We start from the raw sequence: 939,620 nt of genomic DNA, 5'->3' as shown, positions 1-939,620 counted from the left end.
AGCAAAATCCATAGGAAAGTCTGATTTAACAATTGTGTTACTAACATATTCACTTAACAACTCTAGCAAGACAGGTTGCAAAATAAGGCAAAACTCACTTAACTGCCTCGCTTAGCAGCAGAAATTTTGGGTTCAAGCATGGGCATAAGTCGAGGACTACCTGTTATCCCCTTGCTCATTTTTGGTTCACCGACAAAAGGGTGCCCAACAAAAGTGCACCCGACGAAACCGCGGCGAGAAAACCACGAGTTCTAAACCATGCCGATGAATGAGTGCAGAAGCGCGCCGACAACAGCGCGCCAACAGAAGCGCATTCTAAACCTAACCCTAACCTAACCCTAAACCTAATCCTAAACCTAACCCTAACCCTAACCCTGAACCTAACCCTAACCCTAACCCTAACCCTGAACCTAACCCTGAACCTAACCCTAATCCTAATCCTAACCCTAACCCTGAACCTAACCCTTACCTTAACTTAAATCGTGCTTCTGTCGGCACACTGTTATCGGCGCGCTGTTGTGGGTGCGTTGATGATGTCGCGGTTTTCGCACCGCAGTTTCATCGGCACGCTTTTGTCGTGCGCGCATTTGTCGATCACACCATTTTTCAGTTACCTTTTTCTAACAGCAGCTTTCTTAATCTGTTGTAGACTATTCATACCTATTTTACAAGTCTACTTTTTCCTGGTAATAACTGCTTTCCTGATTAAGAAGAGATAAGGGCAAGTCAGACATTCTTCAGGACAATTTACCCTCCTAAATTTTACTATCTTTTGCCTAATCCAGTACTTAGGAGAACAGACTAACAGAACTGAGCCTACTTGCTTGAACACCTCCTGTGCATTCCATTTTGGGACCTTGCTAAACAACTAGAGAAAATATGCAGTGTAATTATTAGCAATATTTAAAATACTTTCTTAACGGTTGTTTGCAGAAATTTGTCCTATTCTGTGACATAGGGCTTACTTATTATGCAGATGTAGAGGACTGCAGAGGTGCAGCCTATGAAGGAAAAAAAAACTTTACAATTTTCTTTATTCACAATCTCTTCTACGAGTATTGAAACATGCTCCTTGATAAACTACTGAAACATACTTTTCTAAATACCATATTTTTCGGAGTATAAGACACACCTTTTTCCCTCAGAAAAGAGGCTGAAAATCTGGGTGCGTCTTATACACTGAATACATTTTTTGCCTCCTGAAACCCTGCCCCCTTTGCAAAAATGGCTGTGCAGAGCCTTTAGGAGGCTTCCAGAGTCCTCCTGGGGGCTGGGGAGGGCAACAATGAGTGAAAAACAGGCTGTTTTTGCCCCTCTCAGCCCCCAGGAGCACGCCTTAAGCCTCCTAAAGGCTATGCATGCCCTTTTTTTTAAAAAAAAATGGCCCTGTTTTCGTGAAAAACGGCCTATTTTTGGGAGGTCTGCAAAGTGCAAAAACTTTTTTTTTAATTTGCCTCTTCAAAATTTTGATTTGCCTTATACTCCGGTGCATCTTGTACTCCGAAAAATATGATAGATGAGATGTAGATGTTTAGAAACAGCGTATAAGACAGTCATTTTATATAACAATTCATTTTGCTCATGTGCTAGTAAGTTACTCACATTTAGCATTTCTGTAGAGTAGAAAAGGATCCTGCAACTGGAAATCCAGATCTTTTGTGATGGGTTCCGTCCGATTTTCCATGCTCAGCCTATTCATAATGGTAAATCCATACTTGGGCGAAGCTGATCTGAAAATGACCAATATGGAAACCATCAACTATCTAGTAAAAATAATTCAGTTATAGCAGGGGTATCAAACTCGATTTCATTGAGGGTCGCATCAAGGTTGTGTTTGACTTTGGGGGGCCAGGGTGAGCATGGACAGCTTGATATCACTCGTGTCAGGGGTGCCTGTAGTGGCCTGAGCACTCTGCCAGTGAAAATGGGCTTATGAGCTCCGTTTTTGGCTGCAACGGCCTCCTGCAACCTTCTGCCAGTGAAAATGGTGCTTGGGGCGGGGCCCACGGACAACCCTTGTGAGCTCTGTTTCTGGCTGTGGCGGCCCTGCAACCCCCTGCCAGTGAAAATGGAGCCGGAGGGGCCATAAGCGACCCTCCCGAGCTCCGTTTTCACTGGCAGAAGCCCCGCAGGCCGGTCCTTCACTGTTTCCAAGGCGGCCCCACGGGCCAGATCTAAACACCCTGCAGGCCGCATTTGGCCCCCGAGCCTTGAGTTTGACACCCCTGAGTTATAGTATGATAAATATTTTTAAAACTTTTCAAGTACCAATACTTTTATAATCAGAAATTTTTGAGACTTCAAGCAAATTATTATTCTCTCAATTTTTTTTAACTTCAGCAAAGAACTGCTGCCTCAAGTACCAGTACTTGAAGGGCAATCACAGAGAGGAAGGGGTTGACTTATTCTCCATAGCATCCAAGGCCAGGACAAGAAGCAATGAGTGGAAGCTGATAAAAGAGAGATTCTACCTGGAACTAAGGAGAAATTTGGAATAAAGAGCAATTAATCAACGGAACAGCTTTCTTCTCAGAGTTGGTCATTGTTTCCTGCCTGGCTTACCTGGGAAGGCTGACACACCATAATTTTGCTGAACAAATGGTCGTTAAGTGAGGACAACCTGTCCATCTCCACTTCCCACAATCGTTCTATGTCAGGATGGCCCTTCCAGTGATTTAAGTATTTCAAACCTTCTTCCGTATCTAAAATCTGAAACGCTGTATTTCACAAGAGTGGACAATTGCAAACGAAAGCCTGCCAGGCTGATTTGACTTCTCACAGGGGAGGGCCCCCAAAAAACTTTGAGTTGAGTTTCTTGGACTGATGGGAAGAAGGTAGAACCTGAAGAAAAAATCATATTCATTTGCCCATAGCGGTCCCATTGAAGTCCTCACTTGTGGTTCTGTGTCCTATAAACATCCCCTACCCTTATCCAAATCTAACTATTCCCTTAAGACCGTGATGGTGAACCTATGCCAGAGGTGGCACACAGAGCCCTCTCTTTGGGCACATGCATCATTGCCAGCTGTTCTTCTGCTTTCCGGCATTCGCATGTGCACCGGCTAGCTGGTCTTCACACGAGCCAGAGTGCCGGAAACCCGAAGATCAAGTGGCTGGTGCACACATGTGCACCGCCCAGCTGGTTTTCAAGTTTCTGGCGCTCCATCGCGCATGCACGTGCACACACACACGCATGCACACGTGCATTCCGGTTTAGACACTCGGTGCCAAAAATGTTTGCCATCATTGCCTTAAGATGAGCTGTGCTGTGTCTTTCCCTCTGGGAAATCAGAGGCTCAAAGAAGCGAGGCAGGAGTCTGGCGGATAAACGGTGTGGGCGAAAGCCACAATTTGGAGTCTTGGCAGTAGAGGAATGCAAAGTTGCTACATGCAAATTTTGCAAATGGCAACAAGCCTGTCCAACTATTCTGTGGATATGATATTTAGCAATGCAAATATTGTTTTAATATTGCATTATTCTACACGATGTTCCCCTTCAATTCTTAGTGATGTGCCGATGACAGATGAATATTAATGTCCGGTAATTGGAAAAAGTCTTTGCAGAATTGAGATGGAAATTGAGAACCGTGAGATGAGATCACACAATTTACTAAGTCCCTGAAAACGGGGCCTAGAAACAGCTAGGCGGTTTCCATAGCAGATGGCTAGCTCTTTAGAAGTAATAAAATGACTCACGTTTCTAAATGGATCCACTATCAGTAGAATGGTCATAAAACTCTGCACATCTGGGAAATCAATAATAAAGTCCAGGGAAATTGTATCCTATAGTCCAATGGTGGAATGTAATAACTGGAGGCTTAGCAGAGACATCTTCAACTCTATGACAGACATGACATGAAATCAGAGGTGGTATTCAGCAGGTTCTGACCAGTTCTGGAGAACTGGTAGCAAAAATTGTGAGTAGTTTGGAGAACCGCTAAATACCACCTCTGGCTGGCCCCGCCCCATCTATTCCCTGCCTCCCGAGTCCCAGCTGATTGGGAGGGAATGGAGATTTTACAGTATCCTTCCCCTGACACGCCCACCAAGCCACACCCACTAAGCCACGCCCACAGAACCGGTAGTAAAAAAAATTGAATTCCACTATTGCATGAAATCTCTAACCAACGATGCAATGACTCAAAAACAACCCCATGTCTTGCATTTTTATTGTACACTTAAATAATACTTCAATTCAGAGAAAGAACAGGGGGTGAAGAAGAAACTCAAGATTATTTCACCTGAGTTTCTTTCTCATTCTTACTTCTTTCTCAGGACTGAACTTAGGACTCCTGAGAGCTTTATTGCTCTTGCATTCCTTCTTCAATGTTATTTCTATAGATATTATCATGGCTAGATTGCACCACCTCTTCCACCAGAGAGGAAGAGGAACATAAAATTGACCACTGTGAAGAGGTTCCTCAGCCACCGGAAAAAGGAGAATCAATCTGTGTGGTTCCATGAAAGCCATCTATTGGAGCCCTGACATACAGCTACACTTGTAAATCTGTTTGAAAAGATTCACTATCTGCCACCTCCAATATCAGGGTAGATGCTTTGCCACCATTTCTCCTTTTTCCCCTTGTACATTTTCAGCACACAGCAATTGACACTAGAGGGACATTTTAATCTGAACCCAAATTTAATACCACTGAAAAGAATCAGAATAAATATCTGGGAACTGTTTCAAGTCGAGAGTCCCAGCGGACATTCTGAGCCAGGAGATGGAATGTACAATGCATGAAAGAAGGCAAAAGAGAAAAAGAAACAAAAATGGAACTGAAAGAAACTAAACACAAAACAATCGAGGCATCGTCCTATCTGCAGATTGTTCCCTTTGTTTAATTGTCCCCTCCAATAGGATAACTTCTAATATTTTAAATCGCATTTGTCTGCCCCTCAATTTTAGCAGCAGCAATCTCTAATCCAGTTTAATTATCCAAATAGCCACAGCTGCAAGGTACGATCTGTCATCACCAAGCCTTCTATTTTTAACACAGTGAACCAGTTATTTTGCAAGAACAAAATGTGTGAATTTTACAAATATTTGTTTGTGAATACTTCATAAGCAAAGCGAACAGGATGGGAATCATTTTATTTGATTTATTTGATTTAAAATGGCCCCCTTGCTTCAGGCTAAATAAACTCCAGGCTGTTATTGCCAAGAAATTCGGATACTCTTAGGCATTCGGTGTCATTCCTTCCTTTAATTATTAAACACTGCAATCCCAAAATTCCTAGCAACTTGCAGTCGATGCCCGCATGATCTAGATTCTGATAAAAACAAAATGTCACATTTGCTATTTATTTAATGTAATATCTCCCACTTCCCTTTATATACATAAAAATTAAAGGGCCTTACAAGCAGTATTTTAAAATGAGATGTATAGATATTTAGTTTATAAAAGGAAGTGGGTTATGTTTGGGATGGGGTGGGGAGAAGGTGGCAAGAAAAAGTATGATTGATTGGTCAAACTGGAATTTAAAAAAACAACACCTCCAGAATAAAATGTTCATTAACGTTTACTGTAGAAGTCATATTTGTTATGGAAAAAATACAGCTATATGCATGTACACAGAGACTGATTTGGCACAATGGTTAAATGCAGCACTGCAGGCTACTTCAGCTGACTGCAGTTCTGCAGTTTGGCTGTTCAAATCTCACCGGCTCAAGGTTGACTCAGCCTTCCATCCTTCCGAGGTGGGTAAAATGAGGACCCGGATTGTTGGGGGCAATATGCTGACTCTGTAAACTGCTTAGAGAGGGCTGAAAGCCCTATGAAGCGGTATATAAGTCTAACTGCTATTGCTATTGATTTCCTTATTACTTATAAGGAAATAAGACTTATTATGACTTATTCCTTCATTATATGCTGGAGTATCTTTTGACATACGGTCAGTGAATAGAAACAATTTGGTCACAGGTTCCTAACTTCTCCACAGGATCAATGCAATTTATTCCGAATGTTTTCTTACAAGAGTGCTTTAAGCAGATCACATCAGTGGTGGCATTCAAATTTTTTTACTACTGTGGCATGGCTTGGTAGGCATGGTGTGGTGGGTGTGGCTGGCGTGGCTGGCGTGGCTTGGTGGACGTGGCAGGGGAAGTATACTATAAAATCTCCATTTCCTCCCGATCAGCTGGGACTCGGGAGGCAGAGAATAGATGGGGGTGGGGCCAGCCAGAGGTGGTATTTTCCAGTTCTCCGAACTACTCAAAATTTTTGCTACCGGTTCTCCAGAACTGGTCAGAACCTGCTGAATACCACCTCTGGGTCACATGGGGGAGGGGAACTGGGGGAGGGGAGATATCACAGTACCTTTTGCCATGCCACTCACACTGGATATTCATTGCAACAACAACAAGAAGAAGAAAAAACTTTAATTTTTGAATGGGAGCCACTCAGGGTCTATTATAAAATATGCAGCTACATAAAGGAAAGAAGCAACTTAGAACTAAGGAGAAATTTCTTGACAGTTACAATTGATCACTGGAACAACTTGCCTCTAGAAGTTGTGAATGCTCCAACACTGGAAGTTTTTAAGAAGTTGGATATCCATTTGTCTGAAGTGGTGTACGGTTCCTTGCCTAAGCAGGGGGTTGGACTACAAGACCTCAAAGGTCCCTTCCAACTCTGTTATTCTATTCTATTCTATTCCATTCCATTCCATTCTAATAAATGTTTTAAATAAATAAATATAGGAAACGAAAAATGTGAATTGGATCAAAGTGAACAGGAGTTTTACAGAAGGGAGTTAGTGCTTACGAAGCCCAAAACTGCCCACGGGAGTGAAGGGTATAAATACAGGTGGTCCTTGACTTACGACCACAATTGAGCCCAAAATTCCTGTTGCTAAGTGAGACATTTGTTAATTGAGTTTTGTCCCATTTTACGAACTTTCTTGCCGTAGTTGTCAAGTGAATCTCTGCAGTTGTTCAGTTCATGATACGGTTGTTAAGTGACTCTGGTTTTCCCACTGATTCTGCTTGTCAAAAGGTGCTAAAAAAATGATCAAAAAATGGCCTAGGACCTGGATATCTACGAGACCGCCTCCTGCCACATACCTCCCAGCGTCTGATAAGATCTCACAGGATGGGCCTTCTCTGGGTGCCGTCGACTAGACAATATCATCTGGCGGCTCCTCGGGGGAGAGCCTTCTCTGTAGCTGCCCCGGCCCTATGGAACGATCTGCCCCCTGAGATCCGGACCCTCCCCACTCTCTCGGTCCTCCAAAAGTCTACTAAGACCTGCTATTCCGGCAGGCCTGGGGCTGTTGACCCTTGATTGAGTTCCAGCCCCACTAAGCTTGAGTGCATGTTGTGTTCTTTTAACTTGCTTGTCTTTGTATTTTAAACTTTCTTAGTATTTTTAAAATTGTTTTTATGTAAGCCGCCTGGAGTCCTTCGGGATTGGGCGGCATACAAATTTATTAAATCTTGAAATCTTGAAGTCACATGATCCCAGGACAGGGCAAACATCATAAATATGAGCCAATTGCCAAGCATCTGAATTTGGATCACGTGTCCACGGGGATGCTGCAACAGTCTCAAGTGTGGAAAATGGCCCTAAGTCCTTTTCCCAGTGCCGTTGTAACTTTGAACGGTCACTAAATGAACTGTTGAAAGTGGAGGATTACATGTACCCAAGGGCTCAGAAGCAATTTCCCCTTGAATATCAACTACAGGATGTAACTCTCTGGATGCCCACTAGGTGGCAGCAAAGGAACACGGAAAATTAATTTCCTGCTGCCCTAATTTTTGCAGCCAGATCTGGTAACCTTAAAATATCCTCTCCCATGCCTGGAGGCAGAGTTCTGCCTTCAAAGGAGGAAAGAGATTATTCTCATGAATGATGGCATCCAAAGATTGCCTAGGAGGATTGGATTGTTAGTGGGAGCCCCCTGGCATGGCCCTCAAACACAGCAAAGGTTTACACCAAACAAAAAGGCACACCGATTTAATCTTCTACTGTCTGCTACATAATACTTGAAAAAAAGTCTATTCTTTCAACGTTACTATTTTTCTCAAAGGAGACACAATGAGGGATTTCATCCCAAGATAGAATAAATTTGCTGAGCTGGTTACTTTAAATATCGGTTTCATCCTATTAACACCCAAGAGAGGGTTTATTTTATTTGGTGTTTTGATAACTGCACCAGAGGAAAAATAACATTCTGAAATGTGCGACGGCTGATTCAAACAATTAATTTCTTTGCTCTTTCTCTTCTGCTTTAAGAACGGAATGACTTAACAACTTTTAATCAGGGGGGAAAATATTTTAATGGTCTCTCACCTTGTATACACAAACAGTGCTCCTTCCACATCAGTCTTCTCCTAAAATCAAATTAAAATTGTTTAGTTGTTTTACTGATGTCGTACAAACCTGCAATCAAGCTATTGAAAAAGTACATTTTGTAGAGACAAGTAATTTGTGTTTTTACACTTAGAAGTCATTTCACTGCCTTTTTTTAGCACATTAAGGTACTCCAAGTTAATTCGCTTTTTTCAAAACATGCACTATACTTTTGTCCCGTCTTAAAACTTGTGTGCTGAGTAAATGCTCCTAAAATGAAATGTTTCCTTCACTAGGGGGAATTAAGGACAATTTTTAATTATTTTGCGATAGCAGCCATTTTCCCATATTTTGAGAATTTTACTGAATTATAATATTTGTGGTAAATGTTTTGTATTAAGGCTCTCTAGAAAACAACAGGAAACACTAACAATTCCTAAGAATACTTTCATTACCAAATTTAACATCTGGTGCCTATAAGGAATCCCTAGGGGGTATGCTTTATTATTGCCCTATAAATCATGACAAGACATTTGTTATCCATTTGATCTTAAAATGCATCAGAAAAGCGATGACACACAATATTTGCAATAAAATATACAACTGACCTATATCCCATATTTTAAATTTAAAACAAATTCATATGCAATGTAATTGTTACTTATATTGACAAACCATATTTGACAAAACATTACATTGACAAACCAAATTTCTGAAAGCATGGAGGATACCTGATCACAGAAATATATTAACAAAGAGACAGAAATCCATTTTCCTGGGTATCAATATTTCTGTACAATGATTAAAAAAGGCTTTTATAAAGTCTCACATCATAGCTGTTAATATAAGAAAGTAAAAAGATTATGCAGAGCATAGTAGAAAGCATTAACAGATTAAAATAATTAGTGTGGATACCAATATTTTTATATATTCTATATCAGGGTGCCCAACCCCTCGTCCGTAGCTCAGAGTTGATCTGCAGTCCATTGCTAACTGGGCCACAAAAGAACAAGAATCCCCCCCTCCATACCCACAGCCAGTCTGCCAAGTCAGTAAGGTTGGGGACCACTGCCCTATACCCAGTGGTGGGATTCAAAAATTTTTACCACCGGTTCTGTGGGCGTATTTTTTGGTGGGCGTGGCATGACTTGGTGGGCGTGGCATGACTTGGTGGGCATGGCTTGGTGGACATGGCAGGGGAAGGTTACTGAAAAATCCCCATTCTCTCCCGATCAACTGGGACTCAGGAGCCAGAGAATAGATGGGGGCGGAGCCAGTCAGAGGTGGTATTTACCAGTTTTCTGAACTACTCAAAATTTCTGCTACTGGTCAGCACCTGCTGAATACCACTTCTGCCTATACAACAAGAGTTTAATCTAAATTTGATGTTACCACTATCCTGAAAAAGCTATGTAAAAAAAAGAGAAAATATACACAGCAGTATATATAGAATAGGCAGATTGTATAGGGCTGGAAAAATATTTGGATGTGAGCAAGAATATACAGAAAACTATGTATCTTTGCTGCCATCTGCAGGACACCCAGCGTTTTACAACTCATATACAATATAGTATGCTTAACATATATTCCATTTATTGAAGACAGCTATATTATGAATACAAGCTAATTATTTTTTTTCATACTCTAGATATGACTTGAAACCTTATTTCAGAAATGTAACTTTCAATAAGTCACATACATTCAAATATCCCCTGTCAAATATGTTGAAATTAAAGAGGGAATAGGCAACAATCTGAAGCCAAAGCTTTTGGCTTACTTCTGCTGGTAGCAACTGGTGGAGTCAGTCAATGGTGGGTTGCAGGCAGTACGCCCCGGTACGGGTGTACCGGAGCCTGCCCAGAGCACCGGATACCCTTCTGGTACGGTGTTCTGGAGGGCCCACTCGCCCATCCGAGCTCCTTACCGGTCTTTTAAGTCTTCGGCGCTTACGTGCACGGACATGGTACATACAATAGCAATAGCAATAGAAGTTAGACTTATATACCACTTCATAGGGCTTTCAGCCCTCTCTAAGTGGTTTACAGAGTCAGCCTATTGCCCCCACAGTCTGGGTCCTCATTTCACCCACCTCGGAAGGATGGAAGGCTGAGTCAACCTTGAGCCGATGAGATTTGAACCACCGAACTGCAGATAGCAGTCAGCTGAAATGGCTGCAGTACTGCACTCTAACCACTGCGCCACCTCGGCTCTTCTGTGTGACGTTCCGCTGAGCAGCTGGAGCGTCACGGAGGCGCTAAGACGCATGTGTGTGCGCTGCACGCGTCCATGTGGACACCGCCAGGCCCATTCCAACCATACTGGTTGGAACGGAATCTGGAACCCATCACTGGAGTTAGTCTGGTCTAGTGATTAAAGCACCAGGCTACAAACCAGGAGATTGTGAGTACCAGTCCTGCCTTAGGCATGAAAGCCGGTTGGGTGATCTTGGGCTAGTCACTCCCTCTCAATCCACCCCACCCCATAAATGTTCTCTGCCTTGAGTTATGTATTAAACAATACAGGCCAATTAAAATAAACACAGTCAAGTTCAGCTCCCAGGAATTATGCAGACACATCCATGCGGGGTTTTCTTGGCACCATTAGGGAAGTGATTCTTTCAGGATTCATCATGAAGAACATCACTTTGGATGCTCAGCGTCAACAATGACTTGACGGCACATAATCAATTAAAATAAAAACCCTTCCTTAATAGGGATTTGTTTACTTTTCCAGGCCAGCCTTCAAATCTGAAAATTTCCTGGGGCTCTCATCTAGCCCAAACCTGATTAGTGAGGATGCGCCGTGAAATTTTTTGCCATAAGGAAAGAGGCACTCCCACTTTGCCAGCTGAAAAACACCTATCCCAATCATCAGATATCAACCTTAATATATTTGGACAGTGCACTAAAAACACTCTGGCTAGGCTTGTTCTGCACCAACATCTTACATTAGCGAGGAGATGGAAGGATTTAGGACATTGATTTTGGATCATCTGTATCAGTCGTTACCAACCACACCACCACCACACCATACATGGGGGCAATTTGATTTTTAATGGGGGTAATTTGAACCTTGTTTAAAGCAAGCTAATTGCCTTTTGGAATTCCTCCGCGTGAGTAGAGTTCACTTTTTGAATAAAGTAGGAATTATATGTCTCAGGAGGACAGTGGTGAAATTCATTTTTTTTAACTTTCAGTTCTGTGGGTGTGGCTTCATGGGCGTGGCAGGAGAAGGATCCTGCAAAATCTCCATTCCCTCCCCACTTCTGGGGGAAGGATATTGCAAAATCCCCATTCCCTCCCCACTCCTGGGGGAAGAACACTGTAAAATCCCCATTCCCTCCCCACTCCTGGGGGAAGGATATTGCAAAATCCCCATTCCCTCCCCACTCCTGGGGCCAGCCAGAGGTGGTATTTGCCAGTTCTCCGAACTACTCAAATTTTCCGCTACCGGTTCTCCAGGATCTGTCAGAACCTGCTGAATTTCACCCCTGCAAAAGGGGGGGGGGCATAAATATGCTTAGGTGGGGCATGGATAAAAAAAGGTTGGGAACCCCTGATTTATATTATTATTTCTGGAAACTGATTAAATCTATTCTCAGACTCTCTTAACTTGGCGCTAGATGGCGGCTATGCCTGTTTTGAATGGGAAGTTGGCCGTGTAACTTTTGGCTGCTCCTCCTCTGGCAGGGGGCTGCCCCCTCTCCACTCCTTATTCCAGTTCTTCTCTGCTTATCTTGGCCGCCAGGGTAGTTCTGCTGACAGATCCCCTGGAGTTGTCAGCAGAAAGTGCTCCCTGAATGCAAGAAAGGGATTTCTGCAAGCAAAATTGACATTGTGCTTCATTTAGAGCAATGCTTCCCAATCTTGGCCACTTGGAAGATGTCCGGACTTCAACTCCCAGAATCCCCCAGCCAGTGCTGGCTGGGGGATTCTGGGAGTTGAAGTCCGGACATCTTCAAGTGGCCAAGGTTGGGAAGCACTGATTTAGACCTTGTTGCAAGATATAAAGCTTTTGTCCCTTTTGAAATAAGCCCAGGCAGTAAAGAAACAGCCAGATACCTCCTGCAAAGAATAAAACGGCATTAAAATGGGAAGAAGTCTCCCTCCATTAACTATTTCGGTTAAAACAATGATCCCTGCCCAAAATCTAAGCCAGGCAAAATCTGAAGAGGAGAAAAATGACCTCCAGTTTAAAAAGCGAAGGAGCGGTCTTTTAGAAGGTTTACGGCACCTCCCCCGCATGAGCGGGTGCCACGTCAAGGCTTCCAAAGGCTCCTCCTCCTCCTTCCGCTCCTCTATTAGTGGATTTACGGTAACGGGAACGACAGCTACACTTTATTCCGTCTTTTTCTTACACTTCCCCACCGCCGTTCCGGAATTAGCAACTTCGCTCACGCACCCACTCATTGGCGCGATGCCCGAAAGTGTAGAGCGCCACCTGGCTGGCCACGTCCAAGATGCTGCCGATGTAGGGGTCGTGCCGCTGGAGAGCCGCCAAGCTGATGTCCAACCCCTTGCCCAGTGGGGCAGCCCCAGCTACTGAAGCGGCCATCTTGCCTCCGAGAAAAATAACTCCCCGCGTTCGGAGCAGGCGCGGCTCATCGAGTCCCGAGAAATCGATGGCTTTGCCACCCATCGCGAAACTGGGGGGGGGGGGGGAGAGGATGAGGAACCTCGGTAATCGAGCGCCGATTGCCCGTTAGCGCAGGATTGTTGCTACGGGCAACCCTTCTTAGCTTTCCCATCGCCGATCTTGGCTTTTGATTCCTCCCTCTGTGGTTATTTTTTTTAAAGTATTTTTTCCCCCCCCCAGCTAACTTTAAAAAAAAAGCAAAACCCCAACTCCGCGTGAGGCTGGTTTTAATCTAGGAGATAAAAGGCGAATTCTTTGCAACTCCCCAAGACGCTGCCAAATGAGAGCATGAATTAGGAGGAGAGCTCTTGCCCCAAAAATGAGAGAAAATTCAACATTATTGAATGTTGTTCACGTTAGATTCAGATGGAGGAACTGGATCGTTTCCCCATAATCTTGATATCTTGTTGCCAGGACTGCAGTCTTTATCCAGAAGATTTCAGTCTGCTGGGGATTTTATTTTATTGTTATTTTTGTTTGTTTAGGTTTGTCAAGCATGTATGAGAAAACAAGTATAAGTATGAATATAACACATCAGTGTAAGCAGGTATATTAATTTTATTTAATAAATATATATGGGAGTTGAAGTCCATCATTCTTTAGGAGTATTTAAAAAAAAAACCCACCATGCCACCAGGCTGATGCCAACTGCCCTGTTTTGCAAAAGGTTAAGCTGAAAATGAGCCAGAATTCTGCTGCATTACATTTTCTATAGATTCATGGATCGGTAGGAGATTTGATAGCAACGACACAATACTAGATAATCTTGAAGTTACCTGATCTTTGTCTGCAGCGCTGTTTCTCATCCTTGGCAATTTTAAGAGGCCGTCCACAATTCTTAAAATTACCAAGTCCTCACTTCTTAAATTTGCTCAGCTTAGATGACAGCTTAATCGTGCAATATATGTTAGTAAATACTGATTCAGCAGAAATGAAACAATGTAAGGTAAATTGGCTCCTTTTGTTTCTTTTGATTGTTTCTTTTGAATTGGAGACCTTTCTTCCCTCTGACAATATAATTTTTTCTGGCCAAGCCAGCTCAACATACTGGAAAAACTACTCATGAAGGTTGAAAGGGGGGGGGGGGAGGTTCCTATGAAATGCACATATTTATTTATACAGTACACTGATGGGTAATACTGCCCTCTAGTGCTTTGTTCTTAATTGCTGCCTACAAAATAATACTGTAATTCTTGCTGAAAACCTTATCTAGGCCTTAACCTAACATGGAAATGTTTATGTTAGGATTGCTAGATTTGCGCTGCAAACACCAGATGGTAGTCCAGAGTTGAACATTTCTAATTTATCCGCAGCTCAAATATGCATCCCTAGTTTAATTAATTTTAGACCATTAAATCATGAATGCTAAGAGTTTTGTATTTTCAGAATTCGGAAACTATCTTGTCAAAACTTTTTTTCTAAATAAGACCCAGAGTGGTACAGTGATTAAGGTTCAGGACTTGACGTAAATAGACCCAGGTTCTAATCTATCCTCGGCCAAAGAATTTTACTAATTCATTGATTATTATTAACAAATTCATTGTAATATTCAAATAGTTAATGCTTTATAGTGATTTTTCCAGAAAAATAGGTTGCTTCTTAGCCTGGCTAATGTTCCTCTACTAGAAAAAATGTTAAATATGTTTTTAAATATATTAAAATAATTTGTGCAAATATACTAGTTTATTCAAAACTTGGCAAATGCTGAACCTTGTATGATCTGCAACTGTCCTATTCCATCTTCCAAATTCAAAACTGGAAGAACATTTGTGACAACAGAACTTATCCACAGGCCAGTAACCAGAATCCTGGAACTGATCTCGAGATCAAAATGATGGTTGGGATTCCATCCCATGTGATATTCTAATCAAGTTCTTGGAGAACAACTGCTTAAGTTATCTGTACTGAGACCTGGATAGTAGAATTGCAAGCCTGTGGATTCTTTTGAGTTTTTTGGAGATTGTAGATGAGCAGCATCAAAGGCAAATTCATTGTTTCAGCAGAACTTTGGTGTTTCTCAAAAGATTTCTTTTCAAACCTCCTGCATTTGCTTAGGGCAGGGGTGTCAAACTCAATTCCATTAAGGCCGCATCAGGGTTGGGTTTGGCCTCAGGGGTGGGGTGGGTGTGGGCGTGGCCAGGATGGGCAAGCCCAGCTTGACATTACTCATGTTGGGGTGTCTGTAGTGGCCCAAGCGCTCTGCCAGCGAAAATGGGCTCCAGATGCTCCATTTTCAGCTGCGACGGCCTCCTGCCACCATTGGCTAATGAAAATGGAGCTTGGGGGCCTGAGCTCCATTTTCACTGGCAGAGGGTGGCAGGAGGCTGTCGCAGCTGAAAATGGAGCCTGGGAAGGCCAAACATAGCCCTCCTGAGCTCCATTTTCACTGGCAGAGGCACCACAGGCTGGTCCTTCGCTGTTTCCAGGGCGGCCCCACAGGCCAGATCTAAGCACCCTGCCGGCCAGATCTGGCCCTCGGACCTTGAGTTTGACACCCCTGGCTTAGGGGGGAGGGGTCAGCCATCTTATGCAGTTTGACATATTGTCCTACTTTTTTAGATTTGGAAGATATTCTTTGAACTTTGAGTTCTGCAATGATATAGTTGCTCTAGGCCTATCCACATAAACAGATTCTCTCTCCTTCACTGAACTCTTTGAAGTTCAATTATTTTTGGCATGACAATTTCATGAATGAATCAAGTAAAAATGGAAAAGGGTGTAGGAACCTTTGTTGGCTCTGATTGCATATTCCCATTTCTTTTATTTCTACAAGAAAGGACTATGCATGCCGGAGCGATTGATGTTGGGAAAATTCGGTTCACTGACAAAAGGATGAATGACAAAACCGCGCCCGACTAAACCGCTGTGACAAAACCGCGTGTTCTAAAGCGCTGAATCGCGCCGACAACAGCGTGGCGACAGAAGCGCGCTGTAAAACTAAACCTAAACCTAACCCTAAACGTAACGCTAACCCTAACCCTAACCCTAAATGTAAAGCTAAACCTAACCCTAAACCTAACCCTAAACGTAACACTAAACCTAACCCTAAACATAACCCTAAACATAACGCTAAACCTAACCCTAAACCTAACCCTAAACCTAACCCTAAACCTAACCCTAAACCTAACCCTTACCTTAACTTAAATCGCCCCTCTGTCGACTGAAATTGCCCTTCTGTCTCCGCGCTGTTGTCGCCGCGTTGTTGTCGGCGCATTGATGACGTTGCGGTTTTAGCGACGCGGTTTCGTCGGCGTGGTTTCGTCATTCGCCCTTTTGTCGGTTCATGGAAAATTCATTGGAGGTACATCTTCTTTGCCAGCTAGCTTATCAGCAAATACATCGTGCAGTTGCCATCTATTCAACATCCTTGATACTTTTAATTTTCATTTAATCATCATGGGCTTTAGAGCAAAGCATTGTTGTGCCTTCCTCAAAGACAGGTACCATAAGGGATGGTGGATCGTTTGTCAAGAACAATAGTATACTATTTTTTTTTTGTTACTGTTTTTACTGCAAGGAAGTCAACAGCAAACAGGAATAAACTCTAAAAACTCAACTTTCTCACTTTTCGCTGCCCTTCTGGGTTCCCCTTATTCAACCTCACTTGCCTCAGCTATAGAAGAAATTCCAGTGCCAGTGAACTCATTTATTTTCTCATTAAACTGCCAGCTATGATTCCTGCCCCAGCCCTTTTCGGGGGAAATTCACCAGTGAGATTGTACTGCCTTATTACTATCAGGATTTATTGTAATAACAAACTTTGCTGAGACGGTACCCTGGTGAATCAGATCTTTTGACTCTGTTTGTGTTTGTTAATTCACAAAATTCTGGACGTTCTTAGGATTGGGAAAAAATAAAATAAGTGATTATCACTTCTGAAGCAGAGTGAGCTAAGGGTTACCCTGAGAGCAGAGTTTTTGAAACTTTAGAAAGCTTAACATCATAAGAGTATTGTCTTCTGCAGTTCCATTAGAACAGGGGTTTGGAGGTCTACAAGAACAAAAGAACAAATGCTGAGACTGTAGAAAGAGTACAGAGAAGAGCAAGAAAGATTATCAGGAGACTGGAGGCAGTGGTGGGTTTCTATTACTTTTACTACTGGTTTGCTTGTGGCTGCATGCGCACATGCGCAGAAGCATCTGGGCAGATGAGTGAAGCCTGCCGCCGCTGCTACTACCAGTTCGCCTGATCCAGGCTGTACCAGCAGCAAACCATCTCTGACTGGAGACTAAAACATGATGGACAGTTGCAGGAAACTGTCTAGTCTAACGAAGAGAAGGACTAGGGATGACATGATAACAGTCTTCCAATGTTTGAGAGGCTGTCAACCTATTCTCCAAAGTCAGGACAAGATGTAACAGATGGAAGATTTTAAGAGAGAGATCCAACCTAGAATTAAGGAGAAATTTCCTGGCAGTGAGATCAATGAATAAGTGGAATCATGGCTTGCCTTCAGAAGTTGTGAATGCTTCATTGCTGGAAGTTTTCAAGAAGAGATTGGATTGCCATTGGTCTGAAATAGTATAGGGTCTTCTGCTTGAGCAGTGAGTTGGACTAGAAGTCCTCCAAGGTCCCTTCCAACTCTGTTATTCTGCAATTCTGCAATTCTTAATGCAACGATTGATATTCTTGACTGAGGAATGATTGGCTGAAGATGCTCACTGGGAATTCCAGAAATCGACACAGGGCTATTAGACTTGAAAATTCATGGAATTAAAATAAAGTGGGTTTGTAGGAAGTGATGAAGGTGCACCAGATCTCAGAATCCTCCTCTAGACATGTTAGCTGAGGGGTGGGATGGGATAACTTGTTTCTTCTTTTTGTTTTATCTGAAACTCTTGCATCAATTGGTTTTCCAGCAATGCCACTAAAGCATTCCCTGCGGCCTATAGCATTTTTTTTTAGCCTGACTTTTTTTTATTCAGGTGGGCATTGCAGGCTCTGTTACATCTCTGTGAGCGTTGTAACTGTGATTCATAAGTATGTATTAGCTGTGCACTCTGGAATATTGAAAAGGATTGTTTTCACAGAGAGAAATGGTTTTGAATGATGTCTTTGCCCTGAATCTAAGTAGAAAATAATAAGTCTCAACGAAGACTTATTTTTTAAAGTGCTGAGCAACTTCCAACTTTGAAAACATCTTTTCAACATAGGTAAGAATATGTATTAATTCCTGTTCGCTTTCAATATTCTATTTATACACACACACACACGCACACACACATACTCCTGCATAAAAGCTAAACATAAGATATTACAACAGCAGGTATCCTCCCCAAAAACCTTAATGAAAGTGATCCATCAAATCGCAATGACCCATTAAACACAACATGTACTTTTCTAACTGCAGTTCTGGTAATTCTTTATTTTCTAAAGGAGCAAAAATGTACAATACAGTGTATGTTCATGCATGAGTACAAATGCACCAGTGGTGGGATTCAATTTTTTTTACTACCAGTTCTGTGGGAGTGGCTTGGTGGGCATGGCATGGCTTGATGGGCGTGGCTTGGTGGGTGTGGCAGGGGAAGGATACTGTAAAATCCCCATTCCCTCCTCACCCCACTAACCTGCTTTCCAGCTCCGTTCTCCTGTTCAAGGCAACAAAAGAAGATCAGCTGGGAGGCAGCGGAGGTGGGGCCAGCCTATTTGCCGGTTCTCCAAACTACTCAAAATTTCCACTACCGGTTCTCCAGAACCTGTCAGAACTAGCTGAATACCACCTCTGAAATGCACATGCATATATATCTTTTGAATATAAACATAAACTGTAATATGTGCAAATATCAAATTTTTGTTTTGCAATATATTAATGTGTCACAGGGTTGTAGGTGGCTATAAACTTTTCCTACATAGTAGCAGGATGATCTTGAATTAAGAATTCATTTTTTGCATATTCTTTTCTCATGTGGCAATTAGTAAGAATTACATTTGGGAATAATCTGGCAATAAAATATTAGCACAGTTATTCAGGCTGGTCTCTTTCCTAGACAGGAAGACTCCTGGTTTCAACAGGGCCTGCCTGGCGTGTCTACATTCTTCGCTGTAGGATGCTTTTCATAACTATGACATATCATTAAATAAACGTGTTTGAGGTTTAGCATGTTCTATAAACATAGCCAACTGCGTTTTATGCAGCAGATCATAAATAAGAAAAATGGAAGAAGAAAATAAGTGAACCCAGCTAATGTGTTTCCTCATCTTGGTTTTGTCCCTCAGCAGCTCATCTTGTGGGATTTGGTGGCCTTAAACAATTTCCTAATTTATTTTAATATTAGAATCTCAAGGATGTCCTTCCAAAGACATTAGAGGTCTGGTTGTTCCTTTGGCTATTTGACCCTGGTTGTTAAGAGCAGGTTGGTTGATTTCTTGGGTTGTGGTTTACTTGTGAATATGTTTTAGACTCCGGGTGTGTTTTATTGACTTGGTTAGTTTGTTTTTAACCAATACTCTTGGGCTGTTTTTCAATTTTAACCTCTGTTTGCTACCTAGAGTTACTGCTGTGAAATGGGCAACCATATAAATATATTAAACTACGGTTGGGAGGTAACCACCAGAGTGGTGAGTTGTGCTTTCTGTTGTGATGGCCCTATATCCATGATGGCGAACCTATGGCATGCATGCCACAGGTGGCATGCAAAGGCCTCTCCGCCGGCACATGAGCCGCCGCCCCAGCTGAGCTCCACCGCGCATGCGCATGGGCCTCCCACCATCCAGCTGGTTTTCGGGTCTCTGCAACACATGTTGTTTAATCAAAATGCAGCTAAAACAATGTACAAGCCATCGAGAATATAACTATACATCCAACAGGAAGTGCCTCACAGGAGCAGATAGAGGTAAATCCTAGAAAGGCAGGAAATGCATCACTGAACAATGGAGATGAATGCTAGAGAGGAATAAAGCTGCATACAATGCTGACATATCATCTATAATAGCATAGGCATGCATTGGGGGTGAGGTGGGATGAGCGCAGGGGGGCGCCCCCCACGCCCCTTTTGAGGCTTCAGTGAGGGCTGCTGGGCCCAAAACGGAGTGCGGTTTGTTTGTTTTCTGCATGCACATTATATTATGGGTGTGGGCACACATGTGCACGATGTGTGTGTGTGCACGCTTTCGGCACGCGAGGACAAAAGGATTAGCCATCACTGTCCTATGCCTATGACCATGAAGCAATGGTCCATATGAAAAAAAAGTACAGATCTATATTTCATAACAACTCACAAGGCCAAAATAAATGTGCCAAGATGTTAAGTATCCAGCTCTTTAAAAAAAAGGTGGATAATCTTAACAAAAAAGATGTATTTCTGCCCCTTTTGTTAAATAAATAAGATAGGGAAAACGCAACAACCACGAACTTGGGAATTTTTCTTTTGCTTCGCAGAGTAACTTTGCATAGGTGCCTTGGTTTGCATTATTTATATCTTGCACCTTATTTGTTGCAAATTGGTGATTTGGGGTAAAAAAAAATGTGACGTACATTTTAAAAGGCTGTCCTGCCAATGCGTGCACACATGCACACTCTGTACAGCACTGCTTTATTAATAGCACCAAAAAAGCTGAAGAGGGCCTGAGAGTGAGTGAACTCTGAGTAACAACATCGTACTACCCAAGAGATCGGATGGGGAGTGATACAGTATGTAATAACACTGCAGAGTAATCCAGTGTTATTGTCTACCCTTCCCAGTGTGTTGGGAATAGAGTGCACCATTCTTGTTTAGGAAAAGGCAATGGAGAAACAGAATTTGGATTTGATTGTAATCGCAGTACGGTAGAATTTTAAAAAGGGCTGGAGGAGTCTGTGAGATATTTTACGCACACTATTAAATAAAGCTGCTGGTTTTCTTTTTTTTTTGTTTCCTCCTGAGTGGGCATCTCCCTCTCTCAGAGCTGGCCTTGTTGCTAAGGCAGTATAGCATGTCATTTCTCAGAAATCACTGTTTCCTCATGTATTATAAAAAACCTCCATTGTGAAGATATTAAGTGTGCAAAGCATTCAAAGCAGCATTTCGCAAGGCACGTTCACATGAATCAACTATCTTTCTTAAAGCAGAGGGAACATCATGTTCTGCAGAATGACATGTGCATAGCTGGATGCTTTGCTCTGCCAAATCCCAGTGGGCATGAGGCCTGTATATGAACAGGTACGCTGTAATGGAATGTGTGGATGACCTTGGAGGACAAGGAGAAGAGATGCTACCTAGGAAGCAATCGGACAACAAAGGGAGCCTCCCCCCCCCCCCCCCGATGGATTAGCAGTCAGAGGAAGAAATTTAGGAAAGTCTTACTCTATTAAAAGTGGCCGGAAGTTTGTATCTTCAGACTTGCAAGATTCTGTTAATGTGACTTTACAATAAAGTAGAATTAAGCCATCTACCCTGTTTTCCCGAAAATAAGACCTCCCTGGATAATAAGCCCAATCGGGCTTTTGAGCGCATGCGCTGAAATAAGCCCTCCCCCCAAAATATTGCAACTCAGCAGCAGCCATGAGGTGACCATACCTTCTGCACCTCAAAAATAATAAGATCTCCCTGAAAATAAGGCCAAGTGCTTATTTTGGAAGTCAAAAGAAAATAAGACCCTGTTTTATTTTCGACTGTGTTTCCTGTCCGATTCAGCTGGAAGTCCTGACATATATACAAACAAAACTCGAAAAGTACCATGTCTCTCTGTGTATGGAGTGTGCTGTGTATGGAGAGGTTTTGTTCCTCTTCTCACAGGGGTTTGGGCCCACCCACCCGTCTGTGCTCTATCCTGTCCTTTAATTCCTGCTTTCTAGCTCATCTCAATAGTGCAGCGCAGCTGATTTCCCCCCACAGCAGCTTTTTTACTTACTGTTGCTGACTTGGAAGGTAAGCAGCTGAGCTTCGAAATGCTCCATTTTCAGCACTGTGCCTGCCCGCAAAGCACGCATGCACACAAAGCACGGACTCACCAAACCGGTTATTCCACTGGCAGCATCCCACTACTGTCTTCTCACCTTATGAAACGGATATAAAACACATCGGGATTTGAACTCCTTTCTTGTCTTTAAATCCTGTTGAATTTATGTTACAAGATAGACAACCAACCTCAAGACTGTTTTGCGCTAAGCACTCAAATCAAAGACTCAAAATATTTATGCAGAATACATCCCACAAATTGTGTTAGTTGACAAATAAAGTGGTTGATAATCTATAGAAAAGCAAGGAGACCTTCGCATCCTGGAACGTATATGTATTCCACCACCTATCCTCTTTTCAAAAGACATTCACATGAGCTTCACTGCTCCTTTCTACAAAATGCTCGTCAAAATATCCAGAATGAAGAATCAGTAGAATGTTTGCTTTAGGTGCAAAATATACTAGGCTTAATCTCGGTCTCTTCAAATTATGGTGGGGAAAAACCCTGCTCTGAGAGTTTCTGTGTATGAATAAGAAATAGGTGGAGTTTCCATACTGCCTTTTAAAACAAAATGCTTCATGTTAATTCTGCTTCATTAGGAAGAGATTAGGGACAAACTAATACATGTAAAGCATGGATATTAATAGTATCCAAATGTAAGGGAGCACATGACAGAAAAGGTCTAGGTTTAATCTAGCTACCGTATGTGAATTTGTCCTATCCGATGATCTTTGAATCTAGTGGATTGATTGTTCATCAATTCTCTACTATCTGATTATTGTTATGGTTGGATGCAGAGTCAGGCAAATGTTTAGAGTTGATTTTATCCACCTATTGAGGTTTTCCCAAGGAGCTGAGATAAACAGATGTTTTCTGATGGTTTTAAAGGTATCATCACAGGATGTAAGCTGTTCCAAGTAAAGCTGCCTTTTTGCAACTGACTGATGGTAATTTTGTCAATGCCAATAGTGTTCACATGGTACTCTAAGGTTCTTGGAATTGCATCCAAGGCACCTAATACAATTGCTACTGTCTTTGTTTTCTTTTACCATAGGCTCGACTTCTACTTGCAGGGAGTTGTAGTTTTGGTTTTCTACAGTTATTTCTCTTCTATTTTGCTGTCTCCTGTATTGCAATTATAGTTGGTCACATATCAGCCAGATGTTTAGAAAAGGATTTGGCATTTTTAATGACTGTCCCAAAGATGATGATGGTGGTGGTGGTGGTGGTGGTGGTGGTGGTGGTGGTGGTGGTGATGATGATGATGATGATGATGATTTCATTTTCAGGTGAGGCTATGACATCTTTCAGTCAGATGGAATTTACCAGCACAATACCTTGCCCAATGTCTATAGCAAGTCTCAAGGATTTCCTAAGGAGAAATCTCTACCCCAAGGGCATAAGTCTTACTGGCAGCCTCTCAACTCTATTACTTTAATTGTCACTTCCATTTAATTTTACAAGAGAATGACAAAAATAACAACAACTTTAATTGAAAATGTAAAAATATTTTTGCACTCCTCAGAACATGGGAAATGTTTTTATTTTTTAAGCAATCTGAGTTCTAACATACATGTCTTTCTTTAGGGGGCTATTTTTTTTTTTTGAAGAAAAACTCGTCACGTCTGGACAACTAGTGGACCCAGAAGGCCCCTTTTTTTCCTGGTTCACTATTCTGTCTAAACTAAAACTAATTAGTTTTTCTCCAGCTTCTTCATATATCCTGTCCCCAGGCATGACCCCAAGTATACCAAATCTTCCCCTTGGCTCCAGGACAATTCTCTCATTTTCTTCCTAGTACAAAAGTGAGACCACTGTCTCTTAGGCAAGATGGGTGGTATAGAAATATGACAGGTAGGTAGGTAGGTAGGTAGGTAGGTAGGTAGGTAGGTAGGTAGGTAGGCAGGCAGGCAGGCAGGCAGGCAGGCAGGCAGGCAGACAGACAGACAGACATGATTGACCAATGATAAATAGATAAAGATAGGTAGATGATAGATTAGATAGATAGATAGATAGATAGATAGATAGATAATTTATAAATGGATAATGATAGATAATTGACAGATGATTGGCAGATGATAGATATAGATGATTGACAGATGATAGATATAGGTAGATAGATGGTAGGTTAGATAGAGATAGATAGATAGATAATTGATAGATTGATAAATTAATTGTAGCATTGCTTGCCTGAGATGTAACAATTTAAAGAACTATTGTCTTTGTTAAGAATCTTTGGATCACAAGTAAATGTTTCCTTGGATTTTCTTATTTGTAGCAAAAAAACGTGATTTTAAGAGAACTATTCGAAATGCCTTTTGTTCTTGTTTTGGATGCTGAATCTATCTAGACAGCCTTTTATTTCTCATTTGGATGCAGGTCTTCGCAAACTTTCTAATTCTATTGTAATTGAATTTCTCACGAGACATTGGCACTTGGGAGCAGTACTTATTTTAAAATGGCTGGTAATTCATTTCTTTATAGAAAACATTAGCTAATAATGGAAACATTACCTTTAATCAACCATCAAGTAATGACACGTTTTATGAATTTTGCGATAAAGGAAAAGCTGAATTGCATAAAACAGTTAAAACATTTGTTATGCATCATTGTTTGCCTCTTAATACCCTCTAAAAACTCAGAAAAGCACAATGATGAGAAAGGACTTCGCTGAAAGGGAGCTGACAATGTATTATTATCGATACCAATGTTTTCATTAATGCTTTTAAGAAACATTATGTAGGGGGAAATGGCTGCAGATGTCCCTTTTGCTGTGTTTAATAGGACATGTAAACAGTACAGACATCCATGGAGCAGAGGTGGTATTCAGCCAGTTCTGACAGGTTCTGGAGAACCGGTAGCGAAATTTTTGAGTTGTTCAGAGAATCGGCAAATAGCTGGTTCTGCCCCCGCTGCCTCCCAGCCTCCCAACGGATCTTCTTTTGTTGCCCTGAACAGGAGAACGGAGCTGGAAAGCAGGTTAGTGAGATTGGGAGGGAATCGGGATTTTGCAGTAACCTTCCCCTGCCATGCCCACAAAGCCACGCCCACAAAGCCACGCCATGCCCACAAAGCCACGCCCACAGAACCGGTAGTAAAAAAAATTGAATCCCACCACTGCCATGGAGCCCTTAAAAAGAAAAAACACCTTCCAAATCTATGACCAAAATAATACATCTGTCCATAACTGTGTTTTCAGATGATATAATGTGACAAACAATCCTGTTTTAAATCAGGGAGAAGTTCGCCTTCATTTCTTCCTCCTTTTTTTAAACTTTTTAAAAATGGATATGTTAATACCAGATTTTACAAATCCTGTGGCATGTTATCCTGATAAACTTGGTTGCCATGGAAATGGTTCAGGGAAAGCAGCAACTGAGCACTGTCTTAGAAGAATATTGAACGTAACAAACAAGAAGTGCATACCTAATATATCAGATAGAACATGGACATGTTGAAATTCAAGGTATTGGTTAGAGATGGCTCTATTTCAGCCAGAGCGTGATACAACCTGGCCTCCAGCTAGCCAAGATGCAAAACTGAGATAAAACATGTATCATCCGAGGAATCAGAGTTAGACAGGGGCTCAATATAACGTACGTCCTTTGGCAGATTCCATGCAAAATCTAAGGAGAAAACATGCATTCAGTAAAAAAGTAAAATCAGTTCAGTAATTCAAGGTTACTCAGGTGCTGAGTTTTGCCACTGGTTTCAGCAGATATTAATTTTAACAGAGTTATTTTAAATGACCCAGTTAAATAGTTCAGAGCTTAACTGTAAGTAGTGAGGTCTTCACTTACAGCAGGGGTGTCAAACTCAATTTCATTGAGGGCCACATCAAGGTTGTGTTGGACCTTGGGGGTGGGATAGGCGTGGCCAGTGTGGGCGTGGCCAGCATGATGTCACTCATGTTGTTGGGGGGGGGGCGTCTGTGGTGGCCCAAGCACTCTTCCAGTGAAGCTCCAAAGGTCCATTTTCAGGCACCAAAGGTATTCCTTTGTGGCCAGGGTGGGCATGGCCAGCTCAAGGTCACTCGTGTTGGGGGCACCTGTGATGGTCCGAGTGATCTCCCAAGCTCCATTTCAGCTGCAACGGCCTCCTGCAATCCACTGTCATAGAAAATGGCTCTTTGGAGGGCCGTACGCACCCCTCAGGGGTTCCATTTTAGGCTGTGACTGCTTCCTGCAACCCTCTGCCAGCGAAAATGGAGCTCTGTTTTGGCTCGTAGAGGCACCGTGGGCCAGTCCTTCGCTGTTTCCAGGGCAGCCCTGCGGTCCAGATCTAACCACCTCAGGGGCTGGATCCAGCCCATGGACCTTGAGTTTGATACTCCTGACTTACAGCCTGTCAGGTGCTCCTTCGTTTAATAATCAAGAAAGAAACCACTCAACTCCATGCTTTAAAATTAAGTGTACTTTTACTAATTACAAACGATGAGTAGCAAAGCAAAGCTGAGTCTGAGTAAAAAGGTGCGACAGATATCATGTATAATTAAATCCCCTCCCCTTGGCACCCCATTTCATAGTCCAATAATAATTCACCCAACCGTCAGGTGGGAGATGTCTTCAGAAAACATCATCAGGCTGGAATGCTGGACAGTTAGCCTTGGCGGGAAACTCCCTTCTTCCACATGCGCAGATAGATGGTCAGGGCAGCTCCTAATAACAATCCTCCAGTACATAATGATTCCCCTCCCAAATACCATGCCCCCCCTCCCCGTTTCAATGGCAGCTGAAAAGCAGCAGCGAAGCAGAGGCTGACACAGCTATTCATTTAGCAATCATTTGAAGTTATAATGGTACTGAAAAAAAGTGACTTATGACTGATCCTCACCCTTACGACCATTACGGTCACGTGATTCAGAGGGTTGACAAAGGGCATGTATTTACAATGGTTGCAGGTGTTACCTGATTGCCATTTATCACTTTCTCAGCTGGCTTCTGTACAAGCAAAGTCAATGGGGAAAAGCCAGATTCACTTAATGGCTGTAATGATTTGCTTAACACCTGCAGCAAAATGAGATTGTAAAATCGCACATGGCCACATGATGACTCACTTAATGACATCACATCATTTCCTGACCACAGGTTTTGGTCCCAATTATGGCTGTAAGTTGAGGACAACTTGTAAATTTACATCTAAGAATTTTGATGCTTCTGTGGATTTTGGTAAGCATCTTTTCCTGCAATGATCTCCTGAGTGTCAGATGCTACTTAATTTAATAACCAGGAAAGAAACCACTCAACTCCATTTGCTTGAAATTAAGTGTATTTTTACTAATTACAAATGAATAGTAGCGAAGCAAAGCTGAATCTGGTTAATTAGGCGCGAAAGCAAAGAATATCATGTATAGTTCAATCCCCTCCCCTTGGCACCCCAGTCCATAGTCAAATTATAATTCACCCAACTGTCAGGTGGGAGACATCTTCAAAAAACATCACCAGGATGGAATGCTGGACAGTTAACCTTGGCGGGAAACTCCCTTCCTCCGCATGCGCAATGAGATGGTCAGGCCAGCGTCTAGAATCTTCCTCCAGCACATAATGATTCCCTTCCCAAATACCATGCCCCCCACTCCCCGTTTCAATGGCAGCCGAAGCAGCAGCAAAGCAGAGGCTGACACTGAGCTTGCATGCACGGGAATCTGAACGTAGTAAGATTCAAATCAAAGGTGGTATTCAGCAGGTTCTGACCAGTTCTGGAGAACTGGTAGTGGACATTTTGAGTTTTTCGGAGAACCGGTAAATACTGCCTTTGACTGGCCCCGCCCCCATCTATTGTCTGCCTCCCGAGTCCCAGCTGATCGGGAGGGAAAGGGGATTTTGCAGTATCCTTCCCCTGCCACGGCCACTAACCACACCAACCAAACCACACCCACAGAACCAGTAGTAAAAAATTTTTGAATCCTACCACAAGTTTAGATGTCTCTTCTATGGATCAAATAGGGAATTTTCTGCTACATGTGAACTGGAATCTTTCCTAGGTCCTTCAAGAACATCATTGGTTGACATCATTATTCAAATTAAGAATCCCCTTGGGGAAAACCCTCCAGAATGTCATAGTTCATGAGAATTAGGAGCCTTTAGGAAGAGAAAAGCATTAGATATAATATCTGCTTGCTGTACCAGAATAATTCCTTTAATGATTTTTTAAATGCATCATTCAAATTAAAATAACTAGTAGCATAGAACAAATATCAAACATCATGGCTTATCCATAAGTATTTTTTTTTATCAAAGCTAGGCATCAGTAGCTCTTTTTTTTTTTTTGAAAAAAAATAAATGAAGCCGTTTGAATCAATACCTTGGCCTTTATGTATCCTAGGGCAAAGCAGTGACTCAAATGCATATAATTTTCACATGGATATAAAAAGATAGGAAAAGGTTAGGCAAAATTTCTCATGCAGTATAGCTCTGTTCTTGAGTATTAAATCTCCATTTTGCTGAGAAAGACGGCCAAGAGCTCAAATTTAACTCTGCATGAGGCATCTAATTTCAATGGTAACTTCATCCAAATGTTTCCTAAATGCATAGTTTACTTAGAAATCTGATCTAATTCTTGAAGGTAAAGATTCCCCTCACACATATGTGCTAGTTGTTCCTGACTCTAGGAGACGTGCTTGTATCTATTTCAAAGCTGAAGAGCCAGCACTGTCCGAATATGTCTCCGTGGTCATGTGGCTGGCATGACTAAACGCCGAAGGCGCACGGAATGGTTACTTTCCCACCAAAGGTGGTCCCTATTTTTCTACTTGCATTTTTACATGCTTTCAAACTAGGCGGGCAGAAGGTGGGACAAGTAATGGGAGTTCACTCTGTTATGCGGCACTAAGGATTCGAATCACCGAACTGCCGACTTTTCTGATCAGTGTCTTAGCCACTGAGCCACCGCGTCCCTAGTAATTCTTGAACTACATGTTTAATAAGCAGAGAATGCTACTCCTCTGAAGAGGTTCATGTTTTTAGTTATGGTTGACAGCTACAAGAGCTCCTGGATTTAAAGCTACAGTGCTTTTCCATCTCTCTCTCTCTCTCTCTCTCTCTCTCTCTCTCTCTCTCTCAATCTCTCAATCTCTCTTTCTCTCTTTCTCTGTTGTAGGGCAAGCTGAATCACAAATGGATCAGGTTGTAATGGTATGTGGGAATTATCTTGGGAGACAGGAAGAAGAGCTACAGATTAAACATTGGCCAGATAAGAGACTATGGAAGGAATGGGGGCTATGGCAAACATGTCAGAAGGGACCCTGCCTAATGTCTTTGATTCTAAAGGCGGGGGGGGGAAGGGATGGAGGGAGAGGAGAAATGTACTTTCAGATGTGCATGGTTCTGTTAATCTTACAATAAATACAGAGACAGTATTCTTGAATAGGCTGGGTTATCTTGCAAGGCTGATAAAGGCCTATGAAGATTCTGGGTTTTCCAGGTCATGGTTTTCCCAAAGGTGCTGTTTCCACAGGCAACTGGACTTTGTTTTTCCTTGAAGACATCTCACTTCTCATCCAAGAAGCTTCTTCAGTTCTGAGGTTCGGAACTGAAGAAGTTTCTCAGATAAGAAGCAAAATGTCTTCAAAGACAAACAAAGTCCAGTTGCCTGCGGCAAAAGCACCTTTAGGACACGGCTGGTACAGGTTGCTGTCTCCTACAGAATAACTAAAAACCAAGCTATATTGGTGGTAAAACATTTTGTTATGCTCATGTAGCCTTCATTTGTATTCCTCTGTGAATCACTGATCTCCAGGAAAATTGACAGCTTTGTACGAATTCTTGCAGACTGCCGACTTGCCCTCCTCATTAGTCTCCTACTTCAGATTCTCTTTGCATCATCTCTCTTGGGATGTTAGTGGTGAAGAATGATGAAACTACGTTATTAGAAGTTGCTGGTTATCATTCCAATGTAATTTGGAAGCATAATCATCAAGTATCAACTGTCCCTTTCTCGTGTTCTAAGCAGCATGGCCTCAAGATTCCCACAATGAAATTTGAACTTACAGAAATGTTGGAGACCCCATTTTAGGTTAAGCTTGAAATCTCAGCCAATTCTTCAAGCTCATGAAGCTTCTCCTAGCTAAGGGAAAAGACTCTAAAGACTAGATTTGGAAAACTTGCCTCTAAGAGATGCCTTTTCAGAAAACAGAAAACAATAGATTAATATAAGCTGTAAGCATTAAAGCATATATTATCAAAAGCAAAAGATTATATATTCCTTTCACTCACACCAAAGTTCAGCTGTTCTTCCCTGCAGTTGTTCGGCAAACAACAATCTGCAGCACAGCCAGAAACTTCTCATAGCTTTCATTCTGAAATTGTCAAACAGAGAAATATAAAGCTAGATTCAATTCAGAACAAATTCCGGGGAAGGCATCTTGTTTATGGTGTACAGCCGTGTCAAAAATATTGTGACAGGAACTGATTACAATTTTTGTAAGATGGATGTAAAAGTAAAGGTTTTCTTCCATCAAGGCTATCTCTCTGCGATGGTGGGGTCCACAAACTTGGCAACTTTAAGACTTGTGGATTTCAACTCCCAGCCAGCAGAGAATTCTTAAAGTTGCCAAGTTTGAAGACCTCTGGTGTAGAGTTACCGAGTCATAGGATTGAGGTTTTTTTAGCCCAGTCTCCTGCACAAGGCAGAGTCCTCAAGACATCTCAGACAAATGAGATGTCCTGCCTTGAAAACCTCCTGTGATGAAGCACCCACAATTCTGGAAGGCAAGATGTTCTGCTACTTAGACGTTCTTTGTTTTTCTTTCGGAGTTGGATCGATCTCTGGTGAGCTTCCACCCATTGCTTCTCTCAGGTACTATACAGAATAAATCGACATCCTCTTCTCCTATGGAAGCCCTTCAGATATTGGAAGATGGCTATTATGTCTCCTCTCGGACTTCTGTTTGTTAACTTACCTCAGGGGTGTCAAACCCAATTTCATTGAGGGCCACATCAGGGTTGTGTTTGACCTTGAAGGGCTGGATGGGCATGGCCAGCTCAACGGCTCTCATGCCTGTGGCAGCCTGAGGGCTCTGCCAGCAAAAATGGGCTCTGTTTTCGTCGGCAACGGCCTCCTGCAACCCCACAGACAGTCAAAATGGAGCCTGAGAGGTCCACATGGAGCCCTCCCAAGCTCCGTTTTCACTGGCAGGGGCCCTGCAGGCTGGTCCTTCGCTTTACCAGGGCAGCCCCGCAGACCAGGTCTAAGCACTCTGTGGGCTGGATGTGGCCCCCAGGCCTTGAGTTTGACACCCCATACCTACCAAGTTCCTTTAGCTATTTTTCATAGGATTTAGCTTCCAGAATGCTTGTCATCTTTGTTGCTCTTCTCTGCACTCTTTAAAGGGCCTCGGTATCTTTTTGGTGTTGGTGAACAGAACTAGACACAGTCAAATTTGCCCTGTGTTTATTTCTACTTATTTTCTTCTTCTGCATTTCTTTCTTTATCTTTTTAAAGACTGCTACATTCAACTTTAAAATGTTGATGAACGAATCAATTATTCTTGAGGAACCAGACAGTATATATTGTTAAGAAGCCTGTGCTACACATTCAATTAATAAAAGAAAACCTACGATTGAAACATGCCATCATACATGTTTAAAACCTTGTGCATGACCAGCACATCAAGAGAAGGCAATTCAGAGGCAGAGAACATTCTGAGCAAGCCAATAAGTATAATGCAGCAATCTTCAATTGTGAGTAGGAAGACAGAGGTTCAAAAGTAACCATAAAATACAGGGTGCATGAATGAAAAAGGTCAACTTTCAGGGAAGATAGCATTCTTTCTCTTTTTATAATCCTGTAATCCATTCAGTTGAGGTGGAGTCGGGACAACTGTAGCTGAGCATTTACTGGCTGGATGCCCTTCCTGCCACCTACCTGAAGTTCACAGCAAATATTTTCTCTTTGCGCCCTGATAGAAAAATATCTGTCGTTGCCTAAGATTGAGCTCTCAACCTTCCGAGTGGGAGGCAAGCATCTTAATCTCTAGGCCACCACACCATTCTAGAAGATAACATATTAATGAAATGAAATAAATACATGCACATAAGCAGAGTGACTTAGATACTGAATCTTGAGAGAAGAATGAGGATTATCAAGATGTGGATTCCCATTTTCATCCTTTCAATATTGGAGAAGCTACATGCTTAAAGTGCCCAAATTCCCCCCCCCCCCACATTGATAGTTTCTTCCTGGCAGGGAGGGAGGGAGGGAGGAAGAAAAGAATTGTTTTACAAATTTAAAAAGTAATACTTTCATACAGCTTGATATACTTTGGCATTTTGTTAAATGCATTCTGTTATCATGGCCATTTAAAATGAATGGAATGACTTTTCTTCTAGAGTCTGACCTTCATGTACTGAATCTATTTTGCTTTGAAGAAAGCACTTTAGGAGCTTGCCAACTTCATATTTTATCCCTTTCTTGTCCCTTTTAAGTGGCCTAGTTCTTGTTATACAATAAGGAGAAGTGCACAAACAGTTTATGTGAATGCTAATTTTTATCTAGATTTTTTAGGAAATACAAAATACCAGCACTGGATACAGGATAGCAAATTCAAATATCTTTATATTTCGCAAGCCTGAATATTCTATTTCTGTGTTGCAAACAGACATGCACACAACTCTAATGTAGAAATATATAGCTTTTTTGGAGCCCCGTCAGTGGCACAGGATTTCCTACTTCAAAACTGAAGGCTTTTCAATAAAAAAATAATAATTCCAGTCTTATGAATTATGATCCATGCCAAATCTTTAGAGAGTTTCCCATTCTTAAAGGAACTCATACAGAATGATTATCTAGCAAACAAAAGCTGGGGAAGGGCAGTAATTCAAGCCCAACATTTTTGGCGCGTCCTGGGCTATCTAAGCTACTGTAGAAGGTCATAGAGAACTTTGAAACTGCAGGACCAGACTGTCAATCTCTTTTCCAGGGGAATTTCAGTTTATGTGGTCTGGAGAAATGACACCCTGTTTTCTTTCCTGCTGCTTACATGGAACTGAGTGATACATGAGTAATTAATGCCAGAAGGCAGCAAGCAAGTGTATGAACCAGGCTTCTCTCAGTCCTTCAAATGCTCTTGCAAATGTCTAAGTCAGTGTTTCTCAACCTTGGCAACTTGAAGATGTCTGGACTTCAAGTCCCAGAATTCCCCAGCCAGCGAATGCTGGCTGGGGAATTCTGGGAGTTGAAGTCCAGACATCTTCAAGTTGCCAAGGTTGAGAAACACTGGTCTAAGTCATCCAGGTTATGGTGGTCCCAAAGGTGCTTTTTCAAGAGGCAACTGGACTTCCTTTGTTTTTCATTGAAGACATTTTGCTTCTTATCCAAGAAGCTTCTTCAGTTCCCTGCTGGTTCATCTCATGCATATGTTGTTGTTAGTTGCAAAGTCGTGTTCAACCCATCGCAACCCCATGGACAACATTCCACCAGGCCTTCTTGTCCTCTACCATCCCCAAGAGTCCATTTAAGCTCATGCTGACTGCTTCAGTGACTCCATCCAGCCATCTCATTCTTTGTTGTCCCCTTCTTCTTTTGTCCTCAATCGTTCCCAGCATTAGGCTCTTCTCCAGTGAGTCCTTCCTTCTCATTAGGTGACCAAAGTATTTGAGTTTCATCTTCAGGATCTGACCTTCTAAAGAGCAGTCAGGGTTGATCTCCTCTAGGAATGACCTGTGTGATCACCTTGCAATCCAAGGGACTCGCAGGAGTCTTCTCCAGGTGTCTTCTCCATATATGAATCATCTTCTCATACATATACAATGGGCCAAAAAGTGGTGAAATCAATGGAGTAGGAGAAGATGATTAAATTAACCATTTTGGTTAAAGAAAATTATTTAGCTTCCCTTCTACTTGGCAAATACTCTTGGATTTTGGTTTGAAACTGGAAGAAATGAAAACTTAATCTTCGGTTTTGATGGTTAAATTTGTTTATGATGATAAAAATACTGTTTGTTATGGTTTTTGCTTGGTCTTTGATCTTTAGATTTTTATCTGTATTTAAGAAAGTGAGAGGTGGAGTGGCCTAGAGGTGAAGATGCTCACATCCCACTCAATCTAGGATTTGGAGTTCAATCCTAGGCAAAAACAGATGTTTTTCTATTAGGGCAAAAAGAGAAAATATCTGCTATGAACTCTGTGTAAGCATCAGGAAGGGCATCCAGCCAGTTAACGCTCCATTCCATTCATTCGCCTCGATTAAAGGGATTACAGGGTCTTAAAAAGAAAAAAAAACTGTATCAAAGAAAGTCAGAAGTTATCTTCTTTATAGATATTTTTCTTTTTTGTTTGCACTTCCAAATTTTTCCCTACTCTTTCCCCTTTCTTTTTTAACTCTGTTTGGTATTTTGGGTTTTACGCTTTTTCAAATTTTAATAAATATTTAGGGTGGGTGGGTGGAATGGGCAAAAGAGGTTAGAACTCATTTTTCTGGATTCTATTTTGACATCTGACTACCTTGCTAGTGGTGAATTCATTTTTTTTACTACCGGTTCTGTTGACGTGGCTTGGTGGGCATTGCAGGGGAAGGATACTGCAAAATATCCATTCCCTCCCCACTCCTGGGGGAAGGATACTGCAAAATCTCCATTCCCTCCCCACTCCTGGGGGAAGGATACTGCAAAATCTCCATTTCCTCCTGATCAGCTGGGTCTTGGGAGGCAGAGAGAAGATGAGGGTGGGGCCAGCCAGAGGTGGTATTTGCCGGTTCTCCGAACTACTCAAAATTTCTGCTACCGGTTCTCCAGAACCTGTCAGAACCTGCGGAATTTCACCCCTGTACATGTTCCCCCTGACTCTTTCTGCAGCTTGACCTTCCTACCTTGCTTGATTTCTGCCTTTGCACACATGGATACAGAATGTTAGGGTAACGGAGTCCTTGTTTCAGCCCAGCAAAACTATTCTTAGGCTCTTCTTATAATGCTTTCCTGCAGTAGATGTCTTCCGCTCACAGCTTCTCACACTTGAAAAATGGACTGCAGAATTTGTGGCCATATCTGCAAAGAGACAGTGTCTGTATCAGAGGAGATTCCAATCCATAAAATAGACTTTCTGCATACCAATCCGTTCCTGGGGGCATTTGGAGAGCATCCTTTGTGGGAATTATTATAAAACAGTGACAATTCTGCAAAAGGGTTTTGAAGACAAGATTGTTGACGTCCCTCCACCCCTCCCCCAGCCCACGTGGCCTCCTCCATCGCACAGATGCCTGCTGCCTGAACATTTCCTGTGCTTCTAATGGACAGCGAGTATGTTGTTTGAAAAGGAAGGCCACCCTCACAAATTAGGACATTTGTTCATCTAAAAGACCGGAGGAAAACAGCAGCTTCCTGAAAAATAACCATTCAGCTAATTGGGTCGCCCTGGGAGGGGGCTCAGAATGCCTGCAGGTACCTGTGTGCATTCTAAGCATCTGATCCTCTGTGGATAATCATTAATATTTTCAGATTGATTTTCTTTTTTAAAGGAAAATCTTTTAGGCTTCTGCTTCTCAAGTGTTTCTCCTTCGACTTAACAACTGAAATTAAAACTCGGATGCTTTGCATGTAGGCTCCTAGGAGCTTCACACGAAGATGGAAATCCAGAGAATGCCAGTGATAGTTGTTCGTACTACCAGATGAATCCCAGTTATGTTGATCAAATATTAATACCCTGCTGATAAATGATATATGAGCTTTTGAAAGTTAACCTTAAACACAGAACAGCTTTTCTAGACTTAAAGTAAGTCAGGCGGGATTTGGGATGGTCATAAAAAACACCAATGGATTTGCGGAGCTTAGAACTGTTTAGTCTACAAAGTAAAATTTAGAGTCTTGCGGCGCTTAAAAACAACACCCTTCAACACAGTGTTTTCTTGGACACGCATTTAAGTCATCAGTTGCATCAAAGGAGTTTATGACTGAAGTCAAGGATCCTGGTTCCACCACAAATCCGCGAAGCCCTTATCCGCGGAGACATAAGCGCGAAGACTAATTCGTGCCGTTCTAAGCGCTAAGGAAAAACGCGACCCTACCGCGATGAGATAATCGCAGAGGGCAAATTTGCGCATTCCCAAGCACTCAGTACCCTAAACCTAACCCTAAACCTAACCCTAAACCTAACCCTAAACCTAACCCTAAACTTAACGCTAAACCTAACCCTAATCCTAACCCTAACCCTAAACCTAACCCTAAAACAAACCCCTAAACCTAATCCTAACCCTTACCTTAATTGAAGTCGGCTTTCTGCCGCGGCGCCGTTTTAAAGCGCCCTTCTGTTGCCGCGCTGTTGTCGCGGCGGTGATGACGTTGCGGCTTTAGCGCCGCGATTTTATCACCACGATTTTGACGAGCGCGGTTTTGTCGTGCCACGAAGGATCCTATAGGTCCAAATTCATCAAGTAAAAGCAGCCGCAAACAAGATCCTGGCCAGCTCATTTACATGGTTAATTTTTAAAAAACTCTCATTCTTTTTATGATAAAATAGAACATTTGCAAATAAAGGTCTTTAGAAGCTAAGCAGGAGCAGCAAGTTATTTTATTCTTTTGCTGTGACAATGACATTTTGTAAATATGATTAAGGGTAAAATGGCATGTGGCTAGAATATTTCTTGTTTTATCATTTTTGACAAATATGATTTACATTCTCCAAAGCACCTGAAGGCAGGACAAGAAGCAATGGGTGGAAACTAATCAAGGGAAGAAGCAATCTAAAACTGAGGAGAGATTTCCTGACAGTTAGAACAATTAATCAGTGGAACAACTTGCCTCCAGAAGTTGTGAATGCTCCAACCCTGGAAGTTTTAAAGAAGATGTTGGATGACCATTTGTCTCAAGTGATGTAGGGTTTCCTGCCTAAGCAGGGGGTTGGACTAGAAGACCTCCAAGGGCCCTTCCAACTGTGTTAATCTATTCTATTCTGTTTGTTTGTTTATTTTATTCATGCATTCATTTATTCATTTATTTCAATTTCAGTGTGATCTAATTCCTCAATGACTGTGGGTAGCTTCCATTAAAAGGAAACAACACATATAAAAAAAACAGAATGATTATCCGTCATCCCAATTGTAGTTGTCTCAAAGGTGCTTTTTCAAAAGGCAGCTAGACTGGTTTTCTTCCCATGAGGAGAATGAAGACATTTCACTTCTCATCTAAGAAACTTCATCGCTTCTGGCAGGAACCAGAACAAATCCTCCCATCACCCCCATTATCCTGCCAGACCCAATGAAGCTTCTTGGATGAGAAGCGAAAGGTCTTCTTCTCCTTCTTCAAGGGAAAAACAATAGTCCAGTTGCCTTTTGAAAAAGCACCATGGGGAGGGGGGCAGAATTCACCATCTCTTTATCACAAAAGGGAGGGAAATTTGACAATCATCCTGTTATAAAACCTGGACGAACAATCGAGTTCTTAACATATTATGCAAAGCCATTAAAACAGGAGCAGTACAGAATTCTGGAGGGATGTCATTCCAGAGGACAGCCATCGCTACTGAGAAGGCATACTGCCTGGGTCTGCCAGATGACCTGATTATATTGATGTTTTGACTTGAATCATGTTCACTCTGCTTGGTCCCACCAGATGAGCAGAAACATTTGAAGAGAGAAGCAGTCCTTATTGTAGACAGGTTTTATGCCATGATAACTAGCCCACTGAATTACACCTGGAAGTCAACGGGTAACCAGTACAGCTCGTGAAACAATGAACAGATTGCAACATGTCCACCACTCCCTGTGCTACTGTATTCTAGACCAGTAGCAGCTTCTGGGTCAGGGGTTGGCAACCCGCAGCTCTGGAGCCGCATGTGGCTCTTTCATCCCTCTGCTGCGGCTCCCTGTTGCCGGTCGGCACCACAATTTTGAGAGGAGCTTCTGGTTACAGGGGGGGAGCATGGTGCGCCAGGAGGAAACTCTATGGCAATGGAAAGATTTTCCGTTCGGCTCCACAATTGATAGAGCTTTTGGTTAGGACAGGTAGAGGGAAAAGGACACCGCACTAGGAGGAGACTCTATGGTGGGGAAACTGGACTTCCGGTCGGCTCCAGAATTGAACGGGGGGCTTCTGGTTAGGACCTTTGTGGCTCTTTGAGTGTTTAAGGTTGCCGACCCCTGTTCTGGGTGGTCTTCAGGGGCAGCAGTATTTTTTATATTTATTTACTCAATTTTTATAGTCATCTATCTCCCTTTTATTTGACTTTAAGAGATTAAGAGTGACTGAAGAGTTTTCCAGTCCAAGAATGGGTGCAAATGGTACAGCAGATGAACTATACTGTTAGGAATGTAGAATGTAGATTGCCTATCATACCGAGCACTTCACCTCTATTGTAGGCAGAAGACTCCATTGCTTAACAATTCATACTGTCAGGAATTTCTTCCTAAATCTTGAATCTCCTTCATTTAAGCATTAGTTAGAATGCGGTATTGCAAGCAAATTCTGCTCACAGCCTGGAGCTCCATCCTGACCAGCTCAAGGTTGGCTCACCACTTGCCTATGTACAAATAATGGTCCACTAGAACTTCTAGATCCGCGATGGCAAACCTATGGCATGTGTGCCACAGGTGGCACGCAGCTTCGTCTCTGTGGGCATGTGACTCGTGCCCTAGTTCAGCTCTACTGTGCATGCACGCACGCCTCTCGCTGGCCAGCTGGTCATCAGGTCTCTGCCACACATGCATGGGGGGCAGGGCATGAGGGGGGTGCGTGTGCATATGGGAGGGTGGGGTCCGTGTGCAGGGGACGTACGTGTGCGGGGATGCACACATGCATGGGAGCGAGATGCATGTGCAAGTCTGCACATGCATTGCATTTTGGGAGTTAGCACACATGCATGCTTTGCGCACTTGGTCTGGGAAAAGGTTAGCCAGTACTATTCTAGATTACTCTTAAACTGTGGTTATTATCCCCAAGGAAGTAATTTGGGCATATTCTGTGGATAAAGGAACAACTTGTAAATGCTTATGTGTGAGTTGAGGATCCAGCTTGGGATTGCCACTGCCAAGTCAACTGTCTGCACTGTACTTTTTTGGGACTAATGATTTTATTTGAGACAGGAAAAGAGATCATTTGTCCAGTTTAAGAATCACTGTTTTAGATCCTTCTCGCATGCACTTATGCCACGCCAAGTTGATCCAGTCATCTATCCACTGAATTTCCCTATCCAGATGCACCAGTGTACATCTGCCATAGTTGAACAGCATCCTGTTACAAGCTTGTTAGTGTCAAACTTTGATAATTTACCCTATAGCATATTACAAGGAATCTTGAGTTCCTCCTCTATGTATTGGCTAGATCTTCTAGCTTGGTGTTTCCTGAAATTTTAATAAACCTCCTTTTCTTTATAAATAATGGAAAAGATGGAAAGTTATGAATAACACTGGGTCAAAGACAGAGCCCTGGGGAGCCCCACTTGATAGTTCCCCCCTTGGTCAATTCAGAACCATTTATGAGCACGCTTTAAGTGAAGTTCTTCAACCCATTGCAGACCTCCTGCTGACATTTTTGTATCTTGTCTGATATGAAGTACTCTGCATGCGTGCGTGTTTGATTACACATATGTGGGCCAACCACCACTCAAAGAATGTACAATTGATATTCAGCTTTCAATCAATTAAATTTAAATAAATCTTGTTACTGATATACAATTGCCCTGTCTTCCTGAGATATTGGAAGGTGTTTTTTTTATTTTAAACCCAATAACCTGACATTTAATAAACAAATGCTGTCATTCTCCACTGGAAAGCAAGGTCATTTTTAGTACTTTTATTTCATCCCTTATATAACAGTCACACATAAGAATTAAATAGCTTCCTGTAGCTGAAAGGATGATTAGAGTCAAGACAAGTAGCAAGGACAACATATGCATTTCAAAAGAAGAGGAGCTAAGAAGGGCTGCAATGCAGGGAACTTGTGTGTAGCTGAATTAAAGCAATGGGGCGGACTGGAAAACTATTAATCAAACAGAAAGGTTCAAAACGGGGAGTTAGTTGCTCCAGGAAACAGAAAATCAAATATCAAGGAGTGCAGGAATCCAAGATAGAGAATGAAGTCCAGATTGGATTTTCCTATCCAGATGCACCAGGAATATGTTGGCCTAAGGGTGACTGATTAGGAACTGGGTCCCCAACATTAGAATAGAATAACAGAGTTGGAAAGGACCTTGGAGGTCTTTTAGTCCAACCCCCTGCTTAAGCAGGAAACCCTACACCACTTTACACAACTGGTTATCCAACATCTTCTTAAAAACTTCCAGTGTTGGAGCATTCACGACTTCTGGGGGCAAGTTGTTCCATTGATTGATTGTTCTAACTGTCAGGAAATTTCTCCTCAGTTCTAAGTTATTTTTCTGCTTGATTAGTTTCCACCCATTGCTTCTTGTCCTGCTCTCAGGTGCTTTGGAGAATAGCTTGACTCCCTCTTCTTTGCGGCAGCCCCTGAGATATTGGAACTCTGCTATCATGTCCCCCCTAGTCCTTCTTTTCATTAAACTAGTTCCTGCAACCATTCTTCATATGTTTTAGCCTCCAGTCCCCTCCCCACAGCATCTCCTTAAGTCTCAGTCCCCAGCTGTGCCTTGTGAAGAGGGGAGGAGCATTCTTCTCCTGAGTAGTCGGGTCAGTCTGTGCTGTTCTTGCCTCCTCTCTACTCTCCGTGCTTGAGGCTCAGGAGGGGATGGTCCTTGCTCATTGCCTGAGCTCTGTCTCTCATGTTCACTTGCTCAGCCTCTCTTGGTCATCCTGCCCCTCTGTCCTCCCTGACCACAAGCCATCCCAATTCTGAAAGATCCTGTCCTGACTCGGCCTGCTCCTTCCCACATTCCCTCAAAGCCCACAAAGCCACATGTTAGGAATATAATAAATCATGTAACAATGTTGCACCTGTTGCACCTCCCTCTTCTTCGGGGCAGCCTCATATTGGAACAATGCTATCCTATCCTCTAGTCCTTCTTTTCATTAAACTAGACATACCCAGTTCCAGCAACCAGTCTTCATGTTTTAGCCTCCAGTTCCCTAATCATCTTTGTTGCTCTTCTCTGCACTCTTTCTAGAGTCTCAACATCTTTTTTACATCGTGGCGACCAAAACTGGATTTCAGTACTCCAGTATTACATGCAGTATTACATGATAACTGGGAGTTAATAATGTACCCATCAAGGTTTCCTTAGGACCCCGAGTTCCTGCCCTGTCCATTTTTATCATTTTAGATTCTTTTCATTTATCATAGGTGGAAAGCTAGCATGATACAGAATACCAGCCTGGGACATGACCTTTCATTCCAACAATAACTCAGGGCTCCTCAAAGACCTACAGGCTTTCTTTCTGCACTGATCATGGCAACCATTTTGCCAGTTGTTCCCATAAGAGATTCTTGGTCTAACTAAGCCGCGCGAGCGATTGTGGGTGCACCAAGGTACACCCACGTTACACCTATCCTCCGCAAGCTGCACTGGCTATCTATTAGTCTCCGAATCCGCTTCAAGGTGCTGGTCGCTACCTATAAAGCCCTACATGGCATCGGACCTGAGAGACCGCCTCCTGCCGATTACCTCTCTCAGACCAATTAGATCGCACAGGTTAGGTCTCCTCCGGATTCCATCTGCCAGCCAATGTCAGCTGGCGACTCCCCGGGGGAGAGCCTTCTCTGTTGCAGCTCCGGCCCTCTGGAACAAGCTCCCTGTTGAGATCTGGACCCTTACTACCCTCCAGGCCTTCCGCAAAGCCACCAAGTCCTGGCTGTTCCAGCAGGCTGGGGGGAGCTGAGAAGCATCTACCTCCATAGAAATTGTGAATGTTGGTTTTGTTTTTAATATGTTGTCTTTGTCTCGTTTTCCCCCTTTCCCTTGTCTTTTGTGAGCCGCCCGGAGTCCTCCGGGAGTGGGCGGCATACAAGACAAACAAACAAACAAACAAACAAACAAACAAACAAATAAATAAATAAATAAGCTATTGATCGGGCCGACTCCTGCCTTCGGGCAAGGGGTTGGACAAGAAGACACCCCCCCCCCCCCCAAGATCCTTTCCAGCCTGGTGATTCTATAATTCTATGTGTTAGCAAGGAAAAGTTTATACGGAACGGTGTGATGTAAATTGCCTCCAACTAGGCTGGAGTTGACCTAAAAATGATTTGCCCTCAATTCATTTCCATAACCTATATCCTAATAAAAAAAATTGATTACACTGATTAAATTGGCTGATGTTAATGGGAGAATCAAAACTTTTAGTAGATCATTTTCATAAAATCTTTTCTGGATCATCGCTGAGCCAAAGCATTTTACTACTGAAAGCAAAGAACAAGATGCTGTCTCTTATTTCAGTTCCCAAACAGCAATTGGACCAGCAACTGAATTCTTCTTCAGCTGTAATGCTGGGGCAGCCCCATCCATTGCAGTTGAAAACGGAAAGGCAACTACATAGCTACTAGTATTGTTTTGCCCTCCAACGTTTTATGGACTTCTTCTTAGCATTCGTTACCCGAGAAAACTGCTTTACTCTACTTAATTATAGTGCCACCCTGTTTTTGCCATAATTCTGAGCAAGTTGAATTTGGGCGTTAATTCTGAAAAGGAAATGGATATTAAACACAGCACAATGTAACATAAATGGTTTTGCTTATAGGAATCCTTCTATCACAGGTGGTCCTCAACTTACGATCAAAATTGAGCCCAAAATTTATGTTGCTAAGCGAAACATTTGTTAAGCGGGTTTTGCCCCATTTTACAACCCCCCCCAAAAAAGAGGGTGAAAATCTGGGTGCGTCCTGTACACTGAATACAGCATTTTTCGCTTCCTGAATCCCCACCCCTTTGCAAAAATGGACGTGCATAGCCTTTAGGAGGCTTCCAGAGTGCTCCAGGGGGCTGAGGGAGGGCAAAAATGAGGAAAAAATGGGTCTTTCGCTCGTTTCTAGGCCCCCCCCCCAGCATGTAGGAGCACTCTATAAGCCTCCTAAAGGCTATGAATGTCCTTTTTTTGACAAAGAAACGGGCCCATTTTGGTAAAAAATGGGCCGTTTTTAGGAAGTCTGCAGAGTGCAAAAACATTTTTTTTTTAATTTGCCTCTTCAAAATCTCGTCTTATACTCTGCTGCATCTCATACTCCAAAAGGTACGGTACCTATACATAAATGTATGCCTTTTTTTGAGCCTTTAAAGACAGGCAGAATGGGAGTTCAACAGCCTGATTCTCAAAAAGGAGAGCTGAACAACTAAAAATTAGCTGGTAGGAAGGACTGATCAATGACTTTCTATTTTATAACAGGAACAGGCAGGAACTGAGCATTATTGGCAAGTCTAGGCCAGTTGCAGAGAACACAACTTTTAGGGATAAAATTCTGAGGCCAGTGCTTAGTATCTCCCAAAGGATTCCGAATAATATCATTTATTGAGGAGTAATAACATGAAAACATGTATAACATGAACATAAGACCCTTCTCCTCTACTGTTCTTTGAATATGTTGTTGGCCACTCTGAAAACTTAGACCCATGATGTTGAACCTATGGCACACATGCCACAAAATTGGCATGTGGATCCCGCTCTGGAGGCATGCAATCCGTCACCCAAGCTCAGGTCCACTGCCTAAGCGTGAGCACCTCCCACTGGCCAGCTGATTTTTGGGTCTCTGCAGCCCATGTGTGGGGGTGCGTGCAGGAGAGGCATGTGCATGTGTAGGGGATGTGCATGTGTAGGGGGCGGGGTGGTGGTCACGCACATATGCGCAGGGTAGAGGGAGCACGGGGGTTGCGGCGCCCCACGCCCCCCATTCTTTGTCCCAGGAGGCTGCAGGGAGGCCTGCTATGACCAAAATGGGGTGAGGGTGGGTCATATGTACCTGCAAAGGGACAGGGGAAACACAGGGGATTGCGCACGCATATGCAGAGGGGTGGGGCAAGCAGGGGAGGGGTTGAGCATGCATTGCATTAAGGGTGTGGGTGTACTTGGATGTATAGTCTGATTTGCTATAAAACAGTTCCACAGAATAAACTAAAGTGAGAAAAGAAGTCAAGATGCCTTCTGAAAGGCAAAAATTATCATCAATTTCTGTGACAGCCAAAGGTCCACATTTTAAATACCCACTTTAAACAGACAGACAAATTGTATAAATGCTGCATATCACTGTGACTTTGAAATGCAAGTCATTTGTATTTCTTATATCGCCTAAGTGTTGGATGACATTCATATAATCCATTCTTAAGTTCCTTTTGCATGTATATCAGGCTGCATGGGCATAATTTCACTCTGGTAATAAAACCAAGACATAGATGTATGTGAATACACAATAGGGACAGAATTTACAGTATACAGAATGTAGAATATGGCCAGGGTTTATCGTAGGTTTTCTCTAATTACTTGGCCTCTTCCCTTAGCAAGAAACCTATCACTTAGGAAAAACTCTCCAAACAGCCCTGCTGAATTGCTTCTCATATTTTTACATCAGAAGGGCATAAGTATTCATGGAAACCATTCCCATGTGACTTTGAATAAAACCTCACAGCTAACAGATTATTACTTTAATGACATATTTGAACTTCTCCATCACTTTCAATTTACCCAAAGCAACCCTACGGGCTATCATTTCAGGCTGGGAGAGCAATATGCAGAGAGATGTTTCCTGAAAATAAGACCTCCCTGGATAATAAGCCCAATCGGGCTTTTGAACGCATGCGTTAAAATAAGCCCTCTCCAAAAATTATTTATTTATTATTATTATTTATTGGTTTTGTATGCCGCCCACTCTCGGAAGACTCCGGGCGGCTTACAATAAAAAGGGAAGGGGGATATAAAAATAAATAAAAATATTGCAACACAGCAGCAACTATGAGGTGACCACGCTTGCCGCCTCCTGCACCTCAAAAATAATAAGACCTCCCCAAAATAAGGCCAAGTGCTTATTTGGGGGGGGGGGGAAGAAAACAAGACCCTGTCTTATTTTGGGGAAAACACAGTTTCCATAACAGAGTGAGCATGAAGGCACCAATATATATTTATCTATTTGTATTTGGACATTGTTGTGGCCCGGCAGGAGCTGTTAGAGCTGTCGCCAGACTCCGACAGTGAGGGGGCTTATGAGTCGGCCTTGGAGGAGGTGGAGGACCCTGGACAGGGTGTCGACTCTGAGCAGGGCGAGGAGAGACTGGTTGGCCACCAGGTGGCGGCGGAGCCTTGGATCAGAGGGAGTGTTCAGGGAAACACTCGTGAGTTGTTGCAGGATGCACCCCGTCGAAGGGTTACTCGACAGAAGGAACAACTGAGTACTTACAGGAGATGATTGCGAGCAGCTGTTGCTCATTGGGATCCTCTCCTTAGTATAAAGGGAACTGTTTGTGCCACGCCCTGGTTGCAGGAGTCAACATTCTCGTTCTTGTTCACAACCAAGAGAAGCTAACTTGGATAAGTGGCTGGATGAGAGAAGCCAGTTTGCAGTGCTGTGTGAGTTATAGGACTTTTGCCAGAGTGGTTATCTTTGTTTATTTTGGGCTCGCAGCCAGCAAGAGCCTGGACTGATTAAAACATTCTTTCGTACGTCTGTTTTGGCTTTCGTTCCTGGACGGAGAAGGGAGGGTCAGAACAGGACATTATGTTGGGTCTCTGAGGAACTAGAACAAGAGTAATCTTACAAAAAGTTGTGTTAGTTGCACTATAAACAGATGTTATCCAGAGGTAACCCCCTCCCACATGGATCAATAGTACTACACTGCTACTATTAACTCTTCAATGTGTCAATCCAGCCTTGTCCAACCCATCCCAGTTATATCATATTCATCTTAAGGACCCTTCCACACAGTATCGTTATGTCAGTTAAAGCCAACTCCAGACTTGTTCAACTATACAAAGTGAAGCTATTAGAGAACTGAATTGGATTCCCCCCCCCTGGTTTTATACAGAAAAATTGCCCAGAGAAAAATTGGATTTGTGTGTCAGTGTTTGGATTTACTCACTGTTAGTTTTGTAATTACTGCACTTCTAGTTCTTGCCTTTGTGCTTGTTATTTCTTGCAGTCTTTTCCACTTCTAAAACTCACAAAACTAATATTTGCTGACAAACTCTTCCCATAGGCATGATTTCTGTGATTAAGATACATTCCTATAATGCGTAGCGTCAGATTTAAACTGTTTCTCTTTGACCATCAGAGAAGGCAATGACAAAATCCAGTTCCATATTGTTGTCAAGAAACTTTGGACAGAACTAGGAATCTTCATTGTTGACCAGGAACCCAGAATTGGTGGACCATCACCAGAAAGATAACATGTCCAACTTCTCAGTCACCTACTGTATCCAATCTTTTAGAACCATGATGGCAAACCTATGGCACGCATGCCCGAAGTGGCACATGGAGTCATGTCACCTGGCACGTGTAGCGTTGCCCATTCCTCTTCGACAATGATCAGCTGACCGTTGTGCGTGTGGCAGTGCCAGAAACCGGAAGAGCTGGTCTTCTGTTTTTGGGCATGAGCATGCACGCCGGCCAGGATCGCTGCGTGCACAGCAGTAACCAGAAGACTTGCTAGCCAGTGCGCATGCATGCAACCCAAACCAGAAGTTCATTTTTGGGCACAGGCATGCCCCCTGGTCAACTCCTCTTCCAGGTTGTGGCCCAGATGAGCGCACACTCGAAGTGCTCCCTTTTCCGCAGTTGGTGCAGCGTGCGCATACTTGCCATCCCTCTTCGGTACATCGATTTGCCATCCCTGCTTTAGGAGATGCTAAAAAGTTCACTGGTTCATTTTTGGGATATTAAGGAGCTAATAACTGTAATACTCTCAGTTGACTGGGTGATGGAATCAGTTATTTTGTTATTTCTAACAGGCAGGCGATTTTCCCCTTCTGCTTGGTTTTAGGGAAATTATGCCCTGATATGCATTTGGAAAACCTTTAGGCTCTTACTTTTTATTGTCTAATTATTGTTAAAAGCAGATGAACAAGAATGAAGAAATTGTAACCCCAAAACATCTGGAGGGCCAGGCTATCCTCTACTTTTCCTTAAGTGCGGTGAACATTATTTTTCAGAAAACGTATTGTTAATGAGAAGTCTGCTAAAAGAATATAAACCAGCGAGAGTAATGGAGAGCTTATAAAGTTCTGTATGAGACATCAGGCATTGTTTCATGTGCTAATTTCTGCATGTTTCAATAATAAATCACCCTGCTCTGTATGAACCTCATTTCCCCCCAGCTGCGAACGTATCAGCTTGCTCAGCATCTCACAGATGGAAGGGGAAAGAGGGAGAGAGGTTTGAGCGCAAAACTCCTTATTTACTTTGCCTGTTGACTTCAAAGCCAAAGCTGGTATATATTAAAAAAAACCAGATTGTATGACATTGGCCATAAACAGAAAGAAAGGAAGAAACTGATTTTTTGCTTTTTATGATCATGCACTTTCATGACACTGCATGCCATCCTATGCTGGTTTGTAACATGGTCCATTTTATTCCATGGATTCAGTGGTGGGATTCAGTCAGTTCGGGCAGGTTTGAGCAAACTGGTTGTTAAAATTCTGTGCCGGTTGGGGTTAGGAAAGATACGTAGGAAATTGCCCTGTCTCTGCTGCATCGGTCATGTGACTGAGTGGGCATGGCCAACCTGACATCACCCACCTTGCCGTGACATCGAGTTGGCCATGCCCACACAGTCACATGACACCCCCCAAGCCACACCCACACACCCAGTCACTAGGAGAACCAGTTGTTAAATTACTTGAATCCAGGGGTGGGTTCCAGCTTATGTTTCTGCTGGTTCGCTCAGGGACATGCTTCACGTATGCGCTTCATGCACATGCGCAATAGTAAAAAAACAAGATGGCAGCACCCCCCCCTAGAACCAGTTCAGAGGCGTGGCTGGCCAAATTACTACCTACTTGGCTCGAACCAGTCCGAACTGGTAGGAACCCACCTCTGCTTGAATCCCACTACTCCAAGGGTTTATTCAGTGCACTCAAATAAGTGTTTATTTCTAAACGTTGAGTAAATTTACTATACTGTACTTCCATCTATATGTACTTAGGACTGTATTGGATAATGCAATAATCTGCACAATAATGGATATATATATTAAAACCATATTTTTCATCAAACAATCTTGACCTATCTTGGGAAAACAAGGACAAGGCTTCACGGTGGAAATGTAAAAGAATATATACAATGCAATCCTATGTGGAGCAACATGCTTTTATGGACATTAAAGTTTGTGCAATCAGGAGAGCATGCTATTTTAATATGCTTTTCCTTCGGTACGAAAAGAAAAGCTTCCTTGTTGTCTTTTGTATTCTCCAATGGAATTCAATAATCGTGATTATTACAATAAACTGCACTAATTAATCAGTTAGGTTTTGCATGATGGCTGTAGCAATAAACTGTAATATTCTCAGTTGACTGGGTGATGGTATCAGTGATTTTGTTATTTCTGTTATCTCCATGGAATCAGCCGCCAGATTCTATTTCAGCACAGTCTAGGGTTTGGAACTAACACTGCATTATTTTTATACAACGTACAAAATTTGCAAAATTGGCCACGAGAATGCTTCGGCCACAAATAAAAGAAATACTTAGCACTTGTTAATGTCTGCAATAAAGCTCAATGGATTGATAACTGAACTTTACACATCTTTTTAAAATATTTAATGTCTTCTAATCTTCAAGAGAGATTGAAAAGGCGAGCTGATGTTTAAGATACTGGAAGTGATCAGTTGAAGCATTACTTTGACACAGGCATACACACTCTCATGCACACGCATGCACACATACACACACAAACATCTCTCTCTCTCTCTCTCTTTCTTTCTGTGTGTGTGTGTGTGTGTGTATTCATTTCTTTTATCCTGTTTATCTAAGCAGTTTCCATAGGTTTTTTTTTTAATAATTTTATTTTTTATTACATAGACAACATAATCACATAACAATAGGAAAAAAAAGGCAAAGGGAAAAGGAAAAAAAAGGGGGGGAACCCCATCATCCCATACAATATGTCATTTGATCACAGGTGCATCCCTACTACGTTTCCCCCCATACACACATCCCGTATCTCTATGTTGTGTATTTAATAGACACCACAATAACCTAGGGTTTAAAAAAAAAAAAGGGAAAAAAGACAAAAAAGAAAAAAAAACCATCATCACATGCAGCATGTCATTTGGTTACAAGTGTTTTAACATCTGCATCTTCAAATAATATTTACCGTCTCAAATATTTCATCTAATATAACTAAAGGCCTCATTTTCATTCTACAATATATATTCAGTTAACATTAGCATTATTTTTCCCCAGAAAGTATACTTATATTTATTGTTAACCTTGCATTTCATACCTTCAAACAGAGATATAAGGACTGGGTATATAATGTATAAGGTTAAGAACTTATTATAATGATATTTCGCTGCTGATAAGCAATTTTAATAGGGGAACAAATGAAAACTGGTATATATAGGCAGCGATGCTTTGTTGAAAAATGAAGGAATAAGATCTCCATAGGTTTTCAACTGACAAGCAACTCTGCAAATTCTGTTTAGACATCTAGGCCGTGAGATTCTCACACATATCATAAACTGCTTCTAAGTAGCTTCTTCTTTTTAAGCTTTAGTGGTGGTAGCTGGAAACAAATAGCTGTTCATCCTTTGCAGGACATAATTTAGGGCAGGGGTTCTTACCCTTCTTGTACCAAGGACCCCTTTGAGGGTCTGGTGAAATTTACAAAACCCTTTCTCAAAGCAAACTTTAATTTTTGCATTTCATTTTTTTAAAATAAAGGAAGCTACCTATACTCAATTACAATACCAAAATATAAAAAAAACATATCAATCTCTCCCCCCCTCTCTCTTTCTCTCTCTCCCCCTCCCTCCCTTCCTCTCTCTCTCCCCCCCTCTCTCTGTTTTTCCCATTCAGGCCCCCCTGAAGTCTATCCATAGTCCCCAGGTTAAGATCCCCTGATTTGCAGTAGAGAAGCGATGCCAGTTATAATATTCTGTCAGTTTTCTTGAAATACAAAGCAGAATTTGACTTGATGATCACCTATGACATGTATTTTATATCTCCAGCTATCCGGTTCAATTATCTTGTAGTTTAACCAGAGAAACAGGATGTGCTCGTCTTAAATGCAGCATTGAGGCTAATCAGATGCATCTCCATTGATTTAAGTGGAATTGTGCCCAGTTACCCAGAGCTCAGAATGGCCTTATGGCTATCAGAGCATGCAATGTAAGTGATAATCATCTAATCCCTACTGGTTAAATTACTAAGCATTTGGCTAGATTGCTTCTGACTTGCTGCTGTTGTTACCACAGTAAAGTAACCACTGAACTGAAACCTTTTTCAATGATCAATAGGTTTACCTTTTGTATGGATGGGCACAACCCTGGACACCGCATTGGGTATGAAATGTATTGAGTTCAAAGTCTAGTTTTTTAAAAGCAATAGTGACATAAGGATATTAAAATTTTACCATGTGTCTTGCTTGTTTTTTTTAAAACACAGCCAATTCCTCCAGGCATTTTTATTTTCACTTGAGTTCTTGTCAGGGAACTGATGTCGAAGTGGGGGGAAAAATTGGAGCGGGAGGAGTACTCTAGAAAGTTAAGAAAATCAACTTATAGGCATGAAAACCTGCTCTGCATTTTATATCTGTTCCAGTGGTGGGATTCAGCCACTTCGCACCTATCCGGGAGAACCGGTTGTTAACTTTCTAAACAGTTCGGAGAACCGGTTGTTGGAAGAAGTTTTATTTTGTTTTTTCCATTTTACAAGGCTAAACCTGTAAGGAAGACAGGAAGGAAACATTCTGGTGTTGTTTCTAGACTAATTTTTATTGCCTTACTTACAGAAATTGCCTCTCCGATTAACCCTTATGACATTCTAACAGCTAAGATGAAGCGCCTATCGACGTGAGTGATGTTGAGTTGGCCACGCCCACCCAGTCACATGACCACTGAGCCCCGCCTATCCAGCTGGTCATTAGGGCAGAGAACGGGTTGTTAAATTATTTGCATCCCACCACTGATCTGTTCATATATATGCCTCACTTTGATTTCCTTAACTGAGGTTGGCTGAACAAACCACAACTGGCTGAATAAACCGTAAATCACAGACAAGCCAAACTGGCTAGTTCCATGATGGTGAACCTATGACATGTGTGCCAGAGGTGGCACGCAGAGCCCTCTCTATGGGCACGCATGCCATTGCCAGCTGCTCTTCTGGATTCAGGCATGCCAGCCAGCTGGTCTTTTCGGGCTCTGGAGTGCCGAAAAACTGCCTGAAAAACTGCTTGAAAATGCCCCCAAAACGGCCTGAAAACAGCTTGAAAAATGGCCTGAAAACGGCCTGAAAACAGCAAAAAAACGGCATGCACAGCAGTGGTTGGTTGATAATTTTTTTACTACTGTTTTGGGTGTGGCACATGATGCTTCTGCACATGCACAGAAGTGTCTGGGTGGGTAGGCGGAGCCTCCCGCCATCACTACTACTGGTTCATCCGATCCGGGCCAAACCAGGAGCAACCCACCTCTGATGCACACTCCAGCCAGCTGGTCTTCGGGTTTCCGGAGCTCTAGCACGCACACATGCACACACATGCATGCGTGTTCCAGATTGCGCACTCAGTGCCAAAAAGGTTTGCCATCACTAGGCTAGTTCATGCTATGGCTCCACCTGAAGCTGCAGACAGGCAAACCATATTAGGATTTGCAACATATGAAGTTGCCTATGAAATTGTACTGTTTATGATTGGGGAAGAATGAGGTTTAAACCAACTTTTTTTCCCCAATTGGGGCCCTTCAAATAAGAATTATTTGAATTAAGAATCCTAAGTCAGAATTATTTGAATAAGAATCCCAATTCAGAGAATTCCCAACCAAATTGTTCTTCCTTATCAGGGGGATTCTGCACTTGCCTCTTCCGACACATCTGGAGACAAACTGGGAGAAGCCCCTGAAGCTGATTTGTTGTTTTTGCTCTTGTTGTGACAGCCTTCTTGTTATGTTTGGTTCTGTTGCATTCAGTGAGGGAATTAACACCGTCTTTTATGCCGGTGTGCTGTTTCTCTTGTGCATTGCACAACTGGCAAAAGCCAAGTCTTGTGCCCTGCTATTTATCAGGGACTTTCTTCTCTTCCTGTGAATTATGGCCAGTCGGCTTTGATCATGGGAAAATGCTAGCGACATTTATGACATGGTGCTTTGGCATTTTGTTTCCTTCTTCTCCCTTTTTTGGCAGGTGGTATAATGGTAAACATTTCCTGGACTCTGCTGCAGTCATAAATTTAGAGAGAGAGAAAGAATGAGAATTATGGGTGGCTGAAATGTAGGCATTTATAAAATAATGGGTTTTTCCCCCCCAAAATCAAAAATAGCATTTAACCATGAAAGGACCTGAGGCATTATTTCCATTTTTGTTTTAAAAAACAAACAAACATTTAGGGATTTAAAAATTTGAGAAATTTGGTACTCAATCTAACTAAGAATAAATCAAAGAACGAACACTTTAAAACAGTATTTCTTAACAACTGCAAGTTTTAGATATGTGGGCTTCAACTTCCAGAATTCCACAGCCAACACTGCTGGCTGGGGAATTCTGTGAGTTGAAGTCCACACATCTTACGCCTATCAAGATTGAGAAGCGCTGCTTTAAATTATTCAAACCAGATATTTAAATCAATGGGCTCTTCGTTTGTCTTATTCAATGTACAATCACTGACATACTTTTCCTGTATATGAGAAAAAAACTCATTCCTGACTCCAAATAACCCTGAATGACAAAGTAAACATACATTGCTTTATTTTTATGTTTCAGCAATAGACAGAGTTCCTTTATGGTAAATTAGAACTTGTCGTTCTCTAGAGGGCTCGTCCTTTTTAAAGGATAGGATGTTCTATCCATTTAGTTTATTAAAGGATTGGCTTAGGATGATGATGATGACACAATATGTGGAGCTAGCCTTTACAAACATCAAACACAGTTCTGTGCAGACTACTGTCTGCAGGTCAGGGACTTGAAACCTTGTCCCAGTTTAACATGCACATCAGGAGTGAAATCCAGCAGGTTCTGGAGAACTGGTAGTGAGAATTTTGAGTAGTTCGGAGAACCGGTAGCGAAAATTTTGAGTAATTTGGAGAATAAGTAGTGGAAATTTTGAGTAGTTCTGAGAAACAGTAGTGGAAATTTTGAGTAGTTCAGAGAACCGGTAGTGGAAATTTTGAGTAGTTCAGGGAACTGGTAGTGGAAATTTTGTGTAGTTCAGAGAACCGGTAGCGGAAATTTTGAGTAGTTCTAAGAACTGGTAGTGGAAATTTTGAGTAGTTCAGGGAACTGGTAGTGGAAATTTTGAGTAGTTCAGAGAACTGGTAGCGGAAATTTTGAGTAGTTCTGAGAACTGGTAGTGGAAATTTTGAGTAGTTCAGAGAATTGGCAAATGCCACCTCTGGCTGGCCCCAGAGTGGGATGGGAATTGAGATTTTGCAGTATCCTTCCCCTGCCACATCTACCAAGCCATGCCCACCAAGCCACACCCACAGAACCGGTAGTAAAAAAAAATAATTTCACCACTGATGCACATATGTTCTGTTTTAAAGAGGACAGTCTTTTGAACTATGAAGTAGTGTTGTCTGTTTGTGGCTTTTTGCAATGCAAAGTTTAGCTTTCTGAGTATGATCTTTAAGCTAAGATAAATTGCATCCGAATAGGACAGAGGAGATCTGGTTCTGCTACTCTTTATTGCCCATGAAACGGTACATCTGCCTTGGTTACAGTTGCTATGGAAGAAGACTTCAAGCTGACACTTTAAAAATGGCTAGGAGATAGCGAAATATAATTTGGATTGTCAAAGGGATTGACACATTGGGATTGTAAGTTAGAGAGTCTAACTCTGAAAGGACATGATTAGGCAGACTAGGTTCAGGCTAAGATTTTAAAACAAGGAAGGATCAGTTTGACATATGGAGGCTGTCAGTGGGTTTTGTTTATTTATTATGTTTTGATCTTCCTCTTCACCATGAAAAATCTTCTCCAAGAGACACAGGTTAGCATTCAAAGGAGAGAAGAAAAATATACTTTTCTGTTTTGAGAGGGACCTTGCTGAAAAGAGATCTGGAGGCCAAAGTGAAAGATGGAAACAAAGCTTTGAAGATGGCGAATTTGCAAGTCATCACTGATTAGATAAAAACCACATAGAAACTGAAGCACTAACCTGCTTCAGCATCATCATGCTTCAATGGAATTTCACTAGGAAACAACAGAACAATCAATCAATAGAAGAAAAAAAAACCAGAAAATGTATGTTTGACATTCATGGAGGTTAAGTGGTCATTATTTTATGTCAGGGTTGTCCATAGGTTGGGGAACAAAAATTTTACTATGGTGGACACAACCATATCATCAAACTCTCTGGGTTTTTTTTTTTTTTTTTTTTTTTTTTTTTTTATGACATTGAATTCAGCAACCAACCAATTGGTAGGTTTCAGAAGAACCTTGGCTGTATGTGTTCCTCAGACAGTGGCAGTACCATATTCTGAGACTGAGCATCGGTGGCACAGTGGTTAGAGTGCTGTACTGCAGGCCACTTCTGCTGACTGCCGGCTGCCTGCAATTTGGCAGTTCAAATCCCACCAGGCTCAAGGTTGACTCAGCCTTCCATCCTTCCGAGGTGGGTAAAATGAGGAGCCAGATTGTTGGGGGCAATAGGCTGACTCTGTAAACCCCTTAGAGAGGGCTGGAAAGCACTGTGAAGCGGTATATAAGTGCTATTGCCATTGCTATTCTTGCAGGAAAAATGCCCGTATTTGTCCTGCATTTGCTCTTTTTAAACATGTGGTCCAGTAGATAACCAATGTAAGGTTAAATGTGCTGGCTACATGATACAGTATTTCAGCTGAACTGATTCTGTCTATTATCAGCAGGTTTGAGAGACCCCAACTTGTTCTCAAATGTAAAAGGCAGCTCACCAAGAGGCAGGATGGCGCCAGCCTAAGATGTTTTATGGCATGAAGCAGAATCCAAGTTTAATCCATTCAGGTACTCCCAGCTCCATCTGTACATATGGTGCTAAATGAAGCAGAGCATGTCACCTTGCCATATGACAGGGTCAGATAGGAGTCTTAATAGGAAAGAGAAGAAGAATCAAGCCGATTTGCAAGGGCATACGAAGCCAGAACATTAGAAGAACGATATAAGCCATGTTATATTTACTACTTTGTACTAACAAATTATCAGGCTTAATTATGCTTAAAATCTGTGTTTAGAACACTGTGAATCACCAGCATTTTGAAGGACAAGATACTTAATCTTTCCCTTTCAGGCTGCAAACTATACTATACAGCTGATTTATTCATACTACCCAAATTTAATGTCTCTGCCTTCATTACAACATTGAATTTTCCTGAAAATTATTTTCCGTTCTATATAACCGTCTACAACTTTACATGAGTAATAGAGTGGGCTACATTGACTGGTTTCACCATTTTGCTAGGCTGTTTGATTGGCCCAACCTCTGTCTGCAGAAAGAGCCACTGATAGCTGGACATGCAAAGCTATAAAACATGGTTTACAAATCATGACGTGTTGAGATTTAAATCTTGTACTAGAGTCAATAAAACGTTTTACAGTGCAGTCAGGCAGGCCTGGTTAGTACTTTAAGGAGAAGTATAACCCACTGAAAAACTAATTAATATTCACATTGTGCTGGTGGACCATTAATTAATGAATAGTGGTGTTGACAGCACTGAACACAAAACGCCTTCTCAAGCCCTAAATACATATTCTTAGATGCTCTACTCCTGGTTCCCAAATTTCCCTTCCTGGATCTTTTGATTGTTCATCATTCCCCTCTATTTTTCCTCTTTCTATTTCCTGCCATCTTTTTCTTGGATTTTATTTATTTATTTCTTTGTTTGTTTGTCAAACATGTACAAGATAACAAGTATTGGTATGAATATAAGCAAAGGACATAAATACAGATAAATGGGGACAGTAAAACAGGGATGGTAGGCACACTGGTGCGCTTATGCACGCTCCCTTTACGGACCTCTTAACAATGGGGTGAGGTCAGGAGTGGGATTGAAAAATGTTAGCAACCAGTTCTCTGCCCGGTTGCTGGAGTGCACGTGGCCATAGCCTACTCGGCCTCTTGCACCATGGCAGTGGGGGAGGTTTCATCCTCCCTAGGCTCTGGAAGCTTTCCTTGAGCTTCTGGGAGGGCAAAAATGGACTCCCGGGGTTCTGGAGGCTCTCCAGAGGCCAGAAACGGGCTTGTTTTTGGACTTTCGGAACTTCCAGTAGGGCCATTTTTCACTCTCCCCAGGCTCTGGAGGCTTTCCTCAAGCTTCTGGGAGGGCGAAAACGGCCTCCCCCAGGCTCTGGAGACCCTCTGGAGGCTGGAAACGGGTTTGTTTCCTGACTTCCGGGAGGCATGGTTTTTGCCCTCCCAGAGCCTATGCTCGGGCCCCTGCACTTACCTGGCATGATGAATGGGCCGCGTGGGGAGTCCTGGGATGGACGGGGAGGGGTGGGCAGGGTTTCTGAATCTTGGATACTTTAAGATGAGTGGACTTCAACTCCCAGCATTCCTCAACCCGCAAATCTTGCTGGGAGTTGATCCAGCTATTTCAAAGTGGCCAACACTGATCTACAAGACCAAATAGGCCAATGACATTTTCCCCCCACCCCAATTTTTTAAAGATAGGGATTGTCTTCAAAAATTAACCTGTTGCCTAAATGTTTATGTGCCTCGTTTGTAGATCATTTCAATGTATTTAATATATCATGTTTTTCACTGCTTCGTCTTTTGAGCAAAACTTCTTTTAACTGCATGCTGTCAATTTGTGTGTAACCCATTTTTAAAGTCTCTATAAATGGAGTTTTGGATGTCCTTGGAGCAGAAGCGTAATAAAGCACACAGATGTACAGTTAATATTTTAACACATCCAAATAAATGTAATGTAGCAGTTGCTTGTGGTGTTTTGATAATGATTGTGTAATGTTATTTGAGTTATTTGAAGCAATCTTATCACAACTTTATTTTAGTGAAATATTGTGGAAAAAAATGAATTTGGATGAAGTTTTCAGAATAGCAAAAGTGAAATATACAAGATATACAGGATTCAGACTAGGTAATGCTTGAAGTGGAAAATCTGTGCCCCAATTATTAGAGGGGGGGGAAATCACCACCCATAAATGTAATTGTTAGTCTCAAAAGCCAAGAAGGTAATTGCTATTTATAGCCCTGCAGAGAAAGAGAAGGGTATAAATAGGAGAAAGTTGGAATAGGTTTCTGAAGTAAACCATTTTCTAGAAGGCAGACATTTATTTGAGGGAAAATAAATCCTATTTCTTAGGATTTTAGCTCAAGAATCACATAGAAAGCAAACATTTTACAATCAGAGTTTACTCTTTCCCAAAAAGAGACAACTAAAATCATGAACTGTCTCTAATAAATAAGGGATCTGACACAACTGTTTTTTATTATAACTAAGTCTTAATCTCATGGTTTCATCACCAGAATGGGGAGGAAAATATTTCTGCAGAGCAGAAAACATCACCCTCTATTAATCCTCCATTCACTCGTAAAGTAAATGTTTCCTGCATTTCTTTTAAGTTTTTTCAACTTGTGGCGAGATCTAGCCAATACTCAATCTAGCCAATACTCAAAATTCTAATATTTCTATGCAAAATAGCATTGTGGTTAAAATCTTCAATTACATACAGAAGCATACTTCAAAATCTGCCAATTTTTTTTTAGAATTATGATTTCAGTTGTTGTTTTTCTTTCCTTTCTTTTCTTGAATAGCCAGTTTCTCCCTCTTAGATTTTTGGTTACTTTTAATCCATCTGTGTATTTACCACAGGGCTGGCAAACTCCCAGGCCGGATGTGTCATGCTCTGACCACACCCACACCTGATTTAGTGAAGGGGGGAGGGGTCCCGATAGGTGACACCACCATGACAATGTGAGTTTGACACCCGATTTACCATTTCAACATTTTTTCTCCAGTCATTTAAGTACAATGATTTCAGTCCCAGATTTTTATTTGGAGTATGGGAGTGAAGTACTTCTACCTCAAGTGGCTTAAAACAGGCTAACATATTATCCTTATATTATTATTATTATTTTAAAAAGATTCTTACATTATATAAAAGAAAGAAAGAAGCTCTGGGGAAAACTACTCAAGAAAAGAAAGTGTGTATGTATTAAAAAGAGTTGGATTAATTTTCAATCCAGCAACCTTTTCTATATTAAGCAAGGATTTTAACCCTTATATTATTTCTCCAGTACAGATCAGAGGAGGAATAAAACATTAAGAGGACTGCCGGAAACATTTTTTTTTTAAAAAATCTGCTTGTTGTGCCTCCATATATCTGCATTTTATGTATTAATCTTGTATGTGTTTTTTCTTTTGTGTTGTGCGCATATATTGGCAAATTGCAATTGCTTTTCTGGGAAAGAAAACGAGAGGCTGCAGGAGCATTGGAATGTCTAATAGGAGAACATCGTAGTCTAGAGACTGAATATCTTGCAAATTGTTGGGTCTAGACAGGATTACCGTATCTTAAACCAGTTTAGCCTCAAGCTGGCATGAATGTAGGAGAAGAACAGCTGTGGCAATTGCAGATATGACTTAAATCTTCAAATTCAGGTGAAGTGCATTATCTGGGCATAAATTAGAAATGTTGCCATGGTGAAATGTATAATGCCCTGTATATCATTTGTAAAAAAAGAAAAATGCAGGTTGCTAGTCTAGTGGTATAAATCCAGACATAAATTACACTGTTGACATTGACCCTCTGCTGGCATGGGGCTTTTGAGCACTAAGTAAGCTGACTGTCTCACATCTCCAACAGCTTGCTTCAAGCAGTTGTAACAATCAAGAAAGCGGAGCAGTTCAGCCTGACAGCATCTATTTTCCATGCAAAAGATCCCAAATGAATTCCTTGCCTTGTCTAGCTGAAATTTTGGGAAAGGGATGTCTTTGGTTATTGGCAGTGGCTAACACTGGGCTGATGGTTAAATCGTCTGAACTGGTCGAAGGCTGCTTCAGAGGTGGGTTCCTACCAGTTCGCACCTATTCGTAGAACCGGTTCGTCAAATCTACTGAACCGGTTAGAAGAGATTCCACCAGTGGACTTGGAAAGCAGGCCACACCTACAGAAGAGGCTCCAAATTTTTTTGAAACCCACCACTGATGTGTGTGTAATGTCCCGCAGTTATCTACATATTAATAATGATCTAGTAATATTTCCTTATACATTTTAGGGACCTTTCCTTACGTAATTGGTGTTTTCTTTCATACTTTTGGATTTCTAATTTCTGTTTCCATTAGTTGGCAATTGCTAAAACCAATCCCACGTGAAAAAGTATTCAAAGCCTTCTTGATTTTAATTGTCAATTTATTTATTCCTGCACATTGTAATATTTATTCATTTACATATCTCTGTTTTTCCATTGTGCAAACACAATTCCAGCAGCTGCTAACATATGTAAAATTAAATATATATTATACTCCCTTTCAAATAGCCAACAAAATATTTCTGGTTTTAATTCCACATCTTGCTTTATGATTGCTTCTAACCACTAACTTCTGAATAGCTACTTGGACCGACCTAAGTACTAATTCATAATTTCATATCCGGTCACATGGGTGGCAAGCCACTCCCATCCGGTCACATGGGCAGCAAGTCACTCCCACAAAGGAGGCCACACCCATAGAGTAGGTTCCAACAATTTTTGAAACCCACCACTGGGCTGCTTCCTGTGTCTCCCATTAAGCAAGTGTTGGAAGAAATATCCATCTGGTTCACTGGAAATCTGGAGGCTGATGGCAATGAGGGTTTAATAGTGCAGCAGAAGCACATGGGTGGTTCTGGGCAGCTGATTACATGGAGTGGAGAGTGAGGGTTATTTATACCTTCTCTTGGGCCTTGCCCTTGAGCTTCCTGTTCCTGTGCAAGAACATGTGTTCTATTGACTGTTGTAGGGTTCACAGCTAACCCTGTAGGTTTTCTGATAAGTTTGGTTGAAGCCTGGATGATGACGCAATGTCCCCAGGCGATTTTGCAATGTGGTGAGCTCTGTTGCTAAATAATTCTATTATATCCTGGAGGGTCATGTCTTAATCCCATCACCCTGGAGCTAAAGATCTTTTGTTTTTTATATAGGCTGGCCCAGTCCTTCTCAATGGGCACCAAATATCTTCTGGGGGCAGGGAACTGAAGCTCTTCTGTCTCCCTTAAGTTTTTTTTAAATGTTTCTTTTAGGGGAAACATTTTATCCTGCCTTTTTAAAATATTTATCAAAATATTTCATTCTTCTGGGAGAGGGGTGGGTGCTATAACGTGTATAAAACCTTCGTATGACTGTCTTCTTTAAATATCTGCAAAATTTAATATACATTAGGCGAATTATCCAAGTAGGAAGTTCATCACTTCTGCAGGATACAGGGTTGAGGAAGGCTGCTTTAGAAATATTAGGTTCAACCGAAGTCAACAAAATATGAGTCATCTGAAATAAATACAAAGTGGTCAGACAGAGAAAAGTAATCACAGGCATCAAAACAGAGAGAAGAATACTGATTAGGTAATAGTATCACAGAGAAAAGCCCAAGGGGTAAACTAAATCATATACTAAGTCTGAATTAATAGTGTTGTTCTATCAGAAAGGGGGACTAAATGTGAGACTGTACTTTTTAAAAGGAATCATACATTAGCCAATGAAAATGGTGAACATGGGGGATGGCCTATATTCAGTTCCAGTTAAGTAAAATAGTGAGATCAAGTTCCTGCATAATTGAATTAAACATATTCAAATGAAAGAGGATCAGCATCAGGTAAGCATATTTTAAGAAGTGACAGTGATCTACTTTTCCAGCAAGTCAAAGGAATTCAAATACTGTACATCTGCCAGGAGTGGTTTTTACTAACTTTCCCTACCAGATTGCAAATCCAACTGCTGTGGATGCGCCCGGCCTTCCGTGCATGCACCCAGCCTTCCGTGCATGCACCCAGCCTTCTGTGCATGCGCCTGGTTACATAAAAATGCTTAAATAGGACGGCATAAAGCCACGGCGGGCCTGCCCGCAATTTGGGCGAACTGGTCCAAACTGGCTGAATACCACCTCTGATATGTACCTTCCTTCCCCTTCATGCAATGTTTACTTCTAAGTAAAATGGAGAAGCAGAAACCAGTACAATGTGGGAATACTACATAGAAATGTCTAATTGCATTCCTAATAGGCCTACTGGTCTTCCTGTTCTTGTCCAGATGAAATCTTTCATTTTTTTTCGGACTGTTTCTAGAACCCATATAGCAGGTTGCTTAATCTAGGATAGAAATAGGCAATTTTGCAGATCTTCTGGAAGCAATCAGTTTAAATTCTGGCAAGGATGATCTAACCTTCTCCAGCAGGATGAAGTAGTTAAGGTCTTCAGTTGGGACTGAAGACACTCGATATCTCATATGGTCGTTAAGAGGAAAATGGAGAAAACGACTATCGATGTACCTTAAATACTAAAAAAGTTGGATGTAAATGTAAAAATATATGTCTGTACAGTATGTGCCATAGTGCCAAAGAGCAGCTGGTACATTGGTTTCATGCTGGGGAGCCTGAATAGATTATAGCTGACCTTTTCTTCGCCAATAGCCATAGAAACTCAAGCTGTCTTACATAATAGCTTATTCAGTTAAAACTGGTCAATTCCTCTATCATTCAAGTATGTTTCATTCAAAAAATGCTTTCTGATTTCTGCCTGGACCTATGTACTTTGTATGGTTACACAAAACAATATACAGGTTTCCCACCCACCCCACCATAAGGCTTCTACTTATCTTACATATGTCACGATACTATAATTCTATAGAATATACAATTTATAGTATATACTATATACCAGTGATGGCGAACCTTTTCAGCACCAAGTGCTGAAATGGGAGTGTGCGCGTGCGTGCATGTGGGAAACTGGAAGACCAGCTGGCTTGTACGCATGCACATGCTGGAAACAGGAAGAGCAGCGTCCCAGTGCACATGTGCGCGCCATGAAAATGATCTTCCAGTTTCTGGTGTGCGCATACGCACCGGCCATCTTGGCTTCCAGTTTCTGACCAGCTGGCTTGCATGCATGCTGGAAACCAGAGGATGATCTTCCCGGCATGTGCATCAGTGGTGGGTTCCTACCGGTTTGGCTGAACTAGTAGTGGTTTGGCGGCCTGGGTTGCTGGAACCGGCAGTGACCCAGGCCTGACATGCCTCCGAATCGGTTGTCCAGGTAGCGCCATAGGTGCCGCCATCTTGTTTTTCAACAAGCGTGTAGCACACATCAAGTGCGCGAGGCGCACACGAGCAAGCTGGCAGTACTGTCTGCCAGAACCCACCCCTGGTGTGCATGCGCACTGAGCGGCTGCTATTATGGTTTCTGGCACTCCCGCATGTGTGAAGACCAGCTGGCCGGTGCACCGGAACCCAGAAGAGCAAGGGGCAATGGCTCGTGTGCCCAGAGAGATTGCTCTGCGTGCCAATTCTGGCATGCGTGCCTTAAGTTCATCATCCCAGCTATATATTATATAGTATAAACCAGGAGTGTCAAACTCAAGGCCTACGGGCCGCATCCAGCCCACAGGGTGCTCAGATCTGGCTTGTGGGGCTGCCCTGGAAACAGTGAAGTACCACCCAGCAGTGCCTCTTCCAGTGAAAACAGAGCTCGCCCTCACCCCCGCCAGTTTTCGCTGGCAGAGCACTGTAGGAGGGTGTCTCAACCAAAATGGAGCCTGAGGAGGGGGCTCCTGGGCCACCTCGGTTGCCCCGGACACAAGTAACATTGATCTGGCCATGCCCTGGCCACATACTCCAGGCCCCCCGAAGTCAAACACAACCCTGGTGCGGCCCTCAATGAAATCAAGTTTGACACCCCTGATATAAGCTGTATACTATAATTGTCTCAGATTGGGTGGGGTGGGGAAGATATTTCCCCCCTAATATTTGAGCTTTACAACTGAAAGTATAAGACATGAGGTTGCAACTGGACTGGTAGCCATTATCCTCATTTTTTTAAAAAAAAGCTGCAAGAAATCTCCAGTAAGAAAAACTATATTTTCCTTTTCCAGATCCATAACATGCTTTCTCTTTCTCTGAAATAACTATCCTTCTGGTATTATAATATAAAGCATAATTTTCTAATAGCGTGTGAAGATAATCTACTAAAAATAGAATTGGGAGATGAAATATGCAGTAACCATTTGGAGAAAAAAAAACTGCCATGGAGGAAAAACTATTTAAGGAAGGGGGAAAGGTGCTATTGTATTTCATTTAAAAAAAAAATCCTTCAGAACATCTTTATCACAGAGCTTTCTTTGGCTTATTTCTTTTTTATTGCTCAAAAGCACAATAACTTAAAATTCTTTTAAGGCTATATCCATTTACTAATGTATTTTAAATGAAGCAGCGAGTACCAGCATTGCTGGTTTAGATTCCACGTGGAGCAACTTTTCCTAAAGTTTTTATAAAAGCTTTTCCTTCAGATGATTTAAGTCTCTTGTTCAGAAGAAATATAACCAAACTTTAAAGCCTTTTAAAAATGGATTTTCAAATGCTTGTCACCGATATCAACGTCAATAATAAAACATTTTTTCTAATGCTGGACTATCAAAATGAAAAAAAAAACTATTTAAAAGTGGTAGGAAAGTAGAAATGTAGGGGGGGAAATATGCTTCTAACCAGAAAAATAGAAAGAGGTGATTTGTCTCTTCTTCAAATAGTAGAATCTGGGATAATAATTTAAAAAAATGAAATGGAACATTCAGAAACAAGGATTACTTCATACAGTTCATTGTCATTATTGCAACTCATGAATTCAATTCTCAAGTTAATGGTGCTGGTTGGCAATCTGAGTTATTTTTAAAGAAGTATTTAATAAATTATTAATGGATAAAGCCATCAAAAACTACAAAGTTATGATAGCTTTATATTACTTCCAATAAAGAACAAGGGGTGACTTAAAAATCTTACTTTGTCCCCTCCCGAATGATGAATGAATGTTGTGCTCTATTTTTAATATTATGTATTGTCTTATGTCTTTGTACCCCCCTCCCCGTGTTTTGTAAGCCGCCCTGAGTCCCCTCAGGGAAAAGGGCGGCCTATAAATTATAATAAACACTCTAAACTTTCAGAGGAAGCCGGAGTCAGAAATACTCATTAAAATATTTCAGAATGTTTGGCTACTGTTGTCAGACTTCTCCCAGCTTGGTCCTTTAGTTAAGATTCTCAAGTCCATTTCTTGGCCAATTACACTTGGTCAATAAAGAATTCTATTCTATTCTATTCTATTCTATTCTATTTGTAATGAAACATATACTTTTACTAAAAGCCAAGTGGATTACAGTATAGCATAGCTAGAACTGAGGTTTGTGCGCCAAAATTTCCCCAGTTAACTTTCCCTGTTTAGTTCCTCTCCTCTACTGGTCCCTTATTGTCCAATTATATTTGAATACTAGCTGATAACCCAGCGTTGCCTGGGTATCTATTTATAGGGGGAAATGTCCGGACCAAACATAATTTCTAATGTTGGATTTTCCCCCTTACCAAAGGGAGCCCCCTTGTGGAGTACTATGAAGCCAGTACCATGGCAACTCCACTGAGCTGTACAGTAGAAGGCTGTATGGCACAACAGGCTGCATCTTAACAGAACACACACCCTGAGGGGTGCTAGTAGTGTCTTACCCCCACAGTATTTTTTCTCCAGAGAGTAAGTCATCTCTGTATCAAGTTTAACGATGGGCTGGTTGTTGAGTCATTCCATTCCATTCCTAGACTTTTGAGATGGTGTCTCTGGAAGGTACGATGACTTGGTGGCCTTCCCCACCTCTCATCCAGCTCTCTTCTCCCCATAGTTTATGGCAGGCTGACAGTTAGCAAATGCAAAGTGCAAGTGTATGATGGCAGGTCTGACAACTGTTGAAATATAAATGATGTACAAGCCAGGCTTTTGATTTGGTTAGCAGAGCGCATTGATGGCAGAAGGCACTATAAGAATTGCACATGCCTGCCTGTTACAGATGACATCAGAAGCAAGTGGTCAGGACTGAAATAATTTAAAGAATTTTGCAAAGTGGATGGAGGGTGCCCAGCACAGCGACTTGCCCTTCGATAGATTAATTTTCAGACAGTATCCCTTGTTGCATCACAGAGTCTATCTACAATTCTCTGCAAATAATTTCCAACAAGCCGAAGCGTGTGGAATTGTTACCTTTCCATCTAAGTGGTACCTATTTATCTACTCGCATTTGCATGTGTTTGAACTGCTAGGTTGGCAGGAGCTGAGCCAAGTAATGGGAGCTCACCCCATTGTGTGGCGCTTGAGTATTGAACTTGGGCTATCAGCTTGCTCAGCATCTTTAGTTGCTGAGCCATCATATCCCGATTGAAGGGAAACTGATTATAATTCAAGCTTATTCATTTTATCATGCTTCCCCAAGTCAACAAATGTACTCTTTTATTTGTTGTTCCCATACATTTTTTAATGTTGTGCTGAAAAGCAAACACCTGGTCTGTGCTGTACTATGGTCCTCTTATTCTAAATGCATTTCCAGATCATCAGTCTTTCAGGTATTTTTATTCCTCTGATATCTGCACACGATACACCTGAAATTATCCTGGGCTTCTTTGCAACTGTATGAAATTGTCTAGACTGAAACAATTCAGTAAAGCTTTGAGCGATCATTCAATAGTTCAGACTACTGGTTTTTTTTACCTGCTAGGCGTTTCCTAGGCTGTAAATAACCTAACCAGGAGACAAATAAACATGTAAAAAAAAATCAGTCTGTTTGGGATTTTTCCCTAGGCTTGACAGTTTCAGAGACAGAAATTATTTTGGACCAAAATTTGGACCAAATTGAACTTTGTTCCATTTTGGGAATCTGGCAGGTAAAGAATCACAAGGAAAAATGTGTATGTTAGGACAGGTTCTGTATGTCGCTGTATATCCATTATTTGGCAGAGAGAAGCGCTAATGTGGTTGGTAGACGAGTGTTGACAAATTCTGTCAACTAAAGGGATCAAAAGATGTCTTACTCCTCTACAGATGGACCACTAAGCTCTTAAATATCTCCTGAGTGAATATGGTGATACAGTAGACAGTTGCACTGAATCATGCTTGGAACTTTCTTTTAAGGCCAATGGAATTATACCAGAGCTAGAAAAACAAAAAAAATCCAGAAGAAAATATTGTTAACGTCTCACAGAGGAGGACAAATGGAAGGTGGAGAAGGTGTTTTTCAAATGGGAAAGTCACAACTAAGTGAAAATAAAAAAAAATGGGTACAATAGTGTCCGTCCCCCTGCACTCATTATTTTAATTGTTCAGTTATCTTTTAAAAACTCACGGATGCTATTTTCTCAAGGCCAACTTGACCATGTAGATTATTAAAGCCCATTGCAAAGACCACTTAAAACCATTCCTATGCACACTGGCCTAGAAGTAAGCCCCATTACACCAAGTAGCTCCTCCTTCTAGGTAAATACATCTTTTGTCTCATTGGTTTCTTAGAGCTATTGGTTCCTTCCTGGCCCTCTGGTAGAGTGAGGTGAAGAAATGTATTGTTTATAATATTTTCTCAGAATTACTCCAATTTCCTTGAACAGAAAAATGGAGCTGTTGGGATTATACTTCATCAGAAGGAAGCAGGATTCTTCTCCCTCCTTAAGGATAATACTCATGCTCTTCTGATCTTTGGTGGTAGTTTGTTGGCTTTTGCACTTGTTGTTGGTTGAAGCCTTATCTGTGAACCAGACAGAACATTCCTGGGAATGGGAATCTAACCAAGGATTTACAACTATAACAGAAATGTATTTGCAGAGAATGCATCATAGGGATAGCTAAAGTCAGCCTCTAGCTAACTACATCATACTAGCAAGAGGGTCCAGGAGCATATACTTCATTCATGTATATTTGGGAAGAAAGATAGAAGGAAGTGAGCTCAGATTAGTTATATCTTGAGTCAATGTTTCTCAATTTTGGCAACTTGAAGATGTTTGGACTTCAACTCCCAGAATTCTCCGGCCAGCATGCTGCCCAGGGAATTCTGCAAATTGAAGTCCAGACATCTTCAAGTTGGGTGGTCAGGAGGCCATGATGTGCTTAAAGAGGCAGTCCCATTGGAACACACCTCCAACACTTTTATATATTAAAGATTGTGCATGTGCATGTATGTTTGCATGCATGCATCAGAATGAAGGAGCCAACTATCTTGTAAAGCCACTCTGGGCAATTAAACCCAACAAAAATGTTGACTTCTTTGGAATTATCATGAGAACATGATTCTGGACACTTTGTGGCAATCATTGAGGACAAATGAAATTCCACGAAGCAGAAAAAGGAGCACTGAAGGAGGAAGAATGCTGGAGAGGAAAGAAGCCATGATGCGGAAGAGATCATGTAAGGAAAAAAAAGATAGTAATATGACATAAGAGATGTGCTGTTTGAGCAATCAATTTAGCAATTTAATAAATTTGTATGCCGCCCAATCCCATAGGACTCTGGGCGGCTTACAGAAACAAGATAAAAAATAAAAATAAAGAAAGATACAATTTAAAAAACAACACACCATACATTCCATTTAAGTGGGGCTGGACCTTGTTCAACAGCCCCAGGCCTGCCGGAACAGCCAGGTTTTAGTGGCTTTTCGGAAGGCCAAGAGAGTGGGAAGGGTCCGGATCTCTACGGATAGATCGTTCCACAGGGCCGGAACAGCTACAGAGAAGGCCCTCCCCCGAAGGGCCACCAGCCGGCATTGTCCGGTCGACGGCACCCGGAGAAGGCCCAACCTGTGAGATCTTATTGGGAGATACGTGGCAGGAGGCGGTCTCTCAGATATCCAGGTCCTAAGCCATGTAGCAGTTAGGAAACTAAGAGTCTTTTTTTTTTTTTTTTTAGTTTTTTTGTTCTGTCAGTTGGTTTCCCCTTCTGTCTTTATGGACATCCCAGCATTATCCATGGATCAAGATACTGCAACAGGAATATGGTTCCCATAGTGTGGGATGCCAAATATGGTATTTTGGAATTATGGCTATGATCGTGGTTGTGGAAGTAGGATCTTAAATAAGCAAGACAAGAAGAATATCAATTTGTTTGAGGTGTGGTGCTGGAGAAAGCTCCTGCGTATCTGACAAGTACTGGAGAGCACAACACCAGACGTATCACTGGAAGGTAAAATCACAAGACTGTGTCTCACTTATTTTGGCCATGTCATACGGGAGATTTCACTGGAGAAAGCAATTATGGTTGGAAGGATTAGTGGTTAAAGGAAACCAGGCCACCAAAAAACAGGAGGGCTGGATACCATCAAAGCTGACACCTGCCAGAACACAGAAAAACTCAAAGAAATAGTGCAAGATCGGAAGATGTGGAAAGACTTGGCCCATAAAATTGTCACGAGTTAGAGACAACTGAATGGTTCCATCATCCTCATGGCTATGATCAGATTCCTATTAGCTTCCTTCAAGTGGTTCCTGCACAGCCCCAAGCCTTCAGTCAGTCAGTCAGTCAGTCAGTCAGTCAGTCAGTCAGTGTGTGTATGTGTGAGAGAGAGCGAGAGAGCGCTGGTGGATGTTGTGTCCATTGGCAGCAAATTTACCTTAAGTGTAAACCAGTCAGCACTAAACCCTACTTTTTGTGACTTTTCCTCGGTGCTGGGCTTAATTCCCATTCACCTCTTTGTGAATCTGCAGAAAGTGTGGTTTGCTCAACTAATTAGGATTATAGCTACCCATGGTTGTAGAGCCCACAACTAATTTCCTACGTTTTTCCCCCTCCATCTTCTCTGACCCCAACAAGAAGAGTGAGAGAAAGAGTGAGTTTTTGATGAAATCCCGAGAACTGGATGACACATATCGGGCAGATCTTCTGAGAGGAGAGAGACGGACCAGGAATTGAATTGACCGGCCCCGCCCGTTATAGTTCTTTTAATGTCTTTCCTTTCATTTCTCAGGACGTTTTAAGTCGACGGTTTGGCGCGTTTTGCAGCCCCTCAACTTCTGTCGCCATCAATTCCTCGTGGCGAGGAGGAGACATCAGGTGGCAAACTTCGCCGACAAAAGTTCACCCTTGAAAGTCGGTGCTCGTCTCTTCCTTGCTGGCGCCGGCTGCTTGCCTGACCCACCAGCACGCTGCGGATCCTTCCTTACAACTTCTTCTCCCCCCTTTACTCGATGCGCCCCGTCAGCGCCCGTCTTCCAGTGCAGGAGCTGGTTCCTTTCTAATTGCTACTGGTGTCCCCTGGGTGCTACGGCTGTCCACAATCAATCGTGCAAACGAGCCTGCATGTCCCATCGCGTTAAGAATAACACTAATATTCCCCCCCCCCCACCATGCAAAACAATCCACAATCTTGCATAGAAGACCGTCCCTCCGGGTTGCACGGGGCCGCTTGCCCGGCATTCCAGGCGCGGGTACTTCGCGCGCTTTCCTTCGGAAAAAAACTAAGGCTTTGCCGGACTTTCTCTCGAGTAAAGATCCATTGCATTCTTATTGTAGAATTGGCTAGTTTGCTCCAAAGTAAGCCAACTTTCCTCCCTCGGTATTTCTCTGCCATAATATTAGTTTAATAAGCAATAAGGAAGATTTCACTACACACCAGTAGAGAACCGGGGCGACACGCGCTCTATCGAGACTCCAGGACGGGCGTGGGACGCTGCCGGCGTCAGGCGCGCCCGATCCGACCAGATTCGCTCGTTCCGATCGATGGGGTTGGAGCGGCGGCCGTCCGGATTGAAGCGAGCGCGGCGGCGGCGCTGCTGCTGAGGCGAAGGACGCGACCCGCTTCGCCCTGCTCATTTTTAACATGGCAGCCTTGCCAGAGGCACACACGCCCAGGCCGCTTGCTTCGGTTCCCGCAGAGGAGCCGTCGCGGTCTCGGCCGGTGGGTGGGGAAGGCGGGGTCGCCCCCAAGAGCGTTCCCGGCCAGCGGTAGGGAGACGTTGGGTGCTGGGGAATGGACGGGGAAGAAATGTTCCTCCCGTCTCTACCCCCCCCCCTCCGATCCGGGGGTCGGCCGTCCGCCTAATCCGCTCCGTTTAATCCGTTTCCACAGCTGCGCTTCCTCTGCACGGGTGTGCGGGGATGCCGGGCACCACGGCCGCGTGCATCCAGCCTCTCGCCTTGCGAACGGTTCCCATTCAACGCCCCTCTGCCTTATACCTTTTCGGGCAAAAGAGTTATTACTCAAGGTTTACTCCATATCGCTGCCCCGTACAAGCCGGTTCACATAATTCTCGCCCTCCGACGTGCGGGCGAAAAACTGCGGGTGGCTTTGAACGAGGGTGGGGCAGAAGGGGCGAGAAAAATGAAACGGGGGGGGGGTTCTGGGTGGAGGGGGGTATGTGTACCTCCGCCGAGCAAGGTGAATCGGATTGCTTTGGGGGGGGGGACTCACCTCGGTGTCTCCCCACCCCATCTCCCCCTCCACTCATATTCTATCTACCATACCCCCTCCCCACTTTTCCAGGCAAGCCAAATCCCGCTCGCCTTCTTCTTTGACGTCATGTCTGTTAGGAAAGGGACCAGCGGCACGGGCGGCCAAGGGAAGGCGGACGGCCGCGGAGGCAGGTTAAAGTTTCCACTTAAGTCTGCCGGCGGTGCCTAAACCAACCCCCGGGCGAAGGGACGGGCGACGCGCTCCTGGCCCGACCGCTGCCAACATCTGGAGCAGTTCAAAGCAGGCTGCTGTGTCTGTCTGCGAGCGAGCGAGGGAGGGGAGGGGAGGCGCGATCGCTCTGCCGAGGGACTGGAGGGGCTGGGACTAGCGGTCGTCTCTGCAGAAAAAGCTCCCTGCCAGCAGAGCGCACGGCGTTGGCTCGGAAGAGGAGAAAGCAGCTTGCTCGCCGCCGCCTTTCCAGCACTCGCTGCTTCCCGGTCCTCTCCCCCGCCCCCCTCCGCCTGCCTTGCCTGCTCGCTCGCCTTTCCTAGTTCCTGGCTCTTGACTTGGGCGAGTGACATTTGAATCCTCCGGACATTCCCCCCCCTTCCTTCCCCCCCCTTCTCGGGAGGGGATGCTCCTTCGCCCTTCTTGGCCACTTCCCTGGGCGGCGGTCTTGCTTTCCTGCCCCCGGAGCTTCCCCCTTTGCAAAGCCGAGAAAACCCGGGAGGAGAAAGAAAAAACAGCAGCAGCGAGACCGGGAGACCGGGAAGAGCCCAGCGCTACTACTTCTTCACCGCCGGTGAGCTGAATTTCTCGGGCGGGAGCTCGGATGTTCTCTGAGGATGCTTGGCAATTGTACTAAAGGAGGCAATACTGGAGCGAATCAGGGTTTGGGCTTCGATGCCATCATGGGAATCAGGTAATACCCGAGTCGGGGAATTGAATCGCCGCAGCAGCTCCGGTTTCTTCCTTGAACTGCTTCCCCGACACCACCGCCGCCGCCGCCGCCAGCGATCTCGGCTGTTTGGGATTTGGAGGAATTAAAACCAGAACTCCGATTTGGGGGATTATTATTGTTGTTATTGTTGCTACTACCGGTCCCCCGCCTTTCCTCTACTTTTAAATGGTCAATGAAAACAAGAGGATGTACATTCCAGAAGAAAACCACCAAGGTAAGGCGAGGGGAGTTTGCCAATGGAGGGTACACCGTCCCGTCCTCCCCACCCACCCAAAAAACCCTCCTTTTCTTCCTTCCCTCCCCGCCGCTTCACCTGCTAAGAGAAGTCGCTGTGCAAGAGTGGGGGGGGGGCAAGAGAGGGAGAGGGGAAGGGAGGGGGGATGTTCCTGCGAGCGTGGGCTCGAGCAGAGACATTTCACGTAGAAATCTTCGGAGCTTGGGGGGGGGGGGCGTCGGGAACAAAAACAAAAAAAAAAAAAACCCGCCAGCACCTCAGCTTCCCCGCCCTTCCACCCACTCTTTCTCACGCCTTAGCCAGGTTTGGCTCGCGAGATTCAGTCGAGGAAAGTTGTTCCTCAGGAGTGGCATGGGGTGGCGGGTGGGGAGTAGTGGGGGGAGACAGCCGGCGGGGGGTGGCAGGGATGATGGTTGGCGGCGGAATCCCAAGAGTTGGAACCGCTTTGCTCTTTTTTCCCTGGCCGCTGCTTCGCCTTCTCAAGCTTTTATTTTTAATGGCAATTATTACCAGCCAAGCTTTTATTTCTTTTTAATGGCAATTATTAGCAGCCTTCCGGGCAAGGTTAGCCCCCATTCACCCCCCCTTTTTTTCCCCAGGGTTTGCTAGCTAAGCCAGGACTTGCTAAAAACCCCTCAACTTTTAACTCTTCAGGATGGGATGGGATGGGTTGGCCCTTCTCCGAGGATGGATGCGAAAGCACAGCAATTCGGAGGGGTGCCTAGCGGTGCCCTCCTAAGTTAGGGTGTGGGACTGATAACGCCTTAAATTTGTCTGAGAAGAAAGAACCTCTGTGTGTGTGTCTGTGTCTGTGTCTGTGTGTCTGTGTGTGTTTGAATTGCAACTCTTTTATTTTGGAGCATGACTTTATCCACTGATAGTCTTCTAAAATGGGGAGGGGGATTGCCACATGGGGGTGGGTGGGTGAAGGGGACAGTCCAAAAATCTTGTTCAGAAAAAGAGACTTGATTCTTCCCTACATTCCTCTTTTCTGCATTCATGGGAATAACACAACAACAACACCCCAAACCTAATGGGACCCCAACCTGGAGACCAGCTCTAGCAATGGCAAGCCATAGTCATTACATGTTTTTTTGAAGCTACCCTCCTTTGCTGAGGTCTCCCAGTTGCAAGACAAGAGGGCTGGGGTTTTATTTTATTATATGCTCCTTTAGACTACCCTGAAACACTGGGCAGTGCATAGATTAAAAAAAAACTCTAGTTTAGGGACGCTATTTTCTTTGGAGAGGGCCAGGAGAGGATCATTTAAAAGAAAACCTACAACCCTTTAACAATGCTCTAACCAGAAAACATTATTTTGAGCAGCATTGGTGGAATAACAGCTGTATATTTTAAAAGGGAGGGAGGGAAAACTCAAAACTTTTTTTCTCCCTTCTTCCTGCAACACCTCTTAAGGAAGCTGCCCTTTGAATCTTGGGCACGGTGCCCTTCTTTCTTGGATGGAAGCACTAAACATTATTAGTTTAGGAACTGAAGTGCACCTCTCTCTGCTTGTGTGTTTCTTGTGGGCATCCTTGTTTCAACATCTGTTGTCTAAACCACAGCCAGGTCACAGAGTCTTAAGAGGGGGTGTATTTATCAAAGGGTGGTTGATTGGTCCCCTGGGAAGACCAACCCCCCCCCCCAGCTCATTGCTGCAGCCTTTGATTTCTGCCTCCTCATCTCACCCCTATTGGAGCAGAGAGACTCCTGGTACTTGCTGTGTGGGTGTCACAGGCAAACAACCTTTGGATGAGATGGTGGCGCCTTGATTACAGTGTTCCCTAATTTATGTTTGTTCAAAACGCCTGCCTCTCTTGGGTAGCCAAACCTGGAACGGGGTTTGCTTGAGATCTAGTCTGGCCCAGCCCAGGACTACTATTGAGCTCCCATCATCCCTTGCCAGGTGGAATATGTAGTACACCCTCACTTGAAGGACCAGCCGGCCAGAATTGGTTGGACTGAACAAGACAGACAAACCAGTTTCTCCTCTAAGGCGGCTTGCTGTGTTCGTTCTATCGGAACTGAAGGCGTCTTCGCATGACCTCTCTTCTCCTTGTCCCTAAAGAAATTTAGCGGAGGAGGAAATCTGAGTTAACAAGGATATGTTTGATTGACGCTGGTGGCGAACACCTCCCCCCCCCCCCCCGGCCCCAGTTACGTGCAGAACTGAAAAATCGCAAGAATTTCATCCTAATAAACATCTCAGTTGGAAATCCACAATGGTGTTTTATTTGGTGCAAGGTTCTGTTTTTGCATTTGCCATCTGAAGCCCCTATGTATCTGCCATGCGAGAATATATGGTTCTCTTTTGCTGCTGCCAATGATAAGTAGATCAAAACTCAGCTCCATAGCAATATGCCAAATACTATGGCAACTGAACTGAACTCCCTACAGTACTTACCAGCTGCAATGATTATATAATACGTATGGAATAGGTTTGACATCTCTCTCTCTCTAACTGCAGATTAATTTTTGTCGCTGCAAGGCAAAAAAAGCAATACTTTTAAGTGGAAAATATGGAAGGAAAGCCTATTATTTGTATTCCCTCCCCCCCCCCCCCAGTCAAGAGGCCGAGGCTAATAATATTAATGAGCAAGGGATCATCTCTAAAATAAAACATTTTTGGGGAACTTGTTTAAACACCTCTGAATCTTCATTACTAACCCTTGCCTTGTCTTAAGCAATATTGTCTTTTTGCACCTCCCCCCCTTCCAATTATCTTGGAACCTTTAATTTTGGGCCAAAGCCAAGGCATAGATTTATAGCGATGATAGTGAAAAACAGAACCCAAACCCAGTTTTGGGATAAATTAGCGTAATTAGAGCAACTGGGTTAAAAAAGGCGCTGGAAAATTGAAGCAGAAGGAATATCCAGCAACCCTTTTTGATTTTTTAGAAAATTCTATTTTGAGTGTACTAGACTTGCCATCACCCTTTAACAGAGAAATGACTGAGATTGCCACAAAAACTTGTGCAATAGCATTGAATTATATATAGAGAGAAAAGGCCTTATTTATTTGACTTTTTCAATCAGTAACTCTGGTTATAAACTGAATTGTTTTGAAGTGAGCTTTTTTTCTTAATTAATAATGAATGTACTGTCTATGGTATTCTCCTGTTGTAGTTTATATATACGTTGCTCCTGAAAATCTGTCAATAAATAAGATTTAGCTAATGGTTTGTTCTCTTAATACAATAAGTAGTAGTACTAGAAGAAGCTGCTTGAAGTAATCCTTGTTTTTGCTTTGTTTTTAAGCTAGGCTCTTCGTTTAATCATCTCTCATTGTATCTCTCCAAGTGCCGATAATTCATCTTTATTGTTCAGTATGATGTTTTATGTGAATGTTTGCTGGGAATGGCCCATAAAACACAAAAGCAAAAAAAAGGACTGGTTGATTGAGGTGACAGAACTAGCAGAGATGGCAACATTTTTTGACTAGAGAAAGATCAATAACTACATTTATTAGCGAGGAAGCTTCTTAGACACTTTCTGCTTGGAAAAAAAAAGAGAAAGATGAATGTGATTTTGGGGTTTGGATTAAAAAGGATACTTTATGGGAAAAAGGAAAAGTATGATGTAACCTTAGAGAAGGTAAAATATAAATATAACTTTTTTTTTAAAGATGGCATGCCTCTTTTCCTCTTTTCCTTCTTTCCATATTTCCTTTTCACTTTCTTATTGCTTTTTTCCTTCTTTAAATCAGAATTTGAACTCTTTGTAATTCTGTTGAAAAACCTGAATAAATATTTAAAGAAAGAAACACGTACACACATTATTTAATTCAAGTTAGTGAGATTATATGTTCTCTTAGATGCAAATTGATACTATGCTTTGCACTTTAACAGAAGCACCATGAAGTAACATGGTGGAAAAAAACCATTTGAAGGTGGAAACTTGATTTGCAGGAAACTAGATGTGAATAGGATTACCTTCAAACCAAGCAGTACATTTAGATGGCATAACATAGTTTCAAATTATGTGTAGTATGAATGCATTACTGATTTTGACTATATAGTGTTGGTAGTGACTTTGATAGCTGGGAATGGGGTGGGGTGGGGAGACGTGGTAGCCAAGAAAGAAACAACAACTATTTACATGCTGGATTACGAAAAAGGTGCTGCGTGGGTTCTGATTTTGCCATAAGGTGGTGCTCATTGTTTGTAGAGCTACAGTGAGAAGTTCTTGATGTAGTATAGCCAACAGCACATCTAAATCATAGACTTATATTGATTTAAAACCATACTTTCTACCTAAGTGAACCCTGGGGATTTTATTTCTGTCACAGATACCAAGGATGCATAGCTTCATTAATCTACTGCAGTGTTTCTCAACCTTGATGACTTTAAGTCCTGTGGATTTCAACTCCCAGCTATGCTGGCTGGGGAATTCTGGGAGTTGAAGTCCACAGGACTTAAAGTCACCAAGGTTGAGAAACACTGATCTACTGTTCTCAATAATCTTGATTACAGTATAACAGGGAACCAAGATGGCCCAAGTAATTTAAAACTGGTGCAGGTTTATGGTGTGGACAGGCCATTATTGGTAGGAAATGACCCCAAGGTTTACTACTGCCTTTTCCTTCCATTGATACAACATCTATTTCTCAGCATATAATTCAAGGCAAGTTAATAATAATTAACACAAATGAGCACTTGCAGCTGGTCATCAATTCTACCTAGACAGGATCTTTTAAGCCGCCTGTTGATTAATGCCAAGGTATCCAAATGGCTTACAATTCATCACCGGACATTGTTCAGCTCACCCTGTTTTAGTAGATTCATACTTTGAATTCCTCAGGCAGCAATCATTATTAGTGTATTGCCTTCTTTCTTCTGGAAATTATTACCAAATTATTTAATATTGTCTTTAAGTCAGGAAAGGTATTTTTTCCACGGAGCTATACTAGAGGCATATAATCTGATTTGCTGGTCTGTGACCGTAATAAAGATTGATTGGTTTGTATTCCCACCTTTTTTAATGAGTTCTACAGAATCAAACCATGCAGGTTCCTGACTGATGGTAATTAAGCAGCTTAAGACTGAGTCATCTTATGTTAATACATTCAAGCTGCTAGTTTCAACATAACATTTTGGTTTCTTCCCCTCTCCTCCTCCTTGTATTACAAAGTGAGTTCGCTAGAAACGAATCCATTTAATAAAATGATTGCTGCATTTTTCTACTAACCTTAACCCAGGGTTCAAATGTGCTGTGTGAGTGAAATGCTCAGGGATTCTTCATCTTACATGGTATGATGTTGTCCTATGTCAAATATTCTTCTACTTTTCAGAGATTGTTCAGTAGTAGCATTACTTTATTTATTTATGTATTACACCTTTATTGTGCTTACACATAATCCAAGAGGGTGAACATACGTAGTGCATCTTCTTCTTCCTCTTTTCCCTTCAATAACAACCTTGTGGGGTAAATTAGGCAGAGAGTGAGTGATTGGCCCCAAGTCAGCGAACTAGCCTTCATATCTAAGGCAGGACTAGAAGTCACCATCTCCCAGTTTCTACCCTGGTGCCTTAACCACTAGAATCAAAACAGCTTGTAAACAATATTAAGTTAATGTTGCAATCTAATGCAATCTTTGCAGGTTGGCAGCCTGGCTTGGAGGTGTGGGGAGAGGGGAACTGGGTCCCATGAGCAGCAGGCTGGTACATGCACACGAAACACAGGCCTTGTGCTAGTGGTAGGCTAGCACCAGTGGTGGGTTCCGGATCCCGTTGCAACCAGTACGGTTGCAATGGGCTCCGGCGTCCTCTACATAAATGTGCAGAGCGTTTACCCTCCAGTGACGCCTCCGTGACGCTCCAGCTGCTTGGTGGAGCGTCGCGCAGGCATTGTACACGGCGCGGAAGCGGAGTTTAAAGACAGGTAAGGACGACGGGCAGGCAAGTGGGTCCTCTGGAGCACTGTACTGGAACAGTACCAGGTGCTCTGTGTAGGCACCGATACACCCGTACCAGGGCCTACTGCCTGCAACCCACCACTGGCTGGCACATTGGCACACACTTATGAGTGCCTCTCCGGCCTGTTGCTTGCACAAGTTGAGCTGTGTGTGCGAGCTTTGGCCCTGCACTCATAGGGCCAAATTCCAAATAGGCCATGGTCTGGGGAGTCCTGATGTAATGTATCCATTAGGGCATTTAGCATTTTGGAATTACCTGCTATGTTGAGAATCTCTTAGCCTATATTGCTGTTTTAATTGTAACAGAGAGAGAGAGAGAGAAGAGATGGGGGGAAGAAATCACAGTGGTCTTTACTAAAAAATATTTATTGATCTGAAGCTTGCAGCATTATTTTTAGCGTAGACATTTCTTGTTCTTCTAATATTGGAATCATTCCTTTGGAATACTGTTTCGTATCCATAATAAAGATATAACTATTATATATGTAGATGTCATAAATAATAAATGCTCATCCGGAAATAACTCCAATTGAATTTGCACCAAACTCAAGACTTTGAGTTCGACTTTGTTGCATGCTCTAGCTAGCATAATCAGATACAACTGTTTAAAGAAGGCAAGATTCTTTTTTTCCTGTATTCAAAATGAGTCCATATCTTGAGTTATGATGTAATAAACATGTCAACAAAGTCATTTGAAACTCATGTTTCTTCTGTCATTCATTATCAATATACCCACAAATAGGCTTTTGACTCTTGTTTGCTGTAATATTACATTGAAAATAAAGGTTCCGCTCGCACATATATGCTAGTCGTTACCGACTAGGGGGCGGTGCTCATCTCTGTTTCAAAGCCAAAGAGCCAGCGCTGTCTGAAGATGTCTTCGTAGTCATGTGGCCGGCATGACTAAATGCTGAAGATGCACGGAACACTGTTACCTTCCCACCAAAGGTGGTTCCTATTTTTCTACTTGCATTTTTACTTGCTTTCAAACTGCTAGGTTGGCAGAAGCTGGGACAAGTAACGGGAGCTCACTCTGTTATGCGGCGCTAGGGATTCGAACCGCTGAACTGCCGACCTTTCTGATCAACAAGCTCAGCATCTTAGGCACTGAGCCACCGTGTCCCTTGTAATATTATATAGGTGTCTGTTATTTGGTAATCAAGCCCCATTCTTCAATAACAACGGATAGAGTGGATGGAGGGAGGAGTAGAAGGAAAGATAGGAAGGAGAGGAGAAAGGAGAGGAATAGGAGAAAGGGAAAGGCAGAGGATAAGATGGATCTATGGGATGTTAAAAAAACAATCTTCAAGTATATTGTTAACAGTAGGGAAAATTGTTATAAATACATATTATTAATAACAGTTATGAGATCATATAATTGTGAATGTATATATGAAATTGATAAAATAAAATAAATTTATAAAAAAAAAACAAAAAAAAAACAATAACAACATTCAGAAGTTTAAATATATTGACGGTATGTCTGAAATTCCCAGCCATCTGGTGGTGATGGTAGCGGTGGCAATGACGATGATGAGGATTAGAATTGAAAAACAGATCTTTGAAAAGGATATACTTGGCATCAGTCTTTTGGTTTCAGGGAACAAAAGTAGAATAAGGGAATTTCCTCCCTTGCATCTATATTTTCAATAAAACCAAAATAGGTCTTTTGCTCAGAATGTAACAACAAAAACTACCATTATTAACGGCTTTCTCCCTCGGAACAAATGGGGGAAAGTTCAATATAAAAAAAATCAATAAAAGAAGAGGAAAGGAATAAGTAGTAAAAACCTGCAGTAAACTGAAAGTATCCTATATAGCAGTTTTAAAAGCAGGTTGTGGTTAAAAGTGGACCACTGCTATATTTTAAAATCCTTTTAAAATCACAGATGTATAGCATCCAAAGAGAAAACCCTTGAAGGGGCTATGCAGCTTTCAGCTAACCTTAAAAGGAATAGCTAGCATGCACATCAGAGCGTTTATTTAGATTAGACAACTATCTAAGGGTTCTTCTAATTGGTTCTCCTGCAATTTCTCCTCTAGTGGCCACTATATTTAAATCCCTCAAGACCTCCATGAAGAATTCTGTGATAGGTTAAAAGAAAAAAAAATGCACTGATTTCCTTGTTGAAGGTGATCTCTTTCTCTGCTTTGATTTCCAAACTGGAAAAAAAAAAACCTTTGCTAGTTAAAAGGCAGGCTGAAATATTCCTGCAAGCAATCCACAGTTCCACTGATTTTATCCCTTCCTCCTTTTATCTCTCCCAGAGTTCATTGGAATGTAAGAATTCAGATGGAAAATGCAGAGCTTGGTTCTTCCAAAGACTATAGAGTGTTGGGATGTAAGAGAGGAATGGCAAATCTATGTAGGTCATTTTTTTTAAAGAACTTTTTTTTGGTAGGGGTTTAACCTGTGATGAAATATAACAATTGCTGGGATTGTTTAGTGCTCTGATTTTATTGACTGCAATCCAGTTGTGAACTTATTATTTTGAATCATTACTGTGTTTCCCCGAAAATGAGACAGGGTCTTATTTTCTTTTGATCCCCAAAATAAGCGCTTGGCCTTATTTTCAGGGAGATCTTATTACTTTTGAGATGCAGGAGGCGGCAAGCGTGGTCACCTCATGGCTGCTACTGTGTTGCAATAGTTTTGGGGAGGGCTTATTTTAGGGTATGTGCTCAAAAGCCTGAGTGGGCTTATTATCTGGGGAGGTCTTATTTGGGGGAAACAGGGTACTTCCTAACCCTTTAGCAGGACCTACAGTATCTCTAGGAAATGTTTATTCCAAGATTTTAACCCAACACATTCAGGTAGTTATTGATGTAAGGAAGCGTGCCAAATTGTTCAAGGTTCGAAATTGGTGAATTGTTTGTGGGTTTTTCCCCCACTTTGGGATTTTTTTTTCTTTTTTTTATTTAGAGTATATAGATAGGATTCCCAGAGAAGGCTATTTAGAAGGCAGACACCTCCATTGTCAGCAGCCCCATGGTCATGTGATCAAAACATGAGTGTTTGCCCTGAGCATTAGTTATTCAGATTCTTTTTTTTTTTGTTATAAAGTTGCTTATTTTTTCATTTTCATAACATATAATCATGTGTATACTATTACATAGCCACCATCATATTGTATTATTAAATGTTTACATCAATTCATCTTACTATCAACTCCCAAAAACAATGATTGGCTCTTCTGCTCTCCATACACCATATTTGTACCTTATCCATCACTTTCTTCTCCCCGTCTCCCTCCCTGCCTCCTTTCTTCCCTCTGTCACCCTTCCCTTCTCTACTTCCTCTCCCTCCTCTCTCCCCTTTCCACCCCTCATTTCTCTCCTCTTCCCCCCCTTGCCCTCTCTCCTATCCTTCTCTTCTTCCCTTACCTCTCTCCTCTTATTTCCCACTCTTCATCTCATTTACTTGGTGTATTTCAGCTTCTGAGCAAGGTCCATTTTATGTTGATGGTATTTATAATTCCCTTTCAATATACATATTTAATTTTAACATGTATTCTCCTCCTTTTTTAAAGAAAAAAATAGAACAAAAAAGTATACATATATAGTCATTGTGTTTTTAAAACCCTCCCCCCCTCAGCCTAATTTTGGCAGAGATGTAGACCTTGTTAGAATTCCCAGCTATTCTCATCTCTATCTTTATATAATTATACATCCAGTTAGTGATTCTGTCTTTAAATCTCAATAGTTTCACATTGTAGGTGTATTTCATGTTCCCTCTATATTGTCTATAAATGGCAATCCTCACTCTTGTAAAGAGCTAGTATGGATTAATCTTGTACTAATTTGAATAACCTTGGTTCCTGATTTCTTGTGTCTGACAAGGTTGTTAAGTTAACCGGTTGTTCACTAGGAGCCAGATTTTGCTGAAAGCTGGAAGTAAACAGTGGTTTCTGGCAAAGCCGAGGTGGCGCAGTGGTTAAATGCAGCACTGCAGGCTACTTCAGCTGACTGCAGTTCTGCAGTTCGGCTGTTCAAATCTCACCGGCTCAAGGTTGACTCAGCCTTCCATCCTTCCGAGGTGGGTAAAATGAGGACCCGGATTGTTGGGGGCAATATGCTGACTCTGTAAACTGCTTAGAGAGGGCTGAAAGCCCTATGAAGCGGTATATAAGTCTAACTGCTATTGCTATTGCTAAAACCATCATAAATAATAGTCACATGACCATAGGCCGCACTGCAAATGGACACAAATGCAGGCTAGTTGCCAAACACCCAAAATGAGGTCATGTGACCATAGGGGAATGTCAAAACTTTGGAACAGGGTCATGAGTACAGTACCTTTTGGGGGAGTCCATTGTAATGTTGACTGCTCATTTAGCAATCACTTGTAAGTCAAGGGCTGCATATATTACACTGGCTATGATATACATACACTATTGGAAAGTTTTTAAAAACAGGACTTAGAAATGCAAGCTCCTGAACTAGATTAGCCTGGTGAGATGAATATTTGATTCCAAAGTACAAATGTAAAAATTGAAAGAACAGTCTTCGAGAAAACCGCTGATTGAAAAAAAAGTTGGCATCAACCATTTTTAAAATATTTGTGGAGAATTCTCCATAACAGTCCTAATCTTTTGCCACATCTCCTGCTACTAAACAGTTATTTCTCCAACATGTTTACTGCATCTTTACTCATGCAGTAAAAATGTATTCACTGGGGTTTATTTCCATAATAAGCCTCTTGTGGTGTAACTTATGCTCTGAACTAGAAGTGCAAATTATTTAGATTCTAATATACAAAATGTGCCTTTGGGTGCTTTAGAAAATAAAACTATCCGAAAGCCTAAACATGGCACCATAATTATAAAATAAATGTGGTTTTGTAAAGTTATTAAGTCAACAAATCTTCCCATGTATATTATAGGGACCAAGCTGCCCCTTATGTTGCTTATCAGATTGCCTATTGTTTATTCAGCAGAAGATGAAAAAGAAAAGGGGGAAAAAAGTTTGTATTTCTCAGATGAATATAAAAGAATATTTGCAAAGCCTGCCTTTAAAGCAGTGTTTCTCAACCTTGGCCACTTGAAGATGTCCGGACTTCAACTCCCAGAATTCCCCAGCCAGCTGGGAGAATTCTGGGAGTTGAAGTCCGGACATCTTCAAGTGGCCAAGGTTGAGAAACACTGTTTTAAAACATGCCATCCTTCATTGGTGCACAAGTGATGCTCCTTGGAATTTCATTTCCAATTTTGCCAGACAAAATAAGCTTTTCCAATACATGATTCATCTTAAAATCCTTGCTTTATGTAGCAGGAAGTAACTGTTGGAAGTATTTTCCTCTGCAAGGCAGTCTGATTGATCATACGGAGGCTGTATTCTTTGTTCTGTGTGTGTGGTTTTTTGTTTTTGTTTTACTTTTCTACAATACTGATTTTGAAATCTAACCTGTCATGATTTCCAGGCTGTTGCTCATGTGCCTTCCCATAAGTTTTATCCCAGACCGCAGGAATCTCTATAGTTCAAGGTTTAAATGCCGAAGATTTGATTTTTCACTGTGGAACACATTTACACTTCGGTGACTGTTGTGCCTGCGTTCAAATTCCAGACCCATATATGGACACAACATGGCCATAAATGTGAACTAGAATGCAAAAGATTTCTCTGCTGCAGACAGGAGAAATAACGGGAAGTGAAATATGATTTTTTTTTTTCCAGAGGTAGAGATGGGGAAAGATTGCCTCGGAAAGGAATTGCAACCAAGATAAAATCTTGTGTTGAAAATAACTGGCTGAGATGGAAAGTGACTACGGAGCATCAACATCTTGCAATTTCACCTCTTTTTAATTGTGTCTCACATGTTTCAAGTTTCAAGTTTCAAGTTTTATTGAACTTGTATGCCGCCCTATTCCCCGGGGGGACTCAGGGCGGCTAACAAACTAAATAGGGGAAAGGGGAAGTACAAAAAAACGAAAAGACAGACAAATACAAACAGATTAAAAACTCATCAACAGCTGCAACAAATTCGAGTGGGGCTGGGAACTCATCAGCCCCAGGCCTGCTGGAACAGCCAGGTTTTAACGGCTTTGCGGAAAGCCTGAAGGGTGGCGAGGGTACAAATCTCCACGGGGAGATCGTTCCAGAGGGCCGGAGCAGCCACAGAGAAGGATACTGTGGGTACTTGAGAGACCGCCTGCTGCCAATTACCTCCCACAGACCCGTTAGATCACACAGGGTCGGCCTCCTCCGGGTTCCGTCCACCAGCCAATGCCACCTGGCTACCACCTGGGGGAGGGCCTTCTCTGTAGCAGCTCCGGCCCTTTGGAATGAACTCCCCGCGGAGATTCGGACCCTCACCTCTCCAGGCCTTCCGGAAAGCCGTCAAAACCTGGCTGTGCTGGCAGGCCTGGGGTCGATGAGTTCCCCTCCCCTCTCGACTTGTATGGCTGTGTGATTCTCATGTATTTTAATTACGTGTATTGTGTTTATGTCCCCTTTCCCCCCCTGAGTTGTTCGCTGCCCTGAGTCCCTACCGGAGAAGGGCGGCATACAAATAAACTAAATCAATCAATCAATCAAATCAATCAATCAAGGCGCTCCCCCGGGGGTCGACAATCGACACTGACTAGTTGATGGAATCCGGAGGAGACCTAATCTGTGGGATCTAATCGGTCGTGAGGAGGTAATTGGCAGAAGGCGGTTTCTTAAGTACCCAGGTCCGATACCATGTAGGGCTTGTCATCTATAAACCTTTCACAACGTTTATTTGCTTCTGAGTCACACCCCTTGTCATTCTTGCATTCTCAATCCCTTTTGTTTTTCTTCAACCCTGCCTTCCCAACTTTTTTCTGTTTATTATTCATCTATATTTTCTCATTTTCTATATCCCCTCCTCCCCATTTCTTTCCTCGCCTCCTTTCTTCCATGGCCTGCTTTCAGACTGTTTGGGGTCTTATTTCTTTTTTGATTGTCTCTATCAGATATGTGTTGTTGTTAGTTGCAAAGTCGTGTCTGACTCATCACAACCCCATGGACAACAATCCTCCAGGCCTTCCTGTCCTCTACCATCCTCTGGAATCCATTTAAGCTCACACCCACTCCATCCAGCCACCTCATTCTCTGTCGTTCCCTTCTTCTTTTGCCCTCAATCATTCCCAGCATTAGGCTCTTCTCCAGGGTGTCCCTCCTTCTCATTAGGTGGCTGAGGTATTTGAGTTTCATCTTCAGGATTTGGCCTTCTAAAGAGCAGTCAGGGTTGATCCCCGGTTTGATCGCCTTGCAGTCCAAGGGACTCACAGGGACTGAAACGCTGCCCTATGCAATTTTTATCTCTGAGCTGTAAAGTAAGGAATCTGGTTTACAGCTTAGAAAAACCAAGAATTTGGTGGCCAGAATATTTGAGTTTAATCTTCAGGATCTGGTCTTCTAAAGAGCAGTCAGGGTTGATCTCCTCTAGGACTGACCGGTTTGATCGTCATGCAGTCCAAGGGACTCGCAGGAGTCTTCTCCAGCATCTTAGTTCAAAGGCCTCAATTCTTTGGTGCTCAGCCTTTCTTATGGTCCAACTTTCACAGCCATACATCAAATATGTAAAAGTACATTAATGTGGTTAACTTCTTGTGTTTGTTCATAGATTGAGGTTTGATCCAAATTTAAACATCAAAAGTGTCACCATGCAGGGAGAGCTTTTATATTGACTTAAATGTTTGATGAGTGTCAGTATTCTGTGAGTAGAGGAAGTTGAGATGTGTGAGATCATATATGTCTATCCAAAGGTTGGGAAGGCTAGAAGTGTGGGGAACTTTAAAATCTCCCCAAATATTTCCAAGCTGTCTTACTGCACTATGTTGCTATCTGTATACGGGAGGGAAGGAAGTAGAATTATTCAGTTTGCATAACAACAGATAATCTACACACTTTAACTCAGAAATCCAAGTATGTTAAGCCTCTGTTTACTTAGTGCTGCTAGATGGCTAAACATTTTTGATTTAGAGAAGACTAAACTTTTTGCCCCATGAAAACACATCCATTTAAACTAGGAGAAAATTATTTTCCTCCATATAATTTTTAAGTTGACTTACACCCAGAACAGTTAATGCCTATGATGTTGCAATGGGTGAAATGCATTTCATTCAGTCTAGTCAGATACGACAGCATGCCATTATAAAATGAATTGATTTGGGAGTGGCCCTAGGATCCTAAGCGGAATTGTACCTAGACCTGTGATGGTAAACCTATAACACACGTGCCACAGGTGGCACGCAGTGCCCTCTCTGTGGGCACGTGAGCTGTTGCCCCAGTTCATTCTGCTGTGCGTGTGGCAGCTGGTCGGCGGGTCTCTGCCGCGCAGGTGGGGCGTGCAGGGGGGGCCCATGCAGGGAGGAGTGTACGGGGGGGGGCGCACTGCATTTTGGGGATTCGGGCACACTTTGGTCACTCAGCCTGGAGAAAGTTAGCTGTCACTGACCTAGACTATTTTACAGGTTTTGGAGTGATGTTTCATTGAGATTTATCAAATGGTATGGATGATCTAAATAATATCTTATCAATACAGTAATTGATTCTATATGACATTTGCTGAAAATCAGTATTTGATTCCTCTGGTGTATCTAAGAGCCGAGGTGGCGCGGTGGTTAAATGCAGCACTGCAGGCTACTTCAGCTGACTGCTAGATCAGCAGTTCAGCGGTTCAAATCTCACCGGCTCAGGGTTGACTCAGCCTTCCATCCTTCCGAGGTGGGTAAAATGAGGACCCGGATTGTTGTTGGGGGCAATATGCTGACTCTCTGTAAACCGCTTAGAGAGGGCTTAAAGCCCTATGAAGCGGTATATAAGTCTACTGCTATTGCTATTGCTACTTCCTAGAAATTTTACAAATAGCCATTGTTTTGGCTTTCACTGTTTTTGACTGTAAGTCCAAACTGTAAGTAAAACACTGTAAGTCCAAACTGTAAGTAAAACACATTCAATTTGTAGTGGCAGTAAAACAAGGATAGCTAAGTGTCTATGGAGATTCTCAGTCATCCAGGTCATGGTTGTCCCAAAGGTGCTTTTTCAAGAGGCAACTGGACTTTCTGGTTTTTCTTTGAAGACATTTCACTTCTCATCCAAGAAACTTCTTCAGCTCTGAATGGATGGTGGGGAATGAAAGGATTTATACTCCTTGCAGACAGCTGGGCATTTGCATTCTTTTAGCTGGTCGTTCAGGTCACCTGGAGGTTTATCTGCGTCATCAGGGTCACCTGAGTGGTGCACATTGGTTTGGAACCTTCTTGGAACTGTTGAAAGGTGGGGGGGGGGGGGAAGAAAAAAGAAAGAAAAACCAGAAAGTTCAGTTGCCTCTTGAAAAAGCACCTTTGGGACAAGGATAGCTAAGCTGGTGCTTTCCTGAGGTTTGGTCTGTAATCCCAACCATCCATTGCTTTTGACCTCCCTGGCTGGGCTAACAAGTTCAAACCATCTGAATCAGAGGTGGCATTCAGCCAGTTCTGACAGCTTCTAGGGAACCGGTAGCAGAAATTTTTAGTAGTCTGGAGAACTGGCAAATTGGCTGGCCACGCCTCTGCTGCCTCCCAGCCTGCCAGCTGATTTTCTTTTGTTGTCCTGAACAGGAAAATGGAGCTGGAAAGCAAGTTAGTGGGGTGGGGAGGGAATGGGGATTTTGCATAAATGTCCACCAAACCACGCCCACAAAACCGGTAGTAAAAAAAATTGAATTCCACCGCTGATCTGAATGGTACCCATTTGCTTACCCGGAGTCAAAATATAGCAGCAATTCTGGGAGAAGACTGTAAAAGCATCTTTACCTTATGCTAGAAAGGGCACCTGATACCTGATAATTCTTGATGGAAATATTCCAAGAAGGCTCATTCCAAGTGAAGAAGATTTTTGCTCATCCACTTTCCCTAGTAGGGAAAGGTTTTCTAAAGATAGGCTTGGGAGAGAGCCAGTCTCAAGTCATTTGGGAAATGAGCTGGCAGAAATGTACTTATTTCAAAATTGTCAGTGCATAACCCTTTTGGCTGATCTCATAATCTGTGTTCTGGATTAAAAAATATTTCCTTTTGTACTCCTGTCTTTCTGGATGTCTTGTCTATCTACTTATCTATCCACCCACCCTTTCACCTTCTTCTGGGATAGTTTTAGACTTTCCAGTGTGGTCTACAGCAGGGGTGAAATTCAGCAGGTTCTGACAGGTTCTGGAGAACTGGTAGTGGAAATTTTATGCAGTTCAGAGAACCGGTAAATACCACCTCTGGCTGGCCCTGCCCCCATCTATTCTCTGCCTCCTGAGTCCCAGCTGGAGGAAATGGGGATTTTGCAGTAACCTTCCCCTGCCACACCCACCAAGCCATGCCCATAGAACCGGTTGTAAAATAATGTGAATTTCACCACTGGTCTAGAGTCATGGCTTTTCCTGCCAGTCTTCTTCAGGAATACTAACCAGTATGATGCTTGCTTAGCTTTTTTGGCTAAGTGTTTCCACCCACCGTGACTGTCATAGGGTGGGAGAATACTGCCACTCCAGCAAAGGCAGTCCTGCAGTGGTGCTTAAAAGTGTGTGAACCCTTTGTTGTTTTCAATACTTCTGCATAAATATGACTCAAAATATGACTCAAAAATATGACTCATCTGTTCTCTACACAAATCCTAAATTTAGATAAGGAGAACCCAATTAAATAAATGAGTAAAAAAAAAAAAGAATACTGTATTGGCCCATAAATTATTACATGGAGAACATTTCTGTTAAATTTTGCAAGGAAGGACATGGTAGCAAGAAGGAGACAGTGGAAATTTCTCTGTGGGAAAATTTAAAATGTTGATAAATCCCACTTTTTCTCTAATAATTGAAACCCCATATGTATGCAAATGATTCCTTTTTATCCCCGTTGCAGTCGTACGAGATGAAATATATTGCATATAGAAGAATAGACTAACAGAGTTGGAAGGGACCTTGGAGGTCTTCTAGTCCAACCCCCTGCCTAGGCAGGAAACCCTACACCACTTCAGACAAATGATTATTCAACATCTTCTTAAAGACTTCCAGTGTTGGAGCATTCACAACTTCCGAAGGCAAGCTGTTTCACTGATTAATTGTTCTGTCAGGAAATTTCTCCTCAGTTCTAAGTTGTTTCTCTCCTTGATTAGTTTCCACCCATTGCTTCTTGTCCTAACCTCGTGTGCTTTGGAGAATAGTTTGACTCCCTCTTCTTTGTAGCAGCCCGTGAGACACTGGAACATTGCTATCATGTCTTCCCTAGTCCTATTGGGCTAAGATCAACTGAGTGTTGCTTGAATTGGATTTGCAGACAAGTGTTACCATCTGATTTCTGATTCTCTGGCTCAGTCATGAGTTTTGAGGCTTCAGCCATGAAGTGTTGTGGTTATTGTGGGAGTTTATTCATTGGATTTTTGCACGTTCTCTTTGAAAAGGCTCAGTGGTTAACAACAACTATAAAGAAACAGTATTACATGTCTTGGACTCCCAACACATTCAAAGGTATGAGGTTGGAAACTGCTATACTGTCTAATACATCACACTGGGTTTTCCTGATCTCTCTCTCAAGAACATGGCTTATTCATTCAGGAAGAAAAGCTTTAGGTTATGTATTAATATTTATTTAAAGGAAATGTAATTGCCATTATTTATTTACATTTGCAATTGGAGAGTGTCCTGGCTTAGTAGAGCACTTAGTTGATATAATGAAGCTTCCTAAGATTTATTTTGAAGTTGCAGACTCTGCTTTAGCGCATAGTTTACAAAGTCCTTGTCTTTGGCTTTGCTGGATGTTGAGCATCTCATGTTGCAATTTCTTACTATAAGTTAAATGAAGCATGTTTTGGATTGTCCATAGAGCTACATTCTATAATATTTTGCATTATAATCAGAGGTGGTATTCAGCAGGTTCTGACCAGTTCTGGAGAACCGGTAGTGGAAGTTTTGTGTAGTTCGGAGAACCAGTAAATACCACCTCTGACTAGCCCCAACCCCATCTATTCTCTGCCTCCCGAATCCCAGCTGATTGGGAGGAAATGGGGATTTTGCAGTAACCTTCCCCTGCCACACTCACCAAGCCATGCCCACCAAGCCACGCCATGCCCACCAAGCCACGCCATGCCCATGGAACCGGTAGTAAAAAAAATTTGAATCCCACCACTGATTATAATGTTACATTGCAGGGTTTGATTTTAAATGATGATTATACCTGGTTTTGGGTAAACTGGAATTTATTTATTTTTTAACTGGAATCTATAAAGTTTGCTTCATGTGTTTGTGAGTAGAAGAAAATAGTAAGACATTTATTAAAGGATACTTTTGTATGGCTTTCCACTGACATATTTCAAGGCTTAGCATTATAGTTTTGATATTAGAATACAATTCAGGCCTAGATTATTGTCCCTACATTCTCCTCTCTTATCATTATACATTTTATTTTAGTTTACTTTTTTTTTTTAAAAAAAAAGATCAATAGTACATTAATATTTCAAATGTTTTTAAGACTGCATTTCATGACAACCATTTGCTGGAGACTCAGAAGTATACATCTTACACCAATTAATTAGATTATTTTTTGTTTTACTTTAAGAAGTCAAAGTGCATATATTATTTTTCAGAAATCTTGAATGCGGGATAGGTCATATGGGCCTGCTACTCGTATCACTGCACTCTGTAACGCTAAAGCAGGAGTGTCAAACTCACATCCTCATGGCGGTGTCATGTGACATAGCGGGACTTCCCCCCTTCACTAAACCGGGTATGGGCGTGGCCAGCACATGATGCATCCAACCCTTCTGTATCTTAAGCCTATCTTCTGGAATGTTGGCTATTCCTGCCAGCTTGGTGTCATCTGCAAATTTGATGAGTTCCCCATCTTGTTAAGTGAGATTATTCTGATTTGATGAGTTTGCAGATTTGCAAACAAGTGTTTCACTTAGCAACATAAATTTTGGGCTCCATTGTGGTCATACCCTGAGGACTACCTGTACTAGTTAAGCTATACTGCTTTGCTTTTTTAAAATTAATTTTGTTCGGCTGAAGATTGCTTCTTGAAAGCGGTAGACTGACCTTTTCAGGGATTTCCAACTCAGAAAGATTGGATTTGAATAGGAGCCTGGCAGAGAAATAAAAGGATGTAGGCTAGATGGAGAAAACATCCATGAATGGCAAAAAGTTTCAAAGTTGTTGCCAGATAAAGTACATGGTCCCATCCATTAAATCACCAGGAGTTGAGCTGGACTGCAGGAGATTTTACTATGTGCTTTCTATTACTTTCTATGTTAGAAACTACAAAAGAATATTGGAAATAGATTAAATAGCCATGTTGTAGAGAAGGGGTGTCAAACTCACAGCGTCACGTTGTCATCACTTGACGTATCGTGACTTTTCCCCCTTGGTTAAAAAGGGGGTCGGCGTGGCCAGCGCGTGACACATCCAGCCCACGGGCCACGAGTTCATCACCCCTGTTGTAGAATCTCTTGTTTTGTTTGATGGTAGCTATATAAATTGGGGGGGGGGGAAATCAGTCAATCAATCAATAAATGAAGACTGAACGACAGCAGCATAAAGATGTGAAAAATCTTGAAAGATACCCATTTTCTGCCAATTACACAATGGCCCTGCAGCTCTTTCTACATTTGAACATTTTACTGCTGGGAATCCTATTCAGAGGATGATTTAGACAGTTGGACTGCATTACTCCTTACATATAATTTCACATGCATATTTAATATTGGGGGTTCAATTATTTAACATTATAGCGATAGATGTGTAAATCTAGCTTTTGTTTACTGTAGAAAATATAATTTAGTGAGTTTTCATTTTCCCCTTTTCATGTAATACTATCTATCTATCTATCTATCTATCTATCTATCTATCTATCTATCTATCTATCTATCTATCTATCTATCTATCTATCTAAAGCAATAATACAGAAAACGGGACTATCCAAAATAGCAGCAGTAAACCAGTAAAATCACAGCAGCAGAGAACATTTTCATTTGTGCAACAGTGATTGGCATCAGTTCATTTAAAGATTGGAATATTTAGGTTTATGAGCATTTTATCCCACCTGAATGGTTCTTTCAAGCTTTGAGCAAACTCTTTTTCACTATTCCAATAATTTGGTGGCATTGACAATCTTACAATAATACAATACAATAGCAGAGTTGGAAGGGACCTTGGAGGTCTTCTAGTCCACCCCACCCCCCCCTGCCTAGGCAGGAAACCCTATACCATTTCAGACAAATGGCTATCCAACATCTTCTTAAAGACTTCCAGTGTTGGGGCATTCACAACTTCTGGAGGCAAGCTGTTCCACTGATTAATTGTTCTAACTGTCAGGAAATTCCTCCTGAGTTCTAAGTTGCTTCTCTCCTTGATTAGTTTCCACCCATTGCTTCTTGTTCTACCCTGAGGTGCCTTGGAGAATAGTTTGACTCCCTCTTCTTTATGGCAGCCCCTGAGATATTGGAACCCTGCTATCATGTCTCCCCTAGTCCTTTTCATTAAACTAGACATACCCAGTTCCTGCAACCATTCTTCATATGTTTTAGTCTCCAGTCCCCTAATCATCTTTGTTGCTCTTCTCTACACTCTTTCTAGAGTCTCCACATCTTTTCTACATCGTGGCGACCAAAACTGAATCTTGAACTAATCTTTGTTATTTTCATCAGTCCAGATGATTTCAGAATAAGTTAAGTAGCATGACAGATAATCCTTGACTTACAACAACAATTGGGACCAGAACTTCCATCACTAAGTGAGTTTTGCCCCAATTTATGATCGTTTTGCTGCCGTCAAATGAATCACACCTTTATTACATGAATAGGGCTCCCCTCCTTAGATTTTGCTTGTTGTAAACTGGGTAGGAAAGTTACAAATGGTGATCACATGACCTTAGCATAATGCAATCATAATAAATACATGCCAGTTGCAAAGCGCCCAAATTTTGGTCATGTAACTGCTACGATAGTCATAAGTGTGAGGACCGATTGTAAATCACTCTTTTCAGCACTGAAACGGTCACTAAATGAAAGATTGTAAGTTGAGGACTATCTGAAATTCTCGTACAGATCAGGGGTGGGTTACAATAGCAGTAGACTTATATACCGCTTCATAGGGCTTTCAGCCCTCTCTAAGTGGTTTACAGAGAGTCAGCATATTGCCCCCAACAATCCGGGTCCTCATTTTACCCACCTCGGAAGGATGGAAGGCTGAGTCAACCCTGAGCCGGTGAGATTTGAACCGCTGAACTGCTGATCTAGCAGTAGCCTGCAGTGCTGCATTTAACCACTGCGCCACCTCGGCTCAAAAATTTCAACAACGGGTTGCTGGGTGGGCGTGGCCAGGGTGGGCATGGTCTAGTTGGACTCCTGCACCATGGTGTGGTAGGGGCATTTTCACCTTCCCAAAGCTCCGGAGTCTTTCCTCGAACCTCTGGGAGGGTGGAAATGCCCTCCCCTGGGCTCCGGAAGAACTTCCGGGATGCCAATTTTTCCCCCTCCCCGAGCCTCCACGCGGGTCCTGCACTTATCTTGCATCCAAAATGGGCCGCGTGGAGACCCCTGGGAAGGGTGGGTGGGGTCAGCCAGGAGCAGAATTTGGAGGGTCTCCCAACCAGCCATAATGTTAACTATGGGTTCTCCCAGGTTCAGGACTACCCACCCTAGAAGCAGCCCATCTCTGGAACAGATCACTCCTTTCATTGTGGGAAGGGCTTATTAATCTCCAGATGTGTGGCAAGTTGGACAAGAAAATAGAGTCAATGGATCAAGAGATTTCACAACAAAGGAGAATAACAATTGGTGCCTCTCTGTACCCTGTCATGGCCCTTAGCCTTGAAGTCCAGTACAGAATCCTTGTCTGTATTCCTGACTCGCGTCTTACTATGGTACCTTACACTGACCTGATTTTCAGGCAGCGCTAAGCTTTAAAAATAAGTCCCCCCTCATGGCTGATGAGCACATTAGCCACCTCTGGGAAAATGCAAAATCAATCAGTCTTTCATTCATGCTCATCCCAGCTAAGGCTGATGATGAAGAGTTCTAACTTATTTACTGAAGGTATTTTATATCAAAAGCAGGATGTTGCGGATGAAATATAGATGTGATTGGAACTGAAAGTGTTGTCAGGAAACCATACTCTTTCCCCCACCCCTCCACTCGGTTTCTGCAAAGATTTCCTTAAGTGCTCTGGATCCATCTGGAATTCGTATGCTCTCGCCGAGATTCTTCATTTTTGCAAGATTTGAAGAACCAGGAAGCCCTTACTGGATGTGCAAAAGATTATTCATCTTCCCTCTAATGTTGTTGAGCACCCTGTGCAAAGTTAGCACAGTGGCAATCTCGATTGTGGGGCTTTTGCTGAGTCTTTAACTCCTGGCAAAAAACATTGATTTATCTGACAGATCCCTTGGTGTACAGCAGTACAACAGGCCCAGAGATTCATAAACCATATTAATTACACAATCGGAAAGCAGGACAAAGAATTAGCCACAGCTGGGGGATGTGAATAAGTGATGCATCTTGTAAAATATTTCAAATTCCCTTTACAATCCAGCATATAGCGTGGTCCATTCTTGCTTTTAATGTAGAATGTTTATTTTAATAAACATTCAAATTTGAACTAAGTACAGTGTGCAAACCACTGTGTATGCACATCATATTTTACATGCAGTATAGTATGGAAAGGCTGATACTTCCTAATCTTTTCATATCACATCCATCAAGCCCACCTCGTGCGGTTAAAAAAATCAGTAGCTTGAGTATATCTGGAGGACACCAATTTCCTTACCTCTCATGCAAATATGGAGAATTTGCATGACATTTTCTGCAATTTTCCTAATAATGGAAGAAGAGTAATGATTTCACTTATATTCTCTATTCGTATTTTATTACTCTGAGTCTCCCAGAGTCATACATTGGAGATGAGTAGCTATATAAATTTAAATAAATGAATAAATATTTTGCTTATGTGAATTAGCATTTTACGCATATACTTAGACATATTCTTTGACATAGAATGATGGATGAGTTGAGGATTCTTCAGACAATGTGGCTTTCTGTGGAATTACCTCCTTCTGTCCTCCCCAAAAAAACTTTCTTTATGCTAGTGAAGCATAAAAGTTTTTAGTTGTTTTACTTTCTTCTTTTGATTTGTTTCTCCATTTCCCCCCCTAATTTCATTTGCCAGGATTCATTTTCTCCTGAGTTCTTGGAGAAAAAAAATCTCCCCATGGGTTTGCACACTGCAGTGTGGTGCAGCTAATTAGATAGTGCTTTAATTATTTCCTTCAGGAATCCGTAGCAATGCAACTTATTGCTGGCACTACTTTGTGTAAAAAAAAAAAAAATCCCTTCTGTCTAATGTCTCCGGCAGTCAGTAAATGCTTTTAATGGAAGAAAACTTTATCCATATAGGGACCTGTCAAGGAAGTTCATACAAGGGCAGCTTTGGGGTGCTGCAGTCAACTGCTTGGCTTTCCGCGTTCTTGGTGATGCTGAAGCAAGGTTTCATAATTTTTCATGACTATTTGAAGGGAAGTTGTGCAGGCGGCAGCTGGATCTCTTTCATAGCCTTCGTTTTATGGAATGCCCCTGTAGATGAGCCATGTAACCGCAGGAGGGAAATGTTACACATAGGCATCCAGACTGTGCATGCTTTCTTGCAGACCTTCCTAGACTAAACTTCACGTGGAGAGGGAAAGCTTGAAGAAAACAGCTTGTTAAATTTGAGGACAGTACCGACTGGCTGGCTGCCTGCCTAACTTTCAGGGTTCAGCTTGCATTTCTTAAACAGCTTTTTTACACAGATCTGCAGGACAGGGAATCCTTGACTTAACAACCCCGGTTCAGCCCAAAATTTCAATGGCTAAGCAGGACAGTGGTTAAGTGACTTTGGCTCTATTTTACAACCTTTCTTGCTGCAGTTGTTAAGTGCAGTTGTTAAGCTAATAGCACGGTTTGTTAAGTGTATTTGGCTTTCCCATTGACTTCGCTTGCAACCTTTGGCAGGTTGCCAAGCACCCAAATTTTAATCACGTGACCATGGGGATGTGGCAACAGTCGTAAATGTGAATAATGGCCATAAGTCATTTTTTTTCAGTGCCGTTGTAACTTCAAATGGTCATTAAATGAACTGTTGTAAATCGAGGACAACCTGTATTCCCTAATTCAGAAACAAAGACTGGAGATTCTCACTATGCACAGAGGACAGAACAAAACTTCATGATTGGATAAAATGAAACAGCGTCCCTGGAATTGAGTGTAGCTGCTTTGCCACTGAGAATTGGCAGTCCATAACTAGTTTGCCAAAGTTAAGACTGCATATCCCATCTCTACATGATATGATCTGCACTACAGTTGACTAATTATAGTACTAAAACAATACAGAGTCTCCCTGTATAAAGTAGACCAGGGGTGTCAAACTCAAGGCCCCGGGGGATTCTGCCTATGGGGTGCTTAGATCTGGGGGATTCGGCTTATGGGGTGCTTAGATCTGGCCCATGGGGCCACCCTGGAACAGTGAAGGACCAGCCTGCTGTGCCTCTGCCAGCGAAAACGGAGATCTCCGTTTTCACTGGCAGAGGTTTGCAGGAGGCCATTGCAACTGAAAACTTCAAAAAAGATCAAAGTTCAGGTGCTTGGCAATTGTTCTGACCTCGGCTTCCCAAAAAAGCACAAAGCAGATTCCTGGTCCCGACAAAACCCCTTTTATTAAACGAATGTGAATTCCTCTCATTTACATTCAGCAAAGGCCTGGTAAACAGTCTTTCAAAAGTGAATTTATACCTTATCTAGCTTAGAAAGCTGCCATGTCAGTATTTTCCAAACGCAGGGCTGTGCAAGAAAAGACTTGGCACAGAGTTTCTGAGATTCACGGACAGATCTTCACACTCCTGAAACAAATGAAGGAACGGACGAATGAATTGTTTCCTGCAAAAGTCCACTCCCCTTTCGCTCATCTTTTATTTCCTATGGGAGGGGCCATTCACTGTCCACCTGTTGCTGTACTCCCAAGTCGACCCTGATTTCTGAACTGTTTTCTTCTGGCAGCTCTGCGCATGCGCACACTGGGAACATGCTCCAGCTGTTCCTCTGCCTCACTACTGTCTAGCTCTGAAGGCAGCTGAGAATTGCCAGATGACTTTGGCCCCATCTCTGCCTCTGACGCAGAGCCCTCGTCTGAGCCTTCCCCAGCCTCCAGGACTGGCTCATGTTCCTCCCCAATCTTCTCACTGTCTGACACTGATGCTAGCTGGCGGGCCACAACAGCAACTGGCATGTATTTACAACAGTTGAAGAGTCCCGGGGTCACATGATTGTCATTTGCGATCTTCCTAGCCAGCTTCTGACAACCAAAGTCAATGGGGGAAGTCGGATTAGCTTAACAACCCCACATGATTCATTTTACAACTGCAGAAATTTGCTTAACAGCCTTGGCAAAAAAGGTCATAAAATTGAGTGCAACGTTGCTCATTCAACCACTTGCCTTGCTCAACCAAAGAAATTCTGCTCCCAGTTGCGGTTGAGGACCACTTAGATTTTAGATGTTAGATTTTATTCAGTTTGTATGCTACCCTATTCCCGAGAGACTCAGGGTGGCTAGCAATCAGAAAGGGAAGGGAGTACAAAATAAAAATAAAAAGACAAACAGTTTAAAAACACACAACAGTCGTAACCTCGGCTAGGGCTGAAAGATTTAACTGCCCCAGGCCTGCCGGAACAGCTAGGTCTTAATAGCTTTGCGGAAAGCCGGAAGGGTGATAAGGGTCCGGATCTCAGTGGGGAGATTGTTCCAGAGGGCCAGAGCAGCCACAGAGAAGGCCCTCCCCCGGGGAGTTGCCAGTCGACACTGGCCGGCAGATGGGATTCGGAGGAGGCCTAATCTGTGGGATCTGATAGGTCTTTGGGAGGTAATTGGCAGGAGGCGGTCTCTCAGGTAGCCAGGTCCGATACCATGAAGGGCTTTAAAAGTAACGACTAGCACCTTGAAGTGAGTCCGGAGACCAATAGGCAGCCAGTGCAGCTCACGGAGGATAGGTGTAACGTGGGTGTACCGAGGTGTACCCACAATCGCTCGCGCGGCTGCATTCTGGACAAGCTGAAGTCTCCGAATGCTCTTCAAGGGCAGCTTGTAATTTGACTTATTCTGAATTCTCTTTTTACTAGGGCTAAGTATGAGATGGTTCATAAGGAAGCATATAATAATGCTGCAGATAGCCTACATATAACTTGTATGTCTCTTCTTCCTTTCTATATCCCCCTTCTTCATTTAACACTGTAAGTAAGAACCGAGGTGGTGCAGTAGTTAGAGTGAAGTACTGCAGGCTACTTCAGCTGACTGCTAGCTGCAGTTCAGCATTCAAATCTCACTGGTTCAAGGTTGAATCAGCCTTCCATCCTTCCGAGCTGGGTAAAATGAAGACTCAGATGGCAAAAATGCAAGGGAGTGGTATTTTGTTGATGCATGCACAAATGGGGCAGGGCTTCAGTCATGTTGACACAACTGCCACCTTGCAACATCCCCCAAGATCTCTATCCAAGTTCTTGCTTAGTACGCTTAGTAGGACACAAAAAATAATCCCTGTTTCCTTAGCAGAAGCCACTGACTGTTTCCAGGACATTGTGGTTTTTGTTTTCCCAACATCAGCATAATCTCTATAATAACCTCAAACAGTGCAATCATTGGCAATCTTAAAACATAACTGAAAGGCCAAGGAAGCACAGAAGTTACAAAACACAGAAAATACAAAGCAAATTGTTTCTCACTATTGCTGCAGAGCAAAACTTTGCTGTTTTCTTTGGAGACAGAGGAACAATCATCCGCTCCCAGAGGTGGGATTCAGCCAGTTCAGATCGGTTCGGGCAAACCGGTATCTCTGATGATCAGCTCAGAGCAAACCGGTTTGCTCCAATGATCAAGTGCCCTCCCCGCCCGCCCCTGCACTATACTGACCTATATTTCGTTTGTTTTAAACCCAGCTGTTTGGTGCAGCAGAGCAGATTGCTACGCCTCAGCTGTTTTATTCACTGGGGCTGCAGTAGAAGGTAAATTTTTCACCTGTGTTCAAATGCACTGTGTGCGGGCGAAGCAAACCAGTTGTTACACCGGTTGAATCCCACCACTGCCCAAAGCTAACTGATTCTTTGATTTCTGTTGGCCAAGGGAAAACATGAGAGCCGAGGTGGCGCAGTGGTTAAATGCAGCACTGCAGGCTACTTCAGCTGACTGCAGTTCTGCAGTTCGGCTGTTCAAATCTCACCAGCTCAGGGTTGACTCAGCCTTCCATCCTTCCGAGGTGGGTAAAATGAGGACCCAGATTGTTGTTGGGGGCAATATGCTGACTCTGTAAACCGCTTAGAGAGCGGTATATAAGTCTAACTGCTATCGCTATTGCTAACATGGCTTGGTTGGCTGTCCCAACTATTTCTCCCTCTGCATTAGCCTCAAGGGAAAAGGTAGAAGAAGCAGCAATACCAAAAATACTGCCTTATCTCCTTTGGGTGTGATCCTCTGAAATTTATCTAATAGTATCTCATGCTATGTTTATTTACATGGTGCAATGAATTTTGTCTTTGACCATAAATAAATAAATACCAGAAGAAGGCAAGGACAAACCACTTGTTCCACCACAGAAACTGTGCTTAGATGTTAGTGCCTTCTAATCAATTGATATATTTCTTCCTTCATTTGAGAATGGACGGTCATGTATGCAAAAAAGGAAAAGTGTTATATGAACCCGTCTACTGTGATTTCCATTATAGTCCTATGGAAATGTCAGTGATGGAACACTGTAGCTGGAAATAAATCAAAGCCATAAGAACCCAGCCGGCTCCAGACACGATCTGAACTGAGAAATACATCCAGAGATGCAAGGGAAAGAGAGAGGTAGAATAGTACTGCCAGGAAATGGGACAGAAGCTTTTTAAAAAAAGTAGATAAGGAGGCTACAACACAGTGGTGGGTTCCGGATCCCGTTGCAACCAGTATGGTGCAATGGGGCCGGGCGTCCACCACAAGCATGCACGCAGCATGTGCATGCATACTTACTGCCCGTGACACACTCCGCGATGGCTCCGTGATACTTCAGCTGCTCAGCAGGTGCTATACGCTCCATGTGCATGGACGGAAGCCCCCATTGGCTCAAATACAGATAAGGACAGTGGGCGGGTGGGCCTTCTGGAGCATTGTACTGGAATGGTACCTGGTGCTCCCAGCAGTCACCTGTACCGGTCATATCCCACCACTACTACAACATCTAGGCAACTAACAAAGGAAGAAGATCCAAGGACAGGAAAGCCGCCTCATTCCTGGATTAGGAAGTTGAATAAGACTGCAGTGGGACTACTGTTTAGGACTGGTATGATGAACCTTTGGCCCTCAAGATGTTGCTGAACTACAGTTCTCTGACTTTCTCCTTACTCAGTTTATTCAATAAACAAAACAATACCTCTATGACAGTGGTGAAATTTTTCAATTTTTCTTACTACCGGTTCTGTGATATAGCTTGGTGGCCGTGGCTTGGTGGGCATGGCAGGGGAAGGATACTGCAAAATCTCCATTCAAAACCTGTTCTGGCACTAGCCAGAGGTAGCATTTGCCGGTTCTCCAAACTACTCAAACTTTCCGCTACCAGTTCTCCGAACTACTCAGATATTTCTTCTTAGAATAGACAATATGTTGGGCTAGATAGTAGATAATGGAATTATCTACTATCTAGATAATTCCAGCCTGCCAGATTAATAGTAGGTATAAAAACAGGACTGGATTTAAAACCTCTATTTACTACCTATGGAATTTATACATTAGAGATTTTTAAGCTAAGATAGCACAATATAATTGCCTTACTGCTTAATAGTAAGTTCTCAAATTCAGTGGTGAGATAATCCATTTTCTGGTTTTGCCCAGTACTTTGAATCATAAACTCTATTGATATAAGCCAGAAAAAAACCCCACTGAAAAACCCCTTTGGGGAGCTTAAAAATCTCACAACAAATAACAAGATTAAAAATAAACCAAGTTTAGCACAATGCTGTATTTGGGACTCTTAAAAGAATTTGTTAATTGCAATTGGAGCTAACAGATTACGGTAAAGTGATCACACATACCCGGTATTCATTAAGTTGTCACTTGTCCAATGAAGACAATTTAAGATATTGTCTTTAACTGTTAGGGTGCTAAAAAGTTAAGATCTCATTTCTCTGAGGGATTATCTGTTCTATTGCAAACTTGGCAGGTTTATTAGATTAGTCCTTTTGAAAATGTCTGTTTGGGTAAAAATTTGGGTAGCTTAATGCAGGACAGGAACATATCCCACTATATATAGTGTAGCTCCCAGGTGTGCAAGGTACTTTTTAAAAAATGGTAAAACTACCTCTGTTGCCAAGTAATTTTCCTATTAAACTAATTTTAATGGCATTGCTTTTAATTTTGAGTTTAATTGTAATGATTTTACTGTCATGTATGTTTTATATAGGATGCGGTGGCTCAGCGGCTAAGACACTGAGTTTGTCGATCAGAAAGGTTGGTGGTTCAAATCCCAGGTGGCGCGTAACGGAGTGAGATCCCATTATTTGTCCCAGCTTCTGCCAACCTAGCAGTTCGAAAACATGTAGAAATGCAAAGAGAAAAATAGGGAACACCTTGGTGGGAAGGCAACAGCATTCCATGCACCTTTGCTGTTTAGTCATGCCAGCCACATGACCACGGAGATGTCTTCGGATAGCACTGGCTCTTCAGCTTTCAAATGGAGATGAGCACCACCCCCTAGAGTCAGGAACGACTAGCACATATGTGTGAGGGGAACCTTTACCTTTACCTATGTTTTATATCTAGGGATTAGATCGATAAATTTGTTTCTGAACTTCAGGTTGGCCTGTTGAGCCTGTATTTTGCCCTCCCCAGGCTCCGGAGGCTTTCCTGAAGCCTAGGGAGGGTGAAAACAGCCTTCCCCGGCCCCCCAGAAGGTCGAAAATGGCTCTGAGCTTTGGTTCTTAACTGGAACTCCCAAACTTTCTAGGCTTACACAAGTATTGGATTCATCTGTTATTGTGATTGCATTTGATGGATTGTAGCAAAATAGGAAGAGTATTGATGCCTTTGAATTTGGGTGTTGGAGAAGATTCCTGAGACTACTATAAACAGCCAAGAAAACCTTTGAACCAATCGATCCTCAGATTTTTCACTCACGGCACAAATCACCAGGTTCACATTATCCTACTTTGGATCCATTATGTGAAGAATTGGAAAAGCCTCTGATGCTGGCAAGGATGAAAGAAAAGAGAAGGTGGCCTCAGTTACAATGGTGATGACTGCACTGTTGGAAGACATGAAGGAACAGGTGTGGGATAGAGCATCATGGAGAAAATCTATGTGGTCACTAGGAATTGAACATGAATCGATGGTGCATAATCAAACAACCCAGTTGCATCCATCAAGTTTCATCCATGGGTTTTTAGGCGGGTTTGTCCGCTGGAGTTTGCCAGCTCCCTGAGCCTTTAAGGAATGAGGGGGTGGCGTGGCTGAATGCCAACACCCTGGATCTTTCTTCAAAATGCCACTGCCTGTTCTGTTCTTTAGTGCTCGGAATTGCCAGTGCCTTCTCAGTTGTGTGCCAGAATCAATTCAACCTACCAGCATTCTGATCCACCCAGTGAAGCCTTGGCCAATGCCATAGGGGAAATTCCACTGTTGCCAATTTCCTTGGCATGGACTTAACTTCTCAATTCTCTATATCTACTTTTTCTATATCCTAAGTATTTTGCAGACTATGGGTTCCATCCAGAAAGTTCTCAGTTGCTTTTAGCAATAGCACTTATATACCGCTTCATAGCGCTTTTATAGCACTCTAAGCGGTTTACAGAGTCATCATATCCCCCCCCCCCAAAAAAAAATCTGGGTCCTCATTTTACCCACCTTGGAAAGGATGGAAAGCTGAGTCAACCTTCAGCCGGTGAGATTTGAACTGCCGAACTACAGCTAGCAGTCAACTAGCCTGCAGTACTGCACTCTAGCCGCTGGGCCACCTTGGCTCTTAAGCTTTTGCATATATAGTACAATTTTTGAATTTCCTGTTTCCAGCATCTGTTGAGGAAAATACAGTTTTAATCCCAGGCAGAGCAACTAAGTTGACATGTCTTTGATTTGGGGAGGAGGAGAGACCAGTAGTTTGAACTCCTTCTCCACTGAGGAAGAATTTCTACAGTCCACTGTGTAAGAAGTGAGGCATCCTGTTCACATTTTTGTGCAATGGATATGTTTTTTTCCCCTAAAGGGCCATGCCTGTATATCGATACCAATGCTGGGTTCCAGATCCTGTTACAACTGGTACAGTACCACAGGGCCCGGCGTCCACCACATGAACATGCGCAGCATGTGCGCACATGCGTACATTGCACGCATGCATCCTTACCTCCTGCAACGCTCTGTGATGCTCCAGCTGCTCCAGAGCACCGTACCAGTACCCAGTACTCCCTGCAGGCACCGGTACGCCTGTACCGGGGTGTACCACTTGCAACCCATCATTGATACATGCATACATACATATCAGAGGTGGTATTCAGCTGGTTCTCTCCGGTTCAGGCGAACTGGTAGCGGTAGCTGGGGGAAGCTCCGCCCACCCACCCGATGTAATGCGCGATCTTCTGCACATGCCCTCACATTTGCGAACCGGTAGGGAAGGTAAGTAAATCCCACCACTGATACCTATCTGCAAGATATTCTACATATAATAGTGGAGCACATTTGGACAATATGGCATTCCAAGAGAAAAGAATACATCTTAATTAAGGCAGGAACATGGTGTTGTTCAATCGATTGTAATGAAAATCTCGAGCAATGCCTGGGACCTCACTGGAAATGTTGGACACTTATGGAGGCCAGATAGTAGGCAGTTTCCAGAAGAGATGCCATGCTTGTTTTTGCTGGACCCCAGGACCTGGTGACCCAGTTTTCCATAGCATCTGTTTTCATGGATTGTGCAACCTACTTGGTCATCAATGCAATCTTGAATGATAATTTCAGGGGAAGAAAATACAATGGAAGAAAAAATTGCGGTTTAGGCATTTTTTCCCCAATTTGTATGTGGAGATGAAAATATATTGATCGATGTGTCTGCCTGCTACGCTATATCCAAATGGCTCTGCAGATGTCTTCCTTCTTGTGGTATGTATGTATTTTCTCATACAAAATCAATTGTCCAAAGGCAGCAGGTCTTTATCAGGCTGCTTCCCAGCAGCTTTTGTGAGTGAAAGTAACCCTGCACATGAAATGCATTAAAATGCACCTCTCAGTTGAGATGCCAAAGGAACATAATTTTCTCATGCCATTATTGCTGTTTTTAATAGCATTCTAGCAACCCAGCTTATTCCATTAGCTCCTTCCTTCCTTCCTCCCTCCCTCCCTCCCTCCCTCCCTTCCTTCCTTCCGTTTCCCTTTCCTTTCTTCTTCCTTCAACACTTTCCTTGTTTTTCCTTCCTTGCTCTCTTCCCATCTTCCCTTCTTTTTCTTTTTCCTTTCCTCTTTTCCTTTCCCCTTTCCTGTCCCTTCTTCTTTCCTTCTTTCTTTCCTTCCTTCCTTTCCTTCCTCCCTCCCTTTCCTCTTTTTTCTTCTTCCTTCACACCTTTCCTTATTTTTCCTTCCTTCCCCTCTTCCTATCTTTCCTTTTCCTTTTTCTTTCCCCTTTCCCTTTCTCCTTTCCTGTCCCTTCTTTCTTCCTTCCTTCCTTTCCTCCCTCCCCCTTCCCTCCCTCCCTCTCTCCCCCTCCCTCTTTCCTATTCCCTTTCCTTTCTTCTTCCTTCACCGTTTTCCTTATTTTTTCTTCCTCTCTTCCCATCTTTCCTTTTTCTTTTTCTTTCCTCTTTCCCTTTCTCCTTTCCTGTCCCTTCTTCCTTTCTTCCTTTCCTCCCTCCCTCTTCCCTCCCTCCCTCTTTCCTATTCCCTCTCCTTTCTTCTTTCTTCACCGCTTTCCTTATTTTTCCTTCTTTGCTCTCTTCCCATCTTCTCTTCTTTTTCTTTGTCTTTGCTCTTTCCCTTTCTCCTTTCCTGTCCCTCCCTCCTCTCTCCCTCCTTCCTTCCTTCCTTCCTTCCTTCCTTCCTTCCTTTTTCCTTCCATGATTCAAAGATGATCCAGTTTCTATGCAGAATTCAAATATCTGGCATACAGTATTGATCCATCAATCCTGCCAATCCTGGAATCTCCTGTTTGAACTACTTTTGTTTCCAGGGTCTTCTGTGAAAGTCCTGTTTTCTTCCCATAAGAGAATCATTTTTGGACAGGGCATTATGTGTATTTTAAGTGGACTACAACCAGCTAACAGGTTAATAACGCCTGGAAAGGACCATATTAAAATAATGGAGATGAAAACAGAGGGGAGAGCTCTGGAGTGAGGAGAAATCTGAGATAGGGATTGGTCACTGATCTGCCTATCAAAGGCCGTGGGGAGGGGGCATCACAGCACCTGCGGTGTTGCAGCCGGAGCTGCAGAAAGCTAAATTAGGCGGTAAGTGAGAATATCATTTGCCTTTACTGATAGCACAGCATTCAGACACCTTGCTTGGTAAATAATTAAATCGAGATTATGTGGTACATCAGAGGGGGGGAAATTGCATTTCTTTTAAACTGAAAAGCAGCGTTTTAGAGCCATCTCACTGGAAAGCAACAGAAAAGAAATACTGGGTCTGTGACTGCCTGCCTGACCGGTTGCTGATTTTGTTTGCAAGAACAGATGTGTGTGTGTGTGTGTGTGTGTGTGTGTGTGTGTGTGTGTGTGTATGTATGTATGTATGTATGTATGTATGTATGTATGTATGGGATTCTCTTGATTGAGACAGAAGCAAAAAATAAATTCAGTGTTGGCAAACCATGAACAATTCAGGGTTGTAACAACATGTTGATGCTGATCTCTGTCTTGATATGATTTGTCTGCTCAGTACTTCAATAGTAACAGAAACCTTGGAACTGTGGATTTTTGAGGATTTGAAAGGAATTCAAAAAGGGAAGCCCTTCTTTGGTTACAAGGGATTAGATGGTCTGTGCCATGTATTAAGATTATCTGTGCTGCTCTGGGTGTCTTGTTTCATCATTAAAAGGAGGCTCTACATGTTTTTTCTATTCTTTCTATCTCTCTAGACGTAAATCACAATTTTGTACATCTTCCGTTTGTTTCAGTGAGACTCGAACAATGGATTTTTCCAGAGAACGGTACCTTATAAACCATCCCTTCCACCGGATATAGGTGTACTCAAACTTGTCCTCCTTTTTGGCTTTTGATAGTTCGTTATTTTTTTAAAAAAACCTGTAGACAGTGTAAATAAAAACAAAACAAGTATATGCTTATATCAAACCTGTTTGCGTTCTAATAGTCACAAAGAAGCAATGCATCCACTCTGGATATCATAAATGGGGTTTTGAAAAGTGACACTTTGGGTTCCAATTTTTCCCAGGTGCCTGTCTAAAGAACGTCTCCTGTGAGAAAAAGTGGTTGTAGGGCAGGATGGGAATGGAGCTGGAGTAGAAAATTTCCCCATCGTGGCAGCTAATTCCCTGCTGAAAAAATCATCCCCGAGGAAGCTTCTTTTCACCAGCAGAAGTGATAATTGGTGTTTTGTTACACACATTTGCACGCATGTTGTGTTTTACTGGTTTATTTTTTTATTCACATTTTTCTTTTTTCTTGTATTCTGTCTTGCACTCCCTCCCTATTAATTGTAAGCCGCCCTGAGTCCCCTCAGGGAAAAGGGCGGCCTATAAATGTCAAATAAATGACTAAATGACTAAAATGACGTAACTGCAGCTTTACTCTCAGATGGCTTCAAAGGGGGTATATAATAGCAATAGTTAGACTTATATACCGCTTCATAGGGCTTTCAGCCCTCTCTAAGTGGTTTACAGAGTCAGCATATTGCCCCCAACAACAATCCGGGTCCTCATTTTACCCACCTCGGAAGGATGGAAGGCTGAGTCAACCTTGAGCCTGGTGGGATTTGAACAGCCGAACTGCTGAACTGCAGTCAGCTGAAGTAGCCTGCAGTGCTGCATTTAACCACTGCGCCACCTCGGCTCTATAAGTTCATAAAAGGTCTAGTAATTGCTATTAGCCAAGATAACCGAATGGACACTCCAAATCCAGGGCTGCATATTACTGAATGTCAAAAGGTAGAAAAGGAAACAAGAGTTGGCAATTGCTTTTCATAGTACGCTTCTGGTTGGTTTGTCAAAACCATTTGGCTGGCTGCTGTTATAAACAGCATTTTGGACTCCGAATGACTTCTGTAGTGTTCTTTAATTTTTAACTTAAAGGAGGAGAGGTAACCTCTAGCCAATCTATTCTTTTTTGCTCCCATCCGTTTTTCCTTTCTCTTCTTCCTTCTGTTTCACATTGGACTGGATTATTAAGCATAACTCTTGTCCTGAATATGCCACATATGGTAGAGGAAGTCTAAGGGAGAAACGATCATACTAAGGCATCCCTATCATTAAGCAAGGAAACCAACCACTCAATCTAGAAAGAGTGCATAGAAGAACAACAAAGATGAGTAGGGGACTGGAGGCTAACACATATGAAGAACGGTTGCAGGAACTGGGTATGTCTAGTTTAATGAAAAGGGGAGACGTGATAGCAATGTTCCAATATCTCAGGCGATGCTACAAAGAAGAGGGAGTCAAAAAAAAAATCCCTTCACATATATCTTCAGTTTCTCCGGCCGTGCAGATGAAAACTAGATAAATGTCACAATGGTTATTTCAGCAGCTGCTAGGTGATATTCTTTGCTCACACAATGTAAGGAAAAGCAATATCTCAGGGGATGCTACCCAATATCCCCAATATCTCAGGGGATGCTACAAAGAAGAGGGAGTCAAGCTACTCTCCAAAGCACCTGAAGATAGGACAAGAAGCAATGAGTGGAAACTAATCAAGGAGAGAAGCAATCTAGAACTAAGGAGAAACTTCCTGACAGTTAGAACAATTAATCAGTGGAACAACTTGCCTCCAGAAGTTGTGAATCCTCTAACACTGGAAGTTTTTAAGAAGAGATTGGATAACCATTTGTCTGAAGTGGTGTTGGGTTTCCTGCTTAAGCAAAGGGTTGGACTAGAAGACCTCCAAGGTCCCTTCCAACTCTGTTATTCTATTCTATTCAACCACCTAGACATAACTCTAACCTAGTAGAAGGGAAGAACGTAACCATATTGGCTGTTCAGTCTTCTCTCAACCTCCTCTTACTTTATGGTGTGATAGAGTGCATTGTCCCATAATCCATAATTTAGCCTGCTATTCAACATTTGTACCCAGAATGTAAAGACTACTTGCTTGTTCTTAGCATCAGGGAACAAAACGTCCCCAGCCAGACTTAGCTATGTGTCTATCACAACCTTTGTCCCCCAGCTATTCTTAAATGTTGACGGTTGTGTTAAAAAAAAAATCCCTTCACATATATCTTCAGTTTCTCTTGCTGTGCAGATGAAAACTAGATAAATGTCACAATGGTTATTTCAGCAGCTGTTAGGTGATATTGTTTGCTCACACAATGTAAGGAAAAGCAATTAGTCCACATTTTAATTCGTACATCTGTAGTGTTCTTGGTGATCTCATCTTCCTTTGGTTTGTCAAAATGCCATTCTTAGAGAATGGAATAAGGAAATTAAAAAAAAAATCAGATTTTATTTGGCATCTGGTGGATCCTGAGATACTTCTCCTTTCTATTTCCTTGCTATTGCTATTGCTTCAGTTGGCAGAATGCAACCATTCCAGGCACTCGCCATAATGGCACCACATTAAAATTAATAGCAATCACAGGATTTTCAAGGTTTATTTATTTATTAGAAGGCTTCTCTTCTCTCCTTCTAAAACCATGAAAACAGCCATTGTAGTTTATGATAGCTTGAAAGAATCTCAAAATGAAAGAAAAGGAGAAGACAACATTATAGGCTTCCTGACTCCAAAGGTGGGTTCCTACCAGTTCGCACCTACTCGGTAGAACCGGTTCGTCAAATCTACCGAACTGGTTAGAAGAGGTTCCACCAGTGGACCAGGAAAGCAGGGCACACCTACAGAAGAGGTTCCAAATTTTTTTGAAACCCACCACTGGTCCTTGGATATGATTATTCTACACTATCATGCTCATATTTATAAAACTCAGTGCCTCTGTGAAAGGTAAGGATGACTACTGCGTTTGTGGTGCAATCAGAACATTCCGTGTGTTAAAGTTGTTTTAACGCAAATCAAAGATGCCTTTTAAAAAACAAGTTTACATCATATTCTTATGCATGCCAGTGCTGTGTGTGAGGTAATTTAAGGTGGTTCTGACAGGTGTCGTCGGCATCTTCATATCCGGTCACATGGGCGGCAAGCCACTCCCATCCGGTCACATGGGCAGCAAGCCACTCCCACAAAGGAGGCCACACCCACAGAGTAGGTTCGAACAATTTTTGAAACCCACCACTGCCTGACTCCCAACAACTCTGGGTAGTTCAGAAGTAATAGAACACTAAGATGTAAACATTAAGTCAACCCATATGGAATTGCAACTTTAAATATATAATTAAACCATAGGAACTTTAACAACAATTGATTTGTGGACCGTGGAACCTCCTTTGTTGTTGATATGGCACACTGCTGAGTAATGCTTGATGATTTACATTCATTTCTTTAATTGATCCTGCCCTTTGGATTTCATATAATTCAACAAATTATTTGGCTCCAGCACGATTTTTATGTTTGCTCTGAGAATTTTTAATCCCGTGATACTAATGCAGTCATTTAAATTAAACTTACCAGATGGACAACATTTTCGTTCTGTGGGCAGACATTTTTCAGTAGTGAATGCCTGTCCTGTTATATTGTACCTTGATGGCAATTGGTTTTGGCATAAAGCTGAACTTTCACAATATGTCTGGATTGTGTTTTTAGTAAGTGACAAACTGAAGCATTCTCACTTTGATTTTTACAGTTATCTTCATACATGGACTTACAGATCGGGTGCTACTTCAATAATAAGAATTTCTGTTGAAAATTGTTTTACACCAATAAGTTTAAAAATCAAGAATATAATTAACATGATTTTTAAGCAAAGCTTTATTTTTATACATACTTACTTTCTGTAAATTCCACTGAATACAACCCAATTTACTTCTGAAAATTGCCTGTAATACTATGTTGTCCAGTATTTTATCAAACCAAACCAAACCTTACATTCTTACAGTATATGCCACCACTACTTTATGTTCTTTCCTTTTAAGAGTTAACTTGAGTGTAGATTGCTAGTGAAGTGCAAGAAAATATTTTATATTTTAAATAATGAAAACATGAATTATAAAAATTGCAATTTTTACGATCACATTTATTTGTAGGGGATGCCTTCATTATTCAAATTGGTATATCGGAATTAATGTAATTAATATTGAATATGGCATATGTTGCATTAGTTATTTGCATAATGTTATGGTACAGATCTTATAGCTGGTATATGCAGCATTTTTAATTACTTGGCTGTAAAATATGGAATTTAATAAAGAATTTCTGCTATGTATCTTAATTCTTGTTAAAATTAAATAGTGGAACTTTTATATTTTGTGACATCTTATGATTTGACATCATGAGATCTGACATCTTACGGTTTGTAACAGTAATATAGATGACATACTACTGCAACACATTCTGTCTTTGAAGACTATACATAAGTTCCATTGGCCTCAAATATATGTGTGTATTATTCAGTATTTTACCTGTTACAACACATTACACCTAAGTTGTGGGTCCTGCAGGCTTCTGGGTGCAATATAAAGTGTTGGTGAACCTTTTGAGCCTTCTCAAGCTTAGCTAACTACATGTTCGGCTGGTTGGATCATCGCCACTTATTCTGTCTTGCCGGGAGAAGCAACTGGTGGTTCCCTACTTTGGGGAGGTATGAGAGATGAAGGCATGTGATGGGCTGTGAGATTAAGCTTAAGAGGGAAAGAGGGAAAACCTCAACCCAAGACAAAGGACAGATAATGAAATCTGAGTCCAAAGCAGAAATGTAATTTGAGGCAACCTCTTGCAACTTGACCCTCCCTAATTTTCATATTGATAAGGGAAGGGAGCGAGAAGATCAGGCTTGTAGGATTCTGTTAACTAATAAAAATATTAGCAATCATAACTTTGGTTTCTTAGTTCAGTCTATCTCAGAAGGTTGATAGGCATGGAAATTTTCTGTAGGAGCACCATCCCTTTGGAATGCATTCTCTTTGGAGTAGCAATAGCACTTAGATATATACCGCTTTATAGTACTTTACAGCCCTCTCTAAGCAGTTTACTGAGTCAACATATTGCCCCCAACAAATTGAGTCCTCATTTTACAGACCTTGGAAGGATAGAAGTCTGAGTCAACCTTGAGCCTGGTGTGATTTGAACTGCCAAATTGAAGGCAGCCGGCAGTCAGCAGAAGTAGCCTGCAGTACTGCACTCTAACCACTGCGCTACAGTACAGACAGTAACCCCAACTCTGACTTCAATTGCTTTCCAGAAGCAATTGAAGACGGTGCTTTTCCAGTGTGATGAAACCTGGGGTGTGTATTCCCAACAGAGAGGGGTGCATTCCAGAGAAGGAGGAGAGGCAATTCAATCCAGCTATTACGCACGGGAGAAAGAGGGTGAAGGTAGCCCCTTCTTAATAGTTCACAGAATATGTTGTAGATGTAGATAGTGGAACCTTTATTCTGGCAAGATTTTATCTGTAGATGTGGAACAAAAAAGAACTCCACTTGGAGAATCATCACATGTCATTCTTCGTTTGGGGCCTTTCTTCCACAGAAAGTTTGGAGTCTGACATATTTCCTTTAGATTGTCCATTCTAGATGGCTTTTTCAGATTTTTGGTTTGGGTGTTTCTGTATTTTAAAACTTTATTGGCTCATGGATGTTTTAACCTTTGGGTTACTGAGAAACCACTGGGGTGCAGCCGCGTACACAGGTGATATATAAATCAGTGAATATGTGTGTCTGCATATGCACATATTACAGCGAATTTAATATCTGAATTCCTCCTAGAGTTAAATTGAAAGCCAGCACTGGAATTTAAGCCAGCTGGCTCCTATATGTCTCCACTAGCCAGCCAAACTGCAAGAGTAGATACTGTAGTTACTTTTCTGCAGAGCGGGATGGTTTGTGGTATTGTATTGGTGTCACAGTTGATATACTCCCTAAGAATTTTTAATAGCACAGCACTAAGTTTTGGAAGCAGGCTATGAATTTACCTAAAGACAGTAGCCAAGATCAATATCCTTTAGATTAAATGGTCGGCAGATTTGGGAGGCCTCCAGATGGATGGCTGATAATGGCAACCCATGAAAAGACATACTGCAGCTCTCTCCCCCCCCCCCCGCCTTTTTCCCTTCAAACAACGAGTAGAATAGAATAAAATAGAACAGAACACAATAGAATAGTATGAAAAGAGTTGAAAGGGATTTTGAAGGTCTTCTAGTCCAGTGTTTCTCAACCTTGGCAACTTGAAGATGTCCGGACTTCAACTCCCAGAATTCCCCAGCCAGCTGGCTGGGGAATTCTGGGAGTTGAAGTCCAGACATCTTCAAGTTGCCAAGGTTGAGAAACACTGTTCTAGTCCAACCCCCTGCTCAGGCAGGAAACCCTATACCAGTGATGGCTAACATTTCTTTAACCCCACGACCCATTTTTGGTCCCAGAACACTGCAGGGAGGCCTACTAGGCCCAAAACGGGGCACAGGGGGGATGTCGTGTGCACATTGCTTTATGGGTCTGCGCACATGTGCTTTCAGCATCAAAATATTTTCAACTCTTAACAACTACAAAGATAGACATGAACTGTAATAAAAATGGGCTGTAGGTAAAAGTTATATACATAGAATAGAATAGAATAGAATAGAATAGAATAGAATAGAATAGAATTCTTTATTGGCCAAGTGTGATTGGACACACAAGGAATTTGTCTTTGGTGCATATGGTCTCCGTGTTCATAAAGAGAAATAAAATAGAATATATTCATCAAGAATCATAAGATACAACACTTAGTGATAGTCATAGATTACTAATAAGCAATCAAATTATTGTAAGAAACAAAACAATAAAATTTTTAAAGCAACGTAGTTATAGTCATAAGTGGGAACAGATGGGTATTAGGAAGGAAGAGAAGAATAATAGTAATACAGTCTTAGTAGGTAATATGATAGTTTTGTGGAATTCGTTGTTAAGCAGAGTGATGGCATTCGGGAAAATACTGTCCTTATGTCTAATTGTTCTAGTGTGCAGTGCCCTATAGCATCATTTTGAGGGTAGAAGTTGAGACAATTTAGCAATAGCATTAGCAGTTAGACTTATATATTGCTTCAAAGGGCTTTCAGCCGTCTCTAAGCGGTTTACAGAGTCAGCATATCGCCCTCGCAGTCTGGGTCCTCATTTCACCCACCTCGGAAGGATGGAAGGCTGAGTCAACCTTGAGCCGGTGAGATTAGAACCACTGAACTGCTGATAACAGTCAGCTGAAGTGGCCTGCAGTACTGCACCCTAACCACTGCACCACCTCGGCTATTATGTCCAGGATATGAGGGGTCTGTAGATATTTTCACAGCCCTCTTTTTGACTTGTGCAGTATACAGGTCCTCAATGGAAGGCAGGTTGGTAGTAATTGTTTTTTCTGCAGTTCTAATTATCCTCTAAAGTTGGTGTCTGTCTTATTGTGTTGCAGATCCAAACCAGACAGTTATAGAGGTACAGATGACAGACTCAATAATTCCTCTGTAGAACATAAACTTAAAATGTTCAAAAAATAAAGACAAAAAAGTCACGGACTACAGAAAGAGGATAGAAGAGGAGCCAATTAAATTTATTTTCCCAACTTTTTCTCTTAGATGCCCACCTGCTCTTTTGCTATTTATCCCTACTGCTCTCACACACACCTCTGTCCTAGATTAAATTCAAACCTAATCTGACTACTCAAATCATATTAGTTAATTGTTATTATGGGCTGAAGGCCAGAATACCCTTCTTACAGAGAAAGAGTAGATTCAGTGAATTTTCTGCTTTTGGGCTGGGCAGTAGGGTGGTCTACTGCCTAGAGCCAAGGTGGCGCAGTGGTTAAATGCAGCACTGCAGGCTACTGCTAGATCAGCAGTTCAGCGGTTCAAATCCCACCGGCTCAGGGTTGACTCAGCCTTCCATCCTTCCGAGGTGGGTAAAATGAGGACCCAGATTGTTGGGGGCAATATGCTGACTCTCTGTAAACCGCTTAGAGAGGGCTGAAAGCCCTATGAAGCGGTATATAAGTCTACTGCTATTGCTATTGCTATTACTTACTTATTTTTTGCTTCTTCCACAAATTGAAGCCACAATCCAATTTAAAAAGTAGATGATATGTTAAATAAGTAGTCACTTGGCAAAAGGTGATTGTTATTATTTATTTATTGCCAGCATTATTCCTGCCTTGTTTGACAGTCTGCAAATGGGTTTTTCTTTTTAAAAAATGCTGATGTTCTTTAATCTTTGTTTAGATGTATCTGTTTATTATTTAAGCTTTCTGTGGTTTTTTTAAACCTTTTCAAAATAAACCCCAGCTTCTACTGTTTCTAACAAAGTTCTTGAAAATACAAGAGGTTAGCCAGATTCCTTCCAGTTTCTGTAGTCGGTTAGTGTATCTAATTGAATTGTTTTCTCTAGCCAGCCTGAAGAACAAGTAATTTGTTAACTGCTAGTAATTATTTAACACATCTAAGATTTGGAGCCCTTATTGGTAATTCATACTTGCAATATTTGTTCCTATAAATCTGTTCCATCATGACAGATCATTCGAAATTAATTTGAGGTGGAGGATTCTGTCATCACACCTGCTTTTACAGTGGAAACTAAGAAAGCCCTAAGTGAAGCTATCCCAACAATATGCCATTCTTAAATATTAAGCGGGGTAAGGTAATTGGTATTTGAAAGGGATGCAGTGGCTCAGTGGCTAAGGTGCTGAGTTTGTCGATCAGAAAGGTCAGCAGTTTGGTGGTTCGAATCCCTAGCTCCACGTAACGGAGTGAGCTTCCGTTACTTGTCCCAGCGAATTTACTTACTAACTCCATCCTGTTGGAACTACTGATAAGCATAGATAGGGAAGATAAAATTAATTTTTTTAGTATATATGTAATTGGATGTAGAACTGAATGGCACATGTAATTTGCAACAAAATCTATATATATTTATAAATGGCCGTATGTGTGTATGTTCCAGCATAACTCTGGAACACCCCTCGGGGTGTGTGTTCTGTTAAGATACAGCCAGTTGTGCCTTAAAATTGTTTCTAGCGTACTGCTGTAGAATGGCTTCTACTGTACAGCGCAGTGGAGTTGCCATGGTAATGGCTTCACAGTACTCTCATAAGAGAGAAAATCCAACATTAAAAATCCTGTCTAATATAGGATTAGGATAAATAAATACCTGGGCTATCAGCTAGCGTACAATAAGCATACTTCAAACAAGAGACTTTGATGCCTGACACAAGTCCAATCACAAAATAAGTTCTGTAAGTCATATTCCTGGTACCTGAATGCATAGGAGGAGAAGCAAAATCTAGCAACTTGGATTATGGTGGTTGGACCTAAATGAACCAGAGGATATGTAATACAGAATTCAAAGACCATTCAGAATACTCTTTATGGGAAGGAATATTGTATTCTTAAGATTTTCCTAATAAGAGTTACTAGGAAACTGGATGTGCTTTAGTGTTTCAGTGGCATCTGAGCTAAAAGGCAGCTTTGATCTCTGAAGATTTATACGGACCTGAATCTTCCTTTCATTATTGCTGAAAAAAGAATATTATTGAACAGATGCCTCATGGGATTTAGGGAGAGTGAACAGCTCAAGCTACATTCCGGGTTAGAATTAGAGCTTTGGTTACTTGCTGTAATATTTCTGCAGCCGATAACAAGCTGTCTGTTTGTTAATATCTCCCAGTCTCTGTTTTACTAGCACGTAGCCCAGTTCCCTTAACAACTGAGGATAAAATCCATATTGAAGCATTTCCTCTCATGTTTCCAGAGGGATGTAAAAACCTCAGCATTTGCCGAGGGATATGAACTCTGTCAAAAGGAAGTCATTCTGCAAGGTATGAATTAATACCTCATCCGCGGTAAACCGACTTTTGTCTGAAGGGCCATGCTGGAGACATTGGGACCACCTCAGCATTTTGATTGAGGTCTTAGTTGACTAATAGGATGACTGGTCCAGCTTCCACATAATTAAAAATGAGGTAGGAGTTAGCAGCAGGGATGAAATAGGGTTCCTCTCGTACAGAGAAATGGCTTGATTCTTGCATTGTTCTAATGATCAGCCTGAGTACTGTAAATGATAAGGGGGTCTAGATTTACAAGCCTCTTGTAACATACCATACAGTGGTGGGATTCCAAACATTTTCTTACCGCTTCTACGAGAGAGTGCTTCATGTGTGTGCAGCATTCAAAGACCGCCCTCGGTGTTAGCTCTGGTGACCTAAGCTGTTGTTTAGCTCAGCTGAGGCACGGCAATCCACTCTGCTGTGCGAATCATCTGAGCTAAAAAACAAGGGAATATAGGACAGGAAACGGCGGGGCGGAGAGGGTGTGGCCAACCAGGGTTGTTATTTGCCAGTTCCGCAAACTATTCAAAATTTCTGCTACCGGTTTGCTAGAACTGGTCTGAACTGGCTGAATACCACCTCTGGTACAATATCTATCTGCAAAAAAATCCTGATAAATAAGCGTATTCAGAGATACAGTCTGAAAACTACGGATTATAAAAAATGGAAAATTTTAGATTAGTGTTTATATAATAGTCAACTAATATCAGTGACGTGCAGTGAGGTTTATGGCTGGTGAGGCACTGACACAGGGGTTTCAAATTTTTTTAGACTTGTGGACTTCAACTCCCAGAATTCCACAGCCAGGCATGCTCAGTTCCGAATTAAAGCGACAGCATTTGTTTTTCTCCTTTGCAAAAAAGTTTTCCATCATTCTTTTTCTTCTCCCTCCCCCTCCTTCCTCCCTCTCTCCCTCCCTCCCCCCTCCCTCAAACAGGCACACACACACAGAGAGAAGTTGGATCCCTCTCTCACTCACTCAAACTCAAACAAACACAAACACAGAAGTTGGATTGAATATATTTTCCATTGGCTTGAAAGCAGCTCCTCTGCCATAACCCCCCCCCCCAATTCCCTGCTGCCTTCCGATCCAAGCCTTTGATTGCAGGTGGAACCACGTTGCCTTTTCAAACTTGTAATCAGTGAAGCTGGGCTTATATACTTTTATCCAAGTGTGTGTTTGTGTGTGTGTGTGTAAAGGCAACGTAGCTCTGCATGCAATCACATACCTTTTCCAGCTGTTTCAGAGAGGATTTCAACTCTGCTCTTGCCTGCCAACATGAAAAGAAAAAAAATGTAAAAGGAAAAAAGGCAAGAGTCAGGCTGGGCTAGTTGCTGCCAGAGTCACCGTGTGGATGACTCTTCTTAACTGTTTAAAAAAGCCTCTAAAAAAACACCTCTACAGGAGGCAGGAGAATGATGTGCCTCATTACGTTAGGAATTTTTCGGCTTTTAACCCTTGCTTAGCTCTGCTCGAGTGATCATAAAGTTAGACTAGATGAGGCACCTCATTCTCCCGCCTCCTCCTGTAGTTTTTTAGAGGCTTTTTAAAACAGTTAAGCACTAAGCAGAGTCATCCACTGTGACTCTGGCAGCAACTAGCTCAGCCTTTTTCCTTTTACATTTCTTTTCTTTTCATGATGACAGTGGTGAGGCCCTGCCTCCCCTGACTGCACGTCCCTGACTAATATACACTTAAGGCTGCACCAGTTGATGAAAGTCCAGTTGATGATAGGACATAGTGTGCGGTTATGGCAAAAACATTGTGTAAGAGATATCATGAGGTTAGGATAGCTTGTTCATAACATCAAGATCTTTTAGCTGCTCTGTTGAGGCTGTTAATCTTCTGACTGATAATTGAGTTTGGTGTGTGATCCAAGCATCTTCTCTAAAGGAAGTGCTTCTATTTAAAAGTAAGCCATTTCCTCAGTAGAATCTCATTGCTGGAATAATTGCATTACTTGCCTATCCCTTTCCTTTGGGAACTCAGCGAGTCAGAGAGGTGGCCTTGAAGCAAATATTCAGACACTGTTATGTAAGTAAGTAAAAAAGGGCAGAAGCTGGGAACAGAGATAATATTAAGAAAAGACTCAGGTTCCCTGATACCAAAATATAAGAAAAGGGGAGGAAAATCACAAGCAGAGATCCAGGATTCTGTCTTTATTACCTACCAATAAAGTATAATTTAATATTTCCGTGTTCTGTGGGGTTGACGTTCAGGTCTAATCAACCTCATGGAGTTAACAAGGGAGTAGGACACAAAATGGTGAAGGCTTCACAATATTTCCCGTACTGAACACTGTGGGACATATACCACACATATACAGGTAATCCTCAACTTATAATCACAATTGAACCCAAAGTTTATGTTGCTAAACAACATAGTTGTTAAATGAGTTTTACGCCATTTTACAATTTTTCTTGCCAAGTTCTTATGTAAATCACTGCATTGTTAAATTAGTAACACGTTTGTTAGGTGAATCTGGCTTCCTCACTTTGCTGGTCAGAGGTGATCACATTGTCAGGGTTCCAAATAGCATCCAAAACAGTGGTGGGTTCCGGATCCCGTTGCAACCGGTATGGTGCAATGGGGCCAGGCACTCACCACATGAACATTGTTCCGCAACGCCTCCATGACACCTCCATGACACTTCCATGATGCTCCAGCTGCTTGGTGGAGCATCGTGCAGGTGCTGCACGCTCCATGCGCAGAAGCCCCGAAAACTTCAAATACCGGTAAGGAGCATGGGTGGGCGGGCCCTCCGGAGCACCATACCAGAAGGGTACCTGGAGCTCCCGGCAGGCACCGGTACACCCGTACCAGGGCGTACCAGTCGTAACCCACCACTGATCCAAAAGTAAATCAGAGTCTGAGACAAAGGATTCCTCAAAGTTCCAATTTATTAAGAGAGCCATGTTGGCACATCTGGGAAAACCCGAATCTGAAAGCTTCCAGATTTTCCCACCCAGTTGAAAGTTCAATATCCTGCCCCCTCAACCACAAATCCATCACATGGTCGAATCTTCCACTGCTACGCTGGCAGCTTCCACCCATCCAGTTCCAGCCAAGTGCAGAGACAAAGGATGACCTTGGCTTTCTAGAAAGAATTTTGTTATGGCTACATATCCCCCAACTCCGTATAATCCCCCCTCCCATTTTCCCACAATAGAAAATGCATAGTAGAATAATAGAAAGTGTGGCAGGCCTGACACACGTGATCCCAGGACACCAAAACAGTCATAGATAAATGCCATGCACCAACATCTGAATTGTGATCACATGACTGTGGGGATGGTTGTAAGTATGAAAAACTGTCAAGAGTCACTTTTTCTAGTGCCATTGTAACTTTACTAAACAAATGGTTATAAGTTGACTACCTCTATTAAAGAGCCCTGGTGGAGTTGTGGTTAGAATGCAGTATTGCATGTTCACAATCTGGAGTTCGATCCTGATGGGGCTCAAGGTTGACTCAGCCTTCCATAAAATGAGGACCTAGTTTGGTGGAGGAAATATGCTGACATTGTAAACTATCCAGAGTGCTATAAACCACTATAGACTAGTATATAAGTCTAAGTGCTATTGCTCTTGGTTACATGGGAATATCAACATCTTGAATTTGAGTTAGCATTTGTAGTGTTGTCCCATAGTGATTAAGATGATGATTCAGATTTGAATTTCTTTCTAATTTCTCATAAATTGAGTACTGTAATTTTTATACTGAAATAGAATTCAGGGCAGGATCAGGTTATATAACCTTGTATTCTTGCAATCACAGTCTGGGTCATTCTGGACTTTATCACGGCTAGTCTGAAGTGACAGAGATCAAGAGCTGTAAATTTGGCCCAGTGGGGAACAACAAAGAATAAGTTAGAAGTTAATATCTTCGGCTCAGGTGAGACCCAAAGAACAAATTGGGAATTAGGTTTGAAGGCCAGGCAAGAATGGCAATAATGGCTAACCTTTTTGGTGCCAAGTGCGCATGTGCGTGAATGTGTGTATGCACACGAAATCCCACAAATGCAATGCGAGCACCCCGCAATCCATGCGCATCCCTGTGCATGCATGTGCATCCCAGCACATGCCCATGCATCCCTGCGCATGCACCTCATCCCCCACCCATTCTTTTGCTTCCAGGTTGGTGCAGGAGGCTTTTGAGGCCCAAAACAGGGCACGGGAGATGTGCAGGTGCACAAACCCCCAAAATGCAATGCAAATGCCTGCCGCATATGTGCCCTACGCATGCACGGCATAGACCTGAAGACCAGCTGTCTGGCAGGAGGCGTGCGGGCATGCGCAGTGGAGCTGGGCTGGGCCGATGACTGGGGCTCTGCATGGACCTGTGGCACACATGCCAGAGGTTCGCCATCACAGATATAAGGCCATAGCTGAATTTAAGAAACATAAGGAATTTATTTAGGATCTGCAGCTACGGAGTGCTTAGGTGCAAGCTACACCAGGCAGTTCAGGAGCAAATCCAAATCAAAGGCTCCTATTATATCATATTCTTCTTGGATTATGCTAAATAGTGCAGAGAAATATGCTACTAAAATATGAATGTAGCCACATGCACATGGACAGATGCAAAACAACAAGCAAAATAAGAGAGGAAGGAAATATAAGCAAATCAAACATTTAAACCCCAATCAACCAATTTTCTCTACTGGATAATGCAGTGAGACAATTAAGTGTGGGTGAAATGTAAGCCAAGGCTAATTATTCGAAGTGTGCATATTTTTTGAAGATTTCAAAAAGTAGCCATTAAGGGATGATCTCTATAGAGGAGAAAAATGGAACAATTTTGGCAATTAACCATAGAAGTGATTAATGCAAATATAATATTGAAAAACACATTTTAAACCTACTCTGATTTTTTTAAATGTAAACTAAGACCAACCATTAAAGCAATTTCAACTCATCCTAATATGCAGCAAATTTGTGCCACATGAATAAATAATAAAATATCATTTAAACGTTTTATGTTTTTTCAAGTAATATATAGAGCAGTCAACCTCCCCTCCTCCCCCCCCCCCCCCGGGTTTTGGGCACTTAGTCCAAGCACAGGCTAAATTAGAGCATCTTTGCCTAGAACAGGGGTCTCAAACCCAAGGCCTGGGGGGTCTTAGATTGCTGGCAAAGCACTTGGGCCACCATAGGCGCCCCCGAAACAAGTGACGTGAAGCTGGTCACGCCTCCCCCCGAGGTCAAACACAATCCTAATACAACCATCAATGAAATCGAAGTTGATATCCATTGCTGGCCTGGAGTGAAGCTGCAGTGTGAATCCAGATGGTCCAGCCATACAACTAAATTGATAAAAGGACAAATCGGAGCATTGTGGAGGACAGAAATTGATGCATGTTCTGTAGGTCATTTTTTCTCTTTATTTTCCTGTTTAGTCTTTTTCAACTTTCTGGCAATCATTTTGAAAGATAAAGGTTCCCTTCGCACATATGTGCTAGTTGTTCCCAAATCTAGGGGGCGGTGCTCATCTCCGTTTCAAAGCTGAAGAGCCAGCGCTGTCAGAAGATGTTTCTGTGGTCATGTGACCAGCATGATTAAATGCCAAAGGCGCATGGAACATTGTTGCCTTCCCACCAAAGGTGGTTCCTATTTTTCTACTTGCATTTTTACGTGCTTTCGAACTTCTAGGTTGGCAGAAGCTGGGACAAGTAACGGGCACTCACTCCATTACATGGCGCTAGGGATTCCAACCACCGACCTTTCTGATCAACAAGCTCAGCGTCTTAGCCTAGGTTAAGCGGAGATTAGGTTAATTAGATTTAAAATGTCAACAGCAGAGGTGGGTTGCTAATTTTTTTACTACTGGTTTGGGAGCGCTCCCACGACACTTCGGCACATGCACAGAAATGTCTAGGCGGATGGGCTGAGCCTTCTGCCGCCACTACTACCGGTTCACCCAATCTGGGCCGAACCGGCAGCAACCCACCTCTGGTCTACAGCTGGCCTCTGTTCAAGATATGGGCATTTTCCATCAAAGAGGGCCCCTCTACTCCGTTTTAAGAAATCAATTCACAGAATAGAGTTTTCCTGCCCTCCTTTAGATTCACATTCTTTGGTTTACTTCCAGCTCTAGATAAACAAGATGAAATCCACAGTCATCCGGGGGGAAAAGAGACATTCTGTTCATTTTCATTCAATACATATTAATTTCCTCAGAATTTACTTTCCTGTCCTTGGTCTTTTTCCACTGTATATTGACTCACAGGCCGGCGATTAATCTGCCTGGAAAAATGACCATTTGTTTGGCTTAATAGTTGCTTTTGAAATCATGGGACGAATGACCCAACTCCTCGGGATCCTTCAAAGGAGTTTCCTCATCATTTTATCTTCCTTTTGAGCATGCAGCCCTCAAGAACACATTTTCTGAGGTGAAAATGATAACCAATGCTTAGACAAATGGAATGTATTTCCTACATGGCATGATGGAATAGCTACAGGGGTGGGTTCCTGCCAGTTCTAACCTCTTCTATAGAAGGTGTTCCACAAATCTACAGTGCCGTTTAGAACTGGTTCCAGTTCTCTCCCCCCGCCCATCTGCACATCATCAAGATGAAGAGCGAGAGGAGGAATTCTGGGAGTTGAAGTCCACAAGTCTTAAAGCTGTCAAGTTTGAACACCCCTAGTTGTTTTTTTTAGAGGGTTAGGGGTACAAGGGTCTTGTAACTTGACAGCTTTAAGACTTGCGTGCTTCAAATGCCTGAGTTTCTGAGCCAACATTTTGATTGCTAAGCAAGAGTGTTGTTAAGTGAGTTTCACCACATTTTACAAGTTGGCGACTCCCACCCAGTCACATGACTGTGAAGCCACTCCCACCCAGTCACATGGCCAGCAAGCCACTCCCACAAAGCAGGCCACACCTACAGAAGAGGTTCTAAAAAATTTTGAAACCCACCACTGAATAGCTAAGTAGGCTTATCACTACCTACCACAAACTATCTTCATAATAAAAAAAAATATTAGAAAGATACTACAACTGGAGGCATGATCTGGTTCATGAACAAAAGCTTCTACATTAATTCAAATTGTGTGATAGAGGAACTCCAGAGTAAGGTCACTTCAGCTAGGGATTGGTGGTTGCTTTATGTAGAGGTAGACCTTGTAATGTACAAAATGTGATTTTCTAGTGCATGGTCTGTTTACCTGCTGAGAAAATTGTTTGTTGTCCTAGCTGAGTTCATTATTCCATATGATCTCTTTTCTATAATATCCTTTTCTCTTCTCTAATCTGAGTGTGGTTTTCTGTTGAGTAGAAAATCTATGTTCATGAGGGCCAGTAACAAAATTGTTTCTTTTCAGTAGGAACATTTATTTTACCATGTTGTATAAAATACATACAGTCTTTAAAAAACAGAAAACATGCATCAGTTTTGGGTTTTTTTTTTTGTCTTTACAAAGAATGTCATTTTCCATGCCACCTTTGTGTGTGAGAAAGAAGGAAGGAGCCTGCTGTGCTGATTCATATATCCTTTGCAATTTTACATTTTACCAGGCAGGTGGTGATGCAGGCAGGAAGAAGGTGAGATTCTGGGAGAAGCTGTTACCTTCCTCTGTAGTATTATGGTCATATGCAGGATCAGACTTTTGAAGGAGAATTTAAGTCAGTTTTGATCTGAAATGTCCTAAACAGTTAAAAATGTGAAGTTTTTTTAATCCCCCAACTGTTTTTAAAATAACTGTTGTGTCGTTGCACTCTCACAGTCCTCTATGTTGTTTCTTTTCCCATTTGCTGTCTTTTCAACTCTATGATAGGACTTATAATCCTAACATGAAAATTATCAGTAGAATCCAAATCAAGTTCCTTCAAGGTTTGAAGTGTAACACATATATATTGGGGATTAGTAATACTGAGACACACTTTGGCCTAGTGCAGTGATGGCTAATCTTTTTGGTGCTGAGTGCCCAAAGTGCACGCGTGTGCATGCGAATGCACACACATGAAACCCCAAAATGCAATGTGGGCATCCCACATATGTGCTCCGTGCATGCGGACACACCCCCATGCAGTCATCATCCCCCACCACATCCATTTTTTACCTTCCAGGTTCCTTCAGGACACCTTCCATGCCCAAAATGAGGCACGGGGGAGGTGTACGGACATGCACAAACCCCCCAAATGCAATGGGGGCACCCCTGCACATGTATCCCACCCTTTGGGTGTGTGCGCATATGCCCCCTCCATGTGCCCCCCCACATGTGTGGCAGAGACCCAAAGACCAGTTGGCTGGCAGGAGACACGCGCACATGCGCGGTGGAGTTGTGGTGGAGTGAAGTGCCCACAGAGAGGGCTCTGCATGCCACCTATCGAACAGGTTCGCCATCACGGGTCTAGTGGTTGAAAGCATTGGGCTGGAAAGAGGGAGACCCTGAGTAAGTCTTGCCTTAAATCAGGGGTCTCCAAACTTGGCAGTTTTAAGACTTGTGGACTTCAACTCCCAGAATCCCCCATAGCAACCATGCTGGCTAGGGAATTCTGGGAATTGAAGTCCACAAGTCTTAAAATTGTCACTTTTGGGGATCGCTGCCTCAGACATAAAGCTTGCTGGTGGACTTTTTCCCAATTACTCTCTCTCAGCCCTAGGAAGAAGGTGGCAAAGGCAAACCACATCCCAAAAATGCTGCAAGAATCCAGAGTGGCTTGAGGACATTGCTCCCGCCAGTACTTTATAGTAACTCCCCCCCCCCGCCCGGCTGCCGCCAATGAAAAAGAGAAGCAGGGATACCTGCATATGACAAAAATATTGGAAATTCTTCTTGCTCTGCTTGATTATAGAATTATAATTCAAGTTGTTCCTGTGGAAGCTTGAACTAGGCACTTCTCTCTTTAAAAATTAAGCATGCCGTTTCTCTGCTCTAAGACGTGCTCAATAGTACTGCAGCTGACTTCAAAGCGGATGTGTGGGGTTTTTCATGCAGATCTGAAACATTACCAGATTTAGACCAACACAAAATATCAGATAAGACAGTGGCAAAGTACTGAAGAGAAGCTAAGGCTGCATATTTGAAGGATAAAGGTTTCTTGAATATTTGACAATTAAGGCTAACAGTATGTTTATTAAAGATGCTTTGATCAATATACTGGTACATTTCCATCTTCAAATCTAGAGGCAGAAAATTGTTTGTGTAATTGATATCCATAAAATCATGTTCATGCCTATGGTAGAAATCTAGATATTTCTGTTAGAAAATTATAGTTTGTTTATTTATTTAAAAGTCTTATATGGACACCCACTGTATGTTTATGGCTAATTTAACAATAATAATACCAAGAGAGCTAATAAAATCAGTGTACAAAATACAAGTTCTAGCCACCTCAGTGGCATTCTCTAACCCAGGGGTGTCAAACTCAAGGCTCACGGGCTGTATCCAGCGGGGTGTTTAGATCCAGCAGGGTGTTTAGATCTGGCCTGTGTGCCTGCCCTGAAACCAGCAAAGGACTGGCCCACGGTGTTTCTGCTAGTAAAAATGGAGCCCAGGTGGGCTGTGTGGGGCCTCCCTGAGCTCCGATTTTGCTGGCAATGGGCTGCAGGAGGTCATTGTGCCCGAAAATGGAGCCTCGAGCTGGTCATGCCCCCCCCCCTTCCCGGTCATGAAGTGAAACACAACCCTGATGCGGCCTTCAATGAAATCGAATTTGACACCCTTGCTCTAACCCACCAACAGTCACAATCACTCGGCTCCATCCTCAACCTTTCCCAATGCTAATGGGAAGATCCAGTTTTTAAACTCCTATCAGAAGCCTAGGAAAATGGTAGCATAGGGATATCAGTGGGGAAATGGCAGGAACCAGTATGGAATGTGTGCACTTCCTAGTCCCACTAGATAACAATGTTTAAGGGAATGGAGAGTGGGAAGAGAGGGAGAGAGAGAGACAGAGAAGATAATCTGATCCCATTCCATTTTCAATGTGAGAACATTTTGAATTGCACCCAGAAAAAGAACTGGAAATAAACAGACGTCAACAATATTTTATTTGGACGTATAATTACATATGTATTTATTTATGAATTCTCTGCACTTTGACTGGAGCACTGTACTCCATAATAAGTCAATTTATAGTTACAAGTAATAGTAATTTTATCTTATTTTTCAATCAATCTTGGTTTATTAGCTTAACTCCCCCCCCCCAAAAAAAGCAAATTAACTATGCTGATTCTTTTCCAGTTACCAGGTAAGGAAGATTAGCTCATCTCAAAAAGTTAAGCATCAGGGTTAATAACTTGCATGGGAGATCATAGAGCAGTGTTTCTCAACCTTGGCCACTTGAAGATGTCCAGACTTCAACTCCCAGAATTCCCAGCTGGGGAATTCTGGGAGTTGAAGTCCGGACACTTTCAAGTGGCCAAGGTTGAGAAACACTGTCATAGAGTCATAGGGCTGGATGGACCTTCTAATTAGGTCTTCTAATTAGGTCTTCTAATTCAGACCTCTGCCCAAGGTGGGAATCCAGTGATGGAGTACCCACAACTCCAGGAGGCGAGCTGTTTAACTGGTTAATAGTTCTTATTGTCAGGAAATTCCTCCTATTTACAGATTAAATTGATGCCCTCTTCCTTCTGGCAGCCTTTCAAGTATTAGAAGCCTACTATCATGTCTCCTCTCAGACTTCTCTTTGTTAAGACAAACGTAACCTAATTCCTTTGCACTTTCTTCCTTTAGCCTCACTAAGGCCCGAAAATTAAACAGCTGAAAACACCAGATTGCAAATTAAACTGAAAAAGTGGGGGGGGAGGGGAAATACATTCCAAAAGAAGTAATTTGGATTACTTTTTAGGTACTTTGTGTAATACCAGAATCATTATGAAAGGCAGTTCTCGGTGGGAGGGGGGGGGAAAACCCTCCAATAGTGACTTAACGCCAAGTTATGTGATTAAAGTGCAGTCAAATGTCCTGTCAACTTTCACTGCGTGTCCAGTTTCACAGGTTTCTTGTCTTGCCACTTAAATTTCTTTTCTTTTCCGTTGTCATTTCGGTTGGAATAATGTTACATCATTTCAGCCAAAAATTTAATGTGTAATATAGAAACTGGAGCATTGAGGGACAGATTGTTACAACATCTGGGCTCTTTTTCCTAGACTGTCAAGTAGACATTTTGAGCACTAGCATTTTTATTACAGAAGACTTAGGCTGACAAATTAAGTTCTGGAGCTGCAAATCTTCGAAGCTACTGCTGCAAACTGAATAAAAACCCATAAAGATGCATAGAATCGTGGTTGACTCAAACACGAGCAAAGTCTTGTGGGTTGTCTCATGAGGACCAGAAAATGGTGAACATCTGTCTCAAATTAAGAGTTATACACTTTGCCCAACTCGGGCAAGTGATTAGGTCATTTGAGGCAGAAAATCATAAGTGTTCCCCCCTGTAATTCATCCGGCTAGGAATACAATAACAATAAATTAAAAATCTAAGAATTTGGCAGGTGCCTCTTGTGTTTGTGCTCTTGCTTTAATCTTGAAGGCACATGTTTTGAGTTGCATTGTTTCCTGGCCATACGGTGTGATTTGTATACTGGGACTAGCTTTTTGTAATATGGGCAAAAATATTCTCATTTGCATCTCCTCGTTTTTGTTGTTGTGAAATTATTATGTGCTTGTGGCAAAATTGTGAGGGGATGTTGTGAGGAGATGAGTCCCCAGGAAGGAGGGGGTACATTCCAGTGGAGTAAGAGGCAATCCAGCCCAGGTACTTTGTGTGAGAGAAAGGGGGGTGAAGATAGCACCTCCGTAATAGTACACAGAGTATATAGTACAGTGATGCTTAACCTTTTTGGCACCGAGTGATGAAACTGGAGCGGCTGCGTGCGCTCGTACGCATGTGTGCACCCGCACGGCGGAGTGCCAGAACCCGGAAGAGAGCAGCTGCCTGTTGCACATACATGCGGTGGCCAGCTGCTCTTCTGGGTTCCATTGCACACATGCATGCTGGACTAGCTGTCCGGTGCGCATGCATGCAAATGAACCTGGAAGAGTAGCTGGCAATGGCACACGTACCTACAGAGAGGGCTCCGCGTGCCACCTCTGGCACGCGTGCCATAGGTTCGCCATCACGGATATAGTAGATGCAAATGTTAAAGTCATCGGTCTGGCAGCATTTTGTGTGTGTGAAACAATAACAAACTCAGCTTGGAAGAATTACCATATACCATTCTTGGGTTTGGGCCGGACATAATTGTGGAATAACTTAAGCCATTGGTTGGGCTGTCTTTCTCAGCTTTATCTTCAGTCTCTTCTTTCCTTTTCTTCTAGGTTCCAACTATGTGAGTCCGCGTCCAGCTCTTGCCAACATGAATGCCAATGCAGCAACAGGGCTGGCACCTGAGCATATCCCTACTCCGGGTGCAGCCCTCTCCTGGCAGGCTGCTATCGATGCTGCCAGGCAGGCGAAGTTGATGGGTACTGCTGGCAACGCAACCATATCCACCGTTAGCTCCACACAGAGGAAACGGCAACAGTATGGGAAACAGAAAAAACAGGGTACCACGACCGCTACACGTCCTCCCCGGGCACTGCTGTGTTTAACATTGAAAAATCCCATCCGGAGGGCATGTATCAGTATTGTTGAATGGAAATATCCTTTTCTGGTGTAGCCGTGTGAGAACCGGCAAATCATCAGGTTGCATTAGGGTTGATTGGGAATTGTAAATATAAGCTTGCAGATTAGGGGGGAGGAAACGCAGATCAGATGGAATAGGCCGGGATTGGTTTCAATCAGATTTAGGAAAGTCAAGAGTGGATATTTATAGACGAATGAAAACTGTAGCACGATACAGGAGTGCTTCCTTGTCTGTTTTATACTCGAGTCCGATATTATTTCTTTTTTTTAAAAAACGCCTATTTATTCCATTATCATCAAAGACAAAAACAAAGAAGAAAAAAAAGATAAGACTAACAAATATCCAAAACTAACAACAAAGGGGGAAGAAAAGTGTACCAAAAAAGAAAAAAACCCACCAAATATCTAACATTAAACGTAAGAAAAATACATCTAATATGATACATAAGAAAAAATCCACCTGAGCTGAAAGATACATCAAAAGTCTAATATATTCCACTCCCTTACATAACAGGTGCACTAATAGTTATAAACTTCCCCCTTTATATTTAACAAAAATACTATATTACATAAATAAATATCCCTGTTGTGGACATCTATTTAATAACTGAATCAACACACAACATTTTTATGTGTGTGTGTACACGCACACACATAGAGAGCCAACAGATTACCCCAAAATTAAAATTAATCTTCAAATGTATTATTTCTGTCTTGATTGGGTAAGGAAACAAGAAATGATCAGGTACTAGCTACCAAAAGAGACATTTTCTATGACCCTTCATAATCTGCTCTTCCTGATTTTGACCTATAACTAAACGATAAACCCTGTTACAAATACCCAATTGATCCAATGAAAATCTGATCCAGATCTTTATCTGTTTTTTTTTTTTTATTAAACCAGGTTCTGATTGAAATACATGAATGTAGGCAGTTCTGAAATTAAATTTCTGATGAGTCGTATGCCTCTAAGCCAGTGTTTTTCAACCTTGCCAACTTCGCTGGCTGGGGAATTCTGGGAGTTGAAGTCCGGACATCTTCAAGTTGCCAAGGTTGAGAAACACTGCTCTAAGCAAAGCAGAAGGGATAAATAGAAACCCTCACCATTTTACTGGAGTATTTAAAACAATTTTTTAGGGGAGTTTAAAATGGACCTGTCACTAAAAAGTTCAAAGATATCCTCCAGCATCTTCTTCCCCCCCCCCCCTTACTATTGTTTGATCTTCTGGATTAATTTTATATCTTACTTTCCTGGATAGAGACGCTCCATATGTGGCATCCCATGATGGATGTCTTAACTTAAGGGGGCCAAGCTGATATTTGTTTATTTGCCTGGCATCTGAGTAACTCTGCATCTCTAGGCAGTTCACAGAAGTGAAAGCCTGATAAATGGAAGAGCTTTGCGCTGGCTGAACAGATGGATGTGTTGCAAAATAAGAGAGTGCAGGGATGAGATCTGGAAATGGCTGAACAACACAGTTAAAGTCAGTCTCTGCAGAGGAATATTCTTCTGGAAAAACACAACACAGAAACAATTGGAATCCTCCCAGCATCTTGAGAATGGGATCGTTTGCCAGGTTACATATTTGCAGGTAGTCCTTGATTTATGGCCATAACTGGGATCAGAATTTCTGTTGCTAAGCAAGCCAGTTAAGTGAGTCATGCCCGATTTTACAATAGAGGATTTTAAAAAATCTTCTATCCTTCCACCTTAAATAGACAGTCCCGCGTTTCACGTCCATATAATGTGACTCCTCCCTACTTGCTTTTTAAGAGGCCTTTGGTCACACCCGTTATATTGCTACATACTGTCTCATGTTCTTATCACGCATGCCAAATCCACCCCTGGTTGTCCTTTTGATCTCTACCTTTCACCTGACACCCATATATGCTCGTTACCGTTCCCCTCACCGGGGTAGACCATCTAGTCCGCGTGGAGCTATGTTCTTGGCCTAGCCCAGTGATGGCTAACCTTTTTTGGATCGCGTGCCAAAAGCGGGGGGAGTGCAGGGGGGGAGGGGTCGTGCGCGGGTGTGTCCACACCCATAATGCTATGTGTGTGACCTTAGCATGCATGCGCGCTCCCCCCCACGTGCGCACATGTGCGTGTGACCAGCCTCCCACTTTTGGTGAACGTTTTCACCATCCCCAACGTTAGCTCCACCCGGACTAGAGGCTTTCTTGGAGCCTGGGGAGGGCAAAAACAGGCTCCTTGAAGGAAGGAAAACGGTCTTTAAAAAAGGCTGAAGTCAGCTGGCGCACTCTGGAGCTGACAGGGCAACACCTCGCGTGCTCTAACACATGGCTTTGCATGCCACCGGTGGCACACATGCCATAGGTTCGCCATCCCAGGCCTAGCATATTCCTTATATGGATACATTCCTTAATGCTTGTAAGACATATTTTTCTCTAATCCCAACATTTCCACAATGTAATTATTATAAATTTACCGCAGAAAGCACTTTTTTAACACCCCAATTTTCAATTGTTTTGCCACCGTTGTTAAGTAGATCACTGCAGCTAAGTGAATCACATGGTCATTAAGAAAATCTGGTTTCCCCTCCATTGATTTTGCTCGTCAGAAACTGACTGGATAGGTCACAAATGGAAATCATGGACACTGCAACCGCCGTACATTCATACTGGTTGGAAAGCACCTGAAAATTTGTTCATGTAAGTGGGGCTGCTGCAATGGTCATAAGTGCAAGGACCAGTCATAAGCCCCCTTTATCAGTACTGTTGTTACTTCAAACAGTCACTAAATGAATAGTTGTAAGTCAACCTGTAATCACTATGAACCAATTGCTGGCAAATAAAATCCATTTGGTGATTATATTGCAATTGATGTATTTATTTATTAATGGAATTTAAATAGCCACCCATCTCATTGGAAGTGGCTCTGGGGCAATGTACAACAATGTACACATGTAGTCCTCAATGTACAACAGTTCACTTAGTGACCGTTCAAAGTTACAACACTGAAAAAAGTCACTTATGACTATTTTTCGCACTTACGACCGTTGTAACATCCCCATGGTCATGGGATCACAATTTAGACACTTGTCAAGTGACTCATATTTATAATGGTTGCAATGTCCTCGAGTCACGTGATCACCTTTTTGGGACCTTCTGACAAGGAAAGTCCATGGGGAAGCCAGTTTCACTTAACCGTGTTATTAACTTAATAACTTCAGCAATTCACTTAACAACTGTGACAGGGAAGGTTGTAAAATGGGAGCAAAATTCACTGAACAAACATCTCACTTAGCAACATAAATTTTGGGTTCAATTGTGGTCGTAAGTCAAGGACTACCTGTATATGTAACAATATTATCCATGCATTTATACATTGTGTGTAACAGTATTATATAGCTGTGATGGTGTACCTATGGCATGGGTGCCATAGGTAGCACGCGGAGCCATTTGTTAGAGCACGCGAGGCGTTACCCTGTCATCTCCAGCTGACCTGTCCTTCATTTTCAGTCATTTTTCGCCCTCCGGAGGCTAAGCCTCCATAGGGCGTAAAACAACCCAACTGCCAAATCAGAAGTTCAGGGACGGACTTTCAGGCTCGTAGGGGTGTTTTTTGCCCTCCGGGGGGGGGGGGAACCATTTTCGCCCTCCCTAGGCTCCTAGAAAGCCTCTGGAGCCTGCGGAGGGCAAAAACAGGTCCATCATGCGCCAAAATCAGGGGGAGAGTTGGGGTCACATGCACATGCGTGGGGGGATGCGCATAGAATTATGGGTATGGGGACGCCCGTGCACAATCCCACTGCACTCCCCCTGCTTTTGGTAAGCGATGGCAAAAAGGTTAGCCATCACTATTATATAGCTTTCCCTGAACCTCCTGCCTTCTAGATTTGCTGGGGCAAAACTTTCTGGATTCAATAACCATGTTATTGTAATCCTAGCCCACCTGGAAGGCTTCAGATGACCATTGTTTTAGGAAAGGAACAATCTCCCAGTGCTTCTGATGACCAGACCTTGGAGGAAGAAACATGGCGTGCCTCTGCCATCATGTTCAGCTTGTGCATGTCTGAAAAAGTAATTTGGGATATAAAGTAATGGAACGCATGAATCTTTAATCTAATGCCTTCTGCCTACATTGACTAACCAGATGCCTCTGAGAATCCTGTATAGGTTTCTCCAACTTCTTCATATAGATGCAGAAATAGTGTCACAGATGTAAAACTATTATGAAATGATAAAAATGAGTTTTATATAAAAATGCTGTCTCTCTCTCTCAAATCAAGACTTAGTAAAATTCCTCAGTATAGTAATTATTTCCTGGACATTCATTAACTTATATTTCTTTTTACTAAAAAAGAAAAAACCCTACTTAATCCCTTTCAAATGTATTCCTATGAGAAATTTAAAAGCATTATAATCTATTTTAATTAAAAAAAGGAAATAGTGGAACAGAGATTTTGAATGGTTAAGTCATTATGCAGGTCAATGTAAAATTACGAACAAGGCATTAGCTATCTAAAAGAACTGGAGCAAAATTAACCAAATGTTAATTGCTTGCTTTCTCTAGTTCAGAATGTCCTTCTTTCCCACAGTTCCATATTTCAATCTGATCTTTAACTTGCAAAAGTGGCACAATCATATGCAAGAAGCCTATTTACTTTGCATATGCTCTATGGTAAATAAATAAATAGATTGATTACTTGGGTACATGTGTTACTCCCATTCTATAAGAATTCATCAGTCTGATTCAGAAAAGTAATCCAGTTTGGTTCAAATTAATTTGGAAAATGATTCAGGTCCACTCAGCTTAAAACTCAATTGTTGAATCGGCTCTGGGTCATTTACAGAAACATTCAACTTGTTTGAATTGATGCAAAGCCACATAATTAGATTCAATAATCAATTCAGTTTGGAGAACTGATCAAAATCATCCTTGTTTTGAATCTCTGCATCAAGTACTGTCTTTGCATCCATCTAATGGCTGTCATTTCCAGATCTGTGTAGGTTCCTGCTTTGATATATTGTTTTCCAGATGATGTTGTCTTTATACAGTTCTGTTCCCAGAAACTGCCATACTACAATTTATATTCGTGCATTTGACCTTAAAGTGTAAAAACACAATGCTATAGGGAAGAAATTTATATTTGAATTTCTGCAGTGCCAGATTCTTTCGTTTTATTCATCTCTACTATACAGAACTACAGGGGGGAAAAAACAGTACAAATTTGGAGAGGGGAAACCAAAATCAAATTTTGATAGAGTTAGGCCGGTTTTCCTCTTAAATGCAGATATTCTGTTATGAACTATCAAAAAAAGCAAATGGGTCAAAGTAAAATATTTTAGGGACACATTGCTATATCTTACTTTTCCCTAACATCATGCATACAAATGCAACCAAAAGGGGAAAACAGGATAGAGCAGATAACAGAGAATGAGGTCACAAACTTATTTAAGTCCCTAGAGCAGGAGTGTCAAACTCAAGGCCCAGGGACTGGATCCGGCCCGTGTGGTGCTTAGTTTTGGCCCACAGGGCCACTCTGGAAACAGCAATGGACCGATCCGCGGTGCCTCTGCCAACAAAAACGGAGCTGGGGGGGGGTTGCGTGTGGACCCCCAGTCCCTGTTTTCAGCCTCCTGTAGAACTGCCAGCAAAAATAGCTTTTTGCTGGCAGAGGGCTAGCCAAACAAATTTAAAACAAAACAAAAGGAGAAATGTTTCCCCTTTTGCATTTGAGCATGCAAGAAGGTACAGGAAAGGAGAAAGGGAAAGACAAAGAAAAAGAAGGAAAGATGGGAAGAGAGCAAGGAAGGAAAAATAAGGAAAGAGAGGAAGGAAGAAGAAAGGCGAAGGAAGAGGGAAGGAAAAGAAAGGAAACAAGAAAGGGAGGAAGGGAGGAACCCCTGACATGAGTGATGTTGAGCTGGCCATGCCCATTCTAGCCACGCCCACCTCAGCCATTCCTACCGCAGCCATGCCCCCCCCCCAAGTCCCCCAGAGGTCAAACACAACCCTGATGTGGCCCTCAATCGAGTTTGACACCCCTGCCCTAGAGCTTCTTGGATATTCTTCCTTCGTATAAAAATATTTTCCAAACTTGACAGAAATAAGACGCAGAAAAACACGTAGAAGTCAAAAGAAGGCAGAAAAAGAGTTCTGAAAGTTGCTTTTTCTGAAATAATAGATGAGGATGAAATTATATTGCGAATGCAGTTAGAGATAAGACATTTAGTTGGAAGCCATTTGCTCAAAGCAGCACAGCATAGATGGAAATATATAAATTTCAGGTTAAATAAAGACAGAAAGAAAAAAGCCCAAGGAATATGTGTATTCTGGCACGCGACTGGCCGACTGTGCTTTTGACATATTAAGAAATTTGGCTGGGAAGGTGAAAAGGCACTTTAAAAGCAGGTGTTTCTTTTCAAAATAGAAAAAAAAATAGAACAGTCTTCTTTAAACAGAATCCTTTTTAACTTTTTTCCCCTTTCCAGCATAATTAGCTTATATGATTTAAGTTCTGATTTAAGAAACCAACTATCTTCCTTAACTCCATTCCTCAGACCATTTGAAATTATTATTTTACTGACTATTTTTGCCAATTGTGTGGCCTTAGCTATCTATATCCCCTTTCCAGAAGACGATTCCAATGCCACCAATTCCAATCTGGTAAGTCTTGGTTTATGCTTTATGACTTGGGCAGAAAAATGATCCTATTCGGAACACAAGAAAAAAACGGCGTTTGAAAGGTTGAAATGCCATGTTGTAGTCACGGATATACGCATGGATTTCGGGCAGTAGAGTCTTGGATTGTTTGCTTGTTTGGATTAAACCTCACTTTTGTGTTTTGTGTATGTGTTGTTGGAACATTGCCTGTATTCTTTATATTTCTTCAAGCAATGGAGGATTATTCATTTTAGCTAATAAACAGTCTTAGTGTTAAGTTCAAATGTTTGACAATACGACTTGTGGTGTATTTGATGTATGGTAATTGATTTTCCCCCTTTCTTCTTTTGCTTGAATTTCTCTCTCTAAATGCAGTGGCAGTGCCATTGGCTCAGTGTGGGCAATGCTTATTATAGAAAAGAAGGAAAATACATTTTCATCTCAGTTTTCAAGTATGTAGAGGCAGTCCTCAACTTACGGCCACAATTGGGACCAGTATTTCTGTTGCTAAACAAGGAAGTTGTTGAATGAATCAGACCAAATTTTACATCTTCTTTTGCCATAGTTTTTAAGTGCATCATGTGGTTGTTAAGCAAATTCAACTCCCCCCCCCTCCTTGACTTGGCTTCTTGGAAATCCACTGGGCAGATGATGACCTAACCTTGGGATACTGCCTTTGTTGTAACTACACTCTGGTTGCCAAACACCTGAATTTTTGATCATGTGACTGTGGGGATAGTGTGATTGTTGTGAATACAAGGACCAGTGCTAAGTCCATTTTTTCCAGCACTGTTGTAACTTCAACCGGTCACTAAATGAATGGTTGTAAGTTGAGGACTACTTGTAATTTCTTCTGAGCAAAAGAAAAAAACAAAGATCCCAAAAGCTAGTTTGATAGTAAATTTTAGATAAGAGACTTAAAGTTGTGGCTGTATTTAAAGTAGTTTCTTGCAGGGAGAATGACAGATCTGTAAACCTATAAAACACCTGTGAAGGATTTCCTTATCATAGGAAGCAATTTTATTTGTACTTTGGTCCCAGTAATATCAAATTGTTTTTGTGAAGACTATTAGAAAGGCAGGATAAAAAAAAAATACTGGAATAATTGTGTCAGTTCAGACTTAATTCTGTCAGCAAGTCAGCAATGTTAAATATTCATGTGCAAATACTGATCAATGATCACTGATATGGAAATAGGATCTGCTAAATAAACAGCAACTTACTAATGTATATCGCATACTCTAAAAAAATAGAAAGAAAAACAAGTTACTAAATTTCTTCTTGAATAGACTGAAAACGTGACTGTGATTGTGGGCTTAATCATGAACAATTTATTAAACTTATTGTGGGAAATTACAGAAAACTACACTATTAATGTGCTTAATACAATGATTATGTGAAATTTTATAATATGTGTTATAACAAGGCGGGTTGACAGTGGTGTCATATCTAGGCTGCAGAAATCAAGATGACAAGTAGATGGCAACAGAGATACAGCAAAAACTAACTCTTTGTTGCCTTCTAGTGGCTGCCTTGAACATATCAGCCTAGATATAGTAGCAGTAAACTGCGACAGTCCAGAAGTTGCTTGTGAAAGTATTCTAACACTTTTAAAAGCATTGGAAAATGTAGAAAATTAGCTTGAATTTTCTTTGATATCTCTTAGTATTATTGCTGCTGTTATTTTATCATATAACAGTGTGTGTATATACATACCATACGTTGAACATACTTAATACTCCTCCCTCCTATTTTCTGGTGGTTGGAGTTTGTTATAGTTGTAAACAATGTTGTATCAGCTACTTGTTTATAATTGATACCTAATGATTTGGGCCAGAATATCTGAAAAGCTACTTCCTCCTATTGGAAGATGCTTTTAGCTGACCTTCTTGGTTTCTATTAACCAAATTTCTTTTTGGTAGTAAGAAAGATAAACTTGGTTAAGAGAAACATGGGATGCATTTTCCTTCTGCAGAGAAAGGGAGGGAAGAAAATACCATTTATATTTATCAAGAACAAACATTTGTTTACAAATCCACTAATCAATTAAAATAAAATAGGCATTTCATGTGTAGTTACACGGGTAACTTATATTTTTCAGAGGCTGATCCCCCCCCCCCTATTTCTGTGTGGTTGTAAAGTGTCCTTAGTTTTCGTCTACTTACTGTACCTGTCAAATTCTATGGTATTCAGGTTGAGTATATTACAGTTGCTCTCAGATAGCTATCATCCATTCCTCTGCTCTATTCGTTGAGTGTCTAGTATTTTATTTGTCTTTGGAAAGCACTGGGCGAGACAGCAGGTGTGGCTGAGACAGAAAAAAGCTGCTTTAGAAATACTGCATCCTTTAGAGATGGAAATCAAATACAATTGGAAAGAAGAGCTGTTTTGTTGAATACAATTACCTCCTGAAATTACTAAATATGACACTTCTACAACAACCACAGGGTGAAATATAGTGGCTCCACACCAGATTGTAGATTTATGTATGTGGGGAGAAGGTTCCCTTGAATCTAAGTAGCATCTAAAGATTAACTTGCAATTCAGTAGGGAAAAAAAGAGGATTTCCCTCTTGTGGAAATGCTCAGTCAGACAGGAACAAAAAGGACAAGATTTTGCTTCTTGACATGTAGTAAATTTATATTCACACGAGTACAGCTCTTTAGATGAAAGCCTGTTTACTGACACAAGCTGTTCAGTTTTCATCGCAACTGAATCCAAAGGATGCATAGTGTGATATCAATTGATTTGACTACTTCCTTGCTTTTGTTGGATGGTAATCCTAAGTATAGGTAATAAGATAGAATAAATAGAATAGAATAAAGGTAGTCCTTGCTTAGTGATCACAATTGGGACCTGTAACTCCATTGCCACTGTCACTAAGTGAAATATCACATGACTGTGATAGACCTACGTTAAGTGATTCACTGACTCTGTAAACCGCTTAGAGAGGGCTGAAAGCCCTATGAAGCGGTATATAAGTCTAACTGCTATTGCTATTTCGTTGTTAAGTGAGGCATCATAAATCCCTCCTCTTTACAAAGTGCCCAAATGCCAGGCATGTGAATGTGGGGATGCCAGACGGAGCATAAATGCAAAGAATAGCTATAAAATTACTTCCTCAGTCGTGTCATAACTTCAAATGGTTGCTAAGTGAGGAGGTCAGTAAGCGTGATCTCCCTGGAATGGGATTCTATAGGGAACAAAATATTTTATGGGCATTGATAAGAATACGGAATAAGTTTTCCCACACAGCGGCGAATCCAAGAATTTTTCCTGTGGTACCTAGAAATTCAGAGTTTGAATCCTGTATCTGCAAATCATATGCTCAAACATTAGTTATGTTTATGGGTTCCTCCCTCAACCAGTGGGGAGTGAATGTGAGTACCATTGGCATTTTATATTGTATTGTGAAATTGTGGCTTCATTAGAAAACTACAATCTATCCTTAATCTGTCCTTAATGGCAGAAGAAATACTTCTGGGTTGTATTCTGATGGGACGTTTCAAAATTAATTTGGACTTGAAGTTCCTTACCTAAACAAGTTCTGCAGTCAGAATTGCGGATAATTTTTTGACAGATTTTTGATGCAAACTGAAACACTTGTTGTTAGTTGCGAAGTCGTGTCCGACCCATCGCAACCCCATGGACAATGTTCCTCCAGGCCTTCCTGTCCTCTAACATCCCCTGGAGTTCCTTTAAGCTCATGCCGACTGCTTTGGTGACTCCATCCAGCCACCTCATTCTCTGTCGTCCCCTTCTTCTTTTGCCCTCCATCTTTCCCAGCATTAGGCTCTTCTCCAGGGAGTCCCTCCTTCTCATTCGGTGGCCAAAGTATTTGAGTTTCATCTTCAGGATTTGGCCTTCTAAAGTGTAGTCAGGGTTGATCACTGGTTTGATTGCCAGGGACTGAAACACTGCCCTATGCAATTTTTATCTCTGAGCTGTAAAGTAGGAATCTGGTTTACAGCTTAGAAAAACCAAGAATGCTGTGATGATTGTTGGACATGCTGCATTGGTTGAAATCTGGAGGGGTACGGAATTCTATTTGCAGATGGCTTTTGCATTGGGGAGACAATTAGCCACACTTGCACTATAGAAAAGGAAGAAGATTAGCAATGAAGTGGGAGCAGAAAGAAGAGGGTGTCCTTAAAGCTAGAAAAAGTCAAGGAAGTTGTGCTCTAAAAGGAGATGTATTCGATGGGATGCCTTGCTTGCATGTAACTCTGCTCCCTCTCCCTCACGTTTGACTGACTTAGTTTGGAAGGCCTTCGTTATTACAACAGGGAAATTCATTCAAAAGCTGTACTGTAGTTCGGGGGTCTCTCCAGATAATAATTTGGCTACAAATTATGTGTAATTGCTATACATCAAAAGGATGGGGAACAAGGCATTTTACCACAAACTCACTATTCTGTTATTCCCCTCACAACCCTGTTTCCCTGAAAATAAGACCTTCCCGGATAATAAGCCCAATCGGGCTTTTGAGCGCATGTGCTAAAATAAGCCCTCCCCTGAAAATAAGCCCTCCCTGAAAATATTGCAATACAGCAGCAGCCATGAGACGACCACGCTCGCTGCCTCCTGCACCTCAAAAATAATAAGACCTCCCAAAAAATAAGGCCAAGAGCTTATTTCGGGGGGAGGGGGGCAAAAGAAAATAAGACCCTGTCTTATTTTCGGAGGAACACTGTAACTATAGTGCAAGTCTGGAATTTTGCAAGTTGAAGTTGGAAAAAGCTGAGCTTATTGAGAAGACCAGTAACTTAATTATGAAGTGATAAGAACCTTTCTTTTTTTATGTTCACACCAGTTTATGTACTCTAAAGAAATCATTATTTTGTTATATAATCTTTATAGTCTGATTTCGTATGGATCTAGGACATGTACTGATATAACACTTGTTCCCTTAAAGTATTCAGTCTTCCATCTCTGTTTGAAATATGTTTCAATTTTTGCTGCAGCATCCATTTTACAGAAAACTGACCAATGACAAATTCAGGAAGCACAGAGGACAGTCATTAAAGCTGCCATTCATGTGCTCTCAGCTGTTGGTTGCTTTGTGCATTATAGTCTTCAATGAGAGTGTGTAAGTAAGAGTAAATACCTTGCCTTTTAAAAATTAGACTTGTATTTTAAACACATTAAGAATCTGAAGCTGGTATGTGCTGAAGCCCTGCTTTTTAAAACAATGTTGTTAACTAAGTGGCTGGTTTCACACACCGTGCTAATACCAAACCATATTACTCTTCAGCAATAGGTATGGTTGGGGGGATATATTTAAAAGGTATATATTATATAACTCCCCAGAATAGTTGGCGGATATAGAATAGAATAACAGAGTTGGAAGGGACCTTGGAAGTCTTCTAGTCCAACCCCCTGCCTAGGCAGGAAACTCTACACCACTTCAGACAAATGGTTATCCAACATCTTAAAAACTTCCAGTGTTGGAGCATTCACAACTTCTAGAGGCAAGTTGTTCCACTGATTAATTGTTCTAACGGTCAGGAAATTTCTCCTCAGTTCTAAGTTGCTTCTCTCCTTGATTAGTTTCCACCCATTGCTTCTTGTTCTACCCTCAGGTGCTTTGGAGAATAGTTGACAAACAGACCCTCTTCTTTGTGGCAGCTCCTGAGATATTGGAACACTGCTATCATGTTTCCCCTAGTCCTTCTTTTCATTAAACTAGACATACCCAGTTCCTTCAACCGTTCTTCATGTATGCCCTCAAGGTTGACTCAGCCTTCCATCCTTCCAAGGCCAGTAAAATGAGGACCCAGATTGTTGGGAGCAATAGGCTGACTGTGTAAAACCGCTTAGAGAGGGCTGTAAAGTACTGTGAAGTGGTATATAATTCTAAGTGCTATTGCTATTATGCAAGGATTAGCAATCCTCGTCTCCATGCAGCCGAAAGAGTTTGAGTCAATTTGAGAAAATTGAGATTAGCCTGCATGTTAGGATTGTAGAGCAATTGTTATAGAACCATATTTCCCAAGCAATTGTGTGCTGAATGGAAGATAACCGCCCCCCCCCCCCCCCCCAATAACACAATTATAGCTGTCCAACATAGGCAGTTAGAGGAAAATAGTTCTGTGTTGTTGGGAGCAAGATTACTAAGTCTGGTTGATGTCATACCATGATGACAACCTAATGAGATTCAAACAGTTTGCTAAGCTGATTGTTTATGCCTTCTAGGACACAAAGAGATCCTGATTTCAAATTTTATGACCTGTGAAAGTTACCATACACAGTCTTGCCTGTGATAAAAGCAAAATGTTGATGCTTTCGTTTAAATTAAAAGACTTCTGCATTCGTTTTGAATATTTCTACGAGTGGATGAAAGTTACTTCCTTTCATTCTTTTTCTGTATTTTTAGAAGCATGTAGATCAGTGTTTCTGAACCTTGGCGACTTTAAGTCCACAGGACTTAAAGTTGCCAAGGTTCAGAAACACTGATGTAGATGGAATTGTTGTATCTTGCTTTCTTGCCATCTTGAAATGCCTTTGAGATTGCACATCTAACCCTCCCTGCTTTGCTGAGTGGCTGTTTTGTGATGGCGGTTTTGTGCCCAGCCGAGATGTTTGCTCTGTGCTAGGGTTGAGTTTTGGAGAGAGTCCTTGCTATTCCTCTAGTGCCGTGGGCACATGTAATTCACACACACACACCCAGTCCCGTTTTTGGTCCAAGGAGGCTGCAGGGAGGCCTGCTAGGCCCAAAGTGGGGCACAGAGAGGGTCGTGCATGCATGCTCAGGGGGGTGGGGTGCACAAGGGGGGTGTCGCATGCACATTGCACTGTTTTTGAAAGACTTGTATTTAGAACAATCGAAATAGAATATTGTGGTGATGGGGTGACTTTTTTTTTTCATTTTATGTAGTTTTAACATAACCCAGATTTTTTTAAAATCCATGTTGGGCACAGTACCTTTCAACTTAACATCAGTGAATTCCATTTAAGGTTTTCTAGAACTTCTCAGTGCTGAAAAAGGTAAACTAAGCAAAAAAAAAAAAAGAATGACAGATAATAATCATGTTATGGAGCCTATCATGCACTCTTAAGATGAAATACGGAGGCAAACTTCATATATTTCAATTAGATTTTCTCAAGTGATGAAATGATCTCAGGTTGCAATAAGCCTCCTAACAGCTGGTGAATGAAGAATAGTTGATTCTTCAATTTTGAAAACATAAAATATGGCTGACTGTTATGAGCTCTAGCCTTAAGTGAAATGCACAGGTGTCTTAGTAGGTGAAAGACAATAATAATAATATTTAAAAAAACACGAAACTCCAGACTACATGGCTACATTTACATTAAAAGTGCTGGAAGTAATTTTCTTTCGTGTAAAAAGTAAATAAACATTTGATTCTGTTGTTCAATTCTTGGGGATTGCATCTACCGTATGTTTCCTGGCAATGTTATACAAATTGTTTGTTTTTCTTGTCTTCCTTAGATGAGATAACAGAAAAAAATAAAAAAGAACCTAAATTAGTGAGCTTTAGCTATTAGTACCTCCAGTAATTATGCCATATATTTATATACTGTATATACATGTGTGTGTGTGTGTGTGTGTGTGTGTGTTTGTATGTACACACACACATGTGTATATATATATATATATATTAGAGCCAAGGTGGCGCAGTGGTTAAATGCAGCACTGCAGGCTACTGCTAGATCAGCAGGTCAGCGGTTCAAATCTCACCGGCTCAGGGTTGACTCAGCCTTCCATCCTTCCGAGGTGGGTAAAATGAGGACCCAGATTGTTGGGGGCAATATGCTGACTCTCTGTAAACCGCTTAGAGAGGCCTGAAAGGCCTATGAAGCGGTATATAAGTCTACTGCTATTTCTATTGATATATATATATATATATATATATATATATATATATATATATATATATATATATATATATATATAGTATAGTATAGTATAGTATAGTATAGTATAGTATAGTATAGTATAGTATAGTATAGTATAGTATAGTATAGTATAGTATAGTATAGTATATAAGTATATGAGGCATCTCTCATAGCAGGGTAGGAATGCAAAACATATTTAGATGATAAAATAATATGGCTGCAAAAGTGGAATAGAAGATTGATCAGAAATAGTGTTATAATTTAGATCAGAGGTGTCAAACTCGATTTCATTGAGGGCTGCATCAGGGTTGTGTTTGACCTTGGGGGGACCAGGGGCCGTGGCTAGGATGGGCATGGCCAGCTCGATGTCACTCGTTGAGGCTCCATTTTTGGCCGTGATAGCCTCCTGCAGCGCTCTGCCAGCAAAAACAGAGCTGGGGGGGGGGTTGCATGCAGCCCGCCTGGGCTCTGTTTTTGCTGGCAGAGACATTATGGGCCAGTCCTCTGCTGTTTCCAGGGCAGTCCCATTGGCCAGATCTAAGCACTCTGAGGGCCTTGAGTTTGAAACCCCCTGGTATATATAGAGCCAGGAATGAATGAGTAGAAACACGAAATACAAGAAAGAAAAAACTATTGCCTCAAAACTGTTATGTATTTAGTGGGCCTAGGTCATCTTTTTTGAACTTAAGAGTGTGTTGTGGTAATTAAAGCTGTTTAGCTTTCGTTTCTCCCATTACTAACAATTTGGCAGACAGAATAAGTAAGATGAAAATTTAAGTGAAAGTTATAATGGAGCTTCTGGCAACTGGTTACTCCTGTGAAGTTCTACACCATTTGTATTTGTCTGATTTCTCTGTTTTGAAAATGGAATTTATATAAATATAGTGGGCTGCAGTGTCCCATTTTGGATTTGAAGACATTACACTGTGACCCTTCATAGCAAGTGTAATTTGATTGCTGTATCTGGGTCACTTTTTGTGATTGTGGAACTTGAGTCTTCTGGCTGTGATGTCAACACCTTTTGCTGTCGAAGCTATATTCAGCACTTGCAAGATCCAGATGCCCGATTCCGACAGTGCTTTCCAACTGTAGTGTTTCTGCAATTCCCTAGCTAGTTGTGCTGGCATCCATACAGCTGCTTTTTGCTCTGCCTTGTTAAACTTTAAGTGATAGAAAATGCTGGGATTTTGGAAGGTTTTTTTGCCTGCATGCCTGTAACTTGGTGGCTGTGAGGTCTTCATGGAGGAGGGTGGAGGGAACTGAAGTGGGGGCCATCTGTGTGTGATAGTCACTATCTAGCTTGCCAAAATAGCAGCCTCTTTTTAAACTATGAATCCCCTTAACCAAAACATAACAGGTTTATGCAACTAAAGTTGTTTTAGACCACAAGTAATGGGATATGCATCAGTGGTGGGATTCAATTTTTTTTTTTACTACCAGTTCTGTGGGCGTGGCTTGGTGAGCGTGGCAGGGGAAGGATACTGTAAAATCTCCATTCTCTCCCCACTCCAGGGGAAGGATACTGCAAAAATCCGCATTTCCTCTTGGATCAGCTGGGACTCGGCTCTGGGAGGCAGAGAATAGATGGGGATGGGGCCAGTCAGAGGTGGTATTTACCGGTTTTCCAAACTACTGCAAACTACTCAAAATTTCCACTGGTCGGAATCTGCTGAATACCACCTCTGATATGCATGCTAAATTAGATTTTTAGTCACATGATGCCATTTTCTTATGGGTGGGGTTTATTAAAATATTGCACCTTGGGATCTCCCACTGTTGTAGCAATAAGTCATTGCTGTCTATTTGAAAGTAATCATTTTATCTAAAATTACTTGCAAACAGTGCCTCTCCTTTTACATCTTTCTGTTGAGATCTTATTAGATGCTTGCTATTTTGTTCCAATGGTTGTTTTGGTAGTGATTGATTGGTATTTATGCTTTTGCACGATATGGATGGCATGGAATGACCTTTTAGGTGAACCATTTTGTACCAATATGAAATTCTGTCTGCAAGGTAAATTGATGCAGGAAGAATGAAAATAAGGCAACGTTCCATGTCCTAGAATGTAGTCAAAGAGCTAATGTCCTCAGTAATTTATTGAGGAGATGGACTGTTTGTCAGTAGTAAATTGTATTCTTTGTGTGCACAAAGGATTCTTGATTTGGATTCTGGATTCTGCAGTTACTCAGGAGAGAGTCTATGGGAGTTTATTCCGTTTTATGAGTTTAACAATAATTGTAATGGATTGACCGAGATAATTTCTTGTTGAGGGTTCAGTCTAAGAGCTTGGGAAGGGAAACCCCTTTCCCATCCAAAATACTGTCCATTACAGTTGACTCAGCCTTCCATCCTTCCGAGGTTGGTAAAAGGAGGACCCAGATTGTTGAGGGCAATATGTTGACATTTGTAAACCATTCAGAAAGTGGTGTAAAGCACTATAGAGCAGACTAGACTAGACCAGAATAAACTAGAATAGAATAGAATAGAATAGAATAGAATAGAATAGAATAGAATTCTTTGTTGGCCAAGTGTGATTGGACTCACAAGGAATTTGTCTTTGGTGCCTATGCTCTCAGTGTACATAAAAAGACAAGATACATTCGTCAAGAATCATAATGATAATTAATGATAGTCATAGGGTGTACAAATAAGCAATCGGGAAACAATCAATATCAGTATAAATCGTAAGGATACAAGCATCAAAGTTACAGTCTTGCAGTCATGAGTGGGAGGAGATGGGTGATAGGAATGATGACAAGACTAATAGTAATGCAGCCTTGGTGAATGGTTTGACAGTGGTGAGGGGATTATTTATTTAGCAGAGTGATGGCGTTAGGGGAAAAAACGTTGAATCTAGTTGTCTTGGTATGCAGTACTCTATAGCAGTGTTTTTCAACCTTTTTTGTGCAAAGGCACACTTTTTTCATGAAAAAAATCACGAGGCACACCACCATTAGAAAATGTACTGCCCCACTTCGGTGCTCGGAACACCGAAGGAGACGCGCCGCTGGTAACACTTACCAAGTTGACAGCGCGCGTTCTCCTCGCTGCTCCGGTCCTCCGCGATTGTTGCTATGGGCGCATGCATGGGACGTCAGTGACATCCCTGCGTGCGCTACCTCCCGGCAGTCCCCGCGTTTTTAAAGTAAACGCGGGGCCGCAGGGACTTAATAGAGGCATCCCTGTGTCCCGAAAGCAACTTTCGGGACACAGAGATGTCCCGAGGCAAAAACACCCAGCGGGGTGTTTTTCCCACGGCACACCTTACACTATGTCACGGCACACTAGTGTGCCGCGGCACAGTGGTTGAAAAACACTGCTCTATAGCGTCGTTTTGAGGGCAGGAGTTGAAACAATTTATGTCCATGATGCATGGGATCTGAAAAATATTTTCACACCCCTCTTTTTGACTCATGCAGTGTACAGGTCCTTAGTAGAAGGCAGGTTGTCAGTAAGAGCACTATAGAGCAGTATAAAAGTTTAAGTGCTATTGCTATTACACTAATAAATTACATAAATTTTTAGCACATGATTTTTACACACTCTTGTACTAGGGCTCATCATCTGCTGTTAGCGGTAAAAATATTGGATGAGAGAATTCGGTATGAAAATTAAGTGACAAATCAGTTTGTTAGATTTATATTTGCCTTTCTTTCAGGAACTCAAGGTAGTGTATACAGCACTCATTCATTTCCCCCACCACATGTACCCTATGAGGTAGGTTAGGCCAAGATGACCTAGGCTTCCTGAGAAAGCAGAAACACAATCTTAGTCCCCCAAACCCCCTTTTATTTATATGGCTGTGAATTATGGTCATTCACAAACCGCAAGACTTCACAAACAGTCTGAAGATTCCGACAGATGTCTGCTCGAGTTGCCACAGTTTTTCAAGGGAATGTTGATAAACACCCACCTTATCTCCCTTGAAATGCTGCCAGAGACCTAATTGCCAAATTAGTTTTGCAAGGCCAAACTTAACACAGAATCAAACAGAATTCCTCAGTGCTTGAACCAACCAGATGAACTAATTGCTTCCTGCAAAAGTTCATGTCCCATTCACTCCTCCTTTATGTCTTATGGGAGGGGCCAATCATCTCCAACCTTACTCCCGAGTCGACCCTGTTTTCTTAATTGTTCTTGCCTTCTGACAGCTCTGCGCATGCGCACACTGGGAACAGGCTCCTGCTGTTCTTCTGCCTTGCTGATGTCAGACTCCAGAGGCTCCGAAGGCAGCAAATAACTACCAGATGACCTTGACCTCCTCTTTGTGTCCAACCCAGAGCCCTTCCTCAGACTCCAGGACTGGCCCATGTTCCTCCCCAACCTCCTCACTGTCCGACTTTGTTGCCAGCTCCACAGGCTGCAGGTGGAACACAACACAAGAAAGAGTTATTGTCCCAAACTCAAACAGTGAGTTTGAATAATTGAGGGTGCAGCATCTTAACCCCTGTTCACAGTTGCTCTCTTAAAGGCATGCAGTATGTGGTGAGAGGCAATTTAGTATACAAAATAATATGTACAGCATTATATTGTCCTTTTCCATGTCTTTGTTGTAGCAGATTGAATATTATTGAGTATTGTCATCATGCTTGAAAACATATTTTTTGATGAATAGCAACAATAATGGATTGGAGCAGATTTTAGAAAATTTATTATTTGGGAGAAAATGAAGTAGATTAATTGTGCTTTCTGTACTCCCAGTTTCAAGATCTGAATCGCCTACTCAAAATTGATCCGATCTGCATGGCAAGTTGAATATATATTAGAGCCGCTACATGACCAAGCAGTCATCTGATTTTTCCGTCACATTGCCAGATTGATTTTTTTTAGCATACAGTGAAATGTGCTATACATGGATGGAAAATCAATTTGGATGTGTGGTGTATAAAACAGGCAATTGCCTGGTTGCATGATTAGATGCAGTTCATGTTCAACTCAATACACAGACTGGGATAATTTGGGAGTTTGTGTACTGATCTCTATGTTCAGAAAAGAAGTTTCGTTCAGCATCAAGGAACTGATGACCTGCAGGAATCCAGAGAGCTAGCAAAGGCTCAGAGGTGCGAAATGACAGATGGAGACGTGTCCCGCAACACTCACACTGTGGCACATTTTCTCTACTATATATGAAAGAAATCCCGACATCTTTAGTGCAGCGCTATGAGAAAAATATTCGGGCATAGAAAATACTTTTACATAATGCTTTTAAACCCCCAGAAAGATGGTTTCCAACATGTGAATTCCTGCATCTCTTAAAATGATGATTTACAACAACTAAATCTGCATCTGTCATTTTTTAGTCTGGAGATTCCCAGGGGGAGATTTCCTGAATTCAGGAAGTGTGAAAGTATCATGCAAAAGTAGCTCCAATCTATAGTCTTACAATGTATATATCGATCTATATAAAAGCCAAATACCATTCACTCATCACAAAATCTCCAGAACTGCAAAGCTTACAAACCTGAAATTTGGCACATACGTTCCTCTTGGCTTCTCAGTGTTTGCTAAGAATGGATCATTCGAAGTGACCCATCACATCATCTGTATTTCATATAACTGCCAGCTGCCTTATAGTAACACACTACCCCTTCGCTAAACCAGGTTTGGGCATGGCCAGTGCATGACTCATCAGGCCTGCGGGCTGGGAATTCAGACGTTCTACTCCCCCTCCCCACTGGAAAAGAACTCTGTCCCAACCTCCAGTTGCCTCACATTCCGTTAGCTCAGTTCCACTCCTTCACTCAGGAGCGGCCTGGGGCTCCTTACAGTTTCGTAGCAAAGGACGGGTAAACCTACACAAACTCAACAAACTTGATGACCCAATGAAGTCATCCTTTCTTGAGAACATAAGAAATGGTCTTCTGCTGAATTAGACTTCCATTCCATCTTAGTTGAGCTTTGATTACTCAGAGCAGAGGTGACTGTGCGTATTTAAATATAAACGTTTCAGCCAACTGGAGTTGAGCTAGTTAGAATTGAATCCAGACTTTTTGAGCTACTACTACCCTTTCTTAATTCAGACATTTTTTGGGGGGTGGGGAGGGTAAGCTATGAAATGCCATTTATAGTAAGTGGTGGACTCTTTTAAGAAATGCAGTTGCTTGTGACAGGTTAGCCTTTGACAGTCTTGAGGAAATAGCATAAATTCTCCCTGGTCAGTTCACCATTCAGTGACAACAATTCCTTTTGAAAGTGTTTATCTTTGGCTTTCACATGAAAAGGTTGCCTTGAAAGTGGAACACCACAGAGATATTGAATCTACTTGCATGGAAGGAGTGTTCTCTATTGATATTCAGGCTGTTCTCCCTGAAAAGCTTCCTAGGTATCTTTCTCCACTTGATTCATCTATTGCCTAAGCCCTTCTTGGAACAGATGGAAATGACATTGTTAGGCCTCACTTTGAATTTGGAAAAATATGTTTTAGGCACCCGGGTGGGATTTATTACAGATCATCCCCAACCTGCCTCCTAACCAGTGTAACAGGGATTCCATCTGTGACCCATTATTGTGTGTGCAGAGTGAACTTTCTGTAGTATTATAAAGCCCATTCTTCAGCGCATAATCATTCCAGGAATAACTGAGAATGATAAAGATGATGGGTGATTCGAGCTGTAATGCAGGCCATCCACAGTGTGCAAATTCAAAATGCCAGCTGATGTTTGCCAGTATTTAGATTCCTCTTATTTTTAAAATTATTAATTTAATTAAATATGTCGATACCTCCCCCTTCATATCGGCAAGTAAAAACAATTGTAGTAGCTTATTACTGTCTTTTAGTGCAGCCTATACTCTTTTTACCCCCATAACGCATCTCCTAATTAAAAAACAAAATCCTAAAGCCTGGTCATTCATTCTTTAGCAGCAGAAGTTGAATAAGGGGAGATATAATTAACTTTCTGTTTTAAACTTGATCAAATAAGTCAACTCTGCGTTCCTTCTCTGTACTTTTAACAAGCTTAATTTTAATCCCATCGAATTTAGTCCCAGAGCTTGATTTATGATTATCTTTATTTTTGTCCCAAGAATCGTTCAGAACTTTGACAGACTTCTTTTGTACATCCAATCTTTCCTTTAAAATAAATCATTTCTCATAAAGTCCCTCAAGACTTTAACAATCCTCTTTTGTATATTCAGTAACAGAATAGTTTCCAAATCATTTTTCTGGTTTAGTAATTGTACCTCTCCTTTAAACAATGAAACATCCACCAGTTTCATTTGTATATCTAGTACTTCTTTCTCCATATCCTTTCTCATTGCTTGACACATTCATATCCACATTTCATACCAGTATTAAACTACCTTGACCTGTGGTCCTGTTCAGAAGATTTTATTTTATTTGGTTAGATAAATGGATGCTGAAAAAGGAACATTACTATTAATTATAATGTAAGATCCCTAAAACAATTGAAAAGTTAGAAGGAATTGACTGGCACTGGCACTAATAGAATTGTCAGTACAGTGGATGAATTCACCATCCCTGAAATATATAGCAGTGCTATGGAGATGGAAAGTACTTTATGCAAGATTGATTATGTGCTATCAAGTCATTGTCATCTCTCATAGATTTTCTCCCTGATGATCTATCCTTAACCTGGCCTTTCAGATCTGCCAGCTCTGCATGCAGTGCGATTGTAACTTAATCTATTCACCTTGCTGCTGGTCATCCTCTCTTTCTCCTTTCTTCCATCTTTCCCAGCATTGGAGCTTTCTCCAGAAAGCTAGGTCTTCACATGATGTTCTCGAAGTAAGATAAGATGATGTCTTGCCATTTGTGCCTCATATAATCAGTTATTTTGCTTTATCCTTAGGTTGGGGGATTTTTGGGTGTCCATGGTATTCTCAAGAGTCTTCTCCAAAACCAAAATTCAAAAGCACTGATACTTTCCCTAACCTGCTTCTTCAAAATCCAAAATGACCAGAATAAATTAAACAAAAAAACAAAAAACCTGGGATTTTTCCAACTCCAAATTAACTCTCGTGAATACATTATGAGAGAGAGAAAAACATCATTTCTGATTTCCAGGAAATGAACTGACACATACAGAAAATAAAGTTTTAGCTGTAAAGGAGAACTAGAAAACTAGAACTAATGTAATGTCCTATCAAGTTTCCACCTCCTTCTCCATAATACCAAGAAAAACATACTTCATGATGTCACATTGTGTGATTCACTACAATCTTCTACTCCCACCTAAATACTCATTTCAAGTGAGTATTAGGAAATGAGTTTAGTGACATCATGAGGCACGGCATTTATCGTTTTCAAATTTAGTTTCTCTTTGTGAAAAATGGTGAGAAAGCCAAGGATATTTGAACATTTATCTCATAAAAGACATCTTAGTCCAACTGCAGAAAGATGTGAGAAAAAGCATTTCAAAGAGATTCCACTTTGATTAACCCACTATAACTGAGATGGGTGAATTCGCACCTCATAAATGCACCACTTATGCTGAACAAAAAGGGAAGCAGTGGCTAAGACGCTGAGCTTGTCGATCAAAAAGGTCAGCAGTTTGGTGGTTCGAATCCCTAGTGCCGCATACAGAGTGAGCTCCTGTTACTTGTCCCAGCTTCTGTCAACCTAGCAGTTCTAAAGCACGTAACAATGCAAGTAGACAAATAGGCACTATCTTTGGTGGGAAGGAAACAGTATTCCGTGTGCCTTCAGTGTTTAGTCATGCTGGCCATATGGCCATGGAGATGTCGTCAGACAGTGTTGGCTCTTTGGCTTTGAAACGGAGATGAGCACCGCCTCCTAGAGTCGGGAACAACTAGCACATATGTGCGAGGGGAACCTTTACCTTTACCTTATGCTGAGTAAAGTTCACTCAGATACAACCTAAACCTACTGCTTGGGCAGGAGCCATACATTAAAGAAGACTTTCAAATCACGGACCAGCTATTTTAATGGAAGCATGACCTCATCATATGAAGCCATTGGAGCAAATGTTATCAGATAGCCAAGATCTAAATGGCCAAATAACAACTCTGTCTTTCTTGGGTTTAGAGTGAGTTTGTTTATCCTCATCTTTTACCCTTTACAGTCTCCAAGCACAGATCGAAGACTTCCTCAGCCCTCTCCAGCCCACCTTGGAATGATGATGCATAGCTAAATATAATTAGCATATTGATGTCTCACTCTAATCAACTGGTGATCTAGTCCATTACTTTCACATGGATATTAAATAATACAATTGGGAAGACCAAGACCTGTGGCACTCCACATTAGAACAAGGGTTTGATTCCCCTCTGTACCAGCTAAGGCAGTAGCCATCAAAATATCTTTTATAGCAAATTCCATAAATGTAGTTATGTATTGTAATAAACACTCTTTTTTTTTTCCTGTGCTGACCTATGGGATTTATGGAAATTGAAAAAGAATCACTATGAGTGGAGAATATAAGTGCATAAATGCTAAGTGTCTGGCAAAGTACAATATACATGCGCTGATTATAAACTCTTGGCTGTAAATCCATTGCTCCAAATTCATAGGATGTTCACCATCTCTCCCTCTTCTCCTTACTATGTAGAGAAATATTTTGAGACAAAGTAATGTTTCTTTAATCCCATAGATTTGAGGTGGGTGGATAAATTCTTGAGATACCATCACTTGTCACAGAGTGAGTCTAGAAGCTGGGCTGGGTGCTAGATGCCCAAGACACCAGTGCATGGAGGGCTGCTTGAAGAATTATGTTTATTTTTGCTTTCATCCTAATGGGTGTCAAGATATAAAATCAGGACATAAAAATGAAGTGAAATAGCCTTATATGGACATCGGAGTAAAAAAAAAAAATGAAATCAAATTTGTGCACCACCCTATAGTCTCCTTGATAATTATGAATTCCTTTCCTATTTGGGAGGCGGTGTACCTTCATTCAAGAAAAAATAGTTACATAATTTTAATTTGTGGTATGTAATTATTTGCATAACATTTGTCTATTTTCAAATAAATCATAATCTTAATAATAATCCTGTAAAGTGGATTAGGCTGAGATGCAGAAACCTGCCCATTGCCACTCACCTTTTGAATTGTATGCACGGACATGCGAGCTGCTAAATCTTTTTTTGCAAGACTAGATGAATGATTCTATATGAGAAATTGTCACAAAGGAGCATTTAATTGCTAAAGTGCTGAAAATACTGAATTCACTGAGATTAAAATATTCCAAAATCCTGATGGGACCAGTATCAGAATCCACTGGCTGCTTACCTATTACAATTGGATATGGGTCATGCGGCTTTTCTCATTACCATATGAAAATTGCAATCTCATTCCAGGAATGACAATATTTTCAAAAGGAAAGTGAACCTTGCCACCATAGAACAATACTTTTGGGCATTATCGTGTATTTAATTTTTCTCCTGATCGCCTCCTTTCTTTAGTAACCTTTCTACTGAAAGCTGGGGATTGTCTATTAAAAGATATAGGACAGATGAAAGGAAGTGCTTCTTCAAATGTTATCTAATTAAATTATTGAATTCACTTCAATGAGATGAAGTGATGGCCCCACATCGCTTTTTAAAGCCCATTTGAATGGCTTTTAAAAGTGACCTCTACAGATCTACTGGGGATAAAAAGGTGGATTCTACAGATCTATAGGAAGTAAAATGAATATCATGTTGCTAGTAATCATGTTGGCAGTGCATTACTTCCAACATCAAAGACACAGAGAACCTCTAAATATCAGTAGCTAAGGTAAGGTATGAAAGCAGCAAGATATTAGTACATTTACATCAGTAATCATATCCTATTATCTTCACTACCGGTTTGGTAGCGGGAGTGCGCGTGCATTTGCTTCGCTCACATGAGGAACATCTGTGCATGTGCAGAACCTTTTGTGCATGCACAGAAGGTCCTTGATGATGTCTGGGTGGATGGGTGGAGCCTCGTACCACTGCCACTATTGGGTCACCCGAAATGGTGCGAACCGGCAGCATACCATCTCTGATTTACATCCTTCTGGGGCCTTTTTGGTGCTGAACTTTATCTGATGCAGTATAGCAGTGCTTCTCAAAGCTATGTTGGCTGGGGAATTCTGGGAGTTGAAGTCCACCTGTATTATAAGTTGCCAAAGTTGAGAGAAACAGTGCAGTATAGCATTTCCTACATTTTCAAATCAGCTGCAAAAGCCATAAAGGAAGTTAATTCCAATGCAATAAATAGCTGAGAAACATGATATATGGTTTATAATATGCTGTTTTTTTCTAAAGTCGACTATATTTCATTGGGTGCTTATAGAAAGAGGAATTAATAAATAATCAGTAGGATTAAACAAATCAATAAAGATCTCAAGGGGAGTAGAAATTAGGCTGCCATGTGCTTCAGTGTAGGAAATGGAGGGCATGAGAAAGAACTAGTTCTGCTTTGAAAGTCAAGAACATTAACTTGAGTCTGATTTTAAAGTATACAGTTCTATTTGCTCCCCTGGCAGCTGCAGGCAAAGGACATGAAACATGGCCCCTGAAATAGCAGCAAAAACTTTAGGGGACTCCAGATTCCAGCTGATATTGAAAACATTATTCTTAAGGTTAGCTCTAATTTTAGGACGACCTATCACAACTAGAATAATAATTCACATTTTATTTTGCTATTCGTCTAAATAATGAACTGCCAGTTGCATCTCACGGAGGAAAGGAAAAAACCCAACAACAACCTATTTTGGTTTTAATCAAAGAAAAGCCAGGGAAAAAAAAAGATTCGGTAGCCATAAGTCATAGTAAAATAAATGAAGGCAATTCTAATTGTTTTTCGCTGCCTGCCTCCTGTTCTGTGGTTGGAATAGGCCAATCTGATTAAGCTTGCCAACTCTAGTTTCACAGTTACATTTACACAAGTGGAGGCTGTGACCATCAGAATAAATGAACATTCAGTGGGAAAGACGAAATAATAGATGTATACCTTTAAAAAAAAATTCCCCAAATAATAACGCACTAATTTATAGTTTCCAAGAAATGAGTACTATTCATAGTTCTGGCTTTAACATGTCAAACCCTACAGTATAAGTAGTAGACCTGCTCATTGCCTCCAAACTTGCTATGGCTCATCTATTCATTCCTTCTTAGGAATGTCCTGTCCCTCCTTAATTCAAAAACAGAAGGGTTGAGGATCTCTGTTGCTGCAATGGTTCTGGTGGATATGGTTCCTTCCAGAATCATATGTCACTCTCCCTTTCCTGGAATGACCTACATGGTACCATTATATGGTGCTTGGAGTAGAGAAGCACACTGTTCCTTTTAGAACAGCAGCCAGAAAAAGGGCAGCCGATAAATCACTTCTGTGAACCAAATCTACACACTCCAACCTGCGCAATGGTTTTACATTCCTGGCTTCACTTATACAGATTTTTGTCCATGCTTGAGAACCAGGTTTTGTCCAGACATGCTTCTGGGTAAACCCTACAAGTGTTTAAGCTTCAAAGTTTGGTTTTCAAGGTGCTGCTGCAATTACTGCTGTGAATATGTATATGCTGTGTATAAAGCGGTGGCTCAGTGGTTAAGACACTGAGCTTGTCAATCAGAAAGGTCAGCAGTTCGACAGTTCGAATCCCTAGCGCCACGTAATGGGGGGAGTTCCTGTTACTTGTCCCAGCTTCTGCCAACCTAGCAGTTCGAAAGCACATAAAAAAACGCAAGTAGAAAAATAGGAACCACCTTTGGTGGGAAGGTAACAGTGTTCCGTGCACCTTTGGTGTTTAGTCATGCCGGCCACATGACCATGGAGATGTCTTCGGATAGCGCTGGCTCTTTGGCTTTGAAATGGAGATGAGCACCGCCCCCTAGAGTCAGGAACGGCTAGCACGCATGTGCAAGGGGAACCTTTACCATTACTTTTATAGGCATCATTACTTGGCTTGTTTTGTTCTTCCAGTTGTTAATGATTTCGCTGGAGATGGAATTCTGTCATTCACTTTTGAGGAGGAGAAGCAGACTGAATTTGGAGTGGGAAAATGACAAAACTGACTATGGGAAAATTCCCCTAGTTGATGCTTGCTGAGGAATATTTATTTATAGAATTCATAAGGCAGCCCAAATCAGCCTTAATGACTCCGGCTGGCTAAAAATACATGCACACTTAAAATAGAGCAATGTAAACAAAAACAACACAATGCAACACAACAAAGGTTCCAAACAAAACTCACCACAACCTAAAACTGCATACCAGGCTCAGCTAACATCTTGGCCCCAATCCCTGAGGGACTTTTGACCCCAGGGAACACTTTTCACGAGGCTGATATGCCTAAATCAAAACCTAAAGAAACAAAATTAATTAGTTTAGGCCCAGAGTTTGCAACTGACTTCAAGGAAGAGATAGCAATAGCAATAGCAATAGCAGTTAGACATATATACCGCTTCATAGGGCTTTCAGCCCTCTCTAAGCGGTTTACAGAGTCAGCATATTGCCCCCAACAATCCGGGTCCTCATTTTACCTACCTTGGAAGGATGGAAGGCTCAACCTTGAGCCGGTGAGATTTGAACAGCTGAACTGCAGTCAGCTGAAGTAGCCTGCAGTGCTGCACTTTAACCACTGCGCCACCCCGCGAATAGGAACCAAACAAGTGACTGAATCTTTGAAGACAACTCTGTGCAACTTAAGACAGCCTATATAGGAGATCTAGACCATTGGTCTTACCTGAACAGTCATTCTCTACGCACTGCGGGAGAATGTTCTGTTTTCCGCTAAAGGAAAAAAAATGGTTCAACTGCCATTTTGGTAAATTGCTACCAAAATGGAGGTTTTTTTTGGAAGTATGTGTAATAAACGATAGGCAGGCTGCCTGAGAAAACTGTATGAACAAGTCCTCACAGATGTGAGTGACCTTGGGGGTCTTAGTGGACAATCACTTAAATATGAACCAGCAAAATGCAGTGGCAGCCAAAAAGCTAATATAGTCATTGGTTGTATAAATAGAGGCATAAAATCAAAATCATTCCCTCTGGAATGAGCTGCCCCCAGAGCTTCGTATAATCCCCGACCTCTGGCCCTTCCAACGCGCCCTAAAAAGTTGGCTTCTCCAGCAAGCCAGCCTGTCCTGAACAAAACAAAATAAATTATTGATAATTGTTAATTTAGTTGAATTTTCTTAAAAATGTCATTGTTAATTCTAATTGGGTTTGTTTGGGATATTCTATTTAATCCTTTTTAACATTTGTAATATGTGGTTTTTTTTTAAATGTTGTACGCTGCCCTGAGTCCTTGGGAGAAGGGCGGCATATAAATCTAATAAACCTAAACCAAACCAAACCAAGTATTCGTACCGCTTTATAAAAGACCACACTTAGACTGAGAAAGACGACACCTATATATATCGCATCCAGTTTTGGTTACCGCATTACAAAAAAGATATTGAGACTTTGGAGCAAGTGCAGAGAAGAGCAACTAAGATGATTAAAGAGCTGGAGACTAAAACATATGAAGAATGGTTGCAAGGTTTGGGTATGGCTAGTCTAGAGAAAAGAAGAACTAGGGGTGACATGATAGGGTTCCACCACAAAACCGCAGTCGACTAAAGCGCGTGTGACTAAAGCGCGGTGACAAAACCGCGCGACAACAGCGCGCCGACAGAAGCGCACTGTAACATAACCCTAAAAATAACCCTAAACCTAACCCTAAACCTAACTAAACCTAACCCTAAACCTAACCCTAAACCTAACCCTAAACCTAACCCTAAACCTTACCTTAAGTTAAATCGCGCTTCTGTCGGCATGCTGTTGTCGGCACGCTTTTGACATCGCGGTTTTAGCGCCGCGGTGTTGTTGGCGCGCTTTTACGTTCGCGGTTATGTCGTGCCACGCATGATAGCAGTATTCCAGTGTTTGAAGGTCTGCCACAAAGAAGAGGAAGTCAACTTATTTTCCAAAGCACCAGAGGGCAGGACAAGAAACAATGGATGGAAGCTAATCAAGGAGAGAAGCAACCTGGAATTAAGGAAAAACTTCCTAACAGTGAGGACAATTAACCAGTGGAAGAGTTTGCCTTCAGAAGTTGTAGGTGCTTAATCACTGAAGATTTTTAAGAAAAGACTGGACAGCCACTTGTCTGAAATGGTTTAGGCAGTTCAGCTGCTTCAGCAGAAGGTTGGACTAGAAGACCTCCAAGTTCCCTTCCAGCTCTTTTCTGAATTGAACTGAACGTAAAGGAATAGTGAAACATACGAAGCATGGAATTAGATATCTGTGCTGCTATGGCTGAGCAAGACAGTGCCTAAGGTTGTGCAACGCTTGAATTCAGAGTCCAAAAGATGTTTTGGAGACTGGAGGTATAAATGTAGTTTTTTATCTTTAAACCAAGCTCATCTTTTTTTAGGAAAAGGTACAGCTGCTTTTAGAGTCACAGTATATTCAGAAATGGCTCTTTTTAAAGCCTTCTTCACGCCAAAGCATCTTTTGCATTGGAATGAGATGCACTGCAGAGATCTAATTTCTACTATCCATAATTGTACATCTAGGGTTTTTTTTAACCACTAAAGTGAATGTATGTTTATTGTTTTTATCCCTCCCATCTATGATCAGTAATATGAGTCTTGTCATTCTATAGTGCTTTACAAAATTGGGTGGAACTGATCCTTATTTTAAAAGTCTTAGAAGCAGGTGAAAAAGCACAACTGGGGGAGAAATGGATAACATAAGTACAGGTAGTCCTTGACAAAAATGTGACTTAGGACTGTTTTTCATAGTTACAATTTTGTAGCATCCTCAGGACCATCTGATCAAAATTCAGATGCTTGGAAACTGGTTCATACTTATGACTGTCGCTGCGTCCCAAGGTCATGTGATCACCTTTTGCGACCTGATAAGCAAAGTCAATGGGGAAGCCACATTCATTTAATAACTGGGCAGTGGCGGGATTCAAATAATTTAACAACCGGTTCTCTGTCCTAATCACTGGCTTGGCCTCCCTGCAGCCTCCTGGGAGCAAAAATGGGTCATGGGGGCATACCTCACTCCTGGTTCTCTGTCCTAATCACTGGCTTGGCCTCCCTGCAGCCTCCTGGGAGCAAAAATGGGTAATGGGGGCATACCTCACTCCCCGCGCCCTGTATTGGGCCTAGTAGGCCTCCCTGCAGCCTCCTGTGGAGACTTCTGGAAGGGGCAGGGCAGGAAGGGGGGGACCACCCAACAATTTAACAACCAGTTCGCCCGAACCAGCCCAAACAGCCCAAACCAGCCCGAACTGGCGAAATCCCACCACTGTCACTGGGTAATTACTTTATCAATTGCAGTGATTCACTGAACAGCTATGATAAAAATGGTTATAAAATGGGTCAAAACTCACTCAACAAATGTCTCACTTAATAACAGAAATTTTAGGTTAAATTGTGGTCATAGGTTGAGGGCTACCTGTATCACACTGGGATTTGCTATAATATTTGTGCAGTTCTGGTTTCAACCAGTTGCTTTTCATGGCGAATGTGATGAATAATTCATGTGGGTGTTAATTCTTGTTAGTAATTAACAAAATTCAGTTTGATAGTTACTGCAATTTACTGATTTCTTCCCAATATAATTGTAGGAAAAAGTATGTCTTGAGTTCCTCAAGGTGCTTTCGAATAAAGAAATCTGATGTTGAAACAAGGCACCGGGAATAACAAGCAGATGTAAACAATCTTTTGATTTCCCACGACTTGCACAATTATCAGTGACTTGTGGCCAATGCCTTCATGCTCATGAAAATGGAACAACAAACATTAATCAACAGAAATAAGATAGAAAAACGCTGGATGATCAGAGAGCTTATTTCCATGCTTTTCAAATGATCCAAAAAGGGAAGAATTTATGCATTTACTCATGGCAAAAGCTTACATGTTTACAAGGTGAAAACTCTTGCAAATAAATCTAAATTGTCTTATAATTTATCTGTTTTACTTCGTGGCAAACCAAACCAAACACTGTCACACAACACGGCATCATCTATAAACAGAACAAAACAAAAATGCGTGTATGCTCATATTTCGAAAAGAAGAGTCTTATTTTTTTAGAAGCACAGCTTATACATTTATCCATAAATACATTAAACAACCAAAGGAACATTATGCACATCCTGTTCTTACTCTGCTCAGCGTTGAACTATTTGCTGTACATTTCAACTGTTCTCATGCATGCTTTCTTTGCATTGCTATTATTACATCCAACAACCAGCTATCAATTCTAGATCCATGCTAAAGATCTGATTGGGAACTGGGTTGTATAAGCAGCGGGCCATTACACAAAGCTTCACTTAAGCATGCACAAGAACTAGGTTGCATATATTTATTACTTGATCTTATTTATTTTTAAAAAAAAATTGGAATGGATTGTTTGTGACAACCTTAGAGGGTGAGTTTTAGTGGTTTTTATTTGAGACTTCAGTCCTATTTTGATTTGCTTTTTTCCTACGGCTTTTGAGATAGTTTCATAGTTTTGCTTCATTCATAGAATCACTATAAACTACCTGGGGACAAATAGAATGGACTAGCCTATGAAAGATATTATAAATGAACAAACAAAACTAGATCAGATTACCTTCCGGTCAAATCTAGGTGCACAAAGCTATAATAGTTGTTTATTCTTTCATTTCATTCATACTTTTAACCAGAGGTGGTATTCAGTCAGTTCGAACCGGTAGCGGAAATTTTGAGTAGTTCGGAGAACTGGCAAATGCCACTTCTGGCTGGTCCTGCCCCCATCTATTCACTGCCTCCCAAGTCCCAGCTGATTGTCTGAGTCTTCTTTTGTTGCCCTTGTACAGGAGAAGGGAGCTGGAAAGCAGGTTAGTGGGGTGGGGAGGGATTGGGGATTTTGCAGTAACCTTCCCCAGGAGTAGGGAGGAAATGGAGATTTTACAGTATCCTGCCCCAGGAGTGGGGAGGGAATGGGGATTTTGCAGTTTCCTTCTGCTGCCACGCCCACCAAGCCACGTTCATAGAACTGGTAGTAAAAAATTGTTGACTCCCACCATTGCTTTTAACCACTTAGTCTTCTTGCTGGCCTGTCCTCCAAATGCAAGGGCTGTCGTCAGAGGTATCCATGAATATTGACCTTTACTATCCATCAAGATTTTGTGTGCCCAATACTTGGGCATTAACATCCAGAGGCATCTTCTCCTAACATTATGGTGAGTCATTGTTCCAAAGACTTTGTGTTCCATTAGAGCAATGGATCAGGGCAGAGAGACGACTCCTTCATCTCTTCTTCATGCACAAGAAATCATCTGGAAACACCGTAGAGCTGGCAGAGAAGAGACACCAGTGCACATCTTTCTCCTTGGAAGATCTGGCACACTTCCGGCAACACTAGGTAAAATTAATTGGCCGAAGGCCGACAGCTCGTAATGGATGCAAAGTAAAACGGAGCACCTTTTGCATGATTTAGCAGCTAAAATATTCCATGGGCTGCAATTGCTGAGATCAATAGTGAGAGCATTTAATTGTGGTAAAGTTGAAATAGAATTGATAACGGTGTAAATTGTTCTTTTTCATCCATTAGCGAGCTAGGTATAACTGAAATAAAGGCAGTTCAAAAGAGCCATCCGGTTCATGCCTCCCTCCGTGCCTCTTGGCTTATTCCAAGGTTCTGCTACACATGGAGAAACAGATTTAGCTTTCCTCAAGTTGAGAAATGTAGCCTAGTAATGTGTTCCTAATTGTCAGCAACAATAAGGATGAGTCAGTGTTTGCTCTTCAACTCTTCCTTCTGCAGATAAGAGACTAGTGCTTCCAAGTACTCTTCATGGTGAAAGGTTCTCCAACCAGCAGGATTTATATACTTATTTCCAGGCCAAATGACTTAAAAAAAAAAACCAGACTCACACATCTATATGAAAGGCTACTTAAAATAAACTACTACTGAACGCAGTGATTGTCCAGTGGGATATAACCCTTTTTAATAGCAAGACCAGAGGTGGCATTCAGCGGGCTTGGGCCAGTTTGGGCGAACTGGTAGTAGCGATCGCAGGTGGGCCTGCTCACCCGCCCCGGCTCTATGTGGTCCTATTTAACTACGTTTTTGAGGCTGGGCACATGCGCGGGGGCGGGATGAACCGGTGGTAAAAATAAGTGGAACTCACTGCTGAGCAAGATGCTTTTCTGAACTCTGCTTTAATCCAAACTCAGTGTGGGAGTTTGATGATTTGCAAATATTATTTGTGAAGGGTATTTACCCTGTTTCCCTGAAAATAAGACCTCCCCGGATAATAAACCCAATCGGGCTTCTGAATGCATACCCAAAAATAAGCCCTCCCCCAAAATAAGCCCTCCCCGAAAATATTGCAACACAGCAGCAGCCATGAGGTGACCACGCTCGCTGCCTCCTGCATCTCAAAAATAATAAGACTTCCCCAAAAATAAGGCCAAAAGCTTATTTCGGGGGGGGGGGGTTTCAAAAGAAAATAAGACCCTGCCTTATTTTCAGGGAAACACGGTAATTAGGTATTTAATTAATTTAGTTCAATTTATTTGCCACTCATCTCACCATAAGGTGACTCTGGGCAACTTTTTGAAGTCCAGTCAAATGTGTTCCTTTACAGGGGTAATTTTATGTCATTGTTTTATGTCAGAGTCATGATGGAGTCAGGCAGCCTATAAATCAAATGAACATTCAAACATTTCAAAAAAAAAAAAAAGAAGGATTATTGATTATTGAACTCGGAGCAACCTCCACTAGTGGTTTGAGGTGATGTTAAATGGCTTAGGAGACAAGATGTACTTTTCAGCATTGTAGATCCCGATGTCATAGTTTCTTCTGGGACACAGGTTGAACACTAGGTCTCATATTACCATCTTTTTTTTTTCCCCAAATATATTTTATTCATTTTCACATTCACATTCCATTTTACAGTCACTTATATACTGGATATTTGCTATAAGAAAAGAAATAAAACAAAATAAAAAAGAAAACACAAGTCATCATTCACAACCCCTCCTGACACTTCCATCCTCCATACACCCCACCTTCCCCCTCCAACTTTCCTTTCCTCCCTCTAACACTCCCCTCCTACTTCCCTTTCCCCTCAAACCTTCCTTCTCCCCTTACTCCCAGCCCGCCCTCCTTACATTCCCCTTACTCCTTCCTTACTCCTCCCTCTTCTTTCCCTCTACCTCCCTCCTTGGTGTATTCCTTTATTCAACTGTTGTTTATTAATATAATATAATAAAAAATAAAATAAACCAAGGAAAAAAAATATAAAGAAAAAAAAAAGGAGAAAAAAGAAAAAAAAGAAAAAAAAAGAACAACCGTATACAAGTGCATTCTTTTTCTTATTGAGAGTATATTAACACCCACCCACCCACCCCCCATAAATCCCCATCCCTAATCCTCCCGACTTCCCAGGGCCCACACCTGGCACTGCCCTCTATCTAAATTATCTTATAATCGTATGGATTAAAACTAAAAATAATATAATAATAAAAAATGGATAAATACGTGTATAAAGGAAAAGAGAGAAAAGAAAACAAAAAAAAGGAAAAAGAAAAAAAAGAAAAAAAGAACTCTATGTATTAAGCTCAGCCCCCCATCTTTATTTATGTTTAAATAGTGTAAGTGTCCTATATGTATTTTATTCTCATCCTAGCTTCTTTGTTATTTACCCCAACCTCCTGTAGTCTCTCCAGTTCCTCTTCCTTAACCTTATATTCAGATAAGCATTTATACAAACTTATATAGACATCAGTATACAATCTAGCTCAAAAATAATCTCCCCAAACTTTCCCTTCTAGTAAAGTTTAAGCAGCGTGGATCATTCCACATATTCAAATATTACTTTACAGAGAAATAATCTCACCAAACTTTCCCTTCTAATAGGATTTAAACAGCGTAAGTCATTCCGCGCGCATTTCACCCTCGTCCCTTTTCCCATAATCCCTACAGATAATCTTTCTTAACCTTATTTTCAAACAAGAGTCAAAATTTATACAAATTTGTGCAGACATCAATTTACAATCTAGCTCAAAATGATCTGACCAAACTTTCCCTTCTAGTAAGATTTAAGCAGGGTGGATCCAATATTACTTTACACTAAAATCAATTTGCGTTCTATCTTGAAATGATCCCATCCAGCTTTCCCTTCTAATAGGATTTAAACAATGTAAATCATTCCGCATGCATTTTACCCTCATTCCTTGCTTCTCTGATATTTACCACTATCAAATTTATGCAGACATTAGTTTACACTCTAGCTCAAAATAATTTCGTCAAGCTTTCCCTTCTAATAAAAATTAAATAGCATAGATCATTCCACATATTCAAATAATAGTTTCCACAAGAATCAGTTTACCTTCGGGACTTCCTGGGGGCATGGCCTGTTGCCGAGGAGGGCTCCACCGAGCTCCTCAGAGATCTGGTCTGTATATCTAAATAAGATCATAGATAGCACCCCTTTTTGGCTAAGAAAGGGGCAGGGAGTAGCTCCGTAGACTAGGGTCTATTCGTAAGCCACAGCCTTTTTCTTTTTTTGGCTGTGGAAAGAGATTAGATCCAGCCGGAGCGGAGCTTTTATCTCCAGCCAGTTCTTCTCAGCTGCCTTTTTTTTCTTTTGGCAGCCCCAGACAGGCTAGCCCCCCCCAGGACAAAACAAAGTTTTTTCAAGCTAGAATTGATACGGGCGGGTCCCACCCCTGTGAGATTTATGCTTTTATTACTATCTTAAATACCAGCACCATTTGTCTCAGAGACTTCTTTGTCTAAATAGACCTCAAAATGGCGATTTCTCTCCGTGGATGATTGATACTGGATGTACTTAGCCGGTTTTATCTTCCTGCAGACCGCTCCTTAACAAAATAAACTCTTCTTCTTTGGAAATAGAGGGGAGCGAAGCGCTGCTTACTTGTTTATTTATTATGGCACCCAGGTCAAAGAAGCGTCTTGCTACAAATGTGTCTAAAGAATTTAAAGAATTTTTACTGGAAACACAGCCTTTGTCTTCTATGCCCCCTACTGGAGAATTTTTAACACAGGAATATCTCTTTAAAATGTTTAATGCCTTTAAACAAGAAATTAAGGAATTTGTATTGGAACTTTATGATGATTTAAAGTCTAAAGTTAATCAGATGAAGGCGAATACGTTTGCAGCCGTGTCTGCCCTGTCAGATTACTCTGCTGAAATAGAGAACAAATTGGAAAGTCTGGAGAAGGCTAATTTTAATTTGACTACCAATATTCAAATTTTACAACAAAAAATCAGGGACAACGAAGAACAGCTTATGATGATAAATTTTAATAGGAAGGCATTTGCAATAAGAGTCAGAGGATTCCGTGAAAAGGAGCAAGAGAATTTGAAACAGACCTTTGCTGAAGCCTTCAGCCATGCGCTGGGAAGCCCGGGACTTAACTTTGATTGGCAGATTCGGAAAATCTATCGCCAGAACTCATTGATAGCTGAACAGCGACAGCTCCCGAGGGACATAATTATACATTTCTCTACAAAAGAATCTAGAAATGCGATTGTGCAAAAGTTTCATAATAACAGTCTCCGAGTTGACGGCCAGGACCTGATTGTTTTCAAAGATATTCCTTTTCAGATGCTGAAAGCAAGAAGGGACTACACCTTTTTAACTAAGGAGCTTAGGAGTCAACAGATTCGATACAGATGGGAGGCCCCTGCCGGTATCACGGTTACATTTGAGAATCAAAGATTTCGTCTTAACTCTGTTTCGGAGGCTCAAGATTTCTATTGTAGGACTCTGAAGGCGGGACTTCCTGATGCGCTTGGAAGAGAGGAGAGACAAGCGGAAGGAGAAGGCAAACGGCCGGCCATGTGGCTGCAAGATGGAGGGGGTAGCCCCTCCTCCCTCGGAGAAGCAGAAAAACGGAGATCGAGAATTTAGACATTTCAAAATGCTTGCCAAAGTTGAGGATTGAATGGGGGTTTGAGACCTTTCTCCGGTAGAAAAAGCGGACTAATTTTTATCAGAAGGGAAAGCTGGGTGAAACTACTTTGAGCTAGATTCTAAATTAACGTTAGCATAAATTTGATAGTGGTAAACATCAGACAAGCAAGGGATGAGGGTAAAATTTACGTTGTTTAAAGTTTATTAGAACAGAAAGCCGGTTGGGATTATCTTAAGATAAGTGTAAAAAGAATGCGGAATGATTTATGTTGTCTAAACTTTGTTAGAAGGGACTACTTTAAAATAGAAGGTTAACTGACTCTTGCTGAAAGTATTATTTGAATATGTGGAATGATCCATGCTATTTAACTTTTATTTGAAGGGAAAGTTGGTTGAAATCGCTCTGAGTTACATTTTAAACAAATGCTAGTATAAATTTGATAGTGGTAAATATCAGACAAGTAAGGGATGAGGGTAAAATGCATGTGGAATGAACTACGTTATTTAAATCCTATTAGAAGTTTAGGAAGAGGAACGGGAGAATCTACAGAAGGTTGGGGTAAATAGCAAAGAAGTAAGAGACGAGAATAAAATATAGATAGAATGATTTATACTATTTAAGCATAGATAAAGATGGGGGGCTGAGATCAACACAAAGAGTGGTTTCTTTTTTTTCTTTTTTTCTTTTCTCTTTTCTTTTCTCTCTTTTTTTTTCTTTGTTTTTTTTTTCTTTCGATATATTACTTTTATTTTTTAATCCATATGTATACAAGATATTTTAGACAGAAGGTAGTGCCAGGTGTGGGCCCTGGGAAGTCGGGAGGATTAGGGATGGGGATTTGTGGGGGGTGGGGTGGGGGGGTGTTAACATAGTCTTAAAAAGAACAAGAATGTATTTATATACGGTGGTTCTTTTTTTTTTCTTTTTTTTATTTTATTTTTTTTTCCTTGGTTTATTTTACTTTTATCAGATCAAACAACACTCGAATAAAGGCATACACCAAGGAGGGAGGTAGAGGGAAAGAAGAGGGAGGAGTAAGGAAGGAGTAAGGGGAATGTAAGGAGGGTGTCTGGGGAGTAAGGGGAGAAAGGTTTGTGGGGAAAGGGAAGTAGGAGGGGAGTGTTAGAGGGAGAAAGGAAAGTTGGAGGGGGTAGATGGGGTGTATGGAGGATGGAAGGGTTAGGTGGGGTTGTGAATGATGAGTTGTGTTTCCTTTTTATTTGTTCGTTTTATTCCCCTTTTCTTTTTTTTCTTTTCTTATAGTAAATACCCTGTATATAAGTGATTGCAAATGGAATGTGAAAAATGAATAAAATATATTTTAAAAAAAAGAATCAGTTTACCTTCTATTTTAAAATAATCTCTTCAAACTTTCCCTTCTAACAAGATTTAAACAACGTGAATCATTCTGCATGCATTTTACAAATGTACATTCAGCATCACCCCACCAATATCCAATTCCGCTTTTTCTACTGGAGAGAGATCGCAAACCCCCCTTCAATCCACGGCTTTGACGAATATTTTAAAATGTCTAAATTCTCGAACTCCGCTTTTCTGCTTCTCCGCGGGAGGGGGAGCTACCCCCTCCATCTTGCAGCCATGTGGTCTGTTGCTTGCCTTCTCCTTCGGCTTGTCCTTCCTCTTTTCCAAGTGAATCAGGAAGTCCCGCCTTCAAAGTCTTGTAATAGAAATCTCGAGCCTCCGAAACAGAGTTAAGACGAAGTCTTTGATTCTCAAATGTGACCGTGATGCCGGCTGGGGCCTCCCATCTATATTGAATCTGTTGATTTCTAAGCTCTTTAGTTAAAAAAGCATAGTCTCTTCTTGCTCTCAACATCTGAAATGGTATTTCTTTGAAGACAATCAAGTCCTGGCCATCAACTCGCAAGCTATTATTGTAAAATTTTTGCATGATCGCGTTTCTGGATTCTTTTGTGGAGAAATATATAATTATGTCCCTCGGGAGCTGTCACTGTTCCGCTACCAACGAATTCTGTCGATAGATTTTCCGAATCTGCCAATCAAAATTAAGTCCCGGGCTTCCCACCGCATGGCTGAAGGCTTCAACAAAGGTCTGTTTCAGATTCTCTTGCTCCTTTTCGCGGAATCCTCTGACTCTTATTGCAAATGCCTTCTTATTAAAGTTTATCATAACAAGCTGTTCTTGAGTATCTCTAATTTTTTGTTCTAATATTTGGATATTAGTGGTCAACTTAGAGTTAGCCTCCTCCAAGCTTTCCAGTTTGCTCTCCATTTCAGCGGTATAATCTGACAGGGCAGACACGGCTGCAAACGTATTCGCCTTCATTTGGGCAATTTTAGAATTTAAATTACCATATAGCTCCAATACAAATTCTTTAATTTCTTGTTTAAAATCATTAAACATTTGAAAGAAAAATTCCTGTGTTAAGAATTCTCCAGTAGAGGGCGTAGGAGACAAGGGCTGCGATTCCATAGTAAATTCTTTAAATTCTTTCGTAGATTTCATAGGGAGACGCTTCGAATTTGACTTGGGTGCCATTGTAAATAAACAAATAAACAGTGCTCTCGCTCCCCTCTGTTTCCAAAAAAATTATTTTGTTAAGGAGCGGTCTGCAAGAAGGTAAAGCCGGTTAAGTACATCCCCTATCAGTCACCAACGGAGAGAAATCGCCATTTTGAAGTCCGTTTAAACAAAGAAGCCTCTAGGACAAATGGAGCTGGTGTTTAAGATAGTAATAAAAGCATAAATCTCACAGGGATGGGACCCGCCCGTATTAATCCTAGCTTCAAACAACTTTGCTTTGTCCTGGGGGGGGGGTCGCCTGTCTAGGGCTGCAAAAAAAAAAGCAGCTGAGAAGAACTGGCTGGAGATAAAGGCTCCGCTTACGCTGGATCTAATCTCTGTCCACAGCCAAAAAAAGAAAAAGGCTGTGAACTACGAATAGACCCTAGCCACAGAGCTACTCCCTGCCCCTTTCTTAGCCAAAAAGGGGTGATATCTATGATCTTATTTAGATATACAGACCAGATCTCTGAGAGGAGCTCCGTTGAGCCCTCTTTGGCGACAGGCTCCGCCCTCCGGAAGCCTCATATTACCATCTTTGAAGACAACCTGATGTTGTCTTCAAAGATGGTAAAATGTTATAATAAAAATTAAGTTAAACTTAGTTAAATTTAGAATATTATGTATAAAAAAGCTAATAATAGTTATAGTTAAATAAATGATTAATAATGATAATAATGCATATATACGTACACTAGATTGATAATATGCATTATTACACAAATTGTAAGTAAGGACTATGGAGAGGATGCTGAAAAGCTTTGTTATAAAAGATAAATAACTCTATATTGAATATTGGAACCTCAAATATTGTTACACTGCTATCAGGTCTCCCCTGGTCCTTCTCTTCACTAGACTAGCCATGCCCAGTTCCTGTAACTGTTCTTCATCTGTTTTAGCCTTCAGTCCCTTGATCATCTTTGTTGCTCTTCTCTGCACTCTTTCTAGAGTCTTAACATCTTTTTTATAGTGTGGGGACCAAAACTGGATGCAGTACTCTAAGTTTGGTCTTACTAAGGCTGAGAAATCTAGTCTTATTGCCATCTTCATTCCCAGAAGAACGCATTCCTTCTGCAAGCAACAATGGATCACCTCTCTTAATAAAGCAGCCAGTCCCATCCTAGCTAGTTCAATCAGCCAGGGAGCACAGTAGGACTAGAGCCTGCAATATCAATTGGTCCAAAGGGACAGCGAGAAAAAAGAGCCATGTAACTTGGTTTTTATTTATGACAACTGCAGTGAGATTACTGTTTGCTCAAAAGGGAAAAGGCTCTCTACCCACAATAGAGGACTGGCTGGTGAAAATGATGGAATTTGCAGAGATGGCTAAATTGAATTCCCTGATTAGAGAAAAGACAATATCTACATTTATGACAGGCTGGGAAACTTAAGAGGCTTTTGCAAGAAACAAAAAAAATGCACTTAGGTTTTTAGGTTTTTAGGTTTAGGTTTTATTGGGATTTATATGCCGCCCTTTTCCCTGAGGGGACTCAGGGCGGCTTACAACCACAGGGGAGGGGAAGTGCAAGGTCAAAACAAACACTTTGTGAACAAAAGAAAAATAATAAAACACAACTTTCATTCAGCAATCAAACACTCGGGCGGGTAATTGGAAGCCTATCCCCAGGCCTGCTGGGAGAGCCAGATCTTGAGGGCTGCGCGGAAGGTCTGGATCGTGGTGAGGGTGCGGATCTCCATGGGGAGCTCGTTCCACAGGGTCGGGGCAGCAACAGAAAAGGCTCTCCTCCGTGTGGTCGCCAGTCGACATTGACTGGCAGATGGAATTCGGAGGAGGCCCAGTCTGTGCGATCTGATTGGTCGATTTAGGGAGGTAATCGGCAGAAGGCGGTCTCTCAAGTACCCAGATCCACTACCATGGAGTGCTTTAAAGATGGTCATCATTATCCTGAAGCGCACCCGGAGACCAACAGGCAGCCAGTGCAGCTCGCGGAGGACAGGTGTAACGTGGGCGAACCGAGGTGCGCCCACTATCACTCGCGCGGCTGCATTTTGGACTAGCTGTAGTCGCCGGATGCACTTCAGGGGCAACCCCATGTAGAGCCCATTGCAGTATTCCAGTCTAGAGATCACAAGGGCTCGAGTGACTGTTGTGAGGGCCCCCCGATCTAGGTAGGGCCGCAACTGGCGGACCAGGCGAACCTGGGCAAATGCCCCCCTGGTCACAGCTGACAGCTGATGGTCAAAAGTCAGCTGTGGATCCAGGAGGACTCCTAAGTTGCGAACCCTATCTGAGGGGTATAAAATTTGACCCCCCAGCCTAAGCGTTGGTGTATTAGCCAAATTATTGGGGGGGAAACACAACAGCCACTCGGTCTTATCCGGGTTGAGCACCAGTTTGTTAGCACTCATCCAGTTCTTAACGGCCTCCAGACCCCGGTTCATCACGTCCACCGCTTCATTGAGTTGGCACGGGGCGGACAGATACAATTGCGTATCGTCCGCATATTGATGGTATTTTATCCCGTGCCTCCGAATGATCTCGCCCAGCGGTTTCATGTATATCCCAGCGGTTTCATGTGACTTGCGCTTCTTTTGATTAGCAAAAAAAAGGATAGAAGAAAAAGGTGAGCTTTTTTATAATCACAGAGTAAGAGATAACTTTGTAATCATATTTACTGCAAAGGAAATCCTTCTATTTCTTTTTATCTTTCTGTTCATTTGTCTTTTCACTCTCTCTCTTTTCATTACTCTGTATTAGCTTATGTTATTTTTATGGCATCCTTACAACTTTAAATAAAAATGATGCACAAAAGGAATTAGTCAGAAGGATAGCATAGTATGCAGCGGATTTGTGCATCACACTGACATAAGCTCTGTTATGCTGCTGGACTAGAGTGCAGTTGGCATTTAAATATAACAAATTAAATTGGTAGAATTTCAGGTCATAGATACCTGTTTAGAGTACACCAAAATGACGTGTGTTGTGACACCATGATTCAAATTATGATCGTACAGTACTGTGCAAACGTTTTAGGCAGGTGTGAGAAAATGCTGTAAACAAAGAATGCTTTCAAAAATGGAAGTGTTAAGCATTTATGTTCATAAATGAACAAAATGCAGTGAATGAAGAAAAGAGAAATTTAAATCAAACCAATATTTGGTGTGACCATTCTTTGCCTTCAAAACAGCAGCAATTCTTCTAGGTACACTTGCACACAGTTTTTGAAGGAACTCGGCTGGTTGGTTGTTGCAAACATCTTGGAGAACTAACCACAGATGTTCTGTGGATGTAGGCTTTCTCACATCCTTCTGTCTCTTCATGTAATTTCAGACACACTCGTTGAGATCAGGGCTCCATGGGGGCCATGCCATCACTTCCAGTACTTCTTGTTCTTCTTTACGCTGAAGTTAGTTCTTAATGACTTTGGCCGTATGTTTGGGGTTGTTGTCCTGCTGCAGAATAAATTTGGGGCCAATCATACGCCTCCCTGATGGTATTGCATGATGGATAAAGTATCTGCCTGTATTTCTCAGCATTGAGAACACTATTAATCTTGACCAAAGCTCCAACTCCATTTGCAGAAATGCAGCCCCAAACGTTCAAGGAACCTCCACCATGCTTCACTGTTGCCTGCAGACACTCATTATTGTACTGCTCTGCAGCGCTTCGACGAACAAACTGCCTTCTGCTACAGCCAAATATTTCAAATTTTGACTCATCAATCCAGAGCACCTGCTGCCATTTTTCTGCAACCCAGTTCCTATGTTTTCATGCATACTTTAGTCACTTGGCCTTGTTCCCACGTCAGAGGTATGGCTTTTTGGCTGCAACTCTTCCATGAAGACCATTTCTGGCCAGACTTCTCTGGACAGTAGATGGGTGTACCTGGGTCCCACTGGTTTCTGCCAGTTCTGATGGCACTGCTGGACATCTTCCAATTGTGAAGGGAAATAAGCTTGATGTGTCTTTCATCTGCTGAACTGAGTTTCCTTGGCCAACCACTGCGTCTACAATCCTCAACGTTGCCCGTTTCTTTGTGTTTCATCAAAAGAGCTTGAACAGCACATCTTGAAACCACAGTCTGCTTTGAAATATTTGTCTGGGAGAGACCTTGTGGATGCAGTATAACTATCTAGGCTTAGGGAGGGTGAAAAACAGGCCTAACGGAAGTTCAGGAAGGTTGGAAATGTGCCCATTTCCGGTCTCTGGAGGGCTTCCAGAGCCTGGGGAAGCCATTTTTGCCCTCCTGGAGGCTCAAAGAAAGCCTCCAGAGCTCACCATGGTTCAGGAGGCCGACTAGGCCACAACCACCATGACCGTGCCCACCCAGCAACTGGGCAGAGAACCCCTTGCTACAAATTTTTGAAGCTCATCCCTGAGCAAGGGTGTCAAAATTGCGGCCCACGGGCTATTTACATCACGCGCAGGCCACGCCCGCCCCAGCTCCGCGAAGGGAAAAACATTGCAATATGTCATGTGATGGCAATGTGATGCTGCAAGTTTGACACCCGTGCTCTTAAGTCAAAGCTCTCGATTCAGCAGGTATATCCAAATGATAATTCTTTTCCAAAGGATTTGGAGAATAGTTTCAGGGACTCAAACCCCATGTTTTGCTTTTCTACCCATTCAGGATAGGACTAATTTCCTGCTGGATTAGGGGCACCACCCTTCCTGAAGGCGAGGACAGATTTTTTGGTGTTCCAAAATGGCAACATGTTATCCTGAAAAACGCCATCACAGAGAGTGATGCTGCGGAGAAAAAAATTGAATGTCAGTGGCCCGAACAGGGTGACATCCACAACTTGAATTGTATTTTGAGCAACTTGGACCAAACTGTTGTAATAGCTCGCCCATCTCTTGATTTTAATCAGGTTTTTCTGTTCATTAGGACAAATATCTGCATCTGCTTTCAAGCTTGTTTCATTGCAGTATCTACACATGACATGGTGCCTAGCAACAGAGAGCAGAATCTGGTATTTCTGTCGGGTCTCCGTCTCCCCCCCCCCCCCCCCCAGTTTAGTTTGTTGCTTGCAAGCTTCTTTTCACTAGTTTTTGAAACAGGAAGGACTGGAGAACATATAAATCTTTGCATAGGAAAGACGTGAAATGCTTATTAGTATAATTTGTTATTTCAAATTTGTTATGATTTCCAAATCATGTAATGGAATATCCTCAGGAATTTTCATGATGCTCCTGAGGAATATTTTTTCCCCAGAACCTGATATGCACAGAAAATACAGACCTGCTTCTACATTCAGCATGTGAAAACTGCATTTCTATTTTTTGTGTGTGTTCAAATTCTAGAGACAATTGTTAAATAGGTGTGTTGTGTATGCATACAGTGTAAAGATGTGAAAGGAAAGTTGGAGGGGGGTGAAAGAAAGGGTGTATGGAGGGTTGAAGTGGTATATTGGGTTTGTATTTTGGGGAGTATTCTTGACAAGGATGGCTGTGTTTATTGCTCAATGTTATACGGCCCCGGTTATGCACAGTATATATGTGACTGTATGAAATGAAAATGAAAATAAAACATATTTGAAGTGTAAAGATGTGTAGTTTTTGGTGATTTCTGTATTGGTTTTTCTTCTTACAGATGTTTTTCTGTATAGGGTTTTTTCTTACAGATGTTTCTGTATCAGATAAGTAGCATCATCACTCTCCTACATATTTAGATATTCTCTAATATTAAAGAGAGAGAGAAAGAAAGACAGAATGATATCTCTGTCTGTATCTATCCATAAGCACATCAGTGATGGGTTGCAGGTGGTACGCCCTGGTAGGAGTGTACCGGATCCTGCCTCTTAGGAATGGGGTGAGGTCCACAGTAGACAGTTTAAGGTGGAAGCTGTGGAGGTTTGAGGATGTAACAACAGAGTCGGGTAGAGCATTCCAGGCATTGACCACTCTGTTGCTGAAGTCGTATTTTCTGCAATTGAGTTTGGAGCGGTTTACCTTGAGTTCGTATCTATTGTTTGCCTGTATATTATTGCGGTTGAAGCTGAAGTAGTCATTAACAGGTAGGACATTGTAGCAGACAATTTTGTGTACTACGCTTAGATCAGATCTTAATTGGCGTAGTTCTAGGTTGCCCAAGCCCAAAATTTCAAGCTTGGTTTTGCATAGAGTGAAAGTATGATATCTGTTTCTTTTTTTAAAAAATTCTGGTGTTAGGTACTTGATTCATCCCTTAGGCCTTAATTGTTTTTTTTTTTAATAAGACCCAATTGGTTTGATTCACTCTGTATAATATGCCAGAATCAAATAGGCCGAATTTTGGCTAACGTTTTCAGTGCGTGCTCTCCTGTGATTGTTATTAACAATCACAATATCTTTAGAAAGGGTATCTAGGATTAAAGATTTCAGGTATAGCAGTATTTTCCAATTGGAATAGGAGTAGGAGCCATTATTCTCTGCTATGACATTTTCATGTTATAACTAATAGGTTCTACCAGTTTTGAAAAAAAATTAAGGGGAAAAAAAACCAAATCTCCCAGGCCCCTCGAATGCTGATAAGGATGGGAAATTAGAAGTAAGAAAAACTAGGAGTGTCAAGGGAATGCAGATGAGTAGAGAAAACTGCTAGCACATTAATTTTTCTAAGCTCAAATGTAGACATAAAATAAAAATATGTCTGCTACTTGGGAAATCCAGTCAAATGGTTAAATTTTAGAGATGTCACACTGATAATAGCAATATGTATTGTTCAAGACTGTGATTTTCTCAGTAGTAACATAAGGCTGTGAAAGCTAAACCATCAGGAAGGCTGAGCGAAAACCGGCAACACTGGAGAAAATTGTTGGGAATAGACTTCAAGGGAAAAAAAAAACACCACCTCCATTCAGTATTAGCTGAAATAAAACTAGTCTCCTCATTGGAAATGATGAAGCTAAAATTGAACTATTTTGCACATGTAATGAAAGGCAAGAGGCACTAGAGAAGACTCTGATGCTTCAAACAATGAGAGATAATAGAAAAATAGACTGATAGAAGGTGACTAGATGCTATTGCTGGTAACATAAAGGTGAGAACTCAAAGAGGTAGCTGGAATCCAGTTTAAGCCAAGTGAAGTCCATGAAGCCAACTGAGTGGGTCCAACCAGATGAGTTGATTAAGTCATGAAGCAACTGGATTACGGGATAATAAAAATACTTCTCTCTTTCAAAAATTATTATTTTTAAAATACTTCTCTTCATCTCTTCCTGCCTCTAGTCTTCAAGGCTTCTGTTCTTCTTTGTATTTTTCTTCCCCCAAATTGCCAACCGTCAAAGGGTAGGCTGACATTTTTAGCAGTTTTGTGTATTAAGAAAGGCAAAGATGAAATGTTTCAAAGCGGATGGCTTCGAAGGAGGATGTTTAAACTTCCCGAATGCTTTTTATTGAGTCAGGACTCCACATGGAACTTGTCTTTCTTCCCAGTGAGCATTTTATGTAGCGCCCTAAACAGTCATCTTCATTCGTGTGGCACTGCTTATTTATGTCCTTTGTGCACATTGTCTTTTTCAGGCTTACCCAAGAGAATGCACAAAGGCATTAAATTTATGCTCATTACTCTAAATGGGTAAATGAGATGTTTGTTTCTCTTATTTCGGTTCCCCCCACCTCCATTTGTGCCTATCAAATATTCTTGGCACTTGCTCTATTACAAAGTGCATACTGAAAGCCAATGATAATGCAATAGACTGGGGTTGATGTCCTTGATATTAATGGAGTAGCAGTGGGTGTTTTTACCCCTTGTGTCCTCCCCTATGTAATTCACTTAATGTTTTTTAAAAAAACCATAGTGTTTGCTTTAAGACAAATGACTTTCCAACTACCAGTGTGAACCAGTGGTGGGTTTCAAAAATTGTTGGAACCTACTCTGTGGGTGTGGCCTCCTTTGTGGGAGTGGCTTGCCACCCATGTGGCCGAATGGGAGTGGCTTGCCACCCATGTGACCGGATATGAAATTATGAATTAGTACTTAGGTTGGTCCAAGTAGCTATTCAGAAACTCTAGCATTGAAGCATGCAAGTCTTAAAGCTGTCAAGTTACAAGATCCTTGCCAGTGGTGGGTTTCATAAATTTTTGGAACCTCTTCTATAGGTATGGCCTGCTTTCTGGGTCCACTGGTGGAATCTCTTCTAACCGGTTCGGTAGATTTGATGAACCGGTTCTACCGAATAGGTGCAAACTGGTAGGAACCCACCTCTGGTGTGAACGGAGCAGAGCAGAGCAGAGCACTTTACGGGCCATGTGTGATCGGACACAAAGAATTTATCTCCGGTGCACTGTGTATACAAACAACAAAGTAATATAGCCGTAATAATGATACCAATAAGAGAAGGTAGTAGAAGAGATGGGAAGGATAATAGTAATATGCCATGCTACATGGTTAACTATCCTTAGGCATAAGACAGTACTGTGGGAATCAGCAGAGTGATGGCATGAAGGTAAAAACAGTGTCTTAATTGTTTTGGCATGTAATGCCCTGTAGCAGCATTCCGAGGGGAGGAGTTGAAACTCTTTATGGCCAGGATGTGAGGGGTCTGTGGATATTTTCTCAGCCCTACCTGTGCAGTATATAGGTCATCAATGGAAGGGAAGCTGGTTGTTGCAAGGCTGGTTGTGTTGTGGCCCTCCAGCAGCCAGCAAAGCTGGCAGCAGATTCAGACAGTGAGGCGGTTGGGGAGGAACGTGGGCCAGTCCTGGAGTCTGGGGAAGGCTCTGATGAGGGCTCTGCTTCGGAAGCATAGAGGATGCCCACAGCTGTATGCCAGTTATCAGCTGCCTTCAGAGTCAGACATCAATGAGGCAGACGAACAGCTGGAGCCTGTTCCCAGTGTGTGCATGTGCAGAGTTGCTAGATGAAGGGAACAGCTAAGGAACAAGGGTCGACTTGGGAGTAAAGCCACAGGTGGATGGTGAATGGCTCCTCCCATAGGGAATAAAAGAGGAGTGAAGGGGGGAAAGGTGTTTGCAGGAGACTATTAGTTCATTCCTGCATTCTTGCCAAGTATTGGGGCGTCTAAAAGATATCAGCCTGGCCACTCTCCAAGCCTGATAAAGGTCGGTAATTATGAATTATCTTGAAAGACTGTGGGCAGGGACTTCGCTGGAGAAGAATTCACTATAAATTAAATAAAAGGGGTTTATCGGGACGAGGATTCAGCTTCGTGCTGCTGGGGAAGCCTAGGTCAGAACAGGTTGTGAAGGAATGGATTGAGAGTTACATCTTTTTTCGGCCCTGGAGATCAGGAAAAACAGACCTGATAGAAGGACCTCTCATCGATCCTTCTTCCGTGACCTTTCCCTTCCTGCAAACAAAGAACAGGCAAGAAAAGAAAAATGGTAGTTAATGTGTGGAAATGTTAAGAACTCTAAGAGCGACTGGTGAAATAGAAATGATGCAGTCTCGTGGTAAGATAACAGTAGAAGAGAGGTTTGCCTAATTGTCTGGTTTTGCATTCGACAATCATGAGACCCACAATAATGTTTAGAATTAAAAGTAATTCAGTGACATACACCCAGATGTATGGTTTTTTTCCCAGCACACATGCACTGTGATAAATATTAACATGTAGTTAGTTTAAGGGCATAAGAGAGCAGGACGTTGAACAGTGACGGGCACCATATATTCTGCTCCTGTTAGTCACACAAGGAGGAGGTTGTATTTCAAAGTAGCTGTTCTCAACCTTATGTGCGTCTCCACTCCTAACCTTCTCAGTGATGCCATGCTGCCCGGAGAATTCTGGAGGACAGGAAGATTGGGTTTTCCACTGTTTAACAGATTAACAGGGTTAGAAGGGACCTTGTAGGTCATCTAGTCCAACCCCCTGCCCACATAGACTCCACACCAGTTGTGAAATTCAATTTTTTTTATTACCGGTTCTGTGGGCGTGGCTTGGTGGGCGTGGCAGGGGAAGGATACTGCAAAATCTCCATTCCCACCCCACTCGGGCCAGCCAGAGGTGGCATTTGCTGGTTCTCCGAACTACTCAAAATTTCTGCTACCAGTTCTCCAGAACCTGTCAGAACCTGCTGGATTTCACCCCTGCCCTACACCATTTCTGACAGATGGCAGTCCAGTTTCTTCTTGAAAGCTTCCAGTGATGAAGCACCCACAACTTCTGAAGGCAAGCTGTTCCATTGGTTGATTGCTCTCTGTCAACTCACAAAGCATCCCTGGCCTGCTCTCAAGTTGCCATAGGCAGCAGCAGGGGAAACTGACAGAGCAGCATGGTAGCCACAACCAGAAGCACATTCCATGCATATCTTTCTCAAGGCTGTATCCCAGGTTACCTGCAACAGCCGGAGTGGCATGACCTCTACAGCCCAGCGAAAGTGCTCCATTGGAGAATGTGATTTATGACACACCCTGTGAGGAGGGGGGAAACAGGGTCATAATCTGGCCATAAATTACGTTGCAGGCAGAGCTGGCTTCACTTGGGTACCTGCTGACATGTTGCTACTAATAAATAACTGGATTTCTTTTGAAGTTTGGCTCCAGGCTCATGATTTAATTAGGGCATCCATTGGAACCCTGACATTCTCACTGTCAGACAATTTCTCCTTATTTCCAGGTTGAATCTCTCCCTGTTCAGTTTCCATCCTGTTCAGTTTCAGCTTCCTGTTCTTTGGCATTGTTCTTTGCTTCATTTTTGTCCTACAGGATAGTCCTTGTTTAGCAACCAGAATTGGGACCAGCAACCAGGTAATTAAATGAAGCAGTCACTTGAGTGAAACCCTAACTGTGTTTATGATTTTCAGCTTTCTTTTGTTTTGAAGACCCGCAAAGGTCGCAAATATGAGGATTGGTTACTTTCTCATCACAACCATAACTGCAAATGTTTACTAAACAAGGTGATAACGAAGTGAAGTCTACCTGTAGAAGTACCATTAAAGGAATATCACTTTTGGTTTTCTCCTAAATTATTTCGGTGTTTTTTTCTTCCTAACAAAGTCTAGATTAGGGACAAGTGTTTAGGGAAGATGAAACTAACATGGGTATAAAGCAGAGGTGGGTTCCTACCAGTTTGCACCTATTCGGTAGAACCGGATCGTCAAATCTACCGAACCGGTTAGAAGAGGTTCCACCAGTGGACCCGGAAAGCAGGCCACATCTACAGAAGAGGTTCCAAAATTTTTTGAAACCCACCACTGGTCCTTGGATATGATTATTCTACACTATCATGCTCATATTTATAAAACTCAGTGCCTCTGTGAAAGGTAAGGATGACTACTGCGTTTGTGGTGCAATCAGAACATTGCGTGTGTTGAAGTTGTTTTAACACAATCCAAAGATGCCTTTTAAAAAACAAGTTTACATCATATTCTTATGCATGCCAATGCTGTGTGTGAGGTAATTTAAGGTGGTTCTGACAAGTGTCATCGGCATCTTCATATCCGATCACATGGGCGGCAAGCCACTCCCATCCGGTCACATGGGCAGTAAGCCACTCCCACAAAGGAGGCCACACCCACAGAGTAGGTTCGAACAATTTTTGAAACCCACCACTGGTATAAAGAGTCAATTTTCATTATACAGCTGGTATCATTTAAACTGTATGGCTTGCATGAATCATTTGGGTTTTGTTTTGTTTCTCAGATTCCTGGAAGAAACATACAACATAAACATACATTCATAGACATGGCTGTAAATAGTTTATTTTGCTTGCAAATGGCATAACAAATAATGAAATGATTAGCTATGTGTGTGCAGTTAAAAAAAGATTTTCCCAAATGGAACATTCTCTTTACTTGAGATACCATATCTCAAAAGTGAGCTCTGCCAGTGGCTCGCTCAGCATTTCTCAACCTCAGTATTTTGAACATGTGTGGACTTCAACTCCCAGAATTCCCCAGCCGGCATGCTGAGAGTTGAAGTCCACAGATCTTCACGCTGCTGAGGTCGAACAAAACTGGCCTCACTAGCTTTTCCCTATAGTGCAGGTTAATGTGTGTGTTTGTATGCACGGTGGAAAGCAGATACCTCATTTTGTATCTGTCCTTGCGTCTACTGATGCAGATGCTCCCTTAGTTTCATTATTGTTGTTTTAGGTTTGGAGATTTCCAAGTATGGTCGTGATTTTTTTAAAACATATTAGCAGAAATCAAATTGTTAATTCGTGATCCCAGACCCAATCCTAAAAATGAAACTATCCTCTGTTAAAATGTACGTGTAACGAATCATAATAGAGGTGACCTTGGAGAAGGGATGCAACCACAGCTAACTGAAAGTGATTTACGCTCAGGACAGGAAGAGAATATTAGAAACTTAAAGGTGTAAGATGGAGGGAGACAAAATGGCGTCAGGCTTTTTGGTAATATGAGCCATGGTGGTGCAGTGGTTAGAATGAAGTACTGCAGGCTACTTCCGCTGACTGCCAGCAGTTCAGCAGTTCGATTCTCACTGGCCCAAGGTTGACTCAGCCTTCCTTCCTTCTGAGGGCGGCCAAATGAGGACCCAGATTGTTGGGGACAATATGCTGACTCTGTAAACTGCTTAGAGAGGGCTGCAAAACATTCTGAAGGGATATATAAGTCTTAAGTGCTATTGCTATACCTATATCAGTAAAGGAAAGTCTTAGTATTTACAGGTAGTCCTTGACTTACAATCACAATTGAACCCAAAATGTCCTTGTTAAGTGAGACAGTTAAGTGAGTTTTGCTCCATTTTATGACCTTTCTTGCCACATTTGTTAAGTGAATCACTGCAGTTGTTAACACATGGTTGTTAAGTCAATCTGGCTTCCCCATCGACTTTGCGTGTCAGAAGGCCACACATGATGATCACGTGATCCCAGGATACTGCAACTTCATAAATATGAGCTAGTTTCCAAGCACTTGAATTTTGATCATGTGACTGTGGGGATGCTACAACAGTCGTAAGTGTGAAATACAGATGTCACTTTTTTTCAGGACCTTCTAATGTCACTAAATGAATGTTTGTGTCTGTACTTGTGGGGTCTGTCTGATGATGTTGGCCACCTCAAGTGGCTGACATATTTGTATTTGTATTTATATTTATTAGGATTTATAGGACGCCCTTTTCCCTGAGGGGACTCAGGGCGGCTTACAATCATTAGGGAGGGGGTGCAATTCAAAAATAAACAGTATGTGAACAAAGTAAAATAATAAAAACACAACTTGCATTCAACACTCAACACTCGGGTGGGGCAAATGAGAAGCTTATCCCCAGGCCTGTTGGGATAGCCAGGTCTTGAGGGCTGTGCGGAAGGCCTGGACGGTGGTGAGGGTGCATATCTCGACGGGGAGGTCGTTCCACAGGGTTGGAGCTGCAACAGAAAAGGCTCTCCTCCGTGTAGTCGCCAGTCGACATTGACTGGCGGATGGGATTCGGAGGAGGCCCAGTCTGTGCGATCTTATCGGTCGGAGGGAGGTAATCGGCAGAAGACATCAACTTTGAAGGCCTGGCACCATTTTCCCTTTCTCTTTCTTTTATACCAAAGAGAGTTAAGGTGGAACCAGTTTAAGGGTGCTCCCCCCCCCTAATGTTCTCTTCTTGGCCCATGTTTAAATCGCATTTTGCTAACTTCCACATTTCTTCCAAAGGGTCATCTTTCTAATTCTTTACAGTGCCTGACTTTCTGTTTTGGGTCCATTGCTTTACATTTAGATAGCTGGTACAATTGTTCACTTGTATAACAGGACCACTATAGAAATAGCAGTTCTATAGATATACAGGGTAATACATACATACATACATACATACATACATACATACATACATACATACATACATACATAAAGTTACAACCCCCAGTATGCCCAAATATGGGAGGAAGTTCACTACTTCCATTCTCTGTCCATCGGTTTGTCACAAGAGACCATCCAGACAGAAACCCAATATTTTTTACTGTTGCCTTTGTTATAATTTGTGTTGTACTTGTGCTGATAAATAAATAAAGGGAGACTAGTATAGATCTATTTCAAGCTATTTAGCTCTCATCAGCTAGCCATACCCTTACTGGGATTCGAACCTGTGCTGTATTGCATCTTGCAATAGTCTCCCTTTATTTATTTATCAGCACAAATACAACATATATATATATATATCTGCCTAGTATGCCTAGTGTGCAATATAGCCCAGGTTCAAATCCCAGTAAGGGTATGGCTAGCTGATGAGAGCTAAATAGCTTGAAATAGATCTATACTAGTCTCCCTTTATTTATTTATCAGCACAAATAAAAAAAAAACACAAATATAACAAAGGCAACAGTAAAAATATTGGGTTTCTGTCGTGATGGACTCTTGTGACGAGCCGAAGGACAGATGATGGAAGCAGTTAGCTTCCTCCCATAATTGGGGCTTACCAGGGGTTGTAAAAAATCTTATATATATATATATATATATATATATATATATATATATATATATATATATATATATATATATATATATATATATAAGATTTTTTACAACCCCTGGTAAGCCCCAGTGTGTGTGTGTGTGTGTGTGTGTGTGTGTGTGTGTGTGTGAGAGAGAGAGAGAGAGAGAGAGAGAGAGAGAGAGAGAGAGAGAGAGAGAGAGAGATATCAGTGATTGCTAGCCTTTTTCTGTAGGTGTGCCAATATTGTGTGCACATGCTATCGCACATGCACGCATGCTCCCCCACATGCACATGCATGCACAACAGCCCCCCCCGCATGCATGTGCGACACCCCTTGTGCAAGGTGGGGGGGGGGGAGTTTTTGTCCTTCCCAGGCTCCTGAGGCTTTCCTGAAGCCTGGGGAGGGTGAAAAATGTCCCAACGATCCAACCGGAAGTTTGTGAAGGTTCACCTGAGGCATGCGTGCCATAGGTTTGCCATCATGGGTATATATGCATAGAAAGTAAGCAAAGATTAATTCTAGGGGAATCAGCATCAGATAATCCAGTTGTAAATGTAAAATAATTAAAATTACAATGAATGAAAAATCAGAGCCACTCTATTACGTAGATCAGGCCTGATGAGCTAAACTTCATAAAAAAACAGGAAAAATACATGTTATTCATTACTGAGCTCTACTTTTCACTGACACTGAGAAAAATGATAGACTTGGCGATCAAGAGCCTATTCTACATGGGAAAGGTTGAAGGTTCAACCCATGACACATCTTTGTAGCACTGGATAAGACCTATGTTTAGAATCGTGGGAACTGCCTCCAATCACTATAGTCCAGGGGTGTCAAACTCGATTTCATTGAGGGCCGCATCAGGGTTGTGTTTGATCTCGGGGGGGGGGGGGCAAAGGGGCATGGCCAGGGTGGATGTGGCCAGCTCGATGTCACTCCTGTTGGGGGCACCTATGGTAGCTCGAGTGCTCTGCCAGTGAAAACAGGTTCCCGAGCTCCGTTTTCAGCCGCCACAGCCTCCTGCAACCCTCTGCCAGTGAAAACGGAGCTCGGGAGGGCCTCGCATGTTTTCACTGGCAGAGGGTTGCAGGAGGCCGTGGCAGCCGAAAACAGAGCTCGGGAACCTGCTTTCAGTGGCAGAAGCACTGCGGGCCGGTCCTTCGATGTTTCCAGTGTGTCCCTGCGGGCCAGATCTAAGTACCCCGGGGATTTGGCCCCCGGGCCTTGAGTTTGACACCCCTGCTATAGGCAATGTTGAACTGTGCAAATCCATTTTCTGACTCAGTATAGACCAGCCATCAGCCTCCTATTTAAGTTTAAACAGGGGGTGACCTCCAAGCTCGGACAGTATCGTTGATTCTGATAGGGATAAAAGGAAATGAGGCAAGGCAAACGAACGCCATGCTGTGGCCTAGGCAGGAATTCTACTCTTATCACTCATAAGCAGCAAGCTATGCCTTGCAGAAGATAGTATTCTCTGAAGAAGCTAACTCCACCTTTGCGGGCTGTGATTGGTTCCTATAAATGGTTGGTCCTCAGTTTTACCTTAGCAACATAGCAATGACAGTGTAAGCAGGACTTGAAGCTTCTCGTATATATAGTGAAAGCTTTTGGTAGTTGCAGGATCAAGAGATATTATTCCATGCCCCTCTTCAGAAATCAAACGTTGGTCTTTGCAATCGGAGCTGGGCTGGTTTGTAGATTTATTGCCAAGCCTTTGCTGGGCGATAAGTCAGAAGAGTGATCTGGTTTTCCTCTTCTTGTTGCTTTGAATTTGAGCCTGGGTTTAGTTTGGTTTGTTTGATCCCAGAAGTGGGGATGTTGTTTTGGGCTTTTGTGATGGCACAATGCCCGACCTTTCAGCAAATGGCTTCTGCTTTCAGAACTCTCAAAGAGCTCAGATGGTGCCCAGTCCTGCTTCTGTTAATTTTTCCTGTTATTCTCATATTCGCAGTGCTGACTCCAAAATCCTTATGCACATTGCTTGCAGTTTTTGTTTACTTCAAGGCATTTGCCTCCCAATGCAAGAATTAAATGAAGACCAGTTTTCAAGACGAAAGCAGTTATACAATACAATACAATAATACAATACAACACAATACAATACAATAGCAGAGTAGGAAGGGACCTTGGAAGTCTTCTAGTCCAACCCCCTGCCTAGACAGGAAACCCTATACCATTTCAGACAAATGGCTATCCAACATCATCTTAAAGACTTCCAGTGTTGGGGCATTCACAACTTCTGGAGGCAAGCTGTTCCACTGATTAATTGTTCTAATTGTTCAGGAAATTTCTCCTCAGCTCTAAGTTGCTTCTCTCCTTGATTAGTTCCCACCCATTGCTTTTTGTCCTGCCCTCAGGTGCCTTGGAGAATAGTTTGATTCCCTCTTCTTTGTGGCAACCCCTGAGATATTGAAAAACTGCTATCATGTCTCCCCTGGTCCTTCTTTTCATTAAACTAGACATACCCAGTTCCTGCAAGCGTTCTTTATATGTTTTAGCCTCCAGTCCCCTAATCATCTTTGTTGCTCTTCTCTGCATTCTTTCTAGAGTCTCCACATCTTTTCTACATCGTGGCGACCAAAATTGGATCCAGTTTTCCAAGTGTGGCCTTACCAAGGCATTATAAAGTGGTATTAACACTTCACGTGATCTTGATTCTATCCCTCTGTTGATGTAGCCTAGAACTGTGTTGGCTTTTCAAACACCTAGCTAAAGAAAGGAGAAAAGGAAACTGTCAGGTTTGTCTTGGGGTGGGTGGGTGGGGAGAATCCAGTAACAAAAGACTCATTTGAGCAAGCTCTGTTCCTGGCACACCATCCCATTTTAATGTTCCAATAAAAATGGTTCATAGCGCCATGTTGTCAGTGTCTACATTAGGAGATTTCCTGGGAAATTTCCCATCGATACTAGCAATAGCAATAGCAATTAGACTTATATACTGCTTCATAGTGCTTTTACAGCCTTCTCTAAGTGGTTTTCAGAGTCAGCACACTGCCCCCAACAATCTGGGTCCTCACTTTACCCACCTGGCAAGGATGGAAGGTTGAGTCAACCTTCAGCCTGGTGAGATTTGAAACTGCAGCAAGCAGTCAGCTGAGTAGCCTTCAGTACTGCAGTCTAACCACTGCGCCAGTCTAACCACTGCGTAAAGAACATGGTTCTTTACACACCCAATTCATTATTTCAGCCCAAGCCATTTTGCTTTCTGGACTGAACAAGATGGCAGTAGCCCTTATAAACACAACTGAAAATTGAATCAGGAATTTTGGAGAGCATCTCTTTATACAGAGCAGACTGAGTGGCAGCACAATACTTGTTCTTCAGTGCCACACTGCCCGTCCACCCTGCCTTACTCTGATTGAATGACCAGCCTTCCTTGACATACCCAATTCTCTCTGAATTGAGTTTTCTGACTGTAGAGGTCCCATTTTGAACTCTGAGAACATCTAATTTAATCCACAGCGCTGTCATCTTCCACCTCCTAAACCTTAACATTTCCAGAACTTGTTCCTGGTATTCCAAAAGTAATAAAAACCAGAATCTTTAGTTCTGCCAAAAAACAATAGATACCCAATTTTATAAAATCTGCGAGCAAATAGATGATGCAGGGCATAACATGCTCGCAGGGACATAAAGAAGTTGAACGGTTCCTTTTCATCGTGGTGTTCCTAAAACCCTGTTGTACGTGCATTGTCAAAAGAAACAACATGTTACACGTTGCATCTGGATTTGTCTCATTTTTATTTTTGGTGCAAGTCATAGTGAGCATTCATTAAGTTGCGCTGGCAACTGGAGGGCCATGCCCAGCAAACAGAACCTGACAATCCAGCTATCTCTGGTGTTTACACCAGATTTTGTATAATCTCTTTATTTTAGCAAAAGACTGCAGTTTGAAAGAGCAGGTCACAAGGGAGGGTAGATCTGAGAGATGAGTCATCCCAAAAGGGCTAGATGGAGTTGTGAAGATTTTCCACTCTCGTGTGTTATTTTATAACTGTTATTAAGTTGCTGGAAGGAAGAGGGGGTGGGGGGGAGATGGGGCCTTTTCTATGTAGCGAGGCTGTTACCTTGTGAGAAGTGATTCCATCAAGGTGACTGAGCACTCCTGAAATGAAGCTCTTAATGAATGAGGTGACAAATCTTTCTATGAGGAGGTTTTTCTTGATTAGGAAAAGGATTTATCTGTATTTTCTTTTTTTTTTAAAAAAATTGGTTTTGGATGTTCAAAAGAAACCAGGTCAGGTTTATCTTCACAGCACCTGCAACAGATGTAGAAATGAAGAGGCAACTATAGCTTTTGTGCAGTGGTGGGATCCTACCGGTTTAACAACCGGTTCGGTGATTGCACGCTTCACTCCCAGCTGACCGTCGGAGCTACCGGTTCATCCAAACCGGTAGAATGCCACCCCTGGTTTTGTGGTAGTACATGCAAAATGTCTCAACCATGGACTCCCCACTTGAAAATTAGTCTCTTCTGGAATCTATGGAGTAAGACCATTAAACTTACAATATCTACAGCATTCAAAGAAAACATATACAAGATGGTTTATAGGTGGCACTTCCCCCCAACGAGATTAGCCAAGATGTTCCCTGGGTTATCTCCATTGTGTTGGAAATGTGGAAGAAAGGATGGCACATTCTACCATATTTGGTGGTCCTGTACTGAGGCCACGAAATACTGGAAAAGGATTAAAAAATGGCTAAAAGAGGTTACCGGGGCAAACATGGAATGGAGACCCGAGAACCTTCTACTAAGCATTAAACCAGAAAACATGAGCAGTTCAATATGGCATTTGAGCCTACATATAATTGTGGCCGCAAGAATAACTTATGCACAATTTTGGAAATCCACTACCATACCGTCGGAAGATGCTATAATTAAAAAGATCTATGAATGTGCAGAAATGGACAGAATGACGGGTTGGCTGAGGGACAAAGGAGAAACGGAACATTACCTTAGCTGGAACTTATGGTATATGTGGGCGACAAGGAGAACAGCAGGGACTTAAAATGGGGAAAGTTAAAAGTGAACATGGGTATTGTAATAGATCCCTGAATTTTGTAATGAGAAGATGTGGCTTAGAGACCTAACAATGAGGAAGAAAAAAAAAAGTTGGGCTGTGAATGACTGTCACCGCGGGGGGGGGGAGGGGAGGGGGGTTGTATGTTTAAAATTGTATTTGTATTTGTATGTTTTACTCTTAAAAAATGTATAACTAATAAAGATTATTTTAAAAAAAATTAGTCTCTTCTGTAGAAGAAATGGGAGAAATAAAATCCCCAAGAGACAGACCAGTCTGTGCTATTATAGACTTTTTCTATGGCCTCAGGCAAGCCTTATAATTAAATAATATAGCAGGACCACTAAATATGAAAATGCTGTGCCAAAATGTAAAAAGCTGTTAGGATTTCACATGTTACCAGGTGGCCAGAAAACACTTCCATAATATCTGCACAAACCACTTATAGTGGTTGGCTTCCCAGAAGGAACTCTGATAGACAGAAAGCTAACATATAACAGGGATGAAGAGAACTCAGTGAGTTCTGCATCCTGTTTCTTTTTTAGCCTGTTGCGTGTCTGTGTTTGCACACCCAACCTGTCAAAACTCAAGGAAGTCAATGTTTATTACAGTCAAAGATCCAGAGACCAGAGCAAGTTAAAAATTACTCAAAGTCTAGAATAAAATAATAAATAACACATAAAATCTATATTGAAATCACAATTTGCCATCCAGTCTGTCATTTGCACACAAGCAAAACACAGCATGGCCTAAGTATAATATAATCTCAATCCTTAAACGGTGAGTCCCATAGTCATTAAATACTAAAGTGCAAGAGAGTTGCATTTTGCTGCATTAACTGTGAAAAATAGCTATGATGGATTAATCACCGGTTTCCGATGACTTCCCCAAGAACATCCTATTGAGTCTCTTCTAAGTTGTTTCCTTTGTTGTTCCTCATTTATAGATAGACAGAAATACGAAACTAAAGCAGATTACTTGCATCATAAAACATACTCTGGGAACTACTACTGGCAGGAAGAATAATGTTAACTCTCTTTCTTCCTCTCAAACTATCTAAACCAGGGTTCTCCAGCTGTGGTAACTTTAAGGCAGTGTTTCTCAACCTTGGCGACTTTAAGCCCTGTGGACTTCAACTCCCAGAAACCCCCAGCCAGCATAGCTACTTTAAGGCTTATAGACTTCCTCAGCCAGCAAAACTGGTTGAGGAACTCTGGGAGTTGAAGTCCACAAGTCTTAAAGTTGCCAAGGTTGGAGAGCCCTGATCTAAACTCTGCTATCTCTTGTTCAACTGGAAAGCGCTCTGCCCCTTCTGGGGATGTGACAGCATTCCATCATGCCCCCAAAGCCATTTAATTTACTCTCTTTTGGATCAGCTGCCTGTTAAAAATGGTTCAGAATAATGTGCTTGCTTAGTATTTTTTTGACCAATTTCATTTTCATTGATTTGCCATAGATCGGCCAGATTGAGCTCTGTTGTGTGTGTGTGTGTGTAGGGGCTGGGGTCAGTTGGGAAGGATTAGAAGAATATTCAGAGAATGTAGTGTAGATGGGTTTTTATGCTTTCTACGTGCCTTGGAAACTCTTTAAGCAGCTGTGCAGGATGACACCTGCCTATGAAAGATAGAAGGTTCAATTTCTCCCATTACCAGCTATGATTACATAATTTATCCCAAATGACTGTCTACCTAGTGAACATATGGGATAATGCATAACTTTGTGGTTATTCCCTTCTCTCTTCTCGTCTCTTCCCTTCCCTTCCCTTCTCTTCCCTTCCCTTCCCTCTTTTTCTTTTTCTCTCTGAAGCCAGAAATGTGGATTTTGCTGCTGGTAAAAAAAACCAGATTGGGACCTAATGGCTTTTGTTTCCTCAGAGCTGGGGGGAAGCAACAATTTAGGTTTAGGTTTAGGTTTATTGGGATTTATATGCCGCCCTTTTCCCTGAGGGGACTCAGGGCGGCTTACAACCACAGGGGGGGGGGGGTGCAAGGTCAAAAACAAAACAATATGTGAACAAAGAAAAGATAGTAAAACACAACTTTCATTCGACAATCAAACACTCGGGCGGGTGAATTGGAAGCCTATCCCCAGGCCTGCTGGGAGAGCCAGATCTTGAGGGCTGCGCGGAAGGTCTGGATAGTGGTGAGGGTACGGATCTCCATGGGGAGCTCGTTCCACAGGGTCGGAGCAGCAACAGAAAAGGCTCTCCTCCGTGTGGTCGCCAGTCGGCATTGACTGGCAGATGGGATTCGGAGGAGGCCCAGTCTGTGCGATCTAATTGGTCGATTTAGGGAAGTAATCGGCAGAAGGCGGTCTCTCAAGTACTCAGATCCACTACCATGGAGTGCTTTAAAGGTGGTCATCAGTACCCTGAAGCGCACCCGGAGACCAACAGGTAGCCAGTGCAGCTCGCGGAGGACAGGTGTAACGTGGGCGAACCGCGGTGCGCCCACTATCACTCGCGCGGCTGCATTCTGGACTAGCTGCAGTCGCCGGATGCACTTCAAGGGCAACCCCATGTAGAGCCCATTGCAGTATTCCAGTCTAGAGATCACAAGGGCTCGAGTGACTGTTGTGAGAGCCCCCCGGTCTAGGTAGGGCCGCAACTGGCGGACCAGGCGAACCTGGGCAAATGCCCCCCTGGTCACAGCTGACAGCTGGTGATCAAAAGTCAGCTGTGGGTCCAGGAGGACTCCTAAGTTGCGGACCCTATCTGAGGGGTATAAAATTTGACCCCCCAGCCTAAGCGTTGGTATATTAGCCAAATTATTGGGGGGGAAGCACAACAGCCACTCGGTCTTGTCCGGGTTGAGTACCAGTTTGTTAGCACTCATCCAGTTCTTAACGGCCTCCAGACCCCGGTTCATCACGTCCACCGCTTCATTGAGTTGGCACGGGGCGGACAGATACAATTGCGTATCGTCCGCATATTTGCCTTATCCAGGATTATAACTTGAACTTTGACATCTGTTGCCCCTAATGCTGTTTTGTCAACAAAATCCATCTCAATATAGACCAACCCTAGAAACAGAATCCATGATTGTTGACATCAAATCTTGTTCTTTCTATGTTTTGGGGTTGGTTTGTGTTTTTGCTTTCCCTTGGTCTCCTGGCATTAGTAACATCCTGCCTAATGGAGGATTTCACAGAAGCCTGAAGCTTGCAGATCTTTCTGTGCCTTTAGTCTCTTTAGCAGCAACAAGGGTTATTTCCCACTCCCCCTCTGATGCATTAATGGGACCACTATTGCTTTTTAAATTTTTGGACACCAAATTAGGGAATACTGCAGTATAAAGGTAAAGGTTCCTCTCGCGCATATGTGCTAGTCGTTCCCGACTCTAGGGACAGTGCTCATGTCCATTTCAAAGCCGAAGAGCCAGCACCGTCCGAAGATGTCTCCATGGTCATGTGGCTGGCAAGACTAAACACCAAAGGCGCACGGAACGCTGTTACCTTCCCACCAAAGGTGGTTCCTATTTTTCTACTTGCATTTTTTGCGTGCTTTCCAACTGCTGGGTTGGCAAAAGCTGGGACAAGTAACTGCAGCTCACTCCATTATGTGACGCTAGGGATTCAAACCGCCAAACTGCTGACCTTTCTGATCGACAAGCTCAGCGCCTTAGCCACTGAGCCACCTGACTGCAGTATATAAAAGTATAATTTTTGAAACATAGAGGTTTACATGCATTAATATTTTCTTCACCTCTTGGTTAGTTAAAAATAGTTTTTTGTCCCCACATCCATAGACTGTCCCAGGCTGAGGTCTATGCACACTTAACCTAGGTGCAAGCTCCATTGAATTCAGTGAGTTTTCTCAGAGTAAATATGCATGCCGTTGTATTGTTGAAGTTACTGATGTTTTCAAGAAAAAAAAAATCCTAACTGCTTACATAAGTAAATCCCACTCATCCGTTATATAGCAGAGTCCCAGGTGTTACTGATCAGTGACTGAAAGTGAAGCCAGTGAATTCTGCTGTGCTTAGAAGATCAACCACATTAAGAGAGGATGGTTGGAATACCTTCTTGGCAGAGAGGGGAGCTGAAGTCGCAAATCAGCTTTGTCTCAAGAGACTCATAAGGTGTTTGTGTATTCAACCTGAAAAACCTGACAGAGAAAATGTTGCTTTCTGATTTCCAGTGCATGCAAAATTTGTTGCGAATTACACCCATCAGAGAGCGAAAGATGGAGAGAATACTGTATATGTAGCTGAAAAACCTCCCAATTTGTTCTAATTGGCTTAGAGGCATGTCTCGCTCTCAATTCTTTCCTTCGCCGGTTCTCTAATTTTATATTGTGTTGTCAGACCAACGACAGCCAGCTGAGTTTACAGGACACAAGCGGCAAAGCACCCATTCATTGTATGAGGATTATTGCACTCCCTATGTTATGAGTAATTATCTATGTAGAACCATCATTGCCCATATCACTGGTTTGCAAAGAACAGGTCTCTTTCCAAACAAGTTAACCGTCTAAAAATACTTATAGAGAAAATAAAGGAAATAGGAAAATGCACTATCATAGTGGCTTAAGGCTTGATGCTCGGAGAGGCCACTTCTTCCTTTCTTAGCTTCTGAGTCCTAACCAAGGACCTAGGAACTGTTGTTGTTGTTGTTGTTGCATGATTAATCTTTGGTGAGATTCACAGCCTTTGGGGCTGGTTGGTAGCTCAACAGCTCGAGTCCTAACCAGGGATCTAGGAACTGTTAAGGTAATGTCAAAGGATATAAGCTGTTCCAAGTAGGGTGGTTTTTTGTAGAGTCAGAATGTTCAAGTCCGATAAATTTAGAATTTCCAAATAGCGAGGTAGCCCTTTGATAATAATTATCATTATTATCATTATTATCATTATCATTATTCTGAGTTGTTGCAGAAGGGGAAAATTGGTTGACTTTCAAGATATCAGTGCTGTGACAAAGGCATGTACCATATTTTTTAGCCTCTGTGTCCAGGCATTTAGTGTGGGAGGCAAAGAGAGTTATAGGAAGGTTGCTCTTACGCTAGTTGCGGCTTTGGGGCTCACAATTAAATTTATTGTATTTGTGTATTTCTTGGTTTCTTATTCAATACTATCTTACAGCAAAGGAAATTCTGCATGTCGTTTGGAAATTACTCATTTCACAGGTGATCATTTTTAGCTTTTCTTCTCCTGCATTGGAGTGAACAAATAGACAGTGGTTCATATACACTTATATAGATGTTAACATCACACCTTTGGGTTAATGGATTTAGGTGGCCTTATAAAGAGATGGATTCATTAACTTCATGAAGAAATGCTAGGCAATTTTTATACTGGGATTAGGGATAGCTGACAATACTACCCGTATTTTTTGAAGTACAAGACACACCTTTCCCCCTCACAAAAGAGGGTGAAAATCTTATGCACTGAATACAGCATTTTTGGCCTCCTAAAATCCCAGTCGGCACATCCCATTTTTATCAAAAATGGATGTGAGAGGGTTTGGGAGGCCTGCAAATTGCTCCTGGGGGCTGGGGAGGGCAAAAATGAGGGGAAAATGGGCCTTTTTTTGCCCATTTTTGCCCCCCCCCAGGCCCCAGGAGCACTCTGCAGGCCTCTCAAACTCTCTGCATGCCCTGTTTTTTTGCAAAAAAAAATAATGGGTCTGTTTTCTCAAAAAACGAGACTTTTTTTGCTTGTCCCCAGCCCCCAGGAGCACTTTGCAGGTCTCTCAAACTCTCTGCATGCCCCATATTTCACAAAAAATGAGGTGTGCAGAGGGTTTGGGAGACCTGCAGAGTGCAAAAATGTTTTTAAAAAAATTACCTCTTCAATATCTTATATTCTGGTGCGTCTTATAGTTTGAAAAATAAGGTAATTGCTGAGGAATCTTGGCAGAAGAGGCCCAATGCCCACATCCTTTGCTTGCAGGCTTCTTATGGGCATCTGATGGGCAATTCTGATCAACAGGCTACTGGATTTAGATCTTCCCTGTGATTCAGGAGGACTCTCCTTACGTTCTTAAATTAGAAAAAGAAATCTAGAGCGATGTTTTCCTTTTGAAATCTGAATTCTATATCTCTTTCTCTCTCTCTCTTTTTAACACTCCCTCAAATCACTTCTCAAAATGCAATTTCAGCTGGCACTCCCTTATAGTGTGACTTTATCTTTAATTGCCTTATTTGTGATGCTCTTCTTGTCTTATTGAGATCAGCTTCACTCTTAAAACATACTCTTTGTACTCACAGCCCTTTTTATGTAATGTGTTTTCAGAATTAGACATTCTTAATTCCTGTCTTTAAGTGCATTCTCGTCTATCTGAAATGCGCAACCCATTACCGATTTTCTACCCAAACATGCTTTTAGGTGAAATAGCCTAGGAAGGTTTCCTCTATGGGTAACTATACAGGATCTTAGTTTAAAGCTTTTAATAGTTTGCATCAGCCAAGGCAACCATTGACTGCAGAACTCTGTCATGGACAGAGGAGGAAGAGGAAATTCGGAAATTTTCTTTCCATAGCAAAGAAATGCACAGCACAAAGTACAGTACAAAATAAAGTGAGTTTACTTTGAACACGTGTAGTGTGTTAAAACCCACCCATCTCCTAGAAAAATGAAATATCCTGGGAAATATTGAAAAGGCAGAATATTATATTTCCCTGGATAAGAAATGGGGAAACATGTTTTTTAGGCAGGAAACAGACTCACTCTTAATAGCCCCCAATTGGGCCATTTAAAAAAAAAGGCCAGAGCTAGTCTACTCTACATAACAAAGGTAGGATTAGCTTTCCACAGAAACTCACCACAGTGCACCTGGGAAGAAGCAGTGCTCAACCAAACTTGGACTCAAAGCACAACCTAAAGAGTTGCCCCTGCATGGCCCCATGGGAGTCTGACAACCAATCGGAATACAAGTTCAAGATCAGAGGCCAGAGAGGGCATAAAGCCAGGAACTTTCAGCATCTCGGTTTCTTTTCTTCTTTACCCAACATCTTGAAGCATGTGATCATTTTTTTTCTGTTCAGGACCTCAAACCATGTGATCCTGTCCACCATTAAACCATCTTTTCAAGCAGCCTCCATGTTTGCAGTGTCTTTTTCTCAACTTGTAACTGAACCCAGAAGGACATTTCTTCCAACACATGATTTAAAGATCACCTGCTTTCTGGCCTACACTGAAAGTTAACGTTCTCCAGTTTACAAAGTTTCTATCTGGGTTCAAATGCCTGCTCAGTCTACCACTCACTGGGCCTTGGGAAAACCTATTTCTTGTAGAAATACATCCACATTGCATATTTTATAACCAATTTCAGACTTCTTTAAGTATTAATGGCCTCCTTCTACAGTGTACTGGAATTTAAAATTCCATGAAAATGACCATGCCGTATGCACTTTGGGTCATGTCTACAAGTAGTTATCGACATGACTACAGTTGAGACCGGAAACCTGATAATTGAGTGAAATGGTCATTAAGCAAGGTGTTATGTGACTGCTTCACTCAATGGCTGCAGTTCCCATTGCAGTCATCAAGTAATCTCCTGGGTTGCTAAGTGGATGGGTTCCCAGGTATGAAGCAAAAGGGAGCTTGGGGTTGGGGAGCCTTGGAAGGATCAGCTCAAGAGATGAAAATCTGCTGAAATTCAAGAAGGATTTTCAGGCCTGGAGCAAAGGAACGTTTGCATGCAGTCTGCACCTGTCCTTCTGGTGCCTTCTCCAGCTGTCTTAGGCAGGGGTCTCCAACCTTGGCATCTTTAAGACATGTGGGCTTGAACTCCCTGAAGAATTCTGGGAGTTGAAGTCCACAAGTCTTAAAGTTGCCAAGGTTGGAGACCCCTGGTCTAAGGCACCATATCCTCTTTACCTTACCATGCTGCATTTCTGCTCTCTATTTGGATTTTAGCTCCCTCTTATAGCAATAGCAACAGCACTTTATATACCGCTTCACAGTCCTCTCTAAGCGGTTTACAGAGTCAGCTTATTGCCCCCAACAATCTGGGTCCTCATTTTACCCACCTCGGAAGGATGGGAGGCTGAGTCAACCTTGAGCCTTGGTGAGATTTGAACCTTGAGCCTGATGAGATTTCACCTGCCAAATTGCAGGCAGCCGGCAGCCAGCAGAAATAGCCTGCAGGACTGCATTCTAACCACTGCGCCACCGATTCTTATCTCTGGAATCTGCTGAAAGAACTGCCTGCTGTGGGAATTCAGCTCTCCTCCATGAGGAGGAATGCATATTTCAATCTTACGTATGATTAAGTAATAGATTCTTTATCCATTATTGCTCCTCCCATTTTTCCAACTAGGAGAACCTGCTGCAGCCATGCAAGGGATATGTGTGGTTTCTCCTTTTAACCTTTGGTCCCACTTAGGAGTGAAATACTTGAACCTGTACATAATGGTATGTTCAGAACCGGAGAGATTTTCACTATTGATCAGTTAAGGCAACAGCCCCCTTGAAATTTCCTACAAAGACAGTATTCACATTGTACTATGGAGCCGAGGTGGCGCAGTGGTTAGAGTGCAGCACTGCAGGCTACTTCAGCTGACTGCAGTTCGGCTGCTCAAATCTCACCGGCTCAAGGTTGACTCAGCCTTCCATCCTTCCGAGGTGGGTAAAATGAGGACCCGGATTGTTGGGGGCAATGTGCTGACTCTGAAAACCGCTTAGAGAGGGCTAAAAGCCCTATGAAGCGGTATATAAGTCTAACTGCTATTGCTATTGCTATTGCTACACTGCGAGCTATACAGAGCTTGTAGGTCTGCACATATTCTCCCCTTATTGGAGAAATTGCCAGGGAGGGCAGACAATTTTTATCTAGGCTTTCTCCTCCAGGACACTAACCCGGTTACCACGTATGCAGTGGCAAAGTTCTGTGCTGCTGCAATGTTCATAAGAAAAAAATTGGCTACAGAAGCATAGTACCATCTTGTACCAATTATCTGGACATACCTTTAACAATCTTTGGACCATTATGTTATTACCCACTTTTAATGTCAATACTTTTTAATTATATTTTAATGTTAGTATTTTTTAATATAGTGTAAAAACTAATGTATATTGCTGGTCTTTGTAATAAAGATCTTTCTTACTTACTTACTTACTTACTTACTTACTTACTTACCTACCTACCTACCTACCTACCTACCTACCTACCTACCTACCTACCTACCTACCTACCTACCAAGACAGTTTGGAGAAGAATTAAAAAAAAGATCTCTGTCTTAACTAGCTAAATTAAATTCCAAATTAAAAGCAGACCAGGGATATAAGATTTTTGTAACTGCGTTCTGTTTTATTTCAACAAATCTTGTTAAAAGAAACTGCTTCTGACCCTGAGATAGACAACTAGGTGGCCTTCAGTTACTTTGAACTACAACTCCCTCTGTTCCTTGACTTGTTAACTGGAGCTGATAAAGAGTTGCAGTCCAAACTATCTGAAGGAGGCTAAATTGGCAATCTCTGCTAGTCTTAAAATGACAGCCAGTTTAGAAATGTGTCTTGTAGTATCTGTCAGAAGTGCCTTATTAAATTCAAAGGGATAGAGGGAAGCTGAGATCAAGAGCTTGGTTAAACAAGAGAAACAATTTCAGCCTGTTTGAGACATCGTTTCAGAACAGTTATCTATTACTAGAGATCAATAATCCGATTTCATAGAGATATTTTGGATTATCATTCGACCACTCTCTTTCCATTGTCCACGCTGATAAAAGCTGGTGAGAATTGAAGTCCAAAACATTGGCAAGGGACTGCATCGCCTATTCTCGTCTATCACTTATTCATAAAATGGTTTAGAAGACTAAGCTAAATTAAAATGCACTGATGCACCATCTGCTTGACAGGGCTGGTAAACAGAAGATTATTGGGAATAAATTCATGGCAGATTTCAGCTAAACATAAAGGATGTTGTGTTTAGATCTTTCATTTGCTGCAGACGTTTTCGTTCCCGAAGCCCCCTGTGTTGGGATGATGTCACATCTGTACAGGTTAGGAGGTTCGTGTGAAAACCATCTCATCTATGAAAACACCCTGGGCGACTTCAGCCAATCACATACACTTAGCTCAGACTGTCGTTGATTGGATTGTTTTCTAGGATTAAATCAAAGGGAAATTCCCCTATAAGCTGCTTTGGGATTCTAGAAATTCCCATATAAGCTGCTTTGAGCTTCTGGAGGAAAAACAGAATATACAAGCGACATAACGAAGATCGAAAATTCCTCACATTGTAATTTGGGGTGGGGGGCAGTGTTTCCCCCCCCCCAGGCAGCTTTTGTAGTTGTGAGGATATATAGATGATACAATACAAGAAATGGACAAATTTTGAAGGTGGAGAAGAATAGAAACCTTTGAAACATTTCGTTTATCTCTTGGATGGAATAAAATGTACTTATTTGTCTTGAAAATGTGTTTTAAATCAAATGGGGTGGCGATTTTAGCTCTAGGTCCGTAATGGTGAACCTATGGCACATATGCCAGGTATGACACGCAGAGCCCGCTCTGTGGGCATGTGCCAGCTGCTCTTCTGGTTTTGGGGGCATACATGTGGGCTGACCAGCTGGTCTTTGCGAGCGCTGGAAAACGGCCAGGAAGACGACCAAAAAACCTTCGCAGGCACCGGAGTGCCGAAAAAGGCCTGAAAATGGCCTGGAAAACACCCCAAAAATAGATATGTGCATGCCAGCCAGCTGGTCTTTGGGTTTCCAGTGCTCGGGCACACATGCATACACACAAAATCACGTGCATTCTGGTTTGGGAATTTGGTGCGGAAAGGTTCGCCATTACTGCTCTAGGTCATGTCCAGATTTTTGATATTTTAAGTGTGGTTTCCTCTTAGTTTCAAGAATTGCAATTAATGAAGGAGCTGTCTGTCCTTGAGAGCCATTGAAAAAGTTGCTGCATTTTTCACCTGCTTAGGAATTTTTAGGAAGCATGTAATCAAATGGAATTGTTAGTTCCATCTAGCCTAGTTCTCTTCCTAAGCAACAGAGGTTCATCGTAGTCACAAATTGGTTAAGATTGTGGATTGTAGAAAATTTGGTCGAAAATCATGCAAATAATTGCCGTATTTATCCATTGTTTCCCAGTTAATCTGAACTTTTATCTAGCATCATTTAGTATGAAACCCCGAAACTCTGTGGTTACACTGAATCTGAGAATGTGAACTACTCCTGCCTCTTTCTTCTGCCTTTTATATAAAATGTTGTGCCTTATGTCTAGTGGGACAGAGCTGTCAGAAGAATTAGAAATGCAAGGAAATATTGAGCAGTGACAGTAATGAGCGTGCATACAGGTCCCGTAAATTATATGTTTACATTGTAGATTTTTCTATTATCAGTCAATAAACGAGTAAATCTTTGCATAGTGCAGAAAGCAAACTTCAGCAAGGTGCTCATTTGGAGAAGTAATTTCCTTCTCGCTAGTCATATTTTATGAAGATACGTGGGGTTCTGAGCTTGGCAAGAAGAGCAGAATGTCTTTATAAAGACATTTCATTTTGCATTTTGCTCATCTTCATAACGCTTCCTAGCCAACACCACCATATATGCAGTTATTTGGATTGAAGCATAAGGGGCCCTGATTATGTTTTAGAAATACAAATTGGAAAGTGCAGGCTAAAATAATGCTCTTTAAACTTTACCAAACATTGTGTCTCTGGAAATTATCCACTAGATGGATATTTTGATTTCCCAAGAGGATCCGTCAAGGAGAAAAGGAACATCAGGTATTGTTAGTGTCTGAGGCTTTTGGCTTCTTTTAAGGTTGCTATTTCTCCTGCTTTCTCCACACCAAGCTGAAATAAGAATTCCATGTATGCCTGTTATGGTTACTTAAAGGACTCTGATGTGATTTCTAAGAGGCACATTCACCTCTGCCACTAGTCAGAGGACCACGGAGAAATTTCACCTCTTGTTTCCAAGAAGAATGTCATTGTGAAGGGAATAACATCCTGGCTCATCCATCATGCTGAGTAGATAGCTATAAGGAGCCTCATTTGTTTTTTTCCTCATAGGAAAAAAAAAACCCCACTTTCATTGCTCAGATACTTTGGGTATTGTACAATTGAAGAGAAACATCCTGGTCTCACGAGTTTGAGTAACGTATGTGCAGAATTTTGTTTGTTTTCCAATTGTAGTTTACTGTTACAGCATGTTGCTTGTTGCAGAAGGTGTCCATTTTCATGCCTGCCATCCCCAAAGAGCAAAAATTCCTCCCTGATATCACCATTCACAGACCTCTGTGGAAGATTTGATGCAGCAACAACTTCCCTGAGAAAAATGCAGCTTTTGGTATTCTTTCGGTTGCTTATAAGAGAGCTTGCAGAAGGTTTGATGGCAATATGACAGATTAATGACAGAGGAAGTGATTTTCGAAGGAAAGGCTCTAGTTTGATTTTAAGGTATTCCTCGAGCAATCAAGGAGTGGCAGAGTTTTATGGTCATAGTGGTGTGCAGGTTTTTTGTAGCAATTTCCAATTCAATTTGCTTCCGTGAGACATGAAACCTTGAGTGACCAAAGACATGTTTTTGGTGAAGATTAATACCTATGGGCAGTCTGCTGAAGGAAGATGGTGATATATGAGATGGTGATATACAGGATTGTGTAAGAAGAGCAAATAGTAATTAACATGAATTAATGAGTACAGTTATGTGATCTGAGGGTCTGTGAAAGTAAGAGAAAGAACAATGATTTATACTGAATGATGTCCTGTTCTTGTGAAATGAAGTAGGTGAATAAACACAAGTGAAATTGTAGGTTTAATTATGGATAAAAAATTCAAAAAAGGTCAGAAAATATCAATTATGGTAATTTAGATTGTTGCATGGGAGCATGAATCTTTTCATCTATACACATGGTGAGGAATAAAATATAAACCTAAAAGCATCATTGATTTCATTGTGTACAATTGAGATAAATATGTTGACTGGAATAAGCCGTTTTGGGGTAGTGTCAAAAAAGGTTATTTGAAAAAAGATGTTCATGAAAAAAGTAAGGAATAGAATGGGAGCTGTAGAATGCAGGAAAAGGAAGTATGAATTTTTGATGCAAAATATTTGAAGCTAGATTACTCTCCTGATAGCAATAGCAATAGTAGTTAGACTTATATACCGCTTCATAGGGCTTTCAGCCCTCTCTAAGCGGTTTACAGAGTCAGCATATTGCCCCCAGCAATAATCCGGGTCCTCATTTCACCCACCTCGGAAGGATGGAAGGCTGAGTCAACCTTGAGCCGGTGAGATTAGAACCGCTGAACTGCAGATAACAGTCAGCTGAAGTGGCCTGCAGTACTGCACCCTAACCACTGCGCCACCTTGGCTCCTGATAGAATGAATGGAACATTGACATCAAGAAAGAGGATGTGGGAGCTAGTGAATGGAATTATCTTACCAAAGTTGAGATGCTAATTAGGTAAAGGTTCCCCTCACACATATGTGCTAGTTGTTCTCAGCTCTAGGGGGCGGTGCTCATCTCCATTTCAAAGCTAAAGAGCTTTAAAGAGATGTCTCCGTGGTCATGTGGCTGGCATGACTAAACACTGAAGGCTCAGGGAATACTGTTACCTTCCCACCCAAGTGGTCCCTGTTTTTCTACTTGCATTTTTACATGCTTTCGAACTGCTAGGTTGGCAGAAGCTGGGACAAGTAATGGGAGCTCACTCTGTTATGTGGCACTAGGGATTCAAACCGCTGAACTGCTGGCCTTTCTGATTGACAAGCTCAGCGTCTTAGCTACTGAGCCACCATATCCCTAATGTTATGTTTGTATATATGTTAATTAGATGCATAAAAAAGGAAACTAGGTTGCATAAGTGAAGTCAGACATGAATGTATGCTGTATGAATGTGGATTTAATAGAAAAGTGAGTGACCAGAAAGACAGAAGTATATTGAGTTATAATACATATAGTATTAATGTGGATTGAGTTGCAGAACAAATGGGTGAAGAAAGAACAAAAAGTCAAAGGGAAAGGGAATACTGAAGAAGTTGTGGTTGGATAGAATTGATGAGATCCTTAAAAATGAGATGGGGAATGTAAAGAACAAAGGGCAATGCAATGACAATGAATGAATACAGTGAAAGCACATTTGTTGGAACCAGTGGTGGGTTTCAAAAATTTTTTGAACCTACTCTGTGGGTGTGGCCTCCTTTGTGGGAGTGGCTTGACAGCCATGTGACCTGGTGGGAGTGGCTTGCCGGCCATGTGTCTCTCTCTCTCTTTCTCTCTCTCTCTCTCTCTCTCTCTCCTTCCTTTTGTCTCTCTGTCCCTTTTTCCTTTTTTTCCTTTCATCTCTCTCTCTCACTTTTCTTTCTTTTTTCTTTCTTTCTTTCTTTCTGTTTTCCTTCCTTTCTCTTTCTCTTTCTCTCTCTGTGAGTCTGTGTGTGTGTGTGTGTGTTTGTGTGTGTGTGTGTGTGTGTGTTTGTGTGTGTCAGTGGTGGGTTTCAAAAATTTTTGGAATCTCTTCTGTAGGTGTGGCCTGCTTTCTGGGTCCACTGGTGGAACCTCTTCTAACCGGTTCGGTAGATTTGACGAACCAGTTCTACCGAACTGGTGTGAACTGGTAGGAACCCACCTCTGGTTGGAACCAAGCAGGAGTTGCAAAGTCAACAATATGGAGAGGTGTGTAGTAACTGTGTAAAATAGATAGTATAGCTACATTTCCTTTTTTTAATGTCTTGTCTTGAATTTTTTTGGTTTACTATTTCCACACTATGAATAATGTTGCATAAGCTGAAAAGGAATAATATCCTGGATGTGTACTGTATTTGACTTTGTGCTCATTAATGCCTTCTTTATATCCTTGGCACAGTAGATTTTTGCAGAAAGATTCTGTGCACACAAATCTTTTGTCTGTTGTTAATTTACAAATGTAACACAAAAATGGTTTCCTGCCTGAAAGGTTCCTAGGGTGGAGCTGAAAGGCAAAAGGGAAGCAGTATTCTCCCTCCCATATTTGGGCATACCAGGTACTTTGACATCACACACACACACACACACACACACACACACACACACAGCCTTTGGCGCAGGGACGGCATCCTCAGTTTCCATTTCATCAACGCATGTGTTAAGCTTTTATCATAATATTTGTCCATCTAAAGTATTATCTTCCATGGCTGCCCATAAAATGCCCTGGAGAAAGGTGAATTTTTGTGTATATAAAACGACAGGGAACGGGGCTGACTGGCAGAAATACTCTTTTTTTGAAATATCCACAAGGAAAGAGGTTGTTTGAATTTAAGCTGCTCTGAGATGTAAAATCTGAACACATAAGAAAGTTTAATAGCCTTTGGTAACCCTTTTGCCTATGGATATTTTTGTATACTTAGCTGAACCCATGACATTTAAAGAGAAGCAGTTCAGCCCTGGACCTCCTAAAAAAACTAGAAGGGAGACAAAAATTTAAAAGCTGGCACACCAGGCCTTTCTCTGGCAACGTGGTTGTTTGTAAGATGTTGTTAGTTGTTTTTTTCTCAAAGAAACCGGCTGAGAAGCAGGACAATGATACTAACTGACACTGCAAACCAGCTTCCTCCATTTTTAGCTGCATGTAGAAAACAGTTCTGGGAAACATCAAACACATTTTTAAATGTAGCAACTGTCATTTTGCATCTTGGTAAAACTTGCAATATATCCCATTATTTTGTAGACTTAAAAGTTATGCTTACAGCTGACATAACATTTACTGTAACAGATACGACTTTTAAATGTTTTTTTCTACGTATAGACTGTTCTTCAGCCACAGGGATCTTCAAAGAGAAGAAATAAATGGATGTAAAAACTGGATAAATCCTCAGCCATTGGACAGAAGAATGGCGTCCTCAAAACATTGCCTTATGTAACATGAATATTTTCTCAAGCAATATGCAAATATATTCAAGCCGCAATATTGTTCGGCTTTATTTGAAATTGCATTCCTTCCCCCTTTGATGAAACAAAATGCATAGGATCTTTTAGCCTGAGATGGATTGAAAAGAAGGCAAAACAAAAGATTAAAATGGCTTTTAGTTGCATACATAAACATTGAGGGAGGGGACAAGGAGGAAAAGGCCATTAATAGGTGGAGAAATATCAATTCTTCCTATGCTACTAAATCAGAAATATGCTCGGAGAGGTAGAAATTTGCTGCAATAATTTAAATTACTTTTAAGCCAGCTTGGATCTACTGGAATCACTAGGGTTGCTTTGAAGATTTATCCAGGCGAAGGCTTAAATTCTTCTCTTTCATTTCACTTTTTTTTTTAATCCTGTGAACATGTTCCATTGAATTGGGACATGCTGATTGCTTATTTCAAACACAATTCAAACTTTGCATAATGGATAATCTTATTCTTACATTTTCTTTTGAGTCTGCTTTTTCACCTCTTTGAATTGGATCCCTGTGAAGGAAAAAAAGTATATGAAATGAATTAAATATAGGAAGAAGAACCTATGTTACAAGATGGTAAAATGTACAGTTGATGGGAGTTTAACAAAATACTAAATATTTACCCTAGGCCCATGATGGCGAACTTATGGCGCACATGCCACAGGTGAATGCGGAGCCCTCTCTGCGGGCACGTGAGCCATGGCCCAACTCAGCTCCTCTGCGCATGCACGCATGCCTCCCGCTGGGCAGCTGATTTTCTGGTCTCTGCCACGCATTCGGCAGATGCACACACATGCACGGAGGGTGGGTGGGAGCGCATACACTCTGTTTTTGATCCCAGGAGGCTTCAGGGAGGCCTGCTTGGCCCAAAATGGGCTATGTGGGGGTGTGTGGCACCCTCCTGTGTCCCGTTTTTGGTCCCAGGAGGTTGCAGGGAGGCCTGCTAGGCCCAAAACAGGTCACACGTGCATGCGTAGGGGCGCACGTGCATTGCATTATGGGTGTGGACATGCGCGTGCATGCTGTTGTGAGTGCACACATGATTTGGGCACGCGAGGTCAAAAAGGTTAGCCATCATTGCCCTAGGCCTTATCATTTGACTAGTAGAAATTTCTTCCAATCCTGTCTTTGATGGGAGTCTCCATCCCACTTTAATCATAGTTTAGCAGTCATGTCATAGTTTAGCAGTCTTTTCAAATAATGAATGCTGCTTTTCATGCAGAGTGATCTTAATCTGGCGTGCTCGGTTTGTGACTGTCTCTGATGATTTTACAATTTAGTGTCCAAAATATTTGACTGAAATTTCAGAAACTCAAAATAAAGAATCTCAGGTTTATTTTAGAAATCTAGAATGTATTCCTCAGTACAGTTAAATGACTCTGTAATCACTTTCTGTTCTTAGTGATTTAATGATGTTTTCCTAACCTAGTGTCCTCAGTGTGATTTGAATGTCACCTCATAAAATCTCTCAGTTTTTCTTTTTGGTGACTGGAGAAACTGGAAATCAATGTCTAATACTTGTTTAACAAATTATTCAAAAGTAGCATATTTCCTAAACTATGGTTGACAGAATTCTTTGGGAGAATCCATGGGCCTTTAAGTGGCATAGAATTGATCTACTGGTATAACTTTAGCCTGCAATATCAGTTCAGGGAGATTTTCTATATAAATTGTCAAAATTTAACCACAAACACTATTCCAACAGTACTATTCTGCCTTCATTCCTGGTGACTGCTTGGAGTAGGTCCTGCAGTGTTCTTTCCAAGGTTTTTGTATTTATTTATTCTTTTTGTTATCCTTCTTACTCCCCAATCTTATTGGTATGATTATTATAATGATGATTATCATTATTTTTTTGCTTTGCATGCACACAGACGTCATCAACAGGGCGACAACAGCGCAGAGACAGAAGCACGCTGTAAACCCTAAACCTAAAATTAACCCCTAAACCTAAACCTAACCCCCCCTAAACCTAATCCTAAACCTAACCCTAAACCTAACCCTTAACCTAACCCTAAACCTAATCCTAACCCTTAACCTAACCCGAACCCGAACCCTTAACCTAACCCTAAACCTAAACCTAATCCTTAACCTAACCCTAACCCTAACCCTTAACCTAACCCTAAAGCTAACCCTAAAGCTAACCCTTACCTTAAGTTGAATCGGCTTGCTTTCAAAGCGCTATTTAAAGCACCCTTCTTTCTCTGCGCTGGCTGTTGTCGCCCTGTTGATGACATCAGTGACGCGGTTTAATCGGGCGCGGCTTAGTCGAGCGCGGTTTTGACGGGTCACGAATTAAACATTAAAATGGCTCAGTGGCTAAGACGTTGAGCTTGTCGATCAGAAAAGTCAGAGGTTTGACTCCCTAGTATAGGTCGCCTGTGTGAGCAGGGGGCTGGATTAGATGATCTCCAAGGTCCCTTCCAACTTTGTTACTGTTAAGGTCACATGACTGTAGCAGGACCCTGCTTGCAGCAGCAGCCAATAGTACTGAAGCAGCCACAGTTTCCCCAAATTTCATTTCCTGGGACGTCATGAGTGGGTTCCAGATTTTGGACACATTCTGTAAGGTAGCCCATTAGGGGTACTCTGATTCAAAACTGTTGTCATACAACGCACCATTTCACCCAGTTAAAGGTCATAACAATGAGAGTTGGCTCTCATAATCCGGTTGTGAGATTGGGTTGTCTCATTGGAACACGACATGTTTTGATAAACTCCCATCTATATTCATAGTTTATTTTTTACTCATTTCTCTTCCTTGTTAGACCTGTCAAGGCTTCACTTATTAGGATGTATTGGTTCTGGTAATTAATATACCCAGTTGCTCAGAATATATGTGGATAGTAATTGAAGAATGTCATTTGGCTTTGCCTGACTTAGTAAATTTCCCAGTTCTTCAAGCGGCTGTTTAGTTTGGTAGCCTGGACTTAATTGCTATCCAGTGCTGTAGTTTAAATCCCTGTCAGCAAGCCAGAAATGTTTACTTCCCATCAATCAAAGCCCCTGGAAATAGAGATTGGTGGGGGAATTGAGTTTTCCCTTTCTCTCACACACGTTCCCCCTTTGTGAATGTGGCTTGGTGCATTCATGCCTAACCCTAAGAAAAGAGAAGAAGAAATAAAATTGGCCCATATTGTCCCTGGGTAATACAAGGAAATACTTTAAAAGTCTCAAGACTACACCAGGGATAGTAGATCTCCACTGGGTTCTCTTGGTTGTAAGTCTGAGGATATCCCAAAGGTGCTTTTTCAGGAGGCAAATGGACTTTGTGTTTTTTTTCTTTTGAAGAAATTTCTCTTCTCATCCAAGAAGCTTCTTCAGCTCTGACAGGATAGTGTCCCCCTCCAGCGGAAGTAGTGGCGCACTCAGACAGTGAGGAAGTTGGGGAGGAACATGGGCCAGTCCTAGAGTCTGGGGAAGGCTGTAATGAGGGCTCCACGTCAGAGGGAGAGATAGGGCCAGGGCTGTCCGACAGTTATCAGCTGCCTTCGGATATCAATGGGGCAGAAAAACAGCTGGAGCCTGTTCCTGATGTGCATACACGCAGAGCTGCCAGGAGAAGGGAACAGCTAAGGATCAAGGGGTGACCCAGGAGTAAAGGCACAGGTGGACAGTGACGGGCCACTCCCATAGGGAATAAAGAGGAGCGAAAGGGGAGGGGAGTTTGCAAGAGACAGGAAGTTCAATTCATTACGGTGAAGATCTGTTCCGGACTTCTTGCCAAGTAATTGCTGCTACAGCATGGCGTTTGGAACATATCGGCCTGGCAACTCTCCAAGCCTGATAAAGGTCTGTAGTTGTGAAACCTCATGAAAGACTGTTTGCTGGGACTTTGCTGGAGAGGAATTCCCTTTAACCTAAATAAAAGAGGTTTTATCGGGACGAGGAGTCTGCTTCATGATCTTGGGAAGCCTAAGTCAGAACAGACAGTGGGGAATGGAAGGATTTATATTATTCCTTGCAGACAGCTGGTCATTTGCATCCTTTTTAGAGGGTCGTTGAAGCACTTGGAGGTTTATCCGTGTCCTCAGAATCACCTGAGTTAGTCCTCCTGGTTCCTGTAGTCTGCAATTTTTACCTGGAAATCCATTCCTACTCCCACACCATTCAAAGGGTGTTCATCCCAAATTGTATAGCTCAGAGTCTGTAGAGATTCTCAGTCCTCCAAGTCATGGTTGCCCCAAAGGTGCTAGAGCCGAGGTGGCGCAGTGGTTAGAGTGCAGTACTGCAGCCACTTCAGCTGACGGTTAGCTGCAGTTCGGCGGTTCAAATCTCACCGGCTCAAGGTTTACTCAGCCTTCCATCCTTCCGAGGACCCAGACTGTGGGGGCAATATGCTGACTCTGTAAACCGCTTAGAGAGGGCTGAAAGCCCTATGAAGCGGTATATAAGTCTAACTGCTATTGCTATTGCTATTGGGATGAGAAGTTTCTTGGATGAAAAGTGAAATGTCTTCAAAAGAAAAAAAAACAAGAAAGCCCATTTGCCTCCTGAAAAAGCACGTTTGGGACCGTGACCCGTCAAAACCGCGGTCCACAAAAGCGCGATCGGCGAAAGCGCGCATTTGACGTCATCACAGCGCGACGAAAAAAATTAAAAATTGAAATAAAAATAAAATTAAAGCAAGCCGATTCACATAAAGGTAAGGGTTAGGGTTAGGGTTAGGGTTAGGGTTAGGGTTAGGTTAAGGGTTAGGGTTAGGTTTAGAGCGTTAGGGTTACGTTTAGCGTTAGGTTAAGGGTTAGCGTTAGGTTTAGCGTTACGTTAACGGTTAGGTTTAGGGTTAGATTTAGGGTTAGGTTAAGGGTTAGGTTTAGGTTTAGGGTTAGGGTTAGGTTTGGGGGGGTTAGGGTAAGGTTTTCGCTTTATTTTTACATTTTTCGATCACAGCGCGATGTTTTCGTCGTGCTGTGATGACGTCAAATGCGCGCTTTCGTCGACCGCGATTTTGTCCTCCGCAGTTTTGTGGTGGAACCGTTTGGGACAACCAGGACCTGGATGACAGAGAATTTCTACGAAGTCTGAGGGTAGTGAAGAAAAATAACACTTTGATTGCTCACCTTCCTCCTGTTAGTTGTGTATAAGCACCGTTGTGATATTTGCCTTCCTTTCATAGATGTTGAGAACAGAATTACCAAATCCTGTCTTTGAAAAACAAAGTAAGGGAGAAACCAATTATTGTTCTTGCTATATACAAGGACATCTATAGGGCGGTGGGATTTAAAAAAAAAAACTGGTGATTTTATTTTTAGGCTTTGCTAATTCTCACTCTTCTCCTAGTTCCTAGCTACCTGGCAACAGCTTACTGTCATGGCAACATAAATGTTAATGAGTGCAACGCTTGGTGTGCCTGTTTTATCTGCTTCTTTGTGATATAGATACAAAGTTGTTGTGTAGCTTTGGGGGCCAACGTAGGCTATACTAAGTTCAATTCTCCTTCTCGGTGGAAAAATACAGAGAAAACCTGAGTAGGGTATTGCTAACTGAGGAAGGAAATGTGATTCATTCCTGGTGGCACGCATGAAGGAGGACTTGCAGATAAGATGCGCTGTATAATACGAATATTGTCATTTTATTCATAATCATCCTTCTCAGATTTGAAAGCTGTTGTTGGGATTTAGAAGGAATTTAGAATCCTGTCTGTGGAGATTCTCAGTCACACAGTTTTTAAAGCTTTTTTAAGGGGCAGCTGGACTTTCTGATTTTTCTTGTTTTGTTGAGATGTTTCACTTCTCAACCAAGAAGCGTCTGTAGCTGTGACTGGATGGTGGGGAATGGAAGGATTTATATCCCTTGCAACTGGTTATTTCCATTCCATCCCCCACCATCCAGTCAGAACTGAAGAAGTTTTCTTGGATAAGAAGTGAAACGCCTTTCAAAAAAAAACCCCACAAGCCAGTCTAGTGGCCTCTTGAAAAAAGCACCTTTGGGACGAATTTGGAATCCTATTTTAGATTTACATCTTTCATTCTGTGTATGTGTTTCCTCATCATGTTGGGAAACCATGACACTGATAGTTGACAATTGTGACTGAAGAGGGGTTCAGAAGGTGAAAAAATAATGTATTGGGAATGCATGCAACCTGGACCTTCATGTTACCCAGTGCTGGTTTAGAGCATTGGCAAATTGAAGAGCCTAATCAAAGTAGGAATAGGTACGGACTTTAGGCAAAAATTACACATTTGGTAGAATTACTTTGAGCGGATCCAATCAATATGTAGACTAGTGGAGGACAAAGAGGAGACTTCTAGAAGTTCCTAGCCTCTACCCAAAGCAGTTGAATCTACCTTACTTGTGGAAGACAATCCTTGTCAAGGCTTTGAATACTTAACATACTATAAAATACCAGCTTTTCAATTCAATAAAAATGGAGGAAAATGGAGTGCAATACGCTCTACATGGGGCTACCCTTGAAAAGCGTTCGGAGACTACAGCTAGTCCAGAATAGCAGTTAGACTTATATACCGCTTCATAGGGCTTTCAGCCCTCTCTAAGCGGTTTACAGAGTCAGCATATTGCCCCCACAGTCTGGGTCCTCATTTCACCCACCTCGGAAGGATGGAAGGCTGAGTCAACCTTGAGCCGGTGAGATTTGAACCGCTGAACTGCAGATAGCAGTCAGCTGAAGTGGTCTGCAGTACTGCACTCTAACCACTGTGCCACCTCGGCTCTATAGAATGCAGCTGCGCGAGCGATATTGGGTGTACCGAGATACACCCATATTACACCTGTCCTCCGCGAGCTGCACTGGCTTCCAATTGGTCTCCGGACGCAATTCAAGGTGTTGGTTATTACCTTTAAAGCCCTACATGGCTTAGGACCAGCCTATCTGCGAGACCGCCTACTGCCACATACCTCCCAACGGCTGATAAGATCCCACAGGGTGGGCCTCCTTCGGATGCTGTCAGCCAGACAGTGTCGCCTTCTCTGTGGCTGCTCCGACCCTGTGGAATCAGCTACCCCCAGAGGTCCGGACCTTACCCACTCTCATGGCCTTCAGGAAAGCCATTAAAACCTGGCTGTTCCGACAGGCTTGGGGCTGTTGATCTTATTGTTAAGGTCCAGCCCTGATTAGAACGTGTGTGTGTTGTGAATTTTAAACTATTCTTTTATTTTGCTTATCTTTTTTCTTCTTTCCTTGTAAGCCGCCCGGAGTCCTCCGGGATTCGGCGGCCTATAAATTTAATAAATAAATAATAAATAAATTACAATATAGTGGGGTGGACCAAATGCCAAAAAGTCCTTTAGCTCCTTGCTTGCAGTCTGTCCCAATTCAAAAGGTGAGTAGATATAGTGTACTATACACTTTGGAAAGGTACTACATTATAAAGAAAATGCTACATTATAAAATGTATATACAAACTATATACGCATCTCTCTCTCTGTGTGTGTGTATAAATATATATATTTAAAGTCACAACCCCTGGTATGCCCAAATATGGGAGGAAGTTCACTGCTTCCATTCTCTGTCCATCGGCTCGTCATAAGAGACCATCCAGACAGAAACCCAATATTTTTACTGTTGCCTTTGTTGTGCAACAGCACAAATACAACATATATATGTTTGTGTGTGTGTGTGTGTGTGTGTTCCAGCATAACTCTGGAATACCTCAAGCAATTTCAACCAAACTTGGTATACAGATGACCTACTCACTGGAAACAAATATTGTGGGGGTAAAACACCCCTAAAACTGCTAGGGTGTGTGTTCTCTTTTAGATACAGCCTGTTGTGCCTTAAAATGGCTTCTACAATACTGCCGTAAAATGGCTTCTACTGTGCAGTGCAGTGGAGTTGCCATGGTAACGGATTCACATTACTCCATAAGGGGGCCCCCTCTGGTAAGGGGAAAAATCCAACATTAGAAATTACATTTGATCCGGACATTTCCCCCCTATAAATAAATATCCGGGTAACATTAGGTTATCAGCTAGTATAAACTATAAAACCATGCGTATACAAGATATTACTGCAGAGCTTCTCACTAACAATGGGTCTCAATACTCATTAACTACCCTTGTGCAAAATGTATGGCTACTGTTGTGGTTCCTGCTCATAAGTGAGCTCCCTTGATATGTATTACATTGTTATACTTTAGGAAAATGTCCCACAAGCTATTTTTTAAGGGTGATGTTTCCCCATTGCAGTGGTGGGATACGACTGGTATGCCCCAGTACAGGCGTACCGGTGCCTGCTGGGAGCACCAGATACCGTTCCGGTATGGTGCTCCGGAGGGCCCACCCGCCCACCTGTATTTGAGCTTTAGGGGCTCACGCACACAGAGCGTATGGCGCCTGTGCAACACTTCGCTGAGCAGCTGGAGCGTCGCAAAGGTGTCACAGAGCATCGCAAGTGGTAAGTACACATACACATGCTGTGCATGTGATGGATGTGCGGCCCCGTTGCACCGTACCAGTTGCAACGGGATCCGGAACCCACCACTGCACCATTGGATAATACACTCTCCTCCAATCAGTTATTATTGGTGGAAATGACCCAGATTCCAACTGAGATATCGGATGAAAAAATCAGCTGTTATATTGGGACTTTGGAAAGTTTGACTTGATTCATTGCAGTTCTTTCAAATAAATTATTTAAAAAATCATCAATTGAACCCAGGCAACTAGTGCATTTCTTTCAGCTTAAAGACTGAAGACAAATTTATAGACCCCATGAAATGCCATTAAGTATCTCTGTGTTTACAGCCTACATCATGAGCTACTTACACCAGAGAAGCTCTGAGAATCAGCCTGTGTAATTAGCAATTCATACTCAGTACCTTTAGTATACTGGGATTGAGAGACTAAAACTTTATACTGCGATAAGCATTCCTTGTATCCCGAAAACTAAGAATCAAAGGGAACAGGACCTTTTCTATTATATCTACAACAACCTTCCCCCTGTCTTTAATATGGAGCACACATTCTGCCTTCCCTTTCTTGCAGTCTCAAGTAGTACAATCCATGAACATATTTACCATATGCTCCCCTGTTGACTACCTCTGAGGGTATCTCATATCAAAAGCTGCCAAGTGAAATTCAGATCTGACCCGATGGTGCTGAAACATTTCCTTCTCCTAGACAAGCAGAGAAAAACTAAACGATCAGAGACAAATAAATTCACTAGAAAGTAGGAATCGCGAGCTGCATCACTATTTATCTCTGCTTATCTTCTCCCTCCCGGGCCATTGGTCTCTACTCCACAGTCACCGGAGGAAACCAGCTTGGAGATAAGGCACACAGAGGTTAATAAGGGACTGAGAATGCTGTTTGCATCCCATGGGTTCTGCTTCCTCTTCAGCCGCTTTCTATGAACTGCCGAGGTCCGTGATGGCGAACCTATAGCACGAGCCCTCTCTGCGGGCATGCCAGCCGTCACCCCAGTCCAGCTCCACCACACATATGTGCACACCTCCCACTGGCCAGCTGGTCTTCAGGTCTCTGCCCCGCTTGGGGGGGGCACACGTGGAGGACGCACGCTACGGGAGGCGCATGCACGGGGGACACTTGTATTGCATTTTGGGGCCTCGTGCCCCCCCTGCACCCCATTTTGGGCTTGAAAAGCCTCCTGCACCAACCTGGAAGCTAAAAATGGGCGAGGGGGGCATGTGCCTGGGGATATGCATGCATGTGTGGGGGGGTCGCATGCATGGGGGCATGTGCATATGTATGAGGGGAGAGTGTATGTGGGGGGTCGCGTGTGCATTGCATTATAGGTGTGGGTGCAGATGCGCACACATGCTTTCGGCTTGCGATGACAACAAGGTTAGCCATCACTGGCCTAGGTTTTTATTATTTGCCTGGCTCTGTGTTTCTAGAAATTCCTCAGAGCTTGACATAACTTTTGATTACTTTTGATCTGACGAATGCAGTAGCCACCAGCTAGACTTTAACATCAACTTCATTCCCAGCAGTTCAGCTCAGGTAGCTTGTGGGTTGCTGTTGGAGAATTGGTTTGGCTTAGAGGTTTGTACCTGACATGTTATTAATGTGCTTCAAGCCTTGCTTTTGAGATAAAAGGAAGCTTTGATAGCAACACAGGCTCAAGGAATGCGCCAAGTGAGATAAAATCTACTATTAGAAGGCAAAATAGCAGGATTAAAATTCACAGATTGCTCAATTTTATTATTTCTGTCTCATTTCTTCAGTGTTTGTGCAATGTTGTATGAAATTATAAGAATGGCACATAATAGTTCTGCATTAATGTTGGAGTGCTTGATTGCTGTGTAACCACTACAGCTGAAAATACCAGTACATCAGAAATATGTATAGTAAATTTAGTTTTTATGCGGATTCTGTTTTTCCCCAAATAGTGTATGCTTGACTAAATACCAAGTACTATTCAGTTAGTAGGGACACGGTGTCTGAGTGGTTAGGACGCTGAGCTTGTCGATTAGAAAGGTCGCACTCTAGCGCCGCGTAATGGAGTGAGCGCCCATTACTTGTCACAGCTTCTGCCAACCCAACAGTTCCTAGAAAAATAGGAACCACTTTGGTGGGAAAGTAACAGTATCTAGTCATGCCAGCCACATGACCATGGAGACGTTTTCGGACAGCGCTGGCTCTTTGGCTTTGAAACGGAGATGAGCACCGCCCCCTAGAGTCAGGAACGACTAGCACATCCTATATGTGCCTTACCTTTGCCTTATTCAGTTAGTGCTCTTTGTGAAACTATTCCTGAGGTGGCAATTTTATTCTTCATTAGTTCAGTATATTAGTTCTAAAATGTGACAGTAAGCACTATATACTATGCATACACATATATATCTAAACACACATCCCTAACAATATTTTCAAATTATCAAAATATTCTTATCAAGTATATTTTTTTAAAAAAACCACTAAGATCTCTATAAGATGGTTTGCCAATGATGAAGCTGAAAGCCAGAAACGTTTTTGGCTCACATTTGTATTTTTCAGGGATTTTTTTGTTTGGTTTGGTTCTGTTTTTGAAAAAGATATATTTAATGTGTATACTTTAGCTCTTTTGATTGCCCTCTAATTTTATTTATTTATTTACTCTGCAAAGATGTCATCAAATAGGCAGAACTGATTGGCTATGTCATGGTAGAACATTATTTAGTATAAAAATCAGACTGTTCCTGATTGCTATCTCTCATGGGTCTAATCCACAAAGGAGCAAGAAACAATAAGGACACTGATATAATGTTGAAGCAATTAGAGCTGAGATGCTTCAAATAGTCTAAAGCAAAAACTAAAAAAGACTTAAGCCCTGTCTCAAATAAAGTATTTGTATGGGAACAAACTGAACTTTTAGCAAAACCTGGTCCACATTTTTAAAAAATCTATAAATAAGCTCTGTTTCCATATTTTGGCATGCTTGTATGATCTAGAACACGGGTGACAAACTCAAAGCCTGCAAGCCAGATCTGGCCCATGGGGTGTACCACCCAATGGTACAGTTGCAGGCAGTGTGATCAGAAACACAAAACCTGTTCTTGGGTGGTTTGGTCTTTACTCAGGAATCTTAGTGAATAAGATGCCTATTTATTCATCATTTTATACTGTTTTCACATTTCTCATTCCTCACAACAAATCCCAAACCACACAGATATGTGCAGATACGTACTCACAAATATCGGTCTATCAAGCTCTAAGCTATATTAAGTTGCATTATAAATACCCTTCCAATTCGTACGATTGGATGTTTATAATGTTATTGAAATTAATTGGGTCTGTGAAGATTTTTCAGTGCTCAGGTTCCTTTCCCTTTTCTTCTTCTTTTTTTAGCAATAGAGAGAGAGAAAAAAGAGCTCTCCCTAGAGATGGTATTCAGCCGGTTCGGATCGGTTCGCCCCAAAATGATAGCGGCCCACCCGCCCTGGCTCCAAAATGTCCTATGTAGCCTCATTTTTGATGCCGTGTGCATGCTGCATGCGCAAGCAAAGCGTATATGCGGAAAGCTGCACACATGCACAGAAGCCATGCATGCAACACGAATGCGCACATGCATGCTCACCGGTAGTGGGTTGTGGCTCCCGTTGCAACCGGTAGGCTGCAACGGGAGCCGGGCGTGCACCATAGGCATGTGCACTATGCACTAATGCGCACCCACCACCTGCAATGCTCGAGCTGCTTGGCAGAGCATCATGCAGGCGCCGTATGCTGCGTGTGCGGGCGCAGATGGCCCGTTTCCTTGAAATGCGGGTAAGGAACGAGGGCGGTTGGGCGGGCCCTCCAAAGCACCATTCCGGTACAGTGGCTGCGTCTTTTGGCAGGCATTGGTATGCGCGTACCGGGTCGTACCGCCTGCAACCCACCACTGGTGCTCACCGGTGGTAAACGTATGTGAATCCCACCACTGGCTGCTCCCATCAGTCAGACTCTATTTTTTTCTCTCTTCCTTTTCACACAAGATAGAGATTTCACTCTCTGCAATAATCTTCTTCACTCCCGAATTCAGGGAATTAAGAAGCAAATGTGATAAAGTCACCTGAAACAGGAGGCATTAGCACTCCTCAAAATTCTTTCATTTGTATATAAAGTAGGATGTTGCTGTTTATGCCACTCGACGGAACTGCAGAGCATATGTTGGTTTTCTGGGGATTTTAAACTTCCAATTAAGTAAAAGGCAGCCAATGATGGTGAAACAAGAGATTAAAAGTGGGAGGGGGAACTTCCAAATTAAAGCTAACTGTTTGCTTTGAGGACATGTATTTGAATGTAGTTCATTTGTTTTTGAAAGAAGTATTTGTACTTGAGAACAGCATTGTTGATTTTAAATTGGGTTCTGCCAGCTACACACAGTAGCTCGCATTGGAAAAAAAAAATCTTTAGCTTTTCATTTTAAACCTTTATTATATACTTAATTGAAAGCTGAAAGCCTTGATGTTTGCAGCAGGCTCTGTGCAGGAAATTGTCCAAAGGTGTTGTTTATCTAAAATGCATGAAGTTGTTGTTTGTCCAAAAGGCATGATCAGTTAACCTATGCAAGGTGCAAGAACTCTGTGAGTTGGGGAAAAAATTGCTCTGGTTTCCATTGTTAACATTACAGGTTGAATTTGACCTTTTGAGCTCAGAATTGCTGAGCAGCTGACCATCTTATGAAACTAACTAATGGGCATTTAGATTAAAAGGAGAAGCTTATTTGAAGACACAGCTGCTTTCCAAAGTTTGCTTACTCATCACACAGACGATAACCTTGTCCTGCATATTATACTCCCAGGCTTTGAAAAAACTATTATCCTGGAGCTAACCTTTAGTCCTCAATCTCTCATACTTAGAGATACACTTCATTCACCATCCTTTTCATTGTTAATCAATTTCAGTAAGAATGTTTGTTTTAACTTTGAATACTGAATTTAAGTAACAAGGCAGATCAAGTAAATAAATGAAAATAAAATTTTCATTCATTTACTTGAACTGGCAATCCCTATTTGGAAATCAGTATTTAAAATGGATTTGTAAGAAAGCTGGCATTGTGGGCAATATTCAGAATCCAGGCTGGTATCTGTCTTTATAGACATCAGTATATTGAAATTATGCCCATGGCATTGTTTATATGAATGAAGGCAAACCACAGTGTGTGAGTTACAGTATATGGGAGAAAAAAATCTACTGTTTAGCTATGGATATACATAATAGCATTTGCTTGAAAAGATAATTCCTTCCAATGATGACCCATGAAGATAAGGCTCATTATAATGTTTTGATTATTGATTCTTTGAGAATGAGTCAACCTCCATCTAAGATTCAAAGCCCATGTGACAAGGAAGAAGGCTCCTACTTCTTGCCTGGAGCTATCTCTCTGGTATAAAACCAGAGAAACACTTCAAAATACTCTCAAAACACTTAATGTTGTAATCATGAATTAAAGTTTAAGTTATATATCCAAGAAGCCAAAAGTGGTATTCAGCAGGTTCTGACCAGTTCTGAAGAACCGGTAGTGGAAATTTTGAGTACCCTGTTTCCCTGAAAATAAGACCTCCCTGGATAATTAGCCCAATCAGGCTTTTGAGTCCATGCGCTGAAATAAGCCCTCCATGAAAATATTGCAACACAGCTGGAGCCATGAGGTGACCATGCTCGTCGCCTCCTGCACCTCAAAAATAATAAGACCTCCCTGAAAATAAGGTCGTGCTTATTTCAGGGGTAAAAAATAAAATAAAACCCTGTCTTATTTTTGGGGAAACAGTAGTTCAGAGAACAGGTAAATACCACCTCTGACTGACTCTGCCCCCATCTATTGTCTGCCTCCCAAGTCCCAGGTGATCGGGAGGGAATGGGGATTTTGCAGTAACCTTCCCCTGCCATGCCCACCAAGCCACGCCCACAGAACCGGTAGCAAAAAATTCTGAATCCCACCACTGCAAGAAGCGTAGTTAGAAGAGTCACCATAGATACACACAAAGAAAGAGAAAATAGCATTACTGAACAAGACCAAAACTTTAAGTTGAAAAGTCAAATAAGCAATATGTACTGTATGTATTGGAATATTTAGTTGTTGGGACTAGCAGTAGTTCTATGTGGGCTAGGACTTTAACAACCTATTGCCCATTCCTGCGTCCTTAATCCCGGTATCCAAATCTGGAAGAATATTTTTATACAGGTAATCCTTGCTTTACAACAGTTCATTTAGTGACTATTCTAAATTACCATGGCACTAAAAACAGTGACTTATGATCGTTTTTCACCCTTATAACTGCTGCAGCATCCTTATGGATATGTGATCAGAATTCAGGCTCTTACCACTGGCTCGTATTTATGATGGTTGCAGTGTCCCAGGGTCATGGGATCACCTTTTGACAAGCAAAGTCAGTGGAGAAACCAGATTCACTTAACTATTGCTGGAACTGGGTATGTCTGGTTTAATGAAAAGAAGGACTAGGGGAGACATGATAGCAGTGTTCCAATATCTCAGGGGCTGCCACAAAGAAGAGGGTCTGTCTGTCAACTATTCTCCAAAGCACCTGAAAATAGGACAAGAAGCAATGGGTGGAAACTAATCAAGGAGAGAAGCAACCTAGAAGTAAGGAGAAATTTCCCAACAGTTAGAACAATTAATCAGTGGAACAACTTGCCTCCAGAAGTTGTGAATGCTCCAACAGTGGAGATAGTCATTTGAAGTGGTGTAGGTTTCCTGCCTAGGCAGGGGGTTGGACTAGAAGACCTCCAAGGTGCTTTCCAACTCTGTTATTCTATTCTATTCCATTCTATTATTAATTTAACAACTGCAGTATTCACTTAACAACTGTGGCAAGAAAGGTGGTAAAATGATGCAAAACTCATTTAACAATTGTCTCAGCAACATAATTTTTGGGCTCAAATGTGGTCGTAAGTCAAGGACTACTTGTAGTGCTTCTTAATCATGATGATGATCTTTCCGGTTGCTGGATTTTTTTTATATTCTTCAGTAAATGGAATGTCCAAAAATCTCTGCTTTGCTCATATGGAGTCATGATGATTTGCATTTGAGAATGAGCCATCACAAATTAATTATCATAGCTAGAGTTTCCATATGTCAGCTCAGTAACACAAAGCCATTCACTCACTCACTCACTCACTCACTCACTCACTCACTCACTCAAAACATCGTATTTTTAAGTACAACCTATTCACATATTAAAGGGGAGGCTCAGTGGCTAAGGCACTGAGCTTGTCCATCAGAAAGGTCGATAATTTGGCGGTTCGAATCCCTAGTGCTGCATAATGGAGTGAGCTCCCGTTACTTGTCCCAGCTTCTGCCAACCTAGCAGTTCGAAAGCATGTAAAAATGCAAGTAGAAAAATAGTGTCAGCCTCTGCTTTGCTGCTTGCTTTTCGGCTGCCATTGAAATGGGGAGGGAGGGCATGATATTTGGGAAGGGAATCATTCTGTGCTGGAGGACTATTTATTGGGGGTTGTTCTCACCATCTCTTTGCGCATGTGAAAGGAGGGGAGTTTCCCGCCGAGGCTAACTGTCCAGCATTCCAACCTGATGATGATTTTTGAAGATGTCTCCCACCTGACAGTTGGGTGAATTATGATTGGACTATGGACTGGGGTACCAAGGGGAGGGGGATGAATCATGTATTGATATCTACTGCTTTCGCGTGCTTTTAATCAGATTCAGCTTTGCTTTGCTTCTCATCGTTTATAATCAGTAAAAGTACACTTAATTCTAAAACATGGAGTTGAGTGGTTTCTTTCTTGGTTATTAAATGAAGGGGCAGTGACAAATAGGGACCATCTTTCATGGGAAGGTAACACATTCCGTGTACCTTTGGTGTTTAGTCATGCCGGCCACATGACCACAGAGACATCTTTGGACAGTGCTGGCTGTTCAGCTTTGAAACAGAGATGAGCATCACCTCCTAGAGTCAGGAACTACTAGCACATATGTGCGAAGGGAACCTTTACCTTTACCTATTCACATATTTGGCTGATGTAAAATCATGATGAAGTTGAATATATGAAACAGCCTGGTGTTCCTTGATAGAACTTATTTACCAACTTCATTTGTTTGAATTCTGACTACATGTGTAGCTACAACATTAATATATAGATTTTTGAACACTGTTTTTCCTACAGCTAAGCAGACCATAACCCTAGCTCCATTGATATCTGTTTCTCTTTCTGCCCTTCTGATTTAACAGATACTTGGCTGGTTCCTTATGGCATAACATTTTTTAAAGCTGGGAACTGTTAATTTTCACCTCACTAATCTCATCCCGTACAACATCTTGGACCAGGTTCAAAACCAAATGGAGCCTGCAGAAAGTCTCTTTCATCACTGCTGCCCATGGTTCTACTCCCATAAATATCTCCAATCTTTCAAATGAAAAACATCTACCTTCCATGCCCAGGAATATTTTTTTGCTGAATATTGGTAATGTCTGCATGCACATCACATCACAGTCATAGACACTAGACTCAATGCTTCAAGGAGTATCTGTGACCCTAATGTCCCCCATATAAGTCATTCAGGGACTGGCTGCTCATTTGTAAGAAGCACAGACTTCCATAAATAATAACCTTAGGCTCTACTAAATATTTTGCTGGGTTATGTTCTTGCCTAACCCTGCCCAAATCTGCCATGCTGTTTCTAAGGCTTCTTCAGAGTGACAGCTTATATGTTCCCCTCTTTTACAAAGTGGGAAGCAATTGACAGTATTCCCTTAGAAAATTGTATTCCAGTCTTCTTTATATTTCAAGGGACGCGGTGGCTCAGTGGCTAGGGCACTGAGCTTGTCAACCAGAAAGGTCGGCAGTTCGGCGGTTTGAATCCCTAGCGCTACGTAATGGAGTGAGCTCCCGTTACTTGTCCCAGCTTCTGCCAACCTAGCAGTTTGAAAGCATGTAAAAAATGCAAGTAGAAAAATAGGAACTACCTTTGGTGGAAAGGTAACAGCGTTTCGTGCACCTTCAGTATCTAGTCATGCCGGCCACATGACCACGAAGACATCTTTGGACAGCGCTGGCTCTTTGGCTTTATTGTTCCTAAGAAGGGTAATAAACTATCCTATTTCAGACCTTTGTAATCACAATTATTTTTGAGAATACTATCCTTTCAGGATGCTATTTATTCTTTCTATCTTTCCCCCTCTTGCAGAAGTGTAGGTCTTGGGTCTATAGATTTGTAGACCAAATATCTACACCACCTATTGATCCACATTGGATCCACAATCTTCATCTGGGACTTCCCCCACACAGTAATGCCAGGTGGTATCGGAACAGCCTCCAGAGACGCCTTTTCAAAACCATGATTCATGGAAGACAGGGAAATTATAGTCCCCAATAACAGAGGAGCTGAGGGTAAACTCTTCTTAAGAAGTGGAAACAGCTGGAGATGTTGAAGATACCAAAACTCAGGCTACTTACACTCACGTTATGGAGTGGAGATAATTCAGGCTGCAGAAGCAGTGGTGCAGCGAGCAGCTAGGATGAGGAACTGGCAGAAGCGTGAGTGCCCTGGGTGATTAATTTAAGCAATACTCAGTGGGTTGAAGAGAGACACCTTACTGGGCAGATTTCTAAACAAGCTTGCCATCCACTTTCATTGTTTGCTGAGTTCATCTTGACAATCTTGCAGGGAGTATCTTGCATCTTGCATCTTCATCGAGTGACTTTAGAATTTTTGATTGGGTTACAGCCTCCTCTTCTTACCCATGCACCAGAGTGCTGCTCTGGTAATCTTAATGCAGTCTTGTTCTAGGCACTGACTGCTTCTAGTAAGCTGCCTCCTCTCTTCTCTGATTCTTCACCTGTTGCTTTATTCCTCTCAACTCCAGCCCAGCTGCATCTGCCAGAAAAAATTATACCAATTACAGGCATAAGTACATGGTCGCAGGGATGCAACCCTCCACTTTGGTTCAGTACTATGGATTGGGCCCAGAGGTAATATTCAGCCAGTTCAGACCAGTTCACCTGAACCGGTAGCGGAAATCGCGGGTGAACCCGCCCACCCCAGCCCAGGCTCTATGCCATCCCATTTAGGAACGTTTTTGAGGCCAGGTACAGAGGTGGGGTCCTACTTGTGCGGACAGATTTTAAACAAGCTTGCCATCCACTTTTATTGTTTGCTGAGTTCATCTTGACAATCTTGCGTAGGTAGTTACTCGGCTGGACACGCGCCCGAACCAGTTCTATGCTCGGTGCTGCCATCTTGATTTTCTGTTCTGCACATGCGCAGAACAATCTTCGTTGAAAAAAATGTACTTTTTTCATTTTGTAATGTTGAGCACATGTGCAGACTTTTTTTAGGTGCAAATGCACACGGACGTAGTAATGCCGGGAAGACCTCACCCCTGGTTGGGTGCATGTGCAGAAGGCACACACAAGCAAAGCACAGGCGCAGAAGGCCAAGCGCATGTGCTGAAGTGGCATGTGCACCTGCGGCGAATCGACAGTAACAAAATGTGAAACCCATTGCTGATTGGGTCTCTATTCTCCCAAGGTGCAACTTTTGCAATTTATATCTCTCTTCAGGCTGCTTCTGACAGCCAAGGCCTCTTCCATGTATGAAGCTTGCTATTCATCTATTTGAAGAGGATTTACCTGCAGCTACAGGACTTTTAGAAGTTATCTGGGAATTGACACAACCCACATCCCTACTTGCTTGATCTCAGATGACTCCGATGTTCCTTAAAGTCTACCGTGTCAGTCTGAAAAATCAAAGAAGCTAGAGAGTTTTGAAAGTTTGGAACCTGTAATACTATGTAGGAATGAGAATCCTACATGGAATCAATGAGATGCAACCAAGAGAATAGTCAGATAAAAGGCAGCTTTGTCGAAGTATGTTCATAGACTGGAATAGACATGGCAACAGGTCAGCCAATGGGGACTGTTTGGAAACTGAAACAGTATTTGCTGAAGACAGCTAGGCGTCTGGGCGTGGCTTAGTACTATAGCTCTGAGTCTGTGCAAAAGCTGCAAACTGGTCTGCTGCTGGAACTGAAACTGGAAACTGTTTTCTCTTATGCCTATGTTTGCTTGTACTCTCTACCACGCTGGAAGAACCACTTGTGATATATATATGTTTCGTGTTATTATGTATATAAAGAGAATTTAAGGACTCCTACTGAATCAGTTACCTGTGTGTGCTTTCTGGATTTGATTGCCACAACAAACTCTGATAAGCTTAGCCTACAGTGGGACTGGGCTTCAGAAGAGACTCCTAGTTTTTGTGATGTAAAGGGGGCAAGGTGAGAAAAGGTACCTTCAGATTTGGAGGATTCTGTTAATGTAATCTTACGGTAAAGTAAAACTAGCTCATCTGGTCCCATTTGGGGACCAAATAAGGCTGATGCCAGATTGGTTCATTTACAATAACATTGCAGGAATGTCAACAACTTACTCTGCTGAAAATGGTTTCTCATTTGGAAGACCAGATGAAAAGGGATTTGGTGAAAAGGAACGAGGACTGCTATTTTAGGATTCAAGTCCCAGAGTTTGCAGTAACCGGGTTTCTTCATATCGAGGACTTTTCTAAGATCCACAATAAAAATACTGTACCGGAGTTGTGTCTTTGAATTTCTGACTTTGAGACTTGTAGTTTAAGTAGTGGTCAGGGAGCAGCTAATACAGGTTTTCCACTTTCTGAAACTGAGTACTTTATAAGCTCCTTCCCACAAGAGCTGGGCAAAGCATCATTTTTCCACAAAGGATTCTACAAGAATGTTGCCTCCTTTTCCCTCTATGAATCTTTCACTCAGTGATATGGAGAGTTTGAATGCTGCTGGCAATAGCAATTATAGTAGCAGGGAGAGCTGGAGGGGATGTGCTTTCCCCAAAACATCTCTCTTTTGCTATTGATTTTGGAAATGTAAAGAAAAGGGGGGGGGGAGAGAGAGAGAGAGAGAGAGACAGACAGACAGACATTCCTCCGCCATTTTGACATAACTTCAGTAGCACCATCTAAGTAAAAGAGAAGCAATGAACAATCCATTGTCCTTTCCATCTTGGACTGCTAATTTGAAGTAGATTGGGCCATGTGTGTAATACGAGAATGTATTATTGGTATCCCAGATTCATACTGCAAGTCAGGTAATGATGAGACTTTGCAACGTCACCAATAGCTAAAAAGATCCAGTGAAAAAACAACTTAATCTGAAGGAGCAAGAATATCACAGCTAGCAGAGCTATGGTAAATCAATGGCAGGATTCCCAAATCAACGCTGAAATCCTAACATGAAGCCATTTAGCCATATGGAAGAGTAATAGCAATAGCAATAGCAGTAGACTTATATACCGCTTCATAGGCCTTTCAGGCCTCTCTAAGCGGTTTACAGAGAGTCAGCATATTGCCCCCAACAATCTGGGTCCTCATTTTACCCACCTCGGAAGGATGGAAGGCTGAGTCAACCCTGAGCCGGTGAGAAGTGGGGAGATACAGAAGCCTCTTTTCCTGGGATATTTCTTCTGCTCTTATTTTGATGTGAACAAGTTGTGAGTGTTTGCCATACTCATTTTAAGTGCTGGTACAAGTAGTCTTTGACACATGATTACAATTTGGACCAGAACTTTCATTGCTAAGCAAAGCATTTGTGAGTCCTGCCTGACTTTATGACCTTTTTTGTTGTGGTCATTAAATGAATCTGGCTTCCTCTGTTGACTTTGCTTGTTGGAAGATGGTTGGGAAGGTATATAGATGATGTAGCTGAGCCTGAGGAGGAGGGGAGAAGTATGTCATCAGTCTCGAGTCAAGAGATTGAAGTCCAGCCCACCTTAAATTCCATTAATTCTTATCTACTGACTATGCACTTTGATGGTTAGAAGTTCAAATGTTAGCATGCAGTAAACCTGTATTCATTTGAACCGCCTTGGCTCCTGGTTTCCTGGGCTTGACAGAAGATTACAAATGGCACTGAGAGAACCTGTGATGACCCAGGGCATGGCACAGAGGCAACGCAGTCAGCTGACAGTTCAAACCGCTCCTTTATTGCTCAAAATGTTCCCCAAATGCTTCCACATTTCTGGCAAGTCCCAGAGCAAAGTAATCTCTCTCTCACACACACACACACACATACACCTCCAGCAAGTAGTCCAGCACAATGCTGTGAGCACAATGGCTGCAAACAAGAAATCCAGCAGGGCAAAGAAACAAATCAATTAGTCCAGGAAGCAAAGGAACAAGTCAATTAATCCAGAAAGCAAAGGAACAAAGCAAGAAATCCAAGAAACATCCAATGTCGGCAACGGCACACAACACTCTATGAATTCAGTGTTTCTTCCTGACAAATGCCCCTCCCCACAACCTCTCCCTAAGTCTCTGTCCCCAGGTGTGCCTTGTGGAGAGGGGTGGGGCACTCTCCTCCCGAGTAGTTAGGTCTGTCTGCGCTGTTCTCGCCTTCTCTCCACTCTCTGTGCTTGAGGATCCGGAGTGGATTGTCCTTGCTTATCGCCTGAGCTCTGTCTCGCTCATGTTCACTGCTTAGCCTCTCTTGGTCATCCTGTCCCTATTCCTCCCTGCTTACAAGCCTGGCCTGATTCAGCCTGCTCCTCCCCATATTGCTCCGAAGTCAGCAAAGCCACCCACTCAATCTCCATAAGCTCCAGTTCTGGCTCCTCTTTCTCTGCAGATTCAGGCTCTGACAGGGCCATGACAGAAGGCCAAGATGCTTCAGCTAAGTAAATGCAAACCACTTGCCAAGAGCCTGAATTTTGCTCATGAGCGTGGGAACACTGTGAGGGTTGTAAGTGTGAGGACCATAATAACTCACATTTTTCAGCACCATTGTAACTGAACAGTCATTAAATATAATGGTCGTAAGATGATTCCTGTCTGTATACCAGTGGTGGGTTACAATGTACCGGTGCCTGCCGGGAGCACCAGATACTGTTCTGGTACGGTGCTTCGGAGGGCCCACCCGCCCTGCTTACTGGTATTTGAGGTTTTTGGGGCTTCCGCGCATGTGCGCAGAGCGTACGGCGGCTGCATGATGCTCCGCCAAGCAGCTGGAGTGTCGCGGGTGGTAAGTACGCATGTGTGTACTGTGCGCATTCACGTAGTGGACGCCCAACCCCATTGCACCGTACCGGTTGTAACGGGATCCAGAACTCTCCACTGCTGTGTATGCTTATAAGTCTGAATAATGAAATCCGAAGGCTCTGCAGAAGTCTGAATTCAAAGGGCAAAAATGTGAATTCAGAGCATGCAGAGTTGTATATGCGGCACTGGTCTGGAATGCCTTCAGTTGAACGTACTTAGTTCAGGCTGTTGCCAACAAGTGCTGTGTAAAGTGATGTTAACCTAGAATGATGATAATGTGAACTAAATAGACACAAATGGATCTTCATATTGCTTCTTTGGTAATGGTTCAGGCATTTTCTCCTGCAGATAATTCCTTCTTCCCTGATCTAGTTCCAAAGCTGCAGGTGGGTCAATTAAGCTCCCGTGCTTCCTTTTGTACAACATTCTTACAAATAAGACTAAGTAATACATTTCGAACAAATATTTTAGTTTCCTAAAAGGCAGTACATTAAAGTAACATACACCTGTGACTCTATACTGCAAACTTTGGTAGAGAATGGTACACTGTTCTATTTATATGCAACTGATCTAGTGTGCAGTGGTCCTCGACTTATAACCTTTTGTTTAGAGACCGTTCAGTTACATGGCACTGAAAAAAAAATGACTTACAAACATTGCAGCATCCCCGGGGTCACATGATCAAAACACAGACATTTTCCAATTGTGTGTTTATGATAGTTGCAGTGTCCCAGGGCCATGTGATCCCCTCTTCCAACCATCAAAATCAATGGGGAAACCAGTTTCTCTTAACAACTGCATTACTAACTTAACAACTGCAGTGATTCACTTAACAGTTGTGGGAAGAAAAGTCATAAATAGCAATAGCAGTTAGACTTATATACCGCTTCATAGGGCTTTCAGCCCTCTCTAAGCGGTTTACAGAGTCAGCATATTGCCCCCAACAACAATCTGGGTCCTCATTTTACCCACCTCAGAAGGATGGAAGGCTGAGTCAACCTTGAGCCGGTGAGATTTGAACAGCCAAACTGCAGAACTGCAGTCAGCTGAAGTAGCCTGCAGTGCTGCATTTAACCACTGCGCCATCTCGGCTCTTGGGAGAAATGGGAGAAGATCACTTAACCCATTGTCTCACTTAGCAACAAAAAATTTGGGGCTCAATTGTGGTCATAAAACTGTCAGTAGATGGTTTTCTGTCTGACCACTTTTATCTATCTGAAAATCAATAGATTTGTTTGTTTCACAAATGTCCTCAGTTGTTGGGTTGCCTTGCTCAGCCAGATTGGCCATTGGTATGATGGATTGTACAAAGATTTCTTATTCCAGGAATCATTGATATAGACCAGCATAGCTGGCTGGGGAATTCTGGGAGTTGAAGTCCACAGGACTTCAAGTTGTCAAGGTTGAGAAACACTGATATAGACTGATTATTCTTTATTCCTTTCTGCTGGCTTGTTCTCGGATTGTGTTTACTTTTTTTGCCTTTGACTTGAATTCTGGTTGTGAGTCAGCTCACCTAGTATCATATCTATTGCTTTTCCTTGAAAAATTTCGCACCTGTAATTTCATACAAGAATTCCTGGTGCAGGATCCAAAGCATCCTTGATGAACTAGACTTTTATAAAATGTGGTATAGATTTATCCTTAGAAGCATTTTGATAACCAAAAGGTTTTGTGCAACTTTCCTGACGATGCACGTTTAATTTTCTGAAAGCTCCAAATTAAACAAGAGAAGAAATTCTGAAGCAATAGAACTCGGAAAGATGCTTAATACATATTCATGCTTGAACTTGAATGTGGAGAAAGAAATCTGCTGTAGTCTAAGTCCCAATTAAATAGGTTCATATGCTCCAGTATATGATGAGCTTTCTTTCTGATTTGTGCATATGCCTATGAATTGAACTTAACCTGAAGCAAAACAATTTGCTTAATGACTCCAGAATTATTTTGAATTGGACAAGGAGAATCAGGCTGTCAAAGGCTCCTAGTCATAATTACTATTTATTGCTCCTGGTATTAGAGGCATTCAGCTTTTAGTGCTGCACTGATCAGGAATCTAAATCATAAATATTTTGGACACATAGTGGAAATTTTCCCTGTCTGATATAATATTTGTACTTTATTTTAATTGATTTTATGATTGTTTACTGCTCAAAGTCACCTGTTTGAGAGGGGAAGCTACAGAAAATGAATGAATAAACGAACAAATAGTCGTATGAAAAAACTGATGCTTAGAAAATTGAAAAGCAATTTAAAAAGGGGGCAACCAGAAAATAAAATGGCTAGATGCTATCACTGATAACATAAGCATGAACTTCCAAAAAGTCAGACCAATTACTGGTAGGTAATCCTAATGAACTGATGTTCATCAGTTCATAAAAGTCAAAGCAACTAAGTGAGTAAAATATTGTTGCTTTCAAACCGTATATTGCTTTCAATGATCTTTACCAGATAAAGATGTCAATGATCTTTACCAGACAAAATAATTCACCTCTTGCTGCTCCATGCAGCAAATAGCAGCAGATAGAAGATTAGAGAGGGTTAAGGTTAGGGTTGCTGAGAATTAAAAAGCCATACATTCAAAGTTCTCTAACAGAATCCTGTTCTCTATATATGTCACTCCAGTGGTGGGTTTCAAAAATAGTTGGAACCTACTCTGTGGGTGTGCCCTCCTTTGTGGGAGTGGCTTGCCGCCCATGTGACCGGATATGAAATTATGAATTAGTACTTAGGTCGGTCCAAGTAGCTATTCAGAAACTCTGGCATTGAAGCATGCAAGTCTTAAAACTGTCAAGTTACAAGATCCTTGCCAGTGGTGGGTTTCAAAAATTTTTGGAACCTCTTCTGTAGGTGTGGCCTGCTTTCCGGGTCCACTGGTGGAACCTCTTGTAACCGGTTCGGTAGATTTGATGAACCGGTTCTACCGAATAGGTGCAAACTGGTAGGAACCCACCTCTGTGTCACTCCATAGAGTTAAATCCTGTGTAACTATTCATTTCCTGATTTTGAAGATTTTTTTTTTTCTCTGTTTGTTGCAAAGGTGGTATTCAGCAGGTTCTGATCATTTCTGGAGAACCGGTACCGGAAATTTTGAGTAGTTTGAAGAACCGGTAAATACCACCTCTGACTGGCCACACCCCACCCACAATCTATTCTCTGTCTCCCAAGTCCCAGCTGATCAGGAGGAAATGGGGATTTTGCAATAACCTTCCCCTGGAGTGGGTAGGCAATGGAGTTTTTACAGTATCTTTTCCCTACTATGCCCACCAAGCCACGCCCACCATGCCATGCCATGCCATGCCCACCAGGCCATGCCCACAGAACCGGTAGTAAAAAACTTTTGAATTCCACCACTGGTTTGTTGCTTCTTTACATTATACTCACTCACAGTATACAATATATAATGTACTTTTCATAGGTTTGAGAATTAGAGAACTAAACTAGTTAGTCACATAGGAAAAGAAGGTTACACTAGATGGTATTTAGATCTCATTCTAAATTCAGAATGCCTATCCATGCCCATATACTCCTATATGGATCTCTCACAAGAAAAATCTGATTTCAGTTGGGCACTTTCAGGATGACAAATTATGAATCCAGTGCAACGTGATACAATTCAAAATATCTAAAAAGCAGAGCAAATAGTCTTTTGGTACCTTAGGGAATAGCACATGTATTATCACAAAAGTTTTCAAGTGATGAAATGAATTATGATCCATCAAATTAGGCAATAATCTGGTAGTATTTAAAATGCCCCAAAACTTATGTTTGCTGCAAAAAAAATAATAATTACTTTATTGGAAATTCTTTGTAAATGAATTCACTACATATTAATTTAATCTCCTGTTTCCCACTTAGAAATCAATCTCTAAAATAAATCATTTACAAATATAAAATATGAACATTTGCATTCCCAAATGTTTGAGCCTTCTGTGAAGCACAGTGCAGCATGGTGTGAGTGTGCACACACCTGTATTTTCTTCTGTGGACTTAAAGTGGGCAGATTGGACCGCCACGGTACATGTGACAGTGTGACAACAACAGCTATGGGATTGTCTTCAAATTCAGTTCCCATAAATTTGGTTCTTTATTTAGAAGCAAAGCCTGATTGCCAATGCAGAAATATTTTACAATTAGATTAATGCTTTTGGAATCTACCATGGACCATTTCTAATCTGTCCTTTCCTCTGCCTATCACCCTTTCCCAAATTACAAAACTTTTCAAATTAAAAGCACTCACTCATATACTATTAGGGCCCTACATGTATGATTGGTCTGATTTAATTTTTAGACTCTGCAAAATTTAGAAATTTTATACAGATAGTCCCTGGGTTAAGAAAGTTTGATTTATAGACAATTTGTACTTAATGAATGGGCTATAAAGGTAAAGGTTCTCCTCATATGTGCTAGTCGTTCTTGACTCTAGGGGCGGTGCTCATCTCCGTTTCAAAGCCGAAGAGCCAGTGCTGTCCAAAGACTTCTCCATGGTCATGTGGCCGGCATGCCCAACCACCAAAGGCGCACAGAACGCTGTTACCTTCCCACCAAAGGTGGTTCCTATTTTTCTACTTGCATTTTTACATGCTTTCGAACTGCTAGGTTGGCAGAATCTGGGAGAAGTAATGGGAGCTCACTCCATTATGTGGCGCTAGGGATTTGAACTGCCGACCTTTCTGATTGACAAGCTCAGCATCTTAGCCACTGAGCCACCGCTATTACTATTACTAATAGTAATAGCAGTACTATTAAAAATGACAGAATATATGCTCCTTCCTCAAACTGATAAACTGCTGAAGCTATATAATGTTTTCATGAGCTGCTGAAACCACCATTTTTAATATATAGCCTCTTTTCAGTAGTTTGCAAAGGGTCAAGAAAAGATTGCATGTCCTCAGCAGTTTGTTAACTTAAGGCAGAGAATGTCATCCACCATTTTTAATAAAAGGCAGTCTGTTCTGAAATATGAATTCTGATTTACATTCAAATTTGAATTAAAGACAGATTTGGGATGGAACTTGTTCTTAACTCAAGATACTGCCTATATTGGACATATATCATTAGATTAAGATATATAAATTAAATCGCGGCGATAAAACCGCGATGTCAACTGCGTGCCCACAAAGGTGCGCCGACAGAAGGGCGATTAGGGTTAAGGTAAGGGTTAGGGTTAGGGTTAGGGTTAGGGTTAGGTTTAGAGCTTTTGTCGGCGCGCTGTTGTTGGCGCGCTTCTGCGCTCATTCATTGGTGCGATTTCGAACTTGCAGTTTTCTTGCCGCGGTTTCGTCGGCACGCTTTTGTCGAGCGCGCATTTGTTGGTGAACCAAATTATGCAAATAGAAAATGTTATCCTTTCCAAATCTGTTGTAATTTCCCAAATCTATTGGGTTTACGACTTCAGGAGTTTTCTCCCACCACCTTATATCATTGGTTAAGACTATTAAAATCTGTTAACACACACACACGGAGGTATTGTAAGGCAAATTATTTTGCTTGTAGTTAATGACTGATCGTAACCATTCATAGAAACTGGAGAACAACTTGGATTATTTGTATTTGCTTATTATGACGTGTATACAACAAAGTTAACAGGCAAAACTTTATAAGGTAGTTTTTAACTGAAATCTGATGGGTTTCCGAAACGGAATAGCACAGTAAGAAATAAGGGTCTTCATACTTTAAAATCCCTAATATTTAGATTGACATGATAGGGTTTAAATTCTAGATCTAAGAAGGAAGTAAAAATGATGGGACCCCAAGAAGCAGGAAGCTACAGTACATCAATGAGGCTGTCCTACCCACTTGCAGGTTTAAAACACATATTTAGTATCCATTTGAAAAAAAACATATCAATTGGTGAAACTGGAGTATGGACACCTGGCATGCTGCCAGGCACAGCCAGATGTGTAATTAGTCAGTGTCTGTTAATGCTAAACAGTCGTATGTTAAATCAGTGCTAAGTCTCACTATTCTGGATTGGCAGGGGGCAGCAGAGAACATGAATGAAAAATCCATAAGTATACAACCATGTACTTCCCTGTGCTGTATAATCCCTATGTGCCATGTGTGTTCTCTGGCCAAAAAGGGGATAGATGACAACAGTTTAGGTTGCAAACTCCCCATGTTGCTTGCCAGAGAATGGATGGCTGCAAGCACTCTAATCTTGGTGTTTAATAAAATAAAATAAAATATTTTGGTATTTTGAGTGAAAATGAGAAACTTTGTGTTGCTTTTGAGCAACAGGAGTGCTTCACTTATGCTCGTTTCCTTATGTCTATTTTAAATCTGATACACAAACATGAGTGCTCTATAAAACGGCCTTTCTCAGTTTGATTGTCCAGAAGACCCAGGAGAAATTATAAAAGTCAACAGCAGGAAAGAGAGAGAGGCGCAGATGAGTTTAAAATCACTCCAAACACCATTTGCAGAAAAAAATGTACATTTTAAAGGAATGTTTCACCATGCTGGCTGGGGAATTCTGGGAACTTAATGTCACACATCATAAAGTTGCCAACATTGAAAAGCACTGCCCTAGAGTGTTAACATCTGTCAAATCTATTAAGAAAGTTATTTTCCTGCTTTGTTTTTAGCTATGTTTGCACTTACCTACATGTCCTGTCACTTTAGTGGTTAAGCTAGTTTGTGTACAAACTACACAAGCCCTCTTATAATTCTTTAAATCCATTTTGATTTAACTTGGAGTTTCTGATTAGAATTTCTGTTGTCAGACATGGTCATAAATATGTTTTTACCTTCTACATAAACATGTTCTTTATGAAACATGAGACAAGATTTCTACATGTTTGTGAAAGTCATTTTCTTCTACTGAGGTGAGTGGTTAGAGTCTGAATACACATATCACACTGGGCAATGATTTGCTTAAAAGACACCACTGACTGCATTCACACAATGTTGTCAGCCAAAAAGACATGATGGCTCAGGACATTTTGTGAAGCAGGTTATATATTCTGGTGGTTGTATGAAGCATTTCTTTTTAATATGCTTGACTTGTCATTATGCTAAAAAGCAGCTGTGAGGTCCATTATACTACTGTCAATGAATACTGTATAAATACTTAACATGTGCATGGATGTCTCTATTTTTTTTAACTAAAGTTAAAACAGAACAGAAACTAAGATCTCAATTTTGTGACTGGAGTGTTGAAATGGAATAGTCTTTCACCTACTTCTGTTATTTGTGGTTAAATTGTTCATTGTCCTATGTGTTTTACTTGGGTTTTTTTCTGGATTGGAGAAAGGCAATAATATATAATAATATAAGTATACAAATGTTCTTCAATTGTTTTGGAATATGATTAATATGGTAATTTCTACAACACATTGGGGGATGGTTTGTATGCAATTTAATATAATTAACCATTTTTGCTGAAAATGCTGTCCTCGCCGACTTTATTAATGCAATATTCATTATCTGAATCCTCTGGGATTGGGCGGCCTATAAATCTAATAAATTGAATTGAATTGATTGGAGGAGAGCATGTTGTTATGGATAAGCAATTTTAAAAAGTTGATATTCAGATACCTTGTGCCTCTTTCTTCCACCAGAGCAGAGGTGGTCTTCAGCAGGTTCTGACCAGTTCTGGAGAACTGGTAGCAGGAATTTTGAGTAGTTTGGAGAACAGATAAATACCACCCCTGACTGGCTCCGCCCCCATCTATTATCTGCCTCCCGAGTCCCAGCTGATCGGGAGGGAATGGAGATTTTGCAGTAACCTTCCCCTGCCATGCCCACCAAGCCAGGCCACACCCACAAAGCCATGCCCACCGAACCGGTAGTAATTAAGAGAGCCGAGGTGGCGTAGTGGTTAAATGCAGCACTGCAGGCTACTTCAGCTGACTGCTGTTCGGCTGTTCAAATCTCACCGGCTGAGGGTTGACTCAGCCTCCCATCCTTCCGAGGTGGGTAAAATGAGGACCTGGATTGTTGTTGGGGGCAATATGCTGACTCTGTAAACCACTTAGAGAGGGCTGAAAGCCCTATGAAGCGGTATATAAGTCTAACTGCTATTGCTATTGCTATTTTTTTGAATCCCACCACTGCACCAGAGGTAAGCAATACAATAGCTCATCTTCTGGAGTGGCCAGATATTTTCAGCCTTAACATTCTCTGGTTAGATAGCAAAGAACGTGACTATGAAGGAGGATACCAACATTACAGTGAATACAATTTTATTTTAAAAAGTCCTAATCCTTATATCGGACAATCCTTCTCCAATTGAGGAGATTGTTATCATTGGACAATTTCTCTCTTCTCCCAGAGTTTAGGCATCAGCAAGAGAAAGCTATGTATTAATGAGGTCTAGCTACATTTTTATGTGTCTAGTAGATATTAGGCACCTGATTAAGACAAAAAGTAGGAATTGGTTGTCTAACTGGTATTAGAATGGGAAGTTTGTTATCTTGTAGTTCGGGAGAGTTCATAGGAAGGACTAGCTTGTTTAAGTAGCCTATCTCTGTTATTATGCAGTTCAATCACAAGACACCAGTTTCCATCTGTCTCCTTTTTTGCTAATGGAGAGATCTATTATCAGTTTGTTTTCCTTTGATTCAGTGACACCTATTATACCCTTGAACATCAGTGATGGGTGTTTCAGATATTAACCTTGTGATAAGGAAAAGCCATCTAACCATTCTACTGTCTGATAATTGTGATTGGTCATTGGTTGGAAATAATTCCTAAAACATAGTTTGTATTAAATTAATATATTTGGGGAGGGGGGTTGGAAAATTAAAAAAAAATCAGTATAAATTTTAATATTCAAACTTGGATCAAGTTTGGGAGTAAGATCCTTTATATTACCACTTTATAATGCCTTGGTAAGATCACACTTGGAATATTGCTTCCAGCTTTGGTCACCATAATATTAACAAAAGATGCTGAGAATCTAGAAAGAGTACAAAGAAGAGCAACAAAGATGATTAGGGGACTGGAGACTAAAACATATGAAGAACGGTTGCTGGAATTGGGTATGTCCAGTTTAATGAAAAGAAGAACTAGGGGTGACATGATAACAGTGTTCCAGTATCTAAGGGGCTGCCACATAGAAGAAGGGGTCAAGCTATTCTCCAAAACACCTGAAGACAGGAAAATAAGCAATGGATGGAAACTAATCAAGGAGAGAACCAACCTAGAGCTAAGGAGAAATTTCCCGAGAGTTAGAACAATTAATCAGTGCAACAACTTGCCTCCAGAAGTTGTGAATGCTCCAACATGGGAGTTTTTAAAGAAGAGATTGGACAACCATTTGTCTGAAATGGTATATGGTTTCCTGCTTGAGCAGGGAGTTGGACTAGAAGACCTCCAAGGTCCCTTCCAACTCTATTAATCTGTTAGTTTCTTCTAAAAACTACACAGGAATGGAAGTAAGAGTTTGACAACTATGAGGGAATATAATATAATAAAGAAGGAATATTTAATTGTAACATATATGTGATATAGGCAATACTTTGATATTAATAGCAAAGATTTAAATGTCCCTACAAATATAAGGCTAGTCAGCTATAATTGTTTAAGTTACTGCTAGTCTTAAGAAGGTAATATGATGCAAAATCAGCAATTGAACAGGAACAAGAGTTTCAAACGAAACATTCTTTAATAGGCTTTGATAAAAACCAGCTTGACAGATATATTCATTTATCAAGCATAGGTCTTATGGGATTGTGATTGAAACATCAATACGTCTTGTCACATTTGCTGATGTCTGTAAGCCACCCAGGCACTGGGTCTGTTGAAAAATGATTGGGAGGGGGGGGAGAACATTGGCTAACAGTCAGCTTCATGATGACATAGCACTGAGAATAAAGTAGATTGCATTATCAGGCCAAATGTCAGGGCTGAAATATGTCATATTGTACTACTGATCTCATGTGATTTAATGCTTCTCCTTAAACAAAATCCTGACTACAGAGAAAATGTGATATTGAAGAGAAGTGTCCCCTAATTTAGAGAAACATGAACTTCATCTCTGTGAATCTCCCAGCTAGACAACCATTGCTCACAACCCTGGGAATTTTAATTAATACATATGAAGGGTGCCCCGTTTGAAGAAGGCTATTTTGTAGTCAGTGGTAGGATTCTTTTTTTTTACTACCAGTTCTGTAGTAGTGGGCATGACAAGGGAAGGATACTGCAAAATCCCCATTTTCTTCCCACTCCAAGGGAAGGATACTGCAAAATCTCCATTCCCTCCCCACTCCATGGGAAGGATACTGCAACATTCCCATTCCCTCCCAATCAGGAGGGACTCGGGAGACAGAGACTAGAGGGGGGCGGGACCAGTCAGAGGTGGTATTTACTGGTTCTTTGAGCTACTCAAAATTTCCTCTACCGGTTCTCCAGAAGTGGTCAAAACCTGCTGAATTCCACCTTTGTTTGTAGTGTATCCCTACCTGTAGTAAGCTACAGATAGGGATACACTACACTACACTTTCTATATAAAGTTCACCCATTATAGCATGTGTTAATATGATTCATTTCGTTTTGTCTTAGAAATGTTAGAAACAATTGTGGTATGTTTGTTTGCTTGCTTGTGTTCCATCTTTATTATTTTTACAAATAACTCAAGGGAATGAACATATCCAACATTCTTTCCTCTCCTATTGTCCCCAGAACAACAGCCCTGTGTTGTGAATTGGGCTGAGAGAGGGAGGGAGGGAGGGAGGGAGGGAGGGAGGGAGGGAGAGGGAGGGAGGGAGGGAGGGAGGGAGGGAGGGAGGGAGGGAGGGAGGGAGGGAGAGAGAGAGAGACTGGTCCAAGCTGGCATTCATGGCCAAGGTAGAACTAGAAACACACAGCAAACTATGATCACAAAAATTATGGCTTAGCTTAAAACGTTAACTCCATCTAAGTATCTGTGCAAGTTTCTATGTTTTATCACATGAGTCTTAATCTGATGTTTGAAGTGAAAATTACCTAGTGAAAACCAGCTTTGAGGTACTGATGAATGGGTGTATAGGATACTGCACTGTTTTGGCATACAAGTGTCTACAGCACTGTAATTGGCACTGACCTGTCAGTTTCCTAAATGCCTCCTGATCTTTTGAACTGAAGATGCTCGGACTTGAACTTTGAACCTTTCGCATGCTACACTCATCCTTTGCTTCTGAGCTCTTGGTTTCCCACACTTGATTACATTATCCAGAATCAATAGAGCTAGGTCAACAATTACAGTAGATGTCTAGGACTTCAAATTTGTATTTAAATTTGCTGCAATTACTCCAGCCACTGTCACCCAGAGGTTTAAAGGTACTTTTGCAGTATTCATTTTATGAAGCTTCATTGAAATGTTGTTTGCTAAAGAGGAGTAAGACCAGAAGCCCTCGGGTAGCTCTTTGAATCCCAAGCTCTACCTTTTGCTGCTGATCTGCCAGTGCCAATCACTAGGTGGCATAGAAATCCTCTCCAGATTGCCAGTTGTTAATTTGAAGCTTTTTCCGTTTGCAGCAGGATTTCATATCTCTTCTACATCTGATATGTTATAGGTCTGATCATGGAGTTGATGTGTCCAGCAGATTTTCTGTCCACAGCCTGTCCCATTGCATAGGCATGGGATTTCCCTGTGCCATCCTAAGCCCTAACTTTAGCTTTCCCATTTATGGCAACGATGAACTTAATTTGTAAAGTAGTGTTTTGATTTATTTTTATGTTTCGGCTATTTGCTGATAGAAACTATAACATCATTGCTACCAACTGGGATGAATGGATTATTTTGCCCCATAGAACAACAAACCTAAAGAAAACGTTGATTCTGTACTGCTTGTTTTCTTGAATGGAAAAGAAGAAAAGAGCGTGAAAAGGGGTTTTAAAAAATGTAATCATTTTATTTCCACAGCAACCTGTATTGAAACCTAAAATAAATATCTGAAACAGCCTTAATGGTTTTTAAAAAGTGGGACATTTTAAGATGATGGACAATATTCTCGTTTTTCAGAAGAAATGCTATGCTGCTTTTAGGCTGTAATAAAGTTGTTTCAGCTTTAGTTATTTCAATTTCTGTCAATGGTGGATTTAAGGAATTCTTAAAAATAGACCCTGTTGTTGTTCATGGACATATATAATAAGATACGGATAAAGGAGAACATGTGTACCTCAAGGTTGAAATGAGGGGCCCTTGGTGCTCTCTGAGCTTAATTGCTTTCTTGCAGACATTTAATTACCCATACTAGGTAACAGCATCAGTTCACTCCCTAAAGAAATATCTGCAAGAAAACAACCAAGCTCGAAGGGCATCAAGGATCCCTCACTCACATAGCAAGATTCTAGACAGTTATGCAACTTATAGATTGGTGAACAGCAATCTAGTGGTTTTAACATGCAGAAAGTAAGGAAAATGACCCTGAAGGAGGTGTGCAAGAATTGTTTCCTAGACAAAGAGGAATAAAGCATTGTTAAGCCCTAAGAAACAAGATAATACTTTGAACTGATTCAGGCAGATACTGTCTGATTCACTGAGGTATTGGAAGCAATGGTGGGATCCGTTTCTGTGGGCGTGGCTTGGTGGGCGTGGCAGGGGAAGGATACTGTAAAATCTCCATCCCCCCCCCACTCCAGGGAAAGGATACTGCAAAATCTCCATTCCCTCCCGATCAGCTGGGACTCGGGAGACAGAGAATAGACGGGGGCGGGGCCAGTCAGAGGTGGTATTTACCGGTTCCCCCGAACTGCTCAAAATTTCCGCTACCGGTTCTCCAGAACTGGTCAAAACCTGCTGAATACCACCTCTGATTGGAAGGGGGTTGGATTACCCTTCTCACTTTTCATATGAGGTGATTATAAACCAGGAGTTCCCTAGAAAAGTGAGGAAATGGTTATTGTCCGTAACACTGTGTGTTGAAATCTATCAAAACGGATGCTGGCTGCATAGCCATATTTTTATCTTTATCTAGTGTTGATATGTATACCATTTTAGCTATCTTTTGCATAAAGAAAGCATTCTTCAAAGAGAGGGATTCCAGTTGAATGCATGCAAGAGCATGCATTCCCTTCAGCATTTGATTTTTAGAGCATTCATTATACTTTAGCAAATGCAATAAAGACGTTTGTGCTGAAGTGTTATATACCGGTACTTAACATACATAGCTATAGCACTTAGACTTATATACCATTTCAGAGTGCTTTTACAGCCCTCTCTAAGCGGTTTACAGAGTCAGTCTATTGCCCCCAACAATCTGGGTCCTCATTTTACCCACCTTGGAAGGATGGAAGATTGAGTCAACCTTGAGCCTGGTGAGATTTGAACTGCTGAACTGCAACTAGCAGTCAGCTGAAATAGCTTGCAATACTGCACTCTAACCACTGCGCCACCTCAGCTCTCTTGATGGATTGAGGTTATATTTTTGAATGGAGAATCATGAGTTTGTTCAAATATGTGTTTTGGTTTTTCAATCGATACTGTTTATCGTTTGCATTGGTGTTCAACTGGGGTTGAGAACTAGAGTCTCATTGGTAGTTGCTGATTGATAAAAACTTGATTCCGCATGTAATGTTAAGCTGTATATTTTTAATTTGCTGTTAGCTTATGTATGAACTAGGCCACAGTGACCTGTTCATTCGCCCATGATTGAAAGAACCCATGGTACAGCATGAAATAAACCTGGTGAAGAAATCTCTTTTTTTAAATTTTGTCTTGTGCTCAGATTTGAGGTCTTGTACAGATGTAACGTAACTATAGTTCTCCCTTTCAGTTTAATAGCTAATTGTTTCGACTGATTGCAAATTAATCCTGTCTATTTCTGCTTATTTCAGGTACAAATTGATGCCTTCCAAATATTAGGGAATACAATGCCAGTTAACTGCATTTAGTATGTATAATACTTTGCTAAATCTGGAGGAGGAAAATGGGAAAGGATGATTTAACCCATTTAATATAGAGGGCTTTACCTTACAAAAGGCCATGTCACAGCATCTGTAATAAGTAAAAACATCTATTATTTTTTCCCACCAAATATTTAATATCACTCAAGCTGAAAACCCAAAGCAGAGAGAAAAATGCTTAAAATCTGTAAAGCACATACTGGTATTAAATGTTGACATGACTTTCTACATGCTGGCTAAATTCACAGCTAACAAAAGGCTGATTTTGCTTTAGCATGCTATGTAAAAAAAATAATGACCTAGACTAGACTAGAACAGAATAGAAAAGGAACAGGATTCTTTATTGGCGAAGTGTAATTGGACACAAAAGGAATTTGTCTTTGGTGCATAAGCTCTCTGTGTACACACAAGCAACAAGTGATAAATCATGATCATAAAATGCAACCACCATAAATCATAAGATATAACACTCAGTGAGACTCAAAAGATACTAAATAAACAATCAACATAAATCATAAGTTACAAACAACAAGGTTATACTCTATAATCTAAGGAAATAGGTAATAGGAAAGATGAGAAAGATAGTAGTAATACAGCCCTATTAGTTGGTTTGATGTCCCAAGGCATAAGACAGTGTTGTGGGAATTAATTGTTTATCAGAGTGATGGTCTGGGGGGGTGGGGGCTGTGTCCTTGTATCTAGGTGTTTTGGTGTGCAATGCCATGTAGCATCGTCTTGAGGGAAGAAGTTGAAGCTGTTTATATCCAGGATGTGTGGGGGCCGTAAATATTTTATCTAGCTGTTGCGAATTACTCAAACCATCATGAAAATTATTGTTTAGTGTATAGTGGTCACCCTATAAATATCTCAGTCATCTTTACAATAATCTGTAGAGTAGCTAGATATTTTAAAGTACAAAATTATACATTTACTTGCATTTATTCACGCTTGCTAGAAATCTAAATGCTTAGTTTAATTAATTAGTCAATTGTTGGGTCGTAATATCTTTATTTGGGCCAACCAAAGAAGAACCTAAGAACATTATTTTATTGGCAAAATATTACCCAACTGAAGGTTTGAGGCAGAGAAAATTGCAGAATGGCCCCTGATCAAAAAAAATCCCATTGCAAAAAATAAATAAAAATCTCACAATCATTTAACGGGTTTAATTTTTTTTCTTATCCAACTCCCGTATCATTTTTTGTTATTTTAATAGAAGTTCCTTATGTACCATGAGATCACCTTCCTATCATGATGACCTTTTCCCCAGTATCAGCAATTGTTCGAGTAAACGTATACAGTATATATATGTGCAATTGGTGGATTGTATGAAGCCTAAAACATAGGTCAGAGGAATGACAGGGCCCACTGCCTGTTTTATAATTCTAAAGTCTATTTGTTCAGTGCATTAAGGAGATTAATAAATGAAAGGGAAAGGAGCCAGCAAGACACTGGAGAGGACCTTCTGAGGCTGGAGCAATAATGTGATTTCACGATCACACCCACTATTTTCCTTTCTTTCCTTTTCACTGTTCTAATTTGTATTCTCACTGCCAGTCCTAACACAATCTTTCTGGGGTCTTTATCTGCATGGCTGATACATCAGCTGGGAAATTGTAAGATGCATCTTTCTTTTCCTGCCCGTCTGCTATTTCTACAACACATCAGTTCACCAAATGAAAATTCACCAAATGTTGCATGGCCATTGCAGATGCTCGTCAAAATAGTAGACATAAGAAAGATGCAATCTGCTGGGCAGAAAGACAAGGAGAAATTGCAGGGTGGCAAGATGTAAGGAATTAAGTGCAAAAGATATCAACTGATTGCCATCTTGTAGCTTCCTACTTGCAATTTCCTTCCTACTTCCTCCTAGAATTTAGTGGTAACCAATTTTGTATTGAAGCCAATGCAGCAATAATCTTAACAGATTAACAGAGCTGGAAGGGACCTTATAGGTCATCTAGTCGAATCCCCCACCCTAGCAGGGGACCATACACCATTTCTGACAGATGCCAGTTCAGTCTCTTCTTGAAAGCCTCCAGTGATGAAGCTCCCACAACGTCTGAAGGCAACTTCTATTCCATTGGTTGATTGCTCTCACTGTAAGAAAATTTATCCTTATTTCTAGGTTGAATCTCTTCTTGATCAGTTTCCATCCATTATTCCTTGTCTGGCCTTCAGGTGCTTTGGAAAACAGGTTCACCCCTTCCTCTCTGTGACAGCCCTGCTATCATGTCTCCCCTGGTCCTTCTCTTCACTAGACTAACCATGCCCAATTCCTGTAACTGTTCATTGTATGTTTTAGCCTCCAGTCCCCTAATCATCTTGGTTGCTCTTCTCTGTACTCTTTCTAGAGTCTCAACATCTTTTTTATAGTTTGGTGACCAAAACTAGATGCAGTATTCTAGAGGTGGTCTTACTAAGGCTTTATAGAATGGTATTAGTGCCTAATAAATTGTATCCTAGCAGTACATAAAATGATAGTTGATACTTACCTGAATATCGATTCTAATAATGAGAGCAGGAGGTGCCACCATCGGGCTATTTTCAATCCTGATTGGTCCATAGACTGAGAGAAATCGTTGCAGCCACGCCTCTGCTCCTTCTGCCCAGTTCCTCGTGGTCGTCAGGAGTAAACATGTGGAATAAATATCACAACAAGGGTACCTCCTCCCTCTGCTGCTACACTAATTAGGGTGGGAGGTAGCACCTCCTGCAATCATCATTAGAATTGATGTTCAGGTAACAACCAACGACCGTTCTCAATGATGGAGAGCGGGAGGTGCTACCATTGGGACGTACCCAAGCTGCCGTCCCTAGGGAGGGAAATAAATTATGAAACTGTAGCGGCCACGGGAGCCACTACCTGCTGCAACAGTCTACCTCCAAAGGATGCTTCAGCTGACGCATAAGCATCCAGTCTGTAGTGCCTAATAAAAGACATAGGGGATGCCCAGGAGGCAGCCCTACAGATGTTCTCAAATGGCGCTTGTCACCCATGCCGCCCCGTGGTAGCCGCACTGCGAGTAGAATACGTGGTAATACCCTGAGGTGGAACCTTGCCCTTAGTTTCATAAGCCAAAGAAATAGCCTTCCTCAATCATCTACCTATTGTGTTTGAGGTTACCCTAGCTCCCTTTGTGGATGGCTGGAATGACACCAGAAGGGCCTCTGACTTGCAGAACGAAGCCATGCGTTTGAGGTAAATCCTCAATGCCCTCTAGACATCTAGCCTGTGCCAGAGACGTTCCCTAGCATATACGGGAGCTTGAAAAAAAAATGGGGCAACAAGATCTCCTGCGCCCTGTGAAATGGAGAATTAACTTGGGGCAGGAAAACAGGATCTAACCTTCAGGTTACCCTGTCCTGATGGAAAATGCATAAATCGTTGCGAGAAGAAAGCCGCCCAAGCTCCGAAATTCATCTGGCCGACGTAACGGCAATCAAAAATGTTACCTTCAGAGTCAGGAGCTCAAGAGCAACTGTGCGAATAGGTTCAAAAGGAGGATCAGTCATTGCTTGAAGAACTAAAGGTAAATCCCATGTAGGGAACCTGTGTACAACAGAAGACGGAGCACAGTACCGGAACAGTACCCGGTGCTCCGGGCAGGCACTGGTACGTCCGTACCAGAGCGTACCGTTTGCAACCCACCACTGGTCTGGTCTGACATCCCGAACCTCTTCCTCCTCCCCTTATTGTGTGGCAAGCTGAGAAATGAAAAGATGGCTGCGGTAGCATGGGTCCATTTCAAAGTTGAAAGTTCAATTTGTGAGCGGTGCAAAAAAGTAGTAAAATCAGGTGCAATCATGTGGTGACTCACTTTTTGACCATCATGACTTATATCCAAAATTTGGGGCTCAATTATAATCATAAGTCTAGGGCTACCTGTACAGTATCTCACGGACAGCCATGGTGTCATTATTATTCAAATTTTATATTGATTTCTCAATGCCACTTTATGTTTGACTCTACGGATGGATAGGCATAATATGCTATAACAGTGTTTTTCAACCTTGGCAACTTGAAGATGTCCGGACTTCAATTCCCAGAATTGAAGCGAATGCTGGCTGGGGAATTCTGGGAGTTGAAGTCTGGACATCTTCAAGTTGCCAACACTGTGCTATAAGTTAAATTGTAAACTTCTGGTATGATGTTTTTTTTTAAAGAAGCAAGAGATAGTTTCATTCACATTCCTCTCACCTGGATATACATGGTAGAGCTTTGTCAGTTATTAATAGCAGCGAAGAGGTTTTAGAATTGATCAACAAATTAAATTGTAAGACATCATTGAGTTCAAAGGATTTTCATTTGAGAGGCCAGTTCTTCAATAACTGCAGTAGGAAATGGGAGAATGATTAAATAAAATACATTACTTATTAAAATGTTCCTCTTTATTGGATGATTGAAGAGTTGCCCAGCTAACAACAGTTTTTAAAAACAGAAACCAGAGGATGAAAGAGCTGTCAGATCTAATCTTTCCCCCCAAAAATATAGAATTGAAAGCATTCTAGCCAGAACTCTTAAATTTGTCAATGAAGATACCATGTTATGAAGAATTAATCTAGCTTCTTCAACATGTTCCTGATGAACATGTTGATGCCCCAGAGTAAGATTAAAATATTAGTACTTATGGGTATTGTTATGAGATCAACAATAAAGTCTTTTCTCACATGATTTCTGACACAAATATTTATTCAACAAACAGTCAGGCTTTTGCTGTGAATCATTCTTCCCATTCAGAGTTTTTGTTAGCAGTATAAACAAACATATTTGGAAATATCTGAAGCTCAGTGCATATACAGGTCTTGATATAATCAGAGGAATGCTATTACAAGTGCAAATGATTCCAATTTTCCTCTAAAATAAATACAGAGGTGATGTTATTTTCCAGTTAGGTTTAATTTGGCTGCTTGTTCATTGCTGCTAGGTTATTTAGAGTTAGGGACTATAATCTACTCAAAATGTTGTGCCTTCTCATACTAAACGGTACAATAGTTTTACTTCTGAGGTGCAGTGTCTCTTCATGCACTTAATAGATGATTTGCGGGAAGGAGTTAAATCCAAAATTATATCATTTCATCATTTTACATCTTTCTACTGAAATAATATATATTGATGTAAATGATGTAAACAAGTAAATTATTCAAATTAAACAAGTGACATAAACTGATGCAAACAGAATCAATTATGACAGTTTCCACATTGCTTTAGAATCAACGGGCTTTGTCAACAGTTTGTGAGTAAAATCTAGAGAAACATTTTGACCATTACATTCGAAGTCCACTGAATGGATGTCTGGAGAATGTAGGTTTTCCTTTATTTAGTAAATATTGTCTTTTGATGGTTCAAAATAAAAAAATATAAAATGATTCTTTATTTGGTAAAGATTTGAAATGATGACAAGAGTAAGCATCAAAAATGAGCATACCATATTATGGAAGATGCTTTAATTTCTGGAATTATTATACTGTTATTGTATATTGTCCTTGTAAAGTTCTTGGAGTCATTGAGAGTTCTTGGAGATTATGATGCTATACAGATTGGACATACATAAAAAGCCTTATATGAGAATGGTAAGGCGCTGGAACAAATTCTGACAATAGTCTGACTTTATACCTTTCCACCTTTGATCTTGAACTATGCTCGAAGCTATGGACATTCTCCCTTTGAAGTTGTGTTGATAGTATTTTGCTCAGTAACATCTGGATGTTGGAAGAGAACATGGTCTTGAACCCTGGGCTGGTTATACCATGAGTGTTTCTATTAATTCTGCTCCTGAGTGATGGTGGCAAATATATGTAGCTCGGGTGGAAGAAATGTCCTTCTGGGTTCACTACCAAGTGAGAAAAAAGACACTGGAAACATGGAGGCTGCTTGGAAAGATGATTTGATGGTGGACAGGATTACATGGCTTGAGCTCCTGAACAGAAAAGGGGATCACATGCTTCCAGATGTTGGGTGAAGAAGAAAAAGAGACCGAGATGCTGAGAGTCCCTGAGTTTTATACCCTCTCTGGGCTTTTGAATTTGAGCTTGTATTCTGATTGGTTGTCAGACTCCCATGGGGCCATGCAGGGGCAACGCTCTAGGCTGTGTTTTGAGACCAAGTTTGATTGAGCATTGCTTTTTCCCAGGTGCCCTGTGGTGAGATGGGTAAAGGGCTAATACTATCATGCCTTAATCCCATCACCCTGGAGCTGAAGGGGATCTTTGTTATGTAGAATAGACTGGCTCAGGCATTTTTACTGGCCCATTGACAAAGGTGGGGTCCATCAAGAGTGAGTCTGCTTCCTGCCCAAAAAACATGCTTCTCCATTTCTGATCCAGGGAAATATAATATTCTGCCTTTTCAATATTTCCCAGGATACTTCATTTCTCCAGGAGAGAGGTGGGTTTTAACTTCCTACAAGAGCTACTGATGGTTGAATGCATAAAAATTAATCCTTTTCGAAATCTGGCTCTAGCATCATCAGCCAATAGTTTGATATTAATTTTTAATGGATATCAATTGTTATCTCAGTGTTGGGTTTCTTGCAGCCACTATCTACTGTTTCATAGAGGACATACCAGAATTAAATCCAGAGATTTTTGTGTGCAAGCATGTTCTACAACATTAACCTAGAGTGGTCCGTTGTTTATATGTTTTTGGGGAAAAAATTCCAGCAAGATATTTGATTTTCAGGGTTTGGAAAATTTAAACCTTACTGCTTCAGTGGCTTTAACATTGTATATTCCCTGTTATGCTAAAGAAGTCCCTTCTCCCATGAAAGCCACAGGGTATGTTTCTTCATTGCAAATGATAAATTAAGCTTCTGGCCCTCACCTCTACCATTACTCAATTCTACACAGGAAAAGGACCAACCTTGTTTTGATGTGGGGGTGAAGAACACTTGGAGTTCTTCTGATGCATTTCCAGGAAAGATCTCTCACAAGGACGAGTCACAAGGAATCATTTTCTCCACTGTATTTAATATAAGGGTTTCAGTTCTGTGTATTCCTTTTGTTAAATCGGGGCAAAGCAGACATGAAATAAAAGAAAGAATGTCCTTGAAATGAATAGCTGTGTTTGAGTTCGTGCAAAACTGGAATGAGAATATATCCTTCTAAATTATAGGTGTCACCTTGAAGACCCAGATTATAGCATAATAATTCCCAGCCTAGGTTCAAAACAAACAGCACTGACAGAATGGCACACAGATAAATAATTTTTAAAAGGGTAATTTGAAAATATATACCAATGTATTTGTAATGCCGAGGCGAGATGCTAAATTTTAAAGATCTACATAGAACATCCAAAACAACATTTGTGCATGTGGGGATTATCTATCAAATATGACAACCCAGTGTGAACAAACAATGCTTAGTTGAAAGACCTTTTTGAATTTGGATTCATTTTTTCAGCAGCAAAATCCCCAATCCCTCCCGATCAGCTGGGACTCAGGAGGCAGAGAATAGATGGGGTCGGGGGCAAGTCAGAGATGGTATTTACTGGTTTTCCGAATTACTCAAAATTTCCGCTACCAGTTCTCCGAAACTGGTCAGAACCTGCTGAATGCCACCTCTGGTATAATGTCCTTAAAGACCTCATTAGGTGCAACATACATGACCACACATGTTCCAACTCACCTTTTTCCTTTTGAATCCTGCACAGGCTTAATTTATATCCCTGTATTTATGCATCAGTCATGGTACTGATAACGTTGGTATTTGTTGTAGAAAAGGTGCTGTAGAAAAGATGATAATGGCCTTGTTCCCACATCACATTGAGCCACAAGATGGTGGCTTTGATTTTTTTATTAGTGTGATGTGTGAACCGAAATAAGTCGCTTTATGTGTGGATCAGACCACAGATTCCAAAAGTTATCCCGTCAAGCCTGCAGCTGGTTACTTTTTGGGATTTTTGGCCTGCCACACTAATATCCTATTCTACTATGCTGTTTTGTTAGTGGGGAATTGGGAGGGGGAATAGTAAGGAGTAAAATGTGATGTTGTCAAAATAAAATTCCTTTCTAGAAAGCCAAGGTCATCCTTTGTCTCTGCACCTCTGCACCTGACCGGAACTGGATGGGTGGAACTGCCAGCATGGCCATGGAAGATTGGACCATGTGATAGACTTATGGATGTGGGGGAAAGATCATGAACTTTCAACTGGGTGGGGAAAACTCAGGAACCTCAGATTCGGGTCCCCACCCCCACCCAGATGTGCCAACATGACTCTCTTAATAAATTGGAACTTAGAGTAATACTTTGCCTTGGACTCTGATTTAATTTTGGATGTTATTTGGAACGCTGACATATCCTTTAATAAACCCTGTCCTAGCAGCTTCTATGAATGTAGATATAGGACTGATGAATAGTTGAATAGAAATGTGGATAGCAGTTCTGCACAACTTTCCAACCAAACCAGATGTAGGTCATTAGCATTGGTTTTCGTTTTGCATAAAGGTAGATAAAATAGGAATTTTACTCACTGTTTAATTTTAGCCGGCCTCTGCTCTGGAGTGTATCTTTTTATTTTCAAAAGTATAAATAATAAATACAAGATCTCAACCATATTTTTTTTTCTTTTCCTTGTCCAGTCTCTCTAACCTCCTCTGCCTTTTAAGAGAATGAGACAGGATTTCCAGCTAGCCCGAACTCATCTTTTGGCTTGCTTGTTTAACCACTGTCCTGGCAAAATGCCAGAGCATGCCTGTAATCGTCAATTGGCTGCTAGCCCTTTGCCAAGCAATAGGTAGTTCTCATTATAGCTTTGCTGTAAATGAAATCAAGCAATTTGCCCCCTGTCAATTCAAGCATTTTTTTTTCCAGTTAGAGTTCAAGCCCCTTTGCATGAATTGAGTCAGCACAGCTATTGCAACTGTTATAGTTATAACTTTTGCTGTAGATAATTAGAGTTTATGGTTAAAGAGTGCTATTTATACTAATGTGCTACTGGATCATGAGTAGTAGTTAAAATACTTGTTTTCACTCAATAAATAGCTGAGTGTAAAGTAAATCTTAGGCACAAATACCCATCCACTTCTGTGCTTAGAATAGCAGCGTCTAGACCTCGTCACTTCTATTTACCGGTATTTTAATACATCTCTGAATTTTCAATTTCGTCGTCACTTATAAAGCCCTTCATGGTATTGGACCTGGGTACTTCAGAGACCGCCTGCTGCCAATTACCTCCCAAAGACCCATTAGATCACACAGAGTTGGCCTCCTCCGGGTTCCGTCTACCAGCCAATGCCATCTGGCTACTACCCGGGGGAGGGCCTTCTCTGTGGCAGCACCAGCCCTTTGGAACGAACTCCCCGCAGAGATTCGGACCCTCACCTCTCTCCAGGCCTTCCGAAAAGCCATTAAAACCTGGCTGTGTCGGCAGGCCTGGGGTTGATGAGTTCCCTTCCCCTCTCAATTGTGTGTCTGTTGGTTATTTTAAATGCTTGTATTTGTAGTTCTTGTGTTTCCCTTCCCCTCTTGGGTTTGTGAGCCGCCCTGAGTCCCGCTGGGAATAGGACGGCATATAAATAAAACGAAACCTAAACCTAAACCTAATTTCAGGAATGTTACCGGTCAGCAAACTTGCTGATTAGGACACAAGCCCCTTTGCAACCCATGGTGCTTCTCTTTTCCTATTACAGTTCCTTATAGACTTCTAGTGTTCATATGTTCATACTTTGATGGTAGGGCATGTCATTGGCATGCACATGGCTCCAAATTCAATCCCCCAGGGTTGATGAAGACATCTTAATGTCTTAGAATTACTGTTAATGAAGAGGAGACGATATTGAGCTAGCTAGAGACAGTATTGCTCCAATTTAACGCTGGGTATAGAGCCGAGGTGGCGCAGTGGTTAGAGTGCAGCACTGCAGGCTACTTCAGCTGACTGCACTTCTGCAGTTCGGCTGTTCAAATCTCACCGGCTCAAGGTTGACTCAGCCTTCCATTCTTCCGAGGTGGGTAAAATGAGGACCTGGATTATTGGGGGCAATATGCTGACTCTGTAAACCGCTTAGAGAGGGCTGAAAGCCCTATGAAGCGGTATATAAGTCTAACTGCTATTGCTATTGCTATTGCTATTGCTATTTCTAGAATTGTTAGAGTTTTTAAAAATTCATGGAAGCAATCTTCGGTTCACCAGTCCCAATAGATAGTTGTCAAGCTTTCGTTGAACCCATTAGGCCAGCGATGGCTAACCTTTTTGATGACAAGTGCCCAAAGTGCGTGCATCCCCAGAATGCAATACGCGCTCACCCTGTGCATGCACCCTGCCCCCCCTCGCCCATTTTTGGCTTCCAGGTTGGTGCAGGTGGCTTTCCAGGTTCAAAACGGGGTGCTGTGGGGCCTCACGTGGTGCCCCCGTGCCCCATTTTGGCTTCTAGGTTGGTGCAGCAGGCCTTCCATACCCAAAATAGGATGCGGGGGGGGCACACATGTGCAAACCCCCAAAATGCAATGCGAGTGCCCCCTGCACATTCCCCCCACGCCTATGCAGCAGAGACCCAAAGACCAGCTGGACGGCAGGAGGTACATACGCATGCGCGGTGGAGCTGGGCTGGGGCAAACAGATGATTGGAAATTGCTGTCCCTCATTTGCCTCTGTGCCTCTATAAGAAATATTTCTGGTATAGTGACTGTTGCTACCATTGTTCTTAAATAATGATGTCCCAGTCTTTGCTTTCGGGTAGAATGGAAACTCAGTAAAGATGGTTTGATGAAGGTTGATATCAGTGTTTTCATGCATTTTGGTTGCACCAGTTTAAAACAATCCTCTGAAAACCCTTATATATTGGCGTAGGGCTATTTGCTACCGTTCAACCATAGCCTATCCAGATGTGCTTCTAGTGGCCAGCCAATCAGTGAACACGTACCATTCATTATATTGTGCCAGCAACATCTTGTGTTAGTTTGTTTGGGAGTCGAAATCCGAGATTGCAAACTAATTTCAGGTACAAAGCGCTGTTGAATAATTGAAAATACGGGAAGCAAGTATTAAGATCACATTCTATTAAGTTCTAAATTGAGAGCTTAACCAGCATACAGTAGTAGATAACATAATGCCCAATTTATTAGGCTTAGCATAAATGCAGTGTAATTATCTGGGAACAAATTCCACAAAAGAATAACTTTGTGATTACAAAAATCTTTGGTATCTCCAAGAGTTGTTGCAGCAATATAAGTCTCAGTCAATATTATACTGGATGGGTTGTGCAATATAAGCCTTTGGGATTTTGCAGCTAATAAAACTAGAAAGATTTTAGTTTCTTCCTCCAAAGTGCCAAATATTCGGATCAAAATGTAGACTTCCTTTTAAAGGAGATCTGGTTCATAGTTCAGCATTATTGGTGGGTTTTTCTTGGACAAGCAGATATTGTGATAGATTCATAGAATCATAGGGTTAGAAGAAATTCTAGAGGTCTTCTAGTCCAACCCCATGTCCAAGGTAGGAATCCTTATAACATCCCGGATGAATCAATGTCCAATCTTGTCTTGAAAACCTCTGTTCTGACCTAGGCTTCCCAAGAGCATGAAGCAAACTCCTTACCCCAACAAAAAACCCTTTTATTAATTTATTGTGAATTCTGCTTATTCACATCCAGTAAAGTCTTTCGAGGGAGGATTTACGGTCATGGACCTTATCTGGTTTGGAGAGCTGACAGGCCGATATCTTCAAAACTTGGCAAGGAGTCTCAGAGAGTCACGAACCAATTACGCAAACTAATTGTCTCCTGCAAACTCCACTCCCCTTTTGCTCCTCTTTTATGTCCTCTGGGAGGGCCATTCATCCTCCATCTGTGGGCTTACTCAAGTCGACCCCTGTTCTTTAGCTGTTCCCTTCATCTGGCAACTCTGCACATGCGCACACTGGGAACAGGCTCCAGATGTTTGTCTGCCTCACTGATGTCTGACTCTGAAGGCAGCTGATAACTGGCATATGGCTCTGGCCCCCTCTCTGCCTCTGACACAGAGCCCTTGTCCGAGCCTTCCTCAGACTCCAGGACTGGCCTATGTTCCTCCCCAACCTCTTCACTGTCTGAATCTGCTGCCAGCTCTGCTGGCTGCTGGCAGGCCACAACAACCTCCCAAGTTGAAGCATCCACAACTCCAGGAGGCAAACTTGATTAATTCATGATTCACTGTCAGGAAATGCCTCCTTATTTCCAGGTTGGAACTCTCTCTGATGAGCTTCGACCCATTGTTTCTAATCCTGACCTCAGGTGCTATGGAGAATAAATCAACATCTTCTTCCCTGTGACAGCCCATCAAGTATTGGAAGACCCTTTACCATGTCTTCCCTAAGTCTTTCTATGTTAAGAGCCGAGGTGGCGCAGTGGTTAGGATGCAGTACTGCAGGCCACTTCAGCTGACTGTTATCTGCAGTTCAGCGGTTCTAATCTCACCGGCTCAAGGTTGACTCAGCCTTCCATCCTTCCGAGGTGGGTGAAATGAGGACCCAGACTGTGGGGGCGATATGCTGACTCTGTAAACTGCTTAGAGAGGGCTGAAAGCCCTATGAAGCGGTATATAAGTCTAACTGCTATTGCTAACTGCTATTAAGCTAAACATACCTAGTTTCATCCACCTAGTTCCATCCATCATTCAATTTAGCCCCCATATCATCTTACTATCAACTATAAAACCTTTGTAATTTTAATAGCACCAAAAACCATTTCTTTTCTGTTGTCATTGTCAACAATTATCTTTTTCTGATGGTTTCTGACATCAATGTTGAAATGAAATTTATTCCTTCTTCTTCTTCCTCAATAAACTGTTTTCCTTAGTCCCAGCAGGCCTATTAAATCTCAAATGTTCATATCTTGCTGGCATTCCATTTTTCAGCTGTGAGATGGGAAAAAGAACTAAACTTTGAGCTCTTGATAAAATTGTTGTCAGAAGCTCAAAAAATGTCACACGTTACCTGGCAAGCAGAAATGAGCCACAAGTAAGCTCATGAGACCTCCAAGAACCATAGATGAGTAGTATTTATTGAGAAACCAAGCCAAAGAATCCATGATTGTGCATTGAGGAACTGTATATGCTGTAGAATCAATGTCCAAACCACATTGGGGGGGGGGGATTTTCCTTCTCACCCTACAACATTTAGCTTCTTATTTTGAGCAGGAGGGTTTGGTTTTACCTGTTCTTCATTTTGGTAATTGCCGGATGTACTTTCATGTTTCTTGCGAACTATCCTAAAAATACGATTTCCAGGTGTAGCTATAAAAGAAGAGACGGACATTGCGATCTCCGTGACTTAAAATATATTACCCACGTAGCTTTCATTAGCCTCTGCTAACATTGTCAGAGTGTAAAAATTACCATTGAAGAGATGGTATGTTTCATGTTTCTTTCTGGCAGTGTTAGAACTGATGCATTTTTATGCATTTGTACCAGAGGTGGGTTCCTACCAGTTCGCACCTATTCGGTAGAACCGGTTCATCAAATCTACCAAACCGGTTAGAAGAGGTTCCACCAGTGAACCCGGAAAACAGGCCACACCTACAGAAGAGGTTCCAAAAAATTTTGAAACCCACCACTGGTCCTTGGATATGATTATTCTACACTATGCTCATATTTATAAAACTCAGTGCCTCTTTGAAAGGTAAGGATGACTACTGCGTTTGTGGCGCAATCAGAACATTGCACGTGTTGAAGTTGTTTTAACGCAAACCAAAGATGCCTTTTAAAAAACAAGTTTACATTATATTCTTATGCATGCCAGTGCTGTGTGTGAGATAATTTAAGATGGTTCTGACAAGTGTCGTCGGCATCTTCATATCCGGTCACATGGGTGGCAAGCCACTCCCATCTGGTCACATGGGCAGCAAGCCACTCCCACAAAGGAGGCCACACCCACAGAGTAGGTTCGAACAGTTTTTGAAACCCACCACTGATTTGTACTTTATTAGTTCATAGTGATGTAATGTAGTAATGAGGGAAGGGGAGCGGTGCATTCTAGAGGAATAAGAGGCAACTCAGTCCAGATATGATGTGTGAGAGAAAGAGGGTGAAGACACTTCTTCCTTAATAGTGACACAGAGAAAGTTGTAGATGCAGATAGTAGAGTGCTCAGTTTGGCAAGATTTCCCGAAATAATAAAGTTATTTTGGAAGAACCACCAGGTGTCATTCTTGGTTTTGGCCGTGATAGTAACAAAATAATCTCAGTCAAGGCATTAGTAAGTAAAGAGCACAAGCCACCTATTGTTTGGGGCAGTGCTGAAATGGGAGCACAGAAACTGGAAGAGAAATTCCCTGGCATGCATGTGCACGTTGGTCACCTGGTCTTTTGGTTTCTGGCACGCATGCGCGCGTGAAGACCAGATGGCCAGCATGCATGTGTGCACTGGAAACCAGAAACTTAGCTTCCAGAACCCGGAAGAGCAATGGGCAATAGCTGGCGTGCCAGGAGAGATGGCTCTGCACGCCATGGGTTTGCCATCACAGGTTTGGGATATGTAGAGGAAACATGTATTTTCTAAATAAAAAAAAACCTCTAAAAAAAGGCAACACTCAGTACCAGGGGTGGGTTTCTGCTGGCATTACTGCCAGATCAATACACATGCAATTTTGCACATGCGTGCCTGATGCACGCTCTGCGTGCGTGCGCAGTTGCCTATAAATAGGTCTGCGCATGCAAGGAATATTTAAGAAGGTCAAAAAAAGATGTTGTGGTGACCGGGGAACCAGTTCGAGGGTGTGGTCAGCATGCCGTCCCTACTGGTTGGGAGTAACCCCTTTTTTCTTGTCTGGCAGTCTGTACATGAGTGCACTGGGAACAGGCTCCCTCTGTTCCTCTGCCTCGCTGATGTCAGATTCCGGAGGCAGCACATAGCTACCAGATGTCCCTGCCCCCCTTCTCTGCCTCCGATGCAGAGCCCTCATCTGAGCCTCCCCCAGACTCCAGGACTGCCCATGTTCCTCCTCACTGTTCAACTCTGCTGCCAGCTCCCCAGGGCGCCAGTGGACCACAATGGTAACCTGATGTACACTAACGTGACTGGCAGCAATGTTTCAGGTCCAAAAATTGAACTTGGAACATTTTCCATGTAACAGAGGTGTTTGAATAATAGGTTGTGACTTTCACTATATGACATCCATATTGCAAATCTTACCAGATTCTTTCCGTTTCATGTGGTATTTCTCGGATGGGTTGCTAAAGGAATACTTTCAAATTTATTCTTATTTTCACTCTCTGCAAAACCAAGTGGCACATTTCAGGTGCAAGAAACTTGTTTTGCACCAAATTCTTCAAAATGTCTACTCTCAAAGTAAGTTGTTTTCAAAGAATTTGGCTGGACCCCCGAAAATGCAGAGAAGAAGATTCTTGCATTAGCATTGCTCATAACAATGAAGACATAAAATGTTCCAGACCGCAAGCTTGCTAATCTTATTCCATTTTTATGACCACACAATTGATTTTTAAATTGAAAAGAGAATGAAGCTTTTCTTCTCTTCCCCATCTTATCCTTCATTTGTTTGTACATCTTGCTACTTGTTGAAATAATGCATGTGAAAAACCATTATGAAGGTTTTTTTCCCCCTTCTACTGTCTTGCAGAAATTTGTGCTGGCTGATAAAGGCATTTAGTATAAGGAGGAAAAATGTTCTATAATTAAATGCTCATATTCTGTCACAAGAGTGACAGTTACAAATATTTCAGCCCATAGCTCATTTGGAAATGAGTAGTGGGCCAAAATTACCTGTGTAAGAAATTCAGACCCCCTAAGGGGATGTTAATAGAAAGGAAAAGTAATAAGGATTAGCGCGTGATTTATGGTATGGCTAGCTTCAAGGAACCATGAAAGCTAACTTGCATTGTTCTACCACCTGTATGCATTCACTGTGAAGGAAGCTGAATCATGTCTGTTAATATGAGTAGTGATGAGCTGATGAACCATTCAGATATAAAATAACGTCAGTGGTGTTGCGGATTACATTATTGAGATGTAGCTAAATTATCCTCTATCATTCTCTTGTGCTACAGACCTATCAGTTTATATAAATAAATCCATACATCATAATAAAATTTTACTGCTACATCATATATCGCACATATAATGCTTAACTCTGATTTCTTACCATTTGGGTTCCATCTTCATCTTTTTTTTTTTTTTGAAGAAAGCCAGATTCATCTAACAACCGAGTTAGAAATTGAACAACTGCAGTGATTTACTTAAGAACTGTGCCAAGAAAGCTCGTAAAATGGGGCCAAACTCACTTAATAAATGTCTCACTTAGCAACATAAATTTTGGGCTCAATTGTGGTTATACGTCAAGGACAACCTGTATTTCAAAATTTCTGCAAGCATAAAAAGGCGATAAAAAATGCTTTTTTTTCCCGATTACCTGAAATCACTGAATTTCATGATATTCTATAACATTTCATGATGTTCTACAACATACTCTATGTCTCTCCCCTTCATTTCCCCCCCAAAATAATCAGGATAATCTGGCGTGCCATACAGCTGTAAAAAATAGAAAAGGTTCAGCTTTATCTAGCTCTGTACTTCAACAGGCAGATTTTAGGTACTTCAGTATGCAGAAGAAAAATGTGGCAATGCTACTTCGATCTTGCTAATTTTCTTTAGAAAAATGGAGTCATAATTTCTGATTGCATTCTGGTACATTCATCTTGCTAAAAGCATATTTTTAAGTAAGGGAAAATTTGAGTGCTGGCACCATCCTGGGAAGATTATTATTATTCCCCAAACTCTTAAACCATTTCTTTAAAAGCTTCTAGTAAAATATATTATAAAATGCTTGCCTTTGCAGTAAAGCTGTATTCTCTCAAGTTGAGAGAACATACAATTTTACAATGCTCACATTCACATTATTATTATTCGTCCTCAAATGATCTTAAGATCTGTGAAATTTTCCCTTAGGCTCAATTGTGACAGCAGAGTCTCAGCAGAACCCTTTAGCTCTAAGGAATAAAGACACATTTTTCCTCAAATAGAGCCAGTAACTAGGAAATGGGTGAGAGGTTTAAGCTGGAAAGAGGGGAATCCACATCTATTAGAGGTAGGGCCTTTTTGGTGGTAGCCCTAACACATTGGAATTTCTTTCCCTCAAATATCTTAACTTTCCCAGATGTTTATAACTTACCCCACAGAACCTAATTCAATTATCTATGCAGATTTCATGATTCATAATTCATTAATTGCTGTTTGTTTGTTTGTTGTTTATAAACTGCTTTTATTATTTTTACAAATAACTCAAGGTGGCAAACATATCCAACACACTTTTCTCTTCCTAACTATCTTACAACAATCCTGTGAGATGATTTGGGCTGAGATAGAATGACTAACCCAAAATCATTCAATTGGCTTTCATGGAACTAGAACTCCCAGTCTAGTCTGATGTCTTAAGGACAACATCAAATTGGCATGTGTGTGTGTGTGTGTGTGTGTGTGTGTGTGTATTATTGTGCCATGCCAATATATTGTTTTGATCTTGATTGATGTATGGCTTTTACTTTGTTTTTGAACAAGTTATTACCTAATGATAATTATATAATATTTGCAATTGTTTGATGCTGTTTAATTCATTATATTGATTGGGTTCTACTGAATATTGTAAATTGCAGTGAGCTGGTTGGGTTGGGAGCAGGATTAGAAATCTGTGCTGGAAGTGCCAACAGCCATACGAAAGGGTCAGTTGGTGAAAGAGGAATATAACCTAGTTCAAAATAAGCACGTTGCTGAGGTCTAACCATCCCCAATAAGTTAGTAGTCAAATTGGAAAGAGGTTGTTTCTCAGCTGCCATGATTTCTCATTGAGCGCTTGATTTCGGTGAAAATGAGTGCCACTCCAAAGTGATGTATTTCTGAAACCCAGTAGAATATTATTTACATCTCGTTCAACTTTCCTTCATGTGGGGGCAAGGAAACCATTCAGAGACTGTGTAACCATATAGTAGATCTACTATGTTTGATGGGACTCCAAGAGAGCAGCCATTAGAGTCAGCTATCAATCATCTACTTTTGTCTTGCATGTCATTATTGCTGTTGTTGTTGTTGTTGTTGTTGTTGTTGTTGTTGTAACAGCTATTCAGTCAGTTGAAAAGGTATTGAACTAAGCCGGAAAGACTATTATTCACAGCTGAACTTCAATAAACTGAAGTAAAATATCTATTACTTTCAAGGCTGAAATTCTTCTCTCATTTTCCTTTTCTAAAATTATTGCTATCATTGCATTCGGACCAGCTTTAGATTCCTTCCACTTTTGTATGAAGTCCCCAAAAGGCTTTGTTTTGTTAGCTCTTTTCTGTGGCGTATTAATATTTTAATTATCAAAATTGTAATACTAGCTGAGCACTGAAACAGAGAAGGAGAGTCTAAAATACACAAGCTGCTGAATGCTTCCTCGGCTTTTAATGGGGTGGTAACATTACTCCTTAAATCGTTATTACAGTTTGTATTATCATCTTTGATCTGAATTGTCTTGAATTGTATGCACTCAAGGCACTTGGCAAGACTGGATTTTGTGAATATGCGTGTAATAGAGAATGAAACAAAGACACAGGGAGAAAGCTTTATTTAGAGAACTTTCTATGATGAAGCCTTGAGGCCTAATATGTTTGTGTTCTTTCTACAAAAAGGGAATGGAAACAGACACTAAGTTGAATTTAGCCCAAGGAAAACAATTTTGCAAGCAGATTTTTAATCATCCAGAAAATTTCTCATGACTTCAACGAGCTGCTTTAAATAGGATTTTTTTTAGCCAGTAGATGTTTCTCTCCATCAAGAAGGATAAGTGGAGCAACTAATAGATGACATATTATACAAACCCAAGAATAGAATAACAGAGTTGGAAGGGACCTTGGAGGTCTTCTAGTCCAACCCCTTGCTTAGAGAGGAAACCCTACACCACTTCAGACAAATTTATCCAACATCTTCTTAAAAACTTCCAGTGTTGGAGCATCCACAACCTCTGGAGGCAAGTTGTTCCATTGATTATTAGTTCTAACTGTCAGGAAATTTCTCCTTAGTTCTAAGTTGCTTGAAAATTCTGAAAATGTCAACATGAAACAGACATGCTATTAGTTTTTATGATTGGTTGGTTTCTTGGTTGGTTGGTTGGTAGGTAGGTAGGTAGGTAGGTAGGTAGGTAGGTAGGTAGGTAGGTAGGTTGGTTGGTTGGTAGGTAGGTAGGTAGGTAGGTAGGTAGGTAGGTAGGTAGAACGATAGATAGATAGATAGATAGATAGATAGATAGATAGATAGATAGATAGATAGATAGATAGATAGATAATGAACATGAAAAAAGTATCACAACCAATTACGAATAGTTAGTGTTAGATATTTCATAACAACTAAAAATCTTGATTAATATAAGGTTGAAACCTTCATAGCTATGTGGATACAATGCATAGGGTTGGAACATTTATCTGTAAGATTGAGAACATTTATAACCTTTTAGATACAGAACAAAATGAGAATCCCTTGGAGTACATTTTATTAGATAGATGTAATCCTCTTTAAGCAACCACAGTTGGGTCTGGCAACTAGTTAGTAAGTGAAGTAGTTGCTAAATGCTACCATGACTTTGCTTAAGATCTTACTTCAGCTTTCCCTTGCTTTACAGACCTGCAGAGGTTCTAAATTCAAGCACTGGCCACAGTGAATGATCGCTTAAAAAGGCAGTCGCTAAATGAGGATTACCTGTCTTTGTGATTGTCTTCTAATGATTGATAATTAAATGTCATCAAGTTATTTTCAACTCCTAGTGATCACATAGATTTTCTCCAGGACAATCCTTCCTTAAGTTGTTCTTTCAAGTCTTCCATTGACCTTCATTGCCACACTAACTCTTTTCATCCACCTTGCTGCTTGATTGTTTTCTATAATGCCTTTAATTTGAGCACATTCAGATACCCAGATACTGTATACTCCATTCTGATACAGTTCATTTGCACTAAATGTCTTCAGATATCAACAAAGTGTGGATTGAAATGGAAGTCCCTTGGTACTGTTTCAGTTTCTGAAGATTTCCATTTGTTCATTGATTTTGTGGTCAGCTTTAATAGCTGGCAACTTTGGGGAATTCTCTTTTTCCCTTAATGCTTGTAGACACTATTTGTCTCATATATTCATAAATATTTCAGAATTATTTAAGTTCCATTGTGGATACTGGAGGCTGTAGTAGGAAACCACCAAGAATAGTTATTAATGGGTCTGTCCATACAGTGACTGATGTAGATTTTTCAAAAAAAATAAGCTTGCATATTTTCAAGGGTTAATCTATAGATATGGGGCTCTACACTTCTTAGGCTCAACATGGCTTATTTTGTTTATAGCCTAGATCACTTTGTTTTAAATCACCTGAATGGACAGAAAGATTTGCACAAAGATATTGATTCATAGTAGATTAGTTTAGAAAACCGTAGGCCTATGGTATATTCTATGGTAAAAGATGGTGAAAGCCATGGATTAGCCTCCTTTAAAAGCCTCCTTTAAAATTTATTAAATCGACTCAGGTTTTCTTCTGGATTTGCCACTAATGGTCCTGACTCCTGATCAGAGGTGGTATTCTGCTGGTTCGCGCTGATTCGGGTGAACCAGAAGTGATGGCGGTGCGAGGCTCCGCCCATCCACCCAGACATCATCATGGACCTTCTGAGCATGCGCATTCCCGCTACCGAAGCAATAGTGAAAAAATAGGATACAATTAGTGATCCCGATCCTTCTAACCTGCATCCTCAACAGGTTATACTGAAAAAAACATGATTTTTGTAGTTTCTGACAAGTCAAAACTAAAGGCTCCTAAACCCTGCTTTAATAGCCTCATGACTATCAGAATCCATGATATTGTAATCTGTCCTTTATAGTCAGAGACTGTCTTCCAGCAACCTCAAGCTAACCATTTTTCAATACTCAAAATTCTATTAGATGGAACAATAATATGACCCAGTGGGGTTCAAGTTACATTTGTTCAGTCATTAGCGTCCGGCCCTGCAGAGTTAAACTGAAATAATACAAACAAATGGCATAGATATTTTTGCCCAGAACAAGATGCAAGGGAAAGGTAGAGAAGGACAAATATAAAGGCTTGCTCATCCTTGAGACAGCAGTGATGCTGGAATTCTGTTTTTCAGATGCATCTCCCGACTTTGCACCAAGTTAATATGAAAACCAACTAACGCTTCCTCTAAATAATTAAAATAGCTTTCTTTCCCATCTTGTAGGCTTTCCCTAGTCTTTGTGAAATATATATCAAAATACCATACCATATCTATTCAGTTGGAGATGATCCAATTTTAGCACACAAAAAAACAACTGAATCAAACACCAAATATGTATGTATGTATGTATGTATGTATGTATGTATGTATGTATGTATGTATATAGTATTTGTGCTGATAAATAAATAAAGGGAGACTAGTATAGATCTATTTCAAGCTATTTAGATCTCATCAGCTAGCCATACCCTTACTGGGATTGGAATCAGCACAAATACAACACAAATGTAACAAAGGCAACAGTAAAAATATTGGGTTTCTGTCTGGATGGTCTCTTGTGACGAGCCGATGGACAGAGAATGGAAGCAGTTAGCTTCCTCCCATAATTGGGGCATACCAGGGATTGTGACACTATATATATATAAAAATCTAATAGATACCTTTCACCCTGGCTTGGCTGATAACGGATAAGAGCCTGTGGCCCAATGGCTAAGATGTCTGCCTAGTATGTAATATATACCAGGTTCGAATCCCAGTAAGGGTATGGCTAACTGATGAGAGCTAAATAGCTTGAAATAGATCTATACTAGTCTCCCTTTATTTATTTATCAGCACAAATACAACAATATATATATTGTTGAGATGAAATATATATATATTTGAGATGAATGTCTTGTGCTGGGTGAAAGCAAGGTTGTCTGAGCATTAATTTCTCAAGCATATTTCTGCACATTTTCACCAGGCATGGACAATAATTTTACTTTTTTTTTTAAATGAACAGTTTTTTTTATTTTTAGTTATAGCCTGTATTTTCTGCTCTTCGGGACAAAAGCACAAAGTGTGCCTATCTATGTGGCAATGTTCTTTCACAAACTTAAGACTTGTCCCAAGGGGTCAAAATACAAAAACCTGTACAGTTCCCGAAGGATTTCTGATACATTTGTTCTTAGAAGCCTTTTGTTCTTAATATCTAGCACTCCTATTTCGCCCCTTTAGTTCTCTTCATTGGTTTCCATTCTTATAGATTGTACACCGTGAATGCTAATAATTAATTGATTGATTTTATTTTATTTATTTTGTTTGTCAAACACGTACAAGATAACAGATATAAGTATAAACTTGGTCATGAACACAGGAAATGGGTATGAATAAATGGGGACAATAGGACAAGGACGCGCTTATGCATGCCTCCTTACAGACCTCCTAGGAAAGGGGTGAGGTTCATGCTAGACAGTTTAAGGTTAACAGTTATTGTTTTTATATGCAGCAGCATTTGGGAGATATCATACATAGCACTTAGCAATAGCACTTAGACTTATATACAGCTCCGTAATGCTTTTGCAGCCCTCTCTAAGCGGTTTACAGAGTCAGCGTCTTGCCCCCAACAATCTGGATCCTCATTTTACCCACCTCGGAAGGATGGGAGGCTGAGTCAACCTTGAACCTGGTGAGGCTCAATCTACCAAACTGCTGGCAGCCGGTGATCAGCAGAAGTAGCCTGCAGTACTGCACTCTAACCACTGCGCCACCGCGGCTCATTAATCAAATCAATCGATCTTGCTATCTAAGTAAAAGTGTTTTTTTTCATGTACTTACAAAACTCTGAATGACAACTGCAAAGTGGTGAAATACTGTGGAGTGACACATATAGTAAAAAGATTATGAAATGTGGCACAGAATTTTGAAAGTTTGCCCATGAGCTCCGCAACGGTTTACGGTTTATTAGGATTTGTATGCCGCCCACTCTCAAGAGACTCAGGGCGGCTTACAGATAAAAGCAGGAAAGGGGAACATAAAAATTAAAAAGAACAGACATTAAAATTTCACAACATTCATATAACTTAGAATGGGGCTGGATAAATCAACAGCCCCAGGCCTGCCGGAACAGCCAGGTCTTAATCGCTTTGCAGAAGGCCGGAAGAGTAGTAAGGGTCTGGATCTCCACGGGGAGATCGTTCCATAGGGCTGGAGCAGCTACAGAGAAGGCCCTCCCCTGGGGAGTCGCCAGCCGACATTGACCAGCAGATGGAATCCGGAGGAGGCCTAGTCTGTGTGATCTTATAGGTCTCTGGGAGGTAAATGGCAGGAGGCGGTCTCTCAGGTAGCCAGGTCCTAAACCATGTAGGGCTTTAAAAGTAACGACTAGCACCTTGAAACGTGTCCGGAGACCAATGGGAAGCCAGTGCAGCTCACGGAGGATAGGTGTAATGTGGGTGTACCTAGGTACACCCACTATCGCTCGCGCAGCTGCATTCTGGACTAACTGAAGTCTTCGAACACTCTTCAAGGGCAGCCCCATGTAGAGCGCGTTACAGTAATCCAGTCTTGAGGTGACGAGGGCGTGAGTGACCATCCGAAGGGCAACAATTCCCGATTTGTGACTGACTGGGCTGGAAAAAGAGAACTTGGTTTGTTGAAATGCAGTGTTTGGTACATTAGCTTAGACACAGCTTTTTGTTCTTTAAACTTGCCACCTCTTTTTCAGGATCTCATCAATTTCACACTGACTTTATCATTCTTTATCTTCCTTTCAACCAATTCACTCGTGTCTTCACATATTAGTCTGCAGTTCAATCTTCATCCATTTTCTCTGTACCACCACATACGTTACCTCCACATACGTCTTCCGTACTGACCATTCAGTTTTGTATTCAGTCTAATATCTAGTTCGCAGAAATGTTTTCCTTATGCTATTCTGAGTCCTCTTTAGTCCGAGGCTGTTTGCTTTGTTTTCCAGAGGAGGGGAGGGAGTGGTCACCTGTGGTTTTCTCAAAGCCTGATTGGACCAAAGACTGAGAGCAAAGCCTTAAATACTGGTGCCTTCCAATCCTGGCCCAGATTCTCTCAGTCTTTTTTGGTCCAAGTACTGTTTGAGAATTCCATAAGTAGGATTTATTGTTGTTGCAATCTGGTTTCCATTTGGTTTAATTGGGCACCTTAAAAGTTTATCTAAATTCTAAATTGTGCAGCTGCGGCCCCAAGGGACAGATCTCTGCCTCGGGCGGTTGGGGAGGGCCCTGTGAGGCGTTTGGCCTCCCCCCCCGCAGGCCTGGAGCCTCAGCCCTATCCCCGGGATTGCAGGGGTGCCAGCTCCAGTTTTTCAGCTGCTAGAGGAGCAGCTTTCCTTATAGGCATCAGCGGTAGCAGCGGCTTCAGCGCCACGTATTCTCTGCAAATTCGGATCTTCACTTAGTCTTAATGTCTAAGTATATTTGCCCATGCGATGTGACTGTATTATTATTATCCTTCTCATCTTCTGTAATACCTCCTCTTATTCGTATCATTATTATGATTATTATTACTGTGTTGTTTTGCACATACACTGAGAGCTTCTGCACTGGAGACAAATTCCTTGTGTGTCTGATCATACTTGGCCAAATAAAGTAATTCTATTCCATCCCATCCAGTGGTGTGATTCAAATAATTTAACAACTGGTTCTCTGCCCTAATGACCAGCTTGGTAGGCGTGGCCCAGTGACCATGTGGGCGTAGCCAACTCAAAGTCACTCACGTCGATGGGTGCTTTGCTTTAGCTGTTACAATGTAACAAGGTTTAACCGGAGAGGCAGTTTCTGTAAACAGGGCAATAAAAATTAGGCTAGAAACAACACCAGAATGTTTCCTTCCTGACTTCCTTACAGGATTAGCCCTGTAAAAGTGGAAAAAAACCAAAAGGAGATTTCTTTCAACAACCGATTCTCCGAATTGCTTAGAAAGTTAACAACCGGTTCTCCTGAATAGGTGCGAACTGGATGAATCCCACCACTGATCCCATCCCATATCATCCCATTCCCATTTCACTTCCAACATACTGTTGCCTGCATCTCGCCAACTACTCTTGCAGTAGTCTGACCTAATCACATGACTGCAAAGTCCTCATTTAATTGCAAAGAGTATATGTTGCAATATGAACATCATTGTGTATGTATTCTGTGTACAAATCATACAAAAACAGATAGTCACTTCTATTTATACTACTTGCATGGAAATATAGGGTCTGCTATAGGAGGCTTTTAAAAAAAATAGATTGCAGTGTTTTCATCTTTTCCCCCCCTAATTGATTTTGTCAGGAAAAAAAATGATATTAATTCAGTGGGAAAATGTGGGGTACACATTTTGCTCAATAAAGTTCACATCTGGGAACACTCATAGAAAGACTGAGTAGAGGGAACTATTTGAAATAATTTCTATGTGGCAGCTGAAATGCATTGTGTCTCTGGATACACTAATTATCATTTTGGATACCAGAAATGTAGCCATTGTGTCCCAGGTCAGAGGAGTGTTGCATTTGTGATGAGGCTGTACTTCCCGCTGCATTTTCAAAGTCTACAGTTATTAGAGATGGGAATGCCCTTGAATTTTGATTAGAATGTTAAAAATATTATTAAAGGTTAAAAGAATTCTTACTGTGGATCACTTACTTTGGTATTTTTTTTTATGGTGAGCAGAATCTCAAATTTCACCCATCTTACATTTCTTAGTAATTGAATAGCAGCATACTGCAGTGCACTGTCACATCACAATGATTTCATTATGTTTCTGAAAGGTACTTGAAATCTTTTATCTTTGTATTGTGACATATAGTGCCACAGAAAATCTGAATTTCAATTAAGTCAGTGTAAGAATACTTGGTTAAACATTGCCATTGCTTCAACTTCAAATTGATGCTTATCCACTAAGATATACTTTTAGGAAATCACGCAAAATATGTTTATACAAAATCAAAATTAAGTGCGAAACTGGGAAATTTGCAAGCAAAAGAAATCTGGTGATGGTCCCCTATTTTTTTTTCCCTAAAAGATGTATTTTGGTCTGTCAGAATATCTTTTATTTATGGCCCATACCTGCAAAGTAGTCTGCTTATTATAAATAATACTTACATAAAATTTGTACAGTTGGATAAATGAGATAAAATGAAAGAACTTACTTTTATAAGTGAGTTTGGATTAATACCGTGTTTCTCCTAAAATGAGACAAGGTCTTATTTTCTTTTGACCTCCGAAATAAGTGCTTGGCCTTATTTTTTGGGAGGTCTTATTTTTGAGGTGCAGGAGGCGGCGAGTGTGGTCGCCTCATGGCTGCTTCTGTGTTGCAATATTTTCAGGGAGGGCTTATTTTAGCGCATGTGCTCAAAAGCCCGATTGGGCTTATTATCCGGGGAGGTCTTATTTTCAGGGAAACAGAGTAGTTAAGGCTCCAGAAATCAGGAAACAATGAGTTCTAGTCCTGCCTTATGCATGAAAGTCGGCTGGATGACTTTGGGCCATTCATTCTCTTTCAGTCCAACTCACCTTACAGCATGGGTGTCAAACTCATTGCATCACGTTGCCGTCACGTGACGTATGTGACATTTTCCCCATTCACTGAGCTAGGGTGGGTGTGGCCTGTGTGTGACGCACCTGGCCCGTGGGCCATCAGTTTGACACCCCTAACCTACAGGTTTCTCATTGTGGGGAAAATAGGAGGAGAAAGAAGTACTAGGTATAATCACTTCTTTGCATTATTTATAAAAATTATAAAGTCAGGATAAAAATAAATCAATAAAAAGTAAGCTCAAGAACAATTCATAGGCATTATGAAGATGAATAGAGGAAGATGTTCCAATTAAGGTTATGAATCTGTTACAATCAATAACTACTAGTGTCTTATTGATGTTCCGTGTTCAGCTTCTTCATACAGCAAGGCTTCCTTGTGCATGCTAACTATTTCATGGAAATTTTTCTTAAATGAATTCTCAAACTGAGAATTATAAGAAATTAAAGTTCCCAGCATGTTCTTATTCTGAATCTTTTTTTTTTTTTTTGAAGTGGTGTTTTAAGAAGAATTGGAAATGATGAAAGAGACAAATTACATTTCTCAAAAACATTTTTTTAAAATTATCTATGAAATAAAACACCCAATTTCAGATCCATTATCAGAAGCCATAATCAAATCTAGTTGTTTGCTTCCCACTGATGTCAGGAAGTCAGTGTGGCTCATGGATAATGCTTCCTCCCATAACCCTTATTTGACATCTTGTATTTTGGCAACACATCAACATATTGCCTGTGCTTTCGCTGACTTTTTTTTTAAAGGCTGCCTCTCCAAAAATAATAGTAAAGCTATAGTTTGAAGGTCAGTGTAGCCGTGAATTGAGGAAGAATAGCTTGTGCTATTCATTTTTTTTTAAAAAAAAATATTCATTAAAATCTTAATTCATTTAAAAATCAATTCCTCTGAAATTTCATCTTTTTGTAGCCAACAATAATTAGCACAATCAGGCTGAAATGTGGATATACCATGTTTCCCCCAAAATAAGATAGGGTCTTATTTTCTTTTAACCCCCCCCTAAATAAGCATTTGGTCTTATTTTCGGGGAGGTCTTCTTATTTTTGAGATGCAGGTGGCGTCAAGCATGGTCACCTCATGGCTACTGCTGTGTTGCAATATTTTCACGAAGGGCTTATTTGGGAGGGGGGCTTATTTTAGCGCATGTGCTCAAAAGCCCAATTGGGCTTATTACCTGGGGAGATCTTATTTTATAGCAATAGCAGTTAGACTTATATACTACTTCATAGGGCTTTCAGCCCTCTCTAAGCGGTTTACAGAGTCAGCATATTGCCCCCAACAATCCGAATCCTCATTTTACCCACCTCGGAAGGATGGAAGCCTGAGTCAACCCTGAGCCGGTGAGATTTGAACAGCCGAACTGCAGAACTGCAGTCAGCTGAAGTAGCCTCCAGTGCTGCATTTAACCACTGCGCCACCTCGGCTCTTCAGGGAAACAGGGTAACATTTTAAATTATATAAGTGCAGCGTCACAAACTGTAATCCTTATATGCTCTTATTTGTCTACTTTAATTTTAGGAGATGTTTTTCATCAGAAATACATGGCATATTTTTTTTTAAAAAAATATCCAGATCAAATATATAATCCTAAAAAAGTTCCTCCTTTGCAAGATACAATATATGATACTATCCATTACATAGTTCCAGGAAGTTGTGCATAGAAAACTAGTGAGAGTTTCTATTTTCAGTATCTAGAAAGTCTGTGAAAAAATGTTTCTCTTGACAGTCTCTGTTACTCTGTTACTCTATTACTCTGTTATAATATTGGCTAATAGGAATGGCAGTTTCTTATGTTCACATGACTTAATGTTGTTTTTGCCTCTGTTCTGGTATTTTCAAATCAGTTTGATGATGTCTCATAAATGTGCTCGATTATATTTCATACAAACAATGAACTGCTTCAAAATTATTCAACATTTACCTTGATCATGACCTTTGACATGGAATATTGGAGAAGGGGCTAGAATTTTAAATACAGAATATTCATTTAAGTCCTTCCTTCCTCTCTTTCTTCACTACCTCCCTCCTTTCATTTTCCTTCCTTCTTTCCTTCCTTCCTCACTGTCTTCGCTCCCATCCTCCCTCCTTCTCTCTATCTTCCTTCCTTCTTTCTTTCTTTCTTTCTTTCTTTCTTTCTTTCTTTCTTTCTTTCTTTCTTTCTTTCTATGTTGATAAACAACTCTTTTCAAAGATGCTTTTTATTTATACCAACACACCACACTAATGGATAACCATTAATAATCATTCAGAGTTTTCAATTCAAATTGTGTTTCTACAGTTATACTGATACAAAAATGCACAATTGGGATTTGCTTTAAAAAAGGAAATTTGAAATAGTTGACATAATGTCTAACTTTTCCTCAAATTCTAGAACTGTGTATTGGTGTGTGCCAACAATTGTATGTGGGAAAAACAGTGAAATTAAAAGCTTGTATTACGGTGTTAATTCTAAAAGTAGAGTGATTAAAGAAATATGAATACAGTCTTTGGCTTCAGTCTGAGGTGAATCACAGCTTCTGATATGTCCATTGGCTGTGCTACTGATAATCCAAAGTATCTGGACAATTCTAGTTTGTGGAAAAAGTGCTTCAAGAAGAACAACAATGTGATTAACTCATGTGATGTGAACAATATATGATAAACTCAGTTTTGGAATGATATGAAATACATTCCAAGGACAGTTGTTTTTATCACCTGCTGTAACCAGACATTTAGCTAAACAATCGTATTTCTGGAATAAACCTAGACAGGAAGATGCATAATAGCTATGAATTCCTGGTTGGTGTCATCTAAATCGAGATAACCCTGAGTAGAAGAGCTCCTGTATTTAAAAAACATGTGATCTGAAATTTCTTTTATTTCAAGAATATGTCAAGGACTGCAAAAATTCTAGCACCACCTACTGGATTACATCTCATATATACTAATTTTATAGGTAAGAACCCAGCAAATTGGGATTTGATCATACAGCTAATGCTCCATTCCAATAAACTTTTCCATGACTTCTTCTATATTGCTGTTAAATATGCATATTTGAACCCAGAGCCAGATCATCCATTCTTTTCTTATAGCAAGGGGATGTCAGAGAAAAGTCATGCTTTTCTTGCTTCTATTGATTTAGGAGTTCTGGTGTCCCAAAGTGTACAGATAGCTTTAAATTCTACTGCAGAGATTATAAAGTTTTAAAAATAAAACTCAGTGTCTTATTCATGTAAATTACATAAAGATTGCTATGTATAGCATTTTTATTTGGATGTTCTTATAAGCAGCTATGTTTCTGCCACAACAACTATCTTGTAAGTAGTTGGGCTAAGAGAATGACTGCTCAAAAGTCACCCAGTTATATTGACTAGCCACGCATAATATACCGTATTTTTTGGAGTATAAAACGCACCAGAGTATAAGATGCACCAAGGTTTTAAAGAGGCATTTTTTTTTTTAAAAAGTAGGTAGGTAGATAGAGGGATAGAGAGGGAGAGAAAGAGAGAGAAATACAGTAGGTAGGTAGGGAAAGAGAGTGAGTAGTTAGGTAGGTAGGTAATTAAAGAGAGAGAGAGAGAGAGAGAGAGAAATACAGTAGGCAGGTAGGGAGAGAGAGTGTGTAGATAGGGAGAGGGTTAGAGAGAGGGAAATAGAAAGAGATATATAGAGAGAAATACAGTAGATAAGTAGGAGGAGAGAGAGAGAAATAGAGAGAGGGAGAGAAATACAGTAGATAGGTAGGGAGAGAGAGAGTAGGTAGGTTGGTAGGTAGAGGGAGAGGGAGGGAGGGAGAGAGAGAAATACAGTAGATAGGTAGGGAGAGAGAGAGTAGGTAGGTTGGTAGGGAGAGGGAGAGGGAGGGAGGGAGAGAGAGAAATACAGTAGATAGGTGGGGGGGAGAAAGTAGGTAAGTAGGTAGATAAGAGGGATAGAGAGAGAGAGAGAGAAATACAGTAGGTAGGTAGGTAGATGGGTAGATGTTTCCAGGTGTATTTATCCATTTGCTGGAGAAGGAAATCGCTGACAATCTGCAGCACCTAAGACTTTGTTTCTGCTGGCACAGCACTTGATCAATGTAATTCTCATCAATCAGTTAAAGAGCTTCTCAAAAGGAAAAAAAAACATTTTCGCACTCTGCAAACATCCCCAAAACAGCCCGTTTTTCACAAAAATGGCCCCCTTTTTTCCAAAAAAAGGCATGAATAGCCTTGGAGGGGCTTGTAGAGTACTCCGGGGGGGGGGCAAAAATGAGCAAAAAACCAGCCCATTTTTCATGAGAACGGGCCTGTTTTTTGTCAAAAAAATTGCATGCATAGCCTTATGGAGGCTTATAGAGTGTTGCTGGGGGCTGGGAGGGCAAAAAACAGCCTGTTTTTTGCTCATTTCTGCTCTCCCCAGCCCCCAGGAGCTCTCTGAAAGCCTCCATAAGGGTGTGCACAGTCATTTTGGTGAAGGGGCGGGGTTTCGGGAGGCAAAAAATGCTGTATTTGATGTATAAGACGCACCCAGATTTTCAGCCTCTTTTTTGAGGAAAAAAAGGTGTGTCTTATACTCTGAAAAATACAGTAAGTATTCTCCTGTATGCCAAGGACAATCCAAGGTATGGGTTGACTTTTCCTTTCTGCTCTGAGACTGAGTCTAGTCAATCCTCTGTAGTCATGCCTCTCTTGCCTGTCAGACCCCAGTTTTGACTCAGTCTTGGCTCAGAGACACGTTTGGAAAATAGCTCCTCAGAGACTCAGGACTTAGAACAAAAAGGACAGAATTGATTCCTTTGATTCTAGCTCATCTTCAAACAGTAAGGCCTTTGGCCTTGTGTAAGCCTTCGCAAGACAGCGAATGGCTCAGCTGGCTCCCCAGTCAGTTCAGCATAGCAGCCTTGCTCAGAACAGTTTAGCTGGCTCCCCTGGTCCATCTGGCACAGCCACCTCATTTTGAACTGGTCGCTGGCTCCCCGGTCTGTCTGACACAGCCACATTTGACCCAGCTGAGGTCTAAATCCCATGCTGACACATATTTATGAGTTCTAGAGTTTTGCAAATAAATACAATTGAATGGAATTATATTTTACGGTCAAAAGACCTTGATTCACAAAAGGGGAATTGTATTCCTAAAGGAATAACTTTCTGATTATAATCTTTCTTCTATCCCTAGAAAAGAAACTTTATAACTGCCTGCAAACTGGAAAATATGGTGTTTATATGGGTACTTCTTCTGCATAACCTCAATAAAATCGATGTCCAGAGCAGTCAGTGCTGTGAAATAAATAATAAGCCATTGGATATTTTTGGACAACAAAGTATAATATATGAATTGACATACTGGGATAATTGTACCTAGGGGAGCAAGTTACTAATAATTTATACAGTTATATATCATAATAAAAACATTACTGTCCAGAAAATATTATTGAATATTGTGAAAATATGGTAACTTAACTTTTCATTAATATTCTTTATTGTTTTGTGGTATTTCTAGTTAAATATTTCACTAAAGAAACTTGAACATACTACAGTTTTTTCAATGATCATATTTTAAATAATGTTGGAATGAAACTTTAATGGGATTCAGATTATTATTCCAAAGTATAATGTGTAAGAAAAACTATACTATTAGGATATTTTCCTATTAGATGTATTATTTATAGACACCTAAAATAGTAGCGTATTTTCCTGTTAGATATATTTTCCTATTTCTTTGCCTTTTATCCAAACTAATTGTTTGGCAACTTGTCCTTCTTGAACAGCTTCTGGGTTGTGTGTTAACTATCATATTTGATGAAAAGTATTTCTATTTTTATACGTTTAGCACAAGATAGAAGAACTGGGCTTGGAATAATCAAACCCATTTTTATATCCATTTTTTGGCTAGGTCTTACCGTATATACTCGAGTATAGGCCGACCCGAATATAAGCCGAGGCACCTAATTTTACCACAAAAAACTGGAAAAGTTATTGACTCGAGTATAAGCCTAGGGTGGGAAATGCAGCAGCTACCAGTAAATTTCAAAAATAAAAATAGATACCAATAATGTTTTTGAATATTTATTTCAAAGAAAAACAGTAAACTAGCGGTGTATTCAATGAAATACTTCACTCACCTCATGATGCTGATGTCCCGCTGTGATGATGATGTCCCGTGCAGCCGCGGGAGCGATGTCCCGCCTCCTATGACACACGGCACAGTGATTCCTATCATTGGATCACTGTACCAGAGGAGGTGGGACATCGCTATGTGGCTGCTTGCCATAACAAGGAGGAGGTGGGACATCGTTGCAGAGCGGCAGGAGGGGGAGGAAGGGGAATCGTAAGACAGCCCTGCATTACATTAGAACGTGAGGAGGGGGGATGGTGCGGTGCGCGCTGCGCGTCAAACTGACACAGAGGGAGGGGAAACTCACAGGGGCACTGGGCCATTCACGAGTGTCACCCAGCGGCATGGCCCCGCCCCTTTTTCTCCTCCATTTCGGGCAAATTTTTCACTGACTCGAGTATAAGCCGAGGCGGCTTTTTTCAGCCCAAAAAGTGGGCTGAAAAACTAGGCTTATACTCGAGTATATACAGTATATTTAGTCCTAAAGGTAAGAGAGGCTTGGAGTAATGGGAACATGACTTTATCACAAAACATATTCAGCTTAACCAGGAAATACTGCTTACAACTAAGGAGTGGTTTCAATCAAGTATATTCATCTTGGCCATTGGCATAATTGGCCATTATGCAGTGCTTGCCATGATTTGATAAACAATGCATGTACTGGGGAGATTTCTATGCAAATTAGACATCTTTCCTTACACTGATGAAAATGGAGCAAACAGTCTATTACCAGATTGCTAATTCTATGAAGTAAGTTGCTGTTAATGAAATCCCTCATTTTTATAATGATGGATGCCACATGAAAATGTTATTGATGCGAGAGTCATAAGATCTGTCATATCCCAATCTGTTTAACTAACGGAAACGAAGAATTATATTGCTTGTCTTATAATGGTCTTAGTTACAAGCAGAAAAGAAATCACATTATTACTCCTCTTCTTTCCTTCCTTTGTTAAAGTAGGCATATTAGGTAACGAACATTTATGAAATGTGAAGTACTGCAGCTATCAGAATCATCACACAATTTATAATTTTACACAATAGTTTAATTTTTACACTGTATATCATGGGATAAGCTTGCTTCTCCCTTTTCAAACTTTTGACAATAAGAATGTATTTTATTTCCAAGGAGGGAAGGAAGGAGGGAAGGAAGGAGAGAATGAGAGAAGAAAGGAGGGAAGGAAGGAGGGAAGGAAGGAGAGAAGGAGAGAAGAAAGGAGGGAAGGAAGGAGGGAATGTAGGAGAGAAGGAAGGGGGGAAGGAAGAAGGAAAGGAAGGGGGAAAGGAAGGAGAGAAGAAAGGAGGGAAGGAAGGAGGGAAGGAAGGAAGGAGGAAAGGAAGGAGGGAAGGAAGGAGAGTAGGAGAGAAGAAACGAGGGAAGGAAAGAGGGAGTGAGGGAAGAAGAAGTAGGACCGTTGTAAGATAAGATGGATCTATGGGATGGTAAGAAAGCAATCTTCAAGTATATTGTCAACTGTAGGGAAAAAAATGTTATAAATACATATTATTAATAACAGTTATGAGATCATATAATTGTGAATGTATATATGAAATTGATAAAATAAAATAATTTTTTTTAAAAAAAAGAATGTATTTTATTTCCATTGAACAATACCACCAAGCTGTATTCCATCCTTATATATGGGTCTATGTAAGTTTCAGATTTATTTTTCTTCAGAAAATTTACTTTGCTTGAATGATATTGGAGAATACAACCTCTATAAATTTGTGGAAGGTGAATGTATCATGGAAAAATATATATTCTTAATTAAGTACTGCTTAATTTATTAGTACTGCTTTATACTGCTTTATAAAACCTTAGCCAGATCATACGTGGAATACTGCATTCAGTTTTGATCACCATATTACAAAAAAGATGTTGAGATTTTGGAAAAAGTGCAGAGAAGAGCAACTAAAACTATTAAAGGTCTGGAGACTAAAACATATGAAAAACTGTTGCAGGAACTGGGTAGTCTAGAGAAAGGAAGGACTAGGGGTGATATGATAGCAGTAGTCCAGTATTCCACCAAGAAAAGGGTGTCAACTTATTTTCCAAAGCATCAGAAGACAAGAAAGAATAGAAGGAAACTAATCAAGGAGAGAAGCAAGCTGTGATTAAGGAAAAACTTCCTAACTGTGAGAACAATTAACCAGTAGAACAGCTTGCCTTCAGAAGCTGCGGATGTTTTATCACTGGAGGTTTTTAAGAAGAGATTGGACAACCACATGACTGAAATGGTATAGGGTTTCCTGCTTGAGCAGGGAGTTGGACTAGATCTCCAAGATCCTTTCCAGCTCTATTCTGATTGATTGATTGTTAGCACGGATCATTTAGTACACTTGGTATATACAAGACATTTTATTTGAGCAAAAATAAAGAACTCTTCCAGTATTTACAAGATAACACTAACTTAGGTTGCTTATAATGCTTTGCTTCCCCAGTTTGCACACTGTGTAGGGAAGATAACGAAGGTAGTTGCGACTTAGAATGGTATCATCCCCAAAAAGGAAAAAAAAAAGTGACGGTATAGATAATGTATTTTTTTTCTTACACTAATTTGCATGCATATATTCATATTTAGAAACCTCTATCAGTTTACTTCCCCTTCATCTTGTCTACTCATTCATCAGATTCTTTTCAGAGTGCGTATAATGCAAACGTCAAGATTGTTTGTATATGCATCCTGAGATTTTCCTACCACTGCTGAGGTTAAACATGTGGTTAGTAGAAGTGGACAAAGGAGTGTTATATAGTGTTCAGTGGGCATGGAAAAATGAGTAACTATTAAATATCATAAAAGCAGATAAATTATACTATGTATCTTAATGCAAGCATGAAAAAGAGACAGGGGGATATGCCTGAAGAGAAAACACATTAATAAGACTTGACATAACAAACTTAAAAAAACAATTCGTCTATCTAAAATGAGAAGCAGTAAAATAATAAGGAATTTTAAAAATAGGGAGTGTGCTCAGTATTACACAGTCAAGTTTGTTGTTTCAAAAAATTTATTGTCCCTACATTTTATCTTCTTCCAAACATGTTAGTCATTTTTTTTTAAAATGGTAATGGCAATTAACAGACCTCTTAGCACAAGCTGGAGAGAAGCATTTACTATGTACAGTTTTTAAGACTTCCTTGTTTTAGCAAATGTGCTAGCCTTGTTTTGAAAGACTCATAATAAACATTGTAAGAGATACCTGTAGTAATTCAGATAGTTCAAATGCTAAGTGTTTTTACAAGACCAGCATGCCCACAATTGCAGACTAATCCTTGTAGGAAGTTAGCACCCACCCCTCACCTACAAGAATGAAATACCCTAGGAAATATTAAAAAAGCAGAATATTATATTTCCCTGGATATGAAAAGGGAGAAACAGGTGTTCAAAGACCAAGTAGCTCCCTGCAGCTTCCTGGGGCCCCTCCACACTTTTGTCAATGGGTCATTGGGAGCCTGGGCCAGTCTATTCTACACAACAAAGGTAGGATTAGCCTTCTGCCCATCTCACCACATGACACCTGGGAGGATTGCATCAGCCAGCAAAACAAACTGACTTGGGTCTCAGGACAGCCTGCAGAGTTGCCGCTGCTTGGCCCCATGGGAGTCTGATAACCAATCAGAATACAAGTTCAAAGCCCATAGAAGGCAGAAAACCCAGGGACTCTCAGCAAGCCAGCCTTTTTCTTCTTCTTCAACATCTTCAAGGCATGTGATCCCCCTTTTCTCCAGGACCTCAAACCATGTGATCGTGTCCACCATTAAACCATCTTTCCAAACAGCCTCCATGTTTCCAGTGTCTTTTTCCCCACTTGGGACTGAACCCAGATGGACATTTCTTCCAACGTCCTTTTAACTTCAAGTAAGATCAATGCAGGAACTTACTACTATAATAGGCAAATATTTCTTGAGGTTAAGTAGCAAGAGAGGATTTTCGTTTGAGCTTTTTGTTTTTTTAAACCTCCCTCTGGAATGGCCATTGACTCTGGGGAAGGAAAGAATTTAAACCCACCCCCTAGTTGTGGAGTGAAATCTTCCAGGAACTATCAACGAATACAGATGCCTAGATGCTGTGAGTAGATAGGGTTTGGTTTTACTTTCCTTGTATTCGAGGCAAACATCTGGTTTCCTTCAAGAGTGCTTTGTGGAAAGGTTGATCTTCGCTTTAGATTATGCTAACGATTGTTACCTTATTTATCCTTATTCTCTTGAAGCCAGTTCGTTTCTCTGACTCTAATGCACATGTTTCCTTTGCTGTTGTGTGTTCTTAATAAACTCTTTTAAATAATCATTTTTGGTACCAATTGTGTTTAGGAGGTTGTCATGGATTGTGCTCATAAAAAGAGGTGTTTTTTTAATTGCAAGCAGCCTGCTTTCCATTCTGTACACTGCATGAACCAAAAAGAGAAAATATTGGAGGAGCCTTTTTTCTCAGATATGCCATGCTGAATTAGTATACTTTGGAAGAACCTTCATATTTTTTTTGTGGTTGTGATTTTAGAAATAATCAGAATTTGCCACTGTGGCCAATTTGTGCCTTGTGTAACTATGTTAATTACTGTAGCACTGGGAACAGATTTGGCCCCTTTAAAAGAGTATTTTAATCCAGTAGGGAACACTGTGGATTGAGGCTAAGCAAAAAGAAAGCAGAACTGGACCTTCCATCAAGGGATTATTATGGTTTTTTTAAATTGTTTTTTATGTTATTTCTACAATCATATTGTCTCTGGCTGAACCGGGCTCTCCTGCTTTTTCGTGTGTTTCTGAGTCAGGGCCCGCCCCTGAGGACCCTAACCACGGAGGGGCTCGCTGATCCCATCCTTGCCTGAAATGTTCCTCCTCAGCTTGCAGGGTGTTCCTTTCCCAGGACAGGATAAACAGTTTAGTATCCCTGATCCACAAGGTTCTGGGGTTGAGGCAGGTCTCCGTGCTACTCCTACCTCAACTGTTGGGGAAGATGATCTCCTGCATCTCAGTCGTTCCCTGGGCATGTCTTCACTCCAGAGAGTTGCAGTGGCTTCTCCTGCCCCATCAAAGAGCCAACAGGAGGAACTCATCCATGAAGGTGCAGGTTCCCCTGACTGTGAAGAGATCTCTCAAGTGGTGGCAATCGGTGGCTCTACTGAAGGGACACCTGTTCAAGGAGCCCACAAGAGTAGTCATCACGACAGATGCCAGCCTTGCCAGTTGGGGGGCACACATGGGACATCACGTAACTTAAGGCAAGTGGTCTCCAGCTGAAGCAGCCTGCAACATCAACTACTTAGGGCTGTGAGCAGCCAAACCCGCCCTGCAACATTTTCACCAGGACATTCTTCATCAACACGTCCTCCTGATGATGGACAATGTGGCCACCAAGGCCCATATAAATCACCAGGATGGCACCAGGTCCAGGAAGCTTATGGCAGAGGCGGAGGCCCTGGGCAGGTGGGCGGAGCATCACATTGCATCCATTTACTCCGACCACATCTCGGGAGTGGACAACACGCAGGCGGATTGGTTGAGCAGGACCACCATAGACAGTGCAGAGTGGTGTCTGGATCCGGCCCTGTTCGACCAGTTGTCTCACAGATTCGGCGCCTCCAGTGTTAGAGATCTGTTCTCCTGTGCTGTGCCATGTGTTTATGAAGTGGTTGTTTTGTTTCCCCAATTCCAAACTGTGGCCTTTGCTGTCTTCAAAAAGAATGTCTCTTTGTCTCTTAAATGCTGATGGATCGCTGAATTTTGTCCTAATGAGTTTTGAATGATTGTAAGTGGAGGATTACCTGAACAGTATTTAAGAAGATGCAAGTTGACCAGATGTTGCCTTTCTGTTGGGGAAGAAAGTTATGGCGGACTTGAGCCCAGGAGCGAAGATTGGGGTGAGATGAGATTTCTTACCAATAGGAAAAAAGCTCAGCAAAAGTGATTCACCGCCACTGTCCTTTAAAGAAAAAAATAACAGAGTTGTAAATAAATAGATCCAACTCAACGAGAACCTTAGTTGATCCCAAAGTAGTGCAGATAGTGTGTGTGTCAAAGTTCTTAAATGTTTTGAGAACAGGGGAGAAGATTTCATTCAGGACAAGTATGAAGTTATTGAAACCATTCTAAAAAGACATTTAAGGATGTTAAAGCAATTAAAAACCCAGGCATTTGCCAAATGTCAGCCCTTGGAATAAGACCATAACCAACTAATAGAGAATATGTTTTGCTTGTAGAAATTCCCCATTACTTGGCATCTCCAATTAAAAAAGAATTAGATAGCATATGATGAGTAAAATCTCTGCCTGAGGCTTGGTGCATCATTACTATTCGGAAAAAAGCATACTAAAAGAGAGTGACGGAGACAAACTTAAGGAATTATCTTATTTTCTGAAATAATCTGGGGCTGCAATTTGTCAGTAATTTTAAGATGGAGTCTGATAGGAAATCCTGGCTTCCTCTGAGAACATCCACACTTCCCAAAGTAATCAAATTATCCTCCTCTATTGCTTAACCTCTTTTATTAACTATATGTTGATTTGCCCTATCACCTTTTCCCTAGCCATTTCTTAGGTCATGCGAGGCGTTGCCCTGTCAGCCCCAGCACACATGTGCGTGCTGGCCAGCTGATTTCGGCCTTTATTTTCGGCCTCCTAGAAAGCCTCTGGAGCTGGGGACAGCGAAAAACGGCTCCACCATGCCATCGTGCGCCAAAAGCGCGGGGGGGGGGGGGTTTACACGTATATACGCAGTGGTCACGCATGCATGCGTGGGAGAGAGCGCATAGAATTATGGGTGTGGGCACACACATGCATTCCCCGCTTTTGGCATGCAATGGCAAAAAGGTTAGCCATCACAGCCCTAGACTATCCTCACCTACATGTTACATTTGTGATCTGATTTATACATTATGTGTTTTGTTTATGGTTTCTTGAACAAAGTTGGCTGAATTCAAATACACTGAAATATTTCCAAGCTTTGCATAATATGTGGACCGTATTCGTGTATCAATCAACTTCTAAAACGTAATACAGCATCATAATATAAGCTAGAACTTTTAGTTTACCAAATGTTTATGTTCAAATTTATTTCATTCATATTTTTTTTCTGAATGCTCCCCAAAAGCTCTTTCATACCTACATTTAAAAACCATTAGCATAAATATCCTAAAACATCTGTAAAAACCACAATAAAGAACTGACTTTGCAGATTATTCCATAACGAAGGTCCACAGAAAAAGCAGCATTTACCATCTTAGGTCCATCTGTGTCAGAATCTGCAAACGGGTTTTTGGATTACATAATTAATATACAAAATTTGTTATATTTCATTTTACAACCCTGGAAAAGGCTGTGACTAAGTAATCCATGTTTACTGAATCTTCTCCATAACTCCTACTCTTTATTCTTATGGGTAAAGGTAAAGGTTCCCCTCGCACATATGTGCTAGTCGTTCCCAACTCTAGAGGATGGTGTTCATCTCCGTTTCAAAGCCGAAGAGCCAGCACTGTCCGAAGATGTCTCCGTGGTCATGTGGCCGGCATGACTAAACGCCAAAGGCGCACGAAATGCTATTACCTTCCCACCAAAGATGGTCCCTATTTTTCTACTTGCATTTGTACATGCTTTCGAACTGCTAGGTTGGCAGAAGCTGGGACAAGTTACAGAAGCTCACTCTGTTATGTGGTGCTAGGGATTCGAACTGCCAATCTTTCTGATTGACAAGCTCAGTGTCTTAACCACTGAGCCACCCTGTCCCTTATTCTTATGGTTCTTTACCTTTAAATTGAGTTAAGGTAGGTCAGCCTTTTAAAAGAGGTTTGTGTCATCTGAGAACAGCTATTTCTAAGGAATGGCTTACAGATCTTACTATCCTCCATTGATCTCTGTTCTGGCTAAGTGACTATCAGCCTAATTGGACCAAAGACTGAGAGGAAACTGGACAAAAGGAGTAGAGGCGTGGCTGCAACACTTTTCTCTCAGTCTATGAACAATCAGGATTGATAACAGCCCGATGGTAGCACCTCCCGCTCCCCATCATTAGAATCAACGTTCAAGGAAGTACCAATTTTCGTTCCTCAAGGTTCAACTCCTGTTTCAAGATGCTTATAGTAAAATGTCAGGGTGAGAGCTGCATATAAACTCATCACGAAGGTATAATATATTTTAAACACTGTAATTTTTCAAATAGATTACAAAAACATTGATAATTTTTTATTCTTCTCTTCCTTGTTAGCATCTATCTCTTCCCACTTATAACTATAGCCATGTTGCTTGTATCTTTCAAATTATATTGTTTTATTTGTTTCCTAGTATGATTTGATAGCTTATTAGTAACCCTGACTATCACTAAGTGTTGTATCTTTTTATTCTTGATGAATGTATTTTATTCTCCTTATGTACACTGAGAGCATCTGCACCAAAGACAAATTCCTTGTGTGTCCAATCACACTTGGCCAGTAAAGAATTCTATTCTATTCTATTCTATTCTATTCTATTCTATTCTATTCTACTCTACTCTACTCTACTCTACTCTACTCTACATTCCATTCCATTCTATTCTATTCTATTCTATTCTATTCTATTCTATTCTATTCTATTCTATATTATTCTATTCTATATTCTGTTCTGTTCCACTCCACTCCATTCCATTCCATTCTATTCTATTCTATTCTATTCTATTCTATTCTATTCAAACATTACTTTCTCCCTGCTCCAGAATACATAGTATTGAACAGAACTAAGAGGGTAGCAGAGCAAATGCTGTCTTATATGGCATGCAACTTTCAACAACAAACACAGAGAATTTGAGGCCCTGATTCTCAGCACAAAAATTAAGGCATTAAAATTACAAGCTTGCCCTTAATTTCGTTGGTTAAATGCTGAAGGACATTTTACAAATGTGATTCCATTTCTTATGTGATATACATAAAAAGCCCCAAGAACCTGAGGAAAGACAGTATCATATGTTGCACTTTGGTGGTATTTAAAGTGTACGTTGGAAAATTCCTGAAAGCATGTTTAGGTTCGGTTTACACGTTCATCTTTCTTGCCATAGCTGCAAGGTTTATTTTTCCAGTAAAGCCAATATCCCCCCCCCTCCTATTAAAAAAAAAAAACAATTTAACAAGAGAGTAGAGCAACAACACAAAAGCAGGCTCCAGAATTCCCTATCTACTGAGTTGGATCTCTAAAACATGAAGGCAGCTCTAGGGGAAGTTGTCAGTTCTCCACACTTTTTTCCTCCCAAGTTTTTAAGGATTATTATAAATCTAAACATATCTACATAGATTCCTTTATATCTGCAGAAGAAATACTTTGCACAACAACCACATTATCCTGCCTGATGAAATTGCTCACTCTTTAGGAGTGTTGTAGCGTTACAGAGCTTGTTCAACAGAAAGCACTCAAATTAAGCAGCAACACAGACATGCTCCTGAAATTGAAATGAGTTTAGACACAGGATCATTGATGCTGTAGATAAGAGTATGGGGAGGCAAGACAAGGCAGAACCATGTTGGCTTGTGCGTCATCAGGGATGCGGGGGTCAATCAATATTTGCCAAATGGAGTAGAAAACACTAGGCAGGATGAAATGTGTCTTTAATGCATCACAGAGAGGAAGCAAGTGAAAGATTGCACATTCATATTGCTTAACACACTAGGTGGGCTAATATAAATAAATGGTTCCGCCTGTGCACAATGCTTGATTGCTGAAGAGTACTTTGAGTCTCCGCTTCCCCTAGCAACCAGGACAGTGACTGTAACAGCAAATGAAAATTAACTGGAGATTGGAGAGCAGTTACCTCTGGGAAGAAGTACGTACTAGCATAGTCTGGTCACTGTTGCCTGTTTTAATCACACCATGAATAAGCTGGTTTAGTGGTAACTTCTAGGTGTACTGTGCTGGACATTCGCAGGTGGCTCAATTTGGAAATGTCTTCGGTTCATGGCTCTTTGCTAAAATAAAGTACAATAATAATAAAGTAGTCTGTTTTTTAAAAAATAAATAAATAAATGCAACATAGATCATTGCCACAAAGAAGGAGTCAAGCTATTATCCAAAGCACCTGAGGGCAGGACAAGAAGAATGGGTGGAAACTAATAGCAATAGCAGTTAGACTTATATACCGCTTCATAGGGCTTTCAGCCCTCTCTAAGCAGTTTACAGAGTCAGCATATCGCCCCCACAGTCTGGGTCCTCATTTCACCCACCTCGGAAGGATGAAAGGCTGAGTCAACCTTGAGCCAGTGAGATTAGAACCGCTGAACTGCAGATAACAGTCAGCTGAAGTGGCCTGCAGTACTGCACCCTAACCACTGTGCCACCTTGGCTCTTGGCTCTTAATCAAGGAGAGAAGCAACCTAGAACTAAGGAGAAATTTCCTGACAGAACAATTAATCAGTGGAACAACTTGCCTCCAAAAAACACTGGGCGTTTTTAACAAGATATTGGATAACCATTTGTCTGAAATGGTGTAGGGTTTCCTGCCTATGCAGGGGGTTGGACTAGAAGACCTCCAAGGTCCCTTCCAACTCTGTTATTCTATTCTATTGCAAGATATCTGCCAACTTCCTCTAAGTCTTATTGATGGCAAACCTCCAGAGCTGCTGGTGTGCAGAATCAACCCAACCAAGCAGCTATAGAATAATAGATAATGTAATGAAGAATCACAAGCTCCTTCTATGTTATGTCTCTGTTTGTTTATTAAATTTCTACACTGCCTATCACACCTAAGTGATTTTGGCTGGTTTGCAACAATATAATGAAGTGGTATGAACACAGGACTAAAATCACAGTTTAAAAAACAGAATGAAAACAAAAACCAAGGTTAAAACGTTAAGCAATTCAGAAGACTAAAAAAATTAGCAAGGCAGAGGGAGTGCCCTTAAGCCCCCAGCTATCCCTAGGGCTGCATTAGACTCTTAGGTACCCATGCTAATTGGCAGAATCAGGTCCTAATATTCTTCCCCAAAACCAGAAGAGTGGGGGCTTGCCTCATCATAAGATGTTCCAAAAGGCAGGGGCAATAGCAGAGAAGACCCTTTTCCTACATCCTGCCAATCAAAATTCTTTGAATGATGGGATTCACAGCATGCGCTGGGTGGGATGGGTCAATGTAATTGAGGTGAGACGGCTACTCACAAACCCTAGTCCCGTGCCATGAAGGGCTTTAAAAGTGATACCAACACCTTTTGTTAGCAGTTATAAAGCTCTCCCACAGATAACAGGGTTCTGGCTGTTATTACTCCATAGCCAAGTCCTGAATTTACAGGATAATAATGCCTGAGCTGTAATGACATAAGACCTATTTTATTTATTTATTTTATTTATTTCGTCAAGCAAGTATTAGATAACATATATAAGTGTAAACATGATCTTGAATACATAAAATGGATATGAATAAAAAGGAACATTAAGACAGAGACGGTAGGCATGTTGGTGCATTTATGCACGCCCCTTACAGACCTCTTAGGAATGAGGTGATGTCGACAGTAGACACTCTAAGGTTAAAGTTGTGGGGGTTTGGGGAAGAAACCACAGTCAGGTAGTGGATTCCAGACGTTGACCACTCTGTTGCTGAAGTCGTATTTTCTGCAATTGAGTATAGAACGGTTTACGTTAAGTTTGTATCTGTTGTGTGCTCATGTATTGTTGTGGTTGAAGCTGAAGTAGTCATTGACAGGTAGGACATTGTAGCAGATACTTTTGTGTACTATGCTTAGGTCCGACTGAAGACGGCTTAGTTCTAAGTTGTCTAAGCCCAAAATGTCGAGCCTGGTGGCATAAGGAATTCTATTGTGAGCAAAGAAGTGGAGTACTCTTCTCATGAAATACCTCTGGACTCGCTCAATTGTATTAATGTCCAATATGCAATGTGGGTTCCAGACAGATGAGCTGTATTCGACAATTGGTCTAGCAAATGTTTTGTATGTGCTGGTTAGCAGTACAATATTACCAGAGAAGAAGCTACACAAGATTAGGTTAATAACTCTTAATGCCTGTTTGGCAATGCTGTTACAGTGGGCTCTGGCACTTAGATCTAGGAAGATGCACTTGTCATTTGGTAAACATGAGATAATTAACATGTTGAATGTTAAAGAATTGCTGTTTTGTAGTCAAAACCAGGAAATTGTAGGAGAAAAAGAGGCAGAGCAAAGAGTGGAGTTAAGAGAGTAATCAGTCTGGAGTCATTGCATTGCCATAAGCAATCCAAGACTTAGAATTAGAATAGCTTTATTGTCACTTTAAATGTACACTAATCAGCATACATTAAAATGAAACTCGGTTCCATACAGTTCTCAAAGGGTCACCACCTCCAATATACACTACTTAAACATGACAAAAATATAAATAAATAAGTGTATACCCACATATATATGACACAGAGAAACAACAAATTCTAGTTTGAATGTATACATGTACAGTACACATGTATACATCTACGGATTGTGTACATGACACAGGATATATACATCTACAGAGGTCCAGTCCCTTCTGAATTTTGTTAACTCTTATGCAGTGCCAATTTACTATTGAGTGTTAATTGACTACATTCTTCTGTATAGACTTGAGAAATACTCCTTCTGGACTGGAACTTAACATATGGTCCTGGCCCCTTTGCATCTGACATCAATCTTCCATTTGACTTTTTTTATGGAATACTCTCGCACAGTGGCTCTCAACCTTCCCAATGCTGCGACCCTTTAATACAGTTCCTCATGTTGTGTTGACCCCCAACCATAAAATTGGTCTCTCGGTTCCTAAGACCATCGAAGATATGTGTTTTACGATGGTCTTAGGTGACGCCTGTGAAAGGGTCATTCGACCTCCCAAAGGGGTCCCAACCCACAGGTTGAGAACCACTGCTCTAGCATGATTAGAGCCGAGGTGGCGCAGTGGTTAGGGTGCAGTACTGCAGGCCACTTCAGCTGACTGTTATCTGCAGTTCAGCGGTTCTAATCTCACTGGCTCAAGGTTGACTCAGCCTTCCATCCTTCCGAGGTGGGTGAAATGAGGACCCAGATTGTGGGGGTGATATGCTGACTCTGTAAACCGCTTAGAGAGGGCTGAAAGCCCTATGAAGCGGTATATAAGTCTAACTGCTATTGCTATTGCTATGATTGTCTATGCTGTCTGAAGCCCGCAAAGTTAAATCCAAGGGATTCTACAGTATTTTCCTAGATTAATCTGGTCTTCGGAGGCAGGATGGCCGTCTTAGATCAGCAAAAAAGGATTTAATAGAACAGAACAAAACTAATTATCTCATCAACCACACACACCGTATATGCTTCTATTATGTAAAGAATGAAGTAACTGGTCTCAAAACAAGCTTATGACAAAATGTGCTTAGACTATTTTTAAGCATTTGATCATGTTGGTTGTTACATAAGTTTCACTTACTATATATAAAGTATTCAGTAAATAGTTCCCCATATTTTTAAAGTTCAATTTGTTTTCTGTCTTCCACATTTTAAAATAGGCCATGAAAGCATATTTGGATTTTTATGATTGGGTACATGAATGAGGTAACTATTGGTGAATTATTCTAGTCACTTTTTTGATTAGAAAAGTCTGTGTAAAAGCAAATATCTTTGTATATTCTTTAGCCAAAAAACATGCACATATTTTGCATTTGGTTTTGTAACACTATTCTATTTTCCTATCTAGTATATGCAATGAAAAATAAGAATATTACAAGCCTCATCCCACCACACCATCACCCAGATTTCTTTTCCTCCGCTGCTTTGGGATGTCATCATATCTCTAGTTTCATAACTTGAGAATGCAATATATTAAATTGTTTGATAACATTTGCTGTACAGAATCTCTCATATTAGAACTGAGAAGGAGACGCAGCAAGAAATTAGCAGCAGCGTTTGGCAGGGGCTTTCAAATGCGAAGTCATTAAACAATTAACAAAAAGTAGAAGCTATTCTACCATGGTTGCCTGAAGTGAAGATAAGCTGACATGACTGTAATCACGAAATGCAGTGATTTTATATTGTTTGTGTTCCTGCTTTGGGGAGTGGGGGGGCGGGGAGATCTTGCATAAATTTAGAACAAGTGCAAGCTTTGGTTGAAGAGTGCATTTATTTATTTATCTATTTATTTATTTATTTTTATCCCACCTTTATTATTTTTATAAATAACCCAAGTGGATAACACCCTTTCCTCCTGGGTTTTCATTCAGCAACAATTCTCTTAGCTGGGTTCGGCTGAGAGTAGGGGTGGGCTCCTGGGGATTCGTGCGGGTTCGGGTGATCCTCTAGCTAGGATTCTGCCCAGTTCAGCAAACCCCCAAATGCCACCCCTGGCTGGCCCCACCCACCCCTCCCCTCCCAGGAGTCTCCATGTGACCCATTCATCATGGCATTTAAGTGCAGGGCCAGCCTAGAAACTGGGTGGGTGGTGGGTGGGATGGGCCTATTGGAGGTTCCGAAAGTCTGGCCTCCGGAGGACCTCCAGAGCCCAGGGGAAGGAATTTTCACTCTCCCAGACTCTCCAAGAAAGCCTCCAGAGCCTGGGGAGGATGAAGCACACACACACACCCGCCATGGGGCAGGAGGCTGACTAGGCCATGCCCACTATGGCCATGCCCACCCAGCAATGGGGCAATGAAACTGTTGCTGCAATTTTTGAAGCCCATCTCTGGCTGAGAGAGGGTGATTGGCCCAAGGTCATCCAGCCAGCACTTTTATATAAGGTGGGAGTAGAACTCACAAGTCTCCTGTTAATTAACCAATTATAATGTTGGGTCAGCCAGTGGCTACAGTTCAGCTTAGAAGAAAGGATGAAGATTTATTAGACCAAATATGGGAGCTGCAGAGGAAGCAGCTATTCATAAGGGGGACCATCAAAGGAAAATGCTCAGTGGGGAAGAATTCTAATTAGAAGCAACAGACGTTTAATATTTTCTGTATCTCTGGTCCTAGAAAACAGCTTTGAGACCCTTGTCGAAGAAACAAAGTCTAAACATTTAAGGGAATAAAAAGAGACACTACAACAGGAGGGTAATCCCCAAAGAGCAGCGGAGATGAAATTGCACCTTACCAGAAGACAAAGTCATCGTTGACAATTTATTGCAACCAGGAACAAAAATTGGCTGGAGGCATTTATTTTTGAAGCCAACTGCTTCCAGGACCAGAGTTAAGGGTGTGTGGCACAGCAATTTGCAAGGCTTTTCGAGTACACGGGCAATTATCTCTCTTGCTAATGCATATGGAGACCAATACTGCCTAGAGTTAAGTACTAGGAGCTAGGAAGAACTAGGAAGGAAGTTAAAATCTTGCATGATCCAACATTCTTTCTCACTAGTTACTACTTATTAACAGGCTTTTATATACTGCAGCATTTCAAAGGACCATTTCCCAATGGTTTGCAAAAATAATATAGAATTAATGCATAGCCACAAATCACCAATCTGGAATCCATAATTAATGGCAGCACAGATCTAAGGATCTGTAGAATAGTTCCCTTTTGACAGCCTCCCCATATGCCATCTGGATAAATGACAACAAGCAGATTTATAAGACTGTGGTGGCACTAGAGAAACTCTCTTTCCTGATTCCCTCTCCACCAACTAAATTATAGAAAGAGCCTTAAAAATCTCCACCCAGGATTAATTTACTGCAGAGGCTGCTTCTGTTGAACCATCTTTCAAGGCAATAGAAAAAAAACGTTTAAAGGAAAATAATTCCGTAGGCGTGGGGAATGCTGTTGGTGAGAGATAGCTGGACATTTAGCATCTGTACTGGGTTATTCAAATGGTGTGATATTGGCACATGATGAATTACAATTCGTAAGGTCTGGAAGAAAAAAATTGCTTGGCAAAAGCATGGCAATATGATCAGAAAGACTTCAAACAGGACCTAGTGGAGGTTAAAAATAAAATTTTAAAGTATGGATTATATATAAAATGGGTGTCCTATAGAAGGAAAAATATGACCAGCTTTGATAGGGCCTGCTAAAGCATTCCGGAAAACACACACACACACACACACACACACAAAAACACACAAGATATGAAGAAATAGTTATAAATGAGCCAAGGTGGCACAGTGGTTAAATGCAGCACTGCAGGCTACTGCTAGATCAGCAGGTCAGCGGTTCAAATCTCACCGGCTCAGGGTTGACTCAGCCTTCCATCCTTCCGAGGTGGGTAAAATGAGGACCCAGATTGTTGGGGGCAATATGCTGACTCTCTGTAAACCGCTTAGAGAGGCCTGAAAGGCCTATGAAGCGGTATATAAGTCCACTGCTATTGATTGATATTGATATAACTGAGGCCTGGTAATTTCTGTCATTGCAATACTGGTCAAAATAATATTTCTTCAAAAGAAACAGAAGCAATAGAAAAAGAGGACAGATAATAAAACAGCCCACATCTGTTCAAAAATCATCTTTAAAACAAATCTAGTTTGTATTTTTAATATCATTTTATACCTGTTTAGAAATGCAAGTGAATTAACTTGGGAGGTGGGATGATCTCTAAGGAAGATTGCACAGAGATAGCCTGGAGTTGTGGAATAAATGTCAGAAAGGCTAATGTAAGAAAAAAAAGAATCCTTAACTTTTTTCTGCTTGGTTAAAGATGGCAAAATACTAACAGGTTAACAGAAAGAAAAAAAGAAAAGCAGAATTACTTAATTTTTCTCCATCTTCAAACAGGAAAGGAAGGGCCAGGTTTCACAACCTGTGTGCTGTGGCATCCTGGGGAGCCATAATAAACGCAGAAAAGTGCCACAAAATTGCACGCTACTAGCTCAAAGTAATTTAGTTTTGGCCTTAGGGACACTGCGAAAAAATTATTGAATTTAAAAAAAACCTCCAAGAAAGTTTGGGAACTTTTTGTCTAGAGAACTATAAACCAACTAGGTTCATATCGACACACGGAATATTATAAAGTATTCCTTAAAACGACTAAACTGTAAGTACCTTGAACACATTGCAGGGATTACTTTGGCAGCCAGGATACATTTGTCTAGAATACATTTTGACAAATTGATTAAAATTCACATTTTTAATTGAGTAAGTTTCTGAGTAGATTATTGGAATGCTATGGACATAATATATCTTGATTTCAGCAAAGATTTGTTAAACTTTAGGAACCTTGCTAAATTTAAGCTAGATATCACATGATATCACATGCACAGTGCTCGCGCATTACATCGGGGTGGGTGGGTGGGTGGAGCCTCCTGCAGCCGCCGCTATTGGTTCGCCCAAACTGGAGAGAACCGGCTAAATATCACCTCTGGGTGAAGTGCCACAATGTTTAATCCTGAGTACACGACTTTTTAGTGTTTTTATTAATGACTTAGATGAAGAGGTGAATGAAGACAATGCTTATCATATTTCCTTAGTTGAAAGCTGTTGCTCTCCTGTGTATTAAGAAGAAAAGGCAGAGCAACGGAAGAAAAAGAAGTATCCTAAAAATTGCTTAGAGGTTCAACATTTCAGATTTCATTCTTACTAATGAAAAGTGCTGGTAGATTCAAAAGCTTGCAATTTTAGAATTACTTAAATTGATATATTTTAGTAGTGGTTTTGTCTTAATTATTATTTTTAAATAGCTAATAAGGCTATACATTTTGCCCACAGTAATATAAAATGTTCTGGTTTCTGGGTTTATAGTTTGGTTTTTGTGGATAGAATGTAGATTTCTCAAAAAGACTCAAAATAATATGTTTGTTTAAACTGGAATCCATTTATACCTTGTGTTTTTGCACCATTTTCTATCAGATTTCTTAAAACTCCATTATAGCTCTCCCTCCTTCCCCAGAAAAATCAGGGGAGACAGCAGAATATCTGTTCACCATCTTTTTATTTCTAGTAATGGGCATCTTCCATCTGGAAGCACCAAGTAAATGAGACTGGTCGTATTTGCCTTCATAAGCTATTTTTAAAAGGTACTTAAAGGATAATGGCCCTGTCTGAAGACTATATGAACAAATCAACATTTTTGTGCATGATTAAACTCCAAACAGAAGCTGAAATATTAAGGCCACAGATATTATTTCGGTTACAGGGTAGGAATACAAAGGAATCACAACACCAAATCGTTCAAAAAGAGAGAGTAAAATAGGATTTCTGCTTTGTGAAATGAATGGTTATTTGTTCGAATGTAACAGAGCCCAGGATTTCCATTGTAAGTCATGATGGTCAAAAATTAAGTCATTCAGACTTGATTTTATGACTTTTTTTGCAGTGGCTGTTAAAAGAATACCCTGGTCATTAACTGGATCCATGTATTTTGAGCAGAATGGTTGGTGAGGGTGTTGATAGGAAATACTTCAGATTTCTTGGGTGACAGAGGTGGTATTCAGCAGGTTCTGACCACTTCTGGAGAACCGGTAGCGGAAATTTTGAGTATTTCGGAGAACCAGTAAATACCACCTCGGACTGGCCCCACCCCCATCTATTGTCTGCCTCCCGAGTCCAAGCTGATCAGGAGGAAATGGGGATATTGCAGTAACCTTCCCCTGGAGTGGGGAGGGAATGGAGATTTTACAGTATCTTTTCCTTGCCACACCCACCAAGACACACCCACCAAACCACGCCCACAGAACCAGTAGTAAAAAAAAATTGAATCCCACAACTGTTGGGTGGGTGGTGGCGAATGGGTATGAATGTGAATGGGTATGTATGTGTATATTTGTGTATTATGATAAATCTCTGAATGACTGCTTCTTTCACTCATATCCAAAGGAGGTATATAAAGACAAACCAATGCCCAAGCCAGAAATTTGGCCCATTCCAATTCTAAGCCCTATTTTTTAATATTGAAAAATGAGCATTTGCCCAGTTTTACCGTTTTCATATTCTTTTGATAGCATGTATTTCAGGGCACATAAGTCCAATGAAAGAAGTAAAGAATCATAGAGAAGTCAAATAGTAAAGATTTAAAGAGTTTTTCAATTATGCCAGGCAAAGAATCAAACCAAATAACAATAAAGAAAAAACATTTAAATGAGTTTTGCAATTAGACTTACTATGCTTCCAGTGATTTATATTGGAAAGTTTTCTATTCATTTTGATTTGTATTTTGTACCTGAAAGATAATCAAAGGAACACATTCAAATATATTAAGATTCTGAGACCTAAAGCTAGAATACCAAAATGTTCTGAACAAAACATGTCATGATCTTTTCTAATAGCTTATTCTAAATTTCAGCATTCTAACAAAGTTTGAAAAATTGTTATAATTCCCTAAGGCTGCAATAAAGCTGATGAGAAAGTGACAGCTGCCATGATATCTGCAAGCCAAATGTTTCTCTTGAGAAATTGACTAGATAAAGTGGTATTAAAGTGATATCCCCTGACCAATAAAAACTGTTTGAAATTCTGTAGTTCCAAGCACCAAAATGTAATCTTCAGTAATAATTGGCAGGCTGTTTGCATAGTTTCTCTTAATTTATTCTTAGTTTTATGCATTCCTATATACTTTATAGTTAGATTCTTTGGGGGGGGGGGTTGTCTTTTCCCAAGGAAGATTGCATTGCTTATCAAGAGCTATATCTCTGATAATAATTTTTAATTAAAGATCACAGGCATTCTGAACTCACCCTTTTGGATTTACATGTAATATTAAAATAGTTTATTTGTTTTCAACTTTGTTCAAAATATTAAAGGAATCCATAGCGGCTTGTTCAACAAGTCATTGTTCAGCAAACCACATGATAGTGCAATATGTGATCTCAGTTCCCAGTTTTAAAAAAGTAAAATTTTGTTGTTGCTGCTGATGTTAGTTGCAAAGTCGTGTCCGATCCATTGTGACTTCATGGGCAATGCTCCTCCAGGCCTTCCTGTCTTCTACCATCCTCTGGAGTCCATTTAAGCTCACACTGACTGCTTCAGTGACTCCATCATTCTCTGTTGTCCCCTTCTTCTTTTGCCCTCAGTCTTTCCCAGCATTAGGCTCTTCTCCAGTGAGTCCTTCCTTCTCATTAGGTGGCCAAAATATTTGAGTTTCATCTTCAGGATCTGGTCTTCTAAAGTGCAGTCGGGGTTGATCTCCTCTAGGACTGACCGGTTTGATCATCTTGCAGTCCAAGGGACTCTCAGGAGTCTTCTACAGCAGTGTTTTTCAACCACTGTGCCACGGCACACTAGTGTGCTGTGACATAGTGTAAGGTGTGCCGTGGGAAAATTACTTTATATATAGTCAATATAGGCACAGAGTTAAAAAAATTTAACATTTTCTAATGGTGGTGTGCCTCATGATTTTTTTCATGAAAAAAGTGTGCCTTTGCACAAAAAAGGTTGAAAAACACTGTTCTACAGCACCATAGTTCAAAGGCCTCAATTCTTTGGTGCTCAGCCTTTCTTATGGTCCAACCTTCACAGCCATACATTGCAACTGGGAAAACCATAGCCTTGACTATATGCACTTTTGTTGGCAGGGTGAGGTCTCTGCTTTTTAGTATGCTGCCTAGATTTGCCATAGCTTCCCTCCCAGAAGCAAGCGTCTCTAGAACCTAAGATCATTCCAATGTTGTTCAACTGCATCTGTAGAAGCTGGGTGGAGGAATATCCTAGAAAGAGCTGTAAGCATTTGCCTGTAAAGATGAGCCTGACTCAGAGGCATCAACTAAGTGAATGTGGTTAGGTTACTCCCTTTTTAGCCAATCTGATCTCATAGAACTTCGATGGAGAAGAACTGGAAGGAGTTGTGTGCACCGTATTTAGAAAATTAGGAAAAGACAATTTACAATAAGCCATGAGACTACAAATTCATCCTTCCTTCACCGGGCCATAGAATAGTTCTTTTTCTTCTTCTGTTCAATCATGCCAGGTTCTTGTAAACTGCAATCCCTAGTATTTGCTTGGCAAGATTTTTCAGAAGTGGTTTGCCATTGTCTGTCTTTTAGGACTGAGAGAGAGAGAGAAAGATGACTTTGTGCCTAAGGCAGGACTAGAACTCATAGTCTTTTGTTTTTTTAGTCTGATGCCTTAACCCAGTGGTTCCCAAACTTGGCAACTTTAAGACTTGTGGACTTCAAGTTCCAGAATTCTCCAGCCAGCTCTGCTGGCTGGAGAATTCTGAGAGTTGAAGTCCACAAGTCTTAAAGTTGCCACGTTTGAGAACCACTGCCTTAACCAATATACCAAACTGGCTCTCAGCATAGTTCCTGTTGATAGACTATTATTTGGCTTTAATTCTTCATTTGGTAATGAAATGAAATAACATTATTTGTGTTATTGACCCACCTCTTTGTATAAAATTGATATAGACACTAAATTCCTATTCCTTTAATATTTAGGGACAAAGCTAAAGGTTAACCAAACATACTCTATACAGGTTTATTTAGATCTATAATTATGACAAACTGGAGGAGCCATGTATTGTCAACTCGAAGCAAATGCGAATAGGAAAAAAACAGACTGAAAAATATTTGCATGCTATACCGATTTAACATGTTTAATGTATGGGTAACTTAACAGAGAAGCTTGCAAAAGTAGTTTTGTTCAGTAATATGTGGAATTGTGTATACAGTTAGTCCTCAATTTACGACTATCCACTTATCGACTGTTCAAAGTCAGGACAGGGTTGAAAAAAAGTCCAGTCCGGGTGGGTGGCATGCGGCTTTCCACACTCCGTTTTCATTGGCAGAGAGTTGCAGGAAGCTGTCGCAGCAAAAAATGGGGCGCAGAGATGGTGCGCAGCCCTCCCAAGTTCCATTTTCTCTAGCAAATAGCTGCAGGAGGCCATCACGGCTGAAAACGGGGCCCAGGGAGGCAGCGCGCGGCCCTCCCAACCTCCATTTTCACTGGCAGAGGACTGCAGGAGGGCTAGCAAAGCAAACTTAAAACAAAGGGAGAAATGTTTCCCCTTTTGGATTTGAGCATGGAAGAAAGGGCAAGAACGGGAAAGAGGAAAGACAGAAAAAGAAGGAAAGATGGGAAGGGAGCAAGGAAGGAAAAATAAGGAAAGAGGGGAAGGAAGAAGAAAGGAGAATAAAGAGGGAAGGAAGAAGGAGGAGGGAGGCAGGGAGGAGATTATAATGATAGTGAGGGAGGAACAGAGGGAAGTCCTGCCTTAGCACTTGGCCACCACATGTGCCCCCGACATCAGTGATGTCGAGCTGGCCACGCCCACCCTAGCCACACCTATCCCGGTCCCCCAGAGGTCAGAAACAACCCTGATGCGGCCTCAATGAAATTGAATTTGACACCCCTATCAGACGCTCTACTGCAAGCATCCTTCTATTAAAGCTGAAGCTCCCCCTTAGCTGACACTGTCCTTGCTGTGTAGGAGCTGGTAGGCTCAGTGGAATGTAAATGCCTAACATGTTCTTAGCATAACAAAGACTCTTCAGAACGTATTCATTCACTTTAGATCTATTTGAGAGATGTTGTCTAGTTTAAAGGGTTTTTGGTTGGCTTGCTGCCTTGCAATGATACACAAATAAAATAGTTGAGAGGAGGAACAGCTTTATTGATTTATTACACTTCAGTTTGCATTTATTCCCAGGCTGGTGAAGCAACTGAATATGATATAAAGCTGAACCAGAGGAAGTTCCCATGTTTGTTTCTGTGATAATAATCATGGTTGTTGCTCGGTTACAAAAAAAAAGAAGAGAAAAGAACAAAATTGAAAAATCATTTTTGCCTTTTCTTCTCGTGTTTTACAGTTTTTTTTTTCCTTTTTCTTGTTTTCTGTCACCATGCAAAGCAGAATGAAACAGATCCCTGCGGTTTTTAAAACAATTTTTATACCGATAGTTGTATATCCGTGGTGGGATTCAATTTTTTTTTACTACCGGTTCTGTGGGCGTGGCTTTGTGGGCGTGGTGTGGCTTTGTGGGCGTGGCTTTGTGGGTGTAGCAGGGGAAGGATACTGCAAAATCCCCATCCCCCCCCCACTCCTGGGGGAAGGTTATTGCAAAATCCCCATTCCCTCCCCATCCCACTAAATTGCTTTCCAGCTCCGTTCTCCAGTAGAGAAACAAAAGAAGATCATCTGGGAGGCAGAAGGGGCCGGGCCATTTGCTGGTTTTCCAAAACTACTCAAATTTTCTGCTACTGGTTGTCCAGAACCTGTTAGAACTGGCTGAATACCACCTCTGTTGCATACGCACTTCAGTTGATAAACCCGGAGGAGCAAGCTTCTCTTGACTTTGGTGGAACATGGCTGCTGCATTGGTTACAAAATACACCATCTGCCAGAAGAAATATTTCAGAGAAAGGCACAGCCATGACAAAGCAATAAATAGACATTTAATTGAGTTAATGACTGCTAATCCATATTAAAGGTAGTTTAGATTCCTTCGGGTCAAGCTCCATTCTTGTATGTAGTTTTTGTGAAGGTATGGTCATTGTTTGGCATCTTTTTGTCATACAGTAAATATGGCCATATTTTCACAAAAGACCCAAAACAAAATGTCACACAAACGTGTCAATGAATCAGAAGTTCACTGCTTCATCAGATGCCATGGCAATCAGAAGGAATTGCACTCTTTGGCAGTGTATAAAAAATATCAGTGAACCAATATAAAAAGCTAAATTGGTAAACCCATTTCATGACCATTTTAGAGGTATTAACATTGTAAAATTTAATTGAATTATCTTTTTGTCCAAAGTCATACATAATTTCCTTTTAAATAATACCTTTTGGAGTACGAAATTATTCAGCATGCAGTTGGCATTGCCTGCAAATTGATTAAACAGCTTTAGTAGTGCTAAATTCAAATGCACATTTAATGTACATTTAATGTTATGGGAATTTTAAGGCCATTTATAAAATGACTTACTTAAGAATCTTTTCCCAATATAAGTAAAATCCCAAATGAAAATGTGTATTTTCTATAGGCAGCCAAATTTACTAATCTATCAATATTAAATTCCTCTACTTCAAGTTCTACACAATTCTACATACTACTGAGGTAAATTTGAGCTGTGGTGGCGCAGTGGTTAGAATGCAGTATTGCAGGCTAATTCTGCTGACTGCAGACTGCCAGCAGTTCGGTAGTTTGACTCTCACCGGCTCAAGGTTGACTTGGCCTTCCATCTTTCCAAGGTCATTAAAATAAGGACACAGATGAGGGCAATAGGCTAACTTTGTAAAACTGCTTAGAAAAGGCTGCAAAGCACTGCGAAGCTGCATATAAGCCTAAGTGCTACTATTGCTATATCTTGTTAGTACTGTACTTGATAACTCTAATCTGTTCCACAAATGTTTGCGTGGGGAACCTTGTGTACAATTATTAGCAAATTGTGGATTGAAAAGTTGGTTTATCACTTAGATTGCTCATGCTGGTTGGAAATTCTGGGTGTTGTAATGTCTAAAGCAGAGGTGGTATTCAGCAGGTTCTGACCAGTTCTGGAGAACCAGTAGCAGAAATTTTGCCTAGTTTGGAGAACTGGTAAATACCACTTCTGAGTGGCCCTGCCCCCATCTATTATTTGCCTCCCAAGTCCCAGCTAATCGGGAGGGAATGGGGATTTTATAGTATCCCTCCCCTGCCACGCCCACCATGGCACGCCCACCATGCCATGCCCGCAGAGCTGATAGAACAAAAATTTGAATCCCACCACTGTTCTAAAGTACATTAGGAGACTGAAGGATAAAGAGTCAGCACCCAGAGTCACTATGAAATGTGATGAGTAGCAAATAAATTTAATAATAATAAATAAAAATAATAATAATAATAATAAAGATATAAAGATGCAGTTCATTCTTTTTCCCCCCAGTCAGGTTGAGACAACAGGAAACTATTTACAAACATGTTTATTTAACCAATTAGAATAGAATCTATTGTGAATGAAATGTGTCCAGATTCAGTGAACACATTGATGGGTGAGAATAGGCAAAAGAGTTATTTCTTTTTCTTTTTTTTGAGGGGGGGTGAGTAGGGAGTCTATTATTGTGAAAACCATCTCTTGTTTTGTACGTATTTGTTATTATCAAATTCCTCCAGCCGTAATCCAGCAAGCAATTTTTCCAAAGTTCAATGGAATTTAAAGAGTCTCTCAGACATTTTCACATACTGCGCCTCTATTCTAAGAAATTTTTTTTAAAAAAGCATTCTAAGTGGAATTAGGAAACCATCGCATTTCCAGTTTTAGCCAATTTTTGTCCTGATCAGGCAGAATCTAAGGAGTATCATTTATTTCTGTCCTTTTTTTTTTAGTCTTAAGATGTATTCTTTTTATTTTTAGAACTATGCTGTATCTTTAATCTGAATCTTTGACTATGTAAGTGAGTCAGAAGTCTCACTGCCTGGAGATACATGAGTCAGAGGAGCAGGAATAGTCTATTCTTCAAAGCACCGAAGAATGCAGAGAGGTACAAAGAAGTTGGACTGGTAGCAACATATACAAAAGGAATCATCTTGTATCAATACAAATGTTCATACTGCATTAGTTGATTTTTCCCCCTTTGTTGAAAGTTCTTGTTCCAAAAAAGATATCACATCTTAATTATTTTTATCTGTGACAAAAATGACATTGGGCCAATTCCTTGTCATCCTTTTTTTCCCCATGATTGTTTCTTAGGTAATGAAAAGGTAGGTCATATTGCCTTCTTTCCCCATTGTGATATAATCTATTCACCGGAGATAGGTGTAAGCCAGCTAACAAGGTTGAGTGCATACTTCTTCAGAATTAGATGGGTCTTGAATTGTTTTCCCCATAGAGGGTTTGTATTCATTTAGCCTCACTGCGAGAAAAAAAAAAGGCATAATTCTTTTTAACTCTTCTACTTTTTGAGGTGGCAGCTCACAACAAAACAGCATCAGCACACTACTAAAAGTATTCTTAAATCTGCTATAGGATTGTCATTTTAGGTCTTCCCCTGTCAAACATGTAAATACAAATACACAAATTCATTAATTTATTCTTTCATAGCTTTCTGAGACCTGAATCATTAGATTGCAATAGAATGGAACAGAACAGAACAGAATAGAAATCAAAGATGAGTCTCCCAGAATCACACGGTTGAATGGTTGCTTCTAATGCTGAGATGTAAGGAAGTGAAATTGCATCTTTTGGATTTGTCTACTTTATGCCACCTCACTAGTTGTGACTTTCATGTTCCCTTCCCCAGTGTAAAATGTAGTTCTTGGTCATTCAATGATTAGTCCTCACTTTGTAAGGAACAGTAATACAGGAATTAGTTCTAGATTTGAGGTAGCAGCAGTCATTGGTACCAATGGTGTCCATAAGGCAGGGATGCTCTTCCCAAGGGCCATGGCCTGGTACTGAGCCATGGCCCATTTGGAACTAAGCCATGCAAGAGGTGGGTGAGTGTCTGCCTCTTGCGCAAATGGAGTGCCACCTGCCACTCACAAGAAATTTCCTCTCCCACCCCCCTTGCCAAACCTCAAAGCTGGAAAGGTTGTGGACCACTGCCGCAGGGAATGGTCAAAGAATTAAGCTGATGTAATAGCACATGCAAAGGGTATGGCTTCAATTGTATTGTTAGAAACCCTCAATAGAGCCACTTTTTGTTGGTAGATAGGAAATGTTGTTATTGTTGTTAGTTGCGAAGTCATGTCCAACCCATCACGACCCCATGGACAATGTTCCTCCAGGCCTTCCTGTCCTCTATCATCCTCTGGAGTCCATTTAAGCTCACACCTACTGTTTCAGTGACTCCATCCAGCCACCTCATTCTCTGTCTTTCCATTCTTCTTTTGCCCTCAACCGTTCCCAACATTAGGCTCTTCTCCAGTGAATCCTTCCTTCTCATTAGGTGGCCAAAATATTTGAGTTTCATCTTCAGGATCTGGCCTTCTAAAGAGCAGTCAGGGTTGATCTCCTCTAGGACTGACTGGTTTGATCGTCTTGCAGTCCAAGGAACTCACAGGAGTCTTCTCCAGCACCATAGTTATGAAATATATACCTACAAAAGGTCATTTATGCATGGATAACATCCATACTTACCTCTCCTTAGTTTAGAAAAAGGCTACAAGGTGTTCTACCATAAGCAGAAATCTGCACTGAAGGAATGGTAGCTGTTGACAGGAAACATCTTTGATAGCGTTCTGATTAATTTATTCCTATCCATAAAGCATTATGGCTGCAACTTTCCTTTCTAATTATGTGCCTTAGATAGAGAGTTTTTCATTTTCAGGTTTTCGTTTTATTTATTTATTTATTAAATTTATTTATTAAATTTCTATGCCATCCATGACCCCTACTAGGTGACTCTGAGTTGTGTTGATTCAGAAAATTACCCTATGTAAACCCAAGCAAATCCATACGGAGACAACAACAAAAAATGTGTGAAAACAAATTGTGCAGATATTATAATTTGTTTTGTCATGCACATCATTCTGCAAGTTGGAAATTAGTTCATTCTTGTGGTCCATTGTGCCTAGAACCTATATGCTGGAGGTTTTTGTGAATTGGCTGTGACTTCAGAAGAAATATCAGCGATTAACTGGAATAGAAGTATTGATATAAAGTTAGCAATTTGTTATTTGTGACTTGGTTTATAGAAGGACACCATCTGCTCGTGAAATACTGGTAGTAAGTATGGCCAGAATGTTTATGACTCAGTGAGTGTACAAAGAATCCCAGGACTGAGTATAAATTTGTAGGAATTGCCATGTTCTCTCAATTCCATAATTCCTTTGAAAAGACTTCAATGACAGCTTGCATATTTTATATAATATACAAATGCTGGAGTTTCTAATTAGATTATTCCATTCTTTAAATTTGTAATTTGTAAATTAAATACAGTGTAGGTTTAGGGAAATAAAAGCAGTTGAATATTCAATGCTGGAATTGTCCTCCACAGCCTAGAATAAAGATATTAGAACAGAAAAGAAGTCAAAAGGACCAGTTGTAGCAAATAAAGTAATTCTCAGTAAGTTCACCACCATGTAGCTTTCCTTTATTTTTAGAAGACAGTAAGGAGCTTCACACTTACTCTCTCACACGATGGCATCAGATCCATTACTGATTTTATCACAATCTGGTAATCCACTCATCAAATATCAAATTGAGGGATCCCTTGGCTACTCTTCACTATCTATATCAATTACTATTTAAAAGAGAAGAGGTTGAAAGGCTTAAAGATTTTTTCATTGGTCAGAGATTATCTTTTTCACCTGACTGTCTATCTTTTTCACCTGACTGTCCCTCTAGAATGGTCTTATCAGATCTGCATCTCCGGACCTGTGATCTCCTGCCAATATTATCTGCCAGTTTTGAACAGAAGGAAAAACTCTTAATTAGTTGAATGAGGCCTTGGCCAATTGTGAAAAATAGTTTCCAGGGACTTTGTTAAAATCTGACTGTATAGTTCTTACGCTAATTCCAGTGCAATGGCAATTCCATTTGAATTAGTTTGTTGAGTGAATCTTAACATTGTGGCTTATACAATACAATAGCAGAGTTGGAAGGGACCTTGGAGGTCTTCTAGTCCAACCCCCTGCCTAGGCAGGAAACTCTATACCTTTTTAGACAAATGGCTATCCAACATCTTCTTAAAGACTTCCAGGGTTGGGGCATTCACAACTTCTGGAGGCAACTTCTGTTCCACTGATTAATTCTTCTAACTGCCAGGAAATTTCTCCTCAGTTCTAAGTTGCTTCTCTCCTTGATTAGTTTCTACCCATTGCTTCTTGTTGCTTATGTCTTAGTTTTTTTTAAATTTGATATGCACGTGTACTAAGTGCAGTACAAGATCTATTCCCCCCTCACCCACTTGCTAACAAACTATAATGTACCATAGGTTGAACTGAGACGGACAGGCCAGCATCAGTCCAAAAGTTTCAGGCTAATATATCATAGTCTAATTATCTGGTATCCTGACTTCTTTTTCTTTTGCCAGCAACTGTGGTTGGCATCTTCTGGGATAAAGTGATCTGCTTGCAGCTCTCTTCTTAGCAGCTCAAAAGTATCTGATCAAGAAGTGGTGAAATTCTTGTTTTTGTAACAGAGCTCATCTCTAATTGGCCCATATCACAGGAACTTTGGAAAGCCAGCTTCTGATTGGTCCTTTCCTCGGATAAATTTGTAATTGGTCTATTTTGAAGATATTCCAAAGGACCTTTTTTTATTGGTCTGTTTTTTAAACACTCTACTGCTTATTGGATCTTCGGGTGAGACTGTTGTAAATTTTGTATGATGTTACTTAATTAAGGGCTTTTTTATTTTGATGTAAAGCTGGAAACTTTACCTACCTTAAGCTTCAGATTCTCTCCATCTTGTTGATATATTTATAAATCTCAATAGCTTCTCTAGGCATGATGATTTGACATGATTGCTAATACTGGGTGACTTTAAATAGACTCATTATGTAGCAGAGCATGTTCAACCACTATTGATTTTTCATGTTGTCCTAAAAAGCGATATTTTTCATGGATTTTTAGTCAAATTATAATTCAATGTTCATCGGCTGTAGGTGCAAGATAGGTGATACATGGAAGAGAACTTCTTTCATCCTTAGATGGTTGAATCATTTCTTGGATTTTTCTGGTTGGTTTGTGGTTATAGTCGTCTTTCTGTTTTTCTAATAATGTTCCAGTTCAGTCTGTAATCTTCCCAATATAAAAGAAAAACACCTTGGTTACAGACCAAAATGGAAAATTACTGGAGAAAAACAACTTCAAAACTATCTATAAACCAATGGGGAAAATCCACAAAATGAACTGATCATCTAAAGATGACAGAAGTCATCTTTGGAATGATTGGTGCAAAGTTTCTCAGTGAGTTTCACTAATGTGGATGGACAGGAACTTGTATTTTCCTTTTCATAACCCATCATCTTAATTATTACCCCACACTGGCTCTTGTAAGCTGTTTAAAACCTTTGGGAATTAAGTACCAAACAAGCAAGTCAATGAATAAATCATCTGAACAATTTGTTGGTTGTAATAAAAGAGACTACACGTAGCTCAGGGTTGATCTGTGAAGCTCTTGGTTGTTTTCTTGCAGATGTTTCATTATCCAACTTCATATTTGCATTGGAAAAATCGATTGTGACAAAGTTTCAAATCTTTTCTAAAAATCATTTTGAGAGTGTTTTATGGAACACTCCTCCTCTAACATTCAATTGGAATTTGTTTTTCTGTAATTGAAATCCTGTGTGTCATGTCCACATTCTGCAACCTCTTCTGAATGGCATCCATTCATTCATTTGAAGAGAGTTATCGTGTCTTCCCGAGTCTTCATGTTTTAAAGCCGAACACACATTCCATTTCTCTCCTTGAGACTTAATTCCTTGTTCCTGTCTTCTGACTGTGTTCCATTTTTGGACTCCTCCTTACAATTTCATGTCAAAAATTGAACATAGTAATTAGTGGTGTCTGTTCATAAGAGAATAAAGTAGAAATTTTACTTCCCATAATTTTGAAACGTTATTCAGTTGATGCAGCTTTTTTTCGGTACATTATAATTCTGAGCCATATTTAGTTTGCAGTCATCTATTATTATTTATCCAGAAATTTCCCACCCTATACATTTAATGCATTTGGCTTTTGTTTCCTAAATTAAGAACTTTGCTTTTGTCTCTGTTAAAATTATGTTACTTTCAGCTCATTTTTTTACTCTACAAATATACTTAAAATGGTATTTCTGTCTTCAGGAGGCTTAACTTATTCTACCCAATTGTGGGTCTTTTTCATGTTTGATTACTATTCCCTTTACTTCTTTATCCAAGCAATGAATAAACACTACCAGAGAGTGCAGAGTACAGGAATGAATCTTGTGATATATGCTCAGCTTGATGGGAGACTGCTTATAACTTACAAAGTATTCCCCACATCATCTTGACTAGTTTGCTAATCAGAATGTCAACAAATAATTGTTGTGGCAACTAATTTGCTAAACCAAGATAAAGTAGTACCACAGTACTCTGCTGCTTCAAAACTCATTGAATTTGGGACTCGAAACATTCTGACATGAAAATGTCTTAGTACTCATCTTTGTTTGGTGCTGCAAAAGGAAGTGAGGGGACAGCTGCAGAGGTGCAGGGGGCAAAAGGAAGTGAGGGGACAGGAAGTCGGCCATGCTAGGAAGGTCACTGACATAGGAAAAGGGACATATAGGAAGTCCTTCCCAGCCAAAACCAAGGGGCACGTAGTAAGTAACATGGCTTGTTTGCTACTCGTCCTTTTTAGTACTCATCATGCTTCCCGGAACCAATTAAGCACAAGTATCAAGGTAGCACTGTGTATATTACATTGATGACATTCCCATAGTACTTGCTTTGCTCCTCCCTCTCATTTGGTCACTGCAGACCTTGTTGGAATAGTCCAATTGTGATGTGGCTCCCTCGTGGCAGCTGCCTTCTATATGGAGCAACTTACTGAAAATTAAGGCAATCATGCCATTTGTGTTCAGTTGGGAAAGCATGAATTTAAATTGCCATTGTTTTTGTATTGGGCAATATAAGAACCATAAAATTTTCCATTATTGAAAACCATATAAACAAAACTACAGAGCAGGAATGTTGACATTGAGACCAAACAACTAGCTATGGACAAAGTCCCTCATTAGGAGATTTTCAAAAGCACAATCAATAGGGTAGTTCTTTGTATTAAATACATTTCTTCTTTTTAGTCACTCAAGCTGACAGCCTGTGAGATGATTGTTTTATTCATTTTGTATTTCTAACTCTGCAATTGATTTTGCAGTTAAATGTAGCTATAATGGCAAGTTATAGTCTTAGATTACAGATTCTTATAAGTGCACATACATATCTTAAATCTTCAGGATTTTTTAATGCTTTGAATAGATGGTTGAACTCAGGAAATAATCACTTTTGGGTCTTCTGAGAGCCTAGTATTAAATTATCCCTTTGTCACAACTTCTTAGCTTGACTTAATATAATAGAAATATAGTGCTGAAATCACAATGAGCGCATATAAAGGAAGAGAGCCAAAAGTTGGCTCTGTTGCTTCTAAGTCTCTCTCTCTCTCTCTCTCTCTCTCTCTCTCTCTCGCTCTCTCTCTCGCTCTCGCTCTCTCGCTCTCTCGCTCTCTCGCTCTCTCTCGCTCTCTCTCCCTCTCTCCCTCTCTCTCTCTCTCCCTCCCTGTCTAGCTTCTGCCCATTATGGTGTCATGTGATCTTCAAAAATATTTCCTAACCTTTGACTAAATGTTCCCATTAGATGAACAGTTGGGTTCTTTCATGGACTGCTACCAATTAGAATTCTACATTTCTCCCCTTTATACTCCGAAGGTCAGATCAAGTGACACAGAATGAGCCTTTTTCAGTTCTGTGGCCCATAAGTAGTGCATTTGTTATTTGTATTTATATCATACACTTGAGAGCCTAGTTTGGTCTAATGGGTTTAGGAACCATGTTAAAAACCAGGAGACTATGAGTTCTAGTCCCACCTTGGTCATAAAAGCTGGCTGGGTGACTTTGGATCAGTCTCTCTTTCTCAGCCAACGAAGATCAGGTACAGGCAAGAAACAGGGCGGTCCATTCCCTTTGCAACCAAACAGATCGATGTTGAGTTAATCTGAAAAAAGCAGACCCTCCGGGACCAAAAGGCAGTGTACATAGCAGAAGTGGGTTCCTACTAGCTATGACCGGTTCGGCCAAACCAGTAGTAACTTGGCAGCCTGGGTTACTGGAACCGGCAGCAACCCAGGCCTGCCACGCCCCCAAACTGGTTCTCTCGGCAGCACTGTAGGCGGCGCCATCTTGTTTTTGCCCTCTGTGCATGCGCAGAGCAATTTTTGTTGCACTGTATGAGCCGGTGAGCGGCGAGTCCCTGAGCAAATTGGCAGTAACAGCAGCTGGAACCCACCCCTAGTATATAACATTCCCTGATCCAGTTTTGTCTATTGGTTTGAAAGGCAGTGACTTATCCAAGGTTACCCAGTAAGATCACATAACTAAGAACTAGCTGGAACATGAATTCGTTCCACACCTTCAAAATTTCTTATCAGAGGTGGACTGCTGGTAACATAATTTTCTACAGTTGCAGAAAAGGTAAATAAGTATTTATATTGTGGTTTAAAAAGATAAGCAAGTATTCTTTTTTTTTAGAAAAAAAACTTAGTTCTACTAAAAGAATGCATGGCCATTTAAGGCAGCAGGCAGGGAATACCAACGGGATGCCTAAAGAACTTACTTTGTATGCCAGTAGCCTGTCTTGCAGTGGTGAAATTCAGCCGGTTCTATCCGGTTTGGGTGAACTGGTAGCGCTGGCTACGGGAGGCTCCTCCCACCCGCCCAGATGTCATCATGTCCCCTTTTTGACGCTCTGCGCATGTGCAAAAGATCCTGTGCATGCGCCAGGGTGGCACGTGTGAGCAAAGTTCACATTTGCGAACCGGTAGCGAAGGTAAGTGGATTTCACCCCTTCTTTCTTGCTCTCTATATTAGCCTGTTCTCCAATACAAGGTATTGGAGAACAGCATCTCCTTAGCATCTCCTGGTGCTAAAAGAAGTGTATTTGCATGTTATGCATACAAGGAGAAAGTATCATCTTTAGACGGAAAAATGTTACGTACTAATCCTGGTTTTCTGAACAGGTATGAACAGGGGAGAGTTATTCTCAAATAACTGTACTGTCATTGGCACACCTCCAGGTTACTGGTATATTCTATTCTGTGAAATAGCTTAGCATATTTCATCCGATCCATGATCTTTGTAGTAATCACTAAAATCTGTCTTGTCACTAGAGAAATTTACAGTTATGGTGAAAATGAGTTTAAATTCTTGCTTGTGGCTTGGCAATGTTGGTAGTTGTTATTAGAATTATTATTAGCAATAAAATTTTATAAGTAAGATTTATTAACTCCCTATTCTCCTGGAAAAAGAGAGTGGAGGCTTAGATAATCAAAAAAGGCTTCACGTTAACAAACTCCAGTCCCTGGGGAAAGGAGATCAGAGAGAGAAAGTTGTATTATATGCATCGTATTCTTAAAAAATGAGAGTGGGAGGGAGGGAGAGGCTAAACGAGACAGTTGTTAAGTGAGTTTTGCCCCATTTTACAACTTTTCTTGCCACAGTTATTAAGTGAATCGCTGCAGTTGTTAAGTTAATAGCACAGTTATTAAGTATATCTGGCTTCTCCATTTACTTTGCTTGTCAGAAGGTCACAAAAAGTGATCACTTCACCTCAGAACAATGCAGTTATCAGAAACAGGAGTCAGTTGCCAGGCGTCTGAATTTTGATCACTTTTTATCACATGACCATGGGGATACTGCACTGATTGTGGGGGGAAACGGTGGTAATGGCACCTTTTTTCAGTGCTGTTGTAATATTGAACGGTCACTAAATGAACTGGTTGTAAGTCAAGGCCCATCTGTTTTGTTATCGAGGACCTCAATACAGCTAAAGCACTTACAAAAAAGCTTGGACTTCTCACAGAGGGGAGTGAATATTCTATCAACTCCCCACTACTGTACCGCCAGAAAATCAAAAGCCGAATAATAGAAGAAGATAATAATAGATGAGAGTCTTCTTCTACGTTTGTAATATGATTGTATGTCTTATGTTTTATTGGATTTCTGTGGGAAGTCCCTGTTGTGGCCAGCAACAGATTTGGACAGTGAGGAGGTTGGGGAGGAACATGGGCCAGTCCTGGAGTCTGGGGAAGGCTCTGATGAGGGCTCTTTGTCGGGGGCAGAGAGGGGGACAGGGCCGTCTGACAGTTATCAGCTGCCTTCAGAGTCAGACATCAGTGAGGCAGATGAACAGCTGGAGCCTGTTCCCAGTGTGCGCATGCACAGAGTTGCCAGATGAAGGGAACATAGTGGTAGATAGGTTCAGGTTTAGGTTCATTTTATTTATATGCTGCCCTATTCCCGGCGGGACTCAGGGTGGCGCACAAACCCAAGGAAGGGAAGGGAAACACAAAAACTACAACAAAAGGTACAGGGCATTTAAAACAACCAACAGCCACACGATTCGAGAGGGGAAGGGAACTCATCGACCCCAGGCCTGCCGACACAGCCAGGTTTTAACGGCTTTTTGGAAGGCCTGGAGAGAGGTGAGGGTCCGAATCTCTGCGGGGAGCTCGTTCCAAAGGGCCGGAGCCACCACAGAGAAGGCCCTCCCCCGGGTAGTGGCCAGATGACATTGGCTAGACAGTAGGTGGCTGGACTTGTTGATAACCCATATGGGGTCAGATGCCTTTTTGCTTCTGGGATTTAGTGAAAGGGGTTTGGTTTGGAGTTAGATTTTCCCTTTTCGAGCTTATTGCAGGGAAGGAAAGGTAAGAGGAATCATCTTACTTACCTAACTGGGTATTGAAAAATGTTCACGAGAACAACCAAGCTCAGAGAGTACCAAGGACTCCATAAAGGCTTTTAATCAAGAAAATAATTGAGTCAGGAAAGTTAACCTCATTGCCATGTTTCTTATGCAATCCCCAGCAGATAGTCATTTTTTTTCCAGCTTGAGGAAACCTTTATTATGTCACAGGCCTCCCATTTTAACAAAAAGTAAAAATAACCAAGTCAAACATTCTGAAAATGTGGTCCATGAAATTCTGGTTGCCCTGGGTTAATTGGTTTACCTTATTTTTTGGTGTATAAGACGCACCTTTTTCCCCCTCAAAAAAGAGGGTGAAAATCTGGGTGTGTCTTATACACTGAATAAAGTATTTTTGGCTTACCGAAACCCCGTCCCCTTTGCAAAAAAAGACCTGCAGAGGGTTTCGGAGGCTTGCAACGTGCTCCTGAGGGCTGGGGAGGGCAAAAATGAGTAAAAAGTAGATCATTTTGCCCCCCCCCCCCCAGCCCTCAGGAGCACTCTACAAGCCTCCCAAAGCTTTGCATGCCCTTTTTGTTTTTTTGTTTTTTGCAAAAAAATGAGATGTGCAGAGGAGGCCTGCACAGTGCAAAACCTTTTTTTAAAATTTATCTCTTCAAAATCATGGTGTGTCTTATACTCCTGTGTGTCTTATAGTCCGAAAAATACGGTACCTTACCTCTTTGAGCATAGACTGGAGGCTAATTATTTCTACCATTTTTCCTTTAAAACAAAAAATTTTGCTTCTCTTTTGCTGATGTTAAATCTGTGGAATGTTACAACTTTGCCTCCTTCATTATGAGACCCTCTTTCAAAATGCTTTGCTCACTGAAGCGTACCCATCTTCATCTTTGAGAGCCTGGTACTGTCAAGTCAGAGCTTGATTGACAGTTGTTTTTTTTTAATGCTGCTAGGTGACGTTGGTGGATGTTTAAAGTCTTTACTTTTATCTAGTAGCTCAATTTTTATGGAAGGCTTCTATTCTGACTATTTTGGTGTTTAATTGTTACTTTGTAAAGGTAAAGGTTTCCCTCACACATATGTGCTAGTCCTTCGCAACTCTAGAGGGAGGTGCTCATCTCTGTTTCAAAGTCGAAGAGCACTGTTCGAAGAAGTCTCCGTGGTCATGTGGCCGACATGACTAAACGCTGCTACCTTCCCACCAAAGGTGGTCCCTATTTTTCTACTTGCATTTTTACATGCTTTTGAACTGCTAGGTTGGCAGAAGCTGGGACAAGTAACGGGAGCTCACTCCGTTACGCGGTGCTAGGGATTTAAACCGCCGAACTGCCGACCTTTCTAACCAACAAGCTCAGCGTCTTAGCCACTGAGCCACCACATCCCCATGTTACCTTGTATATGAAGCTATTATATCTTGCTTTTAAGGTATAACATTTCAAACCTGTTTGGAACAGACTATGTGGAAACTAAACCTCAAGATCCTCTTTTACTGCTTTTCCATATGACAATGTAACCTTCCATAAAACCAATAGTAGAATTCCACCTCCCACTGCCCCAAATGGCTGCCAAAACCCCCATAAAATGCCCTGCTGGGTATTTTATGTATTTAATTGTAACTTAAACTCATTTTCTAAGTGATGACTTCGGTGTGGCAAAAGGCATCATCAGCCCTGCACATACATCAGCCGTGTAACCAATCTCCAAACTTACTTACTTGCATAAGACCTTAAGAAAAAAATAGCTTTAAGGAGAAATCCAAGAAATTCTTTCATTGAGGGGCACAACTATACCAGGTGATCCGCGGCATAATGACACAATGTGTAAGTAACCCATTATTAGAAATGAAATGTATCTATTTATTCAGTTTGTCAAACATGTACAAGATAACAGGTATAAGTTTAAACATGAACATGAACAAAGGAAATGAGTACAAATAAATGGGGACAGTAGGATAGGGACGGTAGGCTCGCTGGTGCGCTTATGCATGCCCCCTTCACAGACCTCTTAGGAATGAGGTGAGCTTCACAGTAGACAGTTTAAGGTTGAAGAGGTGGGGGTTTGAGGATGTAACAACGGAGTCGGGTAGAGCATTCCAGGCGTTGACCACTCTGTTGCTGAAGTCGTATTTTCAGCAATCGAGTTTGGAACAGTTAACCTTGAGTTTGTATTGATCAATTGCGTGTGTATTATTGAGATTGAAGCTGAAGTAGTCATTGACAGATAGGACATTGTAGCAGACAATTTTTTGTACTATGCTTAGGTCAGACCATAGGTGGTGTAGTTCCAGGTTGTCCAAGGCCAAAATTTTGAGCCTGGTGGCATAAGGAATTCAATTGTGATTAGAGGAGTAGAGTACTGTTCTCGTGAAATACCTTTGGACCCGCTCAATTGTATTAATGTCTGATATACAGTGTGGATTCCAGGCAGACAAACTGTATTCAAGAATTGGTCTGGCAAAGGTTTTGTATGCCATAGTTTGCAGTACAATATTACTGGAGAAGAAGCTTTGCAAAATTAGATTAACAACTCTTAATTCCTTTTTGGCAATGCTGTTACACTGAGCTCTGGGGATGAGGTCGTTTGAGATGAGTACTCCTAGGTCCTTGACAGAGGTCGTCTATGAGATTGTTTGCGTCCAACTTGTATTTGGTGTTCTGATTTTTGTTCCCAATGTGTAAGGCAGAGCATTTGTTAGTTGAGATTTGGCGTTGCCAATTGCGCGACCATCTGACACATTATCAAGGTCGTTTTATAGGGCGACAGCATCGTTGGTGGTGTTAAATAGTTTTATGTCATCAGTGAAGATGATTTGATCTTATTTTTAATCTTAAAATTTGATCAATAACTGAATCTGAATCACAAGGCTTTGAGAGCCAGGCTCAGTTTGGAGCAGAATTTAGTTCTTTGCTCTCAAATGTGATTCCAGTTGTGATTTGAGGTCCTCTTCTTCTGCTCTTCACATCGGTAAAAAATGATCCTAGTAGAACATACGAAATCTATTTTCGCAATGCAGATAGTATGTGGAAGATTAAAGCTCTCCTGTTCCTATGCCAAGATTCTGATTTAGATCATGCCCTTATTAGAGCCTGCATTTTATGTCTCTGTTTTATTTTAAACATATTGCCATTTCTTTTTGTAATCATAAGTAATTATATGAGTGGTCCCTAAGCATAAGAGCATCCTAGAAAAGGTCATGTTTGATGGCCGGGATCCAGAATAGGAGCACTTTATTTATCTCTTGTGGCAATTTCCTTTTAGCAGCTCCCCAATAATTATTCCCAATCCCACCTTCTTCTTTGAGTCAATTCCTGGTTTTAAGAGGCAACGTTTTGAGTAAGACATCCATCTATATACTTTGAAGATGCAAAGAAATAAACACTGCCTGAAATATGTTTTACAAGGAGAGAAGAAGCATTAAAGAAGTTCAGTTTCATGCATAGGCTGATAAAATCCCACTGATTTATGTAGAATACTAGCTGATAACCCGGCGTTGCCTGGATATTTACTTATCCCAGTCCTGTATTAGACAGGAATGGTGATGTCAAGTGGCAACGTAAGTGCGGAATGGGCTGTCCTCCCTCCTTCCAGTAACATCACCGCAATTCTTGAAGAAGCAATGGCAAGAGCAACTTCCTCTTGAGCCCTGATTTTGTGGACAATTTAATGAGTTAAAAAATGTTTTCCCTGTGCCCCCAGAAGCGTGATTTCTAATGTTGGATTTTCCCCCTTACCAGAGGGAGCCTCCTTGTGGAGTACTGTGAAGCCTGACAACTCAACTGTGCAGTACAGTAGAAGCCATTTTAAGACAATACAGTAGAAGCCATTTTAAGGCACAACAGGCTGTATCTTAACAGAACACAGACACCCCAAAGGATGTTAGGGTATCTTTCTAGAGGGTAAGTCATCTGTGTACCAAGTTTGGTTGAAATTGCTCAAGGTGTTCCAGAGTTTTGCTGGAACATAGATACATATATACAGTCTTTTTATGTAGATAGAAGAAGATAGATAAGCAGCCTATATATATGCTGGATTGGAGCCGAACAATTATTTCTATACTCATCCCCCCTCCCCCAATGAAGCTCTACTGCATACTTATGGCATGGTTTTAGTGCTGTTTTGTTCATATACTTTAGTTTGGCGTTTCCGGTTGAGATTAAAGAACAGGATTATAAAGGAGGATTGGACTTGGTCCAGCAAATGTTGATTAAAACTAATTGAGGAATGCTGAGAATTGTTGGTGAAGTGGCAAATTATGAAATGCAAAAAGTTCACCGAGAGATTCCAGTGGAATGTTAGAAAAAGAAATACTCCTAACAATAAGAGTGATTTAGATACAATGAAACCAATTACTGGATGTTTTTAGGCATAAACAGTTATCTGTTATGGTTTAATTTGGATTGGGGATTAGATGGTCCTTCCAACTTTATGACTGAGGGTGCATGCATAAAGTAGATCTTCTACAATATATAATAGGGAAGGCATTGGCAGCAATCTTTGGACTATTTTAAAAAATGTGAAAAATGTTCTTTTTATTTTGTACATTGTTGAAGGGGGATGAGAATGCAAATTAACCCTAAGGTTCCATTTGAAAAATGCAAATTGAACTTCGCTTAATTGATTCTAAGACAATTATGCTTTTTTTCCCCCTCTGTGGATATTTAGATTAAAAAAATAAAGGCAGAATTTAATTTTAAAACAATAACCAAGAACAGGATACTCCATTGCAGAGTAAAATAACACAACATACTGTAGATGCGGGTGCAAAAGCAAATTGTCAGAAATTTGTGACATGGGAATTATTAGTATGTAATTTCATCTGTGAAATATTATAGAACACAAGGCTCATTTCTTAGAGGTTTTTGTTTCTGATTATGCATATGAATTATTCTCTTCGCCCCCTAAGTAGAGCAAACAAAATGTCTTCGTTTTAAAGTGAATTTTGTTAAGTGAATTTTGTCCCCATTTTACGACCTTTCTTGTCACAGTTGTTAAGTGAATCACTGATGTTATGAAGATAGTAACATGGTTGTTAAGTGAATCCGGCTTCCCCGTTGACTTTGCTTGTCAAAATGTGGTCACATGACCCTGGGACACTGCAACTGTCACAAATATGAGTCAGTTGCTAACTAGGGGGATATTACAATGGTCGTAAGCGTGAAAAATGGTCATAAGACACTTTTTTCATTGCCGTGGTAACTCTGAATGGTCACTAGATGTTGTAAGTCGAGGGTTACCTGTAGTGGAATTTACCTTCCTGCAGTCTGGCTGCTGCATTCTAATCTTCTTGTAGTTTCCAAGTTGTCTCCAGAGGCTGCCCTACATATAGAGTTTTGCAGTACTCCCAACTACATGGTGTTCCAAGCATACGATATTTGCAGGGCCTGCTGGGGCCAGGTAGGATTGCGATTAGTGCACCAACTTCAGCTGGGAAAAAGCTCCCTTGGGCATGACCACGTACAGGTAGTCCTCCATTTACAACAGTTCATGTAGTGACTGTTCAAAGTTACAACGGTACAGAAAAAAAAATGACTTATAGCAATAGGACTTAGACTTATATACCACTTCACAATGTTTTACAGCCCTCGTTAAGCCATTTACAGAGTCAGCCTATTGCCCCCAATAATTATGGTCCTCATTTTACCGACCTCAGAAGGATGGAAGGCTGAGTCAGTTTTGATCCTGGTGAGATTTGAACTGCCAAATTGCAGGCAGCCGGCAGTCAGCAGAAGTAGCCTGCAGTATGGCATTCTAGCCACTGTGCCACCGTGGCTCATTACCGCGTACCATAAATGACTTATGATCACTTTTCACATTTACAACCATTGCATTATCCCCATAGTCATATGATCAAAATTCAGACGCTTGGCAACTGACTCATATTTATGACGGTTGCCGTGTCCTGGGGTCATGTGATATCACCTTTTGTGACCTAACAACCAGGTTACTAACTTAACAATTGCCGTGATTCACTTAGCAATGGTGGCAAGAAAGGTCGTAAAATGGGGCAAAATTCACTTAACAAATGTTTCACTTAGCAACAAGAATGTTGAGCTCAATCGTGGTTGTAAGCCAAGGACTACCTGTATATTGGTTGGACATGCTAGCCAGCCATAGTTTCATTGTAAATTGTTCTCTTGATAAATATTTAAATACAATTGATGACGTTGCTTGCTTCATAGGTGGGTGGTTATATAAATAACCCCGGAGTGCTTTTTTTGGTCATCTGAATGCCCTATTTAGAGGTTTAGAGAATGAGAAATTATTTGTAACCTGATCTGTAGGTCATGTTTGCAGACCACACTTGAGAAGTAGTTAATTCTACAAAGTCCAAATAAGATTTTCTTTTTAAAAAAATGCAGCATTAGGTATTTTAAATTATGCTTTCTCTCCTTCCCCAAACCTAAAAGCTAGCAAAGTTTATATAGATTATGCTGATCTGACAACAGCTTGAAAATTCCCATTGTTCCAAAGTTCTACATTTCCCAAGTGCCTTGCGTTATATTTCTGCAGTCCCTTTTTCAAGAAAGTAGAACAGAGCAAAGAAAAAGAGAAAAAAAATGAGAGAATTACAGAACAATGCGACGCAAACTGTACTGCGGTTTCCCATTATATAAGGAGTTTCAAGCTGTTTAAATAAACTCTGTTTTTGATCTTAAACAGAGAGCTCCCATTAGCTTCAATGTGGTGAAAAAAGGATAACCAGTTGTTATCTCCTATTCAAAAAGAAAAAAAATGCAACCTAGGATGTAAGTTTAGAAGGCCAGATGCATGCAAAAAAGAGTCAGCAGCACTGCTGGCTGGGAATTTGAGGGATTGTATTCCCAACATTTCCAAAGGGACTGGATTGGCAACACTGCATTATATAGCATGGATCAGCAGTGTTTTTCCTGTAGACTAGGGGACTCTGTCTGCCCAATAATTCAGATTTGAAAGGGAAAAATTTATTTTGAAACACACATGAGCTGTATGCCGTACTTCTCAGCATTTTTTATTAATAGATCTTTCCCTAGAATTTTGCAGCTGGGCTTAAAGAAGCAGCCTTTTTAAGAAGGTGGCAATCGATGGGATGCAATTGCCTCCATAAGCCACTTTTCCCTTTTCATATCTGCTCATTGCAGAGCCTTGGTGAGGCTCTGTGATAGAATACAGGCAGAGAAATAGGCCACATCCAGTGTGGTTTTTATACTCTTTTTAAAAATAAAAATAAAGCCTAATTTTAACCAATATTCTAGTTAAATAAGAGTAAATGTTCTGCTGCCTTTCATCTGGTTGGACTCTAGTTGTCATGGCCCCAATCAGGAGTATAATAGTAATCATGGGATGAGACAAGTATTTATTCCTGATATCTTATCCACCTAGCTTTTACAGAAATCAATCAGACAGATTCATTTTTTCACAGTATTATAGAAACAGATCAGTGGTGGGATTCAAATTTTTTTACTACCAGTTCTGTGGCTGTGGCTTGGTGGGTGTGGCATGGCTTGGTGGGCATGGCTTGGTGGGCGTGGCAGGGGAAGGATATTGTAAAATCTCCATTCCTACCCCACACTAGGGGAAGGTTACTGCAAAATCCCCATTGCGTCCCAATCAACTGGGACTCGGAAGGCAGAGAATAGATGGGGGTGGGGCCAGTCAGAGGTGGTATTTTCCGGTTCTCTGAACTACTCAAAATTTCCGCTACCAGTTCTCCAGAACTGGTCAGAACCTGCTGAATACCACCTTTGAAGCAGATGCTGTTGCAACAATGAAAACATCCATTGTTTTCCTTTTTATTGAATTGTTAACAATTCTACATGAACATGAAATTATTTAAGTGCCGGTATATATCCCTCAAACCAAGAAAAATGGAAACATTGGGGCAATTGGAGATGGGTTTTAAGAGCAAGGTCCAGAAGACATGTCCCCAAATTACACACATGTGCAAAAATGTATGCCATTCTGAGGTATCCATGTGCCAAATGAGTCTTCTCTGAGCTGATGGATCCTGGACCTTGTGTGCATAATCTGTCTGTCCAGAAGGGGTGGATGCTAACTGTCTGTTTGTCCGGTGAAAGTTAGCACCCACCCCTTCTAGAAGAATCAAATATTTTATGAAATATTAAAAAGACAGGATAAAATGTTGCCCCCAAAAGAGAAATAAAAATCTTAAAGGAAATAGAACCCCAGCTCCCTGCCCCGAGTAGATATTTTGGTGCACATTAAGAAAGACTGGGCCAGCCTATCTACAAGACAAAAGACCTCCAGCTCAGAGTGATGGGATTAAGACATAGCCCTCTACCTACCTAGCAACAGGGCTCACTGCATTTCAAAATTTCCTAAGGACATTGCATCACCCAGCAAGATTCAACCAAGCATAGCCTCATGGGAGTCTCCACTCCATGTGGTCAGCTGCCCAAGATTTCAAACCTATGTGGTCCTGCTCATCAATAAACCATCTTTCCAATCAACCTCCAGGTTTCCAGTGTCTTTCTCCCCACTTGGAACTGAACCAGACGGATATTACTTCCAACATATCTATCTATCTATCTATCTATCTATCTATCTATCTATCTATCTATCTATCTATCTATCTATCTATCTATCTATCTATCTATCATCTTTTAGCTCAGAGGTATCACATTGGCAGCTTGCAGGCTGGATGCACCATGCAGGCCACGCCTACTCCAGCTCCGTGAAGGGAAAAAATTTGGTAATACGTCACATGATGGCAACATGATGCCATGAGTTTGACACCTGTGCTCTAGCTAGTGAGCTATCATCTATCTATCACCAAAGGCAATGTGATCAAAAGAATACTTGCACTTTTAAAAAATAGAAATGAAAAACATGCTTTTTTCCTCTTTTTTGGTAGGAGTATAATAGTGGTAAATAATAATGTGTCAAGGTTAGGGGAAAAACGTGAGATGCTCTTTGTTTCACAACTGAAATACTACAATGTGGATATTTAAAAAGAAAGGCATGTAAAACTTTAAAATTTATTCATGGTAATTCTGGTATGTAACAATACAAGAAAGTCCATAAAACATTAACAGAAGTGCTTGCTTACAGAACCTTCAACAACTTATGCTGGATATGTATCATATCAAACAGAATTCTATTATCTTGAACATTACACTGGAATGGGAGTTAGACAGTAAATAAATAACATATATTTTATTTCCTTTAACCTGGATCTTTTCTAACCTAGGGAAAAAAGTATAAAAGATATTTTATTAGCATATAAAAGTTACAGCACAACAAGACATGATATTCTGTACTATTCTTGCTTCCCAAGGAAATCAATATTCAATCTAAAGCAATTTCTCTAACCATCGGCCTGAATTTTTTAGGATTGATGTGCAGAGTTGCATTTTTCCAAACAGACCAAGACTAGGCCCATCCATGGTATATATTTTTGGGCATGTTTAATTTTGTCTTCCTCTCCCTCTCTTTCCATGTTGTATGCAATCAAATCAAGATGCTTGTCATTTTCAAATTAAATTGAAAGGTTTAATTCATTCTGACCCTGGCAAGGGGGTGGGATCCTACTAGTTTAACAACCAGTTTGCTGAGAGCGTACGCCTGACTTGCCTGACGTGCTGTTGCGCGCGCATGCACAATTCACAGGAAAACAGCTGAGGCACAGCAATCCACTCTTACTGCGCCTATCAGCTGGTCTAAAAAACAAAGAAATGTAGGTGAGTATAGCCCGCAGGCGGGCGGGCAGGCCCATCTGAAGGTCAGAGCAAACTAGTTTGCTCTCAGCTGATCTTCAGAACTGTTGGTTTGGCCAAATGGGGCCAAACCGATGGAATCCCACCCCTGCCCTGGCAGGGAAAACTACTGTAAAGTTCTCAATCTTTCAAAACCTGGGACTGTTACCGGGAATGGTGTGGTTTTTAATTCTTTTGGTAAGCCTGCAATTTAAATTCTACCCCTTGTCTCTCAAAAAAAGTAACAAGTTATATATTGAATATTTTTAACCGATTTGGTGTTTGTGAGCATCTTAGTAGAATGCTGCCATTGAAATAATGCAGCTGTTCTTAGATTGTTAATCAAAGACCAGCCTGGCGGGGAGGGAGGAACTCACAAGCCGTGGCACGACAAAACCACGCTCGACTAAAGCGCGCCCGATGAAACCGCGTCGCTGACGTCATCAACAGGGCGACAACAGCGAGCGCATAGAAAGAAGGGCGCTTTAAATAGCGCTTTTAAAGCAAGCCGATTCAAGTTAAGGTAAGGGTTAGGTTTAGGGTTAGGTTAAGGGTTAGGGTTAGGTTTAGGGTTAGGTTAAGGGTTAGGGTTAGGGTTAGAGTTAGGTTAAGGGTTAGGGTTAGGTTTAGGTTTAGGGTTAGGTTTAGGGTTAGGTTTAGGGTTAGGTTTAGGGTTAGGTTTAGGGGGGTTAGGTTTAGATTTAGGGGTTAATTTTAGGTTTAGCGTTTACAGCGTGCTTTTTTCTCCGCGCTATTGTGGCGCTGTTGTGACGTCAGCTACGCGGTTTCGTCGAGCGCCCTTTAGTCGAACGTGGTTTTGTGGTAGAACCCTCACAAGCAACTTTAAAAGACATTCTAAAAAAGCATTCTCCAAACCTTGGCTACAGGTATGCCTTGGCGAAATAGAAGTGAATTTGGCTAGCCTGTTCACGTTGCCTGATTTATGCAAGGCTGAGTAAGTGGTGACTGCAATATGCTTAGAGAACCTCTTGTAATAATGAATGTTTAATAATTATTAAAAGTAAGTGTTATTTTAATTCCCTGCCCAGTCCAATCTTGACCCCAATGGGAATAGTAGTTTTAATATGCAGAGAACTTCTACAAATTCATGTATCAATTGGAGAGTCTGCTATTGAAAAGCACTGTAGGAGATACGCTCTTGTCATCTATTGTCGCCCGAAATAGGAGACTGGTTTATCTCACAAAAGCTTATGCCTTTGCATAAATGTTATGAACCTGAAAAGATGCTACTAGACTCTCGGTTGTTTTTTTTAAAAAAACTAACGCTGCAAAATTTGAAAACTTTTGCAGTGCTATAATGAATTGCTGCTCAACCACTGCTGCTTCGTCTCCCCAACAAAGATATTTTCCAAGGTAGGTGCTCTTATTGATTGCACCTGGAAGATTAACAGAGTTAGAAAGGACCTTGTAGGTAATCTAGTCCAACTCCCCGCCCAAGCAGGGGAGTATACAGCATTTTTGACAGATGGCAATCCAATCTCTTCTTGAAAGCTTCCATTGATGAAGCTCCCACAACATCTGAAGGCAAGCTCTTCCATGGGTTGATTACTCTCACTGTCAGAAAGTTTCTCCTTATTTCCAGGTTGAATCTCTCCTTGTTCAGTTTTCATCTATTATTCCTTGTCTGGCCTTCGGGTGCTTTGGAAAATAGGTTGATCCCTCCTCTCTCTGACAGTTCCTCAAATATTGGAATAACGCTATCATGTCTCCTCAGGTCCTTCTCTTCACTAGACTAGCCATACCCAGTTCCTGTAACTGTTCTTTATATGTTTTAGCCTCCAGTCCCCTAATCATCTTGGTTGCTCTTCTCTGCACTTTTTCTAATGTCTCAACATCTTTTTTTATAGTGTGATGACCAAAACTGGATGCAGGTGTGGTCTTACTAAGGCTTTATAGAGTGGTATTAGTACCTCACTTGATCTTGAGTGTATCTGTCTATTAAAGCAAATTTAGGATTGCATTGGCTTTTTTGGCTGCCACCACACACTGTTGACTTATATTTTATTGGTTGTTCACTAAGATTCCAAGATCCTTCTCATAGTTACTGCTATTAAGCCTAGTTTCACCCAGTCTATATGTGCACCTGTTTATCTTATTTTAATAGATAAAATACAGCCTGGATGCTTATGAAGTTGCATTAATATCTCTTTTTTGAAGATAGAAATCTCCATCCAGCGTGTCTCTCATCCAGTTAGTCTTAGAAACCTGGATGTTAGTCTGATCAACTTCACATCATTGTACAGGTAATCCTTGATTTATAACCATTCACTTAGCAACCAAGTTACAACTGCACTGAAAAAAGTGACTTACAAGAGGTTCATACAAGAGGTCCATGACCCACAATCACATGATCCAAATTTGGGGTGCTTGGTAATGTATTTGCAATGGCTACAGCGTCTTGGAGTTCGTGTGATCGCCATTTGCAATTTTCCCAGCTGGCTCTGACATGCAAATACAATGGGAGAAGCCAAATTTGCTTAATGACTATGTGATCCACTGAAGTGCAATGATTTGCTTAACAACCCTAGCAAAAAAAAAAAAAAAAGGTCATAAATCGGGTGCAACTGGCTTAACAATCACCTTGCTCAGCCAATGGAAATTGGATACCCAGTTGGGATTGTAAGTTGTATGTGAATGTATGTAAGTGGGCTGCCACTGTTAATCACAATGCTGCGAATGGGAGGAAAAATGTGGGCTTCTAGCTTAAAATATCATGATCAACTTTTTCCAGGTTTATAATCAGTTAGCCAGGGATTTTTATGCTCATATGACTCTCCTGAAATCCAAAATATAGCGAAGCAATGGATTTGCAAGAAAGCAATGTACATGCAATTCAGGCTCGAACATTAATCAGTGAAACTCCTATGAAAGTAGGTATAGGTAGTCCTCAACGTACAACCACAATTGAGTCCAAACTTTCTGATGCTGAGTGAGACGGTTAAGTGAATTTTGCCCCATTTCACAATATTTCTTCCCCCATTGTTAAGGGAATCACTGCATTTGTTAAGTTAGTGGCACAGTTGATAAAGGAATTTGGCTTCCACGTTGACTTTGCTTGTCAGAAGTTTGCAAAAGATAATCACGTGACTCTGGGAAGCTGCAACCTCCATAGATATGAGGCAGTTGCCAAGTGTCTGATTTTTGATCCTGTGGCCATAAGAATGCTGCAAATGTTGTAAGTCACTTTCTTCAATGCTGTTGTAACTTTGAATGGTCACTAAATGAACTGTTGTAAGTTGAGGATTGCCTGTATTTTCTTAAATGTGAAAGCATATAATTTTTACACTCTCGCTTAGCACAAATTACTGTCAGACATTTTGCTACCATCATTCTCCAACACATTTTATTGAGTAGCCTAGAATCATTCTTCATTTCTTCATGTGTAGATTGATCAGAATCATCTGGGGAGTATAGCTGGGTTCCCACCGTCACGCTAAACACAACACAATTCAATGATTTTGATGTAGTAGGTTGTCTGAACTCACATGTTATGGCTTAGTTGTGAAACAGTAGATAAACACAAGCTTTGAATCCAATCTATTGTTTTTAATTAATTAATTAATTAATTAATTAATTATATTTTATGTTGCTTCAATCAAACAACATTAAGTGGCTTACAAATCTGTGTAACAATATTGAGATCTTGCATAACAATAGTAGTTCAAACAATAAAGATGCATACACAAACTCATATACATATATTATCCACAACCATGAAAACAAGCAAAATAGGATACATCTCTTTAAAGCCCTAAATGCTAGTTTAAAAGAGTAGGTTCCTGGCAGGTGTTTTTTTTTTTTTATTTACAACAAAGAAACTGACCTCCTATTTGCTTCTGCAGAAGGGGAGCCTTAGCAGAGTCCTCACAGGAGGGCAGGGGGCAGGAGACACACTATATATTCAAATACTGGCAAGGCTTTGGCAGGCAGATACTACTTGGAGCTACCCAGTGGTGGGGTTCAAATAATTTAACAACTGGTTCTCTGCCCTAAAGACCAGCTGGGTAGGTGGGGCTCGGTGGTCATGTGACTGGGTGAGTGTGGCCAACTCAAAGTCACTCACGTCGATGGGCGCTTCACCTTAGCTATTACAATATAATAAGGGTTAACTGGAAAGGCGGTTTCTGTAAGCAGGGCAATAAAGATTAGGCTAGAAACAACACCAAAGTGTTTCCTTCCTGCCTTCCTTACAGGATTAGCCTTGTAAAGTAGAAAAAAAAACCAAAATGAGATTTCTTCCAACAACCAGTTCTCTGAACTGCTTAGAAAGTTAACAACCGGTTCTCCCGAATAGGTGCGAACTGGCTGAATCCCACCACTGGAGCTACCTTACAGATGCTCAAGTGGGATTGGATTACACCTGGAAAGAACCTGGCATCTAGTGCCCCTAGTATGGAATATCGGAGCACTCCTATTAATACAGATAGATTTTGTATTATCTAAAGTTAGCAAATTGTAAAAGTAGTGTGGTCTTACAGCATATGGTTTTACAGTTCAGTGAATTTTCTTACCTCTGTGGTAGAATTGTTCAAAATCACTCTTATTTCTCATCTAGTCCATTTTTACTCAGCCTAGTAACCATTGTCAGGTTCTTAGCAAAGGTCCTCCATTTCACCTACGATTTTCCACCAATTTTTTTTAAACTGGAAGGGATCTTATAAGGCCTTCTGCAACCCAAGCATGTGTACTTTACCATTGAACTAAGATTACCTCCCTTCCCCCCTCCCGCCCCCACCCAATCAGGATTTAAACCTAAGGCTGACCTTAATCCAGTGGGTTTACTCATAGCCCTGAATATGTACATCTGGAATTTGTCCATATGAACAAACAAGAGATATGCAACATTGACCTCTATGTCTGGCAAGTACTATTAGGCTTTAGGATTTTTCAGATAAATCCTTCTACAAGTTAATACTCTCCAGATAGGTCAGCAGTGCAACTCTCAGAATTCCCGAGTCAGCATCTGGCTGCGAAATTCTAAGAGTTGGAGTCTTAGTACGTTTGTAGTAGGAACATGGTGGAACATCCCACCTACAGTATTTCATTCAAAGCATCTGGCTTGACTCCATGTGCAAATCCCATCTTCAGACTGGGATGAAATCCAGGTATGGCTACAACTGCTTAAAGTAGAGTTTTCATTATCCCGTAAAAGGGGGCGATTGAAACACTTTAGGAATGAAAGTAAATATACACGTCCCAGGATAATGTTGTAAAGATCCAATCTGGGTCAGTTATTGGAACCAAAGGCTTTTTTCTTCCAGCCATTAACACCCTACATAACAACTGTCCTTCTGGGTTCAGTTCCAAGTGGGAAGAAAGACATTGGAAATGTGGTGGCTGCTTGGAAAGATGGTTTTAATAGTGGACAGGATGACCTGCCTTGAAGGTGTTGGGTAAAGAAAAAAAGGGAAGCGATGTTGAGAGCACCTGAGTTTTATACCCTCTCTGGGCTTTTGAATTGGAATCTGATTGGTTGTCAGACTCCCATGGGGCCATGCAGGGGCAATTCTGTAGGCTGTCCTGAGGCTTGGTTGAGCCTTGCTAGGTGATGTAATCTTCCCAGGTGCCATGTGGTGAGATGAATAGAGGGCTAATCCTATCATGTCCTGAGGGCCATGTCTTAATCCCATCACCCTGGAACTGAAGGGGGGGATCTGTTTTGTCTTTAAAAACATGTTTCTCCTTTTCACATCTGGGAAAATATAATATTCTGCCTTTTTAATATTTCCCAGAATATTTCATTCTTTTAGGAGGGAGGTGGGTGCTAACTTCCTACACAACTAAAAGCTATACACAAAGAGGAACAATATAAATACAACACATAGATCAACCCAGTATTTTGAAGAGAGAAAAGTTCCTGAATGATGGGTTCTAGATTTGAGCCCCTAAATTTGAAAGAATAAAAGCTTTGGTCCTGGTGACCAACTCAAGTTGGATCCTGAAAAACTTTATTCTAAATTATTTAGATTTGGGAACAGAAGGACGACCAAGTTACAAGAACTAGGCAGGTTCCCTTGTTTTTAAAACAAAAAAATCCTGTAATCTGGTTCCATTTTGAGGTGGCTCCTGGTTAATATGTTCTTACCATACTTCCTCTCGCTGTTTGTGATTTGTATACTATATTTTTAAAATGATATTTTGTTTTAATAATTATTGCCCATATTTAAATAATGGTTGTTTTTATAGCAAGTTTTTTTTTTTACTTGTCATTTTATTTGATGCTTGTATATATACTTCTGGTGAGATGGACAGCTATATAAATAAGTAAAATAAATATTTAGAGCAAAATATTAGTCATTCATTTATCATTTTATCATTTATCATTTATTAAAATTTATAGGCCGCCCTTTTCCCTGAGAGGACTCAGGGCGGCTTACAATCACAAGGGAGGGGGGTGCAGTATCAAAAGACAAAACAAAATGTGAACAAAGAAAAAATAATAAAACACAACTTTCGTTCAGCAATCAACACTCGGGCGGGTAACTTGGAAACCTATCCCCAGGCCTGCTGGGAGAGCCAGATCTTGAGGGCTGCGCGGAAGGTCTGGATGGTGGTGAGGGTACGAATCTCAACGGGGAGATCGTTCCACAGGGTCGGAGCTGCAACAGAAAAGGCTCTCCTCCGTGTAGTCGCCAGTCGACATTGACTGGCAGATGGAATTCGGAGGAGGCCCAGTCTGTGCGATCTAATTGGTCGAAGGGAGGTAATCGGCAGGAGGCGGTCTCTCAAGTACCCAGATCCACTACCATGGAGTGCTTTAAAGGTGGTCATCAGTACCCTGAAGCGCACCCGGAGACCGACAGGTAGCCAGTGCAGCTCGCGGAGGATGGGTGTAACGTGGGCGAACCGCGGTGCGCCCACTATCACTCGCGCGGCTGCATTCTGGACTAACTGTAGTCGCCGTATGCACTTCAAGGGCAACCCCATGTAGAGCCCATTGCAGTATTCCAGCCTAGAGATCACAAGGGCTCGAGTGACCGTTGCGAGAGCCTCCCGATCTAGGTAGGGCCGCAACTGGCGGACCAGGCGAACCTGGGCAAATGCCCCCCTGGTCACAGCTGACAGCTGGTAGTCAAAAGTCAGCTGTGGGTCCAGGAGGACTCCTAAGTTGCGGACCCTATCTGAGGGGTATAAAATTTGACCCCCCAGCCTAAGAGTTGGTACATTAGCCAAATTGTTGGGAGGGAAACACAACAGCCACTCGGTCTTGTCCGGGTTGAGTACCAGTTTGTTAGCGCTCATCCAGTTCTTAACGGCCTCAAGACCCTGGTTCATCACGTCCACCGCTTCATTGAGTTGGCACGGGGCGGACAGATACAGTTGCGTATCGTCCGCATATTGGTGGTATTTTATCCCGTGCCTCCGAATGATCTCACCCAGCGGTTTCATGTATATGTTAAATAGTAGGGGGGATAAGACCGAACCCTGGGGCACCCCACATGTTAGGGGCCTCAGGGACGATCTCTGCCCCCCGACCAACACCGACTGCGACCTGTCCGAGAGGTAGGAGGAGAACCACTGCAGAACAGTGCCTCCCACTCCCACCTCCCGCAGTCGTCGCAGAAGGATACCATGGTCGATGGTATCGAAAGCCGCTGAGAGGTCAAGGAGAACCAGGATGGACGCATAGCCTCCATCCCTGGCCCTCCAGAGATCATCGGTCAATGCGACCAAAGCGGTTTCTGTGCTGTAACCAGGTCTGAAGCCAGACTGGAAGGGGTCAAGATAACTAGCTTCCTCCAAGGCCCGTTGAAGCTGGAAGGCCACCACCTTCTCAACAACCTTCCCGATAAAGGGGAGGTTGGAGACAGGACGAAAGTTGTTTAAAATGGCTGGATCCAAGGATGGTTTCTTCAGGAGGGGTCTCACCACCGCCGTTTTAAGTACGGCGGGGAAGTGCCCCTCCCGAAGAGAGGCGGTCACGACCGCCTGGATCCAGCCATGTGTCACCTCCCTGCTGTTGGCAACCAGCCAGGAGGGACACGGGTCCAGAATGCAGGTGGAGGCACTTACAGCTCGAATGGCCTTGTCCACATCCCCAGAGGCAACATCCTGGAACTCAACCCAGAGGTGATTTGCCAAGTAGTCCTCCTGTGTCTCGGCTGGATCTACTGCGGTGGAGTCCAGGTCCGACCGAAACCGAGCAATTTTGTCCGCCAAGAATTGAGCATAGTCCTCAGCCCTACCCTGCAAGGGGTCTCCCGCATCCCTCCTATTAAGGAGGGAGCGGGTTATCCTAAACAGGGCGGCTGGACGTGACTCGGCGGACGCAACCAAGGCAGAGATGTATGATCTTTTGGCAGTTCTTAATGCCCGAACGTAGTCCTTGGTGCAGGTAGTCAGACGTGCTCGGTTCGCCTCGGACTTATCGGACCTCCACAGGTGCTCTAGGCATCTCCTCCGGCGTTTCTTCTCCCGGAGCTCCTCGGTGAACCAAGGAGGCCTCCGGGATCCACTGACCCGGAGGGGCCGTAGTGGCGCAATCCGATCAAGGGACTCCGACGCCGCCGAATGCCAGGCGGCAACCAGAGTCTCCGCCGAACTGTGGGCGAGAGTATCAGGAATGACCCCAAGCTCCGTCTGGAACCTCAACGGGTCCATAAGTCGCCTGGGGCGGAACCACCTGGTCGGTTCCTCCTCCCTACGGTGGGGGTTTGGCCTCCGGAAGTCAAGCCTCAGTAGGCAGTGGTCTGACCACGACAGGGGTATGATCTCATTACCCCTCAGACCAAGATCACACATCCACTGCTCCGAGAGGAATACGAGGTCGAGCATGTGACCCGCTGCATGGGTTGGGCCCCGAATTACCTGGGTCAAGCCCATGGCTGTCATGGAAGCCATGAACTCCTGCGCCCCATCAGAGCGTTCACCGAGCGATGGCAAATTGAAGTCCCCCAGAACTATAAGCCTGGGGAACTCAACTGCCAGCTCGGCTACTGACTCGAGGAGCGAGGGGAGGGATGCTGCAACGCAGTTGGGAGGCAGGTACGTTAGCAGTAAACCCACTTGACCCTTGAGGTCCAACTTTATCAGCAGGCACTCACACCCGACAAACTCCGGAGCAGGGACCCTACGAGGTAACAGAGACTCCCGGATAACAATAGCCACACCGCCACCCCTTCCCTGGGCTCTCGGCTGATGAAGCACCTGAAATCCCTCTGGGCACATCTCTACAAGGGGGACTCCTCCTTCTGTGCCCAGCCAGGTTTCAGTAATACATGCCAGGTCTGCCCTCTCGTCAACAATTAAGTCCCGGACGAGGGGAGCCTTGTGGATAACAGACCTGGCATTTAGCAACAGCAGCCTGAGACCAGGGTCCTGGCTACTCGCGCCATCTGGTCTTGGAGTGGGACTCAAAGGGCCGGAAGGAGGGATCTCTGTAATGTAGCGAACCCTCCTTCCCCGGTAATGGCTAGCCCTAAGGTCCCCGCCGTATCTGCCTCTCCCTGTCACGACCGCAATGCTCCGACCCACTCCCGTGGCCGTAGTCCCCCCAACCACCCCGGTACCCCCCGCCTTCCCTAGCAGGTCCTCCGAGCCAAGCATACTCAGACACTCACACAACCAGTCCCCACGTAATTATTAAAATACACAAATGCAACAGTAATAACAATAAAAGTGGGTCACTCACACACTTACATACAATCCCATATACTCAACATACTAAAGATAGAAGGAAGAGGGAGAAAAAAAAAGAAGGAAATAAGAAGAATAAAAGTAGCGCAAAATTGTTAAAGTGCGAGTTCAGGGAGAGCCAAATAGTTCTCAGCAGATGGCTCTGCAACAGACAGATTCTGGGAAAATCCAGAAAGTCCAGAGTAGTTGAAGGAAGCAGGGGGCTTTCTTGCATACTGCAAGTACCCCCGCTCATCTAATGGTGGCGCTCTCTGAGGCCAGAAGTCCAGGGTGGTATCAGGTAGCAGTGGCCGTGCCAGATGGAAATGCAGTCCAGAAGCCGCGCTCAAAAAAGAGTCAGATGTCGAACAGCAGAAGGCCCTGTAGAAGGCCCTGCAGCAGCAGCAACCAGGTGGGGGGGGGAGAATTCACCGAAAGGAGGGGCCAAGCCGAAGGGAGCGGGAGGAGGGGGTGCCCAGCCGAGCTGGAATGGCAGTAGATGTGAACAGCCTCCCATTCTCTCCCAGTACTGTTCCTGGCTGACCACCTTCTCCATGGGGCGATGGCTAGCCCGGCGTGAATCTCAATCCCTCACAAGGAGCAGCTGAAATGCCAAAGCCGAAAAAGAAAGAAACGTCACCCAGCAGCAGGGTGGGGAGGGCGAGGCTCTCTTAGCCAGCAATTAGAGAGGGCCAAAGCTCCCTCAGGCCAAGATTGTAGGTTGGCCTCGTTAAGAAGGCGCCGTTACTGTCTATTGTTCATGTGGCGAGGGGGGGGGCAGCGGGGGGGGCAGCAGAGGAGGGCGGGGGGGTGCCCAGCAGTCGCTCGCCAGAAATTATCAGGCCACTAGAGCAGGCTCCTTCAGCCTCCCTCCAGATGAAAACGCCGCTCTCCCCGATAGAAACGCTGCCTGTTGACTGAGAAACCACCATCCGCGGGGGGGGGAACGCCGCCCGAAGGCCGTCCCACGCTGTCCAAACACCGCCGAGGCTCGTCCAAGAATGTCTCTGCCTTTCTCGCTCCACGCCAGCTAGAAACGTTGCCTATCGGCTGCCTCTCTCTGCCTCTCTCGGTCCACGCCAGCAAGAAATGCTGCCTGTCAGCTGAAAAGCCACCATCTGCGGGGGGGGGGGGGAACGGCGCCCGAAGGCCGTCCCACGTTGTTCAACACCGCCGAGGCTCGTCCCAGGACGCCCAAGAATGTCTTTCCAGCAGGCAGCCCTCCGGACGCTCTGGATTCCTCTCTCCCAAAGCCTTCCGTTTGAGAGGTCCAGTGGTCGGTAAAAGCACAGACTGGGTATTTTCTCTGTCTTCCAACCTGAGCGGTGAGCTCAGGCAGCCATCTTCCTTCGCACATGCGCCACATGCACGGCATTCAGTAATGCCTCTGTGAATTTCTTTGCATTTATTATTTCTGATTGCCGGCTAGCTAACAAAGTAGCAACATTATATAATTAAAAGGTATATGGCAATACATTTGATTGTATTTGGATTTTTTTTAATCTTCTTATTGGATATTTGTAATGCAGAGATCTGGAAAACTGCCATTTCTGAAATAGTTATTTTTCTCAATAAAGGGATTGAAGCTAACTGCTTAATCCTCCTAGCAGTAGATGTAGGAGGGGTGGGGGGAATTTCAGAAATGTATGCTGAGCTCCCTAATAAAATAAAGAAGAATGGGAAATTATTGCTAAAGACAAGACCATTTCATCTATAACTGCTGATTGTTTTAGCTTTGCATTTTGAGAAATATAATCCACAGCGCAAAACGAAACATGATTTTCATAGATTTATTAGTAAAGCAGAGATCCAGCCTGCTGACCAATATTTCACTTGTCATTTTATTCTGACGTATGTTTTAATCTCTTTATTAGTCTTTTGGTTTAACAATTTGATTAAAGGTGGTTCTTTGGAAGCATGGAAAAGATAAAAGTTTTAATTAATGTTGCAGTTAGCTGCAAACACCTGCTTTATCTTTTATCTTCTGGCTGATAATCAGCTGTACATCTCAAGTCCTGTTTACCCTTGGATGAAGGCTTTTGATTACTATCACCAAAAGCAGAATAAAAAAAAGCATCTAAGCAGTTGCTGAAAATGGGGTGATCGTTTACTGTTTTGCTCTGGGATTTGTTTTACATCTTCTTTAAAAAAAAAAAAAGTAGAGCAGCAGAATAATATGTGATGAGAAAATAATAGCCCTGGCAGTTTACATATAGATGCATGGAGTGCTCCACTTCTTTAGATGTCCTGGATTAATTTATAAGGCAGGGAATTATTTATACCCAAAAGAGATAAAATAAGGTCACCATGGATATAGGTAATCAGAAGGAAACTGTCCTTTCCACCCCAGGTAGCTGTTTCTTTCTTTCAAAAAACCCCAGTGCTTTTGTTATCATAGGATTTTGGAGAGTTCAGGTATAAAAAGGTCAAGGTTTCTCTCGCACATACATGCTAGTCGTTCCCGACTCTAGTGGGGGGGGGGGGGTGCTCATCTCCATTTCTAAGCCGAAGAGCCAGCGCTGTCCGAAGACGTCTCCGTGGTCATGTGGCTGGCATGACTAAATTCCTGAGGCTGTTACCTTCCCACCAAAGGTGGTCCCTATTTTTCTACTTGCATTTTTACATGCTTTCTAACTGCTAGGTTGGCAGAAGCTGGACAAGTAACGGGAGCTCACTCCGTTATGTAGCACTAGGGATTCGAACCGCCAAACTGCCGACCTTTCTGATCGAAAAGCTCAGCGTCTGAGCCACCGCGTCTGGTTTAGTCACTCTATTTTTCATGACTACTATTTCTTTGATCTTTATTTGAAATCATTCTGCAACCCACCCACAACCCCCACCCCAAAATGAAATAAATCAGGTCAAGGCTCCTTCTCCACTTGTATCTTCCCACCCAGCCTGGGTTTCTTTATATCTTTCTCCTTTCTAAGTGGCATGTTAATACTTTCCCTGCTATTGCTCAACATTCCTCATGACTTAAGTCGCTGCCTTGGCATCTCATCCTCTGCATATTTTTAGTATGTCTCCCAAAACTCTGGAAATGACTTCGTTCACCTGATCATCTGGCATGTCATCTTCCAGGAACTAGCATCCCAAGTCTGGGTTTTTTTGTTCTCTTCCCGACCCCAATGGGGTTCATGTTTGTCTCCTGCAGTGGTGGGTTCCGGATCCCGTCGCTGCAACGGGGCTGGGCGTCCAGCACGTGCGTTGCACACACATGCGCACCCACTGCCCTGAGACACTCCAGCTGCTCAGCAGAGCATCGTGCAGGCGCCATATGCTGTGTGCGCAAATGGCTCGGTTGGGTCAAATACAGGTAAGGAGGATGGGGGGGGGGAGGCCCTCCGCAGCACTGTTCCGATACGCCCGTACCAGGGCGTACCGGCCAGAACCCACCACTGTTCTGCTGTAGGGAGATTTTTTGTTATTCAAGCTTGGGATCCAACAAGTTTGGGAAAAAAGATAATTTATTCTCAAAGGTGGCACCCAAGAATGCTAGATGAAGCAGTTGCTTCAGGCTTCAGAACGATTTTATTTTTGCTCAGTTAGAACATATTTAAAACAAAACAAATGCTTTCTCCTTGAGTTGTCATAGTGACAGCAAGATGTGTTTATCATGGTCCCTGTCTTGAGTTTGGTGTAAGTAGTCATCATGCTCCTTTTGTTGTCTTCTGTTATTATTAATTGGGACAAAAGTAAACGTTTGTATTTGGGGCAAGCCAAAATCCTTAGAAGCCAAGCAGGAGAGGTGTCTATTTTTTAAATATCTAACACAGTGCATCTTAATTCTGATGCAAGAAATGCCGCATAATGCATAAGAAATCCAAATTTTAGCTTTTGTTTATAGAATGTAATTTCCAGTGAGAGTCTGCTTACAGCCCAGTATTATATCCAGGGGTAGGCTGCTGCGAGTTCACACAGGTTCAGGAGAACCTCTAGCTAAGAATCTGCCCAGTTCAGAGAAGCCGCAAATCCCACCCCTGGCTGGCCCCCCTCACCCTGCCTCTCCCAGAAGTCCCCACACATCCCATTTGGGATGCCAGGTAAGTATAGGGCTTGCCTGGAGGCTTGTTTTCAGCCTCCGGAGGGCCTCCAGAGCTCAGGGGAGGCCGTTTTCGTCCTCCCGGAGGCTTGAGGAAAGCCTCCGGAGCCCTGGAAGGGTGAAAACAGGGGCTCCCCCGCCTTGGTGCAGGAGGCTGACGAGGCCATGCCTATCATGGCCACGCCCACCCAGCAACCAGGCAGACAAACTGTTGCTAAAATTTTTGAAGCCCACCCCTGATTATATCTAACATTTAATCATTCTGTCTGGAGTAAATGTACTAAGATACTTAGAGTCTGTTTTTTTTTTAATTAAATAATTCTCCTTTCTGAAACTTTATCTGGGATGATACACTTCTACAAAAGAAACTTTGGAGAACCTGAAGTCCCTGTAATATTTATCTGAGAGCCATTTGTAATAATTGTAATTGTAATTGTAATTTAATAAATTTATATGCCGCCCAATCCCGTAGGACTCCGGGCGGCTTACAAATACAAGAATAAAATAAAAAGCTAAAATATAGGGAAAGGAGAAAGAAAACAGATTTAAAAACAACACACCATGCCCTCAAACCTAGATGGGGCTGGACCTTATTTATGGGGTCAACAGCCCCAGGCCTGCCGGAACAGGCAGGTTTTAGTGACTTTTCGGAAGGCCGAGAGAGTAGGAAGGGTCCGGATCTCTGCGGGTAGATCGTTCCACAGGGCCGGAGCAGCTACAGAGAAGGCCCTCCCTCGGGGGGTCGCCAGCCGGCATTGCCCGGTCGACAGTACCTGGAGGAGGCCCAGCCTATAAGATCTTATCGGCCGTTGGGCGGTATGTGGCAGGAGGCGGTCCCACAGATAGTAGCTTTCCAACTGGGTGGTGATGTGGTTAAATGTCTTAGTTGAGTATTTGATTTATTATTACATTTATATGCCCCCTGATCCCAGTGATTTTGAGAGATTTACAAATTGTTAAAACAAGTAAACAACACAAAAGAAAAAAGAACAAAGATGGCAGAGATTACAAACTCAGATGGGGATAAAACAAAAGAAGAAGAGGAAGGTTCAACCATGTTTGCCCATGGCCTGGGTGAAGAGACAGTTCTTAGGGAATGCTTTTAATTTTTTAAATTTACAATATTTATTGACCATCCCAATTAAATGTATTTCTGGTAAAAGACTAGAATAGTCATAGTTTTGTCAGTTGAAACTGTCTATTTGTTCTAAAATTAAGATGTTTCCATTGTGTCTTCTGACTTCTACTTCGTCTTCATGGACACACTCTTCTAATCTTCTGGTTGTCTGTCCTGGATAGTGACTGTTATAGTCCTTACACTGTGTATTATAGAGGACTCCTGTTTTTCTTCTTCTTGAGCAACTGGGTTCTTTCTTTGGTTTACTTAAGATGGTTTGAAGAATTTTAGTTAGTTTATACGGTGATGATGTATGGCTGTAAGAGTCTGTTAGTTAGGCTACAAAATAGGAACAAAATGCTTGCAGAACTCACTCAGAATAAGATCATTTCTCACTCTAAATATTAAGCTCTGTGATTCCATGGAATTATTCAGGTCACTTACAGCTTTATATTGTGAAAAGGTTCAATGAGAAATGTATGAAAGAAATATTAGTTGCATTCAGAAGTGTTTGTTTCATGGTGAATGTGAGGCATATGCCTTCCAATCACCTTCAGAATACTGACAAAATCTGACTGCCCTTTTCTGTATCAGAAAGGAATTGATTGCAATCGCCTCAACAGAAGTGGAGAAAGAGATGGTTGAGTAACTGTCCACAACATGTTTGGGGGACAACTCAGGATTAAGAATTGCTTACAATAAGATGAAAGCCAGTTTGGTATAATGGCTAGAAACCAGGAGACCATGAGTTCTAGTCCAGAGATGGCTAACCTTTTTGTCATCGCGTGCCAAAAACAACACACATAATGCAATGCGTGCGTGACACACACACCCCACGCACCCCCCTTTTTGGGCTTCCCTGCAGCCCCCTGGAACCAAAAATGGGGTGTGTGGGAGCACTGCACCCCCCATTGTCCCTCACACCTTTGTGTATGCACATGCGACCCCCCCACCCCCACTGTGTATGCACGTGCATCTCTCTCATGGGGCCCACCATGTCGAGACATGTCGAGACCCAAAAATCACCTGGCCAGCAGGAGGCGCACGCGCATGCACGGTGGATCTGGCTGGGACGATGACTCACGTGCCCGCATAGAGTGACCTGACAAATGTGTGCACGACAAAAGCGCGCCGACAAAACCGCGGCGCTAAAACTGTGACATCAATGCGCCGACAACAGCGTGCCGACAACAGCATACCAACAGCAGCGCGATTTAAGTTAAGGTAAGAGTTAGGGTCAGGGTTAGGGTTAGGGTTAGGGTTAGGGTTAGGTTTAGAGCGCGCTTCTGCCGCCGTGCTGTTGTCGGCGCGCTTCAGCGCTCATTCGTCGGCGCGGTTTAGAACTCGCGGTTTTGTCACTGCGGTTTCATCGGGCGTGCTTTTGTCGGTCGCCCTTTTGTCAGTGAACCCCCGCAGAGAGGCCATAGGTTTGCCATTCCAGTTCTAGTCCCTTCTTAGGCACAAAAAACAGCTGGATGACCTTTGGCAGTCACCTTCTCTCATCCCTAGGAAGGAGGCAATGGCAAGCTTCTTCCGAAAACGTCCCAGGAAAACTGCAGGAACTGGTCTAGCAGTAACTGAAAATCAGACACAATGGGATAGGAAAAAAAGGTCAGGTGAGATTGTATTATTGGCTGTAAGGGAATATATGCATCTTTCCAGTGCATGTATAGACCACATAAACATTTTTAAGCCATGGTCTTTTTAAAAAATATTAGTTACTTTTGTATCCTTCTTTCCGACCCTGTCCTTGAATATTGCCGGTCTGGCTTTTGACAGCAATGTGCAGCAGTTTATACGGCCAATTCCCTGTGACCATTTGAAGTGGTAATTCCTGGGTGATAAGCTTATCAAGTCCCAATTCACTTCCCATTGACAACTCCTGCATTCATGGACGAAAAAGGCTATGCTCCTGGCAGTTTATCGGATACAGCTGCTTCACACTTATCACTTGTTACTTGCAAAACAGCTCACTATCTGCCAGGCTGAAATAGCTTGCAAGAGAATAGCAAGACAGGATACCTAGCGGGCAACGTTTTGCTTCAGGATGTTAAGTAGTTAGGAAGAAGTCAGAAGAGTAGAATCATATGGCCAAGTAGACATTTTTATTTTTGTTTAGTTGCTACTTTTGGCTAAGTTCAGTCTCAAATTATCCTACTGTGGACATGTTATATGAAGAGCTAGCATCTGGGAAAGCTCTAATGCTGGGACAGGTAGGAGGAAAGAGAAGATGGTGATAACCAGCAGCAAGTTGGTTAGACTTGCACTGGTGATGGGTGCACCTTTGGAAGACTTGGAAGATGAGGTTAGGAACAGACTGTCATGAGAGTAAATTAGCCATGTGGTTACTGGTAGTTGAAAAAGATTGGATGGGACATACCATATTTTTCAGAGCATAAGACGCACTGGAGTATAAGATTCACTGGAGTATAAGACGCACCAAGATTTTGAAGAGGCAAATTAAAAAAAAAGTTTTTGCACTCTGCAGACCTCCCAAAAACTGCATGCATAGCCTTTAGGAGGCTTATAGAGTGCTCCTGGGGGGGGGCTAAAAATGAGCAAAAAACAGCCTGTTTTTTTGCTCATTTTTACCCTCCCCCCCCATGTGCACTCTGGAAGCCTCCTAAAGGCTATGCATGGTCATTTTTGTGAAAGGGGTGGGGTTTGGGGAGGCCAAAAATACTGTATTCAATGTGTTAGATTTTCACCCTCTTTTTTGAGGGAAAAAGGTTCGCCTTATACTTCGAAAAATACGGTAATCAATCAATGGCTTGGTTGCTGAGTTCTCATCCTTGCTTTTTATTTGTATTTCTTCTCTTTTTTTAAAAAAAAAAGATTTTTAATCCCTCTTTTTTCATATGCAACATAAGGCAAACAATCATTGGAGACTAAAACATATGAAGAATGGTTGGAGGAACTGGGTATGTCTAGTTTAATAGAAAGAAGGACTAGGGAAGACGTGATAGCAGTGTTCCAATATCTCAGGGGTTGCCACAAAGAAGAGGGAGTCAAACTATTCTCCAAGGCACCTGAGGGTAGAACAATAAGCAATGGGTGAAGACTAATGAAGGAGAGAAGCAACTTAGAACTGAGGAGAAATTTCCTGACAGAACAATTAATTCGTGGAAGAGCTTGCCTCCAGAAGTTGTGAATGCCCCAACACTGCAAGTCTTTAAGAAGATGTTGGATAGCCATTTGTCTGGAACGGTATAGGGTTTCCTATACCGTTGGACTAGAAGACCTTCCAACTCTGCTATTGTATTGTATTGTAATCATATCCAATACTCTTTCCTCCTATTTTCCCAGAACAGCAATCCAAGTGGCTGACCCAAAGTCATCCAAGTGGTTTTCAAGACTAAGGTGGGACTAGAACTCACTGTCTCCTGTATTCTTAGGCCAGTGCTTTAACCACTGCACCAAACTATCTCTCTTTGGTGGCACACCTGACTCAGATCCTGTAGATCAGAATACAGATATAATTGCCCACCTTCTGGGCCTTGTGTTTCCAGTAAGAAGAATGTAACCCAGATGTATTTTTGGCATTTCACAATAGTGCTTTGAACTATATTTCCAGAATCATAGATGGGATACTAGCATTTAGTGGACTGAACCAGAATAAATGTGCTGTATTTTACAGTCTGTTTTAAGGACAAATTTCAGAAACCTATTTTAAAAATTGGACTGAAAGTTCTCAAGACTGGTACTGGGATCAGGTTACAGTTCTACTTTTTTTAAAAAATAGCTTTCAGAGATAATGGAAAAGGCCTTCCTTAGATAATGGCCTTCTTCCTTCAAAAAAAATAAAATAAAATCATCTAATACATAACCAGGATCAGATTCTTTGAACACAATCTACTTTTCTTTCGCTTCCTGGAATGGCTGTGTCAAGAAACAATATTGCATCTGGCTTTTCAAGCATTAGAAATAGTGAAACTGTTTTTAAAAGAAGAAATCACATCACCATTACGGTTTCTAAAGTGCATTCAACATCTTTCTATCTCCACTGTAGACCGTTTTCCTTGTAAGGACAGATGCTAGCTGGGATTCTTTCAAGCTAGTAGAAAACTGGAAATCGAACAGAAGTAAAATCTAGAAGTACAATTTTAAATTTTACTCCCATGAGTATTCCAAGACGGCTTCATTTTAACCTCTCCATGGTTCACACTATAATGTGATTTTTTTTTTAAAGCTTTGGCTTAGCCTGTTATATAACCTCAGCTTTTTGGTTTATAGATTTGCTATGTGTGGAAACTCAACAATACTATGTGCTGAGAATGAAATGATGGGAGATAAGAGATTCATATGATAGGAGACTCCAATTTGATTTTTAATGTAAATGCCATTCCTGTTCACTACCATTCTAGGTGGGAAAAGGTCTAGCATAATTTAAGAGAAGCAGTATGGCTAACAAAAGGAATTGGTACTCACTCCCAAAGAACAATTCTTGTCATCCATTCAGTTTCTAAATCCAGAACAACAAACCTGATGAGAAAGGATTCAAGTGAGTGTTCTGACCCTAGGCTTCCTGATACAGTAAAAAGCACAGGCTTAGTCCCCAAAACTCTCTTTTTATTTCAAAGGCTGTGAATTACGTTCATTCAAAGCCCATAATGAGTCACAAATAGTTTGTAAAGAGTCCGACAGAAGTCTGCCAAAGTCTTTCGGGATAAGGCTGATAAGCACCCACCTTTATCTTCCTTGAAATGCTGCCAAAGACTTAATTGGCAATTAGCTTGACAAGGCCTTACGAAGCAAAGAGTCAAAACGGAGCTTCAGAATGTAAACCGACCAGCATGAACAAAGTTGCTTCCTGCAAAGACTCACGTACCTTTGCTCTTCCTTTATGTTCTATGGGCCAATCACCTCCAAGCCTTATTTCCGAGTCATTCCCTAACAGTCTTAACCATTCTTGCCTTCTGGCAGCTCTGCGCATGCATGCACTGAGAACAGGCTCCCCCTGTTCCTCTTCCTCACTGATGTCCAACTCTGGAGGCTCCGGAAGCAGCACGTAACTCCCAGATGGCCCTGGCCCCATCTCTGCCTCCGACGCAGAGCCCACGTCTGAGCCTTTCCCAGACTCCAGGACTGGTCCATGTTCCTCCCCAACCTCCTCGCTGTCTGACTCTGCTGCCAGCTCCGCAGGCTGCCAGCAGACCACAACAGTGAGACAGGGCAGGGAATATTGCAATTTTGTGTAGAAAGTCTTTGATTTACCATAAAAACTCATGTTTTTTCTTTCCAAGAATCTTTATTTTTTTCCTTCTCTGTCTGCTCTTAAAGCAATTGTCTGGCAGCATCAGGGGTTTTTTTTGAAGGCAGATCCCCCATTTTGTGCATTTGATCATTTATTCCTCTTATATACCAGGCTGCAATCTTCCAAGAGTCAGGTTCATCACTGGATTGGCCAATAACCATTGGTATCTGCCATTCATCATTGGGTTTGTGTATCAACGATTTCACATAATGCTTCCAATACAGAGAAAATGTGATCTAAATTACAGCCTTCGTTGTGTCTGTTCCACATGCAACATTCATAGTAACTATAAGGATAACACTGGTCACTTGTGGAACATTTTGGTCAAAGTGCCATAAGGACTAGTTCTGCTTTATCCCTCGCATGCTTATGCTATTGTGTGAAAGCTAAGATCCCTAATTCAGAGAGTCCCTTGTACTCACATAGAATTTCAAGTACATTATTTCTGACATTTAACTTTAAACATTACATTATCACAGTTTTTGCTTATGTCAAAGAAAGAGCCTGTAACATGCTAAAAATTGACATTTCAGTTGATAAAAGTTATATTTTGCTAAGAAATACAGGGTTGGATCTAGGATTATAGTATATCTATAGAATTCAGTGATGCTTAGTTCATCCAGACTTCCTGAAAAGCCATATCTTTCAATGGTCTGCTCTAAGCCACACATGTCTGGATGCAGCCTACAATTTCCAAGCCTTTCTCAAACATTTGAAGGATGTCTTCTTACTTTAAAAAAAAACATATTTTTAATAGAGTGGTTACATAACAACTTTCAAGAATGGTTTGTAGAGCAAATCTCGGAATTTTGAAAGGCTTTCAATCATCCCACTATAGAAAGTGGGAAGGACAGGGACAGGAAAATGAGCTCTTCTCAAAAGACCCAGAATATGCAGTCACTGCTGTACCCACTTCACCAATGTCTCGCTGTTGAGCAACTGAGCTAACCTATTTGTTAAGTGAACACCCAGAAACCTAATACCACTAACCTCCTATACCAGGAGTTGGCAACCTAAAACACTCAAAGAGCCATAAAGGTCTTAAACAGAAGCCCCCTGTTCAATTCTGGAGCCGACCAGAAGTCCAGTTTCCCCACCATAGAGTCTCCTCCTGGCATCCTTTTTCCTCTACCTGTCCTAACCGAAAGCCCTATCAATTGTGGAGCTGACCGGAAAACCCACCCCTTGCCATAGAGTCTCCTCTTGGCGCACCCTGCTTCCCCCTCTCCCCCCCCCCAACCAGAAGCTCCTCTCAAAATTGTGGTGCTGACTGGTGACAGGGAGCCACAGCAGAGGGATGAAAGAGCCACATGCAGCTCCAGAGCCGCAGGTTGCCCTGACCTATACAGATATCAATTGTGGTATTTGCTATTTTTCCACTAGACTGTAGCAGCTTTTCATTTAAATTTGTAGGGAGGGCTCTTCAGGAACTCTTATAAGATTGGAGCTATTAATCAGTTTCCTAGACCTGGAGCCTTCAGCCTTTGGAAATCTCTCTTCAAAGCTGAGCTGTAGAAAGCCATTAGATTGAAGTTAAAGCTAATTATGCTGTAGTTGGAGGATTCCTGAAGGATTAATCTTGAATTAAAGGCAACCCAAAAGCATTAAGGAAGAAAGTCAAGTGTCATTATAAAAAAAAAGCCCGAACACACTGGAGATTGGAAAATATTGTTGCTAAGCAAATTCTGCATTCAAATAACAATTTCTGGTTGTCACCAGCACAGAAAAAGATGGGGGAAATTGAGAAGGAATCTAATGAATTCCAATCCCTTCTTGCCAAGGAAGAGATTCAAATTGCCTATCTCATGGCTCATCATATAAGGTCACCACATAGAGTTTGACATCCTCTTCCATTTCATTTAAGAGCTCAGCTGTATGAGATTTCAGACCCACATCAGTATCTGTTGCAAGAATTCAAATTCTAGAAGAGTAAATTGAGTGAAGCAAATTCAAAGTTCGTTATGCAAAACAAGTCCAGATTCTTGTAAAAACAAGGCCAAATTTCACCTAGATCCTACTTAGTTCTGTGTAGCATTACGGTTGAAGAATTCTAAGCGAGCATGGTGGCTGTCACAGGAACTCCAGACCAAAGACTTCAGTTTGAGGGAACAGCAGTTCCGCCATTTCAGCTTGAGGATGTAACAGGAGAAGTCATGGTACTGTACATGGCTTTGGGAGAAGTCACTTCATTTCAACATACCGTATTTTTCAAAGTATAAGAAGCACCTTTTTCCCTCAAAAAAGAGGGTGAAAATCTGGGTGCGTCTTATACACTGAATACAGCATTTTTGGCCTCCCAAAACCCCTCCCCCTTCACCAAAATGGCCGTGCATAGCCTTTAGGAGGCTTCCAGAGTGCTCCTGGGGGCTGGGGAGGGCAAAAATAAGTGAAAAATGGGCTGTTTTTTGCTCGTTTTGGCCACACACACCCCCCAGGAGCACTCTATAAGCCTCCTAAAGGCTATGTATGCCCTTTGTTTGACAAAAAATCGACCCGTTTTTGCAAAAAATGGGCTGTTTTGGGAGGTCTGCAGAGTGCAAAAACTTTTTTTTTAATTTGCCTCTTCAAAATCTTGGTGCGTCTTATACTCTAGTGTGTCTTATACTCCAAAAATACGGTAGTTTTCCTTTTCATACAATACATTTTCCAGTCCATTGTCTCTTTTCCCAGAAAAAAAGGGAGTTTGGATCCAGAGTCATTAATGTTTGGTCTATGACTGTATGTTTTAATAAACAGAAATTCCACAGTCAAGATAATCCCAGTGGCATCCACATTTTTGTTTCTATTGCTCAACCTCATCTTCATCTGTCCCTATCCTACATGGTGATTCTGTATCTTTCCTTTTCCCAAAGTTATCACTCTCTTCCTTGCACCATTTCCCCATCCTCCAGGATATTAAGTCTAAGAATTTTCTCTCTCACTTTAAAAGCTGTCTCAAAATCTCGGTGTGCAAGATTAGGTTGTATCTGTTGAGATTTTGAGACCACGGGAGTCTTAAAAGGAAAGGGACAACATCTTCTGCAGTGTCCTGACAGTACCTATATTTAAACAGAAATTAATTTAACATGATTCTGAGTTAATTGTTTTAAAATACACATGCAAAACACAAGAGCCCTCCAATGTAGAGTGTACAGGAGGCTTTTCATCGCACGTACTAGAGTCAGTTACCATGGCATTGTAAAGAGAGAGAAAAAGATTTTCGTATCTATGGCAACATTAAGCGAACTTGTCATACCTTAAATCTTATTCAGACAGAAAGTAGCAGCTTCTTTTAATATTGTGCTACTAGGAATGCTGAAAGATACTTTTCTTTCTGACCATCTTGAGGGAGGAAACTCTAGACTAATTATTAGTAATCATATTTCTAGAATGAGGGCCAGGAGTAGGTCCCAGCTGGTACTGACAATAATAATTGCAAGTCTTGTTTCATTTATTTGGTCTGTATGTATTCATTTTCCTTTTATTACCTTCTCTCATACGGGATAAATATTGCACATATGAATTGTTTGGATACCCCATTGTTACACAATATACTTTATCATGCTCAAGGGTCTCTAAATCTGATGGACATATTATTTGACTGGTGTTGATCCTTTATTTGATTGTTGGCTGCTAGAGGGGATGTGTTCTAGTCCCCACCCCCTTTGTTTTATTATTTCTTTGAATTCTGTGTAGGTGTAGTTTATCTTTGTGTGAATTGATGGCTGATTTGTCTGAGTGCCAAGGCTCCAGAAATTCCATAGCGTTTTGGGGTTTGGCTTGGGTCTAAAATCCCAGCTAAGTCCATCAGGATATGCTCCAGTGGAGAATTTTTTTACTACCAGTTCTGTGAGCATGGCTTCATGGGCGTGAATACTGCAAAATCTCCATTCCCTCCCCACTCTGGGCCCAGCCAGAGGTGGTATTTGCCGGTTCTCCGAACTACTCAAAAGTTCCACTACCGGTTCTCCAGAACTTGTCAGAACCTGTTGAATTTCACCCCTGGTATGTTATCTTCAAAGAAAATGTCCACAGAAAATGTGATATAAGTTCAGTTGTAATCTATACTGTATTATTCAGCACGCCTTGCTTCCAGAGTACTTAACAGCATTTTACATAATATGATACTACTTTAGGGAGAAATACTGCTTGCACAGATGGATAGAGAAAACAATGATGGCCACAGAAGCAGAATAACTAGAAGGTAGGTGATGGTACAGGCTTAAACCATCATGGACAACATAAGTAGACTTCAAACCTGATACTGATACCTGTCTTCAGCACCACCACAATGGATTAATGAAGTATTATAGACTGTCTCATACTAAGTATGTAAAATGTTGGATTTAGCAGGAAAAGCCATTTTTTTTGTTTGGTGTACATACTTATGATTAAAAACTTCTGAAATCATGGCTTGGGGAAGAGATGCAGTGGTGGGATACGACCGGTACTCCTCGGTACGGGTGTACGGGTGTACCGGTGCCTGCTGGGAGCACCAGGTACTGTTCTGGTAAGATGCTCCGGAGGATGTGCCCGCCCCCCGGACCTCCTTACCTGTATTTGATCCAATTGGGGCTTTCGTGAACAGAGTGTACGGTGCCTGCGCGATGCTCCACTGAGCAGCTGGAGCATCACGGGTGGTAAGGATGCACTCGCGTGCTGAGTGCATGCATGGTGGACGCCCGGCCCCATTGCAGTGTACCGGTTGCAACAGGATCTGGAACCCACCACCGAAGAGATGAGACCATCTTTCATGGTCAAAGGGAAAGTTTAGGATTGTCAGTGCATGTTAGTGCCTCTGTCAACTTAAGTAAAGCGAGAACCAATGAGTGCAAATATAATATATATGACATGATTGGAAAAGAGAAATCTGAGCAATGGTCCCTTGAATGGTTAGCCCATACAGCTAGGAAGTGACTTTGCTCTTTTTCTGAAAAAAATGTGGAGAATTTGGTCATCTCTTCGTTATAACTGGATTTAATCATTATCCTGTATACCAGTGACGGCGAACATTTTCAGCAGCAAGTGCCCAAACGGGAATGTGCGTGTGCATGCATGCGCACCGGAGCCCTGGAAATGCTAAGGCCAGCTGGTCTTCTGGTTTCTGGGACACACATGTATGCCGGCCACCTGGTCTTCAAGTTTCTGGGGCTCCGGTGCGTGTGCCATCACTAGTCTAGTATCTTCTTAATTATCTCTTCATCTTGCAGTGTTTTTTCATCTTTGCAATATTGTGCAAAGATAATCCATAAGAGCAGCTGGTGACAACGCGCATGCCCACAGAGAAGGCTCTGCATGCTACCTCTGGCACACGTGCATAGGTTCACCATCGCACAGAGCTAACTGAATAGCAATAGCAATAGCAGTTAGACTTATATACCGCTTCATAGGGCTTTCAGCCCTCTCTAAGCGGTTTACAGAGTCAGCATATTGCCCCCACAATCCGGGGCCTCATTTTACCCACCTCGGAAGGATGGAAGGCTGAGTCAACCCTGAGCCGGTGAGATTTGAACCACCGAGCTGCAGAACTAGCAGTCAGCTGAAGTGACTGCAGTACTGCACCCTAACCACTGCGCCACCTTGGCTCTTGAAGGAAGGATGGGACCAGGATCCATTAGTGACATCGAAGTGAAGCCATTTTGTGTGGTTCATCTCCATTTTCACATGTTACTGAGATTTCCTGGAGACAATAGAAGGCTGCTCTTGGCTAACGGTGACCTCTGCAACTTATCTTATTACATAAACTAATGGTGCTGTCTGAAGTTGATTGTTTGCTTGCGGGCATTTCATTATCCAGCTAGGTGACATCATCAGAATACCATCAGCTCCGTGGTTCAAGCCTGAGCCATCTATATTCTCCTCTGCTTAAACGAGCTATTTCCCAATCTGCCATGCCGTTTCCTCTCCCTCTCTATCCCATAAGCCGATATTTTGGAATGGCCTTAATAAAGATTTAAGCAGATTCCTTCTGTTAAAGAAAAGCCCTGGCTGAAAGTTTTCTTTTCTAAGAGTATTAGCGCGCGCGTGTTTGACAACCGCAGTTTAAAAGGTCAAGCGTGGCCTTGGAAAAGAGGCGACAGCCTTGAAGGGGCTAAAGGGGGCTTTCTTCTGGCATGCATCGCAAAACAATGTCTGTTTAGAGAAGTGCAGCCAGCAGCAGCAGCAGCTTCAAGAACAAAGAAGAAGGGGTGGGGGGGAAGCAAAGAAGAAGAAGAAAAAAAGGAGCAAGGAAAGATGGAGCACGCTCTTTTTTTTTTCTGCCTGAATTGAGATGGATGACAGTAATCACAGAGACAGTATGCTGGCCTTTTCCACTGTGCCCACCTACTGATGATGCTGTCATGTTCTGCACTAAACTGCCATCCCCCTTGACAGAGGAGCCTCCATTTTGGCACTGCTCAGAATAATTAGGGGTGGCATAACTTCACAGCTGCTTTGGTGTTAAAGGGGTATGCGTGTGGGGGTGCAACCAAAGGGGGAGGGGGAACTGAAAACAAAGCCAAACAAGGGGAAGAATTAAATGGGCTGCCTTGAAAGCCAGCAGTTGCTATTTCCAATATAGTAATAGCAAAGGCTACGGAAACAAAAGCTCGCTCCAAAGAAGGGTAAGAAGTGGTGCCATTAGATAGATCCCAAGAGTCACTGGGAAAATGATCGTAACCAGGTTAGTGTAAAGAGCTGGGATTTCAAAGGCTGTGTGTGTGTGTGTGTGTGTGTGTGTGTGTGAGAGAGAGAGAGAGAGAGAGAGAGAGAGAGAGAGAGAGAGAGAGAGAGAGAGAGAGAGAGAGAGAGAGAGAAAGGGTGGGAGAGAGGGAGAGATACAGAAACAGAGAGAGAAAGTGACAGACACAGAGAGAGACACAGAGAGACACAGAGAGAGAGAGAGAGAATTATGATAAATAGACCGCTGGATTCCCTAGCTTTTTGCAAGGTTTACATTCCCCACCACCACCACCACCAATAGCCTAAAGTAAATTAGTATAAGCATAGATCCCCAAACCAGTGGAGGACAAAAAGGATTGTGAGGTACGGTGGCAAAGTTTGCAATCCTAGTACATTGACAACAATTCTCTTTTTTTTTTTTTAGAACCACCTTCTTAAGCACTTCGTTACTTAAGCAATCCTTTTGATGGCTGGGATTTCTAATACGTGTGTGAGGGGGGCAGATAGAGAGGTGGAATACATCAACATCATGGGGCTACAGGTTTTGATGCAGGTGGTCCTCGATTAAAGACTACTTGTTCAGCAACTGTTTGAAGTTTTGATGGGGCTGAACCAGTGGTCACTTAGGACTGGTCTTCAAAGCTCCAGCTGACACAGCACAGTGAGCACACCCATGATCACTTGATCATGATTTGGATGCTTGACAACCTGTTTGTGTATTTGTTGCAGCATCCTGTGGTCATGACATCATCATTTATTATCTTCCCTGCCAGTTTCTGGTGTAATCAAGCCAGCAGGTAAAGTTGCAAGTGACTCCTGTTCCCATCACTTTTCCTCTTGAGGAGCCTTTCTATGGGGTATGAGATGTCAGGGACGCTGGTGCATGCGCACAACATTCCCCTGCCCATACCCCATAGCACCAACTATCAATTCACCCACATTCCTGCTGCAGCACTTCTCCCTCTACCTACTACACTCTGTAGCACTCAATCTACCCATCAGCCTGCTTGCAAGTCACCTAAGCCAGAGGTCTTCAGACTTGGGAACTTTAAGACTTGTGGACTTCAACTCCCAGAATTCTCCAGCCAGAGGTCTTCAAACTTCATAGCTGGCTTGAGAATTCTGAGAGTTGAAGTCCACAAGTCTTAAAGTTGCCAGGTTTGGGGACCCCTGACGTAAAGTAAGGCTTGTTGTGCCTGGGACTAGCCACTTCCTGTCATCTTCTCTATAGACTTTGCTTCTTGGAAGTTGACAGGAAGTTGAAAGTTGTGTTCACATGGGGGCCCTCACTTAACAATCCACCATCCTTACTTAAATGACAGCAATACAGTCTGTGGGGATGGCCGTCACTAAGGGATGCAATCATGTGACATTGCGCTTTACAATCCCATTGCTTAGCAATGATAATTCTGGTCCCAGTTATCATAGTTAAGCGAGGACTACTAATAGTGTTCTTCATTACATTGTATATCATAGGTTAAAGTGTTTGTTGTAGGATCTTTCACAACTAGTGAAAGTGGACAACCAGCTAAATATAAGCCAGGAGTGTGCAGAGGCAGCCAAAAAAAGGCCAATGCAATCCTAAATTGCATTAACAGAGGGATACAATCAAGATCAAGTGAGGTACTAATACCACTCTATAAAGCCTTAGTAAGACCACACCTAGAATACTGCATCCAGTTTTGGTCATCACACTATAAAAAAGAAGTTGAGACTCTAGAAAAAGTGCAGAGAAGAGCAACCAGGATGATTAGGGGGCTGGAGGCTAAAATATATAAAGAATGGTTACATGAACTGGGTATGGCTAATCTAGTGAAGAGAAGGATCAGGGGGGACATGATAGCAGTGTTCCAATATTTGAGGGGCTGCCACAGAGAGGAAGGGGTCAAGCTATTTTCCAAAGCACCTGTAGGCCAGACAAGGAATAATGGATGGAAACTAAACAAGAACCTGGAAATAAGGAGAAATTTTCTGACAGTGAGAACACTCAACAGCTTGCCTTCAGTGGTTGTGGGAGCTTCATCACTTGAACTTTCAAGAAGATATTGGACTGCCATTTGTAAGAAATGGCGTAGGGTCTCCTGCTTGGACAGGGGGTTGTACTAAATGACCTACAAGGTCCCTTCCAACTCTGTTAATCTGTAAAACTATAATATGTCCAACATTGTTTCTAGAGTTAGGGATATCTTTTTCCTTTCCATTTTGGAAACGGGAATGGGTGAGATGTTAGTGGTCATTTTGACCCAAGAAACAGCAGTAGCTATTGCAAGTGCAGAAGTAACTAGGATACAGGACCAACATCTAAAACACTCACATTACACCAAGGATTCCCACAATTTCCAGATGTATAAACTTCAATTTGTCAAAAATCTCAGGAATGATTCTGCTGCCTGGGGAATTTGGGAATTTATTTACACATATATGGAATTTGCCAGGGTTGGAAAAGATTATACTACATGATGTTAAGTGCACAATTGAGGGCAGAAAGAGGGTTTGTGGGAAATGTTCAAGCAATTTTGGCAGGAAGAAGTCTTGGCATATTTCCAAGCATTTGGTGCAAATTGATTATGCTGGCACATAATAGTGGTTTTTTTTTCTAACATGAATTCTTGGATGTAAATTTCAGTCATATAATACAGTAGCAGATTCACATAAAGCAAGGAAAGCTTGCCTTTATCTTTTGCACAGTCCTTAATTGAGCCTGGTGTTTAAAAAACAAAGCAACATCCACTCTCTACATAATTAATACAGCCCACCCTTACAAGGCATGTTTTTTTTTCCTTAGTACAGCTTCATTCCTCTAGACCAGGGCTGTCAAACTCGATTGTCTTTGTGAGGGTTGTGTTTGACTTTGGGTGGGTTGGTGGGGGGGGCAGAGGGGGTGTGGTCAGGTCGACGCCATTGTGTCGGGGGTGCCTGTGGTGGCCTGAGCGCTCTGCCCGTGAAAGAGAGAGAGAGAGAGAGAGAGAGAGAGTGTTGGGGCCTCCTCATGGTCACATGAGTGCACTTCAGGCTCTCAGCAGTCAGTCCTCATTTGCAGCGTCCAACAATCACCTGACCATGACTTATTATAGTTTTGCTGAAAAGCAACATTTACTTCCAGTTTTCAGTAAAACCAGCCCATAGTGAACCATAGTTTTACTTAACCATTGCATCGTTCACTTAATGTCAACTGCAAAAAAGATTATAAAATCGGGTCAGTCATGTGACTGACCTACTTAGATATGACTGACTTTGTGGGTCAGTTGTATCATGAGTTACGACTGATGGGCAAGCTTCATTATGGTTGCAAGTCGAGGACTATCTGCACATAAAACATTGTAATGTAGGCCACACTAAGATTCTTTCTCTGTCTCTGTCTCTCATTCTCTCAGGGTGTCATGCATTGTAACTGCTGTAGTACCTCCTCCTCCTGCTAGAAATGCATAAAACCATCCCAGAATAAAGCCAAAATATAGTTTCCTATATTTTGATAAATAACTGCATTACAGAGTATTCTGATCAGTGGTGGGTTGCAGGAGGTACACCCCTGTACGGGCATACTGATGCCTGCTGGGAGTACCAGGTTCCCTTTCCGGTACGGTGCTCCGGAGGACCTACCCACCCACCCGAGCTCCTTATCTGTATTTGAGCTCTTTGGCACTTCCGTGCGTGTGCACAGAGCATACGGCGCCTGCTGGAGCGTCACGGAGGCATCGTGGAGGTAGGGACGCATGTGCATGCTGCACGCGTGCATGTGGGGGACGCCGGGCCTGGTTGCACCATACCGGTTGCAACGGGATCCGGAACCCACCACTGATTCTGATACACAAATTTCTAAGTTTGCATAAGAATGATGTTAGCCTTTCTGGAGCTGATATTCCGACCCTTCATATAGATTTTTCACCTTGTTAGGGAAATGTTCAGTGAGAATATTTATTTTTTCCAGCTTTTGTGCCGTGTTGTCCAATAACTGGAACAAGGTTTTGACCTTGAGATTTTAATTGTTAACATTAAAAGGTGGCATTAAAAAAAAGAGTGGAATGATCAGTTCCCTTTTATCATAGCAGGATATAGTTAATTGAATTTTGCACAATCTGTCCCTCTTTTTCCCTAAAAGCTTTTAGAATTGTATTAATGTTGAAAAATCATCTTCTGCCACATCTCTAAAGTGAGTGGGGCTTTCAAAACAATAACGTGGCATAGTTGGGAAAATTCCGTGTACATTTACGGAGCATTCGACATGGTTCTTTGTCTATAATGCTACATTACTTGGCTTTTTTAAAAGCTGCTTTTGCTTGAGCTGACCTTTTAGTGTTTCTGGGGCTCAGTGCTTAAAAGAAGGCAATACAGAAAGGCCCTATATATGTGGGGAAAGGAAAAGAGTTATGACATTTATTCACTCCTCAAAATCCGCTAAATTTAAGGTAGGGGGTACTCATTATATAAGAGGGCAGGATTTTGCTTTTCCTACAAAGCTGCTTTACTTACTGCAGTGATGTTGAGAAAATGTAAATTTTCTGACTAAGAAATACAATTCTCATTGCATACAAAAAGTTACCAAAACATGAACAAAGTACCGCAGTCCCATTTTTCCCCCTGCCGTTTCTGCTGACCCATGAAATCTGGAATACAGATAGTCCTTGACTTACAACTTTTTGCTTAGTGACCGTTCAGAGTTACAGTTGCAATGAAAAACAGTGTCTTACAACCCATCCTTTCACTTAGAACTGATACAGCTTTCCATGATCTCATGATCCACATTTGGGTCAGTGGTGAGTTGCTCTTACCTTTGCTACCGGGACGCTGCTCGTGGTCCGTTCATGCATGCGCCGGATGTGCGCTACGCACGCATGCTTACTCCACTGCCCTTGCGACACCCAGCTGCTTATCGGAGGTTGCGCAGGCACCGCAACCTGTTCGCGCATGCGCAATTGGCCCGGTTGCCTTAAAAGCAGGTAAGGAACATGGGCGGGCGGTGGACCAAATGAGCCACCGTACCGGTATGGTGGCCACGCCTCCCGACTAGTATGGTACGGCTGTACCAGGCTGTACCAGCCGGAACCCACCACTGATTTGGGTGCTTGGCAACTGCCATGTATTTCTGATTGGGATCATGTGGTTGCCATTGGTGACTTTTCCAGGCTCACAGCTCAATGTGTGAAGCCAGATAAGTTAATGACCCTGTGATTAAACTACAGCAGTGATTCGCTTAACAACTATGAGAAAAATCGGGCAGGGCTTTTTTTTTTAATACCTTGCTTAGCAATGGAAATTCAGCTTCCAATTATGGTCATAAGTCAAGGACTAACTTTAGTTAGCCCTCCGGTCATCTCATAGAATCCAGGAGATATGCCTCTCCTGTGGATCAGCTTCCTTATAATGTCTGTATAGCTTGTTGACAGGGGTGGGATTCTACCGTTCGGCAGGGTTCAGGCGAACCGCTAGCGCTGAAGATCAGCTGAGAGTGAACCGGTTTGCTCCGACCTTCAGGTGGGACCGCCTGCCTGCCCCCTACCTATATTTCCTTGTTTTTAGCCCAGCTGATAGGTGTGGCAGAGTGGATTGCTGTGCCTCAGGTGTTTTCCTGTGAAGTGTGCGTGCAGCGCACGTCTGGCGTGTGTGCTTTGCTTTGCTTTGCTTGTGCACATGTACGAAGCAGGCACTCAGCAAACCGCTTGTTAAACTGGTAGGATCCCACCCCTGCCTGTTGGGCTTTAATCAAGTTGTAAGGATTTGTCTTTTCCACCAAGCCCTGGGAGAAGGTACTGCAAGCTATTTTCTGTAGGTTTATTCTGATGGTTTAATCCTTTGAGCTGATTATTCTCCTGCATAGATGGCGATGTGTTATTAGCTGCCTGCTACTTTTACTTTTTGTGATTGTTTTAACCTGATTATGAAAGCTACCTAGAGGTGTTTTGGTTATTGAGCTGGCATGCAAATAAACAAGTCTTCCAACAGCTGTGATTTGACCTTTCTCTTTACTTTCCTCTTCTCTCCTTGTCAACTACCCATCATCACCACTAATACATCTTCCCATAAACCATGCAATGGTAGCTTTGGGAAATCTGATTTTCTCAAAGCAGGTAACATCACTCAACAAATCTGGGGAAACAGTAGTTTCTGCTACTGTTCTTAAGTGATTTGCAGATGTAACATCGTGTCTGACCCATCGCGACCCCATGGACAACATTCCTCCAGGCCTTCCTGCCCTCTACCATCCTCTGGTGTCCATTTCAGTTCATGCCTACTGCTTCGGTGATTCCATCCAGCCACCTCATTCTTTATCGTCTCCTTCTTCTTTTGCCGTCAATCTTTCCCAGCATTGGGCTCTTCTCTAGTGAGTCCTTCCTTCTCATTAGGTGGCCAAAGTATTTGAGTTTCATCTTCAGGATCTAGCCTTCTAAAGAGCAGTCAGGGTTGATCTCCTCTAGGACTGACTGGTTGGATCGCCTTGCAGTCCAAGGGACTCCCAGGAGTCTTCTCCAGCACCATAGTTCAAAGGACTCAATTTTTTTGGCGCTCAGCCTTTCTTATGGTCCAACTTTCACAGCCATACATTGCAACTGGAAAAACCATAGCTTTGACTATGAGCCTTTCTCATTATTTCTGCACTTTTGAATCAGCCATGTCCAGATCACCCATGCACCCCACTTTAACTCAACCCAGATTCCCCAGAGAAAGGAACATGTCATATTAATGCACTGTGTACTTTCCCCAAGATTTACAGGTATAAAAACACCTGTAATTTATCCATAATTGTCATCAGTTTTTGAAGGTTTTTGCTTCTAAGAGCCAAGGTGGCGCAGTGGTTAAATGCAGCACTGCAGGCTACTGCTAGATCAGCAGGTCAGCGGTTCAAATCTCACCGGCTCAGGGTTGACTCAGCCTTCCATCCTTCCGAGGTGGGTAAAATGAGGACCCAGATTGTTGGGGGCAATATGCTGACTCTCTGTAAACCGCTTAGAGAGGCCTGAAAGGCCTATGAAGCGGTATATAAGTCTACTGCTATTGCTATTCTCTTAATAATATTCACAATATCTTAACCAAGGTGTTCCCAACCCTTTTCAGGACTCATTTCCCCTTCTGTTCAATGGAAGGTTATAATGTGTATGCATGACAGTTAATTAACAGAAAAGAAACAATAATGATAGTATAGCTTGTTCAGGAAACTGTTGGACATAAATGATTCCTGACATTAATCATCGTAGTTTAAAGTTGCTCTGTCTATAGTTTGGATTAATGGATGCTGCCAAAGCATCATATTTGAATTGAGAGGTTTGTAATGTGTCTGATGAAGACATTATTGCTTTTTTCTTTAAACAACAGGCTTGCCTGCCAGAATAAGGCAAGTAGGATTAATCATTAATGCATGCAATTGTGGCATCATTTACTTGCTTTTTTTTTCTTTCTTTTTTTCCCTCAAAATTAATGTGCTTTACAATCTGAGCTCTGAAAACATTGGCTTCAGAGGCACAGGGGGTCTTCAAAAGGTTGTCACCTCACACTGTACTATACTTTTGTAACATTAATCATTCCTTCCCTCTCCTAGAAAATCTTGGCTGATCTTTGGTATCCAGAACAACTCCCCGGTAATAGAAATATGACAATATTTTATATATTGTTGAGGCCTCGGAAAGTCCTCGACTTACGACCTGGCGGCTAGCAACCAACCAAGTCGTGCCCTGATTGGCTAAGGCGCGGCTTGGCTGAGCGCGGGCTGCTAGGGGCGCGCTCATTGGCTTTCCCTGCTTGACAGCTCCGTATAAATAGCTGTCAAGCAGGGAAGGTGCTGAATCGCATGTAAATAGTTACCTGAATAAACCGTTCTCGTTTACCTTTACCTTAGTCCTTGACCTTCAACAAGTTGCTTAGAGACAGTTTGAAGTTATGACCTAACTGAAAAGAGGGATTTACAACTTGGATTCAAAGTTCTGACAATGGACCCCTCAGCCCCATTTACAGCCATTTTCAGTGTCCCATGGTGACATGACCACATTTTATTAGTGTCACTTCCGGTTTTCAGTAAAGCTGGGCCCATCATGAACAATGGATTCACACGACTGCCGCATTCACTTATTGACTTCAAAAAACATTATAAAATTGACAATTGTCCCAATATCACGACAGTAATCGTCAGGCTTCCATTATGATTTTATGTTGAGGATTACCTGTAATGAAAAGAATGGGGCAAGTTCATATTCAGAGGATAATACAATACAATAGCAGAGTTGGAAGGGATCTTGGAGGTCTTCTAGTCCAACCCCCTGCCTAGGCAGGAAACCCTATACCATTTCAGACAAATAGCTATCCAACATCTTCTTAAAGACTTCCAGTGTTGGGGCATTCACAACTTCTGGAGGCAAGCTGTTCCACTGATTAATTGTTCTAACTGTCAGGAAATTTCTCCTCAGTTCTAAGTTGCTTCTCTCCTTGATTAGTTTCCACCCATTGCTTCTTATTCTGCCCTCAGGGGCCTTGGAGAATAGTTTGACTCACTCTTTGTGGCAACCCCTGAGATATTGGAAGATTGCTATCATGTCTCCCCTAGTCCTTCTTTTCATTAAACTAGACATACCCAGTTCCTGCAACTGTTCTTCATATATTTTAGTCTCCAGTCCCCTAATCCTCTTTGTTTCTCTTCTCTGCACTCTTTCTAGAGTCTCCACATCTTTTCTACATCGTGGCGACCAAAACTGGATGCAGTATTCCAAGTGTGGCCTTACCAAGGCATTATAAAGTGGTCTTGAGATCTTGAGATTTCTAAAAATATTTTTTCCCGTGGTGCTTGGCATCTCCGATAAATTTAAGGGTATCTTCAGCATGTTTTCATGGAAGTTTCCAAAGCCCAAAGAAAATATTATTTGTTTCTCCCTTAGTACATTTGAGAAAAGAGGAAAAGAAGGAGGGCAATGGAGCTAGGATGTAAATGGATCCATTAGGATACCAGCCAGATTTTGAAGCTATCTGGGTTCATTCGTAATTGGATCAGATTGAATAGCAGATAAGTATTCAACCCTTCAGGGTTGGGCTTCAAAAATTTTAGCAAGGGGTTCTCTGCCTGGTTGCTGGGTGGGTGTGGCCGTGGTGAGTGTGGCCTACTCAGCCTCCTGCACCACAGCGAGGGGGGGGCATTGTCATCCTCCCCAGGCTCTGAAAGCTTTCCCTAAGCCTCCAGGAGGGCAAAAATGGCCTCCCCGGGCTCCGGAGGCTGTAGGCCTGTTCTTCACCATCTGGAGGGTCCAGAGACTTCCCTGCGCCTCCAGGAAGGGAAAAATGGCCTTCCCTGGGCTCCTTACGTCCTCTGGAAGCCAGAAACAGGCCTGTTTTAGGACTTCTGGAAGGCCTGATTTTTGCCCCCCCCCCCCCCGGACCCTCCACGTGGAGGGTGATGCCTTCCTCGGACTCCAGAGGCTTTTCTCAAGCATCCGGAAGGCTGAGAATGGCCTCCCCAGGCTCCGGAGGCCACCTGGAGGCCGAACTTGCAGTAGGCCCATTTTTTTTGCCCTCCCTGAGCCTCTGTGTGTGCCCTGTCCTTACCTGCAGCTAAAACGGGCCGCGTGGGGACTCCAGGGAGGGCCAGCCAGGAGTAGGATTTGTGGGTTCTCCAAACTGCACAGAATCTTAGCTAGAGGTACTCCCGAACCCCTACGATCCCCCTGCCCCTTCCTTTTTAGGATTCTGCTCCATCCCTGCTTCTGAGCAAATCAGTTTTAAAAGCATTGTATTATAATTTTATTAAAAGAACATCACAAGGGCTTTGGGACAGAAACAATCGTTCTTTTTAAAGGGTTGGTTCTTTACGTAGCACAATCCTGGGAAGGCATCCTATAATGATCCACAGTCAACCCTGTTTTGTTGATACTGTGCTTATATTTGCACACTCTTTTGTCACATTGGCATATAAAAATATTAGTTCTATACCTAAAAATACAGAGTGTAAAAAAACTTATATATTTGTCTCTCTCTTCTCCAACCACTGCCAACATCCTGCTACCCTCACTACTTTTTAATTTACATAATTTCTCAGAAGCTGAAGTCAGCAATCAGTAGTAAGTCAAATCTGCGATGAAACTCATACCACGCTGTCTGTCTCAATCATGTCATGTGCAACTGAAAACTATTGTCAACTGGAATGGAGAGCAAAGCGTACAGTATCTGCCAAGTCCAAAGGGATGAATTTATAAAATTCTCTTTTAACAGCATGCTTTCTCGGAGAATAATTCCAGTGCTAAGCAAGGATATGATACATTACGTATCCTGCCGTGATAGATAACTAAAATGTTGCTTTAGATATTCATTTTTTAAAAAATACCTATTTTTACAGGGTGTGTGTAAAAATGTTTTAAAAGATTAGCAAATGATAAAGTACCAATAAATTTGAATAACCATGTCAGTAACATGAACAAAAGCCTATAGATTTAATTTCAACTGTGTGTAAATCATTTGTTATATCCCAGTGTGATCCATAAGATTGAAGCTGTGTAGCCAGAATTAACATCTGCATTTACTCTTTTACCCCAAATCTGAATGCAGTATGTATGTATGTATGTATTTTTTGGATTTATGTGGCTGCCAACCTCATATGCATGACTCTAGAAGACTAATATGAAAAATAATAATTGCATACCCACAAATACACATAGTCCTCGATTTACAACATTTCACATAGTGACCATTCAAAGTTACAACGGCACTGAAAAAAGTGACTTATGACTATTTTTCACACTTATGACCATTGCAGCATCCCTGTGATAACATGACTTACATTCAGATGCTTGACAACTGATTCACATTTATGATGGTGGCAGGTCATGTGATCACCTTTTGTGACCATCTGACAAGCAAAGCCAATGTGGAAACCAGATTCACTTAACAACCGTGTTACTCATTTAACAACTGCAGCAATTCATTTCATAGATGCGGCAAGAAACAGGGACAAAAATGGGGCAAGCTCACTTAACAAATGTTTCACTTAGCAGTATGATTTTTGGGCTCAATTGTGATCATAACTCAAGGACTATTGGCATATGCAAATCACTGGGCCAACAGTTTAAATCAGTATTAAAGGCAGAAATGTTATTCAGCAGGGCTTAAATCATGAAGACTGGATACATACAGTTTTCTTAATAGTCTTGTGGTTAATGATTGCCAGTGTGAAAAAGTACTCTTTTGTCTATTCCAATTCTCCTCCTAACTTAAATTAACTTAGTTGTTTCACTTAGTTTTGATTTGTTTGGATACCTTAGCTTTTTATTTTTAATCAGATGTCGCCTTATCTGAGTTAGCATGCTAACCAGAGGTGGTATTCAGCAGGTTCTGATTAGTTCTGTAGAACCGGTAGCAGAAATTTTGAGCAGTTCAGAGAACCGGTAAATGCCACCTCTGGCTGGCCCCACCCCAATCTATTCTCTGCCTCCTGAGTCCCAGCTGATCGGGAGGAAATGGGGATTTTACAGTAACCTACTGGAGTGGAAAGAGAATGGGGATTTTATAGTGTCCTTCCCCTGCCACGCCCACCAAGTCACACCCACAGAACTGGTAGTAAAAAAAAATTGAATTCCACCACTGATGCTAATTGAGAATGATGTGAATGTTTGTCTGCTCCATTTTGGTTCAGGAAACTGGCTTGCCAAACTAAGTAACAGTAATTTGCTAATCTTTAAGCGTTTTATAACCCTCTTTTATAATTGTCTTGCTTTTGCTGCAGTAAACCAACACAGATACAGTAGCTCTCTGGTAATTTCCCCCCAGTATTTTTTTAAGTAATATTCAAAGTAACACAGAATATGCAATCGTTTTAAGTCAATCATGCAAACCTTTCAGACAGACGCTGAGTCATTCCCTGGCACTTTTCAATAATCACTTAATGGAGCACCGTATTTTTATTTTTTTTTGCTCTGAGAAAATCCTTGCTTTGTGTCTGTGCTTGAATTTAACATGCCTTGAAATCCAGGATGACATTCTTAATGCTCTGAAACCTCTTCAGCTCTAGTCTTTTCCACAAGACTAGTGAAACTAATGAGCAAAAGTTCTTTCTCTCTGCAGTTGTACAGCATATTATATTGCCAAAACAGAAGGAGCACAGAGCCTCAATCAAAAATTTTTTTTAAAAAAAGTCCTCCACTCATTATAAAAGGTAAATATAAAGGTTCCCCAACATATGGGCTAGTCGTTCCCGACTTTAGGGGATGGTGCTCATCTCCACTTCAAAGCTGAAGAGCCCGTGCTGTCTGAAGACATCTCCGTGGTCATGTGGTTGGCATGACTAAACACTGAAGGCGCACGGAACGCAGTTATCTTCCCACCAAAGTGGTCCCTATTTTTCTACTTGTATTTTACGTGCTTGTGAACTGCTAGGCTGGCAGAAGCTGGGACAAGTAATGGGAGCTCACTCTGTTACGCGGCACTAGGGATTCGAACAGCCGAACAGCCAACCTTTCTTATTGACAAGCTCAGCGTCTTAGCCACTGACCCACTGTGACCCTCCCACTCATTATAGTTTGATAAAAAAATTTAAATAAGCAAGCTCTAAACTTAATTACCTTTATCTCAGATCCTCTGAATTCAGTGAAACCTTTACTACCCTCCCAGGGTAAGCAAAGGTTACATCTTTTTTTAAAAAATATATGTTTTATTGATTTTTTTTTAATAAACAAAAAGTTCCATTTCTGTCTGAACAGCATGTTGTCTGGGCACAGTTAGTTTTAAGTAGAAATAAAACGATAATCATAATAATCATGTCAATATTAATCACAAAGTAATAGTGCAATTAGTTTATCCATCTTGCAAAATTTTCAATACAAATTTTTTTATTATCTTTTTATTCTTCTTCATTTCTAACCTCTGTTTCTGTCAGTTAGCCAATGGTAAAACAAATCTCATGTTAAAGAGTATTCTGTTTCTTCCTTTTCTTTTCTTTTAAATGTTCATCTATCCATCTTGATACATTCTAATTTTATATGTGTGTGTGTGTCTGTGTGTGTGTGTTTTGTGTCACAACCCCTGGTATGCCAAATATGGGAGGGAGCATACTGCTCCCCTTTTCTGTCTTTCGGCTCACCCTAGGAGCCATCCAGGCAGAAAGCCATTTTTTTATGTTGCCTTTGTTACATTTGTGTTGCATTTGTGCTGATACATACCTATTTCCCTGGCTTAGCTGATAAAGGAGGAGAGTCTGTGGCTTAATGGCTAATAGCAATAGCAATAGCAGTAGACTTATATACCGCTTCATAGGCCTTTCAGGCCTCTCTAAGCGGTTTACAGAGAGTCAGCATATTGCCCCCAACAATCTGGGTCCTCATTTTACCCACCTCGGAAGGATGGAAGGCTGAGTCAACCCTGAGCCGGTGAGATTTGAACCGCTGACCTGCTGATCTAGCAGTAGCCTGCAGTGCTGCATTTAACCACTGCGCCACCTTGGCTCTTATACAACTGCCTAATATGTAATACAGCCCAGGTTCTAATCCCAGTAAGGGTATGGCTAGCTGATGAGAGCTAAATAGCTTGAAATATACTAGTCTCCCTTTATTTATTTATCAGCACAAATGCAACATATATATGTAGGGATCTCTTCATTTTTACATTGTTGTGCAAATACAATTCTTGCTACCATTAATACATGTCAAATTCATTATGTATTCCCTTTATTATACTGTTCTGGTAGTATACCCAACAGAAATATTTCTGGTTTCAAATCTATGGGTTGCTTTATCGTTTTTTCTAACCAAGTATGTATTTTAGTCCAGTGTTTTGTTTTGCCTTTGGGCATGTCTACCACATATGATAATATGAACCCCATATCTGATTGCACTTCCAACATTTAGCTAATAAATAAATAAGCTTACATCTTGAAAGTGCTGCATTATATGAGTCATCTGAATACAAGATAAATGCATTCATAGCAGTTTGATTACCTTTTGGCAGCATCTCTTTGATTATCACCTTGTTTGTTTCTGGATATAGTCAGGTCGTAATGGTTTGTGCTCCATTAACTTCTCGACTTACTGTATCATCACATATGTGAGATCAGTGAACTAAAAGCTTCCAACAGAAGTAGATTTTACTACTATCATATTAGTAGGAATGCCAGTTTTTCCATGTTTTAAAATCTTTAGGAGTGGCTCTTCTCAAAGATAATTCTACGGTAAAACTAAAGAACAGCCTTTTTTCTGTTATTTTGAAGAATTCTCCTCTATTATTGTGTGACTGATGCTGATCTTTAAAATCACTTTGAGGTCAAACATTTTAAGTTGTTGATAGGCTCTATTTTATTTTCATATCTTCCTAAGGGAACTTTTTACAGTATAGTATTTTATTATTGTTCTTTCAGTTTTGGTTATTGTTGTTAAAATGTAACTGTCCACATTCTAATGTCTTTTCATGAAGGGTCCTTTATAAATTTCTAAATGTGTTTTCTCCAGTGCAATATATAGCCACACTTAAAATTGCCATCGTTGCAACTATAGGTGTGACGCTAGCACAGGGGTGTCAAACTCGATTTCATTGAGGGCGCATCAGGATTGTGTTTGACCTCACGGAGCTGGGTGGACATGGCCAGCTTGATGTCACTTGTGTCGGGAGCCCCGGTGGCACTCGGGTGGGACTGGGGGAATCTATTGTCTCCAGCAGAGGAAGGCGAGACTAGGGAAGGGTCAAACCCTTGTCTTCCAGAAAAGCTTTGCTGTTCTCTCAGGCCACATGGCGGGGCAGGCTGTCCAGAGCCTTAGGCAGTGGAGGGCACCCTGGCCATCAACCTCCCAGAGCATCAAGACCCCTCAGCCCAGCCCAGTCCCGCTTCCTCAAGGAGGTGCCCAGTTGTGTTTCCCTCCTCCTTGCTGCTGTTGTGCTCATTCTCCTTGGAGACCCAGCTTTGGAACCAAAGCATCTTCAGAAAAAGGATGGGAGACCATCAGGAGACAGCAGGAGGAGGAGACAAGGGGATGGAGAAACAGCAGCAGGGCTGCTGGTGGCCAAGTGCTAAGGCAGGACCTTCCTTCCTTCCTTCTTTCCTTCCTTTTTCTCTTTTCTTCTTTTTCCTTCCTTCCTTCCTTCTTTCCTTCCTTCCCCTATTACCTTTTTTCCCTCCCATCTTTTTCTTTGTCTTTCTTGTCCCTTTCTTGTCTTTCCTTGTCCCTTCTTGTATGCTCAAAGGGGAAACATTTCTCAATGCCTCCTTGCCTTGTAATCAAATGGCACTTTTGCTAGTAGTTCCTTTTGCTAGCACCTGCCAGCCTCCTCCAGCATGCTGCCAGCCACCACCAGATTGTAGATCAGAGCCCAGTGGGCTGGGTCAAGACACCACGGACTGGTCCTTCACTGTTTCCAAGTTGAGGCCCAGATCTAAACACCACATGGCCCATGGGCCTTGAGTTTGACACCCCTGCTCAGATACCATAACTGAAGTTTTCAGTGATTTTTCCTGAACATAATAGAAACCCTTTCAGGCACCCCGGCTTCATTTTATCAATTCTCATGCTACCTGCATATTATAGTACTGTACTAATAATACACCATTTTAAATTGCCTGAAGCCATACATGTCAGCCGCAAAGAATCGAGACCCTTTGTAAGGTTACAGCATTGAAGGTTTATTCAGGCATATACATAACTCCCTGGCCAACTGAAGTTCAGCACTAAATCGGTGTCAGATAAGGGTCAACAGAATTCAGGGATCAGGGATCAGACTTGCAGGGCTTGTGGGAACGCGAAGACTCTAAGTTGATGATGCCCTTCACTCCGCCTCCAGCGCTGCCCGCTCTTCTCCTAAATGCATAATTTTATATTCTCCTGTTCCATGCGTCTATAGATTCTAAAATCCATTACTGTAAGAGTAAAGTACTGGTTGCATTCTCTGTTCCATTTCATCTCACCCTCTGTTTCAGGAGAATTGCTTTTTCATAGCTTTGCGAAAATCCCAGGAGTATATTTCTTCCTTTTCATTTTTTGCAACCGGTAATAGAGTGGCACCCTGTGTTTCTAATTGCTATGAAGAACGCCTTTGCTTTTAAGTTTAAATCTGATACATAGCAATAACAGCAAGAGAACCTTTATGCATTTATACGTGCCTATTGTTACTAGAAATCAATGAACAATGTTGACTTTTGACAGTGTTTCCTGCGATCAATGTTTTCATCCAATTAAATATAAATATTTTGGTTAACTCTGATTTCAGTCAACCTTTATTAAACAATAAAGGTTTTTTATTAAATGAATATTAATTACCCATATGTGAGGCTGTTTTCCTTGGAGCACATTATAAATGACAAATATATCAAGGACCGCTTGTTAAAGAAGATATCTCTCTTTGGCTGCTGACATTTAAATAATTATTTTGATTGAGCCAAGATGCACATTTTTGTTAACAGAGGCTCTATGAATGTTCACCCATAATGGGAATAATATAGAAGACTTGGCATTTTATAGTCTGGACCAGAAAATAAGATATATTATGGTAAAGGCATAACCTAGGATTTATCTAAAAATCTTGCATTGTGCCATTTTTTAAAACAAAAATAAAGGGAATTTGGAGCAACACAATTCAGCAGGAGTAAGATAGAATGGAAAGGCATGCTGTGGCTAAGATGCTGAGCTTGTCAATCAAAAAGATCGGCAGTTCACCAGTTCGAATTCCTAGTGCCGCGTAATGGAGTGAGCTCCCATTACTTGTCCCAGCTTCAAAAGTATGTAAAAATGCAAGAAAAATAGGAACCACCTTTGGTGGGAAGGTAACAGTGTTACATGCGCCTTCGATGTTTTGTCATGCCAGCCACATGCCCATGGAGACGTCTTCGGATGGCGCTGGCTCTTTGGCTTTGAAACGGAGATGAGCACCACCCCTCAGAGTTGGGAATGACTAGCACATGTGCGAGGGGAACCTTTATCTTTACCGTAAGATAGAATGGATGCCAAGCTAATTTGTTACTCTGATTTAATTCTGCTATGGGACCTATGTATTTTTACATCCTGAATTTCCCCGTCAAGGCAGTAGAAAAATACCATAACATGTTGCTTTCCCTTCATTGGAGGGAATACTGGTACAAGTCAAGTATTTTAGCCATTAAACCACCACAGGCATTACTTAGGAGATGACAAAGGAAAACCCATGATGAGTCTAATTGTGAGGAATCTCAAGGCAGCCATAATACATGAGGATTGTAGCAAAGAAATCTTATTTCGCCACCAACACTGCATCAGGCATTAAGCTGGCCATGTCCACCTTTTCAATTATATACGGGTTTATTATGTAGGAGATCCACTGTAAGGTCTGTTTGAAAAATATTTTCCTAAAAACATAGCTTGCTACAAACCAGGTCTCCATCCACAAAGCAAGGCCATGCTATCCTAGTGCAAACAAAAAGAACGAATTTGCACAGCCGATAACAAGATTTCATTGGGCATAAATCTACTTCCTCCATTCCTGTGATGTAAATAACAAGGAAGCTAGCAATGATCAGGATTGGTGAGGAAAGCTAATTAGTCTGGCAGAGCTGGTTGTCTTGGAATTACCATATTACTTCATAGTTTGCCTATCTATCCTTCATTGCCGATGAGTAGCAGATGTCATGTTGTTTGTTATTGGTGACACCTCAGGAAGCAGAGCGCAGATAACAGATTTTCCATGGGCTGTTTGGCTCTAGTAAACAGTCCCTTTGCAGAGCATTTGCTAATGGTGTGGCTATGACACATACTGAGAAAGGAGGGAACATTGCTTAGGGGAGAAACCATGGCGAGAAAGGCTTATAGAGTATAAAATAATTCCTATTCCTAGATATCTAAATCAGGGAGTAGTCAGTATTATATCATCTTTAGTACAAATGTAAAAAGCATGGAAAGAGTAAGCTAGTAGTAAGGAATACTCCCGACTCTGCTCATTTTGAAGTTTCTTGTGTAGACAGAAAATAGTTAAGTCAAAGAACCTTAGAGTAATCTGAGTGAGTCAAGTTGGATGAGATGGCATATGCCAATCAATAAGTTTCCAGTTGATACACTTCTTGGAACATAAAAGAGAAACTAAAGTGTTGTTTAATTGTATTTGATTCTTCCAAAGGCAGGTTGTGGAAATGCATTTAGGAATTCTCTGTAGAAAGCTTTTATCCTTTTCTTAATCATTCAGAAAACTTGGAAGTACCAGTAGGATTTATAAAATAAAGATGTTGTGCTTCTCACTTTTCTTTCTTGCATTTGGAACATAAAATGTCAGTGTATATCTCCCCACAGCCACTTAAAAATGTCTCACAGAGCTAAGTAGTAAACCCAGCAGATTTGCATGTAGACGCCTATATTTCTAAAATATTTTCATTCCTGATGAGCAACATGATAGCTGTTTGAAAAACACACAACTGCATAAATCACAAGTGCAATCAGAAGTGAAAGAACAATAGCTCCCTTCTTGGTATTCTAATTAATGCAAGACAATCCTTATTAGTATGGGGAGAGAAAATGTGTGTATGTGTGTGTGTGCGTGTCTGTGTGTAGGCTTGACTCAGATTGCAGTTATAAATAAGGGATATCATCTTGTTAAGTATGAGCTGCACCAAGCTTTATGTGGAGTCTTTCATCACAACTATTGCTACAACAAGCCCCCATATACAATTTTGAGATAGGGAGTCCTTCTGCTTGGATGTACCTCTATATTAATGATATTTCTTGAGAATGTAATTCCATAATCAAATATTTTCCTTGCCTGTCAATTGCTTTGCCAGTTTCCAGTCATGGCATTCTCTTTTTTGGTAAAAAATCTTTTAGATAAAACATGAAGCCCCTTCCATATGTGATTTTGTGGGGCTCAGTAAGTGTAGCTAATTAACTATTGCTCCAGAGAAAAAGCTGCAAAAGATAAGTTGGCAGCATTTTTTGGAGTTGTGCAGCACATAGTTATTACCACCCTCTTGTCCTTCACTGTTGCCATGAGGTATGGCTTTACTGCTCTCCTGCAGATTGCCAGGAATCTATTATTTGTTTTCGTTTTTTACATGAAAATAATTTTGCAGCAAAGGAAAAACCAAGAAGCGCAAAGCTTAGCTAGCTGCCATGTTTAGCACTTCCCTGTTGACTACCTGGCTGTTTCCTGAAAAAGGGAAAGTGAAGTTGGTCACCAGATGCTGAAAATGGTGCTTATAGTTGTAAGATAAAGGTTCCACTCGCTAGTCTTTCCCGACACTTACGAGGCAGTACTCATCTCTTTTTCAAAGCCAAAGAGCCAGCGCTGTCCAAAGATGTCTCCGTGGTCATGTGGCGGGCATGACTAAACGCCGAAGGTGCATGGAACGCTGTTACCTTCGCACCAATGTGGTCCCTATTTTTCTCCTTGCATTTTTACATGCTTTCGAACTGCTAGGTTGGCAGAAGCTGGGACAAGTAACAGGAGCTCACTCCATTACATGGCGCTAGGGATTTGAACTGCCAAACTGCTGACCTTTCTAATCAACAAGCTCAGCCTCTTACCCACTGAGCCACCATGTCCCACACTTATAGTTGTAGGGTAAAGCTAATGACTAATTGGAAGAAGCTAGAGGAAGGCTGTCAAACTCCCAGCCCACAGGCTGGAAACGTCACACTCTGGCCATGCCCACACCAGGTTTAGCAAAGCGGGGGAAAGTCCCGATATATCACGTGATGCCGCCTTGGTGACGTGAGTTTGACACCCCTGAGCTAGAGAAACAATGAATCTCTCTCTTTCTCACTCTCTTCTATCACAGTTATAATAGAAGGAAAAGGAGAGTCATACATCAAATAAATTAATAAAGAATTCCACTGTTTTACCAAGTCATGAAAGTATATGGCAACTATGTGCTTCCTTTTTTTGCTGTTAAAAGACTGAAGGTCGCAAGAATGAAAGAAAGCAAGAAAGACAGATACTAGATTTGATTGCAGGTGGTGCTGCAGTTACAGATTCTTTGAAATAAGGTCATTGGTTTTTCTTACTTAGAAATTGAACGTACATTTCACCTGCCCTAGTCTTTTGATCAGCTGTTTCTCTGTGTTTCATTTGCAAGAAAAATGATAGCTGTATGTTGGGCATTCTCCATTACAGCAACTCCGATTCTAAAACTCCCTCCCAGGACAAATCCTTTTCATGTCAACTACTCAAAATAGTGTGTTCCATAAGGCATTTTACAGTCTTGTCTGTAGATTTCTTTAGATCAGCAAGATCTTCTTTAATGTTCTCTATATATAAAAGGCAAATACCACTCACTCATCACAAAATCTCCAGAACCATAAAGCCTTCAAACTTGAAATTTGACACGTATGTTCCTCTTGGCTTCTACGTGCTTGCTAAGAAAGGATTTTTCAAAATGATCATCAGGTCATTGATATTTCTTATATAGTAATTAACATGCTCTGATGCTAAGGAGTTCTACTCCCCCTCCCCACCTGAAAAGAACTCTGTTCCAACTGCCAACTGCCTGACATTCTATTACCTCAGTTCAAACTGGCAGACGTTCCACTCCTTCACTGAGGAGCGGACTGGGGCTCCTTACAGTACTAAAAGTCAGTACCTCACCAAAATGTCTATGCTTCCAGATTCAGGGCGGCAGGAGTGATATGCCCTTAATGTGTTTCAATCACTGAGCCAATTTCTCCCGCATAGCCCAATCACCTGGTTTTGTCGCAAAGCATGGGTATCCGAGGTGGCGCAGTGGTTAAATGCAGCACTGCAGGCTACTGCTAGATCAGCAGTTCAGCGGTTCAAATCTCACCGGCTCAGGGTTGACTCAGCCTTCCATCCTTCCGAGGTGGGTAAAATGAGGACCCAGATTGTTGGGGGCAATATGCTGACTCTCTGTAAACCGCTTAGAGAGGGCTGAAAGCCCTATGAAGCGGTATATAAGTCTACTGCTATTGCTATATTGCTAATATCCAGCTAGTGTTCCATAAAACATTTAATTTTGCATTGAATAATATTAATATTATAAACTCTTTTGAAATCCTGAAATGAAGATTCTCATTTAAACTTATTAAGTTGAACTAGATTCCTCTAATAAGTTAATAATAATTTCATAAGTTGATTAGACCTGGATTTTGCCCCAGGCACTTAGGCCACAATGTGAACGGAGGTCTAGCATGGGTGTAATTTTTGCCTGGCATGTTGATAATGTGATTTCTAGGAGCCTTGACCCACATTTTTTCGAGGGTCAGCATCTTGAAACTTAATTGAAAACTGAATTACTTGAAATATATCTCCACAAAAATGGTATAATAGAAAGCAGAGCTTAAGTTGAGATACAGCACTAAGCCTTCGTTTGTTTGTTCAGGGTCGTTGAATAAATCACAACCGGTTGGGTTCCCAGAACTCTTAAACTAAACCCAACTATTTTCTGTTTTTAATTTATTCTATAAAATGGGCATTTGCGGAGGTTTTGTCTGAAAGAGTAAGGAAACTTTGAAATTTTACACTGCACTAAAGCGAGAGATAAGATATTAAAACACAAACCACCAGCAGCAAAAACATGGGTTAAAAGTCAGGCCTAATGTGTTTTTGTCAAGCAAAATTCTGGATGACCTAACAGAGCAAGCAGATTCACACCAGGAGGTTAAAACTACCATATTTGAACTGCCCAAATCCAGATGTATCCATTTAAAAAAAATAGATGTATATATTTTGCATAAGTTTTTATTTCTGCTTGCCGCTCCGAATTCCCCGGTGGCTAACATTTTTTTTTAAATTAAATAAATAATTAAAGGTGGAGTTGACCGACTCATTCATAAATTCATTCCCCAATTGTAGCTGGTTTCCCTGATGAACGGATGTTTGCCTTGGGAAGCAGCATCACAGAAAAATCATTCCATCTGACTTGCCTGTGACACAACAGCTTCAGCCTCTGAATCCTACTGTGTTAATGGCTTGGGAAGATTAGCTTCACTCTTCAGAGCAGGCTATAAACAGAACGTACGTTTCTTTTAAGAAGGCTCCCCTATGGAGTGGAAAGGCTAAACGAAAAGCCAAAATTCATAGATGGTTTGAAACAACCCAAGGTCAGAAGCATCTGTCTGCTAGAGAGAAAATGTTGCTTCTTAAAAGGGTTAACTCTCTCACTTGAAGAAATCACAGAGGACCTGCATATTTGACTTCACAAGCTGTTCATCTCTTTTTCTTAACTGCCTTGCATCAGGGCACTGAGCTTTGCTTCCAGATTTCAGAATACAGACACAGACAGACACACACACACATAGAGATGCTACAAACAATGAGTTTATTCAAAGCATTGTATGAATGCAAATCCCTGCTACATCTTTTAATGCAAGTTTACACCATTGTCCTCTCTTTCTGCTCTCTCTGTGTGTGTGTGTGTGTGTGTGTGTGTGTGTGTGTGTATGTATGTATGTATGTATGTATGTATGTATGTATGTATGTATGTATTGTGTCACAACCCTTGGTATGCCCAAATATGGGAGGGAGCATACTGCTTCTCTTTTCTGTCTATCAGCTCACTCTGGGAGCTATCCAGGCAGAAAACCATTTTTTATGTTATCTTGTGCAACACAAATGCAATATATAGATATAAGTATAGGTATAGATATAGATATAGATATAGATAGATATAGATAAAACAAGGGTCACAAAGAGTATATGCAATTGTAATAAAATACGAATGCAGTGATACTATTTAATCTCTTTGTTGGGGCTTATTCATCCTACTTAAGTCAAATTGATTGTGGGGAATGTAGATACAGATTTTTCCAGGCAGAATAACATATACGTTCAGAAACCTAATACTGTATGTGTTTTTCCCCCCTTGCTTCAATACTGATTGAATATCATCTATAAAACTGAGACATTTTTATGCCCTAGGCAGACAAACAAATGCTGTAGGTAGATTTCCCAGATCGTCTCAATCTGCTTTTTCGCTTTTTCATCCCCTGACAACAGCATCACAGGGGGACAGGAGAGGGCTCTTCCCTGTCATTAAACAAAGAAAGACGTCTTAAGCAGCTGATTTGGAGTATTATAGACAAGTGAGAAATATCCCATAGTTGCTGGGACTTGAGCAGTGTATAAATACAATAGTTCATTGAATTACTATTATAATATAATTATCCTTTCTTTATTTGTGTCAGAAGCACCTACAAATTAGAGACTTGCAACATTCAATACTGAGCAAATCAAAGGGATGTAAAATAGGTCATAAAAATAAGGCACATGTAAAAGTGTATAGAATAAATGAGATTAAAACTAAATGACCTTCATCCAGTATCAGCCCACATCAACAGCATTTCCTCTCACCAGAATAAATTCTTCCTCCGTATGTGTTGAAGTACACTGTAGTATGTGTGAGATGATGGCTTGTTCATCTCCAGATTCACACAGAATATAGAATATAATTATTGATGTATTTTCATTGTCAAGGATGGAGAAAAGCTAGAATGTTGAGATGCAAATCAAAGAACGATAAATGTGGGACAAGATTGGCTCTGTGGCTTTCACTTAAGTGGTGTTAAATGGTATCTGTGGCCTTGCAGTTTTAAAAATATTTTTTCTGAAGAGCTGAAGTCTTTTTTCATATTGATCAATTTCATGAGATTCTGTTGTTTTCATGCAGAGATTCTCAAGGTTGAGTTTGGAAGTCTGATAAGATTGCAGGAGGTTTCATTTTGGGTGTGTTGTGTGGTGTTAAATCAGGGAAGTTAATAATGTCTGTTGCTGATCTTGGAGATTCTGCACCTCGACTGATTGGCTGATTGAATAGAGGAATTAAACAAATGTGCACTTAGTCGCAGAAGCATCATATTCTTTGTTAAAACCTGGAATTTAGACTCTTAATGGTGATGAATACATCACTCTGTTCAATAAAAATATGATCATTCTATAGAAGAGATGGCGAACCTGTGGCACACCTGCGGGCATGCAAGCCGTTGCCCCAGCTCAGCTCCACCATGCATGCGCACATGCCTCCCACCGGCCAGTTGATTTTCAAGTCTCTGCCACGCATGCACAGGGGACGGGGCGCATTGTACCAGGAGGCTGCAGGGAGGCCTACTAGGCTCGAAACGGGGCGCCAAGGGGTGTCACATGCATAGGGGGGGGCGGGAGAGCAGGGAGTCACATGCACATGTGCAGGGGGCGGAGCGTGTATGGGGGTTGTGCACACATTGCATTATGGGTGCGGGGTGGGGGCTTTTGCCACGTAACAACAAAAAGGTTAGCCATCAAAAAGAGCCAAGGTGGCGCAGTGGTTAAATGCAGCACTGCAGGCTACTTCAGCTGATTGCAGTTCTGCAGTTCAGCTGTTCAAATCTCACCGGCTCAGGGTTGATTCAGGCTTCCATCCTTCCGAGGTGGGTAAAATGAGGACCCGGATTATTGTTGGGGGCAATATGCTGACTCTGTAAACCGCTTAGAGAGGGCTGAAAGCCCTATGATGCGGTATATAAGTCTAACTGCTATTGCTATCACTGTTCTATAAAGTAACTGCTATTGGAAAACTAAGTAGTCATTGCAGAGCATGGTTTAGTAGCCGATGTCACCATTTATTTCCTGTTAATTTATTCCAAGGAAACATAGGCACTTTTTCATCTGCCTGCTGTGACCCTGAAGGTTTTTTATTCTGGGAACAGATAACAGAGTAATAATTAGGCTTTTAAAAGTGATGTTCTAAGTCTGGATCTCCCACTAATTCATCATTGTAGCCTCCACAGTCTTTTATTTTGAATAGAACCAAGGACATCCACAGAACAGGCCTGCTTGTCAACAGACACCACATGCAGGTGTAGAGCTCTTCCAACTAAGTAAGCATTTAATTGGCTGTTGCATTTCATGTACACAAACTGCCCCTAATTCAATGTTTCTCAACCTTGGCAACTTGAAGATGTCCGGACTTCAACTCCCAGAATTCCCCAGTCAGCGAATTCCCTCCACCCTTGGTGCGAATTCTCTGTGGCGGCTCCGGCCCTTTGGAACGAGCTCCCTGCAGAGATTCGGACCCTCACCTCTCTCCAGGCCTTCTGAAAAGCCGTTAAAACCTGGCTGTGGCGGCAGGCCTGGGGTCGATGAGTTCCCTTCCCCTCTCGAATCGTGTGGCTGTTGGTTGTTTTAAATTCCCTGTACTTTTTGTTGTAGTTCTTGTGTTTCCCTTCCCCTCCTTTGGGTTTGTGCGCCTCCCTGAGTCCCTCCGGGAATAGGGCGGCATATAAATAAAATGAACCTTGAACCTTGAAGTCTGGACATCCTCAAGTTGCCCAGGTTGAGAAACACTGCCCTAATTCTTCTGGTTCAAGTATAGAAACAGTGTTAAGATGCATGCACAAGTCTCACCACATTTATTTCTTCGCGAAGCAACGCCTACAAAATGAACCCAGCATAAGTTTTATGGCAATAGCAGAGCAACGTAATAAAATATGTCAAAATGCAATTACACAGGTTGCACTTTTATATCATATGGTTTCTTTATTCACTTTTTAAATAAACCACAGCAGGATAAGTGCTCACAGTCTACAAAGCTGTAAAACATGGTTTTCTAGCTACCACAGCTGGATCTATCTAATAGAGATAGTTATCCCTGACTGATTACTTGTTCAGCAACTGTTTGAGGTTGTGGCATCACTGAAGGTTACAATAGGTTCTTGAGGCTCCAGCCATTACGGTGTCCCCACAATTGCAATTCGGACATTTGTCAACCTGCTCACACTAAACAATGGTCGCAGTATCTTGTGATGAATCTCTGCCAACCTTGTCCTCGGAGGTGAGCTGCACTTACATTCACAAGCGGTTCGCTGGTTGTGAGAGAAAGCATGCGCGCTAGCTTCACTCGCACACGCCCCTTTGGGAGTGAAACGGAACTTCAAAGAAGCAGGAAATCAACTCAGGCAGTTTTGGTGGGTAAAGTAGGGGCGCGCGAAACTCAGCTAGGCACCAAGGGTGGAGGGAATGAGCCAGAACATTAGTTATAAATGGATAGTTTAGCACAAGGGCGGGTGGGCTGGCCCAGCTGGCGATCAAAGGTAAGGGTTCACCCGGACCCGCGCAACCACGCAGCAGCCCACCGGTGCTGTTCCTCCTGTGCATAGTGTTGAACCTTCCTTCCCTCAGTTTCTGTGTGCTCACCTAAACTCATTCCCTTCTTCCCTTGGCTTCTGGACACATACAAACTCACATCAGGGGTGGGTTCCTGCCGGCATTCCTGCCGGTTCGGCGCACACAAAAAAGTTCCGCGTACGTGTGCATTTACACCTTAAAAGGTCTGCACGTGCGCACAATGTTAGAAAAGGAAAATTTTGCAATGAAGATTGTTCTGCGCATGCGCAAAACTGAAAATCAAGATGGCGCTGCCGATGATAGAACCGGTTTGGGGGCGTGGCAGGCTGAGTTATTACCTACTTGGTCGAACCGGTCCGAACCAGTAGGAGCCCACCTCTGACTCACACCCTCCTTCCCTTAACTGTCTCACCAAAGCGCTCCCCTTCTACAACCCACACTTGACCTGTACTGAGCCTCCCAAAGTCACCCTACACCCCCCTGTGACTTCCCCAAACTTCTTACCAGGAATTCCTGCTGTTTCCTACTTAATGTCTCATGCCTCTTGGGCTACCTGGATTCTTATCAATAGACGATACTGCCACATGACAGCACACTTTATGATGGCATTGCTTAGCATGACAATCCCAGTCCCAACTGCTGTTCATAATCTGAGAACTACTGTATACAAAACCAAAATGAACCAATCATGTTTTGCTTTAGTACAAATATTGCTGCCTCGGTGACAAAATTGTAACTTGTGAAGTTTGAAATTATTTATAATTTCTCTGCAAGCTCCATTTTTTCCTCTACAAAAAAATTTGGGAAATTGCCAATATTAATGTCACATAGGTGCTTTTTCTTGGAGGACATTTCGCTTCTCATCCAAGAAGCTTCTTCATATGTGACTGGATGGTGGGGAAGCTTCCTGGATGAGAAGCAAAATGTCTTCAAAGAAAAAACTAGAAAGTCTGGAAAAAGTACTTCGGGGACAACCCGACCTGGAAGACTGAGAATCTCCATAGAGATTTGCCAAGATGAATAAAGAGAGATCAGTTGCAGAATATTATCTTCTCTAGGAATTTACACATTGCTGACCATTGACACATTGCAATGACAATAAAGGCTATACTATACTATACCCGGAAGCAATATGACTTTTAGAAATATTTTGGAATTGGACTATGATATGAACAATTTTCAGATTGATGTGTGTAAACTTGTGCTCTTGAGCTTTTAAACATCAAGCTAATTTTGCCTTACTTAGTATAAGAATAGATTTTCTAAAATTTATTTTCCTGACTTTTTTAAAATTTGGTTTGAAATTTAATTTCTGATTAACAGAATTCTGCTGAATGTTAAAGATAAATCGTCAGGGTGAACCAAATATCATTCTGCAACATGACATTCATTAAAATTAACTTTTGGAAGGGAGATTTTGAAACATCCGAAAGCTTAAAACTAAACGGGAACGAACCCTTATTGATTGCAAGTGTCTATTTATATGCCAAGTAACTATGTCCTTTATATAGAGGAAAAGGTGAATTTGAAAACATTCTAAAACACAGCATAACATATTCCAGCTGTCATAGAATGCACCATATAAGTTTTTGATTGGCTTGTAGTAATCAGAATGTCTTCAAAATACAAGATTGATAGGTCAGGTATGGGGGGAAGGGGAGGGATGATTAGGAGAAGGAGACCTTTTTAAAAATGTAACCAAAGAAAGAAGCCAAGAATATCCAAAAGCCATCTATGATTCTTATAGATAATTATTTTATTCTGCATTGAATACAGAACTATTTCTTAGATTTCTTTTTTTATCCCAGACATCTAATGTAAGATGAGGGATCACTAGGCTTGTGAGATCTATAGTTTTTTTAAATTATAATTTCTGATATTTGATAAACAAGACTTAATACAGATAGCCCTTGTTTAGCAAGTTCTTCATTTATCCACCATTCCACAGTTACAGGAGTGATGAAAAAAAGTAATTTTGCAAACAATCCTCGCGTTTACAACGTTTGCAGTTCTGTAAGCAAAGGAAAACTGAAATAAGTTCATAAGCACAGCCAGTTTCCTTAGCAACCACTTCACTTCATGAACATGTTGCTAAATGAGGACTACCTTCACATAAGTCATACATTTGGGATTTTTCAAGATTCAGAGTCCAAGTTTGTTTTTCTCCCCAGAACTGAATACAGAATAGGATCCTTTCCCACAAATATCTACTGTAATCACTTTAAACTTTTTGTTTTTCATTTCTGCAGTACAATTTAGGCTAAATGAAGAAATGCCATCTTGTTGATGCAATTCAGATTATGAAGAGTCAGTCTCCTAATTGCAATTGATAGGAGCCATCGTTCTTTCTTATATTCTCCGTGTATGTAAAAACTCCTGTTTCTAAAGGTAAAGGTTTCCCTCACACATATGTGCTAGTCGTTCCCGACTCTAGGGGGCAGTGCTCATCTCCGTTTCAAAGCCGAAGAGCCAGCGCTATCCGAAGACGTCCAAAGGCGCATGGAACGCTGTTACCTTCCCACCAAAGGTGGTCCCTATTTTTCTACTTGCATTTTTATGTGCTTTGGAACTGCTGGGTTGGCAGAAGCTGGGACAAGTAACGGGAGCTCACTCCGTTACATGGCCCTAGGGATTCGAACTGCCAACCTTTCTGATCAACAAGTTCAGCTTCTTAGCCACTGAGCCACCGAGTCCTGCTTCTAGTTTGCCTTTTAAATCTTTACTGGAATCAAGACTGAGACAAGAAGACTCCTGCTGGCTGCATTGCCCACTTGTTTCCTTTCCCACTGAGTGTCTCTTTTGTGCATGAATTGTCTCTCTCCCAGTTCCCCTCTTCTGCCTCTCTATCCCCATCCTACTTTCTTGTACCTGCCATTGTTAATTTATGTGAGAGATTAAGCCTTGAGAAAAATCGGCAGATCTCAAGTACAATTCTAATGATTGAAGGAAGCACCAGGGGTATCATCAGCCCATTCATTAGACAGCAGAAGAAGCCATTTTAATGAAACTGAAGCTTTTCATTTAGATTTTTAGACTGCCAAATTTCCTTTCCTCTTGTCTTCCCTTCTTTTCACCAGATGCTAGTATTGTCCAAGTGCTCCTTAAAGGCTAAAGATTCAAAATTGTTTAATCAAGTGCGAATCAATAGAATGCTTTTAATTTCATAACGGAGTTATCCGGATAAAATATAGCAACCGTATCTTCCTCGCCACAGAATGGCATTTTGTTGGCTGGACACAATGTTTTATATTATAAACATTAATATGCAGTAACCAACTACAATTGCAAGAAAAAAATCCACAGCGGTAAATAATTAAAAATAGGTAATGGGCTGCTGCCCCTGCCTTCTCCAATAATATTAAATATTATAAGGACCAGCAGCTTTGTAAAAAATATTGAGAGCTTTGGAAGAAGATGCGCGAGCTTAGGCAATAAATCTAAGATTGGGAAACTGAAATGTCATTGGGAATTAACTGCCAATATATATAGACCAGATATAACCTAATGATAGCTCTTGAGAAACATATATTCTCAGACTGTCCTTGCCCAAGATAAAGGCATACTGATGCAGATCAAAGAGATCCACTGCAGTTGGAAAATTTCATTCCCAAATCCATCAAGGGAAGACACTTAACATACAGAACCCAGCCTATAGATCCAGCAGTGCTTCCAGATCTCTGCCTGAAGATATTACAATACAATACAATAGCAGAGTTAGAAGAGACCTTGGAGGATTTCTAGTCCAACCCCCTGCCTAGGCAGGAAATCCTATACCATTTCAGACAGATGGCTATCCAACATCTTCTTAAAGACTTCCAATGTTTGGGCTTTCACAACTTCTGGAGGCAAGCTGTTCCACTGATTTATTGTTCTGTCAGGAAATTTCTCCCCAGTTCTAAGTTGCTTCTCTCCTTAATTAGTTTCCACCCATTGCTTCTTATTCTGCCCTCAAGTGCTTTGGAGAATAGTTTGACTCCCTCTTCTTTGGGGCAACCACTGAGATATTGGAACTGCTATCATGTCTCTCCTAGTCCTTCTTTTCATTAAACTCGACATACCCAGTTCCTGCAACTGTTCTTCATATGTTTTAGCCTCCAGTTCCCTAATTATCTTTGTTGCTCTTCTTTGCATTCTTTCTAGAGTCTCTGCATCTTTTTTTAGAACGTGGCGACCAAAACTGAATGCAGTATTTCAAGTGTGGCCTTTCCAAGGCATTATAAAGTGGTATTAACACTTCACATGATCTTGATTTCATCCCTCTGTTTATAACAGCCTAGAACTGTGTTGGCTTTTTTGGCAGCTGCTGTGCACTGCTGTTTTACATGGTCCTGTTTGTCTTATAGGGAACACTTATCTCTGAATCATCTGCCGCTTAGGAGAGCTTCAGTGCTGTCATTGTTTTAAGCCAGTATGGCACAAGTTATTGCTGTTTATAAAACCAGAACTCCATTTCTGGCCTTAATTTTGTTGTTTGCTGCTCAGGTTTGAGAGGGCTTAAGGGAGAAAATAGACAACTCTTTAAAATTTCAAACAGTTTTCCTTATAGCACAACAATAGACCTGTTCCTTGGGGAGCTTTAAAAGGGCAATACTTGTGGGGGCTTTAAAAGGGCAAAATTAGTGCCCAAAGTATAACTCTCACCCAACCTATAAAATAAAGTAAAAATAAGTTTGATTCATATATATTGGTCTCATCCACTCCAGTAATTCCACAGTTATCATCCATACTGGAAGTTTACAGCTTCCAACCAGAGCTGCAAAATAAAGTGCCCAGGTGCAAAAGGTTGGTTGTTTTCCCCAACATTTCTGGTTGGGAAAATGGGTGTGTTGCACTCATTTGGCTACATGGTTTCTTGACTGTCCAAGTGATCCCACTTTATTGATGAATTCGTCTTTATTCCAAGAATTCCAAAACAAAATGGCCATAGTTGCATATCTAAAGAGCAATGAAATGGAATAAAGATGCGCTAGAAGACTTCTCCATGAATTCAAGCTGTTGCTGCTTCTGATCTTGCAGTCGAGTCCATGGTTCTGATTTCTTCCATCTGTTCTACCTTTTTATCATGCATAATCTGGATATTCTTGTAGACATTAATTTTGGAACTAAAGAATGGCTCCAATCTGTTTGACTACTCCAACATGGCTCTTGGTTATGAGCAGGCAGAATAACATAGATAGAGAAATGAGCAGTATTTTTAATTTATGAAGCTTATTGTTTAAGGCAAATCACTAACGTGTAGAGCAACACGAGATGTGAGATTAAAAAGCTAGTTGACATAGGTTCTTCTTGAGGAAAGCATAGGATACAAATAATAGTAATTAGGTGATTCATCTTCCTAAACTGGTTGCTTGGTAAGAAAATGACATCATGTCTAGCACCAGACTAGATGAGTCTTCATCCACAACATTGCCAAAATGCTTCGAAGCTGGCTATTGTTGTGGTCCACCAGTGGCCAGCAGAGCTGGCAGTAGAGTCGGACAGTGAGGAGGTTGGGGAAGAGCATGGGCCAGTCCTGGAGGCTGGGGAAGGCTCGGACGAGGGCAGAGACGGGGCCGAGGCCATCTCGCAGTGATCAGGTGCCTACGGAGCTAGACAAGAGTGAGGCAGAGGAACAGCTAGAGCCTGTTCCCAGTGTGCGCATGCGCAGAGCTGCCAGAAGAAAAGAACAACTCAGAAATCAGGGTAGACTTGGGAGTAAAGTCACAGGTGGAAGGTGATTGGCCCTTGCCATAGGAAATAAAAGAGGAGCAAAAGGGGAGTGGGCTTTTGCAGGAAACAATTCATTTGGTCAGTTGTTAGATTCGTTTCAGGAGTTTGAAGACCTCTCCATGAATCTCAGAATCTGTGAGATGTTCCCTTCATTGTAAATGCCATTTTTGAGTTGGAATAGTTGTCTTTCTCATAGTAACTGCACTTCTTTATGGAGTAATGGTGCTTCACGATTGAGAAGTAAGTCTTGGAATTTGTTACACTTTATCAGGATCCTATCAGCTTAATGGAAAATGGGAAATTAAGCATCTAAGAACTCCGTAAGGAATATCCTGATGAAAACTGGACAGGAACCTTGTGGTCTTATTTTTTAATAAATTTAATTATGACCATGCTTATGGCATTTTAAGTAAACTCGCTGTACTCTTAAAGCCAATTGACTAATTTTCATTTTGTGCGCCTCAGAAGGCCAATGATTAGTCTATATAACATTTCAAAATATGATGCTTAGAAAAGCAATATATTCATAAATTATTCTAAAGTGAGGTAAAATACAATCCACTTAATTACTAGCAGATAAACATAACAATTCTTTTTTCCTTGAAGTACCTAAAATGTTCATACTTAGCTAATTAAGCAACCAGATAAATGATTATTCAAAATAAAGAGAGATTGAGGGGATGGGAGTGAAGCAAGAGAAGTGAATTGTTATATGCACAGACGTTGCTTTTTTAGGTAGTGAATTGTTTCGGCCCGGGGGGGCGGGGGGGGGGGCAACTTGTGGAAAATTATAAGGGAAAGAACAGCAATTAGCTCAACAATGTCTATGGCACCCACCTCTTTTGTATGATTATCAGAAAGCTGTTGTGTGTGAAGGAGAATATTCAGCTGTTCTTTGAGCCAATATTATTATCCTGGATGGTTTTTTTTTTTTAAACAGTTGGAGCAATGTTCCCTGACTTGATATTGCCCAGTTATGTGACTCTGTTCTCTGCTTTGCATGTAAATAAGGCATAGACTGCAACTGTCTCTGCTTTTCAGTAAACAACAGAAAAATGATATACTGTATATGTCCACCTACTATATATAAAGAAAGTGCTACAGAATTCAGTGATGACTTCCTTGAGTTGTGTATATTTTGGAACTGGGAATGTCCTAAATTCATTTCTAGCACATACCAAGGATAGCCATGAATTTTAAGGCCTTATTTAGGATGATCATGCATTTTGTCTCATTCAATGTAGAAAGCACAGAGATGATGTGAGAGAAACTATACAGAAACAGTCAAAAAAGAAATACGTGCTTTATGGATGGGAAACACAGGAAGCATGAGAAAGAAGCACAGACTATCTCTACCTTCAGTCGCCAGGATATAAGATGGAGAGAAGGGAACTATGAAGGATTATTATAGTTTGCATCAATAAATATATTTCTGGACAAACATGTGGGATCTGTTTAATGGTCTGGCCTACCTCAAAGGGCTGGCATGAGTCTGGCGTACTTCTGCATATTTTTTTCCAAGGTCAGTTCGGTGGCTGGCTGTGCTCGGCTGCTGTATTGAATTGTGCTGCTGGATAATAATTTTCTCGTAGATTTGAAAAATGGACAAATCAGCACTCATGTGTTTTCTGCAGTGCAGAATGGGGTAGTGCTAGCGAAGGAAACAGCAGGATCCCCAACCATTATCAGACAGTGTATTTGATATTTTGAAAGCATATTTTGAGGGGGGATCAAAGAAAATGGATGTCCTGGGGATGCACGCCCATTATCCAGATAATTGCCAGAGTTGGATGAGTCTAATTCTCAAACAGCCATTCATCAGGAATCAAGTTGATGAGAATGTCCTGTCACAATCTTGTGAAACCAGCATGCTTTTCTAAGGAGAGTGTGTATGTGGGGAATACTGGGAAGAAAAGAGAGTGATAGAAAATATGGAGGAATGGTTATCTTTATGCTCCCTTCTCTTAGCTAAGAGTGCTACAACACATGGTATTTGTTCATCATAATGCTCTCTTGTTTTCTAGGGTCCAAAAAAAACAGACATGAGATGGGAGCGGTTGTGTTTTTTGTTGTTGTTTCAGGTGTTGTTTTCTTTCTTTGACGAAGTTGATCTTTTTATTAGAGACCCCTGTTTGAGAGCCAAGGGGTTGATTTTTAGGTTTGGAAAGTCTTTAAAGTTATTTATAATTCCACATATATAGAACTAGTGTTCCTCATGTCAGAATATTCTGAGGATATAGTGCATTTGGTTAGGTACATGCAAGGGATAAAAGACTGGTAATTGTGGAGTTTGCTCTTCTGGTTGAAGATAACTACCAAACACGGATTAGCTCATAGAGTCGTGATGGCGAACCTATGGCACACATGCCAGAGGTGGCACACAACACCCTCTCTGTGGGCATGTGAGCCATCGCCCCAGTTCAGCTCTGCCATGCATGCGTGCGCCTCCTGCCAGCCAGTTAGTCTTTGGGCTTCTGCCGCACATGTACAGGGGGGGGGGCATGCAGGGGGTATGCACAGGGGCGGCAGGGTGCAAGCAGGGGGCCCACACTGGCATGCACGGGGAGTCGCTTGCAGGGGGCACATGCTCTTGTGGGGAGAGTGCGTGCTTGTGCGGAGGCTGCACACACATTGCATTTTGGGGGTTCAGGTGTGCGCTTTAGGCACTCGGTCCAGAAAAAGTTACCCATCCCTCTCCTAGAGTAAAGAAGTAAAAAGAGTTCTGGACATAAGACAATTTCCAATAGAAGGGAATATTTGTAGCTTGAAGTTGAATTGTTGGGAACTTGGTGCTCTCTGAGTGTGGTTGTTTCCTTGCAAACATTTCCTTGCCTAGTTGAGCAATGAAATGTTTGTAAGAAAACAAACAAGCTCAGAGAGCACCAAGGCCTCCACATAATTAAGGCTGGATACATTTAGATTTGGGCTGTCACTCAAAAGTCTCTGCAGAATTAGCACATTTATCTGGAAAAATAGACTCAAGGAGTGCTCAGTAATTCCTCATCAAACAAATGAGATATTGAATAGGATGCCAGAGGATTTGGTGCTGAGCCCTCTAACTCATCAGCATTTCTATTAATGACTTGGAAAAGGAGGAAGAAGGAACGTTCATCAAATCTGCAGATAAACCAAACTGGATGGGATAGCAAATATCGGAGAAGGTAGAAATAAACTTCAAAGTAAATTTGATAGGTTAGAGAAATGGGCTGAAAATAACAGAATGAAATTTTAATGAAGACAAATGCAAGGTTTTTCACTCAGGTAATAGAAGGCATGGAGACAAATGCGGCAGTGGGAATATCTGGACTTGTGAAATATAATATGAAGAATAGTTGATTACAAACTGAATATGAGTCAGCAGTGTGATATGGCTGCAAAAAAACAAAAAAACAAACCCTAGATTTTAAACTGCATTCAACGAAACAGAGCTTCCAGATTACAGGACAAATTGTCAGTGTAACTTGAGCTATAATTCAAATATTGTCTCCAGTTCTGGGCAGAATATTTCAAGAAGGATTCAAACACACCAGAACTGTTTTGGAGAAGGGCAAAAGGGATCATAAAAGGACTAGAGAATAAATCAAAAGATCAAGGGATGCTTAGCCTTCGGAACAGAAGGTTTAGCAAAATTTAATAGTACTTTTTCAATTTATTTGTACATTCAGTTTGAGCCTGTCACAATCAATCAACTCTCAGTGGACAGCAATGAAGAATTCGAAATAAAACATCTATGTTGTTTTAATGAAAAATAAGCATTTATATAAAAAAGTATGTCAGGCCCCAAGAACGAAGAATGGCACGTGGGTTACTTAGTTTTCTTTATTATTCTTCATCTAGGGACAGAATCTTGCCAGACTAAAGCAACTGTTTGCATAATTATACTCTGTGAACCAGAGAAGGGCCATTTTAACCTTTTTTCTTCTGACCAAAATTTCCATACTTTGCTGCCTCTTTGCCCTCTAGAAAGCAGCCACGCCCTCCTGGGAATTCAGTGTACATTCCACCACATTTGCCAATCAGAAAATGCATATTATCGCTCCCTTTCAGGGGAAAAATTATTGAATAAGCTTGGCAAATATCAAACGTTTCATTTCTTCTTTGAGAGATTAATGGAATCAGGTGAACTTGAACTGTATTTATAATTATAAGCTTTTTCCTTTTTCTATGTTTTATCTGTTTTGTTGCGTTGAGTGGTTGATGGGCTTTTTTTTTTTTTGAGTGGTTCGTTGTTCATTTTTAAGTTTGAAAATGGACTATCTTGTATAATGTAAATAAATAAATGAAGTAGATGGCACATGCAAGATCCCAAAGGCATCTTAACCAATTTGGATTTCAATAATACCTGATTCAGAACTGTGATGGAAAAATGCCCCCCAAAATACCCAAAACAACAGGAGAGAATATGAACAACAATTGTATTGAATACAATGAACCATCAAACACTATACCTTGGGGCAAAGAGGTCTGTTTGTGTGCATGTGTGTGTATACATATGCATAAGCACCCCCCACACACACACACACAGAATATAGGGAGAAAACCACACACATATACATATACACATATACACTGTAGCAAAGATAACCCTCTGTGTGTTTGTGTGTGGGTGAAGAGAGAGAGACAGACAGAGAGACAGAGACAGAGAGAAAGAGAGAGAAATAATATAGGCAATATAAAATGCACACATATTAGATGCACTAGATGTGTACATGCAATGTATGTAATGATGCATTTAGTTTAACATAGACTGCTCCTTGTAAGATAACTTGTAAAGGTGAGATAAAAATTTTCTGGTGAGCCACCAAGCCCTGATTGTGAAAACACTATGAAGCGATACTTTGGTATGCATCGTTTATATATTTTTAGAGTATATGTGCTAAGGATATACACTCTGTTCAATTTTCTTTGAGATGTCTAGTGTCCTAGGAAACAAATTGTTCTTACAGAATGAGGTTCAAGAATGGCTAGCAATCATATCTAGTTATGTGATCTAGGCTAATACAGTTAGGCATTGCCATTTTTTTTAAAAAAAGAAGCCACACTAATTATTTAATATGAATTTAATATATGGTCCATAGTAGGTATATAGTGTATTATGTTACTTAATTTACTTCATTAAACTACTGTAAGGTTTCATTTGCCTGTTTTCAAATAAATCATTGGAACACAGCTTCAATCATGTAGAATAGATTAAAAACTTTCTGATCGAGACCACCACGCTTGGGTTAAAATCCATTTTTCCAGTTCTTAAGACCTCAACTCATGTCATGCAACAGCCTGTCAACTAGCTATTTCGGATCACTGCCCCAGAAATCAACACTATTTCAGTAGCCGGTCATTCACCTGTTCTTTCTCATTCATTAAAAAAAAAAAAAATCCCAACCTTTCCCAGTCATCTTCTATGAACTCTCAAGAGCTTGAGCTTTGTTCCTAGATCTTCAAAGCTAATGATGAAACACCTGTAGCTGTCTTGATGGGGATTAGCAGAAAAGGATAAATTGTCAGGAAATTTGATCGATCTTATCTGTCTTCCTTGCAGACAGTATATTCCAGTGGGCACGATCAGTACAGTTTCTTTCTGTTCCTTGTAGTGAAGCACTCAGTACCACCGCTCTTCATTTTCTGGCATTTTCTTCTTTCCTTCTGTCTATCATGGATCCATCATCCTGTCTCCTCTTCAGCGCTGCCCTATTTTTCTCCTGAAGCCTTTGAGACTGTTTTCTTTCGCATGTGGCTGAAATCTATTTGTGTATTTCAGGACTGCAGACGATCGCCTGCATTTCATTTTTCTATTTTGCTTGCTTATTTGTTTGTCTCTAAATTGTCTTAATTATGTGATTGGACAATCTTCTTCTTCTTTTTTTAAGCCTAAGGGCTCCTCGATTCCAGACTGTTCTCAAATAAGAACAGAACCATGCTACAAGCAAGAATTCAAGCCAGCTGCTGTGGCCCACCAGCAGCCAACAGAGCTGGCAGCAGATTCGGATAGTGAGGAGGTTAGGGAGGAACGTGGGCCAGTCCTGGAGTCTGGGGAACGCTCTGATGAGGACTCTGTGTCGGAGGCAGAGAAGGGGACAAAGCTGTATGCCAGTTATCAGCTGCCTTCAGAGTCAGACATCAGTGAGGCAGACGAAGAGCTGGAGCCTGTTCCCAGTGTGCGCATGTGCAGATTTGCAGATGAAGGGAACAGCTAAAGAACAGGGGTCAATTTGGGAGTAAGGCCACAGGTGGACAATGAATGGCCCCTCCCAGAGGAAATAAAAGAGGAGCGAAAGGGGAGTGGAGTTTGCAAGAGACAATTAGTTCACTTAATTGGTTTGTGACTCTCTGAGACTCCTTGCCAAGTTTTGCAGATATCGGCCTGTCAGCTCTCCAAGCCAGATAAGGTCTGTGACACTGAAAACAGGCTCCAGCTATTCGTCTGCCTCACTGATGTCTGACTCTGAAGGCAGCAGATAACGGCATATGACTCTGCCCCCCTCTCTGCCTTCGACACAGAGCCTTCATCAGAGCCTTCCACAGGCTCCAGGACTGGCCCATGTTCCTCCCCAACCTCCTCATTGTCCAAATCCGCTGCCAGCTCCACTGGCTGCTGGCGGTTCAAAACACCATATGTGTTCAAACACATCTTTAGCTCATGATATGCAGTAGCTTTACAAAGAGCTAAGAATTCTCTGTGCTTCTCTTGATTACTTTGAAAGTTTTGTTATCACAGTGACAGGCAAAGGTCTCGTAGACTAAGTTTCTTGGACCCTTAAGTATGCTCGTTCAGCTTTCCAATTTCCTTTTTTCCCCTTTAATTTGGGATATGAACAGAACTGAGTACAAGACAAGTGTTACTGATCAACCCTTGACTAGGGATTCGGATATGGGCAAACAGAAATCAAAGGTCCTCGCAAGGTTCAGATGCAAGGAATTTTCCAGAAGACTCTAAACTTGCCTCCCAAACCTAATCTGTGTTGGTAATTTGACATAATACAAGCTGTTTAGCTTTCCCACAAGCGTAATCAGGAATGATGCTTTAAAAGAATGGTGTGTGTTTTCATGTGGGAATTAACTGCTTTTTTTGTGGCTATCTATACTATAAAACATAGAGCCGAGGTGGCGCAGTGATTAAATGCAGCACTGCAGGCTACTTCAGCTGACTGCAGTTCTGCAGTTCGGCTGTTCAAATCTCACCGGCTCAGGGTTGACTCAGCCTTCCATCCTTCCGAGGTGGGTAAAATGAGGACCCGGATTGTTGTTGGGGGCAATATGCTGACTCTGTAAACCGCTTAGAGAGGGCTGAAAGCCCTATGAAGCGGTATATAAGTCTATTGCTATTGCTAAAACAGTGATTTTCAAAGTGTGTGGGAGGGACCTCAGGGCCACACTGAGAAAGGGATCCTGAGCCCAAATGTTTGTGAATGCCTAGAAGAATAGTAACAAAATTCAGCAGTTATGCACAAGCCCTCTAGTTCACTGCCTAAGAATATGGCATGCAGCTATTAATGTGGTATTCCAGTCACTGCATGCAATTATCTTGTACCACTAAGATGCCTGTAACTCGGAATGTTTGAAAATGGGGAATAAAGAGAATTGTCCTTAATTTAAAAACTACTTAGTGGACAGAGACTATTTTGGTAAATATTGGAGATAACAACAGATCGTGGAGCATGAGTTACAATGAGCCACAGTGGATTACTTTGAAGCTTCTAAGATTTAAGAATTGTCTTCTCCCTTTCTTCTCTTGATCTAGGAGAAATTTCACTGGGGACTCTATTAGAAGTCCTACTAGTACCCAAACCGCACTGGAAAAACTACTCAAAATAGTATGAATAGCTCATAGCAGTGATGGGATTCAGCCAGTTCGCACCTATTCGGGAGAACCGGTTGTTAACTTTCTAAGCAGTTTGGAGAACGGGTTGTTGGATAAATCTTATTTTGTTTTTTCCCACTTTACAGGGCTAATCCTGTAAGGAAGGCAGGAAGGAAACATTCTGGTATTGTTCCTAGCCTGATCTTTATTGCCCTGCTTACAGAAACGGCCTCTCTGGTCAACCCTTATTACATTGTAACAGCTAAGGCGAAGTGCCCATCGACATGGGTGACTTTGAGTTGGCCATGCCCACACGGTCACATGACCATTGAGCCATGTCTACTCAGCTGGTCATTAGGGTAGAGAACCGGTTGTTAAATTATTTGAATCCCATCACTGGCTCATAGCATAAATACTTTTTTTTAACTAAAAGACCTTTCCCGCGGTATTAAAAAGCGATTTTGGATGGAAGGAAGAATTTTGGATTGTTGTACCTTTTCTTTGTGTCAAGGAGCTCAGCCAAGCCAAGTAAGCGAGTCTGAATGCGTAGACCATGACGTACTGACAAAAGGATGCTGCACTATCAGCATATTATCCAGGCCTGCCACCTACACAGTCACGGGACTTGTATGAACAGAAGAGAGGGACCCAGATTTCTCCTTTTTCTATGCAACACTCTATAAGCCTTTTAAGACTGTTGGGGACACTGACCTATATTTTAAATTTTGTGATTGTGAGAAAAGCTTGGAATATGCCTTGCGTGGAAGGTATTCAGAGACGTGAGAGGCCTGTAAACTAGCTCATGGGCCCTAATTCTCAACTGGGCTGGTTTAGTTTGCAATATTGGATGTGACAGCTTTCTTAGATCTAGGTCAGGGCTGATGGGTGTTGCATTTACACCGTGCAGATTATATTGCGAAATGCCTCCGCTGACTTTTACAAATAGGATATGGATTTAGAGCGGAGAGCAACGTTGCAGCAATCAAGCACTTTTATCAGGCTAGACTTTACAGACTCCTCGGCTGGAGCCAAAGAGGCCTTCCTCTGTTGTTAAATTAGAAGAAATTAAATAATACTATTGTCAATCATGTTTAATATTTCCATTAAACTGTTCTCATATTTTCCATTGCCATACCAATATAGGAACAGTGTAACTGACGTAGAATAGAACAGAACGTAATAGAATAGCCTACCACCCCTGCCCTACTGTCCCCATTGATATGTACTCATTTTATGTGTTCATGGCTAAGTTATACTTATTTATATCCATCTATTTGTAGATGGATCTCGTGTGATAATGTCCATGTCTATACTAATACCTGTTACCTTGTACATGTTGACAAAATAAATAAGTAGAATAGAATAGAATAGAATAGAATTCTTTATTGGCCAAGTGTGATTAGACACACAAGGAATTTCTCTTTGGTGCATATGCCCTCAGTGTACACAAAGAAAAATAAAATAGAATACATTCATCAAGAATCATAAGATACATCAATGATAGTCATAGGTTACTAATAAGCAATGAAATCATACTAGGAAACAAATAAAACAATATAAATAAATAACTGAAGAAAACTAAGTTATCAAACTCACTGAGAGTTCTGCAGAGAGACTTGGTGAAAAATAACAGTTCTTGCATTCTCACACCCATATTACACAGCAAATTAAGCAGTCTCCTTGACCCCTCCAAGGTACCTCTTAACTTTTGGTTCTGGTTTCTCCCAGATTCATTCATCTGCAGTACCCAGTTGTTTACTTTCTTATTTTTCTTGCAAATCTCTCATTAGTTGCATCAAACTTTAAGATTTGATTACTGAAGCTTGCCATATATAAGCCTAAGCCTAAGCAGCTCATAATTTGGCTTGCGTAGATTGTTGTTAGACATAATTTAGGGGTGCATCACAGACAATAGTGTTAGGGGGCAATCACCAAAACAAGTGATTCAGTAAAGAGGTAATAACACAAAAACAAAGGAAACTATCCTTTAAGATAAATGCTTACTTTCCTGAATTAAGTTACAGATCAAATGTGTCTCCTTATTAACTACAAAATAAAGGATTCCTTGTTAGCCACTACTGCACCTTTTTTAGTGTTTCCCCCCCTCAGAATAAAAATAAGATACTGCATTTAATTTATTCCATGGCTCTGACCCTTAGGTTTGTTATTCTATGGTATAATTAAGCATAGTAGATTTTTCATACAGTTACTAGATTTGATGAGAATGTACCTTTCACCAGTTTTCTACTTACATTAATGGCATATTTAAAATTCAAGACAATGACTTAAATGGAATACAAAAGCTCATTGAAAAGGTTACTCATATTAATCCTCTGATTTTATATTATTTGAGGATCAATACTCAAAAGAGCATCAGTGCAAGAACCTAGACTATTTTAGATGACATTTATATGTACTCAACTATAACCACAAGAGATTTAGACTCATCAATGTTCAAATACCTGTTTGTTCCTTTTGTTTCTGTTTTCCATATGACAGATCTGGCTAAACCGAGTTTCTAATACAACACAGCTAATGGCATCCATTACTCCTAATTGAACTTTTTATTAAAGGAATGATTGCAGAAAGAAAACTAATTAGAATTAAAGAAATTTGTCTGATTGCTCTGCTTTATGGTCTTGTTGTTGAAGTCTGACTGAATGACAATCGAAATTGTTTATTTGCGTCACCATCTCATCATTGAGTAGGAAGGCAAGAATAAAGCAGGGGAGGGACAGGATTCCCAGTGTGTGGGGAAAGACAGAGCAACAGAGGCATGGGAGTATTTTTCAAAGAAGAAGGAAGATAAATCCCAGCCAGAATAATTCGATCACAAATAAGCTCAAACTGAACCAAACCAAACTAACCACACTGTGTTTAAAGCAATGCCCTACTCCTCATTCAGAACACTGTATTAGAAAGTAAGGCCCGTCTATAAAGTATTTAAGGTGGGGGGGATCTTAAACATAGAGCCGAGGTGGCGCAGTGGTTAGGGTGCAGTACTGAAGGCCACTTCAGCTGACTGTTATCTGCAGTTCAGCGGTTCTAATCTCACCGGCTCAAGGTTGATTCAGCCTTCCATCCTTCCGAGGTGGGTGAAATGAGGACCCAGACTGTGGGGGCGATATGCTGATTCTGTAAACCGCTTAGAGAGGGCTGAAAGCCCTATGAAGCGGTATATAAATCTAACTGCTATTGCTATAAGAAAAAATAATACTTGGATATTGAAGCTCTGAATCTGGAGGCAATATATTACTCTTGTTTCATCCTGCACAGATACACCTGAGAAGAAGAAGTGCTGTTTGCAGTAGCAGATGAAAGATAGTTTCGTGATTTATTCCTCCAAGCTAAAACTTTGGTTTCCAGGAAGAGAGTTTGATTTTGTCGGATTGTTCTCCCTTGCCTAGACCAGAGCAGATATCAAGAAAAATGTTGCTGAGCTTACTTCCAATCTCCAAATATTGTCCACATTTCATTAATAATACCTAAAAGAATGAAACTTGGTCGTGTCAGAATTCTGTGTTCAGTACCAACTTCTATCTTCACATGATAAAATTCAGGTTTCAATCCTTCCTAAATAATGATGCCATCTGTCAGCAACATAACTTCCTATCTGTAAATTCATTCTTGCTGGAACTCCTATCTTGGTGTTTGGGGTTTTGTTTTTTTTAGACCTGTGGCTTATAGATGATGGAGGGCCTTCTTATCTAGAGTGAAAACATTCAGAAGTTGGACAGTTGACAGGAAAGAGATCTGATAATACTGGTGTGATATAATCACATATAAAGCCAATATATTTTGCTTATTGTCAGGCCTGTAGCCATCTTTCCTTTTGGATCTTTGGCCTGCTACACTTTCTATTATTCTGCTATGCATTTTCTATTGTGGGGAAATGGTAGGGGGGATTGTAAGGAGTCACATCCTATGTAGCCATAACAAAATTCTTTCTAGGAAGCCAAGGTCATCCTTTGTCTCTGCACCTGACTGGAACTGGATGGGTGGAACTGCCAGCATGGCAGTGGGAGATTGGACCATGTGATGGATTTGTGAGTGTGGGGGCAAGATCTTGAACTTTCAACTAGGTGGGGAAAACTGGGGAGGTTTCAGATTTTGGTTTTCCCAGATGTGCCAACATGGCTCTTTTAATCAATTGGACCTTTGAGCAATACTTTGCCTTGGACTCTAATTTACTTTTGGATGCTATTTGGAACACTCTTATTTCATAGTGAGCAGACAGGCAATTGTGACAATTTTAGGCTATAACAATCAAGAACAATAAAAAACGTGTCTGGTATAAAAAAGGCATCGTTCACTTAACCTAAGGGCCAACCATACTGATCTGTTTTTGAAATATCTATAGAATAGAGGGCATTGATAATTCTGTGGGCAGAATGTACCATGAAATGGGAGCCATCACCATGAAGCTTTGTAACCTGGATTATAGGGGCAGATTTAATTCCGGCAAAGTTTTTCCTGGTATATCCTGGTGCTGTTCCATAAAGAACTTTAAAGCTGATAAACAACACTTTTCAATTGGAATGAGAAGTTTATTGGAAACCAATTCATCAACTTCAAAATAAGAGTTACCTGATGATGACTCTTCAGGAACTCAGTCAACCTCATTTTGTATTACCTGTAGCTTTCGTGTTCGCTCCAAAGCCAATCCCACGTGGAATGCATTGTGGTACTTCAGCAAGTAGTAACTAGGGAATGAACTAATGTTGTCAAGATATTTTGATTAGGACAGACCCTTGATCTTCTGTTTAAGCTGGAGCTACAACTCCAGGAAAATCCTCAAATCCCACAGACAAAAAGAAATCCTTCTTCAGGAGGGCATGTGGCTCTGTGCATAGTAACTACCAGAGCATATGTTATGAAGTCACTGGCATGGCTATTGCCAATTAGCAAAGTTGTTTTTGAATGGATTTTGCCCCATTCATGTCTTTAGAGCCTCCACACAGCAATTTGGGATTTCAACAGCATCTCTGGTTGGTGATTTATAACTGGGTATCATTGGTTTATTATTACCCACAATCAGCAAACGATCTATCCCAGTAGTTTCACATACAGTATATCACAGAAGTGAGTATACTCCCTCACATTTTGTAAATATTCTTCAATGACAACACTGAAGAAATGACACTTGAACACAATGTAAAGTAGTTAGTATACAGCTTGTATAACCTTGTATAAATGTGCTGTCCCCTCAAAATAATGCAACACACAGCCATTAATGTCTAAACTGCTGGCAACAAAAGTGAGCACATCCCTGAGTGATAATGTCCAATGGAGCGCACAATATTTTGTACAGCCACCATTGTTTTCCAGCACTGCCTTAATAGCAATAGCAATAGCAGTTAGACTTATATACCGCTTCATAGGGCTTTCAGCCCTCTCTAAGCGGTTTACAGAGTCAGCATATCGCCCCCACAGTCTGGGTCCTCATTTCACCCACCTCGGAAGGATGGAAGGCTGAGTCAACCTTGAGCTGGTGAGATTTGAACCGCTGAACTGCAGATAACAGTGAGCTGAAGTGGCCTGCAGTACTGCACCCTAACCACTGCGCCACCTCGGCTCTTAACCCTGGTAGAGGGTTGCTGCTGCACAGTACTGGTTCATATTTAAATGGTGTCCACTAGGACTCCAAGATCCCTCTCACAGTTACTACCATTGTGCGAGGTACCCCATATACTGTACCTGTGCACTTTGTTTTTCATGCCTAAATGTAGAACCTTACTTTTTTATAAACTAGGATCTAACGCACAAGTAACTGAATTCAGATCCAGGAGGATCCAGTAACTTCCTCAGGTTCCACAAGATCACAAAAATCCCAGATAGCAGCAACAGTGATTCCTTCTTCATTAGAAATGATCCTGCATTGAATTGACGTCCAAATGAGATGCTTGCCCAGTATTCTCAAAATTATGAGCCATTTCTTTCATATGAGTTCAGCTTGAAAAGAAGTTGATATAACAAAACTGGGCTGTGGAAATCCGAACAACCCCAGGATAGGAACAAAGACTTAAGAGTTATCTATACTTTAATTAGCAGATGATAATCTCAATTTTTGCCACCCATGTCTCGTTGGTCTAAAATCTGTAGGAATTGATTGAGATGCAGCTAAAAGAAATTACCTGAAGCTAAAAACAAACACATAAAATATGAAGATCCTTGACCCTAGCATTTTTTAATGAATTCCTCAGGCCAAGTTAAGTACTCCTACAGCAATAGATTTTAAAAAAAAAAAAGCATTATTCTAATTTATTGCAAGAAGTCAATGTTTGAAATATAGTAAGCATTATGTATTTGACAGGAAATAATAATATAATAAAGAGCATTTGTCTTGCACTGGCAAGACAGATAATTTGATAGGAATGAATTAAAATGAGAAAATTAAAATGAAATAGAAGGTATGATGGAATACCATTGAATATTACTTACAGAATTAGAATAAGCATGCAAGGAAAACGTGCAGAAAGCTGAAGTTTCAAGAACACTGATTCACCAATAGCTACATAATCTTCACCTCCTCCAGTTTTTTCTAAAAATTGTTAAGCTCTTCTGAGACAGTTTCTATTCTGGCACTCTTAACCAACTGAACATGCAACCTGAAGACTCCACAGTACAAATCAAACAATGTTACTTTTCTTTCATTCTTAAGTTCTTTTCCTCAGTTTCTAATTACATACTGTACTCTTCAATATTGTGTAGGCTTGCGTCTTAACATCACAATCACACCTCTGTACGTGGTGGTGAGAGGATTGGGAATAGAACATTTGAAGGATGTTTGTAAACCATCCAGAGTCCCTCTTGAAGGAAATGGGCAGTTTTCAAAAGTGATGATAGATAGGATAGATGGATGGATGGATTGACTTGGATTAGTAGAGTCTCAACTGGCTTGGCCCCTTCAACTAAGCCCTGTCCTATATTTTCTTCACACACTGTTTTCTGCATTTGCACAATTCATTTAACTATGGACTAGGTTCATTCAAAAGTTGTCACAAAGGAAAATCAATCTGAATGAAAAGTAGCCAAGTTTAACATATTGCGTCAATGCAACCCCTAAGTATTTATTTGACCAAGTTAAACCTCTGTGAATTCAGCCAGTCTCTTCTTGAGGGACCTGTTACTTTTTTTACTTGCTGAAGTTTAGGCAGTAGGGCATAAGACAGAAAAAGTCACTTTCTTGACCTGGGATAGGTTTGTATGTCAAAGCATAGAAAAGTAATCTTTTATAGAAATGTATTTATTTATAGAGACATTTCTTAAGAAACTTCATTATTGCATAAAATTGCTTTGCATTCATTATTGTATAAGAAATGGCATATTAAGAGTTAAACTAATTATTATGACTGCATCCAGTCTCCCAGATTTCACACTTGGAGCAGATCTATATTTATAACCAGTGATTCTAATTGAGACACAGCTAGAAAAGGTACCGAATAATAGACTCTATGGATTGTAACTATCCTTGGTGATGATCTAGTTCAACCCTTGCCCATGGAGAAATCCATACACTACCATCGCTGACAGATGTCCATTCAGCCACTTTTAAACATTGCTGACAAAGGTGAGCCTACCATCTCCCAAGGCAATTTGTTTTATTGTTGAATATCTTTTACCACCAGGAAATTTACCCTGATCCCCATTGCTTCAATTTCGACCCACTATTTCTTGTCTTATTTCCTGGAATGACTCTAAAATAATTTTGTCCCATTTTGTGCATGACAATCCACCATATAACTAAGACAACTGTCCAGATTAAACATACCCAGTGCTTCCACCCACCCCTTCTTAAGATGTTGTGGCCCGCCAGCAGCCAGCGGAGCTGATGGCAGGCACAGACACTGAGGAGGTTGGGGAGGAACATGGGCCAGTCCTGGAGTCTGGAGAAGGCTGTGACAAGGGCTCTGTGTCAGGCAGGGATGGGGCCAGGGCCATCCGACAGTTATCAACTGCCTTCGGAGTCGGAGATCAGTGGGGCAGAAAAACAGCTGGGGCCTGTTCCTGATGTGCAGGCTCAGAGCTGCCAGAAGAAGGGACCAGCTAAGGAACAAGAGCAAACTCCGGAGAAAAGGCACAGGTGGATGGTGAATGGCACCTCCCATAGGGAATAAAGAGGAGCAAACGGGGAGGGGAGTTTGCAGGAGACAATTAGTTCAATTCATTAGGTTGAAGATCTTTTCCTGACTTCTTGCCAAGTAATTGCTGTTACAGCATGGCATTTGGAACATATCGGCCTGGCAACTCTCCAAGCCTGATAAAGTTCTGTAGTTGTGAAATCTCATGAAAGACTGTTGGCCAGGACTTTACTGGAGAGGAATTCCCTTTAACCTAAATAAAGGAGATTTTATAGGGACGGGGGAGTCTGTTTCATGATCTTGGGAAGCCTAGGTCAGAATATAAGAGTTTGCCTTTATCACCTTGCTTGCTCTCCTGTGCATATTTTTCAGTTTGTCAGTGTGCATACTAAAGTACGGTGTCCAGAACTGGATGCAATATTTATTAATTTACAAACATAATATGGTGCCTGTGATCATGATTCTTGGTGCTACCTGACAAATTCACAGTGGAGAAGAATAATGACTTTAGAGCTGTCAGCCCTGAGCTAAGTAGACCATTGCATTAGTTCGGTTGGCATACATTTTCTATCAAAATAAGAGATAACATTTATTACCAAGTGAATGAGAGGCTTTTGAAATTTCAATCCTTTTACCAAAGCATTTGTCAAAAAAATTTATTTTCACTTGTGATGAAGGAAATCTGCCAGTATTCTTAATGAAAGTTTCCCCAGCCAGAAATGACTGCTATGCTTTCAAGCATTAATTGCTGATTTCCTTGCAACTTGGCCAATTAGCACAAATTGTTTAGATCAGTTCTCAGTCTAATTTTTAATAACACGTAAGCTTATACAAGAGAAGATATTACTAAGGATATATGTGGGTGGAAAGGAAGTAGTCTGCAAAAGCTTTCCAAAAATAATAATGTGATTTGATTCATAATTTGGAAATCACTTAAGGAAATGTGGTTTGTCTGATCAGCATCATTACTATTTTATTAAAGCTATGTACTTTGCTTTATATTTTAATTTTTCAGTTATATAAAACCAAAAGACTTGTGAATGCTAGCAAAATGAGCTACTAAATTCTCCCATTACCCCAAAGTCTATGTGGTATGCATTAATACTGAATATCTCATTACATAGTTTTGCACCAGTAAAGTCTGATTAGCCTTCCTATTTAATCTGAAAAAGAAGCATGTTAAAAAAAAGTTACATTGATATATTTTTACATATTCCCTGGCAATACTGTTATCCATAATCAGTCATATCCCCACCTTTTTTCATTTCTGCAGTTTTTTTTTTATAGCAATAGCAGTAGACTTATATACCGCTTCATAGGCCTTTCAGGCCTCTCTAAGCGGTTTACAGAGAGTCAGCATATTGCCCCCAACAATCTGGGTCCTCATTTTACCCACCTCGGAAGGATGGAAGGCTGAGTCAACCCTGAGCCGGTGAGATTTGAACCGCTGACCTGCTGATCTAGCAGTAGCCTGCAGTGCTGCATTTAACCACTGCGCCACCTTGGCTCTTAACGAGAGCTCTCAGTTCTTAGTATTCTTGAATATGTCACAAATAGAGGCAGTTTTACAAGATACTGGGTGCTTTTTAGATTTATCTCATTCTGGTTTTAGGTTTAGTTTGGGGTCTAAAGTTTAGTTTGGTCAGCCTGGTAGGTACTCAGTGCTTGGTATTGGACAGGGCATATATAATCTTACCCAGGGGTGGGTTCCAGCTGCCGCTACTGTTGGTTAACTCAGGGACACGCTTGATGCGCCCTGAGTGCACACCTGCAGTGCAACAAAAATTTCTCTGCACATGCACAGAAGGCAAAAACAAGATGGCGCCACCTATGGCGCCACTGAGAGAACCTGTTCGGGGGCGTGGCAGGCCTGGGTCACTGCCAGTTCCAATGACCCAGACCACCAAGTTACTACCGGTTCGGCTGAACCGGTCCGAACCAGTAGGAACCCACCTCTGATCTTACCTATATATTCTATAAACCTTTTGCAAGAATAATCTTGTGGAATCAAGGCTATTTTAACTAATAACATTCTTGACCTCTACTTGAGCTTTTTTGAATTACAACATTGCTCATGGATGGATCTTGCCTTCTATGCTATTTAATATCTATATGGAACCTTGGGCATATTTTAGAGATTTGGGATGTGTTGAGAATTCCTGGAAACAGCTTCTCCTTCAGGGTTGATGGTGACAAGAGCTAACTTGATAGCTGTGCCAATAAATGGGGACATTTAAGGCAGACCCATTCCGATCAGTGTTTGCTTTCTGGTGTGCTTCTATAGTTCCTAGGTCTGTATTGTAGGTCTGTTATTGTTGTGTTTTTTTTTAATAAATGGATTTAATAAACAAGTGAATTGTGATTTGAAACACTTGTAAGCTGTTCCAAAAAAGCTGGAGATGGATGAATAAAATAAAGAATAAACCATCCTTCTTGGTTGGGTTCAAAATTAGAATCAGCTTTGTTGGAATATCAGATTAAGATTGAGGAGTTACAGCATTTAATCCCAATTCAGCCATCAAGTTTTATGTGATTTATTTCTCAGCCGAGTTCACATCAGAGCATAGTTGTGAAGACCAGGAGAAAAATGTAATGAAAATGTGTTTGTGTGTGTGTGTTTGTGTGTATTTCTCATATACACCTCTTAAATTGGACTTTTAATTACATTAAAAGTCCAATTTGGCTGCCATTTTCTTTTAAACACTTCCTTGTTCATTTGACACCTGTTCTTTGAATACATAAATACACTAATATTTTCTCTGGACAAAATAAAGAATTAATTAACATATTGTAATTAATCTAGGGACCTGATGTTTGGTATGCCAAACTATCTCTTTCTAAGACACTGTTCCCTCTTAATTTAGTTGACTATCTAACTCCTCATTTATTCCTTTTCTTACATATTTTAGCTCATATTCTGTACTGAGTTGTGAATACTGTATCCCAGGGGTGTCAAACTCAAGGCCCAGGGGCCAAATTCGGCCCGCAGGATGCTTAGATGTAGTTCACAGGCTACCGTGGAAACAGCGAAGGACTGGCCCACAGTGCCTCTGCCAGCGAAAACGGGAATTGGGGACGTGGCACGCAGGTCCTCTCAAGTTCCGTTTTCGCTGTCCTGGGATTGCAGGAGGCGGTTGCAGCCAAAAATGGAGCGCAGGAGCCCGGTTTCTGTGGCAGAGCCCTCAGGCCACCACAGGTGCCCCCAACATGAGTGACATCGAGCTGGCCACGCCTACCCTGGCCATGGCTACTTTGGCCTCCCAAGGTCAAAAACAACCCTGAAGCGCAGCCCTCAATGAAGTTGAGTTTGACACTCCTGCGATATCCTGAGCATCTAAAACCTAGGTGCCTTAAGGCTTCTGAGGGCAGTGGAGGATTGCTGTGTTCTCCTTTTTCCTTTATCAAACCCATTTTCATGCACTTGTGTTCCCTCTTCCTTTGATAAGTGGAATTGTTTTAAACAGTTTTATGCCGTTTCGAGAAAGAGAGTCTGGTACTGTGGCTGTGATGGTGAAATCTGCAAGGATTTATTATTTTTCTTTCTGTCTAGTTCTGTTTTTCTCCATCCACAAGGAGCAGTGTGCGCAGAATGTTAAACACGTCCTTTATATTTACTCATGGAATTGAAAGGTCACTTGAGCAAGACAGAAAGATCCATGACCCCAATATAAAGTAAATGAATGAAGCTTTAGGGTTCGAAGATAAGCTAGAGATCTCAGGAAGGGAGAGGTTACAAAAGGGAACATAAATATCATTTCATTTATAAATAAGGTCTTGCCAAGACATTGGCTCTGCTGCACAGAGACAACTGCTGAGAGAAAAATTTTCTGCAGATTAAAAACATAAATTAAAACATCCTCAATGCCACAAGAACACGAGAGAGGAAACTGCCTCTGAGTTATTCAGAAATGGCTGGATCAGGCTCCCTATCGAAAAAGGAAAAAGGAGACAATTTTGCAGAGGCAGAGAGGGGGCCAGCGCCGTATGCCAGTTATCAGCTGCCTTCAGAGTCAGACATCAGTGAGGCAGACAAACAGCTGGAGCCTGTTCCCAGTGTGCGCATCCACAGAATTGTTAGACGAAGGGAACAGCTAAAGAACAGGAGTAAGTACTTGGGAGTAAGGCCACAGATGGACGATGAATGACCCCTTCCAGAGGAAATAAAAGAGAAACGAAAGGGGAATGGAGTTTGCAGGAGACAATCAGTTCGCTTAATTGGTTTGCGACTCTCCAAGACAACTTGCCAAGTTTTGCAGATATTGGCCTGGCAGTTCTCTACGCCAGATAAGGTCTGTGACCGTAAATCCTCTCTTGAAAGACTTTAATGGATGTGAATGAGCGGAATTCACATTAAATTAATAAAAGGGGTTTTTGTCGGGACCAGGAGTTTGCTTCATGCTCTTGGGAAGCCTAGATCAGAATACCTGGAGTTATGAACACTGAGTCTTGCAGACAGGAAATACAGTATTTAAAGAGGTTTCAGGACAAGGTTCATGTTCTTAGGAAGCCTAGGTCAAAACACCTACCATTGGTCCAAAGGTGCAAGTGAAGTTTAAAGGTCTACAAAGTAGTTTTTTATGCCTACTGAAGGCTATGCAGGATGATTGGTTTACAATGATTCAGAACTTGCTGCAATGCTTGTATTACCAGAAAATTAACATTTTTATTGAAAGGGAATTATTATCCTTCCCTCCATCTTATTTTTCCTTATAGGGTTAGCCCATTTTGAATATATATTTTATGGTCTCTTCTCTATGATGTGAATTCTCAGCATCAAATTTTAGAAATTCGATTTAGCCAACTCATAATATTTTCCAATGCATTTATGGGTTTTTTATTGTTATGTTTTTAAAAAAATCACCTCACATATCTTGGGAAATCCAAAAGTATCTTAAGAATTTCACTCTGTGTAGGTGGAAAGGTCCCTCTGCTACCCTCCTCTATCCCGTAAAACTGTTTTGGAAGTTCTATTGCAGTTAGGATTCAATGTTATTGAGGAGGGTGAGATCATAAAAGAAATTGGTAATTTTCTTCTTCAACCTTTTGCTGGATATGGTGTTGAGCCATTTCACCCAGTGCTTGGTCTATTTCCAAATGTCTTCTGCAAGCAGAAAAGCAGATTTCAGTTGATGATTTCCCTCTTCTTCCTTCCTTCCTTCCTTCCTTCCTTCCTTCCTTCCTTCCTTCCTTTCTTCCTTCTTTCTTTCTTTCTTTCTTTCTGTCTTTCTTTCTGTCTTTCTTTCTAGCTTCCTTCAGTTCTCTCTGACATTGCTTCAAATTTCCAAAAATATTATCCCTGAAGGAATATACTGCTTGTAGGGGGGGGGGGTGGACTATTCTTCTTGAAGTATATGTCACCTGAGATAATTGGTTTCCACAATTATATATTTTCAAAAACCAAAATAAAGTTAGATAAATCCTCCTTATGGAAGTCCACTTGATGTAGTGATAAGGCACCAGGCAAGAAAACAGGAGATTGTGAGTTCTGGTCCTGCCTTAGGCACAAAGTCATGTGGCCAGTAACTAACACTTGGCCCAGGAAGAAGAAGGCAATTCCAAAAATGTTGCCAAAGAAATTCTCCAAGGATGTCTCCATGGAGTCATCAGAAACCAAGATTGACTTAAAGCATCTCCTTCTAATCAGATCCTTGTCAATTCCTAAAGTTGACATAGTAGGAAAGGGGGGAAGCGCATTCCACGCATACTTTCAGCTAGTCGGATCTCAGATTACCGCAGCAGACTTGGGAGGGGTGCACCTCATTGGGGAATGTGATTTATGACTCAGACTGAGGGGAGGGAAGAAACGGGGGTAAAGTTCAGCTGTATTTCAAATAAGCTAAGATCTGACTGCATGCCAGTCTACTACTGGATATGATCACATATTTGATCATATTTCTGCTTGTTTTAAGACTATTTGAGGTGTTGTTCCAATTGTCTTTTTATGTCAATATCAGTGCTTTAAATGATATTGACAATAGTAGTGTTTTGTTTAAAACACGCGTAATAAGGATAAATTACTATTGCATACGGCAGTGTATAAAAACAAATCTTATTGTGTGCTGCTCAGAGTCTGCTTGTAGTAAGGCAGCAGATAAATCTCACAAGCAAAATAAAATAATTACAAGTACAGCTGCAATTCGGCTGAATGCTCTCATTTGCATAGGCACATATAAAATGCTTTTCTAGTAGGCAAACAGTGGGATGCCAGGGAAGAGATTGACAAGAGGAAAAGAAAGAGAAAAGTGAAGGTGAAAACTGTTTCGTTGTTGAGCCTCACTAATCGTTTAGCAATAGATCTATACCTGAACACCTTATTTTACATAACTTGTTTATTCCACAACAGAATGATTGAGGGAATGGTTCTAAACATCATGAATTAAGGTCAGATGATGTTGTTCCATATCTATGATGCATCAGATTTAGTAGGTACCCATGAATATAAAGGATTGTCTCTTGTTTTTGGAATATCATTGTCATGTACAAGAAGTGCATTTATTATTTCTGATGCAACAGCTCTTGACTGCCCCTTAGTTGTCAACATTCTAATCTGATCATTCTAGTTATGTGACATGGATGAGCCTGTTGTCTTAGAATTGCAAATATGTTGGTAAATATGTTCCTAACAGAATGAGTTGCTCCTTCATTGATATGATGAGTTGTCCTGCACACATAAAATAGCACTGTATTATAGCACTGTATTTTAAAAAATCAGTTGGGAGATATAAGAACCCAATCACAGCAGCTTTATTATTTTATTTATGAGTTTATTTATTTATTATTATTTATTTATTATTATTTATTTATTATAATGTGTTGTGCTCCGCTGGCAACCTGTGGAGCTGGCAGCAGAGTCGGACAATGAGGAGGTTGGGGAGGAACATGGGCCGGTCCTGGAGTCTGGAGAAGGCTCGGATGAGGACTCTGCATCAGAGGCAGAAAGGGGGCCATGGCCATCTGGGAGTTATGTGCTGCCTCCCAAACTTTGGAGTCGGACATCATGAGTAAGGCTTGGAGATGAGTGGCCCCTCCCATAAGACATAAAGGAGGAGCAAAGGCACATGAGCCTTTGCAGGAAGCAATGTTGTTCATTCTGGTCAGTTTAAATTCTGAAGCTCCGTTTTGACTCTGTGCTCTGTGTGGCCTTGCAAAGCTAATTGCCAATTAGGTCTTTGGCAGCATTTCAAAGGAGATAAAGGTGGGTGCTCATCAGCCTTATCCCGAACGACTGTGGCAGACTTCTGTAGGACTCTTTACAAACTATTTGTGACTCATTACGGGCTGTGAATGAACCTAATTCACAGCTGTTGAAATAAAAAGATGGTTTTGGGGACTAAGCATGTGCTTTTTACTGTATCAGGAAGCCTAGGTCAGAACACTATATACCACCAAGTTCCCACAACTCAAAGGGGATTGACAATAATATGATTAAAACATCATAATGCAACTATGTGATACCAGAATAGTCACATATCAGTGCAGAGATCATAGAAGCCCATTCATAAAAAATACAAAAAAAAAACAGTTAAGCAAGTGCCCATTCTTATAACACTGCCTTGATGGAATGTTGAAGATGAGGCGATAGTTCTCCAATATGGGTAGCTGGAAAGATGACTTCTCCAGTAGCAGGTGCACCATCGTCTCAAGGCTAATGAAACCTTTTCTTTTCTCAAAAAACTCTCACCACTTCTCATGCCTAGTTGTTTGTACTTTCACAATGGAAACCAAGAGGGGAAGTCAACTTCACAGGTGGTGTTTATCCTATAGAGAACCCTACCCATTTCATCAGCTTCTACAAGTCCCAAAGAATTCCAGATAACATTATAGTACAGTGACGGCGAACCTTTTTGGCACCAAGTGCCGAAAAGGTCGCATGGAAATGTTGCACGCACACCTGCTCGGCAGGGCTGCGCTCCAGAAAAGCCAAACTTCCAGGATCTAGCGCGCATGCACGCCCAACGATCAGCTGACCGGTGCGCATGCTCAGGCCAGTTTTCAGCACTGCCGTGCACATGAAGGACAGCTGATCATCACATGTGCATGCACGCCAGAAACCCAGAAGACAAGCAGGCAAGGCCCCGCGTGCCAGGCGACATGGCTTCTCGTGCCACTTTGGGCACACATGCCATAGGTTCGCCATCACGGTTATAGTATGTTCTCCCTAATTATCACACTAGATTTTACTCATAAAGAATCTTGCAATCCGTGAAAATTGGATGAATATCATAAAGGGGCTTTGTGAATAAGCACCTACAGATGCAATAAAAGCAAAGAAGCAAGATTGTTAACATTGCCACTTCATGGACTCAAATGTATGATTTTTTTTTCATTTTGTCTTCAGCTACTTGTAAGAGCTTGTTGGCTGACTGAGAAAGTAAGAAGAAAAATTAGACCTAATCAAGAGAGAGAAGAGACGTCTGTTGGGTACTTATTTCCTTGGGAAGCAGCTTTTCCAATCATTCAGTGGTTTTGCTTCAATGAACTCATTATAAATGAGCCTTGGAATTTCTTCTTACCGTTTCTAAGATTTCTGTATTTACCCCAAGATTAGCATTAAACCTATCCGAAATCTTTCTAATTCTTACTTCTTTAGTCTTTCTCAGCTGTTTCAGTCTTGACACCATGGTTCACCTAGGCGGTTCCTCACTTCATTTCCCAGAGTTTCTCAGGAACATATTATTAAAATTCTGGAAACATAAATCATTCAATGATTCAGGTAATCTCTAATATAAAATGTATGTCTGAGGACATTGAAGAATACTTGCTTTGGCGGAGCGATGTATATAGTTAGTTGCACATTTCCTTATTTCTTTATGTCAGCTCTTCTGGAACATTGCAGTCAACAGTGTAAAAGATAGCTGGAACCCACACTGCATTTTGGACATTAAAACATTAGAGAGGGTCCAGAGGTATTTTACAAGAAGAGTACTCAACTCCTCTGCTCGTAATAAAATTCCGTATACCACCAGGCTTTAAATTTTAGGCCCTGGATAACCTTGAACTGCGTCGTTTACATTCTGACCTGACCTTGGTGCACAAGATAATCTACCATAACGTCTTACCCGATAATGACTACTTTGACTTCAACTGGAATAACACAAGGGCTATCAATAGATACAAACTAAATGTAATCCGTTCTAACCTTGATTGCAGGAAAAACGATTTCAGCAATAGAGTAGTAAATGTGTGGAACACCCTACCCAATCTTGCTGTTAGTTCCTCTAATCACCGTACCTTTTACTTTAAGCTGTCTACCGTGGACCTTACGCATTTCTTAAGAGGTTCCTAAGGGGGCGTGCATAAGCGCACCAGCGTGCCTACTGTCCCTGTCCTACTGTCCCATTTATATGTACTCTTTTTATGTGTTTATGGCTATGTTTTGCTTATTTTTATCCATTTATTTGTGCCATTTTTGCATGTGTTTTTCCTACTTGTTTCCTTGTACTTGTTGACAAAATAAATAAAAATAAATAAATGAATGAATAGCAGAAGCTTCTTGTCTTGACCAAGATCATTTTTCACATAGGGACATCTGCATAGAAGCCAAGACTATGTTTATCAACTCATTGTAATTCTCTGGTATATCTGTATAATATGTGTTGTTCGTTCGTTTGTTTGTTTGTTTTATTAGTTTTGTATGCCGCCCACTCCCGAAGGACTCCAGGTGGCTCACAATAAAACAGGGAAAGGGGAATAAATAAGACAATACAAAAAATTTAAAAATGCACAACATTCACAATTGAAGCTGTTGGAACAGCCAGAACTTGGTAGCTTTACGGAAGGCCGGGAGGGTGGTAAGGGTCCGATCTCCACGGGGAGCTTGTTCCAGAGGGCCGGAGCAGCAACAGAGAAGGCTCTCCCCCGGGAAATCGCCAGCCGACATTGGCTGGCAGATGGAACCTGGAGAACGCCAAGCCTGTGTGATCAAATCGGTCTTTGGGAGGTAATTGGCAGGAGGCGGTCTCTCAGATCTCAAGTACATCATGTGGATGTATATTAAAGCCTATCATCAAGGGATTGTGGGAAGGTTGAGGCAGGGCTGTCTTATCAACATTATGGGCCCCAGTACAAAGCAGTCTACTGGGGGCCCTGCGACAATTACCCACAGGAATATAAATGTAAATGGTCGATAAATTAAAACATATATTTGCATGTTAGTATTAATTCTAAAAAATGCTGCAAAATGTAATAAATAACTTGGTGTATTTATATGATACAAGGTGCATTGAAGGGTTAACATACACAGTATGTTAGTATGGGGCCCCTATGCTCATGGGGCTCATGGGCAAGTAGCCATCAGGCCCATGCGTTAAGACAGTCCTGGGTTGAGAGGGTAGTCAGGTGATAGATTTGAGATGTTTCATTCCCTGATTATCTCCTCCTATTGATTGCAAGCAAGATTAAGAGGGATCCAGAATAGCATGGAATGAAAGATCCTTGAACTCAGCCAGCCAAAATTCTGTGGAGTGTTCTCTGTGTTTGTTTGATTGTGTTGCTGGCAGATGTTTTGTTATCTAACGAGGTAACATCTTCAGTAATAGAAGGGAACAGGATTTGCTCTCTGTTTATATAAAGTAACTCCCTTCTCTCCTCCAGAACTTCACTCCCTACTCCCTTTTAGTACTTACAGATGTTACCTGGTTGGATAACAAAACATCTGCAAGCAAACAACCAAGAGCGTCAAGGATTCCACAGTTCACCCCTGAGCTTGTATGTGTGTATGCAACAGTCTCAGATTCATACAACTGAACTGAGGCTTAACTGATGAACAAGAAGAATTATTGTGGGACCAGAGTGGCCTGGAATTCATCTTGGAATGTTCTGAACGCTACATGTGGAGCATTTTTACTACCGGTTCTGGGGGCATGGCGTGGCTTGGTGGGCGTGGCTTGGTGGGCATGGCAGGAGAAGGCTACTGCAAAACCCCCATTCCCTCCCGATCAGCTGGGACTCGGGAGGCAGAGAATAGATGGGGGTGGGGCCAGTCAGAGGTGGCATTTACCGGTTCTCTGAACTACTCTAAATTTCCGCTACCAGTTCTCCAGAACTGTTCCGAACCTGCTGAATACCATCTCTGATGTGAAGTTGTCCTTAAGGTACTACCAGTGGAGTTTTTGCTGTACCAAGAGAAGAATTTTTTTAAAAAGTAGTGTGTTTCTTTAGAGCTTGTTGATGATCTGCTTCTCAATTTGTGGAAACACTTCCTTTACCTTGATTCCTAGACTTGCCATCACAATAGTAAATATTTTAAATGGAAACGTGGCTTGACAGTTTTTCAGTTTATTGGTCAAAGAAGTCAGGTTTGTCAATCACAACTGTGTATTCAAAATTCATGTGTTCATTTTTATGTCTGTCACATAAGGAATACAGCTGTGATCATGGCTGCCATCTTAACTTTTTGGCCCCTCCCCCTGGGATATGCAGCAACATCATGTGGGGCAATGACTTTATTGCTTCTCACTACTCAGATGCCAGAGCAACAAAATCACTTGCAGAATTTCTTTGTCCGAGTAGCTGGAGCTCCATGATATCCTAACCTGCCTCACATGGTCCCAGGATAGTACCCTGTATCCCTGAAAATAAGACCTCCCCGGATAGTAAACCCAATCGGGCTTTTGAGCCCATGCACTCAAATACTCCCTCCCCTGAAAATAATCCCGCCCTGAAAATATTGCAACACAGCAGCAGCCATGAGGTGACCACGCTCGCCGCCTCCTGCACCTCAAAAATAATAAGACCTCCCTGAAAATAAGGCCAAGCGCTTATTTTGGGGGGCAAAAGAAAATAAGACCCTGTCTTATTTTCTGGGGAAAACGGTATTGTAGATCTAAAATCCATAAAGAGTGCAGTGGACTCCAGTAGAGTATGAATTGCTAAGATTCCATCAGTTTTCTAATTAGCTGCCATCGACAGAACGTTTCAACAATATAAAAATACAGCAATACGTTGTAGAAAGGTGAATTTTTGTTGTTGTTTTAAAGCTTAATTAAGAAATATGATGACCCAAAATGTTTTATGATGTATCTACTTATCTTAATTGACTGCAGAAGCATCTAAGCATGAGGAGTAACCACTTATTAAACAAGACAAATGAATCATGATACACATCGTGGTGATTTGTCAGGTGTCACTGCCATATAAAAACAGATTAGATTTAAACAAATTCTTCCAGGTTTTTTTTAACTGATCAACAAAAGAAGACATGGCAGATCTTAAATGGGCTGAACATTGTTGTTCTAACCTTGCCAGTGTTTTGCTGGCTTTTCATAACAGCAATTAATATAAAGAGCATGTCTGGATGTAGTCTTTAATCTTTGATTATTTAGCAAAAAATAGAAATGTGGATTCATGTTTTAGCTTCTTTAAGAAAAATAATGAGTGTCTCCTGGAACCTGACAAGCTACATGTTAAATGTAGTTGCATCTGGTTGTTTATACACTCTTTTTTTATTTAAAAAAAAAAACCCAAGGCCTGTTATGCTAGAGAAAAACAAATTCCCAGCCTGAGCATGTCGCAATAGGAATGCTGGACCTAATTCTAAATACTATACTAGAAACAATATATCCAATATTTTTGTTTTAATTAATACCACAGCTTTTCAGGAAACATTTATAAAGATTATTTGAATTAACAGCATGTGGAAAGGGTAATGTTTGTGACTTCCTTTCTAGTCATGATTATTTATTTATTTATTTATTTATTTATTAGACTTATATACCGCTTCATAGGGCTTTCAGCCCTCTCTAAGCGGTTTACAATTTTTTTTTAGCAAATTGAGTCAGCAACTTGCCCCCACAGTCCGGGTCCTCATTTCACCCACCTCGGAAGGATGGAAGGCTGAGTCGATCTTGAGCTGGTGAGATTTGAACCGCTGAACTGCAGATCACAGTCAGCTAAAGTGGCCTGCAGTACTGCACCCTAACCACTGCGCCACCTCGGCTCCATGATCTTGACAATGCTATATATGGAACAAACCCAACTCATCAGAAGTTGTAGGTGCTTCATCACTGGAGGTTTTTAAGAAGAGACTGGACCAAGTCACTTGTCTGAAATGGTATAGAGCAGGGGTGTGAAACTTGTGGCATCACGTCATCACGTGACATATCGTGACTTTTCCCCTCTTTGCTAAACCGGGGGTGGACGTAGCCAGTGCATGACGCATCTTACCCGTGGGCCGCAAGTTTGACACCCCTGGTACAGGGTGTCCTGCTTGAGCAGGGAGTTGGACTAGAAGACCTCCAAGGTCTCTTCCAGCTCTATTATGATTAATTTATTCCACATCATAGCAAAAATAATGTATTTTCTAATTGCATATATTTGTAAATTTTAAACAAAATTTAATTTGTTAAATTTTTAATTTATATATTTCCCCTGTGAACCACTGTTTGGTATCCAGTTCCAGTTGATGTAACCCCCAATCAAAAGTGGATGAACTCTGCTTTTGTAACTTGTTCCATTAATTCATGGAAAACTCCATCCATAGCTTCACTTATTCACGTAAGCTAAGAGAACCACAATTCTACGGAGATGTCTTCCTACTGAAGTGTGAAACAGAAGAAAAATTAAAGAATGTATGACAAAATGAGCTAAGAACTTGGGTTAATAACATATATGGAACAATGGGAGAGCATGTGATTGAAAGGACTTCCATATTATGTTACGATTTAAAAGAAAAAAAATGTTTAAATGACATACCATTGGTATAGGATACCAGAAAAACTATGTATAGAATGTATGAAGGTACTTCAGATTTATGTTGGAAAGATGGGAAATCTGAAGAATCATTTTTTATTATGCTTGGTTGCCTTGTAAAAAAAACAATAGAAATGCTTGGATTGAAATACATATAGTGATTCAGAGATTTCTAAAATTTTTAGATTTTTTTCTGGGACTAATGGACAGACAACATGAAGAGATTTGTGGAAGATTGGTTTTTATGCATAGTAACTGCAGTAAGATTCCTGTATTATATGCATAAAGATGGAAAGACTCTGAAATACCCATGACGAAGGAATGATTGGTGAAATTGGCAGAATTTGCAGCGATGCAGTTTTGCCAAATGCATAATCTGGGGATAATCTTACGGACATGTTTTAGAGAAGGTTGCAAAGATTAATGGTTGTATAGATGGTAGACATGAAGTACTTTCAGCTTTGAACTTTGATAATCCTATATAATTGAGCAGGCAGAAAACTCATTTTAAGTTAGATGTCATAAATATATCCGCTCTTTCATTTTCATTTTGCACTATTAAATTGCTCAGAAATTCAGCATTCCACACACATCTGTAGATCTGGTTTCAAGTAAAATAGTCAATATTCTGTCAATGACTGATAATACTTAGCAATCAATATAAGCGTATTACCTGTGCTTGTCATACTTGAAAAACAGACTTTGGCAGTAATTAAATAAATAGTATTGAAAGGTTACTCCAGGCTTGGTTGCTAAAGAATCTAATTTGTTCTTTTATCATCTCTATGCACAAAATATGTATATGAATCAATAGGCACAAATTCATACTTGAAATGGTTTTTATTTCCATCAGATAAAGACTACTCTGTATTGAAAATTGAACCATTGTTGGGAGGCGTTTCGTGTCCTTTCATTGATGTTCTTAATTTTTTAAAAATGGTTTTGTTTGGTTTAGTTTTAATGGAAGAGTAATATAATAACAGCAAATGGAAGCTCTTATTTGCTCCAAAATATGATACAGTAATCAGTGGTGGGATTAAAAAAAATTTACTACCAGTTCTGTGGGCGTTATTTTGTGGGCGTGGTGTTGCTTTGTGGGCGTGGTTTGTGGGCATGGCAGGGGAAGAATACTGCAAAATTCCCATTCCTTCCTCACCCCACTAACCTGCTTTCCAGCTCCCTTCTCCTATTCGGGGCAACAAAAAAAGATCAGCGTTGGGGGGGGGGGGCAGCCTATTTGCCGGTTCTCTGAACTACTAAAAATTTCTGCTACCGGTTCTCCAGAACCTGTCAGAACTGGCTGAATATCTCCTCTGATCAGTAATGGGTAGAGGCAGGTTTACTCACAACTGGACCATACCTGGGCATCACAAAGAGCATAATGACTGTCTCATAAAGATTTATTCTAGAAACAGAGATCTTTGGTGCAGCAAAAAACATGTTTTATTTAAGAAGGCTTGGTAGATATAAGTATAATACTTCAAATCATTATTCTTATGTCATATCCCTCATTCTGATTCTTGCTTCATTTTGACCATATGCCGTACTCTACATTTCTTTGTGACAAAAGAAAAGGCCTTTATTTACTACATTGACAATGTTTCCTGGATTTAAAAAAAAATCTACTAAATCCTTTGTTGGTTTGGAAAAAAAAACTGGACCTCATGTCTCCTTAGCAACAAAATGTGTTTGGAAGCAACCCAGGACCAACAAATCTGCCTCAGAATCTGTTTTATAGAGTTGATCCTATAAGCATCCCCTTCTGCTTCTGTATTACTAAAGATCAGTTTTATTCATCCTAATTTATGTTAACCATGATTTAACATAATCACACCAAAAAGGATTCTCCCGTAACAAATCCATTATTTGTTGATCACATTTAATCTAGAAATCCAGTATTTGTAACATCAAGGTTTGTTTTTTTCTTGGCTGCCCTCTTAATTTCTTCCATTTACAAATTGCTCCTTGCTACAAAGTTCTTAAAATACATCTCACATAATTGAATAGCTGCTAAAATGAGTTGATATAATATTCTGTGGGGACATTTTGGGAAATTCTGGTGAAGAACTCAAGACATTTAAATAAATGGGATTCATCTTGGACTCTTTCCCTCTCCTCAACCAACCACTCAACTTGGGTTGAAGTAGTAAACTGCATTATGTTAGGTTTCATAGATGTTTTTATTCCCAACCTATCTGAATGTGTTCCATTTCTTCAATATTTTAATACATCTTTGATTCAACTCTGAGATCTAGTTTTGTGGCAAAATAATACCACTCCATATAGAAAATAGCTAATATTACCAATACAGTGACATACTTGAGGTTGAAGAAGTACAGGACATTACAGTTGAAGAACAGTAATAATAAAATGTGCAGTGTATTAATTTACTCAAGAGTCATCATTATCATCATTTTACTCAATGTCTGTCCACTGCAAGATGAAGGCCTCTTCCGCATGTTCCCAACCAATACGGTCCTGAACTTTCTTTTGCCAATTGGGCCAGCAATACTTGCTGATGTCATAGATCCATCTTGTTTTAGGTCTCTTTCGTGGAGGCTTTTATCTAGTGAGGTCCATTCTATGACTGCCTTGGTCCACCTGCCATCTGTTCACCTTGCCCATTTCCATTTCAATTTATTACTCATGAATAATGAATTATTCATTAATCAATTACACCTGAGTATGCTGTAGTAGTTTTTAAAATAAAAAATAAATAAATAAATGTGTAAACAATATTCCTTCACTGGAAGGAAGAGGAAGAAAAAGTAGGTTGATCAAGATTTCTAGGATAAGCTAGGTAGTTCGTGAAGCTAAACTAATTTCTGTTCAGTATGGAGTGAAATGGAATTATGAACAAAATCTATGCCATACTTTCTTTTAACATGTAGGGTAGTTAATAGGGTATTTAGGAATAACAAGGCTCCATGTTATTCAAATATAGCATGAATAGATTGAAAGATCTTTATGTTCAAGGAGAGAGAGGAGCTATATCTAGAAGAATTGTAGATTCAGCTAAAATTGGAAAATGGTAAAGGGAAATGTAAATTGTTTCTGAGCCAGGCTGCCTTAAGTTCAGTCTGAGGAGAATGAGGCCTGAATACTGCTGGACCTACCCATCCCCATTCAGCTGGATTGTCATGGTTCAAAGGGAGAACAAAACATTCTAGAATTCTCCAAAATGTTCCTTCCCAGAACATTTGGCTTTGCAGATTTCTACGTAGTGATTTCATGGATCACTCAGATTTTTTTCTTGGCAATAGCATTGTGTTCGTCATCAACCTCTTCCGGGATTTTAAAAAAATTCTCAATCTAGCATATAGTGCTGATATTCCCTAAAGGTCTTCCAAGGAAGGATTAACCAGGCCAAATTCTGATTAGCTTCCAAATCTGCCAAGACAAACTGTAGGATTCCAAATGCTGCAGCATTTTATTTTGATGTACTGTGTCACCTATGGATTGTCACATTTAGTGGAGTTTATCTGTTCATCCTCCTAGACTGAATATTGTAATAAATATTTCATGGGAGTTTTTTCCCCCCTATGATTGCTATTAATTACATAAAGAGCAAAAAAAGGGGGGAAATTCTAACATAGTGGTAAGATTGGTAAGATTGGTTAGAAGAGTTGAATTAGATAAGTCTTTTAGTATACAGGCCAGCATCCAGGGGTACAGCATCAATCTGGGACTCCAGGAAGTTTGATTGCCTTGGAAAACATTAAAAACATTAGAAACATGACAAAAAGAGGCATCTATTACTTAGAACTAGAAAAGTGGAATGCTGAATCCTGTGTATTAACTCAATCATCCAACACTTTTACAGGCGTACAGTTGCCATACATCACAACTGCACATTTTCAGTTTATTTTTAAGATGATATCTCAGAAATAAGTGCATCTTAAATGCTAACAAACATATTCAGCTCGATTGCCAGCTTTTAAAAAACCATTAAAATGTGGGCGATTGGTGATAGATCTCTTGATATTGTACTCATCCCTATTGTAGACATTTATTTTGCATCATGTATGCTGTAACTTCAGAGATTTAAGTAGACACATTTATAGACATGATGAAAATTGATTTTCCTTAGTCATTGACAGCATATGATTGGGTAAACAATCTGGCTAGACCAGGGCCTTATTCCAATTAGTTTTTCTTTTGCTGCTAAGGAAGAAACTTGTTTGGTCTAATGGTTAAAGCACTAGGCTAGAAAGCAGGAGATCCTGAGTTCAAGTCCTGCCTTAGCCATGAAAGCCAGCGGGGGTGATTTGGGGCCAGTCATTCCCTCTTAGTCCAACCCATTTCACAGGGTTTTTGTGATGAGGAAAATGGGAAGAGGAAGGAGTAGTAGATATGTTTGCTCCCTTGAGTTGTTTGTAAAAATAATAAACAAAAAACAATCTTAGATGTACAGCCAGTGGTGGGACTCAAACATGTTTACTACTGGTTCTGTGGGCATGGCTTGGTGGGCCTGGCAGGGGAAGGATACTGTAGAAAGTTTTGCACGCCAAACCGGCAGTAATGCCGGCAGGAACCGACACCTGCTCCTCACTGTCTGAATCTGCTACCAGCTCTGCTGGCTGCTGGCGGGCCACAACATTAATATCTGGAAGTAGTTTGCTGGCTAGAGTGTATCTTTGACAGGGAAGAAGCACAGATTTCACCTACTTCCTTGCAGAGAAAGATGAGGTACGATTGAGATAGTTCAGAGAATAAGCATATTCTCTCTGTGTTTACAGGCTTTAAATCATTTCCCTGAAACATCATGTAATGTTACTTACAATATAGTCCTGAGAATTCAGATTTTTCCATTGCAATGTTATAGGTTTCAAAAGAAGCTTTATATTCTGACATGAACAAATACAGGGATCGTTTAATATTAAAATCCAGATTAACAGCATACAAATGCTCTGTCCTTATTTTAGATCCTCTCTAGCAGTTTTGTAGAACTCACGTCTCAAAATAACTAGGTAGCATCTCTGCAGACACACATAGGCTTCCAGACACATAGGCTTACACCCAAGAGAATTTGAGTGAGGAAAAAAAAATGGTTTAGAGAACCGCCCAGGATCTTGGTACCTCAATTTTCCTATCTCTAGCTTCTTGAAATAATTATAGTTCCTTAAATTGATAAGTTAAACATCTGAAATTAAAATTAGGCTTTGATCTGCAAACCACAATTGATAACATACACCTTCCCTTAATCTATCTGTAAACTGGGAATAGATACTAACTTACTTACTAATAGCCAATCACAAAATCCAAATAATTTGAAAATTGTATTGCAACTTGAAAAACTCCTAGTAATATAAATTTTGAGGGGTGGTTTTTTTTTTTTAGTTTTTATTACGGGCCATGATCTTGGATTGACATTTGATCCCAGTGAAACTTTGCTGTATTTTGAGGTTGATATCATATGGACAACGGCATGATCAGCAAGCAGCCAGCTGTTCTCCTGTAAGCAGCTGTCCTACTTCTCCCTGAGGGGTTAGAGCCTATTAAGAATTAAGAACCTATGTAAATGGCAGCTTCTTTAGTGACTACAGCAGATAGATTTGGAAATATCTGCTTTGCACCTCTCGGCAAAAACCAAGGTTTTGCCCTTAATGTTGTGGAATTTTTACCTTGCCTTCACTGGTTTTTTTCCCCCCCTGAAATAGGATCACCAGGTATCCTAGAATTAATTGCTGTGGCAGTGTTGCTTTCGAGGGAATGTTCCTGTGCTCACACATCAGTGGTGGGTTCCGGATCCCGTTCCAACCGGTATGGTTGGAACGGGCCCAACGTCATCCACATGGACGTGTGCAGTGCGTGCATGCGTTGTACTGTCCAGCGATGCCTCCGCGATGCTCTAGCTGCTCAGCGGAGGCACTGTACGTGCTGTGCGTGTAAGCATCAAAGACTTTAAAGACAAGTAAGGAGCGCGGGCGGGTGGGTGGGCCCTCCGGAGCACCAGAACAGAACGGTACCCGGTGCTCCACCCAGGCTCCGGTATGCCCATATCTGGGCGTACCGCCTGCAACCCACCACTGTCACACATCCAAACAGGAAGCTGAAACAATTGATCATTGTTCATGGTCCCATTTGAATATTTGAATAGGGCAATCATAGCTTCAAACATTCAAATGACTGCTAAAAGCAGCAAAGCAATACAAAAATCTCTAACCGTTTATCAGAATAGAATAACAGAGTTGGAAAGGACCTTGGAGGTCTTCTAATCCAACCCTCTTCTCATACAGGAAACCCTATACCCGTGATGGCAAACCTATGGCACCCGTGCCACAGGTGGCAGGTGGAGCCTTCTCTGCGGGCACGCGAGCCATCGCCCAGCTCAGCTCCACCACACGTGTGCATGCCTCCCACTGGCCAGTTGATTTTCAGGTCTCCGTCGCGCATGCGGGAGACATGTGTGTATGTGTGGGAGGTAGGGAGGTTGCACATGCATGCGGAGGGGGGCTCATGTGTGCATGCACAGGGGGCAGGAGGAACACTCTGTTTTTGTTTTCAGGAGGCTTCAGGGAGGACTGCTTTGTCCAAAATGGGGGGTGCAGTGCCCCCCATGTGATCCATTTTTTTGTCCCAGGGAAGTCTGCTAGGCCCAAAATTGTGCTGTTGTGCATGTGCGTGCTATTCCGGCACGTGAGGAGAAAAGGGTTAGCCATCACTGTTCTATACCATTTACACCATCTAATGGCCATCCATATTTTTATAGCCATAGCTTGAGCACTAAAGTCAGCAGCAGTTCTGCAGCAAACAAAAGTCACGGATGTGGCATAAATGTAATCAAACAGGCTTGATAGCATGTGGTTTGCTTTCATTCAGGTTTGGGGTTGTCTCCTGGAGATTGGGAGAATCCCCCCTCCCCGTTTCTTGACTGATAAAGGGGTTTATTGCATTTTGGTCCATTAACCTGATTTCACGTGGAACTCATTTTGAACCCAAAGTGAAAGCCCATGGTAGAAGAAGCACTAGGGAATATATACCACTCTCTGAGTATGTGTGTGTGAGATATACTGTACACTTGTGCAAGAGAAAAGAGAGAATGTGGTAGGATGATGGTGACAATGATGATCATCAATGTACTTCTAAATGATTTCTCCCTTCTCTCTCAAAGTAGATTCCCAGAACATTATTTCATGAATTTTGACCCTGATGTACATATGATACGTTTGTTTCACTGTGCAAATTTAAAATTAAACTAATTAAAATAACTGTATTTTGACTTTAATGTGGTTTCACTGTAACTGGCTCCATTGATTATGGGAGTGGAAGTCAAATATATGTGGAAGGAATTGCATTAGGAAGGATTGCCATGTTCCAGATAGCCAAAATCCTACAGAGTATACAGTTATATGTAAATTATTTGGCTTGCATTTAGCAAGAACAGCAGGAAATGATAGTCCTGTCATTGTTTTGACTTGGAAATGTAGCTCTCTCTTTCTCCTATGATGTAATATTTCCTGTAATTTTCCAAAGTTAACCACTATGTTCCATGTTTTGTTTTTTTCTTTTCACTGCAGGAACGGGTGGAATATCTCTTTCTCATAATTTTTACAGTGGAAGCATTTTTAAAAGTAATAGCATATGGACTTCTCTTTCATCCTAATGCTTACCTCCGGAATGGCTGGAATTTACTAGATTTTATAATTGTGGTAGTAGGGTGAGTATCTATCTTTCAATCGTCAACAGTTTCTGTTGTTTTATTTAAAAAAAAAATCCACAAAGATATTTGAAAATTTATATTATATTACTATGATGAATACATAGTTAAAATAGTACTATGTTTCCCTGAAAATAAGACAGGGTCTTATTTTCTTTTGACCTCTGAAATCAGCACTTGGCCTTATTTTAGGGGAGGTCTTGTTATTTTTGAGGTGCAGGAGGCAGCGAGCGTGGTCACTAAAATGAGGACCCAGATTGTTGGGTTGCAATATGCTGACTCTGTAAACCGCTTAGAGAGGGCTGTAAAAGCACTGTGAAGTGGTATATAAGTCTAAGTGCTATTGCTATTAGATCGATTCTGTTAAATTTGACCTTGATTCTTCTAAAGCTTTTTAGAAACTGCAGAGCATGCCTGGGAATTAATGCTATGGCTGTCAACTAATATATTTCTAACAGGGCACATGTACATTTTGTCTATATCGTCATTGTACATATCATAAATAAATATGAATATTCAGTTTTATCTCCTTATGCAGGGTTTTCTGCATTATATAAAGTACCTTGATTACTTCTTTCTCCATAGGGTATACTAACCATTTATTTTGTTTTGTTTTTCGTTCCTTTCCCTTCCACAGGCTTTTTAGTGCAATTTTAGAACAAGCAACCAAAGCAGATGGGGTAAATTCACTGGGAGGTAAAGGCGCTGGATTTGATGTTAAAGCACTTAGAGCTTTCCGCGTACTGCGCCCTTTACGGCTGGTATCTGGAGTTCCTAGTAAGTAACCAAGTCTTCTTCTTGTTGTTGTTGTTGTTGTTGTTGTTAGCTTTAGGAGGAAAAGCTGATACTATGAAGAAGACCCCGAAAGAAATAATTTAGAGAAGTATTCCATCCATCATGGGAAAATTAATTTCAGGGCTAAGCAAATATTGCTCAGAGCTGAGGTTATCATTCTCATCAGAATAAGGTTGAAATGTCAGGTAAGAGAAACAGATTATTGTAAGAGGGCCGTATGAGACTGAACGATTTCTGAAGGATGTGAAATAATATATCAGCTCAAAGTCATACAAAATGAATATGAAATCATTATAATGAATCTACTGTAAATTAAACCAGCATGACAAGTAAGATGCTGGCTCTGAATCTGATGCTTATTAATGGTCTCACAAATGGCTGACCCGATGAAGAAATCTTCCCATTGCAATGCATGCCTGTTCTTTAATGCATTTGGCTGTTCTTTCTCAAAGGTCTGGACATTTGATTGATCATTTTTAATACAGTGAGCATTATTTCCTGTCTGGTATTTTATTTTATTTTTATTTATTGTATCGCCACCAAACTGATTTAAGATTTTATGGATTACTTACAGTATTTTTCAGAGTATAAGACGCACCTTTTTCCCCCCTCAAAAAACAGGCTGAAAATCTGGGTGTGTCTTATACATTGAATACAGCATTTTTTGCCTCCTGAAACCCCACCCCTTCACCAAAATGACCGTGCATAACCTTTAGGAGGCTTTCAGAGTGCTCCTGGGGCTAGGGAGGGCAGAAATGAGTGAAAAACGGGCCTTTGTTTACTCAATTTTGCCCCCTCCCCCCAGTCTCCAGCAGCACTTTATAAGCCTCCTAAAGGTTATGCATGCCCCTTTTTTGGGAAAAAAACAGGCCCATTTTTGCGAAAAACCGGCCGTTTTTGGGAGGTCTGCAGAGTGCAAAAACTTTTTTTTAATTTGCCTCTTCAAAATCTTGGTGCTTCTTATACTCCAGTGCGTCTTATACTCCAAAAAATATGGTAGCTCAAATCATTATTAGTTGTACTGCATTTCTAATCTCTTACATCTGGTTGTAAGAAAATGTAGGTAAGGATGGTACAACATAAGCTAGAACTGCCCGTCCCGTTGAACATCTACATGAAGTCGCTAACTGAGCTCATCTGACACTGTGCTGATGAGACCAGGCTTTGGTATCTCCATCTATGGCCACCCAAGAAATCCTGTGGAGATCTTGATATTTGAATGCCGTTGGGGCTCTGGGAGCTTGGATGAAGAAGAATCGGCTTCAGCTCAATTCCAGCAAGACTGTCAGCCTTCAATTTCTGTGGATTTTCCATGTTTGGTTCTAGATGGTTACATAATCACCAATATGGTCCAAATATTTTCAAAGTACTTTTTCATCCTTTTTAGTATGATGGTATCAGTGGTGGGATTCAGCCAGTTCGCACCTATTCGGGAGAACCGGTTCTTAACTTTCTAAGATGTTCAGAGAACCGGTTGTTGGAAGAAATCTTCTTTTGGGTTTTTTCCGCTTTACAGGGCTAATCCTGTAAGGAAAGCAAGGAAGGAAACATTCTGGGTGTTGTTTCTAGCTTAATCTTTATTGCCCTGCTTACAGAAACTGCCTCTCCGGTTAACCATTATTACATTGTAACAGCTAAGGCAAAGTGCCCATCAACCTGAGTAAGGTTGAGTTGGCCACACCCACACAGTCACATGACCATTAAGCCCCACCTACCCACCTGGTCCTTAGGACAGAGAACCCGTTGTTAAATTATTTGAATCCCACCACTGGATGGTATCATTCTTCTCTGACACATGTGACACCACCTGCTACTTTTCTCCTCAACAGAAGAGAATATTTGTAGCTCAGGAGTAACTTATGAAGCCCTTGGTGCTCTCTGAGTTTGGTTGTTTAATTACAACAATGAGGTAACTTCCTCAGTGCTTCTTCACTGGACCTCTCAGTTTTCCTCTCACAAGCACTATGTGGCTATCAGGGAGACCCTGCAAAACTCACCCTTTACACATGCACTCCTTCAACAGATATGTGATGATGCCTTGTCATCAGTGGTGAAATTCAATTTTTTTTACTACCGGTTCTGTGGGCATGGTGTGGCTTGGTGGGCGTGGCAGGGGAAGGATACTGCACAATCTTCCCACCCCACTCTGGGGCCAGCTAGAATTGGCATTTGCCGGTTCTCCGAACTACTCAAAATTTCTGCTCCCGGTTCTCCAGAACCTGTCAGAACCTGCTGGATTTCACCCCTGCTTGTCATGTACTGTAGAGAAGACAAATATTCCAGCAACCTTAGAAGGTTCACTAGGCCTCTGAGTCCTAAGTAAACCCTACATTTCAAGTTCTACTAACACCCGAAACTTCAGATTCAATTATCAGAAAAATGTAAGTCTAAACACTCTAATGATGATGCTGTGAAAATAGAAGTGTATAAAAATGGAGCTTGATATTAGAGGCTGAAGTCCTTCAAGACATAAAGAATAATAGCTGCTTGTCACAAGCGCCATTGCCTTCAGTGATAGCTATGCCTCCACTACCTTCTACCTTAGTGCTTTTACTATTTTTGGATCACTTCTGATGCCTCCTCAACTCCTGAAATCATACAGTTGACTACTACTCCAACTAAATCCTAAGGACCATCCCTGGAGATTACTCATTTTTTTCCCTTACTCAAGATGTTTGTCCCTGTCTAGAGGAATTGCTGTCTATAGTTCAAGACTAGGAGCAAGTATTAAACAACTCCCAGACTGGTTTTGGAAGATTATATTGGCTTTGATTGGCTAAAGGCCACTCAAAACATTTTCCATCCTTTTCCTTCCTTTATTTCTACTTCTGTAACTGCAGGCTCTCAAGATAGCAATAGCAGTAGACTAAGATCAGCAATTCACCCACTTCCTCTGTTTGAGTAACCAGCTTCCTTATCCGAGCATGTCCACCACTTTCCCTCATTTTCTGAATGTTTCAGAGAAAGCCAGGAAATCTAGTGAGGGAAGCCCCGAAATAACTACTTCCATGAAAGTTTTGTGATTGAAGATTTCTGCAGAGTAGAGAGAATTCACCCCGAATCTGGATGGGCTGTTGGGGATATTTCTATGTGGCTTATATGTGAATATCCTTGCTTTCTCTCTTGACTAAAATAAATCACTTTGGCAGAAACAAAGGATTTTTATGTACTGAAAACACAACAGGCTGTTGCCTTATTGCCTCAGTGTTCCTCCCAATTAATTATAGGTATATTTTTGCTTTTGATCTTTCTACAACTACCGGGTTTCCCCAAAAATAAGACAGGGTCTTATTTTCTTTTGACCACCAAAATAAGCACTTGGCCTTATTTTCAGGGAGGTCTTATTATTTTTGAGGTGTAGGAGGCGGCGAACATGGTCACCTCGTGGCTGCTACTGTGTTGCAATATTTTTGGGGAGGGCTTATTTTCAGGGGACGGCTTATTTTAGCGCATGCACTCAAAAGTCCAATTGGGCGTATTATCCGGGAAGGTCTTATTTTCAGGGAAACAGGGTATTAGAGACTCTTCCCTAAAGACTGTTTTCATTTTCCCCCTCACTTATTTTTCTCAACAGACCATAGAGTTTTCAAAGATTGGTTCTAATGGAAGGATACACGAGATAACGTCTAAAACATTAACATTATTTACTTTCCTCATTCCATCTCGTCGCCCCTGTTTTTCTTAATAAAGAACATACCCACGAGAGCTTTGCCAAATGTTTAAGTGTGTTTTGGAATGGACTGAATTGTTCTACCATCACCTGTCCAACTGTTCATCTTGCACCTCAGCTGCAGTCGATCTGTTGCTTCTCTGGTACCAATTTCTCCAGGTTGAAGGCTCATGTTCTTCTTTTCCCACATAATGTCATGAAATCAGGGGTCATCTGAATACATTCATTTAGAGGAATACTAATTTTTATTGAATTGTCCCCTTTCTGAATAGCAGAGCCAAGCTTGTTTTATAAGATTCATTAGCTTTGATTGTGATCATAAAGCTGTGCAGGAATTGTTCCAGGTAGACGTTTACAAAATATGAGTGATTTGGGGCAATTTGGCACCAGATTTCATATGCGGAAATATCTTTTTATCTCGTGATTCCATGAATAATAAGCCAAAAAAAAAAAGAAATTCTAATTATAATGGCAATAAAATGTACATATTAACACTTTCTGTCACAAAGTAGATATAAAACTACACAGAGTGTACACAGACAACAGGAACGGCTGCCAGCCTTTATCAATTAAACAACTGTTTATTGGAGAAGAATAAGTAGAGTTTGTGTCAGAAGATGATTAAGAAAGTAGAACACCTTGCTTGTTCACCAAAAGGGCATTTCTAAAATGCTGATTTTCGGCTATTTGGGTTTCAAATGGCTGGTCATTCAAGAAGGTTATCAGCAATTCTGTTTAATCACATGTAGTGGGCATTCTTTTGTTGTGGGTGTTACTTGGAACCCTGACAAATATGGCATTGAACTACAAACTGGCAGTTGAATTGCCTTCTGAAAGCCAGTTATATGTTTCTAGAGAATATACTAAACAAACCCAGGTTGTAGATGCATGAATGGGAGAAACGACAATTAAAAATCTATGAAGAGTGGAACATGCCTATATTGGCTTTATTATCCCAAATACTCTACAATTCTAGTATCTACATCTCTGTATGTTTTTAATCATATTCTGAAAGGGGAAAAAATCCATGTATTCTTTGTGTTTTTTAATATTTATAAAAACATTAAGCTGGGAGCACAGAGGACTCTTTGTGTGGGTAGATGTTCTCATTTAGGCGTGACCCGTCAAAACCACAGTCCACAAAAGCGCGGTCGACGAAAGCGCGTATGTGACGTCATCACAGCGCGACGAAAAAGATCGAAAAATTGAAATAAAAATAAAATTACAGCAAGCCGATTCACATAAAGGTAAGGGTTAGGGTTAGGGTTAGGGTTAGGTTAAGGGTTAGGGTTAGGGTTAGAGCGTTAGCGTTACGTTTAGCGTTAGGTTAAGGGTTAGCGTTAGGTTTTTCGTTAGGTTAAGGGTTAGGGTTAGGTTAAGGGTTAGGTTTAGGGTTAGGTTTGGGGGGGTTAGGGTAAGGTTTTCGCTTTATTTTTACATTTTTCGATCTTTTTCGTCGCGCTGTGATGATGTCACATACGCGCTTTCGTCGACCGCGCTTTTGTCTACCGCGCTTTTGTGGTGGAACCCATTTAGGAGGAAATATCCAATTCTGAGTTGCCAAAGTTAGATTTGTGTATGAAAAAAAGTAGCCGGAAAGGTAATCTAAGCTCATACTGTCAGAGTATAGAGCCGTGATGGCATACCTATGGCACACGTGCCACAGGTGGCACACAGAGCCATTTCTGAGGGTATGTGAGGTGTTTCCCAGTCAGCTCCAGCTGAGTTTCTGCCTTGATTTTCAGGTGATGGTGAACTTTTTTCGCCGTAGGGGCCAAAAGCAAGCACAAAAAGCAAACAGGAAGTGGGGGAATGGACTTCCGGGTTGCCCGTTGGGCTGTTTTTCACCCTCCGGAGGCTTTCCTGAAGCCTTCAGAGAGCGAAAAACTGCCCAACGCAAAAACTGAAAGTTTAGGAATGGACTTCTGGTTTGCGTGTTGGGCTGTTTTTTTCCCTCAAGAGGCTTCAGGGATGCATTCTGAAGCCTCTGGAGGGAGAAAAATGGCCCAACAGGCAAGCCGGAAGTCCTGAAATTCCGGTTTGCGCATTGGGCTATTTTTCGCTCTCCGGAGAGCAAAAAAACACCCAACACGCAAACCGGAAGTTCAGGAATGGACTTCCGGTTTGGGCATTGGGCTGTTTTTCACCCTCCAGAGGCTTCAGGGAAGCCTTCTGAAGCCTCCAGAGGGAGAAAAACGGCCCAACGGGCAACCCGGAAGTCCATTCCCCCACTTCCTGTTTGCTTTTTGTGCTTGCTTTTGGCGCCTAAGGCGAAAAAGGTTCACCATCACTGGTATAGAGCTATGTTTGCCAGCCAGAGAATTTCCAAATGTTTACACTTAAGTCCTCAGCAAGCATAGCCATTCTTGAAGTTAAAACTCTGCACAATTGGAGGTTGTTCCAGTTGGGAAGCACTGGCCTGGAGTGTGTTGTGACATATGGAATTAAGATTGATTTGAATATGAGTTCCAAATCTGCTCTAGAAGTATGCTGCATTCAATTCAAAAATTCCACAGGGTATTCAGACTTCGTACATTGTATTGTTTGGTAAGAATTAAGAAATGTGATCGTTCCCCCATTACACACTTCAAGCATTTATTAGACGTGATACCGGTGGTTATTTAAAAATAGGTTAATAAGCAGTTACAGCAAAGTACTGGGTGTATTTACCCAGGTACAAGTCTCAGTATATTCATTATGGCTGATAAATGTAATTAGGATCACGGTCTTAAGTTTATACAGCATGTAAGATTGTAGTCTTCTACACTGAGATTAACTGGTCATCCAAAGAAAATCTTCCAAAGAATTCCACTGCATACCAATTATTGAAATCAAAGGGATTTAAAAATACTATAGTAGTCTTTGAGCAGATGACACTCTAAATTAGACACTATAAAAGAGGACTGATTGATTAATGAGCATAGGTGAGACAATATTATATTTAAAGGGCAGGAAAATAGGTGATCGTAACCTTCATCCCTTTTTCTTTTTCATTGTAACAAACCATACATTTATTTTGCCTTTTGTATTGCATAATATTTTTTTAAATTCATATTTTGTGGTTGTGTTGTAAAGTTTGTCTGCCTATTGAATCCTATCCTGTATAGATAGCCGGCACATCATTTTACAAATTTGTGTGGAAGGAAACCGTCTGCAGTAGCAACTGACAGCACTGTGTTTAATGTTAGACCCATAATTTCAATAGTCTCTTAGAAAGATATATTTCCATATTTTGCCAAAACATGTCAATAATAAATCTTACTGTCTTTTGACAAAAATAAATATTGACATAATATACTGATCCCTCAGTGCAACTTTATGCTTGCAAGATCACTATCTGAATTTGATATCCTTTTATATGCTGTAAATAACTTTATGAGTGACACACTGAAGGGCTTCAATGGTATATGGAAGTAGATTCTTGTTCATGATGGATGGAAAGTGAAGAAGCCATTCTGATAATAAATGTCTGGATGCTATATCACCTTTAAAGAAACATTATGTATTGGATACTTCAGTAATAGATACTTCAGAACAGACAAAAGGGTCATACAAACCTTGCCAATTGGCTACCATCATGTCATAATTAATTCTTGATGTGTATCAAAGAGAGAAAACTTTCAGAAGTAAAGTAAAGTGAAACCAGAAGTAGTTCTACTCGAGTTGGGACTTGTAGGATGTGCTCAGCAACCTCTGAGGACATCAGTTGGAACTGTGGGAAGTTATGCTGGAATGTAGAGCATGAAGTACATTTCTTTTGCTATGCTATAGAAAAGTCAGGGGACCACCTCTCTGGGTTATGCCTACCCAATCCCGAAGTTACTATTGGAAGTATAGCCCTTCAACCTTATAACCTGTTGATTCCATATATACATCCCATTGTCTTCTCGAGACTACTTGCCTCCTGACTCTGTACCTCATAGGATGTTGTTAGGTATGAACTGTGCTTTTTCTACCTGCTGCTTTGTGCATTTAGAGTAAGTTGTTAGAAGGAGCTGTTTCAGGGGTCCTTGTCCTGGCTATTCCGAAACATTGATTGTTTCCTTCAGTAGAGTTATCAGAAGAGTGAGTGAAATCTACTACTAAATCCTCTGATTAATTGTCCTAACCAAATTTCTTGTTAGTTTTAGGTTGGTTCTCTCCTTGATTAGTTTCCATCTATTGGTTCTTGTCCTGGCTTCAGGTGCTTTGGAGCATAGGCTGACCCCCTTTTCTTTGTGGCAGCCCCTTAGATATTGAAATGCTGCTATCATGTCACCCCTAATCCTTATTTTCATTAAACTATTATGAAATTATGACACTACTTAGATATTTTGGCAATTTTTAAAGACTTTAGATGTCCACCATCATGTCTGTGTAAGCATTAAGCCACTTTAGTCTTGTGGTTAAGGCACTAAGAAACTATGTGGGACTATGAATTCTATTCTTCCCCCCCCTGCCCTCCCCAGACATGAAAGCCAGCTGGGTGGCTTTGAGCCAATCACTCTTTTTGTCTAACCCAAGGGTTAGCAACCCAGAGGTGGGTTCCTACCAGTTCGCACCTATTCGGTAGAACTGGTTCATCAAATCGACCGAACCAGTTAGAAGAGGTTCCACCAGTGGACCCGGAAAGCAGGCCACGCCTAAAGAAGAGGTTCCAAAATTTTTTGAAACCCACCACTGTGGCAACCTGTGGCTCATCCCTCTGCTGCGGCTCCCTCTCACCGGTCGGAACCACAATTGACAGGGCTTTTGGCTAGGACAGGTAGAGGAAAAAGGATGCCATACTAGGAAGAGACTCTATGGTGGGGCAACTGGACTTCCGGTCAGCAGAGGAAAAAGGACACCATGCTAGGCGGAGACTCTATGATGGGGGAAGTGGCCTTCCAGTCGGCTCCAGAATTGAACAGGGGGCTTCCATTTAGGACCTTTGCGGCTCTTTGAGTATTTAAGGTTGCCGACCCCTGGTCTAACCCATCTCACAGAGTTGTTGTGGATAAACAGGAGAAGGAAGAAACATTGGGTATATTTGCCAGCTTGAGTTATATATATAAATTAAATACAATATATATAAAGTGAATTATAAATGAGAAGGTTGGATAGGAAATAAGGAAGCCGAGAAAGTGGATTGTTCCAAATGGGCCATTGAGATCTATGTGATTAGATAGAAAAAAAGTGCCTTTGTCAACATGCCAGCACTACATCATTCCTAGTTTTACCATGCCGGCGTTGAATTTAGATACCTACTGTTAGCTTTAATAATATTAGTGCCATTACAAAAGAGAGCTGATGTGAAAACTAACTGATACTGTGAGGAATGTAGCATATCTCAGTCTCATTTCATTTTTTTTAACTTAACAGCAGGCCAGATTACAGTAATCAGCTTGAAATGGCATATGGCAATATTTTTGAGTAATACATGCTTATTGTTATTGCTATTAATAATGCTCAGAGTATGAGATCCATAGCTCAGTTATTAGTAATTTTTAAAAAAATATAATCCAAGAAAAAAGTGAGTAAACTCTCAGGCAGGAGTTAGTGAACTGTTTAGTAGTAGAATATTTAAACACAAATGAAACAGTAAAACACACTACTGAATGTAGATAAATAAATTTGACAGTGAGAAAGAAAAATATTAGAGATAAGACTAGATCTAAATTTCATTTCCAGCAGCAACAAGAGATAATTGGAATGAATAACATCGGTTGGTGAGGATACCAATTAGGGAAGATGGAAGGAGGATGCAAGAGGTTTAAAACCTATCAGAACAGTTTTGTTTGGAGGAATTGTGGAGGGAGGATGTTTACCTTCAAGTGAGTCTTGATGACTGCCTGGACAAGACCCATGAGGTTTTATTTCATTCATTCATTTATTTAGTCAAGCATGTACAACAGATATAAATATAAACATGGATATGAACACAGGAAATGGGTACAAATAAACGGGGACAGTAGGACAGGGACGGTGGGCACGCTGCTGTGCTTATGCACGCCCCCACAGACCTCTTAGGAATGAGGTCCACGGTAGACAGTTTAAGGTTAAAGTTATGGGGGTTTGAGAATGTTACAACAGAGTCGGGTAGTGTATTCCAGGCATTGATCACTCTGTTACTGAAGTCGTATTTTCTGCAATCGAGTTTGCAGTGGTTTACCTTGAGTTTGTATCTATTGTTTGCTCGTGTATTATTGTGGTTGAAGCTGAAGTAGGCATTGACAGGTAGGACGTTGTAGCAGATAATTTTGTGTACTACGCTCAGGTCAGACCTTAGTCAGCATAGTTCTAGGTTGTCCAAGCCCAAAATGTCAAGCCTGGTGGCATAAGGAATTCTATTGTGAGCAGAGGAGTGGAGGACTCTTCTCGTGAAATACCTCTGGACTCGCTCAATTGTATTAATGTTCGATATCTTCTTGGCAATCTCTTCAGAAGTACTTTTTCCTTGCCTCCTTCTATCTAGAGCAGAGAGAGTGACTTACCCAAAGTTACCCAGCCTTGAGCAGGACCAGAGCTCACTGTCTCCCAATTTTTAGCCTGATGCCTTAATCCCTACACCAAGCTGGTGCTCTCAGTATCCATAGACTTGGATTGTTTATTTGTTTGTTTTAGGCAGCAGGATTTGAAATTGTACTAAGTATCAATGTACAGTATTCTGGACAGATTTCAAATTGTTTTTGTCCATCAATCACAACAAATCTGTCAGTCACGAAGAAGAATTAGGACTATATGGTAAGTATAATGTGGAATTGTATAAGTATAGTCTGGAACTGCGCTGCCTGCGGTATGATCTAAGCACAGTACACAAAATTGTCTGTTACAACGTCTTATTTGTCAACAACTTCTTCAGCTTCAACCTCAATAATACATGGGCAAACTATCGATACAAACTCAAAGTAAATCACTCAAAACTCGATTGCAGAAAATACGACTTCAGCAACAGAGTGGTCAATGCTTGGAATGCTCTCCCCGACTCAGTTGTTACATCCTCAAACCCCCACAGCTTCAACCTCAAACTTTCTACCATGGACCTCACTCCATTCCGAAGAGGTCCGTAAAGGGGGCGTGCATAAGCGCACCGGCATGCCTACCATCCCTGTCCTACTGTCCTCATTTATTTGTTTTCATTTCTGTCGTTCACGACCATGTTTATATTAATACCTGCTATCTTATACATGTTTGACAAACTAATGAATACAAATAAGTTCCATTTTAAAAGATTTATTGCTCAAGCCTATACACAAACATTTAGTCAACTAATGGTCAGCACTAAATTAGATAAGAGTCAACTGAATTTGGGGTGAGGCTGGACTTGGAGCATTTGCATACGTGTAATGATTCTAGGCTAAGTATTCTCTTGATTCTATCCCCTGGCTCCTCTTCTCTTATATAATTCAACTGTAACACTGGAATATTAGTCTCAATGCACCACATAATAGAGGATAATAATTCCAAGAAAGAGGCTTATCGAAAATGTCAACACTCTAAGGAGAAGATAACGTAACTCTACATTACTTGTATATACATTTTAAGAAATTTTATAAAACTAATCTATGCAGATTACTGATGCTCCAATCCTCAGAATTGGTGTTGGATTTTGAAATTCCTGATAAGAATTGGATAGGAAGTCACTAAATAATAATATCTGGGTCAAAAACTATCTAAGAAAGCATATAATTGTTGGTCATTTCTGTGACTATTAGATTCTATGTATTTCCTATACTAATGATATGATAATATGGTACTGTTTATTACAATAGCTTTTTTTTATCTGTGAATAAAGGTTGCAAACGGGAGCACAAAACCTACAAAGTTATTCCTCAAAGAATAGAGCTAATTTTTCTAAAACCACCGAAACCCGCATCTCTGCTGTTTATACTTCAGAAATTTCTAAGTAACAAGTGATGTGGTATCCTTATTCAGCTAATGTTTGAATCAACAAATTTGAATTTACAGAAATATATTGTTGTATCAGATTTGTTCTCTCAATTTTGGTATAGGATAAAAGTTGTAGTCAGTAGACAGTCAGTAATAACCAATTATTGTATTTTCTAAAATCAGAAAACAAGCAAACTTTACATTTAAAGTTATCATCTGGGATTATCCATTCACCACACTTTCCTTGTAGATTAAGAAAATGTGGAGATATTGTAAGACAGTGTGGCTTACAAACTATTTTTTTACCTGGTCCATTTATAAACCAGGACCCTTTGTAATATTTTTGTCCTTATTTCAGTTTTTTTTTTAAATTACGTAGTAGAATAAAAAAAAATGGATAAATGTTAGACAACCAGTTTAATTTGTAGACTAGATTCCACTCTTGAAACTTTACATGCAAACCTTTTGTAAATCGAATAGATAAAAAATGTCAAGGAGATATTAAATCTGATTGTAAATTCCCAGGTGAAGTTTGTCAGGTGCGAATAAGCACAGAAGAGTTTATTACTGATACCTGTAAAAGAATCCGGTCAACCAATGGTCAAAGCTAAAGTCAGTGGAATTCACGGAGGGGTGGGTAGGTAGCAGTGGTGGGTTTCAAAAATTGTTGGAACCTACTCTGTGGGTGTGGCCTCCTTTGTGGGAGTGGCTTGCCACCCATGTGACCGAATGGGAGTGGCTTGCCGCCCATGTGACCGGATATGAAATTATGAATTAGTACTTAGGTCGGTCCAAGTAGCTATTCAGAAACTCTGGCATTGAAGCATGCAAGTCTTAAAGCTGTCAAGTTACAAGATCCTTGCCAGTGGTGGGTTTCAAAAATTTTTGGAACCTCTTCTGTAGGTGTGGCCTGCTTTCCAGGTCCACTGGTGGAACCTCTTCTAACCGGTTCGGTAGATTTGACGAACTGGTTCTACCGAATAGGTGCGAACTGGTAGGAACCCACCTCTGGTGGGTAGACTTGAGTCTCTTGGGGCAACACAATGACTCCAAACTTAATGAATTTTTTTAACTCCACCTTGCAGCTCAGCCTTCTCTTCTACAAAGTTTTGACCACCAGCTATTTTTTTCTATTAACGATCCTGGTTTGTTCTTACCATGCTGTCTTTGTCATTATAGGCCTTCAGGTGGTGTTAAATTCCATTATCAAGGCCATGGTCCCGTTGCTGCACATTGCCCTGCTGGTGCTGTTTGTCATAATTATCTATGCCATCATTGGGTTGGAGCTCTTCATGGGAAAGATGCACAAAACATGCTACTTAACAGGGATTGCCACAGGTAAGTAATGTATTGAAGTGACCTCCATTTTGGCGTAGCCCTTAATGGCTGTGGAAGATGGATGTGATGTGTAACAATGCTGTGCAAATGTGATAGTCAACTAACACTTAAACTTTTCTTACTCTGGTTTGACTTGTTTGAATTCAGGGAGAAATTTCTTAGACAGAAGGGATCCCCAAATGCCCATAATTTTAACCTAAGACTGTCTACTGTTGGCCTCACCCCATTCTTAAGAGATCTTTAAGGGGCATGCATAAGCGCACCAGCGTGCCTACCCTCCCTGTCCTACTGTCCCCATTTATTCATACCCATTTACTGTGTTCATACTTACGTTTATACTTATACCTGTTATCTTTTACATGTTTGACAAACTAAATAAATAAATAAAATAAATATCCAAGCTACAGAAACTTCTACAGTAGCAAACGTTTACCATCTTTTAAAAAGAAGTTGGACTATACTTTTTTCTTTTGTTTTAAAAGAATGAAGATTCTTTAAATTAGATTTTAGTAGATGTTTGGAATTTGGCTGAAATCTGATTTCTGAATTGGCAAATCAGGTGTATTTTTAATAAATTGAAGGCCTCTAGATGAATTTGGATTACTACTGTACACATTTGCAAGCTTCCCCCCCCCCATCACCCGCCAAATCAGTTTGGAAATTTGCAAAAACTATTTTTTCAGCTTTTTCATGGAAAACTGATGCGTTTATTTACTTATTTATTATTGACTCACATTTCTATAGTATTTTCCATGAGTTGGATCATTGCCATTGGCAATTAAGGTCTGAAGTTCATCATAGGGACTTTGGCTTTGTCATTAACTTATTGGTTTGGATTCAAATTGGCAATATTGAGAACAACAACTGTCATATCCTACTATTATGGCAGTTACTGATCATTATGTTAGTGATAATTGTTTATTTGTTATATTTATGCTCTTGGGAACTTTGACAGATTCCTGATGGATTATATCCATAAAATAGAGACATATGAAAACACTTTAAACCAATAAAATAACTCTAACATAAAATGCAGCAGAAAAACACCATAATAATTATACAAATGGTGATGATTATTCTTCAGTATCCCAACATCCTCCATAATCATTCTGTTATGATGAAATCGTTAATCTGGCCATTAAGCAGAAAGGACTATTATCCAAAACATTGTAGGACTTTGCCCTCCTGGCCTCCTGAACCAATGCAGCTTACCCAATACACTTGCTACACAACTCTCATTCAGCAATAAGACAGGGTCTGCATTTTTGACCAGTTACTCTTCCAAGGCAGCCCCACGTGCAATTTATTGTGGAAATATAAGTGAGCGATAGGGACATGGTGGCTCAAGTGGCTAAGACACTGAGCTTGTTGATCAGAAAGATCGGCAGTTTGGCGGGTCGAATCCCTAGCACCCTGTAATGGAATGAGCTCCCAGCTTCTGCCAACCTAGCAGCTCGAAAGCATGCAAAAATGCAAGTAGAGAAATAGGAACCCCCTTTGGTGGGAAGGTAACAGCATGTGCAGCAGAGACCTGAAAATCAGCTGGCCAGGGGCAGGCATACACGCTTGCACAGTGGAGCTGAGCTGGGTGATGGCTCGTGTGCCCATAGGTTCACCATCATGGACCTAGAGAAAATATTGTTATAGTAAAACCAAAACGAGTGTAACAAAATGCTCATTATAAATTATTATTTCATCCCCAATGACTAGAAGAGAAATTTAGGGATCCTCCTCTGAGCAAATCATTTACTAAAAAAAGTAGTCTTCTCAACAAATAAATCAATGAAAATTAAAATTGCATTTAATTCTATCAAGAATGAACAAAAGAATTTCCAGTTCTTGTTTCTAAATTGGCAGGATTCTTACCAAGAGTACCTAGGCAGCTTTGTGTAGTTTTCATCAGCATTCCCCGTCAAGCAAAAAAGATGAATGATTTCTTTTTAAAACCATACCAAAAATTAAAATGCAAACCTCAGCTTGCCTATTTACAAATCCAGAATTCCCTTTCCTTTGCATAGGTGACAACCCTCGATTTTGAATGTCTTGTGTTTTGAGGCACAATGCAACACAATCGGTGACTTTAATCCCTTGTGCCTATTTGCAACCCAATAACACTTCCCCTTACAACTTCATTGCATCATTTCAGTTGTTTGATTGTTCTCCCTTTCTCTCCGTTGTTTTTAAGATACACCTGCAGAAGAAGAGCCTGCTCCCTGTGCTCCAGTATCTCAACATGGACGGCAGTGTCAGAATGGCACTGACTGTAGGGCCATATGGGAGGGACCCAAACATGGCATTACCAACTTTGACAACTTTGCCTTTGCCATGTTAACTGTGTTTCAATGCATCACCATGGAGGGCTGGACAGATGTACTCTATTGGGTATGTATGAACTTAGTTTAAGGCAAGAAGATGCACCCTTCTTTTGCCATGCCCAGGACGTGAGGCGGACATTGTCGTGCCATTGTGCTGCTTGCTGTATTGTTGTCATGCAACTCACTTCCTAAACTGTTAAGTCAAACTAATGCAGTGCACTAAAGAGGTAGAATGATAGCCTCTTGCTATTAGATACACTCCTTTTGACGTTAATTTTCTACTAACATGTTATTTGTTTTGTGCATTTTTTTTGCTGCATTCTTCCTGGAATTCTTACAAGATAAAGGATGAAATTCAGTAATCAAATATATACCCAGCTTGAGCTTAATTTATTTTAGGGTAAACAAAATTAGGTAAAGCACAGAAAAGAATAAGAAATAACGAGCCAAAGAAATTAAATTGTGAGATTTAAAAAGAGAGAAAGAGAGAGAAATATAGTGAAGTCTACTTTCACTGTCATTTATTTTCTCACATATTTTTTCTGTGTCTGCAATCTTGCTTCCACAATGTCCATGTAGTAATTCATACAATGCTTTCATTTTTAAACTTCTCAACGCTCTGTTCTTGAGGCTTTATCCATCCAATCACAGCTATCTCATTCAGGCTCTAAAATGCTACTTTGAATGAAATATTTATCCATCAAGCCTAGAATTGAGAGCAAAAATAACTTTAAAGTAAATGAGTTTCCTCAACAACATTCCCCAGTGGGAATATGGAGTGGTTTTTCAAGGTAGGCAAGATGACAGGTACAATGATATGATAAAAATAAACCCCATTCACATCTTGCTTGTTTTCTCTCTGTCTCTCTCTCTCTCTGTCTCTGTCTCTCTCTCTGTCTCTGTCTCTCTCTCTGTCTCTCTCTCTCTCTCTCTCTCTCTCTCTCACACACACACACACACACAAATATGCAGGCATCACTCTTATTGATACCTTTTCAATGCTATGGCATAGGTTTCATTTAGACATGGCATTTATAATTAGTAAAAAAAAACAGAATTTCAAATAATAAATGGATATATGGATTTATATCAGTATAATAATGACTTGCATGGACTCCAGAGGATGGTAGAGGACAGGAAGGCCTGGAGGAACATTGTCCATGGGTCACAATGAGTCGAACACAACTTCACAACAACAATAATGGATATATATGGCATATCTAGCTACCTAGATATGACATACGTGAGAATGATTCCAGACCTCATTCCTTCTGTCCCAATGTTTTTCAGCCTTGACAACTTTAAGAAGTGTGGATGTCAACTCCCAAATTTACTCAGCCAGCGTGGGGGATTCTGTGAGTTGAAGTCCGCTCATCTTAAAGTTGACAAGGTTCTACTCTGACCCTGATAAGTTGCCAGCGTTTTGGAGCAGGGTAGGCAATTAATTTTTCCAAGGGGTCACATCAGAAACTGGAAGCATTTTGGAGAACAAAACCAACAGGTCTGTGAAGGTACTGCATGAATGTATATATTTAATTGGGGGGGGGGGAGAAATAGTAGCCTTCAGATTGAAAACAATGCATTGAGGCAAGACAGGGACAGCCAAATGGATCTGGTCTGAGAGCTGTAAAATGCTCAGGTCTGCTTTAAAGTTTATGCAAAGGTTTTGCCCCAGTATCCTTGTAACATTGCAAAAGATCTTGGAATATACAGCGGAGATTGTGCTTTGTCTAAAAGGAACACTGCTTAAGCAGCTGCTTTGGTTGCCTGTACAATTTGGCTCAGCCTGTTGCTGTGTAGATAACAGCTTTAAAAAGATAGGAAACAAGCTTGAAGATCCAATAGAGCAGGTATAGGCATGCTGACCTGTAAAATCCCCTCCCATCCTCCAACGTCTTTGAAATTGCATTCTTCAGTTTCACTGGGAAAGCTTGAAACCGAAGCCCACAGTTGCCCTGGAAACCACTGTCAGGAAATCAAATTGGGGAAAGAAAATAGGCAATAGATATAATTTACTTTCCCTGACAGCCTTGACATGTTCTGTGAGCTTCTCTCATCCCTCTGCAGCCTGCTGAAGCCTACTGAGCAAGATGCAGCGAGGAATGCAGCGATATTGACACACAGTCCCCCCACTTTAAAAAAAAAAAGTTATACGCAGAAACATCACCCCCACAATTTCTGCCAGCTGTGTTTATGCTTTCTCACTCTTTCTCCTTAAGAGTACACAGGCTTGAATTAGCATCGTCTTCACGCGCTTTGCACAGCACAGCTTGCTGCATGCTTCCTCTCCGTGTATTTAGTAAGGAAGAACCGGTGTTTTGTTTGAGATTGGCTTGTTTAAAAGAGGAGAAGAAAAAAAGAAACCACGGCAAATCTTGCATGGTTGTAAAATATGTGTCAAGGAAAGATAAAATGCAGGGAGTCAGTTCTGATGAATTCCACCCATCTCTGTTAGAAAGAAATGAACCTCTTTGGGAGCCCATCTTTTATGATAGTAATGAGTCACGAGGCTAAGACAATTGTTGCCAATTCTGGGAGGGCAGAATTGTTCATCTGCAAATATCATTTTGTTTTATTTTGTTCAGATTTTCAAATGCCTACTGGGACTACTAACCTTTTAAAAAATATAGTCAAAATTAGAGGTTCTCCCCCAAAACATATAGTATATTGTATCTTCTTCAAAGGGAATTAAATGTAATGGATTACTTATTGGTGAATATTGAACAAATGTATGATAGAAGTTAATTGGAAAGCAAGGTGCTTTTTACAGCCTAACTGTTAATACTCTACTTGTATCATAAAGGATATATTTCAGAAAATATATATTTATCCTTCCTCTACACACCAGAATCATAAACCATGGTTTGATGCTCCTATGGGGAAATAAAAGGAAATTGGTTTTCCCCAAATGAGGACAATGATTGCAGTGGAGGAGCCTGGCATTTCATGCTTATTCCAGGCGTGTTCACTTAATCTAAACCATGGTTTCATTACAGTTATAACAAAAAAAGAGAGTTCTGTGACTTGACTCAACAACAACAAACAGAAAATTCTATCCAGTGTCCTGCGGTGGGAAGGATGTCTTCAATATTTTTCTTTCTCTTTACTATATGCTGTATTATTTTACTCCTTTCCAATTCTTTTCCCAACTGATCCTTTCACTCTTCCTTGAAAATAATTGGGTGCCAATATGGAAGATGGCCAGTGGTGAAATTCATATTTTTTACTACCAGTTCTGTGGGTGTGGATTGGTGGGTGTGGCAGGGGAAGGATAATCCCCATTCTCTCCTCACTCATGGGGGAAGAATACTGCAAAATCCCCATTCCCTCCTCACTCCTGGGGGAAGGATACTGCAAAATCCCCATTCTCTCCTCACTCATGGGGGAAGAATACTGCAAAATCCCTATTCCCACCCCATTCCAGGGAAGAATACTGCAAAATCCCCATTCCCTCCTCGCTCCTGGGGGAAGGATACTGCAAAATCTCCATTTCCACCCCACTCTGGGGCCAGCCAGAGGTGGTATTTGCCGGTTCTCCAAACTACTCAAAATCTCCGCTACCGGTTCTCCAGAACCTGTCAGAACCTGCTGAATTTCATGCCTGAAGACGGCATGTTGATGGCAATAGTGGATATTTATTCCAAAAGACAGCAAACCATCGAGTAAGGAGAGATCATAATTCAATAGAGATGCTGAGAGGTTATGTGAGAAAGGTCTTGCAAGCTGTGATCAAAGACTCACATAAAAAGAGGCAGAATTTCAATCACACCTTTGTGACCTCCATGTTGACTTGTTTTTCCCCAACCGTACCCTAGAGCAGTGTTTCTCAATGCCAGCAGCTCTAAGATGTATAGGTTTATTGCCCAGAATCCCCTATCCAGCATCCTAGCTGGGGGAATTTTGAAAGTTGAACTCCACACATCTTATGAGTTGCCAAGGTTGGGAAACACTATCCAGGGGAATTTCCAGGAGGTCATAGCTTTGTTGAGTGCATATTTAATTTTCAGTATATCCCATTAAGAGGAGCATTTGGCAGGTGATGGGTAAGATTTCCAGGGTCATGCCTTGGGAAACCTTTTCCTCCACTGGATTACATGGAGACAAATAATTTAGGGAAGCATCTTTATTCTTATTAACCATACATATATTTGTTTGTGGCTAATAAACAAATAGGAGACACGGTGGCTCAGTGGCTAAGATGCTGAGCTTGTCGATCAGAAAGGTCGGCAGTTCGAATCCCTAGCGCTGTGTAATGAAGAGAGCTCCAGTTACTTGTCCCACCTTCTGCCAACCTAGCAGTTCGAAAGCATGTAAAAAATGCAAGTAGAAAAAATAGGGACCACCTTTGGTGGGAAGGTAACAACGTTCCATGCGCCTATAGTCATGCCGGCCACATGACCATGAAGACGTCTTCGGATAGCGCTGGCTCTTCGGCTTTGAAACGGAGATGAGCATGCCCTACTCACCTGCGCATGCACACATGCCCTCCCCCCCCCCCACACACAAGGAAAAGCTTTTGCCCTTCCTAGGCTCTGGAGGCTTTCCTGAAGCCTGGGGAGGTGGAAATGGTCTCCTCCGGGGTCCCCGGAGGCCCTTTGGAAGGCGGAAACACATCATTTCCAAACTGGCCCATTTTTCACCCTCCCCAAGCTTCAGGAAAGCCTCCGGAGCCTAGAAAGCGTGAAAAACGGGCCCAACGGGACAACTGGACATTCAGAAACAACGTCCGGTTGGTCCATTGGGCCTGTTTTTCACCCTTTCCAGGCTCCAGAGGCTTTCCTGAAGCCTGGGGAGGGCAAAAACGCCTCCCCCCCCCCGGAAGACCAAAAATCAGCTGAAGAGCTGAGGGCTGCTGTGTCGGCAAATATGGCTGTGCATGCCACCTCTGGCCCGCGTGCCATATGCTCACCATAACTGATTCAATGTATGCATTGATGAATCTTTACTAAGAGAAATGAGGGGAAAAAGTGTTGCAGGTTTCTGAAACTTAAAGACATTCTCTTGCTGAGAACAAATGACAAAGTATATGATTGCCAAGAACCCAACATGAACATGTCAGTACAGTCACTAGGCGTCAAGCCAAGTTAATCCAAGCTGTAGCCAACAATAAATATACTATCTATCACAGTGTTTCTCAACCTTGGCAACTTGAAGATGTCCGGACTTCAACTCCCAGAATTCCCCAGCCAGCGAATGCTGGCTGGGGAATTCTGGGAGTTGAAGTCCGGACATCTTCAAGTTGCCAAGGTTGAGAAACACTGATCTATCATGTTCACCCTATACCCCCAAAGTATTCTTGAATTAAGTTTTACTGTTCAGGATTTTATCAGCAAGAAGGCAAGAACAGGAAGACCAAATAATACTGATGTTAGGAGAGCAACATACTTTGAGAGTTGTACGTTATGCTGTTCAAAACTGATATAACTCTATTTTGAATCTCGTAGAGAAACGCATATGCTGAAAATATAGAGTCCTTTCTTGTACGATAAAATTTAATTCTAGAAAAACTGAGAGCACAATTCACTTGAAGCCACAATGCGTATCTCTGAATATCACATTTTATAATACAATAAGATTATATGTGAAGAATTTATTCAATTTATGCGAGCGCCGGGCTGATATTGCTCTGACCTAGCCTTAGCAGAAACAAGAAACAGACTCCTTGTCCCGAAAACCCCCTCTTTATTTATCTCCTGTGAATTAATGGCATTCACATACCGAAAAGTCCAGGCAATAGTCCTTCAAGGAGTTAACTGCAGTTATCAGTTCCTTGTAATAATTGCCAGGCTGTGGGCTTCCAGCCACAAAGCTGAAAATTAAGTTCTGGCAAGCAGTCTCTGAGGCACGAAACATGATTAACCAAATCTTCAGAAATCCGAACTGTTGTCTCCTACAACCACCACTCCCCTTTCCTTCTATTTATTCCCCAGTCAGGGAGGGGCCATTCAGCATCCATGTGTGCCTTGCTTTCCAAGTTGATTCCTTATCCTCAGTTGTTCTCTCCTAACAGCTCTGCACATACATACATCTGGAACAGGTCCCAGCTGTTCTTCCTCCCCACTTATCTCAGCCTCCAAAGGCAGCTGCCTCTCCGGTGGCTGGGAATAGTTGGACAGCCCTGGCTCTATCTCTGCATCTGACACAGAGCATCCATTAGAGCCTTCCCCAGACTTCAGAGCCGGCCCAAGTTCCTCCCCAACCTCTTCATCGTCCAAGTTTGCCACCAGCTCTGCTGGCAGCTGGCGGGACACGACAGGTATACACTTGGAAGTGTGCGCTCCCAGCCCACCGCTTGTGCAGCCCAGTTCCCCTCCCCCCCCAAACCAAGCCACCAAGCTGCCCAGCTTGAGGACAGCTGGTCTAAGATGATAGTAAAACTGTATTTTTCATAGATATTTTCAGTTCTGATAGCTATGGAGCTGAATACCTCTGATATAATGCTTTGTTTAGGATTTCTGCCCATCAGCAACCATTGTTAATCCATGGATCAGCTGAACATTCTTTGGTTAATTCTCTGCAATTTTACTAGGGTTTTTCCTGTCTTGCCTTGTTTCACTTTGAAAAGTAGTTGTAGTGACTGAAAATGTAGCTCCCCTCTAATTCCCCTGTAGCTATTGCTGGCAGCTGGCAGGGTGCCAAATTATCTTGCTGACAAGCTGAGTTTTTGTTTTTAATTCGTTGTCCTTAAAGGAGAATGTCAGACCACCTCTGCCTAGGTTTATCTATCTAGATAAATTGCCTTTGCATAAAATGATAAATTGACAATTAGTATTGTAAGTACATATATAGCATCCCAATGCCGGTTATTATTATTTTTTTCTTTTAAAAAACATCCCCGTGTCTTTCTATATGAATTCAAGCGGTGGGTGTCAAATATTATGCAAAGTAGCATCTTCCCCTTTAATGGATAGCATTTAATTGCACTGAGTTGCTCATTGTTCTTGTAATGACTGTTATTCTGCAAAGGTTAAACTACCATATAATGAAGGAACCAAGGAAAGGCTTAAACAATTAAAGCAAGTCTTGCCAAAAAAAAAAAAGAGTTTAATCTCAGATGTTGTTATCTACTTTATAAGCAAAATCTCATTCATTTTCTTTCATAGCTTGAACTGTAGCTCATTTCTGCTTTGGGTAACTGTAACTGCAGTTAGTTTTGTATTCACACAGTCATCCTAATTCCAAGCATATTTATTTATTTATTTGGGCCTTTGAATCTCACTGCTGGATCCTGGTGACGGCCTGGACTAGTCACTACATTTCTTTTGGCAAGGGTTCATAAGTGGTTTGCCATTGCCTCTTTATTAGGGCTGAGAACGGGTGACCGGCCCAAGGTCACTCATCTGCTTCTTTGCCTAAGAATTCCACATTTCCCAATTTCTAGCCTGGTGCCTTAATAACTAGACTAAACTGGCTCTCAAACATATTTATCTTGAAAGTTACAACTGAGAAATTCTTGCCTATTTCCATCTGGAAGTATCCCAGTATGGTCGCTACAGGGTGTACCTATATAAATATGTTTAGATCTGGAATTGTAATTGTTTTCTTTAAATTAATTATTGCCCTTGGGCTCTAAGAAACAGAATTCTTTATTAATGGAATTTAAATCTTTTTTGGGGGAAATCTAATTCTGCAAACGAGAACAAAGAAGATTCGCCAAAATGACTACGTTTTATAGATTTAATGTGGTGTCACACAACCTCCTCCCTCTATTACACCCAAAGCATTCCTTAAAGAAACAAACTTCTGATTTTCAACACTTCATGCTAATCCTGGGTAGACTGAAAAGGCAAAATATTTGAATCTTCAAATAGCCATATGAAATGTAGATAAATTTCAATCACAAAGAAGGTCAACATAATCCAATTTGTTTACCAATGGCAAGATCAACAGCAAGGTGCTGTCCCTATCTTGTTTTTCACAAGATACTTTTGTAGATTATAGCAGAAAATATACACCCATTATATGAATGGGTTTTTTTTTAATTAAAGCACCAGCTTAACAAAAAACAAAATATCTAGATAACAACACAATACATAAGAACAGTACCATAAAACAATGAGATTAGATATTAAAACTGGTGAAAGAGATGAATGGCCAGCTTGCTGGCATCCCCATTCTCTGTTGCAATATGACATGCTGCCATGCAAATTTTTACTATATTTTAGGTTGTAACTCACAATCTTTCTGTGGGAAACCGGTGAAAAGTATTTATTGGGGTGGAGCTAACAATGTATATTTGTGATGCTTAAAGAGTATATTTTTTTCTTTAGTCTGCTTCTGTTTTTGGAACTGCTTCTTCTTGTAATTAAAATAATTTAAATTATAAGAAAGTAGAATATTAAGAAGACCTGCCATACAGCCAGTGAATGCAAATTGGATTATCTCTGGGTAATAAATCTGATGCACTTTGGTAAATATTATCAAGAAGCAGCTGGCCCAATCCTGGGCATATTCCAGGGGTAAAATTCGACCGGATCGGATCAGCTTGGGTGAACTGGTAGGGCTGATTTGAATCAGTTTGCTGAACCAGTAAATATCACCCTTGGTCCCCGGTCACCCACGGTTGCCCAGTCGTCGCTCACCTCTTCCAGCCACTTGACCGGCCCACCCAATCCAAACGTTTCTCCTTCCATTCACAGCGGAGCTGCTGCAGCCTGTCCCTTTAAGGAAGTCCCCGGGAGAGGGAATGGGCGGATGATAAAAGGAGCAGCAGCTCCACTGTGAATGAAGGGAGAAAAGTTTGGCTTCCCTCTGCCACAGCATTCACTATGAGCCCTTCTTGTGGTCATACGCACATTTTTCCCCTACTGGGTACTGTAAGCGTGGCTTGGAGGGGGTCATATGACTGAGTGGGCATGGCCATGAGTGACATTGAGTTGGCCATGCCCACTCAGTCACAGGACACACCCTCCCACCAAACCACGCCCACAGAACCATTAGGGAAAAAATTTGAATGCCACCCCTGGCATATTCATACTTGAGAATGCAAACATTAGACATACATGGGGTGTTCCAGAATTCTTCTGAGAGTTCTTACTCAGCTCCTGGGGGTATGTTTGTGTGCTTGAAGTTTACTGTCTGCTTCAACAGCAGATCAATACTACAAAACGTGCAGCAGCATTTAGTGAACATGATAGCATGATTGGGCTATTGCAAGAGATCCTCAGTGAAGGGGTAAACTTTCCATTTGACGATGCTAAAACCCAACAAAATACCACAAATGAAGACAACATCACAAAAAGGGGAAATGTCACCGAGTCCTTCATGCTCTATTGCTTGCTTCCATTTTCATTTCCAATGTTTTGCTTCTCACTCTCTGACTCACTGTTCTCCTTTGAAAGGCAAACAAAAGCTACTAAGTGCTCGTTTGCTAGATATTCATCTTTTTACAAGTGACAGTCTGGTGGCAAATCTGAGTAATGTTTTTTAGTCCAATTGGGCAGTGTCTTTTCACACTTGAGCAGTGCTTACACATATTGGAGGTCATTACCCGAGATCCTGCCTCCCTCAGGGTTATTTTCAGATATCTCATAGAATTTTTGCAATTGTCTATCATGGTCTTTCTTAACCCTTATCTGGGTGATCTCTTCCAACATAAAAAAAAAATCCCACAAGAATCTGTGGCACTTGATTCTACTTCTGCTGTTTCATCACCGATCAAAAAATGGTGGGCTTGTCCTAGTGGTGGGTTCTGGATCCCGTTGCAACCAGTACGGTGCAACGGGGCCGGACGTCCACCACATGAATGCACGCAGTGATCGTGCAGACATGCGCAGCACACACATGCGTACTTATCATCCGTGACACTTCTGCGACGCTCCAGCTGCTTGGCGGAGCGTCACGCAGGCGCCGTACGCTCCATGGAAGCGTATGGAAGCCCCAAAAACTTCAAATACTGGTAAGGAGCACGGGCGAGTGGGTGGACCCTCTGGAGCATCGTACCGGAATGGTACCTGATGCTCCTGGCAGGCACCGGTACGCCCGTACTGGGGTGTACCAGTCGTAACTCACCACTGGTGTGTCCCATCTTAAGAGCAATGGGATCTGAACAAATTCTTTCCGTGAACTTTCAGGGAGATGACATGATTTGTGGTTAATCATGCTGGTGATATCCACACAAGACAATTAATCTACTTAGACTTTAACCTATTATTGGTTTCCTTCAAATGATTGTCTGGATAGCAACACTAACTGTCTGATCACCCTGCAGAGTTATTTAGTGGGCACCCTAGTTTCCCAGAAATGTTGAGTCAATCTTGAGAAACAGAAGAGAAGTGGCTCTATTAATCCCTAGAGTTCCCACTTAGAGCTCCAGAGATATGGAGAATTCCTTGTGGAGACTCTTAGTAGGTTTGTTTCGTTTTTATGCCTTCAAGTCACTATTGACTCCTAATGATTGACTGATTTCTAAAGTGGTTTTCCATTGTCTCCTTTCTAGGGCTGAGTAGGAGTGACTGGCCCAATGTCATCTAGCAGGCTTCATGCCTAAAAACAGGACTAGTACTCACACTCTCCCAATTTCTAGCCTGATACCTTCATCACTACATCAAACTGGCTATCCTCTTAGTATGCATAGAAGCATACATGTGAAGCAAAGAAAACCATTTGAAAAATATCTGAGATCAACCAGTCCTTATGGATAATTATTTTTGTGGAACAGCAAAAGCGATTTCCTGATTTTTTTTTTCCTGCTACTTTGGCAGTAACTCTGATTCATCTTTAATATTCTGATAAGTCCACGAACATGCTGTGCAAAAAAATAATGGTTTTACTGCCAGAGGAAAACATTTTTGTTGCTTTTCATAGTCCCCTATTAGACAACTTGGTTTCCTGGCCATTCATTAAAGTCAGCAGGAAATGCCTTTTTCTCTCCTCCTCTGCTATCTTCTCATGGAATTGTTGTAAATGTGGGCAAAGACTTTGATTGCAGCACCCAGAATGTGAGATTTCCCGATCCAGGTTATCCATCTATCTCTTTCCCCACCTGCACCCAGTGGTGGGATTCAGCCAGTTTGTATCTATTAGGGAGAACCGGTTGTTAATTTTCTAAGCAGTTCAGAGAACCGGTTGTTGGAAGAAATCTCATTTTGTTTTTCCCACTTTACAGGGCTAATCCTGTAAGGAAGGCAGGAAGGAAACATTCTGGTGTTGTTTCTAGCCTAATCTTTATTGCCCTGCTTACAGAAACTGCCTCTCTGGTTAACCCTTATTATATTGCAACAGCTAAGGTGAAGCGCCCATCAATCTGAGTGACGTTGAGTTGGCCATGCCCACCCAGTCACATGACTACCGAGCCCCGCCTACCCAGCTGGTCATTAGGGCAGACAATCGGTTGTTAAATTATTTGAATCCCACCACTGCCTCCACCCTCCACCCACCGCCGTTCCAAAATTGACTTTAACAAGTGGCTGCAGTGTGTTCTCTTTTGCTGTGTTCCTTCTTTCCAAAATGCTGTAAGTGGATTTTTCCTGTGCTTTTAAAAAGAAACAACAGTAGAGGATATGAATCTCAAGTACAAAAGCCAGATCAAAATGTTATACCTAATAGTAATAGTTTACTGTAGTACAAACAAGAATGCAAACTCTTCAAAGGGAAAATAATGAAATCCACCCCAAACTTAACATTTGCTTCAACCAATTCCGCTAAAGATAATCCAGCAAGATTGGCATTGCCAGTAAGCAGAATCCACAACTATGCATCTCACCATATGATTCTGTTGGTTGGTTAATAATGTAACATTCCTGACCATTTTTAAAAATACTGAATTTACGGCTGTATTAGCAGAAGGCACAAAATATATGTGCTCTCTGACTAAAGACACAAAACAAGTTTATAAGGTCAAGATTTATTATAGGTGCTCTGTACTGTAACCCTTGATTTTGGTTGAATACAAAGTATTTGTTCACACGTAGTGCCTGTGCAGCCTGGAAATAAATCTTTCTCTGCTTTTGAAACTTCCAGCTTATGTTTAGATTTAGATTTAGATTTAGTTTATTTGTATGCCGCCCTTCTCCGGGAGGGACTCAGGGCGGCGAACAACTCGAAAGGGGAAAAGGGGATACAAACACAATACACGTAATTAAAATACACAACAGTCATACAGCCATACAAGTCGAGAGGGGAGGGGAACTCATCAACCCCAGGCCTGCCGGCACAGCCAGGTTTTGACGGCTTTCCGGAAGGCCTGGAGAGAGGTGAGGGTCCGAATCTCCACGGGGAGTTCATTCCAAAGGGCCGGAGCTGCTACAGAGAAGGCCCTCCCCCGGGTGGTAGCCAGATGGCATTGGCTGGTAGACGGAACCCGGAGGAGGTCGACCCTGTGCGATCTAACGGGTCTATGGGAGGTAATTGGCAGCAGGCGGTCTCTCAAGTACCCAGGTCCAATACCATGAAAGGCTTTATAAGTTACGACTAGCACTTTGAAGCATATCCAGAGACCGATCGGTAGCCAGTGCAGCTTGCGGAGGATAGGTGTAATGTGGGTGTAACGAGGTGCACCCACAATCGCTCGCGCGGCTGCATTCTGGACGAGTTTTGTCTCCGAATACTCTTCAAAGGCTGCCCCATGTAGAGCACATTGCAGTAGTGTTAATGTTAAGAAGAATGGAAAGTATGCTGATATAGCAATAACAATAGCACTTAGACTTATATACCGCTTCACAGTTCTTTCACAGCCTTCTCTAAGCGGTTTACAGAATCAGCCTATGGCCCCCAACAATCTGGGTCCTCATTTAACCAACCTGAGAAGGATGGAAGGCTGAACCCTGAGTTGGTGGGACTTGAACTGCCAAACTGCTGGCAATCAGCAGTCAGCAGAAGTAGCCTGCAGTACTGCACTCTAACCACTGCGCCACCACGGATCTATGATATTGTTTTCGCTGTACTTTTTCTGCTTAGTGCACATTGGTGGTCATAATTTTTCTCTAGCAACAGAAATAAAAGAGTAGAGGGTTAACTGCACCAGATTCACAATTAGTTACTTTGCTTGCAAAGCTATCATTTGCTCATCCCTGCTGCATCCCAGGAATGACTTGCTTGTACCCGAGAACTCTGTGCTCGCCCACCATGGTAAAACCTCTTTACTGATAGTGCTTTTGGTTCCTATAAAAGACTTGCAAGATTCTGTTATTTGTAGCTCATCTCAATACATTATAGTTTTCCTGTTGAGTTGATATTCCATTCTCATTTATCTGATTGGGAGTAATATTGCATGAGTATGCGCTAATGCATCTTAGGGCCGTGTTTAATGCAACATTAGCCAGAGGAAAAGTTTTTTATGGGTCTGCTATCCAGCAGGATACCCTAGTTCCAGGATGGCGAACCTATGGCACACGTGCCACAGGTGGCGCATGGAGCCGTATCTGCCGGCACACGAGCTGTCAGTTCCAGTGCGCATGCATGCGCTGGCCAACTGATTTTTAGCCTTCTGGAGGGCTGGGGGAGGCCGTTTTCGCCATCCCCAGGCTTCAGGAAAGCCTCCCAAGCCTGGGGAGGGCAAAAAACGAGGCCAACCAGAACTTCCGATAGGCCTGTTGGGCCTGTTTTTTGGCCTTCCCAGGCTCCGGAGGCTTTCCTAAAGCCTGGGGAGGGCAAAAATGACCTCCCCCAGTCCCCTGGAAGCTGGATCATTTCTGAACTTCCAGTTGGTCCATTGGGCCTGTTTTTCACCCTCCCCAGGCTCTGGAGGCTTTCCTGAAACCTGGGGAGGGCGTAAACAGCTTCCCCCAGCCCCTCCAGAGGAAATACCAAGCTCAACCTGGAGGCGAGTAGTGCGGCATGCGTGGTGGGAGCATGGGGGGTTTGTGCGCACATGTACATGTGGGGGCATGTTTCGCATTATGGGTGCCAGCACGCGCTATTGCGCGCACGCCCTTGCATTTTTGGCGCCCAACAACAAAAAGGTTAGCCATCACTGCCCTAGTTAAAGACCCTTAAAGATCCATGGGGCCTATATGTTTAAAAAAGGGAACGGGGATTAAAGGGTCTTTAATTTAATCCAGTAGATTATCTATCAGACCCTCTAAAATTTGTTCACTCAGAGATATTCACAGGGTATGATAAAATAAAGTCTAGATGGTGGCTATGACAGTGCAATTGAAGTCAGGAAGTGGTTGTGATAGATAGATCCATATAAAAAATAGGGAATTTTGAGTCACACATTTTTGTGATTCTTTACTTTCCAATATAAAAGGAACCTCCAATGAGATAAACATTTCAATATTCATTGTTTATAATAGTTTTTAGATGCTACCCCTTAGAGCAGGGGTGTCAAACTCAAGGCTCGGGGGCCAGATGCGGCCCACATGGTGCTTAGATGTGACTCAAAGGCCATCCTGAAAACAGCCCATTTTCGCTGGCACAGTTCTCGGGCCACCACAGGCACTCCTGACACGAATGGCATATAGCTGGCCCTCACCTTGCCTCCCAAAGTCAAACGTAACTCTGATGCGGCCCTCAATGAAATTGAGTTGGACACCCCTGGCTTAGTCTTTAAATCCATGGAGTTATTGGAAATTGAAGGAACACATCAGTTCAGTTGCCACACCGATCATATGTTTCTATAGAACAGAAACAGGATCATATATTTGTACCCCAAAAGAAATTCAAAGAAAAGTCAAAAATTACTTTTCTTTTAACAACCAAGATGGGTGTTGAAACTGCAGAAAGATATGCTTTGCTGGATATGTATGGCGCCTGAAGCCATTATGATTTGTAATTTCCTCATAATGCTGGACCTGATGTGAAGTATTATTAAAAGTTCAATGCTATATATTGCATTAAGCTAGTAAATCATATAGGAATTATTGGAGGGTATTAATAAATGTTTTGGATTTGCCTCTTTCAGGCCAAAAGGAAATGTTTTTAAAATATATGTAAATGTATCCTTTGGAAAAAGGAAACCTGACAAAATTACAGATAACTTTTAAAATGTATGTACAGAATATACTCTAATGTGAAGAGAGTGGCTATTTTTAACATCATATTTTCATAATTTAATGTTCTCACTTAAGGGCATTATTAACAGTAAAAATAGTAGTCATTGTGTCAAAAGAAAGCTCTCCAATGAACCACAATTAAACTCATCATTAAGAAACTGACTTTTAAAAGAAATTAAGACAATATCAAGATTTCTCTTGTTTATTATTATTATTTTCTAATGTATTACTTTAAGCCACATTAACCTACCGAATATTTCTTTGTGGTGCATTATTCATAAGTTGTCTGTTTTTAAAAAAAAACTGTCAAAAATGATTTTTTATTGCTAAGAGGCTTATTTAAATAATGACATGTACATATGGGTTCCACCACAAAACCGCGGAGGACAAAATCGCGCTCGACGAAAGCGCGCATTTGACGTCATCACAGCACGACGAAAACATCGCGCTGTGATCGAAAAATGTAAAAATAAAGCGAAAACCTTACCCTAACCCCCCCAAACCTAACCCTAAACCTAACCCTAAACCTAACCCTTAACCTAACCCTAAATCTAACCCTAAACCTAACCGTTAACGTAACGCTAAACCTAACGCTAACCCTTAACCTAACGCTAAACGTAACCCTAACGCTCTAACCCTAACCCTAACCCTAAACCTAACCCTTACCTTTATGTGAATCGGCTTGCTTTAATTTTAATTTTATTTCAATTTTTAATTTTTTTCGTCGCGCTGTGATGACGTCACATGCGCGCTTTCGTCGAGTGCGATTTTGTCCTCCGCGGTTTTGACGGGTCACGGTACATATGAATCTTCCAGTTCTATAATGTGATTGAACCCTCATGCACACTTTCTGATCTCTCGTAACGTCCGGAGCCATTAGATCTTCAAAAGAACTCAAAATAAATAACAACTATAACATTCCCGACTCTCGGAGTCAGATAGATAGGCCTAATGTGTAAACACTCTGTCTTCTCTTCCTAACCATTTCTGCTCTCTGCCTCTGTCTTCTAACTACCCTCCATCTTTCCAGATGCAGGACGCTATGGGCTATGAGTTACCCTGGGTGTACTTTGTCAGTCTGGTCATCTTTGGATCCTTTTTCGTTCTTAATCTGGTTCTTGGTGTGTTGAGCGGGTAAGCTGTTAGTTTTGGTGTTTACTTCTCCTCCTGCTGCAGGGCAAGACTCCAGGATCAGGATCCTTCCAGGTCACCAAGCTTCTTAGCTTGTCTTAAACCCAAGCAAAGAGCCTGTTTAATGAATATTTGCATATCATGAATATGTCTAAGGGCTGTCACATTACAGTAGGACTATATAATAATACCTCCATCAGGAGTGGAGAAAATTTGTGCATTCCTAGACACAAGGCTGCTAGGCTGCTATCTTGCCTTGTCTACATAACTGACTCATTCAACGTTCAAATTCAGTGCTGGTGACTGAGGTTCCCTTCAACTGGAGACTTGCAATGCACAGGAATCAACTTTTCTCACTAATTATCATTCCACTCTTCCAGGTCAATGATGCCATAGGAAGGGAGTGGCCCTGGATCTATTTTGTTACATTAATCATCATAGGCTCATTTTTTGTACTTAACTTGGTTCTCGGTGTACTTAGCGGGTAAGCAAAAAAAAGGGGGAAGGTTTTTCCAATTGTTTTTGTTATTTATTTATTTTCCTTACTTCTACACTGGTATTTCTATTCTTTGGGGTGGTGTTGATTCAGCATCTACATTTCTTTTGATAGTATCAATGGTCTTTGTCTAAACCCTATATAGTGGCACAGTAGTTAGAATGCAGTATTGTAGGCTGATAGGTGACAACATTCATGACAGTGGAACTAGTCACTGGAGAGAAATAAAATGTATTGAAACTGAGGCTAGACCATCATCTTTGCATTAATTTAGATTCCTACTTTGAGAAGGAATTTGAGCTCAGTGTTGTAAATTAAAATGATAATTCTGTGTATTCCATGTTTATATTTTACCAGGTGGAATATATTGTTTGCTTCCTTAGCTGGACAGCCAAAAACTAGCAATACTGGATGATCATTGTACAATCAATTTGGCCTATAAAAATGCTAAATTAGGGTTTGATATAACAGTAATGTTGGAATACCAAGAACACATAGATGCTAAGAGAAGAATTTGGTGTCATGGTTTACAGTGAATTTATGAAACCTGCCTTATTAATTTAGCTAAAGCTAAATTGTTTTTGTGTTCGTTCTCTTTTACAAATCCCGAAATTGCAAGATAACAGTACTTAATAGTACTTGAAAATAAATATAAACTGATGCCCAGATTTCCAGATTAAATTGTGGTCCAACGGCTTTCTCTCCAAACTCTTCCCTCATCCTCAGTCTTCACTCTACTTACACTCTGCTTTCTGTGAAATAATCTCCGTTCATGTTCTTATTGCCTGCTAATTGGATTATTGCAATGTAGTTCATTCAATACTCTTAAACCATCGAAACTTCAGCTGATAAAAAGTGCAACTGCATATATTGTGCCAAGACAGAAAAATTACTGCTGCATAACACTACTACTCTACTGGTTCTAGTTTTTTTCATGCACACTTTAAGGAACTGGTTGTGAACTACAGTATGAAGCTTTATATGCTTAGTGCTTCTTCCACGTGGAATATGTATGCCTGCCCAAAGTGCCTGCTGAGAGTCCCCATAAAAGGTGACATTCACACAAAAGCAGAGCAGATGAAACACAAAACACAAAGCGGCAATGCATAACAGTCAAAACCATCTCCCTTGGTTCCTAGGAAACATTCCTGCAAATAGATTGGCGAAATAGTTGTATACCTCTGCTAGAGATTTGGATGTTGGCAAAAGACGTGTAGATGAAACAAACCAGGAATTAACCAAGTCAACTATGTGGCTTTACTTTTAACCTGTACTATATAATCTAAACACAATTTGGCCTCGTGCGATAGACAAAGATGTAGGAAGGAAAATTGAAATTACTTCACAAAATGCCAAATAAAAGAGAATCGTGTGCGTAGACGCATTTTGATCACACATTGATACCCAGTTTACTACCATCATTAGAACATTTTTAACATTGTAGATCAGCAATGGCGAACCTTTATTGGCTCACATGCCATAAGCGTGGGGAGCACAGGGGGGGTCATGCATGGGCGTGCCACACCCATAATGCAATGTGCGACCTCCCACAGTATGCATGCGCGCATGATAGACACGACCCCCTATTTGTACATGTTTTTTTTCGCCCTCCCCTGGCTCCAGAGGCTTTATAGGAGCCTGGGGAGGGTGAAAACAGCCTCCCCCGCCCCTCTGGAGGCCCTCTGGAGCTCCTCAGGGAAGCTCCTGAAGCCTCTGGAGCGCATAAAAACAGCCCTATAGGCAAAACGGAAGTTTGGGAATGGACTTCCGGTTTGCTCGTAGGGCCATTTTTAGTCCTCCGGAGTCTTCAGGGACCTTCTTGAAGGCTCCAGAAGACTAAAAACGGCCCTACAAGCAAACCAGAAGTCTGTTCCCGAACTTCCAGTTTGCCCGTAGTGCCGGTTTTCTGTGCTCCGGAGGCTTCACAGAAGCTCCTGAAGCTTCCGGAGGGTCTCCGGGGAGGGGGAAGGCTGTTTTCGCCCTCCCCAGGCTCCTATAAAGCCTCTGGAGCCTGGGGAGGGCGAAAAATGGCTTTAAAAAAGGCTGAACTCAGCTGGCCAGCGTGGACATGCGCACTGGCCAGCTGACAGGGCAACGCCTCACATTCTCTGACCAATGGCTCCATGTGCCACAGGTTCGCCATCCTGGCTGTAGATGTTCCAGAAATGTGTCCCTTTGATATTAATATAATGGTTTTCCCATATAGAATGCTCTGATGCAGAAAAAATATACAGAACCCCATATGCAGTAGATGGTAAATATCTGCTTTTCTGGAGGTCAATTTTCATTACTCTTGCAGGAACGCCAAGCAAATCAAACTATATTTTTCAAAAAATTCAGGTTCAGTCCTTCACTCTATAATTTAAAAGATTACAAGATATGTAAAATATAGTCCTTAAAGCCAAGACAATTAATACTAGTAGTAAATCTGATATTGTAATAAAGGAAACCGAAGTCTAGTGTCAATATTCATTCTAGTCTTGAGCATAAATATTCTAAGTATTATTATTATTAAAAGACATTTTAAATAATAATGTTTAATATTGCAGGGCCAATATAGCCTAGGTATCCACTTTTCTAGTGGATAATACAGGGTAACATTACAAGAAATTTAAATGCCATGGACATAAAAAAATAAATTTAATCTTCTTGGCTTAATTAAAAAAAACTCTACTCTTCACCTTAATTATATGAAGTGCTGCTCAGAAAAAGGCACCAAATTTTGACTAGATTTTCTTATTGTCCACTTTTTGCTTACTGGTACAAAAATGTGGGTTTTAATAGACAAACTCTTAAGTTTTTTTCCATGTAACTGGTCCATTTATTTTAGTAGCAAAGCTCTTTCCACTAATTAATTCACTGAGATGCTTTTGATCCTAAGAATTAAATAAAGTATCTTGTAATATTCTATTTTAAAATCCCCATGATTAGAATCCTGACAATGGAACAAAAACCAACAATAGGACCGAGAACTTGAGACAGCAAATTGATATGACATAAGAAACAAATCTGCCTTATATTCCTAGTAATGTATTGAATATAGTATTGCACCAGACATAGGAGATTTTAACAACACAATAATAATATCTACATCTCAAATTACAAAAGTAATTTGAGATGCAGCACGGAGAGCTCCCATTAGCAGTTTTAAAACCTAGTAATATATCTTGAGGAAACACAGTGCTTAAATTAACATGAGCAGCTGAGTTATCATATCAAGAAACTTAATATTTTAAGGGCAATTCAAGTTATTCTCTTATCTTCTCTCTCTTTTTTCTTTCTATTTCTCTCTCTTCTGTTCTTTTAATTTAATCCCCTCCTTCTCACCAGGGAGTTTTCTAAAGAGAGAGAAAAAGCAAAAGCTCGGGGTGACTTTCAGAAGCTAAGAGAGAAACAACAACTGGAGGAGGACCTAAAGGGATATCTAGACTGGATAACTCAGGCAGAAGATATAGATCCAGAAAATGAAGACGAAGGCATGGATGAAGAGAAGCCCCGAAACAGTAAGAAACTTTCTCCTGTTTTCCTTTTTTGCTCCTAGCCAGAGATGACTTCTGAAAGCGCTCAGCATTTTGAGAAACCGCATGAGCTGAAATTTGTTGTTTTCCTTCTAAATCAAATAATGCTCTATAAAAATAGGATGGGGAAGATGAAGAAGTCAATATAATTACTATTGATTCCAAAAGATCATGTCTTTGCTTGGCATTGTGTGTTACAAAGGAAAACTGGAACATACTTTTTATTAGAGGATTCCCAAGAGATGTGGTTCAAAATTGCTTTGGGTTCCCTAGGTTTACTGAACTGCAATTCATCCTTTTCCCTTTGAAATAATTATCTCAAATACTTCAAGCTGACTCAATTTTATGCTGGTGTTTGTAACATTTCTGAAACATCCTTTTGCCAAAATGCTTCAAGCCAAATATAAAAGCAATACTATCTGTAAAGTAAATGCAATACCAGAATGGCCCTGTGAACTTAAAATAGGTACCTAACATACTATTTGCATCATGAGAATAACACCTCTGGGATCAGAATCAAAATATCATCGGTATGATTTGGGAAATCACGTTATTAGAGAAATATCAGCTCCATATCATGAACCTTGGTTTGCTATGGTGCAGGGGTGTCAAACCTGCGGCCTGCAGGCCAGATGCCTCACTTGCTGACCATGTCCACCCCTGGTTTAGCGAAGGGGAGAAAATTTGTGATACGTCACATGGCAACAACATGTCATCGCAGGTTTGACATCCCAACTATTGCCTAATAAAGGTAATATTGCTTTGAATTATGTCACTGTTCCAATCAGCATCAAGATGAATCATTGCAGATTTTCTCAAGGTATTTTGTACTCTATCAAGTTTATAGTACATCAAGAATTAGCCGGTATATGTCTGTTGGTGGGGCGGGGAGGAGACACAATCGGTTATCTGACCTGTTTCGGTATCAAAATAAAAGATATTCTTTGGTTGCCAGAAGCTAACGTATTTTTAATTCGTATTCTGCTTTTCTGCATGATGCTGCTGGAGATGATTAGGAAAAAAAATGATTAGACATGGTCCTTCCTTAGCCATGCAATGCTTAGAAGAATGTGCTTCAAACGGCAACAAACATTGCTGCCTTGTCTTTCTATCTGTATGGTGATCTACTTTTTGGCAGAAGTTCAGAGGGTACTTGCATGGCACATTTAGATGAGTCCAAAAGCTACTCCTTTCGGAACGTTTCACAGTTTTGTCTTCTTGCTTGGGTATTGATGACTTGCATTTTGAGAGCTGCGATTCCTCCATTGATAACTTTTGCGGTATTGCTTCACCATGTCCAAGTCAAAGAGTGGCTGTTTTGCTTCCATCCATGCTCCCTTGTTGCACTGTATTTCAGAGTTCCTTCTGTTGTCTGGCCCTGAGCTTTGGAAACATTTATAGAGTAACATGAGTTGTTTGATGTAAACATTTTCGATGTGTGCTAAGTATGGATTGTGTAAGTTTATCTTTACTATATAATAAGAAGTTAGGTTGGGTTAGGTTCTTTTATTGTGGTCATTAACCAGCACAGGACATTTTAAAGACTAGATCTTCAAAGCAATAGTTGTGAGGATAAATTTGGGAATGATGAGATTAATCATTGTCATATAGTCATTGGTGTAATATAGCAATAGTATGACATTATGACAATAGCCTTTAGGAATTAATCAGAGTAGAATAGAATAGAATAGAATTCTTTATTGGCCAAGTGTGATTGGACACGGTTCCACCACAAAACCGTGCTCGACTAAACCGCGTCCGACTAAACCGCGTCGCTGACGTCATCAACAGGGCAACAACAGCACAGAGACAGAAGCATGCTGTAAACCCTAAACCTAAAATTAACACCTAAACCTAAACCTAATCCCCCTAAACCTAATCCTAAACCTAACCCTAAACCTAACCCTAAACCTAACCCTTAACCTAGCCCTAAACCTAACCCTAACCCTAACCCTTAACCTAACCCTAAACCTAAACCTAACCCTAACCCTTAACCTAACCCTAAACCTAACCCTAAAGCTAACCCTAAAGCTAACCCTTACCTTAAGTTGAATCGGCTTGCTTTCAAAGCACTATTTAAAGCGCCCTTCTTTCTCCGTGCTGGCTGTTGTCGCCCTGTTGATGACGTCAGTGACGCGGTTTAATCGGGCGCGGTTTAGTCGAGCGCGGTTTTGACGGGTCACGATTGGACACACATGGAATTTGTCTTTGGTGCATATGCTCTCAGTGTACATAAAAAGACAAGATACATTTTAAAGCAATACTTCTAGAGTAGAAATTTCTCAGCTATATAAACAATGACTATTCTAATGTTATTAGAAATAATGCATACAACATGACAGTAATTAAGTCAAAGAGGAGAAAAAGTGGCTTTGCAGCTAGTAATGTTTTTCTCACAACTACAGGTTTTTTTCAATCAGCTGAACAACTGCACACTGTGTGAACTACAAACAGGAGGGGACCTAACGTCCCAGGGAGTGGGACGTTGATTGGTTGATGATTTTGGCTTTCCTTTCAGGCAACTGAGTTCAAATTCATTTGTGAACATTTAATGAATGGGAAGATTTACAATTTGTTCATACAGGAAAGGCTTGTACAAGGAAATCTCAAGTTTGATTTAGTTGCTAGAATGCATTATCTCTACTTCAAAATACATGCAAAATATTCAATTAAAAAGAGGAAATAAGCCCAGTTCTGTAATATAGCATTAGCACTTAGACTTATATACCGCTTCATAGTGCTTTTACAGCCCTCTCTAAGTGGTTTACAGAGTCAGTCTATTGCCCCCAACAATCTGAGTCCTCATTTTATCGGCCTCTGGAGCTGGATGGCTGAATCAACCTTGAGTCTGGTGAGATTCGATCTGCCAGACTGCTGGTAGCCAGTGATCAACAGAAGTAGCCTGCAGGACTTCACTCTAACCCCTGCGCCGCCATGGCTTACCATGGCTTAATAGTCATTAAGGCCACTATGCTTTTCAGTTTTATGAAGATATAAAAGATTTGGGTTAATGTCAGGATTCCAAATAGCATCCAAAATTAAATCAGAGTCCAGGGCAAAGTATTGCTCAAAATTCCAATTTATTAAGAGAGCCATGTTGGCACATCTGGGAAAACCCGAATCTGAAAGCTTCCCGGTTTTCCCCACCCAGTTAAAAGTTCAAGATCTTTCCCCCACAAGTCCATCACATGGTCCAATTTTCCACTGCCATGCTGGCAGTTCCACCCATCCAGTTCCGCTCAGCTGCAGAGGTGTAGAGACAAAGGATGACCTTGGCTTTCTAGAAAGGAATTTTATTTTGGCTACATTTAACTCCGTACCACCCCCCCCTCCCATTTTCCCACAATAGAAATGGCATAGTGAAATAATAGAAAGTTTGGGAGGCCAAAGATCCAAAAGGAATATGGCTACAGGCCTGACAAAAGCACCTTTCCAAGTACAGGCAGTCCTTGTCTCACAAACATTTGTTTAAGCATTTATTCCAAGTTATGATGGCACTGGAAAAAGTGACTTAAGACCGGTCTTCACATTTATTTATCACCATAGCAGTCACATGTTCATGGTCCAGAAGCTTAGCAACTAATTCACATTTATGATGGTTGCAGTGTTCTGGGATCGTGTGATCACCATTTCTGACTTCCCAGATATCAAGATCCTAACAAGCAGAGTCAAGAAAAAAGCCAGCAGGGATGGCCACAAAATGCAATCGTGTGATGTATCGCTTAACAATCACAGTGATTCACTTACTGACCACAGCAAAAAAAGGTCATAAAATTGGGAGTGGTGATAGGGTCCTTCACATAATGACCACATTACTTAACAATGAATTTTCCAGTCCTAAATCGAGGACTGCCTGTATTCTTAGAATAATCTATTTCTTTTGTGATGGAAGCCATACGGTATATCAAATTTGTTTGAAAATCCCTCTCATTTCAGTTTCCCACACTCAGTCTAATGGATAAATAAATGCTATTAGATTATTTAGGAAGCCTTGTTTTACTAAATAAGATAAGTATTTAAGGTAAGGCATATTTAAGGTAAATATTTATTACTCTGTTTTCTTAAATAAATAATTTTCTGCAGCCACAGAATTCAATTGTAAAAAGAAAAAATAGCACAGAAAAGAAACTAGAATGTTGACGAATATGGATATTTATTCCTTGAACACAAATCATGTTATATCCTCTAGAATTTATTACCTGTTTTTTTTTAATTAAAAAAAAACAATGGGAGAAGGGTTCGAATGCAATGTTGTCTATTTTTCTTTCTCTCACAAGATGATAGAAATTCAGAATGTAACTGCAAAAATATTAGCTATGCATTTAATAACAGGCATTAGGTAGCCGTAACCTCACTGAGCAATAGAGGGATAATGGTTGAAGTAGTGATGGAATTGCTGGTAACATTGGCGACATTCACAATGTTTGTACCATAATCTGTAGAGAAGTTATTTTGTTTTTCAAACAAAGAAGGCTACAGTCATATCTATGCTCATTCAATTCTAAATCCTACAGCTATTATTAATCTGTGCTGGGATGAAACAGAGCAAAGATTTACCAATTTCTCAGAAAAAAATGAAAACGAGTAAGGAAGATTTTAAGTCGCTAGGCTTAAAATCTTAGCAATTCCTTGTGTTGCAGTTTAATGAATAGTTTCATAGCTGCTAAAATATGTGGATGACTTTTTTTTTATTCCTGAAGCTATCAAAAAGGAAGGACCAAAAAATTTGTGTAAAATTAGTGGTGTAATGAAGGTCCTTCAGGCTGTCATCGTTTTGCTTAATTTTTCCACACTTTTTCTTTCCAAGGGAAAGCAATGTTTTTTTAAAAAAAATTAAAACTGCTTTCTAGCCTTTCATTGATTTCTACCAAAGGAAGGTAAGTGAGTTTAGCTAAATGGAAACAGAAAGTTTCCTTGACTTACAACTGAAATTGGGATCAACATTTTGGTTGTAAGTTATGACAGTCATAAATCAAGGTATCCATGTGTGTGGTCCTGATTTTATGGCAGTCATTAGGTAAATCATGTGGTTGTTGTGAATCATATTGTAAGCTGTAAGTCAGTTCTCCCTTTTGCCGGAAATGAGCAAAAACCATCTCAAATCATGACCATGAGACATTGCAACCATTCATAAATGTGACCCAGTTGCCAAGCACCTTACATGCGGTTATGCAACCATGGGAGATATAACATGAAAGCCATAAAGCACCCTTTTCAAGGGTATAATAATTCCAAATTATAATTAAACAACTGGTTGTAAGTCAAGATCACGTAGAAACAATCCATAAGAAAATGATCACTGCAGTTAAACAATAAAGAGGAATAAGCTACTACCTAAAGCAGGGGTGTCACAGCAGCATTACGTGACCTAGCGAGACTTCCCCCCCCCTTCGCTAAACCGAGCATGAGCGTGGCCAGTGCATGACACATCTGGCCCGCAGGCTGGGAGTTTGACAGCCTTGGCTTAAAGAATCTGATTATTCAAAATATTCAAACACTAAAAAAATCTCAAAAATGACTGCTCCCCTTCTTGGGGAGGTCTGGATTGTGGATTTAAAAAATTCATTTTATTCAAGTAAAATTGTTGCAATAACCAGTTTAGCTGTTATTACAGTTGTAATAGCTAGTATAGCTGTTGTAAGCAAACTAGTACAGCTGTTTCTGCATGCTTCTTAATAGCTACTTAATGGCTTTTTCTCCCAGAAAAAGAAGTATTGATGTCACTCTTTCCCTGTCTTAAGGTCTCCACGAAGACCAGTGACCAACAAGAAGCAATGGGTGGAAACTAATTAAGGAGAGAAGCAGTTTAGGAGAAATTTCCTGACAGTTAGAACAATGAATCAGTGGAACAACTGGCCTCCAGAAGTTGTGAATGCTCCAACACTAGAATTTTTTAAGATGTTGGATAACCATTTGTCTGAAGTGGTGTAGGGTTTCCTGCCTAGGCAGGAAATTGGACTAGAAGAACTCCAAGGTCCCTTCCAACTCTGTTATTCTATTCTATTCTATTCTATATCTGGTCAAACAGAGAAGTTTTGCAGATAGCATGAGAAGATATAAAGAGCAGAGAAAGGGAAGTAAGGTTATATAAAGATACTTCCCTTTTCTTTGAGAGAACTTGGGAAAAGCTTGGGAGAAGAACATTCCAAATAAGCAGAAAGGAGGAGTGAACAGGTGTGTTCAGGAGCAGCAGGTGTGAAGAGTGTTGAAGTTTGTATTTGATTTCAAATAAGTAGGCAAAATGTGGGTTGCAGAATTATGCTGTAGCATTACTCATTTTTATTCAGTCAATAAAACACAAAAATCTGCTCTAAGAATGTGTCCAAATTAAATTAAATATAAGTTAGTCGAGGAATAGCTAGAGATAGTTAAAGTTAAAACTTAATTTAACAGATGTTTGAGGCATGCTTGTATAACACTTGCACACACAAGACCTAAACTAAGATAATAATATTAGCAATTCTCCAGCTCTATAAATGCCTCCAGACGTACTTACAAATTTCAAAAAGCAATTACTCTCAAAGCATTAAACATACCTATTATATTATAAAATATAATTCGATGCTGTTTATCCAGCTATCTAAAGTGGCACAGAAGCCAAAATTACGCTCCTGAAAAACATGAGGAAAGCCATTTCATTAGAAGAATACTTGTTCAACCTCTTTACTCCAAGGTGCAAAACATTCGGCTGTACAGAACATTCTAAGAGGTTTTCCACTTCAAAAAGTATATTGGTGCTAAGGAAGCCCCCGCTCCTAAATCATTGAGACAGCCATGTCCTTCGGAAGGCTTGCTGTGGCTGCTTCAAAGCCTTTTGCAAGTGGTCACCTCACCTGTGGCACAGCCACTTCTCTACCTGGTATATTTAATTATTTTCAAGTTTGTATACTACCCTAATCAAGGAATTACTTAACATAATATAAAATATCAAATTCACAACAATAAAGCACCTATAGTAAATGTAAAGGTTCCTCTCGCACATATGTGCTAGTCATTCCTGACTCTAGGGGGCAATGCTCATCTCCGTTTCAAAGCCGAAGAGCTAGTGCTATCTGAAGATGTCTCCGTGGTCATGTGACTGGCATGACAGAGCCGAGGTGGCGCAGTGGTTAAATGCAGCACTGCAGGCTACTTCAGCTGACTGCAGTTCTGCAGTTCGGCTGTTCAAATCTCAGCGGCTCAGGGTTGACTCAGCCTTCCATCCTTCCGAGGTGGGTAAAATGAGGACCCGGATTGTTGTTGGGGGCAATATGCTGACTCTGTAAACCGCTTAGAGAGGGCTGAAAGCCCTATGAAGCGGTATATAAGTCTAACTGCTATTGCTATTGCTATGACTAAACGCCGAAGGTGCACGGAAAGCTGTTACCTTCCCACCAAAGGTGGTTCCTATTTTTCTACTTGCATTTTTTATGTGCTTTCGAACTTTTTAGGTTGGCAGAAGCTGGGACAAGTAACGGGAGCTCACACCATTACGCGGCGCTAGGGACCTGAACTGCCAACTTTTTTGATCGACAAGCTCAGTATCTTAGCCACTGAGCCACCACGCCCTTTTAAAAGCAGGGGAATGTTTTGAACTTTCCATGATTCTCTGTTATAGGGGGGAAATTTTTTGCGATTCACTATTAGTTCATTCTCTCTCAAGTCAACCTAGTTGGTTGTAGTGGGGGGAAATAGAAGAGGAGAACACTATATGCTTTGCTCTGAATTCCTAAATGAAAGGCAGGATATAAATCTAGCAATACGCAATAAAGAGCAGTGGAATTGGTGTTCCAATTTTGATTACACTTTCTGGAAAAGAAGTGGCATTGTGGAGCACCAATGGATTGTTCTCTAAAATACCTTTCATGATGAAATATTATTGTCAAGTAAGAACAGTTCTTTATTTATACGTGTACTCAATTTCTTCCAGTGCTTGCAACATCTCACAATATAAAAGCAAAAAATGTTTTTTAATCCATTTTTATTGAGTCATAAAAATCAGAAATTGTACATCTGATCAATAAAAATAATAACACCATATGCACAAGCAAATATTTCATCTACAGGTAGTCCTCAATTTATGACCACCATTTGAACCACTATTTCCAGTGCTAAACATGGCAGTTGTTAAGCGAATCACATGGTGGGCAAGCAAACCTGCCTTCCCTCATTGACTTGGTTGTCAGAAGTCGCAAATGATAATCACATGATCCTGGGACACTGCAACCATCATAAATGCACACCATTTGCCAAATGTGTCAGAATTTGTTGCATAAATTCAAATCCAGAAGGACACACAGATAACTGATGCAGCAGGATTCATTAACTTCTTTATATACATAAGAATAGATAAATAAATGTACAATACCAACGGGTGGTTCTTCCAAGTAAACACAAGGCAGGAAAGTTACAGACAAACATAAGCAGTTAGCTTCATTTCAGCAGACAACCCCAGATAGACTGCTAGTTTACTTCTCACAGCAGCAGACTGCGTAAGTTTCTGTTTCAATTCTCTGCGCAGACTCAGATCTGTTTAAGCTCCCATTGGCTGACTTAGTTGCTATGCCTATTCATTGGCTGACCTTGTTCCCATATCTCTCCCAGTCATGAATATTTTTAACAAAATGTCCTCATTTGATCATGTGATATGGGCAGTAGTGATTTTCCAAATTTTTTACTACTGGTTTGCTCATGCGCTCACACATGCATGCAACACTTATGCGCATGCGCAGAAGTGTCCAGGCGGGTGGGCAGAGCTGGAAGCAACCCACCTCTGGATGGAGGGATACTGAGATGGTAAGTGCGAGGACTGGTCATAAGTCACTTTTTTCAGTGCTGTTATAACTTTGATCTCTAAACAAATAGTTGTAAGTCAGAGACTACCTGTATTTGATTCTAAATGCTTCTAAATAAACCTATCTCTTTTTTCACTGTGCTATTACTTGTTCCAGCTGAACTTACAAAGACTAGCTAGACTAGATTTCCGGAACTCAGACTGTTTCTGTCTTAGGAAACTTTTATCAATGATTTCCTTGTGAAAATGAATGGTTAGAGATAATGCATTCTTGGAAAGCCAATTACTGTAATGTTTTGATCCAGCCTCAAATCCCATTGAAGTTACTAACTGAACAAACAAACAAACAAACAAACAAACAAACACCTTCTCAAGCTTGTCTTCAGGATTGCTATAAAAGAGAGCAGGGAGAATAAATACATTGCCCTCTTTTGGATAATGTGGTTGTGGTACTAACAGAAAAAAAATGGCTCTGTGGCAAGGACTAAGAAGCTCTAAGAGACAGTCCACAGTTACAGGGCTGTGTGGGGCTGGGGTCCACCAGATCTGGAGTAGATGACACAGAGAGTTAGTTTTCTGCATCTCTAAGTTGCCGTCATCTGCATAATACAGTCAATTTATGGTAGGCCGAGAGAAGTCATTGCATTGTCATTGCTGTAAAAAAATAAAATATGCTTCTGGTAGGTAACATCCTAAATTAGTGTAAGAAAGTATGCTGTTGGGTTAGACTAAAGGAGCTTGCTCTGTTGAATTTTGCAATTCTACATGTCAGCATCTGTGACTTCATTTTAATAGCCTGGTATTTCTGGAGTTTCCGCCGTCCAGGTGGAAGGAGATGTTGTGAGATACGGACTGTGCCCTCTGTTATAATGTTTTATTTTCCATATGCCTTTGTTTTCATTTTGTGTCTTTAATTCCCACCGTGAAAGATAGTCCTATATGTAAGCTGAGTTCCTTATTTCTTTTTCTTTTGATTGTCCCTGGCTGCATGTTCTCTGTTGATGTCTTGTTCCTGGTACTTGACCGTCTTGTCTGTGAAAGGAAACACTCCAGCCGATAAGAAGAAAGGAAGGTTTGCTTGGTTTAGTCACTCCACAGAAACTCATGGTAACGTTCCAATGTCCTCTGTGTTGATCCTCTCTGTATACGTGTGTGTTTCTCTGTTGTAGTAGCTGTGCAGTCTTTTGGTGCATGTGTCTGTTTCTGTTGCTTTTGCAACGTCATGCTCTTGTGTTCAAAAGTGGAGATCTTCATTTACGATCCATATTTTGTTGGCATCTTCAGAATTGCATTGAAGATGATCAAGGTCATTTAAGCACCTGGAGACATTTCATCTGATGAATACTTCAGGATAATTCTATTCTGTATATCCTATGCTCTGCTGGTTTTATTCAGCTTCTGAATGCAATATGACAATGATTATTGTAACTCAGCTATGATCAGTAAGGACTGGTGCTTTTTGAGGATGGTGGGGTAAAATGCTGGGCAGCTAATGACAAACAAATCCATGTTTAGTGAACCAGGTTTTTAAATTGTAGAGCAAACAATTTAAAATTTACAATTTGGAGCAAATTGTAGGCCGAGCCAGAATCACAGTAGGTACTTTCAATGTCAGGTGCGATTAGACATTCAAATAAGCAGATATGTTTTTGGAGGCAAGTAATTTCAATACCATGATTGCAAAGGTAAGAGTTGGGAAGCTCTTCTTAAAATTATTTTGTATATACAGTACAAATACAGATTAGAGGCATCATCCTTGGACATTCCAGTTGATTGATTAGCTGGGTCACAATTGGCTCTGGGTAACTGATCAAGATCTTGTACACTGAAGACATGTTGCTTAGAAAATGGAGAGGTTGGGGCACAAAATACAGAGGAAAGAGAACAAATGTGCACATTAATTAGCCTGCCCGGTCACTCCCAGAGTCATAGGAATGAAGTACGAGGTGAGGGAGGCTAATGTGAGGCAATGATATCTCTGCAAGTACCATGCTTTCTTGGTTATAGTCCCAACTCTTTCATATCTTAAAACTTAAACTTAAACTTAAAATCTTTCCGCCAAAATATCTCATTCCCAACAGAGTGGAAGGAAAAATTTCTGCTTTTTCTGAGAAGAACATGTATGTGTTTACAGGAATTCTTTTACTGCATTTAGCATTGTGGAAAATTTTAAGGATGTTTTAAATTTTTATTTAAAAATGATACTGTTGACAATGTTTTTAAACTGCTGTAAATAAGTAAGAACCAATGAGGGCTACAGCATCATTTGCCAGTTTGGCAACAGCCTTCCATGACCTCAAACGTAAATGCACATCCAAAGAAAGATGATTTTCCTCTTTTGTGTAGTTGTTTCCTTTGTTTCCAATTTATTTATTTAATTAATTAGATTAATGTATTGTTGATCCTACTTGATTAATTGATTTGATTTGATTTATTTGGCTTGTATGCCGCCCTATTCCCAGAAGACTCAGGGCAGCTAACAATCAGAAGGGGAGGGGGTACAAAAATAAAAATAGAAAACAGGAATTTAAAATACAACAAAAGTCATAACCTCGGAGGGGGCTGGATAGTTCAACAGCCCCAGGCCTGCCGGAACAGCCAGGTCTTAGTTGCTTTGCGGAAGGCCGACAGGGTGGTAAGGGTCCAGATCTCAATGGGGAGATCGTTCCAGAGGGCCGGGGCAGCCACAGAGAAGGCCCTCCCCCGGGGAGTTGCCAACCAACATTGGCCGGCAGATGGAATTCGGAGGAGGCCTAGTCTGTGGGATCTAATAGGTCTTTGGGAGGTGAGGTACTTATATCTCTGATGTGGCAAAAGATAATGGTATAAATCTACCCCAGGTGAGTGAATACTAATCAAAATAAACCATGTTTACTGACAGATCTTTTCATAGTGAATGCTGTGGATTCTCCAGGTTTTATAAAACTTGATCATTTGAGAAACTGCTAGATCATTTATCTATGCTCACCGAGTCACTTTTGCATAGTCAGTCATTGGCTATGATTTGTTTTATATATCTTATTCAGAGACATGGAATATATTCATTGACCTTAATGTTACAGAACTAAGGATTTAGATTGATTAGGGATTATCAAAGACCTTTGCAGTCTGGAACTACTGCTGTTGAAAGCATTGAGGTGACCATGTTCAAACGTATTAGCCCCAACTAAGAAAATAGAACAGAAAACATTGAACATTTCATAGTTAGCAGATATGAGGATTCATGAATTTTGAACGTGAAGCCTTCTGAAATATAGTGCCTTAAGCACTTACCAGTAATGAAGTTGAGGCTGGATAGATATCAACTAGAACTCAATGAGAGCTAAGTAAGTAATCCTGTTATGTAAATTGAATATAATGAGTCACCCAGATTTGAAAACAGTATCACCCAAACTGAATTATTGGTGTTAATATGTTGTAACCGAAGGGCAAATGTAATGTGGAGTTAAACATGTGTTTGAAATAAAGGTTCATTCAGTCTCCCCCTTAAGCAGTCTTCTCTCTTCTTAAGGAGCATCTCCTTTAAGCTTTACCATTTCTTCAGATGTACAAGCAAGGGAAAATGGTGATTTCCTTTCTCTTGCTTATGGAGGTATCTATCACAAAAAAGATTGGTTTGGCTGGCTGGAGCAGGAGTCGGCAACCTTAAACACTCAGAGCCACAAAGGTCCTAACCAGAAGCCCCCCATTCAATTCTGGAGCCAACCGGAAGTCCGGTTCCCCCACTATAGAGTCTCCTCCTAGCATGGCGTCCTTTGTCTTTTTACCAGTGGGTGACAGGGAACCACAGCAGAGGGATGAAAGAGCCACATGCAGCTCCAGTCGCAGGTTGCTGACCCCTGGGCTAGAGAGAAGCAAAAACTGACTTCTTTAGCTCTGGATAATGCAACTGGGGTGTTTTTAGCTGTTTTTTTACAGTTCCTGGGGACCAGTGGTTAAAATGTCACATAGAACAGGAAAGAAAGAAAGTTCAGAAGGCATCTGACAAGTTTTGAACTTTTCATGAACAGGGCAAGCCAAACACATGACAGGACAGTGCTCCAGGCTTTCCAGCCACCCAACATATGCAGGTAGCATGGGAGAAATATGAACCTACAGCCTACCTCTAACTGTATTGAAAATATTGGGACTTAATGAAGAATATAAGTCATTACTTCCTTCTTAATAGAATTTGATATCTGTATTTGTACATTTATGGATGATAATCCTTCTAGGTTCGTTTTTCCCTGTTTCACTCTGGAGCAGATTTTGAAGAAGGCATGAGAACTTCATGAGATATTCTCTTACTCTTTTCTATTTCTGTTCCATGGCAGGAGAAAGAAGGATAATTTATGATTAATTCCCTCTCTCCATTTATTTTTCAGAATTTTTTTTTAAAAAATCTTTGTTAGGAACCCTATTTCAATTAGGAGGTAAATGTGGTTTAACCTTTAGCTGGAACTTTTTGTTTGGAGTTTTAACTCCTCCCTTCAACTTCTTGGTGTTGATAGAAAAACTCTGATTGACCGATCAGTTACCTTCCTTGCTTTTTTTTTTTTTAGAGAATATTTTTTATTTCCATTTTCATTTTCATAACACACACTCACATGTATACTATACATAGCCCATTTCCTATACTATTAAATAATAATTACATCAGTTCCTCTTGTCAACAATGCCCAGAAAAATAGAGATCCATTATAGCTCTTCTGCTCTCCATACACCTCATTCTTCTACCCCCCTCCAACTTTCTATCTTCCCTCCATCTTCCTTTTCTACTCTACTTCCCCTCCCTTTCTACTGCTCCTCTCTCTACAATCCACTCCTCCTTATCCTTCTCGTCTTCCCCCCTTACCCTCTCTCCTATCCTTCTCTTCCCATCTTTCTTCTCCCTTCTATTTCCCACTCCTCCTCTCCTTGGTGTATTTCCGCTACATGTCAATATGCTTAACATGTCCTAGTTTTAAAGAAAAAAATAGTAATAATAATAGTAATGAAAATATAAGGGGAAAAAAACAGTATACATGTGGGGTCCAATTACATTAAAATCTAACACATCTTGTCAAACCTGATATATATCCCTCCCCCCCACCCTCCCCCCCAGCCCCCCACAACCTATCCCCCCCCGACTTCCCAGAACCTGTATACGGTATAGATTTTTAACAAACACAGTCTAAAATATATTGGAAAAAAGAATAAGAAATTGATAACATCTTTACATTGAACTTAGCTCCTCCTTGCTAAACTAAACAATTTAAATCATTCCTGATCTTAAGCATAAGCTATCTGGAATTTCTTAGTCCCGTATTTATTTTGTATATAATCAATCCATTTTTTCCAGCCTCGTTTATATCTCTCATTTGAGTGGTTCTTAAGATATGCAGATATATAATACCTTCCTTGCTTTCTGTCTGCCCGGCTACCCCTTTCTTTTTCGTTTCTTCATTTCCTTTCCTTTTTTCCCCCTTTAAACTTCTTTCCAGTTTTAAAAATCAAACATTTTTCTTTGGAGTTGAGTGTGTAAGATTTTGGCCTCCTTCAAGCACCATGTATTACTTTGCTAAGTTTACTGTGTTTGTCACCCTTTAGTGAAGGTTTTGACTATCACAGCAAAATTCTGCATTAACCTAGGATTTTCAAGTTAGTATGCATAGTAAGAACTGATCGCTTTACAATATAATGTCTACCGTGAAGTGTCTATATGCCTCTGTCAGCAATTAATTTTAACAAGCTCCCTTGAACTGAGCAAGGGATGAAAATCAATGTTGTTTTAATCTATTAAACACAACCTGAAACCTTAACAAAATGTTCTTTATATCTCATTAAAGAGCTCATTGCCAATATTCTGTACCCATTATGAAAAAAAAGTAGCTGAGGTGTAGCAGGGAATGAGATCTAAAGAATGATGAAGGCCTTTGATAAGGATCTAGTAATGCTAGCTGTGTATTCATATTACAGTATGAGCAAATATTAAGATGCATCCAAATTATTTAAATGACCAACTTAAAAAGAACTACAATAAGCACATAATTATGTTAAGGTTTAAGGCTTTCGATAAATATTGGAACACGTGCTACACTTTATCAAGAATAACAGTGCCTTATATACAAAATGTATTTTTGAGAGCTTTTTTTCCCTTTCATTACGCTTATAAAACACTTTCTCTTTAAAAATCATAATTCTTTATAAAATTAAGCTGAAGAATGATAATAATCTGGGCGGAGAATAGCTGAGATCAATAATCATTGCTTCTGGTTAGCTCCTTAGCAGTGATGGGTTCTGGATCCCATTGCAACCGGTACGGTGCAACGGGGCCAGGCATCCACAACATGACCGCACGCAGCATGCACACACACATGTGCGCAGCATGCACATGCGTACTTACCACCTGCGACACCTCCACGACACTCCAGCTGCTTGGCGGAGCATCGTGCAGGCGCCATATGCTCCGTGCGCATGCACAGAAGCCTCCAAAATCTCAAATACCGGTAAGGAGTGCAGGCGGGCAGGTGGGCCCTCCGTAGTACCGTACCGGAATGATACTTGGTGCTCCTGGCAGGCAACGGTACGCCCATACCGGGGTGTACCAGTCGTAACCCACCACTGCTCCTTAGCTAAAATCTTTGGCAGTACACATAGTCCTCAACTTACAACAGTTCGTTTCGTGACCATTCGAGCTTACAATGGCACTGAGAAAGGTGATTTGTGACCATTTTTCACACTTACAACTATTGCAGCCTCCTCATTGTCATGTGATCAAAATTCAGATGCTTGACAGTTGGTTCCTATTTAAGAAAATTGCAGTGTCTTGGGGTCAACTTTCTGCAACTTTTTGACGAGCAAAGTCAATGGGGAAACCTGATTTACTTAACAACTATGTTACTAACTTGAAGAATTGCAGTCACTCACTTAACAACCGTGGCAAGGCCATAAAATTGGGCAAACTCACCTAACAAATGTTTCACTTAGGAAGAGAAATTTTGGACTCTATTGGGGTTGTAAGTTGAGGACTACCTATAATGAAAACCACTGGTGGTTGAATAGGTGTGAAAACAGGGGTGGGTTTCAACCGGTTCGCAGCGGTCCCTGCGAACCGGTTGGTCGGCGAACCCGGAAGTAAGTAACTTCCGGGAACGGCGAAGGGCCCGCCCGCCCGCCCGCGCTCCTTACCCGGTTTTGACGAGTTCTGCGCTTCCACGCATGCGCAGGACGCATACAGAGCCTGCGCGATCCTCCAGGAGCAGCTGGAGCATCGCACAGACGCTAGTACGCATGCGTGCACCGCGCACGTGCACGAGGACACCGCCGGCCCCGTTCCAACCGAACCGGTTGGAACGGGGTGAGAAACCCACCCCTGTGTGAAAAGTAACAACTTGTTAGCCACTGGCGGCTAACAAGATGTTACTTTTCACATCTATTCAACTCTCTAATATTTAGAAAAGACAGGGCACTTATCTTGGTTTTCAAGACGTACAAAATAGGTTGCTTTCTGACATAGTATCAGCTACACAATGGCATTATTTGTTGTCCTGTTTCAAGGGAAGAAAAGAAGACATTGTTTTGTTAAATGAATAAATCCATGCATATCTTTCAGAAGATCAGACTAGAATAGAATAGAATTCTTTATTGGCCAAATGTGATTGGACACACAAGGAATTTGTCTTTGGCGCAGATGCTCTCAGTGTACATAAAAAGACAAGATACATTCGTCAAGCATCATAAGGTACAATGATAGTCATAGGGTACAAATAAGCAATCGGGAAACAATCAATATCAATATAAATCATAAGGATACAAGCAACCAAGTTACAGTCCTGCAGTCATAAGAGGGAGGAGATGGGTGATAGGAATGATGAGAAGACTAATAGTAATAGTAATGCAGCCTTTGTGAATAGTTTGACAGTGGTGAGGGAATTATTTGTTTAGCAGAGTGATGGCGTTTGGAAAAAAACTGTTCTTGTGTCTAGTTGTGTTGGTGTGCTAGAGTTTATTTTGAAACTTACTGAAGTGGAATAGTCACCTTTGTTTTAGTTGGTATTATAGATGACTCATGAAGAATTCAACCGCAAACAAGCTCATTCTGTAGGCTCATCACAAGCTGAGTGGATCACCCAGTTTGCAGAACAGTGAACATATAGTTTGTTATAGTTTGTTATTTAATTCACATTGTGAATTAAATGCATGTGGCGTGGCCTGCCCTATTCATATTAGCAAGGGCAGAACAATACACGATTCGTTTCATCCACAAATAAGATATTTTATGAAGTGTACAGATGTTCATCTTTATCTAGGATACATTGTTTTAATAAAACAGGCAAACATGAGAGGAAGGTTGTTATACTGTAGAGCACAGGTGTCAAACTCGATCGCGTCACAGACGCATCGTGACTTTTTTGCCTTTGCGCAGCCGGTGTGGCCTGTGCATGACGCATCCAGCCCGCGGGCCACCAGTTTGACAGGCCTGCTATAGAGGATCAGTGAGGGGGGGGGGGAAACAACCACTGGAAAATATGAGAACAGATGAATACCTGAAGATTGGGTTCCACCACAAATGCGCGCACAACAAAAGCGCGCCTGACTAAACCGCGGTGTCTAAAGCGCGGTGACAAAACCGCGCGACGAATTAGCGACTAATTAGCCCTAAAGCGCGCCGACAAAAGCGTGCCAACAGAAGCGCGCTGTAACGTAACCCTCAACCTAACCCTCAACCTAATCCTAAACCTAACCCTAAACCTAACCCTAAACCTAACTGTAAATCTTACGTTAAATAAAATCGCGCTTCGGTTGGCGCGCTGTTGTCGGCGCGCTTTTGAAATCGCGGTTTTAGTGCCGCGGTGTTGTCGGCGCGCTTATGACGTTCGCGCTTTTGACTGGTCACGGAAGATTGTACCATGAAGCACTAATTTTATTGGTCAGATTATTCACCTATAGGGTGGAGGTGCAAGGCAGTGAGAACATTTAGGCATAAGCCATGAGTGGGCAGCGGACACAGAGATAATTTGAATGATAAGAGAAATTTGAAAAAAAGGCTTGTTTTAATGACCCAGAATTCAACATGAACCTTTTTTCTTGCTATCATAGATTTATTTGTGCTATTTGTCCCTTTAATAATCTTCCTTTTTAAGAAGATGTTGGATAACCATTTGTTTGAAATGGTGCAGGGTTTCCTGCCTAAGCACGGTGTTGGACTAGAAGACCTCCAAGGTCCCTTCCAACTACGTTATTCTATTATCCTATTATTCCAAATATTATAACATCTGGCCTTTAATTTGTAAGACAGCTGATAAGATTCTTCAACACAAGGCAATGCAGGCCATGATATGTGATGTGTTTCTCAATTTCAGCCACTCTTCAATGCGACCCATACAGTAAATCTGGCTGGGGAATTGTGGGAGTCGAAGTCCACCCATCTTACAGTGACTGAGGTTGAGAAATACTGTATATGTGATTGGATGGATGGATGGATGGATGGATGGATGGGGGTCTTTATATCACTGTTCAGCAGAAAAGATGCCAAAGGAATAGTTAGTCATAAGGTGCTGATACAGTTGAAAAGAAAAACCTCATCATTGGGAAGATGATATCCTTGCAACTCATAAGAGTCAACAATCAGAGATAGTTGTCAACTATGCCACTGGACAGTGTGTTAAATACCCAAATCTCAAAATGCACAGGTACTCCTCAGTTACTAACCATTTGTTCAGTGACTATTTGAAGTTATGATGGCATTGGAAAAAACAGTCTTGTGATCGGTCCTTAAAGTTGTAGTCATCATGCAGTTGGCTTGGGACATTTCACTTTATAACCACATTGCTTAGCAACAGAGCTGAGTGCAATCATGGGATATTTCACTTTACAACCACAGTGCTTAGTGACAGAGTTGCTGGTCTCCGTCGCAGTACACGCACGCACACACACTGTACGTACAAACTGACACTTGAAATTTGTTTCAGTATCTAGAGGTTACAGGCCTTACCTGAGATTTGTACTTCAATCACATACCATATTTTTCGGAGTACAAGACGCACCTTTTTCCCTCAGAAAAGAGAGTGAAAATCTGGGTGTGTCTTATACATTGAATACAGCTATTTGCCTCCCAAAACCCTGCCCCCTTTGCAAAAATGGCCATGCATAGCCTTTAGAAGGCTTCCAGAGTGCTCTTGGGGGCTGGGGAGGGCAGAAATGAGTGAAAATGGGCCATTTTTTGCTTGTTTTTGTCCCACCCACCCCCAGCCCTTAGGTGCACTCTATAAGCCTCCTAAAGGCTATGCATGCCCTTTTTTTTTTGACAAAAACCGGCCTATTTTCTCAAAAAAAATGGCCATTTTTGGGAGGTCTGCAGAGTGCAAAAACTTTTTTTTAAAATTTGCCTCTTCAAAATCTTGGTGCGTCTTATACTCCGAAAAATGCGGTAGTTCTAAATCTTAAAATTCCATTCACTTGCTTGTGCTTCCTCTTCGTACTGTACTTACGATGTGCCTTTCTGCTAAGCTGGTGCTTTTGCTGATAGTAAAGCTCATTTATGCAGGACGGACTAATTACCAACTATCTATTTCTTTTTCTTTCTTCTGACCCTTACAGTGAGCATGCCTACCAGTGAGACAGAATCTGTGAACACCGACAATGTGGCTGGAGGCGATATTGAAGGAGAAAACTGCGGCGCACGACTGGCGTGAGTTTGACTCTGTTTATATTATGCTGAGGTCCTCTTCATTCCAAGAGGCAGCCTGGATGATATTAAAGGGGGAAAATATACATCAGAACTATCTTCGTCTGAAAGTGTTTCTCTCCCCCCCACCCCACCCCCCAAAAAAAACAAGAAGAAGGAAAGTGAATTTGGAGTGATTCACATTTTCTGTCAGACTTTTCCATAGAACATTATAAATGCATCAGAAAATTATTCCTAGGACTCTGTGTAAAAGAAATATTCTGGTATCCGCTGTCCAGCATTTCTTAGTTGTTGTTTTTTAAAAAGCTGACATTCATATTCGTAGAAAGTGATATTAAGAAGCATTTCTCAAGACAATTTCCTTGGCCAAGCCACACATTTGATCTGGACAAGCTTCTTTCATAAATTTCAGACTGGATAGAGTAAATTAAAGGGACGCTAAAAACTAACCCAGGGATGCTCAGTAGCTAAGACGCTGAGCTTGGCAATCAGAAAGGTCGGCAGTTCAGCGGTTTGAATCCCCAGCACCATGTAACGGAGTGAGCTCCCATTACTTGTCCCAGCTTCTGCCAACCTAGCAGTTCAAAAGCATGTAAAAATGCAAGTAGAAAAAATAGGAACCACTTTTGGTGAGAAGGTAACAGCGTTCCGTGCGCCTTTGGCGTTTAGTCATGCCGCCCACATGACCACGGAGACGTCTTCAGACAGCGCTGGCTGTTCGGCTTTGAAATGGAGATGAGTCTAGAGTCGGGAACGACTAGCACTGATGTGCGAGGGAAACCTTTACCTTTACCTTTAAAAACTAATCCACTTTTCTCCCTTAAGAATAACAACACATCCAGTCCTTGACTTACAATACTTCATTTAGTAACCATTCAAAATTACAACAGCACTGTAAAAAGTGACTTATGATGGTTTTTTACACTTACAACTGTTGCAGCATCCCCATGGTCACGTTACCAAAATTCAGGCGCTTGGCAACGGACTAGTATTTTCGATAGTTGCAGTGTCCTGGGGGGTCATGTGATCACTTTTTTTTCACACTGATGAGCAAACTCAAGAGGGGGGGGAGCCAGATTCACTTAACAAACGTATTACTGTATTAACAACTGCAGCATTCACTTAACAACCGTGGCAAGAAAGGTAATAAAATGGGGCAACATTCACTTAACAAACGTCTCACTGAACAACAGAAATATTGGGGTCAATTGTCATAAGTCGAGGACTCCCTGTATCTTCCAGAGAATTATTTTTAAAAAGTGTGAACGCTAGGAGAAACATAAAAAACATACGGGAGATTCAGACAGCATAAAGTGTATTTGGTGAAGCATACTTTATCCCAGATTAAGATTCCTCAGAAATAAAGTATGTTTCACGTTAAATGTTCACCATCCTAAGCAACTGAAACAAAGAACATGCTTTATCCTTCATTTCATATAAAAACATGAAGGTACATATGGTTTAGACACATACTGTACATCACATTTTCTATTTAATGCTACCATGTTTCCCTGAAAATAAGACAGGGTCTTATTTTCTTTTGAACCCCGAAATAAGCGCTTGGCCTTATTTTCAGGGAGGTTATGTTTGAGGTGCAGGAGGCGGTGAGTGTGGTCACCTCATGGCTGCTGCTGTGTTGCAATATTTTCAGGGGAGGGCTTATTTTAGCATATGCGCTCAAAAGCCCAATTGGACTTATTATCCAGGGAGGGCTTATTTTCAGGGAAATAGGGTAGTATATAGCACGACCTTGAGCATTTCTCAAAGTTAGAAGTGCATAAGTGGCCCTCTCTTTGTTTACCTCAGAGTTCTGTTTGTACCAAAACAATTGTAATAAAATCACCTCTGTTTAATGCTTATGTTTAGAAAATTTCAGGCACTCACAGCTATCATACCTTGTGGTTGCACTTCTTGTTGTTTACAGTGTTCCTTAATTACTTCATAAGGAGCAGTTTTGCACAATCCCTTCAGGTGTTGAAAACCCAGGAAAAGGGAGGCACAGATCCTGTAATCTCATCTCAGTCTCTCTTTCTTGAATATGCACAGAACTGATTCCTGGGTTTCTCACTGTGCGCACCCCTTCCTTGGAGTGTGAACCAGGATTGGCTTGGTTGAATCAGTGGCGAATTGGCTGTGGCAATTTAGCTGTGGCAAGTTATCCCATTCCGCAGCAGGGGAGGGGTGTCCTTGAATGCTAATTGATGTGTATTGATTCCCTTCTGATGGGTAAGAATTGGACAAGGAACTGACAAGGTTGAGTGCGGAAGGATGCCCCTGCCTGCTGGTGGGAGCAGCAGGGGGGTGGTATCTTTGCATATTGTGTATGTGAGAGTGTGGTAGTGTAGAGGGGGGATGGTGACTGGGTACCCTGTTGATGCTGAGACCTAGTAAGCTAAAGTTCCTTGGGTATGGATCCTCAAAAATGTGGATTTTTATATATATTTTTCTAATATCTATTGTTTTTGTATCTGTTGTTGTCTCTGCCTGTTTTGTGCCACCCAGAGTCACCTTTGGTTAATTAGATAGAGGATAGATAGATAGATAGATAGATAGATAGATGGATGGATGGATGGATGGATGGATGGATGGATGGATGGATGACAGACAGACAGACAGACAGATGTTTATATTTGTCAGTTGGACCAGGGACTTTTGATGCTAGTTACTAGAAAGGGGAAGGGTACAAAACAGATTGAATTAACTCCTTGAAACAAACATAGTTGTCATTTTTGGGGGTTTTATTTTGTCCCAAAATTCCATAGATATTTATACATTGTAATAGGAGAATTATGGTTGTCTGTAATAATCAAAAACCAGGAGGAGTCTGAGATATCCTTTTCAGGATGACGAATATCGTTAAAAGTCATAACCTTTCATTATTCTGATGAAATGAACATATTCTCAAAAGCTTACACCTTTTCATAAAATTTGTTACCTTGAAAAGAACCCATCATATTCCCTTGGACACATCTTTTTTAACAGGTTTCAAATGGAAATAATTTTTTACATAGAAATACTCGGAATAACTGCAGAAGGTTGTCTGAAAGAAACAGTAATTGAGAAAGTGACAAAGATCATTTTGTAAAATAACTAGGAAGAAAGTTTATGTGCAAAAATATAAACCATGGGAACAGAATTGTATTTTGAAGCCAAAAGCCTGTAATCTCATCCCAAATGAGATAAAAACTAGCTTACATAAATGCTTTTCATCATGATTCAAAATAGTATTTTTCAGTGACCCAGAGGTCAGTAAGAAAGCAAGATTTTCCCATGCACAAATCTATGCAGTGTCTAAAGAGGCATTTGCCTTATACAATCACTTGATTGTGGTAGTAGTATATATGAACCGGGCCACAATTCTGGAACAGTGCTATGTTAGGGGTTATTTTGAGATCCCTGGAATTAGATTGATACAACATTCGAGTCAACCTGATTAATTCATCTGTTCTACGTAGTTTAAATTACATGCAGTCTACTATCCTATAGAGATGCTCAGCTATGTCCTTTGCTGATATCTTGTTTGAGAATCTATATATATAAAAATGGCTGTGGGTGTATGTTCCAGCATAACTCTGGAACACCTCGAGCAATTTCAACCACAGATGCCTTACTCTTTGGAAAAGAGTGTGTGATCTGTTAAGATACAGCCCGTTGTGCCGTAAAATGACCTACTGTACAGCGCAGTGGAGTTTCCATGTTAAAGGCTTCACAGTACTCCACAAGGGGGCTCCCTCTGGTAAGGGGGAAAACATTGGAAATTACATTTGGTCTGGACATTTCCCCCCTATAAATAAATAGCCAGGCAACGCCGTGTTATCAGCTAGTACTATATAAATGCAGTATCAGAACTATTTAAAAAATGTTCACTGAGCTCTGCTTGTTTAGTTCTTCTGCAATAGTTTGTCAGGAATTGTAGTTTGCAAAGCTGGCTTTCTATATGAGAAACCTTGGGGGCGGACAGGGGGAATTCATAAATGCTATGTCTTGAAAATCCTATCAATAATGGAACTACTCCATCAGAAGCAATCACCAAGCTTTCAGTATATATTTTTTCTGGACAATTTATTTGGTGCTTTTCTATCTGGTGGAAAAAGTCCTACTGAGATTCCCTTTGAGCACCAAACCTTGAATCTGGCAATAGATAACGTTAAAGGACAGCTTGGATTGTCAAGCTTAACAGCACCTTGATCAAAGAAAGTATTGTGGTTCTTTGGATGCCATTTGATTTTCAAATCAAAGTTTGCCGCTGTCACCCACACCTGGTCTGAAAAAGGGTAACGGTGGATTCTATTTATAAACCATGCTGTTAGAGCATTGTTTGGGGAAATAAAACTCTAAAGATGCATTTACCACATTTAGATATTAGTAAAACAATGCAATCCTGTGAGTCCCTTGGACTGCAAGGCAATCAAACTGGTCATTCCTAGACAGTGGTGGGTTTCAAAAAAATTTGGAACTTCTTCTGTGGGTGTGGCCTGCTTTCCGGGTCCACTGGTGGAACTTCTTCTAACCGGTTCAGTAGATTTGATGAACCGGTTCTACCGAATAGGTGTGAACTGGTAGGAACCCACCTCTGGTGCTAGAGGAGATCAACCCTGACTGCTCTTTAGAAGGCCAGAACTCTGAAGATGAAACTCAAATACTTTGGCCATCAAATGAGAAGGAAGGACTCACTGGAGAAGAGCCTAATGCTGGGAACAATTGAGGGCAAAAGAAGAAGGGGACAACAGAGAATGAGGTGCCTGGATGGAGTCACCGAAGCAGTAGGCGTGAGCTTAAATGGACTCCAGAGGATAGTAGAAGACAGGAAGGCCTGAAGGAACATAGTCCAATGGGTTGGACACAACTTCGCAACTAACAGCAACAACCAAAACAAGGCACATTGTACTATGAAAAGGAGATCTCACTAAGAGGATTTAATCCAAAATCTAAAATGATTTAAAAGCACAACTGCTTTTGGAGGAAAGATTGACAACTTGAAGATCATCCTTCTCAGTTTTGTATGCAAAAAAACACAAATAGGTGCAGTTGAAATTGAAGAAAGTTACATCAGTTTATATTATGGGCTAGACTTAATTAACTTTCTTAAATGAATGCTCTTGACATTGGCTGGATTATACCTTTATTTGGGAAATAATCAATGTAAAGTAAATGAGATTATATTCATGGTGAGCAAATCCTGGGCTTCTAAAATAAATGTGTTTTTACTTTTTAGAGTGAAAAGCATTCCAGACTAATTCTGTTTTGTTGTTTAACATGATGGATTGCATTTAACTTTATGGATCTCAGAATATCACTTGCTGGATTTGGAAGGAAAATTAATGAGAAATTAGTTCTCAGATTTCATCTCCTTACGGGGCAGTGATGGCGAACCTTTTCAGCACCGAGTGCCCAAACCAGAATATGCATGCATGTGCGTGTGCCAGAGCACCAGAAACCCGAAGACCAGCTGCCAGCTGTCTGATCTTCGCAGGCCCTAGAGCACCGGAAAATGCCCCCCAAAACCAGACAGTTTTCTGGGCCTTTTTCAGGCCGTTTTCAGCCTGTTTTTTTCCATTTTTGGGCCGTTTTCAGGCCATTTTACGGCCATTTCCAGGCTGTTTCTTGAGGCCAAAAACACCCCCAAAACACTCTGAAAACAGCCCAGAAAACGGCCTGAAAAAGGCCCAGAAAACTGTCTGTTTTTTGGCTGGTTTTTTGAGCCGTTTTACGGTGCTCCAAGGCCTGTGAAGACCAGCTGGTTGGCATACATGTACATGCCAAAACCCAGAAGAGCAGTTGGCGACGATGCACATGCCCACAGAGAGGGTTTTGTGTGCCACCTCTGGCATGCATGCCATAGGTTTGCCATTACAGTTATAGGGTATTAACAACAGCAAAGGCTTTTATGAAGTATTCACTATACCCGTGATGCCAAACCTATGGCATGTATGCTGGAAGTGGCATGCAGAGCCATCTATCCGGGCACGCGAGCCATCACCCGTTCCGGCGTGCCGGTCAGCTGGTTTTCACGTGCGCGGAAGCGCCAGAAACAGAAAGAGCAGTCACCCAGTGTGCATGTGGTGCAGGGAAGATAATCTTCTGGTTTCTGGTGTGTATGCTGGTCTTCGCAGGTAGAAAGCGTGCCAGAAACCAGAAGACCAGGTGCCAGGTGCTAATGAGGGTGCCGGAAACGGGAAGATCATTTTCCCAGCGTGCACATGCTCATCGGGTGGCTGTTCTTCCAGTTTCCGGCACTTGGTGTCGAAAAGGTTCGCCAGCACTCCAATATACTGTAGCTTTGGTTCTGTTATTTTATATTAATATTTTAATTCTGGTGTCCAAGAGTTCATAGCATGTATTCACAACCCGCCCACTACTTTTTAACAATTAGGTAAAAGTAGCTAAACTTCCCAACATCTTGCTGCATAATCAAGATTTCTACAATTTTGTATGAGATTTTACAAAACGTTGACCTTTTAAAAAAGGCATTTATTTTCTTAACTTTTTAAATTAATGAATGCACACGATAGTGCAGTTATGTCCCCTGCCATAAAATATTGCTAATCCTGCTATTCAGTATAAAAATGGTTCCTCAAGGACTTGGAGAGGCCAGAGGTTCTCTGATTACAAATTGACAAGACCCTTTTTAAAGAAACCATGATCTTTGAGATGCCTTGATTCCCCAAGACATTATGTCCTTTAACTCTTCCTCACCCCTTTTGGGCCACTAACCAAACCTAGGGTGGGAAAAATATTATGGATTGTTCTCATAACCATAACATTATTGGCATAACAATACTCTGTGTGTTTGCTTACTTTTTAATCAAACATGAAGACCCTCCAGAGATGACCAGATAAAAAGGACTAGGACTAGGCAAAACTTTGGCTTCAATCTGTAGCCTCCTAGTCCTAGGAAATGGTGTTTCTGGTATGCCCACTTAATGCCAAAAGCAGTTATTTCTGAAGGGGTGCAGAGACCATTCTGATTGAATTAACAATTGGTTTACTCCAGCACCCCATAATACATAAACATTATATGACTTCTCATACAATGTTTATGTGTTATGGGAAGTAGAGTGTTGGTCACTGATCCCTGAAGGTGCTTGATAACCCATCAAAAATAAGTTACAGTTTTACCGAACGATCTTAGCTGGACCCAATAATTTTGTGAGAAATTTCACCAGGAGGAGCAGATAAAAAATACCAGTGCTGCATATGTAAAGTTAGGGGTGGGGAGGGGATTATTAAATAACCTGTTGGCATGACAGAGAGTATTAGCTGCAGCTTTTAAAACCCATAATAAAATTACTACATGCATAAAAAGTGAAATAACAGTCATATCTATTAGCTTAATTAGATAAAAAAAAGATTTTCAAAATACTCCTCAGTGGCTTTGATGCAAAAAAAGCTACGTTATATTCACCCAGTGGGGCAGTGTATGATTTGAATTTCATTTTTCTAATGAGGACCAGTTTAAAATTTTAAAGGGTCTCTAGGGCCTGATCATTTTGATGGATCTGCTTAGAGTTCTCTGATCTACCCTCTCCTGCAATGCAACAATACAAAAAGGAATTCTCACTCCAGCTAAGGGAAGACGGCTTCGGAATAGTGAAAACCTTCTTCTACCTCTTCAGTGGTATCATTATATCCATTCAAACGTCTGTTTTTAGCTGGAGTAAAACTGAATAATGAACTACAACATGAAAGAACTCCAAAAATATAATTATTTGTCGAACTAGTAGATAAAGAGATGACAACACAGGTTTAAGGTATTTTTTTGGTTAAAAGAATGCTATTTACAACTATCTAAGATGCCCTTGAGAACTAATTAAAGAATTAATCTACTTCTGTTTATGCACCCAGAGTTTCCCAGAGTATTTTTTTATGGATGCTTACTCAATTTTCTCCTCCTTTTCTCTTTGAATACTTCTATTTTAACTTATAATATCTAATAATTATCATAGTCCTCAGATCTCTGCTTGCTTCATTTTCTAATTTTGCTGTATGCAGTCATGACTCTTGTTGTCTATTATCTCATACCCCGGAGATAGCACTGTAGGTCCATAACATTCATTTCACACATTGGCAGATCGTGGCAAGATTTATTTAAACTTTAATCCATTTTCTCTTCCTTTGCCCTCTCACTCTATCCCAATGTAGCAATAGAATAGAATTCTTTATTGGCCAAGGAATTTGCACACACAAAGAATTTGTCTTAAGGCTTATTTTAGAGATTTTTTTCATAAATCTGCATTTTTATATATAAAAGAAATACATTTACATTCCAAAATAGTGTGGTAGAATCTCCAGCTAGAGCGAGGGGAGGAGTCAGTGGTGGGTTGCAGATGGTACGCCCCGGTACGGGCATAATGGTGCCTGCCCGGAGCACCTGGTACCATTCTGGTATGGTGCTACAGAGGGCCTGCCCGCCCGTGCTCCTTACCTGTCTTTAAACTCTTCGGCCCTTCCGCACACACGCACAGCGCGTATAGCACCTGTGCAATACTCCGCTGATCAAGCATCGCAGGACGGTAAGATGCATGTACATGCTGTGCGCATTCATGTGGAGGACACCAGGCCCCATTGCAACCATACCAGTTGCAACGGGATCCGGAACCCACCACTGGGCGGAGTGAAAAGAGCAGTGAGCTTGGAGTCTTGGCAGGGAAGGAAGTGACAGAAGCCAGACTTGCCCCCCAAGAATTCTCATAGCCTTTATCTAATCATTCCCAAGGAAATATAGTTAGTCAGGTAAGATTTTTGTAAATAGGTAGGCAACAATGAAGAAGCAACTCTGTTCATCTCATATTGTCTTTCTGGTTCCTTGACCTGACAATAGGGACTATACTTCTATTCTCCATGCATTTTCTGAATCCTCCTATCTATATTCTTGAATGTAGTGATCTTAGGTTAATGTTCCAGTTTCTAGAGTATGATCTTAAGCAACCAACAATTTTCAAGGAGAACCTCAGAAATGGGTTTGAAGTTGTGAAGCTCACTGATAAGAAGCCAGAGGAACTATGGAATTAAGTCAAATAAGATGATAAGGATAAATGTAAAAACACACTGCCAAAGATCTAGAAAAAGATGAAAGCAAACCAGGTAGCATAAGCTCTGGTGGAAATTGCCAGAAAGAAAAAGGAAACCAAAGCCAAAGAACACAGAGATTGTAGGAAGAAACATAACCAAGAATTTCACAGAGCTTAAGAGACAAGAAGCAGCATCACAACATCCATAAAGACATGGAAAAACAAGAAAGGTTTTCCAAAAGATTTCCAAACTCAAAAGAAAGTTTCATCTTCCATCATCTTTTGATATGCTAAAGAAGACAAATGAATAAGCAATAATAGCAATAACAGTAGACTTATATACCGCTTCATAGGGCTTTCAGCCCTCTCTAAGCGGTTTACAGAGTCAGCATATTGCCCCCAACAACAATCCGGGTCCTCATTTTACCCACCTCAGAAGGATGGAAGGCTGAGTCAACCCTGAGCCGGTGAGATTTGAACCGCTGAACTGCTGATCTAGCAGTCAGCCTGCAGTGCTGCATTTAACCACTGCGCCACCTTGGCTCTTATAAGTAGAAATTGATTCAAAGAACATCAAAGATGGAATGAGCATACTGAAATTCGGCACAAAAGAGGAGTCCACCCCCAAGGTGTCTTTCAAGATATTCCCTATTTAAAACTTCTCTAGAACTTAAGGAGAAGATGGAGTTACTCTGGCTTTCTGGTCATTACCATGTTGGAAGTCTATAGGAATTGATAGAATAGCTACAGAAATATGAAAATAATCTGTAATGATTCCAACCAAATTATGGTTGGGGATAATACAATGGCCAACAGATTGGAAGAATACCAAAGAGAAAGAATTAATAGCAAACAATTGGACACTATCCTTAATTTCCCATGATAGCAAAATAATGCTTAGAATCATCCAATGCAGATTAGAGCTTTACCTGGAAAGGGAGATGCCAGATGTTCAGAAAAGGCAAGATGTTTAATATGGCTTTAGAAAAGGCCAAACAACAAGAAACATTGCAGAGGGACACTGAATAATTGAGAAAGCTAAAAAGAAGTCAATAACAGTGTCATTAATTATAGAAAAACCTTTGATAGTGTTGACCATGTCAAACTGTGGAATGCCCTTAGAAAAATGAGAATTCAAGAACATCTAATTATATGCATGTAAGGAAGCCACACATATGTTGCAGATTAACACTTAGTAGGTAGCAATAAACATCTTAGAAATGATATTCTGACACCATGATGAATAACTATAGATAAAAATGATGCATGCAATGCAAGTTGAAGATGGACTTTGAAGAAGCAGGATAGAAAGAGTATGGGTTCCTTTGAACTTTGAGGCAGAGGAAGGCGCCTGAGAATGCCATGTACAGCCAAGACACAACAAATGGATCAACAAACAAATCAAGAGTTCTCACTCAAGGTACAAATGACCAGGTTCAAATTAGTATATTTTGGACACATTATGAAAAGTCCTAGCTCTCTAGACATCTATAGAATTTGAAAGATGGAAAGAAATGGAAGAGGACAACCAGCAATAAGGTACCATAGATAGACTCAATTATATGGATGGATGCAATGGATGTACTACTGGAAGGATCAGATTGGGGACATATCTAGACAAAAACTATGTAATCGCTGAAAATTACACCGACTTGATGACATGTAATCCACGAGTAAATGGTATATAAAATGACACTAATGAATCTTGAATGTTTCACATTGAAAGACAGTACGCAATAATGAGAAATTGCTTATTGTTTGCTTTTTCTATCTATCTATCTATCTCTATCTATCTATCTATCTATCTATCTATCTATCTATCTATCTATCTTAAAAAGGGTGTGTGTATGCATGCATGCATGTAAGTTTGTGTTCCAGCATAACTCTGGAATGCCTGGCTTGTTAAGGAGAGCAAGTTCGGTGTCCTAGAGCAGCAATTCTTTGTGATGTCATAGGAGGGAGAAGGGAGAGCCTGGGCCGTTAAGGAGAGCAAGTGTGGCATCCTAGAGCAGCAATTGTTTGTCAGTTCCTTCGCAGCTTCTTCTGGAAAGCCAGTTGTGACATTCACACTCCAGTGGACCAATGGGGAAGTGCCTGATGGATTTGGGCCAAAGTGCCAGAATTATAGACAGAGTGGGAAAGAGGAGTGCATGGGAGGGCAAAGGAAGGGGGCAAGGATAATGGGCATGGGAGTAGGGGGAAGAAAGGTCCCTCTCAATGGCTCCCTGTCACACAAGCGCTTCGTGGCAAAGTGCCAGGATCGTAGACAGGGCGGTAAAGAGGAGCACATGGGAGGGGGAAGGGGTGATGGGCATGGGAGTAGGGGGCAATGTTACCTCTAAGCTGCGCATGTGGCAATAAAACACCATGCAGCAGTTTTCAACTGCCGCACAGTGATTTTTGTGAGACACGCCTTCCACGATAATAGGAGATGAGAGCCACCCCGGAGACAGCAGCGATCCAATCAGATCTAGGTCCACTCTTTTATCACTTTCTCTCTCTTCCCTTCCCCTCTACTGCCCAAAAATTAGAAAAAAAATTAGAGGGAACATTGGTAGGGGGAAGAAAAGCCCCTCTCAATGGCTCCCTGTCAGACAAACGCTTCAATGTCTATAAATACCTGGGCAATGCCTGGTTATCAGCTACTAAAGCTATAAACAATTTGTTCTTCCTGATATCTGCCATTTTTAAAAAAATTGTGATTATTAAAGACCTATTACTTCATCACATTTATGACATCTACTTTTCCTCATGCGAATGTTCCTTGATCAAATAGCATGCCAACATTACCCTCCCAGTTTCCAAATTATCACATTCCGTTCTCCAGAATGTCAGGTTAAATCATGTTCAACATCTAGCAACATGGATATTTTTCTTCAGAGAGTTTATCTCTTTACTACTCTCATTGGCCCCTTCATTGAAATCATTTGTTACAGTTATTTCTGTTTTCTCCAGAGCTGATGAATTCCTGCTATTCTACACAATAAGTAGATGTAAAATTGCTAGCCCTTGTAGGATCAGGTGTGTATAAGACCACATGAAAGATGCACTCATTTTTAAAAGTTTAACCATTAGGTGATATGTTTTTTTTTTTAGGATCCATTTGTTATGAAATAACTACCGTGTTTCCCTGAAAATTAGACCTCCCCGGATAATAAGCCCAATCGGGATTTTGAGCACATGTGCTAAAATAAGCCCTCCCCTGAAAATAAGCCCTCCTCAAAAATATTGCAACACAGCAGCAGCCATGAGGTGATCATGCTTGCCACCTCCTGCACCTCAAAAACAATAAGACCTCTCTGAAAATAAGCCCAAACGCTTATTTTGGGGGTCAAAAGAAAATAAAACCCTGTCTTATTTTCAGGGAAACATGGTAGCACATTTTCTAATCCATAGAGGGACAATAAGCTTAGAATTCAGTTAATTAGTTTCTGGAGCTTGTCAGATTTACATGAGTGCTTATGGTATTTTTAAAGAAAGTGCAAACACATTTAGCTTGATTGCTCATCATATTTGTTCCATAGCTGTGGCTCACATTGTTGCCCATTCTGCCTCTTTCTTTGCTACCAGCTGGTTTACTAAACCTGGATGTAAGAAAGAGCTTCATACTATCTATATACTACTAAAAATGTCTCCTGTATGTTTATTTGTAATCTTCAATTCGTCCAAATGGTGCATCGGAGGGGAACTTAAGGCACTACAAATGGACAAACTTCAAGAATGGATCCAAAACCAGGACCTATTACTCCTTGAAATCGGAATTCAAGTATTGGAATTTCAAGGATCTTCAAAATAGTTCTCATCAAAAACTTGTGGCCAGTGCAGTCAGGGGTGGGCTTCAAAAATTGCAGCAAAAGGTTCGCTGCCCCATTGCTGGGGGGCGTGGCCTAACCGGCACTCCTGCACCACAGTGGGGGAGGACGTTTCTTGCTACCCTCTCCAAGCTCTGGAGGCTTTCCTCAAGCCTCCAAGAGGGCAAAAACTGGTTCCCTTGGGCTCCAGAGGCCCTCCGGGGGCTAAAAACAGGACCGTTTCTGGATTTCTGGAATCTCCAGTAGGCCCATTTTCTCCCCCCTCCCCAGCCTCCATGCGGGCCCTGCACCTATCTGGCATGATGAATGTGCCGTGTGGAGACTCCTGGGAGGGACGGGACAGAGTGGGTGGGCTGGGCGTGGCCAGCCATGAGTGGCATTTGGGGGTTCGCCGAACTGGCCAGAATCCTAGCTAGAGGATCACCAGAACCTTTGCAAACCCTCAGCAGCCCACCCCTGAGCACTGTACCACCATGCCACCATGGTCAAGTGATTGTGATTTCCAATGTTCCCTGCCAGTCCCCCACAAGGAAAGTTAATGGGAAATCAGCAGGAAGTCAGAAATCACTCTGATTCCCATTGCTTATTTGCTGAAATGGTGACCCAATGTCACAGGGGCCTTATAGTGCATACCAATAACATGGCTGAATGTAGTTAATATACAGTAAATAGTGATGAAGAGAAAGCATGATGGGGTCACATGTCTAATGATGTGAATGAATATAATTTATGCGATGATGCCATAGCACATGTAATATCACTCTTCCTTCCACAGCAGACAACCTCTCAAACGTGATGTATAAGCAGAAACTAGTGATGCTAAAGTATTTAGGTGTTAAGACAAATAGTAGCAATGCTAGTTTTTAATAGTTTTGCTAGTTTTTAAGAATGTAGGTAATTCTTTTTTAAAATTATGTTGAAGTTAAGAAATTCCAGCATGTATTTATGATAATGATTTGTTTTCCTTTCAGGCACCGGATTTCTAAATCTAAGTTTAGGTAAGCATTTCAATTTTCCAAAAAATGTTCTCTCCACTTCTACTGATGCTTATTAATAGGAAATTCTCATAGATCTTGTCGTTGTGAATAGTAATTGCTTATCATAAATATTCTGCTGACTAACATTTGTGATCAGCAAGGTTATTCAATCTCCCCATTTAATCAGCAATTAATTATTCTTTATATTAATCTAATGAAGACAAAATCTAATAAAGTATTACATTGTTGATTACCAGATCCTATATGATCTTGTTAACAGTAATGTAATTTAAATATCATGTAAATGTGAGAAGGAAAATGGCTATTGGAATACATGAAGAGGAGAAAGGTATACATAGCAATGACAGAGCTGTCAGTAACTGGGATCAGAGTTACTCCAATTTTCTTCTTGAATAGTCAAGTTAAAATATTATTTTTTTAAAAAACTAATCCTCTGCATAGTCATAAAGAAAAGCTGTACAGGTTTTATATGAGTTAAAAAACATGTTACGAGCAACTCTTTTGAAAAACCTGTCTTAACAGTAGGAACTTCTTCATTCACACACAAAAATAAATAATTTCCTAGAACCTTAAAAAAAGGTATCATAGACCAAGAATCTTAAGTACAAAACATGGGAAGCCCACATTTTCTCCTTTGAAATCCATATTTTTGTTTCTTAATCTGTTTTTAACGAGGAACAAAAATGAGGTTTTTGAAGAATATTGTTATATTTGCTTTAGTTGTCTATGTAATAATTACTCAACATTTTAAAAGCACTTAGATTTGTAGCATTTTGATACGTTTGAACCAGGGGTGGGTTCTGACAGTCGCTACTGCCGGTTCATTCATGGCTGTGCTGTGCGTGCATGCGCAGTACAATAAAAATTGTTCTGCGCAAAGCAAAAAACAAGATGGCGGCACCTATGGCGCCACCAGGAGAACCTGTTCAGGGGTGTGGTAGGCCTGGGTCGCTGCCAGTTCCAGCGACTCAGGCTGCCAAACCACTACCGGTTCAGCTGAATCCATCTGAACCAGTAGTAACCCACCCCTGGTTTGAACATGACAAATGGTTATTTGTTCTTATAACTATTATTATTACCCAGCGAGGGGCAGTACCAGTCAACTTTGGCTGATCTCAAAAAGCTAAGCCAGTAACAACCTTTTAAGATTTGTGAATTTCAAGTCCCGGAGTTCTCCAGCCAACATGTCTGGTGTTCTGACCCAGTTCCCCAAACACAACACTCTGTAGTTAAATTAATGATTCCTTTAATTAGGAGTGTCAGCAGCCCTGGCAAAATGTTTCTCTCTCAATGCAGGCTAGCAAGCCCGTCTGTCTGGAAGATGTATAGTTGTCTGCCACATCTATTCATCTCCACCCCTGCCTTTTATCCCCAGAGCTAGGGTGGGGCTTCACTAGCAGCGGTGACTCTTCCTTCCCAAGGATCAGCCCATGGATTTCCACTGCTCTCCTCTCCTCTGCCTTCTGCACATCCGCGCGTCGGGCACTGGACCCAATTGTTTCCTCTTCCTAATCAGCCACCTGAAGACCTGGGGCTGTTGACTCTCCATCTGAGAGCTGACGGACAGCCCAGGCTCTGCCTCTGCCTCTCTGCCTCTCTCTCTCTCCCTCCCTCCCTCTCCCTCCCTCCCTTCCTCTCCCCTCCCCCCTCTCTCTGCCAGTTCCATGCCCTCTTCCCCCTCAGAGCTCTGACTCCCATGCCTCTTCCTCCGCTGATTCAGCTGTTGGAGGGGCTGGCGGCCAACAGGCCATAGCAGCTGGTTGAAAAATTCTAGGAGTTGGATGAAGCACATATAACTTTAAATTGCCAAGACTGAGAAAAACTGAGCTAATAATATCAGATCTGAGAAATACTTTGATAAGAAAACACCAGAATTTCCAGAGCTTTGGGCAGGAAAGTTGAAATTTGGAGGGGGGGGTGTTTAAAAATGGACATGGAAGAAATGTACCTTTAGCAGCCAACCACAACCCCTGGATTACTTTTCTTACAGAGAGCACAGCTGCTGGATGTGTTTCAACACAAAACACTAAAGCTGCTGCCATCTGTGATCTTTTAAGAATGCCTTCGAGAACAAAAGCATCCATATAAATAAAGACAATAGCTACAAGCTAGCATTTTAAGAGAGAAACATCCATAAATAAACAAACTTTTTAAAAAAAATATAAAGGCAGGTGAGAAACCTGGCAGACGGCAATTTAGGAAGCATATGCTCTTGCAAGGTATTATCTTAGAAATACAGAAGGCTGTCTGATCAGCTATGGCTGGAAAATTCACCTACTGTATTATTTTACCGACAGTTCAGCTAGAATGTTTTCATTGGGAACAACCCACGGTTGTTTAAAAGATGGGCGACTACATAACTGTTTTAAATAAATAAATAAATTGCTGCTTATTCTTATCCCTGGGCAGAGGCAGAGATGAGCTGCATCCTTTAAATATGCATCATACAACAAGACTAGACTAGGCACCAGTTGCTTGGAAACTGGTTGCTAAGCAAGCTACATTTTGAAGAATAGGAAATGTATAATTAGCTCTCCCTTTTTGGGGGGGGGGGAATGTTAGTAATTACTGTCTGAAGTCACTCTGACTCTTATGTGGGGCACATGTGTTCCAGAAAAGCAAACTGTAACATCACATTGTGTTCGTAGACTCATCTCAGCAATGAGTATGATTACTCTGGATACAAAAGAGAAGATACGTATAACCTTGCTATGCAATTCTTTAAAACAATTTTGATCCAGAGAATTCTTTGCTTATTATTGTTGAGATATGAGCTACTGTAGACCTTGATCATGAAAGCCAATATGGCTATAATTATATTCAGCAGGAACAGGAGAGGGTTAACTCCTGTAATCAAAGATAAAGCCTGTGGTTATTAGATAATTGGGAAATTACTATTTCATGGTGAGAAAGCCTAAGGAGACTTCAACAACTGGAATGTTACCTAACAATCATTATGCTCATTTTAAGCATAAGAACTCATATTTGCACAGACTGAACTACTGAATTTTAACTACCGTATTTTTCGGAGTATAAGACGCACCAAGATTTTGAAGAGGCAAATAAAAAAAACAACGTTTTGCACTCTGCAGACCTCCCCAAATGGCCTATTTTTCATGAAAACGGGCCCATTTTTTGCCCCCAAAAAAGGGCATGCATAGCCTTTAGGAGGCTTATAGAATGCTCCTGGTAGCTGGGGGGGGGGCAAAAACAAGCAAAAATGGCCCATTTTTCGCTCATTTTTGCCCTCCCCCAGCCCCCAGGAGCACTCTGGAAGCCTCCTAAAGGCTATGCACAGCCATTTTTGCAAAGGGGACAGGGTTTTGGGAGCCAAAAAAGCTGTATTCAGTGTATGACGGACACAGATTTTCACCCTCTTTTTTGAGGGAAAAAGGGGCATCTTATACTCTGAAAAATACGGTAACCACAGAGGTAGAAACTGTATTTTTGAGTCAGTTGCCTTGTAATCTTTTGAGGTGTGTGAGAAGAAATGAAAACCAGGAATCAGTTTCTTCTTCCCACTTCTAACAGCAGCTTTTGTTGGAGCTCCTCTTTAGAAATCTCAGCAACAAAGTGGTACAAAATAGAACATAGGCATCTTGTAGGACATTTTCATGCACGTTTCCCACTAGCTGCTCCCAAGTGAATCCAGGCTCTCTTATTTCATGAGGCAAATACACAAGAATGAAAGTTCTGAAAGCTTTATTTAAACATTAAACTTATGGTCCTTCATTGAAAGCCATTGAAAGAGAAAAGCGCTATGCAATAAAGCAAAAGAAAGGGATTTAATGGTAGGAAAAAAATAATCTTCACCACAATTTCTCAAACAGTATCTTATATATCCAAACTGTCCAGTCATCACCTACGGAAATGATCAACTTGAATCTTATTTATTTATTTATGCTAATTTATGCTTATTTATGCTAAGATGCCAACGCCTCTGGTTAAGAACAATAAACTTATGCTTAGTAATCTTTATTAAAGAAAGCCACTTTCTACAAAACTCTTATTCAGTAAGTTAGTAAGTTCCCACTTAGTATGAATATATTAATTAGGGAGAGTATATAAATTTAATAAATAAGACATATATATTGGTATAAAATATATAAATATACATTCCAATGAATGATAATATTGTGTAGGACAATTTGAACATATTTTTCAGTAATCTCGCTCAACCATTTTACTCTTTGGGAATACTGAAGTTAAAATAAAAGTCTGCAAGAAAGAAAAAGGATGAGGATTGTTTGGAGATAATGTTATAAATGTGACTTGAATTGCCTCGTCTTATAAACTCATTTATCACAGACATTCTTGAGAAAAAATAGTCCTTGGGGTCATGGAACAGATCAGAATGTCCTGCAATCATGGTCAGTTTTTCTCTTTTGTCTCCTTTTTTCCAAGCCGCTACTGGCGCAGATGGAATCGATTCTGTAGACGGAAATGTCGAGCTGCTGTCAAATCCAATGTGTTCTATTGGCTTGTGATCTTCCTGGTGTTTCTCAACACACTTGCCATTGCCTCTGAGCATTACAACCAACCAGACTGGCTCACTGAAGTCCAAGGTAAGAAGAAGCAGAGAGTTAGCGCTGTGCGAACATAAGCTGAATGCAACAAGTCTACATGATGTAAACCCATTTGATTGCTTAAGCCCCAGAAAGAATTAATTACAAAATGTCAAAACTATTATCAGTGCATAAAATATATGCCTGCATTTTGTACCATTCCAATCTTCAATTAAATGAACTTATTTATATCCTCTCAAAACATTTGGTATGCTATTGTGTCTGGTTTTTTTTTTTTTTTTTGGTTTTTTTTTGCAGTTATTTACTAGGCATCAAGAAGAAAATAAGATAATAAAAAAGCAAGATTTTCAATCCCATATTCTACGTTCTGTGTGCACTTTATACATTTATTTGTATGAGAGTATAGAATTATGTATAAGGCTAAGATACCATAATAATGAAATGTCTTCTGGCAATTAAATGCAATAAGATCAGCTGATTAATATTGGAGAATGAAGAAAACTTGTGGAACTTTCAAAACTTAACATGCTTGTTGGGACTCCCAAATTCCAGAACAGAAATGGCCAAATATTTAAACCCAGAAAATTATCTTCCATGCCATCATCATGATTTCTCTTCTCAGCAGCTAAACTAGGAAGAACATGTTCTGTCTTCTAGCTCAAGATATGAACAGAGATGTTTGAAATATAAGAAATTTATTTTTGAAAGATGTTTGCAATCAAATTGATATAATTTGGCATGGCATGGCATGTTATGGCACTGGGATATTTAAGGTACTGGCATACCAAATAAATATAATATATCTGCCCCTAAGTGTGAAAAAGCAGACTAGGAAGGTATGTAGAACATAAAGGCTATTCACATGTAGCTTAGACAGACGTCTTGGTTCTCCTTGCCTTGTTTATGTGGTATATAAATCCATGTACAGATAGTCCTTGATTTACAACCACAGTTGGGACCAGAACTTCCATCACAGTCATTATGGGAGTCACATCTTATTTTACAATCTTTTTGACACAGTCATTAAGAGAATTGTCACAGTTGTTAGGCAAATCACACATTTGATAATGTATAATAAGCACAACTTGCCTTTCTGTTGACTTTGCTTGTTGGAAACCTCTGGGAAGATTACAGGTAGTGATCACATGATTCCGAGATGCTGCAAGCCTCATAAATACATGCCAGTTGCCATGTGCCCAAATTTCAACCTGGGATCCTTCAGTGGCTGTAAGTGCAAGGACCAATTGTAAATCACTTTTTTCAATGAAGTTATAAAATGATCATTAAATGAATGGTTGAAAGTCGGGGAGTACTGTATATACAGACAATCCAAATTCAGATGTGACTGTTCCTTACAGGGAAATGCAGCCATTATTATTATTGAACCCAGCAAAATGTGTAATGATGTTGATTTAAAGTGTATTTACAGTTTATTTTTGGGGGGGGAGAACATTGGAGCCAAGGTGGCGCAGTGGTTAAATGCAGCACTGCAGGCTACTGCTAGATCAGCAGTTCAGCGGTTCAAATCTCACCGGCTCAGGGTTGACTCAGCCTTCCATCCTTCCGAGGTGGGTAAAATGAGGACCCAGATTGTTGGGGGCAATATGCTGACTCTCTGTAAAACCGCTTAGAGAGGCCTGAAAGGCCTATGAAGCGGTATATAAGTCTACTGCTATTGCTATTATTGTAGTTTTGAAATAACCATTTTTAATTAATCTAGATTAAGATGGAATTTAGTTACTTCTGTGTTGTAGAAAAGAGATAAATGAAGAGAACGTATGCCAAGTTGAGCATTCAGTGTTGATACTAGATTTGCCTTCATGCCCTAAGAGCTGCAGTGGTGCAGTGGTTAGAGTGCAGTACTGCAGGCTACTTCTGCTGATCACCGGCTGCCAGCAGTTTGGCAGATCGAATCTCACCAGGCTCAAGGTTGACTCAGCCTTCCATCCTTCTGAGGTGGGTAAAATGAGGACCCAGATTGTTGGGGGCAATAGGCTGACTCTGTAGACTGCTTAGAGAGGATGTAGAAGCACTGTGAAGCAGTATATAAGTCTAAGTGCTGTTGCTATTTGAAATGTCTCCTTCACTAAAGAATTGCAAAAATGCAAAATCACAAAATAAAGCTTCCTCTAGATTGCTGAAGAAGCCATTTCAAATCAGAAAACCTAATCCTGCATTCAACATTTAAAGTAACGTTTCCTATGTTGGTTCTGTGCATCTTTTGGTTGAGCGAGTCTTTCAGTGCCATTATAATGATCATTATTTGTTTGTCTATTTTTTATGAGACACTGCGAATAAGGTATTGCTGGCTCTGTTCACGGCTGAGATGCTGCTGAAGATGTACAGCTTGGGTCTTCAGGCTTATTTTGTGTCCCTCTTCAACCGCTTTGATTGTTTCATCGTGTGTGGTGGAATCCTGGAAACCATTTTAGTGGAAACAAAAATCATGTCCCCACTTGGCATCTCCGTGCTGAGATGTGTACGACTTCTGAGAATCTTTAAAATCACAAGGTATATGTTTTTTTTTTTTTAATATCATGTGGGATTGACAGGGGAGAAATAAAGTTTGCCATTTTCTACTTGGAAATGATATTCAAAACAAATAAGGCAAATTACAAATCCTTTGCATAAATCATTCTTTACTTGAAAGTCATTTCTTGCTTTAAGACCGGTGATGTGGAAAGCAACAATTTTTAAATTATTTATGTCCTTCTGTTACTTATATTTTTCACTGTGTTGTAAGGTGCTGTGCAAATAAGATGAGATGGGGAAATGGGCAAGAAATACATGGATTTAAAATTAAATAAAGTCACAATCAAATATAAATGTGGCATAAAACCCATAAAATAAAGACAGTTTGAAAGGTAAAATAAATAGACATGGCAAATCAAGAATAAATTTGACAATCAGATGGGCAGCATATACATTTAATAAATAAAAATAATCATTCTGTGAGGTAAAGTTTAACCCCAATCCGATCAACCTTTCAAAAATCAGGCAGCTTTGGGGATCCTCTAGAAACAGGGAACTTGTGAGTTAATTATATTGTATACAGGATGTTAATCCATTCTTCCATGACCTTATTTGTATTTATTGGTAATAGTTCTATGATTATTTAGAATTGGTTTTAGTTGTTCAGTTATTATTGTTACTTAGTTATTTTAGTTATTGTACACCGCTCAGAATCATGTTTGTGAGATGGGTTGCTATATAATTTTTGATGATGATGATGATGATGATGATGATGATGATGATGATGATGTTGTCAAGGAATCAACTTCAGCCAAGTACATTCAACAAATTCACAAAATATTAAAGTCGAAATTGAGTGGAGAAAACATCATCAAAGCAATAAATACCTGGGCTATATCTGTGATCCGATACTCTGCAGGAATAATTGACTGGACCCAGATGGAGTTGGACAATTTGGACAGAAAAACAAGGAAGCTTATGACAATGAATCATGCCCTGCATCCTAAAAGTGATGTTGACCGATTATATCTACCAAGAGCAGAAGGTGGTCGAGGACTCCTACAAGTAAAACACATTGTGGAAGAAGAAAGACACAGCTTGAATGACTACATCCAGAAAAGTGAAGAACCAATGATTAAGGAAGTAAATAAAAGAGGCCTTCTGAAGACAACTAAGTCGAAAGCTGAATACAAGAAAGAAGTAATTGAGAAGCAAACTGAAAATTGGGAAAGCAAAGCTATGCATGGCCAATACTTGAAAAGTATTGAAGGCAAAGCTGACCAAAAGCTAACTTGGAACTGGTTAAGATCAGGAGTACTGACAAAAGAAACAGAAGGCTTTATTTGCCTTAGCCACAAATTACATGAAAGCAAAAATTCAGCATGTTACCACCAATAGCAAATGTCGCCTCTGTAATGAGAAAGACAAGACAGTCGGCCATTTGATCAGTGGGTACAGCAAAATTTCACAAACTGACTACCTACAACGCCATGACCGAGTTGCTAAGATCATTCACTGGAAATTGTGCCAGAAGTTAGGATTTGACTACAGCAAAAACCACTGGGAACATCAGGTTGAGAAGGTTCTAGAGAATGAGAAAGTCAAGATCTTTGGGGACTTCAGAATTCAGACTGACAGGCACTTGGCCCAGAACACATCTGACATAACAATAGTTGAAAAGAAAAAAAGTATGGTTCATTGACATTGCAATACCTGGAGATGCACGAATTGAAGATAAACAGCAAGAAAAAAATCACAAAGTACCGGGACTTGCAAATTGAAGATGAGCGACTGTGGAAAAAGAAATCGTGTGTTGTCCCGATTGTAATTGGAGCTCTTGGAGCAATACCTAAAGGGCTACCTCACTATTTGGAAAGTTTAAATTTATCAGACTTGAACATTCTGATTCTACAAAAAACCACCCTACTTGGAACAGCTTATATCCTCTGATGTTACCTTATCAGTTTCTAGGTCCTTGGTTAGGACTCGAGCTGTTGAGCTACCAACCAGCCCCAAAGGCTGTGAATTTCACCAAAGATTAATAATAATAGAGTCCTGTTTGAGAGGTGGAGCAGCAAGAGTTGAAAGGCCTCAGTTGATCAGGGCCCATGCACAAGCACTTCTGAAGTGTACAGGTAGTCCTTGTTTAACAACTGCTGTGCTTAGTTCCCGTTTGAAGTTACCGTGACATAGAAAAGGTACTTGGCAACTTTAAGACATGTGGACTTCAACTCCCAGAATTCTATGCTGGCTGGAGAATTCTGGGAGTTGAAGTCCACATGTCTTAAAGTTGCCAAGTTTGAAGACCTCTGCTAGAGATGGTCTCAATTGCCCCATAGAATTCCTGAATTCAGATCATAAATCTAAAACAAAAAAAGATCACACAAGAACTTGTCCTCTATCTCCTCTTTTTTCCTTCTTTGCAAATGCGTATTCTCTCTCCTCCATATCCAGAGGCCTTTATTTTTATGTTATTTATTTATTTGTCCAATTTATATAGCTGCCCATCTTACCAAACAAGCTATTCTGGGTGGCATAATTGAAATGAAGGCTCTTATTCCTGGTTATTTATTAACCATGTGTATAGTGCAGCCATATAACTCTGGGTCTCTAGTGGCACACAAAACAACTGCATTAAAACAGAAAATAAAATCATGATTCTAATAGAACTAAAACCCAGTAAATCACAGACTGTAAAAATAGAAAACCCATTGGGAATTACATGATTACAAATGGTTTTAGAGTGTGCAGACTTAGTTATCATAAAGTAATGTTCTGCATTTCTTCTTTATCATCATAATTGGTAAAATGGCTGATTGCAAAAGGCAGATACATAATTTCAACATAAGAGCTTTCGGCTTACAGAAAGCAAATAACACAATAACACGGAAAGGGGTAGAAACCTCCTAATATTAGAGATTTCATAAAGAGCTGAGTTATAATAGACTAAGTCTTTTGATTTGGGTTTGATCAAATATGGAATTAGTTTTTCTTTTCATTATAATTCCCCCACTGACTACTTGGAATTATTTGTGTGGGCAAATCTGGTTTCTAACATTAGCAATGTTATATACAGTATGTTTTCAGTCACTGTTTTGCATTATAATGTTGGCTGCACAGAGGGTGTATATTGGGGGCATATTATAGTGTTTATGTTCCACTTTACCCCATTGCATTCTCTTTGTGAAAGTGTATACTCTGGTAATCTCTCAAAGCAAAATATATAGTAAGGCCTCCTTCATCTCTCAGCTGATCACTGATGACTGAACTGATGTATATCACCAGGATTTGATTGGGGTTGGAGTATTTTTCTCTTGGAGATGTGCCTACCTGGGTTTCAGACAGGGATGAGATTCAGCCAGTTCGGACCAGTTCGGACAAACCAGATGTTAATTTTGCATCCGGTTTGCCGAACCGACTATTGCAAGGACTGGCTGGCCCCGCCCATCCTGCCCTGCCCCTCTCAAGAGTTTCAATGCAGCCTGTTCATCATGCCAGGTAAGTGTAGGGCCCATATGGAGGCTCCGGGAGGGTAAAAAAGGGCCTTCTGGAAGTCTGTAAATGATCCCAGCCCCCTGAGCTGCCAGAAGGCAAAAAATGGGCCTACTGGAAGTTTCAGAAGTCCAAAATCGGGCCTGTTTCCGGCTTCCTGAGGGCCTCCAGAAGCTCCTCCACCATGGTGGAGGAGGTCGTTTATGCCCTCCAGGAGGCTCTTGGAAAGCCTCCGGAGCTTGGGGAGGGCAAAAATGCCCCCCTCCACCATGGTGCAGGACAGGAAGCTGAGTAGCAATAGCAATAGCAATAGCAGTTAGACTTATATACCACTTCATAGGGCTTTCAGCCCTCTCTAAGCGGTTTACAGAGTCAGCATATTGCCCCCAACAACAATCCGGGTCCTCATTTTACCCACCTCGGAAGGATGGAAGGCTGAGTCAACCCTGAGCCGGTGAGATTTGAACAGCCGAACTGCAGAACTGCAGTCAGCTGAAGTAGCCTGCAGTGCTGCATTTAACCACGGCGCCACCTCAGCCACACCCACCATGGCCACGCCCACCCAGCAACCGGGCAGAGAACTGGTTGCTAACATTTTTAAATCCCACCGCTAGTTTCAGTTATGGCATCAATCAAGAACCCAGGTTGGGTGAGGTGTGTCTATGTCACCCAAGTTTCTCTGTTGGCATATAGAGCACTGGTCCACAGACAGATAAGATACCTATTAGTTTCAGCTCTAGGAGTCAATTGGGGCTGTTGGAATTATATCAACTTCCCTATTGCAGTACTCTATATCAACCTCCCTTCTTGAGCTCCTTGATTGTCTGGCCAAGTTAGCAATGAAGTTCCCAACTCATGATATTGGGAGACATTTTAGGGAAGGTGATTGAGATGGATGAGGCTAGTTAACAGGATGGCTTCCAATCATGTTTCAGGCTTTGACACAGGATTGAAACAGCACTGATCGCTTAGTAGATGACATTTGATAGAAGTGGGCTGGGGCAATGTATCCGTGGTTGCTCCCCTAGATTTTTCACCAGCATTTGTAATGGAAAGAGTAATAATGTTGAGGAACAGGAGGAAAAGTGACAACCAGGGCAAAGGTTTAAAAAACTGAATGTAGGCCAGAACTATAGCCCGAGTAAGCTTCTCAGACAAGACCCTACCAAATTGTCATGAAGATAAGGGAAGAAGCACATTCAGGCTTCATATTCTGTTACTATAAGTCACTTAACAGTAATATGGGTGGCATATTAATTAATTAATTCATTCATTATTAATTACTTAAATAGATAAATAAATAAATAAATAATCAATCTTATAATAAAAGTAGTATTAGAATGCATGACTTTGGTTTCCTAGTCGACCTACCTGAAGTTCTGACAGCTGTCAACACTGTTGATCATGAAATCCTTCTGGACTCAATTAGAGGTTGGGAATGGGCAGCTCTATTTTACATTGGTTCTATTCTTTCTTTGGGAATAGTTCAGGCAGAGTTGATAGGCAGAGGAGAAGTCTTTTTCCATGGCCCTTGCTTTATGGAGTGATGCAGGGTTCAACAGTCCCCCCACTCCTATTTAACATATATGTGAAGCTGTTGGGTGAGGTCATTCAACATCATCTCCATCCTGGACCATCCAAGTGACATGAGATTCTATCTTGATGACTGGAGTTTATGAAGACACAGTAGTGTAGGATCTAGACCCCCACTGGTTCCATAGATACTCTGTCACTTGCTCTGGATGAGATTACCCCATCTTCCAGACTTCTGTGGTTGTCGGAGACTGTTATCTTGGACTTGTAGTCTTACAAGGAGAAACTATCTGAAGTACTTGTGGACAAACTCAAGTTTGCCCACAAGAGGAAAGTCCTCAAAGGGGACTTTTTAAAGAGCCAGTCTATTCTCTGACTCTACGTCCTGCTGCAGTCTTCAGTTCCACTTTTTGCAGAAGTGTTCTCAATCTGCTATTTCTTCCCTGGAAATTTCTACAAATGATTGCATGTTCATATATGTTCTAAGTGTTCAAGGTGCAGAAATTGGGAAGAGCTTTTGTCTTTTATTTCTGTGGTGGTAAAAAATGCTAGTTTTCTACTGCATAGCTCGTTTTCTTAGAGGTATATCTGAATTATTCATTTCTTAGTTCATTCTTTGGAAAAGACATGTTTGTGAGTGTCAGGCAGCTTTCCCCAAAGAAATACCTAACACAGACAAGAAACACCTGCTTTTTTTTTTTTTTTTTGGCTCCACAGGTACTGGAATTCCTTGAGTAATTTGGTGGCTTCCTTGCTCAACTCAGTGCGCTCCATTGCCTCCCTGCTGCTGCTCCTCTTCCTCTTCATCATCATCTTCTCCCTCCTAGGGATGCAGCTCTTTGGGGGCAAGTTTAACTTTGATGAGATGCAGACCAGGAGAAGCACCTTTGACAACTTTCCACAGTCATTGCTCACTGTGTTTCAGGTACAGTTTTCTTTCAGTCTATTTTTTAAAAATAATGCACTCTTAAGAAGCAATGCAAAAGGATTCTTATGTCTATACCAACCTGTATTGAATGAAACACTTTCATAATAAATGAATAATTAATATTCATTAATTACTAGAACGTGTTTTTTTTTAATGTTGCAACATTTCCCAAAGCAGGCAAACATAGGGAAAAGTGGGCTGAATAGGAATCTGAATAGGAAACATTGAATGTATAAGTACAAGATTAGGGAGATCTAGGCCAGCAGCAATCTATATATATAAAAGTGAAATACCACTCACGCATCATCACAAAATCTCCAGAACCGTAAAGCCTACAAACTTGAAATTTGGTACATATGTTCCTCTTGGCTTCTAGGTTCTTGTTAAGAAAAGGTTTTTTGAAATGACCATCAGATCATTAGTATTTCTTATGTTATTATTAACACGCTCTGATGCTAAGGAGTTAGACATTCTTCTCCCCCTCCCCACCTGAAAAGAATTCTGTTTTAACTGACACTTGGGCGTGGCCAGCATATGACTCATCCAGCCTGCGTGCTGGGAGTTTAGACATTCTACTCCCCCTCCCCACCTGAAAAACGCTCTGATGTTAAGGAATTAGACTGAGGGAGAGAAGGGGATAAGATAGAAGAGGCCTCTGTGGGGCAAGCCTGAGAGAGAGAAGGGGAATAGGAGAGGCCAATCGTAACTACTCATTAATTTTCAAGCTGTAAGTGTCGATTTATCAAGCCTGATCACATAGTTTCATAGCGGAGCACGGGTATTCAGCTAGTTATTTATAAGAAAGATCTAGAGGTTACAGTGGATCAGAATAAACACATGGTATGAGACAGCAGCACAACAAAAAACAGAAAGTCAATGTTTTGAGAGGCTGAAATAACAAAAACATTGTACCTAGATCATGGGAGGTATTAGTCTCATTGCACTCTTCACTGACTAAAATTAAAGGAAAGGAGATCCATGCTGAATATTAGACATAATTTCCTAACTGAAAGAGATGCTAAACAATAATCTGTACAGAATTGTGCTAGGTCTCCCTTGTTTGAGATGCAGCCTGAGATGGTGGATATGTAACCCTACCCACATGTGTAGAACAACTTTCCATTTGTATCTTGAAATTCAAATGTAGATCTAAGTCAATACCTTGGAGTTGACTGATCAGGTAGGTTCCTTCAAAATAGAACAGGGTGGTGTTGTTTCTTGTAACAGGCTTTTTTGCAGGTGTTTTGCATGCTGTCTAACTATGTATCCCCTCCACTGGTGGGAATGTGTCATTTAGATCCTGACTGGGGAGGACTGGAATTCGGTGATGTATGATGGAATCATGGCTTATGGCGGCCCCTCTTTTCCAGGAATGTTGGTCTGTATTTACTTCATCATCCTCTTCATCTGTGGAAACTGTATCCTTGAGTGTTCTCTGTTGTAATTAGTTTGAATATAATTTGAATTAACAATAAGGCAGCATCAGCAATTGATATGGTTAAGGGCCAGCTAGGACCCATATATGATAAAATGGTCTGTACTGACTGAGGCTGCATCCTGCTGCTTTTCTTCCTCTCTGCCATCTCCTACTAGCTCCTTCTGGATCAGGGAATTAAAAACATCAGTGTTTAGAAAGCGCAAAGAAAAAGAGCCACTATCTGTTGGACTTCAACTTGAACCCATCTCAGAGTGGAGAGGGTTGCCTTCCTGGTTTGTTCTTCTTCCAGTGGGAAAATGGATAGAAAGTCACAAGGACAACAAAAGTTCCTTGGATAAATTTCAGACCTGTAGGTTTGTTCCTACCCTGTTTTCCCGAAAATAAGACCTCCCTGGATAATAAGCCCAATTGGGCTTTTGAGTGCAAGCGCTAAAATAAGCCCTCCCTGAAAATATTGCAACATAGCAGCAGCCATGAGGTGACCATGCTTGCCGCCTCCTGCACCTCAAAAATAATAAGACCTCCCCGAAAATAAGGCCAATCGCTTATTTCAGGGATCAAAAGAAAATAAGACCCTGTCTTATTTTCAGGGAAAGCCGGTAGAAAAACTGCTTCCACCATTAACAGGTGCCTGTCCCTTCCTTCATCAAAGAAAGGTTTTTATGCTTTTAATAAGGGAAAGGCAGACAATTCTGCCTTAGAGGAGCCAATGAAACACAAGTCGTTCTAAACAGGACTGGACAAATCTTAATTCTGCTCACCGTATTATGTAAAGACCACATTTTGAGTACATTTTTAAATAACGGATTTCGAAACTAACACGAGAAGCTGACACTAATCGATTTTATTGATTCCAAAAAGGCTCTGTTCATCGAGAATCGCGATGGAATATTGTAAAATTCTATTGTATTACTCAATGTTTTATCAACATCTTTAAGAGTATTATAACTCTAGGTGCTGTGTATGAATAGAATCTGGCAACACAGACTTCTTTAACTTTGATACAGGAGTAAGACAGGGATATATACTATTGCCATTCTTGTTTCTCCTCTCCACGGACTTTGTTATGTATAGAGCGATGGATAACTCTAGCTTTGGCATCCCATTGGCAACACCTCATTTAACAGATTTATATTTTACGAGTGACATTGCAATGCTTGGTGAAAAAAGGGGTGCTTGGAAGAAAAGACCATCAGTTTGGATCAGTGACAACTAACGTTTTTGTCGAGGCATGCCAAAAATAGGGGAGCGGGGAGGGGTCACGTGCATGAGTGCCCACACCCATATTGCAATGCCCTCCCCCCGCACATACATGCACAAACCACCACCACCCGCGCATGCGGCAGGCCTCACTGAAGCCTCCAGAGGGATTAAAACAGCCTAATGGCAACCTGGAAGTTTGTTCCCAAACTTCCAGTGGGCCCCATTGGCCGTTTTTCGCCCTTGCCAGGCCTCAGGGAAGCCTCCTGAAGCCTGGGGAGCGCGAAAAATGGCCGAACATGCAAACTGGAAGCTCGGGAACCATTTCACAGGATTGTGCTTCATAGATATTCACCGATATTTTCTTTAAAGAACATACAAATAGATATCCTGCTGAATGTCTTCTTGGCCATTGCTGTCGACAATCTTGCTGATGCCGAAAGCTTGACATCTGCTCAAAAGGAGGAGGAAGAGGAAAAAGAAAGGAAAAAACTAGCAAGGTAAACTTTTGTCTATTTTGGCATTAAAAATGTTAGTATTTTTTTTTTCTAGAGAGTAAAACCAATTCCAGAACAAGAGCTTCTTATGCCTTGTTTCTAGTTAAGGGTTTTTTGCACTTGTGTCAGGAGCACAAAGAAACTTCCTGGCTGAAAGGATTAGCAGGTGACATCACCATTGCCTAGGGGACGCCCAGTTGGGGGCTCCTTTCATGTCCCCAGCAAGAGTTGTAGCGAAGGATGAGAGCTCACTCTTGCCCCAAAGCAGCAGCATTCAGGTCACAAACATGGGCTTGCTAATCTCCAATCCAGTTTTGTCACAGCGAGAGCCACCGTGCTCCTTCTAGCTAAAGTTATACAATTGAAGATATTCTGGAGGAAAAGAAGCAGTGGTGGGTTGCAGGAGGTACGTCCCAGTACAGGCGTACTGGAACCTTCCCGGAGCACCGGATACCGTTCCAGTACAGTGCTCCAGAGGGCTCACCTGCCCGCCCGAGCTCCTTACCTTTCTTTTAAGGCTTCCGCACTTACGCGCATGGCGCGTACTGCACCTGCGCAACGCTCCGCTGAACAGCTGGAGCGTCACAGAGGCAGTAAGACTCATGCGTGTGCTGCAGACGTCCATGTGGACGACACCGGGCTGTTCTAACTGTAGCGGTTGGAACAGGATCTGGAACCCACCACTGTAAAGAAGTATCCTTCACCTGAAACTGGTAATATGAGCCAAGAACTTTGGTTATAACATTGAATTGGATAAATGGCAAGATCTATGGGAGAGAAAATTAACACTAGCCACTTTGTATAAAGAAAATGTATACAAAATGTACTATAAGTGGCACTTCCCTCCCACGAGGCTAGCAAAAATGAATAAGAATCAATCTCCACAGTGTTGGAAATGTAGCCTGGGTTTAGGATTTTTTTATCATAGGTGGTGGTTATGTACAAAAGCCAAGGAATTTTGTCATCAAATAAAGACATGATTGGAAGAGATGTTAGATCAAAAGACAGATTTAAGACCAGAACTATTCCTATTAGGAATAACAGAAAAATAAAAATACAGTAAAGGAGTGATATATTTAATGCTGCATGTGATAACCGCAGCAAGATTGGTATATGCGCAAATTTGGAAAAACAGAGAGGTCCCCACTGAAGAAGAGAAAATAAAGAAAATCTTGATCTTTGCAGAAATGGACAGACTGACACTAGAAATCAAAACAGAGATGAGACAGAATATTATGAAATTTGGGATAAAATGTATCAGTGATTGGAAATGAGGAAAAGGAGTTGGAACAGAATATTTTGAGGATTGTAAAATTGGAACTGGATAATATATAGATAAATATATAACAGAGGATCTGTCAGTAAGATCAAAGTAGCTATGTACGATAAGTAGAAACTGTATTTATTGTTATGTTACAGTATGTATGGAAATGACAAAGCCAGAAAGGTCACTCTATGTCCAATGTTTTAATGTGTATTCAATAAAAGAAAAAAAGAAGTATCCTTCACCAACAGTTTATTCAGTTTATTCCAAGAAGTCAGCCATATAAATTGCAAAATACCTGCTTAAGCACTTTATTTTCCAATGTCAATACATGGGGAGCTTTTTTGGTTTGAGCAATAAAGATCAGAAAAGGTGGCATATCTACATATCCTGGATGTCTGTTGAAACTTTAAGAATCTTTTGCACAGCCTGAAGCAGGGTTGGCAGCATTAGCTTGGAACCTAAAATATATTTTTTTTAATGGAGGAAAAAGTTATTTTCATTGCAGGCTGAATGATTCTCCCCAAATAATTTGGGGAAAAGGTAGCTCCCGAACAAAGTACAACTGATAGGACAGTGATGGCAAAGTATCAAAGGTGACATGCCACAATGTTTTGGGTGAAATGCTAGTGCTTACCCACACATGAGAGCTATTCTCCTCCTTAAGCACACTCATTCTTGTGAGATTTTTTTAGAGGCTGTGGAGGATGCGTAAGAATGGGGTGTGTTCTTGCATGGCAATTACACAAGAGAGCCATACTCCTAAAGGGTGCATGGCAGATCTAGGGGAGGGTTGGGCCACGGGTGAAATTGCACCATTCCCTAATACTCCCAGACTGGCAGTGGTGGCACTAAGACTGAGGCCCAGAACTCAACTTCAGGGTTCACCGACAAAAGGGTGAACGACAAAAATGCGCCCGACTAAACCGCAGTGACAAAACCGCAAGTTCTAAAGCACGCCGACGAATGAGCGCTGAAGCGCGGCGACAACAGCGCGGTGACAGAAGCGTGCTGTAAACCTAACCCTAACCCTAACGCTAAACCTGACCCTAAACCTAACCCTAAACCCTAAACCTAACCCTTATCTTAACTTAAATCGTGCTTCTGTCGCCGCGCTGTTGTTGCTGCGTTGATGATGTTGCGTTGATGATGTCGCAGTTTTAGTGCCGCGGTTTTGTCGGCGCACTTTTGGTTTGCGCACATTTGTCGGGTCACGCAACTTCAGACCTTGCTTTAGCGCTGCTGCTGCTGAGTGGCACTATTCACTATGGCCTAGATTTGGGGGGAGGGGGAGAGAGAGAATTGTCCATCTTTTCTTTGGGGTGAGTGAGTGAGTGACATACCAGCAGAAACAAGTCAGGCATTTTCTGAACTTTGGACATTTTGGTTCACCATCATTGAATTGGTTCAGTGGTGGGATTCCAAAACTTTTCCTAGCAGTTATATGAGAGCGTGCAGCACTCAAAGTCCACCCTCGGTGTCAGCACTGGTGAGCTGAGCTGTTTTTTAGCTCAGCTGAAGCACAGCAATCCACTCTGCTGCGTGAATCAGCTGAACTAAAAAAAACAAGGGAATATAGGACAGGGAACGATGGGGGCGGGAGGGCAGGGCCAACCAGAGGTGGTATTTGCCGGTTCTCCGAACTACTCAAAATTTCCATTACCGTTCACCCAGACCAGTCCAAACTGGCTGACTACCACCTCTGCATTGGTTGGAAAATGCATGACGAACATTCTTTCTATTAACTTCCTAAATTATCTCAGGATGCAAAGGTTTTTTTGAAAGTCTGGTAGGCACATGATTATTAATATTACTTGTTTCTCAGAGGAGCAAATGTTTATGAAGGTTAAGTGAATATTCTTGCGCTTGTCTATTGGGCTATCCAAGGAAGTTAGTCTTGGCAATTCATTGGCTGATTTTTGTGTGTCTCTGCTAAATCGGTAGGACTGCCAGTCCTGAGAAGAAACAGGAGCCCGAGAAACCAGCCGTGGAGGGAGAGACAAAGGAGGAAAAAATCGAGCTGAAATCAATTACCGCTGATGGAGAATCTCCAGCTTCTAATAAGGTTTGCTGCTTTCCACTATCCACCTTGTTTTGAGATGACTGTTGACTCTTTTTATGAATTAATAAGTAGGCACAACTAAAGAACGGCTGTTTTCTCTCTTGGCCAGAGCAACACAGATGAATATCAGCCGAATGAAAATGAAGAGAAAAATCCCTATCCTACTGCAGAGACACCAGGTAATTTTACTGCCTTGCCCATTTTCTGGAATGACTAGACATGTCCTCAGGGAAGGATAAAATAACACAAGATGGCAACCAAAAGTATAATTTCTGACCTAGCCTTAGCAGAAACAAGAAACAGACTACTTGTCACACAAAAAAACCTCTTTATTTTCCTCTTGTGAATTAATTGCATTCACTCACCGAAAAGTCCAGGCAATAGTCCTTCAAGCAGTTAACTGCAGTACAGACCTTATCAGTTCCTTGCGATAATTGCAAGGCCGTGAGCTTCCAGCCACAAAGCTGCAAATTAAGCTCTGGCAAGCAGTCTGTGAGGCACAAAACACGATGAGCCAAATCTTCAGAAATCCGAACTGTTGTCTCCTATGACCACCACTCCCTTTCCTTCTATTTATTCCCCAACCAGGGAGGGGCCATTCAGCGTCCACATGTACCTTGCTTCCCGAGTCGACTCCTTGTCCTCGGTTGTTCTCCTCTCCTAACAGCTCTGCACATATGCACATCGGGAACAGGCCCCGTCTGATCTTCCTCCTGACTTATCTCAGCCTCCAAAGGCAGTTGCCTCTCTGGTGGCTGGGAAATGTCAGACGGCCCTGGCTCTATCTCTCCATCCGACTCGGAGCATCCATCAGAGCATTCCCCAGACTCCAAAGCTGGCCCAGGTTCCTCCCCAACCTCCTCATTGTCCGAGTGTGACTCAACAGTGTGTGACTCGATTGCCAGGCAGATAGAACAGTGATGGAACTTTGATCACATTATTATAGTAATCTTGATTTTTTTTCAACACACAAACACACATCAAAGTGGCAGAAGGCAAACTGAGCTTAGATAAACTTGCCACACCCTGTTATCCCTAAGGTATCCAAACATATACTATAATCATGCCAACATATTTTTTTTCTTGGTAGAAATCCCAAATAGCCACTTTGTACCAAGTTTCAGTTTTGCCAGATGTCCCGTCCACAATATATTTATTTCACATTTAAAAGGAAACTCTGTTTTGTTTTGTGTCTGCCACTACACAAGATACACCATTTTTTTAGTAGGTGGTCACATTTGGGCAGCATTACAATGATGCCTCAAGTTCTAAAGCTAGAATAAAGTGGAAATTAAACCAATCTGAACAAATTGGTTGATTTTTCTATTCTATTAGCAGACAATGAGGATAAAGCTTGCCACTTTAAAGCATTGGAACTTCCTGCCTTGGCCCTGTTTGTATTTGCAGGCTTAAAACATAAAAATATTCAAGATATAAAAGATATTGAAAGAGAACCAATTTGATTGATTGGTTACGGCAAGAGACTAGAAATTGGGAGAATGTAAGTTTTTAGTCCTGCCTTAGGCATGAAAGCAGCTGGCTGACTTTCGGCCAGTCTCATTCTTTCTCAGTCACTCAACCCACTGCACAGGTCGGGGAAAATAGGAGGAAGAAGGATTATTAGGTGTGTTTCCAGCCTTGAATTGTTTATAAAAACAACAAGGGGATTAAAACATATTTACAAACATAAATTTCCTTCTTTGCTTTCGTATAAAATCAAGAATCACAGGATATTTATTGTTTTAAAACAGCTCTGATACGAACCAATATTACTTTCTCTGTTGATAGTTATCTGTATCAGCTTCCCTGTGCTCAGTGTTTTTATTCCATTTTAAGAAACTTGGCAAATGGCAGTTGAGGACTTGAAATTCATATTAACACTTGATTTGTAGGGTAAATATTTGAACGTGTTTCAAAATTTCAGTTTGTTGTGAACTGGCTAGGTATCCCTAGTATATGTCAGGTGCAAACAATACATTTGAAGAGTTCATTTAGCTGTTGTATTGCTCAGCTCTCTACACAGGAATCTTCTCTAACTAGTGGTTTGCAAATAGGTGGGGTTTGCACCTAAGTTTCAATGGCATTCAAAGGTTTAAATCAGACTTTGCCTCTAGTGCTACATAGAGATTCTAGACTAAGTCCCTGTTTGATTCTTCCCCCTCGCTTGGCCAGTCTCTCTTTGATATGAAACTCCTAAGATTTGTCTTTTCAACTTAGATATCGAGTAGCATAATTAACATACGGGTATATTTTAGCAATAGCACTTAGACTTATATACCACTTCGCAGTGTTTTATAGCCCGCTCTAAGTAGTTTACAGAGTCAGCATATTGCCCCCGACAATCTGGGTCCTCATTTTATCCACCTCAGAAGGATGGAAGGTTGAGTCAACCCTGAGCCTGGTGAGATTTGAACTGCCAAATTGCAGGCAGTCGGTAGTCGGCAGAAGTAGCCTGCAGTACTGCACTCTAACCACTGCACCACCATGGCTCATTTTCATCCTGTTTAAGTCGTTTAGTGTAATTTAATGTATGGATACATTTGACCACCAGAAAGAGAAGGATCAAAAGGTCCAATTTATTTTGGAAGCCTATTCCTAATTAGTAGTGCACGTGGGGCACTTTTATACAAGGTCTTCACACTGATTCAGAAGTAGCCAAGTCAAACACAGATGAGGGTATAAAGGACTGTTTCCCAGTTGTGGTGCATTCTTTTCATTTGCAGTGCTGAAGCTCTGCATAGTTTATAGTCATTTTTCTGTTGGTGGGAATTTGCCTCATCCTGGTCCTGGGGCTCAAGTCATTCTCCCCCCATCACAGAAATATTTCTCCACCTTGGGAACTTAAAGCTGTGTGGACTTCCAGAATTCTCAAGCCAGCCAAGGTCTCAAGGTTGAGAAATTTCTGTGGTCTTGCTGCCACTGAGCCTTGGTGGCTTTGTAACTCATAACTCATTGGGTAAATGCATGGAATACCAACAAATAATCTAATTTCATAACTCATTGGGCAAATGCATAGAATACCAACAAATAATTTTATTTATAACCAAAAGGCCCCAAAACAAGTTACAAACATAATCTAAACTTGTCATTTGATAAACAGTTTAACAAGTAAAATATTTAATAAATATTATATAATATATGCTATTGATTTGTATCTTTTCTTTTTATGTACATTGAGAGCATATGCATCAAAGACAAATTCCTTGTGTGTCCAATCACACTTGGCCAATAAAAGAATTCTCTTCTCTTCTATTCTACTCCTAAAAGCCTCCTTTTTAAAGCCATAGTCAAAAATCTAACCATTGAGATTGTAATTTTAAGATTTTTATCTGCAATTAAAATTTGTACATACTAATCTCCTGCTTTAGATTTCAAAACAAGTTACAAACATAATCTAAACTTGTCATTTGATAAACAGTTTAAAAAGTAAAATATTTAATAAATATTATATAATATATGCTATTGATTTGTATCTTTTCTTTTTATGTACATTGAGAGCATATGCATCAAAGACAAATTCCTTGTGTGTCCAACCACACTTGGCCAATAAAAGAATTCTCTTCTATTCTATTCCTAGAAGCCTCCTTTTTAAAGCCATAGTCAAAAATCTAACCATTGCCACTGTAATCTTAGGATTTTTATCTGCAATTAAAATTTGTACATACTAATCTCCTGCTTTAGATTTTAAAATAGGCTAAATAACCTCACACCGAAGACGTTTGTAAAATTCACAGTACAATAAAATGTGAACCACCATTTTGGGATCCCTGCCAAAAGAATCTTTGAGAAGTAGGATTTTTTTTTAAATCTACCATATACCATATTTGATGGCTTTACACATTGCACATTTGATGGCTATAAACATTTAATCTGGCTTTCGAAAAGCCTATTTGGTGTTTACTAAAATATATGTTTTAAAAAACACGAAAGATTGATTCAGGAAATCCCCAATGTATCCTTTGTAGATATGTAGTTTAAACAGGTGATTCAAAAGATTAGTCAGATTAGCATTGATCTTGATTATTTATTCTCCAGCCATCTATCATCAGCAATTCATTGTATAAACAAAGATCAAGGGTAATTAATTACAGGAATTAATGGCCAAAGCTAAATTATCTTGTTCACCTACAGTATTTGGAATTAATTCTAGATATGTTTTTCAACTCCCTAAATATTTGAATAGCTTATATTTCAAGAAATGTAGACAAAACACATAACGTGTTGGTAAGGCAAGGCACTGACTGAACTGTCGGTCCTTCAACCTCCCACTGAGGTAATTGCAAGAAACAGATTATTGGTTCAGGTTTGCAGCAATGGAAATGATCACAGTTTGCTTTCGAAGATTTGAAGGGTGATGACAGGGCCATATTTGTACAATGTGTTTAAACAGGCTGGAGGGGTATCCTGTGGATGGTTAAATCCAGTCATCACTGGATTTCACAGGTTAGAAAGGATTAGTCCGAACTCCAAATAGCCCTGTGACATTGGTCAGCCATATTACCTGAAAAGGGACAGTAGGTTGAATGGAGAATTAATCCTCTCGTCTGTTCTGCCTGTCCTGGAGCAGCTGTGAAGAAAATGATTTCATCGGGTACTCCGTATTTTATTTTTTACTTCTCCAGAGCTCAACTGAAGAATGAATTAAGAGCAGGAAAGATTGGGTGCAGGAGGACTTTCCATCTGAATGCAATATTGCTGATTCCAATGAGGCCACTTCCTTTTTAATACCAATATATATTTTTCAAAGCTACAGAAAGGAACAACTTCCCAGTCCCTTTTTTTACTGCATCCTTTCTTCTCTGTTTATCCCCTGCTTTAACTGCTTATCTGGATGGGAAAGGACAATTTTAAGCTTCAAAGTTATTGTAGGGCAACATCTACTCATAGAATATTTGTAGCTCAGGGTTGAACTGTTGCTGTTTCCTGAGCTTGGTGGCTTTCTCACACACATTTCTTTATTCAGCTAGGTAAATATTAGTAGTAGCAGCAGCAGTAGTAGTAGTAGTGCTACAAGGGAGTCAGCTTTGGTCTTTTTTTATATAACTAGTGGCTTGCCCTAACTGTTGGTGTGGGTGTCCTTGGTGGTTGAGTGTCCTTGATTTTGTTTGCCGTTGTTTGCTGGTAGCTTGTTAGTACTTCCTTGACTTGGGTATTGTATACAGCTTGTTTTTTGGTCTTGTGTTAATCTTGCCATTACTCTCTGCTCATATGGGTGCTGATTGCTGGTGAGAAGATGTTTTGGTATTTTTGCTTCCTTTGGGCATTTTGATTGTATCAAACCAGGACTCTATATCTACTCATCTACAACTCAGTTGCAAAGGTTCCTCTAGGTCTCTTCTTCAGCTATCTTGTTGAGTAACTCTAACTGAAAAGAGAATTAAAACTGCTATCTCCAGTTAAACACATCTATGGAGGAAGTGGGCTCTACAAAGGCCTGACTTAACATTTTTGTGTTCAACGGAAAATAGGTAGCAAGGTACTATTGACTAAAGCAATTGTACCTTTTTTCTTCCCACTTCCCAATGCAATTATTGGCATTCTGGCAGCCTTTTCCCACTGAAACTGTCAGAGAATTCATGACTGGCAGAGACATGGTAACAAGGTCAGCCAATGAATAGGGCACAGTAACAAGGTCAGCCAATGGGAGCTGAGACAGTAAGGAGCCTGGGTATGGCTTAGCTGTGCTAAGCTCTGAAACTGAAACTAGTCAGTCTGCTGAACTCTGAAACTGCTTACAATCTCTCCTCTCTACCATATTGGAAGAACTACTTTTGGTATTTATATATTGCTTCATGTGTTATTATGTATATAAAGAGAAGTTAATGAATCCTGCTGAATCAGTTACCTGTGTGTGCTTTCTGGATTTGATTTCTGCAACAAACTCTGACAGAAACTACATAGGATATTCCTCTAGGAAAGTGGACTTTTTTTTCTTGGGGGGCGGGGAATGAATTAGATTCAGAAAAGTATTAGTTTATTTCAAATGGTAAACTGTATCAAAGTCTTAGGACAGAGTTGGTCATTCACCACTTTGAATACCTTGGTTTTGTAATGTAAAATTAAATTTCAGTAAAGCTTCAGAGCCTTTGACCTCTGACTTATCTTTGATGAAGATTGGGCTGGTACATAGATACAGGAGAAAGTGAGTTCTCATAGTAGAACCACAGCTGGAAACTTTTAATCTAAATCTTACTATTCAGCTCTTTTAATTTGTAACTTTTTATCTGAATAATAGCTTTTTTTTTTCTTGTATCAGCAAGTGTATTGCTAAATGCCCAATATTCCCCGAGATAACTGGAATTGAAATATATCAGAGGTCTGGAGATTCAATAGATGTTTAAGATTTCCACATAGACTTATCATATTTTGGACTCCATCTCTGTATGAGTACTTCTTTAATGCTGAGAAAAATCTTCTGTCTGTTTTGATGCTGATATTTGTCATTGCCTGGCTGTTTTGAAGCTCATCTCTGCCTTTTAATCAGACCCTGGTTACATACGAATCGCTAGGTCTGATATAAAGGTTTAAAATTCTCCTGCATCTGGCATCCCCATTGAGAATGTAATACAAATGTTTTAGACAAATTCCCCACAGTCAGAGAGAAAGAGGGGGGGGGGGTTGTTGTGTGTAAAGTTTGTACTTTCTACTGTGGCTGCTGAATTACTGCTTACCTGTGTTATCATCTTGCATCTTGCAACTTAATAAGATATATTTCTTTTCTTCAGAGATAGACACGAAGTCCATAATGTTAGACTTGTCAGAGTTTCTTGCATAAATTCAAATCCAGAAGCACACATAGATAACTGATGCAGCTGGATTCATCAACTTCTTTATATACATAAGAATAGATGAATAAATGTACAATACCAACAGGTGGTTCTTCCAAGTAAATACAAGGCATTAGAGTTACAGGCAAACACAAGCAGTTAGTTTCATATCAGTAGACAAGCCCAGACAGACTGCTAAGTGACTTCACAGAGCAGCAGACTGCTTTCTTCTTAAGTTTCTGTTTCAATTCTCTGCACAGACTCAGATCTCTTTAAGCTCCCATTGGCTGACTTAGTTGCTATGTCTATTCATTGGCTGACCTTGTTCCCATGTCTCTCCCAGTCATGAATATTTTAACAAGACTGTATAGTGCATTTCACTGAGCTGTTTATGGGTGCATATTCCTCCAAGTTTTTTTACTGATTTTTATGATTTGTTGTCTTATCCATAAATGGTATTGCTGCTTCAAACTCTTCTACCTAGTAGTAGGTCCTGTGAGCATTTTATAATGCAATTCCCCAAGCTGCCTCTTTGACTTTTGCAACTGCCACTAAAGAACTCAGCCATGACAGTAAGCTTCTTGTCAGGGGAAGAATTAGGATGATGCTAGGGTGGCTGCAATTAGAATTTACAATGTAGATCTTTAAAGAGGTTTGCTGTTTAAGCAGATCAGATGAGAGTGAAAGATAGAAATCATCTTACAAACTAGAAGGAAAATGCAAAGGCAAACCAGGTCCAGTATTGGGACCAGAGCTGCTTAGCAGCTCATATGTTATCTAATCACCTAACTGATCCTCAATCCTTAAAACAAAACAAAACAAACAAAACGACAGCAAAAAAACCTTCAAAATAATCTGCCTAAATTCTCTTGAGTGTGCTGTAGTGGGTGGCTGTAACAAATTTAATATACTAATAGTAAATCATAAATTAAAGGGCTAGACCTTGAGAAGGAAGGTATAGGTCATATACATGGAGATGCTCATAAGATTTGAATAGGCAACAAGTGACCATGAAAAGGATTTTGAGATGTAAGGGGCAGTTTAATGAAAATATTGGTTCAGAGCAGTGGTGGGTTTCCAGTTTTTTATTACCTGTTTGCTCGCACACAGTACTTCTGCGCATGTGCAGAAGCATCTGGGCAGGTGGGCAGAGCCTCCCACCGTTGACTATCGATTCGCCCGATCCAGGCCGAACCGGCAGAAACCCACCTCTGGTTCAAAGTGTGGCTATTACAGAAAAGCTGTGGTCAAAATCCAAAAGTTTTCTGTAAAAGACTTGTTTGCTTGCCATTCTTTGTTTTGTATGCAACACTTGCTCTTGTGGCAGCTCACAATAATTATACAAGACAAAAAGGGAAAATATTGTCCTGGCAGATAGTAGTAACACCTGGGTGATGGTAGCTCAGTTCAAATGTTTAAGTAGGCTCAGCTCTGATTAATATTTGAAATGGGAAACTTTTTGGAAATTGCAAGGTTGTAGGGTGGATTGGGATGTTGAAGAATCTTGGCAGTTATCTTTTCACTGGTACCAAGAAAACTCCATGGCTATATCTATGCAGTATCACAGTGTGCTTTATACTTTAAGCACTTAACAAAGCTCTCTGCATATTGTTTTCTTTTTTTTGTAGTCTACACATTTGCACAATATGATGTATTTAAAAGACTATTTTTCTCTCTTTCTGTGCAATTACTACATAGCTGAATTTCAGGGATGAGCTGGTTCACCCACACCTATCATTTAAAGAAATTTGCTTTGAAAAGAAACAAACAAATAAATAAATACCAGTATAGAATTATGGTTGAATTGCTAGCTTTGGGAATTGCTAGAGAGATAGCTGCGTGGTTTGTTAAACACAGTCATAGTTCTGAATCATTGTGTAACATTTCTGTTTAACCAATTACTGGAATGGCAACTCTGGAGTGTACCGTATTTCTCTGAAAATAAGACCAGGTCTTATAATATTTTTTGCTCCAAAAGATGCATTAGGGATTATTTTCTGGTTAGGTCTTATTAATTGCTTCTGTCTGGCTGATGATCTTAACTGGGGCTTATTTTTGGGTAGGGCTTATATTACGAGCATCCTGAAAAATCATTCTAGGGCTTATTTGTTTTGGCCACCTAATGAGAAAGAAGGACTCACTGGAGAAGAGCCTAATGCTGGGAAAGATGGAGGGCAAAAGAAGAACGGGATGGCAGAGAATGAGATGGTTGGATGGAGTCACTGAAGCAGAAGGCGTGAGCTTAAATGGACTCCAGAGGATGGTAGAGGACAGGAAGGAATGTTGTCCATGGGTTTGAGATGGGTCGGACACGACTTTGAAATTAACAACAACAAGGGCTTATTTTCTGGTTGGGTCTTATTTTTGGGAAAACAGGGTTTGTTGAGTCATATGTGTATTATTGTTGGTTTGCTCATTTGATTCTGATTCAGTGTTTGCTGAAACCTTTCCTATATGCCCCACAGGCCATTCATGGGACTTTTTTGCATTTCTTCCTTGAGGGTTATTCGTAGATCTCCACAGTGCCTGGAGCTTTTCTTTCTTTAAGAATTTTGTTCAGAAGTTTCTGCTTTTAAACTATTTTTTTCTTGTGTGAATTTTAAACAAACAATATTTATAATTTTCTTTCTTTTTCTTTTTTGGTAAGAAAAAGTCTCTCTCCCATAAAAATATTCTTTGCAGTATTTAGTGGCCAGGTATTTGCCTCTTTTATATTTATACATAGATATTGAAGTGTTGGGAAAAATTGGTGACTAATGTGTCTAAAAGCTTTTTAAGCAACTCTACTTCCATGCACTAACTTATACAAGTATAAAAATATAAAATTCCCAGAATCCGTAACAGAATTGCTATTCATTCATTCATTCATTCATTTCTATCCTGCCTTTACTACTTTTACAACAACTCAAGGTAACAAACATATCTAACACACCTCCTTCCTCCTGTTTTCCCCACAACAGCTCCATGAAGTAGGTTGAGTTGAGAGAAAATAACTCGCCCAAAGTCACCTAGTTGACTTTCATGGCTAAGGCGGTACTTGAACTCACACTCGCCCACTTCTTACCCAATGACTTAACTACTGGACCAAACTGATAGCCAATGCAGCTCTTGCAGCAAAGATGTAACATGTGCTGTACAGAAACACACGTAACTGCTTGCTTTGCTGCATTTTGGTCATGTGACTGCCAGATGCTGAAATTTTTGTAAATGTAAATGTAAGTCTGTTGCCGAGGGTCTGAATTGAGCCGAGGTGGTGCAGTGGTTAGGGTGCAGTACTGCAGGCCACTTCAGCTGACTGTTATCTGCAGTTCAGCGGTTCTAATCTCACCGGCTCAAGGTTGACTCAGCCTTCCGTCCTTCCGAGGTGGGTGAAATGAGGACCCAGACTGTGGGGGCGATATGCTGACTCTGTAAACCGCTTAGAGAGGGCTGAAAGCCCTATGAAGCGGTATATAAGTCTAACTGCTATTGCTATTGCTAATTGCAGTCAGATGACTGCAAGGGCGGTGCGACAATTGTAACTTCAAGTGCAAGTCATAAATTATTTGTTTTTGAGGCCATGGTAACTTCAAATCATTGTTAAGTGAACCATTGTAAATCAAGAACCACCTGTATGGATTTCAGAAGCACATATAGGTGTTTGGTTATACAGATTTGAAAATAAGAGTAAGAGATATACTTCTGCATCCAACAGATCCATGGTAAAAAAATGTTTTTAAAGATTCTAATTTATAACTATTTAGCCTTTTTCCAGAGATTGAATTCCTTGTATAGGGGCGTGGTGGCACAGTGGCTAAGATGCTGAGCTTGTCAATCAGAAAGGTCAGCAGTTCGAATCCCTAGAGCCACATAATGGAGTGAGCTCCCGTTATTTCACCCAGCTTCTGCCAACCCAGCAGTTCGAAAGCATGTAAAAATGCAAGTAGAAAAATAGGAACTACCTTGGTGGGAAGGTAATAGAGTTCCGGGTGCCTTTGGCATTGAATCATGCCAGCCACATCACCATGGAGATGTCTTCGAACAGCGCTGGCTCTTCGGCTTTAAAACGGAGATGAGCAGAGACATATACCTTTACCTTAATTCCTAGTACTTCTTCAACCTCTTCCAAGGTTGGACATATTTCTTGCTTAAACAGAAGCCAGGATGGAACTGGAGGGTTATGTTGCCGCTCTTCTTCCTCCTGACTGATTGCTCAGTTCCCTGGCTTTGCCACTCTGTGCCCTAGATTGGCAGATTTAATTTTGAATGATTAATTATTTGTATCTGAACTTCTGGAGTATGATCTCCCCATTCATTACACACATCGTTAAAAAGTTCCCTTGTTTGCTGAAGTTTGACATTCTAAAAAATGAGTCGGCTTATCAGAAATGCTTGATTTTGAATTAAATATTTCAACCAATGATTGGTTTTATGCAATGTTTGCAGTCTACGGTGACTTGTACATTAGCCGTTATGAGAAATAATTGAGTTGACCAACTGAATTTTAGAAGTAAATAAGTGTACACGTTGCATTTAATTCTGGGTGTGGGTGTGTACTTGCAGTATTTGGAACCATATGAACAGAAATGAGACTGTACAGTAAACCCAATAGTCTGGTAAGATTTACTTAGCCTTGCAGCTGTTTGGAGAGTCTAGCACAGATCCTCATGCTTTCGAACAAGAGCTCTGCACTGATCTCTGTCACTATCTCCTTGGTCTGAAATTAATTTCCACATACAAAGAATTGCCAAGGCTTTAGATCGAGTTTGATTTTTGCATCAAAGTCTTCTTTTCTGCTAGGAGTTACACAGTTGTTCAAGATCAAGTTACATAGATAGAGGTACATATTCTCTCAGACTCCAATCTTAAACACAGAAGTTAGGGTCTTTCAGTCTATCAAGGCTGAAGCATAGCCTCCTCTGAACTCTCAAATTATGAAATAATTTAATTTTGGCAGAAGAATTTTAGACCAGCCCAAGACGGAGAACAAACCAGTCTATCCCTGACCCTCTTCAACTTCCAGTATTTCTAGCCAACATGTCCCAGAGATGCTCTTCAAAAGGCAACTGGAATTTCTTGTTTTTTTTCCCTTGAAAACATTTAGCTTATGATCCTTTTTCAGTTCTGAGAACTGAAGAAGCTCCTTGGATGAGAGATAAAATGTTTTCAAGGCAAAAATCAAGAAAGCCCAGTTGCCTTTTGAAAAGCACCTTTGGGATTGAGAATCTCCATGACATCTAAGCCAACATGGTTTATACTGGTCAGAATGCTGGTGTGATACTTGTGTTATGCAAGTAGATATATACTAGTGGGCTCCAGTTTGGAATAAATTGGAATACGTCCGGTGGTGGGATTCAAATCATTTAACAACCGGTTCTTTGCCCTGATGATTTCTTCCAACAACCGGTTCGCCGAACTGCTCAGAAAGTTAACAACCGGTTCTCTCGGGGTGGTGTGAACTGGCTGAATCCCACCACTGAATATGTCTTACTTTTAAGACTGAGCTACAATCAGATATTCTTTATGAGGTAAATCAATAGGCTATTTACGATGAATAATTCTAAAAATGAAGACCTTTCTCTTTTAGGAGAGGAGGACGAAGAAGAACAACCGGAGATGCCCGTTGGACCTCGTCCTCGCCCTATGTCTGAACTGCATCTTAAGGAGAAAGCAGTGCCAATGCCAGAAGCCACCGCTTTTTTCGTTTTCAGTCCCAGCAACAAGTATGTTGTTTCTTGTATGAACTTGTGCCACCATGAAAACAGTCCCAATAACATGCTTTTAAGAAAGTGTGGGTAGTTGTATGTTTTGTAGTCTGTCTCGTACAATGCAAGCTTACTCAGTGGATAATTCTACGATATAGGAAAATGTATATACTATTGTCACTGATCTCCAAGAATGTTATAAGAGACAAATAAATTCTAGATGGAAAATTGAAAAGAAAAATAATCTCTATTTCAAGATAGAATTGCTCTGTGGAAAAGAACGGTTCTTGGCATATATCAGGGATGGGTAAATAATCTAGCCCAAGGGCCAGCTTGCTGCCATGAAGACACAACTGGCCTTGATGACATAAAACTTTAGGAAAGAGCAGCCTTGTCTCCAAGCCATAAAAATCTTCCTTGCATCTTCAGCAGAATGGTTTGATATAGATCTGAGAAGAACAGAAATAAGAGATGGAGGGAATTAGAAGCAAAATGTAAATGTTTTTCCAGTAATCATTTTACATTCATTCACAACAAAATCTTAACGCAATTATCATAGTCGACTATCTCTACATATGGAATTACAAAACTCCTCACCCTATTGAAAACAGTACAGTATTCTTCCCTTCCCCAACCGCATTACAGTTTTATCTTCTTTTAAAAAAATAACTATTGATTTATTTGAATCATTCTGCTTGGATCTTCAGGGATACAGTGGCTCAGTGGCTAAGACGCTGAGTTTGTCAATCAGAAAAGTCAGCAGTTCGGCGGTTCGAATCCCTAGCGCCGCGTAACAGAGTGAGCTCCCGTTACTTGTCCCAGTTTCTGCCAACCCAGCAGTTCAAAAGCATGTAAAAATGCAAGTAGGAAAATAGGGACCATCTTGGTGGGAAGGTAACAGCATTCCATGCGCCTTGGGCATTTAGTCATGCCGGCCACATAAGCATGGAGACGTCTTTGGACAGCGCTGGCTCTTCGGCTTTGAAACGGATGAGCACTGCCTCCTAGAGTCGAGAACGACTAGCACATATGTGCAAGGGGGACCTTTACCTTTACTTGGATCTTCAGTTAGACACCCTTATGGCTTAGGTGAGTTCAGTCACAAAGGCCTCTGCTCAGATTTGCAATGCCAAAATGTGTTTAAAATCACGGATATCATAAGTCACAATCATTATTTCATCGTTTATTCCTTGCAGAAAGTTGAAAGTCATGAGTAGGAATTCATTTGTGATTTATTTGTCCCAATGTTTTCAGTGAGGTGGCAAATTTGTGACTGGGCTATTTTACTTCAGATTGTTGATGAAGACTCCTATGGTCAAATGTTCTGTTTCTGTTGGCATCTGGCCTACAAATAAGCTTAAGAAATCAAGGGGTTGAGGTAAAACATTGATCTCTGTAATATCTGATGAGTAAAGTTGTGTCTCTCCTCTCTGTCTCTCTCTGTCTCTCTCTTTTCAGATTTCGGCTCCACTGCCATCGCATCGTTAATAACAACATTTTCACCAACCTGATCCTTTTTTTCATCTTGCTCAGCAGCATCTCTCTGGCAGCTGAGGACCCAGTTCGGCACTACTCAGTTAGAAATCAAGTACGCCTTCCATTTTTTCACTGCTCTGCAGATTGTACAGAATGAGGTTCAGAAGCCAGATGACTAGTGCTTACCAGGTTCTCATGCTGCTTGATCTAAATTACTGTATTTTGGAGTATAAGATGCACCGGAGTATAAGATGCACCAAGGTTTTAAGAGGCAAATTTTTTTAAAAAGTTTTTGCACTCTGAAAACCTCCCCAAAACAGCCCGTTTTTCTCAAAAATGGGCCCATTTTGTTTTCAAAAAAAGGGCAGGAATAGCCCTTAGGTGGCTTATAGAGTGTTCCTGGGGAGTGGGGGTCCAAAAATGAGCAAAAAACATCCCATTTTTCACAAAAATGGGCCCATTTTTTGTCAAAAAAGGGCATTAGGAAGCTTATAGAGTACTCCTGGGGGCTGGGGGGCAAATTTGAGCAAACAACGGCCCACTTTTTGCTCATTTCTGCCCCTCTCAGCTCCCAGGAGCTCTCTGAAAGCCTCTTACGAGTTATGCACAGCCATTTTGGTGAAGGGGCGGGGTTTCTGAAGGCTTAAAAATGCTGTACAGTGTATAAGACGCACCCAGATTTTCAGCCTCTTTTTTGAGGGAAAAAGATTCGTCTTATATTCCAAAAAATACGGTAGTGCCTAAACCAGAGGCCTTCAAACTTGGCAACTTTAAGACTTGTGGACTTCAACTCCCAGAATTCTCCAGCCACCTGGCCTAAACAGAAAGAGCTGCTGGTCAGTACAGGTAGTCCTCCACTACACTTCATTTAGTGACTATTCGAAGTGACAATAACACTGAAAAAAGTGACATGACCATTTTTCACACTTACTACCATTGCAGCATCCCCATGGCCACATGATGAAAATTCAGATGCTTGGCTGCTGACCCATATTTAAGGCAGTTGCTGTGACCTGGGAACATGTAATCACCTTTTGTGATTACAAGAGCCAAGGTGGCGCAGTGGTTAAATGCAGCACTGCAGGCTACTGCTAGATCAGCAGGTCAGCGGTTCAAATCTCACCGGCTCAGGGTTGACTCAGCCTTCCATCCTTCCGAGGTGGGTAAAATGAGGACCCAGATTGTTGGGGGCAATATGCTGACTCTCTGTAAACCGCTTAGAGAGGCCTGAAAGGCCTATGAAGCGGTATATAAGTCTACTGCTATTGCTATTGCTATTTTGTGACCTGACATATAAAATCAATGGGGAAACCTTAACAACTGTGTTACTTAACAACTGCAATAATTCATTTAACATCTGTGGCATGATAGGTTATGAAATGGGATTAAATTCACAAATGTCTCATTTAGTAAGAGAGATTTTGGGGTCCATTGCGGTTATAAATCAAGGACTGCCTTGTAACACACACACATAATTTTGTGTAAATTAATCTAGAATTCATATTAAATTAAGCAGCTGAGGTGTTATATTTATATGAGGTTTTTTTTTTACTTTAGCAAAGTTTATGTGGTCAATAGCATATAAACAAATGACATCAATAAGATGGGTTTTCTAGGGAATCAATCTCAAAAAGGCTAAGGATCCATTACCCTTCCAATCAAACTATATTTTCAGTGGATCCCTAGATAGAAGAATGGCCATTACAACTACCAGTTAAACATACCTACCTGGAGTAACTCTCACTGAAATCAATGAAATTAACCTCAAGTAGATTTATATATGATTAGGTTGCAAACTATTTTTCAGTCCTTCCTTAGAAAGCTTTCCTGTAATGAATCAGGTGATCAATGTTTTTACCTCAAAATATCACCCTATAGATTGTCAAGCAAATGTTTTTAAAGCCAGATTTCGAAATGGCAAGGATTGAACTGGGGCCATCCGGTATGATAAACATATCGTCCTGCATTCAGATTTGATTTAATATAGATGTGCTTGAACAGATGTTACCTAAATCATGTTTCTCAATCTTACAAATGTTAAGATATGTGGACTTCAGTTCTTTGGCTGGAAATTCTGGGAGTTGAAGTCTACACATCTTAATTTGGGAAATAACTGATCTAAGCCATTCCTTGTAACCTTGCATCCCCAAAACATGTTTTGTTTCCTTTTTGAAAGACATTTAAAACATTCTAGAGCCACAGCAGATGGCAACAGGTTTCACTGATTTGAAAATCTATGTAAGGTCAGAATTCATACTTGGATGGGAGATAATCAAGATTAATAATAGTCAAAAATATACACCAGAAGAAGACAAGAGCAAGCCACTACAATAGTCTAGCTCTCTTCAAGAAAGTTGTTACTTTTATTATATTTTGGGTATGAAGAGTTGTAAATGGGCAGTATATACATTTCTGCTATAGCTGACAGTTTCAGAAGTATTTATACCAAAATCTTTGTTCCAGAGTTTGATCTGTGTTGAAAACGAAAGCAGAAATATATGTGGAAATATTTTCAAAAGTATCATTTAGATAACAAGAAATCATCAATATTCCCCACCCCCTCGCTGGTCTTTGTAACATTCCTTTTTCAGAAACACCCAGTGCTTACCGTATTTATCGGCGTATAACACGCAGTTTTAAAACTAAAATTGCAAGCTTAAACCCTGCCTGCGTGTTATACGCCGATACTCCGGGTGGCAGAAGCCCGGGACCCAGTCAAATTCGCTGCGCAAGGTGAAACGGCCGGCAGCAGCCCTGCTCTCCTGCTGCGGCTTCTGTTTCAATAGGGAAGAAAACTTCCTTTCGCTTCCCGGGCTTCTGCCGCCCGGCAGAAGCCCCGGGACCCAGTCAAATTCGGGAAGCGAAAGGAAGTTTTCTTCCCTACTGAAACAGAAGCCGCAGCAGGAGAGCGAGGCTGCTGCCGGCCGTTTCACTTTGCGCAGCGAATTTGACTGGGTCCCGGGCTTCTGCCACCCGGCAGAAGCCCCGGGACCCAGTCAAATTCGCTGCGCAAGGTGAAACGGCTGGCAGCAGCCTCGCTCTCCTGCGGCCAGCGTCCGTTTCAGTCGCTTCCCTTGTCCGTCTTGATTGCTGGAAGCAGTAACAAACGGCGCGTCCGCTCCGCATCGCCCTGACAACCACCCCAGCCGGCGGCTGCCAGGCCTCGCTGGAGTCAATTGCAAAGCTGCGTTCAGCGCTTTGAGGACCTGAGGCATCTTGGGAAATGTAGTTCCCTATCAGAAAGAATGGAGTAGCTGCGAATTTGTAACAACATAATATAACTTGGTGCTTCGCAGGTTACGAAAATCTCGTTTGATTTGCACACTGTTTTTTAAAAGTTAGATAAAGAAATTATGCTGTGAAAGCGACTAGATAGCCCCCCTCCCCTTCCTGTGTGTGAGAAAGGGAAGGAGAGGAAGGAAGGAGGGAGGGGGGAGGAAAAGAAGAAGGGAGGGGGGGAGAAGATGGAAGGAGAAAAGATGGATGGAAGGAGAAAGAATGGAAGGAGAAGGAGGAAGATGGAAGAAGAAAGGAAGAAAAAGAAGAAGGGAGGGAGAAGGAAGGAGGTAGGAAGAAAAGGGGAAGAGAGGGAAAGAGCAGAAAGACAAAGAGGATGAAGTTGATAGGCAAGAGGAAGGGGGAAGGAAGGGAAAAAAGAGGGAGAGAGTGAAGATGAGGAAGAGGTTTTTGGTTTTCCAAAAAGCAGTGATTCTGATTAAGTTTTTTTGCTCAAAGAGGTGTTTTTTCATTTCATATTTGCCTTTTAAGAGGAGTTAATGTTATAATTCATGTTCTAATGTTATAAATTTTAATCCAACATTAAGTTCCGAGCTTCCAAGTCATTTATTTTTAATGAAAAAAATTTTTACTCAAATTTTTGTGTTAAAATGGGGGGTGCGTGTTATACGCCGGTGCGTGTTATACGCCGATAAATACGGTAATTTAATACACCATGCAGAAAAGGGCAAATTTCACCCAGTCTGTTTACAGCAAGGAAAATGCAGGGAAATTACCTACTGATGATTCTTTTTGTAAAATGATATTCACTGTAACCAGAAGTCTGTGTCAAGTGTTACTTGAATGTGTTGTAAAAAGAAAAACTATCAAGGTATTTTGAATCACATGACATAAAATATACTTTAATGGGCTACCGTATATACTCGAGTATAGGCCGACCCGAATATAAGCCGAGGCACCTAATTTTACCACAAAAAAACTGGAAAAGTTATTGACTCGAGTATAAGCCTAGGGTGGGAAATGCAGCAGCTACCGGTAAATTTCAAAAATAAAAATAGATACCAATAATGTTTTTGAATATTTATTTCAAAGAAAAACAGTAAACTAGCTCTGTAAGTGGAAAAGAGGGTCAATAAAAACAATATGGTATCAACAATAACTTTAAAAGTACAAAAACCTTAGCTCATTCAGCAACCAAGCTAAAACACAAGAGTTAAAATCCTTCAAAACTGGATTCCTCCTTCTCATCTGTATGTCCAAACAGAGCTTCAGCATTAGCATTATTATCACACAATACCGGTGTATTCAATGAAATACTTCACTCACCTCATGATGCTGATGTCCCGCTGTGATGATGATGTCCCGTGCAGCCGCGGGAGCGATGTCCCGCCTCCTATGACACACGGCACAGTGATTCCTATCATTGGATCACTGTACCAGAGGAGGTGGGACATCGCTATGTGGCTGCTTGCCATAACAAGGAGGAGGTGGGACATCGTTGCAGAGCGGCAGGAGGGGGAGGAAGGGGAATCGTAAGACAGCCCTGCATTACATTAGAACGTGAGGTGGGGCGATGGTGCGGTGCGCGCTGCGTGGCAAACTGACACAGAGGGAGGGGAAACTCACAGGGGCATCAGGCCATTCACGAGCGTCACCCAGCGACATGGCCCCGCCCCTTTTTCTCCTCCATTTTGGTCAATTTTTTCACTGACTCGAGTATAAGCCGAGGCGGCTTTTTTCAGCCCAAAAAGTGGGCTGAAAAACTCGGCTTATACTTGAGTATATACGGTAATAATTCTCAATATTGATACAGCAGAAATTACAGGTGTAATCATACATAAAATAACCTGATAATTGTGAGCATTTAAGGCTGAAATTCTATTTCCATTTACCTCAGAATAAACATAACTGAACTCAGTGGGACTGAATTTACAGAAGAAAGATGCATAAAAACAGGGGGCAAGATTTCTCCCACTTTTAAGCATAATTTGCAATTTTACTTCTATGGAAAGATACTCCCGTGTCTCTTCAGGCTGGCTGGGAATTGCTGGGCTTAAGTCCACACATCTTAGAGTGGCAGAGGTTGAGAACTACTGCTCTAAAGAATCATGACATTTAAGAGTTGCACATGATATTTAGTTATCTTGTCAGTTAAAAGCTTCCAATATTTTTATGCTATGTAAAAGTGCCCAGAAATATTAGTAAGGCAGCTGATCTCTACACTAAAATTAATGGGAAGCTTGAACATCAATAGTCATTCAGAGCTCAGAACACCTGGGCTCAATATTAGCCTAGGAAGACTGTCAAAATGCAGAATTTGGCTCTAGTCCAAATTCTTTTAACTTCCCAATATACAGTATAATGCTTTGCTCATTCCTATTTCTACCTACTGCCAGAATATTGAATTATACTGTCTCTGCAAAGTGGTATCAGCAGGTTAAAATGTACATGGTGGTTCATATACATATGTGTGCAAGTTAATTGATTCATTAATATTGATATGCGGGGAAATGAGCCCATGAGGGGAAAGATTAGGAGTATTCAATTACGCAGGCCTTTCCTGCTGCATGCATGAAGTAGATTCCATAGCAGATTTTGGATAGGATTTCTTTAATATTCTTATCATTCTGTACTTTAATGTGATAGTTTCCAAATTATTCAACAGTGTGGCCAGTTCTTCAAACAATCTCTTTTCATCAAATGGGGATTTGTTTTGATTTTAATATGATTTAAAACCAAATAAACATCTGCTCGTCAATCAGCAAGTGAGATTTGGGTTATGCGGATGTTTTATAATAATTTCTATTCAACACATACTTTTTCAATGCACTAGACACATCCTTAAAATTGTTTTCAATTCAAGATAGCTCCCCTAAGCACCAGTATCATCTCATTCCAGGAAGAGAAGCAGCTGCAAATCTTGTATGATCATATATTATTTCGGGGAGGGGGGGATTGCTGTTGTTTTGGAAGTATTTCTAAATTCATAGGCACTGCATAAGAGTAATTCAAATTGCAGTGTCTTGACCTGTATTGTTTAATTTTTGTAATGTTATAAAATTATATTGTACGGCTATTTAATTGGTTATTTACTGTACATTTTCACAAAAATAGAGCCACTTCCCATCTTTTTTAAATAAAGTAATTAAGAACTATTGTTGGGAACTCAACAAAATAGCTCCAAAACTGCATTGTGCTATGCTAAACTGAGCATTAATCCGGTCATGTTTAATTATGCTGGCATAGAATTTTGCCCATAAAGCTTAAAAGCGAGGAAGAAAGCTCAATTGGGTGAAAACCCCTTTCTTCCGGCATTGTTTTAACAACTTCAGATATCTTTAAATATGTTCCATCCAATCAACTTTTTCTTTGTGCAATGATGAGTTACTGTTCTTCCCTCAGAGGCACTAAACCTGTGAAGTTTAATAAAGTTAAAAGGAACAAAATGTTGTATATTTGACATTATAGTGAACAACATTCCAGGAACAAATCTTAACTCAGGTCTACTTTGGCATTTTGTTTACATACAGTCAAATCTATCCCTACTTGAGGATCAGATAGAGCTATATTGCACTTTGCAGCCTAATCTTAATTATGGTGACCCCAGAGTAAGTCTCCCTGATTTGAATGATAGATATACTTAGAACCACTTTTAAAAAAAACTCAGTTAAGGTGTGGCTTTATAACAACATTCAGTAAGTCTCAGGGAGCTTGGCTTTCAACATGTGAATTTGTTTCCCTTGATAATAAAACAGAGTTACATACATATCATAGTTTTGGGAGAGAGAAGGAGGGAGGAAGCATACATTTTCCACCAGAGATCAAGTATATTTAAATTTTCTGGCCAAGAGTATTTACCAAATACTGTTTTACAGAAATAGTACTTTGCTTTCTCATGAAAGCACAGGTGAAAAAATAGCAAACAAAGACAACTGTTATTTAAATATCCTGCTTATAGCCTGGTAGTTGTCTTCACTGAAAAGTTGCAATCACTCACCAATACAGCTCCTTAACGTAGCTATTCATTTTGACTTTATATTTTGATTTAGTCTTATAGTGTTCACTCACATACCTTCCTTCTCCCTGCAACCCTTCCCTTTTGTTTTACAGGTTCTCTTTTGTTTTGATATATTTTTTACTGTCATTTTCACCATTGAAATTGCCCTGAAGGTAAAGTCCCATCTCCTCTTCCATTAGCTTCTCACTTGTAAGCCCACTAATTTTCTGCTGCTCTCTGTTGCTAACCCACACACCTGTTTGTGTTTTGACCATGCTCAGTGATCACTAACCCAACTGTGCTTATTTTTCAGATCCTAGGCAATGCAGATTATGTCTTCACTAGTATCTTTACATTAGAAATTATTCTTAAGGTAACCACTCTGAGCCTTCTGTGCTCCTCTTGCTTTCTGCTTTGTCATTTTGTACTGCTTTAGATCCGAAGTGTTTTCGCTGTAGGTCGGTGTCCTTTGTCGCTCAGTTGTGCTTGTGCATGTTTTAGGAACTAATCCATTGTAACTACTATAGTCTCAGTTGTTAGTACACCTGTTAGTCTTTGGTGTATAGCCATGATGGTGAACCTATGGCACGTGAGCCAGAGGTGGCACGTAGAGCTCTCTTTCTGGGCATGCGCCGTTGCCACCTGCTTTTCCAGGTTCCGGTGTGTGCATGGACACCAGCCAGCTAGTCTTTGTGTGTAGGAGCACCATAAACCGGAAGATCAGCTGGCCAGTGTGCGCATGCGCACTGGGCAGCTGATTTTCTAGTTTCCGGCATGCATGTGCGCACAAAGACCAGCTGTTCAGCACGCATGTGAGCTCTGGGCTGCTGCTCTTCTGGTTTCCAACGCTTCTGCGCATCTGAAGACCAGCTGGCTGGGGCACACACGTGCTCCAGAACCCAAAAGAGCAACTGCTCTTCTGGTTTCCAACACGTTCACACACAACACGCATTCTGGTTTTGGCACTCGGTGCTGAAAAGATTATCCAACACTGGTATATAGCAACCAAATTACCCAGGAAGCTCAGGGAAGAATAAATGTCCTGGAACACCACATGTTTTCATTTCAGGAAGCAATAACCATGTACCATACAAAAAGGGACCCTTTGTGATAAGCTCTCCTAATATCCTTATATCGCTCCTAACCTAAAACAAAACAAAACTTTTTTAAAAAAAAACCACATTATAACCTGTCATTATAAACTCAGGCAACATGGGGTCTGACATGAGTCAGACTATTTAGAATACAATTTCTATTTTATATGTCTTGAAGTGCTAAATTGGCTTTAGGGAGCGGAATTGCCACCTAATAGACCAGGAAATTCTAGCAATTTGCTAGTGTGAGCAAATACAAAGCCAAGATGCCTTGAATATATGTGTTTAAAAAATGGAATTGTATTAAATGTGGCCTACTATGTTAAATTACAATTGCTGAAATAGCCAATGCAGCACACATCTATTGAAATAGGAGCAAACTTTACCCATCCTGAAACTGCCAAAAATGAAAAGACGGGGGGGAATTATTAAATCCCTATCAGGCCATTGGTAACTGATTAATACGTTATGCCACCTTGGTAGATTTTAGAAACTCTTGATTGAGGTTATTCTAGCATATCTAAATCACAGCATCACCTTTTGTTGATTCCAACCTGGATGGGAAATTTCTAATCCAGCATGACATCCAATTCCAGAAAACTGAGTTAAGTAAATAAGCAAGCTATGCCTAGACAAACTGAGGTAGATATCCTGTCCATGCAGCCACTGAAGATTACACCAGCTTTCAGTATTGTTCTACTATAATGTTAACAGCATCAATGTTTAAAAGATCACATTTCCTTCAATCTTGTAACTTTGCTCTCTCATATACCGAAGAGCACAGATAACTAGAATAAGTGGTGTAGTACAAAATATCCAGTGCCTTTAAGCCCCTCCAGACAGTTGTGACTGACTTATTTATCTTTCAGTGGTATGGAGAATGTTAAATGTTAATTTCTACCACTCAGATTAATGTGGATTTTTTTAATCCAGTAGAGGAAATTACAAATTGTCAATGCAGTGCATTCCGAGTTGTCTGCAAGAATTGAAAATGCCCCTATGATTGTTTGTTCCTCATATTCCAATCAGTATTTTAAATTTAATAAATAAATAAAACAAGTATCTTTATTTTAAGACATTTTCAGGTATGATATGTTTAAGGAGTCATGCTAAAATTCCGTGTGCAGGTAACACTTTCCTTGTAATAACTAGCAGAGGTGGGTTCTTACCAGTTCGGACCGGTTCGGCTGAGTAGTTAGTAACTTGGCCACCCATGCCTCCGAATCAGTTCTATTGGCGTTGCCTACAGTACTGCCATCTTGTTTTTTGCTTCTGCGCATGCACAGAAACATTTTTTTCACTGCTGCGCATGTGCATGTGCAAAGCGCGCCCGTGCCCGAAGCACATCCCTGAGAGAACCAGCAGTGAAAGAATCCGGAACCCACCCCTGGCAATTAGGTATATCAGCCAAAAGAAATTTAAGCAGATTAGCCACACTTCATTATTTTTTAAACATTTCAAAATCAAATCACAGTATTGAGATTTGTATTGTCTTGGTCTATTAAATAAATGCAAAGCGAACAGACAAAACATGCAAACAAGTTATTATTGTGGCACAGGAAAAATATGAAAAAGATACCACCCCAGTGTGATGTATGCATGTTAGGATCAAAGGGACTAAAAATAATGAAATGCCTGGGAAAAGGAATATTTTAGCCTGATGTCAAAAAAAGCAACAAACATACGTGCCAAGTGTGTGTCCTTAGGGAACACATTTCACAAAGTCCCAAAGCCACTTTCACTTCACAAAAACTACTGAAGTGTCCTTGAAAGTTTGTATGGAGAAGGCATTCCTTGAAATTTTAAGCCATTAAAAACAGCCCCAAGATTTTGAATTACAGAAATTTTTATTTTCTTGGAAGAGAGTTTTGCTGGTAATAATAAAAAAACCATGCAGAAACTGCTATGATCTAATTAATAGTACATTTAGATTTTATAAGTGATGGCAAGTATTGATTCAGATATACCTTACCTTATCACTGATAATAGAAATCAAACTTGGGGTTCTTGCATGGACACCTAGATCCCTCATGTTATAGAACTGATATTACATCAGACTTAACTGTATTGATAAAAACTGTGCCTGCTGGTAAGAAAGGAGCAGAGATATAGTCCTCAATTCAGTGAGAGATTAAGCAGTGTGATGATGACCCTTCTAAAAGTTTAAAGAATATGGATCTGGTAGAACTATGAAAAGATCCTTCTTCCTATTGAGATCACCAGACTAATTTTCATTAAAGGAGGTTTGGGGGGGGGAGTAAAAACTTAAATAATAATCATACGGGAAAGTACATTTTACCAAATTCTAGAATGAATGTCATACTGAAAGCTAACAAAAAGAAAAGTGTATTCAAAAGGCAATAAATAGCAAGCTGCCAACAGCCGTTCCTTAGTTGGGCCAGATGCTACTAGCAAGTTTTTCTAGCATGCCCTTTCCTGAAAAACACATTTACTCCTCTTTGCCTTCTTCATGTGAAACTTTGTGCTCAAATGTATAGAGTTTTTCTCCTCTACTCTCCTTTTCGTTGCTCTGAAAATCTTTGGCATTTGCTAACAGTAAAATCTTGATTGCCTATAGATGACTGCTTATGGGGCTTTCCTTCACAAAGGCTCCTTCTGCAGGAACTACTTCAACATCCTGGACCTGCTGGTGGTTAGCGTTTCTCTCATCTCCTTCGGGATCCAGTGAGTAAGCTATCGTACCTTTCCAACTATCGTATGGAAGATGGATAGATCAGGGAAAGGGAGACACAGTTGTGGCACAAGCTAAATGAAGGTTCTCCCTACAAATTCTTCTTCTTCTTCTTCTTCTTCTTCTTCTTCTTCTTCTTCTTCTTCTTCTTCTTCTTCTTCTTCTTCTTCTTCTTCTTCTTCTCCTTCTCCTCCTCCTCCTCCTCCTTCTCCTTCTCCTCCTTCTCCTCCTCTTTCTTTCTTTCTTTCTTCTTTGCTTTAAATGCTCCCTTTGCTCATGCTTTTACATGTTTGATTTTCATTCTCATTTCAAAATAGTTGGGTCTTTGTATATTTGTATGAAGAATAATTAAGAAGCCACAATATGCTGTTTTTAGTTCAGACCGATACTGGATTTTAAATCGACTTCTAAGCTATCATAAGAAAAAATTATATTCTGACAATCGGCAATAAGTGTTATGGCACTTGACTTAGTCCAAGGACAAAACCATGAGCCAAGATGTACTAAGTTATATATATTATAATATTATAGAAGAAACAAAAGAGGAGATAATGGCAGCAGAAGCAAATGAAAAAAGAAACAATTTTGTTTGATTGATTATTATGCATTTGACTCAGGTTGAAGCCTTGGTTGCAATAGGAATTAGGAGGAAGGATCTAAAGCATCATGGGGGTTGAAGAATAGATTTGAAGAAAATGGAAGCAACATTGTACTGGTGCTCAATATAACACATTCACACCAATCACACACAGCGGTGGTGCAAAAGCACTGAGTAGTTTGAAATAGGAGAATTTTGTATGGCTGAGATTGATATAAAGCTGAGAATTGTTTATGAGCAAGACAATATCAGGGCATTGGTGTGGTAGGGTAAGAAATGTAAGAGCAAATTATGGAAAACTTTGAAGGCTAGAATAAATCAGCGTGGGAATTTAAAGAGGACGTTACTTGATCATAATGTTGAGATAAGTGACTTATTTGATTAGCAGAGTCCCAGGCCAATATTAGGAAACTGAAAAAGAAAAAAGATGATGTCATATGTTTTGCCAAGGAGGCAGGAAGGTATGAAAGTATGGGCAAGGAAGATAAAAAAAATATAAGCAAATTTGGAAACATGGATTCCTAATTAACAGCAAATAGTATGGCTTATAGTGAAATCAAAAACTTCAGTAATGATGCATAATTAATCTGATTTTTTTGAAGTTCACACAGTCTGAAAACTCTCAGGGTGCTGTGATAAATAGCAGAAAGAAAGAAGAGTTCAGCCTCTTTCAAAGAATACACAGCTCCCAAAGCCAACTTCTTCAGCACTTTAATCTAGCTCTTCCAGTGGCTTTGAGCCTCTTTGCGATTGGCCAGGAAGTTCTGCCTATGCTGGGATTTGTGTTTAACAGAGCCAAGTTGTATGTTGACAATTTTTTTCAGAAAACAAGTAACTATAGAACTGATCTTTTCTGAATTAGTAATTTGGTGAAATGCTTCTGAGACCCCCTATCTTAAAGTGCCTCAGGATGGCTACTGCATGGCACCCGTTTTCTAATTACTGTATTTTTCAGTGTATAAGACGCACTGGAGTATAAGATGCACCAAGATTTTGAAGAGGTAAATTTTTTAAAAAAGATTTTGCACTCTGCAGACCTCCCAAACCCTCTGCATGGCATGCAGAGAGTTTGAGAGGCCTGCAAAGTGCTCCTAGGGGCTGGGGGGGGGGATGAGCAAAAAATGGCCTGTTTTTCATGAAAACAGGCCCGTTTTTTGCCCCAAAAAAGGGCATGCATAGCTTTTAGGAGGCTTGTAGAGTGCTGCTGGGGCAGGGGGCAAAAACAAACAAAAACCGGCCCATTTTTGCCCTCCCCATCCCCCAGGAACACTTTGCAGGCCTCCCAAAGCCTCTGCATATCCATTTTTGTGAAGGGGTGGGGTTTCAGGAGGCCAAAATGCTGTATTCAGTGTATAAGACTCAGCCACTTTTTCACCCTCTTTGGGGGGTAAGTGCGTCTTATACTCTGAAAAATACAGTATGTCTGCTGTGCATTTGGCAGATTTACTTGTCATTCTTTCCTCTTGGTCAATGTGATATTTTTATACAGTTTAATACACCTGTCCCTAACATCTCCTTCCCCTTTAGAGTCTTAGTGTGCAGCATCTAAGCTATAATAGTAATAGTAATAATGGAATGTAGTAGAAAGACTGTATGAACAGAATCCGTGTATATATTTAGAATAATATACATACTTTTAAAAACAAAAACCTCAAAACCTAACATGGGCATGCAATGGTAAAAAGAATAAAATATCTGCTGCCAGGCCAATGCACATTTCATGAATAAGGTATTACAATAAAGTTATATATAAATGATTAAGTTGAAGACATTCTAAATAAGTGCAACATTTTTCTATGAAAAGATTAAATATACTTTTAACTAATGTAAGGATGCCAGCTTTATATTTCAGTTTTAAGCAACTCAGTAGAAACGTTCCAGGGAAAGATCTATGAATCTTTTACAAACCTTCTTTCATACGTCTTGTACATTTTATTTAAAAGCATATCAACTAGTAAACATACTGTAATATTGGCTTTCTGTGCACAGTCATATCTATTTGACTACATAATTTTTCAGCTCATAGATAATGCCTAGAATGACAGTAAATCCTGATGTTCAATGTTCTTCTCTAGGTCCAGCGCAATCAATGTAGTGAAGATATTACGTGTTTTGAGAGTCCTCAGACCACTGCGGGCAATCAACAGAGCGAAGGGTTTAAAGGTAGAAAACTGTTATCAGTCCATAAAAGATGAAATGCTCTCTTGCTTTATGCTCCTTCTCTGAATGAATCAGCTTGGGGTCTTTTCTAGTGGTAGGCAAGGAGTATAAAGGCAGTGATTCAGTCCATCTGCTTTGTTCGGATTCCTTGTTAACTGTCTTCAAGGAAATAGTACCTACAAGTGTACAATTCTAGTTATCTTCCTATATGTAAATGATTGTCATTCACATTTGTGACAAAAATTACGAATCTACCCTTTTTTTTCTGGGATAATATTGGATTGGAGCCAATATTGGAGCTTTGTGAATTGGTATTAAATTATTTGACTTGCAAATGCTCTAGGGCAGGAAATTTCTCTGTGTTACAATGATCCATATTTATATTTATTTATTAAATTTCTACACCACCCATCTCACCTAAATGACTCTGGGAGGTTTACAAACAATGTGAATGGCAATTCTGAGTGAAGTACAGCATAGGCCTGGCTGTGCTACAGGATGGTACAGATTTTCTCTAATACTGACTGTCCCATTCAAAAATTGTTATGGGCAGCCTGGAGAGGAGAGGTGAGATAATCAGTAAATAACCTTTAGTTAACTACAGTAATAACAATGAAATGTTAATGGACAATATTTAATGATACATACAGGTGTGTTACAGGGGGGGGGGGAGAATGCTTAGATATCTTACTTAACCGAATTAATTTTAGAACATGTCATAAAGGTGCAATGGCATTGGAGATCTATTGAAATTGCAAATGAACGCTAGCAGGTGGTTGTGTCTTCTAATATAAATGATTCTAGATAAAAACATGTTTAAACAATGGTAACCAAATGAGAATTATGGCACAGGGATAGTAAAATACATAACTTTTCTTTCTTGATTTAAAGTGTACAACATGATTTGAATGAAGTATATGTAAGGACTATGGAAGAAATGCACGGAATATATTTGTAACCAATCGATACACTTTCAACGATAAAACAATAAAAAAAAATTCTCAAAAAAATGTTAAGGGCATCTTAAGGGTGGCCATTTGTCATCTAAACAAAGGCAACATATTCATTTAAGTTACAGGTCCTCTTCCCCCAAAAAATCACTACCTTAGGAGATACTGTGGTTTAGCCTTTTCACTGTGGATAGAAATGGTAAAAAGCTGATAAAAGTTTTTAGAAAGTGGGCAGTCTATCTATTGTGAAACATTTATGACATAATGATGCTCTTATTCCTTTCTGCTTCCAAAGTCAGTCTAAATCAGTGATGGCAAACCTTTTTCTTACGCTGTGTCAAAATTGTGCACGCGCGTGCCCACTCAATCTCCCCACCCATCTGTGCATGCGATACCCCCCCTCCACGCATGTGCGTGCGACCCCTTTCCAGGCTCTGGAGGCTTTTCTGAAGCCTGGAGAGGGCGAAAACGGCCTGCCCTGGCTCTCTGGAAGGGCGAAAAATCAGCTGGCCAAATGCACACAAGCGCACTGGAGATGACAGCTGGCGTGCCACCAAATATGGCTCCGCGTGTCACCTGTAGCATGCATGCCATAGGTTCGCCATCACAGGTTTAAATAGTCTGTGGATTTTTGCCTTCTAAGTAAAACTGCACAGATATATGAGATGGCTAAGTGACAAGAATATTAGTATTTAAAAAGACTCAAAAGTGAAAAACTCAACTTGTTTTTATTTCTGATTTTTATTTGCAGCACGTGGTTCAATGTGTATTTGTAGCTATACGAACCATAGGGAATATCGTGATCGTGACCACCTTGTTGCAGTTCATGTTTGCCTGCATTGGGGTTCAGTTGTTCAAGGTAAATGTCACGGGACCTGTCCCTCGCTTTTTCATTGAAGATCAAAAAATAATAATAATGACAATCCAGTAGAACTGTTTGGAAGAGTTTGGGAGAAAAGGAAAAGACAAACTGCCTGGGGCTCTACATTTTCCAAAACGATCATCACAAAATATTAAAGTAACCGACTTGTTTAATCTGAGAGAGCTACTGGGCACTTTAGTTCATAATATACACTCAGGGAGTAACTAATGGTGTTCAACTTTTGAACTAATATGTTCAATGTCACTGTAATTCTCTGCAAAAGTAGCCCCAAATACTACTTGAATGTGATTTGGGGCCTTGTGCCACATTTGGTGATAATTTGAGGGAAGATTTTATGTTTGCAGCTGGATGGATGTGAGAAACGTCTCTGAATTTTGTTGAGTAGTGAAGACGAGCAGAATCAGCCCAGCTGTTCTCTCAGTGCATTCAGTGCACACATGAATGAACATTTCCTGAAGCTAGGGATAATTCCAGAAGCTGGAAAGTCCACCATACGGATCTCATCAACCTATATAGTTAATCAGGTGTACACACAGGGCAGATATTAATATTGTGGCTGTTATTCAAAGTAACTGAGATCTGGGTTTGGAAAAAAGTAGAAGCTAGCAATGAGCTGCCTTCAATGTATTTTCTATCTGAAAACTTCTTTTGCAGTATCAGCAATAATGGTACATGCAAAGTAGGAAAACTCAGAACATTTGAGTTTGCTTCATAAAATCTTAGATTAAGAGTTCTTCATTTCATTATATGAATAATAATTCATATAATAATAGCATGTAGTGTTATAGTGTATTCCAGTTTTCAGAGTACACAAAAAACACTTTCCCTAAAATAGAGAATTGCTATGATTTTTCTGTTTCTTCAAAGTCTCCTTTGTTTTAATATTCTACCAAAATACAAATATATCATTTTATACTAAGTCAGTGATACTGTCCTTTAGGATGCAAATATATCACTATATGATATCCTTTTTATCCTTACTATAATCATAATTATAGGTTAGTCCTTGACTTGTAACCAATAATTTAGTGATCATTCGAAGTCACAGTGGCACTGTAAAAAGTGACTTATGACCAGTTTTCACACTTAACAACTGTTGCAGCATCTACCTGGTTACATGATCAAAATTCAGGCATTTGACAACTGGCATATATTTACGATAGCTGAACTGCCTGGGGTCATGTGATCACTGTTTATAACATTCCCAGACTCCAACAAGCAAAACTAATGGGGGGAAAGCCAGCTTCCTTTAACAACCGTATGATTCACTTAACAACTTCAGTGATTTGCTTAAGAACTGTGGCAAAAAAGGTCATAAAATGGGGGCACAACTCACTTAACAAGTGTCATCCTTACCAGTAGAAATCTGAGGGTGAATTGTGGTTGTAACTCAAGGCCTATCTGTACATACAGGATAAATTGTTTCCGTTTGGACTAAGGAAAGTTACACAAAGTATGAAAAGTTAGAATTTATAAGCCAAAGAAATTAAGCATATACCATATGAAAAAGCAAAAAAAATTAACTAAATTTAATTTACATCAAAATTATTGATGTATCTGCATTTTTTCCACACCCTTTTATCATGCAAATGTTGTGTTTTGTTATGTAAGCTTTTAATCTTGTTCTTTTTGAGAATCACATCAGCTCCTTCAACCACAACTTTCTTAGACTTTCCCTTCCCTCTCAACCTATTCCCTCATACCCATTCAGATAAAAGGAAAATCTTCAGTATATTTATGTAATGCACATGCCAAATCTAGTTGACATATTGGTAGATTTGCATATTTGAAATAGTTTGGAAAATGGCTGGAAACATGTTTTGTTGGTGATTAATTTTTCCATATACTTAAACATGAAAAATATTGTTTTAATAGAAGGAATTCTGAGTTATGAAGTAACTGTATGATAAAATACTTATTCCTATCCCAGTTTGACTCTTAACTCTGTTGTCCATGTGTTGCCTTGAATGAAATTTTATAGCTTAAGTTCGAAAGTGCAATTGTTGGCAACATAGACTACGATCCATACAGAATGCAGTAAGGCTGGCAATATAATTCAAGCTGATAAAACTTTAAACAGCAATAGATGAAGAGAGGAGAAAAAGCACATTTTTTTCTTCATGAGGCAGTAATGAACGCATAACTCTGTGTTCTGCTCTATAATTAAATTATTCTTCTCTTTCATTCTCCTCCAGGGCAAACTGTACAGCTGCACTGATAGCTCCAAGCAAACAGAAGCAGAATGCAAGTGAGTTCATGATCGTTTGTCTGACCTCTTTTCCATGTCAACCGCTGTCAAGGAATTTTTGTGTGTGTCTATTTCCCCCAATCCCCCTTACTTTCCTTCTCCTCATAGGGGCAATTTTATCACTTACAAGGAAGGAGAAGTGTCTCAACCAATCATCCAGGCCCGAAGCTGGGAGAATAGCAAATTTGATTTTGACAATGTCCTAACAGCTATGATGGCCCTTTTCACTGTTTCAACCTTTGAAGGCTGGCCAGAGTGAGTATATAAGGCATTTTTTGTTTATATTTTATAGATGCAAAATGATTTGCCTTTTTCCGCTTTTAACTTGACTTGTTTAACTTGACTTGTCATTCAGTACTTCAGTGTGTTATCATGTGCTAACTCATTACTGTGTTAAAAGTTCTTTAGAAAATAATGTTTCATTTCATTTTACTGTCTCATTTCTCACATAGTCACAAGACTGGAAATCTGGAAACTTTCAAATGGCACATTTGGAAGGCTGTTTTCTGGTGCTTTCATGCTCAGAAAGGATCTTTAACAAAAGCCTGCCAATTAGGTTGTCTGAAAGTATTTAGTTTCTATTTCCTTTTTTTGTTTTGTTTCCAGACTGCTGTATCGATCTATCGATTCCCATATGGAAGATGTGGGGCCCATCTATAACCACAGGGTGGAGATCTCAATTTTCTTCATTATTTATATCATCATCATTGCTTTCTTCATGATGAACATCTTTGTTGGTTTCGTGATCGTCACATTTCAAGAGCAAGGAGAACAGGAATATAAGAACTGTGAGCTTGACAAGAACCAGGTAATTCCATTATGTGGCTCTTAAAATCCTGCAAGATACAATTCAAACATCCGACTAAATATTTATTAGAATGTAAGGTGAAGGTGATACTATCCTACTACAAATCTTACGGAATAGTGCTAGGCCTGCTGACTGCTGAAAAACATTACCCACCCATGCAGTATTAGAATATTTCATTATCTTCATAGAAAAAATAAAAGAAAGATATAGGGCCACGCATGATAAAGCAAGCATCACAATGCAAGCTCCTCCCCTATTATATGTGCATTGTGACAGTGCTTGTATAATAATGAAAATTTCATCACTGAAATAAAACTGTCAGACTCCACAGTCTCTTGGAAGTCTTTGTTTCCGTTGCAATGGAATACTTTGGAGTATTCATGTTGCATTTTAATACATATTAACAGGCCAGTACTACTGAGATCAGTGGTTTATTCCAAAGTGAATAATTACAGCATTGCAATATTAAAGGTTATTAGATTTAATAAGATTTTAAGACTGCAACTTATAGAATTTCCAGTCATTGAAGATCATACTGGATGGAATTCTCAAAATTCCTTGAACTTCCATGAGGTCCAATTGCTCTACCAGTTGTTTCTCACAAAATGGTCTATGCTACACAAACGTTTGGGCCCAAAACAATGTGTCGGCCATTAAGGCACCACAAGACTTACCATTAGTAAATTAGTTCTCCTAAAGCAAGAATTGTTATAATTATTTCTGACCAAGCTAAATTCTATAATTGTAGAATTTATTTTTCTAACCCACTGCTTCCTTTTAATAGCGTCAATGTGTAGAATACGCCCTGAAGGCCCGGCCCCTGCGAAGATATATCCCCAAAAACCAGTACCAATATAAAGTCTGGTACGTGGTGAACTCCACCTATTTTGAATACCTGATGTTCGTCCTCATCTTGCTGAACACCATCTGCCTGGCCATGCAGGTAGGTGGGAAGTTAGAAAATATTAGGGCTGTGCAAAGCTTCAGAAATAATTTGGCAAAGATACTTCAAAGAAATCTTTAAAACAGATGTATCTTCACCTGGCTAACTACTGCAGCTACCCTGTTATCTTAGGAAATGGTATTGCTTGCTTTAAAGTTTAAACAGTTGAAGACAAGTGCAATGTCTTTATACCATGCGTTCTGAAATACTTTTTTGGAATAGAATTCAACACGGCATACAGCCCGAAAAAGTCTTACGATATCATGGCTAATATTGAATTCACTGCAATATTCATGATATAGAAATTGCACAGTTTCTGTAGTTTTTTTAATTGTCAAGGGAAAATAAGTACATTATTAAAACCAAGAAAAACTGTGAGGGAACTAAAACTATCTGGAAATATTAATTTGTCCCATTCTACAAATTGTATCAACTACATACTTTTTTTAAAGCAAGTGTATTTCCTAAGTACAAAATACAGAAATAATAAAAATGTTAAATTATTATTTTTAATTTAAATTGTATACACACACACACACTGGTTTTTTTTTACAGTAAGTGAATGCAGCATATCCAGTGGCCATTTTTTTTGCCACTTTTCAGCTGGAAAATAGCAAAAAAATTACAAATTGCAGTAACATGACCACAGATTGTTGCAACCCATGGTAAATGTGAGCTGGTTGCCAAAAGCCTGAAAATCAGTGATGGGGGAAGCAGCAGTGTGAGGACATGTCACAAATATACACAGGTACTCCTCTATATATCACTGTAATGGAGCCTGTTCATTACAGTCATATGTCGTGATAGTCAAAAAATGGTTTGGTCACATAACCAACTTATTTTTATGTTTTTGTTGCGGTCATTAAACAACCCCAGTGGTCGTAAAGTGAATGCTATAGCTGTTAAGCGAACTAATAGTTTGCTCTGTGCTCACTTTGCTAAAAAACAGAAGAAAAAACATCATATAATGCAGTCATGTGACCACAGCACACTGCAAATGGCCATAAAAGTGGCCATGTTGCCGAGTGCCTAAAGTTTGGACACATGACTGTGAAAGAGGTCTAACTGTTGCTACTACAGACCTGGGTTAAAAGTCCCATTTTTGGGTCCACCATAATTTTGAACAGTCGCTAAATGGCCAATCATAAGTCAAGCACTGCCTCCTCTGAGGACATGGCCTTTCTTTTTTAATTAATTAGATATAGGATGGAATCACATTATCATATTTTAAGTGGATAACCCATGATATTGTGTTAGAAAACTGTGTTTTCCATAACACAGCTGGTTTTGAAATGAAATATGTTTTTAATGATTAATTCATCTATCTATATAAAAATGGATGTTAGTATATGTTCCAGCATAACTCTGGAACGCCTCAAGCAATTTCAACCAAACAGATGACTTACTCTCTGGAAAAAAAACACTGTGGGGGTAAGACAGCCCTAACACCCCTCAGGGTGTGTGTTCTGTTAAGATACAGCCTGTTGCACCTTAAAGTGGCTTCTACTGTACTGCCATAAAATTGCTTCTACTGTACAGCGCAGCGGAGTTGCCATTGTAACGGCTTCACAGTACTCCACAAGGGGGCTCCCTCTGGTAAGGGAGAAAATCCAACATTTAAAATTACGTTTGGTTTGGACATTTCCCCCCTATAAATAAATACACGGGCAACCCCCAGGTTATCAGCTAGTTAAATTATAAAGAAATCAGAAGGACATAGAAGTGGAGTAGCAGAGGGGAGAGAGAACTGGTAAAAGGAGAAAACAATCCACTTTTCACAATGCAAATTGGAATAATTAGTTGTTGGGGATTTGCTTTCAGCACTATGGTCAAAGTATTCTCTTCAAACAAGCAATGAACATCCTCAACATGCTGTTCACTGGCCTTTTCACCGTTGAGATGGTTCTGAAGTTAATTGCCTTCAAACCCAAGGTATGTTGTCAATCAAAGTTTCTCTCTGTGCATCTAGGGGGGGTCAAAAAGCAGACGGGAGGAGATAAAAAAGGTAATAAAGTCAAGCTTTATCTCCCATACTCCTCCACAATCTAAAGGAGATGCTCTTGAGCAGTTGTTGTCTAAGCTGGAATCTCAATCTGTGCTTGGAATAGCCTTCCATTTTTAAACTGAGTATACAGACAGAATCATGCCTTTTAAAAATATAGCATTTCTCTGATTCTTCAGAATATATAAGCTGTAAAATGTCGTGTACCCCAATGGACACCCATGGGAACATGAGAATTGCCTCAGCACCAACTTGTAACTACTAATTTGTGGGCATAACTAGGATACTTGCTCCTGGTGCTGAAAAATGCTCCCTGAACACGCACTATTCAACTCCTGTTGAAAAGCATTTTTTTTTTAAAAAAGAGGGCTGTGATTTAAGCCGAGCACTTTACCAAAGAGACAAGAGTGAGAAAGTTGCATCAGGAATGCAACTTGTATGATTAAAAAAAAAGTTGAAATAAAAAGATAAAGAGTAGCAGCTGTGTTGGGATGCTGGAAAAGGAAAAAGTGGCAGTTTTCATCAAATATTAGGCATATTGATGAAGTTGGAAAGGGAAAGGGGAAAAAAGGGTTTTCTATTTATTCAGCAATGCTGGGGGTCCAGGCCACACCAGAGAAGTATGGGGGCTGAAGGAATTAAACCAACCCTGCTTGCCCTAAAATAGTGTCCAGTGGAGATGAGATGCCTGAAGAAAAGACAAGAATATTCTCCACTAAGCCATTAGCAATGAGGCATTGAGAAGGTGGTCTCGAAATACGACTCAGTGGGTACAGCACCTAACCTCCAGGGCAACTGTGGCTTTGTACAATGCTAGGAAATTGACAAGGAATGATGGGCAATGAACTGGCAAAGCTGGGAGCATTTCATCAGAGATGAAATGCCCCTGCCCCATTTCTAAGCTTGCCCCCCAAGGGCCCCCAATTGGGGGTCGCAACTGAGTCAGTAAGGACAGTGGTCTTGCTTTGTCTACTCCCTGTATCCTCCTCCTCCTCCTCCAGAACCCAAGGGAAACAAAGCAGTATACAATAGCTGATGTTTCTTCCAACAATTTCACTACAAACTCCTAGAAGTACATGTTTATCTGGAACCAGTACCTAGCCTTAAAGCTGTATTGCTGAAATAAGTAAAATATTGTGGTAATCATTTTGTGAATTGCATCCACAATAATTCCCCATGGTCCACATGCATCCATGAGCCCAAAAGATTCATTGTTTTAAATTCATAATGAGACAGACTTTGAGGCAGAAGGCTACTATAAAATGAGTACAAACCCACACAGTTTAAATGATCTTCTAACAATAGTAGCACAAGTAGCCCTCATTTAGTGACCACAACTGGGACTGGCAACTGGATCATTAAGTGAAGTGATCACTAAGTGAAATTATGACTGTACTTATTATGTTCCTCCAGCTTTCCTTTACTTTATAGCCCTGCAATGGTTCTAAATGTGGAGACTGGTCACAAAATTCCTTTTTCATCACTGCCGTAACTACAAATAGTCACTAAATGAGGCAGTTGCTAAACAAGGACTCCATACAATATGAAATATTGCAACATATAAAAAGTGATTTTTCTATAGGTTATTTGTATATTTTTCTAACAGCAGGAATGCTTTTTAACACATAAATGTTAAACTACATATATATATTTTCCTAATATGTGTTAGTTACAGATAGTTCAGAGACACCTTCCCTACCAAAAAAAGATCTTGACAATCTCAGCTTTCAGCAGTTTTAGAAAAGACAAATTCATTTTAAATATACAAACTATTGAAAATAAAACTCTCTTTGTAACGTCCATGTACCAGAGTATAGTATATCCATATCTAGAATACTATATGCAGCTCTGTTCATCTTTTTTAAAAAAACATACAATTGGGGAAATTGCAGAAGAAGACAAGCAGAATTATCAGGAAGTTTCAAAACCTAACCTACAAGCAAAATCCAGAATATTTGGAGCACTCTAAAATGGAAAAATGGTAACTGAAGAGAGACATGATAAAAACATACAAAATTGTGGATGGCATGGAGAATAGGGAAGAAAGAATTTATCTTCCTCAGTCCATGAAATAGCTGGAGAGATTTAGATAAAGGAAAGCATATCTTCACATAGCATATAAGTAACCTATGGAATGATTGTGAGAAGACACTATGACAGCTACAAACTTGGATGGCTTTAAAAGTAGAGTGGATAAATGGCTGGAGAACAAGTTTCGCAAGGGCAATTTCCTCAGAGCTGGAGCCAGCACATCTCCAAGGTGGCGCAGTGGTTAGAGTGCAGTACTGCAGGCTACTTCAGCCGACTGCTAGTTCGGCAGTTCGGCTGTTCAAATCTCACCGGCTCAGGGTTGACTCAGCCTTCCATCCTTCCGAGGTGGGTAAAATGAGGACCCGGATTGTTGGGGGCAATATGCTGACTCTGTAAACCGCTTAGAGAAGGCTGAAAGCCCTATGAAGCAGTATATAAGTCTGCTATTGCTATTGCTATTGCTAAATATCACTTGCAGGATACGGTGACAGGAATGGGATACTGTCTCTATCTGCTTAGAAGCACAAGGGATACCTGTTTAGCCATAATGAAACAAAATGCTGGACCAAGCTGGACCATGGCTTGATCGAGGAAAACTATTATTATATGTTTAGGTCTGATCTTACATTCAGTATTTTCTACAAAGCAAAGCTGCTCTTTCTAGCAATTTTGACCAATTTTGGCAGTAAGAGTAAAGGGATGCACATTAGATCAACAAATATTCTAAGTACGTTGTCTGAATTGTGACCAAACATGAAATGGAACTTGGTTTTATGGTGGATGGCTCAATATAAACATCACTCCAGAGTGGTAAAAGGGTAAAATCCATGGCTCACTCGTTGACTATTGCTCATTGCCACGATTATATTACACTTATTTTGCAAGCCGTGTATGAGTTTTATCAACAGTTTTCCAACTGCAACTCAAAATACTACTAGTGACCTATAAAGGTCTATACAGACTCATCTGAAAAAGCCCTCCTAGAGAAGATAGTGCTGGCACTCCAGAGTTGAGGCCGAAACAGCTGCAGTTCTAGAAGCTTGAGTAGGCCCTCCAGCAATAGTTTTCTAGACAGATTTGATTGTTTGCCAGCAATATATTTGGCTATTGTGTCAATTGTGATTGATACTTACATAGATTTGATTTCTATGAATATTATGTATCATACTATATTGTTTGTGGGTTAGTGTGTGCAGATTATTACTGTGGATGATCATTATACTATACATTTTTGTTGGTGTAAGCTGCCAGGAACTTAGATGCACTAGGTGATATACAAATTCAATAAATAAATAAAAATAAATTTGCTCATTTGTATAATGATGCCATTACCAATTCCATTATACAGATGACATAAAACCTCATTCTCTTTTAATCAGCAGTATAATTATGGAAATAAGAAGGAAGCAAAGGTTTTATTCTATTATTGCCATAAGTAGATAACTGAAAGTTAGAAATTCTTGCCCATATACTAAAAATACCTTAGGAATTACCTACTAATTCCAACTTACATTAAAAACACTCTTACATGCAAATATAGTTGGGACCCTTTTAATTCAGTATACTATATATTCAGAGAAAGGCTAGCAGTTCTGAATATTTGAAAACAATGCTGTCACTGTCAATAAATAGATACGGAGTCTACATGTCATATTCTATTCTCTCAGTTTAGAGGTTTAGTTAAAAGTGTCAGTTGGATTAGATACTGCCACACCGTACCATAAACCCACGGCATCTCCAACTGTATCATTGCAGATCAGATGGCATCATAGGGTATACATCTACAGTTCCAGCTGTTTTTCAGGCCTCTGATAGGCAACAATACTGAAATATGTTCCCTGTAAATAAACGAGAGGAAACTAAATTCCTGCTAAGTAAGCAACCATTGGACTCAGTGGATCATTAAGAAAAGAAGAAAGTTAAGCATCTCCCAGGACAAGTTCAGTGCTGCCTACAATGGTTTGTTTTTTGAGCTCTTAAAACAGTGTTTTCAGTACCTGTTTTTTCAAAATCCAATTTAAAAATTGGCTTCTTTCGTCCAAACTATTCAACTGTCTAAAACAGTTGAAAAGTGGTTCTCAATGTGGGGCCCACGCCCCATGGTGGTGGTGGGGCAATTTGATTTTTAATGGGGGCAATTTGAACCTTGTTAAACCAAGTTAATGGCCTTTTAGGCTTCCTCCCTGTGAGTACAGTTCGTTTTTTGAGTAAAATAAGAATTATATGTCATGAGGGGGTGAGGGATCTGGATTTTAAAGATGCTTAGGTGGGGCATGGCCAAAAAAAGGTTGGGAACCAGTGGTCTACAAGTACTAATATTTTCTTGAGGTCACTTTCAAAAAGGAAAACATGAAAAGTGACTGTATCCTCACGTCTACAACTATCACACAAGGGTAGGTGCTCCTCAGCAGGGGTGGGTTTCAGCCGGCCTTACTGCCGATTCGCTCGTGCATGCGGTTTGCATGTGCGCGCGTGCTAGATAAGTGCTCCGTGCGCATGCACAATTCAATGGAAATTGTTCTGCACATGCACAGAACCTTAAAAAAAGATGGCGACGGCGGCAACATGGGAACTGGTTTCGGGGCGTGGCCAGCCTGGGTTGCTGCCGGTTCTGCGACCCAGGCCAGCATGCCACTACTAGTTCAGCCAAACTGGTAGGACCCCACCTCTGGTCCTCAGAAAGTTTTGTTGTTCTTAGCCTTTCTCTCTTCAGCTGTTCTTATTATTGCCCCCTGCATGGTTGGTCAGTCCAGCGACCATTATATCTCTGCACTTGATTTGGGACTGTGAAAACAAACCAGGGCTTCATGTAATCTGCCATTCTCTTGATGCATCTTTTCTGACTGGCATGGAAGTGCTTTCTATCATTTCACAGGTGGCATGCTCTGCTCTATCATTACACGGCCATTGATTGAAATGATGCTGTTTACAAAGCAATAAATTAAGCTTGCAAAGCCCCAGCCTGAAAAGCTCTCTCTTTTTCATCATAGATCTATTTTATTTATCCTACACTTGTCATGACCAATGCTTTCATGGTGGGCTAGAAAGGAGATTGACTGAAATTACATGGTTCAGAGTTTAGCCTCCATATCAGAGCCCTTATATTCCAAACATTGTAGTTAATTTGAGCAAAGAAAGAATCTCTCACTCTTCTTAATCTTAGAGCCCTTTAAAAAAGTGGGCGAAAGCAGGTTCGGTTAATGACTGCATGATTCACTTAACAATTGCAGCGATTTGCTTAAAGGATCATAAAATCAACTCACTTAACAACTGCCTTGCTTTAGGCAAGAGAAATTCTGGTCCCAATTGTGATCACAATTCAGGAATACTTGTATCTCAACTTCTTGAAAATCTCCAGATTCATTACCATGGAATAGTGGCTCCTTCCACGGTTCTTGCGAAGGGCAAATCCTTACTAGAGAACCACAGAAGTACTATCTGAAGCCAATCTTCTACTTTCATCAGGCTTTAATCTTTGGATCCCAGGGCACTTTTTAATGCAGCATTTTGGTCTATTCTATCCTATCCCATCCTTGTTCTAACCTAGGCTTCCCCAGAAACACGAAGCCAAGTCCTCATCCTGATAAACCCCTTTTATTTAATTTACAGTGAATTCATCTCCAGCAATATCTTTCCTCTCCCACAGTCTTTCAAGATAGTTCACAATTACTGACCTTTATCAGGCTTAGAGACTGGCCAGACTGATATCTTTCAGACGCCGTAATACTTGGCAAGAATGCTTCCTGAACTAATTGTCTCCTGCAAACACACCTCCCTTTTCGCTCCTGTTTTATTCCCTATGTGAGGGGCCATTCACTGGCCACCTGTGGCCTTACTCCCAAGTCAACCCTTGTTACCTAGCTGTTCCCTTCGTCTGGCAACTTTGTGCATGCGCACACTGGGAACAGGTTCCAGCTGTTTGTCTGCCTCACTGATGTCTGACTCCGATGGGCAGCTGATGGGAAGCTGATAACTGTCAGATGGCCCTGGCCATCTCTGCCTCCGACACGGAGCCCTCATCAGAGCCTTCCCCAGACTCCAGGACTGGCCCATGTTCCTTTCCAACCTCCTCACTGTCCGAATCTCCTGCCAGCTCTGCTGGTTGCTAGCAGGCCACAACAATCCTATCCTATCCTATCGAGTCAAACAAACTTATCTCCAGTAAGTTTAGCTTCCCAGTCACGCATATCTATGATGCAAAGAGATATGAAGCTATGATAGGTTGCTTTCCTTTTTCTCACCTTTTTCTTTGATAATCTGCATCTGCCTAACCAATCCTGCTTCCCATGGCAGTCCCATTGTTCTGCATTGCCCACAAGGTTACCAAAGCAGCAAATCAAGGAAAACAGCAGGATTCTTTCAGGGATGCAGTGTGACAGTGTTGAAGCCTGACAAAATCTCACCCTTAGAAGATTTCAGCACAAAAAACTTCATGGCTATGAAAACAAAGATACCAACTCTTTTTTTAATGCGCTTCTTTTAAGATATTGAAAATGGCATTTATTAATTGCTTTGTTGATTCTAGTGGTCAGTTTACAAAGGCATCAGTTACAGATGAAACTCGTAAAATTAGAATATCGTGCAAAAGTTCATTTATTTCTGTAATGCAACTTAAAAGGTGAAACTAATATATGAGATAGACTCATTACATGCAAAGCAAGATAGTTCAAGCCGCGATTTGTCATAATTGCTTCTTGTTCTACCCTCTACTCTTCCTCTGCTTGAAAAAGCTGTCCATTCACCTGTCTAGTGGCAGCTGTGGTCAGGGAAGGCCTTTGTATAGGCTCAGCTTGACCCCTTTCCTGGACCAAGAGCCTCCCCCCCCCATAGTCATTCATGCCGCATGATTGGGCTACTGCAGTGTGATGTTCATCTGTCCTTGGAAGTCACCAAGAAGCTACAACTGGTCCAGAATGCATGCCCCTGTACCTGTTGTTTGAGCTTCACAGATTTCTATATACAATTCAAGAGACTGGTTATCACCTGTAAAACTCTATAATGACATAAAGGCTAGATAGAGAAATTTGAAATTGAAATTTAATAAAATTTGTATGCCGCCCACTCCCTTGGGACTCTGGGCGGCTTACAGACAAGATAAAAGCATTTAAAAAATTAAAGGTAAAAAATACAGTTGTTAAAATTGCACACCATCCATTCTGTCTGAGTGGGGCTAGACATTGATCAACAGCCCCAGGCCTGCCGGAACAGCCAGGTCTTGGTGGCTTTTCGGAAGGCCGGGAGAGTGGTAAGGGTCCGGATATCTAGGGGAAGATCATTCCACAGGGCTGGCACAGCTACAGAGAAGGCCCTCTCCCGGGGGGCCACCAGCCGGCATTGTCCGGTCGACGGCACCCGGAGGAGGCCCAACCTGTGAGATCTAGTTGGTCGTTGGGAGGTATGTGGCAGGAGGCAGTCTCTCAGGTAGCCAGGTCCTAAAGCATGTAGGGCTTTAAAAGTAACAACTAACACCTTGAAGCACGTTCGGAGACCAATAGGGAGCCAGTGCAGCTCGCGGAGGATGGATGTAACATGGGTGTATCTAGGTACACCCAGTATCGCTCACACAGCTGCATTCTGGACCAACTATAGTCTTCGAACACTCTTCAGGGGCAGCCCCATGTAGAGCGCATGTAGAGGGACCCTATGCCCTCCTTATATCATTGTAGAGCTTTACAAGTGATAACCAGTCTCTTGAATTGTATGTAGAAATCTGTGGGGCTCAGACAACAGGCACAGGGGCACATTAAGGCTAGATATTTGAGGGACCCTATGCGCTCTCTGACAAGGGACAAAGTGGCTCAGTGGATAAGATGCTGAGCTTGTCGATCAGAAAGGTCAGCGGTTCAACGGTTTGAATCCCTAGCGCTGCGTAATGGAATGAGCTCCCGTTACTTGTCCCAGTTTCTGCCAACCTAACAGTTTGAAAGCATGTAAAAATGCAAGTAGAAAAATAGGGATCACCTTTGGTGGGAAGGTAACAACGTTTTATGCGCCTTCAGCGTTTAGTCATGACCACAGAGACGTCTTCAGACAATGCCGGCTCTTCGGCTTTGAAATGGAGATGAGCACCGCCCCCTAGAGTCAGGAACGACTAGCACATATGTGCGAGGGGAACCTTTACCTTATGCCCTCTCTACTAACTGGCAGTTCTATTCACTCCAGTAGGGTAAGCCTGTTCTGTAACCCAACAGTTAAAGGGACCCAGAAAGGCGGGTTTTTTGAAATAGCCTGCCTTTGAAAACCTGGATAGAGATGATTGAGCAGGTCCCTTTTTAATACTAGATGCAATGAACTTAGGTTGTGTCCTTCAGTGGTTTCCCTCTAGTTATGTTTTATGCTTTGTTCTGCATTGTTTTCATTCTGTTTTTAATCTATAAAGCCACCAGAGTGGGAGGGAGTTGAGAAATGAGATAAACAAATATTATTTTTGAAATCATTGTTTCCTAATTTATCAATATAATTTTAAAATACAGGTAGTCCTCAACTTACAACCATTTGTTTAGAGACAACAAGTTTGAAGTTACAACAGCAATGAAAAAAAATGACTTATGGCAGTCCTCTCATTTATGACTGTTGCATCATCCATGTGATCAACATTCAGGGGCTTGGCAATTGGCATGTATTTTCAGCCGTTATGGCCAGGTCACTGTTTACATCCTTCCCAACCAGCTTCTGACAAAAGTCAATAGGGGAAGCCGAATTCTGTTAATAACCACATGATTAATTTAACAACTACAGTGATTTGCTTAACAAATGTGGCAAAAAAAACCCATCGTGGGCATGAACTCACTTAACAACCGCCTTGTTTAGTCACAAAAATTCTGGTTTCAATTGTGGTTGCAAGTTAAGGACTACCTTTATTATGTCAGCCTCTAATATATAAATAATATACATTCTACCCACATTACCTTAAAAGTTGAATTGAACTTATAAATTATAAAAGGATCTTGTGATATCAACCAATGTAGTAACCATCTCACTATCTCACCATCTAAATCACTAATAAAAATGTTTATGTCACCTGTCAGAGCTGCAAGCCATCTTTTCTTTTTGGATTTCAGGCCTGGTACAGTTTCTACTGTGGGAAAATGGGAGGGGGATTATATGGATTTGGGTTAATATCAGGGTTCCAAGAAACACCCACAACCAAATAAAACTCCAAGTCTTGAGTTTCCTCAATATTCCATTTTATTAGAGATGTCATGTTGGCACATCTGGGAAAACCTTAATCTGAAAGCTTCCAGGTTTTCCCACCCAGTTGAAAGTTCAAGATCCTGCCCCAACACCCACAAGTCCATCATATGGTCCAATCTTCCACGGCCACAAAGACAGACTCCTCCCATCCACATCTAGCCAGGTGCAGGGGGAAAAGCAACCTTGACTTTCTGAGGAAGAATGTTGTTATGGCTACATATCACCAATTCCATATAATCCCCCCTCCCATTTTCCCACAGTAGAAAATGTGGCAGGCCTTAAATCCAAAAAGAACAGATGGCTTGCAGGTCTGACAGTTTAAGGGTAACCCCCTCTTGCCCCACCTCCATTTCTAAAATTATTTTGATTATTGAGGAATACCAGACTACCATGTGCAGTGGTACCTCACTAGATACTTCTGTTTGATGGTGAATAAAGGCCCCATCATCTGTTGCCCTCCTGGTACTAATGCTCTTAGAATTGAACCTATATCTTTTTCCCAAATAACTTTTACAAGTAATTGTTGATTAAAGTTATACAGAGATTTGGACTGAGGCTTCATCAATATAATCAGCCATACCGGTACTCTTGTTTTAATATAATATGTTTACAATACTTAAGGGACCCAAGAAAAGTAATACCAGAACTAAAGAACTGGATAGGAATAAATAAACTGTTCCAAGTGGAATTATAGTTCTATATCATGGTGAAAAAATTGGGCTGATTTTTTTCCTGGGGGGGGGGGGAACGTCTTTGGGAGAAGGAAAAAATATGCTTTGAGACAAATTTCAAAGATGGAAGTTGTGTCTTTTCCTTACTAAAATAGTGAATTGAATATTGTAGAGCATTTTTCAGAAGAGCATAAGGTAATCAATTTGCAGTAGTTGCCTTTAAAAAAAACCTGTAAGATGGAAACTAATAAATATTGTGTATAGTCTGTGCTTTTCTAGCAGTCTTCTATGATCCCCAGGTAGCTTTAGCTTTGAAGATTTTTTTCTCCTTTCTTCCATTTGGCAATGCTGATTTCATATCTATTGCCATGGCTAAATTGTCTTGGGACTTTAATAAAGCATGCATTATCTTTGCTTGATAGCAGTTGATGTTGATACTTAGTAATATTCCATAGAACACATGTATTTGATTTAGGCTGTTGAGTCAGAATATGCGAAATGATAGTAAAGAAGTGATTGCATACTGTTTTTTAGCCAGGATCCAAGGGATTCAAATCTGCTTCATCTAGCAATAATGCTTATTTATCTTGACAACATGACTTCAAATGCACCCTTTCTCAGCATCTCATAACCTACTGGTCATAAGAGGTGGTGAGGTATGGATAGAATTGGGATTTCTATCTTTATTTGTTATTCTGTTTGCTCTTTCTTCAGGAGGTTGCTAATCTCAAATTTTTCTTTTCCACCTTTATTCCCTAGTTATTCATAAATGGAGTATTCTCCCCATGACTCTCCTCTGGTAGGATATAGCTAGCCAGGTGCTAGGCTGGTCTGCTTAGATTTTTATATTTCATGTAAACAAATCTTCTTCTACTTGTAGCTAGACAACCTACCTCAATAGTCTTTACACTAAGTGAATCTCAGTTTACAGGAAGACATTTTTCAGGAACATAAAGAGCTTCCTCCAAATAGAATTACATAAAACCAGCACAGAAAAGGTAGAAATTCCTGTAAAAGACAAAGAAATTGGGAAAGCAGCACCTGAGACAGTCTGTATAAAAGCTGAAAGGACCAGACTTCTCTGGTCAAAATGACCAAGGGTTTGCATCAGAGGTGGTATTCAACAGGTTCTGACCAGTTCTGGAGAACCAGTAGCAGAAATTTTGAGTAGTTTGGAGAACTGATAAATACCACCTCTGACTGGCCCTGCCCCCATCTATTCTCTGCCTCCCGAGTGCCAGCTGATCGGGAAGAAATGGGGATTTTGCAGTAATCTTTCCCTGGAGTGGGGAGGGAATGGAAATTTTACAGCATCCTTCCCCTGCCACACCCACCAAGCCACGCCCACCAAGCCACACCATGCCCACAGAATCCCACCACTGGTTTGTATAAATGTTAAAAGAGGAAAGACTGATGGATAGAGGAAAGTATTAGAGAACATAGATGCTTCACAAATGATATGGTTGATAATGATTGATTCGACTTTAAATGTCATTTAGAACTAGTTGAGGGTATCGAGGAATCTTTCTAACCTTTATGATGAAAAATTCAGCATTTCAAAAGTACATCTTTTGAGGAACTTCTGTACTGTAACAAGAGATGAAAACCTGCATTTGCATGTGAATAAAATGCTTGACGTGGTCAAGCAAGTTGAGAGGCCAGATCTAAGAAACCAAGGTGAACTGCTAATTGCTTTACTTCTAAAATCTTTATCTATGAAATGGTGGTTTCCTTCTTAGAAATGAAAGATGTGGAGCAGATCTTTATAATAACTTAGTTTGAATTCTACTATTCTGAAAGACTTCAAGTATCTCTGAAGAATCATAAAGCTGAGTTCAGATAAACAGCAGTCTGGCTCATCTCTATGCCAAGCACCCCAAGAAAGACAAACCAAAATTGCCAGCGTACATACGTACATTCCAAAGAGAATGGAATCAATCTACAACAGTGAAAGAAAGGCAAAGGCAGAGTGTGCAAACTAATAAAATTCAGAAGGAGACATTACTCTTGTCTTTCTCCAGCACACAGGAGTCAAACTTGAGCCAGTGAGACTCAAACTGCCGAAGTGCTGGCAATTGGCAGTCAACAGAATTACTGCATTCTAACCACTGCACCACCACAGCAAAGAAGAAAAATTCTGACTAAGACAATGAGATACATGCTGCAGTGATGCAATATTGGGAAGAAACAATCAACACATCCACCAGTGCAAATTAGGTACCCAAGCAAAGCCTTAAATGCAATCCCCTATACCATACATTTCGACATGGAAAGAAGTCCAGTTTAGGGTACATGACAGGTTTCGATTTAGGCTTGTAGGTCAGAAGAAAAGAGACTCAAACTGAATTTGCAGATGTATGACAGAAATGATGGTTGAATACTCAAAATACCGCACTGTATACAAAATCCTAGAATCTGCTCTTCACCTGTCAAGATGCATAGTGCTACTGATTTTGATGAGGAGAAAAATAAAACGTGGAGGTGTCAGAACATGTTCCCCACATCTAGCTAGTCAGTGAGCCAAGACTACAGGCTTCTTAGGGAATCTTTAAACTGGTATGGCAGAGCAGGTAGGAGAAAATGAGGTGCCACAGATCAGATGCTGAGAGAGATCCAAGAAAGACACTCCACCCTAAAGGCTTTCCTATATTGTTCAAAGAAGGAGATAACAGAACCCTGCTCACTGAAAGACATCAAGAAAATGTCAGTCACTGAGCCAAAAAAGGCTGCATAATCGAATCTCTTCATAATAATGACACATACAAACTTGTCAAGGCACCAGCAAGAAAGAAAACAAATGGGTCTTCAAAGCCAATGCAACACAGAAGGGAATTAGCCAGTATCATAAGGTCCAGCTAGTGTGTAAACAATACACAAGTAGGTCAAGTTTAGTTTAGTTTAGTTTATTGTCATTGCACATGGTACAATGAAATTAAATGCCATTTCCAGTGTACATTATAACTATAAAAATAAAAACACAAACATACATCCTTTACATTCTATATAATTGAAATTGAAAACCTGATATTGCAGTATACCATAAAATTCGATATGATTACTGCCCTGGGATAGAAGCTGTTTTTCAGCCTATTTGTCCTTGCTTTTATTATCCTGTACCGTCTGCCAGATGGTAATAGTTCAAAAAAAGGGTGCCCAGGATGAGATGGATCTTTAAGAATGTTTTGAACTTTTTTAAGGCAGCAGGAGCTATAAAGCTCTTCCAAAGAGGGAAGAGGGCAACCAATGATCCTCTGGGCAATGACATTGACCCTCTGGAGTGCTGTCCTATCTGCCACTGTCTAATTGGCTTTATGATAAATAAGGATTTATGATGAAACTTTTGCAATACTAATCAACTATATTTCTATAAAGTAACAGAATTCATTGACCCTGGGAATAAAAATGGAAGTTTCCAAAACATTGCAGACCAGGAACAGAGGAATATTTTCATTGTATGAAATGATTAGCACTCTCCCTATTAATTCAGGCCTGGGTTAGAAAGATAGGAAGGCTCCACCTTTACATTTTTATTAATAGGTGGAGCCCAAGATACACAGTGGCTAGAATGAAATCCAGTTATTGTCAGCGTTCCAAGTAACGCACCCATTGAAAGCTCCATGTCCACTTCAACTTTGAAACGAAACCTGGCTGAAGCCATTTTTTGCTGCCTCATAATTGCCAGTTACCACATATACTGTACAACTATTGCTTCTTTCCTGACATAAATATGAATTGCTTAGATAAAGCTGTTATTTAAGGAATAACAAAAATGTACCAAATTTAAATATTTTCAGTTGGGATGCTTAATGTTCCAAAAATCAAAAACATTAAATATTAAATAAAACGCAAATGAAGTAAAATGAAATAAAATACAAATTTAACTGCTAACGGTGCAGAATAGCAACAAAAAGAGATAATGTATTTTTAGGACTATTTAAAACTATTTTACTAGAATAAGGCAGTATTTCAGGTATCTCAGACTTTTGATTACATTAGTCTGCCTGGGACTATCAAAAATGGGAAACATAGTTTGATTGAGAAAGATCAACTTAAAGAATATAAGAATAGCCTGGCTGGATCATGTCAAGGCTCATCTTAGTCCAGTGTTTTGTTCGTCACAGTGGCCAACCAGACTTTACAACCTGTTCATTCTCCCCATCATCCTGATGCCTACAGGAGAGCAGTTTTCGCTTACTCATTGTAGGAGAGAAAAACTATCTTGATCAAGATAGCTGGGGTGGAGAAGGAAATTTTGTAAATCCAGTTCCTGTTGAAATAGTCCTAAGGAAAATAGTCATTTCAACTGCTAATTGCACTGCAGTTTGTTACTACTAGTTGATTGCTGATCAGTTGGACAAGATGGAGGTGCCAGCATCATGATTAAAGCACCATCCTTGTTTACCCATGTCAACTGCTATTTTGACCCTATCTTTATTGTGGCACTATGACATGCAGCCAAACACACACACACACACAGAGGGAGAGGGAGAAAGGGGGGGAGGGAGGAGAGAGAGAGACTTATTGATTAATGCTGCTGATTTTCAAATGGGCTATAGGGATGTGAAGATTCCTTGGTATTTAGCCAAGAAAGGGATGCTGGAGGATGCTAAATGAGAACTTCTTTTAACAGGTTTTGTTGTTTGCTGACATAAGCAACAAGCAGACATGACTCATGGGTTCCTGTGGCTATCTGGACAGGTTCATGAAATACTTCATGAACAAATAGAATATGTGAAAATTTCATGAACAAATAGAATATGTGGAAATTTGCACTCCTCTCTACTTCATTCTCTCCATTTAGCATGAAAGACCAAGAAAACCTTTGAGTATATGAAGGATAAGCTTGAGAGTAGGCAAGGAAACTGAAGGCTGGTTTGACAGGTGCTTTTTTCCTTGCACAAATGAGATTCCATACCACCTACCTACTCTGTACATTTGATGCTTTTTTCATATTTAATTGCTTATGAAATGGTTTGCTAGAAAAAAGTATTGTATTTAACAGTGAAGCCAAACTATTATTTCTGAGGAAAAAAATATTTAGCCTCCTGTCTCTTGAGTTTAAAAAAAAATCAGGACATTCTGTAGCATAAAGAAATTCCCACTTAAGGTCTGGGAACTCTTCTGGAATTTTAAACAGAATGATAACCTAACTCTTACCTCTGACAAGAAAGCAAGAGGACTTCCATTGGGTGGGAGATTAACTGTTTCACTCTAACCATTCCAGTTGCAAAAATAAACAATGCTATCAATTTGTTTTTCATGAAAACCTCCCTAGCCTTTTCTCTTGGGAGAAAAAAGAAACTCACCACAAATTTTCTGATGGGAAAATGCCTCCTCCTTCCTAGACTGAGGAGTCATTGCTTCAATAATCTGTTCCCTTTCTAAAGCTCTTATGTAAAGATAAACCACGTGGGCCCAGGAAACAGTTTCAGACACTTGGTTTCCAGTAAGTTTTGGTTACTGTTGATAGCAATTTGTCATCCACAAAATCAAACAAACACACTTAAAAAGAAATTTCCTTTAAAGAACATTTTTTTTCAACTGGTAAAATAATGAAGAAACAGAAAAGTAGACTAAAGTCTAAAGATCGTACCAGGATTTGGCAACATGGGGCACCAGGGCTCCATACAGGCTTTAAATCCCTTTTGGGGACTCTTCAAAGCTACTATTCAACTTGCTAAAAGTAACATCGTTTCTAGTCACTTTGAAGTGAGAAACATTAAAACAAAATAAAGTGCACTGTAAGCCCTAAAAGAATCTTAAGGTAAAGGTAGAGGAAAAAGAATCTTAGTTAACATTAAAAAGCAAAACAAAAACCCCTCCCAAAACTTAAAGAAAACTCATTTGAAAATCCTGGCTCCATTTAACCCTGCCAGGCAAAATAATTATGCAATCTTTGTCATTAAAAGTTTGCCTGCCCCTATTGCTAAATGTTCCTACTTTCAACCAAATTAGAATATTTTTTAATTATTTCACCTTGTTCATGTTTAATGATGTCTCTCAGACTACACAATGGTATGTAGTAAAAAAACAGCTGAAACTAAAAGACGGGAAGCTTTACAACACTAAACTATTGGTTATTCTTATATAAACACAGAATACTGTAGTTCTGTGATAGAGATCTCTTGCATAAGAGAGGCTGGTTTGAGAAAATAACTTAAGTTCTGCAAAATAAATCTGGTTCTTTCCTGAGTTTTAGGCCTATATTTTAATGGAGCAGACCCTGACTGTAATGGATTCATTTAAAACTTCATATGTTTACTTCACTAAATGACTGAGCCAAAATACTGTTGGTAATCTTAGTTGGTAAAGCTAGAAAATCTGGCAAATCCCCTTGAAATCACAAGATCTGCTTTATTCTGAATTTGGTTAGCTTTTAGTTATCCTTTTTTTAATTATAAAGCTTTGTTTTGTAAAATAATACCCTAATAATGACTGGAGGCAAACAAAGCTTATCTCCCTAGCCAACAGTCAAGAACTCAGAAGATTAAAAGGCATAATGTGGATGGCCATGAATTCTAAAATAATTAGTGGGAATAGATTCACTCTCTCACACCATACTAAAGCTATTTTTAAAATCCTTCTTCCTTTATCTAAATATAAATAGTTTATATTTAGTACAACAGTGACTTTTTTTCCTTGCCAATCACTGTATGATAACCCTGATCCAACATCAATAGCTTGATAAATATACAAAAAAAATTTCCTAGCAGTGTCTAATTTCCTAAAAAACAGTACACCAATAAATAAATTAGACTGAATTACAATCAGGTCCAAAGGTAGTAAAGTTTATTCCTATGAGGAATATTGTGGTTTATTGATTACACTGGTGAAAATGTGGAAGTATTAATTTCAAATTTTGTTTTGGGCAGAAGTAAGACAGCATGTAATAAATAATTTAGTATTTGTCATGAAAACCTTACCAAAATGTACACAATAACAATTGTAGCCACAGTATACTATTTTGTGTTTTACTGGGTGCAGTTTGTAAAACTATGACATATTTCAAAACTGTATACCCCCAAAATTATACGGTTGTTTTGAGAGATAAACTAGATAGATCTGTCATGGATATTGCTAATTACAAATAGCTAGAATTGAGAGGAGGAGGAGGAGGAGGAGGAGGAGGAGGAGGAGGAGGAGGATCCAGATTGAGGCAAAGACACAAGGGAAGTGGTAGTTAAACCAGCTGAAATATGTCCATTGACTCTACTATTCACAATGGGAGCTTTTTATTTCCTAGCATGAATAGGGGAAGAGAATCTCAATCTGGATTCTTAACACTGCAATGGATGTTTGATTGCTAGAAAAGTATACATTCTGTTCATGGTTTAGTGTCCAAAAATGTGGCTACCCCCTCTGATTTCATTGAAACAGGTTTGGTTGAGTTTTCAAAACTTTCATCTGTTCAGAGGACATGAAGCTCTTGTATGCATTGAATGTTTGTATTATGTTATTACTCAAAATCTCTGTGCCTTTTAATCTTCTTGTTTATGTAAATGTCTAATTCCATATTTATTCTAGGTTGATCTAGTTCCTAGAGATGCTGGCGACCATCGGCACTAATTTTAACATTTACCTCTAAATTTATAGGCACAATATTGAATGATGTATCTTCTGCTGATGCTTTTTTCCATTCCCAATGTACTCAGTTCTGTTTTAATGGGCTAATAAATAGAAAATTATTCCTCCATAATTAAAATGCTGAATTCAAACTAGCCCATGTTTGAAAGTTTGCCTGGAAATTTTCCTTATGTATGTTTCAAAAATGCATTTTGCTTCTTTCTAATTTCACCCTCTCTTTTACTTTCTCCCCACAAAACTCTCTTAACAGTTCCTCCAACTGTTGAGGAGTAAAAATTAGATAGATTTGCAACCCAGGGATGTTTAGCTGGATTGCAATCTAACTACCCGATCTTTATTCAGAGTCTAGCCTAGCTGTGAATTCTAACTACTTTCCTCTTAACATTTCTAAACCTGGTTTTTCACCAGTGTTGGAACTAATTGCTTTTCCCATTTTCCTCCCCACCCCCCTTTTTTTCCCTTTAAAAAATCCTGGGAATTCAGGCTCACATTTCACCCATGACCTATAGCTTCCTGTACTAAGAACAACATCTCCTGTGCCACTTGTGTTTGGTTTCTTTGAAAATTGATCACAGCTGGAGAAATAGATTAGCACAAAATAGTAAACAACCAGAAACCAGCATAGGCACTATTTAATAGGATAAGAGAAAAGTGGGGAGAAGATTTTAGAATATAAATGTGTGAAAAGGAATTTTTGCAAGTCTTGCAAAATACTTGGAAATACTTGGAAATTTACCCAAGTTTTTTAATTTTAAAACAGAGTAAATTCCACCTCAGGATTTGTAAGATAGCAATCTTTAGTTTAAATCCTACCTTACCCAGTTCATTTTTAATATCAAAGTGGATCTAATGCTACAGTAATGAATAAATTAAATGTGACAGTATATGGATGAAAGATGACAACTGTTATTGTCCATATAAAAGGAGAAACTTGAATTCAGTAGGCCTTGAAGCCATGTAAACTGTTGGTAAAGATCCACTTCTTCATAATCAAGAAAGTTCTTTTCTACTCGATCCTCCTCTGTCTCCAGGATATTCCAAAGACAGCTATGTCATTTATGTCAGTTATACTGTTTCCCTGAAAATAAGACCTCCCGGATAGTAAGCCCAATCAAGCTTTTGAGTGCATGTGCTAAAATAAGCCCTCCTTTGAAAATATTGCAACACAGCAGTAGCCATGCTCGCCACCTCCTGCCCCTCAAAAATGATAAGACCTCCCTGAAAATAAGGCCAAGCGCTTATTTTGGGGGGGGGGTCAAAAGAAAATAAGATCCTGTCTTATTTTCGAGGAAACACGGTAGTTTGACTCTGAGCACAATGCAACCAATGGCCATTATGAGATTATTATTTCAGAATATAAAGAATGCTCTGTTTTAGGCTCTAGACAACCTTTTAGAATACAGCTGTGGGAACAATTTATTTCCTGCTAGTGTTACTCTCTAATGAACAGCCCACAAATTAGTGGTATAACACTTAAAAAGACCAAAAGAAAATACAAAGTAGTAAAGGCAGGACTCCTTCACCTTAGTCAGAATTAATCTAACCCCAATTTGCATACACACAGGTAGTCCTTACATGAGCACTTGATCCCTTTGCTTTCAATGGGATTACATGTTTGAGTAATGCCAACTTGTGTGCTTATATGGAAACACCTGATCCTAGCTGCTCTTCTACAGCCCCTGGCATTATCAGGGCAGTGATTCTAATGCCAATTCTGAACTGTTTCTGTCTGTCTAACATTCCTTTTTAATCCCCATCCTGCCTGCCCCTCCCTTATGTAGGGTTACTTTAGTGATCCTTGGAATATTTTTGACTTCCTCATCGTAATTGGCAGCATTATAGACGTCATTCTCAGTGAAACTAATGTGAGTATAACTCTACCCTCCTTAGGATGCCACCAAATCCTCCTTCTCTTCTTCTTTACTTGTTATCTTCTCTTTTTTTTCTGGTTTATGTTTTCTTCCCTCTAGTCATGCTTTTATTGACCTTGCCGTCGTCCTTCTCCCAGGGGGGGAAAAAAGGAGGAGGGTTGAAGACCTCCTTTCTTTTCACTGGTCACAACTGTGGCCGGTGAAGGCGCACAGAGATTGGGGTATGTGTGCTTTTTTCCCCTCCCCAAAAGATGAAACCAAACCAAGCCAGACATGTTTGAGTGTAACTTTCTAACTAACCAGGCTTTTTATTGATAACCTTCCATCATGTTACAGAGGTCTGAGCAACCAGTGTGTAGAGTGGTAAGAGAGTTTTTACTATGCCCACATAACCTCTTTCTTTCCTTATTTTTTTTCTCTTCTCTCCCTCTTTCATGCTTTGTTTATTTGTTTGTTTGTTTGTTTGTTTTGGTTTTTCTTTGGGTTTTTTTATACCCTTTTTCCTTCTCTCTCCTGTTTGTTTTTCTCTTCTTTTTTCTTCCCCCCCCCCTTTTTTTTTTTTGGTTTCCCTGCCACATGCAGCACTATTTCTGTGATGCATGGAATACATTTGACGCCTTGATTGTTGTGGGTAGCATTGTTGATATAGCAATCACCGAGGTGACCGTAAGTAGCCGGCCTCTGTCCCTGAATGTGCCTGCTCTTAATATCCATTTGTCTTTTCTGGGTTTTTTAATCTCTTCTTTTTTTACTCTCTTCCCTTCTTTCTCCCTCCCTTTCTATTTAAAGACTTTTTTAAAGGATTGCTTATTTTCTTCTGTTTTTGTTTCTGCTTGTTTGTTTATGTTTTAGAACAACTTTGAAGACTTTTCTGACTGTTGCATCATTTTCTTTCCCCCATAATCAGCCTGGCATGAATAAAAAAACTGTATAGTAGGGGGGAGGAATCTATGAAAAGTTTGTGGAGTGAATGCACAATAATAAGCAAGTTTCTGTCCTGGGAAGTTGTAGAAATAGTCAAGACTGGTTTTCCAAAGCTATGTTAAATTTCCTAGGGCAAGGAAGTACTTGCCACTTCACAAAGAATTATAGGGCAACTCTTTCGAGGTGGAATAGTTGGAACCAGATATGGAAAAACAATTGCAAAGATCTTTGTTTTCCCAAGTTCTTTTCTTCAATCTTGAATCCACAAGACATAACAACTAAGCTAACATCTATAATAACATATTACACACTAAATGAAATTATATTATTTGTCTCCCAATTATTTATGGAAAAAAACTTCATGAGAGGAGGAATGACTCTAATTTTTTTTTAAAAAAACCCATTAGTACTAGTTAAATTCTGGCTGAAAGAATATTTTGGCATTGTGAACGTTATCTGTGTGAATTATTCACTATTTGGCATAGCTTCAGTTTGAGTATCTACAGAGATCTTGACCAGCGGCAGCTATAGTGATGAAAAGAAATATTATTCATTATCATAAGTTGAGGGAATTATGTTTGGCAAAATCCATTATTTAATTATAACACCACCCCAATATTATTTACAATTTCAGAATATTCAGTAAATTCTACGGAGCTAATTCCCATTCCAGATAAAATTCTAATTTGGACCTAAGATCAGATAAGTTAGATTAATCACATATACATTCCATTCTCTATAGGACAGCCACATTATTCAGCAGGAAAATATGTGAAATGTGACATTGATTGATTGATCGACTGCAAGTTTTTATAGCCCACCCAAAACAACAGGCTATGGGCAAGTTACAGGTTATAATATAAATAAGCAATAGGAATCAATTAAATTATTTTTAAAAGCAATGAAACAAAAAATAAATGGTCTCCATGTATATACCAATAATCCTAACTAGGATTGAAGTACCAGTAAAATAAAACTGCCTTTTAAGAATTTCTCAAATACATGAGGGAAGGATGTTTATGGATCTCTATGAGTGTTGAGTATATTTTCTAAATATTAGTACAGTACACTAATACATTTAACTAAGTTTAGTTAAATATGGAACAGCAGAGATTGATTATGTTAAACAGTTATTTATAGAGCAGAAAAGTTGACTTCCCAGTACCAAGTAATGTTGAAGTGCAGATGACATTAATATTGGTTCCACTTCACCTCTAAAGAATACCCTTCTACTATACAGGCCCTAAAATTTTTGCATATGTCTTTTAATTACCTGGCATGTTTGAAGTTTCTCTTTTAATCTTTGCTTTAATTCTAACATTTCTTATTAAGCTGTTCATTTTGAATTTCTTCTAACTTTTTTGCATATCTGATGCACTGATAATTTGCAATCAATTAAAGATGGGAGTTTGTTCTGAAATGTTTGAAGTCATATTGCACATATTCCTATAGAATAAGAAACTGGATGGCCCTTTATTATCAATTTGTGCCTTCCAAAATAATCCTGTCTGTGGCCGTCCACACAGCCACCCAACAAATAGGCATTGTTTTTTGCAGAACAAATTGAAAACGTTCCCTCTTCACTTACCAATTGCAGCATTCCTTTTGTCGTTCCTACCATGAAAGTTTTGCTTTGCTCATGCTTTGTGAGCCTGTCTTGTGTGCCTATATGCTGGCTTGTTCTGCACAAACTGAAATGGTGGGTAGAGGGAAGAAGAAAAGGAACATTTCTGAATAGACTACACGATATTAGTTTTTTACTTGATTCCAAAATCAGATAGCATATGATAAGCCTGTACTAACTAAATAAATTAGTCTGTAACTGATCTCTAAAAATTGTTGCAAAAGTAACAGGTTTGTATAAAATGAGCCTTATTTGGCATTAATTACTTTGTCATGAAAGGTGATGGATGCATTAGATAGGAACACTTTGAAGTCCATCTCCACGGACTCTGCCATGCAGAGACAATTTGACTGAAAGGCATTTAATCACCAGAAAAGCAGAAGGCAAGAATAAAAAAATCAGATGTACATAATCAGTGGGGGTGGGGGTGGGCGCACAAGTGTGTATATATGTATATGTGCACATGTGTGAATGCATTAAAGTGTTTTTCAGTCAAAATTCAATTTCATTATAGTGGAAGAAAATACTTCTTAAAAGTTTTTAACAATTTTGAAAAAGATGCATCTTTGATATTTTATCTTTAAAAAACAGGGGGTAAATAAATATGTTATTTTTTAAAATTCCCTTACATTTAATACATCAATTACAAATCTTAATGGGATATATGAATATATATATCACAATATATTACCTCAAGTGATAGAGCAAAAAAAAGTCTTGAATAGAGTGTTAACCCTCAGCCTATTTCAATATTTGGTCTTGGAATATTTCAGTACTAGAATGATCTTTCAAATCTATATTGAAGGATAATAGTTGTCAGAGTCTTTTAACTTAAAACATATTCTTAATAGCTTACTTTTAAGTTATTAGTCTTTTTTGCAAATAGTTTCAAGCTGATGACTGAGAAGAAATCTGCCAATTTTTCTTCTTTATTCATGAATAGAGAACTTCTATGACTAGTTAAACTGAATGGATCCAAACTCCATAAAATACTTATTTTTGATTTGGAGTTATTCAGAAAACATGATGTTCTATCTAATGCATTTTAAGAAATATTAATGTAGGAAAAATCACAAAACTACAGCAAATTTGTGTAAGCTAAAAGCAGAACTTTGATGAGGAGTATAAAAAGGGATTATTTATGACTATCTGAAAACTATCCTGAATGAGTAGAAAGCATGTTCAGAAAAAAAGGAATAAACTTACAATTGGTTTTCAATTCATCATAAAGCTTAAATTATTAATCTCATCTCAAATTCATTTATTGAACCTTATATGGAGATCTAGCCATAGCAATTTCTTATTTTTCCCATATGTGCAGAACTATACTCAATTCTTAGTATAAAAATATGAAAATTCCTCCTGATTCCAGTCTATATACAACTTTCTGATTTCCCAATCAGCTTCAAAACTGTAAAACAAAAATGAACAAAAAATGTAAAGATAAGTAAGTATACCATTCAGAACCTTCAACATGAAATCTAAACTAAAATATATCAGTATAGTTATATGTCCTTTGAAACACTGCAGATCAAAAACACAAAAGTTATAAAAACTGGTAACAATTTGTTACAGTACATTATTGGCAGTTTGCTACCAAGTGATCAAGCAGAAAGGTTTTGCTGAGACTGCTAATTAGGAAACATGAACAAAACTGAATTATCTATAGCTCAAAGTTCCAAAAAAAACCAAATTAAAAAAAAATCAAGATCTGAATGTGAGAATTTTACTATCTCCATGGTAGAAAAATGGGAAACATGTGCAAAAGATAACAATTTCCCAATACTAGAAAGCAGTAGAAAGTGCCAGAAAGTGGCTTCTAAAACAAATATGCTCTGTTCTTCCTTAGAAATAATAAGTCAATTCCTGAGAGTATTCAGTTAATTTTTTAAAAAAATCTATATAATTCAGAAATACCTTTTATATACCAGCCTTCCCCAACCTGTTGCCCTCTAACTGTTGGACTATAATTTCTAGCTGTTATGGCATGCAATCTGGATCATTTTTCTCCTATATCTAGGTCCACTGTGAAAATTTTTCCAGTGTTATAATCTCCATTTTTAGTAACTGGAAGCATATTTGCCCACCCCCATCCCAATACACACACATAATCCATTGTGGGATTGGCAAGGCATACTAATGAAGCCCTTAGTGCTCCATTCAGAGTTGCATCTGGAGCAATCCTTTTTGGAAACATTTCTAATAAAGGGTTCCTGAAAGACATTCCCTTTTGTTACCCTTCAACAGCTACACAGCACATCTTTCTCCAGGTAAAACTATGAATTAGTATTAATTCATTGATTATGCAACACAGGGTCAAAATTCATTTGTGTATTTTACATTAAAATATACGCAGGAGTAATTTTTAAAAAATTTCACATAATAAAAACTCATGTGAAATTACACCTTTCACTGTGGATTTCAATATGAATGTTTATCCTGATATATTTTTTTGAATTTAGATTAAACTGAATACAGTACAAAACAAAAGTATTAACTTGCAAAACTGAAAAAAAGAACAAATATAAATTAAATCAGTTTGTGGCGTGCTGCTGCTTTGGGTAAAAAATGAGCATTATAAATCTAGCATTGGGGAAAAAGAAGTCTAGAAAAAATTTGGAAAACCTTGGAATTTTTCTTTATGAAACAAGGAATTTCCTAGTAATTAAAAAAACCTTGACAATCTGTATTTGTGATGAGATTTCAGTCTGTAGTATAATTAGACTACAGAACAGATCATGTACATTACTGGTATGTAGGAATGGTTCTGCAAATATATTTTATCAAAATTCAATAGGGCTAGAATGTGTGTGTGTGTGTGTGTGTTTGTGTATTTCTTTATCTGTTTACTTCCTTTTTATCTGTTTCACTTTGGAGGATATTTCAAATAGTCTAAATCATTTAACAGTCACTTGTTTGTATATCTGAATGCAGGTGTATCCCTTAGGGCTTGTGCACACATTAAATTTACTCCTTGTTAAACTGCTTTGCTTACCTTTAGGGAGCAACACGCTAGCTCTAAGATGAGCTAGAGCTAATTCACTAGAGGTAAGTGAGACTTCATTGGGGAAACTAGTTTCCACAGGGCAGGTGACATCCACTTTGGGTAGACAATGTGTGCACAAGCCTTAAAAGTATAATTGAGCTTGTATGTGGATGCATTTGTAATTGTTTAGATGTCTAACATACTTGGCATGTAATTCTCTTGCATTAGAGTGGATGTGCATGTACTGCATGTGCATGTTTAGTGCATGAATATAAATTATGAACACATGAAACTACTCTTTAGCTACCTTCATTTCAAATGAACTGTATTGTCAGAAATTTCCATTGAAATCACTGGGATTTCCACAAAAACAAATCCAATATTAGTTGTGAGTCACTTTTTAAAGGTGTAGGTCAGGGGTGTCAAATTTAAGGGCCGGATCCAGCCCACAGGGTGCTTAGATATGGCCTGCAGGGCCGCCATGGAAACAGTGAAGGACTGGCCCGCGGTGCCTCTGCCAGGGAAAATGGCTGCACATGGCTCTCCTAAGCTCATTTTTTTGGCAGGGCTTGCAGGAGGCCGTCGCAGCTGAAAACGGAGCTCGTCAGGGTTGTGTTCGACCCTCCTGAGCTCTGTTTCACTGGCAGATGATTGCAGGAGGCCATCACAGCCAGAAATGGAACTTGAGACCCTGTTTTCACTAGCAGAGCGGTCGGGTCACCAAAGACACCCCTGACATGTGTGACATCGAGCTGGCCACACTCACCCTAGCCACACCCACCCCAGGCCCTTTGAGGTCAAACACAACCCTGTTGCGGCCCTCAATGAAATTGAGTTTGACACCCCTGGTGTAGGTCTCTGAGTGTGGGGTAGAAATCACTATAGGATGTGTCTTCTCATTTACCCTTTGCAACAATTGGAAACCAAATTTTACCCAAGAAGCCATGGTAGTTTCTTCTAAGTTAAGATGTTTACAAGGTTGTTAACTTCCTTCCAAGGCCATGAATACAAGATTTAAATCCAACCTATGAAATTTTACTTGGAAGTAGGTAGTTCTAATATTATTTCTCAAAAAAGACACACAAATTCACATGCTTAGATTCCTAATGTTTAGATACCTCTTGATTTTTTTAGCCTTTGGTTTCATTTTATTTTTTTGCATCTTATTGATTAATTAGGGGTTTATACAGTATGTCTGCTTGGCTATGCACTCATTGCTGGATAATACCCAGAATATGCTTTGGTTATAGATTGTTGTCCTCAACCTCTGACATTAGAGCAGTAAAAGACCAGCTCATATGCTGTCAAAATTGTCTTTGCTTTTTGCTTGACAACAATGAAGCTTTTCTAATTGCACAAATATATAATCCACTGAATAGGAACATGCATTTGAATGACAGGGCAGAACCAACTCCGATCAGCCATTAAGATATCCAGTGAGCTTCTTTCCCAAAAGAGGACTAGTTGCAAACCATTGATTGATGATTTGTCTTTAAATGTCAACTGAAGGCAGTACAATGGCTTTCTCCTATTCAGTAGACGCTCTCATGCTGCATTCATGGCCAGGCTGCATCATAATTAAAAAGGAATTTTTAAGTTTAACAGTGAATAATATATCCTAAGCAATAAAATGACTGAAATCTTTATCTTATTTCAGTGCTCAGTGGTTAGGGTGCAATATTGCAGGCAAAATTGCCCACATCCTCCTATTTTGTGAGAAATGGTGGTAAATGAGAATTTCTCACTTTACTTTTTTCTGAGGAACTGTTTTGTTTGGGAGAATGACTATTAACAATTTATGAACTTAGGAACAAGGACTTTTGGAATGCAATTTCCAAATAACAATAGGACAACATTTGAAAGATGTAACTTTGAATATGGTCTTTTAAAAGGGATTTGATTACAAATATTGAGAACGGTTTTCTCCATTGATACGTGTCTAGTATTTCTGGTTTCTTAATTCATACCTGAATAAATAAGTCCTCTCTCTGGGTAATAAAAGAGGATTGCTAATCTATAGGGATATATTTTTTATATATTTTCTACCATTACAAAATAAGAAAACACAAAATAGAAAAAATAAAAATAAAATTAAAAATAATAAAACTTCAGAATTCAAATCTAAGAACCTATTGAAAAAAACTCTAGTGTTTTGTTAACCCTTCTTCCTTATTTCACATTTTGTTATTTTTAGAGCACTGTACACTTGCATGCTTGAAATCTATAGCAAATAGCAACTATAGGTAGGTGAAAGAACAGGCTGTTTAGAATAATTATAGGCACCTATGCCTTTTCCCACCCACCCCAACCCCCCTCCTCCATTGAGCCTTTTCCCCAGCATCAGCAAGGCAGGGTTGCCAATAAAGCTGCAACCTTGAAACAGGTATACAAGGAGAATGCAGGAGATTCATGTTTTAGAAAGCAGCTGAATAAAAGAATGTATTTTTCCTTCAAAAGGAGCGATTGGATCAGAGGAAAAAACAGTATAAAGCAAAGCACAATGTAGAAAGGTGCAAGGACTCTACTGACTGGCTATTAACAGAGAAGAAATCCCAGAGAGAGAGAGAGATGAATTAAGACAGAGGTGTCAAACTTGCATCATCACGTGATGTATCACGACTTTTCCCCCTTCATGAAAACAGGGCTGGGTGACGCATCGGGCCCACAGGCCGTGAGTTTGACACCCCTTCATTCAGACATAAGGTAGTGCATGATTTATAAGAAGTGTTGTTAGTAATTTTACAGCATGTAGTAATAGTAAAGAGGAAATGTTGTAATAATGCAAATAGCTATTCTATAAGTATACTATAGAGTTCATGCAATAGTAATTACATATAAAAAGCACATAATTATTGCAATAATAATTAACAATGTAGAAATAGCAGTAGAAGAGAATATAGGATAGAGACAGTAGAAAGAACTCACATATAGATATATGTTTCACATTTTACTTTTTTATCCTTTTTTTCTTTTTTTCCCCAAATAAACATTTCCTCAACTTTTATAGGGAGATATAAAGAAACCTACCTGTCCAGGGTCAAATATTTTTCTGGCTTTTGAGTTTGGGTCAGTCTAATTGAGTACAGTTTTAAAAAAGAACCTGTGAAAAGGTGCCCTTATATTAATTGAATAAAGCAGATGTTCTCCATCAGGCACCTATGAAAATGCTGCTTATATGTGCTCAGATTATATGTCCTTGTATTTGCAAAAGTATCAATGTTCTGTGAAAGGCAAGTAAGTTTACCTACTCCTGCATGGCTAGCAAGGTTTGTGAATGTATCTGTGTAGCTATCCTAAGCCTGAATAATATATTTCAGATATATGTATGATTGCATTTAAAAGGATGTAAAGCTTTGAGCATAACAGTCCTAATTTGATGCCAGCTGTGTCTTAGCTTCAAGTGTGCATGCAGTAAGTGAGTTTATATGCTGGAAAAAATAATAGAAGGTATACAATATGTTATTTTCGATCAATTATGTATTTAGGAGATTATTTTTAAGGCGTGATCCTAGCCCCTTATAGTGTGAAAGAAGTTTATCCTTAGGTTTAATGAAATGGCTGTACAGAAATGATTATAAGGAAATGAGAGAGAGATGAGGATGTCCCCTAGATATTTAGGAATATCCACTCCTACTTTTCTTTCTAATAAGCCTATTAATGCTTTACTATTAAAAATACCTATTCCTGGGGAAATCAAACTTCTTGATATACTGTCAAAAAAGCATCAGTAAATTTGGTGGCTGTGATTTGCTGCCAGTTCAGAAATTCAAGATCTTCTCCATGCATTGTGTTCCGATTGGTGTTGTCCCTGAGAACCCATCTCCATGGAGAAGACAGTGTCACCAGGCCCATTCATAAGTACAGCTGCAGGTTTGTGACTGATTCCTATCATGATAGCACAAAGCCAATTATTGCTATAAGCTTAGAAGAGGCAGCTTTATAAATATTTATTCGAAGTGGCATTCAAATGTGTCCCTAGAAAAAAATTGAGAGGTATAGGTACTAATAGTTTTGGGAGGTTTCTGAAATGGTTCTAAAGTCAGAAGCAAACACAATTTTTAAAAACCTTTTGTCAAACCCTATTTTTCCCCTCATTTGGTATTGGTTTATTTCAGATTAGGACAGGACTGGAAAATCCTGTGCCCAAATGATGATATTACAATACAGCCTTACTCAGTCCCAGCACACTTGCTCACTTTTAACTATAACAAAAGTTGAACCCCAAAATATCCATGGAAAGTAGATTCCCAGTTCATTCTCCAGGCAAATAAGAGATCTATCTATATATTATAAATCCAGAAATATCAACACAAATGTTAATATCCTTGGAAATTCAGTTTTCCATTTATTCCCAGTGGTACTGTACTTCTTTCTTCCCTCCCTTTCTCCATTCCTATTTTTTATTACCTCCTTGTCTTTGTCGTTCAAGTCAGGCCTAATGTCTGTCAGCCAATTTTCAGCCACAGTCAAAGTTTCTGAAAGCAGAGAGCTATGGGTTCAACCTGGAAACTGACACTAAAGCCAAAGGTCAGCTGGGGACAAGAGGTAGAGCTCTTTGCATCAAAATCTCAATAATTTTGGAAAACTGGGTGAGATCAATTGGCTACAAACCAATTGATGTGTAATATCTACAGAAATCAATGGGACATGTTTCCCTAAAAATGGCTTTTAAGATTGAAATGACATTTACATTTAATGTAGGCTGGTTTGAAATATGGCAGTGATTAGTATAGTCAACTGATTGGTTCAGTTGGCTGTCTTGGAGCTTCTCTTACTAGTCCCCAGTAGGTGGCCTAAGGATTGTGGCCTAAAACAGCCCCACTCTTGCAATGGAACAAAGATTGGTGGAAGGACGGCATGCTTTAACCCTTGGCCTTTTTTTCAGATTCTGCACTCATCTATGTTACTCTGTCTTCTCATCTCTCTGGTGCTCTGTATTTTATCTTCTAACTTTTCCAGTCCTTTGCTGTAGAGCTGATATTGGAAAGAAATCTTTGCTTTTTACATATGTGTCAATACTTTGTTCCATGAGAACATTGTTTTAAAAAATGCTTCTTGCAAAGCTGGTGTGAAGAGCAAAGTCCTCCAATATATAGCAAGCAAAGGACAGGAGCAGCCCCCAGCTTCTTTTGTCATTCTATATTATTCTTCTCACTGTGTTGTCACACCTTAATAATTGTGTTATTTCTGATAATGTGTTTATGTGCATGTTCACATTGAATGTTGTTTTGGAGTTTTAATTAGTTATTTATTTGGGGAAATAGTTATGATTTGTGGGGTTTTTTTGTATCAGATAGATTATTCCACAAAGAATAGTCAAGCAAAGTCATTGAGTGCAGCATTGAAAATTTCTCATCTATAAGGTCTGACAAATGTATGAACACTGCCAATGTCTGAGGAAACGAAATGATCCAGTAATGGGCCTCTGGGCAGCGTCATATTATTAGAAACTGATTCAAATATGCAAAACAAGCTACTAAATGTAAACATGCTTCTTGCATAATATATGGAAATCATCAATTTTATTTTATTGTGTGGAAGCAAACTTTTTTTCCCCAAGAAAGAATGTTTGTAGCTCTAACAATGTTTGTGGAACCTAATATTGGATCCAAGCCCATTCACACAGCTGGAAGGACCTTAGATTGTGAATGGCTGATATAAAGGAGTTCATGTTTCCTACATGGAAAAAACATTTATTCTGAGTGTGTTATGTAAATGCCGTAACATTATTTTTCAAAAGTCATCAATATATAAGTAACAGTTTTTAAAAAGTAATAGAATCATTTATTTTTTTAAAAAAGAATTTGCACACTGCTTCTGATCTAAAATCTCAGTGCTTTACAATAAAAATATAACTCTTAAAATTGTGAAGAATGTAGTAAAATAAAATAAAAATGAACTAACTTTTCTTCATGAGCCAACATATAATTATCCAGTTTTCAAAATGTATTTCTCACTTTGCATTTTAATAAGTAGTGTGGGGAAAACACAAGAGGAGAATCTATTCAATTTTTGTCGAGTAGCACATATCAAAAATTGAGCTCCATCCTATCTGGTACTCTCCAGATATCTGTGGTCTGTCACTTCCAGAATTACCAGCCAGTATGGTCAACAGGTTGTAATCTCAACTTTTCTGGAGGATGTCACGGTAGGGAAGACTATTTCAAAGCAATTTCATTTTACTGATTGAGCTTGCATTTCATTTGCAGCCTTTTAAAAGTATTCTTACCATTAAAATGAATGGAAATTGTACATGTTCTACAATGAAATGTAGCATTACAATTATAAATCAACTTAATTTTGTGGGATAGATCAACTGTAGCTTGCATGTTACCATTTTATTTCTAGGTCCTTGACATAAAAAGATGACACTGTAACTATATACCTGAATTTCTCTAGAGCCAAATGTTCTTGATATATGCCATATCCGTTAAGCTATGACATTATACAGTTAATCCTTAACTTGAAACCATTCATGTATGGTTTGATGTTACAATGGCACTGGGAAAAGTCACATAAGACCATTGCAGTATCCTCATGGTCACATGATCAAAATTCAGGTATTTGACAAGCAGCATACATTTATGAAGATGCTAGGACATTCAAAGTTATTTTCAAAAATAAGTGCAGGTTCCTTATATCTGTTGTGTATTGCCAAGCTGAAAAACTACTTCACTGGAAAGTGGCAGCAGTACACCTAGGTTTCATTTCAATATATTTCACAATTCTGACATTTAACTTTTGAGTAAAAATATCTATAACTTTGCTATTTGAAAGTGATACATGATATAGATATTATTAAACAATTTCATACTAAATGCTTTAAAAAGATGTAAAATATGTTACCATTGTGTTGTAATTTGTATTTTAAAGTCAAAATTCAGAATTTTCATCACTACATCTATTCAGTTTTGGTAGGCAGTAAATATGTATGTCTGTATTTAGAATATTGAACAAATTAATCTAAAATCTATCTTAAGGCTACATTCCTACATCCATTATCAGTCTGTGATTTCTGGCACATTGTCCTCCATTGTGAAAACAAATCACCTCAAATGCCCCTTTATACCATTGTGTCTTTTACTTGCATTGTCCTTGCTGTATATGTTTTCAAGATATCTTTAATGCATAACTGCTGGATTGCAGAGGACACCATGCAAATATCGGAAAAAGATCCTCTGGCAGTTGCTATGTAATATTTATTTATCATATTTTTATGATTTCAAATCTGACCCTGGGCAATGTACATATTCTCTACATATGATGGAAGTAAGTCTCACTGAATTCAATGGAAATTATTTTTGAATATTTAGGATTGTACTAGGAGTCATATAAGTCTTATTTACTACTGGCTTGTTGAGCAATCTTGCCTGATCCTAAAACAGAGGAAATTAATTTTCTGTGAGTGAAAAATTATTTGAAAATGCATCATAATATCAATTATTGGAAATATATAAACATACACATATACATATACACACCTAAGGGAAGACCAAAGTTAATATAATGCTGCTTTCTCCTAGACCAATAATTCACTTGAACTTAGAGAATCTGACTCCCATACCCTATATAAAGTATACACTGTATATTCTTAAATATTTAGTTATACTTACATTCTGAAACTCATTGCATCACATAACCTTTGCAAAGAAATAGATTTGGCTGTAATCCAACTGTAACCTTAAATTGGGTCCTACTGCACTACTTGAATGCATCTTTTAATGAGGATGGCAAGATAGTTCTGTTAGGGATCAAAATTCGATATTTATATATTATATAGAGGGCTGATTCAAGACCACATACTATAGATTTTTAGATTTTAATAAACTATATGATGATGCCTAAACATAATGCTCTAACAGTAGTCATTTACATACACTTAGGAACTGTATAAAAGGCATTTGGGAGGAGCGGGGAGCTTGATCCATTTTTAGCCTTAATTGCCAATTACAATTATCTGTGGTTATCTCTTATGTTCATTATTGTAATTATATCTTTAATTGTTCATTATCTTGATATATATATATCCACTGATTTCAGTATTATTCTTTGGCCAAATTATTTATTTTTTGATTTATTCATTTGACACCTCTCTTAAACCCCTAGAGTACTCATTTGCAGATTTATCCATCCATTCACTATTTTTATCTTATCTTCCAAAGTTTATACTGTTCTCCCCCACCATTTCTCTGCTTTTAAATCATAGTTTCACCTGTGTTCCTCATCCGTTCAGCTGAATTGCCATCATCATTCAAAGGCTTTGCACCCTGAAATAACAACATTCCTTCTGGAATTGAAATTGGCTACCAGAATAGTCCTTAAATTCATTTCTCTTTCTTCCCCCATATGTTTCTCTAACATACTTTTCCTGTAGTTTTCTGAGACATCACCCAACTCAATATCATCTAAGGTTCTAAGCATAATTGATATACATGGCATATTCTTCACATTAGTTGTCCTGTTTCTCTTCTATTGTTTTGCTTTTTCCCTATGTCTGTTCTTACAATGCAAACTCTTTGAGCTAGAGACTTTTCAGATGCCATGAATACATATAATGCTATACTATAAATAAATATAATAAACAGGCATGGATCCATCCAATCCTCTATTAAAGCAATGTAAACGTAAAAGTTATCCCACATGGCTAAAAAAGTACTCATAGTTGAATATGTGCTGTCTGAAAAGATAAAACTTTTAATCTGTTTTTTAACCTATTCCAGAAAGTCAAATAATTGGAATGACATGGAAATGTAAAATGAAAAAAAATGTTTTCTCATCCCTTCGTTTTGGTAGGAAATATCTGACATATTTTTCTACCAAATTATATCCATATACATTAATGTAAACAGAGCAATTAATGCATCAGACATTATTTGGAACTGAACACAGTTCAGGTTTCTAAAATAGCATTTCCATATTTACTGTTTATTTTGGTTCCTTATACTTATTCTTCTTTAAGTGAGCTTTTTACTATAGCTCCAATAATATTTCCATCAAAATTCAAAATTTGAATTTAGTATGACAGGTCAGTTTAACACTGTCACAGCCATAAGGTTTAAAATGCCACTTTAGAAAAGACCTTTAAAAAGAAAACCCAGACACCATCCCTTTGCTACAAACTGGAGCACATGTCAGAAAGCATTGCCAACTAATACATTTCAAACTTCTTTAGATCACTATGAACTCAGTTATGCTATCTCATTTCCATTTTATTGTGCCTAATGAGCAGAATAATAAATACATTCTAAAAACTAAAAACATGTTTAGCTACCTGAATTCAGTTAAAAATGGAACTTTCTGCTATGTGTCAATATGAATCTATCATAACATCATCAGTCTGCTATACTGAGAAGTTGAGTTGATAAGCAAATGAAAAAAACTATGCATTTTATAAATATGCAGAATTTGAAATTATAAGATAGGCTTTAAATATATGCCATCAAAAAACAGTAAATCCTAAAACATTCTTTACACCTGGGTTTAAGACCAGTTTCACATTAAATAATAAAGTTGTCACGTGTTAGCAAAATTTTAATCAATGCAATAACAAAGTATGCAGCAATTATTAATCACCATGGTCCAGGCAATCTTAAATTAAGAAAAACCTGAATACCCTGCCTGAAATGCAGTGATACAGTTTTTATTTTTGAACTGAAGCCTGACTTGCATTAAATTTCAATAAAAAATGGATAATAGAGTATGCTAAAATTGCAGATTTACTACTTTAACTGGAACTACTAACATTATAAGATCTATATATATATCTATCTATCTATCTATCTATCTATCTATCTCTCTATCTATCTATCTATCTATATATATATATATATATATATATATATATATATATATATATTATTTTGAAGAAAAATTCATTTGTATGAAATACATATTTTAGATTAAAAGAGCTAATGCTAATAAACCTTCTCTAGAAATATTATAAAACTGCTATTCTGTAAAGTTTTGTTGTAGGGATGAGGGAGATCATTTGGAGACAAACATTGTCTTTCCATTCTTCCAACATGTTGTTATATTCACATTCTGCTTTATTTGGAACAACATGGGAAACTTGGCATACAAATCACATGAATTTATTTATATTCACATACACATACACATCACAATCCATAATATATTAGCAGCAGCAATTTTCAGAAACAATAGTGATCTAGAATGTTTATACATAACCAAGGATTGTGTTTATTTTTACAAAAGCTAAATGTTGCAATTATATGTAGCTTTTTCTTATTAGGAGAAATATAACACTAATCCGTTGATTCCTTGGCAATGATTGATATTCGGAATCTCAACCATTTTAGCAAGCACATGTCTCATAGATATTTCACAAATGCAGGCAGTACTTTTCATTGTTTATTAGTGTTAAACAAAACTAGTTACAAAACCTGCATCTGAGAAGTACAACTCAGTCACATTTAGCAGACAATTAGGAATGTACAGGTAGTCCTTGTTTAATCACCACAGTTAGGATGGGCATATACAGATTGGACTGTATAGATTGCAACGATCATAAATGTGAGGATTGGTCCAAAAATTATTTTTTCATCATCATAAGTGCAAACATGAAATGAGGCAGTTCGTAAAATGAGGTCCACTGATACATTTAATACATTCACTATAAGAAATACTACTTTGGACAGAAACAAGCCTAATTGAGAACACATGTTAATATTCTCAATATAAAAAATCCAGAACATACATTTTTGAGACTATACACATAAAATTCTCCATTTATAAAAATGTGATTAATCGGCCAGTTTATTCTCTTTACGATTCAAAAACCAATTTTTATAAAAATGTAATCTGAACTTTATGCAGAGTTCAATGATTTTAGATCTAAGATTTATCACCAAAATGTGGTACAGAAAGCAGAAATAGCCGTTTTAAAAAAATATCAATTTTTAAAATAAGATAATTTCATGAATGATAATTGCACAATGACTGCTAACCATGTGAAAAATGTCAGTTATAAGACTCTAATTGACAACTGTTGGAGGTAAACCAAAGATAACTATCACATCTGTTTATCTGCTCTAGATTGTTCACTATTGCAAATAGAATAGATGGGCCTTTTCTGTAATCTAAAAAAACATAACATTCAATCCTGTACATTTCTAGTCAGGAATAAGTTTAATTAATTAATCCAATAGGACATGTCTCCAGATTTTTTATAAGATTGCATCTAAAATTGAATGTTACACAGAAATAAAAATTAAGCACATTAAAGACATCATAAATTTTACTTGGTAGAAAAATAAGAATATTGCTGCATCAAGTCCTCTTAGCTTTTGCCAACTATCAAATAGTTTAGATGTAAGGCTGATCAGCCCAGCTAGCATGGCTACTGGCAAGGAATTGTAGAAGCTGTAATCTAGAATATGTGGAGATTGTTTATTTCTTATATATAGGAAAACATCTTGGCTTTATTTTAATATTAATAAATTGGAAAATCCAGCAGTGAAAATAGATCCAGATGTCATTTTTTTAAAAACATAATAACATTTAAGTTTTATAGATGGAATGTCTATAAAAATTGAATTTTCATAGTGGTGTTTATGCCTTTTGCATCATTATTTAACTAATGTTAAAATTGTCAGGTAACCCCACAAATTACATGCGGTAGATTATATCAATTGTCTGGACTGCTTTGGAAACAGTGGAATATATTCATTGTGGAAATTAAGTCTGAAGTAAATTTTTGTCTCTTGTTGTCCTTAGTCTGATGAATGAAGGTCCAGAGATTTGAAGCTTTACTGTATTCTAACATTTCTGATCTTGGTACTGAGAAAGAAAATAGATTAGACAAGAGAAAGTTCTATCACTTCAGTTAATATAGTTACATTTCTAAAAAAAAATTGAACTTCACGATTTCTTTTTCCAAGAAAATAGCTATAATTTTGGAGTCTAAAGGAATGCATTTTCTGAAAAGAAATATAAAACTAATCTGAGAACTATAAATATTTTTTGATAGATTCCATTATCTTTATATCTGTAAGACAATGGATTAAAATTCATAACCCCTGTCAATACAATTGTGTGGATGTGTGCAATCTGCTGAATTCCATAAGAGGACTCTTTAACAATGGCTGAATTTGATCCATTGCATTCCAGAGAATCTATAGTGTTTTTTCTATGGTGTGGTCCTATTTTTTCTTTTCTTTATATCCTTCCTTCCTCGCTGTGATTTTTGTTGTCCCTGTGTGCATTCCCAGACAAAAACCTAACCATCTTCTCCTATAACACTTCTTAATCTCCTAATACATGCCTTATTCTCTTGCCACCCTGACTACTACGGTTTCTGTCTCCAAACCTGGCCCGGTTATCTCTGCATGTTGTGTATCCATTTGTAGAGTCTGATATTATTCTGCACATGATTTTTATTTCATGTGCATCCTTGATTTTTTCTTCAATCAAGTTATCTGTTATCCTACCATTTAATGAATTATTACCAAGAGAGAACTGGAACCCTTCTCGGATTTCTTGTTTGTGTTAAAAAAATGATCTCTTTGAATCAAGTGGATTGGCTTGCAAAATAAATTCAAACAGAAAAAAGCTGATATTCATATTTTCATACAAAAATAAAATCAGATAATAAAGACCCACATAGAATATGAGATGTGGTCAGTGCAATTCTAATTGTGTAAACAAATCCTTCCAGCTCATTTGCCCAAGACAGTGTCACACCTACACTTATTAATTCACCCTGTTGAATGATCTCTAATTGAAGGTGAGGGAAGAGAGAAGGAAATGTACTTCTGACTGAACTAGACTAGAGTGGGCTGCTGATTTCCCCTTTTTTTGTTCACATTTCCACATTGTGGATAATATGCTTAAAACACTCATTCCTGCCATCCAGGAAATAATGTTAACAGGCAAATGGGAGCTTATTAAGCACATATTATCCTTTAAGATATTGCCATTCTATGATACCATTATCAGTTGGTTGAGATGAATATTACCTAGAGACGCTAATGTTATTTTCTCTTATTTCATCTCACTATAACTTCACATTGCAATGCCTGTGATATATTCCTCACGATTAGATAGGACATGTTGTAATGCTCTATGACTACGGCTCTGAAATGAAGGTAGGGAACGATGGCAATCACTTAATCAAATTCAATAACATTACAATGGCATAACGTGTCCCTTACGTAGTGGAAGTGAAAACAATAGAATAATTTGATTTTAAAGAACATTGTATTTCCCACAGTTCCACATTGGTTCATTTTAAAAAGTCAGTTAATGTCCTTTTTCTTGACTACATTACTTAATTCAGCAAATTCTATATCCTGAACAAAGTTGGTTGTCAGACTTAGGAACTGCATGTATCATAGCATTTTTTTCTTTCTCAGCTGAATAGCCTACCTTCAACAACAAGCAGTCATTAATTCTAGAACAGGATTATTTTCATCCATATTTTAGGAAATGTTTCTAAGTATTAAAACCAGTCACTGACTTCTGCAAGCCTGCTGGAAAAAAACCCCACAAAAATAAAAGCCTATATGCGTTTAAAATAAGTCAAAACATAGGTTTGATTCACAGCATCTTAATTATGCCTCATTTTAAAAAAAAGGAAAATGATGCATTCTACATATAAATTATGCAGAAAAAAAACCCAGAAATTTGCAAACTGTTTATATACAGTTTTGTATATAATTCTAGATTTGAATTATGTATATATGCACATACACACATAAATACAGGGTAGAGGAGCTAGTGTTAAATTCTTAACAGGAAATCAAAGGACCTGTTCTCTCATGGTCACTACAAGTGGTGAGTAACTCAAATTGGGAAATCTGTTTGTTGGGTGGTAGGTGATCTGCACTGTTTCCAGATAGATCAGAAAGAGAGAGAGAGAGCATTAAACTGTCGGTTTGATGGAAGCCAAGGAAAATTAAAGAGCATAAGAAGGAAGAATGTGCTATTACTTCCTTTGAAATCTGCCAGCGTTCTACAGCATATGTAGGAGAAGTAGACCATATCTTCATCCTTCACTAGTCTATCTTGTATGATTTGATAACATCATTACCCAATTCCCTACCAGCAGTCTGTTTGGTAGGAAGCCTTCTCACAAAAGCCAAAGGAAACTAGTTGACCCTGTTTGATTCAGGCTTATCCTGGCTTAGTGCAGTGAGAGGAATGTCCATGTAAGTCACAGGCCCTAAAGGGAATAGTATGGAGGAGTCCTGTACTAAGGGACTAAGCTATGAGAACATCAGAAGCCACTTAGAAAAAAAGGCTATTTTAAACTCTAGGAACTCTTAAACAGTAGTGGCAGGCCAAAATAACTATATTATCTGGGCAGTGGACAGGCTGTGGGAAATACCCAGGGGTCATGAGAAATAAAATTGGGGACAGAGAAAATAAGCGAAGATGTAGTATGAAACTACAGAAAAACACAAGAAGCACTAGTGTTGCTTCATCTTGGAGCCTTCTAACTGAATTTATTTTTATAATGCAGTACACATTGAAAAGTATTCCTTTTAGAAGCAAATTTTGAAATGACTATGGCTCCTCATATTGCTGAGATTAAGTATATCAGAGATAAAGTGAACATATTTTAAAGTTAGGACTTTCCCCTGCAAGAAGAAGAAACCCCATATAAGCATGCTTCAGACATTATATTGTTTCCAAATGCAACATATGCATCCATTTTTGTGGGATTTCTGCAGCGAAGAGAACAGAGAAGGTCCCTTATCCCAGTTTAGATTGCATGCTTTTTGCTGGGTTGTTAGTCCACATGGCTAAAAATTATTGCCTCCTTTTGGATTAGGAACTTCTTATTCAGCATACAGCAAAATGAAACACATTCTGCATAGCCTGCTTATTTTCTATCTGAGTATCAAGGTTTCATTTAATTGCCCATTCCTTCCAAACTCCCCAAATGTGGGGTATCACTTTTTTCAGTACAAAGGAAGAAGAATCCTATCTGACATATGTAATATTTACACAAACATAACAGCTTCTGTTTATAATATTTTGAGTAATCGTTGTTCTTTATCCCAACCAAACAACCCAGTACATTTGTGTGTACGCTGGTGGTTTTTTTAAAATGAGCCAAGTATCTGCAGTATTCTTTCTTAAATCCCCGATACAGTGTAAACTACAGCTACACTTCTATGATTTCATTATACTGATGTCATTGTAAAATATAATTTCATTATATTCTGGAGAAAAATGTAACTGCATGCCTAAGTTCCGCAGACTAAATAATGTCGCACCCAAAAGCTCTGCCTGGCCATTTGTTATGACCCTTGAATCAGTGAGGTAGGCAAACATGGCTTCACACTACTAGCAAGAGCCCTGGCAAGTTCTTCTTGTTAAAAGAAGGAGAATAATATTTGGAATGCTCCTGAACAACCACAGTGAGTTGAGAAGAAGGAGGTGGGGAATATAGACTTATCATAGGGATTTAGAGAAGAGACTAGGGTAGTAAAAGATGGGGGCGGGGTTTCTAAGGCAGGGGAACAGTGCAGTGAGCTCTTCCTGTGAAGTCGCATTTTCTGTGGCCCAGGGTGGGTTTTCTTCACCTGCTGTTGTAACTACTGCCCTCTGTGCCAATGGGTTCCAGAACACAGAGGACAACTCTCGCATCTCAATCACCTTTTTCCGACTCTTCCGTGTGATGCGTCTGGTGAAGCTCTTGAGTCGAGGGGAGGGCATCCGCACGCTGCTCTGGACGTTCATCAAGTCTTTCCAGGTATTCCTTCCTTCTGCTTTATGTGGCTTTACCTCAGGGCAGCAGTCAAGTTTCAGTCTGCTCTTTATGTTACATGTTTATACGGGATACAGCAACAATTTCTGAATGGTCTCTGCCCAGGATAAATTGCTTTCTATAGCCAGGAATCTCAGGATTAGGATGGATGGAATGAAGCCTGGCGGGGTAGAGGATTTTGAAACTCAAACATAAACAATTTCTTTTAAAAAAAGAAAAGAAAAAAGAAATTTGTAAGATCACACACTTCTCCAAATGCAAAATTATTGGACCCTAAACTGAGAGTTTTATTCCTGTCAATACAAGTGTTAAGGCAAAAAATGAATACAACAATTTTATAGTAAAATTGTTTTTATATTAAAATAAAGGTGATGCACTTTCCGTCCATCAGGTCAGCTTGCTGATGCAATTGGGGAATCATTCAGCTATGCAACATTCCCCAATATAGCACCCTCCAGATGTGTTGGACCACATGCTGGCTGGGGATGATGGGAGTGATAGTCCCAACACATCTTAAGAGCACCAGGTAGGGGAAGGCTGATCTATGGCCATTACTGGCAACTGGACTCAGTCCAAATATGGCAAGAGACCCAAACCCTTATGCATATCTTGGTCTTGTTTTCTAGCTGACATAAAATCATGGATGCAAGGGGGAAATCTATGCAGGTGGCCACAAAACTGAGATCCCACTGTGGAGCTATTTCAATTTCAAGGGCACCTGACTTCATAACAATTCTTTAATCACAATTATCATTTAAAAAGTTAAAAGAACATGACATACATTAAGAATACAGCTGACCAGAAGACAGACCCGAGACTTCAGAAAAGGGCCCATGCAAATACTTATTCAGCAGTCTCCAGTCTAAATCAAACCTACTGATTTCTTTCTGCAGAATACCAATTCTCTACCTGCAGAGGGTTTCTTTCAGATTTATTCTCAATGCGTCTCTTGCTGAACTTTATAGATTCCCAGGTCAATCCTACATACTGGTAGTCCTCAACTTACAACCATTCATTTAGTGACCATTTGAAGTTATAACAACCCAGAAAACAGTAAGTTACAACCAGTTCTTGCACTTATGATCATTGCTGCATCCCCATTAATCGCATAATCAAATTCAGGCAGCTGGCTGCAGCATCCCCAGGGTCATGTAATTGCCATTTACAACTTTCCCATCTGGCTTCCAACAAGCAAAGACAATGGAGGAAGCAGGATTTACTTAACGACTGGGATTCTCTTAACAACTGCACTGATTTGCTTAACAGCCGTGGCAAAAAGGATCGTAAAATCAGGCACAGTTCACTTAAGCACCATGGTTAACAATGGAATCTGATCCCAATTGTGCTTGTAAGTCGAGGACTACCTATAATTCTTTTTAACATTTATACGTGCCCATGTAATGAAGAAACATGGTGGCTGCAAGAGGGATTCAACTCTTGAATAACATTATTACTTCTTAGAAGTATCTCAGACAATTATAGATAAAAGAAATTTGATTGTCTAAGTGGAACAAAATGATACGTTCACTTTCATTCTAATTTCAGGAAGCAATATTTCTCCATTATCTCTGAACTATGATGACCAGAGTCCAATATCTTCTGGACTACCTTTTTCAACAGTTTCTCTTTGTAAAGATCCATGCCCATTGATGGAAATAAAATTAATGGAGCTCAAATAATTTCTTATTGAGTGAATTACAATAACATTTTCCCCATATAAATACTGGAATTCAAAATATTGGATCCATATTTCTATCCTGGGTAGTTTTGGCTCTTACTCTATGTATTCCTCATATCTAAATTTTTGACACTAACTTTTAACAATGTAACGATCTTTTAAAAAATTATTAATGTAACAGTTGGCACATATAATTTTTAAATAGGGAAGATTGATGGTTAAAGTTGTAGCTAAATTCTTATTACAACAAATGTTGAAATCAACGGGAGAGAATATATATAATTCTGTATATGTATATTCTTTAATATATAAACCTGTATACATCCTGTAAATAAATATATATACAGGTTTTACAAATCTGACAGACAATAGGCAGGAAGCACTGTTGTTTCTAAGAAAAATATTAATGTGAAAAGAAACAGTAATGACTTAAGAGAGATAGAACGTTTTGTTAGAACGATTCGTTATAGCAAAACAACAGTGGATCAGTAGAGTCATCTAGTGGAGAAATAAATAGTTTACATTAATGATAGTATGTGCAGACAAGTTTTTAAAGGGAGATGCACAAGATCATCTAATGTTTTACTTTCTAATGCATTGTCATGTAAATGCATCCATATGCATTCTACTGCAGATTGTACAATCAAAGAAATATTTGCCTCTGGTCTTATGCTCTCAGGTGCTTTCAATATGGGAATATTGTATCCCAAGTTCCAAAAAGTTAGCTTGCTTAATCAATGATTCATCATTACCTGCTTTTGATTTTTTTTTCCCCAGGCTCTCCCCTACGTGGCTCTATTAATAGTGATGCTGTTTTTTATCTATGCCGTGATTGGGATGCAGGTAAGTGTCTTCCTAAGATTTAATATTTTCTCTTGCAAGCATATGGAACGGGAATTACCGAGCTTTTTAGGACAAGAATCTTCAAGTCAAGGAAAAACTTCATATGAAGGCCTATTACCTAAACATGAAGTCAGGGAGTCTAAAAATTAAAATGTCAATTTATTCTGGCTAGATTAAAATTTTAAATTAATTTTATGTGTGGGTTAATATAGCAATAGCAGTAGACTTATATACCGCTTCATAGGGCTTTCAGCCCTCTCTAAGCGGTTTACAGAGAGTCAGCATATTGCCCCCAACAATCCGGGTCCTCATTTTACCCACCTCGGAAGGATGGAAGGCTGAGTCAACCCTGAGCCGGTGAGATTTGAACCGCTGAACTGCTGATCTAGCAGTAGCCTGCAGTGCTGCATTTAACCACTGCGCCACCTCGGCTCAATTAATAACAGTGAGGACAGTTTGGTGTAATGGCTAAAGGTGCTGAACTAGAAACTGAATTCTCACCCTCCCTTAGGCATGAAACCTGGCTAGGTGACTTTGGACCAGTCCTTTCTCCTCAGTCCAACCCCCCTTTAAAGACTCAGTAAACATGGTCAGAAAAAGAATCTGCTTTTGTGCTTTATTCTTTTTCAGCACTCCAACCATTTCATCTTGCTAATAAGTAAAATAAAAAGTAGATTTTAGCCAAAGTGGTACTTGTGATTATGCGCAGAGTCTAAAAGACAAAAGAAATCTCTCCATGCAGAAACTCTGCCTTATCATCTTGTTTCCTGAAATGAAAAATATGGCCTGCTCAGAGTGTTTAATTTGTCCTCTTGCTGTAGTAACTCCCAGCGCCCCCTCAGAGCAGCTGCAACTGTCATTACTAACTAGTGAGTTGGAGAATCTGAGCCCAGAGTTCCAGGGCTCCTTAGGCGACTGACTTAGAAGAACCTCCCTTTAAAAGCTTTGTCTGGTTTGGATGCTTAATTTGCACTACTGTTTTGCACTTCTCTACTTTTAAAAAGCTGGTTACTGTCAGCACTTACAACTGTCAGAACAATCTGCATATGTGCAGAATTCAGCCAGAGTTTCCAAAGGTTTTAAATATGGACCCCAAAATAAAATAGTTTACCTAAGATACCAGATTGCCAGATGGACACCCATGATAGGAGATTCTAGTTTGTTCTCTCTGCATTGTCTCCTATCCATACAACTAGTGATAATTACTACCTAGCCTTAGACCAGGAAGCAAATTGTTTGTTTGTTTGTTTGTTCAGCACAAGTGATTGAGTGACTAGTTTGCTGCTCCTCTCCATTATCACTAATTTGGTATATTGCTCATGCCCTATAAGGCTGCAGACATTCATATTTTATACAGTAGAGATGCACAAACTATATTAGATGCATAATATATTACATGCATACTCTAGAAATATGCAAACATAGAGATTTCAAGGATTTGCAGTGGCACATTAGAAGTGCTGATGTATAGATAATCTTCGAATTATAACCAAAATTGAGCCCAAAATTTCTGTTGCTAAATGAGACAATTGTTAAGTGAATTTTAACCCTTTTTACAACCTTTCTTGCCACATTTGTGATGTGATTCATGGCAGTTGTTAAGTTATGAACATGGTTAACATTGGCTTTGCTTGTCAGATCATTAAAGGTGAGCACATGACCCCGAGACATTGCAACCATCCATAATTATGAAATTTTGTTCACGTGACCATGAAGATGTTGCAGTGGTCTTAAGTGTGAAAAACTGTCATAAGTCACTTTTTTTCAGTGGTGTTGTAACTATGAACAGTCACTAAATGAACAGTTGTAAGTCAAGGACTACCTGTATTGCTCAAGGCATTTTCATGACTCACCTAATATTTTTGATTCCAGTATAGCTCAAGATATTTGAGGCTAAAATTCTCACAGAGACTTACCAGATTTTTAAAAATAGTTTAGTGGAGTCCTTAGAGCTCAATAAACTTGGTTGTTTGCTTGCAGATGTTTTATTTCCCGGCTAAAGTAACATGGATTAGGCTACATAAATCTCCAGAGCAGAATACTTCTAGTTTTAAGACCCACATTCCTTTTTAGTTCATTAGGAACAGAAAACTCTTACAGAAAATGGAAGGATGTACAGATGCTCTAAACCTGCAGTATTTTCCAAACCACTTTTCTCAAGTAACAAGACGAGCATAACAGTCTGTCTTGATTATTTATAGAATTATTTCCTATCTTACCATCTGCTAGGCCTCAACCCAAGAATAACATGCAGTGATTCTTCCAAGCTAAGTTCTTTATTGTTTCACATCTATAGACAAAATTTCACCAGAATAAGCACTGTACTATCTGCATCTACAACATGTTCTGTCAACTAATAAGAAGGGGTTGCCTTCACCCTCTTTCTCTTGTGGGTAATAGTTGGACTGGGTTGCCTCTTCCTCTTTTGGAATGCATCGTTCTCTCCTAAGAATCCACTCCTTGCTACAGTCCATCACATCATTCCTAATCTGCATTCACTATTGCCCAAAAGAAGTAAGAGAAAGAGAAAAAAGAAGAAACCATAGAGTGAAAAGGAAGAAAAGATAATCAGCAGCAGTTCAACTATTAGTAGAGCATCAGGCTACTGGGCTAAGTTGGGTATCAGGGAAGTGTGCAATTCAAGAGAGTGGAAGCATTAATAGATCAAGCTGTCATACCATTTGAAACCCAAGATGCCCCTTAAGTTTTTCACATTTCCAACATTTCATTAATTTCATGAAAACAAGAAGTACTGATCTTTGAAAAGTTTGAAAATAGTGTCCTTATTGATGGTAAAATTGAGAAAAGTGATCTTTACATAACCCCTTGCTTATAAATATCTTAAAGAGTATAGTAATATACAAGATTTCTTAGCACAACATTTTTAAACTCCCTAAGCAATTTTTAGGATGGTTTATGAAGAGACAGAATAATTAGCCCTCTTATTTTATATAACTAATCTTGTGCCCTGCATTATAACTCCAATATTTCATTTTAAAATAATTTACTATTTTTATTAGCATCATTTGCATGTGTAAAGAAGAGCACCTATTGTATAAATGAAGCAAAATGAAAGTCTGCAAAATGTTTATTGAGCAAATTGGAATAGTGAATGGTGAATACCTTAAGATCTAAACCCAAAATAAAAAGATTAGATCAGTTTAAAGGGTGTAATATAGAGGGAGACTGTCAATCAGGTGTACATCCAGTGCAGTGTGAAGATGTCAAATGTTGAATTGAAATATCAGAACCATGCAAATACAGATAGGCCTCGACTAATAATCACAATTAAATTTTCTGTTGCTAATTAAGACATTTGTTAAGTAAATTTTGCCCCATTTTGCAACTTTTCTTGCCACAGTTGTTAAGTGAAGCACTGCAGTTGTTAAGTTAATAACATGATTGCTAAGTGAATCTGGCTCCCCCATTGACTTTGCCTGTCAGAAAACAGCAAAAGGTAATCACATGACCCCAGCCAGGACACTGCAACCATCATAAACATGAGGAAGGGGTCAAGTGTCTGAATTTTGATCACGTGACTGTGGGGATGCTGCAATCGTTGTAGGTGTGAAAAATGGTCATAAGTCACTTTTTTCAGTGCCATTGTAACATCTAAATGAACTGTTGTAAGTCGAGGACTGCCTGTACGTGGGATATAAGTTTATTTTATACGTTTATTAGAATGAGAATATTAAGATTATCAGATACAGGAATATCTTGTGGAATGAAACGTTACCTTGAATCAACTTTTTCTTTTATTAGGTGTTTGGTAAAATTGCACTAAATGATACTACAGAAATCAATCGGAACAACAACTTTCAAACATTTCCTCAGGCTGTGCTCCTGCTTTTCAGGTAGGTCACAACAAGGGATGCCAGGGCAGGCAACCCATATAAAAAATCCCTGGATGGCATTGTCTCAGTGTCTTATTTTTCATTACTGAAAAATAATGTTGCACCTTCCCAATAGCTTCCAATAGGAACTGAAAAAATAAAGGTCACCAAGTTTTTAGAATAGTTGTAAGCCTAAACCAGCAGACTCATTATATATATATGGCAACACTGGAAAACTGAAAAAATAAAAAAAAATCTTCCAATCATAAAACGTTGCTAACCCCAAAGCATATTTGATTTAATCTTATTTTAGGGAAATGATTTAATCTTTTTCTCCCAGAGGCCAAATTGTACTAATCCTTTGATTTTTAATTCCACTGGATTTAAATACGTGTTTTATGAGGTATAAGATCTGATGCTTTCCAAATCTCAAAATGCTTTGTGAAGGCCAGCTATCCAAACTATCAGGTACAATAGACATTTTATCAGACGTCTGTGGCTGCTTATGAAGTATGATTTGCTCTATGCAGCAGACATCTCAGCCAGCTAGACACAATTATCTTGTGAGTGATTTGCTGAGTACTTAATTTTTAAACCCCCTCCATCAGTAATGATAAGCCACCTGCTTCTCCACTACACCCCCTTTTCAACAGATGTGCTACTGGCGAAGCTTGGCAGGAAATCATGCTGGCATGCCTACCTGATAAGAAGTGTGACCCTGACTCTGTGGAACCAAACAGTACTACTGAAGGTGAACATCCCTGCGGGAGCAGCTTTGCTGTATTTTATTTCATCAGTTTCTACATGCTTTGTGCCTTTCTAGTAAGTAGCTATGGTGATCTATAAAAGTTGTGTAGTGATCTGCATTTTTTAACAAAAAAAAAAAAAAATTGTCGGGGGAGGCGAAGTAGTTGATCCCTGAGCCATATGCAAATTCTGAAACTTCCTTTAGCATCTTGTCTACATATTGTTTTCAAGAGGAGCATTGTAGAAGCTCTTTGTCTGAAAAAGACCTTGAAATATAAATTATTATTGCATGAAATAACTTCTCGTAGAATGAATGTTTTTGTGCTTATTTACAGATCATTAACCTTTTTGTTGCCGTTATCATGGATAATTTTGATTACCTAACCCGTGATTGGTCCATTCTGGGTCCCCATCATCTGGATGAGTTTAAACGGATTTGGGCAGAGTATGATCCTGAAGCCAAGTAAGTTTCCAGCCACACAACCTAAAGAGAGGAACTCTGAGTAACTCTACCTACAAAGTTTAGCATCTTCTTGAGTTTCTGTTTAGGAGCTGCTTAGGATTTCATGTCTTCTGTGACAAGAAGACAAATGGTATCCTTATATGTATAGCAGGGCACATGCTGGATTTTGTATTCTATTTGGGCGGAACTGATAATCTGAAAGTGGGGGATCTCTGTGGGATGGATCTTTTTTTTAAATTAAGTTTAGGCTAAATGACTGGTACAAATCTTTACAAGATTTGGAGATCAGAACCAGTTAAAATGATCCCAGTGCACCGGGAGTCCAAACTACCTCAGTGCACTCAGAAAATTTCTAACCTTGTATATATGAAATATTCTATAAGAATATAGAAACAATCAAGGTCGTTAGTATTATGCTTCCTAAGCACACTTCCTATCATATCAATCATTTGATCCCCTAGGCAACTGAAAAGGTGGTGGCCTCACATCTCTGCATTCATCTAAATTATACTAATTATCTAGATCGATTTGAGTTGAGCTTTTGGCTGGCAGGAGGTACTGAAACTCCTTTTATTTACTTGGTAAATTGCCTTTGCCAGAAATTGTATGAGGAAAATGCAGACCTGCTGCTTGTCCTAGATTTTCAGTAGGTTTTGGTATCGCCACCTTCAGGCCTTGTGATGAAATCAGGCTTTGGGATTTGTCACTGTTCTTTGTTTTCCAAAGATTGGACATCCCACAGCTTAGTTCATAACTGTACAAAATGCAATATAGTAGCACACACCTTTCCTATTCCCTTGAATTAACTCCACCCTTCTAGGCTTTGAAAATTGATGCGGCCATGTACAGGGCGGGGCATAACCTTTTCCTAGGGGGTCACAGCAAGATCGACAGCAGTTTACAACTTCCGCGACACCTCATTTTAAAGCCCATAAAAAACTGAATTGAATGAGCTATTAAATGTTAAATTTGCTTTAAGAATGGCTGGAAAATTCGATTCGGCAGAACAAAGGATCATTGACAGAATAAAATGCATTGCCTTTCGAGAGGCTCGCGATGCTGGAGCGACGTTTATCAATCGAAAATGGATTGCAAACAAATTGAAACGTCATCCGGATTGGGTTACTGATAATTGGAACAAAACAGCCCAAGAATGTTTCACAAAATTTGGAGAAGGGCGTCCTCTGCAACTGTCCCAAGAAAGCAAAGCCATCATTGCAACTGGCAGTCGCAAACAACGAAAAGGAAACCGAAAAGTGGCCCAAGAAATCCTTCAAATTCGTGGAAAACGAGTTGATCAAAGGACAATCGGCCGATATCGAGAACGAGAAGGTTTGAAGCCATTCCACGTCATTTGCAAACCATTGAAAACTCAAACACACGTTCAAGATCGGCTTTGGTTGTGCGATTGGTTGTCTGAATGGACCGAGGAAGATTTTCTTCATTTGGCGCCATCTGACGAATTCTTCGTTTATGCCATTCGAAAACCGAATTTCCAGAACGATCGAATTTGGGCTAAAGACGTCGACGACATCGCCAAACATGAACGATATCGACAAATCGTTCGCAATCCAACTTGCATCGGGATTTTCGTCATTTTCACAGCCAAGAAACTGCATTGGGTTTTGAAGGATAAAGGGGAATCCTGGGATGGCACTTATTTCCGTGAGAAAATTTTATTGGAGAATGTCATTCCATTTCTCAGTGATCCAGACAATGTCTTGGTGGTTGGTGAGGCTGTCTTTCTTCATGACAAAGCTCCTTGCATGCGTGCAAATGCGACTCAGCAATTGTTAAAGGAAAACAATGTCGAATTTTGGGGCAATGACGTCTGGCCGGGAAATTCGCCAGATCTCAATCCGGCAGAGAACATTGGGGCCATAATTAAGGATGAAGTGGAAGCTCTGATGATTCAGGAGCAAGGTCAAAATCGATATTCGGTTGAAACTTTGAGAATGAATTTGGAAACTGTGTTGAAAAATCTGGAAAATCGAACGGAACTGTTTGAAGATTTGTTGTGTTCTTATCCACCTCGTTTGAATGCTGTTCGAAGGGCTAATGGTGGTCATACTGACTATTAAATCGTGTCAATAAACTCAGTTTTTGATGGGCTTTCGAATGGTGTATGAATTATTTGTGTTGTTATTACAAGTGTTGCTGTGACCCCCTAGGAAAAGGTTATGCCCCGTCCTGTAAATAAGCCCTCAAAGATCGTCCTTGTAACAAGTAAAAGCCTTAATGTCTGTAAAGTGGCATACAACCCTTGCCTCTCTCCAAATCCTCCTGTTTTTGTTGACTAGGTGCTGACACAGCATGATTGCTGCCAAGCGCCAGACAGGAATCATATCGAGTAGCTTGTGGTCCTTTGCAGTTGATTGATAGCTCTCCTGCTTGCCTGTAATAGTCATACATTCCAGACATCACTTCTCACTTTCTTGTCTATTTATTGTCTTCTCCTTTTACCCTTTTGTAGGCTAAGGGCCTGGATGGGGTAAAACTGCCTATATATATAGCACATTCCTGAAAACACAAGGGTCTGTATCAATTAGCTAAACATCTGGAACACCAGTGTCAGTGCTCATGAGGAAATCGTGAATGGGGGAATGAAGGGATGAAATTTAGTGAGCTTATCTCCTCTCACATTTCTGGAACTGTAAACATTTATCGGTAGTCCCACAGTTCATTTAATGACCACAATGGCATTGAAAAAAATAACTTTGGATTTTTTTTCACTCTTACAACCACTGCAGCATCCCCAGTGTCATCTGATCAAAATTCAGATGCTGGGCAACTGACTCATATGTATGACAGTTGCAGTGGCCCAAGATCATGTGATCACCTTGTGCGACCTTCTGACAAGCAAAGTCAATGCGGGGAGCCAGATTCAATTAACTACCATGTTACTGACTTAACAACTATAATGATTCACTTAACAACTGTGGCAAGAAAGATTGTAAACTGGGGCAAAACAGCTTTTAGCAACTCTTGCTTAGCAACAGAAAGTTGGGGCTCAATTGTGGTTGTAAGCTAAGCAATACCTGCACTGCCATTTGAGAGAAGGGATAAGTTGAGGCTATCTTCGAGGAAGTGAAGGTGGGAAGCATGTCTGCTTGGCTGCGGCTGCTTTTCCCAAATGCAGATGGCTACCCCAGTGCATTCCTTCAAAGGAGTGCTTTTTTGCAGGGTTTTTGGTCTTTCCTGTCCAAAAGGAAGTGCTGAAATACATTGTTTGACGCCTAAGCAAACCTTCTATGATTCCTATAAGGTTACTTATTATATCCCCCAATGTTCAACATCTACATGAAATTGGTAGGATAAATCATCCAGAACACTGGTATAATCAGACACCTAATTCCAAAGAAACTACCAATATCCTTGGATAATTCCTGACACGCCTTCTTTTTTAAAAAATTTTCCTGTAGAGGACGTATCAAACATCTAGATGTTGTAACACTCCTGCGTCGGATACAACCTCCTCTGGGTTTTGGAAAGCTCTGTCCTCACAGGGTAGCTTGCAAGGTATGATCGGTTTCTGTTCCCTTCCTGTTACTGTTTTTCATTACTTTTCCTTATATACTGATGAATGACAAACCTCATCCACCTTGACCATTGGTCATATTGACGGGACAATATGAATTGTCATCCAATTTAATATCAATGCTCAGAACTCTGTGATTTCTAGATTTTTTATTATGCAGTTAATAGATTTTATTATCATGAAATGTGCACTGGTTTCTTAGACAGCAAACATTTACATAGTTGACTGCCTTTTGTTAACATTTAATATTTTTATTTAAAATAATTGTTTTCTGGATATTAGTATTGTTTCAATATTAGTATAGTTATTAAAATTAATCCCACATGATATACACTTTAAAATACATACTGCCACTTTTGTCAACACCATCAGATTGACAAAATCACCATCACTCAATTGTAAAAGTCAGCTTTACTTAGAATAGCTTACATTTGCCAGATGTTTAGACTGGATTTGGCATTTTTATTCATCTAGCAAACCTTCCTCAAGGATCTGGGATAGCAGATGTTATTGTTTGATGGTTGTGAAGATACCATTGCAAAACATAAGCTATTCCAAGTAAAGCTAACTTCTGCAGTTGACAGAATATAGAACAACAGAGTTGGAAGGGACCTTGGAGGTCTTCTAGTCCAATCCCCTGCTTAGGCGGGAAACCCTACACGACTTCAGACAAATGGCTATCCAATCTCTTCTTAAAAACTTCCAGTGTTGAAGCATTCATGACCTCTGGAGGCAAGTTGTTCCACTGATTAATTGATCTAAACATTAGGAAATTTCTCCTTATTTCTCACCATGAGACTCCTGGCGATTTTGTCAATGCTGATGGGTTGACATTGCTGACATCAACTTTAAGGATTTATATATAGATAAGAGATAGGATATGGGAAAGAGTATTTGTTGTATTTTAAGAAATGGTGATGTTATTAAAGTAGTTTATAGATGTTGTAATGAAGGAGAAATTTCTTTACATTTTGCTTGTCTTTTCTTAATATATTCTTATTTTTCCTTTCTGTTTCCTTTTCTGCATCTCCTACATTTTCTTTTCATTATATTAGTTTTTTCAGTTTGTATTAATTTTTATTATTGTAATTATAATTCTTAATACAATTACTATAAAACAAAACTGGGAAAACAGTATATGAATTGATATGGTATGCACTACATAATTCAATATTCTGTTTCTCTCTTTATCTTCCCTCATAGCGTCTTGTCTCTATGAATATGCCATTAAATAGTGATGGAACTGTTATGTTTAATGCAACCTTATTTGCACTAGTAAGAACAGCACTGAGAATCAAAACAGAAGGTAAGAAAACAATATGCAGAAGAAATACATGAAATTCTTGATAGGTTTCTTATGCCATAAAATCAAAGAGACATAGATTTGTGATGGGCCAACTACCTGTTCATTGATAAATCCAACAAATCCAAATTAGAGTATCCCTGAAAATGTGAATAGTGGTTGCTAATCATGGATTACCTGTATTTACAAGGAAAAGGCAAGAAACAAAAGAAACAGATGTATATTCATATCCAAATTAATTTCTGTTTGTAATACCTTTTTTCTGTGTCTCACAGGGCTTAATTAACTTTTCTTGAGGCAGGTTTTCATTTCCATATTAGTATGTAGAAGATGCAAACCGTTTCAATTCTGAATTGACCTCATACTTAAAATTGCATTTATCATGTCATTGTCTTCCAAGAGTTGTATATGTAAAGCTAAGGTCATAATATAGTATGTAAAGTATATGTAAAGCTAAGGTCATAATATAGAAGACTATAGCTAGATATTTGATGAATTAACAGTTACTTGAATAGGTGCAATATGAATTATGATCCACTCAAATTGCATATATAGATAAAACTTTGTCCCCCTGAAGTAGCCCTAACCTCTAGCTGTAGAATATTCTTTAAAAAAGAACACATTTAACTAATTCCTAAAATATTTTTGCTACTCATGAAACTTTCTGCTGTTCAAGGAAATCTTTACATTCTAAATTCCCTGAATACCATTCTACCTTTGTAGGATCATTAACTTAAATCTGGCTTCGTCCTTCAGCCTCAAAAACCATTCTATCACTATGTTTTAACAGTCCTAATAGGCCTAATAGACTGTCATTTTTTTCCATTTAATTGGGTTTAATAGGATCAGAGTTACTAAGAGTCTACTATAAGTTACTATAAGATGGCCTCTTATTTTTAAATGGCTCTCTTTTTATCTGTGGACCAGATAAAAGTACTGCTCTATACAACAACTGAAATATTTATTTTACTAATATTTCTTCTTATAGGTAATTTGGAACAAGCCAACGAGGAGTTGCGTGCAATCATTAAGAAAATCTGGAAACGCACTAGCATGAAGTTGTTGGATCAGATTGTACCCCCAGCAGGGGGTGAGTACATCCTTTTTTTCAATACTCTATTTAATATCAATTCCAATCTGTAACACACTGCAATTCCTGAATAAAGGAAGATTAGTTTTTTAAAATAGTAGGGCACTAATACGGTACTTTGTTAGTAAATTACAAAAACAAATAAACTATCAATAGTTTTATCTTTATCTTTGATTTTTTCAAAATGTTTGACATCTAGATGATGAAGTTACAGTTGGAAAATTCTATGCCACATTCCTGATTCAAGAGTATTTCCGGAAATTCAAAAAACGCAAAGAACAGGGTCTCGTGGGCAAACCTTCACAACGTAATGCTCTTTCTCTACAGGTAAGTATTGAATAAATAGCATGAGGTTCACAGAAAAGAAAGTCAAAAGTGGCTCTTGTATATTGCTTAGCATTATGATATTGATAGAAATTACCAGCCCAGCAGTTTTATTATCTACTCCAGAAACTGTGAGAAACATCTCTTTAAAAATATGAATTTAGTTAATTTTGAAGTTACAAATTCAAGATGGTGATTCCCAGCCTCAATTTTAAAAGCATTTTCATTTAATCTAATAAATTGGGTATACCAGTTATCATTAACATATTTTTTTAGTTATTAGAATTAATTATAAATTATAAATATAATATAAATATAGTTAAAATAGTATATGTAAGAACCTCTGGTTGGAAATAAGGTATCTTGATAACAAATAAATTTACTTCTAGATTAATACACTTGAACCAAATATTTAGAACATAATTATGAGGAAGTGAAGTTATGAGGTTATTCTATTATCAAATAGCATCTCAAGGATCCATCATATAGATCCTACAAAAAAAATCTAGTGAAATTTAGGAAATGTTTATGAAGGGTATTCATTGTAGTTTTCATCATGTTTTCCCTAACTTCAGAATAGACCAAGTAGCTTCACTGCAGGGGAATAAGTTATACGCTACATTCTTTTGAGTCCCATTGTCACAGATGGATTGAAAGTGATACTATTTTTCTGAATTGCTTTTTTTCATATTTCAGATTCAGGGAAACTATTACTGCAAAACTCTACAAGAGTGCTTTTGTCAATTTAGAACTGCAGAATGAATCAGCTAATAGGGAAATAGCATTTAGCACAAATATGTTTATGCTAAATTACTTGAGCCCAAAATAGCCAGCACTATAATATCTAATTACATTGAGATTTAGTGGCTGTTCAGAACCAATGTAAATAAATACTGTATTTTAAGATCAATTTTATTTATCTACCAGTACGCTAAACCATAATATTTTCTAGGCTGGTCTGCGCACATTACATGACATTGGACCAGAGATTCGAAGGGCAATATCTGGAGACTTAACAGCAGAAGAGGAATTAGACAAGGCCATGAAAGAAGCTGTTTCTGCTGCTTCTGAAGATGATATTTTCAGGGTAAGTGCTTGCAGCATGAATCTGGTGTGCAGCAGAATGATCCAAAAATATTCAGTCAGATTCATGGACTGAAGTATATGCAGTACAGGATGAACAGAGAAAACTATATAACTAAGAATAATTTAAAAAACCAGATCACTTAAAAAGGCATTTCAAATTTATTTATACTGCAATTAGCGAGCATCATCTGTGTTTTTAGTCAGTATCTACTTCTTATGAGAAATCAAAGATCAATAGAGAGGATTGGCAGAAGTACTGCATAGAACTGAGGTTTAAAATACATGCCCATTCTTAGCTGAATGTGATTAATACAACATAAAACTAATTTCTTTCCATCACTACTATTAATGTTGTTTCTACATTCCCAACATGTTAAAGCAGAGATGAACAGCCCCAAGAGCCACATTACTTGCTGTGTTGTGAAACTACAAGTATGATACACACAAACATTCACCAATACACAGGCACAGGTTTCATTCATCTCTCTCTCTTGCCCTCCTCTTCCTCTGCAGCTTTGAAGAAGAAAACAATAACCTAAAGGAATCTATTGTAGAAATCAAGCAACTCTATAAGGTGTCTTCTGCTTAGCTCATTTTCCCCTCAATGAAGGGTTGCTGGGAACTCAGTTCAAGGTTGCTGAGTTCCCAGTGTAATAACTCAGGAATCTGAATGCCAAAGATGGAAGGATTTCTATTCTATTCCTGATAGACAGAAGTATCCTCATTACAAGTACATTGCTGTGCAATAGGGAAACTAAGACATTGTACATTGGAGTTTTAAGAGCCAGATATTTATTTGCAAGTACTGCTCCAAAAAAGCATCCTATGAAATGGATTGCTGAATGCATACAACAGGATATGCTGTTATAGCATATTCAGCAACCTTTTATTCAATTACCATTGATGTTACCGCAGCAATGAAGAGAGAGACTTATGACTGGTCCTCATAGTTACAATTATTGAAGCATCCCTGTGGTCACATGATTGCAGTTTGGGCACTTGTCACCAGCATTCCCCTATCACATGATCACCATTCGTGACCTGCATGCTGGTTTCCGACAAGCAAAGTCAATGGGGGAAGCAAGCAGGAATCACAAATGACAGTCACATGTTGTTGTGCCCAACGACCATATGGGATTTGCCTAACAATAGCAACTGGAACTGCCATAGCTACCATCATAAATCAGCCTAGTTGTGTTATATTTGTTTTATAACCTATACTTTACTACTTCGGTAGTGATGCTTTTATTCATTCATTAATATGCTTTTGTTTTGCTTCCAGAGAGCTGGTGGCTTGTTTGGAAATCATGTCAGCTATTACCAAAGTGATGGCAGGAGCTCATTCCCTCAGACATTCACTACTCAGCGCCCTTTGCACATCAACAAATCTAGCAACAACCAAGGAGACACTGAATCCCCATCCCATGAGAAGCTTGTCGATTCCACCTTCACGCCAAGTAGTTACTCCTCATCAGGTTCCAATGCTAACATCAATAATGCCAACAATACTGCCTTGAGACGCTTTTCTAATCCACCAAGCTATTCCAGCACCGTCAGCACCGTGGATAGCTACAGCACCCCTTCCTCCGCCACTGTACGGATCCAGGAAGTTCCTTGGAAGTTCCGTTGCAGAAGGTAAAGACTGTTGACAGCAGCAATATTTCTATCATTTGCCAGTTTAATAGATCATTGTAATTGTACATGGAACTTCAAAGAGAAATATAAAATACTATAACAGACATTTGAGCCATTATGTATATACATATGCATGCATGCATACATACATACTCTCCCTCCTAGAAGATGATGAAAATGGCTATTCCAAACATTTCAAAATATAATTAATTTTAAATTGTTATATCTTTTCAAATCAACAGGAAATAAATTATTAAATTTTAGTATAGGACTAAGTACCTCCATCAAAAACTTGCTGCAACCTAATGGTTGAAAAAACGAATTGAGACAGTATTTAGTCCTAATCCATCAAGATTCAGTCCCATCTCCTTTCCATCTGCTCTTTGTAAATAAAACCTTTGGATTATTTTATTTATTTGTATCCCAGCTTTATTATTTTTACAAATAATTCAAGGTGGCAAACATATCCAGCACTCCCTCCTCCGATTTTCCCCACAACAATCCTGTGAGGTTAGCCTCCTGCTTTCTAGCTTTAACCACTACCAAACTGGCTATTTGAGGTGCATACAAGTACTCCAAACACATTACAAAACAATGTATTATTATTTGTCAACATTATTTGAGAACATTTTAAGCAAAATCACCTTATTAGAGTTCCTATAATAGAATCCAATAATGTAAGTTGGGGTACTCAAGTAAACTATCCTAATGACTTCTTGGTATTCATTTACTTATCTATTTAGTAGGTTCCCAGTTTTTCCAATTGGAAAAACAACTCTGAATGGACCACCTCCATAGGGAATTCCAAGGCCCAAACGTCTATTACAGTAATTCTTCCTTATATGGGCCAGAAAGTTAATGTCTGTAACATAATAAATATTACAGCTTCATAATCTAAGAAGAGCTTTGATGGATGTCAATCTTAATATAGTATTGTTTCTAATAAGGGCTGACCAGTTGGCTCAGAAGAATAGGAAATAAAGTATTAGCTCATGTTCACTTATTATTGGTAGGATTACTGCCTTTTGATTATTGAACATTTATGGATAAAAATTACCACAAATTTTCCTAAGAATTATTTAAGGATATTTGTTGCAAATGGCAGCCAACAAGTCCATATTCCAGGCAGGAACGGACATAGAATCCTCATCCAAAGATGAGGTGCCCTCTATAGAGTTAGATTGCTCCAGATTCTCCAACTGAAAGAGCTCTAAACCTGAGGTGTGAAAAGCATGGGGCTAACTGACTAAAATTGGGAATCCCAGGAAAATGAAAAATCCAGGAAGATTAAAAAAGAAAATACATTTGAGAAATAGGTAGATGTTCCAGCCAGAAATTCTCTGGGTTTTTTTCCTCTATGATGCTAAAAGGTTTTTTTTTTTCATTTTCTTTGTACAACCTAGTGAAGTGTGTCCAATTAACCATTTATCAGGGTAAGCATGGAGATATTGTGTTTATAATAAAAGTTGAAATCTCTGCAGTATCAAAATTCAACAGGAAAAAAATCTGTTTCTATTTACATCAGACAAGCATCATCTAACATTTCCTTTGCTTCATAAACTTGTTATGTTTCATTTTGCATGCTAATTTTTTTATTTTGGCAGGTTTTTTTCCCTTTTTCTAAGAGAATCTAATTTTGTTTTACTCCTATTTAATTTATTTTCTTCTACAGGCGGGGGGGGGGCAGGAAGGACTTGTACTCTTCTCCATTTCAACACAACACAGGCAGGAGTTATGGACTATTTAAATTATTTCTAACTTCGTATCTTTGGGTGATGGGTTCTGAAGTTATCAACCTACCACTTCAAAAGCAGTAGGTGGGACCAGGATATGATGATCCAGAGTACTCCTGGAAGAAGAGATTGTACCATAGGGGCAGAGTCATCCCAATATTTTTTCTTAGTTACTTCTGTGAGATAATTAAGCATATGCAAGAAAAGTACTTTTTAAATCTGTTCTAAATTAACCATCCATTATGAGGTCTTTGCACCCATAAATCCTTTTGAAATATTCAATATAAAGAAGCAAATATTCAGGATATGTGTGATATAATTAAAGTATGAAAAGTAAAGTATGAAAAATATAACCAAGATCAACCTGTGCCTATTTAAAAGCTTCATTTTATTTTTCTTTCTGTGTGTTCTTCAATCCTCATTACTGTGTTCCTTCAGAATAAATAGGCTTAGGCCATGCAGAAAGAGGAAAAGAATAATTGGCAATGAATAAACACTGCATCCTAGGAGATGATGAAAGTCCTAATATCTGCGTGATAGATAAAACAAATTTTTTTATGGTGAATTCAACTTGTAGGTAAATAGAACCAATGAGTCCTTATTCTTGCCCTCTTTCAATCCTGATAAAATAGGCATGGAAAATAAGATTTAAGGGGATTAATGCTTATCATATTGAGATGAAATTGGGATTGCTGAAAAAATATTGCTGAAACACTTTGGACATCTAAATCTGGCCATTTAATTAATTTGAAACATTTACTTTAAACTGGCAGAAACCACTCTTAACAACTAGGTGGATTGTGCTGTGACCTGCCAGGGGCCAGCAAAGCTGGCAGCAGATTCGGACAGTGAGGAGGTTGGGGAGGAACAAGAGCCAGTGTTGGGGTCTGGGGAAGGCTCTGACAAGGGCTCTGTGTCCGAGGCAGAGAGGGGGCCAGAGCTGTATGCCAGTTATCAGCTGCCTTCAGAGTCAGACATCAGTGAGGCAGACAAACAGCTGGAGCCTGTTCCCAGTGTGCGCATGCACAGAGTTGTTAGACGAAGGGAACAGCTAAAGAACAGGGGTCGACTTGGGAGGACACAGGTGGACGATGAATGACCCCTCCCTGAGGACATAAAAGAGAAGCGAAAGGGGAGTAGAGTTTGCAGGAGACAATTACTTCATTTAATTGGTTCGTGACTCTCCGAGACTCCTTGCCATGTTCTGCAGATATCGGCCTGGCAGCTCTCCAAACCAGATAAGGTCTGTGACTAAATCCTCTCTTGAAAGACTTTGCTGGATGTGAATGAGCAGAATTCACACTAAATTAATAAAAGCGTTTTTTGTCGGGACCAGGAGTTTGCTTCATGCTCTTGGGAAGTCTAGGTCAGAACAGATTGTTTAGTATACTATACTGAGGAAAATTCATGTAAAATGTCATTGAGATCCTCTGTAGTTTAATTATTTTTAAATCATATTGTTTAATAGGAAATATTGTTGTTAATATTTTATTTTTGATGAGATTGCATCAGTTCATAGCAAGGCAATTTGACTAATGTTTGCCCTGTTTTCTGAAGCATTTTAAAAGGCTAGGAAAATAGATCTGTGCTTCAGTTTTCTGCCTTACTCTGCAAAACTATAGCAATCCAAAAATACCGTACCTCTTTCTTTCCTTCTTTCCATCTCTATTTCTGATTATCTTCTTTTTTGCTTCCCATGCTTTCCAAATTAATTAGGATATATTATTATGAAACATTAGGGAGGGAGGTAATCTTGCTGTTCATCTGTATTTTATATAAACATTCATTTATCAAATCATGTTAAATTTTAGTTTTCAGGTATAGTGAGGGAGGAAAACTACTATTACTGCTATAATATAACACAGATAAATAAGAGGTTTGTTGCTATTGTAAACAGCAAACTTAGAATAATTTTGCGAATTACTATCCAAAATGCATTTCAATTCCATTGAATCAGTGTTGATGTTATGGTCAAACTACAAGTTGTATACAATCAACTTATTTGCAGGACCACTTGTCCATAGCCTTTGGGTCTACCCCACTTGCTGTCACAGGATGGGCATGTTTCCCTGAGGCAATGCCTTTTTATGGCAATGTCTTCACTATAATCTTCACTAATAATCTCTATCCCACCCCACCTCACTCAAAGCTCAGATAGCCCCAATTCTCTTCACCATGAAGAAAGTTTTAAAGGAACTTTTTCCCTTTAGATATTCGGTCAGAATGGCAGATTATTTTGTTTTCTGGGAAGCAAAATACAGGGATTGATTGACGCTGCCCTCTGTGTTGATGATATGTTGCCTATTCATTGCATTACTTCTTATGATCTCTTAACTGTACCCAAATGTTTTTTGCTTGGTTTTAATTTGATATACTGCCACCTAGAGTCATGATCACACATGTCAGGTAGCTATATACATGTAATCAATTAAAAAACAATTGTTACTGGAATACTATTATATGAATTGGCAGTCTATTTGGAATAGTGGCAGAGGTCAACTTTTTCTTCCTGTGCTGTTTTTCTGAATCACAGTTACATTTATTACTAGCATGTTTTTTTTAAATAGCAAAAAAAATAGATAATGGAAAACATTAATTAAGCCGCCTGCCCCTCTGATTTACTCCTAAAACAGTGACAGTTATTTCAATTAAATCACAGTAATGCATGTGAATCACCAAATACCAGTGAGAGAACAGTAATGGCAAAATTAAGTGTTTTAAGATTATGTGTATGTAGGTTTCCTGGAAGCAAAACAATTTAAAAGCTACATACCAACAAGATAAAATGCAATTACATACATGAGCACTGCAGTACTAACAGACCATTTGAGTATCAATGTAGATTTCAGACATTTTTTTCAAAAATCATTATTGTTGTTGTTGTTGTTGTTATTATTATTATTATTATTATTATGTTAATCTTTGGTGAGATTAACAGCCTTTGGGGCTGGTTGGTAGCTCAACAACTTGAGTCCTAACCAAGGACCTAGGAACTGTTAAGATAACATTGGAGGATATAAGCTGTTCCAAGTAGGGTGGTTTTTTGTAGAATCAGAATGTTCAAGTCCAATAAATTTAGAATTTCCAAATAACGAGGTAGCCCTTTACATATTGCTCCAAGGGCTCCAATTACAATCGGGACAACACTCGATAGTCGCTCTACTTCTATTATTATTATTATATACTTTATTCACTAAACATGAAACTCAGCCAACTGAACATTCAAAAATGCATTACAAATACCATTGACTGGTGCTAATGGTTGATATGGTTTTCTGCCAGCGTCCTAGGTATCAACCAAGTACCTTCGTAAAATATAAGATGTTCCGAGTAGCGCAGTTTTTTTGCAGTTCTGCTGGTGTTATTGCAGGAAGCTGCAATTTGTTGATGTATCTTGTAAAATTCTTGGACATGGTGCCAAGTGCCCCGATGACAATGGGTATCACTGTTGTATCATCATCATCATCATCATCATCACCATCATCATTTGTTTCAGAAGTATGGCATGCATGGTGAACAGGAAATCTAAGACAGATGCTTGCCCATTTTCAAATTAATTTCCATACATGAGATCTGTATCTCATTTGCCAGGCCAATTCAATTTGGCAGGGTTGGCACATCCTGGGTTCCACTAGTGCTATCTTGAAGAAGGTTCACTTTGAAATTTGAATAACTCCCACTCTATTAGTATTTTAAAGAACCTTAAAGAGAAGACTAATACTTTCTTCCTTTTTGTTCCCCTCTGAGTTTATTTTCTTTGCCATTGTTGTTCTTTTGTCTTGTGCTGTTTTTATGTTTTCACATTGTTCTTGGTTTTTAAAAGTTTTAACAATTTTAAACTGCCCAGAGTTGCTGGGAGTCCGATAGTATATAAATTTAATATATTATAGTTCATTGCACAGGTAGACAGAAGTTCAGAGTAGATTTGGCATTTTTGTCCGCCTATCAAGTCCTTTTTCACAGACTTGGGATAGGCAGGTGTAGATGTTTGATGGTGTGAGAGGTATTGTTGCAGGATATAAGCTGTTCTAAGTAAAGTATGTTATCATTATCATTCTTATCTTTCTTGTAAGTTAATTTTGCCAGGACCTGCTTAAAAATAATGCAACAGAAACAGTGTTTCCACTGCAGCATTTCTACATTTTCTTCATTATTCATAAATCCTTCTGATCTTTTTGCTGATTAGATCCTATTCCAGAGACAGCCAAGTAGCAATTGTTAGTGAAGAGGAAGCTCCTCAGGAGGAAGAAACATATAGTGAGCAATTAAATGAAGAAACTGAATATTGTAGTGAACCAAATTTGTTATCACCTGAAATGTGAGTATTTTATTGTAATATACAAGTTGTTTTGGAATTTTAGGAATAGAATCACAACATTCAGTCTTGCCTTTCCAATAGTTCCACATTAGAAATACATTAGTAACTTTTTCCACATGTTTATACCATAGTTTAAATTGTAATTTGCTGATAATATACAAGGGTAGGGGAAAAAAGAAGAGGGAACAAGCAAGTAAAGTATTTGTAGTATTTGTAAATCATAATTTAGCACTGTACCTGAATTAATAATTTAGTACTGTAGTATGAAAATAAATAGGTATCAGTAAGTCATAAATCTAAGCATATGTATATCATACCCCTAAAGGAATTATTTCTGGTTTTACCACTAGCTAGCTCCCAGATTCTCCTATAGTTCTCTATAGTGAGAAGAATATGATACTTGGATTGTCAATTGCTGGAGATTATAACAACCTGCTCCCACATACCAATATATTCCTAATTCTTTTGGATGAATTATCAATATATTCCTAATTATACTATTAGTGTGGTAGAGGCTGTTTAAAAAATAAAAATGGTTGTAAACTAAGGCATAAGAAACTCATTCTAAAATATATTTCTCATATATTTCATCGTTCCATTATGGTACGAGTAACAGCTTGGTATGTGGAACAGAACTGAGAGGCAAAATCTGCAGATTTGGGGGTCACTAACCCTACATTGTATAGTGTGACATTAACCTAATTAAATCTGATAGAAGAGGCTGTGTTCCTTTTTTAAGAACTGTACAACATGTTGGCTAATTCATATATTTTGGAAAAACTTGACATTTTCAATTACAGGTTATCATACCAAGATGATGAACACAGACAGCTAACTCTCCCAGAAAGCAAAGAAGATATCCAGCCATCTCCAAAGATTGGATTTCTACATTCCTCATCACTAAGTAATACTGTTGACATTTTTAAAAATTGTGCAATCTATTAAAAATCTATCATTTATTGCAAACATGAAATAGATTACACAGCTGATACATATTTTCATGGCTTTTAGCTATTAGCTGCCAGAATGTTGGAATATACAGAGGGCAGCACAAATATTATTCAACTACTTGAGAACTGCTATTGAATTAAAACTTACAATTCAAATAGGATAAACCTTGTTTTCAAATAAACAAATATTGTGTCTTCAAACTATAACTGGAGACATATGTTAGAGGGAAATCCTATAAAATGAGAGTTCCTATCTAGATTATTCTTGACATTTACATTTTGCAGATAATAGACATTTTTAAAAAGAAATTGCAAAATGCTCTGCAATGTAAGTTTCTACTTATAGTCCAGATTTATTATCTCAATGAGAAATAGACCATGTAAATATGTACACTGTTTAATTAAGAACAGTGTAAACCCAAATTGTGTGTTTGTCTGCTTAACATAAAAGCCCATTACATGAGGGAAAATTCCTAATCTTTTCTATGCCTGTGATTTTCTTCTACCAATGCCATAACCACCACCCACCCCGGAACTATTTTGCCTCAACTCACATTAATTTAACAGAGTTGGGCTAAAAAATATAAATAGGAGACTTAATTGCAGAAGATGGCAATACTCTTCTAGTTGACAATCCTTACTACAAGCAAGTCCTATCAGTGATACAAGGGAAGTCTGATACTTCAACATAAGATCGTAATTAAGCCCAGGATTATGGTCATAAGTCATGGTGCTTGTTAAGTGAGTCACCATGTGATGGTGCACCAATTTTACAATGTTTTTGCAGTAGTCATTAAGCAAATACTGTGATTATCAAACAAACTCCATGGTCATTAAGCAAACCCATTGTATCCAATGGATGTTTTTTTGCCAGCAATTAGAAGTAAATGCTGGTTTCAGTCACGCAGAATACTGCAGTCATAAATGAACACACAAGGCTAGTTGTCAAGCACCCAAAATGCAATCAGATGATTCAGGAGGGGGGAGCCATCAGAACTTCGAAATTGTATCATAATAGCTCTGAAGAGGTCTATTGTATTTCAAACAATCACTTAGTGACTAGTTGTAAGTCAAGGGCTACCTGTATTTGGTATCTGTGTCTGCTTCATAGGCTAATGCTCTCTTTTCAGTGATTATGCAGTTGGACTGATCTATTTTCATACCGTGCAATTGGCTTTCTAGGTCGAAGAGCATCCTTTCATCTGGAGTGTCTAAAGAGACAGAAAAATCAGACTGCAGGTGTCCCCCAAAAAACAATATTACCTTTGCATCTAGTACATCGCCAGGTGAGTATTTGCATGTAGAAACAGCTATCCTTTGAATCATATTGCATTTAAAAAATAAGGTATACAATCTGATCTTTTGATCATAAATGTTATGGTTAATTTTCTTGACATGAATGTATGCATTTAATAAGATATATGTATCTAATGTCCAATGTATACATCCAATAAAAAGATTATTAGTTAAAATAACATCAAATTAATATTATAAATAATAAGCTATCTGCTTAAAATATCACTACTGAGTTTTGTTCTACAGAATTGGAAAAATAATTGAAGACTGTTTAGAGGGTAAGATCTTCCTTTATATTTGATGACTTACATTCCTAAAGCAAATTCCCAACAGCACAAAAGTTATCAAAAATTGAAAACAAATAAATTATTATGATATCATCTGCATGTGACGAAATGGACTGTATCTACAAACACCCATGCCATAATATATTTGTTCCTTGATAAAGTATAAGAGCCTTAAAGGTGTCATTTCTGTATTTAACAGATTTAAATGAATCACTTATCTGAAAAATGTTATCCACCTGGATGAATGAGATGTTTTCAGAGACAAAGTTTCTATAACTCATGAAGAAAAATATAAAGGGTGTTTCTCACATGAAACCCAAATTTCATGTGATAAACACCCTTTATGTTTGGTTGGGGTTTTGCACAGTGGCTTTTGCACAGTGAAGGGGGGGGAGTCTGCTTTAGAAGTGATAATTTTCTCTTCCAGCTATCAAATCTGATAACACAGTATTTAAACACTTTAATACAATCTTTCCCAAATTTTACAAATTGACCTTCCTTGTAACAGATTCATGAGTAGCATAAGGAGGGATGTCATTAACAATGGATTCCAGCAGCTATCAAAGTTTTTGGGAGGCTAAACTCCAGCCTAACTGCTCGATAGCTCCATTAACACAGCACTATAATTTCAAGCAGGTCTGATCAAAGCTGAAGCCTAAGTTTGATTTTTATTAGTCAACTATTGGTTTAAATTAAACTACCTTCCAGTGAGTTTTTCACTTCTCACATTACTAGATAATACTTGTTGATACAGAAATGCAACATCTGATATGGCTTAATTTTTACTCAATGCAAGTAATTCAGCTTTTATATGGGCAAATTTTGTGCTGCAGTTTTCACTCTTTACTTTATATTGGCCAAAGAGTATAATAAAATCATGGAATTGGATAATTTAAAATAGGGCATGATGTCTTAATACAATGGGAAATATCTGTTATAATAATCTGTCACAGAAATTATGGTGACTATCTACAAATCATGTAGAGGTGTTAGTTTATCCAAACACAACTTCCCAGTAAGCACACTAAAGTTTCAAATGAATGGCACTCTTCTCTATTCCCAAAACAATAATAGAATCACTGCTACGTATAAAGTATACCTAAATTATCTTAAAATCCATTAAATTATCCATCAGATTCTAAATGGCACTTCAGTATACATAGGAATTATGAGAACCATGTATTATCCTTGTTCAGTTAGCAAGTTTCAAGTTACAAATAGGTGAAGAGCAGACATATATTCATTTTTTGTTAAAGTTTCTTTTTGATCCGTGTTCTAGTTTTCTATAAGATTGAGGACATTGTTAGTATGAAATATAGAACAGCAGGTTAAAGGAATATCATTATCCAACTACAGCCAGCTCCCCAAGTTAAGCTGAACTTTTTTCAAAAATATTTGGTTCATTTCCCCCCATGTTCTGAGTCACCATGTTGCTGACATACTAATTTATCATGTTTTCTGTCTACAGGCACTAGCAGTTGCAAGTCGGAGTCCTCTTCAAAGTAGTCATTCATCAATTAGATCTTCTCGACCCTGTTCCACATCCTCTGCAACACATTGTACGCAAGACTGGCCACAGCAACATGATAAAGGATTGTGGCTTGATGAGGAGGAATCCAATGAGAAACTCAATAATAGTTTCCCATCATTATACTGCAGTTCCTCATATTGTGATAGCACCAGCTCTAGCATCACCCGAAAAGCCAGGCCAGTCTCCCTTATAATCCCCAGTCAGACAAGAGAGTGTGGCAGGCAATTCCATGGTAGTGCCAACAGCCTTGTTGAAGCGGTAAGTTGATGTCTGTTATAGTTGTAAATATAAGAGCAAGAACCTACATGTGAATTTTTAGATAAGCGTCTACACATACACACTTATCTAAAAATCATATATTTTTAACAAATGTGTGTACACATACATAAATATATATGACGCAAATATAGACAAACAGTAAGATGTACTTAACTAATTATTTCTTAAGTTGATAACTTTAATGATAAGCTTCTTATCAAACATGTATGCTGTCTGACTCGCAAAGATTCTGGGCAGATGACTGATCAACCAAACAAATTACAATAAGATAATAAAAGATAAAAGTTGATAAACCTGGAGACCAAATGGAATGAAGGAAGAGGTCTCATTCTCCCTCATTAAAGGCCTGGCTAAGAGAAAAAGCACAGTGGTGCTGCTACAGGGAAGGCATGCTTTCGTGGTCCTGAGAGATGATATTGTTTAATCAAAGGAACACAGAGTGAGCCAAATCTGCAAGACTAAAGTGGCCAGATAGATATGACTACAGCCATAGCTGGAAGTCAATCTTCCAATGTATCTGGAGGAAATTCATTTCAAGAAGGCAAGATTCTTAGTCCCATTCATCAGATAGAACCTTCAGTTTTTACCGGATAGATATTTTTTCCTAATAGCATTAACAATAAATATATAGAAAGAAATAATTCAGTACAGAGAGGATGCTTGCCAATAGAAATGGGAAGACTAGTCCAAGGTAAATAATTAATTTGATTAATATATTTTATCTTTGACAGTTAAAACAAAATCCCCAATGCACACCAGTTTGGTTGGATGGCTTAGAACTAGTCAATTAATAACTGCACTTTTACTACAGCCAGATGGTTTCTTGGTGTTACGTTAGTTTACACTGTCAAAAAAAAAAGATTCTTCTCAGTCCCTGCTGTAAACATTGGGGGGGGGGCACATAACCAAAACATATACTGTAACTTCTAACCAACACAAGGGATCTTTTTTTTAAACCTAGCAAGTAGAATAAAGATCCTAAGTGATGTCTTCATTTTTATCATCTCATTCAAACAATTTCTGACCTCATTTCCAGAAGTCCCCACTCTTCAAATATTTTTGGAGGAGTAGGCTTTGGAACAAAGGTGGTATAACTGCCAAGGTTTTTCACTAATTATTTTTATTAATTTAAATTTCAAAGAGAGATAAAATACAATAGCAGAAAAGTAAAATGGGGGGAAATGTTAAAAAGTGACAAGAAAAAAAATATCAAAACAAGGCAAAGTTGTCTTCCAACATTCTTCAGTACAGATATAAACATAATAAAGCAACTGCTTACTCTAGGCTGAAACAAAAAAACAGAAAGATCATATAAAAATATACAAGTTAAATAATCAAAATAACAATAGAATTATATGACAAAATAATATACAGTACGTATGTTTACTAATAACAGTAAGAATAGGTCTTATTTCCATAATCATAATGGATCTAACTATCAAATCCTAACACCAAATCTTCAGTTTTATCTTTCTTAAACAAGAAGTCCAAAACTGGGAAACAAACTAGATAGGTTTTGTCTTTCATCAAAGTAGTCAGCTTTGTCCTCTCTATCAATTCTATCAATTTTACAACCTTCCTTTTAGTTGTTGGAATTTCTGTATCTTTCCACCTTTGATATATCAATGCTGTTGTCATATATAGAAACAAAATCCCATGTTTTCTTTCAAAATGTCTATCCACGATACCTAAAAAATACTTCAGATTTCAATTTTACAGCCATTTAATATTTTCTGAATCAAACAACATATCTGATCCCAATACTTCTTAGCAGTCTTACATGTCCACCAAAGGTGATAAAAGGTACGTTCACATTTCCAATACTTATTTGATATTCACTTAAACATCTTTGACTATTTTTCAGAAGTTAAATACCAGCAATATGTCATTTTATTAAAAACATTTCAAATTATATTTCAATAAAATTTCAATCCTTTAGGCCACATATTTTCCCATTAATCAAGCATAATGGTATATCCAAAGTTTTTGCCTATTTAATCACATGCACTGTAACTTTATCCTACTGGTCCATTTTCAACAACTATTTATGTAACTTGGCAATGAGAAGTTTATAATTAGTAGATAATCGCTTACAGTCTGTTTTCCATCTACAAAAACATTTTTTTTAATCCAGTTTAAATCTTTCTGCCAACTGGGCATAGGCAAACTATTGACAAATATATCCTTCCTTTTTCAACTCTTCTCTTGTTTCAAATCTTGGTTCCCTTTCAGTAACAATCAATACATCAGCATAACTAAATGAAGTTAGTGTAATAAAATTTCTCTTCTAAAAAAGGCTTCTGGTGATGAAAGCCATAAAGAGATTTTAGGACAAATTTTTACTTTACACTTATTCCAAACTCTTCAGCTCATGTTCTTTTAATTCCAATAAATCTATTCCTTAAAGTCACCCATTCCTTCATAAATACCAAATAAAATACCTCAAAATACAATTTTAAGTCCAGTAGTCCTAAACCATCTCTTTCTTTCAGATCTTGCAACAATTTATGTTTAATTATTGTCATACAACTCTAGAAATTTCTTTGTACCATTGTTTAAAGCAAGGGTCTTCAACCTTGGCAACTTTACGACTTGTGGACTTTCATGCCAGTTCATGCCAGCTGAGGAATTCTGGGAGTTGAAGTTCACAAATCATACAATTGCCAAAGTTGGAGACCCCTAAAGGGTGAATCAGTTGTCAATACTGATATAGTTTGAAATAAAAATAACATCCTAATTAAAACTTCATTTTAATAACATTCTACTCAATAGTAGTTTATCCCATCTTTCTGAATGTCATTCCATACTGCAATATACGGTAGTTATTCTGAAACAACATGTGGTTAGTATGTTGTTAGTATAATGTCTAATATTTAACCTTATCTTCAATTTTAAAACCAGTGTTTTTCATTAAAATCTTTTAATCTCTCTCCCAACATTGTTGTAAAAATTATTCAAGAATGAAATTGGTCTATAAATCTTATTAGAAACCAATGCTTCCTTAGTAATAAAACAAGATTTGCCTCTTTCCAGGAATCTGGCGCTGCAAGTTACCGTATGTATTAAAGTTTTTAGTTGCATCACTTTTTCCACTTTTAAGGGGAATTAAAAGTTGATTCTCAAAACATTTCCAGCATAAACTCAGAAATCTGCTTTCACTAGTTTAATTTTCATTTTAACTTCTGAGGTTTCTAAAAAGTTGTTGCCCTATTCTTAATTTGTTTCTGAGCTTGTCTATGATTTGGTAAATTGTTTCTTCAAATAATTATACATCTCCTTTCTGATACTTCCAAGGAGACTTCCTGTCTCTTATATAAATTTGAATAATAATGCATTATCTGCTAGAGCTGTATTATCTTCTTGAATCTTTTTTTTCCCTTTTTCTCAGTTTATAAGCCAACCATCTCCTGGTACGTTGGCAAAATTCATTTTTTTCTCTTTCAGTAATTTTATTAATTTGGTTTCTATTTCTTGTGTAGTGAACATCTGTAGTTGTTGCTATAAAAGTTTTATTTGATATATAGTGGGGGAATCTATTGGTGCTTTCTGTAGTTCAACTTTTCCTTGAATTTCCTTTAAAATAGATTGCATTTTTCTTGTGATTTTTTAATTTCAGAATTATATTAAATAAAACACCTCTGCAGCTTTACTAGCATCTCAGGCAGACTTTAATTCTATAACTTTGTCAAGGTTGCCATCAAAAACCTCATTTTATTTTTTTTACAATTCTCTACTACCCAGTCTTTTTGAAGTAATTCTTCATTTAATCTCCATCTGAAAGTGGTAGATTTTGTCTTTAGTATTAACTTAACTGGATTGTGGTCAAAAAAAGTCTTTGATAACATGTCTACTTGGACTATATTTTAGCCACTTTTTAAAAAATCCATATCAAATCAATTCTTGAAAAAGATTTGTTTTTCTGTCTCCAAGAGACTTTATCAACACAAAATTGTCCATTAATAAATAAATAAATAAATAAATAAATAAATAAATAAACATACATACATACATACATACATACATACATACATACAAAATATCTTATCCTGATTGGATTTAATTCCCTTACTATATGTTCTATCAAACTGAAGAATGGGTACAACATTCCAATCCCCCAACGTATACAAATTTTGGTATGAAAATGAAAACAAATGATCCACCAAGTTATTAAAAATGTTTATCATGTGGTACATATAACCCAATACAAATAGATTTGATCTCTTGCATCTCCACTTTCACAGTAACATATTCAGCACCTGTCAATTAAAGACATGGATTCAATTGTGATTTTATATATAAAACAATCTCCCTGGACTTTTTTGAATTTGCAGATATAAATTCATCTCCCCAAATTTTATTTATCAAGTGTTTTATATCTTTTTTTATTTTACTGATTTCTTTGATCCTTGCTATAACAGTGATACTAATACTGATATCTGCTTTTGTTCCTTGTTTTTGATGTCCTGGATTATCAAAGGTCTTGATTTCGGAAGGACTGATGCAGTTTGCTCAAGATCCAAAGTTCATTGAGGTTACCACCCAAGAACTAGCTGATGCCTGTGACTTGACAATAGAAGAGATGGAGAATGCTGCAGACAACATTCTCAATGGTAACAGCAAACCAAGCCCCAATGGCAACCTCTTGCCTTTTGTTAACTGCAGGGACCCAGGGCAGGACTGTATGGGCAAAGAAGCAGAAGCAGCCCAAAACCCAGATTCTAGGAAAAGTCAAGAGGAATCTAAGGATACCAGGATTTATATCAGCAGCCTGTAGTTGCTGAAGCTGAAAGTGATGCTGGTTTTTTAATTTGTTTCAATGTTCCTAATGGGTTTGTTTCAGAAGTGCCTCACTGTTCTCGTGACCAGGAGTAACCAGAACAGCATTCTTCATTTATTTCTGTCGGGAATTGCAGAGTTGGGTGGTGTAAAAGAGCTTTTCAGGAGTGAATATAGAACCCCAGCATGTGTCCGTGAAGGAGGAATCAGAAGTAAAAGGCAGTGTCAGCTCCCTTCTTTTTTCAGTCCCTGCACAAGGAACAACAGCTGCTTCCTGAGTGTGAAGGAAAACCTCAACTTCCTGTGGATGGCCGTAGCCAAAAGGACACTGTATCAAGCGGGTGTCTTTCAATTCTGCTTGTACAAAAAGGAATCATTTTGCACATGTTCTGTATGAGCCTCACTGTCTCCATAAAGCCAAGACCCTTCTGATCTACAAGTGGAATAGACTTCTGCAACAGATCCCACACATTGCTGAGAAGGAAGCAGAAGTTGCAAGATAGGAGATGCAGGTGGCAATATTGCAGATGTTTCTTGATGGAAATGCAGACTCCCAGGCAGTCTTCTCTGCCAACCAATCAGAGCTCAGGCAGTCATCTCTGCCAAATTGAGTTCAAGACAGTTAGCTGTGCCAATGGCTCCAAGAGCATGAAGCCAGCTCTGTCAAAAGGAGTTCAGGCAACCTGCCCATTTCTAAGAGAGGTGGTGATGGGCTTATGTAGATCTCTCCTTGTTCTTGCTATTTAATATTTTCTTGAAAGCATGTTCCAATTTTTATTTTTGGATACTTTATTTTATTGTATTTTATTTTTTAAGGGAGAGGGATGGAGTGTTTACAGAGTTTGTAATCACCTGCCTTTTTGTTTTACACCTTCACAAATATTTAACATTGATTTATTTTTATTTTTGTTTTCCTCCACTGACATTTGGTAGAAGCTAATGATATTAGGAGTTTTGCCAATCATAATGTATACCAGACTTTGTAATTTTATTTGAAGTAATGAAAATTTCCTTTTTTGTTGTTGTTTTATAATTTAAAGATAGTAGGCAATGCACTTGATATAATCTTGCACATATGAATGATTGATTTGGATTCTTTATAGTACTAGGTATATTTGCAATGTGTGAACGAATGAGCAGGACTGGGTGAATGAATGAGCAAGTGAATACACACCTGAAAGTGTGCAACTTGATACAGTTCTCCATTTCCTGGTTATAACTGAAGGAGAGCTTTATCTGGGGTGATTTGAGTGCAAAAATAAATCACTGTCTCTGCTTTTGAAAGGGGAATCAGTAACTCTTTGCATTTTCTGTTCCACAAGATATGCAAAAACAATGCAATAATATTAATTTTGAATAAAATGTGTGAATTGTGCTGGCATTAAATCTGTATAGAAAAACAAAACAAGGGGATTAAAAACAAACAAAAACAACCAAGTGAGAAGGAGTTATATTTCAATATATTCCGTGTGATGTTTTATTGCATTGATAATGTTTCTGTTGAAGAAACCGTAATACTTGAATTCAGGTCAGTTTCAGTATTTTTCAACTATTTTTTTAAACTGAATAGCAATTGTGCCAAGCAAATATAATGAATTAAGTTTGTTTAAGGGAAAAAAATAACAATTCTTGTATATTTTGCTGCATGTAAAGTAAATCATTTCGTATTTGGAGTGTGCCAAGCTTTATCTTTGAACTTTAAGTGCTTTTCTACATGTGGTTGGGGGAAAGGGTATACTATTTTTTTTTCATTTTTTAATTTGTATAATGAACAAAGTGTACCTAGTGCTAAGTAATTATCCTGCAACCCACTGACAGGTTGAACATTAACTGATTTTGCATATCTTGTGTTCATTTTCCTTATTCTGCACTTTCTTAAACATGCATGATAATGAATTGGGAAGACTATCTTGCATTTTGAAGCTATGGATTCTTATCCAGCTTTCTTCTTTTGCATAGTTTCTCTCAGTGATTCTCCTAATTTAAAAGGTGAATAATTCCATATGCTAGGATAATCAAATATATCCAATCCTGTAAACTGAGCTGGCATCAGCAACCTGGGACGGGAATATCTTATTTTTATTATATGCCTCAAATATTACAGAGATTATTATTATGACATCAAATAATGATCATTAGCAGTCGGTTGAATATTTTCTATACATTCACTAGGACATAGTATACCTTGAACCAAATTTGTATGTGTAGAGAAGCTTCATTTGTGTACTTCAGAAGACTAGTTAAATATTTTTCATGGTAAAATAAAAGGGAAAGAAACATATTAAAGAAAATAAGAATGTAAGAGTTATTGCAACACATGGCCAATATATAACAGGGATAAGCTGCACAACTATAAAATGAAGAATAACATAATAATAGTAATATGCCAAGAAGTATTTAGAGATTATGATTAAAAGTCTGATATAGGTCAAAAATCTCATAATGCATAAATAAAAGATAATTTTATATTGTATGATATTAACTGATTAAAAAACATAGAATGTAATTATAATTTTCCAGAATTGAATTTACAAGACCTTAATGAATAAGTATAATTCATAAAATTACAAAGAACAAATATGGAAAGGCGTGATATGGTAGCATACTAAAAGAAGATAGAAAGAGATGTTGAACCCTTTCAAATATTTAAAAACAGATCGCAGTTGCTTCTGTAGCCTCAGTTCATTCATATATGCAGTAATGTAGTACTTGGAAATGTTTGATCATATCTATTACCACCTACCTCCTGATCATAAGGAAAGCATTTTGGCATAATTCAACAGCAACCACTTGTTTGAGAATTAGTAGAATCATCTGAGTAGTTGGTTTAATATTGTAATTATATGATGCTCAGGATGAAAACTATAGAAATAGTTTGCAATTCAACATCTGGAAACTCTTCTGCAGGCCCACATGCTCAACATAATATAATCCTCTATAACACACAGGTCTCAAAAGAGGTGGGGGTACAAGCATCATGATGTACAGTGTATTCATTGATGGGGGGAACATATATAAATCACAGGCCAAAGGCAATTTGATGTAAATATTTCAAAGAAAGTTTCTAACAGAAGCAACTTTCCTTCACAGAAAATGAGTAGTTTTTAGAGATACTACTCAAAGGAAATGTTATTTTCAAGAAACAAAGGTCAGAAACTATCCTACCTGTAGAAATCCAACCTTTTAATAATCTTTGATTCTCTGAATACTGAAATCAGATTTCTTCCAAATCAAGTAAAATCTACTCTAGAGTGCTGTTTATACACCATATAGTTATACATTATACACCCTTCAGAATTATAAAGTTGAACATCTAAATCATTATTTATAAACTTTGATTAATGCAGACATCCAAATTAAACTTTTTCAGAAAAATGATTTCTAATATTCATCTACTGGAACACATCCAAAGAAGCAACCATCTTTCTGGGTAGTTGGTTTCATCATCAAACAGCTCTTAACTTACTAAAATTTATTTTGAATGTCTTCCTATAGGTTAAATCTATTATATTATTTGTTGCACTCTGAAATGAGAGAACTGATTCTAAGTTGTTGTTTTTATGTGGTGTTCTTTCAGGTATTTGAAGAGTGCTGTTACATCCCTATTAAGATGGTTTTTTCCTAAGCCATCCATAGTCCTCTGCCAATCTTTCTCTGAGTCACCTTATAGATACAATATTTTACTCCAGTCTGAAGGAACCACATGATACTCATGTTCAAGCCAGCACTTTATCCATGAATATGTCATCCAGCCTATACTTAAGTCTATACAAACTTTGACAAATGTATTCTGAAAAGAAAATATATTATTCTCACTAATCTGACATTGATTTTACCATTTGTTTTTAGGTGATAGTACATTCAGAAGTGTGAAAGCATATCAATTTACTGAGATTTCTTTTAAACTCCAATCTTTCAAAAAATATCCTACAATAAATAATTTTAGATACTTAGCATCATTGTTTGTCATACTACATATCTGTTTCTATCTTCACAGTACAAAACTAAATTTCTTCTATATTAAAATAGTAGAATCTGAACATATTTAACATTCTTTTCTGTTCTGCAATGTAACTATTCTTTTTCTTTAGGGTATTATACTCCATTCTTCAAACCCAAAAAAACCCTACCTTTACTATGAACATAATAAATAGTCATTAATTGAGCTTTTTAAAGTTTCAAAAGCCCTGCAAAATGTTTTTCAATATCCAAAATATTCGCAATTATTGATAAACAAATCTTGCTCACTAAAATCTTTCTGCATGTTAATCATAAAACATAAAATAGTTTCCCTGAAATTAGAAATTGGCTATCAGTCAATAAATATACTGTCTATAAGACAAAGATACAAAATCTGCCTGAGTATTAAATTTCTTCTTTCTTTCTAGTTATTTATCTAGTCTTCCCCTTGATATCATCATGGGGGGATAGTTCATATCAGCATTTGATCGCTAGGTTGCAGTGCCTTGGAGTAAATTCAAACTTAATGAGTAGTACTTCTAAGTACAACTGTGCTAGTTGTAATTTTGACCTTGGGTAAAGAAATTGCAAAAGCACATAAGCCAAAGCAGACATGTTCTTGTGGGTTAATTTAAATTGCTGACTTTTGGCCATTATAAAGAATTCCCCAAACATCCACTAACTGAGATAATTAATTTATTGCTCAACTACAGTAGATGAAACATCACACAGTAAAAGAAGTAAAACTTCACATTACATAAAGCTCAGATATATTGTGCAGAATATGAACAATGTGAATCTCAAGACGAAATGCTATGAATCTACAATATGGCTTATTCCCATAGAAGCATACTGTAAATCCAGAAAAGGTTAATGTTTGTGTACAAATTTATTTCAGATTATCATGAACTTTTCCCAAATTTTCTGGGGCTTTAATATTGCATTGATAGCATATAAAAAAACCTCTGTTGCTACTCAGTTATTTCAGAAACAGCTTAAAGTTTTTCACCAGAATTAGTTCATACTAATTAGTTCATCAGTTGTATAAGCACTCAATTGGCAAGAAATTGTAATATATACATATATACTAATGCATATACACAGTAGTCTTAAAATGTATGCTAACCCTCCTTTCCAATACAAATATATATTACAAATTCTGATGAACAAGGAATAAGATTAAAAACAACTAGTTGAATTAGTTTTATACCAGCTGTGAAAAGGGTTAAATATGCAATTACAACATTCCGTTTACCAACATCAAGATGTTTCCAGGTCAAGTCAGCTACTGGTGACTTACATGGATACACATGTATTTTAATGTGATAAACAAGTGGTTTGCCAATGCCTTCTTTCAAGATTTTTTTTTAACTTCCCAGTAATACTTCCAAGGTTTCTCTCCTTCGCTTCCTAGATCAGCCAAGGTCAGCTAGGTGCTGCCAGGATCTTTTATTTACAAGATTGAAATCCACAGGTAGCATAGTACCAGTGTAACTGGTCATATATGGTGCTATTTCCTTATCTCCTGTGGTTATATAAGCACCTCTAGCCCAGTCATTGCAAATGCCAAATTGCTTTATTTATTTAATTGGTATAAGAATTAAATTGTGATATTGCACATTCAAGTAAAACATAGCTGCAATAAGTGATGACAGAAGTAATGACTATTGAACAGTGCCAGATCTATAGAAAAAGAATACAGAAGTATGTTCTCCAGAAGATAGTAAAGAATATGTCATTTATGAATTGATCAAAAGGAATAATTTCTGTACTGATCAAGTAGTATATGAAGTAATCTATTTATACCGCCAATTTCTGCATATGTGCTAATATGTTTTGAGACTATATATTTAACAGTTATTCTAAAAGGCTCTTATCTGAACTATTCATTTGTGTATATTCTCTAAGCCTCATGAATATGCATAATAATTTTTTATGCAAGTTACAGTCAAAATAAGTGATAACATTCCAAAAGCCTAGGGAAGAGCATTAATAAACTCTTTACATAAGGTACGGTGCTTATTTTGTGCTTATGTAAGAGAAAAAAATCTATGAGCGCGCAAAGATCTCAAAAGAGACAATATTTAGGCTCATATTTTGCCATGATTATTCATTTGGGATATTAGTTACATCTCCAATTAAAGAAGAACAATTCAATACTCAGCTTGGTAGCAACATTTGCTTCAGTATATATGAACACTAACATACTAGTCCCAATTTGCACCCTTTCAGATGTTGATCAGTAAAAACAAAACTCTATCCTGTATCTAAATGACAAATTGGTGGATATAAGGGAAGAGTTTGCTGGTGCCAGCACATTTTGCTGGTGGATAGTTGGCAGTTGAGCTCACATGGCTGTAACCTAGAAAGAGAGAAACTTCAAATGGGTATGAGCAAAGAGCTACTGCCTCTTTTAAGCGGGGCAGAGTTTGGGGCACAGTAGAAAAAAGATTTGACTTCATAACATGTTCTCTTTTCCCTTCGTATTGAGCTTATATGCTGGATACAATCATTGCACTGCAGCTGGAAGCTTTACAGAATCTAAAGACTGGGCTGTTTCTTAGAAGGGAAAATGCAAGCATCACTCTTGAGTTTGTCTACTTGTGCAACAACTAAAGACATTGATTGCAAATACCAAGATTTCCATCTTCCCCAGCCAGCTTGGTAATTCCACCAGATCAATTATTTTGGATCTATTTTTCTTTTTCTTCCTTCTGCTGTATGATTTAAATGATGGGAGGGAACAGGGATTAATGATCGAGAGCAGGAGTTCCCTTAGCCCCAGAATTTCTCTGCATCGTCTACCTCTTCAGGTGAACACACATGATGAAGAAGTTTCTGATTATGATGATGCAGATACTGCTGCTACTGCAAGGGATCCAATCTGCTTTATTAACCAAACTCCCACTGTCTGAGGAAGCAGCCAAAGGAGCACTATGTACAGGATTGCATCTATTCTGGTTTGTTTTCTATCCCTGGCCCCATATCATTGATGACTATGAAGACAACAACAAAAAAGGGCAAATGCATTTTTTTACATTTCTTGATAATTTTCAAAGCAATGTATCATTGCTTTCTTTAAATTGATGCCAATATAACAATTGTATGGGTCTCAGCCAGCCTCCTGTGTCTTTTTCTGACTTAGAGTTTGAGATCTTTCTATGAAAAAATCATATTTATATACAAATATAATTTGACAACCCAGAAGAAACTTTTAGGTAATACAAACTCCACTAGCTGATCAGAGTTACTAAGATAAAGTGAAGTTTCTTCAATACTTACGTAAAAACAACACACACTATCCTATAAAGCCTACGTTTTCTATATATTTGTGTTAAAACATTACAATATGCGTGTGTATACACATATGCACACACACAGAATATTTTTCATTAAAGAAAAATTATGGAACAATTGTGGAACTGAACAACTGAGCTCCATGACTGACTTTATATTTCACAATGTCTAGAAAACAGATTATAGTTATTTATATAGGCCTTCAAAATCCTCTTGCAGAAAAAGATGAGATGCTAACAGAAATGTATATAGGGAACTGTTACAAGAATAGAGAACATTAACTATTGATCTAATAGGCATTGCAAGCCATGGTAACCAAAGGTATTTATTGCATGAAGGGATGTAACATAATCAGAATTATATTTCTGGAAGGTACCTCTATTATTATTTATTCAAGTGGTGTGGAGAGGTCTAGGATCAAAAGTATATTGGTGCTGCTATCATGACTGCTGACTGCCGACAGTCAGCAGTTCAAGTCTGACCGGCTCAAGGTTGACACAGACTTCCATTCTTCTGAGGTTGGTAAAATGAGGACCCAGATTGTTGGGGGCAATAGGCTGACTGTAAACTGCTTAGAGAGGGCTGTAAAGCACTATGAAGCAGTATATAAGTCTAAGTGCTATTGCTAAATGCTATAATGAAATAATGTTCTGGATTAAATTAGGGTTTCAAAATACAGTACATAAGGTTACTAAATATCTTACAATTTCCTATGCCAAAATTGACTGGATATAGTCACTTTTAATTTACAATGGAAAAGGAATTTATCCACATTTTATGTATTGATACATGTTACAAGTATGAAATATGATAAAAATCAAGAGTTCATGAACATATGTGAGAGTGGATCAGATCCCCTTCTTCCTCTGAAATAACTGCTGCAGATAGAGAAATATGGAAGGGAGAATGATAATGTAACCTAAACACAATAATACAAAAAGCAGGTATTTTTTCAAAGAAACTGGATCCAGGTTTAGCATATGCTACAGGGACTACAGTACACAGTTTGTCTTTACATGCAGCTTATCCTATACCGTATCAAATAGTGCAGGTTGATGAATAGCCAACTCTGAAAAATCAGTCCTGATCCTGAGTACACTAACATTGCCAAGATGTGGAGATCAGGTGTAATAGCACACCCTCGATATGAGCACCAAAGAATAGAGAATTTCTTTAAAAACAAAAGCTATTTTCTTTTATTCATCATTCAGGTTGCTTCCTCTCCCCACTTTTATCATTGTCTGGGGTTTTTTTAAACTATTTCTAAATTAGTTTTTTTTTTAATCCCATTTATTCAGCACTTGTTCAAAACGTTTTGGAGTCTAATATCACTAATGCCATTTTGAAATGGTTTTGTCAGAAAATAGGACAACTACCAGATTCAGCAGACACAGAATTTTCAAATTCTTTGCTCACATGTAGCAGTCATCAGATTTTTGGTAGATTTCAGATTTCATTAGATCTGGTAGTTCTATCAGATAACTTTCCCTCCCAAACTCTTAATTAATGACTATTAAAGCTACCAGGCACTCATTATCATAATCTTCTGCCAAAATCAAATTGAACATAGAGATTAGGACAGAAAAAGAGCCTAGTAATGTAGTTGAGATATATATGCTTTGTTACTCCATTTAATAATATTAAAAACTGAAATCTAATAAGTTATTTCACCTCAGTTTCTTACATTACTATATAGATTTTAATATGTTCTTTCACTATCTTGTGCTACAAGCATGCACATTCTTTGTTACATCTTGTACTTCTAATACTCAAGAAAGAATACCCTTTCCACCCACTTAGTTCTGCTCACAGCAGGAAACCTATATTATTTCTCAGCTTCTGATGACAATTTATTTTGGACAGGCATTTCACAATTGAAGGGGCTAAATACAGAATCCTACAACCCAGAAAACCTATTGAAGAACTGTCTAGAAAATACTTGTTAATTATAGTGGGCACATATGTGCTATGGACCAAAGCTGCAGATGAACAAATCTCACATTTTCATTTTTCAATGACTAGAGAAGATTTACCATCTTACATCATTGCTGACTGCTAAATGGAGGTGAGACCAATTCCAAAATGAAAAAAGAGGGAAAAATCCTCCAATTACATTTTCCGAGAACTTTTACATAAATTGTTCCCAGGCAAACAAGTTAGCTACAACTGTTATTGTTGTACTCCAGCTAGAAACAACTTCCATAAAATATTTAGATAGGAAGGCAAAACTCAAGGCTGCCCATTTCCTCTGTATGTGTAACTGAATGCATTTGTTTGACTAGGATACACAGATAGGTTCTCCCATAACTTGGTTAGGCATACTTGGCAATCAAAGCTTATAACCATTACAGAAATTTTTGGAAAAGGGCAGAAAAAGATGTTTGTTATCTTCCAGTTCCCTTAAAGTGCAGCTGTGGGCGGAGGGCAAACAGGCTCTGGAGAACAGTTGAAAAAAAGCATAGTGGTAACTTCTCTGAATGATTGAAAGGTGGCCAAATAGAATTTTGCTCGTGTTCTCTTGATGAATTGATGAACTGCTTCTTCTCTCCCTGTGCATACAAAATTAAACATATATTTTTTCTGACTTTATTCATTATAGTTTAATTATGTTTCTCCAAGAAACTCAAGATGATGTGCATGATCATATCCTTAAATATAATTAAGTTGCTTTCATTCCCCTTATTTGCCTTAATTTCCTATCTCTTCTCTGGACATATTTCTAATATAAGTACCTGGGCAATTCAAAATGTTCATGACTTAGTATGTTTGCAGTGGCTTAACAGGAATCAAAGGCTTAAAAACAACAAGCACAATACAAAATAGATCTCAGCTTTCTTTTCAGTGTATATACCATGAATCTATTCCAAGAAAATCCTCATAAGTTGATAAAACAACATTTATTTTCTTAATCTTCTATATTGCAAATACATTATAATTAGAATAACTGAATTCTTCCAATTAGTTCCTATAACATTACTGGATAAAAGGTGTCTTACGAGGCCTATACATCTAAAAAAGAAAAAAATTCTAGATTCTATAATTATGAATTTGAGATTCATACATAAATAAGGCATATTATAACCTCACATACCCAGAGCTTCCATATCAACATTCTTCCATAAAATAAACATGCTGCATGTCTCTACCAATAGATATTTTAATATTTATAATACTATCTCTATGTCAAAGATGCCTCTATTGCAGATATGTTTGATTATCTCAAAGTGTCTGGATGATGAGGCTACCTTGTGCCTTTCTTCAAGATGTATGTATAGAGAATGGGAAGATTTATTCCTATATGAATGTAATTTAGAAAGATGAGAATTTTTGAATTAACAATTTATGTAATTTTACTTTAAAAACGACATAATGTAGGGTATTATATCTATAGATCACTGTCTCTGATTTCAGCTTAGCACAGTACAGGAAGAGCCATATTTATCCTTACCCCATTAAGCTAAGAGAGTTGATCCTGAAAAAAAATATTAGCCACCTTTTCTAATTTCATTGTAAGGTAGGCTGGAGTACCGTAATTTTGATGGCCTTTCTGACCATCAGTTATAAATATTTATTTACATGATACAGCCTTTTGCATGTATTTTTTTTCTAAGTGTCTGGATTTGTGAATTAACTGGATTCTCAAAATGTAAGTCAGTTAAGAGATATATGTCTATTCTACATTTCCCTTTTCTCCAACCTGAAATGCTCATACTGTTTTAGAGATGTGCCCAGGTATAACTGTTTACCACATCTAGTTTCACAATTTTAAAGAACTTAACTGAAATCAAGAAGGCTGCACTGCCCTTGTAAAATAAAACTGTATACTTTGTAACCATGCAATCCTGCCATAGGTTAAAAACAAAAAGTCTCACCCTCTTTTCAAATATTTTAAATAAATAGAATTGTTCAGAAGTGAGCCAGAGAATTGCCTTGGTGTGAGACAAATGTATATATCTGTAAGACTGCATTTTTATTTAAGGAATTATGTTATTTTAAAAATTACTAATAAATTTTTTAACTATGTCATTTTTGGTTTATCCTAACTGTTTCTAAATATAATCTTTCCTCTTGGAATCTACTGCAAACGGACCAATTTCCCTGATATTGTCATCTATTTATAAATGTACTCACCCCAATCTTATCTAAAATAGCCCCATCAATGCAAAATGTAAACAGAATCAGTCTTAATTGGCTACTACCAAAAATGTAGTTATTGCAGGTAAAGGGCAGTTCAACAATCACAACAGAAGACATTATCTCGCTCACACACATGAACACAGGCACACATACAGATTATTACAAGCAATGAGCAATTTGAGATAAATCAGAATCAGATATCAAGAATCTTGATTTATGATAATTCTTCATGTTTTAACAAAACTATTTCCCATAGTTTTATTATTAAAAATGCTAAGGGACTACATTTAAAAACTAAACCTAAAACCCCCACTAAGCTGTTGTTCAGAATAGCTCTACTGCAGGAAAATATACTCAATTGTACATTCCTGTTTATATAAACACTTCAGGAAATTTTCTACATGGAACGTATCATGTGCCCATCAAGATGTCTACAGTTCTAAATGCTATTCACTGCATTAAGAGAAAAGTATGAGAAAGATGTGAGATATTATAAGAATATAAAAGTGAAAGGGGCAGGAAAAAATTAAAATTAATAGCATTTATTTTTAAACAGACAAATTGTACATTCATAATTTGAGGACACCTGTAATGAATTAAGTTACAAGAAGCCAGAACTCCAGCTGATTATTGGGGGGGGGGGAAATCCTAAGAGCAAAAAATATCAAATAATGGAACCAATTAATTATCCAATTAAGGCGAGTCTTCCTTCACAACATATGTTCAAGCAAAAGAAAGTCATCTCTCAAAGGGATTGGGCACAATAGAAAAATGCCCACTTCTAACTCTATATTTATAACAAATATTAAATTTGTTTTGATATTACTTTGATAGAATTATTTGTATAAGAAATAGCCTTACTTATATATTCCTATATTTTAAGACTCCTGAAACGCTAGTTTAAAGTATATGAGCACTCTATTAATAATTTGAGGACCCAATAAAAACTTAAACTTTATATAGTAGATCTGAATCAGTTCTTGTTCTAGATTAATGAAATGCGTGGATTTAATATTCTTATCTGTAGCATTGTAAGAAACCTATGTGGTTTGGTTTGGTTTCCAAATACATTTTATCATTTAAAATAATTAATATATATGTTCTATGTTGGTCATTGAGGTAAGTAATGAATCAGTCAGTATTGGACTATAATTTGCCAAAGAACATAAGAAGAACTTACCAAGAACAAAGGCCTATTTCGGCTAGCATTCTGTTTCCCTATTGATCAATCAGATGTCTATGAAGATAACAACCAGTAAGATATCGGCACAACAGTGTCCTCTTTCTTTGATTGCCTAGCAATTTGTACGGTGAGACACAATGCCAGAAAATGAAAATAATACTAGCCATTATATGTAGTAGTTACTAATAAATGTAAATTCCATGAATATATGGAATCTTTTCTGAAGCCATTCAGCTTGACAATGATCAATATGAAAATCATAATTTAACTATATGTTGTAAGAAAGGTAAGTCCTTATTAGTCCAACATCTGAGAATTCTGCTTCATTGATTAATTGGATAATTATGGATTGTATTTTTATATCAGGAGGAAAAAATATTTTCCATTGTCTTTCTACCATGCATAATTTTATATATTTCTATTGTGCCTTGTCTTAATAGTATTTTTCTTACTTAAAAACTCCTGTTACAAATACATAAAACTGTAAAAGTCACTAGCGCTGTATAGACAACTAGCTGATTATAAAAGCTCTGGAAAGATACCATTTTTATGTTTGTTCTGAATAATTTACCTAATACCTGAAATGGCACATAACCATCATAACTGATACTGGAGATAATACATAATCATGAATACTGAATGCTTAGAAACCAAAAACTATAGCCTCCATGAAATGCAAATGTGATCTGCAGCTCATGAAAGATTATGCCTGTTAAAATATCTTAACATACTGATCTTTTACAGAAAAAGACAAAACTGGAAGAGGGCATTGAAGGAAAACAGGCTGAAATAAAGAGAAAAAACATTGTTCCCCACAACTGGAATTTCCAAAAGAAAGATAAAGCCTAATCAAATAAAGGAGAGAATGTCTGCTTCAAGGGTGGGGAAGGGACTTTTTCTTTAGAAAAGGGTATATATTCTAGTCAGAATTTGCTTCAGACTGTTTTTCTTTTTACACCCATGTGTGTGTTAAGGCACACCTGCTGTTGTTGTTAATTCTCTGTACACAAAATAGCACCGTGAAAGGACACTCTGCTGCGTACTTTCAAGCCCATTATTCAGGCTGATTAGAAAGATGTTTTTGGTAACTTATGTAATAAATCACATCGTCCCCTCTCATAGGACAAAGCATTAACTTGTAGCGGACTAACCTTACGTTAAGGACAGTCCAAAATGCATTTTCTTTAGTACTTCTGAGGGCTTTCTTCTATATAGCTTCTTCTTAAAAGTTTACTTCTTTCTGAGGACATTGGGTTTATTTCAGTCATTTTCGATTTTCACTCTCTATCTTTTTTAGCTTTGGAACTCCAGAAGTACCTGTACACGAGTCAAAAAGAGGAGTGTGAAAATATTTACAGATCCCATACATCCTGGACATAAATTGTTTCAACTCCTACCCTCAAAACGATGCTATAGAGCACTGCACACCAAGACAACTAGACACGTTTTTTTTTTTCTCCTAACGCCATCACTCTGCTAAACAAATAATTCCCTCACCACTGTCAAACCATTCACCAAGGCTGCATTACTATTACTATTGGTCTTCTCATCATTTCTATCACCCATCTCCTCCCACTTATGACTGCAGGACTGTAACTTTGTTGCTTGTATCCTTACGATTTATACTGATATTGTTTGCTGATTGCTTATTTGTACCCTATGACTAGCATTAAGTGTTGTACGTTATGATTCTTGACGAAAGTATCTTGTCTTTTTATGTACACTGAGAGCATCTGCACCAAAGACAAATTCTTTGTGTGTCCAATCACACTTGGTCAATAAAGAATTCTATTCTATTCTCTGTCAGGCATCAGGGATAGCAAGAGGACCCCAAAGGATGGAGACGGTGGGATTTGGGCGGGAAGGCTTAAGATTCCCCGGCCTGAAGCTTCCACAGCAAACCTATCAATATCAAAGTAGCAACCCACACAAACCAATATTGGCAATAAGGTCTCTTGTCAACGCTCCCCCCCCCCCGGTAATACGCGCTCGCATCGACAAGTTAACCGATACCCGCAAACTCGAGCTAACTAACGGCCGCCGCTCGCAGTCAGCCACGCCCCCGTTTCCTCAGCTTGTCTCTTCACCGCCGGTCCAGATAAGGGGGAGGCCCGCCCGCCTTTTTCTGACAGCCCCGCCCACACACCTCCTCGCCTCAAGGTAACGCGCGTCCGCCGCGCCCCCTTCACCGAGAAGCCCCTCCTTCTCTGGGGGACCACGCCCCGCCCGCCTATGCCCCGCCTCAGGTAAGCTTCCCCAGACTCCTCCCTCCCGACTGTCCCGTTTCGAGTTGGGTCCCGGAAGCCGGAGGCGGGCGGAGCCAAGTCAATGAGGCCGGTGGTCCCGCTTCGGGAGCAGGGCGACGGCGGCGAGGATGAGGGGAGACGTTTCGTGGTGCTTCGTGCTCGTGGCGGGGCTGCTCCCGGGGCTTTCAGGGCTGAGGCTTCTGCTCAGCGCCCCGCCGCTTTTCAACTGTTCCCAACCGGTATGTCGGGCCCGGGCGGGCGCACAGCGTGGGAAGTGCGCGTGGGAAGCGGGGCGGAGGGGACGCGGTTCTTTCCTCCCAAGCGAAACTCGCTGTGTTCGGGAGACACGAGTGTCTTAAGCAGCCTTTCTCACCTGTCAAGATGCGGGGAATGTTAACTGGCTCTCAAGTAAAACACTCCGAAAGTTTGTACTAATGCTTAGCTTGAAACTGCTTCCTTTGCAGTTTAAACCCATTAGTTTATGTTGGTCTATGAGCATAATAAACATTTAATTTGGTAATCTATTACCGTGGTTCTATTCTGGAGCAATAAAGAAATCTATTCCCTCCCCTATAATCCCTTAAATATTTGAAGATTGCTATCTGGTGACTAGTCAAATAATGAACAGATCCTTTTATTGTTCCTATTTGTGCAGTTTTCAGATGCTCATCCTTAGGTGCAGTCCTTTCAACTTGCTTCAATTATTACTTGTTTTTTTGAACTATAGTATCCAGAACTGGTGTCTGGTATTTCCAATGGGGTCTGATCAGGGAACAATTACTTGTCATTACCTGGACTTTGTTTTGCTGTTAATTGCATCCCAGGATAGTATTTGCCTTTTTAGCAACTGTATAATAGAACAGCATATTGTGTATTCCCTAGGTAAAGAGATGTTCACCATATTTTTTGTGAAAAAAAATATTTTGACTGAAAATGGATTTTTTTCTACATTTTATATTGATTTTTTATTACATAGTAACTTCTAATACAAAAATACAAGCAATAACTTTTTAAAAAATTAATATAAATAAGTATCCAGCATACATTCAATACACATGGGCACTTGTATGTCTGTGTTCAGCAAATAAAATTAATCAGCAGTTAGATAAAAAACAGCTTATGTAAAAGTCATCAGAAACAAACCATGTATATATTTGTTTAATTTTGATTGGGGATCATCATACAGGTAGTCTTCATTTTATTAGCACAACTTAACTCAATTTCTATTGCTAAATGATACATTCGTTAAGTGAGTTTTGCCCCATTTTACGCCCTTTCTTGCCACAGTTGTTGAATCACTGCACTGTTAAATTAGTAACATGGTTGTTAAGTGAACCTGCCTTCCCCATTGATTTTGCTTGTCAAAAGGTCACAAAGGGTGATCACATGACCCCCGGACACTGCAACCATCATAAATATGAATCAGTTGCCAAGGGGCTGAATTTTGATCACATGACCATGGGGATGCTGTAATGGTCATAAGCGTGAAAAATGGTTATTAGTCACTTTTTTCAGTGGTGTTGTAACTTCGAACGATTGAAGTTGTAAGCCGAGGACTATCTGTATAGTGTCAGCCCTTGGGCTGCCATTCCCGAGTCGCGCAGATCCAGCGATGCTGGGACGTTCGACCACAGGGTTACCAACCATCTGGCTCGTTCTGATCCCTGCCATTCAGCGTGCTTCTCTAGTCCATCCCTGCTTCTTCTTCAGGACCATGTCCTGAGCAGGATAAACGCTAATGATATAGCCTAAATGTACTTCAGATGTTCTATTCAGTTTACTGCTTTTCATAGTCCTCATGTTTTCACTGAATTATTTTTTTCTTTAAAAGATTTATATGGCCACCCATCTTGTAGCACACAATTCTGGATGGCTATCAACAGTGATAAAGATATTAGAACTACAGTACAAATATTAGAACTACAGTAATTCACAAACAAAAGAAAGGGGAAAAAATTAAATATTCCCATTCATCTCTTCAATCCTTGGGCTCCAACTTTAGTGCCTGAGGAGAAAGCCAACTCTTCACTAATTCCCAGAAGGCATTACTGATAAGATCATATTTTTATAGCATTCTTGGAATGATATTTTGAATGTTAAAAATGTAATGATATTACCAAATAAAGCATTTGTATATTTATGTTTGCTTTTGTTTATTTTTTATTTTTTTTAAATCTGCACCCATCCACGTATACAAAACATTGCCATCAATTATTACTTAATTCCTGAATGGGTGTCAGCAATTACCTTTTTTTTTAATTAAGTCTGTTTTCCAAAGTTCTCAGTCTAAAAGGATTTTTTTTAAAAAAGCAAAGAGATGTTATGAGGCAGAGGAGAGAGACCTTGAAAGAAGGAAAGATGGCTCTACTAAGCCAATTTTTTTCTTTTAACTAACAGGTCTGAGTAGCAAAAAATAGATAATCATTTGTTGGTGGCAAAATTAAATGTTTGTGCTATGAGAAATCTAGCCCCAACCCTAGACTTAGGAATAGGAAGGAAACAAATAAAAAGTTACATAGATAATCCTCATCTTATAACCACAACTGGGATCAGAAGTTCTGTCACCCAAGCAGTGCAGTTATTGAGTCGTCACATGACCACACACGCTTTTATGTCCTTTTTCACTGCGGTCATTAAGTGAATCCAGTTTTCCCCAAGATTTTTGACCTTGCTTGTTGGAAGCCAGCTGAGAAGGTCACAAATTGTGATTGTGTGACCTCAAGATATTGCAACCTTTGTAAATACATGCTGGTTGCCAAGTGCCCAAATTGCAATCATGTAACCACAATAGTTGTAAGTGCAAGGAGCAGTTGTAAATAATTTTTTTCAGGGTTGTCATAATTTTGGTCTAAGTTGAGGGCTACCTGTACTTAGAATATTGAGAGTGCAATGCACACCCGAAAAAGTAAGTCGTCTAAAACGAGACAAGACTACTGGTAATTCATTCAAGCAGTTAAAGTTGTTCCACAAAACAACAGTCAACACATCTGTTAATAATTGTACAATAGTAGGAAACCAAGATTATTAACTTCCGGATGCAGACATAGTACATTTCTTAACCAATGATGATAGTGCAGTTTGTCCGTGTTTTTCTTGCATGACCATCTATGTTGAATGTACATGGTGAGAAGGGAACAATTGTGTCAAGAGAAAATGTATATAGAAAGTAGAGATAGTGATTGTGTGATTAATTATGACCTTAATGTTTTTTTCATACCCTCAATAAATGGAGTGATCCAGTTAGAGTAATATTGCTTAATGTCATGTTTCTCCAATTACTTCATGACATATGCATTTATACTCAGTTTCATTGAATTTAATGTATATAATAAATTTAAATATGTTTAAATAAAAATTAAAGAATTTGATTTAATATTTTAGTAAATATGCCTTCAGTATTTACATGAGTTCACATTATGAATTCAGGATTGCAAAAATTCATCTGTAAGATTGTAAGTTACTTCCTCCAACCTTATGTTTACTCATGTAAGTGGCCTATAAGTAGCACCTAGTAACTAAAATAAGCTTCAGAGTATCATAACCAGTGAATTATTGGAAAAATAAAAACAATTATTTTAATAATGAAGAATGCTTTTTATAATTTTGAGGATGAAAATGGCTAAATTAAATTATTCCTATATTATATTAAAATACAGACTGAATTAACTGATTCAGTACAGACTGAATTGACTCTTTAGAAGAGCAAATGAAATCTACAGATAGACCATAGCTTAATGGGACTGGAATTTTCATCTTATAAAATCAGACCTGATTTTATGGCAATTTTTACAAGAGTCATTAAGTGGCTTCCAAGATTGTTAAGCAAAGCAGAGGTTGTTAAATAAATTACACAATTTTTAAGTGAATCCAGCTTTTCCAATGGGTTTTTTTTCCCCGCCAGAAAATTGCAAAAATAGTTGCAGATCATGATCACAGAATGCTACAACCTTTCATAAATGCAAGATGGTTGCCAACTGCCCAAAGTGCAATCACATGACCATAAAAGTGGCTGAAAGTCACTTTTTAATGAAGCTTCATACTCATTAAACAAAGTGTCATAACTTGAGGACTACCTTTTTAAAATTGATAGTAATTTTAATTTATTTTTAAGATTTTAACATTCCTTAAAATCTTCCAGAATTCAAATCTAGTCAATAAACTTTTTTAAATAATAGCTTGATCTGCAAATTTCTAAAAAAAAAAAAAAAAAAAAAAAGCTATAAAAAGGTGGGGATTTTTTCTTAAAGGACCCCCGCTAGAAAAACGTCTTAGATTTCTTTAGGTAATTTTTAAAGATTTGAGAAACTTCAGGAAAATTTAAAGTTTTCTTATATGACTCAATCTAATGCAGTACAATAGCTGCATTTTATATTATTTGAATGTCATAGTCTACCTGAACAAGTTTTATTTGATCTTTTTAAAATCCAATTCATCTTTGCATATTTAACAAGATCATTTAGATAAGTGCTATGGGAATACGGTAGTTCTCTATCTTCTTGTGCTGCTGATAATGGTGGTAAAAGGAATTGAGGGATCTCAGAATAAACCACCACTCTAAGAAATGACCCCTCCCAAGGTAACATATTTAACTGCCCTGCAAGCACATGACTTTTCCATATGTGTTTGTATTTCTTAATAAGGATCTTAATACTGAACCAAAAGATAACATTGCATGCCTGAGTCTGTATTATTATAGTTATTGTCAAAGGTGTCCTCTACAAACATAAAAATCAAACTCTGCAAAATAAATTGCAGGCAATATAATTTGCACAAACACCTAACTATATTGCTTTGCATTCCTTTTACTGCCTTTTAGAGCTATAGGAAGGCTGAGAACCACTGGACGGCAACAAAGAGATTCAAACTACAGTAGACTACACCTCCATTTAATGGTCAGGGGTAGTTTTTTAGCTTTGAAAGAATAGCCCAAATATTTGATTTTAAATTCTATAGTTGATTCTAACTTTGAACAGTTTATATACTAGTGTGAGAATTCTAGGAGGAATCTAGCACAAGCATAAATCACTGGGAACTTCAGAATATAGATAGAAGCATATAAGAACCCCTACGTGCTCAGTGTATATAAACACTAACTTCTGTTCTTCTATTGTTTATCTGCCAAGCCTGTCCTAAAACAGGTTGTGAAGAACATGCATTGACACTTTTCTCAACCACATATAGAAACTTATACAATTTTTTTCCCTTTCTTCCTTCCCTTTCTCTCACCCTCCCTCCCTCCCTTCCATTATATCTAGCTATCCCTCCCTCCTTCTTTCTTTCTTCTTACTCTGGCTGAAATCACACAGCAATGATATGACTGATTAAGGCTAGATATGCCTAACCACAGTTTTGAAAAGCTGGGGCAACATACAGGAAGTATGTGCCAATACAGTAACAGTAATAGGACCTCTTTTACAGTATAAGCTGTGCAAAATCACTACTCATAGTAACTGTATGTTTATTTTGAACATCACCATAGTAGAAGCAGTGACAGAACGATGTCGGAGACATTATGTGGTCCATTTAGGTTGACCCTTCATGTATCTGTGAAGGATTCTTAGAGTCTAGATTTTTTTTCATGAGATGACATTTGGGAAATTTTGGCAAGCATGTAAACATTATCCACATATACTAGGATCAAAATAGGATCTTACTGATGTATTAAAATATGGTGTCCTGGTAACTGTTTTTTTTTTTCGTTGTTAGAGGACTGTTCTGACTCCCCACCTTGCCCGTTCAAAAACAAAAACCAAACAGAACTTCAAAGGAATATTTTTATCAGTCCCAGCTCTTGCTGGCTGCGAGCCCAAAGTAAACACAGATAAATGCTCTGGCAAAAGTCCTCACTCATAAACTAATACAAAACAGGATTATATAAATCATGTCACTTATCCAAGTGCGTTTTCTCGATGGTTGCACACAAACGGAGAGCTTGACTAGAACAGAAACGGAACGGAATGGAACGTTGACTTCTGCAACCAGGGCGTGACACCATCAGTCTTTTATCCGCAGGAGGAGATCCTAATGAGCCACAACTGCTCCTTATCATCCTCAATTGCTCCTTATGGTCGGTCAGCCCTTCTCCTGCATGTATCCTGAAATAACTCACAGGAGGTTTCTATTTCAGCCTCTCTCACTGATCCCAGGCTCAGTCATTACCTGGGGACCAACTAGTCTCTCTGAGCCCTGCTCAGAGTCAGAACCCTGTCCAGGGCCCTCCGCCTCCTCCAAGCCTGACTCACAGGGCTCCTCGCTGTCAGAGTCTGATAGCAGCTCCAAAGGTTCCTGCCGAGTCACAACAGAGGACTATGCACAGATTGACTAAATAGTCATTTCAGCCACTCTCAATATTTCCTAAGGATAGAAAAGCTAAAGATTTGAGTATTTTGCATAAAATTACCCTAGGCATTTGGGCAACCATAATATTGGGGGGGGGGATCTATAGTATCAAAATGGTGATTGCAACTAAGCAATCAAAAGCCTATCCCTTTTAAAAGTACCTAGGTTTCTTGTGTTTGTCATTCTTTGTTCCTACAATAAGACATTCTGACTACTTTTCTGCTACTTATTTGAACCCTTAGAATTTAAAAGGGGAAGACGCCACCTAATCTGTTTGGGGAAAAAAACAACCTTTTGATATACAGTTGAATCATACAGAAATAGAATTAACAGGAAAATAAATGTCAACCATTTTTATCTTTTTGATCTATGTTAACTATTCTGCCTATTTTTATAGGATTATTTGCATATAAACAAGATAATACTCTCCTTGTATATAATGATTCAGCAACATAGCTTGTTACGTTTGCTTATCGTATTAAATTAGAATACATTTATCATCACATGTATGACAAAGAAAAAATACATTCATTTTAAATATGTTAAAGGTGAACATTCATTTAATAAATACCCAGTTTAGTAGACTAATAAATAAATGTCTGTTAAACTTAGCATCTGTTAAATGGGGGGTGGAGTGGGTTTTTTTGAGTTGAAAATATGTGTGAGAAAAACTACTGATAAAAGTTAATACTATTTTGAGGTGAAGCAACATTCATGATCTGTATTATTCTTAAGACTTTTTTTAGTAACATGTTTGTGTTCTCTCCTGTAGGGTTTACGCTGTCTTGCACGAAACAGTAGGTGCCCTTTTTTTGTTTTGCCCTTAATTAATTTTGCTTATTTTAGAACTGTAATACTAACTCTGTTCTGTGCAACATTTTATAATTGATTGATATTTCAGTAGGAGGAATGTTAGTGTGAGGTAGCTATTTCTCATGTTTGGTTCAAATGAGTTCAGGAGCTATATAATTTGCATATGAAAATACACATATACATTCACATCCCCAACTCTAATATCACCACAAGCATTTGTTGTACACGCATCTATAAATATATTAAACAAAAACAGGAATATCTCACATCTGTGTCTTCCTACTTAATGTTAACCATTCACTAGGCATTCTGTTTATTTACATGTATGCTTTATTTTTCTCGTACATTACTTTTACTGCATGGAGCCAACTCCATATTCACATAAAATATTCTATAACTTAATCCTATTCTGTTTATCATATGCTTTCTCTAAATCAAGAAATACACAATAAGCTTGTTTTTCCAAAAATTAACCCAAAGTGCATCTTTTCGTCTGGAATGAAATGTAACAATACTCTCTAAATTATCCATATCTATACCCTACTATGGAATTATTACTCTAAATAGCTTGTGCCCAGCTACATCTCTTAATGTACATCTCATCATACATATTTTTTTATCTAGGCTTTCTCAATCTTCCAGAGTTATCAGAACTGGCTAGAAATTCTAGGAAATGCACATCTAGAGATAATTTAAGGAAATCTAGTGGTAGGTTAGAAGTTTAGTCAATATTAGAAGACACATTTTTCTAAGAAACATAGAAGCTAATGTGAAGTATTGACTATTCAACGTGGACATTAATAATGTGTGAGCTCATTTTGGTTCACCCTTTAACTCTATTTTTCTTAGCTTTTCTAAAGAGTGTTGTAATGCAGCAGGTAGTTTTTGATAGGTTGCGCTGCACTGGAAGTTTGAGAGGAGGCAACACAGCTAGAATGTTATAGTCCAAAGGAAAATCAGTTGTTATTTCAAAAGTGGGACTGAGTTCATTTCCATCAAACTTGTAGGTAACTGTGTGGATGACAACTGGCTCCTTCCTTGGAAATGGACTCCTTCAGCCCCAAGTTCTGTTGACATATTTATTGATACATTTTTTGCTGAAGATGGGAAATTGGTCCCTGTGCTGAAGATAGAGTGGAAAGTGGCTACTGATGGTAAGTGAGGAAGAAATCAATATAGAACTGCACTATTTACAGCAGGTAAAAAATGTAGCATTAGACAGTTGTCTAATTAGACAAGTTATAGTAGCCAAAACTATCTCCATCATGTTTTAGAGGCGGGTTTGGGAGTTTAGTAATAATAAGAACTGGTAATGTTTTTTAAAAATTATTCAATAGTTACAGGAAAATAACCCTGATTTTAAGATATAAAACAGATAAAAAAAATTAATCTGCCTGTAGCGTGTGTCCCCAAAAATAAGCCCTAGCCTGATTTTGGGGGGGCTAGGCCTAATATAAGCCCTGCCCCCAAAATAAGCCTGGGGGGATGGATGTGGCCAGCTCAAGAGGCGCAGGCAGAAGCAGAGGAACTGGGGGGTGGGAGGCGGGAGGCAGGTGATCCCAATGCCCCAGCATGGCCGAGGACAAGCCAAAAGACAGTATTTTGGTCCCAAAAGAAATATAAGACCTGGTCTTATTTTCAGGGAAACATGGTATTACTATGTTTGTGGTGAATCCATGGTACCTTCCAATTTTAAAGGTAAATTATTGGGGGAGGGGTTGATTTTCCTTTCAGATAACAACAGTACAGAATAAAAATGTAAACAATTTAGTATAATTTGGGGATGAATATTAAAATGCCAGTATAACATGTCAATATGTATTGTGTTCTTTTCATAGAATAAAATACAAATGTTTCAACAAGTCTTTGTTTTCTTTATACTGACTGTTATCACTGGTCTTTCTAACCCAGGATTCTCCATTTCCTAGACTAAACATTATAACTTAATTTTGCACAATTGGGGAGTTGGGGAAGAGGAATACTTTTTTAAAAGTTGGCCCTGACCTCCTGCACGTGACTTCTAAATTATGAATCTTATTATGGTTTAGCTTCCAGCATCATCAGAGGATACAAAGAGAGATCTCTTTAGCAATGTTTTTATGTCTCTCCTTTTCTTCCAACAATAGCAAGCATCATATACCTCAAAGGAGCGGAATTGTCTGTACTACAATTAAGCAATAACCGCCAGATTTGCGCTCAATTTGACTTTCAAAATAACTTGACGTTTCAAGTCCGTCCAGACAATGGAGGCCGGGTAAGCAATCGTGAAAGTTTTACAAATTTATACTTTGCCTTCTTAGAATCCAATAGAATTGTAATGGAGTTGGGCAGGCTGGCACATTTATAACAGTATATTGGCTAAAGAAAGTCTGACATTTGCTAGCCAAAGAATAACCTGGTGCTTAAGAAAAACTTTGTAATTAAGAACATGGTCCGTTACATACAGCAAGCATAGATGATTTGGTATGGCCTCTACTGTGTGTGAAATGCTAGTGTTGGAATAACTATATGATTTATGCTGTAGTGCAGAAAAAAAATATATGACCTATTCCAGGAGAAGGGGCAAGAAAAGGCCAGGCTATAAGCAAGGAAACAGTTGCTTCCATTTCTGCTCTATGTAAAAACACCAACTATGTTGCATTCCCCAAGTTAGGGAGGTATTAGAACACGGTGCTGTAATTTTTCTTTTAACAGCATTGACTGAATATTTCTGGATGTCCTGGAATAAAAGGTCACCACATTCATGGGAAGCAAATATAATTGATCATCCCAGAATGCTTTTCTCTCCCCTGGCTCCTGTTGTCAGCCTATAAATCTTTTAATCCCTTGTTTAACATCACAGTTTTGTCACTGTCTATTGTGTTTTATCAGAAATATGGGAGAGAGGGGGGTCCGAATTTACTTCCTAGACCAGGTGTCCCCAACTCCAGGGTCGCAGCCCACTCCTGGGGCGTAGCCCGTTTGCAACCAGGCTGTGCAAGTGGGCAGGTGAGTGTGTATGGGCACGCAGCTCCACTTGCCTGAGTGGCAGGCGTTCACACTCAAAGCTCCATTAGCGCAAGCGGGATTATTCAAAGCCAGATAACTAGATCTGAACAAAATGAATTGCTCTGCCTAAGTGATCGTATAGATCTTAGAAAAGAAAAGAGAATTTCATACAAGGTCGGTGTTATAAGCCACTGCATTGACTCACTGCACATTTCAAGAAACATTTCTCCTTATATTGTTTCAGTGGAATTTCTCTTTCGATCGTTTTGAGGTACAGCCAGGCCAAAAGTACCAAGTAACTGTCTATCATTTGCCCAAATTAAGTACTCCGGGGGACTACAACAGGATTTCAAATCCATTCACAGTACCAAGTAAGGGACACATTTATGATATATTTATTTACTTTTTTTTTTTTTACTGACAATCCACTCCTAGATCAGCATTTTCCAACTTTAGCTACTTTAAAATGTATGGACATAAATTCCCAACTTGATGGGCATGACTCTCAATATCTGTCTGAGGATGAAAGCACGAGATAGCTTGATTCTACCTGAAGGTGGCAGTCATGCAAATATCTGGTTTTTAAGCCATTTTGGGTTTTATATATCAAAGCAGCACTCTGTAAAGTACCAGGAAGCTTAACAGAAATTAATGTGTGCCTACAGAGCCAGTGTTATATGGCCAACATGCTAAGAAAATAGCCCTATACAGTAGAACCAGAGGTGGTATTCAGCAGGTTCTGATCAGTTCTGAGAACTGGTAGGGGGAATTTTGAGTAGTTCGGAGAATCGGTAAATACTGCCTCTAACTGGCCCCGCCCCTGCCTCCCGAGTCCCAGCCAATCAGGAGGAAACTGAGATTTTACAGTATCCTTCCCCTGCCATGCCCACCAAGCCACACCCACCAAACCATGCCACATCCACAGAACTGCTAATAAAAAAATGTGAATCCCACTACTGGGTAGAACCTCTGGTCACAATCATAATTCGTTCCATAACTTTGGTTGCAACCCGATTTGGTAGTGACCCGAACCTAACCAAAATTTACCCCCCCCCAAAAAAAAAATGGTATGGAAGGGGAAATCGGCTGCAGCCATGTTTGATCGCCCCCTGAGTATGTGTTCGTGACCAGATTCAAAAGTTTTGTGAATTTTTGGGTCGGAACCCTATTTGGTTATGGTCAGAAGCATTGGTGCCCAATGTTCTACTGTATACTGCAGTACATTGCAGTTCTTGATCTGGGAAGTGGTAACCATTACAGGGGCTTCATGTCTATACAGTTAATGACCAGTTCAGTTCAGCAACTGTTCAAAGTTACACCAGCATTGACATAATGGTCCTTACATCCAGATCACCAAGTTACAGCCATTACAGCATTCCTGTGGTCACATGATTAAAATTTAGGTGGTTGGCACCTATCTGCTTTTGGGAGGGGGGGCGGAATATAGGCTATCTGAGGCAGAATTTTAAAAATGGAATTGAAAGAGATGTAAATGAAGAATCCTTAGTTGCACCAATTGACACTAGAATATCCTGCACTTTCAGGATATGAAGAAGAATTTACTGATAAGCAAAGCCTACCTAGTGTGAAAGATGCACATTTGAAGTTGCAATTTGTAGTGCTTAAAGGAAATACAGTGAGGAAAAGGCTGCTGCTCAAAAAATAAAAGTAGGGGAGTGGAAAAAGAACTAGTTCTAAGCAAAGTGGAACCACATAAAAGAAACCTGCCATTTCTTTTAGAACACCTCCATGTTTAAAGTGGTTTAAAGCCACTTTAAAGTTTTTAGAGTGGTTTAAATCCACTCAACTGAGAAGCCTATGAAAGGATGGAGTAGAGGCAAGGGTGGTATTGTCACCACTGCCATTTTGTCTCTGCATATCTGTAACTGGGATCCGGGGTGCCAAGCAGAGATAAAAAAAGCCCCCAGCTCTATGCCACCCTATTTAGGCACGTTTTGAGACCGGGCACATGTGCAGAAGGCGCATGCGCAAGCAAAGCACATGCAAGGAAGGTGCGCAAACACCCGCTTTGTGCGTTTGTGCGAAGTGGGCGGGTGCATGCAGGGCAAACCAGTGATAGCGAAATGTGCAACCCACCGCTGATTGGCTTCCGTACATTTGAGCATAGTTCTTTTCAAACTGCTTGCAAATTGAAGTTGTCAGTTTAGCCAGTATTGTCTTTCAGAACACAGATGCAATCTTTCTGATTTTATTTTATTTCTTTGCCATTGCAGATTGCACACATCCTATCATGAAAACAACCGAACCGTGTCTGCGAATAGGTATGCTTTTTTCAGGTGTTTGGGTGCATCCATGAGCAGTGCCATTTGATGCCATTGATGAGTTTTCTGCATTTAGGGAGTTTGTGGGAACCCAGAATTAATGGAACAAGTCTAGATGATCATTCTGTGTTGGTGAGCTTTGACCCCGCAGAGATACCAGCCATCTATATTATCCATGTAATCAGTGTTCAGGAAGATGGAAAGGAGTGCAAGAAGGCCAAGGAAAGCATTTCAAAGGTAATCAGTTTTGTTCCACTCTGTTTTCTCCTCCAGGCATTTAATTTTTAGGTTAGCAATTCCTCATTATCATTACTTAACAATCCATCAGAACTCTTGTCTTCCCAGTAACAAAAGCCCAACAGTTAGCATGTTTGGAATTTGAGCCTTTTTAAAACACATGGTTTACTACAAAATGTGAATTCTTCATAAATAGCAAATTAGGAGAGTTACACACCTGTTTATTTCCAGGATTGAGACAGTTTTTGCATTTTGAATTTTCTTTTAAGGGAATTTTTGTTTTTTAATGTGGTTTGAAAGGTGTGCTGGGCAAAAATCTGCTTTCTCAATATATATACCTTTAAACAAGAACTGCTTCCAAGCAAACAAGGAAATGTGTGTTGCTGTTTATTGGAAAAGAAGAAACCATTTAAGAATAATTGAATAGAAGAAGCTGCAATTTCTTGCTTTTTCTTCCCAGTCCTGTGAAAGAAGCAGCAGAACTGTAGTCAAGTCGCTGCATGCTTGTATGTGATCAGCCACTCCAGATTTATGCTATGCCATTTGATTTCATGTTGGCACAGCTATTGAAAAATGCACCAGTGCATCACAACTACAACAGCTGCCCCTCGCATCCACGCGGGAGCTGTCCTGAATCCATTCACTGCTTTATGATAACCCGCAATTGGCCCCTTTATTTCTATTTCTGAGCCCGCTTAGTTACCTGTTCTGACCCCCCCCCCCTCCGTACGCTGAGGCACTCCAAGAAAAGATTACTGCTAGACAATTTATTCATAGTAAATTAACACACTGACAAGACTTGGGCAGCAATCCAGACTTCCAAGATAAGAAATACACCCGAGAGCTTCTCCGGCGTTGGTATATCAGTTGAATCCTGCAAACAGCCTCCTCCCAAAGTCTCTCCTTATATACTCTCTTAGGAGGAGCCTAATTACAACCACCTGGGTCCAATTATCTTCTGTATCTGCGTAGTTGCTCTCGCCGTTTATCTGCCCGCCTTTGCCTGGCATCTGGGACCAACTCCCTTAGCTCCTCCCCACTGTTCCATGGCCTGACATCATGGGCACACTCCCTTTGGCTTTCACCACTGCTCCATGCCTCACGCGCCTCCTGGTAGCCAACCAGCCTCTCTGGTCCCTTCTCGGAATCGGAACCCTGTCCAGAGTCCTCCACATCTTCCAGAGCTGACTCATAGGGCCCCTCGCTATCGGACGTGACCCGTCAAAACCGCGCTCGACTAAGCCGCGCCCGATTAAACCGCGTCGCTGACGTCATCAACAGGGCGACAACAGCCAGCGCGGAGAAAGAAGGGCGCTTTAAATAGCGCTTTGAAAGCAAGCCGATTCAACTTAAGGTAAGGGTTAGGTTTAGGATTAGGTTTAGGGTTAGGTTTAGGGTTAGGTTAAGGGTTAGGGTTAGGTTTAGGGTTAGGGTTAGGGTTAGGTTAAGGATTAGGGTTAGGTTAAGGGTTAGGGTTAGGTTAAGGGTTAGGTTTAGGATTAGGTTTAGGGGGGTTAGGTTTAGGTGTTAATTTTAGGTTTAGCATTTACAGCGTGCTTCTGTCTCCGCGCTGTTGTCGCCCTGTTGATGACGTCAGCTACGCGGTTTCGTCGAGCGCGGTTTAGTCGAACGCAGTTTTGTGGTGGAATCCTATCGGAGTCTGTTTGCAGCTCCAACGACTCCTGCTGGGCCACAAGAGTTACCCCAAATGTACAATATATTTAGATTGATCCCACTGCGCTTGTTGGTCCTGTCTCAGTTGTGCCTCTTGATTTCTGCAGGAGGGTCTGCAGCAACGCCTTAATGTAACAGTCAAGCTGGAAAGGAACCTGAAGATTTGTTGCAAATACAAAGTGCAGGTAGGTTTAGCTTTATTGGCTTCTGACCAAAGAATAATTTCTTCCATGTTAATAGTCACATTCGGTTACAGGTGATTTTCAAATATTTATTTAGTGACCATTAGAAGTTGAAAGAAGTCTTAATGACCATTTTCCACATTGACGACCATTGTAGCATCTGCATGGTCACATGATTACAATTTGGGTACTTGGCAACTGGCATGTGTTTATGATGGTTGCCCTGTCCGGGGGCCATGTGTTCCATCATTTGTAATCTTCCCAGCCGGCTTCCAACAAGCAAAGTCAATAAGGAAAAGCCAGATTTGCTTAATGACTGCATGATTCACGTAACAACTATGGCAAGATCGTAAAATGGGGCCAAACTCACTTAACAACCATGTTCTGTTTAACAACAGAAATTTTAGGCTCAATTGTGTTCATAAGTCAAGGACTACCTTGGCAGGGGGGGGGGAGAAAACTAGAAATAAGGATGTTCTCCAGAGGTCAAGCTCAGCTCCTGGTGACCAAATAGACACATCCATTGAAACAACAGTTTCAAAAAAATAGATTTGCTTTCTTCTGTGATTTTTTTTGAGTACCCAATTTTATCTCCAGTATTGGAATTTCCTAATAACCTCCCATCCAAATAGTAATCAAAACTGCAGAATAAACAATTACTGCCAACCTGCCTTCCATTGAGGACCTGTACACTGCCTGAGTCAAAAAGAGGGCCATGAAAATATGTACAGACCCCTCGTATCCTGGACATAAATTGTTTCAAAACGATGCTATAGAGCACTGCACACCAAGACAACTTGACACAAAAACAGTTTTTTCCCGAACGCCATCACTCTGCTAAACAAATAATTCCCTCACCACTGTCAAACCATTCACTAAGGCTTCATCACTATTACTATTAATTTTCTCATTGTTCCTATCACCCATCTTCTCCCACTTATGATTGCAGGACTGTAACTTTGCTGCTTGTATCCTTACGATTTATATTGATATTGATTGTTTCCTGACTGCTTATTTGTACCCTATGATTATCATTAAGTGCTGTACCTTATGATTCTTGACGAATGTATCTTGTCTTTTTATGTACACTGAGAGTACATAAAAAATAAAAAAAATAAAAAAGTTTACTTAGATTGTTATGCAATATATTAATATACTATATTAATAGAATATTATAGTATATAATAATACAGTGCATTATACTGCATAGTGATACAATTACATTATAGTAATATATCATTGAACATTGTATTGTCTAATAATGTATAATATATTACATTTTATTTATATAATGTAGTTGTCACGTCTGGAAGCCAACTTTTGCATTGGGCCTTAAGGCCTGCCACATTTATTGCTGTGGGAAACTGGGAAGGAGGATTATATTGAGTGGGGTAGATATAATGAAATTAACATTCCTTTGTCAGAGAGTTGAGGGCGTCTTGCCCTGCACCTGGAGTGGCATGACTGAGAGGCATCTCCAGTTTTGGAACAGTGCCTGATTGGACCATATGATGGACATGTGGCTGCTGGGCAGGGATTTGAACTTTCAGTTGGGTGGGGAAAACCTGGAAACTTTCAGATTCAGGTTTTCCCAGATGTGCCAATATGACATCTCTAATAAAATGGAACTTTGAGGACACTCAAGCCTCGGAGTCTTCTTTCATTGGGAGTGTTACTTGGAACCCTGACAGTAGCCAAGAGAAAATAGTCCTACATAAGCTTTTTTTAAAAACTTTTTAAATCAAGTGGCTGATTGTGCACTGAACTAGTTGCTATAATTATCCTCTCTTTTCTTTTTTCACCAGATCCAACCATTCTTTCCTGCCTGTGGTACAGACTGTATGAGGCAACTATTTTTAATCCCGTGTTCTTCTGATGATGCCTTAATTCTTCCTGATCAATCCGGAGTGAATGGTGCATATATATACTCTTAAAGTGCTCTGATGTAGTTAGAAAAGAGTCAATTTTTGTAGAGATTAGGAGCTTAAGAACTGGAGATTCTGTTGTTGCTTTTCTACCACAAAATGTGGACTTGGGGTTGAGTGCCCTGAGCAGAATCAAGAAAAAAATTTTTTTTGCATTAACTTGTCCTACTTTAGCCCTGTCAAAAGGAACTTTCTTTTGAAAGTTAATGTTTTGGTGGATACAGTAACAGATTGTGTGATGCCTGACCACACTTACGTACATGTGCCTTCTGTTATACCACACTGAGAATGCACTAAACTGAAGATAGGAGTTTGAAATATTAAATCACAATAGCTTCTGTGCAGAACCAATAAAATAAATTGTTCTAATATTTCCTGGTCAATTATTGTTAAAAATGTGGCCTTTCCTATGCGTCAAAGCATTCTTCATAGTATTATTTGGTTTGATGATTCTCCCTCTCATTTTTATTACGATTATTATTTTTCAGATACATTTTCAGTGGGGCTACCTTGGATCCACACTATCATCTGCATTTTGTTAATTGGTTCAGCTATTGGTTCCGCAATCTGCATTACTCGAAGACAAAAAGGTGGGTTCTACAAATGGGGGGGTGTTTTGTCTTCAGAATAACTTTCTTGGAATGGTGTAGGGTTGGACCAAATTTGTGCAATGGGGCAGCAGACATTAATTTTCTCACCCTGGAAGCTTCCCCCCCCAAAAAAATCCTCAATGTTTGATAGATAAGGTGAATCTTGTAGAGCACTGCAGGCTGGGAAGAGGCTAACCTCTGAAAAAATCAGGTCAGAGTTTTAATTTTCCGCTTAATTTTCAGGTATACCCTTCTTTGCCTCCCCATCTGTTAACCCATGCTATTCCACAGGGGAGGAACAGGATAGACGCTGGGAAAACTGCCAAGGAAGAAGAGGAAAGAGGAAATTAGCAGCTCTGTTACACCTGTGTTAACTTAAATTCAAGCTCAATTTCAGCTCTTTTGGGGAAGTTTTAGATAGCCTACTGATAAAAAGTTATTCAGTTTTAATGTTTTATTCTACCCATTGTTAATTATAGCCAATCATCTTAATTTCATGGTCAATCTGACACCATTTTTTCAGCATTTCATTTATGTTTCCCCAGTTGTTTCAAGGAAAACTTAAATTCTTATTCAAGAATTTCTGCTTTTCTTTGCTTGCACTTGAGTGTCAGATGAAGGTCATTGAATTGTTATCCCTTCTTTTTCAAAAGTATCTGAACTTTTATGATCAGAGTTACATTCTTTAACGTTTTCTGGGTTCTTCTTTTCCTCCTAGAATTAAATTCTGCAGCAAAAAACGGTGATTATGAACTCCAGGGTAAGCAAACTTTTACTTTTTATGGCTCAGCATTGATTTATAAGCTATGTACAAGGATTAGATTCAGAGGTGACAGTATTGACTTTGTATTTTCTTAAAAGTTTTGTGTGTGCTTTCAGTTACATGAACACAAACGCAGACAAAGCCAATTCTTACAAAGTTAACTGTTCATCTGTTTCTGTAGTTGAATATCGGCTGGGCAATGTTTACATTAATGTCAAGGACTACTACTTTCTGACACAGCTTGTTTTTCAGGAGAAATAAATTTCTACATCAAGGATTGCAATTTTCTGAAATAAAATATCTTCCATCTACATCACTGGTATTGGAGATAAAGTTTATCTAAACTTTGGCTAAACTGAAGCTAATAATCTTGAACATTGTTTTAATATTAAGTGCAGTAATGTACACATGAAACAATCCTATTTCTTGTACTCTTTGTTTTTCCATATATAGTGAGGTGGGGGAGCAGTAACCATAATATTTCCCCTTTTTATATATTTTAACTTTTTTGACTTTCCAGATGTCACCCCTATGTTGCAACCGCCTCCACCCCTCAAGCCACGTACAGTTTGGATTGTGTATTCTGCTGATCACAAGCTCTATGTAGACATTGTGTTGAAGTTTGCTCAGTTCATGATCACCGTGTGTGGTACGGAGGTCATCCTAGACCTGCTAGATGAACACCAGATATCCGAGATGGGAGCCGTGTGCTGGCTTACTCGGCAGAAACAGAAAATGGAAGCGCTTTCTTCAAAGATCATCGTCTTGTGTTCCCGGGGTACTCGAGCCAAGTGGCAGGCTATGCTTGGGCACAGGGAACCCAATGTACACCTGAAGCAAGATAATATGCTGCCAACAGGGGATCTGTTCACTCCAGCACTGAATCTGATTTTACCAGACTTCAAGCAGCCTTCTTGCTTTGGACTGTATTTAATCTGCTACTTTGAGGGCATAAGCCATGAGAGTGACATTCCAGACCCATTCCACGTCACCTCCAAATATCAGCTGATGGATAAGTTTGAGGAAATTTACTTCCTAATCCAGGATCTTGAAAAATTTGAGCCGGGGCGAATGCATCAGATTCCGGCCATCTCACCTGAAAAATACACTGAAAGCCCCTGTGGCAAACAGCTGAAGGAGGCCTTGCAGAAATTCCAGACATGGCAGGATGAGCATCCAGATTGGTTCAAAAGCGAATGTCTCTGTGATGAGGATGAAGATGATCTACAACCTCTGATTGAGGAATTCACTGAAGAATTAATATTCCCCGGAAAAGGGATTCTTAAGAAGCAACTGCTTCCAAAGGAACCTGACCCCAATAGCTGTTGCTTAGTCAATCCTCTGGTTAATGAAGATGACTTGGGAGCATATAAACTGACACCTCAGCATCTGTCACGAGAAGATCTATCATTCCAGACTCTGGTCACTCCTGCTGAGACACCTTCTGTTCAGGTGGTCAGGCCAGCTGCCCTCGCAGAAGAAAATGAGATACTCAGTCATAAAGTGTTGACCAATGAGGATTGGCTAGAAAGTGTGCCTGTGATAGAAGGTAGCGTCCCAAGAAGAAATAATGTCATTCTTCAAGAGGATTTATCCTCAGATCCCCAGGCCTTGCCAGATGAGGTGAGGCAACAACTGGAGGGATTGATGTATTCCCTCTATCAACAAAGTGTCATCGCCTCTGATATGCCCCTTTGCCAAGAAGATGTTCATGAGCAGCAACAGCAGTTGTTTGATGAGGCTTCCAAAGTTCAGAGACAGTCGGTACAGTCAGACCAGGGTTATATCTCCAGATGTTCTTCTTTGCCTTCTGACAGCCCCGTTGAACCGGAGGAAGAAGAGAACCAAGAACAGGAAGGATGTTGGTCTGCTGGGCATCTCACTGCAGATGTCTTAAGTAGTCTCAAAAGTCTTCAGCAGCAGTTGCTTTTCCAGGATATCCAGAAAAACTCTAGCTAAGGTCCCTTGGGAGAAGGAAGGGAGAATTGCTTCTCTTTTTCAAACAGCGAGACAACCCATGACTGATGAGGTCATTCTTCAGTATGTAATATAGACCCGCATTGTTTCCCCTCCCCTTGTGACCTTTGAGAGCCCTGGTGAAGCACCTCCCTCCTCTTCCTCAGCTGATTCACGAACTGCCTGTAACTTTACTAGAGGGAAGGAGAACAAAGAGAGGAAGGGGGCTCAACTATCACTGGCACTTGCCCTTTCTGTTTCCAAATATAATACAGGCTTGCACCTTTCCCTTCCGTTCACAATCCTCAGAAGAACCCCTCCTCCTGCCCTCAGCTGACATGTGGAACTGCCAGTCACTTTGTTGTGAAGAGGGAGAACTATGGGAGCCATGGACTACAAGGAAAACTGCATCCTCCTCCTCATTCTGGCATGTCCCCAAAGGATCCCTCTCCAGAGAGGAAGAAGGCTCATCTCAACGAACCCTATCTCTCACCAGCAGGCATCCAAGTTACTCCCTCATTCTTCCCTTACTAGCCACTATCATTAAGAGTTTTAAAATGTTGACCATGATTTCAAAGCTGCCAGTGGTCACTTGTCTGTCAGGTCTTGCTACCAGCCAATTGGGCATAGGGGCTAGAGGAAGACTGGAAATAGGGTAGGTATGTGCCCTTCCCATCTTTCCTTCTGCTATGCAACCTATAGTTTCCTGGAAAGTATAGTCAGGAAAGTATGGCATTAAAACATTGTCAAATTTCAATCCTACGGGAGTCATGGCTCCCAGATTTTGGATGCACTCTGTAAATTGGTCCATTTAAAGTACGTTGATTAACACTTGTTGCTCTATGATGCACCATTTTACCCAATTGAAAGCTGCCAATTATCAAACAGACGCAAGAGTTTTAGTAGTACTGTATATAAGTTTAATGGCTGTTTGTTGGATTGTGCAGCATTCAACCTAAGCTAAATAGCAGTGTGCTATGGTGATACAAACTGCCTCTTAAGAATACAGGCATAGCCAAAGAAGATCAGGAGAATTCGCCAAATATTCTGAAAGCTGCTCTGAAAGTAAGAAGTATTAAAACAGAAAAAAAACAACTGTAGGTGACATGAAAAAAATGTCTAGTCCAGCACCATTTTCTCCACTGTGGCTGATAGCAGAATATCTGTGAATTTAGTAGTTGTAAGGCAAATCAGCAAGAATTGCCAGTCTCTTTTTATACAAGTATTCACTTTTGTAGCTGTGGTCACAATTTGTAGCAATGAATTTTGTCAGCCAGTTTTGCCTTATACAGAGAAGTGTTTTCTGTCACCTCTGTTATTTAATTTTATAGTATTATCTGCATTTCTCTTTATTACCAGCAAGGAAGAAAAGCTCTACTTACCTTATGGCCTTGCCCCCTTCTCTCTTTTGTATCCGATGTCACTTTGCTTTTTTTCCTGAACTATAGTATCCGAAACACTTCGTCAGAATTGGTAACTGATCAGTTGGACAGCTTATTTATGCAATTTCCTATGCTAGGATGCCTATGTTGAGCTAATATGGCTAGAGTTGTTAACTGAATTCAAGTCTATTCAACTATAGACTGATATCGGTTGCTTGATTTTCAGGTCTTTTTATAAAATAAATTCCCCCTTTTATGAACTGTCCCTATTTCATAGGCATAATAGGCCAGTGAGTCACGTTGTCCAGCCTTAAAATCTTTTCTTAGTCTTTTCTAAGACTAAGAGGCAGGGGGGAGAGAGAGAGAGCACTGGGATATGTGGCCAGGGTGGGCGTGGCCAGCTCAACATCACTCATCAAGACTTTGCTACCTCTGCAACGGCCGCATACAGTCTCCCCGAGCTCTGTTTTCGTTGGCAGAGGGACAGTGGGCCAATCCTTCACTGTTTCCAGGGTGAGCCCTTGGGCCAAATCTAAGCACCCCATGGGCCAGATCCGGTCCGCGGGCCTTGAGTTTAACACCCCTAATGTAAATAGTATATAGTTTTACATTTCTACAGTCTTCCTGGTGCTCCCAAGTGATGCTGTGGCTGCCTGGAGACCTTAGGGACCTGGATGGAGGACAACAGGCTTCACTGAACCTTGTCAAGACAGAGTGGCTGCGAGGGAAGGCGACCTCAGGATCTAGTTATCTATCATTTTTAGTTCTGTATGGTTATACTACTCCAGACAGATCTGGTGTGCAACCTGGGAGTTTCTCCTGGAATCGCAACCCTGTGCTCAAACAGCAGGTGACAGACGTTGTCTAGGAGAGCCTCTACACAACTCTGAGTTGTGCACCAGTTGCCCCTTGATCTGGATCACGAGGCCACAGTCAGTCATACCCTAGTCATCTCTCAGTTGGATTACTGCAATGCTCTGTACATGGGGCTACCTTTGAGGAGTATTTAGAAGCTACAGCTGATGCAAAAGACAGCAACACGCACAGTTCTGAGGGCCTGTAGGGTGGCATGTGTAACACTGCTGTAGCACAAACTGCATTCGTTACCAGTTTGCTTCCAGGTCCAATCCATGGTGTTGGTTATTAGCAAAGCCCTATATGGCATGGATCCAGGGTATCTGAGCAGCTGTCTCAGCCCAGCGTGACTAATCTACTGCACTTGGGCCAGCGGAAGAGGCCTACTACAGACTCGGTCTGCTAAGGCATTTAAGCAGGTGAGGTAAAGAAGAGCTTTTTTCCACCATGAGCTCGACCCGGTGGAATACGGGTCATCCCCAACCTACAACAATTCATTTAGTGACCGTTCAAAGTTACAACAGCACTGAAAAAAAGTGACATGACCCTTTTTCACAGTTACCATCTTTGCAACATCTCCATGATCATGTGATCAGAATTCAGACTTGGCATCTGGTTCCTATTTACGACCGTTGGTCATGCGTTCAAGGTCATGCGATCCCCTTTTGCGACCCTCCAACAAGCAAAATCAATGGGAAGCCAGATTCCCTTTACCAGGTTACTAAGTAATCAGCTGCAGTGATTCACTTAACAACCATGGCAAGACAGGTGGTAAAATGGGGCAACACTCACTTAACATAAATTTTGGGCTCAGTTGTGGTTCTAAGTGGAGGAGTCCCTGTACTCTACCACTGAAGGTGAAAACTACTCCCAGCCTTTTGGCCTTCCGGAAGGGCATTAAAATGTAGTTTTACCATTTGGCCTGGGGCCCCTACAGGTGTGGGGTGCGTGTGCTTCTGCTGGGGGTGGTTGACCTGGTAGTAAGACCTCAACCCCATGTCATCCACCTCCTTGGTTCCGTTTTTTTTGCAGGGTTTTAAATCTTTAATTGCTTTTCTATTTATCTTTTTATGTTCTATGCGCCACCCAGAGTTGCCCAACTCAGGGAGATGGGTGGCATATAAATTTAATATTTTTTTTAAAAAGTCAGATGTAGGAAATAGCCACAATTGCCCGAATGCAGCAGCTTTCAGTTTTACCCCTTTGGGTTCTCCATGGAGTGTTCTTTGCAGCAACAGAGAGAGTACTTCATAGCAAAAGTCTGTTGCCTCTGAAACAAACTAAAACATGCATGGTTCCCAAACTTGACAGTTGCCCTGACAACCAGCTGAAGCAAATAGTTGTTGTTAAAAGCGTGTGTGTGAGTGTACAAGTGCATAGATGAGAGAGGGAGTTGGAAGTTTCTCTGCCAGAAATTATTTGGTCTGCAGAAAACACATTGATTCAAAGTTTAGACTTCTTTTTAAAATTAGCTTCAAGAATCCAGATAAACGCTTTGCTTTTGCATAGGTTGTTCAGAGTTAGATATAGGGGGTTCTCGACTTGCAACACAATTGGGATCAGAATTGCCACTGCTAGCCAAGACAATTGTTTAGTGAGTCATGCCCGATTTTACAGCCTTTTTTTTGCCATGATTAAGCAAATGACTGTAGTTGTTAAGGGAATCACAGCAGTCATTAAGTGAATCCAGCTATTTCCCCCCCCCTTCCCCCCAATTGACTTTGCTTGTTGGAAGCTGTCTGGGAAGGTTGCATGCTGGTGGCAATCAAGTGACTTGGGATGCTGCACTATCATAAATACATGCAGTTACCAAGTGCCTAAATTTTGATCATGTGACTATGGGGACGCTGCAATGATTTTACGTGTGGGGCCTGGCTATAAGTCACTTTTTTTCAGTGCTATTGCAGCTTTGAAGGTCACTAAACGAATGGTTGTAAATTGAGGACTACCTATACTGTTGAATACCTTTACATTGCAACTTTAATACCCTGTATAGCAGAGGTGAAATGCTACTGGTTCAGAACGGTTTGCCTGAACCGGTAGCAAAGATGCCAGCTGTTCGCCAGAACCAGTAGTAAAAAAAATGAAAAACCGGCAAACCGGCAAACCAACAATCAGCTGTGCCGCGCGGTTTATATTAGCTAGAAAGTAGGATTTCTTGCTTTCTAGCTAATTAAATCGCATGGCACAGCAGATTCCCCCCCCCCACCCTCGCTGTTCACTCACTTGCCTGGTGTGCTCAGTAGCAGGCTCCGCCCACCCTCTTGGAAGTCATTTTCGCGCTCTGCGCATGCACGGAAGGTCCTGCACATGTGCATAGGTGGTGCAAGCGAAGCAAGCAAGCACGCTCACATTGCTACCAAACTGGTAGCAAAGATAAGTGGATTTCACCCCTGCTACATAGGAATTGAAGAGGCTATTAAAAGATCCAAGTACCGTACATAGGTTAATTCAGTTCAAACTCAGTTAAATAGCAGCCGCTGTGCAGGATTTGGGAAAAGTAATTTTCCAACTTGATTATCTTATGCTCTTCATACATTGTGAAACCTGCTTTCTTGCTAATTACATCAATATATTAAAGCAAATGAGCATGTGTGTTTTTTTCAACTAATGAGCTTGTAGCCTATTGGAAATTGCTCTGCAGTATCTTTCAATGTTTATCATTGATGTTCAAGCTGGTTATTTTAATTTTACACTCTGTCTTTTCAGGTGTAGCTTTTATTAGACAGTTAAATTATGTACTATATTTTTCAGCGTCGCTGGCTTAATTTAAATTTGCAAATAAATGAATCCATATTTTTAGTAATGTATTAATCAGATTGTTTTGTTTTGCATTTGCATGTTTACTACTTTGGGCCAAGCTTGGAAATGAGCAGTTAGAGAATACCCAACAGAGGCTAAACCTGTTTCCTTTTTTACCTAAATATTTAAAGAGCAAGTATCCGTTAGCTAAGTCAGAAAACTGTGGCTAACTCATATCTAATTATCTATATATTAGAAATAGGAAGAATTAATAATTAACACTTCAAGTACTTTGCATTTCAAAGACACAGTACATCAACGGACAGTTCACAATAACAATGTTATTCTAATAAAAGTTTGGAATATTTTATGTAACAAATCTTTTCTTACAAATGCCCTGAAATGATGGAACATAAAGAGTTTTCTTCGTTTTCCTCCTTAGGTCAGTCTTTCATAACCAGTTTTTACATAGTTGTAGCTGTTAGCAAGTTTCATGTCAAATTTAAATAGCTGTTAAAATATGCAAAATTTATCTTGAAACATTAAACTTTGTTATATATTTAATCCAATCTGCTCCGATGGTCATTACCCAGAAAGTACCGATTGTCCTGGACTTACAGTGGTTCATTTAGTGACCATCCAAAGCTATAACAGCACTGAAAAAAGTGGCTTATGACAGTTTTTCAGTTACGACCTTTACAGCATCCCCATGATCATGTGATCAAAAATTCAGAAGCTTGGCAACTGGTTCATCTTTATGACAATGCCAGTGTCCCAAGGTCATGTGATCCCCGTTTGAAACCTTCTGACAAGCAGAGTCAATGGGGAGGGCAGGTTCGCTTTACAACCAGGTTTAATAACCTGGTTGTAAAGTGATTCACTTAACTGTGGTGGCAAAGGTCATAAAATAGGGTAAAATTAGGATCAATTGTGGTCATAAGTTGAGGACTACCTGTAATTATGTTGTTGTTAGTTGAGAAGTCATGTCCGACCCATCTCGACCCCATGGACAACATTCCTCCAGGCCTTCCTGTCCTCTACCATCATCTGGAGTCCATTTAAGCTCACGCCAACTGCTTCGGTGACTCCATCCAGCCACCTCAATCTCTGTCGTCCCCTTCTTCTTTTGCCCTCAATCTTTCCCAGCATGAGGCTCTTCTCCAGTGAGTCCTTCCTTCTCATTAGGTGGCTAAAGAACTTGAGTTTCATCTTCAGGATCCGGCCTTCTAAAGAGCAGTCAAATTGATCTCTAGGACTGACCAGTTTGATTGCCTTGCAATCCAAGGGACTCTCAGGAGTCTTTTACAGCACCATAATTCAAAAGCCTCCATTCTTTGGTGCTCAGCCTTTCTTATGGTCCAACTTTCACAGTGTACATTGCAACTGGGAAAACCATATCCTTGACTATACAGACTTTTGTTGGCAGGGTGAGGTCTCTGCTTTTTAGTATGCTGTCTAGATTTGCCATAGCTGTAATTATACATAGTTAAAATCTGAAACAGCCAGTGGAATATTGTAAATATCTTGTTTATCTGTTACAACAGCTAAACTTACGTATCTCTTGAGTTTTCTAAATGCATCCACCCTCAGTACCTTTCTGTAGCTATATAATAACGTAAGAACTTGAAGCTCTTTTGTGGCCTTCAATCTAAGGTCATGATTCAAGTGAAACTTTAACCTCTACTGACTGCAGTGGAGATTAGCACAAGCTCTAATTAAGATTTGCACCATTGAAAAATGATTGACTTTGACTAGTAGGCATCCATTGCAGTGAAATAGCTAGGTCTACGTGAAGTGCTTGAGGTACCTATGTTATCTTAAAGCAAACATTTTATCTTGTCAAAGTGTAGAAGTATTGCATATGGTTTCTCATGGCCCAAAGTCATGGTAGGTGGATAGTAAAGACAATTCTAGTTTTGAAAAACTAAAAATTTCCAATGCATATTTTGATAAGTATCCAGAGCATAAGAGGTGTTTTTAAATCTCCCAGCAAAAAGGAGAACAATAAGCCAATAACTATCCTGCCAACTATGTCAGCATCTTATCTCCATATTGTATTTTGATACAAGAATTGGAATTGCCTGAATTCTGAGATTTTTGCTAGTTTAAAATTGGGAGGATGTTACATTTTTATCATGCCTGAATTGCAAATATTTAACCAGATATCAGCCAAAAATCCATTCTTTTTATTTTAAGAACAAAATCTTTATTTTTTTTAATAATCTGTTAAGTGTATGGGGATGCTAAGTTTCCTAGGCTATATAACTGATTTATTTTCCATGGTATTGTTGCTTGTTTATCTGCCCTTGTCATATACTGGAAGTTTTCTACTTAAAACTAAGGGTGTGGGACATAGCTTCCTACAAGTAGTTGTAGTTCAAATTTGTGTGCTAGTTTGCAGTCAGCTATCATTTCAATTATCTCTACTTAAACTAATCCAACTGCATAACAACTTGCAGTCATTGTTATTTCAATTAATATGTGTGTATCATTTTAAAATGTACAATATGGGCCAAGGTGTAATAATTATTCTATGCTATGAAATATGAAGTGATTGATGCTAGAAAAGATTAGTCCAATTGCTTCAAAAAGGAACAATTGCATGTATTCTAATGATATTTGGGGGAGCAAATAGAACTTGGTATTTCTTTAGTAGGCAACTAGCATCCCCATTTAAAATATCACAGGGTTCAGGAAAGGGCAGGGAGAAGAGTGCACAGTACTTAAGCTTCACAATCACAATCACAGCACCAAGATTGTCCAGACAAATAGAAAGGAAATACTAAAAGGAAGGCCTCTGGCCCAAATTTTACACCACTATTCTTCAAAAGCTCTGCTTTGGGACCAGAATAAAGCATTAGTGAAAAAGTTAAACAATTTTCAGTCCTGTAATAACAGGCTTAGCAAACATCCCAAGAAGAGTTGTATAGAATTATATAATGAAGCACCCAACGGAGACCCTTATTCATAAATGATAGAGGAAAAAAGTAAAATGTAGTTTTAAAACTTAAATTGGAGGCTCAGGTCATTTATTCATTTTTTTTCATAATTAATAACTTAATGGCAAAGAATTGGGGAGAAAGCAGTGCTTCCCCCACATGCCATCATGTACATTTTACATCTTTTGTGGAATAGTCTTCTTGATCTAGCCAGTTTATAGGGAAAAAGATGTAACTTTACATTTCTTCCATATTATGTGCAATAATTTGTTTCTCTGAAAAAGTAGGTATTAACCAAAAGTGAGTAGGTGGATATTTTCTTACTTGCCAATCACTGAACATACCACCATTTCTGAGCTTCTACTCTGCAAGTAAAGTTTTAACAACATGGGTGGCTGAAAACAGGTTACTCTAAATCCACTTTGGAGCCTCATCCAAATTTAGAGGTTGTTTTTTTTTTATCTAGCCATGTTGAAGCCTGACTGCATTATGAAATGTTAGGACTCTTGCCAAGACATCCAAATTCTCAACTAGTGATCTTCACCTATCACATTTAATCCCTTATCGAATTAGTTTGAACGTATGAGGAAGCTATGTCACACTCATGAATTATCAGGTACAAAAAGGCTAATCCCAATTTTATTTGGCCTGCCTCTAATGGACATTTAGCAAGTAGAACTTAATAGACCTGAATGAAGGCTGTCCTGAAAACAGAGCACCAATTTATTGAAATCATACAAGGCTTATCCCAAGAGACATGAAAGCCTCAGTTGAAGGTTGTCAAGAGACCCTGTTATCACCGGTGAGTAAGCTGTTAAATCAAGAGAGATGGACATTCAGGCCCCTCTCCAGATGCAATAAGTTTCAAGCACAGAGGTAGACGTCAGCAAAGGAAAGGGGAACACCTTCTTACAAGAGTGTAGGCAGCACCCTAATTCCAGGAACTTCCCCCAAATGGACTCTATCTCTGCGAGGAAGGAGAACAGCAAGTGTTGGTGATTTAAAAAAAAAACTTTTAAAAGGAGGTACAAGAGAGGGAGAGCCAGGGGTTCAAAAGGCAGGCATGCTGAGGAAGGCAAGGTCCAGGACAGTCAGCTCCTAAATTACAATGATCAAGAGTTATTATACAGTCTGAAACACTTTGGAGCCTTGGCATCCAAGAGGAGAGGACAAAATCAAAGCAATGAAGGGCACTATGATTGTGCCTTTCCCCCACTCCAAAAATCAGCCTACAGTACATATGTGGCTGAACCCTTTGACACCATAAGAAGCAAAGGGACCTGCAGTAGATTCCTGAGAGGTGAATCTTAACTGATTTATGTGTTCTTATAGCGTGACCCGACAAAAGCGCGAACGTCATAAGCGCGCCGACAAAACCGCGGCACTAAAACCGCGATGTCAAAAGCGCGTCGACAACAGCGCGCTGACAGAAGCACGATTTAAGTTAAGGTAAGGGTTAGGGTAGGGTTAGGTTACAGCGCGCTTCTGTCGGCGCGTTGTTGTCGGCGCGCTTCAGGGCTCATTCGTTGCTCCAGATGTTTGGGATCTTTATGCTGAATTTTCCTCCACACTGTGAGCCAAGGGAATGTAGAAAAGGAAATAATTGTTAGGGGGGGGGAATGTGTCCTTGATTTGCCCTGGGTCAAAGCAGCTGGTACAACAAGAGCACCTTGGAGCAGCAATGCTGAGGAGAGGCACATTTCTTTAAAAAAATGGCTTAACTCTCAAGGAGATGGTATTTTTGTGCCCACCCATCAGTCTGCAGGTGATAACTCACATCCATAAGATTCCCACCCCCACCAACCCTAGAAACAAGAATCTATGGGTAGAGATTTGACAGGGAAAAAGCTAAAATCCACATGCCTGACATGTCATTTTGACATAGAAATAATATTTATATCAGAGGGCCATCTGATCAGGATCTTCCTTTTTTTTTCATTTGGAAAATCCCCTCCATGTCCTTAATCATAGAACTATTCCAACATAGCATCAGCAAAAAATAATTATTTTCTTTCATTAGTCAGCATTGCCATCAATACTTAAGTCCATTAGGAAATCCGGGCAGGTAGGCTCGATTGGGAAGTGTTTAAAAAACCCAGGAAGGCAGCAATGTGGAAGCTGTATTTGTTTGGTTGCCAAGAGAACTACGTAGATATATTCATGATGTTACCAAGAGTGTGACTCAACCCAAAATAGATTTTAGCCACTACTGCAGGAGGGAGACTCTAAGATACTGTACGTATGGACAATTTGAACAGTTTAGAAGAACATATCAGGCAAAGCTTCATGATCTTTCCACAGAGTAGTTGGTTTGTCCCCAGTTCTCCCTTCATTGTAGGCATTGATGGCAGGAGGCACCTCAGCAAGGACAGGTGAGTGGGAAACCTGACAAGGTGAAGAAATGGAAATAATGTACATTCCCTCTTCCTTTGGAGGATTAGACTAAGAAGCTGCCGCTGTCTCCTTGATTGAAATCATAGGAGATGAGCAAAAAGGAGTCCGTAGCACAGCACATGAAGCAGCTGTTAGAATCTATAGAATAAATAGGGTCAGGTGTGGAAAGCAAATATTTAGGACTCATGAATCTAAATGGGAATGATTTTGTTTTTGATGAAAAAGCTTATTGCTGCCAACATTGGGCTAGTGAATACATTACCAGGATTAATTGGGAATGGGATGGGAATGCATCTAGTCCCTTGGAGAAGAGATATCCGTATACATTTCCAAAAGTTATATATGCTTATGATTATAAATGGGTGGCTAGAGAAGAGAGTGAAGCAAGAATAGCATGAAGAATGCAACAAGAGAGCCAAATCACAAGGGTTCTCTCTGTCCAGGCATCCGTTTCATAAAGCATTCTATCCATCTTGACCACTGCTGCATGGACATTCTTGCCCTGATGGAATCACCACAAGCCAATGTTCACATTATCAGCCAAGTATCTACAGGGAAGTACTTGTGTGGCAGTCTTCAGAAAGCCAACTGAGATAGGGAGTGGATTTGTGAACAATGACAAGGATAGTATGGGAAAGCTCATAATTTAAGACTTAACCAAAAGGAAACTTCACAAATATATGGGGGAAAGGTATAAAGACTACAAACTAAATACAGGTTAGAACCCCTCTTTCCAGTTGCATTCAGTAAGTGACCAACACAGACACAGAATAGGAGTAAATTTTGTGGGACAAGTGAATGGATGCCATCTACTGAAGGTGACCTAAATAACTGGAGAGATTAAACACACAAAAACCAGAGTGGGCTGGGCACCTAAACAGGGTTAAGAAGTAATAGTTTACAGAGGATGGGTGGGCAGGATGAAGGAAGCCCCCCACCACAGTCTGACTTTGAAACCCCTTTCCTTTGTCCTCAGCTCTGGGCAGTGACGGCCAATGTGTTGACGTAGCCATGGGGCCCCATGTCGTTCTCTGAGATGCAATGACTGAGCTGGCCATCCCCGACGCCCGTGGAAAGGACGGGCACGCACTTGCCCTTGCCGCCCTGCCCGCTGGCAGAATAGAGAAGGTAGCAGGTCTCCATGGCCTCCAAGCTCCGGCAGGCCAGGAAGAAGAGGTTCTTGAACATGAAGATGGAGAGCGGCTGTTGGTAGCGCACCAGCAGGAGGCAGCGCAGGGCCAGCAGCGGCGCATCCAGGAGTCCGGCGGGGAGCAGCCAATGCACGGCCAGGCGGCCAACGCCGGGAGCCCGCGGCGCGCTCAGCTCGTACAGCCAGAGCACGGGCGAGGCCAGGCACAAGAAATAGACGGCGATCAGTACGTAGCGAACGGCCGGCGGCAGGGGCAAGGCGGGCCGGGCCGGCTGCAGGAGCAGCAGCTCTAGGAGGGTGAAGCTGTCCAGCAGGTCCAAACAGGTGGCCAGGAAGGCGGCGGAGGCGCGGTGCTGGGGCGGCGGCTGGGGCGGCAGGAGCAGCTGGCCGCCGCCGGGGTCGGTGCTGATGGCTCGCAGGAGGCAGTAGAGCAGCGGGGCCGAGAGGGCCAGCGTGATGCGGAAGCCCGTGGCGCCCAGCGGCAGGCGCAGCTCCACCAGCTCCAGGATGGACGTGCCCAGGATCAGCGCCGCTTTGGGCGTGAAGGCGATGGCGTAGATCAGCCAGGCCAGGTGGGCGTAGGCGAAGTCCCCGCTTCGCTGAGCGGCCCCCGCCTTGGCCCCCGAGCCCGCCCCGACACCCCTGCCGCCGTAGGGGCCGTGACCCAGCAGCGGGTGCAAGGGCGGGGGCGGCGGGTGGCCCCCGACGGCCCCTAACGGGCGCTCCCGCCGACGGGCGCGGCTGTTGCGGCAGAAGAAGATGCTCCAGCCGGCCGCCAGCACGAGGTCGGTGGCGATCCAGCTGCACCAGTACAAGTCGGTGACGGCGATCAGGTAGATGTCCAGCAGCGCCCCCTGGCCCAGCAGCAGCACCAAGGACAGCGCCTGGTAGCCCCAACGCGGCCCCGACGGGCCGGCGACGAAGCCCCCCGGCCACAGCAGCCCGGCCGCCGGGGCCCCCGCCGCCGCCCCCGGCCCGGCCAGCGGAGCCCCGTACAGTTCGCCGGCGGTCATTGTGCAGCCCGTCGACGAGGAGCTGCTGAAGCCTGACGAGGCGCAAATTGAGGCGGCGGCGGCGGGAATGGCAACGACAGCCGCCGGCGAGGCGGGTTCCTGCGCCGGCACCAGCGGCTTGGCTTCCTCCCCTTCGCCGTCCTCGTCCTCCTCGCTGCTGCGGTCGCTGCTGCTGCCGCTGTTGGTGCTGGTGCCGCGGCTGCTGCTGCTGCTGCTGCTCCGGGTGCGGGTCGAGGCCGAATTGGACACCGAGCCCCGCCTGCCCCTCCGGGTGCCGCCGCTGGAGCTGCTGGTGCTGCTGACGCCGCCGCCGCCCAGAAAGAGCGGCTGCAGATCCCCGGCGGCGGCGGGGGGAGGCGGCGGGGGAGCCTGGAAGGAGCCGGAGGAGGAGGAGACCGAGCGCTGGTTGGAGACCACCCGGTGCATGGTCAGCGTGGCCCCGCCGCTGCCCAAGGCCACGGGCCGGCTGGCGGGCCACAGCCCAACCCGCCCGGGCGGTTAAAAAACACACACACACACACACACACACACACCAGCGACCCTGCCCGGCGCAGTCGAACCGCTGGAGCCGGAGCGCTGGGCGGGCGAGGCTGAGCGAATGCGGAGACCCGGCCTGGATCGTCGGGATCCGGGGAAACCCGGAGCGGATCCGCGCGGAGGAGGAAGAGAAGGCAGGGAAAAGCGGGGGGGGGGGGCGGTTAGGACCGCTGGAGAGAGAGAGAGAGGCGGCCTTTTGAGGATCCTGGGCGAGCGAAGCGAGGGTCGGCTCTGCTCTGAGGAAGCCGCTGCCGAGGGACGCGAGCAAAGGCAGGCGCGAGGTAGGAGGACAACACTTGGGAGCAAAGCCCCCTCCCCCTCTTCCAGCGCTCTTCTTGGCAACTGGGTGGGCGGCCTGTGGCGGCAGCACATGAGTCACTTGTTGGAGGGGGCAGGAAAACGTTGCCTAGCTGGAAAGGAAGCCTGAGACCTTGAGTATGCCCTCCCTCATGATTTTGGGAGGGAAAAGATCCTTGTCCAATGGGGGGGGGGGGAAATCCTTCTCTTCCTTGAATTGGTTGGGGGGGGGCAGGGGTGTTGGCATGGATGTGCTTTCAAGTCAGTCTGGGACTCCCTATCTGAACTTGTCCCTGGAGTTTTCTAACGAGGGACTTTCCTAGAGTGGTTGGTCCAAGGTCTTCCACCCGACCTTGTGCCTAAGACAAGACAAGAACTCACAGTCTTCAGGTTGCTAGCCTGGTGACTTAAACCACTACACCTGTCTCTCCAAGATTGGACTACAGTTTCTATGTCATCTCTAGAGAAAGTCTCAGGAGGGTGTCAAGTGGAGAAGGGTGACATCTGTATTAGATGCTTCTACTTTACACTCCAAAGTTGGACCATAAGGGAGGCTGAGCACCAAAGAATTCAGGCCTTTAAATTATGGTGCTGGAGAAGACTCCTGTGAGTCCCTTGGACTGCAAGGCGATCAAACCGGTCAGTCCTAGAGGAGATCAACCCTGACTGCTCTTTAGAAGGCCGGATCCAGAAGATGAAACTCAAATACTTTGGCCACCTAATGAGAAGGAAGGACTTATTGGAGAAGAGCCTAATGCTGGAGAAGACAGAGGGCAAAAGAAGAAGGGGACGACAGAGAATGAGGTGGCTGGATGGAGTCACTGAAGCAGTAGGTGTGAGCTGAAATGGACTCCAGAGGATGGTAGAGGACAGGAAGGCCTGGAGGAATGTTGTCCATGGGGTCGTGATGGGTCGGACACAACTTTGCAACTAACAACACTTTACACTCTTTAAGCCCAAGGGTCCAAATGGGGCTTCTTCCACCTTCTCAGATTCTCAGGTTTACTCCTGCCCAAAGCCATCTCAGAAAACTTAAGAAGGACATTTACTCCTGCCCATGGCTTTGGGCAGAAGTCTTTATCACCCTGTCCTCACCGAACCAGGACAGTCTGGTGTGATGAAATATCAATGATCCTGAGCTGGTATTCTTTGCAGCATCCTCTGGGCCCTTTGAGAAAACCTCAGCCCAGCATCTGGAAATCACTCAGGAGAAACTTAGGCCTTCTATGGCAGGGCTCACCAACCTTTCTAGCTTTGTGAACCTGCAACGGTTTCAGCAGGGTGGAAGAGAGGCGATGATTCCTCACGAGAGGCAGATGAGCACACATGTGCAGCTCCGTTTGTACAAGCTGCGGGTGTGCACGCACACCACTCACACAATGGAGCTTCATGCGTGCATGCACCAGTGTGGCCTGGTTCCAAATAGATCGGATCCCTATTCCCATATTCTATGGTATGTTAGTGGACTACAATTCTGCAAGACGCAAAGAGGAATCCAAAATGTTTCAAGTATATTCAGAGTGTAGTAAGAAGATACCGTGGTAAAGAAAAACATGAATGGGTGTTAGGATGAAAGAACCTGAATTTAGAAGTATGAGTGAAGGACCAAAAGATAAGTTCCCTTCTAACAGGGAGGACGGAAACCAAATACTTGTCCAGAGCACAATAGAATGAAACCAAAGTTTAACACCAGGTTCTGTAGTTTCTGTAGTTAAAAGTTTGGCATCTTACAATCTGAGATGGGACTTCTATTTTCTTCCCCACAGACAGCCAATTCTCTTCAACAGAACAAAAGCTTCCAGCAAACTTCTTTCTGATGGTATAGCTTCAAAGAGAGGAGAATTATTCTTGCTCTGGGATTGGGCTAGGTAACCTCACATGAACATACCTTAAGAAAGGCAGAAAGAAAAAGTCTACAGATCAATCATGTTTGGATCTAGCAGGACTCTGTAGAACAGGAGTGTCAAACTCAAGGCTTGCGGACCGCATCTACGATGCTTAAATCTGGCCTGCGGGGCTGGCCTGAAAATAGCAAAGGACTAGCCCGCAGTGCCTCTGGCAGCCAAAAGAGGGCATGGCATGCTGCATGTGGGGGGGCCATGTGGCCCCCACGCGGCCCCCTGTGTCCCACTTTGACAGCCAACATGGGGCACAGGAACGGGGGCACACATGGCATCCCGCACCCAGATTTGGCTGGCAAAGTGCTGCAGGAGGCATCTGTCCCATCTCCCCATCTCCCACCCCCCCCACACACAGCCAGCCTGCGGAGGAGAACTACAATGCTGATCTGCCCTGTGAAGAAATCCAGTTTGACACCCCTGCTGTCGAAGCTTGCTTTGCTAGACTGACACCCCAAAATCCAATGTGGATTTGCAACGTGCTCAAATGCTTCAGTACAAAATACATATCTGGAAAGAATCTGCTGCAAAGTGACATCAGGCAGGGCTATCTGCCAAAAAACAAGGTTAAAAAAAAACTTACATCACAATGTCGTGATTCATATGTGGGTTTTTCTACCAGTCTTTTAATAGTCATTTTATTAAACATTGCAATATATAACAATAAAAACTGATGCAAACTAAAAAGGGGAAAAAAAGGCCTAGATTCTTACGTTTTGGTCCATAGATAATACGTTAGATGACAGTTAAGATGATAATTTATTTTATGATTAAATTATTTGGTACAATGCATCGTAATTATTCTTCTAAGACCAGTTGCACTTTAAAAAAATTGAGACTGCTGGACAGCAAGACAGAAAACCTAAGCCAAAATGTTAAAAATAGTAAAAACAGACTTCACTTTCTCTCTCTCTCTCTCCAAACATTGTATGAAAGAGCAGCGGGTGAAAAATTTATTCTCCCAATTATCAAGAGCCATCTTTCTTTAGAGCAGAGAGACGAAAGAAGGGGAAGTGTTTTAAATAAAACAGCCGAAGCCCACAATTATGCCTCACAAAATCTGTCAGGAGGTAGCAGGTGCAGGAGGGAGACAAAGAGAGTAAGACAATTGGATTCCTCTTTATAAGTGCAAATAGCTGCTTCAGGGGGAGTGGATGGATGACACTCCTGAGACAGTAAGCGGCTTCACAGGCCAGAATTAACATGCCAAGATGGAGCGGAACACTCTCTCAGGCTCAATGGCTCTCGTCTTGCTGATTTCCCAAGCCCTGCTCTCCAATCGCTAATTCCTATTTTCCAATCTGTTCAGCTTGCATCTCTTTTCCCCTCTTCTGCCTCTTCACTGGTTCCTTTTGTTCATTACCCGAACACAAGAAGCCATGTTTTACAGATCTCCTCCTACACTCAAAGGACTTGCTCCCCAGAATTGCAGGTCCAAAGAGGTTTTGGTCACCTTGTCCGGAAATCTTGTCCCGGGATTCAGGGGTGGGCTGCTACAGCAGTGGGGGTTGCTGCTGGTCCTGACCGGTACGGCTGTACCAGTAGTGGCCTGGAGCAGCTGAGAGCGTACCGATATGTTGGCTCATTTGGCCACCGGCCCGCGCTCTGTAGTTGTATTTATGCCAAAAGGCACACTGTGCATGCGCGCACTGTGTGCAGTGCCTACACGCGCCCTACCAAGCATCTGAGTGTCACAGGGGCGGTGGATTGCGCATGCGTGCGTAGCACAGGCACGTGCATGAACAGACCACGATCAGCATGGTTCCACCACAAATGCGCGCACAACAAAAGCACGCCTGACTAAACCGCGGTGACTAAAGCGCGGTGACAAAACCGCGCCGACAGAAGCGCGCTGTAACGTATCCTAAACCTAACCCTAAACCTAACCCTAAACCTAACCCTAAACCTAACCCTAAATCTAACCCTAAACCTAACCCTAAACCTAACCCTAAACCTTACCTTAAATTAAATCGCGCTTCTGTCGGCGCGCTGTTGTCGGCACGCTGTTGTCGGCGCGCATTTGACATCGCGGTTTTAGCGCTGCGGTGTTGTCGGCGTGCTTATGACGTTCGCGCTTTTGTTGGGTCACGGATCAGCATACCCATAGCGACAGTAAGAGCGACCCACCACTGTGCTACGGGTTCGCCCAGGTTCAGAACCCGTAACTAACGTTATGGCCATTTTGCAGAAACTCCAAATTCCACCCCTGGCTGGCCCCGCCCACCCCACTCTGTCCCTCCCACCCAGTCTCTTCTCTCCCAGGAGTCTCCATGCAGCCTGTTTTGGATGCGGGGTAAGTGCAGGACCCACATGGAGGCTTGGAGAGGGGGGAAAAACGGGGCTTCCGAAAGGCTGGAAATGGGCCCATTTCCAGCCTGTAAATCCTGGGGGAAGCAGTTTTTGACCACCCAGAGGCTCGAGAAAAGCCCCAGGAAGGTGAAAACAGCCACCCTGTCGTGGTGCGGGAAGCCAACTAGGCCACGCCCACCCAGCAACCAGGCAAAGAACCTGTTGCTGAAATTATTTAAGCCCACCCCTGCCTGGATTGCATCTGAACAATTTGGGTTGGAATCTACTGTTCTGTAATTTGAACCCATAATTCCAAGTCCTGTACTCTAAAACAAGACAGGTAAGCCCTTGACTTACAACCTCAATGGCGACCAGAATTTTTGTGGCTAAGCAAGATGATTGTTAACTACGTCATGACCAATCTTACGTTTTTTGGATTGTTTGATTAAGCGAATCACCACATTCAGTGAATCATAGAGTTATTAAATGAACCCAGCCTCCCCCATTTATTTTGCTTGTTGGAAGAAGCGGGGGAAGGTTGCAAATGGTGATCACACGACCTGAGATGCTGCAACTGTTTTAAATACATCCTGCTCACAGAATTCTGCACAAGACCATGGGGACCATGTTACAATCATAAATGTGAAGACTATTTGTTGCTATTTCCAGTGCTTTTGTAATGTTGAATAGTCACTAAACGAATGATTGTAATTCAAGGACTATCTCCATATCCTTCCTTGTAGATTATATACCCTTCTTTGCAAGTGACCTAGGTAAATTCATGACTAGATCTAGAAAATTTATAACAGGAAGAAAGGGGCTTAGTGTTCTGACCTAGTCTTCCCCCAAAAACACAAGGCAGAGTCCTGGTCCCGACAAAACCTCTTTTATTAAAGGAATGTGAATTCCTCTCATTCACATTCAGCAAGGCCTGGCAAACAGTCTTTCAAAGGAATATTTATGACTACAGACCTTATCTCTATCTTGGAAAGCTGCCATGTAAATATTTTCCAAATGAGGTGCTGTGCAAGGGAAGACTTGGCACAGAGTCTCTGAGATTCACGGACAGATCTTCACACTCCTGAAACGAATCTAACGAACGAATTGTTTCCTTCAAAAGCCCACTCCTCTTTCACTCCTTTTTTATTTCCTATGGGATGGGCCAATCACCTTCCATCTGTGACTTCATTCCCAAGTCAACCCTGATTTCTGAGTTGTTCTTTTCTTCTGGCGGCTCTGCGCATGCGCACACTGGGAACAGGCTCTAGCTGTGCCTCTGCCTCACTGCTGCCCAGCTCCGTAGGCACCTGATCACTGCCAGACAGCCTCGGCCCCCTCTCTGCCTCTGACACAGACCCCTCGTCCGAGCCTTCCCCAGCCTCCAAGACTGGCCCATGCTCCTCCCCAACCTCCTCACTGTTGTATTCTGCTGCCAGCTCTGCCGGCAGGTCACAACACATAGAGGGAAGATTGAGGTAAGCACAGCCCTGATTTAAAAGGGTGTGTGACACTTTATACAAATATTACCACAAGCTCAGAAAGGAAAGTATATTTGGGAGACAATTATACATTAGCCCTTAATATTGGGTAAGAGCATCTACCTCTTAAGGTATTTTTCTCTATTCCCCTCATAATTTCAATTTTTGTTAAGAGAGATGCTTGTAATCTTTCCATCCCACACTTGCTTTGGGAGAGAGGCTTGTGAATGATAAAATTTGCCAATGAAGTAAATCAGATTCCAGTTTGATGAGCAAGCAGTCAATCAGTGATACCAATATACCTCAAGAGTTGGAAATTGGAGGATGACAGTGCAAGTGATGGTTTCCCTTATTTTTTTATTCCTTCTATTGCAAATAAAGTACTGGTGTACATGCCCAAGTTTGAACTTTTTAAAAAACTGAATGACCAATTTCTGATCAATGTTATATGGAGAAATGATGGTAGAAACAAACTCTGAAAATATCCAAATCTTTCCCCAGCAGCATGCTACTATAACTATTATCTTCTTAACTATTATAAAGTGTGTTGGATACGTTCACCACTTTGAGGTTTTTTTTGTAAAAATAATAAAGGTAGGTTCTTTTGCATTCATTGTTTTTTTAAAAAACCTGAAGTCTTATACACTTTTTAAGTATGGGAGTGTGTGTGTGTGTGTGTGTGTGTGTGTGTGAACCTTTGTACAAGTACGTACAATTTTATTAGTTTTATATGCAGTCATTATATAGAGAATAATCTATCTCTAGAAAATATTCTTTAAAAAGGTAAACTACTGTTAAAAAGATGATCCTGGATAAATTTCCTTTCCAACTTACTTAAGTTTTTTTTTATAAAAAAGATGCACTTCTCACATTTTTATACCTTACTTTTTGTAAGAAAGGATAGGTCTGTCAGAGCACGCATATAAGACCTTCAAAAGTGCAATTTGGAGGGCTTAGGCCCTTTATGGCAAGTAGGGATAAATATTTAAGGACTAGTAAAATGAGGTAGTCATGAAGAAAGTCTGAATTCATTGCTACGGTACCTACCTATTATGATCCTCCTGCATAAAGTAGCATTCCTACTGTGACGAGGTTCCATAGCTTCCAAGAATTTACGATATACGATATCATATTAAATTGTGTGAAAAAAGGCAAACCCTGAAAGTGTACAGGCAGTCATCAGGTTATGACCGCTGGTCAGCAACTGTTCAAACTTGCAATAGCACCGAACCAGGGGACATATGACAGGTCCTCAGGGTTCTGACCAACAGAGCCCTGCGGCCATGTGATTGAGATTTATAACCTTCCCTGATGGCTTCCCACAAGAAAAAATCAATGGGGAAGCTGGCAGGAAGTCAGAAGTTGCAATCATGTGAAGTCCTCACTGAACAACCCACGCGGTCCTCACTTTACAACAGCAGCTGGGACCGTATGTTTAGCAATGGAATTCTGGTCTCAATCACTGTTGTAATCCAAGGACTTCCTGTAGCAGCACTCATGATACTGGATTACAGTATTTAGACAGGACTCCCCCATCCCAATAATAAAATGGATGAAACAAAGTCACAAAGTGGGATTATTCAATGACTGATTGTATTTTAGGCAAAAGAAGAGTTTTAAAATCTCACAGATGTGTGCATCCTATGGGATCACCAAGTGATCCGTTCAATTAAGTAGTCCTTATGCCTCTGTGGCCAAGTCAACGTTAGCAAAGGGGATTAATTTTAAACTACATAATTGACCATTTCAGGGTTTGAAAAATTGTTTAGTATAATCCCTACAAAAACAAAAGGAGTTGGAGGATTTTCTTTCATTTTGGCATGAGTTAAACAAGAAAAAGGTCAAGTTTTCTTGCATCCCCACATCAGATGCTGCTGGCATTATGTTGGTCAATCTTGTTTCCAATTCTCTTTTTGAAATACAAGTTCCACAGCATCATTCACATCATGAACAACATAAGAAGCTTCCACCAAGGAGGGATCAAAATGGAAGTCACGATGCCCGTGGGATAGAGTCTTCAGGATGTTCTCGGGGTCAGTAGGGATGTCTCCATGAGGATTGTAGACCCCGGTGCAAACTAGGATAGAATGGCAGCTCTTTGCAGAGCTGACCGAGATATTGCAGTCTCTCTGGGTCTCCAGATGTTTCTCCTTCTCTGCTGCCATAGCAGTTACATTGACTTCAGCCTGAGTCTGGAGGTAGCGGTGGTAGAGGTTGGCACCATAAATATCAGCCATTGGATTGTCCCTATAAATAGAGTCATGATATAAGAACACAGTAGGGTGGGGAGGGGACAAAGAGTAGTTAATATATGATTTTGGCCAACCATTAAATCATTCTTCTCCGACATAGTATCCTCCAGTTGTGTTGTGACCAAAACTCCCCAATTCCAAGTTAGCACAGCCAATGACACATTTACAATGAGAAAAACACCATTAGTACACTTGTCTCCACCTGATACACTAACCATGCATTTGTTCTGACCTAGGCTTCCCAAGAGCATGAAGCAAACTCCTTGTCCCAACAAAAAACCCTTTTATTAATTCACTGTGAATTCTGCTTGTTCGCATCTAGCAAAGTCTTTCAAGAGAGGATTTACAGTCACAGACCTTAACCAGCTTGGAGAGCTGACAGGCCAATATCTGTAAAACTTGACAAGGAGTCTCGGAGAGTCATGAACCAATTAAGCAAATTAATTGTCTCCTGCAAACTCCACTCCCCTTTCGCTCCCGTTTTATTTCCTCTGGGAGGGGCCATTCATCGTCCACTTGTGGCCTTACTCCCAAGTTGCCCCCTGTTCTTTAGCTGTTCCCTTCGTCTGGCAACTCTGCGCATGCGCACCCAGGGAACAGGCTCAAGATGTTCGTCTGCCTCACTGATGTCTGACTCTGAAAGCAGCTGATAAGGAGCCGAGGTGACGTAGTGGTTAGAGTGCAGTACTGCAGGCCACTTCAGCTGACTGCTATCTGCAGTTCGGCGGTTCAAATCTCACCGGCTCAGGGTTGACTCAGCCTTCCATCCTTCCGAGGTGGGTGAAATGAGGACTGTGGGGGCGATATGCTGACTCTGTAAACCGCTTAGAGAGGGCTGAAAGCCCTATGAAGTGGTATATAAGTCTAACTGCTAACTGCTATTGCTAACTGGCATACGGCTCTGCCCCCCTCTCTGCCTCCAACACAGAGCCCTCATCAGAGCCTTCCCCAGACCCCAGGACTGGTCCATGTTCCTCCCCAACCTCCCCACTTTCTGAATCTGCTGCCAGCTCAGTTGGCCGCTGGCTGGCCACAACAGCCCTTTACTGCTTATAAATAGATACTCCATTCAAGATCAGCAACAGGAACAGAGACTAGATTCTTACACTGACAAGTTGTGCATTGTGCTTAGCTACAAACCATGGTATACACACAATGGCTGGATGCATATAATTTTCTCAACCCAAACCAACAGTGAGCAAAACGATACTTCTCGCCGGTCTTTGCACTGTGTCAAAAACCTTCCTTGTCCCAAGCTAAAGTAGGAGGACTGCTTACCCAATAGCATAGAGTTGGCGAAGAGGGGATGACCAGCCACAACTCTCCATCTGCTGCTTGAGCACGTGTTCAGCATAGCGGTAAGTAACAGTGCTGGGCTTGCCTAACAGGGCCTCGTACTTCAGTTCTTTCCCTGTCATTTTCTTGTAGATGTTCTCCAAGCAGACAAGAAAGGTGCCATGGCCAAACCTTGACAATGGAAAAGACAATGAGAAAGGAAATCAACGTAGATGCTACACCAGTTTGCCTTATATGTATTCTGGATTAAATGTACCATATTTCAATGTCGAAGCACTGGCCACAGCAACTGCACTGGAGGCAGGATCAGGCCTAATTACTGTATTTTTTGGAATATAAGATGCATTGGAGTATAAGACCCACTAAGATTTTGAAGAGGCAAATTTAAAAAAAAGTTTTTGCACTCTGCAAACCTCCCCAAAACAGGTAGTTTTTCATGAAAATGGGCCCATTTTTTGTCAAAAAAAAGAGCATGCATAGCCTTTAGGAGCCTTATAGAGTGCTTCTGGGGGCTGGGGAGGGCAAAAATGAGTGAAAAATGGCCCATTTTCCACTCATTTTGCCCTCCCCAGCCCCTAGGAGCACTCTGGAAGCCTCCTAAAGGCTATGCATGGCTATTTTTGCAAAGGGGGCAGGGTTTCGGGAGGCAAAAAAATACTATAAGACACACCCAGATTTTCACTCTCTTTTTTGAGGGGGAAAAGGTGCATCTTATACTCCAAAAAATACGGTAATACTTCCATGGAAAATCACCTAAGAATCCCAGAACTATTGGCTAAATTGGGACGAAAAGAACTAAAAAGGGCCAGAGCAAACTTATTCCATCACAGTGCCTAGAACAAGGGTGTCAAACTGAAAGTCTGTGGGCCATATCCAGCCAATGGGGTCCTTAGATCTGGTCTGTGGGGCCACCCTGGAAGCAGCAAAGGACTGGCTGGCAGTGCCTCTGCCAGCGAAAACAGGGCTGAGGGGACTGCCTCCCGAGCTCTATTTTCACTGGCAGAGGGCTGCAGGAGGCCGTTGTGACACCACTGATGTCAAGCTGGCCACACCCACCCTGGCCAGGTCCACCTGGCCCCCAGAGGTCAAACACAACCCTGATGCGGGCCCTCAATGAATGGAGTTTGACACCCCTGTCCTAGAAGATGGCTTGGAGATGCTGTTGGCAAGCTCCAGGGTGTTTTTGTTTTTCCGTGTCAGATGACATACACCAGGATGTTCACCTGTCACTGATATTTGCTCTTGCAAAATTCAATATTTGCTGCTGCTCCCTTGTTAGTGATTTGCTCTGTTACCATTAGACTACAACAAAAAAGTTCTCTCTGAACTCTCTCCTAATAGATAGGAAAAAATTGCCCGGATTCCTCCAGAGGAAGGAGAACGTTTCCAACAATTTGTTAACTCATAAATGCCTGGACATAAAGGCATCATAATGGGGATATTACTCAAAATTCTCAACTCCTGGCTACCACCTTTTGAACCGTTAGTGGTATGTCTATGAGCAAGGCCCACCAAGCAATCTGACTGCACAAGCTGAATGAGATAAAGGAAAGCGATATTTTCAATACTAGAATCCTAAACTATAATGACTTTATAAAGAAACATCAACCCTTTAAGTTGAGCCTGCCAGTTCACAGGTGCTAAGAGTATAGTAGTTTCAGGCCCATAATTATATAGCCCCTGTTAAAAATTAGGCAGCCACATTCTATACTAGTTGTAGCTCCTAGATTAACTTCAAGCAAGCCATGAATTGCAGCAAACAAATAAGAGAAACTGAAAGATCAAAGATCCCAAGAGCCTCAACTCTTAAAGTACATGGTTGCAACTATTATTTTTTAAGCGAGATACTAGAGAATTGATGGCCATCAGTCATGTTTCAAGACTGGATATAATAGGAAAAGCCCAGGAAATACTATTATGTTGGTTTCTCTGGCTCTCTCAGCAATCTTCAACACTATTAATCATACAAAATCAGTGGTGGGGTACTGCCGGTTTGGACCAGTTCAGGCGAACCGGTAGTTGCAACTTGCAGGTGGGCCTGCTAACCTGCCCTGGCGCTATGCTGTCCTATTTAGCCTTGTTTTTTATGCCGCACGCATGTGAGTGAGGCACGTGCACGAGCGAGCAAAGTGCATGAGCGCAAGGCCGCGCGCATGCGTGGATGGCACCCGCAATCACAACCAGTGAACTGGTTGTTAAGGTAAGTGCAGCCCACCCCTATATAAAATTGCTAATGTTGCACAGTTAAATGTGAAATGAAGACATTTCAGTGGTACCACTACTTAGGGCTCAGTGGTGGGTTCTGGATCCCGTTCCAACTGATACGGTTGGAACGGGCCCAGTGTCACCCACATGGACGCGCACGGTGCAAGCATGCGTCGTATCTCCCTGTGACACCTCCACAAGCTTCTGTGATGCTCCAGCTGCTTAGTGGAGTGTCGTGCAGGCGCCGTATGCGCCACGCGCGCGGAAGTGCCAAAGGCTTAAAGGACAGGTAAGGAACTCGGGCAGGCGGGTGGGACCTACGGAGCACCGTAACGGTACCCGGTATGCCCATACCAGGGTGTACCGCCTGCAACCCACCACTGTTAGGGCTTCCACTATAAGATGGCACTAGCAGATCTGCTTGACTGAGGTATATTAAAAATAAAGACAAAAAACCCTTCCCTTCCTAAAATAATACCAAATTACAACTTGTTTAATGGATAACAATCGGCTTCTAGTTCATGCAAGCTAACTGGGAATGGCCTATTTTGCAAGAGATTGATCAAGAATGCTATTGATATTTGGATAGGTGGGAGAAAACGACTTAAAAATGTAATAAAGACATACATCCTCACAAGTCATTTTGCTCACCTTGGCATCTTGGCTTCTGCCATCCATAAGAGGTCCATGTTGCAAGCAACGATAGGTATATGTGGATATGGCGCAGAAGCGAACTCTACTCCTGGATTTCCATTGCTCAGGAGTATATCAATAATCAACTGAAGACAAGTCTCCCACCTTACTGGCTCCCCCAACAGAATTATTCCTAAAGTTGGAGAAAGCCAGGTAACTTTGTAAACAAGGCATGTCTGCATGGCACACATTCTAACATTTTTACAGTGTTATTCATTCGATTATCCACAACTATTTTTTCCTAGTGCTCTTTTTAGTTTGATCAAGACCATACATTAAGTCTGAAGAGCAAACTGTATTCTAAAAACTGCAAAGGTGCCCAACAATAGTTACCTTCTATGGCGGGAAAGTCAACGGTTGGAGGAGGCTACAAAAAAAGAACAAATAAATTTTAAGCAAATGAGCCAAGGTATTGCCAGAGAAAATAATCAAATTTAGAAGCAAATTTTATTAAGTCCATAAAGCAGGATCCAGCTGGATCTTATTTCCCTCCCAGTAATTCCATCCCCTACGTTTCCTTTTCTGAACAAAAGACTTCCTTTCCAAGAGAAATGACAGATAGCAGAAGACATACCATATTTCTTGGAGTATAAGATGCACCTTTTTCCCTCAAAAAAGGTGAAAATCTGGGTGTATCTTATACACCGAATACAGCATTTTTGGCCCCCTGAAATCCTGCCCCCTTTGCAAAAATGGCCGTACATAGCCTTTAAGAGGCTTCCAGTGTGCTCCTAGGGGCTGGGGAGGGGAAACAATAGCAATAGCAATAGCAATAGCAGTTAGACTTATATACCGCTTCATAGGGCTTTCAGCCCTCTCTAAGCGGTTTACAGAGTCAGCATATCGCCCCCAACAATCTGGGTCCTCATTTTACCTACCTCGGAAGGATGGAAGGCTGAGTCAACCCTGAGCCAGTGAGATTTGAACAGCTGAACTGCAGCTAACAGTCGGCTGAAGTAGCCTGCAGTGCTGCACTCTAACCACTGCGCCACCTCGGAGACACAATGAGGAGAAAACAGACTGTTTTTTGCTCCTCCCCCCCCCACAAGCCACCAGGAGCACTCTACAAGTCTCCTAAAGGCTATGCATGCCCTTTTTTGGGGGGGGGAAATGGGCCCGTTTCCACGAAAAACAGCCAATTTTTGGGAGGTCTGCAGAGGGCAAAATCCTTTTTTTTTTTTTTTTGCCTCTTCAAAATCTTGGTGTGTCTTATATTCTGGTGCATCTTATACTCCAAAAAATACGGTAGCTTCAAATCAGCAGAGGCTTCAATGTGCCAGAACCTTGCCCCTGATGTCACTAAGAGCTTTTCTTATATCACAGATATAAAGGAATGGCATTAATTGGCTTCATGTGGGATTCCTCTAGAATTTATAGTATCTATAGACTGTGATCAAATCAATCAATTAATTAACTTCTGATTGTAGTCAACAGGCTGTCCCAACGTGACAGAATACGGACAAATAGGGGTGCATATTACCCGCAAAACCTAACTTTGTCTTAAGTTGAGAACCACACTTTTTAAAGCCAGATAATGTTCTTTTATCACTATTGCTTCAAATTAGGTATAATAAAATCCTCAAGGCAGAATGCATTTGTCCACGTGCCAGTAAGGAAATTGAAACTGCCTTATACATAATCATTACATTGTAAATTTTATAGGGACATAAAGTTTATCTTTATTTCGCCCCCACATCACACTTTTTTCCATGGCCAGGTTAATACTTGCCAGTTCTTTAGGTCGCCTCGTCTGATCAACCATATCCAACAAAGGAAATGCTTTCCTGATGTCTTCAATGGTGAGAATATGGTGAAATCCCAAGCTATTTCAGATGGTCAAGGAATAGCATTTTTACCCTCCCCGAAGCAAAATGATCAGAAATACAGGTAATCCTTGACTTACAACCAATTGTTTAACAACATCTTGAAGTTAAGACAGCCTCGGAAAAAGTGCCTTCTTATGACCCATCTTCAAAATTACAACCATTTGCACCATCCATGATTGCAATCAACTCACATTTACATTGGTTGCATCATCTTGTGGTCAAATGGTTTCAATTTGTGACCTTCCCAGCTGGCTTCTGACAAGCAAAATCACTTGGGGAAGCCAGACTTGCTTAACAACCATGTGATTCATATAACAACCGTGATAAGAAACACTCATTAGTTTTAATTCAGTATCCTTGAACTCATTGGTACTGAAATTCTTTCATTTCAGAGTTCATTTAAAATGCATTAAATCAGGGGTGTCAAACTCGATTTCATTGAGGGCCGCATCAGGGTTGTGTTTCCCCTTCGAGGGGGGGGCTTGGTCAGGGTGGGCGTGGCCAGCCCAGCATCACTCATGTCGGGGGTGCCTGTGGTGGCCCAAGCGCTCTGCCAAGCACAGAGGTTCCCAAGACCGTTTTTGGCTGCCACAGCCTCCTGCAATCCTCTGCCAGTAAAAATGGACCATGGGAGGGCCGCCCCTCCTGAGCTCCATTTTCACTGGCAGAGGGTTGCAGGAGGCTGTTGCAGCTGAAAACGGAGCTCAGAAGCCTGTTTTCACCGGCAGAAGCACTTCAAGCCAGTCCTTTGCTGTTTCCAAAGCAGCGCCACAGACCAGATCTAAGCACCACGTGGGTCAGATCTGGCCCACGGGCCTTGAGTTTGACACCCCTGCATTAAATGGTAACCAAAGACGCACAATCCAACTTTCTTTACCTCATAAGATTATTCTTTGTGGGTTGCCATTTATTGTAAATTGCAACTGGCAGACTTTTCAGCTGATGCAAATTGTGCACCGTTTTTCAATTTACAAGCGGACCACGTCCTATGTTGAAACCTAACACCCCATTTGGAAGGAGAAATACATGACCATTTCTTTCAGGATTGTTTTGGGATGGATGTGTATTCCAATAATGATTCCCTCATGGTTACATAGAAGTGAAGCATAGATTAATCAGTTACCATCGACGATCACTAATTCGGTGAGAATTGTTCCATTATTAGGGACAGAGGAGATATAATAATCCACCTTAGATAAGACACAGTTTTCTGTAAAAGACTCCAATAGTGGGAATGTAGAAGGGAAAGGGAAGATGACCAAAAGCAAAATGGCTAGCTAAAGTTACAGTGGCAAAGAGTGCAAGATCTGAAAGACCAGCCAAGGATCATGGAGGAAACCTATGTTGTCTCTAAGAGTTGACAACGATTTGATGGCACATAATCAATCAAACAATCAAGTTATGAAAAACTATGTTCCTCAAACCACCACACTGATATCTTATTTCTTCCTCATGTCCACAGAATGGATGAGGCCACAAGAATATTTGGCTTGGGATCACTTATTGAGTGACATGGTGAGGGGTGGGCTTCAAACATTTTAGCAAGGTGTTCTCTGCTCAGTTGCTGGATGCACGCTGCTGGATATAGTCAGCATCCTGCACCATGACTGGGGGGGGGGGTTGCCCTCCTCGGGCTCCGAGGCTTTCCGCGAACCTCCAGGGTGGGGAAAACGGCCTTCCCAGGCTCCAGAGGCCCTCTGGAGGCCGGAAACGGGCCCTGAACTTCCAGTAGGCCAATTTTTTGCCCTCCCCGAGCCCCTGTGCATGCCCTACACTTACTTGCATCCAAAACAGGCTGGATGGGGTCTCCTGGGAGGGGTGGGTGGGGCCAGCCAAGAGTGGGATTTTTGGGTTCTCCGAACTGCACAGAATCTTATCTATAGGTTCTCCCGAACCCCTGCAAACTTCCAGCAGTCCACCCCTGGACATGGTACTTCAGCCCCTTTTTCTCACTATATCCAACATTCCAAAGTTGCACATGGGCTACCAAATTGGCCTGTAACCAGTGAGATCTAGGTTTATGTTGCCATTCCTCCACGGAGTGATTTGGGCCTCTCACTGTATCTCCACCAACATACTTGTTTTTCTGTAGAAAACAATAAGGGGAAATTTCCATGTCTGCTATTCTTAACTCTCCAAGGGAAAACAGGACAGTAACCGAACAAATGCATGCAGTTCAGTGGTGGGTTGCAGGCGGTACGCCCTGGTACGGGCATACCGGAGCCAGCCCGGAGCACCGGGTACCGTTTCGGTACGGTGCTCTGGAGGGCCCACCTGCCCACCCGAGGTCCTTACCTGTCCTTTAAGTCTTTGGTGCTTCTGCGCATGCGGATGGCACGTACGGCACCTGCGCGACGCTCCACCAGGCAGCTGGAACGTCACGGAGGCTTGAAGAAGCATCACAGGCAAGTACGACGCATGCACGCATTGCGTGTGTGTGCGTGCGTACCGCATGCATCCATGTTGGTGACGCCGGGCCCGTTCCAAACGTACCAGTTGGAACGGAATCCAGAAGCCACCACTGATGTAGTTGTACCCATTATATAACAGTGTTTCTCAACACACAACTAAGGAAGTGGGAGGAAGAGGAACAGAAAAAAGTTTGGAAACCGAAAAGGATACTCCCTGGCATTTTGTTCCACAGGACCTTGTCCACACACAAGCACACACTTGTCATGGAGCTGGTGGAAAAGTTGCAGTGGGCTATAGGAAAGGATTACCGATTCAGGAGATACCTGAAAAGAAAGACAAAGGACACGATAGCTAACCAATATTTTTTACCAAAGACTGCCATCATAAATAATTTGCCTGGTTAATGCCCAGATTATTTCCATCCCATTCTAAAAAGCCAGGTTTAAAACTGAAAAATTTCTTAGAGCCAACATTTTCACTGAAGGATAGATAACTCACTCAATTATAGAACTGGGCATCCTTATACATTTGTTTAAATAAATGGATACATACATAGGCAAGTTTTTATATGGTTGATATTCTAGTTACTAGCTGCACCTAGACAAGTCTAGATATACATGTTGCGGTGATCTTTCGGTTGACTTAGCATAACACATGGACCATAGAGGTTCCTTTAAACATCACTCAGAAACTTATACTTATCCAAATTCAGGATCATGCAATCTCCCTATTTCATCGGGTTTATTGTATGCCAATTTTTTTTCCAGGTCAATGCAAAGTCTTGAACAATTTGGAGCCAGATTATCTCAAGAAACTTTTCTTCTTGTAAACAGACCTTTGCATCACTATCATAGGTCTTTCCATACATGTGTGTTCCTTCTTGGTTACAAGAAAGAAAGCCTTTCTATTCCTGGTAACCCACTTTTCAAATATTCTTCCTCAAAAGCCAACCTGGCGTTTACAGAGTTATTTGATTAGGAATGGAATAAATTATTCCTCTTCTCCCAGCAATCTGAGGAGTAGGGCAATTTTGGGCTCTGATGGCTCTTTTTGTTCTGTAATTTATGGAGGCATTTTAAGATTTTATTATCTGTCATGTATGCATGAATCTATATATCTGGCTTTATAATCTCCTTGGAGAACTCTTAGTCCCTTGAAATGAAAAATAATAATAAATAGGAACAGAAAACACACATAGACTTGATTAACTATATTCTTCCCTTTTTTTCTGGCACATACATACCGTACTCCCCCCCGCCTCCCAGGCTTCAAATGCAGATTAATGGGATTATTTTTCAGAACTGAACCAATATCAGATCCAGCCCAAAATGAATATTTCATGGAAATATTATGTTAAAATTTCAGCTCAACATCCAAACAGGGCAGACTACAAACAGCCCAATTTTTGATGAAGATTTTAGTGATGGAAGGAGAAGTCCAAATATACATTACAATCCCAATATGAATCGCTTTATGAATTTGCATAGCTGCATTTCACCTGAAAGAACACCCCGACAAGGAACATCATATTTTTATTTTTTTAAAATATTAATCTATCCAGATGTAGGGGGAAAATGTACCTACAGGTAGTCCTCGATTAAGTCCAAAATTTTCACTGCCACCCAATGGTAGGATACAACCGGTAAGCCCTGGTGTGGGCATACCAGTGCCTGCTGGCAGCACCAGGTACCGTTCGGGTACAGTACTCCGGAGGGCCCACCCGCCCGCTCACTCTCCTTACCTCTATTTGAGCCGATCGGGGCATTTGCGCATGCGCATGGAGCGTATGGTGCCTGCGTGATGCTCCATCAAGCAGCTGGAGCATCGTGGGCGGTGGATATGCATGGGCAGGCTGCGCGCATGCACATGGTGGACTCGCGGCCCCGTTATAGCATACCGGTGCAACGGGAGCCAGAACCCACCACTGCTGCTACCGGTAAGCAAGACGGAGGTTAAGTGAGTTTTGCCCCATTTTATGACCTTTCTTGCCACAGTTGTTAAGGGCATCAGTGAGACTGTTAACTGAGTAAGATGGTTATTAAGTGAATCTGACTTCTCCATTGACTTTGCTTGTCAGAAGGTCACAAAAAGTGATCACATGACCCCAGGACATTTCAATGGCATAAATATGAGCCAGTTACCGAGCTTTTGAATTTTGATCATATGTCCCTGGAGGTCAGTGGTGGGTTTCAAAAAATTTTAAGAACCTCTTCTGTAGATGTGGCCTGCTTTGTGGGAGTGGCTTGCTGGCCATGTAACCGGGTGGGAGTGGCTTGCCAGCCAAGTGACTGGGTGGGCGTGGCCAACTTGTGAAATGTGGTGAAACTCACTTAACAACGCTCTTGTTTAGCAACCAATATGTTGGCTCAGAAACTCTGGCATTTGAAGCACACAAGTCTTAAAGCTGTCAAGTTACAAGCCCCCTGCACCCCTAACCCTTTAGAAAAAATACTCCAGGAGTGTTCAAATTTGACAGCTTTAAGACTTGTGGACTTCAACTCCCAGAATTCCTCCTCTTGCTCTTCATCTTGATGATGTGTGGATGGGCGGGGGGAGGGAGCTGGAACCGGTTCTAAAAGGCACTGTAGATTTGTGGAACCTCTTCTATAGAAGAGGTTAGAACTGGCAGGAACCCACCTCTGCTGGAGGTGCTGCAATGGTCGTAAGTATGAAAAACGGTCCTAAGTCACTTTTTTCAGTGTCATTGTAACTTTAGTCACTAAACAAATGATTGTAAGTTGAGGACTACCTGTACTATTAATGCATCAGCTTGGAAATAAGAAAGAGCCAGTTTGGTCTAGCAGTTAAGGCACCAGTCTAGAAGCCAGGAGACCATGAGTTCAAGTCCCACCTGGAGCATGAAAGCCATCTGGATGACTTTAAGCCAGTCACTCTCTTTCTCTCATCTCAACCCACCTCCCAGGGTTGTTGTGGGGAAAATAGGAAGAAGAAGGAGTATTAGCTATCTTCGCCATCGTGAGTCTATTCTTCTAAAAATAATAATGTAAGGATACAAATAAATCAATAAAATAAATGAATAAAAATAAATAGAAATAATATCCAACAAATGGACTATCATTTATTTGTTTGTTTGTATCCCACCTGTATTACTTTTACAAATAACTCAAGGCGGTAAACATATCCAACCTACTTTCCTCCTCCTATTTTCCCCATAATAGCAACTCTGTGAAGTGGTTTGGACTCAGCGAGATAATGATTGCCCCAAGGTCACCCCAGCAGCTTTGCTCCTAAAGCAGGATTAGCTCATGATCTCCAATTTCTATCCTGGTACCTTAACCACTAGATCAAACTAATATATGCAGTATTAGTTCTACTAAACCAATTCTATAGTGAGATTCTGTTAATTGAGCCTATGAGTTTGGGATCAAGTCCTACCAACTTCAGAGACCAATGGCCAATCACAAGGGAATAGAAAACTTGTAGTCCAAAGTAAGTTGATGCAATCAGTTGTCCGTTCTTGCTCTAAGTTTACTAAGTCTGCACTACTATTAACCTTCTCATCATTCCTATCACCCATCTCCTTCCACTTATGGACTGTACGACTATAACTTTGTGCTTGTACCCTTACGATTTATATTGATTGTTTCCTAGTATGATTTGATTACTTATTTGTACCCTGTGACTATCATTAAGTGTTGTATCTTATGAATTTTGACAAATGTATGTTTTATGTACACTGAGAGCATCTGCACCAGAGACAAATTCCTTGCGTGCCCAATCACACTTGGCCAATAAAGAATTCTATTCTATGCTCTGTTTACAATTAGACGTTATAATAGGTTTCTTTTTCCTTACATAGATCCTGCACAAGACTTAGAGAATGATCTTCTTAGTACTTCAGAACTCTACTCTTGTAGTCAGCCATTGACTTGATAACATAGATCATCTAGATACCTTAAATCCAAGGGCTTCCGTCAGTTCCTCAGCTTTGCTATCCCGAGAACAATTCCCGGCATTGGTTACAAATGCAACTGGCACATGGAAGTGGCCCTTCACATTTGTTAGTTTCTGGAATGCCTTCTTTGCAGCGGGAATGACTAACCGGCCCCGTAAAAGCACTCCATCAATATCAAAGAGGAATCCAAATGAGGGAGATGTCGGCTGCAGTGGACAAAATTTCAAAAGGAATTGGGATTAGGTAGAGTGTTAGTTTTCAGAACGACAGTGGGAATGAGTTGCCTTAAGAGCAAATATCAAGGCTATGTTTCCAAGAAAAGATAAACAAAGGCAAGTCAAACATTTCCAATCATTTATTGAATTAATACATTTCAACCATTCTCTAATCATACGTCCAAGGAAGCGATCAAGAATGCTGCTTAAAAGTCAACACTAAAAATCCATGCACAGTCAATAAAAGCTTGTGTAGAAAATATCCCTATTAACAGTAGCTTCTCAAGGAACCAATTCATTTCACAAGGTCTCTAAAGAGATGGGCTGTTCTTGATTAAAAAATAAAAAGTCAGGAATAAGATACATATGCTAAACTCCAGTAAATTATTCCAGAAACCCAGGCTCATTATTGAAATTCAGTTTGGGACCTCAAAGTATTATCTATCAGTAGCTAAGAGACTTTGTAAGAAAGTCACTTGGAAATATCTGTAGAGTAACTCCAGAAACCTGTAGAGCAGTAATGGCTAACCTTTTTCTAAAGGTGTGCCAAAACTGTTTGCAAGTGCGCTATTGCGCACACATGCTCACCCACCTGCACATGCGACCCACCCACCTGCGCATGCACAAGCTACCCCCCCACCTGCATATCTATGTGCGCCACCTGCGCCATGGGGGAGGGATTTTTGTCTTCTCTAGGCTTTCCTGAAGCCTGGGGAGGATGAAAATGGCCTCCCACAGCCCTCCGGGAGGCTGAAAATCATCTGGCCAGCAAATATGGCTCCATGTGCCATCTGTGGCACGCATGCCATAGATTTGCCATCACGGCTGTAGAATAACTCCAGAAAGGAGTGTGGACATGAGAATAAAAATTCTAGTTTTTATTTCTCTTCCTAACACTATTTCTTCAGAGTAGTGTTTCTCAGCTCCTGTCAACAGGGAAGAATACCCTCCTATTCCCCATAACCAGATCACCAAGTGGGGTGGTGAGCAGAGAGGGCCACAGGAAGGTCAAGGAACATGGGCTGTTGACTCTTGAAATACAGATCAGGGGGAGTATAACTGATAGCATTTTACATGATGATCTTTCAGTAACCTTCAAACTATTACAGTTGAGAATCACAGCGAAACAAGGAATCCTGGCACCAGAATCACCTTCAATTGCTTGGGTCACTCTTAAGAGGAGTTGGATGCACTACTAACAATGCAGACTCACTAAGAAACCCACAGTTACCTACAGTTAACCTTTCCTTTGCACCTGTCTTGCCACAAAACTGAATTTTAAGCCAACCCACTTAATACAGGTAGTCCTCGACTTACGATCACCATTGAGTCCCACATTTCTGTTGCCAAGTGAGACATTTGTTGTGAGTTTTGCCCCATTTTATGACTTTTTTTCGCCCCGGGGTTATTAAGTGAATCAATGCGCTTGTTAAATTAGTTAAGTGTATTTGGCATCCCCAACAACTTTGCGTGTCAGAAGGTTGCACATCACATGACACCAGGACACTGCAACCGTCATATATATGAGTCCGTTGCCAAGCACCTGAATTTTAATCGCATGAGCAGGGGGATGCTGTAAGGCAGTGGCCACACAACTTTTTGGGCACCAGGGACTGGTTCCATGGAAAGAGGTTTGGGAGGGAGGAAGCATGGTTTTGCACGCCAGCTGCATCCCACAGATGGGGCTACACTTGTTGGCATGGATCAGTTGCTGGCCTGCCGTGGATCGCTATCGGTCCATGGACCAGGGTTTGGGGATCCCTGCTGTAAGGGGTTGCAGCAGAGGTGGTCTTCAGCAGGTTCTGACCAGTTCTGGAGAACCAGTAGCAGAAATTTTGAGTAGTTCGGAAAACTGCTAAATACCACCTCTGACTGGCCCCGCCCCCATCTATTCTCTGCCTCCCAAGTCCCAGCTGATCCGGAGGAAATGGGGATTTTGCAGAGTCCTTCCCCTGGAGTGGGGTGGGAATGGGGATTTTACAGTGCCCTTCCCCTGCCACGCCCACCAAGCCATGCCACGCCCACAGATCCGGTAGTAAAAAAAAAATGAATCCCACCACTGGCTTGCAAGTGTAAAAAATGGTGACAGGTCGGCTTCCCCCCGCCCCCCCCCCAGTGATGAAACTTTGAACGGTCACTAAACGAACTGCTGTAAGTAGAGGACTACCTGTCATCGGACCGGCTTCTTTACATCCCTTTTCCAGGTGGGTTCTGTGTGTGTGTGTGAGAGAGAGAGTGCAATGGCGAATCGCGCTCGCAAGCGTTTGGAGGTCACCAAACAACTATTACAACAGCCCGATGTTTCCGAGGGAATCCCCTTTTTACGATCCCGGCCAGGGAATCCCCCCGCCCCCCGCCAGCTCGGAAGAGAAGCGGCTGGAGACGAAGCCCGGCAGGCCAAAAGTGGGGAAATCGTTTCGCCTCTTTGCCCGGCTGGCTCTCCTTGGAAAGGTCACCGGCCAAAAAAAAAAATACCCTGGAAGGCACAAGAGATCGGGAGGTTCCGCTCACCTGATGGAGCCCGGCGGCTGCGGTGGCAAAGCCGCGGCTTAGGCTGGACAAGCGGCCGGACCCGGCCCTGCTTTGCTCGGCGCCGGCTCGCAGCGCCCTTCCCAGCGCCGCTCTGCACACAGAGCGCCAGCAGCGCAAAGCCATCCGCCTAGGCGACCGTCCCTGCCCGAGGGGAACCCCGGGGGCGGCCGATCCCGGCCAGATCACATGGATCGCAGGGCGCTGGGAGGAGGAGCCAGGGAACTACAGTTCCCAGGTTCCGCTGCTTTGGGGGGGGTGTTGGACGAAGTGGGCTCACCCCGAAGCGGCTCTTTTGAAACCCTAGAAAGGGGTTTCGCAGAATTGAGATCGATCCAATCCGATCGCTTGATCTCATGACCCATAGGAGCCCAGCCTGATGCAAGGGCTGGCGTCTGAATCCCGGGGGGAAATTTTTAATTTTTTAAAGATATTTTTTTTAATTTTTAAAGGGTTTGAAAAAACTTGACAAACTTTTAAGAGTTTGGGGGGGGGGTTCTAGGAGTTGAAGTGCCCACCCCTCTGGAAGTTGCCAAGTTTGAGTAACTCTCTGGTTTAAAAGAAGAATCTGCGGGCCGGGGTGAAGGGTTGGCAGAGGGAGAAAAAAAGGATTTGCACGCGTGGCATCTTTAAATAACTAAGGTCCACCCGCAAATGTATCCTTTGGAGCAAAGGTCTCTCCAACCTTGAAAACTTTTAAGACTTGTGGACTTCAACTCCCAGAGTTCCTCAGCTAGCAAAGCAGCAGCAAAGCTGGTTGAGGAACTCTGGGAGTTGAAGTCCACAAGTCTTTAATGTGGCCAAGGTTGGAGAGACCTCTGCTTTGGAAGAACAGGGACCGAGATTACAGATTATTAGCAGAGTTGGAAGGGACTTTATAGGTCATCTAGTCCAACCCCCCCCCCCCTACACACACACACACTCAAGGGGATAGTTCTCAGAAAGTTCCTCCTCATTTCTAGGTTGAATCTCTCCTTGGCCAGTTTCCATTCATTATTCCTTGCCTGGTCTTCAGGTGCTTTGGCATCAGGTGCTTGGCCCTCTCCTCTCTATGGCAGCCCCTCAAATATTGGAACACTGCTATCATGTCCCCCCTGATCCTTCTCTTCACTAGACTAGCCATGCCCAGTTCCTGTAACCATTCTTTATATGTTTTGGCCTCCAATCCCCTAATCATCTTGGTTGCTCTTCTCTGCACTTTTTCTAGAGCCTCAACATCTTTTTATAGTGTGGTGACCAAAAGTGGATGCAGCATTCTAGGTGTGGTCTTACTAAGGCTTTATAGAGTGGTATTAGTACCTCACTTGATTTTGATTGTGACCCTCTGTTAATGCAATTTAGGATGGTATTGTCTTTTTTGGCTGCTGCTGCACACCAAAGAAATAACTTTAATATATATTTATTTTTGTGCAATAAAATAACGCATCCCAGGGCTTTTTCTCCGGATCGGTGTGTGGAACTCTATGTTCTTCTCCCCCACCAAAAATAAAGTTTGACAGAGACTAGAGTCAAATTTATTTTCCAAATTCCCCTTATTTCTCCCCTTCCACCGTTCTGCACAACTCAACAACCAGCGCACGACCGGGCGATGCTCATCACAAAGGGGACACTAGGAAGGAAGGGAGGGAGGGAGGGAGGAAGGAAGGAAGGAAAAATCCAAACAGTTTTCACGTTTGAGAGCGCAGGCGCCTGCAAATTGTACTTTTTCTGTTGCATTTTGGAACTTGTAGTTTTAACGTCCTTCAACAGTATACGTTCCTTGATTGGCTAACCCCAAACTACATCTCCCAGAATGCAAAGCTCTTCCGGAAGAGCTCCGGCTATAATTAGTTACTTACATAGATGTGTTTTGGTTCGTTTGTTTTTAACGGTGGCGGCGATATAAATTACCCAGTTTCAAAAATCTAAACGTGATTCAGACTAAAGGAAGATTTAGGATCTAGGTTTCCACACTAAAACTGAAGCTGGGATGCATACAATGATATAATTCGCCCCCTAATTAAAATTCAAAATATGAACCAATTATTTGGGCAGAAAAAAGTGGCACTTGCTAGTTGGAATTTTTTGAATTTCAAAAAACCGTAACTAGAAAATAAATTTTCAGTAAAATATGTATATTTTTGGTAAAATAATACTATGAAAAGTATCTCACTTCCCTTTAACATATTCATCTGGGTAGTGTTGATATCTGAAGCAATGACTTTTTAAAAATGTATCTCTCTGTTGGTTTTTCATATTGTCCCATTGGGAAGCTTTTATTCATTTAAGAAAGTTAACATCTACCCTTCCATAGATTTACAAGGCATGTGACAAAAATTACAACAAAGAATTACAGCACTAGAAGAGTGATTGGGCTCTTGAATCCAGCCTTCTGTTTGGTGCAGGAATCCAAATTTAAGCAACCCTATACCTGGTTATTATTCTGGTTATAGTTAATTTTCCCATTGCAATGCAAATTGGGAAATTGGGAAAAATGGTTTTCCCAGTTGCAATGTATGGCTGTGAAGGTTGGACCATAAGAAAGGCTGAGCGCCAAAAAAATGAGGCCTTTGGACTATGGTGCTTGAGAAGACTCCTGCGAAGTCCCTTGGACTGCAAGGCGATCAAACCGGGGAAATCAATCCGCACTGCTCTTTAGAAGGCCAGATCCTGAAGATGAAACTCAATACTTTGACCACCTAATGAGAAGAAAGGACTCACAGGAGAAGAGCCTAATGCTGGGAAAGACTGAGGGCAAAAGTAGAAAGGGATGACAGAGAATGAGGTGGCTGGATGGAGTTACTGAAGCAGTAGGCGTGAGCTTAAATGGACTCCAGAGGATGGTAGAGGACAGGAAGGTCTAGATGAACATTGTCCATGGGGTCACGACGGGTTGGACACGACTTCGCAACTAACAACAAGGTTAGTTTTGTAGCCTTTTATTGAACATATCCAGATAAGGACAGCCCAGAGCTTCTTGTGTAATAATAATTAAAAGATGGTGACTGTCAGACATATGAATCTAAGAATAAGTTTATTTAATCTATGTGGAAATTAAATTGAATTTAAAACTGGATTTCACAACTGGGGGTCCACGAGAGGCCACTAAGAGTTCCCTGGGAGATCATGCTTTACAGTTCATTTAGTGACACTTGGAAGTTACAACAGCACTGAAAAAAAGTGATGTGATCGAAATCCAGACATTTGGCAACTGATTCATATTTATGACGGTTGCAGTGTCATGGGTTGCAGTGTCATGGGGTCGTGTGATCACCTTTTGTGAGCTTCTCACAAGCAAAGTAAATGAGGAATCCAGATTCACTTAACAACTGTGATATTAACTTAACTGCAGTTATTCACTTAACCGTAGCAAGAAAGATAGTAAAATAGGGAAACTCATTTCACAGATGTCTCACTTCGCAACAGAAATTTGGGGTTTAATTGAAGACTAGCTGGTTGTTGTTTTTTAAATGAACAAAACCCCTCCAATCTCCAACACTGGGTTGGTTCCCTTGAGCAAAGCAAAAGCAAAGGAAGAAGTGAGGATATCATACCCTCAGAGTCAGACTCAGCTGCAGGCTACTTCAGTCACTCACTTGCCCCCCTCATTTCCTGGCAATTTCTCCTGGGATCTCTGCATTCCACTGAAGTGTGCAACTCACAAGTAAACAGCAAGATATTGAACTAAGCAGCAAAGCTTAAGGGAAGATTGGCAACAGCTGTGCATGTCAGGCAAGGAGGCGATTTAAGCCTCTCCAAGTTTTCCCTTACTGCAAGCAACTTGAGCACCTGCCTTTGCATTCTGTGACTCTTGCCTGGAATCTAATTATGTATGACCCCGGCACGTTAATTAACAAAGACTTTCTCTCTCCCTTGACTTGGCATCGTAAATCTTCAGCTTGACCTTGGTCAGCTCGACTCCGAATTCACCTTTGCTCAGCTAAGTTCTTATCTGCAAGTAATTGCTGGTTTTTCTGACTTGGCTTTTTTCTCTGCTCGTTCTCTTGCTGTCCAGCTGTTTGAAACAAGTCCTCGAATTCTATCTTTAACACTGTGTGCGCATATGTCTGGCTTCTAAAAGGGTGCTAAGAAAGCCACGATGCTAAAAGAGAAGGGGAGAAGGAGGGAGGAGTAGCAGATGGTGAGGCAGCACAGAAGAGTGTGAGATGCTGCTAGGAACTTCATACTGGGGCTCCTTGCTGTGGTCTTGCACACCTTTCTGCAAATGCAGTGATGAGGGGAGGAGGCTCCGTCTCAGGATAGGCACAAGAGGTCTGGGCAGGACTCTAGCAGCAACAGGTGCACACCTGTCTTCTGCAGGTGCAGCAGCCCAAGGGGCTGCTTTGCCTTGGGGTGGATGCTAGAGACCAAGGGCTTGCCAGAAGCAGAATCAATCCATAAAGCAGGAGAAAGGAAAATGTTTTATTCTTTATTTTTAGTTTAACTGTTACTACATATATAAAGGACCAGATAAGGAATGTAATAATTTTGTAACTTCGGTCCTACATTTGAGCTGGATTCATGGATTCCCCAAGACCTGAAAAAAATGTTTTGAGGGTCCCTCTGGGCTCTAAAGGTTGTAAAAACATGCTCTGGAGCATATAAATAGGATTGATTAACTTCAAATGTCTTTTTTAATGTTATTTTGAGGACTTTTTTAAATTGTCGGTTTTAATCCAGTTTGAGGTACCTAGAGAGTCCCATCTGTAACTTGGGGGCATCCATGTAAATTGAATAAACAGTAAATGTTCGGAACAAGAAAAGGGAAATTGCAAGTATCCACGTATTTAGTTTGGACCCCAAAACTGGCGTTAAAAAGAAGTTCACTTGAATAGCTTAGAGAAGATGATGGGGAATTGTGTTGAACAAGTGCCAAGTATCAGATTCATTTGGATCTGCACTATTTTGCAGAAACATCGCTGGTATTCAAGCTCTAATCATTCTGAAGTGTCAACAAGTCTGAATAATTATTAGGATCATAATTCTTATGAGTGCTCAACATGGATATGGTGTTTTCTTCTGTTCATGTTAATCCTACTGCATTCATTCAGGCGAAGCTATTGTTTTGATTACTATATACAGTTAATGCTCGATTTATGACCACAATTGGGTTGGAACAGAATTTCGATTGCTAAGCCAGGTTTTTTTTTAGAGAATTGTACCTGATTTTATGACCTGTTTTGCCACAGTTAAGTAAATCAGTGCAGTTAAGTGAATCATGAAGTCTTTAAGCATCTTGCCCCTCTCCCCCCCGCCCCGCCCTTTGACTTTGCTTGTGGGATGCTGGCTGGGAAGATTGCCAATGGTATAATCACATAACCAAGGATGTTGCACCAGGGGTGGGCTGCTGGGGGTTCGCATGGGTTCAGGCAATCCTCTAGCTACGATTCTGCCCAATTCGGTGAACCCCCAAATGCCACCCCTGGTTGATCACGCCCACCCCCATCCAGGAGACTCCATGCGGCCCCTTCATCATGCCAGGTAAGTGCAGAGCCTGCATGGAGTCTCGGAGAGGGCGAAAAATGGTCCTATTGGAAGTTCTGGAAGTCCAGAAACGGGCCCGTTTCCAGCCTCGGAAAGGCCTCCGGATCCCAGGGGAAGCAGTTTTCGCCTTCCTGGAGGCTCGAGAAAAGGCATCCAGAGCCTGGGGAGGGCGAAAACACCCACCCACCCCATCCCCGTGGTGCAGGAGACCAACTAGGCCACATCCACCCAGCAAGGTGGCAGCGAACTCGTTGCTGCAATTTTTGAAGCCCACCCCTGTGCTGGACCTATCATAAACACATGCCAGTTGCCAAGTGCCTGAATTTGGGTCACATGACCCTGTGGATGCTATGACAGTCCTCTAAGTACAACAGTGCCATTGTAAGTTTTTGCGGTGGTTAAATGGTTGTAAATTGAATGTGGGATACCAACCTTAGGAAAGTACAGCAATTTAGATATTCAGTCCCAAAGTTCTTCTGGCCATCCAGAAGAGGTCACTTTTGGGCCATAAACATGAACTTATTAGTACCAAAGTGCAGTACAATATAAATGAACACTCTCTTGTTGACCAAGTATTTTTAGAAGCTAGTAAGGACCAATCTCATGAATAAACCTTTGCTCCTTCATGTAAAGAACTACAGTAAATTGATTTTGTGTCATTAACTTGGTGTCAGCTCTTAGAAACATGTGTATAGAGTTAAAGGACAAAATAGTGAATACTGAAAAGGAACAACTGATTATTATTGAAAACTAATGATATTTCTCTGGAAAATACAAATGCTAGTAGCAAACATACAACTTAATCAGAAAATCACTTTGTTAATTTTAAATTAAAGTTATATAGATATTCATTTTCACAATAAATGTATGTTACCCTACTTCCAAAGCAGGTGCTCAAAAGAAGGTAACACATTTTAATTGCTGTTAAGAATTGATCCAAAGTTAAGCCCTTTGAACATCTTAGTGAATTAAGTGCTTTGAAGCGGCATTCTGCATCTGATTACTCAGATAAAAATCCTTCTGAATTCAGCAGGCTTCACTATATGTGTCTGTGGCATAATAAACTCTGCTAAAATTAATGGTATTTAGCGTATACATGCTTGCACTATAATTTACATGCTGAATAAAATTTATACAATTATACAATAGCAGAGTTGGAAGGGACCTTGGAGGTCTTCTAGTGCAACCCCCTGCCTAGGCAGGAAACCCTATACTGTTTCAGACAAATGGTTATCCAACATCTTCTTAAAGACTTCCAGTGTTGGGGCATTCACAACTTCTGGAGGCAAGTTGTTCCACTGATTAATTGTTCTAACTGTCAGGAAATTTCTCCTCAGTTCTAAGTTTCTTCCCTCCTTGATTAGTTTCCGCCCATTGCTTCTTGTCCTGCCCTCAGGTGCTTTGGAGAATAGCTTGACTCCCTCTTCTCTGTGACAGCCCCTGAGATATTGGAACACTGCTATCATGTCTCCCCTAGTCCTTCTTTCTCTTTAACTAAACATACCCAGTTCCTGCAACTGTTCTTCATATATTTTAGTCTCCAGTCCCCTAATCACCTTTGTTGCTCTTCTCTGAACTCTTTCTAGAGTCTCCACATCTTTTCTACATCGTGGCGACCAAAACTGGATGCAGTATTCCAAGTGTGGCCTTACCAAGGCATTATAAAGTGGTATTAACACTCCAAGGGATCTTGATTCTATCTCTCTGTTTATGCAGCCTAGAACTGTGTTGGCTTTTTTGGCAGCTGCTGCACACTGCTGGCTCATATTTAAATGGTTGTCCACTAGGACTTCAAATTTTTAACTGATGTTTATAAAGTTATAGAAACCCCATAGAATAATTTCCTATTGGAAGCACTGCCAGTGTTAAATGTTGTAAATGAAGAAAAAAAAAAGTCTAAATCAGTGTGTGGACTTTCTCAGCATTCTGTTAAAATTGCCAAGGTTGAGAAACAATGGTTTACAAAATAAACTAAGATTCTTTTCCAGTATTTTTTTTAATAACATGGATTTTTCTATTGACTGTTTTTTTATTCCATGTGTTTTCCAACGCCCCAACCCCTCTGTTGTTGTTTTTTTGTTTTTTTTTGCCAAATGTTAGATGCAGTAGCAGGAAAGGAAATATTTTATCAATACTCCCATAATCCCAGGCCTTCAAACTAAGCTATAAAATTTAATGAATTAGTCCATTCTTGATATAAGAGTTCCAGGGGCCTATTTCCTTGCTATAAAACCAGTCTGTTCAGCACATACTGCCTCAAGCATTTACTGCCTATGGATCATATCAATGTTTTAAAAAATGAAAGTGGCGTGAGGTAACTCTCCTTGGGTTACCCCAGAATATCATTCTGGGAGGATTTCTTTGATGTTCCAGGGAATAACCCCTTTTGTACTTTCAGGGTCAGACCAATTTCATTCCCATTTCTTCACATGTCTGGTATAGAGTTCAATTTCCTTAGTAATGGAGGTCAGAGCCATTCAGCAAAAAGACATCATTCTCTACAGAAGGATTTCATTTGAAGGAGCTCACACAAATCATAGTCACCCTGAAATCAGTCCCCAGAACAGCCTACTTATAATCCTGGGGAAAGGAGACTGCATTTATTTATTATCAAAATAAGCTGCCCCTGTGAGGCAAGGTATCAATTTTGAAAACATAGTCAAGAAGATATGCAGTCAAGCGATCTCTACTCTCGCGGTAGAGTGAGTTAACACAATATGGTTGGCAAAACGCCACAGGCCCCTTTTGACAATATATCCATTCACCCTGCTGGGCTCTAAAATTAGGGATAAAGCATCTTGAAGAGGCACAAAGAGCCATAAAGCACAAAACTAAAGCATCTTGAGACAAGACTAGGCAAGAACACAAAATATTGCTACCAAAATCTAAAGGACGCGCTATTTCTCTGGGTCCCATGATAATTTCAAACAATCACTTGTTATTTTTACACCTGCAGAGTAGATTCCCTTAATAAAAACACGATGGAGGAGTGGCTATTTGTTTTGTGGCTGTCTATAAGAACATAGATGCAAAGTGGGATTCACATTTTATTTTTCAGATTGGTGGCCACTCTTAGTGATTGTGACCAGAGGTGGTATTCAGCAGGTTCTGACCAGGTCTGTAGAACCGGTAGCAGAAATGTTGAGTAGTTCAGAGAACCGGTTCACCGACAAAAGGGTGAATGACAAAACCGCGCCCGACTAAACCGCGTCGCTGACGTCATCAACAGGGCGACAACAGCACGGAGACAGAAGCACACTGTAAACCCTAAACCTAACCCTAAACCTAACCCTAAACCTAACTCTAAACCTAACCCTTAACCTAACCCTTATTTTCCCTGCAGCAGTGGGAGCAAGGAAAAGATCAGTGGTATTCTGGAGAACCGGTAGCGGAACTTTTGAGTAGTTCGGAGAACCAGTAAATACCATCTCTGGCTGGCCCCGCCCCCATCTATTCTATGCCTCCCGAGTCCCAGCTGATTGGGAGGGAATGGGGATTTTGCAGTAACCTTCCCCTGGAGAGGGGAGGGAATGGAGATTTTACAGTATCCTTTCCCTGAAGTGGGGAGGGAATGGAGATTTTACAGTACCCTTCCCCTGTCATGCCCACCAAGCCACGCCCACAGAACTGGTAGTAAACATTTTTGAATCCCACCACTGTAATGAACCCCCAGGAGTGCCATGTGAACTTGACATTAAAAGAGGCTCCAATCACCCCACCGCCCCTAACTTTTGAGATCCCTACTGCTTTACACGCTACCACCCCAACTGATCTTTGCTATGTCCTTGCTCCCATTGCTGCTAAGATTGCCCCACCTTGGCAGTTGGTGAGATAATTGCTGGCCATGTGAGGCCATTTCCTCAGGGCTCACAAGAAAACCATTGGGCCCCTGAGGAAAAAAGACTCAAGCAGCCAGCAATAGCCTCTCAAAGGCAGGGCCAGCATGTTCAGTCTGCAATGAAGCAAGAAGACGGTGAAGGTCAGCTAGGTTGACAGGAGCCATGGAATACAAGGGAGCAAAAGAGCAGGGAAAATAAGTGGGTAGGAGGAGTTGAAGTGCCTCACTGTTGTCCTCACCTCACTGTTGTGAGGGTGGGCTGCCAAGGGCCCAAATTTTGTTCATGAGGGCACTGCAATGCCTATAACTTTGGGGACTGGTTGTGAGTCCCTTCATTCAGCATCACTGTAACCTCGAACAGTCGCTAAACGGAATGATCATAAGTTGAGGTTTACCTATACAACTATTTATGTTCTCTCAATTTGAAGACTACAACTTGAAGGCAATTTTTGAAGAAGCTTTGCCGTTTCAGGAATGGCAAACTGTTCTGGGATCTCATATTTACCAACTGTGGTATGAATCAGCAGAAGACCTCCATATCCACAATAGCAAACTAGAGGATCCTCATAAATATAATTGATCCAATCAGGAAGTTTACATTCTGCTAGCAGGTTGGAGGTTTAGTTTGGCAGATTAGATCAGACCGTGGTTTTAGTAACAGAATTATTTTTCCTTATCTAAGATAGTTTTGAAAAACCTGGCAGTAACAATATTTCTTGTCCCAAAAGGAAGATGAGCATATATTGATTATGAATTATTAGACCATAATGTAAGACCTTTGTAAAATCAATCAAAATATGAAATTATTGCATCTGCAATTTTCATCAATTACAGTTGAAGGAAATTGGGAGTATAGCACAGCAAGGAGGTTGGGACTAAATGCTGATCAGATTTAAAAAAGTATTTGAAAAGTATCTTACTATGGTTTATCTAATTGACTCGTTCTAATTTTTAGCCATTTTTCGCCTACAATACCCACTCCTTCCCTTACTTATAGTGAAACTATGATTCCAACTTACCTTTTGATCTAATTCAGTTTTCCCTTCCATGCTACCTTGAGACATGAAATAGTTGTTCTTTTTTTCTGATCTATCTAGCTTATTTGCATACTGGACTGTGATTGGTTGTAATGAACAATGTTTTGAAAAGGGGATTCTTTGTGTAATAATCACTGCACATCACAGTTATCTCTATGATGCAGCATATTTAGATGAAAAGTGGCCCTAGGCTATTCCACTTATGGGGCCCTTTCACCTCCCATTTTTAAGTTTGTAAATTACATGAGAGACAATAAAATACATCATTACTATGATATATATCGCTGCCACGCTGGTTCCTTCGCGCCCCTCCCACTCCCTCTGCCTCCTTAGACCTCCACGCAAGAGCGGCGGAGCGAATGAGCGGCCACAGCCGTCGTTGCTTTTAAATGAGGCTCCGCTCGCTGCTCATCCTGCTCCTTCTTCCTCCTCCTCCTCCTCCCCTTCCACCCTGAGCAGCAGCAGCGGCAGCCGAGCCGGGAAAGGGGCGCTTTGGCAGGGCTTCCACAGCGCCCCCAAGGACCGCTGACCTCGCGCCGCCGCTTCTTCTTCTTCCCCGGCCTTCCCAGTTAGCTTGCTTGAAGCTCCGAGGAGGCGGGAGGAGGGTCGCAGGAGTGGAAGTGGGGGGGAGGTCTCCCCGGCCGGGAAGAGCTGAGAGGCTGCCGGCCCCTTTCGCAGGAAAGTTAACTTTTCTTGGCGAAATCCTGCCCCCCCCGCGTGGGTGAGTGGTCGGCTGTCCTCTTCCCGTAAGCCGCCCGGAGTTACCTGTGTGTGAGGTGGGCTGCCCTATGCATTTGCGTGTGTGCGCTGGAGAGAGAGTGAAAAAGAGAGGGAGAAATAATTATATTAATTAGATAGATCAGTGTTTCTCCACCTTGGAGACTTGAAAGTGTGTGGACTTCAACCAGAAAGGGAGTTGGGAGAAAGGGAGAAAGGAGGAGAGAATGAAAGGAAGATGGGGGAAAGAAGAAAGAGGTAAGGAGAGGAGGATGGAAAGGAGAGAAAGAGGGGGAGAGAGGGTAGAAAGGGGAAGAGGAAGAGCAGGAGTAGGAGAAAGGTAAGGGAAGAAGGAAGGGGAAGGAGAGGAGGAAAGTAGAGAAGAGAGGGAGGGAGAAAGGAAAGGGAAAGGAAAGGAGGATGGAAGGGAGAGAAAAGGAAGGAGAGAGGATAGGAAAGGAAAGAGGAAGAGCAGGAGCAAAGGAGAGGTAAGGGAAGAAGGAAGGGGAAGGAGAGGAGGAAGGAAGAAAGTAGAGAAGGGAGAGAGGGTGAAAAGAAAGAGGTAAGGAGAGGAGATGGAAAGGAGAGAAAGAGGAGGAGAGAGGGTAGGAAGGGGATGAGGAAGAGCAGGAGTAGGAGAAAGGTACAGGAAGAAGGAAGGGAAAGGAGAGCAGGAAGGAAGAAAGTAGAGAAGGGAGGAAGGGAGAAAAGAAAGGGAAAATAAGGTGGTGTTATAACAGGAGGAAGGGGTGGTAAACAAAGCAACCCAAACTGTATATTATAACCTATTAAATGAAATAATAAATGTATAAGAATGATAAATGTTAAAACACTTGTAACCAAACGACATGCTATATGTGATGATGGGTTTTTTTCTTTTTGTTTTGTTTTGTTTTTATTGTTGTGGGTATGTGTCGTCTATGTAACAAAAAATAAATAAATAAAATAATTTTTTTTAAAAAGGTGGAGAAACACTGAGATAGATGATAATGAGATGAGGGAGGGAGAGGGAGAAACAGAGAGAGACCATAACTAGATAGACAGATAGGCAGGCAGATAGACCGATGGATAGAGAGAAAGAGAGAGAGATAGGTAGGCAAGCAGATAGATGGATGGAGAAAGAGAGGGGGAAAGAGGGAGAGGGATACCATAACTAGATAGGCAGGCAGATAGACAGCCAGACGGATGGATGAATAGAGAGAGAGAGGATGTATATAATTAAGGTGACCAGACGTCCCTAGCGAGGTCGCGGGCTGGCAGTAACCACCGCGGCCTAGGGCCCCCCCCCGGTCAATGGTGTCCCTCTTTACCAATCTGAAAATCTGGTCACCTTAAATTACAGCCAAGTATAATCTGTGTTAAATATCTATAGGTGATTGATCATACCTTCATTCTTTTATTTATTTTACTGGGCTTATGGGCGCTTCCCATCGTAAAACATTCTGAGCAACATAGAGCTAATAACAGGTGAAACTCGAAAAATTAGAATATCATGCAAAAGTTCATTTATTTCAGTAATGCAACTTAAAAAGTGAAACTAATATATGAAATAAGACTCATTACATGCAAAGCAAGATTTGTTATAATTGTGATGATTATGGCGTACAGCTCATGAAAATGTGACTGTGGAGATGTTCTGTTGGTTGTGTGAGGACTGGTTGTAAGCACAATTTTCAGTGCTATTGTAACTTTGAATGGCCAATAAAGGAATGGTTATGTGAGGACTACCTGTATTTAATACACCTGCCTCCTGTTTACCCAACAACCATTATACAACAACAATTTCCAATACAACTAAAAGTTAGAGAACTTTCTATCTTTTAGTGGGGAAAGGAATACTTCTATTCAATCTCAGTACAATAAATGCCACCTTTATGCAGTATATTCTGATTTCAATTATTTTTGCTGGATTGTTAAATGAGCAATGATCTGATCAAATTACCTGGGAGAAGCAATATTTTGTATAGAACCTCTACTCTGACACAGTAGTCGCATTGAGTGAAGGTACAAAACTTTCTATGAAGTCGTTCCACTTTTTTTCCCAAACTTCCAGGGCCTTTTTCTTCTCATCAGGTTTCATACTACTGTATCTACAAAGGGAAAAGATTCATTGATAGCAAGATACTTTTGAAGAAACAAATGTAGGCAGCCCTCCTCCCTCTCGCTCCTCCCCCCCCCCCGAAAATCATAATCTTAAAACCTAATACATTTGTATTCAAATAGAAGATACCGAATAAACAGAATACGGCGTGCTTTCCAATTAAACACATTAAAGCCAATTCTCATTTGCACTTAATGGTGACGCCAGGAACATCTTTTTTCTGCCCGCTCATGTGAATGAGGGAAACTGAAGACATCCTTAACTGTGCTGGAATATTCATGATTGGGAGAGACATGATAACAAGGTCAGCCAATGAATAGGCATAGCAACTAAGTCAGCCAATGGGAGTTTAAACAGATCTGAGTCTGTGCTGAGAATTGAAACTGAAACTACTCTATCTGCTCTGAACTCTGAAATGAAACTAACTGTTCTCTCCTGCTTGGGTTCTGCTTGTAATTTTTATCACGTTGAAAGAATCTACTATTGGTATTGTACATTTATTCATCTGTTGTTATGTGTATAAAGTTAATCCAGCTGAATCAGTTATCTTTGTGTGCTTTCTGGATTTGATTTTTCTGCAACAAACTCTGATAAACTGTACCACTTAAAGTAGATTTCTCCCCTCAAATCTGCTAGAATCCATTAGCCATAAAGAGTGTGGATTATAACTCATCAAAAGTTCTTAATATAGTAGCTGTTATGGCCCCAGCCTCAAGCCTTCTCTGTGGCTGCTCCGACCCTCTGGAACGAACTCCCCGTGGAGATTCGAACCCTCACCACCCTCCAGGCCTTCCGCAAAGCCCTTAAAACCTGGCTGTTCAGACAGGCCTGGGGCTAAGAACTATTGCCCCCATCTCGAATTGATATGACTGTTGTGTATTTTAAATTATGTATTGTTTCTGTGTCGTTTTAATTTTCTGTTTGTATCCCCCCTTCCCTGGTTGAGTTGTGAGCCGCCCTGAGTCCCCTTCGGGGGAAAAGGGCAGCATATAAATAAAATCAACATAACATAAAAACATAAGCTCAGAGTAAGAGAAGGAAAAGCTTGAGTCATTGTGATACTACTGTCTATAACACTGGATCAGATTTCTGATGCTGGTGCAGGATCAGGGGTGAGTTTCTGCTGGCGTCACTGCTGGTTTGGTGCTTGCGCGACTTGCCTGACTTGCTCTCAGCACATGTTTGCAGTTGCTTGTAAATAGGTCTGCGCATGTGCAGAACATTAAAAATGTAAAAAAAAAAACATGCCGCGTTGACCAGGGAACCAATTCGGGGGTGTGGCGAACCTGCCATCCCTACCGGTTCGGTGACCCAGTTACAATTTCCACTACCTGTTCACCCGAAACAGTAGCAACCCACCTCTGTGCAGAATCCAATCTGGGTTGGTCGCCAGGACCAAAGGGTTTTGTCTTGTGAGCTTTTGGACATGCTGGAGCCCATTCTCATGGAACTTCTCTCTAATGGAGTATCTAGGATCTGCTAGAGAGACGTTCCATGAGGATGGGCTCCAGCACGAGTCCAAAAGCTTGGAAGATTAAACCTCTGGTCCCGGTGACCAACCCAGATTGGATCCTGCAACATTATTCTGGGACCCATACATTTGTTCTGATGCTGGGCTTGAGGCTAATGTCCAGCAGGTTTCAGGAATTGATCCAAGATCCTTTGGATGCCTTTGCTGAGTCCATCCATTCTATTTTTTTGCTGAACAGATGAGTGCCAGATAGAGGCCCAAAAAGGTTTTAAAAAGCCCTTGCCTTCAAGACAAAAGGTTGGCATGTTGAGGTTTCACACAAACTTTAGTTAAATAGAATCTAGGAGGAACAGAGAGCAATGTCCCATTCATTCTAAATCTTTACTTAAGTATTGGCTCCAGAGGTTCAGAGAGAGAGGAGCAGAAGCAGAGATGGTACCGTAAAAGAGAGATACAGAGAAGGGGAAGATGTGCTCCATTGGGCTTTGAAAGATGTAATAAAAAATAAATCTTACGAATTCAGTAGGACTTTTAGTAGGACTGGCACTCTAGGAAGAAGATGATGGGCACAATAAACAAAAAAAGGGGGAATAATTTGTAGTGCTTGTAGAGTTTCTTTATAGTGTGTGAGGTTGTGAAGAAGACGCCACCTAGTTCCATCCCAAAGTACCTAAATCAGCGATGGCGAACCTTTTTAGGCCCGCGTGCCATAAGCAGGGGGAGTGCAGGGGAGTCGTGAGCGGGCATGCCACACCCATAATGCAATGCGTGTCCCCCGCCCAGCAAGTATGCGTGCATGACAGGGACAAACCCCCCCCCCCAATTTTTTCATGCTTTTTTGCCCTCCCCAGGCTCCAGAAGCTTTATAGGAGCTTGGGGAGGGTGGAAATAGCCTCCCCCCCACCCCGGGAGGGCCTACGGAGGCTTCAGGAGCTTCCCTGAAGGCTCCGGAGCGCAAAAAAACAGCCCTACAAGCAAACCGAAAGTTCGGGAACAGACTTCCAGTTTGCTCATAGGGCCGTTTTTTGTCCTCCGGAGCCTTCAGGGACCTTCTGGAGGCTTCCCTGAAGGCTCTGGAGGATGAAAAAAGGCCCTATGAGCAAAACAGAAGTCACTTCCAGTTTGCTCGTGAGGCCGTTTTTAGTCCTCCAGAGCCTTCAGGGAGCTTCAGGAGGCTTCCCTGAAGGCTCCAGAGGGCTTAAACCGGTCCTACGAGCAAATTGGAAGTCTGTTCCCAAACTTTGGGTTTGCCCGTAGGACCAGGTTTTTGTGCTCTGGAGGCTTCAGGGAAGCTCCTGAAGCCTCCGGAGGGCCTCCCAGGAGGGGGGGGGTGCCCTGACAAATGGCTCCACGTTCACCTGTGGCATGCGTGCCATAGGTTTGCCATCCCAGACCGAAATGTTTTTGGGCCAGCAAACTGTGTATTTTCATTTTTTATGCAAAAAAACCCTATTGTAGCAGGATAGGTGTAGTTTCATATTTGGGTTTCCTATCCAAATTTTGTTGACTCTAAATTCAATGCTGATATAAACTAGGATGGTGATACATGTGAACAGTCTAACTGGCTCTAAATGTTTTCCCTATTTATTGCCCGGTTTGCAGAGGTGCGTTGTTGGGGGTTCGCATGGGTTTAGACAATCCTCGAGCCAAGGTGGCGCAGTGGTTAGAATGCTTTACTGCAGCCATTTCAGCTGACTGTTATCTGCAGTTCGGCTGTTCAAATATCACTGGCTCAGGGTTGACTCACCCTTCCATCCTTCCGAGGTGGGTAAAATGAGGACCCAGACTGTGGGGGCGATATGCTGACTCTGTAAACCTCTTAGAGAGGGCTGAAAGCTCTATGAAGCGGTATATAAGTCTAACTGCTACTGCTATTGCTATAGCTAGGATTCTGTCCAGTTTGGCGAATCCCAAAATGCCATCCCTGGCTGGCCACCCCCACCCACCCCCTTCCAGGAGTTTCCACACGGCCCGTTCATTATGCAGGGCCCATGCAGAGGTTCAGGGGTGGGTGGGTGGGGAAACAGGGCTACTGGAGGTTCTGGAAGTCCAGAAACAGGTCTGTTTCCGGCCTACAGAGGGCCTCTGGAGCCCAGGGGAAGCAGTTTTCGCCCTCCCTGAGGCTTGAGGAAAGCCACCGGAGCCTGGGGAGAGCGGAAAAACACCCCTCCAATCCCTGCTATGGTACAGGAGACCGACTAGGCCACACCCACCCAGCAACGGGGCAGCGAACCCGTTGCTGCAATTTTTGAAGCCCACCCCTGCCTGTTTGGATATATGCTTGTACATAGATGATGTTTTTTTTTATCCATAAATGTCAGCATACAAAAGACATGACCTTACTTGAAAGAGTTTAGCACCAGTTGCTTAATAGTTGTCAGGTTGGCACTCATGCCTCCTACGCCCATAAACATCTCGTAGAAGTCGTAGGATAATCCCTTTGATCCAAAGATGGCCGGATCATCCGAGGAAACCACTACTGGATAGCCCTCTGACAACAGAAAAGCAGCAGGATGGTTTCTCAGATCTGATATTAGCTTCAGGACCTTGAAGAAGAAGAACACATGAGCCAAGCGTTAATTCATTGAAGCCTGCATTTGATTGTGAGGCCATTGGTGCAAGGGAACATTCAGAATTCTGAGAACTTATCTAGATCTACACAAAATCACTGTCACAAGGAGGACTTGTCTCTGCACAAAAGAGCTGCTATTTGGATATGGTCAGCAACAAAAATACTTACTTTTGTAAATGGTTGAGGTTATTCAACCAGTAGTAAGAGAGCAGTAAACATCACTCTAGAAATTTAACCAGTATTCAAGAATCAACTGTAAGTGAATCAACATATCTTGGATAGATATTTTACACCTTCTGGACTTTTTTATTTTCTCAGATTCTTCTTTTTTTCTCTTCTTCTCAATTGTCTTTTCCTCTATAGCAGGGGTCACCAACCTTTCGGACCTCAAGGACCAATAAATTCATAATTTTAAATCCCGCGGACCACTAAGATGATCTGGCCAAAGAATGGCTGGTTGGGCATGGCTAAGTGGTCATGTAACTTGGTGGCTGTGGCCAACTTGATGTCACTCATGTCAAGGGACGCCTCACCAGCCTCTCCTCATTCCTCCTCTCCCAGCCACTCCTTGCCTGTCCGCCCAGCAGTGGTGGGTTTCAATTTATTTTACTACCGGTTCACTCATGCGCACATGACACATCCGGGCAGATGGGCAGAGCCGCCCTCCACTGCCACTACCGGTTTGCCCGATCTGGGGCAAACCGGCAGAAATCCATCTTTGCTACCTGGGCTCCTTAGGGCCCCAACAGGAAGCAGTTGCTGGAGCTAAGCAGCCACCATAAGGAAGAATTGGCAAAACAGCACAGTTCAAATTGGATCTGATTGAGAAGGAGGTTCAGTAGAAGCACCTCACTGAGGACTACCAGCATAGGCTTTCCAAGCAGAGGGAAGGCCTGCGGGAGTGCAAGGCCAGGTACCAGCACCTGGAGGCTCAGTGGGCTGAGATGGTCAGCCAGTTCCAGGCCATGATAAAGTCCCACTGGAACGAGGCCCTCCGGCTCTTCGCCACCAGCGATGCTTTCCTCCAGTCTGTGCCCAAAGCCCCCACATCAGGAGGCTGAAGCAGACCCCAAGTCGGAATTTCTGCCCCCCTGCGACCTGCACAAAAAGACCCAGAAGGGGGAGATTCTCTGCAGCAACAGAAGTGTTCGTTGCATGTATCCGGCCCAGGGGCTGTAGTTTGATGACCCCTGATTTAATGCAATATAAAAAATACAAAATAATTTTTCTGCGGACCATAAAATTCTCCCACAGACCACCAGTGGTCCACGGACCACCAGTTGGTGACCGCTGCTCTATAGGTAGTCCTTGACTTATGACAATTGGGACCAGAATTTCTGTTGTTCAGCAGGGCAATTGTTAAGTGAGTTACGTCTAATTTTATGACCTTTTGTGCCATAGTGGTTTGGCAAATCACTGCCGTTGTTAAATGAATCCTGAGATTGTTAAGCAGATCCAGCTGCCCTCGGCGACTTCCACTCTTTGCATCTTTTATCCCACTGAGTGCTAGGGGAACTGTGAACAAAGACAATATGGAAAAAGTGGTATTTTGTTTCTAACATCTGCTCTTCCATGATTGAAAAACTGATACTCTAATCTTTACCCTCCTTGTTACAGGAAGACTTTCCTTCCCATTTCTGTATTCCACCATGTAGATGTTGCTACCTAAGCATACAATTTCCTTATTAAATAAACTGCTCCTTTTAGCCTACAATCATGTTAATACCCTTCTTGGTGTGCTCACTTGGGCAACTGTTTGAAGTTATAACATTTGGATCCTTCCAAATGTTACTTACAACCCAGTTCTGGTGGCTGCACAAAACCTCTGTGGTCTCATGACTTGGCACTTCAGGGGCTCGGCAGCCAGTTTGTCTTTAGTGTTCCTGTAGTGATGTGACCACTATTTACAACATGTTTGCTGGTTTCTGGCCTTTTATCCTTTATAGTCTTTTAATCTGGCTTAATGACTGCCACAAAAAAAGTCACAAATTTGGGTCAGGCCACACAAGACTTATAACCATCATGACTTACAATGAAGATTCCAGACTCCATTAAGATCCTAAGTCTTGGGTACACAGTGCCTTCTCTGCGGGCATGCGAGCCGTCGCCCCAGTTCACCTCCGCCGTGCCTGTGCGGCGCGCGTGCCTCCCACTGGCCAGCAGACTTTTGGGTCTCTGCCGCGCATGCACAGGGTGCATGCAAGAGACATATGTGCATGCGCAGGGGCGGGATCGTGTGTGCATGCGTGGGGGGGAGTCACGTGCACTCCACACCCCGTTTTGTCTCCCAGGAGGCTGCAGGGAAGCCTTCTACTAGGACCAAAACGGGGCATGGGTTGCACATGCATGCATGGGGAAGGGAGCATGGAGGCTCATGTGTGCATGTGCAGGGGGGTGCGAGGTGCACACAGGGAGTGTCGCATGCACATTGCATTATGGGTGCAGGCACACGACAAAAAGGTTGGCCATCACTGTCCTAAGTCAAGAACTGCCTGAATCGAGCTATTTGCACATGGATTGTCTGCTAAGTAAGGTTGCCAACCAGGGCTAACTCCATATGTTCCCTATAGTTTTTTCGTCATCCCACCTAACTTACTGTATTTTTCAGAGTATAAGATGCACTAGAGTATAAAACGCACCAAGATTTTGTAGAGGCAATTTTTTTTTTTTTTGCATTCTGCAGACTTTCCAAAAACGGCCCATTTTTCGTGAAAACAGGCCATTTTGTTTTCAAAAAAAGGGTCCGAATAGCCTTTAGGAGGCTTGTAAAGTGCTCCTGGGGGGTGCACCCCCACAAACAAGCACAAATGGTCTGTTTTTCATCAAAAAAAAGGGCAATCATAGCCTTTAGGAGGCTTATAGAATGCTCCTGGTGGCTGGAGGGGGGCAAAGTTGAGCAAAAAATGGCCCGTTGTTCACTCATTTCAGCCCTCCCCAGCCCCAGGAGCACTATGGAAGCCTCCTAAAGGCTCTGCATGGCCAATTTGGTGAAGGGGGCGGGGTTTAGGGAGGCAAAAAATGCTGCATTCAGTGTATAAGATGCACCTAGATTTTCAGCCTCTTTTTTGAAGGAAAAAGGTGCGTCTTATACTCTGAAAAATACAGTAATTCTAACACCTAGAATGTTCCTCAATCTCCATCTTTTATCCTTCCTTTTTTTTCTGGGCTGACAGGAATATTCCCAAATAAGGCCTAGTATTTTTCATTTTCTATGGAAACCTATGAGATCTGTAAAAGGATTGGAAATAATACATTAAGTCATCTCCCCGTTTCTTTCTATCCCAGAAGGTTCTAGAGCAAAGCTCAGCTCTCTTTTTCTTGAACAATACCTGATTAGAAATAGGGCAGACTTCTACAGCAATATCCCCCTTCAATACCACCCTCCTAAGTTCTGAGCGCTTGGCAAGAGCAAATCCGTGACCAATCCTGTGGGTGTCCATTAGCAGAGCATCCAATAAATTGTTGTCTATTGAAGTGCCTTCCCAATCTGAGTAAAATAGAAAAAGAAGAGTTATTATATAACTTTACAAAAGGATGGCCATCATGGTAGAACTCTCTCAAAATTTTATTCTGAAAGAAAAAATACTAACGTAATGTGGAAAAGCCTTGTGGCATCTTCTGTGTGTTTTTTAGAGTCTCAAGGATTCAAACTAAATCATAATGGTATCATATACCTATTTTATCCATGTAGCAAGACTCTTTATGAAACTCAACTGAAGTCATTTGCTCCACTTTGCCAAACATTAAGCATCCGCTTAATGACTGTTGCAAAAAAAAGAGGCATAAATTCAAGTCAAGTCTTAACTGACTCAAATGAGCTAATTGCACATATATAATCTGCTAAATTAGATTGCCAACCATGGTTAACTCCATGTTCTCCCTATAGTTTTCCGCCATCAGATCTAATTTTTAATCCTAACATCCAGGATATTCCTCAATCTCCATTTTTATTTTTCCCAAGATAAATCTTTAGGATTCCCACCCTTGTCCTGTCTTCTTTGTACCCTGGCTTTCTTAAATCCTTCTGTATTTTGGAGGGGAAAGGGTGCAAGAATTTCTGAGAACTGCAATCTGATTCTTAGCATTGATGAGTTCACCACCTCCTTTTAAATATCTTTTGTGGCCCTGGACTCCCAAGATTTTAATATTTCTTCAAGCCTTCACAGACCTCTTGTGACAACATCTTGGCCTCCCAGGGGTCTGTTCTGACTGAGGCTTCCCAAGAGCATGAAGCAAACTCCTTGTCCCAACAAAACCCCTTTTATTAATTTACTGTGAATTCTGCTGATTCATATCCAGCAAAGTCTTTCGAGGGAGGATTTACAGTTACACACCTTATCCATCTTGGAGAGCTGACAGGCTGATATCTGCATAACTTGGCAAGGAGTCTCAAAGAGTCATGAACCAATTAAGCGAACTAATTGTCTCCTGCAAACTCCACTCCCCTTTCTCTCCTCTTTTATTTCCTCTGGGAGAGGCCATTCATCGTCCATCTGTGGCCTTACTCCGAAGTCGACCCCTCTTCTTTAGCTGTTCCCTTCATCTGGCAACTCTGTGCATGCGCACATTGGAAACAGGCTCCAGCTGTTCGTCTGCCTCATTGAAGTCTGACTCTGAAGGCAGCTGATAACTGGTTTATGACTCTGGCCCCCTCTCTGCCTCTGACACAGAGCCCTCATCAGAGCCTTCCCCAGACTCCAGGACTGGCCCATTTTCCTCCCCAACCTCCTCACTCTTCGAATCTGCTGCTAGCTCCGCTGGCGGGCCACAACAGGGTCTATGGACGACAGGTTGGGAACCATTGTCATATATCGATGTATATTTACTTAGAATTACCTTCTGATATGTTCAAAAGATTCACCTGAGAGATAATTACAAAGAGTTTGCAGAATTCATTTTCTAGTTATTTACTGCACTTCAAAGGTGCATTGTGATGTATTTGTGCTTACCTGTCTCACCAGCATGAAAGAAATATGGCAATTTAACTTTTTTAATTTCTGGCAACCGTAAAACTTTTTGCAGCTCAAAGAGAGACTTTCCACCATCTTCCCAACCAACCTGAAAAGGAGCATTACTCTGGATCAGCATTCAGTACTTAGATATTATTAATCTATCAATAACTAGCATTAAAAAACAAACAGATCTACTCTATTAATACAGATAGTCTTCGATTTATGATGAGCCATGGTGGCGCAGTGGTTAGAGTGCAGTACTGCAGGCTATTTCTGCTGACTGCCGGCTGCCAGCTATTTGGCAGTTCAAATCTCACCGGCTCAAGGTTGACTCAGCCTTCCACCCTTCCGAGGTCAGTAAAATGAGGACCCAGATTGTTGGGGGCAACAGGCTGAGTCTGTGAACCATTTAGAGAGGCCTATAAAGTGGTATGTAAGTCTAAGTGCTATTGCTATTAAGACCACAATTGAGCCCAGAATTTATATTGCTAAGTGAGAAATGTGTTAACCATTCTACAACTTTTCTTGCCACGTTTGTTAAGTGAATCACTGCAGTTGTTAAATGTGGTTGTTAAGTGAACCTTTTGCGACCCCATTGAGGTCGCAAAAGGTCACAAAAGATGAGCACAGGACCTTGGGACACTGCAATCATCATAAATATGAACCAGTTTGTCAAGCATCCAAATGTAAATCATGTGACTATGGGGATGTTGCAACAGTCCTAAGTGTGAAAAACGATCATAAGTCACTTTTTTCAGTGCAGTTCTAACTTCAAACGGTCACTAAATGTAAATCAGTGTAAACCAGTGTAAATCAAGGACTACCTGTAGTATGGCATCAGCTGCAAACAATTGGCACTGGAAATTAGGGACCCTCCCTAGTTTTCCAGAGAGTACAAGTCATCCAGTACAATCGAGCCAAACAGTTTTGTTGCTAAGCAAGACAATTGTTCAGTGAGTTTTGTCCCATTTTATGACCTTTTTGCCAAAGTTATTCAGCAAATCACTTCAGTTAAGTGAATCTGGCTTCCCTCATTGCTTGCTGGAAGCCAGCTGGGAGGGTCATGAATGGCAATTACATGACCCCGGGATAGTGCAATTGTCATAAATACATGCCAGCTGCCAAACAACTGGATTTTGATCATGTGACCACAGAGAGGCTGCAATGGCCGTAAGTATGAATGGTCAATGCTGTTGTAACTTCGAACAGTCACTAAACAAGTGTTGTGGCCCGTGACCCGTCAAAAGCGCGGAGGACAAAATCGCGCTCGACGAAAGCGTGCATGTGACGTCATCACAGCGCGACGAAAAAAATTAAAAATTGAAATAAAATTAAAATTAAAGCAAGCCGATTCACATAAAGGTAAGGGTTAGGTTTAGGGTTAGGGTTAGGGTTAGGTTAAGGGTTAGGGTCAGATTTAGAGCGTTAGCGTTAGGTTTAGTGTTAGGTTAAGGGTTAGCGTTAGGTTTAGCGTTACGTTAACGGTTAGGTTTAGGGTTAGATTTAGGGTTAGGTTAAGGGTTAGGTTTAGGGTTAGGTTTGGGGGGGTTAGGGTAAGGTTTTAGCTTTATTTTTACATTTTTCAATCACAGCACAATGTTTTCGTCGCACTGTGATGACGTCAAATGCGCGCTTTTGTCGAGCGCGATTTTGTCCTCCGCGATTTTGTGGTGGAACCGTTGTGGCCCGCCAGCAGCCAGCAGAGCTAGCAGCAGAGTCAGACAGTGAGGAGGTTGGGGAGGAGCATGGGCCAGTCCTGGACGCTGGGGAAGGCTTGGACAAGGGTTTTGCATCAAGCAGAGATGGGGCCACGGCAGTGATCAAGTGCCTTCGAAGCTAGACAGCAGTGAGGCAGAGGAACAGCTAGAGCCTGTTCCCAGTGTGCACATGTGCAGAGCTGCCAGAAGAAAAGAACAACTCAGGGTAGACTTGGGAGTAAAGTCACAGGTGGAAGGTGATTGGCCCCTCCCATAGGAAATAAAAGAGGAGTGAAAATGGAGTGGATTTTTGCAGGGAACAATTTGTTTGGTTGGTGGTTAGATTCTTTTCAGGAGTGTGAAGATCTGTCCGTGAATATCAGAGACTCTGCGCCAAGTCTTCCCTTGCACAGCACCCCATTTGGAAAATATTTACATGGCAGCTTTCCAAGATAGATAAGTTCTGTGGTCATAAATATTCCTTTGAAAGACTGTTTGCCAGGCCTTGCTGAATGTGAATGAGAGGAATTCACATTCATTTAATAAAAGGGGTTTTGTTGGGACCAGGACTCTGCTTCGTGCTTTTGGGGGAAGCCTAGGTCAGAACAAGTGGTTGTAAGTCAAGGATTACATGTAAAAGGGAAGAAATACTTTCAGTCTTGCAAGGTGCTGTTAATGTAATCTAACAATAAAGAAAAAGTAGGTTTCCTGGTTGAGTTTTGGTCAGGGCTTCAGTGCAAGGCTAAGGTAGTCGTGTGATGCAGCTTAAATAGCTCCCTATCATTTCATCCCCTTACAGTCCTTCTAAAATAAAACGTAAAACCAATGAGGAATATCAGGAATTACCAAATCAAACCCTGCCACAGTATTTGGGAACTTAGTCCTGAGTTTCATGGCTGTAAGAATGGCTGATTTGATCTGGAGAACAGTTCGCTTTCTGCAAGGCAAAAGCAGAAGAAAATATCAAGGGGAAAAATGGTTGTTGCTTTGATTAAAAAGTGCTGCGCAAATATTTGGCTAAACTCGTACGATGCCTGAAAAACAGGCCCACCCTTGCACCCGAAGTCAAATACAACCCTGATGTGGCCTTCAATGAAATCAAGTTTGACACCCCTATAAATCTCACAAATAACTTTGAGGATACCAAATTGGAGCAACATGCCAAAAGGGATTCATTTTACAGTATCAAATGCATAGTTCACAGCTGAAATTCTTCTACATGCTCATTGTAATGTCCAGCTGGGTTAGGATTGGCTTGGCATAAGCCAAGTTATTCCTCACTTCCATTATAACATACTTTAGGTTCACTCTTCTGAAGATTCAGAACTTGCTACACCCCAACTACACCTGCCCCGCCACACCCCAACTACACCTGCCCTACTCAGAGGTAGTGAGGTTCAATTCTATTTTAGGCCCATGCCCATGAGCTTTCAAGCTCCTTCCCTTTAATACTCTCCAACAAACCCACAAATTCCATCACACTTAGCTCTTTTGTATCAATTGATCTAGTTTCTAGTTTCTATTCTAGGGAAATAAGAAGTAAGTTGGAGGAAAGGAAGGCAGGAGACTGGTAGTCCTTAAAAATTCATCCAGAAAAGAACTGTGGTAGGACAGGGAAGCTGTGATACCCCTAATGTTGCCCATTTCCCTTGCCACTGGCAACAATGATGTGGGTGTTGGGATGATGTGGGTCAGGATTTATGGATTCACAGTCCTAGTGGGCAGCAGGAAGAAACATATCTCTAGATACTCATTGGATAGATAGCTATAAAGAGTATGAAAGGATTTTAAGTCATTACCCAAAGGTAGTTTAATTTTTTTTTAAAAATTAAGATGGTTTGATTGATTGATCATGTGCTATCAAGTTGGAGTCAACCACACAGATGTTTTTTTCCCCCCAAATCCAATCCCAGCCTGGTCCTTCAGGCCTTCCAATGCCAGTATAATTGTGCTCTGCCACCTTGCTCGTTAATATTAATTACTTAAATTCAAATGTATCTATCTGCCCCAGTTGCAAAACTACCTAGACAACTCTTACCGGGTGGTCGTATATATAAGTTTTAGACCCAGAAAATCAGGATATTTTTTTTTAAATTGGGTAGCCACTTTTTCAAAAACTTTCACAGACCAAGCTTTACCATGAACTTTTCCACTCGCCTCATATATCTGTGGGCAAAACAAGAACAAAAGTTTAAGCCATGTGAAAAAAGCTCTTAAAGGAAAATACGTAACCACTTGCTAACCTAGATCACCAGGAGGCAGTATGCGACTAATTTCATGGTAAAACTGGACTCATTGGATGTATGTAGCTACTGGTAACTCTTATTCAAACCACAGAATAAGATCTGTCCAATGAGTCCCAGTATAGGGCAAAACCAGTTATCTACTGCCACCTGGAAATAAAAGCACTAGATACACTGTGCATGATATAAAAATAGATTTCCCCTTCTTCAAGAAGGGTGGTAGAAGTCACATATGTGATGTAACATCCCCCCCTCTCTCCCTCCCTCCCTCCCTCCTACCATTCTGGTAGTTTTGAATTTTGATTATGATGTTTGAAAACCATATATTTTTGTCCATTCTGTCAGGGACACCCAAGCTGTACTTTTTCAAAGATCAAAGAAGGAAGAGAAAGGGGATGGGGGAGGGGAAGGGGGAAATGAAGAGGAAGGAAGAGGAAAAGGATAGGGGGACAGGAAGAAAAGCAGGAGATGTAGAAGGGGTGGGGGAAGAGGAGGAGGAGGAGGAGGAGGAGGAAGAAGACGAAGAAGAGGAGAAATGTATTACCTCTGGCAGGGTAACTCTGATCTCAACATACTGCACATTATCATTGTAGAGTTCTAGCAGCCCTTGATACAAATAGGACTTAAACACAGGTGCATAATTAATAAGGCCAGAAGAGATTTTAAAGATGCTTTCAAATTTCTCCCAGATGGAAGCTTGAGTTGGGTAGGTCTCCTCTGGAGTATCTGTTACTAGGGTTATGTTCCTCAGTAAGCTGGAGAGGGAGAAAAAAAGGCATAGTGGCAGCTTAACAATGTGCAAAAGAAGCTTGACTTCTGACTTGAAGAATCATCACAAAATATCTTGTTCTTGGACACAAGCTCAAGATCAAATAACCTTTTATATAGTCCAAAGATCATTTTCTTCCACAATCACTTTTTTTAAAAAAAAAATTATTTAGTTTATGCAGACACAATTAATAAACTTCAAACCTTAAAGAAACAAATAGAGAAGACAATCCCAAACAAATTAAGATGCACTAATAAATTAAGATGCACTAATAAATTAAGATATCATAATAAGGAAAAGGAAAATGAAGAAAAAAATTCTTAAATATTATACATCAATAGTCATTGATTTACTAATGAATATACCAGAGGTGCGTTGCTCCTGGTTCGGCCCAGATCGGGTGAACAGGTAGTAGTAGCAGTAGGAGGCTCCGCCCACCCACCTGGACGCTTTTGTGCATTCATAGAAGTGGCACGCAAGCACGCCCAAACCGGTAGTAAAAAAATTGGCAACTTACCACTGGAATACGCTACATAATATGGACACAAGCTCAAGATCAAATAACCTTTTATATAGTCCAAAGATCATTTTCTTCCACAATCACTTTTTTTAAAAAAAAAATATTTAGTTTATGCAGACACAATTAATAAACTTCAAACCTTAAAGAAACAAATAGAGAAGACAATCCCAAACAAATTAAGATGCACTAATAAATTAAGATGCACTAATAAATTAAGATGCACTAATAAATTAAGATGCACTAATAAATTAAGATGCACTAATAAATTAAGATGCACTAATAAGGAAAAGGAAAATGAAGAAAAAAAATTCTTAAATATTATACATCAATAGTCATGAATCAATTAGGGCATTTTTAGGAAACCTGACAGTATTCTTTATTCTTTCTTTATGTTTTGTATTTCTTAACTGCCCTTTTCCCTCCTTGCCGTAAATTCCAGTGGACATTTAGTATGTTTGCTTCAGGTGTTATGGCTAGGATTCTGTCCTATGCATATTTAGTCTCAATAATAAATTCATTCATCCGGCTATTTCAGGTTACTTAACTTTTTTTAATGAATTAACCACAATTACTAGATTTTCTATAATCCATAAACCATGGCCAACAATCAGAATATGCTAAACTAAAACTGAAGTAGCCACAAAACAGGTTAAAAAATTCAAAAAGGGGATATGACTGTTTTTACTTCCCAGTGCAGTTTATAGCTGTGGTATTTCCTGGTAATCTCTCATCCAAGCATTAACCAGAACTAATCCAGTTTATCTTTTCAAGATTTGGTACTGTTTCAAGATTTGGTAGCTATTGTGATCCTTATTAATTAAAAGGGGAAAAAAACTGGGAAGGTATACAGCCCTTAATATTCTCTTTTGAGGCATTTTGAAGGTAGCTCTGTGTATAAGAATTAGATTTTCTATCTAAGCACAGTGGGATGCGGTGGCTCAGTGGCTAAGATGCTGGGCTTGTCGAACAGAAAGGTTGGCAATTTGGCAATTCATATCCCTAGCGCCGCGCAACAGCTTTTTACCGAAAGCATGTAAAAATGCAAGTAGAAAAAATAGGAACCACTTTTGGTGGGAAGGTAACAGAGTTCAGTGCGCTTTCAGCGTTTAATCATGCCAGCCACATGGCCACGGAGACGTCTTTGGATAGGTCTGGCTCTTTGGCTTTGAAACGGAGATGAGCACTGCCACCTAGAGTCAGGAAGGACTAGCACATAAGTGCGAGGGGAACCTTTACCTTTATCTTATCTAAGCACTCTGTGCTATACATTGTGTTAATTTAACACCATCTAGGTTCTAGGCTCTGTGCTGTTCAGATTATTTATCAATGACTTTCATGTGGGGAGAGAAAATGTGATATTGAAAAGATAAACACAATTGGATCAAAGTTGTCAATGTGGGATAAAACAGATGAGAATAACCTCAAGATTCAGGAAGATCTTGACAAGCTGGAATAATGGGCAGAAAAGTTCCTTCATCTAGGTAGGAAAGGCATGATTTCGGGATGCAGCGGGGCACCAAACTGGGCAACATGGTATTTGGGAAAGGTGTCTTGGTGGAGCCCAAGTTGAATATGAGCCAACAATATGTCAGTGTTAAATAAAAGGTCAAGATCATGAGAAATCATTGTTCCACTCCATTCTGTTTATGCTAGAATGTACAGTATCTAGAACATTGTGTCTAGTTCTGGTCACTGGACTTTGTCCAAAGGAGAACACTCATGAAGAGCACTGACCTGGTAAGGAAAGATTATAATGAAAGATTGGAAACCTTGACTGTGCTTAATCTGGAGATTAAAAAAAAAAGTATGGTAGCTGTCTTAAAGGCTCCCATGCTGAACACGGGAAGCAATCCTTTCCACGTGGCTCAATTGCCATAATCATATCTCAGATCCAAAGAAGAAGAACATGAGAATCCAAAGAAAAGACGATTATTTTGCAAACAAATAAAACTGGGATGCCGGTTTGTTATTACTGCTAACAATTATATTGTTATTACACTTATAGAGAAGAAAGAAGACAGCATGTTCAGGACAAAGTTTAGCAAACAAGATTTGCTAAAACTGAGAATTGTGCAACTAAAAGTGGAACCCCAGAACAGACAACTGGCCAGATCCATGGGCCATGCTGCAGCAGCTGAAATGCTGAGGATCCTATTGGTACCAGGTCAGCAGGAAGTCCACCTCTGATGGGTATCCCAGATCCAGAGTTTCTGCCCTTCCCCTGGGAAGCCTTAAAAGACATTATGAAGAAGGCACCAACTACTTAATGCAGGGACTGCTTCTCCCTCACTCGATTAATTCTTCTTTTGCAAGAATTAACATTGTAGGAAGTTAGCACCCACCCCTCTCCTAGAAAAATGGAATATCTTAGGAAATATTGAAAAGGCAGAATATTATATTTCCCTGGATCAGAAATAGAGAAACATCTTTTTAGGCAGGAAACAGACTCACTCTTAATAGCCCACACCTTTGTCAATGGGCCATTAAAATGCCTGAGCCAGTCTATTCTACATAACACAGATCTCCCCTCCTTCAGCTCCAGGGTGATAGGATTAAGACATGATACTATTAGCCCTTTACCCATCTCACCACAGGGCACCTGGGAAGAAGTAATGCTCAAACAAACGTGGACTCAAAACACAGCCTAGAGAGTTGCCTCTGCATGGCTCCATGGGAATCTGACAACCAATCAGAATACAAGATCAAGAGCCAGAGAGGTCATAGAGACTTTAAGCATCTCGCTCTTTTTTCTTTCTTCACTCAACATCTGGAAGCACATGATCCCTCTTTTCTGTTCAGGAGCTCAAGCCATGTGATCCTGTCCACCATTAAAACTATCTTCCCAAGCAGCCTCCATGTTTCCAGTGTCTTTTTCCCCACTTGGAACTGAACCCAGAAGGACATTTCTTCCAATAGCATCTCAAGAGATTAACATCAGGGTATAAAACTGCAGAGAGCACTAATGTCGGCTGACTCTGGGGGTTAGGAGAAAAGCTTCCTTCTTCTTATGAAACTGAGCAGAAGGAATGAGAGGAAAGCTGCTTTCTGAAAGCTGCCTGGGAAACATTCAGTAAAACCTGGGTAATGGGCTACGCTACATTTTGGATTCACATAATGACGTAAGTTATGTATCTAGTTCACATAAATTAGAAATATAGGCTAGATTCATAAAAACACATCATGTCACAAAAATATATGGAAGGTCAATCTGCACAAGGACCCACTAACTCTTCAACTAACTTGGTTGTGCCATTCAATATACCGTGTTGAATTTCAGTTTATATCTTGATATTTAGCAATCTTATTGTCAAATTTAGACAATGAGCACATCTTGACTATATTAGTTGTAAGCCCACAGGGCTGCCACATGAGGTGGTGAGTTTATTTGCAAGTCTTCAGGTAGGGGCTGGATGGGCTGTCGGAAATGCTGGAGTGGATCATCCACTGAGTAGGCGACTGGACTGGATGACCTCTAACATCCCTTCTAAACATAAGATTCTATTACCAAAAATGAATTTGAATACTGAACAATTTCTACACTCATAAATATTTGTTCTAAGGACATGATGGTGCACCTATGGCATGCGTGTGCCACAGGTGGCAAGCGGAGCCATATCTACTGTCATTTGAGCTGTCAGCCCCAGCGCGCATGCGCATGCCGGCCAGCTGATGTTTGGCCTTCCAGAGAGCCAGCAAAGGCTGTTTTCATCCTTCCCAGGCTTCAGGAAAGCTTCCGGAGTCTGGGGAGAGCAAAAACCAGGCCCAATGGGCCTACCACAATATCAGAGATGACCTGTTTCCGGCTTCAGGAGGGTCTCTGGGGGGCCGAGAGAGGCCGTTTTTGCCTTTCCCAGGCTTCTAGAAAGCCTTCAGAGCCTGGGGAGGACAAAAAATGGGTCGGTCCAATGGGCCAACTGGAAATTTGGAAACGATCCCTTTCTGGCTTCTGGAGGGCCGCCGGGGGGGCGGGTCGGGGGAGGCCATTTTCGCCCTTCCTAGGCTTCAGGAAACAAACTTCCAGTTGACCTGTTGGGCCTGTTTTTCACCCTCCCCAAGCTCTGGAGGCTTTCCTGGAGCCTGGGGAGGGAGAAAACAGCCTCCCCTAGCCCCCGAGAGGAAATATCAATCTCAGCTTGGAGGCGAGTAGTGCGGTGTGGGTGGGTGGGTGGCGGTTGTGCACGCGTGCACATGTGGGGGCACACTTTGCATTCCGGGTGGCCGGCCCGCGTACCCTCGCATTTTGGCAACCAACAACAAAAAGGTTAGCTATCACTGTTCTAAAATGTTTTGATATAGATTTCAGTGTTCAATTTTCATCAGTACTCTTGCATTTTCTTTGGACTGAGTAAGTCCAGTTTATTTCATCATAAGACGTATCAGCCTAGTGTCTTTTGACTCATTATCACACCCCCAAGTGAATAAGATGCAAATATGCTCATTATATGAAGGAGAAATATGCAAATCAAGTTTGGCTCATGCTGTGGCTCCATCCAAGCCCTTCACAATAAACCAGGGTTTCACCCAGGGCCCAGATCACATTCCTTCACTATGACAACTGTGACCAGATCCTATAAGTAGTTCATGCTTGGTGCCTTTCCTAATCAGAGCCTGATCGGTGGAACAATATACATTTTTTCACAAGCAAACAACACCTAGATTGAATTTCCCTCATCATACCTGTCATTATTATTAATCATAATAATATTTGTGCTCCTACAACTTACAAGAAATAGCGCTGTCAATTATCATCAACCGGGTAGCAATGGGTCTGGTCCAGAGATGGGTTCCTACCGGTTCGGCCCAGTTCAACTGAACTGGTAGTAATTTGACCTGCTACGCCCCCAAACCAGTTCTCCTACAGGGCTGTCATCTTGATTTTCAGTTCTGTGCATGCACAGAACCATTGTAATTGCAGAAATTTATTTTTTCCCCTTTTTAATGTTTTGCGCATGCGCAGGCCTATTTTTATGAAAATGCTCCAGTGGTGGGTTACGACCAGTACATCCGATACAGGCGTACCGGTGCCTGCCAGCAACAGTGGGTACCATTCTGGTACAGTGTTCCAGAGGGCACACCCGCCATCCTTACCTGGGGCTTCCGCACACGCGTACGGAGCACACTGCGCCTTTGCGACGCTCCGCCGAGCGACTGGAGTGTCGCGGAGCATCGCAGATGGTAAGTATGCATGCGTGTTCATGTGATGGATGCCGGGCCCCATTGCATCGTACCAGCTGCAACGGGATTCGGAACCCACCACTGAAATGCGCACATGCGCACACCGAACTGGCAGCAATGCTGGGAACAACTCATCCCTGGGAGAGGATGGGAGAGCCCAAAATGAATTCTCTTTGCCACACATTTAAAGGATCAGCTGCTGTTTCCCTGCCCAAGAAGTCCTCCCTATGCTTTCAACTGCAGGTAATGTTTCATTCCCTTATTAAGCGGGATGGGAGGACTAGATTAAAAGTGTGGGGAAGGAAGCTAAAAACCCAATAGCCCTAATTTGCTCAGGGTGTTTTCTTTCTTTCTTTTTTTTTTAAAGTGTCCATCAGTCAAGGAATTCAAAGTTAAGGTTTCCACAGCAACCTTAACTCTGCCCTCTTGTGCATAACAATGGGGGTCTTTCGTTACATTAGCAGACAAAAGATTGGGCAATGCAAGAAACTACTCCATAAACAATGCAACATAATAGAAAGGAAATGAACCATAGCACGCACAGCAGCATTTTCTACTAGTTTATATGTGGTAGTAACTGCCATTTCAGCTCTATTCTGAGAAGAACTGCTTATGTAGTGGACATAGCAAACATCACCCTAGAAACCAGGAATGAATGAAGGGCAGAGATGCATCTTTTACAAAGTTATCTGAAGACACAAGGAATAGCCAAGGAGGATAGTTTTAAAAGACAGATCTCCTTCAGCTCAGCAGGGAGATATCACAAAGATTTGGCAAAAATAAAATATAATAAAATCGGAGAGAATCTTATTAAACTATAGGGTTTGTTTGTTTTTAAATGAACACAATTTTGGGCAACTTGATAATATTTATTCAAAATAAGTAATATTATATCCTACTAAAATAGCGTAGAATTGCATTTTAAAGACTGATATGTGAGTTCATTTAGTGACTGTTCTGTGGGAAGAAATGTCCTTCTGGGTTCAGTTCCAAGCCGGGGGGGGGGGGGGGGGAGAGACACTGGAAACATGGAGGCTGCTTGGGAAGATGGTTTTAATGGTGGACAGGACCACATGATTTGCGGTCCTGGGGAAAAAGGTGATCACAGACTTCAAGATGTTGGGTGAAAAAGAAAACAAAAAAGAAAAGGCTTGCTGAGAGTTCCTGAGTTTTTTATACTCTCTGTTTGGCCCCACCTCTCTGTTTCCTGTTCCTGTGTAAGAAATGTATTCTGATTGGTTGTCAGACTCCCATGGGGCCATGCAGGGGCAACTCTTTAGGCTGTGCTTTGAGTCCAGGTTTGGTTGAGTATTGCTTCTTCCTAGGTGTCCTGTGGTGAGATGTGTTAATGGGCTAATACTATCATGCCTTAATCCCATCGCCCTGGAGCTGAAGGAGGGAAGATCTTCGTTACGTAGGATAGACTGGCTCAGGCATTTTAATGGCCCATTGACAAAGGTAGGGCCGAGGTGGCGCAGTGGTTAAATGCAGCACTGCAGGCTACTTCAGCTGACTGCAGTTCTGCAGTTCGGCTGTTCAAATCTCACCGGCTCAGGGTTGACTCAAACCTTCCATCCTTCTGAGACGGGTAAAATGAGGACCCAGATTGTTGTTGGGGGCAATATGGTGACTCTGTAAACCGCTTAGAGAGGGCTGAAAGCCCTATGAAGCGATTTATAAGTCTAACTGCTATTGCTATTGCTATTAAGAGTGAGTCTGTTTCCTGCCTAAAAACATGTTTCTCCATTTCTGTTCCAGGGAAATATAATATTCTGCCTTTTCAATATTTCCCAGGATATTTCATTCTTCTAGCAAAGGGGTGGTGCTAATTTCCTGCAGTTCAAAGTTACAATAGCACTGGCAAAAATAACTTATGACCATTTTTCACACTTGCAACTGGTGCAGCATCCCCACGGTCTCTTCATCAAAATTCAGATGCTAGGCAACTGACTCATATTTATGACCGTTGCAATGTCCCGGGGTCATGTGATCTCCTCTTACAAACTTCTGACCAAGGGAAAGCCAGATTCACTTAACAACCCATGTTACTAACTCCACCACTGCAGTGATACACTTTAACAACTTTCTTTACAAGAAAGGTCATAGCATTGGCAAAATTCACTTAACAACTGTTTCACTTAATGTGAACTTTTGGGGTCAACTGTGGCCATAAGTTGAGGACTATCTGTATTGCCATTCACATTTTAATCTCAGCAAAATTTTGTCCTTGCAGAAGCAAGATGTCCTTGTTCTTCTTGTTCTCTTCAGAAAAGAGAACGTGTCTCTGAGGTAAAATGAACCAAACAGACACGATGGGTTTGTAATCCCTCCACGGAATGTTTACTATGTGTAGGAAAATGGATGGAGAAATTTAAAGAGAGTCAAATGCTAGCAGAAAGTGAGTAGATGAGGAATTCCTGTTTGTCAGTAGAAGCAAAACTGGCTGGGTATCAGAGCATGAGAGCTGGGAATACCAGGAAAAGCCTAAAAGTTGAATGCAGCAGGAATGGGGTACTTAAGGCTGTGGGATAAAACAAAACAGAGATAGGGTCATGAATGAATGGGTGAAGAATGAATGTAGACGGAACACAAATCCGTGTGAAAGGGGTGTGTTGATATGGCTTGGCCACACGGTAAGAATGAATGAGAACTGAATTGCAAAACAAACACATGAAGGAAGAATGTATGGGTCGAGAGGAAGGAGAAACAGAATCATGGCTGGATAGAGTTGGCGAGGTCTTCAAAACAAAAGAATCTTGGAAAATAAAAGGCAATGTTTCGAGGTACAGCATGAAATCAAGGATGGGATGAGTTACAAAGATAAGAAAATATGGAGAGGGGGAATTCATTTTCCTATATATTGGATTTAAGTGTACCACTTTTCCTTTTCCTTATTTCATGCCTTTCTTTCCCTTTGCTTGCTATTTATTATTTCTTCCCTGTATTTTGGATTAAATTGCTTATCCAAACAAGGGAACTGCATGATGGTTATGTATGTATGAATGTAAATTGACTTTCACAGGACGGAATAAATTGGGTATTCTTGCTTGATTTTAACTAATACTTGCCATAGTCAGCAGATTCTGGGGAGGGGGGGCAGGGTAACACACATTTTCTCAGTTCCAACCTCCATGCAAAATGCATATTGTATATATGATGTAACAGTGGTCTGTCTCTTTTTTGAGGTTTAATTTTTAATTAGGCTTAATTAAAGGCTTAAATGGTGGGACGTGGTTGCTCAGTGGCTAAGATGCTGAGTTTGTCGATCAGAAGGTCGGCAGTTCAAATCCCTAGCATTGCGTAATGGAGTGAGCTCCCGTTACTTGTCCCAGCTTCTGCCAACCTAGTAGTTTGAAAGCATGTAAAAATGCAAATAGAAAAATAGGAACCACCTTTAGTGGGAAGTAACGGTGTTCCGTGCGCCTTTGGCATTTAGTCATGCCTGCCATATGACCATGGAGATGTCTTCGGACAGCGCTGGCTCTTCGGCTTAGAAACGGAGATGGGCACCGCCCCTAGAGCCGGAAATGACTAGCATGCATGTGCAGGGGAACCTTTACCTTTACTAAAGGCTTAAATACATTAATTAAATCCTTTTGAGAAGAGAGGGAAAATGTATATTTGCGAATTAGCAGTTTGCCATCATATGCAATGGTCCAATCTCTGTAAATTATAGAAGGTTCAATAAGAAAACTCAAGGGTCACATGTCTTCTGGAAGACATGTGTTGTCCACCTTGTATATAAATCAAGTAACTGAGATTCAATAGGCAAAAACATGGAAGACTTTCATTTGCAGCAGGCCCTTGAATCACTTTCTACTTCTATTTTTGCCCCTTAACCCATCAAACAATAACTCCTGAGCCTACCCATGCTTACTACATATATAATGTACATATTGCTTCTAAGTAAAATCTCCCATTCTGTGACTTAATGTATCATTTTGTGTTTGTACATGGGATGGGTACAAAATTAGCTTTGATCTGCATCGTAGCCAGAAATAAAATTATCAACTTTCTCCATGTTTAAACCATACACAGTTCCATTCGATCGTTTAGTTTTTATCAATCATTCTTAAAATAAGATGATGCAGTCTGGCCACGGAACTGGGAATGAAATCTGACTACAGCAATGCAGAATCCAGAATATTCAATAACCAGGTAGGGCTTAGAGTGAGGGTTGAAGCTGGCATGGTAGGACAGTCTTCAAAATGTGGTGCAGATGCCCTCCACATCCAAGGCTGAGAAACAGACAGCCAAAAATCCACTTTCACATAATAAATAAACATAAGACATTATGAAGGGCTTGGTTGCTTCTTCATTATTAGGTTTCCTAGTATCTGCAATTAAAACAACATATCTGTCCCAGCAGCCTTGACCTTGATTCCTCTTTTGGTATAGCCTGAATGCTGGTTGAATTTTGAAACAGATCTACTTCCATGCCCTGAATGAAGCTCTTTTATGAACAATACTCCTTATATTGAAAAAATAAAGAACTAATACATCTAAACCATTATAGTGAGTCAGAACCAGTGGTGCGATACGACCGGTACAACCCGGTATGGACGCACCGGTGCCTGCTGGGAGTACCAGCTACCGTTCCGGTACGGTCAGGGCCGGATTTAGATGAAAAGAGGCCCTAGGCTATTCCACTTATGAGGTCCTTTCACCTCCCATTTTTAAGTTTCTAAATTACATGAGAGACAATAAAATACATCATTACTGTGATATATCAATATATATCAATATATATAGCTGGCCTCCCGACAGAGGGTGGCTCTGCTCTGCGGCAAAGGCAGCAAGGCCAGCCGCCTCCCCTGCTGCGCTCAGCTGCCCGGCTCGGCCCCCTTGCCCTCACCTGCCTGGCCGCTGGTGGGCTCCGCATCGACGGGGCGGCTACTGGGAGCGGCCCCACTTCTCGCCCAACTGCCGGTGCCGGGAACGTGAGCGGGCTTCCCAACTGCCGCGGCGCTGGAACGATCTTAACCAATACATTTTTATGTTTGTTTATTAATCATATGCGTAGAATTTCTCCTTATTTTCAGTTCAGTGGTTTAGTGTTCACTGTTTTTAGAATAGTGTAATTTTAATTTTGCTAACAATTTGAATGTAGGCACCTCTTGATCTTGAGGCCCTAGGCTGAAGCCTAGTTAGCCTATAGGAAAATCCGGCAATGGGTACGGTGCTCCAGAGGGCCCACCCATCCGCCAGCTCTCCTTACCTGTATTGGGGCTTTCATGCATGTAGCGTACGGCCCCTGCGCAATGCTCTGCCAGGCAGCTTGAGCATTGTGAGCGGTAAGTACGCATGCACGCGTGCACGTGGTGGATGCCCAGCCCCATTGCAACATACTGGTTTGCAATGGAATCCATAACCCACCACTGATCAGAACAGTAATTCTCCTAGTCCAATAATATTGATCCTGAATGGCAATGACTACCAAGAGTTTTAGATAGGTATACTGGAGATACATACCAAGGTCTGAACCTGTAATCTTCTGCATGTAAAATACATGCTTGAGCTGCAAGATACATATTTACAAAGAGATGCTGGTTGAATTCTCTGTCTCCACTCATTAATTCACTAAGAAGTTTCAATGGATGATTAACATATGGTCTTATCAGCCAACCCAACTTCACATTTTTTTATACTGTAGGGTCATAGTAAGGATAAGGTAAGGCACCCTGACTAATTAGGGAACACATTGTGCAAAAGTTAAGTACTTTGGTTAAAACAAATTCAACATAATGTTTGCTCCACTGAAGCACTATGATGGTTTCTAGATTAAAAGAATAGGCCCTGATGGAATAAACATGCAGAACAAGTATTCCATCTTTCAAATTATGCAGATAGTGCTCCAAACCAGCTTTCTTCAATCTGTTGTATTTCAAATTGACCAGAGGTGGGTTGCAAATCCCGGTGCTAATGGTTTGCTCATGCTCACACAACGCTTCTGCACATGCGTCTGGGTGGGTGGGTGGAGCCTCCCGCCACCGCCACTACTGGTTCGGCCAATCCGGGCCAAACTGGGAGTAACCCACCTCTGAAATTGATGTGTACTAGCTACACATTCAGGGACTTGCAGTCCCAGCACATCTGGAAGAGGCAACTTGGGGAATGAAGAAGCAACATAATAGTGTAAATATGCTTGTAACCAATCAGAAATGTTTTCACCCACCTCTTATCAAATGCAGATACATCCTTCAGATTCTTGCGGTAGGTCTCCAGCAAAATCCACTTGGAGCAAGAATACACTTTTTTGGGATGAGAAGGCTTTGAAAACTTGAATTGAACAGTTTCTTTGCAGAAGGAGACGTAACAGTGAGGCAGGTAACTTATATTATATATCAGCCACTCAGGGCTCACCATAGCATAGTCGTGAATATGTAAAAGACCACCTGTTGGCAAGGAAGAAGCAAATGGACAAGACCATGGATTGGATTGCTTTGTCAAGACAAAGAAGTTATCTGTATCCAGTGCAATATAGTGATCTGACCGGTGTGGGTGAGGAAGCCTATAAGTGACTACCCTGTTTCCCTGAAAATAAGCCCTCCCCTGAAAATAAGCCCTCCTCGAAAATATTGCAACACAGCAGCAGCCACGAGGTGACCACGCTCGCCGCCTCCTGCACCTCAAAAATAATAAGACCTTCCTAAAAATAAGGCCGAGCGCTTATTTCGAGTCTTATTTTCAGTAAAACACGGTAGATGAATTGTCTCAAACACTAGAAAGCTAGGAAGAGGAATGCTGTTTAAAGACAATACAATACAATACAATAGCAGAGTTGGAAGGGACCTTGGAGGTCTTCTAGTCCAACCCCCTGCCTAGGCAGGAAACCCTATACCATTTCAGACAGATGGCTATCCAACATCTTCTTAAAGACTTGCAGTGTTGGGGTATTCACAACTTCTGGAGGCAAGAAATTCCACTGGTTAATTGTTCTAACTGTCAGGAAATTTCTCCTTAGTTCTAAGTTGCTTCTCTCCTTCATTAGTTTCTACCCATTGCTTCTTGTCCTGCCCTCAGGTGCTTTGGAGGATAGTTTGACTCCCTCTTCTTTGTGGCAGCCCCTGAGATATTGGAACACTGCTATCATGTCTCCCCTAGTCCTTCTTTTCATTTAACTAGACATACCCAGTTCCTGTACCCGTTCTTTATATGTTTTAGCCTCCAGTCCCCTCATCATCTTTGTTGCCCTTCTCTACACTCTTTCTAGAGTCTTCACATCTTTTCTACATCGTGGTGACCAAAACTTAATGCAGTATCCCAAGTGTGGCCTTACCAAGGCATTATAAAGTGGTATTAACACTTCACGTGATCTTGATTCTATCCCTCTGTTTATGAAGCCTAGAACTGTGTTGGCTTTTTTGGCAGCTGCTGCACATGGCTGGCTCATATTTAAATGGTTGTCCACTAGGACTCCAAGATCCCTTTCACAATTATTACTACTGAGCGAGGTACCACCTATACTGTACCTGTGCATTTCATTGTTGTTGCCTAAATGTAGAACCTTACTCTTTTCACCATTGAGTTTCATTTTATTAGATAATGCCCAATGTTCAAGTTTGTCAAGATCCTTCTGTATCTTGAACCTATCTTCTGGAGTGTTGGCTATTCCTGCCAGCTTGGTGTCATCTGCAAATTTGATGAGTTCCCCATTTATTCCCTCATCCAAATCATTGATGAAGATGTTTAAGAGTAATGGGCCTAAAACAGAGCCTTGGGGTACTCCACTGCATACCTCCCTCCATGAAGATGCAGTTCCATTGAGGACTACACGTTGAGTGCGGTTGGTCAGCCAGTTACGAATCCATCTGGTGGTGATGCTGTCTAACCCACATTCTTCTACTTTATCTAGTAGTAGGTTATGGTCTATCTTATCAAATTGGTCCTGTACAAATTGGCCCTGTATAAGTCTAAATTAAAATAGCAAACACAAACCCTAGCCAATAACACTGTGCAAAGGCTGTTTAGATTGCACCATTGTCCAAAAGATTTCATCTTTAGCAAACAAAGATTGTATTTATTTAAAATTAGCAATATTTGCATGTCTAACTGTAGGCAGTGAACAAATGATGGTGTGGGAACAGCTTTCACGGTGTTGAGCTATGATGGCGCAGTGGTTAGAGTGCAGTACTGCAGATGACTCCTGCTGTCGGCTGCCTGCAATTTGGCAGATCAAATCTCACCCGGCTCAAGGTTGACTCAGCCTTCCATCCTCCCGAAGTGGGTAAAATGAGAACCCAGATTGTTGGGGGCAGTGACATGCAGTCAGGTGAGGCAGGTGAGGCACAGCCTCACCGCTCTTGTCATGAAAAGAAAAAAATGTAAAAGGAAAAAGGCGAGTGCTGAGGTGAGGCTAGCAGCTGCTGCCTCACCGTGAATGACTGCCTAACTGTGGAAAAATGCCTCTTAAAAAGCGCCCTCTACTATGAGGCAGGAGACCTGCATGCCTCATCTAGTCTGACTTTTTAGGCATTTTATGATCGCTCAAGCAGAGTTAAACGAGGCTTAAAAGCCTAAAAAGTCCCGAGGTAGGTGAGGCACGCAGTTCTCCTGCCTCATAGTAGAGGGCGCTCGTTCTTCCTGTGACTCAGTGGCACCGCAGCTACCCTTCTTTCCTTTTTCTTCCCTTCTTGCTTGCGATACAGTGACAATAAAGGGGAAGCGCAGAGATGTACCTTCATCTCTTCATTGATTTCCCTTTTTACTGGATGAGCCAGCTTCCTGCTTCTTTTATTTTCTGGAGGTCTCACTTCTTTCTCCATTTCTGCCACTTTTTATTTTATTTTGTTTTATTTTTTTGTTTGGTGTGCATTCCTGTGTGTGTGTGTGTGTGTGTGTGTGTGTGTGTGTCGCGCATGCATGTGTGTATGTATCTACTTTGGTGGAGATGAAATGGCTGCTGGTATTATTTGGGAAAAAGCTTTCGGGGGAAGGTTGTGGAGAGGAAGGGAGAACGGGGACAGCTTTTAGTACTCATTTGTTTCCCTCTCTTTTCTCTCTTTCTCATTCTCTCCTTCCAGCTCTCTTTCATTTCTCTCTATCTATCTCTCTTTCTCCCCTTTTCTCCTTCATCTCTTTCTTGCGCGTGCAAGCAAAATACCCCGGGATCACAGTGGCGGGGACAGCAACTTCTTCCGCTGCCGCCACTGAGAAGTGAATACCTGGCTCCGCTGCGGAGAAGAGTCACTCTGTGCAGGAGACTCCTTAGTGCTAGACTCAGGTCAGCGCGAGCCGCGGTCCCCTTCATGTTGGCTCAGGAAGGAGAGGAATGGCACCGCGGCTCGCGCTGACCTGAGTCTAGTGCTAAGGAGTCTCCTGCACAGTGTGACTCTTCTCCGCAGCGCAGCCAGGTATTCACTTCCTAGTGGCGGCAGTGGAAGGAGTCGCTGTCCCCGCCACCGTGATCCCGGCCCAGAAAAGTATTTTGCTTGCATGAGATGAAAAGAAAAGGGGGGAGAGAAAGAGAGAGAGAGAGAGAGAAATGAAAGAGAGGGAAACAAATTAGAGAGAGAAGGGGGAGAGGGAGAGAGAAATGAAAGAGAGCTGAAGGGAGAGAATGAGAGAGAGAGAAAAGAGAGGGAAACAACTCAGGGGGAAAGAAAGGAAGAGAGAGGAAAAGAAAGAAAGAAAGAAACTTTCTCAGACTTATGACAAAAGCAATGGCAAGCTAGATCTCTTGCCAAGAAAACTATAGTTTGCCAGAAGGCATAAATTGGAAGCAAGCCTGATTTTTTAAAAAGAAAATAACAGAGATGGCAAAAAATGCATCTGAAAATGAGATTATTTATAATTTTGGATAACGTATTATATTGTCAAACTCAAAAGGCCTTTGATACTTAAATGTCATCATTATCATCATCTCTCTCTCTCCTCCCACACTCAGAGGGACTATCGTCCCTTGTGGAAAACACAACAAGAAACTCCTCGTCTTCTTGCTCCCCTCCCCAAATCTTTTTTGTTGTTGTTGTTGTTGGCCACTGGTGGTCACCGCATATAGTCCTTGGCGATATGCTCTTGCCCGCCACTCCTTCGAAACGCGCAAGGATGGGAAGAAACGGTGCGGATCCTTTTATTAAAACCCCCTGTATTACAAAGGCATTTTAATAAAAAGATTGTGATGTCAGTGCCTCACCAGCCTTAAACCTCACCGCACTTCACTGGTTGGGGGCAATATTTAAACTGCTTAGAGAGGGCTGTAAAAGCACTGCGAATCATTATATAAGTCTAAGTGCTATTGCTATTGCTATTGTCTCTTAAGACTTTATTTTCTTGATTTGTTTCTTTATATGTTGTGATCTCACTACAAGTTTACTGAAAACAGATTTTATGAAAGGCTTGGATAAAATGTATACAAAGGCAATCATGTTCCAAATCTGAGACAAGAATGCAAGAAAACCACTTTTTTTAAAACTACCATCACAAGTTCTGGTAACTCAAGCCAGGATATTTTTTTCAGGGTAAAATTTTTTAATGGAATTGAATGCTTTGGGAATTGACAAAAGGGGATGGATAGTATCTATTGAGATGCTGTAATAGTAGATCACTACATTGGGCTGGAGGTTAGGCACAGAGAAGTAGATTAGTTCTCCATTTTTTGTTTTGCATAATAAATTAACAACATGTAAATATTGAAAGAAAACATTCAGCATTTGAGTCCGTGGTTTGTACCTTAACTGGAATACTCAAACAAGCTGGGAAAATAATTTTACCTATAATTGTAAATAAAAAACCTGTCTGCAACTAATTTTAAGACTTCTTCTAAAAAACAAAAGCTTTAAAGTTGGAAAGAAGCAGATCATTTATAATAGTCGCCATTCCTTTACTTCGTAGAGTTTATTTTAGTCCACGCTCAACAATATAACCAACAAAATTATCTGCCTACTTAGTATGAGATTCATGGAGATGCTGAAGAAATCAGGAATGTTTTACCTTTGGGCATTTTTTTCAAGATGTCGAACACAGCACTTTTTTCAATTAATTCTTTGGCCTTGAAGAAATGCATAGCCGGTGGAAATAACCCAGTTTCCATAGCTGTCGCCATTTCTGCTTCTTTCAGTTTCATGAGCTTGCTGTTGAATTCCTCTTCCTCTGGTCGTAGGGTAAGGTTTCCACCTGTACGCCGGATTTTCTCCATCTCAAGTAGCATCTCCCGATCAGGCAATTGGAGGGTTACACAAAAGGAAACACAACTGAAAAAAAGGATCAGCCAACCTCCGAAACTCTGCACAACCACTTTCATTGCTACGGGGGCACACCTAAAAAACATGGACACAAATGCAAACAATTTTTTTAAAAATCTAAATTTTCTTAAGTATAGGAAACAACTGGAAAAGTCCGAGAGACCTGTTTTCAAAAACAGGTTCTCGGCTTGACACCGAAGGAACTTATGTTTTAGAGATTCAAATCTTAATTTAAGGGTTTGAGAAGTTCTCCAAGAGATTTTCCAGCCCACAATAATAATTTGCACAATAATAGTTTGACCAGGGGTGAAATTCAGAAGGTTCTGACAGGTTCTGGAGAACCGATAGAGGAAATTTTGAGTAGTTCGGAGAACCGGCAAATGCCACCTCTGGCTGGCCCCAGAGTGGGAGGGAGTGGGATTTTGCAGTATCCTTCCCCTGCTGCAGCCACCAAACCATGCGCACAGAACTGGTAGTAAAAAAAATGAATTTCACCACTGAGTTTACCCCTTTCTAACAAAGGGTCCTTAAAAGCTCACTTGGGGGACACCCCAGGGGTGGGTTGCTGCTGCCGGTTCGCTTCATGTGCGTTTTGCACGTGCACTACTCACACATGTGCATTCGATTGTAAATTGCTAAAAAATTGCTAAAAAATATTCCCCGGCGACTGGGGAAACCAGTTCGGGTGCATAGCAAACCTGGGTCGCTGCCGGTTCTGCGATCTAGGCCTAAATACCACTACCAGTGTGCCTGAACCAGTGCGAACCGGTAGCAACCCATCTCTCTCACACACACACACACACACACACACACACACACAGAGAGAGTTTACTTACTGATGATTTTTCCTTCCTTGGGCTTGGCAAAAGCTCTTTCACAAGCAAAAAGCCAGTGTTTCTCAATAACATATAGGTAGCCTGGCTGTGTGTGGAAACTAATCCTCCAACATAGGATGAAGTAGATCTACTAGAGTTTGCAATGCCTTTGTTGTTCCAGTCAGACCATAGATTTCCTCATCCCTCTTTAAATAAAGGAGGAAGCCATGAAAATGGTAATGAATTACAGAAAAGTACAATTGTCATGCTCACCTAAGCAAAAATTAGTATTATTCACGATGAGAAGTATGCATGCACGGAACTGGACTACATAAGAATTTATTGATCACCACCTCTCTGCCTCTCAGCTACGTTAGCATTAGTGCTTTAGGGCCTTGGACCCAATTCAGAACAAGGCGTCTTGATGCAATGGACATCTAGCAGTTCAGTTTTATAAAGGATAGTGGAAGTAAAAATTAGCTTTTTGAATGGACTGTGTTGAATAGGCTGCTTACAGATAGTCCTCGACTTACAACCACAACAGAGCCCAAATTTTCTGTTGCTAAGTCAGAAATTTGTGAAGTGAATTTTGTCCCATTTTACAACTTTTTTTGCCACGTTTTGTTAAGTGAATCATTGCAGTTGTTAAGTTAGTAACACGGTTGTTAAGTGAATCTGGCTTCCCCATTGACTTTGCTTGTCAGAAGGTCGCAAAAGGTGACCACATGACCCGGGACATCACAACTGTCACATGAAGCAGTTGTCAAGCATCCGAATGTAAATCACGTGACCAGGGGGATGCTGTATTGGTTGTAAGCATGAAAAATGGACATAAATCGCTTTTTTCAGTGCTGTTGTAACTTCAAATGGTCACTAAATTAATGTTGCAAGTTAAGGACTACCTATATTCAGATGCATATTACTACGGACGCAGTGACTCAGCTGAACTTGTCGATCAGAAAGGTCGGCAGTTCAGCAGTTCAAATCCCTAGCGTCACATAATGGAGTGAGCTCCCGTGACTTGTCCCAGCTTCTGCCAACCTAGCAATTCGAAAGCAGGTAAAAATGCAAGTAGAAAAAGAGGAACCACCTTTAGTGGAAAGGTAATAGTGCTCCGTGCACCTTTGTCATTTAGTCATGCTGGCCACATGACCAGGGAGATTTCTTTGGACAGCGCTGGCTCTTGGGCTTTGAAATGGAGATGAGCACCACCCCCTAGAGTTGGGAACAACTAGCACATATGTGCAAGGGGAACCTTTACCTTATTGATTTATTATTTTTAAGAACGTAGGAAAGGCTGATGTAAGCCCTTAACGGGCGAAATAGTAAGTTGAGTAGAGTAGAGGACAATCACATTTCTTACATTAGCAGAGCGAACATAGGCATCAGACAACAGGAAGCTGTGATGCCTATACAATTATTGCCCAATCATCTCAATCACAAAAAAAGTAGTAGAAGAAAAAAGATATTTCTAATGGAACTCAACAAATTTGCAGATGACACCAAGTTGGGGTGGGGGAGGACTACAATTTTGGAAGGTAGACTCAAGATTCAAAAGGATCTTGATAAGACTTGAGCATTAGGCCCTATCTAACAAGATGTAGTTCAGTGGTGAGGAAAGGAAGATCCTGCACTTAGGCTGGAAGAAACAAACGTACAGTACAGAATAGTCAGTACCCGACTCAACAGTAGTAGTAGTTAATTGTGTGAGAGAGAGCTACAGTACGTGTCCTACTGGATCACTACTTAAGCATGAGCCAGCAATGTGCTACAGCTGCCAAAAAAAGCCCATGCATTTCTAGGTTACATCAGTAAAGGGATAGCATCAAGATCACGAGAAGTGATAATGCTACTTTATACTGCACTAGTGAATCCACACCTGAAATACTGCGTACAGCTCTGGTCACCAGGATGCCGAGACCCTTGAAAGTGTGCAGAGATGATGATCAAGGCTGTGGAATAGAATGGGAATGGGAATGGGAAGGGAAGAGAGTAGAGTAGAGTAGAGTAGAGTAGAGTAGAGTAGAACAGAACAGAACAGAACAGAACAGAACAGAACAAGACATTGGAGGTCTTCTAGTCCAGCCCCCTGCTCAAGCAGAAGAACCTATACAATTTCAGATAAGTGGCTGTCTAGTTTCTTCTTAAAAACCTCCAATGATGGAGTGACCATGATTTCTGAAGGCAAGCTATTCCAATTGTCCTCACTGTTAGGACGTTTCTCCTTCATTCCAGGTTGCTTCTCTCTTTGGTTAGTTCCCAACCATTGTTTCTTATCTTGCCTTCTGGTGCTTTGTAAAATAATTTAATGCCCTCTTCTTTGTGGCAGCCCCTCAAATGCTGGAATATTGTTATCATGTCACCCCTCATTCTTTTCTTTAGACTAGCCGAACCCAGTTCCTGCAGCCATTCTTCATATGTTTTAGTCTCCAGGCCTTTGATCATCTTAGTTGCTCTTATCTGAACCTTTTACAAGATCTCAATGTCTGTATTGTATAATGTATAATTGTGTAATGGGCATTTGAGGGAGCTAGGTATGTCTAGCCTATTGAAGAGAAGGATTAGGGTGGACACAATACCTGTCTTCCAGTACAGACAGAGGAGAGTAGGGCTGACTTATTTTCCAAAGCACCAGAGGGCAGGACAAGATGAAATGGGTGGAAGTTGTTAAAAAGTGATCCAACCCAGGAGGAGACATAACCGAGGAATCCAAATAGACCAGAAGGATGCCATGAAACTCAAGGAGATCAAAGCCATGGCAGGAAGGATAGCAAATAGGACTAGATAAGCCTATTTCCTTTTTTTATTCTGCATTCCTCCTCCTCCTCCTCCTCCTCCTCCTCCTCCTCCTCCTCCTCCTCCTCCTCCTCCTCCTCCTCCTCCTCTACTGATACAGGCATCTTAACTTCTCCAAAAGGAGCTAACAATGAGCAGAAAAGCTTCCCCTTTGAAGCTGGGAAAGCCAGCCCTAGTTTTCTGCCCAGTTGCCATAGACAAGACCTCTGAAGATTCTTGTTCTGTAGGACAACTGAAATCATTTTTGCCTCCTTCCACTCTGACCCTGTTCTGTTGATCTTAACAATTGCTACCTGCTGGCATGCAACACAAGAGGGCCAGGGGGTTGAGCACAAAGGCCTCTTTCAGATGAGGGGTTTACCCTAAAGCAGCCAGGATTGGAGAAAGCAGAGTGAACAGTTCCCCCCCCCCAACCCAACCACTTTGCATTTCAATCAAAGCCAACAATCATTTTGCAATCCCCATTCTCTGCTGTTCTCTGCATTGTGGGACTTATATCCTACCTGCCCACCACTGCCCACCAGTAGCACATGAAAGGAAAAGGATACTCACGGAAGGAGAAACAGGATAAATCTTTTTCTCTTCACAGTAGTAATTTATGAGCACTTGGGGTGAAAGAATACGGATACAGATTAAGTGCCAACATACCTCACTTAATCTATAAACAGAGCATCTACAGGTAGTCCTCGACTTACGACCACCATTGAGCCCAACATTGGTTCTTAAGTGAGACATTTGTTAAGTGAGTTTTGCCCCATTTCATGACCTTCCTAACCACTGCAGTTGACAAGTTAGTAACCTGGTTGTTAAGTGAATCTGTCTTCCCGCATGGACTATGCTTGTCAGAAGGTCTCGAAATGTGGTCACATGATCTTGGGACCCAGCAACAGTCATATGTATGGACCAGTTGCCAAGTATATGAGATTTGATCACATGATCATGGGGATGCTGCAAAGGTCGTAACTGTGAAAAACCATCACAGTTGCCATTGTAACTTTGAACAGTCACTAAATGAATTGTTGTATATCAAGGACTACCTGTGCACACTAAAGCATGGTTTCTCAACCTTGGGAACTTTAGGAAAATATATGTGGATGTCAACTCCCCGAATTCCCCTGGCTGGCTGGTGAATTCTGGAAGTTAAAGTCCACAAATCTGGCTGAAGAATTTTTGGAGCTGAAGTTCACACATCTTCAAGTTGCCAAAGTTGAGAAACACGTCACCGGAGTAATGTTTCCTAACCAGTGCCTCTGAGATGTGTAGGAATGCAACTCCAATCACCCACAGCCAAAATGCCCCTGTTGTCTGGGAATTATGGGGGTTGTAACATACCATGATATCATCAATTTGGAATCCTGTACTAATGGAATAATTATTCTTTTCCTTTTCCTGATAAACTTGGAACTTTACAACAAACCATGGTTGTCTTGGCCTGAAGACATGATTATAATCTCACTTTGTAGTTTAAACAAGCTTTCCGATGGGAACTAATTCCACTCACCAGATCATTTCCCTTGATTTTTTTTTTAGCAATTTCTCCAGTCCTTTCACCAGGACAGTAAAACATTTTTCAGACCAGGAGATGTTAGACTGCAGATCAAGAAAAAAAAAGGCAAATACTAATCAAAGTCTTTAGGTAGTCATTAAATGCTGTTCCCAGTGAAATAACTTCACATGGTCCAATTGCCCGTTTATCTGATAAACAGACAACTTTATTATTTGCCTTTTTGAAACTGAATGGCAAATCAAGTACAATTTCTTATCCCCATCTTATATTTATCCCTTTATACCAGTCTTATGGTCGTAACCATAGGATGATCGTGCTAACTTCATGAATTAATACTACTTACCAGATACCTTTGGGTTAAATCTGCTTCTCTGATCACCAGTTCAAGGCCATAAGCGAAGTATGAAAATATGAATCCCTACAGTAAACACACAAAGAAAATTAAACAAACACATACAAACCCCAAAGCAGAAACCAAAAATGTAAAAGTGCCATTTAGGAAGTGAAAAAATGGTAATTTAAATTAGAATCATATCTCAAATCTTCTGGGAGACCTATCTTTTTAGAATAAGTTCTAAAGCAAACCAACATTATCTATTTAAATAAACAAAAGTTTGCTAATCCACCTTGTATCTCTTTAAAAGGTTACAGCAATCTGCCCTTGGCCTTTCATTAACTATACTGCTGGGTAGGATTATGCATGGTGAACAAGGAAACAGCTTTCTATTTGTATTTCACAACATATTCTTGAGTGCTGTTAAAAATCTCTTGCCTTTTGTTGCGACTCATTAATTTGGACATAGGTGAATGTTCTATTTGCCTAAAAAGAAAAACAAACCAAAGTATCTGCAATTGACACAATATTGGGAACAATAAGCCTTTTGAATAAATTTGTCAAATTTACATAGCAATCCTGCTTTATATATAACATGTTAGCCGGCTATAAAAGTCTGATAAGCAGGATGTGGCCAACACTTTTCAAATTAAAAGTAGACATGGGAATAAGAGAGGGTAGATGGGATTGGGGACACAAAGTGGAAGAAAAAACAAGTTTTTCCCAGTATCACCAGTATCAATAGTAACACAATACATCATAGTTAACCATATCTTGCTCAGCTTAGCCAACTTTCCAAGTTAATACGTTATACTACAAAGTGACTACACAGGCTTGGTTCACACAATATGCAAGGCTAAGGTAAAGGTAAAGGTAAAGGTTCCCCTCACACATATGTGCGAGGGGACTCAAGGGGGGGTGCTCATCTCTGTTTCGTAGCTGAAGAGCCAGCACTGTCCGAAGACGTCTCCGTGGTCATGTGGCTGGCATGACGAAACACTGAAGGCACACACAATGCTGTTACCTTCCCACCAAAGGTGGTCCCTATTTTTCTACTTGCATTTTACATGCTTTTGAATTGCTAGGTTGGCAGAAGCTGGTACAAGTAACGGGAGCTCACTCCGTTACAAGGCGCTAGGGATTTGAACGATCCAACTGCCGACCTGTCTGATCTCAGCATCTTAGCCACTGCGTCCTTTTTCTTTTTGAGTTGAGTGATATTTAAACTCTGGAAGTTAGGGACATTCTAAACAATTATATGCATGTACTGAAAAAAATCATTTGTTATTCAATTATTTACATTTAGAAAATGGGGGCAGTGGTTGCAGGAAACTACTTTTATTATAGCAATCTCATTGCATAGAAAGACAGTTGACTGGACTCCACACAGAAAACAAGGTAACTGATTGCTTGATTGATGAATTGATAAAAATGCTATGACCACAAAGGAACCTAACCCCGAATTCTCTCTAGGGGCAAAGATTCAGTATTTGCTGATTTAGTATTTACAGAAACTTTATGGAACATATTACCTGCCGTGAATGAGAATTTACTGCATGCTCTTTGGCTGGTCACTCAGAGAGCTGGAACTTGAATTCATCTGTAGAGCTGCAATTGCTGTTTTAGGGAATCTTTATTTTATTTATTTGAATTTATTAGTAGCCCAACTCCATTGTATTTTGCAATACACTCTTTTGCCTATCACACAATGAGGAATATGGAGAAGAATAAATGTCTTCCATTGAAATTAGGTGAGTAAGTTAAGGATCACACTAGCACTTGATCTTCAAATTTGATCTTAAGCTTAAGTCAATTGAGCAAATTCCATGTTTTAGTACTTTGCTTTTCTGTGGCAATCTAGTATCAAAGAGATCAATTATAGTAGATGCATATAGTTAAAGTGCAACATCACACAACTACAGTGACTTGTGACAGCAGTTGCAACAGTTCCAGTTGTAGTTGTTAGGCAAAGCTCATTTGGTCACCCCTTCCCTGGTCACTTGATTGCCACTTGCAACCTTCTGCTGGGTCTCCCACTAACTGCTTGTCAGGAGCCATGGGAGTCGAGGCAACCGTCATAATTGTGAACCAGTATCCAAGTTCTTGAATCCCAATCATGTGACTGCAGGAACACTGCGATGGCCACAGCAAGGAAGTTGCATAGTTCAGCACTGTTGTAATTTTGAATGGTTGCTGAACGAGTAATCACTGAAAAAGGATTACCGTACCTGTACTCATTGCAACATCAGCTAGTCAAAGTGAAAAGTTGATTAGCTTGGAATGATAGAAGTGGCACCATTCTCCCAAATCTAAACCAAGGGGTGCATTTTTAAGCATGACCAACTCATTTGACCAAGGTACTTGAATGAACAGAAAACAAAATTTGATTTAGAGAATCTCAAAGATCATTGCTAACCAAAAAATGATGTGATCTGCCTGTTTGCACAAGCAGGGTCTTGTGTTCCTCCTGCAAACAACTATCATGGGGCATGCCTGTGCATTTGGACCACACATAGAATATGGGCACACCGTGTTCATCACGCAAGGTTATAAATTAACTGCCTATTGAGCTTAATCTCTTACAATCCCCCAAATTATAAATAGGCTGAACAGCTGACTCAACATAACATCTCAAAGCACAGACACACACACAACCACCCTACCAATCTAAACAGGATTACAATTACCAAAGCGTGTGTGAATGTCAAGTGTTGGATCTTTACCTCCTCCAGCAAAGCAAGAATATATTTATTCTTGCAAAAGACACCTCAGATATTTGATGAGCCCTACCAGAGGCAAAAGGCTCCCCCCCCCACACACAAACACACCCTGGGTTTTTTGAGGATTATTCCCCAAGTGAAGACTGCGTTCTCTGTTTGCCTGGCTGTACTATGGTTACAAGCCTGAAAGGTACTGCCTGAGAAAGCTTCTGGATCTCCTTCCTCCTGCGGCCAGCTGCTTTTTTCAGTCTGTTGGGCCACCCTTAACAGCAGAGCAGCTACTGTAAACAACTTCCACCTGCTCCCACTTCCAAACCCGTCTCCTCTACAGATCAGCTGCATTTCTCCAAATGTGCTCCCCACTGCTCTTTTTCTCCTGCTGCAGTTTCCTTATTTCTAACTGCAAGAATCTGTGAGAATCTGGTCCAGGAGTAAGCAATTCGTTTCTGTTCAAGGTGATGGTGCAGGGTCTTTCTATTGGCAGGGTATTAACCTGGTTATCCACAGAGGGTTATTGACTGAATCCGGAGTAAATGTTCACATGAGACATTGAACTATGCACATGGGCTACAACATGATAATTTATTCAGCTTCAAATTAGCCAACTCCTTGTTAGCAAACACAGCCCTGGTTTGCAAACAATAACTCACTTTGGATCTGGTGGTATTTCATGCCTTTGACCTCCAATTCAAAAGTTCAGAACCAAAGATGGATGAAATGGGAGAAACTTTGAAATTCTGACTAGCTATTGTTGGAAGAAATGTCCTTCTGGGTTCAGTTCCAAGTGGGGGAAAAGACACTGGAAACATGGAGGCTGCTTGGAAAGATGGTTTAATGGTAGGCGGGTTCACATGGCTTGAGTTCCTGAATAGAAAAGGGGAGGGGGGTCACATGCTTCCAGATGTTGAGTAAAGAAGAAAAGAGAGCGAGATGCTGAAAGTTCCTGGATTTATACTCTCTGTTTGGCCCCACATCTCTGTTTCCTGTTCCTGTGTAAGAAATGTATTCTGATTGGTTGTCAGACTCCCATGGGACCATGCAGGGGCACCTCTCTAGGCTGTGTTTTGAGTCCAGGTTTAGTTGAGTTCCCAGATGCCATGTGGTGAGTTTCTGTAGAAGGCTAATCCTATCTTTGTTATGTAGAGTAAACTAGCTCAGGGCGCCTAATGGCCTATTGAGAAAGGTGGGGGCTATTAAGAGTGAGTCTCCTGCCTAAAAACATGTTTCTCCATTTCTGATCTAGAGAAATATAATATTCTGTCTTTTCAATATTTCCCAGGATATTTCATTTTTCTACAAGAGGGGCGGGTGCTAACTTCCTACACCATTGAATAGGGGAATTCCAGGCTTAGTTTGCGATACTGGGTGTACCTAGATACACCCATGTTACACCTATCCTCCGTGAGCTGCGCTGGCTCCCTATTGGTCTCCGAACACACTTCAAGATGCTGGTTATTACCTTTAAAGCCCTACATGGCCTAGGACCTGGATATCTCCGTGACCGCCTCCTGCAACATACCTCCCAGCGCCCAATAAGATCGCACAGGGTGGGCCTTCTCCGGGTGATTGACCTTCAGCCCCACCAAGATCGAGTGTATGTTGTTATCCTTTTTTAATTCGTTCTGTCTTATATTTTAATATTTTTAATATCTTCTCTTTTAAACTGTTTTTTATGTAAGCCGCCCGGAATCCTCTGGGATTGGGCGGCATACAAATCTATTAAAATTGCAAATTGCAAATTGCAAATTGCAAATTTTTTTATCTGAAAGGGCCATCATGACTTTAATGAAAATTGGAAATTTATATAAATTACAGCATCTCACTAAATATGGTGAATAGATCTTGAAACCACAATTAAAGAGTTAAATGCAGCAGAGATAAAATGATGCAACATGCATGCTTTTAGCTTCAAAGCCAAAGATGGTTAGATCAATGCCTGCCTGTAATTGGAGGGAACCAGGTTTACAATCCTCTCCCTGGTCACTGGAACTCCCAGTCTACACCACAAGGTTGTTATGGAGATGAACATCAAAGTACATTGGGGACGGATATAATATTTGTAACAAACAGGAGTCCACGTGTAGCCTAGGATCAGTAGCTTTTGAATTAGTTTTAAAGATACAAAGAATACATTGTGCTGGATAATTGTGCTGGTAGCCTTCAAAAATATATCCATTGGACAATAATTGGCTGCCTATAGAAAAGTTCCCAAATTAAATTATAGGAAAAAATAATTACCAAAATTAACATAAAATAATTCCTTCGGTGTTTTAAAAAACAGACTAAATCTATGAAATAAATCAACTGGATTCTTCACAAGCATCTATAAAAAGAGGAAGTAGTTTTAAGTAAAGTTACCTTATTCAAGGCAACTATAAAAGTATTAAAGCACTGGATAACTTTTCCTTTTAACATAGTGTTCCATAAACAGAGACCCCAGGGAGGCAAAAACACAATTGCATCACACAGCCATGATATAATCACACCAATGCCCTAAAGCTTGTTTCCGTGCCAAGCTTGTGTGTGTGTTTTTTAATGTGTTTAGTTTTATGACTTTTATTGTGCTTTTTATCTTATTTTTTAATTGGGTGTTATAATTGGCTGTATAAATGTTTTAAATAAATAAATGACATGCTCCTCCCGTCCTTATTTATGCTTCCAGATTTGTAGACAGTGATCAGTAGAGCTTTCTTTTTATCATGTTTATTTTATTGATTATTATATGCCATCAATTGCTGTTTGACTGTTAGCAACCATAAAGATCCGTGATGGTGAACTTATGGCACCCGTGCCAGAGGTGGCATGCAGAGTCCTCTCTGTGGGCACATGCGCCATCGGCAGCTGCTCTTCTGGTGTCAGGCGTGCCTCCATCAATAGCCAAGAAAGAGAACTCCCAACTCCATTGTTCGTGGAATTTAAGATACTTCTACTGGTTATAAAAAGATAGCAGAGAAGAAAAGCAAGATCTGAGCCCAAAAGGAGCGAACATGTATATATCAAACAATTACCCAGCACTCTCCCCCCAATTACCCCACCCCAATGTCCAATCTGCAACTCCCTAAGGTGTCATGTAGGGGTGCATCTTCAAAAAGCCTCATCAAGTTGGTATGCGAGACGGTTGGCCTTGACCAAGTCCAAACACAGGCCATCAGCATGCGCAGAAGATGGTGAGAACAAAACTCCTGTCTATATAACTCCTCCAGTACCATAAGATTCCTTTCCCAAATACCATAGCCCCCATCCTCCCCGTTTCTATGGCAGCCGATAGCAATCAAGCGAAGCAGAAGCTGACATCTGGTTTCCGGAGAATGCATATGTGCTGGCTAGTTGGTCTTCATGTGCACGAAGACCAGCTGGCTGGTGCGCAGGTGCCCATAGAGAGGGCTCTGCGTGCCATCTCTAGCACGCGTGCCATAGATTCGCCATCATGGGTATAGGTCAGTGGTGGGTTTCAAAATTTTTTAGAACCTCTTCTGTAGGTGTGGCCTGCTTTGTGGGAGTGGCTTGCTGGCCATGTAATTGGGTGGGAGTGGCTTGTAGGCCATGTGACCAGGTGGGAGTGGCTTGCCGGACATGTGACTGGGTGGACGTGGCCAACTTGTAAAATGTGGTGAAACTCACTTAACTCACTTTGCTTGCTTAGCAACCAAAATGTTGGGTCAGAAACTCTGGCATTTGAAGTCTTAAATCTATCAAGTTAGAAGAGCCTTGCACCCCTTAACCCTTTAGAAAAAAAAACAGGGGTGTTCAAACTTGACAGCTTTAAGACTTGTGGACTTCAACTCCCAGAATTCCTCCTCCAGTCATGATGGCTCAGGAACTCTGGCATTGAAGTGTGCAAGTCTTAAAGCTGTCAAGTTACAAGACTCTTGCACCCCTAGCCCTTTAGAAAAAAAAACCCCAGGGGTATCTAAACTTCACAGCTTTAAGACTTGTGAACTTCAACTTCTAGAATTCCTCTTCTCGCTCTTCATGCAGACGGGCGGGTGGAGGGAGCTGGAACCAGTTCTAAACGGCACTGTGGATTTGTGGAACCTCTTCTATAGAAGAGGTTAGAACTGGCAGGAACCCACCCCTGGTATAGGTGGTACCTGGCACAATAGTAGTAACTGTGAGAGGGATCTTGAAGTCCTAATGGACAATGACTTAAATAGGAGCCAGCAGTGTGCTGCAGCTGCCAAAAAAAGCCAACACAGTTTTAGCAGTGGTGAAATTCATTTTTTTTACTACCGGTTCTGTGGGCGTGGCAGGGAAAGGATACTGCAAAATCTCCATTCCCTCCCCACTCTGGGGCCAGCCAGAGGTGATATTTGCCGGTTCTCTGAACTACTCAAAATTTCCACTACCGGTTCTCTGGAACTTGTCCGAACCTGCTAAATTTCACCCCTGAGTTTTAGGCTGCATTGAGTTTCCAGCACTCTGGCATGTATGCATGCACACATGTTCCAGTTTGGGCACTCGGTGCCAAAACGGTTCGCCATCACTAATATAGAGTAGATAAAGATTTTCTCCACGAGCATCACTTCCTAGCCTGGTCCTTTAGATCTTCCAATGATGAAGCCATTGCCACTGTAACTCAGTCCATCTACCTTGCTGATGGTTGTCTCCTTCTTCTCTTTTCCTTCTACCTTTCCCAGAATTAGAACTTTCCCCAGAGAACTTGGACCCGAAGTAGGATTGGCTGGTCATTTGTGCCATGAGTGAGAACTCAGGGTTGATTTATTCAACGATCCATTGGTTTGTTTTCTTAGCAGTCCAAGAATTCCCAGGGGTCTGCTCCAACACCAAGGTTCAAAAGAATCAATACTCATTCTATTCTGGTTTATTTGTGTAAAATACATTTAATATGAACAGCTTCCTATTTGCTGTTTTTAAAGGGTTAAAAATGATAATATTCTGTGTTCTGAGGGGTTGCACTGTTGTGTCATCAAATGAGTATTAGTGATGGAGAAGGTAAGACCACTAGAAAGAGTTTTGAATGCTTAATAGCTGGACAAACTGCCAGTCTGATCAGCAGATTAATTATCCTTGATCCCAATGTGTTCAGGAATCCTACAGCAAATAATTAGACTTCAGTTCATGAAAATAATCTCTGAGAGAAGCTAATAAAGCAGAATGAGAGCAGGTTCAACCTAAAAATCCATGTTCTCTGGGTAAAATAGCATTTTACACTACAAACATTTACTAGTTTTCCATATGAACGGGATAAAATAACAGGAATTATACTTTGGGTGGAACTGAGAAGACACACGTAATCCTCGATTTACAACAGTTCATTTAGTGACCATTCAAAGTTATGGCACTGAAAAAAGTTTTTCACACTTATGATCCTAGCAGCATCTCCATGGTCATGTGATCAAAATTCCGATGCTTGACAACTGACTCACATTTATGACGGTTGCAGTGTCCAGAGTCATGCAATCATCTTTTATGACCTTTTATCAGCAACGTCAATGGGGAAGCCAGATTCACTTAACAACCGTGTTACTAATGGCAACAATTCACTTAACGGTGTCAAGCAAGGTTGTAAAATGGTGCAAAACTCGCTTAACAAATGCCTCACTTAGCAACAGAAATGTTGGGGTCAATTGTGGTTGCAAGTCGAGAACTATTTGTATATTGGCGTTGCCTGACAATTCCCAAGAAAGCTTGAAAAAATAAAGCTAATGATGGAAACGCACAGCACAGGACTGCCCTTTCTTCCTAGGGCCCCTTTTTCCCCAACTGAATTTTTTATTTTTATGTGTCGGGCAGATCTTTCAAGTAATTCTGAGTAGGAGTTTCATGGAAGCAAATGGCTTTTGCACTCGGTAACATCTTTGAAATGGCACATTCATCGTCTCATCTGCACAAGGCTAAAAGGGATTAGCCCACATAAACTTGACACTTCCCTGTCAGTCAGCCAAATGATGACCTTGCATGGATGTGGGCTTTTGGTCTCCAAAGGGAGCAATTAATGTGATGCACCAGCCTCTCCGAATGTGACAAGACGGCTTGTTCCCAGGGGCTGAGAGCAGTGAAACATTCAATTGCTTTTAGTTGCTCTAATAGGAATTAAATTTTCAAAGTCATTTCCAAACCGAAGTAACTGTGAGGTCTTTTGGTGCTCTCTCAGCCTGATGGTTTTCTTGCAGATGTTTCATTACCAAAGTAGGTAATATCATCAGTGCTAGAAAGGAGTAGTGTCTGTTCTTGTTTTATATACTAGTGACTTTTCTAGTCAGGTTGATGGGATTAGATTGATTAGATTACTAAATTTGCTGTTTGTTTACATTGGTAGTTCCTTGATTGGAACATTGTTTACTTCTGGATTGTTGGTCTAGTATTAATCTCATATGGGTGTTGGTGCGAGTGGGAAGATATTTTAGTCTGTTTCCTTTTTGACTTTTTGAGGGTCTCTTTTGAGTAGTACGTAAGTATTATTTATCTCTATGTGCTTGACTGCCAGGCTTCTTCTAGGAATTCTTTGGTGGTTTTTATGGACTTGGCTTGATCTAAGATGCTCAGTTTCCCAATTAAAATGGTCAAATCTAACCATGCGTTGTGAAATTAAGAGGTTTTTATCATATCTTCTGACAGCTAGTTGTTATTAATGGGTGCCAAACCCAAATAAACAGAAGATGACTTGGTTTCAGAGGATGAAATGACTGACCCATTTCTAAGAAGAAACAAAGCCACCTGTATTGTTACTAACTAGGGTTTGTTAAAACTGGACTGCAAACTGAACAATCACCAGATGGTGGCAAAGACTTAGGAAGGGTTTTTTTTGGTATGTGTTACCATTTGTGGTCATCCAGAGTTGTACATCAAAAAAATGTTGCATTAAAGACCACGCAGTCAAGCTGATTTTCCTATTGGGCTTGGTCAGGCTTTTATTTATTCTTATTTGGCCCATTATTGATAAACAATAGCTGTTATATTGGACGTTTGTGAAGCTTATTCTCAAGTAAGTGGGCTCAACATTACAGTCTTTACTCATTTTAATCCTTTACCTAGGAAAAAAAAGAGAGAGAAATCCAGCATTTTTCAGTCTTCCCTTTGTTTGAATTACAACAGATACAAGGGGATACCAGATAATTATTTGAGAATATTCTGCCTGTGAATCCACACTGAGGAAGTCACCTCAAAAGAGGCTGAATGGGCATTTCTTTCCTGCCCTTGGGGAATTGGTAAGAAGAAATCCTTTCCAAGCTGTCACCTTCTCCCATCCTTCAAATCATGTGCCTTACCATTCAGACAAATTGGCCTGCAGGGATTATGGTGATGGGCAGAGGTGGGGTAGGTGGAGGTATAAGAGAAGAGCCCTAAAATCCATCCTTGTTGTAGCATTTAGGCCCAGGAAAAGAAAAACTAAATTCACATTAATATGAGCTGGTTTTGTGCTTAGAAGTGCCATTTGGAATTCATTCACGAAGCCCCCGCCCCCATCTAGAAACACAATTTCTAATTTGGTATGGGGACAGATTTTCCTTTGGGTTGGATCCAAAGGCCTGTGGGCAACATCACAATAATGATGGGCTATATGTAATAAGCTCTCTCTAATTGTTTTGTAAGGAAATGTGGCATACAGAGTTTGGCACGGCAGTTGAGGTGCTGGCCTAGAAAGCAGGAAACTATGAGTTCTAAACCCATTTTAGACATGAAAGCTGCCTGGGTAACCTTGGGCTAGTGTCACCTCACAGGGTTGTTGTTGTGGAGAAAAAGATGAGCAGGAAAAATTATTATGTATATTTGCTGTCTTGAGTTACTTATTTATATACAGTATATATAAAAGCCAAATACCACTCACTCAACATGAAATCTCCAGAAGCGTAAAGCCTACAAACTTTGGCACGTATACTCCTCTTGGCTTCTAGGGGGTCGCTAAGAAAGAATTTTTCAAAATGACCATTAGATCATTAGTATTTCTTATACAGTAATTAACACTCTCTGATGCTAAGGAGTTCTACTCCCCCTCCCCACCTAAAAGAACTCTGTTCCAACTGTCACTTGCTTTATATTATCATGCTCTGATGCTTAGGAGTTAGACATTCTACTCCACCTCCCTATCTGAAAAGAACTTTGTTGCAACTGCCAGTTGCCTCACATTCCGTTACCTCAGTTCAATCTGGTAGATGTTCCACTCCTTCACTCAGGAGTGGCCTGGGGCTCGTTATAAGTACTAAACGTCGGTACCTCACCAAAATGTCTATGCCTTCCACCTATGAAACTGCTTCTGGACTCAAGGCGGCAGAAGCGATAGTCCCTTATTTGTTTCAATCACCGACCACAGCTGAGTCAACAGAGTGAACCAGAGTGAATTGGATTTCTCCTGCATTGCCCGATCACAATTGGTTTCATTGCGAAGCACAGGTATCCAGCAGTACGTAATAAAGGCAGGATCAAAATAATAGGAATATAGGCATAGGAAGACTGAGGGTTGTTCTTTAGACCAGGGAAAATTGATGTCAATGGTCCTGCTCAGCCAAGAAATGGCCAGTTGCAATGGCCTACCTTAGTGTATTATACAGTTCCGTGGCAAGATTTGCCACAAGAGTCACCTTGTAATGGCATAAGGGAAGGACCTTAAGTGACAGCCAAAGAAAAGGATCAGATCAGGGACAGAATAGTTTGCAGCTGAATAGTGGGTGGGGCATGTAATGGTACGTGAGAAAGCTCTTGAATAACAGAATTGGAAGGAACCTCAGAGGTCTTGTAGTCCCTGCTCAAGAACGAGACTCTATACCATGTCAGACAAAAGGCTGTCCAATTTCTTCTTAAAAATTTCCCAGTGATGGAGCATCCACAACTTCTGGAGGCAAGCTGTTTTACTAGTCAATTGTTCTCATTGTCAGGAAATTTCTCCTTAGTTCTAAGTTGAGTCTCTCACTGATAAGTTTCCATCCTTGCTTCTTGTCCTGCCTTCCTTCAGGTGCTTTGGAAAATAGGTTGACCACCTCTTCTTTGGCAGCCCCTCAAATATTGGAACACTGCTATAATATCACCCCTGGTCCTTCTTTTCACTAGATTAGGCACACCCAATTTCTGCAACTGTTCTTCATGTTTATTTTAGCCTCCAGCCCCCTAATCATCTTTGCAGCTCTTCTCTGCACCTTTTCTAGAGTCCCAACATCTTTTTTATATTGTGGTGGCCAAAACTGGAAAGTTGTGGTAAAGAAATACGCCTAGGGCAGGAGTGTCAAAGTTGCGATGACACATTGTTGTCATGTGATGTAATTTTGCCCCCATTTGCTAGTGTGCTGCACGACGCATCTAACCCGTAGACCACAAGTTTTACATCCCTGGCCTAGAGAATCTCTCTCTCTATAAAATCAAAATACCACTCATGTATCATCATGAAATCTCCAGAACCATAAAGGCTACAAACTTGAAATTTGGCATGTTTGTTCCTCTTGGCTTCTAGGTGCTCACTAAGAAAGGATTTTTTGAAATGATCATCAGATCATTAGTATTTCTTAGATTATTATTAACACGCTCTGATGCTAAGGAGTTAGATGTTCTACTCCCCCACCCCACCTGAAAAGAATTCTGTCCAACTGCCACTTGGGTGTGGCCTGGGTGTGATACAACCAGCCTGCGGGTTGGGAATTTAGACATTCTACTCCCCCTCCCCACCTGAAAAATGCTCTGATGCTAAGGAGTTAGATTGAGGGAGAAAAGGGGATAAGATAGGAGAGGCCTCTGTGGGGCCAGCCTGAGGGAGAGAAGGGGAGAGGAGAGGCTGATCGTAACTACTCATTAATTTTCATGCTGTGTGTCGATTTATCAAGCCTGATCGCATAGTTTCGTAGTGGAGCATGGGTACCCAGCTAGTAGTCAGATAAGACAGCATTGCCAAAACTAGATAATAGGTACAGAAAGAGGTTCAGAGGGGCCTTCTCAGAGTGTAAAAGACACTGCACAACTTGTACTTTGAGACTTGCAGGATTCTAAAAATGTAGTTGATAATTAAGTAGAGTTAGTTCATCTGGTTGTGTTTTCTATCTGGTTGTGAGCCCTGCAAGGCTCACATATTCTCAATACATCTCAACAGAAGAATCTCGGGGAAAGTGTTCCCTAGTGCTAGGCAGGTGTTAATCAGATATGAAAGAGGGAATAGCAGGAGCCAATCCTCTCTCAAAACTCTTCCTCCCTCCAGTTAGTGGTTATTCCCTAAGCCCAGCTGATGAAAGATCCAGTTGTGGTTACACAGGAGCGGCCCTTCTTCCCCAGAGCTTTACTCAGCCAGTTGGATATCAGTGGAGCAGAGGAAAATAGCCTGTCACGTGTGAAGTTGCCACCCAAATGATTTTCTGAATTGATTAGCTCCTCTCTTCTCCCTGCCCCCATGGTGAATCTCGAGATGGACCAACAAGGATCAGTAGATCTTCATGCAGGGAGGAGGGACTCTGTGGCTTCCCCCTTTTAGAAAAAGAGACAAAAGAGAAAAAGGCTGGAGGTGGGGGAGACCCAAGAGAGGCACTAAATAACTGCTAGAAAGCAGCACAGATTGTAAGAGAGACCACCTTGGGGCAGCAGCTGGTTTTGTCCCTCTGGCTTAAAGGAGAGGCTAGGCCAGCATGCTGGGAAATCCTGCAGACAGAAGAGTTAATTAATAAGGGATGGACAAGCAGGCGGAGAAAAGGGAGGCTTAAATCCTCAACTTTTCTGGGGCCAGGCTTCAGAATAAAAGATATGCTAAGCAGGAGCCTGTTACAGAAGCTAGTTATGGTCAGCAATTATTGTACCCATGTAGGCGGAATGCAGAAGGCCCTCTGGGAATAACAGCGCTAGCAGCTATGCCAGCAATGTATTCCAAGACTGAGGCTGGCAAGGCCAACTTTCAGCATCTTATCTCTCTTAAGGCCATAAAGTAAATGCTAGAAAGCCCGATGGCACAGATTTCCTTCCAGATCATAGACAGGGCATGATGGTGCAGCCTGGGCATTGACCACCTTCACAACATAGGTAAAGGTAAAAGTTCCCCTTGCATATGTGTGCTAGTCATTCCCTACTCTAGGCAGTGGGTGCTCATCTCCGTTTCAAAGCTGAAGAGCCAGCGCTGTCCTAAGACATCTCCATGGTCATGTGGCTGGCATGGCTAAATACCAAAAGCACTTAGTCTTAGTCACAACATAGACCAGGTGTCCCCAAACCTGGCAATTTTAAGACTTTTGGACTCTGCTGTGCTGGCTGGAGAATTCCGGGAGTTGACGTCCACAAGTCTTAAAGTTGCCAAGTTTGAAGACCTCTGACAGAGACAGTGGTATAAATGCCGCGAAAGCAACTCCTTTGGAGACCACAGATGAAGGAGGCCAAGCCAGGCCTTCAGATCTTTGCTAAAGGTAAAAGAAATCTGCTTCTGGTAGGCTGCAACAGCATTTGTCATCCTAGCAATTTTAAAATAGTGGACATCAACTTCTAGAATTACCCAGCTAGTAGGCTGGTTGGGGAATTCTGAGAGTTGAAGTCTACCCATTGTAAAGTTGCTGAGGATGACAACATTGGGCTTCAAACAGAAGTCGAATTCAGCAGATTCTGACCAGTTCTGCAGAACTGGTAACAGAAATTTTGAGTAGTTCGGAGAACCAGTAAATACCACCTTGACTGGCCCTGCCCCCATTTACTCTCTACCTCCCGAGTCCCAGCTGATTGGGAGGGAATGGGGATTTTGCAGTATCCTTCCCCTGCCACGCCCACCAAGCCACGCCCACAGAACCAGTAGTAAAAAAAATTGGAATCCCACCACTGGCTACAAAGCACCTATAAGAGAAATTGAATTTGACTAAGACAACCTGATAGGGAGAGGTACACAACAACGAGAGGAACTATACTATCAATCATGCTTCAACTCCAAGAGAGCCCTTGTGATCACCACACCCAATTTGTTCTATGGTTCCTGAATGGATTCGGATGTGCAAGTCTTAGATATTTGAATAGATTGCTGGTACAGGTTGTCCTTGGCTTAACAACTATTGGGAATTACAATGGTGCTGAAAAAAGTCATTGATAACCGGTCCTCATCTTATGACTGATACAGCATTCCTACCATCATTTGATCATAATTTGGGCATTTGGCAACCAGCATATGTTTACAGTGGTTGTGGTGCCCTGGAGTCATGTGATTGCTATTTGCAACTTTCCCAACTGGCTTTTGACAAGCAAAATTGATGAGGAAAACTGGATTTAATGATCGTATGATTCGTTTAACAACTGTGGCAAAAAGATTATAAAATTTGGTGCACCTCACTTAATGACTGCTTTGCATAGCAATAGAGGTTCCGGACCCAATTGTGATCGTAAATTGAGGACTATCTGAACTGTAGAGAGATTGAAGAAATCCAGATGACCATTAGATAGGAGAAAGCAGTTCACTTTTCTGTATCTCTTTGATGCCATCTAATCACCTGGATTCCTTCAATCTCTATATGGCATCCATGATTAATTCAATTAAACAGCAGAAAATGCTTTTCAATACTGTGAATTGTAATCATTCCACACATATTTTCTACCTATTTTAGTCATTTGACGAGGCAGGTAGACCTTTGGGACACAGGCTTAAATAGCTGTGAATGGGTTTATCCTTTTCATAGACTCAGCATGAGAGATGTTCATTTGAATCCCCCTTTTTATTTTTCATGCAGCAGGCAAGCGCAGTCATGTTTATCTGAGTTTGGTAATTAAGGGTAATGAGAATGATTTGTTGTATTTGTGAATGGCATTGTTGTGGCTGCCTCTTCTGGTTGTGTAGTATGTGAATGAATGTCTGGGTGAGGAAGGCCATAAGTTGGAGAAAGAGTAGAGCAGCCAACAGTTAAAAGGAGGTAAATCTACATTGCAATGCCAAAAAGAGACTTCGCTGAGTGTACAAACTATCATACGTTATTAATTTCAAGGGCTAGTAAGATAATATTTAGATTCATCCAACACAGATTAGGACCCTACATGGAAAAAGAAATGCCAGATGTTCAAATTGGCTTTAGAAAAGGATAAGGAATCGAGACATTGTTGCTGATCCATGCGGGATAGCTGAGAAAGCCCAAGAAAATAAAAAAGTCAGAATGTGCTTTATTGATTACTAGCTGATAACCCGGCATTGCCCGGGTATTTATTTATAGGGAGGGAAGTGTTGGGACCAAACGTAACTTGTAATGTTGGATTTTCCCCCTTACCAGAGGGAGCCCCCTTGTGGAGTACTGTGAAGCTGTTACTATGGCAACTCCACTGTGCTATAAAGTAGAAGCCATTTTACGGCAGTACAATAGAAGCCATTTTAAGGCACAACATGCTGTAACTTAACAGAACACCCCTCCCCCAAGGGATGTTAGGGGTGTCTTACCCCACTGTATTTTTCCCCAGAGAGTAAGTCAAGTTTGGTTGAAATTGCTCGAGGCTTTTCAGAGTTATACTGGAACACACACACACACACACACACAGAGAGACAGACAGACAGACAGACAGGCATTTGATTGCACTGATCCCATCATGATGTGAAATGTGGTTAGAAAAATGGGAATCCTAGAACATTGGTGTCAAACTCAATTGTATCACATAATTTCTCATGACTTTTTTGCTTTTACAGAACCGGGGTGGGCATGGCCTGCATGTGAAGCATCTGACCTGCAGGCCAGCAGTTTGACACCCCTGTCTAGAATATCTGATGGTCTTTATGCAAAACCTACAGTATATACAATAGTATCCATAGTATAGGTAGAACATGGTGAAACAGATTGGGTCCAAGTTGGCTATGTAGTGACTTTGGTCTTAAGAGAAAACTCCTGAGATTATCATGGTTAGCCTAGGAAACAAATACCATAGTTGGATTATAAAATAAATAAGAGTAAATGTGGAATTTGGTTTTTCATCAGGGAGGGAAAGCTCCATTTTTATATACTGTCATATCTAACTGGACTTCGTACTTTCTTAGTCCTCACAGACCCATCATAGCTTCTTAGAAATGTAATGTGGACTTATGTGTGTTTGCTATTTCAGATTTGATTTCAAAACAATTCAGAGCACAGGGAGGCACCAAGATAGAACCTGTCTGCTACTTTTCTTAAGATTGTGAAGCTGCTTTCTTTTATGTTCTTAGGAAAAGAGGTGGCTGCTTTAAAGACCCTCAGATAGGTGGTACCGGGTGCTTCACATTGTCCCACAGCATATTTTAGGAATCAAATCAGAGATAGTCCTACCTTTAGGTATGTGTACATTTTCTGAAGCGTTTGTTCCAGCCATGACATTTAAATTTGCCTGGCATGACATTTTATGTGGCCCTGACAAAGAGCTTTGATGAGAAGAATGAAGAATTTAAAGGCTGGACCAGAATGGTGACCGATTTATGCATCTGATTCTTTATTATTCATTTAAAAAAGGCCACCTGTGTTTGAAGAAAACGAAGAATCCCCCCCCTACCAATGAAAAAGATACAGCTGTACTGTCTAGTTCAGGAGCCCTCAAACTTTTTAAACAGGGGGCCATTTCACGGTCCCTCAGAATGTTGGGGAACAGGACTGGCTGGGTGGGGGTGGTTAAGTGGTCATGTGAATGGGCAGGCATGGCTAGATGGTCATGTGACTGGGCGGGCGTGGCTAGGTGCTCATGTGGCCAGGTGGGCATGGCCAATTTAGCAGTCCATTAAACAATACACACAAATTAAACTTTATTTTTTTATGCTCCTGGGGGTGGAAAGCTGGCTAGTGAAGGGATGGAGTGTGTGTGCGTCTCTATCTCCCTCCCTCTCTCTGGAGGCTGGGAAGCCAAAAACGGGCCCATTTTTGGCCTCCTCGGGATCCAGAACTACTCTGCCACCAAAAACAGGCCCGTTTTTGGCATCCTGATGCCTCCACACGTCCCATTATTGGCCTCCTCGGCCTACAGAACTACTCTGCTGCCTCAAAATGGGCCCATCTTTTGCTTCCTGAGGCCTCCGTATGTCCCATTTTTGGCCTCCTTGGCCTCCAGAAGTTGGGTGGGGGCTGGTGGGTAAGTGGAGCAATGTGGGTAAAGCAGCCTTGTGGTCCCTCGTGGGCCAGATTAATGGCTTCGGTGGGCCATATCCAGACCCCAGGCTGTAGTTTGAGGACCCTTGGTCTAGGTCAAATTCAGTCCAGATGTTTCAGGTTCAGAAGAAGCGTGACCCGTCAAATGCGCGCTCGACAAAAGCGCGCCGACAAAACTGTGCCCACAAAACTGCGATTAGGGTTAAGGTAAGGGTTAGGGTAAGGGTTAGGGTTATTACATTGTTTTCGCGTTGTTTGTTGATGGCGCGCTTTTGTCGGCGCGCATTTGTCGGCGCCCTTCTGTGGGCGCGATTTCGACCTCGCGGTTTTCTTGCTGTGGTTTTGTCGGTGCGCTTTTGTCGAGCGCGCATTTGTTGGTGAACCCAGAAGAAGGTGCAACAGAATGTTTAATGCATGCCATAAAGGCCATAATCTTTCTGCATCCTCAGGCAGCATCAAACGTCTGCCACAGGTGATGATGCCTTTAAATTTATATCTCAATTTATATAGAATGCAACACATAGAAATGGAAAATACTTCACTGTTCCAGTTGTACGTATGATGGAAGTTTCAGCTTAGGCTTTTTCTCCAAAATCTCTTTTCTGAGAGTTTAGGCAGGAGGTCTCAACGTTTTTTTTATAAGTATAATTGGTTCTTCAACTTGGGATAGCAGGCTTTCTGCCTACCACACAAGATGAAAGGGAGAAGGCATCCAGCTGTATTTCGTATCTGGCAGTGTTCTGTTTCAGAAGTGGACGTGAAGATAACAAATTGTGTTAAATTGTGGAATTCTCTGCACCTAATTTACGTAGACGTTTACTTCACGAGCGCGTAAATTTCATTCCATGCTTTAATTTTAACGTAACTATTTCTACTGTACAGATGTTCTTTCCATATATAGTAAAGTATACAATTGATTTTTAAATTGATAGTATTTTGTATTGGTTGTCATACAATACTAGCTGATAACCCGGCGCAGCCCGGATATGTATTTATCCCAATCCTGTATTAGAGGGAGCCTCCTTGTGGAGTACTGTGAAGCCGTTACCATGGCAATTCCACTGTGCTGTACAGTAGAAGCCATTTTAAGGCACAAAAGGCTGTATTTTAACAGACAATTTAATCCAAAATGCACACTATCACTCTCAACAGTATTGTGACTTGACACTATAGATATAATTCAGTCGTTTTCATTTCAGTGGCCCAGGTGTTCTGGAGTTATGCTGGAACACACACACACAGACACACATACCCCGAGGGGTGTTAGGAGTGTCTTACCCCCACAGTATTTGTTTCCAAAGAGAAGTAATCTGTGTACCAATTTTGGTTGAAATTACTCGAGGTGTGTATGCTGGAACATACACACACACAGAGCCAGATAGATAGATAGATAGATAGATAGATAGATAGATAGATAGATAGATAGATAGATAGATAGATAGATAGATAGATAGATAGATAGATAGATAGATGATAGATAGATAGATAGATGATAGATAGATGATAGAGACAGAGATGAGAGATAGAGAGATTCACAGAGGAGTGAGAAATAATTTTATACAAACATATTGTTCTTGCTAGAGGTTTCAAATATCTTTCTTCGTGTGTGTGTGTGTGTGTGTGTGCGTGCGCACACCGGTTATGACCGGTACGCCCAGGACGTACCGGTGCCTGCTGGGAGCAGGTACCGTTCTGGTACGTGTTCCGGAGAGCTCACCCGCCCACACTCCTTACCGATATTTGAAATTTTCGGGGCTTCACGTACAGCGCCTGCGCAACGCTCCGCTGAGCAGCTGGAGCATTGCGGAGGCATTGCAGAGCATCGCAGGCGGTAAGTACACATGCGCACGCTCCACGCATTCATGTGGTAGGCGCCCGGCCCCAATGCACCGTACCGGTTGCAATGGGATCCGGAACCCACCACTGCTTCAAGTCCATTCTGCCGCCTGGCAATTGCCTTGGCAAAGTCCCTATAGTTTTCTTGGCAACATTTTCAGTTTTCAGAAGGGCTTTGCCACAGTCTTCTTTGTGGGACTAAGAGAAAGTGACTGGTTCAAAATCTCTCAGCTGGAGAGGCTTTTACAGTAATGGTCTCCTGCTACATAGCCTGGTGCTTCTAACCACTACACAAAACTGGCTCTTTAAAAAAAAAACACCCTACAAATGTATATATTTAGTGAGCCTAAGTAGAATCTAAAGAATATTTAACCTACCCCAAATACTCTTTATCATTTTTACTACTCTCCATTGTTTTAGCCTCTCCCAAGCTTTCCTTGCTGCTTTTCCTAAACCAACTTGTAATCGGTTATTCTAAGAAATAATATTGACAACTTGAGGAAGTTGTCTTTAGAAATAAGTGAATGGTAGGGCATCACAGGGCATAGAGAAACACAAGAAGGAGAGAAGTCCAAACTAGAGACAGGAGCCAGAGAAAATATTGAAAATGGATAGAATGACATGGAGAGAAAATTTGATTTGAGGATCTGAAAAGAAACGGGGGGGGGGGGGGCTGAACACCCTTTCCCCCTTTCTATCATACTTTCAATTTTTGAATGAAAGAAAGATGCATATACTTGGTTGAATTGATACATGGGTGGATGTACCAAGGGAAAATATGGAAGAAAATTGTGCAGGTGTAAGCAGTATATAACTAACTGTAGTTCTGTAACTATAAATACCAAAAAAGAATGTATGAAAGGCTTGGAAATTAGTTCCTTCTGATGTTTTATAAGTTCCATCCTGTGTCACCCCACTGTCTCCCTTTAGGCAAAATTTGTTTTTTCAGAGGAGGGATAATCACATGTTGCTTTTTCATGTAACAAGCCAGTATCATCTTCAAAGGGCCAGTCTACAAAGCAGAAAGAAGTACATGGGCCATAATTTAGTAGCTATTATTTTTTTTAATTACAAGGGCAATTGTTTAGACACTTCAACTTACATCCTCATGCCTTATTCCATCTGGTAACTATAACAGAAACCATACCTTCTTGTATTGAAAGGCTAATACCAAAGAGCATGGATTTTTATATAAACTTTCTCCCTTCAGATTCAAAACATCTGTTGTCACCAACTCCAAGGAGAGATGATCTATGGCAGATCAACATCATTGCTTTATAATTATCAGATATCAGAATTTCATCTACCTTCCCCAGTCTGATACTATAGATAGAGATGGTGTATAGTTCCCATGATGCCTAACAGTAAGGCTGGGGATTTTAGGTTGGGGGATGCAATCTCTACAGAAAAATGTATGCTGTTCCCCTGAAAATAAGACCAGGTCTTATTTTCTTTTGGGTCCCAAAGTAAGCCTCCCGTGGCTGGTCGCCCCTCCAGCCCACCACCACTTGGCTTTCCCGCAACCTGTATGGCGCATCTGCCTCCACACCCCTCTGCTTCTGCCTGCTTCTTGCACAGATACTCAACTCACCTGCAAATACTCACTGCCTATGCTGGCCACGCCCATCCCCTTCACTAGGGCTTATTTTGGGGTAGGACTTATATTAGTCACATGTAAAAACAGGCTGGGGCTTATTTTTGCGGTAGTTCATATTTTCGGGGAAACACAGTATGTATGTATTAAATTTATATCCCCCTCCCATTATCTCACTATCTAAATAGAAACAGAAATAGAAAGCAGAAGCAAAAAAGGACACACCCAGTCAAACTACTTAAAAGCTTCAATCCTATGCAACTGTTTATTTATTTCAGTAGAATGACAGTCTAGTGCTTTATGGGAATATTAGAAAGTCAGATGCATTCTTAAATTTTGGTAACACGGAATGAGTTTTTCATAAATCCCCATCACAAACTAACAACATCAATACCAGTATAAATTCTTTGGTTGGGGAACAAGGCCATCATGTTCTGTAGTCCCAGCTCTACAAGGAAGTTGATTCCAGGAAGAACCTGTAGATGATTAAACAGATTAGTCACTATTCTTCCCTATGGAACTAGAGTTAAATCCCTTTTCACCATGAATCAGACAAACACAGTCAGTCCCAAATCCCCCTATGCTTCTCACTCTTAATTTATAGTTTTACCACTGCTTACATGAACTATTTTTCACCCTGGAGATCAATTTGTAGTAGATACAGTGGGACACATTTCCTATCTGATATTTGCTACTCAACACAAAACCTCAATGACAGAAGCTCTTATGTTTAATAGTCTATTTTCCCGAGAGATAATACACTTGCAACTTTAGAATTGCTTGTAGTACAAAGCAGTTATGAAATTGCACTTCAATGGTTCCTCGCTAATGCATTTGTTAAGGTTTAACTTTATCCTTATACTGGAATAAGAGCCATCCATATAAAAAGTTATGTGCACTCTGCTGCAGAAAAAAAATGGGCTATTCATTTTAATGAAAGATAAAAGAGTGGATGCAGTTAGGATAAAAATAATCTGTAAAAATCTGCCTCCCTGGTCTTTAATTGTGAGTGTAATTCTCTAGAAAGTGTGGGCAATTTTGAACCTTCTACTTTAAACCATGTGGAGTAACATAGAGAATGCATAGGAAATAAGGCTGGGGAAGAAACTAAAATATTTGGATGGATGTGAAGACGGGGAGACTCTGCCAAGGAACCATATTCCTTGTCTGGCAAAGGAAGGGAGATGGGGGAAGTGACTGAAGTCTGAATTCTAAATGCACGAGAAGTAAACTTCCTAAAGAAGGTCTTTTAAGTGGGAAGTTAAAATGATGACAAAAACAAAATATCTCCTGAGCTACTTTAGGTTGGAACTATCTATGGTAATCATAGAGATTATCATTACAGCAGGCTGTAGGGTTCAAGTAAATAAAGAAATCCTAGAATTAATTTCAACTTTTATATACGAAAAGCTGAGTGCCAAAGAATTGAGGCCTTTGAACTATGGTGCTGGAGAGGACTCCTGCGAGTCCCTTGGACTGCAAGGCAATCCAATTGGTCAATCCTAGAGATCAATCCTGACTGCTCTTTAGAAGGCCAGATCCTGAAAATGAAACTCAAATACTTTGGCCACCTAATGAGAAGGAAGGACTCCCTGGAGAAGAGCCTAATGCTGGGAAACAAACAATCGGATTCTTTTATATGTATGCTTTTAAAAGGAGGATGTATGTAAAATTATTAATATGAAAGATGTTTATTGGAATGTAATTATCAATACCAGCAATATTGAAAGAAGCGTGCTCAGACGCTGAAATACACCATTCAAACTAACTGGAGAGAGTGGAAAGGAGAAAGGTAGAGGTAAGGAGGATGAGAGGGGATGGGAGAGAGGGAAATAGAAGGTAGAGAAGGAGTAGGAGAGAGAGGAAGGGGAAGTAAAGAAGAGAGGGATGGCAGAAGGAAGAAAGGAGGTAGGGAGGAGGAGAGAGGGAGAGGATGACGGTGAAATAGGGTATAACATGGTGTATGGAAAGCAGAAGAGCAAATGATAATTATTGTGGGTTGATGGTAAGAGGAACTGATATAATATTGGAGAATATAAAATAAACTTTGCTTAGATGTAAGGGTATACTTGTGTTTATATGTACGAAAATAAAATAAAATAAACTTTTTCAAAAAAGAAATAAATAAATAAAATTAAAATTAGTGAGAAGGGAGGTCTCTGAATTTCTTTTTTTCTTCCATTCTGTTTTCTTCTTTCTTCCATTCAAGGTTCTTTCCCGAGCCTGCTTTTCTTAGGCAGTAGTTTTCCCCCTGTATTGTAACGGACAGTGTATATATACTTCACTTACTATAGCCACAGCTGGCTTAATTCAGAACAGGAAAATGCAAATACTCAAGAGAGCAACTGCCTTCCAGACTATGGTTGAATGCCAGTCACTGTTTCCTGAAATAGGGACATGATCACTTCAGCCTGTCATTTTGTGTGCATGTGACCAACAAATCACTTGTCTCAGGCTGGATTGTTCTGGGATAAAACACACACACATACACACAAACACATGCCATGTACATAATCAGTGAGGAACAGTGGCAGAATAATAGCTGCAAATAAATAAAATTGTTTATCCACATCACCAGACCAGCACAAATATATCTTATCATAATAGGAACATCATATGGCAATGCAATGGTCCAGCTAATTTAGCATCCCTTTGCGGCCAGCTGCCAGGATCACACGATTATTTTTAAAAAGTGCTTGACATACTCGGATGGACAATTACCGAATAATCTGCATGAAAATGGAAGTTGCTTTCTAATCCTTGCCATCAGTAAATTGTTATTCTGTGCTTTAAAAGAGGGGAAATTTTATTTCCCGTTTATTTCCCTCGAACAAAAAGGATTCTCATCCCATCTAATGTAGCCACAGATGGTCTCAATAGCCATAAAAATGTCTGCTTTTTTTTCAAACCTACTAAACTCTTGGCCTTGGGAATATCTTAGGATAATGAATTCCACATGGTAATTATGTATTGTGTGATTTTCTTTTTTATATATATATTTGCTGTCTTTCAGTACCATTGGATTACCCTTTCATCTTACATTTTGAAAAGGGCCAGTAGTAACTTCTTTCCTACTAGAGCATGATATCATTTATTTGAAATATTATGACCATGTTCATATTCACCACCTCATTCCATCTCTCAGAAGGATCTACCCTATTATTATTCTGACATTTGCAAGGCTGAATAGATAATATAACATGCATTCTTCTGACAAGCTAAATCTCTGTTAGGTATAATCTCACCTGTTATATATGTTGACATTCACTAGACTCAAAAGCAGAGAAAGTAAATTTGGAAGGAGATAAAAGGCATGCAAATTTAAGCATTTATTTTGTTTCAGACGATGCATATGCGCCCAATATTATTTGAAACCAATGGTATCTGCATCTCACCTCAGTTATCCAGTTTGCTAACACCAGAGTAAACACCTGTTTACTTTTTAATTATCACTGATGCTATAAGGCCGTGATGACGAACCTATGGCACATGTGCCCGAAGTGGCACACGGAGTCATGTTGCTTGGCATGCGCAGCATGGCCAGTTCCTCTTTTGGGTTCCTGGTGCGCATGTGCGCATGGCGATCAGCTGGCCATCGGCAGTGCTGGAAACTGGAAGAGCTGGTCTTCTGTTTTTCGGTGTGGACATGCACGTCGACCAGCTGATCATCGCATGTGAATGCGCGTCAGTAAGCAAAAGACTAGCTGGGCAGCACGCATGCGCGCCTTTGGAAACCGGAAGTTTATTTCCCAGTGCACGCATGCGCCATGCGCAGCTTCTCTTCTGAGTTGCAGCCCAAATGAGTGCGCGCACACATGCGCTCCCTTTTCAGTACTCAGTGCCGAAAAGTTTTGCCATCACTGCTATAAGGCAATGATTTGAAGAAATAGATGTATGAAACAAGTTTCAATGGTGGTACAAAGAGCTACATTGTACTGAAATAAAAAAATACTTCCAGAAGAAAGGCTTATTTAATTAAAAAGAAATTTATAGATGAAATGCATATTGAAAACTTTTTCATGGAACTTAGTCAAACTAACTTCATTTTTGCCGGGATATAAAATTATAAAGCTTTCAAATACCTTATTAGAAAAACATTTCAAAGTAAAGCAGGATTACAATCCTGCCAATGGAAGAATAGAAAGCCTCAGACTTACATTTTTTTAGTGGGCAATATGTAATTGGCCATTCTCCATGTTGGTAGGGGAATTCTGGGAGTTCACACCTCTTAAAGTTGCTGAGGTTGAGAAACACTGCTCTAGAATGTGAGAACAGATCTTAGAAAGTGACATCCTTCCAAGTACTAGAAAATGCAACTATATTTTACTCCTTTCTCTTCTCGATATGCCCAATCCCTTCCATCTCCCTTTGTGAAATTAAATTTATAATACTTTGATTCTTTTACCCTATAGCTCTACTTTGAAATTGTAGTAATGTGTCTCAATCTTTGTTTAGAGTATGGCTGGGAGATAAGCACTTGGAAAGTGCTTGAGACATAAATATGATGATACAGTTTTAAAGTCAGTATTCAGATAAAATCAGATTTTTTTTTAACTACTACTGATGGAAAGTCAATCAGAAAACACACATGGACAATTGGTTTATATTTGGTAACTACAGCCCAGTTACAGTATTACTGGTAGTTCTTGACCTACAACCGTTTAGTGACTGTTTGAAGTTACAACAGCATTGATAATCTTACCATTTTTCACAATTGCAACTGCTGTTATCACATGATCAAAATTCAGCCACTGGGCAACTGTCATGTATTTATGATGGTTGCACTGGCCCAGAGTCATGTGTGATCACCTTTTGCAATTTTATGACGTGCAAAGTCAATGGGGAAGCCAGATTCCCTGAACAACCATGTTACTAATTTAGCCACAGTGATTCACTTACTAACAGTGGCAAGAAAGGTTGTAAAATGGGGCAAACCGCACTCCATAACTCTTTTGCTTAGCAAATGAAATTTTAGGCTCAATTATAAGTCAAGGACAACTGGCATACAGAAATACTCCTAATGGAAGAATGAGTTGTAAAGATGGCGGAGTTTGCAGAAATGGCCTAAAGGTATTTTTGTAAAAAACTGGAACTTCTATATGGATTTTTTGCTGAAATTGAATAAAATGAATTGGGGATTTATTCATCAAAAAGGGGGTGGGGTTATTGGAAGAAAGGAACCAGGATATTGGGAAGGTGGAAATGGAAATTACCATAATTGTAACTGCTGCAAAGAAGCTTTAGATTTTTTTCTCTTGATTTTTGTTGTCTCTCGTTTTTCTTTTATTCTTTAAAATCCTTATTTTTTTCTGTTCGTTCGCTGTTTCCATAATCCTTTAACGAAGGGATGCAGTGGCTCAGTGACTAAGACACTGAGCTTGTCAATCAGAAAGATCGGTAGTTCAACGGTTCGAATTCCTAGCGCCGCATAATGGAGTGAGCGCCCGTTATTTGTCCTAGCTTCTGCCAACCTAGCAGTTCAAAAGCATGTAAAAATGCAAGTAGAAAAATAGGAACCCCTTTTGGTGGGAAGGTAACAGTGTTCCGTGCGCCTTCAGTGTTTAGTCATGCCGACCACATGACCATGGAGACGTCTTCAGACAGTGCTGGCTTTTCGGCTTTGAAATGGAGATGAGCACTGCTCCCTACAGTCAGGAACAACTAGCACATATGTTCGAGGGGAACCTTTACCTGTAATCTTTTAATGAAATATTAAAAATTTAAATAAAAATTATATACAAAAACCAAAGAGATGGGGAAGATAACCAAGGAAGAATATAGTGGATTGTATTTTTATTTTGGAAACTAGATTTTTAATGATTTGGCTACATGGGAGGGAGAGGCTGCAATCATATCACACTGTTCATTTTTGCACAATGTGCATTTGATCTGATGTATTTGCCTCTATTAAATTTCATTTTGTTACATCCAGCCCATTTCTCAAAGCTGTAATTTCATTTGAATGCAGCTTAAAAATCACCTTTGGGCATTTTTGCAGCCAAACCATACTACAAAGAGAATATGAGTACAGGTAGTCCTTGACTTACAACAGTTCATTTAGTGACTATTCAAAGTTACAACAGCACTGAAAAAAATGACTTATGGTCATTTTTCACACTTACGACCTTTCCAGCATCACCATGATCATGTGATCAAAATTGGCAAATGGTTCATACTTATGACCATTGCTGTGTCTCAAGCTTCTGATAAGCAGTCAATGGGAAAGCCAGATTCACTTAACAACCGCAGTTAAGTGAATCAACTGCAGTGATTCACTTAATTGTGGCAACAAAGATCGTATAATGGGGCAAAACCCACTTAACAAATGTCTCACTTAATAACAGAAATTTTGAACTCAGTTGTGGTCGTAAGTTGAGGATTATCTGTAGTTGGCTATTCTAAAATCTAAAAAGGCAACTACTGTTACTTAGTCAGGTCTGCTCCACATTATAGCTATGAATTTTATTTCAGTTTCCTAACTGAATACCTCTGCACTTGTCTTTTGTTTTTATTTGCAATCTATTTTTGACCCATTAACATCATATTCAATATTCTATCAACTTTTGTCTCATCTACCAAACATGTGACTACTCCTGTCACCTCTGCATCTACAGTATTAACATAAATACGGAAGAAGTAAGGTCTCAGCTTTGTAACATCCCATGGGATATCTCCCCAATTTGGTGAAGAATTCTCGAGGAACATCCTTCACCTATAATTTTTATGCCCATTAAGAAATTATTTAATGGTCATATCATTCAGGTCATGGGTTATGGACAGGCTTGCTAATCAGAATGTCACGGGGCATTCCATCAGATGCTTTGCTGAAGTACAGATGCATTTTGTCTACAACTTGTTCATAGTCTGATACGGAAAGGAGAAAAGGTTAAGTCTGGCAAAACTTGTGCTTGACAACTTCAGATGTCTGGTAATCACTTCATTGTTCTCCAAGTGCATACTGATTAATTACTTTACTGCTCTGGAATCTTCTAGGAATCAATATTGGATTGGTCTGTAGTCCAAAGGGACAGTTTCCCCCTGGGAAGGATGTTTGTTGTCCTCTAATGTTGTACTTTGCCCACTTCCCACAATTTGTCAAAGATAATGGAGACTACTATCAACACTGCAAAGTTGAGGTTTTTTTTTTTTTAAAGTATAATTTGTCAAGCAACCCAAGATGAAGAATCTGTACAGTAACACTGTTTTCATCAAGTTGAGCTTGGCTCCTAGTAACTTACAGAGACATATCTATTCAGTTTTTTCTCACATAAAGACAAGTACTTACTGCTTTCTTCTAGATTGTGTGTGTGTTTAATTTTTCGTCTAAATTAACCTCATAGATTTACTTCAGAAAACATGTACTCTTTTTTCTAGTTCAAAGTCTTCTCAGCAGTGTCAAATATTGATCTTGCTGGATATAGATGAATATTGATTTTTCAAAAGACTAACCGAATCTTACACTGGTTATCTGGAGAACTAAGGCAGAAATCGAAACCCTGGAGCATTATTTTCAATCAATTAATTAAAAAAAAACACCTAAACATATTTAAAATTCAGATCTACACTACAGTAAATGGGGAAAAAAATCCAAACACTTCTTTTTCAAAGAATCAAACTTTGGTGCATTGAAGCTAATATAAACTAGCGAGTTGTTTTAGAGTTTCTGGAGTAAAGTGATTACTCCAATAGTAGCAAACAAGCTTTACAGGAAATTCAGATATCTGAATATGGGTAAAAGTGTATGTTTAACATAATGATGAAACTTCAATTCCCACATTTGCAGAGTTGATCACTAGATCACAACACAGCAATAAAAAACGCTGAAATTCATTTCAATCTACAAATGGGTTTCAACTCTCACTTGATAATTTAATACTTTTATTTATTTATTTAGACATCTTCTTACGGTACAAAAGGAAACACTATCCAAGCGATCCCAGCTGGGCGATTAGAATCCGCAAAAGGGGGGGGGGGGAGAGATCCCTACAGTGGAAAAAGAAAAGGATCAGAAATTTTAAAAACATCTACCTTTTATCCACTTTCCCCGACCGTAGTTGTATAAAACGCAGTTGGCTAAGCAGCGCCCATTATTGCAAACGGAGCGAGAGGATGAGCGCAGAATGTAGTTCAAACAAGGTAAAAGGAGAAAACAATTCAAAGGAGGAAAATAAAGACGTTGCAAATGTCAGGGTAATTTAATAATAATAATAACAAAAAGCCTGGCGGAAGCAGCGAGGAAGACTTCGATCTTCGTGCAATTTGGCAAGTTTCATTACTAAGCAGTCGAGAATCCTGGAATCAAGTTGCTTTTTTATATCCAGGCAAGAACCAGCGGGCTTCAGCAACGCCGTTCACACGATTGCTCCGTATCTCAACAAGCGCGCTGATTTGAAAGTGAACCCCAAGTGAATTTTCTGCGCAGACCCTTTTCACCCATAATTGCAAAGTCGGGGCCACCACGTGCTGTCCGGGAGCACGAAGTCAGGCAGTCCCTTCGTTCCCTTTGGTCGACAAGAGGCCCCGCCCTTCCTGCTTGGGCAGCCATAGAAATCCCGCCTCGCGCCAGCCCCGCCTCCCTCGAGCCCGGCCATTGGCAGCCCCGGGAAAAAAAGGCGGGGCCAGGCTGTTGTTATGATAAAGAGCGGCCCCGCCTCCGCCTCGTGGGCGAAGAGCTTCGCCGAGCCGGCTCCTTGTTTTCTCTGGCGCTCAAGCAACTCTTTAAAAACGGCTCTGGGCGAAAGCCTCATTTACATCCCAGGCCCCGCCTTTTTCCTTCCAGGGCGCTCGTACGGCCGCTTAAAAAAAAGTTAGCTTCCCAAGCTCCGCCTCCTCCGCTCTACTCGAAGACGTCGGGACTCCGGTCCCCTTCTCGCCCCCCCCTTCACTCCCCAGGATTAAGGGCTTGATCTAACTGGTCCTCCTCAAGAGTCGAAGATCCCTGTTCCTCACGGCGCCCCGCCCTTCGGATCCCAACCCCGCCCCTTTCCTCCTCCGCCCGCGCCCCTCCCCCCGTGAGCCCCATCTGTTTCTCCGGCGTCGAATGCTTAGCGGAGCGCGCGCTTGTTTTTTAAACCGTTGCTTGGACCGGGCAACAGTTGCGGCCGCGGCGAACTGAGGCGAAAAGAGTGGGGGGAGGGAGTGGAGGGGGAAAGAGATGAGTCTTTGCGGCGGCAGCCCCCGCCGAGAGCAGCGCCGCCTTCGCCTGCACTAGAGGACCCCCCCCCCCAAGCGAACAGGGAGGAGGAGCGGAGGGTGAGGAGGCGCCAACCCGGAGGAACCCCATGCCGAGAAGCGGGCGCGGAGCGGGCAGCCGTGGCCGCTGAGGGGGGAAAAGAGGGCACTTCGGTCGCAGGAAGGGAGAAGAGCATCTCGCTCCGGGCCGGCGGCGCGAGATGTGTCCGGAGGAGGACGGAGGCTGCGGCGACGGAGCGGGAGGGGTCTCGACTGCTGCGGCGGCGGCAGCGACGACTGTTACTTCAGCCGCGATCGGAGGAGCGGAGGGCTCGACGGCGGCGGCCAGTGCCGCCGGGTCGGCCGCGGAGACGAGCGCCCTGAGCGAGCTCCGCTCCTGGTGGGAAGTGCCGGCCATAGCTCACTTCTGCTCGCTCTTCAGGACCGCTTTCCGCCTGCCGGACTTCGAGATTGAGGTGAGTTCGGGCTCCGAGGGGGGAGAGGAAGGGAAAGGGAGCGCGGCCGTGCTCGGTAGGAACGGCCGGCCCTCAGAGCCACCCGCCGGCCTCTGTCCCGAAGGAGAAGCGGGAGGCTAGGACAATACTTTCTGTGGGGGTGAGGAGGAGGGGGGGGGGCTTCTGAAGCGCCTGGCCGTCTGTCCCCAAACACCGCACGGTGGGGAAGGGGAGGGTCAGTATCGCGGACATTTCCACCCCTCCCCCATCGCGGGGCGGGGGTGGACAGACGGGCAGGCAGGGCTGCTTCTCCAAAAAGTTGTGGTCTTCCTTATCTTCGGGGTGTTTTGGGGACGCCTTTTAAAAAAGTGGTGTCGCCCGAGGCGGTCGGAGATTGTGGCGGCGTCGATGTGCGAACAATGACAAGAGAGTTAGCCGAAAGCCCAACCGAGGGGGGAGGGGGAGGGGAAGGATGCCTTGCTCCCGAGTAAACGTGCGCAAACCCTCCCCTGGGAAACGCTATAAAGCGGGCGAGTCGGATGGAGAAAGGGAAGCCTCGGCTCGCATATACGGAACAGCGCCAAACAATAGTTTTCCTTCTGTTTTGTATTTACTGTATCGCTTAATCCCCCCCCCCCTTTAAAGCTTATTTCTTGGTGGGGGAGGTTTGATCCCACCGGTTGTCGTCCCCACCACCACCAATGAAGTGTCACAGTTGGCGAGCAGGATCCTTTCTTTATAACCCCAAGGGGGATCCTTATTTGTTCGGAGCCAGGATGTGTGGGAGCGATGTGGAGACTTCGGCGGCCCTTTGAAAAGCAAAGTAATGCTTCTCTGTGTGTGCTATCTTGATTATCTCTTCTTTTTATCAGTTCACTGAGCAAGCTGCTCCGATTCTAAAGTCTTCCATTTTGCTGTTCTGGCTCTTTTTTAAAGTTTTGCCACCAGGTACCAGTATTGAAAAGGAGGTTTCCATTTCAAAGATAGGAAGTTTCCATCTTATCTCTCTGGTGGCCTGAGATCAGTCCAAGGGGTTTGAAAAGAGTTTGCTTTGCTTCCATTATTCCTGCAGGGAAAAGATGGGTAAAGAGGGAGGGGAGTTTTGGTTCTCCATGCAAGCTAGGGTGGTGCTTGTAAGCTCCCTCCAGGTTTTGTGACAATCAAGTTGTAGGCTTTGTGGCAATTGAGCAGGCGTTGTGTTTCTCCTCCTTTTCTCTTTTAAGGTTCTCTGGGGTTTAGACTTCCATTTTCATAGGAAAGCAGCGCATTGACATTCATTCAGCTGAAGTTGGGAAATCTGCTTAGCAGCTAGTAAAATGGATAAACACAATTATTGTAATAGTGAATTACTGTAAGTTTTACATTGGATAAGTTACTCTTATTTTTTTTCAAAAAAAAAAAACCTCTCGAATTTTGTCTGTTTATCCAACATTACTATCCTGGGATTTAGAAAGGGTGTTTTTCCAGCATTGCTCAGTTGCTTGTCCAGTATACAGTCTTAAAAATACAATACGGTGCACTTAATTTGACTCGCGGAAAGTATATGAGCTTGAGGCAGTGGTTTTATTTGATTTGTTGCATAATTTTACCAATACTGAAAGTAATTAGGTCAAATGGAAGAATATGACCAGGATATGTCTATGCAGACCTCCCAGAGCCCTTGTGTCATTTTCCAAGATCTTAAGTAGCTTAGGCCAATGTGATTAAACCTGAGTTTACCATCTGTTTATAACAGATGCAATAACTTTAGTACTCATTTTCTTTTCAACTTTTAAAATGTGTATGATAAGATCCTGTTAGGCTCTCTTCATAGCCTACGAAACTCAGTGAAATGTAAACATATTTATATAATTGCTATTTTAAAATAGCTATTAATTAAACTAGTGTTATAATATATGTACTCTGTGGATAGCATTTGGAATAAGGATAAGAATTGCTTCCCTAAAGGTTGTTTAAAATGGTATCATTATTAGAGACTCAGATCTGTGATCTATAGAAAAATTGTTAACTCACTGGTAAGGAAAGTAACATAGAAAGTTGAGGTTGGGTTACCTTGTTTCTGTACATAAAGAATACATTCAGGTTTATTTTTGTAACTTGCCCTTGTGTGTTATCAGACATAGGCTATTTATAAAAGCTAGAATACATTTTGATGTTTAGTTATAGGGGCACATGCGTTTATATGTTCCTGCTGAAATGTGTTTGAGCAGCACATGTTGTATGCACGAATATTAAGCTAATTTACAAAATTTAGCGCAGGGAATAAAATATAGTGTTTGAATTGTATTAGCACGGTATTTTTATGCCTAATTTTAAAATCAGTCAAATCTATCTTGCTTTGTAACCTCTATGTAAGTGTGATTGACATAGTCAGCAGTAAGGCATGGTTAATGATTGTGAGTATAATGTCTTGCTGTGTTTTTGAATGTAGATACAAGGATGTATGTTCAGGTTTAATTTTATTGTCGCCTTAAATATTAGTTTTGGCTCGAGTTCATCTTTGGTGAGTTAAGTATTGCTGTGACATGTTTGTGATTTTCAAAGATAGTCTGAATCTTCTTTCCCAAGATACTCAGTACAGCAGGATGTGAGAACTCTTACAACTCTTTTAACAGGATGTGAATGTAGAGGGAGGAGAGAATCCCTTATGCAGTGCTAAATTTCTGAAAGGGTAAATTATCTTCCAGTGATAGTACTCCTTAGCAAAAAGAGCTCCTCCTTCATCTATTGATGTGGAGTCTTAAAAGAAATTTCCCTGTCCAAGCATATGAAGCAGGGGGAAAGATCTTGAATTTACAATGATAAAAGGCAATTGTACTAGCCTTTCACCTTTGGAGGCTGAAGTGGCATCTGGTTTGTTTCACAAATAAGTCAGTTTGGACTCTAGTTCCTCAACTTCCATACTAAGTGGGAACATTTAAAATGGTCTGGAGGGATTATGCATTTCGGAGGGAGATGAAGGAAGATCTGTGATGCACCTCTCCTTTCTTAGTTTATTCCCTTTTAATAAAAACATACCTACAGATCTATATTTACTTATGTTGAATATAATGTTTTTAAAATAAGAGCTCTGTGAAATAAAAGCTGTTATTAATGAAACTGAGAGAAAGTAATGAGTAGACATTTTATGCTGGATTTCTATATTGAAATATATTTGCGGGGTAATATAAGAGAATGATGATTTGAAAAGGGAGTACTAGGAGAATTCAGCTATGAATTCTTCCGGGAAAATATATAGATGGTACAAGCATACAAATACTTGGAAAGTAGTGGAGTTAAGGACTGAATTATTGTTGGAAGATTGTCAGACTAAAGCTTCACATCACCACTTGAACATTTAATATCTTTATTATCCATCATGATTTATATGTTGAAGATGCAAAGACTTGCACTTTTATTGTTAAGGATCAGTATTGTGAAAAACTACATATGTTTTTACAATATTGTTATTTGCTTCAAGAACTTCAGATGTGGATAATGTTATTTCATTATACAACTCTCATATTTCATGGTTACAAGTTCTAGAAAATAAACATTTTTGTATTGGAACAATTTGAATATATACCTTATCAGTAAAATAAATGCAATACAGGTAATCTTCAACTTATAACCATTCATTTAGTGACTGTTCAAAGTTACAACAGCACTAAAAAGTGACTTATGTCTAGTTTTCACACTTACAATCTTGCAGCATCCCCACGGTCACATGATCAAAATTCAGATGCTTGGGAACTGGTTCATATTTATGATTTGTTGCAATGTTCACTTTTTGTGACCTCCTGACAAGCAAAGCCAGTGGGAAAGCCAGTTTCACTTAACAACTGCAATGCTTTGCTTAACAATTGTGACAACGATTGTAAAATGGAACAAAATTCACTTAATAGCAATAGCAGTTAGACTTATATACCGCTTCATAGGGCTTTCAGCCCTCTCTAAGCGGTTTACAGAGTCAGCATATCGCCCCCAACAATCCGGGTCCTCATTTCACCCACCTCGGAAGGATGGAAGGCTGAGTCAACCTTGAGCCGGTGAGATTTGAACCGCTGAACTGCAGATAACAGTCAGCTGAAGTGGCCTGCAGTACTGCACCCTAACCACTGCACCACCTCGGCTCTTAGTAAGACTTAACTGTCTTACTTTGCAACAGAAATGTTGGGCTCGATTGTTATAAGTTGAGGACTACCTGTATAAGATTTTTTTTTTCATTGTTACATGTTTTCAAGAGTTTTAATCAACTTTGATGGTTTTTTACTTTTTGTAAATTTGCATTCAGTATTATCAGAAGAAACATTGAATGATTTAATTATAGATTAAGATATGTTATTTTCATATACATTTTGATTAATGATCAGTTGCGCACCTTTATTCTTGAAATGGAAGACCCATCATTTTTATGCACAATTTTTTCTCAACAAATATCTATGATTCATGGTTTTCCTATATGTGATTTGTATATTGATTTTTAAGAGATTTTAATCATGTTATTCCATAGCTTAAGAACGTGGAATGTTATGAAGATACATGGGAAGTTTAACAATAAAAACAACCAATGTGGACAATTATAACCTAGCCATGCACATTCTTATTAGTTGAAAATTTGGGGTTGTTTTAGATTATGGGCATTGCTAAATACTACTAAGAGGTTTGTAGTATTTGTGTAGGCTTAAAGTGCTTCCAGATTTGTTTGTCCAGCCTAGGAGTGTTATCTTTAGTATTGTACCTTTTGAACTCAGGGCTTAGAAATTGAGTTAAGGTAGTGCTTGGACATTTCCAAAGTGTTTTGCCCATGTATGTATGCTGTTTTCCCCTCACATAATCAGCATGAATGTTATACTAGTTTTCCAGAGCAATACTTGATAAGTTATGTAGCATAATGATGGTAATCTCACAATCTTCTTTTGCTATTATTTTCTTTAGTTTTTTAGTATTGTGAAACAAAGATAGCATGGGCTGCAGTTGGATCCCATTCCTCTTTCTCAGAAAAGTGGCTTATTTCTTTATTCTTATACCTCAGAACTGCTATCTTGGACTAGAGAGCAACCTTTAAACTACACCAAAAAATGGAACCATAGGAAAAAGACCCCACAATAGAATAGTATAGAATTCGTTATTGGCCAAATGTGATTGGACACACAAGGAATTTGTCTTCCGTCAAATTCACATTAATCCACAACTTTTTGTCAGAAGAAAGCATTTTAAAGATGGACAAATTTTAATCCTTAAATTTTAAAGATGGGCAATTGCCTTGAAAAACGATGATCAATTGCAACATTTATTTAGATTTATGACGAGAGAGCTAAGCAAATATATTTTTATGTCTTGTTTCCATGTGTCAGAGTGGAAGATTCTGGAGCAGCAGCAATATGGAGGTGGTTTACATTCACCCTTTTCTGGCTTTACCAGTCGAGTGTACAGTCCTAAGATTCCCTGTTTGTCTTTTTTCCAAGCACCAACCATACTTGACCTTGCTTAGCTTCCAAGCCCAGACAAGGTTAGCCAGCTGTTGCCTTTGCTGAATGAAGGATTGAGCCAACCTATCTTTTGATGTTCTACATTTAAACATCTGATCTGTCCTGCCAAGTATTATATAATGAGCTTGACTCTTCCGGAATTAACCTGAAGCTTTACAATCATTGCTTGCTAGGAATGCTAGAAGTTACAGCCTGGGCTTAATTGTAGTTTTCCAATTTAGAAAAAAAAATAGATAATATAAAGAAAACAGGATAAACAAAAAGCAAGTTAGTTTGTGTAGGTGATGCAAAACAGTTAGGTAGAAGGTACAGTGAAAATGTTGCAAGCATCACCTACCATAATATACAAGTGTTGCACTATTTTTTTCCCCAGAAAATATTAGCTTGAAAAGAATAATTCACAGATAGTGAATTTCACATCAGCTATTGGTAGCACATGCATATAAGAATTTAGATGTCTTTGAACTCTTTTGCCAATTTTCAAGAACATTTAATTTATTTCTAATTCTAAATGTCAGTATGTAATGAAAGTATATCTCTCACATTTCTTTGCAGGCATAAGACACAAAGACTTTTTTAAAAATATCTGGTTCTGAATTTATAAGCTTTACCCCAGTTGGGATTATTAATAGTAGTCTCTATACTGATGTCCTTCGTTGTCCTTTTTAGAGAAGAAACTTGACATTGATTTTCATCTGTGCTGTCCAGAGTTTTGTCTTTTTCATTCTCAGTCCACAACATTATGCTTACTAGACTAGTAGATGGTGATCCTTCCAGATGTGTACTTCATTCACCAGCTGGATATCTCAGAATGTGTGAAGCAGATGTCCTTTTTTCTTTTCCTGGACTGCTCTTTAAAGACAGGCTGAAGAAGGGGAATGGATTTACGAAGCTGGTTGGCTTAAATAAAGCAGTGCATCCATCAGACAAGGCTCTGGGTATTGTTATGGGAAGAAAATGTTGAACAGCCAAGCCCCCATGCTGGCTTTAGCAGAGGCAGCTGCCTCACGCGACTCAGGATCCCTTTTTTCAAGACATCGCAGCTGTGGGCTTGGAGGGGAGGAGGTGGTTCAGCTCTGACCAGGTCAAAAGTTCAGTGGGACATGAGAGAGATGCATGTGCAAAAAGAATATTACACATTAAAAAATATTAGATGTTTCAGAACATTGCTAGAAGAAACCCAGGCATTGAATACTTCAGAATTTCAAGGATATTTAAGATATAGTAACATCCTAATCAAGTTGAGAAAATAGGAATGATGTATGGGATTGTCAGAAACAGGGTGGTTTTCTTTTTTAGAAAATATTTTTTAATGGCCAATCATTTTAGTGATTGATTGCCTGTATTATTGTACCTAATTTTAAAGGCTATGCCTTCCTAATTTGCAAAAAAAAATTATATGCACCTGAGTTTTTATTTGCCTCCTGCCATCTTTTGTACTTTTTATTGCTGTACTGGCCTATTTAGTTTTTCTTGGCTTGTATAGTATTAGAACAACTCTTTATCATCTTAATATGGCAATATCAAAAGTATTAGTATTTTGAAATACTCCGTAAAAGCATGAAGTGTTATTCTCAGTTGCTAGTTACCCCTCTATAAAGAAAGAAAGTCTAAACTAAAAGTCATAAAATGAAAGTGTGCTAGTTGTGTTTCCTGAAGAGTCAAAGTATGCTGGATAGGAATGGTATGATCTGCTTATTATGACAACAGATACTACAATAGTATCATGCATATTTTACTATGATATGCTAATTATTGGGTTTTTTATAACTACGTAGGCTGCCTCAAGTCATTCTGGAGTAAGTCTGCCGTCTAAATTCTAATAAATAAATCTAACACCTGTAATTTGAAAGTACAGAATTGCTGCTAATAGGAAAACAACACACATTTGGTGCTTTTTTTTGTATAAGTTATGGTGACTTATGAGTTTAGAATCAGAATGTCCTGCACAACTGATTGACTTCTAATATTATCTGATTTGCTCCTTTATTGTAAGGCACATTTGTGTGTGTTTATCTTTTGCAGAGAGTGGCTTTTCATCCTACGTTAACTGAATTCCAGTTAGAGATCACTAACCTATAGCACCATGATGGTCAACCTATGGCACATGTGCCAGAGGTGGCACACAGAGTCCTCTCTACAGGCACGCCAGCTGTCATCCAGGCCTAGCTGCAATGCACATGCGCGCACGCCTCCCACTGGCCAATTAGTCTTCAAGTCTCTGCCATGCATGCATGGGGAGGAACATGCATGCATGGGCAGAGCGCATGGGCAGGGGGCTCACACATTGTATTTTGGGGCCACTCAGGGGAGGCATGCACAGAGGGTCTCCCACACCCAGTTTTGGGCCTGGAAAGCCTCCTGCACTAACCTGTAAGCCAAAAATGGGCAAGCGTGGAGCGGCACATGAGGGGGGGGGTCATGCAGGGGGGGGTCACGTGCACATTGCATTATGGGTGTGGGCACACATATGCACTGTCAGGTGCACAGCACATGCTTTCGGCACATGACAACAAAAGGTTTAGCCATCACTGTTATAGCATATTACAAAATAAGCAAGTGTATTACCTACTGATTCTACCATAATTTGTAAATATCACATGAGATAATACAGAATTCACACTTGGAATTGTTGTAGGGCCTAATTTCCGGACCCATAGTTCTTAATAGGCTTTTTGCTGGTAAATTCCCCCAATGATTTTTTTTTTTTTTTTGGTTCCATTGTGTATGTGGGAGATAGGATATACTGTAAATTTAAGAATGCTTGGATAATGTTCTTCAGACATAAACCCTTATTAAGTAGATGGAACAATTGTTATTGTGTTAGTTTAGACTGGTACTCTAAGAAATAGCAAAGAACCCTCATTGTCTCTCTCCCCCAATTCTTTTTGTAACCACTAAGCCTTGGTTAAACACTACAGCTGAAACTTTTTACCATAGGTTCCTTCTATTTTGTGGAGAAATATACAGGCTAAAGAAACCAGCACAGTTCAGAAATCCAAAATGCCTGTCCCAAAGACAACTATCAACAACACATGCCCATGTGCATCAGATCTTCTTATTTTGGATCAGTCTCATCTAGGTTTTCCATTCAAACAATATGTGTAGCCTTTCATCACAAAAGAATTCCCTTGGATTATGTGGAATTACACACTAGGCAATAGTTGGAAGCACAGAAATATGCAACAATTGACAAACTTACGATCATAGTTGGTAGGCTTTTATTAAATACTCCATAATATATTTTACTTTTCTAACTATCCTGGGAAAAGTATGTTTTGAGCATGCCCAGAAGATCTTACAAATCTTCAAAGCAATCAGCCCAAGCATCAGTTGGCTGTGGCTACTTTACTTCTTGAAGCAGAACCACAGAGGTTTTTCATTTGTGAATGGAACATCTTGTATGGTTTCCATGAGTATAATTGCCTATTGCAGCCTTTCTCAAGCTGTGTACCTCCCTTGGGGACGTTCAGGCAAAGTCCAGGGAGGTGTGAAGAAACTTTTATATAGTTATATTATTACAATAAAACCATTTTTCACAAAGTTTCATTGGATGATTATAGGTAAATCCTAAATTTACAACCACAATTGAGGCCAAAATTTGGGTAGCTAAGTGAGAGTTTTTAAGTGAATTCTATCCCATTTTATGACCCTCCTTGCCATAGTTGTTAAGTGAATCATTGCAGTTGTTAAGTTAGTAACATGGTTATTAAGTGACTCTGGCTTTCCCATTGGCTTTGCTTGTCAGAAGGTTGCAAATGGTGATCACCTGGCCCCAGCCTGCAACTGTCACAAATATGAACCAATTGCTGAGCATCTGAATTTTGATCATGTGATCATGGGGATGCTGCAACAATTGTAAATGTGAAAAATGGTCATAAGTCATTTTTTTAGCGCTCTTGTCACTTTGGACAGTCATTAAATGAATGGCTGTCAATTGAGGATTACCTGTATTCCATTTGTGAGGCATTAAAGACCCTGTACCTTTGATAGTTTAGAACACTTGGAAAAATGTTTAATGAAGATTGGAGGGTTTTTCTCCATCTGCAAAACTCCCATGTCTTAAAAAATAAGATTCCTTAAAACATTCACAGCACCCCAGATCATTGGGAAGGGAATTAGGAATGGGAAATTCATACTGTACAATACAGATTGTGTACCCGCCTTTACTAAAGTATTAGCTATCATGGATGTTGTCAATTTGTTTTAAAGGATAGAGTATTGCTTTATTATTTGATACTGTAGCAGTTGTGGCGGTTCCACCACAAAACCGCGGTAGACTAAAGCGTGCTCGGCGAAAGCGCGTACGTGACGTCATCACAGCGCGACGAAAACAGCATGCTGTGAGCGGCAAACTTAAAATTAACGCATAAATCTTAACCTAACCCCCCCAAACCTAACCCTAAACCTAACCCTAAGCCTAACCCTTAACCTAACGCTAAACCTAACGCTAACCCTTAACCTAACCCTAACCCTAACGCTTAACGTAACCCTAACCCTAACCCTTAACCTAACCCTAACCCTAAACCTAACCCTTACCTTTACGCGAATCGGCTTGCTTTAATTTTATTTTAATTTAATTTTAATTTATTTTTAATTTTATTTGTTGCGCTGCTGATGACGTCACGTACGCGCTTTGATCGGGCGCGCTTTAGTGGACCGCGGTTTTGACGGGTCACAGTTGTGGCTTCTATAGAAAACATAAGGGCTGCAATTATTTAATGAAGTTCCCATCAAAATTATATCATTGTGTTTTGGGTATGGGGAAATAATAGCTGTTATGAACTGCAAAGAACACCGAGTATTGTTTCTAAGATTTCATTCATTGTAGAGAATTTTTCAGCTACTCTTCATTTTCAGCCAAAATAGATAACTTTTGATTCAACTTTAATTTTGATATCGGGCAACTAGCTAAAGCTGTATGGTCTACCTGGTTATAAGCACATCTGAACTTTGATACTAATTTGTTGGTAATGATGTACAGAGTGCATGTACAGGACATTCCATTTTAAGGTAAAATGGACTGTTGTGCACAATCTACAGTACAATCGGATTGCAAGAGAAAGTCACCTGGTTCATGGCCTGTTATAAAAATAGTAAGAGGTCTTAGATAAATGGAGACCAAAATGTTGTGGAAAAGGAATACTTTTTCCCTTAAAAGGCTGTAGACTGTAGTCTCAGATTAAGTACCGTAAGACACACCGGAGTATAAGACGCACCAAGGTTTTGAAGAGGGGGGGGGAGTTTTTGCACTCTGCAAACCTCCCAAAAACGGCCCGTTTCTCGTGAAAATGGGCCCGATTTTGGCAAAAAAAAGGGGGGGGCATTAGGAAACTTATAGAGTGCTCCTGAGGGGGGGGGGAATTTGAGCAAAAAACAGGCCATTTTTTGCTCATTTGTGTCCTCCTCAGCTCCCAGGAGCTCTGTCAAAGCTTCCTACAAGCTATGCACGGCCATTTTGGTGAAGGGGCGGGGTTTCGGAAGGCAAACAAATTCTGTATTCAGTGTATAAATGCTCCCAGATTTTCAGCTTCTTTTTTGAGGGAAAAAGGTGCGTCTTATACTCCAAAAAATACGGTAGATCTTTTCAGCTGATTCATCTGTATCAAGAAACTCACAATAAATAGTACATTCACAAACTTGATTTCCCTATATCCTTCTTTTCCCTTCTCTTGTGAATAATCTATAAACTGGTTAATATTTGTAAAAGAAGAATCAATTGTAATAAAAATAATCTGAGAAATCTATATTGCTGTATACTTTTCCCAAAACTTTGACTAGTAATTTTTTGTGTGCTTTTCTTCCCAAACTTTGTTTTTTACATTTTAAATAAAAAATATCCATATTCCCTTTTTTCTTCTTAGCTAGTCACACTTATGGGGTTAGGATAAAATTAAATGTGATTTTATTAATAATATTTAAATACAATTACTAGTATTATGCCAGATTCTTTCACAGTGAAATTTATAATGTTCCAAACTTTCACAGAAGCATGTACTGTAGCACCCAAGTATTAATTTATGCTTGAGTATTTGTTTTCTTTGAGGAGTAGAAGTGTTTATTTTAAGACTTGTAAATTTCAGTTTATTTGAATCAGTATATAGTATTAGTGGATAAATAAAGTGTTACTATATGATAGAATTGCACTATGATTTATATGGATTTGACTCTTTTCCCATTACTAAACACTTTCAACATAGTTATACTTTAAATTTCTATAAAAAGATACTGAGTTAATAGTGTTGGTAGAAAAGTCAAATGGAGGTGAAAAATTCAGAAACTGTATTGTTAGCCCAGTTTTAAATAGGGAATGGTATAGGTATAATTTATGGAATTCTTATTTGGGATTCTGTATTTTATACATAGAATACAATAATTAGGAAAGATCTTTGTAAATGAAGCTCTGTGAACTTACTTGGGAATAAACACCACTAAATAGAATACAATTTACTTCTAAATATGAGTTCCTGGAAATATGCTGCTTAAATAGCATAATTAATATGCCACATTTTTCCAGACAGGATTTATAGTAGCAAATTCCCCAAATAATATTTAGGAGAAAATGTGCAATAATCAATCTTTAATGTTATATTAAAGATTTCCCCCTCTTTCAGTCTTACCATTGATTTGCCTTTATAGTTTATAGGTTTGTCTCCTTTCAAATTTGCATATTCCTATACCAGCAAAAATTCACCACCTTAGCAAATGTTTGTTGCTTAAGTCTATCAAATATATTGATTTTTCAACAGGGGTGTAATACATTTTACAAGACTTTGATCAGAGGCCCTGCTGGCCAATTTGTACGTCTCCCACTTGAGTCTGATTTAAAGAGGAGCCAATTGGAATTAATTATCTCTAATCTACCAGGGAGAGAACAAATCTAATGTCCAGTCCTGGATAGACTGAGTCTAAAGCTGGGAGGAGCCACCAGTGCATGATGACATTACAGATTGTAGACCCAGTCCAATTGGATACTGAATGGAGTAAAACTCAGCCTGGCTGCTATCTCCACCAACATGGGAGAATGCATTCTCTCTCATTGAGTAATGCTACATTGAGAATTGTGTGAAGGCAGTATTAGTTCCACTTGTAATTTTATTAACTCAATTAACAAATGATATTCCATTAGATATAATAAGAATGAAAAGATTATGATAGATTTTCATTGAAGTTTAGTTTGGATAATAAAAGTTAAACTTCAGTGCTGAAATACGTTGAGTTAATGAAACCAGCACTGAATATCCAATTTAATTTTTGACAATTAGAAGCCACATTGAAAATTGTGAATTTGCATTACTTTTGGAAATGCACAATTTTTTGCAAAGTTGTATGTGTACCAAACAACTGCCTCAAACAAAAGCTCAGAAAAGGTCTAATTCAGTACAAAATAATATATTGGGTTAAGGCAGTGAAGCTTTGTTTGCTGAGCAAGCCTAATTCTTAAGGGTTCTGTTCTCCCTAACGTGGCAATTGTATATTGATGGCACTCCACGCTTGGCATCTGTTCAGTGCCTGTTTGGTAGGACATGGGGGAGGGGAAAGCTACTATGGTGTCTAAAGATGTTTTCATAAATCTTTGGAGAGGAAATTATTACAAATTACTATGGTAAGAGATACATTTAAACTTAGGTTATGAAGATACAGGTAAAAAAAACACTAATATATTATTTTTATATATATTTTTCCAGCTGCATAGTATGATTGCATCTATGTTCCCTGTGAGAACAATGCAACTAGCTTTCTTCCTTACAGTAATGAATCCAGCTAAACACACAAGCTCATTCCTCCAGAGTGTATCCTTTTCAGTAGACATGTTCTTTTTAAAATGGGTGCCCATTCCCGGGGTCTCTATTGTCTTGACAACAATGGTACTAGAGGCAGCTGATTTGGTTGACAGAAAATGTGTTAATTTAACAGATCCATTCACTGTAGCAAGTTTCTCTAATGTCGTCAATTTATTTTGGTTTACTGGAAAGCAGTATTACCAGAGTATGCTTGAAGAGATACCACTGTAATTAAAAGCTTTCTGGAAGTTTTTTAAAGCAAGATTGTGGCTGTTAATAAATAATTGTTAATCAAAACAATAGCCCCATAGAAATATTTAATTCTTCTTTTTAAAAAAAATCAAAAATAAAGTTGATTTAGTGAGACTTTGTATAATGCAATTTTTGAAACAGTTATGAATTTCATAGAAAATTAGAGTATCAGTGACCATTAAGCCCATGAGCCCAGTTCACCACTTGGACACTAGATGCATTAATTATAGTTTCCCCAATACAGGTAGACCTCGACCTACAATTGGTTGTGTAATGACCATTCATACATATGACAGATCTCCCCAGGGCTACTTACAACCTGGATTCAAAGTTCTGATGGCTCTCCTCCCCCGTCATGTGATTGCATTTTACAGCAGGTTTTGTTGTTGATGTTGGAAAACAATGTTTGCTTCAAGACAATGAATTCTCTTAACAACTGCGATGATTCAGTTAACAAGTGCTGTTAAAAGGTCATAAAATGTGATGTGGTGACCTGCTTAATGAACAGCATGACTTATGACTATAATTCTGGCCTCATTCTTGTATCAGACAATTCTCAGGCCAATGATCCATAAATTCAGTATTCTATTAAAACTAATAAAAATATCCATGACCTACTTATTATTGCAATTACATTACAATTATAAACATTCATTCTTATAACTCACACACAGTCTTATTCATGATCATAATCACTCTAACAGTTGGAAAATAACATTCTTAATACATTTCTAACACCATCAAATAACCTACAAGTAGTGATGACTGTAATTGTGATCCTACCCATGCTAGTCTGGAGCTTTTTTTTGTTGCTCCTTTTGTTGGTAAAAGGGAGAAGCTTTACCACTGTTGCATTTTCTTGTCAATTATAAGACTACTTTCTGTAGCTGTTGTCACCATTTTGGTCTTTATATTTAATTTTAGGACCATTTTTCCACTGTGTTCCTTGATTTTCATTACTAGAGCTTTGTAATCATTACTAGAGCTTCCAGATAGATTTTCAACTATCAGAGTAGAATCATGAGCATCATACAGATTACTACTTCCAGTTTTAAAATCAGACTCAATCCAACATCCCTCAATGTTCTATTCAGTGCATTGTATAAATAAAGAGAAAGTACTGTACAATTTTACTTTACACCTTTGCTGACCTGAAACCAATTTCTTTCATTATGTTTTGACTGGACTGTGGCTTCTTGTATACATTTTGAATGAAGACAATGAGATTTATTCTAAAATGGCGGCATCTTTCTTGTCTGTGGTTATTTCGACTCTCAAGAATGTTGGGGTTTGGGAGATGAAAGTACCATCTGGTTTAAGTGATTCTTTGGGAACTGTGAGAAGAAAGCAGAAATATATTACCAAACTATTATATGAGCATCAGTTTATATTGGACTTGGTAATATTTAGCAAGAGAAAAACTATCGTTAACGCTGTTCTGGAGAGTCTTCATTGCTTTGGTTGAAGGTGCCAGCAGCAGAAGTGTCGATGGGTTTGAGGGTGTGAGATCAGCTGTGCTCTATGATGTATTGGGCGACAGATGCAGTGGGGACAGCCACCTTTGAAACAGGGAAGTCTGTCTCCTGCGCTGAGTGTCTTCTGAGGTGGAGGTGATGTAATCAAAAGAGGAAACGACAAACGTGTGGGGCTAACAATTGGGCTAAAGACTAATCCATATAGAGTGTCACTACCATCTATTTTGTTTGCTAATGTGCTCCTTAGAGCCTAAAATGGTTTACATGAAAGCTAGAGATAATAACAAACCAGCAGGTGAGAAACTGCTGTGTCATCATTGCAATGGAAACTTGGTTAAAACATTCTGTTGATAGTCCTATTAGCTTAGATGGATTTTCGACTTTTCGGCTTATTTTCTTTTGAAAGCGGGTATCAGAATATTATTTTAATGTGTGCCAGTGTGTTCACAGAAAAAAAGACAATAAAGGCTATCTTATATTCTTATTTCCATTTTCCTGACATTCCACAAATTGAGCCCATCAACACAACTGAAGGCCTTTCTATAATTAGTGAGGCACATTTTTACCTCTTTTGGCTTTGGCTCTTCCTTTCTTGGTAATTTCCATTGTTTGTTCTGACATCTAGTTTGATTTGTTCTTTACTTTGGCATTGTTTTCACATCCATCTTCAACAGTTCCATTGATTTTTTTTCTCATAGTTCCCTGTTTTCCTATCAATGAGATTCACGGGATTGGCACTGGATAAGTTGTTTTGCTGTTTCATTTAGCATCCATATGAAGCTGCTGGATATGGTTGTTCATTATATTTCCATCTTGACCTCCCAGTGTTGCTGTGCATGTTCTGACTCAGTATTTAGAGGTTGTGGAATTTAGGATGGGAAAAAACAGGATTCAGCTTAAATCTAGCAAGACCGAACAGCTCTGTGTTCTATGGCCTCCAAATCTGTTCTGTGGACTTTTAATCTTTGGTTCTCATTTCCCAAACAAAACCACTATGTAATTTGGGAATCCTCCTGGACTGAGGACTTATGTTAGCTGAACAGGGCACAGCCATGTTCTCAAATTTGCAGCGTTATAAGCCTATTGCATTTGTTCCTCAACTGGCAGGCCCATAATCACTCATGTCTTAATCTTGAGTAGACTGCTTCAGTGCGCATGAGATTGCCCTTGAGGAGCATCTGCAAGCTACAACTGATTCAGAATACAGTGATACTGACAGTTATGAGTGATCTCCAAGCAGTGGATATTATACTCCATAAGCTGCAAGTTTGCTTTCAGATTCAATTCAAGATACTATTAGTTACCTATAAGAGGCGTCACCAACTTTCAGACCTCACGGACCACTAAATTCATAATTTTAAATCCCGCGGACCACTAATATGATCTGCCTAATGACCGGCTGGACGGGTGTGACTAGGTGGTCATGTGACTGAGTGGGCGTGACCAACTCAATGTCACTCCCATTAAGGGGTGCCTCACCAGCCTCTACTTGCCCCTCCCCTCCCAGCCACTCCTTCCCTCCCTGCCCAGGCTCCTTAGGGCCCCAACAGGAAGCACTTGTTGGAGCTAAGCAGCCACCATGAGAAAGAGTTGGCAAAACAGACTAGTTCAACCTTGTTGGCTTTTCATAAGACCTTGAAGACATGACAGTGTCATAGGGCATGGGAGTCACAGTATATGACAAGCTTGTTAGATTGTTTATTGATGTTGTATTCAATGTTGGTTTATAGTATTATGCTGATTACCGTATTTTTCGGAGTATAAGACACACCCTTTCCCCCCAAAAAAGAAGCTGAATACACTGAATACAGCATTTTTTGCCTCATGAAGCCCCGCCCCTTCACCTAAATGGCATAGCTTGTGGGAAGCTTTTAGAGAGCTCCCGGGGGCTGGGGAGAGCAGAAATGAGCAAAAAAACGGGCTGTTTTTTTGCTGAATTTTATCCAGCTACAGGAGCACTCTATAAGCTTCCTTAAATGCTATCCATGCCCATTTTTATGCAAAGAGTTCCTAGGCCCATTACCACCGGAGGCCCTATCTTCTGCCTCAGTCCCACACGCTTCTGCAGGTCATCGCAGACCCTCTTCAGCAGTGCAGTGGAGAAGCAAGTGGATCTTCAGGCTGGTCCCACCGACAGTAAGCACAGCAGGCCCAATCCTGCTGCAAAAGGTGATGGGATATGGTGCCCAGATAAAGGGAAACACCCCAGGGCTAGGAAGGCCTCTAAGGCTGATGAAAGGATGGCTGTGAGATGCCAGAAGGCCCTGGAAAAACAGTTCAAGAAGCCCCAGACTGCAGCATCAGCAACCAGTAGGCCCCACTCCCAGGGATGAAGGGATTGGTCCTTCCCTGCCCACCCCCCAGCGGGAGGGGTCCCCCTCTCTGCCAGTTGAGGAGGACTTCGGGTTTTCTCCCAATCCATCCAGGGCTTCTCTTGATCCCCAGGCCATTTATTGGCTGAGGATTCCCTTGATGAGATGGATTCATTGGCTGAGGAGGAACCTTTGGCCCCTTCTGAGGCAGGGCCTTCCCCCCCTCAGAGCCAGGAGCCCCAATTGTCTAAGGACATGCAGGATGTGGTAGCACGAGCGATCTCACAGGGCATTTCTGATGGCATCCAGCAGTTGGCCTCAAAATTGCCCATTGCCACTACCAACCCCAGCAAGAGTCATACTGTAAGATCCCAGGAACCTCCAGCTAGGGAGGCTTCCCTGACTCCCACTGGGATCAGTGAGGTGTCAGAGGGAGAGGAGGCAGAGCAGGATGCTCCGGACCTCTCTGATGACAAAAATCCCTCACCTGAACCAGCTGCGAGATCTGGTCTGTTCAAGCCCTCCATGTTCAGCGCTATCTTTACCAAAGCTCAGGCTGCTGGCCCCCAAATGTGTCTCCCAACTCCGGCAGATAAGCCCCCTTCTGATCAGAGTGCCAAGGAGACTGTAGGCCCACAAGATTATTTAAGGAGGTTCCTCCGCCCCTGGATCTGGTTCCAGCTCCATAGCTATTTCTGGACATCATACAGCGCCAATGGATCCAACCGGGCTCCATGGCCAACCCCAGTGGGACAGATAGGAAACTCTATACCATGGAGGGTCCCCTGGAGGAACTGTTAAAGCTCCCTCAAGTGGATGACCCCATTGTCTCTCTCAACTCTAATTCTGCTCTTCCAGCAGACCTGCTGGAAGGCTTAAAAGCAGAGGACAAGAGGGCAGAGTCAGCTTCCCACAAGACCCACCTGGCCACTGCATGGGCCATGAGGGTTTCCTCTTCTTCTTCATACTTCAGAAGAGCAGCTCTGTTCTGGCTCCACAAATTGCTGTTAGGCCTTCTAGCAGGGGATACCAGGGCGAGACAGGCTGTTAACAAGATAATAGCGGCTGTTGAGTACTCAGCTGACGCCTCACTCAGTGCCACAAAATTCTCCTCTAGAGCCCTTGCCTCTAGTGTAACCTGGTGCCACCTACTGTGGCTCTGCCACTGGCAGGCGGACGTGAAGGTGAAGTGGAAGCTCGCTTCCGCTCCCTTCAAAGGAGGAAAGTTATTTGGGGAGGCCTTGGATCCCTTTTTAATCGAGTCCAAGTATAAGCGTAAGATCCTGCCTGCGGTCACCAAGAAGCAGGTCCGTAAGGGTCAGGCTTTTCACAGGAACTCCTTTCAGAGCGCAGAGCCCTCCATCTCTTCTGGGGGATCCAGTTGACCTTATGCCCCATCCCAAGATCGTCCCCAGGATAAATCCACCTATAGGGACAAGAACAGGCAGCAGGGCAACCGTAGACCATTCCAAGGGGGGTACTCCAACCGCTCCTTTCGGAAGCCAAAGTGACCATCACCGGGACCCTCCCATAGATGGCCGACTCCAGCTTTATGCCACTCAGTGGGAGGAGACCACGACGGACACTTGGATTCTGAATACTGTCCGTCACGGGTTGACCCTGGAATTCCTATCCTTTCCCCTGAGGACCTTTGTCCGTTGCCCCACTCCCAGGTCCGCCCACAAGTTCCAGCTCATGAGGGCGGAGATAGATCATTTGCTAGAGATAGTGGCTATAGAGAAGGTTCCCAGGGGCCAGGAGGGCAGGGGGTTCTACTCCATCCTGTTTCTGGTCCCCAAACCATCGGGGGTGTGTGTGTAAGGGCAATACTGGACCTCAAGAAACTCAACGAGCTTCTGGCTTACAAGCACTTCAAGATGCAGTCCCTTCAGACCATTCTGGGTTGCGTCAGGCAGAAGTCTCCTGACTTCTATAGACCTGAAGGAGGCATATCTGCATGTTCCAATCCACCCGGCGCATCGCAAGTTCTTGAGATTCCAGTTTGCCAATCAACACTTTCAGTACAGAACCCTCCCCTTCGGCCTCTCATCGGCTCCACGAACCTTCAACAAACTACTAGCCGCCATCGCTGCGCATCACCGATCTCTCACAGTAAGACTGGAATGTTACCTGGACGACATCCTTATCCACTCGTGGTCCAGGAGGCAGGCCCAGAGGGATCTAGACATCACCATCCGAGTCCTGCAATACCATGGGTACTCGGTCAACCTCATCAAGAGCCACCTGACCCCAACCTGCAGAATTCAACATCTCGGCACGGTGATCGACTCCAGGGACTGCAAAGTCTTCCTCACTCAGGAGAGAGTAGATAGCATCAAGTCTCTGGTGAGAACCATCCATTCAACAGGGTCAGCGACAGTCGTCTTCTTCTCCCAGCTGCTGGGGAAACTGGTGTCATGCATCTCGGTGGTCCCGTGGGCACGACTGCATACGTGATAACTCCAATGGTTCCTTCTGCCGCTCCAGAGACGCAAGGCCAGCAACTCCAGGAGAGTGGTACGTCTTCCTCCAAGGGTACTCTGATCTCTCAGGTGGTAATAGTTTTTGGAATGAAATTGACAAATTATTTAGAAATTATTGTGTATTGTGGCTTGAAATGGGCTGTTAGGGTATGATGGCTTAAACTGTTTATATGGCTACATTGAAGAAGGACTGAAAAGTAGTAAGGCAGCAAAAAGGATATATGGAGCTAGTCCTTTGGCAGAGTACTTAAGAGACTCCGATGACTCTGATTTTGGAGCTCTGAGTTTCCAAATAGCTTTCTTTTCCTCCCTGCCCCCAACTTCTCTGTCATGCTGGATAGAAGTGTCCCATTTCTTGCAGCTGTGTCAAATTGTAATGGGTCATTTGGATCCAAAATCCCTGGTAAAAGGGTAGGGGGAGGAGGGAATGCTGAAACCTTGCTTCGGTGTGACAGCTGCCAGTTGGTATTTTCGCTCTGTTTGGAAGTAAGCCAAGGAAAATAATGATGTGCAAGGTGGTGGGTGTGAGAAGCTAGAAGGCTTTTTGACTTCATTCTGAGAGTTTTAATGGCTTTGTGTAACTCATTCCCTACATGGGTGGTAGTCATGCCCCATATATTTTAATAAGTCTCATTGCCTATCCTGGACTCAAGAATTAGGTTACATTGCAGAGACTTAAAACTCTTATTTGCAATTGTTAAATTGTATCAGAAGATACAAAAATACACAGGAAACTTGTGTGAGAAAAAGTTGTGAGGGATGTGATTTTAATGTCCACAGCAGAGGCAATACCTATTCACCGTGGTTGATTTTAAAAAGCTGAACAAGATTGTAAGTGTTTAATATATACATAGATGAGGAAATCTGAGGCTAGGTAAATAATTTTTCATTATAGCTTGAAAACTGTGCGCTCATGTTGCCAAAAGTCAATGGTGTTACCTTTCTATGGTTTAAAGTTTATCATGCTTTAAAATATTATGTTTCCAGTTCCAAATAATAGAATATTTTCTGTGGGGTCCTTGGTGCTGTCTGGATTATTTTCTTGCAGACATTTCATTGCCAAAGTAGGTAACATCAGTGCTAGTAAAGTTTGATTTCATTTTACATACTAGCACCTTGCCTTGTCAGTGTATTAATGGGAATGGTCCTGATGGTTCCTTGATTGGGCTGTGGTCCTGAAAGTAGTGATTCCATGGGTGTTCCCTTTGATTTTTTGGTATATTTGTCCATTGAACTGAAAATATGAGGTTAGGCAAAGGTTGCTAAAACTCATGATTCTGGATGTTTCAATCTTGGTGTATTTGGTTAAATTGGGCATGCAATTATAATTCACAGCTTCTTATATATTAAAATTTGCTACTAAAGTATGTTAGCAGTTCACAAAGCTTCCCATCCTCAAGATAATTCAGAGTTATAGTGGTCTCTAGTTGGGATTGTGCATCTGTGCTTAGCTTTTTTTAGACCTTAACACCTGACCCATGTCTAAGAAGTAATTTTTAAATTTTGTATACATGCAGGTGTGCACAACATCATGAATCATAAATTCATTCAATTTACATGGCTAACTGATGCAATCAATTAATAAAAATACCATGGCAAGGGAAATTCATTCAAACTTTTAAAACACAACTTTCTCACGTATTGCCTGAGGAAGAGCCAGGTCTCCAAAGCCTTTCAAAAGATAGGCAGGGGCAAGGCCAATCAGCTGCAATAACACAAAAGATGCCTCCTGGGTGTCATACCATGATGCTTAGAATAACAGAATTGGAAGGGACCTTGGAGGTCTTCTAGTCCAACCCGCTGCTTAGGCAGGAAACCCTACACCACTTCAGACAAATGGTTAGCTAATCTCTTCTTAAAAACCTCCAGTTCTGGAGCATTCACAACATCTGGAGGCAACTTGTTTCAACGATTGATTGTTCTAACTGTCAGGAAATTTCTCCTCAGTTCTAAGTTGCTTCTCTCTTTGATTGGCTTCTTAATAGCTGGGATCAGAATTAGATTTGCCAGATTTTACTGTACTAATGGAGACAAGTACAAGCAAACAGTGTGATTAAGTAGTCAGGCCCTGTTATGGGTGATCGCCAGCACATTGAATTACATTCAGGAGCTCACTGGCAGTGTTGAATAGGTGTAATGAGATGTACCCATTAACTACTTGCACGGCTTTATACTGGAACAGGTGTGGTTTCTGAGTGGTATTACAGGGTAGGCTCATATATGATTGGCTATTTCAGGTAAAAGGTAACAAAGGCACAAGCGGCCATGAAAAGGCTTCATTATCCAGAAATGGACTCAAGATGAATTTGTGCAATTTGTCTTTCTGGCTTCCTACCTGGTTGGTGAGGCAGTATAATCTCATCCAGAATCAGTGATGAAAACTCTCCAAATGCAGGACTCCAAACAGTCACAGATACTTGTTACTAGAGTAAAGCCTATGTTTTGGAATTTTTGCTGCTCTTTGAACTTTGGTTGTTTGCTTTCAGTTGTTTCATTAGCCAATGAAGTAACATCATCCGTACGAATGACCTTGGAGCTTATTACCTGTTTATATATAGCAGCTTTGGTTTGGTAAGTGCAAGTACAGGTCATAAGTCCAAGTCTGTGTAATTTTGACATTATTAAATGAATGGTCATAAGCCAAGGACTACATGTATTGTTTTCTCCCTCGTTGTTAATATTATCTGAATGCTGACTGCTGGAGTCAGCTAGATGGTATATGTTCTAGTCTTTTTGTTTCCCTCCAAGGTCTTTTATTATCTCTTTTGAATGTGATTTATCTCTAGAGATATTCTTTCTTTATGATCAGTTTCTTAGCGACCATTTGACGTATGACAGACTTACCCAGGACTACTTCTGATCTGGTTTTGAAGTTCCCATGGAACTATAGCCATTTGCAATATCCCATGGCCATGTGACTGTGATTTACGACATTTTTTTGCCAGAAATCAGTTTACTTCTGATTTCCAGCAGAAAATGTCCATCATGGATTCGTTTAAAGCAACCACAGATTTTTAAGACCACTGCATTTACTTAACAACCATCACAAAAAAAAATAACATTGAACACAGTCACATAGTGACCCATTTAACAATTGTCATGAGTTACAACCCTATGTTTGGGCTCAATTATGGTCATAAATCAAGGACTACCTATTTTGATGGCTGAATAAACTTCTGGGAATTCTTTAGCCTTTTGAGGTTTCGCTTGGTCAATTGGTTGGACTAATTGAAACTATTGTTTATATGTTGTCAGGTTAAGGAGTTTTTGCCATGTCTTCTGACTATTTAGGTTATTCTTCTACAGACTACAAGTATTGCGACAGAAGCTTAATTGAATTACTTGGCCAGTTGAGGGTTGAGATATATAAATGGGTATCATTAGCATACCAATGATACTTTATTTCATGCCAAAGAATAAACTTATCCAATGGCTTTATGTAGATGTCAAATAGGAGCAGGAAAAAGAGTGAGCCCTGAGGCACTTTCATAAAGCAAGAGCCTCAGGCCTAGATGCCCCATCCCACCCCGACAAACACAAGAACTGGCTCTGGAAAAAGGAGGTAAATTACTCTTCAACTCCCAGATACTCAGTATCCAATGCCTAGCTGGCTAATTTGCCAGAGTCCTTTGAGCCAATTTTGCCTCAGGATTTAGCAGCTTCTATAAACAGATCAGGTCCCCCTCTCTGTAGATAACACAGTATCCACCCACCCCAGTTTCATACCCATCTCAATCCCAGGCTCCAGATTGGGTCTGAGAAGGATCCCCTCCCTTGATTTCACCCAGAGGGAAATCAAATGTTCTCCACCTCAGTTGCATTGGTTTGTGGGGAAAACATCTCCTGCATTCCTGCCAATGTACATTCCTCATCCTCCTAGTTTCAACATCTTCTCTTGTTGAAGATATAACCAGCGTACAATATACTGCCAGTAGATTCTTCAAGAAGCTGATGGTCCTCTTTAATCAGCTGTGCACTCTACAGTTCACCTAGTAAAAAGGTAAAGGATCTCCTTGCACATATGTCCTAGTTGTTCCCGACTCTAGGAGGCGGTGCTCATCTCCATTCCAAAGCCGAAGAGCCATTGCTGTCCGAAGATGTCTCCGTGGTCATGTGGCCGGCATGACTAAATGCCGAAGCCGCACAGAATGCAGAACCTTCCCACCAAAGGTGGCCCCTATTTTTCTATTTGCATTTTTACATGCTTTCAAACTGCTAGGTTGGCAGAAGTAGCTTAATACTTCTTTAGTATGTAGTATCTTAATACTTATTTGCAAAATTGGCATTTTAAAGTTAGTTTCTGTTTCATAGAATTATCTAGTTCTCACAGCATTATTAAAATAGATGATAATTTTCTTTTATCTGAAACTATCTTGTATTGTAAACTGTGACATATATTTGTTTTTATTTCAGTGTTTACTAATTAAGCAAATAACTTGTAAATAACAATAACATGAATAATTTGTTCAAATTATAAGAAAGACCAGCAGAGAAGTAATGTGTATCAAAATGAGCATTACATTAGTTTGAAAAGAATACTAGTTCTAAATATCAGTTAAGCTTTAATCTTTTGTATAGCTAATAAATGAACAATTACTTTGAATTAATACAGTGGAAATAAACTACTTGCTGGAGTAGGATCACTTTTCCTATATCTAAAACTATAACAGGAAACGTCTGTCAATGGTATCTTTCTAAATAGAGAATTAGAAGTTTGGCTGGAAAAAAAGGTCTGTGGTGTAAATGATGACACTAAAGCAAAACATTCTTTCATACCTATGCATCCAGAATGACGACAAGGGAATGCATATGTTTTGTTCACTGGAGAATATCATTAACAAGTAGCAAGATCAGCATATAGATGAAAGATGGCCTGTTGAATATTTACTCCATACTCTGTCAATTCTCAGCAGTTGGCTGGAGACTATAGGATGATCCCGTGGAGCTCCAACAAAAGGATGAAGCAAACTCCCACCCCATGAGTTCTTCTCCCTAACAATACATGAAGCAACTTGATAAATGATTGCAATGTCAAGGAATGGTGGAGATGGAGATGTCTAACAAACATAAGAGGGGACTTGCCTTATTTGAATATTATGGCCAGTTAAGGGCCTGGGTGAATGCAAGATGCAAACACTGGCCTTTCATCTCTATCCTAGAATGAAAAGAGTGATGGTTTAAAAACAAAATGGCACAAATATACTATTTAGTGGGTTCTAGCCCCTTCTCTGGATTTCCTTTCCTAAAATTAATAGAAGGGATTCAGGAATATTTATCAGTTATATACTATTGTCAGTACATATGAGAAACTTATAAATTTGGGGGATATTACCTGAAACAATAAGAACACATTTCTTCTTATGAGTTTCAATATAGTCAGTAAAAATGGACTATAAATGGAGTCTGCTTTGTACTTACCAATGGACTGCCTATGACTAAAAATGGTGGACAGCATTGTGCTTCGAGTCAATGAAACATTGAAGCCATCCAATGCTTTCAGGAACTGCTGAAAACAGGCTGTATGTTAAAATTTGCAGCTTCAGTAATTCCATAAAGCATTGCATAGCTTCAGTGTTACGTCAGCTCGAAGAAGACTAAGTTGTCTATCATTTTTAATAGCAGGAAGCCCATTCATACCTTGGAATTGTCCTTAAGTCACATGTTCTTAACGTAACAGATGCCCTATGTAGTGTGTATTGTAGGAATCCTATTGTGGGGTGACCAGGCATGAGTGACTGAGAGCAAGGCCTGTCGGTCTTGGGACAGACACAGTTGGTGTAAGGCAAAGGCCTTCCTAACTACAGTTGCCACCTGCTGTCTGGAGTAATGCAGCTCCATGCAGAATAAGAGATGGAAGGCCTTCAGAACTAGGGTGCTCAATACCCAAAGCCAGTAGATCTTGCTATGGCTGAGCTGAACCTTTTGTTTACCATCCAGACAATGAGACAGGACCTCTAGGATCCTTGGGGTGAAAATAGAAAGCTGGGTATCATTAGCATACTGATGAGATCTCACCTAGCTGCCTCATGTAGATTGTAAACAGGAGAAGAGAGAACACCCAGCCCTGCAGCCCCATACAAAGCAGGAGCCACTGATTGAAAAGTAACCCAGAGGAAGGGGGAAAGTAGCACAAAACAGTGCCATCAGCCCCAAGCCTCTAGAGCTGGTCAGGAAGAGTACCAAGATAGATGGTGTTGAAAGAGGTCAAGAAGAGCAAGGATGGACACATCACTTCCATCCCTCTTTTCTCAGAGGTCACCTAGAGGTATAATCAGTGCTGCCTTGGTCCCATACTAGGGTCTGGATCTGACTGAAAGGGGTCAAGGTAAGCTGCTTCTTCCAAAGTTCCTGGAGCTGCTACACAACTACCATCTTTCTTTTCTCTCCTGGGATTCAGTTTTGGTGTTTCTGGGAAAGGTTAAAATGGGCCCAATCTCTCCTCAATTGGAAGTTTTGTTCCATTAAAAAGGACCCAAAATCAAACAAGGTAAAAAAGGTCAAGCCTGGAAGACAACACAAAGGGGGGGGACTCCAGCTCAACTGACAAAGTAACTCAGTGCCAGTCCCAGGACAATGGAACAAAACTCTACGTTTTAGAACTGCAAGACTAACCAAAAGAGTCTGCAAAAGAAGTGACCCAAAACAAGCCCCATTGCCTGCAGCAATCTAGGCTCAGAACTCCACAAACCAGCTTCGGAAAGAGAGAGGGCTGTGAGAGCTTGGGGTGTGGGGGGAGAAAAGCCCTTTTCGCAAGTCTGTAGAGGAGTGAAAAGGGTTTTCAAATGCAAATGGACAGAGATTGGCTACAAATGCTGAAGATCAGGGGAAAATAAGACTTGGTGTCTACTGGTGGTACAGAAATTTGATAAATAGCCAAGCTAGCCAAACATAGTAAAACACATATAGTGATACAAACACAGAAGTAGAGATTTATATATTAAATAACGTAGAAATAATTATATTTTTCTAGTAATAGAAAGACTTTAGATTAAGCTGAAAGCCAATTTGGTGTAATGGTTAAGGTGTCAGACTAGAAACTAGGAGACTGTGAGTCCTAGTCCCTTAGGTCCAAAGCTAGCTGGGTCACCTTGGGCTAGTCACTTTCTCTAAACCATAGAAAGGAGTGGCACACAGTGGCACACCACTTCTGAAAAACTTGCAAAGAAAATTGCAGACTTATCCAAGCAATCTCTGAGATTCAGACATGATTGAACAGCAGGGGGGGGGAAAAGAGAATAAGCATAAACTTATCATCATTAGAAGTAAGGAATAATTTAATTTTGTATAATAAAACAGCTTTTGTGGGAAACAAACAAGTTAATGAATGTGAGATGGGTGGCTATAAAATTTAATAAATAAACAATTTTCAGCCTTTGCATCTATAATTTGTATCAGATTTTTAAACAACTCCAATAATTGCAAGAGTAATTCAATTACCAATTATACATCCGTGAAGCTTGTTTGAAAAGCTAAGTCCTAATGGCCTGCCAAAGCAGTAACAATGAAGGGGTTTTATTTGGGGGGGGGCATGCTGTTTGAGAAGAGGAGGCTGATGCAGAAAAGGCTAACCTGTTAAAGTCCATGGCATCGACATCCCATAGGGCTCGGGACATCCCATAGGGCTCGGGATCCATAGCAACCCCTCCCACCCAATTAGATCTTACTAGACAGGCATATTCTGTCCAAAGAAACCAGTTTTGTAGATATACAGTGATATTGACATGAGCAAATGACATTAAAGCCTATTCAAGAATGGCCAGAAATGAAGAGACTAAAATGCAACTAAAATATTCCTTTTAGAAGTAAATACTTCCAAATACTTTATGGTCAGCTCCATAAAAAATAGTGAGTTGACTGTTAATTTTATAATCTTTTTATAGATCAGTTGGGTTGCCTCTGGCTTACTGAAAGCAGAGAAGTTTAAATATAAGTAGAAACTAGTTGATATTCCAGACATGGAATTCCTAAGGCAGATGATGGTGCTTCATCACTTTATTTTCCTCCTCTTAAGCTGTAGGAAGATAGCACCCACCCCTCTCCTAGAAAATGAAATATTCTAGGAAATATTAAAAAGGCAGAATGTTATATTTTCCTGAATGAGAAAAGAAGAAACATGTTTTTAAAGACAAAGCAGCTTTCTGCAACTCCCCCCTTTCAGATCCAGGGTGATGGGATTAGGACATGGCCCTCAGGACATGATAGGATTAGCCTTCTACCCATCTCACCACATGGCACCTGGGAAGATTACGTCACCCAGCAAGGCTCAACCAAGCCTGGGACTCAGGACAGCCTACAGAGTTACCCCTGCATGGCCCCATGAGTGTCTGACAACCAATCAGAATACAAGCTCAAATTCAAAAGCCCAGAGAGGCACTCTCAGCATCTCTTCCCTTTTTTTTTCACCCAGCATCTTCAAGGTATGTGATCTTGCCCACTATTAAAAACATTTTTCCAAACAGCCACCATGTTTCCAGTGTCTTTCTCCCCACTTGGAACTGAACTCAGAAGGACATTTCTTCCAACAAAGCTTTCTATAATGGTTTGTATTTTTAAGGAAAGCTTAGCACTGCAGCAAATGTTTATTTCTCCCGCACCGCGCAGAGAACTACCATTCAGGTAAGACCAATGGTCTTTTTATAGCATTGTTGTCATATTCTTGCCATCAGTACATAATAGTTGGCAATTTCCTTGTTATCTTCAATGGCTTCATAGGGATCCTACACAGTTTAATATTTTAGCTAGGTGGTGTGATTGGGGCCTGAAAAAAGGATCAACAGTTCACAAGCCCTGAGAGGCCAGGAACGAAATAGTGCACATGGCAATGCAAAACTGCTCTTGCTCTTCCTGTCTGTTCACTTCACAGGGGGAAGTCTGGCCACCTAGGGGTATAGGGAAGAACAAGAAATGCTTGTCTCTCATTTCACTATAACTTCTCCTGCTGCTTTTCCCTTCTCTCCCCCCCAAAATCATGGGAACCAGTCAGGGAAAGCCATGAATTTCCTCCTTTTCAATAATTAACCTGAAAAACAAACCTTATAAACTTTGGAATGGTGAAACCTGCTTGAAATTCCATGAAAAATGTTATCTGTGGTCTAATAACATAGTTTGGTTTGATTGACTCTGGACAATTTTATAGCCCACATGCAAAGAATACCAGTTCTTTTTAGTTTACGGTGTAGAAAATCAATTAGTTAAAAACATTATTATTTCCATGAATTGCTTTATTACTAGGATTAAAGAAATGATGGTGCTGAAGTAGCTGAATCCAGTGTTTTTCTAATATTGTGTCAAAAATTTTGGTTTGAATTATTGTTAAGTGGGCCAGCTTAAAATTAGATAATCTTTCTTTAGACTTTAAAATCCCTAGACCGGAGGTCCGCAATTTTGTAAGAAAAGAATAAAGTACATGAAAACACAAGTTCATTTTTTCTTTTTTTAATAGAAAGTCAATAAGGGTTTCCAGTCTGCAGTAAATGTAGTAATTGTCCTTTCTCCAATCAAACAAGTCAATTTTGCCTTCTCTGCTAATTCTGTAATCTTTACCAGACATTACTCCATTGTGATATTTCAAAGGCTTTTATTTTTGTGGATAATTTTGTAGCAGTTAGCATGAGTAAAAACCAATCTTCCAGAATTCTTTTATTTGTCTATTTCAAAGTACATTTCTTTAACCTCTCAAAATTGTTTATTTTAAATTCTAAAGATTTAAATTGTTAAATAAAATGATTTAAGTACTATTTGTGTGCTTCGATATGCCTACCACCAAAGAGTATCTCCAGTTGTACTAAACTTTCTCCTCAACCATATGCAACTGCATATATGTTTGGGGATATAGTAAGGTGTTTTGGGATGATTTTGTTATGAAAGATAATTTATACCATATATTACCATAGAGGACTCTAGGTCTCTTCATTTTGTTTCTTTTCCTCCATTGGGACTTGGATCCCTCAGGTTGCCAAATGCCTTGAAACAAATGTTATTGGAAGGTGCCTGAGTTCCTAGTTTAATGGGTAGGTAACAGGGGAATTGTCTTGTGGGATGTTTATATGCAACATAGTGCCTGTGAAGGAAGCGTAGCAGAGAAGGTGGGAAGTTGGGAGCTGAGGGCACAAGGATGACCAGTGATGGGGAAAGGGAGATATGATGAGAATCGAAGCCAGACAGCATTTGACATCACTGGTCCCACTCTTTGAAAGCAATCCGATCTGGCCTTTGACTTCTACTCTCAGTGTCTGGCAACCAGATTCATGACCCTAGATTTTGACTGTTATTACTGAATGCCAGGTAGATAGAAAATCAAGCTGGTGTATACTCAAGTTGTCTTCATCCATGATCTTATCTAGAATGACAACACTAACCTGGCATGGCTTATTGAAACATGATTGGGATTGGATGGGGGACTTCTCATAAATGTGCCACTCTGAATTTGGCTTCTATACAGCCGAGAGCCATGGGGAGAGACAGAAGAGAAGACCCTTTTCATCATTGGGCTTTCAGGGGCTTGATTCCGCAGCAGTGGTGGGTTCTGGATCCCGTTGCAACTGGTATGCTGCAATGGGGCCTGGCATCCACCATATGTACGCGTGTAGCACACACATCCGTACTTACCACCTGGAACACTCCAGCTGCTTGATGGAGCGTCGACAGGCTCTGTACGCCCCGTGCGTGTGTGCGAAAGCACTGATCGGCTCAAATACAGGTAAGGAGGGTGGATGGGTGGGTCCTCCAGAGCACCAAGAGTACCTGGTGCTCCCAGCAGGCACCAGTACGCCCATACGGGGGAGAACCGGTTGTATCCCACCACTGCTCTGCAGATAACCAAACAGGAGGTGCTCTGATTGCAATTAGGCTTAAGGAAATAATTGGGATAGTTGCTGGTATACCACACTCATTGTTGCTCAGTGGCATCCCTACCCCAGCTGCCAGATTGCTGATTGGTCCTTGGTGATTTCTCTCTGCCCTCCATGGTTGCCCTGGACCTATCCCAAGACATCAGTAGCCTGACACATAGCAGAGCTGCTATGGCCAAATCACTTGCTGGTTACCTTTCAACTCACTCATGTTACACTTGTAGGGAGATAGGCCCTGTTCAATATTCCATTCCAATGATTAATGAATCCAGTAGGGTTCTAGAGAGAACCTGGAGCATTTCCTGAGGATAGTAATTTAACCAAGGCCATATCTGTTCTTGAAATGAACAGATGGCTGAAGTTTTGGATCATATCACTCCTATGTGCCTCTCCTTCTGCCCCAATTCTGGGATGCACTTTAATTTATCAATGGGCTCTGACAAATGAAGAGTCAGGAGAGATTCCTGGGGTGCCATTTGAGGAAGTGTGTCTTAACAGGCAAATTTCCCATTTTAGAGATTACTTTGTGGCAATAAGGAGTGGCAAAACATAAATATTTTTCCATCTTTAAATCTGCTGTTAGTCATTCAATGGGTTTGTTTCAGTTGGGGAGGACTTCTTGGAATATCTGTTGGACCGCTGTGAGGATTCAGGCTATCTGATGGATAAAGTCACTCAGATTCACTCCAACTTGGAATCTAGGTAGGGCAGGCTGAGGTACCTGGGATGTGAACTGAGATGACTTTGGGTTAGTGACTGTGGGGAATGGACATGGTTATTTGCACTGTCAAATTTTCCACCTATTTATTGGACTTCTCCTGGGTCATAAATAGCAGCCAGGGAGGTAACCCGCATTTGAGCTGAGGCTTTAATGTCAGTTTCTCTTGATAGCTCCTGCCTTGAAAGATGTGGTGCCCCTTCCACAAGAGGCCCTTGTTAAGAAATAATTGGTTTGCAATTGAGAATGCTGGAGGGCACAGATTATCCAGATCTGTTTCAGTTGGGCTGGGATTTAGTACTGAGCCAACCTTGGCTTGTTGAAGATTATGAAGGAGTTAGGATTGAGGTTGTGTATACATTCTTGTGCTCCTTGATCTCTCAGTGGTTGTTGATATTGATGACTGTGGTATCCTTTTGAGCCAGCTCCTTAAGTTCACAATTGAGGGGCATCATTTTATAGTAATTGTCCTCCTTACCCTGGACTGGTTTCTGTTGGGGCTGTTTGTAGGGGAGCGATCATTCCCCTTCAGGGTTCTACTCTCTTCCCCTCATTTTCAACATCTACAGTTTGGGATTAGATATCATCAGTATGCACCCAATTATAACTTTCAATCCTGAGCCAGCCAAGTGAGGATGAGTCTATAATGGTTCTACCCCAGTGTCTGGAGGTTGTAAGGATTTCAGTAGAGAGGAACCATCTTCAACTTAATCCTACCAAGGACTAAAAGTTGGAGCAAACTTCTATGGCACTGCACCTAAGGGAACATAGGTGTCTGTCATGGGTATCTGTCATTTGGGGATGGTGGCATAGGAATTCCTTTTACATGTCAGCAAATTTTAGTGTTTCATGCTTCAGTATGCCTTACCTTCCCCTGCCTCCCAGCAGGAAATCAGAACCAATCAGCTTGCAGGGAATGCACCTCCACTCAATGCACAGTTGGGATTCAGGAGTTGTTTGGGTCAGCCTGTCTTGTAGACCTCTGCAACCTCCGCTTACACATCAACCCTTTCACAATGTAGGTATGCAGCAACAGCTACAGGCAGTTGTGGTAACTCTAAATCAGCCTTAAGCGACTGGGTATTTGGACCACCCATGTGTGGGGATATTCTTCTTTGACCTTGATTGGGGTAGCACTTCTCCGTTCAAGGTGCACAATTTGGGAATCCTCCTGGACTTGAGCTCCTACTTGAAGAGCAGAAGCTTTATAAACTTCATCTGGTATTCCAGTTTCACCTTTCCTAAATCCGGGGACCCCTTCTGATAGTCAACCGTGTCCTAGTTACCTCAGTTTCTATACAGCTCCAGTTTCTTACAAGCATGTTTTTCCCAGCTATGATTAGCAGAATATGATTCCTATGAGAATCCTGCTTTTTCTGTCAGCTGCTGTGAGAGCATGGTGTTGGTCACTAAGCAACAGGGTTGGGGCCTATTTGGTTTTATTTTACTAGCATCCTGCGTAGCACGATGGCTCAGTGAAGCAAAGCAGTACTATAGAACCATCAGGAAAACAGGAAATAGTAAATCTCACTTGGAATTAAGAAGCCAGCATTAGCAATATAGTATCTAATTGGTCATAAAAGATACTTGCATCATTTTTATCAAAAGTGTAGCTGGTCATCTTCCTGATATAAGTTCTGATATTGAATTTTTTAAAATCATTTTTAATTGCTGTTTTAGCTGATGCCTAATAGATAGATCTTATATCTTTGCTAGGATATTTTTGAAGGTTACTGTGGATTTCATGGAAGGTCTGCAAAACATTCTTTAAGTCATTATTATTTATTAGAATAAAATAAAACTGCTCTTTAATATACAATAAGATAAAGATAACTTTGTTTATACCTTTTACATTCTTTAATATCAGTTTAGTGTCCCTGGAACATTAATTTGAATATATTTAGGTTCTGTTCTTAAACTTTCTTATTTTTAAACTTTCTTACTTTAAGATTTAATGTTTGGTTTTCAGCTACTAGCTTTCTCTCAGGCAGTTTGTCTGTGCCAAATATGAATGATGCACAGTACTATTAGAAATTAGGACAGCTTGGCATAATGAGTGAAATAATTATGCAATTCTTTGTACAAGGCTTCATAACAATTTGTCAACTATGTACAATATCATGTGTATAAAAGCCATTATTTTGTAAGGATGAAAAAGACAGTTGTATCCCAATCTTGGTGACTGAATTGTGATATAAAAGTCTATGGTAGAGTTTTATATTTTTGTTCAGAGCATTTTCTTTATAGAAGAATTAAATGAACAAAAGTTGCAAATGTTGGGGCTATATGGAAAGTAGCTGCAAAATGTTATGTCATATTTGATTTTTTTTTTCTTTTTCAATCCTGCAATCCCTTTTTATCAGGGTGGAGTCGATATGATTGAATTGAGCTGGAGTTCACAGCAGATCTATTCTCTTTGCATCCTGATAAACATTTATCACTGCCTAGGATTGAACTCTAAACTTTCTGAGTGGGAAGCACACTTCTAGACACCGTGCCCAAAATATTACTTGAATAAAAGAACAAAAATCAATGATAATACCTTAAAGTTCACACTGGCTGATAGTGGGTTTTACACAATACTATGCTGCTAAATTCACATTGCTGCCACCAATCTGCAGCAATTGGTGCACTAGGCATTGAGACTCACCTCTGCGATCCATTTGTTTACTAAATTCCAGACAATTCATTGACTGTCACAAGCTGATCCAAGCTGACTCTAGGACACCACTGGTTTTATACTTAAGTCTGAAGTAACTTGTGGTTTTATACAGGTAGTGCTTGAGTTAAGGTCCCAATTGAGCCTAGAATTTATATTGCTACGTGATAAATTTGTTGTGATCTTTCTTTTAATTTATTACATAATGCAATCTTCAGTGATTCTGTGTCTGTGTGTGTGTGTGTGTGTGTGTGTGTGTGTGTGTGTCTTATTAAAACAAATAGTTAAATAATTGATTATTTGGGAACACTAGAATATATTCATAACTCAAATGTATAACTACATTTTATTGCTTAGAGTGGATAATCTCACTGAATTATTCAAATTAGAAACTTTTATCTGGTTTGAATATGTGAGGAAGCTTAATATAGTCTATAGAAATAGGACTTCAGGAAAATAGCTTACAGGAATTTTTTAATGTGTTTGGGTTCAGATTAGAAAGGGTTTTTTTTGTGGTCATGAGATCCAGCAGCACAATGAAAATATTGCCACTTTGTTTTCTTCATTTGCATGCTAGGAAGTGTAATTTTCCAAACTATTATAGCTTTGATCCTGTTTACATGTTGCCAGTAGGCTTAAAAGCTTAAGAGAACTTCTACTAGAAACCCAGGAGGCATCTAAGTATAGAAATTGGAAAGATTCTGGGATCATCTGTTTTGTATTTATCTCTACAGTGGATATACCATACATTTAAAGTTTTATTTATTATTCAGAATATCATGGGATACTTCATTAAATATTCTCTTATATTATAGGAATGATATGGGTATAATAAATTATAGAATTTACCTGATATTTTCTGCTGGCTGGAGTCTGATCAATTCAAGGATAGTTCATTTCTTTGTGCTTTCCTCCATTTATCTGAATAAAAAACCTGTTAGCATAATAGGTCAGGGAGTTTCTTAGAGAGTGCACTTTTGATAGAGATTGTCCCTCAAGAGATGTGAGGATAATTAAAATCTCCCATCAGTATTACTTCATGCTTCTTTGAAAGAGCTGTAGTTTATTATTTTGGAAACTATATCTCACATCTCTTTAGTTGAGAAAGATAATAGAAAAAATATAAAGGAAAAAGTAGAACTTCTCACATCTTGTCTGTAGGCTAAAAGAAGTGTGTTGTCCTTGGGTACATTAATGATCAGTACACTTGGTGCAGTAGCTTTTCTAGATGAGGCACTATTTTAGCTGTTTCATGTTAATTGTTCAAGTTTTTTTTAAAAAAAAACTTAAATACAATTGTACTACTCTTCAAAAGAGACTAGCTAAGTCATTTCATTCTGCTTATCATTCATGATAACAAGCAACATTCTGTTATAAAAAAAGGTCTTGCATATCCTTGAGTGGGGGAAATTCTTGGTTTCTGCTTTCAGTTTATAACCTTCTCTTTGTCTCAAAGCAATTACCTCACACCTCAGCTAAGCCCCATTGTAACATTATGCCCTTGATCTAATGCAATCTAAATAGCCTCGCATGAGTAGTTTAAAAAAGGCTAGGGGAAGGAACCAAAGCTGTGAAGTCTGGAAATAGCCATGTCATTAAAAGTAAATCCAACAAGAAACAGTTTCCTTCCTTCTTCAGCTTCTATTTGGTTTCTAACATGTGTATATTGTAATGTGTAATAAATATACACATGTATGTTGTCTTGCGTGTTTTTTGAATGTTTTTTCTGATTTTCTATGAGGCCTAGATTCTTCAGCATCACTTATTTTTCAAGGAAAAGATGCCAAGAAACAGTTTTCTTGAAATGACTATAGATTTAAATGTCTGTATCAATTTCTATTCTTGGTGTTGAGATAACAATGGGTTGTTCTACTGGGAGCAGCAGAGGAATTTTCTGTTCAGGAAGCCATAAAGCACTTTTATTGAAAGTAGGTAATACAGTATTGATATTTTTTCGTATGAACTTCCTATAGATGAAAGTATACTCCCCGTAAAGCTAAAGTTATGGTTAAATTTATCTGAAAATCAGATAAATTTAGAAGGGAAATCTATTGCAATTTGAGCTTCCTGTGGATTTTTTGTTCCTACTTTAAGATATAACTTGGGATTCTAAATACAGGTACCAATTTCTGTTTCACTCCCCAACAACTGAGGAAATTGGGATATTGCAATTATGTTATTGGATTGTCAGCATGGAACATTTCAACTTTGTTTATTGCAAAGCTCTTGAAAATAATTGCTATTCAGTTTAACAGTGTTTGTTAAAACAACTTGTAATTTTGGAATCATTAATATTCATTTCTTTATTAATTATAATTCATGAGTTTTAATCATAGCTGATGTGTCTGAACTAAATTGTTAAATTAGATGTTGTTGTAATGGAATATCTTGACACCCTAAACCAGGGCTGTCAAACTCGTGTCATCATGGCAGTGTGACGTATCACAACTTTTTTCCCATTCGCTACACTGGTCGTGGGCATGGCCAGCACATGATGCATCCGGCCCACAGCCCACAGCCCACAGGTTTGACACCCCTGCCCTAAACTTTGTCAGTCCAAATTCCTTTTGTTATAATTCAAATATGGTAGCTTAAAAAATTGTGATTTGCAGTGATGTGACTCCTATTCATCCATTCATTCAAAAAAGAGAAGAGGCTTATTTGTAGTTTTCAGACAGGGATTATCCAAAAGTATCATGTATATATATTCAATTAAATTTCTATCCCATTGTTTTCCAAATGTATTTTCAAGCTTTTAGTACTGGAAAATATAGTAAACCTTTGACTTGAAGAATAACCAAGCACCTGTCATATTGTTAAAAGGCTCACATGGAAACTTTCTCATTGTACTTATAGTAGTTTCACCTAAACATCTGAATGCTATAAAGTAATAATAGTTAAAATGCATGACCAATGACAAAGGAAAGTTCGTTCTTCTGCAATAACTGACAGCCATAATTAAGCTAAAGAAAATCTAGAAATTTGTTCTTTCCATAGACTCACTGGTGGGTTCCTACCGGTTTGGACCAGTTTGGCGGAACTGGTAGTGGTTTGACAGCCTGGGTTACTGGAACCTGCAGTGACCCAGGCCTGCCATGCCCCTGAACTGGTTCTCCGGGTGGCGCCATAGGCACCGCCATCTTGTTTTTCAGTTCTGTGCATGTGCAGAACAGTTTTAATTGCACTGCGCATGCAGCATGCACACGAACGAGCTGGCAATAGTGCCTGCCAGAATCCACCTCTGCATACACTTGCATAGCTATATGGCTAGGAGCTTACATGAGGGGAGTGTTTTTAATCAATTAATTAACAAAAAAGTCATTGCAGGCTGGAAATGTCCTTTTTTTTTCACCAGTAAGAGAGAGGACATCCAATGAGTCAGTCCCTGGAAGATGGTGACAGCAGGAATCATCACCCTGTTATTCCAAAGCAGGAAGTAGGACCAGGATATGAAGATCCAGACCACTACACTATACTGCTGTTTCACTATACTAGTTTTTCCACATCAGTGCACTCAGCTTTCAACTTCTTTAATACTCAGCATGTCATGTACAAATTGACTGTTGTCATTCTGGGACATTTTTAGAAATATTTAAATGTTAATCTAATTCTAATTCTAATTCATCGTGTGTAGTCAATTTGATTAGGCATTCACTTTAATTTTCTTGTTCACTGAAGTACTTCCAGTAAATTCTCAGCTCTAAAACAGGGATAGGGATTGGTCCTGAACCACAGTTAGGAAATCAGTGTAGCCATAATTTAATTAGCAGTAAAACTGTAAATAGCTTCTCTACCCTACAACTTAGTATACACCTTCTTTTTATAGCTGAGTAATTATTGGGTTCATCCCAAATAAATGACAAAGTTAATACTCTTTTTTGAATTTTTAATTTATCACATGGTTAATAATTGTTTTTGCTTCTTTTACTGTATTTTCTATCTTCAACTTACTGGTAGCTATGTTGCAGGTCATTCTTTTCTTTGGACAGGTGGATCAACAGTATATGTTTTCCCAATAGCCATTGGAAATCTTCAAGTGAATTGTCATGAAGAAAAGGGGGAAAGGAGAGACATTAAACAGGGTTTTCCTTAATGAGCTGTGACGCCAGCTGGAGAAAGAAAAAATGCAACTTTTTTTCTCCTGGATACTGCTCTGTGAATAATATATAGAGGAGTGGAAGAGAAACTACATATGTCCACTTTGAACCTCATTCTACCACTTCAGTTCTTTATACATCCTGTGCTGATTTTCTGCCTCCTGTACTTTTCTGCTATTACCTTAAAGCATTTTGGCAAGGTTTAAATTTTTGAGCTCACAGCTTAGTGTTCAAGGAGAAGAGGGAAAAAACAAATGTGGTTGTGGTAGGCATTTCAAGGCTGAACCCTGAAGTAAATAAAATCTCTTCATTCATTGATTCATTCAAATCTAGGCTCTAAATTTCTCCTTGTATTTTTATCATTTGTTTAAATACTTATGGAAATTTTAATGTTACCCAAAATGACACCATCTTTTTGTTATTCCAATAGTTCTTTTTCTGATTTTCTATCCTTATAATACAATAAATCTGGCTCTGACTATGCAGTGTATAGGGTTCACATCTATATAAGTTCCTCAGAAGTGCTCCTTAATGTAACTTATCCAAACCCTTTGTGAAATCATTTCTAATTTAATTCTCCTCCACATCTCCTCCTTATCCAACTAAACATAGGACAGAGGGGAGATAGGCACAATGCCAGGTTAGCTAGGCTACTCATGAGGAGGCAACCTTGCCTCTCATGAAGGACTGCACCATGTTGCCTACCTAATCCCGCCCTGAGGGCTTGAGCTTTGCTGGAGCAATATGTCTAATTCTGTGCTGACCTGTTTGAATTGTGGACTGCTTTCCTGGACTTTATGCGCTTGTTGGACTCAATTACCCAGTGACTCTTCCCATACTGAGCTTGGAATCCAGACATGTGCAGTAGAGGTGCTTTGTGAGGACCTGTTTGGAAGGTTTGAATAACACCTATAGAACTCTTGCTGTGGGGAGGGGGGGAATGGCAGCACAATGTGCAGCATAAATAGGATAAATAAAATACATGTTTGCAGAGTTTGCTTTATTTTTCCAAAGGCCTTTGTTGTGTCTATTGTGAGAAAGAGTCCGGTGACAACATAGACATGCAGTGACTTACTACCTCCCTGCTGTTCAGGAAACATGTAAATTTGTTTTAGTGTCTTCCTTCCATTTAGAGTAAGCAGTGTCCATTTGAATGGGCTTCCTCTGCTCCTAGCCATCCTTCCTAAAAATGAAGAGGGCTTTCAAAATTTGTTTCTTGAAAACATTTAAAAAGATTTCTGGTCCCATTGCGACTGAATTACTCATGGATTAAAGAAACAAACAAACCACAAAAATGCATGGTAACATAATTCATAAGTTTTATATTAATATCTGTGTTCACAGTATCTTTCTTTTTTCCCTGAATCCCTCGGGAAGTTGAGAAAGAAGACTATTTCTGCCCATTATTTTATCTGACAAAGTGCATGAATAAACTGGAGCATCTCGAGGAGGTGATTACCTGAGGATTATGAGGCAGTTTTGTTGCACTAGAACAGGGGTGTCAAACTGGCGACCCACAGGCTGGATGTTTCACGTGCAGGCCACGCCTACCCCAGTCCGCAAATGGGAAAAACATCATGTGACATGGCGAGTTTGACACCTGTACTCTAGAATAAGAGTACCATCATGGTATATAATGGTTATGTGGTGGACTAGGAGCAGGGCAAGATGGGTTTTACTCTTTCCTTAGACAATGAGACCAGCTGGACCAATCACTTCCCCTCAACCCTAATCAGCATCAGGCTTTGCAAAAATCCAGCTGATTAACCTTTTTAGCTTTGCAATAAGAACTAGGCAATTGTGGTGCAAAAAGAACTGGGTCCTGGTAACCATGTGGAACAAATGCTAAAAAGAACAACTAGTCGGACTAGAGTAGAGGTGGAAAAGCAATTGTGCCTTTATAGCCAGATACTAAAAAGAGATAATATGTACTTATTTATAATATGAAGCGCCATAAATGGTGAAAGAAATTGGAAGGAGTGCAAATTAATGACTCCTTGAGGTGTATGTGCATATATAGGCTTTGGTTGGACATTTCTCTGCACCCTTAATATTTGTCTTTAGGTGGCATGCATTGCTGGTGAAACACCACTGAATATATGAAACTCTTTATCGATCCTAAAAGAAAAGTGTCTGTGTACCATCAAAAATGCAGCCTGTATAAATTATACAAATTTAATTGTTTTTAATTTGTTTTTATAATTACTTCTGGTTCTTCTTCATAGTCTCTGTGCATCACACATGGACGATGTGCCTCTGCAGAGCCCACACTGGAACTTTTTAGAGCTGTGAAGAACTGTCACCTCTAGCACACATTTGTTCCCACCTGACCCCTCAGTTTCATTTCAGCTAATTTCCATAAATTTCCTTTATTTAGCAGAAGAGTACCTGGTACCTCACTTCAGTTTTTCATTTTTATGAATTTTGTCTAGTGTAGAAGGGTTACATTTATTTTTTCTTCATGTGGTAGCAAGTGGCACTAGTCAATGGACATTTTGTTTTATTTGCTTTAGGGAGGCAGATATAAGAAATTGAAGAATATAGGGCTGAATTAATGGTCCTAGATTTATAAAACAAGTGCAAACTCATGATGGAATTTGTCACTAAATAAATAGATAAGCAAATGATTATTTATTGCTTTTGGTCAATAAGCTATCGGTGGCATAGCACTCATTTGAAACAGCTTTAATGCCAACAATGCATTCTCTTCTAAGGCCTATCTCCTAAGTGCCATCAGCTTTCAAAAAGTTGAATGATAAATCCAAACAACCTCCTCATTATGAAGTAAAGGTACAGGTGGATCTTATTTTCCATGACTTCACATATTTGTGCTTGATAAAATATGGACCACAATTAGTTATCTTTAGTAAATAGATTGGTGTGTCCACTGCTTTCCATGCATGATTATGATCCATTCACCATTTTGTATATATGCAGAAATCCACAGCTGGAGTTGTCCATTCTCATTTCACAGTGATCACCAAATTACCTTGGAGTCACCCTGTGTGAATTGGGCGGCATATAAATCTATTTAATAAAATAAATAAACAAAAGCAAGCTGATCTATAGCATTCTAATATTCCCTGATATTACTTCCTCAGTGGTGAAAATGAGCAAACACACACTGAGAGCCCTACTGGGGAAAGTGGTAAATATTTACACAAAGTTTTGTCCCCGAGGGACAATGCAGAGTGTCTGGATTGTGCAGTATCTATTCTATGTCATTGTGAATCCATACCCACTTCATAAAGAAAAGTAACATTAGTACCTTAGTTTGAAATGGATGGAAAAGACCCTCAGCACTTTAAATGGAAAATCAAGCCCAGAGTCATTAAGTAATCCCTGAAAAACACTGCCTCTATACAAGTTATTTGTAATGGAAGATGTTGGTTTACAAGTCATCAAAGTCTGGTTTCAAGTATTCAAAAATTATTACAACCTCTGTAGTATCACAGGGGCAGGAGAAATACCATTGGGCATGAGGAGGCACATATATCACTGAATCCTAACAGTTGATGAATCCAAAGAGTATAAGGTATAGCATTCCCCTTAGGGAATCTTAAAAGGGGCCTTTTCCATTGGAAGACCATTCCCTCTAAGATTAGGTTAGCCCCAGCCCTACTGTTTTTTTGGAAAGCCCTAAAGAAACGAATGCGTTCCCAGGCATGAGATCATTAGCTGGAGCTTGTGAAGTTGTTAAACTCCAGAGAGATTGGGTTTTTTTTTACTTCAGATGTTTTTTTATCCATTATTATGTTTTTAATAGTTGCTAACTACCCAGACCTGTCATGGTGATGGGTGGCCAAGAAACAAATAAACAGCAAGTTTTCAATGCTTATGAATAAGATTGTTCTGGAAGCAAATGCACATCATTTCCTCATCAGAAATGAGAAAGAAACATTTTGAATTTCAAGATAACCAAGGAAGCTTCACTTTTTGGTGTTCAGCAATACTACAGGAGATTGAATGATCAAGCCCATACTGAACATAGATTGCACATGCCCTGAAAAGAAAGAACAAAGGCCAGCTAACTCCAGCAGTGGAGTTAAGAAAATGTATGTTTCTTTATTCTGTATTCTTTATTTTGGCTAAAAGAAGATGAAAAGCTCAAAATATTAGGTGGCCAAGGCACACCATTCTATTCTGCTTTTTATTTTTATTTTTTTGTGGGGGGTTTTCAAGCATTTTTGAGGCTTCATACTTAATCCTTCAATTCCCACAGATTCAAGCTGTCAGTTATCCATATTTGTACAGTATACTGGAATGTAATCCCCATGAATAATTAAGTCCATATCATCTGGAAAAGATAGGACTTCTTGAAAGGGAAAGGATTTCTAGACTATGCTTGCCATGCTGTCTCTCAAGATGTTTGGAAAAATTAATATCCCACATCATTTCTTATTGTTTCCTTGAATGTTTTTTCTGGAAAGTATTAATCATGCCTTTTTTGTTAGGTTGGCATCAACAGCAGTATTATTTTTATTAGTTCCTCCAATTTTTAACCAATATCATCAAGGTCATTTACTTGATTCTCTGAGCAGATAGAGATATTTAGTAACATATAAAACTATAAAACTACACACAGAGGACTGTTCTTTGCAATAAATTTGTCACCCAAAGAATTAGGAGGAAAGTACAATTTTGTGTGTGCTTAATAATCATGAAAGTTGTTACGTTATGTTGCTGATCTGAGCTTTTGAGCTGTTTGTTTGCTCAAAGAGCTATCTCTTACAGTAGTCTTATAGTCGTCCTATTGTATTTGACTACTTTTTCTACTTTTTATCATCCAGTTTTCTCCCATTTTCTGATACTTCCCCACTCATCCAAAAATAATACTAAATTTGCATTTTCCTATTCAGCATGAAATTCCCTCACTCAGTCTCTGATAAGCCATACTTACTAGCAAATGTTTGCTCTTCTGGCAGATACATATTTCCTACTGACTTTTGATGCTGCTTTCCTTGTTACAATCATTTTGGCTTGTCTGGCCAATGAGATATATGCTGCTGTAGTTCAATCTTTTTTTCATACTTAACATAGAAACTGATGCTTAGTATCAGAATCAAATTTATTTCCTAAAATTGTTTCAGAATTTTATTCCTATCGTCTTTGCTACTGTCTACTCAACTCCATCTTAAATTATTGAAATACTTCATTTATCTACACATTTGAAATGCATAAAATTTGAGTTTTTAATATAGGCAGACTGTTCACTTTTATAATTTCATATGTCTTCTCTCTATTTTCTGGATCATTAGGAAATAGATCCCATATTTCTTACCTCAGTTTCCAAGAGGGGGAACTCCTTATATTCAGATCTATCCAATATTTCCAATATTTTTTCAGCAGCCTTTCTTGTCACTGTCAGGTGTGAAAGATCAAATCCACACATCCAATTAAAATGATTTATTGCTAAAAAGCCTATGCACAGGAATCTTCCCAACTAACAGCACCTGCTTGGAGTTAAGTAAGAGTCAACAGAATTCAAGGGGGATTGGACCTAGTCCACTTGTGGCTACATTGGGATTCTAAGGTGATCCATCTTTTAACTCCATTCTTGCACCTGCAACTCCTTCTCTTACATCAATTGTTTTCTTACTTGTTTCATATAAATCTATAACTTAGTCACAGTCATATTTTTTCACTCAACATGAAATTAAGAGTGAATTCTTATGTTAGCAGGAAAGTCCTCTAATCTCACATGATTGAAACTTGGTTCATACTACCGTTATGCTTTTAGATTTACATGGCTGTCCAATCAAACAATCATGACTCCACACAGCATACAGTCAAAAGTAAACAATATAATTCAAAGCAGCTACAAAAGTTATTGGGCAATTGAGAACTCATTGAGAATTCATATTATAGCCCTCCAGGCAGGAACTTCTGTCAACTTGGCCACAATGTTTGAGGGTCAAATGCCTGATGCACAAAGATCATGAAGAAGAAAAAAAACCAGGTTGCATAACTCTAACTGTAGTTTTTGAGTGGTCATCTGGCATTTACATAATTCACACGACTTCCCCTCTGCAGATACTTCTGCTAAGGAGCCTTTTTTCCTAAGAGCAGCTATGATGATCTTGAAAAACTGAGGGGACGGATGGAAACAATACCCAGGAGCATGTGTGCTAGAGAGTGAGCTTCTACTAAAATGGCCTGCACAGCTCTAGAAGATTCTGATGTGCACAGGTGCACCAACCATCTGTATGAATGCACAGATGACCACTTGAAGAACTACGGTTGCAGGTAAGCATTCTGACTTTTTGATCATGCTGAGAACATGATGACTTTTAAAAGCACTGAAAGCTGACATCTGGCATTGGGCAAGAAACTCTTCTGGCTTCTGAGATTTTAAATATTACCCATATATCACATGTATGTCCTAAAGCAAGAGTGTCAAACTTGCAGCCCGCAAGCTGGATGCGTCACGTGCTGGCCACACCCACCCCGGTTTAGCAAAGGGAGGGGAAAGTCATGATATGTCACATGATAACGTGACGCTGCGGGTTTGACACCCCCTGTCCTAAAATCTAGAACTTTGTATTTTAAAAATCAGATTTATAGAAAACTATATACCATATATATATCCCATATTTTTCAGGGAACATCTGCAATCAAACATCTTTCATTAAAAATTCTTTATAAATGACTGCAAACATAAACTAGAATCCATAAGCTAAGAAAAGAATGGGAATAAATCTGGTCATAAAGTAATACAGATAGTTTTAGAGTTTTTTTCTCAGTGTTTTTCAAGAATACATATTACATTTTGTTAGTGCAGCAGTCCTTTTTGACACCAGGGAACGGTTTCATGGAAGGCAATTTTTTCATGGACCGGTGATGGTGGTGGTGGTTTTTGTTTTGCTTGCTCATCCGCCTGCCATTCACCTCCAGCTATGCAGCCCAGTTTCTAACAGGCTGTGGCCCAGGGGTTGGAGGTATCCCTGCCTTAAAGGGATAGGAAGCGGAAGGTCATTTTGGAAAGGATATGTATGAACTGTTTTTTGTTCATCTATATGCTTATAGAGCATCCTTAAACAACAAAGTTTAAAATGGGAAATTGGAAAGGCAAAATGAAAACAATGAAAAAACATAATGCAAGTGAAACTTTATTGATTTCAAGATAAATAGGAAGAAAACTTTAAAAGGATACTTAATAGTAATAATTTACTATATTTATTTACTTTTTATCACACTTTTATTATTTTTTATAAATAACCCAAGCTGGTGAACATACTAATACTCCTTCATCCTGTTTTCCCACAACAACAAAAAACCTGTGAGATAGGTTAGGCTGAGATAGAGTGATTGGACAAAGTTGCTCAGCTGATTTTCATGCCTAAGGGGGGAGTAGAACTCATGGTCTCCAGGTTTCTAACCAAATGCCTCAACCTCTATAAAATTGGCTATTTTATAATAAAACAGTAATATCAACAATAGCACATTTACAAATTTAACCTCTTTCTAGTAAAGCAATATTGTGCAGGCACAGAAAACGGGGTGGAAAAAGCAAAATAGGGCAAGAGATAAGAGAAAAAAATATGCTAACCAAATGTATTAAAAACAGGAGTGTTAAACTCAAGGCCTGGGGGCTGGATCTGGCTCATGGGAGGTTTAGATCTTGCCCAGGAAGCTGCCCTGGAAATAGCGTAGGACTGCCCTGCGGTGCCTCTGCCAGCAAAAATGGAGCTCGGGAGAGCCGCACACAGCCTTGTGAGCTCTGTTTTTGGCTGTGACAGTTTCTTGCAACACTCTGCCAGCAAAAACAGACCTTGGGAGGGCCACATGCAGCTCCCAAACTTCTTTTTCACTTGCAGAGAGTTTCAGGAGGCCATTGCAGCCGAAAATAGAGCTCGCGAGCCTGTTTTCGCTAGGAGAGTGTTTGGGTCTCTACAGCCCCCCCCCAACATAAGTGACATCAAGCTGGCCATGCCCACCCTGGCCATGGCCCCATGCCCCCCCCCCAGGGTGAAACACAACCCTGATGCAGCCCTCAATGAAATCGAGTTTGACACCCCTGATTTAGAGCATTCACTATACTTTCCATTCCATTCTATCCTTATAAATCATTTTTTAAAATTTCTCTATGTCCATATTCATATATTCACGTATCGTTTTCTGTTCTTCACAGTTCTTGCCATTCTTTTTCACAAATCTCAACACCGTCAACCCAAAACCTTGGTCAATTCTTAATTCTCAAGCTATTACATTTGTTCTGCAAATGGTTTCTTTTTCATTTCTTTGAACATCTTGACATCTTTCTTTGACATTAATTACTCATTCTGTCCATATTAATTGATTACTAATTGGTTTTTTATTTTTTATTTTTTTATCATTCTCACTATCAAATGTTTTTCCTATCATACCAATTCTCATTTCTATATAACAAGGTACGCAGAACCATATTCTCTTAAAAGTTTTCCCAAACACTTCCTTATCCTTTGTAAACAATCTGCCAAAGTAGATTCACCCATTGAATAATCAGCATTTATACATAGCTTGCTTTTGCTTACTTCATTTTTGTTGGCATAAATGCAAAGATGATCTTCGATATATTTATTTTTAGATACATCTTTTCTGTCATATGATCAAATCATTCAGTTTCTCCAGCTACAATACAGCATACTCTGCTTGCAGAATTATGTTATTGCATGTTCTTAATCAACCCATAAGGCTACAATCATTCTTTATACATTTATCCATAAGTGTACAAGCAACCATAAGTATACAAGGGTATCTTATTTATTATCATGCATTTTTCTTCATGTTATACTACTTTTGTCACATTTTTTCCCATCAATTAAACAGTGCCATCTTTACAGATCCCAGAAGCATGTTTTCTCTATGCAACCCCCCCCTCCTTTGAGGTTTCCCCTGTAATTTGAAAGCCCTACCTTATTGGCATTTCAAAGAACCCTAAAGATATGGGCTCTTTTCACAGGCTTTTGGTGAGATAATGGACACAGCTTTTCTTCCTTTTCCTTATACCCAGCTGGGTTTATTTTGTCTGCCATCTTTGTTCCTTTGTAGTATTGGTACTTTTTTGAAATGTTTTTAACAATATGTAAACTGTCCAGTGTCACTAGGAATTTGAACAGTATATACATTTAATACATTATTATGTTATTCAGAACCACCTTCCTATACAATTTTCATATCCATTTTCATTAATTATGCTGGGAGATCAGTCTGTTTTCTAATACAGGGATATCAAAATCTCAAATGTATCTCTGGCCCACATATAAAATGTACTGATTGATGGACCACGTTTATTCACATACAACAATGCAACAAATGTTAATATGGTACTTATAAATAATTAATTAATTCAATAAAATAATTAATTAAAATGACATTATTGACGGTTAATGAAAGTATATTGCCTAATGCACAATAGTAATATATTCTGCACTGTGATGTTTGAGACCGCTTTTCTAATGCTTTGCATGTAATATTCAGATTTTCTTTCTTTGCAATCCTTCTGTTTGCATTCTCGTTTCAATTGCTTCTTTTCTTCCATTTCCATTTTTCCCTAGGTTCTTTTCTTGAAGTTGATACTGAGGATGGAAAAATGTTGTATAAAGTATAAAATCAATACAAATTATGATTCTTATGCTAATTATTGTAGTTGTATGTAATTGCCCAATCCTTTTTCACCAGCCAACAAGGAATTTAGAAATTTATTTAATCATTCTTTCTCTCATTAGGAACTTGAAGCAGCTCTTTACAATGATGATGTGGAATTCATCAGTGACCTGATTGCTAGTCTTCTTCAGGGCTGCTACCAGCGCAGTGATATTACGTGAGTAGTCTCATTCTATAGAGTTCTAAAATTAAAGAAATATCTCTCTTCTCTTCTCCCACCCCCCAAAAAATTATATGCTTCTGGAAAAAATAGATAAGCCTTTTGCAGACTTAATTTCTAAAGAAAAGTATAAAGAGAATTCTAGCATTTACCCCCTAGAGTGTGTTTACTTTACTTTACTGTCATTGGACATCGTACAACGAAATTAAATGCCATCTTTAGTGTACATTATAACTATAAAAATAAAAACACAAACACACATCCTTCAAATAATTGAAATTGAAAACCAGATATTGCATTAATATTGCATCAATATTGAGTATGTAGAACTACTGTTTTACTTTGATTCTGTCTGCTGCTTTTAGACAGGTCTGAAATATTTGGATGATTTCAACAAGCTTCTTTTAGCAATAGCAATAGTAATAGCACATATACTGCTTCATAGTGCTTTTACAGCCCTCTCTAAGCGGTTTACACAGTCAGCATATTGCTCCCAACAATCTAGATCCTCATTTTACCCACCTCAAAAGGATGGAAGGCTGAGTCAACCTTGAGGTGGTGAGATTTGAACTGCAGCTAGAGGCAACTGAAGTAGCCTGCAGTACTGCACTCTAACCACTGCACCACGTCAGCTCATAGTTCTGGTTGTCTAGAATTAAACAACCTGGTTGTCTAGAATTAAACAACCTGGTTGTCTAGAATTAAACAACCTGGTTGTCTAGAATTAAACAACCTGGTTGTCTAGAATTAAACAACCAGACAAACAAGTAAATATAAGGCTTCCCCCTGTTGCTGATCTTCCATTTGCAGTCTATGGAAAGGAGATGTTGTATAAGTTTGGCTGAGTCCTACAATGGAATCTGTTGCAACAATAATGCCAGATATAACAGTTATTGAAAAGAAGAAAGTCCCGTTCATTGATTTTGCCATCTCAGGTGATAGCTAGAATTGAGGAATAACAATTGGGAAAAAATATTGAAGTACTGGGACTTACAGATCGAAGTTGAATCCTTGTGGAAAAGAAATCATATCAATTGTGGTTGGAACCCTTGGAGAAATACTTAAACTGGAAATCCTGAATTTATTGGCCCTAATTTAAATGCACACAACACACACAACCTGCTAAGAACTATTTATAATCAGATGAATCCATTTTTTCCCTATCCATTTCATTTGTTGACCCTTCTATTCTTAGCTTTTGTATTAATCCAGGTATGAAAACTTACCCCTTGCTTTAACATTCTTTTGTCTCTGTTGAGATTAATTTAACAACATTGTACCGAACTTTGCTATATACTAAATGCCACTGTTTGCAGTTTTTTCTTTAATTATTCAACAATTCTATCAATTTTGGTCCATAATCATACTCATCAGATGAGTAAATTAATATTTCTAAAGATTTGAAAAGATGATTACTATGTGTATGATGAGTAGCACAAAGCCTACTCTAAGTCTCCTCAGATACCTGCTGTTGTTATATGGCTTTTCCCTGTTTAATGCTATGCAAATAGAAAAGCTTTATGCTTAATACTTAGGTCTAAGTCTGAAAGGAAATTGTTAATTCACTTCAAAGTAACAGGTATGTGTGATTTCTCTTGCTTGTACATTCTGTGCCATAGTAGTATAGCTCAATTAGAGACTTCTTAGCTGCTGTTTAACTGAGGATAAATAAGGAAGAAGGAAGATGAAAGAGATATTTTTCATCCTTTCAGTAAGTGCCAGAGTTCACTGAAAATCTAGGCAGTTTTCAAATATTTATGGGCTGATAGCTGACTTTTCTAAACTATTCTATCTGGATTTTTACTAGTTAAAGAATCAGCCTGATACGTGATACTGATTCCACTTTTTGTTTTGCTGACAATTGTGTTCCCGCATTAGTATCTGATGGGTGACAGAATAGTTTAGCTGAAGAGCATTGTAGAACAAAAAGGAGTAGTGAAAATGTTTATGAATCCAATATTCCGTTTGCCAAGATTACCTCTATCTAGGGAGTGAGCCATAAGTGAGTGAATGAGTGTATACATTGGAAATAGACAATATCTGTGACGAAATACAGGTAGTGCTCAATTTACAATGCCAACTGAGCCCAAAAATTCTGTTGCTAAGCAAGGCAGTTGTTAAATGGGTTTTGCCCTATTTTACGATCTTTTTGCCACAGTTGTTAAGTGACTCAGTGCAGTTGTTAAGTGCATCAGGTGGTTAAGTGAATCTGGCTTCTCCCATTGATTTTGCTTGTTGGAAGCCAGCTGGGAAAGTTACAAATGTTAATCACATGACCCTGGGACAATGCAACTGTCATAAATGCATGCTGGTTGCCAAGAGGCTGAATTTTGATCATGTGACCATAGGGATGCTACAAAGGTCACGTAAAAAATAGTCATAAATCACTATTTTTATTGTCATCATAGTTTAACAGTCATTAAATGAATGGTTGTAAGTCAAGGACTAGCAATAGCAGTTAGACTTATATACCGCTTCATAGAGCTTTCAGCCCTCTCTAAGCGGTTTACAGAGTCAGCATATTGCCCCCACAGTCTGGGTCCTCATTTCACCCACCTCGGAAGGATGGAAGGCTGAGTCAACCTTGAGCCATGAGATTAGAACCACTGAACTGCAGATAACAGTCAGCTGAAGTGGCCTGCAGTACTGCACCCTAACCACTGCGCCACCTCGGCTCTTGCTAGCAAGGACTATCTGTATACTGTATCTATAGGGAAAATGATTTTCTTATCGGAATCTATTATCTTGTTTAATTCATGGCTTCTCTAAAGGAAAATGTTTGATTATTACTGAGGCACAGAGTGGCATCTCAGAATCCTTTAAAAGTTAAAAATTGATGTTTTTTATGAAGACACCCTAAAGAACATGTGAACACATGTTCTTCTTTAGTTGTACCTACAATGGCATGTTAGGGAAATCTCTCTAAATTCCTCTTTATGAATAATTTCTGTATGAAATTCCTTTTGACATCAAAAATCAAAATCCTTTTTACATCTGTGAAGCTCATAAACTGAGCTTCCTAAACTAGCTAATGTTAGGCAGGTAGCTCTCAAGTTAATGGCAGTAATTGGAAGTGGAATTAATGTGGCTAAGCAATATAGTTGTAAAGTACAATGTCACATGATCACATTTCATAGCAGTGGTAATCCTGTCAGTCCCTGTTGCTGTTAACTGAATCCCACCAGTTATTAGGAATGGATCCAATTTCCATCCAGTCTCTACCTTCCATTTTTAGGGAAGAAGGTAGACAAAGTGGTTGTTCAGAGGGTCCTGGATGTAATGGATTATCTAGACCAGTGGTCCCCAAACCTTTGCACCTTAGTGGGTTGAGCTGCGTGTATATGTTTGTGTGCCAGTCTGACGCTTGCATGAGTTGAACTGTGTGTGTGTGCGTGTGCCAGCCCACCGCTCACATGGTTGCAAATAGGTCACAGATGGTTAATGGGCTGCAGTCCAAGGATTTGGTACCCCTGTTCTAGACCCCTTCCAGTCAGATTCCAGGCCTGCTTATCGGACAGAAATTGTTGTCTTCATTCATATTAGCTTGTTTCATTTTTCTTTTTCTCCCCCTCTGTAGACACCAGGTAAAATAACACTTTATATTTTTAGAGGTATTAGAACTGTTCTACAACAGTTTTCTTTTGAACTCTTCCACCCACACACCCCAACCATAAGATAAGAAAATAATTCCATTGTTGCTCTTTGAGGTCAGACCTGTGACAGTAACTCAGATTAGGTTGACCTTAATCAGAAGCAAGCTGTTTTTTTGACAATGCTTGATGGATTGCTGTAGGGAAGAAAGTATTAACCATTCCTTAGATTTTTTCCCCTTTTCCTGATTCAGTTGTTGCTTCTTCTTATCTACTAATGATATCTGACTTAGGTCACTTAAACTTCTTGTACTCTAATTCCTAAAAAATATTGCCAAGCCCATCAAAATAAAGCATTTTTTTTATTCTTTAATTCTTTGAATTAAGATTTTTTTTCTATTCCAGTAGAAACTTCTGAAATGATTTTTATATGAAATGTGTTTAAATGTTTGTTTTTAATAAAAAATAAAAGTAACTCACAATTATCCAGCTGTTGTCTTTCTTAGTCCTTCCTACCTCAGTTGATTAAACTTGCTCTTATAAAATTAAAAGATTATTTAAAAGTTAACAAAAGGATGTGCTTTTTCTCAGGAATTATTAAAATGGAGTTGGGAGTTCCATTTTTTAAAACACTATTGAGGATATTTGATTAATATAAACTCTCATTTCTTGCAATTGATTGTTGCAATATATTGTTATTTTTTTTCCTTTGCATTTTTGTTTGTTCATGTGGTTTTATAATATAATTTAAATTTAATGAATTAATTGGATTTTAAAACACATTTAACTAAAATAAAAATATCCATTGATTGTTGCTCCAGGTACAACTAAGAACAACACATAAATAGTTTGCAATTTGATCAACTCATTGGGGGGGGGGAGCAATAATGCTGTCCTAACATATGGAAGCAATGTTTTAATTAATTGGTTACATAAGGATTCCAAGTTAAAAATTGTCGTGTAATTAGATTACTTTTTACATCAATCACATTGATGACCCCTTAACTAATATAGTAGCTTTGGAAAGAGTGTATGTCATTTATCACTGAGGGTTTTGAAATTTGAGGAAATCACCTGGAGTGTCTTAATTGGTTTGCTGATGTCAGCAGTTTCAGAGGATGATAAATCACTGGATTTTATATGTGGAAAAATGTAATTGTTTACGGAAGCATGACTCTCGTTTTTTGTGAAAATGAAGTTTAGTAATAGGACTGCAGTGCTGTCTGTAAAATATAGATTATTTTATTTAGATGAAAGTGTAAATTTTTCAATTCTATAGCATCTTCTCTCTTATTATCTAGTTTTATTCTAATGAAAAAAATAACAGTTGAGGAAAATAGCTGAAAATGTGAACTTATGAATTCCTCCTGCCAGAAGTACCACATACCAAATATACTTTGTAATTCTTTAGCGGCTTTTGTTTGATTGACCCTGTTGTATGAATTTAAAGTTAATCATGTTTGTCCAAACATTGTTTCTGTTATTTAGATGCCTTTGGAAATTCAAGCCAGTACTAGAGGATTTAAAAGAGGAGAAAGGCAAACATTTTGACTGGTCACTATTGAATAAACATTAGAATAATAATATAATAGTTTATAATAGGAGTGTGACCCTGATTAATTAATTTTATATGGTGATGTTTCTGAGAATTGCAGAAATGATGAAAAAGTCTATTTGATTTAAAACTATATTTGAAAAATTATGGAGATGTCCTGCTCAATAATTACACCTATGCTGTAATGTAGTAAAAACTAAACAGGTCGAATTAATAACATAACTTAGTTCTAGGAGTCAAACTAAAGAAAATAACACATCTCTTTGTTTAAATCTGTCATCAGTCTGTTCAACAATTAAAAAGGGAAAAGGTAACCACTTCCTCTCAGATCTTGGTTTTGATAGCTAAAGCGAGCATAGATGAGAGATATCTTAGAAGTTACTCATTTTATCCTAAAAAATAAAATTAGAGAGAGGTATAGATTTAATGTATAGAAAAGCACAGTAGGTATTCTAAATTGTGCTAAAATACTTTTTAAAATTTATTATGTTCCCCAAAAGGCATATGTTTACAGGAAGGAGATAAGGATGGGTGGGTGGGTGTGGGTGTGAGGTGTGGGTTTGTGCAATCATATATTATAGTAAGTCAAAGTTCAACTGTTTTTTTTTTAGGTAGATTACCATTCAGTAAGGAGAATATTTATTTAACAGATAAGTCAATCTGTAATTTTAGCTCTTAAGTATCTAAGATGTCTCTTTAACCCAGTGTTTACACTCTTACAATATTTTAGCACATTCTCTTATTATAAACAATTAGTTTAAAAACCTTTCAACCTCATTTGCAAGCTCTGTTCTCTTGTTATGGAACAATATTCAAACATGTTGACTAAGTATAATAATTTTATCTTATTTTCCTTGAATTGCCTTCATTTTTTGGCTTATTTATTTTGCATCCTAAAGCCAAAATTCCTGTAAAGATATAATATTTAGAGGAATCAAATGGAAAGTTTTTTCTGAATTATTTAGTTTAATTCTTAAGATAATCAGTTTTAAATATTATATAAATTGATTAAGTATTTTCACTGTTTTTTTCTTTCTGGTTATTTTTTTATATAATTTATTCCATGATAATATTTTATAGACTATGTAATTCAGTCATTTATCATTGATAACTTCAATTTATCAAATGGTTTATATGAGCTTTAGATCCTTCTACTTCCTTAAAGATACACAAATTTTATGATGCTTTAGATAAAATATGCCTCAAAAAATTGTGAACATGCTGTTTAATTTTGCACAAGGAACTGGAATAACCTGGAAGTATTTTCCTTGCCTTTTCGTGCATCTGAAATGATGGATAGGTTAAATTCTGTATAGTAATTGTATGGCCATTTGTTATCTTTATTAGAACCCAGACATTTCATGGCTATCTTGAAGATATAATCAATTATCGCTGGGAATTGGAAGAAGGAAAACCCAACCCCTTGCGAGAATGTACTTTTCAGGAACTTCCCTTACGTACGCGTGTGGAAATACTACATCGTCTTTGTGATTACCGACTTGATGCTGATGATGTTTTTGACCTGCTTAAGGTAAGTTGGGTAATGACAGATGCTGGATGAAGAACATTTGAAAATGTAATATACATTTCCCACCATTAAGAGTCACATTGTATACAGTATAACAATGTTCCATGTTCCTTTGTGCTAATAACCTTATTTAAAATGTTAGAGATTATTTGGACAAAATAGAGAAGCTAATTGTAAAAAGTTTCTGGTGATTTAAATTTTAAGTTATGCTTTAAAATATTATAAGGGAGCGGTGGCTCACTGGCTAAGACCCTTACTATAAGGGATGCGGTGGCTCAGTGGCTAAGATGCTTACCGATTGAAAGGTCAGTGGTTCGAATCCCTAGTGCTGCATAATGGAGTGTGCTCCCGTTACTTGTCCCGGCTCCTGCCAACCTAGCAGTTCGGAAATACAAGTAGAAAAATAGGGACCATCTTTGGTGGGAAGGTAACAGCATTCTATGTGCTTTCAGCATTTAGTCATGATAGCCACATGACTACAGATATATCTTTGGACAGCGCTGGATCTTCGGCTTTGAAATGGGGATGAGCACTGCCCCCTAGAGTCAGAAATAACTAGCACATTCATGCGAGGGGAACCTTTACCTTTACCTTAAAATACTACAGTAATAGTTTTTAGTTTAGTACAGTACAGTACTTTCTGGTCTGTATTTAGCCAGCTCAGTAGTTTGTGTTGGGGTCCCAAGTATTGTTTTACTCAAAGGATTTATGTATCTCAATAACACCCATGGACCCTGATAACATTCTTTGGGGTTATCAGATAAGATCCATTGCAACAGTTTTGCATCTCCCATTGTATATAGTGATGAAGGTACCTGACATTGGGAATCTTTCTTTCTGTCTTCTCATAGCCTCTAATTATATTTTTTCTTGTGTATATTGGGTCATTCTTTCAAACTGAACTCCCAGGGTCAGGGAAGTGAAACAAATTTATAATCTGGTTTGAATTGAGGAGATTGAACTGTTACTGTCCTTGATAGTTTGTTACCCATTGAGATACGCCAATGACCTGAAGAACTCTCTTTAGTATAACGCAGTCATTGTTGCTAATGTTTATAAAGCTTGAAGTGAGCCTTTTAAAAAGATCTAAATGGTTTTTAGAGTTGTAATGGGAAGAACAGTCAAGGTAACTTTGTTCTTTGACTGTGCAATTAATTAATAACATTTGCATAAAGAGACATAGCTTTTGAAGATACTTAATAACTTTCTTTGGAAAAAATGTTTTCGTGAGTTAATACCAATTCTAATGCCCTAACATTATTGAGGCTAGTTCCAGAGGGGCATACGTATTGAGATATATGTGCTTATAAACTCACCTTTGCCTCAGAATGTAATTTTGGAAGATCATGAATGAGTGCTGTATTCATACGCTCTCTCAAACTTGAGCTTAAAACATCTTTTTTCTAATTTGCTGTAATATTGCAATAGCCAAACTGTTATTTGAATCCTATATTGGGAGATCAGATGAAATGACAAGGCACATGGCTTGATTAAAGTAGGAAGTATATAGTACCAAACCCTGTGCATGAAAATAGTGAGGGTGATGGGAATGAAGAAGCAAACAGGTGAACATAGCATTTGTTTGCTACCCAAATACTAATTTAGAGGATTATAGCCCTTGAGCTGGCTGAGGAATTCTGGGAGTTGAAGTTCACAAGTCTTAAAGTTGCCAAGGTTGGAGACCCTGATCTAGAGTAGTATGAACTACACGGGGATGTTTATGGATTAGTGTGGGGGTAGGGAGCTATAATGCTTGTCCTATATATTTCTATATTCTACAGATGCCAGTGATTTTATTAGCTAGATATTACATCCACAGGTGATAGTTCAGCAACAATTAAAATTTTGCCTCTAAAAATAATCTACATGAAAAACCGAATTGAACATTTTCAATGTCCTTGTACATTTTCAGTGGGAATCCAGTTTTGAGAATAGTATCTCAAAAGAAGTAACCACTTCTGCCTGACTGTTTCCTTAGGCATAATACCTCAGTGGAAATAATCCCTAAAACAGACTTCTGCTGGCAGCCATTATATCGGGAGAGACCCTTTCAAAGCTCTTGGAGGGATAAGTTAAGCAGGTGTGGCTTCTCTTGTTACTGCCAAACTGTGGTAGGAAAAGATGCACCTGCTTGCAGTGTGAAGCCTGGTATTGCTTTTGTGGAACTTTAGAATTCTGCCACTTGAAGAGAGAGCACCCACCTGCTGCTTTACTATTAAAGGTATAAGAAGCCACTTTTTGTTAGGTATTAGCCAGTTTAAATTAGTTTCTTTCTCATGAATAGTTTAGAGCACATAAATCTCATTGTCAGTTGAACAGTTGATCATTTTGGGGGGCAAGCAGAGATCTGAATCTTTATAACTCCTCCTCCAAAGGCCAGTGGTGAGGAGTAACGTGAATACAAGAAACTTCTAAGCTCTTAACATTTATGCGTATGTGTTTTCAAACACAGGGCTTGGATGCAGACAGCCTCCGAGTGGAACCCTTGGGTGAGGATAGTAATGGTGCCCTCTACTGGTATTTTTATGGCACACGAATGTACAAAGAGGAACCCGTGAAACCAAATGGAGACCTAATTACTGACAGGTACAGATTTGTTCTTGCCTGCAGGGAAACAAGGGGATCGGAATACCACTGGAAAAATATTTCAAAAGAAACTATTTTTTCAAAGGCAGCAACATACAAATATTTATGAAATTCCTGATCGTTAGAGTAGTACATTTTTCAAAATTCTTCACCATTTCGTCTTGTTTGTTTTCCCAACAACTTACGAATTAGTTCCATTTCAGTTCCAGGTTGGGAACTAAAGCTTGAAAAGTTATCATCCCAAGGCTGCTCACACTTGAATGAGTGAAGAATGAAGAAAACCATGGTAGAGCTTTCCTAATTTAAGCTCCACTGTAGTCACTAAAGTACTCTGGTTCTTTTAGGGTAGGGGTGTCAAACTGGGGGCCTGCGGGCTGGATGAGTCAAATGCAGACCACACCCACCCCAGCTCTGCGAATGGGGGAAACGTTGCGAAATGTCATGTGACGGCAACGAATTGACGTCCATGTTTTAGAGTAACTAATTTCAAACACCGTCTATTGTAGCACAAAAGAAAGTTGCTATTTGAGTGGGAGAGCACCTGTACTTCTTTCCAAGGAAGCAATTTTTTAAAAGTAACATGATGTCAGCTTGTGCTCAAATTAACTTTTCACCAAATCTGGCTATATACTTTCTCCTCTTTAGAGTTATTGTCTTTTAGCTTGGCTCACAGTTGCTACTTCATTGTCAATGATCACTTCTTGCTTTACAAGGCCATTATTATGTATTTAGCTACTTTGTGTATCATTTCAATATATTCCAGGGAATGCGGGATACACAAAAATATTCCAGACATTTCTGGAAAGGTAGTAAAAAAACGGGGGCGACCTCCAAAACGAAAAAAAATTGTGGAGAACATCTTAAGGTAAATGAATATTATAATTGGAATATTGCACATCTCAGTAATAAAAACAATGCTTGCTTCATCAAAGTACATTTATACTTATACAAAGCAGAACAAAATAAACTATACTTTTCAGCTCTTAAATATTAAATATTTGTGGCAAAGGTGGGGGGTAGGTGCAGAAAGTTAGTGGTAGGATAATAAAGGAATGAAATAAAGTATGACATTTTTGTAATGTAAGTAAGAGTAATGTATTCTCTTTCTTCCTCCTTAGTCCTTCCTTCCTCTCTTAGGCAACTATGGCAAGTAAGAATACTTTCCCATCGCATAGATTCCATAGGGATCTGCCATAGGGCCTCAGATTCTCCTATGTTGCCTCCTTGCGACAAGGGGCTATTCCTAGGAGGGATGAATAAATAATACTCGGAGTATATTTCAAGAATATATAATCCCAGCAGGATCATCCAAAACTGATGACACTGTTCCTATAGTCAAATATGCAAGTGACCTACAAGCTCTAGTAAAGAAAGTCAAGGAGTATAATGAAAAAGTGGATCTAAAATATAAAGAAAAGCAAATTTGATAAAAGGTTCAGCAATCAGCCTTAGAATTGACAATAAAGATACTGGAGTGGTAGATTACTTTTTTCTTGTACGATCATCTATTGACAGCAAAGGAATCAGCACTCAAGAAAATAGGCCACAGACTACTATTTGGTAGATTAGTCATAAATGTCTTTAAAAGGGTATTCAGATTCAAGGATATGTTTATACCTAGAAAAATCAGGGTTGTGTATGCAGTGGTTTTCCCTGTGACATTCCATGGAAGTGAACGTTGAAATTACAAAATAGAAAGTGTACTGATGCTTTTGCATTTTGGTGTAGAGAAAGCTACTGAAAATACAGTGATTAGCCAGGAAACAAATACATGGATTATTGAACAAATCAATCCAAATTTCTCACTCTGGGCAGAAAATCACTAGGTTCAAATTATCATAACTGGGACACATTATGCAGAAACATAGTCTCTGGAAAAATCTACAATAAGGAAAGGGAAAAGGAAAAAGGTGACCAGCAGCAATGTGGATAGATTCATAATCAATCAATCTTTTGTAAGAGTTGACCAGCTGAATTTCGGAGTAGCTTGGACCCTTTTTCAATTTCAGTTAGCCCAGAAAGCAGTGGCAAGGATGTTAATGGAACCTTGCCATAGCATTACATTACTCTTGTCCTACTATGCTTGCCTCAGGTTTTGTTTCTGAGCTTGAATTTATTTGAAAGAAAAGCACCTCTACATTTTCAAAATTTGTTCTAATCCATTATAACTACTGTTTTTTGAAGATTATGAAAGATGATGACTATTGAGTTCTATAGGATTAGAATCTAATTGTTTTATCTTCTACAGCTAAAATTTAATTACAAGCTGCTGTGGGCTTTTAGTATCAGTATAATTTGTTCCAGTCCCGGGTGTAGTCCTTTGTTGAAGATTGCTCTTCAATATTTTTTGCAATTTTTTTTCTTTCTGTTTTCAGAGAGAAAGAAGAAGCCAGTGCAGTTCATGAATCACAGTCCAGAAAGTGTGAGTAGAATGTGTGGATTACAGTTGAGTTCTAATGAATAAAAATTCAGTTTGGAAGAAGGGCCTTCTTTGTTTTCTTCATTTCCTTCCGTACAGTTAGAAAAGTGAAAAGTGTTTCTTGGATGTTTAGTAATAAAGTTCTTGCCACGTTTTTAAAAAAAGGAAATTGACAGTGAAAAGATGCAGGCTGTTTGCTTGCTCTGCTACTAAAAATATTCATTTGTTTAATTTTACAATACAGGTAGTCCTTGACTTATGAACACAATTGAGCCCATAATTTATGTTGCTAAATGAGACATTTGTTAAGTAAGTTTTGCCCCATTTTATGACCTTTCTGATCATATTAGGTGCCAGTTATTAACTGAATCACTGTAGTTGTTAAATTAATCTGGACACTTCAAAGGTCATAAATATTAGTCAGTTGCTGAGTGTCTAAATTTTGATTACATGACCATGGGGATGCTGCAGTGGTCATAAGTGTGAATAATCACTTTTTTTCCAGTGATGATGTAACTTTGAGCGATTGCTAAACGAACTGTTGTAATTCGAGGACTACCTGTACTGACTTTCTTTCAAGAGGCAAAATATATTTGAGCATGTTATTTTTGCCTTTTATGTTATTGAGAAAGAAGAATCCTTGTCCCTTTTAGCTGAATTCATCTTTGCTATTGGAGCTTCTGACTCTTGGAGGCAATAATCTGCCTCCCTTAACAGCTCATCAGCTGAGTTTCCCAGATTGTTTTCGTTATGTCCATGTAAAAGTTGCATATGATTAGTCCTATGAAAATTAATTCATGTATGTTCACCCTTGTATGGAACCATCAAATCAAAATTCTGAATTCAGTTCCATTTGTCATGAGAAATTCTATGGATGTTGCCAGTCTCAATTGTGATTGGTGAAGACCACCTGTATGCAAAAGTATAAAATGTATTTGCAAAATGCAACATTGAGAAATTTGAATTATAATTACATGAATAATATGATTAATTGTATAGTCAGATTAATAGAAAATTATCCCATTATGAAAGTTTCTCAAGGATTGGGCCATGGAACATGGTGGTTAATATGCCAGACAGAAGAGGAGTGGAGGCAGGTTACAGAAAGCTTCAGAGAGAGAACATCTTTAAGAGAAAGGCAGCTTTATAAACTCCTGAGTGAAGATTTCCTACCAGAGATTTGCAATATGATTACACAAAAGGTAAGCAATAATTTTTGAAATATGTGTTTGTGAAGCAGCTGGGAACCAGATTAGACAACCAATATAAAATTGTGCTAAATTATTCAAATGATATTAATTTTTCCAATTTGCAATGTGTGGTATTTTTTGCACAAATAGTTAAATGAAGGAAAATGTCCAGTGTATACATAATATTGGAGTGGTAGCCCGGTTAATGAAATGTATCTATAAACTTTTACTCTGCTATAATTAAATGACATTCACCTTACGTACTATATAACAAAGAAAAAATAACATATGGATAGATTATCATTTAATCTGTCCATAATCATGGACAGATTAAAATCAATTTCAGTCACAACAGTAATAGTCTAAAATACTCACTCAAAAACCATACAGTACAATAATAAAGGTAAGAATAATGAATCAGGAATAAGGAAAAATAAATATAAATCTAAGGAAAAAAGCTTTTGAAATAATTCAAATTTTAACGTTTCCTTGAAAACTAGCTGGGAATCAGCTAGCTTGATATCATTGTTGGGAAGATATTCCAAAGCATCAGTACTGCCAAAAGAAAGCATTAACTTCAGCCCCAAAACATTGAAATGTGCGACTATTAAGTAGCGTTTCCCTAGATGTTCTAATAGCTCAGGCTGATATTGGAGAAGGTCATCCTGTAGGGATTTTGGCACAAACTCTAAAGGGCTTTAGAGGTCAGAACCATCACCTTGTACAGATAGTACTCAATTTATGACTACAGTTGGGACCAGAATTTTGGTTGTGAAGCAGTGTGGTCATTAAGTGAGTCATCATGTGATTGGACCTGATTTTACCACCCTTTTAAGGCAATCTTTCGGTCATTAAGTAAATCACATGATCTTTAAGCAAATTTGGCTTTCTCCAGTTGACTTTACATTTTAAAAGCCGGCTGGGAAGGTGATAGATTGCAATTGTGACCACAGGATTCTGCAACCACTCATAAATGTGAGCCAGTTACCAAGCATTGAAATTGCAATTGCATGCCTACAGGGAATGGTGCGACAGTCATAATTTTGTTGACAAGTCTTAAAAGTCACTTTTTTCAGTGTTCTTGTAACTCCAAACTTTTGTTAAATGACTGTCAACTACTACCTATCAAAAAAGATTAATAGCTAGTACAGGGTTCACAAAATCTGCTATATGCACTTAGTAGAGAAAAAGATAGAGGATGGAGTGTTTTGAAGAGAAACAGAAAGTATAAGTAATTAATAAATAACATTTGGTTCATGGAGTATTTATATACTAGCTCTTTGAATTTCAGAACCATCAACATATACGCAAGTAATATGTCTTTAGACTTTTCTCCATAGCCTTAAAGTTGAAAGTCTCTAAAAGTGCATATGTTAAATGATATAAAGATACTTTAAGGATTAAACATTATATGACATACTGTAAATAATACTGTGCATTCTTAATGGATAATTGCATTATCCACACACACACCGCCCTCCAGACTCATTTTCTTAATATCAATTATTGGACAAAGGGAGCATGCTTTTTTGTTGTCATCAGATAAATATCTGCAAAATGTACATTTCTTGTTTTGAAACATTCTTTCTTAAAGAAGTAATAAATACAGTAGACAGGCAGCATGTGGCTAGACTGCAGGATATCTTGGTGTACATTAGTTGTGGAAGATATTTGCCAATCCTAGCACCATTTTTAAACCAGTGGAATTTTGGACTTTGCTCTTCATCTGTTTTCAGAAATCTTAGACCTGTCATTTCTGATAGACAAGGATTAAATTTTGAAGTTATTTCTATACAATAGAGTTCTACAATAAACCATATCAAGGACTTTGCTGATCTGGTCCTAACTTTACTGTCTTTTAGGAGAAGCGTCTGCAGCAGACAGAATTTATTCCCAGGTGGACATCTGATAATCAAAACATCAAGCCAATATATTCAGAGGTAAGAAATCTCTTAAGAATGGGAATGCCCAGTACAACAGGTTTTATTTGTGAATGCTTTGTACAGACCACTCCAAAAGACAAAGCAGTAAATGTAAAGAAAAATAAATAGAATGGAATAATATATAGTATTCTTTTTTTAAAAAAAATTAAGAGCAATTCAAGCAGAACAACAACAGCAGACAAAAGAAATTAAAAGCATATAACTACAATCCCATAGCATTACCCATAGTATTATTTAAAAGACCAGAGAAAATGATAAAAAAAACCTGCATTTAAAATTTGTTACTACCAGGATCTTTGTAGAATATTTTCTATAAATACCATGAAAGGCCCACTGAAAAGACCTTTCAGGATTCCATCTCATTTGGCAAGGAAATCATACATAAGAATGCTTCAGGTATGAATGGATGCATAAAGGAAAAGTATATTAAAATCTAAAGAGCACTACCATTCAAAACCAGCAATTTGCTGGTCACCTACTACAGTTAATAATACCTGTACCCAGGTCACACGTTTGTTACTACATTCTGAATATAGTACTTGATGTTTTTGCCCTATTTTCAAAGTCCCTGTTGTCTGTAACTCATTTTCAAATCATGGATCACTGAAATCTGCTAATCTTTCTTGAGATAATATTGGAACTGTTTTACTAATTCCAATTGCCTTTAGTGACAGACAAAATCAGTGTGATATTGGTTTAGGACCATGATGGTGAACCTATGGCACGTTGGCCAGAGATGGCATGCAGAGCCCTCTCTGTGGGCACGTGCACCTTTGCCAGCTGTCTTCTCCATAGTGGGGGGAGGAGTATCCAGACTGGGTTGACTTCATCTACTCATTGATTGGACTGAGCCTGATGAGACCTTTAAACCACGCCCCTATTGCCAGGCAGTCCCCAGCTTCGACTCAACCCATCAATCAAGTGGGTCATCTAGTTTCGCCAGATAAATTTTCAATACAATTGTAATTTAATTGTAATCTCAGATCTGTCTAACTGTGAGTATCTCCCCATTTCACACCACTATCCCTGTTGGGGTGGTGTCTGCCTGCCTTTACCCCATGAGGGGGTGGCATTGAGAACCGTCAGGGGGCTGTCAGCTTTAACATGCCATCCTGAGGGAAACTTTTATTCCCTGATTATCGGAAAGAGCCCTCATTGTCTCCAGCCGCAAATCTAAAACTTTCAGAGCTAATGTGTATTCAGCCAAAGAAAAACCGAAGAACAAACGGAGCGGCTGGGAGGCTTAAAAAGGCAAGCAGAGGCGTGCGGCAGCCCTTAGAGGCTCAAGCCGCGGAGGCGTTTCAGTTCCAGCGAAAGGGGAGTTGCGCGGCACCCATTAGAGGCTTAAACCGCTTCTTTGACATGCCAGAGTGACAGTCAATTTTGGCGCAATTTGAACAGAGCTGCAGCTGCAAGCCAAAATGGCGGCCCCAATTGACAGTGCAGACACTGCCAGGGATCAGGTCCTTGCAGATGTGACCACTGGCCCTGAGGGAGGTCAGAGAGACCTCGTGCCCACATTGAATCCTGCTACTCAAGAACCACCAAAGGCAGGGGGGCACAAGGCCAGCAGAAAGACCAAAAACCTCTCCAAGTCACCTCAGGGCACAAAAGCCTCCAAGCCCAGTTCAAAGTTCGAGAAAAGAAAGCATAAGGCTCTGGACCGCACATATAAAAAAGCCTTTCTGGCTTCCGGCGCACACATGTGCGCCAGCCAACTGGTCTTCGCAGGCACCAGAGCACCAGAAAACAGCCTGAAAACTTCCCGAAAAACTGCCAAAAAAACAATGGCCTGGAAAATGGCCTGAAAAAGGCCAAACAACAGGCACGTGGCCTGGCCAGCTGGTCTTTGGGTTTGCGCCCATGCACACGCATGCACGGTAGAGGTGGGTTGCAAATCCCATCGCTACTGATTCACCCGTGCTCGTGCACACAACGCTTCTGTGCATGCACAGAAGTGGGTGGGTGGAGCCTCCCGCCACTGCCACTACGGGTTCACTTGAACCAGGAGCAGTCTACCTCTGATGCACGTGCATTCCGGTTTGGGGACTCGGTGCCGAAAAGATTCGACATCACGGGGTAAGGATCTTTGGCTGCATGGGCAAAAATGGCTTTGAGGTTCTTTAGAACTCATTTTGGCATATTAATACCTAACCTTCCTCACAGTTTTATTTTAAGGATAAAATTCACCCTATAAAGCTCACCATCACTACTTTGGACACCAATAAAATATGAATAAAATAACTAAATAGATGCATGACTTTCTTCAGATGACCCCAGTTGTGTTTAGTAGAATGGAGAAGCAGAGACGCCGAGAAGAAGAAGAGGAACGTCAGATCCTTTTGGCAGTTCAGAAAAAGGAACAGGAACAAATGCTGAAGGAGGAGAGGAAACGAGAAATGGAGGAAAAAGTCAAGGCTGTGGAAGGCATGTGGATCAGCTTACTGAAATAAAATGTGCATATTTTTTTTAAAGGAGAGCTTAAAAATATCTGTCATGGGTAGGGGAAAATAGACTTTCAACCACATGCTGAAATTGTAAGGTGTGAAGGTGAAAGACTTCAAATAGACTCTCGACTTCTTTACTTTCTTATGTTACTGGCCTCATTATCCTATTTTATTACTCACTGCTGTATTCAAGAGGTTTTTATGGGATCCTTTTCAGAATAGCAGTGGTAAGATCAAATATGATTAGTTGCCCCCCCCCCCCCCCCCAGACAAGAATTTTAACTTTTTTTAAAAAAACCATTAATATAAATCATCCTACATTTATTTTCTACTAGCTGAAAACCCAGCAAACCCCTATTTATTTATAGGGGGAAACGTAATTTCAAATGTTGGATTTTCCCCCTTACCAGAGGGAGCCCCCTTGTGGAATACTATTATGGCAACTCCACTGCGCTGTACAGTAGAAGTCATTTTAGGGCATAATAGGCAGCAGATGGCATAACAGGCTGTATCTTAGCAGAACATACACCCCTAGTGGTGTTAGGGGTGTCTTACCCCCTCAATATTTTTTTTCCAGAGGGTAGGTCATCTCTGCACCAACTTTGGTTGAAATTGCTCGAGGCATTCCAGAGTTATGCTGGAAAACACACACACACACACACACACACACACACACACACACACATCTTTACTCCATATTGAGACGTTTAAAATATCCTACCTAGCATATATAGTATTTGTACACTATTTTTCTATAGAAAGAAAAGAAAGTAAGTTACTGTTAATCCTAAATTTGCCTTCCCACAGTTGAGCAGCCCACTTGGATTTTTGTGCAAGAAAGCATTTTAGGAATGTAATGACTTTCTTCTCCATGAGCAGAACGAGCCAAGAGAAGGAAACTTCGAGAAGAGAGGGCATGGCTGCTGGCCCAGGGAAAGGAGCTTCCCCTTGAGCTTTCCCATTTAGATCCCAGTTCACCAGCTAGGGAGGAGAAAACTAAGGACTTGTAAGTATATTAAATACAAATACAAATATATAATCTCCATCTATAAAGCAATTATCACTTCTTATGTTAGAGACAGGAAAGAATGTCTTAAGTTTATGAGTAACTAAAGATACACTAAACAACTGTAAGTTCCATGATATTTTTACACACCTGGTTTACTTATTTGTATTTTACAAATCATACTTTTATTTGATTATGGGTTTTTCATTTTTCATGGTTTATAGTCTTACCCAAATATTTAAGTCAAAGAAGAACAGACAGGAAGGAGAGTTATAGAAAATGAATGGAATTATTTGCATTGAAAAGGCAATTGTAATTTGCTGGAGTTGAATATTTAATGCTTAAATTTTTTATCAAATTCCAGAGTTGACAGAAAGATGAGGTTCTTTGTATTTATTTTTGCATTTCATCTTCACAGCTTTGAATTGGATGATGAATTCACTGCCATGTACAAAGGTCAGCTCCACATCCAGGTTTAAGCTTCTGAAAATCTGTTTATTCATAAAATATGGGCTCCCTGTTTGTATGAATAATACAATATTCCATTTTACTTCTTGACAGTGTTAGATGTTGTAAAAGCTCACAAGGACTCCTGGCCATTCCTAGAGCCAGTGGATGAATCATATGCTCCAAATTACTACCAGATCGTTAAGGTAAACAATACATTTTCTTATAAATAGATAGCATAGAATCTGCCATAATAATAATCATCTGATAAAATATGAGGATGTATATTTCCCTATTGTGATATTTTCAGGCTCCTATGGATATTTCCAGTATAGAGAAAAAGCTAAATGGAGGCCAATACTACACCAAGGAGGAATTTGTGGATGATATGAAAACTATGTTCAGAAATTGCCTTAAATACAATGGGGAAAATAGTGGTAAGAATATAGAAATACAAATTATCTCACTTAGATTCTTGTAAGATGGAAAACCCCATATGTTGTCATAGATCGGAGAGGAGAAAGCTTATAATTATTCATTCACAATAAATATATGAAAAAATAAAATATGCATGTTGTACATATAATATAAAAATAGACTACTTCCAAAAGTTGTTTTTTCCCCTCTTTAGTTAATATCTATGATGTGGATAGAGTGACAGAAAGTAAAGTAGAAATAGGAAATCGCTGCCTTACCATTACAAAAGGGATTGGGAACTGTGATGGTAATAAATATTTATACCCTGACTATTTATTCTTAATTGCCTTTCGCCAAGCATTGGTCTTTATATTTCTTCCCAACAAATAGAGAATAATCTAGATTCTGAATGTAGTATCTAATTAGAAAAGAAATGTCAACACCAAGGAACTTGTACCGATGTGACTGTTTATTTGCTTTTTTAAATGCAGATTATACTAAAATGGCTTATAACTTAGAGAGATGCTTTCATCGGGCAATGATGAAGCACTTTCCTGGAGAGGATGGCGACACAGATGATGAATTTTGGATCAGAGAGGATGTGAAGCGTGAGAAAAGATGCCGTCGTACCATACGTTCCAGTACAGGAAATGTTTGGACTCGATCCAGAGATTCCGAAGGATCTGGCAGAAAACAACCACATGTACAAAATGGAGGAAAACATCCGCCTCATAAAGCAAAACATCATGTTCCCATTTCTTCTTCGTCATCCGTCTCTTCCTCAGCAGAAGATTCAAGTAGCCAGTCAGTTCAATTGTCTGGAAAGATGGCATCTTCTAATGGGCGAGGCTTTCTGCATTCACATCACTATGGTGGAATGCCCAGTTGTGTATCCCATTCTGGGTACATAGTAAGTATCATCCTAACAGGAGAAGAAGATATCCCTTTGCATAAAGGAAGTAATATTTGGCACCTAATCTTAATTTCAGTTTTTCCATTTGCTTGTTATATTGTCCTTTTTTACCACAGTCTTCCAGTATTTTAATTGCTTATTTCAGGGCTGTCAGTTTGCGGGCTAGATGTGTCACGTTCTGGCCACATCCACACCTGGATTAGTGAAGGGTAAAAAGTTGTGATACATCACATGACGATGCCATGGCAATACGAGTTTAACACCTCTAAAGAAATTTCATGGATTTCTTTATACCCATTTTCAAAGAAATATATTTTAGTCCTGTAGCAATGGACTATGTTTCTTCAAATAATTCAATAAACGAGCAGAAATACCTTCTATGTATTTCACTCTTGGTTACAGTCTAGATCCGGGATGGCGAACCTATGGCACGCGTGCCACAGGTGGCACATGGAGCCATTTGTCAGGGCACGTGAGGAGTTGCCCTGTCAGTTGGCCAGTGCACATGCGCGGGCTGGCCGAGTTTAGCCTTTTTTAAAGCCATGTTTTACCCTCCCCAGGCTCCAGAGGCTTTATAGGAGCCTGGGGAGGGCAAAAAGAGCCTCTCCTGCACCCCCTGGAGGCCCTCCAGAGGCTTCAGGAGCTTACCTGAAGCCTCCGGAGCACAAAAAACTGGCCCTATGGGCAAACAGGAAGTTCGGGAATGATGAATGGCACAGAAGCGCGCTGACGAATGCGTGCCATCAAAAAACAACCAAAACAACGTAATAACCCTAAACCTAACCCTAACCCTTACCTTAACTTAAATCACGCTTTTGTGGGCGCGGTTTTGTCAGCGCATTGTTGTGGGTGCTTTTATGGTGTCAGGGTTTTCTCGCCGCCGTTTTGTCACCGCACTATTGTCGTGTGCGCATTTGTCGGGTCATGCTTTTTGCCCTCCCCAGGCTCCTATAAAGCCTCTTGAGCCTAGGGAGGTGAAAAAAGCATGGAAAATGGGCGGGGAGGCGCCTCTCATGCGCGCACGCACACTGGGGGTTGCACATTGCATTATGGGTGCGGCACACCCATGCACAACCACCACCCCCGCGCTCCCCCCCTATAGCACACGAGCCTAAAAAGGTTCACCATTGCTGGTCTAGAACAATTCAAATAAGGTGGTGAATTATTCCTCCTCAGCATGTGCATTGTAACAGAGATATTTTTTTTTAAAAAAAAGAGCACATACAATTGGATCCCCGTCACCCCATGTTCTATCTAAAAATTAGGCAAAACTTTATTGCTTTGGAAGAATGGAAGAAGAGTTCATAGGTACAGTAGCTGAAGCATCTGAATGTAATTATTTTAAGATGGAATGCATCATGTTCCCGTATCTGTTTCATTTTTTGCTGCTTCTGTTTTATCTCCTGTGAAGGAGATGCCTATCAAGTCTCATGGACAATTTTATTTTCCTGTCCAGAGACCACCTATTCCAGGAACGTTTGATTCTCTGCGTGGATCTGATCCAGCAAAACCATATGGATCACCACGAGTACCAGAACCACATCCTGGTGATCCAAGTCAGCAGCACCAGCACTTTGCCATGCAGGTAAGAAACATGTGAGCCAAGCTTCTGCCTGAATATGTAAGTCTTTGATAACTAATTATCTATTTTATGTTTACAAGTGAAAAATGAATACTTCACTAATTATGGTTTTATAATAATTGTGTATTTCTTTATTTTTACAAGATTTTGGGGTGAGTGTATGAAAGCAAGTCAGACAAGAAACATTAAGGACATCCAAAGTTTGGGTTTCTCTTAGTATAAGATTTCAATACATTAGCTTCTGCTTGATTTGTTAATAAGATAGAATTTTGAGATTAGACAGAATCTTTTATCGATTGTTCATTTTATATTTGCTTTTTAAATTATTGAATATTGATCTTAATACTGGTTTTAAAATCAATACAATAAATGTATGCAATACTGATCTAATTTTATTCAATTTTATACTGCTTGTAGATCTCTTTCTTTTTTCTAAAGTTGTATGTTTTTTAATGTACCACAATAAATGAACAAAGGGCAGGAGGAAAAAGGATATAAAGATACCCCTATACCAAAAAGAGGTATAGGATGGATGGAAGATGTTTTTCCAGTATGAGGAATTTATTTCTTTAAGGGCATCTTCTGAGGGATGTACACAGAAATGGGCAGATTTAATGGTAAACCACGTCATTCATTCTCAGACTCCTACACACAGTGCATGCATACACATGCCTAGATTCCCCCAAGTTACCGTAGATTTGGAAGTCCTAGGGATGATATTTCTAAACCTATACAGGTTGGATGGGTAGAAATGACGAGTCCATCCTGAACACTAATTGTGATGCTGCATAATTGTCCATCTGCATCTGCTCTGCAATTAGAAATAGAAAAATATTATTGCTGTGAGAAGTGGATGGTATTAGAGTTTCTGAGATGGACGAAGGGCTCTGCAAGCTGTATTCTAGCCATTGATTGGGGTTTCCTTATCCTCTCATATCCTGGAAACTTTGCGTCTCTTTAAAGGTTTAAAATACCATTTTCTAAAACCTTCTGGGGGAATCCTGGTTTTAATAATTGAAGTTAAAATGCAAACATTGATTTTACTGATGGACATGCTAACTGGATTACAGGTATAAATTGAAGATCGCATGAGTAATGGTTGCATCTAAGTTAATTTGATTTCAAGCCAAATAAAATTTAATACTGATGCTTAATCAGGCTTGAAATATATTAATGGTGAATGCATGATACTAAAATTTCAGTTTTCCTGACTCCAGGAAAAGCTGGGCAGCTGAAGGTTTCTATACTATTTTCAAAGACAGAGCTACAGTGTCATTCTTTTTGGTAACAACTGTTGCTTGAGTATGTATGGGTACATTATCTACTCTAAAACTCAGTTTTAGAGGCAGTATATAACTATCCCTTGCATAATACTGAGTATAACAGATGTCCAATCTACCCTGTATTTTTTTTTGAGAGAGAGAGATCTATGTTTTAAATTCATTGTGTAATTAGTGTCTGTGGTAAGAATGATATTTCTTTCCAGCCTCCAGTTGGTCTGAATGATCATAGAGGACCTCGGCTTCCAGCTCCAGAGAAGCAAGGATGTGTTGCAGCACTGCATGTTTCCACAGTAGGACCACATTCTACATCTTTGCAACTTGGTCGAATGAGTGGCCCACCCTCAGATGCCAATATGTATTCTCCTGGGCAATTCCAGGCTGGATTTATTTCTTCAAGACACAATGGACCTCCTATGAGACAAGGAGAGATTTCAGAGCTTCCCCCTGGCCATATATACAGATCCTATAAATATCCTGCTGTATGGAATGGAAATCATGATGCAGCAAACCAGATAGCCCTGGGAATAGACAAGAAATCTCCTGTGGGCCCTTGCTCTCCTATATTGCCCCATGCTTTGAGCCACATAATGGATCCTCGGACCGTGAGACAACCTTTGCCCCCAAATCAATGGCCTGAGCAGTCTAATTTCCTACCTCATGGAGTTCCACCCTCAGGATATATCCGTCATCCAGGAAAAGCCTCCAGTCAAAGAATACAACAGCAGCTTCCTGCCTCATTATTTGGCTCTATCTCTCAGATTCAGAGAGGACCCCAGGGTGGGGATTCCATGATGGACAGTCCAGAGATGATTGCCATGCAGCAGCTGTCCTCCCGGGTATGCCCACCCGGAGTGCCTTATCACCCACATCAGCCTCCTTCCTCACATTTATCTGGACCATTCCCACAATTAACTCACACAGCAACTGCTAATATTCAGCTTCCAAAACCAGTATTAAGGAATGGGAATTCTGAAGATGGCAGCCAGACAATTAATTCAGAGAACAATCAAGGTATTTATATATTCTTGCTTCATTGTGGCTAAATGGTGACTACTGCATGCTGTTTTGGACATACTTGCTCTCTTATATAATGTGGTGGACCTATTTAGAAACTGCTATGTCCTTTGGATTTTCTTTGGGATTTGTCAGCTTTGATGCTTTGCCATGCATACATACTGATTGAATATTAATATGTTACTAATTCCCCCATTGGAATGAAGCAAATTGAGCTGAGCAGCATAGTCCATGGAAACTATAATTCTAACACACTTGGGGAGCTATAATTTGGGTAAGACTTGTATAAGACATTTCCTTTTTATCTGCTGTTCTATAATTGTGAAGGAAATTTGGGAGATTTATTATATATTTTACAGTATTCTTTATATTCTTGTTCTACATACAACTTTAACAACTGATAGCATGTGATAGTATGATACTCAGCAGCATGCAAATGTGGTATTAACTGAAGAATTGGAATTATGTTTTTGGTTCTAATATCCACGAAGGGAGATTCACATTAAATTTCCCTGCCCCTCTTTATTGTGGTATAGCATTGCATGTATGCATACACATACGTATACGTACATATTAATAATAAACTGGAAAAACTTGTAAATTTATTTCCTAAACAAATTGGGAATTGTATTAATTCCTAAAATAATATTGTGCCTCAGATACCGAGAATTAGAACCCTGTATATATGCTAGAGGTGTCAATTCATATGATGAAAGAAGTTTGAATTAAATCTTTTCCTCTAAACTGCCTCTGTTTTCTTTGTGCTTTAGAGCTTCCAGTAGAAGTGAAACAGAAAACGGAGGGTCCTCCAGAAGAGACATACCCCAAGCTGCTACCTCATTCTAAAGGCCCATTGCAAATGGACTGTTCCCAGCAGAATTTAACACAGGAAGTGGAGGGAGACAATTCTGACACTAAGAACAGCTCAAAAGCAACACAAAATAAGGGCACATGGCCAGCAGAGAATAACTATACAAGTTCTGTATCTCAGAGTTGTCTAGGTGATATTGCAACAGTTATGGAGAGAGGACCAATGCCTGAAAATGATGCTATAGGTGAAGGGTCATCTGGTGGCACTGAAGAGAAAGGTGTACCTGCTAATATAATAGAAAAGCCTGGTTGCACAGGAGGTGGAAATCTGCTAGAAGCAACTGTGCCTTGCATGGGACAGAGTACGAGTACCCCTGCTAGTGTGGATGGAAATCCAATAGGGGGCACTTCTAGCCAATTTGGCCCTCTTTATATGCCCAATATGGAATATCCAAATTCAGCCACACAATACCACATCAGTTCAGGATTTCAGGGTTTTAGTGCTATAATGGGAGCAAAACCCCTTTCAATATCTCATTCACGTTTTCCTGCTCGGGGCTTTCATGCTAGCAACAGTTCCCATGGCACTTACCCTCGCTATCGTTCTCACCAGGGAGTGCCATACCCTTACCATCCTCAGCCGCCTCCTTATCATCACTACCAGCAGCCTCCTTACTATACTTGTCCACAAGGTTATTCAGACTGGCAGAAGCCTTTCCCTCACCCATCAAGCCCCACTGGGCATTCACCTACCCAGTCCCCTATGGCCAGACCACCTTTCTCAGACAGAGGGACAGTGGGAAGTGGCATGCAGAACTGTGAAGTGCTTAGCGCCACTTTGGCTTCTCCAAATCAAATAGACATAGCAGGCACCAAAGAGGATTCAGCCAACGGACAAGAACTGTCCCTTGAATCTGAGAAAGCAGAGGAGCCCCAAGAAAGGCCTGAGAGTCCCAAAGAATTCCTTGATCTGGACAACCATAACGCCACAACCAAGAGGCAAAGATCAGTTGCGGCAGGAGAGTATTTGTACGGCACTTCCTTGCCATCTGTGAGTTCTTCTGCATTTGGATTTGGCCCTTTCCCACCCCATGGCATCATGCTGCAAACCGCATCACCATATGCATCACGACATCCAGCCTCCCACTTCCAGGCCAGAGGTTATGGGTCAACAGTGAATTCTCACTTGTCACATCATCAAGCTACTAGTCAATCCAATGGTCTTGCTCATGAAGGACCTCTGTACCATTGTCAAGATGAGAATGTGGGACACTTTCAGGCCTTAATGATGGAACAAACAGGACGTGGAACTAATCTGGGAGGGCAGCGTACAGATATGTACAGAACACCAGGGTACGTGTGGATACGTATGTGTTGTTACTAAATGTAATTTTTTATTAACTGTCATTATTTAAAATTTCAGCTATTTATGATAAATTATTAAAATGCTACCAGTAAGTTAAAACAGTATTTTTAAAAACAAAATTTAAAACTTGAGAGAAACGAAACAAAAATGAAGCCAAAAATATTCATACGGGGAAAGCCGTATTAAGAGATAGGTCTTTAAAAGGAACTAAACAATGGAATTACAGGCATCATTACCAGCAGGAGGTCACAAGTAGTGGTCACATAATATGTTGCCTAACAACCATGGCAAAAAAGGTTGTAAAATTGAAAATGGTTACATGATGCCTCATTTAATGACCACACCGCTTAACAACAAATTTTCTGGTCCATATTGCGATTACCTGTATAGAGGTCACTTAAACAATCCTCTATGAGTGTGTTTATATTTTGCTTCAGAAATATATAATCTGTCTTATGAAGATGGGTGTTCAACTTTTTGATGTTGTCTAGTTCGGAACTCCAATGGCCGCCTTGGGATTTGTGTGGGATGTTAAATAACATTGGAGACAAAATGGAACCTTGTGACAGCTTGCAGCATAGCTGCCAGGATACAAAGTCATACTGACAAAACACTATTTTATTGAGACTGTCCTCAGAAGTTGCAGTGGAACCACTAAATACAGTGTCCTCCATTGTAAAAGAAAGTTCAAGAGAATATCTTGACACACGAATTAAAAATTGATGAGCGATGAAACAGGTTAATCTGTCTCATTTCTGCTGGAAATTTTAACACATGGCCATGCCTTAATTATTTTTGGATTAAAGATACTTATGAAAAGGTATGTGGTTACTATAGTTCTTTCTCTGTTTTCTCTGATTTCAGAATTCACATACATCAGCCACAAACTCCATTCCCAAAGGTGCCTACGTCAACAACACTGGAAGAGCTGCAACCACGAAAGCCACCAGCATTGCCTCTAGATCAAGCAAGTACAAGTAAACAATAGCATTTAGAAGATAGTGTCTCCTTATGAAAAATTTGAGATTCCTAGTTATCTAAGTGGGAAGTAAAGATCAACTTGCATGCATTTTGCTAAGGTTATTAATCTAGTAAATAAGATGCTTTCTAGATGATATGCGACTGATTGATTGAATGTATCATCAAGTTGGTGTTGACTCTTAGCTACCATATACAGTGATGCCTAAAAGTTTGTGAGCTCTTTTTGAATTTTCAGTATTTTTGCTAAATATAACCAAAAACATGAGAACCCAGTTAAATGAATTAAAAACATTGTACTTGTTCATTTATTTATTGGGGTAAATGATCCAAAGCCAAAGGTATACATTTGTATGTGATTCCAGTCTATCTCTGTTCACTGATGCCTAAGATGTCCCTGTATAATTGATTCACATGATCTTTCTCTGTGTTGAACATTTCTATGTTTGTGCTTCTTATGTTCCATTTCCCACTTTGCAGCTTTGGGTTTTCTTTCCTTGCATGGCAACATCATCAATTAGACAATCCCAAAGGTTTTAATCTAGCCTCATCATAAACACCATTCGTACTATGAAAAGCCCTCGGTCCTCCCTCAGTAGCATGTTGCCATCCAAACTGAGAAACCTATAATTTTGTGTCATTATTAATCATATTTCCTGTCCATGTGTTTTCTTGGTAAAGTATAGGAAAGATTTACTATTTTGTAAAATTACGGTTTTACTGTTATCACTAAAGTAATCTTCCATGCCCAGTATCTTCTATATCGTTGCAACTCAACCTAGGCACCTGCTTGTTTAACTGAGCAGTTGAAGTGCCTTACATACCTTATGTGACCCTGCTGGGATTATCTACTCCAGAAGCTACTGTTTTAGTAGCCAAAACCAGACAAATCAAACATGCTCACAAATTTGTGTTGTTACATAGTATCCTTTTAATTGTTTCTTTTTATTTTCATGTTTTTAATCTTTCTGAAACTTGTACTAATTGCTTTCATTTATCTTTTCTAGAGCTAATCTAAGGAAGAATACACAGAAGATAGAGCCACATATGAATAGATATGGACAAAGGGAGCATCCTTTCTATTCTTACCTTCTTTCCTAGCATCATCTGGCTTCCATGGTCCTGTGCAACATAGTGTCCAATTGACAGTGGAATTGTCCCGAATCTGAGCCAGCAGTATGCCTGTCACAAACAATCCCACAGCGAATCAAGAGAGAGGGTCTCAAATTAGGGCTTTGTTTCTGATCAGAGGGCTTATTTCATTCAGGGTTTAAGGAAAGTTTGAAGGACTTGAAACTTTCATTAACTGCTAAAACTCAGGTATATTTTTCAGGGTGAAAGACTGGAGATAGAGGATAATACTTGTATTAATATGTGTGCTTGGAATGGAATCCAGTTTACAGGTTTTTTTTAACCTATTGCCTTTAAAAAAAACAAAAGAAAAAATTCTGTTTGTGAATGTATTGTACATGCTTAGGATTGAGATGGTAGACTCAACAGGTGCAAGCATAGCAGTGGGATGATCAGAAGATGTTTACAATCATGTCACACTGTTTTTGTTTTTAAGAAGGTAGATGTAGAAAATGGCAAAACTCTTCCTCTACAATGTGATAGTGCTGCCTATTGGTAGTTTGGATTTGAGGAATACTTACTAATGGATCACATTTATTCAGGAGAAAGCACAGTGTTAGATCTCCTGCCCATGGATTGTGTGCAAGTACTGCTGTAGGAAGAAAGAAACTGGATTGAGATTTTTATGTGAGACGTAGCATTTGTTTCATCATTTCCGAGGTTCCCTTGTATGTCAGTAAATATTGAAACCATTGTCTCTAAAATCCTAAGATAGGAAGAAATCTTGCAGAAGCATCTTTAGTAAAGCCCAAGTGATATTAATATTAGATAAAAATGATGCATGCTAAACTATCTGAGTGTGATTGGCTCCATGCTCTGATTAGGGCATCTCAGAAATAGATCTCCATTTAAATTTCAGCGTTATAAGAGGATCCAGATACGCTATTGGGGACAAACAGCATTTGACTCTATATATGGGTATTGAAGCATGTATGCTAGAAGAGATGAAAATAAAACTATGAAATCACCTGTACATTCACACAGTTCATTTAATAATTTCAGATATCATAGGACAGCTTACACATTAGCTCAGATTTTTACAAATAAGTTTCTGAATCAACCAATGAATTGGAGTTTGGTGGCCAACAAATTAAGTAAATAAATAATAACAAACCTAGTTACAAACAGTTTATAGAAAATCTGCCAAATACATCGTGCTATAAGCAAAAATAATAAAAGTAGCATTGTAGATTTATATGATAATACTTGCATTTGTTACAATGATATTAACATTTCAGTGTGATTGCTTGAAATGATCTAATATGGTGCTTTGCTCTAACTTAATGAATCTGAAAAGATAAACACTTCTCCCAGAGATTATTAAAATGTTCTATTAACATATAATTTTTCCATTGTTAAGTGGATTTTAATAAGGATACGGGGTAAGACAGTGCTTGTCCTCATCTCTTAGCCCCTACTGCTCCCACTGTTTATGACTAAATGGAAAAAAAATCCAATATTTATTTGGGTTTCTCTGCTGAATTCTACCTGGAGTGACTTTATACCAAACATGAAAAGCAATGCAGAGATGAGAAAAATGTGCTCTGTCCCATCCCTTTTGCAGTCCCAAAACCAAATTAAAGAAAAGCAAATTCACAGTCATAACCAGTTAAGAACAACTAGCATCTTGTCTGCTAAGCAGCTAATACAACTGTTAGGGGCAGTAATTTTCCTAGGAACATATTTAAAGAAACAGGTAGACATACAGAAAGACAAATATCTTTTCTTGCATATACCCTATTCAACCCATGTAACTTCGGCATGCAAATTATTTTTAATTATTTTACCAATTTCTAAGAAACTAAAAAGAATAACCTAATTTTATAAATTGGCAGGCGAAGAATGTATAAAACTGATGTAAGACTTCAAAGAGCCCATCTTTAGTTAGCATTCTAAAGCATTCTGTTCTTCCATTTCATCTCTTCTAGTATGTTAGTTTGGAAACATTTCAGAGGCATTGTGTTCTAATCTCTGAAACAAATTGATTGGTTCTGGGGCATGCTTAGAAAGGGAAGACCCAACTGCCCAAAACAACAAAGCAGGGTTTTGGTTGTGAAAAGTCTGCAATCAGCTTATCTGGGTGAACTTAAAACCATCCCTTCATAAACATTTTAGGGTTATAGTGTAACCTGTTATATCTATAAGCATCTGATCTTTAGTTCCTCCTAGGAGCCAATGAATTAGGATTTTGTCTTTATTTTGTTCAAAAGGTTTGCTTTTCAAATAATAAATTATCTTGTACAGTCAAGATCAATGAATAACACAGCTAGAGCTTGTCTGATCATGGGTTCAGGCCTTATGCTTGCTGTGATAAAAGAGCCATCTACTGCAATAATCTTCTCACTCCAGCCTATGTGGGTCTGCTTACCAGTTAGATGGGGTGCAGAACATTTCGCTTGTGCAAGATCTTTGCTTTTCATGTGGAAATATATTTTTTTAAATCCTGTTTGCTTTTCTCTAAACCTTTGGGAATAGAGTATGGTAAAAACTAAGATTGTGGGATCATTTAGAATAATGCTTTTCAAAATGAAAAGTCTTGGTGATTAAAGTTGTCCCATGTAATCACTACTTGAAATGTGCTTCACCTCTGCTCTCCAAAATAGCTACTTACATATTAGCATTTTGAGGGTTTTTCCTCCTTACTCATGGTTAGAATTTTAAAATAAACCTTTGGTATTACTTACCAGCAGTAGTATTTTGTAAGGTATATATGTTTTACTCCAACTGGCATCTATTCAATAGTGATTATTGTCAACGTCAAGTTAAAAGTTCTCTTTTATCAAGAGGTGGCTGTTAATTTAATGAGCTTTGAATTCTATACTTTTGATGAAAGAGAATAATGGTAAAGTAGTTTACTTTTCTTTGATCCCAAATCAGGATTTTTTGACTTTCAAAGAAAAAGAATTTATTATGTTATATAGATGCATAGACAGATTATTCCTTTGTTAGTACATCATTCTGAACCTATTTAAGATTTATTACCATTTTACTCAAAGGTTTTCTCAGTGTGTCAATGTTACAATGTGTTCTATGTAATTAGTCCCACTGCATCTTTCTTCAAACAAATTTTAAGTAAAGAGCCTTAAGAAAAGCATTCTTAAACACCAGAGAATGTAATTAGTTTTTTGCTTGAATTCAAAGTCTGCCTAGCACAGGTGGAAGGAAATAGGAAGAAGGCCCAATTTCTGGATTCTCTTGAGTTTTCACCAAATTATGCCCTGCAGTGGCCTTTATAAGAGTTAAGGAAGCTGGAACTTTCTTTCCTCACAATGAAGTGTGAGCATTATATAACACATCTTTTAATGCTCACTTTTACTATGTTCCAGTTTTTAAAGAAAGTATAAACTATTTCCCCTGATTTGGACGCAACTTCCTGTATGTTTAAATTTGCAGTGAAATTATGAGGCAGTGATAGAAGGTGACAGTTTATAACGTCAGACTAGGCAGGCATTCTGGGGAACATAGATATGTAGAAGCACATCAAAATGGGATGTTTAAATTCTACCTAGAAAATGGAAGAGAGGAGATTCCAATAAGGAGACTTTAGTAGCAGGTCAGTGACACAGATAATTTGACAAGTGCACGTAAGAGAAAGATGAGAACATTCATCTTGATACTCCCTGTGAGCTTCAAGGGTGCTTGAAAGCAGTGGTGGGTTTGAAAGCCTAGCATATCTGAATGCATAATTTCCTCACTGTACTATGCATCTGAAAGAAAAGCTGTTAGCCTTCTCTTTACACTGAGATTCAAAGACATATTTTAGCTGCTAAAGCCAGCTAAAATCTTAGAACCAGATGATAATCTTTTGAGTCAGAGGAGTTCTTATTAAGAAAGGTTTTGTCATACTTTTAAAAAGAACTTAGATGCTGATAAGCTGTAAAAAGATAGAACAATTATGTGTCTTGATCACAGATCTGCCAGGTGTAATTGGCGGATTCTACAGTGCAGAATTCATTCAGTCCTGGATATCAAGAGAATAGCCGTTACTTCTAAGGCAGCCTTTCCTAACTGATGTTCTCAAGTTTTATGGAGCTATTATTCCAAGAACTTCGTAATCGGCATGGCCAAAAGTCCCAATTTGGAGGAAGGCTGCTCTACATGATCAATGATGCCATCAAAATAAGACAAAACCTTTATGTCCTTTATATAAACCTTTACATTTAGCCATCATCTTAGCTGAACATAAAATATAAATTTTTCACTAACCTGCAACTTCATTTAAATTATATCAGATTCTAAATATTGTGAGAATTATTCATTCTCCCAAGAAGTATAAATTGCAAGTTAGATATAATAATTCACTATGACCTGCTTATTCTGGTATTTTGCTTTTTCACAATAGTTTGATGCTACAACCTAGAAGAATTACTTAGCAACAAAGCACAACAGTAATGCTGCTTTCTCCTGGTTTACTTAGGTACCTGAAAAATTTAAATTAAACCTGAAAAATTTAAATGGGAAGCATTTTGTAAGATTCCTAAGGTTATAAATTAGATTTGGCAGGTATTAGTTGAACATCATTGGAAATAATAACTCTGAAATAGAAATTTTTTTTCTCCACACTTTCTACATTTTTAAAGTATCCAGTTGTTCCATTGTTAATTGTCTTGTTTCTTTTTATCTGCACAGCTAATTTTTTTCATCCTAAATAAAAGGAAAAAGGGTTTTCTAATTGGGAGGAAAAAATAAATGGAGGCCAGTTGTTGGAAAATATTTGTGGTATAAATGTCTATATTCTGATTTTGAGCTGGCAATGTTTTATCAATCATAACCATTCCTAAAATATTGTGTATTGGGTCAAGCATTGTATGGGTAGAAAGGGGCTATTTTATTGTAATTAAGATTGTAAAGAATGTAATTTGTCTGTTAAAGTCAGAGAAAGGGAATGTTTCTTTTTATGAATGCTAGTGTCTAGATAATGTTTTTGGTCTTGGAAGCCTTGCACATCAAATCCCAATCTCCATGAAGCATCAATACAATTTTTAATCTACAGAACTATGAGTCATTATTGTAAGAGATCTCTCACCATCAAGCTGTGAAAATATCTAACAAACCCTGGCAAGAGACTGACATAGTCTGGGCTATGCACAACAATGAACTTTCCACCCACCACAGAATGAACTTGTGTTGCAGAAGCTACCATCAGCCCATTCTTTAGAGACTTAACATCATGGATGAAAGGAACAGTCCCCATATCTTCCTTGTATTTATCACCTGGAGCTCAGGTACCTCATTGCTCCTGAAAAGCCCTGATCAATTCCCTTGTCCATGGATTATAGTATCAGGGATCCTTTCTTTCCTCTTTGGAAAATGCAAAGAGCTAGGTTTGAACTTTCCTGGTCAATACTGGAAAAGGGAATACTATTTATTTTTATATTGTTTATATTTTCTCTTGTCCTACTGATTCTCTGGCAGTCACAGTTACCTCAATAGCTAGTTTAATAATGTGTGTTTGAATAATTTTTAAAGGTTCCTTTTTTAAAAAAAAGAGTTTTGATCTTTAGAGATCTGTAGATTTTATTTCCATAAGAATGTGTTATTTTGTATAAAATATGTTCTTAAAATAGTATGTGGTCTGTGTGTATCTGAGAGAGAGCGTGGGGAATGGGGATGAGAATCTCTAGGAACATTAAACAATAGCTTTATGTAAATCAGAGCAATAGTTTGTCTCGCCTTTATCTCTAGAGACTGGCACCGTCTCTAGATTTTCAGGCAGTAGCTTTTACTAAAGAAGTTACTTTAGACAATTTTGCCTGGAGTGGCTGAGAATTAAATCTGGGATTTTTTTTTTAATACAAAGCCATGCGACTTATTACTGAACTACTAGATCTGTATTATTGGGAAGTTTTATTTGGCCACTTGAGTGATAAAATCCTGCTATAAGATACTTACTAACTTCTGTCCTACAACATGCAGGTGGTATGGTGTTGATAATTTTAGAGTAAATTGGAAATTTCTTAACATTGTCAATCACTTATTCAATGCGGGATTTGCAAGAGAGCAACTAGTGCTGTTTTCTACACTGGATCAAGGCATTATTTTCATCAGACATAGATGTGGATGTAATTGTTTTTTTATTTTAGGGAATTATTAGTTTTGCCCTTTCCAGGAGGTAAAATGATGCAAAGGCTAGAATAGCAAAGCTAACCCAACTATATACGCCTATACCATCTTTGTTTCAGTTAGTATTTTGATTGTCCTTCAAAATATATTCTTTTAGCAATTATGTTGAGTGGTCTATAAAATACCATATGAAAAATCTTTAATTTCAGCAGATTTGTGTGACAAATAGATAATTATAATACCAGTTTGCAAAAAGAAAACCCCCAAAGTGCTCTGAGTTGGAAAGTTCCTGCAGAATGAAGAAAAGGAGGGGGACATTTTGAGGGGAAAAAATCACCACAACAGGAACTGGGGATGGCTTCTGATAAATTAAATCTTAAACATGAGGTTTTGGTTTTTTTTACTCTGGAGAAACAGCACCCAGCATCCATTCAGGAAGACTTAACAAGGAAGTAACGGGAGTGATGATTGTTTAAGCCGTAGCATGTTTATCTTCTGCGTAAAGTAACCAAAGAGATCTGTAATATTCAGCTGCCTTGGCAAAGTTGCCTATGGCAATGATTCCTTTCCTGTTGGGTGGAGCAGCCTCTGCCCCCCTTTCTTCAGCAGCCCAGCCAGCAAATCACGTGCTGTCTCCTTTTTCCCTTTCCATTGTAGGGCCTAGGGACTGTAAAAAGTCTAGGGACTGTAAAAAGTTTACAATCTTTTTTTTTTTTGGCCAGTGCAAGAATTCTGTGCCTGCTTGGCATAGTAATAGGAGTGGTCCATAGCCCTTCATTAGCATAGAGCGGGCATTCATCAGTTCCCCCAAAGAGTCTTTTTCTTCAAAAGAAGCCTTACCAATGAATGCATTTCCCACACACTGATATTAATACAAGCTGCTGTTAAAAAGTGTCTTCTCTCTGCTGTAAGGACTCCTTTCAGAAATCACATAGATTCACTCTGGATCTGTTGTTGCCGAAGATCACTGACTGAAGTGGAACTCCGACTATAACTGGCTTGCTCTCCTATCTATGCAATCAGGACCAAAGGTTTTCTTGTGAATTTCTTTTCCACCCACACAGCAGCTGGCGATAATGAGAAATTTCTGCATTGGCTTTTCCAGCCAGGTATGGTATGTGGAAACGTTCGCTATAGCAATTAGCTCCATTCCATCAGATGCTTCCTATTATTAGTTAAGATCAAAACACTTGTCAGATCTTGTCCAATTATTAACATCAGACCTATGATTAATAGGAGTTGAGAGGAAACAATTAGCTTTAGAACAGGGTTGACAACTGTTTTGTACTTACAACCGTTTTGTACTTCAGGACCATATTTTTTTTAGGGAGCGGGGAGAGTTACTATGAGTGTTCATTGGTGTCACAAATTCTTTTTTTTCCTGGGGTCTTGTGGAGCTGTTGCTTGCTTTTTTACACTTTTTTTCAAACTTATGGTTTGCATTCTTACATATTACCTGCATAACTGCAGGTACTTGTCCAGGCAATCTCTGAGAATCAATCTCTTGAAGGGAGGAAAAGGACAATCTTAAATAACATGTATGCATACAGATTTGAGAACCATCCTATAGGTTCCAAGTCCTGGATTAGCAACTACCAATAGATTTAACAGAAGAATATTTGGCTTTTACCAAAACTGATTAAAATCCATCCTACATTATTTTGGACAACTAGACTATTCCTCAATTGTCAGATAAGGGTCACATTTATGCTGAAACCTTCAGTTTGCTGTTAATCTTAAAATTCTCACTTTTTATAAATGATTCTCATGAATTAATTTCAAAAAGGTTGTTTTCTCATCCTCATTTTCATTTTTTTAAAAATATCTACAATACACTAAATACAGAAGGAAAAACCTTAGACACATCTGTTAATAGCTAAATGCAGTCTATTTAATTGTTTACTAGAAGGAAAATAATTTCAAATACGAATATTCAAAAAAAGCAACATACTAAAATCCATCTTACCTCATTTAAACATTATTGATTAAACTTGTAACTATTTCTTCACACAATGGCCTTTGAGCAACATAATTCAAGAAAGACAAAATTACTTGAGAGATATCTAAAAGGATTTCAAATGAAAATTATTTGAAAGTGGTAAGATTGTGTATCAGTTTCCAAAGTGTTTTAGTGGTTAATCTACTTTTGACTTCAATCTTTGCAAGCTGAGGAGAAAGTAGCTAACATGTTCTTGGATAACTTTATACTTACAACATTTCATTTCAATGCTTTTTTTAAAATTAAAAATATTTTAAATAAATTTACAAAATTAAAACTATGGTAATTAAAATCCCCCCCAAAAATTTAAATAAAATATTTCAGTTGTGTAACAACAAGGTGTAGAAACAATAAAAAGAATATGTTTAGCCTCTTGGAAGACTATGTGGATTGATTTTGAGAACAGATCCTGCTTGATGGGAGAAGGGCATCTTGTGCTATACTCATAGCACAAAATGTTTTAGATGCATCATGCCCAAACATACCATATAATTAAAGCCTGTATTCTATGCAGACTGGCTGATGCAGTGGCTGGTATCTACCTTTAAACACTGCTATGTTTCTTAAATGTTACTAAAATTGTAATACATTGCTATTCTTAATGCTGATGAGGAGCCAGGTTTGGAAGCACTGACTTTTCTAAGTCCACCAGGAGTTGAAATAGGTTGGTTGTACTGTATAGTACAAGTTTCTTTTTCTCCTTTTTTCGTACTTCTAAGTCCGCTCAACCCCTTGCCTTTGGGTATATGCAAAATAAAAACAAGGATATCAAATATCAAAACAGCAGAAAAGGAAACTCACTCCTGTGGAGCAAACATCCATCAAAAAATCTATAACCTTGCACTCTAGCTCAGAACCTGAAGAAAAAAGCTTGGTATTTAAGGTATACCTACATGACTAGCGACTATGGCAGCAAAGGTACATCTCCAGGCGCATCTGGTCCCCGTCCGGTGACATTGCTAAATTCTGTCCAATCTTATTGAATAAGAAACAGGAGAGAGATTGTTACTCAAATAGTTAAAGTATATGCCTCATAGGTGACAACTAGCATCTTGATTTGTATCTGGAAGCCTACTGGTCACTAGTACAGCTTGCAGTGGAAGAATGCATTGTGCACTAGCTATTTCTGAGTTGTCTTCACGGTTAGGCCCTTTGCACTTGTCCACATGCAGGACATGACATAAATCACTATGTAAAGAACCTCCTGGTCCAGAAATGGGCTTAATGAATCTTATGTAAATGTCTTACTGGTCATAGATGTTTCTTGGCTGTATTTATCCATTAAAAGTCAAGGAAGACCCCTAATACTCCACTGAGCTGCAATTGATTTGGGGATATGAAATCTCATTGCGTGATACCACATTAATGGAATATAATGTTATCAATTGATACAACCTTGCTTGAGAAATTAGAGCTTGACTAAATTACCTGAAATGTACAGCATTTGTTTAAAATTGTCCTCATCCAATGAAAACGCTTGAGCTGGAGTTTGTGACTTTTTTTTTTTGCTGGACCTAAAATAAGATGAACAGCGAGAAAGAAAAAAAGTTTCCTATGTATATTCAAATAATATTACTGGGAATTTGTAGACAGTCCCTTAAAGCAGGCATGAGTGGTTGTTTTTTAAGGATTCCAGATGTGAGTCAGATGCTTAAAATGAGAGAGGAGGAAGGGAGGAACCCAACTGCTTGAAAATAAGGAAGGTAAGTTTCCCAACTTTTCTGACTTTACATTTCATTCATAAAAGTATTTCAGTATTTATCATTCCAAAAACAATCTACAAATTCATGGCATTATTTGTGCAAATGAATTGGGAGACAAATGATCTACTCAAACCAGTGAGATTGCTACGTAATTAATATAAGTGGAGAGGGAGACTTAATTTATTCAGTGAAATTAGATGTGAATTAGGAGGAGGTAGTTTATAGCCATTTCTTTCTAACATTGCTACAGGAACAATTACAAACCTTGTGTTGTTTCTAAACATCTGTATCTGATGTGTAGTATATGTATAATTAAAATTGCATTTGTGCTCTATAAAGTATTATATGGACACGTTTGCACTAAGGGTTATAATTATTCCACCAACCAAATGCTGAAATTGTTTCGTTTTGAAGTTTTCTATAAATGAGGAAATGCATGTGAATGAGTGACCAGCAGCATATAATGACAGCTTCCAGAAAGTAAGGGTGCTTTTATACCTGATTAATGCAGTGGATACTTAATGTATGATTTTTGACATTTGAATAAGTTTTTTTTTTCCTACAGTAGATGAAAAAAGGGTGTGGATTTGAGGAATCAGGTCAATTTCACAGGAATGGTTTATGAGATTTCAATTTTTTTAAAGTTTATATTGCAGATGGACATTTGATATTTTTTAATTGAGTAGCTATATTTTAGTACTTTTTTGTAGGTTTGGAATTACCATTTCTAATAACACTCAAAATATGTAAAGATATTTTGTTTTGCCACGACTAATATATATGAGGGCTGGCTATGTATTTTTTTGCACAGTTGCATGGAGATAGATTGCTCTAGAAGTTTAAAACTTCAATAATACGCTTCATGCAAACTTACTTTTTCAGTGCTAGTATTGCAGTTCCACAGCTTATATAAAATGCTTACATAAGAATTATGACTAATCATAAAACTATTGGTGACATTTTTTCTGTTCTATGATTCATTGTTTGTATATGTTGTACTATCTTGTGGGGGGGAGACTTTGTATAGCTGCTGAAAAAAAATTATATAATGACTGAACAACATAGTAAAGTTTATAAATATATCCAGGGTGAGTTTGTTTGTTTTAGCTGTACCATATCGGGTTGAAAGCAGAAAAATACCGTCACTTTCTCTTGATGCTTTTCCTGACTGAAACACAAAGACTTATTCAACTTTACAATTAGCAACTGGTTCTTTCAGAGAATGCCACACAGATTGCATAAATCTGCACACATTTATGGTAGGTTGTTTGGTTCTAGCTTAATGTGTTTTATAGAACTCCATCTTTATGGCTTCGAAATCATGTTTTATGATTGAATGTTTGTAAATCCAGCTGTTTATGACTTATCTAATAAACTACTTTGCATTCATAAAAAAGAAAGAAAAAACACAAAAAACATATTGCCTACACAAAATTATTTCGCCTAGTTTTTTAAACAAATATTTAAACCTTGATTACACGAGGTGGTCTTTCAATGGACAAGGGTGAATAGACCATAGTTTAAATAATAATTTACAAATATGAACACTGTCACCATCTCAGTTCAGATGTCAACCATGCTTAAACTATAATTAGCTAAATATTACCCTGGACTATAAATGTTGGGTAATAAATACAAAGTCTGGAGGTACAGAACACATTAGCCAAAAACCTAACATGAGTTAGAGTGGGGTGTGCTCCAGGTTATTAATTCCAGTTAGTTTTGAAATGTGTAGAAGGATAGATGTAGAGAATTTTAAATGATTTAGTCTTATTTTTTAAAAAAAACCACAAACCACAAATACTTTAGCTGTTCTAGTTTTTACTTTCACATTAACTACCATGATAGATAAAAGCCACACTTGAGTAATATTTGCAAGCCTTCTCCTCTTTTTCCAGATGGATGTTTGTCTACTTTCCCTTCCCTTCCTTCACAAAGAAGTCCTACACTGGCCACATTACAGTGATTCCCTGAAATGTCTTTTTCAAAATTTGCAGGGTGTGGGCTGAATTCTGTGGATCTGATTTTTCTTTTCTGTTCATGGTCTGGAGCCAGATGTTACTGAATTGTAACTCCTTGAAATGTTTGGTGTTCACATCCCTCTTGTGGAGCAGAAGCTCACTTGACTTTACCTTGAGTAAACTCACTGAAGATCCCCCAACTCCTTTTGCTCTAATGTTACTGAGTGCTTATTTTCAGCTCCATGGATCTCAGGTGTAGTCATATGTAAGCATGAAGGAAGGTCGTTACGAGACAGGGAAAGTATGTAGTATAAAGTGGCTTATTAGGGGAAAGAAAGGAAGAAAAGAACCAAATTTATTCAGCAAACTTCCTTGAAAATGCCCGGGACTTGATTGAACTATGAACATTCCATTCTATTTTTGAACTCTGTGATTTGTTATCCAATAAAGAAAGAATTGTTTTCTGTCTCCAGTTAAATAAAGACAGCGAAGACACTTCCCTAAGGTCAAAGAATTTCCTGGGTTTGTAGTAGCAGCAGCCACCACCCAAGCAAAATGACAAGCAAGAAGATCAGGTCAGTAGTGCTTTTGTGTGCTTGGTTTTCAAAAGGTCAGTGGTTCTGTTCATATATGATGTTTGTCATTATTGAGAGAAATAAATTGTTGGAGATAGGAACAAAATTTAACTGGAGGAGGACAAAGGATTCACAATCTGTAATTCCTAAGAGCAGAATTAATAATAACTGCAATGATTGAAACTGCTTTCTCTCATTCTAATATTTCATAAGCTTCATAATATTTATGTCACAAGCTCTGCTTTTATTATACCATCATCAAAATCTGCAGTGTGTGCCTCCAAGAACACTACCGAAGAGGAGTGGGATTTGAAAGCATTCTCATACTTTTAAACAAATGTTGGTAACTATCTCCTCTTTCTTCCCAGCCTTCCAGCAAAATTAATCAATGGAGGTATAGCTGGCCTTGTGGGGGTAACTTGTGTGTTCCCTATTGATTTGGCCAAAACCCGTCTCCAGAATCAGCAAGGACGAGCAGTCTACACAGGCATGTGCGTGAGTGATGGTACAGAATATTACGCTTCAAGCTGAAAGGAATCAAAATGAGTTATATTGATGCATTTCCTAATTTTTGAGTATGCCTCAATTCCATTTTCTTTACCCATGGCTCAGTGACTAAGATGCTGAGCTTGTTGATCAGAAAGGTCGGTAGTTCAGTGGTTTGAATCCCTAGTGACCCATAATGGAGTGATCTCCCATTACTTGTCCCAGCTTCTGCCAACCTAGCAGTTTGAAAGCGTAAAAAATGCAAGTAGAAAAATAGGAACCACGTTTGGTGGGAAGGTAACAGCGTGTGCCTTTGGTGTTTAATCATGCCGGCCACATGACCATGGAGATGTCTTCTAACAGCACTGGCTCTTCAGCTTTGAAACAGAGATGAGTACTGCCCCCTAGAGTCGGGAACAACTAGCACATATATGTGAGGGGAACCTTTACCTAATGTTTTTAATATATCTTATAAAGCAGCAACTCACAAAATTTCTAACCTGTATGTTGCCGACCCAGCAATTCTGAAAGGCACAAGGTTGGGAAAGATGCTAGAGTTGATGGGAAAAATTACATTTCCCACAGTTGCTAGCAAGCCTAATTAGCTGAGTGTCAATGATATAACGTTACCATCATTCAGAAATAAAATCAACAATGAAAAAGAATCTAGCTGCCTATTTACTAAAAGCTGAATGTAATTGAGCTTTTCAACTTCTTGGTGCCTTAACTAAGAAGGTCTTGCTACCCTAAGGAGAAACATTATGGAAAAACAGTGAAGAAATTATTACACAAATGAACCCCAACTTCAAAATAGGTTTTTAAACTGTTTCTCCCTTTCGTATTCTAGGCAAGATTGTTTGGTGAAGACAATACGCTCAGAAGGGTTGTTTGGCATTTATAGAGGTAATCCTTATAGAAATGGAAGGGCTTTACTTTACTCTGAAAGTTTAATAATTTGTTTTTTGACTATACCTCAATTTAAAGTAAAATGTGATTTGAAAATATTTAGATATACATATGATGGTTGAAAATTGAAAATGAAATAATAACATTGCACAGAAGAATTTTAAAATAACATACAATATAGAGAATTTTTTTTCTTAATCCTGTCAATTCCAGCTCATCTGGTGAACTTTTCGAAACTTTAGTTCAAGAGCATCTGGAAAATTCCAAGTTGCCAATTCCCGTATAGTAATTAAAGGTAGTTTCAAGATAGCCATATTTTTTAAAAAAATACTATAAACCTACATGCTGCATTCTATTAATGTGTATTCAAAGGCAAATGCTGTACAGTTCAAGAGTTAGTCTTCCAAACAGTATTTCATTGGAAGTTTTGGGCTTGTTCTAGTACTAGAATCTTTGGCCACCATCCATCACTTGTGAGATTGTATTCTGAAAACTAGCTTTATGCCACTCATAGTCTTCCTATTTTAAATCTACTGGTTCAAGTTTGAACACCCCTGGTTTTTTTTTCTAAAGGGTTAGGGGTGTGAGGGTCTTGTAACTTGACAGCTTTAAGACTTGCGTGCTTCAACTGCCAGAGTTTCTGAGCCAACATTTTGGTTGCTAAGCAAGAGCGTTGTTAAGTGAGTTTCACCACATTTCACAAGTTGGCCACGCCCACCCAGTCACATGGCCGGCAAGCCACGCCCACCCGGTCACATGGCCAGCAAGTCATTCCCACAAAGCAGGCCACACCTACAGAAGAGGTTCTAAAAAAATTTGAAACCCACCACTGGTATGTATGTATGTATGTATGTATGTATGTATGTATGTATGTATGTATGTGATGAGCCAGCAAAGTCATCATCAAGGCTCCTTATTTCCTCTTCTCTTCTCTCTAAGGGGCTGCTGTAAACCTCACTCTTGTTACTCCAGAAAAGGCGATCAAGTTGGCAGCCAATGATTTCTTCCGACAGTTGCTCTCCGTGGATGGGTATGGGGAAAAGAGCATTTGTTCTCTGTTTGTAATCTTGTTCCAGTCTGACCATCATTTCCATCTGCGCCTTTGAACTGGTTCCTGTACATTTGTGCTACTCTTTAACAGAAAAGAATTGTCCTTGGCCAGGGAAATGCTGGCTGGCTGCGGAGCTGGGACATGCCAGGTGGTGGTCACATCCCCGATGGAAATGTTGAAAATTCAGCTTCAGGATGCTGGGCGTCTAGGTGAGCACCTCAATGCTACATACTGTAAAAGTTACAAAAACTAATTTGGCTTCATTTTTGTAGCAAAATTGTTTGTTGCATACATAAATGCTAGAATTTGCTAGGACAGTTCTTAGATTTGTATCCACCAGCCACAAAAATACCAACAAAAAGTGAGTCAACCGGGTCACTTTCCCAGCTGGCCAATAAATAAGAGAATGGGGGAAAATGGCAGCCAGTCAATATCTTGGTCCCATTTCATGTTTCTAATATATGTTGCTTGCATTTGCCCTTTGAATTTCACAGAGAGAGAGAAAAATTGTTACTATGGAGGGAGTTGTAAGCCTTGCATTTATCCCAATGTTATGCTTAAGACTAGGAAAATTAAAACATCTCATCATGATGCCACTGTAGCAAAACCTCTGTGGGTGGGCAGGGTTCTGACCTAGGCTTCCCCAAAGAGCATGAGGCAGAGTCCTGGTCCCGACAAAACCCCTTTTATTAAACGAATATGAATTCCTCTCATTCACATTCAGCAAGGCCTGGCAAACAGTCTTTCAAAGGAATATTTATAACTACAGACCTTATCTATCTTGGAAAGCTGCCATGTAAATATTTTCCAAATGAGGTGCTGTGCAAGGGAAGACTGGGCACAGAGTCTCTGAGATTCACGGACAGATCTTCACACTCCAGAAGCGAATCTAATAATTGACCGAACAAATTGTTTCCTGCGGAAGCCCACTCCCCTTTCGCTCTTCTTTTATTTCCTATGGGGGACTAATCACCTTCCACCTGTGACTTTACTCCCAAGTCTATCCTGATTTCTGAGTTGTTCTTTTCTTCTGGCAGCTCTGCACATGCACACACTAGAAGCAGGCTCTAGGTGTTCCTCTGCCTCACTGCTTTCTAGCTCCATAGGCTCCTGATCACTGCCAGATGGCTTTGGCCCTGTCTCTACCTCCAACGCAGAGCCCTCATACGAGCCTTCCCCAGTCTCCAGGACTGGCCCATGCCCCTCCCCAATCTTTTCACTGTCCAACTCTCCTGCCAGCTCCGCTGGCTGCTGGTGGGCCACAACAGTCAGTGAGTGAAGTCTGACCCAAACCCAAAGCTAGGAGGTGCTGTGAAGCATTTTCCTACCAGAGCTAAGATTACTCATCCACCAAGCTCTAAAGAGCTTCATCTCTACAAATGGCAAATACCTCCTTTTGCCATTTTTAATGCACAGAAGCTGCCTCAGAACAGTATCCGTTCCTGCAATTGTACAGTCACAGAATTACTTCTGGAGAGATCAAAGGGTTATATGTTATAACCAAACACCATTGATAAGGGCTTATCTTGATATGGAAGATATCACACGTCAAACACCTCTAGGGGGCAGCATTTGGGGCAGGCTGTTTCCCAGTGCTCCTTTCCTTCTGTTGGGTTATTAGAAGTTAAATCCCAGAGGAAGGTGCTGCTGTTTTTAGTACATGCACGCATAAGTGATACATGTGATAAAAACAGACTCTACATCAACCTTTCTCATCTTGGCTAGGGATTCTGGGAACTGAAGTCCAACACATCTGGAGGGCACCAAGTTGAGACAGACTGCTTTTTATGGAGCACAGCTTCCCATTTCACATCTGCAAGTGAAGTCTAATTGACCCTAAATGACATATTGTCAGACATGGTGTCTGTTTTAGCTACTGTTAGAAAGACATCTGTCTTTAAATTTTTCAAGGATGGACAGGCAGCAAGTTAGTATAGTTTGAGACAGATAAACCAGTGGATTGAGTAATGCATAATGAAGCTTGTATGCAAATAGGAATATGCAACTGCCTGAAGGAATGGGAGCAACTGGTTGAACTTACTTGGCTATGTATGGGAGCTAAGCAGACTCATGTGCTTAGTACTATATGAACAAACAACCATTAAGCAATTTTTTAACTATAGATTAGACTGAGATTTTTAAAAATAGAGAAACCATGTCTGTGTTATTGCTGGGGAAACGCATGGACGTCACCAAGATTTGCATTTAGCTCAACCAAGACTTATTTTCCTTCTTTTTACCCATGAAATGCTGAAGATCTGCTTGTGTAGGACCCACAATTTCTAATAAAGCAACCTTCAGGGTTCAAGATTTGATATATGTATCATTTTTGGGAGAAGCTTCTCTGTAGCTGCTCCGACCCTCTGGAACGAACTCCCCGTGGAGATTCGTACCCTCACCACCCTCCAGGCTTTCCGCATAGCCCTTAAAACCTGGCTGTTCCGACAGGCCTGGGGCTAAAGATTCACTGCCCCTATCTCGAATGGTATGATTGCTGCGCTTTTAACTATGTATTGTTTTGTGTTGTTGTTAAACTGTCTGTATCCCCCTTTCCCTTCTTTGAGTTGTGAGCCGCCCTGAGTCCCCTTAGGGAAAAGGGCGGCATACAAATGAAATTTAAAAAAAAAATTTTTTTTTGGGTGAGAATGTTTATGAAAACCTCTGCAAACGTTGTGCAGAAACCATACGAAACCGCCTTCTGTTTCAAAGAATTCAGCAGCAGATGAAAGAGAGTTGCCTATTGGTAGGATAATAAGGGTCTTTCTGTCTTCCAGCTGCTCATCAGCAGAAAGCCCTGGGGCTGGAGAAAACAGCTGCTGCCTCTTCTCATCCGCCACAAGGACAGCCTTACACCACTGGAACTCTGGCGGCCTCCAAACGCCCTTCTGCCACTAGGATTGCAAGTGAACTGCTGCACACTCAGGGGATAGCAGGCCTGTATAAAGGGCTTGGGGCCACCCTACTCAGGTGAAAAGAGTGTGTGAATCTCCTTTTTCTATATGTTCTATGGTAGCAACATCTAATGGTCTAAGATGGGCGTCGGCAACCTGCGGTTCCAGAGCCGCATGTGGCTCTTTGACCCCTCTCCTACGGCTCCCTGCTGACCTGGTCACGTGACCTGCTCTCCGCTCTGAGACACTGTCCCAACCCAGTCGCGCAATCTGCTCTCTGCCCAAAGAAAGCACAGTCCTCAGCAGAGCCGTGCGGGTGAAGCGCCCCAAGCGTTTTCTCTGCACTGCCCATGACTGGCTGCTTTTTGCAATTCTGTGTCCTTCACAGGCAGCTCAGCGCCAGTCATGGTCCCCTTTATGTCGGCTCAGGAAGGAGGGGAATGAGGAGTAAAATCTCCATTCCCTCCCCACTCCTGATCAGCTGGGACTGAGGCAGAAAATAAACGGGGTGGGGCCAGTCAAATGCGGTATTTATCGGTTCTCCGAACCACTCAAAATTTCTGATACTGGTTTTCCAGAACTGGTCTGAACCTGCTGAATACCACCTCTGCTTGGTATCTATATTTGTCAATGAAATAAGTCTTCACTGAGAATGTCATAAAATCTTTACCTGTCTGAGGAAGAACTGTAACTTGAGTCACTGAAATGAGGGGAAGCACATGATTTGAAAACGCTGCATTACATGCTTCCATGAAAGTAGACAATAAAAACCCAAGATATATATATATCAGTGGCTTGGAAATTACATTTCAGAAATATAAAGTTAGGCATAATTTGTTGAGTTACTAATGAAGCAAAATTAGCAACTTGCTTCAGTGAGAAATATGAAAATCTCTCCAAGGCTTAGTTAAAATATTCTACTTCTCTCAATAGGGATGTCCCTTTTTCCATCATTTATTTTCCACTCTTTGCCAACCTTAACAAGTTGGGACAAAAGACCTCTGAAGAAAAAGCATCTTTCTTTCATTCATTTCTGTCTGGCTGTGGGGCGGGATCTCTGGCTGCAGTTGCGGTAACACCATTGGATGGTGAGTATTAGATGATGCTACTGCAAAAAAAAAAAAAAAGACTTCATCCTATCACAAATTATTAGCAGCTAGTATATCTAAGGGACATGATGGCTCAATAGCTGAGACACTGAGCTTGTTGCTCAGAAAGGTCAGGAGATCAGCGGTTCGAATCCCTAGCGCCGCATAACGGAGTGAGTTCCTGTTACTTGTCCTAGCTTTTGCCAACCTAGCAGTTTGAAAGCACGTAAAAATGCAAGTAGAAAAATAGGAACCACCTTTGGTGGGAAGGCAATAGTGTTCCATGCGCCTTTGGCATTTAGTCATGCCAGCCACATGACCATGGAGACGTCTTCGGATAGCGCTGGCTCTTTTGGCTTTGAAACGGAGATGAGCACTGCCCCCTTGAGTCAGGAATGACTAGCACATATGTGCAAGGGATCCTTTACCTTTACCTAGAATATTTAAAACTAAAAAAGTTCGGGAAAGAAAGCACCACATACTGATGACTGTAGTAAAACACTAATCAGAGATGAGCATTTTTGCAGGTTTATTTAATCGGGCAGCTTCTTGTCCAGAAAGAGATAAACAAATATAAAATCTGGGTCTTGAAGATATTCCTCTGCAGTATCTTTAAAGATGTGTAAATCTTTACATCAAAATTTCTTCGCAAAGATTTAACAAACTATGTTGTTACAGTTCTAAAAACTCGCATTCAAACTCTGCAGAAAGGACTGGGAGAAGATACCTACAATGGAATCATTGACTGTGCCAGGTAAATAGAATTAAATATGATTTAATATATAGAGCCGAGGTGGTGCAGTGGTTAAATGCAGCACTACAGGCTACTTCAGCTGACTGCAGTTCTGCAGTTCGGCTGTTCAAATCTCACCGGCTCAGGGTTGACTCAGCCTTCCATCCTTCCGAGGTGGGTAAAATGAGGACCCAGATTGTTGTTGGGGGCAATATGCTGACTCTGTAAACCGCTTAGAGAGGGCTGAAAGCCCTATGAAGCGGTATATAAGTCTAACTGCTATTTCTTTTAAGCATTAAACACTCGATCTCCGGAAAATATTCCTCATACATCAATGCTGGAAACCCCAACTAGTCTAGACTGGTGGATACATTGGGAATTTAGCAAGTAAGCTGTGGATGGTCTGTTGGTTCACAAAATGGTTGCTAGTGAGTGTGAGCAATCACTCAATATCATTTGACAGAAAGTTAACTGATAAAAGATGTATCTTTTTTCTAACCGTACAATTCATACAGAATGTTCTTGAGTTTGCATTTACTTTGGGGTGGAGATGGGAGATGGAGGGCATGTTTCCAAAGATAGTTCTCTGCTACACTTAAAACTCTTCATGCCATTCCTTAAACAATAGATGTTGCATCTTCCATGCCCCCAATCCCAACTGTTGCCTGTATAAGTTTCCTGCAAAAAGCAAAACTGGATAGAGTTTTACCAAAATTAGTCTCTGCCTTTCTGCAAAAAATGCTGGGGCACTTTTGGAATGCATAGGAGCAAAAGCAATGATATCCTTTCAACGTAGTTACTGCCCATTTCAGACTTCTGTGGGACCCTTTAAAAAGACTGGGCTGATTTAATGAGTCAGCTCATTTTAAAAGTTGCATCTTTTTTCAGATTCACTTGGAAGTCTGAAAAAGAGATACAGTTGCTTTAAAGAGAAGTGTTGCGTGTGTGCTGCTGTGGGTTCCAGAATCCCTCTTCTAAATAATTTTTGAAGTATGAAAAGCACTGATGTTTGATGCACTTCTGTTGCTAAGAGCAACAGCTGCTACTCAGGGTATCTTTTCTGAAATGATCTCATTGTGTGAATTCCGTGCAGGAAGATCTGGATTCATGAGGGTCCTTCCGCTTTTATGAAAGGAGCAGGATGTCGTGCCCTGGTGATCGCTCCCCTCTTTGGCATCGCCCAAGGAGTCTATTTCATTGGCATTGGAGAATGGATCATGAGCTTTTTCCAATAATGCCACCTTGCAATTGAAGAAGACTCTGGATTAAATTTGCACAAATTGCAAACCATCACTTGAAAATCAACAGAACAGAACCATCTTGTGAGCATTTTTGGGGATCGTAAACCACCATCCATGGAAGATGGCCTAGATGGAATACCACCTTTGCTTCTTTTTGTATTCAGCAGATGACTTTCAGCAAACTAGAATATAGACGCTGTGCTTCTAAAGACCACACCTTCTGGGTAAATCTTCATTGGATTAATTACATCTGATAGAGCATTCTTTGATTGAAAGAATATTTGAAAACTACAGTATCCGTAAAAACAACTGAAATAGCAAATACAATACAGGTAGCATTCAATTTAAGACCTACCCATTACAGTTGCAAGTAGTGACAGCTCATAAATGATATGGCCTTGCTTAATAACTTCCACTATCTGCTTGCCTTAATGAGGCCATTAAATGAATGCATGAGTTGTTAAGCAGAGCACGGGTACCTCGGAGGGAGGGGGAGACCCAGGACAGGCCCAGGCCTACCTGCCTAGGCTTCCCAAGCCTCCCCTACCCCAAGGCATCCCATGTTCTGCTTCTTGGGGTCCCTGCAGGCCTTTGCTTCTCACCCAAAGGGGCATAAGATGGCTACTGGCATGCAGGGGCTCTGAGGCCTTGTAGGCCGAGGCTTTCTTTTCACTCAGCCACCCAAGGAACTTGGACTCTGCCTGTTCCTCAGCCACCTCCAAGGCCCAGCAGCACCCAAGTTATCTTTTTTTATTGCAAAGGCTCCCAGCTGAGGTGATGCAAGGATCAGTTTTTCCTACAGAGGCTGTCCCAAGACAACCTTGGGCTATTGTATTCTGCAAGCAAGCACTATTGTTGTGGGCCTGTAAGGGGAGGGGGTCCATTTTAAAGTAAGCTCCACAAACACTCTCCAAAATTAGAGCCTCTGTAAAAAAAAAAAAAATGGAGCCGGCTACGGGCTTGTGACAATACTACCTGCTTTCAGAATAGCACAAGGCTGTCTTTATAGTTATTTTTCTTAGGTTTTTCCAAGGATGCATCTAGGCCAGGGGTCCCCAAACTTGGCAACTTTAAGAGTTGTGGACTTCAACTCCCAGAATTCTCCAGCCAGCAGAGAATTCTGGGAGTTGAAGTCCACAACTCTTAAAGTTGCCAAGTTTGAAGACCTCTGATCTAGGCTATCATTACTACCCCTAGTTCCTGGCCAATGGTAGGTGATATCCCCCTTCCCACCAAAAGGAGGCGCTTTAGGCTAGACTGGAAGTTAGAAAATAATCCTGTAAGAAAGCAGTGGCGCGCCATTTCAATATTTTTGCTGAGAAAAACTATGCGTTTGTGGTTACCAGGTGTCACATTTGACTTGAACCAGTGTTTATATTTTTTATGCCTTTCTATCATTCCATGTATGGGCTTTATTTCCCCTTATTTGTGCCTGGTCCAAAATGTATAGAAGTTTTAGTTGCACAGATTACCATTCACCAATATTAGACACAAATTCTTCCTGCAGTGCTGCCAATATTTTTAAAGGATATTAAAAATAAGCTGATGTAGAATATGAATGCTGTTTTTTGGTCCATGAATTTCATTTTTTAATAAATGTTTATTTCCAGTTTGCAAACTGGAGTTATCCCGGAATTGGGACCAAAGTTATACTTGCTCCTCTAGCAGCCTTTAATAAAGGAAAGACAACTGATTGGGGGAACAAATAAGTCTCTGTAAAGAAGAATTGGATGGGAAAGGAGACTAATTACACATACCGTATTTCTCTGAAAATAAGACAAGGTGTTATTTTCTTTTGACCCCCAAAATAAGCACTTGGCCTTATTTTCGGGGAGGTCTTATTATTTTTGAGGTGCAGGAGGTGGTGAGCGTGGTCACCTCATGGCTGCTGCTGTGTTCCAATATTTTCGGGGAGGGCTTATTTTAGCCCATGTGCTCAAAAGCTCAATTGGGCTTATTATCCGGGGAGGTCTTATTTTAGGGGAAACAGGGTAACAGGCTTTAAAACGATTGATTGAAATTCTGTGAAGAGAGATCAAGATCAAACCCATAAGCCCAGTGATAAGGCTGAATACCTGAAAAATTAAAAGACATAGTTTAAGGGAAACCTGGGGTTCTCTTCACTAATATTTCTGTCGCTATATCTGTCAGTCTATTTTAAGAATGTAAGATTCCCCCTCAAAAACATGTTTCAGTTTTGGACTAACATTCATTTTATCAGACTTGTAAGTTAAATTAAGAAACTTTAATATGCAAGACGTCAAGCTTTACAAAATTCAGTAGATTCTATTAGATTAAAGCCATAACAATTAATTGAATAACTTGAAAACTATTATCCTATATCCATAAGTTTTGGGAGGTAATTTTTGATATTTATTATTATTATTAAAGTATAAAATATCAGAATGTATCAATAAGTTCAAAACTATCAAACTTCCCTTCAACTTCTAAAGATTTCAAAAAGGCACACCAATGTTTTCTTGGTCTTGCCTCATTCATGGTTTATTTTCTCATTTTCACGTAATAACTTGGAAACATTGCACCAATATCTCAAAATAAGTCAGCTTATTTGCAGCTGACTAGCAAAATGACTGACTGCATGTGTTTAATTAAATTCATCTTCCCTTTTTGGGAAGCATTAATTTTTCTAGTCCTCCTCAGAGGGTAAGGGTCTTACTCCTACTTTCAGTTCAATTTTGCTTCAATGGATGTAGCTTGAAAACCAGTGATGATTATTACCTGAACAGCAATAGATAAATCTGTCCAAAAATTACAGCAATATCCCCAGTCTATTGACAGATGAACCTGCCCAATTCACTGAGATAATCCTGTTATGGCTTTATTTAAGACTGATACATTTAAACCCATTTCTATAGCTTACATTATGACCTGGTTTGCAGAAGATATTTAACTAGTCTTGTCGCCTTAGTGATTCTGGCAGAACACTCTCATCCTAATTTGAGTTAAGAGGATTACATTGTATATAGAAAACAGGTGAGAGAGAGATGGATATAAACTATCTAGTATTTCAGCATATAGTTTGAGCTTCTTAAAGTTTGTAAACTAGGATTACTCTTCAAATTTCCAGAAAGCCTCTAATTAATCAACATTTATACTCAGAAATACACTTTTTTTCCTAATGTTAATGTGAAGATTTTGATTCTACAAGGAGCTAACTCCACCTCAGGTTCCCCAAATCTCTTTCCATATCTGACAAACCACAGCTGCCATTTGTTTTCATAAACTGCATGTGGATGTAACCATCTGTCCTCTGCTATAACAACAACAAATAAATCAAACACAAGATTGCATGCTTTTAATTTTAATAAACTTCAGCACAATGAGAGTGTGTATACATATATTTATATAGTTTCAATCACATATACAGAACAAAATTCTGGGACTAAAACCAAGTTAACGTGAGTTGCTTTTTTTTCCCGGCCTGGGAAGCACCAGATTGGGGATCTTGTGGGGTTTGCAGTCGTCGGCACATGGAACGTAAGCTTTGGAAAGGAATAAAATAGATAAAGCAGCACAGACTGGTGGTATGTTTTGAGGGAAGGAACAATACTGGAGAATGACAACAGAGCTCCAAATGATTTCTCTCCTCAGTCTGGCTCAAAGAGTGCAAAATGCCTTCATTTTTGGATGCCGCGCCACTACTCTCTGGAAAAAGTTCTTCCTGCCTTTCTCTCAGACTAAGCACAGCAAGTATGCAAAAGTTAATAATTTAACTGAAAAAACATATTCAGGTAACACAATAGAGCATGTAGTACATTTTGGGGGAAGGGACGTTGTTTCATTGGAAATGCTCCAGCATTTCCCCTCAGCACAACAGCGGAAGAGAATTCCACCAGCGTTCCAGGAAATTTAGTCCATGAACTTCCTGTTACTGTTGGCACCAAAAAGTGCTGTCCGGATCTCTGGCATCATCTGTTGAGGAAGGGGGAAAAAGAAAAGTTCTGAGTATTCCTTGACGATCCAGCAAATTTCTAGAACATGCTTAAGAGTCATTCAGTCAAAAGTTGTTCTGACCTAGGCTTCCCCAAAAAGCACGAGGCAGAGTCCTGGTCCTGACAAAACCCTTTTTATTAAAGGAATGTGAATTCCCCTCATTCCTATTCAGTAAGGCCTGGCAAGCAGTCTTTCAAAGGAATATTTATGACTACAGACCTTATCTCTATCTTGGAAAGCTGCCATGTAAATATTTTCCAAATGAGGTGCTGTGCAAGGGAAGACTGGGCACAGAGTCTCTGAGATTCACGGACAGATCTTCACACTCCTGAAATGAATCTAATGATTGACCGAACAAATTGTTTCCTGCAAAAGCCCACTCCCCTTTCACTCCTCTTCCTACAGGTGGAAAGCCAATCACCTTCCAACTGTGACTTTACTCCCAAGTTGACCCTGATTTCTGAGTTGTTCTTTTCTTCTGGCAGCTCTGCACATGCCCACACTGGTTCCGCTGCCTAGCTCCATCGGCACCTGATCACTGCCAGATGACCTCGACCTCATCTTTGTCTTTGATGCAGAGCCTTCTTCCGAACCTTCCCCAGCCTCCAGGACCGGCCCATGCTCCTCCCCAACCTCCTCTGTCTGACTCTGCTGTCAGCTCTGCTGGCCGCTGGCGGACCACAAAAAAACACCACCTTATAAATAGATGGCAATAAGATCTTCTACTTCTAAATACTGATGGATGCTTATGGTAAAAACGGTAGTTGAGCCAAGCCTCACATCTCACAAACATTCCAGAAATTCCTAGATTGTGGGCAAAGAGCTTACATAAGAGAAAAGGTTGAAATCTCAAGACTGAGGAGGGTTTCTATATCAAGTGGCCTCCAGATAGCTTTTCTTGGTGTTGGGGGTGTTGTTTGATGGTAGTAGTGGGCTTTAGATCCCAGCCCTCAAGTTGCCATGATGTCCCATAGCAAAAACATGGCTGATCCAAGAATTGAATGAGTTAAATGGAAAACCATTCATACAAGAGAAAAATTTCTAGGGGTACCTGCTGAGCAATGAGATCCAGACGACTTTCCAGTGTATTAGCTACCTTAATTTTATTGTCACTGTTATAAATTTCAACACCTCCAGCTCTAGAAGAAAAAAAGACATGCTAATGAACATGCTGGCACATGAAATCACTCCCACTATCCTTTGTCATTCATTATGATGGTTAGAAATCTGATGAGGGAGGGAGGAGTAAGGCAATTTGTGAAGCTTCCCATCTCACAGTAGCGAATCTGGGAGGTACACACAGAATTAAAACCAAAATAAAAGAGAAACAGTGGTATATAAGTAAAACCAGTAAACCAAAATAGGTTGCCCAGGGTCTAAATATCATTGTTTCAATTTATAAAGATCAGAACAGGGTTAGTTTTAACCTCCTGACCTAAAAGGAAAGACCAAGGCCATTGGGTCTGCCCAATATATGCTATCAGGTATGGGACAGTGCAAATTCCCATTAACCTGCATTTCATATGAGAAAATCCCAAGTTCATTTACCTTATGCAAGCCCTATTTAAAACAAGGACCATCACTATATTTAACAGTTTCAGCAAGTTATTTTTTCCTAGCTGTGTTTCTTGCTTACATGTCTTCTGGAAGAAAATTGTCCTGATCAACATGAACATCAACATCTTTTTTGGTGGCAGTTTTGTACATTGGAATACACTTCTGGACTGCATTCTGAAATAGGATTCATACACATTTATATAAAAAAATTGTTTGATTCTATTCCAGTTCCTAAACATATAGAAACGATTGAATTTAACTAAAACTGTACTACCTTCAATTCAACACACACCCCACATGCTCCCAGCTACAACAGTTAGAAACTGCTAACCTTATTTATTTCTGTCAAAAGACAGAAGAGCTACTGTATTTTTCAGAGTATAAGACGCACCCTTTTCCCTCAAAAAAGAGGGTGAAAATCTGGGTGCATCTTATACACTGAATACAGCATTTTTTTGCCCGCCTGCTTTGCAAAAATGGCCATACATAGCCTTTAGGCGGCTTCCAGAGTGCTCCTGGGGGCTGGAGAGGGCAAAAATGAGCAACAAATGAGCCATTTTTTGCTCATTTTTGCCCCACCCCCCAGCCCCCAGAAGCACTCTATAAGCCTGCTAAAGGCTATCCATGCCTTTTTGGTCAAAAAAACCGGGCCTGTTTTCACGAAAAATGGGCTGTTTTGGGGAGGTTTGCAGAGTGCAAAAACTTTTTTTTTTATTTGCCTCTTCAAAATATTGGTGCGTCTTGTACTCTGAAAAATACGGTAGCTTGATGGCTCTTGGTATGGAAGTTCCCATGTTTGACAGCAACTACTCATTGATCTCTCAAAAGGATTGGGATGGAAGAATAATAAATACTTGTAGATCAGTAAAAGAACATCTACTTTGTATCAGTCCTTGCAGGCTTAGAATCACTTGTCAATATTTCCAGTAAAACAACACAGGCATATAATGATGGAAGAAACCTTTTTGAATGCCATTGTCAGGGAGGGACAGAACTGATCTAACAGAGTAAGGTTATCCAATTCAGTTTTTCCACACATGCTGTTCCCATTGCAGATAAAACACACATACATTGTTGTTGAGGTCCCAATGGGAGCTCGATGTAGCACACACTACATCTCCAGGGATCAAAGGAACCAGCACTGTGTACCTATTGGCGTGTTTTCATTTAGCAGAATAAGCAACAATTGGAGGATGCATACAATACAATATAAAAGTGAGAGCAAACCCCATTCCTTACTAGCACTGATGATGTTACCTAGTTGGGTAATGAAATACCTGCAAGAAAATAATCAAGCTCAGTGAGCATCAAGGACCTCACATGGGAACCACACAACCTGTGTTGCTGCTTTGCTCAAGCCCTGGGCATCACCAAAGGACCATCACCCTTAGTTATTTTAACAAAAATTAGGATCAATAGGATATGGGATTCTGTGGTTTTTGTAATATAGCTATAAGAATTTTTTCTTTTGGGGGGGGTCAAATGCTATTTCATTTCCGTTTTGTCTTAATATACATAAAATCCTTACCTTTACTAAGGGAAGATCCTGTTTCTTGCAACGGATAGTCATTCTAGACTCAAGTAATTGATACAATCCCTTTATAAAAGAGAACATAATGTATTGTCTTCGTTGGAAAACTCAATGTAGCTTCAAATATAAACCCAGTGAGGTGTCCTACAAATTTTAGCTTACCATTTTACAAATTAAGTTTCATCTAGTAATATTGACATATGGGCCGTGGTGGCACAGTGGTTAGAATGCAGCACTGCCGAGGTGGCGCAGTGGTTAAATGCAGCACTGCAGGCTACTTCAGCTGACTGCAGTTCTGCAGTTCGGCTGTTCAAATCTCACCGGCTCAGGGTTGACTCAGCCTTCCATCCTTCCGAGGTGGGTAAAATGAGGACCCAGATTGTTGTTGGGGGCAATATGCTGACTCTGTAAACCGCTTAGAGAGGGCTGAAAGCCCTATGAAGCGGTATATAAGTCTAACTGCTAATACTGCAGGCTACTTCTGCTGACTGCTGGCTGACTGCAATTTGGCAGTTCGAGTCTCACTGGCTCATGGTAGACTCAGCCTTCCATTCTTCCGAGGTGGGTAAAATAAGGACCCAGATTGTTGGGGGCAATATGCTAACTCTGTAAACCACTTAGAAAGGGCTATAAAGCACTGTGAAGTGGTATATAAGTCTAAGTGCTATAGCTATATGTCTAGGATCCCATTACCTGTAGTACTAAGCCATCCAGCAGGGTTTGGTACCTGCCTGTATCCTTCACTACTTTAGCCAGTCTCTGCTTGGCTTCGCTCAGCAAGTCCTATATTATGGGGAGGGGAAAAAAATCAAGTGAGAAAAATCTTATTCTCCCTCTGGCCTTAAGTGAGAAATATCATTACAATTGATACTTACGAATGCAACATCTCTCAGGGACCATGATACCAATAGAATTGAGGATGGAAGAAGCATGAACCTCATGGCCATAGGTCAACTGTTACTTATCATATAGTGGGCAGATCAGCTTTACAACTGGTCACATCATTCTCTGGTTACATGACTATGATTCTCTGTGGTACAGTCCTCACCTAATGATCACAAATGGACTACCAGAACTGCCGTTGCTAAGCGGTGTGGTCACATGATGTTTCACCTAATAATTGCTTTGTTGAGCAACAACGATTCTGGTTCCAATTAGAATTAAGTGAGGACTATTTGTATATTTGTGTTGTCTCTTGATTTGTACAATATGTTATCCAACAGACTGACTTTACTTATCCTTTATGTCTCTATTTCACAAACGAAATTCTATGAATGTCATTATTTAAATACCAGATGTTGTATATAAAGTCCTAACCTGAAGTAGTGCAATTTGGGTAACAAGCATATAACTTCAGTGAGAACTAGAATATACCCTATACCAGGGGTGCGGTTCAAATAATTTAACAACTGGTTCTCTGCCCTAATGACCAGTTGGATGGTTGTGGCCATGGTGGGCGTGGCCAGGGGACATGACAGGCAGCACTCGCCCTCCTGCACACCCTGGGAGCAAAATGGGGCACAGGGGGTTCCTGGAACGGATGGGGCCAGAAGGGGCGGGGCCAGGCAGCAATTTAACAACTGGTTCGCCCCGAACCAGCCAAATCCCACTGCTCCCTACAAAAAGTATCTGAGTTAATATTCCCAAACCTTAAGTTTCCCTTTGGGCAACATTTACTACTTATTCAGTGAAAACATTTGTCACTGTCTGACTACTAATAGGGTGAAAAAGACACTCCATTAACTATTGCCCTTTTTCAACAAAGGAAATCAATGATGCAGAGATAATTTCACTATTCTATGTTTCTGGCCCATCTGCCCTCCACAATAATACACATCTTATAAATATTTTCTTGAAAGATATGTTCGAAGAACAAAGGAAGGTAAACACTGCAGTATATCAGGCAAATAATGGGGGGAAAAATTCTTATAAGGAGATGGCCAGACTTACTGCAATTAGATCGTCTCTTGCTTTGAGAACCTTCAGTCTTGCCTGATTCATCAGGTTGGACATCTGACTGTAAGAGAGATGGAAAAAATGAAACCGAGTATAAGAGGACTCAGAGAGTGAAGCAGCAGACACTAATTATGCATTCTTGCAAGCACATGCCAGACTAACTCCCAAAATGTTCAAGCAGCAAAGCCTTAGTAGGCTTCTTGTGAGTACTATCTGCCAGCCTTCCTTATTTATTCTTTAAAAAAAAAAAAGCTCTCAGTTCCCACTCAATCCCCCTAATGATCTTTCTACATTCTGGTTTAATCAACAGTGCGTACTGTACTGGAAATATTACTGTTTCTGCAGTGAAAACAAATCTCATAATTTTTTTTAAAAGTGTGGGACTCCGTCTGTAACCTCTCAACTTCAGCCATAAAGTGTAAACAACAACATTCTGTTTATACAAGTGATATTCAATAGTCTCTTGAAAGTATTTACTTCCCTTATTTTCTATATAGTTACCAATTTTAAGAAATGTCTTAAGCAAAAGGGGAAAAAAATCATATAAACCAGTAAACACTGGAAATGGGCAGCGATAAACAAATCTTTGCATGCTTTCACTAATCAGCTTAAAGTCATGGCTAGTTCTTTTATTTTTTCCCAGTCTAAAATCAGCTTTGACATCTTCCATTACATACATTTTCTTTTGCTGTTCTATTTGTTTTTCTTTCTTTTCATAGTACTCCATGATCTTCAACCTTTGTGTCTGAACAAGTCGACCTTTCTCTATGTTGAATTCCTCTTCAGCCTACAAGGAAGCAGACAGGTTTAAGCCAACATCGCAGATTTAGTCATATGAAACATTGACTAGAATTCTCAAAGAATGGAATACCCTGTTTTCCCCAAAATAAGACCTGCCTGGATAATAATCCCAATCGGGCTTTTGAGTGCATGCACTAAAATAAATCCTCCCCTAAAATATTTAACCCCTTGCGCAGCCAATCCTTGCTATTTCCTGGGGTGATAAGGGGGGGAATATACTCATACACCCCACATGCACCTGCTTTCCATGCGGAACAACCTCGTGGAGGTTGCTTTCGCAAACCTTAGCTACCGCCCCTCTTCCCTTAGTGGCAGCCACAAAAAGAGCGGCACAGAGACAAAACTTCCAGCCCTCTCTGGATCAGCTGATCCATGGTCCGTGGTTAAGGGGCCTCCTGCACCTCAAAAATAAGACCTCCCCAAAAATAAGGCCAAACACTTATTTGGGGGTCAAAAGAAAATAAGACCCTGTCTTATTTTTTGGGAAACAAGGTAGCAATTAATATTCATTAACAATATAGAGTGTGCTAGCAATCAAAATCAGTTTCAACAAACTAAATCCCAATAGGAATAATTTTACAATAGTCATTTATCCTAAAATAGATCTAGAAATCCATACTAACAAATTTGTTTAGCTAATGTAAAGTCACACACTTTAAAGCTTTAAAAAAATAAGCTGGCTTCAAATTACCATTAGTGATATATAACAAGTTCTGTCTTCCAAAAAGAAAATCAATTAAATTGCAATTTCATGCATATTAGTTGGGAATAAATACTTGGTGAGCTTAATCTGTATATAATACATAGGGCAGACCAGAATGGCAGTTCTTAAAACAAATATCATTCACTTATTTTGAATTACAATATAATTGCTTTAGGTAATTGCTTTATTAGTTAAATAAAATGAAAAAAATAATAATCACAACTTGGCAGGGCACAAGTGAATTTTAGGAATTTGAAGAAACCACACAGGCCCTCTCTGGGATTTGACACACAGGAAACATAGAAATTCTTTTCATTTACCTTAGCATCTATTTCTTCTGCCTTTTCATTGGCTTCCTGCTCAATGAAAGCCATCATGTGCTTAATCTGTAACAAAAATAATATTTTCCATGGAAACTAGCAGATACATTTTGTCGCTGAACATTACAGAATTTCCTAGTTCACAAGTGGTGTATTCTTTAAAAATAATGTTTAAAAAAGACTTTTCAACACCAATTTGCTATTAACTGGATGATACCTCATAGTTACAGGCATTTATTGTTCACAGAAGCTTAAGAACTGAAATTGCATTCCAACCCATATAGTTTTAGAGATTGGATTACTATTTCAGTCGGCAGATAATTTAATACTTTGTAGGAAAAGAAAAGGGGAAACCAAATTCATCAGTTTCCAGAGATGAGAAGCCCTTAAGCAGGAAATATTTGCTGTAGTTACCAGCCTCCTTCCACTTGCCAGCAATGGGGGCTCACAATGAAAGAGAGCCACCTTGGTCTAGTGGTTAAGGCATCAGGCTGGAAAGCAGGAGACCACGAGTTCAAGTCTCTTAGCCATGAAAGCCAGCTGGGCGACCTTGGGCCAGTAACTCTCTCAACCCGATTCACCTCACAAGGAGGTTGTGGGGACAATAGGAGGAGGAAGTTGTGTTGGATATGTTTGCTGCCTTGAGTTACTTGTAAAAATAATTAAGGTGGGAAACAAAAATTACATATGGTGACCTGCTGGGTGGCATTCACTAAACTGTAAATTCACAGCCACATAAAGATGATGTGGTTTGATACATCATAGGCAGGCATGTATGTTTTTGAAACAGAAAGTTCTACCCTGTTATGTAACAAGCAAATCATGATTACATTGCCTAATCAGACATACTTAAATTCCCATTGATTTCACTACCAAGTTGGATTCCTGTCCTGGATGGTTTGTGGGTCACATGCAAGGGTGGGATTCAGCCGGTTTGGGCGAACTAGATGTTAATTTTATATCTGGTTTGCTGAACCAGTAGTTAGGAGGACTGGCTGGTCTCCCCCTTCCCCTCCCAGGAGTCTCCATGCGGTGTGTTCATCATGCCAGGTAAGTGCAGGACCCGCATGGAGGCTCTGGGAGGGCGAAAAACGGGCCTCCGGGAAGTTCTGGAAGTCCAGAAACGGGCCTGTTTCCAGCCTCCAGAGCCAGGGGAAGGCTGTTTTCGCCCTCCCGAAGGCTTGAGGAAAGCCTCCAGAGCCTGGGGAGGGCGAAACCTGCCCCCCCCCCATGGTGCAGGAGGCCAAGTAGGCCATGTCCACCATAGCAAGGCCTACTCATCAACCAGGCAGAGAACCGGTTGCTAACATTTTACAATCCTACCCCTGGTCACATGAGTACAAAATATTTCCATGTGTCACATTTAAATTATCTGATGGATAAATAGCCTGATCTGTTTAGAATCTTCCCTGTGCAGGTTAAAAAAGCTCAGTGAGAATAAAGAGACATCAACAATTCTAAGGAAGAAGACATTTATGTAAACCAAGTATGGCCAGTTCATGGGCTGCCAGGGAACATTGCTTTACCAGTATCAGCTGGCTCACTGCACCAGTCAGTGAAATATTCCAACTCAAACCCAGCTCAGGCTGGTTTTCCTCTAAAGGGCATTATTTACAGTCAACAAAATAAGCTTGAAAGGACAACCAAATCACACATATAGTATTGTATCGTGTAAAATTCCACCACATTGCAGGGAAGTTACAAATGTAAAAAAAAAAATAGCCTGCTAATATGAATTTAAAAGTGACATTCTTGCAGATATCCTCAACATTCTTTATTAAGCAAAAGCCATTATTTTTTTCAGTATGTTTTAATGATTAGCAATTGTTTTATGGCCTGAATTTTCAAGTTCATTCATATCGAGGGACAATTGCACCTAAAGACATATGTTAAACAATATTTTCCTTCCTAAGGTATCCATCCTTTTTTGTACTGTTTTCTATATGCCACGAGGTGACACAAATGCTGTTCTAGCATTTAAGTTTTAACCAATAGGTGCATTAGTAAAGATAAACACTGGTATAAAACAATGTTTCAGTGGGACCAATTAAAAACACAATGCCAGAATTTCACAAGATTGTTCTTCCCTCAACCGTTTAGTGAAGACAGAACTTCCTGTTTTCTCGTGAATGTGAATATTAATCATTAGCTTTTTCAGTTCTTCTTTTCCATGATATGAGGATTGTTCATTGCTCTCTTGCAGTTTAGGTTTTTCCTGTTAAATTGTTAGGACAAGATTTATTCCAGTCACTTCTAGTTTTATGTATTAATCAAATAATCTACACAGAGGTGATATAAATTACCTTCCACGTAAAGCCAGTTATTAAACCATCTTACAGGGGAGCATCAAACCCAGATATAATATTAGAATATTTATCAAATTTCTATACCACCCATCATACTTGTATGACTCTGGATGGTTTATAAATTATACAGCTGATGCTAAAACTTCTTAACCTTGATGGGTTATTGATTGTCCAAATTGCTCCAAAATCCATGCTGATGAAGTGGAAGTGCCTATCATCTTTATGTATAAACAACTGTACTGGTTGCCAGTTGTTTTCCAAGCCCAGTTCAAGGTGTCCTTGGCACAGTTTAGGTCCAATTTACCTGCAAGATCAACTAACCCTGTACAGTTCTCCCTGTGCTATCAAAACAACACATCTTTTGCAGATCCGACAACCAACATACCTAATATCAATAATCAATTCTCATTTGTTTTTCTTATGGGGGTTCTTTATTGTGAAATAAATTGGTACTGGAATTCAAGCGAGTCCCTTCTAAATAAAGTATAATCCCTACCAGAAGTAATCTTTACCTTATCTATTTCTTATATCTTTCAAGATTTATATATAATCTAAGCCATTCAGGAATATCTCTTATTTCCATTTCCCCTCATCTCAAAATTTCATTCTAACCTTCAGTAGGATCATCATAGCACATAGAACTCCGTATTGACAATTTTGAACATAACACCAGATTTTTTTTTTAAGTAATCAGGATTCAATTCAAATAATTGTTGACATTCTATCTATTCTCCCAGCCTTGCCTAAAAGACATTCTTGGAATTTTTCTTGTAAAACAATTCTTCACTCTCCAAGGACATAAATCCAAGGTCACATGCTTTCCACATGTGTCAAAAACTTACCAGAATTAACAAGGTTATTTGAAGGGAGCTAGAGAAGTCATTGCTCAACTATATTAATTTGCAGAATTAACCAGCATGATGTACGACAGGCATAGAAAAGTCTAGTATTGCACTATTTTCTTCTCAATCTATCTCATCAAGAGATACCAGTTTCAAGAAAATAAATGTTGTGACAATACAGTAAAAAACAAAACATTTTACTTAAGAGCTCCAAAATGTTAAAAAAATTACATGACACATTTTTATTCAGAAGCCAATCCCAGTGAATGAAACCCAAGAGAGACTTAGAACTATGTGACTTCAAATGTGAATAAAATACAATATTTATTCTCGTTTTACAGAGCTTGCAACGGAAAAAAGTGTTTTGTTTTTTTTCAAAAAGCAACTGGACTTTCTGAGCTTTTTGCTTTGAACACATTTCGCTTCTCATCCAAGAAGCTCCTTAGTTCTGACCGAATGATGGGGAATAGAAGGATTTATATTCTTTGCAGTCCTCTGGACGTTATCACTTGAAGGTCGATCCTTAGCTTTCAAGGAAAAAAAACAAAAAAAGTCCAGTTGCCTTTGGAAAAGCACCTTTGGCTCAACCCTGACCTGGGTGACTGAGAATCTCTACAGACATTTGCAGCGGAAGATTTCCCTTTCTATCCTCAAATCACAGACGGATCTGGACACAGAGGGGCTTCCAACCGATGCCCTTTCCCGGTGGGGATCCCTGTGCAGCAACTGCGCTTGACTAACTGGCACCCTCGGCTCATTCTCCGCTCCTCCTTTAACAGATCAACAGAGTTGGAAGGGACCATGCAGGTCATCTAATCCAAACTCCTGCCCAGGCAGGAGACCCTACATCTGCCTCTACCTAGGATCGAACGCACAACCTCCGGATTGGGAGGCACCTCTCCTTGACTGCGATCCAGGCTGGAGGACCTCTCCAGCGTCCCGCCAGCCGAGCCCAGCCGGCTGGAAGCGGGGCGCCTTCTGGAGGCGCTGATTTAGAAACCCATTCACCGGTTACGACCACTGCCCCGCGCAGAACCGCAGGAGGAGAAAGGTCTCCCGCCGGCTCCGACCCTACACTCCGCCCTACCTGCTTCTGAACATCGGCATCGCTCAGCGCCATGTTGAACGCGGGCTAGAGAAGCGACGGCTCGGGGGAAAGAGAAGGAGAAGCGTCCGCTCGAACCGGGGCTCCCGCAGGCTGAAGGGATGGAAGGGCCCAATCAGATGCGGCTTAGGTCACGCTCAGGAGTTGCGGCAGCTGACTTTCGACGTCATCCCGTGCCCGCCCCTTATTGCCTCGCGTTACACCAATGGGAGAGCTCGGTGACGTCATCAACGCGGAAGGGCCGTCTTTCTGAGCTTCAACTCAGGGACTTCTGAATTGTAATAAGGAAGAGCGCGCTTTAGGTCTGGATGAGGAATTTTGCGGCTCATGTCGGAATAGCGACCTAAAGCGAAATAAATCAAAACGGGATAATCCGTCTACGTTAAGGAAAGCGGTGGAAGGCTTTCCTCGCTCTTTTCCTTTATTTTTTGTAAAGATTGAATTGGGCAACAGTAGTGCCAGTTGATTGACAAAAGTGTTGTTAATTACCGAGTTTCCAAGATTTCCCCAAGTAACATAATTAAGGGGGGTGGTGGAATAAGTAGGGAAATTTTAAAGGCTGTGTTAAATTACTTGAGGAATGGACTCTTCTAAAAACTTCTAAAAATATAAAATCCATTAAAATTAGCCCCTTGTGAGATGTGTAGATTTGTTAGTACCATAGGAGGAAAGTATAAGAAAACCATCTGTTGAACCACTAGTACATATTTGTGAAGGGAATCTTTATCTTTATATTAATGGCTGTGTATGTGTGTTCCAGCTTAACTCTGGAACACCTCAAGCAATTTCAACCAAACTTGGTACATAGATGACTTACTCTCTGGAAACAAATACTGTGCGGGTAAAACATACCTAACACCCCTCAGGGAGTGTGTTCTGTTAAGATGCATCCTGTTGTGCCTTAAAAAGACTTCTACTGTAGTGCTGTAAAATGCCTTCTACTGTACAGCGCAGAGGAGTTGCCATGGTAATGGCTTCACAGTACTCCACAAGGGGGCTCCCTCTGGTAAGGGGGAAAATCCAACATTAGAAATTACGTTTGGTCTGGACATTTCCCCCCTATAAATGAATACCTGGCCAATGCAGGGCTATTGGCTAGTACCTGAATAATAGAAAGGCAGTTGCAGGTCATGCAGCAGGAATACTATGAAAGTTTGAACCTTTATCTGGAGTCAGTCCTGGCCTGGATGGATGAAATACACTGAATCGCTCCAATCCCTGGTTGTCTTTTGTCAATAAGCAGATAAAACTTCAACCCTCAATTCCTCTGAATGGGAGAGAAGTGGTGTGATCTGGAGGTATTCCTAGATAGCACTTAAGCCGCACATTTAGATTGCTATCATGAGTGGTTTTCCGGTGTTGGTTGGCACGCCACTTACAACTCAGTTTGAACCAGGAGACTCTTGGGCTGGATTGCTAGTATGCTTAGAGTGGGGCAATCTTTGGAGATGGCCTGGAAACTGCAGCCTTCCCCAAACTGGAGGGTTGAAGAGACAATGACATCTAGGAGACCATAGGCTAGAAGATAACCTGGGACTCAGACGTCTTGCTTCTGTAGGTCTGAGTAGCTTTGTATTCCAAATAGTTAATAATATCACATTTGGCAACTTTAAGATACCTGGTTTCAACCATGGTGGTTGGAGAATTCTGGGATTTGAAGTCCAAACCCCTTAATATTGTCAAGTTTAAGAAAAATTGGTTTACAACAATTGTGCAGAAATTGTGCAGAAGAAAAGATATGCAATTAATACACACGCACACATGAACAACACTAGCAGTGTCGTTCATGTGTGCGTGTGTATTAATTGCATATCTTTTCTTTTAGCTTCTATACTGCGTTTGCACCTTGTTGTTCACGGAACAAAATCTATAGGTAGGAATAGGTTACAAAAACGGTGAAATACACAAATAAATCGTCCAAGTATGAAGCTGGCTCGCTGAAATTATGGGGGAAAAAACAAGAATTACCACACCGTACAACTCTATATTTTTCTATCTCTAGGTCCGGGCGTTTAATCACGTCGATCTCAAAAATCCTCTCGCTTAAGCCGAGGTCGCGGCGTGAATCCGCTTAGTCACCTCCTCCGTACGTCACGGGTGACGTCACGCGCCCTCGTTGCGCGCCCGCCGCCTTCAAAAACCCTTCTTCTGCCCTCGCCCGGCATGGCGGCTGCGGCTGCTGCTTTTTCTGGAGGAGTGGCAGGCGGAGGCGGAGGGGAGGGGAGGACGTTGCTGCGCGCGCAGCACCGACAGGCGGCAAGGGTCACTTTCGAGGGAGCGTCGCGCGCCCTCCCTCGCTTTGACCTCTGCCTCCTTTTTTTTTTCTTTTTCAAATTGGTCTTATCCTCGCGAGACTCAGGTAAGAAGCCCAACGTTCAGGAAAGCCTCACCCCCCCCCCACCTCCGTTCACTTCCCAGAAGGGGAGTGGAAGGAAAAGCCGCCTCAGGGTTCGTTCGCGCGTGGTTCCTCTTTGGTCGAGGGTGCTGGGTGGTTAGTTGCGCGCTCAAGGGGGGTGAAGGGAGGGGGCGAGGGAGGCCGTGATGGGAGGTCGGAGCCCTGATACGGAGGTGCGTTGGAGAGGGGGGACTCCCTTATCATCTTCCTCCCTTTCTCTCCCCCCCTTTTCCCGGTTCCCCCTCCCCACTTTTACTCAGCTCGCCCCACGAGGGCCGCTGTGTCTCTCCCCCACCCCCTTCCGAGTCACCAAACGCTTCCTTTCCATCTCTTTGTGTCCCCCCCCCCCCGGTCTCCTCGGAGTTGGCTGGGGAGCATGGGTTTAGTAGTCACGGTTCTGTGCTGAGGGTGTGGGGAGCATCGTTTAGGTCTCAGCAAGGTGGAAATTGGCCTGGCCTTGGTGCCTTCAGTGGGCCTCGGTGGGAAGGGCGGGGCTGACTCCTCTTGCTCCCTTCAATGTTTCTGTGAGCTGCAGCCCCCCCCCCCCCCGTGTCTTTCTCCACTTAAAAGGGAATGGAAAAAGGGAGTACATGGTCTATGGTCCGTTTACGGGGGTGGTAGGGTCCACTTCGTGGGCTGATGGGACAGCTCTGGTTCCTGTTTTGCCTGCCACAAAGATTAAAAACAATTGTGGCCTAAAAGTTTTTGTCTGGCAGAGACAGAATCAGTTGGTGGGATATCCTTGTAATTATGCTGGAAATACAGTACATACCTTTGCAGAGGTAACTGTTAACCATTAATCAAGGCCTCCAGGTAGACCAGACCAAGAAACCACCAAAAAGAAAGAAAGAAAGAAATTTATTGGCCATAATAACAGAACTTTCCAAGTCTGAGTTTGCTGATTTCCTCCTTGTACTCCCTCCTCTTCCCTTTTGCCTAAATAACAATTCTTTCACATTTATGTAAAAATAATCTTCCTTACTCTCTATAATAACGCTAGCCCATTTGGAGAAAGCACAAAATAATTGACCAAAATAATCAGTTGGGATACAGAACACTCTTGCAGGCAAAAAAAAATGCTTGGGTAGAAAAGGAACAAAACCAAGAGGACTTCTGTTTGTGACTTGATAACTGAATGTGGGTATAAAGTTTTGAATGAACTAGAGGCTGAGTTGTCATGCTCAGCCTAAATAAAAATGATATCTATAGAACAGTAAGACCACCTATCCCGAGAAGAAATGAGTTAAAAAATCTAGAGGTGTTGCAGGAGGTAACTTCATATATTTGCTTTCTTATGAATGGATATTTTTGTGATTGGACATTTTCCCTATTGTTGTCATTTTGTAACATCCCCAAATTTGTTGGGATTGTAACAAATCATTTTACAATCATTGTAAAACATGCAACAGATATCTCAAAGTGTTTGATAGATTTAAATTGATCCTTTAGACATTAAAGGGTTTTTTTGTCTACCTCACATTCATTCATAATAATTAGCTTTATATAGTCATGTAGTAATAGGAAAATTATATACACTATTAAACAGAACTAGCAGATAGGTATTTTTTTCACTTACAGTAATTGAGTGAATTATTTGGGTATTGGAACTCTTCAACATCTGGAGTTGTTGATCTGATTATCCATGATTTTTGGTTTAAACTCAAATGACTGACCATTAAGTCATGTGGTTACATGGCATTTTGCTTTACAATCACATATAGGGACAAAAATTGGAGTCCCAATTATTGTCATTAATTTAGGACTACTAGTGTGTCATGAAATGGTTAAGTGTGTGTGTGCACATATGTTTATGCATGCCTTCAAGTCAGTGTTGATGCCTGGCAACTGACTGGACTAGTCCATGCAGTTTTCTTAGCAAGATTTCACAAACCGTTTGCCATTGACTGCCTTCTAGGGTTGAAAGAGAATGACTAATAAGAGGTCACTCAACTAACTTCATGTTAAGGTGAGGCTAAAACCCACAGTCTATATGTGGAGGATAGATACACATTTCCAGGAAAAAGATAACATCTGCTTTAAGGGCTAGAAGAGAAAGCAGTCATACTAGATTAAAGCTGCAAACATTTTACTAACTTACTTCCTATAGAAAAATAGACAGCTGATCAATTTATTTGCATATTTTATAGTATAAATTATGGTAGGAACATCTGCATCTAAAAACTGCTTCTGTAAAATAAGCGATAGAATGACAAACATGGCCAGATTGGATTTATCTTTATACATTGTACAGTATTAAAAGGCAAGTGGGGAAAGACATTTATTCATCTACAAGGACCGTAATATAATCTATTACAATTTCTGTAATGAAGTATTATTTTAGAGACTGGTATAGGTACAAGTCACCAAATTAGGAAATCCACTAATATTCTTTGCCAAGGACCATTTCAGATCTCAAGTTGCTTATATATTTCCAAGAAGGCTATTTGAACTGAATGCTCATTTTTTCCAATCCTTCTATATTTTATGTTATTACAGTTTTTTAAAAAACACAATAAGAAAATTTGAATATTAGAAATAGTAAACATAAAAAGTGACTTTCATACTACTTGTATGTTTTTCCTGTTTATCAATTTCTAAACAGAAATCTGTGATGGAATTTCTTGTTATGTTATTCAGGCAAGAAGCTTAGTAAAGTTATGTCAATCTGTAGAGGATTTTACAGTAGAATAAAGTCTGACCAATGCAGAATAAAATACTTTTTTAAATGTAACCTAACATTGCACTTGCTTTTTCTAAACCATTGTCACACCTATGAGTCATATTCAGTTTGCAGTCTATTACTGCTATTCCAAGATCTTTTTTCACAAGTCCTAACAACAAGTCAGGTGATCCAAAAATACATGTAATGATCGATTTGACAATTTGCTATAAAGTTTATATAACTTTTATTTCCTTAGGTAATTTATGTTGATATGTGAACCTGCAGTATAATAATAAAAGTTTGCTGACATAATTATGCTTATGTAAATAATCAGGATATGGTTGCAAATTTCAAAAATTAAATTTATATTTTTCCTTAGATTATAAACGAAAAAAACATTACGTGGGCCATAATCGTACGGAACTTTGGAAGCCAACTCAATGGCATCCTCTACTGCTGTACCTGTAGGTTTTCATTATGAAACAAAATACGTTGTCCTCAGTTATTTGGGTCTCTTGTCACAGGAAAAGCCTCAGGAACAGCCCTCTCTGTCCACTCAAGGTAAGATATTCAGGTCAGCTGCAGTTAAATATGTAATAAATGGAATTTTAAAAATGTAAATTGTGAACACTGTTTTACTGAATGATAAAATAATACACCAAAGCCTGGTGCTGAGAAAAAAAGCTAGTTATTGATATTTTTAACTTAAGTAGCATTGTGTATATTTGAAAGGGTTTTAATTCTAGTTCTAATAAATAAAAAAATGATACTTTTAATAAATAATAATACATAAATACTAATGCTTAATTAGTATTAATTTTAATACTAATTCCAAATGTTAAGCATATGAGTAATATGTAACTTATTAAATAATTTATGGTAGTAAGAGTTAGCTTTATCTCTATAGAACAAATATCCTTAATACATATTTTGTACACGTGAACCATCAAACAATTCTGGAACAGTAACAGTTCATTTCCAGTTTTGTGGACAGTATTGTGCATGTGAATGTTACTTTAGTTCTGCCCTACAATAAGAAGAGGAAATTTTATAAACCCCTGAAAACAGGGCATGTTGATCTATATATTATTTTACCTGTATGGTGCCAAATCTTTACAGAATCATGGCAGCAGATAACATAGCAAAATACAATAACACGTAAAGAATAGAACGCCTCAGGTTCATAACCAAAAACAGCAATTAATGCACAAATAATGAATGAATGAATGAATGAATGTCTGTAGAGATTATCAGAGTTGAAGAAGCTTCTTGGATGAGAAGTGAAACATCCTCAAAACAAAAAACAGGAAAGTCCAGTTGCCTTCTGAAAAAACACCTTTGGGACATGAATGAATGAATAAACATCCAAATGCTGATGGCCATTTCTTAAAGGTCCTGCAGAAAAGTTTGATCTTTAGTAACTTCCAGAAGTCAGCTACTGAGGAGCCAATCTGTGTTCTAGAGGAAAACTTTCCTAGCGCATTGGTGCCATGATGGAAAAAGGGTACTTTGTGGCCTCAGTCTTCTCACTGACCTCCTAAAATGGAAGTAGAAATTTCTAGTTACATAAGAATCAGTGTTCCTTCTTCGTAGCAAAAAAAAAAAAAAGCCTTTTGCGCAATGAGATACTGCCATTTATGCACCAGTCTGTGGCAATCAAAGTTTCACTTGGATTAGTGAAGCTTTCACTTTAATTTTCTAGAGGTGGGGAGCATGTTTTTCTTCTGCAAACAGCTTTATGAATAAGAAGAAAAAAATAACAATAGTAAAATATTCTAGTTAAGAGAGTATTTAAATAGTAAATATAAATAAAACTATTCTAAGAATTGATAAGTGCATTATTCTAAGAATGTCCCTGCGCTCAGTCACTTAAGTCCTCTTCTTCAGTTGGACTATTGCAGCACACTCCACATGGAGCTGCCCTTGAAGAGTATCTGGAATCTTCAGCTGATATAGAACACAGCTGTTCTTGGTGCCACTAGGGCAGCCCATGTTACACAGTTGTTGTGAGCTGCACTGATTGCCATTTTGCTTCTGGGTCCAATTCAAGGTATTGGAAGTCCTTAATGGCAACACCCTGCCCTTTGTGGCATGAGTCCAGGTTATCTGAGAAACCAGCTCATCCTGATGGGATTAGTCTGCCGCACCCAAGTTGGCAGAAAAGGCATACTACAGGGTCAAGGAAGTTCGGTTGACAGTCCAGGAGAAGAGCCTTTTCTGCTGTGGCACCTGCCCTCTAGAACATCCTGACCCCCCTCTCCCCGAGATGAGATCTACACCCTTCCTTCTGGCCTTTCGGAAGGGCTTGAAGATCTGGTTCTGCCAGCTGACCTGGAGCCCCAATTGTCCAGTGCTATCTTGGAGTTGGTTAATGAAGTTAGTCAGACCCCACCTTTTCCCCATGCACACATTTCTCCCTTCCTTTCTGTCTTGATTAACTGAATTTTACCTGACTGGTTCTTATTTATTGTTTTAATTTTTAATACAGCATTTAATTGTAGGACTCTAAGCTGCCTAGAGTTTCCTTGGTGAGATGGATGGCATAATAATTTAATAATAAATAAAGATAAAATAAATAATATTCCAGGAAATTAAATATCAGCTTTGCAGGTATTTATAGGTAATGACCCCCAAAGATGCTACTTTAATTAGTCTTAATTTTCTTCCAGTTCCCATTATTAAATATGTATTTACAGCACTATCCCACTAATGTAAAGGGATTCAATAATAGGTCTAGTGTTCCTTATGATTAATTTTCTTCAGTTATGCTTTGCTATTTGAAAAGTTTGCTTCAATTTTTCTATGTATTAAGTACACAATCTTGACTTTCTAAGTTTATGATAAAATAGAGTACATTTGCTTTAGTGCAAATATATGTACTAGTGATTGATTTTTGCTATTCATCCATGCACAGATCCATCTACGTTTTCACAAGCTGTAGAAAAAGAGATCTTGGAGAAAGTTAAAGCCGAAATTGAGGAAGAATTAAAACATCTTGATGAAGAAATTTTGGAAGGTCTGTACATATTGGTATACTTCCTATATTACTAATACTACAAAAGGGTATTTTTCCTTGTTCCCAGAGGAGGGACTCTTAAAACAAACATCACTACCATGATTTCATAGCTAATCATAGTTAATCATAGTTTTTGAAATATTTGATATAAAGGTAAAATCCAACAAGATTTACTGTATTTTTTGGAGTATAAGATGCACCTTTTTTCCTCAAAAAAGAGGCTGAAAATCTGGGTGCGTCTTATACATCGAATACAGCTTTTTATGCCTTCCCGAAGCCCCGCCCCTTCGTAACGAGAGCAGCTGCCCGGCAACCTCCCCTCTTCAGCTGGGCACAGCGCCACTGACCGACCTAGCAGTACCCCGAAAGCATCAAGCAATGCGAGCGCCTTTGCCCCCCACCTTGCTCCTGTGGCTTGGCACTTTCGGGATACCACTAGGTCGGCGAGCAGTGCTCTGCCTGGCTGGAGGGGGGGATTGTCCAGGGGGCTTATTTTGGGGGGTGGACTTACCGTATATACTCGAGTATAGGCCGACCCGAATATAAGCCGAGGCACCTAATTTTACCACAAAAAAAACTGGAAAAGTTATTGACTCGAGTATAAGCCTAGGGTGGGAAATGCAGCAGCTACCGGTAAATTTCAAAAATAAAAATAGATACCAATAATGTTTTTGAATATTTATTTCAAAGAAAAACAGTAAACTAGCGGTGTATTCAATGAAATACTTCACTCACCTCATGATGCTGATGTCCCGCTGTGATGATGATGTCCCGTGCAGCCGCGGGAGCGATGTCCCGCCTCCTATGACACACGGCACAGTGATTCCTATCATTGGATCACTGTACCAGAGGAGGTGGGACATCGCTATGTGGCTGCTTGCCATAACAAGGAGGAGGTGGGACATCGTTGCAGAGCGGCAGGAGGGGGAGGAAGGGGAATCGTAAGACAGCCCTGCATTACATTAGAACGTGAGGAGGGGGGATGGTGCGGTGCGCGCTGCGCGGCAAACTGACACAGAGGGAGGGGAAACTCACAGGGGCACTGGGCCATTCACGAGTGTCACCCAGCGGCATGGCCCCCCCCCTTTTTCTCCTCCATTTCGGGCAAATTTTTCACTGACTCGAGTATAAGCCGAGGCGGCTTTTTTCAGCCCAAAAAGTAGGCTGAAAAACTAGGCTTATACTCGAGTATATACAGTATGTTTTTGCCCACACGAAAAATGTGGCAAGGCTTCAGTTTCAGGACAGGTCGTATTTTCAGGGAAACACGGTACCTACCTACCTACTGTGGTTCTCTCTCTCTCTCCCTCCCTCTACCTACCTACCTACTTTATTTCTCCCTCTCTCTCTCTCTATGCCTCTATCTACCTACCTACCTATTCTCTCCCTCCCTACCTACTGTATTTCTCTCTCTTTCTTTCCCTTTATCTACCTACCTACTTTTTTAAAAAAATTGCCTCTTCAAAACCTTGGTGTGTCTTATACTCGGTGCGTCTTATACTCCAAAAATACTGTAAATTACCTGTTTTGACAATTTTCATTGGAGGTTGAGCGGGCATGAAGAAAAATAGAAATCCTACGTATTATTACTCTGTTTATTTTGGTAATATATGATGGGTTACCTCTGATTTTTCTGTGCCTTTATTGCATTCTTCCTGAGTTTATTCTTAATAATGTACACTTTAATGAATTCCTCTTTTTATAATATATTGTTTTCACTTGTGATTTAAATCCTTGCTAAATGAATTCTGTTTATTTTCAGCTTTCACTACAACTGGCTTTGACTGCCACACATCTCCAGTATTTAGTCCTGCAAACCCAGAGACTTCAATTGAAGACTGCTTAGCTCATCTTGGAGAGAAAGTATTCCAAGAATTGAAAGAACCTCTTGAAAAGGCATTAGAGATCCTACTTAGCAAGTGAGTTCTCATTTGCTTTGCTCAGCAGGAAGGTACTTGCTCTTAAAATTCTCACAATTTTGATAATGCTGATGTGACTGAAATTTGCTACAGCTTTTTGTTACTTTAATTGACTTGCTCTCAAAAGTATGTGCTTGCTGATTATTGTAGGAAATGAACTAGCACTGCTTCTATTATTTAAACCTGGAATTTTGATCCAACACAAAGAAAGCACATTTTTCATACCCAGTGTCCAACAAAATTAAAGGTTATTTATTTATTAACATATGGCATATCATACATGGTCTAGCAATATATGTATGTATGTATACGTACGTACGTACGTACATACATACATACATACATACATACATACATACATACATACATAAACTAGATTAGTACAATCCAGTAAAATATAAACGTTTAAAAGATCTATGTTCAAATATCAATGTCTAGAGCATCTAACCATTGAAACGCAGCATTGTTTATATTTTTAAAAAGCAGGTTATTATTCATATTTGATGAGTCCTTCATCCCAAATATTCAATACTGGATGCTATACTGTAGGGCTAATACTGATACCTTTGTATTTTAGAACCACAAATGTTGCCAAATACATAGTGGGTGCACATTTTCTATTAAAATTGCTTCTCTATTTTCATAGGGGAAGCATTCCTGACATTTAATAAGGTATCAAGTAGAAAAGTGGAACTTGCTGTAATGTAGGTCAGCAATATGTGTTAATGTTAGGTAGGAAATTGATACCTTTGCTAAAACTACACTACATATCAGTTTCTTATGCTTGCATAGATCAGGTATAAACAATGGTAATGGAGTATGGTCATCAAAATGTTCTATTAAACTTTACATATACAAGAACCCATTATATAGTACATACTTGTTGGTTTTCTTTTCCTGTCCCAATGTCTTTATCTAACTTTATTAAAGAAGTTATAACAAGTTGGCAAATTAGTTTCAGAAAGCAAAGCATGATCAGATAAAGTACACTGGTTGTACTTTGATTGGGTTGTTGAAAAAATTGATATGTAATGCCAGGCCTTCATTTTGTTAATATTATGAATGTTAACATAAGATAAAGAGTATCACAATAACTTGCTCTATGTGATAGCCCCTCTGTGTTATATAATATTATAGATTACAAATTCAATTCCATTTTATTTTGCTCTGTGAGGTAGATACAGCAGTGTGAGGAATTTCAAACTGCAGTAATTTATAAAAGAAATAATTTTAAAAGGCATTGGAGTTTTATTCTATCTAGAAAAACTATTGTCTTTCTTAAACAAGCTTTGCAGCCTATAAAGCATCTATAGAACCAAATATGGCACTGGAAGATTTATAGTTGAGATTTCTCTGATTATCCTGAAAAATATGATATGTAAAATTTGAGAAACGCTATTGCATTTAAGAACAGATAATCAACAAAGTTTTCCATTTTATAGTGATTTGTTTTTCGTCATGCAAATTACTTTAGGGTAATTCTCTATTAGCATTGTTCATTTAAAATCAGGTACATAAATAAATCACAATAGAATCATTGGCTGATATTGTCACTGGAGTGAAGAAACACTCATTTATATTCTGCTCACTTCCAAATGGCTCTTTGTGATTTACAATATAGTAGCCACTTGACAGATTTCAGATGAGTATATATACTTTCTGTCAGTTTGTTGACGACAGCAAACGCCTGCCTCTAGTATTTTGATATATAGTAGCTATTGCATAATAAACTGTAGTTTGATATTTATGCAGTATAACTGGCAATTTATTTCTCTCACTAAGTTCTCAGTAATATGTGCTAAGATATGCTAAATATTGTAATTAGGTTAGCATTCTTCATAAATTGTTTCTAGGAAAAAGTTTTTAAAAGTAAAGATAATGTGCCACTTGGTCAGCAAGTTATGTTGCTGCTATGTAAGAGGGACTTTTGATCAGTCTTTAAACATGCAGCTGGCACACATCTCTGTGTTTTTGTGATTGCAATTCTAGCACTTGGCAACCAATTTGCAATTGTAGTGGTTGCAGCATTCTCTGATGATGTAAGTGCCCTTTGCAAGATTCTCTGCCACCTTCCCACGAGCAAAATCAGTTGGGAAGTTGGCAGGAGGTCACAGGTTGCTCCTGTTGTTTTTTTCTCTCGAGGAGCCCCAAGTGGCATGGAGAATTCATATTTCATAGGGTCCACCCGCTTAGTAGTACCCACCCACTGTACCTGCCTATGTCTCTCACCTGATGGCTTGCTTGTCTGGGACACAATTTCAGTGCCTCTTCCTACATTGTAGTCACATGAAGTCCTCACTTAACAGTCCTTGCTTAATGACAACAACAAAGACTGCCAGGATTGCTGTCATTAAGTGATGCAGTCACATGAGATCATAGTTTATGAGCACATCGGTTAGTGATGGAAATTCCTGTCCCAATTGCTATTGTTATCTGAGGACTACCTGTAATACAGCCAATCTCCATAAATTAGAAAAAGAATTTCTGAAAAACATACAGTTGGTCAGAAAAATACTTCCCACAGCTGAAAATGATGTTCTGCGGTATTCCATAAAGCCCTATGTTGGAAAAATAGCAATTATGCTATAACATAGTGCTAAATATTTCATTTTTTAATGTCAACTAGATGTTATAATTAAATTATGGAAGTCCAGATAATCTGGGACACATAGTAGGTGACACTGTAAACTTCGTTTATTTTAATTAGGACTGGACCTATTAAATATGTTACAGGTGATGCAACACTTATCCAAACTTGGTTGATATGGAAAATCTAAGCAATGTCAGAGTTATTAGAGGAGAACTCAGGAGGAAGTCACAGGACAGAAGGCTAGACTAGGAAACTAGAAAAATATTCCAGAAGAAGGTCCTATCAAACTACAAGTTGGGAGCCATAACTGTAGTAATGCCATGTTAGATTTATCTAAGGAGCCAAGGTGGCGCAGTGGTTAAATGCAGCACTGCAGGCTACTTCAACTGACTGCAGTTCTGCAGTTCGGCTGTTCAAATCTCACTGGCTCAGGGTTGGCTCAGCCTTCCATCCTTCCAAGGTGGGTAAAATGAGGACCCGGATTGTTGTTGGGTGCAATATGCTGACTCTGTAAACCGCTTAGAGAGGGCTGAAAGCCCTATGAAGCGGTATATAAGTCTAACTGCTATTGCTAGTTAACTGAATCCAAATTCAGTATCGGTTAAAGTGACTCACAGCAATGGTGGAATTTAAATTGATAACTGATTGCTCTAAGTAGAAAATGTCCCAACTGAAACACTTTGTTCACTCATGTATTATATTATTCCTATACTATGAGATTGTTGTCTTTCCATAGGAATGTTGTGAAGCTTAGTACAAGGAGTCAGAATAGAAATTGGAAGTTAACAAAAATACAATCAAGACATGCTTGTTTATTTTGAATGAGTTTAAATCCTTGGGGCAAAATGAATTGCATTCTGTAGCATGGAAGAAATACTGTTGGTCTGGTTAAAAATTTCTGTATTGTAGAGAAAAAAAAAAGAATTGTGGGAAACTAGAGGTGGGAATTGTCCCTATCTTCATACGAGGGAGCATGTCTGATACTTGGGAAGATTCTATATGTTATCATGAACTGGTCATTCTGTGAGAACCTTGAAAACAATGTGGTGGGATGGTTAATATTATAGAAGTAATAAAATTAAGCTGCTTGCAGAATTATATCCATTTTATAACAGAAATGTAAATGATTGGAAGAGTTTGAATTTGTTTGCTTCTATTATTAAATTGTATCTGTGATTTATCATACAAATCAGAAAATTTGACTTCTCTGAGGAAGGTAAATAAGTCTGCTTCTAAATACACAATTTGAACTTGATTTTTAATGAACTAGAGTGTATAGTAGTTAAATATAGATTTTAACTGTGGCTAATTCAATCTAGGTTACATAAAATACCATATATTAAAAACAGAATTTGAGTCTTCCGATTTTTTCCTGATGAGTGTAAAAAGACACTTGTGAACTATTTAACTTTTCTTAGGCAGTCATTGCACCCTGAATTCTATATAAAAATGATGGGGTGCAAATTAAAATATTTAGGTTTCTGACAATGTCCATTTATGAGTGGAGAGCATTTGACACCTGTTCAAGACATGAAGCGTGGCAAAATTTGATTAACAAGGTGTTAGGCTTTTGCTGTTTGCTTTTCAAAGTCTGTATAATTTTTATCAGTTGTGTGGTTTAAGCTGTTAATAGATTGGAACAACTTCTTGAAACCAAAGAACTGCTTTGGCCCTTTTGATTGGGTTAATACAGTTAGTTTAGTAGTATACAGATATCATGCAAAATGTTATATTTTTACCTTTTTTTAGTTTCATTATCTTCCCTTTTGGTTTCTCTCATTCAGACCACTGAATTATCAGGAATATAAAGAGAGGACGCAGGAAGCAGCAAGTCATGCTAGTGGATGGAGCAAGGTAAATGACCAGCTCACTTTTTAAAACCTTTCGGTGGATATTGAGTTAGTGCCAGTTGAAACATAAAATACCCAATTTCTTAATTCATAGTTAAATTCAGGATGGATGGACAGACAGATTTATTTAACTTGGCTAGCAAGTGATGTCTGCAGCATTCATTCCTTTTCAGGGACATCTTCTTTGAGACAACTCCGATTCACTAATAATTAGTTGGAAAAAATAATTGTTTTTGACTAAATACATTACATATTTAATATGTTTTGTTTACAGTGCATATTAATGCATGTATATGAAGCTTGAAGACATTTGAGTAGGTGATAAGAAGGATAAACAAATCAATAATGCAAACAAAAAATTGTGATCCAGAAAAGGTTTTGTTTGATTCCAGTAGCATTATTTTTTTAAAGGCAAGGCTTTCAATCTACTGCCTTAGCAACAAAGAAATATTAGCATTGCTTTCTAACCCAATAACTGTAAATTGGCTGTAGCTTTCACCTACCTCATTGTATTAAGGGCAGAAAACAAATGAAACAACTTTGGGGCAATATTCTTTCATTTTCTTCATAAAATGACTGGAGAAGTCATCTAGCTAGGTTAAAGTGTCAGAAATATTTTGATTAGACATAGCCCAACTCTTCTTTCCATTTAGTAATCTTAAAACGGGGGATACTTTTAACCCAATAATCCTGCAAAACTCAAAACAAATGCCTGGAGGAAATGCTAGATGTTTTTTTTTTAAAGCTTAATTTTGATAAGCAATTAATAAAGAAACGTATTATGAGATAAATTAGCATTCTGAACATAACATAATGGACCAGTATTCCATTGAGTATTATTCTAATATTCTTTCAGATTTGAACATGTTGAGGTATTAACTTTTACTCCTCTTATAAATAATATATGTATATTTTTGATGGATTTGTCTTCATATAAATATACTGGATATGTTTGCATGAATACTGTATACCCACACACAAATGCATCACATGCATAAAATGCTTTAAATGTAGAAAATGTTGCCATTAAGCCACAATATTAGAGTTCCTTGTCCTTACTTTCTCTAGGTTTTAGTTCCCCTGGTGATTCTTCAGAGGTTCTTGGTAGAGCTGACCAAACGGGGCCAAGAACCACTTGGTGCACTTCTGAACTTTGGAGTAACCTACCTTGAAGATTATGTTGCAGATTACATCATCCAGCAAGGTGGATGGGTAAGACAGATAATATTTCTTCTGAAATAACAGCTTCAGAATATGTTTATTTCAGTGTGACAATGGCTTTAACATTTAACCGTGATAAAGCATATAAGCCCTTCTTTTGAAAATAGCAGAGAACAATCAAAGATTTTGTTAAAACTGGCTTTAAAATTCTCACTGGTCTCTACATGAGACAAAGCTTATTCCTAAATCCATTTTTTTCTTGTGGAGTTTAACCTAATATAATCTTCAGATTTTGGAAGAAGTATCAAACAGCAAGAAGCAATTCCATTTTATCCATTTATACTAAACTTTTGTAAATGTGATAAATTCTATAAATTATTTCTCATTTTTTATTTTCTAATTAATGATTGATATTTTCTGGAATTTTCCTCCCCCTTTTTACATTTGATATTTATACTGTTCTGAGCGGAAAACTCCTTGGTTTAATAGTATTTTCTTTTAAGCATCATAAGATTTTCTTTCCTCAATTTTATTAACCATTAAATATTAGGAAATTACCCTTCTAAAATCTGGATAGTAATTGTTTTGCAAGAAATCCGTTTCATTTAAAATGTTATTTAAAGTAAAGTTGAGTATATAATGAAGCCCGCTTGAAACATACAGTTCATTTCCTCCTTTTTCTCTTCTATTTTTGGAAAAGTTGTGAAGTGGAGCTGAGGGTATCCAGATTATTCCCTACTGGGAGGCAAAACAACACTAGATTTAAACAGAATTAATCTGGGATTAGTGAAATTATCTGCAAGTAGTTTTAAAACCCCTCTTTATTTGATAATATAGATTATGTTATTATGTAGGTTATGTTCTATTTGATTTGTTATACTTTTCTTTCTCATTCTCTCCCCTTCCCCCATTTCCCCATGTCTTGGTGTAACAAATGATTTAGAATTTCATTTTTTGAAGTAGCCTTGAAATATGAAGGAGGATTCATATATCCAGCTACAATCTTAAATTTAAATTTAATGAAAGTTAGCTTCCAGTTTGCTTTTGGCGAGCAAATAAACGTTGGGCTTGCTTGTATGTCCATGCCATAATTAACAGTGGAATTATTAGGCAGCCAATATACTATTTTAACAATCCTAATGTCTGCTAGTTTTTCCACATATGGTTGGAGAGATGCAGAGCATATAAATGCAGGGCATACACTATTTCCAACAGGAGCAAATCATGCTGTGGTTCACAGTATGACTATTTTAGGTTCGCCATTGGAGGACCCCAAAGAGACAAATCATACCAGAGAAAATCTGCGTGGTCACTAAAATTTAGCATTAAACTAATTTACTAAATGCAGTATAAATCTTCAATTAGATGATATACTCAATTGCTATTGGAGTGGAAGTGAGTAATTCAGAGCTGTATTTCATCAGCTGTAGGTCCCTTGTAAGACATTTTAGCCATCCAGGCAGTTCTTGACTTACAAATCATTTAGCAACCACATCACTTAGTGAAGGGAGTTCTGGCTGTCATTGGGATTGTACGGACTTCCCGTATGTGGTTAAATGATTAAGATGTGTGAATGTGTAATTGTCCAGTTATATCTCCCATTCAATAATTCATTTTGATGGGCTTACAGGTCGCTTTCATTCCTCAATATATTTGATATATATTTATCTATATTTGTGGTATACTACATAGCTGTTCATGAAAATTTAGGAAATTCTACTTCTAAAAAGTTAGGAAACTACTGTGGAACCCTTTTTATAATTATTTTGCTTTAATTATTTTAATTATTAAATCTTAGTCATTCACTCAAATACAAGGGTTGCTTAAAGTCTTTATGAACTGGCTGTTTATACTGGGATGGATAGCTAGCAAGTCAGACAGACTCTTCAGAAGAGCTCTGGTCTTAAAAGCCTCATCTTGTAGTTAAAGATAATCCTTTTCCAACATTGCTGAGTTAGTCTGCATCTGTAGCAGCATGGATGGATGTAAGATAAAGAGCTAATAGAGCCAAAGCATAAACAAGGCACACAGATGTTATTATCACTTGGGCTTTAAGCATCTGGACAACTTTGTCAAGTTTAGTTAACTGGAAAAGGAGTAAGCTGTCATCTGCTCCAAACACTTTTTTTTGTTCTCATAAAACGTTGGATGCCTGAAAGACATAAACTGCTTCACAGAAATTTTGAAACTATTAAAGCCTTTTGCATATAACTACTTTTGCTAAAACACTTCTGTAAATTAATACTTTAAAATAATAGTGCTGTTTAGAAATGCTGAAATTAATGTTGGAATAGAAAAAAGGAGCAAATCTTGCTTCAATTCAAGGACTGAGGTGGAATCAATCCTTCTGAATTGACTATCATTACTAAACCTTTTGGACTTTCTGTGAGGCTTAGTGGTGGTGCTGATGTAGCAGTTCTATTCCTTCCTAAATGGGAGTTTTAGTAGTTAGCGTGAGAAGAGAGAAGTTGGTTTGGAGATTGTGCCAAATGCGGATTGCTGTGGGACTTTTCTTTTTTCTCATTATCTTTTGACATTTTCTTAGGTCTTCACTTTGGGCCAGGCCACTGATGCAGTGGAACTGTTGATCCCTCATATAGGGGCTGTTGAGTTCTGAATGGAAGAAACTAGGGGAAGCTGAATCCAAGCAAGACTAAATTGCTGTTTATGCAAAAACCCAACTGTGGTGGAATGTTGTCTGGGGTTGCAGGACAGGAGAGCTCTTTCTCAGAGGACAAAGAGACATTGGAGATGGAGAATGTCTGGTAGGCAGGAAGAGGGCAAGGATGGACGATTCCTAGTAATTCCCAGAGCATATCTGTAGTGATGCAGATAGTTGATTTAGTCTAGTAAGATTCTGTCTGTAGGCAAACAACACTAAAGAAACTACTCAGAAGTAACACCATGTGCTGTTCTTGGTTTTTTGGGCCTGATATGATATTTAATTTTCTGTCTGCTCCATTGGTAATGTGATGAGGTAACACTTTCTGAAGATGTAGACTCACAACATGGAAAATTGTCAAACTATACCCTCAGCTATTATTAGATATATATAGTTGTAGGCCATGGCCAGAGAGACTTGTTCAGCAATGTCTAATATGCCTTTCCTGATAACAGTGATTTCATGACCTTGTCACCTTCTGTATAAATTATTTCAAGTTGCTCTACTAGGAAGCTGCAGTTGGTGACAAAACACAGTAGTTCACTTATTGGTAGGCAAGAACTGCTTCTCATAACACCAGTGTTACAGATTCTGCATTGGTTACAGTAAGCTTTCAGGTACAGTTCAAAGTGCCATTTTTGACCTATGATGGCCTAGATGGCTTGGACCAAGTACTTTAAGGACCATCTTGAAATACAACATAATTATTCAGTTTAAATGTCACATATGGGGAAGTTGAAGGTTTTTTCTCAGCAAAAGATGGAAAGGGTCAGGAGCTTTTTCAGCGGCATTCCCTATTGTGTGCTGATATTTAGAAGGGTAGTCAGAAATGCTATTTAAAGGACCTTTTAATAGTTATATTTTATTGGAGATGCCTATGATAGTAGGATTTTAGTATCTTAAGATACCAAAATAAATGGTTTTAGGCTGTGTACCCCAAGAGTCTATTGGAAGTGTGGTGATATAAAAAGTAAACAAATCAGACTATTTCTACAAGTACTTTCCACATGCTTAACTAATTTCAATTGACAAGGAAGGAATCATAGGTCAATGAGAATTGGTCCCAGCTCACAGAAGATGGACAATACACTCATTTTGTTTTCTTTGTAATTGGTTTCTTTATAGGGAAATGCTTTGCTTTTAATTTTTTGAACCAAAATAACAGTTGCATAAAGGGTGAGAAACAGTCAGCAATGAGGATAAACCAGCATTAAGATTTTAAAACTATTTCTACATATTGAAGGGCAATGGAGACTTAGTTGCAATTCAGTCATGTCTATGTAAGCTGTAGATATTGACCTAAATTAATGTGTCCACTAATCCACTCTGTTACCAAACTTTATATAGATTTTAAAAAGCAGAGAAGGGGAGTGATTTCTGTTGACTCATTCATCTTGTTTTTCTTAAGGTAGTATGCAAATATTTTCAGAGATGAAATGTATGTTTTTAATAAGATAGAGACCAGCCCTTTAGCATTTTTATAGACAAAGGTTATTTTGTAAGCAGTTTTTAAAAAGGGAAAGGTTTAGTATTTCTCCATGGGTTAAATTAAAAATGTCCACTTTAATTTGGCAGCAGCTTAGCTTCACAGATGCCCCAAAGCAGTATTAAGGCACTAGCTGATGTATGTTCACTCCCTTTCCCTTATTCCATTCTCTCTCTCTCTCCTCTGTGGGCAGCATCTGTTTCATGAGAAGCTTCTCTTGGAAAACTGCAGAATAGGAACAGTAAGCTTAGGTAAGGTTTTTCCACTAAGGTGATATATGCTTTAAATATCACCCTTTTCCTCATTTTCAGTGCTGCATAGACTTTTGGAAAAGGACATGTGAGAATTATCACAGGAGTGAAAATGACTAAATATTGTTACTTGAACATTATTTTTCTACTAGGTATCTATCTACTTGTGGGTTGTATTGCTTTTCAGATCTTTGCATCATTAAAATCTATCTTAAAATATATTTGAATTTAAAAGACCAAATTGAATTGTCAGTGCATAATTCAGTATTTTTTTGTTTTTGGATGAGAAAGTTCATAGAATGATCAGAAAGATTCCTTCACTGGTACATGATTGTATGGTTGATTGTTAAATATGGTGTGTTACTTTAGTTTGTTTAGGTTCCAAAATTGGCAGTGTTTAAATTTTTGATGATTAAATTATAAGCAGAACATTTATTTTCTACTTAAACCATAATTGTTTGATTCCTATTTCTATCTGTGTTACTTTCCAGGGTCTAACAATACTATGAGTTTTTTGAGACTTAATATTAAGATTTTTGACTCTAAATGACACAGCAAAAATATTAGAGGTAATGCTAAAGCAAGATAGCAATATACTTTGAAAATATTTAGATATGATAGTGTGCACTTAGTAGAATAATAATAATATGCACTCAGATTTAATTTGGCTATGGAAATGAGATACTTATCTCAGGAAAATTAGTATATTGTTATGAAACAATTGGTATGAAACCTGACTTTCATTTGGCATATGAAATATTTTATACTACATATTTCCAATAGCTATTCCTGTTTTTCAGGGATTGATTTATTTTAGTTCTTTCTTTCACCACAGTGATTTAAAATGGAAGATTTTGATCAGCTTGATATATCGCATTTGACAAAAAGAAGTCTATATTAAAGCTTATCCTTGCACAAACTTAGATGAAAACATCCTTTTTCTAGTACGATGACTTGCAAATATTAAATAAATTTAGATATTCCTCATGTTTTATCACTCTTATTCTTGATTACAGCACTTCTGAAATTGCTTAGAAAATTCTAATAAGGCAACCTGATATTGGATATTGCTTTTTAAAAATACAATATTTATGCTTTTTTTAATTGTCCTTACATCCATTTTTATAAAGAAATGTTGATTAGCAATACTAAAAACATAAAACGTTGAGGTAAAAAATGTAATATAGGATCTAAAATAAATAACAACAAATGAAGGTGCAGGGAAAATAAATGAAACAACAATAATATGGTTATGTAAACGCATGGATATGACCCACATCTGATCCTACTGGCTCTTGCTGATAGTCAGTTAAGTTACAGTTGAACGCTGGAGTCTACAAATATTTTTTTGCGTTTGATAGATAGCATCATTACCGTGGGCATCTTTGGATGCAGTATTGTGTTTTACTGGCATCTTAGAGACAATAAAAAGCCTGCGGTTTGGTTCATTTTATACTTATAAAAGATTTCTGTAGCCTATGATGCAGCTTTAACTGAAATGGAAGAACTGCACAACTTTCTTCTATGAGCTCAAGAATATAATTTGCATTAAATTACTCAGCTTTACATTTCATGTACATGGGTTGTACACATATTTTAATGATCTAAACTGTAGGCATATTTTTGTAGAAAAGGCTCTAGATTCCCCAGCAAACTTTTAACTGCCTATGGAACCTCTTTTTGTGAGATATTGTACCATGTGCCATGTCCTAAAGTAGAGAATATGGGAACTTTTTCCTACAAGGTGCTTTCACAATTATAAATGCTACTGCGCACGTCTTTCATTTTATGTTTTTCTGTGTCGAAGCAAGGGTGGGAGTAGAGCAAGCCAGCCTGGAAACATGTAGAGTGCAGAGGAAAAGGAACCGTTCATGAGTGAATAACATGAACTTTTCTCTAGTAGACCATTCAGCCCATATGACAACTTGATCACTGAAAAGGAATGATAGGGGATTTGCAAATAAATGCTTGCTGGATGGCTGCCGGCCAGTCCCAGTGCAACTGTCTGAATGTGCTACATTCTATTAGCACAGATGGATGGATGTGAAAAGTGGCCGTCGGTGGAAGTTCTAAAAGCTTTCCCTGAATAATGGATGAATGTTTCTGTCCTAATGGCAAACAAGACTGCATAGTCTGTTTATTTAGCTTATTTTTCTACATTGGCATAATAATTAGTTAAGTCTTCTTAATTCAAACATTTTAAAGCTATGATGACATTTTATAATAGGTTTCTAGAATTGGGGAAAAAATAAATAGGAAACATTACTTTTTTTGTTTGATCATGAGTTTATTGTTAATTTTGGAAGGTATTAGATTGTAGAGCTGGGCAAAGATGTGCATTTGTGGAAGGTAAATACATATGCACATAGTATATATTGGAAATATCTTGGACAAATTGAGATTTTATTTTTTAGGATTGCATATGAACAGTGGAGGGCAGCACTGTAAGCTTAGGAAAAGATAATTTTGCTTTAAAGTCTACCGAAGGATTTCTAACCAATCCAGCTATGTTCCTAGCTCGTTGAAGCTGTGTGCTGAGATTCAAATACTTAACCTGCTTTTGTTTTTTCAGCTAAAGCATTTGAGTATTATTATTGCATTTTTCTAATCCTGGTACCCAATAAAACTCTTAAAATGTGTTGATCGGTAAATAGAATGAAAACATGGTCGATTTTGAAATCTGGTACTGACCCAAGTAGAACAAATAAGTTATTCTTACTTTTAAATGCTGTATCATGGAGTTTGCATAAACGCATTACAATGTAAAAAACTGTTCCAAAGTTTTATCACTTTCTCTTTGAATATAAATTGGCCTAAATTTTTATTCAGTAGTAACATTACTGTTTTCTTCTAATTTGTTTATTAAAATTCAGAACATGGTTGTTAATACCAGTAAGTGCTACTGCATACTTTTCTTAACAATAATTTGCCCAGTGACTATTTAGAATTCTGATGGCGCTGAATGAATGATAAATTGTTAGCCAGTGCTTGAAGTGGTTGCAGTGCTCCTGTTAGTCACATGATTAAAAAAAAAACAGCCTCATTTACAAGTGCAGCACTTCAATTCTCCCACCTGCTGTCTCCCCCTATCTCCACTCTACTACAGTCACCCACCCCTGCCATTCCTAGCTGACCGTTGCCATCTTCTTCCCTCTGCTGGCCTGTGCAAGGGTTGAGCTAGCAGAGGAGATGGGGCAGTGATGAAGCAGTGGCTTGCTGATATTTTTTCCCAGGGAACCTCTGCCTGCACCCACCATCCTGCCTTCTCCACTAGCTCCATTCTACCGCTTCCTCCTTGGCTGGGCTCAGTGACCCTTTGGCAGACAAGGGTCTGTTGTGCTTGCTACCCACATCCCTTGGCTGCAGCTTCGCCCAGTGCCTGCATCCTGGGCCAGCAGTGGGAGGAAGGAGACAGTGAAGGTCAGAGGGAGGCAGTGGGGTGGCCAAAAGGGAAGAGATGAGGAGGGAAGATGTGAGCGGGGAGAGTTGAAGCAGAGGCAACTGTGGAAGTCTGCCAGGCCTCATCTGCACAAGGCTGGGGAAGCTTGAGATCTTCATCTAAATATGGTTCAGTCCTCACCGAATGACCATCAGGACTTCTGGGATGCCAAGCGAGCACTACCAGTGCTTCAGATTCCTCTAGTTGTTAAATAATATATATTGCTTAAAAATATATTTTCTGAACTCTGATGGTTTTGATGTCTGCTCCTTTCCCCTCCACCCAGGGAACTGTTTTCAGTTTGGATTCTGAAGAGGAAGAATTCCACGGAATCATTGCTGAAGACAGTAATGACATCTACATCCTAACTAGTGACAACTCAGGCCAGGTGAGCCCACCTGAGTCACCCACAGTAACAACATCTTGGCAGTCGGAGAGCTTACCTGTTTCTTTGTCGGCCAGCCAGAGCTGGCATACAGAGAGCCTGCCAGTTTCGTTGGGGCCCGAGTCGTGGCAGCAAGTAGCTATGGATCCTGAAGAAGTGAAAAGCTTGGACAGCAATGAAGGCGGTGAAGAAAGGAGTGAAAACAACTCTTCCAATTCAGATATTGTACATGTTGAAAAGGAAGAGATACAAGAGAGTGTTGAGGAGGCAGCAGTGTCGGAAATGGGCGTGCAAGCAAGGGCTAAAAAATTGAGCTTGCCAGAAGTCCCAGCTGCCTTGCCGAAAATGGAGTCTGAGGCTGAAAGCTTGTTGATTAAAAGACTACGCCCTTCTGCACCGTTGCCCACCGAGGGCCACAAAGAGGGGAGCGCAGTGGAATATCCTGATCCTGAACCATTGATGTTGAGTAAAACTGCCAAACAACTAACTCCTTCAAGTGAAAAGGCTTCCCCCAAGCCTGAGAAAATACAGCTGCCAGAAGAAGCAGCAAAACTACCGAGGGAGAGCTATTCTGAAGAAAAGTCCCCGGATGGAGAGGAGAAACCCATTCTTTTGCCAGAAGGCAAATCGCTTCTGCTCTACGGTGGGGCAGCTGCAGTAGCGATCCTGGCTGTTGCAGTAGGTGTAGTGCTGACCCTGAGGAAGAAGTAGTCAGCTGTTCTCTTAAGAGATACTGTCTGAATTGGTTGCATTGACTTAAGATTTGCTATGCCTCCTGTTAATGAGAAATCTGTGTAACGTGACAGGAAGGTGGGACATGAGTTTACTGCTAATTCTAGGACAATCATGTTTTTAGTGGCCTGGGACTGGATCTTCCTCTTTAATTATAGGGGTAATATTGGAACACCCTTGCACATCTAAGTATCTCAATATATCTGAAAAAATTGGGGTGGGGAAGGTTGCTTATACACTGGAAATCGGATCATGAAATCCCAGGGCAATGGAAAAGTTAATTGTTAACCCTGGAGAATTTCTTTATGTAGCTGCCATTGCAGCTTCTTTGTTCACCTCCACCTCTTGAATGAGAGGTTCTCTAATCATGTAGCATGAGGCTACTTCGTATCTTTTTGTCTCGGCTTCCTCAGGTACTGCATTGCTCCCAAATTTTATGATTAAACCCCTAAAGCTAGGAAATGAAAGCCTTCCATGTAAGGATGAAAGTATAATGCATTTTGGAGAAAGGTAATGGTTATTTTTTTCATCATTGTACATTAGGCGTTTTTGTGATCTGCTATTGTTGTGTTTCTGTCCCTATCCCCTCATTCATCCAGCTTTATCATGTCAGTTTAGTTATCAAAGATGCACTCCTTTCATGCAAGCATCTACCACTATTTTGATGAATGCAAAAGAAGAAAATATTTCCATGTAATAAGCAAAAAAGTACAAGGTCAAGAGTTGAATACTGTATAGGCAGTCCTCGGCCTGACAACCATTTGTTTAGTGACCGTTCAAAGTTACAATGGTACTGGGAAAAGTGACTTATGACCATTTTTTCACACTTATGACCATTACAGTATCCCCAGGATCATGTGATCAAAATTTGGGTGCTTGGCAGCAAGCATGTATTTATGACGGTTGCAATGTCATGGGGTCATGTGATCACCTTTTGCAACCTTCTGACAAGCAAAGTCAATGGAATCAAGATTCACTTACTCACAATTTACTAACCTAACTGCAGTCATTCACTTAGCAATCATGGCAAGAAAGGTCATAAAATGGAGCAAAACTCAACTGTTTTGCTTAGCAACATAAATTTTGGGCTCCGTTATAGTCGTACATTGAGTACTGCTTCTACAGATTTAATTCAAAATTGTGTTTCAAAATGCGGGAGATATAAATAGAAGACTTGTCTGCAACTCTTTAAAGCAATATGAATGATTGCCTTGTATATTTGCTGTTTCTCAGAAAAAGATAAGTTGCTTTAGAAAGTTGAAAACAGGTGCTGTGGTACACTTCTGCAAGTTCCCAAACACTTTTTGTATCTAAACCTGAAGCAGTATGGCCCTATGAAATTCCAGTATTGAATACATTAAAATCTGATTATTTATAGATTAAAATCTGATTTGTTAATTCAGTTGCAAGATTGGACCCCTTAGCTTACCCTTATCGTTATAATGAATTCAAAATCTTCAAGGAAATGACTCCGCAGTTAACTGAAATAGCATTTGTCTCAAGGGTGCTTTTTTCCAAAAAGCAACTGGACTTTCTGGTTTTTCCCCTTTTGATAACATTTTGCTTCTTAGCCAAGCTTCTTCAGTTCTTGGATCAGAACAAAACATTTTCAAGGGAAAAAATACCCAAGAAAATCCAGCTGCCTTTTGGAAAAACCACCTTTGGGGCAGTCATGACCTGGATGATTGAGAATGTCCATAGACATGAAACGGTATTTGTTTCCAATTTCCAGTTTCCTGGCCACTGGAGGAAAAAAAATAATGATTTGAAACCATGTCTTGTATTGCTCATGTAACTTTTCAGGTAACACCTTTCTATGTGTAGACGATTTCTTTTTATTCCATCAGCTATAATTGGGCCCAGGAAAAAAAATAAAATCGATCATTTATGTCAAATTGTTATTTTGTGTGTGTTGGAAAGCTCTGCTGGTGACATTGTCATTGGTAACATAGTATCACGGGTTTTTACTTGAACAGTAACATGGCAACAGCCACATTTTGGGGATGAGCTACAATTTCCTCTTCTCTTTCCCACTAAACCTACTATTTAAAAAAAATCAAATTTGATAGAGTTGGTAGTGTTTGTTATACCCCATCTCTAGTCAGTATGCATGTATGAGAGGCTACATCTATAAACATTTGTGTTCATATACTATAGAACACTTGGTGTAATATATAGGGATTTACAAGGAAGTCTTGTTTAAATATACTTGCACTTTTCCATAGTACTCCTTATTGGGAATATTTCAGAATGAAGTGCCTCAGTATGTTCCAGTGGGATTTAACTCTTTTTTCCCTTTGTTTTTTGCCCCAAAATCAAAAATCTAGCTGTAACCACAAATTACTTTTTTAAAAATGGGGGGGGGGGGGAGGAAACTGATATTGAATAATTGTGTTCTGATACAAGCATTGTCACTGAAAGGTTGGTATAGATTTCAGCTGCAGTTTATCCTCTATCTTCATCCTCTGAAATAAACTTACATTGATTTCTACAGTAAATTACGGAGGAAATACAGATAATCCTCGACATACAACAATTCATTTAGTGACTGAAGTCACAACAGTACTAGGAAAAAGTGACGTATGATTTTTCACATTATGACTGTTGCAGCATCCCCATGGTCACATGATCAAAATTCAGACACTTGGAGAGTGACTCATATTTATGAGGGTTGCAGTGTCCTAGGATCATGTGATGACCTTTTGTGACCTGACAAAGCAAAGTCAACGCGGAAGCCAGATTCACTTAACAACTGCAATGATTCACTTAAGAACTGTGGTAAGAACAATTGTAAAATAGGGTGAAACTCACTTAACGAATGTCTCAGTAACAGATTTTGAACTCTTTATTAGTCGAGGACTACCTGTAATCTGTGTAAGTTTAAATATCAATGCATTTTGTCTGATTTCAGCCGTGTCTATTTGAACAGAAGGTAACAGACTGGACACCCGAGATACCTTCTCTTTCATTTCCAGGATGATTACTTAGAGTTATAGCTATGCTCATTCAAATGATCCAATATCTCAACCAATCAACAGTGGGATGATGCACTTTTCATAGCCAGTAAAATGCTAGCGTGCTAAGGATTAGAATTAGGGGGAATTATGAACCCTTTCAAATACTGATATAATACAATTTGATTATAGATTACCTAATTTCTGAATTTAAGCGGCAAATTCTCTTGACTCTTGGTGCTTCATAATGGACTAGACCAGTGATGGCTAATCTTTTCGGCACAGAGTACTGAAATTAGAGTATGCGCGCACAGGAACCCGGAAGAGAGTAGCTGGCTGGTGCGCTCTGAGTGTCACCTGTGGCACGTGTACCTTAAGTTCGCCATCACGGGTTCGCCATCATGCAATCACGGGTTAAGATGTGAAAACTTGTATTTGTTTTTTTTTTTTTTTTGGAACTGCAGTCATTAATTCTGTAAAAACATTACCATATCCTTTCCAGTGCTAGTGAAATGAAGACAAAGTTAAGGTATACCAGTAGGATTTCAATAGGTGTTATGTAACTGTCACTTCAAAATAGTTTGTACTTCTGCAATAGAAGTTCTACAATGTTGGACTAAATGCTGCAAACTACACTTTCTCTTTCCTGCTGCTTCCATTGGCAAATGGAAGCAGCAAAAAGTTTTGCTGCCTACTGAAATACTCGTTTCCTTCATGTGGATATACTTTTGGTTCCTGAACTACTTGCGGTGGATGTCCTGCAAGAGTTCTTGAAAGCAAAATAAGTGTCACGCTTGCTTAGTGTTTTGCACAATAAGCTGGAGCTGAGCAATTATTTTAACAAATAGAGGCTTCAGAACCTGCTAGTGCATACGTGAAGCATTTCCACATTGTGACTTTTAATCTGGCTGGAAAGCTGCCTGTCTGACCTTATTTGTACATTGATCCAGGAAAAGAGATTTGCCTGTATTGATGACTTGAAAACCTTCCCGAGAATTCATAGAGCCCTAAAATAACCCATGCTAGTTAAAAAATTAAGCCATTTGATTATTTCTTCTTGAGCTACAGTACTATTTTTACTTTGGGCTAAGTTTCATGAGGATGCACAAGCTTCTTCCTAGCATTGGACGTGTTAAGGCAGAGTAGTATTTCCTTAAGCTGTATGACCATAATTACTTCCCTGGAGCTATTTTAAGAAACACGGTGAGGAGGGCAGACATAATCACCATCTTACTGTTACAGGCTTTTACTGTATGAATTGAAAAATACTGCCTCCAGTGTTAAAAACAAGTGTTCCTACTCTTTATAAAAGATTATGTGTATTTTTGCTTGACCAATAATCTCAAGTAAAACTACGCCCTTATTTGTATTTTATTAAAGTTAAATTTTGAAGAAAAAGTGTGTGGGTTTTTATTAGCTGGAGCAAAACATACTATTTTAAAATTTTATTAGCTGTAAAAAAAAGAACAACTGTATAATGTAGTAGCCTTCCATAAATTGGTTTTTCCTCAGACATAATCCATGCTTGGATCAGAAAGCCTGCACAGTTGAAAAATCAAAGCACACAAAAAAGAGAGCCACATCTATTTAAATATTTAGAATTATGTTCATTCAAATGACCCAATGTCTCAACCAATAAACAGTGAGATGCCATTGTTCATGCCAGTACAAGCTAGAGTTTTTCAGATTACTTTTCAAACATCTATCAGTCTAAATGAGTGTCAAAAACTTTTCAAGTCAATAAAATGTAATGATGTGTAAACAATTTGACTTCCAGCTTCATTCCTAACTTTATTACAGAGACCTTCATCAAATCTTTAAAAATTGTACAATGGCTATCACTTATCCCCCCCCCCAATTAAAATCTGTATTCCAGCAATGTACAAAGCAGAAGGAATTATAAATATTATAATTGACCTTTACTGTATTGGTGTCATTTGTAAATAGGCAATTTCCTTTCCTAATATGTCTACAAAATCTGTAGTAAAGATAATCAGCCTCAGTTGAGAACACAAATGTTTTTTGGCTTGTGCATAATGCTATTAAATATGAAAAACAATACACATTTTAAGTTTTTAAGACTTTATATTATGGCAATTTTTAAATGGCAGATAAATGGATCAGAATAGCATGCATTTCTTTAAAAAAATTCACAACTATAAATCAAGCATATTCCATCAACTATTCACTTATATAACAAGTGGAAGAACAGACTGTCTAATGGTATTTTAAGGTGGTCATTAGCTTCTATTCCTGTTTTCAAGGAGAGATGCCATCAACACCATAATCCTGAGAATAAAAAAAAACCACTTTGCTTCTATAAGAGACATAAAAAATGGCCCAAGATTTCAAGTATAAAAGGAGGCCTGCCAATTCATATCTCAAATCAACTATGTAGAAAATACATGACTGTTGATAAAAAATTCAAAAAATTAAAATACCAAAATGACACGATTTTTCTTAATCTTTAAAAACTTTTTAAAAAAACAAATTGGTTCTTGCATTCAGATGTGCATCCCTTTTGTTCAGTTCTAGGAAAGAGAGAAAGATAATTAGATGCATCCACTGCAACTGTTAAATTACATTAAGAAAATGGTTCTTCAGATATTTTCTAAACTGTAGCTAACCAAGAATGTATCAAGACAAGATTGCGCATGCTGTCCCCTGTAAGATCCAATATATTGTATTGTGCTTAGATATCACACAATAGACATAGACAACCTCATTTTAGCCCAGGACACAGTGCAAGCCTAGTTTGCATAGTGTATAATTCATTGAGTTGAATTACCTGAATAAACCATGTCTAATCTGTGACCTTTGTCTGTCACTCCCTGATCTAATTGAGAGTGTATTGAATAGGTTTTGCATAAAATGTTAATTCTCAACAAATTCAGGACATGTTTTGTATCATTTAAGGATATCACTTCCAGCTACAGAATTAGCCTTTTAAAAATACAATACACAATTGGATCTGCTTTTAACAGGGATTGGAACCGCTTCTTGGCCTCAAAGAGCTCTCATGGAGTTCGCCTAATACAGGTAGTCCTTGACTTACAATCATTTGTTTAGTGATCAAAGTTATAACAGCACTGAAAAAAGTGATTTATGGCCATTGCAACATCCACATGATCAAAATGGTAAGTGGCACACATTTATGATGGTTGCAGTGACCTGGGGTCATGGATCACTTTTTGTGACCTTTTGACCAGCAAAGTGAATGGGGAAGCCAGGTTCACTTAACTGTATTACTAATTTAACTGCAGCGATTCAATTAACAACTATGCAAAGAGGTCACAAAATTCACTTAATTGCTGTCTTGCTTAACAATGGAAGTTTGGGGCTCCCAAACTTGTGATCATAAGTCGAGAACTACATGTAGAAGTGGATCGAGCCAAAACTCCCAGCCTGCCACTGTTTCCAGGCTTTCTCAACACGTTGGAGCTAAGGAACAGTTTTCCTGTTTTTTGGCTTTCTGGGTAGGAGGGCCGAGCAGGAGCTAATCCTTAGGGCTAATGGGGAAATTTCCCACACCAGCTTTTCAGCATTAGGTTATAAGACTTTAAACTTCCTTGAAAGAGGCATAAGAATCACTCTTATAAATGTATTTAAATCAGCATTTCTCAAACTTGGCAGCTTTTAAGACATGTGGCCTTATACTCTCAGAATTCCTCAATCAGCACTTTCCTCTAATTTGGAGATAAAATATAACACGAATGCAATGCTGTGATTTTAGCAATAATCACCTCAGGTGCCAAATGGTTCACATAATTGTGGAGGTTCTGGTTGATATAATTCACTGTTGTGTTGAACACCTGCTGCAGCGACGCAGGGACTACATTGGCTACTTTCTTGGCCAAAACCATTGCGGCCACTAACATGGCTTTTTCCTTTTCTATTTCCGGAGGCATTCTTGCCACGACCTTTTTCACTGCGTCAGACAGGTGCTTGGTGATCACCTACAGAAGAAGAACAAACAACTCCCTAAAATGCTGCTCTTCCAGCCCCTTGAACTCTAATCCAGTCAGATGCTAAGATTTTTCTCCTGACTGTGATAAAAACCACAACTAAAAAACATTACAAAGGAAATGTAAATTAATGGTCACTGTTAACTATTGGAGAAGCCTTATGGCTTCAATTATGTACAAAGTGTAACAACGTTCAGTTACTAATTGCAGTTACAGTATTTTTCGGAGTATTAAAATGCACCTTTTTTTCTCCCTAAAAGAGGGTGAAAATTTGGGTGTGGCAGCCACCCTTTAGCCTCTGCCTCCAAGCAATTTACCTCCTTGCAGCAAACAGAGAAAATGGGGCTTGCGGAGGCGGCAATAGGCTATGGCAATCCCTGCAGCCTGAAACAGCTGATCATTGGGAGGCCCATGCTTAAACTGAAATTGAAAGTGAAATAGGCCGTTTGCTGCAAGGTGCAAATTGCTGGGAGGCAGAGGCAGATTTTTCTTCTGATCAAGCTAAACTGAAACAGGCTGTTTACAGTTTGCTGCAAGGAGGTAAGTCAATAGCTATAAATGTCTATAGAATGTTCAAATTGTAGACTTATTTTTTAAAGACTGCTTTATTATTGTTTTAGACAACTTGACAAAATGAAGACGCTTTTTAAAATAAATGATTTGAAGAGGCCCAGTGGTATTGTATTTTCTTTTAAATAGCAGACAATAATGTATACTTCCAGAAAGCCACAACAATTTTAACAGTATCTGTAGAAGTATAGTCTGAAATGTAACACCACAAACAGTGTATATCATCTGTACTGTTTGCTGTTTGGGGCAAGTAGGCAAATTGCTGGGAGGCAGAGGCAGCTCCCCCCCCCCCCCGTTTTCCTCCCCAAAAGCTAGGTGCGTCTTATACTTCAGAGCATCTTATACTCTGAAAAATACAGTAATTATACCATTCCATCATGAATGGAGGGATGTATCCTCTTGCCTTCAGTGGCCTTTTGTGTCTTTTATCAGCTAAGGAGATACTGTATTTTAAAGATCATCCAAATTCAACTTCTATTTTAGCTGTATTCAGCAACACAACTGCCCTCCAAATCCATTTTTCAATTAAGTTGATCACAACACTGAGCGAGTTCCAATCACCTAATGCCATTTACTAGGTACATATGTGGTAACTGGAAAAAGTAGTCATGACTGACAAAAAGAAAACAACCCTCACAGACACGGGATTTATTTGCTCATTAAAGTCCTCCAGTGCTACCTTATTAACCTCTTAAGTTTCTTCTCTTTCTCACCTGACTGGACACATTTTCCATCCTGAAGTGTTCTGCCAGGTTGTCCACAAATGGGTGCTCAATCTCAGCAGCCAGTTTATCACCGATTACAGCCAACTGCACTCCTATTTTCCGGAAAATTGCCTCATCGACCACTGAATTAAAATCCATGGATGAAAAAGACAAAGAACAAATTGGCTTTCAAGCATTAAAGGACATTGTGCAACCTATAGATCATGCTAACGTTATAACACTGGATATAGGACAAGACTGTATACTGCATATGATTTCTATGTCAGAATACACACAGATGTTTTACAGCCCATCCCAGCTTTAAACCAGGCATTGGGCTGGAAGTGCACTGATGCTTTGCATTGGCTAAAGACCATGCAACATTAGCAAGTGAATTAAATTGCAGTGATGGACAACCTAATGAGAATGCTTAGATTAATTAAAGGTAAAGCTTCCCCTTGCACTTATTTGCTAGTCATTCACGACTCTAGGGGGTGGTGCTCATCTCCATTTCAAAGCTGAAGGGCCAACACTATACAAGATGTCTCCATGGTCATGTGGCCGGCATGACTAAATGCCAAAGGCTTATGGAATGCTGTCACCTTCCCACCAAAGTGATCCCTATTTTTCTACTTGCATTTTTTACGTGCTTTTGAACTGCGAGGTTGGCAGAAGCTGGACAAATAATAGGAGCTCACTCTGTTACACAGTGCTAAGGATTCAAACCACCAAACTGCTGACCTTTCTGATCAACATGTTCAGCGTCTTAGCCACTGAGCCAGCGCATCCCTTTTAGATTAATTAGATAGCTTTTAAATTCATTTTGGAGGGAGACAAAGCAATTATAGTGCCATCCCTTGGAAAAAAATTGTGTCCTCTAGTTGTGGTGAACTCTTAATTCCCACCCACAGGAGGGAATTAAGTTCATCACATTTGGAAGTCACATATTTTGGAAAGAACAAATTAGGTGGGAATTCAAGACATCTGCAGAAATACACAGGTAATCCTCGACTTACGATCATAATTGGGGACCAGAATTTCTCTTGTTGAGTTGTGCCCAATTTTATTACCTTTTTGGGCACAATTGATACGCAAATCACTACAGTTGTTTTAAAGTAAATCATGTGGTCATTCGGTGAATCAGGCTTCCCCCCATTGACTTTGCTTCTCAGAAGCCAGCTGGGAAGGTCCCAAATGGTGATTGCATGACCCTTGGATGTTGCAACCATTGTAAATACATGCTGGTTGCCAAGGACTCGAGTTTTTAACCACATAACTGTGGAGATGCTGATGTTTGTAAGCATGAAGACTGATTGTAAATCATTTTTTTCAGCGCCATTATAACTTCAAATGGTCACTAAATGAATGGTTGCATGCTGAGGACTACCCATTTTAAGGTGTAGAAGGCCACTGTACCATTGAACCAGTGTTCCAGCTCAACAGTCAATAAATTAACATCAATGCAAAAAAACTTCTGTGACCATGGATGGATGTGCACAGGGCTACTTCTCCTAGAAACTTGCTTATTTCTGCTCTTAACAAATGGCAACCTAGGCAGAATCTACAGGCAGAAGTTGGTCCACTTACCTTCAAAACACTGGCTGCTCTATAGAAATATGGTTAAAAATATGCTACCCGCTACCCACTTTAAGAGTTCAACATTTGGGTGTAGTTTGAAATTTCATGAAGTTTTGATCATTTTGGCAGAATTTCGTCATTTGAAAGAGGACACATGTTGAGTGTAACAAAGTTGCTAACCAAGTGTTAATAACAGATCCTTCATTATTCAAACAGTAGGAGACAAAGAACTTTGCTCACCCGGTGCTTGTTCACCCAGTGCTCTGTCTTCTACTCGTCCAAAATTATTGCCATCTGTCTGAAGCTCCCCATCATCATATACACTATAACACTTTGGTGCTAACAACTGTGTTTTCAAGCTACAAAGGCTGGAAGCAAAACTAACATTGGAGGAGTTTTCCAGGAAATAGTAGAGAACAATACCGGCAACTTCTATACTATCATTATAGCCACCCTGTTGGGAGAGACACAAAACATTCATTAGTTATTATTAATAACTAGGAATCTATCTGTGATAATGTTGAATTTGAACATTAATAGCTGCTCCCTCCCCCCCACTATCTCTTCAGCTAGTATTTAATTCTTCGTTTCATAGCTACTGAATGTACTCAGTCTTTGCTAATTTGCTGGCTCCTACTGGGAAGGGATGTTCCCCTGGTAGTATGACTAACACCTTGGACATTGAGAAGAAAGCAAAATTCAAAAGACAAACTCAAAAAATTCAAAAGACAAACTCATGTGATAGTAATTTTGAATCCAACCTGATTCATTGTGGCTGCTGAAACAAGGCAACAGGATTATCTTTGATTTGCAGAAGCCGTATATCATCTATCTGGAAAAGATAAATTACAAACAAAAAGTGTTGTTATGAAAATACTGATACTCACAAATTTTAAAAGGTAATAAAACCTGCTAGGTAATGGTGGTAAATCAAACTTCTCCAAATCTACCTTCAGGTCCTATAATTGGCTTTATATGAAAGCATGCTATAGTATTTACTTGGAAGGTAAGGATTCACATAAAGCATACATAGGATGTAGATTAAAAATGAGTGGATATCCAATTATACTATTGTGGCTGCCCTCTTGACTGTTTTGACTGTACCCTGAGAATATCCCAATGGCCCAAGTAGAAAGTGACTTAAAAGAACCCAACTTTTCTTTCAATCCCTCAAAGGAGAGGAAGAAGTGAAGATTAAGTGAAGGTCTCTTCCCATATCTACCCACCTTGCCTTCTAGGCTCTCTTCCAAATGTTCCATTTAAAAATGATCTATAAATATCTTCAAGAATATGATTTTAAACTGTGCCACCCTACCTGCAGAATGCTACTCTGGAAAAGCTTGTCTGGCTTTCAATGTACCTCTTAAATTTATTTGATCCAGAGGGAGAAAGACCTCTCCAAGAAGTTGCCTTTCCTTGCTCTCAAGATTATGGGCCGTAAGAGTGATTGCAAGGACTTTCCTCTCTTCTCATCCAGAATGGGCTGCTAGAACTTTGCTGTGAAAACGTCCCTGGGTTCCTTTCTCTGAGCAAGACCAAGAAAACAATTCAAAAGGCAGCTGCTTGGGAAGATGGTTCACTTTTTTGTTCAGCAGGTTCTGACCAGTTCTGGAGAACCGGTAGCGGAAATTTTGAGTAGTTTGGAGAATTGGTAAATACCACCTCTGACTGGCCCCGCCCCCATCTATTCTCTGCCTTCCAAGTCCCAGCTGATTGGGAGGGAATGGGGATTTTGCAGTATCCTTCCCCTGCCATGCCCACCAAGCCACATCCACAGAACCCCTAGTAAAACAATTTGAATCCCACCACTACAATAAAGATTTTGTTTCTGGGACAGCTGACCACAGACTGGCACTCCAGTAAGATTTTATATCATTTTGAGCCCTCTGTGTAAGACAGGAGGTCACAAGAACGTGATATAAATTTTATGGCCACAAGGAAATAGGAAACCCAGATGTGATACTTTTATGGTCAGAGGAACTTAGAAAATATTTGTCTGTGATCTCCTTCATTAGGAAAGGTCTTCCCAGCCAGGCAGAGGTGCTAAATTCCCAAGCCTTTTAAACGTTGATTAGATTTCAGCTGTTCTATTGTCTTTAAGGAAACACTTTATTTTATGAGTGGAGGTGGGTTTCTCTGACTCCAAATCAGAAGGCAGTTAAAAGTTGAGCAAATTAAAGGCTTTTTAATGTCTATCAATATAATGGTGAAGATCATTCCCTTCCTCCTCCCCCTAATTCACTTTTCACTGTGTGTCACCTAAAAGCAGTACTGATCAAACATTTTCACTAAAGTTTCAAGGGCCACATTTAAAAAAATCCTTTAAAACAGCAGCTGAGTAAATATAATAAGAATTTCCCCAGTACCAAAACCCCTGAAACAGTTCAAAGTATGCAAAGAAAGGATAACTCAACATTTGCCTGACAGATCTGCTCTCAAACCTCCAACACTGGAAGGTCTTTAAGAAGAGAATGGGCAACATTTTGTCTGAAACAAAATATAGGTATGGGGGTTCCTGCCTGAACAGAGAGGTGGATGATAAGACTTCCAAGGTCCTATCCAATTCTGTTATTCTGTTAAATTCTGTAATGAAAGATGATTCTTTTTTATTTTTGTTCAATTAAAATAAAAAAAAACTTTTCAAAAAAAGGCTAAAAGTGAATAAAATATATAAAACTACTTATCAGTATTAACATATTAATAATAATCAGAATTAATAAACGCCCATGGGTTCTCATCAGTTAAGATGCTGGGCTTGTCAGTTGGATAGCCAGCAGCCCAGGTTCAAAACCCAAGCGCCACATGACAGCATGAGCTCCTGTCCTCACCCCAGCTCCAGCAATTCGAAAGCATTCAAATTCAAATAGATAAATAAGTACCACTTTGGTGAGAAGGCAACACTACTCCGTGACATCATGCTGGCCACCTGACTGTGGAAATTTGGACAGTGCTGGATCAATGGCCTTGAAACAGAGATGAGCACTTCCCCTATAGTCAGCAAGAACAAGCAAAGTAAAATCCTCAGGGACTCCTTTACCTCCTACCTTTTATCAATATTAATTATAAAAACATTTTAAAACCCTAAAGAAGTAAAATAAATAAGAAAGAAATTTCTAGGCCAGACACCAGGAGATCACGAGTTCTGGTCCCGCCTTAGACATGAAGCCAGCTGGGTGACTTTGGGCCAGGTATTCTCACTCAGCCTTAGGAAGAAGAAAAATACAGCAAATCAGTTTTGAAAACATTACTAAGAAAACTGCAGGATCTTGCCCAGGAATCAAAACTAATTTGCATTTCCTGCATTGGATGAGGAGAGCAGATATTTCTCCTTCTGTTGTAGCCACTTTTTATGGAGGCACGATTGAGAGCATTTTAAGAATAGCAATAGCAATAGCAGTAGACTTATATACCGCTTCATAGGCCTTTCAGGCCTCTCTAAGCGGTTTACAGAGAGTCAGCATATTGCCCCCAACAATCTGGGTCCTCATTTTACCCACCTCGGAAGGATGGAAGGCTGAGTCAACCCTGAGCCGGTGAGATTTGAACCGCTGACCTGCTGATCTAGCAGTAGCCTGCAGTGCTGCATTTAACCACTGCGCCACCTTGGCTCTAGAAACTGCATCGCTGTTTGGTTTGGTGGTAGCAGTGCCTCAGATAGAAAGTCCATACAGAGAGTGGTAAGGAAAGCCAAGAAGATTATAGGAAGCTCATTTCCTGTTATTCAGGATACTGCTTCTAAGTGCTATGTGCTTAGAGCTCAAAACATTGTTATGGACCCCACACACCCATTTCATAGTTTGTTTCTGTTGCCTGCCTCTGGGAGAAGGTTTTAAAGTATCTATAGCAAGACTACTAGATTCTGGAATAGCTTTGTTCCTTATGCCATCTGTCTTGTCAACTTGTAGGATTCTTTGTATATGTAAACATCTGAACTAGACTGTGATGTTTGTATCATATATGTGTATGTATGTGGATATATGCATAATGGTTAACTTTTGAGAGCTGAATGCAATGAAATTTTATTTTAATGCTGATTAATGTACATTTAAAGTGACAATAATGACTCTTCTTTGAAAGAACAAAAATTGAAAAAAAATGGCCCTCAGACTAACATCCCTCCATAGCTTCATATTATTCCATAAAGTTACTTCTTACTGACAGAACCAAATTGTTCAGTAACTCTAACAGGCTCATCCCCAAGGGTAAGAAATCGTAGGTAATTAAATCAGAAAGGAATGTAAGGTAATTGAACAGTCGGTAAATGCACCTAACTCTGAGGATACTGAGAACCAAGGGAGATGAGTATTCCAATCCTCAAGATATGGCTTACAAACACTTCCTCTGACATGGGTTTACAAATACTTCGTTCAGCGGATTGCTTTGCATATATGGCAAATATCAGAACATAAACAGTCAGCATTTCAGAAGTTCAAATTCCACAAATACTAATTTTGAGTATAAGCATTGTGCAATATCTGTAGAATGCCAAACAAATGCCAGAAAAACCTCAATAAATATAACAGAAATAACTAGTATAAATCCAGCGCAGGATTATACGATATGCCTGTGTTTGCCAAGCATATTTCCATGCATGCATGAGATAGGCACAAATTTACGTTAAAAAATGGAAAGAAGCTAACTGAAAAAGTGGGATACGCCCACAGTATTTCATTTACAGACTTGCAAAATCTATAAGTGAAATTACTGGAGGAAACCACCATATGCAGTCAATAGTCTAAACTGTCTGAAATTCAAATAAAGCTGAAAATATGCAATTTTAAAGTGAAGAAACAAAAGCACAAATAATTGTTTAACGTAAGTAACTTGAAGGAGAAGCATTAGTCAATATTCTGCGGATTGAGATTTTCTTGAGTGAGTAAGAATGAACATCTCTCTGGAGACTGCAATTTTCTTTATGTAACTAATCTTTTCTTATGGAAAATGTGGAACTTAAATTTTGAACTCTTCAGCATTTAGTGTGTAGTTTTCTAAACAAAGTTATATTTCACAGCTTCATTTGGACCCCATTTTCAACTATGTATCTCATGTTCAGTTTATCACAGAACAAAGCAAACTAAACCAATACAGATACAGGAAATGGATGATGCATAGAATAGTTATAAAAAGCAAAACTGTAATCACCAAAGCTAGTTATTATGCCAGACAAATCCACAACATGGTTTAGCATAATGTGCAGCCTCCTTCAAAGAAACCATAATTTACAAACCATAGTGAATGGGTACATATATTAAGCTAAGCCATGGTTTGCATTACAATGATTCAACAGTTATTTCTTCTCTCCAAAGAACTATATTTCTAAGTTAGACTTTATGGAAAGTTCTCAGCTACCTCTCTAAATTATAACTTTTTTTTAAAGTAAAGCAATCACAAATTAGCACAACGTTGAAATACATTTGCTGTGTATTAGTACAGTCACACTTATTAGGAAAACAGTGCCAGAATTTTCCAAATTCACATTTTCTTTTTGAAGGAGGATTAATCAGCATAAAGGCACAATTTTAAGCTAAAGGAGTAATGTGTACATTGAAGCCAACATGTGAGAATTAGGGTTGTTTTGTGTTGATTTCATTTCATTATTTCATTTTATATTTTATTTTATATTTTATTTTTATTACTTTTGCATTTGTCCTGCTTGGTTGCAGGATCCATGTGTTCTTCTACTGCACTTACCACTAGTTCTACAGCTATTGAAGCATGATGCAAAGGGTCATTTTTACTCAACTGACAAATCCCAGAGCCAGATGCTGATTAGGACTAAGAGTAGGTCCAGGGTCATCCAACTGATTTGTATGTCAAAGGAGAACTAGAATCTGCTTCCCCCCTACTCCTAAACCAGTACCTTAACTACATCACACTGGCTCTCATATAAATGAAAATTAGGGTGATGGTTGGAGTCTAGTCATTTGGATGAAGATGCATAGAAACTGCTTGAAAGGGTTGTAAAAGATTATGAAGCAGTATATACAGTCTAGGAGCTATTCCTATCTCTTCATTAATTCTCTAAGTGAGATTGAGGGAAACAGACTGGCGGTTTTAAGTACCATATTTTTGGAGCATAAGACGCACTTCCCCCACCCTAAAAGTTGGTGAAAATTTCAGTGTGCCTTATACAGCGAATATTGCAGCGGGGGTGGTGGTGTGTGCGGCTGTTCTAGAATGGGCCACGGCAGCAGTGGCAAATGGGCTGCGGTGGCAGTGGTGAACGGGCCATGCCGAACAGGTAGCAGTGAACGGGCTGCGCCAAATGGGCCATGGTGGCGGCGAATGGGCCACGGTGAATGGGATGGGCCAGATAAATACTGGATGGATGTTGGGAGGCAGAGGCATTTTTTTCTTCTTTTCCTCCCCCCCCCCCAAAAAAAAGCTATGTGCGCCTTATAGTCTAGAGCGTCTTATACTCCGAAAAATACAGTACTTTCACATCTGGAACAGAAACATTATTTGAGAAACAATGAAAAAATATCATAGTAAACTCAGTCAAGAATATGGATATTTAGGACCAACCAAACCTACATAAAATGAGTCAGGTCTTTGAGAAGTTGACTCTGTTCCCCACACAAGCCTAAGTAAACTTCAGTACAAATCAGAGCATTTATTTACTCTGCTACAGTATCTGTATGGCGTTATTATTGTATTACAGTAAGATTGTGATTCATTCATTCTTTTTCTAGGAATTGTACACAAGTCACAACCCAAGTGACACATTACTAAAAAAAAAACCATACGTTTCTTTTTCAATTACAGTTTAACAAACAATATAATAAAGTGGTTAGAGGAACGAAACTAGAAGTGAGAGACTGGAGTTCATACCCTTGTCATGAGATTTATTGGGGTGAGTTGCCAACCTCTTCCAAAGATAAACCAGACAGAGAAAAAAGTATCACTATCTACTATCTTCTTAAAATCCTTGGAATAAGACTAGAATAAAAATGCAATAGGGCCATTTCAATTTGTAATCAATCCCCAAGAAAGAAGCCCCAGGAGCTTATAAGAAATCACTATTTCATAGAAAAGAAAACCAGTAACACTGTAACAGCTAGAACAAGGTGGCTCTCAAGCAGAAGGTACAGCATGAACTGAGAACTCTCAATTTGAATCTCCCTTAATTATCAAGTCCCAGACATCAACTGTTTTCATAGCCTCAGTCACTTTAAAAAAAACTTCTTTGTAGAAGTAACTTCACAAGGTTGTAAAAATAATGTATGATACATGAAGAAACTTAGTTCATGAATATTTACATGCTGCGGAAATGACTTCTGATTTCCTGCCAGCTTGACCATAACTGCTCTTTAGCAGCAAATGGTGGGAATAGCTTAGCTGGGCTGTGGAAGGCTAGGGACAGACCAGTCTACCTGATCTCCAGGGGCCAAAGGAAAAGCCAGTTTATCCGGCTTCCAGGGGGCTGGTCCAAGTCTGACCTACTGAACCTCCAGATGACAGTACTGAGCAACCACAAATTTGCCAGATTTCAATCCCATAGGAGCCATGGGTCTCAAATTTTTGACGCATTCTGTAATTTAGCCTATTGGAGGTACCTTAGTTCAAAATTTGCTGTCCCATAACACACTATCACTCAATTAAAAGTCATAGGTTTAGAGGTTTAGAGGTTTATTGGGATTTATATGCCGCCCTTTTCCCTGAGGGGACTCAGGGCGGCTTACAACCACAGGGGAGGGGAAGTGCAAGGTCAAAACAAACAATTAGTGAACAAAAGAAAAATGATAAAACACAACTTTCATTCAGCAATCAAACACTCGGGCGGGTGATTGGAAACCTATTCCCAGGCCTGCTGGGAGAGCCAGATCTTGAGGGCTGCGCGGAAGGTCTGGATCGTGGTGAGGGTGCGGATCTCCATGGGGAGCTCGTTCCATAGGGTCGGGGCAGCAACAGAGAAGGCTCTCCTCCGTGTGGTCGCCAGTCGGCATTGACCGGCTGATGGAATTCGGAGGAGGCCTAGTCTGTGCGATCTAATTGGTCGGTTTAGGGAGGTAATCGGCAGAAGGCGGTCTCTCAAGTACCCAGATCCACTACCATGGAGTGCTTTAAAGGTGGTCATTAGTATCCTGAAGCGCACCCGGAGACCAACAGGTAGCCAGTGCAGCTCGCGGAGGACAGGTGTAACGTGGGCGAACCGAGGTGCGCCCACTATCACTCGCGCGGCTGCATTTTGGACTAGCTGTAGTCGCCGGATGCACTTCAGGGGCAGCCCCATGTAGAGCCCATTGCAGTATTCCAGTCTGGAGATCACAAGGGCTCGAGTGACTGTTGTGAGGGCCCCCCGATCTAGGTAGGGCCGCAACTGGCGGACCAGGCGAACCTGGGCAAATGCCCCCCTGGTCACAGCTGACAGCTGGTGGTCAAAAGTCAGCTGTGGATCCAGGAGGACTCCTAAGTTGCGGACCCTATCTGAGGGGTATAAAATTTGACCCCCCAGCCTAAGCGTTGGTGTATTAGCCAAATTATTGGGGGGGAAACACAACAGCCACTCGGTTTTATCCGGGTTGAGCACCAGTTTGTTAGCACTCATCCAGTCCTTAACGGCCTCCAGACCCTGGTTCATCACGTCCACCGCTTCATTGAGTTGGCACGGGGCGGACAGATACAATTGCGTATCGTCCGCATATTGATGGTATTTTATCCCGTGCCTCCGAATGATCTCGCCCAGCGGTTTCATGTATATGTTAAATAGTAGGGGGGATAAGACCGAACCCTGGGGGACCCCACATGTTAGGGGCCTCAGGGACGATCTCTGCCCCCCGACTAACACCGACTGCGACCTGTCCGAGAGGTAGGAGGAGAACCACCGCAGAACAGTGCCTCCCACTCCCACCTCCCGCAGTCGTCGCAGAAGGATACCATGGTCGATGGTATCGAAAGCCGCTGAGAGGTCAAGGAGAACCAGGATGGACGCATAGCCTCCATCTCTGGCCCTCCAGAGATCATCGGTCAATGCGACCAAAGCGGTTTCTGTGCTGTAACCAGGTCTGAAGCCGGACTGGAAGGGGTCAAGATAGCTAGCTTCCTCCAAGGCCCGTCGAAGCTGAAAGGCCACCACCTTCTCAACAACCTTCCCGATAAAGGGAAGGTTGGAGACAGGACGAAAGTTGTTTAAGATGGCTGGATCTAACGATGGTTTCTTTAGGAGGGGTCTCACCACCGCCGTTTTGAGTACGGCGGGGAAGTGCCCCTCCCGAAGGGAGGCGGTGACAACCGCCTGGATCCAGCCATGTGTCACCTCCCTGCTGTTAGCCACCAGCCAGGAGGGACACGGGTCCAGAATACAAGTGGAGGCACTTACAGCTCGGATGGCCTTGTCCACATCCCCAGAGGCAACTTCCTGGAACTCAACCCAGAGTTGATGTGGCAGATGATCCTCCTGTGTCTCAGCTGGATCTACTGCGGTGGAGTCCAAGTCCGATCGAAACCGAGCTACTTTGTCCGCCAAGAATTGAGCATAATCCTCAGCCCTACCCTGCAAGGGGTCTCCCGCATCCCTCCTATTAAGGAGGGAGCGGGTTATCCTGAACAGGGCGGCTGGGCGTGACTCGGCGGACGCAACCAAGGAAGAAATATATGATCTTTTTGCAGTTCTTAATGCTCGAACATAGTCCTTGGTGCAGGTGGTTAAGAGTGCTCGGTTTGCCTCGGACTTATCCGACCTCCACTGGTGCTCTAGGCATCTCCTCCGGCGTTTCTTCTCCCGGAGTTCCTCGGTGAACCAGGGAACTCTCCGGGATCCACTGACCCGGAGGGGCCGTAGTGGCGCAATCCGGTCGAGAGACTCCGACGCCGCCGAGTACCAGGCGGCAGCCAGAGTCTCCGCCGAACTGTGGGCGAGGGTATCAGGAATAACCCCAAGCTCCGTCTGGAACCTCTGAGGGTCCATAAGTCGCCTGGGGCGGAACCACCTGGTCGGTTCCTCCTCCCTACGGTGGGGGTTTGGCCTCCGGAAGTCGAGCCTCAGTAGGCATGAGACTTGGAAATATATAGATTGCTTGTTGCCTTTCTTGGTCCTTTTCCTGCTTTTAATTATGAGAACTTGCTGGGGTTTTTTTTTTATAGTGCTATCATTACTGTTGCTGCAATTATTAACTGTTGGTTGGCTTAAATGGTTTTTAAAAATAAAGCAGTAAGTCAAGCAAAATGTATTAATGAAACTTTAATATTTATTTTATACTCCAAAACTTAAATTACCACCATAATCTGCTGTCATCCAATTTTGCCATTTTTTTTGCAGACATTATTTTCTAAGCAATTCTAAATATTGCGAATCATATAGGACAGATATTAAGCTAGGCCACATAAGTGAAACAACAGTCACCATACTGTCACCATAATCGTCATCATAATCAGAAACTCCATGGCATGACTCAGGTAGCAAAGACCAGGTTTATTAAGTAAACAAACTGTCAGAATTATGCTAAGATTCAATTTCTAAGTACCAGGAAAACTATTCCTGGAAATAAAACTGAATGTGGCTAAGAGAGCTAGATGGTCTTAGTACAGCTATCTTACAAAGAGTTCTTTTTAAAACTCTACGCAAAATTTATTATTTTAGTTCCTTAAATCTTAAGCAAGACTGGGGAATTTTGGCTCAGCAAATTTTACTGAATTAAATCTGCCACAGCCACAGGAAATCACTGTGGTAGATAAAAACTGCAGCTAAACCACAATTGTTGTCTTAAATCATTGCTTCTTTGGAGTTTTGATGACTATCTATTAAAATAGAAAAAGCCAAAATAGCAAAGGGTTAATAAGTCAATAAAATAATACAATAATAAAACCAAACAGAATTAAGGGACAAGTTATTTTTAAAATAATTATAAATTTTATTAAAGGTTTATTCAGAAATAGTTACAGGACACTGTATTTTATTATTGTGTTCCTTAATGACAAATTCTGGTCCCAGTTGCCATTGTTTCATGAAGAATGCCTATACTGGTTTTTACCCCAACTTTTTCACATGTAATTCAAGACAACAACTAATACTCCTGTCTCTGTGAGGTGGGTTGTACTGAAAAAGAGAGACTGACCGGTGGTCCATAGAAAAATATTTGCATTTTTTATATTGCACTATTTATCTTTTTGAAAAATTCATATTAGTGGTCCGCGGGATTTAAAATTATGAATTTAGTGGTCCCTGAGGTCTGAAAGGTTGGTGACCCCTTGTAATGAAGTACTGGAACTCAGTCATCCAGCTTCTAGGACAGCATCTTAATCACTGCATCAAAAAATAGTGTATACTGTTTTTATTCAAAGGGGAAAAACAATTTTCAATTATTTTAAGCAGTAAGCACTTCTACAACTACAATTAAACACTGAGATAAGTTCAACCATTAAAATCTTTTCTTTTGCAAAAGATATAATTACCAATATTTTTACTTTAGCTAGTTAGATGCCGAGAAATTTGTATACAAATTTTGACTGTTTTGTTGAAAGACAGCAATGCCAAATCTCCCAGTTGCAATTGTTAAATGATTGCTTGGGTCATTAAGTAAAATGAGACAGATGCCTGCTGAAGGAGGGCAATCAGCTCCCCTCTGTGTGTGGAAGGGAACTTTTGTGGGAGATGAAATGGTGATCCCGAACAGAGGCTGACATTGAGTTTCATTTCTGCAGCCTGACAAAAGCATCTCCCTCCCCCAGTTTATGGAAGGGAGGGGGGATTCTTCAGAAGGCAGGAGAAGCTTGCAACATTCCCTGCTGGCTTCTCCATTGACTTCCTGGGGAAGACAGGAGAAAAAGATTGCAAATGAAAATCACATGATTGTGGGGGCAACCCAAATCCCAGTCATACACTATATTGCCAAAAGTATTCGCTCACAACTGAGTCTGATTATTTGGATGGGTGAGCGAATACTTTTGGCAATATAGTGTATGACTGCGCAGAACAAGGGGAGTTAGTGCAACACTTTATAGTGGCCAGAATGCTTTAGAGAGACTTTCTGAGCTTCACAGCTTCAAATGGTCTTTAAAAGTCGTAAGTCAAAATCATAACTCAAGGACTATCTGTAGTGGTTAAAAGGCATCAGGCTAGAAACTAGGAGACTGAGTTCTAGTCCTGCCTAGGCATGAAGTCAGGTGAGTGACCTCAGGCCAGTCACTTCCTCTCAGCCCTGGGAAGGAGGCAATGGCAAACCACTTCTGAAAATCCTTGCCAACCGCCCGCCCTCCCCCCCCAAAAAAAATTGTTCAGGCAGTTGCCAAGAGTCAGGGTTGTCTTGAAGATGCATGTGTACATACACACAGACACAAAATGTTGCCAGTTGCTACTTTTCAAAAAACAGTAATTCCAAAAGCAAAATAGGTGACAAATCACCATTCAAAATACTGAACGGCCGTTATAAATTAAAATAACCAATTTCGTTGTATTTATTTTGTATAATGACAATAAAGACTATACTACTACTATAAAATACTACCAAACAAAATGCCCATATCAGCCACCTACAATTTGTTTGATATGACCATACTTAGCATCCAAATTAATTCCAAAAAAACTAATAAAATGCATTAATATTATGTATGCCAACTCCCAGCAACCAAGAAGCATATTGTTTTGAGATGCAAATAAACAGGTAAAACATATTTTTATAATTATTCATCTAAATTTTACAGGGACAGGATTTTAAGTCATACAGACCTATCACCCACATGTATTTTAAAACTCTCCACTGAAACAAAATAAGACATTGCCTCACTGATACCTATTTAACAGAATATTTAACCAATTTCATTGTATTTAATTTGTACAATGACAATAAAGGCTATATAGAATATCTTTGCTACAGCTATAAGCAAAGAAAGGATCAGGAAAAAAGGCCCATGAGGCTGAGCAAAGCACTGGAATTCTCTATTCCTCCCCTCAAATCTAGCTTGATCCTCAATGGGAAAAGCAGATATCAAGAACAGTTAGACAAAGCAAGATTTGGAGTCAAGCAAGATTGAATTAGAAAATAGACCGAGTACTTGTTTTTTACATTAATTTATATCTAAGGTAGGTTTACAATCACATCTGTATGGGAATGTACAGAACCTTATTTTGGAAACACAATTATGGTCTGAACAATGTTTAGCTCATCTAGTCTTGTACAAATTATGATTACATGCGTAAACCCATTTCCTTCTACACTTTGATTACAAAAAATGAGAGATATGTTCCTACTTATTAAGGCTGCACAGTGAGGATCCTTCCTCAAAGCAAGTACAGACACAGCTACTTTAATGAGTTTTGGAAAATGTGACTTTTGTGCTTTTGTACACTCGTCTCTTCTGCAAATCAATCCTGAAGCATTGCACAACCTAGTAGATTTAAAAAAAAACTTTTCTGGGCTATCCATCATTCAGTCAGGCTTTATGAAATATACTACACCTTTCTGTCAGCCTGGGTGCCCCAAGATCAGCAGAAAGCCAGTGGACTTCATGAGTCCCACAATGCTTGTCCTAAAACTGAAAAGATGGCAGGGCAATTCTTCTTAGATGACACACTTACAAGGCCAGAGAAATTAAGTTTCAAAAAAACTCACAGCCTCGTGCAAGGTGCCAGTTAAACCCATCATGTTTAAGTCCCAGCTAGCCATCCTTTGCAAGACAAGTAATCAGTAGCTGGAAACACACCTCATCCAAAACCATGGTTTACGAAGCACATCACACCCTAGAATGTTACCTAGTTCATGAAACGTCTGCAAGAAAACAAGGAAGCTTATCAATAGTTAGATAGTAGAAGCAAAATTCAATTAATTAAAAGGTTCAGAGAATGATTAATCAACTAATGAAAAATTAATATGAATAATAATCAATGTTACTATACTTATGATTATTACTGCTTCCAACACACAGTTCATGTAGATATTAAGCTTATTTTCTTCTACTGTAATTTCAAGAAAATGTATAGTTATATTTGAAAACGATACCTGGAAAATACAATGTACTTTATAGGGAAATGCAGATTTATATACAACAAAAAGAAAAAGATAGAACGAAAGAGAAGTAGAGAGGTGAAGGGAGGGGGAAGTGGGGTGAAGTGGAGGAGGAGGGAAGAAAGGCAGAGGGAAGAGGAGAAGGAAGGAGACAGAAGGAGAAGGAAGCAGAGAGGAGAAAGGAGAGAGGGAAGTGGAGGGGAGAAGAAAGGGAAGGAGATGGAAGTGGAGAAGAAGAGGGAATTAGGTAGGGGAGAAGGAGCGAAGTAGAGGGAAGAAGGGAATGGAGGGAAGGAGAACGAGAGGGAAAGAGATGGACTGTCTTGTACAATTGAAAATGTGATGTATTATAAAGGAGAGAAGAGAAGGGAAAAAGGTCGAGGGAAGAGGAGAAGGAAAGAGACAGAAGGGCAGGGAAGCAGAGAGGGGAAAGGAGAGAAGGAAGTGGAGAGCAGGAATAGAAGAAAGAGAAGGAGAGGGGAATAGAGAAGAGAGAGGAGAGTGGAGGGAAGGAGACAAAAGGGAGGAGAGGGAAGGGGAGGAGGAGAAAGAAGGAGGGTGAGGGAAGAAGAAAGAAATGGAAAGAAATGGACTGTCCTTGTAAAATTGAAAATGTGATGTATTATAAAGAAAAACGTATAATAAAAACATTTAAAAGAACAAAAAAGAAACCAAGCAGATCGGAGAGCACCAAGGACCCACCCACCCCCAACTTCAACCCTGAACTACAAAATATTCTCCTTTATTGGTGACATCACACTCTCCCGATCCCCACCCCCCCTGCACCGCTGGTACGGGAGTCTTGACGGAAACCAGGCGGTCAATGAGGCGGTGGACCAAAGGAGGCACCCAGTTGCCAGGCAGGTTTCACCCCGTCAGGAGCCCAACCAGACGCTCCCCCCCCACCTCCCACGGGCTCCGAGGGGCCGGGCAGGGAGAAAAAACGGCACGAACGTCGCAAGAAGGGAGGCCATTCGGCCACTTCTTGACCTCTGAGATCCTGGGAGCCCCCCTCCCCTCCTCCCCCCCAGCTGCTAAAAGGGCGGGAACCCTTGTCAAGCTTTGCCCAGGTACGGCCGGAGCATCCCCGCTCCTCCTAGGCGGGGAGAGGCGAGGCGCCGCCTTTTGTTTCCCCTGTAGCCCGCGAGATCCTTTCCCTCCAAAGCCCCATCGCTGCCCGGGGGGAAATGGGGGCCATCGGTTGACTCGCCTCAAAATCCCCCCCCCCCACTCAAAAAAAAAAAAAAAGCCCTCCGCCCGCTCACCCCCTCCGGCGCGCGCCAGGAGAAGGGCGCCTCGGGCTGTTTGCACACGCGCACTCGGCGGCTTCCCTCGCGCGCTCGGTACCTACCCAACAGGCAGCCGCCTTCGCTGGCTGGGAGCGGGAGGGGGGCGTCAGAAGCGCGCGCAAAGAGGGAGAGAGAGAGAGAGAGAGAGAGCGCGAGAGAGCGAAGGCGGCTTCCGAAGCTATTACCGCACACGCAGGGAGGTCGCTCAGTGTGCAGCGGTGCCGCTCCAGCCTCCTCCTCTTCTCCGCCCCAAGCTCTGGATTTGACGCCGCGGGCCTTGACTTCACTTCCTCTGAGTCCCGCTAGGCTGAGCAAAGGCGCCTTTAAAAGCGACAAGACCTTGCTCCTCCCCTTGGGCAGGCTCTCCGGTGGGTGGGGCTGAGGATCGGGGTCGGGGGTTGAGCGGCTCTTAGGGGGTGATGATGCAATGATCTAAAAATACACACACACACACACACACACACACACACACACACACACGTGTGTGTTACAAAGATCTTACTTTCGGAATTCGTTTATCCTGCTGACCCCAGGGATGCCTTGCAAAAACAAAATCCAGGTGTTGCACAAAATGAAACATGGGGAGAAAGAGAGGAAGGGGATTAGGACCCGAGGGAAAAGGTGGAGGTGCAGAGAGGGGTACCAAACAAAGGTCTGGATACCACTCCCGGAAAGAAGAATTGGCATGCAGCGGGTTACTACAGCACAAAGAAGCAGTTCCCTCAATGTCCACACACCTTTCAGCAGCAACAGATAAAGGAAAGGCAGGGATGCCTTCTTCTTCCCCGATCTCAGCACAAACCCTCAACATGTATAATAAAGAGTCCCCTTCCGGGAAAAGGACGGCATATAAATGTAATAAATCCAATCTAAATCCAATGTGTAGTAGGGCAATGAATATTAAGCAATGATTTATAAATTACAAAGCTTAAGTCAGAATGGAGCTGGAAAGAACCTTGGAGGTCCTAGTCCAACTCCCTGCTCAAGCAGGAGATCCTATACCTGTGATGGCTAACCTTCGGGTGCCAAAAATGTGAGCACACGATAGGGCATGCATGTGCCAGCACCCCTAATGCAAAGCACACACCCCACATGCGCATGCGTGCACAGCCCCCCACATCTCCCCACACATATGCGCCACACTGCTCGACTCCAAGCTGAGCTTGGTATTTCCTCCTGGGGGCCAGAGGAAGGTGAAAATGGCATCCCCTTGGCACTCCTGAAGGCCAAAAATCAACTGGCTGGCGCGCACATACACACTAGGTTTGACGGCTCACTTCCGGGCAGATATGGCTCCACGTGCCACTTATGGCATGTGTGCCATAGGTTCTCCATCACGGTCCTATACAATTTGAGAGAGGTGACTGTCCAGTCTTTTCTTTTAAAAAAACCCAGTGATGAAGCACCTACAACTTCTGAAGGGAAGCTGTTCCACTGGTTAACTGTTCTCACTATTAGGAAGTTTCTCCTTAATTCAAGGTTTCTTATCTCCTTGATTAGTTTCCATCCATTGTTTCTTGTCTTGCCTTCTGATGCTTTGGAAAATAAGTTGCCCCCTTCTTCTTTATGGCAGCCCCTCAAATATTGGAAAAAAATGCTTCTGCAGATTAAGAGAGAGCCTCTGTGCATGTGCTTGGTGTTTTGTACCCAAGCGCAGAGAATTCAACAGTTTAGCTTTGAGCAACTGTATTCTGGAGGGTTAAAACCACATCTGGACACTGAATGTCTCTGAGCTGTCTAGGCGAGAAAATAAATCTAGCAAACAAATGGAGGCTGCACCCTTCCCCCTATCTCATTTAGTTATGACCAGGGTCAAACCTAATTCATCTCTTTGCCTAATCCCATCAGGGTCAAATTGAGCCCCTGCTCCAGACACCCCCCCCACTGCAATTCATTAAAACTGAAGAATAGAAGGCTCTTCACCAGCTCACAGTGCAGCCCAAAGGTAGCCTTACAAAGGAATTGCATTGTAGAGCAGTGTTTATCAGCCTCAATGCTTTTAAGATGTGTGAACTCCAACTTTCAGAATTCTAGGAGTTGAAGTCCACATACTGTCTCTTCAACTTGCAAAGGTTGAAAACACTCCACTTGAAGAAGAAACCCCAACCATCCATCCTGTATCAGCTGACAAGTTCCACCTTTCAGCTTCTTCACAGTGGACTTCCCCGGTTTTTCTGCTCTCTCGAAAGGACCATTTTGCCTAACTCCAGCTGCATCGACTTGTCTGACTTCCCCAAACTGACCAACGAATCTGATTACTATAATTTTCCACCTTCTAGCCTACAAAAAAAAAAACCTTTGCTTTTCCATTGTTCAGGACCCCTCTTTCTTGTAAAGCAGGCAGCCAATTATAAACATAAACTGTTGTAAACATATTGCAATAAACATAGTTCTTTTCAATGTTGTGCTTCAGATTGAATTCTCAAATAAATGTCCATTTGAACATTTATTTGCTGTATAAGACCCTGAAAGTGCGGAGGGTATCTGTTAATAAATTCAACCCCTTCCCTACTGACATACAGTATGCTGTATGCTAAGCTGCAGACACCATTATTAAGCCACTGGTGAAGGCGACTTACAGATGTACCTCAATGGGGTCTTTGAAAATGGAAAAGAATGAAGTAGAAACAGAGAAATTTGGAGGAAAGGATCATGGCTTTCTTTATATTAACATATAATGATTGTCTGAGCCTGTTTGTAGTGGTTAAGGCATCAGGCTAGAATCCAGGAGAGCCTGACTTCTGGCCCCACCTTGGCCACAAGGCTGGCTGGGTCACCTTGGACCTAGACCACTCTCTCTTAGACTACAAAACAGGAAATGACAAACCACTTCTGAACTCCTACCAAGAAAACCGCAGAGACTAAGAAAACTACTCACAAACACACAAAAACATGACCAGCGTTATTTTAAATCTGTTAGTCTTACATGTCCCATATCAGGCATAATATTGGTTTGTATATGGTTCTAAGTCACAAGGATTGGGTTCAAGTGCAATACTTCCAGATCCAATGAAGTGGATAGGATGTTCTATGGTATGAAGTGTCCCGCTTGGGCTTCTGAGGCAGCAAGAGGTGCTTTTTTGAAGGAGGTTAATTGCCTCTCCTCCTTAGATCAAGAGGTGACAATGCTTCCTCTTTTGAAGTGGCCATATCTGTATCCAGCCATATTAGTATAGTATAGTATAGTATAGTATAGTATAGTATAGTATAGTATAGTATAGTATAGTATAGTATAGTATAGTATAGTATAGTATAGTATAGTATAGAAGTTTATTTGTATGCCGCCCTTTTCCCTGGGGGGACTCAGGGCGGCTCACAACCCAAAAGGGAGGGGGAGACAAACTTTTAACATAAAGACAATACATAATTAAATACACAACATTCATACCATTCGGGCGGGTTACAGTCTTAGCCCCAGGCCTGACGGGATAGCCAGATTCTGAGGGCTGTGCAGGAGGTCTGGAGGGTGGTGAGGGTACGAATCTCCACGGGGAGATCGTTCCATAGGGTCGGAGCTACCACCGAGAAGGCTCTCCTCCGCGTAGTTGCCAGTCGGCATTGACCGGCAGATGGAACTCGGAGGAGGCCTAATCGATGAGATCTAATAGGTCGCGTGGAGGTAATTGGCAGTAGGCGGTCTCTCAAGTACCCAGATCCACTACCATGTAGGGCTTTATGGGTGACAAGTAGCACCTTGAAGCGTACCCGGAGATCGACAGGTAGCCAGTGCAGCTCGCGGAGGATAGGTGTTATGTGGGTGAAGCGAGGTGCACCCACAATCGCTTGCACGGCCGCATTCTGGACTAGCTGAAGTCGCCGAATACTCTTCAAGGGCAGCCCCATATTGTACATTTGCCACATCATCTCCAAGCTTCCCTTTTCTAGAGAAGAGTTTTGAGAAGATGATGATAATGATAATGAATTACAGAAAATCCTAAATGTAGTAATTACCTAGATCCCTTTTAGTCAGAATTCAGGCCTGAAAATGGCAATAGAAACAGCCATTGGGCCCTGTTAGTTTATCTCTGTAGAACTTGGATGTGGGAAACATGCTCTTCCTTATCCTAATGAGCCCATCACCAGCATAGCTTCATTCTAGACTACTTGCAAAGGTCAAGAGTCAGATATATAATTTTGCCTGAATACAGGGCCTATGGTGGCAAGGAGCACTTGAACCCATACAGTAATTGTCCCAAGGTGGAGGGCTGTAGAGGGATTGGTCCTTTCTCCTGTGTTATTCAGTATCTGTAAGAAATCATTAGGGGAATCATCTGTCAGTTTGAGGCATCATTGATATGCTGATCATACACAATTAGTATCAGAGGTGGTATTCATCAGGTTCTGACCAGTTCTGGAGAACTGGTAGCGGAAAATTTGAGTCGTTAGGAGAACCGGTAAATACCATTTCTGGCTGGCCCTACCCCCATCTATTCACTGCCTCCCGACTGCTAGCTGATTGGGAGGGAATGGGGATTTTGCAGTATCCTTCCCTTGTCACACTCACCAAGCCACGCCTAGTAGTAGTAATACCAGTAGTAACATTTTTTGAATCCCACCACTGATTAGTATATATCAACCGACAAGGAAAGGGATAGAAGCCTTTCCTGGATTGATATCCAGAAGTTGTAAGAGACTAGATGAGGAGAAACGAGCTTAAGCGGAAGTCCTATGAGACAAAAGTGCTGTGTAATCAACTTGCTCTATTAGAAACATTGATCCCAAAAGTTTGAATTGGGGGTTTCTGGTCCACAGGTAAAATTTCTGGCCCATGTACCTGGAATAAACTTGGGAACTGCATATTGAATCTGTTTAAGGTAGAAAGAGTGGGAGCAGTTTGGTCTCGTGGTTAAGGCACCAAGCTAAAAAGCAGGAGTTCAAATCCCACCTTAGCAGTGGTGGGTTTCAAATCCCGTTCCAACCGGTTGGAACAGGGCCAGCGGTATACTCATGGATGCACGCAGCACACATGCACACATGTGCAGCACATGCATGTGTCTTAGTGCCTCTGCAACACTCCATGACACTCCAGCTGCTTTGCGGAGCGTAGCGCAGGTGCTGTACGTGCCATGCTCCTGTGCAGAAGCACAGGAGCCTTTAAACACTAGTAAGGAGCTTGGGCGGGAGAGTGGGCCCTCCGGAGCACCATACCGGAACGGTATCCGGGGCTCCGGGCTGGCTCTGGTACGCTCGTACCGGGGCATACTGCCTGCAACCCACCACTGCACCTTAGCCATGAAAGCCAGCTGGATGAAATTGAGTCAGACACACACTCTCTCCGCCCAACATACCTCACAGGACTGTTGTGGGGAAACTAGAAGAGGAAGATTCATTGGGTAGGTTTGCCATCTTTAGTAATTTGTAAAAATAATAATGGCGAGATACAAATAAGTAAACAAATAAGTAAATAAAACCAAAGTTATAGTGGAGTCCCGAAAGCCTATCTACAACCACAATTTTGTCGCCCCTCCCCACAATCATTTTACAGCCATTTGAAACGGCTCAGTCATGTGATTGAAATTTACGATGGTTTTTATGGAAACTGGCATTTATTTCTGATATCTGGCAAAACTAGCCCATAGCAAACAATGGGTTTGCTTAATGGTTGCTGTAAAAATGGTCATAAAATTGGATTAGGTCATATGTGACCTGTTTTATGATTGTCACAAGTTTTGACCATAATTGTCAGGCTCAATTATGGCTGTATGCCTAGGACTACCTATATACTATTTATAGATGGAACAGTGGCTTTGAATACAGAAGGTTTTAATCAGTGCAAATAAAGAGCAAAGAATATTGGGGCTAGCATGCTTATAAATTGTATAGTATACAATTTGAGTGGATCAGATTTAATGGAGCCCGGACACCTTTTACGAACTTTTTGCTGAAAGTGGTTTTTAAAAAATGAACTGTCTATTTCTGAGTTTCCACCTGAGTGACTTTGGGTCAATCACACTCTCTCTCTCAGACTAGCTTACCTTACAGGGTTGTTGTGGGGAAAATAGAAGGAGGAAGGACTGTGAAATACATCTGCCAATTGAGTTCTATGGTTCCACCACAAAACCGCGGTAGACTAAAGCGCGTGTGACTAAAGCGCGGTGACAAAACTGCACCGTCAAAACTGCACGACAACAGCGCGCCGACAACAGCGCGCCGACAACAGCGCGCCGACAGAAGCGTGCTGTAACATAACCCTAAATATAACCCTAAACCTAACCCTAAACCTAACGCTAAACCTACCCTAAACCTACCCTAAACCTAACCCTAAACCTAACCCTAAACCTTATCTTAAGTTAAATCGCGCTTCTGTCGGCGCGCTGTTGTCGGCGCGCTTTTGACATCGCGGTTTTAGCGCTGCGGTGTTGTCGGCGCGCTTTTGACGTTCGCGGTTATGTCGTGCCACGGAGTTCTATAAGAAAAGAAATTGGGATAAAAATCTAAAAATGGGGGGAAGGTTGATTATGAGAAGATGGGAACTAGATAAGGGGGAAGAAAAGCTGATTGTTTAACTTTCTTTTTGGCTCTTTATTTCTAGCCCTTTTCTGCTTTTCTACTTTTATACATTTGTTTTTATTTATTTCTTCATTATGTAAAAACTTTAAATAAAATTATAAACAAGTAAAACACGCAGTGAATCATGATCCACGGAAGCTTACCACCACCACCCCAATGTTATTCTCAAAGATGCCACAAGTTTTTTGTTGTTGTTGATGATGATTTTTTGCAGCTGTACTGTGGCATTGTTTTCTGCGGAAGATGGAATTTCCCCTTTCCCCCCAGGTATCTCCCCCACCAATTTACAAATGGTGATGGTGAAAAGTTTATGCAAAAGAGAATACCAGGTGGTACTTTCCTTGGTGAGTCACCCCAGCTCTTTATGGCTGTGGGGTGGCTATCTTGCAACTGATTGTTGTGTTGGGAATTTCCCAGGCTGCCCCAGTCAGAAAATTGAAGTTAGGGGAGTGGGAACTTTTATCAATGTTGTTCTCAAATCAGAGATGGAAAAGAAGCCATATGAATTCTTCAGGGAATAAAGGGTGGGACAGAAAAGTAAACACTGAAAAGAAAGAAAGGAAGAAAGAAAGAAAGGAAGGAAGGAAGGAAGGAAGGAAGGAAGGAAGGGAGCATAAGAGAAAGAAAGAAAGAAAGAAAGAAAGAAAGAAAGAAAGAAAGAAAGAAAGAAAGAAAGAAAGAAAGAAAGAAAGAAAGAAAGAATAGATTCATCTTTGGAAAGGAAATCTTCCCAAGCTACCACCAGATACTAAATCCTGGAGAATGGGAAAACGCTATTTCCCTTATTTTATAGCTATGAGGATTTTTAAATCTTTTGACCTTGTTTGGCTGTTTCTGATCAAATGCTCCCAACTAAAAGTCTCTTCAGATCAAAGATGAATCTTCCTTAAAAATAAAATCTCTGGACATGCAGTTTTATTTTTTTCTATTACCTATAGGAAATTAAATCATTTTTAAAGACAACTTTTTAAAAGTTGTGTTGCAATCAGAGTACAGATTGCAACACGAGACTATTTCAGTGTAACTTGACCTTTGTTGCTCTTTTGCTGTGTTAGCAAAATGCTGTCTCAAATCTTGTTCCTGGTTGGCTTACAAATACATATGTTACCTTTAATTTTATGAGAGAGGGAAGGGTGATTGAGGGTCAGTATGCTACATATATCCTTTCTTTGCCACTCCAGATGTAAACAGTATTAATTAACTGAGCAAACTGTTTACACTTGGAGTAGCACAGTGGCACAGATGCTGTTCTTGATGGGAATTTACTTACCCCTTACTCATTCAACAAGAAAAGAATATTTGCTGTATGTTCATACACAGAAACTTTCCTGGCAGTACAGTACATCTTCCTCTTTCTAGCAACTGAAAGTGAAATCAAAACCTATTTCATGTTTCCCAGATCTTTGGTGAATTATAATAACACCAAGCAAGCATAAAAATAACATAGACAATACAATAAGAAATAGCCAAATTATTAAAATAGATAAAATTTAAGGGGGGGTATAGGGTAAACTAAAGGTCTACATAGCACCAGCATACATTTGATTTAAAACTTTAAGATGACATTAAATCTATAGATAGAAAAAAAATTACTCCACCATCTCAGTTTTAGAATCTAAAAAGATTTAAACATTAAAAAAAGAATAGATCTCCGGAATCAGCTCTTTAACATAATTATAAATTTCTACTTATATATATAAAAAATAGCTGTCGGAACTGAAAATTTTATAAAATCTATTCCAGTTATGAGAGGATGAATAACATTTTCATCCTACCTTCCATTTTACATTCATAACCAATTTTGTGAGGGAGAGAAAGTGAAATTATCAAGGTAAGGTTTATGTGGGAGTGGAAATTTATGTTCAAGCCTTTCTAAATATATATGTGGTCTTTCACATACTATATATATATCAGTGGTCTCCAACCATTGGGCACCCATGCCATACTTGATCATTCTCTTATCGATAGTGGAGCTATCAAACCATCTTAACAACTGCAAAACAAATAAGTGCTTGAAGGTAGATCTACATCTGACTAAGCAATGTTTTCAAGCTTTAGATTTTTCTATGGCTGAATTCATGTACCATTGATCGGTTGACTATGCGCCATCGTCAGTACTGAATTGTAGTAAGCACAAATATTTGTTGTTAGTTGCGAAGTCATGTCTGACCCATTGCCCAACCTATGGGCAATGTTCCTCCAGGCCTTCCTGTCCTCTACCATCCTCTGGAGTCCATTTAAGCTCACGCCGACTGCTTCAGTGACTCCATCCAGCCACCTTATTCTCTGTCGTCCCCTTCTTCTTTTGCCCTCCATCTTTCCCAGCATGAGGCTCTTCTCCAGGGAGTCCTTCCTTCTCATTAGGTGGCCAAAGCGTTTTGAGTTTCATCTTCAGGATCTGGCCTTCTAAAGAGCAGTCAGGGTTGATCTCCTCTAGGACTGAACAGTTTGATCGCCTTGCAGTCCAAGGGACTCGCAGGAGTCTTCTCCAGCACCAAAAGTTCAAAAGCCTCAATTCTTTGGCGCTCAGCCTTTTTAATGATCCAATCACAAATATAGTTTTTGTCTATTAAATTTGTCTCCAACCTGGTCCTTCATGTCTTCCAAAGGAGGGTCTATAGCTGCCATAATAGAGTCCATCCACTTTGTTGCTAATCATCATCTCTTTCCTTCACCTTTCCCTGCATTATGGATTTGTCCAATGTGTCTAGACTAGCATAATTTGAGCTCGTAATTTGCACCTTGAATGAGAACTTTGAACTGTTCTATGATCATTATGGTTCCCCCCCCTTGATTACCAATGATATTCTTGGGAGTTTTCCTGAACACCAAAATTCAAGAATATCAATATTCTTTCTATTCTTTGAAGTACAACTTTCTGACATAGTTTGATTAAAAACCTTTAGAAGAATCTTCTTCTGTTGCTTGCCATATTTCTATGAATGTCCTACCAGTTCCTTCGGACTTCTAACTTTGTAGATTTTGTAATGATCAGAGTGCTGATTTAACTTAATCTACCAGCCAATAGGCTCTTGTAAGTAGGAAATATCTTCCAAGATACTTTGAATGTTGGCCTCTCTATTGTACAGCATTTCAGTATACTATTTCCATCTTTCTTTGATATTTGAACCAATTTCTGTCTGTGCATTGGCATCCTTAATATATCAATTTAAGATTGGAATCTCTAAATTTTCTTTCCATGTCTGTTTCCACCTTTGACATCTTTACAGATATTATTGCAAAGTGCTTATCTCTCTGAAATGGTTAACTTCCTTTCTGAGATTTTGGCCTTTCTTTGGCTTCTCTGTTTGGCAATTGGAATTATTTGTTCTGCATCCAATTTGGTTTCCTCTGCTGCTTGGTCTTTTGTAGTCTCTTATCACAGTCACTCATAAGAACTTTATCCCCACACACACATTCTATTGCTCTGCTGGTTTGTTACTAATCAGGTTTATGACTTTAAAGCAGTTGCTTTAAAAATGGTGAGCAGGTTGCCATCTTTATTCTACTTTAGCTTTACTTGAACTTTACAAGTATTTTGTCATCTGTTTCACTGTCATCCATTGGCCACATCTTTACTAGTAAAACTGAGTTCTTCCATAACAGTTATTTCAATTTCTATATTTCTTCTTGTGATGAACATGTAACCCACAATAACGAGTTTTTTTTAGAATTAGCAACAATTCTTGTGTAGTTCCTTAGCTAGTCTGATTTTGTACACAGTGCCTAGATGTCAGTACAAGAAGCTGTACCGTAGGAAACTCCCTAAAGTTTGTGTGTCCCTGACAGTTTTTTACCTAATTTCTAACCCAAGCCCCAAATTCTCCACCCCACAGGAACCATAAAGGGCATTCATAGAGCCAGTAAGATCCAACAGACTTCTACTTATGACCAGACAACATATTGTAACTTTGCATTCCAGTTTTCAGAAGTGTTGAACTGCCGAGGACAGTTTTGCATGGAACAACAATCATACAGATCTACATCAGGTTTCTACACAACAGCAGCTCCGGAACTCCTTGAGACTTGCTTGTAGAATTTTAAGCCCCAAACGTATTTACTCAGTTCAACACGTTAGTTGCTTGATGGAGTCTGTTGGAGCAGTTTCTACCCTCCTCTTGTTTCTACTTGATTTTTCTTACATTTCTTTTCTTTTCGAGCTCCTTTTCCAGTCGGATTCTGCTCTCCCTCTTTCCAGATGACACGGCATCCTCCTCGCCCTCCATCCTGATTCCACCTGACTCTTCCATCACTATTGAACCCAAACCCAAGCAGACACTAGGGAGAAAACTGTTGTGTGTTCTCCTTTGATCTCTCAAGTACAAAGTGGCCAAAATTGTGGAAAACTGTACGAAGTGTACAGTATTTTTGAGGTTTGATGTCTAATAACACCACTTTTGTTTTTTCCAGAAGTACCATAAAATTATATATCAATGGAAAGATAATTTAATCAAGAATGTAATGTAATAGCTTTTATGAAGGATTTGCTATTAGGATAGCAGTTATAAAGAAGAAAAGTGAAACATGTAGAAAAAATGAGATATACAAAAATTATCACCATGTCAGTTAATACTTAGTTGGGTAACCTTTAGCATGAATTATGGCCTTACAACATCTTCCCATGGAGTGAACCAAGTCTTTTAGTTCTGCAGCTGTTATAATGTGAAACCAAGACTGAATGATTTCTTCTATTAACTGGGTTTTATTGTTGTCTATATTTGGCTATAACTTTTCATAGAATACAGAAAATTGAAAAAAAAAAAACCTTTGTGGTATTACATTCTTGATTAAATTATCTTTCCAGTGATATATAACTTTATGGTACTACTCCAAAAAGAAAAGTGGTGTTATTAGCCACCAAACCTCAAAAATACTTTCCCCAAAAGGTTTCCACAATTTTGGCCACTACTGCAAGTAATTTTGTGTCCCATTCAGTCTCTGACTCCTGTTTATTTCCTCATATGGCTTTGCTAAGCTGTCCGCTTCCTGTTGTTCTCCTTAGGCATCTCTTCCAGGCATGCTCTTTCCCTGGGTCAAACCAGTCTGCATCAAAGTCCCCAGGGCTGCATCGTTTGAACCGCTCATCTCTACATCTTTTTATATGATTTCCAAATTCCAACTTTTGTTTCATCCTCAGTCCTACGGGCGACCATTCCTTCCCATCAGAAGGTCCTACATAACATTTTATTGCAGGCTGCCTACTGTTCATTGAGAAAATCTCAAGCCACGGTCTCATTACCGATTTCCTCTCGTTTAGGTCCATTTTCCTTCATTTTGTCCCTGGCTAATTACAAACCCTGGACACCCAGATTCCTAGCACTCAAGTTACTGTCTTGCGTCTCATCGCAAACACTCTGTAGTTGCTCCAGTTTCATTTCCCTAACTTTATTGCAACCTTCTGCCTTATATTTGCATAGATGCTCTGTTTAAAATGTTCACGTTTCCATTCTAAAGCACCAGCTTCCCCTCCTGGATGAAGTGGAAGTATGACAAGCAATAGTCACGTTGACTTTAAAAGCAGAATAAACTAATTGTGAATTCTGTAAGATGCCTTTTGTCTAAAATTTTGTTTTAAAAATTTTGTTTAAAATTCATTTTTCTCGAATGTTATTGTTTTTCCTAACAGAACAATCAGTGGATTGGCTTGCGAAAGTTTGGATAGCCATTTGTCTGGAATGGTATAAGGGTCTCCTGTTTGAGCAGGGGGTCAGATTAAAAGACCTCCAACGTCCCTTCTAACTTTGTTATTCTAGGACTTCTAAATTTTAAAATACTATCAGCATTCATGCAAAGGAAAGCGCAGGGCAATTTGTCTATGGAGATTCTCAGTCATCCAAGTTCCAAAGGTGTTTGTTTCAAGAGGCACCTGGATTTTCTTGTTTTTCTTTGAAGACCTTTTGCTTTTCATTCAAGAAGCTTCTTCAGCACTGACTGGATGGTGGGGAATAGAAGGGTTTATATTCCTTGCTGGTCATTTGCATCCTTTTAGAGGGTCATTGAGGCCACTTGGAGGTTTATCTGTGTCCTCAGGGTCACCGGAGTAGTGCAAATGGGTGGAGAGCCTTCTTGGAACTGCTGAAAGAACTATGTGGCAGACTGGAGATAAATGTTGTCTCCTCCCCCTCTGATGAGAGAGGGCTGTTCAAGTTTTGACATAGATTGCCTCTTTGACCCCTCTTTCAAACCAGACTGCCATCTATGTCAAAATTGAACAGCCCTCTCTCTAAGACAACTTCAACTGCACTGAAGTTGTTGGCTACTCTGGTAATGAGACATTTGGAAACCAGCTCACAAGCTTGGAGAACGAACCTTCACCCTCATTCTCTGGGTGGTTTATAATGTCAGCGTATTGCTCCCAACAATCTGGGTTCTCATTTTACTTACCTTGGAAGGATGGAAAACTGAGTCAACCTTGAGCCCGTCAAGATCTACTTCTGGACGGTGGATAGAGTTTATCTGCAATACTGCGTTTAACCACTGCCCCATAATAAATTACACTATATTGCCAAAAGTATTCGCTCACCCATCCAAATAATCAGAATCAGGTGTTCCAATCACTTCCATGGCCACAGGTGTATAAAATCAAGTACCTAGGCATGCAGACTGTTTTTACAAACATTTGGGAAAGAATGGGTCGCTCTCAGGAGCTCAGTGAATTCCAGCGTGGAACTGTGATAGGATGCCACCTGTGCAACAAATCCAGTCGTGAAATTTCCTCGCTCTTAAATAGTCCAGTCAACTGTCAGCTGTATTATAAGAATGTGGAAGTGTTTGGGAATGACAGCAACTCAGCCACGAAGTGGTAGGCCACGTAAACTGACTGAGCGGGGTCAGCGGATGCTGAGGCGCATAGTGCGAAGAGGTCGCCAACTTTCTGCAGAGTCAATCGCTACAGACCTCCAAATGTCATGTGGCCTTCAGATTAGCTCACGAACAGTGCGCAGAGAGCTTCATGAAATGGGTTTCCATGGCTGAGCAGCTGCATCCAAGCCATTCATCAACAAGTGCAATGCAAAGCGTCGGATGCAGTGGTGTAAAGCACGCCGCCACTGGACTCTAGAGCAGTGGAGACGCGTTCTCTGGAGTGATGAATCGCGCTTCTCCATCAGGCAATCCGATGGACGAGTCTGGGTTTGGCGGGTGCCAGGAGAACGGTACTTGTCGAACTGCATTGTGCCAAGTGTAAAGTTTGGTGGAGGGGGGATTATGGTATGGGGTTGTTTTTCAGGAGCTGGGCTTGGCCCCTCAGTTCCAGTGAAAGGAACTCTGAATGCTTCAGCATACCAAGACATTTTGGACAATTCCATGCTCCCAACTTTGTAGGAACAGTTTGGAGCTGGCCCCTTCCTCTTCCAACATGACTGTGCATCAGTGCACAAAGCAAGGTCTATAAAGACATGGATGACAGAGTCTGGTGTGGATGAACTTGACTGGCCTACACAGAGTCCTGACCTCAACCCAATAGACCACCTTTGGGATCAATTAGAGCGGAGACTGAGAGCCAGGCCTTCTCGTCCAACATCAGTGTGTGACCTCAGAAATGCGCTTCTGGAAGAATGGTCAAAGATTCCCATAAACAAACTCCTAAACCTTATGGACAGCCTTCCCAGAAGAGTTGAAGCTGTTATAGCTGCAAAGGGTGGACGGACGTCATATCGAACCCTATGGATTAGGAATGGGATGTCACTTACAGTAAGTTCATATGGGAGTAAAGGCAGGTGAGCGAATACTTTTGGCAATATAGTGTATGACTTTTTTGCCAGATATAATGGCCAAATAAAGATACATGATACTCATAATAAATGTTTTGCCATTTGGTAAAGGTTTGGTATGGGAATAATCCTTCAGGATTTTTAGCCAAATTAAGTAGCGGTAACTCCCCAATTGGCTATGAGGCTAACCATGCACACAACAAAATAATAAAAAAAAAATTAAGGACTTTTACTTAAAAAAAAAAAAATCTGTTGGTGACCTAAGATGCTAAAATCTGATCCCCAAGAAAACAAGGATGCTTAAGGGTGTATAGAATGAAATATGAACATACTGGAAAGTGAAGGAGAATTATATATATATTTTGGATAGCTTTAACAATAATATCTGCCTAGTTTGCCTGTCAACTTCCATTAAATATCCCAAATGTATTATAGGTAGACCTCGACTTACAACAGTTCATTTAGTGACTGTTCAAAGTTACAACTGCACTGAAAAAAAATGACCTATGACCATTTTTCACACTTACAACCATTGCAGCATCCCCATGGTCACATGATCAAGATTCAGGTGCTGGGCAACTGACTCATATTTATGACTGTTTGCAGTGTCCCGGGGTCATGTGATCACCTTTTGCAATCTTATAAGCAAAGTCAATGGAAAAGCCACATTCACTTAACAATCGTGTTACTAACTTAATAACTGCAGGGATTCACATAACAACTGTGGCAAGAAAAGTCGTAACATGGGGCAAAATTCACTTAACTAATGTTTCACTTAGCAACAGAAATTTTGGGCTCAATTGTGGTCATAGGTCGAGGACTACCTGCGTTAGGAAATACTCTAGTCTTTTATGGTGCATAAAAAGTTTGTTTCCTCTTAATAATAGGCTGTTCCTGGGGGTTTTGTTTTCTTTTTATTGCAAACACTCCCAAACTCACAGCATTTTCATTTTCCTTACAGAAGAGGATGGAAAATGAATATAATAATTCCCTCTGAAGAGAAGCCAAATGTAAACATACTGTTGAATACATTGTCTTAAATCCATACAAAGAGTGACAACTTTTTTGCTGTTTGCACCAGGAGATCATGCAATTCTAAACCTCATTGCAGGTACTCTAAAAGGCTCCTGAATGGTATGTACTATAAAAAGGTTAAAAAGCCAGAGGGCACAACATGTATGCTTGCTACTTGTCTTAAAGAAGGCAGGATGCCACGTTTAAAGCAAACAAAACTCCCTGATAATTCAGTCAAATGATAAGCTTGGTGAGTGCAAAATAGGAAACAGGAAATGCTACGAGGGTCAAACTGATTAAGATTCCTGGGGCAAGTGGTGTCCTAGCCATGGAAATCTTGAATAACAGAAAGGTCTTGAATCTCCAGAACAAGGTTAGAGCTGAGGTTGATCCTGACTTATGGTGGAGTCAGGTCTTCTTATGATATCCACGGCCAAAGAGGAAGAAGCATAATTAGTAAGAGTGAGGGTGATTATTTTCTTGTGGTGATTTTTTTTTAAAAGAGGATTTTCCAAAAAGTAAAGCCTGATTTCTATTGGTTTACTGAATGCAGCAGGTTCTAATTCTTGTAAATTCTTATAAGAATGAGTCATGATTCTTATAAGCCACAAGTGTTTCTTAAGCCAGCTGGTGAATTCTGGGGGTTGAAGTCTGCACCTCTTAAAACTTGCCAGGGTTGAGAAGCACTGAACAGTGTGTCTCTTTCATCTGAATAGGTGCCAAGATATAGAAGCTAAAGGCAAGAAAAATGAGGAAACAATTTCCATTCTCACTTGTATCATATCAAGACCTGAAAATTGTATTTTATTTTCTTCTACCTAGATATCAGGAACTTGGACCATGAAAAGTCATTTAAAAATCTCTTCCTACTTTAACCCAGAAGAATATTCACCCTATTTGCTCTGCAATCTTACTTGATGTGAAACGTCTGGGTGCTATGTATTGCTGCCTTTCCAATCTCCCATTATGTTCAGCATATGGCATACGTAGTAATTATCAGCTTTTCAAAAGTGTGATTTGAGCTCTTCTAAAGACATTCCCTTCTTCCAGCCACATTCTGTCTCTTCAAATTGATTTTTGAGACTTTATAATATTTCTACGTTTTCTGTAGATTTTACTACGATGAATACCATTTCTTAAAATATGATTATCAGTGCTCAAAAACCATTTCATCAAAATTCAACCCATTGCAAAGATGCATTCATCATGCGTATTACTTCCAAAATAGCTTAATTTCCTCATTTCACAGCTGTGACATAAACAATTTAAACATTCATAATTTTGCCTTATGGGAATAATCATCTTTTGTTTCGTTGTTGCACTAATGGTTGGTGATCAAAATGGTTTATTCCTCCTTTATTCATGGAGGAATAAAGAGGCTTCAGGTAGCCTGCTCATTGGGAAGAGCTGGAATGGAAATGAAACACTGAAGGAATGGACTTACTAAGTACCCATCCTATTTAAAGAAGTACCTGTTTCTGTGAAAGGCTCTAAATGCAACTTTTTGTCCTTGGATGTTCTCTTTGGCTTTGATAACCATTCTTAGATATCAAGGCAACATGAATGTTGGAAGTGGGCTGTTGCGATTGAGATGTTGAAAGACATTCTTCCACATTCCTGAAGAGGACTTTGATTTGGCTGAAATGTAGTAAAAGAGACATGCTACCGTCTTGCTCCTTACCTGAATTTGCCTGAACTAGAAGGGTCTGTGTTTGTAGAGCAGCTGTAATCACCAAAATACAATATAAGGGCAGCTTTCTCTGGGCACGTCTATCACCACACAACCATGTTTCAAATCTGACTTTTCCTCCTCCATGGGGATTTTTGTATAGAGATCCTCACAGGAAAGGATAATAACTATTAGCCTGCATTGCATTGCACAGGATGCATTCTTCAATTCACAATATTGCTTCAAGGTCCTAAAAAGCTAATAGAGTTTTTTGTTTGTGGAATGAAATGAACGGAATGAATTTCTTTCATTTCTTAAGGTCAAATTTTGGTTAGAAAAGAATGAAGCTGAAAAACAGGTTTGACTGGAATCTTCCTACTGGTGGCATTCAAATCAAATTCCAAAAATAATAATGCAATGTATCAAATCTCCCTTCGTGCTACTATCTGTAGAGGGGAAAAGATGCACGTTAAACTCTTTGAACAGTGGCCGTGGTCATTATCAATTTATCACAACAGCTGAGGAAAGGAATTTAACATTAAATAGGATTTTCTTTTTTTTTAATATGTGTAAACTGCATTGGCTTCCAATTTATTAGATGAGACAGAACTTCAGAGGTAGGATTTTGCCTGTCATCTGTTGCTGTAACGGTGTGGTGGGATACTTGCAGAAATTTAATGTGTTGCTCTCTGAGCTGTGGAAGGTAGCCAGGTACAAAGGAGGAGAGGGAAACTGTGCCTTTTTTAAAGGAAATCACATAATCAACTGCTGTGCAGATTCCCTCTTTTACAAAGCTGTTAAAGAAACAATGTCTGTCCTCCTTTCAATCACACGGAGTAGATCAGGGAGGCCCAAGCTTGGTAATTTTAAGACTTATGGGCATTAGCTCCCAGAATTGGCTGGCTGGGGAATTCGGGGAATTGAAGTTGCCAAGCTTGGGCAACCTGGAGTAGATATTTATGGTGGCCAGAGTTGATTGTGAGCCTAAAACAGCAATTACCATATATACTTAGAAAACAATACCTGTGCAGTCTCCTGGAAAAAAAAAGTCATTTCTTTCTAGGCACTGCCTAAAACACAGCTGCTAGGATGCTGCTTTTGAACACATACAATCTAACATCAAAGTATGTAATGGAAAGAAACTCTCTATTGATTAAAGGTAAAAGGCAGCAGCCATATTCTTCTAAAAAAGTAGAAATTAAGGCTTCTTTCAAGACAAAAAGAGGTACAGTCCCTTTCAGAGGTAGGTGCTGCCAAACACCAGAAAGGAAATCCTTGTTTCAGTTAGCCAACATCTGGCTAGAAATTTCTGGGAAGCTTTTATAGCGATAGCAGCAAGGAATATCTTCTCATACTATTGCAATGCCGGAGAAGCAAAATTTGCTGGAAGCTTCCCTTCTTGACGTAAGTACAGCATTGGAACTCCATTCTCTGTTCAGCCTAGTAAATTAAGATGCCATAAAGGACTTAATTCAGAGGCTGGTGTTTTCTCCCCCTAACACAGTGCATTGGTAATGGAGAATTCTGCAAGCTGCAGGCCAGCACCTTTGAGAAACACGGTGAAGGATATGTGCTTATGGAATCTCAGAGCTGGTGTTAAACATGAGTCTATTTCACGTCCCTTTTGCTTTTACACTGGGGGAGAATCACCTATTCCTATTGATTGCAAACCTTTTCAGTACTGAGTGCCCACCAGAAACCCAAAGATCAGCTGGCCAGTGCACATGTGTGTGCCAGCCACCTGGTCTTCGGGTTTCCAGTGCTCCAGCGTGCACGAAGACCAGCTGGCCGGCACGCATGCACCCGCCGGAAACCAGAAGATCAGCTGGCGACGGCCGGCCTGCCCAC

General features: G+C 40.4%; 11 protein-coding genes and 2 long non-coding RNA genes across 27 annotated transcripts in view; 5 read left to right on the top strand and 8 right to left on the bottom strand.

The window, feature by feature from the left end:
• Positions 1-12,867, bottom strand: part of DCP1B (decapping mRNA 1B) — a 64,825-nt gene extending 51,958 nt beyond the window's left edge. For 3 of the 4 annotated variants that reach the window (XM_032220857.1, XM_032220858.1, XM_032220859.1), the window contains exons 1-3: positions 12,696-12,867; positions 8,295-8,335; positions 1,603-1,730 (exon numbers count right to left, since the gene is read on the bottom strand). In XM_032220857.1, the coding sequence (XP_032076748.1) occupies positions 1,603-1,730; positions 8,295-8,335; positions 12,696-12,848 (322 nt within the window). In that variant the 5' untranslated portion in view covers positions 12,849-12,867. The other variant, XM_032220861.1, reaches the window with a different exon arrangement.
• A 114,692-nt stretch (positions 12,868-127,559) lies between these two features.
• On the top strand, positions 127,560-611,038 carry CACNA1C (calcium voltage-gated channel subunit alpha1 C). 2 transcript variants are annotated; one of them, XM_032220856.1, is made up of 47 exons: positions 127,563-127,891; positions 134,390-134,495; positions 411,892-412,031; positions 412,669-412,808; positions 425,524-425,682; positions 427,868-428,064; positions 443,964-444,067; positions 447,891-448,063; positions 467,412-467,502; positions 481,294-481,320; positions 485,725-485,885; positions 488,132-488,357; positions 494,061-494,268; positions 495,569-495,689; positions 497,295-497,409; positions 500,615-500,735; positions 500,842-500,911; positions 513,066-513,201; positions 514,642-514,771; positions 522,207-522,266; positions 525,566-525,672; positions 528,353-528,440; positions 530,139-530,246; positions 532,466-532,518; positions 532,627-532,773; positions 533,125-533,326; positions 534,111-534,269; positions 536,091-536,201; positions 556,205-556,288; positions 558,470-558,481; positions 564,679-564,700; positions 576,756-576,877; positions 579,348-579,413; positions 583,176-583,267; positions 583,900-584,068; positions 584,329-584,456; positions 587,879-587,975; positions 589,198-589,300; positions 590,286-590,387; positions 590,587-590,714; positions 591,664-591,798; positions 593,080-593,432; positions 599,352-599,483; positions 600,284-600,387; positions 601,616-601,719; positions 603,485-603,805; positions 608,304-611,038. In XM_032220856.1, the coding sequence occupies exons 1-47, from the start codon at positions 127,593-127,595 to the stop codon at positions 608,598-608,600; spliced, it is 6,330 nt and encodes a 2,109-aa protein (XP_032076747.1). In that variant the 5' UTR covers positions 127,563-127,592; the 3' UTR covers positions 608,601-611,038. The 2 variants fall into 2 exon arrangements, with proteins under 2 accessions (XP_032076746.1, XP_032076747.1); XM_032220855.1 differs by lacking the exons at positions 522,207-522,266; positions 556,205-556,288; positions 558,470-558,481; positions 564,679-564,700 and adding exons at positions 522,007-522,066; positions 555,533-555,616 and having other exon boundaries at positions 127,560-127,891; positions 576,749-576,877.
• A 5,453-nt stretch (positions 611,039-616,491) lies between these two features.
• On the bottom strand, positions 616,492-623,269 carry LOC116511618. Its single transcript, XR_004255758.1, has 3 exons — positions 623,193-623,269; positions 622,331-622,496; positions 616,492-618,408 (listed from the first exon to the last, which is right to left on the bottom strand). It is a non-coding gene; the product is annotated as an uncharacterized LOC116511618 (long non-coding RNA).
• Positions 623,270-623,446: 177 nt separating this feature from the next.
• IL17RA (interleukin 17 receptor A) lies at positions 623,447-644,816 on the top strand. Its single transcript, XM_032221184.1, has 12 exons — positions 623,447-623,664; positions 630,537-630,561; positions 631,585-631,731; positions 632,704-632,831; positions 633,810-633,936; positions 635,800-635,847; positions 635,924-636,084; positions 637,866-637,943; positions 639,746-639,854; positions 640,354-640,455; positions 641,174-641,215; positions 641,739-644,816. Exons 1-12 carry the CDS (start codon positions 623,554-623,556, stop codon positions 643,175-643,177), a joined length of 2,517 nt encoding a protein of 838 aa, XP_032077075.1. The 5' UTR covers positions 623,447-623,553; the 3' UTR covers positions 643,178-644,816.
• Positions 644,817-654,458: 9,642 nt separating this feature from the next.
• TMEM121B (transmembrane protein 121B) lies at positions 654,459-656,075 on the bottom strand. Its single transcript, XM_032221105.1, has one exon. It carries the CDS (start codon positions 656,073-656,075, stop codon positions 654,459-654,461), a length of 1,617 nt encoding a protein of 538 aa, XP_032076996.1.
• A 7,644-nt stretch (positions 656,076-663,719) lies between these two features.
• On the bottom strand, positions 663,720-679,717 carry HDHD5 (haloacid dehalogenase like hydrolase domain containing 5). The gene is made up of 8 exons (XM_032221582.1): positions 679,475-679,717; positions 676,748-676,954; positions 673,043-673,155; positions 670,324-670,417; positions 668,928-668,961; positions 668,553-668,727; positions 665,679-665,867; positions 663,720-664,395 (listed from the first exon to the last, which is right to left on the bottom strand). Exons 1-8 carry the CDS (start codon positions 679,616-679,618, stop codon positions 664,038-664,040), a joined length of 1,314 nt encoding a protein of 437 aa, XP_032077473.1. The 5' UTR covers positions 679,619-679,717; the 3' UTR covers positions 663,720-664,037.
• Positions 679,718-692,519: 12,802 nt separating this feature from the next.
• Positions 692,520-723,289, bottom strand: ADA2 (adenosine deaminase 2). The gene is made up of 9 exons (XM_032221104.1): positions 722,980-723,289; positions 718,223-718,442; positions 706,128-706,338; positions 705,379-705,506; positions 704,187-704,277; positions 701,641-701,749; positions 700,021-700,178; positions 696,463-696,665; positions 692,520-692,637 (listed from the first exon to the last, which is right to left on the bottom strand). The coding sequence occupies exons 1-9, from the start codon at positions 723,287-723,289 to the stop codon at positions 692,520-692,522; spliced, it is 1,548 nt and encodes a 515-aa protein (XP_032076995.1).
• A 35,478-nt stretch (positions 723,290-758,767) lies between these two features.
• On the top strand, positions 758,768-843,551 carry LOC116511353 (cat eye syndrome critical region protein 2). 3 transcript variants are annotated; one of them, XM_032221287.1, is made up of 19 exons: positions 758,777-759,457; positions 807,245-807,339; positions 813,835-814,018; positions 816,468-816,601; positions 817,365-817,466; positions 818,977-819,023; positions 820,053-820,222; positions 822,073-822,150; positions 824,424-824,580; positions 825,480-825,606; positions 826,025-826,062; positions 826,168-826,259; positions 826,364-826,490; positions 826,962-827,380; positions 828,840-828,968; positions 830,452-831,259; positions 832,033-833,425; positions 834,303-834,415; positions 835,424-843,551. In XM_032221287.1, exons 1-19 carry the CDS (start codon positions 759,203-759,205, stop codon positions 835,432-835,434), a joined length of 4,479 nt encoding a protein of 1,492 aa, XP_032077178.1. In that variant the 5' UTR covers positions 758,777-759,202; the 3' UTR covers positions 835,435-843,551. The 3 variants fall into 3 exon arrangements, with proteins under 3 accessions (XP_032077180.1, XP_032077178.1, XP_032077179.1); XM_032221288.1 differs by having other exon boundaries at positions 758,782-759,457; positions 834,303-834,405; XM_032221289.1 differs by lacking the exon at positions 817,365-817,466 and having other exon boundaries at positions 758,768-759,457.
• Positions 770,580-781,641, bottom strand: LOC116511355. The gene is made up of 3 exons (XR_004255740.1): positions 781,549-781,641; positions 777,654-779,689; positions 770,580-774,277 (listed from the first exon to the last, which is right to left on the bottom strand). It is a non-coding gene; the product is annotated as an uncharacterized LOC116511355 (long non-coding RNA).
• A 339-nt stretch (positions 843,552-843,890) lies between the features above and the next one.
• SLC25A18 (solute carrier family 25 member 18) lies at positions 843,891-857,360 on the top strand. Of its 2 annotated transcripts, XM_032221292.1 has the most exons (10): positions 843,891-845,312; positions 847,747-847,848; positions 848,217-848,339; positions 849,182-849,237; positions 850,180-850,270; positions 850,382-850,500; positions 853,066-853,258; positions 854,116-854,270; positions 854,949-855,024; positions 856,097-857,360. In XM_032221292.1, exons 2-10 carry the CDS (start codon positions 847,829-847,831, stop codon positions 856,236-856,238), a joined length of 975 nt encoding a protein of 324 aa, XP_032077183.1. In that variant the 5' UTR covers positions 843,891-845,312; positions 847,747-847,828; the 3' UTR covers positions 856,239-857,360. The 2 variants fall into 2 exon arrangements, with proteins under 2 accessions (XP_032077183.1, XP_032077181.1); XM_032221290.1 differs by having other exon boundaries at positions 843,891-847,848.
• Positions 857,361-859,091: 1,731 nt separating this feature from the next.
• Positions 859,092-871,482, bottom strand: ATP6V1E1 (ATPase H+ transporting V1 subunit E1). Its single transcript, XM_032221558.1, has 9 exons — positions 871,302-871,482; positions 867,067-867,132; positions 865,920-866,029; positions 865,237-865,303; positions 863,980-864,069; positions 863,284-863,352; positions 861,835-861,929; positions 861,250-861,337; positions 859,092-860,177 (listed from the first exon to the last, which is right to left on the bottom strand). Exons 1-9 carry the CDS (start codon positions 871,332-871,334, stop codon positions 860,115-860,117), a joined length of 681 nt encoding a protein of 226 aa, XP_032077449.1. The 5' UTR covers positions 871,335-871,482; the 3' UTR covers positions 859,092-860,114.
• Positions 871,483-873,569: 2,087 nt separating this feature from the next.
• On the top strand, positions 873,570-896,319 carry BCL2L13 (BCL2 like 13). 3 transcript variants are annotated; one of them, XM_032221483.1, is made up of 7 exons: positions 873,570-873,678; positions 876,756-876,937; positions 879,291-879,392; positions 881,155-881,311; positions 885,686-885,755; positions 886,820-886,963; positions 895,037-896,319. In XM_032221483.1, the coding sequence occupies exons 2-7, from the start codon at positions 876,817-876,819 to the stop codon at positions 895,844-895,846; spliced, it is 1,404 nt and encodes a 467-aa protein (XP_032077374.1). In that variant the 5' UTR covers positions 873,570-873,678; positions 876,756-876,816; the 3' UTR covers positions 895,847-896,319. The 3 variants fall into 3 exon arrangements, with proteins under 3 accessions (XP_032077374.1, XP_032077373.1, XP_032077375.1); XM_032221482.1 differs by lacking the exon at positions 873,570-873,678 and adding an exon at positions 873,693-873,767; XM_032221484.1 differs by lacking the exon at positions 873,570-873,678 and adding an exon at positions 873,865-873,887.
• A 2,940-nt stretch (positions 896,320-899,259) lies between these two features.
• Positions 899,260-921,172, bottom strand: BID (BH3 interacting domain death agonist). Of its 6 annotated transcripts, none has more exons than XM_032221455.1 (7): positions 920,930-921,172; positions 908,518-908,626; positions 906,400-906,470; positions 905,879-906,092; positions 904,070-904,203; positions 902,565-902,777; positions 899,260-901,352 (listed from the first exon to the last, which is right to left on the bottom strand). In XM_032221455.1, exons 3-7 carry the CDS (start codon positions 906,406-906,408, stop codon positions 901,347-901,349), a joined length of 576 nt encoding a protein of 191 aa, XP_032077346.1. In that variant the 5' UTR covers positions 906,409-906,470; positions 908,518-908,626; positions 920,930-921,172; the 3' UTR covers positions 899,260-901,346. The 6 variants fall into 6 exon arrangements, with proteins under 6 accessions (XP_032077346.1, XP_032077348.1, XP_032077345.1 ...); XM_032221457.1 differs by having other exon boundaries at positions 921,053-921,167; XM_032221454.1 differs by lacking the exon at positions 908,518-908,626.
• Between the last annotated feature and the right edge of the window lie 18,448 nt (positions 921,173-939,620).

The sequence above is a fragment of the Thamnophis elegans genome, chromosome 7 (assembly GCF_009769535.1).
Source record: "Thamnophis elegans isolate rThaEle1 chromosome 7, rThaEle1.pri, whole genome shotgun sequence".
Lineage (NCBI taxonomy): Eukaryota > Metazoa > Chordata > Lepidosauria > Squamata > Colubridae > Thamnophis > Thamnophis elegans.
Note: the sequence above shows the minus strand (reverse complement) of the source record. Positions and strands in the feature narration are given on the sequence as shown.

Bases quoted from the DNA above. Each gene is read 5' to 3' on its own strand.
- CACNA1C (XM_032220856.1), top strand. From the start codon at position 127,593: ATGAATGCCAATGCAGCAACAGGGCTGGCACCTGAGCATATCCCTACT. The intron at 533,327-534,110 runs GTAATTCCATTA...TCCTTTTAATAG, and splicing joins GTGAGCTTGACAAGAACCAG to CGTCAATGTGTAGAATACGC. The intron at 601,720-603,484 runs GTGAGTATTTGC...TTCTGTCTACAG, and splicing joins TGCATCTAGTACATCGCCAG to GCACTAGCAGTTGCAAGTCG.
- IL17RA (XM_032221184.1), top strand. From the start codon at position 623,554: ATGAGGGGAGACGTTTCGTGGTGCTTCGTGCTCGTGGCGGGGCTGCTC. The intron at 636,085-637,865 runs GTAATCAGTTTT...TGATTTCTGCAG, and splicing joins CCAAGGAAAGCATTTCAAAG to GAGGGTCTGCAGCAACGCCT. The intron at 639,855-640,353 runs GTGCATATATAT...ATTATTTTTCAG, and splicing joins TGATCAATCCGGAGTGAATG to ATACATTTTCAGTGGGGCTA.
- TMEM121B (XM_032221105.1), bottom strand. From the start codon at position 656,075: ATGCACCGGGTGGTCTCCAACCAGCGCTCGGTCTCCTCCTCCTCCGGC.
- HDHD5 (XM_032221582.1), bottom strand. From the start codon at position 679,618: ATGGCTTTGCGCTGCTGGCGCTCTGTGTGCAGAGCGGCGCTGGGAAGG. The intron at 673,156-676,747 runs GTATCTAGATGA...CTTTCTTTTCAG, and splicing joins CGGAAGCCCTTGGATTTAAG to GTATCTCCTGAATCGGTAAT. The intron at 670,418-673,042 runs GTATCCTTTTCG...CATCTGAAATAG, and splicing joins GTGGAACAAAATGCCAGGGA to CTTGGGATTTCACCATATTC.
- ADA2 (XM_032221104.1), bottom strand. From the start codon at position 723,289: ATGAAAGTGGTTGTGCAGAGTTTCGGAGGTTGGCTGATCCTTTTTTTC. The intron at 718,443-722,979 runs GTAAAACATTCC...CCTTGCCAACAG, and splicing joins CTTGAAAAAAATGCCCAAAG to GTGGTCTTTTACATATTCAC. The intron at 701,750-704,186 runs GTAATTCCTGAT...GCTCCTTTTCAG, and splicing joins CTGTGGCAGGGTTTGATTTG to GTTGGTTGGGAAGATGGTGG.
- LOC116511353 (XM_032221287.1), top strand. From the start codon at position 759,203: ATGTGTCCGGAGGAGGACGGAGGCTGCGGCGACGGAGCGGGAGGGGTC. The intron at 831,260-832,032 runs GTATTTATATAT...TTTGTGCTTTAG, and splicing joins TAATTCAGAGAACAATCAAG to AGCTTCCAGTAGAAGTGAAA. The intron at 833,426-834,302 runs GTACGTGTGGAT...CTCTGATTTCAG, and splicing joins GATATGTACAGAACACCAGG to AATTCACATACATCAGCCAC.
- SLC25A18 (XM_032221292.1), top strand. From the start codon at position 847,829: ATGACAAGCAAGAAGATCAG. The intron at 848,340-849,181 runs GTGCGTGAGTGA...TTCGTATTCTAG, and splicing joins CGAGCAGTCTACACAGGCAT to GCAAGATTGTTTGGTGAAGA. The intron at 850,501-853,065 runs GTGAGCACCTCA...TCTGTCTTCCAG, and splicing joins TCAGGATGCTGGGCGTCTAG to CTGCTCATCAGCAGAAAGCC.
- ATP6V1E1 (XM_032221558.1), bottom strand. From the start codon at position 871,334: ATGGCGCTGAGCGATGCCGATGTTCAGAAGCAG. The intron at 863,353-863,979 runs GTAATGGGATCC...TCTTTTATAAAG, and splicing joins TGGATGGCTTAGTACTACAG to GGATTGTATCAATTACTTGA. The intron at 861,930-863,283 runs GTAAGGATTTTA...ATCCTATTTCAG, and splicing joins AGGATCTTCCCTTAGTAAAG to AATGCAGTCCAGAAGTGTAT.
- BCL2L13 (XM_032221483.1), top strand. From the start codon at position 876,817: ATGGCATCCTCTACTGCTGTACCTGTAGGTTTTCATTATGAAACAAAA. The intron at 885,756-886,819 runs GTAAATGACCAG...TACTTTCTCTAG, and splicing joins ATGCTAGTGGATGGAGCAAG to GTTTTAGTTCCCCTGGTGAT. The intron at 886,964-895,036 runs GTAAGACAGATA...CCCTCCACCCAG, and splicing joins TCATCCAGCAAGGTGGATGG to GGAACTGTTTTCAGTTTGGA.
- BID (XM_032221455.1), bottom strand. The intron at 904,204-905,878 runs GTGAGCAAAGTT...ATTTTAATTCAG, and splicing joins ACTGGGTGAACAAGCACCGG to TGGTCGATGAGGCAATTTTC. The intron at 902,778-904,069 runs GTGAGAAAGAGA...CTTCTTCTGTAG, and splicing joins TGGAAAATGTGTCCAGTCAG to GTGATCACCAAGCACCTGTC.